Source organism: Apodemus sylvaticus, chromosome 1 (genome assembly GCF_947179515.1).
Source record: "Apodemus sylvaticus chromosome 1, mApoSyl1.1, whole genome shotgun sequence".
NCBI classification, from domain to species: domain Eukaryota; kingdom Metazoa; phylum Chordata; class Mammalia; order Rodentia; family Muridae; genus Apodemus; species Apodemus sylvaticus.
In genome coordinates this window covers 22,716,617-23,770,046 of record NC_067472.1, presented here as the reverse complement: position 1 = coordinate 23,770,046, position 1,053,430 = coordinate 22,716,617, and the positions used below count along the sequence as shown (strand labels likewise).

General features: G+C 42.4%; 14 protein-coding genes, 2 long non-coding RNA genes, 3 other non-coding genes and 2 pseudogenes across 31 annotated transcripts; 14 read left to right on the top strand and 7 right to left on the bottom strand.

Annotated features, from left to right (window-relative positions):
• Window positions 1–4,844: 4,844 nt before the first annotated feature.
• Window positions 4,845–4,952, bottom strand: LOC127676609 (U6 spliceosomal RNA). The gene has a single exon (XR_007976064.1). It is a non-coding gene; the product is annotated as a U6 spliceosomal RNA (small nuclear RNA).
• A 2,778-nt stretch (window positions 4,953–7,730) lies between these two features.
• On the top strand, window positions 7,731–26,070 carry Cep55 (centrosomal protein 55). 4 transcript variants are annotated; one of them, XM_052186572.1, is made up of 9 exons: window positions 7,731–7,835; window positions 10,203–10,397; window positions 12,490–12,765; window positions 14,448–14,516; window positions 20,145–20,295; window positions 20,703–21,010; window positions 22,419–22,490; window positions 23,353–23,478; window positions 24,973–26,070. In XM_052186572.1, exons 2-9 carry the CDS (start codon window positions 10,215–10,217, stop codon window positions 25,171–25,173), a joined length of 1,386 nt encoding a protein of 461 aa, XP_052042532.1. In that variant the 5' UTR covers window positions 7,731–7,835; window positions 10,203–10,214; the 3' UTR covers window positions 25,174–26,070. The 4 variants fall into 4 exon arrangements, with proteins under 4 accessions (XP_052042532.1, XP_052042559.1, XP_052042549.1 ...); XM_052186589.1 differs by lacking the exon at window positions 7,731–7,835 and adding an exon at window positions 7,857–7,932; XM_052186580.1 differs by lacking the exon at window positions 7,731–7,835 and adding an exon at window positions 7,940–8,065.
• Window positions 23,517–23,646, top strand: LOC127676527 (small nucleolar RNA SNORA42/SNORA80 family). The gene has a single exon (XR_007976000.1). It is a non-coding gene; the product is annotated as a small nucleolar RNA SNORA42/SNORA80 family (small nucleolar RNA).
• Window positions 26,071–30,382: 4,312 nt separating the features above from the next.
• LOC127677337 (macrophage migration inhibitory factor-like) lies at window positions 30,383–30,707 on the top strand (annotated as a pseudogene).
• Window positions 30,708–49,738: 19,031 nt separating this feature from the next.
• Ffar4 (free fatty acid receptor 4) lies at window positions 49,739–68,095 on the top strand. Of its 2 annotated transcripts, XM_052172417.1 has the most exons (3): window positions 49,744–50,569; window positions 59,973–60,101; window positions 67,453–68,095. In XM_052172417.1, the coding sequence occupies exons 1-3, from the start codon at window positions 50,000–50,002 to the stop codon at window positions 67,840–67,842; spliced, it is 1,089 nt and encodes a 362-aa protein (XP_052028377.1). In that variant the 5' UTR covers window positions 49,744–49,999; the 3' UTR covers window positions 67,843–68,095. The 2 variants fall into 2 exon arrangements, with proteins under 2 accessions (XP_052028379.1, XP_052028377.1); XM_052172419.1 differs by lacking the exon at window positions 59,973–60,101 and having other exon boundaries at window positions 49,739–50,569.
• A 2,410-nt stretch (window positions 68,096–70,505) lies between these two features.
• Window positions 70,506–78,311, bottom strand: Rbp4 (retinol binding protein 4). Its single transcript, XM_052172414.1, has 6 exons — window positions 78,255–78,311; window positions 78,013–78,141; window positions 77,791–77,927; window positions 77,520–77,626; window positions 72,167–72,379; window positions 70,506–70,790 (listed from the first exon to the last, which is right to left on the bottom strand). The coding sequence occupies exons 2-6, from the start codon at window positions 78,121–78,123 to the stop codon at window positions 70,753–70,755; spliced, it is 606 nt and encodes a 201-aa protein (XP_052028374.1). The 5' UTR covers window positions 78,124–78,141; window positions 78,255–78,311; the 3' UTR covers window positions 70,506–70,752.
• Window positions 78,312–89,025: 10,714 nt separating this feature from the next.
• On the top strand, window positions 89,026–150,583 carry Pde6c (phosphodiesterase 6C). Of its 2 annotated transcripts, XM_052172396.1 has the most exons (22): window positions 89,026–89,505; window positions 100,475–100,627; window positions 100,727–100,816; window positions 107,637–107,777; window positions 116,621–116,695; window positions 117,516–117,580; window positions 117,677–117,743; window positions 119,544–119,591; window positions 123,351–123,500; window positions 124,389–124,532; window positions 125,628–125,696; window positions 127,644–127,790; window positions 128,030–128,137; window positions 128,521–128,630; window positions 134,552–134,639; window positions 141,487–141,587; window positions 143,710–143,817; window positions 143,919–143,982; window positions 148,404–148,478; window positions 148,569–148,652; window positions 149,149–149,305; window positions 150,522–150,583. In XM_052172396.1, the coding sequence occupies exons 1-22, from the start codon at window positions 89,026–89,028 to the stop codon at window positions 150,581–150,583; spliced, it is 2,586 nt and encodes an 861-aa protein (XP_052028356.1). The 2 variants fall into 2 exon arrangements, with proteins under 2 accessions (XP_052028356.1, XP_052028364.1); XM_052172404.1 differs by lacking the exon at window positions 148,404–148,478.
• An 8,531-nt stretch (window positions 150,584–159,114) lies between these two features.
• Window positions 159,115–193,301, bottom strand: LOC127687664 (protein FRA10AC1 homolog). 3 transcript variants are annotated; one of them, XM_052186500.1, is made up of 14 exons: window positions 193,096–193,301; window positions 190,924–191,030; window positions 189,136–189,231; window positions 188,940–188,985; window positions 185,977–186,053; window positions 184,744–184,827; window positions 183,569–183,653; window positions 181,293–181,338; window positions 177,343–177,456; window positions 173,946–173,988; window positions 171,705–171,823; window positions 166,049–166,087; window positions 160,443–160,524; window positions 159,115–159,418 (listed from the first exon to the last, which is right to left on the bottom strand). In XM_052186500.1, exons 2-14 carry the CDS (start codon window positions 190,998–191,000, stop codon window positions 159,376–159,378), a joined length of 951 nt encoding a protein of 316 aa, XP_052042460.1. In that variant the 5' UTR covers window positions 191,001–191,030; window positions 193,096–193,301; the 3' UTR covers window positions 159,115–159,375. The 3 variants fall into 3 exon arrangements, with proteins under 3 accessions (XP_052042460.1, XP_052042452.1, XP_052042470.1); XM_052186492.1 differs by having other exon boundaries at window positions 190,924–191,000; XM_052186510.1 differs by having other exon boundaries at window positions 160,443–160,521; window positions 190,924–191,000.
• A 41,826-nt stretch (window positions 193,302–235,127) lies between these two features.
• Window positions 235,128–277,634, top strand: Lgi1 (leucine rich glioma inactivated 1). 3 transcript variants are annotated; one of them, XM_052172390.1, is made up of 8 exons: window positions 235,128–235,367; window positions 235,808–235,879; window positions 255,704–255,775; window positions 255,884–255,955; window positions 269,052–269,123; window positions 271,744–271,913; window positions 272,196–272,360; window positions 277,367–277,634. In XM_052172390.1, exons 1-8 carry the CDS (start codon window positions 235,153–235,155, stop codon window positions 277,411–277,413), a joined length of 885 nt encoding a protein of 294 aa, XP_052028350.1. In that variant the 5' UTR covers window positions 235,128–235,152; the 3' UTR covers window positions 277,414–277,634. The 3 variants fall into 3 exon arrangements, with proteins under 3 accessions (XP_052028350.1, XP_052028339.1, XP_052028344.1); XM_052172379.1 differs by having other exon boundaries at window positions 276,586–277,634; XM_052172384.1 differs by lacking the exons at window positions 255,704–255,775; window positions 255,884–255,955 and having other exon boundaries at window positions 276,586–277,634.
• An 84,353-nt stretch (window positions 277,635–361,987) lies between these two features.
• Slc35g1 (solute carrier family 35 member G1) lies at window positions 361,988–370,804 on the top strand. The gene is made up of 3 exons (XM_052186486.1): window positions 361,988–362,475; window positions 366,059–366,239; window positions 368,033–370,804. Exons 1-3 carry the CDS (start codon window positions 362,289–362,291, stop codon window positions 368,769–368,771), a joined length of 1,107 nt encoding a protein of 368 aa, XP_052042446.1. The 5' UTR covers window positions 361,988–362,288; the 3' UTR covers window positions 368,772–370,804.
• A 6,523-nt stretch (window positions 370,805–377,327) lies between these two features.
• LOC127677260 (uncharacterized) lies at window positions 377,328–389,121 on the top strand. Its single transcript, XR_007976510.1, has 4 exons — window positions 377,328–377,415; window positions 381,929–382,071; window positions 382,520–382,652; window positions 389,030–389,121. It is a non-coding gene; the product is annotated as an uncharacterized LOC127677260 (long non-coding RNA).
• A 59,765-nt stretch (window positions 389,122–448,886) lies between these two features.
• On the bottom strand, window positions 448,887–449,510 carry LOC127685229 (putative uncharacterized protein ASB16-AS1). Its single transcript, XM_052182177.1, has one exon. It carries the CDS (start codon window positions 449,508–449,510, stop codon window positions 448,887–448,889), a length of 624 nt encoding a protein of 207 aa, XP_052038137.1.
• Plce1 (phospholipase C epsilon 1) lies at window positions 449,046–748,138 on the top strand. The gene is made up of 33 exons (XM_052186474.1): window positions 449,046–449,346; window positions 487,263–488,792; window positions 584,916–585,204; window positions 618,241–618,557; window positions 661,976–662,121; window positions 665,763–666,021; window positions 667,787–667,992; window positions 679,953–680,628; window positions 682,043–682,225; window positions 683,325–683,442; window positions 684,170–684,278; window positions 687,153–687,275; window positions 687,362–687,498; window positions 689,884–690,122; window positions 691,710–691,771; window positions 691,859–692,024; window positions 699,937–700,044; window positions 701,402–701,518; window positions 702,738–702,896; window positions 708,853–708,982; window positions 712,236–712,357; window positions 713,370–713,487; window positions 720,839–720,970; window positions 722,010–722,297; window positions 727,407–727,570; window positions 729,227–729,488; window positions 731,693–731,811; window positions 732,607–732,735; window positions 734,887–735,096; window positions 741,211–741,369; window positions 742,934–743,152; window positions 743,759–743,980; window positions 747,038–748,138. The coding sequence occupies exons 2-32, from the start codon at window positions 487,608–487,610 to the stop codon at window positions 743,945–743,947; spliced, it is 6,840 nt and encodes a 2,279-aa protein (XP_052042434.1). The 5' UTR covers window positions 449,046–449,346; window positions 487,263–487,607; the 3' UTR covers window positions 743,948–743,980; window positions 747,038–748,138.
• Window positions 748,139–753,605: 5,467 nt separating this feature from the next.
• Noc3l (NOC3 like DNA replication regulator) lies at window positions 753,606–789,938 on the bottom strand. Of its 2 annotated transcripts, none has more exons than XM_052186455.1 (21): window positions 789,304–789,938; window positions 788,158–788,365; window positions 786,041–786,173; window positions 785,031–785,188; window positions 784,433–784,489; window positions 782,856–782,986; window positions 780,742–780,903; window positions 780,458–780,551; window positions 778,270–778,445; window positions 777,930–778,058; window positions 775,750–775,881; window positions 765,522–765,602; window positions 765,098–765,198; window positions 761,429–761,501; window positions 761,267–761,330; window positions 761,115–761,186; window positions 760,621–760,802; window positions 759,727–759,855; window positions 758,316–758,413; window positions 754,737–754,821; window positions 753,606–754,155 (listed from the first exon to the last, which is right to left on the bottom strand). In XM_052186455.1, the coding sequence occupies exons 1-21, from the start codon at window positions 789,310–789,312 to the stop codon at window positions 754,027–754,029; spliced, it is 2,403 nt and encodes an 800-aa protein (XP_052042415.1). In that variant the 5' UTR covers window positions 789,313–789,938; the 3' UTR covers window positions 753,606–754,026. The 2 variants fall into 2 exon arrangements, with proteins under 2 accessions (XP_052042415.1, XP_052042422.1); XM_052186462.1 differs by having other exon boundaries at window positions 784,433–784,486; window positions 789,304–789,936.
• Window positions 789,939–804,270: 14,332 nt separating this feature from the next.
• Tbc1d12 (TBC1 domain family member 12) lies at window positions 804,271–891,971 on the top strand. 3 transcript variants are annotated; one of them, XM_052186428.1, is made up of 14 exons: window positions 804,271–805,113; window positions 837,993–838,116; window positions 848,807–848,922; window positions 858,656–858,738; window positions 861,979–862,096; window positions 864,453–864,559; window positions 870,927–871,007; window positions 873,636–873,724; window positions 876,017–876,088; window positions 876,745–876,873; window positions 877,119–877,228; window positions 879,399–879,657; window positions 881,339–881,440; window positions 890,332–891,971. In XM_052186428.1, the coding sequence occupies exons 1-13, from the start codon at window positions 804,395–804,397 to the stop codon at window positions 881,405–881,407; spliced, it is 2,076 nt and encodes a 691-aa protein (XP_052042388.1). In that variant the 5' UTR covers window positions 804,271–804,394; the 3' UTR covers window positions 881,408–881,440; window positions 890,332–891,971. The 3 variants fall into 3 exon arrangements, with proteins under 3 accessions (XP_052042388.1, XP_052042395.1, XP_052042379.1); XM_052186419.1 differs by lacking the exon at window positions 890,332–891,971 and having other exon boundaries at window positions 804,272–805,113; window positions 881,339–883,120; XM_052186435.1 differs by lacking the exons at window positions 877,119–877,228; window positions 881,339–881,440; window positions 890,332–891,971 and having other exon boundaries at window positions 879,399–879,532.
• Window positions 852,157–892,205, bottom strand: LOC127687634 (uncharacterized). The gene is made up of 3 exons (XR_007978440.1): window positions 892,117–892,205; window positions 876,218–876,383; window positions 852,157–852,256 (listed from the first exon to the last, which is right to left on the bottom strand). It is a non-coding gene; the product is annotated as an uncharacterized LOC127687634 (long non-coding RNA).
• Window positions 892,206–892,459: 254 nt separating this feature from the next.
• On the top strand, window positions 892,460–930,596 carry Hells (helicase, lymphoid specific). The gene is made up of 22 exons (XM_052186412.1): window positions 892,460–892,588; window positions 892,899–893,020; window positions 898,056–898,178; window positions 901,352–901,408; window positions 903,385–903,421; window positions 903,511–903,575; window positions 905,130–905,168; window positions 906,380–906,607; window positions 908,107–908,289; window positions 909,605–909,748; window positions 912,917–913,113; window positions 914,372–914,468; window positions 915,685–915,846; window positions 916,620–916,759; window positions 916,846–916,984; window positions 919,335–919,418; window positions 920,081–920,200; window positions 921,864–921,980; window positions 922,507–922,666; window positions 927,807–927,903; window positions 928,415–928,491; window positions 930,092–930,596. Exons 1-22 carry the CDS (start codon window positions 892,558–892,560, stop codon window positions 930,184–930,186), a joined length of 2,514 nt encoding a protein of 837 aa, XP_052042372.1. The 5' UTR covers window positions 892,460–892,557; the 3' UTR covers window positions 930,187–930,596.
• Window positions 930,597–942,299: 11,703 nt separating this feature from the next.
• On the top strand, window positions 942,300–943,415 carry LOC127677249 (high mobility group protein B3-like; annotated as a pseudogene).
• A 9,241-nt stretch (window positions 943,416–952,656) lies between these two features.
• On the top strand, window positions 952,657–975,450 carry LOC127677239 (cytochrome P450 2C11). Its single transcript, XM_052172372.1, has 9 exons — window positions 952,657–953,037; window positions 954,269–954,431; window positions 954,589–954,738; window positions 959,787–959,947; window positions 962,676–962,852; window positions 967,182–967,323; window positions 970,228–970,415; window positions 973,145–973,286; window positions 974,920–975,450. Exons 1-9 carry the CDS (start codon window positions 952,870–952,872, stop codon window positions 975,099–975,101), a joined length of 1,473 nt encoding a protein of 490 aa, XP_052028332.1. The 5' UTR covers window positions 952,657–952,869; the 3' UTR covers window positions 975,102–975,450.
• LOC127676616 (U6 spliceosomal RNA) lies at window positions 958,002–958,104 on the bottom strand. The gene has a single exon (XR_007976071.1). It is a non-coding gene; the product is annotated as a U6 spliceosomal RNA (small nuclear RNA).
• Window positions 975,451–978,458: 3,008 nt separating the features above from the next.
• LOC127677228 (cytochrome P450 2C55) lies at window positions 978,459–1,009,922 on the top strand. The gene is made up of 9 exons (XM_052172370.1): window positions 978,459–978,626; window positions 981,354–981,516; window positions 982,057–982,206; window positions 985,652–985,812; window positions 1,000,284–1,000,460; window positions 1,003,059–1,003,200; window positions 1,004,302–1,004,489; window positions 1,007,800–1,007,941; window positions 1,009,741–1,009,922. The coding sequence occupies exons 1-9, from the start codon at window positions 978,459–978,461 to the stop codon at window positions 1,009,920–1,009,922; spliced, it is 1,473 nt and encodes a 490-aa protein (XP_052028330.1).
• The last annotated feature ends 43,508 nt before the right edge of the window (window positions 1,009,923–1,053,430 follow it).

The window sequence follows — 1,053,430 nt, the reverse complement described above, 5'->3', positions numbered from 1 at the left end:
TGCAAATAATGCATCCGGATTCTACTCTCCCCAGCCCTTTCTTATTCCCTTTCAGTCCCTCATAGGTTCTTTCTCTCCCCTTCTCTTCATTTATGACTTTTAGTTTGTAACCCATCCAGCTTACCCAGAGCTCTGTGTGGGACCACAGTGACCAATCTAGCTTACCCAGAGCCCTGTGTGGGACCACAGAATTAGGACTCCCCTAATAGTACAGTCCTTGAATCTATCAGTAGCAATTGGTCCTAAGTCCTTCCTCCATCCTGGCTGGCTGATGAAGTTTCATTCTTGTGTAGATCCCGTGCGGTCACCTGCGGTTATTGAGAGTTCCTGAGTAGAACGGTTGTGTCATGCACAGGAGACTAGGTTTCAAGATTCTGCTTCAAGGAATACTCCAGAACACACACCTGGATATGAAGTTATAGATGTGGACAGTCTCCAGGGATACTGCACTGAGTTTCACATGTTAAGTGGCCCTTGGACATGGGTTGAATGCACCGGAAGATATCGTCTACTTGCATTACAACAACAATTGCCCACTTCAAGTTAGGAGGAAAACCCTGAATTCTCTGACAAGCAGTGAAAATATCCTCCCCCTCCCACCAATTGGGCATAATAGATTAGATGTACCATCAAAGTCCAGAAGAATCTATAGCATCCCAGAGAACATGTCATGTCCAAAGACATCAAGAAAACACTGGTAGAGGGGTGTTCTCATCTAGAACTTCACTTTTCTGAAGCCAGGACTAAAGTTAGAGATCCTGTGTCTTAAAGTTTCTATTGGTGTGATAAAGCACCATGACCAAAAGAAACATTTGGAGAAAGGGGTTTATTTCATCTTACTCATCATACTGGTACGTCTGGTCTGGGCAGACACTTGAACTGATGAGAGATCACGGAGGGGTGCTACTTACTGGCCTGAACAGATTGCTTTTTCTATCTTCCAGGATCACCAGCCCGGGGATGGTATCACCCACAGTGAGCTGGGCCCTTCCACATCACCAATCAAGAAAACACCCTATTTCCTTTCTGTGAAATTGACAAAAGCCAACCAGTACATCAACTGCACAGACAGGGATAACTCATTGGCAAGATATGAATATGGCCATGTGCTTTGGAGACCACAGAGTTTACAAAAGGAAATTCATGTATTTATTCTTCTACCCCATCAGATGTGGCATCCTCACCATCAACTTTGCCACCTCTTTTCTGTCACCTCTGACTTGGTGGCAGCCTCCTCAGTAAGCTGTTCTTGCCCCAACTGCTTCAATGCAGTGATTATTTCAATCCTCAAAAACAAAGCTATAGGTAGGCTCTCTTCTCACTGTACAGGTGAGAAACCCAAGGTGCTTTAAATAGCTGGGTAAATTTACAGCTCATAAATAGCAGAGCTGAGGTGTAAACCCAAGACTTGCCTTTGGCCCTCTCTTGCAACATATCACAATGTGCTTTGTCTTCACCCACACACCCTAGAATACAAGCACTACCCTTGATGTTACATACCCTATGACGTGCATACTGGGTAAAGAATGATCCCTAAATTTATGGCAACCTGGAACTTATGAATGTCATCTTTTTTTGTAAATGGGGTCTTTCCAGTTGAAACCATGTCAAGATGAGCTTCTATTTGGATTAAAATGGCCCCTAGGTCCAATATGACTAGTGTCTTTATAAGGACATCTGCACAGAGACCATGTGGGAGACTACTATATGAAAAGAAGAACAGCTGTTATGACACATCTCCAAGTCAAACAATGGAAGGGTTGTCAGATACCCAGGGAAACTGGGAGAGAAAGGGGAACTGGCAGGATAAATAACCTTGACCTTGGTTCTAGACCTCCAGCCTCCAGTACTATGAGAGAATGGGTTTCTGTTGTTTTGAGTCACTCAGTTTTCAGTGATTTGTTGTGACATCAAAGAAATTTAATATGGCCCTTTTGTTCCCCTGCTGTGGTGTTTTGAATGAAAATGACCCTCATAGGCTTATAGGGAGTGATGCTATTAGGAGGTGTGGCTTTATTGGAGTAGGTGTGGCTTTATTGGAGTAGGTGTGGTCACACTTCCTATTAGAGGAAGTATGTCTCCAGGGGTGGGCTTTGAGGTTTCAGATGCTTATGCTAGGCCCAATATCTCCCTCTTCCTGCTGCCTGATGGTTAGGATGTAGACCTCTCAGCTACCTCTCCAGCACCACATCTGCCTGTGTGCTGCCATGCTTACCATCATGATGATAATGGACAAAACCTCTGAACGGTAAGCCAGCCCCAATTAAATGCTTTCCTTTATAAGAGTTGCCAAGGTCATGGTGTCTCTTCACAATAGAAACCCCAACTAAGACACCAGAATACCCTTAGCTCACAAGGTCTTTCTTTGTGCCTGATGCTCACTGGCTTCCTAGCACAAGCAGACAATAATGATCATTAAAGTTAGAACCTATTTCTTTTGGGTTCCAAAATGACTGAGGACCAAAAGCTCTCTAGGAGTTTCCTTAAACTCCAGAACCAGATTGGGACAGTTGAGACATCCAGTCTCATGGACTGGGCAGTTCTCAGCCTTTCTGTAAGGAGACAGCCATTGTGTACACACACACACACACACACACACACACATCCATCTTTGCAGTCCTGTTCCTTTAGAGAACCCTGATCAATACATGTGGCAATCACTACTGTTACCCAGCACTCGCATATTGGGGAAGAGACAAGCAGATACTTGGGATCCACTGGCCACCCCGTCCAGCCAAAATAGCTCTTGCTTCAGAGAGATTCTGTCTCAAAAATAAGGTAGAGAGTGATAGAAGACTACCAAATTCAACCTCTGGCCTCCATACACACATATGTATATATCACACATGCCTGCATACATGTATATATCACACATGTGTGCATACATGTAAAATTTTTATTTCAAAAAATTGAAAGCTTGATCAGAATGCACACTGATGATTTTTTGAGCAAAACTCTCTGCCAATCTATTCTTCAGCTAGGACCCCACATCTGTCTCCTCATTCCCAACATTTATCATTTAAGAAGACTCTGCATTAATGTCTGTGAGTAGCCTTAGGCCTGCCCTGGAGAGGAAATTACAGATCTGAGGAACAAAATAGTAGGGACATTAAAGAAAATTTAGCCAGAGAAAGTGAAGATAGATTTACAATATCTGATTTCAATTCTGGTTTCTCAGCTTCTTACCTAACAGCGTGGCATTCATGCATGGTCTGTTTTAAGACCTGTTGGATGATGTATTTATACAGAAATGATTTCACTTAACAACTAAAATGCATTTTTAGATTAAAATACTATTCTTTACTAGCTTAATTGTAGGGCTTTGCACAGTGAATAGTATTTTTTAAAGTAACTTCATGCAGTTGTCCTTCAGTATACATGGGAGATTAATTCTATATGCCACCATAGATACATCCATACATGCTCAATGCTTGAGCATTTCATACTTCCATGAAATCAGACAGTATTTACATGTAAATTATATACATCCTCTTCTAAGCCACCTATAGATTGCTTATAATACCTACAATGATGATAATACCATGTGGATAGTTACTGTGCTATGTTGTTAAGGGAATACTGACAATGAAGAACCAATATAATTGGTTCTACGAGTATGGAATCCATGAAAAAGGTAAACCCACTGTAAAATAATATTTAAAATTTTTTCCTCCTTTAAAGATGTGCTTGGCAGTGACTGAGTCTACACAGAAGGCAGGGGGAGAGAAAGTATCTCAGAACATTGGACTCTGTTGTCACTATTCAGGATACTTTGGGAAGCTAATACTTTTGGAAGCTAAATATCTGATAGGCGTGAACATGGCCTTTTCTGAGAAAGTATCAATCAAGAACTCGGGAGATGGCTCAATCTGTAAAGTATAAGGATCTAAGTTTGATCTCCAGAACCTATATAAATGAACCAGGCATGGTGACAATCACTTGCAATCCCAATGCTGCTCTGGAAGATAGAACAGGAAGATCCCTAGGGCTCACTGGCCAGCCAGCCTAGCTTAAGCTCAAATCCCCAGAAAAGATAAAGTGGATGGAAAAGCACCTGAGGTTGACCTCTGTGTTCATGGGTACACATACACATAAGCTTGAGTGTACACACACACTCACACACACACACACACACACACACACACCAATCCAGAAAGAATCTCTTTTTCCCCTCCCCCAGCTTCTATCTTTTTCTACTAGGGATCAAACCCAAGGCCTCATGCATAGGTAGGTGCTTCGTCACTGAGCTATACCCCAACCAATATTGTAAAAATAAACCTATGAGGGGGAAGACACATTGCAATAAAGATCCTTTATTATATATATACCAGTGCTGTTCTGTAGGAATGTAACATGAGTCACAATTACCATTTTGGATTTTCTAGTAGTCACACTAATAAGCATACTAGGTAAGACTGATTTCCATGTTTTATTTTAGTCAGTCCAGAATATTATGTTTTTTAATAGTAAGAATACAAACACAAATTAATATAATCCTTTATATTCTCTTTTTATATTAAGTCTTTAAAATCTGCTATGTATGTCAGATCTCAACTTGAACACAAAGTCTTCCTCAGAAGTATTTGATCTATATTTAGATGATGTAGTATTCACAACCCAAAAGATATGTGTATGTCTTTTAAATCACATTTATTCAGTGTGTGTGTGCGTGCTTTAAGGGACAACTTATGGAGTCAGTACTCTTTTCTACTATGTAGAGCCTGAGAATCAAACTCAGGTCGTCAGACTTGGTGGCCTGAACCTTTACTTACTGAACCCTCTCCCTAGCTCCTATACGCAAGTTTTTCAAATATAGTTACATTTTTTCTTTTCCTTTTTTTTTAAAAAATATGGAACGCTTCATGAATTTGTGTGTTATCCTTGCGTAGGGGCCATGCTAATCTTCTCTGGATCGTTCCAATTTTTAGTATATGCGCTGCCAAGGTGAGCACCACTTTTTTTTCTAATAAGAGAATTCGCTGTCCGTTCAAAAGCAAAATTAAATACAATTTAAAGCTTATTTTCTCATTCACAGCAGCCACAGTTCAAGGAGTCATCAGTCAGATGTGGCCAGCACTGCCAGATTGGACAGGGCACAGGAAGTTTTCTGTCATGGCAGAATGTTCTGTTAGACATGTGGGTCCATTAGCAGGCAGGGTCCTGTGGGCTTACGCAAGGGCCCTTGGAAGCTATAACCCTTCAGATTATACCAGCCTCCTGGTTTCCAATCAGAAAGTCTAAAACCGTCGATGCTGTTTGTTTCCTAGGAAGAAAATGAGCTCTTCTGCTAAGATAAAGACTTACTCCACTGACTGTCCCGTTTTTCTCCTCCCAAGAATAAAGATCACTCTTGAATGCTTACCCTAGAATATCCCTGAGTGAACTATCAGTATCACCTGGACAACGAGATCTCCTTGAGATGCTGCAGAAACAGCCAGCAGCTTGAAGCTTCATGACTGTGCCTGGCTATGAAGAGCAAACACTGATGTCTGGATCCAACATCAGCCTTTACAAAATACACCAAGCCTCCCAGTGAACCTCCTGGCTGTTCCTTTCTCAGTTCTATTCATTGCAGCTTCCAAAAGAGCCAGGGTTCTGGAGGGCAGATGTAGAACTGCAGTGTCTGGTCCCACAGACCTAGTACCGAGGTGTCAGTCCACGGGGTATCCCCACCATCCCTTCCCTATTCTTCCTCTATTATCTATCATTCAAAGCACTACTTCCTCCACCCCCGTGTGTGTGTGTGTGTGTGTGTGTGTGTGTGTGTGTGTGCGTGTGTGTACGAGTGCAAAGTGTGTATGCATCCAAGATCCCCCTACTTGATTCCAATTTTGCTTCTTATATAGAGTCTGAACAGTGAATGTTCACACCCTGACTTCATTTTGACAAACTTTCTCCCTCCCTCAGTCCCTCTCACATGACACTTTAACACACAAATAAGAAAATCAAAACTGTTTCCTGGGAATAAAAACACACACAATACCCCTCATTTCTGCTTATTTTATAGTGTACTCTCCAGAATTAGCTGCCCACTGAAATTTACCACCTGTTCATTGAAGTTAGCTAGAAGCACAGCCCCTCCCCATTCTCCCTTGTCTCCGGTTAGGAGAGGTCAATTTGTTGGAGTGGATATTTGCCAGAAAAGCTGACCACAGCAATAACCAGAAACTTTAATTTTAATCAATACAGAAGTGTTGAACTGAACACCTGCCGGTTCTACATAAAGAAGGTAAGATGTGCAAAGCCAGCACACCAGAACAGGCTGCTCTTGGGAACACCGGGTCACCGAGGGCTCCACCTGTTTGGGGCCCACATACCTTCCCTTGAAAAAGAGGGCAAAAGGGCAAGATGGACATTGAAAGGCAAAAGCCTGCTTGCCGCCTTCTAGTGTGCCACCTTGTGGTTAATAAAAAGTCTATTCTTTTCTCCATCTGCTTCTCTGTTCATACTTCAGGTGGGAGGTACGTGTAATTAGAGAATATGAGTTTCTTGAATTGCCATCTTCCTGATTAAAAAAAAACAAACAAAATTCCTTACATGGTTTCTCATCCACTAGAGTCAGTAACAAATGGGGTTGTTGTCTTTTATTTAACAGTGCCTAACTATGTTTGTTAAACTCTAACCCTCGTAGCCACACGGAGATGGTTATCTACATCCTCCTATAGATTTGGAAACTGAGGCTCGAGAGATGTTCTCAAGGCCACACATCTAATAAGAGGCACTCAGGAATTTAACCCTTGTACTGCATACACAACCTTCCTAGGATGCTTTGCTACTGAGTTTTTCCTGTTGTAAACTCCTGGTATGCTTAGGTTAGGCTAGGTCTAAGAAAGGCGGGCCCTAAGCAAACAATAAAGTTCTTAAGACGCTAATCAGGACCCCGACATTAAACACACATCTGCCTGCAGGGCAGCAATCTGGAGTTGCTGCTGGGGCTCACAATCTCAGTTTTGTAAACCGGGAGGTTATCAGCTCCCCACAGCTTCGTTCCTCATTGCTCCGCCCCTGAGTTTGACAGCGTAAATGAGTGGCCCACCCGGAAGACGAGGAGGCTGTGCTGTGGAATTCAGTACTCAAGGAGATAGAGGGGCTCCATCTCACAGAGAGAAATTGGTTCCCAAAGAACACAGACCAGTCAGTCCTAGGCGAGGGTCATAGAGCTTGTCCTATGGAGACCAGCAGGGTCCTAACCGACAGAGAAAAGCAAACAGGCCGAGATTGAACTGGTAGTCTGAAAGAGTCCTTGGCTCCGCCCCTACCACGCCCGCACACCCGCATCCACACCCACAGCTTCACACCCGCCTCATTTCACACCACGATTCCACGTACACCCTCTATCTTCACAAGCTCCCGATCTGACCCGGCCGGAAGGCCGGAACCGATTGTAGCTCCTGTCCGGTTCTACGTCGGGCTCGCCCTTACCTTTCCCGCACTGTCCCTACCCCGCCTTCCCGCTAGTTTCAAGCCTCTCCCTCTAATTCCATAGCCCTTCTTCGCCCCGCCTGCAGTCCAATTCCAGACCTTACCCCGCCCCTCCTCCTGCTCTAGACTCCGCCTTTGTTGCCCCGCCCTCAGACTCCTGGGCCCTCCCTCTCCCCTCCGTCCTCAGATTCCAGCCTTCACTCAGATTTCAGGCCCCGCCCTCTCCCGCCTTCTCTCAGATTGCAGGCCCCGCCCTCTCCCGCCTGTCCTCTGATTGCAGACCCCGCCCTTCGCCAAGCCGGCAGTGACGTGACACGCCCCGCAGCCGCGGGATTCAAACTCCCGGAAGCGGTGTCCTGGCTGGAGCTTATGGTGGGTCTGACGCAGCGACGCGAGCGCGGTGTTTATCTCAGGTAGTGAGTGGTCCAGCCCTTGGCCGGGGAGGGTGGGGGAGGACCGCCGGGGGCCCGCAGCCCCTGGGCAGGACTGGATCTCACAGGAGGAGCTTCGGTGAGCAGATCGCGCCTCAGGACTCTGACTCCGCTCGCTGGAATCGCTGGAATCCATGCTGATTTCCTGAGATACACCGCCGAGTGCCTGCCGACGTCCGGCGGTCTTCCTTTAGATTCCTTTTATCTTTGCGGTATTATCACTTTCTTAATCGAGAGGTTGCCGAGAGGCCAGGGACCTGACCCAGCTCTCTCAGGTCTCCCGTGCCTTCAGCCTTTGCTATTAGCAAGCGCTTCTCTTTGCAGTTTTTATTTTTCCTGCCTCTTTCCCGGCCCCTCGTAGATTTGTGAGATTTACTGAACGGAAATGCTTCTTTAGTCTCCTTCTGACCAGAATGACTTCGGTCCCTTCAGACCAGTCAGAGATTTTCATGCGGCTGCCTTTAAGCGCTTGTAAACTCACCCCCGCCCCCCCCCAAATCAAAATACAGTTCTTTTGAACAGTTGTTGATTGCAAAAAAAAAATGTTGGGAGAAGATAGTATTGACTCCTAACTTGTGTATGTGTGGTGAGTTCTGTGTTCCATATGAAACCTAAGAGAGCGCTTCCTGAAGGAGATGCGCTAGGGCTGGGTGGGGAGGTTCCTGTGGAGGAGAACTTTATGATAATGAAAAATAGTGGGAAAGGAAGGACTAGGTGGGAGTAGGGTTGGAGATGAGGAAGAGTGTGTGCCGGGTCAGTCTAGACAAGTCAGGAACACGAGTTTTTAGGAATCCTCTCCAAAAGTTAGGATGCCAATGTCCTGAGGGTATTTTCAGACTATGTTAAGTCCTCCTTGTGACGTTAGCAGAAGCTCAGGGAGAAACTTGTGGAATCAGGTTCCTAAGACACAATAACTGTGCCTTTGAACTAGCTATTTTATTTGGTATTTGTCAAGATAATGGCCAAAACTCCAGGTTGAATGCATTAATATAGATTTTGTTCAAGTTTGCTTATACAGTTCCATTATTTTTAGGCTGATTTTATACAGGACAACCTCACACTCACCACCCTAAGTAGATCTCCTTGTATTGGTAGCTTTCATGACTATGATCATTCCTCTTAGTATTAATTACAGTTTGAGAAGATGTGAATCTCTTCTTTTGTTGCATTGCTGTTGCCTGCAGCTCTGTACAGAAGGCTTCCTGGCGTCAGGATTAGGTTGTCTCCTCTCTCTCTCCTGTTGCTTTAGCCAGCTTGATTAGGTTACCTGGTAAAAAAAAAAAAAAAGGCTTTGTAGTTAATTTTTGTTGTTTTTTTTTGTGCAGCCCTAGGCTGCCCTCAGTCTATGCAAATGAGGCTGGCTGTGACTTCCTGGCTCTCTTGCCTCTGTTTCCTGAGTGCTAGGATTATTAGCATCCACCACCACAGCTCTGTAGTAATAGTTGAATGAAGTAAAGGTCTCATCTTCCTTTTGATTCCATAATCACACTGCCATCATTTTTATCTCAGGGCATATGAGGTAGAAAAATGTTTGTTTTTTTAATCTCCCTAATGGAGAGTTATTTTATACATTATTTATATATACAGGATATTTTACTACACATCTGCATGCCTAGAGTTTGTATTCTACTTTTGCTTCTAAACTCCATCTGGTACTATGTGAAACTTAGCCTTTCATTTGCCCCTTCATTTCTTTCACCCCCAAATCTCTGAGAACTATACTTTTTGCTATAAATGTCTCTCGCATTGGGTTTTCTCACTTTTCCTGCCATACTCTCTAAAGCTATTAAGCTAGAGTTTAACTAGACATACCTTCTAAAACAGAGGGCACATGTTGAGTTCATAACTATAAACTAGGAATTAGAGTTTTCATTCTTGAGTATGATATCACCTTGAAAGTATAAGGCCTGGGGACCCTTCCACTGATTGTAAACAAAAACTTCTGATAATTGACAGATGCCTATAACCCCATTACCTGGGAGGCTGAAGCAGGAGGATTGAGAGTTTGGTGCCATCCTGGTTACATAGTGAGTTCCAGACTAACCTGGGCTCCATTGAGAGATCTGTTCTCAAATAACAAATATAACAGCAAATATAAATAGGCAGATTATCATATTTCTAGAAGGTGGATATTGCCCTTGTGTCTACCACTTGAGAGTTTTAGATTCATTATAACACCCTAAAAATCTTCCTCAATTTTCTTTCTGGACCCCACTGATTTGGATAAATCACTTCTATTTAGAGCAGAGTACATTTTAAGGTCTCTGCCAAGCCTGAGATATGCAAATTTAAACTCAGGCTTCAAATGCAGTTGAATTTTTTAAAAAATATTTTTATATTTTTTCACAGATCATTTCAAAGATGTCTTCGAGAAGTCCCAAAGATTTAATTAAAAGCAAATGGGGGTCAAGGCCTAGCAGCTCCAAGTCAGACACTGCGATAGAGAAATTTAAGGGAGAAATTGCAGCCTTCAAAACATCCCTGGATGAAATCACCAGTGGGAAAGGAAAAGTGGCTGATAAAGACAGAAGCAGACTTTTGGAGGTAAATGTTCCTTGAATCCTTTAAGGTGGACACAGTCTAGAAAGTAGTGTATGTGGATTTCTGATGCTACATTCTTATTCTTCCCATTGTCCTGGCTTAACCTGTTCTTTTTAGTTCTAGAAAGTTGATCTTGAATTTGCAATCTTAAATTCCTGTTTTGATTTTTACTAACCTTTAGACATATGTTAGTTATTGCTAATTCTCTTTTAAAATGCAATTGAATATGTGTTTTGAGCTTATCAGGCATTAAGTTGTTTCAAAAATAAGACATTATGATTAATAGTTTTGTATCTTATATAATATAATGTGCCATGGTCTGTTTTATTTTTTTTCCCTCACTTTTAAAAGATTTATTTTATGAGTGTTTTGCCAGCATGTACATGCATCATATGCATGCCTGGTGCCTACGGAGGTCAGGAGAAGGCATAGGATCCCCTATACCTGGAGTTTGGGTGATTATTAGCTACTATGTGGGTGCTGGGAATTAAATATGTTCCTTTGCAAAAGGAACAAGTGCTGAACTTGAACTTGAACTGAACTGCTGAACTAACTCTCCACTCCTAGACCCTCACATTTTTGTTGTTATTGTTTTGTTTTGCTCTTTCAGATAGGGTCACATGTAGTATAGGTTGGCCTTGAACTTGAGCTATATAGCTGAGGATGACCCTAAATTTGATTCCCCTGCGTCCACCTTTAAGTGCTATGATTATCTGTTATAACATTTCTTGTGGGTTTTTTTTTCAAATATTGAAAACAAATTAATAAACTAATTTGGCATTCGTTATGTAACTTTTTGATAATTTATCTTTTTAAATTTTATTTATTTATTTACTTACTTATTTTTAGTTTCATGTACATTGGTGTTTTGCCTGCATGCATGCCCATGTGAGGGTGTTGGATCTCCTGGAACTCATTACAGTTATGAACTACTGTGTGTGTGCTGAGAATTGAATCTGTGTCCTCTAGAAGAACAGTCCGTGTTCTTAACCACTGATCAATCTCTCCAGCCCATTTATCTTAATTATATTAATAGTATTGATAAAAATTTGTTATATAATATCAGTCTTTTGTATTGTTACAACACAGTGCTGTAGACTGGGTAATTTGAGGAGGGAGGGAGGGAGAAAGAGAAATATTTAGCTGCTAAACCCAAAAGCAGAGTACATCTGGTAAGACTCTTCAAGCTGGGTTATCACATAAAGAAGGCCAGGCAAGCATATGAGGTATGTGGAAGACCAGGGCTGAATTCATTTTAACTGGTAAGTGACCCATGACAACAACACAAGTCTACTCATGAGCTCTGGGCCCCCATGACCCCATCACCTCCAACACTGAGGGATGATATTCCAACAAGCTGTGTGGAAGATTGTATGACATACAGGCTTACTGTATGTATTATAATTTTTATTGACTATATAACTTGGAAGTGTTCTGTTTCCATGATTTTGGGGATACCAGAAGAATGCTACACTATTCACCACCCCTTTCCTTCCCCCTTTAAAACTACAGTTGAGGAGAAAATATGTACTCAAATATTACATGTTTTGATTTTTGTTTTTTGTTCACTAAGTATATAAAAACAAAAACAAAATAATCAAATTTATGCACTTAAAATCTCCAAATTGTTTATTCACTTCAAAGTGTTAAATAGTGCTAGCGTTTCCTTGTAAGTGTTTAGAACCCATTTTGTCTTTCCTGTTGGCCTTTTCCTACTGACAGTTGTTTTATCATCTTTCTCTTGGCCCTTTTCTGTTGGGCCACAGCCATGTGACAAGCCTTGCTTTAGCCACCTTCTACCACTCTTGATACAGATGCGTTCCCCCCCCCCTCTCTCTCTCTCTTTTCCCCACCCCCACCCCCCATTCAGTGTGTATACATGTTAACTGGAGCCCTTTGTGAAAGGGCTTGTGTGCCTGTGAGCTGTCTGAGCAGAGAACTGAACTTGAGCGTCATCTTGTATTCTCAGTCCTAATCTGGTAAAATCAAAGTTGATATGTGGCAAATACTTCTTAAGCAAGCGCTGTTGCAATATGCTGCTTAGCTGGATGTCTAACCTGGCTTAGTTCTAAGATTCTTCTTAGTTCCTATCTAGAAAATTCAAGTTCTTGAAGCCGAGAGGGAAAAGAATGTTTATTACCTCGTGGAGAAGGACAAAGAAATACAGAGACTCAAAGACCACCTAAGGTCAAGATACAGCTCTTCGTCACTGCTGGAACAGCTGGAAGAGAAAACAAAGGAATGTGAGAAGAAGCAGCAGTTGTTGGAGTCCTTATCCAAAGAGACAGATGTCCTGAAAAAGCAGCTGTCTGCCACAACGAAAAGACTTTCTGAACTTGAAAGCAAAGCCAGCACGCTCCACCTGTCACAGGTGCTAAACTGTCTTTAAACTGAGCTCTTTTCCTGTCTGGTACAACCTGTAATTCCTATGAGGAATGAGTATTTGAGGTTTGTGAAGTGATGCAGAAAGCCTGGAATACACTAAGTGCTTAATTAATCATCAAACCTCTGGTTCTTTTGCCATTTGAATAGTACTAACAATTAGTAATACTACCCATAGAAAAATAAGTTTGGTTGTGAGGTCTCAGTGGTGTGAAGCTGTATTGGTTACTTTTCTTGTTGCTGTGTTAAAATACTCCGATGAAAGCAGTTTAAGGGAGGAAGGGTTTGCTCTGGTTTCTAGACTAAGGGGATCATCCATCTTGGCTGGGAAGGAGGCCTGGCAGCTAGAACAAGAGGCCAGATGGTTGCATTGCTTTGGCACTCAGGAACCAAAGGGAGAACAAGTGAAGCCCTGCCTATAAAGCTTCAAGGCCTGACCCCAGTGACCCCCTTCCTTCAGCAAAACAGCAATCCTACAGGTTCTATAGCCTTCCCAAACAACCCCAGTGTCTACACAAGTCTTTCCTTACAGAGGCTTAGGGGAAACACCAAAAAATGCACAAACCCTAAAAAAGTAGGCTTTTCAGTTTGCTAGCTAGCCTGTGATTCTAGCCACCTGGTTTCCTCTATGGGAGAATGAAGAAAGGAAAGCTATTATGAAATTAGGTTTTGGAGTCTATGAAAACTATACAAATAGTATTACTATTTAATATTGTTATAGTTTCCCCAATCTGAAACTTTTTGAATATTAACAAGTGGAATAATTCACACATGACCTCACATAACTATCACAGCAAGAAACCAGGCACATTAAACAGTTTGTGTACAGGTTCTGTGTATACATGAAACAAATGGCCAGGTAGTGGTGGTATTGCATGCTTTTAATCCCAGCACTTGTGAGGCAGAGGCAGGCAGTCTCTGAGTTCAAAGCCAGCCTGGTCTACAGAGCAAATGCTATACAGAGAAATCCTGTCTTGGAAAAATAAATGAATTTTATATTTAGAGATGAGTGCCATCCCAAATATATCTCATTATGTATCCAAACTCCATAAAATACAATATAAACCATTTTGGTTCTGGTAAGTTTGAGAATCCTCAGCCTATTCTAATATAAAATGTAATTCTAGAAAAGACTATGTCTTGGACAGTTTGGTTCGTTTATTTGAAATAGCCTAGTTGAGTCTTTTTGATGAAAACTCAGTGGGCTGTTTGTAGGTGCTGAAGGTTCTGGGGACTGGGGATCCAGAAAATCTGAGAGTAAAATTAGATCTGAAGTCTCTGGGGTTTCTAGATTGCTTAGGACAGTGGTTTTCAATCTTCCTAATGCTGGGATTCTTTAATACAGTCCTCAGGATGTGATGACCCCAACCATAAAATTATTTCATTGCTACTTCATAACTATAATGTTGCTATTGTTATGAATCATAATGAAAATATCTTTGGATTAGAGGATTGCTAAGGGTGTTGCGACCCACAGGTTGTAGGAGACTATCCAGGGAATTTAGTGGTAGTTTACCGTACCCTGGTAATTCTCACCTGGTGTGGTGGTTCACCAGTAGTAGAGGTATGCTTGAGATGTCTTGAGAAATATTTTGTATGTTTATGAAACTAAATATAATGACATTTGTATTGTTACGTTGATGATATCAACTACTATTGGCTTATTTACAGAGTATGCCTGCAAATTGCTTCAACTCATCAATGAATACTATTCATGAAAAAGAGATGCAGCTGAAAGATGTAAGTTTTGTTGTTTTGTTAAACAGTGGGTAAAGAAGACTAACTTATATGTTCTTTAAATTTCATAGAAATTGGAAGCATTAGTAATATGACTTAAAAACAAAAAACAAATCTTATGAAGAGGCAGGAGAACCGAGTGTTTGACACCATAGTGTAGAGACTCGGTAGCTTGCAAAGCCCTGGGAAAAGCCTCCAACGAACTACCTTAGGGCATTCCTTTTCACCTGAATCTAACTTGTCCAAATCATTGTTTGTTATAGTGTATCTCAATTTATGCTTTTCTTTTTGTTTATCTACTTGGTATGTATTTATTGAATGAAAAGAATAAAAAGGAAGGAGGGGACTTTCCTGCTCCTAGGTACCGAGGCGAGAAAGTTTGTCGTAGATAAAGCATAGCCAGAGGCAGGGACAATCTGGCCGAGTCCAGAGTGGTCTTGACCCCAAGCCATGTGAGGAGAGGGGATAAGGGAGAGGGAGAAACCTGGTGCAACATCCAGGTGGTCAAAGGTAATAAACAAACAAACAAACAAATAGAAATTTAAAAAGAAAAGAAAAAAGAAGTAGGTAACCAAAAACATCTGGATTACATTGGGAAGAGCCTGTGAGGGAAAGGCAGCCCAGCCCCTGGCTTGAGAGTTTCAGGGGTAGGGGGTGGGGTTTGCCAGTGTTACAATGTTTGTAACTTGGATGGACTGAGGGATGCTGGGAGAGCCTGGAAGCGAGGCCCCTTTGATATGTTAAATAGTTACCTCCACTGTTGGGGAAGGGGTGAAACCTAACATTATCTTCCAATCTTTCTCAACAGTTGGAAAGTAAATAGGGTCTATGTATACCAGTAGTTCTCTAGAGTTAGACATGAGGTTACTTTAAATGTACCAGAAAGTTTTATTATTTCTAACTTATAAATAATAAGTAAGTTTTGTTGGAAATTGAATTAACTGAGGTTACAGGACTATCTGTATCTTTTCAAGTTTCAGATTAAAATATATGAAGTATAAAGTTGTTGATATAATTATTAGATCACCAGGTAGCTATTCTTATTACAGAAACATGATGTGTTTACTTTGATACCTGATAAGTATGCTCTTAAGAGTCCTGTTTTATTTAATCTAGTCTCTTGAAGTTTATTTGATTTCCAAAAGGCACAATTTAAGTATCTTGAGTATCTATACTAGATAGTTTGGTACCTTTATCAAAGTATTTACCTGGAGGTAATTGAAATAAACAAATTTTTAAGAAGTTATAAAATAGAATTTTTTCAGTGTCATCTTTTACAGAGAACTTTGCCCTTGCCTGTATTTAGGTAATTTACCTTACACACTTTCCATTTTCTCATCTTTTACTTCAGTCTTGTTGGATTTCCAGCCACTCCTTAAAAGGATAAAACCTTTTCTGTTTCTTCTGGCTTGGCCCCTCTGTTTACATAAGAAAGACACTAGTGCAGTAAAATCTAAACCAATTCACCTTTAAGCTAAATTTAAACTAAGCCCTGTCTGTGAATCTGGAAGATTTTCTTGAAATGTAGATTTTGAATAGTTCTGCATTTCCTGAATGCTGTTGATGTTGGTCCAGGGACACACAGGTTATTCCTCCCTCCTGAAAAGCTCTAGGCTGCTCAGCTCTTTGTCTGGTTTCTTGAAGATCTCCTCAGATCTTTGAGGAGGAGGAAAATTATCCTTGGGAGACTTGTAGAGCAGGAAAGAGACATTCATTCCTCAGTAGACACTGGTGCATTTGCCTATGAGAGCTTGGAAACTGTCTCAGTTCCCAGGCTAACACCTCAGGACACTTGTTCATAAGAATTAGTATTTGTTCATGTAAAACTAAGCTCTAGGAATGCATGAATATGCTTTCTAAAGTATTCAGTCACCATTTAGTTCTGCCAGACATTTCGAAATAATTACCTGATAATAATTATTGGATTTCTTAGACTTGTAAAAAGAGACACAAAGGCAGAAGGAGAAGGAGAAGTGCATCTGACCTTAGGGAGGAGCGTGTTTATTGGTGGACGGGTGTGTGTGTGTGTTTGTGAGAGAGAGAGAGATGATCTTACCCATGTGGATGGGTATATCTTCTACTCTGGTCACTTTAGATTCAAAGAGGTCACGGGGCGAGTGAAAGGTTCCTATAGCTTTTGGCTTCAGGTGAGTTGAAAATTCCAGGAGTTCTCAACCAGTCTTAGCTAGTGGAAAGCCCTTAGAATCTTTTACTGATATGGGGATCACCAACATAATAGCGAACCTGTGAGCTCCAGACCTAATCGGGCGCTTCCAAGTTAAGTGCTATCCCCCTCTGCATTTTACTATGTTGCATGGTGTTTTGGAGAGGGTGTGGACACACCCCTGTGGATGGTTGTGCCTTATATTTCACACCGCTCACACCTCGCAGGCAGATGAGATATCCCTGGAAAAGGTGGCTCAGCCTTTTTCAGGGTTGGGGGTTGAGGGGTGACTATCATGCATATATTACATTCCTTCCCATAGACCTTCCCTTCTGGAGTTGTCTTGCTTGATTACAAAGGAAGCTGGGAAGTATAAGCTTTCTGAAGGAAACGCTGAATAAGGCCATAAATATTATCAAATGCCAGAACTGTTATCATTTTTTTAGATAACCAGCAGAAGGTAATAAGACCAAGAAATGGTCTTAATGTTACAAAATTAGATTTTCAAACAACTTAGAGGAGATAGGTAACTTTTAATTTTTTTTAATTTAGAAGATTGTCTTAGTCAGGGTTTCTATTCCTGCACAAACATCATGACCACGAAGCAAGCTGAGGAGGAAAGGGTTTATTGGGCTTACACTTCCACGCTGCTGTTCATCAAGGAAGTCAGGACTGGAACTCAAGCAGGTCAAGAAGCAGGAGCTGATGCAGAGGCCATGGAGGGATGTTCCTTACTGGCTTGCTTTCCCCTGGTTTGCTCAGCCTTCTCTCTTATAGAACCCAAGACCACCAGCCCAGGGATGGTACCACCCACAGGAGACCCTCCCCCCTTGATCACTAATTGAGAAAATGCCCCACAGCTGGATCTCATGGAGGCACTTCCCTAACTGAAGCTCCTTTCTCTGTGATAACTCCAGCCTGTGTCAAGGTGACACACAAAACCAGCCAGTACAGAGATATAAATAGAAAGTTCTAAGAATGAGAATGATACATGTATCTCTTTTATATTCTTTACCTAAATTTAACCATTCATGACATTTTTAAGCCTGTTTTTGTATTTTTCTCTTACACCTTTCACCTATACACATATACAAAGTATTTTTTCCTAAGCCATACAAGAGGGAGCTGCATATGTCTGTAATTATTTAACCCTACCTACATATGTATTTCCTATACCTTAAGCAGGAACTTAGTAGATTTAACATGAACACTATACTTTTAGTTAACCTACCATCCCTAATCCAGTTTTATCAATGAACTCACATTTTTTTATTCTTCTACTACAGCTCCCATTTTGATCTATTTTGAAAATATGGTCCACAGAGTACTTAGCACATCCCTGGCCAAATATGGAGGACCATTACCCTTCCGCACTTCCTCAGTACTTCTTTTTTGTTGTTTGTTTAAGTTTAGAGTTTTCATTGGTATCTTAGATGGGCATGCTGAGTGCATGCCTCCTGTGTGTATAGATGAACAGAAAAGAATCGCTAATGTGACGCTGTCTCTATAAATGTAAACAAGAGCAGTGTTTATTGAGAGCGGTCTAGTCTGATCGTTGATAGTTTCCGAGAGGAAAGGGTGGATGCATATGAATTGGAGAGAAAAGCAATGTTTATTTAGCTCAGCATTGTGACACAGACCTGTAATGTTAGCTGCTTGGGAGGCTGAGGCAGGAGGATGACAATTCTGATGCTTCTGATGCATGGGTGACAGTTCTGTGCTGGAGGCCGGCAAGGCAGGGATAGAGACGAGAAGAGCTTACTTTGTTAAGCATCATTGCCGTCGTGTGGCTCTTAAATCTTTTCTTTAAAAAGATTTTTTTCTTCCAATTTTTGTTACATATAAATAGTATAAATAGAATCTACTGAGTCCATTCAGTGTTGCTTCTGGGAATGTTTTTAGTGTTGACCACTTGGTATTAGATAGCCAGGCTGCAAAAGACTGATTCCTCCCCAGCCTCCAACAGCCATTACTTGGCTATAAACTTAAATGTATTTTTATTCATATACTGCAGTAAAGTATCAACAGATTCATTTGAAAAACATTGAAGACCATCTGATGTAGATTTAAATTACTTGTATTGCTGCCTCTTAAAGATAGGTAAATATAAAGTTTGATAGAAAATTAGATATCTTTAGTATTTAATAATGCAATTTGCAGGTAATGAGATAGACACATGTGCTCTCACACAGTGTTCTTTTGTTTTGTTTTGTTTTGTTTGTTTGCTTGTTTGTTTGTTGAAATAGAGTTTCTCTGTAGAACAGCCCTAGCTATCTCAGAACTTGCTCTGAAGAACAGGTTGGCCTCAAACTCACAAAGATCCTCCTGCCTCTGTCTCCCGAGTGCTGGGGTTAAAGGTTGGCATCACTGGGCCCAGTGACATGGTCGTTTTTACAACTAAGTTTGAACATGAACTAGAAGTCCTCATGAGGACTCAGTTCAGAGGAGCTTGGCCAGTGTGAAAGAATATTAGGCTAAGGCACACATCATCAGGTATGTGTTTTTTGGAGCCCTTCACCCAAAACATTTAACATGCACATGATATCAGGTTTGGACGTGCATAACCATTTTGCACAAATAATTGTTAAAACTCTTTCCTGGTCTTTCAGGATCGTAGATCAAGAGGGAACAATTCTATCCTATTAGTCTGAACAAGTAGGTTGGGCAGGATTTATAATCTCATTGCATATTCATGTTGTGTTCCTAGTTCTAGACCTTCTTTCCCTCCCCATTAATAATAGGTTAGTGGTCTTTTCCAGCCAGCTTGTTGATGTATTTATTTTCATTTTTAAGACAATGTCTCATATAGCTCTGCTGGTCTCAAACTCACAGAGATCCTTTTACCTCTGTCTCCCTACTACTAAGATTAAAGGTGGGTACCACCACCTTGCTATGTAGTTATTTAGAGACAAAGTTCCATCACATAGCCCACATGGGTCTTTAGCTCATGGTCTTCTCTTAGCTGATATAAAGCTGGGGTTACAGGTTCCAGCCTTTCTCTTCTGTAGCTTTTCACTTGAATGTACCCTGTTTCCAATGGCAAAACTGTCCACCTTCCCTAGCAAAATTGGGTGAAAGGTGGCAAGGAGGAGTGGCATGTGTCTTCTAGGAATGGCTGGTCTGCCTGACAGACTCCTTTTATTTTGATTTGCTTAAGTTTCTAAGAGTCAACTAGTAAAGGACGGTTAGTGTTAGTACCAAAACTCTTTCTAAAAGTGAGATTTGAACAGCTTATTTCTGTGCCTGCCCCAGAGGCATTCTACCTAACAGGCAAAATTTATTCCCTGGAAACTGACTGTCATGTATTCTAAAGGGGTGTGGCATGCGGTGACTGCCTGTAAGTGACTTATAAGCCATAAGATTTTATATGTGTAGAAAAGACAATGTCATGGAGACCCTCCCCCCCCCCTTACATATTCTCAGTTCTGTGCTTTTTACTATGCTGTTAATTTTTCATTCACTATAAGGCTCTGGAGAAAAATCAGCAGTGGCTTGTGTACGACCAGCAGCGAGAGGCCTATGTTAAAGGGCTTTTAGCAAAGATCTTTGAGTTGGAAAGGAAAGCAGAAGAAGCCGCTGCTTCCCTCCCACAGCAGATGAAAAAGACTGAATCAGAAGGTACTGAGCTATAAAAGTGTTCTTTTGGAATAAGCCTGACATTTCCAACAGAAGTGATTCATCAAATTTAGACTTTTTTTTTAATAGATGTTATATGTGTTAGAAAGTAAAATAACATCGTGTCTTTTAAGCTTGAAGTAAGAAATAGCATTTGGCAAGTCTGTTCCCTTTCCCCTTGTTTTGAGATTAAGAGTAGACAAGCCATAGGTGAGAGAGTCATCCATCATGGGAATTATGGTGATTTTCACTACATGAGTCCCTTTCCCCATTCCCTCCAGAGATGATCTGGGTACCAGATTCCGTTTGCGGGGGTAGATGATGGATTGAGATAAAGTCTTGCTACACAGTCCTGGCTAGCCTGGTACTTACCATGTAGCCCAAGCTAACTTCCAATTTGTTTGTAACAGGTTATCTTCAGGAGAAGCAAAAATATGATCATCTCTTGGAAAATGCCAGAAAAGATCTAGAAGTTGAGCGACAAACCGGAACTCAGTTGCGTTTAGAACTTGATGAATTTCGAAGGAAATACGAAGAAGCTCAAAAAGAAGTTGAAGATTTAAACCAGCTGTTGAGTTGTCAGCGAAAGGCAGACATACAGCACCTGGAAGAGGACAAGCATAAGACAGAGAAAATCCAAAAGCTCAGGGAAGAGAGCAGCATCTTCAAGGGGAAACTAGAAGAGGAGAGGAAGAGGTCTGAGGAGCTCTTAGCTCAGGTGAGCGCGCCTGAGATCTCCGTACTTCAGAATTCAACCAAGGGTCGGGAAGTCCAGAGCATGGGGAGCTTGCGAGAAACAGAGGCAATCCTTTCTTCTTTGGGCATTCATATTTTAGCAGACCACGAATTGGTATCTAAATAGATGGCTAAGTTCAGGAAGACAGATAGACGGATATCTAAATAGATGGATAAGACAGGATGATGTGAAAAGAAAGGACAGGCCCATGGAGGCCTCAGAGAAGTGATGGTATTGGACAAGAGGATCGATGGTTCCCACCAATGATTTTCAGTGACGCTGGGGACTCCCTGTCAGTGGAGGAGATCACACTACCAAGGCTTGAGCAAAGAGGTAGACCGTGTGGGAATCCAAAGGCAGTGAGGGGATCCAGTCGGTTCCTAGGCTGCACTTGGTATGCTGATGTTGTGCCCAAGTATCTTTCCACTGAGCCTTCATAGTCTCCTTTATTTGGGGCAGCATGGTGTGGGGGTGTTAGAGCTGAATACTACTGTGACAGAAAGCCATCATGCACCTTTTGCTTGGCAGCATGGAGGAACAGAGAACGGTGGAGCCCATACTGCCGTTTCTGACTCCCAGCATTCACTATCAATGAATGATAGCCTCTGCTCGCCTCATGAGAGCGTTGTAAGGGACAACTGGGGAGGAATGTGAAAGCGCTTTGGAAACTCGGTAGATGCCAATGGCGGTTATTGCTGCTATAACGGGATTGTTAACATCCTGCACAAGTTGAGAGCTGAGGAAGAGTCAGTAATCCTAGCCTTTGCTTCCTTTGGCCTCACTCTGTTTACTTTGACTGGTAGGTATGAGTACTGATCTTTAGGGAAAGGCTAACTAGAAATAAGTAAAATTGGGGCTGGAGAGACGGCTCAGCGGTTAAGAGCACTGACTGCTCTTCCAGAGGTCCTGAGTTCAATTCCCAGCAACCACATGGTGGTTCACAACCATCTGTAATGGGATCCAATGCCTTCTTCTGGTGTGTCTGAAGACAGCTAAAGTGTACTCATGTATAAAATAAATAAAGAAATCTTTAAGAAAGAAAGAAGGAAGGAAGGGAAGAAAGAAAGGAAGGAAGAAAGAGAAATGAAATGAGTATAATTTTCCCTATCACTAGTGTAAAAGATGAGGCACCATCCTTCTCTGTTATCCTACTCTGAAATGATGCCGACACCAAGTTCTCCAGGAACAGAGGCCTGGTCACACATGGCTGCTCAGGGAACTCAGACAGGATGCTGCTGCTAATCCTGCTTAAGTAGGAAGCCTCAAATACTGAGCTGGGCCGAGCTGTGTGCTCAGCAGGTGCTGTCCTGGTTAGAGGTGGGATGAGTGATGGGCTCTTTGTCTGGGGAGGAGCAGGCAAGGTAATGCAGGCTGTCATTGTGTCCTCCAGGTCCGGATCCTCTACGATTCTCTGCTAAAGCACCAAGAGGAGCAGACCAGGGTAGCTCTGCTGGAACAGCAGGTACTTACTGCAGATGCTCGAAAGTTCATTCAGCTGCTAAAAAACAGCTTCCCCTGGTGTTTACACTGTTCTACAGAGAACCACTTGAGAGCTGTAAACCAGCTCACATCTGTAACTGTCCTTAGGCAGAACCGAGTCTTTTTTTTTTTTTAAAGAAAGGAGTTTGCCCCCCCCCACACACACACAGAGTCTTTTCTTTTTTTAAAGATTTATTTATTGTTATATGTTAAGGACACTGTAGCTGTCTTCAGACACACGAGAAGAGGGTGCCAGATCTCATTACGGATGGTTGTAAACCACCATGTGGTTGCTGGGGTTTGAACTCAGGACCTTCAGAACTGCAGTCAGTGCTCTTAACCACCGAGCCATCCCTCCAGCCCAGAACCGAGTCTTAGAGGTGTGGTGGCAGTTGTCCTGACAGGTCTTTCTTCAGTGGCTATAGTTCCCACTTCTAGCCTATCAGGATCTTTTCCCAGGCCAGCCTGCAAGTTCAAGCAGAGCAGACACCATCTATTCTCAGAATGTATATAGAAATTCTTAATATATTTCAAACCAGGGAATAGCCATCTTTCCCCCTCTTTTCCACATCTATCCCAAGTTCCAAGGATGTGAATGAATAAGGCCAAACAGCAACTTCTTAAGCTGCCTTGCGCTTGTCCATACCTTAGGCCTTGACTTTGCTAGTTCATAAACCAGTGTTTTAGCCATAAATTTCACTTACTAATAATCTCACTGTGCTCAGATGAGTTCTCGGTAAGAAGGCCTAGCAAGTTTTCTTGTGCTGATAAAGACTGTGAACATTTAGCGAGGAGAACGGGGCGGGATCTGCCAGCTCTAACTGCCTTGTCCTGACATGTCCCAGATGCAGGCGTGTACTCTAGACTTTGAGAATGAAAAGCTCGACCGCCAGAATATGCAGCACCAGCTGTGTGTGATTCTTAAGGAACTCCGGAAAGCAAAAAGTCAAATAACACAGTTGGAGTCCTTGGTAAGCTTTGAGTGGCTACTGTAACACCTACTGTTCATGCATGGATTTGGATTTATGGCAGGCTCGTCCCCCCTGGGCCTCTCATAGTGTCCCATGCTAGAGCAAACTGTGGCTCCTGCCCGGCCTCTGTGCCTGTAGGCTGCTGTCACTGAAGTGGGTCACACAGTGGGAAGGAAAAAAAAAAAGAAAAACTTATTCTTCATTCTTCTTTTCTACCTCCCCATGAATGCGTCAGCTCAGTTCCCAAGCCAGTAACATAGCTTAAAATGAACTTTATCTCTAATTGGTAGTTGCCTTCTATGTGGTGCCAAACCTTACAGCATCAATTGAGAACTCAGAAGGAGAGGCGTCGGGGTCCTTTACTCACAGATACTTTACTGGTATCTATGATCTTCCCCTACCCAGGTTGGGTGCTGCCATTCTAGAGGTGTCCAACAGTAGTTTGCGGGGGGGGGGGGGCGGTAGAAAAGAGGGCAGCATGACATTCTTTTTTTGGATTTCTAATGAATCTGTGTGCATTTATGCACCCAGATGTCCCATTAGTGCACATTCATATATTGTCTTAGAACTACAGAATATTTGGAAATGGGGAAATATTATAAATATAATTCCTAGTTCCTAAGGAAGAGGAAAAATTATTTGCTAAGTAACTTAAAACTTATATTAATAAAATAAATATCTTCATAACGTACTATAAAATATAAATTTTTAAGGTTTCCTGACTATTTTAAATTCTTTATTAAAAAAAGCAAAGTTCTCAAAGCTGTACAATGTCCTGCTCATCTGTGTGTGTAACCTGTCTGAGCTACTGAAAGTCTTCACAGCTCCCAGTTTCGTATAGGGTTTTGATGTTGCTCTGTTTCGATTTATGTTTTGATTTCACTGCCCAGGCTTAGTCTGGTCTCTCCACCTTCCCACCTCAGCCTCCCAGGTACTGGGGCCTTATTACATCTTTTTTCATTAAGTTACTTCTGTTTTACAAAGCTGGCAGATGGATTCACGTTCCTGAAATGTCGTGATGAGTCCCATTATTTTGTGCAGTGAATTTAAGAAAAGGGAAAGAAATGGTATCTTCCCTTTACAGTCAACTCTGTCTTTTAGCAAAGCCTATGTATATGAGCACTAACTCATTACGTCCCTGAGTAATTACATTATCCAAGTTATTTCCCACTACCTCGTATATTACCGTTAAAATACTGATGAGCAGATGAGCAGTGGTGGCACATGTTTTAATCCCAGCACTTGGGAGGCAGAGACAGGCAGATCTCTGAGTTGGAGACCATCCTGGTCTACAGAGTGTGTTCAGGATAGCCAGGGTTCCACAGAGAAACTCTTGTCTTAAATAAACAAAACGATAACAACAAAAAAAATATCAGTGAGCAGAAATCCAACATAAACGGTCTGCAGGGCTGAAGTCCACACGCAGAGGGTGTAGGAGGCAGGCCACACTGCCGAACCCTCAGTCTTATGGTTCATTTGACGTTTGTTTTGCAGAAGCAGCTACATGGGTTTACCTTCACAGAGCAGCCGCTCCCACTCCAGGGAGAACCTGAAAACAGAGTGAAAACTACCTCACCCAAAAGTCCCACCGCTGCACTCAACGAAAGCCTAGTGGAATGTCCCAAGTGCAGCGTGCAGTACCCAGCCACCGAGCACCGAGACCTGCTTGTCCATGTTGAATACTGCATGAAGTAGCAGAAACGGCCTCGCCTTTGTACTGAGAAAGTCCACACTGTAGTCTATGTTTGTTTATAGGCACTTTAAACCACACATTACATACAAGAAACTCCATCTGCCCTTGGCACTCTGGCATATGAGGGTGTCCTTGTGTTTTTCTGGCTACTTTGCATTTTCCTTGGTAGCGCTACCTCCTTGAGTTGGTTTGTCATCAGGCTACAGTGGCAGAGTGTGGTGAACAGTGGCTACCCAAACTTCTAGCACTTCACACTGTTCCAATGACTAGCACTTCACACGGTTCCAATACTTGATAAACAAGAGCTGTTTGGGTTATTGGTTCTGGCTTAAACATTTTATGCTTTGGGGGTTTTAAGAAAATCAGAAGGTAATTAACCATGGACCTTACTGTGCTGATATTTTGTATGTAAGTGCTTTGGATACTGACACTTCCATTTGATACCTCTTGCTATTGTAGAACGGTTACTAGAAAAGTTGGGAAGTGTTGTGATCCATAGTGCTGTTAAATGTTCTAAGCACAAGCAGGTTTTGTTTGAAGAATGCCTTTAAGTAGCTGTGTATTTCTACTCATTATCTGACCATAACGTTGACTTAAATTTCATTAGTACAGGTCAGTTTCCTAAAATGACAAAATGAACAAAACTTTAGCAAAACTATCTTGTCTCCTCATTTGATTTGCAGGGATTTTATTATATCATTTTGTTTTGTTTTGTTTTGTTTTTTAGCACTCTTAAAGATGGTGGGGCATTGTAATTATCAGATGTTTGTTTTCTAAATAGATATTTTTATATATGCTTTATGTAAACCAAAATGTGTTTTATTCCTTTAGATTTTCTAACATGCTTACACCTGAGCTACTATTTAGCAATATGAAGGAGGAAATAATAAAATTATTTAATAAGTTTTACTGTGTCTAGTATGTGTATGTATACATAATCTGAAGATCTCTAGTCACAGACTGGTGTTGGGAGTCTAGATTGACACACATTGTAAGGTAACAGGAACTGAGGAGATAGAACCATTCTGTTAGGGAGGTAAAGGAGTGGAGACTTTCTGGTGTCTCTGCTGAATAGATAGCAACTCTTGATCAGTAAATATTTTTCTGAGCTGTTTGTTACAAAGGCAAAGCAACAAGCCCGTGGAGGTATATGTAATTTTGGCTTTTGTATTTTGGGAGCATAAAAAAAATACACAGTTCTGTTATTGTAAATAAAAATTTGCCTTTGGAGTTAACAATCCCAGACTCCTAATATCTTCAACCACAATTGAACAAAAGATACAGAAATACTTCTCATGTAGATAGTTCATATTCTGACCCACAGTGCTATCTCAGCAACCACATATTTAATTCTATGTGTATCTGAAGAAAATTGCTCCCTTCGTAACTTGTAAGTAAGACATTGCTTCTGGTTTATAGATACAGAAAATGGCTTGCCTATTTGAAGTAGAGAGCAGGCCTTTGGTCTCTGCCTGTGTGGGTCAAGGGGTTCCCCTGGACATGTGCCAGAAGGAAGGGTTAGCAGCTAGGTAGACCCAGCAGGCCCTGAATTAGACTCCTGGAGTACATTTTTGTAGTCCACTGGAGTTTTTGAGCTGGGCATTTTCCTTGTGTGCTTCATCCACAATTCAGGCACCAATATGAAATGTACCTTGGGTAGATGTCAAGAAAAGGAACAGTTCTCTGAAGCATTCCCTGTGTTCACCAGCTTTTTCCATATATTTTCATTTGTAGATAATTAGAATAGGAAGAGTCTTCTGGTTTTCCAGGATCATGTTACAGAAGCAAGTATCTCACAAAAGTTTAAAACCTGAAAACCTCTGAAGGGTTACACACCGTCCTTATTCTTCACTGTCTACCTTTTTTATGTTTGGCCACTTGTACTTAGGCCACCGTTGGTTCTGAAGGACAGTGCACTGCACCAGAACCTGCTAGGTGTTGCATACATATTCCTAATTGCAGTTCTGTGAAGTAGTTACTGATCCCAGCACCATTCCGAGACTAAGCAGTTCACCCAGTGTCATCGCTAAAGTATAGGAAAAGTGTGGCGTCTCTACAGAAGAACTCCCTCTTCTCCATTATAGTGTTCTTTCCAACAAACACACCTGGGATGCCATTCCCTCTGGCCTTCATGCTATGCATGTGGGCACATATTTTGTATGTATGAGAGTTGCTGGCTTGGATATTTGTGCACACATTTACAGTGCTCACTGAGGCCAGAAGAGGGCATCAGATCATCTGGAACTGGAATTTAGGGTGTTGCAAGGTGTGTGGTTGGGAAATTGAACCTGGGTCTTCTAGAAGAGCAGCCAGTGCTCTTAACTACAGAGCCATTTCCCAGTCAACCAAAATGAATGAGTTTTGACACATACACCCTTTTAACCATCAGGCAAGTAGAGCCACAGACGACAGCACCATCTCTGGAAGTGTCTACTCCGGCTCCAGTCCAGAATCCCTTCCTGACAAGAGGCAGTCTCATGTCTGTTACCATGTATTGGTTTTGTCAGATCTTGAAAGTCACATATGTGGACTTGCATATTTGGATCTTGCTTTTTGACTCCATAAGTGCTTTCAGTGTTTTTATTTTTTAAGTTTTCATTACTTCTTTAAAAATGTATATGTTAAAAAAAATTTATATGTTAGCATACAAGTAATGGGTTTCATCACTGTATCTTCATACACAGGTACCATTCTACTTTTTTTTTAATCATTGATTTTCTTCCTCCAGATAGTCTTGCTGACCTCTTCTTTCACATGCATATATTGCATTCTCTCACTACCCTGTCTGAAGATATTTTCCTCCTCTTTCATGATGACCTGCACATGTATACATACATGCTCACCCTCATGCACACTTACATGCTCATATACAAATGCATGTACTTCTACCATGTGCATATAACTTTTTATAGCAGAACAATATTTCATTTTATAATTATAATTTAGTTTTCTGTACTTCTCTTGGCAGGAATTTGCATTGTATTTTGCCTGCGTGTTGTGGGATATTTGTTTGTTTGTTTTGGCAGTATGAGAATCAAATCCAGAGCTTTGCGCATGCTCTGTATGTGTTTTATTGCTGAGCTGCACCCCAAGACCCTTATGCAAATATTTTTGGGGGCCTATCTTTTCATTCCCATTAAGGAAATACTTGCAATGGGTAGGTATTTAAATAGGTGATATTTATCTTTACTGACAACTATCCAACTGTCTCTTTCAGTGACTGATGGAATTCTTTATGAATGAGTCTCAGGAAGAACCATATACACAGTGCAGTATACACAGTGCAGCATACACAGTGCAGTATACACAGTGCAGTATGCACAGTGCAGTATACACAGTGCAGCATACACAGTGCAGTATACACAGTGCAGTATACACTCTGCAGTATACACAGTGCAGCATATACAGTGCAGTATACACAGTGCAGTATACACAGTGCAGTATACACAGTGCAGCATACACAGTGCAGCATACACAGTGCAGTATACACAGTGCAGCATACACAGTGCAGCATACACAGTGCAGTATACACAGTGCAGCATACACAGTGCAGTATACACAGTGCAGCATGCACAGTGCAGCATACACAGTGCAGCATACACAGTGCAGTATACACAGTGCAGTATACACAGTGCAGCATACACTCTGCAGTAAATTCACTACTGATTTCTTTATGTCTCGACATAAGTAAAAGCCGAGGCCCAGGGGCAACTTTCCAGTCCTCAGGCTATGTCCAGCTGTCTGTTCCGGCATATCCCAGGCGTGTTTTAGAGTGGGAATGCTCTAATTCCTGCTTCTTGGAGACCTGGCAGATAATGAGATGGGGCAGCAACTGCCATGGAGATTAGAAAGAAGCACGTGTTCTCACAGGGAGCTGTTTTGTCCAAGAGGCATTGATACAATATGGCTGTATTCTCAACTTTTCTGTTGGTATAGTAAAATACCATGACCAAGGCAACTTCTAGAAGGAAGGGTTTATTTTGGCTTATAGTTCCGGAGGGATGAGAGTCTGTCATGCAGGGAGGCATGGCTGCAAGTTACAGATATGACTGGAAGCTGACACTTCACATTTTACCGCAAGCACAAAGCAGAGAGAGCTAACTGGAAGGGTAGCAATTCCATAATCTCTCAAAGCCTGCCTTCAGTGACACGTTTCCTTCAGCAAGGCTGCGTGGCCCCAGTCTCCCAAAACGATGCCGCCAGCAAATCCCGGAGCCTTGGGAGAACGTTTCTCCGTTAAATCACAATAGCTTAATTTTTAGATTTTTCTGAGAGAATTCTGAAACTTAAAATATGGAACCTCTCAATTTTTAAATTCAAAGCTAATGAAACATTAAGAATGTGGGCCAGGACAAACTAGCAGTTTGTGACTTTCCTGTGAAATGGCTGCATGGGACACAGGAAGAGTGACAGCCTGAGACGGGAAGGGAAGCCCAGCAGAGTCCGGGGTCCCTGCCTGCCGTGTGAGCGCAGAGCTTTCCGTGTCCACTTCAGTTTGACAGGTGCTGTTTGAGCTGCACAGCAAACACAGCCCTGCCTCCCTCTTCTTCCAGGCCACCTGCCACCTGGCAACTTTTAATGGCTGCATTTCTGAACAGAGCTGGCTAACAGCAGGCATTTCCTGATTTCCTCCTGTAACCCCAGACTCACACTGAAGGTCAGTGGTGGGAGGAACTGGCTCCAAGACCAACTTTGGGTCCAGGAAACTCACTCAGAGCCTTTGGAAAAATGCTGATTTCTAGGCCTCTCTCTGAATAATTGAGAGAGTGTTTTCTGGGGCCGCTTTGGGCATGACTGAAGATCGAAAACTAATTTAGTGACACAGCAGATCCCAGAGATGGAGTCACTTATACAAGGTCATATAGCCACTTTGTAGACGAGCGAAGAACCGAGGCTCTTCAAGGTAGCAGCTGTCCTGCTGGCTAGCTTAGTGTGTTGATCCCAGTAAAATTACTCTTTTGGAGACCTTGAGTATTTGGTTGTGCCAAATCAAGTCTACTCGTAGTGTGTATGGGCCTCGTTCACATTTTTCCTTTGTGCTCTAGTGATCGGATGGTTAAGTGGGCAATGCCAGGCTGGCATTCAACCGAACAGGTTGGCGTCGGATAGCAGCCTTCTTTCTCACCTTCCAGATGCACTCACTTAAAAGACATTACAGGCCACGCCACTTTTCGCCGTCCTCTGGTCCTCTCTCGCAGTCTCTCCACCACCATGCCTATATTCATTGTGAACACCAATGGTCCCCTCGCCTCCATGCCAGAGGGGTTTCTCAACAAGCTCACCCAGCAGCTGGTGCAGGCCACCGGCAAGCCCGCCCAGTGCATCGCAGTGCACGTGGTCCCAGACCAGCTCATGACTTTTAGCGGCTGGAATGACCCCTGTGCCCTCTGCGGCCTGCACAACATCGGCAAGATCCGTGGTGCCCAGAACCACAACTGCAGCAAGCTGCTGTGTGTCTGATCGCCTGCACATCAGGCCGGACTATTAAGACATGAACGCAGCCAACGTGGGCTGAAACTGTTCCACCTTCGCTTGAGTCCTGGCCACTTACCTGCACTGCTGTTCTTTGAGCCTCGCTGCACGCAGCGTTCTGTGTTTATCCACCCGTAGCGATGCCCACCTTCCGGTCAGGAGAAATAAATGGTTTAAGGGGGCGGGGGGGGGGTGGGGTAGATAGACTTACAGGTAAGCTCCCTGCCACAGTGTGGATCTGGAATGTACCAGAAAGGCATACGCAATAATGGATGGATCCTCGGAGTGTCGCTATTGGGAGGTGTAGATCCCTTAAAAGGTTGAGTCTCGAGAGAGCTTCAAATCATGAGAGATCTCCTTGAAGGGCCTGTGGGACTCTTAACTTGACATTTTTGTTTTTCTTTTTTAACATCTTGGCTATGAGGAGAGTGGCTTTGCTCTGCCACATGCTCCCAAGTATGATGTCCCGGTCTTACCACAGGCTCCAACACATGCTCCCAAGTATGATGTCCCGGTCTTACCACAGGCTCCAACTCATGCTCCCAAGTATGATGTCCCGGTCTTACCACAGGCTCCAACACATGCTCCCAAGTATGATGTCCCGGTCTTACCACAGGCTCCAACACATGCTCCCAAGTATGATGTCCCGGTCTTGCCACAGGCTCCAACACATGCTCCCAAGTATGATGTCCCGGTCTTACCACAGGCTCCAACACATGCTCCCAAGTATGATGTCCCGGTCTTACCACAGGCTCCAACACATGCTCCCAAGTATGATGTTCCGGTTTTACCACAGGCTCCAACACATGCTCCCAAGTATGATGTTCCGGTCTTACCACAGGCTCCAACACATGCTCCCAAGTATGATGTCCCGGTCTTACCACAGGCTCTAACACATGCTCCCAAGTATGATGTCCCGGTCTTACCACAGGCCCCAACACATGCTCCCAAGTATGATGTTCCAGTCTTACCACAGGCCCCAAAGCAGCAGGGCCTGGTAATCAAGACCGAAACACTCAGAGAAAAGCTGTCATTAGAAGGTGAACTTAACTATTTTTTCTACTGATGAAAAGTTGACTTGTGAGGCTGGAGCGGTGGCTCAGCAAATAAGAGCACTGACTGTTCTCCCAGAGGTCCTGAGTTCAAATCCCAGCAATGGTGGCTCACAACTATCCATAAAGAGATCTGGTGCCCACTTCTGGTGTGTCTGAAGACAGCTACAGTGTACTTACATACAATACTAAATAAATCTTTTAAAAAAAAAAACAAAAAGAAAAGTTGACTTGTATTTCCTGAAGAATCTTACCTTTCTGAGAAGACCAAGCCCAGACCCCATCACCTGACCAGCAAATGCATAACATCTACAGCAGGGGCCATGCCCTTGTGGAGGAAGCCAGAAGGCTCCATCTGAGTTCTCTCCAAGGTTGAGAGACAACAGTCTTTCCAAACAAGGCGATGGCCCATTTATTAGTTACGGACACGCACTGTTCAAGTAAGAAGCATATTGTTACAAGAGAATCGTTAAACAGAGCTTAAAGAAAACATGGCCTGTGTTTTATTGGTAACCTTCTCATGTCGAGGTCTTCGGGGAAGGGTGATAGCTTTGACCCAGATTCTGATCCAGTAAAGGGTGTTTCCCCGCAGCCTGGTGACTTAATGCTGGGAGCCACGTAGTCTCAAATATACGGAAGGCAAACGTGAATGTTGACCTGTTATATGGGGAAATAAATTAACTGGAGGGTTTGTAGAGGGGAAAGAAAAACAGATAAAATGTCTCTTGGCTGTTTCGACCACAAATTATGATAATGGACATGAGCCACTTCATATGGAAGACAGAGGTAAGACACTCTGGGTGATGAGGGTCAGTCACCTCCCATGGACAGTGCAGGCCTGAGAGACAAAGGCAAAAGCTTCACACCGACAAGGACACGCCCCCTCCTGTGGACCCCACGCATCTGTCTTGCATGAAGGCGTAGATGATGAAGATGGGCCTTTCATGTCATATTCACAAGGTAGAGGTGGACGCCAGGCAGCAGACAGCAGGTCCGAGAACAAGTCCATCCTGAGAGTTACATCATCAGTATAAACTTAATGAGCTGCTGATTAGGTTCTAAGTGTACCACATGACGTTGACTACGTGTTGCATACATGCTGCAGTAAAGACTTCTTCCCCTGGAGGAATGAACTGAACGGAAATGAGTCTGTTTATTGCAGACAAGGAGAGAAACACTTCTTCTCTGGAGATTTCTTTTGCATCTTAGTGTCAACGAAGGGCAATACCCTGGGGAAAACCTTGACATGGAAACTATTGACCCAGGTTGAAATTCTAGTGCTGACTGACCTTGAGCAAGTCACTTCATTCTCCCTATACTTAAGATTCGCCAGCTCTGGCCAGATGGTGGTGGCACATGCCTGTAATCCCAGCACTCTGGGATGCAGAGGCAGGTAGATTTCTGAGTTCGAGACCAGCCTGGTCTACAGAGTGAGTTCCAGAACAAGGACAGCCAGGGCTATACAGAGAAACCCTGTCTCCAAAAAAACCTAAATAAATAAATAAATAAATAAATAAAATAAATAAATAAATAAAATAAATAAATAAATAAAAAAAGATTCGCCAGCTCCAAGATAGGAATGGAGGTGCCCGGCTGGCACGGTAGGGTGTTGTATGGTCAAGGTCTGCTTTACATTGGAAATTCCTATGAGTGTCTCAGTGACACCTCATATGGGCCACGTGCTTTCATCGTCACATTGTGTGAAAACTCTATGCTCATCACATGGATGAGAAAGCTGTTTGGAGAATATAAGTGACTCATTCAAGATGGCAATGAAAACAGTGGCAGCTAGAATGTGAACCTGGGCACCCGCCCCTTCAGCCTGAGCCACCACTGCCCATCCCCAAAGCAGGCTACTACTTTCCAAGCATTCAAAGCCAGAAAATGGGTGAGTGCACACTGCAGATGGAGAAGAACACCTAGAATTACTTCTATTTTCTAGCAATGATTACAATGTGTATGTGTGTGGGGGGGGGGGGGCAAACACAGGAGAAGTAGGTGATATCACCTGACCCCAAGATACCCAATTTCCTTACCCTTATCAGTGCAGAGGCATTTAATATGAATAACTGAGAACTACACAATCAGGACATTTGTTGAGGGGGAGGGAGAGGGGGAGAAGAGGAGAGAGAGGGGGAGGGGGAGAGGGAGAGGGAGAAGGCACTTGTTGCTCAAATCCAATGACCTGAATTCAATTTTCAGAACCCATGTGAGGTAGAAAGAGAGACCAGATTCTGCAACCCTGTGTTCTGACTTCTGGACTTGTATCACAGCACACACACACACACACACACACACACACACACACAAACTGATCAGGGAGGTGGCTCAGCAGGTGAAAACACAGGCCTTACAAGCTGATAAGCTGGGTTTAATCCCTGAACCTATGCAAAAAGGCAGATGTGAGGTGTCATGCATCCAATGTTCTTACAGTGATCATGGATGACAGAGACAGAACAGCCAGGAAACTCGTGGGCCAGCTAGCCTGAATATACAGAACACCAGGAACAGGAAGAGATACCCTTTCTTGACAAGGCAAAATGAAAACCAATTCCTGAGAGTTGGCCTCTGATTTCCAGTCCTGCACGGGGGCACCTAATAATTAAAATAATTAAGAAATCGGTTAAAACTTTAGGAATGACACAGTGAAGCCCGGCCCCAGACAATCGCTGTTCAGATCAGTTTCACACTGTTAGGTCTCTAAGTTCTGTGACCCTGTTCCCTTCTTCATGCTCACACTGGGGCTGGAGCAGCTCCAACTTCCACAGTTTAATTAGATTTTTATCTAGACCCATGAAGACAGACAGATGGAATAATGGATGACCACCCTTAGCTCATCCTCTCTGAGCAACCCGTTTACTCCAAATGGGAAAACCTACACAGAAACCTCCTGCTGTGTGACGCTGTATTTCATTGACTAGGATAGGACATCTTGGCCAAGCGGGGTTTATTCCTTTCTCCAGTCACAGTCTTTGTGTGCTGGGGTGCTTCTTCATCTTAGGGTTCTGAACCCTAGAACATGTGGCCTCCAAGCAGGGGAGAGAAGGATCTTTCTGAAAGAGGCACATTAGTTCTAATGTTCAGATCGGAAGGGACAGAGCTGACTCATGTTCTGATTAGGCAGAGCTTGGTCCCAAGGCTCCACTTACTGCAAAGGTGGCCGGGAAGAGCAGGGCCCCAGGATGTCACACCATGCCACGCAAGGCTCTCAGAGATGCCAGGGAAGAAGAGACCTGTGAATGGATCCCCTCCAGACTGGAAGCTTGGCGAAGAAAACAGTCTCCTCTGGGCTCCCATGAGCCTCTCCTCTCCTCTCCTCTCCTCTCCTCTCCTCTCCTCTCCTCTCCTCTCCTCTCCTCTCCTCTCCTCTCCTCTCCTCTCCTCTCCTCTCCTTCGCTCCCTGTCCTCTCCTCTTTTCTCCTCTTCTCTCCCCTTTTCTTCCCTCCTTTCCTCCTCTTCCCCATACACATACACATACATACACACACACATACCATACACATACACATATGAGTGGTGAGGACTACACTTATCTGTGGGTATAAGGACAAATGTTTACATTGTAGTTAGGGATTATGTTGGTTTAAATAATTATATACACACATATTTATACATATATATTATATAACAACACACACATTATATATACATAGATTAGATATATAACCTAATATATAAACATACATATATTAGATTATATATATATATATATATATATATATATATATATATATATATATTTCCCCCAAGATATGGTTTCTTGGTGTAGCCTTTGTGGCTGTCCTGGGATTAGTTAGCTCTGTAGACCAGGCTGGCTTTGAACCTGAGACCCACTTGCCTCTGTCCCTTAAATGCTGAGATTAAAGACTTGTGCCAACACCACCTTGCTATGCCTCTCTGTAGTTCTCTGCTCTCACATCCATCTTTCGCCAGTCATACCATCCTCCCACGGCCCCAAAGGGTCTAAGTTCATAAGGTCAGCGGCTGTGTTTCCTCTTACCTCTCATGCTTGGCAAATAGTGTGGGCTACAAGATGTTTTAAGGAACCCAATAGGAATGAGCAATGTTTCAATGATTTCAACCATTTGTGTCTAAGACATACCTGACATTTTGTCTTTAGAATTTCCAGTAAAAAGGTGGCAGAGCAAGGGGTGTGTCAGCCATTAAGCAAACATGGCTGTAAAAGAGACTGCAAAGTAGACCTCAAGTATGTGGCCATAAATAAAGTCAATGTTTGATCAATGACATAACCTGGGTAAAGTGTTACTTTAAGGGAACTGACCTTTGTCTTTAAAATGCCTGGCTTTGGGACTGGAACCGAAAGCCCTTCTCCAAGCCTGGTGGTAAACGCTCTTGTGTGCCCCAAGAGGCATCTCAGCAATGGTGGCTGATACAAGAGGGGAACTGTGCTTGGTACTGGAAACCGAGCCTCCCCGGGGCTAGTCACGGATCTTGGAGGAGAATCTACAATCAACACTGATCTAAACCAGCATAATCCCTAACTACAATGTAAACATTTGTCCTTATACCCGTAGATAAGTATGGCCCCCAGCCCTCATCAAGGAAACTTCTCTTTACAATAGAAGGAGACCATTAAAGAAAACCACAACCATCAAAATACGGAGCTGTGGAGCCCAGTTCCAGTGGAGACATCTACAAAACACTCCTGCACCAAAGGCTCAGAGAACATTGTGGAAGGAGGGGGCGGAAAGAGAGAGGTGGAAATGGTGGGTGTACGAGCCAGAGGATCAGGGAGTTGGCTGTGAAATCATATCTTCTAGGAATGCCAGAAGCTACACCCATAAAGTCTCAACAACACAACTGGCCAAACCGAAACTGGACAAGGACAACAATAGACATTACAAATGGACAGGGGAAGCCCACAAGGCCTCAAGCCTACACAAACTAAGAACTACAGTCAACTAAGAAATGCTGAGGTCAGGAGAGACTTATGCCATGGAGGAACACATCAATCGGGAACCAAATATCAAAGCATACAATTACTACTATACAGTCTAAGCAGGTTGAATTAAGGGATGTATATGCGTATTCATATATACATATGATAACAGTTAACAAAAAAAGAGACCATGAATTTGAAAGAGTAAGGAGGGGTATATGAGAGTGTTTGGAGGGAGGGAAGGGAAGGAGGGAAAGGATGTAATTATAATCTCAAAACTAAAAATAATTTTTAAAAGAGGTAAACCACATAGGGTAGCTTGATCTATAAGTTTCCCAAAATTTAATTAAGGAACTCGGGTGAGGTACACTAGTTAAGGAACAAGTAAGGTGCACTCCTAGTAATGATTGCCACCACCACTGTGACCAAAATGTATGGAGGATTAATTCTGCAGGGCACATGTCTAGCAATCCTCCCAAGTCTACCATGAGTCAGGTCCCATTTCCATGCCTGTTTGTTGATGGCTTCAAGAGGGTCATTTAGCTGCTGGGCTGATGGTGAGGAAATCAAAAACCAGTCTCCCCAAGTCCCAAAGCAACAGGTTTCAATCACCAAGCTTCTGCTGGATTCAGATTCAGGGTCCTGCAAACAAACTGCTGGGGCTCTTGGCCCAAATCCACTGGCTTGTAGAAACAAGGGTTCTCTTCCCACCCGTGATATCCTGGACTGACAGACTCGGCTGCTTGGTTCCCTTTAAACTCTCATTTTTTACTTGAAGCTGGATCATCTTGTGGCCTAGCTTTGACTGTCACTCAGTGCCACGTCTACTGAAAATCCTGTTATCTGAAAATGGCTGCAAGACAAAGCTAGAGTCCAGGGGAGGAGACTACACAGGAGGGTGACTGTCAGGAGCCACCCTCTGTTGAGAACTATCTTAGAGACTGACAGCTCTGCCGGCAAATCTAAGTGAGCAAAATACAGGAGCCCTAGGTACTTTCCTAGCTTGGTCTTTAATAGCCTGTAAGGTGAGCAAGTCAAGCAGATCTCTGATGCACAGACACATACACACACACACACACACAGAGCTTAGGGCAATTCTCTCCTCAAAAGTCATACCACAGCATTTCTTTGTGGGGCAAAAGGACTGGGATTTTGGTTTTCAGTGTACTTCACAGAATTCTCTAAATCGCCAAGGTTCAGAACTCTTGGACACTTTGGATGAAACGGGGAGGAAACAGTGTCGCCAGCAGCTCGGTGTCATCAAGGGGAAGGAATTATGGAGCCAGGGTTTAGAACTTAAAGGACAACACAATGGTCAGCGTTGAATTAAAAAGCTGTTCCTAGGACTCCCTAGGAGTGGGGAAGTCTGAGGACTGCTCCGTTCCTTTTACTTTTTCCCTGTTTTTTGTAGTTTCAAATTGCACAAACAGATATTACTGCTATTATTTTTTATTTATCTCTCTGTGTTGTATGTTCATGCACACATGTGCAGATGCAAGCGGGCAGGTTCCTGCTTGTCAGGCATACATACATGCTGTGGTCAGAGGACAGACACCTTTCAGGCGTCACTTGTCTTCTTCCACAGTGGGATCTTAGAATCCAGTTGAGGTCATTGGATCTCTGCAGGAAGTGCTTTTACCCGGTAGCCATCTCAGAGGCCGGCTATTACTTTTGTCATAAGTTTTTGCTTTATTATTGAAAAAGGCCAGATTTAAACGGATTTCACCAACCAAGATGGACAGAATGCTTAGGGACAGTATAGTACCTTACATCTGACTCTTTCACATGCTTTTTAAATCAAGGTCTAATTTGATTTCGACAGCTCAAGCATTTGGGCCATGGTGTCCTTTCTATCAGTCTATAAAGCTTACCTAATTACTGGCTGGGCACAGCCAGATCTCCAGGGCCATTCATGAACCTCCGCTGCTATCACCGAAGATTTCAAGCTCATGCTTGCTTTTGGATTTGGAGAATCCATTTTCTATGCCACTTCATCTCCTGATTGGCCAGTTGCCCTCCCCCCCCCCTCGCTATTAGCTACCCAGAATCCATCCCTCCATCCTTTGGGGGCTGTCAGCACTGGAAACACCGGAAACCTGCCACCAGATTCCAGATGTGGGTGACGTCAACCTCACCACTAAGAGCCTGCCTCAGAATCCTGCCAACCATCTTAGAAAAGACTCTGTGAACAGGAGACAGGCAAGAGCCGTCATGTCTTGGCTTCCCTGTAGGATAGGGTGTTGACACAAAGCCAGTTTAGAGGAGAAAGCAAGGTGACACCCAGCCAAGTCTTTGGATAGCTCAGTCCAGATGTGCCTAGCTAGAGTAAGATCTGCCTCTTGACTCATGCTTATGAGACAATTTTCTTTTCTTTCCCTTCCTTCTTTTCCTACTATTTTTTCTTTCTCCCCTCTCTTTTCTGGGTTGTTGTTGAATTCCTGTTAACTATGAACAAAATATTTCCTAAAAAAAATATATTCTGCAACCTCAGTTTTCTCCTCTCTAGCCTGAGGTCGGTGGTACTGTTCAGCTTCTCTACAGGCTATGACACCCACCCTTATCAGAACCAGCATCACCATAAGCACTGGGCTGACAGTGCTTACCCAGGGGTTTTAGTTAAGTGCTACCCTGCACTTCGAAGGCCTTAGAAAAAGCTGAATTCAGAAAACAAAATGTTTCTAACAAGGCAAAGGCAAAGCAGATACACCCAGGCACAAACCATCCCCGGTCCCGAAAATACAGGGAACTGATCCTGACAGCCCAAAATTCAAAAAGAGATGTTAATGAGTTCACTGGGAAGCTGAGAGTCGGGACTCTATGGCTTTCAAGTCACCATCCCTGACTTTCTCACAAATGTACACACTCACACACACACACACACACACACACACACACACACTCACCCTCTCAGAATCCCACCCAGATGGTGCTGGTTCCAGGGGAAAATGGGCCTGCTATGCCAGCAGTCATTAGAAACAGCAGGCAGACTGGACGAAAAGGGAGGGGAGCTGCAGTATCTGGCAGAGCAGAAACTCCTGGTTTTGCAATACAGTGTGGAGAGAAGGAAAATAATGTAGGGGAAAGTTAGCCTGGCTGCTCAGCCTTGCATTAGCTGTGGGAATAGAGGACACAAACTGGCCCTGGGGACCTGCTCAGTGAGGATTGGTTGTTGGAACAGGGGGTTGAGAGTGATGATGGAGCCAACCCCCTCAGAGGCTCTGAAGATTTGCCAGATGTTAGCACAGGGAGACTAAAATGGACGTGAGCGCCTACGTGCACGCAGAGGAGCACTCTCCGGCTGGATTGACAGGAAAGGACATTCTGTAGTTCATAGACTCTCCAGTGGGAGGACCAGAGCACTGGCGCTGGAGATCCTCCAGCCTGAAACAGTGTCTAAAGGCTATGGCTGTTGTGATGCGCACCCTCCACCACCCCCACTACCCCCCGTTGCTGATGTTGTGCTTCTGGAAGCCAGCATCCCATGACTGTGCGTGGACTCCCAGTCTTTGCTTCTAAGCGCATCTAGCTTCCTCATCCTCCTGAAACGTCCATCTCTTACACTGTGTCTGATGGGCTAACTGCAGGAAAGAGGCCAGGTTGCAAGCGGCCAGGGAAGCCAGGGTTGACCTTACCCCTCAAGAAGGCATTTTTAATATCTATGCCCCACAGCCAAGTATCTGTATTGTGTATGCGTGCATGCATACATACATACAGAAGTAGGCATATAACTTGTGTCTAGGTCCCTTGGATTTTAGAAATTCAAGAACCATCATTCAAGCCACCACCAAAAGCAGAAAGCCCTGTCCCCTTATTTGTCACTTTTTCTAAGTGAGAACTACTGCTACAAGCACCGCCTAGCTACCTTTCTTCTTATGGCTTGCATGTCAGGTCATCACTCTGCCTTAGATGTGGACCCAGATCCCTCTCCCTAATTTCTCTGGGTTCTGTAGCTCACACCTGTCATCTCAGCACTTGGGGACAAAAACTAAGATTGCCACAAATTCAAGGCCATTCTGAGTTGCGTAGTAAGACACTTTGAAAATAAAATATTAGAACAATTAGATTGTTCTAATTGTCATTTTTTAAGCATATGATTCCTTTTTCTTTCTTTCCTCTTCATCTCCCTTTTCCTCTGGCTGACACACCATGTCTTTAACAAAAAGTCAGGACATAATCGGTCTATTAAAAAAGTAGGCGTGGCTTTGTAGCCTTAGGGGAAGCGGCTTGGTTTTTACTTTTTCTTTTTTACTTTAGACACAGGAAACTGAGGCGAGGACTGGCTGGTGTCTGAGAGCCACCCTGGAGGATGTGTCCTTTTGCCTTGTTGCCGTCCCTTGGAAGAAAAGCTAAACATGTCAGTTATGTGCATTGAGGGAACGGAAGGATCCTAGAGCCTAGAAGCCAGAGAGAGGGCAGGCGGATACCTGTGAATTCGAGGCCAGCCTGGTCTACAGAACAAGTTCCAGGACAGCCAAGGCTACACAGACAGACCCTGTCTAAAAGGAAGGAAGGAAGGAAGGAAGGAAGGAAGGAAGGAAGGAAGAAAGAAAGAAAGAAAGAAAGAAAGAAAGAAAGAAAGAAAGGAAAGAAGGAGGGAGGGAAGGAGGGAGGGAGGGAGGGAGGGAGGGAGGGAGGGAGGAAGCAAAATCTCAAGGGGATTCTATATAGGCAAATGCTGGATATTTTTTTTTCTGAATTAACTTCTTATATTTGTAATTGAAAACAGAATAAGTAAAGGAGCCAAAGGTGGGGGAAGTAAAATAAGAGGAATCGTGCAATCAAGTGCAGGACTTTGGGGCCCAAGGTCCTCTTGGGACATGCACAGGTCCAGTGGCTCTGGCGTCACTCACCTGTCATCTTGTGGTCCTGGCCCTGGGGCCACGCAGTACGTGCTGAAGCCTTGTGTGTCCAAATGAACCTCTTTCCCACTAGGTGAGCCATGTGGCTCTTAGCCAAGAGACTCCCACAGAGAAAAGTTACCGTTTAAGTGGAAAGGGACTGCCCTTCCTGAGCTAAAAACTTTGTGCTGGGGATTTGGAAGAAGGATCAAGACAAAGGAGGCTCCTGCACTGGGGCAGGCAGACCCTCACCAAAAGAAACGGAAGGCAGTTAGGTTTTCTATTGATCCAGTTTCTGGGTGATGAGTAATAGCAGCTGATTTTTTCTGGCCAGTCCCAACTGGAGAGAGGCATACTGGAGAGACTCCTGGGAGATCCCAGTTGGGATAGGCAGAGCCCAGGTCAGGCAAGGGGAACTGGAGAGCCACCCAGCAGTCACCCAGCTACAGGAATGGCCAAGCCTTTCTTCCCCCAAAGAACCTGCTGTCTTGCAGTTCTGAGTCTTGATATGACCTTGGAGCCAAGCTGCTCAGTTACAAATAGTGCTCCCCAGGACCTCAGGCTAGCCCCATAGCTTCAGTCCCACATCTGCAAAGGGCAAATAATGAAAGCCACCAACTTGCACTGACCAGTTCTTTCTCTCCCCAAATCTGAGCTCTTAAACCAGTAATAAGGATTTGTTACCTCCATTTCTGAGGGCCAGGTCCTTGGGCCTAGCTGGAAACCGAGACTTTTCTGTTTTTGTTTTGTTTTGGTTTTGGTTTTGTTTTTTTTTTTCAAGACAGACTTTCTCTGTGTAGCCCTGGCTGTCCTGGAACTCACTCTGTAGACCAGGCTGGCCTCGAACTCAGAAATCCGCCTACCTCTGCCTCCCAAGTGCTGGGATTAAAGGTGTGCGCCACCACCGCCCGGCTTGAAATTGAGATGTTGACTCAATGAAGGCTGGGGGATCTGTTCCCAAAAAGGACCTCCTGGGAGTAGCAGCGGCCTCCCAACCCTTTATATGCCCAGAGGAGGTAGAGAACAGTCACGCCACGGTTTTGTTGACAGAAGTCAGCATGGCTGTCCAATGGCAGTCGACTCAGTCCTCATGGCCAGCAAGCTCGGTACTGGTTTGGTATTGTTGACAGGTAAATTCAGTTTTTCTCAAATGAACTACTCTCGCAGTAGTCCCGAGTAGCCACAGAGTGGTCCCTGCCCTCCGAGGCGAGCTTGAGGACAAGTGAGAGACTTTGCTTTCCCTGAAGACAGACTTTTAATTTCAGTATTTCTCTTGCAACCTTGATATGGTTACTCATAGCTAATGCTTATAATGTCAGCACTGTATGCCGAGGATAGAGGCTGAGACAGGAGGATGACACGTTCCAGCCCAGCTGGGGAGGAACAGTGAAGTCTTACAAAACAAATAGCCTGAAGAGATGGCTTAGTGGATAAGAACAGCTGCTATGTAAACACAAAGATCTGAGTTCAAATCCTTAGTACCCAAGTGAACAAGTCAGGTGCAGTTGTCCGTACCTGTACCTATAACCTCAGCACTGTGGGGCACAGCCAAGGGCAAAGGGGGGATTACTGGGGCTGATGCCAACTTGCCTCCTGGTTCAGAGAGACTCTGAAAGGAATCAGGGAGAGTGACAGAGACGACTGCATGTTCCCCTTTAGCGTCTGTGAGCACACGTATGGCATACATAGCTGCACACACATGTCTCATAGACCATGCATGCATGCAATGCACCCACACATAGACAAAGGCCCAGTTCCCTTAACCTGTATGATTAATAATTTTATCTCTATAACAGTACATACATTTCATGGAAGGCATCGTTTGCAGTAACTTTCTGTGGCCATTTCTCAGAATAAGTCTTGCCTTTCAGCAGTTCTGCTTGTTTTTTTTATTAATTTTTAAAAAACGATTTAAATTTTTTTATACAATATAGTTTGATCATATCATATTCCTCTCCTTCCTCCAACTCCTCCTAGATCCTACCCACCCAAGTTAAGGCTCTTTCTCAAAAACAAGACAAACCCAATGATCAAAATATAAACAAACACCCAATATTACAAAAACACTAAATTAAACCAAAACCAAACAAAAAAGCACTAAAAAACAAAACAAAACACAAAACCCCCCACAGACTTTCTTGTATTTTTATCAACTGCTCCTAAGCGTTGGATCTGCCCCACAGTGCGGTTGGTTTATATACCCAGTGACCTCAGATTTGGATTAGAGATTTCCAGCAGGTCTCAGTTGCAAATAGCTTCTTAGTTAAGGGTAGGACTTTGTGCCAGCCTCCCCTTCTCAGTGAGCAGCTGTGGTTTATAAGCACCACACTTTCAGGACTTTAGTGACCACTGAATGAATTAATGTAAGGAAGTGCTTAAGACTGCCAGGCACACGGTCATTAGACCTGAGTGATTGCCATTCATACTATTCTTGTTACTATGGTTACTGTTTTATTTGCTTTCCTGGCCTGCTCCTCATCAGTCCCTCTCCCTAAAGTCATCTCAGCAGGGGAGGCTGCCTCCACCCCCTTATTGACTTTTGGGGCTCCTGAGAGTAGTGGCAACCTCTTTGGATTGGTCCTGACCCTTTATATCTTAGGCGGGGGACGCTGAGTCATACCAGGACTCCATGACAAGGGTCAGGCAGGGCTGTCCAGTGAGGGCCATCTCAGTCCTCATGGTTGTTAAAGGGTTGGATCTTGTTCTCATTTCTTGTCCTCCTCAGTGAGATGCCCACGACAGTGAGTCTGGGGAACTAAATACTCAGGTGGCTGAGGTCAGCCTGGAGGGACACACACAGGGGTGACTGAACGGAATGAGATTTTGAGAACTTGGACAAAACCCATCAGCAAGAAGGCTGAGCCACCTCTATCCAGTGTATGAATTGTACCTTGCAGAAAATAGCAACCTAGGGACTGCTTGTACAGGTGTAAGCCCTGCTTGCCAACCTAGAGCCTCTGCTGAGTCAACCCTGAAGGAACGATGCCTCTTCCCAACAGGTCTTCTCAGAACAGGTTCTGTATCTAACATGTGCAAAGAGCTGGTGTGCTAGCTGCCCCTGGAGCTTGCTTAGATCAGCTATTGCATTTGCCATCCCTGCCCTGGCCCCTCACCTGTGAATAATTCAGAAAGTGGTAGTGCATCACTTCGGGTGGAGCCTTTTTATGTTTCAGTTTCTACCTGGATTTCTTTCCTTCCTGATGCTGTGACCCTCTAGGACAGTTCCTCATGTTGTGGTGACCCTCAGTCAGAACCCTGTCTCCTTGCTGATGCTTAACTGTAATTTTGTTACTGTTACGAATCACCATATGAATGTCTGATATGCAGGATCTCTGATAATGCGACCCCAAAGGGGTTGCAGCCCACAGGTGGAGCACCACTGCTTTCGTGTTAGGTATGAAGGCACAGGCCTGAGGCCCACAGGAGCAATCACTTTGTGTGCTTTTTCTCGCCTGGGCGCTTCCATCTCTGCGGTGTGCCTGTCTTTCCCCTTGCAAAGTCAGGATCTATTGCGGAGCAGAAGGTAGAGGGGTCTGCCCTCTGAAAAATTTTCTCCTTCCCTTCTTCCTTCAACACTCCATCTTCTTAGGATCCTAGGCCCAGAGAGAGAGAGAGAGAGAGAAAGAGAGAGAGAGAGAGAGAGAGAGAGAGAGAGAGAGAGAGAGAGAGAGAGAGAGAGAGATCTTGCACTCCAAGGTAGATTCCTCCTGCCTCCTCCATTAGGGTAGTGTACTTCTGTTTTTGTCTTTTGAGACTGGGTCTCATATATATAACCCAGGCTGGCCTTGAACTCACTAAGTCGTCTTGTATAACCCTTATCTTCTGACCCTCGTGCCTCCCCCTCTCAAAATGCCGAGCTACACATATATATATGTTTATGTACCCAGGTTCTCCTGTGTACCAGGCTAGCACTCTACCACCTGGGCTATCCCCAGGTACACACTCTCAGCAGTCACTGTGCCTTCTTCAAGAAACCTATGCAATCTTTGATGAACAAGGCCTTGAGTGGTATTTCACACTCGTAGAATAGCACAGGGAGAGGGGGGTGGAAGTGTAGACAGGAGGATCAGTCGAGAAAGAGAGAGAGACAGCGAGAACCACAAGCATTTCCACATGAACTCGATAGAATTTTTGCAAGAAGAGAAATAAAACCATGGCCAGAGAAAGTCCCTTCTGTCCCTTCCTCCTGCTTGGTTATAAATGTGAGATAAAGAGGAACAGAAGTTGTCCCCGACGCTGGCCTTCCCTTTGGCTCAGAAACCTACTGTCCATATTTACACTTGGTGGGCCCCTGCCTTGTTTCCATGGTTCCGCCCAAGAGTGGGAGAAGCACAGGAGCCTGCTAAGAGTAACTGATGGCCGTGAGCAATCAGCTGACATTCAGCCCACGGTTTCCTGGTCTGGGTGTCTACAGAAGGGGGAGATGCCCTGGTGACTCTACAGAGCTGTGTGCATGAGGGGGACTGACTTCACAGCATGTATGGCTAATGCCACAGTGCAAACGGAGGGTGGGGGGAAGAAGGTGAGTTAAGGGTTCCCAGATCTGGTAGTGAAACTTTCATAACAAAAATGACAATCCATTAGGCTTTCACCACTAAATGACATTCCACCGCAGAGCAGACAGTAGGAAGTGATCTTGCCAAGTTTCAGGACAGTTTCTCAATCTTAGCACTGCTGGGGCTAGACAAGTGCAGAGAGGTGGGTGGTGGCTTACGGTGCAGCCCACGCTAGCCTTGAATTCAATCATTAGGATGCTTCAGCCTCCCAAGAGCTGGAGTTACAGGTAGGTACCACTACACATGGGTGTCATCGGTTCTTTGTTGCAGGGGCTTTTGTGTGCCTTGTAAATAGTCAATAGCATCACTGGCTTCCATGTCCCTGGAATTCAGTAAACACCCCCTGCCCCTGCCCTACCCTTCATAGCCTGGTGCTATATTTTTACTATAGTTTCCATGTATTCTCCAAAGTGTCATGCATTGGGACTTTAGCCCTAGTGCAGTAGTACTAAAGTTATGGAGACTTTAAGAATGGAAAGTGAAGTCAGTCAGTGGTGGCGCAAGCCTTTAATCCCAGCACTTGGGAGGCAAAGACAGGCAGATTTCTGAGTTCGAGGCCAGCCTGGTCTACAGAGTGACTTCTAGGACAGCAAGTGCTACACAAGAAACCCTGTCTAGGTCATGGGCAAATCTGACCTGTGAAGTTGTGAGACCCCCGGTTTGTTTCGGTGAGAATGAGTTGTAAAGGCTCAATCCCAACTACAGATCAGCTCTGGCTCCTGGCCTTGCCACGTGATAGCTTCTGAAATTGTCACTGCCGTCATGATGCCACCCACCAGACGCTTTCACCAGAGGCTGGATAGGCGGGACTGCCTAACCTTGGACTTTTCTTGTTGAAAACTGAGCTATCATACCCAGTCTCAGTATTTTATTCCAGCCATTGAACATGGACTGTTATGTGCCATTAAGCAGTACACAAGCAAGGACTCTGGGAGGGAGAACGCCATGATTCCAAGCACAGTGACTCTTCTTATAGGAAACTCAAATGTGCTCATAAGCGTGAAGAGGGCAAGGTGGTTTTTATGCAAGTAAGTGTCTAAGTCACTTTTCTATTGCTGTAAAGAGACATCATGACAAAGGCAATGGATACAAGGAATTTACTGGGAGACTTGCTTACAGATTCAGCAGCCATCCTAGCAGAAAGAATGGCAGAGGGAAGCAGGCTTGGCACGAGAGCAGCAGCTACAGCTTACATATTGACACAAAAAGACTCAGGAAAATGTCCTGGACTTTTGAACTCTTAATGACCCTCAGTGACACACCTTCTCCAACAAGACCACGCCCCCTGATTCTTCCCAAATAGTTCCGCCACCTGAGAATCCAGCATTCAACTCTATGAGCCTATAGAAGCCATTTTCATTCAAATCACCGTTCAGGCTGCAAACCACTTAATTTATCCTCCAAACCTGAGTGACTTGGAGTGAAGGGGGTTCAGATGATAATTTCAGAAGCTGAGACTGTTAGAGAAGGTGGTGGCTTCATCAACTCATAAGTTCATATACTGTGTTGAACAGAGAGTTAAACCTAAATCTCCTGTTTGACTCTCATGCTAAATACAACATACATAGAAACTTCACTTGATCTTCCCAAACCTTATGTGATCTCACCTTGTCATCATTCCATTCTCATATATCGGGGCAGTGAAGAACGAAGAAGCCCAAAATCACACAATGAATTATGTGGTCAGGACTGTGGTCCCAGCAGACTAGTGTCTAAGCCTGTGCTCCTAACTAGCGACCATTGGTACTCAGGGATCTCAGGGAGGGGGTGTTGCCAGCATGTTACGTTCTGCACACACAGCTAGCTCCAGGGAATCTGTAGGTTACCAACCATAGCCTCACATCTTTAGGAAGCAGGATGTTCAAGAGTTACTGTGATAAAGAGGAGAGAGAACCCAAAAGCATTATATATAGAAGATAAGGCAGGCAGCTCCCAATCCGATGCCTGATTTTGTGGGTTAGGGTTCCAAAGGTGCACCCATTCCAGCAGGTTGCCACTGTAGTGGGACGGTCAGTCTTAGGTAAAGTAGTTCTTTGGTCTAGGAGCACACAGAGGTTATAGGAGTGGAGAAGGTTTAGGAGTCTCTGCCCAAATCATTTCACCACTGGCAGAACCCCAGAGCATATTGATAGTGAAGTCCTTCTAGTCCAGACACACCACCCTAGTTGGTTAATTAGACTTGCAGATTCCAACAAGAAGGGAATCTTTTGAAGCTCTGGGTTATCCTGAGAGCTGGCAGTCTGGGAAGACAGTGAATGCACAACCTAGAAATGTGTTGGCCAGCAGATCATATAGAGATTCGGGGGAACAAAGCCCAGTCTAGCTCCTCTGGTCAGGAGCTCAGCCAGTTTCTCTCACTCTGGAGCTGTGTGGGCTCAGGCAGCTCATGAGATGCTGAGTTTCTGCTCATATCCACCTTGAGCTCCTCCAGCGGCATCTGGGCTGCTGTGAAATAGTTCACTCAGCACAAACAAATCATTAACTATTCGTCAGGTGATTCCTTTATTACAATACAGAATATGAGTGTGCTTTTATAACATAGAATGTAAGTGTTCCTTTCAGGTGTCCCTTCTGATCTCTCTCCTTTCTTCCCTCCCTCCCTCCCTCACTCTCCATTCCTCCCTCCCTCTCCTGTTCTCTGCACAGAACTAATGTCACTTGACCCCAATCAGACAGTTCCTAAAATCCCATCTCTGAGGTTCCTTCATTTGACTCTTTTTTGTCTTTTCCAGCAGTGCCCAGCCCCCACCAGTTCCACTTTCCCACTTGAAGCTAATCAAACCTCGAGCTGAACCTCTCTCCCACTGACATAGGATCTGCACCTCATGTTAGAAGTCACATCCTGTACCTGGACTCACACTCGGGTGTTAAGCAGAGGCGCACATGCATGCATTTCCAGGTACCACGTCAAAAAGGCACATGCTGTTCTTCAAAAATACCCCGAGACAACCACCAGGCAGAATAGGCAGAAGGGGAGGCCTGGGGGATTGGCAAAGGGACAGGCATGAGGTCATAGGTACTTAGAGAAGTGGTCTCCAGACCTCAAGCCCCAAACACACTTTTAACTGTCTCATTATCTCATTGTCTAGAAAAGGAAACCAGAAAGCAATGGTGGGTGGTGTAAAGGCAAGAAGGAAGCCCGAGGGGCCAGGAACTTTTATTAGTCACCAAAGGCCACCTTAGATAAATCATTTTCACTGAGGCTCAGATTTCTTCTCTAAGGGAATCAGACTGTCAAGTGCTCCTCACACTGGGAGCCTGAGGAGGCACATTCACAGTTTGACTGTGCACCTGACCTCTCTCCCTCCCCTCCTCCTCCCTCTCACCCCTCCCTGCATTTCCCTACTGAGCATCAAACCCAGGGCCGCCCACACACTAGGTGTGTGCGCTACCCAAAGAACCACATTCTCAGGCAAAGTAATTCTTCCTATTTTGCAAACGCAAACAAACAAACAAACAGGTATACAAGGAGATCAATTCACCCCAAAGTCAAATAAACACTGGCCCATTACAAGTTGTTTTGGGATCAACCTCCTACCTACAGGTCTCTTTAGAGCATTCTGAACTACACTGGTCCACACTATTTCCCAAGTTCAACTCTGACACTCTTCAATCAGGGTTAGCTAAATAGGCTTTCAATAATCAGTGTCCATGAAAGATGAAGAAGGCGAGGGCGGGGGTGGGAGGTGGGGGTGGGGTGGGAGAGCGACAGGGAGGCAGAGGTTCTCTAATTTCCTGGCTTAAGAGCACTCAGACTGCCCAAGGGTCTGAGGCCTCTGCCTTGGTGGCCACATCCCCACCCACGGTGTTCGGGTCAGTGTTGCCAGGCACTTCCTCGTTCCGGTGCGCCCTGGACTCAGCTCCTACACCCAGAGCCTGGGCAACTCGGGAGGGAGGGGGACAGAGGGGAGGTGTCGCAACCTCCTCCCTCCCTCTTTCCCTGCCTTGGCTTTCAGTTACCTCGCAGATGAGCGCTCTCGCAGACAGCGGCGGGCGGCCGGGCGCCCGGCATGTTCCCTGAGTGTGCTCAGAGGACGACGGGCCCTGGCCCCTCGCGCACCCTGGACCAAGTCAATCGCACCCACTTCCCTTTCTTCTCGGACGTCAAGGGCGACCACCGGTTGGTGTTGAGCGTCGTGGAGACCACCGTTTTGGGGCTCATCTTTGTGGTCTCACTGCTGGGTAACGTGTGTGCCCTGGTGCTGGTGGCGCGCCGTCGGCGCCGTGGGGCGACAGCCAGCCTAGTGCTCAACCTCTTCTGCGCGGATTTGCTCTTCACCAGCGCCATCCCTCTAGTGCTCGTCGTGCGCTGGACTGAGGCCTGGCTGCTGGGGCCCGTCGTCTGCCACCTGCTCTTCTACGTGATGACCATAAGCGGCAGCGTCACGATCCTCACGCTGGCCGCCGTCAGCCTGGAGCGCATGGTGTGCATCGTGCGCCTGCGGCGCGGTTTGAGCGGCCCGGGGCGGCGGACGCAGGCTGCGCTGCTGACTTTCATCTGGGGTTACTCAGCGCTCGCTGCGCTGCCCCTCTGCATCTTGTTCCGTGTGGCCCCGCAGCGCCTTCCCGGCGCCGACCAGGTGAGCGCTGGCTGCGAGCAAAGCAACAAGTATCCAGGCGTGCTGCGGGTGGGAGGCGGGGATCTGACCAGAGCCGTGGGCTGGGGGGGAGGGGAGGAGATGGTGATTAGTAACAATAATAGGTCGTTGGCGGAATCGAATCCTTTTTGGCAGACCCAGTGACCAATACTCTGGAGTTTAATTTCGTCAGTTTACCCACAGTGCCAAGTGGGTAAGTAAATCCTCCCAAATGCTGTTAAGGGGACTCTCTGGATTTTTTGCAAAATGCAGAGACTATTATGAGGCAAAATAAGCAATGGGCCCTTGCAGCCAGGGTGCGGCGAGGTGGCTTCTCACAGTTTCTGCTTTCTCTCCAAATGTCACGCTACTGTTATCATCGCATGTATTTAACAAAGAAGTTGGGCACCCATCATCTTCCTTGTAGCTGGGCTCCTGCTTGGAACAGTAGTGGGATGTCGCCAGGGGTGGGGGTGGGGAATTCCTTTTCCTGAATATACTGTGACCAGAAATACTAATTGTGTGACCTACCAACAAAGAGGAGGGCTTCCAGGGGCGACAGTGTCCACAGACCAATCACTTTTTTTTTTAAATTGAAGGCAAGGGTGGATGAAGGCTACATCCCGAGCAAACAGTAGCTTAAAAAACAAAACAAAACAAAAAAAAAAAACCCAAAAAACAAAAAATCAAAACAAAACAAAAAACAAAACAAAACCCAAACTCCAAATCCCAGAAGGGAATGTTTGTTTGATAATGACTTTGAATGACTAATAAGCAGGAACCAATCAGGTCTATGACACTTCATTAAAGAACATGTAACTATGTGACCATGTCTACCTGGGTAGGTACAGGCGATCCAGGGTTAACTGAGCTGACGGGTACTGCTGGTCTAGAAGAGAGCAAGGAAGGTCCCTACCTCACTCCAGGCTTGTCCTTAGCGCAGATACAGCTGAGCATCAGGGCAGGCCACACAGATGCTTCTAGAATAAGCGAAAGCTCAGATCTACCTCCTCACCAAAGGGATCATCTAGGTCACATGCATATCCGACTGGCCACATGTGGATACTATATGGATAGCTATGAACGTGTCCCAACACGGATGCCAATGCTGGGACCGTCTCAAAATGCTGGACAGCCCCAACAAGGGGGCAGCTCTGCCATCGGTTGTTTGTTTAAGCTGGTTTCCCCCCCCCCAATGAGTTTCAACAATATTGCTGTATTTTTCATGGAACTTAAAGAATTTCTTGCTCTTAACACAGAAATATTTCAATTCCCAAGAATTAAGGCCAAATAGTATTATCTTAAATTTCTAGATGTACTGTCCCTTTTAAAATTCATTCAGGTATAATCCTATTTGGCTGGTAAATAACACTAAGTAAGAAAAAACTTAGTTTTGTTGTTGTTGTTGTTGTGTACTCTGTGCTCCTCCCCGCCCCCACTTGAGGGAAGGGCTGAACCTGGAGCCCTCTGCAGCACTTCCAGAATTTTAAGGCAGGGAGTTCTGGAGAGATCCTGGTTAGATAGCTCTTGTTTTTATGAAAATAACCTGTGTTTGTTTGCAAGGTCTTTGGAGGCATTTGGGCAAATGCCCACTGGGGAAGTAAGGGCTGACACTGCTTTAGTGGCCAAGTGACAGGAGCCTTAGTTCACTCTCCTCGCCTAATCTCTCTCTCTCTCTCTCTCTCTCTCTCTCTCTCTCTCTGTGTGTGTGTGTGTGTGTGTGTGTGTGTGTGTGTGTGTGTTCATTTGTTTGAGACAGGGCCTCTGCCTCTGCTTCTGCCTCCTTTGCCTCTGCCTTTGCCTCTGCCTCTGCCTCCTCTGCCTCTGCCTCCTCTGCCTCTGCCTCTGCCTCTGCCTCTGCCTCTGCCTCTGCCTCTGCCTCTGCCTGGTTGCTGGGATTAAAGGTATGGGGCATCATTTTCTCTCACAGAATTCAAGAGTCCCCTCTTCTTCTGGCTTTATTTTCCATTGTTTAAGCTGCCGTGGCTTCAGTTACCCATGGACAAATGAGGCCAGAGAATATTAGCCGGATATTTCAGCGGGATGGGATTCTTTAATTACAGTCTATGGTTATAATTTCTTACTAGTTTCTGTCTAGTCTCTTACTGTGCCTAATTTAAAATTTAAAATTTGGCCTAAGAATGTAGGCATAGAAAAATGAACAGTGCATATATAGGTGGTCAGTGTGTCTCTGGTTTTCCTTTTCTTCCAGGGGATTCTAGAACATGTCTCCCCACCCCCCATAAGACAAAGAGGTCCTGTACATTCCATGTTTTATGTATTCAGGACAAAGGATCCTAACATGGAGAAGCTCCAAAGTTCCTCAAAGACTGGCCTGACTATGTGGGAAACATTTTGTTTTATAAACTGACCACTTGAAGAAATAAATTAGAACAGGAGGTGATGGGGGAAGGAGAAGGAGAGTGACAGGCTGTAGCCACGTTAGAAAGAAAATGGCTGCGAAGGATCCGGTCTAGACTGTGGTGAGTTTCACAGTGAAAACAAGCAGAGCCAGGTGTGGCAACTCACCTCTGTCATCGCAGCACTCAAGACGCTGAGGCAGGAGGATTGCCATAAGTTTGAGGTTACGTGGGCTACGAAGTGATGCCCTATCTCTAAATAAATACACGAATAAGTAAGCAAATACATACACATAACAAATGTCTCTTTTTCCAGCCCTCAGACTGGTGGTAGCTTCCTGCTCGTGACTCTTGTTTGCCTTTTCCAGTGGGATGCTACAAATGGAGGATTTGGATGAAGAATTTATTGCCTTCCCACTAACTGAGAGTACAGAGGGCTCTCCCCCTCCCCTTTCCCTCTCCTCTCCCCCCTTAGAACCTTCTGCTGTCATGAGGCCCTTCAAAACCTCCATCCATGTAGGCTGTTAGGTACTGTGCAGTCCAGGGGAACTGATAGCCATGCTAGTAATTCTAACCTATTTGGTATTTGAGTGTGAGCTTTGGAACCTCACATTTGAGAACAGTCCGTGCTCCATAGAGGGCAAGCCTTCCTACCTTGCTTGTCTACAGTGTTCTTCTTGTTTAAGTGTGGGTCTCACAAGTCAACTATGTGAGATTACCATGGTGACCTGTGCTTGGTACCTGGACCCACACCTGCTGCACATATAGCTAAGTGCTCAGGAATCATCAGCTATTATTAGTTTCCTTATCTTGGGGCCATCAACATTTAAACATCCTTCAAAACAGCACAATTCTTCTGATTGCTGTGACACAAGTGGCTGCCATCGCAAGAGGGTGGACACTTCCCAGCAACACTGACTGCTCAGCCCAGGGCAGCTCCGTCTGCTCCAGCGGGATGCCTGTTTGTGTGTGCTGTGGCCCTGGCCAGCCAGTGACCCACACTCATGGGTGGGGAAGCCTGGCCACTTTGGCTAGAATGTGCTGTCCGTTCATTCCACAAACATTTGATGAGTGCCCTTCTCCTCCCGCCCCACCACAAGCCACATAAACACATATCGGGCCCACTTGCTGCCCAAGTCCGTAGTCCAGTGTGGTCTGTGGTCTAGGAACCACCCCCCCCCCATTAGGGTTTCCCGTATTTATTTTCTGCAAGAAAAAAAAATAACCAAAGTCAGGTAGAGAATTCTTCCAGAATGCATCCTGGCTCTGATACCTCTGGGTGTCATAGCCTCTGAATTCATGAGTCTTAGAGGTCTGTGGACTGGTCACTGTACTCTTCCCTGTTAGATCACAAGGTCAGTAAGTTATGCTTTCTTTCCATTGAGTGTGGATTGTCTGAGGAGATGCGCCCAGTCAACTTGCCTTTGTTAAAAAATATTAGAGCATACCCTTTGCAAGTCTGTGTTGTTCTAACATTCTGGAAATGAGGCAGGGGATCATTCCCCTGACTGGCCGTCAGGGAAATTTAGTGAGATTCTGTCTCAGAAAAAAGTTGAGGGTTGGGAAATGTAGCTCTGGTAGTGGAGTGTTTGCTCAGCATGCCCAAGGCCTGGGGTTCACCACCTAAAACAGGCACTTTGACCCTCACCTGGAATTCTCTGTGAGGGAGGTGGATGTAAGGCGTTCCTAAGTTTAAGGTCATCCTTGCCTACATAGTAAGTCAGAGACCAGCCTGAATGCAATAAGACCCTGTCATAAATAAACAGTCTCGAGAGCTTCCATTTTGACTGAAGCCCTGGAACAGGGAAGACTGTTTGCCTAGGAGTTCCTGGAAGTGATTTAGGGATAATCATTAGGGGAACTTAAAATGCAAAGAGCTACACTCAGACAGCATTTAAATAAATCCCCCAAGAGGAGAAGGGTCAGCATGTGCCCAGAGCCTGTAGGCAGATGTGCCCATCCACAGAGAGTCTCAGGAGATCTTGCATTCTGCAGTTTTGTACTACCTGATGTGTGCCAGGCATCATGTGCCCAAGACAGGCTTGGTTCTTGCCCGTTGCAGCATGTTTGAGGTGCACTTAGAGGGTGACTACTGCCTGTGTTCAGGAGGCTATGAAAAGGGCTCTTCTGGGTAGCAGTGGGTAGAGTAGGGGCTGCATATAGGAACAGGGGTTCCAGGGGAGTCAGAGGCACCCTGGGAAAAGTATATTGTCTCTGCTGGTCACGTTTACTCAGCTCTGATGGTGAGCTGATATTTGATAGCCACATTTCCCCCAAAGCAAGTTCTCTTTTTCCCTCATTAAAAAAAAAATCTATAGCAACATTTAGAAAATGTATCTAAAGGAAGAGAAAAGGGAAGCAACAGAGAATGATATATATATATATATAATATATATATATATATATTATATATGTGTGTGTCTGTGTGTGTGTATGTACGAATCATAAAAGCAGAAGGGGGAAATGTATTTCCTATTTGCAGGGGAGGAAAAAGATCAGCAAAGAGAACAGAAGGATGGAGAGGACAGTGGGGGATGAATAAGAACAAAATCTAGTAATAATACGGATGAAAATGTCAGAGTGAAATCTATTTCTTTGTATGCTAACAAAAAATAGTGATAAAGTAATGAGAATATTCTGGGGCTGGAGATGTGGCTTACTTGTTAAAGCACTTGCCTGGCATGCGTGATGTCTGGGTTCAATTCCTAGCACTGCAGAAGCCAGGTGTATAGCACATATTTATATTTCCAGCACCTGGGAGGCAGGCAGGAGAATCAGAGGTTCAAGACCATTCTTCCTGCACAGCAAATTTGGGGCCAGGATGGGCTACAGGAGACACTGAATTAATGATAGATTAGGGAAAAACAGGGAGAGAGAGGGAAGGGGACCAAGAGAGGGAGGGAGATCAGATAAACCAACACAATCAATGAAAACTACTTAGGTAATTGAGTTGGGGGGGGAGGGTTATAAAAGGCAAAATGAGAGGCACATAAATTATTTTGAAATAAGCCTTGACTACAAAAGGGCTCATAGCAGGGATGCTATCAGTCTGGTCCTGACCAGAGACAGCTGCTGGGCTGGTTGTGTAAAGTATTTGTGAGTGTGTAAGGTTGTGGTGACTTTTGTGTAGAGTTGTGTTAGCTCCTTTGTATGTGACTAAAAGTCACAACTTAGGGTTACATTTGGCTCAAAGTTTCAAAGGTTTCAGTCAGCCATAGTGGGGAGGTTGGGGAGGGTAGTGGGGAGGGAAGGTGTGTGTGTGTGTGTGTGTGTGTGTGTGTGTGTGTGTGATGTGATGTGAGAACAGAGTGGCTCACATCATATCAGCCAGGAAGAAGAGAGAACAAATGTATCTACTGATAACAAGCACCTCTACTGAGAGCACACTTTCCTTCGGATTCTGCCCTGGCTCCCAGCCTATAGGAAGCTTATAGGAATTCTGCCCTGGCTCCCAGCCTCTTTCTCCCCTAGTTAATCCTCTCTGAACACCCACTCCCAGGTACACCCAGAGATGTTACTCCTTCCTAATCGCCTTAGCCTTCCTCAGCCAGATCAAGTAGATAGCCAAGATTACCCATCAGAATTGTGTTTCTGGTAGAATTCTTATGATCAAGATCTCTTTCTTTAGAATCTTCTGGTCTGATTTATTTACTCATTTATTTATTTATATTAGGACTGACACACACGGCTAAGTTCCATGTGGTTCTGGTAAACTCCACATAAGTGTGTGACTTTGGGACCTGTGTTTTTTTCCCCCGCATGGGTAGGGAGAATACCATACTTTATCATATTCATTTTCTTCCAAAATCTCATATATCCAGAAGAGATTTTGGAGAGGAATCTTAGGAGCTTTTAAAAAAAAGAGTTCTGAGGTCATGTTTTTCTATCTTTTTCTTTCACAAATACGGGGATTAGAGACCAAATTCCATCTAGGGCTAGGATCCCTTTTCCCTGACTGGGGTTTCAGAAGACCTGTCCATACCTGTGCTCTCCAGTGTGCTAAATGAAGGTCCTGTGCTGGGCAGAAGTCTTAGTACAAACTGGAAGAGTGCACGGATTGCTCCAGGAACGACACCAATGTGGTGGCTACCAGTACTCAACATCACCAGGAGACTCTTTCCATTCACCAAAATGAAGGGCATTAAATAAACCTTTTAATCCATTCTTTGTGGATTTCACATCATGCACCTCAGTCCCACTCATCTCCTCCCCTCGTACCTGACCTCTACCCTTGCAACCTCTCCTCACCCAACAGGGGAAAAATATTTTGTGGAAGCTGTAGTGTGTCATAGTGTGTCTCCTACTATGTCCTTTTGTCCACATTTTTTTTCTTGCAAATCTATTAGGCCTCTGACTTCTGCTACTCTGTCAGTACTGGAACCTCTTCTTGGACAGTCTGTTGTTGCCTTCAGACCTGTGTCATGGAGGTCCTGTACTTTTGGATCTGTAGGACTGAGCCCTTACGCACTCCAGCAGTTCATTGATAGGGTAGATGATGGGGAGGACCAATTCAAAGCCCTGTATCTGGGCCTGAGGGGCATCTGAGCCTGTTAGCCAGAGAGGAATAAGGGAGGAGTGGATGGCTTCTCTTCCTCGTCTGTGCCACTGCAGAGCAGACAGGAGGCAGGGCCGGCTTTCCATGCTCATGCCCTTGGGCAGGCTCACCCCAAACCTCCACACCCGGGGTCAGCTTTGCTGCGCTGCCCAGGTGAGGTGCAGGGCAAGCCTTCTCTCATTAGCTGTGGATGGTGGGAGCAGAGGAGGCCATTTAGAATGTCCAGCCCAGCTGTAACCCACTTAATAAAGCTGGAAAGACAAGTCACATCCTTATCTCCCTTTCCAATGTACTGATAGGATTAAGACCTTTTGTTTTGTTGTTGCAAGCAAATAAATGTAGACAGAATGGTGCACTATGGGACACACTATGACACACTCCATGTTCCACAACAAGATTTTCTTTTCCTCAGTAGGCTTGAGGAGAGGTTGCAAGGGTAGAGGGCAGGTATGAGGGGGAGGAAATGAGTGGGACTGGGGTGCATGGTGGTGAGACAGGGTCTCACTATGTAGTCAAGGATGGAAGTTGTCATGCAAAGGCTGATGTGAGGGGCATGTGGCACCACATCTGGCAAGGTTAAAACATACTTAATGCTCCTCCCCCAATTAACTGCATGCTTTTGAGGACAAAATATTGCCAGTGAATACAATTAACATTTAGTGTTTTAGACTGTGTTTTGTTTTGTTTTGTTTTGTTGGTTTTTTTTTTTTAAACATTTCTAGCTTTAGTTTCCTCTTCTATGAAATGGGAAATCAATGTGAGTCTCAATAAGGCTGCTGTAGGTGTAGATGTTACAATCTAGGAAGCAGTTCTCAGTGCACAGCGAGCGTTCAATAAATATGAAATCCTGCTGTCTTCTACTAATACTGGGTATGAAACTTAGTGAATTTGACAACATTTTGAGTTTGCTCAGTTATGATTCACATTGGCAAATGTTAAAAATGATTTGTTTTCCTCTACTGTATGTAGTATTCAATAATTATTGATCAAATTTATGAATGAACGGCTCGGATGCACAGTCTACCAAAAAAATCAGTGACAAGAACTTCTACATTTCACAGGCTCTTAAACATGTGTGCTGATGTACGGGATTATTTGGGGGTGAATTGCGATCTAAATAGTTCTGTTCTTACTGTCAAATAGGCAGAAGCAGTGCAGGTGTGGGAGACACCTTTGCATTCATACTCTGTTCCCACGGATCTATTTACTCAATGGAAGGAATTGCTGCAGTAATGGAATTAATTCTTCCTGTTCAGTGGGTCCCTCACACCTTGCTTTGTAGCTGGCATCAAACTTTTGAGTTCAGCATTGCACAGTGGTAGCAGCACAACCAGTCGCCTCCGCATCTCCTTTACACTCTAGGTGTTTGCTCAGGGCTGTCCTATTCCCAGGGAGGAGGCTCACAAGGTCAAGGCTCCTAAGTCTGGGTACCAAAAACTTTCTTGAAGAGGGAAGGCCTAAGGCCTAGTCTTTGAGGCAGACTGACACAGTATGCTTGGGTGTGTGTATGTGTGTGTGTGTGTACACACGCTTGTGCATGCACGCACGCGCGAGTGCGCACATTGTTTCTTGTTACTGTTTTGGAACTTCATGTTTCTGCTTTTTAAAGATTTATTTGTTTTTATTTTATGTGCATATGAGTGTTTTGTGTACATGTGTGAGTATGTACCACCTGCATGCCAGGTGTATGTGGAGACCAGAAGATGGCATTGAATCCCCTGGAAATAGAGTTAATGACCGTTGTGAGTTGTCATGTGGGTGCTGGAAACTGAACTCTGGTCCCCTGCAAGAGCAGCAAGTGGTTAAGAGCATTCTCTTAACCACTGAGCCATCTCTAAAACCCCATTTTTTATGTCTGTCTGTCTGTCTGCCTGTCTGCCTGTCTGTTTATCCTTTAAGACAGGGTCTCATTATGTGGCCTGGTCTTGTCTCAAACTCCTTGGTTCTTGCAATCTTCTTCCCTCAGTCTGCATAGCTGGAGTACATGTGTCTACCTGACACAGAGAGGCAACTGAACACCCCCCAAGTAACAATGCTTTATCCCAGCCCCTGGTGCTTCAGCAAAGTGTCATTGCCGTGGCCCTACAATCCTGTCTCCAAATGCTTGTGTTTGTTATGTTATTCCCAGTCTCGCTGACCTTTCTGGGGTCAAGGTTCTCCCTTTTAAAGCCTTTGAGAAGGTTCAAGTACTCTTTGCTTGACAGCCTAGGCAAGTGGAGAGACCAGGCAAATGTCTCCAGCTCTTACCTGCTTATGATGCTGAGTTTTAGGCGCCTTCCTGGGCAATAAGAATTGTAACTATGGTAACCCTACGCACCTGGGTGTAAGAGGCAATGCTGTGGGCAAAGGAGGAGTAGATTCTAGGTCTTCCTGTCTCAACAGCGTGCAAGGCACAATGTAACAGTGTCCTGTAGCCCACAAACTAGGGCTGGGCTAAAGGCTAAGGAAGAAGCCAGCATTTAAGTGATTTTTTTTTCCCTTTTGCAACCAGGAAATTCCGATTTGCACATTGGATTGGCCCAACCGCATAGGAGAAATCTCATGGGATGTGTTTTTTGTGACTTTGAACTTCCTGGTGCCGGGACTGGTCATTGTGATCAGTTACTCCAAAATTTTGCAGGTATGTTTGCTTCAGTGCTGCTCTGAACTTCACTCCATCTGGGAGCTTCTGGTAGAATCTTAGAACTTTTTGGTCAGAGGATACCATGGGGGCCCTAACAGTACAATTCTGACTCACTGTGCAGATTCTCGGCTAACCCCCAGAACAATGAGGGGTGAGAATTTGTATATTTATTTTGACTTTTTGTTTTCTAAGTAAGTTATATTTTTGTGAATCTTTTTTGGTTCATTATTAAAATACCAGATTATAAAGACATTGGGTTGAAAACAGGCAAAGAATTATGTAACACGGAAGTTGAAATCTTTTCTCTTCCAAACCTCAGTGACCCAACTATGCAGTATTACAGCATAATGAACACTTGTGTATGTCTGATGCTGTTTGGTAGCTTTTTTTTTTTCACTCACCACTGTATCAGGACGTCTTTCTCTATCAGTTGCTGTATCTTATCTTGTTCTTGGTTAAGGGATATACAGCTTTCGTCATATAGGCATGATATAATCATTTTATGGACTTTGGAGTTGTGTCCGCTGTTTTCCCACAAACACAGCAGTGATCGACAGTGTCTACTTCTTAAGATTTTTTTTATGGCAGTATCATATACTAATATAATGTCACACCCAGATTATGTATTCTGCTCACAAAATTGAACACAATCATAAAGTGACTCCCGGATGGAGAATAGAACTTGGCCACAAGTTCTTCCTGTTCCTGTGGGTCAGTAACCTTATCTTTGGGAATGTCCATTTCAGGTGTGTGTTTCACAGGAAATAAATGATGCCTTCTAGAAAAGTAAGCATATATATACAGACATATAAAAGATGGCTTCTGCTTCCTGCCTCTAAAGGCATGCTGCTTATATGGAAAGTACCACTAGCAAACACAACTGTGCATATTACAAGGTAAACTTGTGAAGTTTACGTCAAAGCTCTGGAGCCCTCTTGACAGTACGCAGTGACTGATTCCTGTTTTATAGCATCTTATGTGTGGCTCGGGATAAACAGATGTATTGAAAAGGCCCTGCTCGCCTTCTGGCCACTTTTACAACCCTTTATGGCTGTGGATCTGTAGCCTTCTCACAAAGCTCAGAACCCATCCCAGGCCAACCTTACCTAAGGCTCCTGACCCTGGTTCTGTGTGACGTAGTGTTTAACTCACTACCCAAAGTTGTCTCACCAGAAGGCTCTCCATCTGTAGAGAGATCCAAGCTTGTGGATCTCTTGTGAGGCAAATTCCAGAGTGTAAAACCCTAAAGGTGCTTGCAGTGAATATCGTGTTAATGCTAAAATATTGTAATTAGTATCATGAAATCAAAATGAAAGAGGAGAAATAAAAAGGACAGAGAAAAACAGAATAGCTTTTAAAACTTTTTGTATTGTTTTGGTTTTGCTGTGTATGTATATATATATATATGTACATATACATATATACACATATACACATATATACACATATACACATATATACATATATAAACATATATACACATATATACATATATACACATATACACATATATACATATATATGTATGATGTATATGTATGTGTATGCATATGTGTATATATATGATGTATATGGTATATAATATATGTGTATGTATATGTGTATATGTATGTGTGTGTATGTATATGTATATGTAGTGTATATCTGGTAAGTGTATATAGGTAACACCTATGTGGACTAGACTGGCCTGGAACTTGTATCAATCCTTCTATCTCTGCCTCTCAAGTCCTAGAATCATGGACTTGAGATCATTGATCACTACAATGTTAGGATGCATTTAGAATTGCATTTTCTTTAACAAGTATGCTTGTAGTGTTTATCACGCAGCAAGCGCTAAGTCATTTGATCCTAATGAGATTCTCAGGCAAGACATCCAGAGATGTTGTGCTATCTAGCCAAGGTCATGAACTTATAGGTGTCAGCTTCAGTATTTAAACCCAAGCAGACTGGACCTAGAGCCTCAACACTTCAACTCCTCAGAGGTTTTTTTTCTAAGAGTGCTATGTGCAGAGTGTTGGTAGAGATTGAGTGTGGTTCAGGAGTGTGCATGTTATGATCTGCCTAGAAGGATCTTTGGCAAACGGGCAGCTGGATAATGATGCTGAGGTTTAAAGCAAAGAAGACAGCAGCACAGGAGAGAGTGATGTTATGTCAGCGTGAAACTTAAACAAGCTGTTGCATAAACATGAAGGACCAACAAGGGGCAGAGAGCAATGAGCCATTGGAACAAACACAAGGCTTGAAAGGCTCTTTATAAATTTCCTCCCCTTGAGGGCTGACTGCTAATTTACTTTGTCGTGTGGCTTGGGCCCACTACTTTTACTCCCTGGGTCCCAGTTCCATCATCTTCAAAAAGGCAGCCTTAATTTCCAGTGTGAACTTGCATAGGGCAAGTATATAAGAACTTCCTGGTCACTGTAGGCCCTGACTAATTCTGTGGATGCTATTCGCTAAGCTGGGCTTTTCTTCCTGCCCTTCCCTCTGAGTATGCTAGGAAATGGCATCACTGAGGTTTTCCAGAGGTTAAACCGCAGGTCAAGGTTTGGGATAAGAATAAGCAGTCGTGGCGGGAGCAGACTGGCTGGGAGGGGCAGCAGCACCTGAGCTCCCCTTGTTGGCCAAGGCTTCTGAGACCCAAAGAAGTCAAGAGGGCTCTTGTGTGCCCCCTTTCCAAGTTTGACTCACCCTCCTGTGGGGAGTATGTCTACCCCAACCTCAGTCTCAAGATTAAAATCTCAGACTTTCCTGCAGGGAAAAAAAAAATCAGAAAAATGCCTCAGAATCATGAAGGGGAGAGAGACCTCCTTTCCCTCCTCAGAGTCACACTTGAGTCTAAACTCACAGCCGGCGTTTCTCATCTCCACATCACAGACCCCTGCGCAACTTCCATGCACAATGGAAGATCTGTGGGGTTTGCAGCTGTGGAAAGCTACCTGAGTGTTAGGTCGCAGAGGAAATCTACACACGTTGCTTCCTTACACATGAACCAGATGCAAAGCCTCTACCTAAAGTCCTGTACAACTTGCCTTTTGCCTGTCTACCGCCCCCAATGTCTCCTGTTTCATATCCAGGTGAGCTGGAGACGGTCCCTCTCCACACACGCGCATGCACTGCTGCCTCTGGGCCTTGACGCCCGCCATTTCGCCCGCCATTTCCTCTACAGGATCTCTCATGTCTGGATTGCTGTGTGGAGCACTAAGTCATTTGATCCTAATGAGATTCTCAGGCAAGACGATCTAGAGATGTTGTGCTGTCTAGCCAAGGTCATGAACTTATAGGTGTCAGCTTCAGTATTTAAACCCAAGCAGACTGGACCTAGAGCCTCAACACTTCAACTCCTCAGAGGTTTTTTTTCTAAGAGTGCTGTGTGCAGAATTCAGAGCAATCCCTCAATGGCAGGTTTCTCCTCAAAGCACTGCATTCCTTCTGCCTGTGGACTGCAAGCTCCGTGAGAGCGAAGAAGGCTGTTTTGTGTATTGTTGTGTCTGCACATCCCATCCATCCGGAGCTGGTCCATAGGTGCTCAGGTTGTATTTGCATATGCAGGAGGCCCAAGCTTTGGAGCGCAGTGAATGCTCAGCAGGGCCTCTCTGCTTGGGCTTTGGGCATGCGCAGCACAGGAATAAACCAGGCAGCACTGTTAAATCTGATCATAGAACCCATTTCTGCACACAGAGCATCTCTTTCCGCCGGCACTGCATAGAGCCCCCAGAGGAAAGCTTTGTTTCCAACCTTTGCTGCTTCTGACCTGGGCAGTGAGTGGTTCCGAGTGGGTATCCTGCTGCCTCTCCCCTTGCTGATTACCCTTCAGGAACTGCTTCATGTGCTAGGTAGGCAGTGACTATTTTCTGCCCTCCGCCCTCTCTACTTCCTCTTTTTTGTGATTCAGACATGCCATACATTTTCAGTCATGTTTTTTTTTTTCCCCTATTGACAGTTTCCCCAAGGATTAGCTTCCCAGTAACTCCCAATACCTTGAGTCAGACTTTCAGGGCTGGCAGCTTCAGACAAGGTTTCCAAGTTCACCCAGCAACCACAATGACGATGGGTCCTGATGCATCTGCCATTGTAATGGTATTTCTTGTTCTCCCTCCCACTGGCCACATACACGGGGCATGGAGGTGCCGTGTTGGCAGGACTTCATTGCTCCTTGCCTTGTGTCTTAGCCTCTTCGAGAGATAGCAGCATATATCATAGCAAGAGATTGCAGGGTCATGGCAAACATTTGTTGAAGGACCCAGTAAGTCAGATGGAAATCCCTCTGCCTATCGTGGAAGCTCTACAGTTGAGAAACTAAAATCGACCGACCATGAAGCCTGGCCCTCACTAGGGACTGGCCACCCCTTGGAACTGTGGTCATGTTATAGGCTTCAATTTGAAGACAAGACAGCTGCTGAAATTTCCAGGTTCTTGTGTAATGGGAGGGACTTAATGAGCTGTTGGGTGGGAGAAAGGGCTTCTATGTAAAAACAAACAAACAAACAACAGTGAGCCTATGGTTTTCTGGCTATTTATGGGTAATTTACATGACTTGCCTCTCCTGAGATTGTATATTGCCTATACATAGGCTGGCTTTTCTTGAACAATGCTTTGCTGTTGCCTGGAGGTTGGGTAGTATTTTGGGACTGAGGGATTCTGGGATCCAAAGCCAAACAGCCACTCATTGCTTTTTTCCAAGGTTATCTCACGCTGCTCTCTCCAGCCCTATCTTACCTCCTGCAGTCGGGTCTCTTTGAAGGGAGACCTCTGGGAAGGTGGGGTATCTTGTCTGATGATTCTAGTTAGGACACTACTGATTAGCTAATCAGCTCTACAAATGAGGTTCAACCCCTAGGGCTCCAACTTCTAGTCAGTGGGCATCCCCTTCACTGCCAGCACCCAGCTGGTGTGGCAAAGGTTTCCTCCTGGCCGCCAGAAGCTTCCGTGGCTACAGTGAGTCACAAAAGGTCTGCTGAAATATTGGGCTTTTTTTTTTAAAGGTCTAGGGAGAAAAAGTTCAAACCAAGCAGCTGTCTGGGATTAGCAGTTCTTAAGCTTTTATGAGCAAAGTCATCTAGACAGTTCAAGAGAAGTGCAGATCCAAATCCAGGTGTCTCAAAGTGGGCCCTACTGGACATGTAAAAAACACAACTTTCAGCATAAAGAGGATAAGAGAGAATTTATTTTGAGTAGCCATGGCCCAAGAATGGAGATTCAGGCTCCCTCGAATTCCATGTTCCAAAATGATAACTGTTTTATGAAACTTATTTTTTCAATAGTAAAGGGCAGTTTTCAAATACACTGTTGGGGACATCAGGTGAAAGGTGGGTCACAGCCAAGCAAGGGAACCTCTGCTATATACCTGCGGTATCTGATGGCATTCTTAGCTTCTTGGTTGGCGGTCGTACCTGTGAGTCCCAAGAATGTTAGGCCAGACCCAGAGTGGGTATGGAATAACTATTAAGGGGGCTAAAAGCAGCCAAGGATAAATTATAACTGGGCTCTGGAGCTGTTGCACTAATCTCTCAACCATCTCCTAGCCGGTTGGTCAGCCTTGAAGAAGGGTTAGTGTCAGGAGCAGTTCTTTATGGGAACTTTCGTTCACAGACATTTTGTGTTTTACCACATTCCCAGTGGTCATGGGGCATATTCTCACAACCACTGCTGCTCCCCCCACCCAAGCTGTTGTCCCCCTAAGCCACTGCTTCCTCCAAGCCCTTGTCCCCCAAGCCCTTGCCCCCCAAGCCATTCCTTCCTCCAGGCCCTTATCCCCCCAAGCCATTGCCCCTTCCAAGCCCTTGCCCCCCAAGCCATTGTCCCCAAGTCATTGTCCCCTCTAAGCCCTTGCTCCCTAAGCCATTGCCCCCAAGCCTTTGCCCTCCCCAGCCATTGGCAATATGCCAGGTTGAAGAAGCACATGGGCACTGAAATATGAGGCTCCTGAAGAGGGAGAACCCCAGGACATCCCCTAGGGGCTTGTTTTGAGGGTGAGAGTTACATGGTGCTTCATAAGTGCACACAAGGCATTCCACCCAAGCCATAGATATTTGAAATCCTGGCTAGATGCTGACCAGTCAGTCAGGCTAACGTGGATCGGGGAGCAAGGAAGGACCCACATTCTGTTACAATGCTTGATTTTCTTCCTGATTCTACAAACGGTGGGGACTGCGGAATGGGGGTGAAACGGTGGTATCCACTAGGAAGAATTCTCTTGTGGGCTTGGCTATGAGTCAGTCCCTCTGTTTATCACAGCCACTGTCAGGCACCTACAGAAGCCCTGGGCCCCACAGAGCTGGAACTGTCTGCAGAGTTCCACCCCCACCTGCACAGCTGAGTAATATAGGAACCCCTATGGAGCCAATTGCCACCGGTGGGGGCTGTAACTGTCTAGTATGGGGTGTGTGTGCTTCAGGCCAGTAACCTACGTTTCCTGAGAATCAGTTTGCAAGAACAGCAGGAGTGTGAACTCACAGAGGATACATGAAGATTAAAGGTGACAACTGATAAAATAAATGTCTAGCGAGTGGCAGGGAGCCAAGAAGAGAGGGCAGCAGCCCTGACTGCTCACATCCTGGTGTTCTGGTTGTCAAGAGCTTTGAGAGGATCCCAGCCTGTTCACTGGGCACCTGCTGTCCTTGTCTCTATCACAAACAGGTGGCTCTAAGTGCCCCACACAGTGAGAGGCGATCATGTAATCATGCAATCATTAAGCATCTATTCTTTAATTCGAGAATTGTAAGGAGAACATTTGAAGCCATTTTTTTGATGAGTTTAACTTGCCCAAATTGTGAATGATGCTAATGACTTTAAAGTTACTTCCTCTATCCAGATGCAAGGATCTCCGCAGAAAAGGCCTAATTCCCTACCCCCATCCCCATACAGAACTGGCAAGAGAGACAGCCTGGGCCAGTCCCCACAGTGGAAGTCAGTAAGGGCCACTGACAAGGTCAGGACACATCCCATTGGCTCTCTTCCCTCAGGACAAATGTCACAGGCTTGGCACATCAAGCCCACAGGCATAATGTCCTTCACATTCCAGGTTAGAAGCGTCCAGCCAGACTGCCACCCACTTTACCTAGTCTCACCCCCACCCACCAGGCTTCAATTCTCAGTACCACAAAACAAAACCTCCCAACAGGAAACCCCGGACATCGGCAGTGACCTGTAACTCCATTTATTTATTTATTTTGGGGACGGGGGCGAGGGTCCTGGCTGTCCCGGAATTCTTTAAGGCTGGCCTGGCCTCGCACCCACAGAGATCCGCCTGTCCCTGTCTCCCATAGTGCATAGAGATCCCGGAGTGCTGGGATCAAAGACATGCGCCATCATTCGCTACCACGCCTCACGCTGGTCGTTGCGTTTCCTACAGATCACGAAAGCTTCACGGAAGAGGCTTACGCTGAGCTTGGCGTACTCCGAGAGCCACCAGATCCGAGTGTCCCAGCAGGACTACCGGCTCTTCCGCACGCTCTTCCTGCTCATGGTTTCCTTCTTCATCATGTGGAGCCCCATCATCATCACCATCCTCCTCATCTTGATCCAGAACTTCCGGCAGGACCTGGTCATCTGGCCGTCGCTTTTCTTCTGGGTGATGGCCTTCACGTTTGCCAACTCTGCCCTAAACCCCATTCTGTACAACATGTCGCTGTTCAGGAACGAATGGAGGAAGATTTTTTGCTGCTGCTTTTTCCCAGAGAAGGGAGCCATTTTTACAGACACGTCTGTCAGGCGAAATGACTTGTCTGTTATTTCCAGCTAACTAGCTGCTGGTGCCAGGTCAACCGTGGGGTGCATGTAAAGGGAGTTAACTTCAGGGAAAGCCCACCAGTGCACCCTGCTTTAAAAATATCCGACTTCCAACAGCGCGCATCTACAGGGCCAGCAAATTAAGGAATGATGGCTCAGTATAAAAATATTTTTCCTTAAAAGGACTTTCTATGGGTTCCTTTTGTGAACTTTTTTTTAGTGTGTTTGTAATATGATCAAGGTAATAAATTTTTATTTATAACTGTTCCTACATATAAAGCGGTGCCCTGTGATTGATGAACAAAAGTTGGAGCTGATTTAGGGCTCAGATTTCCCCGAAAAGGGCCATAGCCACCCTTAGTCCCCACCTTGGGCTCATAAAGTCTTGAGAGTATTTTTTCATTCCTATCAAGACTGCTTAAGGAATTTCCAAGGAACAATTGAAAAAATATTTTTCCCCATGTATTAAAAATGGGCTGGGGACATGGCTCAATGGTAGTGTGCTTGTGGCCTTAGGTTCAATCCCCAGTACATAAAAAAAAAGAAAAGAAGAAAGAGAGAGAGAGAGAGAGAGAGAGAGAGAGAGAGGAGGAAGGAAGGAAGGAAGGAAGGAAGGAAGGAAGGAAGGAAGAAAGAAAGGAAGAAGAAAAAAGACCACTTGACCACTTTAGTAGAAGGAGCACCATAGACTCAAAGAGGGGAGGATGGACTATAATGGCGGAAAGGGAGATACAGAGTGGATGCTTTGTCACCCCACCCATCACTCTTTTGAAACTCCTGCCCTGGCTGTGCAGTGGTTTGGGTACTAGGAATCCAGTGGTAAAGCAGAGAGCCCTGGCTCTGTTCTCAGGGAGCTCACCTTCCCATGGGGCCAGGGGACCACACATGCTAAACAGGAGTCAGTGAGTAATGCAGCCCTCTACAGTGACCCAGCAGGGGCGGGGTGCGGAGCAGGGCTGCCTATTTGTATGGGTGGAGTGGGCTCCGGAGCACTGAGGGGCAGCAGTGATGTGGATCCAGAGGGAGGACATCTGCAGGGAGAGGGAGGATGGTGAGCCACGTGGTCCGGGAACTGCAAACTGTTGACTGAGTCTTCTTTGTACTTGATGCTTGGAAAGAGGGGTGCTCCCCTGGAGGCCATGGATGGACATGGACGCCGATAACGTTCCAGGGCTAGGTCGGGAGGGCCTGGCAGGCTGGCCTAAGAGTTCAGGGTTCAGTGGGCAACACTGAGGTTTACTACGGGAGGTCTAAAGAAGGAATGCTTCTCCTCAGGCACAGGCTTGAAGAGTAAGAATGGAGACCAGGGGTATGGCTGCTGGAAGGAGCTGACTGAATCCTGAAGGTTCGAGGCATCAGTGAAGGGTTACGGGCAATCATCGTGGGCTGTGCTCGGAAGCCTGAGACAGTTTATATAAATAGGGTGTCTCCCGGACTTTAAGCCTGGACCTGGGTAGATAATGGAGCAGGCCACAAAACCGAGGAAACCTGGGAAGCCAACGGGGTTTCATGAGAGCATAAGCTTCAAGTCCCAGTGAGGCAGCTAAAGATGAAGAAATAGGGAGCTGGCCTAACGATACAATGGTGTTGGGGAATACAGATGGTGCTTAGGAACCCGTGGTTTTATGAAAGAAGAAAGGAACCACAGTCAACCACTGAGCCCCTGGATATGAGGTAAGATTTACGGCGACCATGGCAGTAAGTATGAAATAACAGGGTGCCTTTGTTCCTATGTGGTCAGTGGATTTGATACGCCAGTGCTGTTTCGAAGGGGTGTGTGAGTCTCTTATGGCTGTTGTGTCAAACTGGAGCCGAGGAGCTCTGCCGTCAGCTTGTTCTAAGAGTGGAAAATTGAGTTTCGTCATGCATGGCTGTCTCCTCTGCCTTTGCGAGACAAGGCACACAGGCATGTGGTGTGAGCTCCCCCATGGTCCTTAAAAAAACCATCAGCAAAGCAACTCCAGTACACTTCACAGATGTCCTCCTGCCTGAACCGTTTTCACAGCTCCTTTGCATGCCTGCAGACATTGTGTCGACTCTGTCTATCCTGTCAGGCAGGGAGCAGTTGCTTCCCAAGTTTAATGAGAGAAGCCACAAAAACCAGCCCCAAATCTCACAGCTCCAAAGTAGATTAGATTTAAAACCAAGATCCTCCGGCACCAGGGCCTTGCTGAAAAACAGGTTCCTGGGAATCCCTGGGGAACCTAGGCAATTGCTACTGATGGTATGGTCCTGGTTGCTTCCTCTTGCACCGTGTTATTTCCTACACATTCTTGGGGGATTTGGGGGCTGGCATTCAGAGCCCCCCCATCCCTAAACTTCCCCATGGGAAAACAAAGGCAGCCTGCTGATCAAAGTTCTGCGCCCATCTGAAATACAACCTGAATCACACTGGAAGCAATGAAGAGTAGATTGGTTTCCTCTGACCATGTTTCTCAGCCTCCCAACTCTTTCCAGAGGTGAGCCTTCTGCCCTACTCACCTCACAGGCCCTGAGCTGAAGGGCCATAGGTTTGATGATGTGGCATCACTTTCTCTTTGGGCTGACAGTGCCTCGGTCGGCCATTTTTAAGTCTTAAAACCCTTTTTTAGGAAGTCAGAAGCCAGTCTTTAATGTGGAGATCAGATCTTAGCATCTAAAAGTGCAACCCAACCACAAATAAATCTTCAACTCATGGGAAGATGGTGAGTATACGTTTAATAAATCAAGTTTGGAATCCCAAGCCTCAAACGTCTCTCAGGGAACTTGAGTAAGATATCCATTTGTGTGACCAGACTCAGCCATTCCCATTGCATTTGGACGATGGTTTAATGTCCACCTAGAGAAGGTAGGGGAGGTGGGAAACTAAACTTCTAAGATAAATAGAGATGAAGACTGGATGAGAGTTAATCAGAAGCTTTCAAACTTTACATCCTTGATGTCGCTACAAACTGTTTCTCGAGGGTATGCTTTGACAGTAACCTGAAATACAGAAAATAAAACCATAGTGACAGAGAGGTGGATCAGTGCTTACGTAGGTAAACAAACACCCGGGCAGCCATAGAGCAAGTGGCCATTCATAGGCTTCTCTGTGGCTCTGCTTCATAAGTTCCCTGACAGTTGACACTCCAGCTCTTTGAATTCTCCAGGGAGCAGCAGAGCTGAGGGCACAGGACCTGCAGCATGAATCTCACTTCCCAGTCATCCTGCAATCGATTCCACCCCACTGCATCTCCAAGTGCCTCGAAGCCCCTCCTCCTGTCTTGAGACATGAGGGCCACACCAACCTGACCTCAGCTTCACTGATAAAGCTTCATAGCCTACACGGGGTCTGTCCTGCCCATGTCACCAGGAGGTACCACAAGGAACTCCACAGTGACAAACACTTGACAAAAGGTAGCATTCGACATAGCTTCCTTTTGGAGATAGTAGCCAACGTATTTAACTTTCCTTAGCCGCCATCTTTCTCACTGGTAGAGTATGTATATACTCTTAAGTGTCTCCAAGGCTTAACTGGGGTGACATAGGTGAAAGGCTCTGTGGTGCCTCGGGGTAACACAGTCCTCATTAGTCCCACTTTCAACTTCCTCCTCCCCCCTCCCCAAACCCTGGACGGCACTTTCATAGCTATGTACGTCTGAGCTTACATTGTTGGTATATTGCATCACTGAGATGCCTAAGAAAAATGTTCTTTTTCTACACTTCAGTATGACCCTTTTTTTTGAAATTTTGAGGCTCAATTGCATGTACAAGTGAGGGAAGGTCAGTACAAAATAGCCAGCCCACTTCCCCATCATGTTACTGAGTTTTAAGTTATGATCAGCTAAGGGCAATAGCTATTAAAATATCTCACGATTATCCTGGAGACTCTCCCTGGGAAACCCAAGGGGAGACCCTGTGAGCTATCTGAGTGCTGCTTGGTTTTGTGAAGTATAAAGAATGTTCCAGGCACCAGTCTTTACAGACCTTGCTACGCCAGTGCCTTTGTTTACGGTTTTACATAAAATGGCTGCGCGTCCCATCCAGTTCTTTACTAGGGACACTTCCTCTCCACCAAACTCTAATTCCTGCAGAATGGTTTCTCGGAGTGTGGCATCAGAAGTCAAATGATGGGAGCAAAATATAAGGAGAAGAGAGAGAGTGGGCCCATAGCTTTAGCTATTGAAAGTGGCAGGTTTGGGGGGAAAGAACCTTTGGTCCCTTCTCCGTGTGGCTGATGGCGAAGCCCTGGGAAAAATTTAATCGAGAAGGGCTGAGCTTTGGCCCAAAGGGGGCTCCTCAGACAACCCGCTGGCACAGATAGATGTTGCACTCTCAACAACAGGGCCCTGCCAAGTCGCCCGGGAAGACTTGCTCACCGTTGTGCTCGATCCACCTGTACTGCCTCTCTAGGCACAGCTCCTCCTGCCGCTGCCTCACCAGCCTCCGAGTCTCTGGGGTCAGGCCATTGGGGTCACGGGAAAACACAAAGGAGTAACTGTCCGCACAGGTGCCATCCAGATTCTGCAGGCGGCAGGAGTACTGCAGAGCGAAGGTGTCGTAGTCCGTATCGATGATCCAGTGGTCATCGTCTGTAAATTGGAGAGACACAGTGGCCCCCAGGGCCTGACCAACTTGCTACAATTGACGCCGTGGGACTCGCAGCCTCTCCTTAGTGAGAGCAGGCTGCAGAGATTCCTGACCGCTTCTGTACAACTGGGCAAGCAGGAAAGGATCTTGCTTTCTTTACAGAAAGGTGTCCTGGCACAGAAGGCACCTCCTTCATGACAGGTGATATGATAACAGAAGACACAAATCCTGTCCTGCTATAGAGGCACCTTATTCATGTCAACGGCTCCTTGATAACTTAATAGCACAATGTTTTTCTAAAGGATCACTGAGGATGCACTGCTGTCTTCACTACCAATAACATGTGTCTCTGTCTAATGTCTATCTCCCTCAACTTATGCCACTCCCGACTCTAGGTTATGACTTATCAATGCTCTACAGAATCTACCTCCCACCATCTCACTTAGCCCCTCTGTTCTCCTATTGGGTGGGCTAGAGGATGCCAATCCGATGGTAATAGCTTTTCAGGCCCTACCCTTATTTATGCTTAGGAATCTTATTCACTTCTTCAGGTTGACAACTGGGATGCCTGGGGCAAAAGATGCTCACTATCCAGCTTCAAAAACTCATTAGAATTTGTATTTTGGGGGACTGAGGAGATGGCTCAGTGGGTAATTGTGTTTGCTCTGCAAGCATAAGGACCTGAATTCAAATCCCCATGTAAAATGCCAGACTGGCGATGCGGTTCGAAAACCTAGCTCTGGGAGGCAGGAACAGGCAGATCCTGAGAGGTGACCATCAGGTCAGCCTAGTAGAAACAGCAAGCTTCCTGGTGCACCGAAAGACTGTTTCAAAGGGATAAGACTGTTAGCAAGTGTTCTGATACCCAATGCTCTGCTCTGGGCTGGTTCCTACACCTTCACACACACGTGTATACAATGAATGCATGCACGCACACACACACACACAGACGCACACACGCACACGGGGTATTTCTTGTATCGTTCAAACCCATATACTATTGCTCCATATTACAGATGAGCAGACAGAGACACAGTAGGAGTTCATATTGGAGGAAGATAGAGAGACCCAGATGTCCAAACATTACAGCATGTGAGGCCACTCATGTCTCCACTGTAAGTCAACAGTGTGTGTGGCTCTCTATGAACACTTGAGCCACCAGCCTAGGATCTGTCTCAGCACAAACCCAGACCCACAGGAGCACTGCTCAGGAGAGGATGTACAGCCCTCCTCCTCAGCCCTTGCCTCCACCAGACCGGAAGAGGAACGAGCAGCTCCTTTATCTAAAAGTCCCTGGCCCACAGCTCATGAAGTTCCTCAGTAGATGGACCAGGAATAGAAGCCACATGGCTGCTGCTGGGCCACCCTTCACCATAGGCTCCACTCTCCCCCTCCTCCTCAGACTCTACTCTTCACCACATGCTCCACCCTCCTCCCCAGGCTCCACCCTCCACCACAGGCTCCACCCTCCTCCCTAGGCTCCACCCTTCACCACAGGCTCCACCCTCCTCCCTAGGCTCCACCCTTCACCACAGGCTCCACCCTCCTCCCTAGGCTTCACCCTTCACCACAGGCTCCACTCTTTGCCATAGGCTCCACCCTTATCTCCAGGCTCCACCCTCCTCCCTAGGCTCCTGAGTATGGGGCAGAGTCTTCCCATCTCTGGATGATGTCATGGGATCATTGTGTCACAAAGGCATCCCGGGAGCCTGCCTCAGACAAAAAGGCACTCATGTTTCAGCTAGTACCTCAACTCATTGCCTACACAGTTAGGCTGGCACACCAGCAGCTTACCAATTCTATCCCCAAATTGTTGCCAGAATATAAAATATGACCTAAGAGCTAACTTTCAATGCTTGATTTTAGTGCCCTTGGCTACTGCTTTTGACTTAAAAGAAGGCCTAAGTTGGTTTGGTTTATCTCCAGGTTCTTTTTGGCAGAGTAGTTCAATCATGGAGAAACCTAACAAACTTTGCCAGATACTCACTCCTAACAGTATTTGCAACAGATCTGCCAGGGCACAGCTTGAGAGAATAAACTTCAGCCTTCTCTCGCGCCACTGGGTAGCATTCCTCTGAGAAAGAGACACTCCAAGTCTTCCCGACATCACCTAACTGCACACAATGGACTGTGGAGAGAGGGCCTAAAGCTGAGACTATTGACTGGCAGTCCCTGACTCCCCTCCAAAACCCAGAATATGACATTACACTGGTTGTGTCTACAATGAACTGAACAGAGGTCGAGAGCTTAGAATGACCTGGTTTCAAATGTTTAACAGAGGGAACTGCCCTGGTGGTTAGCTTTCTTAAAAGACCTGCCATTCGCTGTTCTCACTTGCTATGGCCCTAGAAAATGTTCCCTTGGCTCCCTAGACCTGTGTCCTCCAGGGGCGAAGCTCCCTATGGTTCTCAAGCCGAAGGGTACAGATTCCAGCCCAATTCCAACTAATCATAGCAATCAATAACCTTGGTAAAGGAATGAAGGGCCCCCATGGTTTGAATCCTCTAGCCCACTGAGTCTCAGACGTCACTGTGTAGAAGAAACTCAGCAAAGGAATGTATTGAAAATGGAGATACAGTGTTCTACCCCAAAAAGTTTCTGATTCAGAAAGTCTGGTTTGGACCCATAAATCTGCACTTTGAAAAAATACTGCAGCTGATTTAGCTGAAGTTGGCCAAAGGGCAGTGACTTTGAGAAACACCGGTGCAGATGCTCAAGCCTCACATTAAATAATTGTTCCTCCGTTAACAAGGATCGCTTTGCCAAGAGAGTGGCAAAGTTTATTTGAGACAAGGAAGAAAGAAGTCTTAGTTTGTGGTTTTTTTTCTGGGACCGCATAACAAAATAATGATCATAGCTAATATTTAATAAGCTCTTATTATGCGCCAAGCTAAATGCGTTCAATAAGGACTATTCCTTAACTCAGTTTGATAGCCAAGGAAATCAGATTTTCGAGAATCTAGTCTATAACAACTAAGTCTATATTTGGCCAATAGAGGCTGATACCAATGGCCTTCACTTTTGAGACACCTCACTCCATGCTGGTAGAATGAGAAGAGAGAGAGACCAGTCCAGAGCATGCCCGAGGAGGGGGCAGCAGGCCAGAGCGGTCTGCTTGCACTGAAGGATGGCATTAGAGATCTTGCCTAACACGGTTCTGGGTTCAATTCCCAGACCATTTATGGGGGGAAAGAACAAGTCAAAAAAGTACCAAGGAGTCATCGGCTCCTCATTTCCATGGCTGCCAAGCTCACAGTAAGTCCCTATGCCTTTAGCTCTCGAATCTTCTACAACAGAGACTCAGAATGGCCAGAATGTTCTTGAACACCAGCATCAACTATAGAGGTTTGTTACATTTAATTTGCCTTGAATTATTTCCTATCAGCCTGCCTTATTACAAATATATCCATTTGGTAAGATGTAGAATGTGACAAGGAGGGAGACAGAACTTTGGCCTCTCTGAGTGGCCTGCAACCTCTTGTCCAAATTCATGCTTAAGGTAAGGTCAAGGTTGAGGAAGGAAATTAGCACAAGGAATGGATTTGGAGTTTGTGAAGAAGGTCCTCAGATAAACGTATTAGTCAGTGGAAGGCAGACACCTCAAGTGAGTTAATGAACTCAGAAAACAGGGGTAAAGGCGGGGAAAATGTTTCTTTATGTCATTATGCTAAGAGGTGTCACCAGGCCCCAACAGTTAGCTGTGTGTGTACCCCTGGGACACACATTTCTTACCTTAAATAATAAACTTGAACCTGAAGTTTCTCCCACTCCAGACCCAGAATATAAAGCTATGATTTCTTTACCTAAGAGGTAACTAAGAAGCAATAATATCAAACACAGAATGCACGCCTCCCATACTCTTCCTAGTGCTTTTTGCACACCCATGCATTATATCTTCACAGTCCCATGATCTGGGTGCTGTGATTCTTTCTACTCTGCACAAGAGGAAACTGGGGCACAGAAAAGTTAGGCAACAACTCAGGGTCCCACAGGTAATAGATTAGTTAGGATTTGAACTTAGGTTGTGGGTGTGTGGGTATGTGTGGATGTGTGTGTGCACACACATCCACACATCCCCAACACACACACACACACACACACACACACATGAGTGTGTCTAGAGATAGATTCCAGAGCCTTGTGTATGTGAGGCAAATGCTCTACCAATGAGCTGTGTCTCCAGCCCCCAGGCAGTCTAATTTTAACTATTACCCAGCACAGGGCCTTTTTGGAAAGGTAAAGTAAAAAGAAACGTATCCTGCATACCCCCTCCACTCTAGGGAACTGGTTCTCAATCTTCCTAATCCTGTGATCCTTTTAATACAGTTCCTCATGTTGCAATCAATCACCATCAGCCATAAAAGTATTTCTGTTGCTGCTTCATAACTGTGATTTTGCTGCTGCTTGAATCGTAATGTAAACATCCGTGTTTTCAGATAGTTTTAGGTGGTTCCCTTGAAAAAGTCATTGGACCCCGAGGGGTTTTGCAACCCACAGGTCTAGAACCATTGCCTTAGGGTTAAGGTTCATTCCTTCTCTCTGAGATCTCACCATACTTCTTCTCACCCTAAATTACTGCTTAGGTATTAAGTAGTTTTCAGATTTATAATTTAGGTGAAATGGGCTGGCGGGTTAAAGAACATGTAGATTGTGTGTCCTGAAAAGTATTCTAAGCTTTAGGGAACTTTGTTGGGAATTCTTTAAATCTTGCCTTGCATATAAGTTTTTAAGGAAAGGAGAATATTGCATCCAGCACACTGCCTGGCTGGCTGTCCACTGGGAGGGCCCTGGACTGTGACCCAGCTCAGACACACAGTCCCTTCATCTTGGATATCGGGCTCTACCGATGTTCCAGATTGATCGTACTGTCTCAGGAATTCCACTCCAAGAGACAGACTGGAGCAGTAATGTTGGGAGGCAGTGTGGAGCGGGTCACAGTGGGATGATCAGGAAAATGGTACCCGACAAGCCCAAAGGCCCTTCTGAACTAGGGTCAGGTGTTTTAGGCTGAGAATCCAGTCTCTTCTAAGCCCACAACCCCTAAATTCCCACAGGGCTGAGAGTTCTGCCTCTTGAAGCCCTTCCCCATGGTGCCACTGAATAGAAATGCAGTGATTTGGCCCTGTGTGCCCCACTACTCACTTCCTCGCTGGAGAAAGGAGGCTACACCCCAGTACTTCATCTTGAACTTGGCAGGATCTTCAGTGTCTGTGAAAGTGCCCACCATGTCTGCACACACTTCCCAGTTGCTGCAAAAGCCAAGAGAATCCTGAGCCAAGTCAGGAAAGGGCTTCTACCTCAACCAAGGTGCGTACTCCTTTCCCTTCCCAGCGAGGGTTGGGCTCCCAGCCATCCAAAGGCTGGAGGGTAGGCACCTTGGAACGCGGCACCCAGCCCACCAGAGGCCACTGACCTCAGAAGACGGACTCGTCCCTTGGCTGTGGCGCTCATATGACCCTTCTCGTCCACAGAAAACTCAGCGATGATGTTGTCTTGCAAAAAGAGACCCTCGGGGTCCTTTTTGGCGATGGCATACCAGAGCCCAGAGAACTGAGAAAGAGATGAGAGAGCTGGGGACTGGAGTCTGGGCTCCACCGCTGAGCCACAAGAATCGGGGACCCGGGCTGATACCTACACGAGCCTTGTCGAAGTTCTCCTTGACTCGGAAGCTGCTCACCCTGCAGTCGCGCTCGGCGCTGCTGCCTCCCAGAGCCGCCAGCAGCAGGAGCGCCCACACCCACTCCATCTCACACCGGAGTCTGCCCTGCGGGACAGGCGCCGGGTGAACGCGGGGCCCGAGAGGACCGAGGCGCCCGTCGCCCCCTTCCGTCCCACCCCGCCCCGCAGGTCCCCGGGAGGGAGCGCGCGGCCGCTCACCAGCAGGAGCCGCGTGCAAGCCTGGCCGCCGCGTTCGCGCGCGCGTGGAGCGACGGAGGCGAGCGGCTGCCCGTCCTTTATAGCTCCGGGGGGAGGGGGGTCGCGCTTTCGTAACCGCGCGGGGTGAAAGACCGCGGGGAGGTGCCGGGGGCGGGAGGGAGGGGGCGGCCGAGCTTGCATAACGCTCCCTGACTCACAGCCTGAACGCACGCGGGCCCCTCCGCCGGCCTTGCCGCCCCACGTCGTCTAGGCTCCGAGCTCCGCTCAGGGTGGTCTCGGTGGAGCCAAACTCTCCAGCCCAGACGATCCATCGGGGCCAAGAGCTGGCCCGGGGACCCAGCGGCAGCCAGCTGCGGTCTTGGGTGGCCTCCAGGTCCTGGAGAACTACATGGCTATGGTGTGGTGATGGTGGCCTCACCGAGCGAAAAGGGACCTATGATGTAGCCTGGAACATTAATGTCCAGGCCCTGGCTTTCCCAAGTGGCCCCTGCTCCTACTGAGACGCTGTTGTGCGAAACTTTTTGGCATATTTTGGCTGGGATTTTCTCCCCCTTTGAAAAAGGGCATATTTTACTCTTTGATGAGTTGTGGTGCTGTTTGTGTCAATATTTATTCTTTCATTTCATCATCTTTAGAAGAACTAAAACGCTCCCTGTTAAATATTCTCTAGAAACCTGGTCAGGACAGGAAATATTTTCCCAGCGCCAGTGGCCGAGTGGCTGATGGTCCACTTCTGCTGCCACACTTCCCTAAAACCACACAGAAAAACATAATTGCCGAGTGTTTACCAAGCATTTTTATTTCTAAGCTATATTAGGATTCATTTATTTCCAGAACAGTGAGGAAAATTGGCTCAGGAAGGGAGAAAGGAGAGGAAAAGAATTCCATAATCTCAATGGCAATAGCCAAAAAGACTGTTGGCAGGTTGATTTTTTTTTTGCCAATGGTACAACATAACTCATTACATTTCCCTCTGTATTTGGAGTTTGCAATCTGTCAAACTGATCCTAGCAGTTCAAAGGAGGAAGATTTTGACCAAATGAGATTCAGTGAAAAAAAAGTTTTTTTGACGAGAAAATATTTGTGTCTCCATTGTCCAAAGCCTGACTGAGTGTTTGAGAGTACATTGACCATTTTGCCATAGCTATATAAGAGGAGATGGGGAAAGGGGAGGGGAGACGCCAGAGAAAGAACTAAGTTGATGTTTCTTTCAGCAAGCACCTTAGCAAAGATGCCCGCGGCCTCCTTCAGCTTCCTGTGACCTTTTGGACATTCACCCGCCTGCTTCTCTATTTTACCTCCCTCTCCACCCCTGCACCCATTGTCTAGGGAAGACTGTTTCTGGCCAGTAGGCTAACTGGGAAATTTGACTGGACTAGTTTTACCAAAGGACGCATTTCTTGCCCCTCAGTTTCAACCGGGCCTTGATTCCAGTACTCCATGCCCCCAAGTCCAACGATATCCAAATCCTTTGTGTAAAACGATGCATTTGAATATAATCTATATGCACCCTTGTGTGTATTTTAGTTTTCTCTGGATTATAATGTTTAATACAATGAAAAATTTATTTATTTATTTATTTATTTATTTATTTATTTATTTATTTATTTATTTTTGAGACAGGGTTTATCTGTCTAGCCCCGGCTATCCTGGAACTCACTCTGTAGAGCAGGCTGGCCTCGAATTCAGAAATCTGCCTGCCTCTGCCTCCCAAGTGCTGCTAAAAAGGCGTGCGCCACCACCGCCCGGCCAATGCAAATACTGTAAACAAAGATCTATGAGTTCAGTATAGACACCAGTGTGGTAATGCAAACATTTCTTTTAATTGTATTGTTTAGAGGATGACAAAAAGTTAGTTTCGTTTTGGACATTAACACCTAACTACATGGCTCAGTGTCCAGAACTCAGGCACAGACACTGAGGGGAGGCTTGGGGCAGTGGGTCTGCGGATGGTGTGAGGCCACCACAGGGTGTGGAATGTGTCACCATCCTGCCCCCCAGCCCCTGGGGGTGCTTGTTGTGCAGTGAATTCAAGTTGTTTCTTTTGTTTTTTTTTTTTTATTTTTCTGTGACCTTTTCCTCTAATATTTTTAGCTCGCTCTTGGTTGAAACCACAGATAGAGAAGGTAGAAGCCAGCAGTTCCAGTAAGATGTGCTCAGAAGGTCATGGTGGGACCATGTTTGTTGAGGTTGTGGTCCACATCTCTGCACCCAGGAAAGGACTGCTGGGTCCCTCCCTGGCACCTGCCCAGCACTGTGTGCCCTCTTCAGACTCCAGAGCAGAGGTCTGCCTGCTGCTGAGCAGCCCTTCTGGCTGAGCCATTGCCTCCGGCTGAGAATTTCTGAAAGAAAAGGCCTGTAATCCCACTGGCCAACCAGTTCTCCTAGAGCACATCCTAGTGACTCTGATGGTTGCTGTATAGCAAATAAATGTGGAGGATATCAGTGTGTCTTCTCTCTACAATATTACTCATTTATATACTAGGTGTTTCGAAAGCTGCTTCGTGAATCTTCTCCTCTCTCTCCTCTCCTCCCTTCCCCCACTCCTCTTTTCCCACTCCCTCCTCTCTCAAAACTTGATGTTTTAGATCCCAGCAGAGAAAAACAGTTTATTTTGGCATTCTCTCCTGGATTTCTTCATGATTACAAATATGTGATTTCAGGTCAACTGATGCTTTGAACATCATAAATAACATTTCAAACATGCATATATATGTATCCAAAGGTTAAATATTTACAGTGTTTATCCCGTGATTTCTATATGATAGGATTTGAGCCAACGTAAGACTTATTTTTCCTTGTACTTCTTGCATTCTTCAGTTTTTCTGCAGACAAAATGTCAAACATAAAATAAAACAAATATTTCATATCCCAACATTTTTTCTGGCTCTTTTTATACATAAAGTTGTGCTCTGAGTTTGCATATAATACACATAAAGTTCATTTCTTTGCCATTTCTCACTTCAAGGCTGACAGTGGCTCTACTCTTTCTTTTATGAGACACACCGTTTACACACAACAGAGAGTGACTTACTTTCCCTCACTGAGATCAATGATTTTTCAGGGTAAGCTTCATTAAAAGTACATACTTAAAATCAGAAACCAGGCATGGTGGTACACACCTTTAATCCCAGCACTCAAGGACCAGAATCAGCCATATATTTGTGGGTTCAAGGCCAGCCTGATTTAATTAGTGAGTTCCAAGCCATCTAGAGTGACAAAGTAAGACCCTGCCTCAAAAAACAAAACCAACAAAAAACCTTTCTAATGTCTAGTTTCTCAGGATTTGGTACTCATGCCTAAGTTGTTTGTCCAAGTCTTTACATCCCCTTCCACAAAGACTACATCGTCAGCCCTTGCTTTCCTTGAACCATCTTCCCACGGCTTCCTAAGGCCACAGCCTGAGTTCTGGTCTCTGGACTGTGTCGTGTGTACCCTGTCTCAGATGGGCGACACAAAAGCAGCCTGTGCAGCCAACCTCATTTATTTGCTGCCAATGAAACAAACAGTCAAACTAGCAATGCCCTGCCCCAGTGAATTTACTCGCAGAAGTTAGCTTGCCCAGGGTTGCACCACCGAGACTTTGAAGGACCATCTATACAAGAAGTTAATATCAACGTTAACCTTGATGAGCAAGCCGGCTCCTAGAAAATGCTGGAAGGTGTTTTACCACGATATTTACGTCCCTGGCATCAAAGAAATTAAGCATTTTTGACCACTATTCCTTTTTGGACAAAGTGGCGTTGACCTCCTCAGGTTGTCCAAAAGGCCAAGAAAAATGAAAACCAAGGAAGCTGGGCAGCATTTAAAGATACCAAAAGTATTGGTTAAAAAAAATGAAAAGTCTAGCTAGCTAAAGTTGTTGGGTACAGACAGTCAAACTGGTGAGAACACATGATAGACAGTGGCCCAGTGGGGCGGGGTCCCTGGAGCAGCAGCTCTGAGAGTCTTTGCCAGTGGCCAGGATGCCAGGAGGGATGGCTTCCACTTGTTGGTAGACCCCGCCTGAAATCTGGAAGTGAGGATGTAGCTCAAACAAAGAGGAGGTACATAGATGCCAGGTCAAATCCATCCCCACACAGCAACCCACATTTGCTAGAAGCCCTCTAAAAACTACATGGCTACCAGTTTGGAGGCATTCAGTTTCTGGTGACTCCCCAACCTTGGGGAGAAGCCTTGGAACTCTGCTGTTTCCCTATTTTGCTACTTTGGGACTACTTACCTTGAGACACTTTTTCCTGCTCCAGGTGTAGATTCCACTATAGCTATACTAACTGAACTAAGGAGCTTTTTATCCAGTGATGTAATCCCATGTAATATTTTCTGGGTGTCCCTGTTGCTGTGTGGTAAGCATTTCCTGTACCAGACTAACAAGGGCGTACTAGGCCTCTATGAGGGATTCTTTTGATATTTAGGCATGATTTTTAATATAATGTAGCTTCTGGGCTTTCACCTCCAACATATTGGAACCAATATAAGTCAACTTTTTCTTTTTGAAGTCCCTCCTGAAGTATTTTTTCTTTTTTTTTGTGCAAGGAGTTTATCTTAAGATGGATTTTTTTTCCCCAGATTTGGAAAGAAAAACAAGTGAGAATATCTAAGCAAGTCATGGAAGTTCCAAGAAACACGAGGCATGTACATGAGGAGACTTAGATATCACATATTTTCCATGATTAAACGTTATTAAACATCTAAAGTCGAAGGTCAAACACATCTTTGTTTATAAATTGATAGAGTTCTCTTAAGTTACTGATCTGTGTTTCATAGCTGTGTATGTCCTCTTGACACAAGATATAGTCATTTGAGAGGGAGGAAACCTCAAGAAAACTCCTTCCTGAGATCAGGCTGAAGGCAATCCTGTAGAGAATTTTTTTTATCTGTAAGAAAGAGATTTTCTGGTCAATACAGAAGGACCCAACCCATTGTTGGTGATACTATCCCTGGACTGGTGGTCTTGGGTTCTATAAGAAATCTGAACAAGCCAGAGGGAGTAAGCCAGTAAGCAGCACTCTTCCATGGTCTCTGCATCAGCTCCTGCCTCCAGGTTCATGCTCTGTTTAGGCTCCTGCCCTGACTTCCCTCAATGATGGACTATGATACGGAAGTGTAAGCCAAATAAACTCTTTCCTCCCCAAGTTGCTTTTGGTCATGGTGTTTCATCACAGCAACAGTAGCCCTAACTAAGACAGGAGCATTTATAAGGACTGGCTTAAAGAACAACAAAATGTATCTCTAGTCAGGATTTATTTTAAAGTGTTTGGTTTTTACCTGAGCTTTATCTAGATGCTACACAAATGTTAAAAGTGCCTGGAGCAGGAGATCACTCAGTGGTGTAGAACACTTTTTTTTTTTTTAAGATTTATTTATTTATTTTATTTATGCGAGTACACTGTAGCTGTCTTCAGACACTCCAGAAGAGGGCATCAGATCTCTTTACAGATGGTTGTGAGCCACCATGTGGTTGCTGGGATTTGAACTCAGGACCTCTGGAAGAGCAGTCAGTGCTCTTACCCACTGAGCCATCTCTCCAGCCCTACTTTTTGCTTTTCAAAGAACTCTGCTCCAATTCCCAGAATGACATCTACATGACAGTTCACAATTATCTATAACTCCCATTCCAAGGGGATTTGATACCATCTTTTGATTGGTGCCAGCCATGCATGTGGTGAATATATATAAATGCTGGCAAAACATTCCTACATATAGAATAAGATAAATCTTTTTCTATGGAGAAAAAGTTAAAAGTACCAGACTGGTACAACCAACTTTCTAGGTGTTCAATAATCGTGATGGGGGGGGGGGTCATACCAGTGTAGTTATAGGGATTCAGAGCCAAATAGTTTAGTCTTTGCTTTCCATGGACAACTAGGTCCAAGGAGACTATAGGCCAACTGCCTAAGACTCCTGAAGAGCTGTCACGCCATCCATATGATGATATCAGAGCCAGAAGCTGGACCTCACCAGTGTACATTTTGCAAAGAAGAGAGTCAATCCAGAAGAAAATGTACTCCCCTATGCTTCCAAAGGGAAGACTACTGCCAGCAAGAACCTGACTCCTCCCCAACAGGTGACACAACTGGAGAGAGGGGGTGGGGAAGGAGAAAGAAATTACGAAAGGAAGGCAATGGAAGAAGTTCAGAAAAAAGAAAGAAGGAAAGAATGAGAGAAAGAAAGACAGACAGGGAATGAAGGAGAGAAGGAAAAAACTGTTGAAGTCATGAAGTCATGGGTATCTCTGAAACTAATGAAATTCTTGAGGACCAGAGCCTCAGCTATGGAAGGGATCTGAAAAGTGCATCTGTAGTTCCATCTACACAAAAGTCGAGAGTAAAGAAAGGGAAAGAAGTCCTAGACCACAACACAGAGTCATGATGGAGGTATAAAGGCAAGAGCGGTTAATTGTGGTCACTTCATGATCTTAATACCTACCAGGAAAGAATAACCGATATAAAAAAGAATGAACTTTTACAGTGTAAGGAGCCATATTCCCCTCACATAAGTTAACCATATGAGAGGTTATATGCATGACCATTTCTCACTAAGGATTTTCTTCTTGGTGAGGAAAACACGCCTAGAAACAGGACATCTGACCTTGGTTCAGCTTCATTATTGCTTCACCTATAGGAGAACCTGGTTCTCTGCCTAGGGCTTGCAATATTAAATGTCTCTATTAACTAACTCCCAGTGGGATAGACTCATTTCTTCTGCTTAAGGGCTCAAATTCCACTTCTCCCTGATGGTCTTGTCTTTACTCTTCCATTATGACTCTGTGTTGTGGTCCAGGACTTCTTTCCTGATTACTCTTGACTGCTGTGTAGAAGAAAAGACAGATGCACGTTTGAGGTCCCTTCCATAGAGGTACCTCAATGACCACATCCAACAACTCCACTCAGCCTGAAGAAGCCAGATTGCTCATCTACATTCTCTAACAGCAGTTGGGGTTATCTCTTCAGAGGTGATAATGAGGATAACAGGAGATAGAAAGTAGTTCTCTTGTCAAGGACCCTGTCTTAGTTCTATTGCTGTGAAGAGACACCATGATCAAGGCAAGCTGCGGGATAACCAGGATTCTTTTTGGTCCAGGAAAGCACAGGTTCAGCGAAATGACACACAGACTCCAAGGTGGTTTTGGGATCTGAGTGTATTTTTTGTTTTGAGGCATGAGCCTTTTAAGCATGAGGGATTGACATTTACATATCAAAAGATGTATCCAGTAAAGCAGGCACAAGGAAAAATTAGCATAACCATTAGGCACAAGGAAGTATAAAATCAACCAGGTAAAATGGTTTCCCATGTAACAAATTTAGAAGCTCGAACACAGACAACAACAATTTTCTTGATATAAACTTTTAAAGATATTTTAAAGGACATTATGTCAAACTCCCTGAGTCTAAACGAGTCTTCATATTAAGTATGAACTGCATCCTGAACCAAAAAGAATCCTAATTATCCAGCGGCTGAATTTGGTCTGCGGCACTCTTACAAAGGAAAATATTTCATTGGGGCTGGCTTACAGTTTCAGAGGTTCAGTCCATTATTATCATGGTGGGAAGCATGGCCATGTGCAGGCAGACATGGTGCTGGGGGAGCCAAGAATTCTACATCGTGATTTGCAGGCAGTAGAAGGAGATTCTGTGTGGCTAGGAGTAGCTTGAGTATACATAACCTTAAAGCACACCTTCGCACTGACACATTTCCTTCAACAAGGCCACACATCCTAATAGTGCCACTCCCCATGGACCAAACATTCATTCACATGGGTCTTTAGATCCATATCTATTGTAACCACCACAGACCCTACAACAGAAAGTCTAATTATGGTCTTTCTGGAGTCCAGGAAAGCCAGATGAGTTTTCTGGTACCTGGTTCTTTGTCTTTCTATTTTTGGAAGCTATGAGTGTAGAAGTGACAAAAATTGAGAGGAGGCACCTATACACCGCATGACTGGGTTAACTGGAACTGTGCTTCATCCCAGTTTCTACCACAAGTCCTTTACAAAGTCTCCAAACAAGCAGTTGAGTATGCGCTATTTCTAGGTACCTGTCCCTGCTTTACCAGACTTCTGCCTTCTACCTTTTTAGCCCTCATCTACAGATCTATAACAAACTTCTTCCTAAAATTCATTCTTCATGACCCTCAAGTTTCATTCTTTGAATTTGGGGAACAAGAATCTGAAAGTTGCTGATTCGTGGAAGTTTTGTGTGACTGTGAGCATACAGCACCCTAACACCTGAGCCAAGACCCCTCTGAGGCGAGACAGGAGGCTGCCATTGGCCTCAAAGACACTCTGCTTTTCCTATGTTAAAGCTAATGATTTTCAGTGGATGCGAAAGCACCTCATCCATTTAGTTTAAAAACCTCATCAATTTTGTTGAAAAAAACCTCATTAATTTAGTTGAAAATAATTTAGGTCCCATCATGCAAATTGTCCCTAAGATAGTCAGTCAGTCAGTCATACTCACCAGTTAAGAACCAGTAGAGCAGTCAGTCTCCTGGGGACTCTAGGGTGGAGTGCCTTTGCAGTTGGTGGTAAGGACATGACAGGGCTCCTGGCTTTGAGCTGTTTTCCATGGGACAGTAGCAGGAACAGAGAAGCTGACCAGAGTGGAGGTGAAGAGTGGGCTGTGTGTAAAGATGGGACTCGTACTCGCTGAAGCCCAAGAAGTGTTGTTGAGGGAGAAAGCTCCGGTCAACAGGCTCGGCAGCAAATGCCCTTCCCTGCTGAGCTGTCTCTCCAGCCCATCTTAGCAATTTCTAAACTTTCCCTTTTAGAACCACACTTATGGCAAACACATTGCAATGACATTGATCACATATGCACTTAATGATTTTCATAATGCAAGGTGCATCATTTTAGGATTAAGGCCTATTCACATTTTCAGAGTAAGTGTATACATTATAATCCACATATTAATGATAAGTATTCACTTTTCCCCGTTTATCTTGCTCAGTCCTGCAAGATCACATTTTTATTATAATTTTTAATGTTAACTGTGCCAAATTAATGGGAGTCACTGCCATACAGTCTCTGGAGCCCTGTGCTTGGGCCTCAGCCTTCCCTCCTGGGCTCATTGTCGCTTGTTCTGTCCGTTATCCTTTTAGTTTTAGAGAAAGCCTTGTACTGACTCCGTCTCACTGTCTGTTGTTGCTTGGTGTAGGGTTTTCATACCCTGACTAGGACCTAATGCATCTGAGGATGATATGAAGGAAAAAGTTACCTGGCAAAAACCCTCCTGAGAGGAAATGTGTGTGCCATATTGCAGGAACAAGAACATGTGAGCACCTCACCATATTCTTTGGGGTAACAAGTGAATCACAACCATATAAATGGGCATAACTTGTTAATGCTGGTGTGAGTTCCGTTCCCCTGGGAAAACTAATTTCAGTTCTGCAACCTCAACCTCTCTCTTCCATGACTACTGAGATTAGTATATTTTAGTGATCTGGAGCGTTGCATTTATAAACTTGAGTGAGACCTGCGCATTGTCCTCTAGAAGCCAATCTAAGGATACACTAGCAATTGGTATTCATTGTTTTTCATTTCAATATTGTCTTGCTATGTTTGAAGTTTTATTGAAACAGTTAAAAGATTCATCAAGACTGCAGCCAGCACTTAAATAGGCGAGCCAACTAGGTTAGAAAAGGTTTCATTTGATTTAGGATGCGAGATGGTGTTGCTTGAGGAAATGTACTTAATAGACATTTAAGCTTGATAAAATAAACATTAGACAAAACTTAGTAGCTCTGCTCACTAAAACTTAGTAGCTCTTGCAGCCCCTGGGATGGCAAGGATCCTAGCAACAGAAGACACAGCTCATGCCCTGTAGATTTTATAAGCTGCCCCAGAGGAGGAAACGCATGATGTCCAGCTACAGTTACAGAAAACAAATCCTGCCTAATATGCTTAGTGGTAGAAAAGCCAGTTAGGGTCGACACGGGTCACTTGGGTCATCACGTCCTTGACAGGCAGTCCAAATCTGTGGTTGCTCTGCACTTAGACCGCGGCCAGATGTTATTTTTAAAACTATATACCTTTACCTCTCTTAGGAATAAGCCTCAGTTTTGTTCCTTGAAAATGGTTCCAACACCAAGCTTTCTAACACGAAAGCCATTTAGAAGGGGGACTTTTAGAGAAACAGTAAATGGAAAAGCCCAGCGGATCAAAGGGCTTTTGAGAAGCCAGAAGAGTTAGTATTCATTTTTGTGTGTGTTGCATGGAAGCTAAAACCTTCTGTCTCCCTGACCCATGCACACTAAAGTGGTTGAAGCTGCTACATGCTCAGAACAAAAGCCCTAAGCACTTCTGAGGTCTGTCTACAAACCACCCTGATAGCTGTCGCACAGGAGCAATTTAACGGACCTGTCTATGCTATTGTAAGGTAACCAGTGGAGAGGTGGCGATTCTTCCTGGCTGTGGACAGCAGCAGTTGAGTTATTCTTCTGGGGTAGACATTGCTGCCTGACTCTTGCCCGGCTGTTCAAAGATTCTCTGAGGACTTAGAAGCTAATAATGCTGAGGATTTTGTGACTTAAAGAGCTCCTTAATCCACTGCTTCCTGCCTCTCATAAGCCAAGGTCTTGTGTTAATGTTCCAGGAAGCTTGGAAGAACTACTAAGCAATCTTCCTGCTTCCCTTTTGGGGGTTCAATTGAGGGACCATCTGGGGCTTCCTTGGTGATTTTGACTAGGATGTATTTCCTTGTTATGATGCTCAGGGTATCACTCTGAGGAACCCTCTGCTCTGGATAGCAGCAGCAACACAAGCCACAACATGGGTGAGATTAGCCAAGATGCTGTGGAGCGCTACCTGGAGAAGAACCCTTGTTTTGCCAAGGAGTATTTTGACAAGAAGCTACGGGTGGAGGCCCTGGAAGTGATCTTCAAAAACAGCCATCTGGGGGTCCAGGCGGCCATGTCTCTCCCAGAGATGACGCAGGTGGAGGAGTCGGCCGTGTGCCTGGAGCTACTGCGGTATATACAGGATGAGGCAGGAAGCGCGGAGCAGGTGGCTCACAGGGCGCTGCAGAGGCTGGCTCAGCTTCTGCAGGCGGATTGCTGTAGTATGTTCTTGTGCAGAGCAAGAAACGGCATACCAGAGGTGGCCTCCAGGCTGCTGAACGTCACCCCAACTTCTAAACTTGAGGAAAACCTTGTGGCCCCTGACAGAGAAGTTGTATTTCCGTTGGACATCGGGATAGTTGGCTGGGTTGCTCATGTGAAGAAAGCTGTTAATGTCCCAGATGTCAAAAAGGTAGGTGGTGACCCTTCCTGTAGTGGGGCAGAGATCTTGTCAGGGACAAGGGGGGACTGAAGGGAAGGAGATGGCAGATCTAGCCAGGCTGCAGATAACTTAAAATACAAAGTGCCCAGTAGAGCTGGGATTTGAGAGGAGAGGTGAATACAGCTTTTTGGTGCAAGTGAGTTTTGAGGGGAATTTTTAAGTCGAGTGTTCATGGCTAGGCCTAGTGTGTTCCTCCATTGCTTGGGGAACTTCTCTTCTGCGAAGCCTACCTGTAGAGTAGTCAGCACACTGAAGGCTAGCCGAGTACAGGGAGCCTTTCCCATGCCTCTCGTCACATCCCTCAGAGCTTTCTCTGGAATAAACTGGCTCACAGACAGATTCTTTCACCCATACGTCCACATGGGGGAGGAAAGCATTTCTATTATTCAAATGTTAGAATATTTGATTGGAATCATCACAAATATGGATTTAAGTGAGTCAGTGTAATTGGCCCCTCCCCCACAACTGGGATGATCAATCATAAATTCCAGTTGTCACGGATTCCAGTCGTATAAGGGGGCATTTGCACTCTGCTAAAGACCGAGACTGCACAGTGCTGACACAAGGCATTGGCATCTATGCTCCTTGTGAAAACAGAAAACATCAACTTTTTCTTCTGACCGCTGCCTCACATGGTCATTTTAGAAAAGCATTTTGAAGAGCTGACGGTTCGTCGTCCCTCCTTGGGCAGCACTCAGAGCACAGGCCTCGCTTTGCTCCCCTGCCCCCACACCCCAGTACTGTGATTTACTATTAACAGGAGGGGATGGATGGATGAGGATGAGTCAGAGCTCAGCCCCTGAGGTGCTGTCTGTGCAGAGTCCATACCTGGCTCGTGACTGAGGGCAGCTGAGAGGTCGGAGCTAATCTCCAAATACCTCCGGAAGCTGATTACAGAAGGCTTGCACAGACTGGGGGGGATCAGTGTGTCAAACATTAGCACCGTTCTGCAAACAACTGCAAGGCGCTCCTCAGGTACAAGGGTTGATGTGCGCTCTGAAGACAGCTTCTCTTGATCCCAGCTAATAGGCTATGGCCTGACACCTGGAATTTTCTAATGAGAACATGCAAAGACATCAAACTTCAGAATTTGACATGCACCATTTTTTATAAGACTTTCTCCCCCTAAGGAGAATTGGGTAAACTGATTTCCAGTAGGGAAGAGATAACGGCAAGATGAGGATATGCCCCTGGGCTTTCTGGTCTGTCCCTGGAGCTTTGCTGTAAGGATGGTGAGCTCAAGGACAAAGCATCTCCCCCTTCCCTCAGCACTCCTGATGTTCGGAACAGGGTGGAGAGGCATGAATGTTGAAGATAGGCATGCTGAGCTCAGTGGGAGACAGAAGTCTCATTTGCCATCCCCATAGATTATAAGCACTTGTAAGTCTGTTAGTGTGGTGCTTTTCAACTCCAGCTATACGTTAAATCCAATTAATAATACTGATGCTTGCGCCTCCCAACAGAACAGCCATAGCAGACTCTGTTTGGGAAGTGGGCTCCCCGGGTGCTACTAATACACAACCAGTGCTGAGAGCCACAGGTCTATTGGGTAAGCAGATGCAAGAGGATGAAGAGAGCTAAATGTGGGAGGTACAAGATGGCAAAGCCTGGTGAATCTGTGGCCCAACCCTCTCCTGTGTCAGATGGGAAGTCAGAGGTCACAGAACGGTGTCTTCCCCAGGTTGCATGGCAGATGGCTGTGACAGAGAGGATCTGGGACCCAACTAAAGCCTCCTGGCTCTGGCCGGTGCCCTTCCTCCGCTCTGCATTGCTGCAGCTTCCCTACTTTTGGCCACTACAGTAAAATCTGCAGCAGCCAAAGGCCGGAGCCATGTGTTAAGTGGTATTGGAAATCACTCTATCTTTCCATCGCATTTGCCAACTAATAAAGAATTTTCACATCATAGTCTTATTTGACTTTCACAAAGACCCTTCGCAGATGCCATGGCCCGTGACTGACATCTGCACCTCTGTAATAAGAATCCACTCAGGTTCGGAAAGGTAGCTGCCACACCAGGCCTGGAATACGGGATGGGAAGGTTTGGTGAATCTGGAGCCCCACCCTCTTCTGTGTCAGATGGGGAGTTAGAGGTCATGGAACACTGTCTCCCCCAGACCAAGGTTCCCAAGGTCTTCTCCTTTTCAACCTACACATCTGTGTCTACACTGCTACCCAGATGAGAGGTGTGTGTGGTCAGTAGGTGACACCAAAAGAGACAAAGTTGGCTTCTCCTGACCGTGGAGGCTCTGAAACAGGGAAGTCATGGCAGAACTCTGATAGGCTTGGGTACAGATCCATGACTGAGTTCCCTGAGAATGGAGACAACCTAATAAAATGATTGGCTCATAGCAGTTGCTCAGTTAACCACAGAGAACATATGATTATCGTGTGATAATCGATCACACGATCGATTGGAGATCTCATATGCGAGGTCAAATCAAAGGATAAGGGATTATCGCTTGCTGAAACTAGGTTAAAAGGAGGAAGACTTTAAACAACAGGAAGCTGAGAGATACTCCTCTTACACTGCTCCTCTTCCTGTTGGGGAAGCTGGTTAATTGCTTAGGTGCTGCTCCATCAGACTGGTCGGAAGGCAGGCTGCACGAGGCTGATGTTTTCAATAATTAACTGGATGTTTATAGATCCGTTCCCTCCCTTCTCTCTTCCCCTTCCTACCTCCCCCTCCTGCCTCCTGACCTCAAGAGTTAGCAGTGTTTAAGTTGGTTTTAGCCTTTAGACCCACTGAGTTAGCAGAAATAGCATCTTACTGTTCCGGTGTCTTCCAGTTGCTTCTGGAATCTCCTTTGGAAAAACGCTTCTGGGAGAATTTGGGAGCCTATAGAACAAAATATGCTTAAAAAAAAATCTAGAAAGCATCCTCTCTCTACATCGATGGACAGTTTAACCTGGGTCTTCAGATGTGCTAGCAAGTCAGCACTGACTTTTAAAAGTCAAAAGTCACCTTCTCAAATGGCCCAGGAGTCCTTAAGAGTGTACTGGACACTGGATAATGTGTCTGGAAAGGCACACTATCTACTGCCAATTGCTGGGCTGCGTTTCTGGGATTCCATTGTTTTCAGTTTGCGAATGTGACAGCGTGTAAAGGGAAGCTGGCATACGTGGTGAGGGGTAAGAGGGTTGGAGGATATAGCATCCGAACAGTGAGTCAACAGAAAGAACTTAAAGCAGTGTGGAGACGTTCTGACCATGGGCGAGCATGGTACAGGAAGCAGAGGTAATAGACAAAGGGGCCAGCAGAGAACAGTGGCACGGGGCGGAGGACTGGCCCCCGAAGGAAGGGCATGGGGCACAGGATGCCTCCACCTTGCTGACACCCAACTTCTTCTGTGACTTGAACTGGCAAGAAAAGTGAGGACTAGAAGCAAACTGGACACCGTGGAGAGAAAACTGCTTTTCCCACCCACCCCGTGGAGGGGCGGGGCGTGGGCAGCCGTCTCTTTTCAGTGTTTATCCAGTGTCTGCTGGGGGCGGGGCAGGCTTCTCTCTTATTATCCAGTGTCTGCTGTGTGCAAGAACTTTCTTTCCGTGGTGTGGTGTGTCTCTCCATTTTTACCCTGTGAGCTCTGGGCTTTATGCAGCACCAGTTTGCTGCTTTAGATTAGAAAACACGGAACTGGGCAATCGTGGCGCACGCCTTTAATCCCAGCACGTGAGAGGCAGAGGCAGGTGGATCTCTGAGTTCAAGGCCTGCCTGGTCCACAGAGTGAGTTCCAGGACAGCCAGAGCTGTCTTGAAAAGAAAAAAAAAGAAAGAAAGGAAGGAAGGAAGGAAGGAAGGAAGGAAGGAAGGAAGGAAGGAAGGAAAGAAAGAAAGAAAGAAAGAAAGAAAGAAAGAAAGAAAGAAAGAAAGAAAGAAAGAAGGAAAGAAGGAAGGAAGGAAGGAAAAGAAAGACAAGATAATACTAGACCAACAGAGGGTAAAATAGGATCACAGAGCTAGGAAATCAGGGGAGCCCAGAAAGCTTACTCCAGAATCTTCTCTCTTACGCCTGCAGCCTGCAAAAAGACTCTTTGGGAAGGAACACACCATGTACCTCACTGGGCAAGGCACCCAATTGCCCAGTGCCCCCATTTGCTTCATGAGTAGGCCCATTCCAAAGATCTCCCGAAGCAGCCCTGCACCTGATAGGCTGTGCATCGGAATTACACAGTGCCCGCACCCAAAAGCCTAGATCGTGTGCAGAACATAAAGGCCTCCCCAACCCATTTCTCTTGACTTTGAGCACTTACATTCCCCAAATTTACCAGCCATCTCTTGCCATGCTAGGCATCAACATTACCTTTCTATCTGCCGTAGCAGTTATATCCAAGAAGATCTGTTTTTCTGCTCTTCTCTCCAAAATAAAATAAGATATAATAAAATAAAATAAATTATGATAGGAAAGACTTTAGCTTGAGATAACCTTTGAGTAACCTATAAGTACTGACAGTGGCAAGGCGACCTTTCACACAGTTGAAGGGGACAAGACATGACAACACATGCCTGCAATCCCAGTACTGCTGAGGCAGATGGATCTGAGGCCAGTTTGGTCCTCATAGCAAGTTCCAGACCAGCCAGGGCTACATAGTGAGATCTTGTCTTTAAAAAAAAACAAAAAACAATTACCAGGTGGTGATGGGCTAAGCCTTTAATTTTATTACTTAGAGAGGCAGAGGCAGGCAGATCTCTGCAAGTTCAAGGCCAGCCTAGCCACAGAGTAAGCTCCTTCCAGGACAGCCAGGATTATACAGAAACCCTGTCTCAAACAAACAAACAGCCACACAACATACCCAAACTTATGGGACACAAGGTGGCTCTAAGAGGCAAGGTCATAGCACTAAGTGCCTATATAAAAAAATCGGAGTGATCTCATTCTGGCAATTTTATAACACACCTAGAAGCTCTAGATTCTCCAGATTAGTGGTTCTCAACCTTCCTAATGCTGAGACTCTTAAATACAGTTCCTTGTGTTTTTGTGACTGCCCAACCACGAAAGTAGTTCATTGCTAATTTATAAGTTTAATTTGCTAATGTTATAAATCCTAATGTGAATATCCAATATACAGGATATCTGATCTGTGACCCCAAAGGGGGTGGAAACTTAAAGGTTGAGAACCACTGCTCTAGAAGAACAGAAATAAATCACATCCAAAAGGGGTATATGACAAGAAATAATAAAACTATTTATTGAAGTAAAAATAAAATAGAAACAAACAAAAAATAGAAAGAACAATGAAAGAGTTGGTTCTTTGGGAAAATCAAAAAGATCATAACCTTATCCAAATTAACTGAAAGGCAGAGAGAGAAGATTCAGTTTAACAAATCTAGAAATGAACAACAAATCTAGAAAGGAGACAACAGACACAAGGGAAATTCAGAGAATCATAAGGACATACTTTTAAAAAAATAACCTGTACTCCACCAAATTGGAAAACCTTTAAAAAGCGAGAGTTTGGGGCTGGAGAGATGGCTCAGTGGTTAAGAGCACTGATTGTTCTTCCAAAGGTCCTGAGTTCAAATCCCAGCAACCACATGGTGGCTCACAACCATCTGTAATGAGATCTGATGCCCCCTCTTCTGGGGTGTCTGAAGACAGCTACAGTGTACTTAAAAATATAATAAATAATAAATAAATAAATCTTTAAAAAAAAGCGAGAGTTTAATCAAGATCGGATGAGCAATTTAAACAGACCTATAGACCTCCACCTCAGTGAGATAGAAGTTCCCAGTGAATTAAAGAATCTCCCAACCAAAAAAAGCCCAGGGCCAGATGGTTTTAGTGCAGAATTCTACCAGACTTTCATAGGGGAGTTAATACAAATACTCCTCAGATTATTCCACAAAATAGAAACAGAAGGAACCTAGATCAGTTAATTTTCTAGCCACAGCTACCCTGATACCTGACTGCATAAAAATCCAACAAAGAAAGAGAATTACAGAACGATCTCAGACAAAGTGACAGGCTACAGAACGGGGGTGGGGGAGGGGGAGGGGGAGGACTTTTTTTTTTACCAACTATTTAAAAATGTGTCAAACAGAGATTTCTCCAAAGAGGAAATGCAAGTGGCTGCTCAACACATCATGAAATGTTGAACATCTTTAGTTATCAGGAAAAATGCAAATCAAGATTACCTTAAGATTTCATCTTACTCTAGTCAGAATGGCAATGATCAATAAAGCAAGTGACAGCTCATCCTGGTGAGGAGGTGGAGGAAGGCGACCACTCCTCCGCTGCTGGTGGGAGTGCAAACTTGTACAGCCACTATGGAAATCAGTGTGGTGGTTCCTCAGGAAGATGGGACTAGATCTCCCTCAAGATCCAGCTCTACCTCTCTTGGATATACACTCAAAAGATGCTTCAAGCCTACCATAAATACACTTGCTCAACCATGTTCACTGCTGCTCTATTCATAACAGCCAGGAAATAAAAAGAACCTAGATGTTCCTCAGCAGATAAATGGATAAGGAAAACTCCATTTACACAACAGAATATTACTCAGCCATTTTAAAGAACTGAAATAATGAAATCCCAGTTAAATGAATTGAACTAGAAAATAAAGTCACCCAGAGTGAGGTATCTCAGACCAGAAAGACAAATATGGTACGCATTCACTTACATGTGGATATTAGTTGTTAATTCAATGGTAACCAAGCTACAATCCACAGAACTACAGAGCTTAGGGATAGAGTAAAGGACTAGGGGTGGACAGATATTTCCATAGGAATGGAAATAGGATAGTAGTTATGGATGGTTGAGGGAGGGGCTGGAACAGGAAGATCAAATGGAGAGAAGAGGGAAGAATGGGATAAGGGAGGGAGTGTGGGGAGAGACAGTCAAAATTAAAGACCATTTGAGGGGTAATATGGAAACCTAATATAATAGAAGCTTATATATATATACATATACATACATACACACACACACACACACATACATAATCTAAACGAAGTAGCCAAATAATGGTGGAGACAGAGTCCCAAATGGCCATTTCTCATTACCACATAAAGCTTCTAGTACTGGGATCGAGTTATATCTAATTGAATTTTTGGCTAAAGCGAAATTCCCAGACAGTCAGGTTGTTGTCAAAGTCTGTACGTTTCCTTCCACAAACTGTCTTCAAGGCCCCATTGCTTAAAGCAACACCCACACAACTTATTGAACACGGAGGTGTGGAGCTGGTGCCTTCAGAAAGCCTTCACTCCTATAATTTAGTATCTTTGGCACAGGAAGGTACTTTGCCTGCTACCAACCCAGCCACAAACAATAGTGTTCTGACTGCAAAATATGCTAGAGCCATGATGGCACAAAACTTTTGGGAGTAACCAACCAATGTCCGATTTGACTTGAGGACCACTCTATGACATGGAACCCATACTCAACACTGCTTGGTCAATCAAGAACCTGCAAGTAGATGTTCCAAGGACCTAAGATAAAATCAAATACCACTGTTCTAAAACCAAAACAAAATCCTAAGAATAAAATGACTCCTAATGACATTCTGCTCTGCTCATAGATCAGCGCCTTGCTCAGCCTTCGTCGAAGAAGCATCCTCCTGTAGCAGACGGTAACAGACACAGAGATCCACAGCCAGACATTATCCAGAAAATGAGAGATGCTGGAATGTTCAGTCCTAAAACATGGATGTCTCTCTCAAATCCCTTCTCTCAGGGCTCAAGGGCGTCTGCAGAGGAGGAGACAGCAAAGTGTAAGAGCCAGAGGGCATGGGGCATGGCTAAGAAAGCAGGGCCCTCTGAACCAACAAGTTGAACACGTATGAACTCACAGACTGAGGCAGCACGCACGGGGCCTGCCTGGGCCTGCACCAGAGGGTCCTAGAGCAGAAAGGAGAAGTGGGCATAGGCCCCCATCCCTCAGAAGCTATCTCCAACTGATAGCCACTGGTAAATGAAAGTTTATTTTCCCCCATAGGAAACGAGCTACTGTAAATGGTAGGCTGCATGCCCAGCAGGGGGTGGCCAGCAAAATGAACTCAGTGCCTTCTTTAAAAATAGTATATGTATGTGGAGGTCCTCGATCCATTTGGAGTTGAGCTTAATACAAGGAGATAAGAATGGATCGATTTGCATTCTTCTGCATGCTGACCTCCAGTTGAACCAGCACCATTTGTTGAAAAGACTATCTTTTTTCCACTGGATGCTTTCAGCTCCTTTGTCAAAGATCAAGTGACCATAGGTGTGTGGGTTCATTTCTGGGTCTTCAATCCTATTCCATTGATCTGCTTGCCTGACATTATACCAATACCATGCAGTTTTTATCACTATTGCTCTGTAGTAAAGTTTGAGGTCTGGGATACTGAATCCTCCTGAAGTTCTTTTACTGTTGAGAATAGTTTTAGCTATCCTGGTTTTTTTGTTATTCCAGATGAATTTGAGTATTGCTCTTTCTAGCTCTATGAAGAACTGGGTTGGGATTTTGATGGGGATTGAACTGAATCTGTAGATTGCCTTTGGCAATATAGCCATTTTAACTATATTAATCCTGCCAATCAGTGAGCATGGAAGATTTTTCCATTTTCTGAGATCTTCGATTTCCTTCTTCAGAGATCTGAAGTTCTTGTCATATAGGTCTTTCAGTTGTTTGGTTAGAGTCATCCCAAAATGCTTTATGCTATTTGTGGCTATTGTGAAGGGTGTCATTTCCCTGAAATTAATAGAAAAGAAACTGGGGAAGACCCTTGAGGACATGGGCACAGGGGAAAAGTTCCTGAATAGAACACCAATAGCTTATGCTCTAAGATCAAGAATTGACAAATGGCACCTCATAAAACTACAAAGTTTCTGTAAGGCAAAGGACACTGTCAAAAGGACAAAACGTCAACCAACAGATTGGGAAAGGATCTTCACCAACCCTAAATCTGACAGAGGGCTAATATCTAATATATACAGGAGACAGCAGGTGCTGGTGAGGATGTGGAGAAAGAGGAACACTCCTCCACTGCTGGTGGGATTGTAAGATGGTGCAACTACTTTGGAAATCAGTCTGGAGGTTCCTCAGAAAACTGGGCATGGCACTTCTGGAGGACCCTGCTATACCACTCCTGGGCATATACCCAGAGGATTCCCCAGCATGTAATAAGGACACATGCTCCACTATGTTCATAGCAGCCCTATTTGTAGTAGCCAGAAGCTGGAAACAACCCAGGTGTCCCTCAGCAGAGGAATAGATACAAAAAATGTGGTATATTTACACAATGGAGTACTATTCAGCCATTAGAAACAATGAGTTCATGAAATTCGTAGACAAATGGATGGAGCTGGAGAACATCATACTAAGTGAGGTAACCCAGTCTCAAAAGATCAATCATGGTATGCACTCACTGATAAGTGGATATTAACCTAGAAACTTGGAATACCCAAAAAATAATCCACATATTAAATGATGTCCAAAAAGAACAGAGGGGTGGCCCCTGGTTCTGGAAAGACTCAATGCAACAGTATAGGGGAATACCAGAACAGGGAAGTGGGAAGGAGTAGATGGAGGAACAGGGGGAGGGAAGAGGGCTTATGGGACTTGCAGGGAGTGGGGACCCAGAAAAGGGGAAATCATTTGATATGTAAATAAAGAATACATCGAATAAAAAAAAAGACTAAATACAAAAAATTAGTATATGTATATATACTGCAGGTTCTTTTTTTTAACCCTACAGTTCCTTTGTGTATACATTTTGGCTTCCAGTTTAATGTTTTTTAATGGGACTCTTGAGTGTGTGAACAAGTGGGTCTCTGCTTCTTATGCCTTGTTTTTTGTTTTGTTTTGTTTTGTCCTATTCCAATGGGTTAGTCTTTGTTATATTATACTATATTACATTATATGATTATATTATTCTCCCTTAGACACCGTTTGTTTCCTAATGAGAGACAGAGAAGGGGGGTGGAGCTGGACTGGAGGCAAGGTGGGGAGGAACTGGAAGCAATAAAGAAAGGGGAAGCCATATTCAGGAAACATTGTATGAGGGGGAAATCTATTTTCAATAAAAAATAAAAACTGATTGTCTTTAAAAATAAAAAGAATTTTTAACATTTCAAAAACAAATCTGCAGAAATAAAAACCTCATGAGACTCATTCCTCCAGCAAAAGAGGTCTTCACCCTGAAACAAAAGCAGGAATGCTTGGGCAGCATTGTCCGCAGAGAGGAGCCCTGTGGACGGACTGCGCATTAGAGGACAGTCGCTCAGCCCGTGCAGATACAAGCATGGAGCGTCGGCTAAGAATCCAAAAGTGGAGTCCACAGCTACATGCCTCACTGTGGACGGAAATCCCTAAGACGATGTTAAATGATAAAAAAAAAATCACAGAGTTAGGAAAATAAACTTATAGAAAGTAGACATCCTTGTCTAACCACAGAAAAAAGTCTGGAAGGAAATCATCAGTACTTTCGACCGAATTCTTCAAGTGCCCTGGGGAGGTTGGAACACTCTTGAGTCGTGAGTGGTTCTCAACCTTCCTAATGCCGAGACCCTCATGTTGTGGTGACCCCCCAAACCATACACTTATTTTTGTTACTACTTTATAGTTAAACTTTTACTAACGTTATGAATCATAATGTAAGTATTTTTGGAGATAAAGGTTTGTCACAGGTTGAGAACCAATCTTCTTGAAAGAGTATTGTACATTTTGCATTTGCAATTAAATAATGTCCCTGTGTCCGGTGAGCTTTCCCTCCCTGCACACACCACTGTACCCTGCTCCCCCTCTTCATCTCCCTTGCACCTCACTCTCCACCAGGCTGTGATACCGCCTTTTCCCTCCTGTAACTACCCTTCTCCTGACCCAGATAAGCTTGGTGGAAGATGAACATTCCGGAATGGGGGGACCACCGAACCGGAGCCATCGTTGGTAGGATTTTATTTAGAGAGTGTCGTAGTCTCTACGATTCCTTTCTATTTTGGCAAACACATGAACTTTTTTTTTTTCAGAACAGCCATTTTTCTGACTTTATGGACAAGCAAACTGGATATGTCACCAGGAACCTGCTGGCAGTCCCGATTGTGTCGGGCAAAGAGGTTCTTGCTGTGGTCATGGCCGTAAACAAAATCAACGCTCCCGAGTTTTCCACACAGGATGAGGAGGTACTGCTAACCCGGTGCTTGGCTAGACACACAGGAAGTGCCTTGTACGACCAAAGGAAGGGATCCCAAGCGTAACTGGTTCCTCTCTGTGGCCCATAGGTCTTCTCCAAGTACCTCAGCTTTGTTGCTGTTGCACTAAGGCTGCAGCACACCAGTTACCTGTACAGTGTGGAGTCCCGGCGAAGCCAGGTAACCGGACAGTAACAGCAGTCACTCCTTGCTCATGTACTCTGGCAGAGGGACCCCAAACAGCAGCAAGTCAGAACCCTCTTGTCCCTCGTGGGGGCTTAAGCTTCCTGGAGCAGATCCTCATACCTTAGTCCCAGGGGTCCTCGCACAGTCAGCCCTCCATCCAGGGGGTCCTCACACAGTCAGCCCCCCATCCTGGGGTCCTCACACAGTCAGCCAGCCATCCCGGGGTCCTCACACAGTCAGCTTTCTGTCCAGGGGTCCTCACACAGTCAGCTCTCTGTCCAGGGCTCCTCACAGAGTCAGCCCTCGATCCAGGGGTCCTCACACAGTCGGTCCTCCATCCAGGGGTCCTCACACAGTCAGTCCTCCATCCAGAGGTCCTCCCAGCCTTTGGTCCTCCATCCCGGGGTCTTCACACAGTCAGTCCTCCATCCAGGAGTGCTCACACGGTCAGCTCTCCATCCAGGGGTCCTTGCACAGTCAGTCCTCCATCCAGGAGTGCTCACACAGTCAGTCCTCCATCCAGGGGTCCTCACACAGTCAGCCCTCCATCCTGGGGTCCTCACACAGTCAGCCCTCCATCCACAGGTCCTCGCACAGTCAGTTCTCCATCCAGGGGTCCTCACACAGTCAGCCCTCCATCCAGGGGTCCTCGCACAGTCAGCCCTCGATCCAGGGGTCCTCACACAGTCGGTCCTCCATCCAGGGGTCCTCACACAGTCAGTCCTCCATCCAGAGGTCCTCCCAGCCTTTGGTCCTCCATCCCGGGGTCTTCACACAGTCAGTCCTCCATCCAGGAGTGCTCACACGGTCAGCTCTCCATCCAGGGGTCCTCACACAGTCAGTCCTCCATCCAGGGGTCCTCGCACAGTCAGCCCTCCATCCAGGGGTCCTCGCACAGTCAGCTCTCCATCCAGGGGTCCTCACACAGTCAGCCCTCCATCCAGGGGTCCTCGCTCAGTCAGCCCTCCATCCAGCGGTCCTCGCACAGTCAGCTCTCCATCCAGGGGTCCTCACACAGTCGGCCCTCCATCCAGGGGTCCTCACATAGTCAGTCCTCCATCCAGGGTTCCTCGCACAGTCAGTCCTCCATCCAGGAGTGCTCACACAATCAGTCCTCCATCCAGGAGTGCTCACACAGTCAGCTCTCCATCCAGGGGTCCTCACACAGTCAGCTTTCCATCCAGGGTTCCTCACACAGTCAGCCGTCCATCCAGAGGTCCTCGCACAGTCAGCTCTCCATCCAGGGGTCCTCACACAGTCAGTCCTCCATCCAGGGGTCCTCGCACAGTCAGCTCTCCATCCAGGGGTCCTCACACAGTCAACTCTCCATCCAGGGGTCCTCACACAGTCGGCCCTCCATCCAGGGGTCCTCACACAGTCAGTCCTCCATCCAGGGGTCCTCACACAGTCGGCCCTCCATCCAGGGGTCCTCGCACAGTCAGTCCTCCATCCAGGAGTGCTCACACAGTCAGTCCTCCATCCAGGAGTGCTCGCACAGTCAGCCCTCCATCCAGGGGTCCTCGCACAGTCAGCCCTCCATCCAGGGGTCCTCGCACGGTCAGCCCTCCATCCAGGGGTCCTCGCACAGTCAGCCCTCCATCCCGGGGTCCTCGCACGGTCAGCCCTCCATCCAGGGGTCCTCGCACAGTCAGCCCTCCATCCAGGGGTCCTCGTACAGTCAGCTCTCCATCCAGGGGTCCTCACACAGTCAGCTCTCCATCCAGGGGTCCTCACACAGTCAACTCTCCATCCAGGGGTCCTCACACAGTCGGCCCTCCATCCAGGGGTCCTCACACAGTCAGTCCTCCATCCAGGAGTGCTCACACAGTCAGCTGTCCATCCAGGGGTCCTTGCACAGTCAGTCCTCCATCCAGGAGTGCTCACACAGTCAGTCCTCCATCCAGGAGTGCTCACACAGTCAGTTCTCCATCCAGGGGTCCTCACACAGTCAGCCCTCCATCCAGGGGTCCTCACACAGTCAGCTCTCCATCCAGGGGTCCTCACACAGTCAGCTCTCCATCCAGGGGTCCTCACAAGTCAGCCCTCCATCCAGGGGTTCTCGCACAGTCAGTCCTCCATCCAGGGGTCCTCGTACAGTCAGCCCTCCATCCCGGGGTCCTCGCACAGTCAGTCCTCCATCCAGAAGTGCTCACACAGTCAGCCCTCCATCCAGGGGTCCTCGCACAGTCAGTCCTCCATCCAGGGGTCCTCACACAGTCAGCCCTCCATCCAGGGGTCCTCGCACAGTCAGCCCTCCATCCAGTGGTCCTCGCACAGTCAGCCCTCCATCCAGGGGTCCTCGTACAGTCAACTCTCCATCCAGGGGTCCTCACACGGTCAGCCCTCCATCCAGGGGTCCTCACACAGTCAGCCCTCCATCCCGGGGTCTTCGCACGGTCAGCCCTCCATCCAGGGGTCCTTGCACAGTCAGCCCTCCATCCCGGGGTCCTCGCACGGTCAGCCCTCCATCCAGGGGTCCTCGCACAGTCAGCCCTCCATCCCGGGGTCCTCGCACGGTCAGCCCTCCATCCAGGGGTCCTCGCACGGTCAGCCCTCCATCCAGGGGTCCTCGCACAGTCAGCCCTCCATCCTGGGGTCCTCGCACGGTCAGCCCTCCATCCAGGGGTCCTCGCACAGTCAGTCCTCCATCCAGGGGTCCTCGTACAGTCAGCTCTCCATCCAGGGGTCCTCACACAGTCAGCCCTCCATCCAGGGGTCCTTGCACAGTCAGCCCTCCATCCAGGGGTCCTCGCACAGTCAGCCCTCCATCCAGGGATCCTCACACAGTCAGTCCTCCATCCAGGGGTCCTCACACAGTCAGCCCTCCATCCAGGAGTCCTCACACAGTCAGCCCTCCATCCAGAGGTCCTCGCACAGTCAGCTCTCCATCCAGGGGTCCTCACACAGTCAGCCCTCCATCCAGGAGTGCTCACACAGTCAGCCCTCCATCCAGGAGTGCTCACACAGTCAGTCCTCCATCCAAGAGTGCTCACACAGTCAGCCCTCCATCCAGGGGTCCTCACACAGTCCTCCCTCCAACCAGAGGTCCTCGCACAGTCAGCCCTCCATCCAGGGGTCCTCGCACAGTCAGCCCTCCATCCAGGGATCCTCACACAGTCAGTCCTCCATCCAGGGGTCCTCACACAGTCAGCCCTCCATCCAGGAGTCCTCACACAGTCAGCCCTCCATCCAGAGGTCCTCGCACAGTCAGCTCTCCATCCAGGGGTCCTCACACAGTCAGCCCTCCATCCAGGGGTCCTCGCACAGTCAGCCCTCCATCCCGGGGTCCTCGCACGGTCAGCCCTCCATCCAGGGGTCCTCGCACAGTCAGCCCTCCATCCAGGGGTCCTCGTACAGTCAGCTCTCCATCCAGGGGTCCTCACACAGTCAGCCCTCCATCCAGGGGTCCTCGCACAGTCAGCTCTCCATCCAGGGGTCCTCACACAGTCAGCCCTCCATCCAGGGGTCCTCGCTCAGTCAGCCCTCCATCCAGCGGTCCTCGCACAGTCAGCTCTCCATCCAGGGGTCCTCACACAGTCGGCCCTCCATCCAGGGGTCCTCACATAGTCAGTCCTCCATCCAGGGTTCCTCGCACAGTCAGTCCTCCATCCAGGAGTGCTCACACAATCAGTCCTCCATCCAGGAGTGCTCACACAGTCAGCTCTCCATCCAGGGGTCCTCACACAGTCAGCTCTCCATCCAGGGTTCCTCACACAGTCAGCCGTCCATCCAGAGGTCCTCGCACAGTCAGCTCTCCATCCAGGGGTCCTCACACAGTCAGTCCTCCATCCAGGGGTCCTCGCACAGTCAGCTCTCCATCCAGGGGTCCTCACACAGTCAACTCTCCATCCAGGGGTCCTCACACAGTCGGCCCTCCATCCAGGGGTCCTCACACAGTCAGTCCTCCATCCAGGGGTCCTCACACAGTCGGCCCTCCATCCAGGGGTCCTCGCACAGTCAGTCCTCCATCCAGGAGTGCTCACACAGTCAGTCCTCCATCCAGGAGTGCTCGCACAGTCAGCCCTCCATCCAGGGGTCCTCGCACAGTCAGCCCTCCATCCAGGGGTCCTCGCACGGTCAGCCCTCCATCCAGGGGTCCTCGCACAGTCAGCCCTCCATCCAGGGGTCCTCGCACGGTCAGCCCTCCATCCAGGGGTCCTCGCACAGTCAGCCCTCCATCCAGGGGTCCTCGTACAGTCAGCTCTCCATCCAGGGGTCCTCACACAGTCAGCTCTCCATCCAGGGGTCCTCACACAGTCAACTCTCCATCCAGGGGTCCTCACACAGTCGGCCCTCCATCCAGGGGTCCTTGCACAGTCAGTCCTCCATCCAGGAGTGCTCACACAGTCAGTCCTCCATCCAGGAGTGCTCACACAGTCAGTTCTCCATCCAGGGGTCCTCACACAGTCAGCCCTCCATCCAGGGGTCCTCACACAGTCAGCTCTCCATCCAGGGGTCCTCACACAGTCAGCTCTCCATCCAGGGGTCCTCACAAGTCAGCCCTCCATCCAGGGGTTCTCGCACAGTCAGTCCTCCATCCAGGGGTCCTCGTACAGTCAGCCCTCCATCCCGGGGTCCTCGCACAGTCAGTCCTCCATCCAGAAGTGCTCACACAGTCAGCCCTCCATCCAGGGGTCCTCGCACAGTCAGTCCTCCATCCAGGGGTCCTCACACAGTCAGCCCTCCATCCAGGGGTCCTCGCACAGTCAGCCCTCCATCCAGTGGTCCTCGCACAGTCAGCCCTCCATCCAGGGGTCCTCGTACAGTCAACTCTCCATCCAGGGGTCCTCACACGGTCAGCCCTCCATCCAGGGGTCCTCACACAGTCAGCCCTCCATCCCGGGGTCTTCGCACGGTCAGCCCTCCATCCAGGGGTCCTTGCACAGTCAGCCCTCCATCCCGGGGTCCTCGCACGGTCAGCCCTCCATCCAGGGGTCCTCGCACAGTCAGCCCTCCATCCCGGGGTCCTCGCACGGTCAGCCCTCCATCCAGGGGTCCTCGCACGGTCAGCCCTCCATCCAGGGGTCCTCGCACAGTCAGCCCTCCATCCTGGGGTCCTCGCACGGTCAGCCCTCCATCCAGGGGTCCTCGCACAGTCAGTCCTCCATCCAGGGGTCCTCGTACAGTCAGCTCTCCATCCAGGGGTCCTCACACAGTCAGCCCTCCATCCAGGGGTCCTTGCACAGTCAGCCCTCCATCCAGGGGTCCTCGCACAGTCAGCCCTCCATCCAGGGATCCTCACACAGTCAGTCCTCCATCCAGGGGTCCTCACACAGTCAGCCCTCCATCCAGGAGTCCTCACACAGTCAGCCCTCCATCCAGAGGTCCTCGCACAGTCAGCTCTCCATCCAGGGGTCCTCACACAGTCAGCCCTCCATCCAGGAGTGCTCACACAGTCAGCCCTCCATCCAGGAGTGCTCACACAGTCAGTCCTCCATCCAAGAGTGCTCACACAGTCAGCCCTCCATCCAGGGGTCCTCACACAGTCCTCCCTCCAACCAGAGGTCCTCGCACAGTCAGCCCTCCATCCAGGGGTCCTCGCACAGTCAGCCCTCCATCCAGGGATCCTCACACAGTCAGTCCTCCATCCAGGGGTCCTCACACAGTCAGCCCTCCATCCAGGAGTCCTCACACAGTCAGCCCTCCATCCAGAGGTCCTCGCACAGTCAGCTCTCCATCCAGGGGTCCTCACACAGTCAGCCCTCCATCCAGGGGTCCTCCCAGCCTTTGGTCCTCCATCTGTGTATACAACCTGCTGCTCTTGTTCAGTCTATGTTCTGGTTCTGTGGGCTCCTCACCTATGATGTGATGACTACAGTACCCACCTTATATGGTTGGCATGATTATTATTATTAATATTATGGTACACATAATTATTAAATAGTTATTAGTTCTCTCTTAGTTCCTGGGTCACCATAGGAAAAGAATCACTCTTTTGTGGCTTATTCTTTCTGTGGGATAGAGGGGTAAAAGAGGCATATTGGCAGCCATGATCCTCAGGTCTCTCATTCATATAATACAGGAGTGGGCCTTGGGTTGAATGCATCTAGGTCCCTCCCCATTCCAACTTTCCAGGTTAGGTTACCTCCGACCAGCTAAGGATGCATGGATGAGTCATGTGACATCCTTCCCATGGAGTCCCGTGGCAGCCTTCTGATACTGGAGCCTTTGTTGTTTGTACTGGATCAATCATGTGTCCTTCCCTGTCATAAAACCACGGCTTGGAAAAGCTCTACCCATCACCCCACTTAGAGAACCCATGATGTTTGTTGGTGGTTCAAACTAGAACTGCAGTTTCCTGTGAAATGTGTTCATTTTTTGATATACTTCATGTTTATTTTGAACTAATATTCACATTCTGTCTCTGTCTCTCTCCTTCCTCTCATTTTATTGTTGTTGTTCTTCCTTCTCCTCTTCCTCCTCCCCTTCTTCCTCCTCCTCCTCCTCTTCATCCTTCCCCTCCCCCTGCTGCTGCCACTGCCTTTTCTTCTTCTTCTTCTTCTTCTTCTTCTTCTTCTTCTTCTTCTTCTTCTTCTTCTTCTTCTTCTTCTTCTTCTTCTTCTTCTTCTTCTTCTTCTTCTTCTTCTTCTTCCTCTTCTTCTTCTTCTTCTCCTCCTCCTCCTCCTCCTCCTCCTCCTTCTTCTTCTTCATCTTCTCCTCCTCCTCTTCTCCGCCTCCTCTTCCTCTTGCTCTTCCTCCTCCTCTTCTCCTCCTCCTCTTCCTCCTCCTCCTCCCTTGCTTCCCCCCTCCCCTGCCTCCTCCTGCTCCTCCCCCCTCCTCCACCACCTCCTCCACCTCCTTCTCTCTCTTCCAGATCCTTATGTGGTCAGCCAATAAAGTATTTGAAGAGCTCACTGATGTGGAGCGACAGTTTCACAAGGCACTGTACACCATCAGGACGTACCTGAACTGCGAGCGCTACTCCATTGGTCTTCTGGACATGACCAAGGAGAAGGTTTTCGTGTTCCATATGCCCCATCTCCCCTCGGTCACCTAGAAAATGCATACTCAAATGGAACATGGTCCATTGACAAATGAATATGTTATATAAATAACCAGATAGCAAGAACTAGCACTGTGAAGGCTCAGAGTTAATGGGAGCAGTAAGGAACGAAGTGACACAGGTTTAAAGTTTGGCTCTTCTGTTCCATACCTGTATCCATCACCAGCAAGTCTCCTGTTTTGATTAATGAATAACCTTTAATTTTAGACTAGCTTTATGGTTATAACAAATGGAACAGAAAGTACCAAATGCCAATATCATTCACCACTCTTCACTTCCAGTCTTCCTATTTCTAAATGTTGGGTTGGTGTGGTGGTACACATAGAATAGCTCAGCTCTAAGAACCATCGGGATAAAGGACGGCTACTGGTATCTTTGTAGTCTGCTACTTTGATGAACATCCTGTCAGCTCTAAGGGTTTCCTGGTAGAGTCTTTAGGGTTATTGATGTATAGGGTCATGCTATCTGCAAAGTCATGCTGACTTCTTCTCCTGTCTGTGTCCTCTTTTGTTCATTCTTTTGTCTTAGCATCCTAGCTAAGACTTCAAATATTTTATTGGACGGGAGTGGAAAGAGTGGACATTCTTGTCTTGTTGTTGAGCTTAGTGGAAATGCTTCTAGGTTTCTCCCCACTTAACACAATGTTGCCTGTAGTTTATCCTCCATGTCCCTTATTATGTTGAGATATGTTTCTTTTATTCCTAGTTTTGTCAGGGCTCTTATTATGAAAGGATGTTGCATTTTGTCAAAAGCTTTTTCTGCTTCTATTAAATGGCCATGTGATTTCTGTACTTGAGCCCATGTATGAGATAGATGTATTTTTCAATCAATTAATTAATTTATTTTTATGTATTCACTTTACATTCCATTCACTGTTCCTCTTCCAGTCACCCATTCCCACAATCCTTCCTCCCAATCCTCCATCCCCTTCTCCTCTGAATGGGTGCTCCCACCTAGTTATCTCCCCACCCTGGTACTTCAAGTCTCTGTGAGTCTAGGTGCTTCCTCTTCCACTAAGGTCAGACAAGGCAGTCCAGCTAGAAAGATGTATCACAAGGACAGGTAACAGCTTTTAGGATAGCCCCTGCTCAAGATGCACATCTGTTAAGACTGTATATAAGCAAGACCCTGCTTCAAAAATACAAAATTAGATATATTTTTCTATTTTTTCACTTCTTTTTTTATTGGATATTTTCTGAGATAGATGTATTGCAATTACGGATTTACATGCTTTGAACCATCTTTAATCATGGTGAATGATCATTGGATGTGTTCTTGAACTCAGCTTGCAAATATTTTATTGGGAATTTTTGCATCTGTATTTAGCAGGAAAACTGATCAGTAATGAGAGAGAGACAGACAGACAAAGAGAGACAGACAAAGAGAGACAGAGATGGAGACACAGAATATCTTTTTAGGATATTGGGGTAATACATTAATATTGGTTTTGTAAAATGAGTTTAGAAGCCATCCTTCCTTTTCTGTTTTATGGAATCATTTAAAAGGATTGGTGCTAGTCCTTTGCAGAGGTTTGCAGTGAATCCACCTGGGCCTTTACTGTTTTATTAATTTTTTTAAGTTGAGAGATTATTTTTTCTTTACTACTTCTTGAATCTTGTTGCTTGCTATAGACCTGTTTAGATTACTGGTCTCTCTTGGTCTAACTTTGATAGGTAGGGTACACTCATCTAGAAAGTCACCTGTTTCTTTAGTTTTTTTTCCTTTTGGTTTTTTTTTTTCTTCAGTTTAGTGGGATATAAGTTGTTAAGGTGTGTTCTTACAATTCTCTGAATTTCCTTGGTATCTGTTGTAACCTCCCCCCTTATCTAGTTTTATTAACATGCCCCTTCACACACACACATCTGGTTGGTTTAGCTAACAGTTTGTCACTTTTTATCTTTTGAAAGAACCAACTCTTTGTCTCATTGATTATTTGCATTTTTAATTATTTCTTTAATTAATTTCTTTCATGGTCTTAATTATTTCTTTTTGTGTACCAATTTTGGGTTTGCCTTGTTCTTGTTTTCCCAAGGCCTAATGTGAATCCTAAAGTCATCCAAACAAGAAATCTCTGGCTTTTTAAATGCAGACACCTACAGCTGTGACTTCCCTCTTAGAACTGCTTTCTTTATATCCCATAGGTCTGAGTAGGTCTTACCTTCATTTTCATTCAATTTTGGGAATAATCTAATTTCCTTCTAAGTGTTCCTCTAGTAACTCTTCATCATTCAGTTTTAATCTCCATAAGTTTGTGAATTTTCTGTGCTTTCTCTTGTAGTTGATTTCATGCTTTACTCCATATGGTCAGATATGATACAAGAAGCTAATGACATGATTAGTCAGCTTCCTGTAACTATCACTCAGCCATGTCTTCCCTGCCATCATGGACTCTGTCCCTCTGTCATGATATTTTACACAGCAACAGAAAAGTAATCCACTTGCATTGTGTCCTAATATGTGATCATACTGAGAGAAAGTTCCAATGGCTGCTGAAAAGAATGTATCTTCTGTAGTGCTTGGATAGAATGTTCTGTAGACATTTATTAAGTTCATTTTATCTAGGATATCTTATGACTCCTTGGTCTCTATGTTATTGGTCAGGATGGCTTCTTTATTAGTGAAAGTAGGATACTGAAATCACCTTTTATGACTGTATTAAGGATAATCTGTGACTTTATGTAACGTCTTATGAAACTGTATGTCCCTATGTTTGTTGTGTAAATATTTAGAATTGTAATGTCCTTTTAAAAAAAAACAAAAGTTGATTTGTAGTTTCTATTATTTAAATTGTTCTTTGTCTTAATTTTCATTATGTAATTAATTAATAGAAATGAAATACTCTTTTGATGGATCATTCCATTAATCACTATGTGACCTTCTTGATCTATGAGTTAAATTGACTTGAAGTCTGTTTTATGAAATGTCAAGATACTGACTCACATTCCCTGGTTTCTTTTGCTTGGAATATCTTTCTTCATCCCTTTGCCCTAACACAGAATCTATCTTTGAGGGAATAGCGTGTTTCTTGGAGGTAGAAACTAGATGGATTCTGGTTTGTTTGTTTATTTGTTTGTTTGACTCAATATGCTATTCTGTGTCTTATGATCTGGAAACTAAGACATTGAAGAGTTATTATTTAAAGGTATGTGATAATTTATGTCATTTTGTTGACTTTGTTGGTGTGTTCTTGGTCCCCATTAGTTTGGCTACAGTCACACCCCCTTTGATTTTTGTCTCCACTGTCCCTGAGTGTGTTTCTTGTTTTCTTTAGCTTGAAATTTTCTGTCTAATATTTTCTTCAGAGCTGGTTTAGCAGGCATAAACTTCTTTAGCATGATTTTTAAAAACATTGATGCATTTATTTCTATACCCGTTGCAAAGATAATTTTGCAGGATATAGAAGCTTGGGTTGGCAGTTGAGGCTTTTCAGGAATTGAAATGCATCTTTCTCTGCACTTCCGGGTTTGCAAGTTTCTTTTGTGAGTTTTGCTTGCAACCCCAACCAAGACCCTTGGGTTGGGGGTAAGAAGGCGCAGAGTTAACGAGTAGACTCCGGGAGTCAGGCAAGTGGCAAAAGCGGACTAGTTTATTGCAGGAACTGGGTAAATCTTTATACTACTTCCCAGCATTTCATTGGCTCTCAAGTAGCCAGATATGGTGCTGTCTCTTCCTTATTGGCTTGCTCCATTGACCAATCCAGCATCAGTGGTCTCTGTCCCTGCCGGCAGATTTTAGGTTGGCTTGGGAAGGATGTTTCAGCTGTACATGTGCCAGCATTGCGCCTGGGCCTGCTTGGTGAAGTTCCTCCCACATACAAGTTTGACTCTTAGTCTTAATGTGACCCTTTTTCTCTTGTCACTCTTAATATACGTTCCTTTTCTCTCTTATTTGTATTCCTTGAGCTATGTATTTAGCGTTTTAACTGTGATGTGATATAGGGAATTTTTTCCCCTTGTTTTTCCTATTTGGATTTCTATTTGCCTCTTCTACTCAAACAGACCTCTCGTTCTCCAGGTTTAGACAAATTTCTGCTGATTGTACTGAAAATATTTTCTATGCTTTTTGCATGGAGTTATTCTTCTTCTATGCACATAATTAATATATTTTCACAGTGTCTCAAGTTCTTCATATTCTGTTTTGTATGCTTTTTAATAAATTTATTTTTGCTTCCAACTAAATTACCAATTCCTATATCTTGTCTTCATGGCCTAATGTTCTGCCCTTCTTGCGAGTCATTCTATTAGTGAGGCTGTCCTTTGAGTCTTTGTTGTTGTTATTGTTGTTTGTTTGTTTGTTTTTTTGAGTTAGTGAAATTTTTATTTCCAGTATTGTTTCAGCTTGTCTTTTCTTCAGTACATTTGTCTCTTTATCGACCTTATTATCATATCTTACATTGGCTTCCTTCATTTATGCAGCTGTTTAAGTGTTCTCATGGATTTCATTCAGGTATTTATTTTTGTTTTCTTTCATTTCTTTAAACATTTTTTATCGTTGGAAATTTCTTGTCTGGAATTTCATCTAAGTCACTGCCATTGGGGGCATTTACTATGAGATTTGTTGGGTTTTGGAGTGGATATATGGTCTTGCATTTTCATGTTGTGCTTTTGTATTGAGATCTGTGTATCAGGAATTAGATTGTTGGTTGCATTAAAAAACAACTACTTGAAATTTAAGTCACCTTCGCCCCTTCAGATGAAAGTGCATGCAGAGTTCAGAAGAGAGCTGGTCATAGTAGGGTTCATGCATTCCTTTCCTTTGTAAAACCCTGGGATACCAGACTGATTCCCAGTCCTAGCCTGTGCCAACAATCAATACCCAAAGGAAATATTGAGGGAATATCTAGGGAAACAGAGTGATAGTTGATTGTGAAACAGTTGCTCCCTACCTACTAATTATTTTAGGGATTTAAGGGGTATTGATAACACTGAGTGTGCTAACAGATTAGTTATCACGGGTGTAATTGGTGGCAGGGAGAATAAAAAGAAATCCCAGTAAGACGGTAGAGCATCGGGATGATAGAGGAAAGAGGAAGAGAAAACACATCAGGCCTGGAAGACAAGATACAGGAAAGGTACATTCAGTTGAAAACAACAATGAACTTATTATTTATAATAAATTAAATTTATTTTTATAAAATATAAAAATTTTATAAAATATAAAATTTATAATATATTCTATAAAATATAAATTTAAAATATAAAGTTTTATATTTTATGAAACATAGATTTAAAATGTTTATAGAATGAATTTTATTATATTTTATAAAATGTTTATATAAAAATTATTTTAATAAATTTATTTAAACATCTCTCATGGTGAGGAGGGGATTTAGGCGAGGGGTAGACTGAAAAGAGAGATGCTATAACACAGTGTGGAGCAGCCTTGACTCTCGGGTACGCGAGGCACACGGGCCTACGAGCTATGCAGACAGTGTTCTTTGGGAAGAGAAAAGAACAAAAGAATAAGAAGAGGTAAATCTGAAAAAAAGAAATAAAAGAGGCTAGCAAGCAATCTAGGGCAAGAAGAGACCCGAGATGGCCTGCTAAGATGGCCTTGGGTACACGGCAGGAGGGACAGATGGGGAAGGAGAGAGAGATGGGTGGGGGCAGAGGTTACAAGACTGATGGTCTAAGGCCGGCTCTCCCTCGTGCTCCTTCTCTACTGGGCCTTTTGGCATCGTTTTGAGAAAGTTTCTTCATATGAATCCACGACTTGCCTAGTACTCACTATATTTAGCCCAGGGTAGACTCAAACTCAAACAATGCTCCTGCTTCAGCTTTCTGAGGTCTAGAATTACAGGCATGTGAGACCATGCCCAAGTTTTTGATAACTCACATTTTTTATTTTGTAATTTAAGAAAGTAACAGTTGCACATATTTATGGGGTACAGTGTGATAGTGTGCATATATATAAATTATAAAATGGTTGCAGTACAGTAATTAACGTGTTGACTGCTTTATATAGTGACACCATTTACATCTAGTGTCCTAACAGCTTTGGAATATATAGAACATATCCACTTTAGTTGTGCTTTCCTGTAATACGTCCTGAGAATTTACTACCTGGCTGGAATACTGGTATTCGGATAGCTCCTCCCTGTCCTGTTGACAACTCAACCCTTAGTCTCTGGTAACTACATTCTGCCCTCTGCTCCAGTGTTGGATGTTTTCAGACTTCATGTGTACACTGAATGTTTGTCTTTTAGTGCCTAGCCCATTTCTCTTACCACAGTTTCCAGGTTTGCTAACACTGTCACAGTGACGCATGGCTGCATCTTTCTTTCTTTCTTTCTTTCTTTCTTTCTTTCTTTCTTTCTTTCTTTCTTTCTTTCTTTCTTTTTTACTTTCCTTCCTTCTTTCTTTCCTTCCTTCCTATATTTCTTTCTTCCTTCCTTTCTTTCTTTTCTTTCTTCCTTTCTTTCTTCTTTCCTTTTTTCTTTTTTCCTTCCTCCCTCCCTCCTCCTTTCTTTCTTCTATATTTCTTTCCTTCTTTCCTTCCTTCCTTTATTTCCTCTTTCTTCCTTTTTGAGGCTGGATAGTAGTTCATTGAGTGTATTTTCTACATTGTTTTTATCTATTCATTCATTGATAGACATGTCAATTTCATATCTTTGCTAAAGCTCATATATTTTCATTAGAGACTAAGAACCTTTCCTAAGGCAGTCTGTTTCTCAGTAGTGAAGGACATCATGGTTGCTTCTAGTTTGGGGTGATTATGAATAAGGATACTGTAGATACCATGTACGGGTTTTTGTGTACACATACTTTCAACTTACTTGAGTAAATGGCAAAAAAGTCCAGCTATTGGATCATTCAGGGAGACTGTATCTCTAGAAACACTGTTAATCCATCTTCCCAAGCGACTATCATTTTGCATATCTGCATTCTCACCAGGAGTTAGTGGTCCCTCTCTTTGGGTTTTATCCATTTGTACATGTGGTAGTGCATCACCGTTTGAATTTGCTGTCTTCAGCCACAGATGACATTGAACAGTTTTCATGTACTTAGTTCCCATGGCATTTCTTGTCTGGGGAAATGTCTGCTCAGATCTCCTGCTGCTTTTTAGGTAGAAGTCTCTGTTTCCTCATGCTTAGATTTCAAAAGATCTTTGCAACCAGAAGTGATAGCCCATATTTACGATAGCACTCTGGAGGCTGAGGCAAAACATAACTTGAACTTAAGACCAGCCTGAGCAAACTGGAGACATTGAATACTCTGGATACTAGTGCGGCAATTGCAAATAGCAATTGCAAAGTCTTTTCATTCTTTTCTGAGAACTGTTTCTCTAGTAGACATTTTAAACTGTAGTGATCTCCAATTCTTTTCTCTTTATACATTGTGCTTGGGTCCAAAAAACAAAACAAAAACAAAACAAACAAACAAAAACCCTCCAAACTCAAGCTTATCTAGATATTCTCCTGTGTCACTTCCAGAGTTCTTATAGTTCTGTACTTTATATTTAGGCCTATAAGTAATTCTAAGTTTTTTTTTTAAATTAAAGAAATAAAATTTCTTTTCTTACTGGATATCTTGTTTCCAATACAATTTGTTGAACAGACTATATATAGTTTGTCCCTTATGCCCTTTGCTCCTCTGCCAAAAATCATTTGTGTGTGTGTGTGTGTGCGCGCGTGCGCGTGCGCCCACTTCTCTCCAGTCTCTTCTGCTTGCTGATTTCTCTTCCCACTAACACCACACTGCTGTGCTTGCTACAGCTCTGATGCAGGGCTTGAAGTCAGACACTGTCAGTTCTGTCCTCGATTTCAGCAAGGTTTTCTATCTCCCTTGCTCTTGACTTTCTTATCAGCAAAGTAGGGACATCTCTTTTATCAGCTTTAAAAATCTGAGATACATAAGGTATTGAGTACATTGTAGGCACATAATGTTAGTAAATTATCTGATATTTTGTATCTGAAAAAAATCTTAAAGCAGAAAAGAAGAAATATTATTATTTATAGTACGATGCTCACTCACATCTTTAATTCTGTTGGAAGGCTGGGACTGCAATACAACTGATACATACCATGTGTACTTCTTGCTATTCATGTGATTGGCAGTTGTTTTTCAATGTCACTGTTCCAAATAGACAACACAGGACCATGTAGCAGAAGGGCAGGGTTCTAACACCTGCCGTGGACAGCAGGTGCTGTTCAGGATGCTTTCGGCTACACGGGAAATATCACTTTTATCAATTTTCATGAGAGACACCCTTATCCAGTAGCCCCTCCGCTGACTCTACCAACCCCGTTCACTGGTCTAAACAGATCCACATACCTGCCTTTCAACTAGCAGGGTGCTTCATGTAGACCTCCTATGGGCTGGGCAGGACCTATCTTTCCTGAGCAAATTAGCCCTGATATCTAAGTAAAATGAGGTTAAACTAGCAAGACGGGGGGGAAAAGGGTGTTAATTAAGGCGACTGACACTGTTGGCTTCTGTGAGCATCCTTTACTAAGCTCCTTGACCCACCTGGCTTTAGTATAGTTGTCTACACAGTGTAGGCATTATACACGGAGTGCTTTGAACCACGCAAGTGTGTGGTATGTATTGTTCATTTAATCTTCACCACAAGCTCAAGTTGTGCTGTCTCCATTTAACAGACAAACAAAAGATAAGCAACTTGTCTATAGTCACAGGTTCATAAGCAATATCGCTGAGAACGACAGATTTTTTTCAAGTCTAAACCTGCAAAACTATGTAGATTAACATAAATTATGTGAGTGCCTGTAATTCAGAAAAGGTATGGTGACTCGTGGGACAGTTTGTTTAATGATGTTTCAATATAATTGCCTCCAGGAGTTTTACGATGAGTGGCCCATCAAGCTTGGAGAAGTTGAGCCTTATAAAGGACCAAAGACTCCAGATGGCAGGGTAAAATGTCTTCCGTGCTGTCTGTGTATGATGCTAAGAGGCTGACATGCCTAGAGGAGAGACATTTCAGAGGGACCCTGCCTGCCCCTCTCTGTCCTGTACAGCGGGGTGGGTCTGTGGTTCTCTGCATGGAGGGAGACACCGGAGCTACTGGGACAACGTGGTGAGATGTGCTTGGGTTTCTTCCGGCTGTGCAGGATGACCTCCTGGGTTAGAGCCACACTCAACAGCAAGCTTCATGGGGGCAGGAAGTGTGTTTGCTTCTGTATCACCGCATCCTCGGGCCATGAAAATCAGGAATTGACTAGTTTGTTGGCCCTGGGATTCTTTACCTACCTCATTCTCTTCCACCATTGACTAGGGATCCATTGACCTCTGTTGTGGAGGTGCCTGCTAAGATTAGCCAATAAGAAAAGACCTGTGTGCTTGCCACATGATAAATGTCTGTTTGCAGTTGATAAAGTATGTGATTTTTCTCCCTAATGAAGTCATTAACGTCAGCTACATCTGGACAACAAAAAAGCAATCAGTTAAAAGTAAAGACAAATTTCCTGGTGGTTTGGTAATCAGGCTCCCCCAAAAGCTATTTGGGTCAATTAGACTTTTTAAAATAACAGTGAACTCACTGTGTGTGTGTGTGCGCACACACAGAGATTACAAGCCTATAACTAATACATGAAGAGTTTAGTAATTTACATTATACAGAAAACTGTGGCTAGGAAATTATGTGCTATTTATAGAATGGTAAAGCATACATTCTTCAGTGAAGATTATTTTCTTTGGGAAATAATGTTGTGCTCACAATCTCCTTCCTTCCTAGGAAATCATCTTTTATAAAATCATCGATTACATTTTACATGGAAAAGAAGAGATCAACGTGACCCCGTGCGTGTTTCCCTGAAGTAGCCATGGGAGGTGCCACTGGGATTTTGGACCCAATCATTTCTACATATGACAATGACTTTTCTAATCTTCTCCAAGGTCACCTCCAGCAGACCACTGGACGCTCGTTAGTGGATTGCCAACATACGTTGCTGAAAATGGATTTGTAAGTCATTAGGCAAACTTGCTAAATGCAAAAATGAGAAATAACAATTACAAGATAAATACAACCATTGAAACAAGAATGAATGAGACAAGGGTAGACAGCCATTTTATTGGCATAGGAGAAAGGAAAGAGGGATCTAGGGAGAGAAATGTGGGTTAATCAGGATACTGAAATTGTATCAAAATATTCCCTTAACTTGAGAGTCACCCATTTCTCCACTTTTTACTCTGAAGCCACACACTTTTCAGACATCTGCTTTAAAGCCAGGGATATGATATCAAAAGTCGGTGGCTGTGACTCACAATAGGTTCATTTCCATTGCAAATGCTCAGTGGTCTGAATATGATCATGAATGTTTTCTGTGAGGCCTCAAAGCAAAGGCTGGTAAACATGTCCAGGACAGAAAGGCTAGGGAGAAAAAAAAAAGAATCGATTGGTTTGCATCTTTAAACCACATTTGGGAGATCCACAGTCCAAGAAATAATGTCAAACATTCAAGTTAGATCATGAAATTAAGGATGGCACCAAAGAGTCCTCAGGTTCTTAAATTATAAATACTCATAAAAACACCAAGATTCTATAATCCAACAGTGCAGGGGAAGATTGCTAATGCTACACCATGAAAAGCTACATAGGGAAGCCCAGACTCAGTGAAAGAAAGAAAGAAAGAAAGAAAGAAAGAAAGAAAGAAAGAAAGAAAGAAAGAAGGGAGGGAAGGAGGGAGGGAGGGAGGGAGGGAAGGAGGGAGGGAGGGAGGGAGGGAAGGAAGGAAGGAAGGAAGGAAGGAAGAAGCAAAAATCCTCAAAAGTAAATATGTATAAGTAAACAAAAGCTTCAGAAGAGCTCCACATTTCCTTTGTAAGGCTAGTGGGACAAGAGCCGATATGTTTCATCCACTCTTAGAAGGCACTTAACATTAGCAGGCCCCTTGGCTCCCCGAACGTGGAGGACTGGGTAAGGTACCCTTTGGCCTCAACTCAAACTCTCAGGTTTTTTTTTTCCAGAATTTTGTGAATGGATAAATGCTGGTAGAAGTATTTACACCAGAAGTATTCTCCGAGGTCGAGTGTCTGCACCAGGGTTTGTCCCAACCCTTATCCAGGAGAGCCCATCCTACCATCCCTCCTTGGAGTTTCGAGTTCAATTTTCAGCCAGTGAATCTGAACAGAGCCCTAAACCTTCTGGGACTTTAGTGTTCTCATCTTTCAAAGGAGAAGATGACTCAACCATTACCACCCAGGCTCTAAATGCTATCATTTTAAGTGGAACTCTGGTAGAAGCAAAAAGAGTCTTCTATTAAGACCCACTTGTACATACAACTCAGGCACAGATAACTCAGAACAACTAAAAATGGGTATAAGAAACTATCTCCGAATTCTGGCAGTAAGCACAGTATTTCATAAGGAACTCTCACTTAGGAACAAGTGACACATTGCCTAGCCTTTTCCTCTTATCCCTACCCCACAAGCAACCTTACTTTGTAAAAGAATAAAGCAAGATCAGCATTGCCTCAGCAGGGCAGTCTTTATCTTTTGCTTGGGTTGAGGAGTTTTGGGCTGAGAGTGGGGAGGAGCAAAGATAGCAGGAAGTGTCAGTCGATGGCACAGCAGAAGAAGAGGTAACTTCAGTGAGCTGTTAACAATATGGCCTAATGTAGGGAACATGCCTTAATGTGTTTCCTGAGCAGCCAAGAGCTTCGTGGGAAACTCACTCCCAACATGCCCTCTCTCACCCTCCCCCCTGGGCTTACATGGTCCAAACTCACCATGTTTCAGACTGACTCTGTCTCTTGCCTCACAGATCTGTAACATGCTGAACGCCCCTGCAGATGAGTACTTCACATTTCAGGTAAGGGTGGCCATAGTCCTGCCTCATCCCTCAGGACTGGGAGAAGGGTGAGCGCTCTCCTTATCCGTAGAGTCTAGCTTATGTGAGCCTTAGGTGTGGTCAGCAGCCACACATGGGGCCCACATTCCAGAACTCTAGCTTGGCCAATGACCATCAGGAAGATTTCAAGAAGGGGCCTGAAAGAAGAATGATAAGAGAATGGTGGGAGGTGTGTGTGTGTGTGTGTGTGTCTATGTGTCTGTGTGTGCCTGTGTGTGACTATGTGTGTAATTGTGTGTATGTGTGTCTATATGTGTATGTGTATGTGTCTATGTGTATCTGCATTTGTATGTGTCTGTATGTGTCTGTGTATCTGTGTGCATCTGTGTATGTGTGTCTGTGTGTGTCTGTGTCTCTGTATATTTGTGTCTGTGTGTGAACACGTGAATGTACACTGACATACCTTCATTCTCTCCCACTCTTGGTTCTCTAGGGGCGATAACTGAGCCTGGTGTATAGCTGATGCTCTAGAACCCTTGTTTGCATGACTGATTGGCTGGAGATGTTGTGTGGCCCAAATCTAGCCCTAAGGGGCCTTTCTCAGCAGTCCTTCCTGCAGTATATTGTAACTGTGGTCCTATTCAAAGGAAAAATTCTTAGTAGGTCCCTGGATTTTTATCTCCTTTTCATCACCATCCAGAAGCCCACTTCCTGGAGAGGACAGCCCCCAACCAGCCTCTCTGTACTGACTGCTTGGCTAACCCACAGCTGCCTACTGTCACAGCAATGGCTTGAGTGTGACCCCTTAGAGTTGATGTGTTGAAAGCTAAATCTCCAAGTTCTGTACGTAGTATTTCTTGATGGCTATATTGATACACGTCAGAACAGATGAGGGTGGAGTCAGGGGCACAGGACATTGCTGGCTTCATGAGAAAAGGAAGAGAGACTCAAGTTGGCACCTCCGATCTGTCTTGTCCAGTGATGCTCTCTGGCATGTTATGATGCGGGGAGCATCCTCTCTGAGACTACGGAGCCATACTCTTACACCTCTCACTCTCTCAAACTGTAAGAAATTTAAATCCACATTTTTTTCTTTATAAATCACCCAGCCCATGCTATTCTATGACAGCAATAGTAAAGAGATTATAACAATGATAGGACTTTGGAATTCATCTTCTTAATAGCGTCATCTAATTCTCCACAAGGACCTACCTATCATCTCTGCTTCCTGGTCCTTTTGAGAACTGGATGAAGTTGCTGTACCAACGTGCTGCAGTCTCTCCTCTCTGCATGCTAGCACTCCATGTCCTGCATTTCAGACACATTAAATCCCTGATCTGGGATTAGGGATCAGGAGTAGAGCCTGCCCTCCTGAGGGGCCACCACTAATGTCTGCCTTTCTCTGTGCTGTTTAGACACACAGGATCCCATTAATGCTTAAATGGAAGAAATAGCTTCCTCAGGGTGTGGGTGACTCCTCCCCAGCAGCAGCTAAACCCTGCCTCGGGGATACCCAGACACAGCTGTTTGGATAAACGGAGGCTTCCCCTGGCTCTGCCTGCCCATCCCTTTGCTTACTGATGTGGAAACACACAAACACCATATGGTCCTGTCATTTTTTTGTACCTTCCTTCCTGCGACCAGAGCTTGCTTGTGATTATGTTGCACCGAGCAGTGGCCCCTACATCTATAGCAGCTGTGTGCCAGGGTAGAGTGCACTGATAAGAAAGGTGAACAGTGACTCAACCTGGAGCAGCTGCCGTGGAAGAGAGTGAGGATGGAGTTCATCCGGCATAAGCAGGTGCCTACTGAGGCTTGAGGAAACCTGGAGCCACACTGTGAAGAGGGTGGGGGCCCCTCACTGAGGCTTCAGGAGTCCCTGTAATGAGACAAATCTCCAGTCTACAGTGATTCCTCCAGAGTTCCAGCGTACTTCAGTGTGGTACCCATGAAAACTTGCTTATCAGAACAGGGCTACTGTGCTCTGAAGTCACGCTTGCTCCAAGGCTCTGCCTCCCAGAGAGTGACTGTGTATGGCATGCCCATCCCAGGAGGCAACCAGACTCCTCTGATGACCAACATAGACCTAGCACCCCTCAGATCATCCCAGAGCTGGGCTGAGGTGACTTTACTCACGCTCTGTCCATCCTTTCTCCATAGTCTGGGTAAGACCCCGACTGTCTAACAGTCATCTCTAGCTCTCTCCCCAAATCCCACCTCCCAAGAGTGTCCTGTGGACTAATGCTGTTACAGAAGGCTTCACGGTGAGCAGAGACTCAGCCTAAACCTCTGTGGAGGGCTAAAAAACCATGAAATGTTTGAAAAACCATCATTGGGGTGTGCTGAGTCTTTGGATCCATTTGCTTTAGCCACATACTTACAAATATATACTGTGGTCTCTTATTTGAGAGGGCATTAGAATTGCCGAGAGACGGGATGTATCCAGATGTGTCCCTAAGATTGCATATGTTTAAAAATAATCTGTTGTGGAGGCTGGAGAGACAGTTCAGTGATTGAGTTTGTTCTTCTCTCCCAGAGGACTGGAATTTTATTTCCAGAACCCATGTTGGGCAGCTTACAACTACCTGCAACTTCAGTGAATCTGGTGCCCCCTTCTGGCATCTGTGTGCACTTACACACACAAACCACACACAGACATGTATACATACACACTCCAACCCACTCGCCAGCCCACATATATAAATGTAAATAAAAGTTTTAAGTATATATATTTATAAATATTTTTTAAAAAGAATCTGCTGCCTTTGGTCACACTTTGAGAAACACTTCTGAAGGAATTTATCTGCATCTCTCAGTAACAGAGCATCTTGACGTGGGCCTGTGGTTTACTCTCGATTACAACACTAACAACCTGGCTTGGTTCTTGGCTTGTCAGCAGGTAGCACAGGTTTTACTAATCACAACCTACCATAAACTGAAAGATTATCTTTGTGGATTAGACAAAATTATACTTTGTGGATTAGACAAAATTATACTAAGTACTTTACAAGAGAGGTCCTAATATAAGAAATTAACTACAGTGGCATTGCAAGATGGTGACAGTGCAAAGGGAAGAAGGAGGCAACATAAGGATAAAAAGCTCTTTCCATCCCCAGAGCTGGAGGTCAAAGGGGAAAGTTAAAGTGTCAGAACACAGCTCTCCTCGTTCTGGTACATTTGAGTGGATGACTTAGCAATGTGTCCTAACCATGTTCTGACCCTGAGATTTACTTTAAAATCAGCTAAGGGGTGGTAGTAGGTATAGTGGAAGAGTGCCTCGTAGTGGTGGGGTAGTTTAGTTGATTCTAATAGTAGTTGAAAATTTCCATAAGAGATAAACACATATAGATCTAGTGACATATAGATCTAGTGAGATCCGAATAAGGTCTATGGGTTGTATATTGTCTATTCCCTGGTTTTGGCACCATACTGAAGTTACACAAAATGTTCCCATTGATAGGAACTGAATAAAGGGTTCATGACTTCTCTGTACATTTCTTTCTTTTTTTTTTTTTTAAAGATTCATTTATTTATCTTATATATATGAGTACACTGTAGCTGCCTCAGACACACCAGAAGAGGGCATCGGATCCCGTTACAGATGGTTGTGAGCTGGGAATTGAACTCAGATTCTCTGGAAGAACAGTCAGTGCTCTTAACCGCTGAGCCATCTCTCCAGCCCTGTACATTTCTCTTGAGAGATCTTGTAAATCTCTACTTGTTTCAAAAGTAAAAAGTGAAAATATTAAAGTAACAATCTCCCTTATTGTTTGTTTCTAGAAAGGACCGGTAGATGAGACTGGCTGGGTCATTAAAAATGTCTTGTCTCTGCCTATTGTCAACAAGAAAGAAGACATCGTGGGTGTGGCTACGTTTTACAACCGGAAGGACGGGAAACCCTTTGATGAGCATGATGAACATATCACTGAGGTAAGCGTGGGGAAGCACGGCAGATGTGTCTGAGCATATCGGAAATGATGGCAGCTGTGATGGACTCCTGAGTCCACAGTGATAAGTGAGGAACACTTAAGTCTCATAGTTGTAATCAGGGTATTGTTACTGTGTCATTTCTGTTTCTGGACTGCTAGGTATTGCAACATTTTCTATTCAAATATAAAGTTTGATTTTGCCCAAGTTATGTCCAATCCTATAAAAATATTGAAGAGTCTTTTTTTATTTCTCCTTTTCTTTTTATAATCTCTCTCATTCTCAGCCTCAAATGTCTGTCTAATTTTTAGCTTCTCCTTTATTTTATTCTGTTTGTAATTCCTTTCCTGCAGTAGCACATTCTTGAGGCTTGGCACTTTGAAAAGCAAAGCTTTGTTAATTTTACTGTCTAGCAATAAATTCAGATTTTATTTTATTTTTTCTGTTATGAATACAAAGAACTGGGTTGGAAGCATGGGCCAGGGAGAGCTCATGAAGTCCCACCTGCTAGCCACTGTTAATTAGTGGCTCTTGGAGAAGGGTCAGTTTTCCTCAGGAAAGAGTCCCTGAGAAGCCACTCACCTCCAGTAGCTGGTTCCACACCATGCACATACAGGCGTCCCTGAGTCCATCTGGTGGGTTTGAACACAGAGGACATGAAGTCAGGAAATAGAAGTGATAGCAGAAGGACTAGAAGGAAGAGAACAGAGGTGAATTTGATTACAGAGATTATATGCACACATGATTTCTCCAGCAATAATAATTATTTTAAAAGAAAAGAACTGGGTCGGTGGTGGTGAGAGAGCAGTATGGGAAAGTACGTGGGTCACTGTCCACAAAGCAAGTTTTATTTAACCTTAGAGGATCTGAGTCACTGTTCTTACGCTTCAGACTTTGACCCAGTTTCTTGGATGGTCTCTTTTAAACACTGATACCTATGAGCGAGTCAATAAGTTGGAAAGCAGAAAGGACATTGCTCAAGAAATGGTCATGAACCTCACAAAAGCCACCCCCGATGAGATCTGCTCTATTCTGGTAAGTGGGGAATCCAGTCCTGTGGCGTGTAACCTCAGCTTCTGCAAATCACTTGATGACTGGGAAGTCAGACTCTTGAGCTCCTGGGGTAAAGGGGTGAAGACAGGGGTGGGGGTGGGGTGGGGGACTGGGGTGGGGAACCTGTTGCTGGTGAGCTCTTCTTCCTGGAATTCTAGACCACAGTGTTACATTAACGCTTTGTGAAAAACAAGTCCTGGGTGAGTAGGAGCAGAAACAATGTATCTGGATTCACATACATCAGTGAGGAAAAGAAGACTGGGAAGAAGAGCAATATATCAGTCAGCCATTATCCTCCTGTGCTGTGTAACAACCATCGATTCATCTCAGTGTCCTTCATTAATAAGCACCTGTCCTCCCCTTACCAGTTGTGGGTTGAGCAGGCTCTAACTGACCTCGGGGCTGTGCGTCTAGTTTGCCCTGTGGCCTCTTATCTTTTGTGGACCAGCAGCAAACTGGTGATTTTAAAGTGTTTGCTCACATGACAGTCTCTAGAATTCTCACTGATTAAGCCAAGTCAGGTGATTGAGTCCAGTATCATTTTTCTGATGAGGGAGGCAGTGGATTTTTGCTTTAAATGTTCTAATTACCACAAAAGGAAGGGGAAACCACCCCACTATCACTTTTCTTTCTTGCTCTTTTTCCTAGTTTTTAGAATGTGTATAGAAAAAGTCTGGTGTGGGTTTGCTGGGGACATTAAGAATTAAAAAGATATTTGAGATGATAAAAGTGAGAATATGGGCAGGAATCATGTGAAACTGCTATTGGCAATAAAAAAACAACAAACAAACAACAACAAAACCCTTTTTTCCTTTCTTGCCTATCTGTAGCCCATAAGCTTGGTCTTAAGATGGCTACTGCTACATTTTGGAGAGGGAGAGAACTCAGTTGTTTTAGGTTATTTCTTTGAAACAATTCTTCCTAATCATTTGCTATCAGTCTCTTCCCATGCAAAATGTCTTTATTTGTAACAGATGTGTATCCTATTTAAGATATAGCTTAACTGGTTTTAGCAGTAGAGCCATCAGACAGAAATCTTTGTAAGAATTCCACATCTCTATCGCTTTCCCATTTTAGAAATTTAAAGAGAAGTTAAATGTAGAGGTAATTGAAGAGTGTGAAGAGAGACAGCTCCTGGCCATATTGGTAAGTGCTTCTTTCTGATCCTGGTGTCTTTTTAATAAAACCTTGGATGCACACTCTCATCTTTCAAGCAAATGTTGAGTTCTTCTTCTTAAACATTATCCAAGGCTGAAAAGAAAGAGTTCTTCCATAGACTGACTGTCTTAGTCAGGCTTTCTATTTCTGCACAAAACATCATGACCAAGAAGCAAGTTGGGGAGGAAAGGATTTATTCCGCTTACACTTCCACATTGCTGTTCGTTACCAAAGGAAGTCAGAACAGGAACTCACACAGGATAGGAACCTGGAGGCAGGAGCAGGTGCCGAGGCCATGGAGGGATGCTACTTTTTAGATTGCTTCCCCTGGCTTGCTCAGCTTGGTTTCTTATACAACCCAGGACCACCAGCCCAGGGGTGGCACCACCCACAATGGGCCCTCCCCCCTTGGTTACTAATTGAGAAAATGCCTTACAGTTGGATCTCATGGAGGCATTTCCTCAAGGGAGGCTCTCTTCTCTGTGATAACTCCAGCTTGTGTCAAGTTGACACACAAAGCCAGCCAATACACTGGCCTTTTAGTTTCCTGCTTTTCTGCATCATTGTTCAATATAGTTCAGTCCACAAAGATCCTTTACAACCGTAGCTAAGCTAGACATCCATAAGAGGCACCTCAGGATCTAGGTCGACTGTGGCGAGGTTTGTCATGGTTAGTAGCAGAGGGCATACCTGCTAGGGCGACAGAGCTCAGCCTCTCTCAGGCCTGCGACCATGATAGAAGACAAAGCACCAAGAAGGAGGAGTGGGCAGCAGCTGTGTGCTCTACTCCAGACCTCCAGGGGAACTCATCTCAGTGACTGATGGCTGGGTGCACATTGTGCCCTCAATACTGTGCTGAAGAGAAACAGACATACCGAAAAGCAGGTCACCTCCCTCCGCGAGCTGCAGCTTCCCTGAGATCAGTTTACAAACATTTAAACACCACGCTTACTTAAAGCACACACTTGCTTTAAGTAAAACTGGTTTTCGGTGCCTGGACTGGCTCCTTGTGCTCTGCTCCCTCCCGATATTCCCAGTGACCTCCTGTGATCCCCTCCTGATCACTGTTTCCTCTCTCATTTGATTGATGGGAATCTGTTCCCAACCACTGTTTCTCCCATAGCACTGAGAGCATGGGGCTGCGTTCTCTAATAATCCCGAGCTCCCGGCCTTCCTTGGCCCAAGTTTTATAAAGCATCTCACTAAATAAGCTCCTTATTAAAAAGATGGAATTTTTTTGTCTCCCAAGTCACAGTCCTGACTCATAACCTCCCTGTCCCCACATGTTCCTATGCCCTTTGAGGTGGGTTTAAAACCAGAAACATCCACTGTAGAAAGAAAAAGAGCCCCTGGGATTAGACTGGAGTCAAACCCACTTAGAAAAGTTTAAACATGGCTCTAAATTGAGGTTTTACTGGTTATCATATGCTGGTGGACACTGAGCTGGCATAAACAAGAAAGGGAGTAGAGACAGGAGGGACAGAGGAGGGGACAGAGGAGGGAGAAAGAGGGGCCCATGACATTGTGGGAGAGAAAGCACAGAGAGGCAGAACTTGGTTGTGTGGCTCAGGGACTTGTTTGTGGCTTTCTTTTATCATTGTATCTATTTTTAATTGATTGATCGATTGATTGATTACTGTGTGTGTGTGTGTATGTGTGTGTGTGTGTGTGTGTGTGTGTGTGTGTGATATAGGTATGGATTGTGTGTCATGGTGCACAAGTGGAGGTCAGAGAATGACTCACAGGGCCAGTTCTCCCCTTACCATGTGGGCTCCAGGGATTGAACTCAAGTCATCAGGCCTGGGGACAAATACCTCGAGCTGCTGAGCCACCTCTGCAGCCCCTCCTTTCAACCCTTTACCATTGATAATGGGTGTGTTGCACAATGGACTATATAGGCTGAATGTATTGTGAAACAATCTGTCCTTCCAACAGAAGGAGGACCTGCCAGACCCGAGAGCAGCAGACCTGTACGAGTTCTGTTTCAGCGACTTCCCCGTTACTGAGCACGAGCTGGTTAAATGTGGGCTGAGGCTGTTTTTGGAGATAAACGTGGTGGAGAAATTCAAAGTACCTGTAGAGGTCAGGTGGCATTTCCCTCCAAGAGCTGACTCTGCTGCTGGGCTTCAGTGATGTTTTCTGTGGTTCCAAAGATTAGCTCGGGGAGTTAGGCTTTCAAACTATCATTAACTTTGTGAATACACCGGCTTAAACTCTGTCAACAGCACCAGCATACCATCTTAGATAAGCATGCCCCAGGCCACCTACCCTTTAGAGTCCTGTTCTAAAGTCTGTATGGTGTCATTGCCTTTGGGTAACAGGTTCTTACAAGGTGGATGTACACAGTTCGGAAAGGGTACCGCCCTGTCACCTACCACAACTGGCGGCACGGATTCAACGTGGGGCAGACTATGTTCACTTTGTTAATGGTAGGTACTGAGGCTGGAAGCCTTTGAAATTCTTTGCAAGTCTGAATATCTTCCTCTTGAGAAATGACAAGAAATAGATATGTCCTATTGTGTCACCATTCCACAGACCCCCAACCCTTCTGTAGTATATGACAAAGATGTCGTCTTCCTAGGCCCTTGGCTAGATTATCAACCAGAAATTCATATGCTTACCATTTTAAAGGAAAATCCAGATACCTGCTAGGTTTTGAAACTGCCTGGGATGCCACTGGGAGACTCACTAAACAGAAACCTAATCTTTGGTAGAAACGTCGCAACTCCCCTTCCTTGCATGCACCCTGGGCTACACCTGGAGTAGACAAAGATGTGTTGACCTCTATAAATGTGTCTATGCATCTTTCTAGACAGGGAGACTAAAGAAATACTATACAGACCTTGAAGCGTTTGCCATGCTCGCTGCTGCTTTCTGCCATGACATTGACCACAGAGGCACCAATAACTTGTACCAAATGAAGTAAGTAAGTGTGTGCACTGCGTTGACCTGTGAGGATGGATGCTGGAGGACGCTGGGGAGGGACGGAAGCTCTCCACCCCCACCCTCCATGACTGCAGCCCAGTCACTTCCTCTGCTGCTTCTATAGTCTCAGGACTGCTGTATCCCTCCTGAGCTACAAGCTTGTGACTTCTGCTCTTTTCCTATAGTGTTTGCATCTTTCTCTGTGTCTTTGTGTCTGTCTGTCTGTCTGTCTCAATTTCTCTGTCTCTCTTTATGTGTGTGTCTCTGTCTCTCCGTTTCTTTTTCTGCATGTTTCTGTCTCTTTGTGTATGTCTCTGTCTCTGTCTTCCCCCCCCCTCTCTCCTCCCCCCTCTTTCTTCTGCTTCCACTTCTGAGGTTCCCCAGCTTTGTTCACATAACTTTAATCAGAGTATCCAGAGTATCGCATTCAAATATCCTAGTGGATTAATCTTAGGCTTACCCTGTATATCCAGGTTGCTGATCCCCTGCTCAGGCTAGAAAACATGTCTTCTGGGCCTTGTAATCCTTCACTTCCTGCTCCTTTGGTTCCTCCACTCCCTCTCTTGATTGGAAGTTAGTCTTCTAGCCTAACTACCTCCTTCTCTCGTCCGAAGGAGGGAAGTGTAATGATACAGGTGCAGACTGTGTCAGGCGGATTTAGATTCACAACTCATTCACTTCCCAAGTCTTGATTTCCTCATCTGGGCAATAGAGATTATAATAATGATGTGCAGCTGCAAAGACTGGATGGAATCAAGCATATAAAGTCCTCAGCCACACATCACGCTCAGTTCTACCACGTGACCATCCTCCAGAGGCAGTGAAGTGTTCCAGAGACGATAGGCTTTGGTCTGTGGGTTCATGGGTTCCAGCTACTTCCTGGATGGAAATCTTAAGCAACTTGCTTATTCTGAGACTCAGTTTCTTGCATATTCTGAGACTTGAAAATGGCTTCTTAACTGAACATTGGCCTTTCAGGGACTGTTTGGGGGTCAAGTGAAATTATTTCTGTGAAACCTGTGTATGAGGGACTTGAGGTAAAGACACTCGGTGCATGAAAATCACATTCTGAACAGTCTCTTCACACATTGAACAACTGTGCCGTCAACCTTCATCTTGAAAGCAGCGTTTCCAGTGAAGTTTGATCTGAGGCCATCATGCCTGAGCTGGCCATTCTGTCCTTACTAAGGCGAGGGTCCTGCGGAGTCAGTGGAGTCCTCTCTCATTCTGTGCCAAAAAAAACCCCTAAGACTTATTGGGTATGTCTTTTTCACTTAACTTTCTTTCTTTGTTCTGTCTTTCTCTTTCTAAGACAGTGGCCATGCAGAGCAGGCTAATCTTCACCTTATAATCATCCCACCTCAGCTGGGATCCCAGTTGAGTCCCGCCATATCTGTGGTGTTGAACACCTCGTGCGAGCCAGAGGCTGACCTAAGTCCTTTGTAGGCCTCGTCTGGTTCCACCTCCCGCTAACTCACGGTATTCCCCTTCCATGGATGAGCAAAGAGACTCAGAGACATGAAGTCGGACCTGTTTTAGGATTAGTCAGCAGCCAAGCTACATGAGGCCCTTCCTGCTGTGGATTTTTGAGATGGATGGGGCCACATCCCACGCTTCACATTGGCCTGATAGCTAAGCTGTTGGCATTTTCCAGCCATTTTGTTTCTGCAAATTGGACAGAAGGAAGGTGTGGCCACAGAAACACACCACAGATGTTTCTTGACATCACACTGGGGACAAGCCCGTCTTCTTCAGCCTCAGCACACGTGGCACCCTCTGGCAGATTCATTAAGTTCCTGGAATCAAATACAGTCTTAAACTAACTATTCATTTAAAAAAAAAAAAAAGGCCGCAGTGAGCCCCTTTATATTGCCCTAAAAGGATTACTCGGAATTCCCCAGAGAGACTGCTACATTGACAAATACAATCATTGAGAAAGCGAGCTCAGACTGGATTGCTCTCACTCTGACAGTAGCAGGAAGACCACCTGCAGAGAGAGCAGAAGCTGCTGGGGCACAGGGGTCACCTCCGGGCTTGCCTCCAGGATGTCTGAGCACCTTATCTCGCAGACTATGCCCTCTGACAACACCCAAAAGCTCCTGTTTTCCCATTTTTATTGCCCCTCCGGGAGTTCCTGTGGACTCTGCTCACTCCGCTTCCCCCGCCAGGTGGTTTGGTTTCATCCTTCGTACATTTGTAGATTTTTTTTCCCCCTCTCATCCCTTTGCTGTCTTGTTGTTTGGCTCTCTGATATTTCCATCCCCTTGGATAAATGCAGCAATTAGAAAAATATTAAGAATTATAGATGGCCCCTGTACATCGTCCTGTATTTTGTAGTCTCCATTTGGTTGCTTCCCACAATGGCGAACACATCTGCTCACACAGCACGGCCTCCCTCTATTCTGGGATGATTCTAATGGTGGCATGTCCTCCATGATATTGAACTGGAATTGATCTCCCTATATGCAGTTTCTGTTTCTCCTGATTTGGGTCTTTGGATCTACAGGAATAAGTGTGGTTTCTCACCCACGGGCCCCTCCTGTATGTATTAGAGAGAATTAAAACATCTTCATTCTTTCTTCCTAAAATATTTTCTTCTCAGGTTGAACACACCAAGGTTTTGAAAACTTTGAGGGGTGTGCCTAGGAGGGGTATGATGCATAGTGCAAACTGACTCAAACTCATGATCCTCCTGCCTCAGCTTCCTACATGCTGAGATTACAGGCATGCACCATACCAACTAGCATGAGCTGCTCTGTGAACAATAGCTCCCACCACAGAGTTTGTTTCCCATGATCCTCCCCACTCGATCCTGTGTGTCTATGTCATTTCCAAACTGGGGATCCCAAAGTTTGACACCGTAATCCAGACATGTCTTGAAATACTTCGTATTTAGTCCTACTAAAATTTCATCTCCTTAAAATTAAAGTCTTCAAAAATGTTAAACTTACATTTATTGAGTGTGTGTGTGTGTGTGTGTGTGTGTGTGTGTGTGTGTGTGTGTTCATGAGCACCACAGTATACATGTGGTGGTCAGAGGGCAGCTTTGGGGAGTCAGTTCTCTCTTGCCACGGGTATCAAGCTCAGGCCCTGTGGCAAGCGCCTTTACCCACTGAACCAACTTCCCAGTGCTTAATTCTTTAATGTTCTCTTAATTGAAATGTCCGTTTAAGCCACACGTTGTCAGACCACCAGTTTTCTTTTTCCCTACAGTTTTGTTGTTGTTGTTGTTGTTGTTGTTGTTGTTGTTGTTTTCACGTGAAAATCAGATAGTCATGTTTCCCCTGATGCTCATTTCGCCTGGGTAGCATTGTGCTTCAGGACAGACCAAGGCCGGAGGTTCTGCACATGACTAGAGAGGTGTCCTGGGGACTCGACTGTGAGACTGTCAATGCAGCCACACTCTTGGCTACCTCATCTCAGCCGCTGGAGTTAAAGCCGGGTGAACACAATCCTCATCCCAGCCCTCATGGGAGGGTCCGTGAGGCACCTTCCCACCTGACCGTTAGGCTTCCACAGAAGGATACCCATATCTATCAAGCCTTTCTCTGTTCCTGAAGTATTTGTGAGTTATCTGCAGATACCCAGGCATTTTGTTCCTCGTTATTTCAGCCTGTGCCTCCCAAGCCTAAGAGGGGTATACACAGGGAGACACAGCAATCCCACCCCAACACAAGGAAAACTTCCAGTTGTGCTATGTGATACTAAGGTGATACAAACTAATTGTGTGGACTTTTTGCAGTTATCTTGATACTGCCCTTCCCAGCACACACCCCATCAATTGACTTGAGATATAATCAGGAGTCCTTTGTTGAATATCATTGTCGAATATGTTTAATCTCCTTTAACCTAAGGTAGCTTCTTTGCCTTTTTGTGTCTCTCAGGATGGCTGTTTTTAAAGAGTCTAAGCTAGTTATTCCCAGAAGCCCTTTCCAACTGATGTACTCAATTGCTTCCTGATCACTAAATATGCTATAAATATTTTTTAGCAGTTCTTCGTATGTGCTGTGTATCCTGAGTGCATTGCTCTAAGGGCCCAGGTATCAGTGTGCCCTGTTTTCTGAGCTTTTAGAGTGCTTATAGTTTAGATGAACATGCTTCTGTCTGTGCTTGGGCAATCTCTGAGTAGTGGAACATTCCCCAACGCTGTTGCACTAATATATCAACAGTTATTTTGAGAATGAGTAAATATTTAACTTCCCCATAACAAATTTGATCAATTAAAAAGTTTTACAACTTTTTAGTTCTTTGAGAATTTTATACACATTTTAATGCTATTTACCCTCTTTTTTTTTTTCCAACTCTTCCCAGATCTACCCCTCTCCCTATCCACCAACTTTATGTCTGTTTTCTTTTTCCCTCCAAAACCAATTTGTGCTGGCCAAATTTTCTTCAGTGTGGTCTTCCACTAGAACCTGATCAGTGTATCAGGGTTTTCACACGTAGAGAAAACTGACTATTTTTTCCCAGCAGCTGACAGTTGCCAACAGTTCTACACCTAGGAGTAGTATTTTATGCTTAACTCTCACTCCATGCTGGGAGTTGGTCTCTCTTGGGCTTGCGCAGTTCAAATGTGCAGCCACCCCTCTGCATCTGGAAGTCAGTATTTCCTTGTAGGGATCCACTGCCTCAGGCTCTTAGACTCCTTCTGACCTCTGCTTTTAGATAACTGTTCCCTTTATACGGTGTTCCCTGAGCAGTGAGAGGAGATGGTACAGAATATATATCCTATTTAGAGGTGAGCAATCTGCAATCGCCTAAAAGATTTAAGCTTTTCATTCTTGTCTAATTGAAAACAAACTTAAAAAGAAGTCTCTGGAGCAGTCACTGTGTAGATAGTGACACGTTTGTTTTGAATAACCAACTATTAATACTGGTTTACCACACCTGTTGGTGATGTGACAATGGTCTTCCCTCCCCCCCACCCCCAAAAGTTCTCTTCTTTGAGAAACAAAATGAAAATTCTCCAAGACCCATGTTTCTGACATCTTCCTTCAAAACGCATATTTGTATGCGAGATCTTCCATGACCTGCAGGATTTTGGTCTCAGCCTCTTCTCGCTCTTCCTTCCCTTTACCTTTTTATGTTTTCTGTGTCTTCTCCTCCTCACACAGGAAGACAAATGGTACCAGGAGTGGGGTCTTCACTCCCAAGGAGCTATCTTTAGTTCTTAACAAATGGAGATTGCTAAATGGATACTACTGCTAAACATATACTACTGTATTGAGGAGGAAAGAAAGGACACTTTATACTGAATGCATTTGTTTCTTTGATCTTATGTATTTTTTGTTTGTTTTAAATTAATTTATTGTTTTGACACAGGGTCTTGTTATATAGCCCAGACTGGCCTCAATCCTTCTATCTCATCCTTTTGGTTACAGATTTGTGTAAACTGCCCCCCCCCCAGGCCCTGCTTGGAGACTCTTAATGGAAACTTTCTGTGAAGATAGTGCATGAACTTCCACAGTTGCTCGATGTTACATAAGTCATAGAACAGCACCACAAGCCCAGAGAATCTAAAGATTTTATGTATATGAGATAGACCATACTTAACAATTTAAATCATTCAATAACTTATACATTGGGATACCTTCACCTTTTCACTATTTTATTTTATGGTTTTACTATATAAGTCTGGTTGTCCTGAAACTCATTATGTAGACTGGGCTGGCCTTGAACTCACCAAGGGCAATCTGCCTGCTTCCCAAGTGCTAGAATCAAATGTGTGACATTGTGTAACACATTCTTACTTTCTAAGCTAAAAATGTTCTTCCCAATATTTGTCCATTTCATAGACACTGAGTAGGGAAGGAGCTAAGATAGGAAGAAAAATTCTAGAAGAATAAAAACACTGTATTGTATGGATTGCTGTGTAATCTCTGAGCCAATGAAGCTCTGTCATATTCTTTTCTTCCTAGGTCCACATCTCCACTTGCAAGGCTTCATGGGACTTCCATTTTAGAGCGACATCACCTGGAATACAGTAAGACTCTCTTGCAGGATGAGGTACGAGAGTTTTTCTCTAAGGAAACTTTCGGGTTCTGGATCTAAGACCACCCCAAGTACTTGGGAATAGAGCGGCCATCAGTTATGACACTGGCAATGTGTATCCTTATACAAGTATGTTTCGCATACCCCTGTCTCAGCCCATTGACAGAAGTTGCTGTACTGTGTTTGGATTTTGAAATGACAAGGTGTAAGTAGGAAAAGAAGGAAAGAGGCACAGAAAGTCACAGGACCTCGGGCCCATAGGCAAAGAATGTGGCAGGGTTATGTGCCTTGAAGCATCTATTTATAAATGTAAAGGGAGGGGGTAGATAACAGCTATGCAGACATTGTTTTTCTTACTCATGGGGCACATCCTGCAGAATGGGTGTCAACCTTGGAGAAAGTCAAATTTTGGTAATAGACGTAGGCTCTGATCAAGATAAACTGCTTCTGCAAGAGAGGCCCTGTATCAAGTTCCGTTTGTAGGAGGAAAGGGGGAGGGGTCATAGATGGCTTAGGCAGAAAGTGGCTTCCAACCCCTTGAGCCCATTAGGACTGGCACTCACTATATATCAATAACTTTCCACAGGGAGAGGGCCTGCTACTTCCCTTTATTAATTTTGCTTCAAGGGTTTATGGGCATGTGGAAAAAGTTGTAGATATGATCAAAATGCACTTTATTAAGACAGTTCCAAACCAAGAACAACTCAAAGGACTTGTTGTTAGAATGAAGGAAATAGTGTTTTTCTCAGACAGAGAACTTGCTAAGAATTACGCATCCACTGGGAAGTGTGCGCTCTCTGGAGAGTGGCCTTTTTTTCTAAGCTTCTGTAATAAGGTCTTATTAAAGGCTGAGGAACCAAATACAAAGACCCATTCCAGCATAGAGATAGATCACAATTCTTTTAAGTGATGAAAGGCCATGAAAACCAAGTGAGGACATTTCAGAAGAAAAAAATGATTGGACATCAAACAGAAGAAAATGACATGATTGGTTCTAATAATCAAGGATCAATGCAGCACCAAATACCTTGTCTACCCTATACCGGTTATAATAGCTCATTAGCTACAATGTTGATGTGATGCATTAATCTTGTATCTTGGTCTATTTTCTGTTTCTATAAGAAAATACCGTAGTCTGGGTCATTTATGTGGAACAGAAATTTATTTTGGCTCATGATCCTGAAGTCTGGAAACTTCCAGATCAGACAGACATGGCTCCTTGGCCTCTGTCAAGGACCTTGTAAGGGAAGGTCACGTGGACACACACAGGGCATACGAAACGTAAGGAGCCATTCCTTTCTAGTGGCCACATGCTCTTGTGACAACAAACCCAGGCCCACAAGAAACTCAGCAATTCTTCCTAATGATACAATCACCTCTTAAAGGCCCTGCATCTCCTCCTGACACCATTAAATCAAGAATCAAATGTCAGTGACGGCTTGGTAAGGGGCAAACTATATTCCAGTCGTTGATCCTTTGTGGGTCTAAATGGTGGGTCTCAGATAAGGGCACCTGGCCCTGATGCTCCAGAATCATCTACTTAACAGGGTTAGTGTAAAGCACAGACCCATCCCTCTATCTCCCACTCACTGACCAGAACCAGACTTTCCTGCGTTGGAGCCCAGAGTCTACATTTCAAGTCAGATCACTGTTGTTGCTGATGAACAGAGAGAATTTCTCTTCCCACAAAATTCAAGGTTAAAAACTCAGGAGACAGCAGGTGTTGGCGAGGATGTGGAGAAAGAGGAACACTCCTTCACTGCTGGTGGGATTGTAAGATGGTACAACCACTATGGAAATCAGTCTGGCGGTTCCTCAGAAAACACTTCCGGAGGACCCTGCTATACCTCTCCTGGGCATATACCCAGAGGATTCCCCAGCATGCAATAAAGGACACATGCTCCACTATGTTCATCGCAGCCTTATTTATAATAGCCAGAAGCTGGAAAGAACCCAGATGTCCCTCAATGGAGGAATGGATACAGAAAATGTGGTATATTTACACAATGGAGTACTATTTAGCAATTAAAAACAATGAATTCATGAATTTTTTAGGCAAATGGATGGAACTGGAAAATATCATCCTAAGCGAGGTAACACAATCACAAAAGAATACACATGGAATGCAATCATTGACAAGTGGATATTAATTAGCCCTGAAGCTCTGAATACTGAAGATACAATTAGCATATCAAATGATTCCCATGAAGAAGGAAGAAGAGGGCCCTAATCCTGGAAAGGCTTGATCCAGCATTGTAGGGGAGTACCAAGACAGAGAAAAGGGAGGGGAAAAGATAGGAGAATGGATGGAGAGAAGAGGACTTATGGGACATATAGGGAGGGGGCAACTGGGAAAGGGGAAAGCTTTTAGAATGTAAACAAAGAATATAGAATATATATATAAAATAATTCAGGGCATAAGTGATACCAGTTTTAGGACAATGTAAAGAAGGAGATTGTGAAAAGGATTCAGGAACCCGAGCATCCAGTGTCAATGTCTTTATGGGAGCTTGTGAGAAAGTATTTTCTGTGCATTTCTCTTTGTACCACAGTGAGGCAGTGCCAATTATAATCCATAAGCCAGATTGTGCTTCTTGTTTTTATTAAACTCTTTTTAAATGCTTCTATTTTCAACATGCATTGGTATTTTGCCTGCATATATGTCTGTGTGAGGCTGCCGGATGCCCTGTAACTGGACAGACAGTTATGAGCTGCCATGTAGGTACTGGGAATTGAACCCAGCTCTTCCAGAAGAGCAGCCAGTGCTCTTAACCTCTGAGGCATCTCTCCAGCCCCTAAAGAACTAGTGTTACTTGTTGTTTGGTTTGGTTTGGTTTTGGAGACAGGGTTTCTCCGTGTAGCCCTGCCTGTCCTGAAACTCACTCTGTAGACCAGATTGGCCTCAAACACAGAGATCTGCCTGCCTCTGCCTCTGCCTTCTAAATGTTGGGACTAAAGGCATGTGCCACCACTGTCTGGCTCAGAACTGTGTTTCTCAAGGCAAATAATATTTAAAGACCTTCAGCCAGGTATCCTACCATATAACTTAGGAGGCGCCTAGTAGCTTACGTGTTTTCCCTTCTCAGGCTTGACAGTTTATAACAGAGGCACACTTTTCTATTTCTGTTTATGTTATTTATTTTGCAGTCTGACCTGGTGTGAGGGCCACTCTCGGCACACCTCGGAAGAGGGAACCTCAGTTGAGGAATCACCTCCATCAGTTTCACCTGTGGGACTGTTTATGAAGCATTTTCTTGATTGTTAATTGTTGTAGGAGAGTCCAGCCCACTGCAGACAGTGCCACGCCCCCACCTCCCCCCACCCTGCCCCAGGCAGGTGGTCCTGGGTTGTACAAGAAAGTTTGCCTAGAGTGACTCTGAGGAACAAGCCAGGAAGAAGTGTTCCTCTGTCAGTGCCCACCTCAAGTTCTTGCCCTGGGTTCCCCCTTCACCCCCCACCTCCCTCACTACCCCCCACTCAACCCCGGGCCCCTCCTGAACTGCAAGCCAAAACAAACCCCTTCCTCTCCATTATTGCTTTTGGTTAAGGTGTCAGTCAGCATCGGAGATACAAACTAGAACACCTGGCTTTGATGGCTATGTGAATGATTATTATTCTTTCTAAAAAGGAATATTGCCTCTCAGTAATGCACACTGCCTTTTCAAGGACCTGTCGACAATGCTATTCAACCTCTAATTGCAAATGTTTAAAGCTTTGTCAATATGGTTGCTAGACAACAGAATCACACAGCCCATTTATGAGCAGTCAAATTGGCCACAAAAAATTGACACTTTAGTTAATAATATATGCCTCTTTCTATTACTCTGTAAGGAAATAAGCCCACTAAAAGTTTTCATATTTTAAAGAAATCTTTGGAACTTATTCAGCAATCCTGGCTCTTGGGGGCATCACTCAGACATTTTGTTTCTCGTATTATAATACACGGAACTGAAATGTCCTTATCTTTCATAGAGTTTGACGAACAGGACCACCTGTATTTCAAACAAGACTGGAGTCAGCTTGTGCTCTGAGTGACTAGGTGGAGACATTGTTAGTCAAATCTGTAGCAACACACACACACAAACACAGACACTCACACATGCACATACTCAAACACACACACTCACACTCATATACACATACACATTAGGCACAATTAGGGGCTGGTCTGACTAGGCCTGGGCTAGAGACCAGGCCTCCTGCTTTGTTTTGGCACACCTTCCTCTCTCTACCTAATGCTTTCAGAAAAATGTGTGAGAATATGGAGAAGAAGTATTACATGCTCATATATTTTAAGAATTAATAGCCTAGAATTAAAAAAAACACCGATGTCCACTATAAAACTTCAAGTAATAGGTAAAATATGGAAGAAAGATATGAATGGAAATGACGGCCTTCAAATTCTACCACCCAGAAATGGCCATTCTAGTAACACTGGATGAACTTTATTGACGTAGTCTGGTGGCATAGTGTTGTGGTGGCATGCCGATAATCCCAACACTTGGAAGGTAGAGGCAAGAACATCAGAAATACAAGGTTATTCTTGGCTACATAGCCTGGGCTACATGAGACTATGCCTCAAAAGAAACACAAAAACTAGGGGCTGGAGAGATGGTTCAGTGGTTAAGAGCACTGGCTGCTCTTTCAGAGGTGCTGAGGTCAATGCCAGCAATCACAAGGAGCCTCACAACCATCTGTAATAGAATCTGACGTCCTCTTGTCTCATGCAGGCATACACGTAGAGCACTCATACACGTAAATAAATGAATCTTTAAAAACTAATAAAATCCTAAAAACAAAAAGAAAAAAAGAAAACAAAACATACAGACAAAACCCACATTAGACTGAGATGTCTCATGGCGTCATTGTGAATGGTTCTGAGTAGGAATAGTTTTCTCCTCTATAATCTGGGAGTTTGCTGGCCGTTGCTTGATTCTACCCATCTAAAAACACTGACTATTGCTGCAACAATGAACACAGTGTTTGTTTCATGGATTGGTTATTTGGTTGGTTGGTTATTTGTTTGTTTGTTTGTTTGGTTGGTTGATTTTTTTTTAAGGGTTTCTCTGTGAAGCCCTGGCTGTCCTGGAACTCACTCTGTAGGCCAGGCTGACCTTGAACTCAGACATTTGCTTGCTTGAGTGCTGGGATTAAAGGTGTGTACCATCACCACCCAGTTTGAACTCACTGTCTTAACAAAGCAAATGATAGATTCCTGTCTACCAGTTACATATGCTTGTGAAATGCCAGTTCTTGTTCCAGAAGATATAAAAAGATGGCCTTCATGAAAACTTGTTATGTCTAGAACTGGAGATTGTGGGCAAAAACTCAAGTCTTCTGGAATGACTGACAGCCAGCTTTGGATTTTGGTTTAAAGATTTTTTTAAAAATTTTATTTGAACCTAGAGCTGGTCTCAAAACTATATAGAGTATCATCATAACAGAGATCCAACAATGAGTGAGTTAGTAGAAATTTTAATTTCTGAGGGATTCCCCTGGTTTGCCTCACTGGAAGTGACCTTGCACAGGTCTTTACGGAGAACAGACTAAGTGGTAGGCAGTTTACCCAACTGAGAAAACAAAGGCAGATGTTAGGGCCGTGTCCAGGGTACACAGCTGTCAATAGTGAGGCTGGGACCTGGCCCTGGGCTTTTTGCCAAAAGGCAGTGTGGGATAAAAAGCTGAGACCACCCACTGTGTGGGCAGGTTATATTGGTTCAGATACCAGGTCTGCCTTGTTCTGGCTGTTTAACCCAAAGCAAGTTGCTTAACTTCTCTGTGCTGTGGTTTTCCATAGATTAATAAGAGTATTCATGAAGTGCTTAGAAGCTGGTAGGGGGTAAGAAATACTCATTTGTCTTATTAGCGTGGGATTCAGTTCGGTATTCCTTTCTGCAGTACATTCCCAGTACACAGGCCTCCAGACTGTTGCCTCTCTCCCTCCAATGGAGTAGGCCTGTGCTTTGTCATGCTAGCCTTCACTTGGCAGCACCATTGTACGTCTGCCCTCTGCCCTGCATGATTAAAATGGTTCATCCAGAATACCATGGCTTTTAATAACCACTCCGAATTTTATATTCTAGTAATCTAGAAAATGAAAAGAAAAAGAAACTGATTCATATATGAAGAGATTATTAATGAGAAGCCCAGAAAACAAATCTACTAATTCTTTGCAAAATATTGCAATAAACCAGTTTAGGGAACATGGGAGAGGTTTATTAATTTTTTTCCGGCACACATGAGTATGAGTGGCGTTGGCAGTTTCTGAGAAGTGAGTGGTTTCACGGTTTCTCTAGAATTAGCTGGTCAGCAGTGCCACATGCCTAACCATCGGACATCCCCAGAAATCCTTTACTACAGTGCCCCAATTAGTAAAAGTAAGTTTTTATTCAGTTGATTTATTTCCACATGGTCCTGAAAGAGAACAAATTATTTATTCTAAAGATGTAGATATGGAGTTGCTGAGCCTATTTTTAGATTTTTAAATGTCCTTACTCAAAGAAGAATAGAGAAGTTTACTTAAATCATGAGATTCAAAATAACAACAACAAAACAAAGAGCCAGGTGGCTGGAGAGATGGCTCGGCGGCTGGAGAGATCCAACACCCACGTGGCAGAGCAGAGCTGTCTTTAACTCTGGCTCCAGGGCACCCAACACCCTCACACAGACAGACAGACATACACACACACAAAACACCACTGCACATAAAAATAAAAATAAATTATTTAAAAAAAAATAGACATCAAATAAGGTAGAAAGGCAGGCCATTATCTCAGTAAGTGTGGTTTGCTTTGTTTGTTTGCTTATCGAACCAAAGGCCAATTGGCAGCTGTATGATTATTGTGGATTGTTCATCTTCCAGAGTTTAAACATCTTCCAGAATCTCAACAAGCGGCAGTTTGAAACGGTGATCCATCTGATGGAGGTTGCAATAATAGCAACTGACCTGGCGCTCTATTTCAAGTAAGTCCAAAACTGGGCATCAGGATGCCCTTGGGCCCTGTGTTCTGCCTCCCGGGATCTGCACTGGAGTTAAAAAACAGGGAGAGACTTCAGCTTGAGGGATATGATGTCCCATCTGTCCTCTGTGGCCATCCACACACATACACAAAATGTTTTAGAACAGTCTCACAGATCTGTTTTCTTCTTGGAATACCGGTTTTCCTCAAGATAGCTGACTGACAGTGAACTTACTCTATTTTGGAGACGTAGTTTTGAAAACACAAGCCTCTCCTGTAAAATAACCTATGACCTTAAGAAGCTCAAACAGCAGGAAACTGTGTGCACTGTCTAAAGAAGCGTGTCACAAAGCTGCACGCGTGGCTTTTATCCTGGTGACTCACCGTGCCCCAGAATCGAGTATCTAATTGGACTTGTTCAGTGGTAGAGTACTTGCCCAGAATCTGGTATATGGTATTTCAGGCTCAGAAATTTGATCCTGTGAGAGTTTTGGGTTGAGCAATTTTGATGATTCTAACATAAAAATGAAACTCCCAAGACTTGAGTTTTACACAGCAGAGAGCCAAGGAGACCAGATGCGCCAAGAATATGCACACTTTCTTCCAAGTAAAATATAAGGTTTCATGGTGAACACTGATTAGAAAGAGGTGGGCTATTTATAGGATCCACATATGTTCTTTTGCACCGTCAAAGTTTGACTTGCTAATCCTCCTTTAAAAATCTGACTATTCAGCTCAGACAAGTGCTTAGAATAACACTGGATATCTGGGTTTCAAGATACGCAGAGCTCACATCCCACCAGTGGTAACCCTTCGTGTCTCGTGTGCTTCAGAGTTCCATCTTTAAAGACAGAAACATGATACAGTCATGATACAGTTGGGGCGCTCCATCCTCATTTCATCATGAAAGGTCCTCTCACCTTCCAAAGAGAGCTTCTGATTCCAATGCTCCATCCTTTCCGCTCCTGTTCTATGTGGTGCTGTCGAGTGTGTTGTGATTTTTTTTATGTATGACACCAAATATCTTTCTGCAACTTACTTTTCCCACATAGCATTGTGTAAGGATTTGCCTTCGGTGGCGACTCTTCTAGCTGGTTTAAAATATTCCCATGAAGCACTACAGTTGGATTATAAGGCTTTCGCTAGCGCATCAGATTCGAGGCATGACCCTGATGAAGCCAAACAAAACTGCACTTAGGAACTAGTAAAAGGGCTGGCCAGGGGCTCAGTAAATGCCATATAAGCATGAAGTTCTGAGTTTGGATTCTCTCACACCTGAACATAAAGCTGAGTGTGTCAGAAAGCACCGGTAACTCTAGCATGGAGAGGGAATGGTAGAGAAGGCAACTGGGCAGTGAGTGACCCATCAAGCAAAGACGTCTGATGTCCAGCTTGGCTTTTAAACACAGAAGTGCACTCACCTACCTCCCATCCCTACACACACACACACACACACACACACTTAATAGATAAAATAATAATAATAATAATAATAATAATAATAATATAGTGTCTATTCACTTGCTTCAGATGTACAGTGTTTAACTGTTGGACAGATAATTCCCTTACACTCCTCCACATATATAAATTCAGATTTTGTCTAATTTCCATGATTTCCCATGATGCTATGTTGCAGATCCTTGTGCATTATATATGTGAGTTTCTCTACCTGGGACTGGGAGTGTGGGGGTGTGCGTGTGATTTGCAGTCTTGGGTCTCACCACTGACACCCCTCCAGCCGGATGCCAGGGTTCTCTGAAGTGCTCTGGACCAGGGCACATTTGGACTTTCATTTGCTGACCTACTGAGTATGAGACGATACCCTCTTGCTAAGATCTCTATTTTCCTAATTACCAATGAGATCAGCCATCCACGAATATCGGCGGGCTTCTGTGTTTCTGTTGGGCGCGTGTGCTCCCCGCTCTGCAGTTTGTGATTTTTCTGCTTCCAGCCCTTTCTATGCCAGGGATAGTCAGACTTGCCTGCTCTCCGTCCTGACTCTCGGGCCCTGCCTCTCAGCCCCGCTCGGCAGACAGCCTGAGACAGGCGGGAGTGTAGAATCTGAAAGGCAGGCATTCAAGATCATTTTCTGTGGAGAAATGGCTGCACAGCTGTGTCTTTTCCAGGAAGAGAACCATGTTTCAAAAGATCGTCGATAGCTGTGAACAGATGGAGAGTGAAGAAGAAACCATCAAATACGTAACTGCCGACCCGACCAAAAAGGAGGTCATCATGTGAGCAGCCGAACATTTCCTCCTTTTGGGCAAAACAGCACATTTTGTACTTTTTAGTATTTTGTATTTATTAGTTTAGTAATTCTTCTTTTCTTCATAAGGGCCATGATGATGACTGCCTGTGACCTGTCTGCCATCACCAAGCCTTGGGAGGTACAGAGTCAGGCAAGTCCCACAGCAGTTCCTTCCCTGTCACACAACTGTGACATGTCAGTTACACACCTGTGACCTGTGACCTATCACACACCTGTCAGTTACATACCTGTGACCAATCAATTACACACTTAGGACCTGCCACATACCTGTCAGTTACATACATGTGACCTGTCAGTTATACCCTCTGTGACCTGCCACATACCTGTGACCTATCAGTTACACACCTGTGACCTATCACACACCTGTCAGTTACATACCTGTGTCCTATCAATTACACACCTGGGACCTTTCACACACCTGTCAGTTACATATCTGTGACCTGTCAGTTATACCCTCTGTGACCTGCCACACACCTGTGACCTATCAGCTACACACCTGTGACTTATCAGCTATACCCACTGTGACCTGCCACACACCTGTGATCTGTCAGTTACACACCTGTAACCTATCAGATACACACCTGTGAGCTGCCAATTACACACCTGTGACCTATCAGTTACATATATGTGACCCATCACACACCTGTTAGTTACATATCTGTGACCTGTCAGTTACACTCCTTGTGACCTGCCACACACCTGTGACATATCAGTTTCACACCTGTAACCTGTAACCTGTCAGTTACCCCTCCTGTGACCTGTCAATTACACACCTTTGATCTGTCAGTTACACCCCCTGTGACCTGCCACACACCTGTAACCTATCAGTCACACACCTGTAATGTATCAGTTATATACCTGTGACCTGCCACACACCTGTGACCTGTCAGTTACATACCTGTAACCTGTTACCTGTCATACACCTGTCAGTTACACACCTGTGACCTGCCACACACCTATGGCCTGTCAGTTACATACCTGTAACCTGTCACACACCTGTCATTTACACACCTGTGACCTATCAGTTACAACCCCTGTGACCTGCCACACACCTGTGACCTATCAGTTACATACCTGTGACCTATCAATTATACCCCCTGTGACCTACCACACACCTGTGACCTTTCAGTTACACACATGTGACCTGTCAGTTACACCCCCTCTGATCTGTCAGTTATACCCCCTGTGACCTACCACACACCTGTGTCCTGCCACACACCTGTGACCTGTCAGTTACCCACCTGTGACCTGTGAGTTATACCCCCTGTGACCTGCCACATACCTGTGACCTGCCACACACCTGTGACTACCACATACTTGTGACCCATCACACACCTGTGACCTGTCAGTTACACACCTGTGACCTGCCAAACACCCGTGACCTGCCACATACCCGTGACCTGTCATTCACACACCTATGACCCACCACACACCTGTGACCTGTCTGCCATCACCAAGCCCTGGGAGGTACAGAGTCAGGTAAGTCCTGTGACATATCTTTTCCTGTCACTCATCAGGAGCTGCCTAAATCCTATGAAAGGCCACACAGTGATCTCTGGCAACTCCAGAGTCCTATTTTATGTTTACAAACAGCAGCAGGCCAGTGGTCACTGGATCATGTCCCAGGACAAGGAAAGACACAGAAGACTTTGGGAATAAAATGTGAAGGTGAAAGTGAGGGGCAGAGTTCCTTTTTCCTGGACAAGCTATAACATTTTTATGTAGAATTCTCCAAACACAATGGCTCAGTCCTATAATCTGACTACTCGTGAGGAGGCTGAGGCAGGATCCAGGATTCAGTGATAGCCTGGGCTACACAGTAAGACCTATTAAATGAATTCAACATGTGATCTTCTCAGTACGGGGAGAAGTCCAGGTTCTCAGAAAGGCCCTGGGGGATGGACGCTTCAGTCTACTTAGCTGGCCTTGCTCCAACGGTCTCTTTGACAGTGTACCCTCACTTACTGGAAGGTACTGACTGGGGGTCCACATTCAGGGTTGGTTTTTTTTTTTATCTATTTGGTGGTAAAGGTGATGAGGGGGTGCTTAGCTACCTGCTCTCTCATTAACTGCATAGAAGAGGCTATCCTTTTCCAGTGACATCTAGGTGAAACCTTCAGCAGTAAAGCCAGTATTACTTTGGTTCAACTGCCTATCCTGATTACACTTAGAAAGAAAAAAATCATTAGACTGCACTGTGGGAGAGGGCAAACACCTTGTTTTCAGCTATCTCTGGTTTATGACTGTGGGTCCTAAGTGAAAAATAGTTTGCAAAGAGAAAAGTATATACATTTATGTAAGTTTTACATGGCCCAGGGGCCTTCTTAAGTAAACTCAAGCAAGTTACCTTTGTGAATTTAAAAAACATATAAATTGGGAGGAAGGGTGACAGAGACAGACAGACACACACACTCACTCAAGCACATACACATACACACACACACACACATGTACAAACACATGTACATGTGGCCATTCACACATGCCTGCATACACATGCACACACATTTGTACAGGCACACACACATACAGAGTGTGTGTGTGTGTGTGTGTGTGTGTGTGTGTGTGTGCAGGAGTGCACACCTATCCATGGGCCTATGGAAGCCAGAGACCAAAGTTGGGATGTGTTTCTTAAAAGATCTCCACCTTATTTTATTTTATTTTATTTTATTTTATTTTATTTTATTTATTTTTGAGTGAAGGTCTCTGTACTGAACCTGGCACTTGCTGTTTGAGCTAGGCTCACTAGTCAGTGAGCTTCAGGGATTCACCTGAATCCTGATGTTACTATTATGTGGGGGTTATAGATCTTCCTGGGTTTTTCCATGGATGCTGGGGATTTGAACTCAGCTCCTCAGGGTTGTGTTGCAAACACTTTACCCACTGAGCCATCACTCCAGCATATATGTACATGTACACGTGTACTTGTACATGCACATGTACACGCACAAGTACATGTATACATATACATATACAATGTCATGCTTAACCCAGACATCCAGGGTCTCCCTTGAGCTCATCATCATTTCTGAATCCTTTCTCTCTATCACACCTAATATGATCTCTGCTAAGACTTTATATACTGAGGATGTCTCCTCAGTCAGGAAAGTGCTTGTCTAGAATGCTGGAAGCCTTGAGTTCAGAATCCAACACCACATAAGTTGGACATGTTGGCATATGCCTCTAATCTCACCACTTTAGAGGTAATGAGATTTAAAAGTTCAAGGACATCACCAATTTGAGGCCAACCTGGGCTACATAAAACCACATCTTAAAAAAGGAATAAAAAATTGTATCCAGCCTTTGGTGGGCTGTCTAGTGTTGGCCTCCCCGCTGATCTTCATTCATGACTCCTGGGCCTCTTCCGTCCTCGGACATGAATTATCTAGAGAGCTCTTTTGACGGCTCCATTGCTGGAAAGGTTTCTCAGCGATACACTGCAGAAGTTTCCAGATGCACTTATTTGTTTTTAAGGAATGCATTTTTTGATCTGGGCATGATGATACATACCTATAATACAAGAACCTGAGACACTAAAATCGGATGATGATTATGAGTTCAAGGCTGCATTGGGTAACATAACAAGACACGGGCTCAAAAAACATAGAAACAAGAAGTCTACTTTCTTCTCATAAAACTTGTACAGAACTAACCAATTGAAAGCGAAGGAAGCTTTGACCTGGAGAGCTAAGTTCATCCTCCCCAATAAAGCATACGTGCCTGTCATTCATTACCTTCCCCACCTCACACTCCTGGGGTCATTCCCCATCACCTCAAGCTGTCACTGCACACTCTAAACTCTGGGATAAGCCTCAGGCAGTCTGCTTCTCCCAGGGCATAGCCTTCTCCACCTTTTTAATCTAAAGATCTACCACTCACTCTCGATGGTACAACAAATGCTCCCCTCCCCCTGGCGTGAAGGGTCTCCTTCCTTCCCCCTCCATCATCCATAGCAGTAAGCCTGTTTCTGTTGTAGTATGTACCACACTGAGGGTAAGCTGTCTTCACTGCACCATGAGCATCAGAAAGACAGCATCTCATCGCATCCTTCTTGGCAAGTCTGGGTTACACCAGTGTTGGCCAGCTAACTAATGTCCATTATCAGAGTGTATTAGTTTTTCATTATATGAATTAACCTCTCACTGCTCTCAAGATGTGTACCCCCTCTTCTGTGTTGTGTGTATGTATGTGTGTGTGTGTGTGTGTGTGTGTGTGTGTGTGTGTGTGTTCATCATATGCAGACCTATGCAAGATGACCATAGCAGATTAAAACAGGATTAGAAACTATAAGGACCCAAGGCAGTTTGGTTTGAGAAACTCAACATCCTCCCATCCCCTCTCTTCACTGAGAAGTGATGGAAACAACTTCAAGTCATTGTCCTCAGAGTTGGTCCAGAACCCTCCCGTAGACGTCTTCTTATAACTGCAGAACAGATGGCTTGACGACAGCTCAAGCATTTGCTGGAAATCCTACCCTCTGATGTCACTCATGCTGATATGACTTTTTTGGCTAGCAGCGGGTATCACAAACCATGCCCCTGTCTTTTGCAGGTAGCACTTCTGGTTGCAAATGAATTTTGGGAACAAGGAGATCTGGAAAGAACAGTGCTACAGCAGCAACCAATTGTAAAGACCCCTTCATCACTGTGTTACGTATTAGAAACCACCCCCTAAGCCCCTGGAAAACACCTTAAAAGGATTCACTTCTCTTTCTAGCCTATGATGGACAGAAGCAAAAAAGATGAACTCCCAAAACTTCAAGTGGGATTTATTGATTTTGTTTGTACTTTCGTATATAAGGTATGTAAACAACTTATTTGAATGAACTGTATAATCACTTCATTGAGAAGTTTTCTTTCAAACTATAATTAGAGTGAGCCAGGGGTGGTGGTACACACCTGCCATCCCAGCACTCAGGAGGCAGGGGGGTCAAGATTTCAAAGTCATCTTGGACTACATGCTAAGTTTCAAGCCAGCCTGGGCTATCTAACAAGACCTTATCTAATAAATAAATTAAAACTAACCAAAGTAAAAAAAGTTAGCAATGAAGAAAGCTACTAGGTCATTCCCCCCCCCCCCAGTAGTCTGAGCACTCACGTTTATTTATTCAGAATGGAATAAAATGTACAAGAACTTACATATGAACCCTGCACAGACTTACTTGACAGACAGCAAAGAGTCAGAAGGAGCCTGCGGCTCCCAACACTGTGCCCCTCACAGCCTCTCTTCTACACCAAACCCTACTGAAAGTCACCTACCCCGGATTAACCAGTCTCCTGCCTCAACTTCTCTGCAGGAGTTCTCTCGGTTTCACGGGGAGATCACACCCATGCTGACCGGCCTTCAGAACAACAGGGTGGAATGGAAATCCCTGGCGGAGGAGTACGAGGCGAAGATGCGGGTGACTGAAGAGGAGGTGGGGAAGCAGGAAGAAGGAGCCTCGGATGGAAAAGGTTAGCTGGACTCCGCGTTTGCTATGTGTGAGTGTGGGGGTGGGCCGGCGGGCGCCACGTGACAAAAACACAGGCCTTATGTGTTAACAGGAAACTGCCTTGCGGGAGCAGGCAGGCAAGGCAAGAAGTTTGTGGTTTTCAGGGTGGTTTTGCCCGGCCCCTCGCAACAAGATCTTAGGCGTAATTCTGGGTGGGGTCGACTGGTCCAGAGTCGTCCAAGTACAGCAGAGGCTACAACTGGGCACTAGCACCCCTCTCAAAGGCGGCCCCAGGGCTGGCCAGATTGTATACATTTGTATACATTTATTTTTAATTTTGGTCTATTGGAGAATTCATTGAGAATTGAGACCATTGTGCTCGCAGCAGGCTTCAGGTTTTGTGCCTGTGGCTCCGGTTCTAACTTGTTTAATCTGGCCAAGACAAACACTGAGATGGTGGCTGGGTAACTGCCAACCAAGTTTACCTTTATTTTGTTTTTGAGACAGAGTCTTACTGTGAATCCTTGGCTAGCCAGACAGAACTCACAGAGATCTGTCTGACTCTGCTTTCCGAGTGCTGGGATTACAGCTGTGTCCACACCTGGTTTTTTGTTTGTTTTTATTTTTTTGTTTTTCTGTGTTTTTTGGTTGTGTGTGTGTGTGTGTGTGTGTGTGTGTGTGTGTTTGAGGCAAGGTCTCACCACGTAGACTTTTCAGTCCTGGAATTCACTATTGCCTCGAACTCACCAAGATGCACCAACATCTGCTTCCCACGGGCTGGGATTAAAGACGTGTGTCGCCACACCCGGCTCTTGAATTTTATTTTTCAAATTTTCCCCAATTCATGTGTATGAGGAGTATCTTGCCTGCTTGGATATGTGCACCGTGTGTGTGTGTGTGTGTGTGTGTGTGTGTGTGTGTGTGTGTGCCTGGTGTACACAGAGGTCAGAGAGGGCGTCCGATCCCTTGGAAATGGAGTGACAGATGGCTGTGAGCCATCATGTTGGTGCTGGGAATGAAACCTGAGTCCTCTGCAAGAGCCGGTGCTCGTGACTGCTGGGCCCGCTCTCCATCCCTGTGAGCCAAATGAGAATAAATAATTGGTTTTAAACAGTTAAACCTTTGGAGTTGTTCTGAGCCCCTGTTATCATAGATCTGACACAGATACCATGGGAGTGTAAGAATATATAAGCAATGTATCACATTGGCTCCTGACACTCTCTCTGGTCTTTCACTAGCTGCCACAGATTTAGGAGGCAGCACCGAAGACAAAAAGTCCAAAACGTGCTTAATGTTATAACCTAACCGGTCGATATTTCAAGTATCATCTTAGTTTCCACGAAAAAAAACATCCGAAAGAACCTCCCTGAATTCTGTCCAGTGACCGTGAAGAGACAGAAGAGAAAAGGTTCGAGGCTCTGCCATCAGACTACCAGGGTTCCAGAGACTCTGCCATCAGACTACCAACAGATGATCTGTTGCTCACCCAGAAGCCCTGAGAGCTAAATAAAGTTCAGTCACAAAACAAAATGTGACAAAAATAATGGATTTTATGCGTCCATTTTAAATAAAAAAAAATGCTATCTTGAAATGAGTGCCAAGTTTTATATATTGTGTGTATGTATTAAGACTGATTTATATGTATGTGTCTGAGTCTATGTGACATGTGTGCTGGTGAAGGCCAGAGGAGGGCTTCAGTTCCCCCAGAGCTGGAGTTACAGGTAACTGAGCAGTCTGACGTGGGTTCTGGGATCCCAAGGCCTCTGGGAGGACAGTAAGTGCTCCTGACTGCTGAGCCATCTCTCAGCCTGAGGGACTAATATACAATAGATCACTAATTGTATTCATTTGCCAAAATTGCTGTAGCAAGGACTACATGCCAGGTGGCTTAGACCACAGCCATTTACTTCCTCTTAACTACTGGGCTGGGACCTGAAGCTCGAGACCAGTGTGCTGGCTTTGAGTGAGGCCACCTTGTTCTTTAGAAGATCGGTTACCCTGGGTTGTCACACAGGCATCTCTGTGTCCCCTGTGTATAAGGACACCAGTTCTATTGCATTAGGACTCACTCCTGAGACTTCATTTCAGCCATACTTACCTCAACAAGGACCTTATCTTCAACATGTTGTACTGAAGATTAGGATTCTACAATATGATTGGCCAGGGGAAGGGTCTCAGCCTGTAACACTCATACTTGTGACCTCTACTTTCTAAACTAAAAATCACTCATCAGCATATTCAGAGAAGATACAGGATAGAATGAGCCATGCATATTAATACAGTATGGGAAACAGAAAAAAAAGTGATGTCAGAAGAAATCCACATACTCTTTCCTATTTTTCTCCTTTGATAATGGCACAATGGTCAAAATATTTTTAGAAGTTTATAAAAAACTGTTTTTCCCTATGCTTTCTCTCTTTCAAACTCTAAAATAAATTATTTTGTTATGTACAACTAAGAATACTTTTAACATACATGATTAGTCTTATTGAAAGAATTTTGGTAAGACACCACTGGATGATTTTATAGCTAAATCAGTTAATAAATATTCAGAATTAAGTATTTAATTGAGCAAGAATTTATTATCAAAAGAAGTCTAGAAAGACTAGTTAAGATTACTTTTGGGCACTTCTGCTCAAATACCTGGCCCAAGAGGGACCATCCCGGAGCCCTCAGGACACAGGCATCAAGAAGCAGCGTGGGACCAGAGTCTTCTGGTTTCCACCTGCATCTGGAGCTGATCCTGTGCCACAGTTCTCCATACCCAAATCCCACCGGGAAAGAGCTGGTCTCCCAAGAGTGCTGACACACTTGAGAGCACAGGTGAGACCACCACTTCTGCTCAAATTCCTGGCCCAAGAGGGACCCACGCAGCGCCATCAGGACACAGGAACCAAGCAACAGCTGGGAACAGTATCCTTCCGGTTTCCATCTGCGCCCCGGTGATGACCCTGTGCCACAGCTCCTCATATCCAAATTCCTCCCAGAGAAAACTGATATCCCAGGAGTACTGATACACAGGCTTGCAGGAGGGACAAGACACAGTCAGAGACAGCAAGACCAGCTAAGACCAGAGATAACCAGATGAGGAGAGGCAAGCACAAGAACATAAGCAACAGAAACCAAAGCTAATTGGCATCATCAGAACCCAGTTCTCCCACCACAGCAAGCCCTGGATTCTGCAACACACTGGAAAAGCAAGACTCTGGTTTAAAATAACATCTCATGATAATGATAGAGGACTTTTAAGAAGAACATAAGTAACTCCCTTTAAAAAAGTAGAGAACACAGATAAACCAGGTAGAAGCCCTTAAAGAGGAAACAAAAAAATCCCTTATAGAATTACAGGAAAACATAACCAAATAGGTGAAGGAATTGAACAAAACCATCCAGGATCTAAAAATGGAAATAGAAACAATAAAGAAATCACAAAGGGAGACAACCCTGGAGATAGAAAACCTAGGAAAGAGAGCAGAAGTCATAGATGCAAGCATCACCAACAGAATACAAGATATAGAAGAATCTCAGATGCAGAAGATACCATCGAAAACACTGACACAACAGTCAACGAAAATGCAAAATGTGAAAAGCTCCTAACCAGAAACATGCAGGAAATACAGGACACAATGAGAAGACCAAACCTAAGGATAATAGGTATAGAAAAGAGTGAAGATTCCCAAATTAAAGGATCAGTAAATATCTTCAATAAAAGTATAGAAGAAAACTTCCCTAGCCTAAAGAGATGGATTATACAAGAAGCCTACAGAACTCCAAATAGATTAGACCAGAAAAGAAATTCCTCCTGTCACATAATAGTCAAAACACCAAATGCACAAAACAAAGAAAGAATATTAAAAGCAGTAAGGAAAAAAGGTCAAGTAACATATAAAGGAAGACCTATCAGAAATACACAAGACTTCTCACCAGAGACTATGAAAGCCAGAAGATCCTAGGCAGATGTCATACAAACTCAAAGAGAACACAAATACCAGCCCAGACTACTGTACCCAGCAAAACTCTCAATTACCATAGATGGAGAAACCAAGATATTCCATGACAAAATGAAATTTACACAATATATTTTCACAAAGTCAGCCCTGTGAAGGATAATAGATGGAAAACTCCAACACAAGGAGGAAAACTACACCTTAGAAAAAGCAAGAAGGTAATCTTTCAACAAACCCAAAAGAAGATAGCCACACAAACATAATTCCACCTCTAACAACAAAAATAACAACAATCACTATGCCTTAATATCCCTTAATATCAATGGACTCAATTCACCAATAAAAAGACATGATTAACAGACTGGATATGCAAACAGGACCCAGAATTTTGCTGCAAACTCGAATGGCCAAGAAGCACCTAAAGAAATGTTTAACATCCTTAGTCACCAGGGAAATGCAAATCAAAATGATCCTGAGATTCCACCTCACACCAGTCAGAATGGCTAAGATCAAAAACTCAAGTGACAGCAGATGCTGGCGAGGATGTGGAGAAAGAGGAACATTCCTCCATTGTTGGTGGGATTGCAAGCTGGTATAACCACTCTGGAAATAAGTCTGGTGGTTCCTCAGAAAATTGGATATAGTACTACCTGTGGACCCATCTATACGACTCCTGGGCATACACCCAGAAGATGCTCCAACATGTAATAAGGACACATGCTCCACTATGTTCATAGCAGCCTTATTGATAATAGCCAGAAGCTGGAAAGAACCCAGGTGTCCCTCAAGAGGGGAATGGATACAGAAAATGTGGTACATTTACACAATGGAGTACTACTCAGCCATTAAAAAATGACTTCATGAAATTCACAGGCAAATAGATAGATCTAGAAAATATCATCCTGAGTGAGGTAACTCAGTCACAGAAGAACACACATCGTATGTACTCACTAATAAGTAGATATTAGGCAGAGTGTGGGATACCCACAATACAGCTCACAGACCACATGGAGCTCAAGAGGAAGGAAGACCAAAGAGTGGATGCTTCAGTCCTACTTAGAAGGGGGAACAAAATAATCAAGGGAAATAGAGAGCGGGAAGGACTTGGGTGGAAGAGAGGAGGGGGAGGAGAAAAAGAGGGAAAGAATCAGGTATGGGAGGAGATGGAAGAGATGTACAGAGGATCAAGATATTGAACAGAGGTGTGTAGCAATGGGGGATGGGGAATTGGGGGTAGCAACCAGAATATCCCAGATGCCAGGAAAGCAAGAGCCTCCCAAGACCCCATGGGGATGACATTAATTGAAATACCCAACAAAGGGGAGGGAGAACCTGTTGAGACCATAGCCAGGGGTTAGGCCTGGCCCCCAGTTGAGGGATGGGGCCCCCTACCCATCTCCAAAATTTTAATCCAGAATTGTTCTTGTCTAAAAGAAATACAGGGACAGCAGAGACTGAAGGAAAGGCCATCCAGAGACTGTCCCATGTGGGGATCTATCCCATGTGCAGACACCAAACCCAGACATTATTGAGGATGCCAAGAAGTGCTTGCTGACAGGAGCCTGATACAGCTGTCTCCTGAGAGGCTCTGCCAGATCCTGACCAATACAGATGTGGATGCTCACAGCCAACCATCAACTGAGCACAGAAACCCCAATGAAGTTAGGGGAAGGACTGAAGGAGCTGTAGGGGTCTTATCTGGCATCAATGGGAGGGGGCCCTTGGTCCTATGAAGGCTTGATGCCCCAGTGTAGAGGAATGCTAGGGCAGGCAGTGAGGCTGGAGCAGGAGCACCCTAATTGAAATAGGGTAAGGGGGGGATGGGATAGGGGATTTGCAGAGGGGAAACACTTGGGGATAACATTTGAAATGTAAATAAACAAAATATCCAATTAAGAAGAAAAGATTACTTTTGGGTTTGTGTTTATGGTTGGTCTTTTTTTTTTTTATTCGATATATTTTTTATTTACATTTCAAATGATTTCCCCTTTTCTGGCTTCCCACTCCCCGAAAGTCCCATAAGCCCTCTTCCCTTCCCCTCTTCCCCCATCCACCCCTTCCCACTTCTCTGTTCTGGTATTGCCCTATACTGCTACACTGAGTCTTTCCATAACTAGGGGCCACTCCTCCATTCTTCTTGGACATCATTTGATGTGTGGATTATGTTTTGGGTATTCCAAGTTTCTAGGCTAATATCCACTTATTAGTAAGTGCATACCATGATTGATCTTTTGAGACTGGGTTACCTCACTTAGTATGATGTTCTCCAGGTCCATCCATTTGTCTACAAATTTCATGAATTCATTGTTTCTAATGGCTGAATAGTATTCCATTGTGTATATATACTGCATTTTTTGTATCCATTCCTCCATTGAGGGATACCTGGGTTCTTTCCAGCTTCTGACTATCATAAATAGGACTGCTATGAACATAGTGGAGGACGTATCCCTATTACGTGCTGGGGAATCCTCTGGGTATATGCCCAGGAGTGGTATAGCAGGATCCTCCAGAAGTTACGTGTCCAGTTTTCTGAGGAACCGACAGACTTATTTCCAGAGTGGTTGTACCAATTTGTAACCCCACCAGCAGTGGAGGAGTGTTCCTCTTTCTCCACACCCTCTCCAACACCTGCTATCTCCTGGATTTTTAATCTTAGCCATTCTGACTGGTGTAAGGTGAAATCTCAGGGTTGTTTTGATTTGCATTTCCCTAATGACTAATGAAGTTGAGCATTTTTTAAGATGCTTCTCCACCACCCAAAGTTCTTCAGGTGAGAATTCTTTGTTTAACTCTGCACCCCATTTTTTAATAGGGTTGTTTGGTTTTCTGGAGTCTAACTTCTTGAGTTCTTTATATATATTGGATATTAGCCCTCTGTCTAATGTAGGATTGGTGAAGATCTTTTCCCAATTTGTTGGTTGTTGATTTGTCTTCTTGATGGTGTCCTTTGCCTTACAGAAACTTTGTAATTTTATGAGGTCCCATATGTCAATTCTTGCTCTTAGAGAATACGCTATTGGTGTTCTGTTCAGAAACTTTCTCCCTGTACTGATGTCTCCAAGGGTCTTCCCCAGTTTCTTTTCTATTAACTTCAGAGTGTCTAGCTTTATGTGGAGGTCCTTGATCCATTTGGAGTTGAGCTTAGTACAAGGAGATAAGGATTGATCAATTCACATTCTTCTGCATGCTGACCTCCAGTTGAATCAGCACCATTTGTTGAAAAGGCTATCTTTTTTCCATTGGATGTTTTCAGCCCCTTTGTCAAGGATCAAGTGGCCATAGGTCTGTGGGTTCATTTCTGGATCTTCAATCCTATTTCATTGATCCATATTTGGAAGGCCGTTTACCCCATTGAGGCATTTCCTACGCAATCACAAGGAGCAGTGTGAACCCCTAGAACCTATGTAAATGTCAGGTGGATGCAGCCTCTGGAGGTGGAGACGGGATCCCCAAAGCAAGCAAGTTTGTCAGCTCTCCATTTGATGGAGAGACCTTGCCTCAGTGAATAAGGCAGAAGACTGAGAGTGATTTCCAGTATCAACCTTGGGCTCTACATGTATGTTACACCCATGCACAAGCATCCACACATCCACACAAGAACATACATACAAGAACAATGGCAAAAAACACTTAAAATAGAAGTATTAAATTATCAAGAGAAACTAAAGACTATCAGTTAGTTCCAGGGCATGATATATGTCTGGTTGGGTATCAGAAAAATTTTAAGATTGCTTCTTTTATTTGTATGTAACCATAGATGAAAGTAGAAACAGAATAAACACCATATAATTGGCCAGGCTTTTGCAATAAAAAAAAAGATATATTACATTGAAAATCAATGCACCTCAAGTATATTACATACAAAGTAGGACTCAGATTTTCTTATAAGTTATTTTTTATTTTACGTGCATTGGCAGTTTGCCTACATGTGTATGTCTGTGTGAGTGTGTTGGATCCCCTGGAAATGGGAGTTACTGACAGCTGTGAACTGCCAAATGGATGCTGGGAATTGAACCCGGCCTTCTACAAGAGCAGCCAATGCTCTTAACTGCTGAGTCATCTCTCCAGCCCTGTTAAGATTGATTTTTAGGGAATGCATTTTGGGTGGTGGAGCCATGTGGCTTGTGTCCTCTCCTTTGTGTCTGCCACCTCCTCAGGGCCCTCACTAGACCTGGGTTCCCATGCTGACTCTTGATGGTCAGTTCAGTACTACTCTATGCTCTGCAGGAACCTGGACCAAGCCTGTAACAGCTGACCTCTGAGGCAGTGCAGGTGCCACACATCTCTTCATGGGCAGTGTGGTAATGTACCCACTCTGGTGGTCAAAGTAATCAAGAATCAAGGTTTTTGTCTTGAAGCTCTATGGCAAGGCTGATCTGGAAATGTTTTCTGTAAATTCCTGTTTATCAAAGATCTGGGCTTAGGCAGTTTTGGGTAAGTAGAGATTACCATGGCCATAGAATGTGAACCTGGGTTTGAAATATCTGATAACAATGCAGAAAAGTTAATGCATCCACAAGAAATTGAAGGTTACAGGTAAGTGAGAGGATGATATGATCACACACCAGCGCCCTTTCCTCCCTGAGAGAGGCCTCCGCTAACTGGTGAGCATCTGAAAGGGAGAATATATGGTGGTATCATGGCTGGCTGCCAGGAACTGTCAGAACTGGATTTAAATAGTCTGAGAATTCTGCCTTTGAAAGTGAATTATTATAAAGCAAACAAACAAGATTTAGTTTTAAGCAGACAAGAAATAAGTGCCATCTGCTTTGCTTTTACAAGTCAGGTGGTCTTGCATGTTAGGACACAAAGACCATGAGGGAGTTTTTGCCAGGTTTGCTCCAAACTCCATCTTGGTATCTACAGCAGTGCTGGCACAGAGCAGGTACTCAGTCGATATGAATGGATGATTCTCCAAATGCTGTTATGGGAAGCAGCTATGAGAAGAGACTGAGCGAGGCTGCTGCACGCACACTGCCTTGTCCCATTTACTTCATGTAAGGATCTCCTGGAGTCACTGCTATTTCAGTTACCAAATAAGAAAGTATTCCTTTAGTTTTATGTGACTTTTTTTCTTAACTCCAAAATGTCAGTCAGCTCAAGTAACTTCTCCTCCCTTAGTTATTAGCAATTGAATTGAGGCTAGTGTTATGTCTGATGAAGGTCTCTAATAAGCACTTGGCTTCAGAGTCTGTGTAATTTAAAAGCAGAACCCCACAGCCTCCTGATCAAGGGCCTGGAGACCACCACTGACTGAACTGAGCCAAAGCATGAAGCAGTTGTAGAGCTGATCACCTCAGACTTGCAAAGACTCCTTAGAATGACTCCCATTATGGCCACTGTGCTAGATCACTGGGATTTTACATAATTATCTAAATTCATACATGAACTTGGTATCATAAACTATATTGTCATTCCAAAATATATTGTTCTATTGTAAATGGTATGTACTCTTCCCTGTTACCATTTAATTTTGCAGAACTCCATTTTCTGATGCCCACTGAACGATAAATACATTTCATTGTAAGAATGCTTAGCTATAGAAATTCCACTACTATACACACTCCAACTTTGATGTTGGATGTTTCAGATAATTTCCCTCAGAAATCAAGATTTTTTTTTTACTCAAAATAAGTACTAATATAAAGAAACAACACCTTCAAGCAATAAGGAGGCTTTTACACAATGTTTAACACTGGTACACAGGCACTAATTTTGTTCCTTTCTGATAGTTCAGAAAGGATTATAAAATGCTCCTTTAAAATAGCTTCAAAATAGCTCCTTCAAAGCAGTGCTCAGCATAGTGGCTCATGCACAGTGGAAGCCTGGCAAGCACTCACAGAGTAAGTTAATAACAATTATTCAATGAAAGGAAAAACTCTGACATTTTAAAATAAGAAAGTAAATTTATTTACAGCTCAATGCCAACCACTCCATGTTCAAATGACACTTGAAACAAGTTTATCATATACTGAAGAACTAGAGCCCCAAACAGGCTTTAGATAAGAACTGAGAAGCCACACAAGTGAAGGAGGAAATGTCTGAAATGTGTTGTGCTTCTGAAGTGTCTGTCCCAGTGGCTGTCCAGACATTCACTGAGTGTCTCTACATTTCCTCACCAAGGAAGAAGGTTCTCGTTCCCAGCTCACAGAAACAAATCCTGAAAATAATCATCAAATTCTTCTTCCCTATTAAAAAAAGTACAAATATTGATTATAATCGAGTATTCAATAAAAATTAAATTAAAAATCAATAGAGTAAAAAATTGATATATGAAACTAATAAAAAATATTTTCATCTAGTATATTAGCTATCACCCTGTATACCAGTGTGCTTTCATAATTCAAATAATTCTTAGTCTCTAAGCAACCATATCTATGCTCAAAATGGTTAAAACTGAATAATTCACATTCTGGTACCTCTCTCAAAACCCCTCAGTTTTCTTTGAAGTACTTTGTGAGAGATCATTCATTGCTTCTCTTTGCTTTTCTGGTTGACTTTACACCGTCTCTGTTCAATACTTCAAATAATAATTTGCTTTAAAAATGCTTGAAACAGAAACTATGCCTAAAAAAACAAACCACGTCTCACTCCCAGGAATGTGAGGACATATGTCCAGGCCACAGTGCTTTATTAGTCTGAGAACAGTGGATATATATTTATAGTTAGTAGAGGTCACATCTCAAAGAGCAGAGCTTTGAGGGGACACTTCCTCAAGTCTAACTGTGAAACAGCGGGAAGTATCCAACGCTAGAGCTAGATAACATTAGTGGCGGCAGCCAGCCTCAAGCAGCCAGCAGCTCAGGCTTTGGAATGAGGATGGCGGAGACCAAGTGCACTGGTTATCTGTGGGTGGGAGGCTGAGATGGCTGCTGGCAAGGGATCCCTACACCTGTGTAAATCTTCGAGGGGCTCCTCAGCGTGGGTTATGAGAATCATAACACCATGGGACAGGCTGTCCTAGATGCAACGGAACAGCCGTCTCGGAAAGAATCCAAGCAAGAACAGCGGGCAGTCTGTTAAAGTGAACTGACGCTGGACACACTGGCTGTTTGCATCCCCAAACAATGACTGGTAATAAACTTTCACTTTACCAGGACAGGGAAACTTTGGCACTAAATAAACATTCACAGCATTAAGTATTTTCATTAACTGCTATCAAGAACGGCAGTGTCCACAGCTGCTTAAGCTGATGACGGAAACAACACTCACTGTGATTTTTCATCTGTCTCTGGCAGGGGACCCTTCCAGAGCTCAGAGTCTGAAGCACCGTCTTCCTCATCAGCACTGCCTGCTCATTTAGAAGAAAATGTTGTCATTGTTTTTAACATAACACATTTTGAATCATTTATCTGTGCAATTAAATTAACCATGAATTTAACAGTAATTTAGCTTCAACTTCTATGATTCCACAGTTTAACTTATTCCTCCAGATATAATAAATTTTAAAAATTGAACAATATGAAAAATACCAGAGGCCAGGCGGTGGTGGCACACGCCTGTAATCCCAGCACTCTGGGAGGCAGAGGCAGGTGGATTTCTGAGTTCGAGGCCAGCCTGGTCTATAGAGTGAGTTCCAGGACAGCCAGGGCTATACAGAGAAACCCTGTCTCGAAAAAATAAATAAATAAATAAATAAATAAATAAATAAAAATAAAAGAAAGAAAGAAAGAAAAATACCAGAGCCTCAGCAAAAAGGGTATGCAACTAATATCTTATGAACAGCTTCACCATGTTATACTAAAGTAGCAGCTGATTTATTTATTTCCTTGATTGTACAACAAAAACGAAATGAAGATTTTTGTAAAGAACATATATGTATTAGGACCTACACTCAAGAATAGCTCCTGTAGGCTTAGGGTTTTCACTGAGAGTAGTCACTTGCTAATGTAATTACATCATGGAATAGTTTGTCTGCCTGACACTACATTATCTAATATTGAATAATTTTAGTTCAGCATTAGATGATTCATGTAAGGTCTATTTTGTTATATTTTAAAAATAGAAATATATTATCTTTACTAATTTTAGAGGTAATGCATACTGTCACTGTCTAAAATAAAAAGCAATTTGGAAATGTTTAAAGTCCTAAGAAAAAGTTATCCCAAGTAATACAATCACTTTTTAAGTTTGGTTGGCCTTTCAAAAGGTATAACATATACCTATTTAAATTAATTTGATTATAATTTTGTAACATAATTTTGTAACTATAAAGAATTTGAGACAGCATAGACAGTTTTCCTTGACAATACATATACATATGTCAATGTTTTTATAATGAGTTTTTTTCTAGAATTTATTTTTATTTTTAATGATGCATATGTATGTGCAGGTGTTTGCACAGGGCTGGGGTGTCAGATCCCCAATGAAGGTGCTTGGAACTGAGCTTGGATCCTCTCCAAGACCAATATGTGCTTTAACCACAGAGCCATCTATCTAGCCCCATGAAAACTTTAAACAAACAAACAAACAAAACAAAACAAATCCAGTTATATGGAATTTGATTAACTGATCGTTAATTTCTGATTGGTGGGGATTTAGGCTGTATTTCCCATTTTTATTTTTACTGGGGTGAGGGTGGGGAGCAGTCTGGTGATTAAACCCAGGATTTTAAACACGCTGGCAAGGGCTCCACAGTGGGCACACAGCTCAGCCAAGCTGTTTTTCTTGTTGAACAGTGTGCATTTCTATCCATATTTATCTGAGGTGCTTATCTATTCCAAATAAAATATCAAATTCCAAAAGCAGCATCACTGGCCACCACAGGTGTTCTAAACCCAGTTACAGTGTCAGGCTTTCCTCCAGAAGAAAGGTTATAGAGTTTCCATTCTTCCAAACAATGTCTGTGAAGGCCTCTTCTTCTCAGAATAAATTTGTCTAATTAAAGTAATAAGCATTATTTTTACAAAATGTCTGACAAATACTTTTTCAATTATAACAGCACAGTCTTACACAGAAGCTTAGTTCTTGATGTGTTCATCCTAACACAGTGTGCTCTTTACAAACCTTAACTTATACAACATCCATATGATTAAAAGAAAAGATGCTAAACCAAGAATGACATAATAAGAGATAATTCCCTTGCAGAGTTACCACTAGATTTCTGACTTAACTCGGATTTGGCTTGCCAGTACAGAACGTCCCTCAGTTCAGCACAGAACAAAAATAAAGCTGCATTGATTTGCCACGGTGGTTCTAGCCTTTTACCTGCTGGACTCTGATCCTTGAATCAATGTGTATGCCTGAACTTTGGTCCTAACTGAACCTGCTGTGGCATCAAATTTAACAAATAACAGGGGGAGGGTGCTTTCTAATGAGCTATATACACATGATGATGAAACTAAAAGTCTTGGAGGAAGATTCCTGCTCCGTGACAGCCATCACCACAGTTCCCATTGTCTTAAACTGATAACACAAGAAAGAATAAAATCTTCCACTCGATGAGATAAGAAAGAACAGAAAACCCAATTATGCCTAATGAAGTTCTCTGTATGGCATTACTGTCCAGATGTCAGAGAACTGAACCTAGATGGACTTTAAAAACAAGCAGTGGACTGTAAAGTCTTACATAGCTCTGGTGTTTACTCTGTTCCCTCCTAAGAATACTTTCCACAAGTCAGCTTTCCTACACTAATTTCCTTTGTGTGAGTGTATTTGTCTATGTATGTGGTATGCATAAGTATAGTGTATGTGTGTATACATGGAGGACAAAGGTCAACTTCTAGTGTTGTTCCTTGGATATTGTCCATAGAAGGGATCTTTTACTGGCCTTGAACTCAGTAAACAGGTGAGGCTTCCTGACATGGACGCAGAGATCTGCCTGTCTCTGCCTCCCCTGCCCTAGGATTGAAAATCTGTGCTACCGTCCTATTTTATATATGTGCATGCAGAGGTGCACATGTGGGACACAGTATGGAGGCTAGAGAAGAAACTATGCAAGTCAGTTCTATCCCACTCTCACGTGGGTTCAGGGACCAAACTGTCAAGTTTGTTGGCAAGCACCTTCAGTCTCTGAGCTGACCTCGGCCCAGTTTTTAACGTGGGCTCTGAGGACTGAATTCAGCATCTCTTGCTTTCATGGAAGCCCTGTACCAAACAGACTACTGGGCCAGCCCATCAGTACATCAATTTTCTAATACAAGATAATGCAATTTTACTTTTAAAAAGTTAAATCATCTTAAAATAAATCCCTTTGATAGAATATCCATTGGAAAAGTGGCCAAATTGCCTCAGAGAATCAAATCTATAGGTATAGACTAAATGATCTGTAAAGTTTCTTCCACCCTATGAGTCTAAAACTTCCTGATTCCCTGAGGGCAAGAGTCACTACAAACAGTTACAACTACAACCATCTTCCAGGGGAGGAAAGAGTTCCACTAAGGAATGACAGGCAGAGTGGTCAATACACAACGACCCTCTTACAGCCTCACTGTCAAGTCTGCAGTAATTACGGGCAAGAATTAGTTCTTTTCTTCTCTTTACATTTATGTGTGTGATATAATGTGAACATGCTACAATGCATGTGTGCAGATCAGAGGACACGTGAGTCCCAAGGATGGAATCAGGTCACCAGGCCTGGCAGCAGCCTGTATCTGCTGAGCCACAGCCTGCTGCTCTACTGGTGTCTGTGGGTCTGCTCATCTAACGCTGTCTGCAACGTGAACCCAGTCATTGCGGGACACTTCCAATAACAAGTAGCATCCAATCTGTCTCCTGAGACAGCTCACTTCCATTTGTCAGAGATTTCCAAGGGACAGTTTTCCTTAAATTGAGGACAAAATGTGTTTTCAGGCTCTTTTTATCTACAGACTTCATGAACCAATCACTAAAAATACATCTCCCGTTGAGTAGCGGCCTCCAAACACCTCCAAGTTTTATGTCCTCACCCTCCAAACTAAACATCTGCAGTTCGCCAACATTCGCCCCACGGCACAATTTCAGTTCTCGTAACATACCGGCTGCTCTGTGTTTGATCCGTTTCAGCCTTCAAAGTTCTCCTTAGTGTATGGTACTTAAATACTTTGGGTTTTCCCAAATGCTTGAATTCTGAGGATATTATATGATAACTAAAAACTCACTCAACTGAAGAATGGTGAATGTCTTGAATAACCATAAAAAAATGGTCAGGTATTAACTTTTGATCTGATCAATTCAGAGAGCAAATACAGACTGTTTAATGTCTGGCATTTTTCTTTTTGCTGGCACTGCAACAGAGCTACAGGTTATCAAGGACTTCCTTCGTGTGAGACAGACTTTTTGTGTATATCTTCTCTTTTGACAATAATTCAATAAAGCTGGCCTGGCCTGTTTATACCCATTCTACAAAAGAAGCAAGACATGGACAAATTAATCATTTAAGATGGATCCATCTATCTATCTATCTATCTATCTATCTATCTATCTATCTACCTACCTATTATATTACAATATAAGCAACAGGCTTCCATTTGACTCACCAATAGTGAACAGCTATTGATAGTAAGAGGAAAAAAAGCACTGAGTTAGGGATTATAAACTTGTATCTAAGCCTCTCTCTGACATTAACTATTTAGCCTTCAATAATTTCCTTTAGCTCTCTGGTTCTCAGGACATCTACTGAACAACCTTGACATCATTTGCCTGTAATTCTAGAAATTTCAGAGAGTGATAAACAAGTATTATAAAGTCAAGAATAACTTGAACTTGTCTCAAAATAAATATGTACATTAAATTTTAATATTTTCAAAGCGGAGGGGAGACAGCCATGGGGAGATGGCTCCGTGGTCAGGAGTGAATCCTGCTCTTTGAGAACCTGTGCTGCTTGCCAGCAACCACGTGCGGGAGCTCACCAGTCCACAATTACAGCTCTGAGGGAACTAGCCGATGCCCATGTCTCACTTCAATGGCTTCTGCACTAGACCAGATATACTCACATACATAATTTAAAAATAATAAAAATAAACCTTTACAATTTAAAACATAAAAGTATCTTATTTCTACTACAGATTTTTTTTTAAAGCATGCCTCCTTTTCTAATCCTACAGGAGGTTCTTCTCTTGAAGCTGCCAGGAAAAAGCTAAATAAATAAAGTCTCTTTATTATTTCAAAAGGGCATTGGTCATTGTGTTTTGGCTGTAGGGAGAACAGCAATGGTCGTGGGATGTGCTTTGGTAAAGGAATACATCTTGTTTCTACCTTTACACTGCGATTCCACCTTGTTTCCCAGTACTCATATATCACTAATTTTAAAACAACCTGTGTACTTTTGTAAATCACTGAAAACTCGGGAAGCATTTCATGGGAAATAGAGACTTTGTAGCAATCCTTCAGTAAAATCAGTGTTTGCAAAGAAGTAGTGAATGCACAAATAAAAAGCACCATTCAGAGCAAGAGCTTCTGTCACGGGACCCACACAAGAAGCACGCTCCACATGTCCAGTCACCCGCGCAGGCCGTCAGACTCCCGCACAGGGAGCTGCTTTCTTTAATCCTGCCTTCCCCTCCCCAGTGCAACCTTACCCCACTTCTCTTCCTGCACACTGTACAGTGTGAAACTGAAATACATGCTCACTGCATAAACTGAAATATACACTCACTGTGCATTTACTGAAAATCGCTTCTGATGCTTTCGATAATTAAGAGACTTAATTGTAAAAAAATAGTTTACAATAAAATTGTAAAAAGTAAATAAATATTTACTTTTTGTCCTTTATGATTCTTCTGTTATACAAAAACAAATAATAATTCACATCATAGCAGGATACAACTTAAAAAAAAACCCAAATCACAAGTGCTTTGAATCTATATATTTCTATTGATAAAGAAATGCTTGATACTTACTGTTTCTAGAATCTTCTGACTTTTTTGAGGATGAATGTCCTGAAAAGAAAACAACATTGTTTTAACAAGCATCATCTTCAGGTGGTGTTGATAGTTATAGCTAAAGCTATAAATTCTTCACAAATTTTCTTATGGTCTCAAAAAAAAAAAAAAGCCTTTTACTACTTTCAGGTCCCTTAGTTTTATTTCCTCAATTAAAATATTAGGTCCTTTTAGATAGTTATTATCTTACTTGCTTATAGAGCCTGGGACAGCTGAAAGTTAACACAAAACTTAAAACCTGAAAGCCTATGAAAAATGTTACATGGCTTGAACACCACTTCAAAGGTTGCAAATGATAATGATGACAACAACAACAGCAACAATACTAAATTTCCTTTACTTTGTAGAGATGCTCAGCCCTTCCAGTGAACAGTGTATAGAAATTCATTTTCCAGACTTTTTTCAAGATCATATACAAGTAGAAATGGAGGTAGTGAGGAGTTAGGGCTTCTTCCTTCCTTATAGCATGCTAAACAAGGGCTCCCCCACTGACCCACATTCCCAGCCAACTGTGTCCACAGTCATATGTAGCTATTAAGGCATCATTTTGTCAAAAAAATTAAAAATTTCATCTCTGCAATAGTTAAGGAGACAAAAAGGAAAAAGTACAGAACATCTTTGGTATATATGTCATAGAATAATAATATATTGTATTATATGTTTTATGTATATTTATATTAATATATTTATATCCTATATACTAATGTATTTATATACTTAAATGATGCTTATATTTAGTTATAGTTATATAATTAAATGTTATCAATTTTTATAACTAAACACACACACACACACACACACACACACACATGGGCTTTAGAGACAAGGCTTCTTTGTGTAGTACTGGCTATCCTGGAACTTGGTCTGTAGAACAGGTTGGCCTCGAACTCACAGAGATCTGCCTGCCAGTATATCTCAAGTGCTAGGATTAAAGGCCTATACCTGTGTGTGTGTGTGTGTGTGTGTGTGTGTGTGTGTGTGTGTGTGTGTAGGATGATAAAATAAAAAGCACAGGTGACAAAATAAGCCCCCAACAAAACTAGATGAGCGGCTGAGAAGCCTAAGTTTTAGTCTCTTAGAAGCCAAAGGGGATACAAGAAGTGCAGGCTGTTCAATGGGCTTTTAAAACGTGGGTGGAGGGCTGGAGAGATGGCTCAGCAGTTCAGAGCACTGACTGCTCTTCCAGAGGTCCTGAGTTCAAATCCCAGCAACCACATGGTGGCTCATCTTTCACTTCTAGTGTATCTGTCTGAAGGTAGCTACAGTGTACTCACATAAAAAAAAAAAAAGTAGGTGGAAAGGTTAGGGTTACTCTTCAAACCCACTGACAGAAGTAGAACCAAAGGTTTCAAGGGAAACCTGCCAGAACCATCTGATATGTGAAGGTTACTGTGGTAGGAGTGGGTTCCTCCTCCCTTGAAATGCTGAAACAGTTAGAACCACTGTATGCCACAGGGCAGAGGCTCTTGCACACTTGTCTGTGTGTGAGGACCCACAAATCACAGGGGCCTCCGACAGTAACTTCAGACCAATTTACAGCTGATCATAAGGGAGCACCATTGTTTAGGATTGATTCCTGGAGTTTCTTCAACTGTGAGAAAAATGAGTGAATTCACAGATTCCACTCACTAATATCTACTAAATAAGTGCCTACGATCTTAGGAAGTGGGAGTGAGTTAAACACCTATATAATCCCTTTTCTCACAGAAAATGAATTATTCAAGGGTCCTGTGCATCTAAACAAGTACAGGGTACTCTTAGAATGCATACTAGGGATCTAAGCTAGGTTGGAGAAGTGAGACAGACATTGTTAAGAAGGGCCTTTCCAACTGAACTGAAGTGAAACATGAAGGGTGAGGCTGTTTAAAGGGAAATGGGGAAGAGAGGATATTGAACCTTTGTCCAAGAGTGTATCTGTATCCATGTATTTAGTTCTTCCTTTCTTGCAAAAGCAAAACTGCTCTTCAAACACAAGCCATATTGATCTGTCTTAGTTTTCTCTCTACTCATTTGCTCTGCCATGTGGCACTCAGCTGTTCACCCAGCCACTCACTTATTTAGCACTTACTATGGCGGTAAGAAGGAAGCTACAGAGTACATAGTCTCACATAAGGGGGGGGGGCAAGGGATGTCTAGGGATAAAGCCAGGAGTGCCAACTGTCCAGATGTTTAGTCATTATTAAACATTATTCTAAATTAAAAAGGTCTAGGTAGAGATGAGCTCTTCCTTAATTTATAATAAGCCAATTACATGGTATGATTACAGTAAGAAGATGATAATATTATTAATTCAATAATGGATATAACCAAATTTTCAAATGCCATACTACTGTTACAGCATATTAAAATAAATACAAATTTTCAAACTCAGATGAAATTGTCACACTTATTGAAACTTATTTTGGAGTTAGGAAATAAGATAGATGTGAAAAGACTTTCATCTTCAAATGCCAGCTCTCAATAAACAACAGAATAATACGTCTACTAATTATCCCAATTCGGTGATATTTTGTACTATATACTTTAACTGCATAGTCATTGTGATATACAAGAAGGAAAAAAAATGCATAAAAGAATGCACCTGAGCCAACTATCTTCCTATCTAGAGCAAGGGAGCCCTCTCCTGTCCAGATCTTATATTAACATTGGGTTAAATTCAGTAGAAGTTATATCTGATTACCTTCTGGTGCGGAAAAAGCAACTAAAAGTAACCTTCTTAATAGTTAATTACATGGCGGGCATTAGTCAAATTGCTAAATAAACTATCTCAATTTTTCTCATAATCCTATGAGACATCTACTGTAATCAAGATTTTAGATTGAGGAAGTGTTAGTGTCTCAGTTTCTTCTATGGATAACAAAGCTACAGTAAGCACCAGGGAGCTGGGAGACTCCACAGCTTTTGTGCACAGCCTGCCAGGAGAGAGTGATCTCTCAGCAGTGCTTTTACTTCTGAGCTCAGAGAAGTAAGGACACAGGCTTACAGGCCCACAGGAGGAACAAACTCCAGCCAGAGACAATACCAACTAACACCAGAGATAACCAGATGGCAAAAGGCAAGCACAAGAACCCTACCAACAGAAACCAAGGCCACATGGCAACATCAGAACCCAGTTCTCCCACCACAGCAAGTCCTGGATACCCCAACACAAGGGAAAAGCAAGAGTCGGATTTAAAATCATATCTCATGATGCTGATAGAGGGCTTCAAGAAAGACTTAAATAACTCCCTTAAAGAAATACAGGAGAATATCGGTCAACAAGTAAAAGCTCTTAAAGAGCAAACACAAAAATCCCTTAAAGAAACACAGGCGATCATGGATCAACAGGCAGAAGCCCTTAAAGAAGAAACACAAAAATCTCTTAAAGAATTACAGGAAAACACAATCAAGTGAAGGAACTGAACAAAACCATCCAGGATCTAAAAGTGGAAGTAGAAACAATAAAGAAATCACAAAGTGAGACATCTCTGGAGATAGAAAACCTTGGAAAGAATTCAGGAGTCATAGATGTAAGCATCAACAACAGAATACAAGAGATAGAAGAAAGGCCCTCAGATGCTCAAGATACCATAGAAAACATTGACTCAAAAGTCAAAGAAAATGCAAAATGCATAAAGCTGGTAACCCAAAACATCCAGGAACTCCAGGACACAATAAGAAGACCAAACCTAAGGATTATAGGTATAAAGCAAAGATTTCCAACTTAAAGGCCCAGTAAATATCTTCAAAAAAAGTATAGAAGAAAACTTCCCTAACCTAGAGAAAGAGATGCCCATGAACATACAAGAAGCCTACAGAACTCCAAACAGACTGGAGCAGAACAGAAAGTCTTCCCAGCACATAATAATCAAAACACCAAATTCACTAAGCAAAGAAAGAATATTAAAAGCAGTAAGGGTAAAAGGGCAAGGAACTTATAAAGGCAGACCTATCAGAATCACACCAGACTTCTCACTAGAGACGATGAAAGTTAGAAGATCCTGGGCAAACCTCATACAGACCCTACGAGAACACAAACGCTAGCCCAGGCTACTATACCCAGCAAAACTCTCAATCATCTTAGATGGAGAAACCAAGATATTCCGTGATAAAACCAAATTTGCACAATATCTATCCGCAAATCCAGCCCTACAAAGGATAATAGGTGGAAAATGCCAACACAAGGAGGGAAACTACACCATAGAAAAAGCAAGAAAGTAATCTTCTTCCAACAAACCAAAAAGAAGATACCCACACAAACATAAAAATAACATAAAAAAATAACAGGAAGCAACAATCACTATTCCTTAATATCTCTTAACAACAATGGACTCAATTCCCCAATAAAGAGACGTAGGCTCACAGAAATATTTCTCATGTAAACCTTCAATTTTATCAGAAAATGTTTGTAATTCCCCTTTTAATTAATTTAGTAAGTTTTTATGTCTACCATTTTATCTGCATTATTTTTCATGATAATCTCTATTTTAATGTCTTTCTATATATTTACTCTATTTTATCAGAAATGTTTTCAATGTAGATCTCTGATTTTATCACAAATGTTTCTAATTCCACCTTCAATTAATTTAGAGTCTTTATATCTACCATTTTATATGTAAAATTTTCCATGAAATAGTCAATTTTAACATGTTAGTCTATATATTTCTTGAATTTTACCAGAAATATTTTCCATGTAAATCTTCAATTTTACCAGAAATATTTTCCATGTAAATGTTTATAATTCCACCTTCAATCAACTTAGAATTATCTTTATGCCTATCATTTTATCTGTATAATTTCCATGATAATTTTTAATTTTAACATGTTTTTCTATATATTTCTTCAATTTTATCAGAAATATTTTCCATGTAAATCTTCAAGTTTATCAGAAAATGTTTATAATTCTACTTTCAATCAATTTAGGGAATACTTTTATGCCTACCATTATTATATCTATATAAATTTTTCCATGATAATCTTCAATTCTAACATGTTTTTCTACATTTTTCTACAATTTTATCAGAAATGTTTTCGATGTAAATCTTCAATTCTATCATAAAATGTTTCTATTTCATATTTCAATTAATTTAGCAATGTTTTTTATGTGTACCACTTTACTCTTTAATTTTGCATGAAAATTGTCTATTTTAACGGGTTTTTCTATGCATCTCTTCTATTTCATCTGAAATATTTTCCATGTAAATTTTTAATTAAAAAAAAAGATTTTAGATTGAATGGCAGACTGTAAAACTGCTTTACAGTCCTAGTTCTCAAAGAGCCTTCAAGTTTTCATCTGACTCTTGAAGACTAACTATGCAGGCAGGTGCTACCCCAGCATACACAGAGAAGGTAGGCTCAGGAGAATCAGTGTCTTGTCCTAGTAACAAGGCTTGAATACAGCCAGGAATTGAACAATTTGCAGTATTATATAATACTATAGTATATGCCCGAAAGGAACCAAAACCAATTCTGTTCTTAAAACGGCTAAAAGCGACTAAATTCACATCTGAATTCTTGACCACTTTCCTTTCAGTTGTTTTTAAACAGCCCTGAAGGCACCCCCAGATGGACTCTGGTTAGTGCTGCAGCCAACTGTATGCCATCCTCGGAGTGAGGAGCTCTTGATCCTTCTCACCTTCATCCTTGCCCTTGGGAGCGCCCTCTGAAGATGACGACTTGGATTTCCTACGAGGCGACTTGTCACACTCAGTCTTGGTTTTTGACTTTCTTTTTGTTGACTTGATTTCTTTTCTCCTTTATGTTAAATGACATAATATTGAAGTTAACTTTTTCAACAAATTTTATAAAAAATAATATCTGAATTAAAGAAAATAGTTATAATTTACTTATAATTTATATAATAAGGAACCTTGAAAGAATATGTAGTTTTTTTCATTTTTTATTTTTTTGAGATATAGTATCTCCATGTAACCTTAGATGTACTGAAAGTCTCTCTGTAGACCAGGCTGGCCTCATCACAGAGACCCACCTGTGTCTGTTTCCAGAGTGCTGGGAGTAAAGGTATGTGCCACCACTGCCAGGCTAGAGTATGTAAATATTTTAGGTCAATATATAAATTAAGATAATTCTGTAAGATGATAAAGCCTAAACAGACACAAAGAACTATTTGGTAAATTCTCTACACAAACAGTGCACTGTTTATATCCACCCCTTTCCTAGCACTTAGCTCATATCCACTGAGCACTGAGAAGCAAGTGCTGCGACGATCTAATCCACGTGAGAGGATGCTCTCCTCTCAGAGTAAAGACTACAGTACACACATCCAGGGATGGAGATGGAAAGTGCTCACTCTCAACTCAGATGTCCACGTTAGACTACTTCTAATTTACCTTCTTATTGCTCTTTACCTCCTCTAGGCCAGATTTACAACAGTACATCTGTTGGTCAGTACAACAGGTGAAAAACAATTTTAATTGCTTAAGAAAAGAAATATGGGAAAACAGCTCTCAAATATTTGCTCAACAGACTTCTGGTTAAGATACCCACACTGATGCTATCATGCTGGCATAGTAGTTAATCATATTTGTTCTTTTATCAAAGTCATTTCAGTTTTGAAATGACACTTAAGAGGGAAAGTCACAAAATACCTTCAGTCTCAGCATCACTGGCAGAAAGAGGAAATTAAGGTTTGGGCTGGCCATCCCAGCAACATAAAAACTCCTGCTGGTTTTAAAAATGTATTGTTTATTTGTAGTAGCTAAAACACAATATAGACATGCTTTCACTAAAACTTAACAACCCAGATGCTGACATATACCTATAACCCTAGCACTCAGGAGGCTGAAACAAGAGAATCACAAATTTGAGACTAGCCTCAGAAACATTATGAATTAAAGGTAGTCTTCCTCAAAAATGAAACAAAATAACAAAACAAAAAACAAGCAAATAATAAAATAAAACCAAGGCCAATGATCTCACACAAAGACATGGTGCAGGCCAGTAGTTCTTCTAACTCAACATAGCAGACACATTCCAGATGGCTTAGCAGGAGCCTGACTTTACCAATGCCACTTTTGCCATTGAGAAACTCTAGCTAAAAGTCTATTTAACCCAGCACTACGGAGGCAGAGTCAGGCAGATCTCTGTGAGATAGAGGCCAGCCTTGCCTACAAAGGGAGTTCCAGGACAGTCAGGGCTACACAGAGAAATGCTGACTTGAAAAACAAAACAACAAAAGTCTGTTTAAAAGTCACAAGAAGGACCGGAGAAATGGTTCCATAGATAAGAGAGTCTGCAATGAACACATGAGGAATTGACTCTGAATCCCAAGAATCCACATAAATATCAGGTATGACCATGTTCACCAATAATCTTGGTGCTTAGAGGCAGGAAGGTGGAGACCAGAGAGACAGGAACATTGCTGTAGCTTACCAGTCAGACTAGTCAAAACCGGCAAGGTCTGGGTTTAACCAGAGACCTTGTCTTAAATGAATAATGGCAAAGTCAGAGAGCACAGCACTCAGAGTCCTCCTTTAGCTTCCCCAAAAAATGTGGGCACACAGCCACGCAGGCACACAGCCACGCAGGCACTCGGGCACGCAGGTACACAGGCATGCACGCATGCTCCATTTTATGCAGTCAGCTTTATCACATCATTTCGAGGACTATTACAGTGTCTGGCCATTGGCTTCAAATTAACAACAGGCATCTGCTGCCCCACATAGACCTTCACATATAAACTTGTTTGGCTTGTTCAGGACAGAGTGAATTTACAATTCCACAGATCATACAATGATGCTCTATTTTCTAAATAAATCCACTTTCCAAATTGAGCTTTAGATACTCAGTATGATAAAATGAGTATGGCCTAGGTTACTAAACATTAAGAATGATATATCAAAAGAAAAAAAATTACCTGTGATGAAAATTTAATTTAAAGGAACAATCTTGGCATAGTCCTAAAAGAGAAAAAATATACCACTGAGTTTCTGAATCCATGTAATTATACTGCTACTCTATTTAAATTATAATTTGCCATGTTATTTGTATCCCTTACTATACACAGGAAATAATATAAAAAATAATCTGTAGAGAGCCTTATCGAGGTGCCATGCCACTTGGCAGGAACTTGACATTGACCAATGTGAACTTCCTCTCCCAGTCTTTGAGTGGGAACTCCTGTGTTAGCCATAATCCCCTCCACCTAGGGTAGAGTGCTCAAACCAAGGTGAAGCCTATTCTTCAAGGACCTGCAGTTTCCTGAGAATCTCTAGAACCAGTTCTGCTGAGAAGCTTCCAGCCTTTGGGGGCTGGGGTTTCCACTGCCTAGATATTGGGAGTTCTCCATTAAACTTTGAGACCTTGAACAGCAATGTTGTCTTGCTCTTCATCTCTTTTTGTTGCCTTTGCATGCATTCCCAGCTTCCCTTCCAGGTTACCCGTATTATATCTCAAAATTATATTACAGTGTTTAAGGATTGAAAATATTTTAACAATGCTTTGTTTTAAATTTTTCATACAATATATCTCATTATATTCTTTCCCTTTCCTAAGTTCCTCCAAGATCCCACCACCCTATCCACCCCACTTCATATTTTCTCTCTCTTTGAAAAAAAGGTATCACTCCATTAAAGCAAACCTATGTTTCCCTTTCCCAGCAGCTATCAATCACAGACTGCTTCCTGGTTAGGGGGAGGACTCTGTACCCACTTCCCTGTGTCAGTACCAGGACTCTATCTGGTTTGAACTTGTGATGGTTGTATGTATGCTGTCTTTGTGAGTTCATATGTGTGTCAGCCCTGTTATATCTGAAAATGCTGTTTTAAAGGTACTTTAGAATGTTTTTATCCATTGTGTTTCATAGGCAAAATTAGTATCTGATATCAAAGATCTCTCTTCATATAACAACATGATGTACTAATATAATAATGATAATGATTATTATTATTTGGGTATAGCCATCTTCTCTGAAGTGTTCAAAACTTTCAAGTAAACGGAAAGAGAATTTTCAAATACTTCCACTATAAATACTTCTTTCCCTAGTCTCATTCCATACTGCCTGACTTTTCCAGATAGGTGCTTCTAGGAGGAACTCACAGAAACCAGTCTGTACTATCAGGAGTAGACTGAAAACTGAAGATTTGTTACAGAGCTAGATGGCCATAAAGCTGATGGCCATAAAAGGAAGGAAGGAAGCAACTGAAACATGAAAACTAATTTTAAAAAAGAACAGTGTAACACGATAACCATGGTTACAGGGAGCTGCTGTCTGCTGGTGAGTTCCAGGTTTAGCAAGGGACCTGGTCTAAGTGAACAGCACTGAGAAACAGTACTCAAAGTAACATTTATCTCTAATCTTTTTTTCTTTTTAAAAGTTTATGTATGAGTGTTGTGTCTACACACATGCCTGGACCATGTGCATATAGGCTCACCGTGGAGGCCAGAAGAGGGCACTGGATGCCCTGGAACTGCAGTTACAGGTGGTTGTGAATCATCACAAGGCTACGGAAATCAAACCTGGGTCATCTGGAAGAGCAGTCAATGCTCCTGACCTCTAAGCCATCTCCAGTCCCTCTAAACTACTTCCTAATTACATTTTATTTATTTTGTGGCAAGGGTATGTGCATGCACCACAGTGAGTGTGGTGAGTATATGGAGGTCTGAGGACAGTTTACAGTCTATTGTCTCATTACGCCTTGTGGGCTCCAGAGAATAATTCAAGTTGTCAAGCTTGGTAGCAGGCGCCTCACCCACTGAGCCGTATCACTGGCCCATCTATACTTTTAAACACTACTGACTAGTGCCTCTGCTGTTAGTTGCCCATCAGAACCAGAAGAGAAGGTTCTACTGAAGATACCATATGCCTTGCTTGTATGAGAAACCAAGCTGACTCGGAGCTGGAATCTTCCTCTCGAGAGGCTAGCTTCCATAGTGTCAAAAAGGACTGTGCTCTGGGAGAGTTGTCATCAAAGGTGTTACTCAGCTATGAATCCTTCATGTTACATAACCCATCTCCCTGACCAGATGTGCCCGCCCACTGGTGTCATAATGGCACGACTGTTGTGGGGTAACCACCTGATTTTGGATGGTATTTAAGGCTTACTCTACAGGAGGAAATCCACATGAAGTACTGGAATTTACTTACTCTAAATTTGGTCACAGGCTTGTGGCTGCTCCTAGGAGGGAAGTTATTTGCTATTGCTTTCCTAAATAGTCTGGTGTGCTTGTCAAATTGTCTAATTACCCAGAATGGTGCTAGGCTCAACCTTTTTGCAGTGAGAGACAATTATGAATGTAGTTATGAGTGCAGAGAATCATAACTGGTCAAAGCACTGAGAAAAACTGGCACAGCTCTAAATAGGGCACCTATATTAGAATCTCCAAGACCCAGGGAACACCTCCAATGAGAAAGCAGAAGAAAAAAAGAAAAAAGAAGACCCAGAGGTTACATGGTGGGTCGTGTAGCTCTGTCCTCTGAGCATGATATAACTGCTACACCCATGAACTCTCAGCAGCTGTGATTACTTGCATAAAACTTTCAGAGTATTAAATTCATGAACATTCCATCATTGTAGAGTCGGGGAAGACTCATGAGGCTCTGTACTCCTGAAGATTTCTCCAGAGGTGTAGCAACTGGTAAGTAGGGTCCTGTAAATAACTCCTCACCATGTAAGTAACCCTAACTACACTTACTGGGTCATACACACACACACACACACACACACACACACACACACACACGAGCACTAATGAAGAAGTAAAAGGGGATCAGTGTGAGAGGGGACAAGAGAGAGTAAATGAGCATATGTATATATGTATATATACATATATATACGTATATGCATGAAAATGTCATAGTGAAACCCATTATTAAGTAAAGTTAATATATTTAGTTAAGTAAAAACTTTTTTAAAAGGATACTTTCCCAAAATTTTCACTCACTGTCAAAAAGAAAATTTATTTATTGTTGATACCACATTATAGCTATACAATGAGACGTAAGGTCTACACTGCCTTTTCTAATACTGTTATTTAGACTCCTAATCTAGTGCCATCCTCAAGCTTGTGACGGCTTGACTCTATAAGTTACCAGCTAAAATTTGACATTAGAATTGTCTTATCAAAGTGCTTCCATAATGCTAAAGACTTTAGGTTCAAATTTTATTTGAGGTTTGGGAAAACTACTGGGAAAAAGAAAACTTTCAGGAAAATACACCAAATCTTTTAAGATTAAATAGTACATACATTTTTCAATTTTAAATTTAAGGTAAACTTAAAAGCAATCAACTGTATCTCCACTGAACAGGCCTTACTTAATTTAACAAGTGCGTTTCTCTTTTCACCGTGCTCGGTGTAACCGAAGTTGACTTCCCAGCTCCTCAAGCCTTCCTTTTCATCACAACGTTTATTTCCACAAAAAAACTGGCCTGCAAAAGAAAAGGACTGTCACCTACAGTACATGATAGGATTCACCTACAAACCTATTATCTCTAAAATTTTCTTTTAAAAATTTTTAAATGAATATATTAAATTCTATACAAATTCAGCATGAAAAATACTGACCACAATAATTATAGCATGTATTCACAATAGTGTCTGTGCTTGGTGACTGTATATGGGATGGATCCCCAGGTGGGGCAGTCTCTGGATGGCCTTTCCTTCAGTCTATGCTCCACACTTTGTCTCCATCTTTCCTCCAATGGGTATTTTGTTCCCCCTTCTAAGAAGGACCAAAGTATCCATGCTTTGGGCTTCCTTCTTGAGCTCCATGTGGTCTGTGAGTTGTATGTTGGGTATTCCAAGCTTTTGGGCTATTATCCCCTTATCAGTGAGTGCGCACCATGTGTGGTCTTTGTGATTGGGTTACCTCACTCAGAATGATATTTTCTAGTTCTATCCATTTGCCTAAGAATTTTATGAATTCATTGTTTTGAATAGCTGAGTAGTATTCCATTGTGTAAATGTACCACATTTTCTGTGTCCATTCCTCTGTTAAGGGACATCTGGGTTCTTTCCAGCTTCTGTTTTTTCTGAGGAACTGCCAGACTGATTTCCAGAGTGGCTGTACCAGCTTGCAATCCCACCAGCAATGATATAGCTGTCTTCTGAGAGGCTCTGCCAGTGCCTGAGAAATACTGAGGTGGATGCCCACAGCCAACTACTGAACTGAGCACAGGATTCCCAATGGAGGAGCTAGAGAAAGGACCCAAGGAGCTGAAGGGGTTCGCAGCCCCATAGAAGAACAACAATAGCTGTGCGGTGGTGGTACACGCCTGTAATCCTAGCACTCTGGGAGGCAAAGGCAGGCAGATTTCTGAGTTCGAGGCCAGCCTGGTCTATAGAGTGAGCTCCAGGACAGCCAGGACTATACAGAGAAACCCTGTCTTCAAAAAACCAAAAATAAAAAAAAAAAGGAACAATATGAACCAACCAGTACCCACAGAGCTCACATGGAGTACACATGGAAGGACCCATGTGTCCAGCCGTATATGTAGCAGAGGATGGCCTTGTCAGACATCAATGAGAGGAGAGGCCATTGGTCCTGTGAAGGCTCGATGCCCCAGTGTAGGGGAATGCCAGGACAGGGGAAGCGGGAATGGGTGGGTCAGTGAGCAGAGGGAGGGGAGATGGGATAGGGGGTTTTCAGAAGGGAAACAAGGAAAGGAAATAACATTTGAAATGTAAATAAAGAAAATATCTAATAAAAAACAAAAAATAATTAGAGCATGCATGTATCAAAATGTGAAATCAAAGAGATGCTTTTTTTCTTCTTTTGCAATGGGAACTGAACCCAGGTCTTGTGCATGCAAAGTATTTGTTTTACCATAAAGCCACATCCCAGCCCTTTTAAAACAAACAAATGAACAAACAAACAAAAAAAACCCTATTATTATTTCTTGCTTGCTTGGTACATTGCCTAAGCTGGCCTAGAACTTGTTCTAAAGGTCAGAACTGAATTTGGAGACATCTCCAGGGTAGCTGGGACCATGAGACTGCCACCAGATCTAGCTAAAGAGCTGAACTCTTAAAACAAAAACTGTTAACACAATTCCTGTTGGTAAACTGTTTATTTAAGTAGAACTTTAGTGAGTCCGTATGAAAGAATCTTACACTTTAGAAAGTGAAAATATTAAGTGTACTAACAAAAACCCTAAAAGAGATAATTTCCCAAAATATGTGCTTTTAGACATGAATCCTTTCAGTATTTAACTAAATGTTAAAATTAATGTTTTCAAATATATTATTTACTTAAAATTCTAGCTAAAAACTTCTAACTTCTAAGGACAAATGATTTGGATGTGAAAGGACAACTTGAAACTCTGTTTTGGCAGAAAAAGAGAAAGTAAAAATGATTTATACAAAGAACAATTTCTACCACAATAATTTGCACCAAGAGTAGCAAATAGAAACCATGAATTCCTTTTCATAAAATGCAGAAGACTGTCACAATGAAATTCTGCACCAGCATCCAAAGGCTGATGTGTAACTCAGCCTTTTAAACAGGATCTATCACATGGACCCAGACTAACCTCAAACTTACCATGTAGCAGAGGATGACTTCAACTTAAAACACATTTTTGCATATATGTATGTATGTGTCTGTCTGTCTATCAGCTAGCTAGCCTGTGGGTATACATACATGGTATGCCATGAATTATGTAAGGAAGTCACAAAATGACAAGTCATCCCAAACAAAGAGCTATTAATTAAGCACGTTTAGCAGGTTTAGTAATGTCTGTTAAACAGCAACCACAACATTCTGTTTTGTTCTCTGTTCCCCACTAGTCCTATATTCATTTAAGAACTTAGAGAATGCCTGTTATTTTTGTAAAGGCAGTTTTATATACTCTCCTAAAAATTTCACTTGACAAAATTAATACAGATATTTTTATTATATTTTATTTCAGATCTCTCATAATTTAAGGAAAAGATACAAAATAAAACATGACCTTAAGAAAACTTCTGAATTGCCTTATTTTTAAAAAATATTTATTTAGCTAGATATTGGGAGAGTAGGGGGGCGGGGATGGTGAACTGGGGGTGGTGGTGGCAGTGGTGTCCACCTTTAATCACAACACTCAGGAGGCAGAGATAGGAGGATCTCAAGTTCTTGCCCAGGCTCATTCACAGAGCAAGTTCCAGAACAGTCAGGGCTACACGGAAAATCCCTGTCTTGAAAAACAAAACTCAAAAAGTGTATTTAATATTGTATGTGCATGGTGTGTTTGTGTTTGTGTGTGTGTGTGTGTGTGTGACCACCTCACTGACCCAAGAGCTGCTTTAAGTTCTTTCTCTTTCCTTCTCCTCTACAGTGCCCTCATCATTCACAGAAAACATCCCAGCCAATTACATATGTGCACGTCAGGCATGGTGCTGCAAAAGGTCAAAAGAGGGCTTCCCATCCCCGGAACTGGAGTTCTCTTGACCACCATGAATGTTTGATGTTTTGATATTAGACTAAATATCTGAGTTCAACCTAAAACTAATCTGTCACATATGATATTTAACTTCTACTTTCAAAATATTGATTGTTGCTGGAATATAGTACTATCAATATTTTATTATAATTGATAATCAAGTACTCCCTTGTTCCTTGTTATTAAATCTTTGTTATAACATTGTTCACATATCCTCAAATATTCTAAGGACCAAATTCTTTTTTTTTTTTGCATAAAACTTTTTAAAAGGTTTATTTTTATTGCTTTTTATTAATTTATTGATATATTTATTTACATTTCAAATGATTTCCCTTTTCTGGACCCCCATTCCCCGAAAGTCCCATCAGTCTCCTTCCCTCCCCCTGTTTTCCCACCCAACCCTTCCCACTTCCCTGTTCTGATTTTGCTCTATACTGCTTCACTGAGTCTTTCCAGAACCAGGGGCCACTCCTCCATTCTTCTTGTACCTCATTTGATGTGTGGATTATGTTTTGGGTATTCCAGTTTTCTAGGTTAATATCCACTTATTAGTGAGTGCATACCATGATTCACCTTTTGAGTCTGGGTTACCTCACTTAGTATGATGTTCTCTAGCTCCATCCATTTGCCTAAGAATTTCATGAATTCATTGTTTCCTAAGGACCAAATTCTAAAGAAGTCATGAAAGCATTAAATTCTGATCTTTGCTAATAATATATTTATCAGAAATACATTTTCCCAAACTTTATTTTTATAAAAAAAACACTCACCGGATGATTTCAATTATATATAACAAAAAAGAAAAAAACTGAGATCTATTAGAAAGTAAAAAATTTAAAAGTTACCTTTTCCTGAAATTACTTCTTTTTCTATTCGCCACCTAAATCCAAACTAGTAAACAAAAAAGTACATTTATATAAAATAAATGCAAATATGAAATTTAAATTAATATATGTACATATCTAAACACAAAGCCAAGGATGATGACATTTTCAGCTGAAAAATAATTATCAGTGTGATGGCTTTTTGTCTTTTTACAGGAACTTAAGGATATCTCCCAACAATTACCAACCTCTGCTAAAAATGACTTTTAAAATACCTAAAAGCTACAGGAGTTGAGCCAGGATAACATCTGCATTTATAGTCTATGCATAGTATACAGTACTAACAAGAACAGGGGACTGTGGTTATGGCCAAGGGTATTAATTACTTCAACATGTTAACCCTAGGGCTGGATGGCTCAGTGGTTAAGAGCACTGACTGCTCTTCCAGAGGTCCTGAGTTCAATTCTCAGCAACCACATGGTGGCTCACAACCATCTGTAATGGCATCTGATGCCCTCTTCTGGTGTTTCTGAAGACAGCTACAGTGTACTTACATATAATAAGTAAATAAATGAATAAATAAATAAATCTTGAGGAAAAACAAAAACAAACAAAACCATGTTAAAACCCTCAGACTCACTGTACTAAGAAAGAATTCAGAGGGCTGGAGAGATGGCTCAGAGTATAAGAGCCCTGGCTGCTACTGCAGACAACCAGGCTCAACTCCCAGCACCCATGTGGTGGCTCGTAACTACCTGCAACTCCAGCTCGGAGGAGCTGACATCTTCCTGCCTCCACAGGCACTGCATACATGTGGTACACAGATATACACGTAGGCAAAACAGACATATGCATCCAGGCTATTAATGCAGGGTGTGTGTGTGTGTGTGTGTGTGTGTGTGTGTGTGTGTGTTTGTGTGTTTGTGTGTGTGTGTGTGTGTGTGTGTGTGTGTGTGTGCTTACATGTGTGGTGGCCTGCCTTGCTACATGGGTGCTGAAATCCAAACTCTGGTGCTCAGGTCCCTATGACTTCTCAGTAGCACTCTTAACCACTGAGCCATCTTTCCAGTTCCCTGATTCTAGTAATATTTTTTACATGGAGACTTTAAACACTTCATGTATTAATTGTTCTCCTTAGCTAGACTACAACTTTTTTTTTTTTTGAGACAGTTTCTCCCTCAAAACTTACTATGCAGCCTAGACTGGCCCTGAATTCTCAATCCTGCCACTGCCTCTTGAGTGCTGGGACTACAGTTGTACACCATCACATCCATCTAGACTGCAGCTTTTTCTGAAGGACAGTCACTATAGAATGTCCAGTCCAATTTCAATAAATACTGGAGTGTATCATTAAAAAAAATCCATAGCTGAAAATCTACTTTGCTACATGACTCTAGAAAGGTATTTCAGACTTGGTTTACAATCTAGTAACTGCAAGCAACTCCAGGTTGTTGTGGTGATTCCAGACTAGTTACTATGGTAATCAGCTGGCACAGACAAGTGCTATTTACAACTAGTTTGGAAGGAACTGAGAAGTCTTTGGTCTACTACAAAGACAGAGATTTGTATCAGGAATATGCAAAGTAATTATTGTTACTATATGTACAGAACTAGAAAACAACTCACAAACTAAAGACACTAAAGAAATTTAAAAAAAGAAAGAAAGAAAGAAATCCTTAGACTTTCTTTTAAGATAGTTGTTTATAAATGGATTTTTTTTTCTTAGCAGAATACAAATATTTGCTCAGCCCCTTTGACATTTCCAACTGAGATTATCCATTCTTGGATTACCTTCTCTAGTTCCTATGGAAGTTTAGCTAGGAATAAAAATTGCTTTAATATTAACTAAAGATGTAATGTGGAAATAGGAATCTACCACTACTAATTAGCATTGACTGAAAGCTAATTTTACCAAAACAGAAATATTTATGTAGAAAAAGTACATCTGCCATTCCATAAATGGCAATCAATCAAAAACCTGCTGATGATCTATGAAATGAGACAGCATTCTGAATTGTTTAATTACTAGAGGCTCAAGATGAGCCCAGTGGAATCCAGCTGCCAATTGTGTAATTTTAGACTTTTATAGATGATCTCACAAACACAAAGCATCTGTCCTTCATAAATCCCATAGACCTTTTAAACCTCACAGAGGGTAAGCGGTCAAAATGATATTCCAAAGTGCAAGACAACAGATTCAAATCAGTGCCAGGAAAGAGTAATATGGGTCATGATAGCTATAAAAACTGATGCTGTAGTTAACAAGAGCTCCAGCTATAAATATTCATAGGGCATACCTTATTTTCTTTGTATCTACTGAGATCAGCTATGCAGTATTCCTTGAATAATTTATCATAGTATTTCTTTGCAAGTCTCTTCTCCCTAAATCCATAAAAAGTATGTATTATATATTCAGAAATCCAACCACAGTTTGTTACTTGGAAGAAATATCAAATAGGTGATACATATATGATATAAACATTAATGCTAAAAGAAGCATGACATAGACAGATGTGATGACTGTTTATAGGTAACTGTTAATGGTGGCTCTCAGAGAATGAGATGAGAATTACTCTCCATTTATTACCCTCAGTGATGTCTGACTTTGAAAACCACTTTCATGTATTTTGTTTTCCCAAATTATTCAAAGCATTTTATTTATTTGTTGTTGTCGTTGTTTTAGATTTGGTTTTTTCGAGACAGGGTTTCTCTGTATAGCCCTGGCTGTCCTGGAAATCACTCTGTAGACCAGGCTGGAGTTGAACTTAGAAATCCGCCTGCTTCTGCCTTAGGATTACAGGCGTGCACCACCACCACCCAGCATTCAAAGCATTTTATAAGGAACATGCAACAGCTCATTATAAGACAACAAACAGTAGCATAATTATTTTTGAAGACTAGGCCAGACAATTACAAGTTAATTAAATTACCAAAGATCACCCAAGGAAGGAAACCAGAATCAAGAGTCCTAAATGTAGGTTTCTATCCTTCAGACTGTCTATGAAAGAGCTGAATACCTTGATAAATGATGATTAAGACAATACATGTTGGGGCTAGGGAGCTGGCTCAGGAGTTAAGAGCATGTGTGGTTTTTCAGAAAGACCTTAGTTCAGATCCTAGCACCCATGCTCGGTGGCTCACAACCTCCTATAATTCCAGATCTTTATAATCTGATGCTCTCCTCTGGCCTCTAAGGGTTCCCACACACACACACACATACACACACAAGAAAAAACAGAATAAGAAAGACAAGATTATAATACTTGTTCCATTAGATGCTAATGGCTAAAATTACCAATCCATCAGACTGGCAAGACAGTCTAGTCAGTAAAGGCTCCTTGCCACCAATCCTGATGGCCTGAGTTTGAGCCCTGCGAAGCACATGGTGAGAGAACAGAACCACTCCTCCAAGTTGTCTCTGCCCTCCACACAGATACACACACAAAATAAATAAACAATGGAGTAAAATTACCAAGTCATATCTGCTTCATCCTCCTCATTCCATAGGAATCTATGATTTTCTCGTATGACATCCAGATCTGTCTTATCATTCTCCCTAGAAAATAAAAATTTTAATTTAGTATAAAAACAAAATTAGTCAGATTTAGTCTAAATAGTGCTGAAATTTTTTGAAAACTTGAATAAAAATATAAATAAAAGTACACTTTAATTTGGAAATTTTTATATAAAACAAATATTTCAATATTTTCAGAAGCTACTTAAGAAAAAATGCAAGAAAGTAATGAGTTCCACAGAGAAGCAAATCCATTCAACTCTACAGTGGGTTAATTAGACAGGTGGTGCTTTGTGGCCAAAGCAAGGACACAAAAGCTCAATAGACTGTGAGTAAGAAAATGTGAATGAAAACAAGTTTCAGAAGAGATCTAGTAATGAGCTCTCAATAATGTGCAATGTTCTATCGTTTTACCAGTTCCCTGGAAGACGGATAAAGGAGGAAGAAAAATAAAGACTTGGAAGTAAACATGTGAGTAGTATGGGCATAGTCACAGGGAAGATAAAAATGAGACAAAGAACAAAAAATAACAAAGAACAGTCCTTTTGTTAGGGCCCTCCCTACTCAGTAAGTCAGAGGGGAGTCCATGCAAGACCAACAGCCTCAATACAGGAAGAATTTTCATGTGTGGGAAGTTCCAAGTGAAGTTTCCTGCTTGCCTTATTTTTTTTTTAAACAATGTTTTTGCCTTTTTGAAATTATAAATGTTATTACATCATTTCTACCCTATTTTTCTTCCTCCAACCCCTCAGATACCCTCTCCATCACTCTCAATTCATGGACACATTTTCAACTGTACCATGAAAGCTTGCCCTTAGGATGAAGGCTTTCAGATCAGAGTCATCTTGGGTCTTCTGAATCTCGCGTCTAAGTGTCTGGTGTCCTCAGCAGTAGGACTTATCCTCAGCCTCTAGGGAGCAACCAAGGGCAACAGCGACAGCCTATATGTGGGGAGTCTTTTGAACATCACCTTATTTTTGCAAAAGTAATCCTGGACACCACAGTCTAAATGTGTCATTGTTTCAAAGGTCTTATCAACAAGACACAAGAGCATTTCTCACATGTGCTATTATTCCCAGCGTTATACCTGGTTCAATCACTAGGATGCTCCCTGACGAGACAGTTACAATAGAGGGCCTAGAAATCATCTGTTCTTGCCCTACCGTCCTATGTAAACTTCATGATACTTACCCCAACCGCTTAAAGTCCTCTCTCTTGCCGCCATAGTACAAAATATAGTCATTTACAAACTTTGTGTGCCTTTGATACTGAAATGCAAAACATTAAGGATTTTTGTAACTGTTCAGAAGTTGCTCCATTGTAATAGATTACTAAATAAAAAGAAAGCGCTGCATGAGTCTATCTAGCATTTTTAAATGCGTAAATCATGAAGGACAACTACACAACAGACTTTCACTTTCTGTTGAAAACATTCCAAGCATGTATTACTTGTAATGTTTGGAATCTTTTTCCTGCATACATTATTCTTGTGATAAAAATGTATAACCACCAGGGGAAAGAGGGAGCGTTCTATTCTGCTTCTAGATATACACAGCTTTATTCTCTCATTCAGTCTAATAATCATAATATTACAAATAAATCATGGCTTCTAAATTAAAGCTAAAAAATTAGAATTTATCTTCCATTGTTATATGATGTAATAATTAATGATAAAGTATATAAAAATAGTATATGTCTATAAAATTAAATCCTATGAACATTAAGGTTTCAAAAACAAAACCCAAACATAAGAAGTCAGCGAGGAGGTGTGGTGGCTCACACCTAGCACACCAGCACTCAAGAGGCAGAGGCATGGCACGGGAGCAGCGAGACTTCCTGGCCAGCCTGGGCCTCAGGGTAAAACATATGTCTCAAAAAGAAAAGAAGTAAAATAAATAAATCACAGCAAATTTTTTTTCTTTTTAACATTCAGAGAATTCACACAACTATGTATTTTTCATGCAAAATAACAAGATATATGAATATTTAATATTTTAAAACGTGGGCGGCATTCTCTATCCTCAAGGGCGTGCAAACTCAGCTGTCTACCTCAGTGACTACATCCTTACAGACAGAATAACTTCACTGATCACAGTGTACTCTGATAGAATACTTAAGTAGGATATCAAATTGAGGCGGGAGGCGGCCCAAACACCTCAAGGTCTGGGTTCAAACTCCCTAACTACCACTAAATGGGCATGCTATTAGAACGGTTCATATTTTCTGTAAGGAGTGAGATGACATACTTTACAGGCTCTGTAGTCTAGTGGTTTCTGCTGTCACTGCACAGCTCTACTAGTGCAACCTGGGGCAGTCATAGACAACAGGCAGGGCTGAGGTTAACACAACTCCTCAAGCTTGGCTTCCAGGAGACTGAGTAGACAGAAGCCTATTCCTTCTCTCTACTCCTTAAACTAACAAGCCCAACTTTGGGCATTATATATAAAAACAAATACAAGCCTGTGAAGATGGTGATCAAAAGGCACACCAAGGACTACCCTTGAATTGAACTACATTCTTTCCCCAGGCTTTTTTCCCCCCTCATCTACCCCAGACGTGACAGTGAGGCTAGCAATAGACACAAAGACTGAAACAATTAAAACAGCCTGCTCTCCCTTACCAAGAAGCCAAGAGTAACTCTAGGAAGACTACTGTGGTGGACTGAATAGGTGTGGCCTCCGTATATTCACGTGTTTGAATGCCTGATCATAGGAGTGGCACCATTAGGAGGTGTGCCTTGCTGGAGGAGACGTGGCCTTGTTGGACAAGATGTGTCACTATGTAGGTGGGCTTTGAAGTTCTATGCTCAAGCTGGGCCCAGTCTGGAAGATATGCTCCTCCTGGCTGCTTGTGGGAGGTCAATCCCCTTCTGCTGCCTGTGGATCAAGATGTAGAACCCTCAGCTCCTCCAGCACCATGTCTGCCTGCACGCTGCCATGCATCCTACCATGATTATGGACTGAACCTCTGGAACTGTAAGCCAGACCCAATTAAATGTTCTCCTTTATAAGAGCTGCCTTGGTCATGGTGTCCCTTCACTATGAAACCTTAACTAAGACAGCCACTAACTTTCTGGTTTTTGGATTCTGTTTGGTTGGGTTTTGGTGTTTTTTGAGATAGGGTCACACTCTATAGCCTCGGCTGGCTTGGAGTTCACTATGTAGACCATGTTGGCCTCAAGAGATCTGCTAGCTTGTGCCTTCTGAATGCTGGGATTGAAGGTGTGAACCACCACACCTAGAAAAATCACTAACTTTAAACATAGTGACTTCTCCACTGTGGCCAAACATACCCCTCACCCCAAAAACCTGGGGGTCCTCTACCATCCATGCTAGAAAATAAGCACCTATATTTTTATTCTCACTAGGTGCATTAACACCCTCAATGAAAGTGTCAGAGAAGGGAGAATATATGTATAGATGTTTATGGGAGATAAGACCATTAAGCTAAGCTAAGCTTCCAATGGGTTAGGAGGTAAGAGAGACAAAAAAAAAAATCTAGAACACAGTAACTTAAAAGAAAGGAATGAAATAAAAATTCGCCAGATGACTCTAGTGCGGTGCTTCCTCTCTCCAGTCCTGACCTGGTAGCGAACACTCAGGTCTTGCCTGGCCTCTCCTGTTCTCTAACATCCTGCAGTAGTGTGATATCAGGGCAGCAGTGCATAACAGTCTGACTTACAGCTTAAGTCTCCAATCATACCCAAGGAACAGAGCAGCAGGCACAGAGATGGTACTCGGACGGACTTAATTTTAAAACAAAAGTTTTACAGAAAATTTAAAATAGCCAAGAGACAGGTAGGAAGGAAATGAATTAAAATGATACTAAAGAGGACAAGACTAGAAGAGAGAAATGCTAGAAGCCTAACAAGAACATGCTGGAACAATTGTAAGTTCCTGGGCTTTTTAAGTCTATCAATAGACCACAATTCGTATTTATTCCTTTATTTTTACCTCTAATTCTTCCTATATACTAGCAAAAGAGAATTACACCTAAAAATATAAATGGTAAATTCCTATATTAATAATTACTAACTTATAAAAATAAAGCTAGTCTACTAAACTTGACAAGATTTTGATTTTTAAAAGTTAGAAAACATGGCTGACAAGCAAAATATTAGTTATTAAAAAAAAAAAGGACTACAAAAAGGATACAGCATCCATAGCTATGAGATGAAACCTTCTATTCCTTGCTTCTTCCCTGTTTAAAAGAGAAAAGTTTAAGTAAATTCAAGTGGCCATATTTATTAACATAATCAAATCCCCAGGTTCTGAGATGATGGAACAGCTTAACCCAAGACCATCACCACACAAAGACACCACACCAAGACACCACACCAAGACACCACACCTGTCCAGCAGGTCCGCAGCAACTTGCTTATGGGCCACCTGTCCATGCCTTTCTTTCTGAAATGGTTTTGTAAGCAGCAACTCATCCTCGACTGTCCTAGTGTAGTAAAAAGAAAAAGTGTTAAAAGTTAATTTTTCTTGAAGGATGCTGTCTAACTCTTCCCATGTCTGTGACTGCCTGGCAGGAGTTCTACCAGGACTCCATCTCAGCTGTCTCAGGAAGGCGGAGCCTTGCTGGAGGAAGTGAAACACTGCACATGGACTACATTTTATAACCCGGCCTCACTTTATATCTGTTTTTGGCTTCCTGACTGTAGACATAATGTGTCCAGCTAAGTCATGCTCCTGCCTCCTGGACCACGGTACCCAACTAAATCTGCTCAAATTCTTTTCGTTAACCATTTCTTTTGAGGGAGGATCCTTACTAGCCCAGGGTGGTCCAGAAATCACTATGTAACCAAGGATAAACCTGAATTCCTGAGGGTCCTTAATCTTCCTCTAAAGGGCATGTGCCACTTTTCTTTGTTTTACATAGCACTGGGAACTGAAACTGGGGCTTCATACATCCTAGACCAGCACTCTAACTTAGTTATATCTCCAGGCCAGAAAGTAATGTTTCTTAATGAAAATCTAAGATAACAAAACAAAACAAACAAAAAGACAGGGCTGGAGAGAAGGCTCAGCAGTTAAAGGAACTGAATGTTCTTCCAGAGGTCCTGAGTTTAATTCCTAGCAATCACATATTACAACAATATGTAATAGGATCCAATGCCCTCTTCTGGTATGTCTGAAGACAGCTACAGTGTACTCATATAAATAGGTAAATCTTTAAAAGAAAGAAAGAAAGAAAGAAAGAAAGAAAGAAAGAAAGAAAGAAAGAAAGAAAGAAAGAAAGAAAGAAATCTTTAAAACACACATTATTATAATATTTTATAATTACTAGTATTCTTTTGTTATTGATAAAGACTGATGATCTTATAAAATGTTCAGTCCTAGTTAGTAATAACACATCAGTCTCACTATGGAATAATAAACCAATTTCTCTAAGTTCTGCTAATATGAATCAAGCACTCCTATGTTACTACATAACAGCACTGAAAGCTAAGAACAATGACCCTAAACACAGAAATTTGGTAAAGATGTAGCCTCCAGCTGGACACAGCAGTTCATACCTGAAATCCCAGCACTTTCAAAGCTAAACCAAGAAGACTGTGTCTTAGGACAGCCTGGGCTATATAGGGAATTCCAGGCCAGCCTGAAATACATAATAAAACTGTCTCAGGAAACAAAAATGACAACAAAGAGCGTGTTCTCCTTGTGAGGCCCAGGCTCCTTATGCTAGAGGGTCTTGGTCCTCCCAATTCTGACCTGCTCACTCAAGTAAACGTTACAACTGTTCTGAATCACAATTCATCCTCCACACGTACCTCACTGGGAAGACAAGCACTAGCAACTAAGACTCTTTTAAGCTGTGACATTTGCAGGCACATAGACTTAACAAATGAAAATAAACAAATGAACAAAAACCCAAAACAAACAAAAAGAACCATGCAATAGAGAAATATCTCCTTTTCCCCCTATCCCTTTCAATATTCCTTCACAATAAAATTTCATTTTTCCTACAACTACCTCCAAATTGAAATCCATTTATTACAGTGTAATGAATAAAACTTTACTTGCTACAGCAGTTGTTTCCATATGCCAGTCAGTCCAAAGTCTTTTCATATTATTTATTTACACTTCATGTCCTTCTAGAAACAATGTGAACTATGGATCAATAAAGACTTACTTCTTCCTCTTCTTGCTGGGTCCTCCACCTTGTTCATCATCACTAAAATCAGAGTCATAGCCTCCATGCCCATGCATCTGCAAACGAGTGTGAAGTCACCTGAGCTGCTAAATACTCAGGAAACACAAGAGTGAAGATTATGTGATCTTAAACAGCCACAAGCTTTACGAGTCATGGTTGGCAGATCACTGTCCAGGGGCTACGCAGCCACCTAACTTTCACTCCCTTTTAAATAAGCAGACAGATACTTCAGAAATGCACAAGTGTTTTCCACCTTCCATTGCTATTAAGGGAACAAGGACATTAGTCAGTGGCCTTCCAGTGAAACCTATGCCTGGACGCTGCAAAGTGACTCCAGGCAAGGAGCAGCAATGCATCACTTTCATTTCTGTTTCGTACACCACACCCCCAGAGATGGTTCAGCCATTGACAGACCACTGGGGGGAAATATAAATTATTGCCTAGTACTTCAACTATATCTTTTACATGTGTAGCTATGCCTAACTGTGCAAATAGCATTATACTTATCTACAGTAATAATTTCGATGACATGCTATACAGGTTCAGAGTCTAGAAAGATACTAGTTTGGTGGCTGTCTTTAGTACAGTTTGGTGTAGTATAGTTTGGTTTGGTGTCAGCATACTCTGTGATGTTTGAACAATGAAGAAGTTGCAACATGTATTTAAGTGTCTCTCTTATTAAGCAATAAATGGCTACATTGTTACTTTATCATAGATACAGTGATAAACACTTTATAAACCATGCTTATGATTTTTTCAAGTTAAAAATAAGTACCTACGTTTTAGGAATAAAACTGTAGTTAAACTAATCTGCTTGATTCTTAAGGCCCCAGTTTCAACAATCTCTTGAGAATATTAGGCACAACTTGCCAAAATTAGTGTTTGTATACAGTGCATTATCAACAGATTAATTTTTTCCCTTAATTTTTAAGCAGGAGATTTTGTCTGAGGTCTCCTTAAAATATGTTTCCTTACTCCTAGGCTTACTCCGTTTTGTTATTTTCAGACAGTTTTGGAGTTGCTGAAAAGCTTCAGCTGACACTCAGCTGTGTCTGAAAAGGCATTTGATTACAGCATTACACAGAGTATAGATGATTTCACTGTTGTATGTCATCAATATTCAACTCCTGCAGCTGAAAGGAACCAGTCCAGGTCAAGTGAGACTATTTTTCAGCGTTGGCATTTGTGTCAGCAAGTGCACAGAATTTGTAACACACATTAACAGGGGTAAAGGTGGGCTGCAGTCTCTACAGCTGAGAGGAACCAGTCCAGGTAAAGAGACATTAACTTTAACTTGAGCATTTGTGTTGACAAGCACAGCTAGGACAGCCAGCGTTTCCATTCTTGACTACCTTCCTTATGTCGTTCCATCTGTTAAATAAGGTAGCTATGTCAAATCATTAAGTTCTGTGAGTCTCTGTAACTCCATTTTCAAACTTGGGTGTGTGAGTATATATCTTTCTTCCCTATCCCACCAAATGCTGAAGAGAAAATGACAGCCAAGCTTGTAGACACAGGTTCGCAGGCCCCAGTTCCCACCTTCCCTGACTGACATCTATCATTGCCCTTATACACCTAGCCTTCACACCTTTTAGCACATCTTATCATGGCTGTTCAAATTATACTACCCCCTAATCCTATATCCTCACGTGCTTCATATTTTGGTGGTGAAAAACCGCAGCGTGGGGGCCTGGGGCTTTGAAGAATCTAAGGTCTGGCTGGCACAGATGCTTTTTCCGGCTTCCCCACTTATGTAAAGGTTAACATAAAGGTTATGTAAAGAAGTCCGGACCTCGCAGGAGTAAGACATCAATCTTACAGAGTTTGGGAACGGTATCTGGTACAATAAAACCCGTAAATACGAACTTATAGATCATCTTGACCCCTCATCCCCAACAACACTTCCCTGCTCGACTCCCCATTCCTTTTTCCTCTGGATATCCCTTGAGCTATATCTTAACTCAGTAGCTTCATTAAAAAGCTCTCACTCAAATCATGCTATCTACGGACTGGAGTTAAGAAAATCTCGAGACTGGGGCATCTGCTGCCTCCCGAATCTGTCAAAAATAAAAAATTAGAATCAACCACTAAGAGGAACCCGTTTCAAAGTCCTCTCTGACACCAAACACGCCCACGGCCCTCCTTACACACCCCTTCCCTTCCGCTCCTCTCTGTCTGGCAAGTTCGCCCCAAGAGTCCTGACAGCTGCAGCGACGACCCACGGCCTCAGCGAGCCGCTGCAGGTCCGCGCCGGTCCTCCAGAGCCACGCAGCACCGCCGCCCGCGCCACAGCCACCGCCCGCTGCGCGCCTGTCCCTACGGGTACCGACTGGGAACCGCTTCCGGGCCGGCTCAGAGGCGTGTCACATCTATAAGACACCGTTCTCCAGCTGACCGTGTGCTGCAGCCAGAATGGCTCGGGGTAAACAAAGACGGCGAAAGAAAAGGCCCGGAAGAGGAAGCAGCGGCTCCCCGCTTTGGTCCCTCATTTTTCCTTTGGGCCATCTACTTTTTCCTCTAGGGAATCCAACATGTAGTACAATGTGGCAATGCCCAGCCCACGTCCTTCATTGGAAAATGTATCTTGCTCTAGAGGAAAACCCTGCCTGTCACCCGCGGTCCTCTCTCTAGTAACCTTAGTAACGCCTCCACCGAGCATCCTCGCCCAGCAAGCAGCTCAGCCTCAGATCTGCCTTATTACCCCCCCCCTTTTCCCCTACGAAAACAGTGCTCATAATTAGAACAGAAATAGCTTCTCCGCGTTCCGCCACCCACACAATAGATACTGTTCCAAATGCAGCGCTGGCGGCTGAAGAGATCAAGTTGGGGAGGAGAAAAAAATGGAGAATGAAAAAGATTTCACGGGGTCGCATATTCTATAAGCAAGATTCAATAAGCAACCTAACACACTCGGAAAGGGCATCCAATATAGAATTAAAAAAAAAAAACTCAGGCAGGCAAAATTAAATTATTTTAAGCTCCACTGGGTTCTTCCTGCATTGTGTGCTTGTCCTACACCGTGACTTCCCATTCTTCTTTCCACTGGGTTCAGATCTTCCCTCCAGGACCAGCGGATTCATCTCGCCCTCCACAGCCAACACTGTGCCTTTGAAATCACAGGAGCTACTAAAACATTTGCTGAATAGAACTGGCATGCTTCTCGCATTTACAGCGGGCCCATTTTTATGGAAAAACTCTGAATCTTAATACACGTTCGTTTTAAATCTTTTATCCTCAACAGTAGATAACAATACCCCTATCAGTTCAAGACTTTCTTTTTTTTTAATTCCTGGCAGCAAATCATAGATACACCCTGGTTTACACAGAGCAGTGATTGTGATCTTGTTAATTACATGATTATAAATTCATGTATTTCAACATGCATTTGAAATGCATTTGAATTATACTACAATAAAAATGTTTCCTTAAAAAATGTAAGTAAACAGGAAGCCTCATAATTTAATATTATAGCATTGAGTTATTTTGTCAAGCAGTCATTTTTGATATCTAAAGACCACCAAATACTTTGTCCTTTTATCACTAATAAGAACTCCTGTAGCCTATATGCAACTCTTTTATACCAATATTTGACATGCATTAGCATTTTTTGCTCCTTTTTGTTAGTGTCTATTATCTATTAACCTTTTTTAATTTTCCAACAACCTGTGCTGCTATTGTGGGCCCTGCATTTAAATTTAAAAAAAAAACCTTTGCTTATGTGTAATATCTGTGTGCCTGCTTCTCCATGTTACACTACACATGAAGGACAGAAGATGGAGTTGTAAGCCCTGGAACAGTAGTTACAGAATGGTGTGGGTACTGAGAGCCAAACTCTGGTCCTGTGCAAGAGCAGTAAGCCTCTCAACAGCTTTGCCAACAATGGTGGTTTGAATGAGGATGGGTCCCACAGACTCATGTGCATGGATGCCTGGTCCTCATTTCTTGAAACTCAAAGCCCAGAGGCCCAGTGGATAGATAGATAGATGATAGATGGATAGAGATGATAGATAGATAGATAGATAGATAGATAGATAGATAGATAGATAGAAATGGTGTGTGTGTGTGTGTGTGTGTGTGTGTGTGTATCCAGTTGTATACATGTATCCATACCCCTATCTTGTAACTTGTGGGTTGGGGCATGTGCTCTCAGCTACTGGTCCAGCAGCATGGCTGTCTGCTGCCAAGCTTGCTAACCATGACGTCATGAACTCACCCTCCAAAACCTAAGCAGGCCCCCAATTAAATGCTTTCTTTTATAAGTTACCTTGCTCATGGTGTCTGCTCACAGCAACAGAACTGTAACACACCATCTTTTCAACACATGCTTTGTTTTACACATGAGAGATAGGCACAGATCTTGATCCCACAGGTCCATGAGGGTTTGGAGCTAGGCAGCACTCTCCTTTTACACAATTCAGCCCCCATCTCTCCTATCGGTTCATGGTTCTATGGGGAATAACTTCTGATTTGACATGTTTCTATTTTCCATTCAATCAAAGGTTTCCATTTTTGCTTTGAGGTCAGCAGCTACTGGAGACATTAAATGCAAAATATATGCTTTAGATCGATTACATAATCTGAATTTGAACCAACACAGGACAGAAAACTTACCCAATGGAAAAATCTCAAGAAAGCAATTACAATTCAATATTAAAAGACACAAACAGCCATTAAGAACACACTTTGGGTGGAGCGGTCATTAGAATTATAGACATAAAAAAACACTTCTTTATCTCAAAGACAAACTAGTTTAAAACACAGCATGTAAAATAGTAAAAAAAGAAATCAATGTATTCTATCATATACCATAAGTGTATGGCATATGGAAACCTATGGATCCCAGGCCTTAAGATATGTTATCAGTAATTACCAAAATGCAATAATATATTGATGCTATATATCTCAAAGCAACAAAATGCTAAGGTGGTCTGAGATATTGGTTAGAGATGGGCGGTGATGGTCATAAAATATCAAGCCATGCTTTTAATACATGCTTTGTTATACTTTCTGTCTGAACACATTTTATTTTCCCAAAATGATCACATGAATATTTTTTTCATTAAGGTTGATGCGGCATTGATACTTCTCCATGGTAACCTGATATCTCCAGACTCTACCCCAGCTGTCGAGGCTCTACAGAAATAATGCTGAGAGGCTTCTGAAGCTGAATTGTAACAGATGATGCAGCTTCTGCCTGGCCCTTTCTGTATCCTTGCTGGTAAGGAGTCATACAGACAGACCCGAGCCATCTTCACTGAGTCCGAGCCACACTGCAGAGTCATGCAAATTAAATGTGGCTCCAAGCAACCAACTCTTGGGGTGGTTTGCTATATGCTGGGAACTGAGATCCCCAGAAAAACAAAAGCAGTTGCCGGTGTTAATCATTCTACAAGGTCAGTTGACGGATCATAATATCAATTTATGGAAAGTCACAATGTTGCAGATCCAGTGCCAAATATCTTGAGCTATCTTTAACCCTTTGAATAACCATGTATTACCCACCTGTGTGTGATCTAGGATCCTTGTGAAGATTTCTAAATCCTTTTAGAAAGCACAAACATCTCCTACCTTTCCCAACCCTTGGTTAAGAATGTCATCAGATGGCATCTAAGGCCTATAACAGAGATTCCCAAACTTGACTATAACATACCTACCTGATGTTATTATCTATATTAGTCAGAGTTCTCTAGAGGAACAACACACACACACACACACACACACACACACACACACACACACGATTACAAGGTCCAAGAATCCAGTAGTTGTTCAGTCCACAAGACTAGATGTCAGATGGTTTTCAGTACACACTGGAATGCCAAAGAAGTTGGCTCCAGTGCCAGTGAGGGAATGGACTTGCAAAAGCAATCAAGCAAAGAAAGCAAGCTGTCTTCTTCCATGTGCTTTATATAGGCTGCCAGCAGAAGGTGTGGCCCAGATTATAGGTGGGTCTTCACACTTCAAAAAGTCCAGATTAAAAGTGTTTTTGTTCCAGGCTGGAGAGATGGCTCAGTGGTTAAGAGCACCAACTGCTCTTCCAGAGGCCCTGAGTTTAATTCCCAGCAACCACATGGTGGCTCACAACCATTTGTAATGGGATCTGATGCCATCTTCTGGTGTATCTGAAGAGAGCAATGGTGTACTCATATAAACTAATTAAATAAATAAATCTTTTTTAAAAAGTGTTTTTTCCTACTTTAAATTATTTAATTAAGAAATATATCCCTCACAGATGTACCCAGTCATTTGGGTTTTAATTAATTCCAGATGTGATCAAGTTGACAACCAAGAATGTCCATCACATCACCAATGTATCAGAACACTCCTTTATTTATGACTTTCTTTACTATAAAACTTCATGAAATTGTGCCCATATTGCAACACCGGTTTTGAGATGAACTAAATCTGTCTTCCTTGACCATGGTTGGCCTCATATCATTCTAGAATAACCTCTGTTACTCCCTTTGAGGTCTGAGTTATGTTTCTTATGCCAGCAACACCAACAGAAAGCCAGAACTATCTGCTTTCTTGGTCCCCACTCCATTGGATGAGATTCACTTCTTCCTGTATCTGGAATCTCCTTTCTGTTTACCTGCATAACTTCTTCTTATCCTCCCAACCTCGGCATAGATAAAGGGAAAGTTTTTCATAACCAAACTGGCTCACAGACTAGGTGAGATTACCATAGCCCACACCTCACTTTCAATACCAGCTACCAACAAATATACATACATGGAGAATGAGATACACCCATTCTCCATCACTGAGATATTAGCTCCACTAGAATAGGGACCATGACTCTCTATTGCAACCCCCAGTCCTCAGCATGATGGCATGTAACCAACTGTGCTAAGTATTTCTTGAAGGGCTGGAGATGAGTTGATGGTTTAAGTGCTTGCCTTACAAACATGAGAACCTGAATTTGAATCCTGAGAATCTACATAAAAAGATAGGCCTGGTGGTGTACCTCTGCGATCTCAATTAGACTAACTACCTGTCGGAGTCCAGAGACAAGAGATGCACTGTCTCAAACAAAAGGCAAATGGCCTCTGAGGACCAACATCTGGGGTGTCCTCTGACCACCACATACATGCTGTCATGCCCACAGGTTCACACCCACAAAAATACACATATGTAAACAAGGTTAAACAAGACAAAGTACGATCATTCCTATTTTACAGACAAGGAAGTAGATTGAGATAAACTTACATTCCCAAAGTCATAAAGATATAAATGGGCCCAAATACAACTAACTCTGAGTTCTGGGTTCATGTTTGATGTATCTACTGCCTTTCAACAAGGCAGATGGCAGTTGTGATACTTGGGCAAATTAGGAGCTATTTTTAATGGAGAAAAGTAATGAAACAATTTGATAAAGAGATTAGTAAAATGTGGGAAAGACTTTAGAAGAAATCAGACTAGAGCTATAACTTAAATGTATATCTTAAATACTAAAGGATATGTAAAGGGGGCTAATAGTCAAGACAGGGGACTTTCAGGAAAAGACTGGAGGTAGAAATATCTCAAGTTGTTTAGAGGAACATAAGGTGGTGACTTCATTGAGAGCAGAATTTAAAGGAGTAGTGAAGGTAAGGCCACAGAGGGAACTTGAGACAGACTTAGAATGTTCTTGAATACTAGATTTTGGCATTTGGCCAGTGATAAAGGAGAGTTATAAAATAGAGGTGTCATTTTGGGTGGACAAGGGTGTGAAAATCAGCTTAGATGTTGCATTTAAAGGTTCAGCTTTGAAAGGGAGACACTATGTGTAGTGCTTTAGTAGTATATTATCCCTTTCATAGAACGAAGAATAGTATATTATCCCCTTAATAAAATGGCTGGAGGGAGAAGGGACAATGGGGAGTTCATCAGAACAGATGGCAGGCAGTAGGAACTGAGAGAAATCATTTAACAGTTGAAGGAATACATAGTAGAACTTGTGGCTAATTAAGTATACAGATGAGGGATAGAGAAATGAAAGGTGCTTCTAAAGCTGGAAAGATTGAAGGATTGTGAGCATCCCAGTAGACCCCAAGAGGATAACTTAAAAAAAAAAAAAATAACACTTTCTTGGACAAATAATAAATAAATTTGCTTGGGAGGGAATTTGAAACTTTAGCAAAGCACACAAAAGATTAAAATACCTCTTTTGTCTAAAAAAAAGCTTTAATATTTGTGTACCTCTTTATTCTTTTCTAAAGATTTTTAATTCATTTTTATTTTATGTGCATGAGTTTTATTTTTGCCTGAATGTATGTGTATATGTCAAATCCATGCAGTGACCGTGGAGGCCAAAAGAGGGCATCAGAACTCCTGGAACTGGAGTTACAGACAGCTGGGATCTGCCACGTGAGTGCTGGGACCAAACCCAGATCCACTGCAAGAGCACTCTGTGCTCTTCACCACTGAGCCATCTCTTCAGCTTGTCTTTTTTCATAGCTCTTCTCTCTATCTCTCCCTGGCAACATAATATCATCACTGTCTCCCTCCATCAAAAGCTTCTCTGATGTCAGAGTCAACTAGAATTTCCCCGAAGTCATGTTCCTGCCATTCACGAGCTAGAGAACTCTGGGCAAATTATTTCTTTACCTGTAAAACAGGATGATACAAGTGTCTATATTGCAGGGACTGATGAAGTTTAAAATGAAGTGATTCTCATGAAATGATGCCTTGTTCGTAGTGAGTATAATAAGTGCTACTTGCAGAAAGAATCAAATACCAACAGAATAAGTTCAACTATTAAATGCTTCTCAAGTATGCCCAAGATCAATACACACACAGTCCTGTGGTTAACAGCATAGGATTAAATATGGTGTGGCTAATAAATAGTTCTGGGTCAACAGAATAGAATAATGTTGTGGAAACTTTTTCTGGAAAAACATGATACTCATATTTGCTATTCATTCCAGATAGGGGACCAGTGACAGACCAAAGGAATAATACCACCAAAGACCAGCTCAGGGAACCAGTTAGTTTATTGGAGTCACTTAGAGGAGCGTGGTAAGGGTTACTTACAGGAGTACAGACAAACCACAGGCACCCGGTATGGGTGATAACTCATGAAAGCAAGCACCCTGAAGCATTCTGCACAATTTACAGGCAGATCAGGATGTCAGAGTCCTTCTCCTCAGCAGTAATAGCCTTGAGGAGAGAAGCACTATGAGCCTGGTAAAATTCAGGGACTTCTGAGATTTGGGAGTTGTTTACTGCCTGAATCTTAAGCCTTCCTTTGGAACTTACAACAACTTTGGAGCTTCTCTCCAGGCTGTAATATTTTAATTTGGAGGAAATTGGGGCTGAAAGATGGCTCAGTGATTGAGAATACAAACATATTGCTCTTACAATAGACCTGAGTTCAGGTCCCAGTACCCACATCAGGCTACTGTAATCTGCCTGTAACCACAGTTCCAAAGGTTTCAGCCCCCCCTCTGGCCTCCTCCAACATCTGCTCCCACATATGTATATACACAATCAAGAAGAAAATAAATCTTTAAGAATAAAAAGAAGTTGTTCAGTTTGGAAGAGATTACTGCACAACATATGGTTTAAAAAGTGAAGCTTGATTCCTACCTTATACCATACACAAGTCAGTCTTAAATAAAACAGAAAAACATCTTTCTGGTATTTTTAAATATTTTTCTCTTAGAGCCAGAAAGACTTAAATAGAGTGTACAAGGAAGCATAAATAAGTTAAGACTTCTGTTTCATTTTAAAGATTTTTATTAAGAAAATGAAAAGTTAAGTTACAGGGTGGAGAAAAAGAAATATGCATACACAAATGCATGCATACACACACATATATATGAGCGTGTATACACAGCCAACAAACTGAAGAACTGTATTTTAAAACTATTGTACTAGGGCCTATAAAGATGCCACAGAGGCTAAAAGCACTTGCTGATCATGCAGAATCCAGATTTGATTCCCAGCACCCACATGTCAGTTCACAAACATCTGTAACTCTAGTTTTAGGAGATGCAGTGCCATCTTTTGCCTCTGTGGGCACTTCACATATGTGATATACAGACACACATGCAGGAAAAACTCTGTACAGATAAAAATTTTAAACATTTAAAAGCGCTGGAAAAATGTATTACACTAAAGGCACAATCTCAGCAGGAAAAATAGCAAAAGATTTAAAGACACAAAAAGCCAATGTATACGCAGCAAGGCACTTACATTTACTGTTATTGGGCAGAGATTGCAAACACAGAACACACACCGGAGTGGATAAAGGAGAAGGCACCTGATCTAGTGGCGGTGAAGATGTGCACCTTGACTTGTGCACACTGGTGCTGAGACTTGGAAAGGGTGCTGAATATCACTGACCGATGCTGAATAAGCATGCCAGTGTTTCATTTATTTGTTTCCTAAACAGCAAGATGCTTAGAGTCACTGAAAGACCTGAATTAGAATATTTATAGCAAATCTATTAGTAAGGAAGAAAGCTAGAAGACCAAGTTAAAGTAGTTGAATAAGTTTGGCTTAAGTGCACAGGAGACTACTATACACCAAAAGCACTTGAGCAAACTACAACTGGACACCACAGTGTGGATAAATCTTCAGACAAAGAGCCAAAGCAAGTGAATGTGATGCTCATGTAAAAAATGCATATGTTAATTAACTACATCTAGTCCTTCTACATTATAAGTATATCTCAAAGTAATATGCTGTGAGTGATTAAGTAGATATAAATTTTATGCATCAATTTGTAAACAAAAACAAAATCAAAAACAAAAATCCAATAAATGTACCAATCCTGCTGTAAGTCATTGGTGTGGTCTAAGGAACAAAACTAGAAAGGAAAGAAGATGTGAGGCGAGTGCTCTGGGAATAGGAATGGTCTAACCTGGTGTTCATGGTGTGAGTGGCTCTTTTACAACTATGATTTATATACTTCCATATATATGTGTTGTAGCTGGTGAAAACTAATTATTAAATTATTAATTAAATATTAATTAAATTGTAAAGTTTATTATTGAATTATTAATTAGAACTATTAATGTGTGATATTAATTCATAATGTGTGACATATAATATATGGGTATATGTATATATGTGTACGTGTGTATGTATATCTGTGTCTATGGCTCTTAAAAACTTTAACTGGTAATGAAAATTTTGTTAAAGCAATTTCAAGCATGAATAAACAGATGGGAAAGATTGGAGAGTGGAGCTTGGATAGGTAGAACTCAGTGTGCCCTCAGAAATCACGTCACACAAACCAAACCACAAACCAAACATCCCGGAGACAGCAGGGGCAGAGAGAGGCTCTGTGAATGTTGAGAAGACAGGGCCAGCACCCAGAGGACCTTGAACGTGGCAGAATCGGCTTGTTCTTCCCAAGCCCAGATCTTGACGGTATCTAGGGAACCGCCACAGTAAAGTTCAGCCTTTCAGGCAGAGAGAAAGGATACAGCCACATCCATTGCCAGCTGGCCAAAGGTCGAGCACTCACCTGTGTAAAAACCCCGGAGGGTGCTGCCAGCCAGGCTGGGGTGAGTAAATACTGCAGTTTGAACGTGCACTGGACGAGATTACGGAGAGAGCTGTGTACCAACTAGCTAAATGGATTGATTGCCTTTTTTTTTTTTTACATCTGTTCCCAAGAGACAACGGTAGAGACACACTGCCTATAAAACCCTCTGCAAGGCAGTAGTGTTTGAGAAACCTTGTGATCAAAAGATAGGGGACTACTTAGTGGTACAGATGAGATGGGAGGCAGAGCCCAGGAGCACTAAATGTCACTGGGAAATTGATGCGCTGAATTTTGTCATATGATATCCATGGCTATTAAGGTTTCAAGCCGCACCCAGGAGCTGCTGTGGGGGAAGGCTGATATGAGGATGAAGGAGGCGGGTAAGGTACGGTGTCCTCGGATCAAAGGCTGACTAGACTTGGAGCTCTGGTCATGGCTCTCAGTGACAGGCTATACAACGCCCCATGGCGAGCAAGAACAGGAGCAGACCCAGGAAGCTATGGAAACACCAGGAAAGAGCCCCTAACTCAAGAGAAGAGAAAGCAGAAACACTTCAGACATCAAAGACTTCAGAGATCAAAGGCTTTGTGTTCGAAATGCTAAAACTCCGGGAATTAAGCCTATGCCCCCAAGTTAAGTCAGCTTTGTATCCAAAAGAAAATGAATGATTTCCCAGGACTCCCACTTCCACTCCCACCAGTGAGTCCCAACAGCCTCTCCTGGTGCATACAGGACGGCAAGCAAATTTAGAAGGTAAAAGGTTCATATACATAGCCAGGATTGCTAGAGCAATCCACCTTTCAGGATAAATTAGAAATCTGGATCTTTAGATTCAATATCCTTGATATTGAGTATTCTCGACATCAATATTCTTGATAAAGGCTTTTAAACACAAGTTTAGAAGGCAAAGCCAAACCTTCTGGGAACAAAAACACTAATATAAATTGAGTTCTATCCATAGGATACATCCCTTCCTCAAAACAGTGAATCCATTGTCCAAGACTGAGCCTTTAGGGTAGACTTCAAAGCAGGATCTTGGTAAGTCAAACCTGAGAACCCATTCAAGGGGAGAGTTAAAAGTCTTGGGCTTTAAGAGCACTGGCTGCTCTTCCAGAGGTTCCAGGTTCGATTCCCTGGACCCACATGGCAGCTCACAACCATCTGTAACTCTAGCTCTAGGGGATTGGATGCCTCTTCTTCCTAGACATGGATGTGGGCACAGATATGTATGTATGTATGTATGTATGTATGTATGTATGTATGTATGCATGCATGCATGCAAAACACAAGTAAAATAAAATAAAAGTGAGTTTTAAGCATTCAAGAAAAAGAAGGTAGTCCTCAAACCCTGGACTAACACTGTGCTGCCACAGAAGATAACGTTGTCACCCAGATTGAAGGGAGTTCACATCTCAGAGTATGTTGGCAATATTAGGGTTTAGCTGCATCTTTTGACACTGGAAAATGGTATAAGAATTTAAAAAAAAAAAACTTCTCTTCCTTACCCCATATTTTCTTGTATTCTGGAAAATAGCTTTCTATAAAGAAATTGCCTTTCCCATTTGACTTAAATAAGACAACAGAAAGGCTGTGTAAGTTAATCTTGATTGTCAATTTGGCTGGATTAAAAATGTACTGGAGACCAGGCAGCGGTGGTACACGCCTTTAATCACAGAACGTGGGAGGCAGAGGCAGGCAGATTTCTGAGTTCAAGGCCAGCCTGATCTACAGAGTGAGTTCCAGGACAGCCAGGGCTACACAGAGAAACCCTGTCTCAAAAAAAAAAAAAAAACAATAAAATAAAATAAAATAAAATAAAATAAAATAAAATAAAATAAAATAAAATAAAATAAAATGATGTGTTGGGTGTCAATTTGACAAGGGATGGATAGTCAAGTGAGGGTTAACCTTAATTGGCAATTTGATCTAGGAGACGAATCTGGGCATATATCTGTTCCAGAGAGGTTCAGCTGCAGTGGAGGGAAGACCCACCCTGAGTCTGGATGGTACCATTCCATGAGCTGGGAGTCCCAGACCAAGCAAAACAGAAAAAGCGAATGGGTGGGTGGCTGCATCTCAGCCCTTCCCAGCTTCCTGATTGTGGACACAATATGACCAGCCTCTTCATACCCCTGCCTCATGCCCTGCCTACTGAGATGGGCTACACCCTCCAACTTTGGAACCAAAACAAAGCCTTCCTTCCTTAAATTGATTTCTATCAGGCATTTGTCACTGTGGCAAGAGAAAAGCGATACAAAAGCAAATCCACCCAAACTCAGCAAATTCCCACTCTTGGTCTCATAAATGACAAGTGGAATTGTACAATCCCACCACTCTACCGACAATACGCTCGTTATCCAAACTGGTTAGCATTTCTCCCTTCTTCAGACACACCACACGCTGACCACCCTTAGGCTAGCCAGCACTCAACCTCTCCTGAGAACAGGCTAGTCTCTGAGTGAGACATTCTGATGTGCCATCCCATTAAGTCACCTTTTGTCTTATTTATCCATGCCTCACCCTTTTATCCTAACTCCCCATAGATTCTATGGTCCCAGCATTCTCTCTATTGCAATAGCCCACCTCCCCTTTGCAACAGTCCCTTTAGCTGTGTTTTGAACTAAGTCTCCCCCTGTTAAGTCAGATTGGCTTATCACTTATCAGTGTCCTTATGCATGCTAGCCTGTTCAGCAAAGTTTCTGACATAGAGTGTGTTGTTGAAAAGGTTCTGTTTAAGAACACAAATCTTAGCTATGGGTGTCTACTCTTTACGTAGGAATTAGGCAGCCACTGAATTGACCTCACTAGAGTTTCTAGCAGTCAAGAGTATGATCATTGCTCTCCTCTGTGTAGAGGAGGCTTCCATTAACCACCACGCCAAGTTTCCTCTCTTCCTCAGAGTCTATGCCACTTGAAGACCATGTTTCTTGGGGCTGGGGGGGTGCTGTGGATATTATTTCTATCTTACTCTTAGCAACTACTTCTGTGCCCCCCCCAAAAAAATCTGCACACTCCTGTGTCTCTCTAGTCCAGAACTGAGCTCCAGACCCACATATTCACCTCTACACTTAACATCTCTGCAACTACCTCCAACTTCCTGTAAAGACTGAAACTGGTCCCAGAAATATGGGATATTGCTCTGAGAGTCACTTAAATACTCAGTCATGAGCACTGCATATCTGAGTCAAGAATTTGTGGTTCTGGTTAGATGGGGCTAAAGAACTGACTGCGATTAGCAAGATATCAGAGCCATTCAAATGAAACCTTTGCTTTACTTGACACAAGTTCGAGTCATTTGAGAGAAGAGAAACCCCAGTTAAGAAAATGCCTCCATGCCGGGCGGTGGTGATGCACGCCTGTAATCCCAGCACTCTGGGAGGCAGAGGCAGGCAGATTTCTGAGTTCGAGGCCAGCCTGGTCTACAGAGTGAGTTCCAGGACAGCCAGGTCTGTACAGAGAAACCCTGTCTCAAAAAAACCAAATCCAAAAATCAAAAAAGAAAGAAAGAAAGAAAGAAAGAAAGAAAGAAAGAAAGAAAGAAAGAAAGAAAGAAAGAAAGAAAGAAAGAAAGAAGGAAGGAAGGAAGGAAGGAAGGAAGGAAGGAAGGAAGGAAGGAAGGAAGGAAGGAAGGAAAGAAAGAAAGAAAGAAAGAAAGAAAGAAAGAAAGAAAGAAAGAAAGAAAGAAAGAAAGAAAGAAAAGAAAAGAAAAACAGAAAAAGAAAAAGAAAAAGAAAAAGAAAAAGAAAAAGAAAATGCCTCCATAGATCTAGTTGTAGGTGAGTCTGTAGGGCATTTTCTTATTTAGTGATTGATGGAGGAAGGTCGAGCCCACTGTGGGTGGTTCCACCTCTCGGTTTGTGGTCTTAGGCGCTATAAGAAAGCAGTCTGAGCAAGCCTTGAGGAACAAGCTAGTAAGAAGCACTCCTCCATGGCCTCCACATCTGCTTCTGCCTCCTTCAGTGTCCTGCCTTTAAAGAACTTTCCTGACTTCCATCATTGATGGACTATTACCTGGAAGGGTAAGCAGAATAAACTCTTTGTTCCTCAAGTTGCTTTTGGTCATGATGTTTCATCACAGAATGGAAACCCTAATTAACACAAAGTCCATTCATGTTGCACCATATATTGGCATTTTATTCCTTTAAATGGCTGAACAACATTCCACTGTATATGCAACATTTCATTCATTCATTATCTGCTGATAGATTCTCTCTCTCTCTCTCTCTCTCTCTCTCATGTGTGAGTGTGTGTGAGAGTATTCTCATTTGCAGCAGGATCTCTAGGCTGACCTTGACGCTTGATGTTCCTACCTCAGCTTCCTGGGTAAGACGATCATAGATGTCCACTTGGTTCACCAGACTTCAGGTTACTTCAGCATTGGCTGCTGCTACTAATGCTATACAGACATGCTCCTTCAAACATCTGGTCAAATCCCTGCTTTCAGTCTCCTGTATTTACATCCAGGAGTAGAATTGTCAGGTCATGTGGGGATTCTAGGTTTAGCATTCTGAGAAACCACCAACCTGTTTACAAAAGCACCAGCACTATTTTACACCCCCACATTTTCTACATCCTCACTAACGTTTATTACTTCTCTTTTAAATGGTCATTACAGCCATCCTGGTATTAATTCCAAAGATGGGAGGAGAAAGAATACCAACTGAATTCATTATGGCCAAGTTTATTAAAACAAAACAATTAATTAAAGCAAGCTTTTTCATTCATGTACAAGGGCTGACAGCATTGGATGTGAGGAAAACAAGGTTTTTTATAGCTCAGGGGTTGGGGGTTTCCAAATGGGGGCTTTGTTGAGCAAAATATTCAAGATTACAGAAGCAGAATGTCCTGAGATGATCCCAAGGTTCTCCTAAATCAAAGACATGTTTACAAGGTAGTCCTAACCACAGGTAGTCATAACAAGGTAGCCATAACAACCCTTTTGAAACAAAGGTAAGGCTGAAAGATGGTCATAATAACTTTTTGAGACAAAGACATAGTTTCTATTCCTGGAACAGGCAGTACAGAGCCATTTGTTGTTAAGGTAACAGTTGGGGCCTAGCCCAATCCTTGAAAACAGATGTAATTATAAACAGGAAAGAACCTAGTTCATCATTATTATAAAATAACTTTTAAGTCTAAAATGGAGGCAGGCTGGTTCTTCACTAGCAGGGGTGAGTGATGTCTCCTTGTAGTTTTGATTTGCATTTTTGTGTGACTAATAACACGCTGTGTTACTGCAACCATCTAGGAGGAGAAAGGACCCTGTAGTGAAGCAAACGCATGCCCCTTCTTCTGACTATATGACACAGAAAGAGGGAATTAGAATTTCCCTGGGAATCTTATGCTGGGGCAAGGACAGTGCTGAAGTCTGTTGCTGGCCAAAGGAGAAATTTAGTTTGTCAGGATAACTTGTCATCTGACAAGTTATTACTTTGGAGGGAGAGGTTATTTAAGACACTGGTGGGCCAGTGAACAGAGGAACCAGAACTCCCTCAGAACTGCTTAGCTATGCATATCTCTTGCATATCTACTTAAACCTAAAAAAAGTCAGGACCCTGAAGATGACCTTAAGGGGGTGTGGGTGGGGTGGGGTGGGGTGGGGATGGGGGTGGGGGGTGGGGGGTGGGGGGTGGGGGGTGGAGCTCAACCCAAAGCACAGGGCCACAAGGTGAGCAGCCTCTATGGTTACATAGCAACCATCTCTCTGGTTCATATGTCAAGAGCTTTTCTCCAGCCTGATGTTAGTTATGTGAAGCCAGGTGGGGAAAGTCTTCTGTCTGTCCTGTCAGCCTGCCTCTTTCCTGTTGTCCTTTCTCTACGTTAGGAGAGCTCCGGCTTTGACCTAACAACTCCGGTAACGTTCTCATGTGCTTTTGGATTTTCTTAGGCAAGTTGTCTAGTTGAAACCTTTGGCCATTTTTAATTGTTTTTTCAGCCACTGCTCCTGTTGGTATTGTTGAAGTTTAGTTCTTTATGTATTCTAGACACATATTCTAGACATGATTTGTGCATGTTTTTTTCCCATTTGTAGAGGGGGGCTTTTCATTTTCCTTATAGCATCTTTTGATGCACAAAATACTTGATTTACATAAAGCTCAAATAAAAAATATTTTTAAGAAGCTTAAAATTTCATTCGTGTACAAATATGAAACTAATGTGAGAGATTTTATTTTACCAACTAACAAGGCAATCAGTAGTAAGGTGCTTTGGCTGGTTCAAATGAGAATTCTAAGAGCACACAGACCCTCAGGAAAGCTATAGGGCATTCAGACCTTGAAGTAAAACTGGTTGATAGCCAAAGGGAAAGTGCTGATTGCCCCTCTACTGGGCAAAAAAGTCTACTGGCTGCTTTACATACAAGAACCATTTATATTACTATCCGTTTTCTGTACTATTTATGCCTTTCAGCCCCACATAGCTACTGGGGACAGTTTGCTTCAGCTCAGGGACTGCCTGGTGGTAGGGCTTGTTCATGCAGTCCTTCCCGCTACAGTTGATCTCTGTTATGAATCAGCATAGAAAGAAGGGTTGTGAGGCAGTCTAGTCTCATCCCCTTGAGCCTTACTCTCCAGATGGAGACAGGAAGAAGGAAATCAAATAATTACAACCTGTGATCAATACAACAAAGGCAAGCAGTTGCTAACACAGGATCACAAAAACGGACCTCAACCTGGCTGACAGATCAGGCTGTTCCCAAGAGAGAACTTCTAAAGTGAGACCAGTGAAGAGGAGCTCTCAGAAGTGTATGGGTAGGGTTTATGGTTACAAGTGGCCATGGGTGGGAGTGGCCATGGGTGGGAGTGGCCATGGGTAGGCATGGCTATTGGTAGGAGTGGCCATGGGTAGGCATGGCTATGGGAAGCAGTGGTTATGGCTGGATGTGGCTATGAGTAGGAGTGTCAGGAAGTCAGCCCACTAGCTAACTGCAGACTGTCCTCACTCTCTGTGCTTCTACAGGAATGGCCTACTGTGACTGCAATTACTGCTTATCTTTGCCCAAGACCTAGAAAGGCCAAGTCCTGCCCTCCCAGGTGAAAAGAAAAGAGCCAGCTCTTCTCAAATCAGCTCCCCCTACCATTTGGCCAGTACCCCTCTGAATCACCCTATCTGCTAAGGGAAGCCTGAAATAACAGGGTTGAAACCACAAAGACATAAAAGGTTTTACAAATGCAAGCAACTGGGAGAGTTGGCACATTAGTGTGACCGTGTAAACAGATCAGCTCTTCCCTCGGAACTAATTTGATTAGAAAACTGCAAAGCAGGAGATCTTAATGGAAGAGGAAAAGCCCAGAGCAGGGTGGGAGTGATGGAGCAGTAGCTCCAATATCACCTGCCTCACAGCTAAGTCCTGGACCCAGGCTAAAGTGCAAGTCTGTTCCAAAATCCACGGATCTCACCAGGAGGCTGGCACTCACAGTACAGGTTGGGAACCATCTGCCCAAGTTGGAGCCATGCCCCAGGGGACAGACAGCAGAGGAAGGAGCAGAGAGTCTGGGGACAGTGGTACAGGCAGGAGAGGAAGTGGGAGATGGAGAACAGAATTAGAGAGCCTACAGAACCTGGGGGAGGGGTGTATCATAGCAACCAAAGGGAAGTGTTTAAAGGAAGGATGCTGCCAATTATGTCAATACAGAGGACTGTTTCTCAAAATGTGGTTCAGAGAACACCCACGTTAGAGTCGCTGGGAGCTGGTAAGAACTCAGTGGGTGCTGGCAATGCCTACTTCAGGACCTCGACCATTGAAACCAGAAGCAAGCCATTTAATAGGCACTTAGGAGTTCTCCCGCTGCAGCCTCGGGAGTTCTGCTGTCTGTGATTTACTTACCTACACAACTTGCTGTGCAAAAACGTTAACGGAAAATCCCAGAAATGAATAATTGATGAGTTCTAAATTGTTCATCTTGGTGAGCAGTGTAATAAAACCTCAGCCTACCTGGCTGTCAGGTCCCAAAGAAACTTAGGGACAAATGGCTGAGGTACCTAATAGCAAACCAAAGCACGCACTGGCCTCTAGGCTCTCTCGGTCGTGCAAGAACCCCTTGTAGGAGTCCTGGCTCCTCTCAGCCCCTCTCACCATACTCTACCCTAAGCCTCTATAGTCCAGGGCTTGGCTTCCCTTCCCTTCCAACTCCTGTTTCCTATATAACCCTGGCTTTTCAGTCCCTCTTGGTTTTTCTATCTCTCTTGACTCGCGCTTGGTTCTCTTAGTCTGATTGTCCCACTCTTCCTTTTCTCTCTCTCACCCCATCTCCATTTCTCCTCTTATGGCCTGGTTCCATATGAACTCTTCCAGATGGCTCTGGCTGTACTCGTCCTCATGTCTGTAATAAAACCCTTCTCCCCAACCATACCTTACGGCAAAGCTGTCCTCATATCATTCACTGGCTTCATCTGATTGGATGAACTGTCCCTCGATCCAGTGTATACACACTGTATCTGTTACTTGCCTGCCAGTCACTGACCCCCATTATCAGATAATATGCTGTACTAGAGTGTTTGTGTTCAAGCAACCTTTGTTTTACTTTAAAAGTCTCCCAAGTGCAAGAATATTGATGTTAGCAGTCCAGGCCTGCCAAAGGGAAGCAGAGAAGTGGTTCCTTTAAGTACAAAGGTAAAAAGTCTTACTAAGGAAAAGGAGGAGAGCCAGAACCTTAGGTCAGAAAGATCCAGAAGAGCTTTTGAGAGCGAGAAACCATGTTCCATGGTCAGGTCCAAATTTTTGTCATAAAATAAAGCCAATATTCCTTAGCAATTTGTGAAGCCAGTTCCCCTCTACCAAAGGAACTATTTCCCTTACCACTCGCAGGAGGGACAGATGACGATGACGATGACAATGACGGGTGGCTATCTGCAGTGCCTATTAGCACACCAAAGCGCATGCAGGCTCTGGTGCCCTCGGAATCACAAGTACCTGTTACACACTTCAGAGTCCGTGCCAGCATGTCGGCTTTTCTCTTGCCGCCCTACGTGTCTCCAGCTCACTGGCTTCCTTCCCTCCCTCGGCTCCTCCGCTCTCCTCTGATATTTCAGCTTTGTCCTTTGTCCACACTTCTTCTGTCTCTCTCTCTCTCTCTCTCCCTCTGCCTGCTCCTCTCTTCCTCTTGCTATCTCTCAGTCTAGTCTGTTGGCCATGGTCAGTACACTACTTGATTTCTCTGCTCTGGACTCTTCCAGATGCCTCTGGCTGTACCCTCCCTCTTTTCTACAATAAAAAGCTTCCCCTTAACCATAATTTGGAGTGGTCATGTCCTCAGTTTATACATCTAGTGCCCAGATCCTCAGTTTATAAACAAATCACTTCTTCCACTGTATAGTTATGGTGGCTCTATTTTATTATTTACTCTCAGTCTCTTAACAGGCTAATTTATCCATTCTCTTTTACCATGTATGTATATATATATATATATGTATGAGGCAAAAACACAGCAAACATAAGGTTGCGTGTTATATGCAGTTTTTGTCAGCTGCCAGGGCTTGGCATCTGTCTTCCATGGATATGGAAAATTCCTGCAACTGAAGTGTTAAAAACATGGGGCTATTAGGCAAATTACTTATTTTCTCTGAGTCTGTTTTCATTCATAAAGCAATACTTAATTCATGCAAAAGGCTGACTTAGGATAACCTTCGCAGAAGACATTTCTGTATACTATGTAGTGCTTAGCATATGCCTGCAAACAATTGGAAGCCAGAGAAGTATCAGTTTAAGGAAATTCACTGGGGGCCAGTGAGAGGGTTCAATGAGTAAGGATGCTTACTGTGCAAGCTTTATGGCCTAAGTTTGATCCCTGGAACCCAGGTAAAGGTAGAGGTAGAAGGAGGGAGCAGGAAAATTATCTCTATAAAATTGTCCTCTGATGAAGATTAAGTATTTTGCTCCAAGTCACAGAACTACATATAGTAGAAATAGCTTCCTAATTCTGCTAATTTAGTAACACTAGCCTGCTTATGTTACTAAACATTAGCGGTTGGCTATTTTCTACTCTACCCACATGAGGGATATATACATCTGATATAGGGAAGACTTCAAAGTTGGTGGTAGAAATATTTAAGAATCATCTTCACATTTTTTCTGAAGACCAGAAACTCTATATAACCCATATATGGCCCTTTCTTCCAAAAATAGAACATTTTCTTGCTTTGTAAACAATAATGAAATGTCCTTAGCAATTAAGTCCACATATGTTAAAGAACATTTAATAAAATAAGATGTTTCAAGAAGCAATTAAGACTATCAATGGGCTAAGCAAGCCTACTGCATAAACATAGGTTAAAGGTATTGAAAGGAGTCAGTATAAATATCATGAAGTGAGGCTGGAGAGATGGCTCAGCGGTTAAGAGCACTGACTGCTCTTCTGAAGGTCCTAAGTTCAATTCCCAGCAACCACATGGTGGCTCACAACCATCTATACAGCTTACAGTGTACTCATATACATAAAATAAATAAGTCTTTAAAAAAATCATGAAGTCTATAAGCATGAACATTCTTTCCATTGAGAAGATATCTCAAAATGGCTGTCAATGTGGGAAAGGGATTTATAGGGAAGAGGGGATGTTGACAGAGTAGAAATAAGATGGGGGCAGTTTGAATGTATTTGATACATTTGTGCATATGTAATGTCAACAAATTTAACTAGTAAAAATAATTTCTTAAAAGGAAAATAATTTCACACATCCACACATATGCTGTTGGACTATGCCTGACTCCTCTCCCTCTCTAATACACACACACACACACACACACACACACACACACACACACACACACACTTCTTAAATAAAAAAAGAAATATCATTGGTTATGAGAAGAAAAGGAAATGTCCTAGGAATTAAAATGGAAATAACATGGATAAAGACTCGATAGAGCATATGAAGATCATAAATTCAAGTTCAAGAAATTTTACAACACAAGGAACGGTGATTAGATGACAGAGAGTGGTCACACTGGGAGTTTAATTAAATAGCAGCAACTAGAGGGTGATTGAAAGACGGTACTAGTAAAGTTTCCATGGTTCAGACACCAGAAGGAAGCAAACAGGAGTTAGGAGAAGCTAGTTTCTCTGTCCTTGAAATTCCAGGAAGGAGTTGTTGCAATAACCACCAATGTGACCCCAGAACAAACACTGTCCTGGAGTTTGTTAGATAAAAACTTGGAGGCAACACCCTAGTCTTGCTGCATTGGAAATTCTGGAGGGCATGTCCAGCAATTTGTGTGTTGTGGGGGATGGTTTTGGTTTCGTATGTATGTATATGTTAATGTGTGAACACATACACATGCACACATGCAGCATCTAGAAGTCCATCTCATTTTTTGAGACTGGGTCTCTCAATGGACCCAGAACTCACTGGCAAGACGTTCTGGCCAACGAGCTCTGGGAATCTGCCTGCTTCTGGCCTGTTTCTCCTCCGTCCACACTAGGGATGCTGCTGTATACTCTCACACATAGCTTTTACACGGATGCTAAGGATCTGAATTCACATCCACATGCTTGCAGGGCAAGCACTTTACCCAATGAGTTGTGCCCCATGCTCCCAGCCCCAGTTGTGTTTAGACAAATCCTTCAGGTGATTCCTGTACACCTTAAGCCTAAGAACCACTTAGCTGGGGATAGCACCTGTAATCCTTGACTTCTAAGTCTCATGATCTTATAGTGTCATGACGAATTATATTGTGTTCATATTGAAATTTGGGTAAAGATGCAGATGTTAGGTGCTTTCTACTTACGTATACATGTGGACTCACACACATAAAAATATAATTGCAGGTAGTGAATGTGTTACTTTTCTTCATTTTGGTAATTATAACAGAGCATCATGCTGTAATCTTATATACACACACAATAAAAATAGAATCGTGATAAACCCCGGCAAGTGGCAAAGATACATAGTAAATGACAAGGATACATGGTAAATGACAAAGGTACATGGTAAATGACAAAGGTACATGGTAAATGACAAGGATACATGGTAAACAACAAAGGTACATGGTAAACGACAAAGGTACATGGTAAATGACAAGGATACATGGTAAACGACAAAGGTACATGGTAAATGACAAGGATACATGGTAAACGACAAAGGTACATGGTAAATGGCTGCCTGGGGAGCCAACAAGGGGACAGTAGGATATGGGGGAGAGGCAAGATGGTAACCTGGACATGAAGAGTCAGAAGGGAGGTGCATTACTGGGAGACAAGCTGCAACCCATGGACTTGTGTTTAATCGGGGCTTGGGTCCCTACTGCCTATGATATAGAACAAGAAAAAGCCATGGAGAGAAAGAAGCCCTCCTCCCACCATGCCCTGTACCACTTCTTTCTGTAGGAATAGAAGTATTATAACTCACCTACCTTCACCTTCAAGGCCTATGGTTCAACACAAACTTGAACTGGCTTATTGATCTTTTCGACACGTGTGGGATTTGAGTCAGTTTTTTGGTTTTGTTCAGGTCATGCTCTCATATTCTTAAAAGCCAATGCAACACCCGCCAGGAATTAGAAGGAATCAGACGTACTCAAACCTGAGTGGCTTTGACCTCCAGGCTTTTTACAAAGAGTTTGGGATTTAAAGTTGAGAACTCAGAAGCCCAAAGACTCTTTCTTCCTTTCTCTTTCTGGTGCCTGGTACAGTTCCTCAGGCCTTGGGGTTTCTTTGCTCTTTGTGGACCCACCCAGGACAAAGTTTAAGACATCACACTCAAATCATTCATACTGATAGGAACCTAATCCAGGCTAAGGTGTGGGGAACCAAAGCCTTAAGTGGCTGGTGTGAAAACGAATCCAGAACCCAGGACTTCTAATGCCCCCATGATACCAGCTCCCTCCTTCCCTCTTTTTGAAATATAATAAACACAAGTCCAAAACTAAATAATTCTAAACTCAGAAGTACCCTGGATCCCCAGTCTGGTTAAAAGTGCCGACAGTGTGACAGTGCATCACAATTCAACATCTCCATCAATTCGATCATCAAACAGCCTTATGTAAGCAGGATTAGTTTAGAAAGGGGAGAGAGTGAGGAATTTCCATAGTCTTTAGGCTGTATTTACCATCGGCAGTAATTGATATTTCTCAGTGCTTCTCTAACACATCACAGTGGTTCTTCTCTCTGAGCTGTGTTTGTGTTTGCCTCATGCTCAGTGTACATCCCATTAGGGACCAAACCTGCTGAGAGGGAACGGCCCCACTTTATGTATTTCTAAATTCCTCCTGGTTGCCTGGCCTGGTTTTAGCACATTGTTCCTATTGAGGTTTCAACATGGCTTTTAGTTTTCACAAATATTTACTGTATGAGAACTCATAAAGGAACCCAGAGCCAGCGTTTTTGCAACGGTTACCTTCCAGATTTAAAGGGAGTCAAACAGCAAAAAAACGAATGTGTCACATCGGTGGGGGAATTTAACAAACTGTCTTAAAAAGAGAACAGCTGAGGGGGGGTGAGAGGCTCAGATACACAATTCAGAAATCAAAAATCACAAGATGAGTCGGAAGCATTGAATCGAACCTTCTGAGGCAAATTAAAATTTCAGACCGAAGCAACTTTGGCAAGAGCAAATCAAACACCGAATTACATTTAAGCTAATTTCCCTCTCTACAGTCAACGTGGTGTTTTGAGGCAAATAATAATAACCCATCTAAGGGACTGGATTTATTGGCAAGTTTTGAAAGAAAAACTGCCTGCTTGCCTTCCTGTCGAAATGGGAGGAAGAGAAAGAAGGGTTCCTACATGTTACAGCTGAAAAATGAAACCAGCTCCGGGGCCAATAACTGAAAAATGAAGGGGAAATTGTGCCAAACACTTGGCAGCAGCTGGAACAATTCAGTAAGCACCTGCTGCCAGCGTCATCTGGTGCCCCCTCCAGCCCCCCTCCAAGCCCCCTTCTGCCACCTCCCTACTTCATTTAGGCTGTTTTCTGGTTTGTTTCTTTTTTGTTTTGAAATATCTGCAACTCACTGTGCAGACATATAGATCTGACTTTTCTCTGTGTGTTTCTTGGGTCTCCTTGGCTATTGTTGACTCAAGACCAACTCATAGCAGGATGCCTCAGGCAAGGTGGTAACAGCATCTCCATCCTATATACTCTTGAGCTTACTCCCCCTTCGCTGGCCAAGTGGTGTCACCCCAGGGAGACCCTGCAAATGAAGAAATAGATTAGACTTCCTGAGGCTGGGTTGCTATTGATTTAGTCTAGAACAAAAGCAAGCTGGGCTGCAGAGATTTGGGCTTATGAATTGTCACGGATGAGGCCGTTACAGGCACATGGTTAGCATGGTAGCCATAGAAGACACAGGACTACGTTGTGAGACACCGAGTTGTACAAATGTAATGCAGGTGTTCATATTAAAATGTTTATAGAAGTTCAACCAAAGGGAATAAAATAATAAGTTATTCATCTACCAGAAGTGATCTGACACTGTCCAGAGTCCCAGGCTGCCATTTCTTTCCTCTTGTTGTCGGTAAAATCTAGCTAATGATGCTCTTTTCAGAGGTGTTTGTGAGGTCAACTCGGATGTATATGTGAGCCACTTTGCTCCGTGTTTCCCTTATAAAAAGATAATGCGAGAATGTGAATTGCATTTCAAGTGGAAAATCAGGTTCATTATCCTGAGAATTCTGCTTGCTCACGGTCCACTAATAGATGCTTCACACTAAATTACACGTTTTCAATAGGGAAGAATGGAAAGGCTCCCATTAACACTTGACAATCAGTGATGCTGGCTGCTTCTCCCATGGAGGAAACAAACCCGAGGGAATGAGACAAATACCCACTTGTCCCTCAATCTTAAATGTCAAATTAACAATTCTCTGTCCATCCAGATTCCTGCTCTGTTCCCTTGGGAGGAAATTATTTTAAATCTGCTTTTGAGTTCCTCCCAACACAGCCAGGAACCTGCAAAGAGAACTTCTTAGAACACAATCAAAGCTTCTGGCTACAGCCTCTCAGCTCCCTGAGGGCAGGAGCCACTGCCTGCCCCCCCCATCTCCCTGTATCTTCCAGAATGCTCTCCCAACACAGTAGAACTCAGTGTGCAATGACAGTGAGGCTTCAGTGCAACACCATGAGGAGGAGGAAGGAGCTGAGGAAGAAGACTTAAGTTGCTTGAACTTGTTGGCTGCATGGGCATGCCCCACACTTGTCTTGCTGTTCCAATTGTGACTCTGGCATTTTAATTTGTTGGTGGGGACTCTTTATCTTGCCCTTCATAGCGCTTGTCTCATGAAAATAAAAAACCAGAGTTCTAGAAGCACAGGGAGTCTAGATTAGTTAACTTACTAATTGCCAATTAGTTAACAGTTCTCAAAAGAAACCAGAAAGATGGGTCCTGATAGTCTTAAGTACTTAAAGGCCTCCCTCCCTTCTTCCCTTCTTCCCTCCCTCCCTCTCTCCCTTCTTCCCTCCCTACCTCCCTTCTTTACTCTCTCCCTCCCTCCTTCCCTCTCTTTCCCTCCCTCTCTCTTCCCTCTCACTCTTCTTTCTTCCCATTTCTCTCCCCACCCTCTTCTCCTCCCTTTCCCTTCTCTTAGCCATCCTTGGAAGGCCTGGGCCAAACAGATGTGCTTCAGATTACACCACTCACACACACACACACACACACACACACACACACAAGGACACACACACACACACACACACACACCTCCCTCACTAACATAGAGTAGAGCCTCTTTGTCCTCAGAGCATGTCTATGGTGCCTAGGCAGCTAGATTAGCAGATGCAGCACCCAGCCAAACCTATGCAGCACCCAGCTTATCCTATCCTCAGAATCCTGCTCTAATATTCTTCCTCCTATAAAACCTGGGGCTCCTGTGCTCAAGTTCAATGGATAACATTTAAGTGGAACCTTGGAAAGGGAAAGGGAAATGAACATGGAGGAAAGGGAAAGGAGAGGAACAGGAAACCGAGAGCACAAGCAACCTTCATTTGTCTGGACACAGGTAGTGTGGACACCCAAGATACAGGAAGGCAGTGCCATTGAAGGTTCTACCATCATCAAGGACTGAATGGAGAAAAGAGGGATCAAAATTAAAAGCAGTGTCCATTGTCCCTCAAATGACAAAATGCCCTATTTATATCTACTATTTATATGCTGCCATTTATATCAATTTTTAGCTCAGGAAAAGAAATAGAAGCTACTGTCGTGGTTTCAGTGTCCTTCAGATCAGTGATAGCCCCAAAGTGGGCCTAATGACTTATAACGAGACATGGAATGGACAGTGTTTCAAATCCATCAAGGAGAAGCTTGGAGGCAAATCTGTACTGTATAGCATGGACTGATTCTATGACAGGAACTTGCTGAAGACACATTAGGAGCCCTGGGGAGCATACTGTAGTGGATCTAGGACAACCAAGGAGGTGGCAGATCAGGAGAGTGGGGCCTCTTAAATCTCATCTATCTTGGTTAGTAAAGAATATATTCATTTGTCCATCTGACCAAAAAGAATGTGACTGGTTGATTGGTGTAAGCTGATTCTCTTCCCTGGTCTTCAACTGTGTCCATAAAACGGAGCTACCTGGGAGGCTAAAAATAAGTCCCCAGTGGTCATATGCACATCGGTGATTCCCATGTAGAGGGAGCAAGGAGTGTGAAGGCTGGAGGCAGAGGTGGGGAGGGTGGGGAGGGGGACAGGGAGGGGGGTGGTAAAAGAGCAGGATAAGCTTAGGAGGCTCTTCACAGTTCTACATAGCTGGAACTGTGAGAAAATGAGGAATGAGGAAACAAACTCTTCACTTTAGGTCTCAGATGACCCATGGAGGGCTGCTGCTCCTCTGTGAGGCATTTGTGTGACAAGAAAGGTGTCCCTAGGTCTAGAATGTGGGAGAGATCCCCATAGTTCTAGAACAGCAGATGGTGGGCGTTAAACAAGGGAATCAAAGATGTCCGGGAAGAAAGATGCAACCATTAAGGGTACAACCATGGTGAAGGTGAGCTCAGTCGTACCTTCTAAGACTTAAGGAAGGAATGAGCTAGAAGGCCAGGCTGCTGCCTGTGGAGAGATCAGATCCCCAGAGATGAGCATGCTCAGATCATCTTGGGAGGCCAGGCTGATGCCTGTAGGGAGATGAGATGGCTAGAGATGCACATGCTCAGATCACCTGGTCCTCGTGCTATTGATGCTTTGATCTTTCTGTTGTGGTCTTGAAAACTATAGCATCATGGGTTACTTGCAAATCTCAAACAATACCTATGATGGATATTGTTCTCAGGGGGAATGACAGTTTCTTCTTTAGCTTTGGTGCACCTAACCCTGTAGTCACGTTCTTGGTCCATCTCCCCCCAAGCACTAAGGAACCTGTCCTATTTCTGCCGCTTGTTTGCTGTGTACTGTTGTTGGTCAAGTACTTTACCTGCCTAAACTTTACCTGCCTAAAGCTCAGTTTCACCTTTAGTCTCGGGGCAAGAGTGAGTATGGCATAAACCATACGTTCTCCAAACTCTGTTTCTCCCCCTACCTCCCCACCCCGGTTATTTCCAATGGGCATTTCTTTGTGAACATTCCCAGCTTCTCTTGCAGCTAAGTTTTCACCCTTAGAATGTGGGTGGGAATGAAATGTGCCACATTCAGGCCTGAACCTTCTGTGAGGTCCTTATCATCTACAGTCCTTTCTTTGCAAACTTGTCCAGCAATATACAAACAGTGCAGTTAATGATCCCAGGGTCCTAGAGTGGCTGGAGTTTCTCAAGCAGCAAATTGAGTGTCTCTCCTTCCTCTTGCTCACACTACAGTATAAGAAATCAGCTGCTAGGATAGAAAGCCACTGAAATTTGGGGGCTTTTGCTTTTTAAAGCACAATGAACCCACCCTGACTAATAAAACAATTATTACACTCATATTAAATGATAATGTACATATTAAATGTTGGATGAGCAATGGGTACTATTTATTATATATCTACCTCTCTTGAGGCACATGGATTATTCCCATGGTGATGTCTTCCCTTCAATCACATGACTATGGTTCCTGAGTGTGCAGTGCTACCTCGTCTTTTAGCCTGATCACAATTTCAGTGCACAGTCTGTCTCCAGACCTTGATTTTTCTAACCCCATCTCCTTGCAAAAATCTGGGAAGGGTACAGAGGGGATGTTTCTATTGACATGATAACAGTTCTGAGATGAGACAGAAGCACTAGGCTGTCCAACTGGCAGGGTTCATCACAGCTCCATTTTTTGCTCCCCACATTTCTGTACGAAGGCTAGGGCTGAGAGTTAAATTAGTTTGGGAGCTGCCTCCACGAGCAGCACAATCTGCTCCTCTGGGGAAAACATTTCATAGAAACTGTTCCTGCCGAATATTCGTGCAACTTCCAATTTTTAATTAGAAACAGGGGAGGAACCAGATGGGTGGTGAGAGGAATTTAAGGTAGCAGGAGAGCAAGTGCTCATGGTCTGAGGTTAAAATCAATAACTGTGATTGCTGGTGGCATTTAATCAATATGATTAGAGTAGTTTCAGGGTGTGCTTTCTGGAGGACCTCCGAGATCTCCTGCACTGCAAGCTGGCAATGCCTGAAGTTTTTCACAGCCACCCTAATTATATGCCACTTTAAATTTTTGTTTTTGAGATATAGTCTTGCTATGTGGTGCAGGGTGATCTCGAACTCATGATCCTCCATGTGCCCAGCCTCCCAAGTGCTAGGATTATATATGTGATGGTTCTTAGCCTTCACAATTCTCCTGCAAGTCATAATATATAGTCACAGACAAGGAGAATCCATAAAACTGAGTAATCTGTAGAAGCTAGTAAAGGGCAAAACAAAAACTCATCCACATGGCCAGACCACATTCGACCATGACCAGACCACAGTGTTTCTACTGTTCTTGAGTCTGCTACAGTTAAGGTTTCATTCGTTTGGATTAAACGCTTTCTAAGTAATTGATCACTGAAACAAAAATCTTATCCAAATCTTAATATACAACCAGAAATTTTCTGATATTAGTAATTTGGGAACGTAGAGACAAGCCCAAGAAATCAAGTACAGAAGCTAATGAGATTAAAGCACCAGTCCTCTGTTCTAGGGCAAACAGCCTAGGATGGGCGACTACAGACACTTCTAGTGTCCGGTCTAGTGTCAGTTCCATCATCTGAGAGGAAACAATTCAATAACAGGCCCAGAATAAGCACTTAGAACATAATGAAATGGGGAAAAGAAAGGAATATGTACAGAAAAGAATAATGTACAACGTCATGGGTCAGTCTGATTGTGGAAGGATCTAAAATCTCTAGCTAACAGAGTTCACAGTTCTTACCATGGATGTTTTAAAACTGCTAATGTAGAAATGGGGGAAATTTCAAGTTCACAAGAAAAATAAATCCCAACCCATGAGGCCTTGTCTTCCCTCACAGTGTGTTTAAACTCTACAAATATTGGAATCCTCTTCATGCTTTTTAAAAGGTCAGTGGTCTGACATTTATGCAAACATGAATGGGTATGTGTCAGGGATTTATTTGGTGTGTTAGTGTGTAAGACCATAAAGGTGGCTCAGAGTTAAAAGCACCTGCATCATGCAGGAACTGGAGAACAAACGTTATAACAGCAGCTCTCTAAGGCCAGTTAATACATATGTGAACAAAACCAAAGCCTCAGGCAATCATCTTTTAACCTTTCAAATCCACTTACACCTGTGCTGAACTCAGGGCTGTATGCTGAGATATAGCCTCTCGTCCTGAGCCTTTGATTATGTGATGTCAACAACATAAAGGAAGAGCGGTTTACTTTGGTTCCCGGTTTCAGAGTTTTCCGTCCATGGTGGCTGGTTGTGTTGCGTGCCTGGGCCTGTGGGAAGGCAATGTTCACCCTGAAGGGCATGATAGAGCAGGACCATTGAGCTGATTCAAAGCTTCACCAAAGAAGAAAGAACAACCGGAAGGGAAGAAAGAGAAGGCCATGGGCTGAGGTACCTCCTTCCCCCACACCCATAGGGCATATCTTAATAGCTCTTTCCCTTTTTATGATCATAACAACAGGGCCTGGCAAGATTGCTCAGCTGGTAACACTGCTCGCTGCTAAACCTGACGACCTTAGTTCAATCCCTGGGACCCAGGTAGATAGAACTGACACCTCCCACACACTGTGACACGTGCACACACATCCACAGGCAAGTGACTGAATACATGCTATTAAAAAGAAGCGAAATGACCAATTATATCTCCTTGGGTTCAAATCTTATTTCTAACATTGCTAGGTTTATTGTAGAATGGTTGGTTCTTTGTCTTTCTTTACTGAAAAGAAGTGCGCATGCTCAGGGCAGACCTCAGCCAGCTGGTGCGGGAGTGAGTGATGGAGTGCGGTGCATTCTGAGACTCAGTGCTCAACGGGCGAGGCCGTGAGCGAGGCACCTTTTCCTCATCTGTCCGCAGTCCTTATTTGTCATTCTTCCCCTTCTTCTCTTGTGTCCTGAAACCCTTCACAGCTTCTTTGTGAGGACTGGAAGGTGAAGCGAGGAGGATTGTTCCTGCTCTTTCTGAAGCAAAGTGGCCAAAAGAGGAGCTGTCCACTGCCACATCTGCGGATGGTTGCTACAGCTGATAGGCCCTGGAAAGCTACAGCCCCTGGGACAGCCCATGGAACTAAGACAGTCATAGACACTTGAGTTAAGTAGAAACTTGCCCAACAAGTTAGAAATTTGTGGGGCCATTGCTGCTCCCCGAGACTGGCCTGGACCTTCCTTATCCATTGCGCCCTCTTGCTTAGTTGCTTACCTGAACATCAAGATCCCGTGAGGCTTGAAGGCAGGAACTCTGTAGGTCTCTTTCTACATGAATGTCAAGTGACATGCTGTGTTCCCAATGGAGGACATAGACTTGTTGAAAGAAGCGATGGAGGAATAGTGTGTTCACAGTTAAAAAAATATCAGATTCAGCGTTGTGTAGCTATAATCTAGGTAATATACTGTATCAGTGAAACTTAATGCATAAGCCAGCCACTCTCTCAAGGCCTGTGCTATCACTAATGCTAACTAGGAAGAGTAACCGAAAGAGCTACTTTCTTTGTGATATTTTAAGTACTTAGAGTCTTGGCTCTTTCATTAAGATAATCCTTCCTACATCTGACTCAGCTTTACGAAAGAGGCCTGAGCTATGCCTCTCGATTATTCTGAGACTTGCCCCTGTACTGTAGGAAGAGTCTCTGGAACACAGGCCCAAGGCTCAGTGGGTACTGTCTTTGCTTGATCTTACCCAAAAAGCTGAGAACCAGTGGGGGAGCTAGTCTCAATCTAGGATATAGACATTCACATCTGTTCTCTGGCTCCCAAGACCTGTCTTCTTCTCCTACCTTCTCCTTTCAAGGTCCTTCTGACATTTCAAGAGGAGGAGGCTTATATTAGGTGAGGAGACATTGGATAGCGGGAGGCAGGTTAGAATAATCATAACTTACCATGAGCAGTGTCTTGTATACATCATTTCTTTGTCGTAGCAGTTCTGGTAAAGCAAATATTACATCCATGCCATCTGTGAAGAAGAAAGCGAGGATGCAAACATCATAAAATCTTGACCAGATGCCCAACTGTTAAATGGAAAAGCTGAGACCTGAGGCATAACCCTCACACTAGATGTTTATCACATTGACTTAAGAAGTCCTAAAAAGTCCCTCAGGTGTCCCCAGAGCCTTGAGAGCCAGTAGGTGTCACCCGAGAGCCTCCAGAGGCAGGAGGCTCACCCATAGATAAGAACTGTCCAAGATCTATTTTATAGATCCCAGAAAATAAGAATCACACAATGAACAGTTTGGAGACAGACAGAAGGCAAAACACACAATATCTGTTCTTCAGACGATCACTGCTGTTCTCTAGGGTTCTGGTTCCTCATCTGTACTATGAGGACATTGGTGCCCAGTGTGTCCAAGGCTGGTGATACAGCAAACAAGGTTACACATGAGAAGCACCAGGCCTGCAGGAGACCCAGAAGTCTGACACTCTCCATCCTCCTGCCTCCACTGCTCAGAGCAGTGCAGCCCTGTGAGGCCCAGCGAAAGCGTGCCTCAGAAACTGTTAAAGCCCACCCTTGCCCTGGACCCACAGGGCACTAATCCTGTGGTCATAGCCCGTTCTCTCATCCCCTTGCTATTTTCTGGGGTCAGATTCTTTGCTTCTTGGGTCACCATTCCTACTGAGACTGAGGGGTTGTGCTAGAGGCCCCGAGTCACAGCAGCAACAGAACACACTTAGTTCTTCCAGAGTGAGAGCATAAAGCAAAAGAAAGGGAAACAGAAGCCTTCCAACGGGGGAGGACAAAAGACAAAAGCCTGACATCCAGCAACGCACAGTCCGAGTTTCTGAAGCTTTCACAGTCCAGCAGTGTGGTTTTCCACTTAACTTCGCAGTCTTAAACCAAAGCACAAACGTGACATTTTAATAAAAGGGAAATTTAAAAGAATAGTTAACGCTTTCCCTTGACTGCTGGAAGCTGTCTTCGGACTGACTCGAGTGGGCATCATACATAAGGAAGAAGAGTCCACATGCTTTCTGTTCCACAGTTCAGTGACCCTCGGCACAAGTTCTGAGAGCCACGGCGATTCCATACCACCACCCCAAAATTTATTTTACCTAAATTATTTTTACTCTGACCATGGTTTAGAATTATCCTGACTTTATTCCTAAGCAACTTTGCTTTGTAGAATAGGCTTCTGTCTCAGGGTAGTTCATGGACAGAGTGTGTGGATCTGATAAAATTCAAATACCTACATATATTTCTAAAAAAATAAACCTAAAAGTTAAGATCAGACTTTATTATCTGAGATTGCTTAGTCCTGTTCGTTTCTTGTTGTTTACTGTTGTTGTTGTTGTTGCTGCTGCTGCTGCTGTTGCTGTTTTGCACAGACTTTTCATGTAGCCTAAGCTGGACTAACTAGGAATTGCTATGTAACTCAGGCTGGCTCCACACCTATAATCCTCCTGCTTCCCACAAGCTAGATTACAGGTGTGGATCACCTTGTATGGGTTATTATAACTATTGCTGCATACAACTTGTGTATGTTAAGGGTTTCGCTGTGGCATTTCCATATATGCTTATGGCCCATTCTGCTTAGTTTTTGGTTTAAATGTAAGCATTTTTGTTGTTGTTGTTGTTGTTGCTAAAGGAAGTATATGTGTTGACCATTCACAAAGTGAAAACATTTCTAGACCTTGGTTTTTTTGTCTTTTTTTTTTTTTAACACAGCAGTTGTTGTTTTTTATTTTCCAGAGAGAACTTAGGGAGTTCAAGGATATTAGCTCTATAAAGATGGGGCCAGGGAAGGGTAAGAAAAGGATATCTTGGCCAATGGCGCAGAGCCATTCCTTCACTCTTATCAGAACTGCCCATTTGTTTTGGACTCTGTATGGGCAGTATGCAGGTTCCCAGAGCTAATGTATAAGTTATTGATCAATGTTGAGAAAACTGCACCAAAAGGCTCGCTATGTTTTCAAACCATGCAATCCTCTTTAGTTCTTCTTGGCCAGAGATCTAAGCACATTTGGGGCAGGATAATTCTTCGTTGTGTATGAAGGACCCAAGATTTGTAGTCTCAGCATTCTCCATCCGACACATACAAATGAACTTTTCTAGCGAGGCTGATGGCAGAACTCTGCACACACCTTTCCAAGAACTTCCTAGAAAGGCATGAGTGTTCTGAATTAATATCCGTACACAGGATGGGGATCCTAGAGCCAAAACAAGAACTCCTCACGTGTCTCCGTATCCTCTGCTTCCACAGCCTTCTATAACACTCTGCTCACTAAATAATGACTCACTCTGTCCTGAATGTTCCTTGAGCATCCAGGAATATCCATAAATAATGTTTGTCTATTCCCTAGCTTCAGGTCCATAGCACAAAGTAAAACAAAGCAAAATGCTGGAGGGTGAAAAAAACCAGAAGGCAACCAGACCCAAAGTTTTCAGATCCCTAGAACACTCAAGCGATTTTCTGCTCATTATTTTTCAATGTACAAAAACCTGTTCAACACTGTCCTTGCCTTTTCAATAATTACTTCCTAATTGGGTTGCTGGCAGAAGCAGTTCATAAGGAGAACATCATTAGCGATGACTCAACCCAAGAATTTCCTTGGAAAACCAAAGCAAAGGAGTTAGGAGTCGTACCCAAGGTCCCACAGGTCACACATTCACAGCAGAAACCAACCATGCTCCTTCACCTTTCCGCTGTGCCTCAGAGACCATCCTCCCACGTACCAGAACTCCCAAGACCCAGTCCTGTCTATGCAGCTAGAGCAGTGGACGAGCCCAATACTCACCATCTCCTGGAAGCCCTACACTCGCTCGGCTTTCGCTGTGTGGATGGGGTGAGGTCACCTTTACTCACCTTTATTATTCCAGGAAACCACGGTGCACGGAGATCTGTGGAGATGGAGAGATTATTAAATTCATAGAATCTAAGATCTGAATGTTTTATTTTAAAGCCAACTAGACATCTTATCTTGAGCAAGCTATACCTAACCTTGGTGAACCTCAGTTTCCTAACTTAGAAACTGGAGGCCAATAACCAAACTGTGTTATAATGACTAAGTGGGATATTTTATTCTAAAGAACATAAAACAGTTCCTGGAACAATATAAAGCAATGGTATAGGTTAATCATCTCCATCACCACCACCACCACCACCACCACCATCATCATCATCATCATCATTATCACACTATTTATCATCACCATGATCAATCAACAACATTGTTTTCCCTTCTCTGGGAAGTCATTGAATCAGGTCAAAAAGCAAGGGTGGTTGGATTTCTGCTGCCAGCATGAGCTAGGAGTGGCTCTGCCTTTGGAGACCTAAGCAAGAGCCACCATTCATTCTCAACTCGGCCTTGAAGAGAAACATGAAAGTATATAAAGTCAGCAATAAAGCCCAGTGGCGCAATTAAGCAACATGTGGTTTAATTTTTTAAGAGTAAATAAAGGTTCAAGCTCATACCTCAAGAAAGCCAACTTTCTTTTCTACAAAACAGTCTTACCTGCTTTCCCTGGTTAGTGACCATGCCCTTCAAAGAACAGAGAAGTAAGTTGTATGTCCTCCCTCCAAAGAAGCATTTTTAAGCCATCATAAGCCATCAGATTCTTCTCACGTGACTGGGATGGGCCTGGAATCTTGGTGAACAAAACATCCTGGACTGCAGACCCCACTTGGACTTCTTCTTGTCCTTTTGGTGGAGGCCATCACTTCTACCAGAGTAGTCTTCAAGCCCCTGTATTGTTTATAGTTCTTTTATGGCCTGATCAGCTTTATACTGAAGAATAGTAGAAGATAGGAGTTAAGTATGTCTCCTTTCCTGGACTCCAGTGTTTTGGCATCTGGGGCCAAGCTAAGCTGGAGGAACTGACTGCCTTTCCTCTAGCTAATTTCCAGAGATAGCAACTGATTTGCCAGGGTGGGTATGCCTTTCTCACGTGAAAAAAATCAACTCAGACACCCTTCCCTACCAAGCACTGCTCTATCAGGATCCCAGACTCCAGGCCCCATCTCCTCAGCACACACCTGCTGAGCAACTGAACCTGTTTGAGTTTCCAGCCTTTGGGGGAAGGGTTCCCATCCCCCTCACCCCCACCCGTCTTTATATTTGGAGAGCCCCATTAAACTTCGAGCCTTGATCAGAAAACCTTTATCTTGGCTCCTTATTTTTCTCACAGGCCCGTTCTATTTCATCCCCAGCTTTCCTTCCTGGTGACCCCAGTTCCCTTAGCCACAGGCGGTTACAGGCTTCCATTTTTGTGCTTCTGCACGATCCCTTCGAGTTCATTGGAGGATTCTCTCAAAAGTGTCCATGGGTAGATTTTTTTAAAAAACAACCAAATTATAGCTGGGCATGATAGTTTACACCTATAAGCCCAGCACTTGGGAGGCAGAGACAAGTAGATCTCTGTGAGTTCGAGAGGCCAGCTTGTTCTACATGGTGGGTTCCAGGACAGCCAGAGCTAAACAGTGAGACCTGTCTCAAAACAACAACAACAACAACAACAACAACAACTAAATTACAACCTGTCTGTGACATAGGCATCACAGGCTTTCAGATTTCCTCATGTGATTCCAAAGTTTGAGACCCACATTGAGTTTCCATAATGCATATTTCTAAGCTTACTGATCTTCATTATGCTAAAATCTCCCATGTCTTATTTTGGACACTGGAAACGAAAAAGCTATTTTAACCCAGAAACTCACCCAATCCACATCTACATTCATGTAACCGCAGAGTCATTCCATACAGAGGTTGAATTTTTGCCATTTGAAAAATGCTTGTATACAAGGCAGTGAGGAACTTTTGGTGAAGAGGGGGTTAAGATGATAGCTAGCTCAGATGCATGCTGGGAATTGTAGTTCACTAGCAATGCCTTGAGTTTCTGGTACTGTTGGCCTCCAAAGCAACACACAGTATATATATCCCATTCCCTATGGCTCATCAGGGAGGCAGCTGATGTTGTGGATGCCAGTGTCAGAAGTCCCAGGTTAGAGCCTAGAGCCAATCTCACTAGCTAGGGTGGCCCTGAGCCAAGCTTCTTCTGCCTGTACTTCCTTTTCTGTGACTATGGGGTAAATAATAATAGTCCTTTCTAGAAACGGTAGGGATAGGGATACTAACGGCACCCAGTGCATGGGACTGCTGTGAGTTAGTACATGGAGTGTGCATTAGGACGTCAGCTGGCATGGAGCAGGTATTATATAAGCGTCTGATTTTGTTTTTATTCTTTTCAAGCCTGCTCTGAGCCAAAGCTTTATTCTCTTGAGTCAGAAGATGTAAAACCCCACCAATTCTCCTTGGAGGAGCAAGGTTTAGCTGTTCTTTGAGAAATGATCTATGGCCATTTGTGCAAACTCTCTTTTCACCATTTCTCTGTAAATCAGTGCAGCTGGGTGTGGTGTGATAGGCCAGAGAAACAACCACAGTTACCCAGCAGATCCAGGTGCCGCGGTCCACACCCCTCGGTTTCACCTGCCCAGTGCCCATTCCCCTGCCTCTAGCAGCAGCAGCAAGCTTTCCTTCAAGAACCACCCCTCCCATCACACACCTCCACCGCTGGAATGCCAGCCAAGACGCTGCTTGTGATTTCACAGCTAATGGATGGTGAGCACCTGACACCAGCAGCTCCACCCTCAGTCCCTCTCCTGTGAGGAGATACATAGGATAAGAGAATGCTGCAAGGTCCCCAAGCTCTCCCAAGTTTCTCTCCCTTAAAACCTGCTTGGCCAGCCCTTTCTTGGATTCGTGAGGCTATCACCATGGAAACAGTTTTCCTGTATGCTTAGGTTGGCAGAGTTGACAGCGGAGTCTCTCACTTGCTACCAAAGAGTCCTAAATGATACTACTCCCAAATCCCCATAGAGAGCTGGCCCTCCTCTGGCTGCCTTTACCACTTCCTGTGTAATTCTGGCAGAACCATCAGTCACTGAATATCTCTATCACACACAGACACACACACACACACACACCCCACACACACACAGTCCATGCACATCATAATTTGTCCTAATGTTAATAACGCAAACACGGTATTATTTTGACCTTATCAATGTAGAAAGTGAGACACAGAGAAGGTAAGAAACATTTCTTAGACCACGGAGCAAGCAAATAGCAGAAACAAAATTCAAGCAGGCCCGATTTCTGCCTTCCATCAGCAAGTGATGCTTACTGGATCATTTCTCTGCTGCTTCATAGAACCTGGGGTGGGCGAAGATCCTTAGCATGGTCTGATATGGTGTGTTGAGGGTTTTATCTCCTTCCCTCCCCCTTCCTCTCCACCTCATTTTTTCTTTGCTTCAGCTCTAAGTCACTTACAATAGATACAATTTCGGTCAGCACAATGGATTCATGCATGTACACATACTGAATGGCGTCAAAAGGTTCACAATGGCTGTAGTTACCCTTACAGGTTCAATTCATCGCAATTCAGAATCATGTACTTTCAAAATCTGCTCACACCCACCAGATTGATTTCCCAGCAACTGCTTCACTTGACTCTCAGCTTCAAACCCCCTGATCTACTCAGAGAGCTGTTTTAAATGACACTGGTTTGCTTGCTCTGGGCATTCTCAGAAGGAGGCAGGACCAGGCCTGATCCTTTAGGGTTCCTAATGATTTGTTTACCACAGTTAATGTGGGGTTTCCTAGGCCACGCCAGGCTGAAGGGAAAACTGGGATCGTACCCACAGCACAGGCTGTTCCTCTCTCCTCTGTTCTCATGCGCCCTTCTAGATCGCCAGCACACTCCTGGGACCCGCTTCAGCAGCTCTGACTGGCCAGTCCCTCCAATGGCTGCAGAGCTTGCTCCAGGCCACCAAGGTTGAGCTGCTGCTGAGGCAAAGCATCAGTGTGGCTCTGTTGAGTCTCATCCTTGACCCTGGATAAAGATGTTATTTGCCTCATGTCTCTGCATCGGCTTGGTACTTCTTCTGTTTGTGGCTGTTCATAGTATCCACGCACACCACAGCGGTGTCTCTAACTAGAAGAGAGCCCCACCTTGGTACAGGGATCTCAAAACAGTCCTCTCAGCCTCTTCAGCGCTCACACATGCTCAAGAGCAGTGGGTTAAGAAGAGCTCTCTCTCTCTCTCTCTCTCTCTCTCTCTCTCTCTCTCTCTCCCTCTCTCTCCCTCTCTCCCTCTCTCCCTCTCTCTCTCCCTCTCCCTCTCTCCCTCTCTCTCCCTCTCTCTCCCTCTCTCTCCCTCTCTCTCTCCCTCTCTTTCTCTCTCTCTCTCTCTCTCTCTCTCTCACACACACACACACAGAGAGAGAGAGAAAGAGGGAGAGAGAGGGAGAGAAACCTTCTCTTTTTCAAACTCTGGACCATGTCTAGGTCAACCCTAGGTGTGGAAGTTCTCACCAGACTGGTGTGATTGTTTTGGGTTTTTTTTGTTTTTTGTTTTTTGTTGTTGTTGTTGTTGTTGTTCATTTGGTTCCTTTCGGTTCCTTCACGTGGTTAAACTCTTAAGAGAAGTGGCAGCTTCCTAGAGTGACCATAAGACATCAACTGACCTCGTATTTATGTGAAAACGTTGCTTCCAAAGTACTGGGAGCCATATGATTGGAATTGTCTTGTTTCAATGGTGATGGTGATGATGATGATGATGATGATGAATCTTCCTTAAATATCAGACTCACACGAAGCATATAGCTATGTGATCTTCTTTAGTATTCTCAGCAACTCTATGTGCAATGTCCCCTCAACAAGAGGAAAAAAAACTGTAATCCAAGAACTTAAGTAGGTTCATGGTCACACTGCTGGCAAGGTACAGAGCCAGCCTTGGATTTGTCTCAGTCGTTGCCCTGAGGCTCAGACTAGGCTCGGAGCCTGTTTCAACTGGGCCTCCAGCTCCCCTGGGTTCCCTGCCAAATCTGCTTTCATCTTTTCTAGGCCCTTCTCCCGAAGGCTGCCAGAGTCCACAGGTAGGTGGCCAACTTTATCTAGGGACCTCCGAGTTGTGGAAGCTTCTAGCACCGCATCTGCACTTCTTAATATCTACTCTACACTCCCTGGGGGCTTCCCAGGAGAGCAGGGTGGGGCACTCCCAGCAGGATGTCCTGTTGTCTGACCTCTAGACTCTCAAGATTTCCCAAGCCCCTCCTCAGATTCATTTCTAGAGCTTCTTCCCAGAAAGGCTTTCGGCATTCTGCATGGAAGGGTTTAAACTGTGCCTGATCTCGGTGGGCGTTTTAATTGAGTAAGGAATTCAAGTCTGGGCTTTAAATGCCATAGAGAAAGAAAACGTTACTGTCTTTTCAAAATGCCCATTGTAGCTTGTCCTTAGTGCCCCAACCGGAAGTGGTCCTTTCTCTGAACTGACAAACCGAGCTGAGTAGCTGCAAGTGGATGGTAGTATAGCTGCTTACTGTCATGTATCATCCTGGCTTTACCACACCGAAGAAAGAAAGAAAGAAAGAAAAGAAAGAAAGAAAGAAAGAAAGAAAGAAAGAAAGAAAGAAAGAAAGAAAGAAAAGAAAAGAAAGAAAGAAAGAAAGAAAGAAAGAAAGAAAGAAAGAAGGAAAGAAAGAAAACAAAGGAAAGAGAGAAGGAAAGAAAGAAAGATTGCTTGGCTGTCCAGGAGCCCAAAGCCAAGGACTTGTCAATCTTGACAACTGGTCATATCTGAGAGCCAGTCCTAGGGGGGAATATCCTGTTTGACCACACTGGTTGTTTGAACCACATATTTACCATTGTTTCGTGCCATGCAGGGTAATGGCTCTGTCAATAGGTGTCTGTGTGGGGGTTTTGGTACCTCAGTTTCCCCATCAATATGAAACATGTAGGGACTGGATCCAAGATCTAAGGTCCCTAAAGATGTGTCAAGGCTACTGTTTTGTGATTACAAAATTTATTAGAGATCAGGGAATTAAGAGAGCAGCAATTTGAATAAAATGACCGTATAAAACACTCGCAGTGTGATCACGTTATACGTAGAGAGACTCCACCCTGCACTTGCAGAAAGATTCAGTTCTTAAAAGATTCAAGTTGTGGCCAACTTTGAAGTGTCACTTTACTGTTTAGCTGAGGCTTTCCTGCGGGTCTGGGTTTCTGGGAACAGTCTCTTTCACCCTTCTCCACACAGTCCACAGTGAAGCTGTAACACGGTCCATTTTACAGTCAGGACTTCTCTAAGACCGTCTTTTTGAAACATGCACCAGAAAAGAATTCCTGCTTGAAGCCGCATCAGCATCCTAGGGGTTGGCAGAGCAGCCCACGCTCTGCGCATGCTCTTCCCTCCTCCCTCAGTCACTGTTTCTTCATGGAAGTGTGCCCTGACCTCTCTGACCAAAGCAAGTCCCTTTATTATAACACTGTGGGGGCAATTTGAAGTTTATTGGGTGAAATATATGATTATTGCAAATAGAGCATGCCTTGTCCTACGTGCTCCTACAGGCACGCTGGATGCCCACCTTGTACACAGTGAATGCTGGCCCTGGTTTTGCCATAGTTTCTACTTCCATGAGGCTTTTGAGTCTCTGGAATCAACATCATCATCATCATCATCATCATCATCATCATCACCACCACCACCACCACCACCATCACCACCATCATCCTCATCCCAGAAATACAATAAGAGAGTGAACATGACTGTCACCACCTTCCTCTCACAAAGCCATTAGAGTTAAAGGAGCAGTTGAACCCGGAGTTGTAACACCTACTTGTAATCTCACAACTCTGGAGGCTGAGGCAGAAGAACAAAATAAATCCAAGACCATCGCAGGCTACATAGACAGCAACGCTCTTTTTTAAGCCAACAAACAAAAGGAGTGTCTTGAAGTTGGCCTAGGGTCAGCTATGGCGGTGGGGGTGGGGGTGGGGGTTAAGAGAATGGCGGTGCCCAGACCTCTGATAAGGGTGGCTTTGCTTCATAAAGGCGCAGGCACTTTAAAGAACCATTTTTTACGTTCAATTTTAAAAATCGAGAGAAGGAAGGGCCATGCCCGACTTTCCAGAGTGGCCGTGCCACCATGACGGATGGCTGCTATCAGCGCAGTCAAAGGACATTCTCTTCTACTGTCCTAGGGATATCTTTACCCTCTTGGGCTGGACAACCCCACACCAAGGCGGAGCTCTCTTGATTTTGTCTTTAAACAAACTTCCCTTTCCAAGGGAGTGTCTTCTTCTTTCCTATTATACAGCCCATAAGAGCCTGTGATTTTTTTTTAATTTGGTTCCCTCAGTCAGACCACCTGCCCTACTGTCCCCATTCTACAGGCAGGATAGCTAGCTCCCTTGTTCATAAAATCCTCTCATTTCCAGATGACCTAGGACCTCAAAAGCGGGGGTGGGGTGGGGGTGATACGAATGTGGGGACGGGGATGGGGGAACAGGGGAGCAAAGGACTCTTTCGCTTACTCTAGCACTTCCCCACTTTATCCTGGCCTGCTGGGTGAGCCAGGCCCAGTTTCAAAGCCCCAGGAAGCTGGAGTTGGCTGCCTCCTGCTGGCAGGGAGTGCGTTCCAGCCTTTTAGAAGGAAGGGAGGGCAAGAAGGGAGGAGACTGGATTATGCACAGGGACGGCTTACAATTCTGTCCCCTCCCTCATCATGGGGGGAGGAGTGGGCTGTGCAAGGTGGTGGGGGATTAAGAAAATCAATAATTCTTAAGAGTTGATAGGTGTCAGGGAAGTATTCAGTCACACGTATTCCCCTGACATTGACAGTCTCCGTGGGTTCACGGGTTTATCATTCAAACCGTAGCATCCGCCAGGTGGGCTCTGCCAGGGAAGGCTCGGGTTGAACCGCAGACAGTTCCATTTAGCTTCCTCTTTCCAGCCAAGACTGGCCCCCAAGCTAGTTTCTCTTACTAGGCTGTTTGCTACACGAAGAGCAAATTCCCAGAGGTTTCCGAGATTACCCACATCCTATGCTAAGATGACTGCTCCACCGCCCGCCCACCCACCCACTAATAAGACATAATGCCGTCCTATTTTTGGTAACAATTAAAGGGCCTCCCGGTGAAAGCAGAAAGCTGTTTATCTACTGTTACATCACTTCGCTTGCCTTCGAAGACTGGGTCAGTGCTCGGTGTTTTCTGTGAAGTGAGTCGGCTCTCTTCCTCCAGCAGTTGGCTGGCTCTCCTCACCGCACCTCACAGGTCTCATCCCCCAGCAGTGCGCTGCCCGAGCGAGCGAGGAACAGCTCACGAATCAACTGGAGATCCCTGGTTTGAAAAGGCAGATGCAGAAGCAGGGAAGGGTGGACTCCTATGTGACCTGTTCTTAGAGCAAGGCAATCAGCAGCTGAATTCCAGAAGCCCTGTTCATGTGTGGGGAGATTTTCTCGACTGCATGGAACCAGAAAGCAGCAGAAGGATGGGAAATGCCTGCATTCCCCTGAAAAGAATTGCCTATTTCCTATGCCTCTTTTCTGTGGTTTTGCTGACTGAGGGGAAGAAACCAGCGAAGCCAAAATGCCCTGCTGTGTGCACTTGTAGCAAAGATAACGCTTTATGTGAGAATGCGAGATCTATTCCACGCACCGTTCCTCCAGACGTTATCTCACTGTAAGGCCCGTAAGCATTTTGATATCTAATTTACAATTTAAAAATATGCCAGCTGGTGGATTTTGGGGGTTTGTATGTATTCTGAGAGGGGCACGGAGCTCCAGAGACAGATTCCTCTTGCATGCTTTGACCATTTGACAGCACTAATATTTTGCTGCATTTAAAATTTGTGATTTTTGATAAGCTGCTAGCGAACCTGCTTAGCTAGCCCCCACCCTGGGCATTATCCCGAGGCACCTGGAGCAGGCTCCGCTCTCTCTCTTGCTTCATCTGGGAAGGAACAGAATCTTACTTTATAAAATAGTGTGGGAATATAGCAACTGTTATGGTAAATCGGATTAACATAAGATCTGTTTTCTGTGTGTGTCTCTTTGTGTGTGTGTGTGTCTGTTTGTTTGTTTTTTATTTTTTTTGTGTGTGTGTGTTTTGCTTTCTTTCAGATCCTTTGTGAGATCTGGTTTTACTGAAATCTCAGAAGGGAGTTTCTTATTCACACCATCGCTGCAGCTCTTGTGAGAAACATTTATATCATGACTATTTTTAATATGGCATGTATTTGGATAAGCTTTCTAGTAAAATGAGCTTAATATTGTTTCTGTTGAATATGATGATGCTTCTGAAAGGGGTGAGAGCATCGGTAAAGTGGGAGAAAAATGGGTTATCTGTAACTTCACACCCACCGTGCAGGTCGATTCTTGCACTGGGTAAATTCACTAACCTATGGCGCTGTCTAGTTTAATAGCTGTTTGTGAAGTTGTTGGGACAATGCAACAAGAAATCTAATTTTGATGATCTTACTTTCATTTTTAACTTGGGGAACTTCGGTTATTTTGCGCTGGAGTTCTTGGGTTTGTCAATACAGAGCCCAGCATCACATATGTGCTCAAGATGTTGTCTCTCGGGGATCTGGGGCAGACTGTGCCTCTGTATGATTTACCAGGTGGGGAGAAAGAGGAAAAAAAAAACAAAAACCACCCTTGGTTCTTTCTAGGTAATTTCTTAAAATACTAATTCTCAAGAGGCTGCTTTCTAATCTCCTCTAATTTATAACCATTCCCCTCACAGTGAGGGAAAGATGATATTAATATAGCAAATACTCCTTGTTCTATGTTTTGAGATGGCCACAAGGGAGCCACATATTCAGCCCATGCCTGAAAAATATTCAAAAATAGCACTGGACTAGGAAATCAGACCTCTTCACAGGGATAATGAAATATGTATAATTTGTTCTGATGTGTAATGTTTGGCAACTGGAGTCTAGTTCTTCGTGGATATCACATGAGAGTCAAGGGGTCTCCCATGCTCCAGCATCAAGCATAGCTTAGCAGACAGACACTTCCCAAACAGATACAGTCAACTGCCATACTGAATTTGAGGTTTCTTACTTAACTGTGCGATTATGATCCAAGTTTTTAATTTATTTGCTTTCTGGATTTATATTTGTTTCCTTGCCACCCATGCTTAGCCATTGTGTTGAGATTATTTATGTACGGGCAAACACTCTGCATTTGAAATTGGAGAGTCCTGGGTTCGAATCTCACCCCACCAATCTCATCTCACTAATCACTGAAACGTTGTGGTCTTGTTGAGGCTGGATCTCCGCCTCTCCCCTCAGCTTCTTTATCTACAAAACAGAAATGATAAGGCATATTTTTGAAGTGTTGTGATCATAGAGAAATAAAAATTTAAGTATAAAATTTTTTTTGTTTAAAGAAAGGGTCTCACATAGTTCATGCTGACTGACCTTGCCAAGAGCTCTGCTGGCCTCTGAGCTTCCTCCCTTTTCCTCCCCACTGCTGGGGTCAAAGGTGTGAACCACCTACAAGCAGTTTTAGATCAAGTTCAAGATGTGGCGTATTGGATGTGGCAAAGTCTTACATGTTTTATAAAGGCTGCAGCTTTAATTTTTCTACATCAAGATAAAATGCTAAAAGTTACTTAATGTATTCTGAGGTCTGTCAGAAATCCTAAAACCAACTTGACCATTTGATTGCGGTTACAAACTTGATCAGGTGTTTTGACATTATGTAATAAGGCTTGTTGTCGGGTCCCTGGCTAATGCCTTTGGTTGATTGCAATTAAGTACAGAGTTCCTAAGGGTTTATTTATCCGTTTGACTAAGGAAAGTGTTAACATGTCAAAGACAAAATTTAAAACAGGTTTTATAATTCAGAGAGGGGCAATGCCTATAAGTTTGGGATCCTTCTATAGACTGAGCTGATCCTGAGAAAACGATCAGTTTTGCTTACGCTATTTGTTGGTCATTATAAATGGCTTGTTTAAAATGCACTTTTTTTTTTGGTCTTAAGTCACCTGGGATAGTCCAACAGACCCTTAACTTTCAAGAGCTCTCGGTCCCCCAGAGCTCTATTGTGAGGTGGACATTGGCTGGACACTGGAAACCTGGACTGTACTTTCTTTCTGTTGAGTAAACCCAGCCACTCTGAGCACACATGCTGGGCAGTGTCATAGAAATAGTTCCCGGCTGCTGTGGGGCAATGTGATTTCACGCATTTAGAATCACAGAGGGAAGCCAAGGGCCTGGTTTTAAATAGCCCACACTGAGTGTGTGCCATGCCCCTCTGTCCCATGCTCTGAGTTCCTATGGAACATTCCAGCCCTTATTCCTAAAAGCAGTTCAGGTTTCAGCAGTAACAAAGGAGCCAGTAGTTCTGTCCTGTATGCCCTTCATTACCTCATGCTCGCTGACCACAGCAGAGTAGATTTGGTCATTCTGATTTTAAGTAAAACCATCAAAAATCAAAGTTTGTGCAAAGGCTCCAGGCTTTAAGGACCTTGTTTCCCATGCATCCTGCCCCATTGTTCTTTGCTTCTTCATATGCTCAGGAAAAAGTCAAACATAAGCATTTCACTAAGTAAGAAAATCAAAGGTTCTGGCATGCGATGACAGCAAGTGTCCTGTGGATAGCACTGCTCTGTGTCCCAAGAACCCTACCTGCGACCAACCTGCCATTGGAACAGGAAGACCAAGGTGTCACTAGCATTGAGTGGGGTTGGCAACGAATTCTAGACCATGGCTCTATAGACCCATTATGTATCTGTGAAGAGAACAACTTTAGGATCAACTCTGTGTAGTCTGAAGGCAGTTGGCTTCTTTGTTTGGATAGAATAAGACATGTCTGGTTCCAGTTAGGTGTGTGGTGCTCCCCTACAGTCACAGTGTTACTTGGGAGGGCTGAGACAGGAGGATCTAGAATCTGCAGCCAGCCTGGATTCAAAAAAGAAAAAAGAAGAAGAAGGAGGGGTCTGTGATGGGGTGTTCTGTTCCTCTCACCACTGTTACAATCTGATCTTATGGTCCTGGTCCCCGGGGCTTCCTCAGATTGTCTCTAAGCTAAGAGGGATGAGGAGCGTAGTGTTGAAGAAATTTAAGACCCACACTCTTCTAGAGAAGAGAGAAAAATTAAACCAATCCAATAAAAATCCATCAGATCAGCTGTACAAAACATTCCCTTTGTGGGGAAAGAGGAGGCGTTCCCGGGCAAATGCCGGTTTTCTTCATGTTTTTCACAGGGCCAATTTGAAACATAACCAATGAGTATGATTGTGTATCCCTGCTTGCTCTCTGTGCTGGAGTGGTTCTTTCAGTGAACGCAATTTGGAGAAATGTGTTTTCACACACATGGCGGCCCTGTTCCTTCCCAACTACAGACTGGAATCCCCAGTGAAACAGGCTCATGGTGGGAGACTCAGATTTAAGAGAAAAAAAAATGTGGCCACATTGCTGCTTGTTTATGACATTTTAATGATTAAGGCCTTCAACTCCTAAGATACTCCTATTTGCTGGCAGTGAATTTCAGAAGTAGTTCTTAGTATAACTCTCAAATACAAAACCCCCCACCCAAAAAAACCTAAACAAATTCAGTAAGGCCAGAAAAAAAAAATCAACTTTTTTTTTCAATGAGATTAGTCTTCAGTGAAACAAAGAATTTATCTTTGATATAGGGAAAATAGCATTTAGCAAAATTGACACAGTTGACACATAAATATGTAGTCCACAGGAAATCAAAACCCAAAATAAATAGAAAAACAAATGGCATGATAAGGAATAAACTTATTGTTACCACAGTACTCCGTTAGGACCTTTGGTGTCTTATTTGTTCAGGGAAATACCCACGGCAGATCGCAGATCTTGTCCTTTTAAACCACTGGGTTCTCTACTGTAAGTAATAGGAATGAAATGTGGCACTGTTGAACTCAAGCTAGACCAGTCAGCTTCAAGGGTGTGAGGACACTTTCTTAACTGATTATGTCTAGCAGTTGTTTTATGAAGCTCCCTGCCCCTTTCCCCAAATTTCCCTTTACCCCTAAAATCTATAGGTCTGATTTTTTTTTTTGAGACAGTGTTTTACATACTCCAGGCTCTTCAATCTAGCAAGGACAGTCTTGAACTTCTATTACTCCTGTCTTCAAGTCCCAAGTGCTGGGATTAAAGTCATGCACCCCCACACCTGGCCAACAGGTTGTGTGTTCTGGGGATCAAACCGAGGGCTTCACGCATACTTTGAAAGCATTCTGCCAACTAGACTATACCACCAACCCAACTACACAGACTCTTCTATCTGTGTAAATTACCTTTCACTGAAAGCATGTTTTATTCTTCCATTTATTTGGGCCAGAAGCCTCTCTTCCCATTATTCACTTTCACCTGGCAAGTCCTCTTCCCAGCAACCTGAGAATCTGACTCTTCTTCTTCACCCAGACCTATTCCTGCTTGAGGGACTTTCAGGCTTCTGCAGCACACTCCGGTCACGCCCCCCCTGGCCCTACCCACCCCCCAGCTTTCAGTTAGAGCCCTCAGCATTAGTCTTGCCTTCTTCAACACAATAGCTGTCACGGTGCCACCCAAGTGCTTGGAAGCTTTTAATGGTTCCTAGGGAAAGAGAAAAAGTCAGAAGACCAGAGCTGATGCTAATAGCACTTGGCTCTTTCCTGTTTATCCTGGACTATCAACCACAACACTGACCCTAGCCTCTCCCACCCGTATACACCAGGAACATCCCTGCGAGAATGGGAGGCCTCCATCTTAGCCTGGTATCTCGTAGTTTAGATGCTGCTAAGACTGCCTGACGTTTGTTACTTATTTGTGCTTACATCTGGTCCACATCCAACGTGCATGGTCTGAAGTGAGCCTCGGCCCAGGGAGGAGCCTCCATACTGTAAAAGGCCAAACTTGGCCTCTTATGTAGTTGTTGATGCTGACCACCATAGCAGGCTTCTAGTAAAGCATTTTGTTATAGTACCTCTGTCAAATTTTCAGCCTTTCACCCCAATTTCACATAAATTAGTAGGGTAGAATATTGGAAAATAGTAAACCACCAAGAAAGTGACCTACCACCCCCCACCCCTAGCCCAACCCCCACCCCACCCCCATCAACATGCACTACAAATGCAAAGAGATCGTAGGAAGTTCTCCAAAAAAGATTGCCAGCACTTAAAAGGGACACAACTAACCCTATCTGACACCCACTTTATCTTTAGCCCCCCTTTCCTACCCTTGTTTCATATTTAGCTTCCTGGGCTCTTAGTTTGACTTCCTTCTGTGAAGGGTGAACAGTCTGTTTACCCTGTCCAGAGGGGCACCCAAACGGACCCGATGGAGAAGCACTAAGATGAGAAAATCATGAACTCATCATTTCCTTGCTTATTTGCATCTGTTTAATTAAAACCAGTGTTTGTTGGGGACCAAGGGAGAAAATATAAGCTAGATAAGTACTTAATGTGTAGTTGTGAGCAGTAACAAAACTAAAGCAAGATATTTTCAGTGCAGTAAATGAGTTTGAAGACTCTACTGTGTGTAGCATGTACAATCGCTGGCTTCATGGCCTGCTCTCACTTCACCCCAGTAGGACAGCATCAGGCAGTTGCTGATGGATGTCAAGTGCATTGTATTTCAATTGTTCCTAGATGCATTGTAGCATATCAGGTGACCCCGATAACCTGCTGTCAGAAGGACTGGTGTTGGCCAGGCAGTGGTGGCACACACCTGTAATCCCAGCACTCTGGGAGGCAGAGGCAGGCGGATTTCTGAGTTCCAGGCCAGCCTGGTCTACAGAGTGAGTTCCAGGACAGCCAGGGCTACACAGAGAAACTCTTGTCTTGAAAAACCAAATCCAAAAAACCAAATTAAAGAAACAAAAACAAAAAAACAGAAGGACTGGTGTTCAGATGACAGGTGGTGATGGCGATGCCCGATAGCGGTGAGGTTGTGGTTAACACGGGCAGCAGAATGGTTGCAAGGGCTTTTCTGTGTGAGCTGGGAAGTCACCTCTGCCTCCTGGAGAGCTGGCAATGCGACAAGTGTTAATAGCTTTGTGGCCAGATTCTCTTGAGTACCCATTTCCTCTCTGATACTTATTAGTTGTGTGATTTGGGGTAAATTGAGCCAAGGTTTGACATCTACGTGTATGAAGTGGGAAATATGCAATAGAGCCTAGTGCTTCGGATAGCAGTAAGGATTAAAATTCACGGATAACACTGTTCCTTTACATCAGTGAACACTAGATTTATGACAGTGATGGTTGTTTTTATTAATGAACCTATCATAACATTACACCAGCGTCTGCTTGTATGATCTGAGCTTGTCCACAACTCCAGCTTTAAGGTTGTGTGACCCCACACACAGGTCTCTATGGGGACCTGCTGAGAAATCTTGCTTTCAAGTATTTTTAATAGTATAATAGGATAAATATGCAATATTTATCCTGAAAAAATGTTTCACCCTCTCACTTCTTCCTCATGAGTAAATAATCACAACCACAGTTTATAAAAAACACATCCTATTTTGCTTAAAATAATTAACCTGGGCCAGTCTTCAGACTAGTGGTCTTACAACAGGATGCAACTAGAATTCAGACATAAGAGTCTAAAATCTGGTATGGCCATAAATGGACTGTGTAACATTGGGCAGAGTGCAAAATGGTGCTGGGCATCAGATCCTATAAGCATAAGACACCAAAGGAAGACTAGGCTCTGGCTTTGAAACTCAAGGGCTAGTTGAGGTGTCAAGATAATAAAGAAGACAGTTGGGTGTGAGACAACAGGAAGCAGAAGTGATGGGCAACCGGAGATGATAAGACCTGCCTGAGAGTGACATCCTTGTCCCCCACTGATTATTGCTGATGGGTGAGCATGTGGTCACTACCCTCCCAACTCCTCAGGGAAGCAGAAATCTAGAACCTTCTTTCAAGCAGGATAAAGACAAAGCAAAGCACTGAGTTGACATTTGGGGACCTTCACACTAATACTTAAGTCTTCCTCCAATCTTAAAATTTTACTATATTCTCTGGAGTTGGAGAGATGGCTCAGTGGCTAACGGGTCCTACATTCAGTTCCCAACACTCACATTGTTGTTCACCTCTGTCTGTACTTCCAGTTCCAAGGAATCCAACAGGGATTCTTCTGTCCTCCATAGAAAATGCACACACACGGTAGACCCACATACTCATACACATAAAATAAATATATCTAATAAAGATAAAATTACAAAAATATTTTTTAAAAAAAGCTATTCTAATCTATGAAAACTTTACTATAAGATAGAAAATCACTTTGTTAAAGAAACAGATAAAAGTTATTATATCAATTCTCATAAAACAGCAAGTTAGATTAGTAATCAAAAGAACCCACAATATAGAATTGGCTCTGTAGTTATTGTTAAAAATACTAATGAATAGCTTTATGACAGCCTGGGTTTGGTCTCAGCATCTCTATCAAAAATAAACCAAAACAAATAATGTAGTTTCTAGTCCCCTAAATAGTGTAATGGCGCCTAAGTAGGCCTTCTGTGTGGCGGCTGAAAAGAAAACAGTATTTAATATCAGTCTCATAGGTCTATGAACCAAAAGGAAATGTTGGATCCACTTACATAGCAAGATGGTGGGTGTTTGCTTATATAAAGTATAATTAAAAAGCAATAAACTGGGGCTGGGGACATGACTCAGTCTATAAACTACTTGCCACTCAAACATGAGGCCCTGAGTTCAAGCCCTAGCACCCAATACAATTTTCAGTCACGTTAGCTCATACCTATGTTAGGAAGGAAGGGATGGGAGGATCTTTGAAATTTTCTGACCAGCTAATCTGTGAGCCCCGGATTCAGTGAGAGACCCTGTCTCAAAAACAATAAAGGGGGGAGCAATAGAGGAAGACACCCGGTATCAGTGTCTGACCTCCATATGCATATACCACACACACACACACACACACACACATTTGCACACACATATTTTAAAACCATTAAGGGAATCTTAGAGATTTCCTCAGGAACAGCCATGGATTCATCCCATGCTTCCGCAGCTAAGTACCTCTACTCTCCTTTGAGAACCCTTACTGAAGGTTTACAGGCCACACAAGAAAACCAGACAAGTTTTGGCTAGAGGCATTGGTTACTTTAATAGTGTCTGGTGCTGTACACTACAAAAAATTGCTGGCCAGCGGTAGCGCATGCCTTTAATCCCAGCACTTGGGAGGCAGAGGCAGGTGGATTTCACTCTGGTCTACAGAGTGAGTTCCAGGACAGCCAGGGCTACACAGAGAAACCCTGTCTCGAAAAACCAAAATAATAATAATAATATCAATTTTTATATAATTATTGTGACCATCCAAGGTATATAATTTTCTCCAGAGGAAGTACTAAGAACTAAGTATAGAGAAAGTGCTGAGTCCCCAGAGGGCCAAGTAGCGCCCTGTGTCTGTTGAATGCCAAGTAAACAGCACAGTTGAAGTGGCCTGGTGTTGAAGCCTTTGCCCTTCCTGTTAACCACTTCAGTTTACTTCCTTCTGACATGAATAATCTTGGAGAGTTTGACTTTGCATAGTTTTGTTTCCTCAAATCAAATCCCATCTCTCAGGGTCAACGTCTGCCATTAACAAGGTTATTCAGGGGAAATGTGCCCTGATTCCTGGGGACAACGCCTGAAAGGGACTTTCAAAGGCTCTCTGAAAAAAGTAAAAACATCGCTGGCAAAGGCCTCCTAGGTTCCCTAGGTTTCAACTCTCATTTGTATGGGGAAGCCCTGGTCTGCTTGCTTGAAAAGAGAGACAGACAAGCTGACAGGGGGCGAAAAAGCAAAATAGAAAAAGAAAGGGGCCTTCTTTCTTTCGGAGTCATGTCACAGCACGGGGTTCTCCCAACCTGTGTCCAGGGGAATGGTTACCCTGCAAAGGTGGAGTTGGGTGCTCCAGCGAGGGCAACCGCGTGCCCTCAGCTACGCACAGAAAAGACTCTGTAATCAAAGTGGTTCCAGTCCTCCCAACCTCCCCTAGAGTATGGGATCTATGGAACGTCTTTTGGAAATGCCCACACACAAAAACTCAGTTATGAGCTTACTTTAATTATACCACACTTTGTTCTAAAGCAGTGGGTCGCAGCCTTCCTAATGCTGCAACCCTGTAATACAGCTCCTCACAGTGTGGTGACCCCTGCCACCCCAGGCCATAAAATTACTCTCATTGCTACTTGATGGCTGAAAGTTTACTATTGTTATGAATCCTAATGTGAACATGTGTTTTCGGGTGTTCTTAGACGACCCCTGTGAAAGGCTCATTTGACCTCTCAAGGGTAGTGCCCCACAGGATGAGAACCACTGTTCTACAGAGACTTGATGGCGAGGCACGGTGGCCATGTCATATCTACTATTCTAAAGGAGAGAGAAGCCATCTGCTCCATAAAGGAATGACTCAAAATGAGCCGTGCCTCACCACCAGGCTTTCCACCTGGTCAAGAAGCTTGGTCGAAGTCTGTCTTTTCCTTAGGGACCTTCAAGTAGATGCACCTCTCCCAGGAAGCAGATAACGACTTGAGGCTCAGTCATCAGGCGAAAGGCTGCAGAGCTCGAATGTACGCTCAGTTTTTTAACCGAAGTGAGTTTTCTCATTGTCGTTTACTTTGTGGCTTGAACCAGCACTGCCCCGGAACCATTCCACGAGACACTCAGTATGTGTAGATCTCAGTGATTGACAGGTCCTGCTACCAATTAGAATGAGAATCCTGCATGTTAAATTCCCCTTCGAAAAGGCTCTATTTAAGGGACGAAAGGACCCGCAGAGCTGACAAGTCTGATTAATTTCTTCAACCCACTCCTCCTAAACTCAGTTGTCTTTTCTTCCGCATGTAGCTCTCTCCATCCCTGAAAGGTCTTGGCTCTGAACCCAAGGGAATGCTGTCCGGGGAAACACTGGTCGTCAGCTGTTCTGGCTTGTGGCTACTGGGCAGAGCTGGTGGGACGGAGGGGAGGAAGCTGGCTGTGACCATGAGCATAAACCCTTAGCATTAACTAATCATACCGGAGCCCAGAATGCCAGCTATATGCCATGTACAAGTTTCAAACAATCTTACCTCCTCTCCCCTCAGTTTTCTTTCTGTTTTAAGTGGAGACTATAAAACCCACATTGCAGCCTTTGAGGATGAAAGAGATGTCGAGCTGCTGGAGGTGAGACAAGGGTACAGGGCAGGCGTAAGATATAATTTAAATCACTCTTTGGTGTTCCAGGGAGACACCAGATGACTTCAGATAAACACAGAGGGGGAGTCGTCGGCTAGCTATGTCAGTTTCTAGAAAGAAAGCATTTTGATAATCCTGAGATGACACTGTATAATAGAAGGGTGGGCCCATGCCCAGGGAATGCTTATAGATATGAAATCTCCATTCTAATTATGGCTCACCTATGACAAAAAAAGAAGGAAGGAAGGATGGAAGGAAAGAAAGAAAAAAGAAAGGAAGAAAGAAAGAAAGAAAGAAAGAAAGAAAGAAAGAAAGAAAGAAAAAGACACTTTAGTCACATTGTTCAACCTCTGCCAGCCTCAGTTTCTCCATCTATTAGAAGCAGAATTAGATTTCACCTCCATCCCCAGAGCACCTCCCCCTTGGTTATGTAGAACTAAATTAAGGTTCTTTGTACCCAATCCTTACTGAAAAGGTGGCAGACTCCTTAAGGATTAGCTGAATTACAGTGAAAATAATTCTCAAGGATGAGAGTCAAAAATAACCGTCCAATAATTCGCTCTCCAGCAATGCTTCCTATTTTAGTGCTTCTCTGTCTTGAGAGCAAATTTAAAAATATTCAAATGTAAATTATTCACATGGCACACGCACTCAGAACATGCGCGCTTGGCTGTTGCGAATCACCAGCATATTGTTAATTATTCTTTAGCCAGCCCTTTTCTCCAGGATAATGAACCTTACTAACAGCCGGAGGGCCTGAAATGGTTAAGCAAGGTTCTAAACACATCGACAGCTCCCTCCAGCTATGCAGCCACATCTTGCAACAGCTGGAATGTGTCCAGTTTGCTCTCCTTAATGTAGATACGGTACACAGATACCCAGACCCATTGAAACCTGGACATGTGCTGTGTGTTTTCACACACTGCTGTTGGGTACCGAGTGGCCTGGACCACACTCATCAGTCTTCTCTGTCAGAAACAACTTCCCTGGACCTGAGTTTCTCCCACTGCTAGCATTTTCTCTGTGTAGATAATTCCTGACAGGAACACTGGAGACAGGCTAGTCTACATTCTCTCACAGGATTCCAGAGGCTCATCCTTTTTGTTATTATAATCCCTGTTTCAACAGAGCATGGACATCTTCACCTACTTAATGTATTAACACACAGTCATAAGTGGCAGGGAAGAGCTTTGAAGCCAGATTCCATATTCCATATCCCACTGACGCAGTCTCCAGGTGACAGTTGGTCCAGGTGACTGCTGGTCCTTTTTCCTCAACCATCCCTCTTCGGTTGCCAGGAGAACCTGCTCTGCTCTAGGTGAAAGAATGGAGGCGGGCCTTTCATGGGTCAGTGACAATCCTGATGGGCAGTCAAGATGTTCAGGTGGTACAGAGGGCCTGAGTGAATGTTATTAGGGCCAGGGGTCCTGGCACAGGACCAAGTGAGCAGCATGATTGGGGACAGTAAGATTTTCTTAGCAGACATTGCACAGCCCCATATTTTGCCATCTGCAGGCCGACCTCCATCCCAGCTTGCGTCCCTACAATAACATAAGCCTAAATTCGTGTCTTTGGAGTTAAAAGAATCTTTTGGGCCCTTCCTTTCATAAGATAGAGAGAAGTAGTGTGCATTAATGCACACCAAGGATTTATGGCCAAGACACAATCAAGACCTAAGCTTTGTGACCCTTCTGTGGTGTCCCTTTTCTGTGGTGTCCCTCTCTTGGCCTTTGGAGGAAGAAACCATTTCTGGGCTCATGTGCCTGACCTGTCACCTCTCTGAATGGACCTTGTCTCTGGCTTATCTACCTAGGATAGCCTTAGCCATGAATTCATATAGCCAGACCTTTCTTCTTAGGCCCTCTGCCTCCTCATTAACTTCTCTGCTGCCGAGCGAGCCCAGGTTCTATTTTAACCTAAGTTCCCTGGTAACCATGTTGCCTACAGTTCTCCTTTTGAAAGCTGAGCTTAGTTTTCATCCAACCAAGACCACCCCTCTTCCTCCTTGTCCTCCTCCTCCTCCTCCTCCTACACACACACATACACACACATCCCAATAACCCTATGGTCATGGCACTAAAGTGTTTTGTTGATGAAGAGCAGTGCCTTACACCTAGCAGCAGCCATACAAAAGCAAGTAGAAGAAAGAATTACAGCATAGGTTGGGTCAGTATATAATATATCAAGTCATAACCTCTGGCCATGGTGTATATTGTCAATAAACTTATGAAAGATTATTTTTTAAATCAGTTTAAAAAATATTCTAAATATGCCACATATTATATTATAATTATATGTAATTATAATCACAGTTTTAAGGAGGCAGGGCCACATGGATCTAGGCCACCTGGGGTTATATAGTAAGACAAAGTAAAACAAAGAAATTTCACCTGAGGAATATTGAATGGCTGAGAAGCACCTAAAGAAATGTTCAACATCCTTAGTCATCAGGAAAATGCAAATCAAAACAACCCTGAGATTTCACCTCACACCAGTCAGAATGACTAAGATTAAAAATTCAGGAGACAGCAAGTGCTGGACAAGTTGTGGAGAAAGAGGAACACTCCTCCACTGCTGGTGGGATTGCAAAACCACTCTGGAAATCAGTTTAGTGGTTCCTCAGAAAACTGGGCATAATACTACCAGAGAACCCTGCTATACCACACCTTGGCATATACCCAGAGGATTCTCCAGCATGTAATAAGGACACATGCTCTACTATGTTTATAGCAGGCCTGTTTATAATAGCCAGAAGCTGGAAAGAACCCAGATGTCCCTCAATGGAGGACTGGATACTGAAAATGTGGTATATTTACACAATGGAATACTACTCAGCTATTAAAAACAATGAATTCATGAAATTCTTAGACAAATGGATGGAACTGGAGAATATCATGAGTGAGGTAACCCAATCACAAAAGAACACTCATGGTATGCACTCACTGATAAGTGGATATTAGCCCAGAAGCTTGGAATACCCAAGACACAATTCACATATCAAATGATGCCCAAGAAGGAGGAAGAACAAAGTATGGATCCTTGGGTCCTTTCTAGAAAGAGGGAAAAAATACCCACAGAAGGAGATACAAAGACAAAAGGTTGAGCAAAGTCTGAGGGAAAGACCATCCAGAGACTGCCCCACCCAGGGATGCATCCTATATACAGTTACAAAACCCAGGCACTATTGTGGGAGCCCACAAGTGCTGGATGACCAGAGCCAGATATAGCTATCACCTGGGAGGCTCTCCTAGTGCAATGACAAATACAGAGGGGGATACTCTCAGCCAGCCATTGGACTGAGCACAGGGTCCCCATTGGGGGAGCTAGAGAAAGGACCCAAGGAGCTGAAGAGGTTTACAGCACCACAGGAGGAACAACAATATCAGTCACCCAGTACTCCCAGACCTCCCAGGGACAAAATATCAACCAAAGAGTACACATGGAGTTACCCATGGCTCCAGACACATCAGCAGCAGAGGATGGTCTTGTTAGACACCAAAGGGAGGAGAGGCCCTTGGTCCTGGAAAGACTTGATGCCATAGTGTAGAGGAATACCAGGACAGGGGAGTGGGGGTGGGTTGATTGGGGGAAGGGAGATGGCTTATGGGATCCTCGGGGAAGGGGGAAACCAGGAAAGGGGACAATATTTGAAATGTAAATAAAGAATATACCTAATTAAAAAATATTCTAAATTGAATGTGGTACCATATGCCATACATTATATTATAATTATATGTAATTATAATCACAGTATTAAGGAGGCAGGGCCACATGGATCTTTGTGATTTCAAGGCCACTTGGGGGTTAAATAGTAAGACTAAGTCTCTTGAGAGAGATAAAGAAAGGAAGAAAGAAAGGAAAGAAGGAAGAAAGAAAGGAAAGAACAGGAAAAGGAAAGAGAAAGAAAGATGTTATTTTAAATACCACTTAAATAAAATATGTAATTTAAAGCTTATTACAAATGAAAATTTGATTGATATTTTACACAGTGGCAAAGTCATACTTCTATATGGTTTTATGTTTATACAGAAAGAATAAAAGTATGAACTTAAACTCAATAAGTAACAAGGAAATTAGAAGAAAGTAATAACGAAAAATAAAGCAGCACATTAAGAAGCAGTGGGTCTGACAACTGAGTCCAAAGTTTCACTATTGGAAGGGGAAGGAGCCTTAAGTAAAATGGTAGCCATTTGGAAAGAACAGCACTCACAAGTTAGAAGTCCTTTAATTATTAACCAAAAAGCAAAATAATGTCTAGGGAAGAGCCGAGGAAGTGACCTACTTCCTATCATAGGGCTAAGCCCCAAGGGAATCAAAGAAGTCATGACATCATGGCGGATAAGGTGATAGATCAAGTATTGGTGAAGAGGGGAGGAAGGAGTCTTTCCACACTTAGAGTCAGACATGTGATTCACCAAGCTTGCACAAAAGCTAGACACTCGAAAACATCCAACAACAGAAGTATGTAAGTCCATCCTAGGAAACAGAGGCAGGACAGGTGTTTGTATCCAAAGGTGGTTGTAGCAGGTAGTAAAAATCATAATTCTCCTTAGATGGCTACATTATAGTATGCCTCAACATGAAATGTAGTCATCTGCTAAACTGTTATTAAAACATCGTCATGAAAAAAAAGTTCATGATTAAATGAAGAAATGGAAAGTATACACATCAAGTTGGGTGCTTAGTGCACCTGTAATGCCAGCCCTTGGGAGGCTGCGATGCAAGGATCACAAGTTCAAAGCCAGTCTGGGTATAAAGGAAATTCTATCCCAGTGTGAAATCCAAGGTGACACACCCCAACCAGGCCCCAAATGGTGAAACAGGAAAGGGAGAAAAAAAGACATAGAACAATACATAGCTTCTGACAACTTGATAAACATACACATGTAGAGATCACATGTGTGATATGTTATATGTATGCATATCAGTTTGTATCTCTGGATAGTATGATAACAGTCCTCTCTATGTAAGTTTTTCTATATTTTTCTGAACTTCTATGAGACATTCATATAATATGCAAACTGCATTCAAAAGTTTTAAATGTTCTACTTTAAAAAATACAGATTGGCATAACCTGAATGTAATTTTGAAACTAATTGCATTGATCACTTAATCACTTCGTGTAAGTCTATGTGAGTTGAGCTGTGTGGTGACTATCAGAATAGTAGGGCTTTGATTACATCATACAGGCTCTATGCTGAGAGGCCACCTGGTCTGAGGGAAAGGGAGTGGGCAAAGGGATCTTGGGTCTCATGACTTCTAGCAAAGCCATGAGTAGTTCTTTGGACCTTGTTTTCCTCCTGTCATATAGCAACTCTGACCCTACCGCTGTCACAGCGTTGTTCAAAATCTCACATGAGATGCTCCGACAGGGGCTAAGAAGTGTAGAGTATTTTGAAGGCAACAATTACCATTTTAAAATGAGTCAGTGCCTGCCTGGAATTGACAGTTCATCTATGCAGTTTTTCTAAAGTTTCCTCCTGGTAAGGAAATATACACATCCTTGGTTTCTAAAAACAAAACAAAACAAAACGAAAAAAAAAAAAAAAAAAACCACAAAACCACAAAAAAAAAAAAAAAAAAAAAAGAAACAAAAACCTCCCCATTCCTCCCATAGTTTGTTTCATGACGTATTAAAAAAAATGCTTGCTGGGCAGTGGTGGCGCACGCCTTTAATCCCAGCACTTAGGAGGCAGAGGCAGGCGAATTTCTGAGTTCGAGGCCAGACTGGTCTACAGAGTGAGTTCCAGGACAGCCAGGGCTACACAGAAAAACCCTGTCTCAAAACAAAAACAAAAACAAACAAACAAACAAACAAAAAAACACCAAAAACAAAACAAAAATCCAAAAAAAAAAAAATGCTTATTCCTTGCGGGGACTTAGAGAGGTCAGGGCATATCCCTGATGTATGTCCACTGAAACTAGTGGGAAAATGCCTAGTTTTTTCCTTCCCCAGGAAGAGAGGAAGTAGCAGAGACTTTAGAGGTCTTATGGGACTTAGGCAGAGGCAAACCATACATGACCTCTACAAACTGGGCTATCTTCTGGCAAGTCGGGTTTGCTCAGACCTCTGATCTCTGCTCAGGGTAACCGCTGCTCAGACGGCATACTGGTCCCCACAAATGCCACCACAACACGACACTGCTATTGTGATATTTGTCCCATCTGGCTCATATTATTGCAGACTCTCATGTGTATTTTTGGGGCCAGGGAAACCCATAGCTCTTCTATGCCTCATAGCAACCACTGCAAGGACCAGAGGACTCTTGGTGAGGGGGTATCACAACTGACCCGGAAGTTTCTCCCTGTGCAGGACTGCATGCAACCACCCAGGCAGCTCTAAAATAGCTTGGGCCACAATCCAAGTGTAGAATTTAACCAGAATCCTTGAGAGTGGGAAGGAGTTGTCAGTATTTTTAGGCTCCTTGGGTGATTCCAAGTGCATCCAAGATAGAAAAGCACTGGTAGGATCCAAACAGATCCAGGCATCTCCCCACGCGCCTTCAACACTCTTCCCTTTGTGAGGGCTCCATACGTGGTCAATCCATATGTGGTCCTCGAACACCCCTCATAATTGTCATCGATCCAAGATGATTAAGTCTCCCTCCTTGGCAGGCTTACTGTTTCAGTTGTCAGTTCCACAAACCGAGGAAGAGTATTATTGCCTACCCAATACTACCTAGCTTACCCAGCCAGGCCATTTGGATCACAGACTACTATCCAGTCTAGGAACTGGCTACACAGAGCGAAAAACTAAGTCTTTCTTGCCCTTAAAATCCACGGAAGGACACAGTGGTGGCGCATGCCTTTAATCCCAGCACTTGGGAGGCAGAGGCACTTCTGAGTTCGAGGCCAGCCTGGTCTACAGAGAAGGATAGCCAGGGCTATACAGAGAAACCCTGTCTCGAAAAAAAAAAAATCCATGGAAATAACCACAGAGGTTATGTAAAATAAAAGAAACTTTCTGCTCTGCCACAGAACTGTATGGACATGTGCTAGGGTGGGTACCATTTCCGTTGATAGAGACTGTAGAATAGTTGCTTTATCAATTTAATCACAAATCATTAGATAAAATCACAATTAAATAAAATGTTGGTAAGACTATAAAAATCAAAGATTTGAGGGGTTTTTTTTCTTTATACAATGTGATCTATTCGTGAATTTTTTCAAGTTTATATTGAATACTAAAATTGTTATATTGAGTGCTAAAATACTAAAAGCCATTCAGGTATTATTTAGAATATTTATGTATCATTTTACAATCCCATATTCATAGAAACCACTATCAAATTTAGAATTAAAAAGTTATGATATTCATTATAAGCTCACCTATAGATATTTTTTCTAGCTTTTGTAACAAAAATTTTTAAATAACTTATTTATTTTTGTTTTATGTCTTTGGTGTTTTGCCTGTCTGTGTGGGGGTGCCAGAACCCCCAGAACTGGAGTTGCAGACAGTTGTGAGCTGTCGTGTGGGTGCTGGAAATTGAACTGGGATCCTCTGGAATAACAGCCTTAACTGCTGAACCATCTCTCCAGCCCTATGAGAAAAAAAAATAATTGAAGTGTAATTATACATAAAGAGAAGGACAACATCACAAGTATAGCACTTCTCAGTGGTGTCTGTTTACAAATAAGCATCCTTGTGTCTGGCGCCCAGGTTAAGAACCAGCTGCTATCCCCCCAGAGACAGTCCGTGTGCTCACTTTCAGTTAGAACTACCCTCCAAGAAAAGCCCCTGTGCTGATGTCTGCCTGCATAGATTTGATCAGCTGCTTTTTCTGTGTTAGTCATGTAGAATGCACCCGGTCTGACTTCCTTAGAAAATGTCGCTTGTCGTTATAGTTTTTGCCAGAGATTTTAGTCTTTGAAATGTAGTTCAGCAAACATTTTTTTCTTTTTCAAAACCAGGAATTGGGATAGAGTTGGGATGCAAAAGCAAATAAAGGCAGGTCCTTGCTTTAAGATTATATTCAATATCCTGACCTAGCAGTGACTAGAATGTAATGTAAAGTGATGTCTCTTTGCTCAACAAATATTTGTTTAATATTTACAGTGAAAGCACACATTCTAGGGTTAAGTGCTGAAGAGGCCAACAAAAATTTTAGAAGAAATCCTGTCTTTCATCTCTGTGACATGCATATACAAGGGATGCTCACTGGTAGCCACTTTCCAGCCTGTCTTACTTCTGATTTAACATAAGGGAAGAAAGCTATTTCTGCAGGCAACTTGAGAGTGTGGGATGCTGAATTCCAGGTGCACCACAGGGCAGTTTGCAAACCACTGAGCCAGAGAGGCACTTCTCTGTATCTGTCGCCACCGGATTCTACTCTCTCCATCCTTGTTGCTTGCCCTTAAGGAGAGAAGGAAAAACCCCGGAGCCTGCTCAAGCCTGCTCAAGCCTTTGGGTGTCAGCTTACCTAGGAGTGAGACTGAGAATCACGTTGCTTTCCAAAACCATAAAATGAGAAGAGACAATTACCAGAGTTGTGATGGAAGTCAGGAATCTTGGACTTCATTTTAATAAGCACAGGCTGTAATGTGTGTTTGATTGGTTGCTGTTGGCTTTTCAGGGCCTAGTGAATTACTTGAGTTAAAAAAAAAAAAAAAAAAAAAACATGACGTCAGAAGGAAGAGGGATTAGAAGTGAACTCCACACCATTCCAGGATTGATAGCTTGGGAAGAGACAGAAGAGGTCCCTTCACTTCATTTGCCTGGCTCCTCTTCTGCCTTCATTCTTTTACGGGAAAGTCTCAAGTCTCTGGAAAAAATAGAGCTGATAGTAAAATTCACACACCCGTGTTCCCATCCTTCAGCTTTGATTACCAGCTCCTATTCAGTTTGAGGCGAACCCTCCCTTGATTATTGTACCCAATAAATTGCTCATTTCAAACTACTTCAGAAAGTAAAAATCTCCAGGCTTAACTCTTCCATTAACAGGCTCAGGGGGAAGTCACTTGGCTAGTTACTAGCAAATATATTTAACCACTACCTTCCCAAAGTAAAAATGTCACAAGATTTACTAACAACATTACTATATTATTATTATTATTATTAAATTGTCTAGCACACAAACCCATTGTTTAGCTGAAAATACCTGTTTTTAAGGTTTCATCCAGAAAACTGGCAAGTTCTCCAAAGGGGTGTGGTGAAAGATTGGCTCATGCCCTTTTTCCTCGGGGATTTGTCCCTGTGGATTTTGAAAATGCCAATAAATTTGTCCAAGTAAAAGTGTTCCTTTTAGTCATTTAGTAATTAAAGGGCCTCAGATACCCAAATGTCATCAGTTCCTATCTTCAGTTTGTCCTGTTCTCAAATTATTGGATTGTTTTCAAACAGTCAAAAAGTTGGTGTTCACTGTTTATGACCACTGTCCACTACGTGTGCTATGAGCTATTATTGAATAAACATGGAGGTCCCCTACATTTCCTAGTATTAAAATCCTGGTATTAATCATTAAATAAAGATTAAAGGTTATTATTTTGGCTTGTCAAAATAAATTCCAGAAGTTTCTAGAGCATGTTTTCCCATGAAAATGACCACCAGTGTCATTATGGGACCACGAAAATGTTGATTTGGTCACATCTACTGCATCTCCTCTGCTTGTGTCTCAAAATGCTTCCCAGGACATATGACACCTCACCCGAAGAGAGGCGCTTGCAAGCACCCTCCCTTCAGTGAGCACTTCAGGAGGAGACATTCAGGAGTGAGAAAAGCTGCTAAGGCTCTCTGTCTAAACCACACTGTAGAAAACCACACTGCAGACTCTACCGTGTCAGCCTCCACCTGGTTCTCAGAGAGACCCAAGAGGGGAGGACCGGCAGCCGACAGTGTAACTGTTCTCACTGTGTGCACCTCTCTCTGGGCAGGTTATTCACGTCCAACTCCTTTGATGTGATCAGTGATGATGCTTTTATTGGTCTTCCGCATCTAGAATATTTGTAAGTAAGAAAAATCGCTCCCCTCCACCCCACAACCTTGGTTCAGAATAGGCTCTCATCAGTGCCTATCATTGTCTGACCAATTGAGAATGTCGTTGCCTCTTGCAGATTCATAGAAAACAACAATATCAAGTCCATTTCAAGACATACTTTCCGGGGACTCAAGTCTTTGATTCACTTGTAAGTATAAGTGATGCTATTTTTTTTTAAAAGCTTCTTTGTTTAGCTGATTTGGGTTTATTGAGGTTTTTGCAGTACTGAAATCAAACGTAGGGACCTTGTACATGGCAGGAGTGTACTCTACCACTGAGTTATGGTTGTAGCCTTTATTTTTGAGCTCACAAATTCAGTTTGGTATCTAAGGTTACAGCACCCATTTTATGAGTGCCCATGAAAATTTAAGAGCTGCAGTTCTTCCTCTGCATGCACATTTGCCGTCTTCCCTGTCATATAGCAGCATGAACTCAGGAAATTAATTATGGTTGCTATTTTTAGCCTAGATGGAATATAATTAGAAAAGCAATCTATGTAGGGAAATAACATAACCGAAATAACTTTTATTATCTTTAGCATCCCTGACTTCATGGAGAATTATGGGCTGACTAATATCCTTTAATTTGGTATTTACTGCTCTTGTTCACTGTTTTAGTCCTGACTCGATATGCCTTTAAACCTGATGTAGCCACAGGCAGTCTCTGTATAGTGCAGGCACAGTCTATTTTGTAACTGAAATACTTAATTATTCAATGGATGGTGAGAGATACAGTAGTCATTCTTGTCAAGGGGACAATTTTGTTTCCCAGGAAATGTGAAGAAATACAAGCTGTGCTTGCTTGTCACAATACGGGAGTGTTACCAGCACTCGTGGGCGGAGGGAGGAGCTGCTTCTAATTAATCTCCAGTGTGAAGGGCAATCTGTGCAGCCAAGGATGACCCCGCCTGGAATGGCACAGTAGGGAAGGGAAACATCCCAACCACATGAAACCACAGGAATCTCTTCTAGCTTCTTCTACCTCATTAAGACAGGGGGCAGGGAGTTATTTTTAAGGAAAATACACATTAGAGATAAAACATCTAGCCACGTTAGAGATGAAGAAGTAGTCTGTGATACTAGATATTAACTCTGGAGCCCCGTGCATTGGATGCAAGTGCCCTACCATTGCATTGCACCCCCAAACCCCCATTTATTGGTAGTCGTGTTTATTTCGAGACAGCATCTTACTAAGTTGCCCAGGATAGCCTTGAACTTGTTCTGAAGACTATATGTGTCTTGATTTTATGGTCCTCTTGCCTCAAATAACCTAGTAGCTGGGGTTACAGACCTTCACAACCAGGCCCAGCTCAGAGGCACAATCTTGAAGGGGAGATATGATTATTGAACTGATCCTTATAGAATTATAAAAACACCAACTGAATTGCTGAATCGCAGTTTTATTATCTTCATCGTTAATTCATTCATTCATTCATTCAATGAATTCAAATCATTCAACAGCAATTTCTTAAATACCTAATATGAGTCTATCTGTGCTGATGATGTAACAAAGCCATGTGTCACAGTCATTCTGTCAACCTTGACCTATCCCTAGTTCCTCAGCCCCACTCTGCTCTAAGCCCTGAGGAAGCAGAGCAGCACTTGCCCTTTAAACCTACTTTCTAGTGTGGCCATGTGGTTACCCTGCTATACCTGCCAGGCCCCACTGTCTCTTGCATTTGGATTGCAACCAGAGAGAGATGATCGCCAAGCGTATTTTATAGCATCCAATTCTGTCTTCCAAGACATGTATATGATCATTAAAATATGAACACACTTTGCAATGCCCTCCCTGTCAGTGGTATAATACAATGTGACGATGGCTGTGTAACAGGATGAACATTATGTAATTTTTTTTATCATGGAGTCTAGTTTTACAGAATGTTTATCAGATAAAATAAAATAAGCACACAAAAGGTGGAATGAATATTCATTACCTCATGTGGTGGTTTGAAGGAGAATAGCCCCCATGGGTTCATATGGCTTAATACTTGGTCCCAAATTGGTGGAACTGTTTGGGAAAGATTAGGAGGTGTGGCCTTATTGGACAAGGTGTGTTACTGGGAACAGGCTCTGAAGTTTCAAAAAGCCCACCTTATTCCCAGTTAGCTCTTTCTTCCTCATGCTTGTGGGTCAAGATATAAGATCTCAGCTATGCTTTAAAGCAATGCTTGGCTGCCTGCTGCCATGTTCCATACCACAATGGTCATGAATTCCAACCCTTTGTAACTGTAAGCCTCCAATAAACTCTTTCTGTTACGCTACCTTGGTCATGATTATCTCTTTGCAGCCATTGACAAATAACTAAGACAGCTTAGCCTGAGACCTCGTTGATGTGCATACAGACCACCCAACAGGGCCTCTGCCTAAAGCTCAGCGTCAGCACGCTACTCAGAGGCATAGGCTCCATGGTCTCCCTAGGAACCTGAAATACAAGTGTGCTATGCTCACTTTGCTAGGGTGCTCCAGGCTTAAAAAGCTTGTGGCTTCTCTCAGACTCCTTGCATGGAATAGGAGAAAATGTTCTCTCTTCCCACCAGAAAAGAATGGAAGAAGTAAGGGAGGCAAGGAAAGAAGAAGGGAGAAGGGGAAAGAAGTACAAACCAGGAAGGAGGGGAAAAAAGATCTGTAGAGCATCAGGCTGAAGATTGCCCGCGTTGCTTGACTGCAGTTCATTTTGCCCATCAAACAAAATGGTAATTTAAGTTTAGAGCTTTAGTGGAAGGGAGACTACTATCAGGACAGGAGACTGCTACAACCTGTGGTAACTCTCTAGAACCTTTCAAGGGCCAGGAAAACCCAAAGTGAAACTTTCAAGAGAAAGGCATGCATATATTACACAAACCTACATTGCATCATAGGTGGTGCTGTAGTGGGGAGCAGGAGTGGGGAGAGCATGGCGTTAGGGTTGATCAGGCAAACGGGTCTCGAAGGTCTTTTGCATCTTTACTTAATCTATAATACTGCTGTTATTTTGATCTATAAATGTGGCAGCACCATATGGGTCATTCTATGCCGTGACTGCACGAAGTGCTGTTTAAGCTTTTCGAGAAGCAGGTAGGACTCATGAAAATGCGTGAGATGCAGTCCTACCCTGGAGGGGCTCCTTCTGTAACAGAAAGAGCAGTTGGATGGATGGATTTTCTCACTACATGGCTTTCTCTTCAGGCTTTTCTCCTTTCTACTTCTGCTGTTCTTGGAGGTGTGTTTCCTGCTTTGCTTGCTTTTCTTTAAGGACGGAGATGGAGCTGGCATCCTTCGAAAACCTAATGTCCCTCTGCCTGCTCCATTCATTAAATTAATTTTCTACTGCTTAGTGCTTATAAGTAAGCCTGGAGTTTCTTTGCACCATTAGTTTCTTTTTTTGAGATGTGAGGCTGCAAAGAGTACTTTCTCCACCTTTGACAGATTCTTTCCAATTGAAAGGCAAAGCATTGAAGCAGTGAGGAATTATCAGTGAGCCCTCTAGCCTGTGTACACCACAGGAAACATTTATAAAGCTGTTTCATAGTCTTTACCTCATTGTAGTCTTCAGGTGACCTTTTGGGAGTCATAGGCAGTGGCATAGTTGCTCTCCTGGATGCGTGAAAATAAAAGTGTGAATTATGCCTGAGTGGACACTGCTCCCCTTCTCACCAGCAACAAAGCCAGAAGTTACCCAGGTCCTCAACAAGGTTCCACCATGTCAGTTAAAGCTCTCTCATCACGCTGGCACAATAATACTAGTACATAATGTGTGCTGTAGAGGTGTGAAAGGTGAGTCAGAACAGGCACTGCCATACAATACACAGATTACAAGCTCAAAGGCCAAAGACCATATGGAACGAACTGAGATTGATAGCAGGAATAGTCTTCAAGCAACACAAGCTGGCCAATGACAAACTTCTGAAAAGAAGATAGTGGACAAAGAGGGAAAAGTTGTGCAGCCCATGGTGTCCACATCAGGGAAAGTGACTTGAGAAACTGCTACTTAGAGGAAAAAGCAGATTGCCCAAAGAATCTCTACTATAAGAAAGCCAGTCACAGGGGATGCTAATGGGTCAGTGAACATGGTTCTAAGTGACCAACACAACCAGCTCCTCCAAAAATACAAAGAAAAGCAGCTTTAAAAATTGAATGAACAACAAGAGAAAACTAAATGCAGAGTGAATACCTCCTGTCCCTCTTAGGGCTCTGACTTTTATCCCCTCTCCAGAGTCTCCAAACTTCTTAACCAAAGTATCTGCTGCTGGAAATGATCACACCTCTGCTAGTGCAGGAGGCAAATCATAATCACCTGCTGTAAAACAGCCTCTTATTCCACACCTAAGATTAAAACTAAAGTATGTCCACAACATAACTGGTTTTTTATTTTGTTTTGTTTTGTTTCTTGTTTTTTTGTTTGTTTGTTTTTAAGAAACCAAAACTGTCACTTTCCGGGAGCCAACAGTCAATATATTTTTTTTATCTTCTGTCCTTGCACTTATGGTAAATCCTTACTTTCCTTTTTATGATCTTTAGTTAATTGCTTTACAACCTCTTGGAATGTGCTTTAAGTTGTAGATGCTATCTCATAAGCAATTAACTCATAACTGGCAAAGTTCTCCTTGTAGGGGGATGGGGTTTGTCATTAGGGAAGACTTAATAGCAGTCCTATTGTAAAGGTGCTTAAAAATTACTAATATAATTTTAGTAATTCTTATAAGATCATCATTAAGAATTAAGAAATCATCTATTTGTCTATATAGCATCAATAAAAGACAGTACATCTTTGTTGCTCTACAGAGATCTGCTCAAAAGGGTGGGCTAATACCTAATGACTATTATATATTAATAATAACAGGAAATGCATATTAATAGCAGGAATCTTTCCTAAAATGAAATTCTTCTCAGCCTTGCCTAAAGAAGTAATCCCATGATTAACTGTAACAGTCCATGGTAGAACATCACAGGAAGATCACTTGCTAGTTTTTAGCTTCTTATTGTGGCTCCTGACACTCACTACAGAGAATGACTAGACAAAGGGATCTTGGGGTCAGGAAGATGCCTCAGTAGATGAAGGTGCTTGCTGCCAAGATGACGTGAGTTAGATCTTAGGACCACATGGTGGAAGGAGAGTCAACTCTTTGTAAATTATCCTCCAACATCCACACATATACTGTGGTGTTTCCAAGTGCACACACACACACACACACACATACACACATACACACACATACACATATACATACACAGGCACTCACACATACACACATACACAAATGCATATATACACATATACACATACATACACATACATACACACATACATACACAAATGAATACATATACAAACACATACACATATACACACACATGCACACATACACACACATACATATATACACACATGTATGTGCCCTCATGCCTGTATACATACACACAAATAAATAAATGTAATGAGTATTTGAAAAAAAAATGAAAGAGACCCTGAAGGCAAGAGCCCCACCTTTATTCCCAAACTCAGAGAGGTGGAGTTGGATGAACAAACTCATTCCCTCTGGACTGATATTAAATTGGCTGCAAAGACTGGGTCCATTCCTAAAGAAACAATGAACATTTATCGCTCTATGTGTTCATCTTGCTCGGTTTACTTCCTAAAGGGCATTTACAGACAACTTGAAAGCCAACTCAGACAACTCAGTCAGTATGCTTGCCTTATGTGCCTAGCATCCTGAGTTCTAGTCCCAGAAGGCACATTTTAAAAAGTAGCCAGGCATACTAGCATACTCGTGAAACTCAATCCCTATAAAAATATTGAGGGCTGGAGGGATGGCTCAGCAGTTAAGAGCACTGGCTGCTCTTCCAGAGGTCCTGAATTCAATTTCCAGCAACTATATGGTGGTTCACAACCATCTGTAATGGGACCTGATGCCCTGTTCTGAAGAGCTATAATGTGGTCACATACATAAAATAAATAAATCTTTAAAAAGGGAAGGGGAATTGAGACCCTCTCTAAATTGCTTTATTCTGAGTGTCCCAATATTATATAAGCATACTTTTATAATGCTAATTAAACACCAGAGAATTCCACTCTCAGTTTGAGGAGGTCCGAGGGTAGGGCATTGGGAGTGGCTGGCTTCTGGTGATGGTTTTTAATTGACCAGATTCTAAAGTAGTTTATGGCACCTTGTGGCAAGAGGTCTGTAGTGTGTGTTTGTGTGTACCAAGACACAGAGTTAGGAAAAACAGCACATGGCACTGTGTATGCCCGTGCCTGAGACCACCACCTCCCTGTCCTATGGACCTGTTTTCACAAATGCCCTCATCGGCTCCCAGTTTCTCCATAGCAACTGTTCCAGGGCCAACAGGGGTTCTCTTCACTTCAGAGTGCATCTACAACCCAGTGCTCAGGTCACCTGGGATATCGCCCCCACTGACCGCCTAGTTGCCCTGAGGCAAACTGGCCAGATACCAGCATTCAGGAAGGCAGACATCCCATCATTCCATCTGCCTTAGTGTTTTCATGATTTGCCTGAGAAAACCTTTGACTGTAGCAACAGAACCTACTGGAAAGTCGCCGCTATGGCAAACTAGACTGGATCAGACAGCACATTTGTTTCAGTGCCACGGAGCTGTGCTGCTAAGAAAGCAACACCCACAGCCATCTGGGGTGCTCCCACCCCCTCCCTCCCCTCCCCCAACCAACCTCAACTTGAGCTTGTGCTCTAGGGGGCCTGCGGCTTCACATGCTGACATCCTAGTTTGTTACAAAAGGCAGAGAGGGCACAAGGGCACTGTGGCATTTGCGGCCCTGATCCAGGACCGACACGTTAGCTTCCCCCTGTGCATGTACGCTCGATCTCCAAACAAGCTTGAGAGCTAGGTGTTCCCAAGGACCTTGCTAGCCTCGCTGTCAGGGAAGATGCACTCATTTTTAACAGTTGTAGCTAAGTTAACTGGAATTTAATAGCCCTCATCACTGGACACTGGGAACGCCTTTCTTCTTGCTTACTCATACCCAAGTAGTGCTAACTGACCCCTAGTACCCATCCCCTGGAGCAACGCTGGCCAAGATCACCAGTGATGCTCTGAGATCAACTGGGTTCCGAGTATTTGTTTGTTTATTTATTTACTTATTTTTGCTTTTTCTTTCTTTCTTTTCAAGACAAGGGGCCTTATGTGCCCGTAGCTGGGCTTAAATTCACTATGCAGCCAAGAATGACCCTGGACCTGCTCACGTTGCTTCTTTTACCTCCCAAGTTAGGGGAGTACACGCATATGCCACCATGCCTGGTTAATGCCATGCTGGGACTTGAACTCAGGACTTTGCATATGCTAGTCAGGCATCCTAGTAATTGATCTACATCCTAGGCAAGCTCTCTGCTTTCCAAGATGCACCCCCAGGCTTTGAACCTCAGCAGGCTGGGAGCAGAAATTCCCCCGTATTCACTATATCATCCTACATCCTCGCAAGCCTGTCAACACTGAGGCTAAGATGACTCAGGCCTTCTTCACTGATCTGGAACACAGGGCCATCGTTGCTTTGCGCTATTACAGACATCCTTCCTGTCCCTGGCAGTGCCCAGCCCCCAGCAGCTACCCCACAACGCACAGACTGCAGACACCTACCCCCCAATACTTCCTTATTCCTGTGCAAACAGTCCTGGCTCCACCCGTCCACAGCCACGGTGACAGTTATGTGTCACTGAAGGGAGGAAGGGTCATTTAGTGTTAGTATTTAGCAATTTGGTTGCAGTTGCCCATAGCTATTCTTTTATTCCAAATTTTAAAAAGAAAAGAAAAGAAACACTTGCTCATTTGAAAAATTCAAATCTATACCAACCATTCAGATCTTAAAAGTTAAATATGCTGCTATGGTTTGAGTAAGATTTGCCCCTTTAAGCTCATGAAGGAGTGTAATCCCCACAAATCCTATGCTAATGGTATTAAGGGTGGGAAATTAGCCTGGGTTTGGCATTTAGCATGTAGAGGCAGTATCTCTAGGAAATGGTTTAATTTAAATAATGTCTTTGGGGATAAGCCCACACGACTGAATCCTGGAGAAGTATCCTCTGCTCTTTCCAATGTCTAGATAAGTGAGCTTCCTCTCACCCACTCTAGACTTCCAGCCCCTCTCCCTCCCTCCTTCCCTGCCCCTCTCCCTCCCTCCTTCCCTCCCTCCATGTCCCTCTCCTTCTCTGCCAACCTGCCCCCTCTCCCCTGCTTGCCCACTCCCTCCCTCCTTCCCTGTCCCTCTTCCTCCTCCCTGACCCTCTCCCTCTTCCCCCCCCTGCCTCTCCCTCTCCCTCCCTCCTCCTCGCCCCCTCCCTCCATCCCTCCCCCCTCCTCGCCCCCTCCCTCCATCCCTCCCTGACTCTCCCTCTCTGCCTGCCTTTCCACACTCTTGATTCCTTTGGAGGATGGCACTAACATTCTTCAAGCTCTCAAAGCAGAACAATGGAAGGCGTAGTCAGCAGTGAGGAAACGCTTTCCTCAGCCTCTCACTGTCCTGTCTTCTGCTCTCTGTTAGCCCCGCCTAATACTCCCTGTCTCTGGACTTCCTAGAAAAAGCCTAGCCAGAGGTAATGACTCTGAAGCATGTGGCTTACAGCACTGCTTCCAGAATCATCTGACTGTTGTTAAGGGAGGAGCCACAAGCCTTTCACGGGGGAGGGTATGGAGATGTGATTTAGGAGCAAGACTGGGACTTGGAGATCATTCTGGCCCAAGGGGAACTGGCTTCATAGAAAACTGCCAAGTCTCAAGGCTGCCTCCTGTTCCCTGCTCACACCAGTCTGCACTGCACTCCAGAGCTGACTGGGAGAATTGTGTAGCGAATCTGACTAAGGCAGGCTTGAGTCAAGGCAAGAACCTACTTACTGTTCCTCCGCTCTTCCTAGCTGAAAGCCAACTGGCACCTCTGAAGACCACCTCTGTCTCCAGACCCCTCTCTCTCTCTTTTACACTCCAAATTTTGCTTACTTATTCCTAAGAATTCTCATTATTTGTATTAAAGCCTGCCTCTGATTTAGCATCCTCTTGGACGCTCTTACCACAGTGTTCCAGTGAAGGGACCAAGAGAGTCATATGAAATTGATTCTCTGTGAAGCTGGTGGAAGGCAGGCTGGGGGGAGGGGGAGGGGGGAAGGGGAGCACTGAGAAAATGTAATGCAGGCTGGAGAACTTGATGCTGAGGTGGAATAGGAAGGGTCAGATAACCCTAACAACCCTAGTGGAAGCCTAATCTCTTTTTTTTCTTTTATACTTTTCTTTTTTTATTATTGGATATTTTCTTTATTTACATTTCAAATGTTATCCCCATTCCTGCCCCCCAAACCCCCTATCACATCCCCCCTCCCCCTGCTTCTATGAGGGTGTTCCTCCACTCACCCACCCACCCACCCACTCCTGCCTCGTGCCCTCACATGTTCCTATACCGGGGCATCGAGCCTTCACAGGACCAAGGGTCTCTCTTCCCATTAATGCCCAACAAGGCAATCCTCTGCTACATATGCAGCTGGAGCCATGTATGGTTTAGTCCCTGGGAGCTCTAGGGGGTACTGGTTGGTTAATGTTGTTCCTTTTTTTAAAAGATTTAAAGATTCTTATTATATGTAAGTACACTGTAGCTATTTTCAGACACTCTAGAAGAAGGAGTCAGATCTTGTTACAGATGGTTGTTAACCACCATGTGGCTGCTGGGATTTGAACTCAGGACCTTCAGAAAAACAGTCAGTACTCTTACCCGCTGATCCATCTCACCAGCCCCAATGTTGTTCTTCCTAATCTTAAAGCAAACAGTGCTCTCTCAGGCTCTGAGATCCTAACAGGCCCCAGATCTCACTCTTTTCACCATTTTGGGTAAAAAACAAATGTTGAAAAAGCTGCAAAGAGTTTTTTCTCCTTGATAGCCCTAGCCTAATGCCCTAGTGTCTCTACTCTGTGGAGAGTCTCTCTGAAGCCCTCAGGGGCCTGTGGTGGATCCAGGAGGCCCTGAGCCCTCCTCCCTGCTGGCTCTATCAGGGCACAGGGCTCTCTCCATCAACAGTTTGTAGATCTCTCCATAGATCTTCCTTTGTACATCTACAGACCTCTATCCTCTCTCTGCCTGGAGACTACACTCTACATACTGTTCTCCATATTTACTTTCACTCAGGCATTTTATACTGCACCCAAATCAGGCCCCTTTCTTGTAAATCTATGAAATAGTCTGTGTTACTTGTGAACCATTGTTTACATAATCTCTTATTAATAGAGATGTCAGTTGTTTCCAGTTCTTCACAGCTACAGACAAAGGCAGATGGAAAGGTCTTCCCTTGCTTATGCATCCACTTTCTCCTCATTTGGGAATTTTTAAACACTCTTAACTGGCCCTTGGGCAGTTGTCTACAACTTGGGCTGTTGTTTACAGATTTGCAGATCCCCTCCTGAGCCCATGATGTAGTTTTCTCCACTGACCATTCAAGTTGCACTAGAAGTATGCTCTTTCTCAGAATCCATTCAGTTTCTGTAGAGCTATTCCCAAACTCCGCCAGCTTTGGTTGTCTCTGCTCACACCTCTCTGCCTGTGTTCTGTTCATCTAAATCGACCCGATGGCTCTGGGGCTTCCCAGAGACCCAGAGAAGCTATCTGAAATCCAGCCCAAGGCTGAGCAGCCAGGGGCGCCTTTGTCATGACCCAGTCTTATTTCCTTTTAGTCCAGCTTTCTCAATCTTACTGCTCATCAAACCTAGGAAGTACCATCCTATCTTCTGTAGCTAAGCTTCACGTTGTTCGTTATTGCTGCTGTATGTGCATAGCCATGACGGCACATTCATGCAGTCCATTTTCCCAATATTGCTTCCTGGACAATATGCACTCAAGGGCCTTTACCCTTTCCCTTGCCCTCCCCCCTCCATCTTCTCATCTCCCCTCCCCGACACCCCCGTTTTAAAGAGCAATCTCGGTACTAAATATTATCCTGGGCTATCTTGTTTTCTTTTTCTTTCTTTTGCATTTTCCTTTTTCTAACAATATTTGGGATGAGATACTGTTGCTTCCACCTTTAGAAGTTTCAGTTCATGCTTGGTTTGAGCTTATGGTAGCAGAGCATGGTGGGGATATGTGGAGGAGTTAGTCGTATCAGAAAACATGAGAAACAGGAAGTGTGTTGGTTACTCTACTATTGCCGTGATAAACACCACTGCCAAAAGTAGCATGGGGAGGAAAGGGTTTATTTGGCCTACACATCTGAACTCACAGTCTCTTGAGGGAAGCCAGAACCTGAAGGCCAGAGCTGAGGCAGAAGCCAGCCATGCTGCTTCTTGGCTTGTTCCTCAGCTTTCTCACACACCCAGGACCACCTGCCCAGGCACGACACTGCTCACAGTGGGCTGGGCCTCTCCTCATCAATCATCCATCAAGAAAATGTCCCACACTGCCTACAGGCCAATTGGATGGAAGCATTTTCTCAATCGAGGTTCCTTCCTCTCTGATGACTCTGGCTTGTGTCACGTTAACAAAACCTAACCAGCATAGGACAGGACCAGAGTCTCGGTCTCCTTTCAAGGACACAGCCCAAGTGATCTGCTACTAAGCTCCACTTCTTAAAGTTTCTACCAGTTCCCAATAACACAATGGAAGCTGAAGACCAAGCCTCTAGCACATGGGCCTGTAGCAGATATTCTACACCAGTGTAGCCTGAGTGTTCGAGAGGATGCAGAGCAGAAACCGTCCAGCTACAAAGTGGTGGAGTCCGGGTTTTCTCCCAGCTCAGACTGCCTGCAGAGCTATGCCCTTCATCACCAAACCCATTGCCATGGAAACCTAAAGGTTCTAATTCTTTACATTCTTTCCCATTCTTACATTCCATGGTTCACTGAAAAAAAAAGTGTTGGCATCTAGTAGTGATTTCTAAAACCAACAAACAGCATAATGAACTTTAAAATATGTTCTAAAAAAACAGGACTGCTAGTATGTAAAAAAAAAAAAATTCCATATTTAAGTAGAAGAAGTAAAAGATAGAACCTCGAAGACTATCTTAAAACAAAGTTGAGAGAATTTTTCAAGGACTTTTGAGGCCAACAAGAAGCTCTTCTGTTCTAGACTTAAATGTTATTGTGAGAAATAAATCAAACGTGCTGGCAAGACCCCAAAAATGTCAGTACCTTGTGCCCTCTCCAGAGCTTGATCACTCATGTTCATTTTTCTGTAATGTGCATACAGTTCTCTTACCTTGTTACTATCAGAACTATATTCTGGTTGGTACCATTTTCAGACTCATTCTAGTCATTTGCGGAGCATTGACTAGGAAGAGAAAGAAAATGATTCTGTGATGACTGGGTAACAGTTTGGAGAAGGGAACAGTTAAAGAGGATGGGTGGACATAAGTGAGAGGGCTTTGTGCCCAGATGGAAAACCAGAAACAAGGGAACATACTTCAGAAAGAAGAAAGGGCATGAAGACAAAGGGGCTGGGAGTTTAGCTGCCCTCTGAAGCAAGGGATCAGATCAGGGAAAAAAGGAAGTCAAAGTCCCAGCCAAAAGAGAAAGGGCATTGGAGTTGGATATCGCCATTCAGTAGTCAGTCCAGTGTAGTCGGCCCTTGGATGGGAAGCATCCTCTAGACTGGACTTCTGAGTAGGAGACTTGGGTTATGGATTCTAAGATGGACACTCAGCATCATTCTGCTGATGGTTTATTGTTGTTAGTGCCTCAAGTCGGTATCAAGATGTATCAAGTGTCACATCAATGCTAAGTGGATCTTGAAGCCAAGAGGTCGGAAGCAGAAAATTCAACAACAGAAATTTGAGTAGTGTCTTGGGAAAATAAAAATACTACCTATATAATTGATAAGTTATTTCTCCTTATGTGAAATGAGCCAATTCAAGCCAGATTAGAGTGTATATAAAAGTAGGTCTATTGGGAAACCGCTCTCGGGCCAGTCCACTGGTCCGAAGGAACAAGGTCAGAGAAGTCACCATGAGGAGGGGGAGAAGGAAGAGAGAAAGGGAACCAGAGAGAAGTGGAACCGGTATATAGGAAAGAGCCTCTTGGGGAGGGAGGGGAAGCCCAGCTTCTGCAGTATTCCAGGAAGGGACTGAGGAATGCTGGGAGAACTTGGAGGCCAGGTCCACGTTGGTATGTTAAATATGAACCTCAGCCACTTGTCCTGGGTTTGAATCCCAACAATTTAACAGATTTTTAAGTAGTTTTTAAAAAGAATTTATAAATAATCTTTTTCATAAATACCTTTATTGAACTTTTCACTACATTTTTGAATCACCTTTCTTTTTCTTTTCCTAGGAGTCTTGCAAACAACAATCTCCAGACACTTCCAAAAGACATTTTCAAAGGCCTGGATTCTTTAACAAATGTGTAAGAGGACCTAAGAAATCGCTGACTAATTAATTTTAAATAACTAATGAGACCTGATATTGATGATTAGTATTTCTAATTGGCTTTAAAGTTAGAGTGTTTTAATTGACATCACTCTTGAATTTACACAGACTACATTAGACTCCTTTGTGATTTAGCTTGGGAAACTCTGAATGCACAGTACCCAGGCAATACTCTGACAAAGTATGTGCCTATCTTTAGGGGCAATCAAAAGGGTCACTGGGGGAGCCTAGAGAGGAGAGATTGCCACAACAACTTCAGGATCTCCTTTTTGTTCTCATGAAGTCCAGGAAGTAGGACAGCAAAGAAAAAAATATAAAGGAGTCTGAGAAACTGACAGAGTACGATGAAAGGTTACACCCAGGGGTTGGTCAGGCAGCAGAAATGGAGCAGGAAATGGGGGAAGGGAGAGGAGTTTGCCTTTTCTCTCATTAGCCTGAACAACAACTCTAGGCTTAATCCCTAGGAATTTGGCTTAAGCCCCGGGAAGGGAATGAACTTAACTACTTTTGACCCCTTTTCAAACAAAAGAGCTTTCAAACTTTGACTTTTAAGCCTCAGAGTGAAAGATCTTCGCAAGGAATTTGTATATTTTGCTGTAAGCAAAGCAACATCTATATGCCCAATCCTCCCAAAAGCAATTTAGTCTCCTTAAATGTCTTCCAGAACATTAGCAGGGCATTTAAATGTCATAAAGTAGAATATAAATAAAGTAGAATATAGAAACAAATGGGAAGATGTGTGAGAACATTTTTTACTACCATTTACTTTGCAATAGAATATATAGAGAGGAAATTAAATAAACATAAATGTACTATGATGGAAACAATAGAGAAAGTAAATATAATAATATGTGTACACACAGAAAGAGGAAATATCTATACTTACATCTCTATCCATATCTCTAAAATAGCTTTTTCTAATAACAACAAATTCTGAGTTAAGAATTTCCTTCTAAGCCCAGAATTTAGCTTCAAATCCAGAAGCTAATGAAAACCTTTCTTTGTTCTTTGCAATCGTCCCCAGCTCCTCTCTCATGCCTGCTTTCCCAGTTCCTGAAAACTGGTTTATTTCCAAGCAAGTACCAGAATCAGGAAACCTCCTTGAGACCTGACAGACAGTTATCTGCTCTGGTTTACCATAGCCCAAAAGGGCTGATAGTCTTGGGATGAGGTCACTTCTGAGAATGTTGTGAAAGTTAGATGATGCCCTGTGACTTACTTGGAATATAATTCATGGTAGGGCTTCTTTCCCATCCTGTGTCAATGTAACCCTTAAAAATTTCCCCCAGAGAATCCCAGCTTGAGTTTAAGCCAAATCAAGAATCATTTTAGAAGTACAAGGATGCATGATTACTTGTCTTTTAGAGGATTTTCTGTTGATTTTTTTAAATGAACATAGACTTTAAGAAATAAACACTCTTGTGTTTAAAATTATTCATGTTCTGTATAAAGAATGGGCAACACCAATCTTATGAACTCTGTGTGTCCAGGAAAGAAGTGGAAAACCAGCACAGAAGCAGAGTAAACAGAGACCTGGGTGATCCAAGGGCATGAGTGGAAACTTAGACTCTGCCATATAGCTTATTACAGGCACAGGCTGTTGTAGGTATTATGTCTGCATTAACTCTACTATGGTGAAGTCATTTCTTATTAAAGTGGAATTTGTAGATCACAGAATAGGGTCAGGATTAACTGTATCTATGAAGAAGAAAAGCCAGTGGCTCACTAGATTTAATTAAATATCATATAGCAATCACCACCCTCTGTCCTCTAGACCAAATAAGGTAGCTGTTGAACATTCAACCATGGGGCCCTGATGTGTGCCGCTAGTACAAACGAGGCACTGCATTTTATGTTTTACATTTATTTATCTATTTATTAATTTATGTCCAAGGGATTGGAGCCCTGACCTTTGAATAGGCTAAGCATGCATGACTACACTCAAGATCCTTATTAATATTTTTTACGATTTAGATTTTTCTCACTTTATTAGAAAATAATTACATTTGGAACAACTTAAGGTATATGAACCTATTTTTGAACTATAAACTTTATGAACTCTAAACATAGATCATGTATTTCTGATGAGAATTTAGCATCAAAATTGAGATGTAAGCATAACTATTCAGAGGCTCTCAAAGCTGAGAGAGAGAGAGAGAGAGAGAGAGAGAACAGAATATTGATTAATCAATAGGCTATCTCAATAATGTTTTTATTGATCACACATCTAGAGAATGAAATTTTGAATGTATTAGAATAAATAAAACTTTAAAATTAATGATACCTGTTTCTTTTTACATTTCTTTAGTGTCCTCTGTTAAAAAAAAAAAAACAACTTATATATATGACTCATACGCTATTTCCATTGACTGTCCTCTTCTAGTCTAAGACACCATTGAATCCAGACAAAAATAAGATGCTAGGATCTGGGTGACCTTAAAGGGTGCTCTGTAATCCACCTTCTGAGCCCAAACTGAATAAGCAGTCAAGTTTAACTCAGATAAGAGAGCATATGCAGGTTAACGCTGGAGTCGAGGTTATGCGTGGGTCATGACAGGACCCATGTACTGCAAATGCAGCAGAGGTTTCTGTTTCAGGGACCTAAGAGGGAACTCATTTAATTGTGACTGTAAGTTGAAGTGGCTAGTGGAATGGCTCGGCCACACCAATGCGACTGTGGAAGACATCTACTGTGAAGGCCCACCGGAATATAAGAAACGTAAAATCAATAGCCTCTCCCCCAAGGATTTTGACTGTATCATTACAGGTAATGTATTGAAAACCATTTTATAGCAGAAAATTATTTAAAAGGCTGCTTTTTTTTGCACATATAAAAATTGATTTTCTTAATTTGTTAAGAACCATTTGAGCAATTTAATGTGTGAAATATTATGAACCTTTAAAACTCTACATGCTTAAATATTGCAGAATTGTCATTTTATTATCTCTCTGAAATAAATATATGACTTATGGGTATTTGGGATCTAGCCAAGAAACAAGGTGTTAGTATTAGCTTACATTTATTCATCTTCTTTTCCTATTTTTGCAGAATTTGCAAAGTCCCAAGACCTACCTTATCAGTCACTGTCCATAGATACTTTTTCTTATTTGAATGATGAATATGTAGTCATTGCTCAGCCTTTTACTGGAAAATGCATTTTCCTGGAATGGGACCATGTAGAGAAGACCTTCCGGAATTATGACAACATTACAGGTATGAAAAACCTGACAATATTAACTAGAACATTAAACTGCTTTGACCAAGGGCGGCAGAAACAGAAGAGTTTCTGAAGGAACGCTTTGACTAGTCTTAGTGGTGTTAACCCCAACTTTTTACTAAGTGACTTGAGATTGCCTGCTAATGTTTAACTAATCTTTAATTCTTCTCCTTGTAAATAAGAATAGTATCTAACTCATAGGGTTGTCAGTAGGGAAATGTGATCATATATTTAAGAAACTTAGCATGGGGCTAGAGAGATGCCTTAGTGATTAAGAGCACTGACTGCTTTTCCAGGGGTCCTGAGTTCAATTCCCAGCAAGCACATAGTGGCTCACAACCATCTATATGGAGTTCTGATGTCCTCTTCTGGCATGCAGGTGTACATGCAGATAGAGCACACATATACGTAAACAAATAAATATTAAAAATATAAAAGAAAAGAAACTTGGCATACAAAATATACTCTAAAAGGAGGATTATTTTTCTTCAGAGTAAAGCACTGGATCGCAGTGATTAATTCCAATCTATGTTCTGCTAGTATTTGGCTAGACAAACCCATCACCTTCACTGTATCCTCTTTGTTCTTAACTCTAAAATAAGGAGATAAGAGAAACTGAACCTGGTAGTATTCATGTGAGATCCCATCTCTTGGAAGGCTGAGCAAGACAGATGGGTTGAGGAGGCTGAGCTCAGCTACATAAGACCCTATTTCAAACAAACGACAAACTGTTTTGTGTGTTTTCCCAAAGCAAAGGGAGTATAGCTAGGGAGAAGGCTCGCTGGGTACAGAAGTCACTGCACAAACATGGAGAACTAAGTTTGGATCTCTAGTACCCTTGTAAAAAGCCACAATGACAGGCATCTCTCCCTAAGTTCTGGACTGGAGAACTCAGACAGGTAGAGCCTGAGGGCTCTCTAGCCAGCCAATCTGGCCAAATCAGTGAACTCCCAGCTGAGTGAGAGACACTGTCTCAAATCAGTGGAGCAGCATTTGAGGAAGATGCCTAACACTGACCTCTGACCTTCACACATGCACACACAGATGAGTGCATCCTTGATGCACATATATACAAATAACATCATACACACACAGACACACAAACACACACACCTACGGGGGAGGGGGGTGTAAGCTTTTTTAAAAAAATAAAAGAAAGGGGAGGAGAGTATAAATAAGTCTTTTCCTGTTTCTAACCCTAAGAAAGGACACACACATACATAAATGAGAATACATGGTACAAAAATATGCTTATCATTTTAATTAAATCTGCTTGAATTGAAAGTAAGTGAATTAAATAAGAAGACTATTTTAAATAAAAGATCTCAAACTCTGTTGATTTAACATTTTAAATAAGATGTTAATGTATTCCTTGAAACAAAATTCTCCCTCTTGGAGATTAATTATAAATACACCAGAGATTATGAGGAATCCTGCCGTGTGTAAACCTGTGGTCAACGTTTTTTCTTAATTTGTTCATAGATTTCATTTGTTCCCGTGTGAGAGATCTCTTAAGTTTTGTTCCCATTTTAACAGTTTTTAAAATTGTAAAATATCAATTGAAACACTTCTGAAAGCAGTTGTTTTCTAACATCTTGAAACCTGCTCCCCAGAACACCCCACGCTCCTCATAAAAGGCCACCGTTAGCTAGGCAGGGTGTCACACCTTTATAATTCTAGAACTCGGGAGGCTGAAGCAAAAAGATTGTGAATTTAAGGCGAGCTTGGGATGTACAGTGAGACTGTCTCCAGCAAAGGAGGGCAGAAGACTTCGCACATCCATTTTCAGATATCCAAATAGTCCTTTATTCAAGGAAGGTCATGTTTCTCTTTCTTCCTGGATTGTCTAATGAGTGGCAGCCAGGCTCTGTGCTGTCTAACTGAGGTCTTCTGATGTGTGCACTTGATACTGTTTGTTAGTTTCTGGATCTTGCCGTGTCATCAAGGCTGGCCTGGAACCCACAATGCTCCTGCTTCGGCCTCAGCGTCAGGATTACATGCGTGTGTCACCGTGCTCAGCTTGCTCTGGGTGACACTAGACTAGAACTTGGAAGGAATGAGTCGTCTGCTTGAAGATTTTCAGAAGGCTTGCTTTAGATGATAGTTCCTGGCACTGCAATGAAATGCCTCAGGCTATAACATCAGAAATGCATTTCTCACAGATCTGGGAGCGGGAAGTGCATCAGATGCAGTCCCTTGTGAGAACTTGCTTTCTACTTCAAAGATAGCCTCTTTTCTATGGATGCACAGGGCAACAGGAAGGACTAAAACATCAAAACAACTCTCTCAAACCCTTTTATGAGGAACCCATTGCGGTGATTTGATCACTTCCTAGAGGTCTTCATATTGTTCCAGTGAGGCTTACATTTCAATTCGAGTTTGGAGATTTGCACATATTCAAACCATGTAGATCACAAATAAAACATGATATGGTCGCTAGTCTCTTCACCATGAATAAGCATTACTCCTGCCCAAGACATTATTTCTTGCAGAATACATATGCAGCTACAGAATTCTCAGCACAGACTCACCAAGCAGTCGCAATCACTTGGTCAGTCAATATGGGCATGTGAGATGAAATCCGATGACCTCCCTAACACATTCTAACCCTTATTGTGTAGAAAAGAAAAGAGACCCCAGAGAATTGGTCATCCTCTGTAGGTTACATTATAACTTTAGTTCTGAAAAAAGTTGCAAGTAGGGGCTGGAGAGCTAGGTTAGCTGGTAACATGTTTGTTATTTCAGTATGAGAATCTGAATTTGATCCCCCAGAACACATTAAAAAAAACTGGGTATGGTGATGTGCACCTGTAACGCCAGCATTGAAGAGGCAGAGACAGAAAGGCCCCTGTGACTATGAGCCAGTCATCCTATTCAACGAGCTCTATGTCCCAGGGAGAGACCCCATGTGTGCATGCATCCATGTGTGCATGAGTGCACATGGAGCTCAGAGGTCAACCTCACATGTCATTCCTCAAGTGCTGCCATCTTGGTTTTGGAAGCAGGGTCTCTCACTGGGACTCCTTCTAGGAGTTAGCAATGCATTCATAAATGTCATACTCTTAGCTAACAGACTCCAACATAGGCCGCAGGCAAACCCTTTATTGTTAACTGAGGTTCCCCCTAAATAACTTTAAGAAGCAACGCCCTCTTCCTCTTCCCCATTTCACAAGGGTTCCTCTACCTTTGTATTTTTCTCCTACAACCAGTGCCCTAAAGCTCCAGGTCAACTTGGTCCTTACAGTAAATACTTTCAGGCCAACCTGGGCTATATAGCAAGACGTTATCTAAATAAATAAAGCAAAGACTCTGATAGACCCATGTTTAAATTGCAGCTCTGTCTTTTGGTAGCAGAGCTTAGCCCTTCTGCTCCAGGATGAGTTTGATGTCTAGAAAAAGAAAGATGAGCAGGAATGGCCATGCACACATTTACTCTTAGCATTTGGGAGGAAGAAGTCAGAGATATGTGAGTCTGAGATATCCCAGCCTGGACACAACATCGCAAAACTCAGTCTCAAATGGATACACACACCTACATGTGCACATGAGCACTCATGCATGCATACCCAAAGATTAGAAAAGGGAAGATAGCATTTATCTCAAGGTTATTGGGATAATGTAATGTCTTGATTAAGGGTATGCTGAGAAATGGAAGTTTTTAATTATAATGGGAGAAATTACATCAGGTGTGACGAGGAAAACAAGACTTTCTGCAAGGAGTGAGAGGAAAGAGCTCTGGTTATTTTAGTACACCGTGTTGTCTGGATGTAACATGACAGTGTCATTGATAACAAAGCCCCATGGGTGTAAAGGCCCAGAACCTGAGGGCACTGCTGCTTTAGCCTTGAAGATTTGTCCTGCCCAATAAACCAAGGGAATCTCTTATTCTAGGCTGATTTCTGTGGAAGTTTCCAACTCCAGCCTGTGCATTTACATCAGTGGTTCTCAACCTCCCTAACGCTGCATTCCTTTAATATGGTTCCTCATGTTGTGTGACCCCCCCCCCACCAACATAAAATTATTTCCTTTGCTACTTCATAGCTGCAATTTTGCTGTTGTTGTGAATCATAACATAAATATCTGCGATTTCCAATGGTCTTAGGAAACCCCTGTGAAAGATTTGTTTGGCCTCCCTTTCATAATCCATAGGTTGAGAACCGCTGGTTTACATGTTCCAAAGAGGGTGGCCACACATCTAACATCTCATTTGTTTTCCCTCAGGCACGTCCACTGTGGTGTGCAAGCCCATAGTCATTGACACTCAGCTCTATGTCATTGTGGCCCAGCTGTTTGGTGGCTCTCATATCTATAAGCGAGATGGCTTTGCAAACAAATTCATAAAAATCCAAGATATTGAAGTTCTCAAAATCCGAAAACCCAATGACATCGAAACATTCAAGATTGAAGACAACTGGTACTTCGTTGTCGCTGACAGCTCCAAAGCTGGCTTTACTACCATCTACAAATGGAACGGAAATGGATTCTACTCCCACCAATCCTTACATGCCTGGTACAGGGATACTGATGTGGAATACCTTGAAATAGCCAGACCGCCACTGACCCTCAGAACACCTCACTTAATCCTGTCCAGTAGTTCTCAACGCCCTGTCATTTACCAGTGGAGCAAAACAACACAGTTATTCACTAACCAAACTGACATTCCCAACATGGAGGATGTGTATGCGGTGAAGCACTTCTCTGTGAAAGGTGATGTGTACATTTGCTTGACCAGATTCATTGGCGACTCCAAAGTCATGAAGTGGGGCGGCTCCTCCTTCCAGGACATCCAGAGGATGCCATCACGAGGATCTATGGTGTTCCAACCTCTTCAGATAAATAATTACCAGTATGCCATTCTTGGAAGTGATTATTCCTTTACTCAAGTGTATAACTGGGATGCAGAGAAAGCCAAATTTGTGAAGTTTCAGGAATTAAATGTTCAGGCACCCAGATCATTCACACACGTGTCCATTAACAAGCGTAATTTTCTCTTCGCTTCCAGTTTTAAGGGAAACACACAGATTTACAAACATGTCATCGTTGACTTAAGCGCATGAGACACCAAATTCCATGGCTGCCATCGGAAACTTTCTACAGTATGTGACCTGGATGAACTCAATGCATGATGACTCTTCTTGTCACACTTGCAGATGAATACCTTTCAACATTGAGACTGCTAAAGCCAATACTACCAGTATCACCATCCTTAACTGTCCAGTCCAGTGGTGTGGGAAGTTACCTTTTATAAGACAAAGTTTCATTATGTAACTGTTCTTTGCAGTGAAGATGTGTAAATAAGCGTTTAATGGTATCTGTTACTCCGAAAAGAAATATTCATATGTACTTTTCCATTTATTTATTCACGTGTTCAGAAACAACTGCCAAATAAAATGTTTACATTTTCTTTCATATCCCAAAGGTAATTATTTACAAGAGCTGTTTGGTTCTTGTTGATTGTATGTTGAGGAAATAGTTTTATACACTAGGATTATATTTGGATCAAGGATTTATGGTATGAATATTGAGTAAAGATAACAAATGAAAATAATTTCCCATAATTTATAAACACTTTTATCTGGGTTCTATCAGTGAATTTTGAATACTTAGAAGTTATAACTTTTAGGGACACCTAAAGATGAAAGGGTAACACCCTTTCAATGAGAGGGAGAGAGCTTGCTTATTACATTAAGGCTAACCTGTAATGAGAAGAAAGACCATCCTGTCCTACCTGATAGCCCGGGCTAAATACCACTCAGCCACTTTATGGAAGAATTTTCAGATTTAGGATTGAATCTGATTAGCCCCTGATCTGGGACTTTCTAAATATCTAACTCTAGAGTTGCCTGACAGCTGGTAAATTGTAACTTATGAAGAGCCCTTGCCTCTAAACATGCTGGCTCTGCAGGCCTCTCTGGCTGGTGGAGGACATTTTGCTTCTAGATACTGGATTTGCTGTAACTGACCTGCCTCACAGTGCCTACAAGGCTCATGTTTGGTTTTCTAGATTCCTGCTTCTGGATCACTTGAGCCATTAGTAGTTAGCACAATGCCTGTTATGTACATAGTAGGCTCTCAAAAATTGCTTTTCAAAGGCTGAGGATGTAGTTTCATGGAAAAGTACTCACTTGGCGTCTGTAAAACCGTGAATTCAATCCCCAGCATAAAACGAAAGAGTTTTGGGGGGGAAATGAGTAACTCCTTCTCTTATAATAAACTCCATGGGTCCCTCTGACCTACCAAGTACTTACTGGTTACTTATTCAGAGTATGGTGTGGTTGTAGACAATCAATACAAGAGGAGGGTGCAGTGCTTGTCTTGTCCTCCATAGTCTTGGAAAAAGAACAGCAATGGGCTAAATATACAAAAAAAATCTATAGATTAAGCAATGAGTGCAAAGACTCATCTGGAAAGTCTAGATTTGAGTATCATAGGAATAATCAGAGCAACTTTGGGGAAGTTATACTCTTTGTTTGACTTAAAGGGAAGACACAAAAGGAGGTGTGTAAGGAAGTCATTGCAGACACAAACTGGTTGTGTGTGCTGCCTTTATGGAGGGCTTTTGAGCTTGCTATGCTCCCACTGGATGGAGGTAGGCAGACAGCAGTACTCTTTGCTCAGGATAAGTCTGGTAGCCTGAAGCATCAGGGGTCTCCATAATAATCGCACAGTCTCCAAAGAAGCAACACCCTAGGTCATCATGCACAAAGACAGAATTTTATTACCCATATAGAAAAGCTATTAGTTCTGTCTTCAGAGTTAAGGGGAGAGGAAATCTTGACTCCTGGTCATTCACTACCTTGGAACGCCTTTTCCTTTGTTCTAATAAGCAACCTCATAGGCCGCTGGAGGATACCTGCATTGTACAGCCTGGGTTGAAATCTAGCTCTGCCATGCCCAGGCTTTGCAACAGGCAGGGTCTTAACCCACCAGAACCCACTTCTTCATTTGTAAAGATGGATAATAAAACCCACTTCTGAGAAGAGAAGAGTAAATGAGAAAACAGCAGATGATATAGCCCATGCCACACCTTGAATCCCAAGCCTGTGAGACCCTGTCCCAGATTCACTAAGAGGTAGCATCGAACTCACCTGAATGGTTGGTGACTTGCTTTTAATACATTGAATTTGGTGAAAGTGATAGTTTGGCTTCCATGCTAAGTCATAAAAACCATGAACTCTTTCTTGCCTTGCAAATTGGGACACTTGCCTGCAGAGCCCAGAACATCTGCATCAGAAGTCTTACTAACCAGAGGCCATTGTTCTTTATTGAAAACTAAACCCCACAGGAACAACCACCTCCTGGTGCTCTGGTCAACAGGCCCAGATGGTGTCACAGCCAACAGCCATCATCAACCACCAGTCCCTGTGAAGCCTACAGCGCCAGACCCTTCTGTCAAGTTACAACCAGACATCAGACCTTCCCACCCAACGGGCAGCCATTAAAGAGCAGCAAGCCATCCACAATATCCCTGCCCAGATTTGTGACCCGGACTCTATGAGAATAATAAAGAAGCTGTTTTAAATGGATATGTTTGGGGTGATTTGTTATACATCCGAAGTCGTCAGAAGGTAAATGAAGCACAGGTGCAGAATGGCCTGTGTGAACACTCTCTACACAATAGGTACCTGGTAGGCTCCACCCCTGGCACATTACACACTTTTGGGTCACACCCTACTTTTTAAAGGACAGCTACTTTTTCTCAATGCCATTTCAGTGTTCTTTCCTTGTACCGACCATTATTCCTGAATACAGAGACTGTGCATCCACAGTCTGCTGACCAAGTGTTGTTAGTAACTTACCTTAAAGCCTGAAACCTGGAGCTGGGAGGTGAGCTGGTTAGATTCGATCTGTCACCCAGGCCCGTCTACCTTCTATCGTAAGGTGCTATCTTTCAGTTTTTTGCTCTTCAGCTTATATGTGGGACTGTCAACAGGACAAGAAAAGGATGGGGAGACAGAGAAAATAATTTAAGACCCTACTGAGGTTCAACTCTAGCCCCCTCTGGCCACAGGTGACTGAGTCTGGGTGCAGTCAAGGTCTCCCTTGAATATTTGGAACTAGGACTACAGAGGCTGGAACTTTTAACACACGCACCAGATTTGCAAGGTGATAATCTTAAATTAAAATCCTAGAAGCAAAGAGGTTTGCTGAGAAAGTGAGGAGCATCACAGGATAGGAAAGGATGTTGGGTAAAGATAGATGTCTAGCCTCAACATCATCCCAGTGAGGACTCATCATACCATGGGGACTCAAGAGCATGAGTTAGACCACTAGCCCAAGAGTGCAGAGTATCAGTTTCAGGCAACTTTAGAAGAGGTTTTAGTTGACTAAGGATAGTCCTCTAGAGAATGATACACATGGATCATTGATTCCAGTTGCTGCTGGGGTATGTGGACTGGGAATGGGAGTCTGGGTGGGGTGCCAGGAGCCTATGCTACCGGGATAGTGACCAAGGGGCCGAAGTCACAAGTTCTGAATGGCTGTCATGGCCCATGCACCAGGATCCTAGTTGAAAGAGTTAGAAGAGAAGCAGAAGTGAGAAGCTGCACAATGTGTGGGAAAGAACAGAGGAAAGAGGGGTAGAGGGGAGGGCACAAAGGAAAGAAAGGCGGGGAGGGAGGGACAGTGTCAGAGACATGAGGAGGTGTGGCATGCCGGGTGGGCTTCCTGATAACCAGACTATGTAAGACTTTTGTTGGGGTGTATTCTCGAAGTCAACATCTTCGAAGGAGGGAACGGAAGCAGAATTAGGCAGAGGGACATGATGCTAGAAAGCCTCTGACAGCTCTGTCGACAGCTCTGGAACTGAAATGCCTCTTTTCAGTTGTCCCAAGCTGGAGCAAGAGAACTCACTTTTGTAGATATGCAGTCTCCTCAGATATGGAAGAAAACTATTCCTGGAAGGAAGCATGGGCTCAGGCGAGGCTGTCGCTTAGCCAAAGCCATCTGTAAAGATACCGACCATCAGAGCCCATCTTCTCACTGAACTGACATAAGTCCTGTATTCCTGAGTGGGCATCTTGGCAGTTCATTGTGTCCACCTCAGAGGGGGGAGAGAGGGAGGAGGAAGAGAAAGGAGTAGGAGAGGGGAGGCAGCTGCCTAGCCCGTGTTTGTTTCCTGCCCCACATCTCAAGAGATCTGGTTGTGCTTTCTGCCCAATTATCTGAGATACTTCTGTAACCACCCAGTTCCTAAAAACATGCACACATACATACACCCACACACACTCACGCACACACACATGCATGCATGCATACCATGCATGTACACACACACACTTTTTGAGAGATTTCTACATTTTTATAAACTGTCCTCAACTGGTGTGGGCCACATGGTGACCACTGCTGCTTGACAAAGTCCCAGCATATCAAGATTGTGGACCACAATTCTGCAGGATCCTTTCCCATTCATCTTTGATTTTTACTGTGTGTTATGGGAGTCTCCTTATGCTTTTTTCCTTTGGGAAATTTTGTATGAACTTTGGTAGAGTATGTAAACGTATATAATGGCAATCTCTCTAAACAAAATAATTCTTTGGGGGAAAAGTCTCTGCACTGTGGAACCACCCAGCATGATTACCTCTGCCTACTCCCACACAAGAACCCCCATTGTGCCCCTCAGCACCAAGAGCAAAGATGTTAAAAATTTATCAACTGGAAGATGGTTCCAGACACTCGTAGGCACTTACACCTACTCCCAAGGATGAAAGCACACAACTGAGAGAAACAATCGAGGCCCAGAGGCTGGGGCCTTGGCAGTTGAGGGGGGGCAAGAGTTGTTTCTGAGTATAGGACAGTGTCCACAACTGAGTCACCCAGTGTGTGACTTACAGGAAGAAAGGTATCCCTACGAGGAGCAGATTCTGTTAAGAGGTTAGACTGGCTGATCCCCACCCCATATGCAGGAGCGCCCACTGAAGGAGGATGGTAGGACATAATGGAAGAAGAGTAAGATACCAGGAACTTCCCTTTGGGGAGAGAAATGAGGAGAACAGGCCCACACTGTAAGACTAAAGCACATGGGAACACAGGGAGGAAACAGCCCCGTGCTTATTGTGCTCCATGGTGCAAACACTGCCCCGAGGAATGAAAAGTCTTCTTCTGGTTGGTTTCTCAGGACTCTATGTCTGGGACCTCCTGACCACAAAGACTGAGAGCCTGCAGGGGGAAATGTAATGGGGCACCTGGTGGGGTTGCTGGAACTTAGAAAATAATAGGCTTAGAGGCTTGCTCAACTTACTGCTTTTGCTTTAAAGAAAAATATTGTAATAAAGTTGATTGCCTCTTTTATTCCAGATGAAAACTGGTCTAACATAGGTTTAAAACAATCTGTGAGGAGATCATTCATTTCTTGTAATCAATAAGTCTGCTTTCAACATTACCTGTGATTTAGCTACTGTGCAAACAGAGTAGTATAAAAGGTATAGCCTTTCTTCAATTAACCAGCTCTCCTGACCCACCCTCAGATTGTGTGAGTCTCCTTCCCTTGATGACTCCACACCTCCTCATTGGGACCGGAACCCTGCTGGAGCTGGACTCCGACACCCAACCAAGAATGTGCAGGTGAGATTTGCTCTGCTGGAGATCTGAAGGAAAGTACTAGATAGTTCAATATTTCTCTGCCCTTCAAGTGACATCACTTCTCTCACTTTGTCTTTGAGTTTACTGACTCCTCTTGTCAAATTAATTTAAAAATTACTTTTCAACCATAGCAGGTCTTCTCAACATTTAAATCAGAATTTCAATATATCAGAGCTTCTTGGATCATGGAGATGAAAAGGTTCATGATGTATTTTGAACCCACAGATTTCTGATTATGTTGTAAATCAGTAATTTTTACATTAAAATTAATCTAAATTGCCAGTGTAATGATCGTATCCTTATAGCTGTGGCACCACCTCAGACTTTGTTACCTCCCCTCAAACTGAGTCTAAACTCTTGCCTGGCATTGGTCCTGCAAGCTCATCTACAGGAACGCTGCACTAGCAAATTACAGCTCAGCTCACTCAGCCTTGCTACTATCATAATATGTCAGTCCTACTGGTTATAGTGAAGGTATTGTAATACCATTGGTACCTACGACATTCAGTCTTTTAGAGACGCCACGTTTTGAAGTTCAAAGATGACCCTTGTCCTCCCACCCCAACATTCTCCATGTTGCCCACATTTTAGTTCCTGTAACAATTTTCCCATCCTTCATCACCTGGGCACTGCATGATTCTGTGCTCAGGTCATTTGCACACCTATAACACTCTGCTCCTGGCTTTTCTATATTTTAGAATCTTCATCCTAATTCATTTCCATTACAGTTACATGTGGTAGCCTCTCCAGAGCTTGATCATTCATGTTCGTTTTTCTGTAATGTGCGTACAGTTCTCTTACCTTGTTACTATCAGAACTATTTTCTGATTGTTAATCATTTTCAGACTCATTCTAGTCATTTGTGGAGCAGTGACTAGGAAGAGGAAGAAAATGATTCTGTGGTTATGGGGTAAGGCCAGGAGAAGGGAACAGTTAAAGAGGATAGGTGGACATAAGTGAGAGGGCTTTGTGTCCAGATGGAAAACCAGAAACAAGGGAACATACTCCAGAAAGAAGAAAGGGCATGAAGACAAAGGGATTGGGAGTTTTGCTGTCCTCTGAAGCAAGGGATCAGATCAGGGAAAAAAGGAAGTCAAAGTCCCAGCCAAAAGAGAAAGGGCATTGGAGTTGGATATCGTCATTCAGTAGTCAGTCCAGTGTAGTCGGCCCTTGGATGGGAAGCATCCTCTAGGCTGGACTTATGAGTGGGAGACTTGGGTTATGGATTCTAAGAGGGACGCTCAGCATCATTCTGCTGATGGTTTATTGTTGTTAGTGCCTCAAGTCGGTATCAAGATGTATCAAGTGTCACATCAATGCTAAGTGGATCTTGAAGCCAAGAGGTCGGAAGCAGAAAATTCAACAACAGAAATTTGAGTAGTGTCTTGGGAAAATAAAAGTACTCTCGATGTGGCTTTTTACTAGTTTTATGATTATAGACAAGTTTATTAATGTTCTATAAAATATGGATAGTGATAATTATAGGGAATGTTGGTAGATTAAATCTAAGCTTCTTAACTATTCTACTCATTTTAAGTGTGCGTGTATGTGTGTGTGTGTGTGTGTGTGTGTGTATGTGTGTATGTGTGTGTTTGGTACACATGTAGAGGTCAGAAGACAGTCTATAGGAATTAGTTTCCTTTAACCACATGGGTCCTGGAGATCAAACTCAGGTCATGAGGCTTGGCCGCAGGCACCTTTAGCCACTGAGCCATCTCTCTGCCTCTTTTCTTTTTCTTTTTCTTTCTTTCTTTTTTTGAATGTGTGTATGTATGATGTGCGTGTGAGTACATGTGGGAGAATGCCACTGCACATGTGCAGAGGCCAGAGAACCAACTCTGAGGAGTAGATTCTCTACCACAGAGAGTTTCAGGGATCAAACTCATGTCATCAGACTTATGCAGCAAGCACTTGCACACACTGAGCCTTCTCTTGGGCTGAAGTGGCATCCTTTATAGGTCCATGTTCCATTCAGCTGGCAGATCCAACTGGACATGCATTGGAGCATTTCAGTCTGCTCTCAAGGTTTATACTGGGTAACTGACCAGCAATGCTCTGCTGTGTAGACGCTGCAATCAAGAGGGTAAGTGGGAAGCATCTCAGTGTGGCTTCCTTTGTGAATGCTGAGGATATGGATGGGCTTCTGGAAGAGGGGAAGAAACAAAGACCCAGAAGGTTCTGCCATTACAATCCTCTAGACTTACCGAGTGGAGAAGAGGGGCACGCAGGGTAAAGAACCCACGGCATTCTTGTGTTCCAACACAGAAGACAGCAGGACTGTGATTTACATGGAGGAACTTTGGTCTCTGGGAACCTACTTCTATTTTAATAGAACTTGCTTCTGTTCCAATGTAGCCAATAGTGTCTCAGTGAAGGGAACACTTTGTGAAAAATAAGCTCTTCAAACTTCTGTCTCCCTTTTGTGCCAGTAGAAGTCAAATATGCCCAAATGACAAATGAAACCATCTACCATCGTCTTTGTGAGCAGAGCAATGTTCACAAGTGACATGTGCTCTACTTCTTAAGATGATGTCTATGATTTGTATGTAAAACAGGGTAGACTTGAACTCAGGGGAGGTTTCTGCATTCTAGCTCTATGACTATGGTGGAGTTTCCTAAATGGGCCTATGTTAGTCTCCAGCAGAAGTATTCAGTGAGGAAAAAGCAGATTCCCATTTCCTAGTCTCAAATCCCATCCAAGCTCTCAGTGGCTATGTCAAAATTATCAGGCTTTTTCCAAATGCACGTGACCAAGACTCCACTCTAGATTCTGATCTCTGGGATGCAGAGATCTCTGATCTCTAAGGCAGTTTAAAAAAAGTTCTTTTAGCTACATTACACAAACTTAACTAAACTAGTTGCTATGTGACATGAACTGTCTTGGAGTTATTATTATGACTATGAAGAGCCTTGGTCACACCATGACCAAGACAGGTTATAGAAGAAACAGTTTGTTGGGGCTTATCATCTCAGAAGTGTGGGCGTGACCATCTAGTTGGGAGCACAGGAATAGGCAGGAAGGTTTGGTGCTGGAGAAGCAGCTGCAGCCTTGCATTTTGAGACAGCAACCATAATGAAGAAAAAGAGAAAGCCAACTGGGAACTCTCTGGCTCTTGAAACCTTAAAGCCAACCTTATACCTAGTGGCATAGCTCTTCCAGCAAGGCCACGCCTCCTGACCCTTCCCAAACAGTTCCACCAGCTGAGGAGCAAGCATTCAAACCTATAAGCCTATGGGAGCCATTCTCATTCAACCATCACATTATTTAGTTTCAGGAACAACTAAACCATGCAACCATGTGATATTTTTATAACTCTGCCATTCCTTGCCCTTTGGGTCTGCTTACTTCTGTGTTAGCATCTTCCTAAGTCATCTTTCTTCCATGGAAGAAAAACATTCATAAGCTAGCTATTAGTTCTGTCGGGTCAGCCACTCCCAGTAGAAAGTTTGGAAACACTTTCTGTATTTAAAGCAAAATCTCAGGGCTGAGACTTTTTGGACCAGAGCTAGACCTGATAATCATTGTGGTTAAAGGGTCTCCCCTTTAAGGTTAAAGGTCTCCCACTGGCCACTTGGGGCCATAATGCTTTTTCCTAAAGCCTGTGGACAAGAACCAACTAGACAATGTGGGGAAGCAAGCTGTGCACAGACAGCCTGGTCCCCAGTCAACCTCGGGCCTTGAACCTCAGAGACCCTGCAGGTGCTTGTCACCTGCATGGGATGACAGGAATCCGGCCATGCTCCTTGGGCCCCTGGCTACTGTCCAGCTACAGCTCCCACAGCTCCCACAGAGAGGTGTGTGGCCATCAGTCAAGTAGGAGCAGCACCAAGCCTTCCCACATGTAAATAAGGTTTCCCCAAGCTCTCAGTCCAAGCCAATAAGAAGTACCTGTTGTCAAACCCTGAAACACCCCAAAACTGTATAGAAACCCTATCCTGAAACCTATAGAAGTTGTTATTAAAGGTGTGAGAGAACTACTCTGTCATCCACGAGCCTCTGTCAAAAGAGCTATAACACTTGGGAAGAGGTCTGCTCTCCAAAAACAGCACCTGTAGTTCCGCTGCACTCCGCCCTAGCTAGACATCCTCTCATTGGCCCAGCCTGACCTAGCCAGACTCAGGGCAGGGTGAGCAGAGCAACCAAGAGAGTGGCCAGGTGGAGACAGAGGTGAGACCATCTGCAGCAGAAACTTCCCCTCCTTGCTTGCACCTTCTCTCCTTTGCCAGTACGCTGGCACCCGGCCAGGCCATAGATCTCTGTGGGAAACCTCTGGCCCACATACAAAAAGTAAGTTAAAAGTGATTTCCAGAAGTAAAACTAAGGAGTTGTTATAAATAGAAAGAGAATGCTGGGACAAGCAAGGCCAGATGATATCACTGGTAGGAAGTCTGAGCCCAGATTCCAGAGCTGAATGCCCAAGCCATGTCCTCTGAGGTGTGTAAAATCTCTTCCCTGGGAGGTTCCAAAGCCTGTGCTTAACTGGCCATCCCGCTCTGGGAGAGGAGCCTGTGTTCCTATATCACGGTCTGTTCTTCTGGCTGGGCTCCTGTTTCAGATGACTTTCCCTGGCGAGGGCTGCACAGTTGTCTTCTCTCTTCACACTGAGGCTCAAATCTTCAGGGCTCCTTCATATCTCAGACTTGCTCCTTCTTAGCTTTTCTGAGGACACATAGTCATTTTTTGGAATTATCTCAAGCCAAGCTCAGGAAAGGAGAATAGAGCATCAGTTGCTGTCATCAGTTACCATCAGCTTCCCAATCTGGGCATCCACAGCATCACATAAGCCTTATGGCATCAGAGCTAACAGGACATGGGCCAAGGAGATGGTTCAGTGGGTACAGGCACTTGCTGCCAAGCCTGATGGCCTGAGTTCGATCCCCAGGACCCACACGGTGGAAGGAAAGAATTGATTCCACAAGTTGTTCTCCCATCTTTACACACATTCGTACCTCCTTTTAGGAAATACTCTGAATCCCAGGCTTTGTGGAATGTATGAAGGCAAACACGAGCATTCTGGGAGACAGCTTTTTCTATTCTGCCTTTTAATATAGTGTTACTGGCTTGTTCATAATCTATTCCAAATACTAGTCTTTTCCCCCCTCTAAACTTTGGTGATTCTATGCTAAAATTACTTCCCATTTGGTGAGTTAAATGTCACACCTGTCAAACACCAACATACCAAATGCTGCCTGCAGATCCTTAACCAGGCAAAGCCAAGCGAGCAGGAAACTGGCTTCGTAGCCTTACCTCGATCATCTCAACAAGTTATTCTGCAGAATCTGGCCAACTCCTCACCGTCTTTCAAACCTCTAAGTTTCTTTTATCCTCCCCTGACCCCACCCCAAACCCTCTACAACAGAGAGCTACAGACATTTTTTTTTTTTCAAATTGGAAAGGACATTAGGGCAGTCTTATCAAGTTCAAACATTTTATTTAAAAAAAAGAAAGAAACGGAGCCCAAAGCAACTTAAACATCATACTCTGGATGACATTTCAGTGTGCCCAGAACTTTGGGGAACCTTCCCCAATCATAGACTTGTCACTGTTAGCACACTGCTGTTCCCTGAGATGTGACCAGTTGTTTCAGGGCTTCCCAGACCCAGACAGTCAACTTCAGAATCCATTAGAGAACATTTCAAAAGGAAAATGAAAGACAGGAGCCTGGCATGGCTGTCCTCTGAGAGGTTCTGCCAGTACGTAAGACAGATGCAGAGACTCAGAGCCAGCCATTGGACTGAGCCGCAGTGGAAGAGTTAGGGAAAGGACTGATGGAGCTGAAGGGAATCTCAACCCCATAGGAAGACCAACAATATCCACTAAACGGACCCCTTCAGAGCTCCCAGGGACTAAACCACCAACCGAAGAGTATACACATGGGTGAGTCCATGCTCCTGATGCATATATAGCAAAGAACTGCTTTATCTGGCATTAATGGGAGGGGAGGTACTTGGTCCTGTACATTCTTGTTGTCCCTGTGAAGGGGGATGAGGCAGAAGTTGGTGGGTGGGTGGGAAAGCATCCTCTTAGAGGCAAAGGGGAGGGAACACAGGTTGCTGAGGGGAGACCAGGAAGAGAGTCAACATTTGAAATGTAAATAGATAAAATAATTAATTAAAAAGAAGAAGAAGAAAGCAAGGATGATTCTCAAACCAACAAAGAAAGAAAGAAAGAAAGAAAGAAAGAAAGAAAGAAAGAAAGAAAGAAAGAAAGAAAGAAAGAAAGAAAATGAAAATGAAAATCTCTTTGTCTCATTTTTTGAAGTTACAGGTCCAGTGTGTACAGGTTGGACCCTAAGAATATACAGACATAGTTAGCTTTTGGCACCCTTTTAAGGAACTTTATAAATATTACATTTATTTATGTGCATATGGAAGGAGGTACGTATGTGTGTAGAGATGAGAGGACAACTTGCAGAATCAGTTCTCTCCTTCCACCATGTGGGTGCTGGGGATTAAACTCAGGCCATCAGCCTTGGCAGCAAGTGCCTGTACCCACTGAACCATCTCCTTGGCCCATGTCCTGTTAGCTCTGATGACATAAGGCTTATGTGATGCTGTGGATGCCCAGAATGGGAAGGTGATGGTAACTGAAAAAAGGGATTGAAAGGAAAGCTCCACGAAAGAAAGAAAGAAAAAAAAGAAAAAAAGAAAGAAAGAAGGAAGGAAGGAAGGAAGGAAAGAAAGAAAGAGAAAGAAAGAAAGAAAGAAAGAAAGAAAGAAAGAAAGAAAGAAAGAAAGAAAGAAAGAAAGAAAGAAAGAAAGAAAGAAAGAAAGAAAGAAAGAAAGAAAGGCTGGATATCCTCAGGAGAGCTAAGTTCAGAAGGAGCGAGTCTGGGCTCTGAGGGAGCCCTGAGGTTTTCATCTCAAGGCAAGGAGAGAAGGCAGCCATGAAGCCCTTGCCAGGGAAGAGTCGTCAGAAACAGGAGTTCAGCCAGCAGAGAAGAACGTGACGTCAGAACGCTGGCTCCTTTCCCACACCGGCATCACTCTCCTCTGTATTTCCTAAAATGCAGTTTTCCATTTAACACTGTGACTTCTGGCTCATGTACACTCAAGATGGTCTAAGCACCTGTGGAGAATAGACTGAAAATGTTGATGATGGAGATAAATTCTGAGAATTACTTTTGCCTGAGCGTTTGCCATATGTAAGAAATGTGCTAAATAGTTTTCACACATTTAATCACTTAATTACTGCAGTGATGTGATTATTGCCCCTACTGTCCAAAGAAAGAAGTGAAGATTCCAGACCTAGCCACACAAAACACAGCAGAGACCAATGCGAAGCCAGTTTCTTTGAACAAGTGAGGTGCCCAAAAGCCTGCACACCTGCAGAGAGCCCAGTCTGCTTTCCTGACCTTGCTGCTGGGTAGAAAACGAAAGCATTGGGCTCTCACAGTGAGAGTCAGTTAGCAAATTCACACAAACTAAGCAAGTAGCAAAATGATGCAGTTGTTAACTTCAGGGGAGCAAGCCACGAAAGCATTATGTAACTTTTGCTTCCTTTGAGTCTTTCCCTAGAAGACACTGCAAGGTGTTCTCTACCAAAATGAAAGAATAGACCACGAAAGAAAGGGATGTAGGAACGGGATTTAGAAACAATTTAAGGCGGATGAGAAGCAGGGAAATTGGGATGATGACGTAGAAGGCAGTTCTAAGATTTCCTTTTTAAAGTTTCTGTTTGCTTGGGTCTATGCCCGTGTACATGTGTGGAGGTTGGAGGACAACTCATAGGAATTGGTTGGCTCCTTCCACTGTGTAGGTCCCAGGATTGAACTCGGGTCGTTAGGTTTGGCAGCAAGCATCTTTACGTACTGAGCCAGCTTGTTGGCCCTCATTCTGAAATGTCTATGCAGATGGCAACAAAATGACCAGAAGGTAAAGATGGATGGAGGTTCCCAGGATGGAAGGGCGTCCCCGGGGTTAGAAAAAAGTGAGAAGTTATTGATGACTTATCGTTGTTGTTGAGCTTTAGGAGAATTTGAGAATCAGCCATCAGATTCACAGAAAACTAAACAAGTCACACAAGGATGCAATTATCAACCTCACGGGAACAAGTTGCAAAAGCAGAAAAACTGAGTAATGGTTAGCGGGGACTGATATTTATATATTCACAGTGATCTGAATACAGAATCTATGTGTGTTCGTGTTTACATATGTGAGTGTGAGCATACGTTTACACATATGTATGTGTGCATAAGTGTACCTGAGTGCATGCCTGCTTGTGTGTGTAGGGGGGCAGCAGAGGGCAATGCCAGATGTTCTCAATTCTCTGTTACTGCTGGAGAGAGTCTCTCACTGACTGACCAATAAGCATTCCCCTGTCTCTGCCTCTTCAGCACTGGGTCCCCGGGCAGGGCTGTCAACGCTGGGTTTTCTTCTTGTGCTTGTGTAGCAAACACATTACCAACTGAGCCATTGCCCCGGCCCCTAAATGTAATTCTTTAAATTTAACAATAACAAAATTTAAGCAGAAGCCAGCATGGTGGAACATTTACTCCCCACTAATGTAACTGCTCCTGGAGTTTAACCCAATCTGCTATTTCGTTTACCAATGTTTCCCTTATTGTTACCATTTCTGTTAGGCTGGAGAGCTTACATTCCTTTCCTGAGGTCATGAAGCCTAAATGCAAACTTAAGCGGCCTGTATTAGGAGGACTGACGGTCATGCTGTCACGGCCTCTCTCACTGGTCCTGGGCCAGGGGAGGGAAATGGGGGGGGGGGGCCTGGGAGACAGTGCTGGGAACGGTAAATCTCCATCCATTCTAATAATAAGTCAACAGATGCGGATCCGGGACAGATAATGTAAGGAATTTCAGCCCAGGCACCCTACCCCAATTAGAATACAGAAGTAGGTATCATTAGAAACAAAACAGCTGAAAGTATCTGTCTCTGGAGGAGGGGACCCGAGAGGGTGGGGAAGGGCTGGTGGTATTGCTGGAATGGCTTTGTTTCTTTTTTTTTCTCTCTATGTAGGACTGATATATAGAACTCTGTAGTCCTGGCTGGCCTCAAACTTAGAGATTCTCCTGTCTCTGCCTCCCAAGTGCTGCTGGGATTAAAGGCACACACCACCCCCAGCACTTTGTTTAATATTTAAAGGGATTTTCGTTTTAAAATAACGTTTTTACATTTATTTATCATGTGCTTGTGTGTGTGTGTGTGTGTGTGTGTGTGTGCACAAGCGCACGTGTGCGTGAGCACGCGTGAATAATTGTCAGGAGTCCATTCTCTCTTCTCACCACGTAGGCCCTCAGGATTGAACCCTGGTCAGCAGGCTTGGTACCAAACACCTTTACCCACTGAACTATCTTGCTGGCCCTAAAGTGACTTTCACATAACACTTGAATAGCTTTTTAAGTGGGAAGTTTTCCTCACAAAGGAAAGGCTCTAGGTCACCTCCCCTTCCTGCACAGCTGTCTTGTGGAGACCATTGTTGGTTTGGTGGTGGTTTTGCTGCCTCATACACCTATGCTGAGGTCAGTCTGCCAGGACCCCGGCAGTCATTGGTGACCGGGCCAGAGGTGCACTGCTTTGCTATACTTGAGGGCAGCATGCAGGCCACTTATAACAGATCTATTGACTAAAATAGCTGTGGCATCTATCTAGAAGAACACTCCTAGTCGCACCTACATCCTGCACCAGACTCTTGGACCTTATGAAATGAAATGTAGTGTGTATTATTGATCACAATTAACCCATATTTCACTCCCTTAGCATCTTCTGGATCTTCGCCCCTTCAGGTAGAGAGAGAGTTTAACTCTCAGATTAAAGGGCAACCTGGGAGTAGAGAGATGGCTCAGCAGTTAAGGGCACCTGGGGCCAGTTCCCAGCACCCACAGCCGGTGGTTGCCTGTAACTCTACTTCCATCAGTAGAACTGACGTTTTATTTTGGCCTCCACAGGCTCTGCACACACATGGTGCACATAAACCCACATACATACACATAAAAATAAGAATTTGTAAGGGGGCAGTGACCTAATGCCGATACTGGAGATGTCTACATCTTCAGCTACTTTGCCACGAATGCTACGGCGAGTGAGTCACAGCAGTAACAATTATTACCCCACCGGAGCAAGCAGCTTTGTCCTTAAAAGGCCCTCGAGTTGGAACTGCCGCAATATGTGGTACAAGATGAAAAGATATCACTGCCTGACAACAAATCGAACAAGAACCAGAACATAGCTGATGATCTCAGACATCTTTCTGACTCTACTCTTGGGTCCTTTCCAGAAACAAGCCATTAGCTGTTATGATAAATGCCAGAATCCTTCATCCAGGCACGAGAGACAACGTCTACCTGGAAGCTGTGACGTGGCTTCGTGCTGTGGATCTTCGCTGCAGGGGAGTCTGGTACCTGTTAAAGTGTTCTGAAGAAGGAGTTGAGCAGCATGACTCAGCTTTTGGAGGGGAGGGTTGTGGGGGGGGGGCATGGCTCAAGAAGAATAGGTCTACATGTCCCCCAGAGAGCTGCCAGCAGAACCATCATGCTCATGGGCTTCAATGACTATATGTGGTAATTGTGGACATCTACACTCCAGGAAACAGAGACTAGAAAAGAGTTGGGCAAAAGAGAAGGACAATGTCTTCCCAGAGAGTAATTAGTGGATCTATTCTGGCGAGTCCAAAAACAGAGTCCCAGGCTACCTAGAAGGATGATTAACTTTGCCAAATATTTGCCAAGGTCCTGCTTCTGCCAAATGATAAGGATGGTTGTAGGAGACAGAGGAAGAGTAGGAAAGCCATGGCAATGCATCTTAGTTTATGCAATGCAAGCCTGTGGTAGACGTAAAGACAGATGTGAGATGGTGGTTAGCACCTTCCAAGCCCGGCCTCTGGTGACCTTCCACCAGCTAGGTCCCGACTCCTAAAGCCTGACCGTCTGGTGACCAAGCTTTCAAAACATGAGCCTGTGGGGGAACATTTCAGAGTCAAACCATAACTCATAAGGACTCAACTAAGATATGAACAATTAATTCTATCATTCTGAAACAATCACAGAGCTTTTCCTATGCACCAAAATGGAGGCACTATCAGGATTACCAATGCCCACTTGCCCTCAACAAAGGCAGATGATGGAAACCCCTGGCTTTCCTCTTCCCATAGGTCTCAGCCTCCCTTTCCATCATCAAGAGGGGCAATATTCTGACTTATGATGGGTCACACAGTGAGTCATAGACCAGCACAAATTACCTCTTTTTTCGGTGATCAAGTGTGTGGAGACTGAACATGGTTGAATTTGCAGCAAAGCCAAGCCTCACGTGTAGGGAGTGAGGGATGCAGCACCCACCACCACTTGAGATGTCTGTCCTGTCTTTAGGTGTTTAGAGAAATCCAGAAAAGATCCTTGTAAGGAAGGAGAGTGGGTGGGAGGGAACAGGGGGTAAATTTTGAGAAGTGTGTCTGTGAGTTACAGCCCTTAAGCCATTTAAAACCACATCTCTGGACCGTGTTCATCAGATGTATCTTCTCTGAGAATACACTCCATGAATCACAGTTGCAACAGGATTACAGAAATGACTAACATAATTCTGCTTCCTTTGCATGAGTGTTTGCCTGACTTGAGCAGGTTATATTGTGCCTCAAGAGAAACCGGAAAATTACCCGCAGGATCCTAAGGAACCCGGAATCCAACAGACAGAATTCCAAACACGTGTCAACACGCTGCTATCGTTGCCCTTCTTACCCATGTTACCGTATCAAGTTCTTCCAGAACCATCTTCACTGCTCAAAACAAAACAAAAAATCGATGGAAACGTTTCCTCTCTCTCTTTCTGGGAACAGTTCTAAGCACCAGCCTTGGCTTTTAACCTCATTACAGGCTGTAGGCTGTTCCCTAAGAGGGCTGGCTCACTGTGGCTTGTACTGACTTGGCTTCTGTTGATGTCTCCCCTATGTGACAGCCTGGGTTTCTACTTCAATTCATTGTTCTCTAAGAGACCCTTTTAAGTCCCCAGATTGAAAGTATTTAAAGAACACATATTTTAGTGTTTTCACACTAAGCCACAAAAACCAAGAAATACTTAATAAGTAGTATGTGGATTTGGGTTTACAGCAAAAGTAGGAGTCCAGGGATTTCTCTCATATAAAAAGGACAGGAAGCAGCTGGTCAAAGTCTGGTACCGCAGAAAGGAGAATCATGATGTATGACCTGCTAATCTCTGTCTCTGTCTGTCTCTGTCTCTCCCCATTTGTTGACTGATTGATGGATGGATGGATGGATAAATGGATGTTAAAGGCCTAGAACAAAGATAACTGAGCTGGAATTCACTGGGGAAATCACTTCAGAAGCTATGGAATGGGGCAGCACAGAAACTGGTCCCCACCGTAACCATAGTGACAGAGCAGCAGGAAGGTGGGAGGTGTGGAGAGGAGCAGGCAAAGAGCATCCCAGGCTGAGGACAAAAGAGAAAGAGAGAAAGGGGGTGATCGGGTCGTGGGTTAAGGGGCAGGGACTGTGAATAGCAGGAGCTAAATTCAGGTTTTTAAAGAAAGAATTAGTAACTGCAGTTACCTTGAAGGCAGACTGCTCAGACAGCTGTGGGGTTCCTTTACGTTAGAAAGGAGGATTATATACTCGTTTTGAGTGTGGAAGAAGCAGCATCAGGGGGCTGCTGTAGAAGCTGCAGTTAGAGAGGGGGACCAGGAAGCATCCTTGGAGTTGCAGGATGGTGGCCAGAGTGCCCTAGAATTGCTTATCCTGGGAACCATAGCACAGGGCTGCCCCCTGGTGGTGGGTGTCTCCAAATACCAGGAGGCAATTTCTTTTTTTAGCTGAAGTGGCCAAACCAAACTCTAAATAACGAGTTGGACAGATTAAAAACACCAGGTTGATCTGTTACATGTAAATAGTAAGTACATGATGAGTAATGAATTAGTCTGTGCTTCTCCCACGACCTAATAGAGTAGCATACGCTAGCAAGATTCCTTCTTGCTGTCTCACTCTCTGTGTGGTGGAGAAGAAGAAGAAGAAGAAGAAGAAGAAGAAGAAGAAGAAGAAGAAGAAGAAGAAGAAGAAGAAGAAGAAGAAGAAGAAGAAGAAGAAGAAGAAGAAGAAGAAGAAGAAGAAGAAGAAGAAGAAGAAGAAGAGAAAAGAAGAAAGGAGGTGAGGAAGATCAGACTAGAAGTCCAAAAAGTGTCTGTCCATTTCCCTTACCTTCTCCCTCTCCCTCGCTCTCTCCCTCCTTTCCTCCCCTTATGTGGTAGTTTGAATAGGAATGGCCCCCATAGACTCATGTATTTGAACGTTTGGCCATAGAGTGGCACTATTGGGAGGTGTGGCCATGTTGGAGGATGTGAGTCACTGTGGAGGCGGCCCTGAGGTCTTACATGCTCAAGCTACTCCCAGTAGCTTCTGCTGCCTAAGGATCACGATGCAGAACCCTCAGCTCCTTCTCCAGCACCGTGTCTGCCTGCATGCTGCCATGCTTCTCGCCATGATGATCATGGACTAAACCTCTGAAATTATGAGCCAGCCCCAAATAAATGTTTTCCTTTATAAGAGCTGTAGTAGTCATGGTGTCTCTTCACATGACACTAATAGAAACCCTAACTAAAACATCTCCTTTCCTCTCACCCTCCTCCCCCACTGTTGTGATTATAAAAAGATAAAGAGCTATTAAGATATGTTCTATGGGGATGTGGAAGAAAAGGGTGCCTCATTGGGCCAATGCCAAGGCATCCCTTCCCCCTAAGGGACCAGCCACATGGAGGTATAGTATAAAATAGAGTTTATTTAGGGCACGGGGAGGGGAGTTAAGACAGTAGAAGAGGCAGAGAAAGGCAGAGAGAAGGGGAGAGTAGAGAAGTAGAGGCTGGCCGTGACCACATGGAGAGTGGGGAGAGGGAATAGGGAAGGGAGAGAGGGGGAGCAAAAGGGCAAGAGAGAGAGAGGAGTGGGGCAAGCAGCCCCTCTTACAGTGGGCCAGGCCTACCTGGCTGTTCCTTCCTCCTTCCCTTCCTCCCTCCCTTCCTTCCTCCTTCCCTCCCTTCCTTCCTTCCTTCCACCCCATAGTTTCCACCCCAGGTAACTATGGGGTGGAGCTTAGACAGAATCCTAACACCCACCTTCTTGCTTTTTTTTTTTCTAATTTTAGTTATTACCTACAACAATATGCCTTTAACATGAAATAAAATCAGAACAAATCCCTTAAAAGATAAAATAAAGAGGAGGTTGAACTCTGCCCTAGACAGAGTTTTATGAAGGCAAGACCTGTGCTGATCTTTCCTATCTGTATTTCAGGATTCCCAAAAGTGTCTGGCACAGCTCAGCAGACTGATAAAACCTGCTAGTTCCTGTCCGTTCCCTGTCAATTGACCCCCATTGTGGTCCTTCCTTCCTTCCTCCCTCCCTCCCTCCCTTCCTCCCTCCCTCCCTCCCTCCCTTCCTCCCTCCCTCCCTTCCTTCCTCCCTCCCTCCCTCCCTTCCTCCCTCCCTCCCTCCCTCCCTTCCTCCCTCCCTCCCTTCCTCCCTCCCTCCCTTCCTCCCTTCCTCCCTCCCTCCCTCCCTCCCTTCCTCCCTCCCTCCCTTCCTTCCTTCCTCCCTCCCTCCCTCCCTTCCTCCCTCCCTCCCTTCCTTCCTCCTTCCCTCCCTTCCTTCCTTCCTTCCTTCCTCCCTCCCTCCCTTCCTCCCCTCCTTCCTTCCTCCCTTCCTCCCTCCCTCCCTCCCCCCTCCCTTCCTTCCTTCCTTCCTTCCTCCCTTCTTCCCTTCCTCCCTTACTTCCTCCCTCTCTCTCTCTCCCTCCCTTCCTTCTTTCCTTCCTCCCTCCCCCCTCCCTCCCTCCTTCCCTCCCTTCCTCCTTCCCTCCCTCCCTTCCTTCCTGGGCTCATCCTGGCTCCCGGACACCAGTCCACAGGGTCCTGCCATCTGCCATTTCTCTCTGGCTCTGCTCTCTACTCTCCAAACTACACCGTAGAAGTAAGCTCTGGTGCTGAAAATCTGTTCAATCGCAAGACATGAGTGCTGTCTTTGTCACCTTGTGCCATCACAGTTATGACTTAGAATCGGTCACTCTGAGGCACGCCTGCATTTTCTCTAATCTCTAAGAGATGCCCATCTTAAAACTTCATTCTCTATCACTCTATCACTCTGCTTTTTGTCAACACATTCATATTTCTTCATGTTATAAAAACGAGTTCTAGAAAGGCTGAAGAGATGACCCCAGTGCTCTTACAGAGGACCAGGGTTTGATTCCCAGTACCCACATGGCAGTGAACAGCTTAATAGTGACACAGAGTAAGTCCATGGCCATCATGGGGATGGTGGCAGGCAGACAGGCATGGTGCTGGAGCAGGAGCAGGAGCAGAGAACTCACATCTGATCGACAAGGACAAGGCAGAGAGAGCACACTGGGAATGGTATGAGCTTTTGAAACCTAAAGGCGCACTCCTAATGACACACTTTCCCAACAAAGGCACACCTCCTTATCCTTCCAGAGCAGTTCCACCTTGTGCCCTTCCCCCAGCCTTGAGCAGGCTAAAGAGACCTTAACTGTTTGCCACAGTTGGACCTTAACGACTCAGGTGGGGTCTTCTGCCTTGCTGCACCTGCAGTTTCCTACAGTAGAGTGCCCATTGAGCTTGCTTCGAACATAATCCAGCTGAAACAAAGGATGGGGCTGCAGGCTCTCTCTGTATAAATACAGTGCTGAGTATTAAACTTCGAGCCTTGATCAGAAACATTTGTCTTGGCTTCATCCTTCTCTCCCACCCCGTTCCTTTTTCATTTCCAGCCTCACTTTCAGGTAGACCCGGTTCTCCAAAGCTGCTGGACAGCTACACCCATGACCTGTGGACTAAGCCTGCAAATATATGAGCGGATGGGAGCCATTTTCATCCAAACAACCACACCTAGCATGTATAATGTCCTGGTTTAATTTCCCAGAATTAAAAAACAAACAAACAAACAAAACCAAAGTAGTTAATAGTTTTCTTTCTTTCATTATGCTCTCTTTGGAAATCATTGTTTACAGTTGTTAATTATTTCTTGGCTGTTAGAAAATGTATTCTATCCAGATAGATCTTTATAACAAAATTTGAAAACTCCCATAAACACCTTTGTAGTGAACCTTCTATTTCCAATACTTGGTTTCCTCAAGTGAGACTTCTGGAAACAGTGTATGGCCCCAGGGCATGTCTTCCACTTCAGATAAATGTTGTCATCCTTATATTTTTGAAAGCCTGCAGCACTGAGAGCATGACCCTCAGAGCACATGAATCCACACTCCTCTGTCCTCTTAAGTTTGTTAGGATGAGAAACAGGATGTTTATATATTTACACGCTTCTCACAAAGCATACAAGGAACGTTTCAGTGGCTCAAGACAATAAAACGTAACATTCAAAATGTAAAGCCACAGGGACGAATGGTGGGGTTAGAGTCCAGCGAGGACCCTGGAGGAAGATTGGCCACGCCTCCCGGCAATATGAACCCGCCTCCCCAACCAGGGGATGGACCAAAAAGCTCCACGGTGCAGGGCACAGCCTCTCCTCAGCCCCATTTTCCAGCCCTCAGTCTGCTGGGAGAAAAACTTGTTTCAGAGATTAGGGGGAGCTGAATCAGACAAAGGATGGATTATCAGGAGGAGGTTTTCTTTGACAATGCTCGGAGGCGCTTGCTTGAAGGGATTAGAAGGGAGGGTGGAATTATTCATTCAGTGTGGATAGGAAAGAAGAGGAGGAAAGACCATTTTAAGCAACAAGTAGTTTGAGAACCCATCGGATACACGGAAGTAGGTGATAGAGCCTGAATACACACAGGTGTCGGGGTCTTTCTCCTTTCCCAAGACCATGGCTCTTCCAAGGCAGAGGGGATTAATGGCCACGCTGTTCTTCAAACGTTGCTTTTACTCCGGGGTGTGGGGGAAGAAGTTCCGAGAGGCTATCATTGACTCTTGGATGTCCTATACCAACTCTGGGATCCCAAGTGAGTCCCCACACGGTCTATACCAAGTGAGTTTTGGAAAACTGTCCCTCTGGAAGCGAGGACCTCAGAGATGAGATGAGAATTTAGGCAAAGGTGGAGCCTAGTGACCTCATGAGACTGAGCCAGGGTGAGACAGGGGCCAACGCAGCCCCAGCCTGAAAGGACTTTACATTCTCGGGATAAGTGGGGGCGGGGAGGTGTTAAGGCCACTGGGAGAGAATAAGAACATTACCACAAAATTTGAGTTCCATATCTGGGATTCCCAGAGCATGGTTCCAAATTAGTCAGAGGCTTGTAAAGGCAAACCCCACAAGGCTGTGTGTGTCCCACCTTCATCCAATCAGGGTCAAGCACAGATAGGGAGGCTCCTTTCACCTACATGCGATCAAGCACGTCCTGCGCAGCTGGGGCAACCAAGCTTGTTTACGGAAGCTATGCCTGGTTTGTTATCTTACAGAAACGACAGCCCCCAACCTTCCAGGGAGTTATCTGTCCTTGAGCAAGTGAGGCTTACTAGTTAAAAGCATTTTTTAATATTATTTATTTAATATTTATTTATTTATTTTATGTATACAAGTACACTATAGCTGTCTTCAGACACCAAACAGAAGGTATCAGATTCCATTGCGGATGGTTGTGAGCCACCATGTGGTTGCTGGGAATTGAATTCAGGACCTCTGGAAGAGCAGTCGATGCTCTTAACCACTGAGCCATCTCTGCAGCCCCGCATTTTTGTTTTATAGATTCCTTAAGCACAGCAATTTAAACTTAAAATGTAACTTTAGCCATCACAGAAGTCTCCTATGAAGGTTAAAAAACACAAGCAGGTATGGTGGTCTGTAATCCTAGCTCTTGAGAGGCCAGTCTGTTCTACAAGAGAGTTCAAGGTCACGCAGAGTTACATAACAAAGGCCCAGTTTTGAAAACCAAAATTTAATTGTAATTAATAAGCAGTACATCGCAATACATCTACTTGTGTGGGGGAGGTTGTTCCTCATCCCTCTCATACATACAAAAGCTGTTCATCTGGAAGAACCTAGAATGGTCTCTGAGATTAATCTGTTTAAAATCTTCAAGAAAAAAAAAAGGGGGAAAAAAACCCTATAAGGTATCATCTGTAAAAACATGGGTAGGAGAATTTGAGGCTGGGATAGGTAAAATAAAACAAAAACACACAGAAGGGCCAGCAAGATGGCTCAGAGTGAGGCCAAGCCTGACCAACCTGAGTTCTACCCAGGACCCCACATGGTGGAAAGAGAGAATCCACTCCAAACGGCTGTCTTCTGCCCTGCCAACAAGTGTCATGGCGCGAGTTAGTCATGGCAAGTGTGCAGCCTGCACACAACATTAAGGCGATCTCCCCTTAAATATAAATGAAAGGGGGAAAGCCATTTCCTGGGAACTGTACTTCACTACACTGACAGAAGAGGGCGGTCTCGAGCTGGGAATGGTAAGCTATCCTCCATCCGTGAAGGTGGTTCAGAGAAATCAAACAGTCTGAATCTATGCAAAGCTTTGTCAAGGGAAACCATGAGAGTGAAGGAGACTCAGCAGTTGAAACGCTTCCCAGCTATGAGCAGTTAAACCTGTCGTCTAAAGCAGAAAGGCACCGCCTTCATGCACTGAGGGACTCAGTACTGTTGAGATAGCAATTCTCCCCAAATTAAACGATCGAGACTCAATTCATTTCCTTTCAAAAATCAGTAAGGCTTACTACAGTAGTTGGTGATCTACTGCCAAAATGTTCATAGAAATACAAGGAACTGGAGCAGTGGTTCTCAGCCTTCCTAATACTGTGACCCCTTAATATAATTCCTTCCCAGGCGGTGGTGGCGCACGCCTTTAATCCCAGCACTTGGGAGGCAGAGACATTCAGATTTCTGAGTTCAAGGTCAGCCTGGTCTACAGAGTGAGTTCCAGGACAGCCAGGACTACACAGAGACACCCTGTCTGGAAAAAAAAAACAAAACTTTTTTCAAACAATTCCTCATGTTACAGTGACACCCCCCCCCACACGCACCGTAAGAGTATTTCTTTTTTTTTCTTTAAAAGATTTACTTATTTATTTATTATATGTAGGTACACTGTAGCTGCCTTCAGACACCCATCAGAAGAGGGCGCCAGATCTTGTCATGGATGGTTGTGAGCCACCATGTGGTTGCTGGGATTTGAACTCAGGACCTTCAGAAGAGCAGTTGGTGCTCTTAGCTGCTGAGCCATCTCTCCAGCCCCCCCCCCAAAGAATATTTCATCACTACTTCATAACTGTAATTTTGTTACTGTTATGAATTGCAATGTAAATATCTGCTATGGAAAATATCTGATAAGAGACCCTGGCTGAGAACTAGAGGAACTGAAAGCATTTTGAAGAACAATGGAGGATTTTCATCACTTGATTTCAAGAGTCCCTGTCAGATGAACAGCAACCATGATGGAATGACACTGAATAAGGAATGATGGTTGGACTGGGGACAGTTGACCCACATACATATAAGTCTACTTTTGTGGAGCTGGATAGTCTTTTTAGCAAAAGGTGACATTCAACCAAACTGTCAACTGGCAAAGACATTTGTTTAGGACCAGAACACTCATTTAAAACAAACAAACAAACAAACAAACAAATAAATAAATAATAATAGTAAGCCGGGTGTGGTGGCCTATGTCTCTAGTCTCAGCACTCAGTAAGCAGAGGAAAGTGGATCTCTGTGGTTTCAAGGCCCAGTCAGGTCTACCGAAGGAATTCCAGGACATTCGGGGCTATGTAGAGAGACCCTGTCTCAAAAAAGAAAGAAAGGGAGAAAGAAAGAAAGAAAGAAAGAAAGAAAGAAAGAAAGAAAGAAAGAAAGAAAGAAAGAAAGAAAGAAAGAAAGAAAGAGGAGGAGGGAGGGAGGGAGGAAGGAAGGAAGGAAGAAAGGAAGGAAGGAAGGAAGAGGGGCAAGAAGAGTTGGAAATTACATAAATACAGTACTCATGAAATGTTAAAATACAAATAGCAAGGTATAGTCATTACAAATAGCAAGGTATATTCTTAAGCCTAATACTTGAGAGTCAGAGACAGGAAAGCTGGTGCAAGTTTGAGGCCAGCATACTCTGAATAGTGAGATCTTCTCTCAAAACAAACAAACAAACAAAAAACTGATAAATTAGATTTCAAAATTATAAACTGCTCTTGCAAACATTCCATTTGCAAAGGATTAGGCCACATGATGTAAAAATATTCACAACATGTACATAATCTGAAAGATTCCAGCATACAACAATAACTCTTGACCTCAATAGATAAGAAGACAGGCTACTTAATATTAGAAATCGGTGATATATCCCAACACTATGCAAAAGATGACAAATGCCCCGATAGGCACATGAAAAGTGCTTAGTATTGTTAGACATTAATTAGATGTAAAATACAATCACGATGAAATTTCATTATGTAGTTGAATGATAAAATTTGTAAAAACAGGATCTGAAGCTGCCAGGCGCCTCATGCAGAGCAGTTGAAAATTTAAAGGATGTAGACACCTGGGCAATCAGGCCATTTCTCAAAATGTTGAACAGTCACCTATGATACAGCAACCTCACCCCAACTTGATAGTCAAGAAGAGTATCCTTACCTTAATATTTATTCATAATGGTAAAAACAAACAAATAGAAACAAAAAACAGGGGCTGGTGAGATGGCTCAGTGGGTAAGAGCACTGGCTGCTCTTCTGAAGGTCCTGAGTTCAATTCCCAGCAACTACATGGTGGCTCACAACCATCTGTAATGAGATCTAACACCCTCTTCTGGTGTGTCTGAAGACAGCTACCGTGTACTTACATAAAATAAAAAATCTTAAAATAAAAAAAGATGACAAAAAAAAAAGAAACAAAAAACAATGAGAAACCACCCAATGTCTCTCAAAGTGAATAGATCAACTCATTGGGATAAACACCTGTCAGGTCAATAAAGCAGAATGGAAAACTTCACAAACATTTCTCTGCAGCAGAGATGTCCAATACAGTCTAGTACACACGCGTGATCTCCCGGTATGACGTCCTACAAAGGGCAAATCTCGTCTGTGTCAACCAGAAATTTGATCCCTTGGGGATGATGATGACAAAAGTGGCACAAATGTACTAGATGAAGAAATGTATATCTTTGTTATGGTCATGTTAACATCATGACATTCATCTGTTAAAACTTATTTGTAATATTAATCCTTTTGAATGTTACTAATATTTACACCCACAAAGACACAAGAGGCAAGAACTGAGGTAAAAGACCTGCTAACTCAGCCAGGTAACTTTTTCTTTCTTAACTACATATAAAATATTGGTATATAAGCTGATTCTACAACTAAACTGCTAGCTCTTTAGGAATCTGTGTCATTCCACAGAGCTAGTCTCCCTTCCTCTTGAGCTCCTCCAAACCCAAGAGGGCTTCTTGGCTCTCTTTCCTAGAATAATGTTTCATCCGCGTCCTGTCAGCTACTGAGAGACCCCAACTCAATGTTTTTAGACCCCTAAACAACTAGCCCAGCACAGAGTAACTTGTTTTTCTGCTTTCAGCTTGAGAGAAAGATGGCCCACCTGGTTCTAGTTCCAATGTTTAACTATACAATGCCCCAAGGACGTTTGCTCCATATAATCTCTAACCTTCCTTACTTCCTCATTCTGTGCTTCCCCATTCCATGCATGTTTTGTCCTCCATCTCTTGCCTTGTGATTTTTGTCCTCCACCCCTCGCTTTGTGACTTTTCCCCTTTAAATACCCCAGACTTCAGTTGCACAGGGTCCACAGTCCTCTACCCCTGCATGGTGTATGACTGTGGAACCCGGAGTTCTGGAATAAAAATCCTCTTACTTATTGCATTGAGACCATTTCTCACCAGTGATTTGGGTGTCACCTTCCGAGGCATGGGGCGCTGGGGTGCCCACTTTTATCGGGTCTTATACTACTTTTCTATGGTTCCTGCAAGACCAGAGAGGACAATCCCTCTCCCTTATCCAGAGCTTCTTCCATGAAGCTCTTCTAGACAAACAAACAAACAAACAAACAAACAAACAAACAAACCCAAAAAGCCAAAAGAGTAAGCCCTCAAACGTTCAATTGCTATAAAAGAAGTCTCTAGCTCCTCCCCTACACCCCTGGCAGACAGAGTCTTGTCACTGTCATGGGGTGGGAGGTAGGGAGTGAGGACTCCAAGTCAAGTCAGTAGGGGCCAACCATTTCATCTTTAGGGTGGAGTAGCTTAAGGCCAGCCAGCTGACTTTGTCTCAGGTCACAGAGCAAAGACCACCTCTCCAAAGCAATTTGTTTTAAAACAGGCAGAAACTTTCCATTCTTTAGCAATTGTTTTATATTAGATATTTTCTTTATTTACATTTCAAATGTTATCCCCTTTCCTGGTTTCCCCTCCGAAAACCCTCTATCCCATCCTCCTTACCCCTGCTGACCAGCCCACCCACTCCAGATTCCTTGTCTTGGCATTCACTTACACTGGGGCATCGAGCCTTCTCAGGACCAAGGGCCTCTCCTCCCTTTGATGTCCAACAAGACCATCCTTTGCTACGTATGCAGCTGGAGCCATGGGTCCCTCCATGTGTCCTCTTTGGTTGGTGGTTTAGTCCCTAGGAGCTCTGGTGGTCTGGTTGGTTGATAAATTGCTTCTATGGGGCTGCAAACCCCTTCAGCTCCTTGGGTCCTTTCTCTAGCTCCTCCATTGGGGATCCTGTGCTCAGTCCAATGGTTGGTTGAGAGTGACCCCCTCTGTATTTGTCAGGCACTGGCAGAGCCTCTCAGGAGACAGCTGTACCAGGCTCCTTCTAGCATTCTTATCTGTCAAGACTTTTAGAGGCATCTCTACCAGACACACCTAACTACATCTGACATCTATTGAAACTTTGTATATGTTGCCAACCATTAGGTTTTCCTGTTCTGTAACACTAACCCAGGATTCAGAGCCTTGTTTTCTTCCCAGCTCTCCTTTTCTTCTTCACTGTGTGAGTGGGCTCCCCGCTTGCAGAGCTAGACCACCATTCCTTCAGAGTCCTGAGATCACAGGTGTGAGCTGCTCAAAGCTGCAGAGGCTTGAGAGATGCAGTTTTGTCTTGCAGGCCTCACTTAGAGAGTTTCTGGCCAAAAGAACATTTTTAACAGATCCATACAGATAAGGTTCAAAATAAAGTTCACACTTAGATCTGTAAAAGATAATAAGGCTATGTAGAAATTATAAAGGCATTAAAATTTGGACTGTCTACTCCATACAAAATTATTATAGGTATAGAGGGTAGTTTTTTGCTTTGCATTCTGATAATTATAAAAACATTCACTTCTAACTTTAAAGGAGCATAAGCTAATTTAAAAAAAAAAAAGCAATAAAATAATCTCATTAGAAAGTTATTCCTCAAGAAATGACTTGCTCTTAACATGGGCTTTTAAAGTTTTTAAGAAAATGATTTTCAAAAGGTGTTAAGATAAATATTTTGCCTAAGACACTGCTTTAAGTTTGTCATTTAAGTCTCTGATGTTCTCAAGATAGATGCAAAACAAATACTGAGAGACATAACTTGGAGAAAGCTACCATAAGTATTTGTCAACAGTTTATGATATATGCTCACTTCCATTCCTTAACAAAGAGAACATTAATGTAAAATCTCTCCAAATACGATTTTGACATCCTCCAATAAAGATTTGATATAATAATAAAATGTTACAAAATAAAATAAAAAAAATATTTTAAAAAGAATGTTTTAAGAGCATGATAAAATGTTTGTTCCTTATTTTAAACAACAATCAAATTGATTATTATTAATTGTTAATCTATTACATGACAAGCCTTTTTGACAAAATTAATAATTGTTATCTAAAAGATACAATTTTGTTTTAAAATGTTAAAAATCAAACTTGATTTTTATATTAATAATATACATATATAGCTCATGGCTTGCAATTGCTTAAAGTTGTTTCCTTTTAATGATACTAATTCTTAACTTTTACAATTGTTTGTACAAATACAATTCAAAAAATTAATCAAAAATATACATACGACTATTGACAGCTTTTCAGGCTTTCTAGTTATAACTGTTTTAACATAAGAAACAAAAATAAAATTAGTCATTACATATGTTATTTTTTATACTAAATGTTCCAAATCAGATTAAGACAAATATTATAACTGATTATTATAACCAGTCATTTAAGATGTCTTATTAACAATTTGATATTAGTCATATTACTGAGATTCCTCATAATTCGCAAAGACAAGATATTATAGAACAAGCCCATAGAACTTTGCAATATTTTTATAATAAAAATAACTTTGCAATATTTTTATAATAAAAGAGGGGAGAATAACATCTCTATATACCATAAAAAATTTTAAATTTTAATGCCAGGGAACTCTAAGTGTAGAGAAGAGGTATGTTTGTGTTTTTTCTACAGGATGCTGAAGGAACATGCTAGCTGCCAGAATATGCTGATGCTGAGATTTCACCCTGACTTTCCACCTTGCTCTCCAGCCTTTTGGGGCCCCTCCTGGGTCTTTTGTTTCTTTTGTCATTTGGCCCCTGGGCCTTTAACAGATTAACCAGTTTTGTTAAATCACAGATTGATTCTGCCTTGACAGACATGGAGGTAGCAACCATCTCGGCCTTCAGTTCTCTACCCTTGCTGCAGGCACAGAGCTTTCTTGGTTCCTAAGCAGTAGAAACGTCAATGCCAGAGAGGGTGACCTCCAGCTCCTAATAGTGGCTGAGGGCCATAAGCTGTGGAGTAGCCAATGACGGGAAATATTGTGGTGCCACAAGCCAGATGCACACCGCCTCTTGGCTGCAGGGTGACTCCATGACGGGATTATTGTGAGTCCACTACCTGGATGCCCGTCACACCCACCAAGGGCCTGATTAAGCCATTGGAGTGGGATGTGATGCCAGGAGTGGATGCAACTTACATAGCCTAAGACAGAGGCCCTGCCCTACTAGGATCTAAAAAGGCCTAGTTACTGCGGTGCTGGACGTGGGGGCAAAACCACATAGCCTAAAACAGGCTCTCCACCGACCCTCTTTCCATAGCCACCCCTCAACTTAAGAAAGGAAAAAGGAGGAGATGTGGGAAGCCATCCTGAGCTATTCGGACTATTGCTTACTCATGGCCCTAAGGTGGTAGCTGCTAAAATATAAGAACAATTAACTAGAGCCTCTTCCGCGGACTTTGGTTTAGCCATTGTCTCGAGATAACTGCAGAATGGTCCTGCCTGCTTCATCTCCCGCTGACTCCGGTAATTGCGGTGGAAGGAAGTTCCGAGATAACTGCGGCAGGCTCCGGCCTGTGCAAACACCTGTTGTCTCCACCGGAGGACCCCTATCTCCTCCTGCTGAACCTGCTAATTGCCTTTCCTTCCTTTGTCCCTACCTTGGGGTACGCCCCTCCTGAAAGTCTTATAACTTGGGTACCCCAGAACAATAAACGAGGCTTTGACACAACTCAGAGTGGCTTTTCATTCTTGGTGCTTGGCCTCCGTCTCTCTCCCCCCCCTTTTGACCCGCAGGTAGCACCCCTTCGGAACCCTGGAATAACTGACCCGCGGGACGGGTTACACTGTACCCAGCTGCAACACCTTGAAACGTTACTGCAAACAAACCATGTCTGTATGAGGAGGGCTGTCTCTCCTCTAACCGCATCACGCAGTGTATTGCTGTGCCCACAACTTTCAATGGATTCTACCCCTCTACCTGCACTGTAATAAGGTTCCAGTATTCAGTAAGCCCAGCAGTGGGCCAGCAAAGGTGAGCATCTATGTGCTCGGTGTTTATTCCCTCAATGTGTTTCAGCTTTTAAATGTTTTAAGCAGATTTTTTTCCCCTTAGAAACACTAGAGATTCTATGATAAACGGTTTCTGAAAATCTTGCTGGCCTAGCTGAGCTGTTAACCTTTGAAGTTGCTATGGGAACCAGTAATTCTTTTTTTTTTTAAATAAATTATTGATGTAGAGGAAAGAGAAACGGGAATGCCTATCTCAAATAAAAGCATGGATTGAAAAGTTTAAGAGACTATTAACAGCTTCTTCATCTTCACTCAAATTATACAACAGGTTTATCAGAAATCCTCTTGTGTAGGAAATAAGAGTACTTATCCTTGTGTTTGTGAACGAATGAACGAACAAATAAATGAATGAATAGGAAATAGGAGACAAGGTAATTCTGAGACAGTTTTAGGTAAACTGCCCTGCACATCTTAGGTAAAATTGAATCTGTCACCCCCATGATTAGCTAGAGATGTTTGTTTCTCTTCAACCTTTTCTTTTTCCAGCTCTGGAGGCTTCCCTGTGAGGCACTCATTCACTCTCAGAATGCTTTTTTCTGGGCTGCACTGTGGGGGTGAGAATGTCGGTATCTATAAAAAGATCCATTGTGAACTAGCTCAGAAGAGCCCTGTGGCGATACATCTTTGTAGGCCAGAGGCTTCCTGCCAAACCATTGTAACCACCACGTCCAGGTATTTATTGTTTCCTCTCAAACAGCAAATAAGATGGCATGCATTTTTAATGTCTAGAACCCACACTGTCTCCATTTCTATAGCTCAGAGTTAGAGTGCACACCGAGATCCACTGCCTTCAAGGAAAATGGATCCCTTTCCAGGAAGGACAAGCCTGGCTGCTGGGAATCTTATCAGCAGAGTCCCTTCAGCTGGGGCCACAGTGGTCTCAAACACAGGGGGCTGCATCTCCAGTGGCAGTTTACACACAGTGGCAGACTGGAGCTGAATACAAAGTCCAGGTTGGATCGGCCCATTTCAGAGCAACTTTGAGTTTTCTGGCAGGCACCTATGATTGGCTGGGGCTCCCGGGGCCAGAAATAAACTTCTTTCTCCAGTTTTTGACATGTGTACATCTCAAGAATGCCTCCCACGAAACCTTCAGCTCCATCTCAAGCTTGGCTTGCCGGAAGCCTTGCATACAGTGTCTCCTGTTTGGTGCCAGTTGTCCTTGCCAGGAAAACTAGAGAACGCCCAGCTAAATGTGAATTTCAGATAACAGTACATAATTTTAGTGTAATCATGGCCAGTACTTCTTATGGCTCTGAGGTGTTTGGCTTAAGCAAATGTTTGTTAGATGAACAAAGATTTTAGGTTCTCAAAATAAAGCTTGTTACAAGAAGGAAAAGGTGCTTCTCCCACCCCCACACCCCATCCCAATCATGTAAGCATCTCTTAAAATGCCCACTGATCAGTAGTGCATCAGCACCCCAATTGACCTAAGGGTGCTTGTTGCAGATGTAGATTTCTGGTAGTTGTTAGATTTGCGAACAAGAGTCTCTGGGGCTGATCCCTGAGATCTGCACTGAGGTAGGACCCCTCGGTACATCTGCCACATAAAGTCTGAGAACCTTTCTCACAGAACTGCAGCTTGAACTAAAAGCCAATTTCATCTGAAGTCCCCAAAGGAGGCTGGAGGTACGAGATCAGGACTATCATCCGGCCTCTTTCCTCCAAGTCTCCCTCAAATGGAAGTACCTGGACCAGGCTGGTCCTCCTCATCATCTCTGGGAGTTTTTTGAGGATACGAATCTATGAAGTCAGAGGCTGAAGGAAGCACGCTAAGCTCTGCAGGGGCAGTGAGAAGCCTCCAGAGGAAATGGATCTGCAGCAGCAGAAGCAGCCCCGCAGCTTGGTTCTGTGGGCTGAGCATTCTACAGCAATGGAGTCTGCAGTGCACACAAGCATGAATCCTCCGAGAAAAAGGATGGGTGTCCGCTCCTCTCTGCAGAATACACACAGACCACTGTGGGTCATGAAATACATTTGAAAAGCCCCCTGAGTATACAAGGTGATGAAGCTGTGGCACAGAACCTTCTGATTTGACACAGGCAGAAGAACGAAGCAGTTTCTATCCAACATAAATCAAGTAGCAAGAAATGTTTCTAACTCTTGATTTTTAAAACCCTTTAATATGAAGAACCTTAAGACAAACGAATGAATTTTGCTATTTTATTTTATTTTTATTCTGTTTTATGTCAGAAAAAGTTTATTTGGGTGAGCCCTTCTAATAAATAAAAATCAACTTTAAAACATGTAATTCCAGTGCCTAGAAAACAGAGGCAAGTGGATTCCTGTGAGTTTGAGGGCAGCCTTGTTAACACAGGGAGTTTGAAAACCAGCCAGAGCTACACCGTAAGACCTTCTCTCAAAACAAGACTATAACAAAAGTGTAAGTAAAACATCCCATGCTCTCTGGTTGATGGAGAATTTTAAGTTAAGTGGGAAGAAACAAAATTGTATTAACTACTAGAAACTCAGATTCAGTTAACAGTAAAGAGAATTAGGGAAATAAAATTAAAATTAAAAACTTTACATACATCAAAAAGTGAAGCCTGCCCACCAGTTTCCAATATAAAGATAATAGTGTTGGAAATTTTACTTATCTCTTGCAAAGGGTTGTATCTCCACATCAGCAAAGTGTAGAGCTTTTCAAAAACAAGAAAGAAGAATTTGTGAATTCTTTATCCTTCTTGAAGTCTATGTGTGTATAGGTACAACCTGGTGTGAAAAAGGAGGCAGGTCAGTTATCTGTGTCATGTAAAGAAATGTCCAAGAGTATGAAAGAAGGGCCGGGAAAGGCAGCTCAGTGACTAGAACTGCTGCTCTTCCAGAGGACCCAAGTATGAGGCCCAGCCCCAGGTCAGGCCAATCACAGTTATTTGTAACTCAAGGAGATTTGACTCCCTCTTCTGGCTTCTACCGGTACCTGCACACATATAACACACACACACACACACACACACTAATAAAATATTTTTAAAAATAAGAGTATGCCGGGTGGTGGTGGCTCACGCCTGTAATCCCAGCACTTGGGAGGCAGAGGCAGGCAGATTTCTGAGTTCGAGGCCAGCCTGGTCTACAGAGTGAGTTCCAGGACAGCCAGGGCTACACAGAGAAACCCTGTCTCGAAAAAAAACCAAATCCAAAAAAAAAAAAAAAGAGTATGACTAAGATATCAAATTTGTAAGGTAGTTAATTAGCTTGACACAGGCTACTGGGTTCCTGTTTTTTGTTTGTTTAGTCTTTCATTCATCTCTCTTGTTATTTGAGTTGTGGGCGGTTTGTTTATAACCAGATAATGTAATATCTAGTTAAAGATAAATTTCACAGCCTCTGAATCCCTAGCAAAACTCATACTCTTTAATAAAGATAAATTTCAGGAATAGTGTATTACTCTAATCTACATACTCCGGTAGACAAAGAACTTTAAGGAACTTGTATGTTGGGGAATAAGCAGACAATAAATTATATAAATTAGTAAAATATACATTCTGTAACTTGGTCAGTTTTCTGTTATTATTAAAAACAAATATCTAAGGCTGGTAATTTCTAAGAAAAGAAGTGCTGAGCATGATGATACACATCTTTAGCCCCAGCACGCAGGAGTCAGAGGCAAGCAGATCTCTGTGACTTAGAGGCCAGCCTGGTCTAGATAGTAAGTTCTAGGACAGCCAGTGCAGTACACAATAAAACCTTGTCTCAAAACAAACAAAACAAAACAAAACTGCACAGGCAGTTTCTCATCTCAGAGTTTTGAAGGCTGGGCCATTACAAGAGTGTGGTCCAGGCTTTTTCTCTACTTGATGAGGATATTCTTGCCTCGTAACCTCGTGGAGGGCATCACTTAGGAAGCCAAAGTAGATTTGCTAGCTTAGGTCACCTTTCCTCGCTTTATAAAGCTGCAGACAGCATTCTCCCCCCCTCCCACCCCATCCTGTCCCTCCTTTCCTCCCACCACATACTCCCACCCTCCTGACTTCTTGAAAAACTTCTGCCTCTCTAAATACCTCTGTTTGAGGATTAGATTTCCTACACAGAGACCTCTGGACATATTCAAACAATAGCTAGGCTGGGGCTCATAGAAAACCTTTATGTGGATGGAGGGGGCAATTTTAGGTAGCATAGCCAAATAGGGGCTGTGGGGAAACAAGGGCTTTGAGTGAGGCTGGGCAAGTAGAAAGATTTAAACCCAGGAGCCATGTGTGAGAATCACTGAAGGCGGCAACGGGTTCTTGGCTCTTCACTGCTGGGCTGATGAGCTTACTTGTAGACATCAATTGTAAAGAGAATATCTTATGTGTTGTATGGATGCATCGCCTGTCAATTAAAAAAACCTATGGCCTATGACTTAGGCAGGAAATAGAAGGTGGGACATCCAGAAGGCAGAAAGAATTCTGGGATAGAGCCAGATATAGAAAGATCTATCTGGGAAGATGGTTGCCCAAGCACAGATAAACAGCCACATGGCAGAATGCTGATTAAAATAAATGGGTTATCTTAAGTTATGATTCTAGTCAGAGAAGAGCCTAGCTGTATGGTCAAAGTATTTGCAAATAAATTTTGAGTCTGAGTCTTATTTGTGGGAGCATGGGACTGAGGGAAAGAACTGGACCATAACTTCTACAGCCGAGCCTTCCCAGTGCTTTCGGATGCTGTCCTTATTCACAGCCTATGTGTCGCACACCATGATCCTGGAGACAGGAGATGTTCACATCCCGGTCCTCAACAATGAATGAGTCCGCACTGTCAGAACTCAGATAAACACGCTGGCCTTCATGCAGCAGCTCAGACTCAGGAAACAGAAGGGACACCACCTGCAGCTGCTGGGAAGGTAACAGTGACTAGAAAGAAAATGGAAGGATGCGGTGACTTCCAAAGACACAGCAACAGACACGCAAAGTCTTGCCACTGGGAGTTGTGGGGGGAGGCATTGTTCTGTAGTGTCTTGAGATACAGTGCTACTATGTAGCCAAGCCAGCGGCACTCGCAGACCTCTTGCCTCAGCCTCCCAAATGCTGGTCACAGCATGAGCCACCACGCATGGCCTGGGTTTACAAAGCTCATTGCATGTTGCTGACAGCTTCTTGCTGGAGACTCTTCTGCAGCCTGGTCTAACAGGCTGTCCGTGTAACACTGCTGCACATGCCTTTGCGTGTGCTGTACACACCTGACCTTTTACCTCCTGCTCATTCTCCCAAGACACACCTCGGAATTTAACCTGTTGTCTTAAAACGGTTCCGATACAGGCCACCTATACTTCAAAATGCAAATGTTATAAAACAAAATTTATTTCTCTCCATACTCCTGCCTGGCACCGCCTCCCGCCCTCACCCGCACCTCAGCAAGGCTGGCCATTACGCTTGGCAGTTCCGGGATCTGGGGGTGACCTTCCCAGTGAGTCAAGACGGCGGGAAAGAAGTGTAAGCCCTCTCTATGTCCTGCACACTCTTTCCAACCACAGACTCTCCTGGCAGGGCTTTTGTCCGCCAATGCTATCAAATTACTAAAAACTAAGCATAAAAGTTTTCTTTATCCTTGATCCCTTCTGGGAATACTAATTCAAACGTTGAAAAACAGCTCTGACAGGCCTCTCCGTTTCTTGGTATTGTTGTAAGTGTTGTTTTTGTTGGATACAGGGCCTTGCGATGCATTCCAGGCTAGCCTGAAACCTATGTATCCTAGGCTAGCCTCATACTAGTGATCCTCCTGCCTCAGTCTTCAGTTACAAGTACAGCCATCACGCCTGGACCTGTTCTCTTATTTATCCGCCCAGTTAATTATACAGCCTCTGAATCCAATGCCCTAAGGTAAAACTGTGACATCCTAATATACCAGGCGACCTTGGGCCAGCTCATAACAGCTCCAAACCCAACTTACTCATCATGGGGCAGTGATGATCTATATTTTATAGAGTTTCTCAGAGAAGGAAACGAGTTCATCCTTTTAAAAAGAAGTAAATACTGCCCAGTATATTATGAGTATTCATTAAGTGTAAAGTGTTACTGATTGTTCATTAATCTTTCAGGGCACTGAGTTTGACACCATGGAAATGTGAATAAGATGAAAGACCCTAACTTTAAGGAGCTGAGCTTCTGAGAGAAGGCAGACAGACAGACAGACAGACAGACAGACAGACAGACAGGCCAGGCTGGTCTCTGATGAGGCAATCTAAGGGCCTGTGAAGCCACAGAGTATGAAGGCCTCTGGGAGAGCCTTCAGTGAGCCTGCGCCACCCTCCCACTCCCCACCCCCGTACAAGGCAGAGACTGTCAAGCCATGTCCTTACCATTATGTGGCCCTTTCTGCTTGTTCTCCATTTCACCATCATGCTCACATTTTGGGGTGTGGCCTAGCTTTTCTGACTGTGTCCTGAAATGGCAGCTGGACCCTGCCATTTGTATTCCTACTTCCTGTCTTGGGTCCCCTGTGACTCCAAAGCATATGTTGACAAACACTATCGTCCTTGTTCTATTCAAAGCGAAGTTCTTACAACAGCCTTCCCCACATTACCATCATCTTGTCTCCAATCTCTTCTAGCATGTTCTCTCATCCTAACCTGTTCCAGACCTTTCTGAGGTTCTTGAACACACCAGGCACATTCAAGCCCCAGGGCCTTTGCACATGTCCCCAACTAATGTCCCCGACTATCCGCCACACTTTGCCTTAGATATCTTCAAGGCTTGCTCGCTCCCATCCAAACTTTTACTCATAGCCACACCTCTATCGACCTCTATCTATTTTACTATTGATAAAATGATCCTCTATAAATACTGGCCAATGATTACAAAGTTAAGAGTTAGGAGTAGGAGGTCCTGGTGAGCTATTGCGCAGTAGTGTGTCTATGGCCAATAATGTACTAAACAGGGGGAAAGATTTTGAGTGTTTTCACCATAAATAACTGATGAATTCTTGAGGACCTAGATATGCTTAATCTGATTTAATATCATGTAATGTATCCACATATGGAAATAGTTCATGGTACCCCATCACACTCACAATTTGTATGCTTTTACATATCAATTAAAATAATTTAAAATGTCTTGGGCATGGTAGTCCATACCTATTAGCTCAGGAACTCATGAGGCTGAGCCAGGAGATAATAAATTCTAAGCTAGCCTAGGCTATATACAGCATGGGTCTATCTCACAAAACAATTTAAATAAATAGCTTAATTTAATTTAAATAAATAAGTGTATTTAATGTAAACAATTTTAATTTAAACGAATTGAAATAAAATAAATAAATTGAATTAAAAAAATTTAAGTAAAAGGTATCACCTAGTCTATAGTCCTGCTATACTTTAGACCATAAGTGTCCTCCAAAGTCTGCCTATTAAAGATGTGCTCACCAGCCCGAGGTGCTGTTTGGAGATGGTGAAATCTTCAGGAGCCGAAGAAAGTTTACTTACTGAGGACATGCCTGGAAAGAGACATATTAAAAACCTAGTCCTTGGGCTGGAGAGATGGCTCAGCACTTAAGAGCACTGATTGCTCTTCCAGAGGTCCTGAGTTCAAATCCTAGCAACCATACGGTGGCTCACAGCCATCTGTAATGGAATCCAATGCCCTCCTCTGGAGTGTCTGAAGACAGCTACAGTGTACACACATAAACAAACAAACAAACAAATAAACAAATAAGCAAACACATAAAGATTAAAAGAAGAATCTAGCCCTTCCTCTTTCTCTTTGTTTCTCATCCCCCCCACACCCCCATCCCCACCCACCACCCACCCCCTGATACACTGTGCCACCGCAGCCCAAAGGAACGGAGCTAAGTGACCACGGACTGAGGAGCACGAAGCCGTCAACCAGAGCAACTTACTCCTTATAAGTGGCCTTATCACGGGCAGCGTCTCAGAAATGGGAAGCTGGCTAACATCCCTCCCAAGCGCTCTTTTGCTTTATACTTCCCTAATGTACAGACTATGTTCTATCAGTCTACATAATTTACTTTTGTGTTGCTTCTTCCCTCACACCTCCACTAGGCTGTAAGCTTCAGAAGAGGAGGGGATGCGTGTCTGCTTGGGCCACCAACCAGTCCACGTCAGGGCTAGCACGATGTCGGTACTCAATTATTTATTAAATAAGAAACTGTCCATCCAGGTATGGAGGCACACACTTTTCAACCCCAGCATTCAAAAGCCTAAGATGCGAGGCCAGGCTGGGGTACAGAAGGAGGGAACCCTACCACTCCACCCCTAACCACCACCACCAAAAACAAGCTTGGTATTAGAAACCCTAAGGCGAGTTTAGCTGAGGCCTCTGACAGAGGAAACACAGAGCTACCTCTTTGCCTTTTAATTATTAAGCTGCTCAAGTGTAGAAACTCATTTTCATTTTACCCTTCAGTCAACAAAGCAGTGAAGGTCCTTGAACTTGCTTAATGAGTCCAGGAGAATGATAGCTAATTAACACGAAGTAGTCTAGCCACTAAGTGGCTCAGATCTCCTGGAGGCCCCGGCAGGGAGCAGACCTTTCTCAGGGTCTCTGCATATTTGCCTGCTTGTCTAAGCCCCTAGAGGCATTTGGGGTCTTCCAAGAAAAGCACAGGCAGATTCTCCAGCTCCCAGCTGTTCCCTTTGGCTATAAGTGGAAACTACTCTCTCAGCCTTGAACAAGGGTCCTGGTTTGCTAGATTCTCCAAATACTGGTCTTGGAGCCATTTAATTGGAGTAAGTCCTGTGATTGTATCAGAGGTCACAGGATCATTTGGGTTGGACCTTGGTCTCTGCTTCTTTCTCTGCTGGTTTGTCTGGCTAAGGAATATCTCTGACTGTTCAGATTACAAGGCCAGAATGGATTACACCCAGCAGTATGGATGTGAATCCAGCTAGGCCACTATCTGGCTGGTTGACCTTGGACAGGTTACTCAACCTGTGACAACACTGAATTTTACTTGAGCTCTGAAATTCTACCACCCACTATATTCTTGAAAACAGTAAAGGGCTACTCTGTCCTCCCATATTTCTTCTTTGACCTGTCTCTGTCCTTCCTCAGAGCTCCTGTAGGACTCACCCCCTTCTTACTCTGATTCTAGAAAAGCCTGAGCCTCCTTCCCTTCCTTTGAAATGAACATTTTTGAAAATTCAAAATGAACATTCTCCCTGTTTACTCCCTGAGTAAAGTTTATAAGGGGCATTCATTTTATGTTTCAGGCTTGTAAGCCTTAATTTTCTCATCTATTAAGAGCAATCATAGCTACTTTTTTGATTAGTTGGTTGGTTTTTGTTTGTTTTTTGGGTTGAGACAGCATCTCACTGTGTAGTCCTGGCTGTCTTGGAACTTGTTCTGTAGACCAGGCTGGTTTTGTACTGACAGAGATCCTGCTGCCACTGCCTCCCAAGTGCTGGGATTAAACTCGAATGCCCCCACCACACAGCTTTGGGTTTTGTTTTGTTTTGTTTTTCGGAGATAGGGTTTCTCTGTATAGCCCTGGCTGTCCTGGAACTCACTCTGTAGATCAAGCTGGCCTTGAACTCAGAGATCGTTTTGCCTCTGCCTCCCGAGTGCTGCTTCTTAAAGCAATTGTGGAAAGTAAGCAGTGAGGATAAAACATAATAAATGCTGAGTATTTTCATGGAATTATTATTCTTACTGTCAATCGTACCCACCAGCCCTGTTCATTTTCCTTTATGGAAAGAATTGTTCTAGATGTGTTTGTGGGAGTTCTGTCACGTGGAGCTGACTTACCCACTATGAACACCACACACATCCTAATAACACTTTTTTAATGCAGGCCAAGACCAGTGCTTCCTAGGTTGTGGAGATCTTTGGGGGCTGCTTCTAGGAATTTGGCAGGAATTTGATATCTGGCTGGGACAATGAAGGCAAATACAGCGGAGGAGGAATGTATTGTTCTGGGTCACCCTGATAAACCCCTAAATGTTGGGCATCGGTGAACTTAGCTCAACGCCCCCAGCTGAACTGTTTGCACAGGTTTCCCGAGGGCAGAACATCCTGTGGCTTAGTTTGATTCCTGTTTTCCTGCCCGGTGTGGTAGGGACTTTGCAGGTGCCTGACCTATGGCTATAATTGTTTTTCCTGTTGCTTTTCACCGGGACTCTAGTATATATTGCTGGTCCCTCAGTCAGGCTTTGGCATTCTCCTAACTGAATGGCCCATGTCTGTGTTTTCTGTCAATCCCCCAGGCCTACACCCAGTACTTGGTACAGAGGCAGCACAGGCTCTGTCACCTAAACATAGTGACCACCACGAGACTTTGTTTATTGCCTGTTTGATTACTTTGATTTTTCCCTGCTTGTTCCTTGACTACTTTGTTTATGCCTCAAGGACTGACCTGTGTGTGTCCTTAAGTCTTTGTATGTGCCCAGAGTGATATAAAGGCAGACTGGGAAAAAAAAATTAAACTCCCCTTAGCCTCACAACTGGCTGGAGTCATGCTACAGTGTTGCCCAATTGTCTTTTTCTTTTTAATCCTCGATCCTGCCCTGTAGTACCTGTTGACTGAGCTGGCTTGGTCACTAGGTTCCTGTCCATCTTAAAATAAAGAGACTGGAATTACTTCTTTGCTCTGCCCACTCTGTTTTCTTTAAATGAAAGACCTGCCCCTGCTTCTCCTTCTATTTGACCCCGGATGGTTTCTGTAGCTCTGGTTGCTGCTTGCCTGTTTGCAGTATAGGGTGGGGCCACTTTGCTTTGAGGGAGACTTAGAGCTAAGTGTGTCCTTGATGGGTTTTTGCAGAGTCCTCAGGACTGGGATCTCCTGGGAAGCTTTTAAATGACACTCCTCTGACTGTACACCCAGCTCCCCAGAACCCCTGCTGTCGATGTTTCCATTCTTTGGAGCAAATGCCCTCTGGCATAACTTGTTTGTCTTCCTTTCCCATTAGACCAAGAGTCTTAATCTGCAATCTATAGACTACCCACAGGGATAATAAATTAATGTGCAACCAGAAAATACCACGAGTCATTCTTCCCAAGCCCAGGAATCTCTTGAGAACCAACCCCGTGGCTTATCCACTGAAGTGAGCTCTGCGCTAACCACACACATGGCCATTCAACAAGGCAGCATCCTTCAACAGAAAGCCAAGGGCTGGAGGGCAGCTGCTCAGCTGGCATTGCTGAGACACTGGGGAAAACGTAAGACCAAGCTGGGCAAAGAGGCTCATGTGGGTTATCCTGGCACTTGGGAGGCTAAGGTAAAAGTTAAAAGGAGTAGCTTAAGTTTAAGCCCAAGTTGGTACACAGAGTGAGTGAGACTTTGTTTCAAAAACAAAAACAACAACAACAACAAAAAAAACCAAGAAATAAAACAAAACCCAACCGTATAAAGTAGGCAAGAAGAATAGAGAGATAGGGAGAAATACTAGATATTTAAAATCCCCCCCAGTATTGGCTCAGACATGTCTATTGGGATATTTAGCTGCCAAAACCAACCAACCAACCAAACAAACAAACAAACCCCCCCAAAAAAAAACAAAAAACAAAAACAAAAAACAAAACAAACAAAAAAACCCTGTAATTCTCAGAAAGTGTTCAGTCTCTGGAAAATTATTCCAATTTTCTTGTACCAATATCTTGTTCCAGGGTCGTGTATTTTAAGTTTATTTAAATAATCATCGATTTTCCTTTTTTGCTTTAATTTTGCTAGGATAATGAGAGTTCCATAGAATTCCTGAAACAGAAATAGTTTTAGAATTCTTTCTGTACATTTGCACTAATGAGCTGAGGTCTCATAGTTGTCCCTGGCAGGGACTATCACACAGACATCAAAGACTTGGTCGCATCACCAGCAAATATTTGTTCCTGGACCCCTTCCGTCTTGAGAGGTGGAAACATTGTAACAAGTTCCTTGAATTTTCAGGATCCCAGAGAGATGGGGAAAAGGGTGGGGGTAAAGCAGACAGACAGTCTGGAATCCAGCAAGCTAACTGCAACCGGCTGTCTTGCAGAGAAGACATTCAAGAGGAATAGGAACAAAAAACAACAAAACAAACAAAGAAACAACAACAACAGAAACAAAGTTAGCAAGTTCACTGACAGACACAGCTGAAGAGTCGAGTACAAGCATTGGATGGACTGAGCCTCAACCGTTCTGTGTGTTGGGGCTTTAAGACTATTCAACAGCTGAGTTTAAATATCAGGGGAAATATGCGCTGGGAGACTTACTTTTCTTATCTAAAGAATTCTGCTCTTGCAGAGGAGATGCATTAGGAACATTGACATCAGGCAAAGAAGGGAATGCTAAAAGACATAAAAATATCCTTCAAAGGAACGCTTTCGTATGCCAGGAGGTTAGATTTAAGATATACATGTAGTTCCTTAGCCATTTTGACAATCTTGTTTGTGAGATGTTTCTCACTTCTTCTGCAGGTGATCTGATCAGTAATACCTAAATTCCAGGATGTCATCCAGTGAGACAAATTCACGATAGCCAGAGCAAACAATCCAGCCTCCATACTTTCTGCTGCCCCTGTATGGAATTTTATTTTTGGAATTCTGATACTTAGATAGTCTGACCCACTGACCCTAGAATGGGTGCCCATCTGGTGCTAACCAGTCCCAAAGACAGAACAACTCTCAGGTATTGTGCCTGTCTTATGCAGAATAATCAATCCAGAGGCTTCCTGTGCCACTCTGAGGTCTTCACACTCAGGATTACTATTCTGAAACCCTAAGCATTCTTAGTTACAAATAATCAGAGATAGCTCCCCCACATCCTATGCCAGCTAAAGTTACTTAAGCAAGCCAAGGTTAAGTCATTCTGCCTACAATAAAAAATACCCTAGCATACATACTGCAGCTCTAGGCACCATTCACATATCCATAGACCCCAATGCTTGTCAATAAAATGGCACACCTTCTGTGGTGGTTTGAATCAAATGGATCCCATAGGCCCATAGGTAGTAGCACTATTAGAAGGTATGGCTTTGTTGGAGTAGGTGTGGCCTTATTGGAGTGGGTGTGACCTTGCTAGAGAAGGTGTGTCATTAGGAAGTGAGCTTTGAGTTCTCAGAAGCTCAAGGCTGGCCAGTGTGTCACAGATCACAACAATCTCGTGCGGCCAGCAGATGTAGATGTTGAACTCTCACCTACCTCGCCAGCATCACGGTCTCCCTGCATGCTAAGCTGTGTGTCACCATGCTTTCTGCCATGATGATAATGAACTAACTCTCAATTGTAAGCTAGCTTCAACTTAAAGATTTTCCTCTGTAAGAGTTGCACTGGTTACCAGGCAGGGGTGGCACACGCCTGTTATCCCAGCACTTGAGAGGCAGGTGGATTTCTGAGTTTGAGGCCAGCCTGGTCTACAGAGTGAGTTCCAGGACAGCCAGGGCTACACAGAGAAACCCTGTCTCAACACCCTCCCCCCCTCCAAAAAAGAGAGTTACACTGGTCATGGTGTTTCTAATCAACAATAAAACCTAAACTAAGACACTATAGTGTACCATCTTGCGGGAAGCTAAGAGCACAGACTAGACTATCTTGCAGCCCCAACAGTGGCTTATGTATAGATTGATGACATGCCACTCTGAAGTATGGTTAAGGAGAAGGTTTTATTGTAGATATGAGGAAGAGAATAGGCAGAGGCATCCGGAAGATTCCAGAGCAGGGAGGCAAAGCAGTGGACTGACCGTGACCAGCAGACCTGAGCTGGTCATGAGACACACACACACACACACACACACACACACACACCACACAGAGAGAGAGAGACAGAGACAGAGAGACAGAGACAGAGACAAAGAGAGACAGAGAGAGACAGAGACGGAGGGAGAAGAACATGAGGGCAAAAGAGACCAAGAGAGAGAGAGCATAGCCGAATATAACAGGGTTGTGAGAGGAATTAGAAGCTGGGGGGGGCGGGGACAGAGGAGGAGTACTGAGAAGAACAAGGAGGCCAGCGTGGACTGTTAGGGAGACAGGTACTTCTGATGCTGATGGATGGAGAACAACATGCCCCTTGGTATGCTAATAGGCACAACAGATAGCCATTGGTCCCTTCTGCCAGAGATAGGAAGATGGTTTCTTTGATAAGTTCCTAAGGAATGCTGGGTTTTGTCTAACAGCCAGAATTTGGGGAAATGGAGTTTCCTTTGGACTGGACAGCATATAATTAGAGCAGATCTTCAAGAGGTCTGCTCCAGCTGTGAAGAATGCCTGCTTTGAAAGATTTATGAGGAGCTTTGGGTTGACTCTGACTGAAAGGATCTTTCTTCCAAGGAGAAAGTAGGGGTGAGGTGAAAAAGGGTAGGAGGTGAGGCAGAATAAGGAGTTTGGATGAATCTGATAGAGTGGTGTCTGGGCCCAAGAAACCAAGGCTCACAAAGGGACTCTAGGGTGACCCTTAGTTCGTAAATAGCTTAAGACCAATTGATTTCTTTTTCTGAGATCAAGAGTCCTAATGCATCTCAACATCCTCCCCCCCAACCCCGCAGCCAACTACCATTATTTCAAAGAGCAGCCATTTACCCCCTGCAGGTTTGTATTAACATAAACTATGCAGATAGCTTTTTTGTTGCACCTCTCCCCCATTCTTTGTAGCTGGAGGCAATCAGATGTTCTCTTTAAGAAAGGCAGAATTAATTGGCTGTGGAAGATAAACCTATAATCTGCTGCAACAGTGCCCTTGCAGAGAAGTGATCTTCAATGGGTCTGTAACAGGCTCACTTACACTATTTTAATTGTTTTTAAAAGATTCCATTGGCTTTTGGAGGTCAGGGGCTGCTAAGTAATGACGTCTGCCCCAGGGAAGAGGCTAGCCATCCACACAAACACACTTCACATCATCTTTGCTCCGTGTTTCTCACTCCCACTGGCTGTCGATGGTTCCTTACGGGGCACTAAACTATTACACCTCAAATTGTATTTTTACATCTCTAGCTCGTTTCACTAATTGCCTCTTAACAGAAGATTTCTGCAATTGACCTTCATCAGTTCGTTGTTAATGGGAAGACTGCAAAGATAACTTTTGTTTCAATACACCCTAGGATTCTAGTCTGCGGTAGACGAAGCCTGAAGACAGTGAAAGGGAGCCTGGGATGAACGGAAATGAGGTGAGCAGTGGGTGGTCTTAGAACTGAGGGGCTATGAGTTCCAGTCCGTCTCTGCATAAGATAGGGTGATCAATTAATGTCTCTTTCAAACAAGGGGACTTCTGAAAGCTCCTCTCTGACTATCAATGGAAACTCCTGAAAAGAAGTTATGTCTGTAGAGACTGATTGACTGATGCGAATTTCAGTATAGTAGAGAGACTGGAAAGTTTCAGGGCCAGAGACTAATTGCCTTCTGCTGGGCTAGTTCTAGCCCTCCGGAACAGCCATTTCTTCCCCGTCTCTGCAAGGCCTTTAACATAATAGAAACCTTTGCAGGATCACTGACTTCCATCAATCCCACCGCTAAGAATGCCATCAGACAGCATCTTGGGCCCATAGAAAAGCCTCCCCCATCTTCCTGTAACCAACTCTCTGATGTTCCCACCAATCTATTTTAAACTTGCCTTGACTTATGGCTTTCTTTGTTCTGTAAAACTATGAAGACTTCATGAAACTGCTTCTGGAACATGGGATTTGGGGGTAACCTAAATCTCTTTCTGGCCCATGATCATTCCAAATGGCTCTAAAATAAATTGTCTCGTATTCCCTTTAAGATGACAGCTGTAGATTTTGCGTTGCCAGGCAGTACTAACTGAACAGGATGTCAGTTGTGGTTCAAGACTTAGCAGCATTGTGACTTTAGGAGGTCACGGTGTCAGCAATTGGGGGTACAGGTAAAAGAGGCACAGCTCCCTACTGATGCCCTTGTCAGATTCCCAATACTCTAAGGGAGTTCTCTTAGAGTATTGGGAATATCAACTCAAGTCAGACCAACACTGAAAAGAATTCAGAATTAGCCAGTATGGTAAAGTAGAGTTGGGCATTTTATGAGAGTTTTTTTATTGCTATTATTTTATTTATTAATTATTATTATTGACTTTTTGAGACAGGTTCATTGTGTAGCCCTGGCCACTCTGGAACTCCATCTGTCCTTGAACTCAGAGCTCTGCTTGCTTCGGCCTCCTGAGTGCTAGGATTAAAGGCATGCGTGCACCATCACTGACCATCAAAAGAGATTTTAATACAGACTTAAGCATGACGGTGAGGAGATACATGTTTAAGATTTTGGTAGAATTAGTAGTTATTGCCTTATCAGTGAGTGTTTCCACAGCAACACCTGACAGGATTAGAATAGATTAACCAAAAGTTGACCCACTGGGTTACAGGAAGGTAGAGTCCCTTTAATATGGGCAAAGTTGTCTCTGTTGTAAACCAAGTGGACTCGCTCCCCCTTTCAAAGGATTTCTTCTCTCTGTCTTCCAGTATCTCTGCCTCATGTTCCCACATCTGGACAGCTTTTCGATGTCCCCCTCCCCCAGTAAACCCCTTGCATTAGGTCTGTTGCCTAACGTGATCTCTTAGTGGCACATCTTGGCCCCCAACTGCTTTATCCTAACAGGTTAAGATTCTCTGGCAATGGCGGACAGAAAGGAATGAAGCCCTGCTGCCCTCGTGATCATGCACATTCAAGACCTGAGCCTAAGCTGGTGCTATTTTTGCATAATATTATATATACATATACATATATGCACAAGGGATGTGACTACAGCCTTTACAATGACTGATATTTTGTGTTGGGATTCTTGCTTCTCAGCTAGCTCCAATCCTTCTTGTGTCCCTCAAATCTCCCAGTCTTTCTGTCCTGCCTCAAAATGACGTCCGTGAAAAGAAGAAAGCTGTGCTGAGAGAGCTTTCCAGAGTCAGGATGCCATTAAGACAACAGGTCTGAATCAGGTCTCAAGCTGCTCTCTGGCAATGGACGTTCTTGGTTATCGTTGCCTTTGGCTATAGGCATCTCGCATGACCAGCATTATGTTGCATCAGAGACGACAAATGGATGTCATGATGTCTATGGAGGCTGGGGAGATAGCTCGATGGGTAAAGTACAAACACAAAGGCCTGAGTTTAGACACTCAGTGCCCAGTTAAAGCCAGTGTGGCAGTGCATGGCTCCAACTCCTGTACCGGATCAGAGACAGGAGGGGCCCTGCCTACCGGTCAGTCTAGCTAAAAGAGCAACCAGGTTCACTGAGATCCAGTCACAAAAACTAAGATAAATACATATCTAACCTTCCTTGGTGTAAGCACATGTGTACACACAGGCATCCACCTACATACATATATAATTTAAAAAGTTATTGGATTCTAGTATGGCATTTTTTTGTTTTTTTGTTTTTTTTTTTTTACTATGTGTTTGAATTATTTTATTGGTTTATTGATAATTGGTCTGTTGGTTGAGTGAGTGAGTCAAAGCCTTACTATCATCCCAGGCTAGTCTAGAACTCAGAACTCAGTATGTAGCCCAGATTGACCTTGAACTTGTGACCCCCTTGTGATTCAGCATTCTAAGCACCAGAATTTCAGGACTGTGCCATCATGCCTGGATTCTCTTCTTTTTGTTGCTGTTTTTATTTGAGATGGGATCTTGTCACTGGCCTGGAGTTAACTATATAGTTCAGACTGGCCTGAACAGTGTAACAGTGTAGCTGTCCTCTGGTATCAATCTGTTCAGTGCTGGAAGTGGACCCATGAGTCCCATACTGTTCTCTCTCTCTCTCTCTCTCTCTCTCTCTCTCTCTCTCTCTCTCTCTCTCCCCTCATCTTTCTTTCTCTCTCTCTTTTTCTCTTCCCATCTTTCTCTTTCTGCTCATCTTTCTTTCTCTCTTCTCTTTGTCTCTGTCCCTGTTTGTCTCTCTCGCTCTCTCTCTCTCTCTCTCTCTCTCTGTTTTGGTTTTTCAGAACAGGGTTTCTCTGTGTAGCCCCGGCCATCCTGGAACTCACTCTGTAGAGCAGGCTGGTTTCAGATTCAGAGATCCACCTGCTTCTATCTCCTGAGTGCTGGGATTAAAGAGTTATACCAGCCAGGCAGTGGTGGCACACACCTGTAATCCCAGCACTTGGGAGGCAGAGGCAGGTGGATTTCTGAGTTCGAGGCCATCCTGGTCTACAGAGTGAGTTCCAGGACTACACAGAGAAACCTTGTCTTGAAAAACCAAAAAAAAAAAAAAAAAAAAAAAAGATTTACACCGCCACTCCCTGCTTGGCTTCCTGTCCTTCCCCTCCCCCATCACGGAGCCCCACCCTCTCTCTGGTATTCAATAGGCTTTTACTAGAAAAGTAAATTAGCAATTAGTTCTGCTTATCTATATCAGCTCCCACACCTTCTACTTCCTTCTGTAAAGCTGTTTAGTGCTTTCTGAACCTGAGCCTCTGAATTTGCAATCCTAATGATAGACACACACACACACACACACACACACCTAAAGTTCTTTCATAGTCACAGTGCTTGAATTAATGTATATTTCTGAGCCTACTCCTTAGCTTTACAATAAAAACACGATGTCGCTCATATTACTAATCATGAGATAAACACAAATGCACTTTATACATTGTAAAGGTGATAAAAATGTAAAGCTGAGATTACTGCTTACCGCAGGGCGATGGAAACATACAACAAAGCATATATCAAAATAGAACTTTAACCCAACCCCGGCTCAGGGAACAGACCCTGTCTACAGCAAATAGCTTTCAAAGTCAGCCTGTCCTACAACCCCTGGTGGATTACTGTTACTAATCCCAGAAGAGCGAGAGCTTCTGTCAGCTGCCCAGGATGTTCAGCACTTGAGAGTGACCGACACTTCCCAATCCTCTCAGCTACCTGCTTTCAGTTCAGCACTGATAGAGGAAATCAAATGTGTGCCCCAGCCAGTCACATAGGATGCCTTATTTCCAGGTAGCCAATTGAATCCATGAGGGACAAACCCTTTCTCACTATTTAAAGTTTTCACAACTCCTCGGAGTCCCCCGCCAGAGCACAGTAACGGCAACTCACTCTCTTGGGTTAGCAGTTCAAAAGAAATAGCTTTTGCTTTCCTCTTCTGTCTGCTGCCTGGAAGCAACAAGAAAACAACAAAAAGAATTAGCTTCCTTAGACCAGAAAACAGATTCGCTTTATGTAACTGCAATCTTGAGATTAAACTTGAAGGCTGGTGTGAGCAATGGCTCATTTTGTGATATATGCTGCCATCTACTGGCCAAAATTGGTAGTTAAACGTATAATACGTTTTAGCCCAGAATTAAAAAAAAACAAAAAACAAAAAACAAAAAACAAAACAGATGTGATGCCGATGGTGGACTAGAGTCAGGAGGGCTGGGAATGGGCGTGGATCACGGCTGCGGGAGAGTAAGAATATGGTCGTCAGGGAATGGAGACCTACGGGTGGGGACAGAGCTACAGAAAAGGATTGTGGAGCGAGTTCTGGGTGCCATTGGAGTTGACCCCAAACTCTGCCTTGTTAGTTTTAAGACTCCTGCCCTAGGATTTCTTTATCTTGTTCTCCAAGTTTTCCTTCAGGTACACAGTACATTTTCTTTCTTTCTTTCTTTTTTCTTTTTTCTTTTTTCTTTTTTCTTTTCTTTTCTTTTCTTTTCTTTTTTTTTTTTTTTTTTGTTTTTTCGAGACAGGGTTTCTCTGTGTAGTCTTGGCTGTCCTGGAACTCACTCTGTAGACCAGGCTGGCCTCGAACTCAGAAATCCGCCTGCTTCTGCCTCCCAAGTGCTGGGATTACAGGCGTGCGCCACCACCACCCGGCCACAGTACATTTTCAAACAACGGGTGCTGTGGTTTCGAGCCACCCCAGAGGGAAATGTTCCTTGACCACCATTGTCACCTTCGGGGTGCCAGCTCTGTACTTCTGGGCTAAGTGCTTTGTGAGAAGACAGGCTGGAGTCAGGCTGTCGGGGCACAAACACTGACTCTATCATTCATAAGTTGTTAACTCCGAGTAAGTGGCCTCATTTCTTCCCTTGTCTTTAAGATGGAGAGGGCCATCATGTTTTTCACATTCATTCTTGAGAGAGTTTAAAGAATCCACGTATGTAAAGTGCTCAAAACAGTAGCTAGGGCACCCTAAATGCTAAACAAATATTAAGGTCATTACTCACACTTATCTTTACAACACTTTGAAATAAATATTGTATGTCTTATATTAGAAAAGAATAAGAAAATGTCTGAGTAACAAATGTTCTCAGCTTCAGGCAACAGAAAAACATGGCTAATGGTGACCTATGTTTCTGCTTCCTCTCTGAGGTAATGAGCACAGCAAGGGGTAGAGAGGTACTTGGTGGCTGCTGGCACTGCCTCCTGGCTTGGAGATGGCAGAGCCAGCATCTCAGAACTTTCTAGGGCTTTCTTTCAAGGTGGCTAGGTATTGTTCCAGTTCCAAACATCATGTTCAGCAAAAACAAGAGCAAGGGAAGAAACAAGGGCTGTGTATGTCCATTTGCCCTTTTGTTTTCTTTAATCAGAAAAACTAAAACATTTCCCACTAAAGTCTGCTTCTGTTCTGTTGGCCGAAACTGTCACTTGGCTACTCCTAGCTGAAAAGGCTCATGGGAAGTGAGTCTTTAACTTTCCCAGTTTATATAATAGAAGGCAGCGGGGAGAAGGGAGCTGGAGATGGCTATTGTCAGCTATCTGGCTGCGTGCCACACCTTAGAAAAGAGTGCAGCACTTGATAAGATGATACACCTACTGGTCAGTGGTGCGGACAGTCAAACCAGGCAGTCTGGCTTCTGGTGGTGTTGTACTTTCTATACCATGCTAACGCTGTGCTGGGTAAGCTACGGGACCGTGGAACCCCACTCTGCTAAAGCTCCGGTGCCTAAGCCTGCAGCCGCAGGCTTCTCGGTGGCTCAACCATGGCGCTGGAGGTTGGGTGAGAGTACTCGCTCTCCCTGCTCTGAGGTGTGGGCTAGCAGAGGGTGGACTCCCCCGATGAAGGCCTGACCTTATCTAAAGGCAAAGCAGGTCCATAGAGGTGACGTGTTGATAAAGGGTGATATATGCGAGGAAAGAAAACGGGAAGAGAAGGAAGGCTACAAGGTGTGGAGGCTAGGGAGCCAGTGGGCCAGGGACCGAAGTGGAATACACTGTCAAGAGAAACCAGATAGATAAAAATGTGGGCCACGTGAGAGGTATGCCGGGACAAATAACAGCAGATAAAGGGAGAAGACAGAGACTGGGCATCTGGTTAGAAAACTCAGACTTCACAAACGAAACTGTGTTGGGCCTGACTGTCAACAGAAAGCCTTGCGATTCAAAATCCATACGTCTCGTGGATCCGAACATTTCTAATTCTAAAGCGACGTGGCTATGCCTGCTGCGTCAGGAGCATGCCGTCGTGAAAACCTGCGGAGACAGAATAGAAGCAAGGCTGTATGCTGAGATTTCCATAGATGGAGAACCCTTTGTATACCCAACCCATAAAGTATAGCGTAGGACGCCGTGTATCAGTAAGGGGTTAACCTTGGTCGGGAGCCTGGTGGGAAACAGATGGCTTTTGAGTGTTTTAGAGAATGAGCACGGTGTGATGACTGAAGGAGCCTAAAGGTGGCGCTCGTGGGTACCAGTAAGAGAGGGGCGGGGCTGGGGAAAGGGTGTAGCTCGGTTGGTAGAGCTTTTGCCCAGCAGGCATAAAGTCCCGGGATACAGTCCCAGAAAGACATAAACCATGTTGGATGATTCATAACTGTAATCCAACTCTTGGGAGAGAGATCAAAAGTTCAAGGCCAGCTTCTTCTGCTACAATACTAGTTCTAGTTTGAGACCAGCCCGGGTTACATGAGATACACACGCATTTCATTTGTAAGTGTTGACATTTTAACAAAACAAGTCTTCAGAAAGTAGATGTCATCAAATTCTGAAATAGCAACCACAGGGACAGAAGACAATTCTTATTTATAAATCCATTTGTTTTTATTGTGATGAAATGCACATGACATAAAATTCAACATTTTAGCCTTGTAAATCGAATAGTTCTTCACCATTAAGTACTTTCACCATCCAGTTCTAGAACTTTTCCATCTTCCTTAACTGGACTTCTGACCCATTACACACTAAGCCCTCATTCTAGCCTCTTACCAGGCTTGGCCTGGTAAAATAAATAAGGCTACTCCTTATTTTCCTGCATCCTGGCCCGCAGGGACCTGGGTTTACAACCCTTGTCCTTTGGGGTTTTAGAGCCATCTCCTAGGCTATAATTTTTTCTGTGTAATTTTCGGGCGTTCTCACCTCTTCTCCCCCGAGCTCTCTCCTGACTGGTGATTCTTTGATCCGTGAAAGGAAACTTGGACCAAGGAATACAAACTGTTTTCATTGAAAACATGTTGGTTAAGCTGTTTAGCCAGTCTGCCCAGACATGAGTCACCGGCAGTTAGAGCCAGGTTAAAGGTAATAATATTGCTGAAATACAGCCTTTTAGGGCAAGCGTTCAACAAAAGCTAATTAGCATAGGGTGGCAGTGATGGTGGGTGGTGGGCCCTAAAGCAAGAATTACAAATGGGAAGCCTGAAGGCCAGACTCAGCCCAGGCCGAGCTTATTGGACCCTTGTGCAGTATTGTTAAATAGAATTAGCTGGTGAATTTTAAAATCAAATTTCTGGTTTGGGTTGTAAAATTTGGCAACCCGCCTAGAATCCTGCCTGGTAAAAAGAAATAAGGCTTCTTACTCCTTATTTCCCTACAGCCTGGCCCACAGGACCCAGGGTTTGCACCTCTTGTACCTTGGGGTTTTAGAGCCATCTTCTAGGCTATATTTAATAAGATATCAAGGAAACAATTAATTATAGCTTCAAGATAATTATGGCAAAAATAAGGAAGCCCTTGAAAATGAACAGAGTCTGTGGGTGTTATTAAAAGATAGGTTAAGCTTCAAATAAATTTGAAAAGTTGATAAAGTAATATAAAACAATATCTAAGAGAAAGGGTCAGTCAATATGCATTTGGGGGTTGTTGTAGCACCCTAACATTCTCTAATTGCACTCTGAATTTTCCCCCACACACTGATTACCATTCAGTCTACCTCTTTATGCTCTACTTATGGGCTAGACTTATACCTTTGTATGTGGTTATCATTATTATGAAATATTATGTTGTTAGATATAGCTATTTGTGATAACTTATTTTCTGTTTTGGTTTCATTAGAGTATAAGTTTACAAAGAGTAGATGCCTTCATTTCATTTCCAGAGCTAAGGATGATTCCAGACACAAGAGTAGAAACCCAGTGGCTGCGGACAGAAAGGATGAACTCCTGAGTGTGTGCATGTGTATGTAGTCTAGTATAGAACCAGTGATCTGAAGTTCGTTAATTATGTAAGCCACCCTCTTCATATTCAGAGAGCTCATTAGAATTATAAAAAGAAGCCAGGACGTGGTAGATCACATCTTTTATAAGCACTCAACACTCGGGAGGCAGAGGTGAGTGGATCTCTGTGAGTTCAAGGCCAGCCTGGTTTACAAAGTGAGTTCCATGACAGCCAGGGCTACACAGAGAAAGCCTGTCTAGAAAGAGCAAAACAAAACAAAATTATAGAAACAAGACATAAACTGGGCATGGTGGCGCGTGTGTTTAATCCCAATACTCAGAAGGCAGAGGCAGGTGGAACTCTGTGAGTTTGAGACCAGCCTGGTCTAGACAGTGAATTCTAGAACAGTCATGGTTACATAACAAGGCTCTTGTCTCAAGAACAAGCAAACAATTAAAAACAAGATATAAAAGAGGAGACAATAAGGTCAGAAGTGTGTGTGTGTGTGTGTGTGTGTGTGTGTGTGTGTCTTATTAGAGCTCCCTGAGCAAGTGACTTGTTTTTATTTGGAAGTTCAGCATCATACCTATGTGAAAGACAATACCCCAGGATGAAGTTGTTGGGGATCCAGAGAGAAGATGTCTGGAAGGTTCTATGGAAAATAGTTGGGAGTATCACCTATAGGAATGGAGAAGTCAGAACTGGTTTGACTGCAAGTAACAGAAAGTCAGCTTGAATTCCTGTGAGCAAAAGAGCTTTATAGGCTCATAAAACCAAACTGCAGAGAAAGTGGATGACAGGGACACTTGGCAGCAGACGCCCGGAACCCACCCCCCCACTCCGTCTGTAGCTGCTTCTCTGCATCCACTTCCTTTATGGGGCTACAGCCACATCTGCCACCTCTCCCAGACCCTCATCCTCCTATCTGAGCCCAGCCATGATGAAACAGGCTTGCTTAGTGCCAAACACCTTCACACTTTGTTTTGATGCATTAAAACTGAGAAAATAGCACCTGTCAAAAGTCACAGAATCACCTCGTCTCGGAGCTCCACAAAAGCCGTCTGATCTTACAACCTCGTCCAATGCATTAGTCATTTCTGGCAATGTTCCCAAGAAATGATCTTTCAACAGGCACTAAACCACTTATGCCCCATTCAGGCACACCATGACACTGTAAAAATGTTCCATGCTGTTACAGAGTTGTTCTTTACAGTCAGATAAGATCTACCACCAGTTGACAATGACCTTCCCTTTGTACATCTCAGTACATCAGATGCTTGAAGACGTTGTTGGCCCGTGAGTCTTCTCAGGCTAAGCTTCAATTTACTGTCATTATTTCTTATGTGCAGAGTTGACTTTATCAATGGGCTCCTTCAACCTCCAAGAGGTATCTATTGTTTTTTTCTGAGCAGTTAACTGGGCGTTAGGAAGGATGTGCTTGGGAAGGAAAGCAGGTTCTTGGCCTAATGGATAGCAGACTCCTGAAGAACAGAGAGATATTATATGGGCAATCCCACTAAAGGAAACCTTACATGTTTCTCTTAGAGTTCAGTGTCACAATTAAATGTAATAGGATTCATGTGTGGTCCCATTGCTATGGTTTGGATCTGAACGTCTTCCTAAGGCTTGGTCGAAGGTGATGGCGCTGTGGGAAAGAGGTGGAAATTCTCTGAGGTCGGGTCTAGATGGGAAAGTAGGTCACCGGAGCACGGCCTGAATAGAATCTGGCCCTGCACTTTCAAGCCCCCAGTCTTCCTCCCCTTCTCTCTCCTCCTCTCCCCTCTCCTCTTTTCCCTCCCTTGTCCTTCTCAGGTTTAGGAGATGAAAGTCCTGACTCACCACAATCCCCCAAACAAGGGTACTAACCAAAGACAAACATCTCGGAAGCCAGGAGCTAAAATAAAGCTTTCCTCTTCTAAGCTGATTTGGGGGTGGGGGGTTATTTTCTCACAGAAATGGAAAGCTGACCCACTTCCATGCAAACAGTAGATGGTTAAACAGACCCAAAGATTGGTTTTCCAAAAGGCACAGTCCTTTGAAAGAAGTCCTTGTTTTGAAAGGAAGTCCTTCTGATTATGAACTAAACTTGTGACTTGCTTTTAACCAATAGGGAAAAAGGAAACCTCATAAGTGACAGAATGCAGGTTCATGGACACGGTACGGCCTCTCTTTTGGTTTAGTTGCATTTGCTGCTTATATCACTCTGTCTCTCTTTTCTCCAGGTTCTGTAGGAAAAGACTTCTTCATCCTTTTCAGGGGAAGGTGTTTTTTAATTAGCATATATTATCTAGACATAATAAAGGCTACATTATGACATTTTCATTCACGATGTTTTTTTGATCGCACCACCCCCTTATTCCCAACTCTCCCTCTTCTCAAGTAGCTCCCCATCATCGCCTGCTTGTGTGGCCTGTGAGTTGAGCAGAGTTGCTTCCAGATGCATGGATGAGAGTCTGCTTACAGGAGCGTGGCCGCCTAATCCTTGCTACCCCACTAAAGTGACCACTGAAGAAACTGTCTCTCCCTCATCCAAACCCTAACTGGTAGGATCTTAAACGCATTCCCTGTGTTTTCATCTAAAAGCTTCAGCCTTTCATGTTTTAAATTGAGGTCTTTGACTCATTTCAAATTGATTTTGTAAATTATTTATCTGATTCCATTTTTTTTTTCTCTCCAAATAGCTATCCAGTTTTTCTAGCACCTTCTGTCTAATAGAGTCTTAGGGTTTTATTGTTGTGAAGACATCATGACCAAGGCAACTCTTATAAAGGACATTTAATTGGGGCTGGCTGTCAGGTTCAGAGGTTTAGTCCATTATCATCATGGCGGGAAGTATGGCAGCACCCAGGCAGATATGCTGGATAAAGGAGCTGACAGTTCTACATCTTGATCCCAAGGTAACCAGAAGGAGACAGAGGTTGAACATAGGACCTCAAAGCCCACACCCACAGTAACACACTTCCTTCGACAAGGCTACACCTACTTCAACAAGGCCACACCTCCTACTAGTGCGTCTTCCCATGGGCCAAACATTCAAACCACCACAAATAGGTTGTTCCCCCACCCCCAGACCCCTCTTTTTTGTCTCCTTTATCAAAAATTAGATGGACTTGATGTCAGAGCAGTGGCTTAGTTAGTAAGTGTGCTTGCTATTGCAGAGGACCTCAGCACCACATAGTGCCTCACAATCTGCCATTACTCCAATTCTGGAGGACCCAATGTCCTCTTCTGACCTCTGAAGGCACCAAGTGCAACATGGTGCACATACATACATACATACATACATGCAGGCAAAACACTCATACACATAAAATAAATGAATCTTGGAAAACAAACCTCTGCTGTCAGATAACCTCTTAGTCCTCTAGATGGCCTCCCCTGGTCTACCAGTCTGTTTTTTATGCCAGTACCAAAGCTGTCTCTATCCCTATAGCTCTGTTGTATAGTTTGAGCTTGGGTATTTAAGTACTTCCTGCTGTATATTGTTTGACTGTTTCTGACCTTGTGATTCCATATGAATTCTTGGATTGCTTTTTTCTTAAATCTTTAAAATATAACACCAGTGTTTTGATAAGTATCACATTAAATCTGTAGATTAATTCTGGTATCAGGATAATAGTGACTTCCGTAAGATGAATATGGTAGTGTTCATTCATTTTCTATTTTGTGGAAACATTTAAGAAGAATTGGTGTGAGGTCTTCCTTGAAAGTTTGCTAAAACTCAGCAGTGAACCTGCCGGGCACCAGGCTTCTCCTCTCTCTTAGGGGAGGGTTTTAACTACAGCTCCTAGTTCATTGCTTATAACGGCGCATTTAAATTATTTCTATCTTCTGCCTTTAATTTTGCAGATGATATGCATTTAGAAATCTTCTATTTTTCTTTATTTTTTTAAGAGCATATGTTTCAAAGTAATCTCTGTAAGAGTCTCTGCAAAATAAAGGGAACTATCAGGGTAACACGCAGACGGTCCACAGAGTGGGAGAAAACTCTTTATCAGCTATATTTCAAACAAGGGGCCAAAAATTTAGAATTTACAAAGAATTGCAGAAATTAAATAAGGAAGTAAAACTATCAACCAACAAAGAAGCAAAGGAATGGATTAAACATTTTTCTAAAAAGACAAAAGAAACATGCATGGCTGATAACTACCCTTAAAACGTGCTTCTAGTCATCAGGAGAATGCTAATCAAAATCACTTTGAGATACAGCCTCACCCCTAGTGAGGACGGCTGTCATCAAGAAATCTAACAACAAATATTGGAGTGGATGTGGAGAAAGAGGAAGGAACCCTTATTCCCAGCTGGCTGGGATGCAAATTAAAACAGGCATTACGGAAATCAATTTGGAGGTTTCTCAAAAAATTAAAAATAGAAATGCCACACGACTCAGATATTCCACTCTTGTGATATATCCAGAGAACTCTGTACCCTACCACTGAAATAACTACACATTCATGTTTGCTACTCTGTTCACTATAGAGGAACATGGCAACAACTTAGATATCCACCAACATCTATGTTAAATGGATAATGAAAACCTGGCACACACATAAAGTGGAATACTATTCAGCTCTAAAGACAAAATGAGATTACAAAACTTTTAGAAAAATTAGTATCTCCATTCCTGATCCCCGCCTGAATGCTAGACACCCAAACTTCTGTGCAACCCTGAGAAATCAGGAAATCATGATTGACCAAGATTCAGTGGCTCCCACCCAAACCAGAAAGAAGCATGCTCACGACAGAAATTCAGTTTACAGAAAACTGTTTTTATGGTCTTTCTACGTGAGTTTGTGTGTCAAGCTAGGATCTGAAAAAGTAATATCGTCTTATGCAGTTCATTTAAAATAAAATTCTACCAAAAGACTTCTAATTTATATGGTTTTTTTTATGTCCTTAAGAGAACAGCTCTCAAAATCTACTGAAGCCAGTGGTTAGTATATGAACTTTATACTCCGTTAACACAAAAATAACCAAAGGTATGGTCTCCAAAGAATAATGATATTTACAGCACTTGGGAATAGATTCCGTGAGCAGCCACGCTCATGGGACAGGAAGTGAAATGTGCATTCCAAAAAGGAGAGGAAGGAAGGGCTTCAAAGGGGGTAAATTCTTAAGATTTTGAAAACCGGGTTCATTTATTTTGGAGAACTCAAGCAGAAGTTGGTATCAGTTCATGCATGGAAGTGCCACTGCTGGGCACGGCACTTTGTCCAGAGCATCTTGTATGAGTGGTTACAATGTTACAATCTTAGAACATGCTGAAGATAACCTTGGTTACAAAAAAAAAAAAAAAACAAAAAAAAAAAACAAAATCTAAAAAACAAAAACAAAAAACAAACAAACAACTAAAATAAAATAAAATAAAAATAAAAACCAGTCCATAGATTCCAGGGGAGCAAAGCAAGGAGCACCTGAGAATTTGAAAGAGTTCTTTTGTGGTGCCTGTAGAAAGCTCTTGAAATAGTACTTCCTTTAGACATCTCTTCCCACTGATGGTTGTATCTAGTTCTGACAAGAAGGACTTCATGTTACAGTCATCAACTGAGCTTCTAGAGCCTTAGGGAGGTCATGAGCTCTGCTGTTTATATGCCCATGTTAGTGCCTCATTGCTGTGGTCAACGCCTGAGAGAAACCATTTCAAAGGAGCAAAGATTTCTTTTGGCTTATGGTCAGGTAGCTTCACTGGCAGGCTGGGGGCTGCCAACGAGGCAGAATACCATGGTAGATCAGAATACCATGGTAGATGGACTTGGTAGACAGCACTGTCATCTCATGGCAGTGGGGGGGGGGGGGAGGGAGCCAGGACCCAGAGACAAGAAGGAACAAGAGGTAAGAGACTTTCTCAAAGGCATATCTCTAATGATGCATTTCCTTCTTATGAGGTCATAGAATTATGAAGCTGCGGATTAATTAGTGGTTGTTCCAGAGCCCTCAGGATATAATTAGCTTCCGGTGACTGGAACCACCAGCTGCGGACCATATCTGCACCGCATGAGCCTTTTCTTTTCAGGACCCTTCACGTTCAAATCATAACATAGAGTGGCTGCCCTAGTCTACAGTGGCCCTATTCAGAGTGAATTGATAACTCAACAACCATGCTTGTAACAAACAATTAGAGATTATAAATTAGATCAATAGAGACATCTGGCCCTGTTTGGAACAATCAGATTCACTCCTGGAAGTTAGGTTTGATGGCTACCAAATTAGTAATTCTCAGGGTGCGGATGGAACTGAGAACACTGTCTCTCTCTGTTTCTGTCTCTGTCTATGTCTCTGTCTCTGTCTCTGTCTCTCTCTCTCTCTCTCTGTGTGTGTGTGTGTGTGTGTGTGTGTGTAGAGACAGAGACCAAGAGAGAGACAGACAGACACACACTCACACACAGAGACAGAGACAGAGAGATGGGGGCTGGGGGTAAGAGACTTTTCCCAACTGAATAGAGCAGTAAAGAGAGCCCGCCTGAAGAGTCAGGGAGAGCTAGTGTCCAGGGACCATATGGGCCTGAGAGGAGCCCAAGGTCACCACACTCATGACATTTCCTCAGACACCCAGGTGTGTTCCTGCCCTAGGACTGTAAAGTGCATCCTGCATTTTCCTAAACCCACCATGACCTCTTTTGTTTTTGACACAAGTTCAAGTGAACCTCTGCTCGACAGAGTTGAAAGATCCTACAATGAATAGTTGTGTTTGTTTGCTTCTTAGTGGGACAGCCCTTAGCGGCTACATGCCGAAGCAGTGAGATTACAAGTCTCCAGGCCAGTTAAGACAATCTGATCTTTAACAGGCATGCTATGACTCAGCAGTTTTCTCCCTGCCCCAAAACCTCTGCAAAGTCCTGGGAGATCTCAGAAAATTACTTCCCTCTCCACATTCACTTGTACATTCCCAGGGCACACGCAAGCAAGTCACCTAACACCAACATTTGCTGAAAGACCAACCAAGCCTCTACCTGCCCCAGAAGGCTAGCTGGCGAGGACACAGGCCATTAAGCACAAAGTTATAATTCCCTTTCTAAGCTGTCTAGCCCTGGGGAGGACATTGCAGAGGCACAGGGCACGGTACTTCGAAGTGGAAAAGAAAGTTATCTCTCCATAGAAAGAGAGCTAAACTCCATCAAAGTCACATGTGAGGTTCATTGGGTGCCACGTGTTATTTTAAGCTATATACGGGTATATCATATATGTGTGCACACATGCTAATTTAACCCGTGTAAGTCTAAATGCCTCTTTGTTCTAAATTAACAAGTGTCTACAATATGTAACTAGAATTGGAGCCGAGCTTCAAACTCATATTAATAGTGAATGTTTGTTTATTGATTATTAGCTACACAGTGGGTAAAGTACACAATGCTTATCAGCCCTCAGAGACTCGTTCATGTAGGTAACTTTTATCTCCAAACTGTAAATATCTTTAGGCTTTGAAATGTGCATTTAGTATGACACAACTTTGTTCACAGGGTCAATGTCAAGAGAACTAAAAAGAGCATTTCCAGGCTGTTGGACCATGTTATCATACTCTAGAAAATAATGAGCAGTCTCCGGATTATTTATTATCTGCAATGACCTCTACACATCGGGGAGCAAGGAAAACAAACGGATCATTTCAAGGTTGTACCAGCTGCCAACTGCAATTACTCCATTAGGGGGAAATCCAAAGGAGGGTTGCTGGGTAACAGGAAGCTTGTTTACGTGAAATGTTCCCTTTTGATAAAAAGTCTCTCCAGTGAAGATTTTTATTCCCACATTTTAAAAGTTGATTTTGTAATTTCATCAGAAAACATTTATTTAGTCAATCTATCTAACAAAACGTATCGGGACAGCTACTTATAAAGATATTGTCATTGGCTGCTCTGTGTTTGCTTTTAATCAGAAAAAAATTGTGTGTGTGTGTGTGTGTGTGTGTGTGTGTGTGTGTACGCCACAATGTGCTGTGTGAAGGTCAGAAGACAACTTTCAGACTTGGTTTTATTCTACTCTGCTTGAGGTCTCTCTTGTTTCTCCTCTCTATTGTAGGCCAGCTGCCTCTGAGCTTTTGGGCAAGTCTCCTGTCTCTGCCTTTCCATAGCGCAGAGTCTCAGGATTACATTTGTGTGTTAACACACCCAGCTTTTTCATGTGGACTCTGGGAACCAAAACTAGGTCATTAGGCTTTCCTGGCAAATATTTATACTCACCCAACCATCTCTCTGGTAATATTTTTTATTTTTGAGACAGGGTCTTGATACGCAGCCTAGGTTAGCACGGAACTCTTGATCCCCCTGCTTCAGATTTCTGAGTGCCAAGGATAGAAAGGAATACTCCCACATCTAGCTGACAGTTTGAGTTTGTTACTGCTTTTTTTTCCTTCCCTTCCTGTGTCCTTCCATTCACGTCTGCAGCCCTCTCACTGATTTTCTGCTCCTTTGCTTCTGGGAACTCTGTAGTATTTAAGTAAGAGCCAGTTCACTGGTTGTGCTCATGGACTTGCAGAGAAGCAATGAACCATACTGATGCCACCCTGTCCCTGGGCAGCAGTTATGCGGTTGGCATTGGGACTCCTCTCACATATCTCTACCCTTCCTCCCCTCCTCACATGTGGCAGGACTGTATCTCCCACCTGTCTCAGCGATTCCTGTAATCACATGACTTGCTTTAGCTACTAAAACATGAGCAGTATGAATGTATTAAGAAGAGTACACATAATTCTAATAATAGTGATGCTAATTTCTTTCTTTCTTCTTTCTTTTCTTCCTTTTTTCTTTCTTTCTTTCTTTCTTTCTTTCATTCTTTCTTTCTTCCTTTATTTCTTCCTCTTGTATGTATGTGAGTGTTCTATCTGCGTATACACTCGCATGCCAGAATGATAGCTGCTTGGGAGCCACCATGTGGTTGCTGGGAATTGAATTCAGGACCTTTGGAAGAGCAGCCATCTCCTAACCACTGAGCCATCTCTCCAGCCTGATGCTAATTTCTTAGTGGAAAATAAGTGGTGATGAAGGTGTAAGACACTCATATACTGCTGGAGGGAATCTAAGGTGGCATAGATACTTTGGGAAACATTTGATCATTCCTCAATAAATTCAATGTGAAGCTGGGTGTGGTGGTGCAGCCTTTGATCCCAGCACTTGGGAGGCAGAGGCAGGCGGATCACTGAGTGCCCAGCCAGGCTGGGTAGACTGAGACTATGTCTCCAAAAAGGAATTGTTATGGAAGTCAGCAACTCTGCTCCAGGGTGTACGCCTGAAAGGGAGAATGAACATTCACTACAACACAAGTATTCATAGCAGCTCACCTGCAATAACCAAGTACAGAGTATAAGCCAATTAATGGATAAATAAAATAATGTATATAAAATGAGATACTGGGCTGGAGAGGTGGCTCAGTGGTTAAGAGCACTGAATGCTCTTCCAAAGGTTCTAAGTTCGAATCCCAGCCACCACATGGTGACTCACAACCATCTGTAAAGAGATCTGATGCCCTTTTCTGGTGAATCTGAAGACAGCTAAAGTGTACTTAGATGTAATAATAAATAAATCTTTAGGCCGAAGTGAGGTCCTGAATTCAAATTCCCAGCAACCACATGATGGTTCACAACCATCAGTACAGTTACAGTGTACTCATATACATTAAATAAATAAATAAATTTTAAAAATGAAACAATTTATTTTAAATAAAATAAAATAAAATGCAATACTATTTAGCCATAAATAAGAATGATGTACAGATATATGGCACAACATTAAATGAAAGTCAACAACCTTACACAAGTAAAGAAGTTAGACACAGAAGGACATCAATATGTAGGTTCATTCATATCAAATACTTGGAAGAAGAGGGGCTGGAGAGGTGGCTCAGCGATTAATGGCACTGACTACTCTTCCGAAGGTCCTGAGTTCAAATCCCAGCCACCATATGGTGGCTCACAACCATCCATAATGAGATCTGATGCTCTCTTTTGAAGTGTCTGAAGATGGCTACAGTGTACTTAATATAATAAACAAATAAATCTTTAAAAAAATACCTGGGAGAGGAAATGCAGATTGCTCGCTGTCGGGTGCTAGGGGAAGTGGGAGTGGACCTTGACTGCACAGTAAGGAGGGTATTTCCATCCAGGGTTATAAAGGTTTTTTGGCTCTACATAATGGTGATGGTATTCTATAACTGTGAACACAACTCATTCCACCAAATCATAGTTGCACTCTGTTAAGAACAATTTAGTGTATGCTATAATGTATTAGATCATACTTTTTTTAAAAAAAAAGTATGTGTACATGAGCACACAGTTCTTCAGAGTAATCACAGACATATGTTGATCAGTAACATTCATCAGCCAGACTTATGCCAGTCTAAACAAAACAAACCTTTCTGCTAAGTCCTTTGTCACAGCAGCATGGCGTAGCCCAATCCCCCCGTTCACTGAGCCTTTCCTTATGCACCCTTCATGCCAGATAGTGGGAAAACAGAGACTAAGCCTCAAGCTACTTATAAACTAGCAAAGGAAGTAAGTAAACATATAAATCAAAAGATGTTCTCCAGTGTGATGGCAACATAATAGAAGTAGATTATAAGTTAGAGTAAAATCACATAATAGAGGAGATTATGAGTTACACAGGGAACACATAATAGAACAGATTATGTGTTCATTACAGACAAGACTCATAATAGAGGGAAAGTCTATAATAGAGTCAAATTATGAGTCACACTGGCTTGACCAGCCAAGTCCACGCTAAAAACCTAGAGAACCTACCCAAGAAGGTTAAACTTGAGTTTAAAAAAAAAATCAAAAGAAGTATAAAAATTTCCAGGTAGGAAAAAGGAATTCACTTCAGGTTGGTGGGAGAGCTTGGCCCCTGTGCAATGAGAAAGGCTTGCACCAGCTTGGGGTGCAGGGAAAATGGCGGTCAGCCCATAGTGGGATCCTGGAGATGATGAGAGCAGAGAGCTTGAAAAGGACCTGGATTGTGGACAAAACTTTGTTACCAGTTCTTTCTAAGTTTCTGTTCACTCCATCCATGGGAAGTGAATGCTAGCCTACAGCACACTGCGAAACTGGGCACACGGCAGTTCCTGACTACAGCCAGAGGATACCTTTGGGAAAGACTACTATGGGTAATGGCGAGCATGGACTGTACTTGTCAGGGTTATTATTGCTGTGATTCAAAGAACCTTGGAAAAAACTGGTTTAGCCTGATTATCCTTCCTCCTCACTTCATCACTGAAGGAAGTCAAGACAAGACTTCAAGCAGGGCAGGAATCTGGAGGCAGGAGCTGATTCAGAGGCCACAGAGGGGTGCTGTTTGCTGGCTTGCTCTTCATAGCTTGCTCAGCCTGCTTTCTTCTAGAACCCAGAACCACCAGCCCAGAGATGGCACCACTCACGATGGGCTGGGCCTTTCCTCATCACTGATTAAAAAAATGTGCAGGACTTTCTACAGCCTAATCTTATGGAGACATTTTCTCAACTGAGGTTCCTCTCAGATGGCTATAGCTTGTGCCAGGTTGACAGAACACTAACCACCATTGTACTTAAGCTAAGAATCAGGATGCTCAGAACCATATTCTAAGGCATGCTTTACAAGACAAAGCAGTATGAAAAGTAAATTTCAAATCAGAAAGAGCTGGACATGTAGGAGGAAGAAGGGTTTAAAATGGCTCCCAGCCTGAGTGATTGATGGGGCTAGGGACAGCCTGGCTTCTCACTATTATAAGCCTGTTGATTAGCTCTGCTAGTGTATTTGATAGATCCTTAAAATCGAGGTGCTCACATATGATTCTAGGAGAGAACTGCATAGAATTAATGATGTAGGGGTCATGGGCTCATAGATGGGATAATTAAAGCCTAGAGGGTGGAGAGCTGAGAGACAATAAGTCAGAAATTAAAAGTGCTGAGGGCATTTAAGGGGAACGCACAGGAAGGGAAGCCCCTGGGGAATAGTATTGACATTTCTTTGATGCCTAAAGGGATCTTGTCAACTGACTGAACACTGAGAGTCTTTGAAAGAGTGACTCTTTAATCTGTCTAAAGGCTCCATGAGGGCACCTCTGAGAATTCCAGAAGAGTGGTCCCTGATACAGGCTCACACATTTTGTTAAAACTGAATGTTTAAATGATTATACCATTTATGTAATTTTAACAAACCTCTAGTTACCTCAAACATTAAAGTATATTGTCATTATTTATTTATCTTCCTTCCCTTCTAACTGAGCTGTGAAATCCTTAAATGTTGATTTAGAAACAAACAATCCCAAGCCATTCAGTTTTACCAAAAAAAGACTCAGGAGACCGATTCTGGGGTGAAAACCTGTTAGCTCAGAGAGGCAGAGAAAGCTCCCAGCTGACCTTCCTACTTCATTAACATCCCAGAAGGGCTTGCTTGCTTGCTTTCTTTCTTTCTTTCTTTCTTTCTTTCTTTCTTTCTTTCTTTCTTTCTTTCTTTCTTTCTTTCTTCCTTCCTTCCTTCCTTCCTTCCTTTCTTTCCTTCTTTCTTTCTTTCTTCCTTTCTCTTTCTTTTTCTTTTTTTTTCTTTTTTTTTTGTTGGTTTTTCAAGACAGGGCTTCTCTGTATAGCCCTGGCTGTCCTGGAACTCACTCTGTAGACCAGGCTGGCCTCAAACTCAGAAATCCGCCTGATTCTGCCTCCCAAGGATTACAGGCTTGCGCCACAACTGCCCAGCTTCTTTCTCTTTCTTTCTTTCTTTTTTAAGATTTACTTATTTATTTATTATATGTAAGTACACTGTAGCTGTCTTTAGATACCCCAAAAGAGGGCATCAGATCTCATTAAGGATGGTTGTGAGGCACCATGTGGTTGCTGGGATTTGAACCTTTGAGATTCAAATTTGAACATTTGAGGACCTTTGGAAGAGCAGTCAGTGCTCTTAACCATTGAGCCATCTCTCCAGCCCCCAGAAGGGTTTTCTTATATTTACTCCCTGTTGGCTGGTTACTTGTTCCACCTCTTGACCTAGGGTTGACTTTATTTAGCTCTTGGGTTAAGGATGTATGCTAGGGCTGAGCCACACCACAACAAGATTTTTTTCAGTTTACAATCTTAGGGTTCACAATGTGATCAATTTTTCCAATATCCTGCAGCACTTGAAAGCTTGTAGTGTTCATATCTGACTTGGTTTTGACACAGAGTAAACTCACAGGTAACATGTTTGTGGATCAGTATGTGAGTTTTAGAGTTTAGTCTCAATAGAGACTGTGATAACCGTTTTGGGAACTCAGGCCCAGTTTTTGTTTTTTTTTTTTTAAAGATTTATTTGTTTTATATATGTGAGTACACTGTCTTCAGACACACCAGAAGATGGCATTGGGTGCCATTACAGATGGTTGTGAGACACCATGTGGTTTCTGGGAATTGAACTCAAGATCTCTGGAAGAACAGTTAGTGCTCTTAACTACTGATCTATCTCTCCAACCCAGGCCCAGTCTTTCCAAAGTTTGTTTATATATATATATATATATATATATATATATATATATATATATATATATATATATATATATATATAATCAAATATATATATGTATGTATGTATGTATATATGCACACACACACACATCGCACTGACTGATTTTGAGTGTCAACTTAATACAAACTGGAGTTATCACAGAGAAAGGAGCCTCCCTTGAGAAAATGCGTCCATGAGATCCAGCTGTAAGGCATTTTCTCAATTAGTGATCAAGGGGTGGGGGAGGGCCCATTGTGGGTGATGCTATCTCTGGGTTGGTAGTCCTAGGTTCTATAAGAAAGCAAGCTGAGCAAGCCAGGGGAAGCAAGCCAGGAAGTAACATCCCTCCATGACCTCTGCATCAGCTCCTGCTTCTTGACCTTTTGCATTCCAGTCCTGAATTCCTTTGGTGATGAACAGCAATGTGGAAGTGTAAGCTGAATAAACCCTTTCCTCCCCAACTTGCCTCTTGGTCATGATGTTTGTGCAGGAATGGAACCCTGACAAAGACATATGTAATTCTAACTATGGCAGTGTCCTTCATGCTAGTCATCATTAATGATGATGTATGAACCGTGCTAGAATGTTACATAGACAAATTCCACAAATATTGGTGGAAGACATCACATAAAAGCTCTTCTAATCCATTTTGTACTGCCATAACAGAAGACTCATGACTAGATACCTTTTTGAAGAATTGAATTTGTTTTACAGTTCCTAAGGTCCCTAAGGTCCAAGGTCAAAGGGAGGGATTTCTTGCTGCCTCACCCCATGACAGAAGGCAGAAGGGCAAGAGGACACATGCATTGGAGGCACCGGGGATAGCCACTAACTCATCTTTCTTAGGAACCAATTCCTGTAGTGACGCACTCCAGGATAATGGCTTTAACCTACTCAGATCTGTCAGCTGCAGACCATTTCTTAAAGGTCCCATCTCTCAACACTGCAACATTGAGGATTACATTTCCAATTGTTGGGGTTCAGGAAACTGCCACACCAACCACATGTATTGATCTCACTTAAGTGAGAAAAGTTTATTGAATGCACACCATAACACTGGACATCTAGAGCCACAAGAAGGAAAGGCCTAACTGAGGTACTAGTCTGCTCTCAGGGTAGGCTTCTTATGGGGAAACCAGGTTCAAAAGTTTAAAGGGCAAGGAGAGGAGCAGGTGGCTTACTAGGCAAAGTATTATCAGCTAACCTTTAAGCTGATTGGTCCTGAGTAAGGTAAGGGTGGGTCGTGGATGGATGGCGAACTGGGGAATTTCAGAATATTCAGATAACAGAGCATGAGTGTTATAATCATAACGTTTTGGCTTAGTAGTAGCATTCTTCAGTGTCAGCCACAAAAACCACAGAGCGCTCATATATAGATGCAGGAAGGGCTGCCCTGTGGTTAGCTCTGACTGAAGATATTTTAGACATAACAGTTCATATTGACCTTAGATTTGATGGGTTCTACATAAAGCTTTGTGGAATGTCTTAAGATCAGCAAACCTCATACTGCACATTCAGAGCATAGAGAACAAAGCAGGGCGTGTGGTCAGCATGTCCTTGAGCCAAGGCACTTCTCTGTGTCAGTGACTGGCGGGCATGTTAACAGCAACAGTATGAAGTAGCTGGCAGACGCGGGACACAATGGCTACAGCTATGGGGTTGGGGGTCAGGCCAATACACAATATGAACTTCTGAGGGCACACTCAAAGCATAGCAAATGAAAACTACATAAAACGCTTTAAGTTTAGATAAGCAGATAAGTGTAGTTTAGAAGTCTGGAGCTTATCTTCAGAAGGTATAGTGGAGAGAGATGCACAGGGTGGACATTTTGAGAACCTCTCTCATGTCCTGTTGACATGAGCATGCTCAGTGTGTGAGTTTTCTGTGAGCTGTACATTTCCATGGTTTTGTTTGTTTTTAACTAAACTATTTATATCCTGTAATGCTATGAGCTATGTAGAAATACAAAGGAAAATTTTTGAGATGAGGGTAGCATTGTGGCAGTAGTTGAAACTACACTATCAAATAGTGGATTTCAGAAGGCATCAGAGACTGGGTTGATTTATAGGTTGAAGGCCCAATATTTCCTGGGTGGATGGTGTATCTTGGTGGTCCATACTTGGCTGACAATATAGATTAATAAATAGAATCAAGAAACCATTGGTAAATGACATATATAATTGTGGATTTTTTTTAATATTGTTATAATATTGTTTTTCTTTATTTCATAGCATTCTACCCCAAGAAGAGTGGGGTTTCTCAGAGATCCCACAACCCTAATGCAAACCAGAGTATCACTATTGTAGCAATAGCTGGCAAAGGGCTGCCAACTCAGTGGTCTCAGAGTTAGAGCCAAACGATCAGGTGAAAGAAATTGCTCTAATGAGGTGCTCTCAGAAGCCTGAAATCCTGTTAATTAAAGGCTCTGCCTGAGAAGCAGGGTGAAATTGTTCAGACCACCCACCGAGGTAGCTAAAGTCTTGAATTCTAAACCTATCTCTGCTCCTCCCTTTTAGTGTGACTGTAAGCAACTCAGTTGATACCTCTACGCTTCGGTTTTCCAATCTGTAAGTTGAAGATAAAACACACACTTTAAAGAAAGAGAGTGCTTGCATCTGGTGTTCATCACGAATCCTTCCATCTTCTTAGTAGCTAAATAGTTTTCCTCTTCTATTTCATAGAGGAGAAACAGGAGTGGGGGAGGGGAGGCTCAGGTGGGGGTCGTCACTCTTCTGTAGCCACAGGGCTCGTAAGTGGGTCGGGACAAACGGGACTCCAGAGCTTTGCTTTTTAACAGCTACTGAACTGCTGAACTGCCTGGTCAAGTTCCCCCCAGGGTCAGTGAACCGGTGCACTTAATTGTGCGTGGCATATTTGGAGCATTTCATAAACGTTAATAATTAAAAGGAGAACGAAGTGGAACCCAGATATCTTAACCATAACAAATCTGAGGCTGACACAGATCATCTCCGGGCATGCCCAGTCTCCAACCATCGATAAATTCACAGAGGAAGGTAAAGGTTCCTGGGATGTTAGGAATAATTTATTTACGTAGGAGCCACGTTTCTCATTTCTCACTGCTCTCAGGAACAGATTGGAGAGAGAGGACCTGCAAAGAAACGAGCAATAAGGTCGGCAGGACGCCCTCTGCCCAGGAGATGGCCAGGGGTGCAGCCCTCCCACTCATTGCTGAAGACATGGAGGCCAGAAGAGCTAGAAGAATCAGCTGGAGCTCTCCAGCCACAGAAACCCCGCTTCCTGTCTCCCGGGCCGGTTTCTCAAACTTGGATCCGAGAGCCTAGGTCTGGATCCCGTAGTCTGCATGAAGGCAATGCCAAGGCCAGTGTCTGCACACCTCCATTCTCTCTCTCCCAGCCTTGAGAGGTCCGGGGCCTGTCTCTTTCGTTTCCCACTTCGTCTCTGTTGTCCAGTGTAAACACTTAGATGTTAGTCGGATCTGCTCCATTTTTAAAAATGGGATGAAGATAAATACATCAGGGTCTAGAAAGGAAACCTGGCATAAATATTTCAGATAGAACACGGGACTTCAAAGAAACCTCTAACTAAGACTGTACACTCTGTCTCCAGAGAGTAAACTGTAGGACCCCTGGTTCACATTTTTTACTGCCTGTAATATTTAGCTACAGAACACTGAAAGGCTTGGAAGGCCCTAAACCAAGTTCTCTCTCCCCTCTCAGCGTTTCTATCTTTGGTGCTCATTGTTAGATCCCAAGCCAGCTCAGGCTGCGGCCCAGGCCATACTCAGCTGCAGTCTCTCCCCTCCCTCACAGCTGATTTTCACACAGGTCCCAGGTTAATATACAGAGACAGCCTGGCCACCAGCACTGTATGAAGGATCTGTCAACCACATGGCGTAGAACCCTCTCTCCTTCTTCTGAGAAGGGACATCACCACCCCACAATGCCACATGGGCCTGAACTCTCCTTAGAGTCCCCATCATGTCTGTCAGTCTATCTGTCTGTCTGCCTATAGTGTTAATTACCCACTGAATAAATCTTATCCGGAAGGACGGTCTGCCTCAGCATCTCCTAAACCCAGAATGTTTTTCTCTTCTCCTCTATTGTTAGGAGCCAGAACTCAAGGCCGGTGCTAAGGATCGCAGTTCATGTGCCTTGGCGGGAATGTAGACCCAAGTTAACTCCAACTATGGCTCCGGGTTCCTGTGGAACCTTTTGCTAACATTTGCTTTGTATTAGTTTGAGATAGAGTTTCCCAGTGTAGCCCGGGGTACTGTGTGATTCGCCATCCTCCTACCTCAGATTCTCTCCTATGGGAACTACAAGTGTGTGGCCCCGGCCTGGCTACACTGCTGGTTTATTAGCTGACTTCTATATACTCTCAGAAGGGTTTTCTCTAAGAATTTTTACCCTTTTAAGGATAGTTGGTGTGTGGGGTGGGGTGGAAATATAGCTTAGTTCTTGACGCTTGACTAATATGCAAAAAGCCCTGGGTTTGATTCCTAGCACTGCATAAACCAAGAGTAGATAGAGGGAAAAGGTCCAGAAGTCTTGGCCACACACAGACCTCAAGGGCAATCTGAGCATATGAGATCCTGTCTCAAAAATTACTCGTTAAGTAACAAATTAAAAAATAGACATTCCCATAATGACTACAATTTTCGTCATTTTGAATACAGAGCTCGGTGGTATTTATTTGCATGACCACTGCTGTCTATCCACAGAACTCTCATCTACCTAAACTGTAGCCATACCCACTAAACACTCTCCCCCATTCCTTCCCTACCCCACCCCACCCCACACCCTGGCAACCACGATTCTACTTCCCATCACTGAGAATCTGACTATGCTAGGCTTCGCTAGTAAGTGAAGTCATACAATTTTGTCCCTTGTGTTTGATCTATTTCATTTGAATAAAATTAAGATTTATCCGTGTTGTAACTTTGATCAACATTTTCCTTTTGAATGTTGAATGATATTCTATTATATGGGATATGTCATATTTGCTTTATCTATCGGTGGACATTTGAGCTATATTCACCTTTTGTCTTTGTTAATGATGCTTCTGTGAACCAGGTGAACCAGGGTACAAACAACATACAAACAGGTATGTCCAGGTCCCTGCTCAGTGGAATTTCTGAAGCATGTGGTGATTTTCAGTGTAATTTTTTGGTAAGCTATACTTAGAGTCTTCCTTGCTTCTTATATTTCCAGAGCTAGTTACCTATTTGAGCGATATAATTTTGTCTTTCAGGTGTATTAGTATACATTCATCCTAAGTGCCCTCTCTTTTGCCTGCTCCTTCTTTAATAACAAGGTTATTTCAAAACATGATCTTTATGTTCCGCTCCACTAATTTTTTTCAAAACAGAATCATTAGGCTTCACTCTTTGGAACAAATTGCTGTTCCCCTAGATGTGGTGTATATTTATACTTAAATTGATAAGAATCTATACTTTCATGTTGAGTGTAGGGGAAACAATCTTTGAAATCAATATTAAGATGGTCTGGGGCATTAAGCTGTTTTGGGGCATGCCCATAGTCCCAGCTACTCGGGGTGACTGCCTGGGGTAGGTGAGTTTCAGACCAGTCTGGGCAACAGAGTGAGATTATTACCAGTCTCGGGGTCACAGCCTGGGTTGGCAACCAGGTTTATATACCTTTACTCAAGCCAGTTAAAAGAGCCAACTTAGAAAAGAAAAACGGGCTGGAGAGATGGCTTAGCAGTTAAGAGCACTGACTGCTCTTCTGAAGGTCCTGAGTTCAAATCCGAGCAACCACATGGTGGCTCACAACCATCCATAAGAGAGATCTGATGCCCTTTTCTGATACAGCAAGAGCAAGTACCCCAGTACAGCTACAGTGTACTCATATACATAAAATAAATAAATAACTGTAAATCTTTTTTAAAAAGGAAAGAAAAGAAAAACAGAAAAAGGATATTTATTCAATGTAGCCATTTAGGAAAGAGGGACAAAGAAACCCAGCCACTTCTAAGTCCATCATGAGTATACACTAAAAAAAGAAAAAACAAAAAAAAAGCAGTTTAGTCAAGGTGTGATTCCCCGCCCCACTACCTACAACTTCAAATCTCTCTTGTAAGGCTGACAATTTCTAAAAGTTTTTCCAAGAGAAAAGTTCCTCCTCCCCCCTACACCAGGGCATCAACCTTTTTTGCAAATCCTAATTTCTTCAGGTTCATTGTTTGAATGATGTGGTAGCCAAAGGGAGGAGCACAAACATTTCTTTAGATTGTGTTCACGCTTGCAAGACAGGCTGGTTGCAAGGCTCACTTGAATAAATGAGTTTAGTATCAGCCTGAGTGACAGAGTGAGGCCTTGTTCCCCCACAAACAGAAAGCAAACGAAGCTCTCAGTCTGGTGTGCAGTGGGTGACCCACTACGAACCACAAGGTTCTTCATGTGTACTCATCCCTGCTGGGAATAGGCTTGGGTACCAACAGTGATGGGAGACAGGAGTCTAACTCCTGCAGTCCTGAGTCTCCACCTGCTGCAACTGGACTGTGAGGAGCTTGGATTTCGGGTTGTTGATGAGGAGAGGCAGGATCTACCGTTCCTCCACTCTCCTCTTCCTCCTTTTTACTAAGGCTCTGGATGTTACCCTCTTTGCTTGCTGGCATCAAAGGGAGAGCACCTGTTTGCCCTGGAAGATGAAGTCCTTCCAGGCACAACAGTTTCCCAAGTAGTTAATGGACCCTGTCCATATCCAAGTGCACTCTTCCTTGCTACTTCTTTTACCTGGGATCAGAACAGCAACTGAATTATTGCAGCGGATCTGAGCTGGTCTCCACCGACCCTTCTTCAGACTTATAGGGAATGGGGATCCACTTCTTACCAGCTCAGTATCTTTGTCCCCAAAGCCCTGGAATGACAAAGCTCGATGGAAAATTTTAACCAGTCCATACCTCTCCTGGGTGCTTAGGCAGAGAGCTGGGCTCACGTGAATTGGTGCCTTTTATCTGTTCGGCTCTTGTTAGTTGAGCTAACACACGTGATTGAGTATGGTTGATACTATTCATCTAGCAAGGTCAACAGTAAAGAGGAAGACAGGTACAGAGAATAAACTAAACCTGAAATTGTCTCAGCACCCCTTAGTCACTCTAGTCAGTTCCAGTGTGGTACCCATTTTCTTCTCTTACAATTGTTTCTTTTCAGTGATGGTGCTATTGTAAGTAATCAGAGTCCTTTCCCAAAGCACCAAGCCTTTCTCTTACTCTTCTCACTTCCCAATCACCATCTCAACCTCTACACTGGAATATTCCTTTTAGCTTTGCTACATCAAGATCCCAGAATGCAACATGGACCTGCACTTGCCTTTCCAGATGCTCGGAGAAAGCTTCTTCGTTCTTACGTCATAATCATCTTTTCTGACTTTTAGGCGGCATTCACCTTTTAGCTCTGCGGAGGGCCTCTGTGAATACAAGCACCTGTTAAAGGTCTTGCTGAGCTGAATTGCTGGATCATACGATATCTGTAGACTAGATGTGAAAAACCTTGCTTCTCTGAGCTAAATCCTGCACCATCGCAACCAGAACCCCTCTGGAATGCAGGGATTCCATCTTCTTCCTGGAAGAAAAGGAGGCCTTGCTTTGATCAGCCTCTCTCAACATCCCTTCCTGCAGCTTTCCATGACGCCAAACACAAAAATGTTAACTCCATGTTTATTGTATAAAGATCTTTATCAATGTGAATATCTTATGAATATGAAAGGGATGAATTCAGCTGGGCGGTGGTGGCGCACGCCTGTAATCCCAGCACCCTGGGAGGCAGAGGCAGGCAGATTTCTGAGTTTGAAACCAGCCTGGTCCACCGAGTGAGCTCCAGGACAGCCAAGACTATACAGAGAAACCCTGTCTCGAAAAAAAAAAAAAAAAATCCAAAAAAAAAGATAAAGGGATGAATTCATAGTAGCCACTTAAAGACAGTATTGTTCCTCTCAGCTAGTGATTTCCATTCTGATACCCACAGTCCAGCCTGCCTTGTTTTACAGTAGCCACACCTCATTTCAGGGGATTTAAATAAACAATTGTGTGTGGATAGATAGATGACCATACTGCAACATGTAGCTTTTGTTTTTTTTCTTAATGAGCGCTAGCAAAGGTTTATTAAATGAAAACTTTCTTCTCCCCCACCAAGTCTATGTTCTGCCATGTTTCTAATAATATCAGAAATTATTAACACTGGTCAATGAGAGCCAGTGTGCATACTCTGTAGTATTTTCCTCATGCTGCGACCAACTCAATATTATTACCTCCAATAATGGAAACCAGTCGTAGCAATCATGGTATAGTATTTTACTTTGGATTTCCTCAAAGCTGGCAGCTGTTGGCAAGGATAACCAATTTCGCTCTGTCTTGTGTGATCACCTTCAGAAGCTGTTTGTATCCCAGTGCATACTTTGCACTTCCATACCAAGGTAGAGCCTGATTGACTCCAGAGACTTTCTGCATCTTCTTTGTGGCCACCATCTGCCTGGTTTAAGTGTAGGATGGCCTCCCCTCCCCCAACCAGGAGCAGCCACCAAGATACAAAGGGAGTAAGAAAGGCTGAGCAGCTCTTAATACCTGTTTATTCTGTTTTATTCAGATAATGAGATTACGATTCCTAACTTGTTTCCTCCCCTATCACCTATACTTTTCTTATCATTCTGATCCTTAAGTAAAAACATCTCAAACTCAACAGTCAGTTTATAGCTACTTTTCCAGTTAAATTGTGATCCACCCAAACCCTAACGCTCATGATTTTTAATATATTCTGTAGAGAGGCTTATTGGGGTGCCATGCCACCTGTCAGGAACTTTTCATCCATCAATGTGAAGTTCCTCTTCCAGCCTTTGAGCGGGAACTCCTGTGTCAGCCATAATCCTCTCCACCTAGGGTAGAGTGCTCAGACCAAGTGAAGCCTGTTGATCTTCAAGGACCTGCAGTTTCCTGAGAAACACTAACTACCTGTGGAGCAACTGAACCAGTTCTGCTGAGAAGCTTCCAGTCTTTGGGGGAAGGTGTTTCCCCTGCCTCTATATTTGGAGTCCTCCATTAAACTTTGAGACCTTGAACAGCTACAATATTCAACATTCTTTGTTTAATCTAAGACTGAGAAATAGTACTTCATTTAAAAGGATAAGCTATAGGCTGGCGAGATAGCTCTGCAGGTAAGAGCACTGACTGCTCTTCCGAAGGGTGTGAGTTCAATTCCCAGCAACCACATGGTGGCTCGCAAACACCCATAATGAGAGCTGATGCCCCCTTCTGGTGTCTGAAGACAGCTACGGTAAATCTTTGGGCCAGAGCGAGAGGGGCCGATTGGAGCTCCTAAATTCAATTCCCAACAACCACATGAAGGCTCACCACCATCTGTACAGCTACAGTGTACTCATATACATAAAATAAATCTTTTAAAAAAGGATAAGCTACATCAGTTTAATTATATATGACATTATCTATGCAATTTATTAAAAGTTACAATAAGTATAACAGTAAACTACTGCTCCAAACTTGGGCTGTGCCTGGGGAAGAAATGACAAGAAGACACAAGAGATTGCCTTGCAATAAGAAACCTTCTCCAGAGGCGGGGAGATAAGACAACGTACTGTCCATGTCTTATTTACAGTTTTGTACTCTGTCTTTAGTATGAGTGGGACCCATTTGTAGCCAATGCCAAGCAACCTTACCAATACAGAGTGTTAAAAGCACAGCACAAAGATACAAAAGCAAGACGGTTACAGTGCTACATTTTACTGCTCACAGACATGATTAGGGAGTCACACAGACAGATCATTGACTTCAGTGAAGTGGATACATTAGCTAGGTCCTTAAAAAAAATCACAGAGGCACACACCAGTTTAATGTTTATATACCTTTCTGTCATTCTCCTGGATCCTTCATTAATGTTACCTAAGGGGAAAAAAAAACAAAAGCAAAACAAAGGAAAAACTGAAATCAGAATCACTTAGGGTTATCAAGACGGGATGCAAACTCAAATCTAGCATCCACACGAGCATAGCAAGGGGATGTTGGGAAAGGAATTGAAGATTGCTAGAAAACCAAACTACCCTCCTCTCCCACCTGCAAAATCCACTCCAGCGTGGACCGGAGCTTCACGCTGCTAGCGGAATAGAAATATAGGTTGTTTTCGAATACCATGGAAAGACAAATGTGTGTGTCATGGTGATTCTAACCAGCTGTTACAGAGCAGGCCAGGAACACATCTACAGGTTCTAGGGATGAAGCGTGTTGGAATTCATTGATTGAAATAAGGGACTCTAGCAAATCAAATTAAAATATCAAAAAGGAGTGAACACAGAAGTACAAGACAAAGGAGAAAGAGACTTCTCTTACAGCAACATTTAGATGGAATCAACTTCAGTGCAGTCCACTCTACTTTGATGAGGCTTTGGTTTAGATCCTAATCTCTGATGAGGCTTTGGTTTAGATCCTAATCACGAGTGCTTGACAAATCTCCTACAAGAACACTCTAAAGACAGCTTCTTAAACAACAAACCTATTTTAGAGGTGTGTAGCAATCTCTTTGGAGAAAGTCCCAGCCTTTCCTGTACACCCTCCTATGTGCATGCATGACGGCTCGCCCATGTTAATGCTCAGGAGTCTTACCACATCGTTATCTTAACATCTTAGCTCTGACACTGGCCACAGCACCACATACATCATCACTGTTGCCATCAAAAGATTCCCCAATAAGGCACACAAATGTCCCTAGCCAGAAGTGACTGAGGTCATGCCGTCTCTGCTAATAAATGTAATTAGTCATTGTCTTCTCTGTTTTTCTCATCTTCCCACATAACTCAATTATCATCCTTAAACTAAGTTGAGTAGCAGTCACCGCCAGACATTACAGGACTAGGCATTTGAGCCCCAAAGTCTTCCACTGTATCAAAATTATAGATCAGTCAAAAGTTTGCTAAGTTTTACATTTATCATTTAGAAAAAGAACAGAACGCCCACCTGTGCTGCAGAGGATAGTTAATATAGTCCTCCGGGTTAGCAACCTCCTGATTAGATTCTGTTTCTTCCTCTTCCATAGGTGGTGGTTGGGAGATTTTGTGTGTGTGTTGTGTGTGTGGTGTGTGTGTGTGTGTGTGTTGTGTGTGTGTGTTTCCCACTTCAGTAGCCACCATCTTAGCTGTGAGTATTCTTGAAAGCAGCCTTGAGCTATTTTTCAGACAAAGCAAAGCTATACATTAATCAAGTGAGAACTGAGGCAGTCACTTGCTTTAGTTTGCTTAAGACAGTCCCAGCTAACCCCTCTTGCCCTAACATTTTTAAAAGAGTTCCTCGTTCTAGTATAATTTCAAAATATAAAGACAATTCCAGTTTGAAGGATGAGTTCAGGCAAAATACCTCTTGATCTTCCAAAGAAGTTTCCAAGTTCTCCCATGAATCAGCTATTCCATCTCATTACTAACAGCTCCGCAAAGTCGTCAGAGGTGGATACCATCTCCATTCAGTGAAGGAGGTAACTGAGTCTTCAAGGATGCAAAGATGGGCAAGGCGGCGCTGTGGGGCCAGAACTAGGATTCTCAATGTCAAGTCCAGTATTGTTTCTGCTACAACTGATAAGTGCCAACGTGTATAAAGTCTAACTTCACTCCCTCGTTTGGTAACTTGGTTGTCTCCTGGACCTAGAGCAGTTTAGGCATGTTCATCCTTGCCCAGAATCTAGGCAAGCATTTAAAACAAGCAAAGAGATGGGGAAAAGAAGATAAACGTAACAAGTGCTTTAGCAAATCCAGAAAGCAAATGATGTAAACCTTTGGCTTTACTGGGTTGTGTCAGGTTATTTGAATCTTCTGTCTGGCCAAATTAAGAATGGAATTGCAGGAGGCAGGGAGAGAAGAAAGGGGGTGGGGGGAGATACTGGATTTTAAGGAAGCTATTATTAAGTTCTACTCTGTTTTATAAATGTTTTTTCCCTTTGTCATATGGGTCAAAGGTATGAATTCATCAAGTTAGAATTAAGAAATATCAAATGCTATAAAACTTATATTTAGGATAAAGAATTCAATTTTTTATCACCCCACCTTGTAAGACCTTTATGCAAATGTTTTAATCCCCTAACCCAGTAAAATCTCTGTTTATACAAAGACCCATCGCTAAATTCCAGTGAGTGGAGATATGTAATAATGTTAACAGGTTATAGAGGAGAAGAAAGGGGAATGTTTAAAGGAAATATTAGAAGTTAAACCCACAAAGGAGCTAATCCATCCCTGACGTATATGGTCATGAAAAGTGACTGATTTGCTGGGCATTGTGGTTGATGCTTTTTTTTTAATGTTCCGGCAGAGCCTATTTGGAAACACTTTAAGATTTATTTATTATTATATGTGTGTGTAAGTAAGTACACTGTAGCTGTCTTCAGACACCAGAAGAGGGCGTCAGATCTTGTTACGGAAGGTTGTGAGCCATCATGTATGTAGTTGCTAGGATTTGAACTCAGGACCTCTGGAAGAGCAGTCAGTGCTCTTAACCACTGAGCCATCTCTCCAGCCCCCGTGGTTCATACTTTTAATCCCAGCATTTGTGAGGCAGAGGCAGGTGTATCTTTGACTTCAAAGCCAGCCTGGTCTACAAAGAGTTCCAGGACATCCAGGGCTACACAGAGAGATCTTGATTAGAAAAAAAACAAGTACATTTAAAACAAAAAGCAAGAAGAAAGAAACAAAAAAGTTGACTGATTTCTTTGACATGTGAACACTCACACACACACACACACACACACACATACACACACATACACACACACACATGCCAAAAGAAAAGGAATAAAGTTAAGAACTCTAGCAGGGGTGTGTGTGTGGGGGGGGGGAGGTTGGAGAGATGGCTCAGAGGTTAAGAGCACTGACTGTTCTTTCAGAGGTCCTGAGTTCAATTCCCAGCAACTACCTGGTAGCTCACAACCATCTGTAAAATGATTAGATGCCCTCTTCTGGTGTGTGTGTACTTATATACATAAAATAAATAATTCTTAAAAATCTATCAGGGAGGTGGGTGTGATTATGGGGAATGGGGGAGAAAGATGGGGAATAGAGGTTGGGGGGATGGGGAACTGGGAGGTGTGGCATACACCTTAAATCCCAGCAGTTGGGAGGCAGAAGTCAGCCTGGTCTACAGATCCAGAGCAGCCATGTCTAAACACACACACACACACACACACACACACACACACACACACCATCTCAAAAAAAAAAATAAAACAAAATAAAGTCAGGAACGCTCCACAGGATACTCTGGAGAGGGAGACAAAGAAGATCTGGAAGACATTTCAAAAATCTTTTGCCGCAAAGATGGGTACCTTGTCATTGAAGGTACCCTCTTCCTGCATTGTTACCCGGGGGTAAGGAAGGATCTTTCATCTATTAGCTTTAAGAAAGAAATGTTTGATATATTTCTATATGCCGATCAGAATATAAACTAGAGGATAAAATATGTCTTCAATAGTAAAATAACAGAGCATTCTATTTAAATGGCACTTACCATGATTTTTTGGCTCTCTGCCTTCATTTCCAGATGCAGCTGTACTGATTGTGGGTATCACTCCACAGTGCAGGCAGGGAGGGTCCTAGTTTGGACATTTGTAAAGGTAGATACTCTGCTGCCTTGATCCTTCTTGATCGTGGATTCTAATCGCCACTCACCCACAATAAAGATAACAGAGGTGTGCTGTCTGGTTTTGCGTGTCAACTTGACAGAAGCTGGAGTTATCACAGAGAGAGAAGCCTCCCTTGAGAACATACCTCCATAAGATCCAGCTGTAAGGCATTGTCTCAGGCTGGAGAGATGGCTCAACGGTTAAGAGCACTGACTGCTCTTCCAGAAGTCCTAAGTTCAATTCCCAGAAACCACATGGTGGCTCACAACCGTCTGTAATGGGATCTGATGCCCTCTTCTGGTGTGTCTGAAGACAGCTGCAGTGTAGTCACACACATTAAATAAGATAGTAAATTCATTTGTTAGTGTCATTATGTCTTGAGGTATTAAGAAAGATGTAGAGAAAGAGGAACACTCTTCCACTGCTGGTGGGATTGCAAGCTGGTACAACCACTCTGGAAATCAATCTGGCAGTTCCTCAGAAAACTGGGCATGATACTACTGGAGGACCCCACTATACCACTCCTGGGCATATACCCAGAGGATTCCCCAGCATGTAATAAGGACACATGCTTTACTATGTTCATAGTAGCCCTATTTATAATAGCCAGAAGCTGGAAAGAACCCAGATGTCCTCAACGGAGGAATGGATACAGAAAATGTGGTACATTTACACAATGGAGTACTATTCAGCTATTAAAAACAATGAATTCATGAAATTCTTAGGCAAATGGGTGGAACTGGAAAATATCATCCTAAGTGAGGTGACCCAATCACAAAAGAACACATATGGAATGCAGTCACTGATAAGTGGATATTAGCCCAGAAGCTCAGAATACCCAAGAGACAATTCACATATCAAATGACGACCAAGAAGCAGGAAGGAGAGGCCCCCCCTAGTCCTGGAAAGACTTGATGCAGCAGTGTAGGGCAATACCAGGACAGGGAAGCAGGAAGGGGTTGATTAGGGAACGAGGGAGTGAAGAGGGCTTATGGGATTTGGGGGGAGGGGGGAACCAGGAAAGGGGAATTCATTTGAAATGTAAATAAAGAATGTATCGAATAAAAAAAAAGAAATTAGAAAAAAAAGAAAATCAGTAAACAAATAACATGTTAGAAGCATATATACATGGAAATTGTTTTAGCAAAAAGGGATTTATTGCATATGTAGGATAGGATGGTTGAATGTTTCCATAAGTATGAAACTTAGAGATGATGTATATGGTATTAAAGTTTCTAATGCCAACCATCAACTATCTAATGCTGGCTAAAATGTATGTCTAATCAAAGTTTATTGTTTTTATTATTATTTTCATGCCTTGATACCAAAGTATCTAGACATTAAAATAGTATACAGTAGTATAAAGTATCAGACAGTTAGCCGGGCAGTGGTAGCTCACGCCTGTAATCCCAGCACTCTGGGAGGCAGAGGCAGGCAGATTTCTGAGTTCGAGGGCAGCCTAGTCTACAGAGTGAGTTCCAGGACAGTCAGAGCTACACAGAGAAACCCTGTCTCAAAAAAAAAAAAAAAAAAAGTATGAGACAGTTGTAACTGACCTTCTGGGTGTTTAGTAGCCATAGTTGGAGGCTATTGTAAGGTGATTTTTTTGATCTGGGTTACCTCTTTAGGGATGAGAACATAGCAATGAAGGCCTCTTAAGGGGAAACCCCTGGTCAAGAGAAGAGAATCTCTGGCTTGGACACAGACCTAACATTCCAATGGGGCCCTGCCAATCTCCTGGCCAAGGAGCCAGCCCTTGCAAGGTAAGCCCTTAAGCTCACCTTAAACCATGCTAATGAAATATATGCAATCATTAATGTTTGTGCTAGAGGACTAGTCTCACTCACTATTGTAATTTCTTACTCCAAGATAGGGCAGAAAAAGAGCCTTCATTTTTTTGTTTGCTTCAAGACAGGGTTTCTCTGTGTATCCCTGGTTGTTCTGTGTGCACCCCCACTGCTCTGCAAGAGCAAACAACACTTCAATGAGTGAAAAAGTGTATTTAGGAGAAGGATCAACGTCCTTTTATTTCACCCACTTTGTAGGATCTTTATGTAGGGCTGGAGTGATGGCCCAGCGGTTAATAGCACTGGCTATACTTCCAGAGATCCTAAGTTCAGTTCCCAGCAAACACATGGTAGCTCACAACCATCTGTGATAGGATCTGTTGCACTCTTCTTGGTGAGTCTGAAGGTAGCTACACTGTACTTGCATACCTAAAGTAAATAATTCTTTTTAAAAAAATTTTTTATGCAAATGTTTTCATCCTTCCCAGTACCCATGAAAATGTTTGTTTACACAAAGCCCAGCGCTGTATTCCAGGAATTGCATGACGAAAGATCGGTGTCCCGTTTCCCCTTCTTTCATTTCCTGAGGGCCAGTTCTTAAAAGACTGGCTATGGAATAAGACTGTGAAGTCTGACCCCAGCCAATGGGGAAAAAAGACACAGTCCCATCTGAGGCGGAATGAAAAATAAACGCATTTCCTGTCTACCTGTTCCATCTTCCAAGTACACCCTCTTAACCAAGAGTAAAATTTACCCCTTCTAGGCCCTTCAGCTGGAGTAGTGGCCTCTTTCTTTGCCATCTGGAACCTAATTATAAGAGAACTGGGACGGCTACTTCTCTCAGTTTGCTGGGACAACCCCCTTTGCCCTGCAATTTTTGGTTGGTTGGTTTTGGTTTTTTGGAGACAGGGTTTCTCTGTGCGGTCCTGGGTTTCTTGGAACTCACTCTGTAGACCAGGCTGGCCTTGAAGTCACAAGGATCCGCCTAACTCAAATCCGCCACCACACCCAGCTGCCCTGCATTTTAAAAGAGCCCTCCTTTTCAATCTTTCCATCTTGACACTTTAAATGCTTGGTCAGGTCGAAGTGTGTTTAAAAACTGACATAGTCCTTGGGGCATCACAGAGGTGTTCCACATCAATAAACAGACACCCAGTCACTTTTAATTTAATTTAATTCCCGTATTTATCTAGAGAGGGCTTCACACTATGCAGCCTTAGCTGGCTTTGAACTCACAGATCCACGTGCCTCTGTCTGAACGCCGGGAGTAAGGGCGTGGGCTACCACGCCCAGCTCAGACACCCAGTCTTTCTAAAGCAGCAGAAGGCCCCAAGACCCGAGGCGCCAGGGCTGAGAACCAAGCGTCCCTCCCTGTCTGTGCCAGGACAGAGGAGGACCAGTGTGCAGTCTAGTCCGACTGCATAGGGGTGGGAGAGCCGTCACTGCACTAGCTTTAGCCACCGCAGCCCGAGTGCACGAGCGCAGGCGGCGGGCTCCCCGGGGCGGGAGGGCAGCGGAGGACAAGCGCGCGGAGCCTGGAGCGGGCGCACGCGCACGCGCACACGCACCGGCTCGCCCGGGGGCCGGAAGAGCCGAGCGGCCGGGCGGCAGCTGCGGGCGCCAGAAGGCGCGCGGCTGCGGGGAGCGCGCGGGCTACGGGATGGGGCCCCCCGAGAGCGCGGCGGAGCTTTCAGCCGAGGCGGTGGAGCTGCGCGAGCCGGAGCTGCAGCTCGTGGACCCAGCTTCCCCCGGCGAGGAGCACGTGGACGTCGAGGCGGAGGGCGCCACTAGCCGCCGCAGGTGCTGGCCGTGCGGAGCCTGGCCGTGCGGCTCGCGTGGGGAGCCCGGTGAGTGCGGGCGGGCCGGGCTGGCCGGGCGGGGTCGGTCCCGTCACCTGCACCCCGGCCTGAGCTGAGACCCAGAAAGTTTCCGAGTGTTCGCAATCCCAGATCGGTGACGGGGGCGCAGGACCTCGCGGTCCAGTGGCAATCAGAGGTGAAAGGTCACCGAGAGGGGCCAGGCAGCGGGTGGCAGGAAGCCGACTTGGAACCCACATCGCGAGTGTAAACCGATCTTCCTGAACCAAGTTGGAAAGACTCGAGTTCTGAAAGTGTTTGTCACGGAATCTCAGCATCTCAGAGAGGAGAGTTAAGTAGACCGCTGGCCCTCAAGCTTTTGGGGATTAGGAGGACTTTTTAGCTACTGGCTTAAAACGAGGTATCCCATGTGAGAAGCCACGGTGAAGAACCCCTAACTTTCGTTCAAATTCCCCTAACAAAGAGGTAAAGAGAGGTAGTGGAAGATGAAGGTTCGGGGTTGGGTCTCAGCCCCACTTCCATCTGCCAAGGTCTGGGTAGGGCAGGTCCAGACAGTACTAGGTATGGCTCTCTGCTTTTGCCAGAGACTGCCTAGGGCCCTTTCCACTGGATAGCTTTCCAGTAGGAAGCCTATGCTGACATTTTAGAATTACCCTAAATATACCCTGAGACTTCAGTGCCTCTTGTCCCACCCAGGTTTCTAGCTTCTTAGTTGTGTTTTTCTGAGTTTTTAGAGAGAAAAGTTCTAGGGAGGCGAGTGTTGCTACATTTCTGTCCTGAAAGCAAAGAGAAAATATATCAGGTTTCTGATTTTGTTTGCATGGATTTGCTTCTAGAACAGGGTTACCCTCTGCTGGGCTGACTGACCCAGCAGCTCCTGAAGAGTTCAGTTTCTCTCTAATCACCCTACGGGCGAGTGTCATTTTGGCCCAATGTGGAACTGATCCTTACACACTCTTTAGTCTTCTGTTTGGGCATGAGTGAAGACGTCTGTATACTTTCTCAGGCAACACATGGCAAAATGTCAAAACATTGTGAGTGCCCAAGAATCTTGCCTTTCAATTTCAAGACAAGTTTCTAACAGCTATTTTGAAAACAAATCACAAACCTCCATAAGCCAAAAAGTTGGCACTGGACTCTGGACTGGCTCATTGTAGACTCTGTATGTAGTCTAGGCTGGCTTACACTCAGCCTTCCTCCCTAAGCCTCTTTGAGTGCTGGGATTAAGGGCATCCAACATCATCCCTGGCCTTGAGACTCTTCATCTGAGCGGTTTCTAAACAGAACTCACCTGATTCAAGTTTAGGTTGGAACTTAATAACCTTACCCAGTTTAGAGATGTGCTGATTCCTATTTGCCGTTTTCCAGGACAGTGTAAAGTTTGTACCAAAGGGAGAGAGTTGTCGTAGCCTGTGCACCCCATTTTCGTGTGGGAGTGAACACTCTAGTGCATTAGTGTACACTGGACCTCCAGTCAGCTTCCACAAAGTTCCAAACGTTTTGGATTGGGGCCTGGAAATGGAAGTTTAAAAAGCTACCCTGGTGATTCTAATTCCCAGCCAGGTCCAAGTTACTGGGGTCTGGAGAAGCCAAGTAAAAAGGGTTTTTACTCATTTTTGGAAGTTGTCAGGTGGCCACTTAATCTGAATCATTTAAACTCTCAACTTGTTTAGAGTGATTCGATGCACTTTCAGTGGATGCTAGCGTGGTATACGTGAGAAAAATGCCTCTTTAGACTGCTTTGCTGGTCTCCATTTTCAGAGGGAATTGAATTTATCACGTAAGAAGAAACTGAGGTTGCCAGAACAGAACAATCCAGTTCGGTTCAACCTTCTGTTATCTGCCCGTCCTTAATCAGAAAACAGGAACCTTAAATATTCGCAGGTTTTTGATTTGGGCATGGTGGCGCAAGTCTTTGGAGAGGGAAGGTGGAACTCTTGAGTTGGAGGCTAGTCTGATTAAGCAGGGCTACATAGGAAGATCCTGCCTCAAAATATGTAAATAAATAACTAAATAACTAAATAAATACATTTACATACATATATCATGCACACATAGAAAATATTTTAAAGCAAAAGACCCATTTTTTGAAGTTAAGTATAATATTGTTATAATTCTTAAAGAAAAGGCAATGGGTTTACATTGGAGGAGATCCTTGAATTAATAAACCAGGAAGATGTTTTCTGTCCTAGGACTGCTTATTCTGTTCTGTCTGAGGGTGGAGGTTTCTTTTGAGAAAACTTGTTTTATTTGGATCTAAATTTTGTAATTTCAGAAGCCCAGCTCTAAGGCTGACCACAGCCAAGGCTGTGTTTTGTGGTCCTTCACTCGCAATCTCTGGTCTCCTCCTGGTGCCCCAGTGGCTCTTTATAGTTCGTTCCCACGGTGTTGGAGCGCAGGGGTACAAGGTGGCATGGGGGAGGGGGCCCTGACACCTCTCATAGAATGACAGTCCCAGGGTGGTCTCTCCAGGTGTAGACCCAGGACGGGAAGGTGTCTAATTCAGGTAGAATGACTGATACAAAGGTCAGGCCCTTTGGTGTTGCTAGAAAGGCTGACATACTTTGGTCACGATTTGCAGTCACTCGTGGCCAAAGGTATCTGACACGAGGATGTTGAAATATATTACCCAGTGTATCATTTATCAGAGAAGGGCATTAAAAAAAAAAGAGAACATAATTATGCAATACTGTCCCGTAGCTGAGTAACACTTTGTACGTTCTGAGAGTGGAGAGGCTGTTCAAGTTGAGAGCAAATTGCAGCCTCCACAGGTTTGTGTCTCCGTGACGACAAGAGCCAGGTGGTTTCCTTTTTGGTATCTCTTCCCTTAGGTGTTCATGAGGAGGGAGGGGTGTGTGCATGTGAGTGAGTGTGTAGCTTATTCTTAAGCTGTCAGTAAGGGGTTAAATAGTTAAAGACCTGGAGAAAGCACACACTTCCTGGTTCAGATTAATGTGGGAAGTAAGAAGTTAAGACAGGGCAAAATTAGCAACGCAGCTCTGCCTTACACAACAGAGGGGCCTTTCGAGATTATGTTCTTGCCAGTAATGCTAGACCCCAGGCCTTCCTATGGAGTTCTCATATTCTCTCCCTCACTAGGTAGTTATTCAGGTTGTATATGTTTCAGGTATAAACAAGCTGAGGTCCCAGCCGTGGAAAAGCTTGTAGGCTTATAGGAGAAATCATATAATTAACAAATGACCAGATAACACAATTGCAATCGATTTCCAGCAAAGACACTTTCTCCCTGAAGCTCACCAGTGAGAGGCTGAAAGATTCTGTGGCTGAGATGTTAGATTTCTCTCACCATCTTAGCAAGATTTTTTTTTTTTTGACTTGTAAAGTGAGGGATGATTTTTAGAGAGCCAAAAGGAATCCATTTTTTTAATTGGGAGAAGCAACAGTTTTTAAATGCTGTTTTAAATCATTACCCACATCTATGGCTTCTTCATAATGGATAGGGAGAGTGATACAAGACCACAGGTGTGTTTTGAAGGTCTAACCTGTAGTCTTTGGTCTAGCCGTTGATACCGTGCCTCTTTCTTAATTTCTAAGTGAAAGTGGTGAAGTACATGCTTGGAACAAGGACTAACCAGAATTTAATCTTTTTCAGAAGCCAAGAAGAAAGCACCCTGCCCCGGACTTGGCTTGTTTTACACAGTGTTGTCTGCCTTCCTTTTCTCAGTGGCCTCTCTATTTGTTAAAAAAGTGCAAGGTGTCCACGCTGTAGAGATCAGCGCGTTCCGATGCGTGGTCCAAATGCTAGTTATTATTCCTTGCTTAATATACAGAAAGTAAGTACTTTACCGAGTGGGTAGAGGAGATTGACCCGTGTGTGTAAATCTCTTGAACTGTCTTCATATTTTTCCCGTAGTAACTGGTTTATCAGAGATTGACCAGTCTGTTCCCCTTCACCCCCATGAATGATGAGTCCTCAGGGTCTGCTCACAGAAGGGTCTACTGTAAGCACATACCACACTGTCCATCCAAGGAGGGAAGGGGAGATTCAGTTGTCCACCACCCTCCTTCCTTCACTCTGTCATACCTGCTATTTTGAAGATTAAAAAGTAACCAAAGCAAGTTAAGTAAAAACTACTGTCAGAGGTTTCTGTAAGTGGGATTGCCAGATCATACTAGTAAAACTGAAGTCTTCCACAGAGGGTGGCAGGTGGGGCCTTGAGCAAGGTCTTTGACTACCTTGGTATTCAGGTTCTTCCCCTGTAAAGAGAGGGAGTGGCACTTTCTGGACTGTGCCCCACAGCAGGGTGCCAGGGTCAGATAAGAGTTACTCTTGGTTAGAGTACTTCCTATAGACTTCACCATGTAGGTGCCATTTTTACTGTCCCCTCTCTACTCTCCCTCCGTACTTGATCCCCTTTCTGTGTGGACTCTATCATCTCTCAGTATGGCTGAAGTTAACTCTCCCATCCCCCCACCCTCCCACACCCTTGTAACTTACACATATTTTTATGTTCTTTGAACCCTGGGAGGAAACTAGTTGAACCCTGACTGGCTATCTGGCTCTTTGTGTGAGGTCGAAGATGCTTAAATCTCAAATCAGAAGTTGCTATTACCTGCCTCCAGAGCCTCCTTTAATCTCCTGCCATGAGACAGATTCATTTGGAACCCTGTCCTTCTGTACCCCGAAACATTGGTTAGAAAGTGACAATCTGCAAGGATTCATATTGTCAGAAATCCCCATGCAGATGTGATGTGCAAGCCAGAGTGCTTTGGGAGGTGGTGAGATAGCACCAGTTTCTAAAGGAGGTAACCACTCTGAGGTTAGCAGCCGCACCTCCCATTTTTCAGTAAGAATATTCAGAAAGCTAGAAAGTGTTCTGGAAGTCTTTGGCTCTAATCTGTCATGGGCAAGCTATAGTTTTTCACATACCTGTGGGCCACAGATTTAACTCCAGATGCCCAGTGTCCAGCTCTACCTGGATGAAGCGTGTCCCCTAGCATGAGGCAGTGAGCTATAGGTACCTAGAAGCTATCAAAGTAGGTTCTAAATAAATGATTGGAAAAAAGCACTGCCTTTTTTTGTTTGTTTGTTTGTTTTTCGTGTTTTGGCCCCATCTTCAGTGACTAAATTGTAGCACTGGTTCAGGTTTTATAGAACAATTAATGCAATTGAATGTACATTAGCCTGGATTAAGTTTCCTTGTGTAGAGACGTAAGTGAGATTATGTTTATTATAAAATGATGTGTTTTCATCATAGAAAATTTGAAGAAAATTATGTGATTCCACCTACTAGGATATCTCTTAAAATCTAGTTCTTTTTTCCCATTATTTTTTGCATATATAGAATAGACATAGAGAAAATACTTACCTGTATTTACTGACTTTTTATGAGATTGTTTATGTGATTCTGTGTTCTTTTTGCTCCTGCTATGAACACTTTGAAACATCAGTACCAATACCTAGAAGAAATATTTTTAAAGGCTTCATACTATTCAATACTAGAGAGTTCAGTATTCCCTTATTTTTAATATAATGTACTTTTGGAATAATGTCTGATTAAACATTTTGATTTAAAAGCAATGCCAAATTCATTTAAAATGCATTTTTTTTCATTTAAATTTGCAGAACGGGGTTCATAGGTCCCAAAGGTCAACGACTTTTCCTCTTCCTCAGAGGGGTCTTTGGTTCCAGTGCCATGATCCTTATGTACTATGCTTTCCAGACAACGTCCCTCGCAGACGCCACAGTTATTGCCTTTAGCTGTCCAGTGTTTACGTCCATATTTGCTTGGATATTTCTCAAGGAAAAGTATAGCCTTTGGGATGCTTTCTTCACCTTGTTCGCGATCGCTGGAGTGATACTTATCGTGAGACCGCCATTTTTATTTGGTTCCGACACTTCAGGGATGAGAGAAAGCTATTCAGAGCACATTAAGGGAACATTTGCCGCGATTGGACATGCTGTGCTAGCTGCGTTGACTCTGGTTATTCTGAGGAAAATGGGAAAATCTGTGGACTACTTTCTGAGCATTTGGTATTATGTCATACTTGGCCTTCCCGAAACCATCATCATCCTCTTTGTCATAGGAGAGTGGAGTCTGCCCTACTGTGGGCTGGACAGGCTGTTCCTCATTCTCATCGGACTCGTAGGTTTGGGGGGTCAGATATTTATCACTAAAGCAGTTCAAATAGAAAAAGCAGGGCTCGTAGCAATAATGAAGACGATGGACATAGTCTTTGCTTTCATCTTTCAGATTGCTTTCTTTGATAATGTACCAACCTGGTGGACAGTGGGCGGGGCTCTCTGTGTGGTAGTTAGCACCACTGGTGCAACCATTCGCAGATGGCTGCAGGGTTCCAAATGACATGTCACTGCTGAAATCAGTTTTTTATTTTTTCAAGTATGCCATCACCCAGCTCAGACATCTCACACACCTACACACATACCTGGGGAATCTGCATTATTCATTGGTTATGTTTAATAAACTTCATAAAGTACCATTTTTAAACATAGTATGTTTTTAATTAGGAGTAGCCAGCTAGGCTAGCCTAGCAGTTTCTGGGCAGCTTTTACTTTTGCTTTGGCTGGTTGGTTGGGTTGCCATTGAAGAGAAGGGAGCTCATTTGAGGAATTTCAGAACTTTTTATGAGCACAATTTTTAAAATTTATTTTTTGACACAGGATGTAGATGGGAGATACTCTATTTTAGCAGTGTAGAGAAGAAGCTTCATGTTGACAATGCTGCTATAATTAGTACTGTGCTAATCGGTCGATTGCAATATAATCCCACTTAGGACGCCAAAGCTGCCACTTGGTGCAGGTGCCTACGTACTGATAGGAGTCAAAGCGAACCAGCCTTATTTTCAAGGATCTTAGAGATGATTATTACACTTTTAACTCATGTGTGCCTTTTTGTTTCGATGCTGGAACTTTTTATATGTATTCTGAGGAGAGCCTTCAGCTTGCCACGCGTGGCTAGCAGCTCTCTTTCAGTATATTAGCAACTCTGCCTATCGTTTTGAATTTCAATTGTCTCCTCTTTTATGGAAATTGCACTATATATTTTTTTTAACATTCCAAGATTTCCAATCTTAAAATAATGAGAGCTTAAAATCTTGGCGTGACTAGTGTGTACATTCCCGTCCTGAGGTGATTTCACCTCAGATGGGGTGATTTTTCTACAAATAATCTTTGAATTCATAGTGTGATGCCAAATACAATTTTCTCAGGATTGAAGGAGGCTGGGCCATTATCAGATCGCCCAGATGCTATGTTTTCATTTACAAAACCCATAGTTCTAGAAGGTTCATCCTGCAAGCTCCCTTCACATTAAACCAAATATTTTTACCTTTACAGTACATGTCTGTTATTAAACTTAGTCTTTCTCCACTTTGGAACGGTATGTTATAATGCTTGTGGCATATGAAAAGTATAAAGACCTATTAATCCACAGTTGATTGGCTTTCACAGGTTTTTTTTTTTTTTTTTTTTTTTGCGTATACAAAAAGAACATAGGTGCATGCTAGTCTCTGACACACAATCCTAGTGTGAACTTAGACGGTTGTAACTGTGAGCACCAGCAGGCCAGTACTCCTCAGTGAAAGGCAAGCTTGGTAGATTGGAGTGTATGACCATAGTCTTTTGTCCTTTGGACACCCTTATGGTGAGGCTGTAGTGGCTGTCACCTCTTACCTTGTCAGACTGCAGAGTTGAGGAGCTGTTGCTCTCTCCCACACTCCTCACAGCTCCTCTGAAAGAAGGGACTGGTCTCCTGGGTCTTACGTTCAGCCACAAAAGGATCTTCTCCAGTAGCTCCTAAGAGGAACTTTTGAGTTTGGTGGTTTTAAATCGTATTTGCCCCCGACATCCTAAATATTTACTTAGCTGAGTCACCTCAGCTCTGATTGACCCCAAACAGATTTGTCAGCAGTGCCATTCTACCCGTGTCCTAGAAAATACAGAGTCAACAGACTCGGAGGGGTCTTGGAGATCATCCTGGGGGATGGCGGGAGGGAGGCCTGCAATAGCCGGTTTCCATAGCAGCCTCCTCTCATTCAGTTCTGCTCCTGGAGCTAGCTACCTCCAAACTTACACAATAGAAGAGTGTCTGGGATAGTGGAAGATCACCCCTTTGGAAACACATTATATTTCAACTGTGTCTTAAGTACTTGAATGTCAGAATATGTGGCTGACGTTGGAGACAATGTTTCTTATACCAACCTTTACAGGGTATGATTTTTAAACAATGTTCAAGTGGTATACAAGGCTATGTATTGTAACAATTATGGGGGGAGGTCATGTATTTTCCAGAGATTGTAGTTTCTATATCTTGAAAAGGGAAATATTTTTTTCCTAACGTGTTTTTATTTTGTAAGTAATAAAATCATAAAAGAAAGATGTTGGTTTTTATGACTATAGAAAGTGTCTCATGACTCATTTCTCTTCTCGACTGGGCGCTTCAGAACTCATCTTCTATAGGAGCCTGGCCTCTAGCCGTTTTGGTAGGCTGTGATCTTAAATTTTCAAACTTTATTCGTTCCTCATACACAGCAAAGGCAACACCTCCAAAATAAAGATAGTGATGTGTTAAGAGACCTTCTATTTTCTAGACCCCCGCAGCTTGGAGCTGTGGTGTCTTTAGTCTTACAGAGTCTATGGCTGAGTTCTCTAGTGTCCCGGGCACTCGGTCTACCCTCATGGTGTCCACTGCTACCCATGGAGTGATTACACCTGAGGTTTTTACAGCTGTATTCTAACTAAGCTACCTACTTAAGACTTTGACCTTGACCCTGCTGTCAAGGTCAGGAGTCTTCCTGAAGCCCTGCCACTGTCACTCCAGTTCTCAGGAAGCCACAGTGGTGGCTAGTGGTTCACACTGTCATGCCCATATAGCCCCTACTTCCTCTTGGCCGCGGTTTCACACATCCCAGCACAAATGTGGTCCTAGGGTCAGCCTTTCCATCAACTCATGGGCCAGAGAAGTCCTTCCTCTTCCTGCTTTCTTTGTGGTCTTCGATGTGTTCTCAGAGGCCTGGGCCCCTGGTGGCTGAACTGTGAGCTATGATTTCTGATTCTCCCACTTCCTCCAGCTTCTCACCCTCACTAATCCCTTTGGAGAAGGGGATTAGTACCAGGTTCATCAATTCCTCTGGAGAAGGGGATTAGTACCGGGTTATGCAGCAGAAGATAGGTGTAGCTTTTGCCACTTTGCATTGAGGCAAGTAATGTACCTAGGTCATTTTCATTTGTTAAATAGAATATTAATATTCTCACTAGCGAGTGGCATAGATTTTTACCCCCCCCCCCAAAAAAAAGCACAAAAGCTTAAGTGTTGGGCTATGGTTAAGACTATTATTCATTTGGGAGGCAGAGGCAGGTGGATTTCTGAGTTCGAGGCCAGCCTGGTCTACAGAGTGAGTTCCAGGAAAGCCAGGACTATACAGAGAAACCCTGTCTCGAAAATACCACACACACACACACACACACACACACACAAAATCAAATAAATGAAAAAAAAATAAATTGCCCCATTCTGGGCCCTTCCTCCTGAGAAGCCTTACCAAGAACTGCAGGTACAGTTGTCCCCAGATGCAAACCTCACTCAGCCCCTTTTAAAAGTGCAGACCAGAGTGGATGGGCACCTCTTCTGTTCAGGCTCAGCCGTCCACAGGGCTGCTGGGGGCCACCACCAGTGCACACATCTCAACACACAGGTGTGACTGGTTTTCCAGTTGGCTGTAGTGCTTTTCCCCTGTAAGATATTTGACTGATTTGAGGAATAACCCTCCATGTGCTTCCCTTGAATGAAACATGACTCTTCTAGATTCTTTGCTTATCCACTAAACACAACAACTCATATAAGTGGTAAGAGAGCTTATATTCCCCAATACCACCCTATCCTTTCCTCCAGGTATATGCAAGTGCTTGTGGTTGATGTGAAAATTTGTTTCTTATGGTACTAGTTGGACATATGATGCCCGGACACTATCCCCAAGCTTGACCTTTTTTGTTTGTTTGTTTGTTTGTTTGTTCATTTGATATTCTACTTCAAATCTAATATCCTCACCATACTCACCTAGAATTTTGTAGGGTGCCTTACTAATGACTCCCAAGGAAACACGCATCAAGGCTATAGCTTATTTGAAAACTAAATTTGAAACTGGCCTTGGAAAAGAGAGCTCATGATATGTGGTACTACCTTTTATCTAGAAAATGGGAGTAAGGTTCACATCAGGAAGGTAGAGGGCCGTCACGTGTGACGTCCAGGATGGACAGGTAACATGGCGGCCTGGACCACAAGAGCCGACACACTGAGTTCAGGAGATACCATCGCTGGAGAAAAGAGCCTGGCTCTTCTAACCTTTCATGACTCATAACTGTCCATAGCTCGAAGAAGTGTGGCCATAAAGCACAGGGACTAATCGATATTTGTGACGAGTTGCCCGGCTGAAGTCAAGAACATATAGCTCCACATTTGAGAGAAGGTAAACACGGGAGAAAATGTGTTGATGTGGTCAGGACAGAATCAAAGGGCTAAGCCAGGGTCGGCACAGGAAGTCAGGGCTAGAGACAATACGTGATTAGGGGTCGGGGCGGGACTGTTCCTGATGACGTAAGCACTCTGCCATTCTGAGCACGGCAGACCATGTTCAAAGCCCAAGCTGTATACGCCAAAACACACCAGAGAGATGGAAACTGAAGATCTAGTTACTTGGGGCTCTTTACGATCACACCAGGTGTTACCATGCTAATATCAAAGTCAAGTTCAAAGCATGAAGTCTAATTCAGAAAGCACTAACCATTTTTCTCATGTGACACTCCCCCTGGGCACCGAGTTGCACTGCTGAGAGGAAATTGGGGCCACATGAAGAGGATTCTCCTCCACCTCTCGGGCCCTTCCGCACTCCAGCTGACAGCTCACATTGGCTTGCCAGACCGTAGTGTGCACATTGGCCATGGACCTCAGCCCTCAGGTAGGTTACCCCGTCTAACGCTGTGTAGAGAAGACACAAACCTAACCCACTTCTGGGTTCTCAAATTGTAGATTTGTGAGAATAAAAAAATACTGTTTTAAATTACAGAAAAAGAAGGATATAGAAAAACGTGTTCGAATCTGTGTGTACCCAGTTAATTGATCACAATCACAAGAAAACACTTCGATGTAAAACACAAAAACATGATAAGGACAAGGAAACAGATATTAAAACGCTAAATCTAAAGGGATGAGAATAATAAAATTATATAAATCAAGTCTTCTCCAATGCTCAAACTGTGTTAATAATGACACAGAGTGTTGGTCTGTTTTTTATGCTTTCATGGGTATAACAGTAAAGTTTTTCTAGAGGTTACAAGATGCAGAAAAAGAAGATAGAAGAAACTAGCTTGTACCTGCAGGCTTTTCAACCTGTGCCCCTGTTCCCAAAATACCAACTCTGAGATTTAATTATTTATGAATAAATGCCTAGGCCATAAGCTTGGACTGGTTCCCAACTAGCTTGTAACTTAACCCATTTATTCTATTCTGAGTGCCATGCGGCTGGTTACCTTGTGTCTGTCTCCCCAGAGTTTGGGTGAATCTGTTCTGGCTCCTACCTCTATCGCAGAGTCCTCTCTTCCTACTGGAACTCCCACCTCCTATTTCCTGCCTTAGCGAATAGCCCACCAGCTTTTAATTGACAGGCGTTGTTTCCAAGAGATTCCCTCTTCACTAGCTCTCATCTGTGAAGCTAAATTTGTAGCATGTATATTTATGTATAACAGTGTCACTTTCATTTTTGGAGAAACGTTTGTATTTGGCAATTTCCTATTTGTAAATAGTGTATTTTGATCATGTTGACCCTCATTACCCTCTCGTCCCTTCCCTACTCCTGAATGGAAAATATTTTAATAAAATGTTGATATTGATAAGAAACAGTTTGTTTATTTGTTTACTGTCCTGGGGAACCATCCTAGCACCTTGTGCATGGTCTGCAGATACTTCTCACTGAGCCATATCCTCAGCCCTCCAGTTATTTTTTTTAATATCAATTTTGCTTTTAAATATGGTAACTATATATGAAACCTACACACACAGAAGCTTTAGGCATCTTTAATAGTTTTTCAAAAAGATTCCATTTTATTTATTGCTGTTATTCTTATATTTTACAAACAGACTTGCTGCAGCATGATTTGACTAATAATATTTGAGAGCGAAGGAGCCCAAGAACAAGAAGTATGCATTTAAGGACATACTAGGGGCGAGCGGGGGCTAGGGAGGGCGGAGGTGGTGGTGGTGGATGTAGCTCAGTGGTAGAGTGACTGTCTAGCAGTGTAGGCCTGCAGTCTAATCTTCAGTCATCAAAGCAGGATACCAAGTTTAAACTCTTGAGAAAAAGTATGGCACACAGAAAATGATAAAGCCTAAACTTGACACATCTTCACACATGTTCCATCTTAGAACAATGAATTTAAACAAGTCTAACGTCTATCAAAGTATTCCAAGTTATCCAACTAAAGAAAGGGTGTGGGGCAACAAAAGTCCAGCTGACAGTGACCACTGGGTCACATAGCAGCATTTTTCAGAGGCTCCATATTTTGTGCCTTGTTGTGTGTGAATGGGCTTGGTGCTGTTCTTGTGAACCAATCCCCTAATGAATAAAGGAGCCAATCCCTGGGTGAGTAGGTGGGACTTCCGGGTTGGATGGAGGAAGAGAGGAAGCAGGATAGAGTTCGTTCCTTTTGGAGCTGGGACAGCAGAGGGGTAAGATGTAGGTGCTAGAGTTCCCCCATATCATGATGGATCCACAGGTATTGGCCACCAGAGGAATCAGATTTTAATAAGGCTTACAAGATTAGGTTTTAGTCATTGCGCCCAGAGATTGAGTTACCATTGTTTCTGAACTAAGTTTGTATTGTATCTTCCTTCACAAGGCTCATCTGGGTTCAAGAGAGAAAGATATGTCAACAAAGTGGTTTGTCAGATGTGCAGAACAAAGGCCAAGGGGGATTTGAAGCACAGGGATGGTGTGGTAGTGATTCACCAGTGGGAACCTAGCAAGCTGGGTGGAGAGATGTGGAGTTCAGAGTCAGAATCTCCATAAGGTCAGCCATTGTACCCCAGGGCGTGGCCCGCAAGGCTACTGGGGGTGGGGGTGAGGCAGAGGCATGAGCATGGGAATGTGCCTGTTCTATTTTCTTTCTTTTTTGTTTTTGTTTTTCTTTTCTTTCTTTTTTTTCTTTTCTTCCCCCCCTCCGCCCCCCTCCCCTGAGACAGGGTTTCTCTGTATAGCCCTGGCTTTCCTGGACTCACTCTGTAGACCAGGGTGGCCTCAAACTCAGAAATCCGCCTGCCTCTGCCTCCCAAGTGCTGGGATTAAAGGTGTGCGCCACCATTGCCCCCAAAAGTGCCTTGTTTATTTCAGATGTGTAGTTTAGAAACTAAGGACATTTGCAGCCTGTATGCCTAAGTGCAACTGTAAAGCAATCTGATAGCATCGATCCAATTTGCAAATGTGCATGCTGCACCCTAACCCCAGAAATTCCATTTAGGGAGTTTATCTACAGTGTACAATTTATCTGCTTATGTGCAAAACAGCCTAACAACACTATTCACTGTGGCCTTATCTGTAATAGCAAAACACTGAACAAGCCTGATCTTCAGCGGGGGTACCGGTTAGATAAGGCATGGTGCATATGAAAAATAAGCTAGCTCACCGTTAAACACAAATCAAGACCAAGGAAGCAGCTTTTCATCTGTGGTTATCGGAGCCTCTGACTGACTAAGTGACAAAAGGAAATGAGGTTCGGATCAGAGTGTGTGATCATTTACGCACACAAAGGGGCCGTTTCAGAGGGGCACTCAGAAGCTGAAACCATCAGCTGTCACTGGGACAGGAACCTGGTGACAGAAGGAAAGGTGGCAGAAGGAGGCTTCGCTGAATCCCCCTGAATGCTTTACATTTTGAACTATGTCAAAATTGGTGCAATAAAAACTAAAAGATGTTTTTAAAAAAAAAAAAAATGGAAAAGAGCCAGACACACTTTTGGGGTGTGTGTGGTCACTCACTACTTTAATTTGGGAGCATTGCTCTGCTCACTGCCTTGACTTCTTCTTCTTGCAGTTTCCTTCCTCTGCCTCCCACAGGCTACAGACCAGACTTCATCCCATTGGCTCCAGGACTGAAGAAAATACAAAAGATTAAAACAGAATCTCAGATTGTTCTTGGGAACAGCTCCTCCAGCAACGCACAAGAAGCATGGCCTGGCCCTCACACAGATGTTTGGTTTCCTAGAGAAAACATTTCTCTCCTGGAGAAAGAGACACATCTTTTGAATAAGTCCCACCCAGACCAGGAGCTCCGTGACATTTAATCCTTGCCAATTCTAGAAAGGCCTATTGGGAGGCTGAAGCTCAAAACATTGGAAGGTGTTACCTACCTAGTTCTGGTTCCTTTGCTTAGATGGTAAGCCTGGGTCACTAGGTCTGCCTGACTTGGAAATCTCACATGCCCCAGTAGTCTAGACACCTAGAGTAACATTAACTCTAGGGAGTCACCATGATATAAGGACTATTTCTTTGAGACTGAGAGTCTGTCTTAGTTAGTTGTTAGGGTTTCCAAGATCATGGCCAAGGCAACCCTTATAAAGGAAAACATTTATTGGGCTGACTTACAGTTTCAGAGGCTCAGTCCATTATCATCATGGCAGGAAGCATGGCAGCCTGCAGGCTGGCGCGGCATTGGAGGAGCCAAGAGTTCTACATCTTGATCCCAGGGCAGCTAGGAAGAGACTCTCTTCTGCAGGCAGCCAATAGGAGGCTCTCATTCCACACTGGGCAGAGCCTGAGCACAGGAGTCCTCAAAGCCCACCTACACAGTGACATACTTCCTCCAACAAGGCCACACACACATCCTAATAGTGCCACTTCCTGTGGGCCAGACATATTTAAACCATCACAGACTGCCTCCACGTCCATCCTTAACAGAGGAAGAGCTAGATGTGAGACCGTAGAACGGGATAACCACCAGCATGTATGTGTTAATTTTATTTCCTCGATATTTGTTCCTTAAAGGCGGCCAATGTAAAGAAGCCCCATTACAGCCAAGCCTTCGAGTCAGGCATGCCTGTAAGGGGACATGATGTATACACACTATATACTTGGCACGCACGGATGATAGCAGGATTCTTCTGGAGAACCTATAGGCAGATTGGCTTCCTTCTGCCTTTTAAGCAAGAAAGGATGGAGTTTTTGTGTAAACTCTGGGGCAGCTGCATCTAGCCACTAAGATAGATGCTAAGGATGCAGGGTGATAGTGAGAAGCAGAGAACAGTCAGCCTAGGAAGCAGGAGTGTAGAGTGGGGATGGCAGGCTCCTCTCTGTCATCAACACGAGATGCACATGCCTGGCTATTCCCACCAGGGGTGTGGCCCTGATAGACTTGTACTTCCTGGATCCTTGGTTCCTAATAAGCTTCTCTGTTTGCTTGTTGTTTGGAGGTGTTGTTTGTTTCTTTGTTTTTTTTTTTTTTAATTTTGTTATTGAGGAACTAGAAACTTGGAGACATCATCTATTTGGCCAAGGACACCTAGTTAACATAAGCAAGAGCCTGGGTCTTATTAGCCCTTGCCTCTCAAACTTCAAGTCTGTGTTCTCTTTTATATTTTATTTTTGTGTATTCTTCTCTCATACAACACATCCTGACTGCAGCTTTTCCTCACAGTCCTTCCACCCCTTTCCCCAGATGCACCGTTTCTTCATTTCCCTTTAGAAAAGAGTAGGTCTCCCAGTAATAAGAACACACAGTGAACCTAAGGCTGGATGAGGCAACCCTGTAGGAAGAAAAAGGGCCCATGAGCAGGCAGAAGAGTCTGAGACACCCCTACTCCCATTGTTAAGAGTTCAACAATAACCGAAGCTAAAGAGACACAGAGCCTAGTGCAGAACACGCAGGCTCCGTGGTGGTTGCTTCAGTCTCGGCGAGCCCCTATGAACCCTGCTTAGTTGGTTTTGTGGGTTATGTTTATGGTATCCTCAACCTCATTGCCTCCTATAATCCTCCCCCTCCCATTCTTCTTCAGGATTTGCCAAGATTCTCCTAATGTTTGGTTGTGGGTTTCTGCATCTGCTCCCATTGGTTGCTGGAGGAAGCCTCCCTAATGACAATTGGGCTAGACACTGATCCTATGAATATAGAGAATACCATTAGGAATCATTTTATTGACTTTTTTTCCTGTCAGTCATGTTTGGTTCTACCCTAGATCTCTGAGCTAGTTTTCCAGCTTCTAGAACTTGGCCATCAACGCAATGTCAGGCATGGGCTCTGTCTCGTGTTATGGACCTTGGGTTTGCCAATTCCATTTTCCAAAGAGGGCTAATATCCAAAAATATATAAAGAAGTCAAGAAATTAGACATCAACAAACTAAACAATCCAATTTAAAAATGGGGGTACAGACCTAAACAGAATTCTCAACAGAGGAATCTCAAATGAGGTAGAAACACTTAAAGAAATGTTCAACATCCTTAGCCACAAGGGAAATGCAAATCAAAACTACTTTCATATTCTATCCTACACCTGACAGAATGGCTAAGATCAAAAACACAAGTAACAGATCATGCTGATGAGGATGTAGAACAGTGGAACACTCCTCCATTGCTGGTGGGAGTGCAAACTTGTACAGCAACTATGGAAATCAATATGGCAGTACCTCAGAAAATTGGGAATCAATCTACCTCATGATCCAGCTATACCACTCTTGGGCATAAACCTAAAAGACATTCCTTCTTATCACAAGGACACTTGCTCAACTATGTTCTTATTAGTAACATCTTTATTAGTAACAGCTGGAAATTGAAAACCACCTAAATGTCTCCAAACCAAAGAATGGATAAAGAAAATGTGGTATATTTACACAAAAGAATACAGTTACTCAGCTCTTGGGGGAAAATGATATCATGGGATTTGCAGGCAAATGGTTAGAACTAGAAAAAAAAAAAACATTCTTAGTGAAGCAACCCAAACCTAGACCCAGAAAGACAAACATGACATGTGCTCATAAGTTGACACTATCTGTTGAGTGAGGATAATCACACTACAGCCCACAGACTCATAGAAGTTAGATGAAGAGGAGAGGTCTGGGGGAACAAGTGACTCTCCATGGGAATGGGAAATAAAATAGATTTTGTGGGTGGACTTGGGGCTGGTGGGGATGAAACCAGAAGGGATCAGATTGGGATTGGAGGGATAGAGGGAGAGACAACTGAAATAGGTAGGCATTTAGGGGGAGATATGAAAACTTAGTTCAGTGGAAACTTCCTGGAACTTCTTAGGTTGACCCTAGTGAGGACTTCTAGTATTGGAGAATATAGAGTCTAAATGGACCATCTTCTGTAACCAGGCTAGGCTCCTAGTAGTGGAACTGGGACACCAACCCAAGCACAAAATCTATGAACCACAACCTATCCTGCCTGCAAGATGTGCTGGGGAGATGGTGGCTCAGAGCTTGTGGGCATAGCAAGCCTATGTCCTCAACTCCACCATCTTACTTCTTATACTAAATCCAAAGCTTCATGCTTCAAGCTCAATATTCATGCTTAAGACTCCTTGATTCCCCCCATCAATTCCTATAATTTTTTACATCCTGATATATATATATATATATATATATATATATATATATATATATATATATATATATATATATTTTAATGTGAAGGAATAATTCAGGGTACTTGCCAAATGCTTGCTCTCTTAGGAAGGTATGTCTTGTTTGTCCCCTGTCTTAGTCAGGGTTTCTATTCCTGCATAAACATGACCAAGAAGCAAGTTGGGGAGGAAAGGGTTTATTCAGTTTACACTTCCACACTGCTGTTCATCACCAAAGGAGGTCAGGACTGGAACTCAAGCAGGTCAGGAAGCAGGAGTTGATGCAGAGGCCATGGAGGGATGTTCCTTACTGGCTTGCCTGTGTTAACTTATATTTGCTAAGGGTAGAGGGAAAAGACAAAGCCACCCAAACAACACTACCCACCACCACTACTGTGTCTTAAATAATAGAAAAAGAAGCATTGTGTGAATTTGCCCTGAGGTTTTCATTTCCTTGAGAGCTGTTTGTAAGGACTCTAGTCTAGCTTTTGAGCTTCTCCCCGTTAAGCCCGGCCTTTTTGGTGCCCAGCCTTTTTGGTAGCCTGCGTAGACCGCCACTACTTGGCTGTGTCCCAGACTCACATTTGGGATGGCTACATATCCCAACCTTGTCCATGATGACATTGGCTCATTCAGCTTTGCCCTGACAGTTGGCCAGTCTGCCTCTCTGCCCTGGCTCCAGGCTTCTGACACCTCATTGAAGGGCAAGCCTGTGGGAGGGCCCTGAGGTGCTCACCTCCAGTCACTTTGACACTGCCCATTTGCCAAGGTTATGGCTGTTTATGTCAGCACCTCTGCCCTGTTAATGTTTAAACGCCTTTCTCCAGGTGTAGCTTTTCTTTTGTCTCGGTGTGTTCAACTCAGCCCTGCTTCCCGGAAGTGTTTTGGCTGGGAACTTGTCAGCACCCATTTATACACTTCTGAATTGTGTGTTAACTGTCTCTTGCCTTCACAGGGAATAGCTGGTTTGGCTGCTTGCTTACTGGGACTTGTTCCATCCCCTGTGAGGGGGTCTCTGCAGATGTCAGGCGTAGAAGCGAACCACAAACTGAGAATGAAAACTTGGCTAGGTTGACTTCATCAACCTGGATCAAACCTTCTAGAGAGTCTGATGCCAGACAGTTTATTCCCAATATAATATAGTCCCAGTATACAAGGAAGTATAATTATATTATATAATTAATAATTATATTAAAACTTGACTTAGACTTCATATCATTTCTTGCAAGAAGATGGGTTCTAGAGATAGGTTACCTGGATTAGCCTAAGGGCCTGAGGAATGGTTTAGTCTGGTCTTGCTCATACAGATAGCGTAAATGTCATTTGGGCTATTAGTCACCTCTGGTCTGGTTGTAGGAACTTGGGGGAACCTGTGACTATACAGATAATATAAGGGTCATTTAGACTGTTGGTATCTCTGGTCCTGGTTGTGGGAGCCTGGGGTACAAGTCCCTTTCTGTAAGGCTCATTTAAATTACTAGCTACTTCCAGTCCTAGTTGTAAGAGCTTGACATGGCCTGGCCCAACAGATAATACAGATCACCAGGCTGCTAATAACTCCCAATTCCAAGATTTCTGGATGGAAGAACAGGTTGTACATCTTTTCCACTGGAAAGACAATCCAGTGTGCCTCACATTCCTGGCTTCTCTGGAAATCCTTGCGCTGCGGGTTCAAGGCCCCTGTGCTGTGCTCCCAACACCTCTGAGCTTTGTCTGTCTTACTTTCTCATCTGCAGTCTTCTGGGTGAAGTCCGAGGCGATTCATCTCCTCGTATCTCTGAGTGAGAATAATCAGAAGTGGGGTTGTGTGTCAAATCGACCAGTGTCCTCTGCTGGATGTATGACTTCACACAAGGATCACAAACTACCTGGGCTTCATCTTTCTCATTTGTAACACAGGGAAAATCAAAACTTTTCCAAAGGCTTGCCAAAGGGTCACAATGGAGAATGTCCAAGGAGCTTTAACATGTGTCACCCATGGCAGGCACAAAGGTTGACACCTGCAGCACCCTGCATTCACTAGATCTGTGCTGTCTGACATGGTAAGTATCGCCTGTGGCCACTGAACCCTGAAAGTGTGACTGGTCTTAATCAAGACATGCAGCCGTTAAGAAAAGCCGTTAAGACGCCAAGCTTTGAATAACAAACAGGATATACAACATCTCACTGGTAAATTTTAGTTATATATTGAGATGGGTAGTAATCTGGATATATTTGGTTAAATATTGTTAAAATCAATTTCATGTTTTTTTGATACATTAATATGGCTTCCAGAAAATTCAAATTTTCACTCTACTATAAAGGATTATTATACGATCCTGATTTGGATCTGGGAAACAAGAAACAGCAAGTTGTTGTCTGGGATCTTTCTTAAGTGATGACTCCTTGGTATGATTCCATTGCCCAGACGTTGGTCCTGAGGTTGCCCTACCTTACTATTTATTTAGCCTTAAATGCCTGCCTTGTGTCAATGCTTGCTTTGCAACACAGATTTGGAATAGGATGTTGTCTGGGGAACATTGCCTGGAAATGCCATCGGACCTGGTGGAGAGACTTCTCCACAGGAAGATTATCACAGCTCAGGGCCAAGTCTGAATGGAACAGACATCTGGCTGGTCAACATGTAAGTGGCAAAGATTGGGTAACGGTTAAGGTATTCTGCATGGAAGCACTTGAAATGGATTCTAACTGGACAGGGAATTGGTAGGAAGGATAACCGGGATCTCACAGACTTGGCAGGACAGCTAGAGGACTGGGTCTGAGAAGGGACAGACACCAGTGTAGCCAAGAAGCATTATAACCAACATTGAATATAGCTCATGTCTCTGAGCACCGCCTCTGGACTACCTGACACACATCTTCTGCCTTTGTGACTCTGTTCAGGACACAGATTGACAAGCGAGAAAGAAAGACACACCTGACTGGTGAGCTCAAGTCAGGAGCCTCACTGACCCATTAGGCTGCTTGGGGTGACATTTTGTGTCACTAGCTCCACCCTAGACCTGTAAGGAATTAGTTAAGCAATTCCCCAGAGAGGAATGTGGGCCACACCCTTCCTTTCTTTATTCCTCGCTACAAGGAAAAAAATCCTTGCTTCCTATGGTCTTTTCCACTTAGATTAAAATTGGGTGAGATGTTTGTCTATAAAGCCTCTGTGCACAATGTTGACAGGCTTAGAAGCTAAGATTTCTGGACTAAGCTGTAGTCCTGGGTCAGGGCAGAAGGAGAGCTACAACAGCAAGTGACTGATTGGCTACTTTTCTTATCACTGTGGCAAAGTACTTGTCAGAAGCAACTGAAAGGAGAAGTTTCTTTTGTCTCAGAGTTTAGAGGGTACAGCCCATCATGACAGAGGAAGGCTGGAACAGGATAGTCCGTGGTAGCAGGAGCTTGCAGAACATTTGTTTATATCTTGGCGAATCAAGAAGCAGAGAGCTCAAGCCAGAACTGGGACTGAGATAAAATACCCAGAGGTCAGCACCCAGAAGCTCACCCCTACCAGCCATGCCCAGCACCCCAAAATAGCACCTACCAGGTAATGAGCAAGTCCTTAAATACAAGAACCCATGGTGGGCATTTCATAAAAGATGGCATCTTGCAGCAGACTACGATAGGTATAAGAACATAAGTTTGTTCATTTTCTGAGATTTTTGGAGGATTTGACTTGTAGTAGCTTGCATAATTAATCTGATTAACATAAAGATATTATCTCAGCAAAAAAGAAGTGTAAGATTCCCTCTCTCTAGGAAGTCTCAAAAAACAAATGTAATAATGGGCAAATAAAATTTGTATTAACATTCAATGAAAACAGTTGAGATAGCCACATGTTCAAGCCTTTGATTAGTTCATTTCCTCTGTACTTACAGTACAGTATTATAATATTGAGATTATGTAATAACATGAAGATAACACGATACAAAACACAGGAGTATTTGCTTTATAATGATACAATGTATGACTATATAAAGATTTGATTACTTAATCACTGAGCTATGTCTCCCCCTAATTGAGTTCAAGGGTTCCTTGAGACAGGGAATGTACTGGCTGGTTTTGTGTGTCAACTTGACACAAGCTGGAGTTATGACAGAGAAAGGAGCTTCAGCTGAGGAAATACCTCCATGAGATCCAGCTGTAAGGCATTTTCTCAATTAGTGATCAAAGTGGAAAGACCCCCTTGTGAGTGGTACCATCCCTGGGCTGGTGGTCTTGGGTTCTATAAGAGAGCAGGCTGAGCAAGTCAGGGGAAACAAGCTAGTAAGAAACATCCCTCCATGGCCTCTGCATCAGCTTCTACTTCCTGACCTGCTTGAGTTCCAGTCCTGACTTCCTTTAGTGATGAAAAGCAATGTGAAAATGTAAGCTGAATAAACCCTTTCCTCTCCAACTTGCTTCTTTGTTATGATGTTTGTGCAGGAATAGAAACCTTGACTAAGACAAATTAGTACCAGCATAGTGGGGTATTCCTGTGGCAACCTGATCATGTTTTGGGGAGGACTGTGAAAGGACCTTGGAACTTTGAGCTAGAAGAGCCATTGGTTGTTAAGAACTCTGTGGGATGCTCTGTTGGGGCTTGGAAGATAATGTTGAGAACGGTGCAGAAGATGGAGGCCTGGCTTGTGAAATTTCAGAGGGAAGATTAAAAGACTTATCAGGGCCATGTTGTTTTGATTGTGAAGATTCTGTGGTTTTGGTTAGCTGGGGTTGAAGAATCAACTGTGATTAACAAGATACCAGAACTACTAAAGTGAAAACTCTGAATTACTGGGACTATTGATGAGGGTTAGCTGGAGCTAAGAAATTGGTGGTGATTAAGAAGAGACCAGCATCACTGAAGTGACATCTTCTGGGAAGTGTTTTCTGACAGCACAAAGAGGCTGTGTTCCAGAGATAGCCAAGGTTGTACCTCGTGCTGCAGCAGGACTTGTAAGAGTCACCCAGATGGTACTGGTTTTGAAGGTATGGACAGGTCATGAAGAGTAGCTGAGGCTCGGTACTGTGAGAGGCCATGGAAGGCAATTGGTGAAGGTACAGTCTCAGTTGCAATTGATGACCTAGGACTTGAAGGGGTCATGCAAAGGAGTTGAGGCTTGGTACCATGAAGAGAGCCTATGTGAGGGTATTGGTGAAGCCTAGTTACATTGGAAAACTGCAGTATTTTGAGACACCAGTACCATGAATGGCCACTGAGAACAGCAGCAGCAGTGGAGTACAGGCAGCTGGAGCCTAGAAGACAAGCTGTGTACTACAAAGGGCAGAGCTGAAGTGACCCAAATCCTTGGAGGAATACAGAAGATTGCGAGTGGATCCCAGAGATTGGACAATTGGAGTTTGATTTTGCTTTTGATTATGACTGTGTCCTGACATTTTTCCCTCTTGAAGGAAGAAAATATTTTAGTGGAGCCCACAGTTAAGAGACTCTGGATTTTAAAAGAGATTGAATATTTTAAAGGGATTGAAATTTTAATATATAAGAATTTGCAAAGACTGTGGGACTTTTACAGTTCTTGGGGATGAATAAGAAAGTAAGGGTTGAGGCTTAATACCACCACCAGTAGAAATGTAAGTACACTGTGTATGGAAATTTGAATTTTCTAGGAAGCCATATTAAATAATGTACAAAGAAATAGATAAAACTAGCTGCGCAGTAGTGGCACACATCTTTAATCCTAGCACTTGGGAGGCAGAGGCAGGTAGATTTCTGAGTTTGAGGCCAGCCTGGTCTACAGAGTGAGTTCCAGAACAGCCTGGGCTACACAGAGAAACTCTATCTCAAAAAACAAAAGAAACAACCAAAAAAAAAAAAAAGAAAAAGAAAAAAAAAGAAAAAGAAATAGATAAAACTCGCAAAAAGTCCTTAAATATATATGCCCTCACATATATCCTCTTAAATATATATACATAAATCTCAAATATACATACATACATATACACATATTTTGAGACAGGGTCTGGGCTGGCTTTGAACTCACTATATAGCCAAAGGTGACCTTGAATTCCTGATCCTTAATTTCTGCCCCTACCCCTTAAGTGCTAGGATTATAGGTATGTTGCACCACAGAGCATTATGCTATAGTGGGGATTGAACCCAAGGCTCTTCCCATGCTAGGGAGGGGCTTGTCAACAGGGTTCCATCCCTAGCTCAACATACATCATTGTTAAGCTCAAATTTCTTCTTGGTGTAGAGAAAGACAATTTAGGATTAAAATGTTGCGCCCAGGAAGGCCAGGGACGAGAAGTAAGCCAGCTGATCATTGTAGAGGAAAGATGGCCGCTGGAGACAAGGTCAGCGCTGGCAGGCCAGCCGGCTCCCCCAGAAGCCCTTGGGGGACATAGGAAAGCACTGTTGTCTTCACATGTTATTGTTTCTAATGCATGTTCATTTTAACATTAAAGAGTAAGAATTATTTCTAAGAAACAGATTCCATATGTTCTACAATGAAAACTCTTCAGATCCCCCACCCCCACCCCTACGGAGTTAATTACACGGTAACCAAGAAGAGCTAGAACCACATGTAATGGCTGTGATAAGGGTTACTCCCTGCTGTGGAGAAATCTACAGGCTGGTTGGTCATATAAACAGGATTAAAAGGAGCATGGTCTAATTAATGACTAACAGACCCTGCCCAGGTCTAAGGACAGCAACCCCTTCAAGGTTAGAATAACAAACTTCCAGGCTAATAGACTCAAGATCAACAGCTAGCCAGGCAAGAGAACAAGAGGCTTCAAAGCCTGACCATTCATCTAATTGGTTAGGCCAGGGACATGCGCACATTGTACATGAGCCTCCACTGCCTCGACCTGGGAGATAACCAGAGATCTAAATCTCAATTAAAAAGGACCTCAGTCTTTGTTTAACTTCGGCCACAAGCCCTGTAAAAAGTCCCTGGGCAAACGGCCCGGTGGGTTTTTCCCTCTCTGGGTTGAGGGTGGGGCGTCTCATCTGCGCTTTTCACAATAGGTCTTTAGTCTTCCTTATTTAATCTTTCTCTCTCTAGAATAAGAACTTTTAAAATGTGTTTATTAATTACATTTGTTCATTGACGATATCATAAGTATAGGTAACACATTCTGATTACTCTCATGCCCCACCCTCTATCGGCTCTCTCCCCCCTCCATCATCTCTTCCCTTTCCATCATCTCTCTCTCCTTATAAGTCCCTTTCCACTGTGCATGTCTTTTGTTTTGAGACCCCTTGACATTAACCAAGGTCTTCTCTGACTGCGTTTAGAAATATCCCACAGAGCCTAGAGGGTTCACCTGTGAGCTCACAGCTGAAGACAATGACTCTCACTAGCAGCCAATAGTTAAGCAGGAAAATAAGCTGTGAGCTCCTCTTCATGACTGACTACTGACTTGTCCAATCTTGTGCAGGTCTGGGGCTGGCCACTAGAGTCGCTGTGAGTTCAGCATTGCAATAGCTACATCCTCCTCAGAAGACATCATATTCTGGCCTTCTCCCTGTCTTCTGGCTCATTCATCCTTTCTGTCCCCCTCTCCTACAATGTTGTTCCCTGAGCCTTAGAATCGGGTGGCATTAATGTGCTCTTTAGGACGGACCACTCAACCCGCCCTTACTGTCAGCCCCTTGATCAGCCACGAGTCTGTTGTCACTACTACTCACCGCAGATTGAAGCTTCTCTGAGTAAGGCCAAGAAGAGCCTCTGTCCGTTAGGTATAAACATATTTAGGAAGTAGTTTAGGGGACTGGAGAGATGGCTCAGCGTTTAAGAGCATTGACTGCTCTTCCAGAGGTCCTGAGTTCAATTCCCAGCAACCACATGGTGGCTCTCAACAATCTGTAATGGGATCTGATGTCCTATTCTGGTGTGTCTGGAGAGAGCAATGTTGTACTCATATACATTAAATAAATTTAAAAAAAATAAAAATAAAAATAAAGTAGTTTAACAGTTTCAACTTCACTAACAACTGTAAGAGGTTACCCCCAAGGGCTTACAACTCCCCAAGCTTTGAATTGTTTTTCTCTCTTTCTTTTTCTTTTTCTTTTCTTCTTTCGTTCTTTCTTTCTTTCTTTCGTTCTTGCTTGCTTGCTTGCTTGCTTTCTTGCTTTCTTGCTTTCTTGCTTTCTTGCTCTATCTCTCTCTCTTCAAGACAGGGTTTCTCTGTATAGCCCTGGCTGTCCTGGAACTCACTCTATAGACCTCAAACTCAGAAATCTGCCTGCCTCTGCCTCCCAAGTACTGGATTAAAGGCGTGTGCCACCACTGCCTGGCTTTCTTTCTTTCTTTCTTTCTTTTTTTTTTAAGATCAGACATTTTTCGTAAAACTCATCCTTGTGGTCTGTGAATTTCATTTTTCTTTTGAGTTCACAAGACAAGGATCCATTGATGAGCTAAGTCTCACTCACACATTTATCTCTTTCCTGATTTCATTCTGATTGATTGAACCAAACTGATATTTCTTTAAATCCACCTGCACGCTCTCCAGGAACACCTCAGTGACATCAGTCTTTCCTTCACCTAGCAACTGTTCCTTTTGTTAGCAATCAGGCCTTCCCACTGGCCTGCCCTCAGGGACCTAAGGCTTAAGTCAGCTTAAGTCCGCTGAAGTCATTACCTCATCCCCACCAGGTGTGGGACCCCAGTCGCACCAGATCTCTCCCCTCTCCCCTCTCCCTTCTCCCCTCTCCCCTCTCTCCTCTCCCCTTCCCCCTTCCCCTCCTCTTCCCCTGTCTCCTGCCTGTCAGACATCCCTGCTTTTTGGTGGCCTTTCGCTTTCCCCTCCTCCAATAAACCTCTTACACTAAATCGGGGTGTACTTTCTCAGGGGCGCACCTTGGCACGGCCCGCAAAGGTGCCCCACCTTCGCTGCATTTTAGCCTATCACTTTTCTTCCAATTTCTCACGTTGGCCGTTGAATGTTAAACAATTGAGCGAAAGCTTTTCCACCCTGGGAAAGATGAATTAAAACATGATATTAGATGTGATGTTTTCCCTTCGGATAGAATCGCTATTAAAACAGTGTTGCTTTCTTTCCATTTAGTCCCCTTGGAAGGCCAGAGCACCTCAGCCTCACACCGCGCAGAAGGTCTTTGTTGGGGACCTTGGTAACTTAGCCAAGATTACGTGAATATGGAGAAGATAAAGCTATGTTCCAAAACTGGCTCTCAAATAAAGTTTGTTTCTCTAGTTTTTTATTTTGACAAAATTTCAGATTTATGAAAACACTGTAAGAATTGTACAAATCCATTACCCTCCACCCGGATTTCCTGAGTTAACATTGAGAGTTGAAAACACGTTGTCACGCTCACACAAGCACGACATGGGACAGGCTGGGAGTTCAGGTAGAAACTCAGTTGCAGCCTGACCTAAATTCCACAGGACGGGCTGGGCATTCAAGCAGAGTTGAAACTGTCTTTGCTCTTCCGCTTGTGACCGGCGGGCTGAGACCCACTCACTTGGCTGGGATTGTTCGTCACTTCATCACTGCTGTGACACTCGTGGCTCCAGCACTCAGCTCCATACATGTTACCTTATCGCCATGCCTTGCTAAGAGCCTGTGTGCAGACTCACACGTCGTGGTCCTTTCAAAGGGGCTGCCTGCGGCTCCGTCTGGGATTTTTCTTCAAAGATAATATTTTTTCAAACAGAAGATCTTAAGATTCAGAAATCATTAAAGGGAAAGTGACTTCAGTGAGATAGCTTGGTGCTTCTTATTAGCCAAGAAGCTTTAGGTATTTGCCTGAACGCATGCTCATGTATGTGTGTGTGTGTGTGTGTGTGTGTGTGTGTGTGTGTCCAGATAACTGAGGCCAGAAGATGCTGGTAGTTTTCTTCATGAACAGCTTGATATACCAGTAGATGTCGCTATAGCCATGGAAAAGAAGGTGAGGTTTTGGGTACCAGAGAGACAAAAATTCTGAAATTGCACTGAGGAACCAGGAAACAATCCTATGTGGATTCACCTGTAAATCACACACACACACACACACACAGGAAAGATGAGTTGCAAGCCTGGCAACTTCTCACAGGATTGAAACAATGAACAGTGGGCAGGTAAGTGACACACCCTCTGCTCTAATCCTCCCCCGAGGAGGCAGGAAGCTATTTGAACGATGCTTGGGAATGTGGGGGGTTTAATAGCTTATCTAAGGGCATTTGATTAATGATGGACTAGTTAGGATCACCCTGCCTTAGCTCTGCTAGAGCAACAGGTTAAATCCTGACTGACGGGGGTGGAGGGTGGGGGGACTCTGGACTCCATACCTCTGGCTGATTTACCTTAATCACCCTAACCACTGTGTGTGTGTGTGTGTGTGTGTGTGTGTGTATGCTCGTGCATGTGTGGTGGGTGAGCATGGCTCTGGCAGGCCTTGCCCTTCTCCCCCGTTCCCTTTGCCTTGCCAAAAAACCTTTAGGTTACATTCCTAAAGCTAGACACTAAGGTCTGCTCCTTAATTTGGCCACTTCCTCCCCCTGAGGCTGACGACCAAGGTCCAGCTATCAAAATATTGAAGTTGAGCAATCAAAAGCTGCCTTTGGCTGCCCTCACTAACAAGCCCGGCTGAACTGAAACACCTCATCCTAGCCGGGGGTTTCCCCTTTACCTTCAGAAGCTGCCGGTTTCCGGTGTGCGAAACCCGTCTCCTCTCTGCGCAGAGGCAGCCCTTCGTCTCTCTGGGCAAACGTCCTCCCCCTCCTCCCTGATGCTCGCCCTTTCTTCCTCACTCCCTGTCCCTCATCTTCGTCTCGTATTCCCTCACCTCTGTCTGTCCCTCCCGGACAAAGCTCCGTTATTGGCTGAGAACTGGGTCTTGGTGTGTCCTGTGCTGACTCGGATCCTTTCGACAGGTGTCCACACGCATGTGGAGGTGACACCACCACCTCCAGTGTTATTCCTCCTCAGACACTGTCCACGGAATTGGCTAGGCTGTGGTTAGTAAGCCCCGGGGACCCTCCTGTCTTTACTTCCTCGTTGCTGGGATTATAACAAGCTGCCGTGCCCAGTTGGTGCTCTCTCGGAATCAGAGCTCATGTCTGTGTGGCAAACAAGCACTGTATAGACTAATTGATCTTCTCAGTCCCTCTCACACAGGAAGATGCGGGATGACCTTTAGGGTCATCTTCATCGCCCAACCCTGCCCTCTGCAGGCCGGTCTAAGTTCTTTTAAGACAGCTGGCTTCCCTGACTCTCTTAAAGAATGCCTTGCTCATAGGAACGGTTCACTGAGTGTTTTTTGGATGAGCCGTCAGGAAATCATGACCCCCAAGACCAAGGTCTCAGCACAAAGGAGATTAATTTGCCCCAGAGGGACAGAGGGCAGGGAATAAGAGACAAAGACAGGAGATAGAGGATGAGAGAGAAGGGGAGGGGACTGAGGGGGAGGGGGAGGGGGAGACCCTGGGGCACAAAAGCTTCTGGGCAGAAGGTGACAGATGTGGCATACGCTGAGGTCTATTAGAGCCCTGAAGACCTGTACCTGTACACACAGAGAGAGAGAGAGAGAAAGAGAGAGAGAGAGAGAGAGAGAGAGAGAGAGAGAGAGAAGAGAGAGAGAGAGAGAAGAGACTTCAAAACTATTGGACTTTATTTTCTCAGATTTTCCAAGGTAAAGCTCACTCTGCACAAAATTTACTCTTGTTTCTTGAAACATTATCAGCACTCAACCCACTTTTTAAAATCACGAAATGGACAGTTGTTCACACAGTCTAAAGAGGAGGCTGAAATGCAGGCTTGGTTTGGAGTGAGAGTAAGATATGTAACTTGATTTCTTCTGTAGGAACTCTCCATCCGGAGCAAGGGACCAACCCCATAGGCTGAGATCTCAAGGCAGACACAAGGGGCTGCCTGTGCGTGTTAGCATCGCCAAGGCCCGTGGCTTACACCCTCCATAATCTCACTAGTCAGGTCGCTGTTCTTTCCTAAATATACAGATGTTCCCTGGCTCTACCAGGGTGCTTTAGTTTCTGCCCTAACCCTAACCTTAACCCCTAACCCCCAACTCCTAACTCCTAACCCCTAACCTCTAACCCTAAACCCTAATTCCAAACCTGTAGCCGCTAGCCCGAACCCTAACTCTGACTTTGACCCTGACCCTAACCTAACACTAACCTAACCCTAACCTGACCCTAACCTAACTCTAACCCTAACCCTAACCTAACTCTAATCCTAACCTAACCCTAGCCCTAACCCTAACCTAACCCTAACCTGACCCTAACCCTAACCTAACTCTAACCCTAACCTAACCCTAACCCTAACCTGACCCTAACCCTAACCTAACTCTAACCCTAACCTAACCCTAACCCTAACCTGACCCTAACCCTAACCTAACTCTAACCCTAACCTAACCCTAACCCTAACCTGACCCTAACCCTAACCTAACCCTAACCCGACCCTAACCCTAACCTAACCCTAACCTGACCCTAACCCTAACCTAACTCTAACCCTAACCTAACCCTAACCCTAACCTGACCCTAACCCTAACCTAACCCTAACCTGACCCTAACCCTAACCTAACCCTAACCTAACCCTAACCCTAACCTAACCCTAACCTAACCCTAACCCTAACCCTAACTTTAACCACCACTTGACACACTTTGTGTTTAGAAAGGCTGTGTGGGTTGCTGTCTTGCTCCTTAGAGAGCAAGTGAAGTGTGACTGACTATCAGTGGAATTTCCTCAGACTTGAATCTTCCTCACACACTTTATCGAGGGGCCAACAGAAGGCGCTGCTTGGAAGAAAGGATAAATGTCTCTAACTCAACAACTAAGTCTACAATCAGTGTAGTGTTTTTCCAGAACTGTCATCAAAACCCGTGTAAAGTCATTATGAAACAGCAATCCCGAACAGAAAACAACTGTGTCAAAACACTGCGCTCTATCGTAAAGATGAAGGACCGGAGCTGTGACTTCTTCTACCTGAACTCAGAGTCAAGAGGTAGGGATGCCAATATAATATTGGCAGGAGGGTTCAAATCACCGGGAGATTCTTGATCTATCTAATATCTATCTATCTATCTATCTATCTATCTATCTATCTATCTATCTATCTATCTATCTATGTGTATGTGTGGATACATATATGTATATGTATATGGATGAATTTAACATCTTTATGAAGATAAATGTGTAGTGTTTCATGTGACCCAGGAATTCAATTTATTAGACTTTCTCCTTTAAAAAAAATCAGAAACAGATAAAAGTTAAGTCAAGGTATAATTTTTTATAATTTACAGCAATGATATAACTTCTGCCTTATTTGAGCACATTAGGCTAAACAAGCTATTCTCAGATTAAAATCTTACCCATTTTTTAACAACTGTGTTTATGGATGATAGTAAAAGATTGTTATGATGCGATATTAATGGACGAAACGAGGGTAGGATGTGCAATGTCTGCTGGCTGGTGGTTCCACACATCTTTAATCTCAGCACTCGGAAGGCAGAGGCAGGAGAATCTCTGTGAGTCTGAGATCTGCAGAGTTCCAAGACAGTCTGAGCTATGAAGAGAAACTCTATCTCAAAATTCACCTCCCCCCACCCCGTAAAAAAAAGAATAAAAAATTCAATATGTATCACACACACACACACACACACACACACACACACACACACACACACGTGCATACACACACCTCCCTGTTAAATGACTCGATGATATCCGGAGCCTGGCTGTACATGAGGTGTCCATGATTCTAGTACAGGCTGATCCCAGGAAGGCCCAGGCTTGCTGGAGAGCAACTCAGGAAGTGGGTGGGAGGATCTATGAGCCCTCGACAAGCTGCACACTCAGCAGCTGGGCTCTAAGTGCACAGTCAAGGGGGCATGAGCTGGCCAGAGGTCATCTTCACATCCACTAAGCTGCAAAGGAGCAATGAGATGAAAGTTCCTGGAAGTGTTTTCTGAGAGCCAAAGAAGCTGTATCCCAGAGATAGCCAAGGTTGTACCTCGTGCTGCAGCTGGACTTGACAATGTCTAAGAATTGCCCAGGTGGTACTGGTTTTGAAGGCATGAAGGGGTGTAGTAAGCTACCTTTGATCATCGCCATTACAAGATGGCGCCGACCGGATGCAGCTCTCTGGTGGTAAACAACTTTAGTGCATGCGCAGTGTGCTGTGTATGTCATCGCACATATATGCTAATGAAGAATTCACTTAGTTCACCTATCAGGAAGTGGCGCACTATCTATCTGCTGCAGACAGGGCTGGATGGCTATATAAGGGCAGCAGGGAGAAGGCTGGGGGGGCCCCAGTAAGAAAAGAAAGCAAAGATCCTAAATAAAGCACTGCAGAGAAGAACCTGGTCCTGTCGCGTCTTTCCTTGCGGGTCGAGGCTGGGTGTGACAAAGGGGGTCATGGAGAGGAGCTGAGGCTTGGCGCTGTGAGAGGCCAGGGAAAGGCATTGGTGAAGCCAAAGCCTCAGTTGGAGCGGATAGTGCAGGCCTGAAGGTGCAAAGAGTCTGAGCCTTGTCACCATGAAGAGAGCCTGTGAGAAGCTATTGGTGAAGTCTAGTTGCAGTGGAAGTCCCCAGTGTATTGGAGATGCCAGTACCAAGGGAGGACCACCAAGAACAGCAGCAGCGGTGGAGTGGAGTCAACCAGAGCCTAGAGTGCTTCAGAAGACAGAGCTGGGGATGTGATCAAAGTCCTTTGGAGGAGCCCAGGGGATCACGTGTGGATCCCAGACATGGGAACAAGAAGCTGTGAAGTTGAAGTTGACTTGGAGACCCCAACATGTTAAAGGTGCCAGAGCCATGGGATATCTGCTGAGGGAAGCTGCTAACAGGAGTGGAGCCAGCCTAAGAGAAAGACGCCGGTTGCAGTCAACAAGGATGAAAGGAGTTGTAGATCTGAAGAGCGTGTTGACATCAGACATGAGATGCAGCGTTTGGTGTTTGCCCAGCTGGTTTTCTGTCTTGGTTTGGGCCAATATTTCCTCACTATGACATTTTGGAATGGTAATGTATGTCCTGTGATGTTGAAGGTGTGTGATCTGTATTTTGATTTTGATTTTATAGGGGATTACAGTTAAGAGGTTGCATGAATCGCTGAAGAGACTTTGAACTTTGGACTTTTAGCATTGGTGAGGCTGTTTAGACTATATGAATTTTGAAGTTGGACTAAATGTATTTTGGATTATGCTATGGCCACCACAGACTCATGTGTTTGAATAAGCCTGTGGGATCCAGGGACAGGAATGTGATGGTCTGAATATCCTTGGCCCAAGGAGTGGACACTATTAGGAGTGTGGCCTTGTTGGAGTAGGTGTGGCCTAGTTGGACGAACCCTGTCACTGTGCAGGGGTCGGGGTGAGGATGGGGATGGGGATGAAGGGGGGTAGAGGGCACTTTGAGCTCTTCCTCCTAGCTCCCTGGAAAAAGTTTTCTCCTGCCTTTGGACAAAGATGTAGAATTCTCGGCTCCTTCTCTAACACTGTGTCTGCCTGGACGCTGCCATGCTTCCTGCTATGATGATAATGGACTGAACCTCTGAGCTTGTAAGCCAGCTCCAATTAAATGTCATTTATAAGAGTGGCCTTGACCCTGGTGTCTCTTCACAGCAATAGAACTCTGAGACAGAGGGCAAATGACTCCACCATTGTGACCTCACAAGGGCATCTAGGAACAGCCTTTCTTTCGGTTAAGTAGATGGATTTCTAGTGTCCGCAGCTGGTTTTAGCTACCTCTGTAAATCTCTTTTTCATACTTCCACGGTGCACGGATGCCAGTCACGACCGAAGACGCCCTGCACACAGGCACTGCCTCTTATAGACGCTCTGCCACCCGGCTACACCCACTGTCTGGTTGTAAGTATGTGCAGAAAAGTAAACTGAGTCAGGTTTTCAGTTCTGTTACAAAGAGCCTGCCCGGGAGTGAGGCTTGGGGTTGAACTCTCACTATTAGTCCTTACTGGGAATCTTCAGGGAGTGTGCTCAGAGTTAGCAAGAAAAAAGAAGAGGAAAGAAGGAAGGAGGAAGAGAAAGAGAGGGGAAGCGCAAGAGGAGGGATTTTTCTCTAATTAAGGTGTCTGGTTTCCTCTGGTTTTTAAGGAAAAGTTGAATAAGAAAGCTGACTTCAAGTCCACCCCTTACTCCAGCACTCTGCCAGGGCAAAGAGAGAGGGGAAGGAAGGCCCAGTGTGGAAATGTTCTGGACTTAGGATCCATTTGAACAAGGTTTCCTTGGTCTCACTTTTCTCCAGCAGCCATTCAGATTTGAAATAACTAAAGGTGGCCCCAGGACCCCTCCATTGATACAACTCTACCTTTCATCTCTTCCCCCTGCGCTCTGCTGGGTGGGCTGTTATCACCTCTGCAGAAGAGGTAAATCAGCGGTGAGAGCCATTTTAAAAAAATCCAATGGCGCCCCCTTGTGGTTGAGAGCTAGATTGCCTAGATGTGCATAGCCTGGGGCTATTTTTCTTTTTAATTTTAAATTTGAAATAATTTCCATTGCATTCGGTTTCCACATCATTCTCGAAATGCCGAACAGTTTCATTCATTTCTTTAATTTTTATTTATTTATTTATTTATTTATTTATTTATTTATTTATTTATTTATTTATTTATTTATTTATTTATTTATTTATTTGAGACAGGAGTTCTCTGTGTAGCCCTGGCTATCCTGGAACTCACTCTGTAGACCAGGCTGGCCTCGAACTCAGAAATATGCCCGTCTCTGCCTTCCAATTGCTGAGATTAAAGGCGTGCGCCACCACCACCCGACTTTTAATCTTTATTCAAATGATCATCCGTTGATTACGTCTGTAATCTCATTTCTAGAAAGGCCAAGGTAGAAGGATAATAAATTTGAGTCCATCTTGGGCTGCACAGCAGAGCCTGGTTCAAAAAGATTTGATACTAGAAAGGAACTCAACACTAGTGAGTGGAGAAAAAGAAAGAAAGCCTTGCTCACTGTGGGTAGGCATGTGAATCGCTGCAGACACCATGGAAAAGGGTCTGTGGCTATGCAGAAAATTACAACCAGAGCTGCCGTAAGGCTCAGTAAACCCCACTCTGTGTCCACAGAGTGGAGGAATGGGGAATAGGCTTCTTGGGATGTTGCCCATTGCCGCAGTGGTATCCACCATTAATTAAGCCACAGAGTTCACATATATCCTATTCAAGAAGGGCGACACTCTGGGACACACTCTTTCCTTCTTTCCTGACATCGACGCAGACAAATTCTTGGAGTTGAGTCCATGGAAAAGCAAGAGGTTGCTCAGCTGTCCCTGGCTGCCAGTGTCCTTGCAGACAGCCCCCAAGGCATCTTAGTTGTTCAACTGATCTGAAGGAAGAACTTCATTTTCAAGCTAAGAGTTCAGAGTAAAATGACTTTCTTTTTTCCATTAAAGCAATATGTGTGCATACTAAAGACAAAAAAAACATTATAGAAAAAAATTAAGAATTAATTCTCCTGTCCCCTCAACGTTTCTTGCTCTGGTCCTTTTCTCCATTTAGCCTTCTGGTTTCTGGGTGTTTGGTCTGCTTCCCCCAGTAGACATACCAGTCAACTAGTGACTTACCTAAGAGGAATTTGGAAGCTGAGTAAGAAAATGAAAGCGGTCCAGGTTTATTGCGTTATGATCAGATGCCCGAAAATAAATCTAGATCATCATTACGTGCCCACAAAGAGAACAACTTGGCACCGACAGAGAGGTATTTCATTATAAGTTGGATGTGTTGTGGCATTAGACGTTTTGTTTCATTATGTTCTCATTTATTGACAGGCCAGTGTGACCACAGAGAATGTGGAGTCCCTGCCAGTCCTTTGCTGACCTCCAGTACTGTTAGAAAAAAAAAGAAGAAAAGAAAGAGAGAAAATTAGCTGGGCAGAGAAGATGTCAACATTCACTCCCATAACGAGCTTTCACAGGATGATGGAGAGGAACAGCCATCTTCTTACAAAGCCCAGACTCAGCCCTGATTACAGCCTTAGCTCCCAGTTAGAGTGACCCCTCCCCTCGCCCAGCTTCTTCCCTACTGTAGAGGGCCATCCCCGCGGAAAAGAACTGTTTTGGAAGAATGCTCTCAGTACTCCCTAGTGGGCTATCCTTTCCACTGGTCAGGGAGCTCCCCAGCGGGCCAAAGAGTGCAAGAGCAGCCCTGTTTGTTAGTGGGATGTCCATGCCAGGGAGTCTTATGCAGCATTAGGACAGCTACAGCCAAAATGTCGGATGTGAGCAGTTTTTGGTGAAGACATAGAGAAATGGGAGTCCTTATATAGTCTGCCAATGGGAAAGCCACAATGTTAGGTAGGGTTCACAAGAAAAACAGAAACAAGAGACTGTATATATGCTATGAAAGGGTTTCCCTAGAATGGCTGATGTGGTGGTTGGCTGACAAGAGCCTTCTGCAAGCTAGAGAGGCAGAGAGTCCTGTATCTGCTCAGTTCACAAAGCCAGAAGCCTCCGTGGTCTCGGGCTGGCTCTGTAGGCCTGCTGGGTTTCTGCAAAACCTTTGATCTTTAGTTCATGTCACAAAGCTCAAGAAACTGCAGCAGGAACAAGGTTAGATGTTCAGGAGCAAGGAGGCAAGCGTACCTCTCCTCAGATTTCTTTATATCCTAATACCTCATCAGGAGGTGCTGCCCATCCTGGGGGTGGCAACGGGGTTGGGGGCAATCTTCTTCATTCAGTTAATTCTTCTAGAAAATGCCTTTGGAGACCCTGTGGCGGTTTGAATAAGAATGGGCCCCATAGATAGACTCATGTGTGAATGCTTGGCACAAGGTGTGGCCTTGTTGGAATAGATGTGGTCTTATTGGAGTAGGTGTGGCCTTGTTGGAGTAAGGGTGGTCTTGTTGGAGTAAGTGTGGTCTTGTTGATGTAGGTGTGGTCTTGTTGGAGTAGGTGTGGTATTGTTGGAGTAGGTATGGTCTTGTTGGAGTAGGTGTGGCCTTGTTGGAGTGGCTGTGGCCTTGTTGGAGTGAGTGTGGCCTTGTTGGAGTAGGTGTGGTATTATAGGAGTAAGTGTGTCACTGTGGGGCTGGGCTTTGAGGTCTCTTAACCTCAGGCTATGTATGCTGAGGGTGAGACACAATCATCTTCTGTTGCCTGTAGATGAAGATGTAGAACTCTGCTTCTTCTCCAGCACCATGTCTGCCTGCATGCTGTCATGCTTCTCCCCATGATGATAATGGACTGAACCCCTGAAACTGTAAGGCAACCCCAGTTAAATGTTTGGATCTTTTGAATCCATGTTAAAGTTTTCCCAAATCAAATCTCTCTCTCTCTCTCTCTCTCTCTCACACACACACACACACACACACACAGCATAAAATTGAACTATAGATCAACATATTATGTATATTATCAACATATAGATGAATACATAGATCAACATATGAACACACAACATGTATATCAACATATAACTGAACATATATAGATCAACTTATAAACATACAAATAATGACCTCTGATCTAGGATTGTTTGACAGTTTAAAGATGAAGATCCTGTAAGTTCATCTTCGCTTAGTGGGTTTGTTACTGGCAGTGCAATGGTTTTGGACTTCCTGGAAGTATTTTGTGACCATGGTGGGAGGAAACAGCAAATCTCATTTAACCCGTATCTAAGATTTTTTTTTGAAACTGGAATGCTCGCCACTGGAAATGGAATATGCAAATGTGGAGTGGGAAGTTGACTTAGAGGAATCCCTCCTGGAGGCATGGTGTCAAAACGTGTATTCTTGAATTTTCTCTTACTGGCTGAAAGAATCCAGATGCTGCAGATACGTATACAATACACTCCTGCACCCAAGCCTCAAAAATAATTTCAGAGGAGGTGAGGTAGTGTCTCTTAGAAATGCCAAAATGACACCCATAAAGTCTCACCAACATGGCTGCCTAAACATGAACTGAGCAAGGATGGCTCCAGGAGACATGCTAACATGGAAGGAGGAAATCTCATGGACCTCAGTCCTAGGCATACAACTACAGGCAACTAAAGAACGCTGTGAGCAGAAGAAATGGCCTTCCTCAGGACCAAATTGGCTACCCAATACCAAGTGGTCATCCCTGAGATCATATACAGACAAGACATTTTATATATTGACTGGACACAATAATGTTTATGTATTTAGGAATACACATGCATGCATGTACACTAATGTGTGTGTGTGTAATAACAAACAGAGACCATGAATTGAGAGAGAGAGAGAGAGAGAGAGAGAGAGAGAGAGAGAGAGCAAGTGTGTGAATGGAAAAGGTTGAATGGAGGAAAGGGAAGGGGGAAATGATGTAATTACGTTTTAATTTCAAAAAATAAATTATAAAAAAGTTTAGATACCACTACAGCTCAGTGATAATAGCATACTTAAAAATCTTGATCTTTCTAGTAAACTCTCTTCTGATTAACCCAAAGCCTCCTGGGGAAAAAATAACCAACACTGAGCCAGAACAAAATGCAGGAGAGTGCCTTGCCCAGAGATGTGTCCCAGGAGTGATAAGGACCTGTCAAAAAACCACCCTTCGAGGATTCCCAAAACTGACCAACTCAGGGTCATTTGGGCATCAAAATAATTATCATTACTAATAGCTTTTAATGGAAAGCTTTCAAATAGAAATCCTCCTGTGATACTAATTTTCAATCAATAATTTAGCTATATGATATGTATGTGTAGATGGATAGACAGACAGGTGATAGGAAATCTTTTCCTAGCAGTAGATTGTCAACTGGCGAATATAAACAGGATGATGAAATCAGAAAAATCAGTATTTGGCAACCAACACAACAATAAATTCAGCCAAGAAATATCACTGAATGGTCACACGGGTGAGTGGGTGTTTGGTGAGGAACACATAGTCACATGATCTCAAAATAGCATTGCACAAAACATTTGCCAAGTGCGGGGAGAAAGCTGATGCAGGCAAGAAAGTCTGAGTCAGAGTCCACTTTAATCAGGCAAAGAGGCATTGTTAGACAAACTAAAATTATACACTGCCTTGAAAGACCACGTGAAGGACACACACACACACACACACACACACACACACACACACACGCACGCACACTCACACACACTCACACTCACACACACACACACGCACGCATGCACACATGCACATTCACACGCGCACACACACATGCACACACACACATGCACACACACACATGCACACTCGCACACGCACACACACATGCACACTCGCACACGCACACACACACACATGCACACGCACACGCACACGCACACGCACACACACACACACACACACACACACCACTTCTGTGGCATCCCTACCGAAAGGCCAAGCCATTTGCTCAAGGAAACTGTGGGCAAAGGTGGGGACTTTGTAAGGCTGTCGAGGTCATTGGTTTAGTTACTTTCCATGTGATAAAATGCTATGACCAACTCTGAGAGAGACAGGCTTCCTCCTGGCAGGGCTGAGAAGACAAAGAGGCTGTCCTAATTCGGGGAAAATAGACAGTAGGGGCAAAAATGATTTTTTTCAACTTTACCATGGGGGGCATGGGTGGGAAAGAGTACTACTGAGTCAGAGGCAGTAAAAAGCCAAGTTTTCAGGCAGGGCTTGGTGGGTGACTCGTGCCTGTGATCCCTGCACTTGGGAGGCAGAGGCAGAAGAATCATGGGCGTGTTTGACTCCAGCCTGGTCAACAGTGCTCGGTGACACCTCACCTCAAACAATGAAAAGAAGGATTTTAAGTTGTAAAGAGACTTCCTCACTCAACTTTACCCACTATTTCCTATCACTTGTTTACGAGAAGCTGAAGTTAAGTTAAAAATTTAAGGAAGGAGTGAGGGAGAGAGAGAGCAACATTTTTTTTTAATTGGATATCTTATTTGTTTACATTTCAAATATTAACCCCTTTCTTGCTTTCCCCTCTACAAACCCCCTATGCCACCCCCTTACCCTGCTTCTATGAGGCCACCCATCAATATATTTAGCTGTAAAGATAAAGGGTCTTGCTTCAGGAATTGCTGGATCCAGGGGTTCAGAAATCCATGTTCTCTCCCGCAGGCTCCCTCTTGCTTTCTCTTGTTGTCTCCTTTCTATTGGTTTTATTCTCTCTTGTCAGCCCAAGGAAATAAAATTCTACTCTTATAAGCGTCACAATCTCACGAACCCTTGCTTAAAGCTGACTGAAGCCTTCAGGGCGGAATGCACTCTTAGGTCACCTCGGTCCTGGTGGTTTCTTCACGCTGAGCACGCTGAGTCTCTCCTTTGTGTGCCCTGTGGGTTCCATCCACGCGGACGCTAATTGATCAGTCCCCATGGTTCCCCGTGGTTCCCCGTGGTTTCATTTAACACTGCCCGCCCTTCCTAGCCCCTCCCCTTCCCACCGTCCACCTTTCTGGAGTTACGGCCCTTTGTGAACCTCAGGTGGGTGCTTGGAATTGGACCCTGGCCCTCTGGAAGAACAGCTACTGCTCTTAACCACTAACCCCGTTCTCAGCAAGATTTTATGCAAAAAAAAAAAAAAAAAAAATCATAAACAACAGCAAAACAAAAGCAAAAACTAAATAAAAGCTGAAAAGAATTTAAAGTGACTCAGAAGTTTGGCAAAACTAAGCTTGCGCTTGACAGAGACATAGCAAGAAGTTAGACAGTGCTTTAACCACAGTTTGCCTCAGTTTCCCCAGTCTTGCCTTAATTGGAATACACAAGCGGCAAAGACCACGGCTTATCCTCACTACCGTTTACTTCATGGCTGCACACACGGCCCCAGGACTTTAGTCTCTTTAAGGACAGCGTCTGCATATTTTTGTTATCTCCGTTCTTGAGGAACACATGTTGGATGGAGCAGGTGTGATGCTAATTTTAATATGGGTGGGAGTCCGCCGAGCCAGCTATTTCAGAAGGCCTCCGGGGAGCTGTGTTAGCTCCGGGGAGCCTCGGGCTGGCTGGAGCATCAGGCTGCCTGAGCGAAGCCCCATCTGACTGAGTCCACTGGGCAGCCGCCTCCTCCGAGCTGCTGAAATCCCTTGAGCCCTGAGTGATAAAGGGGACAGGGAGTCCGCACCTGTTCCAGCTTTGGAAAGAACCTGAAATAGAGCGAGCGTCTCTTGTGAAGTCTCCACAGCATCTGCAGTTGCTTCCTAAGCGACCATCCATTCTCGTTTGTTACGTAACAGAAATAGGATGACCTTTCCCTTGGTCTCAGCCCCGCGTTTCCTTCTAAAAAAACAGAACCAAAAGACAATAAGAAAACCTTTTATTTATTTTCTGTGCACAGGTGTTTTGCTGGTGCGACTGTCCGGGCGCCACTTGCATGCGTGGTACACTTGGAGGCCAGAAGAGGGCGCTAGAGCCCATGGGACTGGAATTACAGAGGGTTGTGAGCTACCAAGTGGGTGCTGGGAATCCACACCCTGCACCCACGCCCCACCCGCACGCCCCACCCGCACGCCTCACCCCTCAAGAGCAGACAGTGTTCTTAACCACTGAGCCAGTGTTCCAGCACACCACTTTTCTTCTCAATGAAAGGAAGCTTTTGAGCATTTCTATGTGGATCTGGAGTCAGTGTGTATGTGTGTGTGTGTGTGTTGTCTTTTTTTTTCTCCTGACATGACCTACTAAAATTTTTCCTCTGTCTTTCTTCCTTCCTTTCTTTCTTCCCTTCTTCCTTCCTTCCTTCCTTCCTTCCTTCCTTCCTTCCTTCCTTCCTTCCTTCCTTCCTTTCTTCCCTTCTTCCTTCCTTCCTTTCTTTTTCTTTCTTTCTTTCTTTCTTTCTTTCTTTCTTTCTTTCTTTCTTTCTTTCTTTCTTTCTTTCTTTCTTTCTTTCTTCCTTTCTTAAAATTTATTTATTTATATTATGTATATGAGTACACTGTAGCTGAACAGATGGTTGCATTATGTGGTTGCTGGGAATTGAACTCAGGACCTCTGCTCACTCCAGCCCCTCTCTCTCCAGCCCAAAGATTTATTTATTATTATTTGTAAGTACACTGTTTCTGTCTTCAGACACACCGAAAGAGGGCATCAGATCTCATTACAGGTGGTTGTGAGCCACCATGTGGTTGCTGGGATTTGAACTCAGGACCCTCAGAAGAGTAGTCAGTGCTCTTAACCACCGAGCCATGTCTCCAGCCTCATTTTTCTTTCTTTCTTTCTTTTTTCTTTTTTTCATTTGACCACTTATAACAATAAGCGGGAGTTGACTGTTTTAATCTTGTTTTCTTTCCAAGGTAACCAGCAGAAGAATGGATGAAAAAATATGCATGGGAACATAAATCCAAAAATATTTATGGAACATAAATCCTTGCTCAGTACACACAATAACCAGTAACACAAGAGTTCAATTTAATGCAATGGTATACGGATGGACTGAGGGGCAGGGGGTGGGTGGGAGGGAAAAGGGACAAGAGAGATGGAGGGGAGAGAGATGTCATGAATGACGTGGACAGTGGACCAGTCCATATGAAAAGCCCATGTCCCTAAACCCACCTTCCTTGCAACTGTGCCGACACCACGCCTCCAGCCCTGGCTCCACGACGTTCATTCATTTTGATCCTGGACACTCTGAATGCCCTGAGCATCACTGGTTTTCTGGAGGGATAATTTCCTGGAGTCCAGGCGTTTTTACAGCTGTCTATAAATCCTTCCTCCTCTCAGCGTTCCTTACCCCCTGGCAAATGCTACTTGAGATACAAAGGGTGATCAGACCCACGAGAAGATCTCACATCAAATCGCTAGTGACCAGACCACCAGCCACAGACACGAAATTTTTACCCATGACTCCGCTCCTTTCTTTTGTTATTCCTTTGTGTAAATAAATTCGACTTGTTGATGGCGAAGTTATAGAAGTGAAGTTCACCTAGACTTGTATGGTCTGTGAGCTGCATGCACTCAGAAAAGCTAAAAATTTGCCCAGCAGCAACAACAAAAATCAATGTTATGAAGTTGTTTCTGCAATTTATTTGTCACTCAACCCTACGGCTCTCAAGTCAGAACTCCGTAGGTGGTGACATCACACGGCCGTGTGGAAAGGCTAGATGTGCCGTAGGAGGAATACACATTCTCTAAATAACTTTTGTTTAAGATGTAAAACAGGAAATGAATCTAAAATTAGCCTTGAAAATCAGGATGGCGATTCTGTCATCATTAGTCCTATCACTTCCTTCTTCCTGACTCTCTGAGATGTCTGTCCTCCATTGCCTCTGGGAGAAGCTAAGGCTAGACAAATGGGTCCTGAATCTATGAGCTCAGGGACTTTTCTTCCCTCCATCTCCTTTGGTTTAGACAGAAACTCCACCATGAACTCCCTCTGCGCATCTCTTCCCTGATCTCAAAATCTTCCAGTTATATCATGAGAGAATCCTTCCACGGCCTGCCATTATTACGTTATGTTAATGCGCAATTCCTGGTCTATCTGGTGGCTGGCTCCTCTCTTACCATAATTTTTCTTAGAATATTTGCCAAGACCAGAGAAGGTTTTATTGGATTATGCTCCGTCCCGTCCCTGAGTCTGACACTGACTGGTCAATGCTCTCGGCAGGCCTGGGTGTAGGAATCACTACCCTGGTTCTTCCGGTTGTGTCTTGACCTTTAAGCCCAAAAGTGAAGCCAAAAGTGCCTTTGACATCTATTACAAAACCAGATGGTCTTCTGGTTTGGGCTAAGCACAGGAGAGTTATTTGCTTAAAATGCATGCTGTTAATTTTATTTAGCACTAACCAACGTGATGACTGACAGATGGACAGAGTTCGCCGTGCCACTGGGGACTCTATTGCTAAAAATCCCCATGATGATCTCAAGCTGACATTTAATTCCCATCTTATACAGGAAGAAACTAAGACTCTGGGAGTCAGTGAGTTAGCCTGGTCCTGTAACAGGGCCAGTTGGATGCAGTTGGGCCTCAGCCCATCTCCCCAGTGCCTTGGCGTAGAGTTCTGAGTGAGTGTCTTGTGATTTTGCATTTATTTCAAGACGCCGCACTGCCTGCTTCTATCCTTCCTAGATGCACATTCCACTGTGGGAAGGAGAAAGGCCTAGGCACTGTGGTCTGATGTGAAGACCAGGGGGGTTCCCAGGACTCCCTGTGTTCACTTTCTATCCTTCCAAGCTCTAGGTTTACTGGTGGGAATCAGAGGCACACAGATCCAGCATTTACACACATTCAAGGCCTCTGAACGCTGTCTTCTTGCTTGTGTACAAATTTGTGAACCATTTCCCCAGCCCAACAGTAAGATAAAGATCTTGACTTTGTGTTTAATTCTATGATACACTCAATTCCATAAAATCAAGCAAGTATTCCAGTAAATCAATGGAGACATAGGGGGAAATAAAAAGCAAAAAGTGGGTCTGTCCTTTCAAAGTCACTTTGTCTGTCTGTCTGTCTGTCTGTCTTTCTACCTAGGTAAGGTGAGAATAGGAAGACAGGACAGCAGAAAAACATTTTGCTCTAATGAGTGTTTCAGGCTGGGTAGGTCGGTACATACCTGCAGACCAAGGGTTCTGAAGGCTGAGGCAGGATGATCACTGGAGTTCCGGAGTTTGTAACCACCTGAAACAACATAGCAAGAACCTGCCCCCCAAAACTAAATTAAGTGAACACATAAAATGTCTTTTTATGTTTTATTATTTTTAAAAAGATTTAATTTATTATATGTAAAGTATACTGTAGCTGTCTTCAGACACTCCAGAAGAGGGAGTCAGATCTCATTACAGATGGTTGTGAGCCACCATGTGGTTGCTGGGATTTGAACTCAGGACCTCTGGAAGAGCAGCTGGTGCTCTTAACCACTGAGCCATCTCTCCAGACATCATGACTTTTTATTTTAACATCAGGCTATAGAGCCTGTTCCTGCCCACCTCACTTGTAACCCTTTAGTGGCCAGTATGCCACAGTTCTTTAATGGTCTACAAGCCCCGTGAATGTGGTCCTATCTCACCCTGCTAACTTTTTAAACCCATCTCATCATTTCCCCCATGTTAACTCTATAATCATGTGACCGTCCTACTATTCCAATATCTCAATCTGTTACTCATCACAAGCTTATGACAAGTGCCCTCTGCTCTGCTTAGAATACTGTTATACTGTAGGCCCAAGATCTCAATTCTGCACGCAACTGTCAGTGCCTTAGTGATGTCCCCCGATCACCTCTTACAAAGCTGCACCAGTCCACTCTTATCCCTGTTTGCCTATCACTAAAAAAGTAGCTGCGTCAAGACATAGTTCACATACCAAGTAACTCACCCCTTTAAGGTGTGCAATTCTTAGTCTTAGTCTAATCAGAGTTAAGAATCTAGCACACTATCACCCGAAGAACAGGCTCACAAATCCTTAAAATTAGCTCTGCACACTTTAGTCATAATCCCCTGCTACCAATGAACCCAGCCTTTGAGCCTCTGCCAATCACTTTCGGTCTTCATGTATTTGTCTGTTCTTGGACCGGTCACATAAATGGACTCCTGCACTATGCAGTCCTTTGCGACAATGTTTTTACCTTAGTCCAATGTTCCCAAGATTCATTCCCGTGGCAGACAACATCAGTGCTTTATTGCTTCTTATTGTGTGGCAACATCCTGCCGTATGGATGTGCCGTTTTATTTCTCCAGTCACCAGTAGACAGGTGTTGGACGTGTCTCCACTGTTTGGTTATTAACTCTGTTAAAGAATTGATGAGCACCATTGCAGACACAGTGCTTTGTGCCTGGAATCCTAGCACTTGGGCTGCTTGGGAGACTGAGATGAGACAACTGAGAATTCAAGGCTAGCCTGGGCTACAGAGAAAAAACTCGTATGAAACACAAAGCAAAGCATTTGTGAGCAAGTTTTTGTGTAGGCACGTGTAATCAAATTTCTCTCTGGTGTTTCTCTAGATATAGATTCTCACCATTTAAGCACTTTCTACCATTCAGCATACATATTGACATATTTATGGGGTGTGCATGTGTGTGTGTGTGTGTGTGTGTGTGTGTGTGTGAGTGAGTGAGAGAGAGATGTGGGTGCACATGTACCAGGGATGTACCATGTATGTATATGTCACTCACTGTAGCTGTCTTCCTCCATGACTCTCCACCCTATTTTTGGATATGGGACCTCTCACTGAACCCAGAGCTTGCCACGTGGGCTATGTGAGTAGGCTGGCGAGCTCCTGGGATCTGTTTGTCTTTACACAGCAGCCTGTGGGGGTTGGGGATGGGGGAGGTGGGGCTGGGAGGTTTACAGGTCCACTTCAGGACACTCAGCTTTTCCCTGCGTGCTCAGGATCTGAGCTCCAGTCCCCAAGCTTGCTCCGCAAGCACTTCACTGACAGAGCCATCTCCGAAGCCATCAATCATATTTTCTTGACTAAAACGGTCCGATCTTGTCCCGCAGACGATTTTGCTCTTTTTTTTTTTCTCACTTCTCAGAACGATACCATACAATGAACGTTTGCGCGTGAGTTGTTCAAAGAATGATGAAGTTAAGAAAGCAAAGAGGAGAAAAGCTCTTGGTTTAGTAGGCTGATTGGGTATACAGTAAAAGCCAGTTTATGGGGAGAGGCAGGACTGGGCATACAGCGAGGGAAGAGAACTTCCGGTCTCCAGCCAGTGCCTTCCCTTTGGTCCCTGTTTTCATCTGTAAAATGCAGGGGTTGAAACATATTCCTGGATCTTTCCAGCTCCATATTCCATATCTGTAGCAAAAAAGAATTGAATGACTTGATTTAATCATACGGCTATTTATTATCCAACCACCTCACAGATATTTACTAAGTGTCTTTTTGAGACAGTCATTTCCCAGCAATCTTATATGTCAGGTCAACATTTATAAGTGAGACAGGGCTATAAGAGAGGGACTTTAGCCAGGTGGTGGTGCATGCTTTTAATCCTAGTAGACTGGAGGGAGGGAGGAAGGGAGAGAGAGAGAGAGAGAGAGAGAGAGAGAGAGAGAGAGAGAGAGAGATCAAGTACAAAGAAGAGGGGAATTTAAAACATGAAATAGGTGGGGGGTTTTGGTTGGTTTGTTTGTTTTGGTTGGTTTTGTTTTAGTTTGTTTGCTTGCTTGAGACGGGGTCACACTATATGGGCCAAGCCAGCTTGCTGGAACTCACTATATAAACCAGGCTGGTATAGACTCAAGGAGATCCACCTACATCTGTCTTCCAAGTGACGTTATAGTTACAGGGATGGGCTGCTGAATATGTGTATTATTAAAAATAATTTTATTAATGGTGAAGATAGAAAAATAATTAAAAATTATGTTTGAAAATTAGACAATAATCATAACATTTTAAAAAAACCTTTATTTTACTGTCTTTTTTAGCCAATTTGAAACTTGACACCCCGTCATTCCAAATTGTGAGATAGTGTGGGAGTGACAGATGAGGCTTCTGCCCATGCTGTATTCAAGGGAGGCATGGAGGGACCCTCGATGCGATGGAGCTAATGCGACTTCCGACTAAGCGTTGGTATATATATATGCATAAGTTGGTAAGGCTGAACGCTAGAGGCTGATAGGAGCCATGATTAGACACATAGATAAACACAGTATCCGGGCCCTGGGTCAGGCCAGGAAGGGCGAGACAGACCTGAGCCAGGGGAGCCAGACTCCAAGGAAGGCCCTCGGACCTCTGAGGGCGAGCAGCTGCACTTTCTAACACGCACACTTCATTCAGCTGCCTGTGCTGAGAACACAGCACATGGTCAGTAGAATGGAATTTGGAGCAGGCACAAGCCCCTCAGAAGGCATAGAAACCCGATATGTAGGCTTTAGCCTGTGCTCCTCCAGGCATTTCCTCTCATTTGATTCCAATTCTTTGTGATGTCCAACAGAATAAAGCCTGTCTGCCGCACCAGAGGGTAAGTGCAAGCCAGACGGAGTGGCCAGGCCAAAAAAGCCCACTTAGGTGTGCTGAGGGAGTTGTTTGAGGCAAAGAGAACGAGTTGTTTGAGGCAAAGAGAACCCGTTCCCAAACTGGACTCATTCGGCTGGCCTTAGGGAGGAGCCCTGGTTTGGTCAGAAGGTACTGGTACCAAGGACCGGGACTTTCTGCGGATAGATGTGGGCCGTGAAGCTGTGTTTGGAACCATAAGTGAGGATAAACAAACAGTATCAATTGCCAGACCCAAAAGGCCAGCTCGAGACCATGGACGTGAAGGAAGGAGAAAACAGGGAGACAAGATCAAGAGCAAGTCTGTGGACAGACTAGGAAGGAAAACAGATTGTTGAACGTTGAGGCGACACAGGAGCTCAAAGCCTTGATCTTATTGGATGGCAGGCAAATGTGGGTGGAGCTTAGCCGCAGAGCATTTTCCAAACTTAGGCAAGGTTATGCAAGGTGCTACAAGAAAGAATGTGGAAAAGGAGGGAAGGAAAGACGGAGGGAAGGAGAAGGAAGGATGTAATCAAATGCCTGAGTCCTCCTGGCAACGAATCTAGAGAAGTCAGGATCCAAACGAACTACCAGCAGGAACCAGAGGCCTAAAGTACAGATTCCAGAGGTCCAAAGCCAGACAAGACAGGTAAACACTAGCTGGCAAAGGCGGACCTCTGCTGTTCTAGGACACCAGGCATATTAGTGAGCTTTCTGCTGTTCCAGGTAGAATAGTTAAAAAGAAAACAAATTTCTTCTAGTTTAAAAGTTAAGTCTAGCAGGGGGTGGTGGCGCATGCCTGTAATCCCAGCACTCTGGGAGGCAGAGGTACGCGGATTTCTGAGTTCGGGGCCAGCCTGGTCTATAGAGTGAGTTCCAGGACGGCCAGGGCTACACAGAGAAACCCTGTCTCGAAAAAACCAAATCCAAAAAACCAGAAAAAAAAAAGTTAAGTCTTCTGCCCTTGGTCACTTGGCTCTGTTGTTCTGGGTCTGAGGGCAGAGAACAGGTCCAGGGCACAGAGTGGAGCAAAGTCATCGCATCATAAAAGTAGGCAGGAAAGAGTGAGCGACTGGAGCCAGGTTCCAGCACCTCTCAAGGGTCATGCCCCTGTGGTGGAGTACTTCCAAACCAGACAGACCCCTTTCCTCAGATTTCCACCATCTCCCATAGCACCACCCGCTGGAGATCAAATCCTTGGGTGACATTACAGACGTAAACTATAGCAACAGGTCTTTGCAATTGGCAATAATGCCTACCAAATGTGAGTCAGTCTGACTGAGCAAGGGTGGGTGCTTAAAAGAGAGGTTACTTTGACATTGAATAGTGGGGCTCCATTCACTGCACACTGGAGTCACTTAGGGATTAAATAACTCGACGCCTCAGTTTCTTCAATAATCACGGTATTCCTTCAATAATCTAGGTTATCTTGCCTGAGGTGCAGCCTGGAATTTAGGTGGGTAGAGGTAGTTTAATAGGTACTCAGTGATAGCACTATACAGTCAGGGCTGAGAACCACTCTCCTGTCTTTGGGTCTCAACAAGCACGACATAGGTATTTTTTGAAAACCAGGTTCCACAGTCACAAAACAGGGTCAAGTGTCATGTAATATCACTTTGGACATTCACTGGATAGTTTTAAGCCAACTTGACACAAGCTGAAGTCATCTGAGAGCAGGGTGCCTCAATTAAGAAACCATCTTCCTAAGATCAGGTCGTAGGCAGGCCTGTAAGGCATTTTCTTAATCAGTGGTTGGTGCAGGAGGGCCCCGCCCATTGTGTGTAGTGTCATCTCTGGGCTGGTGGTGCTGGGTTCTGTAAGAAAGCAGGCCGAGGAAGCCATGGAGAGCAAGCCAGTGAGCAGCTCCTCTCCATGGCCTCTGCATGCCAGTAAGCAGCTCCTGCCTGCAGGCTCCTGCCCTGACTGAGTTCCTGTCCTGGGTTCCTTTGACAATCAACTGTGTGTCATGTGGAGGCGTAAGCCAAATAAGCCCCAAGTTGTTTTGGTCACAGTGTTTTATTATAGCAATAGCAACCCAAATTAAGACAGGAGATACAACCAGTTCCTAGGGAGTTTTCATAAAATAGCTTTAATAAAGTAACTTTTATATTCAGTAAGTGGTCGTGGCTCTAAGCATACAGTTTCTTCTGACAAATCCAACAGTGGATGAATCTCTTTGAAGAGAATGCAGAAGGAGCCTGTCCTAACTGTTCTATAAGTTGACAATATATCAAACTTACTCTAAAGTATATCATCACTTAAAAAGAGAGATTGAATATTCCCATCATCCCATGAGGGTGTCTCTGGTCCCACCTTCCAGTCAGAGCTGGACTGTCCCCTGAGGCACTCACAGATGCTGCTATCACTTGAGTTTCAGCTGTTCTTGTATCTTATAACGATAGTATCATGTGGCGAGAATGGTGCCACTCATTAGTGCAAGCTCATTCCCCTAGACATGGTGTTTCTGTTGTGTTTTGTGAACTGCTATTCATGCTTGTGAGGTGCCTCTATATACTTGTGTGACACATCAGTTCACTGACATTATAAACATTAAAACATAAACATTCTTTACAGCAGCAGAAGCACTCTTTCTTTTGTCTTATGTACAGCAAGATATTTTTCTGTACACCCATATCTGTTTGTGCACATCAATAACACACACACACACACACACACATGCTGAGACATTGATCTGAGAGTGGATTTATAGTTGCCAGTAGCTGTTTAGTGGTTGTAGTATTTATATCAGTGCCCACAGGAGATCATAGCTGGACCATTTCTTTGCTCACACTTTGTAGTAAGTTTTTTTTTAGCTATTGTAACCACTGGGATGTGTACACTATTGTTATTTTAATTGGTATTTCTGCTTCAGCCATCCGTGTGCTGGGATTACAGTTTGTGCCACCACACAAAAAGATGGTATTGTACCAGCGAGGGATGAGGTCCTTTCCACTGCTGGAAAGAGTGTTCAGAGCAAGCTTTTAAAAACAGCAACCAACTGCAGGTTCTTCTGGTTGGTGAAGTCAAATTCATCCCTTTTCAAGACAAATGCTAAAATATTTTTGTCCATCCCCAAGTCATGAAAATACCTTTTTTCCCCCCTGGAACTTGATGGTCTCTGCTTCCTTATTCAGGTCAATCACACATCAATAGATTTTATATCATTTTAATATATTTTAATCCTCATTTCTCCAACCATTTTTTGGTTATGAAATCTATTTCCCTCCATAACACCCATCTCCATCCCCAAGCTTACATATAAATCAGTGAGAAATGGGTGCTCTTCTAGAAGAAACAGTGTAACAACCCAAACTGATCATTTCCACTTAAGACTACAAACTTTGCTACAAATCTCACCAAATGACCAAGACATAGGCTTGAAACTGAGTATTCAAAGCATGGGAAATGATCGAATGTCAGCTAATTTTCTAGTGAATGTGTTAGTCAGCTCTCTGTGGCTGGGACAAAATACCTGAGACAGCAGTTTAAAGAGGAAAGATTTATTTTGGCTCATGATTTTAGAGATTGCTTTCCACAGGGGTCTTAGGGCAGCTGTTTTTGAGCTTGTTGTAGAGCAGAGAACATCATGTCAGGAAGCTCAAAGCAGAAGAGTCTGCAGGCCTCATCAGAGCTGTGATGTGCAAACAGACAGGAAGCAATCTTTCCCACCCACCTCTTCAAAGACAATCCTCCCTGTGACCTAACCTCCTCCCACAAGATCCCACCTGCTAGAAGTCCCCAGTAGCAATGCAGGCTGGTGACCAAGCCTTCAGTACTTGAATCTTTAGAGACATAGCAAACAGCATACTAGCCCTGGATCAATAGAAATATGAGTCCTGAGAAGCGTTCATTACACTGTTTCTGAGGAATCTAAGACAATTCTGAACATATACTAAACACTCTATAAGTATATATTAATATATAGTTAAACATATGTTAAGAGTTCATATATCACAAGCTAGGGGGTTGAAGAGATGGCTTAGTGGCTAAGAATACTGACTGCTCTTCCAGTACCTCCATGGCAGCTTACAACTGTCTGTAACTCCAAGATTTGATACCTTACACAAGCATTCATGTGGGGAAAACACCAATGCACATAAATACAACTAAACAAATCAATATCACAAGCTGGTCTTGAAATTGCTATATATTCAAGACTGGCTTTAAAAGTCCTGATTCTCCACCTCACAAGTACTGTGATCGCAGGCATTTGGCACATCACGCCTAATTAATAAGCACCTCCCTCTGAGATACATAGTATTTCCTGAGAAGCTTATATTAAGATGTTTGATCTTTGCATAGGTAGTGAGACACTTAAGGCTTATGTTCATTATAAATCCCCAAATTCGTATTTTCTACAGAAAACACGACTTACATTCAGAATATAAATTTGTGTGGGCTAGGAGGATTGTTCAGTAGTTAAAACACTTGTCACACAGCATGAAGACTGGAGTTCCAATTCCCAAGAGCCCACGTGAATGGTGTGTGGTCAAGGTAGAGGATTCCTGGAGCAAACTGACTAGCCAGATTACCCACATTGGTAAGTTCTGGATTCAACTAAGAGGACTTCCTCAACAAATAAGGTAGCACAATCAAGGAACACTCTTCCTCCTCAACACACACAGACTCACCTGCTCACACATGAGCATCCATACACATGCAAACCATGATCATATGCATGTATACACCACACACATGAATATATATGTATATATATGTGTGTATATGTATATGTAGTATATGTATATGTAGTATATGTAGTATATGTATATGTACATGTATATATACATATCATATGATTTTTGAGGGACTCTTAGGCCTCCATTAGGATAAAAGACAAAGCATTTAATTTTGTTATTATTTAAATAATCTCCAGTTAAGCAGTAGGTTAATATTAAAGTAACCTCAGGGTAACTTTTCTATTGCTTTGAAGAAACATTATGGACCAAAGCAACTTATTTTTTTTAAAGCATTAATTAAGGGCTTCCAGTTTCACTGGTGAGCTCATGGCTCCTATTGCAGGGAGCATGGCAGCAGGCAGCAGGCAGCAGGCAGCAGGCAGCAGGCAGACAGGCAGCAGGCAGCAGGCAGACAGGCAGCAGGCAGACAGGCAGCAGGCAGCAGGTAGCAGGCAGCAGGCAGCAGGCAGCAGGCAGCAGGTAGCAGGCAGCAGGCAGCAAGCAGCAGGCAGCAGGCAGCAGGCAGACAGGCAGCAGGCAGCAGGCAGACAGGTAGCAGGCAGACAGGCAGCAGGCAGCAGGCAGACAGGCAGACAGGCAGCAGGCAGCAGGCAGACAGGCAGACAGGCAGCAGGCAGCAGGCAGACAGGCAGCAGGCAGCAGGCAGCAGGCAGCAGGCAGCAGACAGACAGGTAGCAGGCAGCAGGCAGCAGGCAGCAGGCAGACAGGCAGCAGGCAGCAGGCAGCAGGCAGCAGGCAGACAGGCAGCAGGCAGCAGGCAGACAGGCATTGTGCTAGAGCAGCAACTGAGAGCTTCTGCTGATCTGTAGGCCAAGGCTGAGAAAGAGTGAAACTGGGCCTAGTGCAGGCTTTGAGGCCAAGCGACACAACTCCTCCCAGTCAACACCTCCGAATCCTTCCAAAACGATTCCACCAGCTAGGAACCAAGCTTTCAAATGAGAATGGATGGGAGCCACTCTCATCCAAACCACCAGGGGCTCTGTTATTTAAAAAGTTAATAATTCGTGAAACTAAGTGACCAGGAGGCTTTGTTTGGCAAATATGTATCAAATATATGATAAGGGTCTCAGAGACGGAACTCTTTATAAAAACAGGCACCAGATGTTGATTGCTGCAAGAGCTGATGCTGCTTTGCATCCAGTTTCTTCTAAAACTTCCAAGGCTACGCTTCTGCTATCACGGTAAAGCAAGAGCATGGTGGGAAAGGCTCGTAATCCCAGCACTCAGACTGAAGCATTGGTGTTGGAGCCAGTCTTGTCTGTACAGTAAGGCCAAAAAGCCAAAACAAAATAAAAAAAGAACATGACTACTCATCAATGCCTTGACTGCAAGGAATTCCTTTAGGGATAATAATGACCTTTCAGTCTTTATAATCTATCGTGACACTGGCCAATGAGAGCCAATTGTGATTCAGAGTATTCTTGGCGTTTACTCTGTCACTGGAAACATTGTGTTTTGTAAATTATTCCAAGCGTAATTAGACCGTGTTTACTTAAAAAAAAAAAAAAGACATCTTATTTACACTAACTACAAAAAGCCCTGAGCGCTCAGTCTAGAGAGGGGGCCCACAGCCACCTTTGTTAGAATGACCGCTTTGATATAGGACAACCTGTCACTGTATCAATTATTTCTGTTGCCAGTAACACAATACCACAGACTAAGTTAATTAAAAAAAAGGACATTTATTTTGGCACATGACTCTGCAGAGAGAAGGTTGTGGGGTCACATCTGGCCATGGTTGTCGGGCTGGCAGCATCCAGAGGCAGCACCGGGCACCACACAGCAAAATGAGGGCGTGCATGCATCTCTTCAGGTCTCTGCCCTTCTTAAGAAGTCACAGGATGAAGTGATAGAGCTCTGCCCTGGTGCCCTTGTCTGTCCCCAATCCTCCCCAAGCTCTGCTTCTATACACCCTCTTAAGGCTTCCCAATGGGGGTTGAGTGTTAGTACATGAACCCCTGGGGGGACACACTCAAACCAAATCTAACCCACAGCACTTGCCAAAATGAATACTTTTATCAGCCAAATGGGAGTATTCTCTTCCCTCAGTATGTGAAGCAGTTTTCTTTACTCACTTTCTTAAAAACAAAAAACAGCTTTAATGTAAAAATTAAAACAAAAACGGAGGTAGGGAATGCAGCAGAGCGCCGCATAGTTTGTCTGTTATTTATTAAGTAGACCATGTTGTGTAGTCCTTGCTGGAATATTAAGTAGTCACCCTGTATTCTACTATGATTGTAGGAGACGATATGTTAAGATTTGAAAGGACTATTGCAGATGGCGGGACTTTAGTGATTGCTCCAGCAGACCAGCACAGGAAGAGCTGATTTTACAGAAATAACACTGGGATAAACCGGTTTAAATTTCATTCATGTGACCCAGCAGGCTGTGGTAAGTGGCAAGGATCAATGTGGCAGTTTAGGTGCTGAGGCTGGATTTGGCATTAGCTTCTTACTCCGACAAGGACAGAGCACTGCTCTCTTGCCCTGTGTTCCATTGCTGCATCCGTGGTCAGGGGACAGCCTGAACGCCATTCCTCGCCTTCTACCCTGCGGGTTTTTTGGATCTAATCTGGGTTGTCTAGCTTGCTGACAGGTGCTTATACCTGCTGAGCCATCTCACTGGCCCTGTTATCATCAATTACTTTAGTGACAATTATTCTTACAAAGGAATTCAACTTAAGGGCAGTCAGGTGGGAGAGTCAGACAAAGTATGAGGACTTAGAGCCCTTGTCTGAGGTGTCCTAACTTCAGTTTCAAAGGGTCAGACAACAGCTGTGGGGCAAAGTAACAACAGAGTGTTTTTGCATTCTAGAGCAGACATTGCAATCTCCAATAAAATTCCACCTTTCAGAAGCAACAAGTGATTCCTGTGGGCTTTCCTCCTGTCTCCACGCCCCCCTGCCTTGTAACATCTCTTCCCTCTTATCTACAGCCAATGGAGACTCAGTTCACAGATTTATGCCTTCCTCTTCCAAATCCTCTTAGATAAACCGCCCACTCTTGGATCTGGAGGGCATCTTCCCTGTGGCTCTCCAGCCCTGTCATTGGTCCCAGAATCCTCAGAACATCTGTAACATTGCTTGCTCTTACATTTATTTATCTAATTATCTTAGTGCTGGGCCTTTGTGGATGCTGCTGTGGTGCTCAGCTGTACTCAAGCCCATGGAAGTTTTCCCTAAATTCCTTTATCTCAGAGATGCCTGCATCTGAGTCCTCTCAAGCAGGCCATCCCATCGGTATGCAGTGTGTCCATCAACCTAGAGGGAGTCACGCCTCCTTACTCTGATTTCTTATAGTTCAACGGTTAGCATTTTATTTCTCCCGAATCATCAGTAGACTGGGCTGAAAGTTCTAGCCTTCTTATTACTTGTTCTCTCTGGCAGCCAGGCCCCATCCTGAGGCTACCTAGGGATCAGTCCTAGTCACCTCATCAACATAAATTCAGGCAAGATCAAAAGATGCTTCCTGTAAAAAAACAAAAGCCAGGTTCTGTCGCTCAAGAAATTCCAAGGGTTTTAGGAGCTCTGAGCCCCGAGTCAGGTACAAAGACCAAATATATTTCTTATTACACCACAAATACTTTTTCAGTGAGGAAATATTTATGCTTCTAGAAAGGACATCCAAAATTTGGTAAGCCAAAAGCCATTCCATTCTAATCAAATGGGAGTAATAACAGACTATGTTGGAACAGTGTAGTTTATGTCATGAGGTGTTTTAACCGTGCCTCAAATAGTGTGCTTCGGAGGAATGACCCCAGAGCAAGCAATGGATGTCAAAGTTTGGAGGACAGGGAGGCTATAAGAAGCCCAGGGCATTTATAATTACAAACTTGCTGGAGATTAGACTGGAATCCAGGTTTTGATTCTAAGTCCAGTGCCTTTTGCCCTATATCAGAACTTTTGTCTTAATTTTAAAAGCATGAAGTGGTACTGTGTATAAAACAAAAAATAACAGGAAACCATTGTCTTAGACTCAGGGGCCCAAGGGGTTGAGCCCCAATGGGCTAGGCTAACAGCTCACAATAAAGTTCCATGTCGCCAAGAACCAAGCTGTTTATCCAGCTTTCTAAGAAACTGGGATTAGGAAGACCTTGGCAAAGAACAGCAACAGCCAAGTATTCTGATGGCTGTCAGTTATTTTTCAGTCTCTATGTCCCAGCATTATAAAGAAAGGAACTTTGACATGACACCAACCTTTTGCTTTTGTTTCTACTTCCTTCAACATTTTTTTCTTATCAGCCCATTGAAACACTTATTTGATTTTATGAAACACTGAATGACTATAACTCGAAGGTATTTTGAGGGCTGACAAGCTGGCTCAGCTGGTTAAAGTGCAAGCCTGGTGACCTCAGTGTGATCCCCGGAACCCAGAGCAGAAGGACAGAACTGACCTTCAAAAGTTGTTCTCTCACTTCTATAAATGTTCTGTGGCATGAGTCACCCACACTCTCACATCACACACACACACACACACACACACACACACACAGGATATATATACATTTATAGGTAATAAGTGAAATGTAATAAACTAAAACTAATTAATTTTTATCCTTTTCTATTTTCATGGTTTTATTTTAGGATATCTCTATCTCTATCTCTATCTCTATATCTATATCTATATAAAACTGTGTGTGTGCATATATGTGTCCAGAGGCCAGAGGTTAGGGTGTCCTGCTTTATCTCTCTACCCCTTATATCCTTAATAATAGTTCCTTCGCATGTTAATCAATGGAATCAAATCGAAGACCCAGAAATAAACCCACACACCTATAGACACTTGATTTTTGATAAAGAAGCCAAAATCATACAATGGAATAAAAAGATCACCTTTAACAAATGGTGCTGGACTAACTATATATCTACATGTAGAAGAATGAAAATAGATCCATACTTATCACCACCACAAAACTCAAGTCCAAGTGGATCAAGAACTTTAACATAAAACCAGATACACTAAGTCTTATAGAAGAGAAAGTGGGAAATACCCTTGAATGCATTGGTACAGGAGACAAGTTCTTGAACAGAATAGTAATGGCCTAATCTCTAAGATAAACAGTTGATAAATGGAAACTGCAAAGCTTCTTTAAGGCAAAGGACACTGTCAATGGGACAAATTGACATTCACAGATTAGGAAAAGATCTTCACCAACCTTACATTTGACAGAGGGTTAATATCCATAATTTACAAAGAATTGAAGATGTTATACACTAAGAACCCAAGTAACCTAATTAAAAATGGGAGCTACAGAACTAAACAGAATCCTCAACAGAGGAATCTTGAATGGTCGAGAAATACTTGAATGCTCAAAGTCCTTAGTCATCAGAAAAAAAGCAAATCAAAACAACTATGAGGTTCCATCTTACACCCATCAGAATGGCTGAGATTAAAAAACTCAAAAGATAGTGTTACAGACCGTGGGTCTGCTGCGGGATAACCAGGGTCCTCTTGGTCCAGGAAGGCACAGGTCCGGCTGAGATGACAGACAGAACAAACCACACACACACAGAGGCGGTTTGAACTGAATGTATTTTGGAGCTCTAAGGCAAGGATTTTTATACAGGAAGAGTTGGTATTACCATTTCAAAAGATGTAGCCAGTGAGGCAGGCACAATTATCATAGCCATTTGGTACAAGGAAATGCAACATCAATCAGGAACAAAGTTTCTCAAGTAACAGATACAGAAGATCAATTTACAGATGCTATCAAACTTCCTGATTAGAATACAGAGTCACTCATAGTTTACAGCAAACCTTCAAAGAGTTTGAAGTTTCTTATACCACCTGGGTCTTAACAAGTTCTTGTGAGAAATCCTTATCTAACATTTAGCCTTTTACCTTGTAAAACAAAAACTTCCTGACTAAATCAATACTTTCAGTCCCAGAGTGCCAGAGCCATCCTCATATACATATGCACAGCCATAAAAACCTGCATGTGGTTGGAAGGTAGTAATTATGTAAACAACTATGAGGCAAGGCATTGAAATTCTAAAATGGGGGTTGGCAGTCAGTGAGTCGACTTCAAAGATCAAAAAAATCAAAAAATCAGCCAGGCCTTAGGAATCCCGGTGAAGAGAGAAAAGGAGGAAGTCAGGGCAAACTGCTACTTGAGAACTAAGGGCCCATCTTAAATAGCCAGAAAGTAAGAGAGTACAGTAAATTGCCAGGTGAGATTATCAGCTTCCAAATATACAGAGAGCTCCGTTATTCCCAGGAGACATTTTTCTTTTTCGCCTCTGTCTGTAAAATATCATTTTTACAGATGTCACTGGGCCACCGCGGCAAGATAGCACATGCTGGCAAGGATGAGGAGCAGGGAACACTTCTTTATTGCTGGTGGGAGTGCAAACTCGTAAAACCACTTTGGAAATCGATTTGGTGTTTTCTTACAAAACTGGGAATAGTTCTACCTCAAGACCCTTCTATACCATAACTCCTGGGCATACACCCGAAAGATGCTCCAACATCCCACAAAGACATTTGCTCAACCATGTTTATAGCAGTTTTATTCGTAATAGCTAGAAACAGGAAACAACCTAGATGTTCCTCAACTGAAGAATGGGCAAAGAAAATGGTACATCTACACAATGGAATACTAGTCAGCTATGAAAAACCAAGTCATCATGAATGTTGCAGGCAAAATGGATGGGCCTTGAGAATATCGTCCTGAGTGAGGTAACCCAGTCTGAAAATGACATGCGTGGTACGTACTCACTCACAAGTGGACAGTAGATGTAAAATACCATGTCACACTCCACAGACTCACAAGAGCTAAACAAAAAGGAAGGCCTAAGCAAGGAAGCTCTAATATCACTTAGAAGGAGGAATAAATAGTCATAAGAGGCAGATGGAGGGAGGGAACTGGCTGGGAGAGAGGATGGAGGATGGGGTTTCAGGATCAGGTGTGGGGAAGGACAGGAGAGATGGCTAGATGGCCATAAAAATGAACGGAAATCTGCAGCTGATGGGGGTGAGGAGGGGGGGCATCTCCAGGAGGAGACAGACCTGGGATAAGGGAGGCACTCAAGAATCAATGGGGACAACCTTAGCTGTGACTCACAGCATTGGGGATATGAAATCTGAACAGGCCACCTCCTATAGCCAGACAGGAACCCCAGTGGAGCGATAGAGACACCAACCCACCCACAAAATTTTCAACCCCAAATTTATTTTGTCTACAAGAAATGTAGGCATGGGGGTTGGAGCAGGAACTGAGGGAATGGCCAACCAATAACCTGCCCAACTTGAGACCCGTCCCATGGGCAAGCATCGATGCCTAACACTATTAATGATACTCTGTTATGCTTGTGGGCAGAAGCATGCTGTCCTCTGAGAAGCACCACCCAGCAGCTGACACAGACAGGTACAGACACCCACAGCCAAACAGTGGATGGAGCTTGGGGACACTTATGGAAGAACAGGAGGAAGGATTGCAATCCTCGATGGGGATTGGAATTCCACAAGAAGAGCAAAGAGTCAACTAACCCGGACCCTTGGGGGCTCTCAGAGAGTAAACCTTCAATCAAAGAATATACACAGACCTAGGCCTCTCCAAGCAGATCTACAGCTTGGTTTTCATGTGGGTCCTGAGCAACTGGAATGTGAGTCACCCCAAAAGCTGATGCCTGTATGTGGGATGTGGGATGTGTTCTTCTAGCTGGGCTACCTTGTCTGCCTCATTGGGAGAGGAAGCACCTAGCCTCGCAGAGACTTGAAGTGCCAGCGTCAGGGGTGGGGGTGGGGGTGGGGTTGGGAAAGGATACCCAGAGACGCCCCCTACCTGCTCAGAGGAGAAGGGGAAGGGGGATGAGAGGATGAGGGAAGGATTGTGGGAGGGGGTGACTGGGAGGGGGTCAGTGAGCGGGATGTAAAGGGAATAAGTAAAAAAAATAAAATTAAAAAAAAAAAGAACAGGTCTCTCTGAATCTAGAGCTATGCTGGTGGCCAGCAAGCCCCAGGGGTGGTCTTGCCCTCACCCCCAACACCCCTAACACCCAGCTGTGCTTGGCTTTTTATGTGGGTGCTGGGGATATAAGTTCAGGTTCTCAGGCTCACCCTTCTGAGCCCAGTTGGTACTACGGTGGGTGGGGGGTGTAGGGAGGCAGGATCTCACACACCGAATCCAGGCTGGTCTGGAACTCCTCATATAGCCCAGGTAGGCCTCAAACTTACAGCAAATCCTCCCATCTCAGCCTCCCAACTCCTGAGATTGTAGATAAGTCACCAGGCCTCGATTCTCCATTCTGCCCTTTGACAAAGGCCATCCGGGTAGTTTCCATTCACACATTATAATCCCGTACTAAAGAAAACTTGAAAGAGAATTTCCTACGTTTTTTTTTGTTTTGTTTTGTTTTTTTTTTTAAGCAACAACATCCTCATTAGTGCATGGTTTCGAGGCAAACAAGCACGTGGGGTTTCTGCCTGTTTGTACACGTAGCTGGGTTTCTAAAGTTCCAGTATCTTACTGGCACAACTGGAAGGACTTTTCAACTGCTCACTCCCACAAAAATCGTTATTCAGGGAAAAAAATATTGCAAGCCTAAGCAATCTGGCAGCTGCCAAAGGGGAAACTGCAAGGGACACCTAATGGATGTCAACATAACATAAAACCAGAGCTACGTTTAACGGGTAGAAGAAAAAACACACCAGCCTCACGCCCGTACCTCCTCATTCTCAGGAGAGCCTCATCGCTTTTGGAGGCCATCCATTAGAAATACCAAATCATTAAAGAAATTCAAGAAGGGTGTTTCCCTGGTTCCTTCTCTCCCTCCCAGTTTTGGCTTTTGATTTTTTATTCCATTCAAACCCACCTTTCTCTTAGGCGCGTTGACATATGTTTGAAATAAGGTTAGGATGAGGTTATAGCGAGATAAAAGTCTGTTGCGTGGGTGTCATAGCTGGCCACTGAAAGGCCCGGTGCCGGTGACTCACAGCAACCCGGTTATTACATACTCAGGCATCTTGTGAACCAGTTGTTTAAACTGTTGATATTTAAAGCCAGCCTCAGTGGGAGTGTTTACTATAAAAATCCAAAGGCCTGCAAATCGGAACTCTTCCTCCGCGCTCTTCCAAGCTAGCTGAATCACACATGCTGCCCGCGAGGGTGAGAGCAGAGAAGGGGCGTGGCCGCTCAGCACACCCATGCTGAAAACCGCAAACCGAGCGGTCTCTGAACTGGCAGAGAGCAAGCATTTTGCCATCTTCTCTGGTGACTCTGGATTTTGACGTGTACATTAAGTTTTACCAACGCTGGTACCACAGGATTACGCACGAGAGGGTATCTCCACAGCGCTTGATGAACATCAGCAGTGACAAAGGCCGTCCAAAGGGCTTAAGGTGAATCGTTCGGTTTACCCTTAGGTTAAAATAATAGAAAATGGACATTATGCATCATTCAATGAGAAAAAAAGTATCAGTCTGTAATCTAGGCATACGTGATCCAGCGTTCGCTGAGAGGTTTTGGACTGTATGTTATGGGAGGCCGCACCAGACTGAATGTCTCTTGGAGTGGGACGGGGACGTGTAAACAGGGATGGTTACTCTTTTTCCTTTTGAATTGCTCTTGGTTGGTCTCTTTGGAAGAAAAACAACAAAAACCCAAGCACTTGATTTTCTTTCAGTTAAATACTACTTTTAAAGGAGAGACTCGATCCAGCGATGTCAGATAAATTTGGTCACGCTCATCACAGGCCATCAGCCTCTTCCAAGCCTAAGACAGATCCAGCGGATGCTGCCCTGTTTCTTACCGTCTCAACCCACTTTCCCAGCTGTTCGTTTATGTTGAGACAGGGTCTCACTTCATCACCCTGGCCGCCTTGGAACTAAGTCTCTGTAGACCAAGCTAGCCTTGAACTCCTTTACCTGCTTTTGACTCCCTGGTGTTTCTTTTCTTTTTTAATTGGTGTTTCCAACTTCTCCCAAATGAATGCATTTCTTGATAAAATAAATATCCTGTTGTACTTGCTTCAGAATAATTTTAATTAGTTTCTGCACTGCACTGGATTGTGCACTCTAGGTTTTGTTGTTATTGTTGTTGTTGTTTGTTTGTTTGTTTTAATGAACATCTCATGTAGACCAGGCTGGCCTCAAACTTGTTATATTGTTAAAGATGACCTCGAATTCCTGGTCCCTGAGTGCTAGATTTACAGGCATTTCACCACCACACCCAGCTTATACGGTACTGAGAAAACTGAACTCGGGGCACTCTAGGCAAGCACTTTTAACAGCTGAGCCACACCCCTGGCCATCCTGGTCTCGTCTTGAACTCCAGTCACTGTACCTCACAGGACTCCTTCCAAGTGTCAGCCGGAGACACACCCCGCAATGTACTTCTAACACACGTGGTTTTGTTTTTATCAAGAGAGCTCAAATGCAGGGAGTTTGATGATCAGAGCTTCTCTGGCATTAGGTGGTGGGGGCTGGGCTGCAGATGGTTTGGGGGCTGTGTGACTGCTATAGCATCAGTGGCCTGGACTGTAGCTCTGGCTAGATGGTTGGGGGCGGGGCTTCTGTAGCATCCGGAGGGCTGGGCTGTAGCTCTGCCTTGATGGGGGCGGGGCTTCTGTAGCATCCGGAGGGCTGGGCTGTAGCTCTGGCTAGATGGTTGGGGGCGGGGCTTCTGTAGCATCCGGAGGGCTGGGCTGTAGCTCTTGTTCAGGCAGGGAAGAACCGTGAGACTCTAAAACTCTCATTTGAAAACAGAGATAATGTCTCTGTGATTCTGTGACTCAGAGACACGTATTCTCTTTCTCCTGAGATGGAGGATATCTAACAAAGGTGGCCAACTCCAGGTCCAGCATGGATACCCCAGCATGAGACAGCTGGTCCTAGATAAACCTAAGAGGGAGGGCTGAGTTAATGGTGGCACACCCCCAGTGATTCCAGCATCGGGGAGGAAAAGGCAGGAGGGTGGCCAGGTTGAAGTCAATTTGGCTACAAAGTCTGAAAACCAAACAAAGGTTACCCAGGCTTCTGTCCCTGGGGCATCATAGCACATGGGTGAGGGGGGGGGGTAGGGGGTTGGGGTTGGGGAGTAGGGGACGGGGGGGGGGGGAGATAGGGAGTAGGAGGTAGGGGATGGGGGGATAGGGGGTAGGGGATGGGGGTAGGGGGTAAGGGGTAGGGGTGGGAGTGGGAGGTAGGGGATGGAGGATGGGGGTGGGAGTGGTGGGGGTGGTGTGGGTACAAGTGCACTGATGTCACTACTCATGGGTTTGCATTTCTTCCGAACAAACATAACTTACATTTCCCCCTAACAAGAGTCTCTCTGGAGGACTGATTAATTCTCCATGCTGTCCTGTTAACTAACAGCAGTCTCTCTTTAATAACCATTATTAAATTGCTAGTCTTCAACTAGTGACATATTGTAGTCCAGGAAAAGGGAAAATCATATGAGCAGGCTAATGCTGTTGAACATTAAATAAGATTATGCTCATAAAATGCTTAGCATGATGCCTTTGTACCCAGGAAGCACGCAGGAAATGTCGTCATCATCATCATCATCATCATCATCCTTTATAACACAGTAGCTGACAATACTTTTGCAGTGTTACATTTCATTCACAATCCTTGTGTAAGGAAGGCAGTAACATCTGAACTGCTGATTCTTTACTTCCTCTGAACTTCAGGGAAAAAGCCAGTGCCTGGAGTCCCAGAGCAACTATAGATTCTCCTGTCTATAACAGGCCTAAGTCTGTGCCCTGGTGAGTCTAATTAGCAGTTCTTGGTCTTAGCTTCACATCAGAGATCACAACAGCTCACAATATGCCTATCAGCAATACAGATGGAGAGAGGGTGGGGCGGGGATCCAGGCAACAGCTCAAAATATGCATATCAGTAATGCAGGCATGGATGGGGGGGATGGGGCGATTGGGAGGGTTTGGGGTAGAGGAGTGGGGGTGGGTATCCGGGCAACGGGATTTTTTTCTAATGGTAGATCTCAGACAACAGAATCATCCGGCACACCTATAATTAAATTTAGATTCAAGTGTACCAACTTCCTAAATTTTAGATCTGGGGTGAATGCCCCGAGGTCTGTATTTCCACCGTGTTCCCGCGGTTTTGGTGTGGTATGAAATATGAGACTTGCCAGTGTGTGGTGATCAGGCTGTCAGAAGAGCAGGGAACTACTCTTGATTCTGCCGTTTAGTTTTAGTCTTCCTCCTCGGTGAGATAGGTGATTGATTGGCTGGCTCTCTGAGATGGCTCGCGTCCCTCTGGCTCCAGCACTGGGAAGTCCGAGTCATCGTTCTGTTGTTTTGTCTGCTGAAAGCAACAGCAGCCTGTCCACCTCTTCTGGGAAGTTCTCCTCCCCTCGTGATTCCAGAGAATTTTCTTGCAAACATGGGCTCCCGCGCCATTGTTCCTACTTCCGGTGGCGTGCCGTAACCAAAACAGGTCAACCGGAACGGTTCTACAGGAACTTTGAACTTGACCAGAGAACTGAAGACCGACCCTTCTCTAGTGACAGAGCAGAAGCGGCCCCAGGAGGTTGGCCCCAGATTCTGCTTCCTTTGCCACAGAATAGGGAGATAGGGCGAGGCTTATTTACACATGCCAAAGTAAAGACTGGAGGTTGGGGGTGGGGCGCAGTTAGATCTCTTGTTCTAAGGACCTGTGGCATCAGTAAATTTTCAGCTTTCGAGTATTTGAACTCAAACAGATAACAAAAGCACAACGGCACCGAGGAAGAGAGGCTCCCAGTGAATATCCTTGAAAACGGCACTCTATACTTTTACAGACACCCTCATGTGCACGTCTCTTACTGCCTCACAAGTGTAGCACCTGGCCTGATTTTAAAAGTGAGATTCAGGCCTTGCTCAGTGGTTAAGGGCGTGCACTGTTCTTGTGGGAGACAGGGTTCAGTTCCCAGCACCCACATTAAGCAACGTACAATGACTCCAAGGGATCTGCTGCCCTCTTGTGGCATCTGTAGGCACCTGCATGCACATGTATCTACCACCCCACCACACCCCCACAATGTCTTTTAATTTAAAATGAGATGTAATTCAGATACCATTAAAAATTTATATATTAAGGTCTATATAATTCGGTGTTTTTAGTATATTCATAAAGCACACAGTCATAATAATTACATAGTTGCAGAACATTTTATTATTCTAAAAGGAAACATCATATCCAGTTGTATTATTAGTATTAGTTTTTTAATTTGTTTTTGCTGGTTACCATGATAAAATATCCTGATAAAAGCAATTAGAAGAGAAAAAAGTCTATCTGCTTCACAACTGCATGCTACAGTCCATCATTGTGTGGCAGTTAAATCAGCAGGGACTTGAAGCAACAGGTCACAGCGCATCTATAGTGGCTATTCCTGGTTGTCAATGACTACATGTGGGATGAACTCTGACCTGTATCTTGGCTTGGCGATCTTGAGGCATAGTGGCTACAAATCCCAGAAGATTAAGATAGGGAGATCTCCGACTTCAAGGTCATCTTTAATCTGGGCCACACCTTCTGCTGGAGACCTACGTAAAGACACTGGAAGAAGGAAGATTCACTCTCTTCTTCGCCTGTTTGTTTTGTGGGACGGAGCAACTGCTACATCCTTGGACTTCCATTCACAGCTGCTGCTGATCGTTGTTGGGAGTTTACAGACTTTAAGTCATCAACAGATTTCCCTACTGTATAGAGACGACCCATCAGTTCTGCGACTCTAGAGAACCCTGAATAATACAATCGTCAATCTCGGAGAGCAATAGGTTGATGCACGTCTGCTGACGCTCATCTATCCCTCTCCATTCTACACAGCCCAGGATCTCCTCCCTCAGGGCACAGCCATCCTGCAGCTAAGATGGAGCTTCCTATGTCAACGAACATAACCAGGACAATCCCTCACAGACATTCTCAGAGGCTAACCTTAAGCTAGGCAGCTCTCAGTGGGTGAGCTTGGACGCTTCTCTCCTAGGTACCAAATGGACAATTAATGCTAACTGTCACACCATTTGTAGACAGCGATTTCCTCTCGCACCCCAACCCCACTCCCATCCCTACCAACTTCCACTTAACACAACTGTTTCCATCCTCCACTTATAGGGAGCGAAACAGAGAGCTCGAGGGTCTAGTCGCTTTCTTATGAGGATAGAGCTGGGATGAGAACCTGCTAATTCATCTCTCTTCTCTTTTCTGGGCATATTTTTGCCCAGTTTATTTCCTCAAGTTATTCTATTTGCTTGCTACTGTAGACCCTTGCATAGTGTTGTCTCTCTGAAAAAATAATACTAGTTATTCTGAGAGATCAAGTTGCCCAAACATGGGCTGCTGTGATTTTGATAACTTTTTTTCTGTAACTGGAACATACTTGACTTCCTTAGGAGAGAGAGTGGTGACTGAAGTCAAACCGAATGAACAAAAAGTGACTTTCTTATAAACCTAGGGAAGAGAACACGCTGAGTGTCTTCCTCAGAGTCACGGGTCTTATGGTAGAATGTCTACTTAAGGTTATTAAGCATCTGATCAAGATGAATATCCCTTCTGCAAAATTAAGACAGAGTTCAATGGGAATGGCCTAAGGACAGAGAAGATGTATGCATTATAGTTTGAATCATTTGGAGTTCAAACTAACTTAGAGGTTCTCCTTTGGGCAGATATTATGTTACTAAGACTGATTGCCCACTGATTGCTTTAATCTCATTGCAGAAGGCAATAAGTTGCAATCTGATTTTTAGATGATGAAAGACAGCAGAGTGGTTTGGAGACATCGATTTGTTCGCCTGCAGTCCCTCCCCCCACCCCCCCCCCCCCCGTGTTTAGCTTCGTGGGAAACAGAGATATCCAAATCTCTACTTCAAGGGTAAGAACACATCAAGGGCTACACACCCATATATTTGGGGTACACACCCATATGCCCCTTGTGTGGCCCTCTTTCTGTGGCACAGAGTCTAATTTTGTTCCCACAGATAATACCAGGCCTGCATACCCCAGCCCCTGGGGCAAAAGGCTCAAGAACAGCAAGTCCTGGGAACAATCGGGGAGCCTGTTCAGTCTTGGCTGCCTGTGTCCCTGCCTTGCCAGGCTGTCTGAAGCACTCGGGGAACACCCAGTCTTTGCCAGGACTTAAGCATAACAGTAGAAAACGAAAAGGAAATACCCCAAATTTCCCAGAAACTGAGAATCAGAGCCTCTACTCTCTCGCCGCATTTAAGTGAGAAGATCCCCTGTTCTTCAGCACCAAGATTCTTTCCCACCCTAGTCTGGACATGCTGGTCCAATGGTCTCTCTAATGACCAATGGTAAAATACTGTCATATGTTCATTTCCCAAACTGTGGAAGTCTCCAGAGCTGTCTTCCATGTCATTGCTCTGTTGTCACGTTTGAACCCTGCTGTCCTGGAGGCTCATCCCTCCACCCTGCCCTTGTGTGTCCTGTATGTGAGGCTTTCCTGAGCTGCTCACTGCTATTCCCTGTGCACCTCCCTGTTATGATGGCTTCTTGACTCATTGACATGTTTAATCTGAGTTCCTTAGATGGTTTCTAAGGGTCTGACAACACACACACACACACACACACACACACACACACACACACACGGCACACATGTATATCTCTATACCCCTGGGACCTGATGTCATTCTTGACCTGGGCATTTTATCCATTCAAAAATAATTATTGGGTCACTGAAACACAGCAGGCAACGTGGGATGCTGCAGGGAATAGTATATTGTTCTTATCACCAGGCTAAAGCTCTAAGGCTTGGCATGAGCTAACCTCAGAAGTCTTAGGTCACTTCTATCATGTTTTGTTGTTTAAAAGCAGCATGCAGGGGCTGGACTGGTGGCTCAGTGGTTAAGAGCACTGACTGCTCTTCCTGAGGACCCATGTTTGAGTCCTAGGACCCACAGGATGCCTCACAACTGTCTGTAACTAGTTCCAGGGGAGTCAGTCCCATTTCCAGCCTCCATGGGCTCCAGGCACACAAGTCCCTGCTGTCAGGCACACCCTGGTCACTCCTTTGTTGCTTTAGAATTATATAATATATATATTATATAAAATATATATATTAAATATATATATTATATTATATATATTAAATATATAATATATTATATAAAAATATATATGTTAAATATATATATATATATTATATAATTCTAAAGCAACAAAGGAGTGACCAGGGGCTGGAGGCATGGCTCTGGTTAGGAACGCTTGCTGCTCCTCTAAAGGACCTGAGTTCAATTCTCAGCACCCCTGTTCCATGGCTCACAGCCAGCTCTAACTCCAGTCCAGGGGAGACAACATCCTCTTCTTGTCTTTGAGGCACTTCAATGGACACCCTCATGGATGCTCACTTACACACACACACACACACACACACACACACAAATATTAGCAACAAAACTAAGAAGTACACACATAAGTACAAATAAACCAAGAATGATAATAAGCAATGTCCAGTGTTAGGAGCATATATATAAAGAGTATAGGGCTATGAGCAGCGTTGGTAAGTTCCCTGCAGCAGGACTGAAGGTGCTGTGTGCAGCCGACAGGGTCTCCTAAGGAAGGTGCAGAGGGCAGCTTCGGCCGGAAGAACAGCCCCATTGCCTGCTTACCCCACAGCTCCTACGCAAGCAGCAGTGGTAACAGAAAGCTCAGAACTCAAACACACACGTATAAAGCACACAGTCAGCGCCCAATGAATAGGAGCTGTGGGTTTACCCCTTTGTTTCCTACACAAATTGTGTCTTATAAGGTAGCAGTGAGAAATCAACAGCAGGAGGAAGAAGACGTTCAGGATCCAGCCACGCTGGCACATTCTTTCCGGTTTTCTTTTTCATCTGAGGCCGTCTCCCTGCCTTCAGACTCTACTTTTTTCATGCTTCGCTCATTTATTTGATATTTCGAATCATTGCACAAGCAGTGTACCCTGAAGCGTGGTGCCTTTCCACAAGTTTATATAGAAATAAATGTAACTTTCTTGAGTTTTTTTTTCTTTGTTACATGTATTTAGGCAGCTTTGAATAACTAATGAAAAGATCCATACTTCTGAAACGCTAACTCAGTGAATTAAATATTTATGTAGAAGATATTAGTCTTATTCGTGTATCTTCATGCTTTTTATATTCAGATTGTAATCATATTGTTTCCTATCTCATATTTCATTAAATTCTAGTTACAACTCTTAAAAATATTTATCATTACTGCATGCTTGTATTTGTGTGTATGCACACGTGTGCACACATGTACGTGCTGTGCATGATGTGCCTGTGTAGATGAACGGTTGTTACGGTGCACATGCAGAGGTCAGAGGTCAAATCTGTGGGGTCAGTTCTCTACCTTCACCTTTCAGGAGGTTGTGGGGATTGAACTTACAGCAAACATCTTTCCCGCTGAGCCGCCTCAACAGCCCGGTTTCTGCTTTTCATTTCACGGAACCTCAAAGTCTGTGTATGGTGCTTGTGTACCGCACCATCTAGTGATAGTGTGTAATTTCTTAAACCTAACCCACGAAACATTTGTAGTGTTTTCATTTCTAATTTTCAGGCATATTTTTGTTATTATTATTGTTATTATTATATTATCATCATTTTTCTTTTGTCAGTCTAATTCCTTGAAGAGAATTATGGGAGAAGTGACTGTTTCCACAGCATGGAAGAAGTCCTATACGATGCTCCGTTTTGGTCCCAGGTCTGAGCCTGCGGTTGGGCCACTAGCAATTTGTGCGGATCAGCCTCCCCACTACCTTGGCAGCCCTTGATGTTATTTCAAAAAACAAACCACAGTGAGGTGGGAAGAGCTGGTTTAATAGACACAAAATGATGTTTGCTTTTCCCTAACTGTTTACTTTTCTACCGTTATTTTTCCTCCAACTTTTTATTTTGAAAGTTTTAGATTTGCAGAGAAGTTGGAATAAAAGCGAACCAAGCTGCCTCGGCTGGATTCACCTGTTTTTAATATTTTCCACATTTGCTCTGTTTTCCACTCTCAACACACACACACACACACACACACACACACACCACATAAATATAGACAGAGACATGAACACAGATACATATATACATAAACATACATTCATACAGATCCACACCTGGGCACACAATTTTCCTTGCTCAGCCAGTTGAACTGTGACAACATTATGATACTATATCCCTAACCTCTCCATCATGTGAATTCATATAACCCAAGTAAGAACCATGAAGTTCATACCCAAGAAATTTCAGCACTGGATATGACAGTGTATGCCTATAATCCCAGCACTTGGGAGGCTGAGACAGGAGGATTGTGAGTTCAACACCAGCCTGGCTGGTTTTGTGTTAACTTGACACAAACTAAAATCATCACAGAGAAAAGAGCCTCAGTTGAGGAAATGACTCCATGAGATCCAGCTGTAAGGCATTTTCTCAATTAGTGACTGAAGGGGGAGGGCCCACTGTGTATAGTGCCATCCCTGGGCTCATGGTCCTGGGTTCTATAAGACAGCAGGCTGAGCAAGCCATGAAAAGCAAGCCAGTAAGCAGCATCCCTCCATGGCCTCTGCATCAGCTCCTGCCTCCAGGATCAAGTCTTGTTTGAGTTTCTGTCTTGACTTCCTTCAATAATAAACAACATGGGAGAGTAAGCAGAATGAACCCTTTACTCTTCAATTTGCCTTTTGTTCATGATGTTTCCTCACAGCAATAGAAACCCTAACTAAGATAGAGACACTGTATCAAAAGTAAAAGAAGATGAGACTTGGTGGTTAAGAGTACTACTGCTCTTTCAGTACCCAGACCCCCACATGCAGGCCACAACCATCTATAACTTCAGTTTCAAGAATTATAACACTCTCTTTTGGCCTCCACAGGCACCTGGCATGCAAATGGTACATGGATATGCATGTGAGCAAAACACCCAGATATACACAATTTTAAAATAATGAGAGTGATCTTTGAACAAGCAAACAAAAAGTAAAAATAAAGGAGAAAAAAATAAGAAGGTCCCAAGTGGCTCTACCTCAGATAGAAAATCAGAAAAGACACCCAGGGGAGGGGACACTACCTGGAGGGACAGGCTGGCGGGAGAGCAAGGTGCTGTGGCTGACGTCCCAGCTGAGGACAGCCAGAGGAGGGAAGCCGGCTGGTAGCACGAGGCGCAACAGAACAGCCCCAACGTTAAAAGGAGTTATAAAATGCTATTAATTTGGTGTGTGTGTTTGTTAGGTTTCAATAAACAGTTAATATAAAAGTTACAGCTCTGGGAAGAGGCAATCCCAATTTGTTTCAGATGTATTTAATCTTTTCGAATTCAGATCAAGTTATATATATATACATACATATTTTTAAAGGCAAAAATTTACGGTTTACAGAAATGATTTATTATTAATATACCTTCTGATCTAGTTGGTTAAGAATTCAGAGAAAAACATAATCCACACATCAAATGAGGTACAAGAAGAAAGGAGGAGTGGCCCCTTGTTCTGGAAAGACTCAGTGAAGCAGTATTCGGCAAAACCAGAACGGGGAAGTGGGAAAGGGTGGGTGGGAGTACAGGGGGAGAAAAGGGGGCTTATGGGACTTTCGGGGAGTGGGGGGCTAGAAAAGGGGAAATCATTTGAAATGTAAATAAAAATATATCGAATAAAAAAAAAAAGAATTCAGAGAAGAGCCCAGCAGTGGTGGTGCATGCCTTTAAATCCCAGCACTTGGGAGGCAGAGGGAGGTGGATCTCTATGAGTTTGGGCACAGCCTGGTCTACAGAGCAAGTTCCAGGACAGCCAAGGTTACACAGAAAATCTTTGTCTTGAAAAACAGAAAACCAAACCAAACCAAATCCACAACAACCAAAAGATTTCAAAAAGATAAGTTGGTCTTGGAGCAGGGCCACTTCATGGTGGTTCTCAGGTGGTGCTTGGGGCCACTGAGGTAACTGGAAGGTCCTCCTCCCAGCCTAGGAGACCGGCATAATGTCACTTACAGCGGGTTCTGTTTGGAGCAGTCACAGAATGTGCCCATGTTCAGGGACACAAACACAGCTCTCTTCCACCTTTTACATTTGCTTTAAAGATTTATTTCTATTTTATGTGTTTGAACCCTTTGCCTGCAAGCATATGTGTACGATGTGAGTACAGTGTTTAAGGAGCCCAGAAGAGGGCGCCAAATCCCCTGGAAATGAAGTGGCCAGCAGTTGTGAGCTGCTAAGTGGAGCTGGAAACCAAAAACAGGTTCTATGCAAGAGCAGCACATGTCTGGCTGCTGTCTCTTCAGGCACGTGGTGGGTTTTTATTGTTGTTTTATTTTAGTTAAGAACTTGCTCTCTAGTATAGGATGGTCTAGCTCTCACTGTATCCTAGGCTGACTTCTGACTCACCAAAGCTGTCCTGCCTCAGCTTTACCTGGGATACATGTCTTTGCCACCCTGCTCAGTTTTCTCCCATCTTAAAAATTCACTTACTTGGCCGATCAGTGGTGGCACATGCCCTCTGGAGGCAGAGGCAGGCAGGTTTCTGAATGTGAGGCCAGCCTGGTCTATAGAGTGAGTTCCAGGACAGCCAAGGCTGTTTGTTTGTCACAGTGAGAAACCCTGTCTCAAAAAACAAAAAAAACCCTCAAAATTAATTTTTTGAAATAAATATATACATTATTTCTTTCCAGCCATCTTCATTCTCTCCCTCTCATATTTGTGGTCATATATATAATATGTAACATAAATTATATAAAACATATAATATATATGTAATACATTATATATTATATATAATACAAAAATATATACTGTGTATGTATGTTTGTATATGTATGTGTATATATGTATATAGATATATGTGTATATGTATTTATATTTATAAATACACATACACACACGTGAACTGCTGAATCTATTTAGTGTTGCTCATATATATATAATTTTAGGGCTAATTACTTGGTATTAGATGACCAATTACAGTATTGGATGATCAATTTGGGAGTTCATTCCTGGAGAAGACTGGTTCTTCCTCTCTCTGCTGTCATATTGCCAGTAGCACTTCATCTAGCAGACAGAGACAATTATAGAAAACCCCAACTGGTCAAAATGCAGAGGACTATTGACCATAGGTCAACTGATGCATCTACAATCCTATACCTAAGATTCAGGGATGCCACAGAAGAGAGAAAGAGGAAACACTGTATGATCCACAGGACCAGGGTGTCTATCTGTCAGGAATCTTGCACCCATGAATAATATGACCATTTAAAAAAGATCTGAATAAAGACAGCACCACTCGACATACCAGTGTGGCTGGGGATAACCTTATAGGGTTCCTCCCACCTTAAAAATGCTTTTTGAGACTGATTTTCATTTCATGTACATGGGTGTTCTGTCTGCATGTGTGTCTGTGCAGAATGGGCATACTGTGCCCTGGGAGGGCAGATGAGGGCAAAGCACCCCCCGGGACCCGAGTTACAGATGCAGTTATAGCTGCCACGGGTGCTGGGAATGACACAGGTTCTCTCCAGGAGGACCATCTCTCCAGCTTCCTCTTCCTACCCTTATTTAACAGAAAGTTGTCAAAGAATCTGTGGTCATATTTTTCATATTATTTACCTCCTTTTTTTCTATCCTATTTTTCTCTTCCTCTGGTAAACCACTTGAATCACATCAGTTTCTATTACCTCTAAATAGGCAAAAATCTGTGTCATTTCTTCCATTTTCTCATATAATTAGAAGCATAATTTAAACATTCTTTTGTGGATTGCTTTGTTCAAACAGCTTCATCAATATATTATTGACTTATACTATCTATAATCAAAAGATATAATTTGACACATTTTTTACCCGTGGTGTATATGCCTGTAAGCCACTGTATTAGTCAAGGTCTCTAGGGGACACAGAACTGATCAAACACACACACACACACACACACACACACACACAGTTTATTAGAGTGGTTTATAGATTTTGATTGAGCTAGTCTAACAATGGCTATCCACCAACAGAAAGTCCCCAAATCCAGTAGTTGTTCAGTTTACAAAGCTGGATGTCTTAGCTGGTCTTCAGTATATGCCAAGAAGATGTAGACTCTACTCCCGGTTAAAGAATGGGCTTGCCAGCAAAAGCAAAAGCAAGTAGGCAAAGAGAGAGAACTCCCTTCTTCCATGTCCTTTATACAGGCTGCCACCAGAAGGTGTGACCCACATTAAAGGTGGACCGTCCCACCTCAAAAGATATGGATGAGAAGTAGGTCTTCCCACTTCAAATGATTTAATTAAAAAAAATAATCTCTCCCAGGTGTACCCAGACACTTGGGTCGTAGTTAATTCCACATGTAGTCAAATGGACATCCATCAATGCAATCAAGAAGCTATCACCCCAAAGCTTCTTTGTCTTCTGTAATCCTTCTCCTCTGGTCCACATCATCTAACAGATCCATGTTGTGTCCTTTGTTGTTGTTTATACAGTATTATGCTGAGTGATATAGCTCCATTTGGTCAACAACCCTTTAAAACATGACAGGCTATTTTCAGTATTTTATATTTTAGTGTTACAGTGATTTATTGAATAACCTTGTGCATATCTATGTTTCTATTGTAGAATATACCCCCAGGACAAATTTGGTCTGCCTAATATTCTATAATTTCAGCTACAATTGTGGGGATGAGGCCTAAACTTGCTTAGCCATGTTCATTAGCTGAGTCCTTTCACCATGTACAACTTATACTGGTGTTGTGTGTTCTTAATCTGGTCGCATCTTCATATTTCCTGGTGTTAATCCTTGTGTTACAAACAAAAAAAAGCATCTTAATCTTGAGATTCAGGGACATAATTCAATGACTGTGGAATACATCTGTGTCTGGACCTTTATGCATGATACTGGTGAAAGCCATGAACTGTCCTTAGAAATTCATCCACATAACCTTAAACCTTTAATTTCCAAGATCCACAGACTCTCCTGTTCTTAGGTGCTGATTCCCCCAGTCAGAAGGAGATAGGAAGCATACTCTTGCTTTAAGCTCTCCCATCATCCCTCTTGCTGTCAGGTTGACACTTAGGATGTATGAAGTTACCAACAAGGAGGTCAGGGGGGAGAGGAGAGGGAGGGAGGGAGGGAAGGAAAGAGAGAGGGAGAGAGAGAGGGGGGAGGGAGGGAGAGGGAGAGGGAGGGAGAGGGAGACAGGGAGAGGGAGAGGGAGAGAGAGAGGGAGGGAGAGGAAGGGAGAGGGAGAGAGAGAGAGGGAGAGGGAGAGAGAGAGAGAGAGACTACCCTTATTTGTGGTGGTGAAGGATTGCAGAAGCTACAAAAAATCTCAGGTAGCATCTTCACTACAATTCTATATTCCCTTATTGACCACTTACTATGTGCCTGGTACTAATACAGCTACTATGGATACTAATTAAATGGTATAACTAGTCAGTAACCTCATGGGACATCCAATGGAGGTGACAGAAAGCAATCAAACCTAATCAACTGCTGCAGCTTAAGTATTATTGAAGAAAAGAGGAGGCAACAAGGGCTTCTGGTTAAGGCGGGCCTCTGGGGGGAGAGGGGGGCCACTGCAGGGTTCTGAATAGAATGTGAACATTTCAGGACCCACTCTTTGAAAAGCTCAGTCTGGATTCAGTTTGACAAAAGGCTGTGAAGGTTAGAATATAGGCAATAGGACCAGAGGATTGTTGCTAGGTGAACAGGGTTGTTGCTAGGTGAACAGGGCCATTGCTGGGTGAACAGGTGAAAGTTCGAGGTGTTTCTGACCAGTGGAAGGGTGAGGATTGAATGCCACCATTGGAGCAGTAACCTAGGGTCTTTGCTTATTTTGTGGTGGCTGTTGATTAGTGAAGGTATCCATAGAACACAGGAACCCTACCTGCAGGATTCTGCAGAGAGCATGGACTCAGACTGGGAACTGTTGTGTTGAGGAAAGTAGGAAAGTGTCTGCTCTGTGTTGGCTGGCTTACCAGACAGCTTTGAGCTTAACAGAGATGAAAAATGAAAAACATTAATGAACTATGGCAGAGCCTCCTCGCTTCTAATAAATCTGAGCCTGACTACTCTTCCAGCAGTGGAATTAGGCTTGGAGTTTGGACCAAATTGCATTAACTGTTGCTTCCGTGTACTCAATAAAAACAGGAGAAGCATGACTCACAGTCCTACTTATAAAAGCAATGCTTTTCAATACCGAGTAAAGGCTGCAGGAACAGGTCCAGCTAGATCGCAAGAACTGCTTCCTTGTGGATCACCATGGTCAAAGGCTGGTGCCTCTCTCTCTCTCTCTCTCTCTCCCTCCCTCCCTCCCTCCCTTTCTCCCTCCCTCCCTCCCCTCCCTCCCTTTCTCTCCTTTCTCCTTCTCCCTCCCTCCATTCCTTCCTAGGGTTAATAATGTGATGCATTCAGTTGACCCCAAACCACTCCGAAGCTTGGCCCGCCCAAGGCGTGTGTGGTTAAGCAGAGGCCACATTGGCATGTTCCAGTGTGAGCCCGAGTCTGAGGAGCAGAGCGAGATGTGAAATAGCTTAACCCAGATGCCACAACCAGGAGCTCAGAAGGTAGCTGGTTTGTCAGAGACAGAACAACTGTAGTCATTAACTCTGGGGAGGGATTTTTCTGAATTCAACACTGATTCCGCTAGTTCCTGCCTGGGCTTTACCTTTCTGTGCCTGGCATATATAACACATCAGGACGGCTACTGAGGGATCAGAATGTAAGAAAAGGCCTCAAATTCTCTGGCTAAGATCTGAGAAATGGCACCTTAAGTAATATTCATGTCAAGCCCTTGGAAGTGGTGAATGTATCACCCACCATGCACAGCAGAGCTCACTTCTCAGCCTTTTGGTCAAGGTTAGGGTATGGGTAAGAGAGTTGCTAAAAGACTCTCACAGAACAGATTCACACTAAGGACGGATTTGAATTACTCTTGCTTTGCTCTTTTGCTTTTTTGTTTTTCAAGACGGGGTCACCATATGACCCTGGCCAGCCTGGAGCTCATTATGTGGACCAGGCTGGATTCAACTTACAGCGATCTGCTTGCCTCTGCCTCCCAAGAGCTTGGGTTGTTGGTGTTACATCAGTGCTTTGCTCTCTACGGCTCACTTTGGTCTAACTCTGTGGGTGGAGTTAAAATTAAATACAGGTTGGTCTTACTTACCAGGCAAGGATCTGTCCCAAGTTTTCATAATTGGAGGGCAGGATTGGAAAGGTTATCTGAGTCCCTTTGGCAACCCAATGTAATGGAAATGTCAGGGTCCGCAGCGTCACCCACATGTGCCATAGTAACTGTTGTTAGGTATAAACTGCTTAAAAGGTGTCTAATGATTTCCCAGACACAGGGAGACACAGCACGATGGTATGTATATGCTGGGTCCAGGGAATGACACTATTAGGAGGTGTGGCCTTGTTAGAGTAGGTGTGGCCTTGTTTGATTAGGTGTGTCACTGTGGGAATGGACTTTAAAGTCCTCCTCCTAACTGCTTGGAAGCCAGTCTTCTAGTGGCCTTCAGATGATGCAGAACTCTCAGCTCCAGAACCATGCCTGCCTGGATGCTGCCATGCTCCTACCTTAATGATAATGGACTGAACCTCTGAACTGGCAAGCCAGCCCCAACAAATGGTGTCTTGAGTTGTCTTGGTCATGGTGTCTATTCATAGCAGTAAAAACCCAAGACACACGACCATGATCAAAGACGTTTGAATCTCTGTCCCTAAGCACAAGCGAGGAGCACCCACATACAAGATGCCATTTCCTCACTTTTACTTCCCCTTCCATCCCCGGGTCCTTCAACCTCCCAGCCCTGGGTCGTTACCTTCAATGTTGGGTTTGGCTAACAGATCCACTTTTATAGTGAAGATCTGGGATATTTCAGCAGTTATCATTTTCTATCCCATTTTCGGGGCTTTACAGCTTACCCCCCCTCCACCTCCCACCCACCAGTTTATTTCCGTTCTTCTAAGGAGGTAGTTCCATCAGGCCACACGTGTGAACTGCCCCTCAGCTACCAAGTTTCCCTTCCGTGAGCTTGAAACTAAGAATTCAGAATTGTTCAGTGAGATCAGATAAAAAGCCATAGCTGAAAGACAGGTTGTATGGGTGGACTTTATAATGGGGATGGGGGACAGGTAGGTTAGGGGCTCCCAGCACTGAGAGCTTGCTTAGAGTTTATACTAGCAGGGCACAGCTATTTGAAGATTCTTTACAAAAATAGCCTTCTTGTACAGAGTGAGCAGCTCTGGAAGAAACTTGCACATCAGGGAAGATGCACACATCTTTGTTAAAAAGAAGAAGGGGGCAGCTCCCTGCCCAGATCAGCTGAATCAACCGTGGTGATTACTGGAGTGACAGATGTCAGTCACAGCCACAACACAGCATAGCCAATTCGTCACAAAGTAGATAAGTAGGTCTTCTACTTGCTGTGTAAACTTGGACTTGGATGAACTCCCCATTGTAGATCTCAGCCTTTAATTCCATTTTATAAAATTCAATTAAAAAAAAAAGGCTAATGAGTCTTTGGCTCAGGTAGATAATGTGAAGGGCTTGGTACATAGTAAATAACAACGGCCGCTACTGGTGGCCATGCTTGCTTCTTTAGCACAAATTTATTCACCAACATTGTAAGAACCTTAACATGCCTAAGGCTATGGAACGTTCACCAAGTGGAATGCAAAATAAGCGTGTGCTTTATAATACTGTTTGAATATTACTGAAAATCACAGTGGGGGGAAATGGTGTGGTTCACATGAAAGATGGCATGGCAATTTCCTGGAAGTTGCTTATCCAGTGAACACGGCAAGTTACCAATAGGCTGACCCAAACTTCATAGAAACTCAGAACATCCTTAGCTTGGGGAGTAAATGGCACATAATGCTAGTTTGGGGAGAATGCCTTCCTAGGGGACACATAAAAAAATCTACCTCCTTTTTTAAGTCTCCAAAGGGAAAGCAAACTGAATCGCACCAGAGTCTAACTTATGGAGCCATGAGTTCAGGGGACGGAGATACAGGAGTGTGAGCTTTCTGACGGAGCATGGTAAAGAAGGAGATACAGGAGTGTGAGTGACTCCAAAGCAGAACCCACCAGAGCCTCAGCCCAGCATAGAGGACAACTAGCTCCACAGGTGCCTTCTCTTCAGTTAACTCTTCCCAGTTTATATACTTTAGCAACTCCCAGGACCCCGGTGTCACAAATAATCCAGGTAGATTGGCACACAGATGGGTGTGGGGGTGTAGGAAGAGGCTGCTCATATCTTAGGTGAAGGAGGCGCCAATGACCACTCTCTTCCTCCTCCTAATTGAGGGGACACCAAGAGTCAACGGGCCCGTTAGGGGTCTCCTGCAAGCAGGCACAGCAGACCTGATGAGGATGGTAGGCGTGTTGTTGTTTGGTGGACTATTCTACTATAGCCAGAAAGGTGTGAGAAGGTGTACAGGGCTTGAACGACAGCTTGATCCACAGACTATGTGGAGACCTATGGCCCAGGCATGAATTCAGGTTCCACTTCATTGTAAGAAAGGAGTGGTGCTCAAACACTGCTTAGCATTTTATCTCACCATTAAGCAAAAGCAATTCTATTAACCTATCTCCAGCAAGTGGACATTCAGGTATGTTGCAGCTTGTCGATTTTGTTTGGGAAATTGCTAATCAAACTGCAGAGGGCTCATAGTGTATCTCATTGTGCATGCGTGAAATTCCCCTAGACATTTTTAGAATTCTAAAAGTTCTTCTAATATATAGACATAGAAATGAACCTGATTTTGCACTATAAGATTATCTTCAACAAGACCACATATTGCCTAATTGCTCTTTATGTGGTTGTACCAATTGAGACTCATCAACAAGGTATGAACCGTGGGAACTTTTCATCTTGACATTTGCTCTCACAGCCTTGATGTGGTTTTTACTTATGTCAATTGGCTTGTATAGAAAGCTACCCTATGGGCAAAGTAGAGAGTGGATCTCATTTATTTGTCTCTAGAATATTAATTGGAACCAGCATGCTTTCATTCATTCATTCATTCATTAGTTCATTCATTCATATAATTTTCCTATCTTCTATTTTTCTGATTCAAAGATACTCTCTGGAGAATAGTTATGGTTTATTTCTTAGGGATGCTGCAACTTTCGTTTTCCAGTCTTTGGGTTTTCTTTTTTAATTGATTTGGTTCATTTTTTCCCCCGCCTGTGGTACAGGTCACCTGGTGTGTTCGTTATTTTTGAGTTTCTGTGACCAGTCAATATAATAGAAACAGGTTAAGGGAGTCAATGTTTGTTTCAATTTAGGATTTCCAAGTTTTTTTGTGTGTCATGTAACATGGAAGGCATAGAGGAATAGATTCCCTGTCCATAACAATGGGGAAATGAGGAGGAGGAGGAGGAAGAGGAGGAGGAGAAGGAGCAGGAGGAGGAGGAGAAGCAGGAGGAGGAGGAGAAGGAGCAAGAGCAGGAGGAGGAGCAGGAGAAGGAGGAGAAGGTGGTGGAGAAGGAGAAGGAGGAGGAAGAGGAGCAGGAGGAGAAGGAGCAGAAGGAGGTGGTGGAGAAGGAGGAGGAGGAGCAGGAGGAGCAGGAGGAGGAGGAGGAGCAGGAGAGCTGTTCACATGGCCAGGAAGCAGGGGTGTAGCACAACTGGGGGAGAGCTGACCTGTGACCCCCAGGAGCCCACCCCTCCTCCTGCTAGCCAGTTCCGACCTTCCAGAGATTCTGCACTCCGTTCAAATGATGTTACTACAGTCTAAACATGAGCCTGTGGGGGGGGGGCATTTCAGATTTAAACCAGAACATGATTAGAACCAAATTTTTAAAGCTTCTTACATAAACTCCGTTTCAGTCTTGAGACTGCAGTAACATGGTCGCATGTGTCTGTCTAGAAGTTTTAGAATTTTTGTATTGTTACCTGCTTGCTGCAGAACTCAGCTTGATTCTTTTGTGTGTGTGTGTGTGTGTTTATATTAGAAGAAACAGGCTTCAAAGACTCTTGAAAATGATCACATCATCTAAAAGATGAAAGAAAGCAGGCCTCACACAGCCCTTAAATACACCCACAAAAGAAGCTGAATACGGTGGAGATTAAACAGGTGTGGAAAGACCTCTAGCAAGGGCACCCTGGCCAGCAGATCTCCCTCCCACAGAGGAGGCAGGATGCCAAGGTAAAGGACACACCCGGCAGGGAATGCCAACAGCCCCTGTTGGAATAGCCTTGAGAAGTTTGAAAAGGACTTTGTTGGCCAAGAGGTGGGAAAACAAGGACTCACATACATCGCCAGAGGAAATATAACCGGTTACAACCTCTATCACGGTCAATTTAGCATCAGCCTTTAAATCTAAAACATCGGAAGCCTTTTGACCCTGTCGCTGGGGCTTCTAGCATTCTCCACGACAGGAATACTATTCATCTGGAGAGAGAATGATACATGCGCAGGGCTGTTAATCACTTTTTTTCCCCTTTTTAATAAGAGAAAGGTTGGAAGCAAATTTAATTTCCATAGCCCTCTAAATGCAGGCATCGGGAAAATCTTCAACATACAATGAGAGATGGAAACGTACAAGTGAAGTGTCAGGCGATAACTAGGGTATCAAATATAATACATTAAAAAACCCTGGGAGATGCCCAAGTGGTTATGTCTGAGTTATGGAAGAGGTATCAAAGGATAATGAGGAGAAATTTATTTGTTTATTGGTTGGGATTAAATCCAGGGCCTTAAATGTGCTGATCAAGCATTTTTACCACTGAACTATATTCCCCTGATTATAGTTTCTAAATATTTTGAAAACAACTTCCACACTCTTTCATTTTTAGATACAAATAGATTCAGATGGATCTACAGGTTCAACACAATCCCTATCAAAATGCCAGCTACCTTTTTTTTTATTTTGCACAAATTAATTTTAAAATTCAGATGTAATGCAAGGCACACGTGTTATCAAAATAACCTTGAAAAAGATAAAAGTTGAAGGACTCATTCTTCCTAGTAGTAAGAAAATTTGTTCTTCTTAAGGCAGACGAGCCTATGTCTTGTCTCACCATTGCCAACTGGCATGTTCCTCTTGGCTGGAAGTCACTATGGCCACCTTCTTTAGACTAACACTGACGAATAGAAACCTTGTAATCAAACTACTTGACTTCTTTTATACGTATTTATGAAGCAGGCGAATAGCTCCACTCTTCCGTGCCCTTAAATGGAAATCACTATACTATTTATTTCGTAGCTTTTTTGTTTTGTTATGTTTTGTTTTTGTTTATTGAAACGGTTTCTCTGTGTAGCCCTGGTGTTCTGGAACTCTGTAGACCAGGCTGGCCTCGAACTCAGAAATATGCCTGCCTCTGCCTCCCAAGTGCTGGGGTTAAAGGCGTGCGCCACCACTGCCCGGCTATTTCATAGGTTTGTTGTGGGAGTCAAATGAGTGAATTCCTGCCTAGTACTTAGAACTGCAGCTGACATTAAATAACCATCTGATAAATAGAGGGAGTCTGATGATTAATCCTTCATTTTATTTCTACATATTTAAAAAAAACTTAGTATTGCTAATAGTTTGCTTTACAAATTCTAGGTTTTGCTTTTTAGTTTTCTACTTAGCTTTAATTGATTTTTTTTGTTTCTTATTTCCTCCCTGTTTGTCTAGTTGTGTAGCTAGATTCTCCTTTTGAATGCTGCGCTAACTAATTGCAAACCTTTATTCTTTTCTGGTAAATACATCTATTAGAAAATTATGGCTTACTGCCAGGATTGCTTTAGCTACAGCCAACATTTTTTTTTTTGTATGTAGTTTGTTGTTATTTTTATTATCTTTCAGTTGTAGTACTTAAATTTCTGATAATATTTTTTAACTTACCAATTATGGGGGGATTTTGTTTCTCTTTTTGTTGTTGTTTAAAGGATTATCTTCTATCTCTTTTTAAAGATTTGTTTTCATTGTGCTTCTGCATGTGTGTGCTTTGTGCGTGTGTGCATGAACGTGTGTGTGTGTGTGTATGTATGTGTGTGTCACATGTCTGTTAGTGTCTGAAGAGGCCAGAAGAAGATGTCAGACCCCTTGGAACTGATTGTAAACTGGACGTGGGCTGCCTGACTGAATTTGGGTCCTTGGTACAGGCAGTAGGTAGTACTGAGCAATCTCTCCAGTCTGCCCCATCTTTTATGAGACTTGAGGAGGGAGAAAGAGAGAAAGGGGTACAGAATGAGAAAGAGAAAGGGAGATGAGTTATTCCTTCTTTTCTAAACCACTGCTCAACTCAGATTTCATGTCTGCAAACAAGGAAACGGTCCGTGTATGCACGAGGCAGTGGAGGGCATCTGCCACCTTCTGCCACCTTCTGCTGTGCTGCATCTGGATTTCCTTAGATTCATTCCTGCCAGAATATCAGTACCCGGAGGTGGGAGTTTTGCTGACTGCTCTGTGCACTGCCCTCATCCTGGCACCCAGAGCAAACACACTGAGGAGGAAACAACACTCGCAAAAACTGTTATTTAAATAAACATCAAGAAAGCTCCATGACCCTTCCATGAGTGAAGATGTACAAGATTGTCCCAATGGTGAGCACTGGGTGGCTGCTATGACCTCATGATTACTATTTGGCAGGAGTGGTTGAAAGCAGGCTGTATTTAAGATGGTAATTATTAATGATGGGGTTTAGGAATGCTAGCCGAAGTGACATGCAGGCATTCATGAAGGAATTTCATGTTCATTAATCTTTTTTAAAAAATCCAGTTTGGGCCTTTTATTTTCTAGTTAAATAATTCCTTTGGCATGTATTAGTCCCTCTTCAGTACTGACTGAGACACTATTGTTTTCTAATTCCTTTATTGTACCAAAAGCCACTGAGGAACGGAGGTCAGTTGTAAATCAGCTCAAAGGTTCCAGTTGGAAAAAAAATCAGTGAAGAAACTGGACCTGTTTAACTACATCAGACCTCGCGGCTGAGGCCACTCTAGGATGCCTGGTTCAGGCTCCCTTAACGTCTGAACTCTCTAGCTTATTTGCAGCTTGGGAAGGTCTGCCTGCACTATCTATGCAGTCAGTGACTCCGACGGGGAGGAAATGGTGCCTCACGAATCAAGGTCATACCTTCTTCAGTCCTTTCCCAGCCTCCCAGGGTCTCAGATGTCAGTAGACTCATTGCCCCCAGCTGCTTAGCATAAATCATTGTAGCAGTCTGTACTGACCACAGCTTCAGGATTTGTTTAAGAGCAGGTTAGCCATAGAAGGTTGGCTTGTTGAGTGTGACAGAGGGCCCATCTTTTTATCGAAGTATGCATAGTAGAGGGTATAGGGTCTCCTTCTGGGAAATGATTAAATTCTTGGTCTTTAGGATTCCCACTTAAGTCCATGCCCATTGAATGGTCTTTTTGGTAACAATTCCAAAAAAAAAAAAAAAATCCAAAAATGGTGCTCCTTCTTCTGCAGGCTCCAACATCGATGTTTTATATGTAGATATGATTTCCACGGTATCCTTTCTGGGAGCTGTTGTTGTTTACTGAGCAGAATGGTCCTCTGTACTGAGATGTGGTCTTGCTTCTCTGAACTGAATTTTCCATGGAAATTGTCCAGCGCTTCTCCAATTCTCAGGCGCTTTATCTGACAGTCTTTCTTCCTGCAGATAATGGCTGGCAGCAACCCACAGCGCAGGGGTTATATGCTGCACTTCTGAAAAAGCCTTGAATGGAGCCATTGTGCCTCTGAGATGGTCTGCATGTTTGACTGAACAGAGAGCAGGGTGTTAAAAAAAAGGCACCTTGTATGCAACTGTTGGCGAGGTTGCAGAGTGAATTAAAATCTCCAGAAAGTCTGGGCAGTGCTGTTCAGAGGCAGCAGTGAGTCCCCTGGAAGTTAGTTAGCTCAGACATTCCAATGCGGTGAGGCAGCCTCGGGGACTAGGCTCCCTCCAGTGGCATTTATGTAGGGAGTGAGCAGGGAGCATTGATCAGGATGCTCTCTTTGCAAAGATTTGGGAAAGGCGCCCTTTGTAGCGCGTGGAGCCTGACGGTCATCATACTTTGGTGATCGATCGGCTTTCTACTTATGGGACCTACATTTGTCTTGGATCTCAGTGGTGCACAGGCTCGGCTGGACGTTTGATGTTTACTGCCAATACAGCCACCACTTTGCAGCAATCTGATTCCCTCATCAAATTTAAAAGAACAACCAACCACAAGTTTGGGGGTACCAGGTGATGATGATATCTGGATGACGAGATCCATTAAATGAACTATACAAATCACAGGGTGAGACCTGCGTCAAATAAAAGCCCGATCGACTTATCTATCAGGAAGGTACTTCTTCCTGACCTCTCTCTCCACTTACCTGCCCAAGTCTATGGTTGGGGTAAATGACCATTTGTTTGCTGTTGGTCTAAAACTAAAATCTCCATACTTAACGAACAAAGAATTTCCCCCAAAGCCTTCTGCTAAGCCCTTCCTGAACCAGCTTTAGTGGGGAAGCAGTAACATTAGTTTTCATTAAAATCCTAGTGGTAAGACAACAGCAAAACAGTGCAAGGATTGGGCTGGCAGATTTCTCTTATGGGCAGAATTCTTTGGCTGTCTTGTGAATTCTTGCTCCAGCCTCTCCTGAGCTCCAGAGGCTCGAAGGAGGGGAGATCTCTTTAAAGAAAAAACCTAAACTGGGCAAGAGCAGAGCCTGTGGGAGGCAGCCATGATGGAGATAGCGCAGGGAAGTTACAGGTAGAGATGGGGGAGGATGAGGGCTAGACACACCCTGTTGTGTGACATCCCCTAGGGCATGATGACCTCCTCACAAGATGCGGAGTTAGTATGGAGATATTGGAGATCTCTGCATTAATTAAAGCTGTGGAGAAGAAAGACTATGGCTGTGGTGTGGAAGGCTGATTTGGTCCAAGGAAAAGACAGACTTGAGATGTGGGCCTGAAAGAATCGGTTCTGGTTGGATGTGGGCAAGGGTGTCAGGCCTAGGGTATCTGTAAAACAGGCAGACAACAAAGGAGAAAGCACAGGTTTAAGCAAACAGGAGGAGGTTTGGGTTTTCTCCAGCTCTCTGGCTCTCCTGACTGCAGACAGGGCATAAAACTTTTGCCAGTAGCCAAGGACGCTATATGCAAAACTGGCAGTTTCTGGCAGCTGTGAAAATCTTCAGATTTGCTTCGAAAAACCAAACAAGTACTGTTGTTTTTTTTTTTTTTTTTTTTTTAGGTGTCACAGGTATGGGTGGTCACACACAGCAAGAGGGGTGTCTTGGGTACAATGATAGAGTTCTACAAGTACTTGCGAAATGAATGGATGAAAGAGAGTAGTGTGGTGGAGTCTTGCTGCTGACACCTACTAGAGTAACTTTGGTCAAGTCACTTAGTAACCTCGGGCCTCAGTTTCCCAGTTTGTCACTCAGGGATGGTCAGCAGGAGGGGAGGCAGTGCGTGAGGACCTCTGGCACCCGAGGTGTGCAGAGTTCTCCCTCTCCCGGGAGCAAGGTGATCCATCGCAGCTGTAGCAGGCTCCCTCTGGACCTGAGACAGAGAGTGACTCTTGGACTTCTTGGCCAGCGGGGCCTGGCGGGGGTCGCCGGGATTGCTAGGATGGGGTGGCAGGGTGGTGGGGGCGGGCCCCATCCAGCCGAGTCGGGGGCGGGCCAGGCACTAGCCGCTCCCCTGGTCGCCCGGCGGCCCGCGGTGGCGCTCGCGGCCTCTCACCCCGCGGGCGAGTTCTGGGAAAGCCCGGCCCAGGGCGGGGGCCCGCGCCGCCCCGCTCCGCTCGGCTCCGGGCAGCGCGCACTGCAGGGGCGAGGGACGCGCGGGCTGCGCCCGGAGCGCGGGCGGGTGGCGGGGACAGCGAGCAGGAGCGGTGGACGGCGGCTGCGCGCCCCGCTGTGCTCCCGGGCACTTGCCAGGCTCCTGCTCGCTCCTGGGAATCGGCTGTGCGGCTGACACTCGCTAGTCCGGACTCTCCACGGCTCTGGGGACGCACGCGCGTGGACCAGGTCCCCAGGGACGGGGCACTCCGGCCCCGCCGCACCACTGGCTGGAGATCTAAGGTGAGCTTGCGACTTTGTCGCTTGGTCTCCGAGGACCGCAGATCCGGAGAGCTGGGCTGGGTGCTCTCCCCCGCTGGAGTCGCTCCGGGGCAGCAGCCTAACTTTGCGTACCTGGTGGCCCAGCCAGCTGCTCCCGCCTCCCAGGGGACAGCCGGGACAACCATCCCTTAGGGGAATGCGAGGCTGGAGGTCACCCGGTCACCCTGGCCTCGTCTCACCATTTCATGCTGTGTGTGTGTGTGTGTGTGTGTGTGTGTGTGTGTGTGTGTGTGTGTAGTGTGGAAGTGGCCAGCACAAAGCAAAGTAGAAGTCCCTTTCTCAGCAACACATTTCAAGGAAAGTTCTCAGACAGTTTCCAGAGAGATTTATCTGCGGAATCTAGGAAATACAGTACAGGACCCATCTCTCTCTAACTGGTGACTTGGAGAATGGCTACGCTTTTTCTTTAAAGTCCTTCTAAATACACAATTCTTTGGCCATGGCCCTTGTTACATGCACAGTGTAAATGTGCTCCCCCTTACATTTAAGCCATGACACACTTGGTTCAATTGACTCAATCAATTCGTATAGGAAATATTGGTCATCAAATGATTTCAGTGCATTAAAAAAAATAACCTCTTTGAATAACTAGAGTAGACTTCGCTGAAAACATTTTTTTGTACATAGTTTACAGTTTTATCAGCATTAGCGGGTTTTCTTGACTTTTTTTGTAGACACCCCCTTAGGGGCAGGGTGATGATGCCCTGTGTATAGGCACAGCTAAAGCTGACAACGTTGGAACCCAGAAGGAATAGTGGAAAGCCAGTCTTGGGAAGTGGTTGCAGGTGGTTCCCCAGATGCCAGTACAGTTTCCTAGTTGTCAATGCAGAAAGAGCCCGCCATCCCCCAGTTTCTATACACAGTTATGGTTTTTTCTAAAACACGTTTGATAATATGCTCTAGAACAAAGGTTCTCAACCTGTGCTTTGCAACCCCACTGATCTCTTTCTAGGGATGCCTAATGCCATCAGAAAACACAGAGATTTACAATACAATTCATAACAGTAGCAAAATCACAGTCATGAATTAGCAACAAAAATAATTTTATGGTTGAGAGTCACCCCAGCATGAGGAGCTTCATTGAATTAGGAAGGTCGGAAACGGCCGCTGTAGAATGTTTTCTCCTTCCTCACTGATTTCCCCCAGCCTTCCCAGTGGTGGTTGTAGATGCTAAACGGCGTTCACTCTTCAGTTTGTTGGCCCAGCCTGAAACAGCCAGCATCCTCCCTCTGTTTGCTGAAGCCTCTAACCTCAAGGGGATCTGTGTGCTTTATGCAGATAGCGCATTTTCCTCACCTACGGTATTTGCTGAGACTTTCCTGGCCTGATCCCTACACCTTGAAGGCTCTCTAGAAATAATTGTGGGCAGGCATTAAACATTAAGACTCTGGTTTGTACAAAGTAGAGCTCTATTTTAGAGGAATTAATATAACCGCAAGGATTTAGGGAAGCATTTACCATACATACATCCTTCACTTCACTTACAGCCCCCGGGGAAATTTACTTTCTGCTTAGAAGCACCTCCTGGTCATCTTTGGCTCCAGACCAGGTAAAAGGTGAGATTAAGCTGGAGGGACATTCTTCCTCAGTCTTTCTAGTAAGACAAGCTCCTGGATGCGTCCCAGTTTGACCTCTGTCATAAAATTTTTATACTTAAACAGATGGGGGTGAAGGTGCTTGGTCTTTTCTTTTTCTTAGTCACATTTCTTGGATCTTTCATCTTATACTGGATGGCTCTTGTCTGGTATGTGCAGTTGGTTACAGACTTCGAAATGGATAAAGGAAAATTGAAAGGGACTGGGCACAGTGAGAGGTTTTGTAAGTAGAGGGGACATTTTCATAAAACATGGCTGTTCTGTAGGTGTGTGTGTGGCTGTTCTGTAGGTGCATGTGTGTGTGTGTGTGTGTGGCTGTTCTATAGGCGCGCGCACGTGTGTGTGTGTGTGTGTGTGTGTGTGTGTGTGTGTATGTGTGTGTGTGTGGGCAGTCCCTGCCTTCCACAATCAGCCTGCACTGGACAACTGCTTCTGTCCCGGCTCTTACACTTGCCTTGGGGGGGCTACTTGACAAGTGATGGAAGATACAAATGGGACTTAAAAAAGCATGTAGCCTCATGAATCTTGGGCGGAGAAGATGGGATGGGGAGTGGGAAAAGAGGAAGGGTACATCAAAGTGAACCAGTTGTGGGGCCTGGCGAGGAAGTTAAGACTCTTCCTTATCCTCTTGGCTTCCTGGATGAAGAACTCAGGCTTGTTAATTCAATGTTACCTTGGTTGCCTTATGGCTTAAGTAGGTTTTCAAGGGCCAGATTGGGAGCATAGCGCTCTATGGCTGCATTGTCAATATGCTAGCCACTAGGCACACATGGTTAAATTTAAATGAGTTAAAATAAATGAAATTAACCACATCCGAGTGCTTGGATGCTGCATGCGGCTAGTAGACTGTGCAAACACAGGGCCCTGCCATCATCTCGGAACTGCCTGCCCTTGAGAGTTGTTTCCACAGAGTTAATCTCCAAAGAGAACTGGTTTGCAAATGAGATTTAACTGTAAATGTAGAGTTTCCCATTTATAATCCCCTGTCTATGCTGATGAAACAACACTAGACAGTGTGCCAAGTATTTCCTCTGTTAGCTTATTCCGTTTGTATGCCATAGGGCAGAAGTGCCAGAGATCTGATCCCTTACCTGTGTTCTTCCACGGATTTAGGTTTGGCAACAAACTTGGTTCAGCCTCATATGACTTTGCAATAGTTTCTCCTTTCCTTAGCTAGTAACAACTTCATACATCTTTTCTTCAGAAATAACGGACAGTGGAGTTATGTAATATTGGCCATATATAGTCCTTTATCAGTGGGTCTCAACCTGCGGATCGTGCTCCTTTGGAACACCCCTACCTCCAAAACTATTTACATTACTGCTTATGACAGGAGCAGAATTATAGTGATGAAGTAGCAACAAAAATAATTTTATGGTTGGGGAAGTCACCACAACCCAAGTAACTGAATTAAAGAGTCCGCAGCTTTAGGAAGGTTGAGAACCACTGCCTCATGTGGACACCATCAAAATGACTTCTGCATGGTGGCCAATTTCTCAGTTTCTACCGAGGAGTATAGACTTATATTATTAAGCTCATTATGAAGATGGGAAAATAGAGGTAACAGAAGATTAATGTATTTTGAGTCACAGCCTAGACTCAATCAAAGCAGGCTGTCTCCAGAATCCATTCCCTCGACCCCTATGCTGTCTTGCACCTGACTTTGAGTTCGTTATCCATGCATGCAACTGGGTGAAACTTAATAGCGTTACCTCAGCTCATTGGCAAGTTTCAGATAAGGCTACAGCTAACTTGTTTAGTGGTTGAGGTTTGAAAGCTTTGACTACTCAAGCTACCTTATCAGGCATGCATAGCCATTGTGTGGTTTGGCCCTTCTCTCTGTCTGCCAGCCATTCATGGCATTGTAGCCATTGGCTACATGGGAACTGAAAGAAGAGAGGTCATTTATTGTGGATACCACTGGACTGCGTTGAATCCTGTGGCACATGGAGACTTGTGAATTCATAACTGTTTGGTGGAAGGGATGGCTTAGTCTTAGTGTAAAGCAAACTTCGTTGATGACAGGACCATTTGGCTGGCCCACCAGGGTCCCCAGGCTTTTCAGCCTGTTTCATAGGGTCTAGATCTACCTGACTTGGTAGGAAGTCTTTCCAGAATTCACATGAATTCTTTCTTTAAGGTCAGATGGAGCTGTGGGTTATTCTAGCTAGAGATAGGAATGGACTTCTTATACCTCCTTAGCCCCCTGAAATCTCAGGTCTAGGCGGTTTCTTCTTGGCTTTTGGTAAACATGTCCTCTCTTTCTCAAACGAGGATATGTTATCAGTGCCCTGCTATCTATGTGTTTCTTTTTCCCAGGACTCTGAAGGATCCTGTCTCTACAGTCAGGGTGCACGAGTACCTCTTGAAGTTCCCTTACACTCTTTGTGTTTTCTCCCAACCAGTTATCATGGCTGAAAGGATACGTTCAGACACCCCTTTGATCAAAGGCAGGGACTTCAGACGAAGCTTACCTGGGTACTTAAATATTGCCCCCAGCCCGTTCTATAACCCTGGACAAACAATTGTTTTATAAGGTAATAAAAATAATTTCTCAGGGTTGCGTGAGTAAGATGATTCACCTAAAGCACTTTGCAGAGGCCCTCACATGTACAAACAAGTTAGCTCCTAAACATTATGGTTTCTTGGCTGTGAACATCTGTAGTTTGGGGTTTGGGAGGTATATGTGGGAGGTCAAGGATACTCAAGAGTGAGTCCCTGAAAACTGTGGATAAACCACTTTAGATGACCAAATGGACCCAGCAGATGAATTTAAAGTAAGACATGATTCTGGGTTTCTCTGTGGGTTAAGGCTAATTACACAACCCCTCTAAAAGGGAGATGGAGGGCCTTTTTTTTTGTAGAGAGAGGGGTTTTGCATCATGTAAAAAGAGGTCAAGGATACAGGCAGAGAGCTGGTAAAATATTGTCACAGCTTGTGTGTGGGTTTAAGTTTGATTCCAGTCTGAAGGCTGGAGAAAAGGCAAGAAAATGAATTCTTCCCTAGAACCAGCCTTGAAGTCCAGCAGAGACTTTCGACTTCCAGGGCTCTATAGTAATGAATTTTTATACTTAAACCAGTCAACATGTAGTCATTTATCACAGCAGCTTAGGAATCAGAACGCAACGTGGAAGAGAAAGTGGAATAGACAGAAACAGGAGGCACCACAAGTTAAGTAGCTTGCCCAGCGTCCCACAGCTATCGCAGGTTCAGCTGTGTAGTGTGTCCAAGCCTCTTTGTGCTCTCCACTGGGAACCCCATGGTCCCCAAAGCAGACTTCTGCAGAGCCCCAGGCCTTCACTTCTGAGTGTTGTGCTTCTGTGTATAAGGGAGAGGTGGTGTTGGATTTGGTGCGAAGGGCAGCATAGCTGCTTCTTTTTGTTTGTTTGTCTTCCCCTCAGACACTGATTTTTGAAGTCCTGTTAAGTTCTTGTCGTTCTGTCACTGCTTGACAGCTGTAGCCTGGGGAACAGGCTGGGTGTGGAGAGGCACACACCCCTTCTCCTTCCTCTGCTCCTGCTGAGCCTCCCTCCTCACCACGGGCTGCTGGCCCACCTCTGCCTGTGTATTGGCTTTGCCTGTTCCAGACTTTCCCTCCAGCCCGGAATTCCACCTCCCTTGGCCCCTTCGTGCCTCAGACTGGAGCTGTTTAGTGTCAGGGTGGGGGTCAGGGTCTCTTAGGTCTTTCATGACAGTCAGTCAGAGGATTTTTGTCTTTTCTTTTGATTTTGTTGGTGATGGTGTTTGCCAGGCTTCTTTTGACTCTTGAGCATCTTAATTCTGGGAGATAATTGTTTGGACCAGGGTTTTTGTTATTGCTGTTGTTTGTCTGTTTTAACAGTGTTCCAGGAGTGTTTGGAACCTCAGTCTGGTGAGTGAGGTACCAGCTGTGGAGACCTCAGCCTTGCATCCTGTGTCTTTTGTGTGGTCTTGTGTTTACTTGCTTTGTATATGGGGCTCTGCCTTATATTTTGCACGAAGGGAGAAATTTGTGTGTGTGTGTGTGTGTGTGTGTGTGTGTGTGTGAGAGAGAGAGGGGGGGGGGGAGAGGGAGAGGGAGAGGGATAGAGATTGCATCCGAAGTAAAGATACAAAATGTTTGATCTTTAATCTTCAGATTTAGATATGAAAGAAATGTAATTCTTGTGTAATTCTCATTCCATTTTGTACATTTGGGTTCTAGAGGCAAGTTGCTTGGACTGTTAATATCCTGGCTCCACTGATAATAATTGGTGTGGCCTTCTTCAAGTTAGGTGGTTGAAATGTCTGAGTGTACACACAGTGGGGGGTGACAGTGTTACTTATATAGCAGGTTTGTGAAATGGGATGGGATAATTCACATAAAGTACTGAGAACGCACCACCTAATATAATATAAGAATTCAACACATATTAGCTAGCATGAGCTTTTGTGACCTAGTTGTATGGCAGGAAAAGAATGTAACTTCTCATCACTGCAGCACCCGAGGTCTCTGAGGTCTCCTGGTCTTCTGCCCAGAAGCACAGTCGCTGCTCCTTACTGAGGTTACAGGCCTTTCTTCAACCCCCTCCAGCCAGTTGGCAGGCCTGGGCATGCAGTATAGGATGAAGTCTCAGCCCTCCCCTCCCCCAGCTTCTGCTCCAGATTTGGAATATAATATAAACTCTGCCCTCTAGCTTTAAGGTGCAAAGGCTTACAAGAGTCTTCCCCAACCGCTACCCTGATGGCGGTAGCCCTTTATTGAGGTCAGGAGCACTAGGGTGAGAGCAAAGTCCCTGGGAAACAAGTGCAGTGCCTCTTCACAGGGCAATAGACAGGACTGGCCAGTTAGTGCCAGCCAGGTTCATCATCAGCGTGCCTGAGACCTGTCGTATCGCTCTGCTTGATGGTGAGACGGCTGCGACCACAGCTTCCAGCACCCACCACTCACAGTAACTATGAAAAGTCTCTTTGGGCAGGGCTGTCGGTGGTTGCACCCTCACCCAGAAGTCAGCTGGCAATTGTGTATTCTTATTTCTTCGTAGGAGCAAGTAACTACATTCTAATATTTTAAACAGCGTGGGTTCTTTATTCAGAATCAAAAGAGGCAGAAGCAGGGAGAGACTCTGTTTTGATGACTTCATTGTAAGTTTAAGCTATATAATATTACTGAGTATGGAAAATCCAGGGAGTGGAAAGAAAATCGTTTGGGAAAAACACATGTGACCGGGTGCACGCTCTACACGTCTGGGATTAAAATATCATGTAACATGCTTTAATTTGGATATCACCGGAGTTGCTTCAAACGCTGTCGTTTCTAAAGAAAGTGCTCATTCATTCGCTGTTCTGCAAAACAAGATCAGACTTCATAGTTGATCATCTTTTTACTGGGAAACCCTTGCTGGGAAGAACTGCAGGGTTCCCGCCAGCCTCTTTTGTTAATCTCTGGGAGGTGGATAATATCCATGGAAGTTAAAGACTCTTGGCGTGAAATTTTGTCTCCACTTCTTCACCCACAAAGGCAGAATGAATTCAGAGGCCATGGCAGAGCCTGAGTTCTTTGTTAGCTGCTGGGGTCTGAGCTGAGTTGGTGCTTGGCAGGCTGGCTGGTTCTGGACCCTGCCTGGCTTACAGGGCTTGAGGTTTTTCTTTCAGCTGTGGCTTGGACATGATTTTAAAATTCACAGTGGTAGAGATTAGTAAAACTAGAAGTGGTTGGAACAGAAATGTGCTCCATTCTGTTTTGAATCTCAGGGCTGAGGAGACAGCTCAGGGACAGGGTGCTACACCTAACATGCATGAGGCCCTGGGTTCGGTCCCTTAGTACCATGATAGACAGGGGCTGGCGTTTGAGTCAGTGCGAAGAAGACAAAAACTTGTAGAATCTGTATGGAATGCTGCATATGTGCCAGAGACTCTCCAGCGATGCATTTCTGGAGGTTCACGAAGCAGCAGCAGCAGCAGCAGCAGCGTAGCATCCTGTGTGTTCTCCAGTGACATCTCTTGGATCTATGTTTCCTGACTGCCCAGAGCTGACTGAGGATGGCCGGGGATTCTCCATTGTCAAGTCCTAGGATGGCTGGCAACAGGTGAAGCCGGTTCATATCCCAGAGAGGCGAACCCAGATCAAATTAGTTACAGGGGGCCAGGGAGCGTGCTTAGCTCCAGCCGTGCTGTGCATTTCTAAAGAACTGTCACCGTCCCAGCAGTCATGTCTTAAAGTACCTCACCTGCTTAAGAGGTAAAACAATCTTTAATACAAAGGTCATTTTAGCAACTACAATTCTATGGGTTATCTTTGTGTGTGTATGGGGCGTGGGGGTGTGCTATGTACGCACGTGCGTACCTTTAAGCTGCAAGTCAATGCTGGGTGCCTTTGTCAGTCCCTGAGCGCCTTATTTGTGAGACAGGGTCTCTTACTGAACCTGCAGCTTGCTGCGTCAGCTAGCCTGACTGGTCAGCTCCAGGGACCTGCTTCTTTCTGTCTCCCCAGTCCTGGGATTCCACGCACATGCCACGTTTCTGGTTTTGTTTCCCCCCCACCCCCCACCCCGTCTCTTTTCCTCCCTCCCCGTCTCCCTCTCTCCCTCCTTTCCTGCCTTCCTTTCTTCCTTCCTCCTTCCTTCATTCCTGGACATCGAGCCAGGGCCTTGCATATGCTCTGCCATAGATCACACCCCCCCACAATTTTTATTATTTTTACTTTTCATTTTAGCACTTATCTTCCCAAGTAGCTCAGGCTGCCCCATACTCTTGGGCTTAAGCAATCCTCCTGCCTCAGCCTTGCAGACTATAAGGTGTGCGCCACCATGCTTAGCATTTTTCTATCTCTCTCTTTAGCTGACAAAGTCCCAGAGGTGAATTTAATAGTTCAAAAGGTACTTTAAAAAGAGGCTTTCAATAGGTGTTGCCAAAAATGCTTCCCCCAAACCGGCATAACCAAGCCTTTGAGTCAGCACTGTTGTCGTAGGTGCTCAAGAGCTCATGGTAGGAAGGTTGTTTAAACCAGGAGTTCACAGCCAATCTAGACAATGAGCTGAGACCCCCATATCAAAAAAAGAAAGGTATTAATTTGCAGCTCTGTTCCTAATGTGTAACTGTGGCCTTTCCAAGTGAGGGTTCAGTAACAGATTCCAGTTTTGTGGGATTGTTCTTATTTTTAACCTCTGCCAAAACTTGGCATTTTATAATTTTGAAAGTGCATTTCTCTAGTAGTAATGAAAGATGTTTTATCTATCCTATCATCAGTTCGTTTATCTTAATTACTTAATTACTTCACGTAATTACTTAATGATGGTTTTTGCTCTGCGTCTCTGGCCTTTTTTTTTCCTTCTCCACCCTCAATATCTCCCCATGTTTTTAATGGATATTTTATTGGGTTTAAGAGCTGGCTAACTTGGGAAATAGAAGTCCAATAAGGAAGAGAGGGAAACAACACCTATAATTCTACACTAACGGCAGATGCTTTTCTTCAGTGCTTTTTCTTGTTGGGATATTGCTGCTGCATGTCATTGTGTATGTCTTCACTTAACATCATCCATCAATATGAAACATGCCGCAGTTATCCCACCTGTGTAGCTCTATGGGTAAATACTAGTGTAAGGATACATATTTTGGGTCTGGAGAGATGACTCAGGGGTTAAGAGCACTCTCTTTCAGAGGACCTGGGTTCAATTCCCTGTACTCACATGGTAGCTCACAATGGTATGTAACTCCTGTTCAGGGAGATCTGATGTGCTCTTCTGGCATTCATGGGCAGCAGGCATGCATGTGGTGCACAGACATATATGCAGGAAAAACATCCATACACATAAAAATAAATATATATTAATTCAATAATGTTTGTAGGGGCTATTTTCAAAGTATGTAACTAATAAAGATCTTGTATTTAAAAAAAGAATACTGTTTCAAATGCTTATGGTGCTTTATTTTGTTCTTACAATGCTTTAAAATAGTTATTATTGTCATTTATGTGTGTGTGCATGCGCGTGTGTACATGCGTGCAAGTCAGAGGATAATTTTGGAGAGTCTGGTCTCCCCTTCCATCTTTACAGGTTTGGGGAATTGAACTCAGGTCACTGGACTTCTTCAGCAAGGCCTTTTCCTGATTGACCACTTTGAGAGCTGATGGCGATTTTTAATTTACAGCAAAGGTTACCTTTTGTATTGCCCGATATATCTTCCTTGATGATTATTTTTTCTCATATTCAGCTGCCAGATATTAAATTAAAATTGCATTATTCCCCCCTTCTCTTCCTCCCTTTTGTCCTTTCCATGCACCCCACTCCAGCTCCCTCTCTCCCTCTCAAGAGAGTGGTTTCCTTTCATTTGTTATTGTTATATGCATGTATACACACACACAGATACACACACATGCATACACACACACACAAACACACACATGCATACATACACACAAACACACACACATTAAAATAAATACTTAGTCAATAATTTTGCATTATTCCAACCTAGCCCTGGGTGATTCCTAGTCACACATTGTGTATTTTAAAAGTCAGCTCAGGTCTGAGGTATCTGTCCTTTGATTTTTGAACATATTTTCACTTGGCCTTGTAATATCTCTTGATTATCTCACAGGGAAGATTCTCTTTCCTTGTATTTAGTCACTCTGCATTCCTCCTTGCTTAGTATTACAATGAACTTACCTTAACTTTGAGACAGTTGCTAAAATCTTAGAAATTTGTTGAAATTCCCATAGTTGGCCCTTCTGTCCCAGCACATTTCTTCATTTCCTCAATTTTTTTTTATATCTATCACTTAAAGTTTATAGAATTCTTCACACAAGTCCCCTTTTTCTTACATGTACTTTTGAAATGTGTTAATATTTTTCAACTCTAATTTTTATTTTTCTTTAGTTTTAAGGTTTCCATGACGGGGGAATCAATAAAATTTGACATTCTTCTTCATTTGCCTTTGCTAAGTCCTTCTACATACCCCAACATGTCCCTCCACACCCCAACATGTCCCTCTACACCCCAACATGTCCCCCCACACCCTAACATGTCTCTCCACCCCCAACATGTCCTTCTCCAAACTTTATGTTTTCTTGAAATATGTTAGTATCTTTTACCTAATCAACTTAATTTTGTAGTGATTGTCCCCAGTGTTACAGGTAAAGAATCATGTTATCCCCAAGTTATTGCTTCTTTTTTTAAATGAAGATTTCAGTTTATCAATATCTGAGGGTGAAAACAGAGGGCCTCTTTGTGTTAGTCCTGACCTTAAGGAAAATGTCTTTTGTATTTACTAATCAGAATGACATTGGCTTTTGGCTTAAAGTTGTTTAAACCTCTTTGAAAAAGTAGTGTCATATTCCAGATTTTTAAATGAAAGATCATTGAATTTAATCAAATGCCTTCAGATGACTTATGTATTTTCACATTTGACCTACTTCTGTGTTATGTCTTGTTAACAAATGCCCCGCTGGTCAACTATGTGGTTAAGGCTGTTTATTATCATTTTGTTGATGCATTATGTCTTTAATACAGAGATATTAATCTGGAGCCTGTTTAGATTTTCCTCTGGAGTTAAATAAAAATAACTCTAATAAAGCCATGCTAACTACAGGTCAGAATTAAAATTAGCACAGGGCTCTTGGGTGTGCATAGATTGAATTCCAGGAGATCCCTGGTGCTTTTCTAAAAGTATGGGCAGCTTCAGATGTGGTAGTAAGCTGCTGCCTCTGCTGCTGAGGGAGGCAGGTGGGAGTGTGAGGCTCCCACTGTGGCTCGGCTCACTGGGGCTTGTGCTCTTTTTTTTTTTTTAGAAGTTTTGGCTAATGAAGGGTAATCTCTAAATTGGCTTTCCTGTGAGATGAAAATGGAATTTTTCTCCCTCCCTCCTTTTGAGAACACCCTTTCCTTGTGTTCCTCACAAGATAAGCAGTATCAGAATTTTACCATTAGCTGGTCAGACACCATCCTTGAATCATGGATGGCTGCTTGAACGTTGTATTTGAGAAATGGAGTGTGTGCCTTCTTCTCTGGAGTGAAGGGATACTAAGAACAGAACAAGCCCGGCGGTGGTGGCGCACGCCTGTAATCCCAGCACTCTGGGAGGCAGAGGCAGGTGGATTTCTGAGTTCGAGGCCAGCCTGGTCTACAGAGTGAGTTCCAGGACAGCCAGGGCTACACAGAGAAACCCTGTCTAGAAAAAACCAAATCCAAAAAAAAAAAGAGAGAGAGAGAGAGAGAAAGAGAGAAAAAAAAGAAAGAGAGAGAGAAAAAAGAGCAGAGCCAAAATGGGGCAACAAAATTGGACCAAAGCATTCTCTTAGAATCTACTACCAATCAATTTTAGTATAATTCCAGTTGGGATGAAAGGTCTGCAAAAGTGTGTTACTAAGGCAATAGAGAGGAGAAAGCTATGAAATTAAAAACATGAATGTTAGCATCTGTAGATCTGATAAAAGACCCAACACTTGGCTGCTCTCTGTGGTCTTTCTAAATGAGCTGAGGAGAGTCTGAGTATGACCTGTAAGGAGTGGGCTTGTCATGTCTTTCTCCTGCCACCTTCACATCTTTGCATGCTCTTCCTACTTCTGTGACACTTTTTAAAAATAAGGATATCAACCAAGCTCTTCTTCCTCCTCTTCCTCCTCTTCCTCCTCCTCCTCCTCTTCCTCCTCCTTCTCTTCCTCCTCCTCCTCCTCCTCCTCCTCCTCCTCCTCCTCCTGCTGCTGTTGTGAGACAGGATTTCTCAAATGTGGCTGTTCTGGAACTCACTTTGTTGACTAGGCTGGCTTTGAACTCAGAGATCCACCTACTTCTGCCTCCTGAGTGCTGGGATTAAAGGCATGTGCCATCACTGCTTGGCTTCTACTTCTGATTTTTAAAAAGTATAATGCAGAAATATTCTCATCCATTTCATACTTGTGTATTCAGCGGTGATTTTTGAGTCCCTACTATGTGTCAAGTACTAGATGGAGCAAGACCGTCGCATCTGTTGCCCACCCAAGCTGACCTGAGCCAGTGGAGGATGCCAGAGAGGACACAGCAATTTCTTATGAAATAAGATATGAGAGTGTTTTCCTCTTTCTCAGTATTTCAGATTTTTTTGTTGTTGTTTTTTGCTTATGGAAAGGTAGTATATTACAGAAAGGATAAAAAGAGAGGAGTCATTTATACATTGTAAAATTTTTTAAAGATTTATTTATATTTGTGAGTAAACTGTTGGCTCTCTTCAGACACACCAGAAGAGGGCATCAGATCTCATTACAGATGGTTGTGAGCTACCATGTGGTTGCTGGGAATTGAACTCAGGGCCTCTGGAAGAGCAGTCAGTGCTCTTAACCACTGAGCCATCTCTCCAGGCCAAGTTGTAAATTTTTTGATAATGTTTTGCCAAGGGGGCTTGACTAAATCTCTGTGACTGGACTCATGGGACAGATATTTCTGTTAGCATTACTTACTTTTATAAAGCACTTCCATCCTAATTTTTTCCCTCCTGTAGACATTTCTTTTCAGTCTGAAGAATTATGAAGGTAATGGCTACTGGAAATGAATGGCATCTTCCAATGTACAAAAGTAGATTTGCTAGGAGAGGGGACTGCTCACCTTGTGACCAGCTCTCTTTAGCACAGAGGCTCAAGGGAAAGCTTGGGTGAATGCCCAGGTTTCCCATGCTATGGTATGAGGAAGCCACGAGTAACTAGTTCTCATAAATACCTCATTATTGATCTATTGCTTTCTGACTCTTTGTAATTGAGTACTGTGGCGGTTTGAAAGGCCCCCATGGGTTCATATATTTGAATGTTTATTCACCAGGGAGTGGAACTATTTGAAAAGATTAGAAAGATTAGGAAGTGTAGCCTTGTTGGTGGGAGTATGTCACTGGGAGTAGATGTTGAGGTTTTAAAACCCGCACCAGGCCCAGGCCCCCTCTTTCTCTCTGCCTGTGGATCAGAACACAGCTCTCAGCAACTGCTCCATTGCCAGGAATGCTGCCATGCCCCACCAGCGTGGTCATAGACTAAGCCTCTGAAACTGTAAGCCAGCCCCCCAACAAAATGCTTTCTTTTATATGAGTTGCCTTAGGTGTGGTGTCTCTTCACAGCAGCAGAACAGTGATTAAGACAAGGACTTTGGCAGTTTCTGAAATTAGGATGTTTTTGGAATGTCTAATTCTATATCCAGGAGTTGCCTTCAGTCCTCTTACACTCCAGGTAGGAAATCAGGGTGCAAATACTTGAAAATTCCAGTGTCTATACCACACTTCTCAGTTCTAGCTTGGTGTTAAATGACCCGAGGATAGAATGGGATCTCCTCCCTGGGGTTTTCTGATGCAGAACACAGGCTGGAGAGGATGCTGGGTGTGACTTGATGAAAAGGTCATCCTCCTGTGGACCAATTCTTGGAAGGCCTGGGAGTATTAGTTGGTCCGGTGGGAAGGATAGCTTTTGAGACCTTGTCTTTTATTTTTCACTCTCCAAAAGTGTCAGGCTTCTTGAGCTGAGTTTTACCTTTACATCATTATCCCAAAGCTGTCTGCAGCGCCTGCCTCATTCCCAGGCTCCAGAGCTGCCAATCAGGCTGATCCCAAGGCATCTCTCTTGAATCTGAAATTGAACTCAAATCTTTCCCCAAAGCTGTTTCTCCTGTACTCTCCACTGTAGGAAGGTAGCTGCCTTTACCAAATCATTTGCTGACGCTGGACCTTCATTCCCACTAGGACCTTAGTAAAATACTGAGAATTATTACTTCTGATCTCTCACCACACCCTGCCGCTTTCCGCCTTGGCTCTTGTCTTTTTCTACAGTGTGTACTCTGTAAAGATAGGCTGGACTCTTGTTGGACGTGCATCTCTATTTTTCTTCAGCACTCACCCCAGATCGAGCTGAAAAAAAGGTCCTCAATAAATATTCTCTTAATTGTGCAGGTGGAGATACTTGCACATTCTACCTCCTACCTGAATATCTCTTTAGTCAGGCAGGCTTAGATCTGATCCAGCTCTGCTGTTTACTGACCCGGGGAGCTATTTAAAAAAAATTGAGACAATAACCCATTGACAAATCAAGCAAATTATAATCTCTATGAATCCATTGCTGATTCAGTAGAATGGGTATAATTATAATATCTGGCTCTCAAGGTTGTATTGAGGCTGAGTGAAATACAGTATGTGAAATTTACTGAAGTGTTTAACACAATATGGTTCGTTGTTATAAGGTAAGACACGCCTTGGGGTATGAAGATCTTCAGCACAGCTTGGGAGGGGGTGTGCTTTATCTTTGAGACGACACGGATTTGGGAAAGGTCCAACTATATGACATGAAAAACAAAAGAAAACAAAACAACAAAACAACAAAACACCCCCAAAATCCATGGGTTCTGAAGTTGTAAGATGGGTTTATATGAAAACCCAACTGTTTAATAGCTTCGAGACTTTTCAAAATTTGCAGAGTTGTTTTCAACCTCACTCTCAAAACAGCTAAATTGGGGTAAAAACTACCTCTTACTAGGGCTTGAAAATGGGATCTGTGCTAGCTATTATAGAATCCCCTGATAAAACGAAACTTTGGGTAGGAAGGAGTTATTAGCTTACTGTCTGCCCCTGGGGAATGCAGTCTGTCAAAGTGGGAAAGTCATGACAGCTGGAGCAGGAGCTAGCCTGACAACCAGGAAGCAGAGAGAGCTTCATCCAGGTACAGGAAACAGAGAACAGGAAGTGGGCCAGGCTCTAAAACCACAAAGCCCACCCTCACTGAAGGACTTCCTTCAGCAAGGTTCTGTCTCCTAAAGGTTCTGTGCTCTTCCTAAACAGCACACCACCAACTAACCGGGAACCCAATGTTCAAATGCTCAGCCTGTGGAAGACATTTCTCTTCTAATCACCATGGCCATTGAGCCCTATTATTATGACCATTTATTTATTATTTATTTTATCATTTTCTTTATTCTAGTGAAGTGCTTCTGGGTTGCCTGTGTCCGGAGTCGTGCTCTTGGCCCACTGTAACATTTTTATCAGATACTTGGGTGAGGCATAAATCTGTGTTTCTCACATGTGTCTTAAGCTGGTGAGATAGCCTGTCAAACAGGTGGCGGAATGATCTCAGTGGGCTGAAACATGGGTCCTTTGTCCAGTAAGATATTTAGTTGGTGCATCAAAGCAGCCAAGAGCAAGGAGACCAATTGAAGGTAGTTCGTCTAGCCCAGGGCTTCTTAAACTGTGAGTCATGACCTCAAATGGCGGGGTCACATAACTGAGATTAGGAATAACAAAAAAGCTGGCCACGATAAAGGGTTCCTGAACACTCAAGCACAACAATTTAATTCAAAGTCAGATTAATAATCAGTCTAAGGCGTTTCCAGCAGCCCTCGCCATGCTGCATTGCATAACCTCACACAGTCCTAGGCTGCACACAGAGCACATGTGCATTGCACAGGACACGCACCACCTCTCTCCATACACCACCAACCAACTGTATCAACTCAGATAGAACTTAACATTTTATAGAGTGCAATGTTTTTACTGCATATATAAGGTTTACTGCTTTGATAGAACTATTACTGTTTAAAGAAAAAATTTCAGTATCTTCATACTGCCATCCTTCAGTATGTACATATCAAATTAGTCTACCTTTGGCTTGTATCATGCTTATAAATAACGCTGTGTGAATTGCTGACTTGAGGTTCACTAAGAAAAAATTAAATGAATTTTGGCCTGAGATCAGCATAGAATTTCCCACAATTTCTGAAATGGCTCTAAACAAACTTCTGCCATTATGATATATATACATATGATGTGTGGTGTGTGTATGTGAAAGTGTGTATGTGTGTGTGAGTATATGTATGTGTGTTTGTGTGTGTGTATGTGTGTGTGAGTATGTTTATACATGCATTCATGTAAACATGTGTGTGAATGTGTATGTGTGTGAGTATATATCTGTGCATATGAGTATGTATATGTGTTTGTAAGTGTGTGTGAGAGACTAGGTGTGTGTTAATGTGTGTATGTGTGTGAGTATGTGTGTGCTAATGTGTGTATGAGTGTGCATACATGTGCTCATGTGTGCTCCTGTGTGTGTATGAGTATATGTGTATATGTGTGTGTAGCACAATTCCCAGCATTAACAGCTATAAAAGCAAAATATCAGTTAACTTTGAAAAGTGTTGAAGAAGCTCTGTGTCCTATAATATTCAATATTTGGCTAATGTTAAATTCTTTGTGCAAAGATAAATATGAACATCCATCTCATTAGTATGTAAATTTGGTTTCATCTTTACTAAATGGCAAAATTGAGTGTGTACCAGAGATCAGTTTTGCATACCGGTTTGATTAGTATATCCTTTTGATACACATGTACACCTTCAATCATGTGAAATTTTCTTATATACAAAAGCCGCATGAATGGAAGTGCTTGGGAAGCCCTGGTCTTGTGTGAAAAGAATTGTGTACTGGGGCAGGGTCATTGGCAACAGGAAGTAGTTAACAGTGGGAAAGACCTTTTAGAAAAAGATCAGATGGTGACAACTAGGAAAGTGATGGGTGGTGGGGACACGGATGGAGAGGGGCTGTGTGCGAGTGTGGTGACTGCAGTCGTTCCTGGATTCCTGCGGGGAAGGTGCCAGTTAGCTGGGATGAAAAGGTTTGATGGGAGAGCAGAATCCCAGAGAGGAGGGAGGAATCTGGCTTTGTGCTGGTGTGCTGGCTCTGCGGGGCAGGAAGTGGGGAAGTCAGGACTGCAGTGCGAGGGAGAGGCTGTTTCTGGAAGAGGCTTTGGGGAGTCATCCTGGAGGTGATGGCAGAAGCTGTGGGTGGGAGTGCATGGGCTGGTGCAGGAGTGGCTCTGCTATTTGCAATCATTAACATTGTTGGCCTTCACTTGAGATAAAGAGAGTAAACACATGCTTGCTGAAGTAGGGAATAGTTCTACTGCCTTCCTGGGTCTAGTTAACGCATTAAAACCAAGTTCTACAGGAGAAACAGCTCCTACAAGAATTTCAGGCTTAAAAATATAGGTTCTTTGATATATTTTTATCACAGAACAGTATGCAGATATATTCTTATTTGTAAAGAATATAAATATTATAGATATCATTAACAGTCTCCATCAATCCTTATCAAAGCCTGGTTTCCTTTTCAAGTGTGGCTACTGTTCTGCTTTTTGTGGGGCATATCTCAGGACTTCTCTGTGTATTTCTATGGGTGTGCATGCATGCACATGAAGAAATTCTTCGGGCTTTCATGAAGTTGTAGTTCTTGCTATCAATGCGCTCATAGAACGTCTTGCTCTTCAGTTTATTTGTATTTTAGAGTGTGACAGTGTGTCCCGAGATGTTGCTCAGAATGCTGGGAGAGTGCTTGCCCTGTATGCTGGCTAGATTTTTGTCTAGTTGACACAGGCTAGAGTCACTGAATGTGAGAAAATGCCTCAATACCATCTGACTGTAAGGCATTTTCTTAATTAGTGATTGATGGGGGTTGGTCCCACCTTGGGCTGGTGTTCTGGGTTCTATAAGAAGGCAGGCTGAGCAAGCCCTGAGGAGCAAACCAGTAAAGAACATCCCTCCATGGCCTCTGCATCAGCTCCCCCCCAATCCCCAACCCCCCCACCCCGCCTTCAGATTCCTGCCCTGACTTTTTGCCTTGATTTCCTTCAGTGATGAACCATGATACAGATGTGGAAGCCAAATAAACCCTGCCCTCCACAAGAAGTTATAGTGTTTTATCACAGCAATGGTAACCCTGACTAAGTCACTTAGCATGTGCAAAATTGTTGATTTGATTTCCCTGCACGGTGAAGAAAATTAGTAAAATAGAGGTATTAAAAACTTAGATGAATTAACGTGGTTTAGGAAAATGTTTAGGTACATTTGTCTAGACTTTATAAAAGAGTGAACCCTGTCACCCTGAGCACAATCGTGCCATGGTATGGCACTCACTCCCCCATGGGTGGAAAATACCTCATTTCCAACGGTTTTCCTCCTTCCTCCCTCAGAAATACATTCCCAGCTCACTGTAGAGCAAGGAACTGTTCGAAAGAGGAAGGCAGGAGTTTATTAGATACCCAGGGCAGAAAGAAACACACAGGAAGAAAGGAGAGATGGGCGATGGCTAATTTTTGAGGTTGCTGAAGTGGCTGAAAGAAAGCTGGATGCTTTCAAGGATGCAGAAGTAGAAGGTGGGGGGGGGGAGGTGAGGGGATGGGGGGATGGGTGGAGCTGAGCCATTTGTTTGGGTTCAGTGTAGATGCACAGATGATTGGGATGAACTCTTAATTATTTCCACTTTGCGTCTGAAGCCCGTCACATCCCAGGGGCCAACTACGACCTCTCAAAGCCACTTGCGTTGCTCAACCTTGACAGGACCTTCCCAGAGACCAGAAGCTGGAAGGATTGGAGTTTTGTGGGGAGAGGCAGGGAAGAGGAATGTGTTGTTGGTTCTCAGTACCCTGTTTCTGTCCCCCCTGGTCCATGCCACAGTTGGAGGAAAGCTGATTCAAAGACTGGGGAGGTCTGAGATACTTCTCTGTCTACAAATATACTGCTTGTTCCATTTTTCTGGAATGCTTGAGATTGAGGCAGTTCTCTGCAAGGACTGCAGAGAAAGGAGATGAAGGGCCTGCACGGGCTTTGTCTCAGTTTGATGTCCTCTAGCTGTCTGTTTCTGACTTTCTGCTTTTCCAGCCTTATAAATCATAGCATATCTCGAGCAAATTGGGTGCATGTATGCAAACCACCAAGGCCTCATCTCTCCCCTTCTTTACTGATGCCTTCTCCTGGGATTTGGAGATTTCATTAGTTGCTAATCTGCAGGGCGCCCAGCTGGTTTCTTCTTCCTCCTGGTACCCCCTGCTCTCCCAGGTCAGGGAGGCTGCTTGGTGAGTAGTCTCCTGGGTGATTCAGAATTATCAGCATGTTCCTCATGGATCAAACCTGGCTGGAATTTCTCTCTGTCTCTCTGTCTAGTTCCCTGTGCCTGACCAGTCCCAGCCCAAGTCCTCTCTTCTAGCTGTCTAGCGAACTCTGCTTCGCCTTAGCGTCTTTTACTTCTACTGTAGCCAAACTCCACTCACCCCTCTGGGCCACTAGACTGATGAATGGGCCCTTTGTCTGCATAGCCTCCACCGGTGTGTGTGTGTCTGCCGCAGCCTGTGGGAGAGTGCCTGTTGCCTATTTCTCCAGCTGCGTATTCCAACCCCTCGCTCTGCCTGCTGCTTTTCCTCACAGCAATAAATGCCTAGTGCTTTCAGTGTCTGGAGCTCCTCTCCTTACAGCGGGCTGCTCATTGTTCCTGTATCTGACTTTTCTCTGTTCTGTAAACCTCGTTTAGACATGGATCATTCTAGAAAGCCTTCCGTGCCCACAGAGTTTTCGGTTTCAGGCCTTCTCCCCATTGTGTTTCGTCACTTCTCTTTTTTGGAACTGAGCCCAGAAAATAGTACAGACTGGGGCCTCATTCTGTACTTAGTGAACGCCACTGACCCAGGGCAGTGAGCAACCCTGTGCTCTTCCTCTAGGCTTGCCCTCCTGACCTGACCAATGCCTGGCTTCAAAAGCACAGCTTGCTAATTTGAGGCCTGCATTGAGAAAGCTCCCTTCCTTTGGTCTGCATCTACTTGGATGGTCTGCAGGTAGACAGCGTTCTTGGTCTAGGAAAAGGAGTAAAATGAGGAAACACACCCAGGGTGAAGTCACAGAGACTCCCTCCTCCCTCTCCCCACACCCCTCCCAGCCTGGGGTTTGCAAAGACCCTTCTTTCCCAAGAAGCACAGTGACCCTAATGCTGTGTGGTTTCTTCCCTTTCTGTAGACCAGGCTGGCCTCAAACTCAGAAATCTGCTTGCCTCTGCCTCCTGAGAGCTGGGATTAAAGGCGTGTGCTACCACTGCCTGGTGCTTCTTCCTGTTCATCAACGACCCTGGCTTGCTCCATCTCAGCCAACCTTTCTTATGCACAGGAGAAAACTCTCATTATATAAAACAAAACAAATGAGGCTGATTGGTTTATCCTACATGCAGTCATTGAGGGGTTTTGTTTGTTTTTGTTTTTGTTTTTTTGTTTTGTTTTTGTTTTTTAGGAAGTTCTGGTTCTAGTCAAGGGAATCCAGGAAGTAACAAGTATGTAAATAAATAATTTGCAGTGGTGGCAAGCACTAGGAAAATGGGGGCAGAGGGATGGGGCTGAAACTCATGGGTTGTGGGGAGGGAGGAGCTGCTTTCCCAGGAGGCAAAGTGCTTCTGTGGTGACAGCAGAGGTCAGAAGGTGAGATGGACTGAGCCGGCTGACCCCTGTGGGGCTTGCTGAGGTCTCAGGAGGCAAGCTGCAACCAGAGTCCCCAAGAGAGCTCTATCCCAGCAGGCCTTAATGCTCTCCCATCATATTCACCAATGAGCTGTGTCAAAGACAAGACTTGGTTTTATCTAAGGTAGGTAGGGCCTTGGGAGCATTTACTGACCCCAGACTCGGAATCTGAGTTTGTCCAGACAGTCTGGAATGAGAGAGGACCTCTGGAGGCTAGGGAGTTTTCTGTCTTATGTAGTACTTTCCCCTAATGACTCCTTCAGGTTAAATTTTCTCTTTTCCAGGTCATCAGAGACAAATCAGAGGCACCTTTCCCAGTGTAGTTAATAACATCCTGCCATGTTTTCTGACTGTAGTAAAATAAATAAAATTTCATTTTTTTAGCCGTGTTAAAATATACAATTTGGTGGCGTATTCATGTTACTGTGCAGTTAATACCTTTCCTTACTCACTTACTGGCCCCACCTTCCCTGTCTCCCTCACTCTTATCTTTTTTTCCTTCAATGTAGCCCAGGCTGGCCTGCAACTATCTATGTAGCCCAAGATAGATTCAAACTCATAACATCACAGCAATTCTCCTGCCTCCGCGTCCTCAGTACTGGGGTTCTAGGCATGAGCCACCATTCAGAGCCTCCTAACTTTTTCATCATCCAAACTGAAGCTCTCTGCCCACTACACGGCAGCTCCTGCCATGCTTTAAAGCCCGCATGAATCACGGATAACGAGGAAACAGATGTCATCTTCGAAGCCTCGTCCCTGAGGGCAGAGTGCAGCGTCTTCCGGTGTGGCCCGAGGAACACCATCTGGTAGCAATGGTGAGGAATGGGAGCCTGCTTCCTTCCTCTGCCTCAGTCAGCGTCTTGGGTTCCAGCCAAGCCGCTCTCCGTGACCTGGGTCTGATGGAAATGTGAGGGTCACTGCTCTCAGCCTCACGGGAAGAACAGTGGTGAGGACGATGCGTCCAGTAGGGAGGTGGTAACTCAGAGCAGGCTGTTCTGGGGAGGCAGCTGCATGGATTTGATTTTCCACTTTAGTCTCTTAAGGGTCACTACATGTCGTCTCCAGTGTGCTGCATCGCTCTTCACGTCAGTCTTCTCTCCAGGAGGAAATTCTAATATTGACATGTTGCCCACGAAGGATGAACAAGATCAAGTGCATGAGGTGCCTCATGGGCGTGAAATCGCTTTTCAGAAATTTTTTTTTCATTTAGTTAACTTTTTAGTTAGCGAACACAATTCATTATAGTGTTTTCATACATCCTGGAATTATACTTTGTTATTTTTTGTTACTTTCCCTTTGCCTGTCTCTGTTTCCCTATCTACTTATTTTTAAATCCCTTTCTTTACTGTAAGTATAGCACCCTTCTGCTTTCTTGATGTATATTTCTTTACTCTCTCCTGGTTCCTTCTCCCCATTCCCTTCAGACATCTTTTCTTTCATAAATCTCTTCCTATTGTTAGGTTTTGTGTGTGTGTGTGTGTGTGTGTGTGTAAGTGTGTGTGTGTCACACACACATACGCACGTGTGCACACATGTACACACACATCACACACATACTCATGCACACTTGCACACGCACACACACACACATATATGCACATATATACACACAAAAATCTAGATTCTGCATGTGAGAGAAAGCATGACATTTTGTCATTTTTCTGGGTGTTTTGGTCACTTTTCTCATTGCTGTGACCAAATACCTACCTGACCCAAAACAGGTTAAAGAGGAAAGGGTTATTCTGTTTTACAGTCTGAGGGAATCATTCCATGGGAATCATGGCAAGGATGATATGGTAAGAATAGGAGGTTAGCTGGCCACATTGCATCTGCATTCAGGAGCAGGGATTTAACAGGAAATGGAGTTGTGCTCTCTATAAAGTCTCACTCCAGCAACCCATTTCCCATAGCGAGGTTCCACCTTCTAAAGGTTCTTCAATCTTCCCAAATAGTGCTACCATCAGGGAACCAAGCACTCAAACATGCCAGCGAATGGAGGGCATTTCACATCTAAACTACAACACTGAATCTGTTTGCTTGTTTGTTTTAGAGACAAGGTTTCTTTGTGTAGCCCTGGCTGTCCTGGAACTCTTTCTGTAGACCAGTCTGGCCTCAAACTTATAACAATCTGCCTGCCTCTGCCTCCCAAGTGCTGGGATTAAAGACATGTACCACCACTGCCCAGTCCGAGAATTTGTTTTATTTTGGTTACTACAAAGCTCTCTAGCTCCATTCATTTTCCTGCTGAATAAAATTCCATCATGTATATGCACCATATTTTCTTTATTCGTCTGTTGATGGGTACCTGGGCTGCTTGTCCGTCTTGGTGGTGTGAATAGTGTAGCAGTCGTCACAGATGTGCGACTGTCTCTGTGTGGGCCAACTTAGAGTCAGACCTTCAGGTATAGTCTCAGGAGTGGCATAGTTGGGTGATATGGTAGGTACACTTTTAGGTTTTTAAGAAACCTCCTTATTGTTGGTCATAGTGGTTACATCAGTTTATATTCCCACAAGGGGTTTCTTTTCTCTTATATCCTTGTAGCCTTGTAAACATTTGTTCTCTCTCTCTCTCTCTCTCTCTCTCTCTCTCTCTCTCACACACACACACACACACACACACACATGCACACATGTAAATTGGTTGCTTTTCTGTTGCTGTGATAAAATACCATGACCAAAAGCAACCGAGGTAGCAAAAGGTCTTATTTTGGTTTATGGCTCAAGAGGACTAGCTAGAATCCATCACAGCAAGGAAAGAAAGACAACAGTCATTGAATGCAGTTGAAGCAAAAGGGCTGGTTGCATTTTCATTCACACAGGAAACAGGGAGACAAATAGGAAGAAAAGGCAGGCCAAGAATCCACAAAGCCAGCCCTCAGTGGCACACCTCCAGTAAGGCTCCACAAACACCTTCCCAAACAGTGGCCACTAAGCGGGGACCAAATGTTCAAATACATGAACCTGTGGGAGACATTTCTCATTCAGAACACCGCATTGTGTGAGTATGAGTATGTGTGTGTATGAGTGTGTGTGTATGTGTAGATATGCATGTAGATATATTCTCCATGTTATTTTTTTTGAAACAGTTTCTCACGGAATCTAAAGCTTATCTATTTGTTAGATTCTCCAGCCAGTTAGCCCTGAGGGTTTTTCTGTCTTCACTTCCCCAGTGCTAAAATAAATAGTTGTCTTTGATGACCACACAGTGCTCTTTACTTGGGCACTTCAGATCTGAATTTAGGTCCTTATATTCACCCACAAGTCGTTTGTCCTCAGGACCATCTTCCTAGACTGTTGTTGGTTTTCTTAGTGATAGCCATTCTGACTGGAAGGAAGTAGAATCTCAGTGTTGTGTTAAATTTGCATTTTCCTGGTAATTAAGGATATTGTACAGATTTTCAAATGTTTATTTGAAAATGTCTGTATTTCTTCCTTTGATAACTGTTTATTTGGTTCATTGATTTATTAAGACTATAGAAAGACTTCTGATGAATAGGGATTAGCATAATATTGTAAATAGGGCCATATTATCAAAAGCAATCTACAGATTCAGTGTGATCCCCATAAAAAGTCTCCATGACTTTCTTCACAGAATTTGACATGACAACCCCAAATTTTATGTGGGATCACCAAGGACAGTGAATAGTCAAAGCACTCAGTCCTAAGCAGAGAAGTATCACAGCACCTGATCTTAAATTACACTATGATGTTATAGTAACATAACCAGCATGGTACTGGCACAGAAATAAACACATAGATCAACAGATTAGAGTTGAGGACTCAGGATAAACCCACCCATCTATAGCCATCTAATCCCCAGAAAAATCTGTTTTTAAAAAAAAGCATACATTGGAGAAAATGTAGCCTCTTCAATGAATGATTGAAGAGCTGTTAGTCACACGAAGAGTAGGAAACTAGACCCAAATCTCTCACTCCAAACTGTCACTGTAGAAACCATGATATGCTTTCAGCACAGGGGATAGAGTGCTGTCTGTTTTGAAGGATACATTTTTTTTTTATGGATAGTTTCTTTATATTTCAATTTTTTCCCCTTTCTAGGTCTACCCTTTGGAAACCCCCTATCCCATTTCCCTCCCCCTGCTTCTATGAGGGTGCTCCCCCACCCACCCACTCCTGTCTTCCCTCCCTGGCATTCTCCTACACTGGGGGCATTGAACACCCTTAGGCCCAAGGTCCTCTCCTCCCATTGATGTCCAACAAGGCCATCCTCTGCCACTTATGCGACGGGAACCATGAGTCCCTCCATGTGTATTCTTTGGTTGGTAGTCCAGTCCCCAGGGAGCTCTGGGGGGGTCTGGCCAGTTGACACTGTTGCTCCCCCCATGGGCCTCCAAACCCCCTCAGCTCCTTGAGTACCTTCTCCAACTCTTTCACAGAGAACCACACGCTCAGTCCAATGGTTGGCTTCAAGCATCCGCCTCTGTATTTGTCAGGCTCTAGCAGAGCCTCTTAGGAGACAGCTATATCAGGCTCCTGTCAGCAAGCACTTCCCAGCATCCACAAGAGTGTCCCGGTTTGGTGATTGTGTATGGGATGGATCTCCAGCTGGGCAGTCTCTGGGTGGCCTTTGAAGGATACATGTTTATTCTTTGAGAAATTCATACATACACATGATGTCTTTTGATTGCATTCATCTCTTAACCACTCCCCTCCCCCTGAAACCACCCTCCCACCCCTCCCAACTTCATGTCCTGTTTGTTTTTTGTTGTTTATTTTGTTTTTCCTTCATGGTTAAGTTCATCTTATACTCATAGGTGTGTGGCAATCCACTGGCATGGGCAGCCTAGCATGCACTTCACCCTTGAAGACAACTGCTTCTCCCAGAGTGCTTTTCTTAAATGCCTTTCTAGAGGTGGGTTCAGGTAGAGGGGTTCCTGCGAGGAAGAACAAAGTAACTACTAGTGGTGTGCGTGTTGCTGGGCTGTGGGAAGTGATGAGCTAAATGGGGTGCTGGCTCTAGTCCTGGACAGTTACTAAGTTCTTACTGGGGAACAAGAGCCTTCGGAGTTGTCTGAGAGTGTTGTAGATGTTTGGATCCTGAGATCGTTTCAGAGTGATGCTCATATAGACTCTGGCCAGAAACCTTGGTAGAATGTAGCTTGGCAGGAAGGAAAATGGAGAGGCTTCAGGGTGATGTACAGGACACAGAAGAAGTCACGAGACCAGGTTTGTGGGAATTGGGGCTGGGTCACTCTGAGTGAAGCGAGTGTCTATTGATTGGTAGATTGGACAGGGTGACCTTGATCAGATCAGCTTCAAATGTGGCTTCACATCCTAATTTAATATGACATGTCATCTAAGCCTAACAAATACGTCTTTGATAAAGACCAGTTAAACCATTAGAGTACTTGTGAGTGTGTGAGTGTGTGTGTGTGTGTGTGTGTGTGTGTGTGTGTGTGTGTACATTTACATGTAGGTGTATACGGAGGCCAGAGCTCAACCTCAAGTGTCACAGCCACTGACCAACTCTTTTTTCCCCCCAAAGACTGGGTCTATAACTGGGAATTGGGCTTACCAATTAGCCTAAGCTAGCCGACCAATGAGTCCCAACAATCTGCCAGTCTCTGCCTCCTCAGGATTGGATTGTGAGTACATGCTACCACACCCAGCTTTTTACATGCATACTGGGGGTTCAACTCTTGTCCTCAGCAAGAGCCTTACCAACTAAGCCATTGGCCCAGGCCCCATCAGAGCACTTTTATGGAACATTTGTACTCATTTCCTCTTATACAGTCTGACACATATTATTTAAAATATATTTGTTAGTCAGTCGCATGGCTGGGTACAACTTTAGTCTTAGCTTCCTTGCATGGAGGCAGGAGGTTCCCTTGAGGGGATTACTTTGGGACCAGTTTGGGCCATACAAAAAAACTATGTCCCAAACTTAACGCCCCCCCCCCCCATTGTTTGAATGAGTGAATGAATGAACAAATTATAACTGTTGGTTGTTCAGTGTGCTCATAAAAATGATGGGAGCCTTTTATAACTTCAAAAAGGAAGCAGTGTTTACAAACAGAAAACAAGGGAGCCTTTGCTTTAGGGATGCAAGGCAGTGGGATCGTTCCATGATATTCTACTCTTCAAAAGGGCACTGATAAATTTGGTAGAGAAGTTGTTACCAAGCAGTGGTCACGCATGGCAGCACTCAGGAGGCAGAGGCAGGTGGATCTCTTAGTATGAGGCCAGCCTGGTCTATTAGAGTCAGTTTCAGGACAGCCAGGGGTACAGAGAGAAACTGTCTCTCAAAACAACAACAACAACAACAACAACAGCAGCAGCAGCAGAAGCAAAAGGACAACAACAACAAATTGTTGGTGTCTGTGTGGATTTAATTATGCCTTCAAAGTATTCTTTTAGCAAATGGTATGGCATTATTTACTACCATACCTAGGAATCAAATGTTTTTATTTAAGGGGAAATAATAGAAGGGAGATATAATTAGGATTAATGCTGGCATCTTTTCTTTTACCTATAACAGTTTTTGTTGTCTAAATCTCTGCAATAAACATGCACTACTTTTATAATTTATGTAAGTTTCTTTCTTCTTTCTTTTTTCTTTTTTTGGGTAAGAAGTTAGTGTGAAATGTGTTATAATAGCTTTTTAAAGGCTTGCCTTTAGAAGAATACAATCCCCAGCATTGTAGAGTCACAGCTGCTATTTGAAATAATGGCATAGTGGTGCTGAAAGCAAACCACATTCCCCACACTTCCCATATCGGGAGCCTAGTCTTCCCATCACAACCCAGGTAACTCGGAGAGGAGCCAACACAGCCAAGCACTATGACTTGGTAGATCACAGCTCCCCCTGTCTCCTACTACTGTTGGAGCCTTGGGAAGGACCTGAGAGCTGGTAGCAGAGGCTGGAGAAGCTAGCTGGCTTCAGACTGTGGACTCCGCCAACAGCTCTCTGTATATTTACCTTGGGATTACACCATCTTGAAAAATGGCAGAAGTGCCAAAGTATTAGCCCAAAGATGAACAAACAAGGAACCCCAAGCAAAATGATAAAAAAAGTCGTTGCCTGCTCATCTTCCCCAGTCAGGTAACAGGTCTGAATAGTGTTGTCTGTCATCTATGAGGCATAGCTGAAATGAACTTTGAGTTTTAACTAGGTGTTCTATTTGCATTTTGAACTCTACTTTCAAAACAAGCCATGTGAATGACATCAACTGTTTGAGTCAGCTGTTGGCCCGGGCATCCACCCAGCATTTGAGGTCATCGGTGGCATCCGTGAGCTGCAGGGGCAATTTTTTTTAGCTTGTTGACTAGAGGGCCCCTCAGTGCCTTCACTGGTGCTAGTGTTAAGTAGACTATGGGTTTGAAGAAGAACATGGCTAGAAATGACCATGTAATACATGAAATATGTGGGTTAATACCATCTGCCAGGGCTTTGTAGGAGAACTCCCATGAGACTGGAGGGTTATTTAATCTGGAAAATATCTAGTTCGGTGTAATGATGAAGTATATAGCCTAGGCATCACCCATGGGGGACCCACAGAAGAGGGTGCAGTAGGCACAGCCGTGAAGAAGCGTTTGCAGAAGCCAGTTCACACTTTCTTTGGATGAAATAGGGATCACCTTACTGAGATGCTGTAACGTGAGAGTGTGCTAGAGAAGGGTAGTTCTATTGAGTTTATCTCCTCCCCAGGCTGCGTTTTCATCACATGTATTTTTAATTCTCTGGAAAACACTCAGAGTAATTGAAGAATGACTTGTAAGAAGACTGGCTTGGGGAAACATTCAACAAACGGGTGTGTTGACGCTACCTGTCAATTAATTAATAGCTGCTCGCAATAGGAGACTGCAGTTATGCCAGGGAAGTGGTGGCAGTTGGCTGCTGGGGAAGTTCATGATTAAGATGCACAGGACATGTAATGCAGGACCCTTAAGGCAGCAGTTTTGGGTCCTTCCTGCTTTTTACTCCCCTTCATGTCTGGCTTTCCAAAATGTGCTGTCTTACCTAGGAATGAGAACTGTCCAGTGCCTGAAGAGTTCTGCTGGCCCCGCTGAGATCATGATCTGAAAGAGCATCATGGTAAACACAGGCTAAAGCCAGCCCAGAACCTTCTGTCTCCACTGTAAGAAATGACTGGCATTCCACTCTACTGAACTATTTTTACCCCAGCCTTCCTCATTAAGGTAGCCCTGTCTAAATGCATGGCACTGTCTCTGAGAGGTCTTCCCTGTTGACTTCAGTCCATGCTGATTTCCACCAGTCCTAGCTGTGTGTTTAAAATTGCAAGCTATACACACAAATAGTCACAGACCGTATATACATTGTTGAACTGAATAACCCCCATACTTAGGCAGTCGAGACTTTAATATTTGGTATCTTATGGCTCTCATTTTGTTTATAACTATATAGTAATTTAAGATCATCCTGTATACAGGGGTTGTACCCCTTCTTGTCAGGTGGTGTGGGACCCTTTCCATAGAATTTTCAGAATAATTGGGCTGCGCTACTATATAGGTTAAGGACAATGATTATATCTTAGGAAATGAATGATCTACACACAGAAGTAAGTGAGCAACTATTTATTGAGCCTTTTAATTATAGTGCTAGGGAATGATTTAAGTGAAATAGACACAACTCCATGTCAGGATGCATGTGATAATTCCAGAAAGTGGTCATTGTGATGAGAAGAAAGGACACCATTTTTTTTTTGAGGCTTACATGAGAAGCAATTTTCCCCCAATTTTACAGATGAAAATACCAAGGCTTAGTGAATCTGAGCTGTCCAAGATTTGTCTGTTAAGCAAGTGGTAGGGTCAGGCTCTGAAGCCTGTTGTGTGAGTCTTTAAAAATCTGAGCAGTATATCATTATAGTTGAACAGGTTGCTTGCTGTTTCTGGTGGTTTGAATAAGAATGTCCTCCATAGACTCGTAGATGTGAATGCATGGTCCCTAGATGATGGAACTGTTTGGGAAGGACTAGGAGTTGTGCCCTAGTCAGAGGAGGCGTGTCGGCTGGGAATGGGCTGTGAGGTCTCAAATGTTCAGGCCAGGCTAGTCTTTCTCTCTTTCTGTCTCCAACTTGTGGATCAGGATGTAAGTTCTTCGTTCTGCTCCAGCACCACACCTGCCTGCTTGCTGCAATGCTCCCTGCTATGGCGGTCAGAGACTCACCTTCTGAAACTATACGCAAGCCCCTAATTAATGATATCTTCTATGGATGGTATAGGTCATGGTGTTTGTGTACAGCAGCAAATAGTCATCATTCAAAAGACAGAATGGTGAGACATCATTCAAAGTCTGACAGCTGAGGGAGCAAGTGGAATGGAAATGCAGTTTGAGATGCTCAGAAATTGCAGAGAGTTGGGAATTATGTGCCCGTGTAGCTTCCACATTAATCAGAATGGAGACAGTTTTAAGCTTTAACTGCATTCTAAGCGTCTTGGGAGCCTTGAGGCAAGAGGACTGTTGTGGATGGAGGACCACTGGAGATGGAGGGCCACTGCAGATGGAGGACCACTGCAGATGGAGGACCACTGGAGATGGAGGACCACTGGAGATGGAGGACTATTGCAGATGGAGGACCACTGCAGATGGAGGGCCACTGCAGATGGAGGACCACTGCAGATGGAGGACCACTGCAGATGGAAGACCACTGCAGATGGAGGACCACTGGAGATGGAGGACCACTGCAGATGGAGGAACACTGGAGATGGAAGAACACTGCAGATGGAGGACCACTGCAGAGGGAAGGCCACTGCAGATGGAGGACCACTGCAGATGGAGGACCACTGCAGATGGAGGACCACTGCAGATGGAGGACCACTGCAGATGGAGGACCACTGGAGATGGAAGAACACTGCAGATGGAGGACCACTGCAGATGGAGGACCACTGGAGATGGAGGACCACTGCAGATGGAGGAACACTGGAGATGGAGGACTACTGCAGATGGAGGACTACTGCAGATGGAGGACCGCCTAGTGTACATAGCAAGAGCATATCTCAAACAAAACACAAAACAGGTATTTTCGGTCCTTCTCAGAGAATTCCACTTGGAATCCTTCCACTTTATTCCCTGCCCTCAGCCCCTCAGGTGGATTCTATCTCCACAGCTCAACTTTGCACGTTTGCAACAGCATTGGCCTATAGAACTTGATACCATCTCGAAAATGTTCTGTGTACCCAAGCTGTCTAGTAGAGGGGTCACTAACTCATATGACTATTGAAAACCTGAAAGGTGGTGGGTACAAACACGGAGGCCAGAGAAGGTCCTGACTTCTCTCTTGCTGGAGTCACAGGCAGTTGTGAACTGCCTGGTGTGGATCCTGGGAACGGATTAGGTCCTTTTGCAGATCATCGAACTCTCTTGATCACCGAGCCATCTCTTCAGCTCCAGGTTATAGTCATTCCTAAAAAATTATTGATGCAGCAGTTTGTGGCTACTGAAGTACAGCAGGAGGGAGTTTTCTTTTCGGATATGGCCCTTTGTAGGTTACTCATGCTCTAGTAGATGGCCCTATATACATGCACACAACAGCATCACTATCTGGACTCTGTGGGTTAAAAAAAATGTACCAGAAGTTAGAAGGAAGATGTGAGGGCTGGTTCTCAGAGGACTCGGAGGGGAGGAAGTGCGGAGTGATTTTGATCAGAACACATTGTGTATGTATAAATAAACAATAATGAAAGCATTCAGACCACAAGATCTTCTCCAGGTAAATCTATTTTGAAAACTCTCTTCCTTTTCCCTTTTTAGTGTTTTTGAAAGGTAGGAGTTTTAAGTTCTGACTAAGACCATTTCATCTTTTCCTCTTCTTTATGGTTAGTGGTTTTTCTGTCCTGAGAAAATGATCTGTGTCTTAACGTCATGAAGACATTAAAAAAAAAAAAAACAACTTCCTCCTAGAAGTTTTAGTTTTACCTTGTGGACTTTCTGCTTGGGTCTGTAATCTGGTGAGTTAACCTTGTGTGTGTTGGGGTATAATGGGCCATATTCCAACGGACAGAGATGAGTCTCATGAGCAGTGTGGCATCAAAATACTGCCCCTCTTTTTTTGACTTCAATCTGGAGGCTTAGAGTTCTTATTATTTCTGAGGAGATGACTGTATTACCAGAATGTCTTTCTTTCCTTATGACTCTTACAACCGAGACTTAATTGGATATGGGCAACATTTTGTGAACCTCCATCATCATCATCATCCTCATCATTATTATTTTATGATTATTAGTAGTAGTAGTGGTAGTGGTAGTGGTAGTGGTAGTAGTAGTAGTATTTTGCCAATTTTATGAAGGTATAAGTTGAAAACTGCTTCTGTAGCATTCTCATCAATGTCAGCCAACTCCCCATGCCAAACACACACAGAACTTAAAGTTGAGGTGCCTAGGGTCTTTGGAGTCTTAAGCCTGACGTTTCAGACTCTGAAAGATTTCTAATGGAGAAAGTTAAAGCTATGAGGGGTTAAACCTTTGTGGTCTTGGACAAGGACCCAGATGAATGCGCCTTGGGGGAAGGTTTCAAAGCTTTATTTCCTGTGAGTTATGGAATTTCCATCGTAATAGTTCAGAGAAAGGAGGTCAGGAGGGAGTGGAGTTGCAGACACTTGGGCAAAGCAGCAGAGGGGACTGACTTGTACCATCCAGTGTTTGTGTGTGGGCATGTGCACATTGTACCCACGTGGCCCGAGTGCACGTGCCAGGGAGTCAGGGAGGACAGACTCGTGAGAACACAAATTCCTTCTTTAATCTCTTTGCATAGTGGGTCTGAGGGAAGATAATGTATAAGTAAACAGCCATCCCCTGGTTGGCTGGCGGTCATCCACAGATACTCCAGCAGCTCAGTAAAACCCTTTATGTTTAAAGATGTAAGTGAGACTGCTAAATTCCGTGACTAGCGTTCACGGTTGCCTTAGCACTTCTTTCTCATGGTGGTAAAATCCACGAGCAGTTTTCACTGTTGTTGGCAGGATAAAACCTCAGACAAGCTCTCAGCTCTGCACTGGACATTCCCCCTCCCTTATCTGTTGTTAAGTATGCTGTTCCCTCTAGGCAAAGTCTCCTTGGCTATAAATAATTGCTATCTTTCTGTAAAGTCCCAACTCAAATCCTCCATCTGTCAAATCATTGCTAGTCTTCTGGTCAAGAACCATCTGAACTATGCATACTGTAGCAGGTGCAAAAACTGTTTTCTGATAACTAAGGCTTATTTATTATTTATTTATTGGTGTATATTTGTTGTACGTGGTGCTTGCTTTCGTAATGCCATTTTCATACAAGTCTGTAACATACTTCATTAAATTCTCATGTGCATCTCATCACTAAGATTGCTGTCTCAGATCCAGCCATCGTGTCTTTCTTCAGAGTAGCGTAGAAGAATAAGGGGTGGGGGCTGGAGACGGGCACCCCCTGTACCTTCAAGGGCATTTATCAGAAGTTGCAAACCACTTTTGCTTATATCTCATTAGTTGCAACATAGTCACATGGCCACATTTAGTTATAAAGGATAGCCATAACCCTGCCCTGAAATTCAGAGATCAGGTTATTGAGGATAATCATAAGCACAGATTTCCAGAGAGGGAGAGGACCATGAGTAGGAGTCTCTGTCACCCAAGTGATACTGTGCTGTTGTAAATATTAAATGAGATAATACATGTTTTCCATACAGTTCATGTTTTGTTAAGTAATAGCCATTGGTTTTATAATTAAATTTGATAGACAGCTACCATTCACTCAATCTCTTGAGCATATTTTGGGCTCCATCAATGATGACTGTTGCTACTCTATTGAAATCCCTCAGGCAACATCTAAAGAAGACCACTACTCAAGATAGTTTTCCCTTTGGATCTCCATAGCTCTGTCTTTTGGTTATTCATCCTCCTAATCCTACTGTCTACCCTCAATAACTCTCTAGCTTAGACATACTACCTTTGACAGCTCTGCAAGGCAGGGAAATCTTTACTAGGTTGACTGAAGACTTTCTTCTTAATAATTCTTATGCTCTGGCCCTTATCCTGCCACTTGAGACAATATGGAATGAGCCTTTTATTCATCTTGAGACTTCAGATAGGCGCAGACATCAGTCAGGACTCCCACTTCATTTTCTGGCTCTAAACGTGCGTCTCATCCTCTCATCATCTGTCTGGCACAGGGGGTGGTGGTGGTGGTGGTGGTGAGCCTCTTTTATAAAGGGCCAGATGGCAAATATTTTTTGGCTTTGTGTAACACGTGGTCTGTGTCACAACTCCCAGCTCCACAGTTACAACGTAAAACCAGACATAGATATGACATAAATGAGCAGATGTAATTGCATTGCTGCAATAAAACTTTATTTATAAAGTCTGGTGGCAGGCCAGCTTTGGGCCTTAGGGTATAGTAGTTTTAACACCCCCCCCCCATTTTAGTGATACCATTATTCCTGGCTGATGTGCTCCTATTATGATGCTAAAAGCTTCCCGAGTGTCACTCCCCAATTCTTTATACCTATTATCTGGTTTTCTGATCTTAATGCTTTGTCTATGACTCCCAACACGGCTTGGATCTCCATAGCTCTGTCTTTTGGTTATTCATCCTCCTAATTATACTGTCTACCCTCAATAACTCTCTAGCTTAGACATACTACCTTGACACGCTTCCCCATATTACATATCCTTAGGCCATACAGTCTTTGAACTCTCCCGGGGTGGTCTGTTTTCCAGTCTCCCTCATAAGTATGTCCACCTAAGAAGAGCAATTAATCTCATTTTACATCCTTTTGCCTTTCAAAGCTGTTTGGTTCACACTGATGCTTCTAATGTTGTTTAGACAATAACGTAATGCTCACTGTAACTTTAATTCTAACGTTATTTGCCCATTTCTTTTAAACTCAATCCAGGACTGCCCAGGAAGGTCTAGATTGAAATCAATAGTTGTTGGTTGGCTATCCACTTTTGATATTTATGTAACATATGTGTTTCTTTATAATATTATAAATGTGGAAAGGATAATTTAAGCATGAGAATTCATTGATGGTCATAAAACTGATATTTCAAGGAGTTGATTCCATTTATAAAAAAGAAACAAAACCTAGGGAGACCTGGTGAATTGTTTATTGAGAGTAAATTCTACGCCTTGTCCCTGTCACAGCATAGCCACTTATCTTTGACTGTCTTTTCTTGTGAATCATACAGAATAACAGACATACCGCCTGTCTTGGTATCTTTCAAAGCATTTCATTCACAACCTTACTTTTGAAGGTAATTTTATTTCTGTTTTGCAGGAGGGAAACCCAAGTCCTGACTATACGATATCGTCCAGAGGTTCCAGTGTTTGTGTTTGGCTGCCTTTGTGCATTTCCCTTCCCAATGCTCTTCTCTGAAGGTGCATTCCACCTCATCATTTTGCTGACTCCTGCTTGTCTTAAATAATGCAGTCCAGTTATCATTTCCAGGAGACCCACTGTGAAAGCTAATCTTGCCTCATGCCCACCATCTGTTTTTGGTATTCTTCTTCAGAGTTGGCACAGCCTTGTTTGTTACATACCTTGACTGGTCATTTATTAGCTCATAAAGAAATCAAGGGCGAGATGCTTGCCTCATTTAATTTTGTACTCAGTAAGCATTTGTTGAAAAAAAAAAAAGGACTATCCTGAGATGGAGCCAAGGCTAAGGAGTCAGTTCCCCGCGATGTTTCTCATTCCTGACTACAGCTGGAAGCAAAACAAAGATCATTGCTTCAGTGCACTGTCTACAATCTCCAGCCTTCTGAAACAAACTCAAATTAAAGAAAGGCTACTCCCAGCAGCCGCATGTCTATAAACAACAGAACCTGAAACCATGAGTTCTCAGACTGGATGAGAGAGAAAACAGCACAGTGATTAGGAAAAGCTTCCAGAGTTAGGCTTCTGAGATTTGAGTCCTCCACCCTTCCTTGATTCAGCTTTTCTAGGCCTTGATTTCCAGTTTCCCAAGCATAGAGAACAGAATTTACTTGTATTATCTGTTGATATACTGATACAATAAATACAATAAAATTTATGGTGAAAAACAATGAACATATAGTATTCCGTTTAACTCTGGGTAGGAATTTGGGAGAGGCCTCAAATGATTCAGGGTCTATCTCTCCTCCTCCCTTTTCCCTCTCCTTCTCTCCCTTTTTAATTTTTCAAGACAAGGTTTATTCACATAGCCCTGGCTGTCCTGGAACTCACTGTATAGACCAGGCTAGACTCAAACCCACAGAGATCTGCCTGCCTCTGCCTCCTGAGTCCTGGGATTAAAGGCATGCATCACCACTATCGGTTGTTGAGGGTTGCTTATGAGGTTGCAGATGCTGGCTGCAGCTGTAATTACTGGAAGCCTTGACTGAGGCCGGAGGAGTGAGGAGCGTTTCTCAAGATGATACCTTCACATACCATTGGTGGGAGGGAGGGGATTCAGCAGTAGCTGAGCCAGAGCCCCATGACTACTCCCAGAATCCCTCCTTCTTCCCATGGGAGTTTGCTTGACTCTGTTAAGGTTGCAGCAGGTGCTGGTTGTCTACTCCACAGAATAATATGCATCACAAGGAAGCAGTTCAATTTGGTTAAATAAAAATGGACGAAGCTGTTAAATTAGCTAAACCATTTAAAATACTACACCTTCATAAATCAAAGTCTTTTATGTCTTTTTACATTCCAATGAATAATTTTCTTATTTCAACGAAACCAAAGGGATATTTTCTTTAAGTGTGCAGTTTGTGAGAGGGGAGGGGCAGAAATATTGACTAAAGATGCATTTTGGAATATTTAAATCCACGGTTAATTTCTTTCCTTATTTTTTTTTTTTTTGGTCTCATATCTTCTTTGTTTACCTTTTGGTTTTGTAAATGTTTAAAATTAACTAACTGAATTATTAATGATTTTGCTTGTAATGCTTTTCTTCTATGTGATCAGAGTGTATACCTTTAGTCTGTCTTTAAATAATCATATAATGCCTCATGTAGAAATAAATAATCTTGTAGGAAAAGAGGAGGCAGGAGAGTTAGGGGCTTCTGTACGGGGACGGCATGAGGACAAGGTTATGAGTGTCTCCTGGTTTCAGCTGCGCATCCCTTAGGATTCGCCACAGGAGGATTGAGATTTAATAAAGGCTCATGAGTTAGGATTTTAGTTGTTGCACCCACCGATTGAGTTACCATTGTTTCTGGGGGAAAAAAAACTTATAAAATTACTGTTCCAGGTCCTTCCTCTTGACCTTTGATCTGCCCAGCCAGTTCAATGTTTGTTAGAAATTCCACAACACAGTCACTACTTTTGCTTTAAGTGATCAGTTATCTTGCTAAGTGATTACAAAAATGAAACAAAAATCATGCACGTATTTACTACATTTAGGCTTTCTGCTTCTTTATAGACAGACATATCTAGAATTTTTCTTCTGCACAAAGGTCTTTCATTATTACTTTCTATAGTTCAACTCTTCTAGAATTATATGTCTGAAAAAGGTCTTACTTCATCTTCATTTGCTGAAGACATTTCTTTGCTATTGAATTCTGCTTAATAATTCTTTTCTTACTTTATTCTCTCCTTGCTTGAATTGTTTCTGATGAGAATATATAGTCTTACCTTTGTAACTCTTGTCTTATGTCTCTACTGTTTTTGGTATTTCTGAAGTTCTAGCTTTTTTCTCTTTTATGCACACACACACACACACACACACACACATCCCACACTCATGTACTATTGTACTATTGGGTTCTATTTGGGCCTGAGAACTCTCTAAGCAGTGAGCTCAGGTATTTACACCTGTGCTCAATTTATTTGTCTTTTGCTTCAGATATCAACATTTTGTTCTACTTTTTATCCTGTGAAAACTATTCTTTTTCTTTTTCTTCCTGCTTAGACTTTATTTAACCCACGAGGATAAATATGATTTTTGTACTCCATCTTTGCTGGAAGTAGAAGTTCTGTATCATCAAGCCAAAATGATAAATGCTTAAAATATTCAAACTAACTTTTTGATCGCAAAACTCTCTCCTCAGAATTGACCTATATTTTTCATCAACTTAAAGTTATCAACTCGATTTTGAAAACCTATTTAATGCCATGATGTTTGACATTTATCTCTTTTCTTACAGGGAACGGAAAACACTCAAGCTGGATTTTTTAAATCATTGCACATTGACAATAAACCACAAGTCTCAGAATGTGATCCTGAACAAAATCCTTCTAAAAAATTTTTTTAGCTTCAGGCAACAAGAGAAAAGAAAACGGACCCGTTGTTTTTGAAACACTGGTGTAAAACAAACTGTTCTTGTAGGAAATTACAACTGGAAAGTTTTGCTTGGCTCTTAATATACCTGGATGAAAGGAACTGTCAACCTGCTTCTCACAGAGACTGGAATTATCTAAGATTATCTGTTGTCTGGACATGATCACCAGGGAAGGGAACACAAAAGAGTAGTTGAAGGACGCTGGTCAAGATGACGTCCGAAGAAATGGCCGCTTCCTCCGTCCTCATCCCTGTGACTCAAAGGAAAGTGGCTTCTGCCCAGTCAGTGGCAGAAGAGAGGAGTGAAAAGGTCTCAGAAGCCGCTATTCCGAAGGCTCGCACTGGCAGGCAGGATGCGCGCATCCCTCGCACCCTCTCACAGTGGAACAAACCTGAGGAAGAGTCTTCTAGAAGCGATTTGTCCAATGTCTTCTCGATAGCGAGGGGGCGGCTCGTCAGCGATGAGAATCACAACGAAAAGTGCTGGGAGGGAACTGAACCGGATTCCGCGAAAAACCACGCGGTGAACTGCAACAGCCTAGTGCAAAGCCACTGGCGAGCCTGTGACTCGGTCACAGAAGAAGACCTGTGTTTGCAGCCTGGAATTCCTTCTCCACTGGAAAGGAAGGCGTTCCCTGGAATCCAGCTGGAGATGGAGGACTCTCCCATGGACGTGAGCCCGTTGGGAAATCAGCCTGGGATCCTGGAGTCCCGCGGACCTCACTCTGATGGCAACACGGCGGTATTTCATTTCCATTACGAAGCTGATAGGACAATGTCGGATGCTTTTCATACCCTGTCAGAAAAATTAATTTTGGATGACTGTGCAAATTGTGTTTCTCTTCCTGGGGGGCAGCAAAATAAAAATTGCATGGCGTATACTTGTAAACTGGTGGAGTTGACAAGAGCCTGTGGTAGCAAGAATGGGCAGCTGAAGTGTGACCATTGTACCTCGCTGCGCAATGAATACCTGTGCTTTGAAAGCTCCTGCCCAAAGGCCGCGGACGACTACGAAGACGACGCCTCAGGCGGTGGCTTTTGCGAGGACCGCTTTGCTCATGGTTCTGCTGCCAAGACTTTTCTGAGCCCTTTGGAGGATTTCTCTGATAATTGTGAAGACGTGGACGATATTTTAAAAAGCAAAAAGGAGCGGTCCACTTTACTAGTCCGAAGGTTTTGTAAAAATGACAGGGAGGTTAAGAAGTCTGTGTATACTGGGACGCGAGCGATCATGAGAACTCTGCCTTCTGGCCATATTGGGCCAGTTGCTTGGAATTATGTCGATCAGAAGAAAGCTGGTCTCACATGGCCTTGTGGGAATGTAACGGGGCCTCTGTCAACAATGGACACAAGGCAAAGTGGGAGGCCAAGTCTGTCTGAAGCCCAGTGGTGTCTGGTAAGAGTTTGGGTTTCTTTCTATCAACTTTTTTATGTTTTATTTTTTTCTCCTTTCCTTCACCCTCCTTTAGGAGTTTTGGATAGAGGGTCGTACACTATAGGCCCGGAACTTACAATGTGCACGGTCTAGCTTGTCCTTGAACTTGTGATCCTCCTGAATCTTGAGATTACAGATCTACCTGTTTTCATTAATTTGATTAAACTTGATTTACCATTCTCTATTTAAATTGCTTTAATTAATGGAAAAGATAAAGCAAGATCTGTCAAAATATGATTCTTACAGGAGTCGTTTGTAGTTATTGGGATGTAGACGTTCCAATTTATAGGTCTCAAGTCTGAGTTGGCTCAGCAGCGATATGGGCCATACGATACACACAGGCCTATGTAGGGAGTGGAGAAATTAGAGATGTTTCTAATGACAGAAAATGGCTTTATCCATTGGCTTTGGAGATGCATTCCTAAGTCTTTTTTTGTGTTTCATGATCCACTGTGGCCTTTTGCTTTACTGGCCTGAAGGAGCTTAAATTTTGAAGCATCCACTTTACAATCAAAGGTCTTTCCTCTCTTCTCCCTTAGACTGTGTGTGTGTGTGTGTGTGTGTGTGTGTGTGCTGTGTACCTTCCTCTTCAAAGAAGTCTACAGATGCAAAATAACACTTTAAATGCACCAAATGCAATAGAAAATATCAGTAAAGGAGAAACTTATGTTGATTTGCATTTATGAGATTTAAGATGATTTTGAAGTTGTGAGATGGTAATTTAAGTGCATCTTTCTTACCACACTGGCCATTGCTACCTAGCAATGTGATAGCCTCTTGTTCTAGGAAATCCCTCTAATCTGAGCAAATGAAGATAGGCAGTCACCCTAAAAGGCTACAAGATTGTAGGATATCCACCATGACCATGACGTGATGTGAAAAATCTGTGTTATTTTTATTGGTGATAAGATCAGTTACTTCTGTTTCTATCGAACTTTGTTGTAAAAGTTCACAATTAAAGAAATGCTAAATTTCTACATTAGAAGAATGAGAATCTTCTTCTTCTTCTTCTTCTTCTTCTTCTTCTTCTTCTTCTTCTTCTTCTTCTTCTTCTTCTTCTTCTTCCCCCCCCTCCTCCTTCTTCCTTTTAAATTCTCATCCAAGTTCCCAGGTCCTCTGAATTTTTTACACGGTTTTCTCTCTTTAACCATACACAGCCAGGTGATCTTCTCTGGACTGATCTGCATTGCTGACGACATCGCTATATACTTTACCCTTTTGTCCTTTCTTTTTCTTCTTCTTTTCTTTCTTTCATGTAGTCCACTCTGGTCCTGAACTTACTATCTAGCCAATGCTGGCTTTGAACTCCTGATTTTCTGTTTCTAACAAGTTCTGAGATTACTGGATTGCAGCACCATCACCCCATCACCTGTTCCATCCTTCCTGCTTCCTTCAGGTATTCCCTCTGGGAAACTGTTTCTACAACTCTCACTTTACAGTTCTTCACACTTCTTTATTATCTAAATGAGGACAGATCCCAAGGAGGTTTGTATTGGCTGTGAGTTTTAGGGTGATTAGCAACAGATACTTCCTTCCTGTTCTCCTTACCCTGAGGCTGTTGGGCTGCAGCTTCTAAACACCTTTGAAGGTCAGGATACACTCTCTCCCCTTCCCCCCCACCCCTCCCACCCCCCTCCCACCCCCTCACCCCCGCTGGTTAACTGTCTCCTCCCAGCTTTGTCTCCGGAGACTAGGAGTGGTCATTACTCTGTTAGAGTAGGCTCAGGAATGTCTCTTTCCTTTGTCTCATCAACGGCCCTCCTAGGGGCTGTGAACATTTTTATTGGAACTTATGTTATAGCTGGGCCGGGGCTGTCTTTCCTGTTTTTGTGGTAAGGATTCTGTAAAGGAGAGCCCGTTGACGACATGCACGCAGCACCGTTTCAGAAAGTCACTGGTTTCCCCTAAAGTATAGTCTTTTCTCCATGTCTTCTTCTTTAGAGTCTGGTGGAAATGCTTATCAAAGTTGGTACAGCTGAAATATATTCATGTGCCTTGGGTCTTGTGAATTGCGCCCTTCTTTTGAAGGTGCGGTACTCCACTGGGCTGCGGCGGTTCCAGAAAGACCACACCAGGCCAAACAGTTCAACGCAAGATTTATTGAGAGGGGAAAGGGCAAAGGTGGTGGTGGAAAGAGAAAAGGGGAAGGGGAGAGGGGTGTTCCTCTCATATATACAGATGGTGCCGTGGTTACAGGTAAAGGTGAGCCCAATGGATTCTGGGAATATGGTGTCTGTTGCCTTGGCAACAGGTGTACAAGTCGCACTGTCGCCTATGTGATGTCACAGGTTTTGGAGGGCCCGGTACCAACACCAGCTATACAATCCCGTTGTTTTCCAGTTGTTTCATGCTTATTCCTCCTGGCTGCTCAGTCAGGTTGTAAGACCCCTGTGCTCTGTTGTCTATGTAATACAAACCTAATTCCAAAAGCATAGAAAACAAGGACAATGACATGGTTGGAAAACGACTCTAGGGTCAGCCCACATTTAAATGATGACTTGAGATCCATAAGTGATTGACAGGTCCTAATTACCTTTCAAGTGAACCAGGCACAAAGGTGCTATTGTAGGTCACACTACAGTGAGATTTTATCCTTAGCACAATGCTGAAAGCAGTGAGTTCTCCTGTCCTCCTGACCTTTAGTTTCTTACTTGGTGGCGGACTCATTTCCATCTTGTCCTGTTCTTCGGTGGCCTCTCAAGGAAATTTACAGCAGTATGAACTCTAATGTTCAGATGACTCTCCATAGCTGCTAGCTTTGCATCCGTTGATCACAATTTCAATACAAATTGAAAGTATTTGAGAAAAAAATTGCTAGTACTGTAATGTAGTAGTGAGAGAGTGATTGCCTATTATATAAAAAGCCCTGAGTTTAAATTCCAGTAACCACTGCCTCCTTCCTTACCTACCCGCAAATATTTAGCCAGGCCATAGATCTACAACCCCAAGTACTCAGGAGCCTGAGGCAGAAGTATTGCAAGTTCAAGGCCACTTTGTGAGACCCCCATGTCAAAATAAATACAAAAAAGAGAAAAGCCTGAGGATTTAGCTTAGTAGTGTAGAGTTTGCTTAGCATGTTAGATGCCCTCGGTTCAGTTCCAAGTAACACATACATAAGCACACACACCTCTTATAAGCACATACAGCTGTTTGTTTGTTTGTTTTTGTTTGTTTTCCTGGTGATTATTCCCCACACAACACAGCACAGTTCCGCAAACTATTTACAAAGTCTTGACATCATATTAGTTGCTATAAGTAATCTAGAGGTTGTTAGCTTTCTGTCTAAACTCCACCCCACAGTTACCTGGCAACAACCAGGTAGGGCGGACCCACTATAAAAGGGGCTGCTTGCCCCTCTTCTCTGTCTCTGTCTCTCTCTGTCTCTCTGTCTCTCTCTGTCTCTGTCTCTCTCTGTCTCTGTCTCTCTCTGTCTCTGTCTCTCTGTCTCTGTCTCTCTGTCTCTGTCTCTCTGTCTCTGTCTCTCTGTCTCTCTCTCTCTCTCCTCTTGATCTCTTGCTTCTTTCTTGCTCTCTTGGGCTCTTTCTCCCCTCTTCCTTTCCCCCTTTTCCACGCTCATGGCCATGCCTGGCCTCTACTTCTCTACTCTCTCTCCCTCTCTCTGCCTTTCTCTGCTTCTACTACCCTCTTAACTCCCCTTCATGAATAAACTCTATTCTATACTACTATACTATGGCTGGTCCCTCAGGGTTGCCTGGGCATGGGCTTGTTGAGATATCCTCTTCCCCCATATCTCACGATACCCCCATAGGACATATCTTATATCTCTTTATCTTTTTATAAGCATATCAGAGGTGGTTAAAAGTATATGCAGGGGTGAATATGTAACCTGCATATACTAACCAATTTTATATGAATGACTTGAATACCTACCTGCAGTTTTGAGTTTCCATGGCGGTCCAAAGAACAACTGTATTAGCTCGGCCTATAGTGTGTTGCCAAACAGTCCTCTCTGTGGATTGCTGGCCTGTGTTATTCAGCTAATTAGTTCTTTGGCTTCATATTTTTTTGTTTCTGGGTGTGTTGGTCAGAACAGGCCAGTGAATTTATATTTTCACAGCTGTGTGGAGAGAATGGGTTTGGATGAAGACATTAATGAGGATTCATGCTTGCTGACTAACCAGATTGTTAGCCTCCTCCTGCTTGTAAAACATTAAAGCCCCCTCCCCCGTATGTACTCCCTCCGCTCTAAATCTTTTGGCTCAACAAAGTACAGTCTTTGGCAAGTGGCTAAAGTCTGCAGGGTAAACATTTCACTAATGATGTTTATCCTTTTCGTTGTTTTGTTTCTTAAAAGCATTTTAAGATTTATTTATTTTATTATGTATGCTCTATCTGCATGTACACCTGCGTGCCAGAAGAGGGCATCTGATCCCATTGCAGATGGTTGTGAGCCACCTTGTGGTTGCTAGGAATTGAACTTGGGACCTTCGGGAGCAGTCAGTGCTCTTAACTGATGAGCCATCTCTTCAGCCCTATTGTTTTGTTTTTTTAAATTCTCTCCCTGTCTAAATCTTGTGGAGTTCATAAGCCTCAAGTTATCTTACAGGTGGGTTCAAGCACAGAAAGCGCCAGTCTTTGTCTTGACGAACTTACCCGTGTGACTGTAGTTCTGAACTCAGTAGTGCTGGAAGGGGATCTGGGCAGCCAAGACAGAAACATCACCCGCTCTCATGCGAGCACCTCCAGGGTTTACCTTCTGTGATCCATAGAGAGGTCACTCTACATGAATACACATGGCAAAGCAGAGAAGATTCATATTGAATTTAAAAAAGAATAGGAAATAACTTAAGAAGATTTTATAAAGGAAAACAACTCATGTTTAAAAATCTGATCAGAAAAACTGTAAGGAAAAAAGATAGTCACAACCAGCCTCTTGTGTTTTGCCCCACTTCTTCCTAAAATGCTGGTTCTTTACTGCCAAACGCAGAACTTAAGAGGCAATGAGGAATTCAGCAGTAATACCTTTGTTGAGATAAATGTGTTGGAGGGAGGAAGGGAGGGAGGGAAGGAGGAAGGGAGGGAGGGAGGGAAAGGAGGAAGGGAAGAAGGGTGTACACACACACACACACACACATGCTGGGAATTGAACCTATGGCTTCCTGCTTGCTAGGCAAGCAGTCTACCACTGAGGTATTTTCAAATGGAGCTAAATCAAACATTAGGAAAAAGGGAAACACCTCGGATACATGACTCACTGCTGGTAAACTCATGCCCTAAGCTAAAGATGTAACTCTTATAAAGGACCCAATCATTTGAACCCCACTGTCCAGCCATTGAAATTAGCAAAAAGGCCTTATTTTCTGCTTTGACCATTTGGTGTCCCTGAAGATCCGTGACAATTTGAACCTTGAAATAATTAAAAGTTCTTCTGGTGCTTAGAGTAAGCTGGAAGCCAGTGCCTGGTGAGTTCCCTGGTGGCTTCTTCCTTTATTGAAGCTTCAACAGCGGTCTGTCATGGGGTTAGGAAAAAGTTATCCTTTCCTGCTGACTGATGTGTGTGTGAGAAAGAGCCCGTTCCATTAGCCGCATACAGTGCAGCTATGGCCAGTGCATCAGTGTGAGGCCAGCCTGGGGTGGATGGAACTGCTCACCTTGATTAGCTGACCTAATGATGCATCTAATTCCTTATCTCTGTAGTTACTCTCTTTGGCTGGGATCTGACAAAAGGTGGAATAAAAACCTTCCACTTGGACTCTGGTATGAGATGTATGTGTTTCAGCTACTCTTATGACCCTGGAACAGGATCACCCTTAGGACTTTCCTCCTTTTACTGAAGTTGTCCTACATAAATGGAGATCTCAACTTCACAGGCTGGGACCTTAGGGTACCATGGAATGATGGCCATAGTCATGAACAGTGGGAGTGTCCCTCTCAGGAAACAGGCAGGCAACAGACTATGGGGCTCAGAGACATCTTAGGGTGGTGGGGAGGTTTCCATCCTGGTGACCGAATGATTCAGCATTCAGGGACTTGAGGCATCATTGCAGGGCTGGGTGTGACTATCTTCTGCCCTCCATGAAACACTGGTGGCTCATTCCTCCCTGAAAAACTGTTCTCAGAGTCAGAGAGCTGACTCATGCTCCAGCCCTCAAAGGCACCAAGAGACCCACATGATGCTCTCTTTGGTGCTCTGGATACAGGAAGACCTCAAGAATGCAAACTCCTAACCCTTATAGTTGGTCCCTGCCTAAACTCTAACTCCTTCCCTAGTGTAGGCTCCAATCACTCAAACCTTCAGAAAACTCAGCAGAAAACCTCCTCATCCTTCAGCAACACAAACTGCTGTCTTCTCTTTAGACAGTTTTGTTGAGATACAGTTTACCCACTTATATTCAAAGATGAGTGTGCCTTCACTAGTCAGTCTGTAACACTCTGATGCCCTAAGAGAAATCCTAAGCCCTTTATCATCACCACCACCTGCCTTGGTCTCTTCGTTAATCCTACACATCCACTATACTTTCTGTCTCTATAGAACACACTATTGTGGATTTTCATACTCCTGGACTTGAAGGGTATGTGATATTTCAGAATGGATTAATTCACTTGCCTCAGTATTTTCTGGCCAATTGACACTATAAAGCATATTAGGGCTTCATTTTTTTTTCTTTTTCTCTTTTTTAAAGCTTTTTTTAAAGATTTATTTATTTATTTATTTATTGTATGCATATAAGTACACCACCATTGCTCTCTTCAGACACCCCAGAAGAGGGCATCAGATCCCATTACAGATGGTTGTGAGCCACCATGTGGTTGTTGGAATTTGAACTCAGGACCTCTGGAAGAACAGTCGGTGCTCTTAACCGCTGAGCCATTTCTCCAACCCACGATTTTTTTTTTACTGTGCCATTCATTGTATTGTAGGAATCCACTCATTAATTGCTGAACATTGAGCCTTTTTCTGCTCTGAGGCTATGATTCTGAGTAATGCTTTTGTGAACTTGCTTTTTCTTTGAGGGGAAAAAGGATTGAACTCACGGTTTCTTCCAAGGCAGGCACTCCAACACAGGCTTTTGTGAGAATGTACGCTTCTTGTTCTTGTCAGTATATACCTAGGAGTGGTGGCGGGTGCTTATACCTATATATTTGACCTTTTCAGGGGTCAGCAGACAGTTCCTCCAAGTATCTGCCTCATGCCCACACTGAAGCATGATGCAAGGAAGCCTCCACAACCCCAGCGGGCCTTGCTGTATCTCTGTCTTTGTTTATAGCCATCCTACGTGGATATGAATCCCCTTAGAGTTCTTATTTGTATTTTCCTGATAGCTAATCCCTCTGAGCATTTCCTCGTGTGCTTGTTGACCTTTTGCATTTTTCTGGAGACATTTCTAGTAAAATCCTGGAACTGAACCCAGGGCCTCACACCTACTAGACAAGTATTCAACCACTAAACAAACCAGGCCTCTTTTGTCCATTTTAAAATTGAGTTGTCTTTCCTTTGGAGTTCTTTTATATATTCTAGACATAAGTCCATGATCAGTGTCTTAGTCAGGGTTTCTATTCCCGCACAAACATCATGACCAAGAAGCAAGTTGGGGAGAAAAGGGTTTATTCAGCTTACACTTCCACACTGCTGTTCATCACCAAAGGAAGTCAGGACTGGAACTCACACAGGTAGGAAGCAGGAGCTGATGCAGAGACCACAGAGGGATGTTTCTTACTGGCTTGCTTCCCCTGGCTTGCTCAGCCTATTCTCTTATAGAACCCAAGACCACCAGCCCAGGGATGGCACTACCCACAATGGGCCCTCTCCCTTGATCACTAATTGAGAAAATGCCTTACAGTTGGATCTCAAGGAGGCATTTCCTCAACTGAAGCTCTTTTCTCTGTGATAACTCCAGGTTGTGTTAAGTTGACACACAAAACCAGGCAGTACAATCAGATAGATAGATAGATAGATAGATAGATAGATAGATAGATAGATAGAGGGATAGATAGATAGATAGAGGGATAGATAGATAGATAGATAGATAGATAGATAGATAGATAGATAGATAGATAGAGGGATAGATAGATAGATAGATAGATAGATAGATAGAGGGATGGATAGATAGATAGATAGAGGGATGGATAGATAGATAGATAGATAGATAGATAGATAGATAGATAGATAGAATAGCAAAGATGGTTCATAACTTTAATGCCCATGGGATGAGATAAAGATTTCCTTTAGACACCAGTTTATTTCTCCTCTTTCTTAACCTTCCTCATGTCACTCTGTAAGCAACAGTTTTAATTGTGACTCATTCTCCCGAATCTTACGTGTTCCCTAGTCTACCCGCTGCTCCAGTTTGCACAGCTTTTCAGTCTCCTCTCCTCATTTGCCCTCACAACTTTTTATTACACAGATTACTTTTCTCGTTAAACAAATTGTGTTTCCTAGAGGAATGGTTGGGAAATCATAGTTTGTGTGTGCAAGTGGGCACACCACCGGAAGGGCATCATAACAGCTCGGGTGGAGGTCACTGCTTCGTGATAAAAATACTCTGTCATGCACAGGTGCCACAGTACCTAGACCTGTGGTGAACCAAATTAGGTGTCCAGGGTGCAAAATTTAAGGAGGCGCTATGCTTTCCGGTCTCACCTGTGGCAACCTTATACTCTCAGCGACTGCCTCCTTAAATTTTGAATGCTGGGCAGCTCAAGTCTCTCTCTCTGTCTCTGTCTCTGTCTCTGTCTCTGTCTCTGTCTCTGTCTCTCTCTCTCTCTCTCTCTCTCTCTCTCTCTCTCAGTCCCAGCCCTGGCCACAACAAGGGTTTAAGAAAGCCTGTGGTTATCATCTTTGTTTGAGAATCTCCACGGGGTCCCATAAATCTTGGTAAGGATAGTCTTAAAACATGAGCACGAGTGGCTCTTACATTTTTTAAAGGTTGAAAAAAAATCTAAAGAAGACTATTTCACAGCAAGTGAAAATTATATAAAACTCAAGTGTCCGTGCTGGCGAAGGTTTTAATAAAGGCTTTTGGAATGCAGCCACCCTCGTTCCTTTCCACACTGTCTACAGCTGCTTCTACAGGGGAGCCTGCGTGCTGTGGAGCCAAACACAGCCTTTGTTCTGTGGCCTTTTACAGTAGAAACTGGGCTTTTCAGGCTAAGATACTGGCCCACACCTGGCCACTCCCTATCTACCCTTTCTTTCCGTCTGAGCTTTGTGTCCTATCCTCTCAGAGGTCTTCTGTGACAGCCTGACTCCCATCCTGCACCCTGGTCTAGAATTTCTCTGACAGTCAGAGTCATTGCTTTATACATACTTCTTGAATGTCCCCTGGATTACAAATAGAGAAACACAGCTTATACCTCTTCCCGTTCTCTTTGCTTCTCTTCCCTGTGTCCCTGTCTCTCTGTCTCAGTCTCTTTTTCTCTCTCTGTCTGTCTCTGTCTCTCTGTCTCTCCTTTCCAGGCCCACTGCAGGCTTGTTAGCCAGCCTTCTCTTCACAGAGAAGCTTATTTTGTGCTCTGCCTATAACAGAATTGGGATTTTTCCACTGAAGTTCAAAAGGGATCTTTTTCAGGCCCGTGAACCCAGACAGCACGCTCTCACCTCTTCAGACTTGGCCAGAGAGACAAAGAAGGGTCAGATCTGCGTCTCTTTGTCTCTGGCACCTTTTCTCAATTGGCTGTAAAAACCCTGGGAGGCTTTCCAGAGGTGGAGACTGAGAAAAGGATCCTCCTTCTAGAGTTTTGTTCTGCTCTTCAGACAGTTAGACAGTCTCTCTCTCTCTCTCTCTCTCACACACACACACACACACACACACACACACACACACACACACACACACGGACGCACTCACGCAAGAGTTTTTACCAGGCAGTTTATGTATGGACCAGGAGGAATCCTGCTTCTGTTTCAAAGGCAAATGACATTGAACTGTGTTTTAAATTGGGGTTTGGAAGGTATTTGGCCAATTCCCTCAGATTGTCTGACCCTGGCACTCTTGACAATAGGCCTGAGATAGGCCTCTTCTGAAAACCCAAAGACCAGTTCCAGTTCAGCCATTAACTTATAAGCACCCGTAAAGAAGTCACTTTCAGGCTAGCCTAGGACTTTACTCACATTGAGTATAACATGCAAAGGCAGCTATGTGGGAATTTATTGCCTTCTATTTGTCAGAAACTTTGAATACAATTTGCATGTGTAATTTAACGTATTATAAATTATGCATGCCCTCCTGATTCTAGAAGCCCCTCAGCCTTTGGCATGTGATTTAAGTTCCTACCCTGAACTTGGGGTTGAGAGAATATTCTACTTCTCCCTGAAGCACCATCTTGAGGTTTGACTGGAACTGAACCGTATCTCTCCCCGAGTGCTAGTGAAGTCCCCATGTTCACCACGGGCTAAGTCTCCAAGTGCACATATGTGCAATGAAAAGCAGACACTCATTCCAGATGTGGTGGAACAAGCCTGTGATCTCATAACTTTTAGGAGGATTGAGAGTTTGAAGCCAGCCCAGGCTTCATAGTGAGGCCCTGTCTCAACCAAACACATAGCAGGCAGACAACTGTTTGCTGGATGCCAGTGCTTGCTCTGTGTCTTGGGTGGGTATCTTTTTCATTGTCACAGGGCTGTCTACCAGGTAGACTTAATCACCATTCATACTAAATACTCAGAATAAGAAGCGACTCTCTCCAGGTCTGGCTGCCTCTGGAGTTTATGTCCCGACCCTTTTCTCACAAGTTCCTCTAGAAAGTTCTGATGCAACTCACCCCTCTAACTTGGCAGGGGTTCTGCTAGCTTTCTTATTAAATGTGCAAAGGCTGAGCTGGACAAGAACAGGGATATTTCTTTAAATGTGAGCTGGGTGTGACCTTTGGGCGAAATGGGAGGACGGGGAACAATACCAGTTCTCAGTGTGAGGGGTGTGTTGGCTATTGCAATGGCTGGGACTTCTTTTATGACTCAGCCAGTGAGGGGAAGAAACCAAGTCCAAGGTCTGATTTTTTTTCTGAATTGCTGTAATTTAGAGGTACATTTACCACATTTTATAAGTAAGTAAGCAGGAACAATGTCCAAAGCTAATTCTACACACATCTGAGTCAGATTCTATAGCTTCTTCATGGTCATGTTGGAATACCCATGAGTGCTGGCAACGCAATTTAGAATTCTGCCATTTGAAAGTTTTCCAGGATCTCCTAGAGTTCTGACCAGCTGGCCTGGGCACAGGAACATGACTCGGTCGCTTCTCTTTGCAAAGTCATGCCTTTATGACAAGCTTGTTACTGCTTTCATATTCAAGGCCCTGAGGTGGGAGAAAGGTTGGTCCTGCATGTGTACACAGGAAGCTGGAAAACACTACAAAAAGTCTTCCTGCAAGGATAACTTTGCTCCTTTCAGTCCATGCAGAGTGTGGCACAATGGAAGACAGGAACATAGAACTACCGCAGAGGCATGGAGTCAAGGCAGCCACAGGACGTGAGTCTTTTCATAATGCTGTAAGCCCAGAGTTCACCCTGCTTCCAAGCCCGATTCTGGGGTTCTCTTTTCATGGTACTGGATGAGTGAAGAGCTTCAATTCTACTTTGACATTAGAGAACCCTGATCATCTACACCTACTTGGTCTCACCCCTATACTTTAATAAAGAATCACTCTGCAAGCAGACTATGTTGAGTAGCTTAGCTTCAGAGAGATTTAGCACCAAATTATAAATGGTGACACTTTAACAGTGAACTCAATGTGCCTCGAGAGCCAGCATGTGGGAGTTTGGCAGCTGGAAAGCCCCGTGGCTTCAGATTTTCCAGATTGTGAACCCTTCCATCAAGTCTGAACTCCTTAGCTTTGAAAATTTCTCCTCTAGAGCAAGGGAAAAGTTCATCTGAGTTCTAAATTGTTTCATTGAAAATGCATTATCTTTCTTTTTACTGAGACTTAGGTTTTAGGCCCAGGGTGGACCTTTTTTTTTTTAATGGTCACAAATTCAACAAGGGCACCATAGGCACCATAATGGGGGTATAGTTGGTGTGTGTGTGTGTGTGTGTGTGTGTGAAGCAAATGTCATTATTATGGAGACTGCATTTTCCAAATTAAAAAAGGGGGGAGGTTAGTGGGGGAACTTCTTATTTTAGAGAAAAGGAAAAAGAATATTTGAAATTAAGAATGACCTAGGAGATCCACAACAAGTAGTTTCAGAAGCTTCTAATCATGACACAAGGGGTAAAAATAGTTGAGCAAAAGCTATAAGTCTAATGCATTAGACATGTCAGGCCTGGTGGATCATCCCTGTATTTCCAGTTCTTGGAAGGCTGAAGCAAGAAGATTTCTAATTCTGGGCTAAACCTGGATTGCAGAGTGAGATATTGTTTTAAAAAAGAAGTTAGATACACTACGCTGAAAAGTGGTGTCATCACACAACTGTCCTGTTGACTGCCAGCAACAATTTCTGTGAACTCATTGCTTATTTGTTTGTTTTTAATCAGTTTTGTGTGTTCGTGGCTTTGCCAAACCCATTTGGCAGCTACCATATTTAGGAAATGTGAAAATAATGAAACGGATAAAGTCTGTCCATGAAGGTATGTTCCACTGACTCAGGGGAATCCTGTTCTTCAGGATCACCTTGAAAGGTCCCTTGTTTTCTGTTTTGGCTGTCATTAAGCAAAACATCTTCATCCTTTGGGGTTGGGGTAAGTCTATAAACAGGCTGTCCCAGTATCCGGGTTGATTCCGGCTTGGTCAGATCATCACTATAGTGTCTTCAAAAGATGGGTTGGTTGTGTTGACGTGTCTTACCAACTGACCGGAGGTGCAAGGAGGAACTTTGGAAGTGTTCCGGGCAAAGGTAAAATGGAAAGCTCTGTATACAACCCAAACTTCAAAACAAGCTTGGCCACGCCTTCCCAGTCTGTATACCACATGCACTTCAGTACAAGCTTGGCCACGACTTTCCAGTCTTGCCTATTAATTTTCTTTGATGGACAGTCCAAAGGCAGCTCCAACCCAATAATATACCTTTGGCTTGGACTGGAAACAAATTGGAATTTAGTCCCATTCCCTGACCCCCTTTGGCTGCGTACTTCTGCACAGGGCACAACACACTTCACCATACATGGTCATGCTGGGTAGCACCACACGCATCAGAAGTAGAAAAGCCACCAATGGCAAAGAATACAGCTGCATTTCTCCCGGTTTCAAGTCTGCCATGCTCAGTGGACTCCATTGAGAGTGAAGAGCCCCAAATAGAAAGATACTCAATTGGCCTTAGCACCTGCTTTTCTAGGTGACTAGAAACAACTGTTTAATAACGATGGTCCGTGGAATTTGTTTTAGCTGAAGGCTATCTTCCACAAATTTAATCAGCTCTCATTTATTTTCACTTTTTATTAGCATATATTTAATATGCAAAGTGATGTGTTTCATTATTTTTCTATAACACATTGTTCTTTAGTTGTATTCACCCTCCATTGCCTTTTCTTCTCCCTTCTTGTATACCCCTAAGTCGCCCCTTTCCTATCTCCTGCTCTCCCTAAATTTTATTACTTTAATTTTTCATTAATTTATTTTTATTAATTTTTAAGTTGCTTATGAAGTCTGCCCTGAAATTGATCATGAGAGAAATCATGTGGCATGCATCTTTGTCGTACTAGCCTGTTTCACTTAACTTGATGAGGCGCAGTTGATTGCATTAACCTATAAATGACACAGTTATGTTCTTTCTTTGAGCTGCTCATTTTACAGGTGGTAAGGCCCTGGTCAGGTAAAAATTACTTGATTGAATTCACATCACCAGTATTGGGAAAACCCAGAATTAAAATTTGGGTCTTCACATAGTCTTCTCAACTCTAGAGTAGAATAAAATTATAAATTTTTATGTCATCTGCCACGTAGTAGATGTTCTGCTTGTGTCAGCAGATTCTGAACCATCATGACTTTAGGACTTCTGAGGCACATAGCTTCCTGTGCACTGCACCAGCCCAGAAAGAGTTCATGGTGGGCTACTGTGGTGGTGGCAGTGTGCGTGCCCCTCCCCCATTTCTTCTGTTCCTTCCCAGAGCGTCAGTAACCTTTGGTTGGTGCATGGTTTGTCAGATTTGTCTGCCTTTTTCTGGTTCATTCTGGCTTTCACTTTATGTCCTGTCTTCATCAATTTTTTTCTTCACAGGATGGGGGTGATGGTAAGGGGAGTGGGTGAGGGGAGGAGTGGGAGGGGTAAGGGGAGGGAATAGGTTGTTTGCATCTTTGAGTATTCTTGTAATAGGGTTTTATGTATCACAGAGTGGCCTAGCGTTTGTTTTGTAGCTGAGGATGACCTTGGACTTTCTTATCCTGCTGCCTCTACTTCCCCAGTGAAGGGAGGGATCACAGGCAGAGGCTACCTTGTTTGACGTGGTGCTGGGGATCAAAGTGGAGGGTCTGTGCATGGTAGGTGAGCGGGGCACTCTGTTGAGTACAGCCTAAGCTCCCTGCCGGCTGTGCTTTACAGGGCTGGCTGTCTCCTTGCAAAAGCATCGTCTGTTCATTAAGTACTTGGAGACTTTAATCTGAGTGTAGCCAGCCAGGTTTTGTGAGTTCATTTCTCCCCTATACTAGTTTCCTTCCATCCTCTTCACTTGGCAGTTGGTGCTCTCTCCTAAGGACTCCAGTTCTACAAAGCATGTAAAAACTGCTGAAGGATCCCTCCCAGTCTCTCAAGAGGATATTTCCCTTGTTCTTTTTCTCTTATTTATGAGAGGCCGAGCCAAATGTGAGACACAACCCAGCAGGAGGGACTCGAAGAGTATTGTCTGGGCTGCAAAGAATGGAGCCAGGACTCCAGGCTCATGAGACAGCATTGGGAGGACCACTGAGACCGTTGACTTTAACCCTTCACCGTGTAGAGAGGGGAACCGAGACTGAAAGCAAGACAAATAGGCTTGTCCAGCTCTGAAGAGGCATCATTTTTAGAGACAGGACGGGTACCCTGCTTGATCTCAAACCAGTTTCCTCTTCTGAAGTGATGTTAATTTAGAGCTTGAAGTTACACAGTGTTTAAGGCTAAGATTGGGAGCCAATATGCCTAGGTTCAAATTCTGACCTGACCCTATAGCAGCTCTATGATCTAGTACAAATTCCTTAACTTCTCTGGGTCTCTATTTCTAGGTGGGGATGATCATTTAACTCACTTTTAAGGTTGTTGAAAGGAAACAGATTTTTATATGTTAAGTGTTAACATCTGTTTGCAAAGATGTTTTTTCTCTTTAATTTAAGCATCTAATGGTAACGTCTGGCAGGGCATGAATGTTTTCCTCTGGGTCCCCAGCTCAGTTTGAACCACAATATTGTATCACCTCTCAGGAAAGGTTCCTCTAGGGGGTTCCCTGATGGAATAACATAAATTGTGGGAGGCATTCTCTAACCGTTAAGCACCTTGGGAGAATTGGCATGGTCTGAGGAAGGGTTCTGGAAGATGGGGAACCAGCTCTTGGGTGAAGGCAGAATTGGTTCTCCTCCACCGTGAGAAGCCAAACTGTTCCCCCACAAGAAAACCCCCTTCATGGGAGCTAGTCCACGTGACCGCTCTGATTTCAGAGCATTTCATATTAATTCGCCATTTCATATCAGCCTTTTCTTTCCCTCCTCCACTTTTCACTACTTCACATAAAATTTAAGCGATGCAGTTACTGTCAGGAGAACAGGAATTTTCCTGTTTTGTTTTCAAGCGCCTATTATAAAACTCTCCTTCTGCACTTGCAGAAAGTTGTTTACAGGCTCGGTTGATGGGAGGCAGAGAACACCTCCACTGTTTATGTCGTTGGTGATTTTCAGTAATGACATACGCAAATGTATACAAGCTCACAGCCCTGAGCAACTGGACCTCAGCAAGCTCTTACCCAGCCATATGGGTCTCCTCTCTTGGCCACCCAAACATCTGCCTGCCTCTCCCATCCCAGGTACCACAACGTAAGTCTTCTCTTATTTCTTTACTGTCCAATACAAGGAGTTTTACCCACAGGTACTCTGGGGAACAATACATTTGTGATGAATACCACTGACATATGTATTTCGAAGGGCTTCATTTTTATGTGAACTTAGCCCTCCAAACTATAGATATTTTATTTTAGTTGCTTTTAACTTTATATAAGAACAGAATGCATGTCATCCTTTAGGACTTTTTTTTTTTAAAGCACTTTACATTTCTTTCGGATGTGTGTTGTTCTATATTGCTGTAGTTATTTGTTTGTGCGAATACATCAGTTTCCTCATGTATTTTCCAGCCAATGAATCTTTAGATATTTTTATAAATATAAGTCCTCTTTCCATGAACGTTTTTAAAATACATTGCTTGCTATGGAGATTCTAAAATCTCTCTTTCCCAGAGGGTTGGGATTGCTGAAACACAGGGCATATGAGTGGTATAATATGGGAGATAGTTGTGACTTGTTTTTTTAACATTGTACCCGTTAGCCCTTATCCTGTCCAGTGATGTAGGAAAGAGCTGGTTAGCATCCTCTCTGACATGTGATGCTTTCCTTTAAATAGTAAAGCTTCTCTGTGGTTGATTTGCAGAGCATTATCACATCTTCATCTTTTCATGTGCTCCTTTTTGTATGAATGGCCTTTGTCATTCAGTCTGTATATCATTTGTATGTATGTTTTCAGGGCTGATTGTTTGGTATAGATAACCAGTTGGTGCGCTCTTACACTACACAAAGGACTTCAGGCAACTAAGGAATGCTAAGGGCAGCAAAAAAATAGCCTTTTGTAAAATTTAGTGTGCTACTATTTTTATTCTCATTAAATCTTGCTTTATGAGCAAAGGACAAAACCAGAAACCACAGCCACAAGCACAAAGAGGCAAATATGAACGGCAGCAGGGTGAGCTCAGAGAGATGCGCTTGAAAACAAGCAGACGAGAGGGCGGTGTGTGTGCTGCAGCCAAGTGTTTATGGTGCTCACAGCATGTGCTGCCCCCAAAACACCAGGCTGCCTAGGAACACACATATTCTCCCAATGACAGGACATATGGGCTCATTTATGTAGTTTATTACTAGTTAACAAAATTATTGCCACTCAGCTATGGGAATCCCATCTAAATATATATCCTATTTTTAAATTAAGACTACTTGAAAAAGGCACCTTTAGAGAAGTGATCTGTGGGCACTCATCTAACTGCTCACGGAGTTCACACCATCGCTGGCAATCACCTGAGTGTGAGAATGCTCAGGACAGTCTTCACACTGAGTCAACTATAAAAAAAAAAAAAAAACCTCACAACAGTACCGGAATATCTTTTTATTTTATTGCACACACGTAAAATTCCCTTTTGTGTGCCAAAGTATCACCTAATCACTACATCAGCCCCGAACATAGACTTTGTTACAGCTTACTGTAAAACTGACACAGGAAACGAATGAGAGCTGTCTGGCCCTTCTCCCCCATCTCAGAGTCTGAGCACACAAGTCTAGGAAGTCAGTGGAAACCCTGAAAATTGGCTACTGCACATGTGCGACTTTGAACCAACAGTTAAATAAACAAACTTCCATTTCTTTCCATACTAGATAGATGTAGATGAAAACAATTCTTAGTCCATTGTCCAGAAGCTCTAACACTCAACATGTTCATTTCTGTGTCTATAATCAAGAAGAGAGCAGACGATCTTTGCTTTTTTTATTGTTGAATTTATTTACATTCCGAATGTTGCCCCCTTCCCAGTCCCCCCTGCAAGAGTTCTTCACCCTACCCCCTCCTCTTTTCCAACCCCAAACTCCATCACCCACCTACCTACCCCCAACTCATCCCCTCCCACTCCAGCCCCCTTCCCTGGAGCATCAAGTCTCTACAGTGTCAGGCACACCCTCTCCCACTGAGGCCAGACCAGATAGTTTTCTGCTACATATGTACGGGGTGGGGGGCATGACCAGCCCATGTATGCAAGCATCTTCAACAAATGGTGCTGGTCTAATTGGTATCCTTGTAGAAGAATGCAAATTGATCCATTCTTATCACCTTGTACAAAGCTCAAGTCCAAGTGGATCAAGGACCTCCACATAAAAGCAGATACACTGAAAATTATAGAGGAGAAGGTGGGGAAGAGCCACAAAAGTGTTGGCGCAGGGGAAACTTTCCTGAACAGAACACCAATGGCTCAGGCTCTAAGATAGACAATTGACAAATGGCACCTCATGAAACTGAAAAGTTTCTGTAAGGCAAAGAACACTGTCAATAGGACAAAGATGGCAACCTGCAGATTGGGAAAATATCTAACCCGATGGAGGGCTAATATCCAAAATATATAAAGAACTCAAGAAGTTAGACTCCAAAAAACCAAATAACCCAATTTAAAATATGGAGTACAGAACTGAGAAATCTCTGACAGCTGAGAAGCTTTTAAAGAAATAGTCAGCATCCTTAGTCACCAGGGAAATGTAAATCAAAATGACCCTGAGATTCCGTCTTACACCCATCAAAATGGTTGGAGGTCACGGCCCATAGGTTGAGAAAACCTAAGCCCTAGAGTCTTCCTTGTTCTCTTTCTAGCCTTTTCTTTCCTTTTTCTCTCCTTGCCTCAAAGGGAGGAGGCTTTCAAAGCTCCTCCTGCTTTCAAAGCTGTAGACTCATTTGAACTTTACATGGATGAATCCCTATTTTGTATATCCCCTGAATTGTGTTTGTGAAATTCAGCCATATTGTTGAGTGCATCTTCAGTTTATGTGTTCCCATGGCTACTTCCTATTCTAGGTCATGAGTATCTGAATTTTTAATCTATTCTTCTGTTGAGGATCATTTGGGTTGTCCTGGTTTGAGGGTATTTTGAACAGTGCTGGTGTGTTTTTTTAGCAGTCCTAAGCCTTTACACAAGTGAATTTCTTCATATCACACCATATTCACTCCGGTACTTAAGATCACAAGCATTTAAAGTCTGGGTATGTGTCTCTCCATTTTGTGAAGAGTTCTTGGAGTGCCAGGATCTTGGAGCACTGGACATCTACAAACTTGTATCCTGTGAATTGATCTCTTCAGTACCATGCTCCAAAGGCATTTTGGAAACAAAAACAAAAACCCGAAACCAACTAAACAAACAAACACACACACAGAAAAACTGGAGGACTGGGGAGTCGGCTTACTGGTTAAGAATATCTGCTTTGCAAGCCTGAGGGTCTGAATTTGCATCCCAACATCCAGGTAAGAAAGCTGCCTGGGCTTGACTGTAGTCTCAGTGCTATTGGGGAAGAGACTGGAGGATCACTTGGGTTTGTTGACTACCAACCTCATTTCAGGTTCAATAGGAGATCCCATTTCAGACGAACAAGGAGAAGAGTAGTAGAGAAGGATATGTGATATCATCCTCTGGCACACACATGTGCATTTGGAACACACACACACACACACACATACACACACACACACACACAGGAGTGACAGTTTTAGCATAATTATTTTCTAGGAAATATGAATTAACAGGCTATAGCATTGGACTGTCACACCTGGCCACAGATAACAGCTCTTGAGATCAGATCAGCTAAGACCACATAACAACATTCTTATGTATGTATGTATGTATGTATGTATGTATGTATGTATGTATGTATATATGTATGTATGTATGTATGCATCTATCTATCTATCTATCTATCTATCTATCTATCTATCTATCTATCTATCTATCTATCTACCTATCCATCTATGTGTTCTTTCAAATATTACATCCTGCCCACAGTTTCCTTTCCCTCCTTTCCTTCCAGGCGTCTGCCACTCTCCACTTCTCCAGTTATACTCTTCTGTTTCCCTTGAGAAAAGAGCAGGCCTTCCAGAGATATCAGTCTGACTGGCAATAGCAAGGTATAAGGCCAGGCACTAATCCTCATATTAAGGCTAGATGAGACAACCCCATAGGAGCAAACAGACCCCAAGAGCAGGCAAAAGAGTCAGAAACAGCCCTGATCCCACAATTAGGAGTCCCACAAGAACATCAAGCTATACAACCAAAACATGTATGCAGAGGACCTCTGTCTGACGCACACAGGTTCCCTGTTTGCTTCTTCAGTCTCTGTGAGCACCTGTGAGCCCTGGTCATTGTTTCTGTGAGCTGTGTTCTTATGGTATCCTTGCCTACTCTGGCTCCAACAATCCTTTCCCTCTTCCTCCTTTTTCCCCATGCTCCATCTAATGTTTGGCTGTGGGTCTCTGCATCTGATTCTATCAGTTGCTGGATGAATCCTCTCCAATGACAATAATGTTAGGTTATAGTCTACACTCTACAAATATAGTGTACTATCATTTCATTGATTTTTTTTTTAAACCAGTTGTGTTTAGCTTTATCCTAGATCTCTGGGATATCTGCCTCTGGTTCCTGGTTATCCAGGCAGTGTCTGACATGGGTTCCCTCTGTGGCACAGGTCTTAAGTTAGAGTTGTCATTGGCTAGCCACTCCTGCAAGTTCTGCACCACCTTTATCCCAGCACTTCTTGCTGTCAGGACAAATTGGAAGTGGAAGGATTTGTGGCTGAGTTGATGTCTTAACCCCACTGGAAGCCTCGCCTGGTTAGAGGATGGCCAGTTGAGTCTCTGTATTCCCCATTACTAGGAGTTTTCACTAGGGCCACCTCATATGTTTGAGGAAGTTTCCACTACACTAGGTTTCTGCCTCACTACCAAAATGCCCCCTAATTCCAGTTGTCTCTCTCTCCATCCCTGATCCCTTCAGTTCTCAACCCCATCCACTACTCCCAGTAAACTCACAAAATCTATTCAATTTCCCCCTCCCAGGAATGTCCATCTATCTTGCCTTGAGCTCTCCTTGTTTCTTAACCTTTCTGGGTCTATGGTTTGTAGCACGATTATCTTTTACTTTGCAGCTAATATATGCTTGTAAGTGAGTACGTACCATGCTTATCTTTTTGGATATGAGTTAACTCACTCAAAATTATATTTTTTTTCAAGTTCATCCACTTGGCTGCAAATTTCATGATGCCAGTACTTTTGTTCATTTTGTTTTGTTTTGTTTTGAAACAACTGAGTAATAATACTCCGTTGTGTAAATGCACCACATTTTCTTTATTCATTCTTTGGCTAAAGGACATCTAGGTTGTTTTCAATTTTTGCCTGTTATGAATAAAGCTGCTATGAATATGGCTGAGCAAATGCCCTTGTGGTAGGATGGAATGATCTTTAGGTATAGCCCAAGACTGATATAGTTTGGTCTTGAGATAGATCAAGTTCCAGTTTCCTGAAAAACTGCCATATTGACTTCTGAAGTGGGTGTTCAAATTTGCATTCCTACATCCTCGTTAGCATGTAACCACCATTCTGACAGGTGTAAGAGGGAATCTCAAAGTAATTTTAACTTGCATTTCCCCTGATGGCTAAGGATGTTAAACTTTCTTTTCTTTTCTTTTCTTTCTTTCTTTCTTTTCTTTTCTTTCTTTTCTTTCTTTCTTTCTTTCTTTCTTTCTTTCTTTCTTTCTTTCTTTCTTTCTTTCCTTCCTTCCTTCCTTCCTTCCTTCCTTCCTTCCTTCCTTCCTTCCTTCCTTCCTTCCTTCCTTCCTTCCTTCCTTCCTTCCTTCTTTCTTTCTTTCTTTCTTTCTTTCTTTCTTTCTTTCTTTCTTTCTTTCTTTCTTTCTTTCTTTCTTTCTTTCTTTCTTTCTTTCTTGGTTTTATTTTGGAGAGAGTTTCTCTGTGTGTAACTCTGGCTGTTCTGAAACTCACTCTGTAGACCAGATTGGCCTCAAACTCACAAAGATCCTCCTGCCTCTGCCTCCCAAGTGCTGGTATTAAAGGGATGTGCCACCATGGCCCAGCTGTTGAACATTTCTTTAAGTGTTTCTTGGCCATTTGAGATTTTTTTCCTGAGAATTCTTTGTTAAGATATGCAGTTTTAAATGGGATTATTTGGTTTGTTTATGTGTAGTTTCTTGAGTACTTCATATATTTTGGATTTAGCCCACTGCCAGATGTGGAGTTAGTGAAAATCTTTACCCATTTTCATTCTATAGGCTGCTGTTTTGTCTTATTGATAATGTCAATTATCAATTGCCTTTCAGAAGCTGTTCAGTTTCATGAGGTACCATTTATAATTGTTGATCTTAGTGCCTGTGCTATTGGTGTACTGCTCAGGAAATTGTATCCTGTGCCAATGCATTCAAGATTAACTAAAAAAAAAAAAATCAGTAACCCTCCTGTATACAAATGATAAGCAGGCTAAGAAAAAAATCAGGGAAACAATGCCCTTCACAATAAGCACAAATAATATGAAATATCTTGGTGTCACTCCAACCAAGCAAGTGAAAGACCTGTATGACAATAACTTCAAGTATTTGAAGAAAAAAATTGAAGAAGATATCAGAAGATGAAAAGATTTCCCATGTTCATGGATCAGTAGGAATAACTCAAAAATGGCCATCTTACCAAGAGCAATCTACAAATTCAACACAATCTTCATCAAAATTTCAGCACAATTCTTCATAGATCTTGAAAGAACAACACTCAACTTCATATGGGATAGCTAAAAGCCCAGGATAGCTGAAACAATCCTGTACAATAAAAGAACTTCTAGCGATATCACCATTCCTGACCTCAAGCTATGCTACAGTGCTGTAGTAATAAAACTGTATGGTCCTGGTATAAAAACAGACAGCTTGATCGATGGAATTGAATTGAAGACCCAGATGTAAGCCCACATGCCTTTTGATATCTGAATTTTAATAAAGAAGCCAGAAATATATAGTGGAAAAAATGAAAGCATCTACAACAAATGGTGCTGGTCTAACTGGATGTCTGCATGTAGAAGACTGTGAAGAGATCTATGTTTATTGCCCTGCCCAAAACTCAATTCCAAGTGGATCAAAGACTTCAACATAAAACCAGACGCACTGAACAACTGTATTCTTACTGTCAGGACACTCCCTGAAGACAGGCTATATGGATCAACACACTTGTCCCTTATACATCTTCAGGTTTATTCTTTTAAATCTCCTCCAGGCTTCAATTATAAAAACAAACAAATGAAAAACCTCAAAATAACTTACACTTCTTACACCAAAATCAGTATATATATATACAATTTTAAAACGAATAGCATCTTCCTGTTCTATTTGCTCTGTACTCCTGCCTTCCCTAAATTTGTTGGTTTCTTCTCTACCCCTTGAGTTCTTTTGCTTTAAGGTTTGATCAGAAGCCATATAATCTTAACAAGGTAACCCATCTGTCCAGAAAAATGCTTTGCACAGAGGTTCCCTGGGCAAGCTCACCTGCTTGACTGTCACTGTGCTAGTGACTGTATATGTTTGTGTACCTCAGTGTTGTTCAGTCGCTGTCAACATGAAGTTTATCGATAACAACCCAAGGATGATGGTTGCTAGTCCCTAAATCGTAACCTTTGACGATACAACGAATATTTAAAAAGAGGTAACTGTGATTTTTCTTTCCCTACCTCTTCCTTCTGAGAGAGTGAAGGGAAGGCTGGGAAGGCAGATGAGGTGCAGTCCATAAAACCATTAGTTTGTGTTGCTTTACTGTAAAATTGGCTGTGGAGTATTTTTTTTTTATTCCTAATTTCTTTTACAGATGTTTTTGAAGAAAGTTAAAATGCTGGTAAAATCACATCCAGGCACTACACTGCAATTTAAACATACTGGTATTTTATTTCTTTAAGCACAAAGGCAGACAATTTTCCCCCTTTCTTTCTTCCTTTCTCTTTTTAATAATAAAATAAATGGTAAGACCATCCAAAGCATCTTTTCTTCTTGGACTGCAGAGTTAATTGTTACTTTGGGAATAAAGAGAGTGAGTGTATCTCATTTCTAGTTAACTAGTAGGTGCCCTGGAACATAAAGAACAGCAGCTTTTGAAGACTGAAAATATCTAGCGGGGATGTGTGACTCACAGTATTTCCCCAAGGGTTCATTTTCATTTTTATTTTATTATTCTCCGACTCCATGACTAAAGGTTTATTTGATGCTTGCAAATTGAAACAGGCTGGACTAGAAGGAGCCACTTACCGTTGCCCATGAATTGTTCTGGGTAGGTTTTTAAATCTTCCACTGAACTTGAAGTGTCCTGTCTCACGGGACATCTCTAGAGGGAACCATTCTGGAAGGACCTTCAGTTCTTGCATATGGAGATGGCATGTGTCACATGGGCTCTCTAGCAAGCACTTAGGAGTCAGGCATTCGCCACCTGGCTGTCCTGCCAACTATAGCAGGCCTGCCACTGGCAGCAGTTTCCTTGATCTCATTCTAGTTTTCTCACCTGGAAATGGAGACTGATGAAAACCACGACTTGTTCAGAGAATCATGAGGATGGGGTGGCTGCAAGAACAATACATGGCAGGTAGAACTTGCTCAGCAAGTTTAGCCATGGCTATTATCAATATACCTTCCTCCAGACCTTCTAGTAATAAGGACTATGCTCTGAGAGAGTGAGCAATCTTTAGCACATGAGGTATCGCTCCCCTGCCACATGGTACTTGTTTATGTAGATCACCTTCCTCAGACTGTAAGCCGCTGGCTACAAAAACCAGTTCAAAAAACATTAGCTTTTGGATTCCTGGCATGCGGCAGGTCCTCAAGAAAGACTGGACAGCACTGGAAATGAATAGGTGGGAAGTTGGGTCCTGGCCTGTCCTTGGAGAGGGCTCTGTCTTAGAACTGCGTTCAGAGTCGCAGGCTGAGGAAGCGGGTGGGGGAGGTGTTTCAGTCAGGAGTTAGAGCTGTTGGGTGCTAGCCACAGAGCCAACAGCTGCCCTTCTAGGGTCTGAATGAGGGTAAAATGCAAGGATCCTTGGTCAACAGAGGGAGTTCACCTTATTATGAAGCCATTTTATTTTTATTATGTATGTGGTATGTGTGGTGTGTATATATGTTACAGGGTGAGAAGTAGGTGCACCTTCACTATAGTGTTTGTGTCAAAGGACAACCTTGGGTGTCAGCTCTCACCTTCCACCCTGTTTGAATCAGGGCCTCTATGTTGTTTGTGTGGCTGGAGATTTTTCCAGTCCTGCCATGGACACTGTGATTAGATGTATGTCCAGCTTTACCTGGGTTCTGGGAATGCAAATTCCTCAGAATTGGGGAGCAAAGACCTTATTCAATGAGCAACTCCCTAGCCCATCTAGTAAATATTTCAAACTATATATTCAGAACGTGAGATTCAGATTTATAAATTTCTAGAATCCAGGTTGAAGAAACTGTAGATTCCTACCGTCCGTACAAATGTTTGACTCACCTGAGCAACCCATGAGTCTCAGAGTCTTGGGACACAATGAAGGATGCCTCACAAGACAAGTGGGGACAGCTTCATCTGTGGATGGCCGTAGTACTGCTCATCTTCCCCAGCGTAAAGCAAACCAAACCGAAGCAGACTGAAAGATGCAAGCACCCTGCAAAGTTCCCTGAAGCTGCTAGACCTCTCTTAGTAAGCTCTGCTCCAGGAAAAGAGGAACCAACATTAAATTCAGCCTGCAATGGTGCACTTTCCCCTTCCTGTCATTGCTTTTTAATCCCAGGTTACCTCTTCTGCGTCCTCAGTTTCTGCATTGCTCCAAAATTCAGGCATCTCTATGCACCTGTAGTTATTCCTTCTAAATCACTAAAGGTAGAATGATTGATCCAAGGGTGTAGATATATCTTAAGATCCATGATTACCTCTAAGAAGGATTTGTGCATTACTTATTTTTTTCCTCACCTCTATGATGCAATATCTGAAAGGAGCAACTTCCGGGAGGAGAGATTTATTTTGGCTCACAGTTTGAGAGAACACAGTCTATCATGGGAGGAAAGGTGTGGCAGCTGAGGTTCTCCAGCAGGGTGCAAGCTTGCTGCTGCTGCTTGTAGCATAGTACTGACTAGGAAACAGAGAATCTGGGGCGAGAAACAGAGCTGGGCTATGATACCCAGTGCTTCCTCCCGCTACTGCCCCAAGGACCCACTTCCTTCAGCTGGGCGCCATCTGGGGGTTTTGAACTTCTCACCAGCTGGAGAACAAATGTTTGAACATAGAAGCCTGTGAAGGATTCACGTTCACACAGTAACAGTTAGCAACCAGCTTTCTACTAAGTGTTGCCCATGGCCCCTATCACATCCTTTCAAATGAGACCTAAGAAAAATTGTTAGCTGTCTGGTACTGTGTAACAAATCACCACAAATGTACTGACCTTGAAGAGGTGTGAATTAACTGTGCCCCTCTGTAGTATATTGATCTTACACATAGATGTATTTTCTGTTCTGGTCTCACCAGGCTAAAGTGGAGGCATCAGCAAAGACTGAACATCTCTTTGGGGGGTTGGCATCCCCTCCCAGGCTCATTGATGGTTGGTAGAATGCCTCTACCTCCTCCTGCCTTCTACCCATTAACTTTGTTTTCTGTAAATTCTGGAAGAATGGACTGTTACTCACTTTCAGTAGCAATTGAGAATATTAAGGTGATTTTTAATAGAGATATTTTAAAGTGAAGATTTAACCCTCTTATTGATTGCAACTACATGTTAGAATACTTGTGAAAAAATTGTCAAGCGCCCCACAGACTCTAAGTATTGAAGTGTATCTTTTGTAGAGGCATGAAGCATGGTCTCGGGATGCTTCTGCAATTGAAAACTTCACCAATGGGGATGTCAGTAACCATAGCAACCTCTCATATATGTGTTCTGTGGAATTGTAGCCCTGGAAGATATTTTTGAGCTAAACATTCCGTGATATTTAAGTGTGGGAAACATGTGTCATATTCACGCCACAGCTTTCTGGAACATTGTGGGGTATGTAGGTAGACATGTGCCAAGTTCCTTGAAGAAAGAGTTTCCATCAGTTGTCTAGATTTTCTTTGTCCATAGAATGAACATCTCTTGCCTTCATTGATTAGGATTCTGAGTGAGTCATCTGAAGGCCAGAGTGCCTGAAGGTGTGTGCTCTGGTGATCTAGAACATATTCTCAAACCTGCCTTTCGTGCTAATCCTCTCCTGAGGAAATAAGATGGCAAGTTGACCTTACTGCAGAGCCTCAGTTCTAGTATCTGTCATTTTCTATAAAAGGATGAGGGAAAAGTTTCTAATAAATGCAACTTTGCTGACTAGAAATAATAATAATAACAAAATCAAGACACACACACACACACACACACACACACACAAACACACACATTAAAACCATCTGCCAGAGCTTCTGAGAAAGAATGGGATTGTTAGTCTCTTTGTTTATGAATGTTTCAATAGCACATAATATGAAAATATATACATGTAGCTTGTGTTAGACCCTCAGTGATAGATCCTGGTATACAGTCTTATGTACCCAGCTATGTCTGTTTCTTTTGTCTTTCTGTGACCTTATTTACCTGAGAGAAACAGCTTAATGGATGAGAGATTGATTTTTTTGCATTCAGTAGTGAGGAAGGCACGGTAAAAAAGCACAGGTCATGGTGGCTCTAGCCTGTGGACAGTGCTGTTCACATCCTAACAGATCAGAAAGCTGAGTCAGGTAGAAGACCCAGGCAGGGATGATGAGGTCTCTAGAACCCACTGCCTGCGACACTTTTCCTCCAGCAAGATCTTACCTCTTGAAACTTATGAATCCTCCCCAGATGGTGCCATTGAGCTGAAGACCTGGCATTTAAAACAAGAGCCCATGGAGGTCAACTCAGATCAAAATTGTAGTATGTCTCCAAGGTTGGTGACTGTGTGCAAGGGAAAGAGGCAGAAGAAGTCTGAATGGACATACAGACATGGTGGAGAGAGAGAGAGAGAGAGAGAGAGGGAGAGAGAGAGAGAGAGAGAGAGAGAGAGAGAGAGAGAGAGAGAGAGAGAGAGAGAGAATTAAACATGAGAAAAGCTTGGAATGCATGGGCAAGCAGCTCGCAGGCTCACAAGTGTAGAAACCACACAAAAGGGATGGCTTGCATGTCTGTGCAGTAGTGCACCAGAAAGATTGCTTCAGAGACTGGGATTGTGGTCCAGACAGCCAGAGATGGAAACAGATCAACAGTACCCCCTATGGTGTCTATAGAAATGTAGAGGAAGGGTCATGGTATCATTTGACTTAGGAGGTCTGATTTTAGAGAGAGAAGGGAGAAGAACCTTCAGTGTTGCAGGGTGGAGATCTCAGAAGAGGTAGATGGTACCGCTTTGGGGTGCAAAAGAGGTGTGCAGAGGTACGAATGACATGCAGCAGTCTAGCAAGATAGTGAGAAGCCAGATGGACAATCACCTTGGGATATGGGACTGAGCAAATTCCTGTCTTTGCACTATTCGCATTGTGTGCTAATCTTATATACCCTGGTGCTGTTGTTCTGGATGGACAACCATCGTTTAACAACAGTGAACATCATTTAGCAACACTTCCACCTTGCTCAACAGTGAGCTTATTATATTGCCAAAATGCTTGACTTTATATTGCTTTTCTAGCTTCATTTTATTTATTCTCTGTGTATGTGCACATGTGTGCATGTGTGTGTGTGTGAGTGTGTGTGTGTGAGTGTGCATGTGTGTGTGTGAGTGAGTGTGTGTGTGTGTGTGTGTGAGTGTGTATGTGTGTGATGTGTGAGTGTGTGTGTGTGGGGGGGAGTGGTCCCTGTTTTCAATCAAGCACTTGAGTGCTCAGTTTTGCTCCTTGGTGACTTCTATGTGCCATCTTTATGGATTTGGATGAAAGTGTCTGGGTTTGTTTAAACTACGCTGGAGAGGACTGTATTGCAGGGACTATTTGTGCATTTTGTCTGCCTTTCTGAAAAGGCAACTAAAAGTCAATATCCTTGTGGTCTCTCACCCCTCTTATTTTCGTGCTTTTAATGAGTGCGTGAAGTATGTCGGTCAGGGTTTTGGTATGTGTAAGATGCAGCGTTGCTTTGAAATGGAGGCTCAGTGTGTGTCAGCCTGGGTCAGGTGACGTCGCCCGTCTAGCCTTCAGCTCTGTGCAGTGGAGGTGGCCGTGCTACTTCTTTTCCTAATGTGACTGTAAGTCCTGAGTGGTGATGTATGTAAGCTTAACACTTGTCGCCCTGTGCGTACTCAGTGAAGACGAATTACATCATCATCATTATCATCATCATTATTTGGAAACACAGCTAGTTAAAGTTCTCAACAGGTACAAGTGCTCGAGGTTGTGGCTATTTGGAAAGTAATAAGCACAAAGAATACAGGAGAGCATCAGAAATCGGATTCCCTCGCTTTAAATGTCTGTTTCTTAGTTTTGTGAACTTGGCAAGATTTCATTTCCTTGTGCCTTGGAGCAATGAGTACTCTGTGGCTTGCCTTACAAGAAAATTACAAGGATTAGTGAATTTATATTGAACTCTTGGACTCTCTGATTGCAAAGTAGGAAATATTTTTTGCAGCTGGGATGCGTTAATACTAGCATGAACCTGGGCACAATTACCAGATTTAGACTGTTTTTTTTTTTTCTTCTGCCCCTTTTCAGCTTTTGTAAAACTTCTATGTTTCTTTGCTGTGTGGCTGAGGGGAATGGTGGAGAACTTGCCTTTGAAGTTTTAGTGGAGAGGAAGCCATGGGTAAAGGTGCTAGATGTTTATGTGGCATGGGATAAGCAAAGCCTATTTTCTGGTTTTGTTTCAGGGTGAGCAACCTTACCCAGTCTTGTTTCTCCCTGAGGCAAGCTGGAGAAACCAGTTGTGCAGGAAGATTGTAATAGATTGAGGCTCCTCTCCTGGAGAAGACTTAGTCATATTTTCTTCTGTTGAGAGAAAGTCATTAACCAATGAGAAGTGAGCTTTTATAGTTACTAACAAAAAGATAGTGTTGGGGTTAGAGATATGTCTTGGGAGTTAAGAGCACTACTTCCTCCTGAGGACCTGGGCTCAATTCCCAGAATCAACACAACAACACACAACCGTCTGTAACCCCAGTCCCATGGGATCCGAGAGCACTAAGCATGCCTGTGGTACACAGACACACATGCAGACAAAGCCCATACATGTAAATTAATAGATAAAATTTAAGGGCAATAATAGTCTCAAGAATGTTATTGTTTTGTTCAAGCTAGTAAAGAAGTGAAAGTTTTGCCTGGTTCTCTGTATCTATTTTGTTTATTTATTTACTCATTTGTTTTACTGGTGCTGGCAATGGACTTGAATTGGAGCCAAGAATAAGTTGATGGGATGGTCTAGATGTGGGGATCAGGAAGGGGAGGAGATTACTGTAGCAGAGGTAACAGGGAGATGAAGGGAAGTGAGGACACCAGGGAAGATAGTTATTTAAGAGAGATGGCACAGATCACCCCAGAGCAAACAAGGCAAGGGCTCCACCCAGTGAGCTACATCTTTATCCCGCAGTGGTTGTGGTGTCTAATTTGTAGCACATTGAAAACTAAAGTTATAGAGGTTAATTCCTTGGAGGGACAGTCATGTGAAAGGGTTAGCACAAGAATTAAGAGCAGACTCTTTTATTTTTCCTTTGAGACAGGGTTTTTCCTGTGTCGCCCTGGCTATCCTGGAACTCACTCTGTAGACCCAGGCTGGCCTCGAACTCACAGGGATCCAGCTGTCTCTTCTTCCCAGTGCTGGGATTAAAGGTGTGCACTGCAATCAGTAGGCTAAGAGTAGACTCTTGAGGCAAGCCATCCAGACTGGAATCCAAGCTCAGCCTCTTAATAGCCGTGGGCCTTTGTGCAGATTTCTGGACCTTGGAGGAATAGCTCTCAGAGTTATAAGGAATAAAATAGTTAACAAATACACAGAATTTGTGATACTACTTAATTCACAGGGTAAGCACTGAGTGCTTGTAGGTTAGTTTTTGTCATTTTGAGCTGAGGGTTCTGGGTGTAAGCTCTGGGTTTAGATGGCTTGAGTTTGGATTCCAACTCAAAAACAAAAAAAAGTCTTGCTTGTAAGCTGACTTCAATGAGTCTTTATTTTTGTTAAATAGTTACACATCTTGCATCTACATGGTCAGACTCATGGGAGAATTAAATGAGAATTTTTCAGAGCATATCCTAATTTCAAGTGTGTCTGGTAGATATGCCATACTCAATGTGTGTTAGCTATTGGTCTCTTGGCTTTTCTTGATGTCAGTGACATCTTTCTTAGCCCTTAAAGAGAATGTTGGAAAATCTCGGGCTTCTGGGGCCGGTGTCCATCTTCCACCTCTGGAAGATCCTTCCCAGATTTTGAGCTGGCCGCTGAACAACACAGTCAGTCATTTCTGAATTCACTCTCCAGACCACGGTGTTCTGCAGCAGATCTTGGCAACACATCAGGTTCCAGGAAAGTACATGAATCACCACAGGACTCCCGACGCTGCACTTCTGAACCTCATAAAAACATGCAATGCTGTTACCAGATCGCCTAATACCCATCTTCCCCCATAGCCTTGCTTCCTTTCACATCCTATCTCCCTCCTTCTTTCCCCTCTACATCGTTCCTTTCTTCCCTGGTCTCTACATGCAGACCCTTCCTCCTACCACCTTCAGCCCAGACCTCAAACAAGTTCAGTCCCTTCCCACCTAGATACCTCTTTCCTCAACCCCTGCCCCTGCCCATGTTCCTACCCCTACCCCTACCCCTGCCCCTGCCCCTGCCCCTGCCCCTGCCCTTCAAACGCTTGCTCTCCTGGCAGCACTCCCTGCATGTCTGCTTCACTCATCACTTCCTCCAGCTCTGTTTCTTTCCTGTAAGGCACTTTTGTTTTTAACTGTAGACATCTTGGATCCCAGAGTCTCTGTGTATGTAAATTCTATCTGCTCTGGAAAAGGTGGACGTTTGGTTTCCTGGGAGCAGATAACTGCATGGCCACGTCCCCGTGGCTGTCACAGGATAAAATCCTTGCTGTAGTCTTGCCATATCTCATTGCTATCTCATATATCATCCTAGACTAACACTTAGAATAGAGCGTGACACATAGGTGGTATGCCTTTAATCCCAGTACTCAGGATATAGAAACAGACAGATATCTCTGCGACTCCAAAGCTAGTTTACTCTATACAGCAGGCTAGTCAAGGGTCCATAGGGAGACACAACCTCAAAAACAAAACAAACAAACAAACAAAAAAGAAACAAAGCAAAACAAAACCAATAAACAAGTAAATGAAGTATTAATAGTGAGGTTTCTGTAGTATTTGGAAATCAGCAGCAGCTGATTAAATCAGGAGGGATTGGAAGAGGATGGCGTAATCCAGGCAAAGTATCATGTACTAAGGTCCTGAGGTGGACAATATGGGCTGAACAAAACCCAGAGGTATAGGATTAAGAGTGGGGAGGCAGGTGAAGTAATTCAGAAATGAACAGGAACCCAGCTGGAGGCCTCAGCATTGATTTGGTTGCACTTTGATCTTTCTTTATATCACAGCTATTGACTTTGCCTGTACTATGTCACCTTGTGCTGCTCCCCCCCCCCCACCCCTGTGTTTCTATATATCACACATTTATGTCCCTATAAAACATCTTTGTCTTGTCTCTAACTCAGAATGATGATATTGATGAGATGAGAAGCTAGTTAGTGTGACAATTACTTTTCATTGTTAACTCAACTACATAGAATCTCTTGGGAAGAAAAGAGTCTCCATGAGGGATTGTCTAGGTCATATTGGTCTGTGGGTACACCTGTGGGGAACTGTCTTGATCAGGTTATTTGATATGAGGGGACCTGGCCCACTGTGGGTTCAGTATCATGTCTTGTTTGGGGTTTTGAACTCTACAAAAGTAGAGAAAGTTAGCTGAGGAAGTGTGCATGCGTTCATCCCCTCTGCCCTTGACTTTGGAAGCAGTGACTCTAGTCCTGGCTTCACTGTCTTCTTGAGGAGTGATCTTGGGCAAGTTATTTACCCTCTCTCTGGGCTTCTATCTGAAATGGAAGCTTCCATAAATGAAAATGCCAACAGTGGTAGGAGTGTTGGGTGCTGCCCGTGGCTGTGTGACTGGCTTGTAGTGTGCTCCTCTTGTAGTGGAGGAGCTTCAAAGACATCACAGTAGGGAGCGAAGAGCTCTTCAGTTATAGTTTGATCTTGATAGAGCCCTGAGCATTGCCTGAGGTGAGAGGCCAGCGATTTTCATGATCCACTCTGTAACTTCCTTAAGAATGATCTGAAATCTCTTCCTTATCCTTGTTCTTTCTGGAGAGCACATGGCAGCCATGTGTAGAGTCCCCACTCAGCCTTCCTCAGGGAAGCCATTCGTCTTTAGGTCTTCTAGCTCATCTCTTAAGGTCATGATTTAATTTGTCACCCCATTTCTCACTCAACCTGGTTTTAGTTGACATAAACTCTGGAACTTTGTCTCCTTTGGTCACTGAAATACGATTTTCTGCATCTCATTATCCACAACTCTAGCTCCAGACCTTTGAGTTGCACTGGATTGCTGATTCATGTCCCCTTTCCTACCCCCTGTGACTTCTCAGAACTGGGATGACTCTTCACTCCTGACATGTGCTAGCTGGGATAACAACTTTATTTTCTAATCCTAGATCCACACTCCAGCCTGGCCTTCTACATTATAAGTTGAACCTCATGCTGTTTCTGCTTTCATTTCCTTTTGGATAAGAGACATGGCCTTGAGTTCCCACTTCCAATTCTAGATTTACATATCCAAACAAAATTCCCCTCCCCCTGCCCCACCGTATGTTTTGCTGTTGTTTTGAGTCAAGATCTCACCCTATAGCTCAGGCTGTTTTAGAACTCCCATTATAGCCCAGGCCAGCCTGGGACTCATGGCAGCCATCTTGTCCCAGCCTCCTGAGTGCCGAGACTGCAAGTGTGAGCCACCACATCTGGCCTTTCCTTGTGCTTTGATCAGGTGGCAGGCAACGAGCTTGCTGTGCTCTTTGCATTCCCCCTGACATTGTGCATTCTTAAAAGGCAGCAAATCATACTTAATTATCTCTGTGAATCAACTTGGGCAAGGCCTTACAAAATAAAAGGAAGGCCTCTAATGAATGGTTTTTAAAATTAATTAATTTATGATCCTTTGAGAAATGACCAGCCAGTCTGAACCAGAGAGGGTGGTTGGCTGCTATGGAAACTGTGGACCATTCCTAGAGATGGCTATCTATGAGGAGGCTCCTTCAGCTGTTGACCTCTTTGACACAGCCTTCCACTCTGCCTGGGGATGACTTTCTAAATAGTATTGTGGCATAAAAACTAATGAGTTCAGCTTTTCCTCTTCCTTTGACCTACTAAAGAATCTGTCAACATTTCAGTGTCCTGTTTGTTTTGTTTTGTTTTTCTGGTACTCTGGCTAGCTGAGAGAGAATCCAAGTTTATCCATTGCACAATAACAAAGATGTAAAAGAGAAGAAAGGCTGGTAGAGATGAGTGTGAACTTGGAGACAGTCATTGCATAAAGAGCATGGACAACGTGAACGGGGTGGGAGAGGGAAGGGAAGGGATGGTGTACAGGATGCTCTGGTGTTCTGTCTGAAAGAAAATAAGGATCTACCGGAGCAATAGATGTTCTCTGTCTTTAAAGCCTTTGTCCTTTGCAATTAACACAATCTTCAGCATGTGGAAGACTCTCAGAGAATACTTACTGATTTTAATTTCCTAAGTAATAGTTGTGACTGTTGAAATTATATCCTTACAAATACAAATGATTATATGCAGCTTGCAAGCCACGTCTTCAGACTATTTTTGGTCTGGGAGCATGATCTTTGAATATACTCATTCTAGAATGGTGGGAATATTATGGGAAGGTGGGGAAATAACCCCCAACTCACTTCCAATTTCACAGTCCAATGGTCATGCTCTTGTGTGCAACAGTGGTTCAGGACCAAGGACAGCATCCTCTCCCCTGGAGGCTCCCCTCTCACTTCCCAGCTGCTACTCCCAAGCACCAGGGCACACATTTAACATCCTGAATCCTCTTTTTTTCCTTGTACCTGTTCTGTAACCTTCCCACAAGGAATCCATCAAATGAATTTCTTTTTCAGTTCTATATGAAAACTGCAGAGCCCTCCTGGAGACAAACAACAGAAGTCCTTAGATGCCACACAGTTCCAAAGTCTTGTGTCAGTTCCGCCAAGAAGTCTGAAATTGCCATCATTCTATACCTTAAATCCAACAGCGACTCTTTTAGACCCGTGTCACTTTAGCCCTGTGTCTCTTAGCTTTCCCCTTCAGTTTTAATATGTGGCTATGTCTCCTACTTCTACTAGGAAACTGAAGTTTACACAGTCAGAATTCCTTTAACTACCTTTTACTCTTATGCTTGGTCCACCTGTGAAGGAAAGTTGTTCTTTGGTCTTCTTAAAACAAAACCCACTCTCTCTGCATGTTCCTCCTTCCACATCCTTCAGGTACTCACAGACTGTCTGTGACCCTGGCAAACATTCCGATCGGCATTCCCAGACAACTGTGAGATTCCATAGTCCTGATTTCAAAGATGGTCTTATTCCAGGCCTACTGAATCAGTCTTTGGCAGTCAGGCTATGGAATCTATATATAAAATAAGACCCCTTGCCATTTGGGAAGTTTTATTTATTAAGATCTGCCTTTGATCATTTTCTCCTTCAACTGTCCTCCAATGATGAGTCAGAAAAGCGCAGTCCAAAATGTTTTCATAACTCCTGTAATTATATGTCCAAGGTAGTGCACCTATGGAACAGCAAAGGGGATGATTTGAAGAGTAGTTAATAGAAGGAGTATTTGCAGAGGTGTGGCAGTATATAGGACACAAATGAGGGTCATGGCAGTATCCCAAGGCTGGCACCAGGGGTCTGGAGAGGAGCTGGCTGGCCTGTAATTAGTGCAGAGAGGCACGGAGCTTACAGATGGTAGTAAGAAAGAGCAGATGAATCGTTCTCTTCCACAGCTTCTTCCCTCTGAGTTCCTGCCCGAGGCACCACCTGTGAGGGCAAAGGGGCTTTGTGAAGGCTAGTTTGTCAGTCTCCAGCTCTTGGGACAGCAGAAGGGAGATTTGCATCTTGGAGGAAGGAGGCCATACAAACAGAAGTTATAGAGTATGGTAATATGGTTTCTAACAGGACGTCTCTCACCTTGATCCTCTGCTGTAGCTTTAGTATAGACTTCGGAGACTTGTGCAGTCTTAGGCAGTCTCTATGCTTACAATTTTGTCTTATCTCTTTGTTCGTGCCGCCTTCTTTCTGTGGCATGCCCAATCTGCCCTTATTCACCCAACAACTGTTAAACTTTCTATAAAACCCAACTGAGATGTTATCATTTGAATGTTAAAGCCCCCAAAGACCCATTTACTCAGAGGACCATGATTAAGGAATATGTCTTCCAAGGTGTAAAATATGACCTAATCAAAGCCAGAGCAGAAACCATATCTGGGGCCCAGTTCCATTAAAGATGTTGAACGTTACCCAAACATACTGGAAATAAAATTCTGCTTGAGTCAGCATTCCATGGGCAGTCCTAAAATGACGAGGAAGGAGGAATTTGTTCTTCTTTAAAGTTAAGAGCTGTATAAAACATGCTTACCAGAACAAGCCAATTCCTAACTGTGATGGAGGAACTGTGTAGCTGCAGGCTTCATCCCTAATCCATCAAACAGTCCCATGACATCAGTAAATACTATTAAGGAGCTCTAAATCTGAAATATGCATGGTATGATAATAATCTATCTTCTTATCTCACTGAATATTTCTTTTGAGATAAGGTTTTATATATCCCTGGATGGCCTCCAACTTACTATGTAGCAGAAGGCAACCTTGAACTTTTGATTTTGCTGTAGTCACCTACCAAATTCTGGGATTACAGACATGTATGCCAGCTATCTGTGGTGCCAGGGATCAAGCACAGAGTTTGTGCATGCTATACAAATACTCAGTAAACTATGCTATGTCCTTAAGCCCCTCAATTTTCAAATAACCAGGATGCCTGGCAGAACGATCCATGACATAAAATCAACCAGAAGTTTCTTATTTTTGAACTAAGTGTGAACACTCTTGTAATCCTAGCACTGAGTGTGAACACACCTGTAATCCCAGCACTGAGTGTGAACACACTTGTAATGCCAGCACTGAGTATGATGGGCACACCTGTAAGTCCAGCCCTGAGTGTGTGGTAGCCACACATATAATTCCAGTGCCGAGTGTGAACACATCTGTAATTGCAGTGGTGAGTGTGGTGGACACACCTGTAATCCCAGCACTGAATGTGAAAACACCTGTAATCCCAGCCCTAAATGTGATGGACACACCTGTAAACCTAGTACTAAGTGTGGTAGCCACACATGTGATCCTAGCACTAAGTGTGAACACACCTGTCATCCCAATATTGGGTGTGGTAGACACACATGTTATCCTAGTGCTGAGTGTGAACATACCTGTAATCTCAGCGTTGAATATGGTGGACACTGAGTATGATAAACACACATGTAATCCTGGCATGGGTGTGGTAGATACACCTTCTGTTCCGGTGCTGAGTGTGAACACACTTGTAATTCCAGTGCTGAGTGTGAACACACCTGTAATCTCAGCATTGAATATGGTGGACGCTGAGTATGGTAAACACACATGTAATCCTGGCATGGGTGTGGTAGATACACCTTCTGTCCCGGTGCTGAGTGTGAACACACTTGTAATTCCAGTGCTGAGTGTGAACATACCTGTAATCTCAGCATTGAATATGGTGGACGCTGAGTATGGTGAACACACATGTAATCCTGGCATGGGTGTGGTAGATACACCTTCTGTCCCAGTGCTGAGTGTGAACACACCTGTAATCTCAGCATAGGGTATGGTAGACCCTGAGTGCAGTGAACACACATGTAAAATCCAAGCATGAAGTGTGGTGATACAGGTGAGCAGAAGACGATTCAAAGCCAGCCTTGTAAACATACATACACACACATACACACACATACACACACACACACACACACACACACACAGACTGGGCTACATGACCTTCCCTTGAGAAAAAGGAAGGAAGGCAGGAAGGAGGGAAAAAGTTGCTCTTATTTTTAAACACTAGGTGTAAGGTACTTACTTCTTGTTAGTGGAGGGTAGGTTTCTGTCTTTGCTCCATCAAATGCTTACTAATAACTAATGTGAACAATACCAGCAGGGTAGTAGCAGCGCATGCCTTGTAATCCCAGGATTTAGGAGGCAGAGGCAGGTGAATCTCTGAGTTCAAGGCCAGCTTGGTCTACAGAGTGAGTTCCAGGACAGACAGGGCTATACAGAGAAATCCTGCCTCAAAAAACAAAAGAAAAGAAAAGAAAAAAAAAACAAAAACCAAAAAACCCCCAAAACAAACAAACAAATAAACAAACAAACCAAAACCAAAACCCAAGAAACAAAGAAACCAAGAAACAAAGAAAAAATGAAGAATACCAGTGAAGCCAGGCCTGGTTATGTACTCTGATAAGCCAGAGCCCAGAAGACTAGGAAAGGAGGACCACAGAGTTCGGGACCACCCTGGGCTACCTGGTGAGACACCCATCCCAACAAAGACGTGCATCGGGGTTGGCATTTTTCTCTCTCTTACCCCCTTTCAGTTGCCCAGGTCCTAGGTTGTTAGTGATGCCTTCTAAGTGGTTTCAGCAGCTCACCCCGGGGCACAGATAAACACCTTTGTAGAACAAAACTTCTAAGCCTTTCTGCAGCCGGAAGCATTTCCCTCATCTACTCCTGCTGCTTGCTTTGACTCGGGAGGCTTCCTTCTGGGTCTTCACATGTGGTGAATCGGGACTCTGTATTTTTTCAGTGCTGCTGAGCCCCCCTCTCCCCATTTCCTGTCCCCTCTCCATCTCTCTTTTTACTAACTCCCGTAAGTTAAGTGTAAGTTTACTTACTTAACACTTAAGTGCAGGGAGCCTGAACAGCTTGTCGGGACCAGACAGCCCAGTCATGCTGTCATGTGTGTAGAACTAACACCTCTGATGCCATCGTATGGTCATCCAGGCTGGGCAAGCCTTGTGCACAGACCAGTAGGTTACATTCTTACTCCTTTCTTTCTCTCTGGACCCACTCACGACTCCAGGCCCCAGGATGTCATCTTATGACTTGGCCATACCATTGATCCCTTTGATTGCTCCTTGGATCTTCATGTCATTATTCAGTTTTGTTCTCGAACTTGACAGGACCCTTAGTCTCCACCGTTTTCCCTCAGGCCACTTTGCCCACATCATCCTTTACCATCTGTGTGATTCCTGCAGATGTCTGAGTCTGTGAACTCCTCAGATATCATCTCCCTGCATTTCCATTTGTTGCTTTTTGCTTATGAATAAGCAAGTTTCCCCCCCTGGCATCAACGATGACATGCATTTGCATTGTTTTTTGTTATATTGAATTCCTAGAATTGCCGTAGTAATAAGAGCTAGGTAGATATGACCCAATGCCGGGAGGTGACCCTTCTCTTTGAACTTTCCACAAAGGTATCCATCCCTTTACCTGACAGGAACACTGGGGAGCAGTCCGCAGATGTTACAGGAGAGGCAATATACCTTCCCTCATTACCCAACCATCCCGACATTTCTAGTTACAGAGTCTCCTGTTAGATGGTACCAAGAGTCCCCTCCCCTCCGAACTTCCTGCTCTGGGGAACACCTACCCTTCCTGACTATTTTCTTCCCTCTTTGTTCAAGTTCCACCTACAACTCTGAGCGTTTTCTGAGAGGACCTTCCTTTACCCCCAAGCAGTTCATTACAGTTTAAAAGAATTACAGAATGCTTCAGGATGCCATAGCATTACGTTTATTGCTATGCACTAGCTGAGGATGCCAACCAATGTTTGTATGGCATTTTCTCTGAGCAAATGCAGTCTCATTTACAAATAACTGCCTTGTAGGTGTATACATGCTATGTCTGCAGTCAAGCAGAGTCCAGGGAGGATGGGTGCTTGTCCTGAATGGCTTCAAGGAAAGTGGGTCTTGTGTTAGCTCTCAGATGCTGGACAGAAGGAAGTCAGAAATGGAGCTGTGCCTAGAGGAGACAGAAATACAGAAAGTAGGTAGGAGGCCGTGAAGGGGGCAAAACATGCCAGAAATTTCCACTACTCGATAACAAGTATCCAGCTGACTGTTTTAGTCTCTCTTCTGCTCACTTCCCTGAAGGTTTTAAGTCGGGGGTGGCACTACCGGGCACATTTGATGCTGTCGTCTGCCTACTTCGCCCACAGCAGATATTACTGTGTGGTAACAAATCATAATACCATTGTCTTGTTGAGTTCAGCTGTGACCTAAATGTCACAGCTTCATCACACAGCATCCCTAACACTTTTACCTGCCTGCCAGAGCTGACACGCAATGCAAGATCCTTCTGTTCTATGTCCTGGCTTTGCAGTCAGCCTGGTCAGGTTTTACTTTAAGGGAAGCCATTTTATGTGCCACTTTGTTGGATGAAAAAAAAATTGAAAGGAGCATTATAACAGCATTAATATAATTGTTTGGCTACGATGTAATAGCATCCTGTTAGCATGTCCGCTTTGCTGTGATCTTCTTTGGAAGATGGCATTCGGTTCATTTACCCCAGGCTAATTGCTTCGATTCTTCAGATCACAATTTTGCATCGATCAGCTCTATTTTTCAGAACTTAGCATTGATTTTCCCCGAAGGATGCTTTTCAAAATACCAAGTGAAGCAATTATATTAACAATTCCTAGTCCTTCCTTATCAAATAGAAAATATATCCCTTGACAACATGCAATCTGTTGTACATTCTGCTTCTCTTTAGGACATGCTTGCTAGTTTTCTCTGTCTCTGTTCTTGTCCCCTGTGGCTCTCATTTTTTTCTTGCCTTTTCTCCTTTGTCCTCTTGGTCTAAATCTTGTCCTTTAAGAACTGGAACAAGGCTGACAAGATGGCTCAGCAGGCACCAGCAAGCTGAGTTTGACGCCCCCAGACTCAAATACTGGCAGGAAGCAACTGACTCCCACAAGTTGTCCTCTGACCTCTGCATACTCACACTGTGGCACATGCTCGCCTGCGCCCTCAATTCACACACACACACACACACACACACACACACACACACACGCACACACACACACATTTTTGTCTTTTAAAAAAATTTAGATGATATTAATAAGAAAAACTGGAGCAGAAATCTTCCCCACAGGATTGTTGCCAAACCCCGTCCTTGGCTCTCTGAGGTCTGCCTCCTGCGCCCCGACCCCCCCTCCAATGCTGCATTGTGTGGTTTTGCACCTTTGCCGGATGCTAATGGGTTGGAGATGTCTCCTCTTCTCCAGCTAGACTCAGAGACCGTTCAAGGCAGCCTGAGCCTGTTCTATCACTGTCTATCACATTGTAGGCGACAGATGCGTCCTTTCCCAATGGTGGGCCGTATTGACACATAGCAGCAGCAAATTATTTTTCAGCTCTGGACTGCTAGAGTTTTTCTTCTCTTCCTAGGAATTGCTGCTGTTCATGCTGCTTTACTTGAGAAATTGTAATTCATGTAAAATTATATGGTAATCTATAACTGGATTTGGGGAGCCATTAATGTGGAAAGGTGACAGCTTGTTCTGACTATAATGCTGGTTCTGTCTGTCTCTTGCAGTGATGACAGCATTGGTATCCAGCTGTTTCCAGTAGAGTCTACCTTCCCTCAAGTAAAGGGAGTATTTGGGGGCCTCTGACTGGAAACATGACATGTCATGGGACAAATATGCTGGCATTTCTGTTGGGACAGCAGGTGATATCCTCTTCCTGAGGAAAGTGGAGGACACCAGGCATGTGGAGGGGCCTGTAACATGACCAGGGTAAAGGGCCGCACTGAGCCTGTATCCTGCTGTCAAAGTTCTCTTCCTCTGAAGCATCACTTTTTGTGTTATATTGTTACTGGGTGGAAGCCAATGCACTTACTGTGTGGCAAGAAGAGTTGGTGTTCATTTCCTGAGTTAAGCTGAACTCTTATTTATTTAGATTTTTTTTTCCAGCGGCACTATGAGACAGAGGCACTAGGACCTGGCTCTATGGGAGAGGAAACAGCTGTTCAGTTAGGATGAATGGGGTACTTGATGTCACTGGCTGGTCAGTGGTAAAGTCCAGGAGCAGAATCCACATCTTTCGGACCCTGGAGCCTATAGTTCTTCACCTACATGCTAAACTGCTACCATTCCTGACCAGGAGGGCCCCATAAAAGAGGCACCCGTGGGAACTGCATATCCGAGGGTCCTGCTGCCTCATCTGCTGCCTCTTCTGAAGTGCTGTGCACTGTTTTCTTTTTTTCTACCAGTAGATGGAAATAGAACTGAATGTTTCAGCGAGTCCTAGAAGGATTGCTGCAGTGTCTCCCTCAGAGGAAAAAGGAGGGGGAAGAGAAGAAAAGAAAATCCTTAGGAGACAGTTAGAGGATGGCAGTAAAACCTGAGCAGCCCCCACCCTCTCTTCCCCCCACCCCCACCCCCCTCCCCACATCCCTGGTATCACGGTCAGATGATGGTTTTAACCTCTTAGAGGCCAGGGAGCCAGGAGTAGCCTCTGGCAGCTGTGGACTCTTGTGGGCTTTGCTGGATACTGCCAAGGCGGGGCTTTCTTTGTCCTGACCAACATCATTTTCAAAGACTTTGCCCTCCGTTGTAAGCAACTGCTATGGGGACACTGTCTTACCACAAGTTTGTATGTCATGTTCATTTCTAGAAAACGTGTCTTTGAAAAGAAAACAGTTAAAAGAGTATATGAGTGGGTAAAGATCCGTTGGTCCTCATGATCTCCTCATATCCAGATGTATTCCTGAATAATACTTTACATAGACATTCACATTCTTTCTACGCATATGTATTTACCATACAATGCTATAGTTAAGCCACATAACTGCTGAGCTGGATTTTGCTTACTGCTTATGAGTTCTTTTGAGCTATCCTTGAGTGTTATTAGTGCTACCAGGTTCCTTCAGCTCAGGTGGTTTTGCCCTGAGTTGGCACTTGGTAACATCTGGTGACATGGGCTGACAGGCTCTATGTACCCATATCTAGTGAGCAGATAGAAGTTGTATATTATTCTCCTACAATACAGGTAGGTCAGTTCCCTACAGCTAAGAACTTCCAGGCCTTACACTTTTGGGATTTCTGAGTCTTCATTTCTGGAAGATGAAGATGCCAAGATGAAATGTCTGTGAATAAAGACTTCATTTTAAGTTTTAAAAAAGGAATGCTTGGGCTGTTGAGTGGTTCCTTGGATAGAGATGCTTACCACACAAGTGTAATTCTTGCAACCCACTCCCAAAAGGGTACCTGACCTCCACATACACTCCATAGTGTATGCACACATGCACACTTGTACACATGCACACACAAACACACAAAAACACAATGACACTGATACAATTTATATTTATATCCCCCATTTCTCACCCAGTTTCCAAAATCAAAATAACTAGAAACAGAGGTATTTAAAGTTCACAATAAACGCTGATTATGGTGGCAGACCTTAATCAGAACGGATACAACTCTCTTTAGTCTTTATTCCAATTAGTGTGCAAGTTTACGGATCTCCTTAATTAACTTAAGAAATTTAAACATAATATAAAGCATTAATGCTTTTGTCTGGGGGTTGTCGTCTCCATCTCTCAAGGGAGTGTTAGACAATTAAATAACTAGTCCCTTGCTAATTTTATTTTAAATTGAAAAGCAAACTGTACAGATTTTGAAGCTTTTGATAAACACCATTATGCTATAAGGCAATTTATGTTGAAACCTGTTCCCCAGGAATTTAGCATTGTGGTGATAGGTGGGATTTGGTCCCTAGAATCCTCACGTGTAGAAATGAGCACACATTGGTGATGTCAGTGACTTTCCTTTCAGCATTTAAAACCCCCTTTAGGCTGTGGATGTAGGTCACGGGTAGAGCATCTGCTTAGCATGCCCAAAGCCCTAGATTAGGTCACCAGCACTACAATAAACAAAATAGAATAATCACCCTTTGGAGACCAGTTTAATCCACCGTTCAGAGGTTGATGATAAAGTTTCCAGGTCTCCACTCTTGCTGCTGTCTTGTGGTTTTCCATGCGAACTAGCACTGTCCCTCAAGCCCCACAAGCACCTTGAAAATCGTCTATTTCTTATTTGAAAATTGGTAAGGCCTAGGACATATTGAGTACTTATCATGTTTCATATGTAATACATTTCACAAATCTGGTCTTCAAAACTTCCTGACTTCTGTGGGAGGTAGTCTTCTTATTTTAAAAGAAAATGAGCTTTTTGGGATTAGACTTTTTTTGGGTATGTTACCTGTCTGGGACAAGTCAGAACCCCAGTCTGTGTTCTGTGGGCTGTATCCCTACATGTGATTTCCAAAACACTCATCCCTAGGCAAAGAGTTTGAGTATTTCTGAATTGGTGGTTATTAACTTTTTTTTGTAGAAAATAAAAATTATTTCAAATTGGATTTTCTTTCAAGAGATTGCCCTTGGACTTGAGGGAAGTTATCAAATTTCACTTGAGTGGAGTAGATATTTTTATCAGAATACTAAAATAAAGTCACTGGAGTAAATCTGCGGTTACTAAGCTCTGCCACCAAAGACTCCAGTGTTGAGCGTTATTTGAAATGAGAAAATATCAGTATTCCCCCTGGAGCCTGCATTTGATGTGATATTAAGGAGAGCTCCCGGATATATTTATTTCTCTTGGTTTAATCCCAAGAAGCTGTTGGAACTGTCAGTTTCCATTACGAAAGCAGCAGGTGTAAAAAATATTATCTTCAGTTCTCTACAACAGAGCCAACCCAAGAACTTTCTAGAGAAAATCAAAACTCTTTGCCCAAGTCAAATATAATCTCTAGTTGTGAGCTTCTCCCCTCTGTGTGTGCATGTATGTGTGTGTGTGTGTGTGTGTGTGTGCCCACATTAGACCTAGACGGAAGTAGTGTTCAAGGAAAACATTCCTCGGTAGGTTCTGAGATGCCCACTCTGAGATGGCTTCCTGTGTTCTGATGCCTTCTAGCTTTAGGGGTTTCTCCAGAAACCACAAGCATTCCTACCTCCAGCAGCGTCTTCAGGGTCTCATCCATCATGCCTCGAAACTCAGTCTACTGATGTGATTTCAAACCAGTGGACCACTGACGTTACCTCAGTGACCAGGAATGCCAGGTATGAAGTGTGCACAGCTAGCTCAGCTCAGTTCTCTCTTTGCTTAATTAGTTGTACACTTCCTACCAAGGGCCCTCCAGCTTGGGAGTTATGTTGGGTTCTTTAGTCTTTAAGGAAGACATAAACACACCACCTTTGTTCCCTTACCAAGATTCTCTTCCTGACCACACCCCTTTAACCCTGTGTTTAATTTTAGTTCATACCCACAAAAGAAGGCTTCAGACAAGCACAGCAATTCCCTTCACTGTGACTGACCATTGGCTGTAACTATTACGTCAGTTACTCTCTGTTGTGGGGTTGAGCATATTGTTAAAGTCAGACAAAAAATGACCTGGATATTCTAAAGTTCCAGTAGGTCTTTGTGTGAGGCATGAACAAAGTATTGTGTATCTCTGGATTCTCAACTGTCTTTCTACCTCTAGACTTTATTCATAATAATTTTATTATTTATAATATTATATTATATATTATTTATATTCTATTCTATTATTATATTCTATCATTATATATTGTATATTTATTATATTATATAATATCTAATACATTATATATTATATTATATAAAAGTAATATATAATGTATAATATATTATATATTATGTAATATTAATAATAATAACCAAAGCTTTCTCTAAAGTGTTTCCTCACATTATTCTCCAATCCCTTCTATCGACCAGCAGACACTTCTCCCAGGTAGTCTGTTTCTTCTCATCCTTGCCCTAACCAGCTTATTCAAAGCATACAGCAACAAAACTGACATTTATAGGTGCTTCCAAAATAACAACGAGGTTATTATTTTGGTTTTTGTTGTTGTTGTTAACTTACGTTTACTCATTGTGAGTTTTTTGAGCCTATGGGAAAAACAGACACTTAGAACAAACAGCTGAGCACCACTGCTTAGACTTACAAGTGTTAATGTTTTCCATTTGTCAATAAACCAAAAAGCAAGAACAACTTTTCAGGAAATAATACTGATATAGAGATGATGGGAGATACATTCCTCACCCTTCCCCCTCCCATCAGAGGAAACCACTGTTCAGACAGTTGCTGATGGGCTATGGAGAGGTCCAAAATTAGACAACAATAGAAAACATTTTTACTCTGCTTGCAGGTGGGAGATACAATTTCCTTCTTGTTTTTCCCTGACGACTAGTAAGGTTGAACATTTTTCATATTTATTGGCTATTTGATCTGATACTTTGATTGATTTTACTATTTGGTTTGTAAAAGTATCTTAATATTTTGATTATTCCTTTGCCTTCTCTACTTGCAGCTCATAACTTGTTTCCTATATTTGGGTTTATACACACACACACACACACACACACACACACACACATACACATATATATATAATGTAGATATTTAAAATTCATTTATTTTTTCTTTATGGTGTTTGTCACGTGTGTGTGTGTATGTGTGTGTGTGTGAAGAATTTCTGCCTTATCTTACAGCAATAAAGATATTCTAAAAACATTTTTAACAATTTTCTTTTCACACCTCAACTTTTCATTTATCTGGAATGTACTTTTATAGTTGGATAGAAATTTATTTTGATTCCCAAATTGATTGGCTCTATTTCTGCCTTTGCTGTATTTGAACAACTTGTGTGTGTGTGTGTGTGTGTGTGTGCGTGCATTTTCTTGTCTTATTGCTTTGCCTACTGTCTCCAACACTAATATTAAATAAATGTGTCCTTGGTCGTGGCTAACTCTCACCTAATCAGTCACAGCAATGTGGATGTTATCTCAGCTTTGCAGAACCACACAGCTAGTGGATCAATAACACAGTCTGAATGAAAACTCATCTGAGTGATGTCAGTGTTTAGCTGCTTCTGCCCCCTCAGTCACTGCTGACTTGGGTGGAGCTAACCCTTCTCACCTTGACTGCTTGTGCCCAGATTCTGTCATTAATAAGGAAGGGAAATGTTATGGAATGGATGCCAGAGAAGCACTTGCAGTTAGTCTGAACAAAACTAATAGACATTGTTTAATTTGGACCTGCCAAAAGTAGATCAGAGAGCCTTATAAGTATGGAATCATTCTTATTCCGGTTGGTGTAAGCATTCACTCAGGCAATGTAATCACATCTCAGTGGAAACCCAGAAACAAGGCATCTTCATAGCGTTAACATTCTGAGAACAAATGGAAATGTCTTCCTTCCCTCCCTCCTTCCCTCCTTCTCTCCTTCCCTCCCTCCCTCCCTCCTTCTCTCCTTCCCTCCCTCCCTTCTACCTTATGTCCGTCCTTTACATCCTTCCCAGCTTCTGTTCATAAAAATGCCGAAGCAGCTTACAAGGGCATGCATAAAACAACATAGACCACAGATATGATAAAATCCCTGCAAATGGAATACAAACGTGGTAAATTATTAATTCTTAGAGTCATTTCTTAGTTTGACCACCACATGGCTTTAAGCTTCCTAGCAATTGAAGCAAAGAAAACCTGTCCAACTGCACACTTCACAGTGGGCATGAGATGGAAATACAATAGTCGCTAAGGAAATACCAGCGGGTCCTGATTCGGAGAGTGTAGAGAAACGTTAGGGCATTGGGCTGCAGGTGGGCTGTGCCCATTAGGGTCTTCTCAGTGGTGGGAAGGGATTTTGCATGATCGTCATCATTCTATGCAAACTCTGCCTCATGGAAGCAAAGATTAGTCTTTATCGTGAACGTACCCAAAACAATAGGCTCTCATAATATGTTTCTGGAATGAATGTTATTTATAATACCTATCTGTAAAAACCATTGGCTGGAATACCATTTGTAATAATTATCACTGTAGACATTATTAATGAACTACCTAGAAATGACATTTTAGGAGGCAGTTTTTAGTTCTATGGACAGCATCATCAAAAATAACTCGATACTTAGAAATAAATTTAGCAAAAACAGTGCACAGTTTACCCACCGGAAACTACAGAGCACCGTGGGAAAGCCAGTGGAAAACCCAGGAACAGAGACACAGCAGCAAGTCTGTGTGAAGTACAAAGGCTGAAACTTTGCGTAGGTGGCTTTTTGGTTGTCTGACTTGATTGAGGACTTAAAGTTGTAAGAAGGGAGACTGAGGGCATGGCTCAGTAGTTAAGAGCACTGGATTTACAGAGGATGTGCGTTCAAATGCCAGCTTATAACTGTCTGTTACACCCTCTTCTGGCCTTTGTGGGTCCCAGGTACACATGTGGTATACACATAAGCAAACACTCATGTACATAAAATGAAAATTTAAAAGATTAAATTACAATTAATGTAACACACACACACACACACACACTGCTTGGCAGCCTGGTATCAAACTAAAGGCCTCAGGCAGACCTGGGAAGAACCTGCCCTCCCTTTCCCCCACCCCCAACTCAAGCTTCTCTCCCAGCCAAGAAAAGTGTATATTGGATAAAATAGAATCATGCTATATAGAAAACTGCCTCAAATGTTTAACAGTGTGTAATTTATATTAAGGATTTATATTCAGCATTACTGATTACCCATAAATCTGTGTTCTGATATCCTATGAATTGGTATTTTCATATATAAAATAGGTATCAGCTAACATTGTTAAATAACTGTTATTGAGCCTATAGCAATGTGCTTGTCACATTTCTGAACAGCTGTGTAAATATCACATTTAATGCCCCACAGGGCCAGGGATGTTAACCCTTTTGCCCAGTGTTACTCTCTAGCAGAGGAATGACTCAGGGACAGGAGCAAGCCTGGAACCTGGGCAGTCCATGTGTTCTCCGCTGTCCTCCCCTTCTGACCTCGTCATAGTAAACCCTAGTGTCCAGTGACTAGCTGGAAGCATTTGGCCCATGAATATGGAATGAGAATTTATTTGGGGGGTTTTAATGTCATCGGGGTACCACAATTAAGCAACTGTTCCCATTTTAAAATAATCTTTCCAGGTGGCAACCTTAGATCTTCATAACATCCAAACTAGATATGGTAGATCCCATCTATGATGCCAGTGCTTGGACTATGTCTCCAAATCCAACCAAACAAAAAAACAAAACCCAAGCACAGTTTGCAAGATATTTGCCAAACGTTGGCCTCAGAAAATGTATTTCTCAAACAGAGCCTAGGCACTAACATGATTGGCTAACAGGCCTCGTTTCTACCTCCCAGACTTTCACTGTGCCCAGGGAACTGAGGGGTTTGTAGTTAAGACCCTGGGATGTAGAGTCCATCAGTGGGGCCCAAATCCTACCTTCGTAACAAAAGTGTAGCATGTTGGAAAGATGAGGAGGCTGTCTGCGAAGATGCTCAGAACCCTGTGGGGTTTGGAGGAAACCTTTAAGACTAGAAGCAGGGGCTGGAGAGATGGCTCGGTGGTTAAGAGCACTGACTATTCGTCTGAAGGTCCTGAGTTCAAATCCCAGCAACCACATGGTGGCTCACAACCATCTATAAAGAGATCTGACGCCCTCTTCTGGTACGTCTGAAGACAGCTGCAGTGTTATAATAATACATAAATCTTAATAAAAAAAAAAAAGATTTGAAGCAGGTGAAACACACAACCTTGTAAGGCCGGACTGTGCATTTGCACAAGCAGTCACAGTCATCGCCATCCATAGTGCGGAGCTGTGAGTGGTGGTGCATACCTTTAATCCCAGCACTGTGGAGGCTGAAGAAGGCAGACCTCTTACATTCAAAATGAGCCTGATCTACATAGAGTTCCAGGACAACCTGAGCTAGGTAGCAAGACCCTGTCTCAAAACAAAGAACAAGCACTGGACAGGAAGTGGAATCTCTATCCTCAGAGGACTGTCCCCTGGCCCTGCAGGCTATTCTACAAGAACAGGTGACTGGGGTAACGGTTACCCTTCGATATACTTTAATATGAGCACCCAGTGTGTTAGTCTGGACCAAAGGAAAGATGTTTCAGTTTCCTTTACTGAAGATGGGTGTCGGGGTGGGTCAGGTTGTCCTTTATATTTCCTTGTTCTGGAGACTCTCAGTCTCTAAACCTAGGGCCAAGAAAACCGTCCACAGTGCTGCGTGAATCCTGACATTGTTCCCAGCTGGACAGTGTCAGCGATACACCTTGGGTTGTTTAGCTTAGCATTCCATCTGCTAAGCACCTCAAGGCTAAACGTGGTGGTCCCTAATTGCGGGTTTTCTCAAACAACTCAGGCCTCAACATCTGTCTTGGAAATAGATGTTGTTTATGTACTTTAATACAGAAGCGGTACCTAGTTTTTCACAGCATCAGTGGGATAAATCATCTCTTCAGTGACACTGTAAATCAGCGTAGGCCTGCAGACACTCCCCTCTTTACTGATCTCTGCACCCATAACCTGGTGTCCTTTCTGTTTCCAGGAAGGTTATAATAACAGCTCGATTGCTAGGGGCCTACCCAGTACCTGGTGTGGTTCTCAATTCTTTGTGTACATATTTGTGTATAACAACATTGTGCCGAGGAATAGCATAATTGCTTTTGTTTAAAAATGAAGACAGTATGGCAGGTTACTTAAGGGGCTCAGCAAGGATTTGCTGAAAAGATGCCATCTCTTTTTAGTAGAGGGAGGTAGGAGGGGGGAACTTGGCTTAAATCGCCCCAAATCCCCTCATTCTTTGGAATCTTACTAGCAGGAAGATATTGGCCAACAACCAAAAAACAAAGAGAAGAAAGGAATGAGGAACCGATGCCCAGAGAGTTCTGGGAGATCCTTGTTGGTTTGACTGTCCTGAGACCTGCTCTGAACTGACACAATTCTGCTGGCCTGAGGAGCCTTTGGGGTTTCAGAGACATCTTCCCATTTTGTAGTATGTGTGTGGTAGGCCTATGCTTCTTGGAGTATCCCAAGATCTTGCAGATGTAGGCATGTCAGGAGGCCATACTGACTACAGGACATTCTATATGTCCATGGACATTCTGCAGGGGTGCCTGGAGTCCAGAGTTGGCAGTAATGGAAGAACCAGTCAGCCCCTTTGGACTCAAGTCTTAACCAGATGCTAGGTGGTAGTATCTTAGGTAGGTGCCCTGTGCTCATCCCTCTCAGCTCTGAATGCAGAAGTGGCCATGTGGGTATGTAGGACACTGTAGTGGACAGTCATGGCCAGGCTGATCTATGGCGTGGCTGAAAATTACCTGATATTTATTAAGGGTGCAGCCTTAATTTGATCATACTGCTCAACCGTGAAGCTACTCAGATTCAACATGCAGATGTGTCGGTGTGACTTAAGTAACATGACAGTTAAAAAAAAAACTAGACCGTTTTTAAAATGATCTTATTCTGTCAACAGATATGTATCTGGGAGCTCTCACCACCACTCACGTGCCAAGAACCCGACAGATACCATGAGTATAGTCTTGAGCAAGTTAATCAGACCTTGTAATAGGTTGCTTGGGATGGACGGTGATCATGTGGGGCTCTGTTTCCAGGGTGGGCAGCTGCTATGCTGGGGAAGTCTGGTCCCTTTGAATCTTGCTGGCTGGCTCCACCTTTAGCCTGGAGGTGATGTCCGTGCTCGAAGCAGGTTTTTTGGGCTCATCCTTTAGGAATTAATTGCCTTTGCAGCTGTTCGGAGCCACACAGGAGAAAGCGTCTCACTGTGTTATTTTATAGCCACACCTAGCTTTGTGACCAAAAATGGTATTGCCAACTTGGTGACCCACTTCGTTCTCCAGAGTTGGCTCTGATTGACTTGCCCGTGAGCCAGAACTACATCCACTCTTTGAGGTTGGATATTTACCACTGCTGAGCCAATTATCAGTGATTTGGATCGTTTTGAAGTGATTTCTTACTGACGCTCATGATGCTTTCTTTCCGTGGAAACACCGTGTCCAATCTCTCTTCTACCTCCTGCTGTTCTCTTCCCTGATAGTTTGGAATCCTTGGGAGAGTTCCAGGGTCATACATCCACATGTCCAAAAATGTATATTTACTAAAACATATAGTATATGGTTTAGAACATATAGTTTTTGAGGAAACTTTCCCAGTTGGTCTCTCAGAATTGCTCTAACAAGAACTTTTTTGGGATAATGGCCAGTGTAGTAGGTTTTGGAACCTCCCAGGTCTGACTTTAGTCTCTCTTTTCCAAGTGTTTGATGTATGTAGACAGTAATTTCCCCTGGCCTTAATTTCCTCATCTGTGTAATGTGACAGTAATACTTCCTTGACAGGTGAGAATTTTCCATCTCCTAATGCAAACCCTAAATGGAATCAGTTATTATTATTATTGTCATATTGGACTGAAACCTTGCATAGTGCATACATTCAATCTTTAAAAAAATAAAAACTTATTTAAGAATCACTTCTTTTGAAATAATTTTACACACAAGCTGAAAGACTGAGGGTGTATCTCAACAGTGGAACCTGTGATTAGATGGCACAAGGCCGTGGGTTCCATCCGTAGCACTGAAAGAGGAGGGGAAAGAAGGGGTGGAGAGGAGGAGCTTCCATCCGTAGCACTGAAAGAGGAGGGGAAAGAAGGGGTGGAGAGGAGGAGCCGAGAGCCAGGAGAGGATTATCCTGAAGAAACGCTAGAGCCCATCTCAATGCCACTGAGACCCAGAAAGAAAAGTGGATCGACCAGGGTCATACAGCTGGACGGAAGAGCATCAGGGTAGAGCGTTTTATGTGGCTTGCGATTTCTCTACCTTTGGAAGCCCTGCCTCCTCGTGCGTAGGTCAAGGACACCGAGCCAGGGAGCTTCCTAACCACACAGACTTAGGGTCTGCATTAGGAGAGAAGTTAGCACACACTTCCCATCTTTTTGTGACGTTACCCTGTCACTTTGCAGAGTACAAAGCACACAGTGGTTGTGTCACTCACAAAGCTGGCGGGAACACTGGTCAGACACCCTTGGTCCCACTATACTGCAGCTTGCTTCCGCCACAGGGCAGCTGACCATACCTTGCTTCTCTGAGTTTTGGCTTGTTCGTCTGTAGGACATAAACAGTAAACAACGGTATCTACCTCCTAGGGCCATTGTGAAGGTTAAAGGTGATGCTACTACACAAAAGTGATGCTGTCTGGCATGTGCTGGGCACTCTCTAAAATTGAGTATTACGATCAAGGTGTTAACCTTTTAAAAAAGTCTCTCTATGGCTTCCCCATTATCTCAAGCTAAGACCTCACAAGCTGTGGAATCTTAGCTGGTCTTCCAAGCAGATGATACTGATCAGCTCTTTCCTACCCTCTCGCAGCCCCTTCTCACCCAGAAGCATGAGACTTTTCACCTCTGACATTCTACCCTACTCAAGGACCATAAAATCCTGAACGGATGGGTAGGAGTTCCATCAATAGCCAAGTTGCCGAGTGAGGGCAGTAACTCAGCCAGTGGAGCACCGTGAAGGCATGAGAATCTGAGTTTGCTCCCCAGCATACACATTAAAAAGCTAAGCACAATAGTGTACACTTATCTCAGGGTTGGGGAGGCAGAGACAGGAAGATCCTTGGAGCTTGAGGCCAGCTGGCCTAGCTTAATTGGCAAGCATCAGGTCCCAGTGAGAGACCCTGTCCCAAGGAACAAGGATGTGCATAGCACCGAAGGAACAACACCTGGTGCTGACCTCTGGTCTCCATGCTTCTACATACACACTTGTGAATCCCACCCCCTCACCCCCACCCTCACCCCACCCCACACACACAGGGTTAGAAACTCTATTCCTGAGTTTTCTTGATTATTAACAGATACAGGAAAGAAGTAGAATGTTGACTTTAACAAATACTGACATTCCTAGGAGATGTCTCTTTTTGAAGGCATTACTGCCTGTGGACGCTGATATTCTTTTTTTTTTTTTTTTTTTTTTTTTTTTTTTTGGTTTTTTGAGTCAGGGTTTCTCTGTATAGCCCTGGCTGTTCTGGAACTCACTCTGTAGACCAGGCTGGCCTCGAACTCAGAAATCCGCCAGCCTCTGCCCCCCAGAGTGCTGGGATTACAGGCGTGCGCCGCCACCACCCAACAGACGCTGATATTCTGCCTGTATCATCACTACTTGGACACTATGTTCTTTGTACATCAGTATACTACGTTCTGCTTGCTGCTGCTTCCTATTATTGTTTGACTGAAAGTACGAATAGTTGAGTTTCCCATTTCTGTTTAGAAACTATAATATACTTGAGACCAGAACAATTCAAATGAACCAAAAATTAGAAGCCAAATTAATAAAACGCAAGAGTAATTCCCCCTTGCCCCTCAGTTTTGTGGAGAAATTGTATTTCCCAGCAGGCCATGCATGCCCTGCCTCTGGATCTCAGTCCTCCCTCGATTCTGAATATTACATCATTTCATTTCGGCTAATGTAAACACTCATCACCCTGCATGTTGCAGGATCCTTCTCTACGGGTTGAGACGGAGCCTCGTTTGCTCTGCTCAGTCGTTGTGGTGATGAATGGTTTCAGAAAGAAGTCCATCAGGAAGAGGCCTTGCACGGATGGAAGAGGTGAGGCAGCTCCACGTGAGATTCTGCAAAAGGATTAAGATCTGGCACCAGGCTGGCTTTCTATGCAGCCTCTTAGGCAGAGAGCCCCAGGAGAGGGAAGCTGAGTGTCAGCTGGGCGTGCACACTCCCAGCCGGCCTTGAAGGGTGGTTGGCTCCTTCCTTTCTCTCTCTTTCTCTCTCTCTCTCTGTCTCTCTCTGTCTCTCTTTCTCTGAGGTACCCAGATTTGCCCGATTAAAGGATGGATCTGGATGCTGGAGTTTTAAAAGAGACCAGGTAAGTGATCTCACTATCTGATGTCCTCTGGGTTCTTAATGACTGAATCAGGCTGGTTGCTCCTTTTCTGGTGCAGTGTTAGCCAAATATATTTGAATTCCTCTGAGACATTTTGGCAGAGAAAACCAGCAAAGTTTCTCTCTATGTTAAGGAAGTTTCTAGAGTGTTTTAACCCAAAAGGTTTCATTGGAGAGGTGCAAACTTCTTTCCCTGAAATCTCAGCGATGAGGCTGTCATTCTCCTCTCTCTCTCTCTCTCTCTCTCTCTCTCTCTCTCTCTCTCTCTCTCTAAGATTTTGAAAAAAAGATTCTGGGGTTTTGTGAGGTATGTATTTGGAGGGTTTATTTTGCTTTTATTGATGCCCTGCAGTATGTACTGTCTCCTTTGATTCAGTGTAAATGTCTAATTCATCGTATTCTCCGGCACACTAGTTTTTGAATAAGTTACTGTTTCATGTAGACTTTGAGTTTTAACTCTCTAGTGGGTGTTTGGCAACTGTGACATTGGTGAAGCATACCCTGCAGTCTATGCAGTTTTAAGAAGAAAGAGCCACACTGACAAGCTTTTTGCAAACACCTCTGCTGGCTCTCCTCATCAAACTGGGCGCCGAGCTTTCTGATGTTCCAAGCAGACTACGTTCTTTTTCAAATTTTCAGTGTACATATCCATAGTTGGTGGAAAGAATGATATGATTGATCTGAGGAGTTATTTATCCATTTGCATTTGAAAGCTTTATAGATCTTCTTGGTAAGATTAGCTCAATAATGGATCTTTACAAGGGTAGTTTTACTCGCAGCACCAACTCCATTCCAAATGCTGTTTCTTTTCTGTTTAAAAAAAAAAATCAGAAGTTAAAAATAACCCTAGTATAAAACTTGAAAACTGTTTTGTTTCTCTGTATTTGGCTAATTTCATTGCAAAGTGCTGTGTGTAAAGAATTTGAGTTATGAAGACTACCCTCAGATCGGCTCACAGGAGTCCATCTGCAAATATCCATAACTCTGTGAGAGCGTATGTTTTATGGTTGTTAGGATTAAAATTATCAGTTCAGCACTCCTTTCTGCAGCCCTAGAAGAAGGGAAACAAACCTAAGGAAATAACTCAAGAAATTGTGTTCATTTTCTGACACAAGCTTGTGTCTAAAGTCATGTGAAGAGGGGGCATTTGGCAGCTCTTGGTCCGTTGACGGTGTGGACTGGCATGGAGCGAACATCTGGTCCAGTGTCAGGCAGAAAAAGGTAGGCACTCTTGACCATGTTAATTTATTGAAAATAAGTGGATGTTCTCATTAAATGTAGAGGGTCAATTACGGCTCTGGCTGTGGGAGGCTGTCTGTACATCCGTTTCTTTTTATTGTTTTTGTTTGATGAGTCTTTTTTAGTTCATGTAACCCTGTTTTTCTCATGAGAACCCAAGAAACATGCACTCTCTTGAATTTTACATGACTTAAGCATTTCAACCATTGTGAGTATTTTTGTTTAAAGGAGAGGCTGCTGGTGATAGTTTCGGGAGTTTGGTGGGATGTCTGTAGATTTATGTCTTAATCTGAGAAGTGAGGACAGCTTTAATCTTTGGAGGAAAGGAAATTATTCCAAGAATTAAAGCATGGAAACTCAATTTTGATGTGTCCACTTTTCTTTATTATTTGAGGACCTAGTTTGAAGATGCTTTTCATAACTGGACATTTCATAACTAAACGCTTTGAGCGTGGAAGTGGGTGGTAAATCCTGCTGTCGCTTTGCTTTGTTCACCGTCAGACTGATAACATCTTAAGAAATATCTTTAGTTCTTGATTATTTTTAGAAGTCAAAACCAAAACATAAATGTCCTGGAGTGTTGCCACATCTTCATTCTATCTTCTACTGTAGCTCTCCTTCTAGAGGAGGGAAAAGTGTCCAGGTAAACTGAGGAACAATTGCCAGAAACATCCAAGGATGATTTGCCCTCGGTTTTCTTTTTCCCTTCTTAATCCTTTCTTGGTAAAGGGTCTGTTTATTCTTTTATTTCTATTGAAACAGTAAGGCAGACACTGAACTGCAATACAGCTAGAAAACAGGGAACAGTGTCTTCCATGGGACAGTCCTTGAGAGAGTTTTTGTAAAGATATAAACAGTACTTTTGAAAGGTATTTGTCCACCTTTAGCTTATATCAGCAACATGGCAGAGTTGATTTAAACATCAGCTGCCTGGTGTTTGCCTCAAATGGATAGAAAAAATGATACATTCATAGGTGATAGATGATAGATAGATAGATAGATAGATAGATAGATAGATAGATAGGTGGGTGGTGGGTAGATGGATAGACAGACAGACCTGTTGTCCATAGCCTCCATGAGACTTGTAGAACTTGAATGTTCTAATGAGACCCCGAGACAGAGGAACAAAGAGAAGTCATTTGGGTTTCTCAGAAGTTGAAGACTTTCTTGAGGCAGATGACAAAGAAGCATAAGAAGACAGGATCATAAAATGGATACTCGAGCAATGGGTACTTAACATCAGACAAATGCTAGCAGGAGATATACAGTAGGTAGAAACAGTCAAAAGTTAATGAAAATATGCCAGTAGAGCAGGGTTACGGGCCACCTGACAAGGATAATGAGATTGAGCTCTAGAATCAGGCTGGCTAACTTAGAAAATTAGGCCAATTAGTAATAATGAGGGTGTTTACTCACTTACAGATTTGCAAAATAACTCCCCAGGCTGAATTAGGGCAAATGATCATTTCCTGTGCTAATGCTTTTACAGAACAAAAGCAAGAGCAGCGTCATGGAAGGTGCAGGGTATCTGTCTGAACCACTGTGATTTTATGACATGCTGAATGCTGGGTTAACAGCCTGCAGCAAGACCAGAAAGCCAAAATAGTGTGTACATGGTGAAAGAATAACTATAAAACCATCAACAGAAGTCAGGGATCTACCCAACTAAAATGTTACCGGCCATACACCTATGGGAAGCAGAAAGTATGATGACATTTGAAAATCCTTTAGGGGTTTCTGATGCAGAACTAGGTTCCTTTTTCTATCTTTTGTCCAGTAGAAACATCAGCTCTTTGTTCAGTATCCTTGTTCCAAGTCTCATAGGAAACCTCTATGTTTCTTAATTTATTGAACCTTTTTAACTCTGGAGGGAGGATTATTAGCTGGAGGAATTGTCATTTATAGCTGCAGCTCAAGGTAGAGATGGTTCACAAGAAAGAGGAGTCATGGTATGCACTCACTAATAAGTGGATATTAACCTAGAAAACTGGAATACCCAAAACATAATCCACACATCAAATGAGGTATAAGAAGAACGGAGGAGTGGAGCCCCTTGTTCTGAAAAGACTCAGTGAAGCAGTATAGAGCAAAATCGGAACAGGGAAGTGGGAAGGGTTGGGTGGGAAAAAAAGGGGGAGGGAAGAGGACTGATGGGACTTTGAGGGAGTGGGGGTCCAGAAAAGGGGAAATCATTTGAAATGTAAATAAATATATCAATAAATTAAAAAAAAACAATTTAGCTGATAAACCTGGGAAGTTCAAGTAGGAAAACCCCCACCCCCAAAAGTAATTTAAGGAGCATTCCTTGCGACATTGATATTGGAGCAGACTAACACTTATGAGGTCTTTTAACGGAATTGACATGGAGGAACCAGCCCCAGTCCTTATGGAATCTTTAATACACACTGGAGTATATAAAAAGGAGCCAGCAGGCACCACAGATCTCTGCCCCTTTCCTACAGACTATGTCAAAAGGAATGCCAATCTCAAATCTTCTTTAGAAGCAGAGATACCAGATCAAGTTGCAATAGATGTACAGAATGTTCTAGACCTAGCTGACAGACTGGATTTGAATAAATCACAAGGACAGGTTGGCCTTCATCCAAGAGTTATAAAGGAAATCCAGAGTGAATTCATGGGACTGTTGGTAAAAAGCAACTGAGTTTTACCTTCCCAATTCCAGCAACCCCCTTCCACCATAGTTGCCGAGTGAAAAAGTGCTTGGCTCCTTTTCTCTGGACATAAATTAAAGCATGTGTGTAAAATATAATAGATGGAGTCATATATTTTAGATAGCAGTGATTTTGAATTCCCAAGCCCCATATTTCACCATGTTGGATGACTCTGAGAACATTTCATTCTTGAAATTGCTGAGTGTTACCAGTCCCTTACAATCATGTAAAATAAGCTTATTATAATTCATGTGAACTGAGTAGCAGAAGCACAAAGAAGTGAGTGGCCAGTAGTCGGTGGTTTGAGAAGTTATTCATCATTCAGGGACACAAAGGGGAGAGGACTGCCGTGGTCTCAGAAGTGGATGTTCCCCGTCCAGGAAGTTAATAAACGGCACGTGGAAGAGTTGAAAGATCTCAGCATTTGAGCCCTGTGTAGTCAGGCCCACTGCTCCATCTCCCTGGTGGCCAGGTCCTGCTCTCACTGGTTGCAGACCGTCTTCTGGTCATTTCTACTCTATCTGAACTCTGAGACCCAGGCATTCTGTGTTCTACTTTCCTGTGTGTAGATCTAGTTCTCTACTGCCTGTGACCTGTTGTATAGAGCAGGAATATTTGAGGAGGGGCTTACATGGAGTCAATAAGTTTAAATTTTGTGCTAGGCAGGACAAAAAGCTCAGGGCAGGATGCTGGTTGCAGTCAAAAGCTAGCAAGAGTAAACAGGAGCTGTGACCTACACTCCCAAAGGTCACTCAGTCATTTAACAGATATATTTTTGAGCTCCTGCAAAAAAAGCTTTGGGGTTATAAATATGAATGAGAGAGCCACCCTGAGAATGGGAAATACGTAAACAATTACAGTAAAGCAAGATGTCCCAACCTCAGCACACGTGACATTTTGAGCCAAATAAATATGTGTTGGGGGGGGGGTAGTCCTATGCATTGTAGGATGTATAACAGCATTTCTAGCCTGCATGTACTATATGAGACCAGTGTCCCTCCCCAGCCCCACCCATAGATGTGACAAACAAAATTGTCTCCATTTTTGGGTCCTCTGCTGGGAAAACCACCCTTAGCTGAGAACCACTGAAGTACGCCATGTTGGTTGCCCATGTAGAAATACACAAGCTGTGAGTTCACAGGAAGTGAGTGCTTCTAACCCAGCCCAGGCATAGGCTTGCTGGAGGAAGTACTGACTGGAGGACACCACCTGCGGGGTGAGAAGCCCTTTGGAGGAAAAAGCACAGCTAGGCTTGGAGACTTAGAGGAAAGGAGGAAATCCTGGGCCAGCCTGGGGGAGTTATTTTTAGGGGTGGTGAACTGAATGTTTTTGAGCTCCACCTTTTCTATCCTCGGAGATACACTCAGAGCATGCAGCAACAGGTTAGCAGCCTTTGGGAGCCACACAGGGAGATGAGGCGTGATGTGCTTTGGTCTACTTTTCTCAGTGCCTACAGGAAAGAAAGGATGTTTCAACCCTCTTCTTACTGAAATTTCAATATAATTCTGACTAAATTAACTACACATTTTAGCTAAGAGGTGGAATCTCAGTGAACTAAATGCAGTTAGGCCAAGATACGAAACCTTGTTACCAATAACTTGTCTTGGCTTACTTGACTTACTCGGGCCCGATTGCTGATAAGCACATATCATTTTGGCAATGGCCGGTCAAAGCACTTTTTCTCTCTCCATTATTCCCATAACTGGCTCCTTTTAGAGCAGTGGTTCTCAACCTTCCAGATGCTGTGACCCTTTAATTCTTGTTGTGATGATCCCCTCCCCCAACCATAAAACTATTTTTGTTGTTATTTCTTAACTGTAATTTTGCTACTGTTATGAATCATAGTATGTTATGAATAATATAATAGGCAGGATGGTCTTAAGTGACCCCAGTAAAGGAGTCTCACTCACAGGTTGGTAACCACTGTCTTAGAGGCTGACTGGTTAGGATTTCTGCTGGGAAAGATCTGTGTGCACTTGCTGGTTCTGCATGGAAGATCATGGAACTTGACTGTTCCTTCTGGGTAGCTGCATCCCATATCTACCCAACAATCTTCTGTGATCCATCCTATGGCTCCTTAGTTACTGCAATGACTTTTCAGTTCACGACAAGAAATAGTAAGTGGTACTGGGTACTTGTTGTGTTCCAACAGTGGGGATATATATAGAAGAGGGAGAAGCAATAGAAGATAGGAGAAAGTGAATAAATGATCCCTAGGATCATACTAGCTGATATATATTATAATATATTAAAACATTATAACATATATTATAATATAATGTAATATAATATACTCTCTATATATTATGTACTATAGTATATAATATAGTATATGCTATATATACTATAGTATAGCATATAATATATTGTATATTCTATTTTATGGTATGCTATACATATTGTGTAATATATATTGCATAATATATATTATAAGATATATGTGTAAATATTCTTAGAAAACTTCTGATCCAGCAGCAGCTCCTCACTTTACCTGTAAGAACCATGATTGACATCAAGTAACTAAGGAATAGGTACAGTTGGAAGCCTACTAGTGTGTTGGACTCTGTAGCCTCGTGTTTCTTCTACTTCTATAGAAGAACCAAACACCAAGACTAATGTGTCTGCTGAGCCCCACTTCCTTTGCCCTTAGACCAGGGTCACTGGGTATGTTGTCTGTCTAAACAGCAGGTCTGAAAACTGCCAGGACTAAGGTTGAGGAAATTCCCATGTGTTCTGGGGACTTCAGGTGATGCAGTGCATCTTTTCTGGTGCCATTACCTTATTGTCTCCTTCTAGTCTTGCTGTGAGGACCCTCATTCCCCATGTCCTCAGAGTTCTCCGAGCTGAGGAATCTAGGGCAGTATGCCAAAGGTCAAGTTTCTGGGTTCCAGCCTTTCACTTAGTGTTTGGTTCTGACTGTACTGCTGACATATTTTCAAAATGCTAAGCCACTCATGAACCCTACTTGACCTCACTGCAGGTTACCCTGGGCATGAAATAGCATATTGGCTAGAAAGGCATGCCACAGAGGTGTGTAATGTACAGTTGGCAGGAGGTACTATCTCAGCAACAGGAAAGACCCTAGGAAACATGTATTTGTTAACGAGTAACTGTCTCTGTGATTGAGTAGATCTAATTTTCCCATCAGACAAGCTGCTGGAAACTACAGTAAAAGGTGCTTTGTGACATTTTGAATGCAAGTACTGTGATTGATATAAAAAAGAGTGCCTTTTATAAGGGAGCAAGACTCAATTATAGAGACCCTACCTATGTGCACAAAGCACATAGGTTTTATTCCTTACTACCAACAACCATTAAAGAAACGAAATATAATTGAAAAGATCTAGCCAATTAACCTTCTTCCTTTGATGATAAAATGGGGGATCAGAGATATTGATGACTGATTCGTACTCAAGCAGAGTGAAGCTAAGGGGGTTTGACATGTCAGTGAAGGGTCACTTACACTGCATACGTAAGAAAAGAGGAGCCCCAGGATACTATTCCTTTTGCTTTTCAAATAACCTTTGATATATTATTCTTCCAGAGAAGCTTATCATGTCCTTAGAAGCTGGAAGGGAAATTTAAAAAATCCTGACAGTGGAGTTTCTCAGCCTTAAGAGGTTGGGAGACAGTAGTGTTCAGTCTGATACAGCAGACAGTGGGCCTGCTAGACGGAAGGTCAGTTTGGAGTAGATGGATTGGCCAGGGATGGCAGAGACTTAGAGCTGCTGCCCAATAGGTACTCAGCTCTCACCTGGAGACTTAGGAGGAAGACCACATTATGCCGCCAGGACATTAAACTCGGTTGAGAGTACAGGAGGCACAGAAGAAAACAGGATTGCTTGGCAATCACGGTGTGTTTTGATTTCAGCCACTCATGTAGCCCAAGATGATTACAGTCCTCTTCACACTATGTAGTCAAGTGTGGTTTCAAACTCCTGATCCTGCACCCTCAATCTTCCAAGTGCTGGGATTACAGGGCTGTGCTGTCATGCCCAGCTCTGTTCCTTATAAATAAATAGAAAGTCATTGTTGTATAGCTTTTCAAGCATAAAAATACAGAAAAAATTAATGGAGCCCCTTAGCTTCAGCATTTACCAGTGTTAGCTTCTTGTTTCGTCATACTGAGCCATGTCATTTCTGTTGGAGTACTTCTTAAAACAAACTTCAGATTTTATATCCTACTTTATATATAAATCCTGGCTCGGAATTCTTAGTACTCCTGACTCAGTTTTGTGTGTAGGTGGGATTACAGTGTGCACTGCCACACATGGCTTGAAATTATCTTTCTTGTATTTCTTCTTTCCTGGCTTCTCAGCCATCGTAGTTGATGCTGCTCAAGATTCTAAGGAGAAATTGAGTTCTAGGCTACGCAAGGAAATTATAGAACCTAGTATGGCAGTTACAGCTATAATTCCAACATTTGGGAGGTAAAGGAGTCCAGTGCCGTCTCTGGCTGTGTAGCAAGTTGGATACTGCCCTGGACCACATGAGACTATCTCAAGCAAACAAACAAACACTCCAATCCTAAAGACAACACTGAGTCAGGGTACAGTGTGTATGATTGCATACCTAGCTGTCTAAGAGATGCAGGGGAAGTGGAAATGTCTTTGCTGGGTTCTATGGAGTTTGTCATGCAGCTGAAAGGAACTAACAGAAAGGAACAGATTCACCCAAGCAGTCCAGACGGGAAGTCAGGTACGGCTCAAGCCCCACTTGGCTCAAAGCCCAGCCTGGACATTTAGCAGCTGCAGGGTCCCGAGCGAGCGAGCGGCTCTGCACTGCTGAGCCTAATTCTTCATCTTTAAAAGAGGGAGAAAAACTCTGCTGGCTTCAGGATTATATGAGAAGCAGGAGTGCAGGCCCTGACATTAGACACTGGAGCTGACTGGAGCCTGACAGTGTGTACTCGAAGTCATCAGCATGACCGAGTGCTCGTTCTGGGCTCATTCCATCGGATGTATCGGCTCATTTGAGTTGTCCTCTCAGCAACTGTGTTTTATATGTCCACACACGAAGGCTCGGAGGACCAGTTTGTGCATTTTGACCTATGCAGTGAGTTAGGAATCCAGCCTAGGTAGACTTATTCAGAGTTGAGTGCTTACACTTTAAACTGTTAGACAGAGTTTCGTCTCTGGATAGGTTAATAAGTCTCAATTTCCTTTTTAGGATATTCTTTGTATCCTTGTAAATTGTTATCTGCTTGATGGAATCATCAGGAAAATTAATAAAACATTTACAGATAGTAAATGATCAAAAGAACTTGTTTTTATGATTGTCATAAAATAATAAATTATACGGATGATTAGACAGTCTGCATAGTTATTAAATTGTGCAGAGCCAAATAAAAAAATCTGACAAGGATATGGAAAACAGAGAAATTAGCACACATTCAAGCCTTTATGGTAAGGGAAGGTGGTTAGGACCCAGCGAGTCTTAGGTCACAAAGAAAGCTAAAGTCATTCTCCTGGGAGGTTGGCAAGGGGGTTCCACTTCCTGATGATCCACTTAATATGGTATTTGAGCGGTCAGAAAGAAAATGTATATGTCCCCGTCCACTCTAAGTAGCATGTATAAAAAAGTTATAAAAAAAAATGTTGTCCTGACCCAGGTTCAGGGTCTCAGGGTAAGTCTCAGTGTAGCCCGTCTGCCCCTGCAGTCTCAGCGCAGCCCGTCTGCCCCTGCAGTCTCAGCGCGGCCCGTCTGCCCCTGCAGTCTCAGCGCAGCCCGTCTGCCCCTGCAGTCTCAGTGTAGCTGTCTGCCTCTGCAGTCTCAGCATGTTGCTGACCTTTGCACTCATTGTTTATTCCCAGGTAAAGGGAGCTCATAAAGGACATAAATCTTAGGTTTGTTTGTTGAAGTGTGCAAGATAATGTAAGACCCAGGGCAGTACCAAGAGAAGTCAAACACTGAATCTCATCTCCCTCTTATGTCTGTCAGGACTACAGTCTTCCCAACCCCTACCTCATAGGGCAGTCAGGACCCTGGGGGAACCGCTAAGGCAGCAGGGTGGGCATGATTCAAGAGTACTCCTTCCACAAATTAGGGCCCTAAGTAACAAAAGAAAAGAATCAAGAGGAGGGGGTTGCCTGTGCTCATCTAGTGACTTCTGCTACCTGGATTTCCTTGAGTAAGAACATTTTCTCCAACTCCTTGAACCATTTGGTCTAAGGCGATGAAGCCTTCAGTGCTAGGGCTATTTGGACTATTTCCTCTTCCCAGGAGTCAGGTGCTTAGTGTTTGGGCTCTGAGATGTTCAAGGTCACTAATGCCTTATGGTGTGTTTGTTGTATGGGCTGTTTTCTCAAGCTATATACAGGCCACTGGGGAGATGAGCATGCAGGAGAATGAACGGCTTGGGGCAAGGTAAATGAGTCTGCTAGCTAGGGAAGGTGTGAAACGTGTCTCCTGAGAGGCTTCCCCTGTGGAACTGGAGGCTCAGACGAAAGCACCTAGAGACTGTGACTTAACCACAGTGACCAGAAAGAGAAAAATAGCCTATGTAAGAATAAGCGACTGGCAAACAGCTGGCCCTAAATGGACATCCAAATCACATGCTCCCAGGCTTGGAGGAGCATTGTTAAAGAGAGGGCAGAAACAGCGTTAGAGGAAGAGCAGCGTAGAACACTGTCTTCTAGGCATGACACGTTGGCTCTCTCACTCTCAGGCGAGGCAGCAGTGATTGATTACGTTCCCCGGGAGTAGGACCTATCGGCAGTTAAGGTTTGCTGGGGAAGGGAGGGACGTTTCCTCCAGCGTTGTAGCCACTGGTAACTTGCTGTGCTCCCATAAGTCAGCCCCGACTCATACATCTATAAGCAACTGTAATGAAACTACTCACTGGGCCACAAGACGACAACAGCAATCCAACAAGAAAGCAGAAGGTGGAGTGGTTAGAAAGATGAAGTGATCACTGGGAGTGGGAAGGGAGACAAGAGAGGGCAGTGAAAGCTATGTATGGATAAATACATGATTATATATGTCTGCAACGTTATAATGAGATTCCGTATTTGTACAATTAATGTATGTTAATGAAAAGTCAGAACCCCTAGAAATGGTAGAAAAGGATGAAGCCCTGATGCTGAGACCCCACAGGGAGCTGTTTCTGCAACATTGTCAGGCTCTCAGAATTCGCCATAGAGGAGACAGCCTGGGAACATGGCCTTGACCTGGTGACGAAATGGGGTCTGGGACAAATGACACCGAAGAAACGTCGCCAGGACTCTGTTGCCTGCTCACCCACCCTGTGCGAATAGCTCATGGCTCACTGGTGTATTTTCTCATGAATGAAACGAGGACTCCACATTTTGTCCCTCGGTTCTACGGGTCTCTGAAATTATTTTTAAAGTTGGTGGGGGGGAGAATCAAGTAACTACTGAGACCAGATTTCAGTCCTTATTAGGTTACAGAACGGGAACAGAGACAGAACCTGGTATTGAGAAGGAATTCGGAGAAATATTTGAGAAGAGACAGCTTTGATATTGAGTAGGAAGACCTACAATTCTAGTCAGTGCCAAGCCTGAGCTACCAACAAACAAGACGTGAATCACAGGAGGAGTCAAAGGAAGGGGAGAAATGTCCTTCTAGGACCCCTAAAGGGTATTTGAAAACTAGCATCTGAGGCTTCTCCTGGGAGGGGGGGCACTTGTTTGGAAATATAGTGACAAGTAGCTGTCACAGGAGAATGTGCTAAGGTGATGGTGGTAACTGACACATGTATCTGAGAGCTGAACCTCCTGAAAGTGTAGGCCAGGAAGAAGAAGAGGCTTGGAGGTTGCTGCTCCCTGCTCTGGATGGGGGCACTGGAGGAGGCTGTCTCTCCAGCCCAGAAGGCCAACTGAGAGGCACCGAGTAACCTTTAGCCACTGGGCAGAAATGATGTGTGCGTGCATGCCTGTGTGTATGTCTCTGTATGTGCACATGTATGTGTGTATGTGAATGTGTGTGTGTGTGAATGTCTGTATGCCTCTGTGTGGGCATGTCTGAGTGTCTTTTTTCTGTGTGTGTTGGTTTATGACAGCTGATATTTGTATGGGTCACTTGCCTAGAGTTACCTTGGCTAAGAGACAGACTCACTTAGACTGGCAGAGCTAAGCTCCAGATGAGTAGTGGTCCCTGAGAACTCCCAGAGTAGAGAACAGAATGGGGCTTCTCTCCTGTGGCATGGAGCACGAGCCAGATGCACAGTCAGGCACTGTCTCCCAAGTCACACAGCAGCAATAACAGCATCTGTTGTCTGCCAGACATGAGGCCAGGCCCATTAGCTGCCTGGTCACAGATCTCATAGAAATTTATCAAGACAGAACTATATATTTGTCACTTTGCTGTGTATTCCAGAGAGCCTAGCAGGGCTGAGACTCAAAACTAGTAGTAAATTGCAAAGATATAGATTCCTACCAAGTTTTTGCGAGACCTCCTTCACATGACACAGTAAGAGTCCTTCCCCAGTCCACAGCAGGTGCCCCCCTTGACATACTTACAGTAATGCATTACTGCAATAAAGTAATATGGTAATATATGACATAGAAACTTCAAATGCTACCATTTTGAAATGCTTACTTTAGTAAATATAAAAATGATATTTCTTTTATCTTTGATTTACCTTTCTGATAACCTGTGAAAGGGTACACTGCTTGCAGATGATCCTCCCAGGGGAAGTGTCTAACCCTCTTGTGTCACGTGGGAAGACAATGTCACTTAAATCGCCTATCCAAGGTCACACAGCTAGTTAGTTAGCAGAAGGGCGAAGGCCGGAACGGAAGAGCCAGTTTGACCTTCTCAGCTCTCCCGACTGTCTCCACACTGTCACGCTGAGCCAGACCCCCAGTTCCTTTCCGTAGTGTAGACGCGAGAGCTTCCTTTGACCCATGGGCTGTCCAGGAGAAAGAGAGAACAAGACAGAGCTGACCAGAGCATCCACACATGGAGTCTTTTTCTGCACAAAAGCCCTGGAATCTCTTCTGTGAATAATAGTTATCTACTCACACATACTTTAAAATAGCTGGTTTGTTTTGAAATTACAAAAAAAAAAAAGCAAAGAAGAGAAACAGCAGAGGGGCAGATGGTAGTTTTTAGAAGAGTTGTCACTGGAGATCTCTAAAAGCCAGCTGGGAAACTTCTCATTACACCCAAGATCTCCCTGAAGCGCCTACAGCAGCCATGGCATACAAGTCAGCTTAGTGTGCACATCTCTCCTTCACACCGCTTTCTCGAGTATTCTTCCCCATGACTCATCACTGCCTAAAATCATGGACTTAGCCCTTGTCCTCACCTCTACCTTATGAAAGGCCAACTGAGACCGCGTAAGGTCGTGATACGGTACATGGCAAGGCTGCGCGCTTGAACCTCAGCTGCATGGGAGTGCTTCTCATCATGGCTGCCTAACAAGTGGCCCCTGGCAAGGGCAGAGGCTGCAGCCATTTGATCAGGCAGGCACTTGAATAATAGGTCTTGATCCAGAAAAGATACTCAGAGGCCCCTTGTGAGATCCCTGTTTGAGATGTGCAGCAACAGTGCTTTTCTACTCTGCTAATCAAGATTCAAGAAATCGGCTGAAGTGACCCAAAGTCAAGCTTATTATCCCCTCCAGGGCCATTTCCTCTCCCATGTGTACATGTACATGCGCGCGCGCACACACACACACACACACACACACACACGTGTGCATGTAGACACCCACTAAGACACACTATACCTCACACATGCCAAACAGCTAAGAATAAGATGAGTTCAAATAACTCAAGCCAACAGTTGGTTGAAATTACAGACTCCAAGGCTAGCGGGCTCAGTGCCAGGGTATTCTGCTCCCGTCTCCGCCAGCAGACTGGCATCTCCCTTTTAAAAGACAAGAGGCATTTTGTGTTCAGCAATAGTTACAGGAGGCTTTTCGGTGTCTATTCCTTTTGGCCCTCTCTAAGTAAAAGTGAAGAGCTAGCTAACCTTTGCCTTTCTTAATGCGCGGCTTTCCTTGATGAGCTGACAGTTGTCATTTGAGAGAATCTGTGTATGATTGCTTAGCTGCCTTGGGTTGTCCGTAGCAACTAAGATTTATTTTATAAACACACACACAACAGCCACTCTATAGCAGGCACTGCTGCCCGAAATAATGTGCAAATAGCATCTAGCCTTCTCCTCCCAACCCTCAGGGGAGATTGAGAAGAGGGGTTCTGAATAGTTGATATGAAGCGACCTAGCTGACTGGTGGAAGCAATAGGCTTAGGATTCGGGTAGCCTGACTCCCATGTATTACTGAAGAGTCGTGGAGAGTTTCAATTTCTTCTACCATAGACTTCATTGTCTCTGTGCTGGACTTTTCTCACACAGACACTGAGCCTGAAGTTCACGCATCCTGTGACCTTGGGGATAAGAACCTAACAAAACCACAGCAAGCAATGGGAAATGAGTCAGAGCCCATTTATGCTGATGATTTATTTTGTAAGGGAGTTTCATCCAGTGAATGAACACACGGACCGTGGCTGTTTTGTAGCTTCTGTTTGCCACTCCTGATGCCATGAGTTATTTTGCTTGATACTTTAGGACATTTCCTTTCAATACCCACAAATTCATATTTTAGCGTTTATGCCTTCAACCCCACTCCTGCATCCGGGGTGGTGGACTCAACCTCACTTCATCTCTTGTGCATTTGACCTCTTATGCTAAAAATAAGGGTGGGATGAATGTGTGGATTTCACAAAGGACAGATGGCGGTTTTACTGGAGGAGTGTGGCTTACGCTCTTCAACAGCTGCATGTATGGAGCAAAATTGTTCCAGTGACCTATTTTCAGATCTTGACACATGAATTTGGCTAAAAATTCAGCATGTACTTTCTCAAGAAGGAAGTGAATATAAACAAACAACCTCATACATTACCCCGTACATCAGAATCCTGCGTTGCTAATGGTTTCTCTTTGCCTCGCCATATAGTATGCTGGCCATGAGAATGGAAATCCCTTTCTAGACTTTGTGGTGATAGAGCCTATCAGAAGTGACAGACAGCCTGTGCTCCCTAGATGTCATCCCTCTGATCCTCTCATTTTGCCAGAGGCTTCTAAGGGTTCAGTTCCACAGTTGTCTCTCAAGGCAGTGGTGCTGAGGATGGGACCAGAAGCAGGTCACCTGATTCAGGCCAACTGAGGTGGGTAATGTTTGGTGAACTGTGAAATGCTGGTGTGTAGAAGATTTCCAGCACCTCTCTTGTCCCCTCCAGCCTCATCTACTACCCAGACACCAGTGCCCTGCCTTGTGACCTCACATCATAGACCTCTGTGAGGAGCTTTAGGCTGGGATTCCCGGTGTATTGGGATCTCACCAGTGTGCCTCCAAACAGCATGGTAGCTGCGGGTCTCCAGGCACACTCACAAAACAATTGTAAGACACATGTTCCTGGTGCCCGCCCCCAACCACTGTTGGTTACCTTAGTCCTTCTAAAAAATGCTGCTGTTATCTCCACTTTGATGTCCGTCGCTTGTAAGGCACATAGTATCTACTGAATGAATGAGACTCTCTCGTTTCCTACTGAATCTATCCATCAGTTTTCTTCTTTTAGTCAAGGCTCTTCGTTACCGTGTTCTCTCATAGTCAGTCTGCGGCAGTTCCGGTGGTTTGTTTTGTTGTTTGTTTGCCTACACACACTTGTGTCCTTGCCTCATCTTCTCATTTTTCAGACGACTTTTCTTTTCCGTTGCTGCATCAGATCGGCAGTTCCCCTTTCTTGATTTCCCGTCCTTTATCTCTTTCTCTTCTTTCCTTTTTCCCTTCCCCCTATTTTTCCCTTTTCCTTTTCACTTTATTCATCCTCTCACTCCTTCCCTTCCTCTTCCCTCCCTCCCTTCCTCCTTCCTTAAACAAAACCATACTGTAGAACTAGCATTCATACTGAGAGAACTTGATTCCGCACGGAGGAACTCACTCTATGTGCGCCTGGCTGGGGCGGTATTTTACATGGTAACAGTTCAAGTTGGTGCTTGCAATGCCAATGTTTTCCTATAAAGATGGTTCTACCTTGCCTCCTTTATTTAGAGCACAAAAGTAAGTGGAATTGATAAAGGAACAAAGGATTAGGATGCCAGGTAAGGTTAAGTAGGGACCTTCCTTCTTGAAACACTTTTGCTGTATAGACCAGGGTAACCTTGGATTCAGGACCCTCTTGCCCGGCTTTCTAAGTACTGTGATACAGGCATGTGCCCCATGTCCATCTTGAGGTGGTCAGAATGCTTGACGCCTTCATTTGTCTTGATGTCTTGAGCCACCCATGCTTCCAGCCCCAGACTCCATGAAGTTGTTAGGAGGAAAAAGGAGATGTTGCATGCTGGTCTTCTTTTTATCTCTTTGAACTGGACTCTCTCTACTTCTATTCCTGTTAAGTGGATTTCTTATAACAGTTCCCTTAGGGGGGGAAGGTCTATTATTTTCTTTTTAAAAAAAAATCTATAAACTAGCATTAAAAATACAAATACAGAAAATGTGCATTAAAAAGTCTATAAAGCAGCATTAGTCAAAGATGCGGGTTAGTTACTTTCTGGGGTTGTCATTGTCTGTGCGTATAATGTTTTCATCAAGCTGCAAGGCATTCCACGGAGTGCTTCAACCTCTGTAGTCGCTGCTGGTAGGACATCCTTGCAGGCTCCTCCCCCTGTTGTTGCCGATAGCCTGTTCCCAGCTCTTGACGTGGAGTAGATTTTTGACTCCTACCATCATGCCTGCTTTAATCCCTGACTTGGGCATCTGCCTGCTCCTCTTCACTTACTTTACTACCAGATCAGTCATGGTGGATGGTGTGTCTTCCTTGTCTACACCTGAGCTGACGTCACAGAGCACAGGGTGCAGTTCCTAGTCACGTATTAGAGTGAACCACTTGTATCCATTAGCCTTTAGAGAAGCACATTGCCTCTTTTTGTATTGCCTTGTAAGAATAGCTTCATTTGTTGTCTCATTTGATGGTTGGGGTTGAAATATAGAAATATCTGTGATGTCCATATCCAATGGGTCGCTTGCTTCTTATCTTGTGGTTGCCAACTTCTTTTGATTTGCATATCAGGGTGTACTGTTTTGCTTTGATTGGGTATAAACTTGTGTCCCCTGAGAATCTGAGTCAGGAATAAAAAAAAAAAAACAAAAAAAACCCCTAAGTTCTCCTTTGAGATTTGTAACAGGGTGCTGAAACATGACAAAAACTTCCTGGGTGTTGGTGAAAAGAATGTTTGACTTACTCTTGGCTCAAAGTTCTGAGTTGATCTCAACAAACAAATGGTATTTGTTAAATTCAAAGCATGCCCACAGATCAAAGTAAATACACATGACAGGGAGAAAGTGTGATAAAAAAATAAACAGATAAAATTTGAGAAATCGGCTACTCGAATGAACAGAAAATAGACTGTGTTTAAAAGAAAGACATTTTAAATTATAAAAAAGAGCCTCTGCCTCCGTGACCGGCACACCCTGCCATCTTAAGGACATGCTAGTCTTGTCTCTCTTTGCCAAAAATCACAAGACCTTCCACTCTTGTTCTCATGCTCTATTCAGAAAGTCCTGAGGGTTTTTGTTTTGTTCTGTTTTGTTTTTTTGTTTTTTGTTGGCTCCTTTGATGTTCCTTAGTTTGATACTCTGGATGCTGTGGGTGCCATGGGCTTTTATATTAGAACAGAACTGGAGTCGGGCATCTTTCACACAGACTTTAAGGTTAGGTAGAGTCTGTTGGAAAGTCCTAAGGGCCCTTCAGAATTAAATCAGGAGATGTTGGAGTGGTGGCTCAGTGGATGACAGCTGTTGCTGAGCCAGCTGGAGGGCCTCCGTTCAAAGGCCCTGGAGACTGGCTCATCACACCGGGATCTGGTCATGGAGAGGGATCTCACACAGACAGTCAAGTGAAGTCTTGAGAGCTTCTGGAAACATGGAGGAAAGCTGATTAGCACATTGTATACAAAAAGCAGTACATAAGTTTTGTGTATCACCACAACTGTGTACAACTGCAGCATCGGAGATATTAGCTGTTACCTTTTACCCATCTTTATTTTTTAACTTTTCTGTAAGGAACATGGGTTTTGATCATTAGATAAGGGGTGTGTTGAAAGCAGAAGTATCATCTTTGTTGGTAATTTTCAGTTCCAGTTTTCATGCTGCCTCTGGCCCTTGACACTTCACTAGCAACGGTGCTTTTCAACCTCTGTTAGCTGAGGGAGCGCCTTTATGCACTGCAGGTTGCATAGCCTTTTATGTAATGTACACACACGTTAGCCTCTATGTAATGAGATGCCGGTGACTTGTCCTCAATCATGACAACCCAAAATTTCTCCATTTAGCACAAGTGTCCTCTGAGAGGATCCTTTGCTTGGGAACTACAATTCTGGAATCATGTGCTGACACAGCCCAAAGTGCTTAACCCTGAGAACCCCTCCTAAGGTAGCAGGGTCTGTTGTTCGCACAATAATGAAGCCTACAAAAATCTGCATTCATTCACTTGTCCACAGAACACTTCTTCACCAGAGAAGTGTTTGCTCTGAGAAAGATGCGGCAGTAGGTAGCGCTAGTCCTTGCCTCTGCAGGGTGGGATGCCCTAGGGGGAATTCAACTGCTTGTAAGCAAAAGCCCATGAGGAAGGGGCCTGGTGATTAACAGAGGCGCTAGTGGTACCGTTCACAAGAAGGAGGTGGATGCTCAATTCCCAGCCTGAGAGGAGCATGAAAGCGGAAAGACAATTGACTAGACACTGTGGAGCCTGAACCAGAAAACTAAAGCTACTTACATTCCGCTGTCCGGGAGCAGGCTTGTCCTCAGAGCTGGGGGCAGCTCTCAGCATGTGGGTGGGAAGCAGGACCTCAGGTGAGGAGATGGTTGGGTGGGTAGCTGGAGAGCACCCGCACTGCCTCGCACTGCCTCAGGGGGGTTTGATTAAGACGGAGATGTGTATGTATACCTGGTGTAGAAGTGAAGACAGAAAGAGAGAGGACGTTCCTCTAGGAGAGATCTAGAGATGTGAATAGTACTTTCAAAATGATCAGTGGGGAGAAAGGCCTCGAGCACTTGATAGTTCCTGAGTGATGTATTTGCGATTGTCAGTTGGTTTTATGACGCTATTACTGATACTATCTCTGATTTATATGGTTCCTCGTCCGGGAACAAAAGTCTAATCCTGAGAGTTTTTTTTTCTTATGGGAAAATATATCTTGTTTTATTGCAATGTCCTTTATGATAAACTTTCCAGAAATGTGTGGAAAGACTCTCTCTGCTATTGGAGTTTGCTTTCTCTATGTATAGGTTTTTATGCCCTTGTCTTCTTCCATGGCCAAAGGCTAATTTATTTTCATCCTCTGCTAGATATAATAAAGCTTGAAATGTTCTTTTTTTAAAATAATGTGTAGACCACAAGAAAAATGAAGAGAGGATTATCCAGATAATGGTTCATTCATATAATATATAGTTTATGAAATAAATTATTACATATATTTTATGAAATAAAGTATTCAGTTAGGTTGAATGATATAAAATTTCCATTTTATATGTCAAACCAGGCAAGTAGCAGCAATTTCACATGGCCCAGCCAAATACTAACATTGGCTAGAAAGAAAATTTTTGTGAAGTGAATATTCTATTTTTTTTTATTGCTTTAATTTTTTTTCAGAAGTTCCTTTCCCTGAAGACAGAGTCAAAAACTTTGGCTGTGCATCATGTTGGGCATGGCTAGAATTCAACACATTATTTTTGCTCAGAATCTTGTTTCCATTGGAACAAGAGTTCTCAACCCTGACTGCTCAGAGAATCCCTGGGGAACGTTCAGAATACTGATCCTACCCTGGGCTGATAAGTCAGTCCTCTGGGCTTGGTACATGGTAGGGCAAGACTCAGCTTTGTCCAGTTTTGCTCTGGAGGTGGCACAATGGCGTAGCCAGGCTTGAGAACTGCTGTACCGGGGTTCCACTTTGAGCAGAGTCTGCATTATGTCTCTATACCACCTTACCCTCTGACCTATTTCTGCTTTGACCTCAAAAGACCCAAAGACAAAATATGTAAAATCAGCTTAACTTAGTCAGCTCCTGTTTTGGTCTTCATTCAACAGAATATTGATTGAGAAGCTATTAGGAGCTTGATTCCATGGCTGGGTATTTTTGGAAAATCATGACAGTCTACAGAAAAGTTTAGCCTCCTTAAAAAGCCAGACGATTAAGCAAGATATCCAGAGACAAATCTATAAAGGTAGGAAGCAGATTAGTGGCTGTGTTGGGCTGGTGTGAATGACTGAGGGGTGGGGAAATGTGGGGTGATTGAAGTGGTCTGTAATGTGTGGGGATGGTTGCGCAAGTCTTTGAATATATTAAATATCATCGACTTGTATACTTAAAGTGAGTGGATTGTATGGAATGTTAGTTATATCTTACTAAAGCTCCTATTTTTTTTTTAAAGCAAAAACTATCATCTCTGGGAAGTCCAAGCACCAAAGAAGTGACTTAGAACAGCAAAGGAGAGTGGCAGAGCTCAGAGCACAGAGTCACTGAAGCCAAGCAAAGTATATCTTACTTGGAGACATCTATCACTGCCACCTATATTTCAAATAGATCCTGAGTGTTCCAAGGGATAGGAGGGCCCCGAAGGCATGGATGTCCTAGGTGAGACAAGGACAGGACATTTCAGGGGGCTCACTGTCCTAGGCACTTCAGTAATCTCCATTGCTCACCGCATAGCCACCTCCATTTCACCAAACTGAAGCTAAGGCACCCAGAAGGGACCTGGCTCAGAGTCATGGTGTAGGTTAAGTGGTGGCACGTGGAGCACCTTAAGGTGGGGGTGGGGAGGATTCTGCTGGGAGTGTGAAGAGGAGAGCATGTGAAGTGCTTGTGAACAAGGAAGCATGAGCGTACTAGAGGGACAGACAGGACTTGACTCCGTTAATAGTGGAGGATATGGCCACAGGTGTGTGCAGAGAAGACTTTTGAGCTCTCCTGACTAGTCTAAAGATTCCCAGTGTGTCTCCAAGGAGAGCTGGATCAAAGCAGGGCATCAGCAGGCCATACACAGTGTTCTTAGTCTACAGACTTGTACCTCTCTAAGAGTGTTCGTCTGGATCTGATTCAATATCTCATCTGGTATGGGGGTGGACATAATCACAGGACCTCCCATCCGGCTCCATGGCATGACCTCGGGGGGACAGCCAGCAGACAAGAAGTCCCAGTAGCCAGTCGCAAAGTCTCCTTAGGATTCTTCATTCCTTGTGGTGGCAAAACCCTGCTGAGGGGGACTTCTGGAAAAGGGGCCAAGGGCTCAGTGAATCTTGGTATGAGGGTGTGGGGAAGGGGGGATGGAAGAGCCTGTTTCCACCTCCCCCAAGAGTTACAAAGAGTTCCAGTTTTCCCTTCCTTCTTCATGGGATACCGACCCTAGAAATGGGATGGATGGGAGGACAGAGGAATTTGTGTTCATCTCGGCTCATGGTCTGGTTTCTGGTCAGCTTCTGAGTGTCAGTCGCGGTAGTTTCTAATCCCTGTGAGTTCAGTCCCCTCCACTCTCTTAGCTTGCTCTGTCACAAGCCAGTTCACTCATGAGATGTTTTCCCCCAGCATCTCTTCCTGTTCTGACTTTCTGTCCCCCTTGGATAATTATACCAAGCTTCAATTCCTCATTTGTAGCTCAGCATTATTGTCTCCATGTTGCCTCCACGCTAGACTCCACAGAGAATCCATTCTTTTACCTATTCATTTTCCTATGGGCCCAACCCCAGGTCAATCCTAGTATACCCCATCTCACTAGGTTGCCCTTTGGGTCACCCTTCCTCCTAGTGAAGTCAGCCTGTTCCCCTCCTTGACCTGCTCTGAACTCCTGGAGCCCTAGCGGCCTAAGCCTCTCTGTTCTCACTTATTATCTCCTGTTGGTCCCTCTAACTTGCCTGCCTCACCACCTCAGTCAGAAACAAAAACAAGTGTGATTCTCACCAATTAATCAGGGATGTTTCTTGAGGCAGGGATGAAAGGTGATAATTTCCATGATGGTGACTAACCCCGTCCCCCTAAGGGGTGAGCAGCAGGTATCCGGGAAGCCCAGCAAACTCAGACAAGCTTATCCTCCCTTCTTCCTCGGCCTCCTGCTTCTCTCCAGCCTGGGAAGTTCTTTCTCTGAGTCTTTTCTCACCCAGTCCCCATCCTCAACAGTGGATAGCCCCACCCTAACCCTCATCCCTTAACCACTCACATTCAAGAGCTCATTTAGCCTCCCACTTGCTGCATACCTACAGCCTTGGGTCTTTATATCTTGTCCTGTGTCTGGAGCAGATGATAACTACAATCGTCTTCACACGGGGATGGGGAGCTCTGGCTGATTTTTAACCTGTGAAAAGGCTACAGAGTACAGGCAGGTGAAGATTGTCAACTTAACTTTGGAATTCTGAGTGAGTGGTGTGTTTAAACAGAAGTGTACAAGAAGTGATGATGAAGCTTGTTGGATAAACTGGTGGAGCTCCTAGTTCAGCCAGCTAGAGACAGCTTCTTCCTTTTTGCCTTAGTGAGATTGCATTTGCCTGTCCATGGCTTCAAAACCATGAATTGAAGAAGAACAATTCAGGGGTAGCTACGAAAAGAAAGAGCCCTTGGCATCACCCCTGCAGATCCTCAATGCTTGTATTCCAATGTTCCAAATGTTCCCCTCCACTCCTCCTATTCTGTGACACACACACACACACACACACACACACACACACACACACACCATCCCAAATGCCCAAATCAAGCTCTTTTGCTACCTACTTCATGCTCATGAAGTGAATGGCCAAGCAGGAACCAAGGTTGGAGTTCTTGTAGTGAGTGTAGAAAGCTTTGGAAGAAGAAAGCATAGGAGGGTTATCTTCCCTGTAAAGCAAAAGCTGGTTCCGCTCTTGGGCTTTTAGTGATGGCTAAACCCTCCAGCTAAACTGTTACTGCCACTGAAACACCATTCGCTGCTACGTAGTGCAGCTTCTGAATTACTGAGATTTAAGCAGAAAAGTAACACTATAAAAAGCAAAACAAAACCACAAAACTAAACAGCCTGTGCTCTGGACTCACTGGACTCAGTGGACAGTACTGTGCTGTCATTGCTTCTTACCCACTCTGCTCAGAGTAAGTCAGACTGGCCTTGTGCGCCACCTGGCTCACTCAACCCAGGAACTCATATCAAGGCCTGGCTCTCTCTGCACTGACTTTGTTTGCTCCCTCCTTGCCTTTGGCATGCTGGCTATGTCCAGTAACCACGGCCAGATGGCACAGGCCAGCTAAAAATCCAAGGATCAGCCAGGGCATAAAGAGTAGAAAGTCCTTGGCTTACCCACAAGCACCGAGTAGGCCATGTTTAAAATCCATAAAATCCTATAAAAGCACACCTGCATGGTCTCCTCTCTATCCTCTTAGAAAACATGACAATACATAATTATTTAGGGTTCCCTTGAAGCAAAGGACAATAGCATTTTAATTTGTTGCAAGAAATTCAAAGAATCTGGAGACAAAGAAACTCTCAAGTCTGCTTTGTACACATTTGAGTTTCACAACATTATTTTTTATACCAAACACTGTCGCCTGATTCTTTCAACAAAAGGCCTCTTTGTTTTGATAGCTAAGGAAAACCTTAAACTCACTAAGACAACAGAGCAGGCTTTTAAAATTACAAAATGTAAGAGCTAAAATGCTGTATTTGAGGAATGTTAAGTTAGAGAAATATTTAAGTTTTGTTAATTATTAAGTAGTTTCATTAAAAAAAAAAGGTTCCAGTCAATTTTAGGGCTTTGTAGGGCATTTTCTTTGTACAGGTTAAGCCTGTGGGGTCTTTGGAGGGTGGCCACATCTTTCTTAGCTGACTACCTCACTAGGACTGATGAGTCGAGAGATAATAACTTTCCTATATCCTCACAAAGTCAAGTGTGTTGCTTTTGACCTTTGGCCTCTCAGTATGTTAGTCCTGAGCCCATGTGCTCACACATACCCTTGAGCTGAGAACCTTGTGACAGGGTAGAAGCATGCCTCAAAGTTACAGTCAAATTCCCCAACGCATCCTTACCAACTACAGCATCATCCTATTGTCCTACCCATCACCACCATTATTATATTGTTCTCCAGAACAATTTCTTTAGAAACTCCTCAGAGATTTCTCTTTCCACTGCTATCTTCCAAAGATAGAAAAGTGCCCATTGCTTTTCCAGTTTATACCTTCAACTAACTCGGGGGAAGGGGGAGCCCTGAGTCTCTCCTTGCCCTGTGGGGTGTCTCTGGAAGTTTTTAATCACTGTTAGTGCAAATGAGGTGATCTCTAGCTAGAGCCTGGTAAGCAATAGGCACACTGCATTTTGTACTTTCTTACTGTGTGTATATGCATCTGTGCATATGTATGTGTGTGTGTATGTGTGTGTGTGTTTACAAAACATAAAGAAGCTGTCAAATTCTAAGAACTCTTAACTCCATCCCATCATTGCCTCAGCAGCAGAGCCTGTGTCTTGTGTGAGTTGTTCTGTACCTAGCCCTGTGGGGGACAGTGATGGAAGGCTTCTGGCACAGGAGCTAGAGCCTTCATCTTACTCACCCAGAGTTTGTTTAGATAATATTTGCCAAAACCTGTGCAAGTCTAAAACATACCTAGCTTCCAGAAAGAGGTGAATTGGGCACAGAGTCTCATGCCTTGCCAGACCTGTTAACAGCTGTCAGCTTCTGGGAGAGGGAAAGACAGCTTTGGTAAGAGTGTAGCTTGTGGCAAGTCAAGTGTGCTCTAGTGAAAGGCCACTCACCCAAGACTATTTTGGCATCACAGATTGGCCTTAAAGGGAGATAGAAAGAAAGAAGGAAGGAAAGAAAGAAAGAAGGAAGGAAGGAAGGAAGGAAGGAAGGAAGGAAGGAAGGAAGGGAGGGAGCATATGAGGTTCATTTGAGATTGAATGGTTAGCAAAGGGGATGGGATACAGGAAAAGGTGGGACAGGGATGGATGGATATGATCAAAACATTTACAATACTCTCAAAACACTTCCTTTTCTTAAAGATTGATCTCTTTTATAATAAAATGCATTTTTTCTGATAAAAAGAAAGTATAAAAGAATCAGTGGTTTTGACTCAAACTGCATCCACTTGAAGTGCTCAGACAGTTTCAATCATATGGAACTATTTTTCACACACTGTTTTCTCTGGTTAGGACAGTTCTGTCTCTCCTGACTTCCCCCAGTTTTGTTGTTTACCTGCAAATGGTGCTAAAGTGTTCACTCGTAGAAGCAGCCTTCGTGGGTGGCTAAGACCCTCCTGTTTCTGACGCATGGCATACTCACACACTGCAGAACAAACATATTATGCGTGCACCCTGTAACCATCCATAAACTGGTCACTTTCCCTCATGCTAAGTAATGTTCCTGAAGACCAAAAACAAATAAAGAAAACAACCTAATGGCTATTCTGTCAGTAGCTCCTGGCAAGTTATTAGGCACAAAATACACATCCAGTAAGTCATTTTGGAACAAGAGAGTGAATAGAGTCCAGTAAGGGAAGATATTCTTAGCCATAGATTTCTTCTTTATCCATGTCTGCGCTGAATATGGTCAGAGATTCTCCAGAAAAATTCTCTAGATAGGAACTCCAGTCTAGTGTCCCACCTGGAAGTTGTCCCCATGTACAAGGCTCTAGGATATCCTCTAGGGTCAAGTTATGAGCACCTTCCTCCCTTTAAGCCTCTGAATAAAGTGGTCTCTTTCTCTCTCTTTCACATACACACACATACTATTTATGACTGTCAGATACAGATAAAACTGGAGACAAGGAATCTGCAGCTAATTACTCTCTTTGAATCTTTACTTAGAATGATTCAATGACCATCTCCATTAAAGAAACAACTTACCTGTTTTATCTAGATGGTGGCATGTAAGGGTCCATTATGGTCAGTGTGATGCAATGATCACATTCCTACTGTCAATCCTAAGGCCTCCTCTTATTTTGCTAGCCATCTCTGATTGTCAAAACATTATGTTCTAATAGGTTCACCTCAACCCCAGGCTGTCTTCAGGCAGAGGAGGATTAAAGGCTCTGGAGGGACTAAGACAAAGCAGACCACAGCATTGGCACACAAAACCTGAAAACAGGCCAATAGGCAGGATGAAAATCCCCAAAATGAATCTACAAAGCCAGGCCAGCTGATATTCTGCAAAGGTACCCCAGATATCAGTTATACAAAGGCCAACCTCATCAGTGAATGGTGCTGGGGAAATTGGACATCCATGTGTATAAAAATGTAACTTCCCTCCTTCCTATTATATATATGTATATATATACACACATATACATACATACACACACATACATACATGTGTATGTGCGTATGTGTGTGTGTATGCACATGTGTGTGCATGTGTGCGTGTATACACATTCAACTCGGGACCGTGGAATTACTAGAAAATTCAGGAAACACTGAAATATCCCTCATGGGCAAGGACCTTTTAGATAGGTGTTAAAATGGACTCGTGGGGTAATGAGGGCTGCATAGTTAAGTAAACAATCAGCAGAAATAGGCAGGGGGAATGGATTTTCAAACTATTAATCTAGCAAGGAATTTGAAATACATAGGAAACCAAAAAGCCAATAACAAAATAATAGTCATCCAATAATGATGGGCAAATGACTAAAACATACTCTTTTCACCATTTATTTTATTTATTTATTTTATGGATATGAGTGCTCTGCCTGCATGTACACCTGCATGTTAGAAGAGGGCATCAGATCCCATTACAGATGGGTGTGAGCCACCATGTGGTTGCCGGGAATTGAACTCAGAAACTTTGGAAAGAGAATCCAGTGTTCTTAACTGCTGTGCCCTCTCTCCAGCCCTTAGAATAGACTTCTTAAAGAGAGAAAAATATTTATTTTGACTCACAGTTTGAAAGTTCAGTATGTAGTGTGTCATGATGGGGAAAGCGTGGCATGGTGGGGAAGTATGGTGTTGGAGAAGTGTGCCGTGATGGGAAATGCATGCAGGCAGAGCATGAGGCTGCTTGCTTGGGTCTTGGTGAAATAGGTGGAGACAGGGCGAGAGCAAGATCAGGCTATAAATCTCTGACCCCTCCAAGCCCACCCTCCAGTGACCCATTTGCTCCAGCTGACCTGACACTGCTTCCCAAAAGGCTCCGCAGCCTCTCAAAACAGTGCCAGCTGGGAAGCAAGTGCTCTGAAATAACGAGAATGAGCATTGGTGCAGCCATACTGGAAAACAGTGTGGTGACTGCTCAAACTATTTAATCTTTCATCTGATTCAGTTATTCCTACTTTTGGATATACACTGTGATGGCTTGTATATGCTTGGCCCAGGGAGTGGCACTATTAGAGGGTTGGGCTCTGCTGGAGTACATGTAGCCTTGTTGGAGTTGGAGTAGGAATGTCACTATGGATTTAAGACCCTCATCCTAGCTGCCTGGAAGCCAGTATTCTGCTAGCAGCCTTCATATGAAGATGTAAGACTCTCAGCTCTGCCTGCATCATGGCTGCCTGGATGCTGCCCTGCTCCCACCTTGATGATGACAGACTGAACCTGTGAACCTGTAAGCCAGCCCCAATTAAATGTTGTCCTTTATAAGACTTGCCTTGGTCATGGTGTCTGTTCACAGCAGTAAAACCCTAACTAAGACATACACCCAAAGGATATTAACAGTATATCAAGGAGAAACCCACAAAAGTGTGTTTACCAAGGCATTACCTACAAAACATAATACTGAAAGTCCAAAGAAACAGCCACTCAAGGAGGAGTGGATAAAGAAGTATAATATGTATCATCCAGCCATAACTAAGAATAAAAGCCTGCCGTTTGCGGCCAACAGATTGGGAAAAGATCTTTACGAATCCTATATCTGATTGTATATATAATATCCAATATATACAAAGATATCAAGAAGTTAGACTCCAGAGAACCACATAACCCTATTTAAAATGGGGTACAGAGCTAAACAAAGAATTCTCAACTGAGGAATACCAGATGGCTGAGAAACACCTAAAGAAATGTTCAACATCCTTTTATTTCTTTTTCTTTTTAATATTTTTATTAGATATATTCTTTATTTACATTTCAAATGATTTCCCCTTTCCTGGTTCCCCCCCCTGAAAATCCCATAAGCCATCTCCCCTCCATCTGTTCCCCAATCGACCCTTTCCCAATTCCCTGTCCTGGTATTCTCCTACACTGCAGCATCGAGCCTTTCCAGGACCAAAGGCCTCTTCTTTTATGTCCAACAAGGCCATCTTCTGCTGCCTATGCTTCTGGAGCCATGGGTAACACCATGTGTACTCTCTGGTTGATGGTTTTGTCCCTGGGAGCTCTGGAAGTACTAGGTGGCTCATATTGTTGCTCCTCTTATGGCGCTGTAAACCCCTTCAGCTCCTTGAGTCCTTTCTCTAGCTCCTCAATTGAGGACCCTGTGCTCAGTTCAATGGCTGGCTGAGAGTGTCCCCCTCTGCATTTGTTCCGCACTAGCAGAGCCTCCCAGGTGACAGTTATATCCAGCTCCGGTTAGCAAGTACTTGTGGGCATTGGTAATAGTGTCTGAGTTTTGTAACTATATATGGCTTGGATCAAAGAAATGTTCACCATTCTTAGTCATCAGGGAAATGCAAATCAAAACAACCCTGAGATTCCACCTCACACCAGTCAGAATGGCTAAGATCAAAAACTCAGGAGATAGCAGGTATTGGTGAAGATGTGGAGAAAGAGGAACACTCCCACTGCTGGTGGGATTGCAAGCTGGTACAGCTACTCTGGAAATCAGTTTGGCGATTCCTCAGAAAACTGTACTACCTGAGGACCCAGCTATACCACTCCTGGGCATATACCCAGAAGTTGCTCCACTATGTTCATAGCAGCCTTATTTATAATAGCCAGAAGCTGTAAAGAACCCAGATGTCCCTCAACAGAGGAATAGATACAGAAAATGTGGTACATTTATACAATGGAATTCAACTCAGCTATTAAAAACATTGAATTCATGAAATCCTTAGGCAAATGGATGGAGCTAGAAAATATCATCCTGAGTGAGCACACACATGGTATGCACTCGCTGATAAGTGGTTTTTAGTCCAAAAGCTCAGAATTCAATTCACAGACCACATGAAGCTCAAGAAGATGGAAGACCAAAGTGTGCATACTTTTGTCCTTCTTAGAAGGTAGATGAAAATACCCATGGCTCACAGCCAACCAACAGACTGAGCATAGGGTCCCCAATGGAGGAGCTAGAAAAGGGACCCAGAGGGCTGAAGAGGTTTGCAACCCTATAGGAGGAACAATAATATGTACCGCCCAGCACCCCCAGAGTTCCCAGGGACTAAACCACCAACCAAAGAGTACACATGGAGGGACCCATGGCTCCAGCTACATATGTAGCAGAGGGTGGCCTTTTCAGACATCAATGAGAGGAGAGGCCATTGGTCCTGTGAAGACTCGATGCCCCAGGTCAGGAAAGTGGGAGGGGAGTTGGTAAGCTGGGAGAGGGGGATGGGATGGGGGTTTTCAGAGGGATAATGAGGAAAGCAGATACCATTTGAATTATAAATAAAGCCAATATCTAATAAAAGAGAAAAAAGAAGACGATAAAAAGCTTGCCTTTTGCAGCCAGGTGGGTTGACTAGGAAATAAGCTAAGAGGAGACAGAGAAATGTCACATGTTCACACTCATTGTAGAAGTTGAACCAATTGGCCTGAAAGGAAAATAGATGGAGGAAGATGACTAATGAAGAAATTCAACAGAGTTGGATAACAAGTTCCAAAACACGGCTTGGAAGAAGGAATAAGCTCTGTGTGCTGAGGCCAAGTCAGAAGACTGTTTGCAGTAACCTGTTATGTACTTCGAGATGAACTAGGAGACAGGAGCTCCAAGGCCCCAAATACCAGCGATGAGGAGATGGCCCTGCCAATCACCCAATTATGCCGATTATCCTTACGTGCTGTGTACATGGAATGGGGTTATGTTTGGCTGCATCCCACATACATGTAAAATTATGTTAATTGCAAGAGGAAAAACTAAACAAGTGTCACAATAAAAAAAAAAGTAGAGTAGAGAAATGGGGTGTTGGTCCAAAAGCAGTGATGGTGGCTGAGGGCCCTCAGGACTGTGAAGACAGAGGCAATGATGGCTCTTTCCAGCTGGCAAGATGGAGGAGGATGTAAAATGGGCCAAGGGCAGCAAGGATTCTGTTCCTGAAAGGAGGGACACACAGAAGGGCACAGCCTGGTCCTAGGATTGGCTTTGATCCCTTCTTTCTGTTCAGAACCTGCAGCATCCCTGAGCAATGGGATGTCCAGAACTTTCTGTCCCTCAGAGCATGCCATGTGTACTGCTGAGGAAGAATGAGGCTCTGGACTCGGAGCCAGGGAACAGGGTTACAGTGCTTGTGGAACTTTGTTTTCATCTTGCACCGGCTTTGTCCTCGTGTGTTTTACTAGATGACCCACTGCTCCTCAGAGCTACAAGAAAGCTTGGCAGGTCAAGCCTTTAAGACCTTTGTGTAGGGCCTAATTCACCGCCTGACATCACAAACCTAACAACATAATCCATTTGTCCTAATTTGATTTTTTTTTCTTGTCCAGAGGCTTCTTTGGCAGCTAGGTTTTCTCATTATGACATGATTCATCCCTGTGGTAATTCCCATTAGAATAAGTATCTCAGGCGTGATTCATCTCAGCAGATATTAAGCTGGAAGTTTCCTTTATAACAGTCCATTACATTCACAGCCATGAGTAACATCGTTCAGCAAGAGATGCCCCACCCTCTAGCTGACGCTTGTTAGTTTTGCCCATGCTGGATTTAAATGCAGAGCTTTGAAGCATGAGCAGTGAATAGGATTTCGGCAGCATCCTCTGGCAAGGATCATCCGAGGAGCAAAATCAGAGATGAAAGATAATGTAAGAGTGTCCATCAAGTCCGTGGTCATAGACCTGAAATACTGGTAGAAGTCAGAATCCTATGGAGAGATGGTTAAACATAGATTTCTGTATTCTGGTCTCAGAATTTGTTTGTTTTCTTTTGTTTTTTTTTAAGATATGGTATGTTAGCTAATTAATTGGTTGATAACTTCATCCATGCATTCAATGTATCTGGATTCCACTCCCCCTCTTCTGACACAGTCCTCTTCCTAACCCCTTCCATTTCCACCTCCCGTTGGCTCACCCCCTTCCAACTTTGTGTTCTCTTTTTGTTTTGTTTTTTTGTTTGTTTGATTGTGCTGCACACATATATATACACACGAGTGTGTGTGGCCATTCACTAGAATGTGGTTGGCTTACTGGTAGCCACAACCGCAGAGAAAATGGACTCTTCCAGCTATCAACTCTCAGCTTTCCAGCCTGGGAAGGAGAGTCAGGAGTCTGCAACACCCCTGTTGAAATGCTGACTGACTTGATCACGTGCAGGTCTTGTGTAGCACAGTGGATGTGAGTTCATGAATGCAGGTCCAAAAGACACTCTTTCCCTTGCGTGTTGTCCAATAGTTGTCACTTCTGAGATGATCCCTGAACATTGCCAGGGTGAGGTTAGACAGATGTTCTATTTGTGGCTGAGTACTCTGGAGATACTTATTTTCTGCCCTTTTTTTGTGAGTTTCTGCATTAACTGCCAACCACTACACTCATCCATGCCTACTGAGATATGAATTTAGAGGGCAGTTTGATACTATGTCTGTATTTAACAAAAATAATAGTGGATTCACCTGTGAGGTCTATGAGGTCCTATGTTGTGGGTTCTTGACCAGATTTCCACTACCAGATGTGTGTTTCCTCCTGTGGAAGGGAGCTCAGGCTTTTGACCCAGCACATCTGGGATTGCAGTTCTAACAAGTCCCAGGTGATGCTGCCCCTGATGGTCTTCTGCCCTTATTTTGAGATCCAAGGCTACATAAGGGTCCAGTTATCTCTCCATTGTTCCCCATTTCTATTGTTTCCAGTGTGCTCATGTGCTGGAAGCAAGGGGTTCAATAAGAAATGGTGCCAGCAGCGTGGTACAGGAGCAGCCAGAGACTTCTGTGGCTCACAGGAAGCACCACTATAAGGTTTTGCTTGGAGTGTGGTGGGAGAACCAGAAGAAAAAAATACTTGTCTTGCTGATGACCGGACAAAGAAAGCAGTGTGGACCAGAAGAAGTTGTGGGGCAGGGTATTTGTTGCTGTGAATTCCCAGATCATCTCCAGTGGGACATCCTCTTCCACGCCTGAGAAGCTTCCCACGGTAATGAAGCTTCTTCGGCTTGCTTCCTGTAGGAGTCGGAGCAACAACTCCGCTAACTGGCATGGCGCTTGCAAAGCCTTTATTTTTGGCTCTTTGGAATTGTGTTTGGTCAGTGTCTTGTGCTTGGTCTCAATACTCTCAGGAGAATGGAATTCTCCACACAGACTCTGGAATGGAATGTGGAATCAGGAACAGAGGAAACACAGACTGCTGCCAAAATGTGGCTCCCCATCCTTTTCGTTAGGTCTGAAGCCACTGTAGTTGCCACCCCTCTTGCTTTTCTTTGCTCCTAGGCAATTTGATAGTTCTTTTAAATCATTGCCTTTGGTTGACTTATGAAAAATCCATAAAAAACTGTCTGCAACCTTTGAGAATTTTTAGAACCTTCTAGAATACTGCTTTTAGATTCCAGCCATTAAGAGGGGCCAGTAAAAGGGGATTCCAAACCAATGCTATATATATATATTATTATATTCTGGAAGAAAGATTCCCCACCTTATTATTTACCTATTAACTTATAATTAACAGAGCTAAAATAACTCTTGATTATTTGTTTTTCTAGCCCAGGATACTCTAAAAAGCATTATTATAGGGGAGGACAAGGGTACTGTTAGAAGTAGATGTACTGTTACTGCTGAAGTGATCAACCAACATTGACCAATACTGACAGGAAGGAAGGGAGCACAAGAATCAATCTGGATTAGAGAAGAATGGTCTTCAAAATAAGCAAAATGAATCTGAGAGATGGCTTAGTAGTTAAGAGTACTGGCTGCTCTTCCAGGGACCTGGGTTTGATTTCTAGCAATCACAGAGTGGATCATTGTCCTCTGTAACTCCAGTTCCAGGATTCCAATGCCCTCTATGAACATCTGCAGGTTCTGCACGCATGTGACACACAGGCAAACAAAAACCTACCCATACATGTAAAAATCAATCACTCTTTTAAAAAATTAATCAATATTAAGGCCAATTAATACCCTCCTTCCCAGCTTAGGAAGGTGAGTATATGGCTGAGAACAGAAACTCTTAAATGACTTTGGTGACAGTCTAGGCTGCCCTTCTTGTGTCAACAGAAAGAATATTGGGCCAGGTGTGATGGCACACGCTTTTAATCTCAACACTGGGAATGCAGAGGCCAGTGGATCTCTGTGAGTTCTGGTCTACATGGCAGGTTTCGAGTCAGCCAGGCTTGCCTAGTGAGACCCTGTCTTGAGAGTGGAAGAGATAGAGAGTGGAGAATGGTCTCTACGATGGTCTTTTTTTTTTATTAAATTTATTGATATATTTATTTACATTTCAAATGATTTCCCCTTTTCTGGACTCCTACTCCCCGAAAGTCCCATCAGTCCCCTTCCCTCCCCTTGTTTTCCCACCCAACCCTTCCCACTTCCATAACTGATCTCAGTCATTCATTGTAAAGTCTATAAATCTAACAATGTTTATTGGATTAATTTGATTAGGACAGGCAAGTCATAAATCCATATGCTGGATTTAATGGGGCTCTTTGATCCTTCCAAATGATCATTTTACAAAAATTTATAATTAAAAATAGATAAGATTAGTATTCTTACTGGGCAGTGGTGACACATGCCTTTAATCCCAGCACTTGGGAGGCAGAGGCAAGTGGATTTTTGAGTTCAAGGCCAGCCTGGTCTACAGAGTGAGTTCCAGGACAGCCAGGACTATGCAGAAAACCCCTGTTTTGAAAAAAAACAAAACAAAAAATTAATATTCTTGACTCTAAGCCAATCAAGCAACATATGATAGTGGACTAGTACTTAAAACTATGAATGAATTTTTCAGGACTGGTGACAATTTGTTAGTAACAATGACAGCTTTATTTGGCAATAACTATTCTGAATCCTTTGTGAGAATCTGATATAATTTAATGTGATTTTTACATTTAATGTTCATCACCATGTCATCTGTGGTTCAGATGAATCCAGTGACTCCCAAAGTTGGAAGTTCCTGTTGAAGATGTATTAGTGAGACTCATTCATGAATCAAGAGGTGTTTATTGAGATACTACAAAACCAACCACTGCTCTGAACATAGAGCAAGGAAAAACAAAATCCCCATGAACTGAGCTTCTAGTAGGAGTAAAGAGAGAGGGGCTCTTAAGGAGCTGTTTCTCTCTTGACAGCTCTTGCTTTTCCATCCATAGTGAACTTCTCAGGGATTCAGCTTGGTAATTAGAGCACTATGCTAAAGTTACAGGATCCTGACACCAAATCGTAACGATGTGCACTTTATTTCTAAATGGTGATCATGACAGAACCTCTTTAATTAACTGTTCTGGGGCCTACACAGAACTATATCTCAGTGCTTGACTCATTTTGCACACACCAGTAATGTTGAAGTAATAGCAAGCATTGTGCACTCAGTGGACCCCTAAGTATAGGTGTTCTTCCTATTGGAAGATTTCTGAAGGTGTGTTGGCAGGACCTAAAACACCACTTTCTATGACTCTCATTCTAGAGAGACAGCTTTGGAAACAAAATTATACACAGTTAACTCCTTTTGACCATTTCTTCAAGTCAAGACAAAGTCCCTTCTCTCTCTATAGAGGAACAAGCTTTCTTCCTGAGCAAGGTCTGCTAACGTGGCAGGTGTGGCTGCCCTGTGCCTCTTAGGGCTCTCCAATCCTTGGCTATGTTTCTGTCTGCATCATGATGCGGTCTTTACTTCACGCTACTTATTTTATTCTGTTTTGGATTTAGTCTCCATGCCCTGATACTTGTTTCTTCACAGCATCCCCTTTGTAAGAATCACATTGATAAGTCACCCAGCAAGTGACTGTAAAATGTGAAAGCCATTTTGTTCAAACCACCCCCAGCAGCCCTTGTCACAAAGGGATGAGTGTAATTCTGTGGAGAGGATGATTAAGTGGCTGCAGGGCACTTAATACAGCATTGATCTTCTTATATAAATCTTAACTCTCTAAGAACTTGACAATGATCTAAGACAATGGCTAAATACAGACTCTTGCGTTAGTTTCCTATTTTGTTTTGTTTTTACTTACAGAAATGTAAGCAAGACCTACAAGACACCCAAAACACGCCTTGAGTATATAAAGCCCTGTGCTCTTGTTTTCAGACCCGGAGCTAGAGTACAGGGCCATTTCATGCTAGGCAGTTGTTCTATCATGAGCTCTAGCGCCATCCCAGTCTACAATTTTAAAAAATATAATTGAGGTGCTGAGTGTGGTGGCTCACACCTTTAATCATAGCAGTTGGGAGACAGAGACAGATGACAAACTTTGTGAATTTGAGGTCAGTCTGGTCTACATAGTGTGCTCTGTGTGTGTGTGTGTGTGTTTATATGTGTGTGTGTGTGTTTATATGTGTGCCTATGTTCATATTTGTGAGTTCAAGCTCCTTCATGCAGTAGTGTATGAGTGGAGCTCAGAGGACAACCTTGGATGTTAGTTCTTTTGAGGGTCTTGTTTGCCACTGTGTACATGAAGCTAGGTGGCCCATGGGCTTCAAAGATTTTCCTGTCTCTGCCTCCAATCTCACCATTGGGACACTGGGATTTCGGGCATGCATCTGTCGCTGTATGGGTTCTTTGAATTTGAACTCAGACCGCCATCACGCTTGTGAGCTGCCATGTTTTAATGAATTTATTTGGTTTGCTTGCTTACTGTCAGCTTCCGTATTGATGCGGTGCTGCTTTATGGGTTGCCAGCAGTTAGACTAGGCATGGTGCATGTGCTCGGTGAATAGAAATGGATGGTTAAACAATCAAAGGAGAGAAGGAACACATGGCTATTTAGCAAGCTCGGCGGTTACATTGTGACATGTTTATTTTATCTCAAAAATAATATTGACTCATGTAGGGCAGTAGTCTGTCTTCTTTTCAGCACATTCTCTTACCACATTCATCAAGCGGGATAAAGTTTATATGCTTTTTCACTTGGTGATTCCAAAACTATAAATCTCCATATAAAGGAAACACTTTGGGTCATCCATTAGTCACAACTTGACTATTTTAAAAAGTAATTTAGCATAAGAAGGGGAAGCATGAATAACAGCATCAGTGTCATTATCGATGAGACGTCTTGCCAAATAACAATGGGATATTGAATCCCACAGTTGAGTTATGTGACCGTTTGGGGGCATCAGATTAAAGATAGGTAAGGGAGTAGGATACTCATGATTCTTATGCTTGCCTTATGCGTTTTCTAGTTGTATAAGGTCAACTATGCTTCACATCTGTACTATCAAATTAATCAAATTTAAGTTACTGGGGTCAACACAAATGTGTCCAACACCTCACCTGATGCCTGTTGTAGCGGCTGTTCACAGCGGTCCTGTCCTGGCTCCCTGATTGTGTGGATTATTTGGCTGTTTTCCTAGTCTAGATCTCCTAGTATCTTGTGCATCTGTGGCAGCAACAGAACTGGATGCGGAGGACCTGGGGACCAGGATGGTTTCTCTGCGAGGCTGGATCTCCACAGAGCATCAGCTGGGATGACAGGAGCTAGGGTCTCCTTTGCTAGCTGGCTAACGGAGGTTTCTTCACATGGTAGTTGCTGCAAAGCCTGAAGCAGCAAGAGAGAGAAAACCCCATTACAAAAATGTCTCTGTAAGGTTCTGCTTGAGTACGTTCGCACTGGGGAAGCAAGCAGCAAGGCTAGCCAAGGTTAGTGAGGAGAGAATTCACAGCAAGCTTTATAGCTATGGCAGTCAGCACAGTCACCGCTGTCCTGTCACCACTGGCTAAGTGCCAGGCGCTCTTTCAATGTGTTATTCTAGTCCCAGCTTTATAAGCAGATATGCCTGAGTCCATATATTGCAGAGAAAATAAGTGAGCTTCAGAATGCACAGAAATAGTGTATCCGAGGAAAATCACACAGCTGGGAAACGGGGCAGAGAGCTAGGAGTTGAAGCAATGCCCCAGAGCCTTAGTAAGCAATGAGACCTGCTCCTTTTTATTAGGGAGCGATCTCATAAGATATGGTGACTTGGTTTGTCATGATCCCTGATGATGACCATGTCTACTACCACTCTGTTCACAACTCAGCATTTTTCTAATAAACATTCTGAATGTGTTTGTTGAATATTGGCATGACTGAGGCTCGTTAACTCAGATCCTCTTTCTGGGCTCTGGTGGTGAGGGTGATAGAGACGGTGGTGAGGGTGATAGAGACGGTGGTGAGGGTGATAGAGACGGTGGCAGGTTAGATGTTCATTCTTAGAGCTCTTCACTTTCTGATTAAGGTGAGCTACAGCCTTTTTATTCTATTTTTAACTAAACTAGAATCACATCATTTCTCCCCTCCAATGAACTTTTATTTTCTCTCTCTCTCTCTCTCTCTCTCTCTCTCTCTCTCTCTCTCCCTCTCTCTCTGTGTGTGTATGTGTGTGTGTGTGTGTGAGAGAGAGAGTATGTATGTATACATACATATACAAACATAAATATATAATCACAACCTGCTTATTTGTGTCTTTTGTATGTATTTGACCCCAGGGCTGACTACTTAGTACTAGATAGCCAGTTAAGAGTTTCAGCCCTGGGGAAGACTAACCCTTCTGCTCACAACATTCCTTGATGCCCGTAGTTCTTTGTCTAGGTGCTCTGTAAGATTTTCCACTTGCAGTTTAGCGTGTCTATTGCTGTTGCCCTTGTTCAGGTCTTATTTAGATAGTCATATTATTGAGATATAGTGGATGAAGCTTCCTTGTGATTTCTAGGAAACACAAACCCACAGAACCACAGATTCCTGGTTCTCTGGCTTTTTTTAAAATAGTCATTCTATTCCCATTTCTAAGATGTACCTTGAGCTTTTGGTGTAGGACCTGTGTTATAGATTTATCCATTAGGGCTAAGCACCCCCATGATCCATTGCTGTCTACATTTTGACCAGTTGTGGTTTTCTATAATGACCTGTATCTGCTGCAAAGAGAAGCTTCTTTGGTGAGGGATGTAGATACCCTTACCTGTGGGTCTAATGGTAAGTATTGAGGATACATGTAGGATGTGCTGGCTTAGCAGAGGGACAGCAGTAGGTTCTCCTCTTAGGTCCATGACCTCACTAGCCCCATGTGGTTGGCTTGGTTTCTAGTACCAGGCATGATTTCCCTCCTGTTGAGTAAGCCTGAAGTCTAATTCGAGAGCATTGGTTGCTGCCAAGATATGAGTGCCACTATTGTACTCAGGGATATTTTGCCATGCTGGCCATTGTTAGTTCATGGATGGCACAGCAAGATATGGTTTCTTCCATCCTTGGCAGCTTGCATAGTGTGGGGTGAGACTCTTCGGCAGTACACTGTCTTTCTCCATATTCACTCAGCAATTAACATAGGAAGAACACAGATTGGACACGTTGGAGAAACTCCATGCATACTTATTGTATAAATCTACACCCTCTCCATAACTCACTGAGGGAAGGGGCCACAGCATATATATCACCAATAACCAGATGTTGGACAAATATGTTAACTGAAGAGAGGTAGACTAGTGCCAACCAGTAAAACATTTTCCTCCATGTGACAGTGGAAAAGTCCCGCCATGTGATAATTTGTGGGACGCTCAGTGCTATGACACTATCCAGGTTTGAGGGAATGCTGCAGCTTCCCGTGTACATATAAACTTCACTGATATTGATATACTGTTTGATGAGGCCAGTCTGATGCCTGAATCTGGCTCGAGGCTGTCACTTTGTGACCTTCTTATAGTAGGTACTTACTGGCACTTTCCTATTGCATTGTAACTTTACTGAAAGCATGGCAAATGAAAAACAGAGCAGGTAAACATGAAAGTGTGGGATAATGAGAAAAGGACTTCAAAGGAGTTGTGGGAGTGGGGAGAGTATGTCAGAGATTCCACCAGGACTGAGGAACTGGAAACAAGAAAAGTCTGTTAGATTTGAACAAATCGTATTGTACTAAGCTTCACCTGTAGGTTAAGTGTTCTTTAGAAAAAAATTATGGGTCAAATAACATGAGAAACACTCAAACATGCAGCAAACCAAAACAAAATAAATGTCTTTACAATATCTGTGGTTGTCTTTAATATTCTCTTGGGCAGATTAAATCTCCAGATGGGAATCTATTTACTGTGCTCATGTTTCTGTGACCAAGAAGTCTGTATGTTGTGTTGTTCCTTCTGTATTCTAATGGTTTGAGAACAGCACACTGGAAAAGGACTGGATGGGTCATTAAGTATCTATCTTATAATAAATATCATAATAGGTATAGTTAATAAAGCAATGATTGTGGGTACAATAAGCCTGTAGGGCAGCTTGGCATGAAAAGAAAGTAGGCAACCTATTAGTAACTGGGAACTGTCTGTTCATCTTTTTAAATAACACTGTTTTAGCCTCATTCCTCATCTGAGAACAAACAAATACCAAGTGTCAAGGGTTGCAACCTCTAACAGATTGGAACTCTTTGCTATAACAGTTAAGGCTCTCTATTTTCAGGCTGTCTGATCGTCCTCCTTGCACAGTTAACATCTCCCCTCCCCCATCTCTGCTCTGCCCATTCTGCTCTGTTCACTATTGACAGGACAGATTCTTCACTCTCCAGCCTCATTGCTTGGGTCCTCTCCCGAATTACCTCTCCCACTCATTGCACTTAGAGTCACAACTGCTTTCCAAGGCTCAAGTCAAGCCCTGCTATTCTTAAGGAGCCTTTCTTAGTTCTCAAAAGGGATTCCTGTCCTTGAACATCTAGACTATCTACTCCTGAAGAGCTTGTGGGGGACTTACTGTGGTGTGGATTGTCTGTATGGTTTGGTATGTAGGACAGGGTGACAATGGAGATGGTCTTCCTTCTTTAAAGACATCAATGTCTAGGAAAAAACAGACATTGAGAAGAAAGTCATGTCCTGAGCTCTGCATTTGCCCAGATAGGGTTAGGATGACATTGTGTAGCCACACATAAAACACTGCAATAACTAAATCATGCTGAATAACATAGACTTGCTCCCTGTTAACAACCTCCCATCATTCCTTGAGGAGGAGTGCATTCTCTCCTAGAGAGTTACCCAATTGTAATGGGTGCTATTTCTTAACACAAAGTCAGGTATGCCACAAGAGTTTTCTTAGTGAATCCCACAATGTCCCTAAGAACAGGGTATTATTGGCCCCACTTTACAGAGGGGGATTGTGGCTTAAAACCTTCAAGTCACTCCTGTTGTGTTCACGACCAGTCAAAGCAGAACCAGCATTCCCCACCCATGATCTCGGAATCTGCACACTGGTCTCCAGAACTCTAATGACAGAGAGTAAGAATTCTTATTCTAACTTCAAGTGACAGGGAGGTATCAGCATGCAGAGGAAAGCGGAGTAGAAATCTGTTTGTCCAATTAGAATGCTGTGGGGGTTTGGTTTTATCTCAGGGTTTCATAAGGACCTAATACAGGGGCCTATCAAGGGCCACAGTTAAAGGTAAAATTTGGAGGGCACAGCATCATGAAGGGACATCCATTGCCACAAGCGCATTATAGGCCTGTGATCTCTGTAAGATGAAATCTGATTTCTCCAGACATGACATGGTAACTGTGCAAAGCAAGTTGTTCAAGGTGTCACAATGTCCTTCGGTGTGACTTTTTTTTTCCATGTTGTTCACATACTATCTCAAATACCCTAAAAGCCTCCAGGACATCTCAGACTAACCAATAGTTCCTCCCTACAGTCTTGTTGAACTCCATAATAGCCAGGCCTCTTCTTCCAAGCAATGTGGAGATACTACAGTGCTAGCGGAATATCACACCCATGGCATTTGCCCATATTTTCTGACACAGTGAATCACACTGAGCTGTGTCTGTGTTCGTGCATGTTGAATGGTTACATTAGAATAGACATGGTTGGGAATCTGTTCCAATCAGATCATACTTGGTGAATACAAGTGATCAAGGAAGAAGGACTCAGGAAAATGTCAGAACAGGAATACTGGGCAGGGACTAACTCTTTAAATGTGGGAGAAGAGAGAGGAGAAAGAGAATAAAATCGGGCTCCGATGCTACCTGATGGACAGGAAGAGTACCCACAATGGGATTCCTTCCCCGTGACCCTTTCATCTTTGCCTTGCTTTGTTCATGGAACAAGAATTCCCTATGGAGGTCAGATTGAGGCACAGATGGAAACCGACAGACTCTGGTCATTCATGCAGGAGAGCCCGAAAGGATAAGAGAAAGGTTTGTCCTTGTGGCTCAGGAGAGCATTGCTTTGCTCTCCTGTGGAGGAGGAGAAATTTGAGCTGAATGTATTTTTGGTTGGTGCAACTCTAAGTGCTCTGTTTGATAGCAGAGTTGTTTGAATGGCCCATTTCATAACTACACAGAGCTTCTCCAAATAAATGGTGTCTGTAGAATGTTCAGGTTAATGCATGAGTGCAAAGCTCAAAGGTGTTTGTGCTTAGACCGACTGAGCCTTCTTTCTTAATAAGTCATCTTGGCATTTTGTCAACAAGTTAATTTGCTTTTCTAAGAAACTAGATTAATGCTTCCTGTGTTTTGTGCTATTCACAGATCTACAGTGCTGTGAGAAGAGGGGAAGAGACAGAAGATACGGTTGGATCTCTTCTCCATTTCTCCACACAGCTCCCAAACTCTGAGACAGCCCATGGAAGGATTAGAGACGGTCCCTGCTTAAAGCAATGTGTACGAGACACCGAATGTGAGTACCGTGCCACCCTCCAAAGGACGTCCATAGCTCAGTACATCACTGGTTCTCTCCTAGAGGCAACCACATCTTTAGGAGCAAGAAGCGGCCTTCTCAGTTCCTTCGGAGGATCCACTGGACGAATCATGCTGAAAGGTAACGTCTGGAATTTCATGTTTAACTTTTCATATTTGCTTTTAGAGAATAGTCTAGGATAACAAGCCAGTATGCATCTGCTGATGAAAAATTGTCAGAAACTCAAAGAAGATGAAACCAAAGTAGCTGTTTTGAGTAAACAGAAAAATCAAATCCCTTGAGACTTAAACAAATAGCAAGTATTAATACTCTAAAGTTCATCCTTTCAAAAATAGTAGATGGCTAAAATTATGCCTTTGATTTATTTTTTTGTTTTTATTTTTATTATTTATTTATTTGCTTGTAAGGGTGGGTGGGTGGGCGAGTGCATGTGTGTTACAGTTGTGTGCCTGGAAGTTGGAGAACAACCAGACACAAGTGTAAGACATTTGTTCTATCCTTTCATCATATGGGTTCCAGTAGTTGGACTCAGGTCTTCATGCTTTGTGGCAAGCACCTTTCCCAATGAGCCATCTCACTCTTTAAATCTTACACACACACACACACACACACACACACACACACACACACACACACACGGTAGTTTCTCCTAGCAATGATCCATGAGAGATGTCAATTAGTAAGACAAGATGTTAGCAAGTAAATATGATCGTACGATTGCACTGAAAATCAGCAGTGCTTGGGAACAGTGAAACCTAGATATTCTTCACATAGAAAACAAATAGGTTTCTTATGACAAGAAAAGAAAAGAACCACTCTTCAATGTGTCCCATTGTAAAGGCCCAGAAAAGCAGGGAATCTCAGAGAAATGGAAGCTAGTAGAAAAAAGGGTCTTAGCATCCAAACTTCCCTTTGACTTCACATGATATACAGGCAGGCTGGTTAGAAATGGCAGTGAACTAGAGAACCTCAGAGACTTGCTCACTACACAGCTGTCACAAACTGCTTGGCAGCCTTCCCTGGCAGGAAGAGCTACCAACCAGACAGGGCCCAGGCAAGGTTGTGTTCCACTGTCTGGGGGCTGCCCAAGAGCTCCATCTGACATCCGGCTGCTCTGTCACAGTGACACTATCCCTCTACCATGCATGAGCCTTCAGACCATGGCTAGCCATCAACTAGTGACCTTGCTCCTTGATCTTCAGCCTAGCATGTTCTACCCTCATGTTTACCCTTGGCAGGCCTCATAGAAACAGCACCTCCTCCTGGTATACCATACTGAGTGCTATGTTGGATGGTTTTCTGCTATCACATTAACTTGTGGGGACTGGCTTCAAATGCGGAATAGAAGGAAAGCACACCATATAGAAATAGGAGGAATCTGATATTGATATGGAGAAAGTTAGTGCTAACGGTACATCTCCACTCTCATGGAATGCACACTGTCTACACAGTAAGGAATCCCCACCGCCACCACCACAGGGTTGAAGGTTTCTCTGCTCTGATGTGACCCCAGACACTAGCAAGTCAACATTTTCCATGGTGCTCTTCCTAAGACAGCCAAGATTAGCATGTGTAATTAGCTTGGTTTCAATGTGTTTGACTGCATGGCAGGACCTCACATGAGTTTGCCATCCCAAACTTACCATATACCATACAACCTGTAGACTGAAGGTGTTGTAGGAGATTCCTCCGAAGTGTTGCCAGTCAGCTTGCTTGCTGTATATTTACAAGGAGGCAAGCTTTGTATGTATGAAACAGTTAAAGACTAATTCATAATTGTGGCGAGTGTTATATAAGGAATGTGGATTACTCTAATTGTTCAAAGGGTGGAGATGGAGTTATGTCAGACAAATGACTCAGCCTGAAATAAAAGAAAAGTCAAGTAAGCTATTTTCTTTCTTCTTCTAGAATATCTAAGGTTCCCCTGTGGTAGGAGCACAGACAGTGCCCCATAGAACTGTGAAAGTAAAAACTTGCCAGTGTACCTGCTGCTGTGATAGTAACTTGATCTTGATCACTGTTGTACTTCTTGTTCAGAATAGCATCCTATGAGCTACACTAGACCATCAGCTAATGTAAGAGCTTTCAGTCGCTGTCTTAAGCAACAGGTGGAGTTTAATTTTCTGTTCATAGCTTCTTAATGGTTCCTAATAACTGTCAAATTAGTTCCTGCTAAATACTATTATTAGTTGATTTTCCCCCCCTCTGGCCTTATTTCTGTTGTTTCTAGTTTGCTATCTTGTAGGCTGATTTCAGCTTCAGGGCCCCCTTCCATGAGGTTTGCAACATTTCAAAGTGCCTTCGTTAAATATATGTTTCTTCAGTATGCTGTGGGGAAATATGCATAAAAACAAATTAGTTTCTTATCACGTATACACACACACACACACACACCAACAAGCCACTCTATGGTGTATGTATATTTCAAAACATTATATTGTACAATAGCAAATGCATGTGTTTTTCGGTAATTTAAATTTCCACAGTAAGGCCAGCTTAGTCTATAAAAAGAGTTCCAGGCCAGTCATGGCTACATTGTGAAACCCTATCTCAAAAATTATATTTAGTTTAGTTTAAAAAATAATATTTAAAGAAGAAAACACAAACACTTGAAACTTCAAAAGCACAGGGTATTGTCAGTATCTGCAGGATCCTAATCTTGGGTAGTATAGGTCTGGAGCCACAAGTGATTCAGTGAATCTAGAGGCAGTGTCTGAGTGATCTGTTCCCGTTGGCCACTTCTTTTATTGTTCAGTCTTGTGCTCTGTGGTATAGATTTGGTCTACAGCTTTCAGGTTTGAATTGCGAATGAAACACTGATCATAAAGATCAAGAGATATGGCACTTAGGAAGCTGAGACAAATAGATATTTAGTTTGATACCAGCCTCAGCTCCATACAAGATCCTGTCTAAAGAAAACCAAGAAAACAGTAGAAACTGGTAAAGAATGCATAACACATATTCAGTCTCCGGCTTTCAAGTAGTCATTCTGAAACTTTACTTCTCAGGAGCTATGTGAATCTTTGGACACATTCTCAGAGAAGTAGCACTAAGTATTGTTTGGTTCCTAGACTTTAGTTCTCAGAATCCCTTCAGTCTTTGCACAGCAGAAATCTACACACTGTAACGTGAGATGCTGAAAGTTGGTCCAGCAGGGTGTTGGGTGGGAAACATCAGAAGTGGGTTAAATGGCATTTCCTGTCAAGAAGAAATTATTTTCACTAGAGATGAGTGCAGAGTTAAGACTTTTACTGGCCTTTCGGATGCACTTTCAGTCAGTTCTGAGATTTTACATGGTGGCAGCTCTCAGCCTTGGTTATGGTTGATAGCACTTCGGTGCTCATACCTGGATAGAAGAACTGGAAAATTCCACAGTTACTTTTACAGAACAGAACAGAGTGGGGGAGACGGAAAAGCACAAGATCTTTTCCCTGGAGAGACAAGGGAAGGGAGAGGGTCAAAGGACGAGCTCTCCAAGGGAGAACTCATGTTTGAAGTCTGTGAAAATGAACAGGGGTGGGGGGTGGGGGGAGTTGGAAACAAAGGAGGAGACAGAAAATTCCATTTGTACAAGGCACAGGGTCTTGGTTGCAAGAGGCAGAAAGTGGATGGTGATTATAGAAGCTGAGGCAATGGTGGGTGTGGAGTTAGTGGGCAGGCTCAGTTTTCCAAGACAACAGTTCTGGAAATGGATAGTGAAGTGGTTGTGTGGATGTACTTAACACCTGTGAACGCCATTCAAAATGTTAGGGGAGAATCACTAATGTTTTGGATATTTTACCACAATTAAAGGGAGAAACTGGCTATTATAAATATGGCTGCTATGAACATATTGGAGCATGTGTCCTTATTACATGTTGGAGCATCTTCTGGGTATATGCCCTGAAGTGATATAGATGGATCCTCAGGTAGAACTATGTCCAATTTTCTGAGGAGTCGCCAGAGTTCCAGAGTGATTTCCAGAGTAGTTGTACCAGCTTGCAATCCCACCAGCAATGGAGGAGTGTTCCTCTTTCTTCATATCCTCATCAGCATCTACTGTCACCTGAGATTTTAAACTTAGCCATTCTGACTGGTGTGAGGTGGAATCTCAGGGTTGTTTTGATTTTCATTTCCCTGATGACTAAGGATATTGAACCTTTCTTTAGGTGCTTCTCAATCACTGAGTTTCCTCAGTTGATAATTCTCTGTTTAGCTCTGTTCCCTATTTTTAATAGGGTTATTTGGTTCTATGGCGTCTACCTTCTTGAGTTCTTTGTATATGAGCCCTCTATCAGATGGCTAATATAAAAAAATCTTTTCCCAATCTGTTGGTTACCATTTTGTCCTACTGACAGTGTCCTTTGTCTTACAGAAGCTTTGCAATTTTATGAGGTCCCATTGATCAATTGTTGATCTCAGAGCATGAGCCATTGGTTTTCTGTTCAGGAACTTTTCCTCTGTGCCCATGTGTTCAAGACTTTTCCCCACTTTCTCCTCTATAAGTTTTAGCATATCTGGTTTCATGTGGAGGTCCTTGATCCACTAGGACTTGATCTTTGTACTGGGAGATAAGAATGGATCAATTTGCATCTTCTACATGTAGACAGCCAGTTGACCCAGCACCAATTGTTGAAAATGCCGTCTTTTTTCCACTGGATGGTTTTAGCTCCTTTGTCAGAGATCAAGGGACCATAGGTCTGTGGGTTCATTTCTGGGTCTTCAATTATATTCCATTAATTCTCCTGCCTGTCACTATACCAGTACCAGAAGCTAGAACCCAGATGACCCTCAACAGAGGAATGGATACAGAAAATGTGGTACATTTACACTACTACTCAGCTGTTATACTACTAGTATTCATACTACTCAGCTATTAAAAACAACGACTTCATGAAATTCGCAGGCAAATGGATGGAACTTGAGACTATCATTCTAAGTGAGGTGACTCAGTCACAAAGGAACAAACACAGTATGTACTCACTGATAAGTGGATATTAGCCCAAAAGTTTGGAATACCCAAGATTCAATTCCTAGTCCATATGAAGCCTAAGAAGAAAGAAGACAAAAATGTGGATGCTTCAGTGTTTTTTAGAAGGGTGAACAAAATATTCACAGGAGTAAATATGGAGACAAAATGTAGAGCAGAGACTGAAGGAAAGAACATCCAGAGACTGCCCCACCTGGGGATCCAGCCCATATGCAGTCACCAAAGCTGGATGATATGGTAGATGCTGGATGATATGATAGATGCTTGCTGATGGAAGCCTGATATCGCTCTCAGGCTCTGCCAAAATCTGACAAATATACAGGTAGAAGCTTGAAGCCAACCATTGGACAGAGCTGGGGGTCCCCGATGGAGGAGTTGGAGAAGAGACTGAAGGAGCTGAGGGGGATTGCAGGCCCATGGAGGGAGCAACAGTGTCAACAGACCAAACCCCCTAGAGCTCCCAAGCACTGGACCACCAACCAAAGAATACACATGCAACCCATGGTGCTGGCCATATATGTGGCAGAAGATGGCCTTGTTGGACATCAGTGGGAGGAGAGGCCCTTGGGCCTGAGGGTGTTTGATGCTCCAGTGTAGGAGAATGCCAGGGCAGAAAGAGAGGGTGGGTGGGGGAACACCCTGATAGAGGCAGGGGGAGGGGAATGGGATAGTAGGTTTCCAAAGGGGAGACCTGGAAAGGGCTAAACATTTGAAATGTAAATAAAAAAAATATCCAAACAAGGGGAAGGCTCATGCTGTGACAGTCTTTCTTCCCAGGTCTACAAGAACTTATGAAGATCCATGGAACTTGATTCCTAGAAATGGCTTGGGTTACAAATGGGGATGATAGCAACCTGATGGGAAAAAATAGGGGCAAAGGATGTCTAACAGCTCATCATCACCATGCCCACGTCAGGAGACACTCACAGAGCTCTGTGGCCTTGCGGGCTTTGCCATAGATTATAGGACGGTCTGAAGGTGGCCAACAACCAGAGCATAATCAAAGCTGGCTTTTTTTTTAATGTTCCCAAAGGTCAGAGATATTAACAATTTATTTGTTTGTGCATGCCCATGTATGTCTGTGTATGAAAGTATACATATGTGTGTGTGCAGGTGTACTTAACCTGTGGTTATGTGCAGAGGTGATAGGAAGGCATGAGGTGTCCTGTTGCTCTCTGCCTATCTCGCTGAGGCAGAGTTTTCCCCTTTCATGTTTTGGGCCAGGCTGGAAGTCGTAAGGTAACAGCAATACTTGCGTCTCCGTACTTCTTCAAAGCCTGGGTGATAGGTGTGTTCTTGATGCCAAGATTGCTGCCTGGGTGATGGGATCTGAACTCCACTCCTCGAGATTTTGCAATGTGATAGTTGGTTTTAATGTCATCTTGGCACATGCTTAGAGTCACATGGGAAGAGAAAACCTCTACTGAGAACTTTTTCTTGATTGTTGTTTGATATGGGAGGGCTCAGTCCTCTATGGGTGGTACCACCCCTCGGAATATGGTCCTGGATTGTAGAAGAAGCAGGTTGAGCAAGCCACAGAGAGCAAGCCAGTAAACAACATTGCTCCACGGTCTCTGCTTCAGTTTCTGACTCCAGGATCCGGCCTTGGCTTCCCTCAGTGATAGAGTGTGATATGGAAGTGTTAAGTAAAATAAACCATTTCCTCTGCAGGTTCCTTGAGAACATGGTGTTTATCACCATAACAGAAAGCAAACTAAGTTACAGGGTAATTGCTCTTCCTTTGTTGGGTCGTCCCTCCGTCCCTCAAGAGATGTGTTCTGGTATACAGCATTGATCAGCCAGGGTATGGACTTAATTGCAAGGGTGTCCATTTCTAGATGGACAAGGGCAGAGCCAAGTAGAGCAACTTCTACATGTTTGACCCAGTTCATCTTTCTCACTTCCTGCCCATTTGTCACGCCCCTCTCCCCGCTAGCCTCATTAGAATCTCTCCTCGGGTTAACACGGTGGAGATGGCAGTCAGAAGAATCTTTAGCTTTAATCGACTCACAAAGTTTCCAAGTGCAATGGCATCTGTTGGTACAAACCTGTAACCCCATCTCTGGAGAGGCCCAGGCAGGAGGATGGCAAGTTGGAAGTTGGCCTGGGCAGTATTAAAAGACCTGACTCTCCCAAAGCAAAGCAGCACAAAGACAAAAATATCTCCATAAGACAAGATAAAAATGAAGAGAAAAGGGTAAAGTAATCCTTAGGAATATGCAGTGCTGAGCAAGAAAAATAAAATAAGGATGTGGTGATGAGAATTTCTCAAATAATGCAATTGAATGTTCTCACTGTGTACACGGCATCCGCTGATGGATGCACAGTGACACAAACACAACTTTTCCTCCTTACATCGTTAAGTTTGGAAGTGACAAAATTAAGTCACACATAAGTCAGTATAGTTACTGACACTTAAAATAGGTACTGAGAAGGAAAAGCTCCACTGTTCATTTTTAATAATTTTGTATGTGTCTGTACATCTGTGATTAACTATTCAAGGTATAACTACGGTATAGCTAGAACAGTGATATAGGAAACAAAGTGTCCCTTACAGACTGAACTTACTTGAAAATAGAGGATATTTTGCTTCTGATAGAAAAGTCTGACAAATTTTCAAATATAAAACATATCTTATATATATATATATGTTACTGCAATAATTATATCCTATCAGGTACTTTTTCAAGAGTTAATAGCTTTGAATATTAAAACCAGAAATCATAGTAGGAAAGCACACACATTTGAGGTGCATGACTATAGCTCACAAATAGCTCTGTTTATAACGGCCGTCTCACTTGACTTCCTCCTAATCAAAACAGTTAGCCCTTGCAGGCCTACCAGGCTGAGAAGGTATGCACATAGCTCCAATTCCAGGATTTTCCGTTTGTTTAAAGAAACGTCCTGACTTATTAGTTTTGCTACCTTGAAATTATTTGGTGGATAAAAATATACCTTAATGTGATGCTGAGTATATTTCTGTAGCAGCTAATTAATTAAGAAATATTCATTAGCTACTCACTGTGGCCTAGAGTCTCATCAACTATGCGAAGAATGCAAATCCATGAGGGAGTCTGCAACTTGTGGGCTAGTGTCGTTTCCCATTCCAGAGAAAACGTAATGCCTGGTCTCAGGCCAGCTGAAGTAGCCCTTACCACCGTTGAGTGAGAAAACCCTGGTCTGCTGAGCTGACATGGGGCCATACGTCATAATATCAGGAGATTTGATGGGCACATGACAAAACACCTCTGCTGTGGGGCCCCGGGTAGTCAGGTATCATGCAAAGAACAGAATCTACACACAGGGAAATCTCAGCATCTGGCCAGCCAGCTATGATCCAGGAATAAGGATGTCAAAAGATGGGGCCCCTAACCTGAGGGGGGCAGTCAGCTCTTACTCATTTTCATTTTGCCCCAGAAATTGCTTTATGGGAAGAAAACATTCCGTCCTGTATCTCGGTGAGAGTGTCGACACAGTAGGCAGAAGGATGGAAGGCAGCAGGCCAGATAACAGAGGGTCTTTGAGTTCTAAGCTGGGAACCCAGAAAGGTGATGGGCGAGAACTCTAATGCCAAAGCAGCACTAGGGGCTTCAAATTAAAATGTCAACTCATCCGCCAGAGTAATCCAAAATGCTACACCAATCGGACAGTGACTAGATGCAAATAAAGGCTTTCCCCCAAAACCTTGCTAAATAGTGAGAGTGAGAACAGTTCTAAAAGACGCATTTTCAGGGTCACTAGGTAAATGTTAAAACAAACAAACAAACAAGCAAACAAACAAAAAACACCCAGAATAAAGGAGAGGCAAATGTAATCAGAAAAGGAATACCACAGCTGGATTTCACTGGGGCAATCAAGAACTGTTTCTGAACTACGAGCTAAAGAGAGAACCTAAGAATTAGGAAGCTAAATAGATAAACAAGGCTAGAAAATGCAACTTGATATGATCGGGAGAATGGGTCAAATCTCCCATCAAGGTGGTTATGGCCAAGAAAAACCGTTCATGTGTCATCTACGTTGATGTACAGTTTCCAAGTATACACACTACACTTGGAATTTTGAAAAAGGCCACTATAAAGGTGCTGAGAAGTTCAAGCCCCTCCTTTGCAATATGCCCATTGCCAGTGGTTGTAATGGAGACCCTTTGGGTTTCACATTCAAATGAAATCCAGAGAGAGGAGACACAGAGGCTTGGTTGGAGTGAGGAGATGAAAGGTGCTCAAGCACAAAGGAGTGCTCCCCTGGGCTCTGTGGTCCTGTTGGGAATCAGTCTCTGACTTGTGCTCAAGCACAAAGGAGTGCTCCCCTGGGCTCTGTGTCCTGTTGGGAATCAGTCTCTGACTTGTGCTGTTGTCAAGGTGGCACTGGACCTGAGCCTCACTGTCTGGGGTTTGAGTCTCTATCTCCCTGCTCTTAGGTAGAGCTCTACTTTTCTGAACGTCAGCTTCTGCATTGCTAAAGTGGAAACCAGACCAATAACTCTGGTTGTTTTCAGGGCTGGGTGTGATAAGATATACAAGGAACTCAGTATCTGATAAGTCTTCAGTCAGTCTTGAGACAGTAGCAGTCACTGATGATGGGCATGGGGATGCTGCTGCCAGTCTTTATTAGGGTACCACACTCACCACCCGTCTACTAAGTCCACTAACTCTCCTATGAGCTCAGTCATAGCATGCACAGCGAAGAATAACGCCTCCTGGGTTTTCCAAGCCGTGGACCTTTGCACTAGCAACTTAAAGGGCACTTGAGAGGAGGTTGTCCGGTGGCTTTTGGCAGCCACCTGTAACTTCATTAGGTTGTCCTTAGTTTTCACAGTTAGCCATTCATTCATCTGATTACTAAACATTTATTGAACACCTTCTCTGTGCCAAAACTACAGCAGTAAACAAGGTGTGGCCTTTACTCTCAAGGTAGTGGAGGAGATGAAGAAATGAGAAGTGAGCATATACCTTTAGCACAGTCAGGGTTGTATCTGAAAGATGTATAGAACATAGGGACACAGAGGAAAGTCCACGAACTGTATTGAATGAAGTGTGGGGATTCTAAAACTACTTGAGAGCCTAAAGAAATATGAACAGGATTTAACAAGGGGGCAGGGGCGACTTCTAACCTACATTAGGGAACTCTTTTTGTTTCTACTTAATTCTCTGTTGACTATCTGTTCCCACAACAGTAGAAAATGTACTACACATTCACTGCTGGCATTGGGAGCGGTGCTGGCTAGGTCTTATGTCAGCTTGACACAGGCTAGAGTCATCTGGGAAGAAGGAGCCTCCAATTGAGAAAATGCTTCTAAACAGATTGTCCTGTGCATAATTATGTCTGCGGTGCATTTTCTTGATAGGTGATTGATATGGGAGAGTCTATCCCACATAGAGCAGTGCCAACCATGGGTGAATGGTCCTCAATGGTATAAGAAAGCAGGCTGGGCAATCAGAAGGAGAAAACCAGTAAGCAACATTCCACTAGAGTTTCTGTATCAGTTCCTGCCTCCAGCTTCTGCCTTGAGTCCCTGCCCTGACTTCCCTAAGTAATAGAATATGACCTGGGAGTTACAAGGAAATAAACCATTTCCTCCCCAAAGATGCTTCATTCTGGTGTTTTAGCACAACAATAGAAACCTTCACTAAGACAGAAGTGGAGCAGAGACTGAAGGAAAGGCTGTCCAGAGACTGCCCCACCTGGGGATCTATCCCACATACGGTCACCAAACCTGGACATTATTGAGGATGCCAGGAAGTGCTTGCTGATGGAAACCTGATATGGCTGTCTCCTGAGAGGCTCTACCAGAGCCTGACAAATACAGAGGCAGATGCTTGCAGCCAACCATTGGACTGAGTGTAGGGTCTTTGATGGAGGAGTTGGAAAAGGGACTGAAGGAGCTGAGGCAGTTTGCAATCCCATGGGGGGGAAAATAGTGTCCACAGAACAGACCCCCTCAGAGCTCCGGAGGACTGAACCACCAGCCAGAGTCCACATGGAGGGACCCATGCATGGCTCCAGGAGCATATGAGGCAGAGGATGGCCTTGTTGTACATAAGTGGGAGGAGCAGCCCTTTGGCATGAGGGGGTTCTATACCCCAGTGTAGGGGAATGCAAGGGTGGGAAGACAGGAGTGGGTGGGTGGGTAGGGGAGCACCCTCATAGAGGCAGGGGGAGGATGGATGGGATAGGCGATTCCAGAGGGGAGACCTGGAAAGGGGATAGCATTTTAAATGTAAATAAAGAATATATCCAATAAAAGAAAAAAGACAAAAGCTGAATCTAGAATTTGTCCACAGCACAAAATTCAGCATTCAAGTTAAATTTTGTGTTGTGTATTTTAGTGACAATAACTTACTCCTTACAGTAAACATTAAATGAGTTGTTTGGTTTTTACCACATGAAATTAATCCTTTTTTGAGTTTTCAAATTGTCCTAAAGGAATAGAACTCACTTAAATAGGGTATGAAAATTCTTGTTTGTGGGAATCCTTATAGAACATAATAGAATATGTTTATAATCTGTTTATAATGGGAATGTGGGTCAGTAGCAGATAAGCAGGAAAGAGAAATACCTCAAGATAGACTGAGTCATGAAGTTTAAACTTCAGCCAAAACTGAATCTTGAATAAATAATGAAGAAACCAATAATATAGTTAAATTGAGAGTGCTTTGTTTTGTTTAACTGAATTCTAACAGAACATATTTAACTATGTGCATGCAGGAAAGTCTAAAATGTTTGCCAATGAAGAATGCATCCTACTATTTTAATTCTTTCTTTTATAGAAGCCTTCTTACCTTTGCATTTCTTCTGACAAGTTCTTGCAGATGATTTAGAAAGTAAAGTTCCAGTCTAGTGACTTCTAAGAATATAACACACATATTCACCTTGAGTTTCCCAACCAGTATATACAAAGACAGTATTTGATCCCAAGTCTGGCTGATTCTCAAATCCATGTTCTTCACCTCTAAGATAGGACCTCTTCAATTTTTCCATCCATTTTTGCCTAAGAAATTTTATAAAACTGTGGATATATATACACATATATTCATATATACCATACATATATGAAATATATATGTATGGTATATATGGTATATATCTTATATAATTACTGATGATAAAGACTTTTGTTTCAGAATAATTATTTTTAAATGGTATGGTTATATGTATGCTAATGATAAAAGCCAATGTGTACACTAATAAGATTGAATTATGTTTAGATAAAGAATTAAATATTTCCTCAGTACTTGATACTTCAGACTACAGAGCATCTTCAACAGTTTTCAAATCTGATCAGTATCTTGATCAGATAATTGTTAATGCTGAAAATATGGTTTTACATTAAATATATCCTATAAAATAGCAGGATATATTTAGGGCCATCTCAGAAATTGTTGGAAATTCTGTCTTAATTCTCAGGCTACATTTTTAATTAGTTTATTTTAATGAAAAGAATTACTGCCTGTGACTCCAACTATGCAGGAGACAATACCCACTGTGCCTCCTCAGGCGTGGCACACATGTGCACACACATACTAGGGAGAGAGAGAGAGAGAGAGAGAGAGAGAGAGAGACTTTTAAAAATTAGAGTACCCGGATCTAGAAAGATGGCTCAGTAGTTAAGAGCACTCACTCTCTTCCAGAGGACCCAGGTTTGATTCCCGGCATTCATATGATTGTATTTTATCACTGCAACAGGAAACCAGACTAAGACTGTTCCAGCCCACACTCACTAATGGCTTTGAGTCTATCAGTTGTATTTGGATCAGCTCTAACAGCATCAGGGAAGCAAATTTAGTGGGTCAAATCTAGGGCCTGTGTGTTTTGCTTTGACAGCTGCCGTATTTTCAAAACTGGAAAACTTTTTATTAACAACTAGCGTTCTAATTCTTCTGGCAACCCAGTGCCATTGTCTCCACTTGGCCTGGCCAGCAGGTGCTAACTCATGTATAAAACATATCAGTCTCATTTTCACACTTGCTGCGGCTCAATTTCACATCTGCCTAGCCCTGCAGGCACCTACATTTGTGAGTCTTATATTGCATCCTGGTTGTCTCTTGTGCTGTGGAGTGCTTCCGTTAAAAATTCAGAAAGCTAGACCAGGAGTTGGGGCAATGAGGAGACAAACTGAAAACTTGGGAAGGCTGCCTTGACACGGGCTTGCACATACAGGCCCCTCTGGAGATCCAGGTGAAGAAGTGTGAGAAATTATGAGAGATGATGTGTTCGGAGCCTGGGAGACAAAGAGAAAGTGGCCCAGTGGCCCATCGAGAGTGCCTGTGGCCCAGAGCCTGAAAGGCGACCTCTGTGAGGAGAAGTCTTGCTATTGCAATCCTAATTATTCCTGCATTAGGATTTGGTATGCTCAAAATGAAGATGTACGAGTTGGTGTGAGCCCTCTTAGTTTGAGTTGGCTTGAAGCAGAGGTTACAGGAAAATGACTACTTTAGAAAATTCAACATCACTGGGGAAAAAATGAAATGTAATAAAAACTACAGTTGGTTTAAGAATGGGGCATTTTTACTACAACATGGCACTCTTGTAAAAAAAAAAAAATCCACATCTGTGCCAAGCAATGGCATCTACCCTGAGTACAGCTGAGTGCTCCCAGCATATCTGCCTCAGCAAAGCATCTGGGAGCAAAGCCTCCTTGGGACTGACATAAAGCATCTTGCCCAAATGTGGAAAACCTTTAGGGACGCTAAAACCATTAGGGATCTGTAACCCTGACTTGAACCAAGCAGAATAAACAAACCCCTGCCCAAATTGGAACTCGCTGGATGCCTTGCAGAGCTTTCCAAGGGGAAAGGCTGGAGCCTCCAGGGTCTTTGAGTGGGTTAACATCTTGTTTCAGCCTCTCCGCCTGAGTCTGATGAGAATGTGGGTGTTTCACTCCGTCCTCCTTTGAGTCCATCCTTTGAAATATTGTAACATCTCAGTTGCCAACTCATGGATACTTGGAACTCTGGACCAATAATATATACTTTTTTATCTTCCTGAAAGTGGAATGCTAAAACCAAATTAGACCTAGTGGAATTGTGATACAAATCCCAAGTTTGGAAAGGCTCCAGAGAGCATTCACATTTTCCATGGATGGAATTCTGATACATTCCCAACCTCTATTTCTATTTTCAATATCCTTTGTCACTCTTCCCAGCTTTATAGTTCAGTTTTCTATATGCACAGCGGTGGGGGGGGGGGGCGACTTTATGTATAGTTTTTAGAATCTGTTGACCCTATTTAAAAAAAAGAAAAGCAGAGAAAACTAGACAGGCAGTGTGGAGAGCTGTTTCATCCATGATCACGTTCGTGCCTGCTGGGAGCTACGGACTATGTTAAGCACTGTTTGGTAATCGTACAGGGAGCTGGTTAAAAAGTAAATAGTTTCCTGATGTTCACAACCTATCATAAGATAAAGATGAGACGTTTAAATAGGAAACCAAGGCACAGAACTGTTTTGACCTGAGCCCTCAGTGGTTACAAACCCAGAGCTCACAGGAGCATGGTTTGAATTATTCTAGAGCTACATGCAGGCCTTACTTAACTCTGATTTATCTGTAGGAGATGGGTGCTATATAGTACAGTTATGGGAAACACACACACACACACACACACATGTACGCATACACACACGCATACACACACATATGTGTGTGTGCTCAAACTCTTTTTAGTTTAGGATGAAACAGAAGAGAAAGACACTCTTTTCAACTCCAGGAGCTGGTAATTTAGTTGACAGAGAAAGGATTGTGAAGAAGTGACAGTAATGTTGTATGATAGCACCAAGGCAAAGATAAGAGGTTAAGAATGCAGGGTTTAGGGGGAAAAGAAAGGGTAATAAAATAATAAAATACACATGACATGAATGTAGAGGAGGGACTTTTGGGGGAGAGAAAGAGGACCAATCAGAGAGGGCAGGGGGTTGGAGACAATGGAGGAGGGAAACTAATTAGAACAAAGTATAATGGTATATATATATATATAGATAGATAGATATAGATATAGATATAGATAGATAGATAGATAGATAGATAGATAGATAGATAGATATGTGATATATGTATCACCATATGATATACCATATATATCATATATGGTATATATACTTATATAGTTATATATTAATTATATATTATATACTTATATATTAATGTACTTAAGTACAATGATCATATATAAATACATGAAATGTCATAATGAGAGCTTTCACTTTGTGTGCTAACTTTAAAAATAATTTAAAATTTAAAAACAAATATTTTGTAAGTTTTGTTTTTAAGTGAGATCTAATGAGGCTTGCGAGTACACTCACAGAGTGATCTGGAAAGATCACTTCACTCCTCTCTTCCTGCATTCCATCATCTTACGCAGTGCATGCGCTCATCTTGGAAAGCACCATGGTATGGACTAAATAAAGAAGATAAAGTTATTAGAAAACTGTCCCCCAAAGTGAAAATGGAAGAAAGAAGACAATCAGAAAAAGCAAGAGGAAAGCTTTAGTGGTAGGGTGAGTCTCAGGAAGTGGGTAGCAGGGTCAGGCTTCCCAAAGGGAAGGAACATGGAGGGCCTGGGGCGAGGTCTCTGGAACAGTGTGGTTGGGTTCTAACTAGGTCATGGCAAACCTCAGGACAGGGATTTAAGACAGCTACCCTTCCTGCATCCTTACATTCAGGGTTTGTTTCTCCCATCCATAGCAGGACCTTCCACAATTCCAAGGAGTATCAGCCATGGTCAACACCTTCCCTACCCTAAGTCTCTCTCCATCTTCCCAGAAAACTCAGCTGGGCAATGTCTATGTGATTCTGTCTCCTGCTCTAGCTCAGCTCTAAGGAAGTTGGTAATTTTTTTTTATTCGATATAATTTTTTATTTACATTTCACATGATTTCCCCTTTTCTAGCCCCCCACTCCCCGAAAGTCCCGTAAGCCCCCTTCTCTTTCCCTGTCCTCCCACCCACCCCTTCCGACTTCCCCGTTCTGGTTTTGCCGAATACTGCTTCACTGAGTCTTTCCAGAACCAGGGGCCACTCCTCCTTTCTTCTTGTACCTCATTTGATGTGTGGATTATGTTTTGGGTATTCCAGTTTTCTAGGTTAATATCCACTTATTAGTGAGTGCATACCATGATTCACCTTTTGAGTCTGGGTTACCTCACTTAGTATGATGTTCTCTAGCTCCATCCATTTGCCTAAGAATTTCATGAATTCATTGTTTCTAATGGCTGAATAGTACTCCATTGTGTAGATATACCACATTTTTTGTATCCACTCTTCTGTTGAGGGATACCTGGGTTCTTTCCAGCATCTGGCAATTATAAATAGGGCTGCTATGAACATAGTAGAGCATGTATCCTTATTACATGGTGGGGAATCCTCTGGGTATATGCCCAGGAGTGGTATAGCAGGATCTTCTGGAAGTGAGGTGCCCAGTTTTCGGAGGAACCGCCAGACTGATTTCCAGAGTGGTTGTACCAATTTGCAACCCCACCAGCAGTGGAGGAGTGTTCCTCTTTCTCCACACCCTCTCCAACACCTGCTGTCTCCTGAATTTTTAATCTTAGCCATTCTGACTGGTGTAAGATGAAATCTCAGGGTTGTTTTAATTTGCATTTCCCTAATGACTAATGAAGTTGAGCATTTTTTAAGATGCTTCTCCGCCATCCGAAGTTCTTCAGGTGAGAATTCTTTGTTTAACTCTGTACCCTATTTTTTAATAGGGTTGTTTGGTTTTCTGGAGTCTAACTTCTTGAGTTCTTTATATATATTGGATATTAGCCCTCTATCTGATGTAGGATTGGGGAAGATCTTTTCCCAATTTGTTGGTTGCTGATTTGTCCTCTTGATGGTGTCCTTTGCCTTACAGAAACTTTGTAATTTTATGAGGTCCCATTTGTCAATTCTTGATCTTAGAGCATACGCTATTGGTGTTTGGTTCAGAAACTTTCTCCCTGTACCGATGTCCTCAAGGGTCTTCCCCAGTTTCTTTTCTATTAGCTTCAGAGTGTCTGGCTTTATGTGGAGGTCCTTGATCCATTTGGATTTGAGCTTAGTACAAGGAGACAAGGATGGATCAATTCGCATTCTTCTGCATGCTGACCTCCAGTTGAACCAGCACCATTTGTTGAAAAGGCTATCTTTTTTCCATTGGATGTTTTCAGCCTCTTTGTCGAGGATCAAGTGGCCATAGGTGTGTGGGTTCATTTCTGGATCTTCAATCCTGTTCCATTGATCCTCCTGCCTGTCACTGTACCAATACCATGCAGTTTTTAACACTATTGCTCTGTAGTATTGCTTGAGGTCAGGGATACTGATTCCCCCAGACATTCTTTTGCTGCTAAGAATAGTTTTAGCTATCCTGGGTTTTTTGTTGTTCCAGATGAATTTGATAATTGCTCTTTCTAACTCTGTGAAGAATTGAGTTGGGATCTTGATGGGTATTGCATTGAATCTGTATATTGCTTTTGGCAAAATGGCCATTTTAACTATATTGATTCTACTGATCCATGAGCATGGGAGGTTTTCCCATTTTTTGAGGTCTTCTTCCATTTCCTTCTTCAGAGTCTTGAAGTTCTTGTCATATAGATCTTTCACATGTTTGGTAAGAGTCACCCCAAGATACTTTATAATGTTTGTGGCTATTGTGAAGGGGGTCATTTCCCTAATTTCTTTCTCAGCCTGCTTATCCTTTGAGTATAGGAAGGCCACTGATTTGCTTGAGTTGATTTTATAACCTGCCACTTTGCTGAAGTTGTTTATCAGCTGTAGGAGCTCTCTAGTGGAGTTTTTTGGAAGTTGGTAATTTTAACACAGAAATTCCCTTTCCTATCAAACAAGAGAGCACATGGAAGGAGGGAGGAATGGGAAAAGGGGATGGGAGAAGACAAGTGAGGGGGGGGAAGAAAGGGAAGGCCACGACACACAGACACACTGAAGCAGACATGTTCCAGAAAGCACAGAGACCACCTTATCAAAACCCACCTCACAGGCCCAGCCTTGTGAGTGAAGTCCATTTGTCAAACTTCAGCTTTTCTTCCCTGCTTCAGCCTGTATGTATGGCCTTGGAGAGAGTAAGCAATCTGAGAAGAATCTGTCTATGTGGCTGCTATGACTGCCATGCCCCTTCTGGAACCTAACTGACCCCATGGAGGGCTCTAGGTCTTTGATCCCCATGGCTGTGTCTATTCTGATCTACCTTGAAGTGTAATGGTGAGCCCAGAAGGTGACATCATCAGTTTGTTGTGGAGACTTTACCCACTTCACTTTACTCAGCCTTTGAACCTTTGATCTAAGCTAATCAAGAGCACAGACTCTTAAACCCAAATCAAACAATATGCTTACCATTTATTGACTCAGGCACCATCCGCCATTCACTATTCTCAGTGCCTTAAAAACACCAACTGTCTTGTAACTGGAAATGCAGTCCCAGAGCCAGCAAGTCTCTGACTGCACCTGAGGCATCAAGAGTCAGGATATGCCTTTTCAGTTTTTGCAATAGAATCTCTAGATGATAACATTGGCTTGTTTATGCCCCTTCATTTCACAACTGTAATCTTCTCTCCCTTACCTGTGGCAGCAATCCCTCAGTCTCATTTTTGTGAGCCACTTCAAAACATTCCAAATTCCCTCTGCTGGCAAGCGTTTGGCATTGCTCTTTAATGCCCAGAGTCTATAGTCAACAACTACAAAATACACTCCAAGTTCTAGTGGATTATTATCCAATAGAGGAATCAGAACTGTAAGATGGGTCCCCTCAGTGGAAAAGATCACAGTAACTAGATTGCATTGATCAACTGTCAGAAAATATATAATCTCCTGGTGTCTTTTATGTTTACATCTGTAAGTATACCTTCGAGCCCTGTTACTCAAAGTTATTCTCTTTTTGCTCCAAACTGCATTGTTCCAGCCCACAGTCTGAAGGCCTATGGTTAGGCTTAATAGGTTCCCCTATTTTAGATGACTATATGGGGTGTCTCTCACTCTCAACTGTAGAGCTTTGCCTTTGTGATGGTTTGCATATGTTCAGCCCAGGGAGTGGCACTATTAGAAGGTGTGGCCCTGTTGGAGTAGATGTGTCACTGTGGGTGTGGACTATCAGACCTACTTCCTAGGTGCCTCGAAGTCAGTCTTCTCTTAGAGGCCAGCAGATGAAGATGTAGATCTCTTAGCTTCTCCTGCATCATGCCTGTCTGGATGCTGCCATGTTCCTGCCTTGATGATATTGGACTGAACCTCTGAACCTGTAAGCCAGCTCCAATTACATGTTGTCCTTATAAGAGTTGCCTTGTTCCTGGGATCTGTTCACAGCAGTAAAACCCTAAGACAGAAGTACCAGGGACTTGGGTATTGCTGTGATAGGCATGACCATGCTTTTGTTTGGAGGAATGTGGATTTGGGGACTTTGGATTTGGAAAGCAGTAGAATGCTTTAAATGGGGCTTAATTGGCTATCCTAGTAAGAATATGGAAGACTGTTACTGAGAGTGGTTTGAATTGTGCAGACCTTTCCAGGAGGTTTCAGTGAAGAAGAATTTCAGTATGTGGCCTAGAGACTGTTATTGTGTTATTTTGGTGAAGAATGTGCCTGCTTTTACCCTTATCTGAAGAGTCTACCTGATGCTAAGGTGAAGAGACTCAGATTAATTGTATTGACTAAGAAGTCTCAAAACTCCTCTCCTATCATAGAGTTTATTCTCTGGTTAAGTCTCATGGGGAGCACTTTAAGCAAATGTTGCAAGCTGAGAAAGGAAAAATATAAAATATATGGTTCTAGTATTAAAAGGGCATTAGGAAGTAAAATGGAGCTGAATTCTGTGTTCTAGGAGATAACAGATTAAGGGAATGGGACTTTGGGCCAAGATCCTACCCTGTTCAGTTTAGATCCAGGCATTTATTCTCAAGGGATAAAGCCAAGCAGATCTCTGAGTTCAAGGACAGCCTGAGACAGAGCTAAATTCTAGGTGAAGAAAAGCTTAAATCTGGAGATGGTGGTACATACTTTTAATCCCAGGAGATAGGCATGCAAGTTTCTGTGTTCAAGGTCAATCTATAGAGCAAGATCCAGGAAAGCCAAGCCTAGGCAATGAAGGAGTTGGAAAACAGAAAGCTGGTGATGATGTAATAGAACAAGGGTACCATGTTCCAGCTCCTGCAAGCAGCAGAACTCAGCCGCTTTGGCCATGTGACTGTGGTTTTAGAGTGAAAATAAAAGACATTTCTGGGACAATTATGCTGGTTAGCTGGAGCTAAGAAATTAGCGATGATTAAGAAGAGACCAGCATCCCTGAGGTGAAATCTTCTGGGAAGTGTTTTCTGAGAACACAGAGAAGCTGTATTCTAGAGATAGCCAAGGTTGTACCTTGTGCTGCAGCTGTACTTGGTAATCTGCCACCCAGGTGGTACTGGTTTTGAAGGCATGAAGAAGTCATGAAGAGCAACTGCGGTTTGGCAGTGTGAGAGGCCATGGAAGGCCATTGGTGATGGTGCAGCCCCAATTGCAGTTGACTGCCCAGGACAGAAGGGGTCATGCAAAGGAGCTGAGGCTTAGCACCATAAAAAGAGCCTATGAAAGGTTATTGGTGAAGCCTAGTTGCAGTGGAAGACCCCAGCATATTGGAGATGCCAGTACCATGGGGTAATCAACAAGAACAGCAGCAGCAATAGATCAACCTGAGCTTGGAGTTCTACAGAGGGCAGAGCTGGAGAAGTGATGCCAACCCTTTGGAGGAGCCCAGAAGACCCAGACATTGCGTGGATCTCAGACAGTGAAACAAGAAGCTGTAACACTGAAGTTACCTTGGAGACCCCAAGTTATTTAAGATGCCAGAGCTGTGGTCTATTTGTTGAGAAAAACTGCTAACAGGGAGCAGAAACAACCCAAACTTTCACAGAAGTTTGTTGTAGTCAACAAAGATTGAAAAAAAAAAAAGTGCTGGAGAGAAGAGTAATCTGAAAATTACTTTGACATCAGACAGAGATAAAGAGTCTGAAGTTTGCCCATCTGGTTTCCTGTCTTGCTTTGGGGATTACAGTTAAGTGACTGGAAGAATCTCAAAAGAGACCTTGAACTTTGGACTTTTAACACTGTTAAGACTGCTATAGACTAAGGCGACTTTTGAAGTTGGACTAAATATATTTTTCATTATGCTATACTTGGGTATGGTCCCCCCCATAGACTCATTTCTGAACAAGCCCACAGGGGTCAGGGAGTGGAATGTGATGGTTTGCATACACTCAGTCCAGGGAGTGGCACTCTTAGAAGGTGAGGCCCTGATAGAGTAGGTGTGTCACCGTGGGTGTGGACTATCAGACCCACTTCCTAGGTGTCTAGAACTCCGTCTTAGAGGCCAGCAGTTGAAAATGTAGACCACTCTGCTCCTCCTACACCATGCCTACCTGGATGCTGCCATGTTCCTGCCTTGATGATACTGGACTGAACATCTGAACCTGTAAGCCAGCCCCAATTAAATGTTGTCCTTATTAGAGTTGACTTGGTCATGGTATCTGTTCATAGCAATCAAACAGCCTTGGAGAGAGTAAGTTGGGTTAGAAGAATCGCCAATTTGACTGCCATGTCACTTTCAGAACCTTTCAATTTAACCCATGGAGATCTCCAGGTCTTTGAACCCTTGGGCTGTGTCTATTCTACCCTACATAGACATGCACAGAATACATTGATAGATGTGAAGAGCTCAAGAATGTTGATATTGATCACCATTCTTCTGGTGATGTTTTATACTCTAAGCTAGGAGTCACAAGAAGTCTCCAGATGAATGTCTCTACCCAAAGAGCTTGATTACAGGACCAAAGAACTAGGAAATGGCCAATCAGGATTTGAACTTGGGTCCACCCTGTCTTAGAGTCTACACTCGTGAGCACTCTTTACTTGATATGGAGCCCTGGGAGGATTCTGGTAGAAGGAAGCATCTGTAGCAATCAGAGGAGCCAGGACTCTTGGGCCTTCAGCCCTGGCTTGTACACTGAACAGTGGCTGCTGGCCAGCAAGGATTCACAGACCCCAGATGCTGGCATCCTGGACTGTCCACATCCAGCTGAAGGAGCCGACACTGTTCTTGTGTGTGCTGCTCAAGCCCCAAATGAAGCCAACAGCTGTCTTCTCAGGTCCCATGGCTGTTTTATACCAAACCAGAAGAAAATCTGACCCGAGGAAAGAAGTGTAAGGTCTCTCCCAGACTTGTATAAATGGTGTTGTTTTCCTTACACAGTTCACAGGGCCGGCCTCCAGCCTCCTCCTGCCTGGCCTTGCCACCAAGGACATCATCTCTCAGGGCCAAATGGCTTTTCTGAGCCACTATACTTTGATCTAGTGAATTTTATAATATCCCTCTTATTTTTTTATAGCATAGAACAATCAGCAGCTGATATAAACACACCCAGGTGGAAGTTAGGGGAAAGCTGAGGCTGCGGAAGGGAAAGAACCAGCCCTTGAGACTAGAGGTTGGTGGATAAGTACAAACATGGCCAGGACATAGAAGAAGAAATAAGAAAATGTCTCTGGGACTTGGAGTCTGAGAAAATGAAGCTGTTGGATTTATTTTATAAATGAAATCTAGATGGAATTTGATTGTCTTGACTCTGAGAGGCTGGAATGTCCAGATTTGCTCACAGTAAGAAGTTCAAAAATCAGAGTTGTAGATTTGTAAGCCATTTACTTAGCTGTGATGGTTACAACTTATGGTGAGCCTTCTTAGGGAAAAAAATACTGTGATGAAGGAAGGACTAAGAACTATAAATTTAGGATGAGGAGCTGCAAGGTTGCCTAGAATTTACTATTATGGCTATAGAGTAAGTAAGAAGTCACAGTAATGTGTGATCTGAACCAGAACTCACACACAGGGTGTTATGCATGAAGTTGTAGATTCCCAAGCTTCCTCCATGACACAACCTTATGACGATCGTAATGCATCCTGTGTGAGGTTCCCAAATGTATCATTGGCCAGTTTTTTTTCCCTTCACTTTTTTTTTAACAGCCATTCTTTTTCTATTAAAGTTGAGTTTGGCTTTGTCAGTAAAAAGCTTTTGCTTAAATCATCAAACACAGTCATGAACACACTGGCTGCATAATTAAATATAGTCTCTGCCCATTACTAGCACATTTATATTATCTAGGCCAAATTCACAAAGTACACCTGCTAGTCGCTTTGATGCCATTTCTGTTCAAAAGTAGAAATGAACAATCCTGACTTTGCAGGTAAGCTCAGTTCTGGTGCTCAAATCACAAGAAATGACTACGAGCATGAGCTTTGGAGCCACCAACACCGAGCTTAGAACTCAGGTGCTTCTGCTCACTGCCTAAGGTTATGTGGACAAGTTGCTTGCACTCTCTGAGTTTGCTCAGCTGTAAGATGAAATGTTAATCCTCCCTGGGTAAGATTAATATGTCTTAATTCTTTGCAAGTAATAAGCTTACTACTTAGCTAAGCAGGAGACATTCAAATGTCAGTAAGTGATATGTTATCAGCGCCATTATTTCAGCCTTCTGGGGGGGAAACAAAGTCTCTAGGTCCATAAGCATTTTTCTCATTAGGTTACTTTGACTTATCCAAAGACTTATTATTTTATAGGTCATTCCTGCAATGATCTGTTTGTTCCACATCAGAAACAATAATCATAGTTTACCTTTTATTCTGTAGAGCAATTTAAACCAATACTGTCACAGGTTGAAAATATGAGTATAATCACAATGATGATAAAGAGGGTTTTTGCATTAATATATAGATGTATGTATTCCTTTTTCAAGAAATCAAATGTTTTCAAAATATCAGATTGTTTGTAATTCGAAGACGTGGTTACTGATATATTTCATTTTGGCCCTCTTTTCTTGTCTAACTCCAAGGCTGAGTTAGAGCCAAAATTGTAAATAGATAATAAATGTTCCTCTCTGATCAAAATCAAATTCATAGTGTTGTCAAATCAAAATGATTGCAAACTTGAGCATGAAATCCAATCCATTCAGTATGCTTATCAGTAAAATAATAGGCAAAGCTGTATCATTTCAATAGCCACTGAGGAAGCATCTGACAAACCTCAACATTTTTTCCTGTGTGTGTGTGTGTGTGTGTGTGTGTGTGTGTGTGTGTGTGTGTGTGTAGGATGTTTTCAAGCTGCTATACCTATGTGAAATGCTCAGCTAAGTCTATGCATAGTGATAGGAAATGGCCAAGCAGACGTCCACTCTAATGTACTGGTGTTTACCATACAGGGCAGCTACATGAGACTATGAGGTAGAAGGAATTCAGACTGGAAAAGAGAAGTGGATCTACTATGTTCTCAGATGGCATGATTCCATGTTTAGAGAGTATGACGAAGTCCACCAAAGCAGTACTAGAACAGGCAAGTTCTCAGCCTACATAGGCAGTTTTTCCCTCTTTCACTGTGGCATGTAATATAATAAACCCAAGCAAAGTGCTTGTCACAGGGTTATGGAAAATGATAAAAATGTATGTTATAATATACAAACAGCATGGACTGTTAAAGAGCCTTTTAAAAATAATGATAGGGCTGGGCGGAGGTGGCGCACGCCTGTAATCCCAGCACTCTGGGAGGCAGAGGCAGGCAGATTTATGAGTTCAAGGCCAGCCTGGTCTACAGAGTGAGTTCCAGGACAGCCAGGGCTATACAGAGAAACTCTGTCTCAAAAAAAAAACAAATCCAAAAAATCAAAATAATAATAATGATGATGATGATGATAGGATTAGGTTTAAGGTTAAAGAAATGCATAATGTGTAGGAATTTTTACATTAGAAAAAAATTGTGTTTTCATATCCTAATTTTAAAATAGTCTCTCTCTCTCTCTCTCTCTCTCTCTCTCTCTCTCTCTCTCTCTCTCTCTCTCTCTCTTTCTGTGTGTGTGTGTGTGTATGAAAAACCAGAGCAAAAATATTAGTATCGGTCTGGAGAGATGACTCAGTGGTTAAGAGCTCTGACTGCTCTTCCAGAGGAAGTTCAATTCCCAGCAACCACATGGTGGCTCACAGCCATCTGTAATAGAATCCGATGCCCTCTTCTGGAGTGTCTGAAGACAGCTACAATGTACTCATATGCATAAAATAAATAAATCTTTAAAAAATATATATTAGTAGAAATTTTAGTGAGTGAAATATTGGCCATTTTAATTCTGTTCTTAATTATCTTTATATTTTCTGTAGCCATGCATTTCTTCAGAAAGCAGGGCCAACAGAATATTTCCTAGATGGGAATATTGTCCAGTAGTTTTTTCTGAGGGTTTTCAGTCTAGTAGCCGGTTTCATTTAACTATGTTTTTAACTGTCAATTTAGAGATTACTTTTATTGATTTGGTTATTATCTTTTTCATGTGCATGAAATTTGGTATTTTTGCCTACATGTATGTCTATGTGAGGGTGTCAGCTGGAGTTACAGATGATGCTGGGAACTCGAGTCCTCTGGAGGAGCTACCAGTACTCCCAACCACTAAGCTATCTCTTCAGCTCCTAGAGATTATTTTTAAGTTATGATTTGGAAGTAATAATACTTCACTCATTTTATGAATTCATCTTTGTCAGGGGAGGCTGCAAACAAGCCAGACACCTTCATTGTTAGATCGATTTTGTTACTCTAAAACCAATAACAAGAAGCAACGGGGAAAACTCACACCAATTTACTAACCTCTAAGCCTGTGACTTCCCTACAGAAGCAATTTCTAGATCTGCCTGAGAGTTGGTGTTTTTATGCCAATTTTGATTTTTTTTTCTGAAAAGAAATCGATGTCCTTCTCTCTGTGTCTTATTTTGTATAATTGGAAGTGCACCATTAGATACGTGCAACTGAGAACTTGAAATCTAGCTTTATGAAATAAAGTAACTGTTTACAAAATGCACTCAGTTTTTCAGAGTTAAAAATAGAGTCTATACAAGAAGCTTTTCCTGCTTTCTTCCCCAAATAAACTAACTACTTTTCAAAAGGAAAATTTAGTCATTAATGTATGAGTGTCTTGCCAGCCCGTATTCTCTGCACCCTGTGTGTGCCTCGTGCCTGGGAAGGTCAGAGGAGGTCACTGGATCCCTTGACACTGCAGTTACCGGCTGTTGTAAGCTGTCATGCCCACATGGAACTGAACCTAGGTCCTCAGAAAGAGCAACACCTGCTCTTAACTGCTGCACCATCTCTCCAGCCCCAGCAATCTTTGCTGGAAAAATATGAACACCCCAAAAACTGAGCCAGTTTTTTGATTATGAGGATATTTGAGTTTTGTTCTATGGATAAATTTTCCAGGAACATTTTTAATGTGTTTTAATACTGCTATTTGTACATTATTAAAAAAACAAACTAAGCAGAACAGAACTGTGTGTCCTGGACAGATGTGAAAACTTAGGCCTACCATTACAAACCTCTCTACCCCTCAATAACATCATATTTATTGTTTCATGTTTTCTTTTTTTCATGTAAACTCAAGAAAAACTTTCAGTTTCAGTACAGATTTATTTACCTCAGTCTATATATTTGCAAGAATATCTGTTAGTTAAAATACTAGAATTAAAAATGGCTAAGGAGACATGCCTACAATCTTGACTTGCCTTCCAAGCCATGCATAGGCCCCCACTATTGACAGAGTGGGAATGAAAGAGTTTCTGAAGCCAAATCATAAACAGGTTCTCCTGGGGTTTCTTCCTATGTCCTTTAAAGTTGTAGTTGGAGATTGGAGAGAGTCTTATAACTTCAGCTTCCATAAGGAGAAATCCAATTCTCCAACCCCACTCCTTACCTGAGAGAGAGAGAGAGAGAGAGAGAGAGAGAGAGAGAGAGAGAGAGAGAGAGAGAGAGAGAGATTCACTCTATAGGAAACGAGGAGATTGTGTCTTCTTTACAAAAGATCCCTCAAAATGCTTGGTGTGAAATAGGCATATTTTCAGAGTCAGAACAAGGTTAAAATTCTAGCCACATCTCTTTACAGCACTATTATTATCTTTAAGAAAATGGCTTAACCTTTCCTGTTCCATGGTCTATGGAATGGAGCTTACCACACCCAATGCATGTTTTCTGTGAGAATAAAGCCTGTTAAATAATGCCAAAGACAGTAATATTTGGAAAGCGAGAGCTAGAATGAGTAGCTATTATCTGAGGTGCGTTCCTTGCAAGCACCATGACAGGCAGAGAAATGGACCGTGAAGAGGTGAGAATGAGAACCTGCCCCAACTTGACTTTGTCAGGCGGAATCAAATGTTGAGAGTCTGACGTCAGGCAGTTGATTGCCAGCATATTTTAAAACAGTACACTCTGGGGGGGAGGGAGTTTCCTGGTGTGCTACAATCCCTGGTGCACAAAGAGGCATAATCACATTCAAACTCAACTCAAAATACATGTCACTTCTTCCATGAGAGGCCTATGGCAGGATCTGGCTTGGTTTTAGCCACACAGATAACATAGAGATGATTTAGGCTATTAGCCATCTCTGGTCCTGGTTGTGGGAGCGTGGAGTAACCCCTGTCTAAACAGATAAAGTAAATGTCATTTAGACTATTAGCTACCTCTGGTCCTTGTAGTGAAAGCAAGAATATGGTCTGGCCCTACAGATAACAAGGATCACAGGCTATTAATCACCTCCAATTCCCAGCTTTCTGGGTGGAAAAACAGGTTTTGCATCCTTTCCTTTGAAAGGACAATCTGCATGTTTAGCATTCTTGGTTTCCCTGGTGACCTGTGGGTGCAAGGACCTGCATGCTCCCAGCATGACCAAGCCAAGTATGCTGAGGGGCTATGCTTTCATCCCTCTTGTAGAAAGTGCTGCCATCTTGGTTAGTACACACTCCCTAACACCACACCTTCCCAACACACATTTATCTAAATTTTTTTTTTGAATGATTGTTTTACCTGCATGTGTGTGTACCATGCGTGCTTGGTGCTCAAGGAGGTCAGAATGGAGCATTAGATCTCACTGGAGTTAGGTTCCATTGTGAGCTGGCGCATGGGGAATGGGAACTGAACTTGGATCCTCTGGAAGAACAACAAGTCCTCTTAACAGTCGAGCCATCTCTCTAGAGCCCAAAGGCTCCTTTCCTAATTGCAGGATTTCTCAAACCCTTTAATAATTCCCACAGGGAATATGATGTGCTATCACCAGCAGCCCTCAACCTTGCTGTCTGTCTCCATATCCTTTTCAGAGGGATCAGGGTCTCTTCACAGTGTCTCACTACCCTCAGCTCTCTGCAATGGGACAGCTGGGGCCTTCAGATTTTCTGAAGTTTATGGTTCCAAGAACTTCTCCTGGGCTTCTGGGAATCTGTGTGGAGAAGGCGGGGCAAGTGACTGCCTGGTCAGGAGACAGTGGTTTGTCCCCAACGGCTGAAGCCTATTTTAAGAGATAGGGTATCACTGCAGAAAACAAGGAAGCACCAGAATATGGTGCTCAAGAAGAAACAAATATGACACATTTATATTTCTGAGTCTCATCTTCTAAGTAGCTCCTTGCCTCAGGGGATGGGAAATCCAGGCTAAACCTTTCTTTTGTGTGATATTACTCAGAAAGACTTCAGCATCCTCAGAAAGCACTTTTCTCTCTCCTTCCTCTTGATACTTTGTCTGCTAAGGCCATTCCTCGGGGCAATCTACAAGGACCTGACTCAGGGATGAACTTCTAAATTTCTGAATGTTTCCCATGAGTTACTCTCCATCTAGTACCTTTTGAAAATCTCCAAGCCTATAAGGGTTGCATGACAGAAAACAATAACTTGTTTAGCACAAAATGCCACCCAAGTACCTCAACAAGCTGAGGTTCAAGAATGCCAGCCACTTTCACTTCAAAGAATGGTTGTTGGTTGTTGTTTCTTAATGAAAGAGAACGAGTTTGGTTTTTCCTTTTATGCTTCACATGGTCATTGCAGTTCCAGAGTGATGACTTCATACTGGGAGGAAACCATTGCTCTTTCAACAGGCAGATACTGCTGCTCTTCCTCTGTATAAGGCTGGAGCTGAGTGGTTCTGCAGAAGACCCACGAAACTCGCTTATCAGCAGTCAGCTCTGGAATTAGCAATAGGGTGAGTTAGAACCTGAAGATTCTGGCTTCTGGCTGAGCACTCTGCCTCCCTATTCCAGTTAGGAGCTATCTATCGTGTGTGTGTGTGTGTGTGTGTGTGTGTGTGTGTGTATGTGTGTGTGTGTGTGTGTGTGTGTGTGTGTGTGTGGTCAGTGGTCAGAGGACAGCCTTCATGTTCAACAGTACATCTCAATGGATACAAGAAGAAAATGATGCCAAAATGTGTCTGTTCATTTACTAAGTGCCCTCTGCATTCCAGTCTTTAATTCCAAGTGCTCTGATGTTGAGATTTAGTAAACAAGAACAGATCACTGCTCATACAAAACATCCTTAGTTAGGATCTAAAAAATGAATTTAATAATTAAAAAAATTGAAGAAAGGGAATAAAATATCATTACCTTTGTTTTAACCCAGTATTTCCTGTAAATTATTAATCTATAAATTATGCTTTGTATAAATCCAGTATCGAATATGTTAGACAGATCTGATTTAAAACATGGGGACTTCCTATGAACTCACAAAGGGCCCAGCTGAGTGACTGAATGCTACAATATGACAATTAAAGAGATGCTTTGGGCTGAGGGAGAGACACCTACCTTCTGGGCCACACTCTTACCTTTAAAGTCAAAAGAGTTCATTTTATTTAATTACTCCAAGTAATGAGACAAACAAATACTTTACACTAACCAAAATCTCTTGAAATGCATCTATAATCTGGATGTCAAGTGACAGCATGCTGAAAGATGAGGACATGGGGTCTGGTGGCAAATAGACCCTGTCTCTGTGACAGTGCTGACTTACTGCTTATGTCACCTTAGATGAGCTACAGCTCTTATGAGTCAAATCTGGATAATAACACCTTATCTCCTGGGAGATGGTGAGATGACTCAGCAGGTAAAGGTGCCTGTCATCTAGTCTGGTGACATGAGTTCAATCTCTGGGACTCACATGGCAGAAGGAGAGACTTGACTTCTTCAAGTTGCCCTCTGACCTCCATGTGTGTGGTATAGTACACTCACACCCACAAACATTTACAATAAATATAAGTGAATACATTTAAATGTAAAATCTGAATCTCCTAAATTAACATAGAAAGTGCTTAGTATAGGAAGCTTTTCTTTGAGCAGAGAATCGCAATTTGAAGTTACTTTGTCTCTTGGTGCCTGTGTCTGGGTTGTGATGGTATCAATAGTCAGCTGTAGAGTAAGCATTACAGAAGACTGTGTGGCTGAGCCTGAAAGTGAGGTAGATAATTTTAGGTTGGGTTTTGGTTTTTGAGCAAAAGACCTGTAGTTCAGCTGGCCTTGAACTCTGGATCCTCCTGTTTCCATCTACCCACCCCACCACCCAAAGCTAGGGTTTAGTGTTGTTAGTATAGTATAGTATAGTATAGTATAGTATAGTATAGTATAGTATAGTATAGTATAGTATGAGTTGCCACATACTATACTAATATAGTATATATGAAGAAGATAGTTTTATTCATCAAAAACTTTCTAAGAATGTTTTTGCAAGAGACAGCATACACTCCCTGTGCACAGGTGAAAGGGAAAGATTAGGAGCGGTGAGCTCCAGGTCTCTAACCCATCATCAGGCTGTGCAGAAGGAGGCTGGACTGATAGGCTGATGAGGTAGGAGAGGGTGGCATGTGAAGAGGAAGGCTGTGAGCAGGAGGTCTAGCAAGGATGAGAGAAGGAGCTATATAATGCCGCTCAAAGCATGGGAGCTGGTGAATAGAAATTTGTGCCCCAAGGATTCTTGTGTGGTGTTGCCTTGTGAATATATAAGATCCCTGAGTAATCCTGTCTTTAGAAAACTTGTGGAAAAGCTCAAGTATGTTTCAAGCTTTGCAGCCTTGATCTGTGTTTTCTTTGGGTGTGATGTCACAAGGCCATTAGATTTATTGTGGGTACTCTGATTATATTTCTTTTTTTTAAACTATTTTATTCTTACCTTCAACATTGCTTCTTATCAATAAATTCATCATTGTGACAGTGATTTGTATCTCAAGATATATTGTTGTTTCAAATATATATCATCATAGTTATATATTTAGTTTCATTTCATCTATTATATATTACATAAGCTGTTACTACAGAAGATTTATTGTTATTTCCTCTGTAGAGTACTTTATTTTAAAACCATGTTTTCAAGTTGGATGCTTCTGAGAAAAGGTCTTGTATGTGGCTAATTCCACTGTACATAAAATATCAGTACCAAAAATTGTCCCTGGCATCTGGCTTTAGTGTGACTCAATTTTCAGGAAATCTAGCTATTTTATAAACTATTCAAAGAACTAAACTTTGGGACCACACAGTGACTAGATTCTGGGATACATGTTAGACTTTTAAAAATATGACATTAGAGGAACCAAGTGGCTGTCCCCAATTTCTGCTGCAGTAGGTTTTTGGTGTTTGGCTAGGGACATAGATAAGTATAAAGTGACTCCATCATTCCTCTATCTGACTTTTACAATTAAATAGATGTGATCTTGCGGCTATGATGAATTTATAGGGAAAACAAAATAACAATTTTTACCAATATATATATTGAGATAAGGTTTCATTACTCACTGTTAAGTCCTGGCTGGCTTGAAACTCAATGTCTCATCTAGATTGGCTTTGAACTCAATTCTCCTATCTCACCTTCTCCAGTCCTGGAATTACAGATGTTCTCCACTTCACTGAGTGATTCCATGGAAGAGCCATTTGTGGTGATACACCCAAAGATCTCTGCAAGAAACAGTGAAAGAGTTGAAGTCTGAAAGCTATAGAATTCCTTCTAGAACTGATTGATGGCTACCCAGCATTCCCAGCTTGGCCATAGGTGGGAGTATAGTAGTATGGTGTCATCAGGAAGACAGATGGGCCTTATCTTAACTGGGATCACTTAGACCTTTTGTAACAGGAGGAAGATATATTCTGGTTGTATAGCATATGATTTTTACTACAGCAGTATGAGAATAGAAAGATGTCCAGGAAGGTCTGCTATAAGAAAAGACATGCACAGGATGGAGATCATGGGTAGTTTGGATCTCATAGTAGTGTTTCCAGAAGAGGTTTCAAGGATGCTAGTCATACAGAATGATCAACTAGATGTTGGCTAAAGTGTGGGCAATGTTGGCCTAAGATAATGCAAATGGGCTCTTTACTACAAGCCCTTCAGAGCCTGTAATAATGTACCAGTGTGCCTGAAGTATCTCCAGGAAGAGATTGTGTAACATGAATGTTTTACCCTTTCCTAAATTTGTTTACCCACAAAGCTGGATGCTCTCCCAGGGATGGGGATATAGCTCAGCTGATAGAGTACTTGGTGAGCATACACAAGGTCCTGAGTTTGGATTCCAGTACTACAGGAACACTTGTAATTACAGCACTCAAAAGAAGCAGAAGTTCAGGATCATTCTCAGGAAAATAGTGAATGTCTCAGTTTAAAAAAAATAAAGGGTAGTGAATTAATGAATGAATTTAGGGAGATGACTAAGCTAAGAACTAAAGTAGGAAGGTATCAAAGTAAAGAGAAGTCTGTGTCCGTTCTATTAAGGGAACTATTTGAAGCTATACATCCCTACCTTTGGTACTTCTTTCTCTTGTACCCATCACCTCCTGCTTTGCATCCCTCTGCCACCTTCTTACTACCAGTTGTGACATGAAATATTATGTACTTGAATGTGTCCCCCTATAACCCATTCCTTTCTTACCTTTTTAGGTGGGTCTGTTCTTGCAAACTCCCACATGATTCTCAGTGAAATAGAAATCTTTGCAGGTGTGGGGATGGTAGAATATACCATGATGCTTTGCAACTGTGTGCATAAAGAGTCTACACATCTATAACAAATGTGCACATACATGTGCAGTCTTCTGTCCTCAAATGCACCTGTCTGTATACACACTCAACCCTATTTATCTTAACTCTGATGACTAGCCACGGAAGATAAAGAAGTAGAGGGTCTATAAAATTTTGTAGTGAGCTTGTTGAATGGTGATGTGTTAAATTAATGCTGCTTCTGATGGAAGATAAGTTCCTGCCTCCACCTCCCAGGGGTATGGGAGGACAGATGTGAGAAAGGTCTCCATTGCAAGTATGACAGTATAGAGCTACTCTCTAAGCTGAGAGATATGTAAGGTTTAGACTGGCTCTCCAGTAAATATCTATTATCAGGGAACCAAGTCTTGATATAACCATATTTTTTTTTTCCAGAACGCCAACCGGGCACCTCTATGGCCAGCTCCAATCCTGTTCCTTCAAGTTCAGCTGGAATCAGCAAGGAGCTGATTGATCTCCAGCCTCTCATTCAGTTCCCAGAGGAAGTAGCCAGCATCTTAACAGAACAGGAACAGAACATTTACCGCAGGGTCCTGCCCATGGACTACCTCTGTTTCTTAACCCGGGACTTGAGTTCCCCTGAATGCCAGAGATCACTGCCTCGTCTCAAAGCTTCCATCTCAGAATCAATCCTCACGTCTCAATGTGGAGAGCACAATGCCCTTGAAGATCTCGTGATGAGATTTAACGAGGTGAGGAACCACTTGGATGTTTTTATATTTGAGCCAACATATATTATTCTTAAATATATTTCTTGTCTGGGATTTGTCCATCTTTGATATCTCGCCTACCTATCTCTCTTTGCCTTTTCTGTGATGGCCAATTTCCTTCCCAGGCCCTGAGATTGCCCCCACACTGCCTTCTTCCTCCTCCTCACTCCACCCTAGCTGCCTGCAAGTCTAATGAAATCTATAAATACTTCAATTCCTAGACTCCCCACCCACCCATTTACAACAGAGTTGTCTTGGTTGTGAGCTTTGACAGCATGATACCTGGCCACATCTATCTACATATCTTCCTTCTGTCCATCAGCACTTCTCAGAAATGTTAAAGGCCAACATGCCTGGAACTCCTCATCAAAGGAATCATGGAGGTAGTTCCTAGGGAGGTATGAATCATTCCACTCCCCTCTCTGTATCCTTCTAACATCTTCAAGCCCAGAAAGTCACCTTAAACCTCTGAGAAATGCCAGAAGTCAGATCTAAAGAGCACAGTGATAGCAGAGTTTGGAACCACTGAAGGTCACGCTTCTATTTGGCATCCAGAGGCAGAGTTGGAGGTGGAAGGACAATGGCGGCCATCTCTATGGCTTAGGTCCAGGTCCTGGTCTTAAATCCTTTTTCTCCATAATGCACCCCACATCCATCATGTTCATGTTCTTGTTCTACTTGTTATAGCTGTAATTTCTTTTGCCCTGATTATCAAGTTACTAATTTTTAATATGGATATTATAGGTTCTTGGTTGGTTGAATTTTACAAATAGCACAATTTCTGATTTGGCTCTCGAGTAAGCTCCATCTAATGCTAGGAAGACTCTCATTGTTGACAGACTGGTTGACAGAGGGTCAATCAACTTTTGTTACACGTACCCTTCCTTACTCTTGGCCTCAGTCTGTGGTCTCCATAGCTTTCTAGCGAAAATCTTGGCAATGGTGGTGAATATCATCAACCAGAGTGAAGCCCAGGGGATAAAGAAAAGTGTTAGAAGCTGATCCCAACTGTTTTCATGTGCAGATGTGTTCCCAAACACCATTCCTCAGGAAGAAGCTTGTGTCCACAGGCTTGTCAGGTGAATGATCGCCATTTCACACGTACCACATGTCTTCACAGTAAGGAGCCTTGAGGAACAGCTTTCCTATCCTCAATAGGTAAACCAACGTGCAAGGACAGTTACACAGGAGATGGGTGACTTTTGTGAGATCCAAACCCATATATTCTGGGTTTTCACCTCTACAGTGTACTGCATGTCATCTACACTGATGCTAATATTTGATATAGCTGCAGATTTCTATCCTACCCCAAACTAAGACAGAACTACAGGGAATCCATAGGAGAGTTTGCATTCCACACTGACCCAGAGTTGTTTTCTTGTTTTGTTTTTCTTAATAAATCTTCTGGTGGTCTTGATTTTTTTTTTAACTGATAAAAACAGATGGAAAAATGGAAGTTCCCATAAACGGAGCAATTTTACTCTTTCGTGACTTATTTGAAATCTCCAGCTCTCTTCACTCTCACATCTTTAAGGCCCTATTCTTATCTTTTTTAAAAAAAAAAAATCAGACCTTAACTTACAAGTGAATTGCCAGAAGTTTTAAAAAATCTAATTTTAAACCAAACTTGGACTTTTTCCATTCCTGCCACAGCCTTGGGAGTCAATGGTGAACCAGCGATTCCCTGACGCAGAGCAGAGCTAGAGATGGGCACCCACAGCCGGGGTGAGGTATGCTTTGGGCTATCTCTGAAAATAGTTTAGCTGCAACTTCAGAATGTAAACAAGATTTCTGGGAAAACACTTAAAGTACTTATGAGAAGAGAGTGTTTTCAAGGATTCTCAAGCATCTATTTTCATACAAATCATAGGCAAAGTGATTAAAACTTCAGTCTGTACAGTCATCAAAGGCAGATTCCAAGGAATTTCCACCAACCGGCTCGTAAATAGCTAATTCTGATCACTTTATGCTAAAAGGTGGAAATGCTGTGGAACATTCAAAGAGAATGATACAAGAGTGACTTTGACTTACTTGTGGCTTTCTACAAAGAAATAAAAGGATGCTGAGAGAGATGGGGAGGAGACAGGCAGATTCTGGATTCTGTCAGCCTTGCCGAACTTACAAGTTCTAGATTCAGTGATATACCCTGACTCAGAAAATAAGGTGAGGAGAAATTGAATGACACTGGACACCAACCTCTCCTCACCTGACCCATGCACAAGCACATACATAACTCTGCATACACCTAAGAACATACATATGACCATGTCCATACACCACACAAAAAGGGAAGGAAAGCCCACCTATTTGTGAAAGTATCTTTTATTCGCCTGATGTAATCACCATCTCCCAGACTTACTGCCTCTATCTGCTAACCTAGGCCTAGTCCTGGAAGCTTCTAGCCTCTGTGCGATCCATTCTAGGCCTAGAATATTTCTAATCTTTGAGACTTACTGCTCAATAAGATCACCCTTTATAGTTCTTTCTGAACTCTGATGGCTGCTTCAACTCAGCTTCCAGGCTCAACTCCTCTCCAAGCTGACTGATTCAAACTGGCTTCTAGCAGCCTCTGACTGAATTGCTTTGCTTGGCCCTATACTAACTTTAGCGATATGTTCTAATTTTCTGGCTTCTTAGCATTCTCTGGCTCATTCTGTCTTCTCCTGTATCTAGCTTGTTCTTTCTTCAACCTGTCTCTGTATAATTGTCCCAGTAAAACTGCCTCCTTTCCATCTCCCTCTTTACTGCTCCCGCTTATATTATCTATCTTTCCTCTCTTTCCTCATGAGAGTTGGACATATCCTGTTCTGTAAAATCTTTCTCCGATGTGTTGCTTCGTCTGCTTCTCAAATATCATTCTCAAACATGAGAACTTTCTTCTACAAACTAACTTTACCTTCATTGTTTGGGATTAAAAGTATGTACTAAGGATATATCTGTATTCCCGCCAGAGTAGTCATGTTGCTAGATTAAAATAACTCTACACCTATCTAGTAGGTGCTCTGAACTAGATATTTTCAGATTTTTTTTTTAATCCTACTCATTCTATAGCTGTCATGATCCATGTCCTGCAGAGAAAGAAAGTGAAACTTGACAGCAAAACAAATAATGATGAAATTCTTATTTAGAGAATTGATGTAAGCATTGGAGGATTGAGGTAATCGGGGAACCCCATGAGAACGCAACAACCATGACATTGCATGTAGAACCACTGATGCATTCCAAAGTTATTAGACGAAAGGAAATGTGATGAGAGATGGAGTATTTGCATAGTCCCTAGGCAACTTTCTACAATATCCTGGCTAATAACAGAAAAGAACAGTGGAGAAGCCCAGCCACAGATACCGTCTCCAGGTTCCTTGGACAGTAATGATACACGTCCTCTTGTACCCTTACTTAACCTGCTTTAAAGAGGTATGATGTCACCTTTATGTGTTCTTGCTGTGGAGGTGAACCAGAATCTAGTAATGGGAAAATGTCCAACATGCTCAGGTTGAGGGACAGGCAATGCTTTTGAACATGTCAAGGTGATGAAAGGTGAAAATCTAAAGCTCTCAGCATTGGAGAAGAGACTAGATTAGTACACAGTATTCAAATTCTAGCGAATACTGGACTGGGGGTGGGGAAGAAAGTGATGGGAAATAGTAAACCCCCAGTAGGGTATACATGCCGCCATATTAGTTACTGCATTGTTGATGTCCTGGTTTTTATACTTCACTATGATTATGAACAATATTAGCATCTAAGGAGGGTGGGGGAAGAATGTGTAGAACTATGTACTATTTCTACAGCATTTGTATAAAAATAAAATTATTTCAAAATAGGTTTCAAAATAACACATGAGTTCAGAAAGATTGAGTCACTTGCCCAAGGTCACACAGTGGCTAAATGGATATCAGACCCCGGGTTTGTCTTCAGTCTGCCTTTTCTTACTGCCTTTCTGCTTTTTAAATTATGAAGCCAACTTTCTGGTAAGTCTGGAAGTGCTGATTCAGAATTTAATTAGTCTCCAGCTCTTCCTATGCTTTTCCCTAAGTCTCTTGAGCATTCATCTTTTTATATTATGTCTATTTGTATTCTATATCTAATTTTCTGCTTACTCCTGCCACCAATCTTCTATTCATTCATTCATCTTTACAAGACATCCCTAATGCATGACTACTGTGCTTTTGCTTCCTCTCCTTTTCTCCCAGTGAGAGGCCAGACATACACAGGCCAATTTTAAAATAAGAAATTGCAATATTTCACCATGGACCTTAACACCATTAACCAATATGGTGTTTTGTCAAGATTAAGAAACACTTCTCTTTGAAGGAAAGAAACAAATTCCATACCCTATCTTAGGACCCTAAAGAGACAAAAGGGAATATCAACCATTGCAGAATACTAGTCCCCAGGGAGAGGCAGATGAGTTTATTGGTACAGTCAGTCATCCCGGAGCATTTATTCAGCACGTCTCAAGAGCAAGCTGGTTGGTGGATATGCTCTAAGGAAAGTAAACAAGAGTCTGCAGCTGCCAGAAGCTACCACGGGCAGACACAAATAACTACCAAAAAAGGCAGCGAGTGCATGCAGTGTGGAGCTCCGCAGACGGTGCGGGTGGAGGTGCTGAGGTGGGAGACGGCAGCCCTTCTGCTGAGCTCTGGAGTCTAAGGCTGGTCCTTGAGCAGTAGACATTACAGGGGAGAAACTGTGGGGCAGGAGGAATACTCGAAAGGGAAGACAATCCACTGAACGTTTTCTGTCCTGAGCAAGAAGACTTCCTGGTGTTGCGAGGTAGCTTGCTCTTGAGTGGCAGCAGACCATATGTACTAGATGTTACCCACATCCTCGCCACTCTGTACATTTGGATTTATTTGTACTGAGGGCAAAGGGAAGAAAAGTCCTGCTGCGACATTGCATAATGTTTGTTCTGAGGAAAGTATGGCTAAAACGCAGCTCTGAGGACAACCATGAAACAGCTGGAAAGGTTTTGCCACTTGAGGGAAGCCGGAAGATAAATCACTCCCGGCATTTCTTCCCGGGGCCCTTTTCTCAACTCTGTAAGGCTAAGGTGCGCATTAGGCAAGCACCTGGCCCTTTTTGAGAATACCCAGAAGCCCATGGGAGAGGGAGGTCCTTAAGCGGTAAGCATCAGATCTGTGCTGGATTCAGCCTTGCATGCTTGTTCTGAGAAACAGATCTTTCTGGGCCTCCTTAGTGTGAACCTGTCCCTCAGGCCAGAATCTTGACCTTAAGGAGCCAATGTTCCCGCTCTCCCTTTGGAGGAGCTGCCTAGCTTCCTGCCCACACACGAAGCCTCTTTCTTGGAGAGTCTCAAGTCATTTTCTTTTCACCCTCTTTTTCTTTCTTCACCCAGCTTCGGCCGCTAGCCCACGTTCTCTTTGATCTGAGTTTGTTTTTTATTCCCCTTACAATAAATTCCCCAGCCGTTTTCCTTTTCTAGAAGAGACAGAGAGGCACTTCCCTGGTGTCTTCTTCACCACAGAGATCATAAGTAGCTGAGAAGAGTGGAGAAGAGACTGAAGCCGCCCCCCCCTTCCCTTTCCCACCTTCTCAGCACACCCATGCTGTAACACAGGGTAAGGGCGTGCTTTCTAGGGTCCAGACCTTACGTCCTGTAATACGGCCTCTACCCTTGTGTGTCGTTCACCTGTGGTGACTGGTTTGCAGGATCTGTTCCTAAAGTGACTCCACAGCCTGCCACTGCTCACACATGGCCATGCTCTCTTCCACATCACAGGCAAGTACTATCTCTGGCTGGGGAGTCACATTCGGCTTTAGGAGGCCATTAACAGGGCAGTGTTTGCTTATTGGGTAGTTCTTGGCAAGGCTACTTGTCTGGGCTCCTCTTCGATGCCAACTGGGATAAAGTCAGGTCCCAAGTCCTGCATCGAAACCTCCATTAGCACAGGGACCCCAGAGGCCTCTGGACCCTGGCTGTCTTTACCCACGTGTGGCTGTGTCATTCACCAACCTGCTTGTCTCAGCATCACAAACCTGGTGTCCAGAGCACACTCTGGTCTCACTTATTCCTTCCACTTGGTAGATCTCATAAGTGACATCAGTTGACAGTTCAAAAGCCACTTGTCTGTAAAAAAAAAAAAAAAAAAAAAAAAAAAAAAAAAAAAAAAAAAAAAGTAGGCTCAGCGTTATTCCTAGGAAGAAGATAGGAAAAATAAGCCATGTTTCTAAAGAAAAGCAGATCAAGCTGAGAGTCTCCCACGCGCAGCTCTCCAATTCCTCCCATACTCCCCAAGTGACAGCCATCCCTACAGCAGGTTCTGACTCCCAGAAGTCTGCCTTGTCACTGAAGACAGACTATTTCTCCAGAAAGCAGAATAAAGAGCATGCAGTGGTGGTGAGGTACAGTCCTGCACTTGAAATGTTTTGGGAAAATAGTTCTGAGCTTACATAGCCAACTATGTTGAGAAATGTTTCCTCCCAAAGTCTTTCCCCATTTTGTAAAAGCAGGCATCTAGGCAATCCGTCTGCTCAGGGCTGCTGTATAAACTGTCTTCTTCAAATGAATACACATGTAGGCTGGTATAGACACTTGAAGAAATAAATTTGAGATCACTGGCAAATCTCCCCCTAGGGAGAAATATATGTCTCCCAGGGGCACTTGTCGCCCCAGAAGTGTCCTTCTCCCCCAAGAGCAGTGTTGACTGGGGACAATAGAACATACCTGTCTGTTCAGGCGACTGAAACAGAAGAAAACACTTGAGCCCGGGAGTTAGAGGATGGTCTCAGCAACAAACAAAGATGCCTTCTAAAATCAAACAAATTACAGCACAGAGGTTCATGGCAGCAAAGAGGTCTAGCCGACTTATGCAGCATTCTATAAGCAAGCTTATCTGTGGGTGGTTACCTATACTGGAGCTAGTAGTGGCCAGGAATGAAACATTGTCACTTGAGGGCAGCTTTGGAGACTGGCTGCCTGGATTCAATTCACCTTGCCCTGTTATCTAACCTGGAACCAACTAACTAATCCCTCGCCTTTTCAATCTTAGAGATTAAATTTCAGGCCTTATGCATGCAAGGCAGACACTCTGCTAACATGCTAGCCAGCTTTGTGGTATTGTGGCCAAATATGTGAGAAATGTAACTCAAGGTAATAGGTCTTTACTTTGTGTCCCAGTTCCATAGTTCGTGTCATAGCCCAGTCATCTGGTTTTATTTCCAGCCAGTGTAAGACAGCACACTGAAACAGTGGGAGCACGTTCACTTCAAGGCAGCCAGGAAGCAGAGGGAATGCCTACACATCTTTTTCCTTTTCTTTCCTGTCTAGGACATCCATAGCAGGCCTTCGTTTCAGGAAACCTCACTGACACACTTAAAGAGACAGGACATGCCTTAGCAATCTAGATACATCTAGGATCTGAGATCTAGATACATCTCAATCCAATCAAGATGAAACATCCCAGGTGATAATAGCACCTGGCCCAGAGAGATGTAGAGAAAGCACTAAGCAGGGAGCAAAGGCACAGTAGGTGTTCAGTGTTAGAAGAAAAAGTATTTTTAAAAAAAAAACAAACTCTAAGATAACTATTTTTTCAAAGTAACTATTGGGGGCTGGAGAGATGGCTCAGCGGTTAAGAGCACCAACTGCTCTTCCAGAGGTCCTGAGTTCAATTCCCAGAAACCACATGGTAATGGGATCTATACCATTGCCATGTGTACCACAACCATCTGTAATGGGATCCAATGCCCTCTTCTGGTGTATCTGAAGACAGTGACAGTGTGCTTACATAAAACAAAGTAACTATTAATAAAAAAAAATTTCACTATAGCTTTATTATATTTGTTAACCAGTCATTTAACAAGCGAGAAAATGTAGGCTTGCTCTAACTAAATAAATGATCTGTACTCTGAGAACTAGAATGGGAATTCAGGTGTCCTAACTTCCTGAGTCATGGTCTTGGTATAATGGTTCTTAATTGAACCCTGAAAAAGCCTTAGGTCTGAATTTGGTTGTCTTCCACTGAAGGAAACCATTTTCTTCCCAAGAGGATTCAGAACATCTCTCTGACTTCAACACTCTGAGTTCATCAGCCTTCCTTTCTGATCCTGAAAATATAGCACCTCCTTCACACTGGGAGGCACATGGCAGGGACCTTCTGAGGGCATGCTTTCTGATGTTTAACAGGTGCATCCAGAAATACTTCAGTCCTGAGACGGGTCCAAATAAGAATGGTATTCGTAGAAATAAAAATAGGCAAGAATTGTGACATATGTTATAGCAATCATCATTATTATCAGAAGTAGTAAAAGTGACTCAGAGAAACTGCAGCAGCCCTTCAGGGCCTTGGTCCTGGTGATCAGAATACCTTGATTGCCTTGAATATGGTAGGAAAGATCACATGACCTTGAGTCAGAGACTGAGCATTTGAGCCTCTCTTTGACTGTATTAGCTGACCCTATTAGGATATTTCATTCAGCTCTTTGAAAAACCACTGTCTCAGAGATCTTTGCTGCTCATGTAAGAGCCAAGGAGGAATGTATTTATGCTTTGCCAGGGATCTGCATTTGCCCAAAAGATTTAAACAGCCATAAATTCAACTGCCATTTCAATGCTTCTCGTGGGCATTTTTTTGTACCAGTTTATGCCTCGACTGCTGCTTTGAGCACTAAGCTACATTTTAGTGCAATACAGGCAAATCCTCTGCTCTGGTAGAGCTTATGCTCTAATGATGCCTTAAAAGCATCTCAGATACACCTGTAACAGAACTGTTGCCTCCCTCTCAGTTTACATAACACCCTGTGTATTCTACACACACACACACACACACACTGACATAGCCATCTTCCCCCATACCAATCCTAGTTAATGATGCCTCTCTTCCCAGGTACTCAGGCCAATAACCTAGGGTTCATCCTTGCTTTACTGTTTTCCCAAATCCCAACGAGTCCTATTCACTCTTCCTAAGAAATGTGTCCTAAACTAGAGAGCTCTTCCCAATCCGTCCACGTCCACGTTGGGGGGCAGCCAGCACTGCATCCCATCCCTCCTGCTGGCATGCCCTGGAATCTACTCCGTAGCCAGTGCAATAAGTGTAAACATTGTGTTCCTTTGCTGAAGGTCTCCCCAATGGCTCAAGATCCTGTTAGAGTTTGCTTCCTCCAACCTGTTCATTCTACTGTATACTACTCCACCCTTCTCATCTGATTCTGGTCTAAACACACAGGATTTCATTTTCTTCTGTGAACATGTTGCTCTGGTTTCTTCTACCTAGACACTGTACTTGGAGTTCTGTCTGCCTAGGACTTGTTTCTCTGGGTTATGACACACCTGTAGACTTCTCAGGATCAAATTTTAGTTCAAGGAAACCATTAGCTTGCACTGATTTTTTTACCCTTCCCCTATCGCTTTAGACTCAGGGTTCCCCCACCCCTAACTTGCTCACAGCTATATCTCTCTTTCTTTACATAGCATCACACATGTAATACATGTTCAATAAATAAGTACTGAATAATTTAATAATTAATGATGTGGCTTGGTGTTACGATTATTTATTGAAACATGCTGTTAAAACACAGAGAAAAACAAAACATGCCTTTTTTTCCCCTGCCCTTAGGGATTTATGGTCTAGTTCAAGGGCATATAAGGTATAAAATATTGAATAAATGTATGCATGGATGAAAAACCAATGCTAAGCACTAACAATTATGGGAGAGGCGGTGATGTGCTAGCACTCTCACTTAGTGGAAAGAGGAGGGCTCTATTGGGAAGCCTGGGAAAGAACCTGGGTTCCAAATCATTCTCAGAGTGGGACTCTGGACAATTCATCTTCATTGTTATGTTGCCTGGCTTTGGCATCACCCAGGGTACATACCTCTGGGCATGCAGGTAAGGGTCCTTCCAGGGAGGTGTAACTAAGAGGGGAAGACCCACCCTGAATATGGGTGGCACTATCGATGTGCTATTGTACTTGATTGTGTCGAAAGGGGAAAAGGAAGGATGTAGGCTGAGTATCAGCATCTCTCTGCCTTGTGACCCTGGAGGCCTCATGTTCCCACCTCCATGTCTTCCACCTTGATGGACTTTAAGCTATGAGCCAAAAATAGTTCTCCTTGTCTGTTCTTTGATCACACAATGAGAATAAGAACTGATTCCACAAGTAAATGATGTAATTTCAGCTCCTATTTCTCACCTCTAAAATGTGGTAGTTTTATTGGTTTTATCATTCAACAAATGCACTTTCTCACAAGCTGACATCTTTGAGCCCACACTCACCTAACCTGTGTTTCCCTAAGGTAAGATACTCATGGAAAACCTCCCTAGATCTAAGCCACATTGATAATGATATACAAAGCAAATTATCATATCAAAAGCAAGGAAGGGGAGTTGGTTAATTTGACAACTATTTGAGGATATCTAATTTTTTAAAAGTTTTTTAATTATTTATTTATTTCATATATATGAATACATTGTAGCTGTCTTCAGACACACAGAAGAGGGCATCAGATCCCATTACAGATGATTGTGAACCACCATGCGGTTGCTGGGAATTGAACTCAGGACCTCTGGAAGAGCAGTCAGTGCTCTTAACGGCTGAGGCATCTTTCCAGCTCCGAGAATATCTAAATTTTAATGATAATACAAAACTATATTTATTGAAACATAATAATGGCTATGATAGTTTAATGAATGAAAAAGATTACACACTTAGTTTGAGCCAAATGTTTAAAATATACTGTTTCTGAATGTATACCTAGACATGTATTCACATAGATAGTAGTTGCCAAAATTCTAGCAATTGCTCTCTTTTTAAAAATGTTTTCCATTGTATTTTATTTTATGATCATTAGTGTTTGCCTGCATGTGTGTTTGTATACCACATGGCTCTACAGAGGCCAGAAGATCGTGTTGAATACATGAAACTGGAGTTACAGACAGTTCTGAACCACAGTGTTGGTACTGGGAATCAAGCCCAGATCCTCTTAATCATGAATCATGTCTCTCCAGCTCCACAATAACTCTCTCTCTCTCTCTCTCTCTCTCTCTCTCTCTCTCTCTCTCTCTCTCTCTCTCTCTCTCTCTCTCTCGGACTGATAGAACTACACACACAATTTACCCCCTTTTTTAATCTTTAATTTTTTCCTTATATATGGTGCTACTATATAAGGATATTTTCATACAAATATAGTATGTTGAGTATATACCCTGTAATCCCCCAGCCTCCCTCTTGTCCCCTTCCTCTTTGTTCCCTCAAACAGTTTGGCTTCTACTTACCTGTCATATATACATACATCGTTCCATGTATTCACATAAAATCTAGGAACTACAAATGAGAGAAAACACATGAGATTTTTCTTTCTGAGCCCCGTGTAATTCACTTAATATGATTATCTTCAGTTGCGTTCATTTTCCTGAAACAATATGTATGTTTTGAGGAGTACTAGAGATCGAAACATCATCCATGCAAGACAAGTATTGTATCATTGGATTACCACCCGGTCTCTTTGTCAGTTTTCCAATGATGATGATTATGAAGAAAGTAATGATGGAGCTATAGTTGACTCTGTGCCTTGTACTGAGTCAACAACAAATAAACACTTTATGTTACCTTTAATATATATTTATAAATACATCATTTCCCCCCTTCCCTTTTCCCCTTCCAAACACTCCCATATACCCCTCCACACTTATTTCAAATTCATGTTGTCAGGGTTGACTTTTTGTATTGGATAACCAATTGGTGTGCTCGTCCCCAGGGATGACCATTTCTCTGGCTCTCAGCATTCCTTAGTGCGCACAGTTCTTTATGTAGGCTTGAAGCCTGAGGCCTCATGGACTTTCCCCATCTAGTTTAGCATATATATTAGTATTGTTACTGCCGAATTCGTATTTAAGCATCATATTGGTAAGAATTTATGGGTGTAGCTTCTGAAATTACCAGGACATAATCTCAAAGCAAACTCCCGATCCTCTGGCTCTGAAGATCCTTTGGCTCTTAAAAATCTTTCTGTTCCCCTCTTTTGCAATGTTTCCTGAGGCTTTGGTACAGGAGCTGTTTTGTAAATGTAGCCATGATTGATTGGTGGAGGTTTTCTGTAATAGTCTCCGTTGCAAAAAGATTTTTGTTATTGTTATTTTATTTTGTTTTTTGACAAGTGGTGAGAGTTACACTTACCTGTGGGTATAAGAAAAATGGAGTATAGTTAAGGATTATGCTGGCTTAGTAAATTGGTGGTTTGTGGGTTCTCCTCCAAGATTCCTGACTCCAATAATCCTAAATAGTTGGGTAGGTTTCCAGTACCAGACATGATTTCTCCCTTGTTGAATAGGTCTTAAGTCCAACTAAAGAGCAGTTCATTACCACCAAGGGTATGCCTAGTCACTGCCATGATTCATTGCATTAGAGGACTATTGGTTGTTCCCCTCCTTTGGACACTTCCGTGGCACCATCTGATACTGTGAAAGCTGCATATTGGTATTGTCCCTGCTGAATTCGTATTTCAGCATCATATTGGTCCTCAGGGAGCAGACTTTTAGCTCAGGAACCTCTGGACCCTGCTACTGAAGTATATGCTGTCTTTATCAATATAGATTTACCTTCTGCCTCTGCAGAGCAACCAAAGGCAATAGTAAAAGACTGTAATAATTTGGGACTCTCTTGGACAACCCTGATTTCAAAAGAGGACATCTCAGGCCTGATGTCAGCATTTTTGTTAGATGATCTTTGGCTCTTGGAGGCTGCATGATCAGCCTAGATGAGAAAATGCCATTTAAACTTTATACATCTATACAGACTTATGAACATTTCATGTTCTTTTAACTCATTTAGATTTCAAACAACACTGAAGAGAGGGGATCATTGTGTGTTAGTTATTTTTCTATCAACGTGATAAAATGCCTGAAGAGAAACAACTTAAGGCCAGATTTATTTTGACCCAGTTTAAAGATATGTTTGCAGGGAGGTAGAACAGACCAGTTCCTACTGTGGTGGCCAGGAAACAGAGAAGAGATAGACACAGCCCCCAAGGATATGTCCTCAGTGACATTTACCTCCAGCTACTCCCTTCATCCCAGGCACTCTTCAATCCATTCAGGTTGACAGTCAAGGTTAACCACTGCTTTATTTTCAAAGTAAGAACACTGAGGTTCAGAAAGGCCACATAATTTACCTCATAATTTACCACATAATTTAACTCAGACTCTTGTAAATATGGAAGCTCAAACTCTTTGCATGCATGCAATACAGTATCTTACAAAATAAATGTGTCATTGAAAGCCATGGGTATAGAAATGAGGACCCAAAATGCTGTTTGAATATTTTAAGAGTGACCCAGTGAGATCAGGATCCAGCACAAGTCCTGTGGGCTGTCTTCATGTATTCTGTGGAGAGGCAGTAGCTATAGACTAATGCATAGGCCACACTGTGATCAAACAATGAGAAGGAAGTTGGTTGGTTGGTTTTTCCCCCATTGTTATGCACATGAGAGAACGCTCCCATTTGAGCAGTTCACAAAAAGTCTGAGTGTCAGGTCAGCAGTTACTATAGAACCCTCCTGGGAAGAAGGAGGTTGGCCTAGGCCTTGAGGCCTTGTTTGCCAAAGCAGCCTGCCCACCAGTCCCTCCAAAAGGAGGAAAGTAACAAGGAGAAGGAGGAGCATTCCATGGGAGGTCAGAGCAGGACAGATGCCAAGGACAGCGAGGTCTAGATCCCTCTTGTCCTGACTCATGGGTCTGCCCGTGTGAGCTTATGAAGCAAGATCTTAAACCCATTGTTCAGATTCCATCCACCTTAGACAAGTGCAAGTTTCCTTCCTTCTCATCACTCCTCACATTTCAAAAGTTAAACATACAGTAAAGTTATGTGTACATAATTAGGGTAGGAACAGAAAGCATGCAGATGGGTCTTGGACTGGATTCAGCCAAGACAGTTTTCAACACACCCAACCTGTGTATTATTCTTCCCTTCTCAGTGCCCACAGCCACCATCATGACTCTGACACCCCATCCATGGTAAAGATGCATAACAAAAGAGACCTTTTTTCTCCTGTTGCTGGGCATCTACAGTTCAGGATATTATATGCTAGACAAGCTCTATCAACCGAGTAACATTCAGTCCTAACAAAGATCCTTTGAGTTTACGAGCATTTCACATGTATTAACCTAGTATGTTATTTCTGATTTTTCTCCTGCCCTGTAGAACACACATTTCTTAAAACTAGCAAAACAATAGCAGCAACAACAACAAAATTAAGGAACAAGAGATGCATGCATGAAATATTCAAAGAGTCCAGTAGTTGAAGAACTCACCTCCTCACCCCAGGACAAGGGCTCCAGGTTAGAAATAACTAACAAATAAGCAGAGAAAGCCCACAAGGAACATAGCAGGGAAGGCATGTCAGGTGAAGGATCCAGCATGTCCAAATGTGCTAAGCAGGATGCACATGGTAGATTGAAGGAAGAACTGAATGCAGAAAGACCGAGCAGATGAGAGTAAACACAATCTGTAGGTGACAAGGGGATGCTGGGGTGATGGTGAAGTAAATGGAGGAAATATTCTTGGATGTGTAGAACAAAGAATTCCAGTGTGCCAGTGGCTGATGGAGTAGCCAGGCTGGATGGCAGGAGACTCGACTGACTCAGGCTTTGTAGCCAGGACGTGTTGGGTAAGTGGGATGCTTGTGACATCACTCAGATAGTTACAAGGATATATATTGTGTTTTAGACATGAACAGGTTCAAATTTTGCTCCTTCCTTAATTATTAGCAGGGCCTTTGAACTATTTATCTGAGTTTATTCCATCATCTGTGAAATAGGCTGAGTAGTTTCCTTGTAGTAAGTGATTGTAAAGGTTTAGTAAGACAATGAGTCTTTAGTTTAGGGTAGGTCCTAAACACATGGTATAGGTGCTCAATAAATAGAATATGCTATTTCTGTTGTCTTGAATGTTCTTGCCATCCCTATCTTCCTGTGAGGGTGGGGTTTTACAGGTTTGACAGTGTTTGTAAAGAAAATCATGTTCAAAGAATATGAGCCCAGAGATCACATGATAGAATTGGGCAGATGTGATTGTAGAGTCTGCCCTCTAGAAGGGCTACATGAGCCAGGGGAATCAATTTGTTCTTTGAGACATCAGGTATAAGAGAGATCACAGGCTTCAATGAAAAGCTTTGGTTATACCTACTGTCATGGCAGATACAAAAGATGTAGGGAGCAGAGAAGTGTGGGCATCAGGAGAGAATCAGACTAAGTGATGGAAATCGAGACAGGAAGAACTTGCAAGCTGTGAATCACACACTGAAGCTGAGATGTGCATTGAGAATGGCTAGCAGATCACAGGCTGATACAAAATTGGCTCTCTTCACCTTCAGACTGGCACACCAGAAGTGTATCCTGAGCTGATATTTGTAGGGAGATTTCTACAGATTATCCCAGGGAACACACACACACAGACATACACACTAACAGATGTGCACGTGCACAAACATACACAGACAGAAACACAGAGACATATACACACAGAGACACAGACAGTACAGACACACTCACACACACACACTTATTGTATACACTGTATACAACAGTTAAAAGAGCAGGTTGCATGTGGTGATTTATCGCTCTGTTCCTAGTACTTCAGAGGCAAGGGGATCAGGAGTCCAAGGCCATCCTCAGCTACATATTGAGTTGTAGGCCAGCGTGGGCTACTTGAAACCTTGTCATTAAAAGAAAGAAAGGAAGGAAAGAAGTAAGGGAGGGAAGGAGAGAGGGAGGAAGAAAGGTAGGGGTAATTTTGCTTGTATGTGCAGCCTCTAGGTAAGGTAGATACATTTCAGCATTTGAATGCTGGGCATGGAGATGAAGTTGAATTATTTGTGACTTTGGCTGGGAAAGCTAACTATTCCACCTTAGAACAAGTGGCCTTTGGAGGTATGAGCTTCTTAAACTGGAGGCTTGTGGAATCTGACTGGCTGCAAAGCTTGGATTAAACTCATGACTTGGATTAGAAGTTTGGCCTAGATCAAACCAAATCCATCCCACAGCCTGTTATGCATCCTATGAACCAAAAGTGGTTTTTGAAAGGGAATGATGGGGAACAAAGGAATTGGGGCGGGGAGGTTGGCAATTATGTAAACACAGTATCCCTGTATGAGAGCCTCAAATTTTTCAATAGAAAAATCCCTCTTGAGACAGATTGAAACATAGTAATCCAAAATTGCATTATCCATAAATAAAATCTAACAGGAATGCAAGTGTGTTTACTTGTTCCTGTGTTGTTCATACTGCAATGGTAGAAGACAATACTTGAGGGAAAACAAGTAGTTTGCAAATCTAGATGCTTGTCAAGCTTCCTTTCAAAGAAAAATGTGAGCCAATCCCTGACCCAAGTCATCCAGTGGTCTTTTAGCAAGTGTAAGATTCTGTGAGGGAGGAAGGTTTTGCCTTTTGGATAGGTGTTCTCAATTCATTTCTCTTGCTGTGACAGACATCTTAAAGAGAGGCAATATGAAAAGAAAACGTTTATGCAGCTTACTGTTCTAAGTTGCCATCCATCATAACAAAGAAGTCACAGAGCAAGACTTTGAGAAAGCTGATCACACCATAGTCAAGAGCAGAGAAAAACGAATGCATCCATGCTGTCTGTCTGTCTGCTTGCTTAGCAGGCTTTCTTCACATCTATACGGGTCCGACCAAGCCTGGGAAATGGTGCTGCCCACAGTGGGCTGAGTACTTAACAATCTAAAGAATCCCTCACAGACGTGCCCTAACAACTCAACCTAATCTAGGTAATTACTAGCTGTCACAGTAAGAGATCATTGTCATCATCATAGCAGACGGCAGTATTGGAAAATAAGCATGCTGTAGAGAGGATATATAGGGAATATGGGGAAGGTGGAGTCAGCTGGTGCCTTTGCAGCCCAGGAAGTCGTTTGAAGAGTAGCGTAGGAAGACATAAGCTTATTGGTGGCAGAAAAAAAACAGATAGGCCTTTTCTGTTCTTGATGAGCAGATAGTACTCATAATATCTGCTTTATTTTACAGCCTAGTTAAATGTATCTGTTGTCACATCTCTCAGCAAGAGGGGATTTTCTAAATGTCCTTGTTTATAAGTGCGCGGAAGAATTTTGCACATAAAGCCACGCTTTCGTTGGCCAAAGAGAATGAGCACTTGCTGGTTCTCTGGCAATCCTAACAAAAATAATGAAGTATATTTATACTCTGGGGCCAAGACACATTTCAAAATGGCATTGCTCAGATACATGATCGACCTTCCTCTTCTGTCTCCACTGGGCTCAACCTCCACGTCAGAGCCTTTCCTCTGAAATGTACTCCTGCAAGTATGTTAGCTGACACTCACTGCAATCAGTCACATAAACACAAAGAGGCTTCCCTGCTGAGATGCTCTGTGGACTGCTCATTCACCAACCACTGAGGGAGGTAAGCACCCTAAATCTACTGAAAATATTGTACAAAATTGGCTTTTTAAACACGGTTTTCCCTCCTTGCATTTTACAGTGTGGTTTTTATCAACATGATGAAACAATCACAAAATATGTGTTTCTCATGGTTTTTTGAAGTGTGATGATATTCAGGACTGAATTACAAATCATACACAGGAGCTTGGTCATGGCTCTTTACACAAGACAAGCGACTCAGGAGGTGGTTAAATGCAAGTAACTTTTGGTTACCTGTGCCAATGGGAGAAGCAGATACTCTGCTAATAAAAATCCACATAGAAACATCTTTGGCTCATAGTTTAAACTATCTTTTTCTGGGGTGATTATTCAACAGTTGTTAAGAAACAGCTTCAGTCATCTCATTTCAGCATTCATTCTTTGTCTCCATGGTAACCATCTATGATAACTCTGTGGTCTTAACGTTTTAGTAGGTCCTGACAGGAGACCCGGTGGCATCCCTGCATGTTAGCCACATTTGGCAATTGTTGCCACAAGATATGTGTCATGTTGTCTCCCCCTCTAATCTGTTCAAGGCCTTCTCACACATCAGCCTTGATGCCTCTCTGTCGAAGTCTGTGGGAGATAGCAGAGGTTTCACAGTGCTAGAGGATACCCTTCATACTGTACCAAACATCAGAAGCCTCAGACAAGAGTGATGGCTGAGAGATTTGCATTCAAAGCCCAGGTTCACCACTGTCTGCCAGGAAGTTTCCTACACAATGTGGGCATCTGTAAAATGGCCCAAACAGCACCTATCTAGTACACAGGGCCACCATAAGACCCCAAAGAGAGTTTAAAGACTAACCATAGCACTCATTAAATACATAATAAGGAAAATAATGCATCCAAAAAGCACCTCAATCTCACTTACTTTTAGAACAATCAAGAAAAAATTCCTTGCTTCAAATACTGTCATATTTTAAGAGTCTTGATGCCTTTGTCATAGAGAAGCCATCAAGATTTTTATAATTATTTCTTTTATTTTTTAAGATCATATAATTAAATGATTTCCTCCTTCCCTCAAACCTTCCTGTATTCCTTTTTCTTGCTCGTGTGTGTGTGTGTGTGTGTGTGTGTGTGTGTGTGTGTGTGTGTGTGTGCATCCTGCACAGTCTGTATAATGTTACTCACCTGTTTGTTTTCAGGGTTGACTATTTGGTATTAGATGTCCATTAGATAAGCAATTGTTGGGCTCTTCTCTTGGAAAGACTATTTTTCTTGCTCTCGGCATTTCTCAGTTCCCTGTATTTTGTTGTGTGGAGTGGAGGCCTCGTGGACTTTCTTGCTTCCACTTTAGCATGTCTACTGGTGTTGTCCTCATGCTGCTGTTCATGTTCAGCCAGTCATGTTGGTGAGACTTTATGGGTGTAACTTCTGACATTCTTGGTGGACACAATCTCACAGCAAAGTCCATGATCCTCTGGCTCTTAGAGTCTTTCCTCCCCCTCTTCCCTTAGACTTAGGTACAGGAGTTGTTTTCTAAGTGTAGCCATTGGGAATGGACGCTACAACTTTGTATTTTGTTTGGATGTGGTTTTCTGTAATGGTCTCCATCTGTTGCAAAGAGAAATTTTCTAGGATGAGGGTGAAGACCACACTTATCTGTGGGTATAAGGACAAATATTTAGAATGTAGTTAGGGATTATGCTGGTTTGGTAAAGTGGTGGTTGGATGTTTTCTGCCAATATGAATGACTTCACTAGCCCTGGGTAGTTGGCTAAGTTTCTATAGAAGCCATCAAGATTTGGGAGAAACAAAGACCACATGTTGAGAAAACTGAACACACTTCTGTGGGCTCTTTGAGTGATTGAAAACACACTGCAAGTCTCAGCGTTGGTTCTATTGCCTGTAGCTGCATCTGCAAAATATAGAAACTGGACTGAAAGCTCCTTCAACAATCTTCCTCCATGCCTCCTTTCAAATGTTTAAAAACAAGCAAGCAAACAAAACTCAGCAGCTTATTGTATTGGGGAAATATTAAAAAGACCCAAGTTCCTGCTCTACTGCTGGCCATGCTCTCTTTGCCCCAGCACCGTCCTGCTGGCTCTGTCTCTAGCTAGCCCTCCCACAATGACCTATCATGTTGTTCCCAGCTCTGGTACGCTCTTCCCTGTCTCTGCTAGTTCCTTCTCAGTCATAAACCCCTGTAATCACCATAAACCCCTGTAATCCCACATTCCAGTAATCAAGTAAATCAAGACTCTTGAAACTTATAATTAACCAATCAGATTTATGTATCAATAAATTCTCTATTCACGAGATGCCAATACAATGATTTCAGAACCAATTGATAAGGGTAAAAGCTTCCCAGCTAGATTAGACAATTTGTCCCAATTATTCCAACCTTTATGATATAACTACCTGTGGCTATTTAAAGCCACGCTGGTTCAGGTTCTTCTTCCTGTCTGTCCACCTCCATCTTGGCTTTTTTCTTTTCCTAAGATGCTCTCTTCTCTGCAACTCTTACCTCTGCCTCCGTTTTCCCTGTCCAACCACAGGCCTCCTGCTGCACTAATATTTTAGTGTGATTGAACAGGAAAAATCCTGTCACAGCTTATATCTACCTTCAGTATAGATTGGAAGCTGAAACATAGTTGATAGCATGAATAAAAACGCCTATTGTAGATATACCAAGAACATGGTGTCATCTCCCTTACCCACTCCACTCTTTCTAGATGGCCATTCCCTGCTCCAGAGTTGAGAATGTCTAAAGAAGAAATAGACAGCTGAGCCAGGGCATATGGCCTCCAATGAGGCTGCTCTGGTTCGCATAGGCTCGGTGTGATCAATAAGCAGAAGCTGAGAGCCCAGTAATATGCCACGTGAGATTTTTTTAGTGAACATCAGACTGCAGGTAGAAGGGTGCTTCTGTGAGGTTTATGATGAAGTTGAAGTTACAGGCAACTGTAAGCTGCCTACCACGAGTGCTGGGGACCAAACTCAGACACCCTGCAGGATCAGTATGTGTTCTCAGCCATTGAATCATCTCTTCAGCCCTGCATTTTGAGGTTTGATAAAGGTATATGTTGTGTAATGACCACCATAATCAAGATGGAGAATGCCCTGCTATTCCAAACATTCCCTCTGTAGCTCATTCCTCTCCTGATTTCACTCTTCATTGTTTGGCATTTTCTCAAAGAGCATACACATATCGTTGTACATCAGGGCATACACATATCACTGTACATCAGGCACTTTTCATCCTGCATCGATGCATTGGAACTTCCTCTGTGTGGTCCATGTATTGATAATTTGCTAGAATTTGAATAGTATTCCATTAAATGGCTCTGCCACCATTTATCCAATTATCAGCCATAAGACATTTGGCTTATTTTTCATATTTGTGTGATTAAGCCTCCAGAAGCATTTTGAAACAGACAAGTGCAGCTCTTCATTTCTTTTAGGTATTATGCAGTGTTATGTAAGATGGCTGTGTCATTTGACAACACAGCAATAATGAGTGATACATTTGTTACTGTACATTCCCACAAGCACTTGCTGCTGTTACAGACCTCAGATTCTTTTCCTATAAATGGGACAACCATTAACCTTGGTATTATAAAGACATTTAAAAAAAATGACCCAGCATACAGCAGAAGTGCTTGGTATACTGTAAAGTGCTATTAACAAACAAACACTGTGTACAATAGTGTTCATGTAAAATGTGTTTCCCACAAAAGCTAAGTGTTACACTACATTTCCCTCCTCTACATATTAGCCAAGTGAGTTATCCCAAATCTAGAGCAGCAAGTGGGTTTGCCTTAGATGCATTCAGAAGTTTGTGCTAGCTCTTGTTTTTGAAATTTTACAGAGACCTAAGTGACCAAGATATAAATCATTAAGTGTGAATCCATTTTGTAAAGAAAATTGAGTCTGGGTGAGGGACATTAGCAGGAATGGAGTTATGTGACATATTACAAAGACGTCAGTGCAACCCCCACCAGGCTGTCTCCTCTGGGAGTGGCATCTGGGATCCTCATTCAGTGCCAGTAGGAGGCCGTCCAACATGGGTGGTTGTGGTGAGATGGGAGGCATGGGTAAGGAAACAGAACTAAAGATTCAATTTCAACCTCTTTCAAATTAGAAATTTACTTTTTCCATTATAGAGCCAGAAACGTAGAAGAAGTAAGCAAGCTGAAAGCTATTTCCTTCGCATTGTAAAGAATTCTTATTTAGTATATCATAGAAATGGTGAAACAGAAACAAACACTTGTAGATCTTTTAATATATGTATGGATCCAAGAAGGCATAAAAACAGCTAACGTTCCAGGCTAATGGGCATGCCTAGCCAAGTTCCTAATACTTTTCTCTAATTTAGGGAGCCTAAGCTCTTCAAGAAAAACTGAATCTGATACTGAGACACATAAGATTTAAAATGAGCCTGGAGCCTCTGGACGGAATAGACAGTAAGGAAGTGCTCACACTGAAACACAATGGTGGGATACTCAAAGAGGCACAGCAGACAGGTGGCAGAGCTCCCTGTGGCCAAAGCCGGGAACTGAGTATAGCCTAGAGTACAAAATTAAGGGAAATAGGAAAACCTTTATTTTGAACATTTTACCCCACTGAAAATCCCCTCAGGGGAATTTCAGTTTAATCTTGAAAGTTTTGACAAGATATGTTCCTTGAAGTCTGTTGGGTTTTGAACTTAATGAGCCTTACATGAACTATTTATTATGAACATTTTATTGCTCCTCACTAAGATACACAAAGAAAAAAATGATTGTAGGTATCAAAGGGTTCGTCTGTTTCTTAAACTGAAAGAAATACAAAAGAATCATTTTTTTTTAAGACAGGAGAACACCATTTCAAACATCAGGCATGAAACCAAAGGTTTGTCCTTCTGCCAAGTTAAAGACAAAATCCAGCTTTAGTGTGTTGTTTCAAATGTTACTTAGTTTTCCCTTTCACCTTAACGAATTAGAGCAAATAACATCAACTTGTAAATGTTGTTTAATATGACTGTTTAATATTTGTTTAATACAACTGCTGTGTGTAGAACTGGTCTACACAATAAACAGCTGGACCTTCTACCAACTTAATTTCTGACACCAAGTACTCTGACCCTGCTGGCCAAGATATAAGTGATACCATTACATCCCATGTAACAAAATATCCATCCCTTGCTTTCTACCAAGCTTCCTATAAGAAAGATTCTGACAACATGTGTTACATTCACACCCTGAAGGGTCTGTGCCAGCCTGAGTTAAGAATTCCACCACCACTATCCTGTAGAAGCTGGGACTCTCCCATAATCCCCTTCACCTCACACCCCTCTTGTTCAGTTTCTTCTCTTGGGTGGCACTTGGAATCTGTACCCAGTATTCCTCTCTAGGTCATGTGGCCAAGTCTACGCTCAGTTGGCCATTTATACTTGGTGACATTGTGAGGAAAGCCTGGCTAAAGTGGGTATAGGCACAGCAGAATTAGGCTGTTGTTGTGGCATTCATCCACGGGCTTGTTTAATGGCAACTGTCCCATCGGAGTGGCAGGATGAAACCTCACCTCCAAAGCAGCCTGACTCAGGGAGTCACATCTGTTTGCTACACCTAGTTAACCCCTTCCCTACCTCCTCCATTCTTCAGGCTTCTCTTTGTGATTCTTGCCTCATCGGTAAAATGAAATAGTTCTAACGGTCTATGGTAGTGACACTAATTCGACTCACAACCATACAGACTACAAATCATTAAATGCTTAGAACTAGTACTGTGATGTACGCTTCACCACTCTGTGAAACCTTGCCACGTCCTCCCCATAATCCTAGCTAGAGTTCTTCCCATATTACAGATGGGATGTTGAAGCTCAAGAGCTCCCCAGACATATCTGGCAAAGCAGGAGTCAGGAGTCAGGGTAGTATGTGTGCCTCCAGAGCTCCCATACAGAGTGACACTTCAGGTGGATTATGGATGGCTCTGTCACAAGCACCACTCCCAACTGTGACCCCTCTGTTCTACAGCATGTTATGAGTTCCTATCAGCCCATCCTGAATATTTATCTACATCAGCATCTCTCCTGGACTTCCTTTATCATTTGACATATTTTTCCTATACAATAAAACACAATGGGGATATTTACTTCATATTACAGTTCTAGGTAGAAATTGCTGTCTTATAAGCAATTCATTGCTTATAAGTGATTTGGTAGCCTAACCTACCTTGGTGTGCATGTGTTTGTGGTTCTAGACTTGAACACAGAGTTTCACACATGCTAAGCACATCTGTAATGCTAAGTTACAAACCCAGCCTCTAAAAAAGATAGAATTCTTCTAGTTGGAATGAACTTTTTGTCTCTTAGTTTCTGATGAGCCCACACTACACTTCTGGAATAAAATGTAATGATCAGGAACACCTTGATTCCTAAAGCTGCTTGATCTATGGCATCATAATTATACCTAAAGCCCCATGTGGACTTGCTAAGTTGCTAGACTGAGGTCTTCATAAATATAAACGAATAGATATAAACAGGCTATGGGTGTAGCTCAGTAGGTAGAGCATTTGCCTGGCTCTTGGTTTAATTCTCAAAACTTGAATGTGATGATTCATCCCAGCATACAAGAGGTGGAGGCAAAAGGAAGGACCAAGGTTCAAGCTTTGTCTTGTTGACATAGACATGACATTTCTATTTCAAAATAGAAAATGAAATCAGAAAGCAAACAAAAAGCAACAGAATAAAGCAAAGATGTGTGGGCGTGTCTTTCTCCTTCCTGGACTGCCATTCCTCTGTGCTAGTGGTGGTGATGGGGAGAAGAGCACTTGAGCCCATATTTGGCTGCCCTTCCCAGAACAGAGCAAAGAGCAAAACAAGCTTAGTGACTTGTCACAGCACGTGAAGTAAGCAGAAGACTTATTAGTCCCTAGTTTGAAATCGTTTCATGGAGTGGGAAGGACAAGCAGCCTCAGATCTTTGTCTAAGTCCTTCCACTAAACCAGCTGTTTCTCCCTTTAGCAAAGCAAGCTTTATTGGCCCTTGCATTTCTTTCCAATAAATAATAAAATGGCAGCACCAAACTGTTGGTGTCTTATTTATGTTTCCTTCTACTTGCAAAGGCAGAAAAGGTACTTTAAGGAAGCTTTCAAAAGTCACAGAACGAAAAGAACTAGAATCTTGAAAAGGAATAAATAGTTGCCACTGACTACAGAGTTGGTCAGAGCTTCCTGAAAACCTAGGGGGGAAAAAGTAAGATGATGTGTCATGTTCTCAATGGAAAAAGAAGGGAAGGAAAAGAAAGGAAAGACAGAAAGGGGTCAAAGAAGCAAGCCACATCAGAGAATCCACAATGCCTCCTAAGCTCCTGGAGATGTATGCCCTGTGGCTTATGAGAGGCATCTTCCAGGCAGAAGTGTTTGCAGCATGAATCTTCCTTGGACTGTGTCTTATACTGTCTTATAACCTTAGTAGAGAATGTATCCGAAGCTTGACTCTAAGTACTCAGATGCACTCATACAGATCTGCCCAGGTATGCTGCTCACTAACAGTCTCAGCCAAGAGATGAGGCCTAGAGAATCTCGAGAATGGATGCCTGGCGTGAACCTTAGAGCATCTTCCTGGAATTCCATATGCATTAGCCAGAGTCTCATCAAGTGTGATACGCTACAGAGAGTTTAATAGTGATATTCCTGGCAAGCCCTTTTGCATGCTAAAGCAATCCAGATTTGTAAAAGTCACCCCTCCCACCAGCTTTCTAGTTTCCAGGCCACTGCTGACTTGAAGCCAAGAAGCTGAATTTTTATGGTGACCCAAAGTAAGGTGAGAAGGGAGGAGACTTCATTTCCTACTGTATGAGATGTTATATTGTTGGATTTTTTTTTTCTAAGCTTACATTACTTTTTATAATAAAATTTACCAGGGCCTGGTGATGGGGTAAGGGAAGAGAATGAGATTAAGGACCATTGCATAGAAATATATTTGATAATGTCTATTTAACACATGAAGCATAGACCAGTCTTGTCACTTCAATGTTATTCCACGGATAGTTGAATGGCTAAAGAAAGGACATAGAAAAAGTCTGGTAGTAGATGCTACCTGGCCACCTCATCTAGGAAACAACCCTTTTTTAAACCTCTTTGCTCTGGTTAGAGCAGCACCTCTACACCCTTTTCAAGATGAGCAGCCCCAAGTGTACCTTTGGGTCCCTGTCAACTAGAATAACATTTCAGAGGTAGGTTGCCAAAGATGGCTCTTCCCATCCAGCCTGACTGGAAACACGAGCCCTTTCTACGTTCCTCAGTCAGCTAGAACTTGTGGTAGCTTTTTGAGGGAGTGCCTCCAATACTTCCATTTGTTCGTTCAGTCATTCATCCGGAAATGCTGATGGGGTGTTATGCATTGTTTTAAGCTCTAGGGATCCTGTAGTAAAAGCCAAACAAAATTCTGACCCTTGTGGAGCTCACATTTTAGGTGGGTGGAGACATGATAAGTTCCAAAACCACGGAGCTTGATGTGTATTGAGTAAGACCTGATCAGATAATGAAGATTCCTATCTCCAACTGAAAATGGGCTCTGTCACCTGCCCTCTGTTGTGTGTTGTCTGAGGTGATGCAGTAAGCAGAGCCCAGTCTCATCCACCACTTTCCCAACAGCAGGACGTCACCTATGTCTGCTCATGAGGAATGTCAGACAGAACAGACAACCATCCAACAGAATGAAAGGCCTATAGACTTTGAAATTACATGAGGACATGAGACTAAGGGGTCAATGGCAGTTTTAGGATGGAAGAAACCAAAGAGACCTGAGAACAAAATGCAAATAAGTAGCAGCAGCTGCAGCATCTGGGAGCTCGCTGCAAATGTGGACTCCTCCTCTGCCCACATCTCACTCTCTGAGGAGTCAGGATTCTCATTTGAACAAGACCCTCAACCACTCCTGTCCCTGTCTGCACCCAGGTCCAAGGCCCTACACACAGATTCCTAGCTTTATCAGAATAACTCAGAAAGCTTTTATCAAGACAATGTCTACTCCCTTCTCCCAATTGGTGGAACTAGATTGCAAAACTAGATTGCAGACTCTACGGTGTAGAGTGTGAACTTGGGTATTTTTTAATATCTTTCCCAAATTGTTCAATCTTATGCTACATTTAAGAATCCCTGGTCTCCAGATGGCATTGCCACTTGTGAAATTATCCAAAGCCATTCTACTCAGACTTCGGAACATAGCTTAGAGAACTGCGTATTAATTATGTCACCATGATTCCTGCTTTGAGCACCAGTCCATGACCCCAAGTTAATGCTGCAGTGCAGTCATGGAATGTAGGTAAATATTGCTGGCTCACATTTCAGGAGTTTTCTAGAACATTTAAGTGGATTTGAAAAGTACTTTTTTAAAGGGTTGTTTGTTCAAACATCATTCTCTTTCCAATCCATGTTTGGCATAGAGTTTAATCAGATTTACAGTGGTGAGTGTTCGCTGCAAGGTTGTGTGTTTCTTTTCTTCCAGGGCATGTAAACCAGAACATCTGGGTTTTATCATTAAAATACTAGACAGGTCCAGTGATTTTAGGAAATTTAGGCCAGATTTTATATGCTGCAGGTGTTGGATGTATTTAATAGAAGGCTGGATCTACTTATTTGTAGTTTAAAGGCTAAAAAAAAAAAGACCTATGCATACCAATTTTGTCTCTGCAACATGTTTAACTAAACATTTACATTTTAACTACATTGCCAAACGCTTAGAAAAATAGGAGGAAAGAGAAAGACATTTCCTTGCTAGCTTTTTATGAAAATGTGCAATATTCAGATAGTTTTCTTTTTATATATCTAACTCATGAACTAATAGCAAGACTTGCTTTGGTTTGCTTCTTTACACCTGTAAATTTGCCTGTGGTGTCTCTTGGACCTAAAATCAGCATCCTTTCTTACTAGATTCTTTCCCTGCTTCAGGAAAAAAAATATACTAATGTAGACTCTGAAACCTGGGCTAAGCATAATGTAGGAATATCCAATGCCTGGGTATAGACATGATGCTGTCTAGCAGAGAGCTTGGGAGGACACTGCACAGCCAGCAAGGGGTATGGAATATACCCCTCGAAAGTTGTCCTTTACAAATGTAAAGGAACAGCAAATGACATGTAGCTGCCTCACTGTTAGAAATTCTTGACTGTGCAGTTATTAATATTAACAAAATTGACTAAACTTCTTCCTGGGTTTTTAAGGACAGGAAGTGCTTTTATATGGTTTCCTTTAAACCTGTTACTCATAGCCAACCTTTAAGCTGAAGACAAGGGACTAAGAAAATGCCTCCTCGAGTGTTTAGGAAATACTAGAGCTGAGCCAGCACCTCTGGATTCCTCACTACACCTCGTACAGAACAGAACATCTGCCCAACCCAGCAAACCAAAACTGCAACCTTTTATTGTTTGTGTTTGGCCTGAAGGTTTTGTTTTGTTGTAATTAATGTCATCTCATTTCAGTGTTGTATTTGTTTGTTTGTCTGTCTGTTTCTTCCATCTAAACATTTCCATGAAAATATTTCTTCAAAGTGATTGCCTGAACCAGGTATAAAATAGTTTATCCCTGAGGCTAGTGTTTACCCCTCTCTATAAGGAAAGCTTGGCTGCCTTCGCTCCTCCATACTTTGAGGTGAGGATATGTAAAACCTCTACATTGCCGGTCACTGTAGACAGCCCAGCCCTGCCCCAGGCCATCTATCACTATCACGGGACCTGTGAGCAAGTCTCTAACCTCTGATTGACTACCCTGAAGAGAACAAGCAGGCCTCCACTGATCTCTTTTAACCCTGCCGCTGATGGCCCGTCTCCATCACCAATCCCCTTCCTCTTTGGGTCTGAACCTCATGTCAGCCTCCCTAGGACCAAGGCTTTGAATCTCTGCAGCTCCTAACGTTGGGTGTGCCTACTGAGGCCCTAATTCACTGTGGGTGCTGACAGCTGTGCCCTCCCATTTTGAAGCAGCTCCTACCCAGAAGGTTCTCAGGTCCTCTTGCTGCTGCTTACCTCCACTTGTGGAAGCATGGGGAACCCTTTGGTTGCTTCCTTCTCTACCATGGGTAATTAGACAAATGGTGGCTGCATCATCAATTCTTTCCTGTTTTTCATAGAGTTCCCTTCTAGAAAGGCCCTACCTCTACCCTCCCTCACCTGCCCTTTTCCTCCCATAGCCCAGTATGCTGGGCACAGCTAACTTTCCTCTCTGGCTGGAGCTAGAGGCAGAAGTTGAAACCCCAGCATACCTGAAGTGCAGACAGGTCTGACGTCAAATATACCTCTTGGAGGCACCCACACTACAGACAGAGACACAGACACACACACACACACACACACACACACACATACCACCACCACCACCACGGCCGCCACCACCAGCCTGTTGAAAGCTATGTCCTGGCAGGTCCTGATCAGAGCATGGTTTGCTTTGCCCATTGTCCTCGGCTTTTGCCCAGGCACTGCCCCTAACCTAAGTTGATTATCTGTAGCAGTTGCAGCCATTCCCAACCCTCATCACCTCTCTCGTCATCAGACCTTCCTGGCAAGCACCACTTCTCCCAGATGAGCATATATCTGAAGACTCACAGAGGGAGGGCAAGTGCATCAGAGCTTTACACAGAAATCGAGCAGGTTATACCTATAAGACATTCAGTGATCAGAAGACCTGGAGTCTAGCTTAGCACTGATGCTTGCTGAGTGACCTTTGTAAGACACTTAGCTTTTTTTTTCCTCTTTGACTATCAACAACAAAATAGAAAAGAAGGAAAGAAAGAAGAAAGGAAGTAGGGGAAGAGAAGGGGAAGGAAGAAAGGAAAAAGGAAAGAGAGGGGTAGAGGAAGGAGGAAGGAAAGAAAAGGGGAAGGGAGGGGGGAAGGAGATGGAAGGAGGAGGAGGAGGGAAGGAGAAGAAGAGGAGGAGGAAGAAGAAGAAGAAGAAGAAGAAGAAGAAGAAGAAGAAGAAGAAGAAGAAGAAGAAGAAGAAGAAGAAGAAGAAGAAGAAGAAGAAGATCATCTAAAGCCTTTTTAAGCTGCAGCATTCTAAAGTCCTTGCTGAGTAGTTGCTATATCATAGACCCTGGTAAGGTCTGGCCTGTTTTCTGTGTATTTGCGTCATGGTTGCCTTGACTACAGAAGGACAGCATCCTATGTGCCTCAGCCTCCTCACTTTGAATTATAAGGAAAATCTTCCTTTGTGTTTTGGATTTAGAATGTTCCCAGTGACACACTGATTCTGAATCTGCAGCACCAATCATAAAAGGCCATGCTACCCTTCCTGACTTCCCAATCTCTCAAAGCTCCCCCGCCCCAGGTAGTTTTCTAGTGATGAAGAAAAATGTTTTCAGAAGGCCAGATGCAGGTATCAGATCTTGAAGACTGGCAATGGGCAGGAGCCCTGGGCTGTGTCCACACCAGGTAAAGGGGGCTCATAGAGAACCGAGGCCCACATTCCAAGCTCTTCCAGCTCCTAGAAGGAAAACACACACACACACACACATACAGTCACAGGAACAGGGGACACACAACTAACACCTCCTTCATCGGCATCTTAAAGGGTCCAAGAAATCCTGCCAGAAAAAAAAAAATCTTGTTCTAATCCCAGTGTTTCCTGAACTTACACGGCCACAGACACTTCTCCACCAAATGTGGAACATCTGGTAGAGTATGTGCCCCGCGGAGCACAGTTTGGGAAACATTACATCAGAACACGGCTGACCTATTTCTGTCTGGGGTCTTCAGAGCAGGATAGGATAACAGCTGCTGGGATATTCACCAAGCACCTACTACCTAGAGAACTGGGGGTGGGGGGGGAATTTTAAGTTTATTTTCTTATGTGTGTGTGAGAGAGGGATGGGGCCAGAGTAGGAGAGAGAGAGACCTTAGGCCCAGCTGTACCCTGACCATTGCTAATCTGGTAGCTATCAAACTTAATTTTTAGAAGTGAATCTAAGTTTGGGTGTTGGAGAAGAATGTGTAGTATATGTACTTGTGTGTGTGTGTGTGTGTGTGTGTGTGTGTTTATGGAGGCCAAACTTCGATGTCTGGTGTCTTTTCTTGATTATTCTTTACCTTTAAAAGCTAACCAAAAAAACAAACAAACAGACAAACAAACAAAAACCCCACCACATTTGTTTATATGTGTGTGTAGTCTTGTGCCAAAGTACTCCTGTTGAGGTGGGGGGGGGGCAAACTTGTGGGTGTCAATTCTCTCTGAACATGTGGGTCCCGGGGATCAAACTCAAGTTGTCAGGCTTGTCAGCAAATGCCTTTACCCACTGAGTCATCTGGCCAGCTCTCCAACTTTGTTATTTGAGACAGGGTCTCTCACTGAATGAGAAACCCATCAATTAGGCAAGAATGGCAGGCCAGTGAACTTACAAGGGATCTGCCTGTCTCTGCTCCTCCCCACCCCAATCACTAGGGTCATAGGCATATACTCCCAACCCCTGGCTTTCCACATGGGTTCTGGGGATCCGAACTCCTGCCCTGAGGCTTGAGAAGCAGGCATTCTAACCACTGAGCCATCCATCTACCCAGCCCTAACTGGTGGGCTTTTTGCTGCCCTCTTCCTGCCCCCCCCCTTACTTCCTCTTTCCCAGCCTTTAAGAGAAAGGAAGGATCATTCTCCTGGAAGCTCTTAATCTTGGGAAGAGTGAGTCTGCAGTGGTAATAAAAATAAAAAAGTCTCAGTGTTCTGTAAGGTCTACAATGTGAAGAGGGAATCACTTATTATTTTTAATTATCAATACTGGTTGGCATTTATTGGGACTCACTTGGCTCCGTGCACTGGATGTGCTTTTTCACATACTATCTTTTTATTCATCACGACCCATTAAAAGAGAGGGTGTTTGATTGTGCCTAGTTTATAGGTGAAGGATCTGGATCTCAGGGTAATTAGAAAGCTTACTCTGGGTGGCAAAAATAACGAGAGGCAGAGCCATGAAATGAACCTTCCTGATTTTGGCTCCACGTCCTGTGCTCTTTGCCATGTGGTACAATGTGCTATCTCCTGCACAGGTTCTCTGCCCGTGGGAAGAGAAGCAAAGAGGCTGGGATTCTCTTCCTCACATTCGTTCTCCCCAGTGAATGGTATGTCCAGATCACCCTGTGCCCATGTACTGGACGAGCTGACCGCTCTTCTCAGTGGTCTAGAACACATCCCCGTGTCTAGCAGGGACGGGAGGTGATTGGTCTTTGGGAAAAGTCGGTGCCTTTTGTTTCTTCCCACAGATCTGTCTGAGGGGAACATCTGCCAACATGTGCAGACTGTGTTGTTCCTCTATCTCCCCCTTCAGAGTGATTGTTGATGTTGGTTGAAGCACAGCCCCCAGCTCCCTGCTCAACATCTGCACAGCAGATGTTTGTATTTCATACTAGGCCATGTAATGACTTTCTGAACTCCCTTTCACTTACCTGTGGCTGATGTTCACCTACACTGCAACCCAGCAAGATTCACAACATATCTCCAAAGCCCCTGGTCCTTCTCAGTATTCATTCCCTTTTCCCAGGAAGTTTGGCTCCCAGCCAGTAGTTTCTCCAACTGAGAGACTCAGCCAGGGAACCTTTGAATGAATGAGCCAAAGCCATTCCAGAAAAAAAATGTCCTCCACTACCTTCATCCTTCATTCTCTAGTATTGAAGTATCTCATAGAAATAGAATCTTCTAGGATGGTCCAAATTATCCATCAGCACTCTGTGTCTTGACTCCCTGGATGTATTCCCCCAATACTGTTTTTTTTTTGGGGGGGGGGGAGGCTGTGGAGATTAAGAAGCAACCTGACAGGTGATTGTAACAGGACTCAGATGATTGTGATAGCTTGGGTCAATAGCCTTGCCTCACTTTTTGTACCAAAGCCACCAGTGCTGTGATCTGCCCAAGTCTATGAGTTGTCTTCTGAGAGGAGCAGTGCTAATGAGAGTGAACTGTGGTGCTTCATGCCTAACACAAAATGAGATGTTTGTGAGCACCTACCTCTCATGTCAGACCTGTGCTGAGAGGCATGAGCCAACTAATCCTGCTTCAGGAAGCTGCTGCTCCCAGGAGGGCTCACGGTCACTGTGCAGCAGTAAGTTACATTAGCACAGAGAGCCTCGGAACTCTCTGTGAATCTGGGTGGGCTTCCTAGAGGAGATGATATGTGGACTACTGGCACCCTAGTGGATGGAAGAAGGATGGAGGTGAAAGAGACAGGGGCTGGAGACAAGATGGGTGTGAGGAAGCTTCGAGGTCTCCCCATAGATATATCCAGTTCACGCTTCTATCTTCAGAACCAGAAATGGACGTTTGAGTCTGTCTGCAGAGATTGTGGGCAAGGGGAAACCTGAGTGAAGAACGGTATCTATGGGAAGGATGAAGGAAAGAGTTTCAAGATCAGAACCCATGAAGCACTGGAGTTCAAGAAGCAACTCAGACCAGCAGAGTCTGGCATAGGGAGCCCTTGGGGCAGGCCCGCCTGGGCTGACCCCACCTCTGACACTTATAAGCTCTGTAACTGAACCTCTCTTGCTTTTGTTTTCTTATAATCCAAGAGAGACAGCCAATGACAGAGCCAGCCTGGGCTCTTTGCATCATATCTCTGGGAGCAAGTTGCAGGCTGCACTCTCACACTTTCTTCCACTTATTCTTTCCTCTTCGACATTCTGGAACTAGGCGAGTCCCTGCACTGTTCTTGAGGTCAGAGATAGAAGGGTGACTGAATAGATCATTAATGAGCAACCAGCAGGACCAAGTGTCACAATCCCTGCATCTTCATAACACGGGCATTCTGTTTCTGAATGCGATCTAACCAGCTGCATTTCTCAGACCTTGTAGCTTCTCCAATGTCGTTGCTAAGGGGCATTTTTTAAAACTATGAACTCAAAATGGCTTTCTGAGGTTCAAAGCTATAAATAATTCACTGTTAGTTCCTATAAGCAAGAAGGAAAGTATCAGAGTCTGGCAGTTTAAAAACACATCTTTCATTTTGTTGTTTTCCTAGTTCATAAGGCATGCTTATGAAGCCATTCTGAACATTGGGTTCCTCATCTTAAAATGGGAACAATATTAGTATCAGCTTGCAGGGCTGGGGAAATAAAAGAAATGCTGTACTTTTAATGAATACATGTCTAATACATTTAACCTATTATTCTTATAATTATGATCTTTAAAACCAAAGAGGCACTGGGTATATAGCTTTGTGACAGAGCACAAATTTAACATGTACAAGGCCCTGGCTTTGATCAATACATGCTTCTATAAAATAAGGTATGTATGAATGAGACAAGTCTTATTTTGAAGTCCATTTCATTGTTTAGCTTCAGACTGAATGACCCATTCAATTTGACTGACTGTGGTAAGAGGGAAGACTTAATGCTGCCTCAGAGCTGCTAGGAATTCTCAGAAGCCTGCATCATTAGAAATGATGCTTGGGTATCACAGTAAGGATATGTTCAGGAGTTGATATCAAATCACTAAGTAACTGTGGATACAGACCCAATTTCCAAGCATTTAAGGAATTTATAGCTGAAGAATTCAGGGATAAATAACCGTGTTTTGCTAACTATGGACAATAGATTCTTCCAGCAGTAGGAACATAGCCAGAATGTGCTCTTACCCTCTGGGAAGTTAATAGTACAGAGAAAATGGACATGCACACAACTGGCCTAGCTGCAGGGGAAAATATGCAACCTGATGATTCTTCTGTTCACTGCAGTCCTTCCTGCCTAAATGCCTCAAACAGTTCCCAGCAAGTGCACAGTCATGCAGAATGTGTGGAAAGAACAATGCTGACAGAGATGTGAACAGCCTTGGGAGGCACCTTAGTTAGGGTCTTATTGCTGTGAAGAGACACCATGACCAAAGCAACTCTTACAAAGAAAATCATTTAATTGGTCCTGGCTTATGGTTCAGAGGTTTAGACCATTTTCATGTTGAAAAGCATGGCGGCACACAGGCAGACATGATACTGGAGAAGAAACAGAGAAGAAACCTCAGGTTCAGCAAGCAGCAGAACAGAGAGTGGGTCACTGGGCCTGGCTTGAGCTTCTGAAATCTCAAACTTCCCCTAACCTGTTGATACTCCTATTCTATAACACATTTCCTCCAACAAGGCCACACCTATACCAAGGCCACGCCTACTCCAACGAGGCCACGCCTACACCAACAAGGCAACAAGTCCTAATCCTTTCAAATAGCGCCACTCCTTATGACCCATGGGGGCCATTTTCATTCAAAGCATTACAGGAGGTCCACCTAAACCCAGCATGGGTAGAAGAACCAGACTTCCAGAGATGCAGCAAATGAAAGTGGGACCTTGTACTAATCCAGTGAAATATTATTTAATTCATTATTTGTGATTTTTCTTCCACAAGTCTCCAAGACCTAGTATTGTTTACTCTGGTCCAGCATGGTTCACATAGCAAGTGTTTATTAGAAGAGGGATAATCACCTTAAACAAACAAACAAAAACATGTCAGGATTTGTTTCCAGTTGTGTTTTAGAAACAACTCAATTAAAAACTGCTCAACAACCCCCAAATAGATTTTTTTAACATATGGAGTAGTTGCAGAGTTTCAGGTATGGCTGAGTCTAGGAACCTGAACAAATGAGATCAGGTAACCTACAACTTTAAAATCCCATTTTGTTCCTAACGAGGAAAGAAAAGGTAACCTGAGAGTTATCCTGTTAGGAAAGAATCGAAGTGCTCATGGATTCTTCTGGTCTGGCCAGAAAGTCTGTAGTTAAGATATGAGACTTAGCAATTCTTCCTTCTGGGTCTCTGAGGTCTATATCTGGAGTTCAGCCACTCCATCACTCACATAACAAGGTTAACCGTAGCCATAGCAGCCACTGCTGCTATGGTCACCCAGAAAACAACCATCCAGCGCCTCTCTACACACAAAAGGCCATTTCACTCTCACAGTAACTTTATGAGATGAGTATTGGGCCCATTTTACTGAGGAGGGAACTGAGGCTCAGAGTGGCTAGGCAGCGTACCCCTGAGACTAGAAGAAGCAGTGGAACTGCAGGTCAGGTGCAGCTCTGTTCACCTGGGATGTCTGTGATGTCCACTCCTGCCCCTTACTGCTTCCCTCTGGCTTCTTCTTCCTATTTCCAAGTGGACCCAAGTACTCAGGACGATGAGGAGGCCAGAGCATCTGGTGTGAAGTATGAGACTATGTCACAGGCACTGTGCTGGAGCACTGCTCAGCACCCCAGAGTGCCAACAAAGGACACTGAGCACCTGTACTCATTCTCAGACTCTGGTGCGGTTAGGAATCACTAGAGAGTTTATCTGAAGATGCAGATTTTCAGGCCCTTCCCTGATCTTCGCGGGCTTGATTTCTAAGTCTAGGTGAGGCCTTGGATGCACATTTGAACAGACATTCTCATCACCAGTGACCCCACGTGAGTGTCCCACCTTTGAGAAGCAGTGACGTGTGTGGACTGCCTCAGTCTGTCTAGGGCAGTAATGAGTATACTCTCTAAATAGCTTAGCTACTGGAAAGTGTCTGTCTTTCATAGACTTCTATATATTTGATCACTTAAGCCCGACCTTTGCATTAGAGTGACCAGATACCCATTGTGAAAAGTTCTTCTGACTACATTTATACTGGCAAGTTAAAAAAGCTTTTGGCAGAAATTAATCTGTCTCCTTTTTCTGGACCTGGGAACAGCGATAGGAAGTGCTTAGGTTTTTCCCAAATATAATTCCTGAGCTCTGAGAATCCTCTCTACCCACAGCCTCCTGGGACTCTGGATGGCCCCTCTGTTGGCCAGAAGCACCAAGCATCCCCATCCTGGAAATGTGGGAATGATGGTCTCTATCCTTGAGAACTCTGGGTCTGCCGAGACAGAGCAGGCTCATGTGAAAGTCAGGCACACAAACATAACAAAAATAAACTAGATGTACGTGCGTGCAGTGAGAAGGCAGTGCCGCACAACTGTGGCGGTAGGGTCCTACCTTAAGTCAAAGAGAACAGGAAGGAACTAAATGGAAGGTGACCAAGAGAATGCCTTCCCATAGAAGTGTATGTCATTCATTTGTTCCTCTACTTGCTTCATCTCATTAGACTTTCAGATGGTAGATAACAGCCAGGCACTGACATGCTGCTTACTGTAAATTCAGCAGACTTAGCATCTGCCTTCGTGGGATCATAACACCAAATGTGTGCTGGGGTCAGGGTGGTATGGGGCACTGGCTCCTTTCTAGATCATTCATCCTCCATAGATCCATACCTCCATGTGCAATGACCAAATGGTTCCAAGCCAATTTCCAAGTCTATAAGCACCTACACATAGTCCAAAACGGAAGTCAGTGATGCCTTAAAAACCGTGGTGATTTTGTCAGGTTCCTATAGGGAGTCTTATCCCTTCCTTCTGGGGTCCGAGGCACAGGACAAAAAGGTCTAAATTATTGGCCTCTTCAATCTTCCCATCTTGATTTATGTACCAGTAAATAAACATTTCAGATCTCTAGCGCAAGTCTATCCATACTCCACTGCCACCTTATGGCCCTTCAGGGTTTACAGTCAGTCAGAAAGACTGAGATACATAAAAGGTATTCATGGACCTGGAAATGGACTTGGGACCATTTGGTCATTGAAGGTGAGAGGCATGGGTCTACAGGGGATGAATGATCTAGAAAGAAGCCTGTGGGCAGTCGTGTCTTCTCCACTCACCGACTTTTCACTAGAGGGCACAGCTGGACAAGGGTCATTGAGGGCATCTCTGAGGTGTGAGTCTTAGAGAGGTAAGATCTTGATGACAGTTCTAGAGGAAGTTCTTCCTAAAGGATAAGTAGAAATGAACCAATACGTTGGGAATGAGGGGGCCTTCCATAGGAGAAGGAGCACCCCAAGTTCCCTGAAATGGACAGAAACCTGGTTTAACTCTAAAAGTAAGGGCATGAAATGTGAGATAAAGCTGGAGAATGGACTTGAGCCTATGGCCAAGAGAAATATCTTACTGTTTAGAAGATATAGACAAGACAAAATGGACCAAGGAAAGATCACTTTAAATGCTGCAAGAACATTCCTTCCTGACTGAACTATGATGCAACAACATGGTACTTGGTGTGGGAAGAGAGAGCAAGATGTTCAGTCTGGTGAGGCCTACAAGATAAGGATGGGAATGACAAAAATGATGTTGCACAAGCTGGCATGCCACTATAGTTATACCCACTGGGAAGGTTGAAGTGTAAGGATAGTTAAGTTCAAGGACAGCCTAGACAACTTACTGGGACCCTATCTCAAAATAAGGAACAGCCATGGATGTAAGATAATGATAGAGGCTTCTCTAGCATATGCAAAGCTCTGAATTCAATCTCCAGTATTAGAGGAAAAGAAGGTTGGAAGGGAGGAAGGAAGGGAGAGAGGGAGGGAGGGATGCATTTGGAAAGGAGCAATTGTAGAGAAGCTTTAAACTTTAATCCTGATCTGTGGGTTAGGATCATCAGAGTCAGCACAAGCCTTCAGGAATAAGCTCTTAAACTGAGGGGCTGGAGAGCCGGCTTAGCAGGGGGGAGTGGTTTTTGCATAACCATGCGTGAGTCCTGGAGTCCTGTTAACTCTAGCCCCCAGAATCTGTCTTGTGCCTACTCTCACACAGAAACTCTCACAGACGGGCACATATACATAGTCAAATCAATATGATTTGATGCAAGAATCTGATTCTCTGCTTACTCATGCTGACCATTGAAATGAAGCAAAATAATCTGCTATGGGTAACACCCCTGTTCCCTATAGTAGAGTAATCGTACTGTATGTGTTTTCATGTTTTTCTGTGTGACTGGTATCGTGAAACTTTTTCTGAGCTGGTAGCACCCTTCATCTCTACTTGCCAAATGTAACGGTCATTTATGTTGTGGTCTGCATTTGATACCACCAAACATTTTTGTGGTTTTTTTTAATCATTTATTTTGTTTCGTTGGTAACATTCTTACCACTTAGCACCAAAAAATCACAAATAAACTGTCATCATAAGAATCGCCCTTGCAGTTTGTAAGCTATGTGGGCTATGTGGTGTGTGTATGTGCGTGTGCATGCGTGTATGTGTGTGTGTGTGTGTGTGTGTGTGTGTGTGTGTGTGTGTGTGATAGAGAGAGAGAGAGAGAGAATTAGTTTATGATAACAGTGCTTATATAATCTCAACAACCAGGGCCCTGGGGACTCACACTCAGGGGTGGAACAGTTGGTTTAAATTATGTTTCCATGTGAAATGCAGTATTGCTATTTTTTCCCTAGCATGTGGGAAAGTGTATGGGAAATGATTTGACTGATAGGAAATAAATCTGTGTGCGTGATCAGGATTCAGACACAAAGGAGGGGTGGGTTCTGTATCTCCTCCTGGGCGAGGGTTAACCCTTTCCATTCACTGCCTGGTAGTCAATATAGTTCCAGTGACTTTCAACACAGGACTCAGCCAGGCAGTGGTCTTAGGCAGGAGTTGGGTGACTCTCAAGAACCATTTTAAACATTCAGAATCCCATTTCTACTTGTAAAGAAAAGTTTGTCTTGGTTCCCATTCTAAGTTAAGGTCCATCAAACACAAACCAAGCTAAAGGAAGAATTGGCTAGCTGCACCAAACCACGACCAGTCTCTGTTGGCAAACATTCCTTCGTGGTCCAGCTGAGCCAAGGTTTCATGAACCGACTGTTACATGGTGAGGAAACAGGCTTGGAGAACAAGCAGAGGGGGTTGCTGGTAGCTGCAGGGGAGCTTAGCTCTAAGGATCCCCTAGAATTCCTCAGATGATGTAGGAAGGCCTTGTCTTCGTGGCCTGATTCCAGGTCTGTTCAGATTTTGCATGAGGCTAGCATCCCCCAGAGAAGGAGAAAACAGAGGGCCATACTCAGAGCCTCCTGGATGTTGGAATGACAGCTTTTACTTCAGCTCACATCAGAAAGAAATTGGCAAGTTCTTACTCCAGTGCAACAACTGTCAGAATGTAGCAGCCATGTTTAATTCATACCCCACACCATTGCCACCATTTTCTTATTTTATTGGCTATTTTACTTATTACTCAAATGTTATTCCCATTCTGTTTGCCCTCTGCAAACCCCCAGTCCCCTCTCCCCTCCCCCTTGCTTCTATGATGGTGCTTCTTCACCCATTAACCCACTCCTGCCTCACCATCCTAGCATTCCCTACACTGGGGCATCAAGCCTCCACAGGATCAAGGGCTTCCCCTCCCATAGATGCTAGACAAGGCCATCACCCTCTGCTACATATTCGGCTGGAGCATGGGTCCCTATATGTGCTCTTTGGCTGGTGGTTTAGTCTCTGGGAGCTCTGGGGAGTCCAGTTAGTTGATATTGTTCTTATGGGGTTGCAATCCCCTTCAGTTCCTTCAGTCCTTCCACTAGCTCTTCCATTGGAGTACCCGGGCTCAGTCTAGATAGCTGGCTGTGAGTATCTGCATCTGTCTTAGTCAACTGCTGGCAGAGCCTCTCAGGGAACAGTCATATCAGGTTTCTGTCAGCAAGTGCTTCTTGGCATCAGCAATAGTGTTGGGGTTTAGAGTCTGCAGATGGGATGGATCCCTAGGTGAGGTGGTCTCTGGATGGCCCTTCCTTTAGTCTCTTCCATTTTTTGTCTCTGTCTTTCCCTTGGGCAGGAACAATTCTAGGTTAAAAATGTTAAGATCTGTGGATGACCCCATCCCTCAACTGGGGGCCATGCCTATCTACAGGTTCTGTCTCCTCTTTGTTGGGTATTTCGGCTAATGTCAGCCCTGTTGGGTCCTGGGAGCATCTAGCTTCCCTGGTGTCTGGAACTTTCTAATGGCTACCTCCAGCTCCCCATCCGCCACTCCTACATGTTTCTATTCAATTTCCTGATCCTCTGTACCTCTGTCCCTTCCCATACCTGATCCTGCCCCCACCTTTTTTCTCTCTCCCTCCTCTCCCCCTCTCAGGTCCTTCCCTCCCTCTACCTCTTGTGATTATTTTGTTCCCTCTTCTAAGTAGAATTGAAGCATGCACGCCCTGGTCTTCATTCCTCTTAAGCTCCATATGGTCTGTGGGTTGTATCATGGGCATTGTGAGCTTTTGGGCTAATATCCACTTATCAGTGAGTGCATGCCATGTATGTTCTTTTATGTCTGGGTTACCTCACTCAGGATGATATTTTCTAGTTTCATCCATTTGAGAATTTCATGAAGTCATTGTTTTTAATAGCTGAGTAGTACTCCATTGTGTAGATGTACCATATTTTCTGTATCCATTCTTCTGCTGAGGGACATCTGGGTCATTTCCTGCTTCTGGCTATTATAAATAAGGCTGCTATAAACATAGTGGAGCATGTGTTCTTGTTGTATGTTAGGGCATCTTTTGGGTATGTTCCCAGTACTGAATCCAAGAACACATCAAAATGATCATTCACCATGATCAAGTAGACTTCATCCCAAGTATTCAGGGATGGTTCAATATACGGAAATTCATCACTATTTGCATACTTGTTTCTGTGGAGGCATAAAAAGGTGTTGAACATCTATCCTATACATTGTAGTTTGGGATGGGTTTTGCTGATGATAGTTTTCTTTAATTATCGTAGGGATACTTTCTTGGTTGCATTCTCTATCTTCAAATGTGTAGCTCCAAACTGAGTGCTTAAGACTTGTTCTCAACCTTCCTAATGCTTTGATCCTTTAATACAGTTCCTCACATTGTGTGAACACCCAACCATAAAAATATTTTAGTTGCTACTTCATAACTGTAATGTTGCTACTGTTAACAAATTGTAATATAAATATCTCCATTTGCCAATGATCGTAGGCAACCCCTGTGAAAGGGTAAGTCAACCTTCAAAGGGGGCCTCAACCCACAAGTTGAGCACCACTGGCTTAAGAGGATCCACCCAGGACCATGTATAGAACAAAACTGTCATCTTTCATCATCAGAATAAAAGGATACTAAGCTGAGGGTCCTAGTTTTTTAAGCATCATGGCCTCATAAGAAAGTTTTTTTGTGAATATTTCTCCTCTGAGACATATATTCTTTTGGTTTCTTTATTTGTCTTATTATTGTGTTTTATTTCATTTCTTTTGTTTTGGTTGTGATAGTGGGTATCAAACCCAGGGCCTGGCAAGCCAAGGGTTCTAGATCTGAAAAACTAGCATTGGATGTCCCTCTATGGTTGCTGCAGACACTAAACATTGTTTCCATTTGTGGGCTGTGTGCTCTCTACGCTGAACCCCTATTTCCTCTGATGGCTGGCTCACCATGAACTCTGTTCAGGCAGCACTATAGCACAGACTGAAGAAAGAGTTGTTCCTTAAGTTTCATCTCTGTTGCTAACCTGTATTGCAACTAATACGGTCAACAAGAGACAACTGGTCACCCTCCCATGAGTTAGCCAAGGTGGAAAAAGCAACTCAACCTGACAGCTGTGGCCAAATACCAGGATGAAATAATCTCAGAGCAGAAAGAGCTCATTTAAATACCAAATGTCAGAAATGGAATATAGATGTGAATTACTAAATTTTATACTCTGATAGAAAAGAAAAAGTCATAGTAGAAGAATGTAATCCTGGAGTTAGAGCCAGCAAACATGAGATTTCCCCCATAGGTTCATTCATACAGCCACCAAATGTCAACTCCAAATCCAAGGTAACCTGTTTAACCTGAGGATCTCAGCAACTTCTTGGAGTACTAATCATCCCTGATTCTGAACTGTTGTTGAGAGATATATGAGGTATCATAGTCAAACTAAGGATGGCTCCTGGCACATAATAAGTATTAGTTTTTACTCTTCTAGTTGTTTTTTTTTTTCATTTGAAGAATATAGTTATTAATGTATGTACTAGATTGTTCCAAGCTTGTGGAATGTTATGAGAGTGGGGGAAAAAGGATTATAGGCACCAGAGTAGTCAAGAATACCCCTAGAAAACCCACAGAATCAACTAACTTGGGCCTACAGGGGCTCCTAGAGACTGAATCATGCAGCCTGCATGGGACAGACCTAGGTCCTCTGCATATATGTTACAGTTGTGTAGCTTGGCCTCACAGAGGGAGCAGAGGCTGTCTCTGACTCCGTTGCCTGTCTGTGGGACCCTTTCCTCCAACCAGGAGGCCTTGTCTAGCTTCAATAAGAGAAGATGTGCCTAGTCTTTCTGCAATTGGATATGCCAGGACTGGCTAATATCTATGGGAGGTCTCCCCTTTTCTCAAGAGAAACATAGGAGGAGTGGTGGGGTGCATGGAGGGGAGGGGAGGCAGAAGGGAAGAATTGAAAAGAAAAGAGGGAGGGGAAACTGTGGTGAGGATATAAGTTAATTAATTAATTTAGAAGAGATTGTTCCAAAATATTTTTGTATTTTTTTTGTTTGTTACAACATGTTTTCTTTTTTTTAAAGATTTTATTTATTATCTGTCTGTCTGTCTGTCTGTCTGTCTTTCTGTGCGCACACACATTTGTGCTCATGAGCTTATGTCATGGAAGGCATGTGAAGATCATAAGACCACGTTAGAGATTTTATTCTCTCCTTCTACTATGTGGGTACCAGGGATAAAAATCAGTTTGTCAAACTTTGGTTACAGGTGCCGCTACTTGCTTAACCATCTTACCCCGCCCTGATAGCACACATTTCTTGCTTGATAAATGTTTTCAATTTATCGGGCTAAATGCATTGACTGCCTTTAATCTTCATGTCCATCAACCATATCTCTTCAAGAGTATCCAAGGGCCCTATTTTTTATATAGTCTTAAGGATCTATATTCTTGATAAAGAGAGATTTTATGGTTACCCTTTTCAGCTTTTTTATTTCAAAATAGGGATGAAGATGCAGACATATTGACTCTTCAGGAGCCATATTAGAGCAGCAATGGATCTGGGTTTCCCCTTAGAGCTCCTTGCTTACTTCTTTCCTGGTCACAAGTCCCAACTGATTTTTCTTTAACTGTTATATATATGTATTATATTATATAATATATAGTATATTGTACAATGTATAATATATATTGTGTATTGTATATAACTTTATTATATGTAGTATATTATATGTTATTATATGTATATATATAGTTTCTGGGATATGTCTTCAGTGAGTGTCTGCCATCCATCTTCCAGGTGAGCTCCTGGGTAACATGGCTGATCCTCACGGCAGGCTCCATGGAGGAGAAGCGGGAAGTCTTCTCTTATTTGGTGCATGTAGCCAAATGCTGCTGGAACATGGGCAACTACAATGCTGTCATGGAGTTCCTGGCTGGCCTCAGGTAAGGAAGTATGGTGATCTGGACAGATAGCTCTGAAACAGTTAGTTCCCTGGACAGCCAGCAACGCGTACTGGGATAAGCTCCACAGCCCTGGTCCCTCAAAGGGAGAGGAGGAGAGAGGAGAGGGAGGGCAGGGAGGGGGCAGCAAAGAGGAGGGATCAGGAGTTGAAGGAGCAAAAAGTCCTGCTTGGCTGATTGTAAGCATCTCTCCTGTCTCAGAGAGACGTGCGTGGTATCAGAGTTCCTTCCTAGTGACTCCTGTCTACTCCCCACTTATTTCGTAAGGGCCTCTTGCTGCAAAACTACCTAGTATATGCTAATATACCTGAGAGAACAACTCAAAGGAGCAGGTATCTTTTGACTCATGGTTCCAAGGTGCCCCCAACATGCTCACTTGGCTACTGGCACCTCGGTAGAACATGACGACGCTGGGTGTGTGTATGGGAGAGGTTTCTTTCCCTCATTGTGAACCTGGTGAAAGTAAAGAAGGAAACAGAGGTCAAGAACAAGGTATTATTCCTAACATCCTGCCTGCGGTAACCTTCTAGCTAGAACCCTCGCCCTAAATTTTTCAAAAACCCACTAAAATAGCAACCCCATCAGGAGGCAAGAATCTCCCCCAAATGTTTAAACATATCTGTCAAAAGTGTGATACATCCTCTGAGTGACAACTCAATTCTCAGGCTTTAGATGTAGTCCTGGGGTCCTCTCTCTTAGGTTCAAGGGTCACCTCTTCTGACAGGCAGGCTTTTAATGCTAGCCCAAGCTCTATGACCAACTCAGCTACCTTTGAAGCCCGTATCCAGAGCTTTGAGTCAGCCCACCCCAACATACACCCCATCTAGGAATCACTGGAACATGTGAAGGGCCAGGTCCTGCAGATCCAAAGCCTCAGGGTCTCAATGACACAGGGCAAGAACAGAATATCTGATAGGAGTCCCAGTGAACAGCCAGTATTAATAGTGTAGCAGAAGCCAGAGGCCTTGAACCAGGCCAATGACTCATTGCAATAAATTCAAGTAAAGATGTGTAGTGGATAACAATTAAAAATTAGTACCTCCCCACCATAGACTCTGTAAATGGTGGGAGTCCCATGCTTCTGCCCAGCACCCACTCCTTCCAAGTATCTGGTAAAGCATGACTCTTAAACTTGAATAGTTCACCAAATATATTTATGTATAAGAAACTCCCAATTTCATAATGCCAATTTACAATGATAAAGTCTATCCCAATATTTCTAACCTCTCCAAAACACGTCTGAAGTCATCTGGATATCTGTGTCTCCTCTGCTCCACACATCTCATCCACCGAGCCTCTCTCCTTCTCTCCACCCCTCACTCCTCTTAGCTCCTCCTCCTCCCTCCCCTCCAATCTCTGGTCTCTCACTGCCTAAGTGTGAATGGATAGGAAATATAACAAAGACATGTAGACAGAAGGCTATACTTTGGGACACATGGTGACACTACAGCTTCCAAGACAGGATGTTTGGTTTCAGGGGAGGGTTGTTTTCATATTTTTTTAATTTTCTTTTGGAAGGGAGGTTGCAAGGGCAGAGGGTGAATATGAAGGGAGAAGATTGGGGTGCATGATGTGAAATTCACAAAGAATCAATAAAACATTCTTTTATAAAGTCAAGGATCTAGTCCTTATTTTGTGTAAAATAAAATTGTTTCCTCTCAAAAAGTATGTAAATAAATAAACAAATAGCACAAGCTCAGCTCCTTCTACAGTGTCTGCTCTGGCTGGACTTAGGAGAGACACCCCCAGTGACTTGTTAACCATGTAAAGGCAGAAAGCATCTACAGAGTCACCTCTCCCTGAGCCTTTGGGCAGTTCCAGAGAGCCGCCCATATTTAGGTAAGAAGTGCACAGTAGGCCATGATCACACTGCCCAGGATGAGTGTCTAAGGAGTCCACTTGACACACCCGGCCCCTGAGGCTAAATTCTTGCTTTTTTCATATAAACCCTCTCATAATAGTCTCTGTAGGGATGTTTACAACTGCCTGGGTTCACCGTGTAGAAAAAAGAAGGACAAGAAAGCATGGTGGGCAAGGCAGTCTAGACACCCCTCATGATGCCGTGATACCACTCTTAAGATTGCAAGCTATGGTGTTACCTGTTGACCTCAGCAGCTGTTTCATACTAGAAAAAAAATTCCACTTAATACGTTGTTCTTTGAATCACACATCAAAACAAGGTCCCTCGGGTGGTGTGGAGCTGAGATCAAACTTCATTCTGCCAAAATCTGTTCCTGCTAGAGTCTAAGCTAGCAGGCTTCATGTATGCCTCCAAGGAACTCAAAGATCGGGAGGGACATATAGGACAGGCTCTCTGTGGACAAAGCCTCAGAAATTTTCATACAAACCATGTGTTCTGGTTTCCTTTCTGTTGCTGTGATTAAAAATAAAGAAATAAATAAACTCTGAACAAAAGCAATTTAGAGAAGGAAGGAATGTGCTCTCTGGCTTATTCTTCCAGGTCTTAAGTCCATCATGAGGGAAGTCAGGGCAGGAACACAAACAAGAACTTGGAGCAGAAACCTGGAAAGAACAGTCCTTGCAGGCATAATCCTGGATTCATATTAAGCAATATTTTTATTAATTCTTTGAGAATTTAATACAATGTATTTTGAATATATCCATCTTTCCTCCAACTCCTATTACCATCTTCCTCCCTCCTCCCATCCCTCCTCCCATCCTTCCTCCTCCCTCCTCCCATCCCTCCTCCCATCCTTCCTCCTCCCTCCTCCCATCCCTTCTTCCATCCCTCTTCCCATCCCTTCCCATCCAACTTTGATATTCCTTCTTTTTTTTTTTTTCTTACCACATGGATTCCAGTTGTGCTACCCAACCAGAAGTAGGGACCAACTTGGAATGTGGTCAGCTTACCAAGTATCACATCATTAAAGAAAACTGGCTTCCCCTTTCCCAGCTGCTACCCAGTGCTATTAGTTCCTTGGCTAGTAGTGGGATTTTGTGCCTACCTTCCACCATCTGTGCTGGGATTTTTGTCTGGCTTGATTGTGTACAGCTCTTAGGCATGTTGTCACAGGTGCTGTGAGTTCATATGTGTAACTATGCCATTTTATCTGGAAGACAATTTCCTTGGTGTTATCTGCCACCTCTTTCTTAAAACCTTTTCACTCTCTGTTCAATGAAAACCCCTAAGCATTGGGAGAGGAGTAAGATATGTCTTTTATTCTCTTATTCTATGTAAATTGAGGGTCTCTATGGTAATTGTCATCAGCTACAAAAAGTTTCCCTGAGGAGGGGTGAGAGATGCTCTCTGATCTAGGGATATAGCAATAAATCATTAGCAGTCATTTTATTATTATGTCACAAAATAATACTGATGGGTGCCTTCCTAGTCCTACGATCTATCTAGTCACAGGATCTTGGCTCCTTTTCCATCTTGTGGAGTGGGCCTTAAATCCAATCAGAAAGTGGTTAGTTACTTCTATACCATCTTTGCCACCATGACACCAAATGAAAATAGAAATCATAAACAAGCAAACAAATAAATAAATAACACAGAAAGAACACTATGAAGTGACAATAAACTTTGTGGAATTTTGTCTATATAATGTAAGCTACATTCTCACCCCTTTAGGCTTAAAAAAATTGTCATTGATTTGCAATAGGTCAAGGAAAGTTCTAAAGATGTGGCAGTTCATGGACCAGTCTGACATCGAGACCATGCGGAGCCTGAAGGACGTCATGGCTCAGCATGAGTCTTCCGTGGAGTACAAGAAGGTAGTGACCCGAGCCTTGCACATCCCCGGCTGCAAAGTGGTTCCCTTCTGCGGGGTGTTCCTGAAGGAGCTCTGTGAGGTGCTTGATGGCGCCTCCGGCCTCCTGAAGCTCTGCCCACGGTACAGCTCCCAAGAAGAAGCTCTGGAGGTGAGCCTTTCTGAGTGGGCAAGCCCCAAGAGATCTGCCCAGCTTTCTGTGTACTCACTGTACCATGGGGAATCACTGTCTGAGTCTAGAGCAAGCCTTGGTATTGTTTATGGATAGAGAGGAGGTCCTTGGAAGTTCTGGAGAAAGCAACACCAGCTGTTTGGAACTTGATATTGTTGCATCAGGCTTAATGTGATACTGCTGAGCACAAAGGGGAAAGTGTTGCTGGGTTTCTGTTGTTTTAATTCCAAGAGTTGGTAAGTTTTTGCTAATGGGTAGAACTGTCTAGATTTATATGATGACATCAAATGAGACCAATAACTAATGAATCGGTGGGGTAAGGAATGGGGAACGCCAGTAGTGCCTTCTGACTCTGTGTGTGTGTGCCATCCAGACACTCCCCAGCTCTGCCCCTTCCTCCCTCACTCTCAGGAATGGTGTGAGCTTTAAGTCAGTACATTGCACACTGAGTAACGGGCACTAAGAGGCTCACAAGAGATAAGGAAACCTCCCTCTGGGGTGTTTAAAAGTGAAATAAAAGTGGTTTAAAATGTGTTAGACAGATTTTTGAGGCATTATGTATTTGAAAAACTAAAGCCCAAATCCAGAGTCATTCATGTTCTCATCTGTGTAGATGACAATACTCGATACTGATCCTTCACACACACACACACACACACTCACACACTCACATTCAACACACTTATATACACTCATACACTCACTCACACCCACACATACATAAAGATACTCTCACACATATATATATACATACATACATACACATACACACATGCACGTGTACACACACACATGCACACACACTCACATACTCATATACTCACTCTCATACCCACACATATAAACAGACACACATACACACACACACACATACACACATGCACAAGCTCATATACACTCAACACGCACATGCACACACACTCAACATATAGGTACACACACACACACACACACACTAGCATTCCTTCTTATTTGAAGTGGGAAGACTCAAAACTTAGCATATCTCACGTCACCTGAGAAGAGAGGCATCACATGGTCTAGGAAGACTTGAAATCCCTGACATGGCCTAGTGACAGACACTGGTTGATATTTCCTTGGCCTTAGCAGCTGGTATTAAAAGTCTAGTAAATGAAAGAGGCAACTTTAAAAAACCTCCCACCCTCCACTCTCCTCAGCTCCCTGCAATGGAGGACCACTGCCTCTCTTGACTGGGTTGCAGCTCTTCCCTCTGATTCTGGAAGCTTCCTGATCATGATCAGGCCACAATAGTAGCTTTAAAAACATGAAGAAGCTACTGTCTTCCTGTAGCACAAATGGACAAGGCTGCCAAAAGGCGGCCTTTTAGTGTTTTCCTTGAGTCGGGTCACTTCATCTTGTTCCATGTCATAGAGATCTTTCCCCATTCTCCTCTCAATTCCCTTTACAAGGATAAAATGGCTGCCCTCCTCTGTAAAGTGGCTAACCTTGTCCCTAGGGAGCCATGAAGTCATATTGCTTTTTGTGTTATAAATTCACAGTGCAATTTAGATTCCTAGAGGTGCTGGGATTATCACAGTGAGGAAGGGGTAAGTTCTGGGATTTCACGTGGTGAGGTGGAAAAAAAAGGAAATAAAGCTTTTCTTGGAGCTCTGGACTCCAGTAAAACAGGGAATAGGCTCAGAGGTCATCACCTACCAGTGTTTTGATTTAGGTCTCCCAGATGTAGGTTGTTCGGATGTGGTAGTCTTGAACTCTTTTTCTCTAGTTTGTAGCCGATTACAGCGGACAGGATAACTTCTTACAACGAGTGGGACAGAATGGCTTAAAGAACTCAGAGAAGGAGCTCACGGTCAACAGCATCTTCCAGATCATCCGGAGCTGCAGCCGAAGCTTGGAGATGGAGGAGGAGGATGGTGCCAGCGAAGGGAACGGCTCTAGGAAAAACTCCCTGAAGGACAAGACCCGGTGGCAGTAAGTCCCAGCGCCCGCCCTCGTGTGGGTGGGTGGGTGCCTTGCATGTGTGTGTGTGTGTGTGTGCGCGTGGGTGTGGGTGTGGGTGTAGGTGGGTGCCTTGCATGTGTGTGTCTGTGTGTGTGTGTGTGCCTTATGTGTGTGTGTGGGTGCCTTGTGTGTGGGGGGTGCCTTGCGTGTATGTGGAGGGTGCCTTGTGTGTGTGTGTGTGTGTGTGTGTGTGTGTGCCTTGCGTGTGTGGGGGTGGGTGCTTGTGTATGTGAGTGGGTGGGTGCCTTTCTTCTTCTCCCCTTGACTAGTTTTTTCCCTAGTCAAGGGAGTCACATAAAAAAAAAACTGATAAAAATGTGTCAGTTTCATGCTTAACCGAGGCTACTTCAAATTCTGAGTTCGAATTTACCTTTCCTATGTTGCTCCTTTGTTCTAAAATGACTGTGTACACTTAACTTTTTCCATGAGTTGTAGACTTTTTAAAAGAAAAGGATTTCTTAGGGTTTTTTTTTAACTGATAGTAAAATTTTAGAACTGTGCATATCAATAGCATATATATTATCCCTATAAAAATAGCTAAGGCTACCCTGCCATTTCTAAAACATCAATAATTGAGCTTCAAGATTGGAATCCTGATCTTTTATTTACTTTATAGTTTTCATAATAGTGGCTCCTATTAAATCCTGGGTAGGGTGATAGGGGTGATATTAAAATATTTTAAAATAATATATACCAGTGTCATAGGTATTAAGTGATACTCAAAATCAGTACTTTCATCAGCCCACCTGCAAAAGGGGATATATTAGTAGTTAGGCATACACACAAGAAGAAGAAGAAGAAGAAGAAGAAGAAGAAGAAGAAGAAGAAGAAGAAGAAGAAGAAGAAGAAGAGGAGGAGGAGGAGGAGGAGGAGGAGGAGGAGGAGGAGGAGGAGGAGGAGGAGGAGGAGGAGGAGGAGGAGGAGGAGGAGGAGGAGGAGGAGGAGGAGGAGAAGGAGGAGGAGAGGGAGGGGACGAGGAGGGGAGGAGGAGGGGAGAGGAGGAGGGGGAGGAGGAGAAGAAGAAGAGAAGGAGGAGGAGGTGGAGGAGGAGGAGGAAGAAGAAGGAGCCAATGACAACCGACAACCTTGTCCTGGAAGCTGCAATGTGTCACTTTATGTCACACAGTACACCTTTTTGTCCACACATCTTTACTCAAAGATATCCATAGCAATGAGTTGCTGGTCTGTTTCGAGGCCTCTGGTTCCTCATTGGCATTCCTATTAGATATTCTGTTGTTGCCTTGTGTCATGGAGATCCTGAAGCTTTGGATCTGCAAGACTTGCCCTTTCACATGCTCCAAAAGATCACAGATGGGGTAGATGTTAGGATGGACCAACTCAAACCCCTGGATCTGGACCTGGGAGGTAGTTGAGTTAGACAACCTGCCACCTCTTCTGGACCCTCACCACCAGGAGGGGCTCTCCAGCACTGCCCTGCTAACTCACCCAATTGCTGCAGCCAGCAGGGGGCAGGGTCAACTCTCCTGCTGTCATGTCCTCAGGCCTGTTCACACCTTTGCCTGTGTTGTGCTGCCTAGGGAGGTGCAAGGCCCACTCTCCTGAGTGCTACAACCAGGAAGGGGTGGGGCCAGCTCTCCCATTCTCATTACCTCAGCCCAGCTCTCCTACACTGTGAGGGTCAAGGAGGGGGAAGGCACCTCCCTCTTGTCCACAGCACCCCTTGCCAGGTGAGGGCAGGATGAGGTCTCCTGTGCTCCTCACCTTGGAGTTGGCTCACTACAACCCTGACACCAGGCAAGGATGTTGTAAAGTAGCTTTAAAATAGTTTGTCTTTCATTAGAAACGGTATTTTGTAGAACACAGAGTCTTCCTTTGTGTGTTTGTGTTTTGTTCTGTTTTGTTTGATAAAACAAAATTTTTGCTTGGTTAGCATATGGAAAAATAGGTTTCAATGTAATATTTTATAAATATATACCATTATATTTTCTATTATATTCTGTTCTAATTGCCTCCCTCAATTCTCCCCTCGATCTCTCTCCTTTCTTACTGCCTGTGCTCAATCAGCTCCTTTTCTGCATACAGGTCACATATATTCCATTCCCCACTCCTACCCTCGCCCCTTAGACCTTTGCACCCCTGTCACAATTTTTACTTTCATGTCATTTTTTCTAAGTCCAGATTTCATATATGAAAGAAAACATGATATATGTGTGTATGTGTGTGTATGTATGTATATACATATTCATATACATATACATATATATGTCTTTCTCAGTCTGGCTTATTTCTCTTAGCATAATGATCTTCTGTTCTGTCCATTTTCCTTTGAGTGGTATAATCTCATTTACTATGTATATTTACTATATTTTTTGTATCCAGTCATCTGATGGTGGGCGTCTAGGTTGGGGCCATACCTTGGCTTCTGTGACTGGTGCAGCAATAAACATGGGTGCTTCTCTCTGTGGCGTGCTGACTTAGAAGCCTTTGCATGTATACCCAGGAGTGTCATAGCTAAATCATGTGGTAGTTCTACTTATAGTTGCAGGAGCTGTCATACCTATCTCCATAGTGGTCTATCACTACACGTTCTAGCTAGCAATTTACAAAGGCACATGTTTCCTCACTTCCCATAGGCATCTTTTTTAAATGATGACCAGTTTGACCCAAGTGAGATGGACTCTCAAAGCAACTTTAATTTTCATTCCCTCAATGGATTCTGGTGTTGAACACGTTTCTTTCCATCTCCCCTTTCCCTCCCATTTCCTCTGCTCCCCTCCGTCCCTCTCTCCCTTTTCTCATTTCTCTTCTAACATAGGATTCTGTGTAGCCCAGGCTGGCCACAAATTCATATGTGGCTGAACTCCGGACCCGCCTGTCTTTATCTGCCAAGTGCTGGGATAATAGGAAATGAATGCACCCCGCATCAGGACAGTTCTTGAGTACATTTTCAAAGATGTATTGGGCTATTGTATTCCTCCCTTCGACAATTGCCTATTCATTTGATTAGCCCTTTATAGAATCTAGTTACTGATCCCTGTTGGCTGTATAGTTGGTGAATATTTCCCGTTCCATAAGCTGTCTCTCCCCTGTATTCATTTTTTTTCCTTTGCTGTGCAAAAGCATTTAACTTAATGCAATTTTGCATGTTGTATGACAAAACTTTTCCTGGGGACACTCCGCACCCATGTCTATGCACCCCAGATCGGGATCCCATGACAAACCAAAGTATGAAAGATACTACCAAAGTCCAACTTGGTGAACCACCAAGTTTTATGGGGCTTACTTCGAAAAGCATGGTGAGGGCTCACTTACAGAAGCAGAAATCAACTCAAAGGCAGTGGCACTGCCAAGGCCCACCCCAGCATGGGTGACACACGGGTCACACTGCACAGCCTGTAGGTAGGTGAGCAGGTTGGAGAGTGTCCCTTCTGAGTGACTTGGTCTGTTTAAACCTCTTCCAGCAGCTTCCCTGCTTTCTGCTTTCCCAGGCTGTTCTGAGTCGTCTCGCAGCTCAGCTCCTCTGAGAGCCTATGTTGCAGCTACGTTTATCTGAAGTCTTTGCAGCCCAGCTTTCTTCTATCTGGGAGGAACTCTCAGCTTTTGCTGTTTGTTCTGGCAGGGATGTTTCAGAGACTTCCTGAAGCTAAAGTTTTGTTTTGTTTTGTTTTGTTTGCTTTTTTGTTTTTCAACCTTTCTGCTGAAGGAGCTTCCCTGAAAGATGGAATGTTTCAATATAGAAAAAAACTATTACATAACACTTGTCAATTATTGCGGTTAGTTCCTGTATGGTTTTAGTCTCTCATTTTTTAAGTCTTACCTATGTCTGTATCTTGAAGCATTTTATCCGTTTTCCTGGAGCAGTTTCAAAGTCTGAGCTCTTAAATTAAGGCTTTTGATCCATTCGTAAGTGATTTTTTTTGTGTTGGGTGAGAGAAAGGGACCTAGTTCTTCACTGGATATAGTTTTCCATGTAGAAGAAATGCTCTCTTCTTCATTGTGTCAAAGATTAAGTGGTATTAGCTGTCTACATTTATTTCTGCTCCCTATATTGTATTCTATAGGTCCATTTTTTTGTGTATTTGTCAGTAGTATGTTGTGTGTGTGTGTGTGACAGTAGCACATTCTTCTTTGTTGTTTTGAGTTGAATCTGTAGTTTGCTTTCAGTAATACCACCCTTTTTACAGTATTAATTCCGCTAATCTACCAGCTTGGAAGATCTTCCCATCTTTATGTCTTCTTCATTTTCCTTGGGGCTTTAATGTATCTGTTATAGAGGCCTTTCCTTGACTAGGATTCATTTCTTATGTGCTTTGGAGGTTTGGTTTGTTTTGTTGGGGGGCAGGGGGCATGTCTTAATTTGTTTGTTTTGAAACAGGATCTTATGTGGCCCTTCATAGGCCACTGCGTAGACCAGGTTGGCCTTGCATTCACAGAGAGTCCCCTGACTGCCTCTGGAGACCTAAGATTAAGGGAATGAACCACTTACCCCACTCCATAGGTGCTTTCAAGCAACTCTAAAGGAAATGCTTTTCCTGATTTCTTTCTTCATAGTTTCGCTACTAACATAAAGGAAAACTACTTATTGACTTTTGTACATTAATTTTGTATCCTGATACTTTGCAGGGTTCACCTGAGCTTTTGTAACTCTGGGAATAGTGATTATTTTTACCGGTAAACTTTGAAATGTTAATTCAGCATTTTCCCTGGCCCGTCGTCTGTGAGTTCAGTGGTTGAAGGAGCTGAGTGTTGGCTGTCATTCTGCTGTAGCCCATACTTCTGGTGGCTTAAATGTCACTTCTGCTTCTGGCGAGCACCGTCTTACAGGGGGCCTCACTTTTGAGAGCTTACAACACCAGTGTCGCTTATTTGGGGGAGAACAAACAATGGTACCTGTCACCCCAACACCACAGCATACAGGATAGTCACGCACTTAAAACAAGGAAAGCCCATCGGAATTGCCATTCTTTCAAATACATCAGAAAATGGGGGAAACTACTATAAGTTTTGCGATTGAGTTATGGTTTATTTAGGGTCAAAGTTGTAAATAAACCCAGTGGAGGAGTGGAGGAGCTAAAGGGACAAATGGAGGAGAAACAAGATTAAATAAACCAAAGAAAGCGTTTGAGTAAAAGGTGTAATGAAGGGCGAGAGGGGAAAGCAGGAAATCAGAAGAATAAGATGAAGAAAGGGTCTGTGATCGGGAACAGACCCATGATTGAAATGAGATAAGTAAATAAGTGAGAAAAATAAAGAGGAAGCATCAAAATCTGAGATTTTTTAAGCTAATGTGCCCAAAACAATACTAAAAATGAAGTAGAAAGAAAAGCTATGAGGGATAATATGGGAGGCCAGAAAAAGTTTGCCCAGAAAAAAACATGGGTAGACAAAACTGGGTAAGTGTATAAAGGTGAATAAAAAATGAATACATAAAGTCTTTTAAAATATGATAAAATAAAATAGTAGTAAAAGCATTTAAAAGGGTACCCAGTTCCTCTCTTCCACACTGGAATTTCTGTCTGGCTTGCACTTGAATTGGTAGAATGGTGTCATAATTGCTGGGAGTTCATGTGTGTCCAGAAAACACTGCTGAAGTCATTCACCACCTCTGCCTCCTAGAATCTTTTCTTCTTCTGCAAAGATCCCTGAGCCATGAGGGAAGAGATGAAATATCGACATCTCGTTTAGGGCTGAGCATTCCAGTGCCCCTTATCCTCCCCCCATTGGCTGGTTGTGAGTCTCTGTGTGAACTGGAATCTACTGCAGGAAGCTGCTCTGATGAGGGATGAGGGATGAGGGATGAGGGATGGGGGATGAGGGATGGGGGATGAGGGATGGGGATGAGGGATGAGGGATGAGGGATGGGGGATGGGGGATGAGGGATGAGGGATGGGGGATGGGGGATGAGGGATGGGGGATGGGGGATGAGGGATGGGGGATGGGGGATGAGGGATGAGGGATGGGGGATGAGGGATGGGGGATGAGGGATGAGGGATGGGGGATGAGGGATGAGGGATGGGGGATGAGGGATGGGGGATGAGGGATGAGGGATGGGGGATGGGGGTTGAGGGATGGGGGATGAGGGATGAGGGATGGGGGATGAGGGATGGGGGATGAGGGGTGGGGGGTGGGGGATGAGGGATGGGGGATGAGGGATGGGGGATGAGGGATGGGGGATGAGGGATGCACTGATCTGCGGGTATGGCAATAAATCATTAGCAGAATAATACTATTGGTTCTCCACTAGAGAACCAACCCCAGAGCAGATGTTGACATTTAATTACTGCTGGCAAAGAAAAAGTCAGTTTTCTTCAATAGAGTGACTTTGGTTTATTGAGCACACTCCAGGGCAGACACTACACCAGTAGTAGTTGACTAACACACACTGGGTTAGGGGGTGGCAAAAATTTGTGTTGGTGAGAAGGAACAGGAGAATCTGGGAAGACTTGGGAAAGGGTAATGATTATGACCAGAGGGCATCCTATGAAAGCCTCACAGAATTAAAGAAAGCATTGTTTTTAAGAGAGAGAGAGAGAGAGAGAGGGGAGAGAGAGAGAGAGAGAGAGAGCTGCTGAGATGGTTCAGCGTTTAAGAGCACTGACTGCTCCTGAAGGTCCTGAGTTCAAATACCAGCAACCACATGGTGGCTCACAACCATCTGTAATGAGATCTGGCGCCCTCTTCTGGAGTGTCTGAAGACAGCTACAGTGTACTTATATATAATAATAAATCTTTGGCCGGAGTGAGCAGAGGTCCTGAGTTCAATTCTCAGCAACCACATGATGGCTCACAACCATCTGTCCAGCTACAGTGTACTCATACACATAAAGTAAAATAAATAAATCTTTTGAACAAATTATAAAAAGAAAAAAGAAAAAGAAAGAAAAACACAGTAGGAAAAGAAAGGGACGGATTAGAGTGAATTCTGGGAGAATGCTGGTTATATAGACCAGGGAGAAGGTAAGTCAGACTTCAGGGCCTATGCAGCAGGGAGAGGGTGGGTCAGACCCCTTAATATTTTACTGTCTTATAGTTTACGCAGGCACTGAGCCTGTTTGGGGCAAGCATCTGCTATTAATCAGAGCTGCCTTGTCACCTAGGATCTTCTCTTCTTTGCACAAGTGGGGCCCTCTGCTGGCCATACTTGGCCTTGCAGTCTACGGTCTAGGCATGGTCTTCAATCCTCCCAAAGGTCCCCAGTCATACTCCACAGGGTGGCTAATGTAACTCAGAAGCTCCTCCCAAGTTCATTGGGCATAGAAGAAGCAGTCACGCCACTGAGATTTGTACATGTGGATCTGTCTTTGAGCTTTCAAACTCCACTCAGCCTCAGTTGTTCTGCTGGAGGGATGCAGCTTTAGCTGTCAGGGGGTCTATTGCAACTCCATGGCAGCTTGGTAGCTCCAGAGGCTGCTCTGTTTGCTGATCTTGGGCCCAAGGCTGTTAGAGGCCAGAATGGTCCTCAGTTGATGAGTTCTGCTCCCAGCCACTGAGGTAGAACCACCTTCTCCTATGCACGTCTCTCTCTGGCCTTCTGTCACACGCCAGCATGAAGCCTACACATTCTCTACGACTGCCCCCAGGATTGTCTCTTACCCTGGGGGCTAGGGCCAGTTGAGTCTGGCTCCTTGTCTTGTGAGTCTTCCCTTTTCTTTAGCTGCCAGGGTAGCGCAGTTTTAAATGACAGACTCCCTTGGGATGGGAGAACCTTTGAGGGCGGGCTGAACTCTCTTCTACTGCTGGTTCTTCCCACCAAAGAAGTCACTCTCTCAGCAAGACCTACAACTGGACTTGAGGCTCTCGCAAAGTGAGCATTTGTCTGTGGTTGGGACTGCCAGTATCTTCTCTCCAGAATCATCTGATTATCTTCCTTCCAGATGACATTTCGACTTCTGCTTTCCTGTGCCAGGGAGCCCAGGCACCAGTGCTGTGCTTGGTGTGGTGGCCTTCTGTGCCAGGGATCCCAGGCACCAGTGCTGTGCTTGGTGTGGTGGCCTTCTGTTGCTGTGCACTGTCAGCTGTCCTGGTGCTCCCTTTATGGATTTCCAAAGCTCTTCCTCTCTTTTAGTAATGGCCTCTCCCCCCCTCCCCCCCGCCCACCATCCCCCATCCTTTGTTATCCTGATACTCCTTCACAGGGTGACAGGGAGGTAGGCTGCATCCAACACGGACGTTACCTCTTATAAGAAATTCACTTCCAATTTTCTATTTATTCCCGCGCCCTTTTCCTCATCATTTAATCATCTATATCCTAAGAACATTCTCTTCCACTGTCCATTTTCCAGATCCTGTTATAAGCATCCTGAGAATAGGGGAAGAAAACCACAGAGATGCAAATATTTATTTCACAAATCTGGGAAGATATATTGAAATCCTCACTTCGAGACCTTTGTCCTAAGTAGTGGAAGTAATTTCCTGGCCCTTAAGTGACTGCTACTCTAAAGAGAAGACCTGGATACATGGCAGGGAGGCTGAATTTCATAGCTTTCCCGGCAGCCATCCCAGTAACCACTGTTTCCTTATTTGCCTCTGTCCAGAGCATCTTGTGAAAATGCCCTGTTCAGGGTGTCTTAGGTACGGTGTTTTGCAGGTCCTAAAGGCCAATGGAACTGGGCTTTATTGAGGTTATAAAACAATAGCCTCCAGACCCTGTTCATATGACAATGTCCAGCTCAGTGAAAAAAGATAAGAAAGGAAGAAAAAAAGGAAAGAGGGAGAGAGGGAAGGAGAAAGGGGGGAATAAAGGAAGGAGGGAAGGAAGGATGGAAAGAAGGAAGGAAAGAAGAAACCAAGAAATCTATCTCATGGTCCTTCCGTTTACCCAGAACATAGTGTGTTAGAATTCCTCTCAAAGCCTTCAACTCTTCCTGCCAGAAAACCCAGTGGAAGTACTCATAGAAACCCCAGAAAAAGTGATCATAAAAAGCCATGTCCACGGGGCTGGAGAGATGATTCAGCAGTTAAGATCATTGGTGGCTCTTCCAAAAGATCCGAGTTCAATTCCCAGCACCTGCCCGGCAGATCACAACTGTCTGTAACTCCAGTTCCAGGGAATCTGACTCACAAATGCATCCGTGCTGCATGTGCGCCTGCGCACGCACACACACACACACACACATACACACACACACACCAGACAGACATGCAAGCAAAATGACAAGTGTGTTTGCTATGCTAGCATGAGGATCTGAGTTCAGATCCCCAGCACCTATGTTAAAACAACAACAACGACGACAACGTGTGTACCCATAATTCTGGCACTGAAGAGTTAGAAGCAGGATACCTGGGACTTTCGGATTATCCACTTTAGTTGAATTGGTGAACTCCAGGTACAGTGGGAGACCGTGTCTCAAAAAGTAAGGTAGAGAGCATTTGAGGAAGACATTACCAACCCCTGGCCTCCACACACAAGCCCCACCCCTGACTTTCAAACCCACATCCAGGGTCTCAGCAGAAGATGAATAGAATGAAGAGTCTACCCAAACGCCGTTGACATTTTATGGTGTGCTTGTACATCCTCAGTACAGATGAGGACGTGCCCAGATAGCTGAAGACACTTGCTTAAGTGATAAAGAGCGCAGCTAGGGCATAAAGCTGAGCAGGAGCTTCTGCCCAGCAGTATTAAAGACATTAACTGGAGAGGACCGAATCCTTGGCTTCCCTTCATACTACTTCTTTGGACTTGCAACAGTTCTTGTCTTAGTTTGAATATTGTTGTAATAAAATACCATAACCAAAAACAACTTGGGGAGGAAAAGGTTCATTTTAGCTTAGAGCTTGTAGTCTATTATCTAAGGGCTTCCAGGCAGGAGCTCAAGGAAGAAATTGATGCAGAGGCCATTGGGGAAGCCTGCTTGCTTACTGGCTTGCTCTTTATAGCTTGCTCAGTCTGCTTTCAGACACACCCAGGACCATCTTCCCCACGATGGCACCGCCCACACTGAGTTGGCTCCTCCCACACCAATCACCAATCAAAAAAAGAGTGCACTGCAGGTTGCCCATAAGACAATCTGTTGGACATATTTTCTCAGTTGAGATTCCCTCTTCCCAAATGACTCCAGCTTGTGTCAAGTTGACATGAAACAAGCCAGCAGTGGTCTCTGTCAGAAAGTAATTGAGTAAATAACTATTACTGAGAAATATTATAAGTTAATTAAAAGAATAATTTTTGCAAAAAGGTAAAACTTAAAAACTGTTTTTTTTTTTAATCATGGGGAGTAGCTGCAACAAGTTACATTGAAAGGTGATATTCTTCTGTTTTAAAACATAAAATTAAAAAAAAACATAAAATTTAGTCTTTATCTGTTAGTGATTCATGTTCAAGTCATTATAAATTTCTATAAAGTAATAAACAGTTACAAAGAAAATATAAAAAGCATGTTGACAAACAGGCTTTTGTCACCTAAGATAAAGTTTTCATCAGGCATCCCTAGAAAAATGGTCAGATATCAGTTTCTGGTTTCTAATACGGGTTACCATAGAAGCTCTTCAAAAGCGGGATTAAAACCTTCTTTCCGTCTTTGTGCCTAAGAAGGATGAGGTGGTTTCTCCGCTGGCTGACCACATCTTTGATCTAGTTAACATGACTTGGCTCATATATAAATCTTAATTTTCCATCTTATCCATTTTTGTAAACCCACAGAAAATTGTCTCCAGGGAGACTCAGGCTCAGAACTCCATAAAATCCACTCTATCTTCTAAGAGACAAAAGATGCTAGTAGCTTCCTGCTTGAAATGAATTTATGTCATTACAAACAATTGTCAATTTTATTTTGGAAATTAGCCCCTGGATGAATGCTTCTTAATGGAATTATTACCATCTGGCATTAGTTACCTTTGTATTCGAAAATAAATACTGATACCAAGAAAGACCTGAGTGCTGGATTTCTTCCATTGTCCCTGAGAGCACTTTCAGAGGGGAGCTAAGTTACCCATGCAAGCTTTTCTGTCTTTTTTACTGTAACATGTGACATCAAAAAAACTGGGTGAAATTTTATGTATTTGCACCTAACACTCGAAAACTGCTTTCTAATCTCACTCTTCAGTAAAAAGAAGCAAGCACCTTTAGGTAAATGGCTGACTGCGGGATGGAGGCATGGGGTGAAGGGCCTGGAGTGCTCCAAAGCAGAGCAGCAAATCAGCCAAGCAAACTAATCGGAGTCTGCGAAAGAAGCCCACGCCGGGAAAGGGCTCCTGGTGGGCAGGGCAACAGAATAAATAAAGTAGGAGCAAGTCATAACTCACTCAAAGCATTAACTAAAAATCCGCAAGTCCATACTGTGAGGATCTGGCGTGTAAAACTGATAACGAAGCAAACAAATGGGGGAAAGAGATAAATCTCCTGTGCAGAAGAATTCCAAAAATGTAACATGTAGCTTCTCCATTCCCTAGGAGGTGGAACGTAACACCTCTCTCCTTCAGTGTAATCTGCACATAGTGACTTGCATCCAATTAGTATATATGGAAAGAATCTTTATAAAATAAATTAATAATAATAATAATAAGATGATGATGATGATGATGATGATGATGTTGATGATGATACATTGGGGTATGAAGAACACTACCTCAGTTATGTTTAAGGTCCACATCAGTGGGTTGTCATGTTAGAAGTCTGTGCAGTTTATAAAGTGTGATAAGGATGTTACTTTATTGTTGTATCATTACCTCACCCAACGCTGTAATCTTGGTCTAATTTTTGAGCAAAATACCAGACAAATCCTAACTAAATCTCCTTCTACAAAATATCTAGTTGTACTTCTCAAAACTATCAAGAGCACCACAAAGCCTGTGGTCAGATGCCTTGCTAAGATTAATAAGTTACCCAATGTCAGTTAGCATTTTATATTTCCCATGGTTACTTGAATTTATAACAGAATGAGAAAACCATCTATTGCGTGTGAAGAGCAGGCTCTGTGTTGGTCCACTTCTGGTTATAAGACAAAGCAAATTTGCATCTTTTTTTCCATCAGGTTTATAATTGGAGATTTGCTGGATTCAGAAAATGACATCTTTGAGAAGTCCAAAGAGTGTGACCCTCATGGATCAGAGGAGTCACAAAAAGCCTTTGATCATGGGACGGAGCTCATCCCATGGTACGTGTTGTCCATCCAAGCGGATGTGCACCAGTTCCTATTGCAGGGGGCCACAGTCATCCACTATGACCAGGACACACATCTCTCCGCCCGCTGCTTTCTCCAGTTGCAGCCAGACAATAGCACCTTGACCTGGATGAAGCCTCCCACTGCCTCCCCAGCTGGTGCCAGACCCAAGCTCAGTGTGCTTAGTAGCATGGCTGAGCCCAACAAGTTCCCATCACTGGGCAACGCTGGGGTGAACGGCCTGGCAGAGGGAATCCTGGATCTGTTTTCAGTGAAGGCTGTGTATATGGGACACCCTGGCATTGATATACACACTGTGTGTGTCCAGAACAAACTTAGTAGCATGCTTCTGTCAGAGACTGGGGTGACACTGCTCTATGGGCTTCAGACCACCGACAATAGATTATTGCACTTTGTGGCACCAAAGCACACAGCTAAGATGCTGTTCAGTGGACTGCTGGAACTCACTACAGCTGTGAGAAAGATAAGGAAGTTCCCTGACCAAAGACAGCAGTGGCTTCGGAAACAGTATGTCAGCCTCTATCAGGTAAGGGCTGCGTCCAGTTTCCTCCCTTGAGTTGCGCGATCCTCAGAAGCATACACGTGGCATTTAAACTACAATATATATATATATATATATATATATATATATATATATATATATATATATATATCACAGGTAAGTACATAGATTGATAGAGCGATAGAAAGAAAGAAAGAAAGAAAGAAAGAAAGAAAGAAAGAAAGAATATATATATATATATATATATATATATATATATATTCCTAAATATTTACAAGGACTGCAGAGATTGCCAGAGGCTAGAACACAGGTTGTTCTTGCAGAGGCCCCAGGCTCAGTTCCTAGAATCTACATTAGGAAGCCCACACGTGCCTGCAACTTCAGCTTCAGGGCACCTGACACCCTCTCCTGTGTTCTGGGGGAAGGGCACACATGTGTGCACTCACTCATATATTCACTTTAAAATCTATTTACAAATACTTCCTTGGAAGTACAAAGGAGGGCCAGCCACCCTTAAAAGATTACAGTATGCAAACATTAAAAAAAAAAGGCAGGTAAGTAGATAGATTGATAGAGCGATAGAAAGAAAGAAAGAAAGAAAGAAAGAAAGAAAGAAAGAAAGAAAGAAAGAAAGAAAGAAAGAAAGAAAGAAAGAAAGAAAGAAAGAAAGAAAGAAAGGAAGGAAGGAAGGAAGGAAGGAAGGAAGGAAGGAAGAAAGGAAGGAAGGAAGGAAGGAAGGAAGAAAAACAGATAGACAGACAGACAGACAGACAGACAGATTTGAGGGGAGTACTGAAGGTTGACCTAGAGTCTCATAGCTGCTAGATGATTTTCCCAGAATTTTCCTCATAATTTTCAAAGTCTTAAAATTTCTGAAGTACTTGCTATGCCCCCAATATGCAAAGTCTTAATGAATTTCCCCACAGTGCTAGTTTTTGAATAACCTCTAAGACCAGGATTGGAAGTGTTTTGGGTTTGGTTTGGTTTGGTTTGGTTTGGTTTGGTTTGGTTTGGTTTGGTTTGGTTTGGTTTGGTTTGGTTTGGTTTGGTTTGGTTTGGTTTGGTTTGTTTGATTTGATTTGATTTGATTTGATTTGATTTGATTTGATTTGATTTGATTTGATTTGATTTGGTTGGGTTGGGTTGGGTTGGGTTGGGTTGGGTTGGGTTGGGTTGGGTTGGGTTGGGTTTGTTTACTCCAGCTGATGTTGAAGTACATCGATGACCCAGGGTATGATCAGGACAACTGAGGACACAATCAGAGCCTTAACAGGAAGTTCCTAGAGTCTGAAACAGAACCACACAGGTTTACAGAACCATCATGCCTCTGTAAACACTTGAGCTCATCCTCGGGGGAATTTACCGGGACCGTTAATATGTATTAATATGTATTCCCTGCTGCTGCTTGCTTGTGTGTTCAGCGTATGGTTCTTTGCAGGAGGAAGGCCGGTATGAAGGCCCAACCCTGGCACATGCTGTGGAGTTGTTTGGTGGTAGACGATGGAGCACAAGAAACCCCAGCCCTGGGATGTCAGCAAAGAACGCTGAGAAGCCCAGCATGCAGAGGAACAACACCCTGGGCATAAGCACCACCAAGAAAAAGAAGAAAACGCTCATGAGGGTAAAGTCATTTATTAAGCATTACACCCAGCCTTCTAGCATGGCTGTGTGGCCTACATTGCCATAAGCCACCTTAATCATTTGAGTTAGGGACGAGGTAAATTATAAAACAATGGTAACAAGGGCTTGCCAAAAACCTCTCTGGTGTCAGGGTCAGGGCCAGGAATCAAGCAAACACCAAGGAGAAACCAAAGTCCTTAAAAACCTGCATTGGCTTAAACACAGAACATGGTGAATATGACTCATTGTTAAGTCACCTGTAAAGTGCTGTATCAGTAGAGAAAATGTGGGTTGAGAGGCAGGCAGTAAGGGCCTCAAAGCAGCAGACACACAGTGGCTCTTGGAGTATGTGTAGGAGTTTTCCAAACATGACACAAAGGAAAGCACCTGGGATGCACACACCTGGAGTGTATGGAGACACCCAGAGCAGAGAATTCCCAAAGGTCTATGTGAGACGCTAAAGCACACATTCCATGGCAGGCAAAGAGGACTGGGAAGAGAAAAAGGGTTGTAGCAGGTGGGATGGCTCCCTCCTGTGATCCCAGTTTGTCAAAGACTTAGGCAGGAGCAATACAGTAAGTTCAAAGCCAGCCTGAGCTACGGAGTAAGACGTGTCTCAAAATAAAAATCAACCTGAAAACAAAATAGAGAGATCACATTTATCAAGGTGATATGAATGATGAATGCTATAAATGAAACAAATTAAGATAAGCAGCACTGTATATTATCGATTATGTAACGTATATTTTCCTGATGACATTTGTCTCATAGCTATCTAAAACAGTCCTCCTCTTTGCTCATGGGAGGTTCTTGATGGTCCATAGAACTTTATAGCTTCATATTCTATGTCTCCATAGACTCCAGGTGTGTGCAGCCCTTTGCAGCCTCCTTTACTGGAGGCAGGAATGCTGCCCCACAGTGCAAAGCACACTGGGTAAAATGACCTGAGATTACTTGGGCAGCCTTAGCGTAGGTCTTTACTGGTCTCACCAGGCAAGACAAGACTGAAGGACACAGGTTAGAAAGCAGAAACCTATCTGAGCTAAGCGTTCAGGGAGAACCATACAGTCCAGGAGCCATGGAGACATTTCTGTTCCCAGGGAGAGAGTGGAGAGGTGACGGATGATGAAATGGCTACCCGCAAGGCCAAAATGTACAGAGAGTGTCGAAGCCGGAGCGGCTCTGATCCTCAAGACGTCAACGAACAAGAAGAGTCGGGTAATGCAGTGTGCACGCTCTGAACTTTTTTGTTTTACTTTTATGGGAAAAGTAAAGATTTGGCTTTGTATTATGATTTTAATTTGACATCATAGGAATAATTTTTTATGGCTCTTTTAAAAACATTCATGTGTGCATACACACACATGTGCAGGTGCCTTCGAAGGCCAGAAGAGGGCATCAGAGCCCCTGGAGCTGGCGTTCCAGGCAGTTGTGAGGCATTTGATGTGGGTACTAGAAATGAAACGAATGTCTCCAGTAAGACCAGCAAGTGCTCTTAGCTTCTGAGCCATCTCTCCAGCCCCTGGTGGGAAGTCTTAAGATAATTTCTTTATCTTGGTGAGATATGAGACCCAAGAGGTGTTCTACAAGCGCACTCTACTTGAAGGAAAATCGTCATTGGCTTGCCATTCTTGCTAGATAATATTAACTATACAGGATACAACTGACTGGATGTTAGTGCTTTTAAAAATGTGCCTGAATGTCATGGACACACATGACCAAGTCATTTATATATTCTTTGCTGAGACCATGGGCATCTGTGTACTTTTTTGAGCACCCAGGCAATGCCAGCTTGTAGCCAGCTGACACCCACCAGACTGGCCCATTCATCAAAGTATTTGTTCCTTACATAAAAAAATCAGTTATGTAGATTGTTTTGATGATACTTAAGGGAAAGCAGGAGCGAAGTCATCACTTCTTTTTTTTTCCCCTTTGATCCCTGCAGAGGCCAATGTCATCACTAACCCTCCCAACCCCCTCCATTCCAGAAGAGCCTACTCTTTGACCACGGCTGGGTCCCCGAACTTGGCTACCGGGATGTCATCTCCCATCAGGCCAGTCTCTTCCCCTGTGCTGTCTTCTTCAAACAAGAGTCCACCCAGGTGGGGCCTTAACATGATGAAAGAGAGGGGAGCTCTACATCCCTCCAGCTGTGTGGAAGGGAGTGTACCTCACTCCTGTACAGTCTGTCTCTAGTTCTAACTCACAGTTAAAGTGAAAAATCACAAAGCCCTAATTGAAAATTATTCTGATTTTCCTGACTCTGTAATCATAGTCTCTCATATTGCTGTGATCCCCTCTAATTGTTTAAGAGGGTAACCTCCCAAGGTCAGGGCTTCCAAGGTCCATGGTTCTCTAAATCTGCACTATCCTGCTGACCAGCCACTAACCCCTGTAGGCATTTAATATCAAGCATCCATTATTTAAAATTAAACTGGAAAGTCAGTTCCTCAGTCATTTTCATTGCACCACAGCCATAGGTAACTAATGGCTCTAAGCTGAATGCTGCAGAGGGAGTACATGTGTGCCCCTGCAGCAGATAGAGAACATGTGTGTCCCTGCAGCAGACAGAGGACAAGTGTCCCTGCAGCAGATAGAGAACATGTGTGTCCCTGCAGCAGACAGAGGACATGTGTCCTGCAGCAGATAGAGAACATGTGTGTACTGAAGTAGATAGAGAACATGTGTGTACTGAAGTAGATAGAGAACATGTGTGTACTGAAGCAGACAGAGGACGTGTGTGTCCTGCAGCAGATAGAGAACATGTGTGTTCTGCAGCAGAGAGAGAACATGTATGTCCCTGCAGCAAGGTCTTTCAGCTAGCACCATGCTAAGGGGAAGCGAACTTGAGAGTGAGCTGCTTGGCCTTACTGATAGTTGAGATACGTGTCAGACTTTTCTGACATGTGATAGAAGCTGTGCTTGCCTGGAGAAGTAAATGTAAGTAAAACAAACTGGATGTGTATATCTCACCGCAAAGCTGGGATTGTTATACATGATAGTATAAGGACCCTAGATATTTCAAAAGAAAAAGGAAAAGAAACAACCGCTGTCTTTGCTGGTGGTGGCAGCAGCACATGCCTTTAACTTCAGCAGTTGAGAGATGGAGGCAGGAGGACCCTGTGAATTGGAAGCTGGCCTGGCCTACAGAGCTAATTCCACACATGCCCACGCTATATAGTGAGACTGTGTCTCAAAAACAACAGCAGGAAAAACAACAACGACAAATCAACATTTCAAAACAGAAGTAATTACAAACTGCAAAGCCACCAAAGGGAGCTGGCTTGCTGGAGAAATGTGGAAGATCCGGGCAGAACCGACATAACGCAGATGCTGTGCCCTGTGCCAGAGGAGTGGGTCTCAGCACACAGACAGGGGCTTCAGCAATGCTCACGTCTCCACACACTGCACACAAGGGCACAGCTACAGACACGCCCCACAAAACCGATCTCATTTTCTCTTCACTTGCTAGTGATACTAACTGTATTAAATTACCTCTTAAAGGGGGGAATTCTCTCACGCTGAGTGACTAAATCTGTACTTTGGTCTCTGTGCATTCAAATCCACAATTGGTAAAAAACGGGCCAAAGTCTACATGACTCTCCGTTTTACTCTCACAACTTTTCCGTAAATTCAGATTGAAGTCACTTGTGAGCAGGAAAAGGCAGTACAGAGTTAAGAAGGGAAGTCTTTTGGACAAGAAACTAACATGCAGGATCCAAAGTCAACCGCTCAGCCCCAGGGGGAGGGATCAGTCCCTCCTGACAAAAGAAGTTCTAGGACAGGGAAGACAGGAGTGACAGGAAAAGGGAGCCTGCGTCCTAAGTCTAACGAGGGAGAGACTAGATACAGAATTTTCTAGACAGGAACCCAGGGTAGAATTTAAAAAGAGGAAGACAGGTAGTTCACTGGTTTAAATGTAGTGTGTTTCAATGATAAAGAACTATTTATGTCTTCCTGAACTTGTCCTCTAAGCTGCCCACACCACACACCACTGTAAATCCATCTCTTTGTGATGCCTTCCCATCCAGAGAGGTGGCGTCAGATTTTAAGACTAAATAATTCTCCAACGGCGAACATTGGTAGCAGAATTGAGAGTAGACTGGCTACTCAGTGTTCTTTGTATTTTCTTATATGTTAACACTTGAAATATCCCCCCTCACACACACACACACTGGGGGAAAAATCTAAGCCTTCCTCAAAACAGAAAAAAGAAAAGAAACAAATACTCTGTTAATCGATTTGACTGAAAGCCATAGACAAACATTCTTCTACTACTCTGTGAGTGATCCACACAGAAAATAAAAAGTGTGGCGAGGCAGCCAGCCTGAAGGCTTGCTTGAGAGCGGTGATATTTTTATGGTGAGTGGATGCAGCCTGGACAGGTGCAAATGGGCTCCTGTGAGAGGCTGGCTTCCTTCCATTCTTCATATTTTTCTGACTCACATTTTCCAATAATAAAAAAAGCTCTTCCATGTTTTCATTGAAGAACTGGTATTTTTTTTAAAAAGGAACAAGAAAAACATTTATGCATTTCAAACTTGCCTCCTAGATGTGTCTGCATAATTGAGAATGCAGAAAAGAACATGAATTGTTTCCCACAGATTATGAATGAGGAATTTGGGCTTCTTTTTTTTTTTTTAAACATGACTTTTCTTCAGAAATACTAAATTTAGGAGATTCCCCCTGACTTATCAATCTGTGCCTTTAGAGAACTGTTCCATTAATGAAAGAATATTAATACCAGCATTTTGCCCCAGTTGAATTAACTGGAAACACTGTTACCAGTATATATTTATTCCCTCTGACAGTAAAGAATCTTGGATATAGCACCATCTCCCCTTTGTACATATTGTTACCAGAGACTATCTGCTGAGGCAGAATGGCTTGGGCGTGTGCCTGCCAGTGACGGCCATGTTTCTCTGCAGTGCCTGGAGCAGTAGCAGCTGGCATGGACGGATCAGAGGAGGACTGAAAGGCTTCCAGAGCTTCATGGTCTCAGACAGTAACATGAGTTTCATTGAATTCGTTGAGCTGTTCAAATCATTCAGGTAGGACACAGTCTTTCTTCTTACTCTTTCTCAGGCCCACAGTTGGATGGCCTCTCTAAATGGGAGGTGTTTTCCATTCTCCTCAGCATAAGGAGCCGCAAGGACTTGAAGGACATCTTTGACATCTACTCCGTACCCTGCAATCGGTCTGCCTCAGAGTCAGCCCCACTGTACACCAATCTGACAATCGAAGAAAATACCAGTGACCTTCAGCCTGATCTAGGTTGGTTTAACAGTTTACCATTTCCCTTTGAGAGCTTTCTCGCCAAAAACCAAGGTAGGAGATCCAGTCACATAAACTCAGCATGTCACTCACGGTGTGCCTGTTACCTGGAGATTGGTGCAACTGAGAATTGTTTCCACAGTCATTTGGTGCTGAAGGGTAGGCAGGTCCTTCACCACATCATCTTTCAGCACTTACTTAAAAATGGGGTGTTTAACTAAGAACATTCCTGTCACTTTGGCCACCTTGCACCCTTTCCCAACCATTTCCAAGTGTCCATAAGTTATGGACTGTGTCTTAACTGAGAAATACCAGTATATCTCTTGCCTGTAGGTAAGTGCTCACCCAGGCCCAGGCAGAGATTGTCTGTGCTTTGTCAAGGCGAGTCTTTGGTGACCTCAGGAGAGTGCTCCTGGCTGAACATTTAGAATGTTCTTTGTAAACCAGAATCTTTTTCTAGCCTACTTATACCATTTTAACCATCCATGAACTTTAAACTTGTTTTCTCCTAAATTCTTGATAGAACTATAAACACAGAAGAGCATACACATGTACATACACACATGCATACACATATATACACGCATGCACACATACACGCATGCATGCACATATACACACACATGCACACATATGCACACACATGCACACATATACACATGCATACACACACATGCACACACATACACATACACACACTAACCTTTTCTTGTGTACTTGTTTCATAATTATTTATAATATTATGTTGTCCTTATATGAATATTAACTCTTGTATAGCTCTCAGAACATACATACCTATGGAGTAACTCAGTAATCGCATCTTTTAGATCATTACATTTTATCTTCTAGACCCACTGTAGGAGTCTGGAAAATGAATAGAAATCAGAGTTTCCATGCACCAGCCCCCTTCACATCTGAGTAGATGTCTGCCCACACAAACTTTAGCTGAGTTAGTAAGGTACATTTATTACAATCCAGTCACTATCAGAACATGTTGGTAACTGGAGTCCATGGCTTTCCTTGGAGTTGTACATTCCGTAGGTTTTATAGACAGGGATGTGCGCACCACGGTATGAGGTGGGACAGCTTTGCTGACTTGGAAATCCCCTCCATCCCACCTTTGCATCTTCCCCTCCTTCTCTGGAACCCCTTGGCTGCCACCAAGCTTGTTAATATTACCATAACTGTCTTTTTTAGGATATATGATATCATTGGAACCCTATGTGGCCTCTGGAGATGACTGTTTTTAACTGACCAATGTGCATTTACAGTGCCCTCCTTTTCTGCAACTCAGTAGCTAATTTATTTTGGAATTGAATACGTTCCATTATATAGACATGCTACTACCAAGATTTGTGCGCACGCTTTTGGGATGGAGATATGTTTTGTAACTTTTTGGCTAAGTACCTGAGAATGCTAGATGGTATGGCAAGCTTCTGTTTTATTCTATAAAATATTTTTCCATTGTCTTCCCAGATGGCTAAAATTGAACCAACCTGACCTGTTAAGTTTCTTTCTCTGAATGGAGAGCAATGAGGGCACTTCTGGTTAAAAATGGAAAATGGAAAAATTAAATGAAAAATAAGCGTGAGCTGACAGTGTGGTGGCTTCTTGCTGAACTAAACATGTTCTTAACATAGAGTCCAGAAGTTAGTCTCTTTGATTATGTGCCAACATTAATTTTAAAATGGTATTTTTACAAAATCTACATATAGATGCTCATAATTACAGATTTAAGATACATAAAAGCTTTAAGATTATATTTCTTTTCTACCAAAGGAAAAGCTTAAAAGCAATTATTCTCCAAAAAAAGGCAAAAAAACCCAAAACAAACAAACAAATAAACAAACAAACAAAAAACCTGGGCTGGAGATGCCTCAGCAGTTGAAAATATTTGTTGCCCTTCCAGACCACAGGACCTGAGTTCAACTATCCAGGACCCACATCGAGAGGTTCACAGACCCTCTGTAACTTTAGGTCTAGATGATCTGACACCCCTGGCCTCCCAGGGCACCTGCACTCACATGTGCAGGTCCACCCCAACTCCCCAACATACATGTAATTTTTAAAAATTTTTTTAAATCTGAATTTGGGCTAGATGTGATGGTACACACCTTAAAGCCAGTACTCAGGAGGAAGAAGCAGGAGAATCTCTGTGAGTCTGAAGCCAGGCTGAGCCTCTATCCAGACCCTATTCAGTCATTCATTCATTCATTCATTCACTCATTGTTCTTCCTTTCCTGTGGGAACTCACAGACTCACAATGAGTTTGGCACCTTATTTGGACAGATTAGAGCTTCGTCAGAGCATTGACTTCATAATACAGATGAACTCTGTCAAAGAGGCTTCTGAATAACCCATGGTCTGTGGGTGGCTGTGTTTCAGATTTGCTGACTAGAAACGTCTCCGACTTGGGGCTGTTCATTAAGAGTAAACAGCAGCTTTCTGACAACCAGAGGCAGATATCTGACGCCATCGCTGCTGCAAGCATTGTGACCAATGGCACTGGGATTGAAAGCACATCCCTGGGCATATATGGGGTCGGCATACTCCAGCTCAATGACTTCCTGGTGAATTGTCAAGGAGAACACTGCACATATGATGAAATCCTCAGCATCATCCAGGTATCACATGTATGGCATGTATATCATGTATGGCATGTATGATATCACATGTATGGCATATATGGTAGCATGTGTATGGCATGTATGGTATCATATGTACGGTGTGTATGATATCATGTGTATAGCATGTATGATATCATGTGTGGCATACCTGGTATATTATGGTATGTATAATATCATATGTATGGCTTATATGATATCACATGTATGGCAAGCATGGTATCACATGTGTGCCATGCCTCTGGCTGGTCTAATACTTTGATGTTAAGCATTTTAACCTATCTATACTTCTTCATATCTGGAGTAGAAATAGAGCTTCTTTTAATGCCAAGTCCATAGGTATTTATCTTATAATTAGCATAGGTTCTAGGGCATCTCTGACTCCATGACAATTACAAGGAACTTGTGCCCAATTACTTCTCACTGTTCTAACACAACAATCTAGAATTTCAGCCCGTTTCTTGCCATCTATTTGTTAGCTCTTACTCTGCAATCCATGTTCCAAGAGTTGGGAATATAGTGTTGGATAAAGCCTCCTTCTTCTGCACACCTTACTTTGTGGTGTGTGAGGCAAACACTAATCAAATAGACGTTATTTTGAGAGCGAGTAAGGGAAGGAAAGGGTGGTGACAGGAAGGCTGTGCTGGAGAGGCACATTTGGGCAAAGCTCTGAGTGACAACGTCCCTGGACGTTCCGAGGGAAGACAATCCTCAGAGAAACTAGAGCAGCTCGCTCAAACCCTGGGGCCAGAGTGAGCTGGGGATTTATGAGGAGCATCAAAAGCTAGCGCGATGATCAGAACCAGGCAGGACCAGCAGATGCGATCTCAGGCAGGAGTCCAAGGACTAGCTCATCTAGGACTTTTAGACCACAGGACGGATGGAGGGTGACATCTGTCCCTGTCAAATGAGACACTTTAGGACATTTTAAGCAGGAGGGTGTGTGATCTATGCTTCCAAAGATCTTCGTGAGCCCATTTGGCAAGGAACAGTGCTGACGAAGGGTGGAGACAGGTGGAAAGTGGAAACTGTCCCAGGAGCCCAGGCAAGGGGTGGCAGCTATAGAGAGTGAAACTTTACTGTGGCAGGGTCACAGGCAGCAGAATTAGCCTAATCTCCTGGTCTGGAATCTTGGAATCTGTGGAGTAGCTGGTGACCCTTGAATTTAACCTCTAGAGGTGCTAAAACTGAGGGTTCACCGTGACTCCACGGAGTATTTTGGTGGGGCTACTCCAAGTGAATCACGACATCCCACCTCCCACTGCTGGACCGGAGTTGCCTTTATTCTCCTCACCGTCACCTCAACTAATAAACGTGCTGCGTTCTCCTATAAATCAGCCTTATTCTTTTCTCTTGCTACCCTTTTTTCTCTTAAATAAATATGCTTGGTATAATAAACTCACATATAATAAATATTTTCTTTCTGACTAAAAACTACATCTTGCCACTACATAACTAAATTAGTTCAAATATTTGGTTTAGACGTTTCCTAATGAAAACAAAACAGTTTTTTTTAATTATGTGGTGCTACTTTCTCCTTCTTAGTGTGCTTTGCCTAACAATCATCTTCTTTTGAATCCCTTGCAGAAATTCGAGCCTAGCATCAGCATGTGTCATCAAGGCCTATTGTCATTTGAAGGGTTCGCAAGGTAACTCCTCAGAGCGACCGCTTTTGCACACCTTTCCAGAGTACACATTGCTCTGAGGAAGTCTTAAGAAAATGTGTTTTTGTCTAGGTTTCTGATGGATAAAGACAATTTCGCTTCAAAAAATGACGAGTCCCAGGAGAACAAGAAAGAACTGCAGCTACCCCTCTCCTACTATTACATTGAATCTTCACACAATACCTACCTCACCGGCCATCAGCTGAAGGGGGAGTCCTCTGTGGAGCTCTACAGCCAGGTACGGAGAGTGTCGCTGCTGTGTGGCTTTCAAGAACCCCCAATTCTCTCTCTCTCTCTCTCTCTCTCTCTCTCTCTCTCTCTCTCTCTCTCTCTCACACACACACACACACACACACACACACACACACACACACACCTGTCCCCAGACTCCTGTGAAGAACTTGTAAAGTATGGCATGAAGTATATAGAGCCATCAAGTGTGGGAAAACAGGCTACACATATAGCAGTTGGTTTTCTTTGCTTCTTTCTGCCTTTTTGTTTGTTTGCTTTCCTCAATCTATACTTATCCTGTATTGTAGGCAAAGATAAAAGAAAGCATTTGTTTGAGCTTTTAGATCTTAGTCGGATCTACTTCTACTAAAATTAAGTTTTCCCCTGGGAAAGCTATCTAACCATTCCACCAAATGCTAAACAAATCAATATACTGTGGTGGGAAAGCATAGTAGAAATGCAGCTTTCTTGCAGAGCTAATCCCTAAAAGTTGTTTGTTTTGCTTTGCTTTGCCATTTGTTAGACAACCCGTCCATCTCCATGGCAACCAACTAAAGAGAAAGCTGCCCAGGCTGGGGGCCCTTTTCCTCCAGGCTGAAATTCATGGGAACGTTCTGGGAAACAGTGGGCTCCCTGGACTGGGAAAAGTGCATCCTCTGACCGACCCGCCAGCCCTCAGGCATTTGCCTGTCTCTGTTAAGCTGTATTTACTCAGCTCTTACCAGAGACCAGGAAAGAAACCAGAACGGGGAAGTGGGAAGGGGTGGGAGGGAGGACAGGGGAAGAGAAGGGGGCTTACGGGACTTTCGGGGAGTGGGGGGGCTAGAAAAGGGGAAATCATTTGAAATGTAAATAAATTATATCGAATAAAAAAAAATTTAAAAAAAAAAGAGCCAGGTTAGGTCCAGGGAATGTAAGTGTGTGGTTTTGTGCTTGTGGGGGAGTACAAGCTAGAAAACGAATTCTATTGCAATCGTCCATCCCCAGCAGTGAAATGCCTTTGTTCTCCAGATTGGTCCAGTACTCACGGTAGGCTGTGACACAGTCTTCCCCCAGAGTCTGTTTAGCACAGAATGGGCATGGTGGCTCACACCTCTAATCTCAGAACTCAGAAGACAGAGGTACGCGTATCTTCCTGAGTTCGAAACCAGCATGGTCTACAGAGTGAGCTCTACAACATCCAGGGCTCTGCTACACAGAGAAAATCTGTCTCAAAACAACAACAACAACAACAAAAAACTAGAATCTATTTTTTTAATCTCTTAATTCTAAGGAATTTTTATTAGGAAATGAAAATGTGTGCTCACAGGAATGATTTTCACTAGGACTCTGCCAAAGGCCTTCAGCTGCTTCTGCTGAGATGAGTAAGCCACAGCTAGAAGGGGCTTTACCATGGCCCAGTTCTGCTATAGAACTACTGGCTCACCTTGTATGTGCTTCACATATTGGCCATTTATTTCCACAAGGAGCTCCAAAGTCAGAAAAAAATGTCTGTGGAACCAGTGAGATGGTTCAGTGACTTAAGGCGCTAGCCATCAAACCTGAACCCCACGTGGTGAAAGAGAACTCATCCAAGTTGTCTTCTGACCTCTATATATGCCATGGCATTCGTATGTGTGCATGTGCACACACTAAATAAATAAATAAATAACGTGTGTATGTGCACACGAATAAATAAATAAATAACGTGTGTATGTGCACACACAAATAAACAAATAAATAATGTGTGTGCATGTGCAGACACACTAAATAAATAATGTGTGTATGTGCACACACAAATAAATAAATAAATAATGTGTGCATGTGTACACACTAAATAAATAAATAATGTGTGTATGTGCACACACAAATAAATAAATAAATAATGTGTGCATGTGCACACACTAAATAAATAAATAATGTGTGTGTGCACACACAAATAAATAAATAAATAGATAATGTGTGTGCATGTGCAGACACTAAATAAATAAATAAACAAATTTTAAAAGTTTAAAATCCTTTGTTTATAGGAAATAAATAGGTATATATTTGAATTGCTCTCTATTTTATATGTACATATACATGTGCATATTCATATGTGTATATATATAAATACACACCTGTGTGTGTGTGTGTGTGTGTGTGTGTGTGTGTGTGTGTGTGCTGTGAGTCCATTCTTCACAGAAAAGCAATCAAGGACCATTCCTGAGTTTTGATTTCCAATTCATTGTTTGTTTGACTTCAAGAATTTTAAAATTCCTTCATAGTCTACTCCAAGTGAGATTCTCTCAGCTTTTGACTGAGGCACAGAGGCCCTCACATCTCATACCTCACATCTCCCATAGTTTCTCTCCCGAGCAGATGGAAAACAAAAACAAGCCCTGCCCTCCTTGCCTGGAGTTTCCAGCCCTGGTTTTCTTTTTCTACCCTAATACAGAGTCGTTACGTTGTGCAGACTTAAGCAAAGACCTCTATAACCTTTTCATGTTGAAACCCCTATTAGCAGTGGCTGATCACAGTTTGGCCAGCCAAAAGTGATGGGCTTGGGATTATAGGCCACAAACTATACCAAGTCATAGGAAGAACCTGTCTAGAATCTTGCATAAAAAAAAAATCCTACACATTCAGCTATGTTTAGTTGCAGAAACTCTAGTGGCCAGGACATCCCAATAATGGATTACTGTCATGTGAAAATAATTGCATGTACTCTCAAGTCACACTGTATCAGCTCAATTGCAGATAATCAACTCCTTGTCTTGGGTCAGGAAGATGGCATTGTTCCAAACAGATGTTACACAGCTGCAGTCCACCAAAGTGTGCTAAGAGTCCTGCTTCCAGCCTGAGATCCAGGGTAGCCAATAGATGCTGCCTCATCTGCATCACTGGCAGGTTCTTGCAGCCATCCATCTGCTGAGGGGTCTGAGAGATGATATGCCAAAGCTTGGGGACTGGAGAGGGGCAGTGTATGAGTGACCACTGGTACCTGCTATATCTAAGGAAGAGGGGAGCTTATGGACTACTTACTGTCTCTGCTCCAGATGCAATTCCAAGCTTACATGGCCCGGCGACTCGTGGACAATTCTTGCTTTTAGTCTTATATGTTACATTTTGATAGCAAAGATGTCTTCTCGTTGCAGAATTAGTGTCTTAATGGAAGATGTTTTATCAAGATTGGATATTGGTTTATATAAATATTTCGTCGCCTTATTAGGGGGTCAAGGCTTTAATTCATCTTCACCTCTACTGATATTTCCTTAGACAGAGATTATGCTAATTGCATTTTTTTTACATTTTTCTTTTATTAAAAATAGATTCTTTTCTCATACAATATATTCTGGTTATAGTTTCCCCTCATTCAACTCCTCCAAGTTCCTCAGAAGTCCCCTGAAAATATTAATTTAATAGCTCTAATGTATACACAGAGGACCTGTGCAGACCCTTGTAGCACTGCTCCTGCTGTCTCAGCCTCTGTAAGCTCATATGTGCCTTGCTTAGTTCATTTATGAACTATGTGTCCTCTATTTTCTCTGGCTTTTACAGTCTTTCTGCCTCCTCTTCCATGGGATACCCTGAGTTCTGATGGGAAGGACTTGATGGAGACCTACAATTTAGACTCTCATGCCATGGAATTTCTGGCTGTGGGTCCCTGCATCTGTTCCCATCTGCTGATGGAGGAAGCCTCTCTAATAACTGAATAAGGCACTGATCTATGAGTATAGCAGAAGATTATTAGGAAAAAATGTATTGATTTTTTTTAAACCAGCAGTGTCTGGTTTTACCCTACGTTTCTGGACTATCTAGTCTCTAGTTCTTGGTTCCTTCTGGGGTAGTGGACCTTAGGTCAAACCAGACACTGGTTGCCCACTCCTACAAGTTCTGTGTCATTACCCTAGCATACTCTACAGGCAGGACAGATTGGAAGTCAAGGGTTTACTGACTGGGTTGGTATCCATGTCTCGCTTTCAGTACCCCATAGAGTACCTTCCCACACCAAAGAGACTAGAACATAGGGGTGTGGGCTCTACTTAGACACCAGCTCGATTTCTCTATGTTCAATGAGTTATGTGAGTATTGTCCTCAATGGGACCCCACTGTCAGTTTGCAGAGAGCAACTTTTTGTCTTAGCAATAGTCCAGGTGGTTCAAGTGTTTCCATGGGACCCCTTCACCCAGAACTCAATTGAATGCTACCTAGTCCTACAAATAGAAGCCTTGCCTGGCTACAAGAGATGGCCAGACTCCATATCCCCCATTACTAGGAGAGATCGTTAGGATCACCTTCATCCATTCCATGAAGTTTCTACTGCACTGAGTTTCCACACCACTCCTTAAATGTGTCCCCAATTTCCAACATCTCTCCCCTTTCTCTCATTTCCAACTCTGCCTCACTGACACCTTATCCCCACTCTTTTCTCCACCCATCCCCAGTCTTCCCACAAAAGCTCTTGGGTATATACCCAACATTTCTGGCAACTATGAATAAAGATGCAATGAACATAGTTGAGCAATGGTTTTCACAGTCATTCTTTGAATATATGCCCAAGAGTGGTATAGCTGGGTCTTGATGTAGATTGATTCGAAACCTTCTGTACTGGCTAGTTTTGCGTGTCAACTTGACACAGGCTGGAATTATCACAGAGAAAGGAGCTTCAGTTGGGGAAGTGCCTCCATGAGATCCAGCTGTGGGGCATTTTCTCAATTAGTGATCAAGTGGGGAGGGCCCTTTGTGGGTGGTACCACCTTTGGGCTGGTGCTCTTGGGTTCTATAAGAGAACAGGCTGAGCAAGCCAGGGGAAGCAAGACAGTAAGAAACATCCCTCCATGGCCTCTGCATCAGCTCCTGCTTCCTGACCTGCTTGAGTTCCAGTCCTGACTTCCTTTAGTGATGAACTGCAACATGGAAGTGTAAGCTCAATAAACCCTTTCCTCCCCAACTTGCTTCTTGGTCATGATGTTTGTGCAGGAATAGAAACCCTGACTAAGACAAATTGGTACCAGGAGTGGGGTATTCCTGTGACAACCTGACCATGTTTTGGGGAGGACTGTGGAAGGACTTTGGAACTTTGAGCCAGAAAAGCCATCAGAATATTAAGAGCTCAGTGGAAAATTCTGTAGGAGCTTGGAAGACAATGTTAAGAACAGTGCAAAAGATGGAGGCCTGGCTTGTGAAATTTCAGAGGGAAGATTAAAGACTCTTACAGTGGCCATGTTTTGATTGTGAAGACTGTGGTTTTGGTTAGCTGAGGCTGAAGAATCAGCTGTGAATAACAAGATACCAGAACCACTAAAGCAAACCTTTGTGTTACTGGGACTATTGATGCTGGTTAGCTGGAGCTAAGAAATTAGTGGTGATTAAAAAGAGACCAGCATCAATGAGATGAAATCTTCTTGGAAGTGTTTTCTGAGAGCACAGAGAGTGTGTTCCAGAGATAGCCACAGTTGTATTTTGTGCTGTGGCTGGACTTGGTACTATGTAAGAGTCACCCAGATGGTACTGGTTTTGAAGGCATGAAGAGGTCATGAAGAGCAGCTCTTGGCACAGTGAGAGGCCACAGAAGGCCATTGGTGAAGGTGCAGCCTTAGTTGCAATTGATGGCCCAGGACTTGAAGGGGTCATGCATAGGAGCAGAGGCTTGTCACCCTGAAGAGAGCCTATGAGAGGCTATTGGTGAAGCCTAATTACAGTGGAAGATAGCAGTATTTTGGAGATGCCAGAACCATTCGATGACCACCAAGAACAGCAGCAGCAGTGGAGTACAGGCAGCTGGAGCCTAGAAGACAAGCTGTGTGCTACAAAGGGCAGAGCTGGAGAAGTGGCCCATGCCCTTGTAGGAGCCCAGAAGATTGTGAGTTGGATCCCAGACATTGAACCATTGTAGTTTGAGTTTTGCTTTTGGTTGTGACTGTGCCCTGACATGTTTCCCTCTTGAAGGAAGAAAGTATTTTAGTGGAGCCCACAGTTAAAAGACTGAGTTTTTAAAAGACTTTGAATTTTAAAGATATTGGACATTTCAAGGTGATTGAACTTTTAATATGTGAAGACTGTGGGACTTTTAAAGTAATTTAGATCTTGGGGATGAATAAGAAAGTAAGGGTTTAGGCTTAATAGTGATGTGTTTGTGTGTCAAGTTGACAAGGGGTCAATTGTACTGGCTAGTTTTGTGTGTCAACTTGACACAGGCTGGAGTTATCACAGAGAAAGGAGCTTCAGTTGGGGAAGGGCCTCCATGAGATCCAGCTGTGGGGCATTTTCTCAATTAGTGATCAAGTGGGGAGGGCCCTTTTTGGGTGGTACAACCTTTGGGCTGGTGCTCTTGGGTTCTATAAGAGAATAGGCTGAGCAAGCCAGGGGAAGCAAGCCAGTAAGAAACATCCCTCCATGGCCTCTGCATCAGCTCCTGCTTCCTAACCTTCAAGGTCCTGAGTTGAATTCTCAGCAACCACATGGTGTCTCACAACCATCTATATGGGATCTGATGCACTCTTCTGGTGTATGTCTGAAGACAGCCACAATGTGCTCATATAAATAAAAATAAATAAATCCTTTTTAAAAAAAGAAGTAGCAATCGAGAAAACTATCCATTTCTTTTAGATTTTCCACTTTGGTGGAGTACAGGGTTTTAAAGTGTATTCTTATGATTCTCTTGGATTTCCTCAGTATCTGTTGTTATGTCTGCTTTTACATTTCTGATTTTGTTAATTCGGATATTTTTTATCTGACTTTTAGTTAGTTTGGATAAGGGTTTGTCTACTTGTAGATTTCCCCCAAAGAACCAACTGGCTTGTTTCATTGATTCTTCATATTGTTCTCTTTATTTGTATTTTATTGATGTCATCCCTCAGTTTGATTATTTCCTGCCTTCTACTCCTCTTGGGTATGCTTACTTCTTTTTGTTCTAGAGCTTTCAGGTGTGCTGTTAAGTTGCTAATATAGGTGAGATCTCTCCAATTTTTTTTTTTATGTAGGCACTTAGTGCTATGAACTTTCCTCTTTGCACTGCTTCCATTGTTTCCCATAAATTTGGGTATGCTGTGTATTCCTTTTCATTGAATTCTAGGAAGTCTTTACTTTCTTTCTATCTGTCCTGACCCATTTTGCATTCAGTATAGAGTTGTTTGGTTTCTGTTCATTTTTAAATTTTCTGTTGTTTCTGTTATTGATATCCAGCTTTAATCCATGGTGGTCTGATAAAATGTAAGGAGTTATTTCAATTTTCTTGTATCTGTTGAGACTTCCTTTGTGTCCAAGTAGGTGGGAAGTTTTGAAGAACATCCCATGAGGTGCAGAGTAGAAGTTATATTCTTTTTGAGTTTGGGTGATGTGTTCTGTAAATATGTTAGATCTTTTTGGTTTGTAATACCTGTTAGCTCCAGTGTTTTTCTGTTTTGTTTTATCTGGATTATCTGTCCTCTGGAAGAGGTCTACAGACATTCTACCTGGTTTTCTGGCAGGTGTGGCCTATTAGAGATGGGAGAAAGAATACAGCCAACAGTGAGGGGAAGGAGGTTAGAAGGGGATGGTTTGTGGAATCCACAGAAGATCTGGGGGTGGGGGTGGAGTTGCAGTTGGTATTCTGTTGCTGAGTTAGGGAGGAATGAGGCTGGGGGATTGTGTCTGGGGGAACACAGAGAGAATAGCCTCTAATTTTAGATGTTCCATGTCAAAGAATGAAGGACACTTTTAAAAAGAAAAATGTCATGTTCTTATACCCACTTCACCTTCCAAAATCTTCATTTCTGGCAAACAGTTTTCTTACCTTGATTTGTTCTTTCTATCCCAAGCCCATATTAATTGTGACCTTTGGCCAAAATGACAAAGATCTATATTTTGTTTGATATCCATAGAGCAAATGCTGACTGCTGTCAACTGTGTGCTTGGTTCAGTTTGAGGCTTTATCTCCCAATGCTCATCTGAGATGGATTCATTTGTTGATCACACAGGTCCTCCTGCAGGGATGTAGAAGCATAGAGCTGGACTGCTGGGATGGAGATGATGGAATGCCCATCATTTACCATGGACATACACTGACAACCAAGATCCCCTTCAAGGTACCACTTCCCATCAAATCACAGGACACTATCTTCACTTAAGTTACCTGCTCTACTAAACTGAACCTTAAGTCAGAGGTCCTTGAGATAGACCTGGAAGACTTTTGCAGTACATAGTGGGGTGAACAGGCTCATTTTTCTAGGATTTGATCTAGAGCTCTTACTAGATACTTATTCAACTAAAATATTAATAACCATTACCTAATGTTGGAACATAGTGATATTGTTGCTATTTATTTTCACATGGTATAATGATAAATAAAAACAGGGCCTGTTCTCTTCCTAGAGAAATTAAAGGTAGGTCAACAGTCCTGCTGTCTTTACTGACAAAGGAAAACATTATGTGTCAGGAGATAATTAAGTAATCACCATTATAAAGTAGAAACTACTAGTTCCACCGGAGAAGGTAGATTTTTTAGAAGACTGGCCTTATTAGATTATTTCATAATCTACATAGTTTATTAGCTTAGCTATGCAGTTACCCCTTACTCAGAGGGTCTTAAGCTATGTAACAATAGTTTTCTCTGAGCTGTGGCTAGGCTCAGAAGGAATATTATTATATAAGATAATAGCTAAAACACTTTTTTTATTCAACTGATTTTCTATTTATCATTCATAAAACTCTTGCATTGTATACAAGTGAATGGCTATGTTAATAGATATGCATTAAAGATGTGCATCTTTTTGCTCCAAATATATTAACTGTTTTAATCTGCCCTGGGCTTCATTATATCACATACTATAACAAAAACAATGTCTTACAGTATTCTTTCTTAATTTATACTGATTTTTTTTCCAGTTTAACATAGTGACAGCTGTTCCTTATAGTATGAGAACAAGACTCAATATGAATAGTTTGATGTCTTTATATGACATACCCTAGTCTCTTGCTTAGTTTGTAAATACATTTGGCCCTCCTTGGCCATGGGTTCTCCATCCATGGACTCAACTATAGGACTATAGGTCCAAAAGTGGAGTAAAATTGGGTCTATCGTGAATTTGAATAGACATTTTTTTCTTGTCATTATATTGAAACAATGTGTTCATGTTGCACTGGGGATGCTAATTATCTAATGATTATTTGAAGAACATGAGAAGATAGGTGTGTAGAGATGATATGTAAATATTATGCTATTTTATGTATAATCTGAGCATCATATAGATTGCAGTGACTGCAGAGGTCCTGGAATTCATTTCCCATGAATCTAGAGAGATGCCTGTACTTTTGAAAAGATAAAAACCACTTTTATCCAGAACCTGCTGAATGCAACAGTTAAGACACTCTCTGTGGCTGAGGACCAGCCTTCTGACGACACCGACAGATGCCTGACTCTAATGAGCTGTTTGGGTCTCACAGGAAGTTGTGGAAGCCATCGACCGCAGTGCCTTCATCACCTCTGACCTGCCAATCATCATATCCATTGAGAACCATTGTTCATTGCCTCAGCAACGAAAAATGGCAGATATTTTCAAGGTTTGCTTCATCTAACACACTATAATCTCTTAGTTGTTATTGGTATCTACACGGGGCAGATATAGACTAAAACACAGCTGGATGTTAGCCATGAAGCATGTACTGTTAGTGTTCTCCAGGCCTGAAAAATGACAATGCTCAGAGAGCTTTGGATTTTTTAGAATGGATTTTTCATCTGTAAGGATATAAGGTATTATTTTCTGATCTCCTGACCCTTTCCAGGAAGCCTTGGGAGGTAAGGACAGACCAGTTCTCCAGTACTCCTAATACTACTAATAGGAATACCAGATATCACCTTGTTGTACATGAAAAAAACTGAAGCTGTTTCAGGGAAAATCACATATTGCTGTGACCCAAACTATATTATAGGGATTTAGCAAGTGAGACCATTCAGAACATTTTCTCTATTAATAGTAAGCTTCCTTCTACAAAGGAAATGTAATGCAGACATTTTAAAGAGCAGATTTCCATAAGACACCCCATTCTCCAGTGACAGAAGTATTTGTAGAAATACAGTTCTCATGGAAGGAGAGACTACTAACATGGGAATGTACTTCAGTATGAATATCAACAAAACTTTGAATTTTCATATTGCCTTAGCCTACATGTTGGCTTTCTTGTTTGTTTTTTGTTCTTGTTTATTTAAAAATAACCAGAAATTAAAATTGCCATAATTTCTATCCTTATCTTAAGTGACCATCCTGTGTCTACGCTCCACCTATGACCTCCTTAAGAGAGACATTGTGCTTTGGAGACTAGCATTTATAAGTCCTTGTGAAAATGCTCCCTATTCTTTATCCGTGGTTGGAATAAATGTTCCCCTCCTGCTGCCTCTCATCTCTTCTGTCTGTCCCAAGGTTTCTGTGATCTGTGCTTCTGAATTTACTGGAAATTAAACCATGTTTTACAGAACCGCAGCTGCTCATCAAATCCCTGCTTGCTTTCCTTTAATACATCAGACTCCAGAATGTTTTCCTAAGTCGTAACAGCTGGTTCCCTCTCCAGGCTGACCTAGGTCTTCCCCTTTGCCCTCAACACATCCCTTCCTTCCAGCGGGAAACTGCCAGGGGAATAAACAACCTCTTCTTTAGTTCCTTTTCCTGGGATTTCTAAAGCAATTCAACTAGGCCGAGGCATCCAGTACACTTAAGAACTATAAATGTGTTTATCAAGCAGAGGGAGAAGGTGTTGACGGTGTGCTTTCCTTTATACTTTGTAGAGTGTCTTTGGAGAAAAGTTGGTGGCTAAGTTCTTGTTCGAGACCGATTTCTCAGATGACCCAATGCTTCCCTCGCCTGACCAGCTTAGAAGGAAAGTGCTTCTTAAAAACAAGAAGCTAAAGGCCCATCAGACACCTGTGGACATCCTAAAACAAAAGGTACTCCTCTCTGGCTAAGCAGGTTAGGAATGTGCCATGGGCTGGGGGGCGAGGCCATTCATGTCATTTGGACTTTTCCGATGACTTGCTTCATAGCCAGGGTTTGAAGACTGAGATCCTTTAACTGATACACTTGATTTGGGAATTTCTAATTCATAGGCCAATAGATTCTCTCCTCCCACTAACCTAAAATTTCATTTTGTAAATTGCACCCATGAGGACTGGACCTCCATGTTTTTAATTTGTTTCTAAGTGGAATAATGTGTGACTCCTGACTCTGGAGTTAGCTGTCAGGGTTGCTAGTCCCATAATAGGTGACAGAGTCCTCTTTAGGGAGAATACTTGGGGCCTGGAGTACAACTGCAAAAGCCCTGAGACCCCAGTGTATCACGGACGCATGTCGACAAAGGGCATTTTCTCTTCCATCATGCAAGAGTTCTGGGCTCAAGCCCCAGCCTGTACAGATGGGTCCAGGACCCTCCAGGAAGTATCTTCAAACTCTTTTTGCTTAAGTATCAAGGCTTTTGCAAACCTATATATCTCTAATATTTTTCATCCCATTTTTTAAAGCAATAACACCTTGTTATAATGACCCAGGCTGACCCAGAACTCCAATCCTCTTACCAAAGGTGTGAGCCACCATGTCCAGCCTCTCATGCATTTTATATTAGTTTAACTTTTTGTTTTTGAGACAAATCTTTCTGGATACCCCTGGCTGACCTTCAATTCACAGCAGTCCTCCTGCCTCAACCTCTTGAGTATTGTACTCCCAAGCCTCATTCTACATCTCTAAGTACATTAAAAATCTTATCACAAGTTGAAACATTGACAGGACATAATTGCTATTGTATCATTTATTTATATCTATCCATATGCCTACAAATATTACATGCAAAAGAGACCCCACTGCTGAAGCAATCAGCCTTACTTCTAGACTTAATTTCTGTCTGAAAAAGTCTGATTTTAAAAAAAAATATATATAGGCATTTTATTCTCACCCGTATGATGACCATCTTGATTTTTGAATTTTTACTTCAATATAGACAGAACTAAAAAAAAAAAAGTCAGAGTAAAGAAGTGGAAGTGATTGTAACCTTGAAGGTATTTTCTAGGTAGATACAATAGTGTTTCCTTGTCTCCTTTACCTCCTCAGGACTTTCTTTCAGACTCTGCACATTCTTAGGTGTCCTTTTCACTTGGCCTCAAGCATCATGCAGAGATGATTAGTGGGTGAAAGTTAGAGTTACATCTTTCTGTATAAGACAGGAGTAAACACGGTGAGGAAAGTGTAGGGAGGGAGGGAGGGAGAGGGAGAAGTCAGCTGTCCTCTTGTTTGGGCCAAACCTGATTGTTTAAATGATACATACACAGAGATGCTAAAGATCAAGGAGATGGCAGAGATCAAGGAGATCAGCATATTAGAACACTGACTGATCTTCCAGAGAACTCAGGTTCCATTTCTAGCTCCTACACAGCAGCTCAACTGGCTATAACTCCAGACCCAGGGGCTCTGACGCCCTGTTCTGATCTCTGAGGGTACTGCACATACATAATACACAGACAAATTTGACACAAAAAAATTGTTTTTAATTAAAAAGAAGTGCATGAATCTACATATCTCTAGATGTTTTTGGACTCAGGAATACACATTCTACAACAGAAAATCACATCGAACCTCAATCTCTTCTTTGCTTAATTTTTATTTTATATATCATACTTTTATTGTACACAATTTTTGTGTACAATAAATATTGTGTACAATATTTTGATTGTAAAAAAAAGGAGCATAGGAGAAGGGTAGAATAAGTAGTTAATACAGATTGCTTTACCAAATACAGTGTATCAGATCATCACAGATGATATGTATATAAAAGGAAATCTGGAAGAATGCAGAGACTCTTTCACTGAGTGTGTGATGTCAGCAAGGCTTCTAAATCAAGATGGCTGTGTTAAGTTCAATTATAGTTCTTTGTGCAGAAGCAAATTTACAAAGTTATAACTACATCCAAGACAGCAGAAGTCATAAGCTTTATCAGTACATAAAGTAGCAATGCAATTACATGTTACACATGAATGTTTTATGTTACTCTGAGGTCAATTAAAAGTTTTATTAGCATATACTCATGGTACAAGATAATTGATTTCATGATTATAGTTTTGTTCACATGTATAACGGGCTTTGACCATTTCGCACCCCCTTAGTCTCTTGAGTCTAACCTTCCACTATCCTCTTCCTCTTCCTAATTAAAACTGCTCTACATTCATCTTCTGTATGCATGTATGTGAGTGCACACATATGTATAAGCATGTCTGTGTTTCTAAGTGGATGTGTGTGAATATATATGTGTGTGTGCATGTTCCTGTGTACATGTATGTGCATTATGTGAATATATGCTTGTGTATATGTGTCTGTGTACATGTATGTGAGTATGCATGTGATTATGTGCACATGCTTGTGTTTGTTAGTATGCATTGTATATGTGCATGTGCCTGCATATGTGTGTGTGAGAGAGAGAGAGAGAGAGAGAGAGAGAGAGAGAGAATGAGAGAGAATGTGTGTGTGTGTGTGTGTGTGTGTGTGTGTGTGTGTGTGTGTGTGTGATTTCAGGGCCTCAGCACACCACTTTGTGGCACTGTTGCCAGTAGGCCTTCTTCACTGTCCCCTGTCTGCACAGTGTGACACTCCTTCACTCTCCACAGTGTTCTGTTAGATGGTTTACCTCTTGACTCCTGCTCCTTGACCTTAGCTTAACTGCTCATTTCTCTACACAGTCTTGTTTTTTGGGGTTTACTTGTACCTGGAATAGAGGTGTTTTTTTTTTTTAATTAAAAAAAAAATTCACATTCTTTCCCCTCCCATAACTCCTCCCAGATCCTCTACCCATTCAATTTCACTTTTTTCTCACTCTTTAAAACTAAAAAAAGACTGACACCAACCAACCAACCAACCACACACACACACACACATACACACATATCAATTGCCAACTACTTCTAAGCATGTAGACTGCCCTGAAGTTGTTGATAAACCCAATACTACTTTATTGAAAAGAAAAAGAAAATGATTTTCCCTCTCCCCACGGGCATCAATTACAAGTGGCTACTTGGTTAAGGGTGGGACCTGGTGCCGCTTCCCCTTCTCTGTGCTGGGGTTTTGTCTGGCTTAAACTTGTATGGGTCTTATGTGTGCTGTCAGTCTCTGGGATGGAACAGATTTAACATTAATTTAGAGAAGTGGGAAAGAACGGGAGCTCTGTGTACAACAGAGGTCCTCTTGGGGGAGTCTGTTTTTTCCTTCACCATGTAGCTTCCTCAGATTCAACTCAAGTTGCCAGGCTTTGCAGCAAGCGCCCCTGCCTGCAGGGGGCCATCTCACCTGCTCCAGAGCAGACATTTAGAAGTTCTACTTGGCACTATTCTTATTATACTTTCTAATGAAAGGAAGGGAGAAAGGGAAGAGGGAAGGAAGGAAGGAAGGAAGGAAGGAAGGAAGGAAGGAAGGAAGGAAGGAAGGAAGGAGAAGGAAGGAAAGAAGGAGAAGGAAAGAAGGAAGGAAGGAAGGAAGGAAGGAAGGAAGGAAGGAAGGAAGGAAGGAAGGAAGGAAGGAAGGAAGGAAAGAAGGAGAAGGAAGGAAAGAAGGAGAAGGAAAGAAGGAAGGAAGGAAGGAAGGAAGGAAGGAAGGAAGGAAGGAAGGAAGGAAGGAGAGTGAAGGAAGAAGGGGAGGAAGAAAGGGAAGAGGAAAGGAAGCCCACTTTCAAAAAAACTCAGGGCAGGAACTCAGGGCAGGAGCTGATGCAGAGGCCATTACTTTCTTTTAATTATTTATCTGTGTGATTGTGTGTATGAGAGAGAGAGAGAGAGAGAGAGAGAGAGAGAGAGAGAGAATGTTCACATGTAGAGGTCAAATAACAACCTTCATGAGTTAGTTTTTTCCTTCCTTCCTTCCTTCCTTCCTTCCTTCCTTCCTTCCTTCCTTCCTTCCTTCCTTCCTTCCTTCCTGGGTTCTGAGGACCCAGTTCAGGTTAACATGTTTGTGTGCCAAGTATTTTTACCTTCAGAGCCATCTTGTATTTTTATTCACCTCCAACTGGAATTTAGCAGTTCCTCTGTTTATAAATGCAGAAGGAAGAAACACGGTAGCTTAGGTAATACCTATGTTTAAAAAAAAAAAAATCAGAAGAAATGACAGTTTTCTTATATCTCACAGATGTTGGTAATATCTCCAAGAAATATTTATATTCATCCTATTTTCAAAACTATCACTTGACCCACTATCATATATTTTTGATGTCTCCTCAAATTTTTATTTTAATGATTTATTTTTATTATCTTTAAGTGGGGGGGGGGGCCGGCGGCAGGGGATGTGCACATGATCATAGGCAAAATTACCTGCAGAGGCCAGAAGTATCAAATCTCCCTTGAAGTTCAACTTACTTTTCAAAAAATAATTTAATAGTTACTTATTTTCTATATGAGTGTTTCTCTTGCATGTATGTCTATGCCTGGAACATCAGATCCCCTGAAACTGGAGTTAGGAGTAGTTGTGATCCATCACGTAGGTGCTAGGAATCAAAACCAGATCTTTTGCAAGAACAAGTGCTTTTAACTGCTGAGCCATATCCTCAGCCCTGGAGCTGACATTTTACATATACACTCTTAACCACCGAGCCATCTGTTCAGCCCCAGGTTCCCTATAATCTCTAAGGCTGTTTTGTTATTTTGATTTATAGTTCCAATAACATCCATTGAAATATGCTCTCTAAACTAGCAACTGTTCCTGTGGTCTGCTTGTCCACAGGGATTCTAACATTGTTCTCAAGGTCAGAGGACTTTCAATATTATTTTAAGACAGAAAAAAAATTTAGTTTCTTAGCAGAGACTTCCGGCTCTACGCTGTCTCCCTCTGTCCCTTGGGCCCAGGGCTGGTTTTCCAAGCACATCAGAGTTTTTTCTCTTGCAGGACTTTCCCAAGAGCCTAGGAATCCAGATACTACACACAGGTTCTTTGTGATTATTTCTAAAGTTCCAAGTTCTTCCTTTAAAGGTGCTGACATTCACAGACACACACACACACACACATACACACAAGCTGTATCCAGAGCTTTTAGGATCAAAAAACTGGGCTACAGCAGCCACAATAAACTACACTCAACCGCTGGCCCTTATGTGCCAATTAGAAACATGTGTAATGGTGGGAACCAATGAAGAGCTCCCACCACACCCACCACACCCACTACACCCACCACACCCACCACACCCACCACACCCACCACACCCACTACACCCCCCACCGCCGGAGGAAGACCCGATGGAGGAGTTCCATGACATCACCTCCATCTTCAGGACACAGGCAGAACCTTAGCTCTAAGTGGAAGGCAAGAGGGGTGCAAAGGTCTCTGCTCTGGATCTGTGAGGTGGTCCAAAGAAGTCCTTCTCCCTGAAGGAATGAGATTCTTAGGCAAGTACTGCTGATTGAGGTAGCAGCCTCCCGATTGTGGATAACACAATTCTTCGGGGTGCAGATGGGAGAGTCTGTCCAAGGAGGTACAGTTGTTCTGGGACTCTAAGGTATCTTAAAAGGAAAGGCTAGGGACAATGACTTATCTCTGGTCCTTCAGACTTGATGGATTAGGATAGGCAACAAGTTAGACAGTCACTCCTTGAGTGATTGCCATGCCTGTATGCCAAGGAACACAGAGTAACTCCAAGAAGTCAGACACAAAATGAAATCCAAGATTCCATGCTGGCTCTATCTCTCTGTGGGCCCCAATGAGGAGCCAACGCCACTAGCAGGTGCCTGTCTTGCATTAAATCCAGATAATTTCTTCTCTCCCAAATGAACCGGAAGGGGCAATTCACTTTTATAGCTGTGGTAAGCACTAGGTGGCAGTTTTGAAGGTTCGGGTGGAACCTCAGTAGGTTGTGTGTGCAGGCTTTAATTATTCCTATCTTACAGGCTCATCAGTTAGCATCCATGCAGGCTCAGGCTTTCACTGGTGGGAACGCCAACCCACCACCTGCCAGTAATGAGGAAGAGGAAGATGAGGAGGACGAATATGATTATGATTACGAGTCCCTTTCCGATGGTAAGAGACACAGAACCTACTGCTGCGAACGGGGACATGCTCATGTGATTGTTTTCTTTCTTCCCAAATAAATCTGGAACTCCAAAGATAAGCAATCGAGATGATTTTAGCAATGTCTAGGAGCTTGAGAATCCAGACATGTAATGAGGACAGAGGAAGAACAGGGTTCTGGTAAGTATTGCAACCACACTCTAGGAAGACAAGGGCCACACAGGAAGCAAGGGAAGGGGCAGGCTGGAGGTGTCATTCCAGAAATGGGTCTGTAGAGGAAGAGGGAGGGATAAGAACAGAAAAACACACCTTCAGCCTGTTGAGTTTCTGAAGTGGTAAAATCTCTTGGCAGATGAGTCTCTCTCTCTCTCTCTCTCTCTCTCTCTCTCTCTCTCTCTCTCATGCCATCTGCAGGAGAAAGTGTCACTTACTGTCATGCTGTCTCTCTGGGGGCTCTGGCACCAAAAAAGAGGAGGTTCATTCTCCTTCCTCCCTGTTCTCAGATTACTAACCCAACAAGCCATTTCCTTCCGGTCCCACCAAAGAGAAAAACACAAAGGATGACTAAATGTTACCAGGGGAGGATTCTTCTCAAGTCAGAACTGGGGTCTGCGTGTGCTTCGCTTGCCTGTAATTGGTGTCATTAGACAGAGATTACACAATGTTTTCTCCTGAAACACTACTGATCGTTGGCTTTTACTTTGGTGGCCTCTAAAAAGCATCAGTGTCCCCATGAGAAAACAACAAGATTTCTAATTGCATAAATTTTTTTTTAATGAGACAGAGTTTCTTCGTTTAGTCCTGGTTGGCCTGGAACTCTTGGTCTTCCTGATTCTATCTCCTACGTAGCTTATCTAGAAGGCTGAGGGTTTGGCTCAGTGGTAAAGCATTTGCCTCACATTAACGAAGGCCCTGTGATCCTTGGCACACACATGATGCTTGTGTAGCTGTTCCCACACTAGTTGTAAAGACCACTAAGCCACCTCCACATGTTAGCTTCTCATGCTCAAGGTTGTTTCCAGTCACGTTTCAGTTCAGAGCCCTCATCACTGGTAACCGTCTAGCTGTATTCTGACCTAAAATGTAATGGCAAACAATGACCATTAAATACTTAGCCTTTGTAATAGCTGATTATCTCGTCCTATCAGTTAAAGGCCCACTTATTTGACTGGAAATGCCATGAGTTAATACTTTGAATGGAGTCAAGACATGTTATTAGCATCCTGGTCCTAAAAACTCTCGAGAATGTGAAAAGTTTTGTATTAACGTGCCCACCCTCATGGAAATGCCCCCTAGCAAAACAAATAGACCCAGAGAATAAATGGAAAATTACACTGATGAAACCAGTCAGTCCAGATGTTATGTGCTCCTGTAAGAAGGTGGTCCACCAGAATATAAATTCGTTCTCCATCATAAGTTACCTGGGGCTTTTTTGTACTGTTGAGAGCAAGAAAGGGAGCTTTAAGTGATCATTTCTGTATGTTTTATTTGCGAATAGTGAAATGAACAGAGGAGAGAAAGAGCGTTCTGATTTAGTTTTGGGTAGGGAAGTAAAATTCAACTCTACTCTCCACTGAATTTATAGGTTAGTCCTATGCATTGTTCAAGGTTTGGGTGGAGCATTTGTTGAAAGTGGAAGCCTACCACGCTCTACTCCCATGGTGCATGAGGCTTTGGACAATGACGCTGCACCACTATGAACCAGAAGTTTCCCTGATGTGTCATGAAAAAGTTGTATCAAATGTTTGATGATGCCCATACACACACACATCTGTGATCTAGGACAGCTGATGTCTGCTGTCATGGCTATTTCTCATTTAATTTGAAAGATCCTCTGGCTGGCTAACTTCCAAATAGGCCTTGAAGTCATGGCATGCCTTGTGAAGTTTGTCCTACAACAGCTTACGTAGGCCACCATTAAATGCCTTAGCAATGGTATGTTTTCAACGGTGGTTTCAACGTATCTCTCATCTCTCTGAATTTCATCAAAGTCATATCGGGAATAGCAGAGTCCTAACTAGTAGGAATCATCAGCTTTTAGCATGATTTGAATTAATGATGTTTGCTTTGGGGTTTTTATGTTTTATTTTTGATGCAAGGTCTCACACAGCCCGGTCAGCCTTGAATGTTCTCTGTAGTTGAATATGACCTTGAATTCCTGATCCTTTTGCTTCCACTACCCACAGACCAGGATTGGCTGCATTTCCTTCATTGCTAGTCCTTGAATCTATGACAGTCACATTATTAGCCCTCTGAGACACCTTCTGATTCAGTACCTTGTGATCTACGCTGTTGTAACCTGTGCTTTGCTCCACTCCTTAATTTGATATATCTGACTCCAACTTAATTCTCCTTACCTGTATTTTCTTTCTGCTTCTCTTTCTCTGTAGCAGATGTCCTTACTGCTTCCCCTGTTCCTAACAGTCAGGAAGGTAAATGTCATTTGAACCGAGTATTTTAACTGCATGGATGTCTGCATTCTGTCTCCACTGTTTTGGGTCTGATTAGCATGAAGTTGTGACACTTCTGTGCATAGAAATGCAATGAAATTAATGATCTCTTGGTAAGCTGCATGGCCCTGATTTGCTATAAGGATATTTTGGTCTAAGCATTTGTGGTCCAAAAAGATAGTGAATCTGGAATGAGATATTAGCTCTCTTGTTTTTCACTTTAAAAGAATACCATCATGACCTGCTTCTCAGACATCTGCATAGAGATGTCAAACATGGCAAAAAAAAAATCTAAGATTATCTACCATACTTAGAAATATTTACATTAAGATTATAACTTAAAAACAGCAGTCATGAAAACCTTACTTTTCAATGAATTTAAATTGGAAAAAAACTTTGCATCGTGCATAACACTAAGTCTTCTCCCATGAATATTGGCTTTGATGTTTCTGGGGTCAAAAGAAGCAAATAACTTCATTTCAAAGGAAGGGTGGTTAACACACGAATGTACCACATAGAAGTGTTTGAACCACTAGATCTTTCCCAGACCTATGTGCCATCAGCCTTTTGACATAGGATACGTCTATCTGTGTAAGATGGGCCTTTTCTGTATGGTATCAAAACTACTGCTAAATGAGTCTACAAAGCTAAATATATAAAGTTTTAAAATTGTGCTTCAAGTCATCATTTTGGTAACATGCAGCCAGCGTCTCAGTCTTGTGGATACAGGCAAGTAGCTAGATATCCTCACACAAAGCCCTGAAGGGAAGCATTTGCTTCTTTCTCACTAACGCCTGGTAATTCATTTTCAGACAACATTCTGGAAGACAGACCTGAGAATAAATCATGTACTGACAAGCTTCAATTTGAGTACAATGAAGAAGTCCCCAAGAGGATAAAGAAAGCAGACAACTCCTCTGGCAATAAGGGAAAAGTAGGAGATTGCTTTTCTTTCTTTTAAAGAGTTTATTTACTTAATGAATATATGTGAGCACACTATCACTGTCTTTAGACACACCACAAGAGGGCATCAGATCCCATTATAGATGGTTGTGAGCCACCATGTGATTGCTGGGATTTGAACTCAGGACCTCTGGAGGAGCAGTCAGTTCTTTTAACCACTGAGCCATCTCTCTCCAGAGATGGCTTTTCTTTACATGATTCTTGGACTTTTGGAGTTTTGTCACTTTCAGCTGGAACTCCCCTCCCCTTCTTTTTTCTCACTCAGTCTCCCTCAGATGCCTAAGTCCAAGTGGAGATGCTATAGAGCTACTGCCTTCCACTTGTCATAATTTCACCCAACCAGTACCTATTGGGGGTATACGTTGGCAGGCACTGAATGGTACAGCGGATGGATGGGCTTATGGTTGAGAGATCTGTAAATCATGTTAGCAGATAAGTAAAAAGCTTAGTGGTCTCACTGTATTGTCAGAGGATCAAGGGACAGGCACTCGTGGAATATGCTCTTTAAGACTGAAGATTTATTTGTCCAAGTGTACAGAAACAGGCCACTCCAGCCAAAGTCATCCACAGCAAGAAGATAAAAGGAAGCCAGGTTATGAAGAGTTAGCAAAATCACAAAGACACATAAGATACCCAGGCCTCACCCCCAGGTGCCTCACAACCTATAGACACTGAGGAAATCTGTTCAACAGTGACAGTGTCAACTCTTTGAAGCAAAGCATATAGATCATCAACCCTCTATTAATTCAACAAATGTGTACAGACTAATCCTTGTGAAAGACAATGCATTCTGTTGTAGGAGACCTGAAGGATGAATTAGGCATGGTCCTTTCCCTCACAAAGGCACTGAGTTATGAGTGTGAGGAAATACTTAGTAAGGAGAAACGTGCTGGCCATGTGGGAGAGGTATAGAGAAATTGCTTTGGGGATTCGGAGTGAGGGGACACCACCTTCTGGTAAAATGGTGTCATTTTCCTTGAAAGGTGTATGACATGGAACTTGGAGAGGAGTTTTACCTTCCTCAGAACAAAAAAGAAAGCAGGCAGATTGCACCGGAGCTCTCTGACCTCGTCATCTATTGCCAGGCAGTAAAATTTCCAGGTAAGAGCAGTCAATATCATCTCTAACATTAAAAGTTGCTAAAAGATAAAAGGGCACTATGTGTCTAATGGGGAGTTTTGAGTACTCCAAAATAACTTAACAGTGTGACTGAAATAAAAAATTTCCATAGATGATCTCTGACTTTTCATAATAATTCTCCAAGATTAGTGCATTTCCACTTGTATTTTTTAAAGATTTTTTGTGTTTATCTGTTTGTTTTTATTGTGTGGGTGTTTCGTCTATGTGGATATATGTGTGCTGTGGGTGTGTCTGGTGCTCTCAGACTCCTTAGAGCTGGGGCTATGGACAACTGTGGGCCACCATGTGGGTGCTGGGAACTGAACTCAGGGCTTCTGCAAGAAAAGCAAGTCCTCTTCACTGGTTAGCCATAGCTCCCTCCCACCCATCCTTAAATAAAACAAATCCTAAAGCACATCAAGTAATTCTCCCCCCCCCCCAAGATTTCAGAGCATACATGTAAATAGTCTTATTTGAAAACTACAGAAATTGACTGGAGCAAAGAAAGATATTTGGTTGCTGGTGTACTTAAAAAAAAAGAACTGTAGCATGCAGGTGCCCAGCTTCCAGTACAGTTCCGTTCAGGGACATGCCTTCCCTCTCTCAATCATTCTCTTGTCAGCCATTGTGTTGGAAGGCAGCTCTAGTAAGCTTACATCAGAGGCTTCGAGACTCAGGCTCAACCTGTGATTTCTTCAGAACTTCCTGCAGAAGTGACATTGTTTCTCACTGACTTATTTTCCCAAACCTTACCCAACCCCTGTAACTGGATAGCTGAAGTATTCTGAATGTCTGGTGCTGCGATAAATCACATGTTCAAGGTCAGCCTGGACTACATAGTCCCATCCCTGAGCTGTGGGCTTGAGGCTCTGCCCAAACCATGAGGACAGGAGTTGTGGGAAAGGAGGAAGTTCTCCCATTTGGCCATTTCTGGAAACACTTTACGTGGCGAACCACTTAAAAAAAAAAAATTTAGTTCACTTAGTAAGTGATATATCTATGAATCTGAACCCTGACTGTCTCCAAAGTTCCTTCCTGAGCTGCATCTACTCTGCCTTTCTCATCAGAATGAGTTCAACTGAATTGTGTGCCCCATAAATGGGAACCAAGAGAGGAAAAAAGAATAAATAAAAAGATAGAAATCAGAAAAATTAATCTTCTCATACAAATACCAAAACAAGACACAAAGGTCTCTTGTGCCCAAGATTTCTGAGGCAGGGAAAGAGCTTGGATTAGAGGATTGTTCTGAATGTCGATTAGAAAGACATAAAGTTGGCCTGGACAACAGAGTCAGAATGCCAACCCTCACCTTCTTGAGATGTCCTGAACTCCAGTCCTAGCAAGCAACACTTCTCAGACTTCTCCTGGCAAAGAAGACAGAGATATTCAGTGACTATCTTATATAATACTAGAGATTTAGGTTTTAAGATAATAGTGTCCATCTTACATGCTATATGAAAAAAATCATAAAATTTCTTAATTTTAAGTTTTTCTTCCAGAAACTATAAAACTTTTGGCAGTTGCTACTGCTCTTCTGCTAGTAAATCCTGCTGCAGAGGATATGAATGAATATGCAACTAATATTTCAAAAACATACAGGAAGGTTTCACTTAAATTTAGTGGTAGAGACGGCTCTGCAGTTAAGAGCACTTGCTACTCTTGCATAAAACCTGGGTTTGATTCCCAGAATCCAGAACTCACATTCAATAGCTCACAACCACCTCTAACTTCAGTTCTAGGAGATCCAATGCCCTCTGATGGCCTCTTTGAGCACCAGGCATTCACACATTGCACATATATACAAATAGGCATACATGCATACATGTAAATTTTTAAGCCTTTAAGTTTCACAGGACATGGTTTATGCCACATAAGTAAGTTCGTCATGGTCATATTTAACTAATACCTAGTGATGCTTATTTCAGTGTAAAGAAGAAAGTTAACCTGTCAGCATCAGATCAAGTGTGGGGGCCATATTGTTCACGAAGGACACAAGACTATAATCCCAGCACTCAGATGGCAGACCAAGAGATTTGTCACTAGTGTGAAGCCAATATGGTCTAATATAATAAAGTCCAGACTAGCCTGAACTATAGATTAAGACCCTGTTTCACAAAAGAAAATCATTATTGCTTCATGTTTCATTCTTTATACATACAGGTAACACTATTTTTAAAAAAAACATTCAACTGGCTCTGTCTTTTCTCAAGGATTGAATAAACTGGAAGCACAAATTCCCACAGATATTTCAGTTCAGTAGGAAAGATAAAGCTATACCAAATAGAGAATTGTGATAGGGCCAGTGGCCATTTGGCCCAACTCCTGACTTGAAAGTTCAGGATACACATATAGTTGTTTTGTTTTCTGCTTGTTTTGTTTTTGAGTCTCTTGATCAGTGTCTTAGTTAGGGTTTCTATTCCTGCACAAACATCATGACCAAGAAGCAAGTTGGGGAGGAAAGGGTTTATTGAGCATACACTTCCATGTTGCAGTTCATCACTAAAGGAAGTCAGGACCGGAACTCAAGCAGGTCAGGAAGCAGGAGCTGATGCAGAGGCCATGGAAGGATGTTTCTTACTGGCTTGCTTCTCCTGGCTTGCTCAGCCTGCTCTCTTATAGAACACAAGAGCACCAGCCCAAAGGTGGTACCACCCACAAGGGGCCCTCCCCACTTGATCACTAATTGAGAAAATGCCCCACAACTGGATTTCATGGAGGCCCTTCCCCAACTGAAGCTCCTTTCTCTGTGATAATTCCAGCCTGTGTCAAGTTGACACACAAACCTAGCCAATACAATTGACCCCTTGTCAACTTGACACACAAACACATCACTATTAAGCCTTAACCCTTACTTTCTTATTCGTCTCCAAGATCTAAATTACTTTAAAAGTCCCACAGTCTTTACATATTAAAAGTTCAATCACCTTAAAATGTCCAATATCTTTAAAATTCAAAGTCTTTTAAAAATTCAAAGTCTTTTAACTGTGGGCTCCACTAAAATACTTTCTTCCTTCAAGAGGGAAACCTATCAGGGCACAGTCACAACCAAAAGCAAAACTCAAACTACAATGGTTCAATGTCTGGGATCCAACTCACAATCTTCCGGGCTCCTCCAAGGGCGTGGGTCACTTCTCCAGCTCTGCCCTTTGTAGCACACAGCTTGTCTTCTAGGCTCCAGCTGCCTGTACTCCACTGCTGCTGCTGTTCTTGGTGGTCATCTCATGGCACTGGCATCTCCAAAACACTGCTGACTTCTACTGTAATTAGGCTTCACCAATAGTCTCTCATAGGCTCTCTTCATGGTGACAAGCCTCTGCTCCTATGCATGACCTATTCGAGTCCTGGGCCATCAATTGCAACTGAGGTTGCACCTTCACCAATGGCCTTCCGTGGCCTCTCACTGTGCCAAGAGCCTCAGCTGCTCTTCATGACCTCTTCATACCTTCAAAACCAGTACCATCTGGGTGACTGTTACACAGTACCAAGTCCAGCCACAGCACAAAATACAACTGTGGCTATCTCTGGAACACACTCTCTGTGCTCTCAGAAAACACTTCCAAGAAGATTTCAACTCAGTGATGCTGGTCTCTTCTTAATCACCACTAATTCCTTAGCTCCAGCTAACCAGCATCAATAGTCCCAGTAACACAAAGGTTTGCTTTAGTGGTTCTGGTATCTTGTTACTCACAGCTGATTGATTCTTCAGCCCCAGCTAACCAAAACCACAGAATCTTTACAATCAAAACATGGCCACTGTAAGAGTCTTTAATCTTCTCTCTGAAATTTCACAAGCCAGGCCTCCATCTTTTACACTGTTCTTAACATTGTCTTCCAATCTCCTACAGAACTTTCCACCAAGCTCTTAATATTCTAATGGCTTTTCTAGCTCAAAGTTCCAAAGTCCTTCCACAGTCCTCCCCAAAACATGGTCAGGTTGTCACAGGAATACCCCACTACACTGGTACCAATTTGTCTTAGTCAGGTTTTCTATTACTGCACAAACACCATGACCAAGAATCAAGATGGGGAGGAAAGGGTTTATTGAGCTTACACTTCCATGTTGCAGTTCATCACTAAAGGAAGACAGGACCAGAACTCAAGCAGGTCAGGAAGCAGGAGCTGATGCAGAGGCCATGGAGGGATGTTTCTTACTGGCTTGCTTCCCCTGGCTTGCTCAGCCTGCTCTCATAGAACACAAGAGCACCAGCCCAAAGGTGGTACCACCCACAAGGGGCCCTCCCCACTTGATCACTAATTGAGAAAATGCCCCACAACTGGATCTCATGGAGGCACATCCCCAACTGAAACTCCTTTCTCTGTGATAACTCCAGCCTGTGTCAAATTGTCACACAAAACTAGCCAGTACAATCAGTTGTGTAGTTTTAGATGTCCCAGAACTATGTAGACCAGGCTAGCCTTGAATGCACAGAGATCTACCTGCCTATGATGTGTGCATCAACCTATACACCTGGCTATTATTCCTGATATATTTAAAAGATTTACAAAACATTTTAAAGATTTTATGTACATATATATTTACATATACATATGTGCAGGCAGTGCCCTTGGAGCCCAGAAGAGGGGCATGATATTTTTCTGCCCCTCCTCTGGCCTCCAATAGCATAGCCTGCACGTGATATGCAGACAAACCTGCAGGCAAAATACTCATAAGTTTGTTTTAGATGGAAGGTACTCCACCTCCCAAGAAGGAATGTATATAGGAAATATTGGGTAGGAAGCAAAGTCATTGGGCAAGCTTTTCATGCACGGCTCTTATCTGTGACTTTGGCCAACACCAATCCACCCTCTGAGCCTTAGTTTTATGAAGCCATCGTTGGTGTCTCCCCTCCTTATTGAAAATAGATTGTGTTCTCATACAATGTATCCTGGCTACTGTTTCCCTTCCCTCTACTCCTCCCAGCTCCACCCAACATCTCCTCCCATCTGAAACCACTCCCTTTCTGTCTCTCATTAGAAAAGATCAGGCTGGGGGCTGGAGCGATGGCTCAGCAGTTAAGAGCACTGACTGCTCTTCCAAAGGTCCTGAGTTCAAATCCCAGCAACCACATGGTGGTTAACAACCATCCCTAATGAGATCTGACACTCTCTTCTGGTGTGTCTGAGGACAGTTACAGTGTACTTACATATTATTATAAATAAATCTTTTTTTTTAAAAGAAAAGATCAGGCTTCTAAGAGATAGCAACAGAGCATGACACAATAAAATATGGTATGGTAAAAACAAAAAAGTCACATCAAAGTTGAACAAGGCAACCCAAAAGAATGAAAAGAACCCAAGAGAAGACACAGGAATGAGAGTCCCACTTGTTCACATGCTCAAGAGTCCCTTAAAAACCCTGAACTGGAAGCCATAATGTATTCACAAAGGACCTGGCACAGACCTGTGCAAGCCCTGTGCTTGTTGCTTTAGTCTCTGTGAGTTCAGATGGCCCTGTTCTCCTGGTGTCCTCTATCCCATCTGGCTCATACACTCCTCCTGCCTCTTCTCCCACAGATTTCTCTGAGCTCGGTTCCAAAATCTCTCTGTGTGTAATGTCTGGCTGTGGGTCTGTATTTGTTTCCATCTGTGGCAGGAGGAGGCCTCCCTGATGATGGCTGAATTAGACACTCACTATAGCAGAGCATCATGAGGAGTCATTTTGTCACTACTTTTTTTTGTATAAGACCAATAGTATTTGGCTTGTCCTCATCCTTGGACTGTCCAGTCTCTGGTTCTCACTCACCCCAGCAGTGTCAGATATGCTCAATTTGTGCTTTTAAGCATATCTCTGTCTTTCCTCTGCCCACGTTCTTACAAGGGTTACCATTTTCTGTGGAAGACCTCCAAAACTGCTGCAGCCTAAAGAGTTACTCTCCAATGGAACAGCTATAAACAATAGTGATGACGGCTTCCTGAGAGCCGTTAAGTCATGCTTCTCAAACTAGAGCTGGGTCTGTGTGGTTAGTGTGCATTCATTTTCTCATTCAGCAAATATGTACTAAATCCCTGCTATGCAGCAGGCACTGTGCCTGGCATAAAGGATCCAGGGACTAAATGGACCAGGAGTGAGAAAGAAAAGTCACAAAAGCATCATCATGGTCATTAAATCTTTTCCATTGAGCCCTCGGACTAACCCTAGGAATTTAAGTTCCTTTAATCACACCTACTTTTTAGATAAGAAAAAGGCAGAAGATTTGGTGAAATATCATGTAAGCAGGATTTTTAAAAATTATTTAAGTTTTTAAGATTACAATATATCATTTCCTTCCCTCCAACTCCCCCTCATATACCTCTTCTTTCTCTCTTTCAAACTTATGGCCTGTTTTTTTTATTAATTATTGATACATATTTTTCATATATGTGTATAAAATAATTTTCATTAATTGTTGATATGTATTTTTCACATATATATGTAACAATTTTCATTAATTGTTTATATAAATAGATATAGGTATAGGTATAGATGATATAGATATAGCAATAGATATAGCGAAAGAGATAGGGATATATTCCTTAGTGCATAGTTCAGCATGCTGAGTCATTATATTGTTACTTGTATACAATATACATTGTATATGAGAGCTGCCCATTTTCCATTCACAGCCATTCGGATGCTCTTCCCTGAGGATGGCTATCTCTCCCTCTCTCAGTATTCCTTGCTTTACCGTTGCAGAAAACCACAGCCAATCAGGATGCAGAGTTGTGGAGCCCAGTCCCAAAGGATACATCGACAACACAACTCCTGCACCTAAGGCTCAGGGAACATTGGGGAGGAGTAGCAGAAAGACTGTAACAGCCGGAGGAGCAGGGAGTTTGCTGTGAGACTGTTTGCTAGGAATGTCAGAAGCTACACCATAAACATGAGCTGAGTAACAACAATAATAGATATGCTAATGTGGGTGGTGCAAGCCACCAGGCTTCAACAAAGAAGACTTAGAATATGGAGACCACTATGCGCAGGCTCATAATTATCCTTTCATCTCCCTAAGTTGGTCGTTAGCCTCTAGGAAATAAATATTAACTGCAGCATATTCCCTATGTGCAATTTTAAAACTCCAGCACACAGTTCACTAGAAATGTGTGTGTGTTGTTCTGTAATTTAGAAATTATTTTTAATAACTATGCAATGTTTGTTGCATATGTCTAAAGATTAAATAAACTTGGCTATAATTGCCTGCCATACTATTATCAACCATATTAAAGTGCAATGGGTCTACTGTGCTGTGTAACAAGGAAATGGTAGGACTTCAATATAAACATTAATGAGGATGGAAAATGTTGAGCTCTCTTGCCTGTAGCTTTTGGCTTATTTATTTTCATTTTATGAGAACAGGCCTGTCAACTCTAAATTCATCTGGCTCAAGCAGAGGGAAAGAAAGGAAAAGCAGGAAGTCCATTTTTGGCAACAATCCTGGCAGAATGAGCCCAGGGGAGACAGCATCATTTAACAGAACATCTGGAAAAAGTAACGTTACCTTCTCTCAATATCTTTGCTTGGTCCTGCATGCTAAATGACTCAGATATTTTGCTGTCCAGCCACTTCCTTTGAATTTTGAAATCCACCTTTATTTTCGTAGATGTTTACACTATCCAAGTACAACATAAATATTTTTCAATTGTTAATTTATTCTTTGACCTCACTGCAAATAGCATTTTTACTGACTATGTTCTCACATTGTTTGCCTCAGAAGTAAAATTGGAAGCACCTTCGACTATTCTAGTGGTTTCTGGAACAGCATCCTGAATCCACAGGATACATCATTTTACTTCTAATTGCTTCTCATTGTAAAAGTAATAAATTCTCCCAGTTAAAAGTCCAACTGATGCACAAGATGAATAAAATTCCTTTCCATTCTCAGACTTGTGATGTTTTTTCTCAAAGTAGACCACTGGGGAATTCACTGTAATGTGTTCAAGGAAAGAAAATATTTTAAAGAAAATCCAAATGGGATGTAATCAAACACATGAGCTCTCAGTTGTCACACACCAGACTGTACATTTGTCTGCCTTATCCTCTTGCATGCCTGCATGATATTCCTTTGTATGGACCTCTATTTAGCCACTTGATCACTGAGAGAATATTTGGATTTTTGTTTCTTGTTGTGGGTTGTATACACTTGCTTAAAGACTTTGTGTTTGTAAAGATTACCCATAGAACACTGAAGTCCTAAGGCCAAAGGACTTGTAAACATCCAATTTAAATTGGTGTTATTTTCCTCATGTTATTACTTAGTTTCAGTTTTGGTGCTGGTGGTTGAAACCAAAACCTTGTGCCTGGTGGATGTGTACACTACCACTGAGCCACACCCCACCTTGCTACCCTCGTTTTAAAACACAATAGCCACCAAGTTTCAAGGTAGCAAACTAACTCACAAGACACATTCAAGACACATTTGGCTCTGTTTCCTTGTTGCAACTGTGTGTCTGATGTGCAGTTGAGAGTGATCTTTTAATATGTTTGAAGTTTTGACATTAATCAGAGGCTGATCTTTTGCGGGATTTAGGCTCCTGTGAAGGAATTCGACAAACCTGGGAGGAATCCTCTCCACTCAGCCCAAGCACATCCCTCAGCGCCATCATTAGAACTCCCAAATGCTATCATATCTCGTCACTGAATGAAAATGCCGCCAAACGTCTGTGTCGCAGGTATTCTCAGAAACTGATCCAGCACACTGCTTGTCAGCTACTGAGGACCTACCCCGCAGCGACCAGAATCGACTCCTCCAATCCCAACCCCCTCATGTTCTGGCTCCACGGGATACAGCTTGTAGCTCTAAACTACCAGACGGATGGTAAGGGGCCTGCGTCCTCACCTCTCTCTGTATCTTATCATGTGCAGTAAATGCCGTTCCATGAACACTTGTTTGCTTGGGATAGAGAAGGGTGGGGGAAGAGTCCAGACAGGAGCACATGTATGTGAGGGGAGGAACACAGGACAGAAAAGAAGGAAGCTCATGGGAATTGTTATCCTGATGTTTTGGAGTGATAGAAAAGAAAGGTGGGCGATGACTCTCTTAAGAGCACTTGTTAAACACAACCTGCTCTTGAGTGAAGTCTATCCAGCTGGACTTTAAAGCTCTACAGAGGCAGGAATTTCCAAGCTTCGCTTATTAACTGCTTCTTCTTGCAAGTCAGAAAGTGGCAGCCAGTGACAAGGGTGTCTCTGTGCCTCCTCTGAATTCCAGCACTCCAGAGACGGAGGGAAGAGGCTGCCAAGCCCAATGCTGACTTGGGCTACACAGAAAGCTTGTCTCAAAGGGGAAAAGTAGTGGTGTTACTTCAAGCACCATTCAGATGCACCCATTTGCCCAAGGCTGCAGAGTGCCACACAGTGATAAGTTCAGGTTCTCTGGAAGTTTGGGGAATAAGGCGTTGGTCTCCACATACCTTAGAAAATGAGGGATGTTTCCTAGAAGCTCACACAAAGTCTTGTCTTTCCTTTGAACAGCAGAGGTGCCAGTAGCCCCTGACATTTGTCTCACACAATCTGTATCTGAACCTGTGCCAGTGGTAAACCACCGAGTGCCCTGCCTCTAGCTGAGATCAGACCACAGCTCTTAGCTCTGGGACAGCAAGGTGCCTGGCACTGGTGCCAACGGCAGCTGATGCTAAACACATCTGCTCAGTGATATCGTCCACCTTCGTTTGCCTTTATCCTATTTACTGTTTTTTAGTTGAGATGCCTAAGAACAGTATATATGGAAAAGCAGCTTGCAAAGCTCCCATCCCAGAAAAAATAAAATAAATAAATAAAAACCACTGCAGAAAAGTTAACTCTCCTTAAGGGTGTTTGATAAGCTGTTAAAAATACTATGATTTGGACTCACAAATGGAAATAATGGCAAAATACTTTCAGAGTTGTAAAAGTTTTCTTTTCCATTTCTTTTCAATATTTCACAAGTGGCCCGTGGCTTCACCTCCCTGGCTCTGTCTGTAGCCCTGAGTCCAAGGGTTCCTGGACTTGTATGCTACTGAAGTCTTTTAAGCAAACTGTAATAACTAGCACAGTGGTTTCCTCAAGGAAATGTAAAGATGCTTGGCTCGGGATGCACCCTGTTGCTGAAGTACTAGGACTAGTGCAGACACACTGGCTCCACTGATGGCAAACGGTACCCTAGTTAAGGGGAATAGAAGAAACTAGCACTCCTGAGCCTACTCCACAGTCCACAACACAAATAGAGTCTCAGAGTGCCTTCCACCCACCCCTGCAGTCTTTAGTCTCCCCTGATCAAGCTGGGAGCACCTGGTGGAGCTACCCCCATTCAAGGGAGGCAGGTGACTGTTGTATAGTTCACTCGCAAGGTTCTCTGCATAGCCTTGCAACCCAGAAAGAGTGTTGTCATCTAATCTCTCTCAGTTCTATTCAGGGAGCCTTAAACATCAACCCTTGCTGCACAGGCACAAGCTCCTTGCAGAACCAGTGTGCCTGTCTATAAAACTGGCCTTCATTTATGCAATTGTGACTACATAAGACCCCCTCAAGACTTTGCACACAGTAGATAATCAATAAGTAAGTGTTGCCTTGAGCAGAAGCAGACTGCCCTGATCAACCTCACTGAAATGTGAACCTACAGCTCTTGGTTTTGGTTTGGTTTGGTTTTTTTCCATATCTGTTACTTTTCACAGTGACACATGAGTGAATAGTTACAGTTAACCAAAGCATGGAAGGCACGGCAGGAGAATCAGAAGCCAGCTAGCCACACACAGTGCATCCGCGGTCAGGAATCAGAGAAGGGACATGGAATGGACCTGGGCTATAAGCCCTGAAAGCCCATCCCATTGACAGACTTCTTCCAGCAGAACTCTGCCTCCTGAAGCTTCCACTGCCTTCCCAAATGGTGGCCACAGGCTGAGGAACAAGCGTTTAAACACATGAACCTCTGGGGAGCATTTCACATTCAAACCTTAACAAGATGTCTTCCGGGTGCTTCTCTGTGACATGAGATTCCAAACAGACAAATAAGCAATCAATATCCAAATCACTAATTTTTGGTTATTCAAAGTAATTTATAAGTTAAGAAATACCTGATTTTCCAAGGCCTTTTCCAGGTCCCGCCGGCATCCTTATCTCAAAGGATTCATCTCTCTTGCCATTTTGTAGATGTCAGGGGACCTTGGTGCCTCCCAGGGGTGTCTGTGGAACTAGGACCATCTGTAGTCTATTTTCTAGCTTCCAGCTGACTTCAAGAAGTGATCATCAGGTCCATGATCAATAAAAGTGATTACAGAGCCTGTGAACCTGAAGCTGGTGTGCAAAGCTGTGGCTACCACTGGCAACGGCCCATCTGAGTTCTTTCTGTAGGTCAGAATGAATCTTGCTCCACATCAGAACCCACAAGGATGTAAGCATTACAACCCCAGTCAGAGAAAAGCTTCTTTCTTAAAAGCATTTATTATGTTTTTTGGATTAAAGTTGAAGTTTTCAGCTTGATTTTTTTTCTTCAAGCTTCTAAATACATGGGTAACTATTATGAGTATGGTATCTGCCTACCACAATGTTTTTAAGTGATTAGGAGACCATGCAGGTGATGGTATGTCTGTTCTACCCTAGTATGCATTGATTCCAATAGGCCAATCAAGATGTACTGGTTCATGTATTTCCTTTCATCTGGTTACAAACTGGTTTTCAAACTCTAGCTGTAGCTATAGGTGACCACTAAAACTCCTCTTGAAGACAGTAGAGGGCTACAATTTGAGCCTCTCTTTATTTTGAACTGAACAGTTTCATGGAGATATGTTTTACATATTGGAGGACCAAATGGGATCTTAGCTAAGAAAGGGTGGTTTCGAGATTTTAATAGCTAATAGTAGCACAGTTGGAGATAGAGACAGGCAGATTCCCCCAATGTTGCGAGGCAGAATCAGGCCCGTCTCTGTAAGTTTAAGGCCAGCATGGTCTACATAGCAAATTCCAGGCCCCCATAATACACAGTGGTTCCTGGTCTTAAAAACAACAAAGTCTTAAAATGGTTAGGCTCAGTGCAAAGAATGTCTGACCCCAAACTAGAGTGAAGTTGGCGCCTTTAAATGTAGGCCACTATTACTGCTGGCTAATCATCCCTTATCTAAAATGCTGAAGAGTAGAAGTGTTTGTAAATGTGAAGTTTTGTTGTTTGTTTGGTTGATTTTTTTTTTTTACAGATTTCAATTTTTGGAATATTTATAGGACTATATGCATAGATTCTTTTGTTCGCAACTGATCATGAGGTCAGCAGTGATTTTTTTTTTCTTAGATTGTGGTGTCGCATCAATGCTCACAAAGTATTGGATTTTGGATTTTAAGATTAGGAATACTGTTTTCAAATTGGGAGTAAAACCCATTTGATCTTTAACCACCTCAATCAAGCTTAATGGCTTCACTCTTTCAGCCACCCTAGCTGTGTCTTTTCACGTTACAGAGTGGCCAGGGAAGGGACAGCACATCCTCTGTAAGCCAATCACCTTAGAACTGGAAGGAACCTTACAAATGGATGTTATGCACTAACTCAGCAGAGGAGTCCAAGGCCCAAGAAGCTTGATGGGCCTAATAAGTCTTCAGGAATCCCTGAACATACACGTGGCCAACCTCAGACACGAGGAAATTTTTTATACACAAGACACAAGAGTAGGGGCCAAGTCTTTGTTGTTCAAAGGCACTTAGCCCTCTTTTCCTTGATGTTGATTCGTGTAGCGAAGTTCATTCGGCACGAGGAAGGAATCTACAAGAGGGAACATTAGTCAGGTGTGTCTCATAAACCTTTTGCACTTTTGGGCAACATTTATACAGATTGAGCCATCCGCTTAGCACGTGAGTGTGGAAGAGTCCAGAAACTGCACGGTCGTTCATCAAAAATTGTGCCAAATAAAATTTGGCGACAAAACACTCAAAGGCTTTGTGAGGGTTCCTAAAGTTTATGGCTGAGGAGACTGTGGACAGGATGTGAATCATATGTGGTGACTTTTTTCATGTTTAACTATAACAACAAAAAAAAAGAGGTAAAAATAATTATGGGCCAAAATTAAGATTTCGAGGAAATGCTGTTTTTCTTCCTCGCATCGTTAAGATTTTTATCTTACCTTTGAAATAGCAAGAACTGGCTATAAAATGATGTACGATGTTTGGTATTTGTAGATGAAAAAAAAATAGAATGAGTCTTTCCCAAGATAATGATTTTGTTCCCAACTTCAGGATAAAGTGAGGTATTGTAGCCAAGGTTTCTGCTGGATGTAGTGAAGTTTTACATGCAGAAGTTCTGAAGGGGCAGAACCTAACTCAGAGTTGGAACATGGGGCAGGTTCATTGATGTGAGCAAAGTGGTTTCTGTTGTTGTTGCTGCTGTTGTTGGTGGTGGTGATGGTGGTGGTGGTAGTGACGGCGGCAGTCAGTCGTTTGTTTGCTTTGTTTTGTTTTTGTTTTATCTGTTACCTGTTATACCTTTCTCTCCTAGTACAATCTGGCACATGGTTTTTATTCATCGGTCTGTGGAACGTGGCTCAGTAGGGTTTCTATTGCTGTGCTAAAGTACCATGACCAAAAGATAGCAGAGGAAAGGGATTATATCGGCTTACAACTCTCAGGTCACCCTCCTTCAGTGGGGGACGTCAGGACAGGAACTCAAGTCAAGAACTGAAGCAGACGTAATGAAGGAACACTGCTTACTGGCGTCAGCTTTCCTACACAACTCAGAGTCACCTGCTCTGAAGTGGCATGACCCACAGAGGCCTGGGCCCTCCCACACCAATCATTTATCTGCAGAGTTGCCGCCAGGCAATCTGAGGGAGATATTTTCTCAGTTGAGGTTCCTCTTGCCAAACAACTCTAGCTTGTGTCAGGTTGACAAAACCTGGCCAGCACAGAGTGAAAGGCTGATTGTCTCTTCTTCATGAAACAATAAGTAATCCTGGCTTTGTTTGTTCTGCAGATCTTCCTTTACATTTAAATGCTGCCATGTTTGAGGCGAATGGTGGGTGTGGTTATGTTTTGAAGCCCCCTGTCCTGTGGGATAAAAGCTGTCCCATGTACCAGAAGTTTTCTCCACTGGAAAGAGACCTAGGCACCATGGATCCTGCTATTTATTCTTTAACTGTGAGTACACCCCTGTGGTCCGAGTGGTGCAGCGTCTAAGCCTTCAGGGATGAGTATGAACCAGTCTGGAACTCAGGGCAGCGCAAAGCTGTAGTGTTTCAGGTCACACAGGTTTAGTTCCCACAATAATTTCATATTTCTGAGAAAGCAGTACCTGAGGTTAGGCATGCTGTCTCAGACTCTATGTTTCTGAGCCAAACAGGTGGAGTTATGAGATTCCTGCTTTATCTCATAAACTAATAATGGTCATTTTGCCTTCTGGGGTACCCAAAATCACAACAGTGTCCCCATAAATGTTGAGCTCTTTCGTAGGTCAGACAGACAGGCATCAGTGTATACACACAGTGAGAAATTTTTCCTGCTTCCTGTCTAACCTTGCACTTCCTACTACTTAGCTCATGCCTGAGTTATTGGCAAAACTCTACAGATCGCTGCCTTAATGTAGAGAACTTCAGGTTGTTAGTCACCTGTTTCCCCCTTCGTTTGCTCCCCTTAGCTAACAGAGGAAAAATAATCAGGGCAAGAGATGGGAGAGAGTGATGAACAAGGGTCATCGTTTCATTTCTTTTCTTTTCTTTTCCTTTTTTCAGCTTTAAATCTCATTTTTCTCTTCCTAAAGGAAGCATTCTCATGGTGATCTAAATCCCTGGGGTACCTGTTCAAACATTCTCCCGCCACCCAAATTGCTTCCTCTTTCACTCTAAGCTGGGAGAACAGTTGTCTCTTTTGTATCAGACCATTTTAGCAAGGGTAGACTTGTTTTATCCGTTTTCAGAAGGCTGCTGTTAGGTCTCAAGGAAACCCCAAAACCAGATAACTGGGGGAGCCTGTCCAAATGGACTCTGTCTACCCAGCCTCTCTCAACTGCCCAGTACCTGTCACAAGTTATCCTGGCTGCCATATCGTGCCCTCTACCCTAAGCTGTCTAGCGCAGGGCTGGACTTCCCTTCCTCCAGATTCTTATATTACCCAGCCATTTTATCTGCAAGGTCCTTTTGCCCTGTGTTGACTCTTGGCCTCAGCTCTTGGTTCCAGTTCTCATAACCTCTTGGCTTCTGGCTCTCCCCTTTGCCCTGCCTGGTCCAGTCTGTCAGCCATGTTCAGTCTGGACCACCGCAGACGCCTCTGGCTGTACCTTCCTTCCTTCATGTCTACAATGAATATTCTCCTCAATCCACACCTAAGTGTGTCACGTCCTCATTTTGCCTATTTTTTCATTGAGCTAGGAATTATGATTTCTGTTAACGGCGTTCCATGACTTCCTCCAAAACTATTGACGAAGATTTTGTGGTTGTAAAATATAATCCTGTGGCACTTAAAATAGAATATAAATAGCAAACTCATGTTTATGTGGAGAAGGGTCTTCTCCTAAGATCTGTAAGAAATGTAGTTTTATTCCAGTGCTTCTTTTTTATAGTACTTCAAAATTTGACCATTGAGAGGTTCAGTTTAAGTGAATGCTATAAGCAAAATAGGGTTTTCAAGACATTCTAGCTACATGATTTACTTGAGTACAACCTCTTGGGTTTGCATAAGGGTTTTATTAACCACTTACCTCATCCATTGTAGCATTTTCTGTGGATAGAAGCTAAGAGAACCAGTTTCTTTGCTTCTCATTCATCTTCTGTGACCTTGATCATTTGTCTTCCCCTTCAGATCATCTCTGGCCAGAATGTGTGTCCTAGTAACAGCACCGGAAGTCCATGCATTGAAGTTGACGTCTTGGGCATGCCCCTGGACAGCTGCCACTTCCGCACAAAACCCATCCATCGAAATACTCTGAACCCCATGTGGAATGAGCAGTTTCTCTTCCGGGTTCACTTTGAAGATCTTGTATTTCTTCGTTTTGCAGTTGTGGAAAACAACAGTTCGGCGATAACGGCTCAGAGAATCATTCCCCTGAGAGCTTTAAAACGAGGTAGAATGAAAGTCCCAATGGTATCTGCAGTGCCGGGGCGGGGCATTTTAATGCAGAAAATGAAGTGAGGAGATAAAAAGCAAAGGGAGGGAGAGCTGGGGTGCAGCAGTAGCCCAGTGAGCCACGCCTGAATGGGAAACCTAGCGGTATGGGAAGGCTGTGTGTTAGGCAGAAGACAAAGGCATGCATCATTCATTGGCTGGTCGGTTGGCTTGGCTGTGGGCCTCAGGAATTTCAGTTCCTTGTGTTGCCTCACAAATTGTGATGTGCATAAGGCCCTTCTGGGGCTCTTGGTAATAATGTATAGACAATGATTCAGTAGGTCCCGGGTATAGTCTAAGTTTCTGCCTTTGAAGTCCTTCCTGGGATGCTGACTGCTGGTCTACTCTGAGTATCAAGTTCCACATATGTACCTGCCCCCAGCAACTCTCACCTGACATCCTCTGGGTTCTCAAACATGTTATACTTTCCCTCTTTTTGTTTGCTGCCCATTCCTTTTTTCCTGTGTGAGCAGCCCCTGGTCACTATATGTGTTTGGTGGAATATCCAGAATAAAATACTGCAACCAAATTTCTTTTCTCAGTCTTGAAGGCTAGAAAGCCAAAACCAAGATGTCAGAAGGTTTCATCTCCTCTAAGACCTCACTCCTTGTTTTGGCTTTCTAAAGTATAGTTACGTAATCCTCATTTGTGTGAACATGTCTGGTGCTTCTATCTTTTTTTGGGGGGGGGGTTCGAGACAGGGTTTCTCTGTGTGGCCCTGGCTGTCCTGGAATTCACTATGTAGACCAGGCTGGCCTCGAACTCAGAAAGCCACCTGCCTCTGCCTCCCAAGTGCTGGGATTATAGGAGTGCGCCACCACACCCAGCCTGTTTCTATCTTTGAAAACTGATTCTGTTTATTCCATGTGCATCTGTGGATGGGTGCCTGTGAAGGTCAGAGGACAGCTTGAAGGAGTTAATTCTCTCCTTCTATCACGTGGGCCCTGGGGGTCAAACTCAAGTTGTCAGGCTTGTCCAGATATGCCTACCCACCGAGTTATCCCTTAATTTCCTCTTCTGGGGACATTAGTCTTATTGAATTAGGGCCCACCCTCACGGCATCACTTGAACCTCATTAGACATTAAAGGTACCACCTCTGTGGTCACACTCTCAGGTACTAGAGGGCTTGGGTCTCCACATATCAATAAGAGGGGTCATAATTCAGGCCATTATAGTTACTAGAGAAGTGTGAGAAAAGACAGAGAAGAAGAAATCGGTTGTTTCAAGCCGTTCCCCAGTCTAACCACTTTAGATAAACATCTGTCCCGGGCTTTATTTCTCTGCCCAATGAGCTGCATACCTAACAAATTAGGCTTCTTACTAATCCTAACATTTTATGACTTCCTGGTTTTCCATTTCTAATGTGTATCGTGAGCAGTTTCCTATATTAATAACCTACAGCCACATTACCACTTCCGGTGTCTGCATAGTGTTGTATTTTATGTTTATATAAAATATCTTGCTTTTAAAAATATTTAATGAAGTAATTTTTTTTGAAAGTGGAAAAACAATCCTTCCTGCAGATGTGTAGCAGATGTGCAGCTTGGTCTTCATATGGGTCCCAAACAACTAGAGCACGGTCTATCCCAAAAGCTGTTGCCTGTATGTGGGATAGGTTCTTCTAGCTGGGCTACCTTGCCTGGCCTCGGTGGGAGAGGATGTGCCTAGCCCCACAGAGACTTGATGCACCAGGGTGAGAGGATACCCAGGGGGACCCCACCCTCATAGAGGAGAAGGGGTCGGGGAATGGGAGAAAGATTGTGGGAGGGGATGACCAGGAGGAGGCAGTGAGCAGGATATAAAGTGAATATTTAATTAAAAAAATGATGATGGATGCATTTTAAAGCCAATATTGGTCTTTAGTAAAGCAGAGGCAGTAGCTGCCTTGGTGTCTAAATCATCAAGTTTCTCTCTTTGTTGTTGTTTTGAGCTTAATGATTACTCATTTGAACCTAAGTTAGAAAGAGTATTTCTACACGTTAATTTTTCATTGACAGTCCGGTGACCTCCCCGGGGGACAGCTCTCTTACAGTGAGAGGTTTCTGCTGGTGTGCCTGCTGCTATCCACTGCTCATTTAGGGATATGCTGACCACCATGGAGCTCTTCACAGTTCTCAGCCATGCATTGTTAACAGGCTTTCCCCAATTCTGCATCCTTCCAGGGTATCGGCATCTTCAGCTACGGAACCTCCACAATGAAATCTTGGAAATCTCCAGCTTATTCATAAACAGCAGAAGGATGGAAGAAAATCCCTCTGGCAGTACCATGCCAGCCTCATTGGTAATTAAGTACTTATCTCAGTCAACAAATCTGCAGGACTGCTACATCGAAGGTGGCCTCTCCTGGGGTTCATCAGAGTGGCCATTGGGTCACTAATTAGGTAGCTATCATTGGCAACAACAAAAATGGCTGACACTTTGGACTTAGATATGCAGTAACCTACTGGTTAAAACCCCATAACCAGCAATTTTTGATAATGACTAGACCAGGGCTTACCCATCTAAACAAGGGCTTACCCATCGCTCCTATTTGCTAGTTAATCCTATTATTCTTCCTCTATAAATTAAAAACATATGTGGCAGTGTGTCCACTTTCCCTCTGTGTTCACAAGCTCTGGACAGGCATTTTCTCCGACCACCTTTATCACCACCTCACATTGCCCTGCCTTCTTTGCTGGCCTCCCTCTCCCTCACCTCAGGTGATCTCACTCTGTGTGCTCCTGCCCTTATTTTCTTGGATCTCCTTCTTCCTTCCTCCCTTTCCTTGTGACACTCTCTACAGAAACCTTGCCTTCACATCTATGTCGCCTGAGGAGCTTTTAAAAGTGAAAGCTAACACACATTTCAATTATACCAATCACTACTCCTGCTGGACAGAAGCACTGTAATTTCAGTAAATTGATACTCTGGTGGCTGAATTTCCCCTTGACTGTGGAGGAAGATGTATCATTGTCTCTTCCACCACATCAGCTTTGCCTCAAGCTCCTTGTGGGTCCTGGAAATTTTGTGTTGAATAAAGCCTAAAACTACTGTGTTGTCTAGAATTCATGAGAAACCATGTGATCTTCATTGACAGATGTTTAATACTGAAGAGAGGAAATGTTCCCAGACTCACAAAGTCACGGTGCATGGTGTCCCAGGTCCAGAGCCCTTTGCTGTTTTCACTATAAACGAAGGCACCAAGGCAAAGCAGCTTCTCCAACAGGCAAGTCCACTGACTCCATGGTTAAAGAAAGTCAATCTCCAAAATGTATGGATTGTACATGTGTGTATAAATATGTATGTTTTTATATACATTCACATAAATCTATAAAAATCCATGTTGATGATACATATTTTATTTATTTATGTATAGTTTGTTTATCTTTACATGTCAGGGCTTAAACATACAGCTTTGTCCATGCTAGGCAAGTGCTCTACCACTTAGCCACAACCACAGAGCTTTTATTTTTATTATTAGACAAGATTCTCCCAGGATGACCTTAAATTTACAATCCCGTCTTTACTATAATAGGCCTTTTGATTGTTTGAAATCCTAAGAACAGTGTAAGGGTTCTCTTGACTCCACTAGACAAGCTAGCTTACCCATAGAGAAGAATTCTGTCGATTCACTGGCCTAACATCTGCACACACTCTTCCGTCCTTAACCCATTTTAGAACTACTTCTCTCTGAGAGTAGACCAGGAAGAGCACCGACCAAGAGGAATGCCCTGGATCTTCCTCCAAAGTTAGCACATATGATGAAATGTAGCAAGAATGGTATGATGCATGGCAGAATTAAAAACCAACTAAGCAGCCATGCATAACCATTGATCTTGTTATATTAATAACATTAATATTAGTTACTTCTCTCATTTACGGTCACATCCCTATGAATAGTGCAATGTTTGCCCAACATTTTATAACTGACTTAAGTAGCTGACTTAATAGGAAACTGATTAAGGTCCAAATCTTATATATAATCAAACAGAGGCTACTGCTTAGAGTTTGGAGTGATTTTCTTTTCCTTGTTTGCTTTTTAGTCAGTCAGTCCATAAACTTTACTGTGAAATCACTACTAAGATTTTGTAAAATCAGGGAAACTTCCCATAGCCAGTATTGAAAGCAACACCATATTGTCACCCCATGCAAGTATACAAGTTGAGTCCTCAGTGCTGAGAAAAAATAGTGTTGAGTCTCTTGAGGAGATGACAGTACCAACAGAACCCCTGGAAACTTCTCATCTTGAATAATTCTTATAGAAGCAAGTATGTGTGTGATCCAAATGGTTTGTCTTGGCCCCTATGGAATTATAAGGGCTTGGGTAGAGGGATCAGAGTTGTGAGAGTTTTTCTGCTCCTACCATCCTTAGCACCTTAAATTGTACTTTCCTTCCAAGTGAGAAATGCCAACCATGGCCATTGCATCACTGGTGGGACAATGGGAGATTGTTAATCCAAGCCAGATGATAACATCTGGCTCACATCACACAACCACCTCTCAGGAGAAGGAATCAAGATGTCTTCACTATCACTGACACTGCAACACAAATCTATATGATGGGATTGAGAAAGAAAACATCAGTAAGACTCTAAAAATGGCTAGTATTTGCTGAGTGTTCACTGTGCACAGTGCCTCCATTATAAACCAAAACTATTAGATTATTACTATAAGCATTCCCATTTTAGAGATGGAAACACCAATTCCCCTTCCAATGTTCCAAAGACACTAAATCTATACGGCCTCATGAATGCTAAGCAAGTGCTCTACCTCTGATATATCCTCAACTCAAAACAAATAAGTCATAAAGGGAATCTCAGAGTTAGGTCTAACTGACTTCAAAGCTCTGCACTCCATTTGATTGTGCAGAGTCCAGAGTCAACAAAGAAAAAAAAAAACCTTTAGGTGCAGCATCAGGAATCTACTGAAAGGAGAATTCTCAGATGACAACTCAGCCCTGTGAGCCTTCCATGAGAAGATAGTTATTTCCACAGTCAGAAACAGTGATGGCATTTGAAAACTGCACTGGGTCCTTTGCCTCGGTCTTTCGTTGCAAGATTTCAAAGAACCAAGTCCGCGGACTGAGAAATCTAAAGTTTTCTTTCAATAGGATCTCTCATTCCAGCAGTGGGAAAAACAGTTATGCTATCTGGGGATTATGAATAAATTGTGCCATTGCCCAGAGTGAACATAAACAATCCTTTTTGCACATATAAGAATTATTACAGCTCTAGAAAGAATTATGCAACACTCCTGGGTAGGTTTCGCTTATAAATTGAACCACAAGCCTGTCAGAACACCGTGAAAACAGAGAAGTGTTTGGTTTACACCACTCCTCAGGCAGGTGCTTCATGCTGCCTTTGCTTTTTTCCTTTAGATTTTGGCGATTGACCAAGACACCAAACTTACTGCCACAGACTATTTTCTGATGGAAGAAAAGCATTTTATATCTAAGGAAAAGAATGAGTGCAGGAAACAACCATTCCAGAGAGCTGTGGGTCCAGAGGAAGATATCGTGCAGATTTTAAACAGCTGGTTCCCGGAAGAAGGCTACGTAGGCAGGATTGTCTTAAAGCCCCAACAGGAAGTAAGTACATCCTGGACAGAGCCTGCTTGGTGGCCACTCTGAATGTCACTTTACTATGTAGTATTTTCTTTTACTGAGTCTCTTTACTATGTAGTAGAGGTGGAGTTGGTCACATGCCCATTAGTAGTGCATTCGTCCTGGGAAGGTGAGCTAGTTTTCCTTACGAGGCCTTACCTTTTCCACTCTAGTTAGTCACTGTAAGCACAGCCTATAAGCCAGACAGAACACCAACCTCTCTTCAGGGACCCAGAGCTACCACCTTCCTTCCCTAGTCTTACCTCAGACCATGAAAGGCCATACTTTAAGCAAAGAAACGTCATTGTCCTCACCTTTTCTTTCAGGTGTGTGAAGTCAAAGAATAATCTCACAATACCTTATGAGAAAACATCAGGAGCTCGGGTAGACGTTTGAAGCCATCGTTAATAGCTCCCTAAGCTTTTCCTGTTTATAAATGTCTCACTTCATTACTTAGCTATCTGTAAAAAGTAGCTCCTAAGTGACCGTCCTGTTAGTAAACAAGTAAACCCTTCAAACTCACTTAGAGTTGAACTGGCTCAGACACCTATGATTTTCAATATCCTCCTGATGTAATAGAAATTGTTTTGTGCACAAGAAAACTAAGTTTTGGGGGCATTGAAAGAAACGATGGGGTCAGAATAGAAAGAACAGTCTGTGGCACTGATTTGACGTCTTTTCCCTATCCTCTACGGCCAAGGTAGAAATCCTGTTATTAGCCACTGAGGATTATCCACACCCAGTGCTGCACTATAGACAGCAGCAAGGGGCAGTCAGTGGGCGGGGCAGTGATGAGGTTCAGATGGGACTTTATTATACAGGTAGAGAGTCTGAGGTGTTTCTGGCTACCCGTGTGTAGTCTAAGTGCACATGATAGCAGGTAGAAAAATCTTCCAGAATGGATGCTTAAAACTTGAGGGGAGAGAAGCACTCTGAAGAAAAGGGACATAAATCACAAGGGGATTTCTCACAAGCTTTTCCTAGTGAATAGACTGTAGTAGTTCTACAGTACGAGGGTTTTTTTTGTTTGTTTGGTTGGTTTTGTGATGACTTAAGCATATGTTAAAAGACAACTCATATTTGGTGATTTAGGTTTGCCTGGTGCGTAGTGGTGCCTCATAATTATTAGGACCAGAAGTGATGCTTAGTACTAGAGTAAATTCATAGCTTGCACAAAGCACGCAAAGGTAGTGTCAGAATCCCCGTTCTGAATAAACTGACTTTGTTAATTAGTGAATGCTAGAGGGCACTGTAATCACTGTTCAATTTCTATTACAAAAATTTTCATTTATTTTATAGGGAAAAGATAGTAATCTCTAAAAGCCAACTGCCTGTGCAGCATATTAAAAATTCCTACTGGGCATGGTGGTGCATGTTTTTAATTCTATTAGAGGCAGGTAGATCTCTGTGAGTTCAAAGCCAACCTGGTCTCCTTAGTGAGTTCCAGGACACCCAGGGTTTTGTAGAAAGACCCTGGCTCAAAACAAAAACTTTCCAGTTTCTACTGGTAACCTCTCCTCTCTTCTCCCTGCCTGTTACTCTTCTCTGGTGTTCTAGTCAGTGCATTCTCTGACTGCATTCACATCGCCTAGCTTCTGTAACTCTTGATAGCCTTACCAGTAAAACCTACTGTACACTCTTCCCTCCAAATTATCACGAGGCTCATGTAGCATATGTGCACAATATGCAGGACAATGCTTCGTTAAAAAGTGCTTCACTGGGGCACTGTTATTATCCTCTGTGCATTACCTATGGCAGAAAAGACCTTTAAAAGTAAATAAACTCTTGTGGGGCATGGTAGTGCATCTGTTTAATCCCAACACTCAAGAGGCAGAGGTGGAGGATCGCTGTGAGTTTGAACTCAGCCTGGTCTACAGAATGAATGCCAGGAAAACCAGAGCTACATACAGCAGTGTTCTTCATCCTGTGGGTCACACCCCATTTAGAAGTCAAATGACCCTTTCACAGGGTTTGCCTAAGACCACTAATAAACACGGCTTTTACATTATGATTCATAACAGTAGCAAAATTACAGTTATGACATAGCAATGGAAATAATTTTTTAAAGATTTCCTTATTGTTATATGTAAGTACACTGTAGCTGTCTTCAGACACACCAGAAGAGGGCATCAGATCTCATTACAGATGTTTGTGAGCCACCATGTGGTTGCTGGGATTTGAACTCAGGACCTTCAGAAGAGCAGTCAGTGCTCTTAACTGCTGAGCCATCTCTCCAGAAATAATTTTATGGTTGTGGAGAATGCCACATCATGAGGAACTGTCTCAAAAAGTTACAGTATTAGGAAGATTGAGAATCACTGACATAGAAGAAGGACCCTATCTCAAAAAGAAATAAAGCAAATAAACTCTAAATAACATCCCAAGGTTCAAAACGAATGTGTTCTCTTCAGCAGTAGACTCCATTACTTTATGAATTAGCCTAAAAATTAACTTAAAAATAAAACATCTGGGTGTGTCGGCGCGTATCTGGGATCCTGGCAGTTGGGAGGTGGAAGTGGAAGGCTGAGGCCAGCCTCGGCCAGGCGGGGGTGGCGCCGCCTTTAATCGCAGCACTAGGAGGATCTCTGTGAGTTCCAGGCCAGCCTGGTCTACACAGCGAGTTTCAGGACAGCCAGGGCTACACAGAGAAACCCTGTCTCAAAGCCCAAAATAGATAGAGAGGGGAAGGCAGCCTCAGCCACATAGAAAAATGTAGGTTAGCCTCATCTTCATGAAATTCTGACCCAAAATTAAAAGGGCTGGAGAGAAGGCTCAGCAGTTTAAGAGGCCAAGCTCAGTTCCTAGCACCCATGGAGATACCAAGTGCAGGCTCTGTAACTCATTGTGGACGGACTGAGACAAGCAGATCCTGAGAGTTATCTACCAGCCAGCTGTGCTGAAAAGTCCTGCTCCAGGCTCAGGGAGAGAGCCTGGCACAAATAGGGTATAGAGAGTGCTAGAGGAAGACATCTGATGTCTGGCGTCCATACATGGGCACACCCACACAGACACACTCACACAGAGAGAGAGACACACACACACACACAGAGAGAGAGCGAGAGCGAGAGAGAGAGAGAGAGAGAGAGAGAGAGAGAGAGAGAGAGAGAGAGAGAGAAAGAAAATTAACAACAAAAATAAATAAAAATTCTTTGAGACAGCATCTCACTATATTAGCTATGAAGGTCACAGAGATCCACCTGCCTCTGCCTCCTTAGTGTTGGGATTAAATGTGTGCACTACCATATCTAGTAAAGTATGTATTCTTGTTGATTTTATGAAACAACATAGAAGCTAGGCAGTGCTGTCTCATGCCTTTAATCCCAGCACTTGGGAGGCAGAGGCAGGCAGATTTCTGAGTTCAAGGGCAGCCTGGTCTACAGAGTGAGTTCCAGGACAGCCAGGGCTATACAAAGAAACTCTGTCTCGAAAAAACAAAAAACAAACAAAAGAAACATAGAATTTTCCCTTTCTCTCTCTCTCTCTCTCTCTCTCTCTCTCTCTCTCTCTCTCTCTCTCTGTGTGTGTGTGTGTGTGTTCACATGTACTTGTATACATGTATGCCTATGCATGTAGAAGCCAGAGAACTACCACAAGTTCTGTACAGGAGCCATCTACCTTGATCTCTTTGAGACAGAGTCTCTCACAGGACTTAGATCTCACCAAGTAGACTGACTATACTGAGCCTAGCAAAACCGGGGGTCAGCCTGTCTCTGCCTCCGGGTACTGGGGTTACAAGCATGTGACCTCACCCGTTGCTGGCTTCTCCTCTACCTGTCCTGGTACAGAAGCTCAGGTCCTCATGCTCTTCAGCAAGCGCTTTACTCTCTCTTCAGCCACACACTCATCTCTTCCTGCTTCGAAGAATGCTAGATCATAAATTCTGTCCTTTTTTTTTTAATTTTTTTTTTATTCGATATAATTTATTTACATTTCAAATAAATTCTGTCCTTTGAACTACCCCGGACATCACTTCTGGATTGTTGGGAAATATAATAATGAATGTAATGACACATGTAACATTATGTAGCGAGAACTGTAAGTGGGGTGAAAAGTTGGAGAACAAGTGGGGACCAATCATAAATAGAAGTAGACAGACAGTTCCTCCACTCCTCCACCTCCATTGTTTGAGTAAGGTTGGAAACACCAGTCATGTAAACTGTAGTAGGGTTGTGTCTTCAGGATTTTTGAAAAGGCTGGGGCAAATCTTTTCCAGTCTTGGTTACAATATGGCACCACCTGGTGGCAGTTTCCCAATCTGACTTAAGCATCAATGGGAATAATCCTAGATGATGAGACCCCGTTGAAACTTCCAGTCCATTGACAGCAAACCTTGAATGCTTCTGGTTAATTAGCACTGCTTTAATAGCCTGAGTGTGGAGATCAGGTTAAATGTATGCCAGGAACAGAATATTCCATGTGAAGTCTTGACATGTGATACAGTCACCGACCACTTCCCTCATCTCTCTCCCCATGTCACTGTCTTATAGAAGACATCATTAAGCTACTGTCATTTGAGAACAGGGGGTGGGAAGTGGAGAGAAGCCATGTGAAAAAAAATTACAACCGTATTCACACAGTGCCAAGATTTTGTATATCTATTCACATACTGTGAAATACACTAATGCATCAATGGCAGAAATACACAAGGATACATTACCTAACAACAGTAAGACTGTTCACAGACATGTTTGCTCATTGTTTGTTTATGAGGATGAAGTGATATAAAAGGGAAAGGTGAGAATAGGAAACGGGTCTTGTCATTTTCTCAACTAGTGGAAATACTTTATTCTGTATGCATGTGGTTGTTTTGCCTGTACATGTATCTGTTTACCCAATGCATGCCTGGTGCTTGTGAAAGCCAGAAGACATCTTTGTAGCTCCTAGAAATGGAGTTACAGTGGCTGTGAGCTATCATGTGGGTGCTGAGAATCAAACCCGGGTCCTCTAGAAGAGCAGCCTGTACCCTTTAACTGCTATCTTTTCAGCCCATTTGAAATTTTTTATAAAACAAGAATGAAGGCTGGAGCAATGACTCAGCAGTTAAAAGCATACACTGTTCTAGAAGAAGACGCAAGTTCGGTTCCCTCAGCCCACATAGTGGTTTATAATCACCTGTAATCCCAGTGCCAGGGACTGGAACACATCCTCTTCTGACCTTCAAAGGTTCCTGCTCTCATGGGGTGCACATACATATATGCAGGCACATACGCATGTGTATAGAGAAACATATATGTAGGTACATACATATATGCAGGCACACACGCATGTGCATAGAGAAAATTACTTTTTAAAAAGATGTTACATATAAGAGAGAGGGAAGTTAGAGTTCACTGAAATTTACTCAAACTCAATTAGCCAGATAATAATTCCCACATTACTGGGAAGTCTATCAATATTCACTGAAGCGTGGCTTTCCTGCAGCTACTGAATTAGCTTTTTCCCTGCAGGCTTTGCTCATTCCACCTGGATGAGAAAAGTGCTCCATGTCAAAATTTCATATGCCTAGAATTTCTCTTCTGTAACTTTAAAGTCTGGGGGAGGGGGGGGGCATGTGTGCCACAGCATGTGGGTAGAGCTCAGAGGACAACCCTGCAGTGGGCTCTCTCCTTCCTCCACATTCTGCATGCAGCCTGAGCATCAGGCTTGCAGGTCAAGGACCTCCGTCTGCTAAGCCATCTCATCAGCTTTGATGTCTAATACACCTTAAATATTAATGGTATTTGGGGAAGGGACTTCTCTTCAATATTTTTTATATATTTGTATTGTATTTCAATAATAAGCAAAACAGTATATTTTCTTTCTAAAAGTTTGTAGCTGATTTCTTCTCTCAAAATCCACAACTAGTAGGCACCTATAAACTGGTTTATTCTAAAAACTACATGTGAGTCAACATCAACAAAAATTGAGCCTTTCTTTCCCTCAGAAGCAGGGTCATCCTTTCAGTGGGGGACAAAGGAAGATTAACTAATGTATTAACTATAAATTAAGGTGATGTTTTTCCATATTACCAAGTTACAACTCAAATTTTTGCTAGAAATGTTTTTCTGTCTTCTGAATCATCTTACCAACTCCTCATGTATCTTCACTCTAAAAATGCAGACCCTAGAAGAGAAAAGCATTGTCCATGATGACAGAGAGGTGAGCTTGAGCCCGGAAGAGGAGAGTTTCTTTGTTCAAGTGCATGATGTCTCTCCAGAGCAGCCCCGAACTGTCATCAAAGCCCCTCGTGTCAGCACTGCACAGGATGTGATTCAGCAGGTAAATGCTTCCTTGGGGGTCACTGCCTGCCTGGCAGGCACAAGGCTCTGAGCTTGGTCCCAGCACCGTGAGAATCTCCCCTTTTCCTCACTCCATAAATTGATATAAATGATTGGGACAAATCAGATAAATGTGCATTGACAGCTCATTAATGAATGAAGTTCTAGACCTGGGTCAAGGTCCGGGGCAGGGAGAATATATCTCTTAAGGACAGGAAATATTTTTTCACTCCTGCAACAGATCCTTAGCTAGCATCTATAATGAGTTTAGATCAGAGGTGATGATGTGTTTAGGAGGTGGAACTGCAGAAATTGTCCCCCAAACACCTAAGTATTGAGTGACCATCTCTGAAAGATGCTACAGAACACAAGTAGGACACCAACTCTGACTGTTGGCCAAGTCCTTTCTCCTATGTCAAGCTGCTGTTTTGTTTTGTTTTGTTTTGAACTTGGCTTCAAAGAACGGTTACCCACGGCATGTGCAGCCATTGAACTCCTGCTTAAGTCATATCGATCAGTAAACAAACACAGACAGACCCCTGATCACATGGCTGAGGGTTCAAACCCAGCTTTGTCTGTCCCTCACTCAGAGCTCTCCAGCAAGATCCCCCATCTCACTTAGATCTGTGTCTGAGTTATACTGTGTGTTGACTAACTTCTTTTGAGGGAGCAAGGGGCTCTGATTCATTTCTTTTGGATGAATCCTCCTCCCCTGTCTGACTTCCCCATTCCGTTCCATTTGGCTATGGCACCACTGCGTGGCAAGTTTCCAGATGGTTTAATAACCTGGAGATAGTACAATGATACCTCCCACACATGGCTGTAGCAACAAAGACAGTAGTAACATTTGTAGAGTGCTTCGTCCAATGCTTGGCATGTGCTTGAGTGTGACCTGTTATTCCTGTTGTATGATAATCTGGCTACTTATTTGCAGTCTCCTTAATTACCTTTGAATTTCAGATCCTCCTTTTTTTTGCACAGCTTTGTCTCCCCAGAGTACAGCACAGTCCTGGATATAACAGGTCATGACTAAATATACAATGAATAAATGAACAAATGAAAGATGTTCTTCTACTAAGTGTAAGGGAATCATGTGACTTCTAAACCCCTTCAGCATCCAAAGGTGTGACAGAGGCAGCCTGGTGGAACAGAGGGCGCCTAGGACAGGATGCCATCTCTCTCTGGCTGCCTAACCTTCACGTCTAGATGCTGTGCTTTGTGGTGGGGGATCTGGATCTGAGCTTTTCGATTATATTATTAGCTGGACTTGCTCTGGATTCTGCTTGACCTCTGCTGAGTTTAAGCTTCCTCCTCTGGAATCTGCTTAGATTTTTATAAGTTTAAGCTTCTGCACCAAAGTCAGGCCATTTGAAAGCTAAGAGGTAACCTGAGAATGTGTGTTATAAACCACAGCTACTCAGATGACAGTGAGGCAGAGTGAGTGACCTGGCTTGGAAGATCCTCTCCGTCACTGAAAGTCTGAGTCACTTCACCTTACATTTTCACTCATGATGGATGCGAAGGCGGCAGACACTTGATTCAGTTGACCCTAACTTATCTTTCAGACCTTATGCAAAGCCAAATACTCCTACAGCATCTTAAACAACCCCAATCCATGTGACTACGTGCTTTTGGAAGAGGTGGTGAAAGACACGTCTAATAAGAAGTCTTCTACCCCAAAGTCCTCACAGAGGATCCTCTTGGACCAAGAATGTGTGTTTCAAGCCCAAAGCAAGTGGAAGGGTGCAGGGAAATTCATCCTTAAGCTGAAGGAACAGGTGCAGGTAACGTGAAAATCACATCGCAGTCTTTATAAATCCTTGATGGTCAGTCATGTCATAATTAATTTGGGAGCTACTGAATCAAGAAAGTCTCTAAGACAGCAGTTCTTGGAAAGCAGTTGTTTCGTTTCAGTGTGTGGGGCGGGGGTGACAAAATGGCATGTTCTCCTGTGCGGTTAAAAGATCCTAGATAACCTGGTGGCCATGGTGCATGCCTTTTATCCCAGCACTGGGGAGGCAGAGGCAGATAAGCAGATGGATCTCTGAGTTTGAGGCTGGGGCTTACACAGAGACACCTTGTCCCAAAAACCTGAGAGAGAGGGTGGTTGGGGGAGAGGGAGAGGGAGAAGGAGAGGGAACCTTGAGGGCCTGAGTTCACGCCCAGCCACCACATGTTTTTTAAAAAAGCCAGGCATAGTTATTTGTTGTCATAGTGTAAAGACTGAGACTCAAGACCACTGGGGTTCACTGACCGGCAAGACTAGACCAAGTCAAAAAAATAAAGTGGATGACTTACAAAGGAGTACACACTCCCTCTAAGTATGACATGGGAAATCAGAAACTTGGATTTACCAGTCCATCAAAGAAGGTTCTCTTTTTTCTACACAGGCATCAAGAGAAGATAAAAGGAGGGGCATCTCCTTTGCAAGTGAACTCAAGAAACTCACGAAGTCCACTAAGCAGTCCCGAGGACTCACATCCCCTCCTCAGCTTGTGGCCTCAGAAAGTGTCCAGAGCAAGGAGGAGAAACCCGTGGGTACCTTGGCCCCTAGTGATGCAGTGGGTTACCAGCCATGAGCAGTGCAGACTATTTGTTCCCAGGATATGAAGGTACAGCAGCGACATTCTGAAATAGGATTCAACTGAAAGCGCTCTGTTAACACAGGCTGGCGCCCTGTGTCTTTTCAAGGGGCATGTCATCTGAAGACAGGTGGGAATGGTACCTCAAAACAGTGCCAGGGTTCTGAAGTCGCTTTTATGTAAGTTTTTAAAGTTTTAGACTTCCTGAACTAGAGAGGTGGCTCAGTGATTAAAGGTGTTTGCTGCCACTCCTGAATTCAATCTGTAGGGTTCACATGGTAGAAGCAGAGAAATGATTTCCACAAGTTGTCCTTTGAACTCCACATGCATACCATGACATGTAGACACCATTGTATTTGCACGCGCGCACGCGCGCGCACACACACACACACACAATTTAGACTTTCTTATTTTGTAGATAACTAAGGGCCCCAAAGTGTCATATAGACTTGAGTCATCACACATAGGACAACCTTAATTAATAACATAAATGAACATTCTTCAAAGGCTCTGCAGATTGTTCAGTGTTTATTCCTTTGGATTGCTGGTAGTATAGTCTAATATGTTTCATTTAGACCCAACAACCTTGTCTCTTCTTACTTCTTAAAAAATTAACTAGTACATGACAAATACAGAGGGGGACACTGCCAGCCAGCCATTGAACTGAGCACAGGGTTCCCAATGGAGGAGCTAGAGAAAGGACCCAAGGAGCTGAAGGGGTTTGCAGCGCCATAGGAGGAACAACAATATGAGCCACCCAGTACCCCCAGAGCTTCCATGGACAAAGCCATCTACCAAAGAGTACACATGGAGGGACCCATGGCTCCAGATGCATAGGCAGCAGAGGATGGCCTTGTTGGACATCAAAGGGAAGAGAGTCCCTTGGTCCTGGAAAGGCTCAATGCTGCCGTGTAGGGAAATATCAGGACAAAGAAGCAGGAGAGGGCTGACTGGGAACAGAGGGAGGGGAGATGAGTTACGAGATTTTTGAGGGGTGAACAGAGGGAGGGGTGAGGGGGGCAAGGAAAGGGGATAACATTTGAAATGTAAATAAAGAATATATCTAATTTTTAAAAATTGATGTAGAAACAGCAAAAAAAAAATAAAGTAAACAAAGGATCAAAATTTTACTAAAACTTGTAGAACTAAAACCAAATAAAACAAACATTAAAGTAAAAAATACAAACTATATATTAGTAACAACAAAATCCTCTAAGGTCTGCACCTGGTGAAAATTTCCTTCAGCAGTTGTTTATCACAGCTATTGCTATTTAAGCATCACTCCACTTTTAACTGGATTTAAAGCTGAATCTTTAATATTTACTAACTTTTTCCTAATTCTAAATTCCTTCTGTAACATTTAAAATAGAAAGGACAATGAGATAAAATACTTATATAAATAACTTTCTATATTCCTTTAAATATAATAAATTACTGCTATGGCCACATTAAATTATTTCTAATGCAGATGTTTTTCTAATTTATTAATAAAACTTTATAGTCTTAGAGTCTCATACAGTCACAAAATATATATTAAAACAAGTATCCTATTACATGTGGCACCTAGACTCAAGAAGAAACAAGAAGCAGACAAGTCAGAGCAGGACAGGGGCAGGAGAAGGCCAGAGTAAATCAAAGTTCATGGTACACAGTCATGAAAATATCATTTTGCACAATGAGTACATACTAGTAAAATATTAAAAAGGAAACACACACATATACAGCGTAACAGATTTTTTAAAACGATTATTTCCAGAAGCACTTTAAATTTTGTTCAAAGTTTGTAAACTCTTTAGAAGTGAATGTGTAATTTAACAGACATTACTCTGAATTTCCCTTTTTTCTATTTTGTGGACATTTAAAAACATTTTTTTCTACCATCTAAGACAGAGAACTTTTTAATAGTCATTTATTCATCTATAAATCAATACACTTTTCTGAGTTAAAAAAAATTATGCCAGGCACAGTGGCACATGCCTATAATCTCAGCATTTGGAAGGCGGAGGCAGGAGGATCACAAATTCAAGGTCAGCGTGGGCTACATAATGAGTTCCAGATCAACTTAGGGAACATAGTGAGACCTCCACATCTAAAAAGCAAAGCAAACCAAAAGGAAAATAGCTTCGGTCTCCATTCTGAAAACGCAGTGTCAGTTGCCAACCACACTGCTGGATGCTCAGTTCGAAGAAGTCAGTCTTAGCAGCCGGGTGGGTGTGTGATCTAGGGCGTGAGAAGAGCAGCACAGGGGAATCTAAGCTAAGAACCTCCTTTGCCCAGTTCCTTTGGCTGGTTTTTGAGGCTGTGTTGCCCAGACTGGCTGTGGTGGTTTAAATAAGAGTGGCCCCCAGTGGCGCGTGTACTTGTTGTGGGTGAAGGATCAGGAGGTGTGGCCTTGTTGGGGACAGTGATTAGATGCTTGCCTTTGGGGGACAGTGATTAGATGCTTGCCTTTGGGGGACAGTGATTAGATGCTCGCCTCTGGATCCCATTTCCTTTGGCAAGTAATCTTTACAAGGACTGAACTGACTTCAGAGCTTTGCTAAACATTTGCGCTTTTCTTTAAAAATAGCCACAGGCACGGCTATGCCCACTTATGACCTCCTTTATTATGCTATTTCCAAGATGAACACATTTTTTTAAAAAGAAGTTCTCTCTGTATGTTCTGATAAGTAAACAAGTACAATGTTTTAGCCTTTCTGACTGCTATAGTATTTGTTCTAAAAATGGTAACATCTAATTTCAATTATCACAACCTAAGACTTTCTAAAGAAGGAAATGTTTACCTCACTCCTACCTGAAGTGGGTTAACAGTTGAGGGAATTTCTCCTTTTTCTAAAGTTGAGGAACATTTATTTGATGTAATAAAAAGGGTACTTGTTGTTTCTCCTAAAGAATTTGCTGTTCCAGGACAAAAGGAACAGTGTTCTTCCTCCTGAGATCTCTGTATTAGGAAGTAACTCCTTCCAAAGCTAGCCACCAGAGCTCTGGGGTCCTGTAGTGAGCAACTTGTAACCTAGCTAGGCTGCACACATTTCTGCTTCTTCACACGTTCAAAACACTAATGAGCCTATGTGGATGATGTTACAGGGGAAGATCCTTGATGAGAAGCTATCAAGAGTGAACGTGGTGGAAAGAAATACACTTGACCTCCATCACATTTAAACTGGAAACTGATGATTTCTGAACTCCATCCAGGCCTCTTCGCACCTGATGTGAGGGTCACGCAGAGGACAAGTAAAATGGCACTGGGCTGCCAACCAACTTCCAGAGGAAGGAAGCAGAGACACCCAGGGCATGGCCCGGGGCATCGCAGTGGGAGAAGCCAGCCCTCACGCCTAAGGCTGCAAGCTTCACCTGTAAAGGGCCAGGCAGCAAACCTTTCAGGGTTGGGGCCACAGGGCTTCCTCCATTGTGTTCAGTCACCTCAGCTGCTAGAGTGAAAGGCAGCTGTTGACAACAGGTGCAAGAACGAACATGACTGAACAATAAAACTTTATTTATGGACACTTAAATTGGAACCTCATGTAGTTTTCACAGGTCACACGTCTTTCAAGAGTTTCAACCTCTTAAAATTGTAAAAATCTTTCTTAGTTTAAGGGTCAGGAAAACAAAACAAAATACATGCATTTGGCCCAAGAACCAGCTTGCTGACCACAACTTGGGAGAACAGGGAGCCAAAGGCAGAGAGATTAGGAAACATGGAAAATTGGCCATGGGTGTAATGAGAAGTGGAAGTCTGGGGGCATTGGAAATGTAAATACATCCTGTAAGATTTGTTAACAATTATTCAAATTAGTTCCTAGATTGTGTACTCAGGTGCACTCTTTGGGCTGCCTTTCCTCAAATAGAAATTTTTTTTTCCAAAAGCTACGATTCATACGTCCACAGACTGTTCTGTTCTCACGAAAAAAGCGAACTTAGCATGATGTACAATTTAGTGTCTATTAAGTTGTGATGTCTTCATAAGAAGCCTAAATCATTTTTAAAAAGCAAAAGTAGACTGAGTTGATGTTTAAGGTAGATTTATTTATTTTACAATGTTTATACTGATACTGTACTTGTGTATTTATTAGACATAGCTGTCTTGATATTGCTCTGGGTGACAAGTATTAGTGGTTCGATCTATTTCAAGACATCCTAAAAATAAATCATACGAGCATGAGAAGTGGGTGGAGACCCAGAGCCACAGTGTCGTCTTCATGTCTGATTTACTGAGGAGCCATGGCTCCGAGTCTCACTTGCCAAGTGATCTAAGTTATTTTAAATCATACGTCACAAAACGATCAGCGAAGTGCAATGAATGGGTTCTTCTCATTCTTGGGATGAAGCAGATTATGACTTAGCAGACTGAAATGTGTTCGTCCAGAGTCAAGCCTATAGTCCATCTTTCAATTGGCATTGTTCCGCTTCAAGATATTTTTTTTCAAGTAAGAAAACACACTAAAAATCCTGACTTTTGCTTTTGAGATTTTCCTTTACCAGTTTTAGAAGGAATGAAACAACCCCTTCTTTGCACATTCTAAAAAGAGACACGTCAAAAATACACCACACAGCTTTCATGTCAGTGGAAGTCTCTGGCTGCACTGCCATTTTCTTGCCAAGAGAACTCAGACTACACTCATTTGGCAGTTATACAGCAAGGTCTGTAACAAGTGCACAGTGCTGCTTCAGTTTTAAAATACATTCTGGAAACACTTTATCAATTTTCTGTAAACTAAAGAGGCCAAACGGTTTGGGTTACCTTGCTGTTGAAAATTAAACTGCTGGTCTAAGCAGCCAGAGGCAAACAAAACTTGCAGGTAATATGATACAGAGCCAGGCTGATTTACCCCACCCCACCCTCATGGTCCTCACAATAGATGGAGACTTGATATAGAACAAACCTGAAACTGACCCCATATTCAAATACTGATGTGCATCCCAGCGGAGGTTAAAGGACATACTCTATTAAAATTGAGTCTCCAAGACGTTAAACAGGAGAGATTACTAACATGTAAAGAGGGCCCGTGAGATGGCCCAGACGAGGCCCTTGCTGCCAAGCTTGATGACCTCAGTTTGACCCCAAACCAATGGAAAAGTAACAGGACAAAACGGATTCCATAAAATAATCTAGCCTCTGTCTCCACATGTGCCCCCACGTCATATAACATACACAGACAAAAATAATAATGAATAAAATAAAAATTTGAAAATATTAACAGCTCATTACAGGAATGTGTCACTTAATAATGAGGACACATTTTAAGAAATGCATTGGTAGAGAATTTCATTGTTGTATGAGTGACAGAATATACCTACACAAGCTAAAGTGGCTACTGTGTCCCTAAGCAAGGAGCTTTTTAGCTTTATTATAACATTATGGGATCATGGTTCTGTTCCATAGCAACCCACACAGCAGTCTATCAATGATCAGAGCGTCACTGTAAGGTACATGACTGCATTACAACTCCTTAGCACTATTTGGTGTTTTCTAGAAACACTATGTTTTGACTCAAGGCTTATCTGAATTACGGGCCACACTAGTCTATCAGATAAAAGAAATCATCCTATTCATAATAAATTAGAATAGCCACTAGAATTATGCCCACCACCATTTTATACTTTTTAGAATACAAGAAATCTGGATAACAAAAATCTTAAATCAGTAAAATTGGTATAAAAAAGAACTTAAATATGAAAGCTGGTTTTATAGTAATGTTTTTTAAAGGCGTGAATGTGAGGGTCCCTGAGAAGGCTTATGGCCTGCAGAGAAGCAACCCCTGTGATGCAAGAAGAAAATCTGGTTCAACACAACTTAGCCAGCTGGGCTTGTTCAAACGTCCGTCATTCATTTTAGCCGTATTTAAGCACAGCACAATTTGGGGAGAAAAAAGGTTTCTGGATGACAATTAATTCAATCCTGTGTGTACAACATTTAAGACATGTTTACATTGAAACTCTTTACAAAGTACCTATGGCTCCTTCCATAACGATGGGTTTTTGACTTAGAAACAATGCTCCTAGATAAAGGTCTAGGGAGAATGACTGAGATGAAGACAATAGGCTATGGGAGTCAAGACTGGCTTGACCCTAAGATAACAAGTTACTCAGGCTGTTGTAAAGTACAAGGACACAAGATCTAGGGAGGGAGAATCTTGGGGACCTGGACCTACAGACAGCAGAAGGTTTCCAGGTATGGCAGAGCAGTAATGGAGCATGCCTTTAATCCCAGCACTTGGGAGGCAGAAGCAGGTAAATTCAAGGCCAGCCTAATCTCTAATCTCTACGACAGTTAGCGCTACACAGAGACACCCTGTCTCAAAAAAACAAAAACTAAAACAAAATATTACCAGGTTGTAAACAACACTTATTCCCAGAATTCTGGGTAGAATACAGATAAACTTGTCCTTCCCTTTGAAGAGACAAGCCCGCATGTTTAACTAGCCTGGTTTCCCTAGCGCGCGCCTCTCAGTGTGCACAAGGACCCTGGACCCGCTACATGTGAACCCATGTCAAAGTAGGCGACCCAACTTGCAAACGAAAATTACCTGGCAATAAAGGATTAAAGAACCCAGCATGATAGGAGGAAGGTGAAGACACTCTCTTCTTCTCAGTCTCCTGTCCACTTACAACTGGGTCATTGACAAGATTAGAATACTAAAGAGTGTCTGGGAATGGGGGTAGCTGGGGATAAGTCTGTGGGCAGCAAGGATACTATCAGGTGGAATGCCCTCTTGAGGTAAGGCCTCTTCGCATGTCATCCACAGCACAAGTTTAGAGTATCCAGGTGATCAAAATGGCCTCTGGACTCAAAACTTGTTTTCATAATGACTTCTCACCTCAATGGTTCTGGAGGTGCTGATGGTGCATGAAGGCCCAGTCTAATACATGATAAGTTTCTCTTAAAAACTTAACTTCCCCTCTCTCTGTTTCCTCTCAATACCTTTGTTGATGCCCAAGGCTTGGTTCTAAAAGGAATAAGGGTTAGCTTTGTTGCAGTAAAATAGAATTAACTCCAAAACACATTTAAAGATCCACAGAAAGCTACACTCCCCTGCCAATAAAGTTTTTGGTTTTTTTGTTTTGTTTTGTTTTTATACTTCTATTTGGCAGTGTAAGAAGCAGCCCCTGGGTATGAGATCACAGATGCACTTTTAACCCCTTTACAGTTGCTTTTCTCACAAAAGTACAACGGCCAGAAAAGGCAAATGCACAGGTCCTAAGTGATCAGACAGCAACGTCTCAGACAATGTCTGGACCTCTCTCACCCCTCTTCCCGGCCCTTAAGCTAGATGTTCTCTGCGATCTCTTCCTAAAAGTAACCACAAACTAGAGACGTCTGACACAAGAGCATTTTAAACAAATGGCTTTTAAACACATTCTGAACCTCCACTACTAAGATACTTGACACCTCTTTGACTGAACACATACTATGCTTATTTCAGATGACAGCCTCTGACCCTGGAAATAATTCATTCTCACACTGAACTGGGTAATGCTTCTTTTTCTCTTTTTTCTTTTGGTTTTGTTTTTATTTTGTTTTTCTTTTCTTTTTGGTTTTTCGAGACAGGGTTTCTCTGCGTAGCCCCGGCTGTCCTGGAACTCACTCTGTAGACCAGGCTGGCCTCAAACTCAGAAATTCGCCTGCCTCTGCCTCCCAAGTGCTGGGATTACAGGCGTGCACCACCACCACCCAGCTCATGTTTAAATAGTGTAAGTTACCTGACTTGGCATCAAAAACCAGGAAGCACCAAGGCTCTTTTACTCCTACAAACACACCTTGCTTTTAAATGCCTCATGTACTGCTGATCATGTAATAGGTGCTCAGGATCTGTCTTTAAAGGATTAAGGCTATAGCTTAATATAAGGCCATATAAAAAAGCTAATGTTCATATAAAGCTCATCATATCCCCATGAGCTACTGAAATGCTAACTGTATAGACTGACATCCAACTGTGACAACAAAGTGAAAAGTGCAACACAGCCATGCGTACCCTGCCGATTTCTATCTCAGAGCTGATTTTTCACCTGTATACAGTTGATGCTGATGAAGTGAAATATGAATGCATCGGTGTTAAAAATAATTGATTTATGGCAGACAGATCTGCTGGTTGCATATACAAATACTGCTAACATTCTTGGAAACTCTTATTCAAACAGTAGGATTAGAGAAAGTATTTGTACACTGAACCATACATTTTCTCATCAATAATCAAACTTTACGTGGGTATAGCAGGAGGCAGAGGCAAGAGCCTCTCTGTGAGTTCGAGGCCAGTCTGGTCTACATAGGGAGTTCTAGGACAGCCAAGATTACATTGGAAGACCCTGTTTCAAAACACAAAACAATAAAGCCTTAAAAACAGGCCTTCAGAAATATTTTTAGGCTGGGCATGGCTTTAATCCCAGACACACAGATCTCTCCGAGTTCCAGGACAGCCCAGAGTATAAGTGAGACTCTGTCTCAAAAAGGAAAAAAAAGAAAGAAAAAGACTTACTTCCAGAACTCACACATAAGAATACACTCAAATTCAAATCCAGCTGGTAACTGTTCCCCCGCTGCGCTCTCCTCCAGTAACTGTCTGCCTCTTCTCTGCCCACACACCACATGCCCAACTTAATTAGGAAAAGAAGTAAAGGCTTTAAACAGGGAACTGGTCACTGACTCTTCTGGGTGGTGAAGGAATTTTCTGGTTTCACATTTTATGAGGAAAGAGCTCTAACCCCAGAATGCCTGGCTTCTATGGCACTGAACTAACAGTCTATTTAGCTGAACTGTTTTTCACTAAAATAAAAAACAAACAAAACCTCACAAGACTAGGAAGTAAAAATGGAAGCTACTTTATTCAGTCATTAATAGCAGAAAATATTTATGTACACATTTTGTATTTGTAAATCATCTCTACAATAATAGCTAATATATAAAATAATTCTTTATAACTCTATTTATAAAGTTTATAAACTCTACATATACAGGTTTTATCTGTAAGAATTTAAGAGAAAAACACTTTGCTGGTTGGTCAGGAACCGATGTTCCTATGGCACAATGGAAATCTTGGCCCTTCCATCCTACTGAGCAATTTTCCCCCATCACTCTCAGTTAAAAAAATTAACCAAACGTCAAATATTCTAGATTCTCACTCTCACTTTAAGGAGCGCACTCATTCCTCCTTAAAGGTGAGATCTGGTTATTCCTTACTGTGTCACTCCACGAGAGTCAATGAACTAGAGTCTAACTTTAACTTACTTATCAAAAATATCACAAAATTGGGGACTCCCAGAGACTGAACCACCAACTAAAGATCACACATATGTAGCAGATGTGTAGGCTGGTCTTCATTCAGATCCCCAACACCTGGAGTTGGTCTTACCCTGACAGTTGCCTGCCTGTGGATTCCGTTCCCCCAACTGGGCTGTCCTGACTGACCTCAGTAGAAGATGTAGAAGAGGATGTAGTAGAAGTCCTGTAGTGACTTGAGGTGCTAGGGTGGGTTGGTACCCAGGGGGGACCTCCCCCATCTCAGAGAGATGCGGAGAGGAGACATTTAAGGGGGTGGGGGACTGGAAGCAAGGGAGTCTGCGATGGGGATGTAAAATGAATAAGTAAATAAATTTATAAAAAAAATTAAAACAAATAAAATCACATCAAAAAATAAAAATAAAAACCACAAAGGTTAAAAAAAAAACCATAAAATCTATTTTATTTGCTTTCATCTATGATGCTGCAATAACATTATTTATTTAGTTATAAAGAGAAATTGCTGGCTATTTTGCGTAGGTTTTGTCACCTAAGAAGAAAAAATCTCAACTGAAGAGCCTCCATAGACTAGACTATGGCATGTCTGCAGTGCGTTTATAGAATTCATGACTGACGGGCAATGCCATTCCTGGACAAGTTGGTGTGGCCTGTATAAAAAATCAAGTTGACTAAGGCATGAAGAGCAAGCCAATAAGCAATGTCTTCTGTGGCCCTGCTTCAGTTCCCATGTAGCCATTCTTAGGAAGTCTTCCTTCTACAAAAGGAACAGGCCCTCGCATATCTGCATGTGTCTCTGTACATGCACACACAAATATATAAGACAGCCCATTCATTCTTTGTACTACCGTGATGAAGTTTTCAAACACTTGGTGAAATCCAGTGGTATCTCAGTAGCAGCTTCATTACAATATCTTTTGATTAGTTGATTTAAATCTTCATTCAAAAATGAGTCTCCTTGTAAAAATTTATCCTGAAAAAAGTTAAATTAGTAGTTAAAGCCACTCACACCGTAAGTAATAACCAGACTGAGCAAAGCCAAAGACACCGACAGTGAACACCAACAAACAGAACAGAGTTCATGGGCTGGACGCAATGATGACATGTGCTTTTAAACACTGAGAAGGTAGAGACAGGTGGATTCTGTGAGTTCAAGGCCAGCCTGGTCTACACAGTGAGTTCTAGACCACCTAGAGTTCACAATGAAACTGTCTCAAAACAAACAAAAACAACAAGAAAAGAAACAGTAAAGAGAGATCCTTGGTCAGGTCTTTGACCTACCCTAGACTGAATGAATGAAAGTCTCACCAACCATCTCTTTAGACTTCTAGCACCATGAATCTATCCCGATCTCCACTCCTAGAGCCTGCCTGGCCTTTGTGGTCAACACCTAATTGATGGGAAGCTAAAGCACATCAGTGAGTTCAAGGTCAGCCTGGACTACAAAGCAAAGCCTTGTCTCAAAAAGAAAAACCGGGCAACGTGGAGCTGATTTGCTACCAGATGCATCAGTTTAATGTTCACTCTCTCTTTGTAAACAAAAGGATCACCTACCTTCCTTTTGGAGTGTGACGATTCAACAGGTGGGTTGAATGTCATTGCTGCCATGCTGTAAGTCTCAAAAAGTTCAACTGCAGATCTATAACAAAAAATATAAGATAGGTAGAGATTCTAGCATTATCTGTGTAACTTTAAGAACATTCAACCAACTCATTCATTAAAGATACAAACTAGAACTGGGCAGTGGTGGTGCACGACTTTAATCCCAGCACTGGGAAGGCAAAGGTAGACAGATCCTTGAGTTTGAGTCTAGCTTGGTCTACATAGTGAGTACCAGGACAACCAGAACTACAGAGAGAGGCCCTGTCTCAAAACACAAAACAAAACAAAACAAAACACCCTGCACAAATTAGCCAGGCTTGGTGGTACATGTCTTTAAACCTAGTAACTGAGAGACAGGCATATGTCTGTCTACAAAGCAGCTCTAGGAGAGCTAAAGATACCCTATCTCAAAAATAAAAAGATCTAAATTCCTCTGTAGCATAAACATTACCTTACTAAAATTAATTCAGAGAAATCTAGTTCACACTTAGAAATGCAGATCTGTAACCCAGGACGAGTGCTAAGCAGATGTCCGCCAGCTCGTCTGACTGACTCCCAACTCAACTAGTGATATTAATGACAAGCTACTAAATCCATCACTGGATCCCAAGGCGTGATGGATGGAGTGGCCATCCATGACCGCTAAACACCACCCAACCCTTCAGCGATTAGCCCGGGAGGGGGTGGGGGGAAGGACAGGACATTCATGACACAAAAGAAAATACATCAGCTGGGCGGTGGTGGCGCACGCCAGTAATCCCAGCACTTGGGAGGCAGAGGCAGGCAGATTTCTGAGTTCGAGGCCAGCCTGGTCTACAGAGTGAGTTCCAGGACAGCCAGAGCTATACAGAGAAACCCTGTCTCAAAAATACCAAAAAAAAAAAAAAAAAAAAAAAGAAAGAAAGAAAAGAAAATACATCAATACCCAAACCATGAAAGTAAATCTTTTCTGATTTTTTACGGCAAGGTTTTTCTGTGTAGCCCTGGCTGTCCTGGAATTCATTTTGTAGAGATGAAGCTGACCTCAAATTCAGAGATCCACCTCCTCTGGCTCCTGAGTGCTGGGATTAAAGGCTTGCACCACCACTACCACCACCCCCACCAACCCCACCACCACCACCACCACTTGGCCCCAGGTAAGTAAATCTTAATCATCTGGGATCACTATCAGCACACATTACTCCAAGGGCGGAGATAAGGACTGTCCTCATAGTCCAAGCTGCATCCCCACGAGAAGAAAGCATTCTCCACTGCCCAACCTTAAGAGACAGACCTAGACGTCATCTTCCCTCAAATAAGGTAGGCAGGCACAGAAAAGGCAAATGTTTAAGACTATAAATAAAAACATGCTAGAATGATTACTAAAATTAATGACAAAGGGTCTACACATTTCTATCTTTGATACACAGTGAAAGCTTGTCTTGAAAAAAAACAAAACAAAACAAAAATCAAATAAAAGTCACTGTTAAGCTAGGTGGTGGTGTCGTACACCTTTAACCCACACTAGGGAGGCAGAGGCAGGCAGATTTCTGAGTTTGAGGCCAGCCTGAGTGAGTTCCAGGAGAGCCAGGGCTACACAGAGAAACCCTGTCTTGAAAAACAAAACAGAACAGAACAGAACAGAACCCGAGTAAGTTGGGGCTGAGACTCTAGACTGAGGCTTGCCCAGCACACGCCAGGTCTTTGCTTATCCTCCTTGCAATGCCAAAAGAGAGAAAACAGACAAGGCTAGAGGGAGACACAGGAAACTGTTGAAAAAGAAAAAGCAGCAGCTGTATTTAGTACAGCAAACATTATCTCTATCTACCGCAAAGGGTTTACAGAAAACAGCAGAGTTGAGCCTTATTTGGAGGGACTTACTAACTATATTGGCAATTTAGAAATACAAAACAGGGGTTGAAGAGGTGGCTCAGTGGTTAAGAGCACTTGTTGCTCTTGCAGAGGACCCAGATTCAATTTCCAGCACCCACAAGGTGGCTTACAAGCATTCATAACTCCAGTTTCGGGGGGGTTATGAGCACGCAGCACGCACATGGTATGCAGACATATATGTAAACCAAACACTCACACACATAATTAAATCTGAACAAACAAATCTTCCATATGAAATAACTAAATCTAGTATCTCAAGACAATCAGGAAGTCAATTTTAAGTGAAGTTTTCCAATCTTGAAAGGTAACAACTAGCCAGGCATAGAGGGGCACACTTGTGGGGCACAGCCGTAATCCCAGTGCTTGGGAAGTGGAGGGAAAGGGACCAAGTATGTAAGATTATCACACATAAATTCTTACTTATATGGTTAAGTTCGTGGTCATACTAGACTACACGGGTATGAGGTCAGGGAGCTATGGGACCAGGGAAGCAGGCCTGCAGCAAGATTGAGGTGAAGAAGTGTCCAAACCCTGGAAACTGGCAGTAGTAGGCCCCTGTCGCAGGCCTGTGTGTCCCTGTGCACATAGCCTGTACCCCTACCTTTGCCCCACTAGAGGAGGTTACACAGCCCAGCTGCCAGGTTAAAACTTCTTTTCCCCTTATAAGGCCATGTCCAGCAGCACCTGGAATTCCTCCTTATGCTAATGAGGCATCCCCAGCACCCTGGTCCAGCTCAATGAAGTGCCCTCGCCCTAAAGCCCTACTTGAATCCCCAGTTAAATGAGCTGTATCACTGAAGCATGTCTCCCAAGTCTGCACTCGTGTGAGACCCTGCACTGTTCAGCCCTGCACCCCCACTCGAGATCCACTTGCTGTGATGGAGGGCTGCTCACTCTGCTACAGATGGGGAAGCAGAGCCTGGGTAACACATGGGACCCTGTCTAAAAAAAAAAAAATCAAACAAAAATACAAATTTCTTCCACTTTTGCTCATACTCTAAAGACAGTATGAAATCAGTCTAGCTTATAATTCATCTATAATATCTAAGTTAAAGAAATCTATGGGCTTACAAGAAGAAAAAGGAAAAGAAAAAGAAAAAGGAAAAAGAAAAACCTGGGGTTGGGCGGGTAGCTCAGTTGCTAAAGTGTTTATTATGCAAGTTTGAGGACCTGAGTTCAAGCCCAGCCACCACATGTTTTAAAAATAGAGCCAGGCATAGTTATTTGTTGTCACAGTGTAAAGACTGAGACGCAAGGCCACTGGGGTTCACTGACCGGCAAGACTAGACCTTGAATCAAAAATATAAAGTGGATGACTTCTGAAGAACAACACACAGTTTGTCCACTAGTCTCCTCAAGCTCTCACACACACATGCACCTGTACACACATGTACGCACACATGTGTACCCACACAAACAAACACACAAAAATAAAAGAATAGGGCCAGTTTTAGAGTTTTTTAGTCTTAGAATAAGTTGGTGCTTTGGGTTTGATCCCAAGCACAAAAAAATAAACCCTAAACGGGTCAGGTGACACACATCATTAGTAACAGTGCTAGAGAGGCAGAATCAAGAGGACCTCTGAGTTCTGGGCCAGCCTGGTCTACATGGTGAGTCTCAAAAAGCAGAAACTTAAAGCAATGCAGTGGCAAACCCTACCTTCTGCTCAGCTCGGGCTTGAGGGCCTCAGAGCCTTCAGACGGTGCCCCAGCAAGCAGGTGTGCTGCAAATCTTCGCACAATGGGATGGTAATGTCTCTGAGGAGGAAAAGAAACACTATTCACTATTTAACAATTATTCACTATTTCACAAATATTATTCATTATTTAAAAACACAAGGCACAGCTTATTTTTTTTAGAATTCAACCTAAAAAAAAAATAGCTAACAAAAACATGAATACAAATCATTCTGAACACATATATACAGAGTATTCCCTTTGACCCTGTGGTCTGCCGTGACAGTGTGTCTCCTTGAAATGACAGTGACGCTCTCACCATGCTTCCTCAACATGGCTGCCTAAGCACAATCTGAACAGGCACCAACACCCCAGAGACATGTTGATGTGAAAGAAGAACTCTGGCAAGGGCCCTGCTCCTAAGCAAAGCACTAAACAAAGGCAACTAAGGACTGCAGATATAAAGTGGGAAGGAAGTCAGTCTTTCCCAGGGTTGAACCCCTAGCCAAAACCAAGAAATCAGCCCGAAGTAAAAAACATACGAACAAAAAGAGACAGACTCTGCAAGCTATATTTATATAGTTATGCATATGTATGTGTTGATATGCTGTATCAATCTATATATATACATATGTAATATAATGTATAATATATGCTAGCAAATAAAGAAAAAAAAGGCTATGAACATGAGAGGGAGCTAGGGCAGAGAGGCATGAGAGGAGATAGACATGAGAGGGAAGAATATGATTATATTTAAACTTTTATTAAACTTTAAAATTTTTAGGATATATTACTATCCAGGTGTGGTGAAGCATGTCTTTAATACCAGGTCTCTAGGAAAGCCAGGGTTACATAAACAGACTCTATCTCAAAACATAAACCCTTTGTTCTCAGGATTAAAATATACATCTGTTAAATTACCAAGTTGACAGTATAAAAAGCAATAACAAAAGGCGGTTTCTATTTCATAGTGAGAAATAAAAGTTACAACAGTTGCTAGGCTCACTCTAGGGCTGAACTTGCTATCAGATCTTGGCACTATAGGTAAAGCTACTGTGTAATGGAGTCTACCAAAGTCTCTGTGGACAGGACCCAATACAGTGTAAATGGACCCGATAACAAAGCTTCTTTTCTAAACAGTGTTGGGGAAAGACTTCATTAAGTCTCCATAAGCTCATTACAAACCCACATTGCATTCTACTGTTGTATAAATGTGCTCAGTGGCTTAAGGAGCACAGTGTTTAAATAAGGCTTCCACAGAAGGCATTCCGGAGAACATGTAGGTGCATTCTGGCAATAGCTACTTGAGGAAAAGGTGAAAACATTGCTCACTCATCAACAGGGGTGGGGGGCAAGTGAGGAGGGGCAGAGGAGAACAGAGGACAGCCCCTTACCCGAAGTGCATGCAGCTCCCACAGAGCGGTGTTCTGTGCATTACAGTACTCGGGCTCCTCCAGCTCAGGCAGAAACACCCCGCTGCCCTGAGACTCGTTATCAAGCAAGAGATCTGTTCTGGGAAAAGTCTGCAAAAAAAAAAAAAAAAAAAAAAAAAAAAATCGCATAAAAAAGAATTAACTAAGGTATCATAAAGAATGTGACTGTCCTATAGTTGTTTTTAAATTTGTGGTTATAGTAAGAGCTATAATTTTTAAATCTTTAAACCCAGCTTTAATAAGAAACAGGTTACATATATATCATGAAAGAATGTCTTGGTTTGTAGTGATTTACCCAATCTACACAGATGGCATTTTCACATCTTCCAACCTCACTTTAAGGGATCTTTCTTACAGATAAACACTGAATGTACCCACATCTGCTGGAGCATCATTTATAACAGCAATGTCTATGTTAGGAGAACAAAGGAGCATTAAAATGTCAAGCTGTGTGAGTACAAATCCTAGTGCTACCTACGTCCTAAACTCACAAGTTAAAGAGCACCCTGCAAGTGGGCAGCAGGCTGGGCAGGAACGAGAGCGCCTGCTGCTCCGTGTTTACAGTTCCCCAGCAGTGTGTTTGCGTCAGGGTCTCACTGTGTCACACTGGCTGGCCTGAACGAGCTACTCAGACCAGTCTGGCCTCAAACTCACACATCTCTGCTGCCTGGGTGGCCTGCAACTTGTGTGCTTAAGCAGTCTTTCTGCATCAGTATCCTATGTAACTACAGGTGTGAACCACTGCATCCGGCTAGGAATTACTTTATAATAAAAAGGAAACATTCAAGGGAAAGAAACAAGCACAGTGGCAGTGCACCGGAGAACTAAGCTCTGCTGCCTTATGCTGCTACTCACATGCATCAATGTCCTGGTAGTTGCTAAAAGGCCAATGCTTGAATTTGGAAGAACCTGCAGAGCAAGTGTACAAAGGCGTTTGATGAAGGCTAGAGCTCGTTGATGAGAAACCTGCTTTCTGCGCTTGCTTAGCATCACATCGAGGCAGTGGAGCACAATCTCAATACCGTCGTTGGTAGCACCTAAAACAGACGTCCTTCGGGGTCATTCTCATTACGCTTTCATCTTGCCACTTCCTGAACTCCAGAGACCCCATGCTGAACTGTCATACCCGCTGCAAACCATCCTCCTAGCCAAGAGAGCCTTAGCGATGCGCTGGGCTGCACTTACTGCATTTCCAGTCAATGCCAAATCTTGTGCAGCATTAACTACAGGTGCACGGCAAGGGGAAGCCAGCCTTGTACAGCAGATCCTATGGTCATCGGCTACAATTATGATCAAACACACTCTCAGACTATACATATGTACCAAGCAAGCATCTTCCGAAAACATACCTGCATGTAATGTGAACAGTGTCTTGTAGAGATGCGTATAGAATTTCATCGGGTCAATATTTAAAACATCACCTTTGAGATGACAACAAACTCAAGTTAGGCTAAGTTAGTCTTCAGGGACAAAGCAAATGAAGCCTAAAGTAATAACTCACCTTGTCCAGAAAGAATATGAAAAGCAGTTTGAACGCAGTGGAGACTTTCTTGATAACTTAGATCCTTTATAGAAACAAAACAAAACAAAAACAAAAAAGCAAATGAGAATGATTTTTGCTATTTATATCTTTAAAAAGTAATCACTGATAAAAGTTACTTACACCAGATTCAATGAGGGTATGAAGAACCACTAATAAATCATCAAAAAACTCCACATTTATAAGATGTGCAAACCTAGAACCAAATAAAGATTAATTACTAAATAAACCAAGAGCAGAAATAGAACAAGTAAAAATAGCTTGACGTAGTGAGAATTTGGGTTTCTTAAAAATCTCAGTTATATTATGTGACTCTGTTTTACCTTTGTTTGTTTGTTTGTTTTGGTTTTAGTTTTGGTTTTTGGTTTTTCGAGACAGGGTTTCTCTGTATAGCCCTGGCTGTCCTGGAACTCACTCTGTAGACCAGGCTGGCCTCGAACTCAGAAATCCGCCTGCCTCTGCCTCCCAAGTGCTGGGATTAAAGGCGTGCGCCACCACCACCCAGCCAGTGTGACACGCTTTAATCTCAGGTGTGGGAAATGGGACTGTTTCAGACTGCCTGCAGCAGCTAATGACAATTTGCCTGATATTCTGACAGCAGTGTGATTTTGCCAACTGCAGATAGCTTATGTTTGAAATTCTGAGGATTCTTGAGATGGTATAAAAGTGCCAGAGCCCCAAGAGGCTGCTGCTGTTGCAGTTTGTCAAATGGTCGTGAACAAAGAGACAAGAAAACAATGGATATCATGCTTGAGGAAGACCCAAGGAACTCGAGGTCTCCTAATCAGCAGGAAGTAGTCTCATGAGATCGCAGTCCCTTTCCCCTCTAAACATCTTTCTTTCCTACCTAGTGTTAGGGGGTTGGAAGGGACTGGGGTGGAAAAGGGTGATAGGTAAAAGAACCCTATAAAATAGCCAGAAAGTATGGTTATAGCTTGACTTTAAAATAACACTATAAATCTTACTTATTTCTAATTGTTAGTTGTAATGGAAGTAAGTGATCACTGACAGCTTTCACTTAATTCAAACTGACTTTTTACACAATTCTCGAACCGCTGGGCATTATACTTGGTAGGAATATGCGGCATCAGACAAAACTACTCTGTCCTGACAAACAAGTTAACAAGCGACTAAAATGCATTGGGTTTCTACAAGTTATAAAGGAGGCAACAAAAGCAAGCATCCCAGCAAACAGGAAGCAGTAAAAAGAAAGGACTCTGTCATTTATAAGAACATGGAAGCCGGGCAGTGGTAGCGCACGCCTTTAATCTCAGCACTTGGGAGACAGAGGCAGGCGGATTTCTGAGTTCGAGGCCAGCCTGGTCTACAAAGTGAGTTCCAGGACAGCCAGGGCTACACAGAGAAACTCTTGGGGGGGGGGGGGGAGGGGGGAGAAGAACATGGGGGTTGGGGGAGGCAGCAACCACACGGTGGCTCACAACCATCTTTAAAGGATTTGATGCCCTCTTCAGGGGGGATATATATACAAATAGAGCACTCATATAAATCAATCAGTCAATCGATCCTCTCTAAGAGCACGGACTTTGGAGTTAGAAGAGCTGCTACCAGGTGGAACACACAGAAAGTCTCAGTCCTTGGCACCTAACCTGGGAATATGGACACTCTTAATGACGTATGTGATACTACACTTAATCACTTGACTGCCCAAGGCCTCGATTTCTTGAAACAAATGAGATAGAGTTCAGGAGTCTTAGCCACTAGATGTGAGAACACTGTACACTACAAAGCAGGTCCAAATGTCTGTTAGACTCTGTTAGACCTCTGAACAAAGTGAGAGACGCCACACGCACTGCTACCAATTTCATGGGAAGTAATGTGGCATTATTGGGGGTAGGGGGCAGTTTAAAGACAGGGTTCTCTGAGTAGCCCTGGCTATCCTAGAGCTCACCTTGTAGAGCAGGTTGGCCTAGAACTCAAAAAAGATCTGCCTGCCTCTACCTCCTGGGATTAAAGGCATGAGCCACCATGCCTTATACAATGTGGCATTAATAAATGAATTTAAAATGAGAATGGCCTTTCTGATCTGAGAATGCATGTGCTCAAGTGCATGAAGATATAAGTGGTATCTGCCTATAATCCCAGCACCTCGGAAGTGTAGGAGAATAATCAGAAATTTATCATCCTTGGCTAAACAACAAGTTTGAGGCAAGTATGGGCTGCATAAGACATTTCTTCAAAAATCCCTAAAAATAAAAATAAAATATTGAAAAAGAAAAGAAAGAAATGCTCTGTATGTGCTACCATGGGAAGAGCCCTAGAGTAACTTTAGGGGACTTAAGAGATACTAGACACATATTCTTCCATTTATGTGTCAAAAAAGGACAAGCAGACACACAAACACATATGAGAGAGAGCTTATTTACATTTCTTATTCTCTGGACTTAAAAAATGAGCATATATTAGTTGAAAAAAGAAAAAATTATTTTATTTCTTTTATATTTTCTATTTAAAAAAATATTTTTTTAAATAGGAAATTACCCACAAAACAAAAACAAACAGATGTCAGGAACTAGAAATGCTGATTCACACTTGGAAGCCACAAGTTAAAGGCCAATCTGAACTACACAGTGACTTCTAGGCTACCCTGGAGTACAGAGAAGCCCTCACGTCAAAACCAAACCAAACAAAAACAGTGGGTTTCGTAATCCCTCCTTTGCTCTGCCTTTTCTGGAGGTTTTCTTTTTTCTTTTCTCTCTTTCTCTCTTTCTCTCTTTCTCTCTCTCTCTCTCTCTCTCTCTCTCTCTCTCTCTCTCTCTCTCTCTCTCTCTCTCTTTCTCTCTCTCTCTCTCTTTCTTTCTTTTGTTTTTTTTTGTTTTTGTTTTTTTGAGACAGGGTTTCTCTGGGTAGCCCTGGCTGTCCTGGAACTCACTCTGTAGTCCAGGCTGGCCTGGAACTCAGAAATCCACCTGCCTCTGCCTCCCAAGTGCTGGAATTAAAGGCATGCACCACAGCAGCCTGGATTTTCTGGAGGTTTTCTAATGACAAGGACATAGTCTTTCATAAGGAAGCACAGCCTGTGAGTTCCAGTCACTAGTGAGACTCTGTAAGAACAAAACTCCTATCTTCCAGCCAGAGCTGTATTTCCAAGTCTGTTTCTAAGTCTCTGCTCCCTAATGTGGCTAGCAGAAAGTTTCCAGCAGCGTTTGCGGTGTGCATTGTATTGTACAGGAGAGCAGTGAGTACAAGGCAGCATGCAGACCTAGTGACTAGTACTTGAAGCTCACATTCCCTGGGATCACCAATGTTGACAACACACACAAGGTCTATTTCAGCAGATGCAGAATAGATGCAGAGAACTGGAGTCACGATCTGCACGTGTGTCTGACCCCCACAAATGGCTGGCAGAACACCAACACCATAGTACAAAAAGGAATCAAGAATTTGGGCTGGAAAGATAGCCCAATGGTGAAGAGCATGTGCCCTTCCAGAGGAAGGTTAGATCACCACCCACATAACAGCTTACAATTATCTGTAAACTCCAATCCCAGTATCCAATACCCATTTCTGGCCTCCGAGGGCACCATGCACACACATGGTGTACAGGCACACAAAAAGGTAAAACACCCATACACATAAAACAGAACAGAATCAAGAACTGAGTGGCGAATCTTAGGGATGCCAGAAACATATTAAGCAGAAGAAAAAAGAATCAATTTTAAAAGATTTGAAAGAACAAAGCCAAAGGCACAGCACAAGAAGTGTAGCATGAGGACAGCACAGGAAGAGCCACAGTTATGCTGCCCATAGTATTCACAGCCACACGGCCCTTACTTGGCAAGACCTTCTAGGACCGCTGGCAGAAGAGGTGACCTCTGGGCCTTCTTCAATATTCTGAAGTAGGTCACAAACACAATGTTCAGAGTCTCCGTGTGCTGGCAGAGAAAGCAGACAAGAATGCCTTACAACTAGCTGGTTGTTCTCCTTCAGTTAGAATAATCACAGCTTTCAAAGCCAAAGCTTCTTTTCCCTTTCTCATCCCCTGAGATGATTTTGGAGATGCAGATTTTGAACAAAATAAAGACCTGGTGATTTCATAAACTGGCATGTATCACCTCATATTTCCTTATATGTAAAAATAAAATCCTCTTAAAACCCATTAAATAAATCAAAATGATATACCTTTAAGTCAAAACAATTTATAATTAAAATCATTTAACAAAACATGTTGAGAGTATGACAAAGTGGACCTGCCCACCAGTTTCAGCTTTCTCTCAGTGCTCTCCGAAGCTTCGGCCTCCCGAAGTTCCCGCTCCAGTTTCTCTTCTGCTTTCTTCCACTGAAAAGAGACAAAAGGAAAAACATTCCTTATATATGTGTGTATGTATGTGTATACATATATATATACATACATATACTTACATATGTATACACACACTTACATATACATACACAAATATGTGTACGTATACACACACACACCATGTACATAGCAGCAAAAGCAAAACTGAGGCAGTAAAACTGTAAAACACGGTAAGACATATACTGTCTATGAATATAGACATGAGCAAAGGGAGAAAAGCAAGAATAAGATAGTAAGCTAACTAAGTTAGTCACACTGTCCCTTCGAAAAAGTGGAAGAATGGAAACTTATGTAACAGTGGTAACAACTACTGTTTACAAAGGCTGCTCATATGTGTGTCACCTCATTTAAACTGTAAAATGACCCTTAAGTATAGATACTATGTATCCTTCTAAATTAACTTTCAAAAGTGCCAGTAAATGAAAAGTGACTGGTTTACAACCCAGATCTAAGAAATGAGAACCTTGACAAATAAAGTGACTAAACAATAAAAACTCAAATGAGTGTGCCCTTTCTGTCAAGAAAAAGGAAGTCTGTATTTCATGACTCAAACAGCTTTTCGTAGACATGTGCAAAACAATAACTAAATGTAGAAAACCTTTTTTTAGGCTGGAAGGGGGTGGCTGTTGGGGAAAGCCTTCCTGCCAAGACTTGAGAGCAATCCCCAGAACCTACAGTAGGAAACTGTCAGCAAACTGTCTCTTGACCCCCAAACACATGCGACACTCACATGTGCACAAATATACACATACATGAAAAATAATTTAAAAATTTAAAAATAGCTCTGCATATCAGGGGTGGGGGTGGACCTCACCTATTGCTCTCTGCCAAGTTGTCAGTCCAAGTTGATTTAAGAAAGGTGTTTTTATTAAAAAGTGGGGAAAACAAAATTCTCTAAATAGTTTAGATTTCAAACTTGGTTAATTTATTTCCTTTTTTAAGAAAAAAAATCTTGTTAGTTTCCAGATGCTAGTCACAAATTAGACTCAAGCAATCATCCTGCCTCAACCTCCGAAATACCTAGAAATATATATAAATAATACGCACACACACCAGTTTCAATATTTTTAAGACTTAACTATAATGTAAAACTGGTCATGGTGAAACAGGCCTATGGCCCCAGCATTTTGGATCTATGGGCAGAAAACTCGAAGGCTACACAGTGGAACCTTTCTTGACAGCACCATTAGCAAATGCTGGGAAAATCGGATGTAAACAAGGAGAAGGAAATTAGACCCCCTTCTCTCGCCCTGCATAAAAATTAACTCCAAATGGATCAAAGATCACTGTGAAAACTCAAACTCTGCAACTGTCAGAAGAGAAGGTAGAGAGACTGCTACAGCATAGGCACAGGTGAAGACGTTATAAACACAACTTTGCTTAAGAAATAAGGCCAACAAGTAGCCATCGGGACCTTGTGAAATCAAAAAGCCCTGTATAGGAAAGGAAAGGTGTATGTATGAAGCTCACAGAATGGGAGGGATCTTTGTCAGGTACATATCCAGCAGAGAACTGTTATCTAGAGCACATAAAGAATCAATAGTCAAAACATCAAGAACACAACTCCCTCAGCAAGGTGGTGATGGCACACTCCAAAGTCAAAGGAGGCTGAGGGAGGAAGGGAACTGGGCGGGAGGGGAAGGGGGTCAGGATCACATGTGGGGAAAGACAGGAGAGAGAGCCAGAGGGACAGGAGAATGATTGGAAATCTTCAGTTGCCAGGGTGGGGAGTGGGGGGAATCTCTAGGAAGGTCCAGAGACCTGGGATGGGAGAGGCTCCTAGGAGCCAATGAGGGTGACCTTAGCCAAGAAGCCTAACAGTGGGGACATGACACCAGAAGAGGCCACCTCCTGCATCCAGGCAGGAACGCCAGTGGGTAAGGACACCAACCCATCCACAAAACTTTTGACTGAAAATGTGTCCTATCTAAAAACAATGCAGGGGCAAAAACAGTGCAGAGGCAGAGAATGGTCAACCAATAACTGGCCCATGGGCAAGTACCAATCCCTGACCCTATTAATGAAACTCTGTTATGCTTGCAGTCAGGAGCCTAGCATAACTGTCCTAGGAGAGGCTCTTCCCAGCAGCCGACTGAAATAGATGCACATACCCTCAACCAAACATTGGATGGAATTCGAAAAGGGGAAGGATTGAAGGCCCTGAAGGTGATAGGAACTCCACACGAAGACCAACAGTCAACTAACCTGGACCGTTGACATCTCCCAGAGATGGAGCGACCAACCAAAGAACATATACAGGCTGGATCTTGTGGGAGAAGATATGCCCAACCCTGTAGAGACTTGAGTGCCAGGGTTGGAGCATACCCAGGGGGCCCCACCCTCTTAGAGGAGAAGGGAAGGGAGGTGGGAGGAGGGACTCTGTGGGGAACAGTGTTCTGGATACAAATTAATTAATTAAAAAAAATTAAAAAAAAAAAGGAATCAAACTTCAAAACATCAAGAATACAACTACCTCAGTCAGGTGGTAATGGTACATGGAGTTACTCAGGAGGCAGGAGACTGAGTCTCCTGAGTTCAACGACAGCCTGATCTGCAAAGTGAGTTCCATCTAGGACAGCCAGGGCTACACTGAGAAACCCTGCCTCAAAACACCAAAAAAAAAAAAAAAAAAAAAAAAAACAGAAACAGAGGAGGCTCAATATATAACTAAAGACAAGTCCCAGGACCCCACATGATGAAGAAAACCAACTCTAACAGTTCTCTCTTGACATACTCTTGACATACATACATGCTATGTCACATGCAAACACGCACACATGCACATACACATAAATAAATGCAACTAAAAATTTTCTTTAGAAAGGTCTGAATAAGGGTTTATGGAGATAACATGATTTAAATGAAAATTTCCCTCGCAGGCTCATATGGTTTTGTTCTTTTTTTTTTTTTTTTTTTTTACATTTGTTTGTTTATTGTATGTATGTGAGTACACTGTCACTCTCTTCAGACAGACCAGAAGAGAGCATTGGATCACATTACAAATGGTTGTGAGACACCATGTGGTTGCTGGGAATTGAACTCATGATCTCTGGAAGCAGTCAGTGCTCCTAACCAGGAGCCATCCTAGCTCATATGTTTGAATGCTTGGCCCTTAATTAATAAAACTGTTTGGGAAGGGCTAAGAGGTGCAGTTTGAGAAGGTATGTCATAAGCTGTGGGCTTTGTGGTTTCAAAACCCATACCATGCCCAGTCTTTCTCCTTTGCCTGTAATTTTCCAATTAGTTGTGAGCTATCAACTATTGATCCAGTACCATGCCTGCCTGCCAGTCTGCCACTGCTCTTCCAGAGGTCCTGAGTTCAAATCTCAGCAACCACATGGTGGCTCACAATCATCTGTAACTAGATCTGACGCCCTCTTCTGGAGTGTCTGAAGACAGCTACAGTGCACTTATAATAAAAAACATATACAGTACATAAAAAACCTCTCTTGTAACAAAATTTAAAAAAAAATTTTTTTAAAGGAAAAGTGTGAAGGGCAGTACCCTGCAAGGCTGCTCCCAGAAGCTGCCAGTTTTTAAACAAAACCCCAGTGCTGGGAGTGGATAGTTCCTCATGAACTATGTGGGATCAAAGAGATTCCAGAAGCCCCTAAACAAGGGGATTCTTGCCATTCCTCTTGGCAGCCCACTAGAGCTAAACAGCAAAACCCCATTACTGAAGAGACCACATATCTTATAACCATGATATAAAGAAATCAAGCTGGAATTTATCTGGAACAGTCTTCCCTGCTAGCTAATTTTCACAATCCATAAAGGTGCTATACAGCTACTGGGGGAGAAAAAGCAGCAACTTTTTCTTATCTAGTTGTGAACACTATGATCTTGACAGACCAATCAAGCAAGATGCCCCACTTGTGGAACAGAAGCCTACTTTTACAGGGTAACTAACCTCTCTCTGCTGAATTTAAGACTTGTCTCACAGGACAGAATATAAGCCTGGTATTGTAAACATAGTCAAAAAACAGATCACAGGCTGTAGGAGAGAAATGAATACGTTAATTAGCTAAACTGACACAGCTTTAAGCTGCCTTCTAAATATTTATGCATGTATATACACAGATCTATGCTACTTTCAGCCTTATAGTCATATAAGCCTCTTACCTGTCAACAGTAGTGAATCCAGAGACTCACAACAGCATACCATGATTTAAGAATAAATGATAGCGAGTGCTCGGCCTAAACAAATCATTTCATCATCCTATCCAAGGCTCAGGGAACATTGCAGGAAAGGAGAGCAAAGACTGTAAGAACGGGAAAATAGGGAGAGAAGTCTAGGAAATGTCATCTTCTGAGAAGACAAAACCACTACAATGACAAATTCATCATAGCTATGGATGCCAGAACTAGGTCAAGAATGGACCTGTCAACAGCTCAGCACAGCAGGAGGAAGAGCTCAGGGCCTATCGCTAACTACTCAACTATTGCTACTGAGGGATTATGGAGAGAGGAAACTACTCCTGCTTTGGTAGCCACAGTTAACCCCACCAGGCTCCAACTGATGCTTCAAATGGTCACAGGTAGGCTCAGTCAACCTGAATGAGCCTGAGCAGTGGGCTGATGTGTCTATCTTTGAGAGTGGAAGGACTGATAGGGATGGCAGGGAGATTTGAGAAAACAAAAGGAGAGGGTAATCAGAATACATCTCTTAAAGAAATACAGGGGAACATGAATAAGCTAGAAACCCGTATAACGGAAACACAAAATCACTTGAAGAAATTCAGGAGAATAAGGCTCAAGAGATAGAAGCCAATAAAGAAGAAACGCAAAAAAAAAAAAAAAAACAAAAAAAAAACAAAAAAAACTTAAAGAAATGCAGGAGAAAGCGAGTCAAATGGCAGAAGTCATGAAAGAGGAAACAAAAATCTCTTAAAGAATTAAAGGAAAACACAAACTAATGAAGGAACTGAGCAAAACCATCCTGGATCTAAAAATAGAAGTAGAAACAACTAAGAAATCACAAAGGGAGACAACTTCAGAGATAGAAAACCTTGGGAAGAAATCAGGGGCCATAGATGCAAATATCAACAACAGAATACAAGAGATGCAAGAAAGAATCTCAGATGCCGATGATACCATAGAAACCATTGACTCAACAGTCAAAGAAAATGCAAAATGCAAAAAGCTTGTATCCCAGAACATCCAGGAAATCCAGGACACAATGAGAAGACCAAACCTAAGGTTTATAAGTATAGATGAGAATGAAGATTTACAACTGAAAGGGCTAGCAAATATCTTCAACAAAATTATGGAAGAAAACTTCCCTAACTTAAAGAGAGAGATGTCCATGAATATACAAGAAGCCTACAGAACTCCAAACAGACTGGACCTGAGCAGAAATACCTCTCATCACATAATAATCAAAACTCCAAATGTACTAAACAAAGAAAGAATATTAAAGGCAGTAAGAGAAAAAGGCCAAATAACATATAAAGGAAGACCTATCAGAATCACACCAGACTTCTCACCAGAGACCATGAAAGCTAGAAGATCCTGGGCAGATCTCATGCAGACTCTAAGAGAACACAAATGTCAGCCAAGACTACCATACCCAGCAAAACTCTCAATCACCATAGATGGAGAAAGCAAGATATTCCATGACAAGACCAAATTTACACAATATCTTTCCACAAACCCAGCTCTACAAAGAATAATAGGAGGAAAATTCCAATACAAGGAGGGAAACTACACCCTGGAAAAAGCAAGATAGTAACCTTCTTTCATCAAACACAAAAGAAGATAACCACTCAAATATAAATAAAATATAAAATATATTTTTATAAAATATAAAAATAACATCAAAAATGACAGGAAGTAGTAATCATTATTCCTTAATATCTCTTAGCATCAATGGACTCAATTCCCCAATAAAAAGACATAGACTAACAGACTGGATAAGGAAACAGGACCCTACATTCTGCTGCATACAGGAAACACACCTCAGTGTCAAAGACAAAAACTACCTTAAGAGTAAAAGGCTAGAAGACAACTTTACAAGCCAATGGTCTCAGGAAACGAGCCGGAGTAGCCATTCTAATATCAGATAAAATTGACTTTCACCCAAAAGTCATCAAAAGAGACACGGAAGGACACTTCTTGCTGGTCAAAGGAAAAATCCACCACGAAGAACTTTCAATTCTGAACATCTATGCTCCAAATGCAAGGGCACCCTCATTCGTAAAAGCAACTTTACTAAAGCTCAGAGCACACATTGCACCTAACACGATAATTGTGGGTGACTTCAACACTCCACTCTCCTCAATGGACCGATCAGGAAAACAGAAACTAAGCAGGGACACAGTAAAACTAATTGAAGCTTTGAACCAACTGGATTTGACTGATATTTATAGAACATTTCACCCTAAAGCAAAACAATATACCTTTTTCTCAGCACCTCATGGTACCTTCTCCAAAATCGACCATATAATTGGTCACAAGACAGACCTCAACAAATATAAGAAGATCGAACTAATCCCATACCACCTATCAGATCACTATGGAATAAGAGTGGTTTTCAATAGCAACAAAAACAACAGAAAGCCCACATACACATGAAGGCTGAACAATACTCTACTCAATGACACCTTGGCCAAAGAAGAAATAAAGAGAGAAATCAGAGACTTTTTAGAACATACCCAAATCTTTGGGACACAATGAAAGCAGGGCTAAGAGGAAAACTCATAGTCCTGAGTGCCTCCAAAAAGAAATGGGAGAGAGCATACACTAGCAGCTTAATGGCACACATGAAAGCTCTGGAACAAAAAGAAGCTAATTCACCCAGGAGGAGAAGACAGGAAATCATCAAACTCAGGGCTGAAATCAATCAAGTGGAAACAAAGAGAACCATACAAAGAATCAACGAATCCAGGAGCTGGTTCTTTGAGAAAATCAACAAAATAGATAAACCCTTAGCCAGACTGACCAAAGGGCACAGAGAAAGTATCCAAATTAACAAAATTTGAAAAGAGGGATATAACAACAGAAACTGAGGAAATTCAAAAAATCATCAGTTCCTACTACAAAAGCCTATACTCAACACAACTGGAGAATCTGGAGGAAATGGACAATTTCCTAGGCAGATATCAAATACCAAAATTAAATCAGGACCAAATAGATCATCTAAACAGTCCCATAACCCCTAAAGAAATAGAAGGGGGTCATAGAAAGTCTTCCAACCAAAAAAAAAGCACAGGACCAGACGATTTCAGTGCAGAATTCTATCAGACCTTCAAAGAAGACCTAACACCAATACTCTTCAAACTATTCCACAAAATAGAAACAGAAGGAACACTACCCAACTCCTTCTACGAAGCCACAATTACGCTGATACCAAAACTACACAAAGATCCAACAAAGAAAGAGAACTCCAGACCAATTTCCCTTATGAACATCGATGCAAAAATACTCAATAAAATTCTTGCCAACCAAATCCAAGAACACATAAAAACGATCATCCACCATGATCAAGTAGGCTTTATCCCAGGTATGCAGGGTTGGTTCAATATACAGAAATCCATCAATGCAATCCACTACATAAACAAACTCAAAGAAAAAAAACCACATGGTCATTTCATTGGATACTGAAAAAGCATTTGACAAAATTCAGCATCCTTTCATGCTTAAAGTCTTGGAAAGAACAGGAATTCAAGGCCCATACCTAAACATAGCAAAAGCAATATACAGCAAACCGGTAGCCAGCATCAAACTAAATGGAGAGAAACTTGAAGCAATCCCACTAAAAATCAGGGACTAGACAGGGCTGTCCCCTTTCTACTTATCTTTTTACTATTGTACTTGAGGTACTAGCTCGGGCAACTAGAAAACATAAGGAGGTTAAAGGGATACAAATTGGAAAGGAAGAAGTCAAACTATCATTATTTGCAGATGATAGAATTGCTCTTTGTAACTTTTATGAAGAACTGAGTTGGGATTTTGATGGGGATTGCATTGAATCTGTATATTACTTTTGGCAAAATGGCCATTTTAACTATATTAATTCTGCCAATCCATGAGCATGGGAGATTTTTCCATTTTTCTTGTCAGTCTACCTAAGTGACCCAAAAAACTCCACTAAAAAACTCCTACAGCTGATAAACAACTTCAGCAAAGTGGCAGGTTATAAAATCAACTCAAGCAAATCAGTAGCCTTCTTATACTCAAAGGATAAGCAGGCTGAGAAAGAAATCAGGGAAATGACACCCTTCACAATAGCCACAAACAGTATAAAGTACCTTGGGGTGACTCTTACCAAACATGAGAAAGATCTGTATGACAAGAACTTCAAGACTCTGAAGAAGGAAATGGAAGAAGACCTCAAAAAATGGAAAAATCTCCCATGCTCATGGATCAGCAGAATTAATATACTTAAAATGGCCATTTTGCCAAAAGCAATATACAGATTCAATGCAATCCCCATCAAAATCCCAACTCAGTTCTTCATAAGAGTTAGAAAGAGTAATTCTCAAATTCATCTGAAATAACAAAAAACCCAGGATAGCTAAAATTATTCTCAACAACAAAAGAAATTCTGGGGGAATCAGTATCCCTGATCTCAAGCAATACTACAGAGCAATAGTGTTAAAAACTGCATGGTATTGGTACAGTGACAGGCAGGCGGATCAATGGAACAGGATTGAAGATCCAGAAATGAACCCGCACACCTATGGCCACTTGATCCTCGACAAAGGGGCTGAAAACATCCAATGGAAAAAAGATAGCCTTTTCAACAAATGGTGCTGGTTCAACTGGAGGTCAGCATGCAGAAGAATGCGAATTGATCCATCCTTGTCTCCTTGTACTAAGCTCAACTCCAAGCAGATCAAGGACCTCCACATAAAGCTAACATTCTAAAGCTAATAGAAAAGAAACTGGGGAAGACTCTTGAGGACATATGTACAGGGGATGTTTCTGAACAGATCACCAATAGCGTATTCTCTAAGATCAAGAACTGACAAATGGGACCTCATAAAATTACAAAGTTTCTGTAAGGCAAAGGACACCATCAAAAGGACAAATCGGCAACCAACAAATTGGGAAAAGATCTTCACCAACCCTACATAGATAGAGGGCTAATATCTAATATATACAAAGAACTCAAGAAGTTAGACCCCAGAAAACCAAATAACCCTATTTAAAAATGGGGTACAGAGCTAAACAAAGAATTTTCACCTGAAGAACTTCGAATGACTGAGAAGCATATTAAAAATGCTCAACTTCATTAGTCATTAGGGAAATGCAAATCAAAACAACCCTGAGATTTCACCTTACACCAGTCAGAATGGCTAAGATTAAAAATTCAGGAGACAGCAAGTGTTGGTGAGGATGTGGAGAAAGAGGAATACTCCTCCACTGATGGTGGGGTTGCAAATTGGTACAACCACTCTGGAAATCAGTCTGGCGGTTCCTCAGAAAACTAGGCATGTCACTTCCGGAGGATCCTGCTATACCACTCCTGGGCATATACCCAGAGGATTCCCCAGCAGGTAATAAGGATACGTGCTCCACTATGTTCATAGTAGCCCTACTTATAATAGCCAGAAGCTGGAAAGAACCCAGGTATCCCTCAATGGAAGAATGGATACAAAAAAATGTGGTATATATACACAATGGAGTACTATTCAGCCATTAGAAACAATGAATTCATGAAATTCTTAGGCAAATGGATGGAGCTGGAGAACATCATACCAAGTGAGGTAACCCAGTCTTAAAAGATCAATGATGGTATGCACTCACTGATAAGGGTATATTAGCCTAGAAAATTGGAATACCCAAAACATAATCCACACATCAAATGAGGTACAAGAAGAACGGAGGAGTGGCCCCTGGTTCTGGAAAGACTCAGTGTAGCAGTATAGGTCAAAATCAGAACAGGGAAGTGGGAAGGGGTGGGTGGGAGAAAAGGGGGGAGGGAAGAGGGCTTATGTGACTTTCGGGGAGTGGGGGTCCAGAAAGGGGGAAATCATTTGAAATGTAAATAAAAAATATGTCCAATAAAAAAAGAATACATTAAATACATATACAAGACTTATCTGTTTATACTTTGATTGTAATGCAGAATCCATCTAAGCAGATTATTTAATAAAATGAAAAAGACAATAAGCCAAACCTTTCTTTGCATTCTTGACAGTGTTTTTCTCTTTTCCTTGAAAGTCATGAACCTTTTGGGTTTGTTAATGTCCTCTGTATCTTTTTTCACTTCTACTTCCTTGATCCGCAGGCATAAAAATGTTTTTAACATCTAATAGTGAAAACAACAACAAACACACAGCTTACTTAGTATTTATACTACACCCAAAGCCTCTGTGGAGAAGAACTTATTCTACGTGTGTAGAATGTCTTAGCATATCAACACAGAATTCTACCTCTCATAAGTGGAGACAAGATGGCACCGAGTACACGGCCAACACAAGGTTTGGAGCTGTGTGGAAAAAGCGCAACAAGACTTTTCTAACTAGCTGTACTCCACCAGGTTTTACAACTTCTGGGGTCAGTGCTCATCTGGTCCTCACACTACAAACAGGAAAAGACTGAGCCCTGCGTCTTCTCTTGAAGAAACCCCTCACTGAACTCTCAGTCCCAGCAGCTTACACGGGGCAAACTCTTAACAACCAGAGGTTCTGGACTCTCTCAAAGTTCCAACATACATGTCTAGAAGGGAAGGTGGATATTTCAGGTAACAGGACTAAAAGCATGGGATAAAAATGATTAACACAAGGCATAAAGTGAAATAAATCTAAAGTCATTCTAGGTATTAAATGAATTTCAAATATTTTGTAGGCATTCTGTATACTCATAAAATATTACTAGCCAATGAAAAACAACTCCAAATTAAAGGATATAGTTTTTAGGGGGCTGGAAAATTTACTTTTATTCTAACATCACTGAAGTTAAAAGGATTTCTCTATGAGTTTCATATTCAAGCCATATTAAATGATTATCTTTTCTCTTAAGAAGTCTGTTATTGCTGTCAATGGTGGCCCACACCTTTAATCCCAGCCCTCAGAAGACAGAAGCAGGTGCATCTCTGAGTTTGAGGCCAGCCTGGTCTATAGAGTGAGTTCTAGGACAGCCAGGGCTGTCTTGAAAGGGGGGAAGAGAGGAGGGAAGGAGGGGAGTGGGGAGAGGAAGAGGCGCAGCAGCCTGTTATTTATTATTTATTACCTTGGTGGTTCAACTAAGTATCACCACTTTTTAAAGGGGAAAAGGAATTAGAAGAGATCTGAAGGCAAACCAAGAGTATGAAATAACAAGCACAATAAAAACAAGAATAAAGTTTTGCTTCTTGGTTATTTTTGTCATTCATCCTTCATTAGTTCTCATTACATAAATTTAGATTTTCTAATACAGTAACATCTCTGAAAGAGGATATAAAGAAGCAAATCTTTATTAATAAATATGTGAGTATGACTTTAAAAATGGCTCACTCAGTAAAGTGCCTGAGTTCAAATTCCCAGTACCCATGTAAAAACCTGGGTATGACACTGTGCCTGAGGGTCCGGAGAGGACAGGGTGGATATCAAAGTTCAGTAGCCAGCCAAATCATGAGCTTCAGGTTCAGTGAAAGGCAGTCTCAAAAAAGGTAAAGGGTGGACAGCCACCAAGGGATATACTCAGTCACATATGTGCATGTACATCTGAATACATGCATGCACAGACCCAAGTTCACAAGTCCAATACCATACACAATTTTTTTTAAAAAAAGATGTACAACTAAGCGTGTGCAAAATGGACAGCTTTACGCCTCACAAACTAACGAGATTAAACAGCAACAGGATTCGGCAACCACTTGGGATATGACTCAGATCACTGACAAGAGCCTGCGTGCCACAATACTGTCAGAAGACCATTTTTAATTGATTACTACCAGATCCATCAACTCTACTCAAGAAATCTAATTCGTAAATACTCACAATAGAAAAAAATCAAAACAGACAGCGACTGTATCTCTCCAGTACTGTGTCAGGAAAACTCTTGAGACAGCTCACAGTCTACCCAGCAGGGTACTGTATGCTCCTGGGTAGATGCTCATCCTACCATACTGCTGGAAAGAGTGTTCCTATTAGAAGTCTATTTTTTAAGTTTTGAAACAAGGATACATATATTTCTATAAAAGTCCACCTAGGAGGCTATACATAACAAACTGTCAGCAACACTCAGTCAATTGATACATTTAACTTTTCATCTTATATAAGTACATCTGTAAATAAATTTCTTGAAAGAATACAAAAATCACTTTGTAATTTAAAACAAAAAATTCAAAGTAAAAAAAAAAAAAGAAAGGCTTACCTCTGGTCTAACTTCGTAATTTCTGCCCTTTACAAAACCAGAGATCACTTTAATTACACCAAGAGAAGCCTGGCCTAACTTATCTTGTTTAAAGAGTTTCTTTACTGCTTCACAACACATTTCCGATACCTGAAAAAGAAAGGTTACAGTAAGTCAGTCAGTGCGGACATTGGGCCAGGCACCCCTGCTGCTGGGGGACCGCCCTGTGCATCCTAAGTGAATAATAAACTGATTCCAACTCACCACCAACAGCTTATAAAGGACTTGGGGGTAAGATGAGAAACAGTGTGTAATCTTTCCGTAAGGACACAGCAAGAAACCAGTTTCTAGAGCAACCTACCAGTTTGGACCCATCGTTCATCAGAGGGACGATCAGTACAATGATGTTGTTGTGAAAGTTAAAATGGGGCAGGGCCACCAAGAGCTCACACAGGCTCTTCACCGCCACCTCAGCCAGCCCTCTGTAGGCCTTCACGGACACCACGTTGCTTTTCTTCAGCTTCCTTTGCTTCCAGTCTGATTAAAACATGAATGCAGTTACTTTAAGCACTGGATTTTGATCTTGGGATGAAAGTGAGACAGAAACAGAGGGGGGAGGGGGGGAGAGAGAACATAAATCATCTTATTAATCTTTCAAAGTAGTTACATGACCAGATGGAAATGTGGGACCAGTGAGTAATAGTGAGCAATGGACCTGAGTTCAACCCCTGGAATCCACAGGATGGAAGGAGAGAACTGACTCCTGTGAACTGCCCAGCTGACACTTACATTGCTTTATACCGTGTGTGTGTATGTGTGTGTGTGTGTGTGTGCGTGCAGTAATTTGCATATATATGACTTAATATTAAGCTTAACTTCATTCCTAGTATACTTACATCATATCCTTTTATGTGTGTGAACTGTGTATGATTCTGTGCCCACCTCCATATCCGTGCCAAAGCCAGAGGTTAAAACCAGATGTCTTTCTTTACCTTTCACTTTTTTTTAATTGTGTCTATGTGTGTGTATGTGCACATGTGAATGCAGGTATCCACACAGTCCAGAAGAGGCACTGGGTTCACTGGAGCTGGAGTTACAGGCAGCTGTGAGCAGCCTGACGTGAGTCCTGGGAACCAAACTTACGTCTCCTGAGCCGTCTCTCTGGGCTCTCTATATTATTTTTTGAGACAAGGTCTCTACTGACTGATCCTGTCCTGGGACTTAGCAATGGCAAGAAGCTTCCGGATGAAACCCACGTGTGCTTCAGGTGGATGCAAAGCAGAACAGCAGTATCCAAGTCCCACCTCCACTGGATGGCCACTCTACCACTGTCCTACTAGGGCCACCAGGAGAGCGAGCAGCACAGCTTCAGCCGGTAACTGCGTAGTCCCTATCCTAGCACTCAGGAAAGGAGTCCAGTAAGATAAAAGCGTCTTACCTAGGCATCTCCATTTCTTCTCCATTCACCACCCAATTTCCACCACACTCCCATTTTTCCAAAGAGAAGGGTGTGGAAAGACCTTATCATCCTAGCTAAGATTTAAGTTTCTTTTAAAGATACAAACATCTATTTCAAAGTACAGCCTTTTTCAAGAGTTTTAAAATTAAAAAAAAAAAAAAAAATCCCAGCTGTTCCTAAATTCAACAAAAGCGTGGCTACCTAGAAATGACTGCAGCATTCGGGTACAGAGCGCAGCCAGGGATGGCCTAGTGTGCACGTGGCCCTGAAGAAAAATCAAGAACTACAGAAACAAGGAGGCTAGTACTTATAGTTGATAAAACATCTAAACATTTCATGTCCATACATCCAACTGCTTCTCATAAATGATACAATGTGATATCACTTTAATTTATTGATAGAAAATAAGGCACAGAAAATTAATTTACCTATTATGCAAATGATAATGAAAGGCTAAACTCTGGAAGTCTTTATGTATTGTGAGAAAGGGTCTCCTCTCTGGCATACAGTGGACTTGGACTCCCTGTTTAACTGAGAATGACCCTGAACTCTTTTTTTTTTGTTTGTTTTGGCTTTTCCGAGACAGGGTTTCTCTGTGTAGCCTTGGCTGTCCTAGAACTCACTCGGCAGACCAGGCAGGCCTCGAACTCAGAAATCCACCTGCCTGTGCCTCCCAAGTGCTGGGATTAAAGGCGTGTCCCACCACTGCCTGGCAACCCTGAACTTCTGAGATTTCTGCCTCCACATCCCCGTGCTGAGACTACAGGTGTGTACCACCACATACACCTGGGTTATGTAGTACCAGAGGCAGGAGCCATCATGAATGCTTGGTAAGAACTCTTCCAAATAAACTACAGCCCCAGGCCCCAGGGCGTCTAACTTCCTTAGAATGTAAGATTAGGCATGATGTACCTTTAAGATATGCTTAATTATTGGGAAAGATGATATAAGTCTTTAACCCCAGCCCCAGGAAGCCCAGGCAGGCAGATTTCCATGGTCTAGGTACTGAGGTCCAAGCTAGCTAGGGTTGCATTAATAAACAAACAAACAAATAAACAAACAAATAAACAAACAAATAAATTTAATATACCTTTAACTATTTGCTCCAGATTTTCCAAATAAAATTTGTACTGGCTAACCAGGCCTTCTTCAAATTCTCTTAACTTCTGGGTTTCTTTACGAATCTGGAAAGATCAAAATCATTTTATGCTTAAATATCACAGCATTAAGTTCAAAAGCAGGCATAAAAAAAGCGCCTTCCACTTGGGGCTAGGTGGGGCAGGCACACAGATCAAACAGCAACAACTCCTATTTTCCCAACTCTAGCTCTCCAAAATTCTTGGCTTATTTTATGCAGTAATTTTCTCTAGTCACCTTGGTAGATTTCTCTGCTTCGGTTAGGGGCCGGATCTTATAGGAGGGAGTGATGTCCTTAAACAGCTCCATCAGTGAGATGATAACCAACTTCCGGACAGTGACAGCCACATCCGGGTCCTGCTCCATCAGCATGGAACGCAACTCTTTCAGTTTTTTAATCTGTTAAGGCAATGATTTGTAAGACTACTGAAACCCATGGCCAAACATTTCAGAGCGAAAGACAACAGCCCCACATCTGACATAACAAGTGGAATTCACCTAGTGACTCCAAGCCAGGGTGCATTAAACTACAACAGACACATCACAAAAGTTGTATGGAAACCATACTTTAGTTATGGTTTGGTTAAAGTATGAACTTCATTAAAAGTAGGTCAGTTCCAGGACAGCCAGGACTATGCATAGAAACCCTGTTTCTAAACACCAAAAAAGAGAGAGAGAGAGAGAGAGACAGAGAATGAGAGAGAGAGAGAAGGAAAAAACAAACCTACCCCCAGGTACATCTGAGCAGCACTAATTAGACTTGGTGAGTTATCAAAACAAACAACAATAACAGCCAGGGGAGGAGGGTTATGATTATATTTCACTGTATACATTTATGAAATTCTCAAAAAAAGGAAAACATTTTTAAAAATTAAAATAATACCTCTTTGGTTCTAAGATAATTAAATAACAGAATAGAAATGAAAACTATCCTAACTTCCCCATTCTGATTCTCATATAAACAAGTACTCCTCAAAGTCTGGCTCACATGAGCATGACTGAAAACAGAGTTCAATCCCGGAACCCAGTAAAGACGAAACAAGAGAACCTACTCAACAGAGTCGGTCTCTGACACCCACGTTCCTGTGACACATCCCTTCCCCCATAATAATAATAAATAATAAATACATAATAAATAATGTTTAATGTAAATCTAATTTGTCATTCAATAAATACCTGTCATACTCAGATGCTGGGAAGGTCACTATAACAGGAATGGTATCACTTAATACAGTATTATATTTATTCTCATTTAATCATCACAATAAAGTGTTTAAAGTGTTTCTCTTTTAAAGAACAAAGTGACCTTGGATAACATGACTTACCCCATCTCAGACAGCAGTGGGCACAGCCCAGTCTGCACCTGAGATGGCTTGCGTTTACATTCACCATCACCCTAGGCCCCCATGGCCGTCTTTTGCAGCTCCCACATTGCCTTCCTTCTTTCTCGTTCTTTTCCTCCTTCCTCTCATATTTCCTCCTGCCATCTCCTCTCCCTCCTCCTCTTTGTTTCTCCAGTTGTTTTTTTTTGAGACAAGGTTTCTCTGTGTAGCCCTAGCTGTCCTAGAACTCGCTCTATAGACCAGGCTGGCCTTGAACTCAGAAATCCGCCTGCCTCTGCCTCCAGTGCTGGTATTACAGGCGTGTACCACCACCGCCTGGCTGTTTCTCCAGTTTTTAAGACAAGCTCTTACTAAACAGGCTGATTTGAACTAGTGGAAATCCTCCTGCCTTAGCTTTCCCAAGTGCTAAGGTTTGTACAATATTTCCTATTTACACATATTCCTTAACTAATTCTACTGACTTTTATATAGAAAGTTCCTTACTAAAAACTATAGAGATAGGCATGATGACACACACGTAATATCCCAAAGCCCAGGGTAGTTTGAGGCCAGTCTAGAAAGATCCTGACTGACAGACAGACACAAACAGGTGTAGGGCTGGGAAAGTAGCTCAGTGATGTAGCAAATTTCCTAGCATGCTTGAGGCCCTGGGTTTCATCATCATGATGTGTGAGCGCGCGCGCGCGCGCGCACACACACACTAGTCAGGCAAATCTGTAGGAAGAGTCTTCTTCCCTAATAGTGTTTTAGGCACTTACTACCTTTAGAGCTACCAAGGTAAGTTCTGTATCTTTGCTTAAAAATAAGGAAAATAAACCCCAGCATCTAAATGGTTGTTCTAAACTCATGAAAGAAATCAGGGTGAGACGCAGGATGAAACTAAGATTCCATCTCTTCTTCATGCAAGTCAAACCTATGTTTAGTTCATTCTTCCCAGTTGTGTGTATGCTTATAGGAAACCAGGGCTCTTTAGTGTACTGTGGTTTACACACACTTAAAACCACTCACATGACTTTCTGGATCCGACAAAATAGCAGATGCCAAGGCTGCAATCTGTATTTTCTTGTCCTGTAGCTTCTTCTTTCTCTCGATCACATGCTCTTCTAGGGTCAGCTCTTGCCTGGGGTCTTTAATGACCTCTGAAAGAAATGGGATTTCCTCCTTAAATAGTCCTTTATTCACAGAGAGCTAATAGAGTAATACTGAACTCATAATAAACATTAATGTGATAATGGAGAGCCTGTGTCTCCTGCAGTGTCTCAGCCTCTCAGCAATCATGTACAACAGGCACCATCATTCTTACTAGCACACATACGTGCCATTTCATAGACAGGAAAACAAAGCAGCCGGACTAACTTGTTTCAGAACCTCACAGAAAAGGCCCCAAAGCCACAGCTCAAATTCTTAACTACTGTGCTCACGAGCCCATAATTTCATTGGCTACAGAAACACTGTCACTCCTTTCCTTTTTTCTTGAGACAGGGTTTCTTTGTAGCCCTAGCTGTCCTGGAACCCACTCTGTAGACCAGGCTGGCCTGGAACTGAGATCTGCCTGCCTCTGCCTCCCAAGTACTGGGATTAAGGGTGTGCACCGCCACTGTCCCAGCTTTGATGCAGTATTTCCTTAAGGTACAAAACACTTTTCTTTTATTTTCAACTCTATGTAGTGCTTTGACTCATACCTTTTAAGAATGAAACTAGAAAATAAACGCATAAATATAGTCTGTATGATTGAAACCTATTTAATACAACAGTTGATCTATAATCTCATACACGTTCTTAATGAGGTCTGCCAAGTTAAAAGTAAAATTTAGCCAGTTTGCTGTCATACATTCTAAATTAATGATTTCAGATAAAATGTACTTTCGGGTTAATTTTGATTAGTTTAAAACTATTCTACTGGCCATGGTGGCTCACACCTGTAACCCAGCATTCGGTAGGCTGGCTCAGGACTGCGATGAGCGTGAGGCCATCTTGGGTTATGAAGAAAGTTCTAGGTGAACCTGAGCTATAGTAGGAGAGTCGGTCTGAAGGATGAGAAAGGTGAAGCTCAGGGTCGGTGAGAGGGCTCAGCAAGCAGAAGCCTACTGCCAAGACTGTCCTCTCAACTCACGCCCACACATACACAATAAATAAAAACATAACTTAAAAAACTTAAATAAGCAGCAAAAACGTTTTAAATATTAAAAACCCACATTTCAATATCTGAAAAAGACATTGAAAAAATTCTTTAAAAAAATTCACATCAAAAAAATCAATTTTTCTACCCTAAAAACGAATAGCTTTTATAAATCCTATTATAATTAAAATGATTTAAACAGTAACAATTGCAATTTTTCATTTGCCTCACCACTGAAAAAAACTGTTCACATTTTTTCATAATAAAAAGTATATCAATATGAAGCAAATAAGTTAATTTATTCATTTTAAAAAGCCTATCAAACTCCACAAGGTGAGACTTTCCTGGAAATCGGGCTCTGGAGCAGTGCTCTCTGACACCCGCTCCGGGTACACTGCCTAGCATTAACCCCAGTCCTCATGCAACCCCCAATTAGCATTTATCAGGACAAACACAGTCTCGTTACCTTCCTCAGCTTCCAGCTCTTCCTCCTCCTCCTCGTCTTGCTGGATGTCAGTAACTGCTGGACAGATTCACATATTAAAGCCATGACAACATTAAGTGGTAAAACAAGAACAGAGCCGACGTGAGCTGAGCAGTGGTTACCACAGATCTCAGGAAAAGCAATCACTGAGTGACCCAGGAAGCCCTGACAAAGCTCCTCCACGGCGGCGGAAGTTTGGTTTTTGCCTTGATGGAGTTTCATGAGTTTCATGGAGCTCTGCTATAAATCTCCATAATTTTGTCTTTGATTTTTGCCTTTTTGTTTTGTTTCACAAAAACATTTTCTCTTTCTTTCTCTACCTCTGTCCCATCCCCTTCCCTCTTTGAAGAGATAATCACCCAAACCTTGTAGCTCTAGTTACAGTCCTAATGTAACAGATATCTGGAAGGACCGTAGATTCCCAGCCAGCATCGCCAAGTCTGCTATATTCTGATGGAAGCTACTCTTACTCTGTAAGTATGACTAAAAGCTAAAATACAATTAAACTTTGAATTAAAAAACAAAACTGTGCTCTCTTAGTGAAAACTAGGTGCGACTAACAGTCAGCCGTGAGACTCGCCTGGCTTCTCCCGGGTCTGTGGGATTATGCCACTCTTATCCTTGATAGGAAGCAGGTGGATCACCTCCTTTTCTGGCGCAGCTTGCAGAGTTCTTGGCACCTTTTCATATTTCTCTATCACACTCTCATGCTTTCGTTTCTTGACGTGAACAGGTTCACTGCAGGAACAAAGCTCAATTTCAGTTTTAAAGGGCACTGTTCAAGCTGGGTCTCCACTGCTATAACAAGCATCGGACACCAAAGCAACCTGGAGGGGACAGGGCTCTGTTCATCTTACAACTGTCCACCATGAAGAGCAGGAGCTCACGGAAGGCACTGAGGCAGAAGCTAGGGAGGAGCAGTGCTTTCTGGCTTGTTCAGGTTTTCTTACAACGCCCAGGATCACGTGCCAAGGGAAGGCACTGCCCACCGTGGGCTGGGTCCTTCCACATCAAACTTCATTCAAGAAAGTGTCCCACAGGCTTGCCTATAAGGAAGTGGTTCTCAACCTGTGCTTTGCAGCCCTCTTGACAAACCTCCATCTCCAAAAATATTTACGTTATGATCATAACAGAAGCAAAGTTAGTTATGAAGTAACAACAAGAGTAATTTAATGGTTGGGGGTCACCACAGCAGGAGGAAGGTATAAAAGGTCGCACGAGGAAGGTGAAGAACCACTGCTTCTGGTCAATCTGGTGGAACGTTTTCTCAAGCAAGATTCTCTTTTTTTCAGATTACTTTAGCTTGTGCAAGCTGACAAAACAAACAAACAAACAAACTAACTAACCAACACAAGTACCTACCATTTACAAAGTCTATTGTAAACTAGGGAAGATGATACATGCCTATAATCCCATTATGCTGAAAGCAGAAGCAGGACTGTCAGTCACAGTACACCTTGGGCTACACAGTAAGAACATGAATCTAGTATGTATTGGGCCCTGGGTCTAATGTCCAAAAACCACGATATTAAAAAGTCAGAACCACACTTGTAACACTGTAATTCAATCATAACTCAGATGAACTATTACCTAGAAGAAAGATCTCTCGTGAGGAAAGATGCCTTTTGTCCTAAATCTTTCATCAGCTGTAAGTCTTCCTCATCCATCATATCTAAAGGGAGGGCTTCTTCCTCCTCTTCCTCTTCCCTCTCGATCCTTTTAACTGTTCCACCAAAAAGAAAAACAGAAGCATTAGAATTGGGCATTTTTCTACACTATTACCTGCCCTCCCCCCAGTACTCCCAACAAAGACTGGGTGACAACTGTTTTCCAGGTAAAGGATCTAGCATCTTCGTATCTGATTCCTGAAATCTAAACATAAATGTTTCCATGTATTCTGAACTGTGTCTCTGGGCATCTAAGAACCAATGGCTGAGTCCACTAGCACCTTCTCATCTCCAATGACTGCTGTCTCCAAAGGCCAGGCCCCAAGCCTTGATGCTCACTCTGTGACCACAGCCTTCTGTCCTTCTAGTATCATTCGGTTACTTCCAGTGTACTGTCTCACTAACTACGTATACAGACTTTATTCCTTCAACCTCTTGCTGTCCTACACACCAGTGCGCTCTCCTTTTACTCCCTCGCTTACACAGCATGTACCACCTCACCCACCATCCTGCTAACACACTTACACTGCATGATTAACACCTCACCCAATCCTGCTAACACACTCAGACTGTATGGTAACCCCTCACCCACCCTCATGCTAACTCAGACTGCGTAGCAACACCTTACCTACCCTCCTGTATCACACTCAGCAACTTTTCCTTCTACATTTAAGGCACACATGTTTATCAAACCCCAACCTGACTCGCATAATTCTAACTTCTCTATCTGCTCATCTCCCTTGTTCCTCTTTACTCCAATCTTTATTTTTATATAAATACATATAAGTATATGTTAAAAAAAAAAAAAACAAGTGTCTGAAACCCTTTTGCGTGCAGAAGATTCAACTGTGATCAAAACGAGCTTACTGTCTTCCCTAACCAAACTCCCCTTCCTCAGAGCACTAAGACTGAGAAATACTGCTATAAAAACACTGCACAGAAGAAAACTACTATCTACTCTAAAGTCCATTCCTCAAACCAGAAATTGCTGTGTTTTGTTGACTGGCCTTTTCTCTTCCACTGAATCCCTTTTTCTCGTCAGTCATTATACTTCTAACCCACTCACCTGCCTCATTTCTCAGTCATCCAAGGACCCTGGCCTCCTACTTTAGTAGGAAAAAAAAAAATCCTTCAACTTTTTCATATCAGATTCAACAGTGTGTGCATCTGCCTTCTTCCTGTATTCAGCCCTCTCTGACACCTTCACTTAAAATCAAGGTTGCAAAATTAAAGAAATCATTTGCTTTTCCTTTGTTAAGGAACTACTAGCATATTACTCTATTAGATAGAAGAGATCTCTAAAGTATCTAATCATCTAATTCATCTTTTCTTGGTTGGAGAGAGATTGAGTGACCAACCGAGACAACATGGCTAGCAACAAAAATCAAGACAAGAGTGCACACTCCCTGATTTCCAATCAAACGATCATCACCCGTCACCCCTCACGATGCTGCCTCTGGGTCAGACGACATCAGGGTTAAGAGAAGAGCCCGGCTACTGAGCAACAAATGGTTACGTCAGCTTGAGAACGTTCCTGGCTTTAAAATGGCCCTGTTCTTTTCCTGCTGTGAGGAGCTGGGGCTCTTAGGTAGTTCAACCAAACAACCCAGACAATTACAGCTGAATTTTGCCCCAAGTCTATGAGTAGAAAGAAAACCACAAGTTTAGAAAAGGAAGTACCTACTGGCAGCATGGTGAAGAACGGTGCAAAAACCAAGCATGCTTACCTCAGCTAACTCTCAGCCAACGGGAAGCTGGCAGCCCTGACAGGTGACCTGAAATTTACACAGCTACTCTGAGCATCTCCCAGGTGCATTTTCAGATCTGCTGTCTACACCAACTAAAAGCAGAAGCTAGCTTTCTCACAGTGCATATGATCTTGAAATGTTTTCTCATACTGATGGTGGTAAAACATAAAGCCTTACTCAGACCTATCAAGATCTGAACACAGGGCGAGTGGTCACTAGACAACAAGTAACTTCCATGGAGAATATTTCAGAATAACTCATGAGAACGAGGGTAAGTGAACACTTCCATTACCTGGTCGTTTGCTCCTTGGGTCCTCCAGTGGGATGGGTTTTTTAGACACGGCATCTTTTACAGCTTGCCTTAGTTTCCTCTGCTCTTTTCGGTACTTCTTGATGGTACTTTGTTGTTTAAATTGCTTATTTTTCAGTTTGTTTTCAAGTTTCACTTTACTAGTTTTTATCAATTTGCGAAAGCTTGGGACCTGCTTTTTATTTCGTCTCTAGAAAACAACAACAGAAGAGACACTATAGCTAAGAAATTTAAATGAATTCTGAAATCAGGTTAAGGAAAACACTTTATACATTAAACAAGACCAGTTTCACAAATGTCTCACAACCATGAATCCCTGTGTAAGAACCAAAAACCAATATAGGGCAGTAAGCAATCCTACAGAATGGTACAAGAGGCTCAATTACTCAATACAGGATTCCCCTGTTATCTGAAGCTCACCTATGTAATCTAAAAAGAAAACCATTATGAATCTCGTATCTTATGACAAATGGGCACTCACAGCAAGTCTAACACTTGTACTGTAACACATTCAGAGCAAAATAATGGATTCCTTTTACAACTGACACTTACGTGATGTTTTATTATTTACAGAGCACTCAAACTTCCCAACCACCCTAAATAATGATCCTCACATAACTCATAAAGAAGCGAAGATTGAAGAAGTTATTCCAACTCTCTCGCTGATAAGTGCTTTGTAATCCAAATCCCAAGACTACTTCTAAACTCCCTCTCTCCATCGGGGAAAAATCACCAGCCTTCCTAGCTCCGTAAACTTCAAGGGGGAAATAGGCTCTCTTCGGGTCCAGTGACTCACAAAATAGGTTCAAGGAAGTTTGGACTTGCTTCTCGTGTAGAAAAGGGGTTCGAGAGACAGTCTGGAAATGGAAAAACCCTTCAGCCTGACATCCTTCCGATGCAGGGCTCGGTGCTGGCCCTGCTCCCTGAGGCCTTGCTTGGGCATAGTGGGTGAGGAATCAAAAACCCCAGTAAGGTCCCGAAGTGGAAGGTGCACGGCGCCACCAGGGACTTCAACCCAGGCCACCGCCCCCTACACCAGAGTCAAAACCTAAGGGAAAAATAAGCCAGGCAGAGGGAGGGAGACCCTGTCAACCCGAGCAATGGGACCGGGGTTCCGAGAGCACTCACCGCCTTCATCCTTAGGTCTGCAAGGAGTACCACGGACAAGATCACCCGGACAGAGGGACACGCAGGAGGCCGGTGGAAAAGACACACGTGCCCAAAGCGCAACCTTTCTCAAACCGGAAGACGCTTTCAGGCTCTCCCCTTTCTGCCGCCGGAAACGGGGGGCGGGACTTCCTCTCCGGGCGGCGGCGCGAGCTCCCCCTGGTGGCTCTTTTCTCGCGCTCAGGCGCTCACACGCTGACTCGGGTGGGAATCGCTGCGACTGAGGACGAGCCAGCGACCCGGCTGAAGGACTCAAACAGGTTCCGGCCAGGATTCCTTCTAAGTCCTAGAGAAGACTAAAGGCCAGGGCTTGGCGTTTTTATTCGCCTGCATCTTGTGGCTCCGCCTGTTGCGGTTATTCGTCTTCTGGGTCTTCTTAGAGGGCGACTGCAGCTTCTTTATTGAAAGCCAAACTTCCACAGGCACTGGAGCTTCGTATGGAATGATGAAAGATTTCTCACTACCTACCACCAAACTTAAATCCACACTTACGTGGTGGAGCACATCTTTAATCCCAACACTGGGAGGTAGAGGTCTGATCTACGAAGCCTAGTCTGCACAGTGTAGACCCTGTCTAAAGAAAAGGTCCATGGTGTTACTGTGGAATCGTTTTTCTTTGGGTTTAACCATTATATGATAAAGTACTATATTGGTGAGACTTGCAGAATTAGGATTCTGTTACCTTTCGATAACGATACTGTTTAGTAATTCTGACTGAGTCGTTAACTCTTATAGGAAGATTTAAGCATTTCAAGAATATGTTTTTCAAGTACTTGTCTCCCAAAGACCTTTTCCTAAATTTAAAATCAAAATAAAACACTGGGCTAAATTAAAAAAAAAAAAAGTTCATCACAAAAATGAGCTTGAGGCTATTAAAGGTTTTTTTTTCTTTTTTTAATGTCGTTATTTGACTGACCTCCAACTCAATATGCTCCTGTCTCAGTCTCCCAGGTACTAATTACAGAGTAGAGCCACCACCAAGCCCAGGGTTAAGCTATCGTTGTTGAGCATAACCCTGACACAGTTGGCCTCACAGTCCTGAGCTGGTGAGATAAGCCGGAAGAAGCCCAGAGGACTCTGAGGTCATGAACAGTGGCGTTTTTACAGACTAAGAAAACTAGTCCTTTCTGTTTTTTACCTCAGAGGGAAAACAAAAAACAAACAAACAAACAAACAAAACCGCCTTCTATTTGGCACCATCTTTCCACTTCCCTTCTTTCTCCCCGTTCTCTCTCCTTCCACACCCTGTCTTGGAAACAGCAGAGCCTGTCTCACTGCTAGATTACTTCATCACACAAATTGAAAACATCAGCCTGTGCTCTTTCTTACCACGCCAGTGCCTGAATTCCTTCCCAAACATATCAACAGTTACTCCCATTTCTTCCGCTTGCCTCTGGTTGTTCCAAGGATGAGGCATCTCCATTCCTACTTAAAACTAACTCCTTGTTTCTTACTCTTCGGTCAATCATCTTGCCCTCTGCCTTTCCCTAGTATTTCCTTCCCAGTTAGCCTCTTCCCATAGAGCTCGACACTATTTTTTTTCAAATGTTTTCTCCTTTTAACTCTTGTCTTTCTCCTTCAAAGGAAAATCACCATCCTTGTGTTTCCACATCTTCTTCTCTGTTATAACCAACTCTGTGCTAGCCTTTTATGTAGGAGTGTCTGCCTACATGTATGCATGTGCACCACCTTCACCTGGTACAGCTCAGAAGAGGGGGTCCCGTCCCTTAGAACTGGAGTTACGGATGGCTGTGAGCTTCTGGGAGTTGAACCCTAGCCCTCTGCAAAAACAAGTACTCTAGACTACTGCGCTATTTCTCCAGCCCCCTGTGCTAGTTTGTTGTTGTTGTTGTTGTTGTTGTTTATTTGTTTGTTTTTGTTTTTAAGGAACTGCATCTTATTCTTTGCCCATTTTACATCTAAGTTTATAATCAAGTAAAATCTTTGATTCATTTTAAAACAGCTTGCTGCCTCACTGCCTCCTGTGTTGAAATCAAACAGCGTTTTGTTTGAAAGCAAATTTGAAAGTGGAAGCTTTCATGACTCCTGCTTACTTCATCTACTCAGCTTCTTGATCGATCATGTCCACGCTTGTTATCACCAATTTACCTAGCCCGCTGTCAAGCCTAATTTATGCTTGCTTCTCTTCTTGGCTTACTCTGAGCTTTTCTGAATACAGGTAAGTAGGGATCAATGGTCTGTGCCAAACAGCACTGAAGAAGTGGTGCTGGAAGGTTCCTTTGAGTCCTTTGGGGAGATATGTTCACCCATGTGGATATTCGTGTGATATTCCATTGAAGCTGGTCACAGGAAGAGAACCAAGAAGCCCCAAATTGTAGTTTTCTCCTAAGTATACACAGTGTTACAGTGTTTCCCTCTTTAGCCTCTGTGTTAATTGGCTACATTGGATGCTATTTTCTCTTGTCTTCTCTTTCTCCCCTCCCCCCACATCCCTCTCTGCCTTAGAATATGGGTGGCCTCAGCTCTCCCAGCCATCTCTTTGCCAGGATCTTCTAGTCCTTCTCTCTCAAGGGTCTTCAATGCAGGAGATATATTCTTTGCAGGATTATTCATAATTGCCAAATTATGGAATCAGCCCAGCTAATCATCATCTTATGAATGGATAAAGACAATGTAGCTGAGGTTAGTGGCACAGAGCTATTATCCCACCTACTCAAGAAGATCAGGCAGGATTGTCACAAGTTCAAGGTCAGCCTTGGCAACTTAATGAGACTTCTCCAAAATTTTTGTTTAAGATTTGTTTTTTGAATGTATGTACACGTGTGTATATGCTTCACGTCTGTTGGTGTCCCTGGGGTCCAGAAGAGGGAGTCGGATTCCCTGGAGTTGGACTTACAGGTGATTATGAGCCACCAGACATGGGTACTGAGAACTGAATTCTGCCCCTCTGGAAGAGCGACAAGCACTCTTACCCCTAAGCCATCCTCCAGTCTCATGTCTCAAGAAAATCTTAAAGTAAAAAGAGAATTGGGTATGTAACTTACTGGAAAAGTGCTTGCCTAGGCTTAATACACACACACACACACACCACAGAAAGAAAGAATGGAAGAAAAAGGAAGGAAGGAAGGAAAGAAGGAAGAAAGAAAAGAAAGAGAAAGAGTAAATGTCAGACCCCTCTCAGCCCAGAGAGGATAGTGGTTTAAGCACAGAGTAGGAATCTGTGGATGGCTTTAAAATCTGAGGGTCTCTGGGCTTTCTAGCTCTCTAACTATACTGACATGCTGATGATAACTTAAAAAAAAAAAGTCCTTAAAACTTTCTTGCTCTTTCAGAGGGGGGAAAAAACCCTGCTGGCTTAGGTGATTAACACCCACACCTGCAGCCTAACGGGAGGATTAAGCAATATGGCCTTTGTTCTATCTCAGCCCGAACTGCTGGGCTCTAACTTTCAGTCTGCTAGTCAGAAGACACAGAAAGAAAAGGGGACACTTAGAGAAGTGGTTATGGAGTTTATTGCTAAGTTGCAAAAAGTTTCCTATGAAAGCTATCTATGGGGAAAAGCAGAAAGATCCTAAGTGGGGAAAGGGAAAAAATTATTCTAAGTGGGAAAAGTGAAAAAGTTTCTACTCTTAACTGGGGAAAGGCAAAAAATTCTTCTCTCTTCTTTATCTTCAGTTCTTATACATCTTTCAGAATACATGATCACATGTTACAAAGGTCATCACAAGTTCCCACAAAAAAATCAAATCATAAATTGAGATAGAAGTTTACAACAGAGAATGTTTACATGCACATCCAATAGGAGTAATTGTCTGGCCAAACACCCATCACCTGTCTCAGCGCCACAGGTTCACTGAAGGTTTAAAACCATAACTAAGTTATTAGTGAAGTTTCGTATAGGTAAACCCAGTCAATATTTTATCTTCTGTCCTTCCACCTATAATAAATCGTTAGTTCCCTTTTTTACGACCTTTGGTTAATTGTTTTACAACCTCTTGGAATGTGTTCTGAGTAGGAGAAATCCTGGTTATCATCTAAGAGCAATTAACTAGTGACACTTGGGAGATTGGCAGAGTTCTCATTGTAGTTTTGATTATCAGAAAAGGGCCTAACAGCAGTCTGCTATCAAAGAGCTTAATAATCACAGATAGAATTTTAGGAATTCTTATAGGATCATCATTAAGACTTAAAAAGTCACCTATTTGTCTAAATAGCATCACTACAAGACAGTACATCTTTGTGGATCTGCAGAGATCTGCTTCAAAGGGGTGTGGTTCTACTTAGTACTGTTATATCACTGTTTAATAATTGTTTAATAATAACAGGAAAAGCATATTAATAGCAGGAATCTTCCCTAAAATGAATACCTTTAGCCTTGCTTAATAAGGGCACACCTGTCGCAGATTATATAACAATCCTCTGAAGCAGGCCATTTCAGGATGATCACCTGCTATCTTGTCCCATTATGGCTCCTGACATAAGGAAAGAAAAGGAAAAACAAACGTATATGGAGCAGTAGTCAGGTATGAAGAATGAAATTATAAGCCTAGAGAAAAGACTCAATAGATGAGAGCCCAGACTGTTTTTCCAGAAGACCTGGATTCAATTCTCAGCACCCACACGGGAGCTCCCAACTGTCTATAACTTCTGTTCTAGGGGATCTAAGACACATACACATAAAATAAAAATAAATATTAAAAAAAAATGAAGGAAGCCAGGCAGTGGTGGTGCATGCCTTTGATCCCAGCACTTGGGAGGCAGAGGCAGGTAGATTTCTGAGTTCAAGGCCAGCCTGGTCTACAGAGTGAGTGTTGGGGTTTTGTCTAAGCTCCACCCCACACCTACCTGGACAGCCAGAGCTATACAGAGAAACCCTGTCTCAAAAAAAAAACAAAACAAAACAAAACAAAAAAAGACGAAGGAGAAATGAAATTATATTATTTTCAGTAAAATGGTTGGAACTGGAGATCATCATATTAAAATAAGGTATGCTCAGAAAAATATCATTTTTCACATATTTAGAATCTTGAGATTTAAGGCATTAAAGTAGAATTAAGATTAATTGGGAGGGAGAGGGAACAAGTGGAAGGGATGGAAAGGTAAAAGGAGTAAATATTACTAAACTGTGCTATATTCATCTATGAAATGTCAGAATGAAACTGACCATTTTGTGAAAAGCATGTACCTTAATAACAAGAAGGTAGAAATTCCATCAGCCACCAAACGGGTCAGAAATCAGACACCAAATTTCCCCTTCAGCGGTGCTGATTACAGACTTCTGATCTCTGAAACTATGAGAGAATAACTTTCTATTGCTTTAAGTCACTAAGTTTGAGGTAATTTGTTAGAGCAGCCAAGGAAGACTAATAATGCTAATATTTATGCCAATGTCCTTGGAGATCGGACAACACTTCATTGTGCAAAGGTTCACGAAACGATTGAGCACAATCTACAAACAGCCCACTCACAATCACACTACCAGGGTCCTTCTCTTTCTGGTCTCATCTTTATACCATAAAGGTAGCTTCTGGACTTACCTTCCAAAAATTTATTTACACCCAAGTGCTGTATTCTCTCAACATTACTAAGGCTACAAGACTAAAATCAAGGCATTGACATAGTCGGTTCCTCTTTAGGGACTCATTTCTGACACAGTTAGCAACCCTTGACAGCTCTTAGCTTGTGGATACTCCAGGCTGTGCCTCCATCTTTATTAAACATTTCCCCTTTGTCTCTGTGCCTTCATATGGCTGTCTTCTCTTATAACATTTTAACTGGATTAAGGGCACAACCTAATGACCTGAAATTAAAATGATTATTCTGCAAAAGCCCAATTTCTAATAAAGGTTACATTCAATTAGAATTGTCAACATCTAGTGTTGTTCTCCCTGTGCCTGCAGAGGACCTGTTTCAAAACCAGAAATCAGCGATATTATTGAGCCCTACGTACTATGTTTTCCCTATGAAGACATAAGGATTATCAGTTGGGCACACAAGGAAAATAACAGAATAACTAATAATATATTAGAACAGTATAACAATATGCTGTCATAAAAATTATATGAGTATCATCTCTGAAGTGGGAGGAGAAACTACAGATGACTGGAAACTGCTGTGTCCTCTCTGTGAGAGGGAGGACATCTCATGCTATAACTAAAAATGCTTTTATGATTCCTCATATATATGCCTTGCATACAGACCTCCAACCTTCCCACCGTTCCTGGTCCCTGCACGATCCACTTTCCCCACAGATTTGTCTGACACATTCACATGTTCCTTTTGTGATCTACCACGATTAACCAGGGCCATCTGTGTGCTCAAGAGTTTGTGGCTCCCTGCTGGAACCTGGTGGGCTCAGCAGAGGGTACCCAGCTAAAGACAATGATCTAACCTCTTCCAGAAACTTTGAGAGCCGTGTGCTCTGAAGTAAAAGGGCCCTGTGAGCCCTCTCCTTTTCTTCCCGGGCTGGTCCTAGGGCTGGCACCTACTGCTTAAGTGAGTTAATGAGTATCAAGCTGTGAGATTGGAATTCAGAGTCAAACCTAAGACAACTTGCATACTTCCACTTATTTAAGCACTTAATGTTTCCAAACTAACTTATTTTCTCTTATTGTCAATAATCTTATGAGATGAACATTAGCTCCATTGAATTGATTTTTTTTTCTGTGTAACCCTGGTTAGCCTTGAATTTGTAACAATTTCCCTTCCTTAGCCTCATGAGTGCTGGTATTCTACGTAGGAGTCACCATAGCACATTAATTAACTTTTAGTTAAGAATCAGGACATTAGGTATTACACTGGATTACAAATTCAGCTGGGAAATGTGCCAGTCTCATTAGAGAGAATAGTTTGTCAGCAAAAAGGAACCAAATACCTTTCTCAATCTGCAATAATGTAGGCAAGGGAAAAATTAAGTGGAGATTTTTCCTAAGGTCATGATATTTGTTCTTTCTCCTTTAATATTTGTGTTGATAAACTAAACTTCGATATTTCCTCATTGCATACTTGCTTGGGCAGGTCAGTGCCGCTCTCTATTCATTGGTTTTCAAAAATCCCTGGGGAAGAGAAGGTCATTCCAAGCACAAAGTCATGAGCAGTTTCTGAACAACCCTGAAGCAAACACAACTTCATTACCCTCCCCTTTGTACCAGACTCTGCTAGGTACTGTCTGTGACAGAATGTCTTTCAAGCAAGGATGTATTGTCAGCAAGTCTTCACTCTAACATTGCTAACTTAACTCTGTTAAGTATAGTTGATCCAGGAAGACATTAAAGAGTAAAACTAACATCTAAGGTGTCAGCATCTTTCTGATAATCCCACAATCCACCTCTGCTTCTTCTAATGCACTCGCTCTACACCTATCATCAAACAGAAGTCCTTGCTCGGGTTATAAGTTAGGAAATTGGTCTATTCCCGGCTTATTCATGGGTACTCTGACGATCAGCTTTGCTGGTTCATGGTTTTAATGTTTTCCTTTATTTTCTAAGCATATGCTATTAATTGCATTTAAAATTCACTTTAACCAATAAATGGATACATAAATAAAACATACATCTCTACAATATGTCAAACAGAAAGAAAGACCTATGTCTGAAGAATTTCTTTAACCTATAGGAGAAGGAAGAAGAGGAAGAGGAAGAAGAGGGGGAAGAGGGAAAGTAGTAGCTTCTTAAGTACTTTTAGAACTTCGATTAACGACATTTGTTTACTTAACCATTCATTTATTTTGGTGTGTGTGTGTGTCCTGTATGTGGAGTTTAGAGCAAAACTTGTGGGAGTCAATCTTCTACCATGTGGCTCCCAGAGATGGAACTCAGGTTGTTGGGCTTGCAGCAAGCATCTTTTTCCCACTAAGCCATCTTGAACCCATTTAAGACTTTGCCAAAATAAAAGGGACTTAGTAGTCTTGAGAAGAGCAAAATATGGGGCGTGTGAGCCTGGAGACACGGCTCAGTGTTTAAGAGCACTTGTTACTCTTCCAGGGGATCCAGGTTCAGTTTCCAGCACACCCATGGTGTGTCACAAACATGCAACGCCAGTTCCAGGGGATCTGAGGTCCTCTTTTGTTTTCCACGGGCACTAGCCATGCGTGTGGCACACATACATACATACATTCAGGCAAAACATGCACACAAACATGAAATATAAATAAATCTTTAAGATTTATATGTGAAGTGGAGAAAGGGAAAGAGACAAATAAGAGGCCACAAAACAGCTACACTTTAAAATTCATACGATGATTTAGTGTGTCAGTTCTGGTAAGTAAATTATGTATTAAATCATCACTTTAAATACTAACAGATGTTTATATTTCACACTGTTTCTGTGGGTCCCATTTTTAAGAATGGCTTATCAGGCTTGTTCTGGTTACAGAGATTGTAATCAAGATCCCTGTCAAAGCTGTGGTCATTTGAAGACTTTAGTGAGTGGGGCACAAAGATCAGCTACCATTCTGACTTTTATGGCTGTAGCAAAAGCTTCAGTTTCTCTTTTGACTGTCTTCATGACAGAGCAGCTGACTTCTCCTGCTTTGTCCACAAAAGAAGGAGGAGGAAGAGGAACAGGAGGAGGAGGAAGAAGAATAGCAGGAGGAGGAGGAGAGGAAGCATTCAAGTTTTTAGACCCAGCGGTGGGTGTCATTGTTTTGCCATTCTCAGTCAGAAGTCAGAAGTGAGTCCTTTACTCTAGACTACACTGGGGGTGGGGGGGTGGGGGGGTGGGGGGCGGGGGGTGGGGGTGGGGGATAGGGTAATGTGATTCTTGAAGGGATAACAAAAATTGAGGATTTTGGGCTAGGTGCATAAGGCAGTGTTAGAGTACTTTCCTAGTATATGCTAGACACTGAATTGGATTCCCTTCACACAAAATAAGTAAGCAAGATAAAATTGAGGACATTTAAAAAGTAACACTTAGCCAGGTGGTGGTGGCTCAGGCCTTTAATCACTGCACTCGGGAGGGAGAGACAGGTGGATCTCTGAGTTTGAGGCCAGCCTGATCTACAGAGTGAACTCCAGAACAGTCAGCCTTACACAGAGAAACTATGTCTTGAAAAAACAAACAAATAACATTTATAATGAGAGTGCATATGCATGTGCGTGTGTGTTCATGCCACCACACATGTGATGTGGAGGCCAGAGGACTACTTGTAGGAGTCAGTTCTCTCCTTCTACCACATGGATCTTCTATGTGACAGACTTTCTAGAGCATATCTCTCTCTCTCTCTCTCTCTCTCTCTCTCTCTCTCTCTCTCTCTCTCTCTCTCTCTCTCTCTCTCCCACCCCCACCAATCCCCACCAACCCCCACCAACCCCCACCAACCCCCACCAACCCCCACCAACCCCCGCCCCCTAAAGAAACAATTCCTCCAATATCCAATTTGGTGAGCAAATAAGTTTGTTTTTTTTTTGTTTTGTTTTGTTTTGGTTTGGTTTTTTCCCCCCGAGACAGGGTTTCTCTGTGTAGCCCTGGCTGTCCTGAAACTCACTCTGTAGACCAGGCTGGCCTCGAACTCAGAAATCTGCCTGCCTCTGCCTCCCAAGGTGCTGGGATTACAGGCGTGTGCCACCACATCCGGCAAGTTTTTTTTTTTTTTTTTTTAATTGTGGCCACTATCAGGAGTGTGGGTGAAGGGTCACTTACAAGGAGTACCTTACCGATAACTTAAAACCAGCTTCCTCGCCATAAAACCCACAGCTTCCTGGGTGCGGGCTCCAGAGGTGCAGCCCTCAGCGCTCTGCACAGCGGCAGGCAGCTCACAGTCTGAATCCCCTTTCCTTCTGCACTCCTGCCTGCTCAGAGTCCCCCCCTCCCAGCCCTGTTCACTCCCGGTTGTGCTATTGGGGAGAGCCGGCAGGATTGCTCCAAGTTCTTAAGGCTCTAGTCCTCTGTAGCTGGGTAAGATAGGTCCATCTCAGTATTTGTTTTCCCAGACATGTGACTTGTTTATCTCCTGTTCGCCATCCTGGACTCATCCTTCCCTCCTGGAGGAAATGTTTCAATTCCCAAGGAACAAGTCATAGGGTGGATCTCTGGGATTGAACTCAGAGTGTCAGGCTTGGGGTGCCCTGACTAACTAAGACAGCTATCTCATCAGTCCTATGGACAAATTCAATGAATATTTATTGAGACCTCGGTAGGCACTGAATTCAACGATCAATATTTCTATCACTAAAGAAATAGTAGGTTTGGAGTTTGGTGATACTTTGGGTTTGCTTTTTTCTTTAGTTGGCTGGTTGGCTTTATTTATTAGTTGTTACTTTTGAAGTTTTTAAAAGATTTGTATACATGTTTATGAGTGTGTGTTTGCTCTCAGAGACCATAAAAGGGTGTTGGATCCTTCAGAGCTGAAGTTATAGGCAGTTACATGATACCTGGTTCATTATGTGGGTGCTGGAATCTCAATTCTGGGTTCTCACGTTTGCACAAATGTTTGGGGGCTGGAGTGCTGTTTCAGCGGTTAAGTGCACTGACTGTTCCTCTAAAGGACGGGGCGTCAATTCCTAGCTATCTATAGGGTAACTCCTGGGGGATCTGGTGCCCTCTTATGACCTTCTCAGACACCAGGCATGCCCAGCCAAAACACTCATAACACATCATAAATGAACAGCAATAACAACGAAAAGAACAAAGCATTCTTAATAGCTGAGCCATCTCACCAGCCTCTGTTTTCTAATTATTTGAGACAAGGTTATGCTATATAGCACAGGCAGCACTGGAACTCTGGATGTAGCCTCCCTGATCTGGACTTTGAGCTTACATTATTCCTACCTTAGCCCAAGTGCTACAATTACAGGAGCACCACCACAGGGGAGCACCACCACAGGGGAGCATCACCATACTCCACTTGAGAAATAGAGGTTTTGTGTAGGAAGATGAGTGAATTTAATTTTTGAATTTGAATAACATTACTTTTTAAATTTTTATTTATTCAACACCTGTTTCAGACAACAGCTTGGGAGAGTTGGGCTTCTCTTTCTGCGATGTGGTGGATCCTGAAATCAGACTCAGAACATCAGTCAGGCTTTGCAGCAGTGCTGGCCCACCTAGCTGCCTTTTTTGTTTGTTTATTGAAAACAGATTCTTGTTATATAGTATACTTTGCTTTGTAGACCAGGCCGGCTCAAACTATTGATGATCCTCCTTGCTTTTCTTCTCATGCCAATGTTAGAATAAAGATATTATAGGACTATCATACTTTTAAAAAATAAAAGGACAAGAGGCTGGAATTTATTTATTTTTATTTGGGGGGGGGGGGCTTTTTGGATTTGGTATTTTTTGAGACAGCGTTTCTCTGTGTAGCCCTGGCTGTCCTGGAACTCACTCTGTAGACCAGGCTGGCCTCGAACTCAGAAATCCGCCTGCCTCTGCCTCCCAGAGTGCTGGGATTACAGGCGTGCGCCACCACCGCCCAGCTACACATCCTTATTTTTATTTAGCATAAGTCTGTGAGATTTCTTTGTATTTCTGCATTTCTGTCACTTGTCTTTGATATATCTAGCTTTGTCTGTATTTCCCATATTGCTCTTAGGTAAATTAGAATTTTTGGCTGTAAAGCATTTAGCTGTAAACATCCCTGCATTGCTATGATCTTTTCTTTGGAATAGTTTCCTTATGACAGAACTCCCGGGGGTAGGATAACAATATTTCCTAATATGTGGCTTGAGTTGCTCCACTGAAGTGTCATTGTATATTTTAAAAGCATTTCCTTTATCTCTTGGTTTGTGGTTTGTCCCACAGTGGCTTGCCAAATGGCAGCTGCTCTGTCATCTTTCTACTATTTATTTCCCACTCATATCTCACCCTGCTAAATTAATTTGCTATATGCATCTTTGAAATAGTTATTTTGTTATAATTCACAACCTTGAGATCCCAGTCACCCTTTATAACAGATTGGGTTTTACCAGGAATGTATGGAATTTAAATTATTTGCAGAAGTTGAAGATGATTTTAGTAGCAAACCAAATTGCATAACTCTACAAGATCATATATTTCTATTACATTACAGAGCTTACTTTTAAATTATGATATCAAATCAGTTTCCAAAGAGACATGCTGACAACATATTTTATTCATCATTGAAAATAGTTACATAGTTAATTGGCTGACCTAGGCATCTCTCTCTCTCTCTCTCTCTCTCTCTCTCTCTGTGTGTGTGTGTGTGTGTGTGTGTGTGTGTGTTTAATCCTAAATGTTTAAGTAACATTGCTCTAAGTGTCTGTAGATGCTTATACTTAAGATGCTCTTTTGAAGTCCAGTATAGCTCCAGAACTTTCAAGAAAATGTATGAAGATCCCATAAGATTGTTAAGTAGGTAAAAGAAAGCACCACCTGTTCAAGCTTCATTACAGATCATCAAAACAATAGCAATACTGTTATTAGGACTAATAACAATACATTTTAAAGAAGGGTGTAACGATTTTGAGCCCTTGTCTGCAGGGCACAGCAAAATAATCAACTTAAGAGGGACCACACAAAGGCATAAAGGATATAATGTATCTTATAAGGAGACTTTCTTTGTTAAACTGGAGAAAATGCTACTTATCAGATAAGGCAGAAAGTTTTTTAAAAGTTTAGTTCTTTTGCTGTGTGTAGCCCAGAGCAGCCTGGCATTCTGATTCTCCTGCAAAAGCCTCCAGAGTGCTGGAATTGAGGGGGACACATTTGTTGCTCTCCCTCTTCCCCTTCCTTCCTTCCTCTTTTTTATTAGTAAGTAAAAAGTGCTCTCATAGTTTTGATTTATTACTCCCAAATAACTCACGATGTGCTTATTGATATTCCATTTAACATATCTTCTTGAGAAAAACACATTTTGTTGAAATTTTTACACTCTCCCTTCCCTGTTTTTGAACAGATTACCTCACTGGAACTCACTATATAGTCAAACAAGGCTCCTGTCCTGGCCTCCCAAATGCTCCGATTATCAATATGAGCTCATTTTAAAAATGAGTTGTCTTTTGATTGATTGATTGATTGATTGATTAACTGATGTTTTTAGTTTTTTTGAGACAGGGTTTCTCTGTGTAGTCCTGGATGTCCTGGAACTCATTGTGTAGACTAGGCTGGCCTTGAAATCAGAGATTCACCTGCCTACACAACCTGAGTGCTGAGATTGAAGTCATGCACTACCACCACCTAGTCAAGTTGTCTTTTAAAATATTGCATTATGACTTTTTTCTTGAGATAAAAGTTTGCTGTGTAGCTCACGCTATCCTCAAATTTGCTATGTAGTCCCGGCTGGTCTTGAACTTGAGATTCTCTTCTGCTTCATCCTAGAGAGTTCTGTAATTACAGGTGCATTCTACCACATAGGCTTATTTCTGTGTGTATTCTAGGTACTACACCCATAACTATTACAGGATCTGTCTGTCTATCTGTCTGTCTGTCTGTCTGTCTATGGTTCGTACACATTCTTTGGTTTTTCCTTTTGAAAGATCTTTGTGTATGTATGTGCAGGTATGTGTGTTCGTATGTATGAGGTATACACTCATACTCAGGGAGGTGAGAGTTCAACTCAGCTGTTATTCCTTCAGAACTGCCCATCTTATTGTTTGAGACATGGCCTCTTAATACGATCTAAGGCCAGCTGTTGTAGCTAGGCTGGTTACCAGAACATCCCAGGGATTGCCTCTCCAATGTCAGCATTACAAGGACATTGTACCACAGTGGCTTTTTATATAAGTGCTGGGGATACAGTAAAGGTCCCCATGCTTGCATGACAACTTGACCAACTGATAAATGCATTTACTGCTTCGGCCTACAGAAAAGTTCATTACAAAAGACACTTGGTAGTTCTTAATCTGAATGGTAGGTACAGAGCTGCACTTTTTTTGTGTATGTGTTTTAGAGACAGGGTTTCTCTGTGTAGCCCTGGCTGTCCTGGAACTCACTCTGTAGACCAGGCTGGCCTCGAACTCAGCAATCTGCCTGCCTCTGCCTCCTAAGTGCTGGGATTAAAGGCGTGCGCCACCACTGCCCGGCATAGATGCACATTTTATCACTAAACAAATAGTTTATATTCACTCAAATCTATTCATGTATATATTTCATGTATATATTTGACAGTACTGTTTGCTAAGTACTCCAGTCTATTTCTATACTTACTTTCAGAGACATTTGTAGAATGAATGGTCTCTAGTTACTACTTCATCCTGCTACAATAATGTCTATTTAGGCTTTTTACTACAACTTCATCATCTCTTCTGAAGTGCCAACACTATTGGGTCTCTGCCCCATGCTAAGTCTTCCATGGAAGTAGGGTCACTTGGTACCCCACTTTGTGGCTTACATAAATGGCCCCTCGGCCAAACTAGAACCTTAAGCCAAGTTTTTAAACTCTCACTAGATTAGTTAATTCCAGTGTTTTTCCCCAATCCAGTTTCCTGTTTCTTCACACCACACCAATCTCGTAGCCTTGTTATTCCTGGCTGCTCTCCTATCACTCCTGAGGCTAGTTATTAGATCTAGTGATTCATACATTAAATACCTTTTATTTCCACGAATGGTCACCATTCTATTTTAATCCATTACCACAGGGTGCTGCAGTTATTAATAGTCCTTCTCGTCCATTTCATTTCCGTACCATGGTGACATGACAACCAACGTGTTAAAAAGTGGTGGGAGATAAGAGTTTGGTAAACATGGACGACTAAGTGGAAAAGGTAGGTAAGGGGCTGCCATCCGGACAATGAAGACCTGAACGGTTCCCTGAGTTCTTCACTGTTGTTAGAGAAGGTAAAAACTGTCAAGATAGGAGGACTTAAACTAACGTAGTGAGTTTGCTCTCACAAACAAATCGCCGTAAAGTGATGTGTCCTATGCGAAGTGAGCCTTGCCCACACTTAACCTAAGCACTGTCACCCGGCTGGCGGATCTCAGTATGTCCTCCCGGGTCGCTCTAGCTGCCGTCTCTATGGTTCGGGGACGCGCTGGGTCGCGGCAGGCCCGGCCCCGCCGGTGCGCGTGCGCGATCCCAGCGCGTGCCCGGCCTCCGGCAACTGCCCCAGCCTCCGGGTGGGAGGGGTGGGTCTGGGAACGTTGCGGCGGCCGTGGCCGCGAACCCTGCACGCAGGGCAGTCCTCCGCCGCCGCCTCAGATGATGGGTCCCGAGGATGCCGGAGCCTGCTCGGGAAGGAACGCCGAGCTGCTCCCGGTCCCGGGGCCCATGGGTCAGGACGGGAAGACCGTCCCGGCCACCGGCGGCTTTAGCGGAGGCGCTGTCGCCGCGGAGCCGCCGGGGGAGGCTGGCGAGGAGGAGGCACCGCCGCCGCCGCAGCTCCTGCAGCGGTACCTCGCGGCGGCCGCGGGCCCGCTGAAGCCCGGGCTCGGCGGGGCGGAGGCGGCAGCAGTCCCCGCGGCGCGCGGCTCGGGCATGACCAACGGAGACTCGGGCTTTCTGCTGCGCCAGGACCGTCGCGGCCCAGAGGAGGCGCGTCGCCGCCGAACCTGCGGCCGTCCCTGCCCGGTGGAGCCCGCGGACGAGGGCGTGGACGGTGCGGGTGGCCTGGACGACTGGGCCGCGCCGCTCGAGGACCCGCTGCGGAGCTGCTGCCTGGCGGCCGGGGACACGGACGACCCGGGCCCCACAGCCGCCACCTCTGCCGGGAGGGCCGTCGGGAGCGCGGAGCCCAGCCTCGGCCTCCCCGACGCCCGCTTCGGCTCTCGGAACACGTTCGAGGTGAGCCGCCGTCAGAGCGCCGGCGACCTCCTGCCCTCGGCGGGGCCGTCCGCACCTTTGCCTGCGGCAGAGCAGGGTCCCGGGGGCACCACGGCTCGGGCTCGACGGAGCGGTGGCTTCGCGGATTTCTTCGCCAGGTATCGCACTGGCCGCGTGGGGGGCTTGGGCGGGGCAGGGAACGGGAACGTCGGGACTCAGCTTTGATCTGTCGCTAGGGAAGGAGGACCGGATGGCTTTGTGAGCTCCGGGCGGGCCGGGAGCCAGTCTTGGTATTACTCCGTCCCCAGGAAGCGTTGTGCTTCCAGGTCTGACTAGCCTCCTAATGCTATACATTCATTTTCTTCATCTGGAACATCAGATGCCCTATTATTTTTGTAATTGTATTACTAGGATTTGGACTGGGTGGGAGGCAGTGTATTCCTACAGGTGTGGAGTAGAAGTCTGCGAAGTTTATTCGCTTGGATTCTAAGCCCGTTCCCCATTAGTTTGGGGATTCGAGATTTTTTTCTTTTTCTTTCTTTTTCTTTTTCTTTTTTGTTCTTTTTGGTTTTTCAAGACAGGGTTTCTCTGTGTAGCCCTGGCTGTTCTGAAACTCACTCTGTAGACCAGTCTGGCCTCGAACTCAGAAATCCGCCTGCCTCTGCCTCCCAAGTGCTGGGATTAAAGACGTGTGCCACCACTATCCGGCTCGAGATTTTTTTTTTTTTTAAACTTAACTACACACTTACTTTGTGTTGAAGTGTGTGTGTGTGTGTGTGGGCGTGTGTGTGGGCGTGCCCACACGCATATGTATCCTTGTGTGGAAATCAATCTATCTTTAGGCTCTTCCTCTCTCATTCTCTGGATACGGGGATTCAACTCAAGTCTAGTGGAAAATGCCTTTATATATTGAGCTATTTTGAGGGCTTAGCTTGGGAATTCTTAAATTCAGAAATGATTCTTTTTCTTTTCCTTTTTTGATTTTTTTTGTGGGTTGGTCTCGAACTCACAGAGATCCGCTTCTTTCTGCCTCTCAAGTGCTGATATTAAAGGTATATGCCGCCATGCTGGGCTTAGAAATGATTATTTTTCATAGTATTTGTTTCAATTGCTTTTACTAAAACTCATTCCTTGTCAGGAGTACACACTTTTTAATATCAGTACTGCTATAGAAGGATGAGACAGGAAGATTGCTATGAGTTCGGGGGGGGGGGGGGCAGCCTGGTCAACATAGCTGTTAGTAAGCAGATCTTCTAGTAGATCAGCCAGGGTTACATAGCAAGATCTTGTCTTTAGACAAAGCAAAACAAAACGAAACAGCCAGGCAGTTTAGTGCTTAGAATCAGATCCCAGCCATACTATAGCACTCTAGGAAATTAAGAAATCCCTCTTCTTCTTAGATAGGCCTTATCACTCTTCATCAGCTTCACAAATCACCCAACCCCATTGTTAATTGAAACCAGGGACACAAGGCAAGTAGCTTACCTCTGGAGTTACATCCTCAGCAACTTCGAACTTGGTGTGGAGTGTGTGTGAGTGTGTGTGTAAAACTTCGTGTGGAGAGAGAGAGAGTGTGTGTTGGTGAGATTTGATTCACTTTCATGTGAGTTTTTAATGTTTGGGAGCATGTATTTAGTGGGTATGGATTGATGGACCACTGTAAATATCTGGACAGACTTCATTCTCCCCCATAGCCCATCAAGAAGGTCCCGCTGGCGTTACAACCCCCTCCCACCCTATATCAGTCGGGATTTTCCTCAGCTCCTCTCCATTGATGGTAACTTTAATTTTTAGTGATGTTTTATCTGTGATTTACCATTCTTGAAGTTAGATTATGATGTTGGACTTTGCAGATTACAGATTGAGGCTTTTCTGGTTTAATAGGAGTAGGGAGGGAAGTCTTGGCAGAACACTGCACATTCCTGAAAAGCAATTGTCTTGTCTGGTAGATTTTGACTCAAGGTTTTTGTTGTTGTTGGCTTATCTTGAAGCAAATAAAACATCTCCAACTTGTAAAATCTTATCTTTCATAGTGTTTTTCTGTGTTTATTTATTTCAGAGATTTTAAAACTATAACCTGAAGTAATAGAAACACTTTCTTTTAATACAGCATTGTAGCCTCGGTGTGCCTTGATGTGCCCAAGTAGCTGACCAAGATGGACCTTTCTATCTTGTCACTGCTTTCTAGGATTGTAGGCTTTGTCAACCAGTCTCATGTATACTGTGCTGGGAATCAAATTCAGAGCCTCATACACACAAGGCAAGCCCCTTTACAAGCTGAGCTATAGTCCCCAGTGTTTCTGGTTTTGAAAGTTACACAGTTGTGTGCCTATTTGTACACAGTGAGGTACATTTTATATTGTAGTAGGTCTTTCTTATTTGTCTTCCTATTTTAGTATTTACTACTTTTCCTGCTTATATAAATTTATAAATATAACATTTCTTAAATCAAGAACAGAAAAATCCTAATTTTGTATTAGATTATGGGGTTAAACAAATAGATCTCAAACTTTTGATTTTCCTGCCTTGGTCTCTTGAGTACTTGGATTACAGGTATGAACTACTTGCAAACATATTTTTAAATCTTTCAGTGACAGTATTATACAGGGCCTCAGAGTGACTTAAGTGTATGTGCTTTGACACCTTGTAGCATTTTGCTGAAGTCTATCTATCTTGGTCAGGTGTCAGGTGGCTTGAGATTTGAAAGGGCTTTGGAGATCACCAACCCAACCAGTGTACCCCCCAAGTGCTTGCTTGGTGCCAAGCATTGAGAATAGACAAGATTTAGACTATATTGTCTCTGACTTGGCTAGTAGAGGAAAACAGATGCATAGATTTATACTGCAATTTGTGAACAAATCTATATTAGCTTTTATCCTGTTAGCTGCAGGCAGAAGTTTTCATTAAATTTCGAACTTTGTTTAACTTTTCACATAACTAGATTTTGTTTATAAGACTATATTATTCATATATTAGAGAATTGGGTGCTTCTTTTCAGCTGTGTGTGTACATGTGTGTGGCATGTTTGTCTTTGCATGTTCACATGTGTGTGAACTGTCTTCCTCAGTCACTCTCTACCTCAATATACCAAGGTAAGGTCTCGTAGCCGAGCCCAGCGTTCACTCACACGGCTAGTCTGACAAGCTAGCCTGATTTGGGAGTTCCCTCTCTCAGCTTCCCAATTGTGGGGATTGCAGGAGGGCTGCCACGCCTATGCAGCCGTTATGTGTGTTCCTGGGTATGAGTTCATGTCCTCACACTTATGGGGAGTGCTTTTTCTGGCTGAGCCATCTTCCTGTCCCAGATAACTGGGTTTCAGTAATAACAAACAAATCCCGAAAATGTTGGTACTTAAAAGCTAATTTCTTTTTTTAAGTTTCTAAAGTTTTTACATTAATTAATTGAGTGATCAAGGGTGCATGTGGGTATACGGTTGCCAAGACAAGGTTCTAGACACCATGGCTTCCTTTGTTGTAGATAGAGCAAAATGAGGAACATTTTTTCCCCCTTGGTATTTAGCCAAAACCTTAGCTGCATTTTGACCATCTTAAAGGCAGGCACTGTGACATTCATCTCTGAGTGTGCAGCATCTAACGCTGGTATGAATAGCCCATTCAAATTGGGTTAAACTGGCCACTCTCATGTCTCCTCTTTACTGTTTTCTGAAGCGTGTAATTGTGACCAAATTTTCAATCCTTAGAATAATCAGTAAGTACCCATAGCTCTAGCAACTCAAAAATTATTGTTGTTATTATTATTGTGTTTGTATAGTTGTCAGCTGCAGTTCCTGCTGAGGGTTACCTTTGGAATAATCTTGTTTCTAAATGGATTCTTATTCTTTGGAATAATAATCAGCTTGCTCCTACTCCGTTCTCTAGATGAAGAGGCTCACTATTTAAAGAAGGCTGCTCAGCTGGCTAGCGGTAACAGGGTTAGAGATCTGGGTTTCTCATCGCCAGGCTCTCTTGGCATTGAGTTGCTGCCTGTTGGGCAGTGTTCTGTCCTGCCTGTTCATGGTGGTGTGAGTATGCTTGGCCCAGGGGTGGCACTGTTAGCAGGTGTGGCCTTGTAGGACAAAGAGTGTCACTGGTCACTGGAGGAGTGAGCTTTGAGACCCTCCTCCTAGCTGCCTAATGTCAGTTTTTTCCTGACTGACTGCCTTGGAGCAAGATGTAGAACTCTCAGTCTGCCTGGATGCTGCCATGCTTTCTGCCTCGATAATAATGGACCGAACCTCTGAATCTGTAAGCCAGCTCCAGGTTATAAGAGTTGCCTTGGAAAGGAGGAGTGGCCCCTGGTTCTGGAAAGACTCAGTGAAGCAGTATTCGGCAAAACCAGAACGGGGAAGTGGGAAGGGGTGGGTGGGAGGACAGGGGAAGAGAAGGGGGCTTACGGGACTTTCGGGGAGTAGGGGGCTAGAAAAGGGGAAATCATTTGAAATGTAAATAAATTATATCGAATAAAAAAAAAAAGAGTTGCCTTGGTCACGGCATTTCAACCCCTAAGACTCTTCATTCTCTGTTTCTCTTTTTTCGCTCTTACTTTTTCCCATAACAAGACTAAAATCTGTAACAAGTGTTTCAAAAGTAGCTTCATGATGGGCATGCCACTTGTCCCAGTACTGGGGAAACTGAGGTAGGGTTGCTGTGAATTAGAGGCCAACTTGATACCGACTGAGACCTAATTCAAAAAAGCAAAACAAGCAAAAAAATCTTTATTCTTGTTTTTATTCAATGGTGGGAAGAATTTTATGGCAATTTGTATATTAAGCCACTACTACTCTGTGTACATCAGCTCAGCAGTAAAACTATTTTTTTTTCATTTTAAAAATAATTAATTTTGATATAGGGTCTTAGGTTGCTTTGGAAATTAATGTATAAATGAGGATGACCTCAAATAATTCATTTATTTCTATAAAGTGAATTATTTATTCTAGCTAGCCTATATGAAAGACACAAATATTGGTATTTTATTTTCAAGCCATAAGCCTGGATTGGGCAGGTTTCAAGCTATTCTAATTTACATCCACGCATATGTCCCTTGTTGCTTGCTGTTTGAGTCTCCTCTGGGCGGCCGTTTGTTCTCTCAGCTTGTCCTCAGGACACACTTTACCTGGCCATGGTACTTGGTCCATCTCCTCTCATCATGGCCTTCTCTCTGTCTCCTTTCTTCTTCTCCCCCTGGTCTCTCCTGAGGCCCTTCACTTGTTCCTCAAGTTCTGCCTTTCTCTTTCTACTGCCCAATCACAGGCTCTAACATTTTATAAACCAATTAACTTTAATTAGGGGAGCAAGGTTTACACAGCAAAGGCCAGTGTACTTGAGAATTCTCTCACCTGTGGGCAACCAGATCTTGGGGTTCAGAATTTAACTTTTGTATACATAGTATCAGACCAACCTCCAATATCTGGTCCCCTTACTTCTACTTCCTAAGAGGCTATACCACCAGGGCTAGTGTTTGTTTGTTATTGTCTAACTACCCACCCACCCCATCCATCCATCCATCCATCCATCCATCCATCCATCCATCCATCCATCCATTGCAGGGTCTCACTCTGTAGTTCATAGTGTACTAGAACTCAGTATGTAGCCAAGGCTGGCCTTGAACTCATAGGTAAACCTCCTGTTTCAGCTTCCCAAGTTATTGAGATTATAGACATGAGCCACAGTGACAATCTTAAAGGAATGAAAACCTTATTTAGTGTCAACTGGGCTTTGTTCTTCAAAGATCTCAAGAATCCATGTCCCATTTACCCTTCTTCACCTTTCTCTTTTTTAATGTTTTTAAAAAAGGTTTATTTTGTTTTATGTATCTGAGTGTTTTTCCTGCATAGAAGTATGTGTGCCACATGGGTACCATGTACCCCGTGGGTGCCTTGTACCTATAGAAGTCAGAAGGCAGCGAATGGCTGATTCTGTGGAATTGGAGTTATAGATAGTTAAGCTATCACGTGAGTTCTGGGAACCTGAGTCTGCTGTGAGAATTCTGGGGGCTAGAGAAATGGTTCAGTGGTTAAAGCACTGGTTGACCTTTTAGAGGATCTAGGTTCGATTCCTAGCACCCACATTTATGTCACAATTATGTCCAATTTCAGGGGATCCAACAGTCTGCTCTGGCCTCTGCAGGCACCAAGTGTAAGTATGGTTCATGGTGCATGTCTATACGTGTAGGCATAACACTTTTGTACATAAAAGTATGGTTCATGATGCATGTCTGTACGTGTAGGCATAACACTTTTGTACATAAAAGTAAAAAAACAGAGACAGAGCCATCAGGTGCTCGCAATTGCTGAGCCATCTCTTTAGCCCCCATTTTCTGTTTCTTAAAAATTAAATAACTTTAAGCTATTTTGTTGTGGGTATTTCAAACACTTTCTTGCTTTCAAACACAAATGGCTTCATTTTACACATATAGTTATAGACCTCAAATATTTACTAAATATTATAGATGTGAACTGAGTTAAAATGGATCTGAAAAATGCTGTTTTTGTTTTTGTTTTTTCCAGACAGGGTTTCTCTCTGTAGCCCTGGCTGTCCTGGAACTTACTGTGAACTAACAGAGATCCACTTGCCTCTGTCCATGAACATTGGCAATAAAGGTGTGCACCATCATTGTCTAGCTTGATTTTTTTTTCTCCATTTTTAAAATGAGGCTGCCAGAGATATGCTAAGAACTACTCCCTTTGGCTGTAAGATCTCTGTTGAAGATGTGAAATTTTTGTTTTGTAATGCCTATCTCAGCATAATCATGTTAAACACCAGCTATCTCTGTTCTGTTTCTTAGATGTAGGTAGTATAAACCAGTATCTGCTTGTGTAGCCTAAGTTGGCCTCAAACTGCAGATCTTCTCTAGCACTGAAATTATAGACTTTTGCTACCTTCTTCTCTCTTTAGATCTTTTTTTCTACAGTAATTTCTTTGGAGGATATGTATGTTATAGAGAAATGAAGGTTAGATTTTTAAAAATTGAAGAAGGAACTAAAAAGAACGTTGGGAAAGATTAAAATATTTTTAAACTTTTTTTAGGAACATATTAATATAGAAAGGTAAAACCAAATTTTTTAGCTTAATTGTAAAATTAAGCTAAATTTTTAACTTGGCTTACTTACACTTTTGATACTGTGTTGTCATGGGAAGTTTTAGGGAAAAAGCAGAAACATTTGGAAACTTTGAGGCAGGGCATCTGTTACCATCTCTAATATATTCAGAAAGGCAAAGAGAAGTCTTTTCTGAGGCTGCTGTTCCTCCCAGGTTCTCAGCAACTCTGTCATCTCCATGAAAAGCCTCCCAGATGGTGCTGGAGGGGAGCTGCTTGAGGGGCACTGCTGAGATTCTTTTTCTTTTTCTGTGTGGGTGAGTGAGTAGAGGGGTGTGTGTGTGTGTGTGTGTGTGTGTGTGTGTGTGTGTGTGTGGTGTTAATTCATTTGCTAATGCTCTTGCTTATGGAGGCCAGGAGGTTGGTATCAGATGTCTTCTTATCATTATTATTATTATTATTATTATTATTATTATTATTATGATTTTCTTTGTTTAAGACAGGGTCTCAGGGTCACTCTTGGGTAGGCTGGATGGCTGGAGAGTCATAGTCTATCTCTGCTCGCTGAGGCCCATCACTGGGAGGCCGGTATCTGAGCTTAGGTCCTGTGCTTGGCCATAGTTCATTGACTTTCTGTCATCACTGACTGACTTTTAAAAAAAAAACAAAACCAAAACCAAGCTATTTATTTTGTGTCTGTGTTCATGTGAATGCCATGGTGGTCAGAAGATAGCTTTTTAGACTGAGTCTTCTCTTAGCTCCTGAGTGGTTCTTAAGTTTTAAAGTTACTTGTAGGGAGAGTTATCAAGAGTGAATTGTTTCGTTTCTAAGTGAAGATTTCTGGATTCAGTAGAGTGTAGAAGGAATCTTCCCAGAATCTGAATTTTAGCAAACTTGTAACCATAGCCCCCACTCTTCTGATCATGGTGGTTCTTGGCCAGTAATCGCTGCAAAGCTAATGCTTCACTTCGTTGACTGATGGCCTGGTCTCCCTGGGTGGTAACTGAATGTAAATACAGCACACAGCTCAGGGTAATTCTTTGATTTAAACCTTAGTCTGATCTGCTTACTGTAATAAACAACGAGCAGTAGAGAACAGACGAAGAAATCCAAAATACAGCATTTTACAAGCTTGAAAATTCATGTCTGCTTAGTTAATCTCAGCTTTCTTTTAATTAATGGGAAGAGTCTGTTATTTATGCTGCTTAGACTGTGCTTGTCTGTTTTAAGAAAAGCTCTTAGCTTGTAAAATCTTCCCGGGCTCCCTGAAGCAGTAGCAGTCTGCACTGTTTTTACAGAGTACCGAGAAGCGTGCTCCTGTCCCCCCTGCACAGACCACGGCTGAAGCCACTGAAATGTGCTGCGTCAGCCTTTCTTGAACTCATTTTTGTGGCTAAGAGGGGGAAACCCATGTGACTGTCTGGTTTTTCAGCAAACTCTTTCCTGCAATTAAGAGAAGTTTACCTTAGGCAACCAAGCTAGCTACTTTAGAGTGAATTTGATAAGCATGTGTTTAACTTACCCCTGAATTTGGTTTTTTTCAATTCCTTTTTAATTTGAATTTCATGTTGGGTATTTTTTGTTCTAAAAAATATTTCTAACTGCTTTTCCCTAACCCACATAGATTACAACATTTTAAATTTGGAACTGAACAATGTAGTTTTTAAAAATTTATTTATTCACTTTACATCATAATATCAGCTCCTCCTCTCCTCCTAGTCTCCCCCTCTTGCAGCTCCTTTCCCCATCCCTCCTTCTCATCTGAGGAGGAGGCCCCTGTATCACCCGTACCCCCATTCCTCTCCCAGCACCCCACACATATCAGTCACTGCAGGACTCGGCACATCCTCCCTCACTGAGACCAGACAAGGCCGCCCAGTCAGGGGAACAGGATCTAAGGCAGGAAGCAAATGTAGGGACAGCTCCACTCCAGTTGTCAGTTACCTGAATGAACGTGATAGTTTTAAATCAAATTATTTCCCTCCCTTCCTCCCTCTTCCTTTCTCCATCTCCCTACCTTAACCTCACCCCCATCCCAAGACAGGATTTTCTTGTGTAGTCCTGGCTGTCCTGGGACTAATGGTGTGCAGCACTACAATAGCAGTTTAGGCTTTACAGGCTGCATTGGGTAAATCTGGGGATTGAAAGGTGCATGTATGAGGGTTAGAGAGATGGCTCACCCGGTGAGAGCTGTTTGCTGTTTCTGCAAGGGACTTGGATTTGGTTCCCAGTACCCACATGGTGACTCACAATTGTCTGTAACCTCAGTCAGGGGATTTCAGGCTCTATTCTGCCCCCTGGAGGCACTAAGCACACGCATGTTGCACATATACACATGCAGGCAAGACACTCACACACAGAAAGTAAAAATAAATCTTTTTATTTGTGTGCTGGTGAGATGGCTCAGTGGTTAAGAACTGACTGCTCAGGTTCTAAGTTCAATTCCCAGCAACCACATGGTAGCTCATGACCATCTATGAAGGGATCTGATGCCATCTTCTGGCGTGTACGTGTACAGGCAGATAGAGCACTCCTACATTTAAAATAAGTTATAAATAAGTAAATAAAGGTTTAAATAAAAAGTACATATTTGAAAAATTAATTGAAAAATTAAGACACCGAAGTGTGACACAAACTTTTGTAGTCCCTGCACTTAGAGAAGGACAGAAGCAGGAGGACCAAGAGTTCAAGGTTAGCTTTAGCTACAAAGCAAGTTCAAAGCCAGCCAGTGCTACAGGAGACCCTGTCTCCAAAGCAAACAAACAAAAGTAAAATAAATGTAATAGTTTTACACAACATATTCATTCTTATTTGAGTTCTAGAACTAAAAAAGGAATATTTCTCTTACTAACTCTATCAAATGGTGTTTAAACCTCTGTCACTCATGAGGAAAAAAAATCATTGTTTATTATCAAAAACATGCTGTGGAGAAATTTAATTCCAAAGTAGTTACAAAACTTTGAAATATGTAAGGTTTACATCTTAACAGTTTCTATATTCTGTTTTTCACTGTAGTGATCTTTTAAAATAGTACCAATAGAGAGTTCCACTGAAGAATGAAATTTAAGTTGCTCTTTTTACTTTCTTGGTTCACTAGCTTCCTACCTCTGTTAAAAGTTTGTGCTGTGTGCATGAACTCTAGGACAGGCCATAAAGCATATGTGGAGGTTGGAGGACACCATGGGCAAGTTAGTTCTCTCACGCCATCGTCTGCGCCTGGAGATCACGCTAAAGTCATCAGGCTTGGTAGTGAGCGCCCTTACCCCACGAAGTGACTTTTGGTGTTTTGGTTTGTTTGTTTGTTTGTTTGTTTGTTTTTAGATAAGTTCTCCAACTCACAGAGATCCATTTGCCTCTGCCTGCTTGTGTTAGGTTTAAGGGCCTGCACCAGCACACCTGGCCCCAATTGACTTTTTACTCTATCAGTCTTACTAAGAATTAAAGAGACAGCTAATGTTGGAAAATAAGGGATTTGCTATTCAGAACTGGGTATTAATTCCACAATTTTTTTCCTTTTTTTCTTTTATTGGATATTTTCTTTACTTATATTTCAAATGTTATCCCCTTTCCCACTCTCCTCTCCAGAAACCCTCTATCCCATCCCCCTCCACCTGCTTCTATGAGGGTGCTTCCCCACCCATCCACCCACTCCCTCCTCCCCACCCTGGCATTCCCCTACGCTGGGGCATTGAGCCTTCACAGGACCAATGGTCTCTCCTCCCAATGATGTCCTATAAGGCCATCCTCTCCTACATATGCAGCTGGCGCCATGGGTCCCTTCGTGTGTACTCTTTGGTTGGTGGTTTAGACCCTGGGAGCTCTGGGGTGTGTGGTTGGTTGATATTGTTGTTCTTCCATGGGGTTTCTATCTAAAGATGGATGATATTTTTGTCATTATTGTACAAGATTAACCAGCATAATAATTAAACATACACTTGGAGGATGGTCCCTGTCTTTGTAATGTAATTCCTAAAGCACAAAGATCTGGTCAGGAATACTACTTAGGGATTGCTTTTCAAAACTGGCACATCTGGGTTTGGTAGTGGTCCCCTTAGTGCCATCTATTTGGGAGGCTGAGGCAGGAAGATCTCTAAATTGGCCCAAGGACACAGTAAGTGCTTGTCTCAATCAGAATGACCAAAAATGAAGCAAAAAGTAAAGCCAGTACTGTCTTGTAGCTCCAGTAACTCAGAACTGTCCTGTGTGAAGGGTAGCTGTTTATAACATGCTGTGGGTCAAGTGACAGCCACTCACTTATTTCAGTAAGGAGCTCAGAATTTTTTGTTCTTATTAAGATCATTGAAACATTGTCTGGCAATTCAGTTGTTTGTTTCATAGAAGCACACCACCATATAGGAAATACAAGATATCTTTGGTTATAGTTGGAATTTCACACATGAGCAAAATATCACTGAAACCCAGCATTACCAACAACAGCAGAGGTTGGGGGTATATTTTTTGACGGTATACTGATAACTGTTACCCCATTTGATTTGTTTTATTTTTTTGTTTTTTGTTTTTTTCGAGACTGGGTTTCTCTGTGTAGCCCTGATTGTCCTGGAACTCACTCTGTAGACCAGGCTGACCTCGAACTCAGAAATCTGCCTGCCTCTGCCTCCCAAGTGCTGGGACTAAAGGTGTGCGCCACTACTGCCCGGAACTTACCCCATTTGAAATGTTTCAACATGAGTTCAGTTTCTCAAGGCAGCCTGCTAAAGGTATCATTACAATGTTCTTTATGCTGAGCACAATATCATAGTTTTGATATGCCTTCTAGAACCACAAAAAATAAGTCAGTTATTTGTAGGACTTGTTTGTTTGGATGAAATGGTATCTAGCCAAATAGTCCAGGCTAGCTTAGAACTTCCACCACTTGAGTACTGAGATTTTAGATATGCCCTACCATGCCTAACCAACACCCATAGTCCTTATGAGCTGATGTACAATTGTCTTATTGTTTATTACTACATTAGGAAAATAGATAAAACATTTTATTTAAAAACTTTTTAGTCTCATCACTAGGAGGCAGAGGCAGGCAGAGCTCTGTGAGTTCAAGGGCAGCCTGGTCTACAAGGCAAGTTCCAGGACAGCCAGAGCTACACAAACGCAGTCTCAAAAAACAATGAATAAATACTTAAGGGTAGGGCTGGGGAGATGGTTCAGTTGGTAAGGTGCTTGCTACTCAAGCACGCTGAGTTCTGATAGCCAGTACCCATATAAACCTCAGTACTGTGGGAGGCAGACGTAGATAGATCCCTGGGATTCTCTGGTTAGCCAGCCTAGTGGAATTGGTCATGTCTCAGTGCAGTACGAGACCCTGTGTCAAGAATATTGTGGAGAGCGACTGAGGAAGAAATCCAGCACCAGTCTCTGTTTTTATATAACACACACAATCCAACAACAAGACAATGATATCCTATAAAATCAGTATTTAAAATATTCTCCGATTAGTGTTATAAAAGAGGCTGTAACAGCTTCAAGGCACCAGAGATTAACTTTGGAGTAAGAAGTGAGGAAATTCTTCGCGAAGAGCAAGCTTGACTTTTTGCTAGATGACGAGGACTGGATTGGAATAAAGCTGTCAGCGATGCAGACACAGAGCAGCGGGTACAGATTTAGACATGGATGGTTCAACGCTCCTTGTTTTGTACAGCACAATACTCATCTGTGAAAACCAGAACCACACGGGTGGGAACTAAATTTATATGACCAAGGAGCTTGACTCTTCCATGAGGGTGAGTAGTGCATGGGTCTGCTTTTCCTCAGTCTTGGGATCAGTGCAGGCTCTCCTGCATGCCAGCAACTGTTCTCACAGCTAAAATGCATTTCTAACCTTCATTTATCTTAAGGTAGGTTCTCAGTAATTTGTCCAGACTAGCTCTGAACCCATCAGTCCTCCTTCCGGTCCTCCTACCTTACCTCCTCAGTTTCTGGAATTACAGGCCTGGATTGCTAGGCTGTGCCTCCAGAGATCAAAGTCAGCTTTATTAGTGGCTAATAATTTTGAGTTGGGAAGAACGGGTCTCATGTAGCTCAGCTGCTTCGTCTTGCTGCTGAGGACATGTTGACCTTTTGTGGCCTCTTCCTCAGCACTCAGAATACAGCCGTGTACTAGCACATGGGTTTCCTATGTCACTGAGGCTCAGCCCTGTGCTTCATGTGAGCATTCTACCAACTAAGCCAGAGGCCTAGGATCCTCTTTTTTAAAAACAACAACAAAACAAACAAAAGCTAAACATGCTTAGGAATGTGTTTCAGAATAGTAACTTGTAGCAGTGTGGCAGATATTTTGGGACTTGAGAAACTATGGACTAGAGACAGCTATAGTATGGAGAGGTGCTTTTTGGTATTACTAAAGTGTAGTATAGGTTAATATAAGTAATAGTAAGACTTTCAGTTTTTGTCAGATGGGATAGCTAATAAAGTGGGACATGCATTTATGTCATTGGACTTTAATGAAACTTTGTAAAGATAAACTTTGAAAGCCAACTTAACTTTTGAGGAAAGTGAAATGACAGGAAATGACTTGTGTGGCAAGTTAGACCTTAACTGTATTTTGTAAGGAATTCCTTGGGCTAAGGGAGAGTCGGAGAAGTCATTGGGCTGTTGCAGTGGATGGGAAAGGAAACAGCTGCGAAATGCCAAGGGTGCAGAGTTGTCTGCACATCAGCCCGTCCCTTCTGTAGGCTGCTTCATAACTAGACTGGGGTAGTTACAACAGCTAACCTATTTTGAGAATTCATGAGCTAAAGTCAGTGTTGAAATTTACAAACACAATTACTTGTATATATGTCTCTGTTAAGTTCTAAACTGCCTGAAATTAAGAACTGTGTTTTTTTAAATTTTTTCCTCTATACATAGACATAGACGATTGAGTTAAACCTTTTAAGCCATGGGAATCAGAAGAGGTAGCTCAGCAGTTCAGAGTGCTTGCTTGCTGCTCTTGTAGGGCCAGCCTGAGGCCTGTTCTCAGCTCCCACAGGCATCTCACAAGCATCTGTAGCTCTAGTTCCAGACGGTCTGATGCCTTCTTCCGGCCTTTGTGAGCACCAGACATTCAGCATGGTGCACAGACTTACATGCAGGCAAAACATCCATACACATTAAATACATCAGAGTCTCTCTTGGTGTCTGTATCTGTCTCTCTGTGCCTTTGTTTCTCTGTCTCTGTCCTGGCTAGGTTTATGCCATCCTGACACAAGCAAGAGTCATTTGAGAGATGGGAACCTCAATTGAGAAAATGGCTCCCTAAAAATTGGCTGCAGGCAAATCTGTAGAGCATTTTATTAATTAGTGATTGATGTTGGCAGACCTTTGTGGGTGGGACTACCCTGGGCTGGGGGTCCTAGGTTCTATAAGAAAGCAGGCTGAACAAGCCACAGAGAGTAAGGCACAGAGAAAGCAAGACATGGAGCCAGTAAGCAGCACTCTTCTGTAATGCCCGCATTGGCTGCTGACTGCAGGTTCTTGCTCTGTTTGAGTTCTGACCCTGACTTCACTTGACAATGCCTAGAGATGTGGAAGTGTAAGACAAATAAACCCTTCATTGCTTTAGTTGTGGTGGTTCATTGCACCAATGATAACCCTAACAGTCTCAATGTTTGCCTCTCTGTCCCCCACCCTACCCTAGACAGATGGCCAGCAATTAAAAGAGCATTGGCTGTTCTTCCAGGGAATCTGGATCTACTCCTAGTATCCACTTAGCCCCTCCCAACTACTGCTCCAGTCCCACAAGAGCTGATGCACTCTTCTGGCCTCGCTGGGTTCCAGATACAACGAAGATTCACTGTCGCACATGTAGACAAGACAACTAGACACATTACAAAAAATTTTTAAAGAAAAAGAACATAGGTTAAAGGTGACTTTCTAATGTGAACACAACTGAGCTTTATTCTAGAAAGTGAAGAAAATAATTTTTCCTTTTGAACTGTTTATTTGTTTTTCTTTTGATTTTTTTTTTTTTTTGAGACAGAGTTATTCTGTATAACCTCATCTGTCCTGAAACTTGCTCTGTAGACCAGGCTGGCTTTGAACTCAGAGCCACCTGCCTCTGCTTCCCAAGTGCTGGGATTAAAGGTGTTTGCCACCATTCAACCCCCCCCCCTTTTGAAATATATAAATGAGGACATTTTAGCAATGTGTAGGATGGAAAAAATGGGGAATGAAGTGAGTGTCTAGCATCTTGATAGTTGGATGGAACACAGGAGCAAGATTAGTGTAATTTGAAACAAACTTTCACAAGTGCTTATTAGGTGTGATCATGGCAAGTGACAGAATCACAGTCATCAGTGTCTTTGGAAAGTGGTGAGGTCATTGAGTATGAGACTTAGAGGAAACTACAGTTAGCTGCCTGAGAAAGATGCTTTTAAGTGCACTATTGCTTCAAAGTATGCATTTCATTTGAGAATGCTTGTGGCCTTCCACATTTGTGTAAGCACACTGACTATGGAGGTATCTTACCTGTGTTTATTCACTGTACATAGTGGTGGATTTCATAAGGACACTGTCTTCCAAGTCTAGTGTATTTATCCTCTCCCCTGCATCCTTTCCTTCATTCAGCCTTGAGAAGAACTTTATGTCTATTTGTGTCTTTGTATACTGGAAAAGAACAGAGTTTTAGATACAGTGGAGTTGGAGTTAGAGGCAGTTGTAAGCTGCCCAATGTGAGCTGGGAATTTGAGTCTTCTGGAAGAGCAGGAAGCACTGCCAAACTCTGAGCCATCTTTCCAGTCCCACTTACGAAAAACTTTTGCCTTGGCTACAGTATAAGGTCTCTACAGTATAAGGGCTCTACAGTGCTTACTTTTTTTTTTTTTCCACGCAAGGTATTGGAATTCTGTACACCTGGCTGACCTTGAACTCAGCGATTTATCGATTTATCCATTCGTCTTTGCCTCCTGAGTGGTAGGATTAAAGGCATGCATTCCCAGGCCCAGCTAAAAATTTTTTTTCTGTTTTTTGGAGACAAGGTTTCTCTGTGTAGCCCTGGCTGTCTGGAACTTACTCTGTAGACCAAGCTGGCCTCGAACTCAGAAATCTGCCTGCCTCTGGCTCCCAAGTGCTGGGATTAAAGGCTTGCACCACCACTGTCCTGTTAAAATTCTTAAAACAAAACAAAACTACAAAAGAACCTGACTTTGTAACCTAAACTGTCCTGAAACTCCTTCTTTAGCCTGGAGGAGCTTCAGTCTCACAATGATCATCCTTATCAGCTTCCTAAGTGATAAGGTCTCCAGCTGGAGCCCTCACACCAGCTTTAAAATACCTTAAAAGTGGCAGTGTTGCTGTCGGTTGTGGTTGGTTGGTTGCTTCTAGAGACAGGTTCTCAGGTATTCCACATAGCCAGGCGGACCTCACATCCCTCTAAGGAAGGGAATGATCTTGAAATCAGCCCCCTCCTGTCTCCATTTCCCTCATGCTTGGATTATAGGTGTGTGCCATTATGTCTGACTGTAATTTCCGTTCTTTGACAAAGAATAAGGGATGACTTTTTCTTCTTTTTTAGTGGTTCCAGTCTCTGAACATACTTTGGGTGGTTAAGTAGTGTGTATTAAAAAAATTCTTTATTCTTTTTCTATTTTTTATAGTGCCAAAGATCTAGACACAGCCTGGAAAAGAAAAATATTAGAATTTTTTTTAAAAGTTTCTTGCAGAAAAGTTGTGTGTGTGTGTGTGTGTGTGTGTGTGTATGTAGGTCACTGAAAGTTTTTTTCAAATGAAAAATAATTGAGCCTTGGAAAGAATGTAAGCAATCTTTGTGCCAGATTTTTAATCCAAAATACTGCAGGACAGCCAGTGTACTGGACTTTAACGAGACAGGCTTCAGGCTTCTGGGAATCAGTTATGTAGTTTCTCTAACATATTTATTTTGGCTTTCTAGTCTTCAGGGAAATTTAGGAGCAAAGTTCAGGAAGTTGATGTATTCTTAGCAGATCAGCTTCTTCTGGAATAAATTTGAAGATCAAGTTATGATTTCTTTGAAGTAGGGTCTCTGCCTGGCTTGGAACTAACTGTGTTAGAGCATGCACGCCTTTGCCTCCAGTATGCTGAGATTAAAGGCATGTGCCCCACAACTGGTCATGATTTCTGATCTTTTAAACCCGTGTGTCCTCCGCCCCCCCCCTCCTGTCAAGTGAGCCCCTGAATATGATGTGAGATAGATGTTAATATAGATGCAAAATAACCCTAAGACAAGGATATAAAATCATGAGAGATTTATCAATTTTGGCTCAGATATTTATGCCTAAAGTAAGAGGCAGTAAAAGAGTAGCCTGTGCTGTATAGTGCCAATGACTGGCTTTGGCATTCACGTGGTGGGTAAACTGAGACAGGCAGCTGTTGAGGGGTCAGTGCTTAGAGCCACTGAAGTGGGGTAGAGGTGGATCCAGATACCTACAGGGGCTGCTGTCAATGGCAGCCAGAGATGCAGAGTCCTATAATTTCATACACACAAATATGTACATACATGCATACATATATACATGCATACACACATATATACATACAGAACTACAGACAGACATACACTTTCACACATAGAATGTTTAGAGAAAAGCTCCAACAAGCCAGCTCCAAACATTTCACACATACACACACATATACATACAATTGGTGATGGAGCAAACTCCAACACACACCCAGACAAGCTTTACACATACATACACACACATAGTTGATGGGTGGAAGGAACAGTGTTCCAACCTACACTAATCTTATGCATAGGAATACATGTGTATAGTTGATAAATGGAAGGAACGATGTTTCCCCCCATCACGCAAACCTTACACATATACATACACATGAGTAAATAAGTTAAAAAGTCAAATAGGTAATATATGAATTATCATCATGTACAATATGCACTGATGAACTCCTTGTCCAGCTTTAGGAATCTCACTTATGCCAGCTCAGTTGAAATACAGTCATTGACTTGCCAGTAGTTGTGTTTACCCCTGAAGAGCAGTGGCTGTTTTGACTTGTCTTCCTTTGTTTCTCTGTTTGCTCATCTTTCCTTGTTTGTTTTGAAGCAGCCTTGCCCACTAGGCTGCCCACCCTAACTCACTGAATGTGAGTTGCTTTAAACTTGTCATCTTTCTGCTTTAGGATCTATAGTGCTTTTACATGCTGTCTCCCTGGCCCTCTTCCTTAATGTTTTTCAGTATGGTCATTTAATTTTCTCCATTAAGTTTTGTTTGTTTGCTTTTTGAGGCAGGGTCTCTCTACCTGGCCCTGGATGTCATGGAACTCACTATGTTCATAAGGCTGGCCTTGTCTGCTTGCTTCTGCCTCATAAGTGCCTGCGCCACTACACCTGACTCAATTAAGGTTTTATAAATTTTGCTAGATTCATTCCAAGTTAACATACTTTTATTTTTTCTTTGTTGTTGTACCTTGCTAAATTTTACATTTCTAGCTGCTGTTGATGGACATGAAATCAAAAGCTGATTTTTGTTTTATTTGTAATTATGACTTTTGCTTTTCCTTTCCAATCTTTCAATCATTTATTTCTTTTTCTTGCCTTATTTTACAAAGTAAGAACCTTCAATATAATGGATAGGAGTAGATATGATAGCAGCCTTGTCTTGTTTCTAATTTCAAAACAATTTGGTTTTGACATTTTATCAAGAATAACCTATATTAAGGACTAGAGAGTCGGCCTAGCAGGTGAGAACATTGACTCCTCTTCCAGATAACCCGGGTTTGGTTCTCAGCACAACGTGGCAGCTTCCAGCCGTCAGTAACTCGGGCCTAGAGATTCAAGTCTGGGCTCTGTTGGCACTGCTCACGTGTGGTGCATATACACGCATGCTACATGTAGACAAAACATCCAAACATACACAGGCAGAGCTCTGTGAGTTCAAGGCCAGCTTGGTCTGCATAGTGAGTTCCAGGACAATGAGAGCTCTGTGGAGAGACCACAAAACTATAGATTTTTTTTTCTTTTAGTAAATGTCTGCCAAATTAAGTAAGTTTGCTTTAGGTCTTTTTTTTTTTTTTTTTTTTTTTTTTTTTTTTTTGGTTTTGGATTTGGTTTTTCCGAGACAGGGTTTCTTTGTATAGCCCCGGCTGTCCTGGAACTCACTCTGTAGACCAGGCTGGCCTTGAACTCAGAAATCCACCTGCCTCTGCCTCCCAGAGTGCTGGGATTACAGGCGTGAGCTACCACCACCCGGCTTCACTTTAGGTCTTAACAGTTTCTGCTGTTACTGAGATGACCATACAATTTTTCTGTAAATGTGTTAAATAACATTTAATGTATTAATTTACTGAAAAATATTAATAGCTTAATATTTTACTATTCTTGCATTTAAACATTAACATTTTGTGTGGGGGGCAGGGTTTCAAGCGCTAATACATGTGCAGAGAGCGATCAGAGGAGAACTTGTGAGAGTAGCTTCTGTCCTTGACACTGTAGGTTAGGTCGTCAGGTTTGATAGTCAGTGAGCACCCATCCCATGGAGCCATCGCACTGGCTCACACCCGTGCATTTTTTAGGCAAACCCAACTTAGTCATAAATGATTACCTTGTGAAAGATTATATTTATTTCACTACTTAGTATTTTTCATTTTTATGAAAATTGAAATAGATTGGTCTATAATTATACTGTAACATGCTATTTCTTTTTCTATTAAGTTCATTATATAGCAGTAGTTTTCAACCTTCATAAAGTTGTGACCCTTTAATACAGTTCCTCAAGTTGTGATGACCCCAACCGTAAAACAATTTTTGTTGCTACTTCATAATTGTAGTTTTACTCTATTGTGAATCTGTTTTTTTGATGGTCTTAGATGATCCCTGTGGAAGAGTCACTCAGCTCTCAAAGGGGTTGTGATCTGCAGGTTGGGAGCTGCTGTTATATAGGTAGGTGAGCCTCAACTCTAGTCCATACTGGCCTGGAACTCAGCTGTCCTCTGGCCTGAGTCAGTCTCTTGAGTATAGCATTCCACTTCATAGCACCACACCTGTGCTGGCCTTACAGATTTTACACCATTGCTCTCTCTTGTTCTTTAGAGTAGCTTATAAAGTATTGATATAAATAGGATATAAATATATTCAGGAGGTAAGAATAGGTACTGCCCTTGCTGAGGACTTGAGTTTGGTTCTAGCTCCCAGGTAGGGCAGCTCACAACCTCCTGTAATGTAGCTCAAGCTTCAGTGGACACGGTGCCCTCTTGTGGCCTCCATGGAGACTGGACACACAGATACCCCCCACGTGCACACATGTAATTAAAAATTAAAGAAAACATTAAAAAACATTATTTTGATGCAAATATTTTATGTTTTGAGAACTTGATAGAACTAATATATGACCCCTTTTGCCTGATATTTTTGAAGAGGTAATTTTAACTTTTAATTAAAATGGGACCACTGACAGTTATTTCTTTTGTATCTACTAATTTCTAGTTGTCTATATTTTGCCAATAATGTAAATTATTAGAAAACATTTATTTTAATTTGTTTTATCTTTTCTGACTTTTATTCCTTTATTTCTGCATTTTTGCTTCTGATAAGTTACATTGGAAGTTGTGTCTTTCTTAACCCTGACAAAAGACCAATGTATATTCATTTTGTCATGCTGAGTCTGGAACTAAGTTAATATAATGTATATACTGTATGTAGGCTCTACCCATTTTAGACATGGGATTCACTGGTTATTAGTATGTTTATAGCTGTGCAGCCATCACAGTGTTTTAGATAATTTTATCACACCAAAGAGATTCCTTAGGTTCATGTTTCTCCAGTCCTAATTTCAACCAAAGGCAGCTTCTGAGCTAGCATCTCACTCCACAGACTTACTGTTCCTGGATAATTTATGTAAGTTGATTATACAATATGTGTTCTTAAGTGTTTGGCTTCTTTAACCTAGATTTTTGTTTGTTTTTAGTTTATCAATATAACAGTCATTTTCTTGATATGTATTATTCCCTTATATGTATCTACCATATCATAGTCTATTTATGTATTCAGTTATTGATGACATTTAGGTACTGGGAACTGAATCCAGATCTTCTGGAAAAGCAGCAAGTGCTCTTACCATCAAGCCACCCATGCTTGTGTGGCACTATGTTGGAGCTGGGGTAAACAGACAGTAGTGAGCTGCCTTGTGGTGCTGGGTTCAACCTTGATCCTCTGCAAGAGCAGCTCAACTTCTGAACCACCTCTTGAGCCCTAGCTCACAATTTTCTATAACACACAGTTGTAGGGCATCTAATGCCCTGTTTTGTCTTCTGCGGACATCTCTGTGTACTGAGGTCCACTGGTTTACATGCAGGCAAACACATATACACATAAAGGAAGTGCCTGGGAGCTTGCACTAGCACCAGTTCTCTCTGGAGAGCAGCGAGGGGGGAGATATGGAAGGGGGGCCTTGAGGGGGCAAAACATGGTAAAACGTTGCTTACTATTAATATCCCTTACCTTTCATTCATTCATTCATTCATTCATTCATTTATTTATTTATTTATTTATTTACATATATTCTTTATTTACATTTCAAATGATTTCCCCTTGCCGGGCCTTGGTGGCGCATGCCTGTAATCCCAGCACTCTGGGAGGCAGAGGCAGGCGGATTTCTGAGTTCAAGGCCAGCCTGGTCTACAGAGTGAGTTCCAGGACAGCCAGGGCTACACAGAGAAACCCTGTCTCGAAAAAACCAAATCCAAAAAACAAACAAAACAAAACAAAACAAAATGATTTCTCCTTTCCTGGATGCCCACCCTCCCTGAAAGTCCCATAAGCCTTCTTCCCTCTCCCTGTCCCCCAGTCAACCTCCTCCTGTTTCCCTGTCCTGTTCCCCTACACTGCTGCATTGAGCCTTTCCAGGATCAGGGGCCTCTCCTTCCTTCTTCTTGGGCATCATTTGATATGTGAATTGTTTCTTAGGCATTCAGAGCTTCTGGGCTAATACCCGGTTATCAGTGAGAGTGCATACCCTGTGTGTTCTTTTGTGATTGGGTCACCTCACTCAGGATGACATTCTCCAGTTCTACCCACTTGCTTAAGAATTCATTGTTTTTAATAGCTGAGTAATATTCTATAGTGTAAATATACCACATTTTCTGTATCCATTCCTCTGTTGAGTGACATCCGGGTTCTTTCCAGATTCTGACTATTATAAATAGGGCTGCTATGAACATAGTGGAGCATGAGTCCTTTTTATATGCTGGGGAATCCTCTGGGTATATGCCAGGAGTGGTATAATGGGGTCCTCTGGTATCATGCCCAGTTTTCTGAGGAGTTGTATCAGCTTGCAGCCCCACCAACAGTGGAGGAGTGTTCCTATTTCTCCACATCCTCACTAGCTCCTGTTTTCTCCTGAGTTTTTGATCTTAGCTATTCTGACTGGTGTGAGGTGCAATCTCAGGGTTGTTTTGATTTGCATTTCCCTGATGACTAAGGATGTTGGACATTTCTTTAGGTGCTTCTCAGCCATTCGATATTCCTCAGGTGAAAATTCTTTGTTTAGCTCTGTTACCCATTTTTTAATTGGGTTATTTGGCTCTCTGGATTCTTCCTTCTTGAGTTCTTTGTATATCTTGGATATTAGCCCTTTATCGGATGTAGGGTTGGTGAAGATCTTTTCCCAATTTGTTGGTTGTCATGTTGTCCACTTGACAGTGTCCTTTGCCTTACAGAAACTTTGTAATTTTTATGAGGTCCCATTTGTCAATTCTTGATCTTAGGGCATAAGCTATTGGTGTTCTATTCAGGAAATTTTCCCCTGTGCCCATGTGCTCAAGGCTCTCCCCAAGTTTCTTTTCTATTAGTTTCAGTGTGTCTGGTTTTGTGTGGAGGTCCTTGATCTATTTGGAGTTGAGCTTAGTACAAGGAAATAAGAATGGATCGATTTGCATTCTTCTGCATGCTGAACTCCAGTTGAACCAGCACCATTTGTTGAAAAGGCTATCTTTTTTCCCCTGGATGAAATTAGCTCCTTTGTCAAAGATCAAGTGACCAGAGGTGTGGGGGTTCATTTCTGGGTCTTCAATTCTATTCCATTCATCTACCTGCCATCACTGTACCAATACCATGCAGTTTTTAACACTATTGCTCTGTAGTGCTGCTTGAGGTCTGGGATACTGATTCCCCCAGAAGTTCTTTTACTGTTAAGAATAGTTTTAGCTATCCTAAAACTATTTTTTTTAAAATATTTTTTGTTATTCCAGATGAATTTGAGAATTGTTTTTTCTATGTTGGGATTTTGATTGGGATTGCGTTGAATCTGTATATTGCTTTTGGCAAGATGGCCATTTTAACTATATTAATCTTGCCAATCCACAAGCATGGAAGATTTTCCATCTTCTGAGGTCTTTGATTTCTTTCTTCAAAGACTTGAAGTTCCTGTCATACAGATCTTTCACTTGTGAAGGGCTTCATTTCTCTAATTTCTTTCTCAGCCTGTTTATCCTTTGAGTATAGGAAGGCTACTGATTTGCTTGAATTGATTTTATATATAGCCACTTTGCTGAAGTTGTTTATTAGCTGTAGGAGATCTCTGGTGGAGTTTTTTGGGTCCCTTAAATATACTATCAAATCATCTGCAAATAGTGATAATTTGACTTCTTCCTTTCCAATTTGTATTCCTTTGACCTCCTTTTGTTGTCTAATTGCTCTAGCTAGAATTTCAAGTACTATATTGAATAAATATGGAGAGAGAGGGCAGCCTTATCTAGTCCCTGCTTTTAGTGGGATTGCTTCAAGTTTCTCTCCATTTAGTTTGATGTTGGCTACTGGTTTGCTGTTTATTCTTTTACTATGTTTAAGTATGGGCCTTAAATTCCTGTTCTTTCCAAGATCTTTAACATGAAAGGATGCAGAATTTTGTCAAATGCTTTTTCAGCATCTAATGAAATGACCATGTGGTTTTTTTTCTTTGAGTTTGTTTATGTAGTGGATTACATTGATGGATTTCTGTATATTGAACCATCCCTGCATCCCTGGGATGAAGCCTACCTGATCATGGTGAAAGATTGTTTTGATGTATTCTTGGATTCGGTTGGCAAGAATTTTATTGAGTATTTTTGAATCTGTATTCATAAGGGAAATTGGTCTGAAGTTCTTTCTTTGTTGGATCTTTGTATAGTTTTGGTATCAGCGAAATTGTGGCTTCATAGAATGAATTGGGTAGTGTTCCTTCTGATTCTATTTTTCGAAAAGTTTCAAGAGTATTGGTATTAGGTCTTCTTTGAAGATCTGATAGAATTCTACACTAAAACCATCTTGTCTTGTGCTTTTTTTTTTTTTTTTTGGTTGGGAAACTGTCAATGACAACTTCTATTTCTTTAGGGGTTATGGGACTGTTTTAGATGGTCTATATGATCCTGATTAAACTTTGGTAGTTGGTAGCTGTCTAAGAAATTGTCCATTTCATCCAGATTTTCCAGTTGTGTTGAGTATAGTCTTTTGTAGTAGGATCTGATGATTTTTTGAATTTCCTCAGTGTCTGTTGTTATTTCTCCCTTTTCATTCCTGATTTTGTTAATTTGGATACTGTCTCTGTGCCCTCTGGTTAGTCTGGCTAAAGGTTTATCCATCTTGTTGATTTTTCTCAAAGAACCAGCTCCTTGTTTTGTTGATTCTTTGTATAGTTCTTTTTGTTTCAACTTGGTTGATTTCAGCCCTGAGTTTGATGATTTCCTGCCTTCTACTCCTCTTGGATGTATTAGCTTCTTTCTGTTCTAAAGCTTTCAGGTGTGCTGTTAAGCTGCTAGTATATGCTCTCTCCAGTTTAGGTTGGCATTTGTGTTCCCTTAGGGTCTGCATGATATTTTCCCAGGCTTTTCTGGCTTTCATAGTCTCTGGTGAGAAGTCTGATGTAATTCTGATAGGTCTGCCTTTATATGTTACTTGACCTTTTTCCCTTACTGCTTTTAATATTCTTTCTTTGTTTAGTACGTTTGGTGTTTTAATTATTATGTGATGGGATGAATTTCTTTTCTTGTCAAATCTTTTTGGAGTTCTGTAGGCTTCTTGAATGTTCATGGGCATCTCTTTCTTTAGGTTATGGAGGTTTTCTTCAATAATTTTGCTGAAGACATTTACTGGCCCTTTAAGTTGGAAATCTTCACTCTCTTCTATACCTATAATCCTTAGGTTTGGTCTGCTAATTTTGTCCTGGATTTACTGGATGTTTTGGGTCAGGAGCTTTTTGCATTTTTCATTTTCTTTGACTGATACTTTCTGTGGTATCTTCTGCATCTGAGATTCTCTCTTTCATCTCTTGTATTCTGTGGTTGATGCTTGGATCCATGACTCCTGCCTTTTTTCTAGGTTTTATATGTCCTGAGTTGTTTTCCTTTGTGATTTCTTTATTGTTTCTGCCTCCATCTTTAGATCCTGGATGGCTTTGCTCAATTCCTTCACTTGTGTTTTCCCTTAGTTCTTCAAGGGCTTCTCCCTGTTTACTTGTGTTCTCTTGTATTTCTTTAAGGGAGTCAGTTATGTCCTTGAAGCCATCCATGAAGCCTTCCATCAGCATCATGGCCTGAGATTTTAAATCCAAATCTTGCTTTTCTGGTGTGTTGGGGTATCCAGGACTTGCTATTGTGGGAGAATTGGGTTCACGTGGTGCCATATTGCCTTGATTTCTGTTAGTAACGTTCCCATGTTTGCCTTTTGCCATCTGGTGTTAGTTGGTCCTGCTGTTACTGGCTGGTGCTTGTCCCTCCTGTGTGCCTGCAAGCCTATCCCAGCACTCTTGGGTGACCGACTTTCCCTGGCACAGATTGCTGTGGGGATGCCCAGCTCCTGGGTGCAGGTCAGGCCCTGGCAGACTGAATCTCAAGTAATCTTACACTCGGGTATTCTCTGAGTTCCTGACTGCAACAGCCCACTCAGTCACAGGAGAGAAGATGTTGGCCTCACCTCTAATTGCGCGACTCAATCAGAGCAGATATCCCCTAGCAGACTAGGTGCACAGATGGCTATGGTGGCGCTGCCCAGCTCCTGGGTACAGGTGGGACCCCGGCGGGGCGTGTCCCAAGCACTCTTCTACTCGGGTGATCCCTGAGTACCTGTCTGCATCTCTACACAGTCACAGGAGGAAATATGGTGGCGCCTCACCTCTATGTGCCTGACTCCCTCTAACCGCCTCCCTCAGGGCAGATGCCCCCTGGCAGGGTAGGTGCTGAGCTGGATGTGGCGCTGCTGAGCACTGGTGGAGGTGCAGGTGGAAGTGGAGGTGGGTGCAGGTGGAGTCCTGGCGGGGCTTGTCTCAAGCAATCTATTACTCCATCATTTACCTTTCTTGACCAAGTTATTCTGAGGCTGGAAGCCCCAGGCCTTTTTCTAGTGGTTAATACCCAATTGTTAAGCCCTGGGTCCTTCTCAGCCCTGCCTGAGGCTGAGAGCTCTCTACTTCCTTGTCAGGTAGAGACAGCTACCTTTGGAGAAAGAATTGCTCACTTTGAAAACAGACTCTAATTTTTATTTCTAAGAGAAAGGGAAAGGGGAACCACATTCTAACGTTATTGAGAAAAACCTGACTCGTTGTTCTCAGTCACGCCTTCTCGGGATACTTGGTCCATGGTGTTCCAAGCATCTTTTTTCAAAAGTTCAGAAGTTCAGCCTGGTGGTGGTGGTGGCGCACGCCTGTTATCCCAGCACTCTGGGAGGCAGAGGCAGGCGGATTTCTGAGTTCGAGGCCAGCCTGGTCTACAGAGTGAGTGCCAGGGCAGCCAGGGCTACACAGAGAAACCCTGTCTTGAAAAAACCAAATCCAAAAAAAAAAAAAAAAAAAAAAAAAAAAAAAAAAAAAGTTCACAAGTTCAAACATAAATTCAAATCATAAATTGAATCAGAACTTACAACAGAGATGTTTCCATATATTTCCATTAAGACTAGTTATCTAATTAAACGTTCATTATCACTAGCTTCATAGGTCATTAAGAACTTAAAACAATAATTCTTTTTTTTATTAGATATTTTCTTTATTTACATTTCAAATGTTATTCCCTTTCCTGGTTTCCCCTCTGAAAACCCCCTCTCCTTCCCCCCCCCCCCTTCTCACCAACCTACTCACTCCTTCTTCCCTGTCCTGGCATTCCCCTACATTAGGGCATCAAGTCTTCACAGGACCAAGAACCTCACCTCCTATTGATGCCTGACAAGGCCATCCTCTGCTACATATGTGGTTGGAGCCATGGGTCCCTCCATGTGTACTCTTTGGTTGGTGGTTTAGTCCCTGGGAACTCTGGGGGTACTAGTTGGTTCATATTGTTGTTCCTCCTATGAAGGGGCTGCAAACCCCTTCAGCTCCTTGACTCCTTTCTCTAGCTCCTCTCTTGGGGACCCTTTGAGAGGTTGGCTGTGATCATCTGCCTCTGTATTTGTCAGGCACTGGCAGAACCTCTCAGGAGAGGCTTAAGTTTGCCTGTCTTAAGTTTGCATGGTTTTGTCAAGAGGCAAATTATCTGCTTGGTGTCTCATTAGTTTTGAGGTTTTGTATAGATAAACCAGACAATATTTTATTCTTTGTCCTTGTACCTAGAGTTGTCCATTCTCAGTTTATGACCTTACTTATCAGATAATGGTTTTGCAGCTGCCTAGAAGGAATGTTTTCCCTGATTGTAAATATGTTTCAAGCCTGCTTTCTATCTGTTGTAAGATATTTCCTATCCATTCACATTGAGGCAGTGAGAGGCCAGTGATTGGAGGGGAGAGAGGAGGAGGAGCTAAGAGGAGTAAGGGGCAGAGAGAGGCTGGGTGGACAAGATGAGCAGAGCAGAGAGAGAGAGAGAGAGAGAGAGAGAGAGAGAGAGAGAGAGAGAGAGAGAAAGAGAGAGTGTCAAGGATATTTAGATGGCTTTGGATGTATTTCTGGTGTTTTGGAGAGTTTAGATGATTGGGATAAGACTTTATCATTGTAAATTGGCATTATGTAATTGGGAGTTTTATATACATAAAGATATTTGGTTAGTTATTCAAGTTTAAGAGTCATGCTTTACCAGATATGTGGAAGGAGTGGTGAAGAGGCCGGGTGGGGCAGGGCGGTACTCTTTTTTTAATAATTACCCACTACATCTATGGTAGTGTAATCAGCTAATGACACATAAAGGTTTACAGAGCCTTAGCTGCAGCCTTTCTATAGGGGGCTCAAAATCACTTGTACAAGTTTAGGGATTCTATAGAATCATTATTAGGAATTAAAAAATCATCTATTTGTCTGCATAGCCTTACATGAGAGAGTACATCTTCATTGATCTACATAAAATCTGTCTAATGGGGTGGGCTAATGGCCCAGGATTATTATGCTATTTAACAATAACAGGAAAGACACAATAACAAGAATCAGTTCTGAGATGAACTCTCTAAGAGCCTTGCAGTTTTAGAGTTTACCCATCATAGCCATGCAAAGATGGGCCATCTTCAGAAAATCGCGGTAACTTTTCATCTCTCTGAAATGGATTCTGAGAAGTATTTAAAATGAATTCAAATCCTACAATGAAACATCACATCCTTGATAAGAACTATAATTCTAAAAATTGTAATTCTCACAATGATAAATATGAGAGAAATAAGAGCCCTTATGCATTGCTAGTGGAAATCTTAAAGGATACAGCCTTTTAGAAGTGTTTGCAGGCAAGACACCAATGTACATAAAATGAAAATAAATAAAAAATCATTGAAAAAGAAAGAAAGTTGTGAGCTGCCATATGAGTGCTGGAAACTGAAGCTGGGTCCTCTGGAAGGCAGGCCGGCAGGGTTTAACCACTGATCTGTCTCTTTAGCCGTTCACTGTCATTTTAATTTACATTTTTCTTTTTGTTAATGGTATCAAATATCTTTAAATAGCTTAATAGTCTTCTTTTCTTCTTGAGGCAGGATTTTATTGCATAGTCTTGGCTGTCTTAACTAGCTCTGTAGACCAGGTTGGCTTCCAATTTGAAGAGGTCCACTTGCTCTGTCTTCTAAGTGCTGGGATTAAAGGCATGAGCCATCACTACCTGGCTACTTAATAGTTTTAATCTAATTTGAGTAAAATGTGTAGTTAAATTTTGACCATGTATGCGTGTATGTGTGTGTTCATGTGTGTAGATGCCAGAAGTCAATATCAGGTATATTCCTCCTTTATTCTATCTTTTTGGGGGTGGGGTATGGATAGAATAAAGATGTATTTACTTTTATTTTATGTGCATGAGTATTTGCACCCATGTATGACTATGTACTATATATATGCCTGATACCAATAGAGGCCAGAAGAGGGTGATAGATCCGCTGGAACTGGAGTTATGGATGGTTATAAGCTATCATGTGGGAGGCTGGGAGTCCAAGCCAGGTACTCTGCAAGAATAACAAATGTTCTTAACCATTGAACCAATTCTCAAGTTCCCAAAATAAGATTCTTTTTAAAAAACATACTTACTGCTGGGCAGTGGTGGCACACGCCTTTAATCCCAGTACTTGGGAGTCTGAGGCAGGCAGATTTCTGAGTTCAAGGCCAGTTTGATCTACAGAGTGAGTTCCAGGACAGCCAGGACTATACAGAGAAACCCTGTCTTGAAAAACCAAAAAAAAAAAAAAAACCCCAAACATACAAACAAAACAAAACAAAAAAAACCCAAAACAAAACAAAATAAAACAAACAAACCCCCCAAAACCCACAACATACTCACCACCTTTAGTCCTACCTATTGGGAGGCAGAGTTGGAGTTACAGGCTGTTATTAACTGGCTGACATGGGTGCTGGGAATTGAACTTGGGTCCACTGGAAGACTAATATGCACTTCTTCAACTGCTAAACTATCTCCCCAGCCCCTCTTTCTAAACTCTAGAAAGTGTCCTTGATGCAGGAAACATTCTGCCCATGTGTTAATATTTTCATTTAGCTCTTGCATTCCCCCTGATATTCTTTAGCTCTCAGTGGCTTCCTCTATTTTCTAGAGTGGTTAGATTGATATGACATCATTCATTAATAATCTTGTTTGGGCTTCTTCACAGGTGGTTTCTGGATTGTTTCTCTAGATGTTTTCATAATTTGTTGCTGTTGTTGAGAATTATAGGCATTCTAGAGACTATGTTAAATCTGTTCTTCCACTTCTTAGCATTTGCTGGGTTTTGTTTGATGAATTTTGTTGATTTATTTTTACAAGCTATTTTGACAAAGTGTATTTTTTAATATGGCTACACATTTCTATTCTGTGGTCTGCTAGCAACATGGTGTTTTTTTCTTATACTTCTGGCTTCAAAAGTGGGATTGCAAAGGTTCCTGCTTTAGTGATTTGATAGATATCCACACAAACTGTTGCTGGGGCGAGACCGAAACTGATGCTGGTGTCTGAGCCAGGGCCCAGGGCGCTCCCAGACCAACACTGTGCATAGTGCCATGATTTGAAGGCTGTGATCCACTCTTCCTGGTACTGGTCAACCACTCCAGGAACAAAGACTACTGTTCATTGCCATAAGAAGTGAAAGGGGCTGCTCTAGTGAGTGGGGCATGGTAGCTGGTTTATGTATATTTCTCATGTTTAAAAAGATAGTCGTCTTCTCTATCTGGTTATTAAAAATAGCTGATGAAGCTCTGAAGTTCTAAGGTTATTTCCAGTTATTTCTAGTTTTGTTTTACTTTAGTGGAAGAGATAACCTAAATTTCATATGCTGTCCACTTTGTGGTAGTGATCTGTTTTGAAGTGCAGATATTTTAATTTGATTAAGTTCAGCTCAGAATCATTTTTATTTTATGAATTTTGCTCTTGGTGTCATTTCCAATAATTCTTTTCATAAACTGTGACAACAGAGGTTTTCTTCTGTTTATTAATGTGGACAGAAGGAGTACTTTTGGAATGAAAGGAACATAATAGGGAAGAGAGCCTGGCAGAGTGGCCTGGGGCCAAGGCACAGGTGAGTTGTGGGAATTGGAGAGAGAACTGGCATACTGGGGTTGACAGGCCTTTGCTAGGGCCAGTTTCCAAGTGCTGAGAGATGCAGGGATGCTGCCTTCAGGCTGAACCTGTCAGTTGGTGTGAGGGACTACAAAGTATGGGCATATGTCCCCTGAATGTACCACAGCCATATCACTGTCTGCCCACTGTGCAGCAGCTAGAAGCCACAGGAAAGGCCCTTTCTCAGTCACCATTTGTCTTAGTCAGGGTTTCTATTCCTGCACAAACATCATGACCAAGAAGCAAGTTGGGGAGGAAAGGGTTTATTGAGCTTATACTTACACGTTGCAGTTCATCACTAAAGGAAATCAGGACTGGAACTCAAGCAGGTTAGGAAGCAGGAGCTGATGCAGAGGCCATGGAGGGATGTTTCTTACTGGCTTGCTTCCCCTGGCTTGCTCAGCCTGCTCTCTTATAGAACCCAAGGGCACCAGCCCAAAGGTGGAACCACCCACCAGGGGCCCTCACTACTTGATCACTAATTGAGAAAATGCCACACAGCTGGATCTCATGGAGGCATTTCCCCAACTGAAGCTCCTTTCTCTGTGATAACTCCAGCCTGTGTCAAGTTGACACACAAAACTAGCCAGTACACCATTCTCCAGGTGCACTCTACTGAGAAAGCTGAACAAAAGTTCATTTTTTTAAAAAGAAATACTAAAAGATTTCTATTACCACAGAACATATTTTGAAAGATGAATGTGAGCTGTGCGGCATAGTTTGATTTATTTATTTATGTATTTATTACATGTAAGTACACTGTAGCTGTCTTCGGACACCTCAGAGGGTGTCAGATCTCATTTTGGATGGTTGTGAGCTACCATGTGGTTGCTGGGATTTGAACTCAGCTCCCTGTTAAGAGCAGCCGGTGCTCTTAACCACTGAGCCATCTCTTCAGCCCAAGGCATAGTTAATAAAGTGCATGCGTATATCAAACATTTTAAGTTAGTCAACCACTAACTTAGTTGCCTTAAGGCAGATCAGATGCCTTAGTGGACAAAAGCACTTGCTACCAAGCTTGACAACCTGGATCCATCAATGAATAGAGAAGCAACTTCCACAGAATATCTTCTGACTTCCACTCACACATACAGTGCCACAAGCATGAATACATTCATACACACACTATAAAAATTAGTCAATAAATGTAATAATAAGCAAAATTAATGGACCATGCATTGCGGTTTGAAATTGCTTGTCTTTCCTTCCCTTCCTTTTACCTTGCATCTTTTTTCTTGGATCTTCAGTGAGAGAACATTCTTCTGTGATTATATGCTGGACTTTCTGTAATAAGCTTTGTTACATAGTTGTTTTAGGAAAAGCAATTAATAATGCTGGGACAGCAGTAGATGTAATTGTATTACAAATATTTAAAAGTATTACTAAAAGTAGCTAAATAGTAATTTTCAAAATATTCTATTACCTGGGACTGGAAAGATTAAGAACTCTTATTCTGGCAGAGGACCTAGGTTCGATTCCCACCACCTGTATGGGGGTTCACAACCATCTATAGCTATAATTCTAGGAGCTCTAATGCATTGCTGACCTCCAGAGGTTCCTGCATGTTCATGATGCATGTGCATACATTCAGGCATATAACATATCCACACATAATAGAGTAAGTATTTTTAAAAAGTATGTACTATATTATCTAAGCTTTTGAACTCTGAGATTCTTGGCCTTTGTAATCAAGTATCTGAATCATGGACTTAAAGTAAATTATATTTAATTTATGGCTCTCACTTTTCCTTACTGTTAATCTTGTCAATGTTTTTGTTGATAGCTGGGCATGGTGGCATGTATCTGTAGTCCTAGTTCTTGGGAGGTAGAGGCGGTAGGATCCAGAGTTCAGTGTCATCATATGCTATGTAGGTAACTGGAAGTCAGCCTGAGTATCAGATTCTGCCTGAAAAAAAAGTCTATATGGATGATTTTACTAAAACATTTGTATAAGTCAGATAGTCTTAACTAAGTTATTCCAAGCAATATTTGTATAAGTATTAGGGATAATTTTTATTTAAAATATTTTAAATTTGCTTTGGAAATAAATATAGTTTTAAAATTATTAACTAATTGTTCCCTAGTTATGGAAAACAATTTATATAAATTTTCTGTGTTTCAGAAACCTTTTCTCAAAAAGGACAAAGGAACTCAAATCAGTCGTCCATAGTGCTCCTGGCTGGAAATTATTTGGTAAAGTCCCTCCCAGAGAAAATCTTCAGAAAACCTCCAAAATTATTCAGCAGGTAAGTACTAAAATGTGAGGTTTCCCAGAACTCTTAAAGCATTATTAATTTGCCAGGAAAGATCATGAGAGTCTTAGGTGGCAGGGTCACCCCAAATTTATACATAGTGAATACAAGCCAACATGGGCTACATAATGGTAATGGTACCTGTCACAAAGCATTGTTTCTGTCTTAAAAGTTTTTTAAAAACTATTTTTTAAAGATTTATTCTTATCTTATGTGTATGTGTATCATATGCAGCATGGTGCTGCAGCCTGTAATCTCAACATTCACACTTGGGAGGTAGGAGTAAGTGGATTTCTGTGACTTCAAAGCCAGCCTGGTCTACATAGCAAGTTTCAGGCTAGCCAGGGTTATATAGTGATACCCCATCTCTAAATAAATGAATACTAAACAAACAAAATTTCTGTTTTTTCCTGCCCAAACGGAGTATACCGGATTTTATATAACCAACATCTATAAAAAGTGTTAAACGTTTTAATCTTTATTCATATTAGAAAACTTTATTTAAGGGGTTAATAATGTTTCTTTCATTTCCCAAGTAGTAATTTTTTGTTTGTCTATTTTATCTTGGTAATGCTTTTTCAACTTTTAAGAACACTTGGCTAGGCATGGGTAGAATAGACTTGTAAATCTCAGCTCTCTGGAGCTAAGGGAGGATTGCGGCGAATCCAAGACAGTCTAATCAACATAGTGAGATTGTATCAGCAGTGCACATGGCATAGACCAGAACAGAAGGTAAAGCACTGTTCCGCCAGGGGCGACCCCTCAGCACTGCATAAACTGGGTGCAGGGGTGCATGCCTTTAAGTCCTCAGCTTTATAGGGAACTTGAGGCCAGCCTAGGCTACAAGATCCTGTCTCAAAAAAAAAAAAAAAGACATTAATTTCATTAAAATAGTAGGCAGCTTGTATAGGTGCAGGTGCGTCAGAGCTCTGTAATCCCCAGCCTCTATGCCTGCTCGCTTTGGTGTGCAGAGGGGTCCTGTGGGTTATTTATACTCTTGATGCAAACTCAGCAGAATCCTACATTTGCCAGGCAGGGTCTAAGCTGTTAATAAGGATGTTTTAACATTAAGTGGTACTACATACTTTTCAATGGTATTATCATTGTTAATGGATTTTCTCAGATTAATGTGAGAAACATCAGGTACCATATTAGAAATAGAATTGAATTTAAAATGGGGATGATAGTGTCTAATCCTAAAACAAGATTTGAGGAGTTTATATAGCTTGCAATAGACATTTGTCCAATTGTGACATTATATAAAAATAATGTCTGGAGGCTGGAAAAATGGCTGCACAGTCAAAAAGTGTGTACTGTTTTTGCAGAGTACCTGAGTTCATTTCCCAGCACTCATATTGGATGATTCCTAACTACCTGTAACTCCAGCTCCAGGGATGTTAACACTGTCTTCTAGACTTCGTGGGCACCTGTATTCACATAACACACACACACATGTACACACATACACACACACACACACACACACACACCTAATTAAATATGAAAAGCAATGGGGGCTGGCTAGATGACTTAGTAGTTAAGGGACATTTTATTTTAGAGGATCCAGGTTTGATTCCCAGCTCACAACTGCTTGTGACTTCAGCTCCATTTCTTGTCTCTGAGGGCATACCTATACAAGTGACATACACAGATATACACACATACACACAACTAAAATCAGAATAAACTAAAATAAAATCTGAACATAATACATGCCTATAATTCTAGTTTTGGACTTTAGGCTGTCTTATAGGAAAGTACTGAGTTTCAGTTTCAGGCCAGCTGAGGCTATCTCCAAAGAAAAATAGAAAAGGAAACCAGTGTACATGTGAGTGTGTGTGTGTCTGTTTGTTTTTTAAAGAAAGGGTCTCACTTTATAGCCATGGCTAGTCTGGAACTCTCTTTAGATGAGGCTGGGCTCAAACTTAGAAAGATCTGCTTGCCTTTGTGGTTTGGGTGCTAGGATTAAAGGCATGCACCACCACATCTGGATATATATGTATTATTTTTTAGTGCTTACTTAGTATTAAGATATTTTAAAATTATTTACTTTGTATATATGGGTGCTTTGTCTGCATGTATGTCCATGCAAGTGTGTGTATAGCTGGTGTCCACAGAGGTCAGAAGAGACTGTTAGAGATCTTGGGTGTGAATTGCTCTGTGGGTCCTCTGAAAGAACAGCAAGTACTCTTAAACCACGGAGCTGCCTTTTGAGCCTATGTTCTTCTTCTGTTGTTTTGAGGTCTCATGAAGCTCAGGAGACTTCAAAACAGGATCTGGAGCTGGCTGAGATGTAGTAGGACCTTGATCTCCTGATTCACCTGGTTCTAGCTTCATACTGGCTGAGATTAGACACTTTATGCCTCTACCTTGGTCTAGGCAGGACAGAGGCCCTAGGGCAGGACCCCCAGGCCTCTGTTACCCTAGGTAGGCACACTTCTGATTGAGCTACATTGCCAGCACTCTACTAAGGTAGTCTTACTGAATCCTTAAAACGTGGCTATTTGTTAAATAGGAGTACTTCTTATTTTATTTGGTTTAGAGTATGATAATTATTACTAAGACACTGAGAACTTTGTTAATCTAAAAAGGCTCAGAACCTCTTCTGTCATAAAGCTATGTGTGTGTTCAAATATATACATACTGTGAGATTAACTTTTGTCTAGCTCAGTATGGTTTTACACTAAGGAGCCCAAGGCAAATAGATTGCTGTTAGTTTTGCCATTAGTTGGAGGCTGGCCTAGGCTACTTAGGTGGGAGGGCTACAAAATGAGACTGTTGGGAAAAATCCTTCCAGCCAATCAAAACTTTTGTCTGTAGTTTTTCTACATCAAATTCTCTGTCAGGAGGCCAAACTGTGGTCTTGCTATAGAAAGTTTATTAAAGTATTTTTTTCTTTTTTACATTTTTCTTTCGTGGTCTGCATATGTGTGCACATGAACATCATGTTTGTGTGGGCCCCAGAATTTGGGAAGTCCATTCTCTCTTGGTGCCTTGTGGGTCCCGGGGACTGCGCTCAGGCTCTGAGCTGGTCAGTAAGCACTTCACCTCCCATGGCCTTCCTCCTGTGTGCCCCTTCCTCTTTCCCGAGACTATCCTTTTTCAAGGTGGGTGTGGCTTTTTCTTTATACAAATAGATATTTACAACCATATGTCTGTGCTAAGTAGAAACAGCTTTCCTTAGCTTTCATCTTTCAATCCCGTAAAGCATTAGTAATAAAAAACTATTTGAAACCCTTTACAGTATACTGATTTCTAATTTTAAATTTAAAGTCTGAAGTGGGAAGAAGAAAAAGAAAAGGTGTTACCAGTATAGCGATGAGAAGCTTGGCACTGCATCACATTTTATGATAGAGTCTTAAGCTATTAATCCTGTAGGAAGTAAATTATAGCCAGTAATTTAAGTATAAATCTTCCTAGAAATGTATTAAAGTTAAAATAGATTCCTGTTCCATGTGGTGATGTGCTTCCATAGTCTCAGAATTTAGGAAGTGCAGGAAACATGAACCCGTGGTCAACCTTGGCTACACAGTGAGTTTGTCTATATCACTCTGGGATATAGACAGCACTTTTCAAAACATACATAAATAAACAAATCCCTTTGAAAATTGTAAAGACACCTCACTTACCTTTAGAGTGACTAAGCAGTAAACACACACAGGCACAGTGTGACAGGCTAGTGTGCAGCTACACTCAGCATTTTGTTTTGTTTTAGACAGGGTTTCTCTGTATAGTCCTGGCTGTCCTGGAACTCACTCTGTAGACCAGGCTACAGAAATCAGAACTCAGAAATCCGCCTGCCTCTGCCTCCCAACTGCTGGGATTAAAGGCGTGTGCCACTACCACTACCACCCAGCTGAGGTGCCATATTCTTAAGTATGAGTATAATGTTTATGGGCCATAATTCCTTCTTTTTTTTTTTTTTTTTGGGATTTTGGGGTTTGGTTCTTTCGAGACAGGGTTTCTCTGTATAGCCCTGGCTGTCCTGAAATTCACTCTGTAGACCAGGCTGGCCTCGAACTCAGAAATCCACCTGCCCCTGCCTCCCAGAGTGCTGGGATTACAGGCGTGCGCCACCATCGCCTGGCTCTAATTCCTTCTTTTGATCATAGTGGAAAGGTACTTGTAAGATTATGCACTAAGGCACTAAATAGAAATTTAAGCTATGATTTACAAACATTTTTCTGTAATTATTAGTGACACAAATAACACAATTATATTTTTTATGAAATATAAAACATTATAGGATGATATTTTTATCCACTTCCCCTAACCTATTCTTAAGCCTATTAAATTTCTTTCTTGTGGCAAGCAAGATAATCACAGTACCAATAGGCGCTGCGGATGTGGGCTTGCTTTGCTGGACCTGCATGGTGAGTTTGAAAGGACTGAGTCCTTTGACCTCCGCACATGCATCAACTTAATAAATTCAAATTTATTTTTTATAAGTATTTTGGCATGTTAGAATATCTATCTATCTATCTATATATATACATATACATATATGTATATATATATATAAATAAAATATTAGATGTATTTTTCTGCAACTTGTTTAAGAAAACATATACAGTATGCTTATATTTTATACATATGAAATTTAACCATTATGGTTTTTTTTTGTTTTTTGTTTTTTGTTTTTTTTTCGAGACAGGGTTTCTCTGTGTAGCCCTGGCTGTCCTGGAACTCACTCTGTAGACCAGGCTGGCCTCGAACTCAGAAATCCGCCTGCCTCTGCCTCCCAGAGTGCTGGGATTACAGGTGTGCGCCACCACCACCCGGCACCATTATGTTTTTTTAAATAATTTTCATCGAAACATGAAGTGAAAGTGAGTTAAATATTTTTAAAATATTTTGTTCATAGAGTGAGTTATATTAAAAATCTGGTCAGTTTCCATGTTATTCATGTTAGCTGTAAAGAAGCCTACAAATGCTGAGAGTGGAGTGGGTCTGTCAGGCACGTGACAAATGTGAGCTATGTTCTAGCACTCTAGTCTAATAGCTAAGTCCCTCAGATGGAGGTCATGTGTCTTAGGGATGCAGCTTTGAGCCACCAGAATATTGACAGTCCTGGTTTTTGAGGATGACCACATGTGTCCTCCTGCAGCTGTGGCATTCCTGCTTGTGGCCTTCTGAACCGTTGATGAGCCATATTAACAGTTGAACTTCTGGTATTGCATTCATCATATTGTTATATTGTTATTCACCTGACCTGGAGTTCTGGCTTTTCTAAGTTAATAAAGTTAGAATATAGTTAGTTTGTCTCTGACCTCCAGAGTACAAGTGGGAGTGCTCAGCTCAGATGAGCTGTGCTGTGCAACGACAATGCAGGTAGATCCTGACTGTGTCTCTCCCAGTCCCACACGGCTTTCCGATAGAAATGTGTGTGTCTGTGCGAGGCCTTATTTGTGTGTTGCTCTTCTTCATGTAAAAATGAGACTTATGTTTTGGATGAAAGTCTACGCTTTTCATCAATACTTGTGCCATTCTCTGAAAGAATTTTGAATGGACTAATCACTTTAGTGGAATTTGACCAGCAAGGAAAAATGTTTTAAAATACTGATTTCTGGACCGAGATGTAGTTGAGTTGGTGGAGCCCTTGTCTAGCATGCCCTAAGCCTTGGGCAGCATAAACATGGTGTGGCGGCTCATGCCTGTTACTTCTGCACTCATGGGGAAGAGTCAAGGGAGGAGACAGGGCTGCTACATACTGAGTTTTAGGCCAGTCTGGCCTACCTGAGATTCTGTGTTCAAAAAAAGATCATCCTGCCTGCTTAGTAAGTCTCTGGGTTTTGTTGTTGTTGTTGTTTGAACAAGTCTTTGTTATTTGTGAGTAAGTTCATGGATTTTAATTAAATTTGTTTAAATTTAGATACTATTTACATAAGATTTGACTGAATACTGCAGAAATAATATTCTTTAGCACAATTAAGTTGTCCAGGTCTGGGTTGTGTTGAGAGCTTATTCCATGTGTGGATGCAGTCCTTTCTCTTTTGTCACCTTTGTCACCTTGAAAGGGTGGTGACTTCTTTTCTCTGTGTTTCCATTCACAGCTGGTAAACTGTTATGTCTTTCTATTTATGAATGCATAGATTTCATGACAGTTTATATGGTTTAAATATTGGGAGAGGAATTCAGAATAATTCTGGGCCTATACTTGTTGAGGGGCAATATTAACTTTAATAGAAAAAAAAGTAATTAAGAGGGGAGAAGAGCAGACAAGTTAAACAGGCTAACTGTTCATTAAAAACTGAGAATTAGGTTTTTCTCATGATCAGAAAAGAGTCTTGGAAGTAGTTTATAGTTTGAAAATACTCTGCTATTTTATAGCATTAGTGGCTTGGATATCAAGGTTATGTTAAAAGCTTGATTCTCTACTTGGTATTAGTTTGTCTTGAGATGAGACCTCAGCCAGCTGTGCTGACAGTGCCAGTGACATGTCAGGCACTGCCATATGCAGACAATGATTACATTTCTTGCCTAACATTTAATTAAGCCTTAGGTATGTTTTTTCCTCTCTTAATTTATATATGACGTAATAAAACTTGTCATCAGAAAGACATTGTAATTGACCAAATCCTTTTTTCACTTGAAAGTTTTTCTGTCTTAGATCAAGTTATATTAGAGTCCAATTGGCCTGCTTTTTCCTTCTCAGGCCCAATAAATTATTTTATTTTTTAAATTAACCTTGATATGTGTGGGTGTTTGCCTACTGTGTGTCTGTGTGCCTGCCATGTGTCTGCACTGCTTGTGGAGGTCTCACTAGGGTGTCATAGCCCCTAGAACTGACACTATAGGTGGTTGTAAGCTGCCATGTGGGTGCTGGGCATAGAACCTGAATCTTTTGTAAGAACAACCAGTGCTTTTAATCACCAAGACATCTTTATAGCCCTCATAGTTTATTTCTTAAAAGATGCTCTTATAAGATTTCACTTGTATGTTTTTTCTGATAGATCTTTTCAGCTTAGAATCCAAGGCATACTATGTTAGAATATCTAGTTGTGCGAACAACTGAATGCGTGGCATTAGCAAACTCTAGGTCTTTCTGTAGCAAAGCTGGAATGACAAATGTCTTGAATTGATCCTAGGTTCTTTTTATCATCTTGCTTTCACTTCAGGAAATGTGTAATTTGCTTGATAAACATTGGCTGGTATAATACACTGGTATAATAAGTTCTTGGTATAGAAATAAATATATTGAATGGTATGTTTACTAGTAAAATTATGTTCAGTATATGAGAATAGAGTTGAGTGATTTTCCACAAATATATACGAATATATGAATTGTGTACTGTAGTGAACTAGTTAGAACTGACTAGGTAGACAAGATAAGGAAAGCCTTTTTAGACAGGAAGTTTTAGAACAAATGGGAATGGATAAGCTGTGTGTGGTTAACTGGCTGGTGTGTTAAGTATTGACCATATAAATCAACTCAGAAGGAGCAAACTTTACGTTGGATCATGGTTTCTCTCAACAGTAAGCTGTCTCCATTTCTGGCAGATACTGGTTGGGAACCTGTGAACAAAGCTGCTTTGGTCACAAGGCTCCGTGACATGGTTCCGTGACAATGGCTCATCTGCTGCCACGCCCGGTCAACTTGTGGTTGATCCCCAACACTTACATGGTTGAAGGAGAAAACTGATGCAGATTGTCCTCTAACCTTCATATACACACTGTGGTATGCACACACACACACACACACACACACACACACACACACACACACACTAAATAAGATGCTATAAAACTGAGAGAGAAAGAGTTGTGAGATGAAAGGCCAGAAGTTTTTGAGAAAGAGGATAGCTGCTCACCTCACTGTAGCATCTGGGGAGAAGATCCCTGACCGACATTTCTCCTTTTAGGGCATGGCCGCTGTGACCTAACAGATGCTACTAGCCCCACTTCCTACAGGCTTGACCCCCTTAGGGTACAGCACACTGTGACTAAGTCTTTTACGTGTGAGTCTGTAGGGAACATTTAAAATCCAAACAGCTGTCATGTCAGGGCTGTAGAGTAGATGGTAAAGAGCCCTTAGGTATAAGGTTGGAGAATTAGATTTCATCTAAAATAAAATATCTTTAGATAAGGCACTGAAACATCAATGATTTTGGAAGTAGCATAGGAACTGAAACAATAGGTTGGTACATACAAACACAAAGTTATATTCTGACAGTCTGTCATTCTGCTTCTCACACAGTGTCTTAGTAGTGTTACTCAGAGCTTGTGTAATGTGTTAAGAATCCAGATTGTGGGCCTGTAGACATAGCAGTTAAGAACACTGGCTGCTCTTCCAGAGGATTCGCTTTTGATTTCCAACACGCAAATGGTGGTTCACAAATCTCTAATTTGAATTCTACCAAATCCTACACCCCCTCCTGGCCCCTATAGGTACTGCGTGCACATGGTGAGGGCAGATGCTAGCAAAACACTAAGACGCATTATTTAAAAACAAACATTCCATGTGTATTCTTTTGTGATTGGGTTACCTCACTTAGGATGATATTTTCCAGATCAAACCATTTGCCTAAAAATTTTGTGAATTCATTGTTTCTAATTGCTGAGTAGTATTCCATTGTGTAAATATACCACATTTTCTGTATCCATTCCTCCTTTGAGGGGCATCTGAGTTCTTTCCAGCTTCTGGCTATTATAAATAAGGCTGCTATGAACATAATGGAGCATGTGTCTTTATTGCATGCCGGGGAATCCTTCGTGATCTAGCATGGAAAGGGAATATAAGGACAGAGAAAAAGGAGGGAGGTGATTGGAGAAGGGATGGAGAGAAGAAGGTTTATGGGACATATGGGGAGGGGGGATCCAGGAAAGGGGAAATCATTTGGAATGTAAACAAAGAATATAGAAAATAAAAATATTAAAAACAAACAAACAAACAAACAAATAAAAAACCCTAAATTTTGCCTGGCATGGTGGCATATGCTTTTAAAATCCCAGCATCCAGGAAGCAGAAGTAAACATATCTTTGTGAGTTCAAGGCCAGCTTGGTCTACATAGTGAGACTCAACATAGTGAGTTCCAGGCCAAGTAGGGCTATATAGTAAGAACTTGTCAAAAATGTGGGCATGGGGGGAGAGAAAGAGAGGGAAGAAAGATGAGAAGGGGAAGAGGAGAGAGGAAAAAAGAGGAGAGGAAAAAGAATAAATGTCTTTTAGCAGCATCATATATTAAACAATTATTCTTTTTTATATTTTATTTTTTGTGAGTCAGGATCTCATTCTGACTTACCTGGGACCTCACAGAAATTTGCCTTTACCTCCTAAGTACTGGGATTACAAGCATGCACCACCATTCTTAGATGCTGTATCATTTTTAAAATGTACACTGTGTACATGTATGCACACGTATGCATGCACATGCGTGCATGTGCCTGTGTTTAGATCTGTGGGTCTGTGTGTATGTATTTGCACAAATGTTCATAGCATATGTGTTGAGGTCCCAAGACAACTTGAAGGAGTCCCTCGTTTCACTATGTGCATCTCTATCTAGTCCTGCTATAGCACTTTTACAGTTTGCAATTCTGAAATTTCAAGTTGATCATTATCTCCATAAATACAGTAAGTATGTATTTTGAATTATCATGATCCAATAGAGAGAAGTGCTTTGAGTTGGAAAATATATAATAATCATGTAAAAAGATTATAGGTTACAGTAGCTAAACACTAGTTAATGAAACTTCTGACCACCTTACATACATTTAATTTTCTTCATATAAATTAATGTCTTTTGTAATTGCTAGGTGATTTTAGGGTGTGTGTGTGTGTGTGTGTATGCGTGCATTCACCATGGGTTCTGGGTCTGAGCTCCTATATTCTGTAAGAGCAGCAAGTGCTTTTAGCTGCTGAGCAGTATCTCTAGGCTTTTTCTTTTCTTTTTTTTTAAACAAAGGGGAAAGCGTATGAATCATAGAAATTATAACTGAATAAACTTATTACTAATTTTTTGCCAATTTCTAGGAATGGATTTCATAAAACTATAAATTTTTTTTTTAAAAATGCTCAAATGAAGAAATTCAAATGATTCTCCAAAGAATATATTAACATTATATCTCTTAATAGACTATCAGATTCAATGAATTAAAGGAACACTATAAAAAGGTTTTTAATTTAATAAAGTATAATGTGTTTTACACTATAATTTTGTATATCATGTATTGATACCTTGTTTAAAATTAGATTAAAGAAGTATACTTATAAGGCCAGACTTTCTTCTCTTGAAGTGTGTATATCTGTAGTAGTCAGAGTCACAAAAGCCTGAACTTTAAACCCTGCATTATATTAGAATCTCACTGTCCTCTTTAGAGAGCTCTTTTGAAGCACTACACTTGATTCTCTGTACCGTCTCATCATTTCCACCACTCAGCTAAGGTGTAGAAAGTCAGTTTTTCTGCTTGTAGATGATTCAGAGCGTAGGTAGATGCCACTGAGGGAGGTGAGACAAGGGCCTGAGACCACCCCAGCTCACTCGAGAGTGTTTCTGTCCTCCTTTCTCCTGACACATTTTGGTACTTTTTATATAAATTCATAATTTAAGCAGTACTAGGAAATAAGAGGGGATTTTATTTGTTTTCTTCATATTTTAGATCCCTAACAATGCCCTTAATAAAACAGCTTTAATAATACATAATGAAAATTAGGAAAATCTCTACTTCTATCCTTATTTGCTCTAGGAGTATGAAGCACGAACAGGGAGGACCTGTAAAGTACCACCTCAGTCTTCAAGACGTAAGAATTTTGAGTTTGAGCCACTTTCTACCACTGCCCTGATTCTTGAGGACCGACCATCGTAAGTACTTAGTGATCTTTAGGTACATAACTTTACTTAAACCTAGATTTAATTGTTTTTACTATTTCAGTTAAAATAGAGTTTAAATATAGAATGAGATTTATTTTTTTTGTTTGAGATAGAATCTCATTTAACCCATGTATCTTGCTGCTGTTCTTCCCAGTGTTAGAATAATAGACGTGCTTTGCCATGTATCCTAAAACAAACAAGGAAAAACATACTGATGTTCAGGCTTTAGCTGTACAGTCTCCCTATGTAGCTGTGGTTGTCCTGGATCTCAGTATGTAGACCATGTTGGTCTCACATTCATAGAGATCTTCCGCCTTGTGCCTCCTGAGTGCTGGAATTAAAGGTATGCACCATCACAACCAGCCATTATAAAATAAAATCTTTATTCTTTCCAGGAATGGTGATGCATACCTGTAGTCCCTTTTATCCAGGAGGCTGAGGTAGGAGCATCAATCGAAAAGACAAATTTGTGGTCAGACTGGAAAATACACACGCACACACACACACACACACACACACACACACACACACACACACACACACACAGAGAGAGAGAAGAGAGAGAGAGAGAGAGAGAGAGAGAGAGAGAGAGAGAGAGAGATTTTAATCTTAGAACTGTACTACCACCACTAAACCCAGCATGTTTTTTGTTTCTATTTCAACACAGTATTCTTTATTTTATGACAAGTATTGTTTGGGAGCATTATTTTGGTTTTGATGTTTAATATGTATTTAAGATATACATGTCTTTGCCTTTTATATCATGTAACTACTGAATTTCAACCAGATGGAGAGATGGCTTAGTGGTTAAGAGCACTGGCTGCTATTTGAGAGGACCCAGGTTGAATACCCAGTACCCACGGGAGCTCAGAATATCTGTAACTAGTTCTAAGTCATCTTCTGGCCTCTGCGGGCACCAAACACGTGCACAGGCACACATGCAGTTAAAATGCCTATGCACAAAATAATAATGTCATTTTTAAAAATTAGGGGTTGGAATACATTTAGTGATAGAATTCTTATTTAGAATGTGCAAGGCCCTGCCTGGGTTTAATCCCCAGCAAGAATCTATTGTTTAATGGCAGAAAAACATCTTAAATTCTTCCCATCTCTGCCAATTTTTTTTGAAGTGTCCAAAATGCTGCTATTATTCAGACTTTTTTTTTTCAGAAAAAAATACACACTTAGTAGAACAATACTATTTGTTTCTTAATCTCTTTTCCTTTCCTGAGTCTCCTGGGTATGTTTTTGTTGTTGATAATTTTGTTTTTCTGTTTTTTTCCTTTTCTCTAGCATTTGGCCATTTTGCTGGTCTGCATCTGTTACATTGTTGAACATAGAGAATCTGAAGTTAAGCAAAATAGAATGTTTTGCAGATGTTTTCAAAGAAGAAGAAGGGCTGGACTTATAAGACAGACCATTTAAGACTAAAAAGTTGTGGCTCTTGTACAACTTTTTTTTCTTAGTTAAGGTTTTATTGCTGTGAAGAAACACCGTAACCATGATAACCCCTATAAAGAAAACCTTTTAATTGGGGTTGTCTTACACTTAGGTTTAATCTATTATCATCATGGCAAGAAGCATGGTACTATGCAGGCAGACATGGTGCTGGAGAGCTGAGATTTCCACATCCAGATCAAAAGCAGCAGGAAGAGAGCCCTCAAACAACTTTCTAATTGGATAGATTTGAGTCTAAGAATGACCTGTACGTGACATATGATTACCCATTGATATCCATAGTTGGTTGGGCTGATCCATTTGTCCAGGTGGATGTCTTTCACCCCTTTACATGTTTATTAAAGGGTTCCTGAAGGAATGCCACTGGCAAGGAAGCAGATTGCAGAGGGAGAGATAAGAACGGAAACTCAGGCCAGTGCCATTTGTGTGGGCACTAGGCTAAGACCTCTAGAGACTGACCCTCTGGTTTATTTTCCTTATACATTTAAACATGGAATTCATGACCTTTACAATAAGAATGAATTCTATTGGCTGATAAACAGAGCTCAGGTCTAGGGCCTAGAGACAGATCTGTGGTAAGCATAAGGATAGATGCTGTTGGAGGATGCACAAGTACATGAGGCTTATTTCCTAGAGAGATGCTTGGTTCACTTGAGAGCTAAAGTTCAGGATTAGGGCGTGTTCAGGATATCTGGGGATTCCAGAAGGCTGGCTCATAGAAGAACAAAGACCGTCAGGTTTTCACTCTGACATTCTAGGTGATTAGGTGTTATTCATTTCTTTCCACTGAAGAAAACAGACCCATGTGATTGACAGTCCTGGTTTCTGCAGTGCTTATTATTAGCTGTGCTTTCTACACACGCGTCCTTCCTAAGTCAGTGTGCTTGGTTGAAGACGGTGACCTTCCCACCTTTTTTTTTTTTTAAGATATATTCTTTATTTGCATTTCAAATGTTGTCCCCTTTCCTGGTTCCCCCTTCCCCTGAAAATCCCATAAGCCATCTCCCCTTCCCTAATCAACCCTCCCCTACTTCCCTGTCCTGGTATTCCTCTACACTACGGCACCAAGTCTTTCTAAGACCAAGGGCCTCTCCTCCCTTTGGTGTCTAACAAGACCATCCTCTGCTGCCTATGTGTCTGGAGCCATGTGTAACTCCATGTGTACTCTTTGGTTGATGGTTTTGTCCGTGGTGGCTCTGGGAGTATTGGGTGTTGTTCCAGTTCATATTATTGTTCCTCCTGTGGTGCTGCAAACTCCTTCGGCTCCTTGGGCCCTTTCTCTAGCTCCTCCATTGGGGACCCTGTGCTCAGTTCAATGGCTGGCTGAGAATGGCCCTCTCTGTATTTCTCATGCTCTAGCAGAGCCTCCCAGGTGACAGCTATATCGGGCTCCAGTCAGCAAGCACTTGTGGACATTGATAATAGTGTCTGGGTTTTGTAACTGTATATGGGATGGATCCCTGGGTGGGGGAGTCTCTGGATATCTTCTAGTAACTTCTTTAACAACTTCAAACACAGCTTCTTTGAGACAGGGTCTCGCCACGTGGCTCAAGCTGACTTAGAATTTGAAATATCTCTGGCTTAGTTTCTTAGTGCTGAGGCTGCTTGTGCATCAATACCAACCTGAATAGAAATTCTGACAGATGCTTGTGGAAGGTGCCTGTGGTGGTGTGAAGAATGGCCCCAGAGGCTCTGATCTACTGCTAAGCAGAGACACTATGACCAAGGCAGCTTTTATTAAAAGTAAGCATTTAATTGAGGCTTTGCTTACAGTTTCAGAGGTTTAGTCTATTGTCATCATGGCAGGAAGCATGGCGGCATGCAGGCATCCATGGTGCTGGAGAAGCTGAGAGTTCTACATTCAGACCTGCAGGCAGGAGAAAGAAACATTAGGATTAGCTTGTACTTTCTGAAATCCAAAGCCCATTCCCAGTGACACACTTCCTCCTCCGACAAGGTCATGCCTGCTCCACAAAGGCCACACCTCCAAATCCCTGTCAAGTAAATCCAGTCCCTAATAACCAGGCCTTCAAAGCAGAGCCTGTGGAGCCAGCCACATTCAGTTCATCACTCATTGGTGGCCTTGCTAGAAGAAGTATGTCCCAGGGGGTATGACGCCAGGCACTGCCAGTCTGTCTCTCTCTCCTTCCATCCCTCCCTCCCCTCCCTCCCCCTGCTTCTCTTGCCCTGGTCTTATGTATCAGGATGTAGGTCTCAGCTATGGCCTCAGTGCCATGTACATCACCATGTTCCCTGCTGTGAGGATGACAGCCTAACCTCTGAAACTGTAAGCCAGCTCCAATTAAATGTCTTTTTTAAAAAGTAAGAGTTGCCTTGGTCATAGTGTTTCTTTATAGCATACAACACTAAGATAGTGACACAGCAAAATACAGGTTTTAATGTACCCTTTTGAAAGCAACAAATGTTCACCCCGTGCAGTGGTTTTAATATATACTTTTAGGTATCCATTAATAGTTTCTTGAGTTGATTCTCTAATTTGCATTTCTGTAAGAGGTAAGAATCATATCTTGAGTCCATCTCTCTTACCTCCCTCAAGACTGGTAAATCCTTTTGTTTCCAAACTTCTTTTTTTGTGTGTATGAGTGTTTTACCTGACTGTGTGTCTTGGTCATGTAAATGCCTGGCTCCTGTAAAAGCCAGAGAGAGCATCAGATACCTTATGTCTGGAGTTACACGTCATTGTGATGCCATGTGGGCACTGGAAATTGAACCCTGGTCCTCTGGAAGAGCCAGTGCTCTTAGCCACAGAGCCACTTCTTCAGCCACCCCCACCCCCACCCCCGTGATTTCTTCATACAGATACAAAAATTACTGAATTTTTAGAAAAAGTAAATACCTTAATTTTCTATGTAGGTATGGATTTTTTGTATTTTATTTACAGCATATAGTTACCTAGCAGTTACAGTGCTGAGCTCTCTCCTCTCCTTCAAAATGTCTTCAAAATTCAAAATGATTGCTGAGCATGACGACACTCAGACAGAGGTAGGCTGGTCTCTCTCAGTTCAAGGCCAGCTTGCTCTCTACAGAGAAATTCCATTGAGGCCCTGACTCAAAATAAAATAACAACAGAGACTGATAGGATATTTACTATATGGTTGATTCTACTTTGTATTTTAATAGTTGAATACCTATTATACATTTTGTGTTTGATTAATTGAAGAAGTCAGCGCCAGAATTTAGAATTGAGTAGTAAGTCAATTACACATTGTTTTAAAAGTTTGTATCTAATATTTATTTTGAACAGTCGTTTTTAAAGCACTAAAACTTCAATGAAAAAGTATAATTTAAAATCATCTGCAAACACAGTTTTCTAAATGTGTGTAAGTGGCAGGTTTAAAGTACTAGAATACTTTGCCAGTCTCTGTCCCCAGGTCCCAGCATGGACTACCATGCGCTCTCGCCAACTTCCGTGTGTTGTCTTTTTCCTTCTGCTGGATGCCCTGTGATGTCTCTCAGTGTTGGCATGTCGGCAGTAACTATTCAGGGTTTCCACTTCTCCTCTCCTCCATTGGACTGTATGCGGTGCTAGGTGTGCTTTTCTCCCTTGGCCTTTGTCTTTGCTTGTGGAGTTTTTTTTTTTTTTGTTAAAGATTTATTTATTTATTATATGTAACTATACTGTAGCTGTCTTCAGACACACCAGAAGAGGACATCAGATCCCTTTACAGATAGTTGTGAGCCACCATGTGGTTGCTGGGAACTGAACTCAGGACCTCTGGAAGAGCAGCCAGCGCTCTTAACCACTGAGCCCTCTCTCCAGCCCTTGTGTGTACTTTTCTAATTACTAAACTTTTAGATGGTTTCTTTGTTGTTGTTTTGCTGGTTTTTTGTTTGTTTGTTTGTTTAAGACAAGGTTTTACTGTGTAGTCTTGGCTGTCCTAGAACTCACTTTGTAGACCAGGCTGGCCTCGAACTCAGAAATCTGCCTGCCTCTGCCTCCCAAGTGCTGGGATTAAAGGTGTGCACCACCATTTTTAATGTTTTAAGATTTATCTTTATGTGTTTGGATATTTTGTCTCTGTGTATATGTATGTGTACCACACGTGTGCTGATAACTGTAGAGGTCAGAGAAATGCATTGGATCCTTTGGAACTGGAGTTAACAGGTAAGTTGTGAGCTACTGTTTGGATGCTGGGAATTGAACCCAGGTCCTATGCAAGAGCAACAAGTGCTTTTTAACTGCTGAGCTATATCTCTACCTCCCGTGGTTTTTGTTTAAGTTTAAATTTAAGGTCACTGACATTTTTTCTTCAATATGTAATCTGGAAATTTTACTTTATATGTTTCTACAGTTAGAAATTATCTTTTTCATCTATGAATGTCTTATTTGGGTGCTAGAGGTGTGTCTCAGAGGCCAGCATCTGCTATCAGTGAGGCTCAGGATTCTCTCTGAAATAGAAAGGAACAGAAGGAAGTTTCCTTTGGTTCTTGAGTTTCTTAGCATGTGTGTAATTTTTTTTTTGTGTGTGTGTATGTATGTGTGTTATATTTATAAAAGCATTTTTTGTTTTGTTTTTTGGATTTGTTTTTTTTTTTTTTTCCCCTGAGACAGGGTTTCTCTGTGTAGCCCTGGCTGTCCTGGAGCTGACTCTGTAGACCTGGCTGGCCTCCAACTCAGAAATCCACCTGCCTCTGCCTCCCAGAGTGCTGGGATTACAGGCGTGTGCCACCACCACTGCCCGGCTCTAAAAGCATTTTAAGTCAGATGTAATGGCACACACTTTAATCCCAGTAGTTGGGAGGCAGAAGCAAGTGGGTCTCAGTGAGTTTGAGGCAAGTCAGACATAGTAGAGACCCTGTCTTTAAAACAATGCAAGGCAAAACAAAACAAAATGAAAAAAACCCTAAATCCCCAAAAGACAAAAACAAGCAAGCACACAAAAAAGCTATTTCTCATCGTTTTGTTATAGAATTTTGTTTTCAGTGGCCTTTCTGTGGGTAGGCTTTTCTCTTCCCAAGTGCTGTGCTGTGCTTCTCTTTTAACTTCTGTAAGTTAACAGACACTGTACGTTGCACAATTGTGTAGTAGGCCTTTTGTATTCTTTTAAGGTTTTTTTTTTTTTTTTTCTGATAGCAATTGTTTGGAATTGGCCTGATCCTCTTTTTGTTTAAAAAAAAAAGTCTTTAATTTTTAATTGTGCATATGCATGTGTGTCTGTACTTGGGTATGTGAATGAGGACAGGTGTCCCTAGACTCCAGAAGAAGGTGTCCTATTCCCAGGGGCTAGAGTCACAGACATGGAGGCTAGGACCTGAACTTGAGCAGGAAGTATTCTTGACACGAAGCCATTTTTCTAGCCTTGGCTTGTGCTTTTCATCTTCCTTTTGTTAGAGCATCTCCAGAATAACTTTTAGTCTAGGGCTAACTGTTTTTCATACTGAGTTCCTGCCTTTCTAAGAACTTGGTACTTTGAAAATGTTCTCAATGTTCTTTCTGATGGTTCTTTCCTTGGCCGTGATTTAATTACTCACCCAGGATTTATGAGGGAATCTTTGTAGGAGCCTTCTATTTGTTCTAGCCATAGATCCCCAACTCTTGTCTACTCAACTCAGAGATATTGGAGGATTGGTGGCATCATTTTATGCATTCCCTTTACTGCTGAGACCTGGAAACTCCAGACAGTAACACCAGCAGTTTCCTTATGAAGATCACTGTCCTTTACTGCTGGTCGTGCATTGCCTGAGAACTGCTATGTAGTGTATCTTCTAATTGTGGAAGACAAGAGGGTAAACCTTTCCTTTATGGCCTAAACAGAATTCTCAGACTTGATTCCTTCTTGCTACCACATCCTGGCATAATTTGGTTAATTTGAAAAGAGAACAGGTGCTGGAACATAGAATTTGAATATTTATCAGTCACACACCTGTTTACTGTAATTGTGTGTACTCCCATATCCTCTTGTGTAGGCATCTGTGTGCCATGGCATATGTGTAGAGCTCACAGGTCCGTTTTCAGGACTCCGTTCTCTCCTTCCGTTGTGTGTTCTGGGGATTGAACTCAGGCTGCCTGGCTGAAGTGGTGAGCCTTTGACTCACTGAGCCAGCTCACCAGCCAGCCCTACAAATGTATTCCTTTTTGAATTTTTATATATCTAATTACAGACTCTGTAAAGCCATTTACTGGATAAAGAAAAAATACAATATATATATATATATATGGGATTAACTGTCAAACTTGTAGGGAGAATGTTATTTTAAAATTCTAATAAGAGGAAACCAGTTTGATAGTTTGTTACAAAGGTATTTATCACCAAACTAAAAATTCTACTTCTCAGTATTTACTTAAGAGAAGTGAAAATAGATGCCAAAAAGAATTGACATTAGTTCTTCATGCTAATTTTATTCATAAAAGTTCCATACTGGAACCAACCACCCAAATATCCATCTATATGGATAAATAGATGGAATACTTTTCATAAGTTAAAAGGAAAACTTTATATACATCACAGACAGTTTAAAGCTAGATTGAACAAAAGGAGAATTAGATATAAAGTCAAGCATGGTGACACACCTTCAATCCTAGTGTTCAGGAGGCAGGGTCAGGAGGATGGAGAGTGTGAGGCAGACCCGTGCAAATAGGAGCTTGACATGAGAAATGTTAGCTGGGTGGATCTCTGTGAGTTCAAGGCCAGCCTGGTCTATGAGCTGCAGGACAGCCATGGCTGCACAGAGAAACCCTGACATAAAAAAATAAAACAACAAAAAAGGAAATTGTACTAGTATGTAGTAATTGAAATCAAAGATGGGATTTTATAAGATGAGATGTAGATTCAATATTGGGCATATAAAAGTTTTGAGGAAATTTTGTATATATCTTGCTTAGAATGTTGCATGGATTACATATTTGTCAAAAATCAAACCATTCAATTCTTTTTTTTTAAGACTTAAATGAAAGATTTATTTGTGTGAATGTTTGCCTGCATGTTTACATGTTCACGAAGTGTGCGCAGGTACCCATCAAAGCCAGAAGAAGGCACTGGATCCCTGGGGACTGTAATTATAGATGAACCACTGCATGGCTGCTGGAGGCTGAGTCCCAGTCTTCTGTAGAGCAGCCACTGTTCCAAACTGCTGAGCCGTTTCTCCCGTTCGCCGTCTGTTATTTATTTACTTGTTTATGTTTTGTTTTATTCTGTTTTACTTCCCTCGCTGTGTAGCTCTGGGTGTTCTGGAACTCACTGTGTAGACACTTCACAGAGACCCATCTGCCTGCTTCTTACCTGCCTAGTGCTAGGATTAGGACATGTTCCACTGTGTCTGGCTCCCATGCTATGATTTTTAAAACAATTTTTAATTTTTCTTTTAGAGATAGGGACTCTTGCTATAATCCAGGCTGGTCAGGAAAAAAGTTTAGGCTCAGTGGATAAACCATTAAGTTTGAAAACCAGAATTCTGTCTCTGGGACCATATAGCAGAAGTCAAGAAGCAGTACCTGCAAGTTGCTCTTTGACCTCCATGACCTCCATGTGCAGGCCTCTTCCCAGACCCCTTCACCTTTTAGAAATAACTGTGGGGCTGAGAGATCAGGGAGCAAGTGCTGTTCTTTCTGAGGACCTAGGTTCACTTCTCGGCACCCACACAGGCAGCTTATCTCCATGCTTAACTCCAGCCTCAGGTGATCCGGCACCTTCTGGCTCTGCAAGCACCTGCACACACTGGACGTAAATACTAAACTCACGGGGCTGGAGAGATGGCTCAGTGGTTAAGAGCACTGACTGCTCTTCCAGAGGTCCTGAGTTCAATTCCCAGAACCCACATGAAGGCTTACAACCAGCTGTAATGGGATCTAATGCTTTCTTCTGGTGTGTATGAAGAGAGCCACAGTGTGTGTGTGTGTGTGTGTGTGTGTGTGTGTGTGTGTGTGTGTACATATATATAATCTTTAAAAAATACTTAAACTCATATATATATATATATATATATATATGCACGCAGTATATGCTTAAATATATAAACATAAACTATATATGTATATACATACAATCAATATTAGGAATCTGAATTGTGAGTTTGCATTGAAATGCAGAGTTGTTTTAAGCTTCATGTACCTTTTCTTTGTTGCTGGAGAGAGGAGACCAGGGCGACTTCATCCTGAGTGCTGGGATTAAAGGTCTGAGCCACTGTGTCTGCTCATTCACATTTTCTCTGAAAGTAACTTTAGTGTAGCAACATTTTTTGTAACTGGTTCCAAGAAGGTAGTAAATTTAAGAGTTGTCTAAATTTTTAATTTCTTTTTCTACAACAGGAATCTTCCTGCGAAGTCTGTGGAAGAAGCTTTGCGTCACCGTCAAGAGTATGATGAGATGGTGGCAGAAGCTAAAAAACGAGGTATATTGGAATTACAGCGTGAAGTTAATTTACAGATTTTAACTTTTCATTTTATTAAGATAATTCTTAGCTGGGCGTGGTGGCGCACGCCTGTAATCCCAGCACTTGGGAGGCAGAGACAGGCGGATTTCTGAGTTTGAGGCCAGCCTGGTTTACAGAGTGAGTTCCAGGAGCTACACAGAGAAAGCCTGTCTTGGAAAACCGAGAAAAAAAAAAAAAAGGAAAAAAAAAGAGTATTCTTACTTTTTCTCCAGCGTTTTTTAAAAATTAGGATTATTTTAGGGTTTGGTGTTTGTTTTAGTGTAGGCTTTTTGTTTTTAATTTTTGAGTCAGACTCTTATTATGAAGCTCTTCTGTCCTTGAGCTCATCATAAATTTCAGGACTCAGCTTCTCTAGTCCCAGACGTACTTTGTATTTTCTTTTCCTTTCCATGTAAGAGGACTATAAAGATGTACATTGCTACATTATAGAGTGGAAGTCTTTGGACTTTGAGTGGGATTTAGTTGTTTATTATCAGAGACTGTGTGCTATTTTATTTTTAATAAATGTACATTTCCTTTAAAAAAATAAAGATGTTATTTGTGAGCCTTATTCCTGTTACTTCATTTTTAGATTGTTTAGACTTTAGGTCTTCTACATTTAATAGTCTTCATGTAATAACAGTCACTCTTCTGGTGTTACTTATAGTTTTCTAATTTACTGTGAAAATATAGTTTGAGGGCTGGAGAGATGGCTCAGCAGTTAAGAGCACTGACTGCTCTTCCAGAGGTCCTGAGTTCAATTCCCAGCAACCACATGGTGGCTCACAACCATCTGTAATGGGATCTGATGCCCTCTTCTGGTATGCCTGAGGATAGCGACAGTATACTCATATATACAAAATAAATAAATAAATCTTAAAAAAAAAAGAAAATATAGTTTGAAGCTAAATTTTGCTTTTATAATTTGTATAGTCTATCTAAAATTTTAGTGCAGTCATTGAGTTAGGTTTATAAGTACTCTCATTAGTACAAATCATATTTTTATTCATTCTCTTTTCCTTCTATCCTCCCGCCAAATACATATAAGTTTACTTTAACAGTATATAGAATGTGTGTTGACCATCATTAGTTTAGGATAATTACTCATTTTTGTAAATATGTATTTCTAATATATTTTTGAAATATTTATTTTGTATATATTTTAAGACAAAATTTATTTACTTTTTTCTTTGACTTAAGTGAATGGAGTATGTTATAGTAGCCAGTTCTGCTTTATGCTACTATAAAGACACTAAGTAACATTGTGTCTTTAATGTTATGGTAAATATGAGGTATATAAGCCCAGGTACAGGCCAGCATGGTCTACAGAGTAAGTTCTACAAAGAGTAAGGGCTACATAGGTTTTGAAAAAACAAACAAAGCAAACAAAAAACCAACTAAACCGGTTTTGAAAAAAAAAAAGGAAAAGAACAAAAATATTTTTAATATAGCTAGAAAGCTTTTATTTTCTATCTTAATATTTTATTTATTTTATCATTTGGCTAATATTTATTGAGAAGTAGACAGCTCATGGTATAATAGAAATAATAATAAATAATAATAAATTAACAATCCCATGGTTTTAGTCTTAATCCAATGTTCTGTGATTTCTGACTGTGGTCCTCTGAATAGGCCCATGGCGTTTCCTTAGCTATAAAGCTGGAAGTAGATGACTAGATTAGGTTTTTAACCTCTTGTTTAATGCTTGCTGCTTTCTTAAAGACATCTTACATGCACTCTAGATACATAAAACATCAATGTGCAGCCAGTGCTTGGCTTCTTGTTTGCCCCTTGAATCAATTTCAGAGCCACACATGAAACACAAACTTTGGCTAGCTAATCTACAATTTCTTGCTGGTTTTAAATTTTTTTTTATAACCCTTTGCTTGTTTGTTTGGTTTGGTTTGATTTTTTTTTTTTTTTAAACAGTTTCTCTGTGTAGCCCTTGCTGTCCTGGGACTCACTCTGTAGACCATGCTGGCCTTGAACTCTCAGAGATCAACCTGCTTCTGCCTCCTGAGTGCTCAGATTAAAGATCATCACCTGGTTTTATAACTTTTGATAAATATCCCACTTTTCTTTGTGTTTGAGGAAGCTTTTGTCCCAAAATTGTGACCTCTAAATTCAGAGGTATGTCATTTTTGTTTGTTGAGAACATTTTGTTTTGACCTAATTAGTAAAATAAAAATCATGCTAAAAGGTGTTTATATAGTAATAGTGTCATTGGCAAAATAATTTTAAATACCATATTATGTTGAGATTAACAATCCATTGTATGAAAATGACAGTTGGTTAGTTGCCTGCAATTTTTTAATGCAATTATTTCATCAACAGATTTCATTTTGTAGATGAAGTAAACAACCAGCTAGGCATGGTACACACCTGCATTTTGTGTGATATGGCCAGCTAGGCATGGTGTACACACCTGCATTTTGTGTGATATGGCCAGCTAGGCATGGTGTACACACCTGCATTTCTTGTGGTATGGCCAGCTAGGCACGGTGTACACACCTGTACTCCGTGTGGTATGGCCAGCTAGGCATGGTGTACACACCTGCACTCCCAGCCCTGGGCGGCAGTGGTAGGAGGAATTTGAAGTACACATGAGGACAATCTGGTGTACATAATGACTTCCAGGCTATCCTAGAAGAGACCCTGCCTTAACTTACATCCTGGGGAGAGTGCCTGTCTAGTGTAGGCAAAGTCCCGGCTTAGAGCCTCAGTATTCTGTAAACCAGGGGTGGTGGCACCCCTTAATCCCAGCATTTGAGAGGTGGAAGCAGGGCTATCAGGAGTTCAGAGTTAGTCTAGCTTCATAACAAGTTTGAAGCCAGCCTGGGATGCTTGAGACTGTCTCAAAAAATGAAGAGCTATAAAAGAGATACAAAATAAAGAAATATAAAAGAGAAAAAGAGAAGATGTATAATCTTGTCTCGATTAAAACAAAGCAAAAAACAAAAACAACTAGAACGAAAGAACATAGCAATTTACTGGCCATTTTTTAAAATTGGTTTTTGCCCTTTATCCCATTACTTTTATAAGAGAGAAGATACTTTAAAATGATGTTAGGCAAGGCTTTGCTTTTCTTCTTTTTGTTCCCCTTTCTTTCTCTTTACTGTCAGAAGATCCTTCTTGAATCCTTATAGACTTAAGGTACAAAAGGAAGGGATTTTGGTGTACCTCATTTGTATTGAAATAATTCTTACTTGTTTAAAACAGAAATTAAAGAAGCACATAAAAGAAAAAGAATAATGAAAGAGCGATTTAAGCAGGAAGAAAGCATCGCAAGTGCAGTGGTAATTTGGATCAATGAAATACTGCCCCACTGGGAGGAAATGTAAGTAAGCCGGCGTCTCCAGAAGCCTGGTGTGCCTCCAAATAGTTCATCGCTCCCACGTCTGTATTGTCTCTTCTCAGCGTGCGCCTTATGCTGTAACTAAATTATTCTATTAACCATTGCCTGAAACTCATGGGTTTTTTTCTGTACTTTCATGAGCTCCTGTCTCTAATGCATACTTTTCTTACTGACTATCCTCTGTGCTGTCAACATCTTACCTGCTCTCTGAAACGCATGCAGTGACTCAAGAAACCTTTACTCTTCTAAATTGCCATTTTTCCTAAATCTAATACAACACTAATTGTAAAACATTCATTACTGGAAGAAGTCATTACATAGAGAGATATAAGGTACATTTATCAGATGTTAAAGGTGTTTCTAAAGTTGAATATGGTTACATGCTTGTAATCCCAGAAATCTGGAAGCTGAGATGGAGGAATTCAGTACCAGTCTGATTAATATAATGTGTTCCAGATCAGCCAGAACTACATAGAGAGACAGTGTCTACAAATAAGTAGATACACGGAAAGAGAATATAAAAAACGCTGGGCGGTGGTGGCGTGCGCCTGTAATCCCAGCACTCTGGGAGGCAGAGGCAGGCGGATTTCTGAGTTCAAGCCCAGCCTAGTCTATAGAGTGAGTTCCAGGACAGCCAGGGCTACACAGAGAAACCCTGTCTTGAAAAAAACAAATCCAGAAAACAAAAACAACAACAACAACAACAACAACAAAACAATAATAAGTTTTTAAATGCTGTTCTCTTAACTAAGAAACCATAGGAACTGTGGTCTTTCCCTGTAAAAGTCCTGTGGTGCCTTGAGGCTAATATTCTTGCCTTCCCCTCCCCCTTTTTGGTTTCTTCTTTTTTGACAATATTTCTACATATGTTTTATCTTCCCCGTGGACAAAAGGGTTAAAGGATGTGTTCTACAATGTATGTAGGGCATACATTGACAATTTGTTATATATTAGCAATGTGACAGACACACAGTAGTCCCTCTAATTCAGTCTTACTGTGTGAAGCTTCAGTTGCCTGTAGTCTAAAAAATGGGAAATTAGTTAATTACATATAAATAAAAACTTTTAGAAATTAAAAGTTTTACATTGTGTGTCCTTCTGAGAAGCCCGGTGAAGTCTGTGCTGCTCCTGTGTCTTGGCCATCGACAGTCCTTTGTCCTGCCCTGCCATGCGGTGCCCATGACCTGCCCTTACTCACTCAGAGGCGGCAGTTACCAGAGCTGCTGTCATCTGTTGCAGAGCTTCTGTTAAGCAACTCTTCCTTCCCTGTGAAGCCGTAGGGATGCTAGTGGTCAGCTTGTCAAAGAGCAGCTGGCTGTAAAGTACTTCCTTTACACAGAAAAGATAGAAGTGCCCTATTTTTTGTGAGTGAATGAGAGGATATTTACATAACACAGTATATCCTTTTAATTCTATTTTTATTGTTAGCTTTTGTTCATCTCTTATGTCCAAGTTACAAATTCATTTTTAATATAGTTATATTTGTGTAGGAAATCGGTACCTTGGTATTACTTGTGGCTTTAGAGTTTCGAATATATTCCCTGTATATAAGAAACTATGAGGGCTGGAGAGGTGACTCAGTGGTTAAGAGCACTGACTGCTCTTCCAGAGGTCCTGGATTCAATTCCCAGTGATCACATGGTGGCTCACAACCATCTGTAATGGGGATCTGATGCCCTCTTCTAGTGTGTCTAAAGACAGCTACAGTGTACTCACATACAAGAAAAAATAATTTATTTTTTAAAGAAACTATGATGCTACATTGTTTATATTAAGTAATTTATATTTGGGTCTTAGTACTTCTATAAGGCATTTATATTTTTACTCACATTTATCTTACTCATGGTTATTCAGCTCAAGGTTGGACAAGGTAAGAGATTTGCTCAAGGTTATACAATGTATGGTTGAACTAGATTTGAATCTAGGTCTGATTCTAAAGCCTGTACTCTTTCAGTAAACTCCTGTTCCTTAAAGCCTCAGGCCTTACCCAGGCCTGACTCATAGTAGGTTCTTCGTGATTTTAGTTTTGCTGCTGAATTGGCAGAACATTTATGTCCTTTTTATTTTTAATAATTGTCCATATGGTTCTAATTTTCTGATGATATCTTTAGTATAACTAACATCTGTCAGAGGCCGCTCCCTTTAATTTCCCTTAGCCCATCTTTAAGGGCTTTCATGGCCCATAGGCACAAACTCAAAGGAAAGAATGCACTACATACTTCACACTTTACATTCTTAAAAATCATCTGGTCATTTGGCCATAGGTAAGCCATCACACAGCTAGTGTTTTTGGTACAAAAAGTAACGTTTTCCTTTTTTTCTCCTCCTTTAATTCTAGGCGTAGTACCAGAAGAGTTCGAGAATTGTGGTGGCAGGGATTGCCCCCTAGTGTCCGTGGGAAGGTTTGGAGTCTAGCTGTAGGAAATGAACTAAATATCACTCCTGGTTTGTATTCTATGTTCAGTTATTCCCACACACAAATATCATCTCTAGAGTTTTATTAATCATATTAGTAGAGTTGCCATTTAAAAAACACTACCATATCTTTCACTTTCTGAGCATGCCTCCTGCCCTCCCAGACTTTGTAATAGTTAATGAGTTTTTACTAGATCATATATATATATGTATATATATACATATATATATATCATATATCATATATATATGATGTGTGGGCTTTTTTCACCTTTAGTTTACAGCTATCAACAATATCCAAATACTACAAATGTAGATAATTTAAAGCTAGTGAGAGTCTGTGTAGTGAGCAGTAAATACACAGAGGAGACACTACTCCACTGCCTAGAGGGACAGCTCCTCTGTGTTCAAACAATAAACAAGGTACAGAGGGAACTTGTATTTTTTTCCTGCTGAATGTTTATTTAAACCAGTTCTTTTATAGTTTGGGTTTTTTCCTTATTTTTTTAAGTTAATAAAGTAAAAGGGTTTCACTGAGCAGTTTTGTTGTGTGTATGCTGTTTAGCCAGACATGGTGGCTCATGGTGGCTATGATTACAGTCGTAGCACTTGGCAGACTCCAGTAGCTCGGAGGCAGCTGACATCCAGCTGGGCTGCAAAGTGAATTGTATGCTAGACTAGGCTACTGTCGCTATAGAATCTGTGTCAGAAAACCCAACAATTACACTAGTGATGATAATGATAAAGTTTAGAAAAAGAGACTTTAAAGGAATTACTTTATTTTCTGAAATTTCTTAAGACTTTGCTATGTAGTAAAATGCTAGAGTAGTTTTATGAGTTAAAGAAAAAGTTGAAATAGGATAATATAGATAAAATCATTTTAAAAAGTGGACATGACAACATGACTGTAATCTTATGGCTATAATCTTAGCACACAAGACTTTGAAACAGGAACATCAGGAATTCAAGGTTATTCTATGCTACATAGTTGAAAGGCTACATAAAATTGCATTAGAATTTTTATCAAAATAAATACCAATTGGCCTGAGTGATAGTGTTAATATTAGTTAATACCACAGGAGGCTTTGATCTATAATGGCAGAAGGAATATATGGTCTGGCTAGGGGTCTAACACTGTCTGTAAAGCTTTTACCTAGTACTAATGTGGCTCTGCGCTTGGTGCCCATTGAGTAAGCCAGGAGGCAAAGCCAGGAGGCTGAGCCAGTAGGACCACAAGTTTACAGTTGTCCTTGGCTACTTAGTGAGTTAAAGATCTGTTTAGGCTACATAAAACATGTTCTCAAGGAAAAGAAAAAGAAAAAGAAAGGAAGGAAGGAAGGAAGGAAGGAAGGAAGGAAGGAAGGAAGGAAGGAAGGAAGAAAGGAGTAAAGAATACATTGTTACTGTTTTTTATAAGATGTATTTATTTTGTGTATATAAGTACACAGTAGCTGTCTTCAGACACATCAGAAGAGGGCATTGGATCTCATTACAGATGGTTGTGAGCCACCATGTGGTTGCTGGGAATTGAATTCAGAACCTTTGAAAGAGTAGTCAGTGTTCTTAACTGCTATTTCTCTAGTCCGGTGACTGGTGTATTTTTTAATTACACATCTAATGTTTACTGAAAAATACAAGCAATATTATAAACTTTAAATATTTGCCACCCAAGCTGTTCTTGATCTTTCTGTCAATAGAGTTTGTCTGTAGTATAACATATGTAATGATTTTGTCAGTGCTGACCAAATCAACATACATGTTAGAGCAGTATCAAAGCACGTTATTCTCAGAGTCTAAGACATTAAAGTGAAATGAAATAGTTATAAGGTATGACTGAAAATAATTTAGAACTATTTCTAAAATACCTGAAAACTTAAACCTTTTAGGGCCAATGAGGTAGCTTTTCAAGTCAGAGGACCGCTGAGCTGAACGTCCGATAGGCCATGGTTGACTGTGCAGCCCACGGGAGGCTGGGGGGACTGCACTGGCCACTCATGCCCAGGGCTCAGGCTGTTCCATAATGATAAATACACTTTAATTTAAAAGGAAATCATTAATCCCTTTAGCTCAATTCTAAGTATCTAATGGAAGGAATCTACTAGAAGAATCTACATAGGATTGGGTTTAAAATTTTTACAAAGATCTTCATTGCTGTAATCAACAGTAATATGAAATTGGATAAAAATATAAAAACCCATGTCTATTTTTAATCACTAAAGTGATATCAAATGTAGACATTACAGTTATTTGTGATTTTTAAAAGCTGATTTTTCGCCAGAGGCAGAGGCTGGAGGATCTCTGAGCTGGAAGTGAGCTTGGTCTGAATAAGAATTTCCATGTTAGGACAGGGACATAGTGAGACACTGTCATTTAAAAAAATTATTTTAATTTTCAAAAGTACCATATGCTGGGCAGTGGTGGCACATACTTCTAATCCCAGCCCTGGAGAGGCAGAGGCAGGCAGATCTCTGTAAGTTCCAGGTCAACTTGGTCTACAGTGAGTTCCAGCCAAGGCTACAGAGAGAAATCCTGTCTTGAAAAACCAATCCAAATAAATTAAAATAAAATTAAAAGTATCATGTAATGAACATTTTAAAAGTAGAATTGATGTTATTATGATATTTTCATGTGTATTTGAAGCAGTAGGATTAAGGGAAAGGTGCTAAGGAAGAAAGTACGCACATCCCAGAGCATAGGTGTCTGCTTCTCAGGGCTCACACAAGCATGCTCTTTTTACTTTTAAAAGCAGAAAACATGGGGCTGGAGAGATAGATGGACTAGTAATAAAGAACTACTGTTCTTTCAGAGGACATGGGTTGGTACCCAGCACCCAAATGGCAGCGACAAGAGCTTCACTCCAGTTCCAGAGCATCTGATGCTGTCTTCTGTCCTCTGTAAGCACTGCAAACACAAGTTGTACATACACATATCCAGGAAAAGCACCCAGAACTCATGCGTATTAAACACAAACAGCTTTTAGAGGGCTGGTGAGATGGCTCGTCCAGTGACAGGTGCTTTCTGTGGGGCGTGATCGGTTCCATACGGAGGTCCCACATGGAGAACCAGCTCCCACAAGTTTTCCTCTGACCTTCACACACACCCTTGTTCCATCCAGATACTGGAATACTTTTTTAACACTTCAAGAAACAGAATTTAATGGCCTTACCATAGTGGCATAGGCCTATAATTCAAGCCACAGAGGTTGAGGCAGAAGGATTGCAAATTGAAGACCTGTAGAGGTTACAGAGTGAGTTTGAGGCCAGCCTGGGAAACTTAGATTCAGTTATAAGATAAATACAGTAGAAGCTGGACATGTGGTGTATGCCTTTAATCCCAGCATTCAGGAGACAGAGACAGGCAGTTCCTTATGTGTTTCAGGTCAGCCTGGACTACAAAGGGAGAACTTGCCTGAAAACAACAGTAACATCAAAAAACCAAAACAACAACAACAAAACCAAACAAAAATCCCAAGCAGACTCAGCTCTGTGGAAGAGGGCTTACCTCCCGAGGCCTCCCAAAGCTGTGGGTTCATTTCCTACTATACTGAAAGAAAGAAAAAAAGAAAAGGCTGGTAGCATATTGTGTAGTTTAGTGATAGGGCACTTGCTTGGCATATTCACCTAAGAATATATTAAACTTCATATGACTTAATAACTTTAAATAAGACACAGGTTTCTAATGATTTCAGTGGGATAGGTTAAAAAATGGTTTTCTTATATTTTTAAAAAGCACTGACTGGTGGCTATTTGGAATTTTGTTTTATTTTTAAATGTTCTTGTTTTTGCTGATCCCATTGGCTTTAGAATAGGGTCATAGCTCACTTGGTCACTTAGAGTGTTGGCTTGATAGTGATAAGGTTGTATGACAGTGAAACAAACGTCACAGTGCCAACGTGGAGATTTGCAGTGTGACAAGTCATTCACTTCAGTGTGGTTTTAGGGTCTCTCTAGTAAACACTTACGTATTGAAAATGAAATACGAAACTAATTCTCTTCCTCTCTCATAGAAAGAAAGCTCAATCTTAAGTACAGTAAGCTTATTTTTTGTAACTTATTTTATGTCCTAGTAATTGACCTTTATTTGAATTTGTTTTAATCATAAAATTTATAACAATAACAAAATATTAGCTAAGAGTACAGATTGTGAAGTTAGTCAGATAGGTTCACATCTGGTTCTACCATGTGTCAGATTATGACCTTGGGCAAACTGCTTACTATCTATAAGTCTTACTATCTATAAGATATGTATATATCTTTTTTTTTATTTGTAAAATGGAGATACGATCATTAGCTATACCAAAAAATTATCTTGGTTATTCATAATATGAGAATTTCTTGTGAAAGTGCTCTTTCTTGAATGTCTGTATATCATTTTCCCAAAATCTGAGACTAAAACCCTGAAACCAGAATATTCTTCATTCAAGCATAAGACACTCTTCTTGTCCTGTCTTTAGGCCTGATTCCACCTCGCCCTTTTTAGATTCTGTGTGAAATTAGCTTAGATAAAGGCCTTCTCTCTGAGGATATTAATTATGTCTTCTTATAATTTCTCAAAAGGAAAGTTACTCTTTTGATTTTAAAAAATGTGTTACTATACTTTTCTCCCTAGATCAGTTTTGTGGTTTCTAATGTGATGGATTTGTCAGTTGGAGCCTTCTTTTCTTCCAAGGCAATTTAAAACTTGGTTAAAGAGGAAAACTGACATGGAAACAGCTTGACATTTAAAAAAGTATATGAAGTTGATAGTTGACAACCTCAAGCAATTATATACATATATTTTTAAATTGCAGTTACCTCCTCCACCAAGCCATTCAGGGAGTTGTACATAAGCAATGTCAACTTTTTATTTCTTTTAAATTTTATTTTCAAGCCATTTGTAGTAATGATAAGAAAGTAGAAAGTAAAATAGAATTGTAATGTTTTAAATATGTGTAGCCAAAGTCTTAACTATATAAGAATACTTGTTATAGTATGGTTGTCATACTTGGAATATTGTGTTGAGAAGAAACAAAAAGGGCTGGAGATTTAATTCAGCAGTAGAGTCCTGGCCTTAGGTTCAGTCCCAGCATTGGGAAAAATTTAAACAAGAATAGTGTCTACTAATGTACATCTGTAGTGGAGCAAAGTAAAAAGAGTGGATGTGTGTAGTGTATCATCGCTTTGTTTTTTAAAGATTTTTTGTTGTTTTTAATCATGTGAATATGCCTGTGTACGTGCGTGCAGGTGCGCATGGAGGCCAGAGGCGTAGGATCGAGTGGGCTGTAGTTGCAGGTGTGTGTGAGTTGCCTGCTGTGGGTGCTGACAAGGGTGCTGTGGGATCTGCAAGAGTGGTAAGTGCTCTTGTCTCTCCAGCCCCTGAGGTTTTAAAACTGAGGATATATAAATCAGATATGCACGTCTTCACATTTGGAAGTGTTTGTAAGAGCCCTGCTAACTGTAGTCGTTACAGCTTAGAGAAAGAAATTTTTTTTCCATGTTGTTTTCTAAGTTTGTATTTTCAGAAACCATGTTTGTATTTTACATATAAAAATAAAGTTTTTAGTGCATGTCTTTAATCGCTGCACATAGGAGTCAGCAGCAGGAAGACCTCTGTGTGTTTGAGGTTTGCTAATCTACAAAAGCAAGTCCTAGGACAGTCAGGGTTACTTAGTGAGAACCTGTCTCTAAAGAAAAAGAAGATGCCAGGTATGGTGGTGCACACTGTTAATCCCAGATTTTGAGTCAGAGGCAGGTGGATGTCTGAGTTTGAGGCCAGCCTGGTCTACAGAGTGAGTTCCAAGACAGCCAGGACTACACAGAGAAACCCTGTCTTAGAAGACAAAACAAAACAAAAGAAAAAGAGAAAAAGAAAGAAAATAAAAAGATACCAGGTAACCCACAAACAGGTATTATCTTCTCCAATTTACAGATGTAAAGATCAAGTTCCAGGCTTCTTGAGGTTCCAGAGGTAGTAATTGGAAGAGTGGAATGCAGTGTAGGTCTGACTCCCCGGCTTTGGGCTGCTCTTGGCCAGTATGGCTGTTGAGTAGAAGCCCTCGTCCTTCCTGTGCTCTGGAGCAGCCTGGAACGACCCTGCTCCTGTGTCTTTTGCTTCTTTCTAGTCATGTAATGAAGAGTTCCGATAAAACTAGTTTGCTTCAGCTTGCTGCAGTTTTGATACCTGCTTATACCAGATAGAGCCAGTCCATATAAGTAAAGACTGAGTTCGCAGCCTTTAGTCCCAGGGCAGCCTGGTCTACAGAGTGAGTTCCAGGACAGCCAGGGCTGCAAAGAAAGAAACTGTGTTACATGTGTGTGTTGGGGGAAGGGCTCCCCAAAACAAACAAAAAAGAGTGAAAATTAAAACGTGAATTTATTTTGTATTACTTAGGAACTTTTGTTTTTTTTTTTTTCTCTAGAACTTTATGAAATCTTTCTTTCAAGAGCAAAAGAACGGTGGAAAAGCTTCAGCACATCAAGTTCTGATAATGACACGGAAGGTATGGGGGTTTCCAAATGAGAGTTTCAAAGTCCAGTTACTGAATATACTGGTGGGATTTTTCTGCCATGTGCCATAAGCGGTGATAGCTGCTGAAGGTACAGTGCCTCTCGAGTGCGTGACAGTGTTCTGAGCTGTGGAAGGGGAGCAGGCTTAGAGCAGTTAGAAGAGTGCTGGGCTCTGGTCTGCTCTGTTTATCCCAAATCCCAGGATTCAGATCACAGCAGTGAAGCTGACGGGCTGAATGCCGTGTTGCCGGACCAGACTGTTAACACAGGCTGGCGTGATTCACTCCTTCCGAACTTGTCCTCGGTACCCCATAACTGCACACAATTTACCCATAACTCCCACCTTCACCTCTGCCTGGCCAGTTAGTTTTCTTAATCATTTTGAAGATTTTTTTCTTGTATCAGATTATTAAATTTAAGCAAATTTATTTGTCTTTTGCACTTTGATAATGGGGATCATTTTCCTAATCTATCACTTTTTGTTTTGTCTGTGAGTTTTCTTAAGTAGGTCCTCATTTGATTTAGGCTGGCCTTGAGGCCACTCTGTACTGACGATGACATTGAGCCTCTGTCTCCAAGTTCTGGGGTTACAGCTGAGAGCTCTACTTCCTAGGGATTGAACCCAGGTCTGAGCAAGAACCCTACCAACTAGGCTATACTCCCAGCCTCTTTTCCTTTTTGTGTATTTATTACTGTATAGGAAGCACGTTCACTGGGCATGGTAGCGCAGGCCTTTTATCCTGCACTCGGGAAGCAGAGCCAGGAGGGTCTTTTTGAGTTCAAGGTCAGCCTGATGGTCTTCAGAATGAGTTCCAGGGTAACCAGGCTGTTACTCTGTCTTGAAAAACTCAAAATAATAATAATAATAATAATAATAATAATAATAATAATAATAATAATAGAAGTCTTATCTTGCCCATAAGTTAAACTCTAAATGTATCTTTGAATAAATAAATAGAACTTATCTCATAGTGGTTGTTGATGAACAACCACTTTTTAAATTTCTTCTTTCCATTTTATGAGAGCCATTAGGAAAGTTACTTTTTTTTTTTTTTTTCTCGAGACAGGGTTGCTCTTTGTAGCCCTGGCTGTCCTGGAACTCACTCTGTAGACCAGGCTGGCCTCGAACTCAGAAATCCGCCTGCCTCTGCCCCTCAGAGTGCTGGGATTACAGGCATGCGCCACCACTGCCTGGCAAACTATTAATACTTTTTTTATTTGTATTTTTTTGTTTGTTTTTTGTTTTTGTTTTTGTTTTTTTGAGACAGGGTTTCTCTGTGTAGCCCTGGCTGTCCTGGAACTTATTCTGTAGACCAGGCTGGCCTGGAACTCAGAAATCCACCTGCCTCTGCCTCCCAAGTGCTGGGATTAAAGGCTTGCGCCACCACTGCCCGGGAAAATCTTACTAAGTGGTCAAGGAGAGGACTTGGTTCTGAGGACTATGAAAGAATATCTCAAAATTGGTTGGCTGCCTTAGCTATTTTCTGAAGAACTGAAAGTACAAAGGAAGTGAAAACATGAAATTATGGCCAGTGAGCTCTCAGCTCTGCATTATTCTTTCATTTGCTGTTTATTTATTTTGAGATGCACTAATATCATATGTAGCTTAGCCTAACACTGAACTGTGAACTTGCTACCTCCACCTCTTGTCTCCAGAGGGCAGGGAGTGCGGGTATATTCCTGTGCCTGGCTCAGTTTTCTATTAAAACAAGTTTTATGAAGTACCAAAATTATACAGATTAAGACTAGGAATACAACTCAGCGCTATAGCAATTTCTCAGAGCCATAAACAAGAGAAAGAACCGTAAATGAAGTATCCTGGCAAGTGCCTTTGAGAGTAGGTTGGGAACACACCTGTAATCCACATGCTTTAGAGGGCAGAGGCAGGGGAGTCGGGGCTCAGAGTTCTTTTTAACTGTGTAGCGAGTCTGAGGCCAGCCTAAACAACATGAGAACCTGTCTAAAAAACAAGCACAAACAAAATTTTTTGTTATGGGTAAATAATGAAAAATTGTACTTTAGGATGAATTAATTGAGTGTAATAATTATGCCAGGGATGGTAAGATGGTTTCTTGGGGAAATGTATGTATGCGCTGCGCTATCAGTGTGAGGGTGACTGTATGATAGCAAGGGAGGGAGGGAAGGAGAGGGAGAGGGAGGATATGAGAAATGGAAGGAGAGAGGGAAGAGTGACACTGCTCTGTTGTCCGTGACTGCTTGTCTCTAATCCCAGAACTCATAAAGCTGAGGCAAAAGGGTTGATAAGAGTTTGTGGTTAGCCTGGGTTAGCCTGGGTTACAGGGTGAGACCCTGTCTCGAAAAAGGAGAGAGAGGACTAAAGCTGTGGCTCCGCAGTGCCTGCCTAGCATGCACAGGTTCTGAGTCAGTCCCCAGCACCACATAGCACAGCCTGGAGTGCGATCTCAGGACGGTAGAGGTAAGAAGATCAGGGGTCCAAAGCTACACAGGGAATTGAAGTTTGAGGCTAACCTAGGCTATGTGAAGAAGCTAAGTTCTGAATTCTAGGGATGGAACATTCTTGATTATTCAGCTTTTCTACTTACTTTAATATCTGGGCAGTGTGTTCAGCCTGTTTAAATTTCATCTGTTTGGTAATGCAGGTCTATCTGTTGCCGACCGAGAGGCTAGTCTGGAATTAATTAAGTTGGACATATCCCGTACATTTCCATCTCTCTACATCTTTCAGAAGGTGAGGTTTTCAAATCAGTTTTAAACTACTGTTTATTCTTTAAATACTCAATGGTACAAATTCTATAAATCCATACGCACTATTTTTTATTTTATTTTATATTTAATTTTTTGGGACAGCGTCTCACTATTTAACCCTGGCTGGCTTGGGATTCCCTAATAGATCAGGCTGCTGTAGGAATCACAGAGATCCATCTGCCTCTGCCTTCCAAGTGCTGGGAGTAAAGAAGTGAGTTACCCAGCCAGGTATTATTATTTTTATAATATTTATTTTTATCTTATGTGCATTGGTGTTTTGCCTTTATGTATGTCTGTGTAAGGATGTTGGATCCCCTGGAACTGGAGTTATAGACACTTGTGAGCTAGCACCAGGTAGGTGCTGGGATTGAACCTGGGTCCTCTGGAAGAACAGCCTGTGCTCTTAATCATGAGCCATCTCTGTAGTGCCCAGGTATTATTTTTTAAAAGAAAAAATATTTTAAACATTTGAGAGGAGGCCAGGCATTGTGGTGCATGGCTTTAATCCCAGCCTCATCCACATGGAGTTCCAGCACTTACAGCTATATAGTGACACTCTGCCCAAAATACAAAAGAAACTTCTGTAACTAGAGGAATGGCGCAGTGGTTAGGGTGTTACAACCCTCTCTGACTCTGTGCCAGGGGATCTGACTCCCTTTTGACCTCGATGGGCACCAGGCACATAATTGTAGATAAAACACTCATATTGTAAAATAAAGTAAAAAAATTATTTAAAACTTAAAAATAACTTGAGATTTTATATAAAAATGCAAAACTAAAAATTAAGGATTTGTTTTCTGTGGAATGAAATTTATTGTCAAAGCATATATGTCATAGCATATACTTGTTATGTAGTAGGCACTTCTACTTTTATTATAGTGAATTTTTTCTTTTTTAAGATTATATTTATTATTATATGTAAGTACACTGTAGCTGTCTTCAGACAGACCAGAAGAGGGCATCAGATCTCGTTATAGATGGTTGTGAGCCACCATGTGGGTGCTTGAATTTGAACTCAGGACCTTCGGAAGAGCAGTCAGTGCTCTTAACTGCTGAGCCATCTTACTAGCCATATAGTGAATTTCTATATTTGTATTATGAATTTGACTTACAAACTGTTAAAATATAAATACATTAGTTCTAAATTGTTTAGAATTGCCACTGAATTAGGAAGAAATACTTTACTTCTATATTTATTTTTTTACAGTAATAGCTGGCTACCTTTAATTTTCCATATTAAGATGCTAATAATTTATCTATAATAAAGGCCATGTGATTAATAGAAATTCTTGCTATTGGGACCAGGGAGATAGTTCAGCAGGTAAAGGTGCTTGCTGCCACAGTCTGACAACGAAGTAGAGGCTAAGGAACCCAAGTAGTAGACGGAGAGAGCCAGGTCCTGAACGTGCCCTTTGACCTTCACATGCACACTGTGGCCTATACACATGCACATGCATGTACCTATACACATGCACAATAAGTAAATTAATGAAGAAAAACAACACTGGAGCTGGAGGGATGGTGCAGCTCTTCAGAGGGATTGGTTGCTCTTCCAGAGTACTCAGGTCCAGTTTCCGGCTCCCTAGTGGCAGATCACAGCCGTCCACTAATTGTCTGACACCGCCCTCTTCTGTCCTCCATCAACATCACGCGCATACACTGTATACACAGACATTCAGGCAGAACCCATACATGTACATTTTTTAAATTATTATTGATATTCAAATTAACTAACAACTCAGGATAGCTAGTTGGCGTTTTTATTAAAGACAGGGTCTTAGTATATAGCCTCAGATATCTGGAAAGTCACTATGCCGATCGTGTAGATCTCAAACTCACTGATGCATCTGCTTTGCTGAGATTAAAGCCACGTTCGTCATGTCTGGCCTACTTTATTACATTTTACTTTTCTGAAATTATATGAAATGAAATGGAATCAGTCCTCATGTGTATATAGGTAAAATAGCAAAAGAATTAAATGTAATTTTTTATATTTATCATATTTATTATATCCTAGAAGTATTTAAAATAGTTTGTAAATTATGTAAGCTGTATTCAAGAGAGTAAATATATTTGACTTATTATTCAAGATCAAACTTTTATTACTTCTGAAAACATCTTGATAGAATACATTTAGAATATCTTTATAATGATTAAATGTGCTAAATCTGGTCATTTAGGGAATGCTAAAATTTTATAGTTTTTAATATTTTATGAGCATTAACCTAAAGATACTTACTTCTAGTTTCAAATTTTATTCTTCTTTTTCCCTAAGGGTGGCCCATATCACGATGTTTTGCATAGTATCTTAGGGGCATATACATGTTACCGACCCGATGTTGGTTACGTAAGTATTTGTTTCCATCTGATTTTTACACGTAAACGTTTAACATCTTGTCTGTGCTCCTTGGGACAGCTCTTTACAGACACAGAGCAGTATTTGTAGCTCTTTCTTATCTTTGAGCTGATTGGTTACCTGAAGAGGAAGATTTCCATCTCTTGCCACCTGCTGCCCGGCTCTCATGCTGTTCCATGTGCTGTGCTGTGTGGATTCTTCTGTCCCCACTCCGGCTTCCCTCAGACCTCTTTCCATTTTGGATTTCCTCTCATGTCTTTCTTGTGACTCCCCACAAATTCAGGCTCTGTGAAGCACAGCAACTTTTTTTTTAATTTTAGTATTTTATTTTAGAGACCTCCTTTATTCTTCATTCTTCCTATGTTATAATGTGAAAACAACCACTTAAGACATGAAAGCTGGTTGGTACACTGAGATAGGCTCTTAGACCAAATAAAAGCTGATTTAATTTTTTTCTGATTAAACCCTATCAAATGAACAAATATAAAATTAGGGAAATTCACAGCCATTACAGGTTCATAGTTGCTTTTATTGGGAAGAAAAACAAAATTGGTAAATTGTTCTTAATATCAGTTTGTGAATTCTGAGGAGGGTAACTAAAGTGTAGGCTGATTTAAAGCCACTTTTACTTTCCCTTCCCTTTGAAGGTCCAGGGGATGTCCTTCATTGCGGCCGTGCTCATCCTCAACCTGGAGGAAGCAGACGCCTTCATCGCGTTTGCAAACCTCCTGAACAAGCCGTGCCAGCTGGCCTTTTTCCGTGTGGACCATAGCATGGTATGAGCATTTGGGATAGGCTGTGTTTTCCTCACAAGTTTCCGTAGTCTGAATGCCTGCTTAGGATAAAATACACGAAGAGACTGAGGTAGTCTAATAAAATAGACAAAATTTTCATTGAATAACAATTTTGGAAAACTTGAAGCAACTCAAAAGGGTTGCTAATAACGTTTTCTATTAATATTAACAATTTCTCTTTCTGCCGTAGATTATTTTGTAATTTTATTTATTTTTTCTATGTATAGATGTTGAAGTATTTTGCAACATTTGAAGTATTCTTTGAGGAAAACCTATCCAAACTATTTCTTCATTTCAAGTCATATAATCTTACACCAGATATATATTTGATAGATTGGTAAGTCACTAAGAGACATTAAATAAAATAAAAAGGAAATGATGAATAACTTTCTCCATTTTGGGGAAATATAATAAATCTGATAGGTGAGATTATACATATAAAAGACACTTTTCCTTACAAATGAAAAAGTTCAACATTTTGTAAGGATGTATCTAAGCCATAGACTGAAGCCAGGCCTGGTGGTGCATGCCTTTATTCCTAGCGCTTAGGAGGCAGACACAGGAGGATTTCTGAGTTCAGTGCCAGCCAGGTCTGCAAAGTGGCCAGAAGGAGAAATCCCATCTTAAAAAATGAAACAAACAAAAAACAGACTGGCTTGACATTAGTTTCTGTTAATTTATTTGTTTGTTTATTTATTTATTTATTTTATTCTAAAAGAGAAAAGGGAAGAACCTGTAGACATTGCTCAGCTATTAAAAGTGCAAGCTACTCTTGCCGAGAACCTGAGTTTACTTCCCAGTTTCCAGCTTGAACTGCTTCACCATAGCCTGAAACTCCAGCTCCAGAGGATCTAATACCTTCTGCTATGTAGTGATATCGCACATGCATACACATGCACGTGTGCACACACACACACACGCACACGCACACACACACACGCATGCAAGTACGCACGCACAGACACACACACACACACACACACACACACGTCTTTTTTAATATAAGAGAGGATAGGGAACTGGGAAGAGGGTCAGCATGGGAAAGCACTTGCCACACAAACCTGACAACCTGAGTTTGATCCCCAAACCTATGTAAAAATCTAGATGCCCTTCCAATGGCCTTATGGGAGGCAGAGACAAGAGAATCACCAGGAAGCTAGTCTCAAAAGCAAGAGAGACCCTGCTTCACAGGGTGCAAGGCAAGAGCCAACTCCCAGGAGTCCTGTGACATTCATGTTCATTATGGCATATATATGCCAGCACGTACACACTCACACTCATGCACACACCCATGCAGGCACGCACACAAAATAAATACATATTCTTTTTTTAAATAAAGAATCTAGTAATATCTTGAAATGTAATGAATTGTAGTAATGGATTGTCTTATTTAATGCCTAGCATATACTAATATCTTACCAAAAAGTAGTTGCAATTTATTTGTAATACAGCAAAGCTATATTCTATGGTTGTATTTCTTTAATAAGAGATGTTTTTCAAAGCTTCATCAAAAGTTCTAAATTAAAAATGATTCCCTATTCATATGCTAATATATATTTTCTTATTTCCAATATGTTCTGTTCTAATTCTGAGGATTTGTGTGGTAAGCAACAGCCTTTAGTATCATTGGTGAATTTTGATAAGAAGTGGAAAGTTTGGGGCTGGAGAGATAGCTCAGTGGTTAACAGCAGTGGCTGAAGCTGGGTTCAAGTTCAAGCACCCTCAGAGTGGCTCACAGCTGTTTGTTAACTCCCATCCAAGGGAAGTGGATGCCCTCTTCTGGTCTCCTCAGGTACTGCATGCACAGACACGTCCAGGCAGATACGTGGTATTTAAAAAACAATTTTTTTTTTAGGAATAGTTGTGGAATTTTAATAAATTTTGAGCCAGGGATTGTAGTTCAGGCTGGCCTTAACTTTGTATGTAGCTGAGGATGACAATATAATTCTGATCTTCACAGTCTACCTCCCAAGCGCTAGAGACTTAGGCATGTGCTACCATATGCAGTTTATCCAGTTTATGCTGAGAGTAATACCCAGGTATCTTGCATGATAGGCAGGTGCTCTACCTCTGAACCCAGACTGGCTATATGTTTTGATAGAAAAAATGAATAAGCAAATAACAACCTTGATCAAATATGATATCTTCCTAGTCATTTAGGGCTTTTCCTTTATTCCCCCTTCAGCAAGAGAAAATATTATGGTCAGCCTCACATTAGGAAATTATAAATTTAAACTCAAGCATTCTGGTTTCAGAGTCCCATGGCTCTAACCATTATGCAATTTTACCCCCTCTCCTTCCCCCTCCCCCCAGTTTATTCCAGACTATCGCTATGTAAGGTTGCAAATTTATTTAATGTCATTACTGCTTAATTTATAACTCTTCAAGTTTTGAGAAAAAACATCATAATGTATTTGTCCTTTTACCCCTGTATACTTTTCCCCTACTGATGCTTAATGAGTAATCAAGTCAGTGCATGTTCAGTAACGATTCTTTCTTAACTCTAGGATCTTCACATTGTACAGCAAATCACTGCCCCTTGATCTGGCTTGTCGAGTCTGGGACGTGTTTTGTAGAGATGGGGAGGAATTTTTATTCAGGACTGGATTAGGGATCCTCCGGCTATATGAAGATATACTCCTACAGATGGACTTTATTCATATAGCACAATTTCTTACCAAATTGCCAGAAGATATAACTTCAGAAAAGCTTTTCAGCTGTATCGCAGCTATTCAGATGCAGAATAGCACCAAGAAATGGACTCAGGTAAAGTGACTTTATTTATTTTTAACTTCTAATTATCTGTGTTAAAATTATCTGTGGACTTTTTGTAAAGCAGTTATCTGTATCACAAATGTTAGTGCTTAAACTAAAAATAAATGTGGCTTTGAGCTGGGATGATTTGAGATGGATCTCCCTCTTCTGTGTACCTAAACTCACAGTTTTGCTGTATCAAATCCTGCAGTATTTTAGTGCATTGCCCCCTGCAGTAGTCATGCCTTCCCCCGAGCAGACATGAGTTATTTTGATATTTCAAACAGGCACACATTGTATTACACACCTGCTGTGGGTTGAGGTCAAAGGTCCCTGCTGCACGGATAACAGCGAGGATGAGTTTATTCCCTGGGTCCCTCCCACACGACGGAAGGAGAGCACTAACCTCACACGTGCACTGGGCTCACACGTGATCACACACTCACATGTATGCAGACAAGAAAGCAAGCATTCAAAACGAGACCAGCACCAAAAGGCCCTAGCTGCTGTGTGCTAGAAGCTTACAGCAGAAAGAACCGAATGCATGATCCTGGCCTTTTGTTGTTTTGAGTCTGGGTGTCACTTAACTGAGGCCTGACTTGATCTTATTGTGTAACTGTAAGGATGACCTTTCTCTTAGTGCACTGTGCTGTGAAGAGATACCATGACCACAGCATTTTAATGGGTCTGTGATCCTCATGATGGGGAGCATGGCAGCATTCAGTTAGACATGGCTGCTGAGAATTCCATATCTGGATCTGTAGGCAACAGGAAGAGAGATACTCAGCCTGACTTGAGTTTTTGAAGCCCTAAAGCACACCATTACTGGCACATGTACTCCAATAAGGCCATACTTCTTAATCCCTCTCAAGTATTACCACTCCCAGTTGACCAAGCATTCAAATAGATGGGTCATTCTTATTCAAACTCTCGATCCTCTTTTGGGAATACAGTATCTGCTACCACACACAGAGATCCTGGATTTTCAGGTGCTTAGTCTTGTTAGGAGAAGCACATACACTGGTTAAATTAAATGCCATAAAATAAACATTGTCACCTAGTCCATGGATGTTACAAACTGTCCTTTAAGTTTATAGCCTTTGAAAGTGAAATATAAGAATATTGGTCCAGTAATATCAGAGTAATTTGCAATTGATGAAAACTGGAATCTAACTAAAACTGGCTTTTCACCCCCCCCCCCCAAAAAAAAAAAGAAAGAGGGGAGGGGAGAAGAGAGGAGGGGAGGGGAGGGGAGGGGAGGGGAGGTGGCTCAACAAGTGCAGGTTCCTGCTGGGCCCAGCTGCCTGAGTTCAATCCCCAGGACCCACATGGCAGAAGACAACTGACTCATACAAGCCATCTGCTGGCCAAGGCATGAGTACATAGTACACATGGATACAACCGATGAACCAATAAAATGTGGAAACAAAACCAAGAAAAACCAAAGCAAAATAAAAAACCAGGTGATCTGGAGCCTGGGATGGAGGCCTGTGCCTGTGGCTGCAAGATGAGCCACGCAGTCATCCTCTGCCGAGCAACAGATTCAGTGCCAGTGCGGCCGTGCCATGTCAGACCCTGTCCAGAGACCTTTTAAAAATGTGGCATGAGGACTTGAGAATGCTAATATTTCAGAAAAGCTTTCTGTGTTTATGCCCATGGTTATTTAAATCTCTCTGTTTCATGCTGTTTGCAGGTCTTTGCATCTGTAGCAAAGGACATTAAAGAAGGGGATAAGAACACCAGTCCTGCTCTGAAGAGCTAACCTTTGAGTTAGTGACAAACTGAAACACAAAAGGTAGTTTTGGGGGAATGTTTCCTCTTTCCTATGTAGATAACATGGAAGAAAATCTTGGAGAGAAGAATCAGGAGCTGGAAAAACTGCTGGGTTTTAATTCGATAGCTGAAGTAAATGAAATACATAATTTATTGACAGTATTAATAAAAAAATACCTGGGGAGAGCCATTTTTCAGAGGAAAAGGCTTAGTTGGCTATTCTATACTCCATAATTTGGAGTGGATACTTTAATGCAATAATTTTTTTAAAAAAATAGCTTCACAGAAACTTCAATTTTTACGTCGTTTCTTTTTTTAACAATTAACTACAAATGCACTTCTGGAGTCAGAATAGGATTGTTAAATCCTACTTTAGTCTCCAAAAAAGATAGAACACATGTATTATCTCCAGTTCTGAGCTTTTGAAGATGTTCTAAAGCAGTAGTACCCGCTTGAGCTGTGTGCTCCATCCGTCTGTCCGTCCGTCATGGAGGCTCTGGTCTGCCTTGCTCCTGGGCCAGGGAAGTCCTCACCCTCTAGAACTGGAATGCTGAGGGACATTATTTCTTGTTTTGCTTGTGGTGTTTCCCACAGTGTTGTATCCCTTTGTTTTTTGAAGAGAAATCTTTCTCTAAGTAATTTCTATCACAAAAGATCTTTTGCTGTTTTGTTTCTTGTCTGCAAATTATTATGTAGTAACTTAACATTAAAAAACTAACTGGTAGAATGGAAGATCTTTTTGCACTTTAGAGGACTGAAGACTTGACTTTGAAAATAAGAATAAAAAAGCAATGAATTCTAAGAGTTCGAGATAACACACTACTTACAAGACTTGAATTTTTTAGTTAAAATCCATGTTCTATCTATAGAAACAAATTTTATTAATTTCAGTTTGAAATTTAAAACTTTATATAGCTAAGTCTAAGACTTGTGAAACTCTATGCATAATTTTTCTAATTGATGGGAATAATAGTAAAAGTAATTTTACCTTTTTCTTAGTCTAATGGCATCTCAGATAAACTGTTAATCATTGGAAAACTGACATTAAATTTATTATTCTTAATTTTTTAACCTAACCTAGATCATTTGAGTATTATGGTTAATATCAGTATAAAATACTATTTGGTTATTGGTTAGATTTATACTGTTCTTATGTTGCAATTTGGTTTGAAACAACATAGAAGCACACATTTCTGTTAGTAGTGGACAAGCATATATATATAGTCTTTAGACTAACAAGCCAGAGACTCTTCCTTAGTGGCTAATAAACTGCCTTAGGAGTTTGGGACCAGAGGAAGTGCATATATTTTTACCCTATGGGTTGACCATTCTAGCCTCAGGAACCCTGTGGAATTAACTCCTGTCTTAGGGGCTAGCTCAGTGAAACTGGTAGTATAATAAAATAGGGAGTTTCTAGAGTCTTAAAAGGTTCTAGCATGAGGAGTATCCTTTGATATTGGTTTCCCTCATAAAAGGCACATAACCTCCGGGAGTAATCTCACTGAATTTATATACTTGGCCTAGATTTAATCTTATTTTCATGTATTAGTTTGCTAAGGTGGTCCTACATTCTGTATTTCTTTCTCTTAATTTTTTTTATTGTACAGTTTCTTTATCAAGTATAAGTGTGTATATAAAATGTAAATATAAGAAATTCACTAAAATCCACTAGTAACAATTACTATGAAAAATAAAACTTGTACACAGAATTATGAGGAAATGAGTTTTCATTACTTTGGTGCTTTCAGGTTTAATTTAGTAAACTTCTTTTAAAAAGGAATAACTTTTTTGTGGGGGTGCTCAGATTTCTTCTCTAAGGGATCTATGAGGTTGTCAGTGCTTTGAACCTTTCAGAGCAGCTGACATACCGTACTGTTGTATATTCATTCCCTTTGTGTCACATAAAGAGGCAATAATGTGATTACTCACATGACCCCACACAACATCCATCCATCCATCCATCCATTGATAATTTGCTACAAGGTCTCTCCATGCATCCCTGGCTGGGCTGACCTAGAACTCACCATGTATACTGCCCTGGCCCCCAACTCAAGGAGACTAAAGATGCGTGCCACATCTAGCTGACAAAAATATAGTGGGGATGGCACTGGTGCTCATCTTGAGCCTTGTCGTAGCTCAAGGTCAAATTCTTATCTGAGCCTACTCCTTTGTCCTAGCTCAATGTAGGTATTCTTGCCAATATCCTTGAAGCAGCATCAAAGGCTCTCCACAAGTTCCTGCCTTTGCTTCCCACAAAATAAGGACTTATGACCTAGATTGGTAACCAAAATAAACCCTTTTCTCTCCTAAGTTGCTTTTGGTCTGGGTTATTTTTCATAGCAGCAAACGAACTAGTACACAATTTGGTACTGAGAGTGGAGTGGTACTTGATGGACATAGCTATGTGAATTTTATGCCTTGTTTTTGGAAACAGAATATAAAAGAATTTGGAGCTTTGGGCTAGAGAAACTGTTGAGTGCTGGAGGCAGAAGTTGATTCGCTATTCTTGTGAGAGTTTGGAAGATATTAATACCAGGAGAAATTTAGATTATAGCTGCCTGGCTCATGGTGTTTCAGTAGGATGCAAGAACTTTATCAGGAATTGGGCCAGGGGCCAGTCATGTGATATTTTGCTTTATTTAATTATTGATTATTTGATCCTGCTAGGGCTATGGTTATAAGAGATCAGCACTATTGAAGTATAACCTTCTGTGCTTCATTGGGACACTAGTAATGTATTTCTTCAGGGTCAGGAGATATAATCCAAGGGAGACAGGCCACTGAGATGTATCTTAGCTGAACTTGGCAATGCAAGAGTTGAAGACATGAAAGGGTCAGGGTGAGCAACTAAGGCTTAGCACCTTGTGGCCAGAGTCTCTACAAAGAGAGTCTGAGAGAGGCCATTGGTAAAAGTGCAGCCTCAGCTGCAATAGAGAGCCCTGGATATTGGAGATGCCAGGACTGTGGGATGTCTGCCATCATTGGATGACAGACAGAGAGAGAATGGAGCCAGCTTAAGCTTAAGAGAGACACTGATTTGAGAACCAGAGTGCAATGCTGAAGGCTAGTCTTTATGTTTCTCACACCCTATACAAGTTTGACTCACCTGCATTGTATGTGCTTGATGACAGAGGTGGAAATATGTTAGGATGAATGCTTATCCCTGATTGGACCTGACAGGAAATACAGTGAGTTGTGAGTTTTGCCTTTTAAGCCCCTGAAAAAGAACATGACTTGTAGCCATTTTGGGGGGAACCCAAAAGAAGAACATGGGCAGAGTCCATCAGCCTGGTCAGTATTTAAAACTTGCTTCAATTTTGGCCCCAAGATGGTGGTGGCAGTCTTCTTCTCGACCAGTGGGATTGGCACTTTGTGCTGTGGGTGGCAGAGCTGGGGAGGCAGGGCTGCCTAAACCCTTTGGACCTTAGCAGTTACCTGCAGTAAGTCCCAGGTGTTGGACACTGGTCTATAGGATCTGGTGTTTACACTGCTGGGGTTGGGTTTCTTTTGATGTTATTATTCTTTGTGATGCCCTGAATCCTTCACTTTGGAATAATAGATTTATAACTATGGTTCAGCTACTTTTCCATAGGTGTCAAGTTCTATTCCCAGTACCCACATGGTAGCTCACAATCATCTGTAATTCCATTCCCAAGAAACACCCTCTTCTAGCCTGGGAGGGTACTGTGTAACACCCATACACTTATATAGAAAGAAATAAAAGAAAATTATAACTTGTTGTATTTCTTTAATTTGTGTGTTTTGGTATTGTTTTGTTTTTGAGACAGAGTTTTATGTAGTTCTGGCTGGCCTGGAACTCATAGATCTGCCTCCTCTGCTTCCTGAGTGCTGGGATTAAAGGTATGGCTGGCTATGGGACTTATAATGTTAGATTATGTTTTATTTTTTATATTAGCCCCAGGCTTTGGGAGCATGGATGAGAGTTGTGAATTAAAGTGAAGTGTTTTTGGATCAGATTTAGGTTGTGCTTTTGGGAGTAGCTCACTCAAGTCTTATCCCAAAGTCAGTTTTCTCTACTATGTCTCCTGTTTATCCTGCATATTATAGAAAGGATAGGGGCTTTAGAACACTGAAGTCAGGCCGGGCAGTGGTGGCACACGCCTGTAATCCCAGCACTTGGGAGGCAGAGGCAGGCGGATTTCTTAGTTTGAGGCCAGCCTGGTCTACAGAGTGAGTTCCAGGATAGCCAGGGCTACACAGAGAAACCCTGACTCAAAAAAACCAATAAATAAATAAATAAAATAAATAAATAAATAAATAACAAAACAACAACAACAGAAAAAAAAAAACACTGAAGTCAGTCATTCGTTATATATGTATTCTCTTATGGGCCAATAGTGTTCCTTCCGATCTCAGAATGAGATGTGTTTTTGTCTTTCTTGGGTCACCATTGTATATTCCAGGAGTTTATGTGATATCCCTACCTGTGGAGTTGTAGAGAATAAGTACCCCCCTCTCTCTCCCTCTCTCCCTCTCTCCCTCCCTCCCTCCCTCCCTCCCTCCCTTCCTCCCCCTTTCCATCTCCCCCTCCCTCCCTCTTTCCCTCCTCTCTCTCTCTCCAGGGTCTCATGTAGTTGAGGCCTAAGTACTTGAAGATCTTGAACCTTGGGATCCACCTAACTCTACCTTCCCAGGGCTGGAGTTAGGGCTATGTGCTAACACACTTTGGTTTTAGATGCTTCCATAATTTGCAAAGTAAAAGGGCAAGAGTTGTAGGAGTGAGAAGACAGGAAAAACACAGGAGTTTAGCCATTGGAGGAATGGCAGGAGAAAAGCTAAATGGTAACAGAGACTTTCAAATGCTTCTATACAAATGTTTTAGTTCGTATTTGAAGCAAGTAAGAGGACCTCCAATGCCAGCCCAGACCACCAGCCATGGCAAAGGGGAAGTCTGGGCAGCAGGAAGAACTCACCAGTACTACACAAGGAGGGATGTGGACAATTAGGCACAAGGAGCCTCTGCTGGTATCTGGTACATTGCCTTTGGGATCCCATGGTAGATCACCACACTGACATAAAACAGCTTTCACCTCAAGGTTTAAAAAGTTTATTCTGAATCTCATATGAGTGACTATGGAACACATTCAAGTTGCCTGAAATGACACGTTCCCCCATGAAAGTTAGATACATAACCATTCTGAAGAAAGGAAAGTCAAATCAAGGTATTTACCAAACACATTAGTGAGATCAGGTAAGTGGGTTACAGCAAAATGGCGACTGTTGTGACAATCATGATGGCCTGTGGCAGGAGGGAATGAAGTCTAGACAACGTGAACAGCAGCAGAGCAGAGCAGGCAGAATGAGAGGAAGAAGAGGAGAGAGGAGACAGAAGAAAAACTGAGAGATAGAGATTGTGCCTCATCCCTCGGAGGGAGTGGAGTCCTTTGGAGCCTTTAGAGAAGTTTCCTGGGCTGGGCTTGGAGGTGCATGCTTTAATTCCAGTCCTTGGGGCAAGTGGCATGCATATCTCTTAGGCTGGAGCCAGCCTGGACTCTACAGCAAATCTGGGACCAGCCAGGGATACACAATAAGCAGGGTAAGCCTGTCTGGCCTTGCTGCCTGCACCATTTCACAGCTGAGTGGGGGCTTGTTTGAGTAGATTTTAGTGAACAAATCCATTTGTTCTCTCTGAGACTGGCAACTTTTTGCAGTGTCATCAGGAGTTAAGTCTTGAATTGAATAAGGCCTCATAATACTGGGTCAGGCTGCAGTGTCTCTGCTTGAAAGTGGGAAATTTGCTTATGTTTGACCTTTTTAAAACTCTTTTCTTAGCCGGGCGTGGTGGTGCACGCCTGTAATCCCAGCAGTCTGGGAGGCAGAGGCAGGCGGACTTCTGAGTTTGAGGCCAGCCTGGTCTACAGAATGAGTTCCAGGACAGCCAGGGCTATACAGAGAAACCCGTCTCGAAAAAACAAAACAAAAAAAAACAAAAAAACAAAAAACAAAAAAAAACAAAAAAACAAAAAAAACCCCAAAAAACAAAAAATAAAAAAAACAAAATTCTTTTTTTTAAAAAAGATTTATTTATTATTATATATAAGTACACTGTAGCTGTCTTTAGACACTTCACAAGAGGGTATCAGATCTAATTACAGATGGTTGGGAGCCACAATGTGGATGTTGGGATTTGAACTCAGGACCTTTGGAAGAGCAGTCTTAACTTCTGAGCCATCTCTCCAGACCTTTTCTTTTCTTTTCTTTTCTTTTCTTTCTTTTTCTTTCTTGGATCTCTAATAGAGAAATCTTTCCTGTAAGTTTTACAGGATTTTTTTTAAAAATTTTTATTTTTAAAGGTAAGAATTCTACATTACAATGTAGCTACAGGCTACAGGCTGCCTCCAAACTCTTGATCCTCCTTGCTTCCAGCTCCAGGGTGCTGGTATCACAGGCACGCATCACCACACTTGTCTATCTTTTTATCTTTTAAGACAGGGGTCTCATATAGTTCAGGTTGGTCTCAAACTTTCTGCGTAGACCTTTTCTATGTGGACTGTGAATGCTGGTTCTCTGTCTGCATGTCTGCACTTCATTTGGTATGCATTACCACACCAGGAGCTCTGCTGTAGGTTTTGGTGCAAGCAGAGGACATTCTTTACTTTGGGGTTGGGGGAAGCTCTGATCTGCTTAGAAAACATCCTGAAGGTTTTACCTGATAGGAGCTTAGACGGAGATGGTAACTTTGGCTGTCAAGGGGACTAAAGACAGATAATTCTGGCTCTGTATCTGCATCTTTCTTTCTACTTCACTGTATTTTGTCTTCCATTTGTTCCTAAAGTGTGTGTGTGTATGTATGTGTGCGTGTATGTGTGTGTATGTGTATGTGTGTGTGTATGTGTGTGTGTTTATGACTGGTCTTGTTAGCCAGATCGCCCTAGGACCCAGCTTCCACCTCCTGTGGTTGGAACTGCACATGGGCCACTATCCTCATGTAACATTTTTACACAGGTTTCTGGGGATCTGAATTTCTGTGTTCATGCTTGCTTAGCAGGCACCTTAACTATTGATCCATCTGCCTAGATCATTTTGTATAGTTAATTATTAGCTAATCAGCTTCTTAGACTTCCCATGGATGGGTGGGGCTTTCCCCCCTGGCACTTCAGTTCCCTTGTACAGTGATATCACTGAGATTTATCCAGTACATTTTGTTTTGTTTTTTTTAAACAGATTTTTAAAATTTTATTTATGAGTACACTTTAGCTGTCTTTAGACACACCAGAAAAGGGCATCGGATCCCATTACAGATGGTTGTGAGCCACCATGTGGTTGCTGGGAATTGAACTCAGGACCTCTGGAAGAGCAGTCAGTGCTCTTAACTGCTGAGCCATCTCTCCAGCCCAGAAATACCAGTTTTGAAATGCTAGTATAGATACTTGTTTCTATGTGTAGTGGGTTTTGTTTTTATACAAGGAGTCACTCTAACCAGCAAGCATAGGAGATAGTTTAGCATCTTGAGATTTTTATTTGGTTTGAGCTATAAACTCACACTCCTCTTCTAATAATGCAGTTGACAGCTTGAGACCTTATATTATCACACATACGTACACCTTTCTGAAAAATGCATCTAGGAACCTGTTGGCAACCTAGGGCACCTACTGCTCCATCTGCACACACCCCACTTCCAACAAGAAAATCTGTTTCTTCTCCCACTAATGACCATCTATGTGAACATGTTCCCAATGTATCCAGATAGGGAGGAAGGAGAAAGAACCTATTTGCCTAGTTGATTTGGGGTGGGGTGGGGTGGGGTATGAGTAATAAGGCAACCTGTGTTCTCAAACTTTAAAAAAAAGAATCTCCTGGGGGTGGGGGGTGGGGATGGGGGTGGGGAGGAGGTATGGGATGTGGAACAGTCGTAGGATGGACGGGGGTGGGGAGAGGGATAAAATATAGAGTAAAAAAATTAATTACAAAAATAAAAAATCAAACAAACAAACAAACAAAAAGAATCTATCATCATCGTATGTCCATGCACAGTTGGGTGTGCTTATAATTAAAGTCAGATGCATTAGGGACAGGACATGCTCAGTAACAAAGGCCTATATTATTTAAGGGTGTTAATCAAAGTAGAGACCACCCAACCGCACCCTTAGCAGCCAAACTCCTCTTCAACCCCAAATAATGATCAGGATGCTTGGGTACCCTCCCTCATCTGGCCCACTGCCTATCTTGGTAATTCTTCCTTTCTGTTCTGTATTATTTCTTTGAATAAAGTCTCCTTGCTACATTACAACATGTCTTTCAGTTCTGTGAGTAAAAGGTCAAAACCCTGGAAGCAGCTAGGCCAAGATTCTAACTGCAAGTAACAATTACTTAGACTTTTCTGGCCCCAAACTCTCTCCCCCTCCCCCCACCCCCCAACAGGGTTTTTCTGTGCAGCCCTGGCTGTCCTGGAACTCAGAGATGCCCCTGCCTCTCCCAAACTCCTTAACATTAACCAGGATGGCCTCAAGATTTACATCAGTCCTTCTATCACTGGTTCCAGGAAGTTGGAGTTACAGGTGCGAACCATTTCATGCCTTATACTGATTTGAAAAATACTTTGTGGCCCAGGCTAACCTCACATATACAGCAACGCTCTTATCTCAGACTACTCTGAGTGCTGTGATTTACTGGTGTGTAACACTCAGCCTAGTTAAGTGTAAATATTTCCTTTTGTCGTTGTTCTGATTTTTAGAGACAGTTTCACTAAGCATTCCTGGGTGTCCTGGAACTTATTATATAGACCAGGTTGGCTCCAGACACTCACACACATCCACTTGCCTCAGCCTCCAGAGCACCAGAATCAAAGGTGTGCACCACAAATGCCTGGCTAAGTGTAAATCATTCTAAAATAAGACATAAAGGGGAGAACTGATGTTGCCCAAAAGTTAATTGCTCCTCCTCCTCCCCCAGCTCCTGCTGTCCTCCTCTTCCAAGAGAGATTTAATATTTGAATAACAATGGAAAGACTTCAGAGATCATTTAAGAACCCCGGAGAATGGAATGTTAATCTAAGATTCGGGAGTAGGCTTCCGGGATTTCTATTCCGAAGAGAAAATAAGGGAGTGAAAAGGTAATTCAGATACTAGATTTGCAAATATTATTACTGGGAAAATGGGGCAAGTCTGTCTTTGAAGGAGACTTTGTAGTATAAGGTGAACAATGGTTAGCTTTGGCACTGAAATCTACTTGGGTGGATAGAGAGACCGTTAATTAATATAAGGATTTTCCAACACATTTTGTGGGGGTAGAGAAATATAACATTTCAGAAGAAAAATCTCAATGTCATATCTGGGTTATTAAGCTCTTTCTGTGACATTACTGCTTATCTTTAGCCTTCTTTAAAAAATTTACTTATTTTCCTGTGGGTAGCCAAGGAGTCTAGAGGAAGGCATTGGTTCCCAGGAGATGGAGTTACAGGCACATGCACATGCTGGGAACCAAACTCAAGTGCTGTGCAGGAGCTGTAGCTGCTCCTAGCTGCTATAGTTTCTGTCTAGGTTACTCTTACCCTGGGCTAATTGGCTTTTTGACATTTCTTTGCTTGTCATTTTCCCCACAGGTATCCAATTACCTAATCTTAAAGATCCAACCGTTCTCCCATTACTCTATTCTGTTTCCAGTTCTAGAGTTTTAGTAACCTATGTATAAAGATTAAGAAGCTCTAGTTCTTTGCTGTTTTCTGTTGCCCTGGAGGCATTTACACAAAGCCCTAGAAAATAGCTAGTGCGATTCGTAGCTATTCCTAGTATTTGGTCTGCACAGCCACAAAAAATGAGGTAGCAATGTAGCAGATGTCTGGCTTTGAGAACCAAATGGATTTGCACTGTGCTCCACCTCTTGTTCTGGACAAACCAACCTACTCTTTCTGAAGTGGAGGGGAAGTTGATCATCAAGGCATGATTGCATATATGGGCACTTGGGAGGCAGAGGCAGGTGGGGCTCTCTGAGTTCAAGGGCAGCATAATCAGGTGGGTCAGCACAGTGAGACCCTGTCTCAAATAAAGTATGATTTTTTAAAAAATAGAGGATCCTGAAGGTGGTTATGGTATATTGTAAAGTCATGTCTTTTTTCTTAAAATTTTCTTTGCATTTTTATTTAGTGTACATGTTTAGAGGTGTGGGGGTAGGCTTACAAACGCCACTTGGTACTCATAGAGATTAAAGGACTACTTGTAGGACATTTCTTCTCCGTGCGAAAGGCATTGCAGAACTGGTAAGCAAAACAGCCACGAGAAAAACCCTTCAGCACCCACTGTTATTAGTGCTCTATTTGGTTTCTGAATTATTTTTTTTAAAGTTTCATGTACTCCAGGGTGTCTCTACCTTAGCTAGTAACCAAGGATGACCTTCTAGAAGCCCTAATCCTGAGCCTGCACCTCCACTGCGCGAGGTGACGGAGCCTTCCCCTACCCAGCGCTGAGGCTGGGTGCTGTGCTCAGTGCTCTGCGAGCCAGGCCAGCATTACACCAACTCCGCTACACCTTCAGGCCTTGTTTCTGAGTCTCCTCTCTTCCTCTCAGTTATTCCACTCATTATTTTATCCTAAATAATTTTTCCTGATTAGCCATAATCTTAACTTCTTGTCTCTTCTTACTCATAAACCACTCCTCAGAGTTATTTGGAAAGGAAGTTTCTGAAAACTGGGCAGGGTCCAGCGAGCTTGGCAGTTTTTGACCTTCACGATCGTTTTCTTACCGAGAGGACAGGTATTGGGGGTTCAAACAATCCGGTGTGTGAAAAGGTCTTGCGCCCCGCCGAACAACTCGGGACCATCGTTAAATAAGAATGGGACAATCTGGGCCACGACGGGCTGCGGAGTCTCTATGACCATCGGAGATGTTCGAGGCTTGAGCTGGCAACACCCATTTATTTGCCTCAGACTCGAGTCCAGGTAAAGGCTTAACGCGGTCACACAGCGGAGCGGCGGAAGGCAAAGCAAAGCTGCTCCAAATCTCGTGAGCTGAGGTTCCTAGCGGGCGGGGAGCCGGAAGTCTCGCGAGATGACCGGGTTTTCCCGCGAAAGAGAAGCGCGCGGATTTCTTGCGCCGTGGGGCGTGCGAGCCGGCCGTGAGTGCTGCACTGTGAGGAATTAGCTCGCGGCGTTTGAGACGACTGGACTCCGGCCGGTGTCAAGCCATGCCCGCGGAGCCGCCGGCGAGCAGCAGCGGTGAGCCGGTGGCGTGGAGGCTGCATCCCGGGCAGGGAGCTCGCCGGGGTCCGGGCTAGGGGGAAAGGCGTGAGCAGGAGCCGCCGGCGACCTCGTCTGCTTGGTGGCACGGAAGGGTTTCCACAAGTCTGCCTTACACCTCTCTTCACGACCTGGGTCCCGGCAGATGGGCTTTGTCACCCAGACGCTATCCGAGGCTTTTGCTTCACATGCAACCGGGAAGGGATGAGGACGGCTGTGGCTTTCGGGAAGTTGGAACTTAGTGGTTGCACCTTAGATCCCGTTCTGAAAGCCCCCCATCCTCCCTTAGGGCCCTTGGCTCCAGAAATGGCTGAGCAGACGGAGCCCGCAGTGATTACTCCAGCCATGCTGGAGGAGGAGGAACAGCTCGAGGCTGCGGGACTTGAGAAAGAGCAGAAGATGTTGGAAGAGGTAATGAATGCCCCGAGACCGGAGGCGCTCCCCGGCTTCCCCACCCCCACCCCACCCCACCCCCACCCCTGGCGTTCCTGCTCCCCTTGCTTGGCTTTTCCTTGAACTTCAAAGCAGCCCTGGTCACTTGGCTTTTCCGTACTTGTAAAGAGGAAATCATGGCATGTGCTTTGAATGATAGGTTTCTGAAGTCTTGATAGGTTTTCTGAGGTCTTGGAGTAGATTGCAACTTATCTTGAGTGAACGTTTCAAATTGCTTTTCTGACTACTAAGATTTAGCCGAAGTCACTGGTGAATGTTTACTTTTGCCGTCTTTATTTGCTTTTTAAATAGGTTTTCTCAACGTATGCCTAGTGGCTAACATTATTAATTTTACACTATTAATCTTTAATACCCAGAGTCGTAATGTACGTACTACTAGACAGAGATGTTAGAAGTTGACATCAATCAAAGGCTGGGCTGTAAGCTAGGTCTCCTCATTCCCTTTCCCTCTATTTTTCTGTTGGGTTTGTTTTGAGACACCCTAACCCTAACCCAGGGTCCCCCTGCCTAGCTTCCCAGTGCTGGGATTACTGGAGTGTTCCATCATTCCCTGCTCCTAAGGATTTCTTAGCAATTTTATTAGTTTGCTGCCTAAGTGATCAACTTGTTTTAGTTTTCTATAAGTAAGATTCTTTAGCTAAAATTGAGGTGTATGTTTTTGTGACAAGTTACAGTATTTATAGTTTCTATAAAAAGAGTCTTTTAAAACTTAGTAAAAGCAGCTTTTAACATTTGGCAAGTTTAGTTCTTGATTAGTACTATGAAGTCCCATCCTGCTGCCTAATTATTCCATATGCAAGAAAAGGTTCTTAAATCCTTCTTAGTTTTTTTCCTTGCATTTATTTCATCCTGTCAATAGAATATGAATTCTCTTTGGGATTTTTAATCTTAATTTTGTAGCTCAGGCAGGGCTGGAACTAGTTCCTCTTTTCTGGCTTGCATTCTTTTTTAAAAACATTTTTCCCTTTATTATTCTGAAGTGTGTGTGAGTGTGTGAGATATGTTTCATTTGAGTTTGGAGTAGCTGCAGGTGAGTTTGGCGTTAGAAGAAGCTGTCATAGCAGGAGTGCTGGGAAACAAACCCGACACCTCTGCAGGAGCAGATGTGCTTACCTGCTGAGCCATCTTTCCAGCCCAGATTATTTTCACAAATGAACAAACTGAGCCAGTTGATCATAAAGTAAATGTGCCAGATCCAGCTTCAGCAGGGTTCAGGTCCCAAAGGGGTGTAGAGTCAGCAACAGAAGGAGACTGACACTATCTAAAGACAGATCAGGCAAGACAGCTGCTTTATTGAATGAAGACTTTACACCTTTTATACTTTGTTTGCACAGTAGCTGAGTAACAGGTGATGTTGAAAGTGGACTTAACTATTCCAAGCGATGAATGATCTCGTTAGGTTCAGCAAGATTCTAAGTCCCTGTTTTTCTCTGAGGTTCAGCAACCCGTTACATTGCCCCTTGCAGGCTCTCAGCCTTTGTGGTCAGGAGGTCCCAGACATAGAGTCCTGAGAAACCAACCAGAAGAAGACTTTTCATTCCTCGGGGCAGTGTTTGCACCGTGGAGCACAATAAGCACGGGGTTGTTTCCTCCCTGTGTTCCCATGTGCTTTAGTCTTACAGTGTGGGCCTGTTCTCCTCACTTCTCTCCCCAAAGGGAAGTTCCTGGTATCTTATTCTTCTTCCATTACGCCCTACCATCCTCCTTCAGTGGGCGCTCCTGTATATGGGGTGGGGATCAGCCAGTCTAACCTCTTAACAGAATCTGCTCCTCGTAGGGATACCTTTCTTCCTGTAAGTCACACACTGGGTGACTCAGTTGTGGACACTGTCCTATACTCAGAAATAATTCTTGCCCCCCCTCAACTGCCAAGGCCCCAGCCTCTGGGCCTCGATTGTTTCTCTCAGTTGTGTGCTTTCATCCTTGGGAGCAGGTGTAAGTGCCTACGAGTGTCTGGAACCATCTTGCAGTTGATAAATCTTTACAATCTTTGCTCTTGGTGCTGAGGGGCACAATGGGGGTTCTTGTGTGGGAGTAGGCAGAAGTAATCATGCTGGGTGGTTCCACAGTGCAGAGACTTTTCCCCAAAGAATTATTTTGTTTAGAGAGATTGCCATTCTATACGTTTACACACTACCAAAGTTCATACAAAATTCCCCCAAAGGAAAAAAGCATAAGGAGACTCCCATAACACACAGTAACAGTCATCAGAGATGAATGGGAAAGGATGCTGCAGAATTGTGGTCCACAATCTTGATATGCTGGGACTTTGTCAAGCAGCAGTGGTCTCCAGATGGTCCACGCTGTCAATATTGAAGTCAAATTTCAACTCAAGCTGTGTCCAAGTTCCCTTTCCTTGAAAGGAGACATACTATAACGGAATATTGAACTAACTAACCATAAATAGAAAGCCACTTAGTTTAGGAAATAATCCATCCTAAAACAAGTGATGAGTCACATGGTTCACGTTACATATTTAGTATGTTAGTGTTCTTCCATATTTATTTGTGTGTTTATGGTGCACATGAAGGATGAACAGAAATTGATGTTAACATTCTAGTTGTTTTGTGACTAGTTCTTTTTTTTCCCCTCTGAATAGGAATGGGGGCATAATAGTTCTAGTTAGCCTCAAACTATTGAGGCTCTAGCATTGTTAAACCTTGATGATGGTTTATTAAGAGTAGGGTCACACCTAGGCCTCAAGCCCTTGGGATGTGGCGGCTTGAGGATCAGATGTTCAAGTCATCCCTACATGGGTCACCCTCAGCTGTGTAGCTATATAGGGAGTTTGGGGAGGGGAAGCCTTAGCTATATGATAGTCTGTCTTTAAAAAAGAAACAGTGGTGGTGGTGGTACTTCACACCTATAAGTTAAGGACAACACTTGTGAGACTGAGGCTGGAGAATTGCTGCAAGTTTGAGACTATCTTAGGTTGTATAACAAAACCCTTTATCAAAAGTAGTCACTGGGTTATAGAGACCTGCTGTCCAGGATTGTTCTCAGTGCTCACATGGTGACTTATAACCATCTATAACTCCAGTTCCTAGGTGACCCAACATCTCTATCAGAACTCCATAGGTAGCAGGAACGTGTGGTACGTACACACATAATACACACATATACATGCAGGCAAAAACAGTCAAACACATAAAATAGTTTTCCCTACCCCTAAAATAAATCTTAAAAATCATGCTACACGTGGTGGTGCATGCATACCTTTAATCTCAGCACTTGTAGTTGGGGTGGGAGTGGGGCAGAAGGCAGACTAGCCTGGTCTATGTAGCAAGTTCCAGACAAGTCACTTAGAAAGATCTCAAAACAGAAGATAGAAAAGGTCAGGTTTTATTTCCAGTTTTATTCATTGACTCATCATCTACTTTATGACGTAGATAGTCAATTACATTTTAAAAATTGTAGAGCTGGGGAAGTGGGTTAGTGATTAGGTGTTAATTGCTCTTGCAAAGATTCTGAGTTTGAGTCCAGAACCCATGTCAGGTGGCTCATAAATATCTCTCTAATTACAGCTCCAGGAGATCTGACATCTCTGGCATCCGTATGCACCTTCAGTCTTCTCAAAGACAGAACTTTAATTTCCAGCACACACATTGTAGCTCACAATCCTCTATAACTCCAGTTCAGGGGATCCACCTGGCCTCTGGATCCCAGGCACACAAGTGGTTCACAGACATGATACATGTAGATAAAACATCTGTACACATAAAGTTAAAATAAATTAATAAATAAATGTTATATAAAAGTAATATAAAAAGTAGAGGTTTGTAGTTCAAAAGTGTATGTGACATGAAACCAATGTCTAGCTGGCTGTGGTGACCCATGTATAATCCTACTATCTGGGAGGTAGAGGCAGGAGAGTCAATTCAAGGTCATCTTCTGTTAACATAGTAAGGTTGAGGTGAGCTTTGACTCTTAAAAGAAAACTAAAGCATTAAGGCAGAACTCTGGGGAATACAAAATGCTGGCAAGGGATAATAAGACATGAGCAGTACAATATGTATATTGAACTTTGAAGAGAGCTTTATACTGATCAGATCACTCAGCTGGTAAATTGTTGAGTGTACAAGACTGACAACTTAAACTGGATCCCCAGGACCCTTGTAAAGGTAGGAAAGAATTAACTTCAATGTTTCTTTTACTCTTCACAAATGGGTATGAATGCAGGTCTGCAAATGTCCACACATGTTGCCTGCATACAGATAGATAAATTAGAAAGGTTTATTTTGGTGTCGCTGTTCTATTCCAAGTTTGAGGGACTGAAATTGGTGATGAAATTCTTGAAGGCTGAATCTCCAAGTGACCGAGGGCATCATATAGTACAGGTATTGGGGTTTGTTTTTGTTTTTTGTTTTTTGAGACAGGGTTTCTCTGTGTAGCCCTGGCTGTCCTGGAACTCACTTTGTAGACCAGGCTGGCCTTGAACTCAGAAATTGCCTCTGCCTCCCAGGTGCTGGGACTACAGGCGTGCGCCACTATGGCCGGCTGGGTTTTTTTTTTTTTTTTTGAGATAGGATCTTATGTAACCCAGATTGCTTTTGAATTCCCTATATAAATAACAGTGGCTATCCTTGAACTCTTGATTCTCCTTCATCAATCTCCTGAGTACTGGGATTAAAGGCATAGGCCACTGTGTCTGGATGACAGCAATTTTAAAGTTATGAAAAGACATGGTAGCCCCTGGCCAGTGAGAGTTTTGTTTGTTTTTGATTAGCCTAAAAGTTATAAATTTCATATGGTAGTTTTCATACATGCCATATACTTGTGAATTTCTCTCCTCCTATTCTTCCCTCACCCTCCTTTTAGTGGTTGACGTTCTTTGGGTTTGGTTTTTATTCTAATTATATTTTCATTGCTTTGTTTAATTTATTTTGAAATGGGGTCTTGTGTAGTTAGGCTGGTGCCTAACTTGCTGTGTAGGATGGCCTTGAATGATATTTGTGCTTTAATTTAGTATCATGGAATATTTTTCTTTGGATAGGCTCGAAAGTCTTGGGACAGAGAGTCCACTGAAATTCGGTACCGCAGACTTCAGCATTTGCTTGAAAAAAGCAATATCTACTCAAAATTTTTGTTGACTAAAATGGAACAACAGCAATTGGAGGTATGTATGTATGATTAACTAGAAAATAGGTTAGAAGCATTTTGGAAACAGCTTTTTGAGGTATAAATTAGAACAGTTAAATGTAGAGATTTCAAGTTTATTCTGTGAGGTTCTTTGTGTTTTTTTGGTTTTTTGTTTTTTGTTTTTTGTTTTTGTTTTTTTGTTTTTTTTTTTTGAGACGGGGTTTCTCTGCATAGCTCTGGCTGTCCTGGACCTCACTCTGTAGACTAGTCTGGCCTCGAACTCAGAAATCTGCCTGCCTCTGCCTCCCAAGTGTTGGGATTAAATGCGTGCGCCACCATTGCCTGGCTATTTGAGTTTTAAAAATTTTTTATTTTATGTTAATGATTTTGTGTGTGTGTGTGTGTGTGTCTGCGTATTTGTATGTGTATATATCATGGGCATGCCAGAAGAAGGTATTGGATCCCCTGAGATGAGTTACAGATGCTTGTGGGCTACCATTTAGGTGCTGGGAATTGAACCTGGGTACTGGAAGAACAGCCAGTGCTCTTCATAGCTGAGCCATGTCTCCAGATCTTGTTTTGACCAGTTATGTACAGACTTGTGTAATTGCCAACATAATGTTCATTTTCATTCCAAAATGTACTCTTGTGATATCAGCAAACTTAGGACTCTCACTATTGATTACTGTATTATAGTATTTTATATATGGATCTTTGGTTTCATTTTGTTTTCTATCATATAATTCCTACCACAGGGTATTTCCACAGTGGTATCTTTTTGTATGCTGATATGTTAACACATTGTTGGACTCAGAATTGGGGGTTAGTCACTTACAAGCTGAAACAGGATTAGAGGTGTACACCAACTTCAAAGAAAGTTGTTAGTTGATCACTTGTCAATCATTCATACCTGTGTTATGAAGCCCCAAAGAGGCATGAGAGCGTCCATTTATGGCTCTTTCTGTTTGTGTTTCCTAAGTACTGTGATTATCCATACACCATCGTTGCAATTACTTTCCCTCTTCTCCTTCCCTGTATTGTCTTTCTTTAGCAGTATTAGGGATTAAATCCAGTGTTAGGGTCATCTCAGATGCTAGGCAAATACTCTGAGTACTCTGAATACGCAGAACCCTATACATACAGTTTCTATTTTAGGATACAGATAATACCTGGGAAGGCTACCACGATTGTAGGAATATACCCATCAAGTTTTTCATCCTGTCCATCTTCATCTATTTCTACACTGCTGCTATGTTTTCAAATATTACAGACTTATTTGCATTTTTCTTGGTGATCTTATAGCACATTTGAATATCTTTCATGTTTGAAAATCTTCCCTTCATAGTTTTTTTTTAAGATTTATTTATTTTTTATATGTGAGTACACTGTAGCTATCTTCAGATACTCCAGAAGAAGGTGTCAGATCTCATTACAGATGGTTGTGAGCCACCATGTGGTTGCTAGGATTTAAACCCAGGACCTTCGGAAGAGCAGTCAGTGCCCTTAACCGCTGAGCCATCTCTCCAGCCCCCTCTTCATAGTTTTTAAAGAAATTTTTTTAATTGTGGAGTTGGAGAGATGGCTCAGTGGTTAAGAGTACTTGCTATTCTTGCAGAGGAGCTGGGTTTGGTTCCCAGCCCACATGGTGGCTTGCAACCATCTTTAGGCATAAATAAGGTGTACATATATAGGATTAAAGGTATGTGCCAGCTCATCCTCCTAATAAGTTAAAAAAAAACAATAACGATAATTGCTTTTGAAGAATTCTTTTCTGGCCTTTGAGTTGGTTCAATGGGTAAAGTCAGTAATCCTGAAGACCTGAATTTGCTCTGTGACACTCACATGGTAGAATAATATTGCCCCCTGAGAGCTGTCTGACTAATCACGTCATGGCACAGGTACCTCCCCAAATAAGCAGATAAAAATTAATACAATTTTTTTCTTTAGTATTTTAGTTCCCTTGTGTGATTTTTTTTTTTTTCAAATTTCATTGGCTTCTAGCTTTTGTTTCTCACAAGATTTAATGCAAGATTTAAAGAAAGTTAGCTACCTACTTGAACCTCATTACCTTTTAGACCATTTGCCAGAGTGTACTTGTCCCAATCACAATGATCAACTAAGACTTTACTACATTTGCCAAAGGTTTTTCTTTTAGAAAGATTTGTTCAAATCTTTGTTGTAAAGTAACAAACACAAAATGAAATAAGTCTTTAGCTTAATGAGTTACAAGACAACTTCTGTTTTAGCCATCTCTTAGAGTGATATGAATCTGTATATATATATATATATATATATATATATATATATACACACACACACACACACACACACACACACGTATCTTCCTTAAAATGGAAGATACAGGACCAGTGAGATGGCTGAGAAGGTAAAGCTGTTTGATCTCATACCTGGCGACCTTCATTTGATCATCAGCCCCATGTAATTAGAGTATCATAGATGTTCACATATACACAATAAAATGAAATTTTGTTAAGATTAATTATAAGGTAAATATGGCATAGCTTTTGCTTTATGAATAACTTTGTCTTCTTCCATGCACTGCTTTGTAGGACTGACTGACTTTTTAGCCCATTTGTTTCAAATGGGCAGATTGCTTTACCAATTTATTCTTTCTGGTGGTTGTCTTATGGCTTTGCCCTCGGACTTAGAAGGACTTAGTCTGAAGTCTGAGAGGCCAGCTTTCTCTGCATCACAGTTCTCTCTGGTACTAGGTCTTGGAGATATTATCAGTTTTCAGTTTTGAATTTTATCTCATCTCAGATTGTTTGTCCTTGAGATTGAACTCAGACTGTGAGCTGAGCAGTCAGAACATTTTCTTCTCAGAGCTCACTGTCCTTTTGAAAACTATTGTCTAGCTGGGCGGTAGTGGCGCACGCCTTTAATCCCAGCTCTTGGGAGGCAGAGGCAGGTGGATTTCTAAGTTCGAGGCCAGTCAGGGCTACACAAAGAAACCCTGTCTCAAAAAAACAAAAAAAAGAAAGAAAAAAACCTATTGTCTAGTGTATCGGATCTCTATCTAGTTCTGTGTGGAGGAAGAGGGTAAATCTGTTTCCTATAATCCCATAAAGCCTAGAAGTAAAAGTTACTGTTTTTAACTGTTTAGTAATTTTTTTTATTTTGAATATATGATGGTGTAATTGTAATGTATATTTTTTGTCACATGTCCTAAGGAAAAAATTTATCTTACAGGAACAGAAGAAGAAAGAGAAGTTGGAGAAAAAAAAACGGTCATTAAAAGTTACAGAGGTAATATAAGCCAGGATTTTTCCTTTTAGTGCTGTGGATTGGTCTTGAATGTGTTAAATACACGATCTACCACTGAAAGATTCAGTCCTTTTGAGAAAATTGTTGCTTATTTCATCATCTACTTAATTTCAGATTTATTCTTCCATTGTCTTTTTAAAAAAAACTATTATGTGTATGTGTATGTTTTTTATTTTGTGTGTAAAGTACACCATGTGTGTGGAATGCCCCTGGGAGCTGGAAGTGCATGTTATATATTCAGCTTGTCCATCTGTTTGGTGTTTGTTTGTTTTAATTTTCAACAATTTAAAAGTTTTCTTAATAGGTAGTGTATCTTAAAGTTGTATTTTTATTTCATGAATACGAGTGAGTGGTTCTGTGTATACACATATGTACACATGTGTGTGTGTGTGCATTCATCACATGTGTACCTGGTATTTGGAGAGGCCAGAATAGGGCAATGTATTCCCTAAAGGTGGAGTTATAAATGTTTGTGAAATGCTAGGTGGGTGCTGGGACTTGAACCTGGAACTTCTGGGAAGAAGGAGCAATACTCCTAAACACTTAGCCATTGTTCTTGTTCCCTTTTAATTTTTTTTTAAAAAATTACTTTTATTTTTAATTATCTTTTCATTTTTATGTGTATTTGTGGTGTCTGTAGGCGTATGAATATTCACATGTGTACATGTATGAAGTCCCAAGGTTGTCTGTTTGGAGGCTTCCTCGATAATTCTTCCATGTTCATGAGTCAGAGTCTCAGTTGAACCTATAGCTTACCAGTATGTTCTGACTAGTTAACCTGCTTTCTCCAGGGAGTACTAGAATTCAGTGGGGACACTATGCTTACCCAGCATTTACATGGGTTCTTGATCCAAACTAATTTTCACACTTAAAACTCTCCAGGCATCTCCCTAACTCTTTTTTTTTTAACATAATTATTAGTGTTTTGGTTGTATTTATCCCATTATCCTATTTATCCACTTCCATTGAGTCCCTTCTTCCTAACATGATGTCTATTTGTTTTTAAGACTCACTGAGTTTCGTTTGTTTGTTTGTTTTGTATGTGCGCATGATAAATAGGTTATATTACTGGCTTCAAATTCACAGAGATCTGCCTGCCTTTGCCTCCTGAATACTGGGATTAAGTATGTGGGACTACCACTTTAGGTAGTGTTTATATTGTTATTTTTATAATGTATGTATGTTATGTGTGTATAAGTATGTATATATAAAACACATTTATAAAACATTAAACACACATACACACACATATACAAATACCCACCTATGTTTGAGTGATCATAGAGTATTAGAATAGGGCATTGGATCCCCTAAAGCAGTTATGTCCTGCCCAGTGTGGCTTCTAGGAACTGAACTCTGATTGTCTGCAAGAACACGAAGTGTTATTAACGATTGAGTCATCTTTATAGTCCTTGATCAATACCTTTTATGTAATGCTATGCCTCATATATACATAAGCAAAATGATCATGAAATTACAAGGTTGATCATCTGGTTAGTGAATTCTATGCCAGCTAAGGCTATATAGTGAGAATATCTCCAAACCAACAAACAAAAAAGCCAAACTGTAATAACATAAGGATCCTTAGTAAAAATAATATCCTAGGGTTTTGAGAGATAGCTCAGCAATTAAGGGCACTGGATGGTCTTCCGGAGGCCCCTGGGTTCCATTCCTAGTACCCACATGGTGGTTCTTTTGTTCTATTTTTTTCTGGCTGTCTTGATGCTTGCTCTGTAGACCAGGATGTACCTGCCTTTTTTTCTTAAGTGCTGGGATTAAAGGCATGTGCCACCTTGACCTGGCTCACTTTCGTGGTTCTTAACTGTCTCCAGTTCTAGGGGAATCTGATGCCCTCTTCTGTTATTAGCATAGGGGTGCATAGGGTGCACAGATGGACGTGTAGGGCAAACATTTAAAATCAATAAGAAATAGTAATATTCTAAACCTTTGTTTTGTAGGGTAAAAATTTAACTGATGGAAATGAAGAGACTCCAGGTAAATTGACTTTGTTCCAGCTTGAAGGATGTATGTTTGCACTTCTGTTTTTAGCTGCTATTAAAAAGTCAAATGGTTTTGTTTTATAGTCATGAAAAAGAAAAGAGGAAGAGAAGATGAATCTTACAATATTTCAGAGGTCATGTCAAAAGAGGTAATAATATGAGAAGACTACATGTATTTGATGTTGGCTAAAATCTACTGTTGGTTTTACTTTAAAAATATATTTACTTGTGGGGTGGTAGTGGTGCATGCCTTTAATCTCATCATTTTGGTGGCATAGGCAGGCAGATTTCTATGAATACAAAGCCACTCTGGTCTATATAACAAAAATGTATTTACTTAACTGGATTTGGTGATAAATGATTTTTAATTCCAGCAATTGGGAGGTAGAGACAGGTGGATCTCTAGTTTCAAGGCCAGCCTGGTCTACATTGTTCCAGGCTAGATAGGGCCTATCTTAAGTAAAAGAGATTTTTTAAATTTTATTTGTATGGTTTTTTATTTGTATGGTTTTTGTCTACTTAATATGGATAGTGTCCTCAACCCAGGAGAGAACATCAAATCCCTAGGAACCAGAATTACAGAAAGATTATGAATTACCACGTGAATATTAGGAATTGAACTTAGGTTCTCTGGAAGAGCAATCAGTTCTCTTAACCACTGAACCATCTCTCTAACCCTAATGTTGGTATTTGTTGTTGTTATTAATACAGAGTCTTGGTGTATAAATCAGGCTGGCCTCTTAACTTAGGATTCTGTTGCCTTTGCTTCCCGAGTGCTTTGTTTACAGTAGTGTGCAGTTACATCAACCTTCATCATATGTTTAAGTATCAAGTGGATTTTAATGAAATTATAATATTCTTGTAGAGCAAGTAGAATAGAACTTTCTGGTGTATAGGAACAGTGTTGGAGATGTGTAGACTACTTTGTGTGGGGCTAAGAAATGCTCATGCAGAAGAATGTCACCACCCATTTGTTGAAGGAATCCATGAATCTTGTGCATGAAGACCTGAAGAGGGCCTGAGTTCCTTGGAGCTGTAGTTAAGGATATTTATGAGATGCCTGGATTATTATACGTATACAGGGATCTGAATTCTGTTGCTTATGATTGTATACTAATCTTTCTTAGTTTTCTAGTCATTTCCCTAGTTAATTAATTAAGGCAGGATCTTACCGTTTAGCTTTGGCTAGCTTTGAATTTGCTGTGTAATAAAGCTGGCCTCAAAACTTACTGAGATCAACGTGTCTCTTCTGGTGTTAAAGTCAAATACTACTCCCAGCTCATGCTTTAAAGTATTTTCATTCCAGTTCTTGTCTCTGAGCTCTTGCTTCTTCACAACAAACCTCAGCCCCCCTTTTTTCCTCACAATGTTGGCTAATAATCCTGTGGCCTATCTTAGCCAGCCATGCATTAATGCATTCACCACTGTTCACTATAAAAGACAAATTAAGGATGAGAGTAATTTACCTGGATCATGCTGGTGGAGCTGTGGAAGTAGTAGTCCTTTGTTTTGTTTTATTCTTTTGAGGCAGTTTCTTTGTTTAACAGTCTTGGCTATCCTGGAACTTGCTTTGTAGTTCGAACTCACAGAGATCCTCCTGTTTTTGCCTCTTTAGTGCTGGGATTAAATGCATCATGCATCACTAGAGCATGTAGAAGTGGTAGTCTTATACACTATTAATTTTTATTTTTCCAATCTTATAGGAAATTTTGTCAGTGGCTAAAAAACATAAGGATAATGAGGTAAGATTTATAAATTGTATTACTTTTTGTGTCTCTGTATGAATACGTATACGTGCCATTTGTTACAGAGCTCAGAAGAGTAGGTTGATGGCAGGGTCCCTTACCTGCTATGCCGTCTTGCTGGCTTTTTTGGCATTTTTGTTTGTTTGCTTGTTTTACATTAATTTAGTTATGGAATTATGGCATGCAGGTGTCAGGATAACTTACAGAAATTACTTATTTTTTTTATCATGTGGGTCCCCAGGATTGAACTGGTCAGATCATTCAGCATCAAGGTTGCTAGCAAATGTTGAGCCATCTTGCTCCTTCTAACATTTTTAACAGGAGTTCATGTCATTTTGAATCTGGTATGGCCAATTATCTCAGGTGAACCTGGAGGATTCTTTTCTTTTCTTCTCTCTCTCTCTTTTTTTTTTTTTTTTTTTTTTTTGGCTTTTGGGCTTTTTGGCTTTTTGAGAAAGGATTTCTCTGTATAGCCCTGGCTGTCCTGGAACTCACTCTGTAGATCAGGCTGGCCTTGAACTTAGAGATCTGCCTGCCTCTGCTTCCCAAGTATCGGGATTAAAGGTGGCAGACTAAAGATATGTGCCCCCACTGCCTGGTGAAGAAGGCTTTTCTAACTGGTAAAATCTATAATTGATTAAGTTGTCATTGAGTTTCAAAAATAGATATACATTGTCATTTCCTTTTTAAAGATTTTTTTTTTATTTATGTGTCTACAATAAGCATGCATTTGAGTACGGGAAAAGGCCATAAAAGCGATCTCCCAGAGCAGGACCAGAGGAGGGTCCTGGCGAGTGAATTCTGTTCTTCTGCAAGATCTTCTGACTATGAGGACCTAAGCTCTCTCCAGCCCCGGCAACTTTTTTTTTTAATGACTTCACATTTATATAGGAAAAGGAATTATGAGATTGTGACTGCATATAGATTTTATTCTCTAGGCCTAGTAACTACAGTATTGTAGATTGTGTTACACATTTCCTCTTGAAACAAAAGTTTCATGCATGATGCATGTGTGTGCCTCAGTGTACATGTGGAAGTTAGGACAACTTTAGGGTCAGTGGTTCTCCCATTCTAACTCAGGTCTCCAAGCTTGTGCAGCCAGCACCTTTACCTACTGAGCTATGCCACCAGCCTGTTGCATTTTCTGATAAATAGTGAACATAGTAGCATTTAATATCAAGACTTTAATTAAATATTTCTCTTTACAGGATGAAAGTTCTTCCAATACTAATCTTTGTGTAGAAGATCTTCAGAAAAATAAGGATTCAAATAGCACGATTAAAGATAGATTGTCTCAAACCGTTAGGCAGAATTCTAAATTATTTTTTGACCCAGTTCGGCAGTGTAATGGACAACCTGTACCCTTTCAACAACCAAAGCATTTCACAGGAGGAGTGATGAGGTGGTACCAAGTAGAAGGCATGGAATGGCTTAGGGTAATGAGTGGTTTTCTTCTTTTTTAATTCTTTCTATTACTTTGTGTCTGTGTGGGGATTAGGGTATGGGCCACAGCACATGTTTATATATCAGAAGATGATTTTGTGGAGCCTGTTCCCTCCACCTTTATGTGAATATTTTACAATTGAATTTAGCAGACTTGCATACCAAACAATTTTATCTGCTCAATTATCATGCCATTCAAAATTTTATCATCACCATCTTTATTTGGTGTGTGTGTGTGTGTGTGTGTGTGTGTGTGTGTGTGAGAGAGAGAGAGAGAGAGAGAGAGAGAGGTGTTGACTCATGTGCTACCATGGTGTATTGTTTGCATGTGACTTTGGAGTTGATTCCACTTTGAGGATCCTGGGGATTGAATATGGTGTGGCCTAGCATGTGTAGTAGGGATTTTTATCTGCTGAGCACTTGGCACCATTTTTTGTTTTTTAAGACATTTTGTGTCTTTGTTTAAGGAATTTTTGTTTTTGTTTGAAAGAAGCAAGTTTCATTTAACCGAGGCTGGTTTGGAAATGGTAAGCCAGGAAAGAACTTGAACTCCTGGCTCTGCTGCATTCATTTCTTCAAGTGATGGCATTGCATTCCCTATGAAACCTGTCTCAAATTGTCATTGCATATAGCTAGCATGCAGCAAGAGTTCTCTGCTAGCTGGTTCAGGAGCTTGTGGGGATTGTCCTATGTTGTAGGGCTGCAGGGATTGCAGGAGTATGTGCTCTGCTGTCCACTTTTTATGTGTGTTTGGGTTTCCTAGATCAGTTCCTTAGACTTAAGCACTGAGCACTTCTCCCATTTCCTGCTTTGCTATGTTTTTAAGACACAGTTTCACCTTATAGCTTTGGTTGACCCAGGGTCTACTACATACTTAGGTTAGGGTACTCTTAAATTTAGAGGTTTACCTTCTGCTTCCTGAATACTGGGGATCAAAATTGTGTGGTGCCACTCCTGATCTGAAGTTTTTTAAATTTTTGATACTGCTTATGGATTCTTTTCTCTAGTAACTAAGTAGCATGATATGCCACTATTTAAATTGTTCTGTTTTAGTGTAAAAGAAATATTTGCATTTTTTAACATTATGTGTGTGATGGGGTGGTGCATGTGCACCTTGTACTTTTGCAGTGATTGTCTGCATAATAAGCCTTAGAGTACATTGGATCCTTTGTGGCTGGAGCTCAGGTGATTGTGGAATGGTGTTGGGATTTAACTGGGCTCCTTTGGAAGGGAAGCAAGTGCTCCTGGCTGCCGAGTGATCTCTCTAGTCCCTTGGGTCTATTTTCTGAGTGTTTTAAAGTGGAAATTTTAAATTGTAAAATGACTGTTAGATCTTCAACACTTTCTATGCCTTGATAAAGGACTTCTCATAAATTAGAGTTTATTTTATTATGTTAGATCATAGTTTTGATTATGCTTTTCAAAATGAAGCCTTTGTTAATTCAAAAAATGTTTGTATTAACAATTATGTATTATATATTCCTTTGAACAGATGCTTTGGGAAAATGGAATTAATGGCATTTTAGCAGATGAAATGGGTTTGGGAAAGACTGTCCAGTGCATTGCTACAATTGCATTGATGATTCAGAGGGGAGTACCTGGACCTTTTCTTGTTTGTGGCCCTTTGTCAACGCTTCCTAACTGGATGGCTGAATTCAAAAGATTTACTCCAGAAGTAAGATTTTTAAAGATTTATTTATTATATAAAAGTACACTGTTGCTATCTTCAGATGCACCAGAAGAGGGCATCAGATCTCATTACAGATAGTTGTGAGCCACCATATAGTTGTTGGGATTTGAACTCAGGACCTTTGGAAGAGCAATTGGTGCTCTTAACCGCTGAGCCATCTCTCCAGCTCCAAGATATATTCTTTACATTAATATATTTAATATATTTATTATATGACATAATAGATCACTCAGAAACTGAAATGAGTTTTATATACATTGTTTTTGACTTGACTTAGTAGGACTGTTCTTTAATTTATATAAGAATTGGGATTGATAGTCTGATACATTTTGCTGAAATTTTCTTTAAATTGTTTCTGGGGTTTCATAAATTATTTCATCTGAGTCAGATCTACAAAAAACTTTTTGATGTCTTTATTTTTCTGCTTGTTTTTGAAACACAATTTCACTCTGTAAAGCCCAGCAGTCCTCAGATGGGTTTTCTAGTCTGCTTCCTCATCCAGTTGACTGCTAATTATTCCATGTTTTTTCTTCTTATTTTTAAAATCATGTTTAAATGTTTACCACATGAGTGCCTGGGGCCAGTATAGACCATCAAATCCCCTGGAACTAGAGTTACAGTGAACCATAATGTAAGAATTGGGAACAGAAGCAGGTCCTTCCTCATTATTTTAATTTATTTATTTTATGAACATTGGTGTTTTGCCTGCATGTATGTCTGTGAGTGTGTTAGATCTTGGAGTTATCGACAGTTGTCAGTTGTCTCTCATGGGTGCTGGCATTTGAACCTGGGTCCTCTGGAAGAAGAATAAGTGCTTGCGTCTTACCAGTGGATCCATCTCTCCAGTCCCACCCACCTCATGTGTATTGTTACATATTTCCCCTAATACATACTATTACCCCTATAATATTTCTCGTATGTGTCAGCTTATAGAATAACAAGTTCTGAATTACAAAAGAATTAGTATTTGGGCTTGTTTGTAAGTTATTGTTTTCAACTTAAACAAGTACTGCATGTGCATGCTATTGTACCTACATCCTTGCCTTATGAGAATATATTCCTGAAGTAGTTTGCCATCTGCTTCATAAACCTTTTTGGTTTTGTTTTTGTGGGTTTAGGGGTGCTTTTTTTGTTTTTTTGTTTTTTTGTTTTTTTCATTTTTTTTCCCCTTATGTTAGTCATGATTTGTTAAGTTAACTTAGTCATAGGAAAATAGAACTAAAATATTCTTTGAGAAAGTGACTTGTTCTGTATTTTCCAAATCCTTTATATTTTACTTTGAATGAATATACCCTTGTAGATTCCTACTCTCCTGTATCATGGAACCCGGGAGGAACGCCGAAAATTGGTAAAGAATATCCACAAACGACAAGGGACACTACAGATTCATCCTGTGGTAATCACATCATTTGAAATAGCTATGAGAGACCAGAATGCCTTACAGGTACAGATGGTTGCTTTGTAGATCATTAGTCAGATTTTTAATTCATATTATTACCATCCAATAACGTTTGTCTTATTGTGGTTGAAGTATTAGATGTATTTTGCATTTCCTTTAGATACTGGAGACGAAAGATTATAATTAAGGTTGATGTCTATTAGTAGAGTTATTGGCATTTTAAGCTGTGACCATGTTAAAGATATTAGAATTGGTCACACATTAATGTAAATATGCTGTAAATTTGAGATATGTAGTTGGAATTTATTTATTGGTTTAGTTTTATTTGAGTATGAAAAACCATTTTTGTGTTGTCTTTTAGAACTGTGGATGGTACTCCATCTTTTTCTTCATTGTTTCAGTTGATAATTCATTAATGTCCATGTTTTATTATGCCATTAATTGCCTTTCTTTGTCACCTACTCCATGTGAATTGTGTATAGTTCTCTGCGTTTTCTTTTCTGGTCTGTACTGCTCATTCTGATTAAGTTCATCCTTACCTTTTTCCTTTGTCTTTTTGGTTTTTCAAGACAGGATTTCTCTGTGCAGTCCTGCCTGTCCTGGAACTCACTTTATAGACTAGGCTGGCCTTGAATTCTGAGGGATCTGCCTGCCTCTGCTTCCTGAGTGCTGCAATTAAAGGCATGAGCCACCACCATGTGGCTTTGTCTTTGTCTTTTTAAGATGGGGTCTGTACATAGCCCTGACTGTCCTGAAAGGACAGTGTCCCACCACTGCCCAAGAAAAGTACCATACATGATGGTTTCAACATGACATCAAAACATGGAGTTCTAAGTGCAGTAGTACTGTCTAATGGATTCACAAGTAGTGTTTATCAAACTTCCATTAGTATGTGTGGTATTGTTGAATGTGATTGACAATAGCCATACTTCTATAGTTTTTTTTTTTTTAAAGATTTATTTTCTTACTTTGTTTATTATGAGTACACTGAGTCTTCAGACATACCATAAGAGGGCATCAGATCCTATTACAGATGGTCATGAACTGTCGTGTGGTTGCTAGGAAGTAAACTCAGGACCTCTGGATGAATAGTTAGTACTATCTTTCCTCATGGATGTAATCTCAGTTCTCAGAAGGTAGAGGCAGGATTGGTGTTGTTTGGGGATAGTGTAGACCATATATTTATATCCTTTCTTTAAATACACACTTGCACACGCACACACACACACACACACTGAACAAAGAGTTTTCTTTACAGCAAACATATTTGTAAAAGAAAATAATATAGACATGGTAGCACATCTTTAACCCCAGTACCTGGCAGGCAGGGGTAGGCAGATCTCCGAGTTTGAGGCCAGCCTGGTCCACAAAACTAGTCAGCAATATATGGTGAGACCTTGCCTCAAGAAGTAATATATGGAGTACTTGTAATTCTAATGGGAATTCTTTTGTGGGAAATAACTGCTATTGAGATAACAGCTATAATATAAACACAACTCAGACCACATTCTGTTTTGTAACTTGTTTCCTGATTTTTTTTTTACATTTATTTATTTTATGTTTATGAGTACACTGTCTCTGTCTTCAGACACACCAGAAGAGGACATCAGATCTCATTACAGATGGCTGTGAACCACCATGTGGTTGCTGGGAATTGAACTCAGAACCTCTGTAAGAGCAGTCAGTGCTCTTAACTACTGAGCCATCCCTTCAGCCTGTAATTTGTTTCTTATTTAAATATGTAACTTGAAGACTTACGTTTTATCCCCACTATACCTTGCCTATATTGACAGTAAAGCTTCCTTATCAGTTTCTTTTGCCAGTGTTGAAGATAATTTGCTTTTCCACTGAGCCATTGAATTATTGCCAGGATTTTATTTTTAGTGGGTAATGGGCAAAAGTTTTAATGCTTATTTGTTACTTACTCAAGTTTCATCTCATCCCCCTTGGTTTTTCTCTTGTCTTTCACTCATTGATTTACAAAGACTGTTTTGTATTTTATGTTGCACTTTTAAATAGATGTTTTATAGTGGGAGATTATTCAGATTATTTGGCTTTCTATGTTATCACAAAAGTAATCTCCTTTGTTATCATTTTTCATTCTGTTGGGAATTTACTATATAATTTAAAAATGTATCTCATTTCATGTATTTTTATCTAATCTAGATAATACTTTTAGAAAAAGGAAATGTATAAAGGTTTTTATTTGATGTGTATGGGTGTTTTGTCTGAATATGTATTTATCCCTGGTATATGCCTGGTGTCCTCTGGAGACAGAAGAGAGCATTGAATGCCCTGGGTTTGGGGTGACAGAGCCTCCATGTGTGTGCTTGGAACCTAACCCAGATGCTTTGTCAGAGTAACAAGTCCTCTTAACTATTAAACTATCTCTGGCTACCTACTTCTTTTCTTTTAGATATCTGATTCTAGAAATCATGAATATTTCTATTTTGTTACAAAATAACTTAGTTGGAGTTTTTACTTGCTTGATCAACATAAAAGGAAGGACAAGTAAGTGAGAGAACAGTTTTTAGGACTTTACAAATATAAATATGTGGTGTTTTTTGAAAATATTAATTGCTAAATTTGATTTCTGAAGATAGGAAACACCTAAAGTCAGTGAAGGAAGTTGAGGCATATTATCAGATTAAAATAATATCAATCTTATATAATTCCAAAAATGTTTTAAAATTTTGGAGCAAGCTAGTCTCGGTGCTCAGGCCTTTTAATCTTAGCCTGATGAGGAGGCAAAGGCAGATGGATCTGAGATCCAGGCCAGTGAGGAATATGTAGAGATAGATACCTTGTCTAAACTAAAGAGAAAGCAAAAAAAAAAAACAAGTAGTAAGTTTGGAGTACATGTAACTAATGGATGGTTCCATTCCTTTATCCTTTATTAGTAGTAGTATTATTGTTATTGTTATTATGTTGATGCCGGTTTTTCAGGACTCTAATGGCATGTGGCAAAGCAATAGTAACACATGATATTGGGGATTTCCGATGAGCTGTATTTTAAGAACATAATACCCATTGAGTTTTAAAATTTAACTTTATGACACCAGGAGAAAAGAATAATTCTAGTAGATAGTAAAATGACATTTAATGAAGTTCAGTAGATGCCCCTCACAAGAACTTTTATAGGTATAAGAAATATATCTAGGAAAAAATTGTGAGATTGATTCTTAAAATTTCTTTCCTCAATTCATTTTCTAGCATTGCTATTGGAAATACTTAATAGTAGATGAAGGACACAGGATTAAGAATATGAAGTGCCGGCTAATCAGGGAGTTAAAACGGTTCAATGCTGATAACAAACTTCTTTTGACTGGTACTCCCTTGCAAAACAATTTATCAGAACTTTGGTCATTGCTAAACTTTTTGTTGCCAGATGTATTTGATGACTTGAAAAGGTAGGTAAGGCAGTTGTTACTTGTTTTATGTCTTCTTAAAACCTCAAAATATCTGTGTTCTAAGCTGAAACTGACTCCTTTCTATTGGTAGCTGAACGTGAATGACATTTTAGCAGTTTTTTTGTGCTATATATTATGTGTTCTACTTTTGACAGAATATATGTGAGAGAAGATAAAGACTTAAAACATTCAGATTGATTAAAAGAAAACAAAAATAATCCTATAAGGGGCTGGGAAGATGATGCAGCACGTGTAGAGCACCCAATCTGAAGGTCTGAATTCAGTCCTGCAAGCCTGCCCCAGTGGGAGGAGGCAGTGGCGCGTGCAGTGTGCTTTCCTCCCTCCCTGAGTCATGGCACGTGTGTGCACTCCTTCCCCAATCAATACATGCACATAAACAACAACAAATAAGAAAGAACAGTCAGAGAAAAACGTGAACTTCTAAATGCTCACGAGATTATCGGCCATTGATTTTTGCTTTGTAAGATACTTTCATGTGGATAATTCCATTTCACAGAATCGTCCAGGCAGCTTACATATTCTTTATCTCAGAAGAAAACCTGCACAGAAGTTTTTAAAAATATGACTAGCTAGAACCAGAGAAAAATTGTAAGAGTCTCAATTTCAACTTAAAACTTTTATTGTTGGTATTACAATTTAAACTTAAAATTATATTTTAAAAACATTTTCTGAAAATAATATCTTCAGGATGGAAAAAAGATGTATGCTAAATATGTTCTTTGGACTAGAGATGTAGCCCAGTGAAAAAGAGCTTCTGCTTAGTGTACTTGAAGCCCTGGGTTCTATTTTTAGCAGGACAAATGAGAAAAAAGAAAGTATAGTATCATTTGTATTTGTCTTGTATATGATTTGACTTTTTTAGAAAAATATCCCCTTTTAGATTTCAACACAATTGCTTCCTTTTTATTTGGATGAAGTCTTAATTTTATTTAAAAATAAAATTGCCTTTTGAATTCTTGGAACGATGTTCCTGTTTCATAATACACAAGTTAATATGAAATTTATGCTGTGTATAATGCCATATGCCTGTAATATGAGCACTTTGGGATGGAGAAGGTCAGGAAGACCTGGAGTTCATGGTCACACTCGGCTCTACCGTGAATTTGAGTCAGACTGGCCTGAATGAGAACCTCTTCCCCTCCCCCAAATATACATGTATATGTATGAAATTGTAAATATGTACTATGTAGTATAGTTGAATTCATGTGATAGGTTAACTTGTAATTTTCTTTTACAGCTTTGAGTCTTGGTTTGATATCACTAGTCTTTCTGAAACTGCTGAAGATATTATAGCTAAAGAAAGAGAACAGAATGTCTTACATATGCTGCACCAGGTACCAAATCTCCTTACTCTGCTCAATTTATACTTAAAAGTAAATTAGGAATTTAGAGACTTGAATTTTGTAGAAGAGACTTGGAAAATAATAATCCTTTTGCATCATCGTCCTTACCAGTGCACTTGTATTGTTGTCCTGTCACTTTGTCAGCGTGTGCTTATTTATTCTGGGAAGGAAATAATTTTTCATTAAAAGATTAAAGTTTTTCTGTGTCAGTATTTAGTACATTACGTTTTATTTGCTTATTTTTTAAGACAGAGTTTCACTATGTAGATATGCCAGGCCTCACTATATAGACAGGGTAGCCTTAGACTCAGATTTGCCCGCCTCTGGAGTCTGGGATTAGTGCTAGTCAGGCATGTTGGATTTCAGTTATACTTTAGTATCCTGCTGTTCTGCCCCACTATACTTATGGTTTTATACCATTTTTCTTGTATCAAAAATAAATTTAAGATATCTGTACTTTTTCCTTAGAAGGAAATTCTAGGTTAAAAATTTTCTGTTAAGTTTTCATTGCCTTTTATCTGAATTATTAGATTACTCTTCACCTATATTTTGGGAGTGTGTCCCAGATAAGCACTCTGCCACTGAGCAATTTCCCCAGCGAATTACATGAGCTTTGAAAACAAGCAATTGCTCTTCAGAAAGAATTTATATATTCACAAAAATTACACAGGACCAAAAACTTTAAAAATGAAGCTAGTTGAATCTTCATATACAAATTTTGAGGATTAGAAATCTTTTAGCATTGAAGAAAAGTTGATAAACCCAGCCTTAACCTCATTAGCACGCCAAAGAATTGAGATACTCTTTGCTTCTGTTGTTATTATTACTTGTTCCAGCCTCTTTCTCAATTCTTAATGTGTGTTATGAGTAACTTACTGGTTTATATGATGTAAATATTTTCTTTCTCTTTCTCCCCTCCCTGAGACAAGGTTGCTTTGTAGACCAGATTGGCTTCTAACGCAGATCTCCCTGCCCCTGCCACTGGGATATTAAAAGTAAAGAAAGGCTATTTGTGTGAACTTGTAACGGTATCTTTGTGTGTGTGTGTGTGTAAGTGCTGGTCTGGTATGAGGAACTCTCAAGGAAATATATCAGTCTTTTTAAACTTAATAGGAAGAAAGGGTAAAGGGTATTTAGAGTTGAGTGTTCCTAAGGAGAGAAAAAGATAACTAATGTTCATTTTTAATTGTTCATGTTTAAATTTTAGATTTTAACACCTTTTCTATTGAGAAGACTGAAGTCTGATGTTGCTCTTGAAGTCCCTCCTAAGCGAGAAGTGGTTGTTTATGCACCACTTTGCAATAAACAAGAGATCTTCTATACGGCTATTGTGAACCGCACAATTGCGAATATGTTTGGCTCTTGTGAGGTAATTGTGAATTTGAAGTAACTGTTGACGGGATGACATAACATGTTGTGACTAAATTTTAGTCTTTTGTCTCCTCACCCGTTCTTTGTGAGGATGTTGTGAGTAAATAAGACCCAAAACAGAAAGTACTTTCTCTGTTACTTACAGTCCTCCTAAACTTTAAATGATCATCTGTTTTGTGGTCTTTGGAAATATGTGTTTAAAACTTACATACCTATATGTTCAACAGCCTAGGTTTGATGATTCTTTATACTATAAAATGAAAAGTCAGACATAATCATCACATGTGGTAATGAGTTTCATAAGACATTTCATTCAAGTGTATCATGTCCTTTGACCATTTGTTATCCTAGATCTCACCCACCCTTCCACCTTTAGAAGTCCATGCTTACAGCCACAGGATCTTGAGAGTCACTGTTCTAAAGGCTTTTCAGCTAGACTAATCCTCTCCAGATCTCTGTTTCCTTTATGGAGATGAAAAGTCACTAAGAGGGTTCAATAATATCTCAAAATAATACTCCAACAATATCTATTATATTAAAAGAGTTGGTGGGATTGTTTTATTATCATGTGTGCATAAAAGTATACTTCATTCATACTTAGAATTTCAGAGTTTATGTTTTATTTTTTATCTTTCGAGACAGGGCTTCCCTGTGTAGCCCTAGCTGTCCTGGAACTCACAGTATATTTGCCTGCCTCTGCTTCTTAGGGATTGCACCTCTACTGCCTGGCTTGAGGTTTTAAACAAATGGCTTTTTATGTATTCTCTTTAGAAAGAAACAGTTGAGCTAAGTCCTACTGGAAGACCAAAACGGCGAAGTAGAAAGTCAATAAATTACAACGAACTAGATCAGTTTCCTAGTGAATTAGAAAAACTAATAAGTCAAATGCAGCCAGAAGTAAACAGAGAGAGGTAAGAGTTTAAAGGTACCTTTAGATATTTAAATAGTGTTTTTACATTTGTCATACTTAATATAGTTACTATGTCTGCTTTTGTAGGACTGTTGTGGAAGGTAATATCCCTATAGAATCTGAAGTTAATCTGAAGCTGCAGAATATAATGATGATCCTTCGAAAGTGCTGTAATCATCCATATATGATTGAATACCCTATAGACCCTGTCACACAAGAGTTTAAGGTAAAGGATTAGCTAGTAATTGGTTTTGTTTTCTGTGGATTTTTAGTATTGAGGCAAAATCTTTTTTTTTTTTTTTTAATAGGTTAAACACTAAGCCATTTCATTCATTTACTTATTTTTTGCTCTTTTGAGATAGGGTCTCCCTATGTATTCGGGAACTTAATCTACACTACGCTGGTCTAAAATTCACAGAAATTTGCTTGTTTTTGCCCCCGATTGCTGAGATTCAAAGCACGTGCTACTCCTCCTGGTTCATGTTTCGTTTTTTTAGTTATATGTGTATCTGCATGTGTGTTTGTGCATGTGTGAGTGCCATAAGAGACCAGCATCTCTGGAACGGGGATTTCCAGGTGGTTCTGAATAACCTGACAGATGCTAGGAACAGAATACTGGCCCTCTACTAGAGTAGCAAATAATTGAATCACTCAGTGACCTATCTCTCTAGCTCCAAAATATACCTTACTATCATTTATTACTAGTTGTGTGTGTGTGTAGTGTGTAGTGTATATGGAACAGCGTGCATGTGGAAAGTCAGGACAGCTCTGTGTAGTTCTCTTCCATCTTTGGAATCACATGTGGATTCCAGTGATCAAATAACAGATCATCAAGCTAAAAGTGCATTTACTAAATCTTTAGCCTTAATCTTTATGTTGTTTACAAGTTTATATGTTTTCTTTAATTTTTATTAAGCGTTCTGATGGTAATTTTTGTACATATTTTGCTAAGTTGTACACAACAAACCTTAACACACATACATGTATGAGCTGTTTTCTTATGCAAAACTTTTCTAGTTTTGTTTATGGTTTTAATTTGGGGGGGTGATTGCTGCAGGGAGGGCTGCTTTGGAACTCACTATGCAGACCAGGGTGGCCTTTGATCCTGAGTGTTGGAATTAAAGGTGTCTCTCACCATACCTCTGGCAAAAGTAGAATCTTTTTGTTTTTGTTTTGTTTTGTTTGTATTTTTGATGTTGTTTTCACGTCAGGATTTCTCTGTAGCCCTGGGTGTCCTCAATCTGGCTCTGGATCAGGCTGGCCTCTAACACATAAGAGTTCTGCCTGTCTCTCACTACCAAGTGCTAGAATTAAAAGCATGTGCCATCACCACTTTGGCCTATTTTTATTTTATGTGTCTGTGTGTTTGCCTTCACGTGTGTATATGGATCATGCTTGTTTAGGTCAAAAGAAGTGTTCTGATCTTGGTACCTGGAGTTATGACTTGTGAGCTGCCATGTGGGTGCTGGGACATAATTCTGCCTGTTCTGCAGGAACAGCAAGAATTCTCAACCAGTGAGCCATCTCTTCAGCCTCCAATGTTAAGTTTTTTAGCACAGCCTGGCCACAACCATTTTATATAAGTGAAACTGGCCTTGGACTTCAGAACCTCCTGCTTCTGCTATCTCTGCTTAGATTGCAGACATGTGCTCCCACACCTGGCTATATCAAATTTTTAAGAGAGTTGTAGGAACCCATGGCTCACAGCCAATCAATGGACTGCATATAGCGTCCCCAGTGGAGGAGCTAGAGAAAGGATCCACAGAGCTGAAGATGTTTGCAGCCCTATAGGAGGAACAATAATATGTACCAACCAGTACCCCAGAGCTCCCAGGGACTAAACCAACCAAAGAGTACACATGGAGGGACCCATGGCTCCAGCTACATATGTAGCAGAGGATGGCCTTTTCAGACATCAATGAGAGGAGAGGCCATTGGTCCTGTGAAGGCTTATTCCCCAGTGTAGGGGAATGCCAGGTTAGGAAAATGAGAGGGGAGGGGGAGTAATGAGTAAGCAGGGGGAGGGAGAATAGGATAGGGGGTTTTCAGAGGGGTAATGAGGAAAGGGGATAACATTTGAAATATGTTGGAGAGGCCATTGGTCCTGTGAAGGCTTATTCCCCAGTGTAGGGGAATGCCAGGTTAGGAAAATGAGAGGGGAGGGGGAGAAAATGAGTAAGCAGGGGGAGGGAGGATAGGATAGGGGGTTTTCAGAGGGGTAATGAGGAAAGGGGATAACATTTGAAATATAAATAAAGTAAATATCTAATTAAAAAACAAGACAGTTGTAAGAAATGTAAATTATATTTCAGTTTTTAGTTCATAGTTATACTTAATTATTTTTTTTTACTTGAAAAGTAATTTTATCAATTAAAAAAGATTGAGTAATGACTTGTCATCAAATTGAACTGTTAAAGGTTAGGTGTGGTAACACATGCCTTTTATACCAGCACTCTTATTGGGAAATAGAGGCAGGCAGATCTCAGATAAAAACCAGGAAAAAAAGGGCTATTAAAGTGTTATGTGATTAGAAATTATGTTAACAGCTTTTTTCCTTTTTCTTGTCTACTTTTAAGATTGATGAAGAATTGGTAACAAATTCTGGGAAGTTCTTAATTTTGGATCGAATGCTTCCGGAACTTAAAAAAAGAGGTCACAAGGTGGTACTAGAATTTTAGCCATTGGTTTCTCTTTTCTTTTCTTTTTCTTTTCTTTTCTTTGCTTTGCTTTTCTTTTCTTTTCTATCTTTTCTTTTCTTTTCAATTGGATATTGTCTTCAATTACATTGCCAATGGTAAAACCTTTCCCAATTTCCCCCTCCCCAAAGATCCCCAACCTTTCCACCCAACCCGCTCCCACCCCCCACCCCCACCCCCACCCCGATTTCCCTTTGTTGGGGCATCTATTGAGCCTTTACCTGACCAAGGACCACTCCTCCCACTGATGCCCAACAAGGCATTCTTCTGCCACATTTTTTGGCTGGAACCATGTGTATCCCTTGGTTAATGGATGGTTTAGTCCCTGGGGCGTCTGGGTGGCCGAAATCTTTGTTCTTCCCATGGGGCTGTAAACTCCTTCAGCTCCTCCAGATCACCCTCCAGCTCCTCCACTAGGGACCCCACGCCCAGCCCAGTGGTTGGCTGCTAGCATCTGCCTCTGTATTTGTAAGGCTCTGGCAAACAGTCACCAAATCCCGACACTACTATGGACAACAAGAACTATATACCAAAAGGAGCATGCCATGGTTGTCTCTGGAGGGGCCCTGCCAGCCATTTTCTTTTGCATCAGTATAGTTATTAACATAGATGTGTTTAAACCCTAGGTTCTGGTGTTTTCACAAATGACAAGCATGTTGGACATCTTGATGGATTACTGCCATCTTAGAAACTTCAGCTTTAGTAGACTGGATGGGTCCATGTCTTATTCAGAAAGAGAAAAAAATGTAAGACCTCACATGAATTTCTTTTTTTGTGACTTCTATCTTTGTCTTTGAAATAATATGACCAAAAACTTTGTAGTAGGATTAACGATGAGCATTTTTGATTGAGTACTAATAGATCTTAGTTTTGAGTCTCAAACCTATGTATGCACATGCAACCTTCTGGTACAGTTTTAGATGTGAAAGTATCCCACTTACTACACCACTGTTGTAAGAATAATTGGACAATAGGGGATTTTGTTCTTTTTATCCTAGTTTTCAACTTTTCATCATGAAAATTTTAAGCATATGGCAATTAGAAGAGTTTCCTAGTTGGCTGGTATTCCAACCAGAACCTGCTAATTAACATCTCATTGTTTCTTTTTATCTCACGTGTGATGCAGCAATAGGCCATTGCATCTACTTGACATTCCATCGTTTTATATATATTTGTTAAGATTTATGTTTATATTATGTGCATCAGTGTTTACCTGTATGTATGTATTTTGTACCACATGGATGAATACCTGACACTTAGGCAGGCTAGAAGAGGGTATACAGTCTGTAGGAACTGAATCCCAGACACTGAGAGCAATAAGCACTCATCACCACACTATCCGCAGGTTTATTTTTTAAGCATTTCCTTATTTGTGTGTTTTTATGTATGTAGATATACATGGTCTGCAACGGAAATCACAGGACAACTGGGTGGAGTTATTCTCCTTCCATCATGTGGGTTACAGGGATTGAACTCAGGTTGTCAGAGACATAGAGCTATTTTTATGGGTAATGTTTTGGTGTTGTCAGACGGGTTTGCATTATATCACCCTGGGTAGCTTTGAACGAGAATTATAATCCTTGTGTTAGGATTGTAAGTGTGAACCACCACACACAACTGTTCTCTGGAAGCATTTAGATTATATATTCATCATTGACTTTTGGATAAGAATTACTATAGAGCAAATACAATATGTATTATTGTTTTTGACAAGCATGTGCAAAATTTGTTACAACTACTGAGATCAAAATCACAACCTGCTCAGAAAGTATGTGCTTCTTCCTAGTTAAGCAGTGCATCTGTGTGGGTGTGTCTGTCGTCTGTCTGTCTGTCGGTTGGCTTTGTATGTGTTTGTTGTGTGGCTGTGTATACGTGCATGTACCAAGGTTAAGGAAGGCATTTAATGTCGTCTTCCTTTGTTCTCCACCATGTCTTAGAGACAGGGTGTGTCACTGAACCTAGAACTCGGGTTCTAGGCTGGCTGTTTAGTGAGCTGGGGGGGGGGGGGTGGTCAGCTTCTCTGCCATTTCCCATTTCTCCCGCCAACTCAGCCTTGGTGACAGCTCTGCATTGGTGACAGGGCCGCCACTTAGTCTTTTCATGGGTGCCAGGGATCTGTGAGTCTCTTGCTTGTATGCAGGCGCTGTACTGATGGAGCTCTCTGTTAAAGTAGTTTTGTCTGGTTTTTGATACTGGATATGATACATACCTTTAGCAAACTAAAAATATCTTGCCCAATCTAAATGTTTGAAAAGCAATGCTTATATAAGCAGAGGTTTTATTAGCTAATATAATTGTTTCCTAGCTCTGTTAGAAAAGACTTTAACAGTGATATTTAAAAATAATGCCCTCCACCCATGTTTAAAGTTTTTTTTAATTTCTTTATGTTTATGTTTCTTTTGCATTTAGATATACAGTTTCAACACGGATCCAGATGTTTTTCTCTTCTTAGTGAGTACACGAGCTGGTGGCTTAGGCATTAATTTGACAGCAGCAGATACAGTGATCATTTATGACAGTGATTGGGTAAGAAGTCCAGGAAAATGTTGACTCTATTTCTGTTCTGAAAACATTATCCTTTATTTTATACATATTGATGTTTTATTTATCTGTTTTGAAAAGTGCCTGTTTATAGGTAGGAATTTGTCAAGTTTTCTGTGGATAAGAACTTTAAGACATTTTTAGAGTATTTAAATGATTTTGTTTATTTAGTGGGCATGTGTGTGTGTGTGGGTGCCCTGTAGAAGTCAGAGGACAGTATGCAGGAATTGGTTCTTTCTACCATGTGGATCTGGGTAGTAAACACAAGTGCTCAAGCTTACTGGCAGGTACTTTTACCCACCCAGCCGTCTCAGCGGCCCCCGTGGGAGCATTTAAGTAGAAAACTTTATAACTGTTATGTGACTTATAATTTATATAGCTGTACTAGAAGTTAAAATGAATCTAAGAACCATTAGAAAGTTTCTCCCCAGATAATATACATGATTTTTTTAACCATTTTTTTTTTAAGTCTAACAATTCTACTAACTGTACATTTCTTTTCAACTTTCAGAATCCTCAGTCTGATCTCCAGGCCCAAGATAGATGTCATAGAATTGGTCAGACAAAACCAGTTGTTGTCTATCGCCTTGTAACAGCAAATACTGTTGACCAGAAAATTGTGGAAAGAGCAGCTGCTAAAAGAAAGTTAGAGAAGCTGATAATCCATAAAAGTAAATACATTTTTACTTGCTTCAAATAGTATATTTATTTATTATTCTTTATGAATGTGTTGCTTGCATGTATGTCTGCCTTTCATATGCAAGCCTAGTGATCAGGGAGGCCAGAAGAGGATATTGGTTCACTAGAACCTGAAGTAACTATTGTGAGCTTCCATGTGGCTGTTGGGAATTGTCTCAAGTTCCCTGTAAAAGCGTCCAGTGCTCCCAATCTGAGCCATCTCTATAGCTCTGTAATGCTTACTATGAGGTGATTTTGTGCTTCAGTTATCCATGTTATATAGCAAAGATTTCCAGTGTTGTTACATCTATCCATCTATCTTTTCATTCATTCCATTCATTCATTTTGGTTTTTTCAAGATGGATTCTCTGCTCAGCCCTGGCTGCTATCTGTCCATCTATCTAATAAATGTCTCTGCCTTCAGACACACCAGAAAAGGGCATCAGATCTCATTGCAGATGGTTGTGAGCCACTGTGTGGTTGCTGGGAATTGAACTCAGGATGTTTCGAAGAGCAATCAGTGCTCTTAACCTCTGAACCATTTCTCCAGCCCTGTCTGTCTGTCTGTCTGTCTAGCTTGAAAGACCCTCAAAGCAAGGACCCCTATGCCCTAGCTCTGGAAGTGTGACACCCCAAATCACTCAGGAGAAGTGGTCTTGATGCAAACAACAAGAGGATTTTTATTCCAAGCGCGCTGGGGCCCACGCTCATACACCATGCAGGGGTAGAGGAGAGTGGACCCCGAGTGTGGGGACAGCTTTTATAGGGTTACAACAAAGCCCGCACATCGCAAACCAATCATTCCTTAGCATTGAGAGCCCTGGGCAGTGAGAGCCTATCGATTTGTGCTCCATAGTTTCTAGGCCAATCATTTCAAATCATCTATACAGAAAGCAGGCTCAAGGAATGTGACCTTTCACCTATTTTCTAACAAAGAGCAGGGTCTGGAATTTGGGGTATTTAGGGCTTCTTAGGAGGCTGGAGTTAGGGCTCCTTTGGAGTGAGAAACTTCTGACTTCTTGGGGTCATTTGAGAGTTAGGCACTAGGGAGTTAGGCTGTAATTCTCATTCTTTCATTCTCTGTATAGCCCTGGCTGTCCTGGTACTAATTAGTAAACCAAGCTTGTTTCAAACTGTTTTTCCCTTCCTCCCAATTAAGTGCTAGGATTAAATGCATTAGCCAGCACCTCTGCTCCTTAGAACAATGTTTATCAAAAATTTTAAAACTCCATATACTAGATAATAAATTCTAATGGTGTATCATAGTATTATCAAATTCTTATGCTGTTGAATAGATTCTTGAAGGACAAAAATGAATGGGGAGCTTCATGACCCTTATTTTGTTTTACTCATTTAACAAAATTTTATTTGTAGCTCATTGGCTACTTGAGGAAAAGTTGAAATTGTTTCTCTAAGTTTAGAGAAATTAGAGGAACATGATTTTTAAAATAATGCGTAAAATCACTTTTTTCCTTTTATATATTTCTATTTATTTATTTACATTCTAGCCATTGTCCCCTATTCCTGGTTCCCCCTCCCACAGTTCCTCATTCCATTCCTCTTCCTCACCTCCGAGAAGGTTTTTCCCCTTAAACCAGGCCTCCCCCTTCCCTGGAATCTTAAGTTTCTTGCGGGTTAGGTGCATCTCCTCCCACTGAAGCCAGACCTCTGCCACATATGTGCTGGGGGCCTCAGACCAGCCTGTGTATGCTGCCGGATTGGATTGTGGCTCAGTCTGTAGGATGAGATCCAGAGCGGAGTTGCCCTTCCCTTCAGCTTCTTTTTTTTTTTTTTTTTTTTTTTTTTGGTTTTTTTTTTTTGGTTTTTTTTTTTGGTTTTTTTCGAGACAGGGTTTCTCTGTATAGCCCTGGCTGTCCTGGAACTCACTCAGTAGACCAGGCTGGCCTTGAACTCAGAAATCCCCCTGCTTCTGCCTCCCAGAGTGCTGGGATTACAGGCGTGCGCCACTACCGCCCTGCCCTTCAGCTTCTTTAATCCTTCCCTTAATTCAACAATAGTAGTCCCTGACTTCTGTCCAGTGGTTGGGTGTAATTTTATTTGTCTGTCTCAGTCAGCTGCTGGTAGGGCCTCTCAGAGGACAGATCCTGTCTGTAAGCACATAATAACATCAGTAAAAGTTTCAGGCCTTGGTACCTATGCCTCCTGTTGAGATGGATCAAAAGTTGGGCTGATCACTGGACTGACTGACTGCCTTTCCTTTGGTCTCTTCTCCATTTTCATCCCTGTGGTTCTTTTTGACAGGAAGAATTCTAGGTCAGAAATTTTGACTGGGTTAGTAACCCTGTCCCTCTACTTGAGGGCTTGTCTATCTACTGGAGGTGGAATCTTCAAGTTCCCTCTCATCATTCATTGTTGGGAATTTTGGCTAAGGTCATCTCCATTGAGTCCTGAGACCTCCTGGCCTGTAGTACTGTCTATAGGGTACTCCCACCCCACTCCCCCTGAGCCTACATGTTTCCATTCTCCTGGCCCTCTGGACTTCTCTCCTGTACCCCCTCCCCACATACCTGATCCTGTTCCCCCTTTCCCCTTCCTCTTCCACCCCTGTCCCTCCTAGCTCCCATCATCATTTTCTACCCCCTTCTAAGTGCAACTGAAGCATCCTCATTTGAGCCTTTCTGCTCGTTATACTTCTGTGGGTTATATCCTAGGTGTTCTGTACTTTTTGTCTAATGTCCACCTTATCAGTGAGTACATGCCGTGCATGCCCTTTTGGGTCTGGGTTACCTGTCTCTGGATTATATTTTCTAGTTCCACCCATTTGCCTGCAAAATTCATGATGTCCTTGTTTTTGATAACTGAATAGTATTTCATTGTGTAAATGAACCGTATTTTCTGTATTGACTCTTCTGTTGAGGGACATCATTGTGCCCTGTAAGTTTGGGTATGTTGTCTTCATTTTCACTGAATTCTATAGTCTTTCGATTTTTTTTTTTTTCTTTATTTCTTCCCAGACCAAGTTACCATTGAGCAAAGAGTAGTTCAGTTTCCTGAGTATGTGGACTTTTTGTTGTTATTGAAGTCCAGCCTTATTCTGTGGTGATGTGTTAGAATACATGGGATTATTTAAATCTTAAATCTGTTGAGTCCTGTTTTGTGTCTGATTATATTGTCAGTTTTGGAGAAGGTTCCATTAGGTGCCAAGAAGAGGGTATATTCTTTTGTTTTAAGGGCGAAATATTCTGTAGATATCTGTTAAATTCATTTGGTTCATAACATTTATTAGTTTCACTGTGCTCTGTTTATTTTCGTTTTCTATGATCTGTCCATTAATGAGAGTAGGGTGTTGGAAGTCTCCTACTATTATTGTGTGAGGTTCAATGTGTCTTTTGAGCTTTAGTAAAGTTTCTTTTACCGATGTTGGTGCCCTTGCATTTGGGCCATAGATGTTCAGAATTGAGACTTTGTCTTGGTGGATTTTTCCTTTGATTATGAAGTGTCTTCATCACACTTGATAACTTTTGGTTGAAAGTGTCTTTTATTGGATATTAGGATGGCAAGTCCTGCTTGTTTCTTGGAACCAATTGCTTGGAAGACTTATTCCCCACCTTTTACTCTGAGGTAGTGTCTATCTTTGTCATTGAGTTGTGTTTCTTGTATGCAGCAAAATGCTGGATCTTGTTTGCATATCCAGTCTGTTAACTTATTTTATTGGGGAATTAAATCTGTTGATATTGAAAGAGATTATAAAGACAGATGATTGTTAGTTCCTGTTAGTTTGTTGTAGGTGTGTATGTGATTCTCTCCTTTTGGTTTTGTTGTGAGATTAATGATTTTTTGTTTTGTTTAGGAACCCTCCTTCTGTTGGAGTTTTTTTTTGTTGTTTTTTTTTTTATAGAATTCTCTGTAGGGCTGGATTGGTAGATACTGTTTAAATTTGCTTTTGTTTTGGAATAAATTGGTCTCACCTGTGTCCCTGCTTACTTCAGACTTCCTGGGAGGCAGACAGATTGTTGGGTGTAGGAGGGTATGTGGCCCGCTGGTCTGGCCAGGGTGAAGAAGCAGACCACTTACTGATTGTTATAGTCCTTTTTAGCATGCACATACATCTTTATGGTGACTGGCTTATTATTTTTTAACTTTATAGTCATTATTTTGTGAATTAGATCTCTCCTGTCTTTACATGGGTTCGAGGCACTGAATTCAGATCATTAGCCTTTCATTGGCCCTCATATCTCATTTTGAGGGAAAAATGGGTTAAATGTGAGACACAATTAATTTGACTTGGTGGGACATTTATTTAAATTGTAGCTAAAAATTTCAGAGTAAAATGAGCTTGTCTTTCATAATTTTTTATACCAGTGATAAATAAGAAATTTAATAAAATTTTAATTTGCTTAAATATTGACGATTGTTTTAGTTTATATAAATTTTATCCATGATTATGTATTTTCAAGTTATTTCCAGTGTTTGAAGGTACTGTTTAACAAAATATTGAGGAATATAAAAAATCCAGACTTATATAGATATATGCATATACTCTAAATAGTACACAAATCTTTAAGTTTTTAATTTTAATTCTCTCATAATTGCATTCTAACTGAAGTTTCTCTGTCCTCCCTTCCCATGTCTGTTCCCCTCCCCTATCTACTCTTCTCTTTCCTTAAACAAACCCCCCTCCTAGGGATAGCAACCAAACAAAAATACATAAATCTTAAATATATAGTTTATTGATTGTGACAAATGTATAACACCAGGAAATTTCTATGTAGCCCTTCTAGTCATTCCTCATGTTTCTCTGACAGATACTGTTTTGGTTTTTGTCAAAAATTATTCTTTAACTGTTTGAAATGTTACCAGTATTATGTGTATTATGAATAAGCTAATTTGAGTCATTGTTTATATGTTGCCTCTTTTTTTAAGAGGGGCTATGTGTTTATCTGCCAGTAAATACCAAACCTTTGCCAAATGACCATACAGTTTTATACTTACAGCAAGATCCGATAGTTTTCATTTAAAAGTTAAAGGCCAATGAAATGTTACAGTGGATCACACACAAATCAGTATGTCACATTTTTTTTTTCTGATTGTAATATATTGTAGTTTTCAAAGAAGTTCTATAATAAATTTGTTGATTTCTTTTGTTTGTTTTGTTCTTCTTTACTTCCCCAGATCATTTCAAAGGTGGTCAGTCTGGGTTAAGTCAATCTAAGAATTTCTTAGATGCAAAGGAATTAATGGAGTTACTAAAATCTAGAGATTATGAAAGGTAAGATTAAAACATTGTAACATTTAATAATTCAGAGAGTGAGTGTGTGAATGCTTCTGCTACTGTACCTGTATGGAGATCAGAGGACACCTTGCAGGAGTTGGTTCTTTTTGTGTACCACGTAGGTCCTGGGGATTGAGCTCAGGTTATCAGGCTTGGTGGCAGGGACCTTTACCCACTGAGCCGTTTTGTTGGCCCAAAATTTATTTTTCATACTTTTTAGTTTTCTATTTTATGTATGTAGATGTTTTAGCAGCTTGTATTTCTCTATCATATGCATGCCTTATACCTTCAGAGGCAAGATTGGATTTCCCAGAGCTGGGGTTAAATGTTGATAGTTATGAGCTGAGCTGCATGGTGACATGAGAGAATGGAACTCAGGTCCTCTATAAGAGCAAGCAGAGTCCTATTAACCTTTAAGCTATTTTGCCTGTCTGCAAAATTACTTAATTTATAATGTAATATATAGTTCTTTGTAAATTCTCATATACTTGGATTTTTTTTTAAATAGGGAAGTAAAAGGATCCAGAGAGAAGGTCATTAGTGATGAAGATCTAGAATTGTTGTTAGATCGAAGTGATCTCATTGGTGAGTATTTGCTCTTTTTTGTAATGAAAACTTTGAAACCTATTCAGAAAGTAGTATAGTGAAGCTCTGGTATAGTCTGTTCAGCCATGATTGTTCTCACCATTTAGTGAATATTATTTTCTTACTGTTTCTCTTTTGTTGGAGACTTAAATTAAAACATCAGTTGAGACATTATAACTGAGTACTTCTCCATGGTCTTAAACTGAGCACTTAAGCTTAGTGTTACACTTTAAAATATTGGCACTAAGAATGTAATTTCTTCTATTACTTAGTTCATTCATGTTTTTGAAGATGTCTCACTTTTTTATTGCAGTTTCAAAACAGTATCCAAATTGTGTTCATTATTTATCTTAAATCACTACTCATCTTTTGTTTTTCTTTGTGGCTTCCTGGAGGACCTCAGTGATTCATCCTGCAAAATGGCCTATAACCTGAAATTACTCATTGCCTTAAAGTTTTATATCTGAGCCATGAACCATGTTTTGCCATCTTTTCAGAAAGCACACTGTATCTGAGTTTTCATTTTCATTGAGATATGATTAATCAGATTCAGGCATTTTTTCTATTAATTTCTGAGTTCTTAGAGAACTAATATATCAAAAGCCTGTTTTGACCATTCCTGTTCCCTTTCCCAACTCTTCCTAGATCAGTCAATCTTCCCTTCCTTCCCTACCTACCCTACTGTGTGTTCTTTTGTTTTAAAACCTTCAGGGATTAGTTTATGCTGCCTAAATGTTCTTGAATATGTGTTTCTTTTCTGGAACATGTTTAACTTAACTAGGAACTAGAAACAGGAAATAGATTGTTCTTAGAGAAATCTGGTTTAAGCTTTAGAAGTCTAGTTTCTTTATTTTAGGTTTGTTACCTAGTTTGAGTTTGGTTGCTTATTTGTGTTTTAGAGAATGTGGGAAATTCAATTGAAGGCATTAACAAACTTTCCCCACTACCCAGAAGGCAGGTCTTAAACACTCATCTGGGAACTTATTTCTGAACTCAGAACTAACCAAGGATAGTAGCTGTCACTTTAACAGTGTAGAAGGAAGTTCTAATTTCCATAAAATAATGACAGAAACAAGATAGAAATTTGCACTGCTTCTAAGCTGAAGTTTCATAGTGTCTTCTTTACTTTAAAAATGATGCTTTTTATTATGTTTATATGAGTGTTTTGCCTGTGTGTGTGTGTCTGTAGCAGGTGCATGCCTGGTTCCTGTGGAGGTCAGAAATGTTTGCCATGTCATGGAATGGATGCTTGTCAAATGTGGGGTTAGAACTGCAAGAGCAACACATGCTTATAACCACTAATCCATCGCCAATCATCAGTGGTCAGACTAAGCTTGATTTGCTTTAGAAAACAGTATACATAGATTTGGATCAGCAAAATAAGGCTTCATATTGTTTCCTTTGTTGATTGGAGCTGAAATAAAGGCAGTATTAAAGTGAACTCTGTAGGTGAGGGAAAGAATATCCCACGATTCTCTAGGTCTTTATAGTTTAGAGACAGGACTTGTGACATCTCAACATTGTATTAGAAATATCTTACAATATACTTTTCATTTATTATGCTTTTAAAAATGTATGTGTTCTAATATTTCTTTCTTAGATCAAATGAAGTCTACAAGACCAATTAAAGAGAAAACAGGGATATTCAAAATACTCGAAAATTCTGAAGATTCCAGTGCTGAATGTTTGTTTTAAAGCAGAACTAAATGGCTTTTAAAAACTTTTGTTTACATCTTTGTTCACCTTAATGATATATTAGTTTATAATGTAACTAGTATTATTGCATATTTGAGATGATAATTTTGTGGATTTTATTTAGTATAAAATTCCTATAAATTTAGATTTTCAGTTAGTTTTTGGGATTGGGTAGTACTTTTGAGTTTTGTTATTATGTACTTAGCCATTACCAAGTTATCAGTCTTCCTGTGGAAGTTTAGTGTCTCCCCATCCCCTTTCGCACTGTAATTCGTGGGATTTGGACTTCAGTTATGGAGTGGGCTTTTGATAGGGGGAGATTGATTGAAACTGTTCTTTCTGTTGCTGAAGTAAAGTTTTTTATTTTTGAGTCAATAAGATGACTTACCAAATAAAAGTTTATTATAATATGATCTGGTCACATTATTTTGTAAGGAAACTAGTAATTTATTTAAAATATTAAGGCTTGTTTAATACTAGGATTCAACAGTATTGTCTGAAGTGACTTCCTTGTTTTGTAAGGATGTCATATAAGTATTTTAGCAGGAAATCTCAAAATGTAAGATATTGATAAAAAAACAATTTGGGAGTAATATATTAAGTGTGATATACAAAGGAAGAATAGAAGTTGAATGGAGAATTTATAGAAGGGATGCAGGTACAAGCAGAGTTATGTGTATAAGAAACTCAGGATACAAATTAAGGGAGCATACCAGCCACAAAGGGAGCAGCAGTCTAGGCCCTGCGCAGGAGATTATATGACAGTGAAGAAGAAATCTTGAGTGTACCCTACCTAGGATAGGGGATGTGTTCGACAACCCTTTTATTTCCTTTAAAATTTTTTTTGTGTGTTTCCTGTATTGCTTGATCCCCTGGAGCTGGAGTTAAAGTGGACAATGAACTTCCTGACATTGGTGCTGGAAACAAGCACAAGTCCTTTGGAAGAGCAATAAGCACATTGACCACTGAACTGTCTTTTTAGCCCCTGAACCATGCATCTACTTACTAATGGTCCCGTGGGAAATGGTTATACTTTATGATTGAGGGTGAGTCAAGACAGGGTTTCTCTGGGTAGTCCTGGCTGTCCTGGAACTCATTCTGTAGACCAGGCTGGGTTAGAACTTTTTGAAATCTCTTTGCCTCTGCCTCCCAAGTGCTGACATTAAATGCACGTACCACTACCGCCAGGTTAATCTTGAACAAAGGCATCCTTTCCTTTCTGAGGTAACAGCCCTTGGGAGGAGGCATCTATATCTAGTGCTAGGGAATCCAGAGCTTTGTACCTGCTAGACAAGCACTTGACTGTCCTTAGACTTCTTTAGCTCATTTTGAAAGAGTGTTTTAGGTTACCCAGGTTGTCCTTTGTTAATATCTGCTTGTCTTTGTCTGAGTAGCTAGGGTCATGGTACGTGCCACACCCAGCTTGTTTTGTTTAATAGTTATTCTCTGGGGTTGATAGAAGATTTGCAAGTCAGAAAAGTGTATCACAAGAACTAATATAATTTTGTGATTGTTAACATGGGCTCTATAGTCAGTTCTGGGATCAAATTTTAATGTGATCTTTGGGAAATCAATGTGCTAGTTAGTAGCAATAGTTGCCTTACCTTCACACTCCAGAAACCATAGTCTTGGAACTGGTGTTAAGGATTAAATTATTATTCAATACAACTGCAAAATACAATTTTCTTTCACTTCAGAAGAGGGATATTATTATATCTACATCTCTTAGGATACTGCCCTTTAACATGTGAACTGGAGTCTTTTGAAGAGACTGTATGATTAAAGGTTTTCATAGTAATACTGTAATGATTGATTTTTTTTGTTGTTTTGTTGTTTTTTTTTTTTGTTGTTGTTGTTGTTTGTTTTGATTTTTGAGTAAGGGTTTCTCTGAGTAGTCCTGGCTGTCCTGGAACTCACTCTGTAGACAAGGCTGGCCTGGAACTCAGAAATCCACCTGCCTCTGCCTCCCAAGTGCTGGGATTACAGGAGTGTGCCACCACCGCCCGGCTAATGATTGATATTCTTATCAGAACCATACAGTGAGTGCAGTTAGAGGATACAAATAAGCCATGATTTTTATGGATAGTGGGTCTTACAGATAGGATTTTCTTCTGAAAACTTTGTAAAGTATTGAATACCTCTCAAGGCAGTTATAAAAATAGACTGGCTTGGGAAGCTGAAGATATGGCTCAGTGACAAAGAGCACTGGCTGTTTCATCCAGGGCATAGGGGTTGGATTCCCAGCACCTACATGGCAGCTTACAACTGTAACTCCAATTCCAAAGGATTTGATGACCTCTTGGCTTATGCAGGAACCAGGCATACCCATCACACATAGACTTAGATGTAAGCATAATACCCATACATGTAAAAGGCATAATACATTATCTGGGGCTCATCATTTATTTCCAATAATGTGAAATGGTTATAACGATCTGATGGTTGAAAACTGCTGATGTGTAGGATGTACTACCTTTGTTATTGCAAAGCTTATATTTTCTTACTGTGCTTTAATAAAGGCCTGCCCATGTTGCTGCCCACACATTCAGTTAGTGTGTATCCCACATTTTACCTTCTGCTGTGTGACTTTTTATAATTTCTGGTGAATTTTCACTCTCAACCAGCAATGCCTGTTTTTCCACAGCTTTTTCAGTTTTCTCCAACATTTCTATATTTTGGCCACTTTGATTATTATAAAGTACTTTCTCATTTAAGTTTTGCTCGTCCTGTTTTGTTTTGCATCTTCTTAGTTTTTGTTCTTTGATTTATTATGTACACAGTGTTCTGCCTGCATCAATGCCTGCACACCAGAAGAGAGCACCAGATCTCATTATAAATGGTTGTGAGCCTCCATGTGGGAATTAAAATCAGGACCTCTGGAAGAGCAGTCAGTGCTCTGAACCTCTGAGCTATCTCTCCAGCCTATTTTCTTAGTTTTTCATTTGGTCAGTCTTGCTGTTGTTTTGCCTGTATAATCTACATTAGAATCACCTTCAAGTTTTGTTGAGTATTTCTGTGAGCATATTCTATTGTTTCATATATTTATCTTACTTTGTTTACACTGTGTTAGAATATAAAAAACTGAGTTTTCAGTGTTGATTCTTTACATATTTAAAGATGGTATTTTCTCTATTCCTTTAGACATTCCATAAATTTTGTTGGCTATATTTTCACAGTTAATTATCTGTTTCCTAAATTTTACTGTTATCCCAAGGATTTCTTAGATATTTATCTTACAGGTATATTACTTTTGAAAGTTAACTTCTTTGTTGCCATTTACCTACTGTACTGGCTGGTTTTGTGTGTCAACTTGACACAGGCTAGAGTTATTACAGAGAAAGGAGTTTCAGTTGGGGAAGTGCCTCCATGAGATCCAGTTGTGGGGCCTTTTTTCAATTAGTGATCAAGTGGGGAGGGCCCCTTGTGGGTGGTACCATCTCTGGGCTGTTATTCTTGGGTTATATAAGAAAGCAGGCTGAGCAAGCCTGGGGAAGCAAGCCAGGGGAAGCAAGCCAGTAAGAAACATCCCTCCATGGCCTCTGCATCAGCTCCTGCTTCCTATCCTGCTTGAGTTCCAGTCCTGATTTCCTTTAATGATGAACAGCAACATGGAAGTGTAAGCTGAATAAACCCTTTCCTCCCCAGCTTGCTTCTTGGTCATGATGTTTGTGCGGGAATAGAAACCCTGACTAAGACAAATTGGTACCAGCATAGTGGGGTATTCCTGTGACAACCTGACCATATTTTGGGGAGGATTGTGGAAGGACTTTGGAACTTTGGGCTAGATCATCCATTCAGTGTTGAGAGCTCTGTGGAATGTTCTGTAGGAGCTTGGAAGATAATGTTGAGAACATTGCAGAAGATGGAGGCCTGGCTTGTGAAATTTCAGAGGGAAGATTAAAGACTCTTAGTAGGGCCATGTTTTGATTGTGAAGATTCTGTGGTTTTGGTTAGCTGGGGCTGAAGAATCAGCTGTGATTAACAAGATACCAGAACCACTAAAGCAAACCTTTGTGCTACTAGGACTATTGATGCTGGTTAGCTGGAGCTAGGAAATTAGCGGTGATTAAGAAGAGACCAGCATCACTGAGATGAATTCTTCTTGGAAGTGTTTTCTGAGAGTACAGTGGCTGTGTTCCAGAGATAGCCACAGTTGTATTTTGTGCTGTGGCTGGACTTGGTACTGTGTAAGAGTCACCCAAATGGTACTGGTTTTGAAGGCATGAAGGGGTCATGAAGAGCAGCTGAGGCTCTTGGCCCAGTGAGAGGCCACGAAAGGCCATTGGTGAAGGTGCAGCCTCAGTTGCAATTGATGGCCCAGGACTTTAAGGGGTCATGCATAGGAGCAGAGGCTTGTTACCATGAAGAGAGCCTATGAGAGGCTATTGGTGAAGCCTAATTACAGTGGAAGGTAGCAGTGTTTTGGAGATGCCAGTACCATGCAATGACCACCAAGAACAGCAGCAGCAGTGGAGTACAGGCAGCTGGAGCCTAGAAGACAAGCTGCATGCTACAAAGGGCAGAGCTGGAGAAGTGACCCAAGCCCTTGGAGGAGCCCAGAAGATCGTGAGTTGGATCCCAGACATTGAACCACTGGAGTTTGAGTTTTGCTTTTGGTTGTGACTGTGCCCTGATATGTTTCCCTCTTGGAGGAAGAAAGTATTTTAGTGGCGCCCACAGTTAAGAGACTTTGAATTTAAGCTGGGCGGTGGTGGCGCACGCCTGTAATCCCAGCACTCTGGGAGGCAGAGGTAGGTGGATTTCTGAGTTCGAGGCCAGCCTGGTCTACAGAGTGAGTTCCAGGACAGCCAGGGCTATACAGAGAAACCCTTGTCTCGTAAAAACTAAATCCAAAAAAACAAAAAACAAAAAAAAGAGAGAGAGACTTTGAATTTTTAAAAGACTTTGAATTTTAAAGATATTGGACATTTTAAAGTGATTGAACTTTTAATATGTAAAGACTGGGACTTTTAAAGTAATTTAGATCTTGGGGATAAATAAGAAAGTAGTGATGTGTTTGTGTGTCAAGTTGACAAGGTGTCAATTGTACTGGCTGGTTTTGTGTGTCAGCTTGACACAGGCTGGAGTTATCACAGAGAAGGGAGTTTCAGTTGGGGAAGTGCCTCCATGAGATCCAACTGTGAGGCATTTTCTCAATTAGTGATCAAGGGGGAGGGCCCCTTGTGGGTGGTACCATCTCTGGGCTGTTATTCTTGGGTTCTATAAGAGAGCAGGCTGAGCAAGCCAGGGGAAGCAAGCCAGTAAAAAACATCCCTCCATGGCCTCTGCATCAGCTCCTGCTTCCTAACCTGCTTGAGTTCCAGTCCTGACTTCCTTTAGTGATGAACAGCAACATGGAAGTGTAAGCTGAATAAACCCTTTCCTCCCCAACTTGCTTCTTGGTCATGATGTTTGTGCAGGAATAGAAACCCTGACTAAGACACCTACATTGCATTATTTTCAGAAAACATTATTAGTGTGATACTCACTGCATTGTATTGCTTGCTTGTCATTGCTTCTGTGACAGGGTCTCCTGGGGTGGCTTCACATTTGTTTTATAGCCAAGAATGACCTTGAGCTACTGACTCTCCTGCCTCCACCCATCAAGTGTAGGCGTTGCAGGCTTTCTCCACCATACATGTATGATGTTAACTTTTAGATGATACACTTTCTTTTGGGTTCAATACATGATTAGTTTTGTGAATGTCTTCATTTAAACTTGAAAAAAGTTTTTTTGATTATTGCTTTACAAATTGTTCCTTAATAAATATTTTTGATTGCTTAGTTTGTTAATTTTCTTTTTGAGACGCTTATATGTTAAAACTTTCATAGTTCTCTATTATATTCTCTGTAGAATTACACTACTAGTTGTTTAAAGCCACTTGATATATTTGTAGGAACAGAATTATGATATTTTGCGGGAGTCACAAGCGTTCGCAACCACATTTTTTCAGCTGAATTTTCTCCAGTGGTTTTCTTTATGTTGTTAGCTCTGAAGAAAAGTTTTTTTTTTTAAGCAAACTTGTATACAGGCACACCAACACACAGGACGAAATCTGCCAGGGTATGTACAGAAACAACCATGGTTAGTCAGTCTTACTGCCATACTTTTATTGCTTTACAGTCATTTAATTTCTAACCCTCTAAAAAGAAGAACTTCAACCTCAGTGGTAGAGGCTATAGTGAGCATGCACTTAGTATATCCTGGGTTCATATTCCAGTTGATCTCATCTTGCTTGCTACTGGAGATTACATAACTTCAGATGACATCATCCCAGCCTAAAACATACCATTGGCAGTAACTTCAATCCTGAATTAGAGATGACTTCATCCCTTTCCTTAGTCAGAAATGACCTTATTTGGATAGTCCTTTTGTTATTCACATAGAAAGAAAAGAAAGATGACTTCACCTCAGATATGAAATCTCCATGCCAGACACACCCATGGACTATGCTAGGGTTCACAGGGCAATGGGCATTAATTGGCATTTGTTGCTTTATTTCTTCATAGGGTATTAGAGATTTTGCTTTGTTTCTGAGCCTTAATCTGTAAGTTCTCAAGTCTCCAGTGCTGCATAAATGAATTTCTGGCCCTTAAAACCTATCCATAATTTTTTTTTCTATTGTAAGAGCCCAAATGGACTAAGGAAAAGTTAATGCTGCATTGTCATTCTAAAAATCAGTGTTTATCATGGCTTTTCCTAGGGTTCTCTTGATTCATATCCACCTTTTCATCCACTAAAATTCCACTCTTTTTTTTTTTTTTTAAGTTTTTCAAGACAGGGTTTCTCTGTGTAGCCCTGGCTGTCCTAAAACTTACTCTGTAGACCAGGCTGGCCTTGAACTCAGAAATCCGCCTGCCTCTGCCTCCCAAGTGCTGGAATTACAGGCGTGCGCCACCACCACCCAGCTAAAATTCCACTCTTAGTATCTCCTCTTGACCACTTTATATTACAACTTCCTATTTTGACTCTCTAACCATATTTTCTTTTAACTTAATTATATAGAATACATCATGTTTATGTATTTACCTCTGTAGGTAACTTCAATCTTAGAGATGCCTCCATCCCTTAGTCACATATTTATGTATTTTAATAATTTCATTATTCTCTTCAGCAATGTAACAGTGTAGCTGCTGGAGCCTGCAGTTTAACATATGAAATATACTGAAGGGCAGGAGAGAGAGCTCAGTTTTTGCTAGTGCTGAGTGCTCTTGTAAAGGACCTGAAATTGATACCTAGTACTCATGTCAGGTGGCGTAAACCTGCCTGTTCGCCAGTTCCATGGACTCTGATATCTCTGGCCCCTCAGGCACATACATTTGTGTGTAAATGTACACACATAATTTAAAAGTATTTTCTAATAAAGTAACAGATACTGGCAAATTTTTATTGTGGTTCATAAGCCTGCAGTGATGGTGCTATTGATGCCCAGAAACTTCAAGTCCATTTTATTTGTTGAGCCATGCAAATAGGGAACTTGTAGACAAGCCTAAGAGTATTTCTTATACTTTATTGTATTCCTTCTCTTTACTCATAATGTTTTCTATATTGTTGGAAGTAACTTACATTCTACTCTATAATAGTTTTCATTATCAACTCCGCAGATTCCTTTAAAAAGTAACAAACCCCTCCCCCCCAAATCTCCTGCCAGCTCATCCATCAGGGTCCCTGAGCTCAGTCTGATGGTTGGCTCCAAGCATCCACATCTGTATTGGTCAGTTGCTGCCTGAACCTTCCAAGGAGCAGTCACACCAGGTTCCTGTCAGCAAGTCCCTCTTGGCAAGGGCAACAGTGTCAGGGTTGGTGTCTGCAGACAGGATGGTTCCCCAGGTGGGGCAGTCCTCGGATGGCCCTTCCTTCAGTCTCTTTTCCATTTTTTTGTCCTTGTTCTTCCTTTGGACAGGAACGTTTCTGGGTTAAAAACTTTGAGATGGGCGAGTGGCCCTGTTCCACCACTGGGGGCTGTGCCTGTCTACTGGAGGTGGACTCCACAAGTTCTATCTTCCCCTCTTTGTTAAAATCATCCGGGGACTAGACCACAACCAAGGAGTATGCCTGGCTGGATCCATGGCTCCAGATACATAGGTAGCATAGAATGACTTTGTCTGACATCAGTGGGAGGGAGGCCCTTGATCCTGTGGGGGCTTGATGCCCCAGTATAGGAGGATGTTGGGGGGTGGGGCAGGAGAGAGGGTGGGTTGGTGGTAGAGCTCCCTCATAGAGGCAAGGGGGAGGGAGGTTGTGGGATGGAGACTTGTGGAGGGGTAATGGTAACATTTGATATGTAAATGAATGGAATGATTAATTTTAAAAAAGTAGCAAACCATTAGAGTACGCTTTTTCCATGTATTTTATTTTTATGGTATTTTGACACACAGGGCCTTGCTGACTAAGGAGAGATGGCTCTATGTTCTCTGTGTTAGATGACTTCTAGGTAGTATATGAGTTAATACCTGCATACATTCTTAAGTCCTTCTCACACCTCACAAGACAATATTTCTCTGCTCTCCAGATTTTAAAGCAAGGTAAGCAAGGTCAAGTCTGTATCCCAGGTTCTATAGAAGTTATTTAAACTAGCACAATTCAAATTTACTCACTGAGTTTACCCTCCTCCACCACCACTAACCACCACCATCATTTTGTCTATTCCTGCAGGACCCATAGCACGATGTTTGCTGTTTCACATCATTGCTGCTTCTGACTTGGGTATTCCCTGTGAGACCCATACTGTATACTATGTATGCCTCTGATTGTTAGAGGTACTTTCTCCATGTTAGTCATTTCTTTTTAAATATATTCCTTAAGATTTGTTTTCATTTTTATGGATGTACGTGTGTCTTTGTGAGTGTATGTCATGTGTATTGTGGCCACAGAGGCCAGAAGAGGATGTCTGGTCCTCTGGAGCTGGAGTGAGAGGCAGTTATGAGCCACCCTGTGTGTATGTGGGTAACTGAACTCTGGGCCTTACGAGCAGTAGCATGTTAACTGCAGAAGCATCTCTCTAGTGGATAATAGTCATCTCTGTGTCTGCATATGTGACCATACATGGCTAAAGTAATTTCTGCATATATTATAATACAAGTGCTTTATAATAGATTGGTTACTTATATACATTTATGAAGGATGGCTGTTTTTATTTCTGTCTTTTGAGACAAAACCTTGCTTTTTAGCATTGTTGGTCATGAACTCATTGTGTAAATCAAGCTTGTCTTGAACAATTTTACTGCCTCTGCCTCTTGAGTGCTAAGGTGACAGCTGAATGCTGTCAGGCCTGGCAGAGGGAGGGTATTTGGCTTTTTCTTTACACTGTTCATACCTCTCTTCTTTGCTTACTTTCTATGTGTTCTTTCATGCTGAAAAAAAAGTGGGAAACATTTTTTTGTTCTTAGTTTTATGGGGGGGGGGGTTTAAAAAATATTTTTTACCAAAACTATATTTGTTTTCTACTCCTATTTTAATATTGCTGTGAGATTTTTCCTCTAGAATGAATGGGATTTTTTTTCTCTAATGGTTTCCCTCTATGTATTAAGCAGAATTTATGTGTTATCTCTTTTTTCAAGTAAATATAGGTAAAGTTGGGATTTGGATTTTTTTCGATACATATAAGAAAGGAATATAAATGGTATCACCAAATAAGAGGGAAGGAAATGCTATAATTAGAAATCTTATGCCACTAATTAAAACCTCTAGTATCGCCGGGCGGTGGTGGCGCAAGCCTGTAATCCCAGCACTCTGGGAGGCAGAGGCAGGCAGATTTCTGAGTTCGAGGCCAGCCTGGTCTACAGAGTGAGTTCCAGGACAGCCAGGACTACACAGAGAAACCCTGTCTCGACAAAACCAAATCCAAAAAACCAAAACCAAAACCAAAACCAAAAACAAAAAACCTCTAGTATCAGGAACAGCTTACATATTGTTTAATTTTTGGCAAAAGGAATCCTGTAACGTTCTCCAGGGTATCCAAGACTGTTTCCTCTCCACAACTCTAACTAGCATTCATAATGTTGGATATTAGGCATGCTACCAGAGAAGGGTATCAATATCAGCCAGCTACGAACCTTGTAACCAATAAAATGTGCTGATATAATAATGGTACAATGTTTTACCACTACCCTCCTTCTTGGTGGTGTTTTTCAAGTTGGGGTTTCTCTGTGTCGCTGGCTTTCTCGGAACTCACCCCATAGACCAGCTTGGCCTCCAACTTAGTGATATAACTGCTGGGGTTAGAGGCATTCACAACCATTGCCTAGGTAACCAACACCATTTGATTTGATTTGAAATCCATTCAATGAGGCCCACGAGACAGATCCATGACTGCAGAGAATCTAAGACTAGGCCAATGGGAAGTCATAGGCCTATGGGAAAACATAATACTATTATTCTGCTAAAGGAACATAGCAATAAAATGACCCCTAGTGACACACTACTATACATGTAGATCAGTGCATTTCTCAGCTTTTCCTCCAAGAAACTTCTGGCATTCGATGGGAATAGAGACCCACAACTAGACAATGTGCAGAGAGACTTTGGAACAGTCAATCCTAAATGGGATTCATCCATCAAACCCCTTCCCTCATGTTTTAGGGATTTATATGGAAGAGGAAGCTGAAGGATTGTAAGCCAGAAGCAATGGAGGACTCCAGGGAAACAGTGTCTCCAAGACAGCAGGACTGTTGCAGAGATATCTCACTTAGAGTGGCAGCATGCACAGTGCCAGCACTGTTCAGGCAAGACGAAATCCTAGAACTGAGATGGGAAGGTGGATTCAGTGCCCCATCCCTTGCCAAGAAGCTGGCTGGAGTTGATGCCTGCTAGCAAAGAGATTCGGTTTTCTCCAGTGCAATGTCACTGGGTTGTCAACCACATTCATGGAGGGAAACTTGGCAGAGCAAATGCCGTGGATTTATTTGTGGGCTTTTTGTTTTGTTTTGGCAGTTTTTGCTTATTTTGATTCTTAATAGATATGTTTCTTTTGTATACAGTGTTCTGCCTGCATTTATGCCTACAGGCCAGACAATAACACCAGAACTCATTATAGGTGGTCATGAGCCACCGTGGTTGCTGCAAATTGAACTCAGGAACTCTGGAAGAGCAACCAGTTTTCTTAACCTCTGAGTCATCTCTTGAGCCTTTGTTTTGAATTTTTCTGTGTTTTTTTCCCTTTTTGTTTTTTGGCCTTTTTATAGGTGTGGAGGTAGAGGGGCTCTGAAAGGAGTTAAGGAGGGGGAAGGAACATAATCAAAGTATATTTTATGAAAAAATTAAAAAATTAAAATTAAAATTAAATCATTCTAAAAAGTTTGGATTTTTAAAAAAGTTAACTTATATTTTCACTGGCAAGCATCACCTTATGGTATAGTGTCTTTGTCATATATTGCTTGAATAATGAGCACACTTTTTGTCATTTTATGTAATTTTTGGTTTTTTTTTTGCTTTTATTTATTTGTTCATTTACTTATTATTAAACTTAATATTTTATTCCCCCCAGCCCCCATCCACTCTCTTGACTGTTCCATATCCTGTACCTCCTCCCCACCCCCGTCTTCACTTGGATATCTTCCCCCCCCCCCCCATCCCACCTGACCTCTAAACTCCCTGGGGCTTCCAATCTCTTGAGAGTTAGGAGCATCATCTCTGAATGAACACAGACCTGGCAGTTCTCTATTGTATGTATGTTGGGGGCCTCCTATCAGCTGATGTATGCTGCTTGTTTGGTGGTCCAGTGTTTGAGAGATCTCGGGGGTCCCTATCAAATGAGACTGCTGGTCCTCCTATAGGATTGCCCATCTCCTCAGCTTCTTTCAGCCTTCTCTAATTGAACAACAGGGGTCAGCTGCTTCTGTCCACTGGTTGGGTGCAAATATCTGCATCTGACTCAGCTGCTTGTTGGGTCTGGTGGAGTGAGGTCGTGCTCAGTTCCTTTTTGTGAAAGCTCCATAGTCTCAGTAATTGTTGTCAAATCAAATTCAAAAGAATAACTGCGTCCCACAAAGAATCAAGAACTACGTCGCTGCGCCCGCACAACTTTCTGCCCGCCTGCAACTACCACTCTGGCTGTCTCCACTCCTGCGTCCTTGCTGCCTCTTCTCTGCTGCTAGGTGGCCAGGAAGGAAGATGCAATTCAGTCAGGATGGCTAAAAGTGACCCCATGAAAGCAAAGGGCAAGATGGCTGCTTACGCCCTCTTCATGCAGACATGCAGGGAAGAACAGAAGAAAAATCCAGAGCTTCCAATCAATTCTGCGGAGTTTTCCAAGAAGTGCTCTGAGAGGTGGAAGACAATGTCTAGCAAAGAGAAATCAAAGTTTGATGAAATGGCAAAGGCAGATAAAGTATGCTATGATCAGGAGATGAAAGATTATGGACCAGCTAAAGGAGGCAAGATTCTGCTCCAAATTCTGCTCCAAGATTAAATCCACAAACCCTGGCATCTCCACTGGAGATGTGGCAAAAAAGCTGTGTGAGATGTGGAATGACTTAAGTGTCAGTGAAAAGCAGCCTTAACGTTACCAAGGCAGCAAAGCTGAGGGAGAAGTATGAGAAGGGTGTTGCTGACTATATAAATCTAAGGGGAAATTTGATGGCGCCAAGGGTCCTGCTAAAGTTGCTTGGAAAAAGGTGGAAGAGGAGGAAGAGGAAGAGAAAGATGAATAAAACTCTCCTTGTGAATACCTTAGAGTGGGAGAGCACTGTGGTTGACACATCTCTTATTTGAGTCGTGTCTATTGCCCTTATTAGGTTTAATTACAAAATTCGATCACGATCATATTGTAGTTTCTCAAAGTGTCAGTGGTTTACACAAAGTGGTCGTGGGTGCCTGGGGCGCCCTGAAACTGTATCAAAGTTGTATGTAGCTCCAAACATTTTTAAAATAAAAAGGCACTCTCCAGTCCTCCTCACTCAGTGCACTTTGCTGGTGTGACAAAGCATTTGAAAATGTTTCCAGAGTTTAGTTCTCAACTTGTAAGGTAGTGTTAGCTATATGGTTATTGGCTAGACATCCTGAGTTGTCAGCTGTACATATCTATAGTTTGTAAAGAGAACAAAACAACCCAGACAGATTCTTGTTGCTCCCTGTTTGTCGTGGAGGCTGTGAGGGGAAGATGTCTTTTGGAGGGGGGCATAGCTAGGGGCGTGCACTGTGAGGCTGGACCTGTTGATACTGCATCCATTTAGCTTCAGATTGCCTTGTTTTTGTATAGAGTGGCATAGCATTCTGCTGACATTCTTAGTTGTGGAAAGGGGGAGGGGTCAGCTGGCATGAGAAGTGTTTCTAGTTTTTTCTTTCGTTTTAAGTGCAGTAGATTTTAAACTTTTTAAAGAAACCATAGAACTTATTGTTGTCAGCAAAGGGAAAAACTACTGCATCAATGGAATATCAAGAACCCTCTGTACCTAAATGTAATTTGCAACATTCTGTTATTATTTGTATGCTTAGAATGCTAAAATATTTTTGAAGTTAAATAAACAGTATTACATTAAAAAGAAGAATTACAATTGTCCCCAACGCTTCAAGATTCCCTATTCCTTGGCCTATAGCCAAAATAATAATAATTGCAAACTTATCATTACTTAAACTTTAACTCTTGTACTTCAGAGCTCAGAGTTCCAAGGCCAGCTACTTGCATTTTTCTATTGAAGCTGTAATGATAAATGACATCGGCAAAGATGCCAGGCAGTGGCCAGAAAGAATAAAGTTAACCTTTTAACTCCATAGTTCCCCTAGCTTTCTACTTCTGCACATTGCACACAATGACTTACCTGAGAGTTCCAGTGTTTTGACTTAGTTTTACTAATATAAAATTTAACATATTCTATACTTGGTTATTCAGGAACCACTCTCAAATGTGCAAAACTTATTTCATAACTTAAAATAATTTTTTCTTTCTTTGGGGTCCCCATGTTGGCTCTAATTTCATCAAACTTTCTTTGCAAGTCAAGCATTAATCTGGAACTACCATTGTGCAGTTATTACATTGTTTCTAAGAACACACAGCACGCACCATTTAGACTGTGCTGTGCTGTGCCCCATGCCTCAATTTTTATTTAAGAATCATTACCTCAGGTAACATCTAGTTTCACAGAATTCGCCAGAACAGAAGGAGAATGAAGTAAGAAAGATACAATAGAATAATTATGCACACCAAGGCCAACTGAAAAACAATCATGCACAAATGAAATCTATACAGCTGTTGTCCAGGGCTAAGATTAGGAGAAATAAATGGGGACAACTGTTGTTACAAAGAGCTGCTGTGGGCTACAGAGATGTCTCCACCCAGGCCTACTGCAGGCAGTCCTTTATTTCAGATGGTGGGACCCCTGGAGGGGTGTGTCTCCTGCTTCTCAGGGTTCCAGACACCATCCTTTTCTACAAGGAGCTGCGTCAGGCTTCTGAGATGTCTCCATCCTGGCTTACTGCAGGCAGTTCTGCCATTGTTTGCTGTCCCCAGTAGGTATGGAACTAAACCGAGATTTCACAACTGAGGAATCTAGAATGGCTGAGAAGCACCTAAAGAAATGTTCAAAGTCCTTAGTGATCAGAGAAATGCAAATCAAAACGACCCCGAGACTCTACCTTACACCAATCAGAATGGCTAAGATCAAAACCACAGGTGACAACACATGTTGGAGAGGATGTGGAGAAAGAGGAACACTCCTCCATTGCTGGTGGGATTGCGAACTGGTACAACCACTCTGGAAATCAATCTGGAGGTTCCTCAGAAAATTAGAAATAGATCTACCTGAAGACCCAGCAATACCACTATTTGGAGTATACCCAAAAGATGCCCTACCATGCCACAGGGGCACATGTTTCGCTAGGTTCATAGTGGCCTTATTATAGCCAGAAGCTGAAAACAACTCGGATGTCCCATGACAGAAGAGTGGACTCAGAAAATGTGGTTCATTTACACAATGTAATACTACTCAGCTATTAAGAACGAGGACATCCTGTGTTTTGCAGCAAATGGATGAAACTAATGAACATACTTTTAAGAGTTTATGTGAACATATGAGTATATTGGCATACAGTTCAATTTCTCTATAATATCTTTGCCATGTTTTGTGTCACAGTAATACTGATGCTGAAATTAAATAAGGTATTCTTTCTGGAAAAAGTGCTTTCTGCTTTTGTCACAAGGCCAGCATTGTTTCTTCCATTTTGATCACAAGGAAAGCCATTTGAACCAGGGGACACTTCTAATGATACAACCAACTTATCTGACTACCATGACTTTTTGGATAATCTATTTCGGACTATTCCATTTGTATTCTACTTGGTGGTTAATGAATTTTGTGCTCTGTCTTAGGTTGAGAAACTATGTTCTTAGAGATCTGGCTCTCTGTAGTTTGTGTTCTTCTTAGGTAATCTCCTCTTGGATCTGGTTGATTTGACTGGTTCTCCAATACAGATTGTGAACTATCTCCTTGTGAATAAATAATTCACATTAGATCAACGTTCAGTGAGAGCATGTCTTTGGATTGGCTATGTCATCAGCATCAAGTGTTTCTTTGATTCCCAGTATGAAGCTTACCACAGAATGAGTCATTGGGAACAGGGCTGGGCAGCCCCAGCTTTTGTCTTCCTGAAGCCTATGAGTTAGCTCTTGTCTGAAGCGTCCCAGGCCACTGCTGAGCAGTTCCTGATGGCGTATCCATGGGCAGGAGGGGAAGCTGGGATGCAGCTCGGTGTCTCCGGCTCCTCACCAGTTCTCATTTGTCTGACATGAACGCTCTGCCATAGTTCTCTTGAAGTCCAACAGCTGCTCTTTCCAGAAAGTCTGTGGCTACAGACCAGACTCAGGATTGGCACAGCCTGGTCAGTTGTTTGTATTATGTGATCATGTTGTTTGTATTATGGGCGGAAAGCAGCTTTTCATATGACTGAAGTTCAATCAGTTTACCTTCTCTACTCAGTAGAGATTCTGAGACTGCACATGGTTAGGATTCCCTGTCTGGTGGGCTTTCCTTTGTCTTCTTCAGCATGTTGGTATAGAATGGCCCCACCCTCTTTAATGTTTAAAAACAGTGTGACTTTGGGCTCTCTTTGTGCTCCTGGAATCTTTCATTGTTGACTGTCTCTAGATCATTGCCTGCATTTATGTTGTCAGCCAGGTTTTCTCCTTGGGGACATTTCCAGGCCTTTGTCCTTCAGCCAGTGCTCTCCAGAGACATTTACAAACTCTTACCCAGGCTCTAGAGACCTGTGTCTGAGTCTGTGCTTAGTTTCCTATTATATCTCTCTGTAATACCTGTTGCTGTTTTTCATGCTCATTCTTTTTATTAACACTTATTAATTATATATAATAATGGGTTTTATTGTGACATTTTCTTTTAAAATTTTTATCCTTATTGTGTGTTTGTATATGTACATGGTACCTGTGTTAGTATGTGTGCTTCCATGTAAATGTGCAGGTCAGTGGAAAGCTGTGGAGTCATCTCTCTCCTTTCATCTTTCACTTGGGTTCTGGGAATCAATCTCAAGTTCCCCAGTTGTATGACAAGTGCTACACTCCTTGAGGCACCTCGTCAGCCCTGACATTTGCATACTTGCATTTTGATCATGCTCACCTCTCACCTTTTCTTTTCTGCACTTTGAATCAACGAATCAAAATGATCATCTTTTGTTGTGGGACACATTTTAGCATTTTAGTTGCCATCTGATAACACGCAATGAGAAATCGAAGTGCCTTTTGTCATGTTCCTGACCAAACTGCATAACCAGATGTCTTAGAATTTTATTGCTATGAAGAGACATCATGACTATGTCAACTCTTATAAAGGAAACATTTAACTGGGACTGGCTTACAGTTTCAGAGGTTTAGTCCATTATCATCATGATGGGAATCATAGCAGCATGCAGGCAGACTTGGTGCTGAGAAGCTGATCGTTGTATATCTTGATCTGCAGGCAGCAGAAGGAAACATTACACTGGGCATAGCTTGAGTATAGGAGGCCTTTAAGCCTGCCTGTACAGTGAGTGACACACTTCCTCCACCAAGGCCACACCCACTTCAAAAAGGCCACACCTCCTAGGAGTGTCACTCCCTACGGGGCAAGCATTCAAACCCAAGAGTCTATGGATTGGTCCTGTTCACACCACCACACCGGAATCTGAGTATAAGGAAATTGGGTAATCTCAAATCCTGAGACATTATGTAAACTTCCAGCCTCTGCTCTGTCAAAGTGACCAGGTCACAGAAAGACAGGAAATTACCATAGACTTCAGTCAAGTAAGGAGAAATGAGAATTAGTTGGAAAATGTGAGTCAACATTGTGCGCATTAAGATTTATCACTGAAATGATAAAAGGAATGAGAATTAGATGGCCCTAATGCATTAAATTTAATGCTTGGATTCTTAGGGGTTATGTTATGATAACATACGAAAATTGCCTTTTTAAAGCAGGAATTGTATGCTACGATATTTCTGTTTGAGAAATGCAGACCTCTAGCCGATTCTCAAATGTATAAAACATTGTATGAAATTCAACTCTTCTATGGTTGTAAATACTGTAGGAACTCACAAATATAAAAGATATTTGTATTAATAATTATATTATAAATCCTGGCATGGGATTACTACCTGCTTCAATGATTTAAATTTCTGAATGAAAGACACACACACACAGTCTTTATATTTTAATAAGCCTTAGGCTACACAATAGCTGGGCAAATGCCTAACCTTCATCATATTAAAATCTACCTACCACTGATAATTCAGAGTTACCATTTACTAATTTCTGTGTTCTATCTTGGCTGCTCTTGACCCCGTTGAGCAGCCCTCTGGCCGTGTTTCTTGTTCCCTTTATATGGCTGCTCTGCTCTGTCCTGCGTAGTTCTCAGGCACGATTCTTCCCTTCTTTCTCCTCCCCCTCCTCTACGAGGTCCCAAGCCCAGGACTCCTAAATCCAGTCTGACTCTCCTCCCCAGCTCTTGGCTGCTGGCATCTTTATTACCAATCAGAATTAACTGGAGGCAGGTTTCCAGTTAACCTGGTCTCCCTAGAGTTCAAGACCACCCAGGATACATAGTGAGACTTGTTTTAACAAAAGAGAACAAAACACCAAAAAACAAACAAACACATATAAAATAGTAATTAAATAAAGAACAAGGCTGAATATATAATGTTTTCAGATGAAAATGAGATAACCAGTACCATGATGATAAAAGTAAGAGAAACTTCAAGCATTTAGAAGAGATGAACAAGACTGACTTTACCCCGCCTTCTGGCTTCCTGTCTAGAGGTGGGCTCTGTTGTTCTTCAAACCAATATTTGTGATATGCTACTTGGAGTCCTAGTTTTTAAAACTATGAACCAAACAAAACTCTTTTTTTCTTAAGTAACTGTTCTCAGCCATTCTGTTATAGCAACGAATATTGGACAGATGCACTGATCTAAAGCATCATAGCAGATCATGTTGGCAAGTGAGAAAGACAGTGATCACAGGAAGCATGGGGAACTTATGTGGCCTAGGAAAAAATGATTTTTCTTGATTCTGTGTGTTGGTCTCACAGACATGTTCACTTTGTAAGAACGTACTGATGGATGTTTGTAACTCTTTTATGTATTTTAAGTCTCAGTACACATTCTTTCTAGAGGATGATTTTAGATCAAGCGTGGTGGCACATAAATGTAGCTTCATCCCAAATAGGTTAGAGGCTGTGGTAGGAAGATTGTTTGAGTACTTAAAGTTCTAGACCAGCCTGGGCAATAGTGCCTCAATACAAGAAAATTTATTCACTTAATTTATGACTCTACCCAAGTTGAGGTTCGTATTCCTAGTCAGTATGGGTTGGGATACATTGTGTGGAATCTATAGCCTATCACTGTTTTCACGTTTTGTAAGTATTCATCCTTCCTCACTAGCCTAGAAGCAATCTAGAATTGTATCTGATTGGTTGTAATAAAGGGCTGACAGCCAATAGCTGGGCAGGTAGTGGGAGGTAGAACTTAGAGAGAGACAGAGAGAGGCTGTCCAGAGGACATGGAAGTGAGTGGGCTGAGCAGAGCTGAGAGGGAGAGCTAGTCACATGGCCAGATGTAGTGCCTGGATTAGTCCGTGAGCTAGGGACTCTCCCAGCTAAAAAGCCTAAGCTTAAAAATATTAAAAAGGGGGCTGGAGATATGGCTCAGCAAGTTAAGAATACCGAATTCCCTTCCGAAGGTCCTGAGTTCAAATCCCAGCAACCACATGGTGTCTCACAACCATCCATAATGAGATCTGATGCCCCTCTTCTGGGTTGTCTGAAGACAGCTACAGTGTACTTACATATAATAAATCATAAATAAATAAATCTTTAAAAAATTAAAAAGCCTGTGTCATTAGTTAGACTACTGGAAAGTCTGAGAAAATCCTGCTTTATCTCCAGAGGCCGTCATTGAAACAACTTTGGCAGTAGAGTCACTGCCCCGGGAATTGGAACTTGGGTTCTAAAACAAGGTCTGATATTGATTGATTGATTCACCACATCATTCCTAAAACGTAAAGCAGGCTTGTAATATACTCTGAAATCCATTATGCTTGTACTTCGCCATAACACTCTGAATTCTAAAAGGAAATAGGATTTAGCAGAAGCCTCAGCAGGAGAGTGGCACAGAGTAGGGTTATCAATCTCTCAAGAAATTAATAGTATTGAAAAGAATCATAGAATTAATATAGTCCAAAATAGCACATGAGTTAAAACAATAAAGTATCTCATTTTCTAAAGCACTTACTAAGATTTGAGATTGGGGCTGGAAAGATGGCTGAGTAAGGAAGGAAGAGTGCCGGTCAGCAAGCTTGATCACATTTCAGGGATCCACGTGGTGCAAGGAGAGAATGGACTCACACATGTGGTCTCCCAAGCAGAGACACATACACTAAACAAACAAACAAACAAACAAGTCAGTTGTAAAAAATAAAAAGATGACATCACTCAAATTCCAAGATTATAAAACCAAACTCTTCTGACCTCATTTTAAACTAACTGGGTGTGTTAATTATTTACCTAGCTAATGTGTACTTTAATAGTCATTGATTAGGCTGAGTCAAGGGTGAATCTTGTTACTCAATGAGTAAATGTTGGCGAACCCATTTGGAGTGAAAATTTCACAAAAGGCAGGATGCAAAACAGAAGGCACACAGTTGTAGCCTCAGTTCTATCACCTATATAGTTTGTGTGGTTTTGGCCAAAACACTGAATTTACAAAGTTCAGCTTTTTCCAACCTCAAAATGGGTAAGGGGAGCTTGAGAAAATCCCAAGGGTGTAAAAGTTGCCTATAGGTTGTTAGGTACCCCAGTGCCTAATATATATTATAATAAAATATTGTGTGGGTGTGTTTGGGGAGTTAATGAAACTTAATTTTCCTATAATGTAGCTCAAAAATTATGATGCTAATTCAATATTATTCCTAACAGCCAAGATATAGAAACAGGGGATTGGACAGATGTCTCTGTGGTTAGAGTTCATACTGCTTTTGCAGGGGCCTGGAGTTTGGTTCCCACTATATGTGTCAGGAGGCTTAGCATACCCTTGGAATTCCAGTGCCAAGAGATCTGACACCATTTAGGCTCCTATAGGCACCTATATTCATGTTAATGTACCAATACACACACACACACACATACTGAAAAATTTTTAAAAGATAAATTCATGTTCATTAACAGATGAATTGATAAAGATATTGTGGTATGTCTGTATACAATGTCTGTATACAGCCTTATTTGGCACAATATGGATGAATCTGAAAGACATGTTGAGTGAAAGGAGCGAAACACAGAAACAAAAGTACCTCATGTGCTGAAGCTAACAGACTAGTCTAGCAAACAAAAGGAATTAGCAGCGATTGCCTTCAGGGAAGGGGAGGAAGAATTAGGTCATATGCTTCAATTTACAGTTAAAGAAGATGTACAATGATTTCATATAAGGGTAGTAGTTAATAGTTAATTGTATTTACTGTATATGAAAGCTTACTACAAAGTGTGTGTTTGTATATGTGTGTGTGTATATGTGTGTGTGCGCGCGCGCGTGTGTGTGTGTGTGTGTGTGTGTGTGTGTTATATGTGAGTACAATGAACCCAAGCCTTGTGCATACTAGACAAACTATCACTGAGTTATATCCCTATTCCACAGAGTTTAGAACCTAGGTATGGCATAATAATAATAATAATAGCCAGGCAGTGGTGACGCACGCCTTTAATCCCAACACTTGGGAGGCAGAGGCAGGTGGATTTCTGAGTTCGAGGCCAGCCTGGTCTACAGAGTGAGTTCTAGGACAGCCTGGGCTACACAGAGAAACCCTGTCTCAAAAAACCAAAAAAAAAAAAAAAATAATGATAATAAAAAATCTTGTTGTAAATTGGAGAAAGGACAAATTTAGGTCCCTGCATCCAGAATCCCAAGCAGCCTGGCCTTACTTGAAAGACAAAGCAACTGGCATATAGTGGTGGATTATGTCGCTTTGTGCGATGGTAGTAATCATTTAATTATGTATATAAAGTATCATGCTGCACACTTTAAATGTAGGCAGTAAAAGTAAAAATTTAAGCAGTAAAAAAAAAGGCTGCAGAGATGAATTAACAGTTAAGAGCACTGGCTGCTCTTCCAGAGGATCAGGGTTCAATTTCCAGCTCACACTGGTTTGTAACTATAGTTCCAGAACTTCTGACCCTCTCACACAGACATACGTGGAGGCAAAACATCGATGAACATAAACTAATAAAAAAAAAAAAAACAGTGTGGTGTATATCCTGAGTGACATCTGTGAGTGGCACTACAGCTCTTCTGTTATCCTGCACTCTCTGAGGGGCGAGAAGTAAACTCTGCCCAAAGGGCTCTGTAGGATGTTCATTGTGAAAGGTGTGTTTATTATGTGAGCTAACCGCATGGCTTCACTGGTGATTAATCAACTCTGATGTTACTATAGCACACTCAAGGAAGTTTCCTAATGACTGGGAAGCTTTACTGAGTAAACATTACTTTATATACAAGTATATGATTTACCTTCAATGCCATAAATTCCCAGTGATCATCAGTCTAAGAATGCAGATGTTTGAACAATGTTTGGATCAAATGATTTACTTGATTAGCCCTCAGTTTAGATTGCATGTTGGAACTATCTAGGGTATTTGGAAACAAACAAACAAACAAACAAACAACAGTACGTGGTGCCCTTGCTGAGGCACACCCGCACCCTACTTACCCCTTCCCCCGAGGTACTAGACATAGTGAGTCTAGTATAAAAGAGAGTTTATTTGGGGGTGTGGGAAGGGGAGTTGAGGCAGAGAAAGCGAGGGGACAGAGAAGTATATAGAGAGAGGAGAAAAGGAGTGAAGAGGAAAGGGGAGCCCGACCAGGAATATGTGGAGAGAGGATGGGAGAGGAGGAAAGAGGCCTTAGAGGGCCCTATCTGGAAATTGCAATGTAACTGTTGGGCGGAGCTAAGGAGGAAGGCTAACAAGCTAATACTGGGTCCCACCCCAGGCCAGTTACAACAGGATTTCAGGGTGGAGCAGTGGAGAGTAAGAGTGAAGAACAGCTTCTGTTTGTGTATTTTAACAGGCCGGAGTCCACAAAGAAGAAAGATTAAAGTATAAGTAGCTGATTGGACTCTTAGGCTTTAGAAACACCCGCTGAGTTGGCAGCTAGCACTATAAAAGCCCTGGGCTGCTAGCCCGCAGGAGTCTCCCCAGAAGAGAAAGCTGCCATGGATCTGGTCACGTTCCTGGCGCTCACTCTCTCCTGTCTGCTTCTCCTCTCCCTCTGGAGACAGAACTCTGGGAGAGGGAAGCTCCCACCTGGCCCCACTCCTCTCCCACTTGTTGGAAACATCCTTCAGATAGATGTGAAGGACATCGGCCAATCTATAAAAAAGGTAAGTGTTTGTTAAGCTTCTCCACTGTTACAAAAGAAAACTAATCTCTGCTATTATTTGTTTTCTTGTAAAGCCAATATTCCCACAGCTTCTCATGTATATAGAATGCCACAGTTAAAAATAGTGGAATTCTGTAGAGCATACACATTCTCTCTCAGAGCTTGCGTGTGCGTACGAGAGTGCCCGTGTGTGTGTGTGTGTGTGTGTGTGTGTGTGTGTGTGTGTGTGTAGATGTAGGTGTTGCAAGTGTGGGTGAAGAGGCCAGAGGTTGAAGTTGTCCGTCTTCCTTTTTTTTTTTTTTTTTTTTTTTTTGTGACAAGGTAGGGTTGGTCACTGAACCTAGAGCTCAGTGATTGGCTGTTCTGGCTGACCATCAAGTCTCAGGTTCCTCCTGTCTGTGCCTGCCCAAGGCTGGGATTATTGATAGACTGGAGAACACCTACCTTTTATGTGTCTGTTGGGCTCTTGAGTTTCAGCCCTCATGATTGCACAGCAAGCATTTCTCCAACTGAGCCATCTCCCCATACCCAAGGGATTTTAAAAAATGCAGATTTCTAATTATTAGCCATAGAATGCCCTGAGAAGAGCTCAGCAGGTGACTCTTTGAAGCAAGTTCAAAGCAGCTGCACATTTGTCCAGTGCAGGCTCTGGGAGCTGACTGCCCAGGGAGCAGAAACCAGCTACATAGGGCTCAAATTTCGGTCTTTTATTTACGAGCCAGATAATACTGAGTTGAATTTGAAATTCCCTGGGCTTCAGTCTCCTTAGCTGTTAAATAAATAAATGTGGTCAAGGCGTTGCGTTGGCCAGTTGTGATGATTTCTTTCATTAGATAGCATCATGCTGCCTGTGGCAGTTATTAAAAACAGTACAGTTTTTATGTGTGAAATCTAGCAATGTCTAAAGATGTTTTAGAAGAATAAAAAAAAAATATGGGCTGGAGAGATGGCTCAGCCGTTAAGAGCACTGACTGCTCTTCCAGAAGTCCTGAGTTCAATTCCCAACAACCACATGGTGGCTCACAACCATCTGTAATGGGTTCTGATGCCCTCTTCTGGTGTGTCTGAAGACACCTACACTGTACTCATATAAATATAATAAATAAATCTTTAAAAAAAGAATAAAAATTATCAACAGTATGATGACATCAGTAGATCATGAATGATTTAGACTACATATTGATTTTTTTTGCTGTTATTTGAATGTTTTTTTTTTCTTTTCAATTTTACAGTTCTCAAAAGTCTATGGCCCTGTGTTCACTCTGTACTTTGGCATGAAGCCCTCTGTGGTGTTGCATGGGTATGAAGCTGTGAAGGAAGCTCTTATTGATCTAGGAGAGGAATTTTCTGGAAGAGGCAGCTTTCCAGTATCTGAAAAAGTTAACAAGGGCCTTGGTAAGCATGAGTACCAATGTGCGCATGTGTGAGTTGAGCCTTGGCCATGCAGAGGAGACTTGATGAGCTCTTTAGGCAGCGATGGACCATCAGGATGGCACTAGGGTGCCAGTTCCCTGCCTGCCTCCTGACTACTTTCTGTTTCCTGTTCTGGTAGGAATCATTTTTAGCAATGGGAAGAAATGGAAAGAAATCCGGCGCTTCTCCATCATGACCCTGAGGAATTTTGGGATGGGCAAGAGGAGCATTGAGGACCGTGTTCAGGAGGAGGCGCGGTGCCTTGTGGAGGAACTGAGGAGTAGCAAAGGTAGGTGTTGCTTAGTGTCACACTGACCAGCTCGCTCCCTTCTGTAGTGACCTGGGAACACCTCTGGGATAGCCTGCATTGAGGGCGATGCTCGGCAATGCTACGCATGAAAAATGGTTTGGTACGGAGAACCAAGGAAGCTTTTGTAGCTCGGTGCCTTCCGTGTTTGCACTTGGGGTGGAGATAAGATCTTGTTAAATTCTGTTTTGTGCCAGACGATGCTTTCCAACAATGCCATTTCATGCACCAAATTTGGCAATGTTTCCTCCCTGACCTAACTGTGGGCTAACTATTCTAGCACATTTCACTAAGAAATCTTTGCGAGAGGACATTACGGAATGGGACATGAAACCACCCATGCTTTCACTTAGCTCTGGTTGTAGAGGCTCCCTGACAGTCATCTCTGGGGTTCTTTCACGGCCCGTGTCTGCAGGACTCACAGCAATGGTGTTCATCCCTGCTTTCTAGTCCCCAGGCATCGTTAATGCCTCTGAGTGCTTGTGATTTGCTGCTCAGTTTTTGACTATTTAAAGACGTCACCTGAAGTAATTTCATGTTACACACAGTGCACTTTGTTGTTTGCATATTTCACAAAAAAGGGAAGTTTTAAATTGATTTATTGAACCAAATCTTAAATATTATTAATGTGTTACCTCAACTTCCCTACGTGTAAGTCGGCTCTATTTCACTCCTTCTCATGTTATCCTCTATCTATAATTTTGTACTAATTGTTTTATTTTCTATATTTTGTGAGGCTATGACATCTTGGGCTGCCCCTCCCAAGAATAGGATTTAACTAACTAACAATAACATATTCTTTCCCCAAGGTATGCTTTTGGCATACAGTCCAGCCAGTCTACAGCCCTCAACCACTTCCTTTAGTAAATGCCCATGCACTGGGTCCTTGTTCTTGCTGTAAAGCCATTTAGGGCCAGGGTGTGGGACAGTTAAGGACCCCTCACGATCATGGCCCAGAGCTTTCTGCATACTTTGCAATTCTTAGCTTCCTCGGTTGCCTTTTGCCCTTTGCCCACAAGCTCCAGCAAAGGCCTGGTCTCTGCTTCTCTTGGCCAGCTGCTTCCTCCCTGGGGACTGTCTTTGTCCTTTCTAAGAGAGTCTATTGACCAGCACCCTGATCTGCAAGCCTCACAATATCTGAGTGAAAACAGAATTCTACCTGGATTTTGAAACAATTAGATTTAGAGTTATAATACTGATGGTAACTTTTTACCTACTATTGGTACCACTCATCTGGAGATGCAGTTGTCAGAGTAAATATGATTTTTAGCGTGGATTCCCAATGACTTTGATACTACATGTCTCTTCAAAGTGAACTAGGAGGGAAGATTGAAAATCAGACTTGCACTGTGAACCCCCTTCCCCCAAATATGAAATTAAGAATTCCAATGATTATTTCTTTCTCTCCTATGTTAAAATTAAAAACTAATTCTGAATACTCAGTGTCATGGTGTGCTGTAACAGAAAAGGAGCCTGGCTTAGGCTAAATGGGCTTCTTGGTTGAATTCCCCATCACTTCTGCACAAATACCTCTCAAAACTAACAAATAATAACTGTACATGTTTATGGCACGTGCATATATGTGCAGTGATAACGTAGTAACTAGCATCCCGTCTCGCTAGACATCATCGGTTCTTCAGAATCAGAATCAGTGTCTACAGTATCAGTGTTTTCTAGTTTTTTGTAAACTATGTAAGGAATCGATGTGAACTGCAGCTACTGTGCTCCACTGTGGAGAACTAGTTTCTTCTTCCTATGTAACTGTATTCCCCCCGCCTCTGGCCTCTCTATTCTTCAAAAACATCCCTTTAAAGCTTTCATGAACATCAATCTATTTTGCATTTTGTAAGATAATCTTGTTTGTTTGTTTGTTTATTTATTTATTTATTTTTTAGTTTCCACTATGAATGAGAACATGGAATATTGGTTTTTCTGTGACTGGCTTGTTTCACTTTACATAATACACCCCAGACATATCTATTTAGTATAAAGAACATGATTTCATTCTCTTTAGACTTTTCATATTAAAGTTTATTCATATTTTAGTAGAAGAATTTTGCTGAAAATTGCCCACAAAACAGTTTGCTCTGATTTAATTTGTTTTTATGTAATGTAATGAGCTAATATGATGCTGAAATTAAAAACTTTATAGAGGTTGGAGAGAGTGTGCATGAGTTTATCACATTTGGCCGCTCTTGCAGAAGACCTACAGTTTGGTTCCTAACACACACCTGAAGGTTTACAACTCCAGATCTAGGGTATCTGATTTCCCATGATTACCTCTGATGAAACCAGGCATGCATATAATGCCCATACATGCATGCAGGCAAAACACGTACACAGATAAAATAAATAAATCACAGCCAAAAAAAAAAAAAAAAAAAAAATTGTAGTAGTCTGTTGATGGTTTGATGCAATAGCACAGACCTCCACAAGAGGGCGGGCTTTGACAAACAAATGTGAGCTCTGGTTGGTGATCTTAAACATTATTTTCTGAACAGGAAATTTCTGTCAGTTTTGTTTTTGAACTCTGAAATAAGAAGTAAAGGATACTACTTATCAATTGAATCTTATGTTTGATCTGTACGTGATTCAAATTAGAAATGAAAATTTAAAAATTTAACTTATTTTAGGCAAACGAAGCTATCTTCTAAAAATTGTGTTCAGTTTTACTTTTTAAAAACTGGCGCTAGAGATTAAATGTAGGCTCTTGCATCTGCTAAGAAAGCACTCAACTGATGTATATCAAAATTTTTGATTTCACTGTTTTTTTGCTTTTTGTTTTTATTGGATATTTTCTTTATTTACATTTCAAATGTTATCCCCTTTTCCAGTCCCCTCCCCATGAAACTCCCTACCCCATCCCTCCTCCCTTGCTTCTATGAGGGTGCTCCCCCACCCATCCACCCACTCCACCTCCCCACCCTTGAATTCCCCTACACTGGGGCATCAAACCTTCCAAGGACCAAGGGCCTCCCCTCCTATTGATGCCCAACAAGACCATCCTCTGCTACATGTGTGGCTGGAGCCATGGGTCCCTCCATGTGTACTCCTTGGTTGGTGGATTTGTTCCTTGGAGCTCTGAGGGGGGGGGGTGTCTGTTTGGTTGATAATATTGTTCTTCCTATGGGGTTGCAAACCCCTTCAGCTCCTTCAGTCCTTTCTCTAACTCCTCCACTGGGGACCCCACTGGGGAACCTGTGCTCAGTCCAATGGTTGGCTGCGAGTATCTGCCTCTGTATTTGAAAAATATGGAACGCTTCATGAATTTGCATGTCATCCTTGCTCAGGGGCCATTCTAACCTTCTCTGTATCCAATTTTAGTATATGTGCTGCCAAGGCGAGCACCCATGTGTTGTGTTGAGATAGAGCCTCTAAATCAATCGTGTCCAGGATTGTCTCAAACTTAGTGTAGCTCAGGCAGTCTGTGAACACAAAACTCTCCTGCTTCCTCTCTACGAGTGGCTAGGATTACCTCTCTGCATCACCAGGCCATGATGTGTTTATTTTTATTAATTAAAGTATTATTTATTGTTGTTTTTATTAAGGATTTATTTATTTATTTATTTATTTGATATATTCTTTATTACATTTCAAATGATTTCCCCTTTCCAGGATTCCCCCCTCCCCAAGGATTTATTTCTTTATGGTGTTTTGTCTGCATGCATGTATGCATACTGGAATAAGGAATCGGGTCTGATGGAACTATGGTTAGACATGGTTGTAAAGTGCCATGCGGGTGCTGGGAATTGAACTCAGATCTTCTGCAAGAGCAGCTAGTGTTCTCAGCTCATGAGCCATCTCTCCAGCACCCCATAAATAATATTTCTTTGTCTTTTTTATATCTTTTTACTCTTCTCCCACATAATACCTGCATCTCCTATAATCTTTCTGTTTTGGGTCTTCCTTACTGCCATTTATATTTGCAATTCCTTTAAATATTCATCTGTGTTAAAGATGTGTAGGTTGTTATTTTCTTCCTTCCCTTATGAATGTTTAATTTTCTCTAAACTTTCTAGAGAGATGTGATTCTGTGTTTGTAATTGTTAGATCTTTACAATTGTTTTGTTTTGCTTTTCCTTTCTCCTCCTCCTCTTCCTCCAACTCCTCTTCCTCTTCCTCCTCTTCCTCCAACTCCTCCTCCTCTTCCTCCAGCTCCTCCTCCTCCTCCTTCTTTTGAGACAAGAGTCTTGATGTAGTTCAGACTGGCCTGGAACCTTCCAACTGGCGGTGGTGGAGAACTCTCAGCTCTCCTCATGTATTTCCTGAGTGTTGGGGTTACAGGCAGGGACGGCCATGCCTAGCACTATTTAAATACCCATTTTAAGACCATCTCTTTCACATCATTCTTCTTTTGGGCCCAGTGTGTAAACAGAGCAGAGACACTAACACACTGTTTGGGTAACCATCCAGAAACAAGCTCAGAAGGAGTTATTTTTTTCCATTAATTTGTTTATTTATTCACCTTTCATCCCAATTAGGAGGAGTTATTAAATCAGGTCTGAGAAAAGCAGTGAGCTGGTTTTCAATATGCCATAGTTCTACCAATAGAGAATTTCTACGAACTTATTTTATTATTTATTGATTGGTTTTTTGAGAAAGGGTTTCTCTATGAAACTGCCCCTGGCTCTCCTAGAATTGGCTCTGTAGAACATGCTTGGCCTTGAACTCACAGACATCTGCTTGCTTCTGTCTCACAACTGTTGGGATTAAAAGGGTGTACCACCACCACCCAGCTAAGCATGTTTTTATTTTTAAGCTATTTACTTTATTTTATGTGAATTGGTGTTTTGCCTGCATGTTTGTCTGGGTCAGATTTTGGAGTTACAGACAGTTGTGAGCTGCCATGTGGCTGCTGGTATTTAAACCTGGGTCCTCTGGAAGAACATTTAGTGCCCTTAACCTCTGAGCCATCTCTCCAGGCCCCTCTACAAACTTATTAATTCATAAAATACATCAATATGTTATTAAAGAGTCTCTTACGTACATGTATCAGCAGTTATTTTAATTTACTATTTCCCATTATCCAGGTGCTCCCTGTGACCCCACCTTCATCCTGGGCTGTGCTCCCTGCAATGTGATCTGCTCCATTATTTTCCAGAAACGCTTTGATTATAAAGATCCGACTTTCCTTAACTTGATGGATAAATTTAACGAAAACTTCAGGCTCTTGAGCACCCCATGGATACAGGTGAGGCCAATAGGCTTCCTTTCTAAGGAGCCATCTGGTCTTTTTTCTCTGAGAAGGCCACAGGATCACATGGACTAAGCTGTTGAGTAAATGTTTTATTCGTTTTAGAGATGAAATGTGCAACTTTCTGTTTTCTCCCTTCCTTCTTCCCTCTTTGCCTCCCTCCTTCCCTTGCTCCCTCTCTCCTTTCCTTCTTTCCTCCCTCCCTCGCTCCCTCCCTCCCTCGCTCCCTCCCTTCCTTCCTTTCTTCCTTCCATTCATCCCTCCTTCCCTACCTCCTTCCTACCTTTCTTTCTACACACTTCCTTTTCAACTCTGTGTATGGTGTGTGTGTGTGTGTGTGTGTAGTGTGTGTGTGTGTTTGTGTGTGTGTGTGTATGTAGTGTGTGTGTGTGTGTATGTAGTGTGTATGTGTTTGTGTTTGTGTGTGTGTGTCTAGGGGGATCTAGGTGCCTACAGAAGCCAGAGCTGGAGTTATGAGTGGTTATGAGCTTGCTGGTGTGAATCAAACTTCAGTTCTTCAAGATGAGCTTGTTCTCTTAGCTGCTACAACTGCTGAGCTGTATCCCCAGATGTTGATGCTAATCTTTAATTTTTCCTTTGTAGTTTTTGTGTTCTGCAGCCAGAAGTGTTAGTAAGTTCCTAAACTATATGTTTTGCCACATTTGTTCTCCAAAGTCTGTTTCTTTAGTTGCTGACAGATTCTACCTTCTTATGAGTAGATGAGAGTTATAGATGACAGAGCAGAAAGGGAAGAGAAGGAAGGAAGAAGAGAAGAAGACAATGTAGAGATACAAACAGAAGAAAGGAAAGAAGGCAAAAATGAGAAGTAGGACTGAAGAATGGAAGAGACAGAGAGGAGAAGTCCCCACCAGACTGGCTGTGTGCCCAGGCCCAGCCCCGAGTTAAGGAATCAGCAGAAGTAAATGCTTAGAACTTTCCCCCAGGTATTTTCTTAGTTTTTACCTGTCATGGGTGTGCCTTGGCTCTTTGAAAACATCAGTATACATGGATCGTTTTGGGTATCCTGATTTTCCAAAGGTAGTCTCTTTTTCCTATAGTTTCTTACTGTTCTACCCGGGAGCTTTAATTGTTCAGAAGAGAAGACAAATGCCTGGATACAGGCCTGGAAGTCAAGCCCCGACCCATGAAACCTCAAAAGTCAAAGCACTACCTTGGTACTTGCAAAGGCATGCCCAGCTTCTTGGGGCTTGTTGAAATCCTTCTATCACTAACGGGCTTGTCTGCCAATCAAAGTTAAAGTCATTTTCATCTCATTACTTAGCATGATTCTTTTTTTTTTTTAAAGATTTATTTTATTTAATGTATATGAGTGTTCTATTTGCACGTACACCTGCATGCCAGAAGAGGGTATCAGGTCACATTATAGATAGCTATGGGCCACCACATGGTTGTTAGGAATTGAACTCAGGATCTCTGGAATAGCAACCAGTGCTTTTAACCACTGAGCCATCTCATCTGCCAGCAGTGACTTTGTAATTGAGGATATCAAAGACAGAGAATATTTGGGAGCACAGATGCTGCCAGGAATTTCTGAGAACTGGGGCTTCCATATCAAAGACCCAGGCTAGCTGAAGCTCGTGCTCTAGCTGAGAAAGTAGTCTAGGTCAGGTTATTAAGATGATTGACATCTGGGGTGTACAAAACATAACTCTGTGTTGGGTTGTCATGTTCAATAACATCATCATCTACCAAGCTGGCATCCTATGCTGTAGGAGATAGTTACATGATTTTATAGGAGTCATTTGACCACTGCTGTATATAAGTATTTGTCCATAAAATATAGAATTGAGTTTCATGTTATCCTTGAGCCCTTCCCAGCTATAAAGCATGGTTGATTTTATTCCTGAGACCAATTGTAGAAGTAACAGGGAGTGACTGCTCTGTCTCTGGTTGACTGAACTTCCTTAACCTTGTAGTGTATTTTATACAGAAGAGTCATGGCCTTCCTGTAGTTTAAGATTGGAGGTAAAAATGAGAGAGTGGATGAAAGATGCTTTAGTAATGTAAAAGTTATTGGCTTGATTGTTGGAGATGCTTGTCATCTCTGGTCATGTGATCAGTGCAGTCTCTGTCAGCATTTCTCTTTATACACGTCATGTACACTGAAATGTTTCTCTTCAAGTTCACCCTAGTTTTTAAAACTGTATTCTTTTCTCATATATTGTATCTCGACCACAGCTACCTCTCCCTCCAGTCCTCCCACTCACCCCCTCCCTTCTCCTACAGATCTCTTCCTTTGTTTCCCTTCAGAAGAGAGCAGGCCTTCCGGGAATATCAATGAAACATGGCATAACCGTATAACATAGTAAGACTAGGCACAAACCCTCATGGCACTCTGGATGTGGCAACCTAATAGGAGGAAAAGGGTCCCAAGAGCAGGCAATAGAATCAGAGATACTCCTGCTCACACTGTTAGCAGTTTCACAAAGATATACAACCATAACATATATGCAGAGGATTTAGCGCAGACTCATATAGGCTCTGTGCTATATGTTGTTGCTCTGGTCTCTGTGGGCCCTATGAGCCCTGCTTAGTTGATTCTGTGGGTCTTGCTCTTCTGGTGTCTCGACCTCCTAGTTTCTACAGTCATTCTCCGCTCTTCTGCAGGGTTCCCCTTCCTCTACCTAATATTTGGGCTGTGTCATTCTAGTCAGGGTCATGGTACTCATGGCTTAAGTTTAATTAACGGTCTTTAATTTTCAAGGTCTGCAATACTTTCCCTGCCATTATTGATTATTTCCCTGGAAGTCATAACCAAGTACTTAAGAATTTCTCCTATGTAAAAAACTATGTTTTGGAGAAAGTAAAAGAACATCAAGAGTCCTTGGACATGGACAATCCTCGCGACTTCATTGACTGTTTCTTGATCAAAATGGAACAGGTAAAATATTATTTGTTGTGTTGCATTATTTGATTTATTGATCATTTCTGTAATTATTTGGAATGCATGGCTGTTCAGTCCAGAAGCACATGGTAAACACTTTAAGTACCTGCTGTGTGCATGGAACTAGTCTAACAGCCATGGAGAGTTTAAAATTACACTGTTAATAACTGAAACTTGTGGGCACAGCTTTTAGGTACTAACAAGATGTCTGAGTAAAGAGAGAATATGCACCATGTGAAGTAGAAGAATAAACAAGTCAGGTATTAAAAATACCCAGCATTGAAGTAAAAAGGGACATGGTTTTATATCAGAGTATGTGGGAGAAGAAGAAACCTGCTGAGCAAGTTTCCTGGATGACTTGAGGTTTGATATAGATTTTCAAGTATTTTCAGTGAGGAACAGGGGAGAGGATTTCACCTGGGCACAATGAAGTGATGCGGTAAAGAGATGGCCCAGAGATCCACAGTTGAATATAGTTGAAGTGATTATCCACAGATGAGGATGTGGACATGGTTTTCAAGCACTCTACAAACATATGTATTGACATGAGAATCTGTATCTATGAGTATGAACAGGAGTCTAATGCAGATAACACTCAGGGTAAATTTCCTGTGAACTCCATAGAATGATTTATATGGTTAAGCATTGATACTGAAAAGGAGTATTAACATGGGATTTATCATCTGCTTGCACTTTAGCTTGATACATGTCTAGATTGTAGATATGCAGATTCAGAAATAAATTCAAAGTGTTCATTTTATATTCTGAGAGTCCATCAGTTTTGTTTTAGTTAATGGGATGGATGCTGGAAATAGCAGGAGCTATGTTGGAAAGTTTGGTAGTAAGAAGTCTTCTGTGCCTTGGTAAGATTAACCAAAAGGAAAGGATTGATATGGTCAATTAGCGTAGGGGTAGGGAAGGCTTAGGAACCATTGCAGAATTGGGGTGGAAAGATTCTAAGAGCTAGAGATCAGAGAGGACTGGACCAAAGCAGTTCATTCAGGAAGGACTGACACACTCATGTACTCATGGCTGCTGTGGCTGTCTGCTCAAAATCTACACAAGATCAATCCAGGCCCTAGTCTTAGCTGAGGACCTGGGGATAATTGATGGCTTCTGGGGATATGATGAATTGGTTTTCTTTAAGGATGTGGTCCCCGGCAAGTCTATCATACACACAGGTTTGTGTGAGCAGCATAAATTATGACATAACATAATTTATGTTATTCTTTCATAACTTATAGTTATTCTTTCATAATTTATAATTCTTTCATAATTTATAGTTATTCTTTCATAACATATAACACGTCATGTGTTATGAAAGAATAACTAAGTTGAGGGGGAATGGAGCGATGGGAATGGATCTGGGAGGAGTCAGGAAGAGGAGAGTTAAGTAAGATCAAAGTATAGTGTATGACTGAATAAAGTTCTCAAAAAATTAATAAAGTATTACAAATATAAAAGAATAGTGAGAGTGAAAGTTTGGAAACTGGGTGCGAAGCACAATATAGACATAATAAAGACGTGTGTAAGTACAAACACACTGACTCCTTGAACTGAGGGGAGGCAAAGAACAGAGGAAGCTGAACAGAGATGACTGTGGAGAAGAAAGCCAGCTCGTGAACAGCCATTCTTTCTCGTCACCACTTGTATCATTAGACAGAGAGGTGGGGCTCATTCGTCAAAGCAAGAACGAAATGTTGACGAGGTGATGGTCGAAGCATTTTCAATGGAGTTCAGGTCACCATAGGGAACGAAATGAATGAGGAAGTAACAATGGGAAGAAACTGGTGGAAAAAAGAAGTCAATTACTCTCATTCTGCGCCTATCCCTGATGGAGGAGAATTATTATTACCACTGAGATGGACTTCCATAATGCTGTGAAGACTGTTCCCCTCACTGTATTAAGTGACCGCCAAGGTCTCTCTTACTTATTTACCTTCAGCTTTTTGCTTCGGTGTTATATTTAAAAATTGTTTTGGTCCTTAGACCTATGTATAGTATTATAATCTAGCTGTTTACTAACTATGGCTTGATACCATCTGTGTATAATTTTGTGTGTGCATATTTTTGTATGCACAAGTATACACTTATGTACAGATGTGTGCATGTGTATGGTTTAGAGGCCAACCTTAGATGTTACTCCTCATTACTGGTCACTCTGAGAGTGACTCATCGGCCTACAGAAATCAAGTCATGCTCTGGTAGCCCTGTGGAAACATAGTCTTCCTCTCTTCAGTACACATACATACACACACACACACACATCATGATCAGGTCAAGTATCTGGATCCATGCATGGACTTCTGTAGACTATATCAGTTTGAATCATGTGTAGAAATTCCTACCAGTATCACAAAACATGTAAAAATCAGAATATTCACTAGAGTTTCTGAAGGTGACTGTGTGTGTCTCTCTCTATGAACCCTGCCATATTGTCATGGACATGTCTCTCATGAGTAACATCAGAGGAGCCTGGAAGGAGAAAGAAATATGGTATCTTCTTCCATTTGAGAGTTTCATACATGCTTTGATAAATTTTTCACTTGTGTGTCTGTATTTCTTCTTTCTTTAAATGATCCCTTATAAGGAAGCTTTTTCCAGGGTTTTAAAGGGGCCTCTTTCCCTCAAAGGCCCTGTCATGTTGCCTCCAAAATGCGACACTATCCTTTCCAATGCTCTCCCACTGCAGGCTCTGAATGATCACGGCTCTGTTCTCACAAGACTCTCTCTCTCTCTCTTTTTAAATAAAAAATATTTTTTATTGAATATATTCATTTACATTTCAAATGCTAAAACCTTTCCCCGTTTCCCCCTCCCCAAAAACCCTCCTCCTCCCACCTCCTGCTTCCAAGTATATGCCCCTCCACCCATTGCCACCTACCCCCCTCGATTTCCCTATGCTGGGGGCATCTATTGAAGGCTCTCTCTCTTAGTAAAGCTCACATATGAAATACCTTTATTTATCAACTCTTTTTTTGAAAAACTGACATTATTTTTATTAGATATTTGCTTTATTTACCCAAATTTCCTGACTTGCATTCCCCTATACTGGGGAATCAAGCCTTCACAGGATCAATGGCCTCTTTCCTCTCATTGATGTCTGAAATGGTCATCCTCTGCTACATATGTAGCTGGAGCCATGGGTCCCTCCATGTGTACTCTATGGTTGGTGGCTTAGTTCCTGGGAGCTCTGGGGTACTGGTTGGTACATATTATTATTCCTCCTGCAGGGCTGCAAACCTCTTCAGCCCTTTGGGTCCTTTCTCTAGCTGCTGCATTGGGGACTCTATATTCATTCTATTGGTTGGCTGTGAGCCATGGGTATTTTGATCCACTTTCCAATAAGGATCAAAGTATCCACACTTTGGTCTTCCTTCTTCTTGAGCTTCATGTGGTCTGTGAATTGTATCTTGGGTATTCTGAGCTTTTGGACGAATATCTTCTTATCAGCAAGTGCATACCGTGTGTGTTCTTTTGTGATTGGTTACCTCACTCAGGATGATATTTCCTAGCTCCATCCATTTGCTTAAGAATTTCACGAATTCATTGAAAAACTGACATTCTTATTTCTGCTAGTTTTACACATGTCAGAGTTCATCATGAGGAAGTCAATATTGTTACTAATTAAATTCTTTAACAGAAGAATTAGTTGCAACATCTTTCAGAACTGTCATTATCCTTGTCATGGCTTGGATCTTGCAAATGTCTTACAAAGACCTGCTTGGTTTTATCTTTTACCCTTCATGTCTTAATCCCTCGTCCCTTTTCCCTTTATTCGCTTTCCGCCTGTGGAGGTGAGTAGCTCTGCTTTACCACACTTCTTTTTACCATACTGTTCTATCTCCTTGGGTTCTCAGTGTCCCAGGACCAAGCAGTCAAGGACCAAACAGCACTGAATCTCTCTTCTAATTAGTCATGTTTCTTGGTGTATTGTCAAAGTGATGGGAAACTGACTACATTGCTTTAAACTTTTCTATATGCATCTATAAGTATAACTAAAGTAATATATGTTTGGGTGCAATGTAGTACCTTGATCCACAATGTTATGAAATTTTCAAATAAGGCCAATTTACATATACATTACCTCACATGAATATCATTTGTGGTGAGAACATTGACACTCTACAACTGTAATAATTTTACAGGAAGGGACATAAGGAGTGGGTAGACTAATACTTCCTACTATCCTGTTTAGTCATTGTAGTTTTAGTACTAGACTTTGCATTGTTTAAGGTTCCAATCTTTAAGAACGACCTGAATTATTTTTGATTCGTTGTAATTAAGCATGCCAGCAAAACAAAATAATATCCACATAAATCCTAGGAAAAGCACAATCCCAAGTCTGAGTTTACCTATGAAAGCTTGGTGGCTGTTGTAACTGACATGTTTGGAGCTGGAACAGAAACAACAAGTACCACTCTGAGGTACGGACTCCTGCTGCTGCTGAAGCATACGGACGTCACAGGTATGACTGCAGGCGGGGAGCTGGGGAGGCACTACCCGTGTCCTTTACTGGGTCTCTTGTAGGATCCCCATTATTAAAATTGTTCTGTTGCTTGCTGTCACATGTACATATGAGGAGGAACTAAAAATGAGGCAAGTTTTCACAATGGGAGATAGTGACTGAGAGAAACCAGATAGTATGAACAGTAGCAGAAGCATGCAGCTCTGATTTGAGCGACTTTACTCTGATAAGGTGTTTGAATTTGATGGGTGGGGTCTATAGCAGGCACATATGTCACCTGCTAGTGAAGGCTGGTACATTGGTTTCCAGAGGCATACAATGTTATGTATGTGTCATAGTGTATTTTTGATTACCATAATAAATTAATAATGGAGACTGTATACTTTATAAAGGAAATTATACTTAGCTTCCAATTCTGGAGGCTGGGGTGAATAACACCGACATTTGTAAGTCTCTGGTGAGCACCCTTGTTGGATGGGATCTTACCAGCTCCAGCACATGAGAGAGTGGTGTATGACACATGTGCAGGGGGAATTCAGGGGCAGTGTCAGGGTTTCTCATAACAACCCTTCTATTTTTTAGCTTTAGGATAGACAGTGGATGATGTGGATATGTGGAATCTTAGACAGAGGAGAGACACAAGTGACAACTGGATGAATTCTAATAATTGAAAATTATCTCTAGGGTTTGAAACATGTTTGAGCATTTATAATAGTTCCAAGCTAGTATCCAATATTAGGAATTTAAATAAGATCTTTTATGTCCAAGAATGTATAAAAGATATAGCAAAATCATTTCCTTACATGTGAGAAATATTTATAAAGTTACACTGATATAAGAATGAGCATGTATATTATAAAAATATAGCTAAAAATTATAACTGTCCTCCAGGAGAGAGAGGGTGTATGTGTGTGTGTGTGCGTGCGTGCGTGCAGAGTGTGTGTGTATGCATGTGTGTGTGTGCGTGTGCATGTGTGTGTGTGTGTGTGTGTGTGAGAGAGAGAGAGAGAGAGAGAGAGAGAGGTGTCTGTTTGGGGATGTTGTCTATTTTATATGTAGCAATAAATAAGTGATTCCTCATCTCCTTTAAAATGAATGCTAAGAAATTGTAAATAGTATAGTAAAACAATAGAAATGCCAGTTACCTCTAGATATGCACATAAATTGCCCAAGATACTGAAAGAATGTTTCAAAGTAAGTCCTTTTGGCATATGAGGAACATACAGAGAATCATTCAGAATTTTCAGATAAGAGCACACACACATTCATCAGCCAAGAGAATTCAATTGCTACCTTATGCTAATTTGATTTGATGCTAATTCTTTTTTATTAGATGTATGCTTTATTTACTTTTCAAATATTATCCCCTTTCCTGTTTTCCTCTGCAAAAATCCCCTATCCCATCCCCCCTCCCACTGCTCACTAACCCACCCATTCCTATTTCCCTGTCCTGGCATTCCCCTACACTAGGCAACAAGCCTTCACAGGCCCAAGGGCCTCTTCTCTCACTGATATCCCCCAAGGCCATCCTCTGCTACACATATGGCTGGAGCCATGGTTTGGTAACTGTATATGGGATGGATCCCCCAGTGAGACAGTTTCTAAATGGCCTTTCCTTCAGTCCCTGATCCACACTTTGTCTCTGAATCTCCTCCCATGGTTTGTTTTTTTTTTTTTTTTTTTTTTTTTTTTTTTTTTTTTTTTAATATTTACCAGTAACTTTGCCGAATAGCTAAACTCTTCTCTGACTAGATCATAACTTAAGACAACCCATTTACTCTAACCTACATTCTGCCATGTGTCTGGTTACCTGTGCTCAGATACCATGTAGCCACCTCATCACAGTTTCTTGGATGAATTTCGCAGGGGTGGCACTGTTCCAGCATCCATTCTGCCTTCTGGATGTCTCACTTCCTATTTCCTGCCTAAGCTATAGTCAACCAAATTTGTTATTGACAGGTGTCACATCCATGTAGACTCAAGATAATTTCTCCACAATTACCCCTTTAGTCCAATAAAAGCCTCTTTTTCTTTTAAATAAAAACTGCATACAAATGTAAGAATTTTGAAACAATTTTGAAAACTATAAGGTAAGATTTACAATTATAATGACCAGTCTACTGTATTTGGCAGTTGTAGAAAATACTTAACTTTCTATCCTATCTTGTGTTTAAGGTTTGTTTTTAAGTCAATTTCTATCCTTACCTGTATTAGGAACCTAAACATATCTTACACCTCAGATATATTCTTAAACAACATAAGCTTAGTTGTGAGACTATAACTATATAGTCTTCATCCCTGTTAGAGATCTGATGAATAAATATTACCTGAGTAAGTAGGTCATGCAGGCAAGCAGCTTCCTAGACCAAGAATTGACAGACAGCAGGCTATCTGGACAGCTACCCAGTAATCTCTGTAAAGTATTGATCTTCAGCCTTCTGTCCCAGTATATCTGACCGACAGATTTGTAAAGCAGGAATTATGAAGGACTTTTTTACCCTAACTTGGCAGTGTGCAATAGTCAACTTTCCTTTGTTTAAGTGTGTGCATTTTGGACAGCATTCACAAAAAAAAAAAAAAAAAAAAAAAAAAAAAAGAAAATAAGAATTTGTGTCTTTGAGGGGATAGCAATTTCTTAGTTCATATTTATAAGACATCTGTATAGTGAAGCATTTATGCATTCTGATTTATATTGATTATCCTGTACAATAATATGTAGAAGTATATTTACTTAATGAATGCCTGGTTTCTAGGTGTTATATTTCTCCATGCATTACAAGGGTAGATGTGCTTAGGGCTATGATGCCGTTGGGACACTTTCCTCGTGTTCCATATTACCCTGACTTGCTCTGACAGTTGTGCCAGTTTTCTCCCATTGCATCATTTTCTACTTTGCCTTACTAGCTAAAGTACAGGAAGAGATAGAACGTGTAGTTGGCAGAAACCGGAGCCCCTGCATGCAGGACAGGAGTCGCATGCCCTACACAGATGCTGTAGTGCATGAGATCCAGAGATATATTGACCTTATCCCCATGAACCTGCCTCATTCAGTGACCCATGATGTAAAGTTCAGAAACTACTTCATCCCCAAGGTAAGCTTGTTTCACATAGCAACTTATTGTTTATGAAGTTCCCAGATTCATACTTTGGTTCCTACTATAGTTGCAAATATGTAAGAGAATAATTAAAAGTAGTAATATGTAAAAATAACTTAAAAAGAAAAGTATAGCTCTTTGATATCATAATCTTAGAAATGTGGAGTTTCCAAGTTTTCTTTTTTCTTTTTCATTAATGATTACTAGCTCACTTTTGTTGCTGTGATAAGAACCATGACTAAGGGAGGAAAGGATTTATTTATTCTCACAGGTCAGAGTCCACCATTGAGGAAAGTCAGGTCAGGAACACTGGCAGGGCAGCAACTCCACCAGGGCAGGGACTTGAAGTAGAAGCATGGAGGAATGCTCCTTGCTGGTATTCTTTCCATTGCTAGTGTTCAGAAAGCTTTAGTATACAATCCAGGTTCACTTTTCTGGCACCACTCATAGTGGGCTGGGTCCTTTCATGTCAACTATCAGTCAAGACAGGCAGACTAATAGGTCCATCTAAACAAATCAATTCCTCATTTGAAGTTCCCTCTTATAACTCTGGGTTGTATCAAGCTGATAGCTGAGATAACTAGGAGAATACCTGTATTTAAAAAGCACTTAAAGGGATATATAAGTGAGTTTTTATATATTATATGCATATAGGATATAAAGGTGTTTAGAACTATATTTTAGTTTCTTAAACTTATCACATTTAATACCTAAAAACTTTAATGAGTGTTTCCAAAGACTGAAAAATTTCTTACTATTTGATAAGCAAACTCACACTGAAGTTATCAGTATAGGAAAATTACCCCCCACATAGCTTAAGATTACATTTTCTAGCTATACCAAGATTTTTTTATAGATTTGAAGTGAAAACTTCTCATAGTGCAATAAAGGAATAAGTCTACAATTTGCTTCTCCAAAATTGAGAACATTTCCTTTAAAACAATTATTTTTGATATAACAATTGTTTTGAAAAATCAAACCCACTTGTCCCAGAAAATCTTCCTCTGTCTGGTTTCTTGTGCAGGTTTTCTTGGAGACTAAAGTCCAATGTGTGTTTTGAGCAAGGATTTAAAATAGGTATTGTTATATCAATAGCCTGCTTCATCATTTTGTGGCCCTGGATACCCTATGGTCCCACTTGTTGTTAACACTAAGGATCATGTTCCTAAGAGAGTGTTTTCAGATCCTCTGTTGCTGATGTTCTTCCTTACACATTAAAACAAACCAAAACCCACCACCACTACCACTGCTGCCACCACCCCCAACCCCACCACACCACACTACCCCCATCCCCACCACACCACCACCACCACCACCATTACCACCACCACCACCACCACCAACAACAACAACAACAAGAACAAGAAGAACAAAACAAAACCCCAAAACCTGCAGGGTGGAATTTAATCTTTTAGTATCATTTTTTCCAATTAATTTATCAAGAGTTTTAATATTAATTGACAGTCCTTATCTGGGTATTCTATTTTATAAATAATTTACCATCAGCTTATAAAATTTGTCAATACTTTTAAAGATAAATCTAATTTTTGACAATTTCTCATGTGTCAATAATATAGCCTGACCACACTTACCTTCTCCCTCCCTCCTTTATTTTTTATTTTTTTATTTTTATTTTTATTTATTTATTTATTTATTTTTGAGAAAGGTTTTCTCTGTGTAGCCCTGGAACTCACTCTGTAGACCAGGCTGTCCTCAAACTCAGAAATCCGCCTGCCTCTGCCTCACAAGTGGCAGGGATTACAGGCGTGCACCACCACAGCCCAGCTTCTTCCTCCTTTCTTATTCCCCTCTGTCTTTCACCAAACATCTTCCAACAATTTCTCTTCTCATTCTCATATCTTTTTGTTCTGTCTTATGACCTACCTCATTTAACGAGGGCCAACAACATTTACATGGGTGTGGCACTATATCCTCTGGAGCTTGAGGAACTAAGTGATCACACTACTAATTAATGATCCTTGCCTGAATTGATCATTCTGAGTTGTTTTCATTTTCACCTCTCTTGTACTTTTTAAGGTAGGGTTTATCTGTGATGATGAGGCCCCCACAGTTTTGAAGTGTATGAAGCACATAGTACACCTCAATGACAAGTGCTCAAGTGATGGTATACCTGCCAGTGGTATATTCAAAATTATCATTAATCAGGCCATATCTCCATTTAACAAAAGCTGAAGCAAAGGATTCTCAGTTATCCTGACCTTCCCAGAATGAACAAAGACTTCTATCTAAAAACCATAGCCAATATGAGTTGAATGAGAATAGAAGTGATAAATATAGCACAAAATAAGAGACCTTAGAATGCTCGTCCCTAAATGGAATATCTGTATCGCACTTCCTTTTTCAAGGCTAAGGGATCATTATAGAAGAGAGGGCAGAGAGATCATAAGGACCAGAGGTGGTAGATACATACAAGGAAACAGTATCTTCTGGACACATGTTGATATTATACTTATGAACTTATGTTGTGTGACAGCACGCATGAGACCCATTCAAGTTCGAATCAGAGCATGGAGAGGGGAGGTGGGCGTGAAGTTCTATCCTGAGCTGAGGAGCTAGTGTCAATTCATCTCTGTTTGTGTAAATGTCATGGGATCCAGTACTTTCATTGGCTTAGGTAAGTTCCTTCAATTTGCAGTCAGGTTGGTTTAGGTAAGTACCTCAATTCTTCCCATTCAGCTTTTGTTACATCTGCTGGCTGTTTTCAGGGTACCACGGTAATAACGTCACTGACATCCATGCTGCATGATGACAAAGAATTTCCTAATCCAGAGAGGTTTGACCCTGGTCACTTTCTAGATGAGAGAGGCAACTTTAAGAAGAGTGACTACTTTGTGCCATTCTCAGCAGGTAACAGAAATTCATTTCCATTTGTACTTTGGAGGACGTAATGGGATTTTAGGATTAGATGCAATTTCTATGGTGATTTTGCTGGGACTGGTAGATTTTCTGCTTGTATGTTGTAAGAACGTCCACTTTAATGACTATATATTTTCTTTACTTATAATAATTCCTCTTTGCTGGACCATATTAGTAAGAATCAGAGTCTAGCAAAGGTGCTGTTGGACATGACATTATAAGGGAAGAGGAATTTAACCTGGCTACTGGGTTCAGTGTGTTGTGGAGCAAAGGTGCAGGCACAGGGCTGTGTGTGCCAGGACATGTAGATCCAGGGCAAAGGGGGAGCGTTTTTTAAAAATTTATTTATTTATTTATTTAGTTTATATTCCAATATCAGCCACTGCTCTCTCCCAGTACCCACACCCCAACACACACGCAAATCCTTTTCCCATTCTACCTTCCCCTTAAGGGGAAGCCCAGGGGGAGCTTACTCCTTTGGGTCTCTGGTTTCAGGTTCCATGGTTTGGACATGCCTCAACCCCACTCCTGCTCGGAGCCTGCTCCCCACAGTCCCATGGCTCTCTGTCCCCACACTTATTAATTGTACATGGCCTCTGTAGGTAACTGCCAGCTGCCTAGGAGCTCCTCCTTTAGACTTTCCTCTTCTACCATAGTATCTAAGTTCACATTTTGAGTATGTCCTGTGTGTCATCCTTGTCTCCCAGACAGATTTGGGAATGAAAGTGCCCTAGAAAATGTAACAGGCTCTGCAGAGACTCAGTCTGAGTTAGGGAAGTAGGTGAGTCAACAGGGCACTATAATCTAGTTGGATTAGTACTGTGAGAGAGGCAATGAGAGGAAGGTTGCTCAGATCTTCTTTCATAACCAAACAGTATTATTCTAAAAGGTCAGATGAAAGGTGGCTGTCTCATAGGGATCAAGGAATTAAGAAAAGAAGAGGAGGCAGGGTACCAGACAGGAGGGGACACTGTCTATCAGTGCAGGAGGTCAGAATCTGCTGAGCAAATGCAGCCTGGGAAAGACCTTGGGCATGTAAAGGGACACTGTATGATTCCAGAGTCCCTAGTGTTTCCTTTACAATGATCCTACACCTTGAATGTCCAACCATAGTGCACCATTATATGTGCTGAGTCTCTGAGCATGCTGTCACTTACATTTTTTGCTGTAGAGTTTGATTCTTATGCTGGTGGTAGACAAGAACAAAGCAAGATGTGTGTACAGAGCTCTTCTTTTTAAGGAACTCACTTTGGCAAGGTGGCAAAAGATAAAGCATAGAATTCAAGCAATCTCTGCTATGTAGAATCATGTATATGATGAGGGTAAGATTCTATTATGAGTACAAGGATCATAAAGAGGAGAGGCCACAGTTCCTGAGGGAGTGTCAGATGATGACTTGAAGTGCTTCGTCAATGGGGACTTGAAGCTTTCAACTTCATGGTGTTGGAGGTGGGCGAATGAAGCTGTTTGTGGAGAATGTTATATGGTGTCCTGTGAGAATGTTATATGGTGTCTTCTATCCACATGCTGAACAGCTCATTGACTACTGTATAATCTCCATGTCGATTCACAGATGATTCAGGAACAAATCTTTCCCCCTTTTTTCTTCTCTTTGCTATTACAGGAAAGCGGATGTGTGCAGGAGAAGGCCTGGCTCGCATGGAGCTGTTTCTGTTCTTCACCACCATTTTACAGAATTTTAACCTGAAGTCTCTGGTTGATGTAAAGGACATTGATACAACACCAGTTGTCAGTGGATTTGGCCATGTGCCCCCTTCATACCAGGCTTGTTTCATTCCTGTGTAAAGGGCAGACTCCCTATGGTCTCATCTGCAGTGTCTCCTCTGAGGGTCCTGCCTGATTCATTATTGGTACTATAGTGCCTTTCAGTCACATTTTCCTATTCCCTTCCTATCCAGTGAATATCAAACCTCATTGAGCAGAATTCCCTGAGTCTATACACAGTTCCTCTCCCTGTTCCCTATATTTTGTGACACTCCTGAGCAGTATTTACATAGTAAGTGCTGATACTTAAATGGCTCAGTTAGTATTTATACTATGTGTTCACTATAAACAGCAGAATCTTTACACTATGACAATTCAGAATCATCTGTCCCCTGCATGTGCTAAATAAAAACAAATTTTTGGACCAGTTCTCACTCTTTTTCTTATGGTCATAATGCAAGGAAGAAGTAAAGAAAACAAACTCTTAAGAGGCCATATTTGTTTTCATAAAGATTTATACAGAAAGGAAGCAAGATAGCCTTAAAGCTTGGAATACCCAAGATACAATTCACAGACCACATGCAGCTCAAGAAGAAGGAAGACCAAAGTGTGGGTGTTTCAGAACAAAATACTCACGGGAGCAAATACAGAGACAAAGTGTAGAGTAGAGACTGAAGGAAAGGCCAACCAGAGACTGCCCTACCTGGGGATCCATCCCATATACAGTCATCAAACCCAGACACTATTGTAGATGCCAAGAAGTACTTGCTGAAAGGAGCCTCATATAGCTGTCTCCTGAGAGGTTCTAGAATCTGACAAATACAGAGGTGGATGCTCTCAGTCAACCATTGGCCTGAGCACAGGATCCCCAATGGAGGCGTTAGAGAAAGGACTGAAAGAACTGAAGGGATTTTCAACCCCATAGGATTATCAACAATATCAAGCAACCAGAGCTCCCAGGGTCTAAACATCAACCATGGAGGGACCCATGGCTCCAGCCACATATGTAGCAGAGGATATCCCTGTTGGGTATCAATGGGAGAAGAGACCCTTGGTCCTGTGAAGGCTCAATGCTCCAGTGTAGGGGAATGTGAGGGTGAGGAGGTGGGAGTGGGTGGGTGGGGGAATACCTTCATAGAAGCAAGAGGAGGGGGAATGGGATAGGGAGTTTCTGGGGAGGGGGTGGGAATTGGGAAAGGGGATAACATTTAAAATGTAAATAAATTATCCAAGAAAATTAAAAAATAGAAAAACATGATTTTTCTAAAGGGAACTATGTTTTACAGCTATTAGATTTTAGGGTTATATGAGTCAGGTACAATAGAGCTGCTACTCTTTGCCTTGGATAAAGAATTCACCAAGCCCTGTATTCGCTCAAGCAATAAGTGTTATATACTAAACTTCTGGCACACATTTTAATCCACAGGTAATGTAATTATTAACTAAATTCATGTTTATTTGAAAGTCACAGCCTGAGTCATGGAGTGTTGAATCACAGAGCATAGTTGATGTTCGTGAACCCAGTTAAACTGAAGTCTGGAGAGAAGGGTACAAGTTACAGGTGACTTGGGTTCCAGCCTTTCTTTACTACCTTCAGCCTGTGTGACTCTCTAAGGCCCAGTTTCCTCAGCTCTGAAAAGGAAAGGGTTTTATCTCAGGCAAAGATAGCTGATGGACTCCACAAGGATATGTTCGGTGTGAAACCTCTGGAAATGAAACTGTCAAAATTCCTTTAGAGATGATGAGTAAAAAACATTCCTTAACTCTCCCTCCTTGTCTCTGCAGAGGGGATGCTTGTTCAGTTTTGTTTTGTTTTGTTTTCCCGAGCACATCAGAATCAAATAAGGACTTCTGTTTTGTGTGAAGCTGTTGTCCTAGGAACAAAATCAAAGAGCTGTATATTTGGAGTAATTAAAGATGGGTGGTTGATCTTGTTTGCCTTCTGGATAGCTTCAGTACAAGGCATAGGTCCCTGCAAAGGCTAACAGATCTTATCTCAAAGCTAACTGATAAGTGGATATTAATTAACCCAGAAGCTCTGAATACCCAAGACACAATTAGCATATCAAATGACTCCCATGAAGAAGTAAGGAGAGGGTCCTGATCCTGGAAAGGCTTGATCCAGCATTGTAGGGGAGTACCAGGAAAGAGAAAAAGGAGGGAGGTGATTGGAGAATGGGTGGAGAGAAGGGGGCTTATGGGACATATGGAGGGGGGGAACTGGGAAAGGGGAAAGCATTTGGAATGTAAACAAATTTAGAAAAAAAAGCTAAGTTCTTCCATGTATGAAGTATAATATATAACATGTATGGTATGTTCCCACATTTCCTTTGTCCATAAAAATTAGAAATAAAACTTCCTGCTTTAAGTGTTTTGCTTTTTTAAAGAGAGTGTTTAATGGTAAAACATACATGTTTACTTAGTTAATTGCTTGATACATGTTGGGTAAGCTAAAATGTGCATATTTCCAAAGTGGTAGCCTACATATGAGGAGAGGCAGTAGGGTCCTGAGTCTGTGGACAGCCTGAGATACCCAGGGGGGAAGAAACCAAATCATAGATGTATGAGTTATCGTATCTGTTTTCTCTTTAGGCAACTCTCAGGTTGGTACAGAATGCTGAAATTGTGCATAAGATTTTCAGTCTCAAGGAGAGTATCCTAGTTTTTGAGAAGCACCACTGGCTATTTTATAGACTAAGTATAAAATACATGCCTTGTCTTCAACATCCTAAATTCCCAACTGGTCACCAGTATAGATGCTGGAGTGATTTTTGCACAAGTAATTTACTTCAGGTTCTGGGAAAATAGCTAAGTTGGTAAAATGTACGCTGTAGAAGCACGAAGCCCTGAGTTCAGTTCTCCCAATAGTGATGTAGTCAAGCAAAAACTGGGCTCTGGAGAGCACTCTGCAACTTCAGTGATGGGTGGGGTGCGGGCAGGAACAAGAGGATCCCTGAAGATCTCTTGGTTCACTGAGGAATCCTGTCTCAATGAGAGAGAGAGAGAGAGAGAGAGAGAGAGAGAGAGAGAGAGAGAGAAAGAGAGAGACAGAGACAGAGACAGAGAGGTGGAATTGAGGAAGACACCAAAGGTCAATCTCTAGCTTCCACATACACATGCATAGGCACTCAAATGCATGCACACCAAGATGCACACATCAACACACAAGAACAACAATAACAACAAAAGACTCACAACAATATCTGGGTTAAGTCCAAGCTCCCCATGGTTGGTCAAATCTCCTCCCAGGAGAGCAGTTGTAAAGAACAGCTTCTTTTCATGTTTGCCAGCAGGCCAGAGTCCATCCAGAAGATAGATAAAACTGCACATAACTGATTGGTCACTTAGGTCTCACAAGGACATGCTGAGTTGGCAGCTAGCACTATAAAAGCCCTGGGTTGCAAGCCGGCAGGAGTCTCCCCAGAAGAGAAAGCTGCCATGGATCTGGTCACGTTCCTGGTGCTCACCCTCTCCTGTCTGCTTCTCCTCTCGCTCTGGAGACAGAACTCTGGGAGAGGGAAGCTCCCACCTGGCCCCACGCCTCTCCCAATTATTGGAAACATCCTTCAGATAGATGTGAAGGACATCAGCAAATCCTTAACCAATGTGAGTATCCTTCTTGTTATATAGTGGCTGAAAAGTAAGAATTCTTCTCTGCTGTTAAATCCATCTATGGGGTTAAACTGTGCCATCATAGGGCAAATGTGCACCGTGGATTTTTAATATTTGGTTTCTCATTGTCAGAAATAACTAAATGAGATAATATATTTATATAGGATAAACATTTTTACATTGTAAGATATATATATATATATATATATATATATATATATATATATATATATATATAATATTGTGTTTGTTTGTTTGTTTTTGTTTTTTGTTTTTGTTTTTGTTTTTGAGACAGGATTTCTCTGTGTAGCCCTGGCTGTCCTGGAACTCACTCTGTAGACCAGGCTGGCCTTGAACTCAGAAATCCGCCTGCCTCTGCCTCCCAAGTACTGGGATTAAACTCATGCGCCACCACTGCCCTACAAGATAAAATACTTATAGCAGAGAGAGCATCTACTTTTCATTGTTTCATGATTCTTAGATATAATGTTTTGCCTAAGATAAAAGGTACTGGAATTATTTTGAGTATTTTCTGGAGACATCATCTATGTACATGTTGTGTATTTAGGGTTGCCAGCCAAAATAATTAAATTTCTTCAGAGAAACAAGTCATGTCTGATATCAAGGAGTCTGAGTCAACGTCAAACATATGTGAAGGAAATAGAGCTGGTGAGGGCCAGTGGGGCCTCAGTGTCTCTGTGCATAGCAGCTGCCAGACCTATGGATGAGCAGTGTGGAAGAGGCTGTCCTGGGAGATGCTGCATGCGCTCTTCTGCTTGCTGTCTGTTCTCTCGGCATCTCATGATTGCAGACAGCCTGGCACCACACTCATCTAGGGAGAGATTTATGTTATTTTAGTCAAGTGATAATATTTTTAATAAATTAATTAGCATCCCAAATGCTACCTTCTTCCTGGTCTCTGCTCACTGAATTCCTCCCCCCCATGCTCCCTCCCCTTTACCTCTGAAAGGGTGCCTCCCCCCTGGTATAAGCTCACCCTGGTGCATCAAATCTCTGCAGGATTAGGTGCATCCTCTCCCACTGAGGCCAGACAAGGCAGCCCTCTGCTATATATACGCCAAGGCCACAGACCTGTGTATGCTCTTTGGTTGGTATTTCAGTCACTGGGAGCTTCCAGGGATCCAGGGTAGTTGCCACTGTTGTTCCTCCTGTGGGGTTGCCATCCCCTTCAGTTCCTTCAATCATTCTCTTCCATAGGGGTCCCTGACCTCAATCCAGTGCTTGCCTGTGTGTATCTGCATCTGCCTCAATCAGCTGCTGGTAGAGCCTTTCAAGTTATATTATGCTCCTGTCTGCAAGCACAGCTTAGTATTAGTAATAGTGTCAGAGACTAATGCCTGTCCATGGGATGGGTCTCAAGTTGGGTCAGTCTCTGTTGGGCCATTTCTTCAGTTTCTGCTCCACTTCTGTCCCTGCATTTCTTTTAGATAGGACCAATTCTGAGTCAAAAAATTGGAAGGTTGATTGGTATCCCCATCCCTTTACTGGGTCTCCTGGAGGTAGTCTCTTCAGGTACTATATCCTCAGTGCTGGGCATTTCACCTAAGGTCACCCACATTGATTCCTGGGAACTTCCAAGGGAGAGGTTTCAAATGGTAGGATTCCAGTATTCAACACAGGGTGACTGAATGACCCTGTGAGAAGAACTCAGCAGAATCCTGAAGCAGTGTCCTGCATAGTTGAGCATTTGTTTCAGAGTGGACACAGAGGACTGGTTTGTACTGGTTTGTACTGGTCTGCTAGCTTGAAGTTGGACAGCCTCTGAGGGGGGAGTAAGCATGATTATAGGAAAGGCAAAAAAGAAGATTTGAAGTCAAGATTTAGAATTGGGAGGGATGCAGTTCAATACCACGCCAGCCTTGAGGCAATTTGTTTTTCTTAGCCTTTGTATACTTCACAGTATCATGGAAAACGTAGCCACAAGATAACAGAAACAATTGCTGAAATATATACATAAGACATCTGTCCTCATCCAAAAGACTCCCTGTTTCTTCCACCAAGGTTAATACAAAGGAATCCCCAGCTTCTCACCTTGAGCCTCAAATATTCCTCCTGTTATCATTCCATGCCCCATCAGGCCAGGAAATCTGACAACAGACCCTAACCCACCTTGATTCTTCCTTCAGGCAGAGTTTTCTTTTTTTCTTCTCTGCTTCAGAGAAGTGGCAAACAGCTCCTGACACAGGTTCATTGCCTAAGTATCAGAGATCCACTGAAAATAGTTTCACATTTGAGTGTTGAATTTCTACCCATGGGAAACTAAAATGAATTTGAGATTTTTTTTCTTTTTTTTTTGAGACAGGGTTTCTCTGTGTAGCCCTGGCTGTTCTGGAACTCTGTAGACTAGGCTGACCTCGAACTCAGAAATCTGCCTGCCTCTGCCTCCCAAGTGCTGGGATTAAAGGCATGTGCTACCACCACCGGCAATTTGAGATTCTTTTAACCTCAGTCTCTTTATCTGTAAGTTCACAGATAAACTTACTTCAAAGTGTCACAATTCTGACAGTTTGTACATTGATTTGTCTGGAGATCTTCTGGCAAACAAGACACAAGATGCATGGGAAAGCTATAGAAAACAGCTTTTTATGTATTGAATTTAAATTTGAAGTTATGGTTGGCAGACTACCAATATGGACAATAAGATGCTCACATTAGCCTAGATTCTCCTTGTGCTACTTATATTTTCTTTCTTATTTTCAGTTCGCAAAAGTCTATGGCCCTGTGTTCACTCTGTACTTTGGTCCGAAGCCTACTGTGGTGGTACATGGATATGAAGCAGTAAGAGAAGTCCTGGATGACCTTGGAGAGGAGTTTTCTGGGAGGGGTAGTTTTCCAATTGTTGAAAGAACGAATAAAGGTCTGGGTAAGTGTGCATATGCACATATGTGCATGTATGCACATGCATGTGTATGCATGTGTATGCATGTGTATGCTGAGCAGGGATCATAGGGACTGGACAGGAAAAGCTCCTTAGGCAGTGTCTTAGGGTTTACTTATGTGAACAGACACCATGACCAAGGTAACTCATAAGGATAGATAGCATTTAGTTGGGGCTGACTTACAGGTTCAGAGGTTCAGTCCATTATCATCAAGATGGGAGCAAGGCAGTGTCTAGGTAGGCATGGTGCAGGAACAGCTGAGAGTTCTCTCTCTTCCTTTGTAGGCCATGAGGAAAAGACTGACTTCCAGCTAAAATGAGGGTCGTAAAGCCCATGCCCACAGTAACAACACTTCCTCCAACAAGGCCACATCTACTCCAACAATGCCATACCTCCAAACAGTGCCACTCCCTGGGCCAAGTACATTCAAGCCATCACAGGCAGGGAGCCAAGTGGCAGTCAGGGTCCTGTTCCCTCCATTGTCTGGGGGTCTCCCTTCTAGTTTCTGTTTCCTGTTCTGGTAGGGATCATTTTCAGCAATGGAACAAAATGGAAGGAGCTTCGGCGCTTCTCACTTATGACCTTGAGGAATTTTGGGATGGGGAAGAGGAGCATTGAGGATCGCATTCAAGAGGAAGCGTCCTGTCTTGTGGAAGAGCTAAGAAAAACAAACGGTGGGTGTCTGTTTGACTGGCTCTTACTGTGCATACTTTCAACACTGCAGTGGTAGCCAGCTACTTCTGGGCAGTGGTTGTCAGCTCTCACACTAGTACCCAAGGTCAGAGCTTTGCTTGTCTGTCCTCACGTCCTTACATGCTGACTGTGCACACAGTGTGGACGTAATACTCATAATCACCTTCTGACCCAGTTGCTTTCAAAACAGAACATCACAGAAGACAGAAAGTGTTAAGACTCATTAAAATTCATACAGGGTAGTATTTTCCTGTAGTGTCATTGTCACTTTATTATTTAGACTATTTCCTTGGATAGTGTTTGTCAAGTGTACATGATATGATTGAACTCATCATATTTTCATGGAAGATGAGAAAGTCACATGTTTTTTCATCCACATATTCTATGTACCGGCCCGTGGGGGTTTTTGACAGGGGACCCTAGAAGAGAAGGGCAGAGAAACAGAGACAGGAGACGCGAAGAAGAAGGCCAAGACAACTTGTTCAAGGCTCCCAAAACTGTATTTTCTCAGGCAACTTATACAGTCAGGGAAGAAGTAAGGCAAGTGGGATTTTCCACATAGCCCGGGCATTCTGCCAAGGTGAATCTCTGGCAGCTGTAAGATGTTTTCTGCTTCTGGGAGGGCACAGTGACCATTGACCACCCGATCTCTCTAAGGTCTGTAGCTGAGGAGAAGTCAAAACCCAAGCCTATCTTTAAAATGAACTCTAAACATAAAGTAAGGCCAGTTTGGCTCCCGGCATTTTGTATCTGTTTGGTCAGTTTTAGTGACACAGTGACACATATTTGCTTCAAGACCCATACCTACAACTTCTGCCAGTAATGATGCTTATCATATTTTTATTTCTTTTGCTTAGGCTTTTGTTACTTTTATCGGTTGTGCTTACCCTGTAAACAAAGGGCTGTTTAAAAGCTTTCAGGTGTTTACCTGGTGTTAATAACTATTTGCTATGGTTTTTCATATCTCTTGAGTAACTATGTACTATGACGAATTCTGCTAATATTGAACATATATGACATTTATTTAACTGTATTTCAACTACTATTAACTCTGTCCTGTCTTCTGCTAATTTTAAATTAGCCTTCAGTCTATCCTTTGTAATTTGCTTATCAGCCATGTTTTCTCTATTTTACTCTGATTCATAGATGTCTTCCAGATCTTGGGAGGGACCTCTACACCCAGGTTTAGGTATTTCCGTCTGATTTTTAAACCAGTCCATTCTCCGAAATGTTTTCTTTACTGAATTCACAAATTGCAGTCCTGCGTTTACTTTGCTCCAGGTCACATGACAGCAAGGCGTGGGATCCTTAAGAGCATCCAGATCCCATGGCGGTTACTCCCATGAAGTTCACTCAGTGTTTCTACCCTGCCTCATACCTTCCTCCTGTGCAAGACCTAATGTGGTTTCCTGACCTCTCTTCACTCCTGTCTGCATGCTAACCCTGATGCTCTCCCTGAGGGACCTTATGTGGAATTGTGTGTTTCCTCTTGGGCCAGTCTTACCCATGATTCTCATCTGATTTCCTGGCTTCTGCAATCTACATAAAAAGGAAGCTCTGGGCGCATCTTAAAATATTGAATTTTTGACTTGGAACATTTATTATAATTATTGTCAAAGTGAATTTGATTTTTCAGCTTGGGTTCAGAGTTACCCTGAGTTTAATTATCTTTCCTAAATGTAAGGATAGATTAGAAATCTAATGAAATTTTTGATATTTACTTATTTTCAGTTTTACTTTATGTGAATGGGTGTCTTGCTTGCATGCAAGTCTGTGTCCTGTAAGCCCCCAGTTGCCAGGATATATGTATGTGTGTGTATGTATGTGTATATATATATATATATATATATATATATATATATATATAATTTAAAATTGTCAGGATACAATGACATTTGCAAGCTATACAGGAAACATACTTTTCACTCATTACATACATTTGTTTTTGTTATATTTATGATATAAGTTTGAGGACTTATGGGTGATTTAATTAAAAACTGTTTTTGAGACAGCATCTTACTCTGTAGCTCAGAATTTGTGCCTGAGCTTGCTGTGCTTCTATCCTAAAGGACAGGGAATTCAGATTGTTATACCACATTGTCTGAGTCACCACTATTTTATTTTAATATGCCAATGCAAAATTAATATTTCTTCTGCTTTTATTTCTTATGATCAAATTGACTTAAATAATTGTGAAATTAAAAAAAAGTATAGACCCTGTTGATGGCTGTATAAGACAATAAGCCAGGATTTCAGTAGAGGTAGACTTCATCTAAATAAGTTAAAGTTAAAGCAATATACCTGTTGATTAGGGATACAAAATTCTATTTATTTTCTTTTCCAATGCTAAAGTGAAGGAATTAAAGGACTCCACTTATTAACATAGATTCTGTATTTGTTCCATTTGGATTTTCATTTGAAATGACTTTAATTTCATCTTTATTTTAGGCAAACCAATCTCTACGAATTGGTGCTTGTGTTTTGTTAGCATTTTTTTTTGATATGGATATTTCTGTTCTTTCAAATTTGTCCTGTGAATGCATATATTTCCTGTAAACCTTTTGTTTTTGGTCATCTTCTCTGCTGGCTGTGTGGACATGACTTCTTCAGCATAAAATGTATCCAGGTTGCTACCTTCTTCCTTAATTATGCAGAAATTGCAAAGAGAGATGAGGTTCCACATGGAAAACTTGAATCTTAATGTGTTCTTAAAAGTGGTAATGTGAGCATCTGCATCTGTATTGCTCAGAGGTTGGTAGAGCCTCTCAGGGAACAGCCATACCCAGTTCCTGCCAGCATAGACTTCTTGGCAACAGAAAAAAAAAGATACTGTATAGCTTGGCAGTGGTGGCACACACCTTTAGTTCCTACACTTGGGAGGCAGAGGGAGGTGAATCTCTGTGAGTTCGAGGCCAGCCATGTCTACAAAGAGAGTTCCAGGACAGCCCAGGCTACACAGAGAAACCTTGTCTTGAAAAAACAACAACAACAAAAAATGATGATGTATTTTCTTAGAATTTAACTCAGAATATGTGCCCAAAGAGTGATGTTTACAAAGGAAGCAGTTATTAAAGATTTAGCCAATGATTACTAAGCAAGCTAGTACTAAAGAAACAGTGACATTCTAATTGGAAGTATGTGGAAGTTCTTGCCAATATAATAATTAATGCACTGATACTTCCTTAGGGATTCTAAAGTATTTATATTTATTTATTTATTTATTTATTTATTTATTTATTTATAGTTTAAAGATTTATATATTATTTATAATATTTATATTTATTTATTTATTTATTTATTTATTTATTTATTTATTTATAGTTTAGAGATAAAGATGTTTACATGGATGTTTTAATGGCATTTTAAACTGTAAATACATTTACATGTATGTTTTAATGGTATTCTAAACTATTTTCAATCATTCAGGCTCACTCTGTGATCCCACATTCATCCTGAGCTGTGCTCCCTCCAACGTGATCTGTTCAGTTATTTTCCACAATCGTTTTGATTATAAAGATGAGAATTTTCTTAACTTGATGGAAAAGTTCAATGAAAACTTTAAAATCATGAACTCCCCATGGATGCAGGTGAGTCAAAGGTATTTTCTTCACAAGAAATAATGTGTGATTATTTCTCTATCAAATTAAAAAGTTTTTAATATACATATTTTTATTTACTAATCTTTTTTTAATATTTCAAATATCCCCCTCATGGCCTCCCCTCTATGGCCCCCCACCCCCTCTCCTTTGCCTCTAAGAGGGTACTTCCCCACCCACCTCACTCTTTTTTTTTTTTAATTTTTTTTATTCGATATAATTTATTTACATTTCAAATGATTTCCCTTTTCTAGCCCCCCCACTCCCCGAAAGTCCCGTAAGCCCCACCTCACTCTTTTAGCATCCCCCCCCTTCTCTGGGGCATCAAGACTCCACAGGACCAAGTGTCTTCCCTCCCACTGATGCCTGATGAGGCAGTCCTCTGCTACATATGTAATGGGAGCCATGGACCAGCCCATGTATACTCTTTGGTTGGTGGTTTAGTCCTCCGGAGCTCTGAGGGGTCAGGTTAATTGATACTGTTGTTCTTCCTAAGGAGTTGCAATCCCCCTCAGCCCTTTAGTTAGTTTGGCTAGGGGTTTATCTATCTTATTTATTCTCCCAAAGAATCAGCTTTTGGTTTTGTTTATCATTCTCTTTGTTTCTGTTTATTTTGGCTCTGAGTTTGACTCTTTCCTATCCTCTCCTCTTGGGTGTGTTTATTCTTTTTGTTCTAGGGCTTTCAGGAGTGCAGTTAAATTGCTAGTGTAGGATCTCTCTAATTTCATCAGAAGGGCACTTAGTAGTTCGAATTTTCCTCTTTATGCTGTTTTTATTGTATATTCTGTGTCATTTTCATTGAATTCCAGCAAGTATTTAATTTCTTTCTTTATTTCTTCCCTGACCAACCACCACCCAAAGAATATACATGGGCTGGTCCATGGCTCCCATTACATAGGTATCATTGAGTAGATTGTTGTTCATCTTCCATGTGTATGTGGGCTTTCTGTTGTTTTTGTTGTTATTGAAGACAAGCCTTAGTTCAGGTTGGTCTGATAGAATACATGGGGTTAATTCCATGTATCTGTTGAGACCTGTTTTTTGACCAATTATATGGTCGATTTTTGAGAAGGTACCATGAGGTGATGAGAAGAAGGTATATTCTTTTGTTTTCGGATGAAATGTTCTGTAGTTATCTGTTAAATCCATTTGGTTCATAACTTCTTTTAGTTTCAATGTGTCTGTTTAGCTTCTGTTTCCATGGTCTGTCTATTAGTGAGAGTGGGCTGTTGAAATCTTCTACTATTATAGTGTGAGGTTCAATGTGTCCTTTGAGCTTCAGTAAAGTTTCTTTTACAAATGTGCATTCCCTTGCATTTGGAGCATAGATGTTCAGAACTGACAGTTCATCTTGGTGCATTTTTCCTTTGATGAGTGTGTATGATGAGTGTGCTTCCTCATCTTTTTTGATGGCTTTTGGTTGAAAGTCTATTTTATTGGATATTATAATGGCTACTCCAACTTCTTTCTTGGGACCATTTGCTTAGAAAATTTTTTCTACCCTTTTACTTAGAGGGCATGTCTGTCTTTGTCACTGAAGTGTGAAGCAAAGTGCTGGGTCCTGTTTACTTTTCCAGTCTGTTAGTCTATATATTTTTTTATTGGGAAATTGAGATGATTGATGTTGAGAGATATTAGGACCAATGATTGTTGCTTCATGTTATTTTTGTTGTTAGAGGTGGAATTATGTTTGTGTGTTTCTCTTCTTTTAGGTTTGTTGTGAAAAGATTACTTTTTTGCTTTTTCTTGGGTGTAGTTTCCCTTTGTTTTGGACTTTTCCTTCTATTATCCTCTGCAGGGCTGGATTAGTGGAAAGATATTGTTTAAATTTTGTTTTGTCTTGGAATACCTTGGTTTCTCTATCTATGGTAATTCAGAGTTTTGCTTGGTATATGAACTTGGGCTGGCATTTTTGTTCTCTTAGGGTCTATATGACATCTGCTCAAGATCTTCTGGCTTTTAGAGTCTCTATTAAGAAGCCTGGTATAATTCTGATAGGTATGCCTTTATATGTTACTTGATCTTTACCCTTTACTACTTTCAATATTTTCTTTGTTCTGTGCATTTGGCGTTTTAATTATCATGTGACAAGTGGAATTTCTTTCTGGTCACATATGTTTGGTCTTCTGCAGGCTTCTTGCTTGGTTTTGGGTGTTTCTTTCTTTAGGTTAGGGAAATTTATAGGGAGTTAGAGGGAAGAAGAATGGAAATAGTAGTAATATAATGCTCTATGGAAGTGTCAAAAATGAGGCTTTCTCCTGCAGCAGATTGAACCAGGTACAGAGATCCACAGTCAGACATTAAGCAGAGAGATAGAGAACAGAGAACAGCTCTACATGAGATTTCTTCATCAAATCCCTCCCCTCAGAGCTCAGAGAACCCTGTGGAAGGGGAGGCAAAAGGATTGGGAAAGACAGAAGAGATGGAGGACACCAGGAGAACAAGGGCCTCTAAAACAACTAAGCAAGGCTCATAGGAACTCACAGAAACTGAACCAGCAATTACAGGGCCTATACAGATCTGCACCAGGTCCTCTGCATATGTACTATAGTTTTTGGTTAGGTACTTTATAGGACTCCTGAATGTTTAAACAACCGAGTCTCTAATTTTTGTGCCTTCTGTTGAGTCTCTTTTATTTTTCTTTTTGGCTTGGCTTGTCCAAACTCAACATAATGGTCCTTGTTTTATCTTATCGTATTTTATTTTCTTATGCTTTACTCTAATTTATTAGAAGCCTGTTCTTTTCTAATGAGAAACTAAAATGAAGAAGAAGATCTCGATGGGAGAGGAGGTGGGGATGAAATGGGGGACTAGAGGGAGGGGAAAGTGCATTCAAGTTATATTGTATGAGAAGAGAGTATATGCTTGATAAAAGAGGGAGTAAGAGTTGTAGAAACTTGAAAAGAAATTCTCAAAAAACTTAAAAAAATTAGAAACTCAAACTAAGAGACTTAACTAGTGGTACCATGATAAAATTTCTCCTAAAGAATCTATTTTATATGAATAAATAGGGAATTGTACATTTTTTCTTTTTTTATTATTCGATATATTTTTTATTTATATTTCAAAGGATTTCCCCTTTTCTAGACCCCCACTCCCCGAAAGTCCCATCAGCCCCCTTCCCTCCCCCTGTTTTCCCACCCAACCCTTCCCACTTCCCTGTTCTGGTTTTGCCCTATTCTGCTTCAATGAGTCTTTCCAGAACAAGGGGCCACTCCTCCATTTTTCTTGTACCTCATTTGATGTGTGGATTATGTTTTTGGTATTCCAGTTTCCTAGGTTAATATCCACTTATTAGTGAGTGCATACCATGATTCATCTTTTGAGTCTGGGTTACCTCACTTAGTATGATGTTCTCCAGCTCCATCCATTTGCCTAAGAATTTCATGAATTCATTGTTTCTAATGGCTGAATAGTACTCCATTGTGTATATATACTACATTTTTTGCATCCACTCTTCTGTTGAGGGATACCTGGGTCCTTTCCAGCTTCTGGCAATTATAAATAGGGCTGCTATGAACATAGTGGAACATGTATCCTTATTACATGCTGGGGAATCTTCTGGGTATATGCCCAGGAGTGGTATAGCAGGATCTTCTAGAAGTGAGGTGCCCAGTTTTTGGAGGAACTGCCAGACTGATTTCCAGAGTGGTTGTACCAATTTGCAACCCCACTAGCAGTGGAAGGGTGTTCCTCTTTCTCCACATCCTCGCCAACATCTGCTGTCTCCTGAATTTTAAATCTTAGCCATTCTGACTGGTGTAAGGTGAAATCTCAGGGTTGTTTTGATTTGCATTTCCCTAATGACTAATGAAGTTAAGCATTTTTTAAGATACTTCTCCGCCATCCAAATTTCTTCAGGTGAAAATTCTTTGTTTAACTTTGTACTCCATTTTTTAATAGGGTTATTTGGTTTTCTGGAGTCTAACTACTTGAGTTCTTTACTTATATTGGATATTAGCCCTCTATCTGATGTAGGGTTGGTGAAGATCTTTTCCCAATTTGTTGGTTCCCGATTTGCCCTTTTGATGGTGTCCTTTGCCTTACAGAAACTTTGTAATTTTATGAGGTCCCATTTGTCAATTCTTGATCTTAGAGCATAAGCTATTGATGTTCTGTTCAGGAACTTTCCCCCTTACCGATGTCCTCAAGGGTCTTCCCCAGTTTCTTTTCTATTAGCTTCAGAGTGTCTGGCTTTATGTGGAGGTCCTTGATCCATTTGGAGTTGAACTTAGTACAAGGAGACAAGGATGGATCAATTCCCATTCTTCTGCATGCTGACCTCCAGTTGAACCAGCACCATTTGTTGAAAAGCTATCTTTTTTCCACTGGATGTTTTCATCCCTTTTGTCAAGGATCAAGTGGCCATAGGTGTGTGGGTTCATTTCTGGATCTTCAATCCTGTTCCATTGATCTGTCTGCCTGTCACAGTACCAATACCATGCAGTTTTTAACACTATTGCTCTGTAGTATTGCTTGAGGTCAGGGATACTGATTCCCCCAGAATTTCTTTTATTGTTGAGAATAGTTTTAACTATCCTGGGATTTTTGTTATTCCAGATGAATTTGAGGATTGCTCTTTCTAACTCTGTGAAGAATTGAGTTGGGATTTTGATGGGTATTACATTGAATCTGTATATTGCTTTTGGCAAAATGGCCATTTTAACTATATTAATCCTGCCAATCCATGAGCATGGGAGGTTTTTCCATTTTTTGAGATCTTCTTCTATTTCCTTCTTCATAGTCTTGAAGTTCTTGTCAAACAGATCTTTCACATGTTTGGTAAGAGTCACCCCAAGGTACTTTATACTGTTTGTGGCTATTGTGAAGGGTGTCACTTCCCTAATTTCTTTCTTAGCCTGCTTATCCTTTGAGTATAGGAAGGCTACTGATTTGCTTGAGTTGATTTTATAACCTGCCATTTTGCTGAAGTTGTTTATCAGCTGTAAGAGTTCTCTAGTGGAGTTTTTGGGTCACTTAGGTAGACTATCATATCATCTGCAAATAATGATAGTTTGACTTCTTCCTTTCCAATTTGTATCCCTTTGACCTCCTTATGTTGTCTAATTGCCTGAGCTAGTAGCTCCAGTACAATATTGAAAAGATAAGGAGAAAGGGGGGCAGTCCTGTCTAGTCCCTGATTTAGGGCGATTGCTTCAAGTTTCTCTCCATTTAGTTTGATGCTGGCTACTGGTTTGCTGTATATTGCTTTTACTATGTTTAGGTATGGGCCTTGAATTCCTGTTCTTTCCAAGACTTTAAGCATGAAAGGATGCTGAATTTTGTCAAATGCTTTTTCAGCATCCAATGAAATGACCATGTGTTTTTTTTCTTTGAGTTTGTTTATGTAGTGGATTGCATTGACAGATTTCAGTATATTGAACCAACCCTGCATCCCTGGGATAAAGCCTACTTGATCATGGTGGATGATCGTTTTTGATGTGTTCTTGGATTCGTTTGACAAGAATTTTATTGAGTATTTTTGCATCGATGTTCATAAGGGAAATTGGTCTGAAGTTCTCTTTCTTTGTTGGATCTTTGTGTGGTTTTGGTATCAGCGTAATTGTGGCTTCGTAGAAGGAATTGGGTAGAGTTCCTTCTGTTTCTATTTTGTGGAATAGTTGAAGAGTATTGGTGTTAGGTCTTCTTTGAAGTTCTGATAGAATTCTGCACTGAAACCATCTGGTCCTGTGCTTTTTTTGGTTGGAAGACTTTCTATGACCCCTTCTATTTCTTTAGGGGTTATGGGACTGTTTAGATGATCTATTTGTTCCTGATTTAATTTTGGTATTTGGTATCTGTCAAGGAAATTGTCCATTTCCTCCATGTTCTCCAGTTGTGTTGAGTATAGGCTTTTGTAGTAGGATCTGATGATTTTTTTGGATTTCCTCAGTTTCTGTTGTTATATTCCCCTTTTCATTTCTAATTTTGTTAATTTGGATAATTTCTCTGTACCCTTTGGTCAGTCTGGCTAAGGGTTTATCTATTTTGTTGATTTTCTCAAAGAACCAGCTCCTGGATTCGTTGATTCTTTGTATGGTTCTCTTTGTTTCCACTTGATTGATTTCAGCCCCGAGTTTGATGACTTCCTGTCTTCTACTCCTCCTGGGGGAATTGGCTTCTTTTTGTTCCAGGGTTTCAGTTGTGTCATTAAGCTGCTAGTTAGTGTATGCACTCTCCATTTTCTTTTTGGAGGCACTCAGGGCTATGAATTTTCCTCTTAGCACTGCTTTATTGTGTCCCAAAGATTTGGGTATGTTGTGCCTTCATTTTCATTAAATTCTAAAAAGTCTCTGATTTCTTTCTTTCTTTCTTCTTTGACCAAGGTGTCATTGAGTAGAGTATTGTTCAGCCTCCATGTGTATGTGGGCTTTCTGTTGTTTTTGTTGCTATTGAAAACCACTCTTACTCCATAGTGATCTGATAGGAGGCAAGGGATTAGTTCGATCTTCTTGTATTTGTTGAGGTCTGTCTTGTGACCAATTATATGGTCGATTTTGGAGAAGGTACCATGAGGTGCTGAGAAAAGGGTATATTCTTTTGCTTTAGGGTGAAATGTTCTATAAATATCAGTCAAATCCAATCGGTCCAAAGCTTCAATTAGTTTTACTGTGTCCCTGTTTAGTTTCTGTTTTCCTGATCGGTCCATTGAGGAGAGTGGAGTGTTGAAGTACCCCACAATTATTGTGTTAGGTGAAATGTGTGCTTTGAGCTTTAGTAAAGTTTCTTTTACGAATGAGGGTGCCCTTGCATTTGGTGCATAGATGTTCAGAATTGAAAGTTCTTTTTGGTGGATTTTTCCTTTGACCAGCAAGAAGTGTCCCTCAGTGTCTCTTTTGAAGACTTTAGGTTGCAAGTCAATTTTGTCTCATATTAGAATGGCTACTCCGGCTCATTTCCCGAGACCATTGGCTTGTAAAATTGACTTCCAGCCTTTTACTCTAAGGTAGTTTTTGTCTTTGACATTTAGGTGTGTTTCCTGTATGCAGCAAAATGTAGGGTCCTGTTTCCTTATCCAGTCTGTTAGTCTATGTCTGTTTATTGGGGAATTGAGTCCATTGATGTTAAGAGATATTAAGGAATAGTGATTATTACTTCCTGACATTTTTGATGTTATTTTTATATTTGAGTGGTTATCTTCTTTTGGGTTTGATGAAGGAAGGTTACTATCTTGCTTTTTCCAGGGTGTAGTTTCCCTCCTTGTATTGGAGTTTTCCTCCTATTATTCTTTGCAGAGCTGGGTTTGTGGAGAGAAATTGTGTAAATTTGGTTTTGTCATGGAATGTCTTGGTTTCTCAATCTATTGTGATTGAGAGTTTTGCTGGGTATAGTAGTCTTGGCTGACATTTGTGTTCTCTTAGAGTCTGCATGAGATCTGCCCAAGATCTTCTAGCTTTCATGGTCTCTGGTGAGATGTCTGGTGTGATTCTGATAGGTCTTCCTTTATATGTTACTTGGCCTTTTTCTCTTACTGCCTTTAATATTCTTTCTTTGTTCAGTGCATTTGGGTTTTAATTATTATTATTATAAGGCAAGAGGTATTTCTGCTCAGGTCCAGTCTGTTTGGAGTTCTGTAGGCTTCTTGTATGTTCATAGGCATCTCTCTCTTTAAGTTGGGAAAGTTTTCTTCTATAATTTTGTTGAAGATATTTTCTGGCCCTTTCTGTTGTAAATCTTCACTCTCATCTATACTTACAATCCTTAGGTTTGGTCTTCTCATTGTATCCTGGATTTCCTGGATGTTCTGGGACACAGGCTTTTTGCATTTTGCATTTTCTTTGACTGTTGAGTCAATGGTTTCTATGGTATCATCGGCATCTGAGATTCTTTCTTCCATCTCTTGTATTCTGTTGTTTATATTTGCATCTATGGCCCCTGATTTCTTCTCAAGGTTTTCTATCTCCAAAGTTGTCTCCTTTTGTGATTTCTTAGTTGTTTCTACTTCTGTTTTTATATCCAGGATGGTTTTGCTCAGTTGCATCATTTGTTTGTTTGTGTTTTCCTGTAATTCTTTAAGAGATTTTTGTGTTTCCTCTTTCATGACTTCTGCCTGTTGACTCAAGTTCTCCTGCATTTCTTTAAGGTTTTTTTTTTGCATTTCTTCTTTATTGGCTTCTGTCTCTTGAGCCTTATTCTCCTGCATTTCTTTAAGTGATTTTTATGTTTCCATTATACGGTTTTCTAGCTTATTCATGTTCCCCTGTATTTCTTTAAGAGATTCACTTATGTCCTTTTTGTGTTCTTCTAGCAGCATCATGACCAGTGATTTTAAATCCAAATCTTGTTTCTCTGGTGTGTTGGCATAACCAGGACTTGCTGATGATGTTTGGTTCAGATGCTGCCATATTGCCTAGATTTCTGTTAGTAGTGTTCCTGCGTTTGCCCTTTGCCATCTTGTTCTCTGGCGTTAGTTGGTTTTGTCTCTGGCTGGTGTTTGATCCTCCTGAGGGGCTCTGGGGCTATTTCTGCAACACTGGATGGCTGGGTTTCCCCTGTAGCAGATTGCTGATGTGCTGTCCTCCTCTTGGGTGCCCTTGCAGCGCTAGTGAGCTTTGCCCCAGATTGTGTCTGTGGACCAGAGGGTGCCCGTTTGCTCCTTCAGGGAGTGTTGAAGGGTGTATGCTGCGGGGACCTTTTCCACATGCTGATCACTCTGCTGGGCAGCCGATCTCCCAACCGGGTTGGTGCACACAAGGCTAGACTAGCTGCTCAGGCCCTGAGTCTAGGCAAAAGCCTGGGAAGCCAAGGTCCAAGCAAAGTTCCCCTCGGGCTATGACTGTTAATTGGTCTGTCAGGTAGCCAGGATGGTGGGCAAGCACTGCGTGTGCGCGCGTACACGTGTGCGCTTCCTGAAAGTGTGGGGAGAGTCTGCTGGGTTAACAACCTCCTGGTCGGGTTGACACACAGATGGCCCACCGGGCAGCCCAGTTCTTGGGGTCAGTCCAGGGCCTGTTGGGGCCTAGATCCCCCCCCCCCCCCCCCACTATGTTAGCCTTGGGCTATGCCTGTTAGCTGGCTTTGCCTGCTAGTGCTCTCTGGCGTCCTGTAGGCAAAATGGCGGCGGGCACTCTGGCCTGGGCAAAAAAACTCCTGGCTGGGTTGGCACCCCGGTGCCCCCCCCCCCCAACAGCCCAGGGCCTGGGTGCAGGCCAACGCCCGTCGGGCTTAGACCGCGATGTTGGCCTTGGGTTATGTTTGCGAACCTCAGTCTGTCTGATCTCTCTGGAGTCTGAGAACTAAGATGGAGGCGAGTCTCTCGTGACTGGCGGGAGGCAAAGTTCTGAAGTGGCTTCTGTGTGGTGAAAGGCACCGTAAATCTGCCACTGCTTGCAGCTTGGCTGGCCAGCGATGGCCAGTGGTTGTGGGTGCAGGGCCTGCCTGGATCCTGTCACCTTAGTTCCACTGCTGATGGCCCTTCAGCTGGACCAGCCACTGCTGCCACCGCCACCGCCCGTCTCCGGGAATCGTACTTTTAAAAAATATATTATGAAACCCAACGCAACATTTTAGATAATTTTTATACATAAGAGTAGTTTAAAAAAATCTCTATACATCCACACATTTATCTTCTAGGCAGAGTTTGGGACATGCCAATGCAGCAGGGTGGGATTCTGTGACACCTTCAAAAGCCTAGTCAATCCCCCAACTGTGGTGCATCAAGTTTCTGTAGGATTAGGTGCATCCTTTACTGCTGAGGCCAGATAATGCAGTCCTCTGCTATATATGTGCTGGGAGCCTTGGACTTGCTCTTTAGTTGGTGTCTCAGTCTGTGGAAGCTCACAGAGATCCAGGTTAGTTGATTCTGTTGGTTGTCCTGTGGGTTACCATCCCTTCAAGGTTCTCCTCACTCTTCCATAGGGGTCCCCAACCTTGTCTGTGCTTGTCTGTGAGTATCTGCATCTGTCTCAATCAGCTGCTGGGTAGAGCCTCTTAGAGGACAATTATTCTAGGCCCCTGTCCTCATACTAATGGTGTCAGAGATTGATGCCTGTCCATGGGATGGGTCTCAAATTGGGCCAGTTCCTGGCTGACTATAGGAGGTGGTTTTTCCAGGTTCCATATCCCCACTGTTTGCCATTTCAACCAAGGTCATCTGCATTGCCGCTTGGGAACTTCCTAGGGAGAGTTTTCAAGTTGTAGGTTTCCAGGATTTATTGTGGGGTGACCGAGTGACCCAGTGAGAAAAGCTCAGCAGAATTCTGAAGCAGAGTCTTGCATAGTTGAGTATTTATTTCAGTGTGGACACCAGGGACTGGTTTGTTGCCCAAGTATCAGAGGTCCACTGAGAAGGGTTCAAATTTGAGTCTTTTTTTTTTTTTTAACCCATGGGGAAGTAAAATAAAATTGAGATTCTTTCATCCTTTTTCTCTTTATCTCTAAACTTACTTCAAAGTGTCATCATGGGAAAGATAATAGTCCACATGATTATGTGACCCCTAACTACCAACACCCTCTTTTTTTAAGCTTCAAGAATTTCAAGAATTCAGAAAGATATTATCTCACTATATCATTCTTCTTACTCCTCCTCTATGCTACTTTTTCTTTTAGAAATATTTTTGCTTAATCATATTTTATTTTATTCTACTTTTTTTTGTGAGGCATGGTTTCTCTGTGTCCTGGGACTAACTCTGTATGCTGTTCTCAACCTCACAGAGATGACTCAGTTTCTTCATCTGAAAGTGCTTGGATTAAGGCATGTATCACCACTGCATGGCATTTTATTTTATTTTAACATTATTTTATTCATTTGCTTTTGTGTGTTTGTGTGCATGCGTGTGTCATACATGTATATGTCTTATGTATGCATGCATGTAGAGTCCAGAGGACAAGCTTTTTTTAGGATCTACCTTGTTTTTGGGACCGTCTGTCTCTAGCCTGTATCTCTGTTTAATTTCTGTTTCTATGATCTGTTCATGGGTGAGAGTGGGGTGTTGAAGTCTCCCACTATTGTTGTTTGAGGATCAATGTATGTTTCGAGCTTTAGTAATGTTTCTTTGACAAATGTGAGTGCCTGACATACAGGGGAGAACTTGAGGATCTGTTTGTTTCTGCCTCACCAAGTCTGGAATTACAAGCATGGGCCCCTGTAGTTCCATTTTTCATGTCTTCCCTGGTGACATCTAAGCACTGCTGTATACCAAGCAGGGAAGGATAAAGTGGAGTGAGTTGAGTTTCTTGGTCCTTGTCTTCGGTTGGGGTGTCTGTATCACAGTGCACACGAGGCAGAAAGGATGAAGCAAAGTCTGGAAAGGGTGGGTCAGCAAGATACTGGTCTAGCAGTAGGGGAGGAGAAGATAGTCTCTGAATATTTCAATGTTATGTCTCTTTTATGTACAGGTTTTCTGTGCATGTGGGTTTTCTGTTGTTTATATTGTTATTGAAGTCCAGCCTTAGGTCATAGTGATCTGATAGGATGCATGGGATTATATCAAATCTTCTTGTATCTGTTGAGGCCTGATTTGTGACTAATTATATCGTTAAGTTTTGAAGCGGTATCATGAAGTGCTGAGAAGAAGGCATATTCTTTTGTTTTAGGGTGAAATGTTCTTTGGATATCTGTTAAATCAATTTGGTTCATTATTTCTGTTAGTTTTATTGTATCTCTGTTTAGTTTCTGTTTGTATGATCTGTTCATTGGTGAGAGTCGGGTATTGAAGTCTCCCACTATTGTTGTTTGATGATCAATGTATGTTTTGAGCTTTAGTAATGTTTCTTTGACAAATGTGGGTGCCCTTATATTTGGGGCATAGATGTTCAGAATTGATAGTTAATCTTGGTGGACTTTTTCTTTGATGAATATGAAGTTTCCAACCCTATCCTTGCTTGATTACTTTTGGTTGAAAGCCTATTTTATTGGATGCTGGAATGGCAACTCCCGCTTGTTTCTTAGGACCATTTACTTGGAAGACTTTTCCCCAGCCGGTTACTCTGAGGTAGTATCTGTCTTTGTATTTTAAGTATGTTTCTTTTATGCAGCAAAATGCTGGATCCTGCTTGCATATCCAATCTGTTAGCTTATGCCTTTTTTGGGGGGGGGGGAATTGAGTCCTATGATATTGAGAGATATTAAAGAGATGATTAATATCCTGTGTTTTCTTTGGTGTAGTTAACCTCCTTGTGTTGGAATTTTCCTTCTAGTATCCTCTGTAGGGATGGATTGGTAGATAGTTTTTTTTTTTTTTGAGACAGGGTTTCTCTGTGTAGGCCTGGCCGTCCTGGAACTCACTCTGTAGACCAGGCTGGCCTCAAACTCAGAAATCTGCCTGCCTCTGCCTCCCAAGTGCTGGGATTACAGGTGTGTGCCACCACTACCCAGCTGGTAGATAGATTTTTAAATTTGGTTTTGTCATGGAATATATTGGTTTCTCCATCTATGATGATTGAGAATTTTGAAGGGCATAGTAGACTGGGCTGGCATTTGTGTTCCTTTAGGGTCTGCATGACTTCTGTCTGGGCTCTTCTGGTTTTCAGGGTCTGTTTAGAAGTTTGGTTTAATTCTTTTTTTTTTGTTTTTTGTTTTTTGTTTTTTGTTTTTTGTTTTTTCGAGACAGGGTTTCTCTGTATAGCCCTGGCTGTCCTGGAACTCACTTGGTAGACCAGGCTGGCCTCAAACTTAGAAATCCGCCTGTCTCTGCCTCCCAGAGTGCTGGGATTACAGGCATGTACCACCACCGCCCGACCTCTGGTTTAATTCTTATTGTTCTGATATGTTATTTGTACATTTTCTTACTACTTTTAATATGTTTTCTTTGTTCTGTGCATATAGTGTTTTGATTTTTATGTGATGAGAGGATTTTATTTTCTGGTCCAATCTATTTGGTGTTCTATAGGCTTCTTGTACATTTATGGCCATCTCTTTCTTCTCTGATTTTGTTGAAGATATTTTCTGGTTCTTTCAACTGGGAATCTTCACTCTCTTCTATTCTTATTACTCTTACATTTGGTCTTTTCATTGCATCCTGGATTTCCTGGCTGTTTTTGGTTAAGAGTTTTTCTTATGTTTTATATTTTCTAGAACTGTTTTGTCCATTTCTTCAAGGTATCCTCTATACCTGAGATTCTTTCTATGCCTGAATACTTGTGTATTCTGTTCTTGATGTAGCTCCTGATCTCATTCGTAGGTTTTTTCCATTTACAGGATTGCCTCCATTTGAGTTTTCTTTATTGTTTCTACTTCCAGTTTTAGGTCTTGGGCCACTTTGTTCAAGTCATTTACCTGTTGGATTGTATATTCTTGTATTTCTTTAAGGGATTTATTTGTTTCCTCTTTAAGTGCTTCTACCTATTTTACTGTGTTTTCCTATATTTCTTTCAGTGAATTATTTATATCCTCCTTAATGGACTCTATTATCTTGATGATATAGTATTTTAGATTGGCATTCTGTTTTTCAGGTGTGGTGGGTTATCTGGGGCTTGCTTGGTAGGAGAATTGGGTTCTGATGGTGCCAGAGTATATTGGCTTCTGTTGCTTATGGTCTCATGCTTGCCTTTTGCCATATGGTTATCCTTAGTGTTAATTGGTCTAGGTGTCTCTGTCTGGAACCTGCCTCCTTTGTTCTTGGGTTGCTGCATGTCTCCTGGGAGACCTCTGGCTCTGGCTGTAGCAGATCTCCTGGAAGGCCTTCAGACTGTGGCCTCTTCAGCAGAGCAGACAAGCTGATGATCAGCCCTGTTGCCCTGGGTACAGTAGATCTCCTGGGTTGCCTTCAGACTGTGCTACCAGGAGCCTCCGTCACTTAGAACTCAATGCCAAGACTGTCTATACCAGGAGCCATCCCCACCTGGCTCTCAATGCCAGGAGACCTTGATACCAGGAGTCATTCTCACTTAGATCTCCATGCCAGGAACTATTCCTACATAAATCTCAAACCCCCCTCCTTTTGAAGTTCATCTGTAGATAGGTTACTATAGCAACCCCTTTCCACTTCACCTCCTCATGACCCCCTTTTTATCATGTCAGAATTCCAGCAGCAATAACTAGCTTTACCAGAAATTATGAGAAACTGTTTCTTAGAAATGCCAACCCCTTGAGATTGTTTCCCCCTTTACCCCTCCCAAACCTTGTATGCTTCCCTTTATATTGACTTGTGTAAAAATTAAAGTTTGACAGCTTGATCAGGATTAGACTTGCTGTCCCTCCCTCTTTTGTCTTGTGGCCCATCGCCTTTCTTCTAGGTAGCTCCGGGACCCTGTTGACTGTCCTGCGGGTCGGGACACTGTGCAGTCTACAGTGGGGCAGGCAAGCTGATGATCTACCTGCATAGAAAGGGAATTTTAAGCAGAGGGGATGGGTCTCAAGATATACTTTTTTTTTCTTGAGATGGCATCTTACTATTCTACCCGGGTTATTCTCAAACTCAAAGGCTCTGGTGATTCACTCACATAGGTCTTCTGAGTAACTGGATTACAAATGCGAGTGACTATATTCAGCCTAATAAACATATTTTCAAAAAATGTTTAAGGTATGCAATGCTCTGCCTGCCTTCATTGATTATCTCCCAGGGAGTCATAACAAAGTAATTAAAAATTTTAATGAAATAAGAAGTTATATTTTGGGGAGAGTGAAAGAACACCAAGAAACATTGGACATGGATAATCCCCGGGACTTCATTGACTGTTTCCTGATCAAAATGGAACAGGTAAAGTGTTATTTGTTGGCTTATGTTTCATCAATTATTTCTATTCTTAGTGGGCAAAATTTAACTATTCAGGCAAGAAATACTTGGTAAGAATTTTAGGTTCCTACTTTGGGCATGAACTAGACTAGCATCATTTAAGATTTGAAACTGAATTGTTAAACAATTAGAATTATTTAATAAGTTATATGAGGACAGAGAAGATATACTTTGGGTGAGTTAGGCACAAATAACTTAAAAATGCAAACTATCAAAGTAAAAAGTGGACTCTATTACATAGGAGAATGACAGACCTGTGCTTAGCGTGCCAAGTGATTTAGTCTTGTTACAAATCTTTGAGTATTTGGAGTGAGGTAGCAGGAGTGAGGATTAAGATAGGTGCGGTGAAGTGATGAGAGGCTCAGATGTGTGTGCTGACATGGAGGAGGGTAAGAACCTTAGCTGAGTGTAACCAGAAATGATTCTGGATATACAATCAGCTAAAAATGTCTTTGAGGTACTCTGAAAATGTAGGCATTAGCATGAAGAAATTCCACTTATTCAGGTATGTTTTTAAAACAAAACAAGAGTACAGTGCTCTTGCTAGCCAGGGCGAATCACTGAGTTCAGTAGAGTGATATCTGAGATCAGAGTGGAGTTCAAGAACCAGTTACAAGATCTTTCCCTTCTTTGGACTGTCTTAATGATAGTCTGCATTGTGAACAGATAGATTCTGAAATAATGTCACCAATTCTGGCTTATTCTCAGCCATCTTGAAAATTTAAAATTATTTATGAATTTTGTGTTTGTGGGTGTATACCAGAAGAGGCATCAGATCATGTGGGACTACAGTTATAGATGGTTGTGAGCCACCATTGAACTCAGGACCTCTGAAAGAGCAGCCAGTGATCTTAACTACTAAGCCACCTCTCTAGCCCCGCCATCTTGACTTTTAATCGGTCTCATATTTTAAAAGTCTACCATTTTGTTCATAGGTACCTTGGTTGTTTGCAGTAGTTAATGCTGGAGAAAATAAGAGAGCAGGCAGCTCTGTCACTTATTAATTTCAATTTTGTTTTGGATGTATAATGAAAAGTGAAATGACTGAGTCATGTTCATTTCATTTTTACTCTTCTGAGGAACTGCCTTTCTGTTTGCCAAGATGACTGTAATAATTTACATGAGAATAGCAATATGTAGTGATCCCTTCATCTGTTCCCTTACCTGCACTTTCCAATGTTAAAATAGTCTCCCCAGTGACTAGCTCTGTTAGGGATCCTTGCATAATTGTATACAACAACCATTACCCTCATGGTTTAGAGAACCACATGTATGTTTAATCCCCTGTTTAATCCCCTCTGGCCTCAAGTCACTGACTTAAGAGTCAACTTACTGGGAACATTTGAGATAGTGTTACACTTATGGCTTTGTCCTTCTTTTGCTCAGAAAATTCTGTGTGTTGGAGCTTTTAAAGAATTTTATGATAGTGTCTTTGGATTGCTATCATTGGACAAATATGCTTTTAACCTTTACTTTTAATTTTGTGCATAAACATGAATACATTCTTAGGTTACAAGTGTGATAGTCTTTAAACTAATTCTTACATCAGCATATATAAATCAATATATATTTATATATACAAATATATAAAAACAATACATATACACATATAAGTAAATATATAAATTTATATACATTTGTTGATTTATATATATGTTGATGTGTCAATAGATAGAGGGAGAGTCAGGAGTTTCTCATTCAACTTCATATTATACTGCAAAAACTTCAAACTCTTTCTGGGTACAGTGGTGCATGCCTGTCATTTTCCATGTTTACACTTAACATATGAGTATTCATATTAGAGATTTAGAGATTTTAGAGATTTATTATTATTATTCTAAAATAATGTATAGGTGTTGTGTTTGTTTGTTGGTGACCCAGAGGTGTTGGATCATTTGGTGCTAGAATTACAGATGGTTGTAAGCTGCCAGATGTGGATACTGGGAATAGAACTTGGGTCCTGTGGAAGAGCAACAAGTGTCTTTCATGGCTGAGTCATCTCTCCAGCCTTCATACAGCTGTTAAACTACTTATGCTGCAGACAAGGTATACCATCTCCATTGCCATATGTGTTTTAAGAAAGAAAGAATGAGGGCTGGAGAGATGGCTCAGAAAAGAAGAGCACTGGCTACTCTTCCAGAAGCCCTGAGTTCAATTCCAAACAACCACATGGTTGGCTACAATCATCTGTAATGAGATCTTGTACGCTTTTCTGGCTTGTAGGCATAAATACAGGCAGAATGTTGAATACATAATAAACAAATCTTAGAAAAAATGGAATGGAAATTTTCTATCAGTGGGCTCTTTTTTGTTATGCTATTGGTGTGGAATGCTCTGAGAAATTCAATTTTGATGCAAGGAATAAACAAGGGCATAGAAATGAAGATCAAGGTAGTTAATTACATTCTGTGCTGTACTGTGCACTTGCTGTAATATTTTACTATACACTTTACATTCTAAGTTTGCTTATTGTAAACCAATTTACATTATTTGAAAATTGTTGATATTGGTCATTCTCTATTATGTATGGTCACTCTCTAATAATGAAATAAAAATTCCTAGGAAAAACACAATCCCCATTCTGAGTTTACTATTGAAAGCTTGATGGCTACTGTGACCGATGTGTTTGTAGCTGGATCAGAAACCACAAGCACTACCTTGAGATATGGACTCTTGCTCCTACTGAAACACAGAGATGTCACAGGTATGACTGAGATTTATGAGGCAAAAATCAGTCTTCTTCAGATAGCCTGAAAGAAGTTTTAATATTGATGTTTTTGTATCACCAGATGTCATTTGTACATATGTGATGAAATACAAATGAGACCAATTTTGACAATAGAGAGAAATGACTGAGAGAAATAAAGTTACTGTTGATGACAGTAAAATACCAGAGGTCTGAATTCAATGAAAAAATACTCTGGGTAGCATCTGTGTCAGTGTGTGTGTGTATGTATGTATGTATGTATGTATGTATGTATGTATGCATGTATGTGTGTGTATATGTGTGTAAGCACGTATATGTGTGCAAATTTCAATATTTTGTGTGAAGTAGTCATAGGAGTATAATTCTTCTCTATTGTAAAACTGTTCATAAATAGTATAATCAAATAATATAAATAGTTATTATTTACAAATGTGAACAGAAACTACAGACACAACTTCTAGAACATTTCAAAGTGAATGCCTTTGGAAACTGTAAGGATGAAAAACAGGAAACTAAGTTTCACATATGTACAAACACACATACAGATATTTAGTATTTGATTTAAAAATATTTATTATTTATTGTATGTGTATGGATGTTTTTGCCTACATGTATGTCTGTGGACAATGTGTTTTCCTGGGGTTCACAGGGACCAGAAGAAGGCATCAAGTCTGGGACTGGAGTTGCAGACATTTGTGAACCACCTGTAGGTGCTAGGAATTAAATCTGGATCTTTTTGAGGAGCAACGAGTACTCTTAGCCATGGAAATGTCCTTTCCCTTCCACGACTCGGTTTTAAAGGATCGCTATTATTTAGATGTGAAATTAATTCTTGTTTTGTGTTTTTTCCAGTAAGACAGTAATGATTAGAATTCACATGTAGAAAGCATTTACATATTTTCATCATTTTTGTGTGTTGAATACTGTGTACATTAATGTACCTATTTGCATATGTCAATCTTAATGCCTAATTTGTGGGGGGAACTTGTGTGTTATAACAATTGTCTAAGTGTGCATGTGGCCTGAGATCTCTATCACACTTCATATAGACTTGAATTGCTATAACAAATGTACCATTTCTTGATGGTGTCCTCATAGCTAAAGTCCAGGAAGAGATTGATCATGTGATTGGCAGACACAGGAGTCCCTGCATGCAGGACAGGACCCGCATGCCCTACACAGATGCAATGGTGCATGAGATCCAGAGATATATTAACCTCATCCCAAACAATGTGCCCCATGCAGCTACCTGTAATGTTAGATTCAGAAATTATGTAATTCCCAAGGTAAGCTTGTTGCTCTGACCCTGCACTTCAGTTATCTTGTAGTTTCTGAATTGAAAATATGATTCTAATCCTCCACTAACACAAAATGAGAGAAACAGAATTAACCTTTTACTATTACATAATGACCACCTTTGTCTCCTTCTAATTTTGGCTTAAAGTATATTTTAATCCAATCACAGCTACTTCTGCTTTATTTGGATTGAATCTCTTTCAGTTTGTATATGTCCCTATAAGTGAAATAAGTTAACAGTATGGTTACTTTGTTGTTATTGTTTTATTTTGAACACTGTCCTAGTCAGGGTTTCTATTCCTGCACAAACATCACAGTCAAGAAGCAATTTGAGGAGGAAAGGGTTTATTCAGCTTGCACTTCCACGTTGCTATTCATCACCAAAGGAAGTCAGGACTGGAACTCAAGCAGGTCAGGTAGCAGGAGCTGATGCAGAGGCCATGGAGAGATGTTACTTACTGTCTTGCTCAGCTTGCCTTTTTATAGAACCCAAGACTACCAGCCCGGGGTTGGCATCACTCACAAGGGGCCCTCCCCCCCACTGTTGATCACCAACTGAGAAAATGCCCCACAGTTGGATCTTATGGAGGCATTTCCCAAACTGAAGCTCCTTTCTCTGTGATAACTCCAGCTTGTGTCAAGTTGACACACAAAAACTAGCCAGTAGAAACACTGAGTCTCTTGCAGTGTTTTTTTTGTTTTTGTTTTTTTTTTTTTTTGTTTTTTTTTTTATAATTTAAGCTATTTATAATTAGGTAACCATTGACAAGTATTGCTTTCCAAGTGTCATTTCTGGTTTAATTATATAGCTTCTTTACTTATTTTTCTCTCTCTTTTTTTGTCTTTTAAATGCTTTTCTATGGCAATGTGATTTACTCAAAAACTGTTTTGCTTCCTTGCTTCTTTCTTGTGGATGTCTGCTGTAGATTTTTGTCTTGTGTAATTGCTTCTTTCTTGTGGATGTCTGCTGTAGATTTTTGCCTTGTGTAATAAGAAAACGTATTTTGATTTTCACATTGTTGGGTTCATAAAATGAGAAAGAAGTTTAGAGAATGTGGTATATAGCGCTGTGGGGGAAGGGGGTGTCTAGGCGGGCCCATGCCCAGGCATCCCTTTCCCCGAGGGACCAGACACACACAGACATGGTATAGAATAGAGTTTATTCAGGACAGAGGATGGGAGTTAATTGGGTAATGGAGGCAGAGAGAGAGAGAGAGGAGAGAGAGAGAGAGAGAGAGAGAGAGAGAGAGAGAGAGAGAGAGAAGAGAGAGAGAGAGAGGAGGGGCAAGTAGCCCCTTTATAGTGGGCCAGGCCTACCTGGCTATTGCCAGGCAACTATGGGGAGGGGCATACCTGGCTGTTGCCAGATAATTGTGGGGTGGAGCTTAGACAGAATCCTAACACACATGCTGTGTTGAAATGGCAACATAATATGCTGATAAAGTTTAAAAAGATGTAAACAAACAACAAAGAGGAAAGAGAAAACAGCCCAATAAAAACTCCATATCTGTATTCTATTCTCTCTTTCTTTTACATTCCAGGCACTGTCTCACTGTTTTTCTGACGTGGTTTCCAGTCTTTTGATTTCACATGATTCCCCTATGTCTGCCCTCCAGTGCTAGGCTACAGGGATGTGCCACCATACTCATGTGTATTTTGAAAATTTGTCCTTTCTGCTTTTCTTTGTCTTTTTATTGCTGGGGATTGAACCCAGGGCATTGCACATGCTAGCCAAGTGTTATTGCACTGAGCTGTGGCCTCATGATTTGATTTTGATGCCATATCTTCCATTTTCTTATATTACCTATATTTAAACATACTTATACTTATATAAAAATAATAGTTATTATTTTTACTCTTTTTTTGTCATTCATAATAAAGAGATGGATGATTTGTGTTTTATTCTCTCTTCAATGTTAGAGTCATTTGATCTATCCTGTGAATTGTTACTTGTGAACTCCATACAATCGCATGTTTTTTCTTTCTTTTTTATAAGCTGACACCTCTTTTACTTTGTAGAACTCCTTTAAAATTTATTTAGGTCTGGTGGAAATATAGTGTCTTTCTCTCTCCCTTTCTCTCTCTGTCTCTGTCTTTCTCCCTCCCTCCCTCCTTCCTTCCTCCTCTCTTCCTTCCTTCCTTCCTTCCTTCCTTCCTTCCTTCCTTCCTTCCTTCCTTCCTTCCTTCCTTCCTTCTTTCTTTCTTTCTTTCTTTCTTTCTTTCTTTCTTTCTTTCTTTCTTTCTTTCTTTCTTTCTTTCTTTCTTTCTCTATTTCTTTCATGCTGGAGCCTTTATTGATCCTTCATTAGGGCTAACTTCAATGCCTATAGTATTTTTTTTGTGTTTTTCCATGAATGAGAATTTCTAAGACAGTTTTGATAAGCAGCCATGATAGAATTTCTTTTCATTCATTGTTAATTTTAAAAATTACATTTATTTATTTGTTTGTTTGTTTGTTTGTTTCTTTGTTTGGAGACAGAGCGAGTCAGAGAACCATTTGCAGGAGTCCGGTCTCTCCTGCCGCTTTCTGGGGTCTGGGTTCAGACTCAGGTTGTCAGGCTTGCACGCCTTTACCTTCGAGCCCTTCCACTCATTAAACTAGTTTTTAAATTTATTCATTTTACATTTCTCTTACTGACCCTCCTCTCAGTCACCTCCTGTCACAAGTCTTTCCTTATCTTCCATCCCCTATGTGTCCCTCACCCGGGCACATCAAGTCTCTGTGGGGCTAGGAACATCCTATTCCAATGAGGCCTGACAAGGAAGCTCAGCTAGAAGGACATTTTCTGTGTCTGGGCAACAGCTTTTGGGATAGCCCTGTTCCAGCTGTTTGGGACCCACATGAAGACCAAGCTACACATCTGCTACATACCTGTGTGTGTGTACTTTGGTTAGTGGTTCAGTCTCTGAGAGCCCCAAGGGTTCAGGTTAGTTGACTCTGTTTTCCTGTAGAGTTCCCATCTCCTTCTGAACCTGCAATCCTTCCTCAACTCTTCCATAAAAGTCTCCAATCTCCATCCACTGTTTAGCTGTGGGCCTCTGCATCCTCCAGAGTCAGTTGCTGTGTAGAGCCTATCAGAGGACAGCCATACTAAGCTCCTGTCTCTAAACATAACCAAATGTCAACAGTGTCAGGGATTGGTACTTGCTCATAGGATGGGTCTCAAGTTGGGCTGGTTATTGGTTGGGCATTCTCTTAGTATCTCCTCCATTCCCTGTCCCTGCATTTCTTGTAGAGAGGATAAATTTTGGGTCAAAAGTTTTATGGGTGGATTTACATATTTTATCTGTTATTTTCAGGGCACAGACTTAGTAACATCACTGACTTCTGTGCTACATGATGACAAAGAATTTCCCAACCCAGAAGTATTTGACCCTGGCCATTTTCTGGATGAGAATGGAAACTTTAAGAAGAGTGACTACTTTATGCCTTTCTCAACAGGTAAATACAATTTATTTCTCTTTTTACTTTAGGTATAAGGTAAACTTTTTTGGGCACTGTTGTCTAGGCTGATCCTGGACTCAATATTCATGCCCCATTTCTCTGAATATTTGACATCATAAACATGTGGCACTAGGCCGTATTCCACAAGATACAATGCTGAGATATAATGGATTGTCTATCATGTGCTCAGGGTCAGGTGGTTTTGCTCTTTGTGCCTCCTCAGGATCAATTCTCCCAATGCCCATGCACATCCCTTGATTGTGACACACCCTCATTGTTCCTCCACATTATTAGGATTTTGAGAATATCCAGCCTATTTTTTGACTTGAGAAAATTAAAATACAGGCCATCTGAACTTTGCTTCTGCATATACCTCTACCTTTCCTAAGTGCTCCTCTAGGAAGTGAAACTTGTGTAGACTTTTCTCAGCTGCATGAGAAAAGTATCTCAATCCATTCTTAGCTCTGGGAACCCACGTACTTTAGAGAATATAATAGAGACTAGGCTCTGAAGAGACTTCCTCCTGATTTAGGGAGACTGGAAGTCTACAGAGCACTGTAATCCAATTGAATTAGTGCTGTGAGAGAGGCAAGCTTGGGTTTCTGGGGAGATCAGGAGGGAGGTTCCTCACCTCCTGTTCTTTCATACTCATAGGACTGTTCTGATAGGGCAGAGGAAAGTTGCCTGGTTCACAGGGAGCCAAAAAACAAGACAAGAAGAGGCAGGGAACTCTACCGAGGAACAAAGTACAGGAGCAGGCATTTTCTGCTGTCAGAACTTGACAAAAATGAATTTTGAGAAAGGCCTAGGGCATGTGGAAAGGAACTCTGCAGTGATCCTGGAGCCTCTAGAGTTTCTTTTACTTATGATCCTCTACCTTGGATGTTCAGTCTCACTGCTCCATTCCATGTACTGAGTCTTTGCACACAGAGTCACATTGATTTTTGCCATAGGCTTTTATGACTTTGATGTGGGTCTTCTTTGTACATTCTCATATGTGACAGACTGAGCCCTTCCTTTTAGGGAACTCGTATTTGTGGAGGGAGGTAAAACGTGACACAGCACAATGGTCAAGTGGTTCATATAGCTAGGGAAGCAGGGATAGAGAGAGAGGAAGTCTGGGGGTCAGGGTCTCCTATCTGAGGAACATTATGAAGGATCATAATGAAATGGTACAGATTGTGGTCCTTGAGAAAAGTATCAGAGCAGCATTTCTGAGACAATTGGTGAGCCGTGAAGCTTCATGGCACTGGAAAATGGGGAAGGAAGCTATGAATGGAGATGAGCAGGGTTAAGCCTGGCATTGAATATCAGACAGGAAAGAAAATGTGAAGGTTCAGGCCAAGTCATTTCAACCTTGTCTCATAGGGCAGATGCAGGGGATGTATTTACAGTGAAGGAATCATGCTTATAGACAGGTAATTATTAAAAACTCTGAGTGTAAAAGTATCTGAGTTGCTTTAATACTTCCCCTTCAGCTACTAGAACAGTGATGTGAATGTGTCTCTAGAAAACTGAAGTCGACTTGACAGGCCAAAGGGTAGTTGAATGAATTGTTAGTAAAGTTGTGATATAGAGCTTATAGTAAATATTTAATGAATGAAGGGTACCTCCTAAACCAGACATTAAACAGACAACATTTGTGTTCATGATTGTGTACATCTCTGTCTAAAAATACTTTTAGTCATTCAGTATTTGACTCATCCATTTAAGAATCAAATTTAACTGTCTACCTTTATTACAGTTCAGAACCTACTGTAAGGAGGGAAAATCTCTGTGCTGCTTTTGTTTTTCAGGAAAGCGAATGTGTGTGGGAGAGGCCCTGGCTCGCATGGAACTGTTTTTGCTTCTGACTACCATTGTACAGAATTTTAACCTGAAATCTTTGGGTGATCCAAAGGACATTGACACTACTCCAGTGGCCAATGCTTTCGGCCGTGTACCACCTTCATACCAGCTGTACTTCATTCCTCGTTAAAGCAGAACACACTGGATGTTGCTATGCTGTGTCTGTGAATTCTCAGGGGGCGCTCTGCACATCCTTTCCACTATTAGGGACATCACTCTTATCAAAATTATGATAATCTCCTCTCACATCTCTTCATTCTCTCACAATCCAGTCATCATCCATCTTTGTTTAAGAAGATTTTTCCAGAGCATTCCTGAAAATCCATCCTCTGTCCCCTTCAGTCTATAACACTTATATTGACTGTGAACCGTACTAAGATATGTGCTGTGTTACTAATATGTTATGAGTGTAATACAGAAAGCTTCAACTGAGAGCCATCTCTGCTTTGTTTGATTTAAAATAAAAGGAGTTATTAACTGAAGTTATTCTTCTTGAAGTCATTTTTTTTTAAACACATGATGCTTAAAAAGAGTGAAAAAGTGTACCCTTCCCCAGCCTTGAGTGGGCTAAATAAGACCTTGTTTGCCACCATTGCCTAGCCACCCTCGGGTGGAGTCTTCAGACCTAGGTGAAGTTTATTGTTCTCCCACATCTGCAGCTTCCTACAAGAAGCCACTACCTGCTGAGCAGCTGAGCTTGTTTTGCAAAGGAGTTCCTGACAAAAGGGGCTGGCCTTCTCTCTTGTATATTTCAGAGTCAAGATATTAAACATTGAGCCTTGATCAGAACTTTGTCTTGGCTTCGCTATTTCTCTCACCCATCCATTCTCTTTCAGCCCCAGCTCTCCTTCCAGGTGTACCCAGTTTGACCAAAACTGTTGGACAGCTACAAAAAAGTAAGGTTAGTATTATAATGCACAATGTGATATCATCTTTTACATATTTGAATGTGGATTTGGAAATTAAAATGAAACTGAAAGTAAAAGAATTGGTAATAAGAATTGGAATTCTTTATTTTGTCAACTTTTTCAAAACCTGGGTAGCTGAAGTTGCTTATTTTTTGGCCTTCTACTCTAGTCCATTGGTCTACATGTCTGATTTTGTGATAGTATTATACCTTTTTTTTTTTTACTATGACTCAATAATATAACTTGAAATAAAATATTTTGATAACTCCAGGATTAATCATTTTATTCAGCATTGCTTTGTGGTTTCTGGGTCTTTTTATTTTCATATGATTTTTAGGATTTTTTCTATCTCCGTGAAAATGCACATTAAAATTCTGATGAGGATTGTACTCATAGATTGCTTTCACTAACATAGTCCTTTTCATGATATCAATTATGTTGAGCAATGAGTACAGAAGGTCTTTCCATCTTTACATGTTTTATTAGTTAGGGTTCTCAAGCATCACAAAACTTATAGAATGTCTCTTTATAGTAAGGGAAATTATTAGAATGGTTTACAGTCTGCAGTTCAACTAAACCAACAATGGGCAACCATGAATGGGAAGTCCAAGAATCTAGTCGTTTTATTTGGTCCCATTAGGCTAGGCATTTCAGTTGGTCTTCTGTATAAGCTGGAATCCTGAAGAAGTAGGTTCCAACAGATGTTATGGCAAGAAAGTGCAAGCAAAGAACAAGCAGCTCCTTTCCCCATTGTTCTTATGTAGGCCTCCAGCAGAGGTATGGCCCAGATTAAAGGTGTGTACCAGCATGCCTGAATTTGGAACTTGCTCTGTCCCAAGCTAGTCTTGAACTGAGAGTTTTGATTGCCTCTGTCTTCTAGGATTAAAGGTGTATACTACCTTGCCTAGGCCTGAACTTTTCATGGCTACTATGCCTCAAGATATGGATCACAAATGTGCCCTCTATTTCTGGAATATAGTTCATTCCAGATGTAGTCAAGTTGACAACAAGGAAGAGCCATCACACATGTCTTAATCAATTTCTCTTTTCTCTTTTTAATTTTCTCCTTTTCATTGTAACTAATAGGTCCTTAAAATTCCCAGCTTTTTAATTTTGAAAATGAAGAAACAAAATTATTCATATGGGAGAATAAGAAGCCATTAATGCATTTTAAATCTAATAGTAAATAACAAATGCTAGGATTCTGTCTAAGCTCTACCCCACCATTACCTGGCAACAGCCAGGTAGGCCAGGTCTACTATAAAAAGGGTTGCTCAGCCCCTCCTCTCTCTTACTCTTACCTCTCTCTTACTCTCACTCTCAGCTTCTCTATTGCCGCCTCTTGGGCTCTCCTTCCCTCCCCTCTCTCTCCACGTGGTCATGGCTGGCCTCTACTTCTCTACTCTCTCCCTCTCTCTGCATTTGTCTGCCTCTACTACCCCATTAACTCTCATCCTCTGCCCTGAATAAACTCTATTCTATACCATGTTAATGTGTGTCTGGTCCCTTGGGGGAAGGGATGCTTCAGCATGAGCCTGCTGGGGGCACCTCCTTCCCCCACACCGCTGTATACCATATTTTCTAAACCTCTTTCTCTTTTATGATCACAACATTGGTGCCAAAATCTGGGATCCAGAAACTCTACAGGTTTGTTTGCCATTTCAGCCACAACCACGCTAGCTAGCCCTGGACCAGTAAGCTCCCTAGCCCCCATTGGTCAGAGCGACCATCTACATAGTTCTAGGTATTTCATGAGCTTGGAGCTACCCCTGTGTTCTTGAGGATGGGAGACATTCAGTTTTTCATTGACTCTTATTCCCTTGGGTCAGTCTATAATCTTTCTCCTTTCCCCTTCTCATTTGCAACCTACTAATTTGGCTGGTTTGCCTGAAATGGAGGTTTGATTCCTGGAGCCAAGATACCTGGGACTCTGCCTCCCTCCTTGTTCTCCAATCCTCTGAACAAACCTCTTATTCCCTTGGGCCGGACAAGCAGTTTGTACTCCCACAGCTTGCAAATGTACTGCTTGCTGGCTGCAGTGCGAGCCACTGCAGAGCACGCTGGTTGCAGTGGGGAGTCACAAGCATGTTGCTAGGATATGCGTTGCTAGGATATGCGAAACAAACTACTTTAGGGCCTTCCTTCCTCCCTCCCGGGCTGCAACTTCCACCGCTGGCAGGGAAGATCCGCCCTACAGCCCTGCGTTCTCCCACGGTCAGACATGCTGCCTCTGTCAGACAGGTACAAGGTTCTGCTACAAGACTACAAATTCCTCCAAAGACACACAGACCATATTAATTGGTAAGGCATTTCTCCTGTTGGCCGGAGGAAACCTTAGACTCAGATGAGGCCTGGCCAGTCTTTTTTGAGCTAAGAGATGGCTTCCCATGCCCAGTCCATACGACTGGCCTTCTGGCTGACATTCATGTTAGGACATTAGGCCCTCAGATGGCTCCCTCACTAGGAAGCAACCCAGGCTCCCTTTAGCTCTTGCGGCTGTCAAAAACCCTGGACCAGGTTGGGGTGTTTCTTTGACGTTCTGGGAACATCACTGCAGGCCTCTAGGCTTTCTCAAGATGACCTGAATTTCTAGCTTGGCCATAACTGAGATGCTAAGAATCCTCCAGGACGCTGGTTCAGATTATTTAGCAGCTACCCCTTTGACCCAATGGGCGCTAATTTGTCTTCGACTGTACCTCTAGGCACCCCACTGGGATGTCTCTTGGAAAATCTCAAGTCTCTGAAAGTAATGCCCAATTTGAGGTGCTAAAAAATGATAAACCTCTGCAATAAGGTCTAGACTCAATACCCGTTAGATAATAACGGCCAAATGGCCACCTAATGGCACTCTAGACCTGATTGTTTTAAGAGATCTTAATACATATTGTCAGCAATCTGGTAAATGGGATGGGGTTTTACATGTTCAAGCTCTCATCTATCTCCACTCCAAACCCTCCTTCTGCTCTTTGTGTCCCCCATCCCAGCATCTCTTAGCCATGAAACCTACCCACCTTCCACTAGATGCTGCTGTGTTTGATCCCACCGATGAGCTACCTCCCATCAGTCGCAGACCTTAGAAAACTCAAGCTGCTGCCTCAGTTTCTCCTGAGAGGTCCTGAAGCCTCCTAACTCGAACTCTCTAGACCCTTCCTCTCCCTCTGTGCCAGCTACAGGCCACTCCAAATGCCCTGAACTGGTGCCAACCTTTACCCCTCCTATCACGTGTTCCAATGTTACAACCAGACCTTCAAGTCCTTCTCCTTCTCCAAGAACACATGACCCAGCACTGGTCCTTCCTTTAAGGGAAGTGGTTGGGGTTGATGGTCTGGTCAGAGTACATGTTCCTTTCTTGTTGAGTGAACTTTCTCAAATAGAAAGTTTACTGGGTTCCTATATTTCTAACTTCCAACTTTATTAAGGAGTTTCAGTACAATCACTCAATCTTATAGTTTAACTTTCTATTGTTGGGGTTTTGTCTAAGCTCCACCCCACAACTACCTGGCAATAGCCAGGTATGCCCCGCCCCAGAGATCTGGCCCACTATAAGAGGGGCTACTTGCTCCTCCTCTCCCTCTTTTGCTCTCTGCTCTCCCATACTCTCTCACCTCTCTGCCCCTGGGGCTCTTTCCCCCCCTCCACGTGGTCATGGCCGGCCTCCACTCCCCCCCCTCTCTTTCTCTCTCTCTCTCTCTACCTCTCTCTCTCTACCACTAACTCCCATCCCCTATTCTAAATAAACTCTATTCTATACCATGTCTGTGTGTGTGTGGTCCCTCAGGGGCAGAGGTGCCCAGGCAAGGGCCCGCCTAGACCCCTTTCCCCACGCCGCCTAGCCACACTCACCTAACCCCCTATACTCCCCCCTTTAAGCCCCTTCCTCATCCTGCTGCCGAAAGTCCTCAACCTAACCTCAAAATCCTTCATCTATGATGTTCATATGATTCTTACTAACAATTTACTTCCTGATGAATGCAAGCAAGTTTTGGAAGAGGCAAGAATACATGCAGATGAAATTCATCAAACAGACAGAACATATCCAATGGGATATGAGATAGTGCCTGACCATGACCCTCAGTGGAATTACAATTCCCCAGATGCTATTTTTGCCAGAGACAGGGTTTGTTATATGCCTTCTGGCTAGTCTTAGAAAAGCAGCCTTAAAGCCAGTAAATTTTGAAAAACTCCGAGAGGTTGTCCAGGACAAGCAGGAGAATCCATCTCAGTTTTTAGAATGCCTCACAAAGGCTTTGTTACAATATACTAATCTGTACCCTAAAAATCCGGAAGGTAAGCAACTTCTGATGACCTACTTTTTTCCCCCAGAGCTACCCTGAAACATAAAAGCTAAACTTAGGTGCTTGGAGAGTGCCGCAGTGGCCCCAGTGAAATCTGTAAAACAAAATTTTACAGACTGAGGAGAGAAATGTCTCCTGGGACTTTGCAGAATACCCTATTCAGAAGTTGAAAATCTCACTTGACAATTTACTTTACTTCTAAAACTCTCCTCCTTCCTAGTAGCTGGGACTAAGAAAAACCAAGCAAATTAAGATGTAAAAGAATCCATCTTGTAGTAAGTCACCAGCCAGAAAATTCTGCAGTGCTTTGCTCCAATCATTTATGTAATTACACTTACCCAACAGGATATATATGAAGTATGGCTCCAAATATGGTATAAAAAGCATTAATAGTAGGCGGTAGAATTTTCCAGGAACCCTAAAATTACAGGTTCCTTTTGTTATTCAACCCTCATACTATGTCCTTGCAGGATAGGTGGATTTGGGCAATTGGCTCAGATTAGAAGATATTTACATTTGAGGAACCTCATACAATGTCCTTGCTGAACAGGTGGGTGTTGGGCAAATTAGAAAGAATTTATATTTGAGTTGGTGCAAAGCTCAAAGCTACCTCCCCCACCCCAGAGGTCAGGCTTTCTGTCTTTTGAGTTGCTAATTTGCAACTGAATTGGATACCTCAGGGACATCCACTGACAAGTTAATCCTGTTCCACCTTTAACTCTTGACCTTGTTTGTTAAGCAGACAGGCTGTCTCCACCCAGGCTCACCTGGATAGAAAGATCCATTGTCTGTTAAAGACATTTGCAGACCCCACCTAGGGAATCTTTGGCCAAAACAACATTCTTAACTTAACTAGGTGTGGTTCAGGATGCAGTTCCTTTGGCCAAAACAACATTCCTAACTTATCTAGGTGTGGTTCAGGATGCAGTTCCTTTGGCTAAAACAACATTCTTAACTTATACAGGTGTGGTTCAGGATGCAATTCATACTTAATACTCACGAAGACTCATTTAGACCCCGGGAGTTTGACAAAATGTCCTTTAAGATATCTTTAAAAGTTTATATCAAGAAAATTGTTGTTGTCTGTGTTCAAGCTTCTAAATTTGTTACACGGGAAAACATTTTACCTGGTTGATTTTATACTTCCTTGTGCCTAAAGGTTATGCTAATTGTTCCTTGGGCCTGCATTACTGGATATATCTTTTGATATATAAATGCCAATCCCTCATGCTTAAAAGGCTCATGCCTCAAAACAAAAAAGACACTCAGATCCAAAAACCACCTCGGTGTCTGTGTGTCATTTAGCCAGACCTGTGCTTTCCTGGACCAAAAAGAATCCCGGTTATCCTGTGGCTGAGTTTGGACTATAACAGGAGAGGGGGTCCCTAACTCCACAGGTGGAAGTCCTGGCACTTTGGTCTTGGCCTTCAAGGTGTACCATGGGAGAGATGAAAAAACCTGAAAACAAAAGTATCACATCCTGGCAAAGGCTGTCCAACCAGCCACTACCCCGGGCCCCTGGCCTTCTAAGGCTCAGGATCCACCAGCTCCCTGCTATAGATGTGGTGAACAAGGTCACTGGACAAGGGCTTGGTCCAATCCCCGCAAGCCAAGAGGACCATGCCCTAAGTGCCGTCGTGAGGGCACTCCTATATCTTCCTGTCCCACACTGCTATCTGGAAGGAGCACAGGTTACTTACCACAAAAGGAGGATCAGTAACTAATGCAAACCACATTTTGGCCATGCTAAAGGCCTTCCATCTCCCCATAGCTATTGGGATTGTTCACTGCAGATCCTACCAGACGGATGACTCTGTTGTCTCTGAGGGAAACAACACGGAGCTGATGATGCAGCTAGAGCTGCGGCCCTTAGGGGCCTAAACTCATCTCACCTTCCCCAGGACATTGTTACAATGCAACCTATATCTTTACCTTCACTCCCTGACACTTGCCAAACTGTGTCCTATCTTCACCAACTCTTTCATCCTAACAGTCGAGCATCATCTTCTTTTGTTAGGATCCACCTACAGCCTACTCCTGAGGATTTAAGTTTCTTAAAATCTATCACCGTTTCTTGTAAAATATGTCAGATGTCAGACTCCAACTTGAGATATTGTAGCATCCCTTTCCCTACCCATCAGACTAGAGGTTCCCTTCCTGGAACCGACTGGCAACTTAACTTTACGCACATGCCCACTGTCAAACATGTCAAGTACCTCCAGGTCTTGGAGGACACCTCGGGTGGGTGGAAGCATTTCCCACAACTAACAAAAGGGCTCAGACAGTCTCTGGTCTCCTCTGAGAGATTATCCCCCGGTTTGGTATCCCAACCTCCCTTCAGTCTGACAATGGTCCTGAATTTACTTCCCAGATTTCTCAGAGTCTATTTAAGGCCTTAAACATTCCTTGGCATTTTCACATTCCCTACTACCCTCAATCTTCAGGTAAGGTAGAAAGGACTACTAATCGCTCTTTAAAAACCATCCTTGCTAAGCTGTCACAGGAACTTCACCTTGACTGGATAAAACTTCTACCTCTGGCTCTTTTCAGGCTATGAGTCCTTGAGTTCTCCCTAGGCAACCTCTTCTCATCTCACCCTATGAACTTAAATATGGACGTCTAGTTCTAACTCCTGGTCTTTCACCTAAGTGCTCTCCCTCCCATCTACTCACCATCCGTCTACTCCCAGACCATCTACTCACCCCATTACTTTGCCACCTCTGTTCTCTCCTATGGAACTTTGCTGACCACCATCTACCTCAGCCACAGACTGTCTCCTGTCCACTGCCTGTCAACACTGGAGACCAAGTCCTCCTATCCCCTCCAGATCATTGGCTCTCACCCCTCTCTCCCAAATGGCAGGGCACTTTTAAGGTGATTCTCTTGACTCCTACAGCTGCTAAACTCGAAGGATTCTTTTATTGGGTCTACCTGTCTCATCTTAAACCTTTCATCCCTCCACCTAAAAATGACTCTTATTCATACATGTTGATCCTAACAGGACCGCGCTCTTTTAAGCTCCGGAGGACATTAAGACCATCCACCTTATCCCCAATCCCAGAAAATGAGATTCTACTCTGGCAGCTGAGCTCGACCTCACTGGATTAGTCATGGGTTTCTTGTCCTCCCCCTGCTGCCTTCATTTCTATCCAGGGCAGTCCTTACATCTGGAGATTCGAGGTTCAAGAACTCCCCACAGATAACAAACAGTCTTTTCAAATAGGGTCAGGAAACTGCTCCATAGCTGGATACCAGGAACCAATCAAAATTGCTATCATCCCTGTATCTGTTATCCCTCTAAATATTATGACAAACACTCCTCTGAGGTCCTTACCTCTTTGACAACACCCCTCATAAATGGCACTAACTTGTCATTTTCGCCTGTTGCTTCAAACCTTGACATCAGTGTACCAGCTCCTTAATATCATCAGGCCTGGTCACTTTAAAGATTGTTGGTTATGCGTACCTCCTGGAATCGACTCAAATTTGTCACTTACAGCCTCTCTGGTGATACTGCCACGTAATCTTACCTCACCTTTTGTCAGCTGTACTGACTCCAATGTCACCATGACTGTACCTTATCTCTGTCCCTCTCTTTGGCATAGCAATCTGTTTTAAGACCTCTGGGACACATTCTGTAGGATCACTAAGATTCCTAGACTGCAATAGAACCATAAGCCTTGATATATCATCTCTGTCACAATGTCCTCCAATCTAGAACACACACTAAGTGTGCATGAGAGAACATGCTGTTGAGTCTGTTTTTTTTTTTTTTTTTTTTTTTTTTTTTTTTTTTAACAGAGAGATGTAAGGCAGAGACAGTAGAAATTCCAGAAGCTCATAAATAACATGAAAACATTGACCATCACCTTTTCTTTGTAAAGTGAAATATTTTATATGCTAGAGATTTTTAAAAGTACAAGTAAATAAAATTAATCATTTCTGTGCTAATCTATTCAGCTACAAATTGCCTGAGCTAGGGTTTAAACCTAAGCCTATCTAACTACAGCACATGAGCATCTATTTTTGCTGTACAGGAAATGTTAGACATGCTGCTCTCAAAATTGTAGAATGAGGACTAACTTTAATTTCTTTGTGACATTCTGATTTTCTACAATTTTAATGGTGAATATGTTATTTGTATAACTATAAAAATAATATTTACATGTTGTGTTTTAAGTTCCTAGAATGAAACAGAGGGCTGAACTTCATAGAAGATACTACATGGGATAAAGGTATCTGGTTCATAATCATAGCCAGTGATTTCTAGTCTGATGGTGCTTGGCACAGAGTCCCACAATCAGCCAAAGTTCCAAAACAGGCAATAATATCGAGTTCAAATCCTTTCCATTGCAGCTACAGATCATTGGATAAATTATGCACTCAGCATCTCACTTTCTCTTCAGTGACATACACTACAAATAACTCTTTACTGTATCTCTCCTAGTTAGTACAACATATGAATAGGCTGTACCTATTCTAGGTAAACAATAAATGATCACCTATAGGGCTTGCAAGCCAGGGTCAACTGGGAAAAGGAATATCAGTGGAGGAACTGTCTCTATCAAATTGGCCTGTGGGCAAGTCTATATGGCTTTTTCCTGATTGACTGGTGTGAGATGACTATTCTTACACCTCTACAACTTGTATTTATATATCTTAAACATCTCTTTTTAGAATCTCCAACATTTATAACCAGCATAAACCAACTTTAAACATTTTTCCTTTGTAGCATTTTAAGTTTCTGTTTCTAAATTATTTTCCTCTTACCATCCAAGTTTTATTTTTTTACATACTCTAACCTTTACCACTTGCTTTTATGAATCTCAAAACATTTTCCTAACCCTATTTTTAGATCCTTAGACATTAAATTAATTTTACATTTTAAATTATTTATTGTGAGACATAGGTAGGTGATTATTGAGAGCAGTCATGTAAATGAAGGATTTGCAAAACGTTATGCCCTTTAGCACGAAGCCTGTGAGCAAGGCAAACCTGTGTGACTTTCTTAATAAGAGACCTAGTAGTTTTAACTAACTAATGAATTGACTAATGAACTAGCACAATGGTGGATTACTTTGAGGTAAGAAGCTAGTTGCCTGTCATTTTCTAGCTGTTAACCTACAATTAGCTCAGCTGTCAATGTGATCAGAGATCTGAGAAGGATAAACTGTAATCTAAATGGCTATGCATCATTTAAAATGACTGAGAGTGCAGATAGTAGTCCATATAATATTACCTAGACAATTATACCATACCAGGCCTTGGTGTCTCTATAGGACTGAGGGCAGAGGAAGTCTTTGGCCATCAGGCCCAGAAGAAAAGGTTTCTTAAATTCTTATTTATTATTTATTTATTTATCTACTTATTTGTATTTATTAATTTATATTAAATCTCCTTTTTATTTTCTTTTTTTAAACTTCTTTTTATTTTTACTAAATATTTTATTTATTTACATTTCAAGTGTTATACCCTTTCCCAGTTTCCCCTCCAAAATCACCCTATCCCATTCCCCCAACTCCTGCTTTTGTGAGGGCACTTCTCCATCCACCCACTTCCACCTGCCCAGCCTGGCATTTCTCAACACTGGGGCATTAAGCCTTCACAGGACCAATGGCCTCTCCTCCCATTGATGCCCTATAAGGTCATCCTGTGCTACATCTTTGGGTGGAGCTAGGGGTTGCTCCATGTATACTCTTTGGTTGGTGGTTTAGTCTCTGGGAGCTTTTTGGGGTCTGGTTGGTTGATATTGTTGATAATCCTATGGTGTTGAAAACCCCTTCAGCTCCTTTAGTCCTTTCTCTAACTCCTCCATTGGGGATCCTGTGCTCAGTCCAATAGTTGGCTGTGAGCATCCGCTTCTGTATTTGTCAGGCTCTGGCAGAGCATCTCAGGAGACAGGTATATCAGGCTCCTGTCAGCAAGTACTTCTTGGTATCCACAATAGTGTCTGGGTTTGGTGTCTATGTGGGATGGATCCTGAGGTGGGGCAGTCTCTGGATGGCCTTTCCTTCAGTCTCTGCTCCATACATTGTCTCCATATTTCCCTCCATGAATGATTTGTTCCCCCATCTAAGAAGGACTGAAACATTCACAGTTTGTTCTTCCTTCTTCTTGAACTTCATCTAGTATGTGAATTGTGTCTTGGGTAATAAGAGCTTTTGGGCTAATATTCACTTATCAGTGTGTGCATACAATGTGTGTTCTTTTTGTGACTGGGCTACCTCACTCAGGATGATATTTTCTTTTGTCTTTTATTTATTTTTTACACTCCAGATTTTATTCCCTCCCTCCAACTGTGCCACATAAATAACTCCCTTAAAGAAACACAGGAGAACATGGGTCAACAGGTAGAAGCACAAAAATCCCTTAAAGAAAGACAAGAGAATATGGATCAAAAGGTAGAAGCCTTTAAAGAGGAAATACAAAAATTTCTTAAAGAAATATGGGAGAGCATGGATCAACACGTAGAAGCTCTTAAAGAGGCAATACAAGAATCCCATAGGGAATTATGGGAGAACATGGGTCAACATGTAGAAGCCCTTAAAGAGGAATCACAAAAATCCCTAAAAGAATCACAGGAGAGCATGGGTCAACAGGTAGAAGCCCTTAAAGAGGAAACACAAAAATTCCTTAAAAAATTTTAGAGGGGAGATATTGGGAAAGGTTTTACCATTGGCAATGTAAATAAAGATGATAATCAATAAAAAAAAAAGAATTTCAGGAAAAAACAAACAAACAAGTGAAGGAACTAAAGAAAACTATCCAGGATATAAAACTGGAAATAGGATCAATAAAGAAATTGCAAAGTGAGACATCTCTGAAGATAGAAAACCTTGAAAAGAATTCAGGAGTCATAGATGCAAGCATTAACAACAGAATACAAGAGATAGAAGAAAGAATCTCAGATGCTGAGGATTCCATAGAAAACATTCACTCAACAGTCAAAGAAAATGCAAAAAGCTTGTAACCCAAAACACAGGAAATCCAGGACACAATGAGAAGACCAAATCTAAGGATTATAGGTATAGAAGAAAGTAAGGATTTACATCTTAAAGGCCCAGTACAACAAAAGTTTCATTATAGATGAAAACTTCCCTAACCTAAAGAAAGAGATGCCCATGAACATACAGGAAGCCCACAGAACTCCAAATAGATTGAACCAGAGCAGAAATTCCTCCCATCACATAATAATCAAAACACCAAATGCACCAAACAAAGAAAGAATAGTAAAAGCAGTGGGAGAAGCAAATGGTCCCAAATGGTCCCAAGAAACAAACTGGAGTGGCCATTCTTATATCTGGCAAAATTGACTTTCAACCAAAAGTTGTCAAAAAAGATAAGGAGGGGCACTTCATATTGGTCAAAGGAAAAGTCTACCAAGATGAATTCTCAATTCTGGACTGAGATTATGCTCTGAACTCAAGGGCACCCACATTCATAAAAGAAAGTTTAATAAAGCTCAAAGCACACATTGCACTCCACACAATAATAGTGGGAGACTTCAACACCCCACTCTCAAAAATGGACAAATCTTGGAATCAGAAACTAAACAGAGATACAGTGAAGCTACCTGAAGTTATGGACCAAATGGATTTAACAAGTATTTATAGAACATTCCACCCTAAAGCAAAAGAATATACATTCTTCTCAGAACCTCATAGTACCTTCTCCAAAATTGACCATATAATTGGTCACAAAATGGGCCTCAACAGATATAGAAATATTGAAATTATTCCATGTATCTTATCAGATCACCACGGCATAAGGCTGGTCTTAAACTCAAACAAAAGCAATGGAAAATACACATACACATCATCTCTGAACAATGCTCTTCTCAACAATAGCTTGGTCAAGGAAGAAACAAAGAAGGAAATTAATGAAAATGAAGACACAACATACCAAAATTTATGGGACACAATGAAATCAGTGCTAAGAGGAAAACTCATAGCTCTGAGTGCCTCCAAAAAGAAAATAACCCTATTAAAAATGGGGTACAGTGCTAAACAGGGAATTCTCAACTGAGAAAACTCAAATGACTCTAAAGCACCTAAAGAAATGTTCAGCATCCTTAGTTATCAGGGAAATGCAAATCAAAACAACACTGGGATTCCACCTTATGCTGGTCAGAATGGCTAAGATGAAAAACTCAGGGGACAGCAGATGCTGGAGAGGATGTGGGGAAAAAGGAACACTTCTCCATTGTTAGTGGAATTTCAAGCTGGTAAAACCACTCTGGAAATCAGTTTGGCAATTCCTCAGAAAATTAGACATAGTACTACCTGCAGACCCAGCTATACCACTCCTGGGCATATACCCAGATAAATAGGGCTGCTATGAGCATAGTGGAGCATGTATCCTTATTACATGCTGGGGAATCCTCTGGGTATATGCCCAGGAGTGGTATAGCAGGGTCCTCCAGAAGTGTCATGTCCAGTTTTATTAGGAACTGCCAGACTGATTTCCAGAGTGGTTGTACCAGCTTGCAATCCTACCAGCAGTGGAGGAGTGTTCGTTCCTCTTTCCCCACATCCTCGCCAACAGCTACTGTCTCCTGAGTTTTTAATCTTAGCCATTCTGACTGGTGTGAGGTGAAATCTCAGGGTTGTTTTGATTTGCATTTCCCTAATGACTAATGATGTTGAACATTTTTTAAGGTGCTTCTCAGCCATCCGAAGTTCTTCAGGTAAAAATTCTTTGTTTAACTCTGTACCCCATTTTTTAATAGGGCTATTTGGTTTTCTGGGGTCTAACTTCTTGAGTTATTTGTATATATTGGATATTAGCCCTGTGTCGGATGTAGGATTGGTGAAGATCTTTTCCCAATTTGTTGGTTGCCGTTTTGTCCTTTTGACAGTGCCCTTTGCCTTACAGAAACTTTGTAATTTTATGAGGCCTCATTTGTCAATTCCTGATCTTAGAGCATAAGCTCTTGGTGTTCTGTTCAGGAACTTTTCCCCTGTGCCCATGTCCTCAAGGGTCTTTCCCAGTTTCTTTTCTATTAGTTTCAGTGTGTCTGGCTTTATATGGAGGTCCTTGATCCACTTGGAGTTGAGCTTAGTACAAGGAGATAAGAATGGATCAATTCTCATTCTTCTGCATGCTGACCTCCAACTGAACCAGCACCATTTGTTGAAAAGGCTATCTTTTTTTCCACTGGATGTTTTCAGCTCCCTTGTCGAAGATCAAGTGACCATAGGTGTGTGGGTTCATTTCTGGGTCTTCAATCCTATTCCATTGATCCGCCTGCCTGTCACTGTGCCAATACCATGCAGTTTTAAATACTATTGCTCTGTAGTATTGCTTGAGGTCCGGGATACTGATTCTCCCAGAAGTTCTTTTACTGTTGAGAATAGTTTTGGCTATCCTGGGTTTTTTTGTTATTCCAGATGAATTTGAGAATTGCTCTTTCTATCTCTATGAAGAACTGAGTTGGGATTTTTGCGTTAAGGTTTCAGTGGTGGAAGGGTCAGGGTTTATCTCCAGGTGTTTCTTGGCTGCTATGTAGCCCATTGTTGAGTTGTCTCTGAGGACTTGAGCTTTCATCTTTCTCTCCATGTTTGCTGTCCACCCATATGTGCTTGTGACAATACAGCATGGGCATGTCACCAATCGGTTTGACACAACCACTTTTTCAACCTTTTTTCTGCACTGGAATGAAGGAAAACCAGAAACACGTCTATTTCATCACAGATGAGACCAAGGACTAGGTTACTAACTCAGCTTCTGTGGAATGTCTCTCAAAGCATGGCTTAGAAGTAATCTATATGATTGAGCCCATTGATGAGTATTGTGTGCAATAGCTGTAGGAATTTGAGGGTAAGACCTTGTTGTCCTTGTTGTCTTCCAGAAGATGAAGAGGAAAAGAAGAAACAGGAAGAGAAGAAGACAAAATTTGAGAATCTCTGCTAAATTATGAAAGATATTTTGGATAAAAAGGTTGAAGTGGTTTCTTTTTCAAGACAGGGTCTCACTCTGTAACCCCGTCTGTACTTGAATTCAGTATGTAGGCTAGGCTGGCTTCAAACTCACTGAGATTCTTCTACCCTGCTTCCAGAATGCTGCTAAGGTGTATACCACTATACCTGACTTAAATTTTAAATTAATAATTTAAATTAATTTATTCCTTACTAAGATATAATACGATTTCCTGATCTTTCTTTCTTTCTTTCTTTCTTTCTTTCTTTCTTTCTTTCTTTCTTTCTTTCTTTCTTTCTTTCTTTCTTTCTTTCTCTCTCTCTCTCTCTCTCTCTCTCTCTCTCTTCTTTCTTTCTCGTTCTTTCCTTCCTTCCTTCCTTCCTTCCTTCCTTCCTTCCTTCCTTCCTTCCTTCCTTCCTTTCTTTTCTTTCTTCCCCTCTCTCTCTAAAAAGCTGAATATCTTGATATTTTACCTGAAAATGAGTCTGATGTCAGATCTGCCAATTATACAGGTTTCCATAGTTTGAATAGCCTCTAATTACTTTACATACTTTTCATAAGAACTGTTATTTATAAAGCTTATTGGTTATTCAATTAAAAACATTTTTTGAGGCCTGGAGAGATGGCTCATCGGTTAAGAGCACTGACTCTTCTAGAGGTCCTGAGTTCAATTCCCAGCAACCACATTGTGGCTCACAACAATCTGTAATAGGATCTGATACTCTTTTCTGGTGCGTCTGAAGACAGCGACAGTGTATTTATATACACAGAATAAATCTTTAAAAAATATTTTTGAGACAGGTCTCACTCTTCCTAGTTTGTCCTCCAGCTTGCTATCTTCTTCTTTGAGGGGCAGGGACTCCAGATTCCTACAAAGTAGTAGCTAAATTGCCATCATTTTATTTAAATATGCCAATGTAAAATTAATATTTCTTTTGCTTTTTTTCTTAAATGATTTTCAAATTAAAAAAATGTAATCTGTTGATGGTTATATAGTTCAGTAACCCAGGGTTCTTATAGGGGGTAGACTTTAAATAGGTCAAACTGATAAACATGGTGACTAGGGACACTGTTTCCAAAAACAAAATTCTATATACTTTATTTTTTCAGGGTTGAAATAAAGAAGTTAAAGAACTCTTTTATTCCAGTCGTTGGCTGAGAGCATCCACCTCTGTATTTGTCATGCACTGGTAGAGCCTGTCAGGAGACAGCTATATAACAATAGTGTCTGGGTTTGGTAACTGTATATAGGATGGATCTCCAGGTGGGGCAGTCTCTGGATGGCCTTGCCATCAATGTCTGCTCCATACTTTGTCTCTGTATCTCCTCCTATGGGTGTTTTGCTCCCCTTCTAAGAAGGACTGAAGCACCACACTTTGGTATTCTTTCTTCTTGAGCTTCATGTGGTCTGTAAATTATATCTTGGCTATTCCAAGCTTCTGGGCTAACATCTACTTATCAGTGAGTGCATACCATGTGCGCTCTTTTGTGATTGCGTTTTCTCACTGAGGATGATATTTTCTAGTTCCATCCATTTCCCTAACAATTTCATGAAGTCATTGTTTTTAATATCTGAGTAGTGGGTCTCCCATGGAGTAGCTAGAGAAAGGCCCCAAGGAGCTGAAGTGGTTTGCAGCCCCATAGGAGGAACAACAATATGAATCAACCAGTACTGCCAGAGCTCCCAGGGACTAAACTACCAACCAAAGAGTACACATGGAGGGATCCATGGCTCCAGCAGTATATGTAGCAGAGGATGGCCTTGTCAGACATTAATGAAAGGAGAGGCCTTTGGTCCTTGGAAGGCATGATGCCCCAGTGTAGGATAGAGATGCAGGAGTGTGTGGGTTGGTGGTCAAGGGTAGGAGGGTGGGATAGGGGGTTTTTGGAGGTGAAACAAGGAAAGGGGATACCACTTGACATATAAATAAAGAAAATATCTAATAAAAATACACTTTAATGGTACAAAAAAGAGAACTCCTTTATTAATGTAAACTCTCTGTCCCATTTGAAATGACTTTTTAATTTCACCTTTAATTTAGGCAAACAAATCTCTAAGAATTGGTGCTTGTGCTTTGTTAGCATTTTTTATATGGATATTTCTGCTCTTATCAAGTTTGTACTGATGAATGCATACATTTCCTGAATTTTTTTCTCCTTGATCTTCTTCTCTGTCAGCTGTGGTGGACATGACTCCTTTAGCTATTCACCGGACATAAAATGTCTCTGGATTGCTATTTTCTTTCTTAGTTGTGTAGAAACATTTGGATCTCCACAGAAAATTGAAATTTTATGTGTTCTTAAAAGTAGTGATGTATTATCTTAGAGCCTAACTTAGAATATGTGCTCAAAGTGTGATGTTTACACGGGAAGCAGTTATTAAAGATTTAGCCAATGATTTCTAAGCAAGTTAGGACTAAAGAAACAGTGATGTGCTAATTGGAAGTGTGTGGAAGTTCTTGCCAGTATAGTAATTTCTGTGCCAATACTTCCTTAGGAATAACAAAATTATTAATTTTTTTTTAGTCTAAAGATAAAGACATCTACATGGATGTTTTAATGGGATTTTATACTGTAAATACTTTTACATGAATTTTTTGTTTTTTGCCTTTTATTTTTTAATTTTTATTTTTTCCATTTTGTATTTTTATTTTTTAATTGGATATTTTCTTTATTTACATTTCAAATGGTATCCCTTTTCCCAGTCCCCCCCCCCCAAACTTTATCCCCTTCCCCTCCCCCTGCTTCTATGAGCATCTACTCCTGCCTCCCTGCCCTCAATTCCTGTACATTGGGAAATCTATTGAGCCTTCATAGGACCAAGGACCTCTCCTCCCACTGATGCCTGATAAGGTCATCCTCTGCAACATATGCAGCTGGAGCCATGCATACTCCTTGTTTGTTGGCTTGGTTCCTGGGAGCTCTGGGGTAGGGTTTGGTTGATTGATAATGTTGTTTTTCCTATGGGCCTTCAAATCCTTTCAGCTCCTTCAGTCCTTGCTCTAAGTCCTCCATTGGGAACCCTGTGCTGAGTCCAATGGATGGCTGTGAGCAGCTGCATCTGTATTTATCCAGTGCTGGCAGAGCCGCTCAGGAGACAGCTATATCAGGCTCCTTTCAGCAAGCACTTCTTGGCATCCACAATAGTGTCTGGGTTTGGTGACTGTATATGGGAGTGATCTCCAGGTGGGACAGTCTCTGGATGGCCTTTCCTTTAGTCTCTGCTCTGTACATTGTCTCCATATTTCCCTTTGTGAGTGTTTTGTTTCATCTAAGAAGGACTGAAGCATTCAAAGTTTGTTCTTCCTTCTTCTTAAGCTTCATGTGGTCTGTGAATTGTATCTTGGGTATTTAGAGCTTTTGGGCTAATATCCACTTATCAATGAGTGCATACCCTGTGTGTTCTTTTGTGATTGGGTTACCTTACTCAGAATGATATTTTCTATCTTCATCCATTTGCCTAAGAATTTCATGAATTCATTGTTTTTAATAGCTGAGTAGTACTCCATTATGCGAATGTACCACATTTTCTGTATACATTCCTCTGCTGAGGGACATCTGGATTGTTTTCAGCTTCTGGCTATTATAAATAAGGCTGCCATGAACATTGTGGAGCATGTGTCCTTATTACATGTTAGAGCATCTTTTGGGTATATGCCCAGGAGTAGTATAACTGAATCTTCAGGTAGTACTATGTCCAATTTTCTGAGGAACCACTAAACTGATTTCCAGAGTGGTTGTACCGCTTGTAATGCTACCAACAATGGAGAAATGTTCCTCTTTCTCCACATCCTTGCCAGCATTTGCTGTCACCTGAGTTTTTGATCTTAGCCATTCTGTCTAGTATGAGGTGGAATCATTTAAAGTTCACTTCCTGAGTTATTGACTCTGCTTCCACATGGTTAATGATTATTTTCCAGAGTTGTGACAAAGGTGAGCCTGATGTTTTTCTTCTCTGTCTGTGTGTCTCTGTCTCTGTCTCTTTCCTTCTTTTTTATCCAGAGATGAGGACTGAACCCAGGGCCTTGCACTTGCTGGGCAATTGCTCTACCAGTGAGCTAAATCCCCAACCCCCCTCTCTTTTCTTCTTACTTCTCTCCCCCCATCCCTCAGGGTCAGTGGCAATGGTAATAGTCTATATTGTTTTAAGAGCTTCTTGGACTTCCCCAAATACCAACTTGAATGGAGATTTTTTTTCCTGTGCTTCTCCCTGGACTTTTTGTATGATAGTTTGTGGTTTTTGAGGGGGGGCATTTTCACAGAAAATGAAATGATGCAATGTATGTCATTACTATGTATATTATTAAGCTTCAAATATATCACTCTGTATATGCTGTGTGTACATATATGTACATATATGTATATATATATATATATATATATATATATATATATATATATATATAAAAAGAAAGTTTTCCTGTGGCCCTTTTAAGTACTCTTAGAGTTATTTTTTCTTCTTCCCACCATCTCCTGTATTATCTTCTTCCATATATAAAGTTTCCCTCTCTATTTTGTATTTATGGAATTTCATCCTTCATGATCTTTGCATCCTTCCCAGTTTTAAAGTCAGGGCTCCAATCTGGAGGTTGAGTGATTGCTGTAAAAATAGCTGGAGTGGCCTTGTGCTCTATAGCATGGTGCCCAACCTTTTTAAATCTTGTTCCTTATCAATAACATGATTCATTGAAATTTATAAAATCTGAAGGGTTAAAATATTTAAGTCAGCACATGAAGTGATATGCTTCATTATGATTAGTGTGTATGTGTGTGTCTCTCTTTCTCTGTGTGATATTATACTTGTTTTTTATTAATTTATCTCCCTCACTATCCACACCTTCCCTCCTTTTCCCATTCTTGCTGGTTTTCTTTGTTCCCATAACCAGTACTCTTGCCTGATTTTCTGTAATATGAATTCTCCCTCTTAGCTTTCTGCCTTTCCTTCTGCTTCTGCTAATTTTCTTCCTTCTCACTGTTCCCTTTCTACTTTCATTACTTACACACATATCTCCAGTGCCACAAATTTTCCTGAAAATGTCACAATTTCATTATTTATGGCTGAAACAGCATTCCATTTTGTAGCTATCACACACACACACACTCACACACACACACACACCATTCACTCATCTTTTGAAGGATCTAACTTGGATTCATTTCCTATTGTGAATAGTTCAGCAATAGACATTAAGAAACTCAACATATCATTTTATGGGCAAATGCTCATACCCAAGTGTGGTTAAATGATTTGTGTACATCTGTGCAGTTATCTTCCGGGTATGACTCAGGATATATGGCTTTGAATCTCCAACTCTCAGGAAGTTTCAGAAGGGAGAGCTAGCTTAGAGGGCAAACAGAATGGCTAAGTGCAGCCAGTAGAGGTCACCATTGTACAAAGAATGGAAGTTAATAAAGTAAGGAAGGCTCTTTTGACCAGCTGCATATTTAATATAGGCTCAATATCAGCACAAAATGTGGTAAAGAAAATTGTCTACATGATTATGTGACCCCCAACTCCCAATACTCCCTGTCTCCAGCTTCAAGAATTCACAATGAAGTTACTTTGGTCCATCATTCTTCTTCCTCCTCCATCCCCTGTGCTATTCCCTTTGTCTTTTAGAAATATTTTTGGTTCATCATATTTCATTCTATTTTACTTTAGTTTTCTGAGACATGGTTTCTCGGTGTAGCCTTGGCTGTTTAGGGACAAACTCTATAGACCAGGCTGTTTTCAAACTCACAGAATCATCCAGTTTCGTTTACCTAGTGCTGGTTAAAAGTTTGCATCACTACTGCCTAGCATTTTTTTTTCATATTTTAAGGTTATTCTATTTATTTAATTTTGTGTGTTTGTGTGCATATGTGTGTTATACGTGCATATATGTTATGTATGCAAGCATGTGGAGTAGAGAGCATAGGCTTCCTTAGGAGCTCTCTGCCTTGATTTAGGGACAGAGTCTGTCTTTGGTCTGCAGCTCACCAACAGGGTAGACTAGCTGGCCACTGAGCCCTAAGGATCTGAAGGTCTCTGCCTCATCAACTCTGGAATTACAAGCATGGGCTCTGCATGCCTGGTTTCTACACATGAGTTTTGAGAACTGAACTTACATTGTTAGGTTGTGTGGCAAGTGTTTACTGATTGAGTTCTTTCTTCATCTTGTACTGATGCATTTTTTGCTTGATTTTCTGCTATAATTTTTAAGACTGTTTTTTTTGAGTAGTTAACCAAATATATTTATGTATATGAAACTCTCAACTACATAATGCCAAATTACAATGATAAAGTTTTATCCAAATATTTCTAACCTCTCAGCACACCAGAAACACATCTGGCACCATCTGTATCTGTGTGTCTCCTCCTCTGCTCCCTCATGCAGCTCCCAGGCTCCCTCTCTCTCTGCTCCTCCTTCTCTTAGCTCCTCCTGAAGGATTCAGTGAAGGATGATGAGGGGTTAGGTGAGAATATAGGTGAGTTAGGTGAGTGTGGCTAGGCGGCGTGGGGGAAGGTGTCCAGGCGGGCCCTTGCCTGGGCACCTCTGCCCCTGAGGGACCACACACACAGACATGGTATAGAATAGTTTATTCAGAATAGGGGATGGGAGTTAGTGGTAGAGAGAGAGAGAGGGAGAGAGAGAGAGAGAGAGAGAGAGAGAGAGAGAGAGAGAGAGAGAGAGGAGACCTGCCATGACCACGTGGAAGGGGGGGAGAGAGCCCCAGGGGCAGAGAGGTGAGAGTATGTGGGAGAGCGGAGAGCAAAAAGAGAGGAGGAGGGGCAAGTAGCCCCTCTTATAGTGGGCCAGATCTCTGGGGCGGGGCATACCTGGCCATTGCCAGGTAGGTGTGGGGTGGAGCTTACACAAAACCCCAACAGTCCCCAATGTTTGGTTTATTAATAAAAGAAAAAGAAAAAAGAATAAAGAAAAGAAGTGATGGCACATACGGCGAAGCAGGAATAGGGTCGTTGTTGTGATCTGGCTGCTTCATGCTGACATTGGGGCGGCGTGTCTCTGGGGAACCTAGAGAAAGGGGTATGGGGGGTGATTGTCCAGTCTCAGGAGGACTGGCTGCTTCCTTGCTGTCCAGGATTTGTAGAGCCATTTGAAGATAGGTCAGGAGAACAGGTCCAGTAGAAGCTGTCTGTGTCTGGAGAAGCTGAGAGGAGATTGGAGCATCTGAAGGTTGCTTCTCTGGAGCTGTCCTGGATATGGCAAGGGCCTGGACTTGACAAGATATTGGAACACATTAGTATAGTTAGGGAATAAGACTAAGTACATTTGGGAGAAAGGAAAATTTTCTTAAGATGTACAATTGAAACCCAGAGGAATCCCACCCTTTGGAAAGGTAGTAAAGTGGGAACTTGGGCAGATGTACTTATCTGGATGGAGCCTACTTGGTCCATGAGCAGTAGATTTGGGTAGGTTTCCTGTAGCTAACAAGTTTATTAAAGAGATAACAACATGAACAGTCTTTAAGATGAGCCTTTGTGGATCAGAAGGAATAGAATTGAAGGTTGGGACAGTGACAGAGCAAGAAGAGGAAATATGAAGCATTTAATGGAAACAGAGTTTAGGTAAGGAGATAACTGTCTAGCTGTCAATGTAGTCAGAAGTCTGAGGAATAAACAATAACTTAGCAGTTATATTATTAAAGAATGACAGATTCCAGTGGCCAGCAGTTCTTTGTGGTCTCTGGTCTCCATGGCGGCCTTGGCTGTCAGTCTGGCTTTCAAGCACAGAAGATGCACGTCTTTTCTCTGTGGAATGGATACCCATGACATGAGAAATGGCTTACCTTTGTTTAGCTAAGTCATTTGACTCAAGGTATCCGGTTTTGTCCACTGCACTTTCAGGCAGCATCCTGTGGTGGTGTCCATCTTTCTTCTGAGACATCTTGTGGCGGTGTTCATCTTTCTTCTGAGACCTCTTGGGAGAAGCTGTCAGACCTTTGGGAATTCTGTCTGTCTTAAATCTAATAGCAAACTTCTGACAAGATTGAGCGCAAGATAGGAGAGCAATAGTTAAAGAGAGACTAGGAATGGAAATCTTAAGTAGCTTTGACAGGTTGTATAGGTAGAGGAAAGTATATTGCCTTGGTTAATAAAGATGCTAGGATCACAGAAAGAAAGCTGGCAGCAATAGATAAAATTGAGGTGTCTAGGCAGATTTAGGCTTGTTAACATACACTTGTGCACGCAGTCTATAGGAGCAAATGAGCTAAGGGTGTGGGAACACAGATGGGGAGCAGGCAGGGCAAGGAGAAGGCTTAGACCGGAGATAGATAAAAGCTTAAACGTATAGGATTCGGTCCCATTTACCAGATTGCTTATAGTATGTATTAAGATCCTTTAAAACAATTGGATCTAGGGTGTCATTAGGTGGCCATTTTGAATTATTGAGTCTAGACCTTATTGCAGAGGTTTATTAGTTCAGAGACTTGAGATTTTCCAGGAGGCATCCCAGTAGGGTGCCTGGAGGTATCGGCGAAGACGCTATTACCCATCAGGTGGGTGGGGGCATTGTTATTACACAATCGGCGTCCCGAAGAGTGTATAACAAATAACGGCAGCTAAGCCAGAGGGTCCAGACCGTCGTGAGGACTCCTGGGAGCTGAGGCAAAAGCCGGAAGAAGTATCCCGCCTGGCCATGGTTTGAGAGAATGGCTGGAAGCCAATGGGGGGAGACTCAGGAATACTTCTGGAGTGGGAAACACCTGGGGTTATGAGCGTCATAAAACGAGTGTTAGCTAGGGCGGCACCTAGGTCCAGAAAAGACTGGCCACATCCCTTCTGAACTTAAGAAACCATCCAGCCAACCAAAAGACCTTACCTTTTTAGGCAGATGGTGTTTGCTAAGGAAGTGCAATCCGATATCCGGGAACGTGGAAGCCAGTGTGGACTGCTTGGCTGTGGGACCCGGTCACCCAACCTTGCTTCACCTGCCTGTGCGTGGCTGCAAGACCAGTCATGGACTGCTGTAGGACATTGGGAGACCACGCAGTGTAGAAGAGGGAAGACAGGGTGGTAGGGAGAAGCTGTAGAACTGTGAAAGAATCGGGTAATAGAATTAATGGGGACATGGGCTGTGGCTAGGCTTTTGTAGGTAAAGGCCCTAGAAACCTGCGTTGTAGCCAGCAGAGTGGGACAGTATGGTGGTGGGAGGTGGGGCGCAGCCACTGGAAAGGGTGCAGGCTTGCTGCGGCGAGGAGGCAGCATCGCTCGGCAGGGATGGAGTGTAGCCGATTCTGAGAGCCTGGAGACCGCGCCATGTGTAACAGTTGCGTTACCAGAACCTGGTTTGGCTCTGATGGTAGACTGTCAGCGAGAAAACTGTAGCAGGGAAAGTTAGTACGGGCTTGCTGCGGCGGTCTCTGAGAGCCGAGGAGGCATCAGTGATCGCGCATGCGCAGGGCGGAACTTCCTGTCAGCAGCGGAAGTAGGAAGTTAGGTAGCACAGTGGCTGGGAAATAGCTTGTTTCGTATCCTAGCAACGACGCGGGAGGGGCAGAGCTGCCCAGAAGCGGCGGCGGTGGCTTCAGCAGCAGTTCTGGAGCGGGAGGGGGGGTCTGGCATGGGCTGCGGGCTGCGGGGCTCGCGGCGGGGGGGGGGGCGGGGAGGGGGGTGGCGGTGGCAGCGGCAGTGGCGACTCTGGCAGCCAGCGCCATGAGCCCCACGGACTGCCAAGCCAGTGCGCGGGAAAACAAGGAACCAGTAATAAGACGCAGGAGTGAATTAATTAGCCGAGCCCGGTGGCACTCGCTGCGCGGGGCATTGCCACTGCACGCAGCTGAGTTCCACGGGGAAGGAGCGACAGAATGGCGCGGTCCTGTAGGGAAAGGCGGGAAGTGCAGAGACTTACCCATTGGTGGAAGAGGCTTAATATCCCATGGTGTTTCTCGTCCCGGGCCAACCGCACCAATGAAGGATTCAATGAAGGATGATGAGGGGTTAGGTGAGAATATAGGTGAGTTAGGTGAGTGTGGCTAGGCGGCATGGGGGAAGGTGTCCAGGCGGGCCCTTGCCTGGGCACCTCTGCCCCTGAGGGACCACACACACACAGACATGGTATAGAATAGTTTATTCAGAATAGGGGATGGGAGTTAGTGGGAGAGAGAGAGAGAGAGAGAGAGAGAGAGAGAGAGAGAGAGAGGCCGGCCATGACCACGTGTGGGGGGGGAGAGAGCAAGAGTATGTGGGAGAGCAGAGAGCAAAAAGAGAGGAGGAGGGGCAAGTAGCCCCTCTTATAGTGGGCCAGATCTCTGGGGCGGGGCATACCTGGCCATTGCCAGGTAGGTGTGGGGTGGAGCTTACACAAAACCCCAACACCTCCTCCTCTCTCTTTTCTAATCACAGGCCTCTCACTGCCTCAAAGTGAATGGATAGGAAATATCTTGCATCATTTCACATTTTCTGTTTAATTAAAAAAAACCTTTCTCTCCAAGTATAAATTGAGCACAACTATTACCATTTTGTAAATTACAAAGTATAAGATAGACCTAACACCCAGTCTATCAATTTTTACAATCAAGCAGAATCTCTGTCATCTATACTATTTTAAAAGACTATAATAATTAACACCTGACTCATGTCTTGGTTATAAATTGTATATCATCTGAAAACTATCTAATTAAATTTATATCAGCTTTTTCAAACTTAACTAGCTTGGGCTGACTATGAAACTAAGTCTTAACTGTAGCCGCCCGCGGCCACATGCGAACTGGAGACCTGAAAGGGAATTCTGGGGATAAACGGGAAGGCGACAAAAGAGAAATGAGTTAGGACGACATTTTGCCGATCAAGATTGACTTTACTATTATTTGGTCAATTTATATAGTCTTCAGAAAACAACCCGCGCCCCACCCCCTCACCCCCCCCCCCCCCACACATCAAGAAGAAGGATGCGAATTCCTTGGTTCTTCTTCTCAGCGGGTCGCCTGCTTCCATTCATGCAGGTCTCTGCTGGTCTCCAGGTGAGACTGCCCTGAGGCAGCCTTGGTTGTCAAGGTGAAAGCAGCTGTATTGTTCTCAATGGAACAAGGGCTGGAGATAACACCAGCGGAAGGGTGGAGGCTGCCAGCCAGGAATGTCGCAGCTTGAATGGGCTGAGAAGTCCAGCTCAATGCTGTGGGGGAAGGGACATTCAACCCTGTCAGAAATCTGAGAGTGATCAATAATAACTGAAAATTATAGGAAGCCTAACAGAGCTTCCAACACTTAGCCAAATGATAGAGACCACTGAAAACCTGGGACAGAGCTTCTAAAACATTGGAGCATCGGTCTTCAGCCTCCTGGCCCAGGGTCATCTGACAGACTTAGAGAACTGGAATTACCAAGGATTAGCCCCCTCTGTCTCAGCAGAAATCAAGCTGTCACAACCTGTAAAAGTGTCCTTTTTCTGGACAGAGTTTTCCTGTAGATGAAGAGAGGCAATCTTTGCCTCGTGACTGTTTCACCACAACAGAAGCAGCTCTATTGATGCTCAGTTTCTTCTTTGAATCTAAGAAAGGGAAGCTGTCAGGAGTAGACTAGTCTCTACAACAAGTGAAATAAATAACATTAAATGTCACATTCTGTGGATTTCTGATGTTTTTGAAAACCAAATATCTATGTAAAATAATGTGGGCTGTTGTCCATAAACTACTTTTCAGTTGTTTGCGATTAAAATCTAGAAAACACCCTAACAATAAACTCAGAGCCTTATAATTTTATTTGGCCCTAAACTCACAGGCTTAAATATCTCAGATCTGTTATAATAATGGCAAAAAAGGACTGGGTTTAAGCCCTGTACTTTTAAATATTTAGTATCAATAGAATAAATTTATACCAATGAAAACCTTGATTATGAATCAAATGAATTCTGTACCAAATAAGAACTTATAACTTTAACTTAGTAACAATTAAAAGGATTTTTACTAAATGAAATTATGACTATATAATCAATCCTATTTCCTCCCTGTTTCAAATCTGACAATTTCTACATTCCCTAGAAAGACATCTTAAAATTGATAATCTTCTCTAGCTCCAAATCCCAGGGAACTGGGTCAACAACTCTTTGTAACTTCTTCAAGTTGAATATGGGCATTGAGATATTAATAAGGGAGTGGGGGAAGGGTAGGGAAAATGGGGTTGTTGGTTGGTCTCCCGCTTCTGTGTCTTGACTGGATCTAGCAGAAGTGCAGACCTCAGGAGTTCAAGCAGGTCAGTTCAGCAGCAGGCCTCCTCAAACTCGACATGTTTGATGAGGAGACTCAACCTGGCTGTATTTCCTGTGATATAAAAATTTTAGTATTACAAAGATAGATTTTTTGTTTGATATTCTGGATTCTAGTCTTCTGGAGGGCTACCTCTATCATTTCTGATCCAAATAGCTCTGGAAGATTTCTAGAGCTGAATCACCCTTTATAAAAACACAAAGACAAAATCTTTTTCCTAAATTAGCATGTCCTTGAGCCAGTAACCAGAGAAACCTTCATTTTGATCTCACCCATCATGAACATCAAAACCCATTACATCACATCATTATCAGCATCACACCCATTGTGAACATCAAAACAGATGAAAACAAATGAAATCAGCTAAGATACTGTATGAGCCTCTACTCAATTCCTGAGCTAAGCAGGCAATTGCTGTCACTCCACTCTTACTCTAGAGTCAGGGACTATTTCCCTATCCTAGTTCAACTTTAAACAATCTAAAGCCAATGAAATAAACTATCTTTATTCTAACTTAACACAATTGATTCACCCTTCCCTCTGTACCCACTCATAAGCAGCTAGTAAAAGCAGGATTTAAACCCAGAATTCCTGTGGCACACACATTAGAATTTGAGTATCCTGTTAAGACCTATTTTCCCCACTAGGGGTCCTCAGTATTCTCAGTCTTTGTTTCAACTTGGAGCACTTGAGTTACATGACCTGATTTTGGTGCTCTTAAGTTACTCACTTAATAACAACAACAACAACAAACAAAACAAAACCCAAAACTCTAACTTTTAGACTAATAATCTCAGGTTTCTAGTGGCAATATGTTGGTTCGCCAAATGTAGTGGTAAATCATTATAAAAGAGTACCACCCCACCAGGCCTTCGCTTCAAGTCCCAGCGGGTCTCTCTCTCTGGTCCAGCACCCACTCCTTCCAAGTATCCTGCAAAACACGACTCTCAAACTTGAGTAGTTAACCAAATATATGTATGTATATGAAACTCCCAATTACATAATGCCAAATTACAATGATAAAGTTTTATCCCAATATTTCTAACCTCTCAGCACACTGGAAATACATTTGCGCATCTCTTCCTAAAAGACTGTTTTTAAAGGTAGTTTTAGGTCAACAGCAAAATCCAGTGGAAGGTATAGAGGTATTCTTACATCTTCCAGAGAGCTCCCTGATTTTTGATTGTGTTCTATTCTCAGTCCTGAGAAGTAGTTCAGGGCTTTATTTTCTTTTAACATTTATTTGATTATTATTATTTTGGGAATTTAACTTCATAGAATTTAACTTCATAATTTCCACCTGTACTCTCCCTTTCCAGCTCTTCTCCCATCTCCTCATTTCCTCTCAACTTCATCACCTCTTCTTTATTATTTAAATTATTTAATTATATACACATATATAAATAAATATATGCATTGCTCATATGTGTATGTGTTTAAGGATGACCACTTAGGGCTGGATGACCTAGCAGGGGTCTCATCTCTGGAGATGACTGATGCTTTTGCTTTTGGCAGTCATTAATTGCTTATTGTCCTTCATCTCAAGGTGGGGCCTTGTGAGATGTGTCACATCTATGTTGGTCAGCTGGAGCTGTCATTGTGCAGGTCTTGTTTTGATAACCATATTGTAATGATTTTATGGGTATAAGTCCCTATCATACAGCAAAAACCACTATCTCATATATAACCTGGCATAACCACAGAAACCAGGGAATTAAAAGGGTCACTCAGTTTTAAATAACCATATCTGTCTCAAGACCATGCCTGGCAGGTGCTCTCCTAGATCTCGCTGCCAGAAGACTTACTCTCATGAAACTCCACAGCTGAGTTTGATCACTGCATGTGCAGATCAATTTTGGTTATCTTTGTCAACATAGAGAACTCTTCTTGTGTTTGTTTGTTTGTTTGTTTGTTTGTTTTTCAAGACAGGGTTTCTCTATGTAGCCCTAGCTGTCCTGGTACTCACTCTGTAGACCAGGCTGGCCTCGAACTCATAAATCCGCCTGCCTCTGCCTCCCAAGTGCTGGGACTAAAGGTGTGCACTACCATTGCCCAGCTGAGAACTCTTTTTTGTATTTAGTCAAGTGTTCTTGTTCAAATGAGGACCATATTTTACTCACTCTTTCAACTATTGCTTGGTATATGCTGATTGTAACTTCAATACACTTTAATAATGTAGTACTTTTTTTGAGATGACATTTCACTATGCTATGCAGAATATTCTCAAAATTCCTTTTAAAACTTTTATCTATCTATCTATCTATCTATCTATCTATCTATCTATCTATCTATCTATCTATCATCTATTTTAAGAGGGCATCTCACTAATCTATGCAGGACACCTTCAAAACTCCTAGGCTCTGATGATTCACTCACATAGGCTTTCTGGGTAACTGAATTACAAGTGTGAGCGACCACATTCAGCCTAATATACTTGCATTTTTAAACCTTTAATGTCTGCAATTCTATCCCCGCCTTCATGGATTAACTCCAAGGAAGTCATAACAAAGTTATTAAAAATTTTACTGAAATAAAAAAGTTGTATTTTGAGATGAGTGAAAGGACGTCAAGAAACATTGGACATGGACAATCCTCGGGACTTCACTGACTGTTTTCTGATCAAAATGGAACAGGTAAAGTGTTATTTGTCAGCTTACATTTTGTGTTTCATCAATAGTTTCTATTCTTATTGGGGAATTCAACTTCTCAGGTAAGAACCACTTGGTATGCAATTTATGCATGCCATAATATCCTATATGGGTATGAATTGGATTAATATCATTTGAGATTTAAAATTAAACTGTTAAATCAAAATTATTTAATAGGTTATATGAGGAAAGGGAATATGAACTTTAGGTGAGTTAGACACAAACAACTTAAAAATGCAAACTATTAAACATTAAAGTAAAAAGTGGACTTGATCATATAGAAGAATGATAGACATGTTCTTAATGTGGCAGACTTCCCTAGTGACTTGGGCTTGTTACTAATCTTTGAGAATTTGGCTTGAGGTAGCAGGAGTGAGGATTTAAGAAAGGTACAGTGAAGTGATGTGAGACTCAAATGTGTGTGGTGACATGGAGGAGGGTTAAGAACCTTAGCTGGTCTAATCAGAAATGATTCTGGACAAATAATCAGGTAAAAATGTCTTTGAGGTACTTTGCAAATAAGGGCATTGGCATGAAGAAATTCCACATATTCAGGTATGTGTTTAAAACAAAACAAGATCGCAAAGCTCTTGCTACCCAGGGAGAATCACTGAGTTCAGTAGAGTGATATCTGAGATCAGAGTGGAGTTCAAGAACCAGTCACAAGTCCTTTTCTTTCTTTGAATTGTCTTAATGATAGTCTGCATTATGAAAAGATAGATTCTGAAAAAAATGTCATTAATCCTGGCTTATTATTATTATTAGTCATGCCAAAATTTTAAAAATTATTTGTGTATTTTGTGTTTGTGGGTATTTTGCACACCAGAAGAGGCATCATATCTATCACCGTGGTACTACAGTTATAGATGGTTGTGAGCCAGCATTAGGTTGCTAGGAATTGAACTCTTAACTACTGAGCCACCACTATCTTTCATTTTCTTTTTGCTTTTTTATTGGATATTATCTTTATTTATATGTCAAATGTTATCCCCTTTCCCAATTTCCCCACTGCCCACAGAATCCCCATATCCCATCCCTCTTCTTCTACTTCTATGAGAGTGTGTACCTACCCACCTACCCACTCACTCCCATCTCCTTGCCCTCACATTATCCTACACTGGGGGCATCAAGTGTTCACAGGACCAAGGGCCTATTCTCTCATTGATGCCCAACAAGGCCATCCTCTGCTACATCTATAGCTGGAGCCATGCGTCCCTCCATGTGTACTTGGTTGGTGGTTTAGACCCTGGGATCTCTGTTTGGTTGATATTGCTATTCTTCCTATGGGGTTGCACACCCTTTCAGTTCCTTCAGTCCTTTCTCTAACTCCTCCATTGGGGACCATGTGATCACTTCAATGGTTGGCTGTGAGGATCCACCTCTGTATATGGTACTCTCCGACAGAGTCTCTCAGGAGAGAGCTGTATCAGGTTCCCTTCAACAAGTACTTTTTGGCATACACAATAGTGTCTGTGTTTGGTGACAGTCAGTATATGGGATGCATCCCCAGGTGGGGCAGTCTTTGGATAGCCTTTCCTTCTGTCTCTGCTCTACTGTATTTGATCCCATGAGTATTATCTTAGTCAAGGTTTCTATTCCTGCACAAACATGACCAAGAAGCAAGTTGTGGAGGAAAGGGTTTATTCAGCTTACACCAGGAAGTCAGGACTGGAAATCAAGCAGGTCAGGAAGAAGGAGCTGATACAGAGGCCATGGAGGGATGTTTCTTACTGGCTTGCCTCCCCTGGCTTGCTCAGCCTGCTCTCTTATAGAACCCAAGACTACCAGCCCAGGGATGGCACCACCCACAAGGGGCTCTCCCCCTTTGATCACTAATTGAGAAAATGCCTCACAGTTGGATCTCATGGAGGCACTTCCCCAACTGAAACTCCTTTCTCTGTGATAACTCTAGCCTCTGTCAAGTTGACACACAAACCAGCCAGTACAAGTATTTTGTTACTCCTTCTAACAAAGACTGAAGCACCCATACTTTGGTCTTCCTTCTTCCTGAGCTTCATGTGGTCTGTGAATTGTACTTTGTGTATTCAGAGCTTTTGGGCTAATATCCTATCAGTGAGTGCATACCATGTGTGTTCTTTTGTGATTCAGTTACTTTATTCAGGATGATATTTTCTAGCTCTATCTATTTGCCTAAGAATTTCATTAATTCATTTTTAATAGCTGTGGAGTATGTAGCACATTTTCTGTATCTATTCCTCCGTTGAGGGACATCTGGGTTGTTTCCAGCATCTGGCTATTATAAATAAGGCTGCTATGAACATAGTGGAACATGTGTCCTTGCTATATGTTGGAATATCTTTTGGGTATATGCCCAGGAGTGGTATAGCTGGTAATACTATGTCCAATTTTCTGAGGAATCACCAGACTCATTCCCAGAGTGGTTTTATCAGCTTGAAATCCCACCAACAATGGAGGAATGTTCCTCTTTCTCCACACCCTAGCCATCACCCGAGGTTTTGATCGTAGCCATTCTGACTTGGTATGAGGTGGAATTTCAGGGTCTGCATTTAATAGATAGCTAAAGAACATTTCACCTTGAAAGAAAAGTATACACCTTCTTCTCAGCACCTTCTCCCAAACTGACCATATAATTGGTCACAAAACAGGCCTCAACAGATACAAGAAGATTAAAATAATCCCATGCAATCCTATCAGATCACCACGGACTAAGGGTGGTCTTCAATAAAAACAAAAACAATGGAAGGCCCACATACATGTGGAAGCTGAACAGTAATCTACTCAATGATAACTTAGTCAAGGAAGAAATAAAGAAATTAAAGACTTTCTGGAATTTAATGAAAATATTGACTCATCATACCAAACTTACTGGATACAATGAAAGCAGTACTAAGAGGAATTCATACCTCTAAGTTGCATACAAAAAGAAACTGGAGAGAGCATACACTAACAGATTAACAGTACACCTGAAAGCTCTAGAACAAAAAGAAGCAAATACAACCAAGAGGAGTAGAAGGCAGGAAATAATCAAACTCAGGGCTGAAATCAACTACGTAGAAACAAAAAGGACTATACAAAGAATTAAAACCAGGAGCTGGTTCTTTGAGAAAATCAAGATAGTAAACCATTAGCCAGACTAACCAGAAGGTACAGAGACAGTATTCAAATTGATAAAATCAGAACTGAAAAGGGAGACATAGCAATTTAAATGGAAGAAATTCAAGACATCATCAGATCCTACTACAAAAGTCTATACTCAACAAAACTGGAAAATCTGGATGAGATGGACAATTTTCTAGACAGATATCAGGTACCAAAGTTAAATCAGGATCAGATAAGCCATAAGAAATATTTATATAAGAAATAGCAGCAGTCATTAAAAGTCTCCCAACCAATAAAAGCCCAGGACCACATAGTTTTTTTTTTAATTGTTTTTTTATTCGATATATTTTTTATTTACATTTCAAATGATTTCCCCTTTTCTGGCCCCCCACTCCCTGAAAGTCCCCTAAGCCCCCTTCCCTCCCCCTGTTCTTCCACCCAACCCTTCCCACTTCCCTGTTCTGGTTTTGCCTTATACTGCTACACCGAGTCTTTCCAGAACCAGGGGCCACTCCTCCATTCTTCTTGTACCTCATTTGATGTGTGGATTACATTTTGGGTATTCCAATTTTCCAGGCTAATATCCACTTATTAGTGAGTGCATACCATGATTGATCTTTTGAGACTGGGTTACCTCACTTAGTATGATGTTCTCCAGCTCCATCCATTTGCCTAAGAATTTCATGAATTCATTGTTTCTAATGGCTAAATAGTACTCCATTGTGTATATATACCACATTTTTGGCATCCATTCTTCTGTTGAGGGATACCTGGGTTCTTTCCAGATTCTGGCTATTATAAATAGGGCTGCTATGAACATAGTGGAGGATATATCATTACATGCTGAGGAATCCTCTGGGTATATGCCCAGAAGTGGTATAGCAGGATCTTCTGGAAGTGTTGTGCCCAGTTTTCTGAGGAACTGCCAAACTGATTTCCAGAGTGATTGTACCAATTTGCAACCCCACCAGCAGGACCACATAGTTTTAATGCAGAATTCTATCAGACCTTCAAAGAAGACCTAATATCAATTCTCTTCGAACTATTTCACAAAGTAGAAACAGAAGAAACACTACCCAATTGTTTTATGAAGCCACAATTATGCTTATACCTAAACCACATAAAGACCCAACAAAAAAAGAGAAACTTTAGACCAATTTCTCTGATGAATACAGATGCCAATTCCTTCTACGAAGCCACAATTACACTGATACCAAAGCCACACAAAGATCCAACAAAGAAAGAGAACTTCAGACCAATTTCCCTTATGAACATCAATGCAAAAATACTCAATAAAATTCTTGCCAACCGAATCCAAGAACACATCAAAACGATCATCCACCATGATCAAGTAGGCTTTATCCCGGGAATGCAGGGTTGGTTCAATATACGGAAATCCATCAATACAATCCACTACATAAACAAACTCAAAGAAAAAAACCACATGGTCATTTCATTGGATGCTGAAAAAGCATTTGACAAAATTCAGCATCCTTTCATGCTTAAAGTCTTGGAGAGAACAGGAATTCAAGGCCCATACCTAAACATAGTAAAAGCAATATACAGCAAACCAGTAGCCAGCATCAAACTAAATGGAGAGAAACTTGAAGCAATCCCACTGAAATCAGGGACCAGACAAGGCTGCCCCCTTTCTCCTTATCTTTTCAATATTGTACTTGAGGTACTAGCTCGGGCAATTCGACAACATAAGGAGGTCAAAGGGATACAAATTGGAAAGGAGGAAGTCAAACTATCATTATTTGCAGACGACATGATAGTCTACCTAAGTGACCCAAAAAACTCCACTAGAGAGCTCCTACAGCTGATAAACAACTTCAGCAAAGTGGCAGGTTATAAAATCAACTCAAGCAAATCAGTGGCCTTCCTATACTCAAAGGATAAGCAGGCTGAGAAAGAAATTAGGGAAATGACCCCCTTCACAATAGCCACAAACAGTATAAAGTATCTTGGGGTGACTCTTTCCAAACATGTGAAAGATCTGTATGACAAGAACTTCAAGACTCTGAAGAAGGAAATGGAAGAAGACCTCAAAAAATGGGAAAACCTCCCATGCTCATGGATCGGTAGAATCAATATAGTTAAAATGGCCATTTTGCCAAAAGCAATATACAGATTCAATGCAATACCCATCAAAATCCCAACTCAATACTTCACAGAGTTAGAAAGAGCAATTATCAAATTCATCTGGAACAACAAAAAACCCAGGATAGCTAAAACTATTCTCAGCAACAAAAGAAAATCTGGGGGAATCGGTATCCCTGACCTCAAGCAATACTACAGAGCAATAGTGTTAAAAACTGCATGGTATTGGTACAGTGACAGGCAGGAGGATCAATGGAACAGGATTGAAGATCCAGAAATGAACCCACACACCTATGGCCACTTGATCCTCGACAAAAATATTCAATAAAATTCTCCCAAAGGGAATCCAAGGACACATCAAAACAATCATCTATCAAGTAGGCTTTATCCCAGGGAGGCAGGGATGGTTCAATATATGGAAATCCGTCAACATAATCCACTGTATGAACAAACTCAAAGAAAAGAATCACATAATCTCTCATATTTTAAAAGTCCACCATTTTGTTCAGAGGTACCTTGATTGTTCCCAGTGGATCATGTTGGAGATAACAGGAGAGCAGGTATCTATTTCATTTATTAATTTCAATTTGGTTTTGGATGTATGATGAAGAGTGAAATGTTTGAGTCATGTTCATTTCATTTTTACTCTTTTGGTCAACTACCTTTCTGTTTGCCAAGATGACTGTAATAATTTACAGGCGTATAGCAATGTGCAATGCTCCCTTTGTCTGCTCCCTCAACTTTCCAATGTTAAAATAGTCTCCCCAGTGACTAGCACTGTTAGGGGTCCTTGTATATCTGTAATATAGAAACCGTTAGCCCCATTGTTTAGAGACCCTCATGTATGTTTAATTCCCTCTTGCCTTGAGTCACTGATTTAAGAGTCAACTTATTGGGAACCTTTGAGACAGTGATTCACTTATGGCCTTGTCCTTCTTTTACTCAGAAAATTCTGTATTTGGGGGCTTTTAAAGGATTTTATGGTAGCATCTTTGGATTGTCATTATTGGACCAATACACCTTCAACCTTTACTTTTCACTCTGTATGAATATGAATAGTTTATTAGCTGACAAGTATACGTCTCTGAAAACAATATATATTAATGTATGTAAATATGTACATTTACTTATTAAACATAAATATATCTAAGTATATTATATATAAAACATATCTATCTATCTATCTATCTATCTATCTATCTATCTATCTATCTATCTATTGATATATTGATATATCAGTAGGTAGAGGGAGAATAAAGAGTTTCTTGTCTTTGTATCACACTCTAAAACTCTGGCTGGATACAGTGATGCATGCCTGCCATTTCCATGTTTACACTTAGTATATGATTATTCTTGTCGATGATAAAGATTTATTAGTATTATTATTCTAACATTATGCATATGTGTAGTTTGTTTGTGGGTTTGCACACATATGTTGAATGCCAGCTTTAACATCACAGGTAAACTGAGGAAGACAACATTATGTGGCATGGACAATTGGGGTTGGTGCTAATAGCAGTCAGAGGGGCCCCCACTTACAGGGTCAACAGTGGTAGTGCTAACAGGTACAAAACTTAGTTATCTGGGGCCTGTATTCTAGTCTTTGTGGAAATAAATTCTGATGTTTTAACTGTTAAGGAGTGAGTTGATTGCTTCTGCTGCCCATAGCAGCAAGGGACTAGTAAAAGGGATTTAACTGTTAGGGCAGGCAGCTGGAAGCTTTTCTTTATCTTAGGGGCTAGCACCATTAAAAGGCTCAGAGCTCATTAACTCTTTGTGATCTGGTAAAAAAGAAAGAGAAAGTCATGCACACACTCATCCACACTGGATGAAGCAGAAAGGGGCTTCAAAGAGCAAGTTTCACCAGTTTCAGACACACACACACACACACACACACACACACACACAAGCAAACACACATGTACATACAAACATACACATATATAAACATAAAAACAAATATACACCTATATATGCTGTAGTTGTTAGATATAGCAGAGCCCCAGCCCTACATTCTTAGCTATATAGATATATACAAATGTTTGATGGATGACGTAGGGAAGCTCCAACAAGCTGGCTCCAACACTTTATTTTTGATCCCTGGATTTTTATATCTTCTCAGGCAAAAGTTCTTTATGTAAAAACATTACCTTACAGATTAAAAAGTTACATAAGAGGTAGTTACAGCAGGATAATGGATTACTTGGTTTTTTAAACATTTTTACATTCCCTAAGTTCATAGTAAGTTTAAAGCAATAGTTTAAGTCATAGGTTATAAGGTTACAATTGTTTAAATGAAAATTCCTACCTCATGAAACATTTATCTATTTTTTAGCTCCACAAGTTCATTATAAGTTTAAAGCAATATTTTTATGTAGTAATTTAGCAAAATTTTTGTTGAGACAAATCATGTCTAATGTCTTATTATTTTGAAGTCTCATATAGATAAACTGGTCAGTCATTTATTTTTCTGCTCTTGCATCCATAATAAATTGCCCATTCCTAGTTTCTGGTCACTGTTCCAAGATTAGTGGCCTCATTTCTAACTTAAAAGAAATGTTTCCCTTGATCATGAATTTGTTCCAAACTTGTTTCTCATTCCAGTGCAATTTGCTCAGGACACTTGAAGGTTTATAGAACTTTATTTACAGCTTTTTCTTCAGGGGGATTAAAATTACTGAATCAATTCAGGAGTTCTACACAATCTTTATCAGGAATTATGTAAAACCAGTTTGTCTAAACAGCATTATTATATGAATGTATATCTTCATATTGATTATGCAGGAAGTATGTCCAACAGAGTGGATAAAAACCAGGAAGTGTTAGGCTATGTCAGATACATGAGGGATATAGGTGTGGCTGAAAAAGCATAGTATGAAGCAATCCTAGGGCAAAGTCTCTTGGATCCATGCCTCTTCAGAGCACACTCATTGCAGCCATGCAAACCAGTGTGACATCTCAGGAAACTTGCTTGCCATAGTCTTTCTTGCATAGCTCCTAACACAAATGGGTACAGGTGACCCATGTTCCAGGTGATGCATACAACCTCCATTGCCATATGTGTTTTAAGAAGGAATGAAAAATTTGTATCAGTGGTTCTTTTCCTTATTTTACCTATTTTTTGGTATGACATGATCTGAGAAATTGAATTTTGATACAGGGAAGAAATAAGGACAAATAGATGAATTTACATTCTCTGCCATACCATACTGTTGCTGCCAGCGGCCACATACAAACCAGAATACCTGAAAGAGAATTCTGAGGTTAACGGGAAGGGGGCAAAAGAGAAATGAGTCAAGAGGACAGTTGCCCATAGAGACCGACTTTACTATCATTAAGCCAGTATTTATAATCTTAGGAAAAACCACCCTGCCCCCCAAATGGCCAAGAGTTCATTAGATCTTCTTCTCAGCGGGTTGACTGCTTTCAGTCACGCAGTTTTCTGTTGGTCTCAGGGTGGAGCTGTGCTGAGGTGAAATCGGCTGTATTGTTCCCAAGGAACTAGGGCCGGAGATAACGCCAGGGAAGGGTGGAGGCTGTAGGCCAGGAATGCTGCAGCTTGAATAGGCCGGAGATAACGCCTGGGGAAGGGTGGGGGTTGCCAGCCAGGAGGGTCACAGCTAAATTGAAGGGACAATTGCCCCTTAATTATTAATTTTTAACAACTCAGTGGATATAAGTATATTCATCCAATGGATGATGGGCTTTTAGACCAGTGAGGGAAAACAGAGGTCCAACCCCCTTAAACATTAACGACATCTTTTTCACAGGGGAGGGGGAATAGACTGACTTAAAATTTTAAGGACAGTCTCTCAATGTCAACCCCCATGCAGCTGGACATGCTTTTCAGGGAAATTCGGAGACAGGATTTTTTCCTTTTCCCTTGCAGTGCCACACCTCACACCTCAAACTGATGCCCATGTTTGTTATATTAACAAACATGCATAGTTCCGAATACTATGCAGTCTCATTTTTGAGGATCCACTGGTAAAGTAAATGCTCTGTGAATATGAGCTGGCTGGCTATAATAACCACCCATCCTCATCCTGGCAGCCATCCTGGCGGCCATTGCTGGAGGAGCTTATCTTCTGAGAGTTATCTGCTTGAAATATAAAAGGAGATTAAGAGAAAAAACCTGTTTGATCAGTATCGGAAGGCCCAAGACATTTAGTTTGATTGAAAATTAGTGTCTTCAGGCAAGAAGCCTGGCTTGCAACTTAATTTGCAAGAACACAAAGGAAACAAGAGGGAAGCAGCATAGGGAAAGCCTTTTGAATTAATTATACTTACCAGCAGCTTTTAGGGTGTGTTTACCTGTCGGACCAATCTCTCTGGCAGCCAGCGTGCACCATCTTCTCCCTGAGAAAAAATGCAGACGGACCCTCTCCCCCAGATTAAAACGGGGTCTGGACCATTCCATGTATTAGTTAAAGGGTCCTGCCACTTAACCATGGCGTAGGAATTGGAAGTAGCTGGGTGCCAGTGTCGGTCTGCTGCAGACTGACCTTTAGCATCCATTTGGAGAAAATTTAAAACAAATAAGACAAAGGCAAGATGTGATTTAGGAGACCTAGGGGGGTATAGGTTCCCCTTCTTAGTTTTAAGAAGCCAGTTTTTAAGGGTGCGGTGAGCATGCTCTATGATTCCTTGACCCATAGGGTTATAAGGAATTCCAGTTTTAAGTTTTATATTAAATTCCTTGCAAAATGAGATAAAGTTCTTACCAGTATAGACTGGTCCATTGTCTATCTTAATGACTTTGGGTAATCCCATGGTATTAAAAGCTTGTAAACAATGATCAATTACATTTTTAGAGGCTTCTCCTGAATGTAGGGAGGCAAAAATGAGTCTCGAGTACGTATCAATGTAAACATGTATAAATTTTAATTTCTCAAATTCTGTATAGTGAGTTACATCTATTTGTCAAATTTGATTGGGCATAAGACCACGTGGATTAACCCCTAAGTGGGGCACTGCTGCTAAAGTGAGACAATTAGGGCATTGTTTTACAATCATTTTTGTTTGTTCTTTTGTGATCTTATGACGGAGTCTCAACGTATGGCTAGAAAGATGAAATTTATCATGATCACGTTTTGTCAATTTTATAGGTGTAAGCGCCAAAGCTTGTCCTATAAGAGCTTTGTCAATGTACTCATTATCCTGAGCCAAAGGTCTAGGAAGTCCTGAGCGGGCTCGAATATGGCCAATATAAAAGGGATTTTTCTTAGTAAGAATGATACTTTGTAATTGTGAAAACAAGGATCTAGCTGGCGTATTAAAATTAAAGGTGTCACAGGTTTCTAATTGTGATATAGAAAATGTAACATAAGCACTGTCAGTAAAGAGATTAAACGTACTATTTACAGATTGAAAAACACACAACACCGCTGTTAGCTCTGATAACTGAGCAGACAGCCCAGGGGTCTCTATGACCACTTGTTGATTATTAATACGATATCTGGCTCTTCCTTTGGAAGAGCCGTCTGTGAAAATTAAGAGAGCATTATGTAACGGCTGTAAAGATGTCATTTTAGGAAATATAACCTCATGTATATTTAAAAACTTTATCAATTTGTCTTGAGGATAATGGTTATCTATAGTCTCTTCAAAGCCTATTTGAGCAAGCAGCCAATCTGTGTTATGTTGTTTTAACTAATCATCTTGATTTACACTGTAAGGCTGTATAATAACATCTGGTTCTTTGTCAAAATAAGTTAGCGCCTGCTTTCTTCTAAGCATAATTACTTGGGCCACTGCCTCAAAATATGGCAAGATATTACGCTTTGAAGACACCCTCAAATGAATCTACATCAGAGGAGCCTTTTGTCATAATAAACCTGTAGGTGAGTGAGTCGTATTAAAAATTAGCAGATGTAAAGGTAAAGAATAATCTATATAGGTAACAAATTGATTTTCAATAGCTTTTTCTACTGTCTGTAAAGCCAAAAGTCCTTCTGAAGTTAATAATCTAGGGGATGTCAGATCAGCATTTCCCTTTAGAATATCAAATAAAGGTTGTAATTTTCTTGTAGTAAGCTTTAAATACGGCCGAAGCCAGTTAATGTCGCTCAACAACTTCTGAAAATCATTTAAAGTTTTCAAATTGTCCCTGCGGATAATTATCTTCTGGGAAAAAATTGTTTGGTCTGTAAGTTTAAAACCCAGATAATTATACGGCTTCTGGGTCTGAACTTTCTCTGGTGTTATTTGTAATCCTTTAGCGGCCAAGGCTTGTTGTAAATCTTTAAAACATAAAAGCAAGGTCTGAGGATTTTTCCTTGTAATTAGAAAATCATCTGTGAAATGGATAAAGTAAATATCTGGCCATTTCTCTCTTACAGGCTGAATAGCCTGTGTTACAAATTTCTGGCATAAAGCCGGGCTGTTAGCCATACCCTGAGGAAGAACTGTGTATTGATATCTTTTCATAGGCTGTATGAAGTTAATAGAAGAAACGCTGAACGTGAATCTTTTGTAATCTTCAGGGTGTAATGGAATAGTAAAGAAACAATCTTTTAAATCTATGACTATTTTATGAAATCCTTTAGGGATAGCCACGGGAGATGAAAGACCAGCTTGTAAAGTTCCCATGGGCAACATAGTTTCATTAACCTTTCTTAAATCTTGTAGCAATCTCTATTTGTCAGATTTTTTTTAAATAACAAATATTGGCGTGTTCTATGGAGATAGAGACTCTATTAAATGTCTCGCCTTCAATTGTTCCTGCACTAGCAAAGAGGCGGCTTCCATTTTTTCTTTAGATAAAGACCACTGATCAACCCACACAGGATTATCACTAAGCCATTGAATTTTATCGGCATGGGATGTAGGCAAGATAGTGGCCATTACCGAAAATGCCCCAGACTTCTAGAGTTAGGGTTTGGCTGGGGGCTTTTAAACTTTCTAGTGCCTTGCCCTTCTTCCCCAAGCCCCTGAGCAGGCAAGGATTCTTGCTCTGTCTTTTGCCTAGAGGCGATTTCATTAGGGCTACACATAATCAAATTCATTTGAGACAATAGGTCTCTACCCCAAAGGGTAGTAGGTAAATTTTGTATAACATAAGGCCGGATTTGTCCTGAATTTCCCTCTGTATCTTTTTAAGTTAGAAGTCTCGCACTCTGTTTTGGATTATTAGCATATCTGATGTCTTGGAGATGCGTAAGTGTCTCTGTCACTGGCCAGCTACACGGCCAATCTTGTCTTTTAATAATTGTTACATCAGCTCTCGTATCTATTAATCTTTCAAAAGTCTTTCCTTCAATAGTCAATTTAAGGTTAGGTCTTTTATTGGTGATAGATTGAACCCAATACACTCCGGAGGAGCCAAAGCCCTCCTTTCTTCTTTTATCTTTAACGAATTTGGAAGGCAGTGGATGTAAAGGAACCAAGACAAGCTGAGCAATTTTTTGATTAGCAGGTATAGTTATGACACCATGAGGGGAAGTAGTCATAATTTTTATTTCTCTCTCATAGTCACTGTCTATGACCCCTGGATAAATCTGTAGTCCCTTTACGGTAGAACTGCTTCATCTTAGTAGTAATCTCCAAGTTCTTTCAGGTAATGGTCCAAAAACTCCCGTAGGCAGGATCTGGACGCCCATTTCTGGGGTTAATACGGCATGGAATATACTGCAGAGGTCTAGTCTAGCGCTCCCTGGTGTTGTTCTGGCGAGCTCGAAGATAGATTTTCTTGGCTCGGCAGCAGCTGTGTTGTCTCATAGACTGTCTGTCCTGGATGAATCGGGGCCTGGGGCGGGCCCCTCTTCTCGTTTCCCGACACGGGTCTGCCTTGACTATTAGTTTTGGACTTGTATCTCTTAACCCAATGATTTCCTTTTCTACACTTAGGGCATGTTCCTGGTGAACAATCTGATTGTCCGTTTATAGTACCCCTGTTATCAGGGCAATCACTTTTAAAATGACCCAGACTACCACATTTAAAACACCCTTTATTTCTTCGTCTCTGTGAAAGAATTCCCTGAATGGTGGTTCCCTGTAACGTTGTAGCCATTGCTAGACCCTGATTATACGAGGGGCCAATTTCAGAACAGAGACGAATATAACCAGCTAAGTCTGTCTTTCCCCTATGAGGTCTAATCGCCTCCTGGCAGGCCGCATTAGCATTCTCGTAGGCTAGTTGGGTAACCAACGGATTTTCTGCCTGAGAATTTCTGAAAATTCTATTAGCTGTTTTTAGCAATCTATCTACGAAATCTTGAAAAAGCTCATCGGGAGCCTGTTTGACACCTGTTAGGTTTCCACTAGGATCTCCCTTTGATGGTAAAAGATTCCAAGCACGGCGGGCAGCCACCGCAATCTGTGCATACACTGCGATGGGAAACCCAATCTGGTTAGTATTTCCTTCATATACACCTTCTCCCAGTAACATATCAGCATTCTATTCTGGATGGCCTGCCTGAGTATTAGTGGTGGCAGTTCTTTTGTTAGCCTCACGCCATTCAGAACTCCAAAGCAAGA

Coding starts and splice junctions, on each gene's coding strand:
- Cep55 (XM_052186572.1), top strand. CDS start 10,215: ATGTCTTCGAGAAGTCCCAAAGATTTAATTAAAAGCAAATGGGGGTCA. Junction 14,517..20,144: donor AAGAGATGCAGCTGAAAGAT/GTAAGTTTTGTT, acceptor ATTCACTATAAG/GCTCTGGAGAAAAATCAGCA. Junction 20,296..20,702: donor GAAAAAGACTGAATCAGAAG/GTACTGAGCTAT, acceptor TGTTTGTAACAG/GTTATCTTCAGGAGAAGCAA.
- Plce1 (XM_052186474.1), top strand. CDS start 487,608: ATGACGTCCGAAGAAATGGCCGCTTCCTCCGTCCTCATCCCTGTGACT. Junction 585,205..618,240: donor TGGACGAATCATGCTGAAAG/GTAACGTCTGGA, acceptor TTTTTTTTCCAG/AACGCCAACCGGGCACCTCT. Junction 662,122..665,762: donor GAGTTCCTGGCTGGCCTCAG/GTAAGGAAGTAT, acceptor GATTTGCAATAG/GTCAAGGAAAGTTCTAAAGA.
- Lgi1 (XM_052172379.1), top strand. CDS start 235,153: ATGGAACCAGAAAGCAGCAGAAGGATGGGAAATGCCTGCATTCCCCTG. Junction 255,956..269,051: donor CTCAAGTCTTTGATTCACTT/GTAAGTATAAGT, acceptor TTCTTTTCCTAG/GAGTCTTGCAAACAACAATC. Junction 269,124..271,743: donor CTGGATTCTTTAACAAATGT/GTAAGAGGACCT, acceptor TTTCTGTTTCAG/GGACCTAAGAGGGAACTCAT.
- LOC127685229 (XM_052182177.1), bottom strand. CDS start 449,510: ATGGTTGTCCCGGCTGTCCCCTGGGAGGCGGGAGCAGCTGGCTGGGCC.
- Noc3l (XM_052186455.1), bottom strand. Junction 780,552..780,741: donor AAGCAGAGAAATCTACCAAG/GTGACTAGAGAA, acceptor TGATCTTTCCAG/ATTCGTAAAGAAACCCAGAA. Junction 765,199..765,521: donor CTGAGAGAAAGCTGAAACTG/GTGGGCAGGTCC, acceptor TTTCTCTGCCAG/CACACGGAGACTCTGAACAT.
- Pde6c (XM_052172396.1), top strand. CDS start 89,026: ATGGGTGAGATTAGCCAAGATGCTGTGGAGCGCTACCTGGAGAAGAAC. Junction 89,506..100,474: donor ATGTCCCAGATGTCAAAAAG/GTAGGTGGTGAC, acceptor TTTTTTTTTCAG/AACAGCCATTTTTCTGACTT. Junction 148,653..149,148: donor TTTGTACTTTCGTATATAAG/GTATGTAAACAA, acceptor ACTTCTCTGCAG/GAGTTCTCTCGGTTTCACGG.
- Ffar4 (XM_052172417.1), top strand. CDS start 50,000: ATGTTCCCTGAGTGTGCTCAGAGGACGACGGGCCCTGGCCCCTCGCGC. Junction 50,570..59,972: donor GCCTTCCCGGCGCCGACCAG/GTGAGCGCTGGC, acceptor TTTTGCAACCAG/GAAATTCCGATTTGCACATT. Junction 60,102..67,452: donor GTTACTCCAAAATTTTGCAG/GTATGTTTGCTT, acceptor CGTTTCCTACAG/ATCACGAAAGCTTCACGGAA.
- Tbc1d12 (XM_052186428.1), top strand. CDS start 804,395: ATGATGGGTCCCGAGGATGCCGGAGCCTGCTCGGGAAGGAACGCCGAG. Junction 848,923..858,655: donor ATTCTTGAGGACCGACCATC/GTAAGTACTTAG, acceptor TTTCTACAACAG/GAATCTTCCTGCGAAGTCTG. Junction 858,739..861,978: donor GGCAGAAGCTAAAAAACGAG/GTATATTGGAAT, acceptor TGTTTAAAACAG/AAATTAAAGAAGCACATAAA.
- Slc35g1 (XM_052186486.1), top strand. CDS start 362,289: ATGGGGCCCCCCGAGAGCGCGGCGGAGCTTTCAGCCGAGGCGGTGGAG. Junction 362,476..366,058: donor CGGCTCGCGTGGGGAGCCCG/GTGAGTGCGGGC, acceptor AATCTTTTTCAG/AAGCCAAGAAGAAAGCACCC. Junction 366,240..368,032: donor CCTTGCTTAATATACAGAAA/GTAAGTACTTTA, acceptor TTAAATTTGCAG/AACGGGGTTCATAGGTCCCA.
- LOC127677228 (XM_052172370.1), top strand. CDS start 978,459: ATGGATCTGGTCACGTTCCTGGTGCTCACCCTCTCCTGTCTGCTTCTC. Junction 985,813..1,000,283: donor TGAACTCCCCATGGATGCAG/GTGAGTCAAAGG, acceptor AAAATGTTTAAG/GTATGCAATGCTCTGCCTGC. Junction 1,007,942..1,009,740: donor CTTTATGCCTTTCTCAACAG/GTAAATACAATT, acceptor TTTGTTTTTCAG/GAAAGCGAATGTGTGTGGGA.
- Hells (XM_052186412.1), top strand. CDS start 892,558: ATGCCCGCGGAGCCGCCGGCGAGCAGCAGCG. Junction 916,760..916,845: donor CCAGAAGTAAACAGAGAGAG/GTAAGAGTTTAA, acceptor CTGCTTTTGTAG/GACTGTTGTGGAAGGTAATA. Junction 921,981..922,506: donor TCATTTATGACAGTGATTGG/GTAAGAAGTCCA, acceptor TTCAACTTTCAG/AATCCTCAGTCTGATCTCCA.
- LOC127677239 (XM_052172372.1), top strand. CDS start 952,870: ATGGATCTGGTCACGTTCCTGGCGCTCACTCTCTCCTGTCTGCTTCTC. Junction 954,739..959,786: donor GGAACTGAGGAGTAGCAAAG/GTAGGTGTTGCT, acceptor CCCATTATCCAG/GTGCTCCCTGTGACCCCACC. Junction 970,416..973,144: donor GAAACTACTTCATCCCCAAG/GTAAGCTTGTTT, acceptor GGCTGTTTTCAG/GGTACCACGGTAATAACGTC.
- LOC127687664 (XM_052186500.1), bottom strand. CDS start 191,000: ATGCATGGGCATGGAGGCTATGACTCTGATTTTAGTGATGATGAACAA. Junction 186,054..188,939: donor ATCTCATAGCTATGGATGCT/GTATCCTTTTTG, acceptor TTTGCATTTCAG/TATCAAAGGCACACAAAGTT. Junction 183,654..184,743: donor GATGAAGCAGATATGACTTG/GTAATTTTACTC, acceptor TTATGGATTTAG/GGAGAAGAGACTTGCAAAGA.
- Rbp4 (XM_052172414.1), bottom strand. CDS start 78,123: ATGGAGTGGGTGTGGGCGCTCCTGCTGCTGGCGGCTCTGGGAGGCAGC. Junction 77,928..78,012: donor AGAACTTCGACAAGGCTCGT/GTAGGTATCAGC, acceptor TCTCTTTCTCAG/TTCTCTGGGCTCTGGTATGC. Junction 77,627..77,790: donor GGACGAGTCCGTCTTCTGAG/GTCAGTGGCCTC, acceptor TGGCTTTTGCAG/CAACTGGGAAGTGTGTGCAG.